We start from the raw sequence: 1,102,587 nt of genomic DNA, 5'->3' as shown, positions 1-1,102,587 counted from the left end.
TACCGGACCTAGCAAGGTATCTGTATCCATTGGTACTGCTGATGGTAGTGCAAGACAGATGTCCAACACGCATTCTTCTCCGCATAGCATACATCGAAGCACAGGTAAGATGCAATTTTGCCAGGTCTGAATGAAAGAAACCAGGTCATATTCAGATCTCTTAGCCGGGCTAATCCGAGGACTTTAGTTATGCGGTCCCGATAGCGTATAGCTAGGATCGTTTCTTCCATCGTTGCTGGAGTCTTGTATGCAACTTGGCTTGCCATATCGGAGCAGGAGAATCAAAAATAAAATTCCTGCTACGAGTCCCAAAAGTAGAGGGAGGCCACCAAAGACAGAATGGACAAAATCAGGAAAAATGCCCAGAACTGTTTCAAAGGGTGTTAACAGTCCCGAAAAAATGGTCTTAAATACATGTGCAATCCCACTGGTATCAGACATATTTAGGATTTGGCCCAGTATTTCTACGAATTGTGCGGGGCAATTTGTTGATAAAAGGGTATGTATCTCTGCCGTTGTCCTTGCAACTTGCAGATCATACGTTTCTCTGGACGAGGTCAAAGGCACAGTTGTCTGTAAAAGAATAGACTTCATTCTGCTTGAAGTATCAATTCGAATAGAAGAGATATTCAAACGAGGCCATATTGCCGCCTCCATATCTGGATTGCTGTTTGGATACAATACTTGCATACAGCAAGTGACCATGGAACTAACGCTTACGAGATAGGCTTTCCCTGGCACCATGCCACAACAGCTGTGGTCCACTATTAGAATATAGCTCCCGTTAGAAAGCCGTCTAAAGAATGGCTCTATTTGTGTTGCAGGTGTGCCGTGCTGGTGACATGAAAGGTTATTCGAAGACCCTTCGCAGGCCCCATGCAAGTTAATACCTTGACACAGAAGTATACCACTTAGTGATCTTTTACAATTTTTACCACTAAGAAATACATTCTGTTTCTTTTCACTGTAACGTGTGTGTATAAGGTAAATTCCATGTTGACTTGATGTACCCTTTACCCAACCTTTCATACTGGCCTGCTGGTATATACTCTTGGCAGTATTTAGATTGGAAAGTTGTTATCGGAATTGTGATTATTCCGTGTATTATCCATTCAATGAGAGGTCTTTCTGACATTGTCAATGGTAATCTCTCAAGTTTTTCAATGCTCAGAATCGTATAGTCTGCTCCATTTTGTGCCAAACTGATTTGTTTATCAGTAAGGTTAAAGATAGAGAATAATGACGTAACGTTGATTAAACGCCAGGGCACGTAGCCTGAACGCAGATTTTGCAACGTCCAGCCAAGCTGTACAATAGAACGTAATTGGGACTGACCATGTTGTAACATTAGTAAGTCTTGCTCTATTATATCAATAGCAGATGATACAATACTGTCCAGTGAATATATTCTGGAGGACAGAGTTGTTAACCCATTGTCCACAACAGAAAGTGATTTTTCCAAATGAATACGATCAATTTCTCGTATTTTTTTCTGCTGTTTCAATTTGCATTACTTTCCAAGCTTCGTTGTACGCAGCGTATATACCGGCCGCTATGAAACGTTTTTGACGCTGTTTGCGTGGTCCCAGAATGAAATCACGCAAGTCAGCACCGTCTTTAAGTAAAGTCAAGTGTTGCTTAATTTCAGCCAGTGTGGATTTCTGTAGCCCTTCGAGGCAGAGTTTCCCTACACTGTATGTTGTAACTATCCCTGGATGTTGTCTCTGGGAGTATCTTGGGTCTGGCTTGTTCAGTTTTAACCCCTGTAATTTGTTCAGGAATCTATCTTGACAGTTATTTGTGTCTGTGGGCCAGATCAACCATTTTTTCCAATCAGGATGTGTTCTGTTTTGGTTTAAAATATGGGATACGTCTATTTCCATATCAGTAGTGCTATTACTATCAGGTATGGACTTTGGAATAGACGGTTTGTTTAAGTCTTTAATTTTGGCTAGGCCAAAACAGGTAGTCTGTTGAATGGTCTCATTCAAGAATATTATTTGTTCTGGGATCATGCAGGCTCTAAATAATGCTTCTAAACCTTGGACCTGCCATTCTTTTGTATCCCAGATGGTTTTTGTTTCAATGTTATTTTTCCAGAATTCAAAACCAAATGTAATCATTTTTTCATAAAATCTTTCAGAATAGATCAATTTAGTATTTGTCAACATTGTTTTCGTTCCTGTCTTATTTAACATTTTAAAATAAAACGTTTCTGCATCACTTGATTAAACCCTGAGAAGTATGGGAATTTCTCATAAAATGTTTTCGAGCTGCTTTTAGGTGGTGTTGCACAATGTTCCCATTGATTATAATTAAAAACATTTCTAGGCTGTGCAGATTTATGCAAATAGTGATGGCCAAAGTGATTATAACAGTACATTTCTTCATAATTTGATGAACCCTGTAAGTAATCATGTTCTGTAAATTTTGCTGACATTACTAAATCTGACAACATATTATTTATATTTTTAAAGTCCCAATCATCAGAAAAAGTACTTGGTGTTACAAAGTCACTTAATGAAACCTTGAACTGATGTGGATATTTCAAGAGCTCAATCGGGCCAAAAATGTCAAAGTCAGTTCTGTCCCATGCTACCCCACCGGGTATTGGATTGGCTGTGACGTTCACTGATGATAGTTCTCTTTTCTCGGTGTGAGATGACTTGTGAGGCTTTAGGACCAAGTTGATGTTCTGACTTGCTGTGTCCATTGTACTGTATTTTCCGTCAATGAATTTTCCCAAACAAAGAACCATGATGAGCCAAAGCAGGAGGAAAAGTACACCTAACACAATCCAAAATTCAATCCATGGAGAAATCAGATAGGTTTCTTTGAGTTGATGAAAGAGTTCTGTTACTTTGTCTTTGAAAGTTTTTGTTGCTGGCGTTTCTTCATGTTCACTTGGATCATCAGAAAAGTCATCGAAATTGATGAAGTAGCCAGATGCAGTTCTGTCAATTGTTGGAATTGCTTCCGGATTTTCATTTGCTTTTGGATTTTTCTTTGTTTCACTAGCATAGTCTGAGGCTACATCATTGTAGACTGGTGTTTCTTGACGAACTGTTGCAATTTGGGTTTCAAGAGGCACAAGTTCCATGGCATTGTTGCATAGTCCTTTTTTATTCACTGCAGGTTTATCGAATGTGATTAGTCTCGCAGTTTGAACCTCTTGTATTGTAGCAAGTTTTGGTACTCTGCTATTTCTTGGGAGTCCACTGGGCCTACTACTTATTATTGGCCACATGATTGTGGTTTTACCAGGTCGATGGATACAACTCGGTTCTCCTTTTTACCAGCAAGGGGCGGTAGTACAACTGATCTTGTTCCGCTGACAGCTAAGACAGGTACTGCTTTTCTGTAAGAAGGCCCACATTCCTTCTTCACCACAATCTTTTCTCTGACCAGATCCCCAATCTTTGGAATCCAGACAGGTCTTGCTGGGACAGGTGGTTTTTGTTCAGTGGCTGTTGGCTGTTGCTTTAACTTTACGTTGCTCAGGTTTCGTCTTGTTTCATTTAAGTCCTGTAAAACAGCCAAACGGTCTTTGATATCAAAGCATTTTTCTTCTACCACTGAAGTCTGAATATCAAGGTCCTGAATATGCATTCTAGTACCGAACAATAGTTCGTACGGACTGAAACCTTTTAGAGAATTTCTTGGCAGATTATTAAGACTACGTTGGACACTTGTTAAATGTTGGACACACCCATCACCCGAACCTAATACCCTCGCCGTTATAGATTACTTTATGTCCCGGTTTTTTCTTTCCACTACCGCATTTCCCTCAGGATGGAATGGACAAGAGTACTGCAATGCAATGCCCATGCTGGTCATGGCCCCCTTATAAGCTCGAGAGCCAAAAGCAGGACCCTGGTCAGAATGTAGCATGCCAATTGCGTATGTGCCTATTCGGACTCGCAAATCTTTTATAACAGTTCTGGCGTCAGCCGAGCGCTGGTGTCTACATTTTAAGTGAATCTAGTCTTAAACATAAATGGGACGCATTTCTCCTAATGGATTTCTGCGTATAGATAGCCTTATGCTTTCTAAAAGAAGGGTCCTGGCAATACTCCGGTCGGTTCGCCACTGCGATCTCTGTTGCAGTTTGGACAGCCCACTGCAAATTTGTAGTTTTGCAGGCTCATCCCCGGCCACCAGTATTCTGATTGTAATTCTTTAAGAGATTTCAAGATCTCTTGGTGCCTTAGACCCAATCCCATATGTGCTTCTTGAATTAAGAAGACTCTCCTGTTCGTGTTTGGAATTACTCTATCCCCCACTTCAGGGATTCGAGCAAAAGGAACGGAGTTTGCATCAATTATGTATGTATAATTGAGTGGATAGTTCACAGGTAATGCTGCACAGTCGCCTTGCAAAGACGTTTTTAACGCCAGCATTGTTTCCCTGTCTATGTATTTTTCTGACCGCTTTTTTGTGGCTACGGAAGCCGGTTGAGTTGCTTCCGCTGTGGCTCTGTGAGCCAATGAATTCCCTCCAACGTGAACGCCATCACGTTGATGACTCAGTGTATGTATCACGTGAGTCTTTTGTAGTTCTTTCTGCAAAAGAACTACCTGTTCCCAAAGCTTTTTATGCTTTATTGTGGCACCTGTGTCATCTTTGTAATCGTTTTGAACCCAGTTCTGCAAGTCATTATTGTAAGATTTGACAAAGTAATGCGAATCGCACACTATTAGTGTGGGGAATTCGCGATCGGCATTTTCAAGCGCCATCTTTAAAGATCGTATTTCAGCTCGCTGAGTTGAACAGTTTCTGAGTGATTCAGTTTTGGTAATTAAAGGTCTGAATTTACCCAAGCGCCAGCTACCTTTAACAATCGCGCACGCTGCGTTGTATGACTTTTTTTTTTACATCGTAATGTTGTGCAAATTTGTCCATGTATATTACACATATGTATTGTTCGAGAGGCAGAATGTCGATTGGCAGAGGATATTCTTCTTCATATTCTAGATTTTCTAGTTTTTTCATGTTCGGGTCAAAATAGTATTTCACGTCTTCTGCAGCAAGAGAATTTTCCCATTGTATCCATTTTGGATCTAATGCCACGGTAGTCAAATTGCGTGGGCTTGTTAATGCCTCATGGGCTGATTCTGCTGTTAAAACAGTTATCCTTCTGCCTTGGGCTTGGGCACTTTCTTTTGCTACAGCAGTTTGAACCGCTATGAGAGTTTTTTCAGTATGACTGAATTTCATTTCTGCTTGTGTGTACAAATGTGATTTGTAAGCTATTGGTGCAGTTTCTCCCTCATTAGAGGTCAGGTACGTGAATCTGCATCTTCCTGGGATGACTCGGATTACAAGGTTGCTTATGTTTTCGCGAGTTTGCAGTTTTGTTTTAGCTAACATGTCTGTTTGCAATGATCTTAAAATTTCTGTATGTTTTTTAGTCCAATTGATTGGTTTGAAATCAGGTTTTATTAATTCATAGAGAGGTTTAACCCTCTCTGCATAATTTAGAATGTATGTTCTTCCGAAATTCAGGAAACCTAGTATTGATTGTAAGTTCTTCAGCGTTTTAGGTGTTTGGAGTACAGCGCACTTCTCTAAGAAGTTGTCTGCTAGGCTTTTGCCTTCACTTGATAATTCATATCCTAAAAATAGGACAGTTAGATGGGCAATTCGTGACTTTTTAAAGTTGAATTTGTAACCCTCAGCTGCGAACCCAAGTATTATGGTGTTCACTCTTTTCAAGTGAGTATCCAGGTCATCATCTGTTAGATAGATGTCGTCGACATAGGGTAATGCCTCGTCATCATATATTTGTAGTAACTCTGTTACTCTTGGTGAGAATAATCCTGGGCTATTCTTGAATCCCTGTGGGAGTCGACAGAAGTGTTTTTGTGACCCCATTATTGAGAATGCGGTCAAATACCTGCTCTCAGGTGCAATGTTTTGACAAAAGAATTCATTAGAGATGTCTAATGTCGTTTTGTATTTTTTGCGCACGATGTTATTCATTAGTGCTGCACTGTGTGAGTTTTGTACTGCAAATGTTTTGCAACATGAGTTAAGGTGTCTGTAATCCAAAACTAGACGATATGAATCGTCTGGTTTGGAGACAGGAAACAAAGTATTGTTCATTTGTGAGGTGCATGTTTCAATCACCCCCGGGTATTCAAGTTGATCTAAGATCTCCCTGACTTGCTTCTTAGCTTCTTGTTTAACTGGGTACTGCCTTTGTGCAGTGGGTTGACATTTTAAGTGGATTTTGTGAGGAGGAGATTCCTCATCCCATCCTACATGATTTTTATATAATGTAGGAGCTTGAGCTACTGCCCACTTTCTTGCAAGTGTGTATTTCTATGAATTGGAATATGATTTGAGAAGACAGGCATAATTATTTCTTCGCCATGAGGGCACTCCCTGACAAACTCTGGTGGCCAGTCTTTCTCAGCTAAAAGGATATCATAGCCTTTTGAAAGGTTATCCCAAAAGAGACCCCTTACTTTCCTGGTCTTATCTCCCTCTATACGCAATGTTATCTCGTATATTTTATGAGGTTTGCTAACTCAGGTATCTGCAGTTTCCACTTGAATGTATTCATTCGTGTCCACTGTCTCCAGAAGATTCATCAGGATCTTGCAAGCTATGGTCACTTCTGCTGCGCTGTCTAGCATTGTCTGGGCCCACTCTCCGTTTTTCAGTTGTGTCCTCAGTATCCTCGGCATGTTTAATAATTTTAATACTGGCTACCTTCTTTCTTGGAAATTGTAACTTTTTACTTTGATGAGCAGGTTCCTTGTCTTTGGACTTGACGTGCTCTTCCTTGTGTTCTGACCGTCCTCTTCTTTCCGATTTCTGTGAGGTAGTCTGAAAAGATCGAGAGGAACGTGTATCAATATCTTGATATCTATCAGGTTTTTTTTATTTTATCCCTATCTCTAAGGTTGTATCTTTTTTCAGAGGGCTCCCTCTGGGAAGACTTGCGTCCTTGGTCCGGAGATCTTTCTCTCCGTCGAGGAGACCTTCCTCTGGACTGGAAACGTTTTTCTTTGGGAGTGGATTGTTTATTTCCATCCCAGCTCTTTTTTGGAGTGTTTAGATTATTTGTAATAAATGTTTTTTCAGGATTTTCAGTTAGTTGGGGTTTTACTGGTTTCCCACCAAAACTATCTCTTCCTAGTTCCTCATAGGATTTTTCTATGATTCTGGCAAGTTCAAAAGGTTGTTCTGCCATATCTGCTTCTTTTAATTTTTTGGAGGATCGCCACAGATGCTGCTTCTCCTTTTATGTTGGCTAGTAATATAGCCGAGACCTGCTTGAAGTCTTTCAGTAATTTCATACCCAGAGTTAAAGCAGGTTCTGGAACGTATTCATTTTGAATCTGTCTTAGCACATCTGGTATTACCGCCATAGACGGAACACCATGTGTTTTTGTGTAAATGGAAGCAAAGACTGTGCCCCAAGTGTCACAGTCCTCCACATGTGGTGCGATCCCCATTGGAAGACAGATAGTCAGAATTCTGTGTTTCCCAGTAGGTGTAGTATCCGGAAATACTGCCTCTATTTGAGTGATTTTTTGTGCTAACCAGAATGGAATTTGTTCCCGTTTTGTGGGTGTTTTACCAAGACATGATTGTATGTTCTGTGGTGTAATTTTGTTTGTGTTCCCCTGATGAGGGGTCAGCTGTGGAATGTTAATTGCTGGTTGGACTGTTGAAGTCCGCATTACATATTGGACCAATTGTCTATGTATTTTAATTAGTTGTTTTAGCTGAGCTAAAAGTTCCCGGTCTGACATTTTATCAATGTCTAGATGTGGTGTGTAGCTGGCTAGAACCGGCCACGTCGCTCCTGGTCTACCTAGTGGACCGAGCCTGGTGATGTGATTTTTATGTTTTTGGGCGCCTTTAAACCAGAGCAGGTGCTCTTGGTAATTTAATGGGATTTCAATATCCTCGAAGGGAGTATATTCATCCGGAGGTTCCTCTATTTTGTAATAGTGGAAGTCGTGTGTCACAGCATTTGCTGCTGGAAAATGTATCCATGAATAGAATACCTCTGTCTGCCGACATTCATGGGCCTCTACCACGAATATGACTGTACCACCTCGTGATGTCAGTCCCTTTTCTATAAGTTTAATAGTTATAGTTCTTCTTATATTTGCCGGGATGTAAATAGAATCTGGGTCATTCTGTTGGATAGTTGTCTCCTCCAACAACTGGTGAGACGCTGTAGCATCTCTTTCTTCGTTTCCTTCAGGCATTTTACTGACAGAAAACTTTTTTCTTGCAGATCAAGTTTCAAGGAAACAAAGATTAGGTGCGCAATATTTTGGAACACTGTATCCTTCAACGTTGACTAAACCAAAAACTATACATAGGATTCTCATCCTACTAAGTTCCGGCGGATTTTAACCTTTTACCCACTCCAGACATCTTTTGTGGAGTATTTACGGAAAAAAGGGTCTGTCTGAAAAAGCACGACTGAGTTACTCTAGTGTCTTGCGTTAGATTATCGCCTTACCAAACGTTGGGCGCCATGTAGTGTAGTTCCTATATTCCCAATAGGCTCTACGCATTGCAATAATATAAACAGCAGTGTAGACGTAGGACTGAGGTCGACTAGGTCTCTACTGACTATATTAGACTTAATTAGTTTTGCCAGCTAGCTCAGAGGTCACTAGAAACTTTCTCGAATAAACAAGGAGGATTTTAACTTCCCTGGATAGACAAGAAGGGATTAGCTTCTGACAACCATAAACATGACAACTTTGCTCCCTCAGAATATGAGTGTATCTCTAGAGTCGTGTGAAAAGTATAGACAGCTATTTTACTCAGTCAATCGTGCATACTTAGTTTCACCAGAGTGCAGAGAAAAGAGAGACGGGCGTTTTCAATAAAAGGTGTTATTTATTGAGCAGTCTTCTTTCTCATGCAAGAGAAATGAATTGCCACAATTGCAATACTTAGCATAAAGTAAAGTGCGTACAGTAAAAGGAGTATTATAAAATAATACTGTAAAAGCATTGATATGGTTTCTTAGCCATATGATACTTTAAAATGGATAAAATATATACATACAAATATACATTGACTAAGGTACTCAACTGGTGCTTCTAAATACGCCTACCCCGGTGTACCTGACCTAAGCCTAATACATGGGAAGGAGTAAGTAAGTAGCAGATTAAGTTAAGTTGGTTTTGCCAAGAATCTGAATCAAAAATTCTCTTTAAGGGTTTAGTCAGCTCCGTACCTGGGTAATAGAAAGCAGGAGGTCTGGTATCTCTCTCTCAGGACTCGATATCCCAGCAACCCGCAAGGGCGGCTGAGAACACCGGAGCTGGATTTCTCGGCAGGAGAAAAGACAGCGTCTCTCTCAGTGCTTCAAAAGGGAGGGGCGGCGTCCGTGGGCACTCGCATCAGCTGGGCTCTCGGGCAAGTAGATAGCCGCTCTGCTCCAAACCACTGTGAGTTTGCTTAAGGCAATGTTGGTATATTTATACCTGAAAGGTGCCGGGTTTGACGTAAGGTTGGACATAAGACGTCAATAAAGATGTCACTAAGAACTGGCCGTTCTTAGAGTGCTCACAGGAGTTCTAGGACAAATCAAAACAAAAGCCATGGGGAATTCCCAGGTTGCTGGAAGTTTGGTTTGTTTACAGAACTTGTTGTACTTTCTAGGAGCCTGGGGAAGTAGCCTTTGCTTAATGTGGACCGCATGGGCTACGACTAAATATGGATATGATTCTTATGCCTTTATAAGGATATTATTTATTATAACCACATAAGGGCATAAATCAGGAATATCGAATTAGGGTCCTAGATAGAATTATGTGGAGAAGTGTGGCTCAATGGTTAGAGCGGCAGCCCCTGATGCAGAAGTCTGGCCCCGGACCAGGGTTCAAATCCCCGCCTCGGCGGGTCTTGGGCTCAAAAATTCCACGGACCTGACAATTCTCGCCTCGGTGCCTATTCCAATCATGGAGTCCCACTCTGCAACTCTGGGCAATAGCTTGCTTAATCTCCACAACGGCCCCCACAATGCTAAGGATGCCTGGCCTCCACCTTGGGGGTGCCCAGGAGTGGACACCTCACAGGGAAAGCCAGGATGGGTTCCACAGCGGTATTCGTACAAGCGCCTTGAGACCCTTGCGGGTGAGTAGTGTGCTATACAAGTATCAATTTACATTACATTACATTAATTACAACACTATTGAGTAGAATACTTTAGAATAACATGTTAACTGTTGAACATGAAGCAACTTAGAACATGCTTACATAACTTATTAGTGAGAGCGGTCAAAACACTCTGATTTTGTCGCTGCGATTGTTGTTGGCGACAGTTTTTTAAAATTTACAGCGAAACTGTTAATTCATCCATGTCCCACTGTGTGTTGAACCGTTAGGTACACCACCAACACATCCTTTCTTTTAATAGACAAGTGTCCACACTACATACCATAGATGTGTGACGCATGATTTTGTTTTTTTCAGAACAGGTCAGCATATCCTACAAATTTAGGTGAGTAAATAGCAAAGGAGTACCCTTTTGGACTCAATAATGATATGTGACTAATCCGTCATCATAACCATGTAGGGATTAATACACTGTTTTGACTTGTTGCAATTTTTCTGTGTCTCACGTTTACAGATAAGTTCCAGTAATACCGAACTATACACAGGATTACTGGTTATGTATCATTGTTTATTTCTTTTTCATATGCACAGCAGCAGCTTTGTTTATTAATTCTGGTCCTTATGAAAGCCTGGATACTTATATTGATCGCAAAGGCTGTAACATGTTGACCTTTTTAGGTCGAGCCTAGCGTACGCAGCGCGAAGCGCTGTCGCCAGCGAGGCTTATTGTAGTGGACTTGCCTTGGAAGTGGGACAGGAGATGGGTACGCCCAGAGCTTTTGGTGATTTGAGCAGGTGTACGCGCACGTACAGCCACGCGCTGTGCACATCGCCTGTCCCGCTTCCGAGGCAAGTCAGCCTCCTGCAAAGCATTTTTTTAATGCTCACGCGTGCAGAAACACACGGGGCTCCGTCATGCTCACAGGAGCCCCGCAGCAGCATTCACAAAGGCGGGTGGGCTCCCGTCAGACTTCTCTCTGTGGGAGGGCTTCATCACACGGGCTAGAACACGCAGGGCTCCCTCAGCTCACAGGAGCCCTGGACACTGCCGGGCGCTCCATGCCCCAGCCAGAGTTGGCCGCACGCATGCTCAGTGCATAAGAAATGTATGTGTGTTCCTGTAAATACGCGTGTTGCGCGCTTTCACTTTCCTTACCCCCATCAGCTTGTTTCCCCTTTGTCACTGTTTTACCATTGGTGTTTTTTTACTTTCTCTCATTTCTTCCTTCCTCGGTGTCGCTCTTAATCGAAACCTGATAATGCAAAAATAAGCTATGTTCTCCACCACCTGCAATCATTGGCACGGATTAGGTATTGGGGCTAACGCCGATGAGCGAGGGTTAGTCAGGAACAACCCCAGTCACTCGTGTTCAAAACTGTGTCTGCCGACAAGTCTCTTATCTCACCCTATTTACAGTAACCATTTGACGTCTTGCCACATCAGGAACTTCAGAAACCTCGCTCAGGCTCACAGGGCAGTCAGCATTTTAGATGTAACATTAGGTCACCAAAATGGACAGATGGGCCTGAATATTCATGCAATGACACTCAGCAAATTCATTTCCTTTACTTTAATTTCTTTCAGGGTAGTTCTGCCCATCTGTCCCAGAGTTCGTGTCAAAACAGGTATTTTCGTGCCAGCCCTTCCTCCGAGGCTGGCAACTTCACTGACACCACGGGCCATATACCGGAAACCAAGCACTTGCTGCCTGGAAAAGTGAGCATTCACAAACTGACACACCGGAAAGGATGCAGGAAATCATCTCTCTCCACAAACCGCTCCGTCGCGTAGCCTGCTCTGCGCATTTGCCCGAGCCCTAAATACTCCTACGTCACTCCTCGTCACCACGAGACAAAAGGATCCCAGACACGTGTATGACATTGTCATCAAATGTGGTAATCTACCATGGTAATATTTGTAATTATGCGGAGTGGCATTACCACTGCAAACCATGTGGTAAACTTGCATTCTCAACCAGTATTAAGAAGCTCGGTGTCTAGGACTGCACACAGCGCAGGTTACTTTTATGTAAATACATAGGTCTGGCATTGGCAAACGTGTAAGTATTTATCAACCAATCAATCAGAGTACTTGTAAAGCGCGCTACTTACCAGTGAGGGTCTCAATGTGCTGCGGGGAGGGGGGGTGTCGCTGCTGCTCGTAGGGCCAGGTCTTGAGGAGTCTTCTGAAGGCAAGCAGGAAGGGTGTTCCAGGTCGTGGCGGCGAGGTAGAGGAAGGATCTGACGCCGGAGGTTGTTCATTGGATGCGGGGAACAGCGGCGAGGGCGAGGCTGGCGGAGCGGAGCTGGTGGGTGGGGGTGTAGAAGCGGAGTCTGCTGTTCAGGTATGCTGGTCCGGCGTTGTGGAGTGCTTTGTGTGCGTGGGTGAGGAGCTTGAAGGTGATCCTCTTTTTGACAGGGAGCCAGTGTAGGTCTCTCAGGTGGGGGGTGATGTGGCTGCGGCGATGAGTCGGGCGGAGGCATTTTGGATGCGTTGTAGACGTTGTAGGTGTTTGGCTGGGATTCCTGCATAGAGTGCGTTGCCGTAGTCCAGTCTGCTAGCTGCTGACGAGGGCCTGTGTCACTGTTCTTCTTGTTGAGGTTGTATCTCTAACCATGTGCAAAATATTTTCCCGCAAAGTAAAAAATGGAAATAAAGGTGTTGCTCAGCGGTCCAGACACCAGCTCTGCATCACTTACAAGGCATAAATGTATAAAGTTTGCAGACCGAGTCCCTGTGCTGTGGAGGGCTAAACCAAACTTGAAGGGCACTTGTGAAGATCGCGGACTGAAAAACCCTGTATATGTGTTTATATGCATGTATTTTTGTTATGAATTTCTTTGGAAAAATATTACGATGATGCTAAAACCAAACAAGCATTTGCAATGCAATAAATTTCGTACTTGCGCAAGTTTCAGATATTGACATTGCAAATAACAATGCTTTTTATTTTTGTTTTAGTTGTAGTTTTTAAAACATAAATAAAAGGCATTGTCATTTACAATGCCAGTAGCTTAAACTCATGTAAATGCGAGACCTATTGCATTGCAAATGCTTGTTATACATCTTAGCAGTTTGAATTTACACTGCTTTGCACTGCTTTTTAACCATGCCAGTTCGGAAAATTCAATAAAGAGTCTTTTTGTCCATACTAGGTAGTTTTAAATTTACAACAGGATGTGGGAGCACACCACTGACCTCTCAGGCAAGGTTTGAACCTGGCATTCTGGCAAATGCAGTCTCTTGTAGTTCGCTCCAATATTTTCGAGTATTTCGCCAAGGTTGGCGCAGATAGTGCTGATCTCTAGACACGTGTTTAGCATCCTCAACAGCTAATGACAATATGAAAACATCCCAGAGCTCCTGCCTCACATGAGGGAGTTGTAGCCCTCAGTAGGACTAGGTTTTCCCACTGGGAGGAGAAGCCCATATGATGAAGCATGCCACATACGGTGGGTGAGGGCATTCATCCTAAAAGGGATTTCTCCCCCCTTGATTCTTTATAAAGCGACGCAGGTTCACTTCTTTCTTCTTTTCTCTTTTCCCAAACTGGTTTCATGCTAGCATAGACCCAAAGTTTTTTGGTGGTATGACCCCTGGGTGATTGCCAGGATACTTCACCTACGCCACCTGGACTCTGTTTCCTTCCTGTGCCTTTCTGAGATCCAGTTTGCGTTTTTGTATCGACCGCAGTGTGGCTGCAGTGTGGAGGTGGAGGACGCCATGTTGCTGCCTCGTTGCCTCTGTGTCTGTATCCCTGCCTCCCGCTGATTGTGCGGCCCTCGCATTTGCCGCAGCTCCCGCGAAATCGTGCTGAATCTTGCAGAGTCTTGCCAGGCACCAAGGAGGCGCTGGGTTGCTACCTGCTGAAGCCCAGCTGGGCTTTGCTTTTCTGCCCCCTGTGTGGAGTCCTCGGGGTCCGCCGGCGAGCTACTGGGGCCTGGTGATGGGTGCGCCCATGCAGTGTGGATGAGTGTGGCTGAACCCCTGCACTGCTCCTCTGCCGCCCTCTATGGTGTGCTCCGGTCAGCGGCATTCCAACGGGCAGCCACTGCTTGATCCATCTGGCACCGGAGGAGCTGAGGGCTGAGAATCATAAAAAGGCGGTGGGCAGCAGAGAACGGTGCATAGAGCTGAGGTGAATCCAGTCCAGGTTTTCGAGTTTGATACTGCTACCGCCGTCACCATTCGACCGAGGAGGGAGGAGAAGCCCGTCACCTACTCCGTCGCGCCTGTGAACACATCGCTCCGTGAGGCCGCCAACCATCCAGGGGCATCCAGCTCTTCCGAATTGCCCAGAAAATCCTGCGGCAACGACAATCCTGTAACTGCAACCCGCGGACCGCAGCCATCCCAGTTGGGGTGGAGGTGGAGCTCTACTCCCAGCGGCGGTGAGCAGCGGTGATTCGAATGGGGGACGGAGGTGCAGACTAACCCCCAAGAGTATGGGCAGGAGCAACCACTACACTTGTAAGTGAGCCTGGAGTCAGCCTGGTTCAGTTTTTCCTTCAAGTAAGACGAAGTCTGTAATACAAAAGCATTTGTTTTCTTACCAAATAGAGAATTGACGCCACAAATTGCTTTTAAATACATTACTGTTCCCTGTTGCCCTGTAGATTAATTGTACTTTCGCTCCATCATCACTGCTAGCCACAACAATCTCAAACTTACAATCTAAACTCAAGCGCCATTGGGCGATCCCGGGCATTTTGAACTGTGGGACTCTTGGCCTCTGGACTTCAGAGACTAATTGCTACTTAGCCACAGGTTTGAAGAAGCGCAAAGAGGAGGGGGCACTTGAGAACAGCAGTTGAAAAAATGCGAACAAGAAACTCTGCGCAGTTGCAAAACTCCCTTCGGCCACATAAGACTGCCAAACGACAGAAAGCTAAAATGTTATATACCAAAGAAGGAAGACGAGGGAATCAGGCTTTATCTCAATTTAAGGGAAAGTGGGAGGAACATGAAGTACCCGAGACGACTATATCGGGCAGGTCCTGTAACATGTTGACACTCCCGTCTGAAGAAAAACAAGAATCGCACAAAGAAGCGCGGCAAGGACAAGCCCCAGTGCCAGTCAATCGGAATAATTTTGACACCAGAGACACTGCTGACATAAGAGACTCTTTTAAGCGGCCTGTTAGAGAAGCCATAATGCACAAGCAAGAAATCCTCTCCATGAGTTCTGAGAGTTTAAAATCCCACAATCAACGTGAGGAATCTCGAACAAGTACATTCCCCCCGGATGTTCTCTACCCAGAAATTATTATTCATGGGAGGGTCCCAGCCCCAGTAAAACCAACTTCTTCCCTCCCTCAAAGGGCCTCTCAAGAAAATTACCAGGATAACCTGAAAAATAATAAGCCAATCCTGAGTGTGCCCAGACCCCCTGATAGTACCCCCGACAATTTGAAGTTAGCCGGGGTCCATCAAGAAACAGCCGAACGGGCGGTGCTTCTGGACTCTTGAAAGGATAAAGCCTTTGCCCCAACCCACGACCCAGCTCAGATTCTATTAGAATCTCCAATCTGGATTTCGTCCACCAGTTCAGTGAGCTATACATCTCAGCATATAAGTCTATTATGCCCGTCGCCCATTGAAATAGAAGCAATAGAACCCAATGGCACACTGGAGCCCGGTGCCCACACGTTTAAGTTTGATTTTCGTCTGCCCGCCTCTACACCAACTTCAGTACCCTGTGAGCAAATGCCTAATAACCACCTTAAAGATCTTTATCAGGCTAGCTCTAGGGGTTGTCCATTTAATACTCCTCTAATGTTCATAAATAATAGTAAAACCAGCCACGATGATTTTAACCAACAGCAGAATTCCCAACACGATTTAAATAACGAAAGAAAGCGATCGCGCTCAACTAGTAGCTCTATAAACTCAAACCCAATTCCCCTACATTGCCAGAGTAAGACCAGCGATTCTACAAACACTGAACTCCGGTTTAGGGAGCCATGTTATACTCCCACCACACACAAGGTCGAGATGCTTCTCTCAGATACCAACCAAGCCCTGAACTCAATGGCGGGTGCTGCTCATATGCACGCAGATAAACTGGATGCCCAATTAACCCGTTGCGTGCTCGTGACGGAACCGTTCCGTCACGAGCCTCGGGTGGGCTGTGCTGGTGACGGAACGGTTCAGTCACGGCCCGCTCGCTGCGCCTGCGCGCGTGACTTCCACGCCTGCACTGAGCATTCTATTAGGCGGGCGGGGCCGTGACGGAACCGTTCCGTCACAAGCACAGCCCACCCGAGGCTCGTGACGGAGCGGTTCCGTCACGAGTACGGGAGCACCGTGCGGCTCCCCCTCCCCCTTAGCACTGCGGCGGAATAGCCACCGCAGCTAAGGGGTTAAATATCTTGCAGTTGATAGCTGGTCTAATAACCAAAATCGAAACCAAACTAGACCAACTAAACTCCCTGATATGCAGAACCCAAAATGATGTAGCTTCGAGCCAAAGAAACACCGGGTGTAGCGGTAACCCGATATTAAAAAAAATTAGAAACCCTCCCGGAAGTACTGTCCACTTTAATAGAGGACCTGAAGAAAGAGGCATGTAGACGTATGCTTGAAATCCACTCCCTCCCAGCCATTATTGGGCAAACACACACACTGCCCTACTTTAAGAAAACAACAATTCTATAGTATAGATCACTCAGGGGACATTAAGACCGACCCCAAAGTAAGAACCCAGTCGCATGTCAATGACCCCTCTGATTGCCTAGAACAGCAGACTACTTTCATACAAGACCACCAGATAAAATGTCTGAAAATTGTTGATAAACAAGACCTCGAATCCACCCCAACTAAAATATACATAACAAATGGCGCTGATAATTCCAATCAAGAAAATCTCACTCATGTAACCACCTCCCAACCCAATATTGTAAAAGGTTTCAACAATCTGCAACACTCCACCGAACCATTGAAGATGACAGTTGTACCCCCGACCGATGGACAACATCTGCCCAGGAAAAGTAAGAAGAGATTAAAGAAATTAAACAATGCTAGGAAAAAGAATGGAGTGCTATTATGCTGGCTCAGACCCGATGACAATGAATCAAAAGCCAACACAGCCTCTGCATCCAGCAAAAACATTGATGGAGGAGGAATCTTAGACACTCGCCTCCCAGTACAAACTATTGTTGTGCAAAGCGTGGGTCAATGTATGCTCGAACACGCTCAATGCACCGTGCTTAGCCCAAAGGAGACAATTTGGTACTGTATGGAAAAAAAAGAACTCCATTCCCATTGTGGAAAATCCCTAAAGACTTTGGATAAACCTTCAAACTCATCAAGCAACCGACCCTCCACCCAACATGGTGTGAGAAAGTCCACGGGCCAAGATGTCCTTTATGAACCCACAAGCCGTAGAGATTTAAGACAGTTATGTGAAATTGAGAAAGAGGGCCATAACATAAGAAATCCCAAAGAGGAGAGAGCCATACAAGTTAATCTTATAGATGGCCATGACATTAAATGAAACGACAAGGCACTGAACTCCTTGGAAATAGTAGATCAGAGGCAGGAGTCCCCCCAAGGGAGCACAAAAGAGAAATAGTACCCTATGAGGTCAGTCCGCACTGCCCTAGTGTAAACAAACCAGAATGCCTAAATCAACCTCTTATGACCGAGATGCCTAAAGGTGACTCAGAAATAAAACTTGTACATCAAATGAAAGCTGTATTGAATGCTGCTGGAACAATCCAATCACCACGAGAAGGTAACACTGTACCCAGAGTATCTATCCCAAGGGAAATGGGACATCCTCAATAGAGGAAACCTCCTAAATTTGTGTTCGCACCTTCCAGGACTAGGAAATATAAAAACCACAGACATTGAAAGTGTCGCTTTTATTGCACCAGAACAGGGCCAAATAAAAGAGACCACAGTAGTAACCTTCTACATTACAGATATAGCCGCAGCCCTACTGTTGAATATAGAGCGTTTGGACGATTGGGGCATTCAGACAAGTCTTGTGACTAAAGCTAAATAAAGCGATACAAAAGGGGATGATGGACGGAGCGTTTGAGCAAATCAAACACTCACCCCCAGTCAACTGATCTGGGTTTAATCCATCACCATTCTTTAGCCCACTCAGCCACCCCAGTTCAGACATGGCCATATGCAAATCAGTCTGACCCTGTGCCTCATGGGAACAGTCCAGCCCGAACTGCCAAGCCATGCCTTTCCTGCTAAATACCCTGCTTTTCTAAAGGATAGAATTCCAAATGCTTTAAAGGATTTCAACACTCTAACCTTGTCTAACAGTGAATTAACCAGCCGGTTGCCTACTTCAGTTCTGTGTGGCTCTCTAGCTTCTACCCAAACAGCGCCCTGGAAAAAGAACCCACTACACATAACATCTAGAGCAGGAGGCTTCCGCCAATGTGCGCTAAAATGACAGAACTCTCAAGACTGGTCCTGGCTCTCCCAGGCCTTAGGGTGAAGCACATAACATCCCAAGTAGACATAAAACCAGTGAAGATACAGCCCACCACCATAGAATCTGTTCCTCGAACATCCGAGGTCTAACAAAGGAAAAAGCTGAAAGAGTAACGACCTCGCTTTTGAAAAACTATGATATTATTGCCCTGCAAGAAACCTGTCCTTGCAATTTTCCGCCTGGGAGGGCTACACTGTTTATGAATCCTGTGCAATTGCATCTCAAGTAGGCGGTCATGCGTCAGGAGGCGTATTAATCACTCTTAAGGACAACTTGTCCCTAAAGGTCTCCTCAATCTGTGAAGGGCAAGGCGATTATATTTTTATCAATATTCAGTCACAACCACTGGGGAAAAATAACTCCAAACAACAAACTATTATCCTCGGTTGTATTAATCTACATCCGTCCAAAATCAAGCGAGAGTCAACTTGGAATAAAATTCTCCCTATCATGAGAGACCTCTTTGTACATTTCCCAAACGATATGTGGCTAATAATGGGAGACTTTAATGCTAACCTAATGGAAACAGGCCTGGACCCCTCCCTTCTATTCTCACTGGACAAACAAATGTGGGCTATCCCAGATATAAGGTGGAAGGTGGTTAACTTCCTGGAAAACTTGAGCCATGAGTTTAGCGGCCAGCTGACGACACTATCGTGGGAGCAGGTAGAGGAGGACTGTTACATTCTGTATTTCATATAAATACACTATTTGTATATATATATGGATGTATTTCTTTAAGGCATGAGACTTGTTATGTTTCTGCATTGGTCCTTCAATCTAAACAGAACTGTGCTAATGTCGCATTCTATACTTGGAAGGCAGTTGTATCCTGCTGCTTCCCTGACAGGATCTTTGCTGTGCTGAACCTTCAATAAACTACAAAGAAGACTATTTTGGATTTATTTCTTACCATTTTGGCGACGAGGGTCATTTACTCCTGCCATTTCTCAGCACAGGAGCGGGGTATCCATTTGAACCCAGTGGACTTGTTTACAATTATTCAATTTAATCAGACTTTCACTTTAAGACCATTATCTTCTTAAGGTACTGTACTTTTACTGGAACTCTACCAACAGCTTTCTTATAAATTGTCAATTATTCAGTATTTACTTTAAAATCTTTGATTTTCATCATCATTGGATGTACAGTTTCAGCGTCCAACTGAATGTGGATGGAACTATAAATTAATTTTATTGTCTTCGCTAAAGCACAGTGCTTCATTTAATGTATGCAACGCTTCACTGAATATATGCGGATTGATCGTCATTGAATTACTACGTTTCACTGAAATGTACGCCGAGTGACACGTTCACTTTCCAGCGCTTCTGCACATATGGAGTGGCAAATCATTTAACTCGAGAGCGTTACAATTTACAGCGAACTTGACTGTGGCAAATTATTTAACTCGACAGCGTTACAATTTACAGCAAACTTGAGTGATTCTAGCCTCATGATACTGTTATGCGGTAACGGCTGCAGTGTTATTCGGTGAGACTGACCTGCATTTTTCAATCCTGCATCTTTCAAAGCGCTCGAGAGCGTTTTGTCGTTCCTTTGCCGATTGTCCTTTCCCGAAGCAGTGAATTCTGGGAAATCCAAGCTTTCTGTGTAACGCTGTGCATTGTGGGCACGTATCCCAGCAACCATCAGAAACTCGGGCATTGAAACGAACGGCATCAATTTCAAGGAAGTTCAACTTTATTTAGCACTGAAATTGCAGCGGAAGCGTTGAATACTCATTTTAAACAAACATTGGTAACTTCCACACAGTAATACTTATTTTCCAAGTCTTATTTCAGTTTTTTTCTTTCCTTTCAAATTTCAAACGTTTTCTTTACAGCTCAGGGTCATTTACTGTGTTTACTCTGTATCTTAACTTATATACTTTAAAAAAAATATATTATTACTGGTTATAATTAATTTCATACGTTAGAAAGTTTAAAAAACAATGCAGTTCGATCCCCCAGCTAAATTCTTGCAAAACAAAGGCGATCCTCCCATGGTCTAGATGGAAGGAAGAGTTCTTTAACTATATGAAAGCTATTGATGGGGAGCGTATGGGGGCTGAAAGAAAAAAGAGCATTTTACTCCACTGCCTTGGTTCAGAAGGTCAATTATTTATTATTATTTATTTATTTATTAATACAAATTATAGAGCGCATACGTTTGCCCGTGGGCGTCTTGGCGCTAAGATTACTATAAAGAGTCTCTGAGTGATGAAAGCGTTTAGGCAAAGGAGTCCTTACTGGTTAAACAGCCATGTCTTCACCAGTTTCCTAAACTGGAGCAGAGATTGCGCCGATCGAATGGTTAACGGGAGCGAGTTCCAGAGTCTGGCTGCGGACACTGTGAAACGCCTGTCTCCCCAAGTAACCGTTCTGGTGCGGGGTACTGCTAACTGCCGTAACTGCATCGATCTCAGTTGTCTGGACGGGCAGTAGATGGAAAGCTGCTCTTGCAGAAATCTTGGGCCTAGGCTATGAGTAGCTTTGAAAGTTAAACAGAGTGATTTGTATTTAATGCGGTTTTTAATTGTCAGCCAGTGGTAGCTCTTCATTATGTGACTGACTGATTTAAATTTTGGAGTCCTTGATAGTAATCTGGCAGCCGCATTTTGGATCATTTGGAGTTTGGAAATTACCCGGGATTGTGCATTGGCAAATAAGCCATTACAGTAGTCCAAAGAGGAGAGCACAAGTGTGCTCACTACTGTTTTGCCCGCACTATCAGAGAGAAATGGGATGATTTTCCTTATGAGTCTGAGTTTGTGGTGGGCATTTGCTACTGTCTGGTTGGCATGTGCTGCAAAGTTAAGTTTCTCATCAAAAACTATACCCAAGTTTCTGACCTTAACTGACGGTGTAGGTAGAGTTCCCAGCGATGGAGGCCACCACTCAGGGGACCATTGCGGGGTGATCTTACCAAAAATGACTACCTCCGTCTTTTCAGAGTTCAACCTCAAGCAGTTGGCCTGCATCCAGTCTTTGATGGCCAACATACCCTCTTGAAACAATGCCGCTACCTGCTCCCCATCATTATTGATAGTGAGCACCAGCTGGGTGTCGTCAGCATAGGAGGTAAGGCTCATGTGATAGGATTTAATCACTCTCGCCAAGTCCAACACGTAGATATTAAACAGTGTTGGACTTAGCGAAGAGCCCTGGGGAACTCCACAAGGTAAGGCAAGCTCTGGTGACTTGTAAGGTCCCAACGTAACTGCTTGAGTTCTGCTCGAAAGGAATGAGGTGAGCAGTTCCTTAGCGCTGGATCGGATGCCCAGATTTCTGACACGGTCAATCAGGATGGAATGATTGACCGTGTCGAAGGCGCCCGATAAATCCAGCATTATAAGGACAGCTGTCCCTCCATGATCTCTGATTGTTCTAATGTCATCTGCGGCTTTAATGAGAGCCGTCTCAGTGCCGTGGAGCTTACGAAACCCGAACTGCGTGTCATCCAGCAGTTTGTTTTGCTCGAGATAATCAGCCAGCTGGGTGTTCATTACCCTTTCAAGCACTTTGGCGAGAAATGGGAGGTTGGCGATGGGTCTATAGTTTTTCAACAGCTCTTTGTCTAAAGATGTTTTTTCAAGGAGCGGTTTTAAAAGGGTGTTCTTTAGCATGTTCAGGTATATCCCTGACCTAAGGATTATATTGCTCACTTGCGTGATGGTAGTACTGATAACGTCAATCACTGGTAGATAGACTTTAGGAGGGCAAGGGTCTAGGGCAGAACCTGTCTTTATGGACATCATAATGTCCCTAATTTGGTTCTCCTCTAATCCTTTGAATTGGGACAGTGAGCAAGTGGGAGGATTGATTTGAGTGGCTAGAGGAGCAGGAGTGTCTTTAATTGAAAACTCAGAATAGATGTCGTTAACTTTGGTGAAAAAGAAATTGGCCAAGGAATCACATAAAACCTGCGAGGGAGAGTGGGTTGTGTCTATAAGCTTCCCGGCCAATTCCTTCACCACTTCAAATAGCTGTTTGCTGTCAAGAAATTTTTAGAACATTACCACAAAGTATTGCACGTCCTGGTGAAGGTGATGCTTTAAATGTGTATGTTGAAGCACTGTCTAGACTTGAAAAGCGATTCAAACCTATTGCCAACATTGCTTTGAACCGATTTAAATTTTACACCAGAGCACAAAAAAATGATGAATCCTTTGATGACTTTCTTACTCCTTTAAGATCTTTGAGTCTACATTGTAACTTTGGAATGATGAGTGACGAAATGCTTAGAGACCAGATCATCGTCCATGTCAAAAATAAAAAGATCCAAGAAAAACTCTGGTGCATGGGAGATCCCAATTTGGAAGAAACAATTGCTGTTGCCAAAAATCTACGGAAATGTCAGAAAAGTGGATGAATGTGATTGAGAAAAATTCCATTGCTAACAAGTCTACGTCTGAGGAAGAAGTTTGTACTGTAAAGCCCAAACTGGAATACAAGGGTTTTAATTTTACTCAAGGAAAAAACAAAGGCAACTTTAATAATTTTGCTTACAAAAGAGAAGATAACTATAACAAAGTGTTTTCTTGCTACAGATGTGGTAGTAAATCACATATTGCTTCGTTTCAAGGATGTCCAGCTGTTAACAGGGAATGTAAAATTTGTGGATGGATGGGGCATTTTAGCAATGTTTGTAGAGATAGGCGTAACTATCAGACACGTGTTTCCTCCAATAATTCAGACCCAAATAAGGTATCATGTATTAGTGATGGTACAGAGGGCAGTCAAATTCAGGAATCCAACAGGGGTTTTGTTGTGTCCATTGTACAAAGAGGCTGTGTTGTTATAGAAAATATGAGATCTCCCAAATGTTCTTTTTACATTTTTAATTATGAAATATAACTCATGGTGGATTCGGGTTCACCGTGGACAATTATCACTAGAGAATATTTTAATGAGAAATTAGTGGGTGCATATGACATTACAAGTCTGTTACCATCAGACATTATTGCTGAAAGTTTTAATGGATCTTTATTTGATGTCGAGGGTTTCTTAAAAGTACCCCTAACTTTTAGAAGTAGAGAAGCCATGATTAAGTTATATATCGCTGTAAAAGGTGTCAATGTGCTTGGTTGGAGAGATCAATATGAGTTAGGGATAATTCTAAATCCACGTTCCAAGGATCCAGTTTCATTATGTAGTGAGGTAGATATGGTAAGTACTATTGTAGAAGAGGATAAAAAGGAAAACAGTGAGTTTTGGAGCCATAAATATAAGAAAGTGTTTACCGATGAGTTGGGTAGATTAAAAAACTTTGCGCACAAAATTGTTTTGAAAGATAGTGCACTTCCTGTCAAACAAAAAATGAGAGGTGTTCCTCTCAATGTTAGAGATGAATTGAAAGAAATGTTAAATGATCTTCTTAAAGAAAACATTATCGAACCTATTGAGTCTTCGGAATGGGTGTCCCCAATTGTTCTTGTACGAAAACCAGATCAAAAATTAAGCGTGTGCATTGATTTAAGAGCTTTAAATGCTAACATCATAATTGATTTTCACCCCCTTCCAAATATTAATGAGCTTGTTTCCCTATTTGATGGTGCAAAGATATTTTCCACCCTTGATCTTAGATCAGCGTACCATCAAATCGAACTGACTGAGGAGCCAAAGAAGTACACCGCATTCATCACACCCATGGGTCTTTTTCAGTATAAAAGGATGCCATTTGGACTGGCCTCAGCTGCCTCTGTCTTTCAGAGGGTGATGTTCCAAATTTTTAGAGATTTGGATTCGTTTGTCAGATGTTGGTAAGGGCATGAGTAAATATGGTAGACCTATTCAAATTAAAAGAGTGTTCAAGAACACTGTTGTTACCCAAGATGGTAAGGTTTGGAATTCAAGAAAAGTAGCTAAGTGTCCCATACAAAATACCAAGATACAACAGGAAAACTTAATACGGGATGATAAACCAATTCATGAGCCTAAATGTGATTCTGTGGCATCTAGGATAAAAAATGATGTACGAGCCAGTCACACTGCCTCTAACTCTAGACACTAGTATGGGGAGCCCTGGTGAGAGGTCACTGCCTCTAACTCGGACACTAGTATGGGGGGGCCCTGGTGAGATGTGTGCATGGGACGCCTTGTGTCGGACCCCATGCTCCGGCACTGCTGGAGTGGAGAGTTAGTAGAAATAGGCCGAGAGTCCTTTGTGGCACCTCCATCCCGAGCACCTTAGAGACACCATGTTTTGGGAGGAGTTTTTGGAGACAGTTGTTTTGCCACAAACTAGTTATCTGCCAATAGCAGGAGTTTAGGGTGAGATGCACTAATGGCGGTGACCCAAGGGGAATGTCTCTCTAGAGTTGGGGGCATAAGGAGACAGTTGGAGAGGGAGCTTATTGAGGCTGAGGATGCGTTGGCCGAGCTGCAGCATGGGGAGCTTAAGATGGAGCCGCAAGGCGAGGCACTTCTTCAGGCCCAACTTTGAGTCTGGGAAATATGGGATAGATTGGACTGCTACGTTAGACACGGAGGTCGATAAGTCAGGGAGACTACTGGCATGGATATTGAAGCGGGAACGCCCACCTCCGCTCATAGTAATGCTCAGGCAGAGTTGCACTGGCTCCCGTTGAGACAGAGAGTTCAGTTTAAGTCTCTCTGTCTTGTTTTTAAAGCCCTTCATGGGCTGTGACCTGCGCTCATGCGGAGAAGGTTTGAATGGTATGTTCCCACGAGAAGTCTCCGCTCCTCCTCGGCGAGATTGGTGAAGGTACCAAGGTTTAGGAAAGTCAGGTCGGGTGGTAGATCCTTTGGTGTGGCAGCTGCCAAACTGTGGAACGAACTCCCGTGGGAGATTAGACAAATCAGGGACCTCCTTCCGTTTAGAAGGAGTCTGAAAACCTGGTTGTTCCCCAAGACATAGTTGGCTGTCGGCGTCGGGCACATTCTAATTCTGTACTTTGAGTTGCTTAGCTCCAGGATTCCTGTAAGGTGATAGTGAGCTCTATAAATTAAATAAATAATATAAATCAAAGGTGCCCTGATGGGACCAAAACCATCACACAGGCTGGTGTTAACTCACTATTGTGGGATTACTTAACTGCAATTTTCAGGGAGGGCTGAGGCTTATCTTTCGGTGCCACAGACGAGCGAACTCGGCTGGGCGCTTAGACTTGAGGAGCTATGGGAAGCAACTCCGAATGTGATACAATGTAAGACTCTGTGGCCGGATGGTCTCCCGGTAAAGTCCTTCCAGGAGTTTGCTGATCTCCTGCTCCCCTCTTACTGGAGACCTTGCAGGAAGCCATGATACCGGGAGTTTTACTGTCATCCATGAGAGAGGCACAGGTTGTTATGGTCCCTGAGTCAGGCAAGGACATACGTGATTCTAGCTCCTTTAGGCTTTTACCAATGCTGGCGGTGGGTGCTGAACTGTGGACCACGCTCACTTCTTTCAGATACCAACAGTGTTAAGAAACTGTTGGCACTGAGAAACCGTTTTGTACCAAGAAATACGATTGTGGTGCCAACTCCACCCAATCCGGATAGCCTTACCACAAAAGTAGTGTCCTGGGAACCGTAAAGGGTTATACAATTTATATTCACGTAAATATTCACCTTTTATAGCGTGCTGACTATCAATAACAGGTGACTTCCACGGGATCGCATCCGAGGCCGCCTTACGACGACTCAGCTAGGGCATATAAAATAGTTAATATGCCAGATTTCTGTCAGAGGCAGGGCACTCAAGTCAGCTTTGTACGCTTCTTCCTAGTTTGCCATGTGCTGGGTCTACTATGTCGAGTTTTTCCTTTTTTCCCAGAATCCACATGTAAAACCCTTTATCAGACAATGGTATTAAGCCGCTTAGACTACTGCAACGCTCTCCTGGTCTCAGTCAATGAGTCCTCGTTATGCAGACTGCAAGTGATTCAGAAGACCGCGGCGTGCCCTGTCTTGAATACCCCCCCTAAAACTGCTTCCCTTCCTCTCCTCCAACAGCTTCATTGGCTTCCGGTGCGTAAGCGGATTACGTTTAAAACCTGCTGCACCGTTCACAAGGCCTTGTGTAACAATGGCTCTTCCTAGCTCACTGAGAAATTTAATCACTATGTCTCTTCCAGGACTCTTCGCTCTGGAACCAAATCTCTTCTCCTGGTCCCCCGGGTCAGGAACTCACGGTTGGGCGGGAAAGCTTTTTCCTACCTGGCTCCCCTTTATTGGAACCAGCTCCCCATCCACCTGAAACAATGTTCTGACTATCTCCAATTTAGAAAGCTTCTCAAGACTGTTTTTTTCTAAAACTGTTCTATCAGCCTTCCCGCAGCACTGCCACAGCGCAGAGATATCCCTTCGAGGGTGATTCAGGAGCTTTACAAAACCTATAAATAAATAAATAAATAAGTAAATAAATCCACCAAATGCATTACTAAGGTTCTGATGTAGTCTCTTACCTTCTGTGACGGCTGCTTCAGTACGGACCTCCACCCGCAGATTCAGCAGAACTTTTAATCCATTGTGGTGTCTGCTCACCTTCCTTGGTGCACAAATGTGAATCCGTCCAAGCAGGGTTCCCTTCCTTTGGCTGAAGTCAGGTTCAAGGTACCAATCAGCTCCTATCTGGCTAGCCAAAATGTTGCTTGAACATAAAAAAACTTGAAAGAACAAGAGACAAGAGGTGTTTGGCAAACTAGAAACTGTTTGTTTAATTAAAAAGTACGACCAGGAGAACAGTTAGAGGCATAGTGTCCGAGCAATGTCTCAACTTACAATCGACCTCACAAGGGTTTTATACAATTCAATGAATGCCATAAAATTGTTCCAGCGATCCTTTTTAGGTCTCGCCTATGCAGCGTGCATGCGCTGCATAGAAGGACCTTTAGCCGTCGTTCTGCTGTTTTTCGAAACACATACTCGTGCTTGTGGCGGCATTCACCTTGCGGGAGCGAGCAGGGGCGCGCCACAAGCATGAGTATGTGCCTCGAAAAAGAGCAGACCACGTGTGCACGCACACACTCACGTACCACTCCCGGACAGCAGACACATGATTGCAGTACTCCTCCTCTGCCATGGCTCCTCCTCTGCCGCGGCTCCTCTCTGCATCCTTCTCCCCCACATGCATCCTTTTTGTGCCCCCTCCCTCCTTCTCTCCCCCTCCCACCTCGCTTTTGGTTCTGAACCTCGCTCTCTACCCTCCTGTCACCAGAATTTCCCTCTTCCTGCTTCTGCTCCCTCTCGTTCTCCCACCCATTTTCTCCATCTTTTTTCTTTCTTCTTTGCTCCCCCTTACTTTCTCTCCCTTATCTTTCATTTTCTATGTTTCTTTGCCACCACCCCGTCTTCTCTCTTTCGTCTCCCCCTCTCTCGATCACCCCTCCTCGCTCTCGTGATGCCTTTTTTTCATCATGCACAGGTGGTGAGTGGGCAGTGGCAGTGCCCTTAGCTGATGTGTACGGCGCTGCTATCTGTTCCTGATCCTTTTAAATTATTTTACTCGTGCTGTTGCTGCTTCCTGGGACAGTATTTTAGGTTGCTTATAATTTTGGAACCGTAAAACTTATTGGGGCTCACCTGAGGGGGTGCACACTTGCTCGGAGGCTGGTCTCGATTTCTCCCCTTCCCGCCCTGGTTAGACGCGGTGACCAGCACCGTTGCGTGGAGGGCGAGGAAGGGAAGAGACAGTCACTTCCGGTAGGCAGAGGGGCCGGTTAGCGGTCTAGTGCTCACGAACTGAAGAAGCTTGGAGGGATAAAAGGAGGATGCTGATCCGGCCGCGCAGTGGATATGTGCCGGCGGTGCGCCGAAGGCGCGTCAAAGGCAAGCCCGTCTGCGGCCATACGGGGACCGGGGACAAAACCCCAGCTCAAAATTCTGTTAGAGTTCAGTGGAGTGCAAGTCAACTTCATGATCTCTGTCCCAGAACCCCTATGGCGTGCTGTCACAGCATGAAAGTAGATGGGGATAGGGGATGTAAAGAGTGTGAATTTGTATTCTGTGTGGGAGATGAGTTTAAGCAAGAGACAACGAGGCTCACATGTGGTCTGCTGAATACTAGATCTATGCGCAAGTACAGGTTGGATATCTTCGACCTACTTACGGATAAGAAGCTTGACCTCCTATTCCTCACGGAAACTTGGTTGGACGCAGATTCTGAGCCAGATATAATTGAGGCACTCCCCTTGGGGTACATGATGGTCAGGCTGGATATGATGTCAGGCAGAGGGGGCGGATAGCTATTGCCTTCAAACAGCAGCTCAGCTGTCAACTGGAACCTTGGACTATAGCTGATAGCGAAGCGGGCGCCTTCACTATCAGGGTTAACCCGTGCATCACGGTAAAGGGACTCCTGGTTTATAGACCCCCGGGCCCCTATACTCGCTTTGTTGCAAGCTTGCTAGAAGGTATGTTGGAATCTGCCCTACGGAGGGATAAGTTCCTCCTGTTGGGAGATTTGAATATGCATTTAGAGAACTCTCTGGACATGGGGCCTGTAGATCTGTGTCAGGAACTGCAGTCACTTCAGTTCAATTTGAGCTCGAGAAAACCCCTACCCATAAGGATGGCCACTTATAGGACCCTGTGTTTGCTAACTGGGGGGAAGTGGAAGTGAACTTGCCTACCCCTATCCCCTGGTCTGATCACTTCTTTGTTCCTTTTGTAGTGAGAATTCCAGGACTCAGAGCCCCGGAACTGCCGACGCTGAGCCGTCCGTGTCGCAAATGGGCCGACTTCTCTCGGGCAAAGTTTAATGCTGCCTTGATTAAAGGAGGGCAGCCTGGAGGTTCCGATGCTGAAACCGCATGTGGCAATCTTGAAAAACGAATAAGAGAGGCTCTTGATAGCACTGCCCCGCTACGTTTGAATAAATCACGGTGTAGATCTCTAAAATCAGCCCCATGGTTTAATGATGACCTGCGCCTAGCTAAGGCTGAATGCAAGCGATTAAAGAGGCAGTGGAGGGTAGCCTTTCTTAACCAGGCCAAGCTAGAATATAAAGATAAACGGAGAATCTGCCATGCATGAATTAGGCGGGCTAAAGCCACGCATTATGCGGAGAGAATTGGGGAGGCAGGAAATTCCACTAAGGAATTATTTAAGATCTGTAGGGAAATCTCCATACTTAAACCATCTACTATGCCCATGGAAAGTTCGGAGGAATCTTGTGATCGTATTGCTGGCTTCTTCTCAGAGAAAGTGGCCACGATATATTCCTCCTTTCCGGGAGCTAAAAGAAGGGGTGTAGAGTTTGTGGAGCCTAAGGGGACTGACGGGGGAGAGTGTAGGCTGGAGAATTTTACCACCCCTCCACCCGAGATGCTCCAGAAAATCTGCAGGTCTATAAAGTCAGGGTCACCAAGGGATCCCGCCTCGCCTAAATTACTCGTGGAAAGTCTTGACATCCTTGAGCCCTTCATCAGGCATCTGTTAGATGTGTCATTTAGAACCCACACGGTGCCCGAGGGTTGGAAGCAGGCGGTGGTACTCCCCCTTCAGAAGAAGCCCAACGTCAGCATGGAGAAATTGGACAATCTCCGCCCCATTTCGCTGCTGCCTTATTTGGCCAAAGTGGCTGAGAAGGCCGCTCATCTGCAACTTACGGCCTACGTGGAGGAAGCTAATCTCCTCCATCCCACGCAGTTTGGGTTTAGATCGCTCCACTCAACTGAGTCAGCTCTACTTATGGCCATTGAGACCATCAGACAAGGAGTTGATGGTGGACAGACTATGGCTCTCATCCTTCTGGACCTGAGCGCCGCCTTTGAAACTTTGTTCAGAAGCTCCGTCCATCACCAACCCCTTTTGTACAGCTTTTGGCCGCCATAAGTGTGGCAGGGTATGCTCAGACGTGAGTCCCTTGCTCACTTTGCCACTGGATTCAAGCATGCCGGGCTGAAGACGGCTGAAATGCCAGAAACCGGTCCTCGGAAGCTTGTTTTCGGTCCAGGGAAGGCATGGCTTGGCAGTTTGGGCTGGACTGTTCCCATGAGGCACAGGGTCAGACTGATTTGCATATAGCCATGTCTGAACTGGGGTGGCAGAGTGGGCTAAAGAACGGTAATGGATTAAACCCAGATCTTTTGACTGAGTGTGAGTGTTTGATTGGTTCAGAAGCTCCGTCCATCACCAACCCCTTTTGTACCGCCTTTGACACTGTAGCACATTTCACCTTGCTGCAGTGTCTGAATAAGGGCGGTGTCTCAGGTGCAGCGTTAAAGTGGCTTCAATCTTTCCTGACGAACTGCAGGTTCCAGGTCAGGCAGGAAGCACATTTTTCCAGAGCGAGGGATTTGGATCAGGGTGTGCCCCAGGGCTCTGCCCTGAGTCCCACACTGTTTAATCTCTACGTATCCCCTGAGGCAAGTATAGTTGAGGGATATGGAATGCGAATTGTGTCATACGCCGATGACACACAGCTGGCCATCTCACTGTCACGGGCTCCTGATCTGGATGCACCCAACTTCAGAGCTTGCATGTAGGAGCTTGCCTCCTGGATGGATAACAACTGCCTGAAGTTGAATGGTAGCAAGACAGAGGTGCTCGTGGTGGGGGGAGGCCCGTCGGTGTGGTCATCGGCATGGTGGCCACCTTGCCTAGGACCAGTCCCTGAGCCATGTCAACAGGCTAAGAACCTGGGTGTATGGGTCGATTTGGACCTCACATTTGCTCCGCTGATCAGTCGTGTGGTGGGGGCCTGCTTTGGTGTTCTGAAAGGTAGTTACGTAAAATCATTTACCTTCTCCCCTCTGGAGCTAGAAGGACGCTGGTGCACGCCCTTGTTACCTCACGTTTAGATTATGGCAACCTACTGTACTTAGGGGCCAAGGCAAAGAGCCTTGACCGTTTGCAGGTGCTGCAAAATGCAGCTGCTCGGCTGGTCCTGAGGCCGCCAAGAAGAGCTGCTTCGAAATCTGCCTTGGATGCTCTTCATTGGCTGCCGGTGAGGAAGAGGATTGTGTTTAAGGCCTTATGCACGTGTCATCGGATCATCCAGGGTAAGGGACCTAGGCCTCTGCAGGCCTTAATCACTACATACAGGCCTGTCCGCTCCCTCAGGTCCACGGGCACTGGCCTGCCGGTGATCCCTAAAATTAAAAAGTCCTGCATGGGCGGTAGATTGATCCGGCTCCTGGCAGCTAGGAGCTGGAACAAACTTCCCTGTGAGCTGCGTCTGGAACCTTCGGAGGCTAGGTTCAGAAGTAAGCTTAAAACCTTCCTGTTCCTTCAATAATATGTATTGCTGCTTGTAGCACAGGAAGGGGTGGGCTGCCTGCCGCATAGCGTGGGGTATGGGGCTTCTTACTCACTACAGCGCGGGGACACGCCGGTGTGCGTAACCAGGTGCTTTATAAGTTTCCTTACTATTATTATTATTATTATTAATAATATGGAATCGCCATAGAATACACAAAGAGAATCTCACTCACGGGTGCTAAAGCCGTCAGTACCTACCCCTACCCTTGTACTTCCTGTTCACGTCTAACGTCACCCCTTCCAGGACCTTTCTGTGATTCTTCAACAACGATCCATTCCTTTCCTAGTTTCCTAGATACCCACTAACTGCTGGAATTCCTCCACCCGCAGCCGCCTGTAAGCCCCGCCATGTCAGAGACCGTGCCAGCACAAGCAGAGTTAATTAATGCCAGGCAGCCCAGAAGGAAACCTCCCTGCTCCATGACCTGACTGTAGATGGGGAATAGATCCGAGTCCTGGCCGGAAGTGGCGGGTGACTCCTCCGGTCTGCTCATCAAGCCTTGGTCCCACTGGGACAACTCTTCTGGCTCGTCACCGCGTCAGTATGGCAGGATGTGGGGGCGCCTTGAAGTTCATGGGTTCTTTCATCTGTGCCCTATTAAAGCGCTTGGAGAAGGCACAGTTCCTCTAAAGGTTTAACTGTCCACCGCTTTCATTGCTTTCTTACCCCCAGCCCACTTATTGCTTTTAAGGGAAATCATTTTATTTATTTAAAACGTCTATCCATTTTCTGTAAAACATTATTGTGCAGGAAGTTCAGTCACTTTATTAATGGCTCCCAGGAGCCATTCTCCAAAAACATTTACTGATACTTGGTTGAATATAAAGGACGGTAAAAGTTAAATATTGGGGTAGGGAGTGGTTACGATTACTTATGTTGCTTCTTGAAGCTGCGCTGACTGCTCCACACCCAAGCCTGGTGCTAGGAATTATGGAGACCCATCACTTTAAAATGTTGTTGTTTTGCTGCCCTCACCCCGCCCCCTAATACCAGGGGTCACCTGAGGCCTTGAATTTCAGTGTGGCTCCTGCTTGGATGGCTGCCTAATATTGTTCCGATGCTACTTCGACCTTGTTTGCAACTCATAGGCTTTTAGGCATCCATCACGGAGTCAAGTACCACACTTTACTCTAGAACAGTTCTGGTAATTACATCATTTTGGGGGTAACTGGTTTACTGATATTATTAATTCATGTTATCAGTGTTACACTTGATGCAGTATTTTTTTAATTCTCCCACGCGGGACCAATGTGGGGACAAAACACATGCTGACAAATCGAGACAATAGTGATTATCTATGAAAACAAACAACATATCCTGCGTCAAACATCAGATGTTCAATCGATGGATAGCAAAGAGCGATATAAAGTGATATTCTTAGTAATAAGTAACCTGTTGAATTGCTGATTCATGTGTATGACTGTTAACTGTAGTCGACGACGTTTCGATCCAATAGCAGGATCAATGGATCATCATCAAGATTTTTTAATGCAAGCCTAAATAACTCACCTTGTGCTCTGTCACGAGCCAGTTTATTGAAACCTGCTATCGCCGTCCTTTATGATTGCCGCCGCGCTAAATACAAGTAGTATTTAAAGGTCTTGAAGTATATTGGGACTATGTGACCTCAACAGGAATCCGTTCTCATCGGGCTTCTCCTTGCTTGTTTCTATCTTCTTTAAATAATGGCAGCACGTTCCTATATATTAGGAATTTCTACCGGACCGGATATTGTCATTGCTGTTCATTTCGATAGCCAAGATTTATTGCGCCACACTAGGCTTTTGCCTATATTTATTCAGGCTTGCATTCAAAAGTCCTGATGATGATCCAGTGATCCTGCTAATGGATCGAAACATCATCGACTACAGTTAACAGTCATACACATCAATCACATTGATAAAAGAAGTGTCATTACTGTTTTTTGAAGCTTGTCATAATAATATTCTACAGTATACAAGCCCTTTTTTGTTTCGCCTGAAAAGTCTTTGTTTTATATGTATTGTGTTTTTGTGTGGGATACAGGATTGTGTCCCATATTATTGTTGTGTTGTATTTATGTCTATCAATAATTTATTGAAGTATTAAACTTTTTTTCCGGCTGGGCATTTAAAATATAGCACTAATTTTAGCCTATATTTATTTCTCTTATATATTGATTAATGTAAGGACCATTGTTCCGGATACATTGCTACTACCCAAGGTCCTTTCTTACCTATTTGGGTTCCCTTGTTGTTGAGAAAATACCCACATCATGTACAGCATATCTTAGCGCGACCACAGTACCCATACATTTGGCGGCCACCACTGTCCAATGCACGACTAGCACCTGGCGCGACCTTGCGTGTACACTTAGATGTCCCCTTCTTTACTCGATGTTAGTGCCTTTGCAGGGGAGATTGGATATACCAGTTACTACGGAGCGAGGGTGCTGGCACATGCTGCGGAAAATGTCCTGCCTTACTTGGGGCCTATTATACAAAAATGGGAAGTTTAAGAATAGTGAGGAGTCCTTTGGTCCCTACACCCCCACTCCCTTAGAGCGTTTTTACTATGTGCGGCTTAGGCAAGACGTACGTTCTCTAACTCAGGACTTCCCGTCAGTGCCTCCTGTCTTGGTTCCTCTACATAATCTTTTGCAACAAAATCCCCCTGAGCATGTGGTGTCGCGAGTATATAGCTCAACTCAAAGTGAATGGGAGAGGAGCTCTGCTCCGGCTAAGGGGAAGTGGGAAGAGGAGTTGGATACTCCCATCTCGGAGGAACAATGGGCCTATTGCTGTCGTCAAACAGGGGCCATCTCTGTAAACAGCAGACTACGCCTGATACATTATAAATACATGAATCGCTTATACTACACCCCTGCTCGGTTACACCGGCTACGTTTGAGAGACACTGACCGCTGCGACAGATGCAGGGCTGGGGGCACTGATTTTGGACATTTGGCATGGGACTACCCGCTTGTTCGGGAATACTGGAGGGAGGTACTGCAGGCGCTGGATGACATGACTGAAATACACGTGCCTGATGATCCTCTTACCGTTCTTTTAGGCTACATGGAGCAAATTCCCGCCAAAGTACGGAATTTCCCCTCCCTAGTCCTCTTGCTGACGAAACGGCATATAGCCTGTCGCTGGGGGCGTGGCCGAGCCCCTAAATTTAAAGATTGGCTTAATGATCTCACACACTGCCAGGAACAGCTGCATACTTATGCCGACCTTATGCCACCTTCCTCACGCTCTAAGGATTTTTGGGACCCTCTTCGGGCATATCTCCTGGAACATACTGACACTGGAGAGACAGAGCCGAGCCCAGAACAGGTGGGGATTGAGGGGCGGGATGGGGGGGGGGGCTTCCGGAGACGGGGAATTCATTGGACGTGGGCTAATTAGATCCTATTGTGGGATAATAGGGTGAAGGGTAAGATATGTGGGGTAGCAACCCTTAGCTGTGCATGATTGCGTGGGATTTGAATGGCAACTGGACTGAGTTATTGTATGACAAATGTGGCTTAATTGAGACTACTGACTTTTGTTGGGGCTTTGTTGCAGGGGGTTCCTGGTTTTTTTTCTTTTTGGAGACCTAAGTTGACTGCTGCCTGATCTGATTGCCTACCTTACGCGGCCAGCCCACTGGGTTGTAGGCGGCTTCCTGTGTTTGCACCCCCCACTGCCCTATGCATTAAATGTTGTATACTGCTGTGCCGGCCCGATGGGATGTAGGCACCCGGCTGTGTTACGTTTTATGACGTCAATAAAGGTTGAGTTAAAACCAAAGAAAACCAACAAAAAAAACAAATGTACACGAAGAATAAGACCTCAGAATCATTCGACAGCAAAGTACATTTCGGTGACAATGTCGTTGTAAACATGACAAAATCAGGTGAAAGGAAGAGGGGAAGGGAAAATATAAAAGCAAATCATGATAACATATTTAACAACAGGGAGAAATGTTCTGATCCTATTACTGCAGTATCAAATTGCTGCTACAAGAGGCCCTCAGGAGACCGAGTGATGTAGCAAGTCCAGGAAGGAAAATTACTTCAAGATATTTGTTACTGCTCCTCAGTTAAATAAGCACATTGGATGAGTGCTCTCGTGTTTGTGCAGGATCCTCCTATTCGCTCTAATAACATCCTAAATAACCGCATCCACTTTAGCGTTGCCACAAAAATTAAACACTCAGGTCGAGATGAACACCCGAGAACTATTCACAAAGGTATCTCACACCTGCGAGTATTTTTTACATACCTGCAAGGATGCTCTTGGAGTAACTTTGCTACTTTTAGTTATCCGCCATTACGAGCGTAAACATACTAAAAAATGTAGACTTTGCATCTCTACGCCAATAAACTGAGGTGGGTTAAATATACAAATGTAACTTACTACAGCCAAAGTGGAGCAATAGAAAGTGCAGCCCCACACATAGCCAGTGAACGATAATGCTAAACCCTCCCTTAGAAAACACTGGAGACAGAGACTTAAAAATAGAAACCAATAGAAAATAAAGATAAATTAAAATGATTTATTTAGCCTGCATATACATTTAAAAGAATGTTACAAAAGTACATATATTTCAAAAATAATTACTTCATGATAAAATGAGAACCTTTTAATTCATGAACATATTTTAACAATTTTGAAAAAAAATCAAATAAGGCGATACATAACTTTTTTTTTTACGGCAGTGCCTCTCTGAACAGATATGTGTAAGGCAATTCAGTAATTCTGAGTACATCACAAATAAATACAATAATTTCATTTTAAGTGGGATTGTTTCAAACAAATCTTTAAAAAAACATTTTAACACATTAAAAATGAATGAAATATTTATTTAAAATGCAAGTTACAAGTGTTGTAACATATATCTGCAGCTTTTTTCATTGTGGTCGTCTCAATTGCTAGCAAAATTAGAGCACTGGGAAAACAAAACCCTTTTAAATTAGGATAAGTGGATTAAAAAGGAAGTATATTTGTGGTACTGGGACATGGTGGCGGCAAGAAGAACATAGACCCACACAGGATAAGGGAGAAAGAACACTGGCTGGGGAAGACGGCTGGCAAGTTTAAAAAAATCTTCTTGATGAAACAGTAAAGTCTGCACCGCTCAAGCAAAACCATCTCTTTAGTCTCCCCAGAGCCCACTGGACACCCCAGAGGCTGGCTAAGTTCTCCCAAGTGGCCCCAGGTTGCAGGAAGTGCGGTTATTACGGGAGCAGAAGACAAACATATGTTCCTGGATTGCCCTATGCTGAAACAATACTGGAATAAAGTAAGTGGCTATGTAGAGGAACTCACGGGCTGTGAGGTCAAGGTAAGACACTCTCTGATATCCTTTGGGGTAGACTTTCCATTGAATAACCTCAATGAGCACCACAAGAGCCTGTTGTTCTTACTTACAAGAACAGAAATTTGAAATCCCTGAATTTCTCTATTTCTGCCATCTGAACTAGACTGGATTAAGTCAGTAAAGCGTATGAGTCAACTAGAGCTAGTATTTAACAATAAAGAGGCCGGAAAGCATAGGTCTCGTTTTGTAACCTGGCAAGAGAATCCTTTTAGTCCAATGATTACACCATAACTTTGCTGAGTTGAGGCCAGACCATATCATGCATAATACCATTCAGCATGACACGCAGTCATATCTACGTTAAGGAGTATTTAAGCCCATCGACCAGGGTAACTAGCGTTGGACAGTGACTGACAGTGGAATGAGGACAAAAAAGATGAAGTATAATTTACTAACAATGTGGTGTTTAAATGAAAAAAATCTTAAAATGAGGCTCATTAAGGCTGCAAAGAGTTTGAAGTTACTTGCATTCCAGATCCTAGGGGAGTGGCCTCAAAGTTCAGGATCAACTCGACCTCACGGGTTGGTGTCATGACTTAGTAACACACAGGGAGCAAAACACACTGAATGGAATAAGGCCACAAATAAGTACTAAGAAATAAGGTTAATTCAAACGTTTCCATCCCTGGCTGTGTGCCTTTCTCAGTAGTCAGTTTGTAGGACAATCAATTTGATGTCTCTGTGGCTGCTTTGTGAGAATGTTCTGCGATGCTAACACCTCCTCCGTAGGGTTGACACTGAGCACCTTTTACTCTCCCACATTGTATCTCTCATGTAGAGAGGTTGCATTTATAACTGAAGTTTTTGTCACATTGAGAGCACTGATAAGTTTCTTTCTCGTAGTGAGTTCGCTCATGTTGAATCAAATGGAATGTCCAGCTGACGCCTCCCTGGCATTTGCAATAACAAGGTTTTGTCTAGTGTGAGTTCTCTCATGTTGAGCGAGACCATATATAAAGCTGAAGCGTTTCTGGCATTCAGAGCACTGATAAGGTTTTTGACCAGTGTGAGTTCTCTCATGTTGAGTGAGATTACCTTTCTGACTGAAGCTTTTCGGGCATTCAGTGCACTGATAAGGTTTTTCACCAGTGTGAGTTCTCTGATGTTGAGCTAGACTAGATTTCCAGATGAAGCTTTTGTGGCATTCAGAGCACTGATAAGGTTTTTGTCCGATGTGGATGTCCTCATGTTTAATGAGATATGTCTTAGAACTGAAGCTTTTTTGGCACTCTGAGCACCAATAACGTTTGGACCCAGTGTGTGTTTTCTTATGTCGAGTGAGATTACTATTCCTATTGAAATTTTTCGGGCATTCAGTGCACTGATAAGGTTTTAGCCCAGTGTGTGTTCTCTCATGTAGAATGAGACAGCCTTTCTGACTAAAGCTTTTCTGGCATTCAGTGCACTGATACGGTTTTAACTCAGTTTGAATGAGAGAGGATTTCTGCCGGAAGCTTTTCTGGAACTCTGAGCACTGATAAGGTTTTTGCTCAGTGTGGATTCGCTCATGTTTAATAAAACTGGCCTTACAACTCAAGCTTTTTCGGAACTCGGAGTACTGATGAGGTGTGTACCCAGTGTGTGTTTTCTTATGTCGAGTGAGATTACTATTCCTATTGAACTTTTTCTGGCATTCAGTGCACTGGTAAGGTTTTAGCCCAGTGTGTGTTCTCTCATGTAGAATGAGACAGCCTTTCTGACTAAAGCTTTTCTGGCATTCAGTGCACTGATACGGTTTTTGCCCAGTGTGGATTCTCTCATGTTTAACTAAACTGGCCTTACAACGAAAGCTTTTTTGGCACTCTGAGCACTGATAAGGTGTGTACCCAGTGTGTGTTATCTTATGCTCAGTGAGATTACCTTTGTGACTGAAGCTTTTCTGGCATTCAGTGCACTGATAAGGTTTTATCCTAGTGCGGGTTCTCTCATGTCGAATGAGATGGTCTTTCTCACTAAAGCTATTCTGGCAATCAGAGCATTGATACGGTTTTAGTCCAGTATAGTTTCCCTCATGTCGAACAAGACTGCCTTTAGAAACAACGCTCTTCTCACATTCAGAGCACTGACAAGGCTTTTGCCCAGTGTGGAATCTCTCATGTCGAATGAGACTGCCCTTACAAATGAAGTTTTCTTGGCATTCAGAGCACTTATGCGTTTTTTGTCGAATGTAAGTTCCTTCATGTTGAGTGAGACCAGAATTTTGACTGAAGCATTTCCAGCCTTCAGAGCACTGATGCATTTTTTGTCCAGTGTGAGTTCTCTCATGATTAGTGAGACTAAGTTTTGAACAGAAGATTTTCTGGCATTCAGAGCACTGAAACGGTTTGTGTCCAGAATGGATTTTCTCATGTTGTATTAAACAAACTCTCACATTGAAGGTTTTCCAGCATTCAGAGCACTTATACAGTTTTTGCCCAGTGTGAGTTCTCTCATGATTAGTAAGACTACATTTTGAATGGAAGCTTTTCTGGTATTCAGAGCACTGAAACCGTTTGTGTCCAGTACGGATTCTCTCATGTTGAATTAAACACACTCTCTGACTGAAGCTTTTCTGGCATTTGTTGCATTGATAAGGTCTTTCCCCGGTGTGGCGTCTCACATGTAAAATGAAAGAGGTTTGGTAACGAAAGTCTTTCTGGCATTCTGAGCACTGATAAGGTTTTTGCCCAATGTGGATTCTCTTGTGTTTAGTGGGGTGGGACTGAGAGCTAAAGCTGTTATCACATTTATTATTCTTAGCCAAGTTATGTGAATCTTCATGTTGGGTTTGCTCCTGGACACCGGCCATCTTAAGACTGAATCTGATTCCAGAGTCTGTACTCGTTTATGTTACACTCAGCATTAACTGAATCTTCTTAACATTTGCATTTAACTCATTATAGCTTTTATCTGGAGATTATTTTCCTACTTTTAAAGGCAGCCTGGCTAACCTGTTTTATAAACTTTCAGTGAGAAGCCTCTTGTAGGCAGTGAGCTGGATTCATTTTCTCCAAGTAATGCCCGGGTGAGTTCTCTCAAGTTGAATTAAACTCAGTGTGCGAGTTCAGTTCATCACATACAATGTAGGAGTTTCAAAAGCCCAGATAAGGTCTATAGGGTTTAGGTTTTGCTGTTTAAGTATATTTGTTCATACAAGTAATGACAGGTGATTAGGGCATACCAGTGTGGTTTTATGAATTAGCAATACGTAGCACTGCCTCCTTTTAAACTTTGTGGCAGTGCATGCTTTGTCGCTCTATGGCAAAGGCAGGTACATGATCGACTTTGGCGGTCCGGGACACTTTGAAACTACTCCGCTCAACCCTAGAGACAGATTTGGTGGGGAACATCCTTCTACAATGGAAAGGAAAATCCAGTGTCTTTGCTGTAATGAGAAAGAGCATTTACAATTCGTTTTTTTCAACAATTTAATCTCTCCACAAGGACGTAGACAAAAGCTCGCTCTTTTAACCTGCGGTTATTAGTCTTTCTGATTCTGTCACATCACATGAATGGATACTGTTTTTTTGGAGTGGTTTGGGTCTCCAAGGCAGCTCTCTTAAACTATCAGATATAATTTACAGTACTGGTTATTCTCAGATTCACTGCATGGGTATCAACTGTTGTCAATGTTCTTTGTTCAACCAATCTTGAAATGTTTCTTTTAAGTGAAAATATTCTTACAATTAGTAGAGGCAGATTTTCAATTTACTCTTGAGTTCCATTCATATCTCAGAGGTTCCTAAATCTCAGTAACTGGCTCGTCGTAAACATTTATCGTCATTTTTCTTAAAATATTTGACAACTTTGAACATTCAACAGTTTCTTCCGCTCCAAATTCTTCACCATTCCTGGCACTTAGAATACGTTTCTCGTCTGGAGCTCGAGAATGTTTTTAAATTTCCCTAGAATAATCCTTTTTGTTGTGTTTCACTACATTAAAACCTTTTTTCTGTTCATGCTTCAGTCACCTGTAGAAATAGTTAGATATTGTAAATCAACACGAAGAACAAATATTTGTGACTTTGTACTTTGCATAAAGAAAGCATTTATAGAAGCAAGATAGGCAATCAGTTTGAGTTGCATTTCTGATAGTGATAAAACAGATCTGGGAAACAGTGTAGAAAGGGAAGTTGGAACCACTGGAACACAAGGTTGTGAAAGCAAAACAAGTGAATATTTAAGAAAGAATCACAAGTTAGACGTATATATTGTGACACAGATTCTCAGGCGCAGCCAACTCCATAAATTTACACTTTCTGTGGCAACGCCTGACATCATATTTGTAATACTTTTAATGAATTATCAGATGCTGTTTATTCCACTTCACACTTGAAGTGTTCATCTATTCTTTTTTCCAGTGATCTAGGAAAGGACATTTAATTGAACAACAGAATTGGCCTTGTGGTAACCACTGCCTAAATGCCACTGTAGACTGAGGCCGTGTCCAGTTAGCTCAGTGGAATTCACCATTTCAAATTGTGGAGATGATAAGGACTTACTTTGTGGCCCAGAACTTATCACACTCCTCCGACAGGACCCGGTCACTGCAACACCTGACAAAGGAAAAACATCACAACAGTAAAGGAAACCAAAAAAGGACAAGAAAATGCAAACACAAAACAAGCAGAGGAAAGACAAAAAAAGACTATTTTCCACTCTCACTAAAGGTACCCAACACTACACCTGAAGTGGTAGAGAAGACAGTTGGGGCGGGATGGGAGGATGTAAAGATGTGGAAGTCAGATCTGGAGAGAAAAGACACAGAAAGAACAGACAGAGGGGGGATAGCATCATAAGGTGTAGAGGAGGAGACAAATGCACCAATTGTAAAGGAACTGCTGGGCAAAACAGGAGGCAAGTCCTCACGGCCCAGTGCAGCCCAACTTGATAAGGAACATGGTCTGTACTAGGAGGAATTTAGCTCCATTGGGTTATTATCAAAAGTCTGATAGCAGCAAGATTAGTGTACAGAGCGAGTCAAATGTTGAGGTTAGAGAGACATAAATAAACTGAGATGAAAAGATTGAAAATATATATACAAGTTTATTATTTGATGATTTAAACTCTTTACAATTAAAACAATTCTAAAAAGCAATCATATAAGAAACAATGGAAGATCAGGAGCAATTTCATAGAATACGTGGCCAGGAACATGGTTAAAAATCACTCAAGACAAAGTTTTGTTTTAAAAGTATTTAGTGTGTGAGTCTCTTAAGGAGGATGGCCACCCAGGGCAAGTAAAAACGTAACAAGAGCAGTCCGATGATTTGTGCCCATCAATCAAGGGAGGAAACAGTAACCAGACTAAGGGGTTGGGGCAGAGCAGAGGTAAGGTAAGTCTAGGTTTATACAACAGGTCAATTCCCTTATTTATTTATTTTATCGCCTTTATTTTGCTGCCATTTTCAGGGCTTTCTCGACCCCTTGTTAATACTTGACAGTTTTGGTGATTGTGCCCTTGTCGGAGATTTTGATGCAGGACAGGATAGATGCACTGCAAGTGCGCACCCCTGGCTGGTTCCATTGCGGCCAGAGTAGTTACTCCTGAATGCCCAGGAAGTCATCATAAAGGAAGACGGTTTAGACCAAGTTTTCTGTGGCCTTGCCGCATAGGATGCAATTCGCTTCCTAGGTTGTCTCCAACGAAGGCTTGCTGTGCGGTAATGTTGGCAAATCACCCATTCGATAGATCACATATTTTGGTTTTATCCTGGGATTCAGTGCTTCCTACAGGTACTGCTGAGGTTTCATGATTGTGAAGCTGTTTAGCACTAGCCATCCATGTAACCGTTTAGCTAAAATAGCCTTGTCTTCAATTGATGCTAGGATTTTGGAGGATTTTATAGCTGTTTTTCTAAATTTATCTTGGCTCACAGATGTTGACCCTGTTTTCTCCCAGGCTTAGTGTCATTGAGAGGTTTAAACGCAGGCAAGTGTGGCTTCTTTGTTATTTCTTCCTGTTGGACCTAGTTTTGCCAAGTCACATAGGGTAGCCTGGCCTAGGGCAAGACAGTCAGATTCCAGAAGCACAAGTGTAAAGTTTGCACACCACCCAGCAGTAACTCAATGCAATTCCACTTAAAAACGACACTACACCAAGTTTTGTGGAAAAATATGGTTTGATTTATAAAAATATTTTTGTTTCACTACGTCTCTTTTACACCATTATTTCTCCTTAAATCTCTTTTCACTTTAAGTATTGGAAATCACTTTAGAACTTATATTATACTCCTTTTGTCATTTACATAAAAGTTCAGCACTACTTTTACCCAATCTTTCTAGCAGAAATACACAGTTTATGAAGGATAGACAGTGGCTATTCCAGTATGTAGCTTGTTCACATGTAACTAGGATGAAGGCCTTAATCTTAACTCTACCAAAGGGATTACTTTTAGCAATAACTAGACAGTTCCTAGAACCCCAAAATCAAGAGTCGAATTAAGAATTCATCTCCTTTCATAGTTTACACATTGGTACCTTTCACGTTCATTACAGGTGAAATTCACAAAATTCAGTTAATACAGGGAGATAATTATTCACTTCAAACTGTACAGCTAAATGATTCACTTTATACAGAAAGAGCAATGGGGGTTCCTACAGGCTTATCACTCCCTGTGTCACTGGTCACAAGAGTCCCCCATTCGGTTCTGTCAGCCTACGAGTGCGAAAGCCCCTGTCTGGATTAACCAGTAACTGCGCACAAAACTCTCTCGTCACGCCTGAATTCGTTCACAGTACCGACAGGCTCCTTACAAGGTCTCTCTCACCTTCTTTGCACCTGGCGGTCGAAGTCAGAGGGGGGGGTTCTGTGACCGGAGCCGGTTAGGGTATTCAATCTCCCACCTTCATGGCCTTTTACAATTACCAGAGCCCCGGAGCAACGGATTTCCGGGAGGAGGGGAAGATCCCTCTCGGCTTCCCAGCTGTTCCACCCTCCGGCTGACTCACCACCGGGATCGGCGCCATGCAGAGACACCGCCGCGCCTCCGGTAGTGTCTCCTCTCAGGCCTGCTCACTCGCGAGGGCGTTTCTGAGGGAAGCTGCGCTTCCGGTCCTGCGCAGGAGGGGACGTCGTCACTCACCACCAGCAGATCACCGCAGGCCGCTTCCTCAGCTAAGACGCTTCCCTCGGTCGCGCTACCACTGCGCTTGCGCAGGGGGCGAACACTTCTCTCTTCTTTCCGCGCTGCAGCGGAACCGCTATCACCACCACTCGGGGACTTCCTCGAACCCCCTCACCTCCACGCTGGGCAGTTGGCGAGCCGGCAGCTGGGTTGTGCCTTCAGCAACGATGAGGTAGGCACCTGCAGCCCCGCCGCTCTTGAAACACCACTGGGGGGGTTGAGAGGCAGGTGGAGATCAGTGCGCCTTACAGCTCTTTTTTTCGGAGAGTCCCAGGGCAGCCTTCAGTCATTGAGGACCTAGATAAGGTCAGATCCACAAGTGGGGAAGTATCAACAATAGGGGATAGTAGCCCCAAAGGACCATCAATCCGCCCTCAGCGCACTGTCCTCCTAGACCTGTAGTCTCAACTCCTAGCTGGCCTCTCAGCAACTCACTACAAAATGGCTGTCCTGGTTCTGGCCTTATATAGGCTGACCCTAGGAGGTCTGGAAGGGACCAGAAGGTTCTAGATGGTCCCTAGTCTTCCCTATGGGTCAAGCTACAGGTGTGGCAGTTATGGCAGTTATTGGCGTCCATTTTGTGGTTTCCACAATTCTAGTCAGAAAAGGCTTCTGGGCCTTTGATGAAGAACTATGAGGGCAAAAAGAGCATCTAACCCCCGGTCCAACACCACAAAAGTATCCAGTGGACATAAAAATTAAGAGGTATGAGGGGCAAAAAGGGGATAAAATAAATAATAAATGGAAGGGACTACCCAAAAGCAGACAGGTCTAACACACGTCCCCCCCAGCTGAAAGTGGGGAGAGCTACCCAACCCCTTGGGAGTCCTCATCACTAAGGCGGAAATACCTAGAGAGACCGTCTGCATTGGCGTGGTCCACTCCAGGCCGATGTTCCACCCGGAAGTCCATTCCCTGTAGGGAGATGGACCATCTCAACAACTTGGGGTTTTCCCCCTTCCTTTGCATCAGCCAACGAAGGGGTCGGTGGTCAGTCTGAACCAGGAAGTGCGAGCCAAACAGGTATGGTCGCAACTTCTTCAGAGCCCACACTACCGCAAAAGCTTCCCTCTCAATTGCACTCCACTTCCGTTCCCGGGGAACAGTCTCCTGGACAGGAAGACTACAGGCTGATCCAGACCCTCTTCATTGAGTTGCGATAACACTGCCCCAATGCCATGTTCTGATGCGTCTGTCTGGACGATGAACTCCTTGGAGAAGTCTGGGGCCCTCAGGACCGGTGCTGCACACATTGCCTGCTTTAACTTTTCAAAGGCTTGCTGACAGGCCTCTGTCCAAACTACCCGTCGAGGTTGTTTCTTTGAGGTGAGCTCTGTGAGGGGCGCTACAATAGTGCCATACCCCTTCACAAAGCGACGGTAGTAACCTGTGAGGCCCAGGAAAGCTCGGACCTCAGTCTGGGTCTTGGGGGGTTCCCAGGCCAGGATTGCCTCAATCTTTGCCTGGAGGGGTTGCACTGCTCCCCTACCCACCAAGTGGCCTAGGTACACAACCGACCCCTGCCCAATCTGACATTTACTGGCCTTGATTGTCAAGCCAGCTTGCTTCAGGGCCTGGAGAACTGCTTGCAAGTGATGCAAATGGTCCTCCCAACTGCTGCTGAAGACAGCAATGTCATCCAGGTAAGCAGCGGAGAAACCCTCCATTCCGGAGACGACCTGGTTCACCAGCCGCTGAAAAGTGGCAGGGGCGTTCTTGAGCCCAAAGGGCATCACACAGAACTGGAAGTGTCCCTCAGGCGTGGAGAAAGCTGACCTTTCCTTTGATCCATCTGTAAGGGAGATCTGCCAGTACCCTGAAGTGAGGTCAAAGGTACTCAAGTATTGGGCAGCTCCCAGCCGGTCAATCAATTCATCCGCCCTAGGGATCGGATGAGCATCAGTTTTGGTAACTGAGTCCAGTCCCCGGTAATCCACACAGAACCTCAGTTCTGGAGTGGTGCCCGGTGGGGCAGCTTTTGGTACCAGAACCACCGGACTGGACCAGGGGCTGCTAGAAGGTTCAATGACTCCTAGCTCCAGCATCTTGGTAACCTCACCGTGGATGCTGGCCTTCACCTTGTCTGACAGCCGGTAGGTCTTTGACTTCACTGGTGGGCTGTCTCCTGTGTCCACATCATGGGTACACAGGTGGGTCCTTCCCGGGACAAGGGAGAACAACGTAGAGTACTGCTCCAGTATCTGGCGGCAGTCCTTCCGCTGTTCAGGAGTTAGGGATGGGGAGAGAATCACTCCCTCCACTGACCCATCCTTTTCCTGAGACGAAAACAAGTCTGGGAGAGGTTCGCTTTCCGCTTCCTCTCCTCTATCAATCACCATCATCAAGATGACCTCAGGCCTTTCATGGTGGGGTTTGAGGCGATTAGCATGTAGCACCCGTAGGGGCTGTCGAGGGGTCTTAAGGTCCACCAGGTATGTGGCCTTACCCTTCTTCTCTAACACCTCAAAGGGGCCTGTCCAGCGATCCTGGAGGGCACTTAGCTCTCCAGGCTCCATCACCCACACTTTCTGGCCAGGCTCCAACTCCACCGGGTGAGCGTTGTGGTCATACCACTCCTTCATTACAGCTTGACTGGCCTCCAAGTTGTCAGAAGCTTGCTTCCACAACTTCGCCATTTGGCTCCTGAAGGCCAGCATGTAGCTCACCACATCCTGGGGAGGCCTCCGGGGAGACTTTTCCCATCCATCCTTCACCAGGCTGAGAGGTCCGCGTACAGGGTGCCCATACAGAAGCTCAAAGGGGCTGAAGCCCACTCCCTTCTGTGGCACTTCCCTGTAGGAAAATAGCAAACAGGGTAGAAGGATGTCCCATTTCCTCCGCAGGCTTTCAGGCAGACTTCTGATCATGCCCTTCAAGGTTTTGTTAAACCTTTCTACCAGTCCATTTGACTGGGGGTGATAGGGTGTGGTGAACCGGTAGGTCACTCCACACTCCTTCCACATTGCTCGCATATATGCCGACATGAAGTTGGTCCCCCTGTCAGACACAACTTCCTTGGGGAAACCCACTCGGGTGAAGATCCCCATCAGGGCCCTAGCCACTACAGGTGCAGTGACAGTCCTCAGAGGAATTGCCTCTGGGTACCGCGTGGCGTGATCCACCAGAACCAGGATAAACCTGTGACCAGCTGTAGTTGGTGGATCCAATGGGCCCACCATGTCGATGCCCACCCTTTCAAAGGGGGTGCTAACGACAGGTAGTGGTTCCAGGGGAGCTTTCAGCTTCACCCCTGTTTTCCCACTGGCTTGACAGGATACACAGGTCCGACAGTAGGTGTCAGACGCCACTTTCATCTGAGGCCAGTAAAAGTGGGGGACAAGCCGAGCAAAGGTCTTGTCCTGACCTAAGTGTCCTGCCAAGGGTATTTCATGAGCCAATTCTAACACAAAGGCTCGGTATCGTTGTGGGACTACCAAGGCCCTTGATGAACCGGGTAAGGGTACCTTGGGTTCACTGTAGAGGAGTCCATCTTCCCAGTAAATGTGGTAGTGTCCCGCAACGTTCCCTGCTGCCTGGGCTTCGGCCTGTCGCCTCAGTCCCTCAAGGGTAGGGCACTCCTTCTGGCCCTTACAGAACTCCTCCCTGGTAGGCCCTCCTTCCACATGCCACTCAGTAGGGATGGGCAGGTCCTCCAGGGAGACTACTTCCCCCTCCACGGACTCCTGGCTCACCACCGCAGGTGGCCGATCTGTCACATGAGGCGTGGAAGTCGAAGCAGGCTTCTCCTGTCTTCGACTCTGTCCCTTTTTGGCAGCGGGCTGGGCCATTGTTCCAGGCTCCAATCCAGGCGAACTCCCTCTCGGGGCAGTCGCAGACCTTGTGCTTACACAGGCCCAGTCAGGTGTACCCAGCATCTCCAAATGAGTCCGGTATTCCACCTCTCTCCAAGCATTGTGCTCCATGTCATTCCCCAGCAGACAGTCGACTGGCATGGCAGGGCTTATGGCAACTCGAAGTGAACCTGCAACCCCTTCCCACTCGAAGGGAACCTCGGCCACAGGGTAGTGGCCCATTCTGCCGTCAGCCATCGCGGCAGGGTGGAGTACATTGGGAATCACCTGCTCTGGAGACACCAGTTGACTCCTTACCATAGTCATACTGGCTCCTGTGTCTCTCAGAGCCTCCCCTCTCTGGCCATTGATGGTGATCCATTGCCCATACTTGGTAGTATTTGGGGGCACCTGGATCTTAGGAACCATCTCCCGATCTCCCAAGGACACTAAGGTGACACCCGCCCACTCACCCCCCTTATCTAAGGGCAACTCCTCCCGAGCACTACACTAGCTACTCCTGGGGTTTTTCCTCCAGTGGGAGGGGGTAGTCTCTTTGGGCATTTGACATCTCCCTTATAATGACCAACACCACCACACTCAAAGCAGTGGACGACCCTTGGCTGCTGGCCAGGATGAGGGTTTCGGGGCGGGTTAGCCTTAGGGGTGAATCCTGTTCCCTTTCCCTGGAAACTGTTTTGGGGACCTTTAGAGAACTCCCGCTTTTTATCTCCCCCCTCCTTCTTCTGAGGGGCGCCCTGTCCAGCCTTTTGGGAATCCCCTCCAGTCCCCTTTGAGGACACCCGGGTACTTGCCCAGATGTCCGCCTCCTCTGCAAGCTTCCGGGGGTTGGTCAGCTTGCTGTCCACCAGGTGTGGGCGCAGCTCGGGAAAACATTTCTCGAGTAGATGCTCTTTAAGAAAAAGGTCATATAACCCCTCGTAGTCCTTCACCTCGCTGCCCTGTACCCAGCCCTCCAATGCCTTCCTCGCATAGTCCAGGAAATCCACCCAGTTTTGGGTGCTTAATTTGTGGCTCCCCCTGAACTTTTGGCGATACTTCTCCGGGGTTAGCCCAAACTTTTTGATTAACGCTACCTTCATGGTGGGGTAGTGGGTCTGCTCCTCCTGTTCCAGGGCTAACAAGGTGTCCCGCCCAGTAGGAGGCATGTACTTGTACAACCCACCCCCCAGTGTTTTTTCTGGATCCCATGGGCTCTTAAGTAGACCTCATAGGCAGCCAACCACTTGGCTATGTCATCCCCTTGGCTGTAGCTGGCAACTATGTCTTTAGGTAGGTAGGGTCTGGATTCCCTGGTTAATTCTTTAATTTCGCTGCCACCATTTGGAGTGATGTTAAGGGCTTTGAGGTTGAGCTCTCGTAGCTTGAGCTCGTGTTCCATCCTCCTCCCTTCCATCTCCAGTTTGGCCATCTCCCACCTTAACTGTCTTTCCTCTCTCCTGTCGGCTAATTCGGTCTCTGACAACCCTCTCGATGACACACTGCTGCCCTCCCGTGAGACTACCTTTGGGCTGATTGACATTTCAAGCCTCTCGATGACAGTACTTCTGTCTGACTCCTCCTCCTCCACCGTTCCCTCCGGGTGTGCTTCCACCCAGGCTCGCAGACTAGTACGGAGCTCCTCTCTTTTGGCCCCTCGCCTAACGAACACTCCCCTTTCCTGACAGAAATCCTTGAGCTGTGCCACAGTATAGGTCTCCAGCTCTGACATTTCGAATTCCATCTTGGCAGTGAAAAGTGTGGACAACCACCCCGAAGTAGGTTACAAGGATAGGAAACTCTGAGGGTCACCTCCACCCACCACCAGGAATAAATTTAGAAAAAACAAAAGCAGTAATTAGGAAGTCCGCCAGGTGTAGGCCAGTGGAATACACTCAGTTACTGCAGAGTAGTCGCAACCACAGTTCTCATCCCACCGCTAGACACCAATCATGTTGGACCTAGTTTTGCCAAGTCACATAGGGTAGCCTGGCCTAGGGCAAGACAGTCAGATTCCAGAAGCACAAGTGTAAAGTTTGCACACCACCCAGCAGTAACTCAATGCAATTCCACTTAAAAACGACACTACACCAAGTTTTGTGGAAAAATATGGTTTGATTTATAAAAATATTTTTGTTTCACTACGTCTCTTTTACACCATTATTTCTCCTTAAATCTCTTTTCACTTTAAGTATTGGAAATCACTTTAGAACTCATATTATACTCCTTTTGTCATTTACATAAAAGTTCAGCACTACTTTTACCCAATCTTTCTAGCAGAAATACACAGTTTATGAAGGATAGACAGTGGCTATTCCAGTATGTAGCTTGTACACATGTAACTAGGATGAAGGCCTTAATCTTAACTCTACCAAAGGGATTACTTTTAGCAATAACTAGACAGTTCCTAGAACCCCAAAATCAAGAGTCGAATTAAGAATTCATCTCCTTTCATAGTTTACACATTGGTACCTTTCACGTTCATTACAGGTGAAATTCACAAAATTCAGTTAATACAGGGAGATAATTATTCACTTCAAACTGTACAGCTAAATGATTCACTTTATACAGAAAGAGCAATGGGGGTTCCTACAGGCTTATCACTCCCTGTGTCACTGGTCACAAGAGTCCCCCATTCGGTTCTGTCAGCCTACGAGTGCGAAAGCCCCTGTCTGGATTAACCAGTAACTGCGCACAAAACTCTCTCCTCACGCCTGAATTCGTTCACAGTACCGACAGGCTCCTTACAAGGTCTCTCTCACCTTCTTTGCACCTGGCGGTCGAAGTCAGAGGGGGGGTTCTGTGACCGGAGCCGGTTAGGGTATTCAATCTCCCACCTTCGTGGCCTTTTACAATTACCAGAGCCCCGGAGCAACGGATTTCCGGGAGGAGGGAAAGATCCCTGTCGGCTCCCCAGCTGTTCCACCCTCCGGCTGACTCACCACCGGGATCGGCGCCGTGCAGAGACACCGCCGCGCCTCCGGTAGTGTCTCCTCTCGGCATGCTCACTCGCGAGGGCGTTTCTGAGGGAAGCTGTGCTTCCGGTCCTGAGCAGGAGGGGGACGTCGTCACTCACCACCAGCAGATCACCGCAGGCCGCTTCCTCAGCTAAGACGCTTCCCTCGGTCGCGCTACCACTGCGCTTGCGCAGGGGGCGAACACTTCTCTCTTCTTTCCGCGCTGCAGCGGAACCGCTGTCACCACCACTCGGGGACTTCCTCGAACCCCCTCACCTCCGCGCTGGGCAGTTGGCGAGCCCGCAGCTGGGCTGTGCCCTCAGCAACGATGAGGTAGGCAGATGTGGGAGAGGTGTGGCGCCGCGGCCAGGGCGACTGACGCTGGAATCTGGGGACCACGGTTCGATCCCCGGCTCCGGCGGCAGGTTAGCCCAGCACCATGTGACTCTGGGCAATAGCTCGCTTAATCTTCCCGACGGCCCCCAGCGCCTAGAGACCCTTACGGGTGATTGTGCGCTTTACAAATGTGGACTTTACTTTACTTTTGCAGCCCCGCCGCTCTTGAAACACCACTGGGGGGGTTGAGAGGCAGGTGGAGATCAGAGCGCCTTACAGCTCTTATTTTCGGAGAGTCCCAGGGCAGCCTTCAGTCATTGAGGACCTAGATAAGGTCAGATCCACAAGTGGGGAAGTATCAACAATAGGGGATAGTAGCCCCAAAGGACCATCAATCGGCCCTCAACGCACTGTCCTCCTAGACCTGTAGTCTCAACTCCTAGCTGGCCTCTCAGCAACTCACTACAAAATGGCTGTCCTGGTTCTGGCCTTATATAGGCTGACCCTAGGAGGTCCGGAAGGGACCAGAAGGTTCTAGAGGGTCCCTATTCTTCCCTATGGGTCAAGCTACAGGTGTGGCAGTTATGGCAGTTATTGGCGTCCATTTTGTGGGTTCCACAATTCTAGTCAGAAAAGGCTTCTGGGCCTTTGATGAAGAACTATGAGGGCAAAAAGAGCATCTAACCCCCGGTCCAACACCACAAAAGTATCCAGTGGACATAAAAATGAAGAGGTATGAGGGGCAAAAAGGGGACAAAATAAATAATAAATGGAAGGGACTACCCAAAAGCAGACAGGTCTAACACTTCCCATATGAAGCGATTGATGGAATTTGCCTCAGAGGTTTTTAATTTGTAACAAAGGACGCCATTCTTGAGTAGGACTGCATTGTTAGCCCAAATTCTAGCCTGATTTGAGCTGGGGCGGCGCCGCGAGGAAGCGGAAAGATTTGCCTGTTTATATGGTTGACTGTTTTATCCAGGACCGTGGTGTCTCTCCCTCTAAGTGTCTCGCTACCGTAAGCCAGAGTGAACACTAACCACAGAGAGGAAATAGAGAAAGAAGAAACAGGGGTAAAGGAAACTTAGGGTGCTTTGAAACATTACCTGACTTTTTTCTACCACCAAGGGTGTTATCCGCGCCTCACAGCACCGTCTGATAATCTCACAATATCTTGAAAGGAATGAAAAAGAAGGTTTTACATGAGATGACAATCACACTCACCCTAGCTTCAAAATAACTGTCCTGAACTAACAAAACCAAATGAAGCATTGTGAAGGAACTATGGCTATTAATAAATACACTATTTTGGTCACTAAGATGCATGATCTCTTGCTGGAAAAGGTCTCTGTGAATATAGACTGCACCCACAGTCTCAGAGTACCACCCCCCAAAACACAGTCCCTTCTTCATAACCCCCATCTCTCCATATATAACCCATAAAACTTGCGAAGCAAAACAATCTGGTTCACAAATGGCATGTTGAATTCCTTGTACATAATTCTGCAGACCCCTCATAAATCAGTCAACCGCACTCTTAGACTTATAGAAACCACGCTCTCTGATCAACACCAATGCAAGATCAAGCTGATGAAGTGTGCGAATGCTGAAAAATGGAAGCAGCAAGGCATCAATGTGTTGACGCTTTTTATTTGTAAATTATCTAAAGGGATGATGTGGAGGATCGGTGTCTTGAGAGCCCCACAGGGAAGTGACTCGAGAACAGGAATTTGGACTCAAACCTTCACAGGACAAAGCTTAGAACATTGGAATGTTGAGATCTCCATTGAGCGACCTCTGACCCTGCCTCCTGGCTAGGTCGCCCCCACGCCGCCGCTGCCCGCCTTGCCAGCCTGCCTGCCTCGCCTGCCTGCCTGCCTGCCCTCGCCTGCCCTGACCCCGGCGATGCTCCATCGCTCGCTCTCTCCGCCCTTCCGCACTTTTCCCACCGCTGACCCCCTGCGGCCCCGCCCCCTCACTGCCCAGTCGACACCCCGCTCCCGCCACCCAGCTGCCCCTCCCTCCCGGCCCCCCTCTTATGGAGACAGCGCAGCAACCGCGCAGCGGGCGCGCCAAAGGCAAGCCCGTCTGCGCCCATTCGCGCCTGGACCGCGCCCAGTTCCAGAACCCCTGGCCCACGCCGAAGCCAAGCTACCCAACTGAGATACGACTCAGCCGCCCTCAACGCACTCAACACCGGCCGAACACCCGCCTGCTACCAAGCCACCCCGAAGCGCACCCACGGACCATTCACCTGCCAAGCCTGCAAATTCACCTGCCTCCGAACCTGCACCCCACACACCGAACGCAGCAACGACAACAGCAACCACCTCAAGTGCATCCTGCTTAACATCCGCTCCGTCCACAAACACGCCGTCGAACTCTGGGAACTCCTCGACACAACAGCTCCAGACGTCGCCTTTCTCACGGAAACCTGGATGAACACCTCCTCGGCCCCCGACATCGCCATAGCCATCCCGGACAGCTACAAAAATCACCCGGAAGGACCGCATCAACAAAACTGGAGGAGGAATCGCCATCATCTACAGGAACACCATCAGCATCAAGACCAACGCCAAAGACACACTCACCCCCGCCGAACACCTACACTTTAAGATCCACACCGACCCCCAGACCACCCTCAGAGGAACCCTCGTCTACAGACCCCTGGGCCCACGAGCACAATTCAGCGAGACCATCGCCGGCTTCATCAGTCCGCACGCCTATGCCTCTCCAGAATACATCCTCCTAGGGGACCTGAACTACCACTTGGAGAAAAACAATGACAGCAACACCACCACCCTGCTCGACAACCTCGCCGGCCACACACTTGACCCCATCTTCTCCACTAGCACCACGTCTTCTTTAGCCACTCCTCCGGGCTACACTGGACCGACCACAGCTGCGTCCACTTCACCTTCAAAAAGACCACTTGTCACCACCAGACACCGCAGATCCCCCGCAGGTGCTGGAGCAAAGTCACCACAGACCAACTGACCACATCGCTGAGCCAGAACCCACCTGCCGACACCCCCGACACCAACGACCCAGCGCACAACCTCGCACAGTGGATCACCAACTGTGCCGACAACCTCGCCCCCCCCTAGAAACCCCCAGGCAAGACTAGCAACCGAAAAACCGCATGGTTCACAGATGCCCTCAAACTCGCAATGAAATCTTGCCGAACCCTCGAGAAAGCCTGGCGCCTCCATCGGACACAAGAAAACATGACTACCCTCAAGAACGCCACCCGCGAATACCACCAGATGATCGGCACCACCAAAAGGACATCGTTCAAAGAGCGGCTGGACAACAACGCCCACAACAGCAAGGTACTCTTCAGCATCCTCAAAGAGCTCTCAAATCCCAGTGCCAGCAACAACGACATCTCACCGTCACAAGACCTCTGCAGCTCCCTCGCCACTTTCTTCCACCGCAAGATCACAGACATTCACAACAGCTTCGGACCCCAGACCCCGTCTCCAACCACCATACCAACGACCCCCCCCTCCTGCCTCAACGCATGGACCCCCATCAGCACCGAAGACACCACCAGCGTCATGAACAGCATCCACTCTGGCTCCCCCTTGGACCCACGCCCTCATCATATCTTCAACCAAGCCGACACCCTCATCGCAGCCCACCTCCAGAACGTCATTAACAACTCCTTCACGTCAGCCACATTCCCGGAAAGCTGGAAACACGCAGACATCAACGCCCTACTGAAGAAACCAACAGCGGACCCCATAGACCTCAAGAACTTCCGCCCCATCTCTCTCCTCCCCTTCCCGGCTAAATTCATCGATAAGACCGTCACCAAACAGCTGACTACATTCCTCGAAGAAAACAACTCGCTCGACCCATCCTAGTCCAGATTCCGAGCCAACCACAGCAGCGAGACCGCCCTCATCGCAGCCACCGATGACATCAGGACCCTGATGGACAACGGAGAGACAGCCGCCCTCATCCTCCTTGACCTCTCGGCCTCCTTTGACACCGTCTGCCACCGCACCCTAATAACCCGACTCGACAACACCGGGATCCAAGGAAAGGCACTGGACTGGATCACATCATTCCTCGCCGACAGAACCCAGAGAGTCCGCCTCCCACCCTTCCGCTCCGAGGCCACTAAGATCATCAGCATCGTCAAAGAGCTCTCAAATCCCAGTGCCAGCAACAACGACATTTCACCGTCACAAGATCTCTGCAACTCCCTCGCCACTTTCTTCCACCGCAAGATCACAGACATTCACAACAGCTTCGGACCCCAGACCCCGTCTCCAACCACCATACCAACGACCCCCCCCTCCTGCCTCAACGCATGGACCCCCATCAGCACCGAAGACACCACCCGCGTCATGAACAGCATCCACTCTGGCTCCCCCTCGGACCCATGCCCTCATCATATCTTCAACAAAGCCGACACCATCATCGCAGCCCACCTCCGGAACGTCATTAACAACTCCTTCACGTCAGCCACATTCCCGGAAAGCTGGAAACACGCAGACATGAACGCCCTACTGAAGAAACCAACAGCGGACCCCATAGACCTCAAGAACTTCCGCCCCATCTCTCTCCTCCCCTTCCCGGCTAAATTCATCGATAAGACCGTCACCAAACAGCTGACTACATTCCTCGAAGAAAACAACTCGCTCGACCCATCCCAGTCCAGATTCCGAGCCAACCACAGCACCGAGACCGCCCTCATCGCAGCCACCGATGACATCAGGACCCTGATGGACAACAGAGAGACAGCCGCCCTCATCCTCCTTGACCTCTCGGCCGCCTTTGACACCGTCTGCCACCGCACCCTAATAACCCGACTCTACAACACCGGGATCCAAGGAAAGGCACTGGACTGGATCACATCGTTCCTCGCCGACAGAACCCAGAGAGTCCGCCTCCCTCCCTTCCGCTCCGAGGCCACTAAGATCATCTGCGGCGTACCCCAGGGCTCCTCACTCAGCCCTACCCTCTTCAACATCTACATGAACCCCCTCGCCGCCATCGCCCGCAAGCACAACATCAACATCATCTCTTACGCCGATGACACCCAACTGATGCTCTCCCTCACCAAAGACCCCCTCACCGCCAAAGCCAACTTCCAGGACGGAATGAAAGAGGTCGCAGAATGGATGAAGCTCAGCCGTCTGAAGCTGAACTCAGACAAGACAGAGGTCCTCATCCTCGGACATTCCCCATCCGCCTGGAACGACTCCTGGTGGCCCACGACGCTGGGCACCGCACTGATACCCACGGACCACGCGCGCAACCTAGGATTCATCCTGGACTCCTCCCTCACGATGACCAAGCAAGTCAACGCAGTCTCGTCCTCATGCTTCAACACCCTGCGCATGCTCCAAAAGATCTTCCGATGGATCACCACCAAAACCAGGAAGACAAACAACCAGGCCCTCGTCACCAGCCAACTGGACTACGGAAACGCCCTGTACGCAGGAACCACAGCCAAACTCCAGAAAGGGCTACAACGCATACAGAACGCCTCTGCAAGACTCATCCTCAACATCCCTTGCCACAGCCACATATCTACCCACCTGAGAAACCTGCACTGGCTCCCCATCAGCAAGAGGATCACGTTCAGGCTGCTCACCCACGCACACAAAGCCCTCCACAACACGGGCCCCGAATACCTTAACAACCGCCTCTCGTTCTACAGTTCCACCCGCCAGCTCCGCTCCACCAGCCTCGCCCTCGCCGACGTCCCTCGGATTCGCAGAACCATCACCGGAGGAAGATCGTTCTCCTACCTGGCGGCCAAGACATGGAACTCCCTCCCCGCACACCGTCGACTGACCCAGGACCATCTCACCTTCAGGAAACACCTCAAGACCTGGCTGTTCGAACAGTAGCAGCACCCCCCTCCCTCCAGTGCCTTGAGACCCTCATGGGTGAGTAGCGCGCTTTACAAATCTGCTGATTGATTGATTGACTGAACACAAGGAGCAGCAGCAGCCTCTAAGAACTGATATTGGCCCGCTGCTCTCAACATTACAATGTCTTAGTACACAGCCTCTCTCTTTCCCCCGCGTGTCCAAAATATATGGATTGAGCAGGGGAAAGCAAACGATAGACCCTGCAGCAGGCCACACAGCAGCCTCCCCCTCACTCCTCTCATAGCTCACGGAGTCACGGGTGTCTGGGAAGGAGGGGGGGAATACTGCTTAGCTCCTGCATCTCCCTGGCTCACCTGAAAGACAAAAAGCAGTTTAGCCGAGCCCAGTGAGAACACGGGCGGACTCCAGCCTCCTTTCGCAGCTACTGCTATGAATGTTAAACTATTACCCCTTCGTGGCCCTGCATGCAGCTGCTAACTGTTGAACATTCACAACAACAGCTGCGAAACAAAGGTTTCAGAGCCACAGGGGTGTTTCAACCCCCTCAGTCTCCGTTTTGCCCTCCTTGGTCAAATGTTGTAATAGGCCTATCGTCCGCAGCAGCAGACTATACCGGCCATTAAAGAACAGCTCCCTAGTTAGAGGCCTTTGGAGCTACAGCGAGCCATAGGGCCATATTAAAGATTTTAAATACTTATAGAGGACAAAAACATGGCTACTCTTTCAGAGAAATAAGCATCATAGTATCTGTGAGAGGATCATAAAAGGTATATCAATAGACAGACCAACACAACAACAGTCTGCTAAGAAATGGAAAAAGGTTCTTCTATAACATCAAATAGCAAACAGAGTCTGCTTAGTTAAAATAAAAGGAAAGTTCTTAAGTATAAAATAAAAAAGAGGACTGGCCTGAAGTCTGCCTCTAGAAAAAGGGTAAAAAAATTAAATCCAGCAAATATCCCTAAAACATTTTATACATTTTCAGACAGAGAACACATTATTGACATGGTTCAAGATGAGGTAATAATAACAATTAATAAACTTTCAAGAAAACATACCAAAACAAAATGGAATTTTACAAAACACACATACAAAATGAATGATTAATTGTGACTAAAAGCAAGGGCTTGACATTGGATATTGCATGTTCTACAAACAATACATGGCATAATTACATGGGTCCCCTAGCACTCCATTTAGAATGCCTGCTGAATCATTATATCGAGGGGAGCTAAAATTCCCTTCTACACCATGTGTAAGATTGCACTGATGAGTGTGTGGATACACTGCAGTCAGTTTTACTGTGGTTGCACTGAAGACTGTGTGGATACACTGCAGTCAGTTTTACTGTGGTTGCACTGAGGAGTGTGTTGTCAGTTTCACCGTGGTTGCACTGAGGAGTGTGTGGATACACTGTAGTCTGTTTCACCGTGGGTGCACTGAGAAGTGTGTGTATACACTGCAGTCGGTTTCACCGTGGGTGCACTGAGGAGTGTGTGGATACACTGCAGTCTGTTTCACCAAGGTTTCACTGAGGAGTGTGTGTATACACTGCAGTCGGTTTCACCGTGGGTGCACTGAGGAGTGTGTGGATACACTGCAGTCTGTTTCACCGTGGTTTCACTGAGGAATGTGTGTATACACTGCAGTCGGTTTCACTGTGGGTGCACTGAGGAGTGTGTGGACAGACTGCAGTCGGATTCACCGTGGTTGCACTGAGGAGTGTGTGGATACACTGCATTCAGTTTGCACTGAGGTTGCACTGAGGAGTGTGTGGATACACTGCAGTTGGTTTCACTGAGGTTGCACTGAGGAGCGTGTGGATACACTGCAGTCAGTTTTACTGTGGTTGCACTGAGGAGTGTGTGGATACACTGCAGTCAGTTTTACTGTGGTTGCACTGAGGAGTGTGTTGTCAGTTTCACCGTGGTTGCACTGAGGAGTGTGTGGATGCACTGCAGTCTGTTTCACCGTGGGTGCACTGAGGAGTGTGTGTATACACTGCAGTCGGTTTCACCGTGGGTGCACTGAGGAGTGTGTGGATACACTGCAGTCTGTTTCACCAAGGTTTCACTGAGGAGTGTGTGTATACACTGCAGTCGGTTTCACCGTGGGTGCACTGAGGAGTGTGTGGATACACTGAAGTCTGTTTCACCGTGGTTTCACTGAGGAATGTGTGTATACACTGCAGTCGGTTTCACTGTGGGTGCACTGAGGAGTGTGTGGATAGACTGCAGTCGGATTCACCGTGGTTGCACTGAGGAGTGTGTGGATACACTGCATTCAGTTTGCACTGAGGTTGCACTGAGGAGTGTGTGGATACACTGCAGTTGGTTTCACTGAGGTTGCACTGAGGAGCGTGTGGATACACAGCGATCGGTTTCACTGTGGTTGCACTGAGGAGTGTGTGGATGAAAATGATTACGCACTTGTATAGCGCACGACTACCCGTAGGCATCTCGGCGCTTGTACGAATACCGCCGAGGAACCCTTCCTGGCCTTTCCCTGTGAGGAGCCCACTCCTGGGCACCCCCAAGGTGAAGTCAGGCATCCTCAGCGTTGTTGGGGCCGTTGTAGAGATTAAGCAAGCTATTGCCCAGAGGTGCAGAGTGGGACTCATGATTAGAATAAGCACCGAGGCGAGAATTATCAGGTCCGTGGAAATTGAGCCCGAGGCCCGCCGAGGCGGGAATTGAACCCTGGTCCCGGCCCGACTACTGCATCAGGGTCTGCCGCACTAACCATTAAGCCACACTTCTCTACCATATGGTCGGTTTCACCATGGTTGCACTGAGGAGTGTGTGGATAAACTGCAGTCGGTTTCACTGTGGTTGCACTGAGGAGTGTGTGGATACACTGCAGTCGGTTTCACCGTGGTTGCACTGAGGAGTGTGTGGATACACTGCATTCGGTATCACCGTGGTTGCACTGAGGAGTGTGTTGATACACTGCATTCAGTTTCACTGTGGTTGCACTGAGGAGTGTGTGGATACACTGCAGTTGGTTTCACCGTGGTTGCACTGAGGAGTGTGTGGATACACTGCAGTCTGTTTCACCGTGGTTTCACTGAGGAATGTGTGTATACACTGCAGTCGGTTTCACTGTGGGTGCACTGAGGAGTGTGTGGATAGACTGCAGTCGGATTCACCGTGGTTGCACTGAGGAGTGTGTGGATACACTGCATTCAGTTTGCACTGAGGTTGCACTGAGGAGTGTGTGGATACACTGCAGTCAGTTTTACTGTGGTTGCACTGAGGAGTGTGTGGATACACTGCAGTCAGTTTCACTGTGGTTGCACTGAGGAGTGTGTGGATGCACTGCAGTCTGTTTCGCCGTGGGTGCACTGAGGAGTGTGTGTATACACTGCAGTCGGTTTCACCGTGGGTGCACTGAGGAGTGTGTGGATACACTGCAGTCTGTTTCACCAAGGTTTCGCTGAGGAGTGTGTGTATACACTGCAGTCGGTTTCACCGTGGGTGCACTAAGGAGTGTGTGGATACACTGAAGTCTGTTTCACCGTGGTTGCACTGAGGAGTGTGTGGATACACTGCATTCAGTTTGCACTGAGATTGCACTGAGGAGTGTGTGGATAGACTGCAGTCGGATTTACCATGGTTGCACTGAGGAGTGTGTGGATACACTGCATTCAGTTTGCACTGAGGTTGCACTGAGGAGTGTGTGGATACACTGCAGTCAGTTTTACTGTGGTTGCACTGAGGAGTGTGTGGATACACTGCATTCAGTTTGCACTGAGGTTGCACTGAGGAGTGTGTGGATAGACTGTAGACGGATTTACCATTGTTGCACTGAGGAGTGTGTGGTTACACTGCATTCAGTTTGCACTGAGGTTGCACTGAGGAGCGTGTGGATACACTGCAGTCAGTTTTACTGTGGTTGCACTGAGGAGTGTGTGGATACACTGCAGTCAGTCTTACTGTGGTTGCACTGAGGAGTGTGTTGTCAGTTTCACCATGGTTGCACTGAGTGTGTGGATGCACTGCAGTCAGTTTTACTGTGGTTGCACTGAGGAGTGTGTGGATACACTGCAGTTGGTTTCACTGAGGTTGCACTGAGGAGCGTGTGGATACACTGCGATCGGTTTCACTGTGGTTGCACTGAGGAGTGTGTGGATGAAAATGATTACGCACTTGTATAGCGCACGACTACCCGTAGGCATCTCGGCGCTTGTACGAATACCGCCGAGGAACTCTTCCTGGCCTTTCCCTGTGAGGAGCCCACTCCTGGGCACCCCCAAGGTGAAGTCAGGCATCCTCAGCGTTGTTGGGGCCGTTGTAGAGATTAAGCAAGCTATTGCCCAGAGGTGCAGAGTGGGACTCATGATTAGAATAAGCACCGAGGCGAGAATTATCAGGTCCGTGGAAATTGAGCCCGAGACCCGCCGAGGCGGGAATTGAACCCTGGTCCCGGCCCGACTACTGCATCAGGGTCTGCCGCACTAACCATTAAGCCACACTTCTCTACCATATGGTCGGTTTCACCATGGTTGCACTGAGGAGTGTGTGGATAAACTGCAGTAGGTTTCACTGTGGTTGCACTGAGGAGTGTGTGGATACACTGCAGTCGGTTTCACTGTGGTTGCACTGAGGAGTGTGTGGATACACTGCATTCGGTATCACCGTGGTTGCACTGAGGAGTGTGTGGATACACTGCAGTCGATTCCACCGTGGTTGCACTGAGGAGTGTGTTGATACACTGCATTCAGTTTCACTGTGGTTGCACTGAGGAGTGTGTGGATACACTGCAGTTGGTTTCACCGTGGTTGCACTGAGGAGTGTGTGGATACACTGCAGTCTGTTTCACCGTGGTTTCACTGAGGAATGTGTGTATACACTGCAGTCGGTTTCACTGTGGGTGCACTGAGGAGTGTGTGGATAGACTGCAGTCGGATTCACCGTGGTTGCACTGAGGAGTGTGTGGATACACTGCATTCAGTTTGCACTGAGGTTGCACTGAGGAGTGTGTGGATACACTGCAGTTGGTTTCACTGAGGTTGCACTGAGGAGCGTGTGGATACACTGCAGTCAGTTTTACTGTGGTTGCACTGAGGAGTGTGTGGATACACTGCAGTCAGTTTTACTGTGGTTGCACTGAGGAGTGTGTGGATGCACTGCAGTCTGTTTCGCCATGGGTGCACTGAGGAGTGTGTGTATACACTGCAGACGGTTTCACCGTGGGTGCACTGAGGAGTGTGTGGATACACTGCAGTCTTTCACCAAGGTTTCACTGAGGAGTGTGTGTATACACTGCAGTCGGTTTCACCGTGGGTGCACTGAGGAGTGTGTGGATACACTGCATTCAGTTTGCACTGAGGTTGCACTGAGGAGTGTGTGGATAGACTGCAGTTGGTTTCACTGAGGTTGCACTGAGGAGCGTGTGGATACACTGCATTCAGTTTGCACTGAGGTTGCACTGAGGAGTGTGTGGATACACTGCATTCAGTTTGCACTGAGGTTGCACTGAGGAGTGTGTGGATACACTGCAGTTGGTTTCACTGAGGTTGCACTGAGGAGCGTGTGGATACACTGCGGTCGGTTTCACCGTGGTTGCACTGAGAAGTGTGTAGATACCATATGGTCGGTTTCACCATGGTTGCACTGAGGAGTGTGTGGATAAACTGCAGTCGGTTTCACTGTGGTTGCACTGAGGAGTGTGTTGATACACTGCATTCAGTTTCACTGTGGTTGCACTGAGGAGTGTGTGGATACACTGCAGTTGGTTTCACCGTGGTTGCACTGAGGAGTGTGTGGATACACTGTAGTCGGTTTCACTGAGGTTGTACTGAGGAGTGTGTGGATACAATGCAGTTGGTTTTACTGTGGGTGCACTGAAGAATGTGTGGATACACTGCATTCGGTTTCACTGTGGTTGCACTGAGGAGTGTGTGGATACACTGCAGTCGGTGTCACCGTGGTTGCACTGGGGACTCTGTGGATACACTGCAGTCGGTTTCACAGTGGTTGCATTGAGGAGTGTGTGGATACACTGCAGTCGGTTTCACCATGGTCGCACTGAGAGTGTGTGGATACACTGCAGCCATTTTCACCGTGGTTGCACTTAGGAGTGTGTGGATACACTGGTCGCACTGAGAGTGTGTGGATACACTGCAGTAGGTTTCACAGTGGTTGCATTGAGGAGTGTGTGGATACATTGCATCCGGTTTCACCGTGGTTGCACTGAGGAGTGTGTGGATACACTGCAGTCGGTTTCACCATGGTCGCACTGAGAGTGTGTGGATACACTGCAGTCGGTTTCACCATGGTCGCACTGAGAGTGTGTGGATACGCTGCAGTCGGTTTCACCATGGTCGCACTGAGAGTGTGTGGATACACTGCAGTCGGTTTCACCATGGTCGCACTGATAGTGTGCGGATACACTGCAGTTGGTTTCACTGTGGTTGCACTGAGGAGTGTGTGGATACACTGCAGTCAGTTTCACTGTGGTTGCACTGAGGAGTGTGTGGATACACTGCAGTCAGGTTCACTGTGGTTGCACTGAGGAGTGTGTGGATACACTGCAGTCAGTTTCACTGTGGTTGCACTGAAGAGTGTGTGGATGCACTGCAGTCTGTTTCACTGTGGTTGCACTGAAGAGTGTGTGGATGCACTGCAGTCTGTTTCATCGTGGTTGCAGTGAGGAGTATGTGAATAAACCGCAGTCGGTTTAACTGTGGTTGTACTGGCTCTGCACAGTTAATCAATCCAGTTTATTTTCCTGTAAAATTCCAGGCCTCTTAATTTTCTGTGCAATTTCAATCTGGAGGTGAATCCTCTTTTGTAAAGACTGGTTACAAATGAACTCTTGAGTCTTGAGAGTGTAATATAGAGTGTTCATTTTGTGTCTGAATGACAACACCTTCCAGTGTACAGTAAATTACACAATTGATTTTACAAGGAAAGTAACGTCCTAACAAATTACTGGACTTGTCTCACTAAGTATATATTTGTGACCATTCATTATCGACCCAACTTGTGCAGGAACATTTGCTGATAGCTTAATAATTAGTGTACATCAAAGTGCCTACAACTTCCTCTTTTCCAAATAGGAGTAGGTTGGGAGCTTCCATACGTCAGACTGTGGAATGGGGGAGCACCTTCACAGATTAAAATGGATGCTGGATTACCTTTACTTCTCCTGCCACAAAAGGGCCACTTTGGAGTTCCTCTATGACTGCACCGAGCATACCATCATTGCGCCGTCATGTGTATAACTCCATTTAGTAGAAACTCCCAGTTTTGGTGCAAATTGTGGAAAATCATTATTAATCACTGAAGGATTTATTTGAAATGTTAAATTTGTTGAGAATTCTGCATTCTATATTGCATTGGGCTGCAGGGTCTCGGGACTGAAGGCATGTTTAAATTTAACTGCCTTTAATTCTGCATGTTCGACAAAGAGGCCAGTTAGGCTCAGACCATTGTCTAGGACACACCACTCTGTGCCGGCTGATTCATGTTCTGTGAATCACTGTGAAACCAACACTCCTAGTTACCTGCAAATATATATATATATATATTTTAATGTTTTATACAGCTCTGGCTAGACCCGGGGGTATCAGAGTGATTAACATGAGCAGAAACAGTCCAGGAAGAAAAAAAACAGGTGTTCAATAGCATAAACCTAAGACAGGCAAGACTAAAACATATTATGCACAAATGGGCAAAAAGCTGTTTACATGAGTAGTGGCAGTCAAGAAAAACTATTTAACAAGGTAAACAAGAAGGCAGGTACAGCTCAATATGTAAAGGGGGAAAGAAAATTCTGGACAGGTCAGTGGGTAATAAATAATTAGATTAGAATAGATGGGTGAGAAACAAATTGAGGGAGAGACGGTATTATCAACGGAGAGGCATTATTAGAAGGAGCTGGGGGTAAGGGTAGGAGATGGGTAGGGGATAGAAGGGGGTATGGAGAGAGTAAACAGGGTGACATATAAAAAAGGGGGGACAAGAGATGAGAGGCAGGAAGAAAGTGAAGGAGAAGCCAGAGCGGGGGAAACAGAAGGTAGGATCAGAGGCGAGGTTATGGACCCAAATATTTGTTGAGAAGGTGATGTTTGAGGTCTTTTTTAAAGTTGCGGTAGTAGGGGTTACAGCACAGGTTCCTATGGAGAGTATTCCAGATGTTCGGGGCGTTCCCGGAGAATGAGCGAGATTGTGTGGATTTCTTTTTGTACAGAGGTGGGCAAGGAGAGTGCGTTAGTGCGTCTCGTCAGACGGGAGCATCCCACTTTTTTGAGTTTGTTTGTAAGGTACAACAGGATTTGTAGGTGAAGAGCTTTGTGTGTAATGCATACAGTCTTGTAGGCGGATCTTCCTTCAAAGGGTAGCCAATTAAGGGCTTTAAGGGCTGGGGAGATGTGGTCAAAACGTTTACAGTCAGTGATTAGTCCGGCCATTAGGTTGAGCACAGATCTAAGATGCCTAGGTGTACTTTGGGGGTTCAGGTGAGGATAGCGTTACCATAATCAGTTTTCGAGAGGACTAGTGATTGGACAACCCATTTGAAGTCGTCAGATGGAATGAAGGGTTTGATTTTCTTGAGATGTCCGAGAGTGAAGAGAGCTCCTTTAGCCGAGTTTTTTATGTGGTCAATGAGAGTAAGGTTTTTGTCAATAGTGAAACCAAGTGATTTAACAGAGTTGGATAAGGAGAGCGAACAATTACGGGCATTAAGGTCCGAGATCCAGGCTTGAATGGGGAGCCGGTTGTTTTTTGGCAAGAAGAGAATGATTTCAGTTTTTTTAGGGTTTAGTTTGAGATGGTTGGAGTAGAACCAGGATTAGATCTTACTCAGAGTATTGTTTAGATGAAGTACATCAGAGTGGGATCTAATATTATAGCAAAGTTGGGTGTCATCAGCATAGAGGTGATAGTTGATTCCCGCTTGTTTCAGAATGGGGGTAAGGGGTTCCATAAATAGGTTGAAGAGAGAAGGGGAGATAAAAGAGCCCTGGCGGACACCTAGGTAGACAGGTGTAGGGTTTGAGAGGCAGTCAGTGATTTTGATTTGTTGTTTTTTATGTTGGAGATAAAAGGCAAACAATTTGAGGACCAGACCATTAAGGCCGAAGCAAGCGCAGAGTGAGCTAAGTAAGGAAGAATGGTTAACTGCATCAAAGGCAGCAGAGAGGTCGAGGTAATAAGTAGGCAGGTCTCACCATTGTCAAAGGAAGAATGGATGTCTTCCACTATATTTAGCATGGCGGTTTCAGGGCTGCAGCCTTTTCTGAAGCCAGATTGTAAAGAGTTGAGTAAATTGATATTGCCAATGTGTTGATCCAGTTGGAGCAGAGCACATTTTTCAAGGTCTGTACAAAGAAGTGGGAGGTTAGAGATAGGGTGGAGATTGTTAGGGTCGTTAGGGTCAGCAGTGAGGTTTTTAAGAATGGGAGTGATTTGTCCGAGTTGGAGGGAGTTTGGGACACATCCCGTGGCAAGTAGTCCAGTAAGGGGAAATAACGTGATTAGGATCTTGGACAAGGTTAGAAGGGAGAGGGTCTTTGGCAAGGAGCATTTCTTATTCTGCACATTATAAGTATTTGAGGTAAATACTCGCCATGCACTGCTAATTACTCCACATATTACATCACTCATGACATCATCTATGGCATTATTAATAATATCAGTGCAATATTTGCTGTAAAATTATTGATGAGAAAACTGTGCATGGCGCAGGCGATAATTATAGTTACCTTGGGAAACGAGTTATATTTACTTGGGAGAACTATAACTATAACTGTTGAATTTCTATGCTTTTGTATGCTATGGTAAACATCTCTGTAACTTTTGCTTTTTTTCAGTGAATTTCTAACATGTTTTTAATACTATTTCCTAACTTTAAAATCCCTGTAACATTTGTGTTTTTTCAGTGGTTTCTACATTTTTTATTGCTACAATTTTTTTGGGGTGGTAGTGGGAGTTTTATATAGCACAAACTCGACCCGAAGGTATCAGAGCACTATACATGAGCACCAGTTGCGTTACAGATGGACACATTAATTTTACCACTGGAGATTAAGTGATTTGCCCAGAATCACAGGATGTCGAGTGTCCCTGCTGAGTCTCAAACCCAGTTCCCTTGCTTTGAGGTCGACCACTCTAACTGGTAAGCCACATCCTCATCCTAACTATAACGTACTTGTAATCTTTGATTTTTTTAGTGACATTTATATCTATATAAATAAATCCAAACAAGAATGCCGTAACTGCTGTACTCCAAAGCCTGGGGTAGTATCGACAAAATGGAGACGCTTCTCCATTTTTAAAGATATATATATACACACATACCACATATATATATTCACTGAAAAACCCAAGGTTTCAGCAACGTTATAGTTAGGCTGACATTTCACTCTTGCAAAACCAAAGAAGTTCAGCCGTTATAGTTAGCTGAGCTAACTATAACTCACGCCCCCGCAATGCACTGCTGATGACGTCATATATTACATTACTCATGACATGTTCAGAGACATCACTGTTGACATCTCAAATGACATCACTCATGACATCACTGATGACATCACCTAACGACTGAGTGTTTCTAAAAAGTTTAAGGATGTTATATATATATACCAAGGTGTATTGAAGAATGAGTGGGTGTATGAGTATCAGAATAGATAATTTTGTGGGTGCATGCCTGACTGTATAAGTGAGTGATTAAACGTGTCTTAGTGAATGCATGGGTGGATGACTAATCTGTGTGAATATATGTATCAGTCTGTCAGTTGGTGTGTAAGTGGCTGTAGGCGTTGGTGAGTAGCTACATGAGTGTCTATTCGGGATAATAGTTGGTTGTCCGAGTACCTGTATGGGTGCCTGAGTGTCTCTGTGGGTGGGTACGGGGGTGTGACTCCCTGTATGGATGTGTAAGTGGGTGATTAACTGGATGCATGGGTTCATGAGTGCATCTGCGAGGGGTTGTATGGGTGAGTGAGTGTGCGTATGGCTGTGTTGGTGAGTGAATGGATATGTGTGAGTAACTACATATGTGAAAGGCAGTACATGTGAGTGTTGGAGAATAAAAGTGACTGTATGTGAGAGTGAGTGATTGTGAGAGTGGCTGTATGGATGAGTGTGTGCTTGTGTCAGTGATTGTATAAGAGAGTTAGTATGTGTTAGTATTTGTATGAATAAGTGAGGTGGTGTGTGTATAAAAGTATAGGTGAGTAAATGGCAGTGTGATTGACTTTTCGGTTTATAGACTAGGAGTGTGAGTAACACAATAAGTGAGTGGCGGCGTGTGAGTGTCCGTATGGGTATATGAGTGCACATATCAGTGGCTGCATTGATGAGTGACTGCGTGTATGAGTGGCTGTATGGGAGAGTGAGTGGATGTTTGTATAGACCTATGAATTAGTGAGTGGGTATGTACTAACTGGTATTGATGTTTATGGTTTCAAAAATGGTAGTGTGTATTTTAGAGTGGGTGTATGAAAGGTTATATTAGGGTGTGAAGAGGTACATCAGATATTAAGTGCATGATGCCATCAGTGATGTCACCAGTGATGTCATTTGAGATGTCATCAGTGATGTCATCAGTGATGTCACTGACCATGTCATGAGTGATGTAATATGCAAGGTCATCAGCAGTGCATTATGGGGGTGTGAGTTATAGTTAGCTCAGCTAACTATAATGGCTGAATTTCTCTGGGTTTTTTTGAGTGAAATGTCAGCTTAACTATAACGCCCATAAAACCTGTGTTTTTTTCAGTGAATTTCTAAAGGTTTTTAAATGCTGATTTCTAACTATGCCTATATAGGTAGGACAGGTGCAGAAAGAGGAAAAAAGGTGCAGAAAGAAGCCAAAGCAGTTCAGAAAGAGGCAAGAGAGGTGCAGAAAAAGGAAGAAAGGTGCAGAATGAAGCAAGAGAAATGAAGAAAGAAGCAACAGAGGTGTAGAAAGAGGCCTACTTCAAATGCACCTTTCCATAGACTCATACAAAGTAGCCGAATCACTAATTCTTCTCCCAAGATGTTTTAAACCTCACTTTTCTCTTGAAGGTTCACTTGTCATCGACTGCTCAGAATGTTAGGCCTGCCAAATGTAAAACAGCAATCCTAACCATACCCCTGTTGAAAGTCGCACCAAGTTTGTGAAGGTATGCATGCATATGTCTGTGCTTTTACCTAGTGACATGTTACATAAAAATAAAAAATCAAATACTTGAATACCTGAGTTTCAAACAGCATACTCTGAAAATGTTTGTACAAGAAGGTGTATGTATTTCTTTCTGCTCATAATACAGGACACATGGGTATTCAATAGTATATTTGAGGGTCTCTATAATACCTACATAGGTAAGACAGGTCTGCCTGTGCGACCGAATGACAGCATAGAACTGAGAAGTTTTGACCAACTATAGGAGAAGCTACCCGCTTTTTAAGATACCATCTTCAAATGCTTAACACTTGTAACAATACATGTACAAGTAGACACATACCTCAGTCACCAGAGCACGCAGACCTTTAAACTTTACAGCTTGCAATTCCCATTTGAGTCCACAAAGAGGCAGGAGAAGTCAAACAAGCATTGGAATGGCCAATAGGTCTCGCCTTTAGGACCTTTTAGATGTTTAGACAGAACTATTGGCCTTATTAATGTCTTTAAGCTGTGTTGTAGAGCATTGTGTATGTTGTGCAACATGTTGAAAAGTTATAATTAAAAAAGTGTTTTAGCCATTTTTGTCAACCTACATGTAACCAAGAAAACATTATATACAACTAAACGACTCTAATAAAAACAGAATTAAAACAAAAAATATGTTCCAGTTTTTTTTGTCTATGCAATGCTAGCAACTTTTCCCTGCCTGTTCTAATGCGTATTTGTTATTTTGGGACGATATTCCATCATACATGAGACTAAATCCCTGAGCTCATAGGCTCAAAGAAATCTTCTCTATCCCCACATTCTTAAACTTTCTGCTACCGGGGGGAGGGGATTGGGTCAACACTTAGAGTCTATGATACGTATTTCTCCTATGGATCACTCTCTGCGAACTCTCTGCCTTAAACCTATTTCATTTTTAAGGGATTTTTAAATGCCATATTTTTCAGGCAGTAACCACTTCTTTCAGCAGAGCAGGGCCTACAGCTACTCCCAGTCCCACTGGGTTAGTGTGCTGTAAAAATGAACTTAACTATGACAGAGAGCTGGCAGTCAGTGGCTCTCTGGACGAACTAAATGGATATGACTCAGTGACAGTCCCTCTGTCCATACAAATACATTCCACCAAACATGGGTCACTGTAAAATTTATTTATTTTCTGAGAAAACAAACATCTTCCCTGAAAGTTGGATCAGAGTTAGTTGACAAAACTTAGCATTCATCGAGGAGAAGCCATAAACATCATGGAACAGATGGCTCGAGCTGTGTAACTATTTTATAACCCTCTGACTTTGTCATCTCTTCATAAAGGCTGGCAGGCGCGCGGCCCGAGCGCCTCAGACACCTGAGCGTGCATAATAATGCCACCGACTGCAGTCTGATTATGAAAAGGTATTGATTAGTCCCTCAATATTTCTCAGGAGGATTATACGAGCTTTGTGCCCTGGAACACAACGGGATGAATGGATTCAATATAGCCAGCCCTCCCCGGCGCGCAGGTTTAAGTTCTTATTTGTCATCGGAGTCGCCCAGGTACCTGGCATCCAGGAGGAATGTTATTTTTCAAAACAGTAAACTGTGTTTTCAGAAGACAACATAAAGGAATTGGAAATCTTCTGTCTATTCACGGACAACTGCAACATCGAATTTTAATTCCCGCCTGTTGGCCGAAGTGACGGCTGGCGTCAACACTCAGCATTCTGATCGGAGAAAGCGCTGAAGTTAATAGAGACTTGTTGGTTTCCCCCGGCCAATGATGTACTTAGCTGAAACTTTCAGAAACAAGAGAGAGACGAGAGGTAAATGCTGAGGAAGTGTGCGTAAAATATTCTAAACAAGCGGGGCAGCGTGACGATGGCGAATGCGCTAATTCGACACATAATCACAAACAGATGGCGCCGCTGCTCGCTCCCGCAAGGTGTAGGCCGTGGGCGGATACATTTGCTGGGAAAGGTGGGACATGTACCCACCATTACCCAATTGCGTGCTGTCTTTTTTAAAACAAAACGCACGCTAGGCCCAATTGAAATAATGTGGTAAAAAAAGACACACACACAAGCTTGTGAAAAGTTCAGAGTGATCCCAAGAGGCCCGCTCCTAGAGCAGCGCATGCACTTTGTGCTAGGCTCGACCTAAAAAGGGGCAATAGAATGCAGAAACAGGCAAAAGAGGTGCAGAGAGGGAAACAGGGGTGTAGAAAGAGGCAAGAGAGGTGTAGAAAGAAGCAAGGGAAATACAGAAATGGTGACAGAGGTGCAGAAAGAGGCAAGCAGGGTGAAGAAAGAAGTAAGAAAGGTACAGAAAGAAGCGAGGAATGTACATAAATAGGCAAGTGACGTGCAGAAAGAAATAAGAGAGATGCAGAAAGAGGAAGAAAGGTGCAGAAAGAGGTGACAGGAGTACAGAAAGAGGCAAGAGAGGTACAGAAGGAGGCAACAGAGGTGCAGAAAGAGAGAAAGAGGTACAGAAAGAGGCAAGAGGGATGCAGAGAAAAGCAAGAAAAGTACAGAAAGAAGCCAGAGAGGTTCAGAAGAAGATGCAAGAGAAGGGCAGAAAGAGGCAAGAGGGGTGCAGAAAGAGGGGTGCAGAAAGATGCACAAGGGTTACAGAAAGAAGCAAGAGGGGGCAGAAAGAGGCAAGAGAAGTACAGAAAGAAAGAACAAGAGGCTAGAAGGGTGTAAAGAGGAGCAGGAGAGTTGCAGAAAGAAGCAGGAGAGGTGCAGAAATAACCAACAGAGGTGCAGAGAGAGGCAAGAGGGGTAAAGAAAGAAGCAACAGAGGTGCAGAAACAGGCAAGACAGGTGCAGAAAGAGGGAAGAGAAGTGCAGAAAGAGGCAAGATGAGTGCAGAAAGAAGCAACAGAGGTAAAAAAAAAGCGGCAAGAGGGGTACAGAAAGGAGCAAGAGAGGTACAGAAAGAAGCAAGAGAAGTGCGTAAAGAAGCACCAGAGGTACAGAAAGAGGCAGGAGGGGTACAGAAAGAAGCAAGGGAAATACAGAAAAGGTAACAGAGGTGCAGAAAGAGGCAAGCAGGGTGAAGAATGAAGCAAGAGAGGTACAGAAAGAAGCAAGGGAAGTACATAAAAAAGGCAAGTGACATGCAGAAAGAAACAAGAGAGGTGCAGAAAGAGGAAGAAAGTTGTATAAAGAGGTGACAGAAGTACAGACAGAGGCAAGAGAGGTGCAGAAGGAGGCAACAGAGGTGCAGAAAGAGGGAAAGGGGTACAGAAAGAGGCAAGTGGGATGCAGAGAAAAGCAAGAAAAGTGCAGAAAGAAGCAAGAGAGGTGCAGAAAGACGCAAGAGAAGTACAGAAAGAGGCAAGAGGGATACAGAAAGAGGGGAGAGGGGTGCAGAAAGATGCACAAGGGCTACAGAAAAAAACAAGAGAGGTGCAGAAAGAAGCAACCAAGTGCAGGAAAAGGCAAGAGGGGGCAGAAAGAGGCAAGAGAAGTACTGAAAGAAGCAACAGAGATGTATAACGAGGCAGGAGAAGTACAGAAAGAGGCAAGAGAGGTATAGAAAGAGGCAAGAACGGTGTAAAAATGAGCAAGAGAGTTGCAGAAAGAAGCAAGAGAAGTGCAGAAAGAACCGGCAGAGGTGCAGAGAGAGGCAAGATGGGTGAAGAAAGAGGGAAGAGAAGTGCAGATCGAAGCAACAGAGGTACAGAAATAGGCAAGAGAACTGCAGAATGAGGCAAACGAGGTGCAGAAACAGGCAAGACAGGTACAGAAAGAGGGACGAGAAGTGCAGAAAGAGGCAAGAGAAGTGCAGAAAGAGGCAAGAGAAGTGCAGAAAGAAGCAACAGAGGTGAACAAAGAGGCAAGAGGGGTGCGGAAAGGAGCAAGAGAGGTGCAGAAAGAAGCAAGAGAAGTGCGTAAAGAAGCACCAGAGGTGCAGAAAGAGGCAGGAGGGGTGCAGAAAGGGGCCAGTGAAGTGCAGAAAGAAGCAAGAGAGGTACAGAAAGAAGCAAGAGAAGTGCAGAAACAACCAACAAAGGTACAGAAAGAGTCAAGAGTGGTTCAGAAAGAGGCAAGTGAAGTGCAGAAAGAAGCAACAGAGATGCAGAAAGAGACAAGAGAACTACAGAATGAGGCAAGATAAGTACGGAAAGAGGCAAGACAGGAGCAGAAAGGGGGAAGACAGGTGCTGAAAGGAACAAGAGAGGTGCTGAAAGGAGCAAGAGAAGGGCAGAAAGAGGAAGAAAGGTGTATACAGAGGTGACAGAGGTGCAGAAAGAGGCAAGAGGGATGCAGAAGGAGGCAAGAGAGGTACAGAAAGAGGGAAAGGGGTGCAGAAAGAAGAGGTAGAGAAAGCAGAAAGATAAGCGCACAAAGAAGCAAGAGAGGTACAGAAAGAGGAAAGAAGGGTGCAGAAAGAAGCACGAAGGACATTAAGAAGCAACAGAGATGCAAAAAGAGGCAAGAGAAGTGCAGAAAGAGGCAAAAGAAGAGCAGAAAGAGGAAGAAAGGTGCAGAAAGAAGCACGAGAAGTACAGAGGAAAGCAACAGAGGTACAGAAAGTAGCAACAGAGATGTAAAAAGAGGCAAGAGAAGTGCAGAAAGACGCAAGAGAGGTACAGAAAGAGGCAAGAAGGGTATAGAAAGAAGCAAGAGAGGTGCAGAAAGAAGAAAGAGAAGTGCAGAGAAAGCCAACAGAGGTACAGAAAGGGTCAAGAGGAGTGCAGAAAGAGGCAAGAGAAGTGCTGAAAGAAGCCACAGACGTGCAGAAAGAGGCAAGAGAAGTGCAGAAAGAAGCAGCAGAGATACAGAAAGAGGCAGGAGGGGTACAGAAAGAAGCAAGTGAGGTGCAGAAAGAGGTAAGAGGGGTGCAGAAAGAAGCAAGAGAATTTGAATTTGAATTTGAATTTAAAAACATTTGTTAAGCGCGCATATACCTGGCGGTTTCTTGGCGCTGAAGGACGTTAGAACCTGGATGAGGACTGTGGGGAAACTTTAAACTGAAAAAGCTTGCAAAAAAAGATACGTTTTAAGAGCCTTACGGAATTCAGGGTAGAACAGAATGGATCTGAGGGCAAGGGGGAGAGAGTTCCAAAAAGTAGGACCGAGGACAGCAAATTTCACCCCCCATCCTCTTCTTCCTAAAACGAGGGACTGAGAGGAGGGACTGGGTGGAGGAACGAACCTCCCTTACCGGAATATAGCTAGAGATTGCCGAGTTTATAAAGGCTGGGGCAGTTCCAGCACGGGCCTGAAACGCAGTACAGCCAAGTTTAAAGAGGGCCCGCTCCCTAATGGGCAACCAATGTAAGTTCTTCAATACAGGGGTAGCGTGATGCAATTTAGGGAGACCATATATGATACGGGCCGCTTGGTTCTGAACCAGCTGTAAGCGGCGAAGGACGTAGGCCGGAACGCCATTGTACAGGATATTACCATAGTCCAGCCGTGATAATACCATTGCCATCATGATGAGTTTGAGAGCAGAGGGGGAAAAGAATCTAGAGATTTTCCGAATAGTGCGCAGAGTGAAAAAGCAAGAGGATACCACCATACTAATCTGGGAGTGCAGGGTAAGATTTTGATTTAACGTGATCCCAAGTGTTTTAACTGAATAAGAAGGTGAGGGGGGAGGACCAAGTGAAGGGGGCCAGAACGTGGGGGTCCAGGGACTGGATGCACCACCCGTCAAAACCAGCTCAGTTTTATCTGGATTAAGTTTAAGGTGGTTAAAGTTCATCCTGTCCCTGATAAAAATCATAATTGATTGGAAGTTAAGGATAGATTCAGGAGAATGAGAAAGGTTAAAGATCAACTGGAGGTCATCTGCGTAATTAAAGACAGTGACCTCCAGTTGCTGTAAAGCAAAAATAAGGGGAAAAATATACAAATTAAATAGAAGGGGGGAAAGGGAGGAACCTTGGGGGACACCACACTGCACCTTACATGGGGGAGCAAAAAACCCTTCTAGATGAACAGCCTGGGTGCGGTCCCTCAGGAAGGAGGTAAGCCAAGCCAAAGGAGGCCCGCCAATGCCCGCTGCCCTGACACGGGTGAGAAAAATGGAATGATCAACCGTGTCAAAGGCAGCGGACAAATCTAATAGGACCAAGGCCTGGGGACGGCCCATATCCATCCCCTCCCTGAGGCTGTCTAAGACTGAAACCACAACCCTCTCGGTAGAATGACGAGGGCGAAATCCAGCCTGACAAGGGGCCAAATAACCGCTGTCCTCCACAAAAGAGCTGAGGACAGAGGAGATGTGGCATTCCAAGATTTATCCAGGTAAGGGAGGAGGGAGATAGGGCGGTAGTTAGTAAGGGAGGAAGGGTCTGCACCAGGTTTTTTCAGTAGGGGAATGATTATAGCTGTTTTATGAAGATCAGGGACAATGCCGTTCCTGAGGGAATCATTAAGGAATGCCAAGGGGGGGATAGGACAGACTTGAAAGATTTCTCTCAGAACGGGAGCTGGGCAGACATCAGAGGGGGAACCTGATTTGACACGGATCACCAGAGAAGGTAGCGTTTCTCTGGTCAGTGGAGGTATATGGTCTAGGTGAAACCCATTAGGGGGGTTCGGGAACAGGAGGGGAAGGGGGAGGAGGGGGTATGTTGGCCTTGATAGCTGCAATTTTCTCAACAAAAAAATTGTTTAAGGAGTCACAGAGGGCTTGGGAGGGGGAAGGTTTAAGGGAGGTTCTGTCTGACAAAGCCAGCTCGTTGACGGTAGAGAAAATTTCTCTAGGCTGATTTTCAGCTGAGAGTATTTTGTCAGAAAAATAATTAGTCTTGGCTAAAAGGATTGCGCTTTTGTATGCATTAAGCGTGGACGAATAGTGAGTTTTTAATATTGGGCAATAAGCACGCCTCCATGCGCGTTCTGCCTGACGGGCGGCTAACTTCTTCCCCTTGAGTTCATCAGTGAACCATTTGTTGGCATTATGAGCACGTTTCACTGCAACACGTTTTAAGCGGGCCACTTGACTGCATGACCTAGATAGCCAGACATTGATAGCGGCTGCCTGAGAAGAGGAAGAAAGTTCCTCTAGAGCCGGGTAGGAGTCTTGGAGGGATGTCAACCTTATTCCAATTACGAGCCCAGACATTCCTGGGAAGGGTAGGGCGCTTGGACCGGTGGAAGTCTAAGGAGAACGAAATCCAAAAGTGGTCTGACCAGAGACAGGGTGTGATGGTAGGGGGAGAGACCGGGATGTTCAATTACCAAATTTGGTCTAAAATGTGACCCTTAATGTGAGTAGGAGAAGACACATGTGAAGTAAAATTTAAACTATGAAGGAGGTCTGTAAAGTCTTTAGATGCGGCGTCTTCCGCAGGGTCAAATGGCCAGAAATTAAAATCGCCGTAACTAGCACAGAGGAGTTGTTAACTGCTAGTGTGGCAAGTAGTTCCTGGAACTCGGTCACAAAAAAGGGGGTATGGTGAGGTGGGCGGTAAACAAGGACGCAGGTGATAGGGGTCTGAAAAGAAGCAGATCGCATCACTAAACACTCAGCTCCCTTGATGGTCGGAGAGGAGAGAGTTTGAAAGTGGAGGTCCGACCGGACAATCAGAGCGACACCTCCACCCGCCGTGCCCAGCGATCGATCAGCCCGCAAGGCATAATAAGAAGAGGGTAGTGATACGAGGATATTGGGAAGGGAATCTGGACAGAACCAAGTGTCTGTCAAAAATATCAGATCAGGTTTGTAGGAGTCCAGAAACACAAAAAGTTCAATGTGGTGTTTCACTGCTGATCTGGTATTTAGAAGAAAAGCCAGAATAGTGGACACTGGCCTCGAGGACTGGCAAGGTTCTGATGGAAGGGGGGGCAGGGGTGAAAGGAGAGACAGGGTGGGTACGGAAAGGGGAACAGGGTGGGGCCGGGCAAGGCCGAGGTTGGAAATAGTGGACGCTGAAATGGGGCTAAGGATTCCGTGGCTTTGATAACAGTAAAGTTCCTCTGGGGAATAGGTTAAAATTTGGGCATAGTAAGGTGCCCCTTGCCCCGGCCGGCCGCGGACGGGCGCAGACGGGCTTGCCTTTGGCGCGCCTGCAGCGCGTCCTCTGCGCGTGCGCATGGGGTGTCGCTTTTGTAGCCTAGGCGCGCGGTGACTGGAGCGCTACCCTAGGGAATGCTCTGCCCCTCCAAAGATGGCGGCCGCAACCCCGTCAGCCCTCCGGATCAAGCGGCACTCAGCCGTGCTGGACCGGGGCTAGGGGAGCGGTAGTTGGAGCAAGGGAGCAGCAGCGGCCAGGTAAGGAGACCAACAAGAATGAGGATTAAAATTAGCAACGATATAAAAATTACAGAGCGAGCCCACAAGCACCGCATCAGCCGCGAACCAGCTGCCACCAGGTTCTAGCGTGTCCGCTGCGCGTACGCATGGGGTGTCGCTTTTGTAGCCTAGGTGCGCGGTGACTGGAGCGCTACCCTAGGGAATGCTCTGGCCCTCCAAAGATGGCGGCCGCAACCCCGTCAGCCCTCCGGATCAAGCGGCACTCAGTCGTGCCGGACCGGGGCTAGGGGAGCGGTAGTTGGAGCAAGGGAGCAGCAGCGGACAGGTAAGGAGACCAACAAGAATGAGGATTAAAATTAGCAACGATATAAAAATTACAGAGCGAGCCCACAAGCACCGCAGCAGCCACCAGGTTCTAGCGCGTCCGCTGCGCGTGCACATGGGGCGTCGCTTTTGTAGCCTAGGTGCGCGGTGACTGGAGCCCTACCCTAGGGAATGCTCTGCCCCTCCAAAGATGGCGGCCGCAACCCCGTCAGCCCTCCGGATCAAGCGGCACTCAGCCGTGCCGGACCGGGGCTAGGGGAGCGGTAGTTGGAGCAAGCAAGCAGCAGCGGCCAGGTAAGGAGACCAACAAGAATGAGGATTAAAATTAGAAACGATATAAAAATTACAGAGCGAGCCCACAAGCACCGCAGCAGCCGCGAACCAGCTGCCACCAGGTTCTAGCGCGTCCGCTGCGCGTGCGCAAGGGGCATCGCTTTTGTAGCCTAGGTGCGCGGTGACTGGAGCGCTACCCTAGGGAATGCTCTGCCCCTACAAAGATGGCGGCCGCAACCCCGTCAGCCCTCCAGATCAAGCGGCACTCAGCCGTGCCGGACCGGGGCTAGGGGAGCGGTAGTTGGAGCAAGGGAGCAGCAGCGGCCAGGTAAGGAGACCAACAAGAATGAGGATTAAAATTAGCAACGATATAAAAATTACAGAGCGAGCCCACAAGCAACGCAGCAGCCGCGAACCAGCTGCCACCAGGTTCTAGCGCGTCCACTGCGCGTGCGCATGGGGCGTCGCTTTTGTCGCCTAGGTGCCCGGTGACTGGAGCGCTACCCTAGGGAATGCTCTGCCCCTACAAAGATGGCGGCCGCAAACCCGTCAGCCCTCCGGATCAAGCGGCATTCAGCCGTGCCGGACCGGGGCTAGGGGAGCGGTAGTTGGAGCAAGGGAGCAGCAGCGGCCAGGTAAGGAGACCAACAAGAATGAAGATTAAAATTAGCAACGATATAAAAATTACAGAGCGAGCCCACAAGCACCGCAGCAGCCGCGAACCAGCTGCCATCAGGTTCTAGCGCGTCCGCTGCGCGTGCGCATGGGGCGTCGCTTTTGTAGCCTAGGTGCGCGGTGACTGGAGCGCTACCCTAGGTAATGCTCTGCCCCTCCAAAGATGGCGGCCGCAACCCCGTCAGCCCTCCGGATCAAGCGGCACTCAGCCGTGCCGGACCGGGGCTAGGGGAGCGGTAGTTGGAGCAAGGGAGCAGCAGCGGACAGGTAAGGAGACCAACAAGAATGAGGATTAAAATTAGCATCGATATAAAAATTACAGAGCGAGCCCACAAGCACCGCAGCAGCCGCGAACCAGCTGCCAGCAGGTTCTAGCAGAAAAAAGCAAGGGACGTGCAGAAAGAAGCAAGAGATGTGCAGAAAAAAGCAAGGGACGTGCAGACAGAAGCAAGCAAGGTGTAGAAAGAGGCAAAAGAGATGCAGAGGGAAGGGAGGTGCAGAAAGCAGAAGAGATGTACAGAAAGAAGCAAGAGAAGAGTAGAAAGAGGAAGAAAGCTGCAGAAAGAAGCAAAAGAAATGCCACATTTAGCAATAAGTAACAGGTGACCATTCCAGCTTTGCAAAGGACCTTCCACCACACTGTAACACTTGTCTCTGCATTTTTGATAACGTTTAAGATGTTTGAGGTAGAAACAAGGTTTTTTTTGTTAAAATCTGCAGATTATGCAGCAGCTGATGGATTAAGTGGGAAATGCAGACATTGTATAATTATGGGAAAATTGCTATGGCTGAACAGTCGCATAATTCCAGTGGCCCTGCTCATACCTCAGACTAGGTCCAGAAGTTCTCCTCAATGGTTCCTTCTGTTTCATTGAGTTTATAGCTTAGCTTTCATAGAAACGAGGAAGACTAAACCTGAGGATACCACTCCACAACTAGGGGTGGGCAGAATTTGTGTAATCGCGTCACGCAAATCTCCACAAAATGGTAAAAAATCTCTGTGAACACGCAGAAATTCTGCAAACATGCAGAATTGCTTGTTCACGATGCTTTTTTCCTGTTCACAACCGCTTTTTGTGTGATGGGGAAATATCTTGCGAACACGCACTTTGAGAACAGGAACAAACAAAAGTCGCGGAACACAGAATTTTGGGCAATTTCGCGTTCTCCACGGAACACGAAATTACCCAAATTCCGCAAATTCCACGAGCGGAACGGAATTTACCGCCCAGGGCTATCCACAACACAGACTATCACACCACATAAATACTCTCAAAAACACATAATCCCACTCTACATATTTCCTATACACTAAATACCACATATTTTCTATGCACATGATTTCACTGCACAACATAACATATAATTCCACTACACACAACGTACATCCACTCCACTCCAAAAACATTAGTAAAATACTTTTACATTTACAACACCAATAGCTCTAACTCTCGCAAATGCAAGACCTATAGCTTTGCAAATGCTTCTTTAACTAGTAGTCACGTTTGCAGAGTGTTGGAGAAAGGGGTCTGGGCCTCCGACCAGTGCTCAGGAATTCCGCTGTGTAGGACTTACATGTGACACCGGGAGAGCTTCTTGGCCCCAAAGTCCCTAGAGATAAAAGTGGACTTCATACCCCAACCAACAGTGTGCCAGGAGGTGCGTTTGCAGAGTTTTGGACAAAGGGGGGCACGGCCTCCAAAGACAGATGAGGTAGTTGCCCCCCCAAAGAAATCCTTGGGGGCCAACTACCCCTCCTATTACCTCCAGTAAGTCTCACACAGTAGGATTGCTAGGTTCTGATAGCAGGCCACACCCCCTTTGCCCAGCACTCTGCAAACATGCTTCCTGGCATGCTCTTGGTTGGGGAATGAAGTCCCCTTCACTGCTGAGGGTCCTTAGGGGCCAAATAGCCTACCTGTTACCTCCACAGTGGGATTGCTGAAATGTGGTCACAGGTCATGCCCCCTTTGTCAACCACTCTGCAAACGCACATCCTGGCATGCTCTGGGCTGGGCATTTCTATTTTTTTTATTTAAAGGGGAGGGGGACTGTGCAGCCATGGGGCCCGGCCATTTTCGTTAAAGAAAAAAGGGGAGGGGGCTAAGTGGCACTCCTCCCGGGCTATTTTTGCCCTGGGGACCCCATTCCCTAGGGCTTGGCCTCTTGGTTGGGGACCGGGGGGAAGCCCCAATGCTCCCGGGTCCCTGTCGGCCCCCAGCTTCCTGCAGGAGCGGCATTGCTTTTGGAGAAAGGGAGCTGCAAACATGCAGCCCGCTTTGCCAAAAAGCAATTCTGCTTCGCTTCATGGGAGTGAGAGAAGTTTAACTGCTCTCGCTTCCATGAAGCGAAGCAGAAGTTTGCTATGGCATGGCGGGAGCATTGCTCCCATCATGCCATAGCAAACTGCAATGGCCTGGTTGTAGGCCCCCCGGGACATTGCTGGAGCCGGCCCTGGGGGGGTGGCGGCCCCAGGGTCAAGGAGGGTGGAGGTGGTGGTCCCCAGGTCCGTGTATCTGCAACGGACCCCCATATTTGATTAAAGTGTGCCCCGGGGAGGTGGTCGTCCGCAGGGCTGTAGGCTGCCATGTGGCCTCTGCATTTAAAGCATATAGCCCCGGGAGGTGGTGGTCCCCGGGACAAAGTGGGGGGAAGGAGCTCCCCACATTCTCCAATAATTGCTTGTAAGCCACGGGTCCCCAGGGCTTGGGGGGCCCGCAAGGCCCCCTGGGCTATAATTAATTAAAGCCCCAGGGAGGTGGTGGTCCCCGGGGCAGGGCAGGGGTGGTAGCAGCCACCATGCATTTCTTTTCTCCAAAAAGTCCGAGGGCTGTGGGGGCGCACTTTGGACAATGCTGGGGGGTGGCGGTCCCCAGGGCCAAGAACGGCTCCTGGAGGGAGGCCATGTGGCCCACCTCCAAACATGTTTAAAGCCCTGGGGAGGTGGTTGTCCCGGGGGCCACAACAGACCCCTATATTTGAATAAGGTGTGCCCCAGGGAGGTGTTGATCCCCAGGGCGTTTAACGCATATAGCCACGGGAGGTGGTGGTCCCCTGGACAGTGTGGGGGGAGGAGCCCAACCACACACTCCAATGGATGTTTGTAAGCCCCATGGGCCACAATTAATTAACCCCCCGGGGAGGTGGCAGTCCCTGGGGCATCGTAGGTGTGGCAGCAGCATTCCCACACATTTTATTTTTAAAGCCCCGGTGCTGCGGGGGCCCACTCAGAGGCTTAATTTCCCCTGGACCTGGTCCAATCGGGGGCTTAATTAAACAAGGTGCAGAAGACTGCGCTCCGTTTTTGTTTGTTTATCCAGCGGAATTTGCGGCCCCTACACAAATCCTATTGATTTTTGTTTAATGCTTTTTAGGCCCTCGGGACCCTATGGGAACCCCAGCGCAAGCCCAAGGGGTCAGGGTGTTTCTACCCTTCCTCCTTTTCTTGATTTTAATACTTTTTGTTACCTTTTTTCTTGTGACTCGGTTCAGCCGAGTCCCAAGATGGCTGCCAACACTTCCTGGTTTGAAGTGTTGGAAGCCAATCAGAGTCAAGCTTGTGATCTGGAGGTTTCATGGATCCACCGTGGTCACCAGATACTAATATTTTTGTATATATGAATTTCTCAGGAGCTACTGAACGGATTTACACCATTTTACAACAAATATTTGCAATGCAATAGGTCTCGCATTTATGCGAGTTTAAGCGATTGGCATTGTAAATGACAATGCATTTTATTTATGTTTCTAAAAAACCCAAAACATAAATAAAAGGCATTGTCGTTTACAATGCCAATAGCTTAAACTTGCATAAATGCAAGACCTATTGCAAATGGTAGGCATCACGGACAGGGAGGGAAGGCATGGACAACGGGAGGGAGGGCGGGGGGGAAAGAAGGCACAACAACAGGAGGCAGGGCGGGATTGTAAAGAAGGCACCAAAGCACATCGTGCCTGCAGTAAGAGAAACTTGATTAAGTAAATAGTGCTCACAGTCTAAATAACACATACCGTGTAACAACAAAAGTAAAGGGGCTAGTTGCCACCGGGTGACAAAGCTTTGCAATAGTCTCGGTGCATTGCTTTGCAATAGTCTGTGCATTGCTTTGCAATAGACTCTGTGCAGTGCTTTGCAATAGTCTCTGTGCATTGCTTTGCAATAGTCTCTGTGCATTGCTTTGCAATAGTCTGTGCATTGCTTTGCAATAGTCTCTGTGCATTGGGTGGTACTAAGGAGGTAGTAAGAAGCCTATTTACAAATCAGAAGCCATCATTTAGGACGGACAATTAAACAAGCCAATGGCAAATATGTGCAGAGAGTGGGCGGGCTTCTAGTCCCTACTCCATTACAGCAGAGCGCCAGAGCAGCGCTTGCCGTCAATGCACCTACATCTACAGTCAGTGAGAGGCCTGTTGCTCGCTGTCAGTGTACATGTTTCTACTGTAAGTCAGAGGCCTCTCTCTTGCAGTCAGAGTACATGTATTTATTTATTTAGTGTTTTATAGAGTGCGAACATGACCCGTTAGGGTATCAGAGCGCTTTACAGTGTTAAGCAATATGTTTACAAGATAATTCAAGACAGACGAAATCATGAGAGCGTTTTGCCATCAGAAGCGGGGTAATGCAATGAGAGGGAATAAACAACATGGGTACAATTTAACGGGGGAAAACAAACATTAGCGGGAGCTGAGACAGATTGTACAGCACTAGACTCTACCCCATAAAGTGAACAGTGAGGTACGAATGAGGTAGCAGGTAATAGCAACAGCCATGGTACTAGATATTGCAAAGGCTACCTCAAGGAAGTCCAGATTGGCATACATATGTAGAGGTCAAGAAGAGATTCATGTCGCTAGGCAGCAAGCTGTATAAGCGCTGAGAATGTTAAGGAAGGAATTTGCCCATTAGGAAGGTCTTTGCTTCCTTTTTTAATCTAGCCAGGCACGGTATTCTTCTGATGTGGGGCGGCAGCGAGTTCCAGATTCTGGGTGCGTCCCCAGAGAAGGTTCTGTTGTATGTATTCTTCTTCCAGAAGAGGGGAGGTTTCAGAACAAAAGCCCTGGTGGACTGGGAGTGCCTGTTTCCTCCGGAGACCACGATTTTCTGGACGAGATACGCTGAAGAGTTAGAGTGTAGCGCTTTGTGTGTGACGCAGGCCGATTTGAGCTGTATTCTGGCTTCGTACGGGAGCCAGTTCAGTGCTTTGAGGTGCGGAGAGATGTGGTCGAATTTTTTCGATCCTGTTAGGAGTCTTGTGGCTGGGATGAGACAAGCATTTAGGGGAGCTGTTGAGATCTTGGCTAGTCCTGCGAGGGTAAGCATTCGTACTCGATCCTAGAAATAACGAGTGCTTGAATGCCATTTTAAGGTCTGATGTATCTAGGAATTATTTTAACTTTCTCAGGTAGCTCAGGTGAAACTTTGCATTTGTGGCTAGAGTGTTGTGGGGGGCTCCTATATTCAAGTTCTTGTCCAGTGTGATTCCTAGTGATTTAGCTGAGTTCACTATGGTCGGGGTGCAGTTCAGCGCGGTGATCGAGTTGGTCCATTCTCGAATGTCAGTTGAACTTTTAGGGGGAAGATTAGCAGGAATTCAGTTTTTTGTGCATTCAGCTTGAGCTGGTTGCTAGCAAGCCATTGCACAGTACATTGTTTTGATCTCTTCTAGAGATGAGCTTTTGATGTAAACTATGTGTCATCTGCATACATGTGGAAAGAGATGTTGGAGCTGCGAAAATTTTTAGCTAACGGTTCCAGAAAGAGATTAAAAAGCGTAGGGGAGAGAGTTGAACCTTGGGGAACTCCGATTGTGATTGGAGAAGGATCGGATAGTTTTTTATTAACTAAGAATCTTTGGGTGCGGTTTCAAAGGAAGGATTTAAACCATTTGAGGACGGTACCCCTTAATCACATCCTATTTTCAAGACGTTCTAGTAACTTCTCATGGTTGACTGTGTCGAATGCCGATGATAGGTCCAGAAGAATTGAGAGACACGTTTTGTCCTGGTCTAAGGATAGAAGGGCGTCAGCAACTATGTGGAGAATAGTAGTTTCAGTGCTGTGATCTGACCTGAAGCCTCATTGGCATACGTCTAGCAGGTTGAATTTGGTGATGTGTTGGCTAAGTTGCTGTTGCATGCATTTTTTTAGAACTTTAGCTAGAAGTGGAATATTGGATGTAGGTCTGAAGTTGTCCGGTTCAGCAGGATTCAGGATGGTTTTTTTTAAGATCGGGATGACTTGCCCAGCCTTTATAGAGTTAGGTATGGACCCTTGCGATAGAGAAGCATTGATTATTGTGGTCCAAATGGGTATGATAAACTGGTTGGTTGCGGATAAGCAGCTGGTTGGTAGCGGGTCATTGAAGTGGTTGTTTGGTTTAATGGATGCTAAGATTTTCGAGATGATATGGTCATAGTATTGGTCGAAGGTAGCCCAGTGAGCTTGGTTTTTGGGAGCTCCCTGGTGGAGGTGAGTGGAGTTGTTGGTTTGTGTCGCCGGAAGCAGAGAATGGGCGCTAGCGGAAGAATTCAGCTAGTTTCCCAGAGAATTTATTTTGGTTGCAAAGAAGGAGGACTCATCACAGTTTATTTGGGATTTGGTTACCTCTTGAGCGGTTCTTGCCATTTTGTTCGATTGTTGTTTTACTATTAAAAAGGGTTTGCGAAGTCTATTCTTAGCGCTCTCCAGTTCTAGACTAAAGAATTATTTTTTTGATTTGCAAATGCTCTTGTTGTACTCATTTCTGGTCTTTCTGAGAAGTTTAAGCTGGGGCGAAGAGGGGTGTTGTCTCAATTTCCTTTCTTTTAGCCGGAGAGTTCTTCTTTACTTGTTTAGGGCCCCATTGAACCAGGGTTTATTGTCCTTAACCTGAATTCTTTTTAGTTTAGGCAGAGCAAGAGAGTCAATTATATCCAACATTGTTGAGTTGTATTGTTCTGTAAGATCGCAAACATTAGATAGCTTGAGGGGAGGGGGGAGATCTTTCCTGCCTCGTGCTGCCAGCTTCTCATAGTCTAATAATCTATGTTGTTTGTGTCCCTAAGCCACATTTTCGGTTTCACTGGTTGCACTGATCTTTCCTTATGTAGACCCCGTATTAGGAAGGTAATAGTAAGGTGGTCTGACCAGTCGCAAGGAGCAATTGAGGTTAGACTGACCGTCCTACCCTTCGAGATGATCCAGTCCCATGTGGAGCCTTTCGAGTGAGTTGGTAGAGTACAGGCTTGGGAGAGTGAAGTCTTTGAGGGTGTTGACCTGAATGTCATTGAGGTCATTTCAGTGAAGATTGAAGTCACCAAGGAATATATCATTGGAGTGGGGGGAGGTATTTGCCGTGATGATTTCCATGGGTTGGTCGATGAATAGGTCATTATTAGCCGGGGGTGGTCGAAGGAGTGCACTTTACACAGCTGGTTGGAGTCACCGCTTATGGAGAGCGCGAGATATTCCCAAGAGTCAAGAGGTTCTGCACGGAGTTGGGTAACTGAGATGTCAGAGCGGTGGATGCAGGCGACGCCTCCCCTTTTTTATTTGTCTATCCAACCTTACGATGTTGTAGTTAGGAGGTACCAATAGGTCCACGCAGGGCGAGGATGATTCGTTAAGCCAAGATTTGGTTAGGATTGCCACGTCTATATCGTGACTCAGTATGAGATCGGCAGTGTCTGATGCATGTTTCACTGCCGATCGGCAATAGTACATGTTTATACAGTCAGTGAGAGGCTTGTTTCTTGCTGTCAGTGCACATACTTCTACAGTCAGTGAGAGGCCTGTTGCTCGTGTCAGTGTACACGTTTCTACGGTCAGTCGGGGGCCTCTCTCTTGCAGTCAGAGGTTTCTACAGTCAGTGAGAGGCCTGTTTCTTGCTGTGAGTGCACATGGTTCTACTGTCGGGCAGAGGTCTCTCATGCTGTTTATGTACTTTATGGTCAGTGAGAGATGCCTCTATCTCTCAGTGTAAGCATTTGCAAGGCCAATGTGAGTTCAAATAGGCCACAGGCTGAAAGTGACCAGTGTTTCAGGCACTCAACTCCACATATTGTAAGTGAAGCCTCTCACTGCCCCTCCTCCCCCCGCACCCCTGCGGGGCTAATCATCAGTAAAAGAAAAGTGCCCCGTAAAACAGTTCAGGCGCTCCTCCTGACAAAGCACACAGAAGGTGCTAACCCTTTCAATGTAGTCCATTGGTTTCCTTTTTAACTGTTTGCATAGTTGTAAGTGCTCCTCCGTTCGAGCGGCGATATCAAACGATTGGCACCAGATCACACAATGCGACCCAGTGCAATGCCGGATTCCTTCCAGGCTACGAATTTACAAGTGCATACCGCATGCTACCTAAGCCCTAGCAGCACGCTGCCATCACAGGAGCACCTGCGCTCTGTTTGCTCTTTTGTGGCTGAGAGGAGGTGCTGGTATCGTCGACTCATTCCAGGCAATCCATGCAGTTCCCTGCTTCGGCATCGAACATGCTTTGGCGGTGGATGAGCAGCGACAATCCTGACTGGCAGCGGATGATGGGTAAGGGCGTGCTGGACAATGGGTACCCGACTTATCTAAGCCAGGCCTGCCCTGGGAGATGTGTGGTGGTCAGGCTGGTAGTACTGAAGCAAGGATGCCATGGGCCCTGGTACAAGCAACGGGAATGGCCCCATGGACTGCTGCTGACATAATGAACTACAGACATTGCCAGGAGTCTATGGACTCGTCAGGGCTGTGAGCACCGGTGCCACTGCACCTAGCCATGAATCTGCGGGTGATGGGAGGGCGTCTCCTTGAGCTTTACTTTCACACAGTTTTCAACATCAAATATCCACCAAATTAAAGCAACGCCAGACAATGCCACATGTACAGGCAGTGCTGGTGGTACTTTTCAATATATTTAAAAAGGCAGTGAAGTAGTAGTTCAATGCTAACGTTATGAGCTTGAAACCCAGCAAAACCAAATTGGTTTCTCATGCTTCTGGGTCGATAAATCAAGCTACATTATATTTGAGGATAGACACTGGTAATTTACAGTCCTTACAATTGGCACTTTGGTAATAAACGCTAGATGAATATAACAGGTTATAATCCCTCTAAATCAGAATCCATTGAAAATGTGCAATCGAATATTGGAAGCTGTTAAGACACTGCCCACAGCACAAGATGTACGCCACAGAGGTCTGTGCAGGCTTAAAGGTACAGGTCCAAATGGGAACAATCTTGGCCCAGCTTCTACCCTTCGAGATCGATAACATATGTGCCTTTAAGTTGAATAATGATGATACCTCCTTGCCTTATGTACGAGACCCATGAGTTTTTGAAATCTCTTTAATAAATTGCCAATGTTGTTGTTTTGGTACGAGCCAGCTCCGTGTACCTGCTGTGGCCCTGTGGCAAGAATGTTATCATTGAAACTTCCCACAGTAATCCATAAAACAAGGGGTGGCGATCTGTATCTGTAACTAGGGGCACCACCCTGCCTCTGTAGAGGCCACCAGACTGTCACATAATAGTCCATCGATAGTCCTGCTTTCCTGCGCCGATAATGAACAAACCTGAAAGCGTTCTTGGTTACACAGGCAGTACTCTGTGTCACGAGTGCAGCGGGGGCATTGTTTGTGAAAGTGAAAGCATGGTGGGAGCATGCGAAAGTGAAAGCTGAGATTGCCAGAGAAGAGACGCCGTGAGCGTGCACATCTGCTGTCCGGGCAAGTGTACATCTCCTGTCCCCCTTCAGAAGCAAAATCCACAACAATAGATCTCGCCAAGGCGAGCAGCGCATGCGCTGTGCCACTAGGCGAAACCTCAAAAGGTCACTTTCTGAACCAAGAGCTACCTTTTTGGCAAATTTGATGTAATTCCATTCAGCAGTTTGGGCTGTAGCCTTGCCTTACGTTTCCTATTGAAATTAACATCGTTTTGAGCCCAACTTTTTTCTCCGCTCCCGCTTGACGAATCACCCCAAACTTTTCAACACAGGAGCTAACCAGAGCGCCCCATTAGCTTAGAAAACTTTGCGAAAATTCGTCAAACTGTGCCAAAGATATTGGCAAAAGAAAAAACTTTCTTGTCCTAACTACAACTACCTACTGGCGACGGGCAGTAGGTAATATGTATGTGTTTTTTAATTGGGGTCTGGATCTGCAGATTCACACAGAGGTTGTGATGAGGTCTGCAGTGGATCTTCGTGAGTGAAAAATAAAAACATTTTGCTCAGTTTCTTGCCCATGTGGGATTTCACACCGACCCCTCCATCAGTCCCGACTATATTTGGATTCAATTCCCGATTCACAAAATGCTAGCCGCAACTTTTCACTCTGGTTGCGATGGTTCACGTAGATATAGATACATCTACTGAACAAGTCTACACCAAATTACAAGAAGTATTGGCAAAGCCAACACGTCTCAGCAGTGCCCAAGCGTTGAGCTATTAGCAGTGTCAATGTGTATGCCTCGTAGCTGCATTTGATCCCCTAATTGATGTTCCTGTGACAGTGTTAATGTTAGTGTGACAGCCCCCACGAGGAAAAAGAAAAGAAATCAAGATTGTAAAGTGAGAAAATTGGAAAAAAATAAGAAAGTTAACTATCGAAACCAAATCTTTGGGCCCGATTCACAGAATGAACTTAAGACTCAATCCTAAACTTACTACTATTTTGATATTCACAGAAGTTAGGATTTTGTCTTAAGTTTGTCTTAAGACAAACTTAAGACACAATCCTAACTTCTGTGAATACAAAAAGTAGTAAGTTCATTCTGTGAATGCCAAAAGTAGTAAGTGCATTCTGTGAATACCAAAATAGTAGTAAGTTTAGGATTGAGTCTTAAGTTCATTCTGTGAATCGGGCCCAGTGACATTTTGTTTGTTCAGCGGGGCATGTTTTTGACAGCCTGTGTGCAAGGAACTAAAAGTTAAAAAGAACAAAATATTACCTCAATCATGCAGAGAGCAGCGGATGAGCACTGACAAGGTTGATTAAGTTTTCCTTCTGGTTTCTATCTATACAATCCATTAGTAAATCACAATTAACGCAAGAGAAAGGCGCACATAGTATAATAATGGGGGGTCACAGAGCTGCATTAAAAATTATTAAAACCATAATATTTATAGACATACTTGTCATTTTATAAACAAAAAATATATGTACACCAATGGGCGCGTATATGGCTAACACCTAAAGCAATGGGTCCCCAACAAGCCTCTACGTGCCGGTCTGATCCAATATATACATTGTGAATTTGGATGTCTTTTAGCCATATGTGGCCCCCTAATTAATGTTACTGTTACAGCGTTAATGTTAGTGTCTTAGTGTTGATGTTTCTGTGACAGCGCCCACGAGCAAAAAGAAACAAAAATGTGATTGCAAGGTGAGAAAAGATTGTCAAAATAAAAGAAAGCTAACTATCGAAAATAAATCTTTGCAATTTTGTTTTCTCTGCTGGGCACACATTTTTCCAGTCAAACGCCTTCTGTGTGCATCGCACTAAAAGTTAAAAAGAACAAAATATTACCTCAATCATGTAGGGAGCAGCAGATGAGCACTGACAAGGTTGATTACGTTTTCCTTCTGGTTTCTTGCTATAAAAAAAAAGAGTAAACCACAATTAACAAGAGAAGGGCGCACATAGTGCGAAAAAATAGCGCTGTTACACAGGCCCAAGGTATAATAATGGGGTGTCATCGCTGGACACGCCCTTTGCTTTACACACAGCTGCATTAAAAATTATTAAAACCATAATATTTATAGACATACTTGTCATTTTATAAACAAAAAATATATGTACACCAATGGGCGGGTATATGGCTAACACTTAAAGCAATGGGTCCCCAGCAAGCCTCTACGTGATGGTCTGATCCAATATATACATTGGGAAACACTTTCTTAAGGCAGCGGGAATCAAAAGTAAACCACAATTGTCACTCGAGAATACATCCATCAGAAACCCACACAAATAGGAAACTACCCTTTATTTTCTGACTCGCCTGCCTCTCAGAATGTACGTTGTTTGTCAAGGCATCTTGGGGCATATTACCAACGTTAAGCGATATTTATCGCTAACAATGCTTAGCAACGAATTTTTTAACGCTAAGCATCGTCAGAGATTATCGCAAATAAACCTTGCTATTATCAAGGTTTATCGCAAATGCGATAAAAATCGTCCGCAATGCATGAATATCGCTGAAAAGTCAGCGATATTCATGCATTACCGAGCTAATGCTCTTAGCCATGTTATCCACCTCCCATTGGATAACATGGCTAAGAACTGCTCTGGGCAGGTGTTAGTTTTTGGAGATATTCGCGCTTAGCGCGAATATCTCCAAAAGTTGGTAATAGGAGATAGCGATGTTAGCGACTGTTTCCAGTCGCTAACATCTTGGCACGCCCACTTTGCATGTCATTAGTGATAAATATCACTGACATGCAAAGAGGGGCCCAAGATGGTCGCTATCTCCTACTAGCTGTCGCTAACTGGTGTTAGCGACAGCTGGGTAATAGGGAGATAATTTTATCTCCGCTTTCTTGGCTTTTAAAGCCAAAAAAGCGGAGATAAACCCCCTTGATAATATGCCCCCTTATCTCTATGTGCGAGTGACGTTGAGTATGCAATTCCGCTAGCTCCGACGCTGCATACTTACAGCTACATTCACAGGCTGGGGGATGGGTGGGAATCTGCTGATTGAATTTTGCCTCGATCAGCTAATGTGAAGCGTAGCCTCACTTCAGCCAAAATAACCACGCACCTTAAAACATAGATCGGATTGTCGTGTAATTCCTACAAGTCTATAAAGGATCTGCTCGTTTAGACAACAGAAACTAAGGTATTGGTGTCCAGACGGATTCCAGACTCCCCCGAGGATATGTTATTCTGCAGACCAGCTCGCTCACAGAGGCACTATGAGCCCCTCTTACCAAGGAGTGACAGTTCCTCGCAACTATTGAACATGACAACCCTGGTCCCTCAGGGATCGTGGCAATAGTACAGTGCTTTTTGCTCACTCGTGATCACTTGTTCTCAGAGAAATATACATCATAAAATATGGGGACATTATCAATAAGAATTTATTGAACCAGCGTCATGCTAGTATAAAATGCGTGTGCTGCAACAACCATTAGACAGTAACAGATGTATACGGTTATAAGCACCAATAAAGTAAATAGAAGGTCAAATTCTACTATAGTGCTAAAACAATGAATATATGCAGGCAAATAGATACATGACAATAATAATGCGTACTCCTACTGATGAAGCAAAGCTTCGCATTTTGCGACTTGCCGAATTCATGAACCTCGTTTATGTGTAACAAAGTAATAATTTGTACGTCTTACTAACGTTTATTTCATGTTTAAACGAGGTCTACGAGCTTGCCTATGTGTATTTCTAATACGATTAATTTGAGTCAGTAAAATGGCCGCTGCTTTAAATAAGTGTCTGCGCATGCGTCAGTCACACTCACGTGTCCTGATGTGTTTGCAGGTTTGGAGGGAAATAGTTGCGCATGCGTAATGCATAGCTTTGCCAGTAACGTGGTACTGCTCGTGCCACTGCTCTTGTGCCCGTATATATGTAGCTAACATTTAGACTGCATAAGTATATTTTTAGTGATAAGTTGAAAGTACAAACCCAATGATGTGTTTTCATATCGTTATTTCTATGTATTAATTTGTTTTCGCTTACTTTTCATGTATCCTCAACTCGGAGGGGCGCTGGGCTGGGGAGTCGATCTTGGAGGGTACTTGTGCGCAGACTCGACAGGAGCCATCATGGCATTGAATTGCTGCCAAAGAAGGTTGATACCAGAAGCCACCCTGGGAAGCAGTACCTTCGCCCCGCAGCATCACGATATTGTTCTATTATGTTGCTAAAATGTATTCTTTCCCTGTATTCTGCGCAATTTTCTCATGGGAACCCCAATCTTGCTAGGCGGTGCCCAGAGATGTAAATAAGGTCTCCAAATAGTGTGTTCTGATTGGTGTATTACCCAAATCCTATCTTAGGACCAATCCAAATTGAGGGATTCTGACACTTTGCAACATTGGGGGGTGGTACACTGCCCCAAAACAGTATATCTACCCTGGGTACACCTAGGGAAATTGTCCGACTTGTCTGGTTTAGCTGACCTGTCACTGACCCAACGCACTCAATAGGTGACTGAAGATAAAGGGCCCGATTCACAGAACTAACTTAAGACAAAATCCTAAACTTACTACTTTTGGTATTCACAGAAGTTAGGATTTTGTCTTAAGTCAGACTTAAGACAGACTTAAGACAGACTTAAAACAGACTTAAGTTAGGATTCTGTCTTAAGTCTGTCTTAAGTCTGTCTTAAGACAAAATCCTAACTTCTGTGAATACCAAAAGTAGTAAGTTTAGGATTTTGTCTTAAGTTAGTTCTGTGAATCAGCCCCACAGAGAGCTGCGGAGCACTCTGTCCGAAATTGACCATAGACTAAGGTTCTACTGAACCTTAAAGTGCTGGCGAAGCACTTTGCTGGGAGTTCGCTGACCCAATCGGGGTCTTGATCGATAGCTGCAGAGAGGGTGGAGCGCAGGCGTTGCTTCCGAACTGCGGGTGCTGGTCCTGTCCTGAGCGGTCCTGTCCTGAGGGGTTCCTGTCCTGAGGTCCTGTCCTGATTCCTAATCTGAGGGTTTCCTGTCCTGTCCTGGGTGTCCATTCTGCACCTGCTGTCCATTGAGGGGTATCCTTCCTTGAGGGTTTCCTGTCCTTAACTGACCCTTGGCCAGGGTTTGGTTTCCACACCAGTCTAGGTAAATATTGCTCAAAATCACTCGAAACTGCACCTTTCTATTTTCTGTCTTTTGCTTTAATAAAGACACACCTTTGCACATGTTATTTTTCCATGCTTTCCGCAACCATTGAAAACGTAAAGTCAATCATTTTCATAACGTGTTCCCATGTTCCCCTACCTGTTAGAAATCATATTTTGCATTGCGGGTTGTCATTTTCTGATATGGTCTAGAACGGCCTTACTTAAACTGTCTAAAGAACTTTAGCCCTGAATGCATAACGTTACCTGTAGCATTTCATACTAGCATTTCCATGATTACCCTGACTTTATTTCTCTATAGTTATGTACTTTTCATTATCTTGATTATTGATTGCCTTATTCTTGTAAATTTAATGCTTACCGAGAACGAACTTTAGATAAAGATTTTAAAACTTCCAGTTGTCCGTGGTCATTTACAACAGTATTGAATGTCATTTTGAGTTTGTATTTTGCTGCCTTTCCTTTTACAGCTAGCTCCCTGATCCGTTGTGGTCATAGGTACCCGTGTCGGTGGATGGTAAGTCGGGTACGCTGAGGAATAACAGTAGGGAATTCACACAAATTGGTAGCAGCCCGTGAAGTCACCCGGTCAATGTATATTGTGAATTGAAATATATGGGCCCGAAGCCGGAAACGGCGAAATTATTGGTTGGGTGACCTCGCGCGCTCTATCAGTTTTTCTGGTAGCAGAGGTATGGTTAGGGACTAGTTAAAGGTTAGGCAGGATTAGTTAGACTAGTCAAGTCGGTAGCTGCTGGTATATTAATGCTGCTACAAGAGCGGCCATTCCGAGGGAACTGATCACTCTCTTGAAAGGTGTTGCTTTTTGAAATTCATGAATTGTTTTATCATTGTTATTCTTGTTCTTATATTATTATATGTATTAATCCATGCGTTTGTAAACCGTCTCGTTCATTGTTGTCCGAACTCCCCGGGGAATTGAAAAGGCAAGTGGTGAATAGAATCCATTGCCTTGAGGTCGCAGGCTCGAGGAAAGTTAGGTGCAGGTTAGGTACAACCGGGAAGCACTAACTAGGGTTTTTTTGAATACATGTGTGAATAAATGTCAGTAACGAGGTCCATTGGCAAAATTCCCATAGTGGCGTAACCTAGTAAGGGTCACATCGGAAGAGTAGCAGGTTCCTCGGAGCTTGGGTGAAAGCAGAGGGGTCCGCTGGGAAACCTTAGACTCGGATATATCCCGGAGAAGTGGATGAGTTTAGGGGAATAACAGGTTCACCGATGCTAGGGTGAAGGGTAGGCGGAAGAGATCTACCCGCAGCGCGTGAAAAGTAAATGGAAGTAGTTTACTTGCAGTAAAATAACTCTTTCTCTGTCTAGACACTTGAGCACTGTGGCGAATGTGTATTCGTTGTAAAATACCCAAGCACTAAGCACTTTAGAAAGAAAGAAAGTTTCCGTTACCTTGTGAAGGGAGGGAGTCAGTCGCGAAGCGTCTCTGACGTCACTCCGTGCCGCGCTGGGATTGGTAGAAGTAGCGGGCGGGTAGCGGGGCTAGAATTGTGAAGGAGGGGTGAACGCCGAAGCGTGAGAACTGTCTCGCGAAAAGGCCGCGCACCCATTGGTCGAAATTATTTGAACGCGTGCACCCCATTGGTTGCACGGAATTACAAGACGCGTTCTGATTGGAGGTAACTTTGTAAACAAAGTTAAGTGTAGAAATCGTATGTGGCACTCGTATTGTCCAGAGACTAGACCCGATCCAAGAACCCAAGGGTTTGAAAGGGATCAGTGGAAAGCCAATAGATACGGTATTATGTACGGAACTAAGAGAAAAATGTCCCTTGTAAATAGGGTAAAGAATTATTTCAAAACGGACAAACCGATTAAATCCAGAGAGGGCGTTATTGTCCCGACACCGAATACCCCCGCCTCTTTCATGATGTTTGATCGAGGGTACAATACCTGTGTGTGGTTGGAAAATTGGGTAAAGTACACAAAAGATGACGGAATATTGGCTTTTCCGTTAGACGGTACTTTCAATGGTAGGATTTTATTTAATTTGAGAACCCGAATGAATGAATTGCATCCCAGACCGAGACTAACGCAGTATGAGGCATTAGAGGAATGGGAGATTGAGGCTTTTGAAAGAGAGAAACCCCGGATGGACAAAGGTCTGACCAAGTGGTACCCAAGGCTGAAACAAGAGACCAGGGATAAAAAGATGAAACAGTGGAGGCAGAGCATGATTGTTGAGGGTCTGTTTCCCATGATGCCAGCATGTAACCCTTAAGCGGGAGAGAAAAAGACAGAAAAGTGTAAACATTGGGGGTCCCTTGGGGAGTCAGACGATTAATTGTTAGATGATATCTTTACCAGAAGTCCGCCCCCTTATAATGAGGGAGCCCGACCTTCCAGTGCAGGAGAAAATCCCCAGCGTCCATCTATTAAGGAGGAGGACAGATCCCTAAGTAGGGGTGGAGGTGGTCAGGTACTGCCCTATTTTGAGAATCCTGGACCCGCGGAGGTACGAGATATATATCCCAGAGTGCCCGCGAGCCAGGAGGAAAAATATTCACGTGAAAGGGTCTTTTTCCCCAGACCTCTTTATGAGAACGAAGAGAAACCATCAAGTTCAGGAATGCCCTTTTTACAGCCTCCATATGAGGAAGAGCGCAGGTCATTTGGCACAGGAAATTTGTTCCCAAAACCAAATTATGGTGGAGGACCAAGTGAAACGCATCCTACTGCCCCGAGTTTTACTCCTCACCTGACCCCACAGATAATACCTGACCGAACATTAGGAAGGATACTGGAGGAAAGGGAGCAAGAGGCTCTAGCTAAACAGAGAACCGAAATAATTCAGAAAATCTCCCAGTTAAATACTAGTCCTGAGGCTTTGACCATCCCAGTAACAATTGGACCAGTGGTTCCGTTATATGGGAATAATCAGGGAAGTCTAAACCCTCCAGTTATGACCCCAATCATGGTACCACCCAGACAGGAACCCATAATAATAGATGATCAGTCCAGTGAGTGTGAGTCTGAAGTTGCGTTCTTGGACCTGCCCAACAAACAGACCGGAAAGGGAATGCAGAAGAGGCCTAATCCTTTTAATACAAAAGAAATTAAATTAGAGTCAACGTCAGGTACTAGGAGTGTCTCTCTGGTAACTCCGGAAGAAATTGAAAATTGGAGTCGTGAGTTAGAAAAACAGACTCCGCAAACGAAACATTTAGACCTCTACAAACTGAGGGTAGAAATAGAGGAATTAATGGCAGGAAATGTGGGATTAGACAGATTAAATACCTACTCTGAAGAAGAGTTGCTGTTTATGTGTAAAAGCCTTACCAGAAGTACCAGAGTGCTCCACGAAAAAACTGACAGACACTGCAGCTAGTATGGGGGTAAATATTTCAAGGTCCAAGCCCTTGCAAAAACCTTACAGAGCTGAATTTTCAGACAAAGATATAGAGAACTTGAATGTGTCAGGGAAAAAGTTGCAGATTAAAGAGTTGTTAGCAATTTTGCAAAAATGGGGAGACGTGGAAAAATGGAAGAGCAGGTGGGCGCGAAAGAAAGATGAGGCTCGATCCAGACAAGCGACCCCTGAGTTCGCTTTGAGGGAAGTAGACAAGCCCGAACAGTTATGCCCCATGCGCGAAGTACCAGGTGGGAGGTATGTGCACGTTCCATGGTCCAGACAGGATATTGTGTCCTTTACTAACGATTTCCCGAAATTGTGCGAAAAGCCAGTTGACTGGTACCGGCAAGTGGAAAGGTTCGTGAAGGTGAAAAAATGCCTGTGGAAAGACCTAGATGGGTTTTTCGACATTGTGGTCCCGGTAGATCTATGGACCGAATGTAAAATAGCCATAGCCTGGCCTAGTGAGGAGTACCCGAGGGACTCTAACAAAGGGGAACCGTCGATTGAAGTGATGAAAAAATACGAACAAGTAATTCTGCATTTGAAAAATAAGGTGCCCGCAAAGGAAACAGAATGGACCAGGATAGATAGAACAACGCAGGAAAGAGACGAGACAGTGCACTCCTATTATGAAAGGCTGTTGCAGGTGTTTAAAACATACAGTGGTATAGATAATATCGAGATGAAGGATATGACGCATTTTATTTACAGGTTTGTAAATGGTTTAAGGCCTGAAATTTGTCAGTGGATAAAGGATAACAAAATTTGTTGGCAGTCCAAAAAGATAGACGAGGTCCTGCGGTACGCAAAGTACTGCGAGGACGAGATGGCAGAAAAGAAAAAGGCTCTCAAGGAGAAGGTTATGTGGGCTCAAGTGAAGCTCGCAGAACAGCAGGAAAAACAGTTGAGTAATATGGTCAAAAACACTCAGAACCAAAGTCCTGGGGGTGGGGGTGGAGGTAAGCCCCGGCCCAAAATGAGCAGGGAAGAGGCTATGAAGAAATTTCCCTGTCACCAGTGCGGAGAAATTGGACACTGGCGAAACGAGTGTCCTTATTTGCCTGACGATAACCCCAAAACACCTGATTTAACTCCACAGACGCAGAAAGAAAGACCAAGAAAGACACAACCACAGGTAAAAACGATTCAGGTGCCCCGAGCTCCAAAGCAAGTACATATGGGAAAAGCGACAGAGGGTGATGAGACAGAAGTCTGGGAAAGCAATGAGAACAGAAATGCAGCAACTTCGCAGTATTTGTTAAATGATACCTTCCTTTGTGATGATCAGTACTGACGGGGCCTGAGAGGGGAGGACGAGGAGTGTGTACTTGGCGCCTCCTTGCCGGTAGACCAGTCCGGACCATACATTGAAGGAAAGGTTGACGGAAATGATGTCACTTTTCTGTTGGACACTGGCGCTACCCGTTCTACTGTGAGAACAGTGGACGTTCCAAACCTACCCCTCTCGGGAGAAGCCATCCAAGTAGTGGGTGTATCTAATCAATTGATTAGTACTCCTGTTACCAAGCCCATGGAGATCTCAATTGGAAACTTTAAGGAAATGCACAGATTTGTCGTTTGTGACACCAGTCCAGTGAACTTACTGGGACGTGATTTGCTGTGCAAAATGAACTGTACCATCTTTTGCACACCAAAGGGTGTTGAAATTCAGACCCCAGATGAAGATGGCATTTATAAATTAATGTTAATCAGACCTGACTCGGAAATTAAACGAATGACCATGCAGGATTTGCCCAAAGAACTCCAAGAAGCAGTGAAGCCAGAGGTATGGGACTTTACTGGGAAAGATGTAGGGTTAATGAAAAACGTGGACCCCATACAGATAGCAATCAAGGACAATGCAGTATACCCTAATACTAAACCCTACAGAATGAATGCAGAAGTAAGGGCAGGTGTCACCCTGGAAATACAGAAATTGCTAGAAGGAAACATCATACAGGAAGTAATGAGTAGCCCATGTAACTCCCCGATTATGGGCATCAAGAAGCCTAGTGGCAAGTACAGAGTAGTGCAGGACCTACGAAAGGTAAACAAGATAGTGGTCCCCTGCTGCCCTATTGTCCCGAACCCAGCCGTGATTCTGTATCAGATTCCCTGGGATGCTGAGTGGTTCACCGTGATAGACCTGTGTCATGCATTCTTTTCCATTCCCTTGCATCCAGACAGCAAATTTCTTTTCTCATTTGCCTTCAATGGTCACGTGTATGTCTGGAACAGGGTCCCTCAAGGGTACACAGAGAGCCCCTCTATCTTTAATCAGATCTTGAAAAAATGTTTGGAAACTTTGGTCTTACCTGGGAACTCTGTCTTAGTGCAATACATTGACGACCTCTTGGTGGCGTCTAAAAGTCATAGGGATTGTGTGATTGACACCATTGCCCTACTGAATCACCTGAGTGAGAAGGGACATAAAGTGGCCCCTGACAAATTACAGTTCTGTGCAAAATCAGTGAAATATCTGGGGCACCAGATAGAGAAAGGTGTCAGGAAAGTGACATCAGAAAGAGTGAGAATAATTCAAAAGATGCAGTTACCCCGTACTCAGAAAGAGATCAGAATGTTCCTGGGAGTAATAGGATACTGCAGGCAATGGATTCTGGGATTTGCAGTCCTAGCTAGGCCCTTGATAAAAATGACCAAGAGAGGAACACCGGATATTGTACAATGGGATGATGAAAGCTTAACAGCCTTCACAAAACTACGGGATTGTCTGTGTACAGCCCCTGCATTGGGAATGCCAGACTATACCAAGGAATTTGCCCTGTTCTGCGACACTCGCGATAACTGTGCATTGTCAGTCCTGACACAAGATCATGGCATGACCAGAAGGCCTGTGGCATATTTCTCTGCCACCCTGGATCCAGTGGCTGCTGGATTACCAGGATGTCTGAAAGCAGTAGCTGCTACTTGCACAAGTTTAGAGCAGAGTGAGTCCATTGTCATGGGACATCCTGTAACTGTGTATGTTCCACATGGAGTGGTAATTTTGCTGACCAGAACGAAAACTCAGTATCTCACTCCTAGTCGGCTGACTAAATACGAGAGGATTCTGGTGGGTGCTACAAATGTAAACATTGTCAGGTGCAGTATTCTGAACCCCGCCACCTTGCTCCCTGACCCAATGGATATGGAAGATGGGGAGGAGGATGAGCATAATTGCATTGATTTAACAGAATTCAACACCAAACCACGCCCAGACATTAGAGAAACACCATTGCCTGTGCATGACAAGGAATTGTTTGTGGATGGTTCATGTCTAAGACATGAACAAGGAGGCCTGAGTGCTGCCTATGCGGTAGTCTCCTTAACAAAAATTGAAGAGGCGGGTTATCTATATGACGTAAAGTCTGCACAAGTAGCCGAATTGATTGCTATGATAAAAGCTTGCAAAATTGGGAAAAACATACGCATAACAGTGTATACTGACAGTCAGTACTGTTATGGAGTTGTGCATGACTTTGGCCAGTTGTGGCTACAGAGGGAGTTCCTGACTTCATCAGGTACCCCTATTCGAAATGGAAAAGTTGTTCAAGACCTTTTAGAGGCAATCCAGTTGCCAAAGGAACTGGCAGTGGTAAAATGTGTCGCTCATAAGAAGGGCATTGACACTGTGTCACTGGGAAATTATTTTGCGGATCGAGTGGCCCAATGGTGCGCCAGAGATCGGTATATCATAAATCCAAAACGAGGGGGGCCAGGAACCAGCTGCCAACTTCAAGTGTTTGAAGAAGTGCCTACATGGGATGAAGTGAGAGAGTGGCAGCAGGCGGCACCATGGCAAGAGAGAGAGAAGTGGAAGGAAGACGGGTGTAGACCAAGACGTGTGGATGGTGTCATCTTGGGCCCAAGTGGTATGCCTGTGTTACCTAGACATTTACTTGGCACAATGGCGAGATTGATACATGAAGGATCACACATTGGTAGGGACGCCATGATTCTAGTGTTCCAACAGACTTGGTACAGTAAAAAGTTCAGGAAAGTAGCAGAGTCCCTCTGCCAGAGGTGCCTGTCATGTCAAAAGATGAACCCAGGCAAGAGAACAATGGTGGAACTGGGGAAAATAGGGAGGTCAGGTGGTCCCTTTGTGAGAATACAGGTCGATTTCATCACCATGCCCCGTTGTGAAGGGAAGCGATATGTCCTTGTCATGGTCTGCCTATTTTCAAAGTGGGTGGAGGCTTTCCCTACTCCCCAAAATGACGCACTGACAGTAGCTAAGTGCTTACTGAAGGAACTGATACCTAGGTTCGGGGTTCCAGTCACTATTGAATCAGATAAAGGCCGACATTTTCAGAATGAGGTAATCGACGAACTCTGTAAAGCCTTTGGAATTTCACAAAAGCTTCACTGTGCATACCGTCCAGAGGCTTCTGGAATAGTGGAACAAGTAAATGGAACTATCAAAAACAGACTAGCAAAACTGTGTAATGCATCTGGCATGACCTGGGTGAAGGCCCTGCCCGTGGTCCTGATGGGACTCCGAAGTGTTCCTGACCGCAAGACAGGCCTAAGTCCCCATGAAATCCTGATGGGAAGAGTGATGAGACAAGCATGGGTACCAGGAAGCAAACTGTTGAGTATTACTGATGATTTGGTGCTTGAATACTGCAAGAGATTAGGTGACCAAGTGCGTTCTATCTCTCGCCAGATCGGAGAAGACGCCATCCTCAATCCAACGACTCCTCTCCACAAACTGGTCCCTGGAGACTGGGTCAAGATAAAGAAGCATACTCGGAAGAGCTGCCTGGAGCCCAGGTGGGGAGAGAAGCGTCAGGTGATCCTGGTAACAACCACAGCAGTAAAGTGTGCTGGGGTTCCACATTGGATACACGCCAGCCACACCCAGAAGGTATTACCAGACGAAGAGCCTGAAGAAGAAGGGCGTCCAGCAGACGACTCTGCAGGAGCCAGACCGGAAGTAGCTGACGACGTACAGCCCAGTACCAGTCAAGCTGCAGGAACAGCAGACGTTGGCCCAGGAATAGTTGATAACGAACTACCAAGAGTCCAGCCTGCTGAAGGGGTCCAAGAAGCTGAGCCAGAAGTAGCTGAAGACGAGCTGCCGAGCATATGGCCAGAGGAGTGGATACCATTGATTGATCTCACCGAAGACCCCATCAGAACAAGAGAACGACTTTTGGAAGGTAGAGAGTGGACTAGAGAGGAAAAGCGAGGCACAGGCGAAGAACCTCAGGATCTTGAGATTCACATCAAAACTGAGGAAGGAGAAGGTCAGACAGGGACAGAACAAGTGATTGATACTCCTCCACTGACTCCGGATGTCGAGAAGGGACAGACTAGACATAGCGTAATAGTTCGAGCAGAAGAAAATCCAGAGATCGAAGTGCTTGAACAGGATCAGATAGGATTAGAAGAACGTGTTCAGGAAACAGAAACAGAGACATTTGAGAGGCAAACACAAAACTGTCCTGAACAAGGCCAGATTAGTAACCAGGCAGAAGAAATAGATGCTAGCCCTGGAACTAGTCAGATAGAAGAGGAAGAAACTGAAACAGAATTGCCGCAAACTAATGAAAACAAGAGGGCAAGAGAAGAAAACGAAGTCCAAGTGCCAACTAAAAGACTTAAGAAAAGAAAGCACACAGAGCCTGGCTTCGTAAAGAAATTGAGACTAAGGATAAAAACGGTGGAAGAAAAACGTGCAGAAGAAAGGAGAAGTGCTCGCATAGCTGAGCAACAAGAAGGTACTTCCAAAAGAAGGAGTGATCGAATAAAGAAACAAAACAAAAAGTACAAGTCTCCTGAATGGACGCTCGTTTTGGAAGAATTTGAAGATCTTGATATCACTGACGAAAGCGACGGAGAACCCGTCCCTGAGTATTCTGGCGAAGAAGAAGACGAGCCACCGTGAATTTGCACAAAGTAAGCTACTTGTGTAAAGACACAAAGAGGGGTCGAGAAACTTCTTCTGAGCCGAAATGTCTGATTCAAGCGTGAATGGTAGACCTAGTCGCAGTTGTTGCAAAACATGCTAAAAGGTATGTGTATGTAGTATAGTTATACTGATATTAGTTTGGATAGGACTAACAGTCTTCATTCCCTTTGTGGTGAGCAAAAATACTAATATTTACCCTACTGAAATTGTAAATACTGACAGTGAGGAGCTGACAACACAGAGTGTAGCAAGACATGAGAGAGCACTGAAACAAACAAAATGAGACCTAGAAGCATCAGATGAGGGAGGACTACATTATCATGGAGTTAAGAATAAGACACATTTAAATGTTTTCGCAAACTTGTTGATACACTATGTAGAGACTATGGAAATTGAAGATTGCTATGTCTGCATGAAGCTACCTACCTCTGTAGCTGAAGGCGTGACATACCATCACCTGCCCTTGACATATGGAATCTCCTGTAGCATTTTAGCTAGTTTATTTTACAAAAGAGGACCGTTACGGTACTACTACTCTAACAATGACGTGATCTTTTCTGAACTTCCTATACGTGGGAACTTGAATCCTGTACATACCAAAAGTGACGTTACTCGCTATATGGGCGAATACTTTCTGACTATAGGTAATATCGACATAGGTGACGCACACAGAGATAACTTGACTTGTTCTTTGCGTGAGCAGGAAAAGATGTTCCTGAACATGGCAGAGAAAAGGAGAATAAAAATACAAAGAAAGGCAGATGACGAAAAACAGAAAAGGCCAAAATGGGCGGAGAACATGGAAGGCACCTCAAATGGTGGGGCGGGTCCTGCTCTGTTGCTGGATTTTGAAAAGAAAGGAAAGCTATGTCTTCACCGCGAGAAGACTAGCTATTATAATAACATTTTCATTGGTTCCAGTGAATGCTAACATAATTACAAGGTAATTGGAGGTTGGGGTTTCAAAAATGGGTCAGAGCCTGTGTTTCCTGGAATTTATTATATTTGTGGGGACAAGGCTTATTTCAAATTGCCGGATCACTGGTATGGAAGCTGCTATTTTGGCATTGTCTTCCCGAAAATATACCATGTGAATGGAGTTGCTGGAAGCAGTGAAAATACTAATGGCTTAGTGCGTAGTAAAAGAGAAAGCGTAGGTGAAATTATGGGTAGTATTTTCAGTGCACTGATACCTGGAGTGGGAGTGGTTCTGAACACTCACAGAATTTGCAAATTGTCCACCATAGTGGATGTGCTGTCTACTGACACAGCTCATGGATTTCTGCTGGTCAATACCGAAATGGTTGCGATCAGATCAATGGTTTTACAGAACAGACTTGCTCTTGACACCTTATTAGCGAAAGAGGGCGGAGTCTGCCGGATGTTGAAGGCGCAACATTGTTGCACTTATATTCCGGACAAAAGTGTGCAGCTCAAAAGATACGTGAAAAATATTACTAATTTGGAAAGGGAACTCAAACTACTCGAGGTTGACAGTGCCTGGAAGAGACTGGTAGATGGTCTCTCAAATGTAGGTCATTGGCTTGCTAGCGTAGGTAAAGGCTTATTGTTCAAGGTACTGATGCCAATTGGAATTATAGGTCTCATCCTATTTTTCATATTCGTCTGTTGCAAATGCCGTAAGCACACCAGAAAGCATCAAGTGAATGCCAGAGGAGTGAAACGAAGTGTGGATGAGCTTGAACTGGAGGAAATAAATAATCAGATCTACAAAAGGGTGAAGAATTCTCACCTTACCAAAAATGAGAAAGAGAAGTTGAACAGATTGTTGGAAGAGATAGAGCTGTATAAGGTGTGAAAAGTTGGCATCTGGTTCCATTTATTTTGTGATGATAGTAAATATCATCAAAGAGGGGATTGATGAAGCAAAGCTTCGCATTTTGCGACTTGCCGAATTCATGAACCTCGTTTATGTGTAACAAAGTAATAATTTGTACGTCTTACTAACGTTTATTTCATGTTTAAACGAGGTCTACGAAGCTTGCCTATGTGTATTTCTAATACGATTAATTTGAGTCAGTAAAATGGCCGCTGCTTTAAATAAGTGTCTGCGCATGCGTCAGTCACACTCACGTGTCCTGATGTGTTTGCAGGTTTGGAGGGAAATAGTTGCGCATGCGTAATGCATAGCTTTGCCAGTAACGTGGTACTGCTCGTGCCACTGCTCTTGTGCCCGTATATATGTAGCTAACATTTAGACTGCATAAGTATATTTTTAGTGATAAGTTGAAAGTACAAACCCAATGATGTGTTTTCATATCGTTATTTCTATGTATTAATTTATTTTCGCTTACTTTTCATGTATCCTCAACTCGGAGGGGCGCTGGGCTGGGGAGTCCATCTTGGAGGGTACTTGTGCGCAGACTCGCCAGGAGCCATCATGGCATTGAATTGCTGCCAAAGAAGGTTGATACCAGAAGCCACCCTGGGAAGCAGTACCTTCGCCCCGCAGCATCACGATATTGTTCTATTATGTTGCTAAAATGTATTCTTTCCCTGTATTCTGCGCAATTTTCTCATGGGAACCCCAATCTTGCTAGGCGGTGCCCAGAGATGTAAATAAGGCCTCCAAATAGTGTGTTCTGATTGGTGTATTACCCAAATGCTATCTTAGGACCAATCCAAATTGAGGGATTCTGACACTTTGCAACATTGGAGGGTGGTACACTGCCCCAAAACAGTATATCTACCCTGGGTACACCTAGGGAAATTGTCCGACTTGTCTGGTTTAGCTGACCTGTCACTGACCCAACGCACTCAATAGGTGACTGAAGATACAGAGAGCTGCGGAGCACTCTGTCCGAAATTGACCATAGACTAAGGTTCTACTGAACCTTAAAGTGCTGGCGAAGCACTTTGCTGGGAGTTCGCTGACCCAATCGGGGTCTTGATCGATAGCTGCAGAGAGGGTGGAGCGCAGGCGTTGCTTCCGAACTGCGGGTGCTGGTCCTGTCCTGAGCGGTCCTGTCCTGAGGGGTTCCTGTCCTGAGGTCCTGTCCTGATTCCTAATCTGAGGGTTTCCTGTCCTGTCCTGGGTGTCCATTCTGCACCTGCTGTCCATTGAGGGGTATCCTTCCTTGAGGGTTTCCTGTCCTTAACTGACCCTTGGCCAGGGTTTGGTTTCCACACCAGTCTAGGTAAATATTGCTCAAAATCTCTCGAAACTGCACCTTTCTATTTTCTGTCTTTTGCTTTAATAAAGACACACCTTTGCACATGTTATTTTTCCATGCTTTCCGCAACCATTGAAAACGTAAAGTCAATCATTTTCATAACGTGTTCCCATGTTCCCCTACCTGTTAGAAATCATATTTTGCATTGCGGGTTGTCATTTTCTGATATGGTCTAGAACGGCCTTACTTAAACTGTCTAAAGAACTTTTGCCCTAAATGCATAACGTTACCTGTTGCATTTCATACTAGCATTTCCATGATTACCCTGACTTTATTTCTCTATAGTTATGTACTTTTCATTATCTTTATTATTGATTGCCTTATTCTTGTAAATTTAATGCTCAACGAAAACGAACTTTAGATAAAGATTTTAAAACTTCCAGTTGTCCGTGGTCATTCACAACAGTATTGAATGTCATTTTGAGTTTGTATTTTGCTGCCTTTCCTTTTACAGCTAGCTCCCTGATCCGTTGTGGTCATAGGTACCCGTGTCGGTGGATGGTAAGTCGGGTACGCTGAGGAATAACAGTAGGGAATTCACACAAATTGGTAGCAGCCCGTGAAGTCACCCGGTCAATGTATATTGTGAATTGAAATATATGGGCCCGAAGCCGGAAACGGCGAAATTATTGGTTGGGTGACCTCGCGCGCTCTATCAGTTTTTCTGGTAGCAGAGGTATGGTTAGGGACTAGTTAAAGGTTAGGCAGGATTAGTTAGACTAGTCAAGTCGGTAGCTGCTAGTATATTAATGCTGCTACAAGAGCGGCCATTCCGAGGGAACTGATCACTCTCTTGAAAGGTGTTGCTTTTTGAAATTCATGAATTGTTTTATCATTGTTATTCTTGTTCTTATATTATTATATGTATTAATCCATGCGTTTGTTAACCGTCTCGTTCATTGTTGTCCGAACTCCCCGGGGAATTGAAAAGGCAAGTGGTGAAATGAATCCATTGCCTTGAGGTCGCAGGCTCGAGGAAAGTTAGGTGCAGGTTAGGTACAACCGGGAAGAACTAACTAGGGTTTTTTTTAATACATGTGTGAATAAATGTCAGTAACGAGGTCCATTGGCAAAATTCCCATAGTGGCGTAACCTAGTAAGGGTCACATCGGAAGAGTAGCAGGTTCCTCGGAGCTTGGGTGAAAGCAGAGGGGTCCGCTGGGAAACCTTAGACTCGGATATATCCCGGAGAAGTGGATGAGTTTAGGGGAATAACAGGTTCACCGATGCTAGGGTGAAGGGTAGGCGGAAGAGATCTACCCGCAGCGCGTGAAAAGTAAATGGAAGTAGTTTACTTGCAGTAAAATAACTCTTTCTCTGTCTAGACACTTGAGCACTGTGGCGAATGTGTATTCGTTGTAAAATACCCAAGCACTAAGCACTTTAGAAAGAAAGAAAGTTTCCGTTACCTTGTGAAGGGAGGGAGTCAGTCGCGAAGCGTCTCTGACGTCACTCCGTGCCGCGCTGGGATTGGTAGAAGTAGCGGGCGGGTAGCGGGGCTAGAATTGTGAAGGAGGGGTGAACGCCGAAGCGTGAGAACTGTCTCGCGAAAAGGCCGCGCACCCATTGGTCGAAATTATTTGAACGCGTGCACCCCATTGGTTGCACGGAATTACAAGACGCGTTCTGATTGGAGGTAACTTTGTAAACAAAGTTAAGTGTAGAAATCGTATGTGGCACTCGTATTGTCCAGAGACTAGACCCGATCCAAGAACCCAAGGGTTTGAAAGGGATCAGTGGAAAGCCAATAGATACGGTATTATGTACGGAACTAAGAGAAAAATGTCCCTTGTAAATAGGGTAAAGAATTATTTCAAAACGGACAAACCGATTAAATCCAGAGAGGGCGTTATTGTCCCGACACCGAATACCCCCGCCTCTTTCATGATGTTTGATCGAGGGTACAATACCTGTGTGTGGTTGGAAAATTGGGTAAAGTACACAAAAGATGACGGAATATTGGCTTTTCCGTTAGACGGTACTTTCAATGGTAGGATTTTATTTAATTTGAGAACCCGAATGAATGAATTGCATCCCAGACCGAGACTAACGCAGTATGAGGCATTAGAGGAATGGGAGATTGAGGCTTTTGAAAGAGAGACACCCCGGATGGACAAAGGTCTGACCAAGTGGTACCCAAGGCTGAAACAAGAGACCAGGGATAAAAAGATGAAACAGTGGAGGCAGAGCATGATTGTTGAGGGTCTGTTTCCCATGATGCCAGCATGTAACCCTTCAGCGGGAGAGAAAAAGACAGAAAAGTGTAAACATTGGGGGTCCCTTGGGGAGTCAGACGATTAATTGTTAGATGATATCTTTACCAGAAGTCCGCCCCCTTATAATGAGGGAGCCCGACCTTCCAGTGCAGGAGAAAATCCCCAGCGTCCATCTATTAAGGAGGAGGACAGATCCCTAAGTAGGGGGGGAGGTGGTCAGGTACTGCCCTATTTTGAGAATCCCGGACCCGCGGAGGTGAGGAATATATATCCCAGAGTGCCCGCGAGCCAGGAGGAAAAATATTCACGTGAAAGGGTCTTTTTCCCCAGACCTCTTTATGAGAACGAAGAGAAACCATCAAGTTCAGGAATGCCCTTTTTACAGCCTCCATATGAGGAAGAGCGCAGGTCATTTGGCACAGGAAATTTGTTCCCAAAACCAAATTATGGTGGAGGACCAAGTGAAACGCATCCTACTGCCCCGAGTTTTACTCCTCACCTGACCCCACAGATAATACCTGACCGAACATTAGGAAGGATACTGGAGGAAAGGGAGCAAGAGGCTCTAGCTAAACAGAGAACCGAAATAATTCAGAAAATCTCCCAGTTAAATACTAGTCCTGAGGCTTTGACCATCCCAGTAACAATTGGACCAGTGGTTCCGTTATATGGGAATAATCAGGGAAGTCTAAACCCTCCAGTTATGACCCCAATCATTGTACCACCCAGACAGGAACCCATAATAATAGATGATCAGTCCAGTGAGTGTGAGTCTGAAGTTGCGTTCTTGGACCTGCCCAACAAACAGACCGGAAAGGGAATGCAGAAGAGGCCTAATCCTTTTAATACAAAAGAAATTAAATTAGAGTCAACGTCAGGTACTAGGAGTGTCTCTCTGGTAACTCCGGAAGAAATTGAAAATTGGAGTCGTGAGTTAGAAAAACAGACTCCGCAAACGAAACATTTAGACCTCTGCTAACTGAGGGTAGAAATAGAGGAATTAATGGCAGGAAATGTGGGATTAGACAGATTAAATACCTACTCTGAAGAAGAGTTGCTGTTTATGTGTAAAAGCCTTACCAGAAGTACCAGAGTGCTCCATGAAAAAACTGACAGACACTGCAGCTAGTATGGGGGTAGATATTTCAAGGTCCAAGCCCTTGCAAAAATCTTACAGAGCTGAATTTTCAGACAAAGATATAGAGAACTTGAATGTGTCAGGGAAAAAGTTGCAGATTAAAGAGTTGTTAGCAATTTTGCAAAAATGGGGAGACGTGGAAAAATGGAAGAGCAGGTGGGCGCGAAAGAAAGATGAGGCTCGATCCAGACAAGCGACTCCTGAGTTCGCTTTGAGGGAAGTAGACAAGCCCGAACAGTTATGCCCCATGCGCGAAGTACCAGGTGGGAGGTATGTGCACGTTCCATGGTCCAGACAGGATATTGTGTCCTTTACTAACGATTTCCCGAAATTGCGCGAAAAGCCAGTTGACTGGTACCGGCAAGTGGAAAGGTTCGTAAAGGTGAAAAAATGCCTGTGGAAAGACCTAGATGGGTTTTTGGACATTGTGGTCCCGGTAGATCTATGGACCGAATGTAAAATAGCCATAGCCTGGCCTAGTGAGGAGTACCCGAGGGACTCTAACAAAGGGGAACCGTCGATTGAAGTGATGAAAAAATACGAACAAGTAATTCTGCATTTGAAAAATAAGGTGCCCGCAAAGGAAACAGAATGGACCAGGATAGATAGAACAACGCAGGAAAGAGACGAGACAGTGCACTCCTATTATGAAAGGCTGTTGCAGGTGTTTAAAACATACAGTGGTATAGATAATATCGAGATGAAGGATATGACGCATTTTATTTACAGGTTTGTAAATGGTTTAAGGCCTGAAATTTGTCAGTGGATAAAGGATAACAAAATTTGTTGGCAGTCCAAAAAGATAGACGAGGTCCTGCGGTACGCAAAGTACTGCGAGGACGAGATGGCAGAAAAGATAAAGGCTCTCAAGGAGAAGGTTATGTGGGCTCAAGTGAAGCTCGCAGAACAGCAGGAAAAACAGTTGAGTAATATGGTCAAAAACACTCAGAACCAAGGTCCTGGGGGTGGGGGAGGAGGTAAGCCCCGGCCCAAAATGAGCAGGGAAGAGGCTATGAAGAAATTTCCCTGTCACCAGTGCGGAGAAATTGGACACTGGCGAAACGAGTGTCCTTATTTGCCTGACGATAACCCCAAAACACCTGATTTAACTCCACAGACGCAGAAAGAAAGACCAAGAAAGACACAGCCACAGGTAAAAACGATTCAGGTGCCCCGAGCTCCAAAGCAAGTACATAAGGGAAAAGCGACAGAGGGTGATGAGATAGAAGTCTGGGAAAGCAATGAGAACAGAAATGCAGCAACTTCGCAGTATTTGTTAAACGATACCTTCCTTTGTGATGACCAGTACTGACGGGGCCTGAGAGGGGAGGACAAGGAGTGCGTACTTGGCGCCTCCTTGCCGGTAGACCAGTCCGGACCATACATTGAAGGAAAGGTTGACGGAAATGATGTCACTTTTCTGTTGGACACTGGCGCTACCCGTTCTACTGTGAGAACAGTGGACGTTCCAAACCTACCCCTCTCGGGAGAAGCCATCCAAGTAGTGGGTGTATCTAATCAATTGATTAGTACTCCTGTTACCAAGCCCATGGAGATCTCAATTGGAAACTTTAAGGAAATGCACAGATTTGTCGTTTGTGACACCAGTCCAGTGAACTTACTGGGACGTGATTTGCTGTGCAAAATGAACTGTACCATCTTTTGCACACCAAAGGGTGTTGAAATTCAGACCCCAGATGAAGATGGCATTTATAAATTAATGTTAATCAGACCTGACTCGGAAATTAAACGAATGACCATGCAGGATTTGCCCAAAGAACTCCAAGAAGCAGTGAAGCCAGAGGTATGGGACTTTACTGGGAAAGATGTAGGGTTAATGAAAAACGTGGACCCCATACAGATAGCAATCAAGGACAATGCAGTATACCCTAATACTAAACCCTACAGAATGAATGCAGAAGTAAGGGCAGGTGTCACCCTGGAAATACAGAAATTGCTAGAAGGAAACATCATACAGGAAGTAATGAGTAGCCCATGTAACTCCCCGATTATGGGCATCAAGAAGCCTAGTGGCAAGTACAGAGTAGTGCAGGACCTACGAAAGGTAAACAAGATAGTGGTCCCCTGCTGCCCTATTGTCCCGAACCCAGCCGTGATTCTGTATCAGATTCCCTGGGATGCTGAGTGGTTCACTGTGATAGACCTGTGTCATGCATTCTTTTCCATTCCCTTGCATCCAGACAGCAAATTTCTTTTCTCATTTGCCTTCAATGGTCACGTGTATGTCTGGAACAGGGTCCCTCAAGGGTACACAGAGAGCCCCTCTATCTTTAATCAGATCTTGAAAAAATGTTTGGAAACTTTGGTCTTACCTGGGAACTCTGTCTTAGTGCAATACATTGACGACCTCTTGGTGGCGTCTAAAAGTCATAGGGATTGTGTGATTGACACCATTGCCCTACTGAATCACCTGAGTGAGAAGGGACATAAAGTGGCCCCTGACAAATTACAGTTCTGTGCAAAATCAGTGAAATATCTGGGGCACCAGATAGAGAAAGGTGTCAGGAAAGTGACATCAGAAAGAGTGAGAATAATTCAAAAGATGCAGTTACCCCGTACTCAGAAAGAGATCAGAATGTTCCTGGGAGTAATAGGATACTGCAGGCAATGGATTCTGGGATTTGCAGTCCTAGCTAGGCCCTTGATAAAAATGACCAAGAGAGGAACACCGGATATTGTACAATGGGATGATGAAAGCTTAACAGCCTTCACAAAACTACGGGATTGTCTGTGTACAGCCCCTGCATTGGGAATGCCAGACTATACCAAGGAATTTGCCCTGTTCTGCGACACTCGCGATAACTGTGCATTGTCAGTCCTGACACAAGATCATGGCATGACCAGAAGGCCTGTGGCATATTTCTCTGCCACCCTGGATCCAGTGGCTGCTGGATTACCAGGATGTCTGAAAGCAGTAGCTGCTACTTGCACAAGTTTAGAGCAGAGTGAGTCCATTGTCATGGGACATCCTGTAACTGTGTATGTTCCACATGGAGTGGTAATTTTGCTGACCAGAACGAAAACTCAGTATCTCACTCCTAGTCGGCTGACTAAATACGAGAGGATTCTGGTGGGTGCTACAAATGTAAACATTGTCAGGTGCAGTATTCTGAACCCCGCCACCTTGCTCCCTGACCCAATGGATATGGAAGATGGGGAGGAGGATGAGCATAATTGCATTGATTTAACAGAATTCAACACCAAACCACGCCCAGACATTAGAGAAACACCATTGCCTGTGCATGACAAGGAATTGTTTGTGGATGGTTCATGTCTAAGACATGAACAAGGAGGCCTGAGTGCTGCCTATGCGGTAGTCTCCTTAACAAAAATTGAAGAGGCGGGTTATCTATATGACGTAAAGTCTGCACAAGTAGCCGAATTGATTGCTATGATAAAAGCTTGCAAAATTGGGAAAAACATACGCATAACAGTGTATACTGACAGTCAGTACTGTTATGGAGTTGTGCATGACTTTGGCCAGTTGTGGCTACAGAGGGAGTTCCTGACTTCATCAGGTACCCCTATTCGAAATGGAAAAGTTGTTCAAGACCTTTTAGAGGCAATCCAGTTGCCAAAGGAACTGGCAGTGGTAAAATGTGTCGCTCATAAGAAGGGCATTGACACTGTGTCACTGGGAAATTATTTTGCGGATCGAGTGGCCCAATGGTGCGCCAGAGATCGGTATATCATAAATCCAAAACGAGGGGGGCCAGGAACCAGCTGCCAACTTCAAGTGTTTGAAGAAGTGCCTACATGGGATGAAGTGAGAGAGTGGCAGCAGGCGGCACCATGGCAAGAGAGAGAGAAGTGGAAGGAAGACGGGTGTAGACCAAGACGTGTGGATGGTGTCATCTTGGGCCCAAGTGGTATGCCTGTGTTACCTAGACATTTACTTGGCACAATGGCGAGATTGATACATGAAGGATCACACATTGGTAGGGACGCCATGATTCTAGTGTTCCAACAGACTTGGTACAGTAAAAAGTTCAGGAAAGTAGCAGAGTCCCTCTGCCAGAGGTGCCTGTCATGTCAAAAGATGAACCCAGGCAAGAGAACAATGGTGGAACTGGGGAAAATAGGGAGGTCAGGTGGTCCCTTTGTGAGAATACAGGTCGATTTCATCACCATGCCCCGTTGTGAAGTGAAGCGATATGTCCTTGTCATGGTCTGCCTATTTTCAAAGTGGGTGGAGGCTTTCCCTACTCCCCAAAATGACGCACTGACAGTAGCTAAGTGCTTACTGAAGGAACTGATACCTAGGTTCGGGGTTCCAGTCACTATTGAATCAGATAAAGGCCGACATTTTCAGAATGAGGTAATCGACGAACTCTGTAAAGCCTTTGGAATTTCACAAAAGCTTCACTGTGCATACCGTCCAGAGGCTTCTGGAATAGTGGAACAAGTAAATGGAACTATCAAAAACAGACTAGCAAAACTGTGTAATGCATCTGGCATGACCTGGGTGAAGGCCCTGCCCTTGGTCCTGATGGGACTCCGAAGTGTTCCTGACCGCAAGACAGGCCTAAGTCCCCATGAAATCCTGATGGGAAGAGTGATGAGACAAGCATGGGTACCAGGAAGCAAACTGTTGAGTATTACTGATGATTTGGTGCTTGAATACTGCAAGAGATTAGGTGACCAAGTGCGTTGTATCTCTCGCCAGATCGGAGAAGACGCCATCCTCAATCCAACGACTCCTCTCCACAAACTGGTCCCTGGAGACTGGGTCAAGATAAAGAAGCATACTCGGAAGAGCTGCCTGGAGCCCAGGTGGGGAGAGAAGCGTCAGGTGATCCTGGTAACAACCACAGCAGTAAAGTGTGCAGGGGTTCCACATTGGATACACGCCAGCCACACCCAGAAGGTATTACCAGACGAAGAGCCTGAAGAAGAAGGGCGTCCAGCAGAGGACTCTGCAGGAGCCAGACCGGAAGTAGCTGACGACGTACAGCCCAGTACCAGTCAAGCTGCAGGAACAGCAGACGTTGGCCCAGGAATAGTTGATAACGAACTACCAAGAGTCCAGCCTGCTGAAGGGGTCCAAGAAGCTGAGCCAGAAGTAGCTGAAGACGAGCTGCCGAGCATATGGCCAGAGGAGTGGATACCATTGATTGATCTCACCGAAGACCCCATCAGAACAAGAGAACGACTTTTGGAAGGTAGAGAGTGGACTAGAGAGGAAAAGCGAGGCACAGGCGAAGAACCTCAGGATCTTGAGATTCACATCAAAACTGAGGAAGGAGAAGGTCAGACAGGGACAGAACAAGTGATTGATACTCCTCCACTGACTCCTGATGTCGAGAAGGGACAGACTAGACATAGCGTAATAGTTCGAGCAGAAGAAAATCCAGAGATCGAAGTGCTTGAACAGGATCAGATAGGATTAGAAGAACGTGTTCAGGAAACAGAAACAGAGACATTTGAGAGGCAAACACAAAACTGTCCTGAACAAGGCCAGATTAGTAACCAGGCAGAAGAAATAGATGCTAGCCCTGGAACTAGTCAGATAGAAGAGGAAGAAACTGAAACAGAATTGCCGCAAACTAATGAAAACAAGAGGGCAAGAGAAGAAAACGAAGTCCAAGTGCCAACTAAAAGACTTAAGAAAAGAAAGCACACAGAGCCTGGCTTCGTAAAGAAATTGAGACTAAGGATAAAAACGGTGGAAGAAAAACGTGCAGAAGAAAGGAGAAGTGCTCGCATAGCTGAGCAACAAGAAGGTACTTCCAAAAGAAGGAGTGATCGAATAAAGAAACAAAACAAAAAGTACAAGTCTCCTGAATGGACGCTCGTTTTGGAAGAATTTGAAGATCTTGATATCACTGACGAAAGCGACGGAGAACCCGTCCCTGAGTATTCTGCCGAAGAAGAAGACGAGCCACCGTGAATTTGCACAAAGTAAGCTACTTGTGTAAAGACACAAAGAGGGGTCGAGAAACTTCTTCTGAGCCAAAATGTCTGATTCAAGCGTGAATGGTAGACCTAGTCGCAGTTGTTGCAAAACATGCTGCAAGGTATGTGTATGTAGTATAGTTATACTGATATTAGTTTGGATAGGACTAACAGTCTTCATTCCCTTTGCGGTGAGCAAAAATACTAATATTTACCCTACTGAAATTGTAAATACTGACAGTGAGGAGCTGACAACACAGAGTGTAGCAAGACATGAGAGAGCACTGAAACAAACAAAACGAGACCTAGAAGCATCAGATGAGGGAGGACTACATTATCATGGAGTTAAGAATAAGACACATTTAAATGTTTTCGCAAACTTGTTGATACACTATGTAGAGACTATGGAAATTGAAGATTGCTATGTCTGCATGAAGCTACCTACCTCTGTAGCTGAAGGCGTGACATACCATCACCTGCCCTTGACATATGGAATCTCCTGTAGCATTTTAGCTAGTTTATTTTACAAAAGAGGACCGTTACAGTACTACTACTCTAACAATGACGTGATCTTTTCTGAACTTCCTATACGTGGGAACTTGAATCCTGTACATACCAAAAGTGACGTTACTCGCTATATGGGCGAATACTTTCTGACTATAGGTAATATCGACATAGGTGACGCACACAGAGATAACTTGACTTGTTCTTTGCGTGAGCAGGAAAAGATGTTCCTGAACATGGCAGAGAAAAGGAGAATAAAAATACAAAGAAAGGCAGATGACGAAAAACAGAAAATGCCAAAATGGGCGGAGAACATGGAAGGCACCTCAAATGGTGGGGCGGGTCCTGCTCTGTTGCTGGATTTTGAAAAGAAAGGAAAGCTATGTCTTCACCGCGAGAAGACTAGCTATTATAATAACATTTTCATTGGTTCCAGTGAATGCGAACATAATTACAAGGTAATTGGAGGTTGGGGTTTCAAAAATGGGTCAGAGCCTGTGTTTCCTGGAATTTATTATATTTGTGGGGACAAGGCTTATTTCAAATTGCCGGATCACTGGTATGGAAGCTGCTATTTTGGCATTGTCTTCCCGAAAATATACCATGTGAATGGAGTTGCTGGAAGCAGTGAAAATACTAATGGCTTAGTGCGTAGTAAAAGAGAAAGCGTAGGTGAAATTATGGGTAGTATTTTCAGTGCACTGATACCTGGAGTGGGAGTGGTTCTGAACACTCACAGAATTTGCAAATTGTCCACCATAGTGGATGTGCTGTCTACTGACACAGCTCATGGATTTCTGCTGGTCAATACCGAAATGGTTGCGATCAGATCAATGGTTTTACAGAACAGACTTGGTCTTGACAACTTATTAGCGAAAGAGGGCGGAGTCTGCCGGATGTTGAAGGCGCAACATTGTTGCACTTATATTCCGGACAAAAGTGTGCAGCTCAAAAGATACGTGAAAAATATTACTAATTTGGAAAGGGAACTCAAACCACTCGAGGTTGACAGTGCCTGGAAGAGACTGGTAGATGGTCTCTCAAATGTAGGTTATTGGCTTGCTAGCGTAGGTAAAGGCTTATTGTTCAAGGTACTGATGCCAATTGGAATTATAGGTCTCATCCTATTTTTCATATTCGTCTGTTGCAAATGCCGTAAGCACACCAGAAAGCATCAAGTGAATGCCAGAGGAGTGAAACGAAGTGTGGATGAGCTTGAACTGGAGGAAATAAATAATCAGATCTACAAAAGGGTAAAGAATTCTCACCCTACCAAAAATGAGAAAGAGAAGTTGAACAGATTGTTGGAAGAGATAGAGCTGTATAAGGTGTGAAAAGTTGGCATCTGGTTCCATTTATTTTGTGATGATAGTAAATATCATCAAAGAGGGGATTGATGAAGCAAAGCTTCGCATTTTGCGACTTGCCGAATTCATGAACCTCGTTTATGTGTAACAAAGTAATAATTTGTACGTCTTACTAACGTTTATTTCATGTTTAAACGAGGTCTACGAAGCTTGCCTATGTGTATTTCTAATACGATTAATTTGAGTCAGTAAAATGGCCGCTGCTTTAAATAAGTGTCTGCGCATGCGTCAGTCACACTCACGTGTCCTGATGTGTTTGCAGGTTTGGAGGGAAATAGTTGCGCATGCGTAATGCATAGCTTTGCCAGTAACGTGGTACTGCTCGTGCCACTGCTCTTGTGCCCGTATATATGTAGCTAACATTTAGACTGCATAAGTATATTTTTAGTGATAAGTTGAAAGTACAAACCCAATGATGTGTTTTCATATCGTTATTTCTATGTATTAATTTGTTTTCGCTTACTTTTCATGTATCCTCAACTCGGAGGGGGGCTGGGCTGGGGAGTCCATCTTGGAGGGTACTTGTGCGCAGACTCGCCAGGAGCCATCATGGCATTGAATTGCTGCCAAAGAAGGTTGATACCAGAAGCCACCCTGGGAAGCAGTACCTTCGCCCCGCAGCATCACGATATTGTTCTATTATGTTGCTAAAATGTATTCTTTCCCTGTATTCTGCGCAATTTTCTCATGGGAACCCCAATCTTGCTAGGCGGTGCCCAGAGATGTAAATAAGGCCTCCAAATAGTGTGTTCTGATTGGTGTATTACCCAAATCCTATCTTAGGACCAATCCAAATTGAGGGATTCTGACACTTTGCAACATTGGGGGGTGGTACACTGCCCCAAAACTGTATATCTACCCTGGGTACACCTAGGGAAATTGTCCGACTTGTCTGGTTTAGCTGACCTGTCACTGACCCAACGCACTCAATAGGTGACTGAAGATACAGAGAGCTGCGGAGCACTCTGTCCGAAATTGACCATAGACTAAGGTTCTACTGAACCTTAAAGTGCTGGCGAAGCACTTTGCTGGGAGTTCGCTGACCCAATCGGGGTCTTGATCGATAGCTGCAGAGAGGGTGGAGCGCAGGCGTTGTTTCCGAACTGCGGGTGCTGGTCCTGTCCTGAGCGGTCCTGTCCTGAGGGGTTCCTGTCCTGAGGTCCTGTCCTGATTCCTAATCTGAGGGTTTCCTGTCCTGTCCTGGGTGTCCATTCTGCACCTGCTGTCCATTGAGGGGTATCCTTCCTTGAGGGTTTCCTGTCCTTAACTGACCCTTGGCCAGGGTTTGGTTTCCACACCAGTCTAGGTAAATATTGCTCAAAATCTCTCGAAACTGCACCTTTCTATTTTCTGTCTTTTGCTTTAATAAAGACACACCTTTGCACATGTTATTTTTCCATGCTTTCCGCAACCATTGAAAACGTAAAGTCAATCATTTTCATAACGTGTTCCCATGTTCCCCTACCTGTTAGAAATCATATTTTGCATTGCGGGTTGTCATTTTCTGATATGGTCTAGAACGGCCTTACTTAAACTGTCTAAAGAACTTTTGCCCTGAATGCATAACGTTACCTGTTGCATTTCATATTAGCATTTCCATGATTACCCTGACTTTATTTCTCTATAGTTATGTACTTTTCATTATCTTGATTATTGATTGCCTCATTCTTGTAAATTTAATGCTTACCGAGAACGAACTTTTAGATAAAGATTTTAAAACTTCCAGTTGTCCGTGGTCATTTACAACAGTATTGAATGTCATTTTGAGTTTGTATTTTGCTGCCTTTCCTTTTACAGCTAGCTCCCTGATCCGTTGTGGTCATAGGTACCCGTGTCGGTGGATGGTAAGTCGGGTACGCTGAGGAATAACAGTAGGGAATTCACACAAATTGGTAGCAGCCCGTGAAGTCACCCGGTCAATGTATATTGTGAATTGAAATATATGGGCCCGAAGCCGGAAACAGCGAAATTATTGGTTGGGTGACCTCGCGCGCTCTATCACTACGATGCAACCTTAACTAGTTGTACGTAAGTGTACCTAGCATGTATGTAGTTGTATAGCCAAGGATCCCCTCTAGAAAAGAGCCAACCTCATTACCTAATGTGAGAGAGTGAAGGACCCCGTCTTGGTCTCGAATTGGACACCCCTTGAAGGATGTTAGACCACTCCGTGCTGGAGTATGTCCGGGCAGGGAGTCAGCGTCTCCTGTCAGCATGTCAGCTTGGAAGTTTCTTCTCCTTTGGCTGCCTGGCAAAGATATGGTGCTTATATACCCGAAAGGTACCCTCAGGGGTTCTACCTAGATGTGTCATGGTACTATGGGCATGTCGGCCAAGGATGATAATAGTGGTGACCCTTGTATAGAGTTATTATGCAAAGATGGTAATCCTGCTGTGACACTGAGAATCCTCATGCATAACAAATGAGAAATAAAGAAGAAAACCACACAACATTTATGCAGCGCCTCACTAGGTAAAAGGTCAGCGTCAGACCCGTTATGTAGAACAATGATAAGACAAATGTAGGTAAAAGGTTGTGCAACTACCTAGGCCTATATTGGGGTTCATAACAGGATCTATTGGTGGCAGCAACAGAAGATGAACATTCATGTAGAAACGCCTCCAGAACTTCCAATTCGGGAGAGGTCACTGATTCCCAACTACGGAAACAACAACGGTGGAGGAAAAGCACAAGTGACAAGGACAATTAATCTATTTCGTGCAAATAGTTTATTTAGCATACTCAGAGAAGAACGTGAAGTGTGATCATTTTTATTGACAATTGTGTTAAAATAATAAGGATTGTTGCAGGGAATCTGGTCTGGAACAGAACTATGCTTGGGACCAGAGAGCATCAGCATGAAGAGACTGAGTCACCAAACCACCTCAGTATCTTAAGGCAGAGTCCGACTAGCTACAGCGCCTCACTTGCCCTCCGAACCTTATCAGGGAAACAAGTGAAATTGCACCCCCAGAACACAACACGCTAGACCAACTCAGCGATCGCGGTAACAGGAAACACACTTTCGCTCGCTCACTTGTAATTGTCAACAATAAGATAACCAGAAGACACAAAGAAGGTTAAGAATATTTATTCAAACTATTGTGCTCTGAAATGAAGTATACGTGCCACAATAGAAATTAGACTCATAATGAAAATATTATTGACATGGTTAATGATCGATATACAATCAAAAGCGCTGTCATTTTATAGGTCAGAGTAATCTTACGCAACCTCCCCTGCTTCTAAGGCTAAATGAACATATGAATGATCTCGGGGATTAACGGCAGACTCCGTACCTATGCATGCACAGATGGACGTTCTACATTTCAGCGCACGCAGTGCTATTCTATCAGACCTCTCCTTCCATGTGTCTGTTTTTGGCTCATGTACTCATCTATATGATAGGACATGTGTGCACATAAACAACAGCTGCATTCTTGTGCTATATCTAGGTGCTAGTGCCTGGCCAGAAAGAATAACATGGAGCATTATTGTTTGGCCATGTCGGTTGCACGCAGACCTAACCCCAAGAAAAGAACAGAATGCAAAATCATTTTCAGGTTCCGTGTGAAAGTACAAGCAAGCATGTTTATATAGTAACGTGTGCAAAGAAAAATTAGGCCTATTTGTATTTGTATCTGTTTAAATAGCGCTAGAATCGACCCCTGAAGGGGTATCTCTGCGCTTTAGCAGGACTGTGAGAGGATAGCTAAGTATTCAAAGAGGATCAGCAATGACAGAAAAGAAAAGTCTTAAGCATTTTCCTGAACTGCAAGTGTTCGGAGCATTGTCTTAAGTGGAGCGGGAGTTCATTCCATAAGAGTGGATGCAATAGGAGAGAGCTTTTCCACCTCCTCTGGCCCTTTTTATCCGCGGTACCACCGGAAGGTGTTTGGCACCTGAACGTAGGGATCTAGGGGGAATGTAAGGCAAAAGATTTTCGGCGAGATAGGAGGGTCCCAAGTTGACCAGCGCTTTGTGAATAATACAACAGGTTTTAAACTGAATACGTTGACGGATAGGGAGCCAATGCAATTCCGTAAGAAGGGGCAGTGAAGGGGTCCGAGGTGGAGCATTGAGAACCAGCAGAGCCACCGTGTTCTGCACCACCTGTATTCTGATGAGCAAGGCATAATTTCCCGAGATAAGCAGACCCTTACAGTAGTCCAGGTGACTCAAGACCATCGCCTGGACTATGGTTTTCCGAGCAGAGTCAGGGAGGAGGGGGAAGACTCGCCGAAGCATGCCAATGACATGGAAGCAGGAACCTGCAGTTTGAATTACACGTTCTTTCAGATTGAGATCACGATCAAGGCGGATCCCTAAGTTTTTACAGTGAGTTTAGGGGAAGGGAGAGGGCCCAGATCCGTTGGCCACCAATCCGGTGTCCATAGGAGGGGGGCTTCTCCCATAAGCATGATCTCAGTTTTTCCTACATTCCACTTGGAGGAAGTTACTCCACATCCAGTGTGATAAGGCCCTCATCCTGTTTGAGAAGGCCAGTTGTACCGAGGAAGAACATTTATTGAATGGAAAAAGGAGCTGGGTGTCATCGGCGTATGCTATGGGAATAAACACATACGTCCTCATAAGGTTCACCAAGGGAGCAATATAGATGTTAAAAAGAGTAGGGTTCAAACATGAGCCCTGAGGTACTCCCTTGGTCATACCCACCGGCGCCGATTGATAAGGGCCCAGGTTAACAGTCTGGAAACGGTCCGACAAGAAACTATTCATCCATAACAGAGCTGAACCTCTTAACCCAATTTCCTCCAATCTTCTGAGCAAGACACTATGGGAAATCGTGTCGAACGCCGCGGATAGGTCCAACAGCACCAGAATCGTCGAATGGCCCTTATCTAGGGTCATTCTGATGTTATCCGTTACAGTAAGTAACGCAGGTTCGGTGCTGTATTTGGCCCTAAAACCGGACTGGGAATGATTTAAACATCCAGACAGTTCGACATAGTTCGACAGGTGAGTATTCACATGTTGCTCCATGATCTTGCTCCAGAATGGAAGAAGAGAGATGGGACGAAGGCTAGAGAGAGCTGTCCACGGAATATTAGATTTCTTGCGGATGGGTCTGACCTGGGCAGCCTTCCATTCCTGTGGGACGTATCCCTCTGAAAGAGAGAGATTGATAATAGACTGCACCACGGGGGACAGCTGATTCTCCAAAGATGGAATACATTTAGCTGGAATGTGATCCATAGGAGATCCAGATTTTATGCTATGGATCAGGGTTGTAACCTCTGCTAAGGCGATAGAAGGAAAGCACCCTAACTTATGCTGATTTAGCACTTCCAAATGGTCCAAGATCATAGGAATCTGTGATAGGTTATCAGCTGCTGATATTTTCTCATATATGTGTTCAATCTTCTGGGCAAAGTGTACGGCAAGGTTATCGCACAAATTCTGGGAAGGAGTCTCCAAGCTTTCACATGCTTTTGGATTAGTGAAAGAATGGAGATTTTGGTACAATGTTTTTGAGGAGTTTCTTGCCTGAGTCAGCTGAGACAAAAGGTGCATTTTACGCGCTACCTTTATGTTTTTATGGTAGCTGATCAGGCAAGCACAGTACTTTTCCCTATCTGCCTCATTATGTGATGAGCGCCATGCTCTCCCCAATTTCCTACATAGTTGCTTCTGACTACGCAAGAGGGGTGTAAACCAAGCAGCTTGCGAACGATTCGGGTGGCGCAGACAGGGTTCAAGTGGCGCAAGGTGGTCAATGACTGTAATGACCGCTGAATGAAATGTTGACAGTGCTTCCTCAGTATGGTCTGATACAAGAAAGTGCGGCTTCGTGAATCTACTTTGAAAGTTTTCTGCTGACACCTACTGCCACCGTCTCCGCAGATACGGAACAATTTGATTGGGAGTTTTAAGCTTATAAAGGTACTGGATGTCAAATTCGATAACTGAGCGATCTGACCAGGTGAGTGGTTGAGGAGGTTTGCACTTGATCTTAGAAGAATTAGAGAAAAGAATATCCAAAGTGGGGCCCGCTATATGAGTTGGCCCCTCGTTGAGCTGACACAAACCTAGGAGGGATCGGTCCGCCAGAAAAGTCTGGATGTCAGGGTTATAGTGGCATTCGCTATGTACATTGAAACGAACGTAAGGAATGAGGCAACTTGTTCCAGAGGGATGGGCCTAAGAAGGCAAAGGATCTTCCCCCCATCCGTGATAATTTGATTTTGGGAATAATGAAATTATTAGCGGTTGCTGATCTAAGGACTCTCGAAGGTAAGTAAGGATGCACAAGGTTCCGCAGATATTTAGGAGCAGTTCCAGTTGAAATTTTGTGCATAAAGCATAGGGATTTGAACCTAATCCTATTTTCAATTTTCAACCAATGAAGGTCACGGATGTATTTAGTAGTGGGGCAGGACATAGGGATTTTGAAAAGAAGTCTCGCCGCTGCGTTTTGTACTAATTGCAGCCTTCTGGTTGTAGCTTTCTTTGCCCCTAGGTACAGCACATTACTATAATCTAGCCTTGAAGTAATCAAGGCATTGATGACAGTTTTTTTGGTGCCATCAGGGAGCATCCAGCAGATCTTCTTTAGCCATTTTAAGACTGCAAAACATGTAGCAGAAGTCTTAACGGCTTGCTGGTGCATATCTAAAGATTCGTCAATGATGACTCCCAAGTTACGTGCCTGTGAAACAGGTATAGGAGGAGGGCCCATTTCAGATGGCCAATGTTGTGGTCCCCAGGCCTCTCTATTTTTTCCAAGAATAATTAGCTCCGTTTTCTCGCCGTTAAGCTTAAGAAAATTATCCTGCATCCATCCAGCGATCTTACCTAACCCTAATTTTAGCATGGAAGGATGGTTACTTTCGGCTGAAGAAAGAGAGAAAAGGAGCTGTGAGTCGTCAGCATATGAAAACATATTCAAACCTGTCTCCTCAACTAATCTCGCAAGAGGACTCATATACAAATTAAAAAGCAGTGGACTTAAAATTGAGCCCTGTGGTACTCCATGTTTAAGAAGTAAAGTCTCACAGCAGGCAGACTGAGAAAAAACTTGAAACGTACGATTGCTTAACAGTGACTCAATCCAATTTATGGCTGCGCCATGAATACCTATGGAGGAGAGTGTTCGTAACAGCACCACATGTGAAACAGTGTCGAACGCGGCACTCAGGTCTAATAATATGAGTGCCACAGTTTCTCCTCTGTCTATCATGGCGCGGATGTTTTCTGTCACTCCAAGCAACGTCGTTTCCGTAGAAAAACCTACACGGAATCCAGATTGTTGTAAAGGAAGGAGATCGTGTGTTTTTATGAATTCCGACAGCACCTGATGCACGTGCTTTTCCAAAATTTTTGAAAAGATAGGCAGAAGAGATATTGGTCTAAAGTTGGAGGGCATATTTGGATCTGCTCCAGCCTTCTTCAACAATGGGTGGACCATAGCATGCTTCCATTCTGCTGGAACGTATGCTTCCTGAAGAGAGGCATTAAGTAGATCTGTAATGAACGTCAATACATTTCTATTCAATTGTTTTAGGACAGAGCAGGGTAAGGGGTCCTTTGGTGAGCCGGATTTGATCGTATTTAGTAAATTGATAACCATGTCGGCATTTAGCGGTGGCCAACATTCTAAGGTTGCATGTCTTTTGTCAATGGCACAAGAGTCCAACTCTTTGGAAGCATCGCCAACTTCCATAATTGGATCACCAGAAATGATCGTATTAAGCTGATGTTGATCTTTTTGTGCGAGCTCTATGCCCTTATGAATTTTGTCCACTTTGTTGACAAAGAAGGAAGCTAACTGGTCGCACTGTTTTTTGTTTAAATCGGGTGGTTTTTGAACAGTGTTAGATCCTGCAAGCTCTTTTACAACATTAAACAATGTTTTTGATTTTTTTAACGCCTCCGTAATTGTCATACAGACATAATCTGTTTTTGCTCTTCTACATAACATCTGATAGTGCGTCAATTTAGATTTATAAGTTTGTTTTGCTTCCAGGGAATAGGTTTTCCGCCAATTGCGTTCCGCACTTTTGCATTTCGTTTTTTCTTCCGTTAGAGTGTCATTAAACCAAGGGGCAGGAGGATGACGGGTGTGGCCTCTTAATTTTGTTTTAGGTAGGCAAGAATCAATGGCTGTCATGAGCCAATTCTGTTTGGTTCATGTACTCATTTTTATGATAGGACATGTGTGCACATAAACAACAGCTGCATTCTTGTGTTATATCTAGGTGCTAGTGCCTGGCCAGAAAGAATAACATGGGGCATTATTGTTTGGCCATGTCGGTTGCACGCAGACCTAATCCCAGGAAAAGAACAGAATGCAAAAACATGTGCAGGTTCCGTGTGAAAGTACAAGCAAGCATGTTTATATGGTAATGTGTGCAAAGAAAAATGAGGCCTATTTGTGTTTGTATCTGTTTATATAGCGCTAGAATCGACCCCTGAAGGGGTATCTCTGCGCTTTAGCAGGACTGTGAGAGGATAGCTAAGTATTCAAAGAGGATCAACAATGACAGAAAAGAAACGTCTTAAGCATTTTCCTGAACTGCAAGTGTTCGGAGCATTGTCTTAAGTGGAGCGGGAGTTGATTCCATAAGAGTGGATGCAATAGGAGAGAGCTTTTCCACCTCGTCTGGCCCTTTTTATCCGCGGTACCACCAGAAGGTGTTTTGCACCTGAACGTAGGGATCTAGGGGGAATTTAAGGCAAAAGATTTTCGGCGAGATAGGAGGGTCCCAAGTTGACCAGCGCTTTGTGAATAATACAACAGGTTTTAAACTGAATACGTTGACGGATAGGGAGCCAATGCAATTCCGTAAGAAGGGGCAGTGAAGGGGTCCGAGGTGGAGCATTGAGAACCAGCCGAGCCACCGTGTTCTGCACCACCTGTATTCTGATGAGCAAGGCATCATTTCCCGAGATAAGCGGACCGTTACAGTAGTCCAGGTGACTCAAGACCATCGCCTGGACTATGGTTTTCCGAGCAGAGTCAGGGAGGAGGGGGAAGTCTCGGCGCAGCATGCCAATAACATGGAAGCAGGAACCTGCAGTTTGAATTACATGTTCTTTCAGATTGAGATCACGATCAAGGCGGATCCCTACATTTTTAACAGTGAGTTTAGGGGAAGGGAGAGGGCCCAGATCCGTTGGTCACCAATCCGGTGTCCATAGGAGGGGGGCTTCTCCCATAAGCATGATCTCAGTTTTTCCTACATTCCACTGGAGGAAGTTACTCCACATCCAGTGTGATAAGGCCCTCATCCTGTTTGAGAATGCCAGTTGTACCGAGGAAGAACATTTATTGAATGGAAAAAGGAGCAGGGTGTCATCGGCGTATGCTATGGGAATAAACACATACGTCCTCATAAGGTTGGCCGAGGGAGCAATATAGATGTTAAAAAGAGTAGGGGTCAAACATGAGCCCTGAGGTACTCCCTTGGTCATACCCACCGGCACGATTGATAAGGGCCCAGGTTAACAGTCTGGAAACGGTCCGACAAGAAACTATTCATCCATGACAGAGCTAAACCCAATTTCCTCCAATCTTCTGAGCAAGACACTATGGAAAATCGCGTCGAACGCCGCGGATAGGTCCAACAGCACCAGAATCGTCGAATGGCCCTTATCTAGGGTCATTCTGATGTTATCCGTTACAGTAAGTAACGCAGGTTCGGTGCTGTATTTGGCCCTAAAACCGGACTGGGAATGATCTAAACATCCAGACAGTTCGACATAGTTGGACGGGTGAGTATTCACATGTTTCTCCATGATCTGCTCCAGAATGGAAGAGGAGAGACGGGACGAAGGTTAGCGAGAGCTGTCCACGGAAAATTAGATTTCTTGCTTATGGGTCTGACCTGGGCAGCCTACCATTCCTGTGGGACGTATCCCTCTGAAAGAGAGAGATTGATGCACCATGGGGGACAGCTGATTCTCCAAAGATGGAATACATTTAGCTGGAATGTGATCCATAGGAGATCCAGATTTCATGCTATGGATCAGGGTTGTAACCTCTGCTAAGGTGATAGAAGGAAAGCACTCTAACTTATGCTGATTTATCACTTCCATATGGTCCAAGGTCATAGGAATCTGTGATAGGTTATCAGCTGCTGATATTTTCTCATATATGTGTTCAATCTTCTGGGCAGAGTGTACGGCAAGGTTATTGCACAATTTCTGGGAAGGAGTCTCCAAGCTTTCACATGCTTTTGGATTAGTGAAAGAATAGAGCTTTTGGTACAATGTTTTTGAGGAGTTGCTTGCCTGAGTCAGCTGAGACAAAAGGTGCATTTTACGCGCTACCTTTATGTTTTTATGGTATCTGATCAGGCAAGCACAGTACTTTTCCCTATCTGCCTCATTATGTGATAAGCGCCATGCTCCTTCCAATTTCCTACATAGTTGCTTCTGACTACGCAAGAGGGGTGTAAACCAAGCAGCTTGCGGACGATTCGGGTGGCTCAGACAGGGTTCAAGTGGCGCAAGGTGGTCAATGACTGTAATGACCGCTGAATGACATTTTGACAGTGCTTCCTCAGTATGGTCTGATACAAGAAAGTGCGGCTTCGTGAATCTACTTTGAAAGTTTTCTGCTGACACCTTCTGCCACTGTCTCCGCAGATATGGTACAATTTGATTGGGAGTTTTAAGCTTATTAAGGTACTGGATGTCAAATTCGGTAACTGAGTGATCTGACCAGGTGAGTTGTTGAGGAGGTTTGCACTTTATCTTAGAAGAATTAGAGAAAAGAATATCCATTATAGGCCTATCTAATCTGATCATTTCATATCCCTCTGGTATGTCTAGAGTTATGGCGGGGACCGAATGAGGTTTCATCCAGGTTTCAGTGAAAAAGTCTTCAATCGAATGTTTTGGCAGAAAGCTAATGTTGCACAGCATATTTTTCCACACTTTGTGAGAGGTCTTTGGGTGGAGATCACTTGAGCATCTGGCTCGGTCAAAAGTTGTTTGAAAATGACAGCCTCGGCAAGAGAAAGGCCCTTCGGGGCATGGCCAGGACTCAATCTTACAGTTATGAGGTAGTCTGGTGTGTTGATTCACCAGCAGCTCTTGTCTGGTATATAATAATTGTGTAGAATGGCTGTGTTCTGTAGGAGAATGACCAGGGTCCCTGGCTCCTGGCAGCGTTCTGGAGCGGACGGGCGCAGACGTGCTTGCCTTTGGCGTGCCGTCGGCGCGCGTCCGATGCGATACATTCTGCATGCCCCTTTTCTAGTGGGGCCCAGTCTGAAAACTAGACCGCCAACCGCCGCCCGGAAGTTACCATTTCCTTCCAACAAAACAATTGACCTAGTTCTTTTGGCAATTTACATCCAGATCTGTGAACACATATGGATCGTCAAATAATCACTCCAACCACACCTCTAACTCTAGAGATTGTTACCGTGTCCCAATCTATTGCCATAATAAAAAGTAGCCATACTCTGATCAACACATTTACAAACAGCACAGGACTAACATTCACCAGAAGGACAACAATAGAAAATGTGTGAATAGCTAGATGGCACCTCACGGGCACACCACCAATGGGACCCCTGGTTGGTACTCACCAGGATGGCCCTGTTCTCATCATCGGTGCCACCTAGCTTAACGTAAACGTGTCCGAAACCCAAAGGAAAGAAGACAGTGAATGGTGCAGTGTACACAAACTTATATGTGACAAGGACTAACAACATTCAACATATAACAAAAAGGTTACTGTGCAAACAAGACACAAATATTTTTTCCTCGCATTCCCTTGTTGCAAACAGTAAACACATATACATAAAAAGGAGAGATGTGAATACTACCTATCGATTCACACTCTGCTTACAGCCGACATGTTTCATTGCCTTGGTCTTTATCAGGAAATTTCTTCAGGGCAAAATAATGAGCTGCCACTGCCAAAAACACTGTGCTTTGAGTGATCCTTTCTCCCTTCAGTACTTTATCTGTCCCCAGATAAAGTACTGAGGGGAGAAAGGATCACATCCACCGCTGGGGGTTGTCACCTGACATTGAAAGTTTTTCCTCTTGGATGGTATGAGAGAAAAACTGGCCAACAGGGTAATTATTATCCATTACTTTGTGATGTTTAATGTCGCTGTTGTGTCTCACACACAGGGGAACAGCAGGCAGTCCCTCATATATGTGCATTTATTTTGATTTACAGCACCAAAAGAACTAGGTCAATTGTTTTGTTGACTTACTGAGTGGAGGGCGCCCTAGTTCTGTTTTTCCCTCTTGACTCCTATTGTATGTGCGCACCATTTCCTTCCACACAAACGGGATTAAGACCCGCGGTGGACCGGGGAAGGGAGACCGGCACGGAGCACAGGTCAATATGAGCAAGAGTCAGGTAATGTGCACAAACAATATGTGCACAGTTAGGTTAACATAGGGAAAACTAAAATGTCCCATGCAGGAAACACATGACAGGAAGAAAGGTTAGGTTTCACTTCCACGGGTGAAAAAATATTTTCACATGCACTTGGAAAAAAGAAGAGTTGTTTCTAAAAACGAAAGTGTTCAACAATGCAAATTTGTGCTGTTGTGGGCGTACATCGCATTTCTAAGCAGAGTTCTGCCCATCTGCAAGCAACAGCCATATGGCGTGAGGGAGGGGGTCAGGTCACGGAACATGTGCCCTCTGAATACACCATCTGGCATTTGATCTCAGTGTTTGAATGCACGGCAAATGTGAAGAGATAAGAACAAGATTTACAGGCCTGTTTACAAAAATTGAATGGAGTGAGTGAAAACAGGACAGATTGTGTGAACTGCAGTTCAACAAAGTGAAAAAGTCGTTCCTAAAAACGAGGCTAAAATGAAACCAATGGATTGATATAGTGATTGCCCCATGCTCTCGGGGAGGACTAAACACAGGAAAAGGCATGACGCAAGCATGCCATGGACAAATGGGGAGAAAGACGAGAAGGAGAGCCATGATGGAGCCAGCAAATGGGAAGCCTATGGGCGGGCTGAAGCCTAAAAAGTATATGCATCATGTCTCGAAGAGGTAGCACAGGCTTTGTCTAGCTGAGACCTAGAAATCACTCTTTCTGGATCAAGATCTAGCTTTCTGGAAACTGCATGTGGACCCCTCGCAATTTGGGACCCTCCCTGCATGCCATTATTTCACTTTTACAGCAACGTTATTGGTGGCATGGTTTGTATCAGCAAACTCACCGTTATGTCCTATATTGTGACATTTGTCAACAGATTAAGTTTTCTACTGTGTCCCGTCCAACTGAGACACAGCCCTTTCGTTCAAATCAGCCATTTGGCTGTGTTTATCTTGACCATTGCGGTCCCCTTGTTTCTGATAATGCATGTTACTCAATGACATCCATGGGGGTGCAGGTGCAACTTTCATCTCCATATAGGCCCGAGGGTAATTTTGTTGTGGAGCCAATGAACTGTGAGTTAAAGCAGTCTTTAAAGGCAAAGGTATTAGGTACGGGACATGGCTGGTTGACTCATAGGGGGTCAACGTGCACTTAACAACCTCCCTAAAAGATTTCTGGGTGGGTGGAGCCCATATGAAATGATCTTTGGCATCAAGATGTATATTCTAGACCTTTCGTGGTCTAAACAGTATGGCGGCAGCCACAACCTATGACAAAGATAATCACTGTACTGTCTTGCAGAATCTACAAAAATGTTGTTACACCATATGGCCGATTCTAAATAATATGCCTAGAAGTGTCCCACTACAGAATGTTGTTTTGTAGCAGTTAAACACCATCCTCCCTGCTTCTCCCCGGCCACCGGAGGGAAACGTCGAGTCTTCAGTTGACCTGGTACCTGTTACATCTACTTCCATTCCACGATTGAAATAGTTTATTCTGATCCACCCCTCAAGACCCCTTCGAATGTGCGAGCTTCTAGTTCTTATTAGGAATCACAGCGTCCTCTATTCCAACTGAGTTTTTCAGGCTACTATATTGATCAAGATAAATATACTTCCCACAGTTTTTCATTGTCCTCGGTTTTGCATCCCCTCCAGTGCCGATTTGGGTTTGAATCTCCTGGTTGAAACGCACATATCTGGTTCCACAGTAGAGATATATATCTGGATAGTGCTCTCCAAGGTACTTCTGTTCATACTGATTGGATTTGTGACGGATTTCGATTAATGGCCATTCCCCCTCAGATTGCTCTTTGTGGAACGTGTGGACGAGCTGTTGGTTCCACATTCATCCTCGCATAGAATTAAAAGAGACTATACCCTTGCCAACATTTCAGCGCTCCCAGTCACTGATGGAATTGTATTGGATAAAGTACCATTTGATGTGTTTGGTCCAATGGACACCCTTCAGATACCCAATGTATTCAGGGTTTCCATGGGTGATGTTATAATGCCTTGGTTGCAATCGGATGATTGGGATGTTGATACTATACATTTGATGTTTTCAGAAGTACAATATTACACTGTTTTTGAATCTGAAGATTTCTTTTTGAATTCTGCTAACTATGCTGAGTTGTTCTGTTATCAACATTATGGACATCATTTTCTTCATAGAGCTAATGGACAGCTTCCCCATTATAACTATACTCAATGGGAGCATTGCCCAACTCCACCTCAGGTTAGCTCCGAAACACACAAGATAAAATATACATATTTCACGAGTTATGACGCTTCGGACCAAAGATCATACTATTTTAAATTGGTTCTCGCTACTTAAAAAAATATCTGCTTTCTTAAACTAAGTTACTATATACCGCCTTGACAACCTAGTCCTGAAAGTCTTAGATAATTGGAAGGATAATGTTGACTTGAAATCTATTTGGGGCACTAAGTCCTGGCAAGTCCAAGGTACAGAATCTCTATTTCATGCATGTCTGATTCCCAGACAAATTATTTTTCTGAATGACACTGTCCAGCAAACAACTTTTCTGGGACTGGCAAAAATTAATCCTAATATTCCATCACTAGCCCCCTTCCTGATTGGCAGTTTTACACGCATTATACTGAAGAGCCAATTAAATGGTATTATACAAAGCGGTACCTTTAATTCTTCAATCATGCTCTGGGTGAGTGGTTATTATGGCCAATAGACACAGATGTTTGTCACTCTTGTTTTTTAAACACAACATCTGAATTCAAATTAAATAGACCTGGTCACCAATATTCACAAGCCATACACTCTAACACTGTAACAGCATATTCTGTGGGTAAATTGTATCAACAGCGATTAATTTACACTTTATCTGCAGTGAAACAACATATTTCCCTCAAGTCCGAAGAATTTGATCTATCTGAAATCCTTTTGGGTCCAAAATCACCAAGTTCTAAATTATTTGTTTATGTTGCTTACAATGAACTTTGGAAATTGTTGCAACTGGCACCTGCAGTACGTTTACGTCAAATTGACCAGGATAATTTAGATATTGCTGTGGTGGACAACATTAATACATTGTCACCTCGTATTCATACTTTGGTTAATATTGTATCATCTGTAATTGATATTGTGCAAAATTGTATCATGGTCAGAATCAACGTAATGTCAATGTTAAAGTTAAAATCACTTGTAAAGCGCAAACTGATACCCAAGGGTGTCCTGACTGTCAGGATCAGTCATCTCCCCAGGAGAAAAGGCTTTTCAGTACGCGTAATTAGCCTCAAGGCATATTTGAAGGCAAGGAGAGCTTATTCAGTTCTTAAAAGCAGAAGGAAAAGCAACCCCAAGATGGCCGCCGGGAAACGATCTTTGAGTCAGCTTACTAGTGCTCAGGTAGCTAATTGCCAGGTAAAGCGCCCACATTAGCGCGCACTTCACCTGAGATTCGACGAAGATAGGACGTGCTTCAGGGTTGCGCCGGGAAAGGTAAAGAGAAAGATACTTTTGTCGAGAAATTGTTTTTTTGAAGCGTTTTGTCGCACGATGAGTGCCGGAGTTGAGTGTGAGCAGCAAAGTTCATTCCAGCAGTCAGTAAGAGTTTTGCAGTATCGTTTGGGGCGATATTTGAAGGTAACTGGTGAGCCTGCCAGTTTTCAGTTGTTGCACATTGCTATAGTGAATGGTATTTAAGACAACAGTAGCAGATGTAAATATTTCCTGAGAAAATTCAGAGCAGGGAGGTTTGGCTAGTGTGTTCCTTAGTATTTCGGGAGTCCAGTAGAAGCACACATCAGAGCATACATGTACATAGGTGTTAAAGGTTAAAACTTACCAGAGTAGGAGTTGAAGTAAAAGCTGAGTCTTCTTAACTTTAGGTGAGAGAAACCTAGGAATAATAAGAAAGAAAAATAAATAAAGAAATGCAGTGACAAAGAATAAACAATTGTTTAATGTACAGTTACATTAAGCCAGTAACAAGGAAGAAGACAACTAAACAATAGAAGAGAGGCATGGGTCACAGGAGAACTGAGTATGTACACCAAGAATAATTTATTTAAGATAAATGTTTAGAGTCAGATAAGTTGTTTATGAACATTTCTTTTGCAGTTCACTTCAGCTAAAACAAAGAACTGTAAGAAAAGAAGAAGGGTCTAGACGTTGAAGGAAGAACCAGTGAATATCCTGAGGCTCTCTTCTCTGTCCCATCCCCTTTCCCCCCTGTGGTTTTGTGGTTGCTCACGTGAGTTATACGTGCGTGCCCAGAAATTGCAGAGGGGCGTTGGGAACTGCCTCCATTCTGCTCCTGTGCATAATAGGTGAAAGACACCCTCTGACACTAGTGCTGCCTACCATCATTCAAATTAAGCATAAAAAGAGACCAGGATTACACGTTAAAAAGCCATGTTTTTAAGGCTCTCCTGAAAGAGAACAAGTCAGTACTGTTCCTAGAGCAACATAGATCAATTATGCAATTTAGCTGGACATTACAAACACTTAAGAAAGGTCGCGTACCTTGGCATTATCTCAACAGTACCGCTTTGTTCTTACCCTTTTATTGACACAAACACAGCAATCAATGGCAATGAAAGATGCTGGTTACACTGTTACACATAGAGAAGCTTGAACAACTCCCCTTCACTGTAGCGGCAACGCCATCAGCAGTGTTGTTAATACACGGGGGTCTCTCATTGCCCATCTCAACCTTTCCGTTCAATGCCTACATGAAACACTTCCCCATAGGTAGATACGAACCCCTCGGGAGCAGCTATATACATGAGATATGGTCCTTGCCCTTTGCCTGTCGTTGTCAACATGCTGAAAGAGACGTTTTTCTTACAGAACATGAGTGTAACTCGCCTGTTGGTCGTCATTCCCTTGGATGTCAACATGTTAAAATTCACAGCGCCTGTAATGTTTCGACCCCCAATTTGACATGAATTGTAAAAGAAACTCCAGTTCCTGTAATAATTTCCACTATAAATTTGCTTTTGAGTGGAAGCTATTTAGTCCTTAATAATCAGGACTGCTGCGGAATGCGGTTGGGTATTCCGTATGTGGTGTCTGTTTCTCAGATAGTCACAAGCTGCAACAATGTCCTGTTTATCCCCTCAGATGGGAATGTAGATAGCTCTATATGGCCTTCAATTCCAACTTTGAAAAACAGATTTCAATAAGCTAATCAAACTCAAAGTGTTATTGTTTCAGTAAGAAGAGGTTCTCAAGTCGGCTCGCGATACCTTAGATTGGCAGGTGTGAAGAACTTCCAGTGAAATACAGCCATTATTAAATACAAATCTCTTCCTATATTTCAGTGAACTGATACACCAAATATTTAACGTTTCTGATATCACGGGCCAGGCGCACTATTTTAAACTCGTGGGCTCCAGCATTGTGACATCTTTTAAAACTATTTTGGAGTAACCCTGCTTATATACATTCTATTTTTTCCAGCGTGTTCGGTGGCTTACCGCTGCTCCTCATTGCCTCACCTCCTCTTCACCCAGCTGGACAGGCCTCACTTCTTCTGCAACCCCTGACTAAGCCTCATCTCCTTTGTACCCACTGGACAGGCCTCACCTCCTTCACAACCCCTCGGAGAGGTCTCACTTCCCTCCGCACCCATCAGACTGGCCACACCTCCTTCGTAATCCCATGGACAAGCCCCACCTCCTTTGCACCCCCATGGAAAGGTCTTACCTCTTCTACAGCCTCCCTGGACTGGCCTCACCTCCTTTGCCCTCCCCTGGACAGGCCTCACTGTCTCACTGCCTCTGCACCTCCCTGGACATGGTTATCCTTGTTTGCGACCCAGTGGACAAGATTCATATCCTCTGCACCCCACTAGACAGACCTCACCTCTCCCGGGCCCTCATGGACAGGCCTCCCCTCCTCTGCAGCCCCCCCATGACTGGCCTCCCCTCCTCTGCAGCCCCCTGGACAGGCCTCACCTCCTTTGCACCCTTCGGACAGGCCTCACCACCTCTGCACCCCCTGGACAGGCATCACCTCTTCTGAGCCCCCCTGGACAGGCATCACTTCCTCTGAGCCCCCATGGACAGTCTCACCCCCTCTGCAGACCATCTGAACAAGCCTCACCTCCCCCTAAGCCCCATGGAGAGGCCTCATCTCCTTTGCTACTCCGGGAAAGGCCTCACCTCCTCTGCTTTTCCCAGGACAGACCTCACCTACTCTGCTCCCCCTTGGACAGGACTCTTGCCCCCTGCACCCCTGTAAGTAGGCCTCACCTCTTCTGCACCCCCCGGAAAGGACTCACCTACTCTGCACTACCCAGACTGGTCTCACTCCTCTTTAACCCCCAGACAGGAGTCATCTACTCTGTACCCCCATAGAAAAGGTCTCACTTCATCTGCAGCCCCCGAAGTGACCTACTCTGCACCCCCCTGGGCAGGCCTCACCTTCTTGCACCCCCATGGACCGGCCTCGTCTCCTCTTCACCCCATGGACCGGCCTCACCTCCTCTGCACCCCGGGACAGGCCTCTCCTCCTCTGTACCCCTGGACAGGACTCACCTTCTCTGCACCCCTGACCAGGCCTCTCCTCCTCTGCACCCCTGGACAGGCCTCTCCTCCTCTGCACCCCTGGACAGGCCTCACCTCCTCTGCACCCCTGGACAGGCCTCTCTTCCTCTGCACTTCTTGACATGCCTCACCTCCTCTGGGCTCCTGGACAGGCCTCTCCTCCTCTGACCCCTGGACAGGACTCAACTCCTCTGGACAGGCCTCACCTCCTCTCCTCCTCTGGACAGGCCTCACCTCCTCTGCACCCGTGGACAGGACTCACCTCCTCTGTGGCCCCTGGACAAGCCTCTCCTCCTCTGCACCTCTTGACATGCCTCACCTCCTCTGGACACCTTGACAGGCCTCTCCTCCTCTGACTCCTGGACAGCACTCAACTTCTCTGGACAGGCCTCACCTCCTCTCCTCCTCTGGACAGGCCTCTCCTCCTCTGGACAGGCCTCACCTCCTCTGCACCCCTGGACAAGCCTCTCCTCCTCTGCACCCCTGGACAGGCCTCTCCTCCTCTGCACCCCTGGACAGGCCTCACCTCCTCTGCACCTATGGACAGGCCTCACCTCCTCTGCACCCCTGGACAGGCCTCGCCACCTCTGCACCCCTGGACAGGCCTCACCACCTCTGCACCCCTGGACAGGTCTCACCTCCTCTGCCCCCCTGGAAGGGCCTCTTCTCATCTGCACCCCTGGACAGTCCTCACCTCCTCTGCATCCCTGGACAGTCCTCTCCTCCTCTCCTCCTCTGGACAGGCCTCACCTCCTCTGCACCCTTGGAGAGGCCTGTCCAGGGGAGGGGCAGAGGAGGTGAGGCCTCATCCTCTGCACCCCTGGACAGGCCTCACCTCCTCTCCTCCTCTGGACAGGCCTCGCCACCTCTGCACCCCTGGACAGGTCCTCTGCATCCCTGGACAGTCCTCTCCTCCTCTCCTCATCTGGACAGGCCTCACCTCCTCTGCACCCCTGGAGAGGCCTGTCCAGGGGAGGGGAAGAGGAGGTGAGGCCTCCTCCTCTGCACCCCTGGACAGTCCTCACCTCCTCTGCACCCCTGGACAGGCCTCACCTCCTCTGCCCCCTGGACAGGCCTCACCTCATCTGCACCCCTGGACTGTCCTCACCTCCTCTGCACCTCTGGGCAGGCCTCACCTTCTCTCCTCTTCTGGACAGGCCTCACCTCCTCTGCACCCCTGGACAGGCCTCACCTCCTCTGCCCCTCCTCTGGACTCGTCCTCTGCACCCCTCGACAGGCCTCACCTCCTCTGGACAGACCTCTCCTCCTCTGTCCCTCCTCTGGACAGGCCTCACCTCCTCTGCACCTCTGGACAGGCCTCACCTCCTCTGCACCCCTGGACAGGCCTCACCTCCTCTGCCCCTCCTCTGGACTCGTCCTCTGCACCCCTCGACAGGCCTCACCTCCTCTGGACAGACCTCTCCTCCTCTGCACCCTCCTCTGGACAGGCCTCACCTCCAGTGCACCCCTGGACAGGCCTCACCTCCTTTGCACCTCCTCTGGACAGGCCTCTCCTCCTCTGCCCCTCCTCTGGACAGGCCTCTCCTCCTCACCTCCCCTGGACAGGCCGCTCCTCCTCTCCTCCTCTGGACAGGCCTCTCCTCCTCTGCTCCTCCTCTGGACAGGCCTCTCCTCCTCTGACCCTCCTCTGGGCAGGCCTCTCCTCCTCTGCTCCTCCTCTGGACAGGCCTCTCCTCCTCTCCTCCTCTGGACAGGCCTCTCCTCCTCTGCCCCTCCTCTGGACAGGCCTCTCCTCCTCACCTCCCCTGGACAGGCCGCTCCTCCTCTCCTCCTCTGGGCAGGCCTCTCCTCCTCTCCTCCTCTGGACAGGCCTCTCCTCCTCTGCCCCTCCTCTGGACAGGCCTCTCCTCCTCTGGACAGGCCTCGCCTCCTCTCCTCCTCTGGACAGGCCTCTCCTCCTCTGCCCCTCCTCTGGACAGGCCTCTCCTCCTCTGCCCCTCCTCTGGACAGGCCTCTCCTCCTCTGCCCCTCCTCTGGACAGGCCTCTCCTCCTCTCCTCCTCTGGACAGGCCTCTCCTCCTCTGCACCCCTGGACAGGCCTCTCCTCCTCTCCTACTCTGGACAGGCCTCTCCTCCTCTCCTCCTCTGGACAGGCCTCTCCTCCTCTGCCCCTCCTCTGGACAGGCCTCTCCTCCTCTCCTCCTCTGGACAGGCCTCTCCTCCTCACCTCCTCTGGACAGGCCTCTCCTCCTCTCCTCCTCTCCTCCTCTGGACAGGCCTCTCCTCCTCTGCCCCTCCTCTGGACAGGCCTCTCGGTGATGGATTCTCTTTAAGGACAGAGGAGCCCAGAGTTCATTCCTCCCCATTCAGCGCCTCTGACTCCGCCCTGAGCCTCGGTGCGCTATGCACAGGCTCCGAAGAGAGACACTGCTCCCCTGGACCTGCCCAGAGCCCTGGATGCAGCTGTGACTCGAGGCGCTTTAATCCCAGGGTCACTGCAGCATTGTTCAAACCCTCAGTTTAAAGCTCACTCCGGATACGAGGCGCTGCACACTGACAGGTGTCACTCAAAGTGATGGAATGACAGAAATGTCCTGATTCAGCCCCGGGCCCTGATCGCTTCAATTAATGATCCATCTCCAAAAAAGTGACCTTTGACCCTGGAGTGCCCCCTCCTGGAGGGGGCAGATCTCTGCTGTGTCCTGGGAGGGTGACACTGCACCCTCTGCACCCCACTAATGTCTGTCCCTCTGGGGGGGGGGGGGGGTCACACTGTGTGTGTCTCTTCTCGTGAATAACTTGTGATAATAAATGTTTAATCCGAGGCGCCTCGACTCCCCCCCCCCCCCCCCCCCCGCCTCGTTCACCTCAATATATACAGAATAAAACACCCCCTGGGGACTGTTGCTGCCTCTCCCTGGGGTCCCTGTAGAAGGTTAGGAGGGGCCCCTCTGCTTCTGTATGAGAGAGGGGCCCCTCTGCTTCTGTATGAGGGAGGGGGCCCCTCTGCTTCTGTATGAGGGAGGGGCCCCTCTGCTTCTGTATGAGGGAGGGGCCCTCTGCTCCTGTATGAGGGAGGGGCCCCTCTGCTCCTGTATGAGGGAGGGGCCCCTCTGCTTCTGTATGAGGAATGGGCCCCCTGCTCTGTATGAGGGAGGGACCCCTCTGCTCCTGTATGAGGGAGGGGACCCTTTGCTCCTGTATGAGGGAGGGGCCCCTCTGCTCCTGTATGAGGGAGGGGCCCCTCTGCTCCTGTATGAGGGAGGGGCCCCTCTGCTTCTGTATGAGAGAGGGGCCCCTCTGCTCCTGTATGAGGGAGGGGCCCCTCTGCTCCTGTATGAGGGAGGGGCCCCTCTGCTCCTGTATGAGGGAGGGGCCCCTCTGCTCCTGTATGAGGGAGGGGCCCTCTGCTCCTGTATGAGGGAGGGGCCCCTCTGCTCCTGTATGAGGGAGGGGCCCTCTGCTGCTGTATGAGGGAGGGGCCCCTCTGCTTCTGTATGAGGGAGGGGCCCCTCTGCTTCTGTATGAGGGAGGGGACCCTTTGCTCCTGTATGAGGGAGGGGCCCCTCTGCTCCTGTATGAGGGAGGGGCCCCTCTGCTCCTGTATGAGAGGGGCCCCTGCTTCTGTATGAGGGAGGGGCCCCTCTGCTTCTGTATGAGGGAGGGGCCCCTCTGCTTCTGTATGAGGGAGGGGCCCCTCTGCTTCTGTATGAGGGAGGGGCCCCCTGCTCTGTATGAGGGAGGGACCCCTCTGCTCCTGTATGAGGGAGGGGCCCCTCTGCTTCTGTATGAGGGAGGGGCCCCTCTGCTCCTGTATGAGGGAGGGGCCCCTCTGCTCCTGTATGAGGGAGGGGCCCCTCTGCTTCTGTATGAGGGAGGGGCCCCTCTGCTTCTGTATGAGGAAGGGACCCCTCTGCTCCTGTATGAGGGAGGGGCCCCTCTGCTTCTGTATGAGGGAGGGGCCCCTCTGCTTCTGTATGAGGGGGGCCCCTCTGCTCCTGTATGAGGGAGGGGCCCCTCTGCTTCTGTATGGGGGAGGGTCCCTCTGCTTCTGTATGAGGGAGGGGCCCCTCTGCTTCTGTATGAGGGAGGGGCCCCTCTGCTTCTGTATGAGGGAGGGGCCCCTCTGCTCCTGTATGAGAGAGGGGCCCCTCTGCTCCTGTATGAGGGAGGGGCCCCTCTGCTTCTGGGTGAGGGAGGGGCCCCTCTGCTTCTGTATGAGGGAGGGGTCCCTCTGCTTCTGTATGAGGGAGGGGCCCCTCTGCTTCTGTATGAGGGAGGGGCCCCTCTGCTCCTGTATGAGAGAGGGGCCCCTCTGCTCCTGTATGAGGGAGGGGCCCCTCTGCTTCTGGGTGAGGGAGGGGCCCCTCTGCTTCTGTATGAGGGAGGGGTCCCTCTGCTTCTGTATGAGGGAGGGCCCCTCTGCTTCTGTATGAGGGAGGGGTCTCCCTGCTTATGTATGAGGGAGGGGCCCCTCTGCTCCTGTATGAGGGAGGGGCCCTCTGCTCCTGTATGAGGGAGGGGCCCCTCTGCTCCTGTATGAGGGAGGGGCCCTCTGCTGCTGTATGAGGGAGGGGCCCCTCTGCTTCTGTATGAGGGAGGGGCCCCTCTGCTTCTGTATGAGGGAGGGGACCCTTTGCTCCTGTATGAGGGAGGGGCCCCTCTGCTCCTGTATGAGGGAGGGGCCCCTCTGCTCCTGTATGAGAGGGGCCCCTGCTTCTGTATGAGGGAGGGGCCCCTCTGCTTCTGTATGAGGGAGGGGCCCCTCTGCTTCTGTATGAGGGAGGGGCCCCTCTGCTTCTGTATGAGGGAGGGGCCCCCTGCTCTGTATGAGGGAGGGACCCCTCTGCTCCTGTATGAGGGAGGGGCCCCTCTGCTTCTGTATGAGGGAGGGGCCCCTCTGCTCCTGTATGAGGGAGGGGCCCCTCTGCTCCTGTATGAGGGAGGGGCCCCTCTGCTTCTGTATGAGGGAGGGGCCCCTCTGCTTCTGTATGAGGGAGGGACCCCTCTGCTCCTGTATGAGGGAGGGGCCCCTCTGCTTCTGTATGAGGGAGGGGCCCCTCTGCTTCTGTATGAGGGGGGCCCCTCTGCTCCTGTATGAGGGAGGGGCCCCTCTGCTTCTGTATGGGGGAGGGGCCCTCTGCTTCTGTATGAGGGAGGGGCCCCTCTGCTTCTGTATGAGGGAGGGGCCCCTCTGCTTCTGTATGAGGGAGGGGCCCCTCTGCTCCTGTATGAGAGAGGGGCCCCTCTGCTCCTGTATGAGGGAGGGGCCCCTCTGCTTCTGGGTGAGGGAGGGGCCCCTCTGCTTCTGTATGAGGGAGGGGTCCCTCTGCTTCTGTATGAGGGAGGGGCCCCTCTGCTTCTGTATGAGGGAGGGGTCTCCCTGCTTATGTATGAGGGAGGGGCCCCTCTGCTCCTGTATGAGGGAGGGGCCCCTCTGCTTCTGTATGAGGGGGGCCCCTCTGCTTCTGTATGAGGGAGGGGCCCTCTGCTTCTGTATGAGGGAGGGGCCCTCTGCTTCTGTATGAGAGAGGGGCCCCTCTGCTTCTGTATGAGGGAGGGGCCCCTCTGCTTCTGTATGAGGGAGGGGCCCCTCTGCTTCTGTATGAGGGAGGGGCCCCTCTGCTTCTGTATGAGGGAGGGGCCCCTCTGCTCCTGTATGAGGGAGGGGCCCCTCTGCTTCTGTATGAGGGAGGGGCCCCTCTGCTCCTGTATGAGGGAGGGGCCCCTCTGCTTCTGTATGAGGGAGGGGCCCCTCTGCTCCTGTATGAGGGAGGGCCCCTCTGCATCTCTGTGTGGGAGGGGCCCCTCTGCTTCTGTATGAGGGAGGGGCCCCTCTGCTTCTGTATGAGGGAGGGGCCCTCTGCTCCCGTATGAGGGAGGGGCCCCTCTGCATCTCTGTGTGGGAGGGGCCCCTCTGTTATCTTTGATAGAGAATGGGGGAGAAAGAAAGAGAGGAAAGAGGGAGAGGTCGAGAGGGAGGAGTGAAGGGGAGAGAATGAGAGAGTGATGGATAAAAAGAACAAAAGATGGAGGCGGGATAGAGAGAGGGAGAGTGAGGGATGGTGGATCAATGGATGGATGGTGGATGGTGGATGGATGGATGGATGGATGGATGAATGGATGGATGGGTGGAGGGATGGATGGATGGATGGTGGATGGATGGATGAATGGATGGATGGGTGGAGGGATGGATGGATGGATGGTGGATGGATGGTGGATGGATGGATGGGTGTATGGATGGGTGTGTGGATCAATGGATGGATGGTGGATGGATGGATAGATTGAAAGGGAGAAGGAGAGAGAAGGGAATTTTACATGAAGGTTAGCGGGCGAGACGACCGGTGGTTTGGGACCTCCCAGTCTGGAGGGGCCTCTGTGATACACTCCTTGACTCCGAGGCCGCTGTGGCGTCTTCTGACAGTGAGAGCATGGCGGATGATGGAAATGATGGTCCACAGAGGCCGGGGGAGGGGCCTCCAGTTAGGGGCGTGGCTCGTATGGCGTGCCGCTGTCAGGGGTGGGCGACTGTCTTCTGATTGGGCTCTCAGAAACCGTGGGCTGGATGATTGGCTCTCGATGTACCTCCCCCGTAATATTCCTGCTATGTGACAAGTCTTATAGACTAACAACTGATGTAGGTTTGTATGATAAAAAACTGAAAAATAAAGGTTTAAAAAAACATACCACCTTTGAGAGGTAGGACATTTATTTTATTTATTTATTTATTTATTTATTTATTTAATGCTATTTAATATAGCGCGAACATTGCCCGAAGGTGTCAGAGCGCTTTACATAAGAACCAGTTGCGATACATAAGGACTTAGGGTTACATGAGTTACATAAAAGATACAAACAGAAAAAATTGCAAATGTGGTAAAGTCAAACAAGGAAGAGATACAAATGGATAAACTCTAAGAGTCACATAGGAGTGGTAGAGAGTACAAAGGTCTACTACATATACTAGTGATTAGAGGTATCTCTATATACATAGGGAAGGGATACGAATGGATATACTCTAAGAGTCGCATAGGAATGGTAGAGAGTACAAAGGACTACTGCATATACTAGTGGTTAGAGTTATCTCTATATACATAAGGAAGGGATACAAATGGATATACTCTAAGAGTCGCATAGGAATGGTAGATAGTACAAAGGTCTACGCATATACTAGTGATTAGAGTTATCTCTATATACATAGTGAAGGGATACGAATGGATATACTCTAAGAGTCACATAGGAATGGTAGATAGTACAAAGGTCTACGCATATACTAGTGATTAGAGTTATCTCTATATACATAGGGAGGGGATACACATGGATATACTCTAAGAGTCACATAGGAATGGAAGAGAGTACAAAGGTCTACTGCATATACTAGTGGTTAGAGTTATCTTTATATACATTGGGTGCTGCACCTGCGGAGAAGTGTCTTCCCAGTAAGTGTACAGAACCGGCATGCGGAGGCGTTTTTGTCTACGGCATCCGACCCCTGAAACCTACCCTCTTGAGGTAATATCATGGTAGGCGCAATCCTGCAGAGGCTTTCGCATGCGAGGCCTGCGACTTTCTTTCGGAGCGACCTGGAAGTAACTATTCTGGTTCCCGTCCAGAGGATTCCTTGCTTAGTGTCGCATTTCTCTTCCTGTGTGTTTTTGAAAGCCAGCGCGTCAACTCTGTGGACTCCTTCGCGGTGGTCACTCTCGGGGTCCGATCTACAAAGGTAAAGTTAGACCAAAAGTCCAACTTAGACCAAAAGTCTAACTTAGACCAAAAGTCCAACATAGACCAAAAGTCTAACTTAGACCAAAAGTCTAACTTAGACCAAAAGTCCAACTTAAACCAAAGTCCAACACAGACCAAAAGTCTAACTTAGACCAAAAGTCCAACATAGACCAAAAGTCTAACTTAGACCAAAAGTCCAACTTAAACCAAAGTCCAACACAGACCAAAAGTCTATTTTAGACCAAAAGTCGAACATAGACCAAAATTCTAACTTTACTACTTTCCGTCATTCACAAAGGGACTTACGAGTAGTACCTTTACGCCTGTAGGGTTTCACACTCGGGGTATCACCTCCGCACTCGGACGGAAGGTCAGCACTTGGGGTGGAGAAAGTGCCATTACATACCCTGCAGATAATCAATGCCACCCGCAAACCACGCACTGCAAGCCACATAAAAGCGGCACGCATCCAAGGCTCTGCTTCTTCAAACACATTCTTGACCTGGCTGCCTCGCTTCTACGTGCCCTCGTCAAGTGTCGGTATGGTGAGTGTGAGGAGGAAGAAAAGCCCCACAGAGGAGAAGACAGAAGGCAGCGCTGTGGCGCAGTTGGCTAATTGTAAGAAAGTGGCTCTGTATATACTGGTCCAAAGTAAGGTACAGTGTGCACAGAGTCCACAGTCCCGAGAGGTTTGGCAGAGGTTAAAGTTAGATATAATCTTACTCTCCAAGTGGTAGCATGGTCGAGCAGTAAGGCAGCACCAGAGGACAGTGTAAAGCATTTGTTGTACACACTCAGTCAGCAAATGGTCTCACACACTCAAGAGCTCAACTCTAGGCCAATTGTTTTATATCAAAAGATATAGTTGTTTTATTTTAGAACCAACAGGTATCAAAATATGCTTTTCTCAATATGAGTGACTTTAGGTAATTACTTTGCAAATAGGCAATAGACTTTGTAAGTACAATAGCTACAGTGGTTGCAACAGGCAACACAATTTAACATTGAGCTCAATGGGTTTTTCTAGATAAATGCAATTGATTACTTTATGGATTACTTTTCTAACCACAGGGCTGGATCCTAGATTCAGTCCCGGGACAGGAGCTGTTAACTTTTAAGTAAAAGCGTTTTGGTTACAGTAGTGATTGTTAAAGAATATAATTGTATTTTAAAAGTTGACAGAAACTTTTTGAGCTGAAACTACCAATGTTATCCTATGGAAGGAAATTCAAGTTGCAGATAAAGTGGGTTCTCGTTACTTTTGTAATCCAGTACTGGACTCCTAGGTTCAGCACTGGGTCCTTTATCTAAAACAGGTAAGTAATTACGTTTTGATAGTTGGTACGATTTTTAAAAAATATTTGTAGTTTGCAAAACTCGACACTTAGAAGAAATTTCATAGTAAAACAGTCAATGGTTTCCTATGGAAGAAAATTCAATTTGCAGGTAAAGTGGGTTCACGTTACTTTTGTAATCCAGTACTGGACTCCTAAGTTCAGCACTGGGAACTCTACCTAAGGCAGGTAAGTAATTACGTTTTGATAGTTGGTAGGATTTTTAAAGAATGTTTGTAGTTTGCAAAAATCGACACTTAGAAGAAATTTCACAGAAAAACAGTCAATGGTTTCCTATGGAAAAAAATCAGGTTACTGGTAAGTACGGTTACAATTACTTTTCAGGGTTTGTGCTGGGCTAGAAAGTGCAGCACTGAGGTCTCTCCTGATCACAGGTGAGTAAATCGGAATTCGGTGTTTAGTTGATTTTAGGTGAATATTTTAAAGTTCCAAAACTCCACACTTAGGAAGAATTTCTGAGTGAAACCAGACAATGTTAACCTATGGAAGAAAAGTGAGTTTTCAGCTTTTAGGTAAGTACTCCACTGGCAGGGTTAAGGTTCTGGGCATAGACTCAGGGGTCTCCCAGGGTCAGGTAGGTACAGTTGGTACACCCTCAGCGGCACAGGGGCAGCCGGGTGCAGAGGTAGTTTGGCCCAATGTTATCCAATGAGAGGCAGGTGGCCTTCGGTTGGTGGCTGCTGGCTAGCAGGCCACGCGGCTGTGGGAGCTGGGCTCCTGGTCACTTGCTCAGGGCAAATGGGGATGAAGGATAGGACTCAGGTTGCACTGCCAGTGTGTAGTAATAATACACTACTCGACGTGGATTCCAAAGTAAGTTTATTGTAGTAAGATAATACAGGTGCTCCCGGCTTGGCGGTTTCATCAATCACCAACATTCTATCTCGCACTCCAGGGTGGAGCGCGGGTCATACCAATACAGCAGAGCGAGAGAGGGGGGAAAAGGGAGTTGGGAAGAAAGGAAAGTTACAACACACCTCCCTCCTTAAGGAAAGGTAGGGAGGGGAGAAGGAGAAGGTTCCACCCAGAGGAAGCAGGGCGGCTTAAGGTGGGTATGGGGAAAAGAAAGGGGAGAAAGGAAAGATGGAGGTAAGGTATACAGCCCCGCATAACTGGGGTCAGATGCCAGAGACCCCTATATATTTTAAGCATAAGAACAGTCCTATAAGCACACGAACTGTGGTCAGTATCTCTGGACAGATTTGAGAATAGCCCCAGCAGGCGGAGCAAGAGGGAAAATGCGTATGTAGTCCCAAAGCATGTTCTATGTAGATAGAGTGAGTGGCCCTATTCTCACATACATCCACAGAGAATAGATAAGACTCTTTTAAAATTCAAAAAGAATAAGTAAAGTTATCAGGATACATTTCCAATGTTAATCAACCGTAACTGTCATGTGCATTTAAAATTGTTATCAGGTTACATTTCCAACGTCAATAAACTGTAACAGTCTGGTGCATTTAACATTCAGAAAAGGAAGGGGACAGCTATAAGGTTACTTTGTCAGACGTTAAACAACTCAAACCGTCTGGAGCCAACAGGGAGTGCACCATTAGGGTATGGGTAAAGCTAATCAATGTATGCACTACGTAACTCTAAGGGCATCCCCATATTGGTGAACACGAAGAATCACCACCTTTTCACACTTAGCTCTCCCATGTCCGAGCTTGCTACACCATCTATTCCTCCCGGGGATTCCAAACTCCTTCTGCTGGAATTACCATCCTTTACCAGAAGATTTAGAATGGCTGTACCGTCCTTTTCTCTAGGCAGCAGCTTGGGCCAGGACACTCCCCTAAGGCTACCACTGATGAAACAAGCTTCCGTTTCCATGTCCTTATCCATGCCGGGACTGGGCCTTCTTCTGCTCCCATTACCTTGGCCATGACCAGTATTGCAATCTTTGTCGCATTTTGTTTTAGACAGCCCCCGATCATTTGCATGAGTCTCAACAGGCTTAAGAGTGACCACCTGATCCTTCTTATGTTTGCCATACAAGAAATCACACGTGTCTACTGAGCCATTGCACTTCGGCTTCTTCCAAAGGTCATAGACTGGACCCCTCTTCCCTTCCATACCTTTTAGTGGGGATCCTTTTAGTTCTCTCGGCTTTATATTACTCTCCCTCTCCATCATTCCATACTCGATCCCTTGTATGTGTACATTTTTGTTCCCTCCTTTAGGCTCGATGTAACTTGCACCTCTCACTTTTTCTAGATCGCAATTGTCCATATGCTCCTCTGACCACTCGGGTCGGAACCCAGCCGGCATCATCCTGTGCCGCAACTCATTGCTAACGGACTGGTCGATTTCATTCATCTGCCGTCCTCGTTCTTTGGTTGTGGTATTTACACTCTCCACCACCCTTCCCAATTTTCCATCTGTCTTCACTTTTTGTATCCTACTGTCCATTCTCTCTGGTTTCTTACGTATTTCTCTTTCCTCTACCTGGCTTTGATATGTGTTTTTCTTTTGGTAGTGTTCATCCCTAATAGCTTCTCTTCCCCACTCTTTTTCCTTTGCAGCTCTTTCAAATGCTGCATTTCTCTCCGGTGGTTGCCTGCAAACATTAACCGTTTCACCTCTAGTATCTTGTTTGCTTTGATACCATGTCAGCTCATTCCTGTGTCCTTTTATTTCTTTCTCCCATGATATCCTCAACTTCTGTTGATCTCTCCACCCTAGCATGTTGATAACACCACTCGTTATGTATATGGTACTCCTAGTATTGTTTTCTTTATAAACTACATCCATGACTTTGTAACCAATAACCTGTATATCCTCCCCTGCATATGTTTTCAGGACGGAGTTGGCCTCTTTTAGTTCATTACCATGTTTTTTTGCAAATTTTCTGTCCCAATCTCTTTTGCTTACCATGCTATTTCTCGAACCAGAGTCAGTAATCATTTCTGTCTCAACTTCCTCTATTTTAACCGTGCATCTCTGAGATATCTTGCTGGCTCTGACATCCTCTTTGCCATCCATTCTTTCTTTGAACCTTTCATCCCTAAGTGCCTTTCCACTTGTGGCTTGTATATAATATTCATCCCACACGTTCAGCATATTCTCATATATGTTTCTGTCAGTACCTGTCATGAAAACCTTCTCCATATTGTGATACATTTTCCTTCCACCCTTACCTAAACTGTGGAGTAGAATTTCCGCTTTTGCTTCCGGTGACAGAGATGCTACCTCTTCCTCCAGGACTGATAAATAGTTTTCAAAATGCACTTTCCACTCCCTCCACTCTGCAATGTTTTTATTAACCTCCTCCATGAACGGCTCAGGCGGAGGGAGATTGTACATTCGGCCCCACTCCATGGTGTGCTGCAATACCGGAAGATGCCACCCCTCCACTAATACAGCACCACAGCTCTGCTAATCTATTTGCTACGTCTCGCCCTAGGGCCCTTATGGATATAAAGCACTTGCGTTAGAACAATATGAATGTCACGCCAAGACTCTGACTGGAACTACTGAAATGAGATGTCAGGTAAAAGGGCCACTAAAGACAGAAGGGTGATGATAGATGGTAATTACTGAGCTGTTGTGACTGAGTGCGTAATGAAAGAGGCTCGTGAAATGTAAGGTGACGTGCCTGAGATGCCCACTTCCTCGTGCTGGGATACAGGGTGTAGGGTACTTCTCACACTTACACGCTACAGACCCCAAGTTCCTTGGATGAGTCCCTTAGATTAACGGTGCACTTGACTTTCCGTAATCCCTAAAACTGCTTTGCTCACGTCGTAATTGGGTTTGGGACCCTTGAAAATCTTCATTCACTTTCACAAAGAGATACTTGTTCCTCTCACATCGAGCTGCTTCACAACTGTACTGATTCTGCCCCAAGATTTCCTTGCACAATCAGCCCCTCAAGGTTTCCCAAGCTGCCACACTTCTCTTCCACTCTGAGGTTTTCTACTCGGAACCACGTGGGTTGCCACGCCCCATGTATTCCTCTGAAATCTCCTCAAACCGTTACCATGCGCTGTCAAAGTTCTGAAATTTTACTCACGCTGCTTCAACACGCTGCTGTGGTTAAGTTTACTTCCTTGAGCCCTGAGGTTTTTTTACACTCCTGAAGTCTCCACACACCTGTTAGAGATACTGCCTTGGTTTTTTAACTCTACAACACTGCTGCAGTTATTTTACTTCACCGGGCCCTGATGTTTGCATCGTTCCCTCAGTTCCTTCAAAATCTCCTCACGCCACTAGCCAACGCTGCCTCATTTCTGAGATATCCTTGTGCCGCTTCTACATGCCGTTTAGAATAAGTTCACCACACAGAACCCTGTAGATTTGCCTCACTCCCTCTGTTCCTTTGAACTGACCTCACTCCAACTTCTACGCTCTGCCACTGATCCTTACTCAGGTGGCTGCAGAGGGGGGGGGGGGGTGGGGGGAGGGGGAAAGAAAACTCCCCTCTCAGATCGTCTTCAATAGTTTCGGTCGCTCACTATGCTGCCGCAGCTAAACTTCCATTCACAGGAAACGTGGCTCGCTACACACACTGTTCCACTGGTTTTATGATTTTATTTTCCACTTTTTTTCTTCACACTGCTGCCATGCACTGCCTCTATACAGTGTCATGAGGATTCGGCACCAAAGGTTACGCTCCACGCGTCTCTCAGTATTTCAGAGGCTCAACACAATAATGCAGTCCAGCCTGGGTCCCCCACGGTTAATCTCCTTCACCCAAATGAATGTGTGAATCCTACTGGATTCCCCGAGACTTTCCTTTACACACCTCCCTTATTTCTGGGAGTCAGGGGCAAGTATCTTCCCAACGCTGTCATTAACTCATGCCTCGAATAATTTTTTGCTCACCTCAAATCAGTTCCTTTCGCGATGCTTCAAATGCGACTTTAATACACGCTCCGCTCCTTTCAATTGTCGCTCACCACAAAACAGTTCCTTTTGCGTTACTTCAAAATGCGACTTTTAATACACGCACCGCTCACTTCACTTCACGCAGCTTCAAGGTCTCACAACATAGACCTGCGCAGTTCTACGGCCAATGGAGAACTATGCCTTACTTCATTATCTCCTGCTACTTCGCACCACTGGCTCCGGTATCGCTGTGCGCAGAGCGCCGCCCGTCACTTTCTCTGAGGAGTGTCTGCCGAAGGTAAGTTCTACTCACTGACGCCGTCCTTGCCTTCACACTCCGCCTTTGCCCTCCTGTGCCCGGCGTGACACTCGGTTTGCACACTATCGAGATGGGAGAGATAGTGCTTCTGAGTCCTACTTCTCACCCCCGATGGCAGAACCGGAACTTCCTGTCAACGACTCGACGGTTCCTCGGAGCAAGACTCTCCGTCTTGTCACACACTGAATTCCCTTCTACACAGACAGCATGGCAGCCTACCGCTCCACAGAGGGGACTTATTACGGTGCCAGGAGACGCCCCTTCAAAGCCAGAAACGGAACGCTTTCGCTACAAGTCGTCCGCTTTTTACAACATCGTCTGCTTCGTGCTCATTCTCCCTTTCATTACCAGCAAACTGCTGTGCCGACTCTTCAATCCCCTCCGGGTAAGTCTTCCTTTTCACGGTTTTCCTCCGCCCAAGCATAAATCTGTCCAGGGGAGAGACACCAGCTGACCCTGGCTCAGCTCCACGTCCTCGTCGCCAAAGAATGTAGTAATAATACACTACTCGACGTGGATTCCAAAGTAAGTTTATTGTAGTAAGATAATACAGGTGCTCCCGGCTTGGCGGTTTCATCAATCACCAACATTCTATCTCGCACTCCAGGGTGGAGCGCGGGTCATACCAATACAGCAGAGCGAGAGAGGGGGGAAAAGGGAGCTGGGAAGAAAGGAAAGTTACAACACAGGGGCACTCGGGCAGCTGGGTGCAGGGTGCTTTTGAGCCGTCGGACACTCAATGTTATTCAATGGAGATCTTGAAAAGGGAATAAAGGCTGCAGGCCCGGGGACGGTGGATCTTCTGGAGCGACCAACACTTCGAGGGGTAAGTTGGGACCTTGGAGGGTAGGTAGGCACCCTGGAGTTGGGCACAGGAGGCCGGGGGGCGCCGGGTGCAGGGGTGTCTTTGGTCGTCGGGAAATCTTACCCTCTGCTGGTCGCGGTAGGAGGGGTCCCTGGTTCTGAGTCTGCAGGCGTCGTCTGGGTCATCGAGGAGGGTCCTTGGGCACTGGATTCCAGGTCAGAATCACCAGGGGGACGTCCTCAGGGTCTTTGTCCACTTGGACACAGGCCGGGCTCGGCGGGTGCAGAGTGAGCTGGATTCGCGGTTCCTGGCTGGCTCCAGGGATATTGCTGTTTGAGCAGAGCCACTGCTGTGGGATTCCCAGTCTTAGGTTCAAGGCAGGCAGGTCCTCCGGGGTTCTCGAGGCTGCTGTCCGCAGCTGATTGAGCAGGTTCAAGGATCAACAGGCCTGTAGGGCTGGGGCCAAGTCAGTTGGTGTTGTCCTCTTGTTAGCAGCTGCACGGCGGGTCCTCTTCTTCTTGGACATCTTTCTTATTTTCGAATTCGGGATCTGAGGAAGGAAGGTTCAGGGTGGGCAAGGGCAGGTACGAATGGGTCCCTATCCTGGGGTGAGTACACCCCCTAGCCTGCTCCTCTCCTGTAGGAGGGGGGCAGGAGCCTAGCTGTGATTGGGCAGGGCTCCGCATCTTCAAGATGGCCGGAGCCCGGAGTTGTGCTTCACCTCGCCTCTCCCACCTGAGGGGGTGGAGTTGGCAGAGGCTGGCACACCCCCCCTTCCTAGCGTAGGTTTTCCTGCCAGTCTTCCCGCCAGAGAGGGGGTCAGAACGGGTGGGGGCCAGTTGCTGAGTACAGCAAGTGGTCTGGAGAAGCTCACAAAGGTGGTATGCGGATGCTTCCCCCTACCCATCCTAGGGGAGGAGGCCTAGTACCTTGCCCAGGATGTGCATTGTTGCAGGCCCAGAAGAGCGGGGGTCCAGCAACATGTCTGCTGTGTGGCAGCCGAGGCAGCCTCTCAGACCAGACGTGGATTGTAGGTTAGGTTGGTGGGGGCATCTCTAAGATGCCCTCTGTAGTGCATTTTACATTAAATCCCACACTGGCATCAGTGTGGGTTTAATGTGCTGAGTAGTTTGATATCAAACTTGTCAGTCTTCAGTGTAGCCATTAAGGTGCTATGGAGTTCGTAATGACAACCTCCCAGCACCATATACTGTTAATGGCATCACTGCACTTACAGTGCCCAGGAATTGACCTGGGTACTGTAGGGGCACAGGGCTCATGCACCTGTGCCCACAGCACTGGCATAGGGCACCCAGCTAGAGGGGTGACTGATGGATGCCAGTGCAGTGGTTTGGTGGGCATGGTACACAGGGATGTGTGCCATGTCGACTCTTCGTTTAGGTCTGCACCAGGACACTCAGTCTGCCAAGGCAGGGTGTGGATGTGTGCTGCAGCCCTTAGGGGTCTTCTCTGGTCACAAGGCCCTGGGTACCTAGGATACCATTTACGAGGGGCTGACATGTGGCCAGAGATGCCAATTGGGTTTCAGCTTCAATACAGTTTTTAGGGAAGGAACACATAACCTGGGCACCTGATTGGCAGGAGCCCAGGGCACACTCAGTCAAAGCACATCAGCAATTCAGCAAAAAGTGGGGGCATACCATGCAAGAAAGGTGGCACTTTCTCACACAACCCCTCCCCCTCCAAACGAAAGGTGATGAGACTAACCTTGCCCTAGGGAGTCTTCATTGTCTAAGTTTCACTGTGGTTGCACTGAGGAGTGTGTGGATACACTGCAGTCGGTTTCACCGTGGTTTAACCTGGAAGGTCCATTGGCATGGGCAGTCCCTGGTCTGTGTTCCACTTCAAAGTCCATTCCCTGTAGGGAGATGGACCATCTTAGTAGTTTTGGACCATGACAACTGAAGAATTATGTCACGGGGTCTGTAAGTATATTATCTCTGATTCATATGTCATCCCGATGATTGGCACCCGCACCCAATCAAATCTATAGCGGGAGATATAGGAGAAAGAAATGAAAGAGTCTCCTATTATTATTGTGATTTTATTTATAGAGGAAAGTAATTTCATTTTACCTACTCCATCTTACCTCCCGATTTAGGGCTTGATATCGGAGGGATGCACCAAATCTTATTGTGTGTCACCACTACATGCCCCGCCTTTCCTTCCTTTCGGGTAAACGCAATGCAGTGTGCATCATAATATAATTGCTGAACCTTCAAGAAAAATGGTAGGAACAAGAAAGAACTAGTCTTATCTCTATTTGAAATACAAATGATAAAAGTATCCTCTGTGGGGTGACATAAACCGCTTACCTCAAGTTTAAAAATTACTTGATCTGCAGGGTGTCCTGTGGGAATCCGCTATTCTACCCACGTATTTAAATCTACCCCGTAGACTTTTGATGTGTCTATCTGGGTAAATAGGCTTCCGACAGTCCTGGCGAGCCCGCTATGTCTGTGAATATTTAAAATATATGAGAACTTTATCTCTGCTCTGCACATGTAAATATGAACATGATATGTTCTTCCTATTTATTCAATCCGTTTTTTCATTTATTTTGTCTCGGGAATAGATCCCACTAGATGATACTAGATATAATGCAAAATTGCCATCCCGTTAGGTACTAAGCCTGAACCCCCTTTATAAAGAAGGCCTCTTTTCCACGTACGTGTCGCTGGATATGAGGCAGATCTAATACTACCTGTACAGCCCTCTACGTATCCTCGGGTCCCCTTCCTTACATTAAACAGGTTCCCCAAGGGAGAAAAACTATCCCCAGTCCCGCGCTCAGTTCTTACCTTTATATCACAGCGTTACCGCTCCGTCTGCCTCGATTCTAAACATAGCTATGGAACGCTCAATTTTTAAGCGTCTCCACTGATAAAAACGGAGCGAAAACACTTGCGTCTTCGGAGAGTCATCTCCCTCTACTGCGCATGTCCAGCAGCCATATTGGAACTCCTTCATACGACCACCGCCTTATCTCACGTCTCCTGAGTCCCTTCTCTATTCATTGTGCTTATCTTTCGGCCATATTGCAATGTGGCCATATTTACCATATCTTGCCTTATTGATGGAAACCTGGGAACTCATAACCTTTAAAAATCCCTGGCTCGACTCACTATTCTTTTCTAAGGAGATTCTTTTTTCTACTGGTAATTTCTATGTAAATAGGAAATCAATCCTTCCCTTATTCACATAGAAATAATAGGCTCCCAATCTCCCTACTGTTCAGACCGTTTCTGATCGTATCAAATTTAATCATATACCACTGTTCCTGATGTTTCCTACGTTGCGTAAAGTTGCCAGTTCTCTTTGTTCTTTTATCTTTTCTAATATAACCCATCTAATTTCATTTACATTGTGTCCCTCCTCTCTCCAATGGCCCAATAGGGGTGCATTTTCCTTATTTGTATTGATTGCAGATCTATGTTCACATATTCTCTGTCTTAGTTCTCTCCCCGTTTCGCCTATATACCCCTTCCCACATGGGCAAAGGATGAGCTATATGATATTTCTGCTCCTGCAGTTCATCAATGGCTTTATGTCATGTTTCACTGTATTTAAAGTTATACTCTTCGTTGTGATACAAAGATCACAAACGCTACAGTTTCCACACTTGTGGTTACCCATGGCCTTACCACCCATAATAGCTTGTTGGGTTTCCACCACATCCTCTCTAAATGCGCAGATTGTTATTTTTTCTATACGCAAACATCGGTTTGGGCAGTTTATTGCTTTCACCGCCATTCAGGACCTTCCAATTGTGATTGATTATATTCTTCATCTTGTGACTTATATTAGAAAACTGGCTAGCCATTACTATTTTGTCCAAATTCTTATCCTTCCTATTTCCATCCAAGAGACTGTCTCTATTGTAAAATCTTGGCCTTTTAAAAGACTGATTAATGAGTTTCTTGGGAAAACCTCTCGCTTTGCATTTCTTTTTTAACTCCTCTGAGTGTCTATAATAATCTTGTATCGAGGTGCAGTTCCTTCGTAATCTAAGAAATTCCCCAAAGGGGATATTATCTTTTTGGCATTTAGGGTGGTAACTTCTGTAATGAAGTAGTGTGTTACGATCTGTTTCTTTAGAAAATATTTCCACCGCCAAACGCCCCTCATCATGCTTGATGCTAATATCTACAAAGTTGACCCTGCTGTTACTGTATTAGGCCGTGAGCTTTAAATTATTATCCCCTAAATTGATCCATTCCAGAAAGTCTGTTAACTGTTCCTCAGGGCCCATCCAAATAAAACAAATATCATCTATAAAATGGACCCAGTTACGTATATTCTCAAAAAAGGGACTAATTTCATTATGGATGTGTCTCTCCTCAAAGGAGCTCACATATATACACGCTAGACTGGGCGCACAGGTCGCGCCCATGCTGGTCCCTTTCTGTTGATTGTATAGATCTTCTTTGAAGAGGAGAATGTTGTTCAAGAGAGCCATGGACACACACTTTAAAATGAAGTCTGTATTAGGTCCTGTGATCTCAGTTGTCGCCAATATACTCCTAATGACCTCTATTGTGTCACTCTGGAGTATATTCGTATATAGTGCCTCTATATCGAGGGTCACCATACATTCACTATTACTATTAAAATCAATGCCTTCAATCTGAGTAATCATGTCCCTGGTGTCCTTAATATATGACTTCTGTTTTTGTACTATAGGCTTTAAAAATGTACCCGCATATTTGCTCAGCGGTTCCAATAATGAGTCAATAGATGCTACTATGGATCTTTCGGCGGGTTTTGAAGGATCTTATGAACTTTGGAAAGTCCACATATTGCCGGTATTTTGGGGGACTCTGACCTTCGGGCAAAATCTACATTCACTCCCAACTTGGGGATGGTGGGTAAAAATATTGATACATTTGAAACAATGATCCCCATGGAGTCAGTAAAAACACTTTCAGACTCATAATACATCCGAAGCACAGAAACAGGCAATGGACTCCCTCTCCAGGGACAATACAATCACAATAAAGCCAGCGGACAAGGGGGGAGGAGTGGTAGTCTTTGATACGAGAGACTATGAACATAGGACACTAGATCTCCTGTCAAACAAACAACATCATCAAAGGGTCCCCCAAGCGAGACCAGATTATCTTAAAGGAGAAGTGGAGTCCTTGCTAGAAGCAGCAAAATACAATGAATATATTAGTAACAAAAATTGCAATGGGTTAGTCATTTTGTGCTTTTTTTGTGCCTTCTGATTGGTTTAAACACCAAAAAAATTGAGAAAAATCGGAAGATTACGTAGCACATTGTGGATTATGTGTTGAAGGTGGCAAATCAATATTATACAGAAAACGTAGCGACTGCAGAATCGCATTATTCCTGCGGCGCTGTGTATGACCGATATTCTAATCCTTAGCATGTAAACAATTGTCAGCTGACAGCCGAGTTAATGTTTCTTTAAAAAGCAGAAGCAGTATTGAAAAGAGACTAGACTCCCCAGGCCGACCAAAAACTAAATTAATATGTCCTTGGGTAATGTAACTGCTGCTTAAGTAAAGCGCTCCAATACCTTCGGGTCGAGTTTGCAAAGCTAAACAAAACAAGCTGTCCCCAACGTGTTTATTTTTGCATCGAGCTTTCACTGTAACAATCACAAATAAAGTGAAAGCGCGATACAAAAATAAACATGCGGCTGCTCTTTCCAAAGGCGAGTGGAAAAACATAGTGCGGACATAACTAATGAAGGATACCATGTCAAGCAGCTAGTAAAAGATCCAGTCCGGACGTCCAAAAGGCGACAGGGAGGTAACAAGGAGGGACTAAGAAGCCTCCTTTACAATAGAAAGACAACGTTTAGCATGCACAATGACGCAAACCATTTAAAAGAAGGGGCAGGGATTAATCCCCACTTCTGAAATTTCCTCAGTCACATAAGGCATCGCAGAGCGAGGAGCGCATGCATGCTCCAGCGCTAGGTCTGCGTGACCTAAAAACAGTATCTTAACGATATTGACTCTTGGCATCAAATACAGTTTGTGAAAAATAGCGGCACGCTCATATGAAACATTGGGTCATTGACAAAAAGGCAATACTTTGGGACAAAACACAGGTTGAAGTAATTAACAGCACCACAACATCACCTATACCTTACATCAATCTCAACAACTAAAAATTGACATGGAAAAAATGATGACTGTAGGAGGCTGGCTTAGTATATGGTGCACATTTACTTAAGTGAAGCACCCTGCACTAATCCAGAAAACCCTTATGGGATTTTAGTGGTCTTAGACAGCCTTGGAAAGCTCTCTAAGTGGTAGCTGTTGTGAGCAGCCTTCAGGCTTAGTCCAGAAGGAGTGTAAAGCAGCTTGATGTACCAGTACTAATCATATAGGGGGCGATTCCGATCCTGGAAAAAAAACGTCCGTCCGATTTTCATCCGGAGCCATCGTCGTACGATTCGTACCCATCCGTCCGAGTCGCAAAGTATGATCCGTATTCCGTGAATCCGTCCGAATCGTCGCGATCCGTACGTATTGCAAGGCTGAAACAGTGAACCGTACGACTCATACACATGCCGTACGACCCGACGAGTACGATCCGGACCGGGGTATCAGTACGCGATTCGAACGGTCCATGTCAGGTAAGTGCGATTTGTACGGAAAAGCACACATTCACATACACACCGTATGGTGCATACCACCCATGATCGCAGGGGTACGCACCGTACCCCTGCGATAATGGGGGGTAGGCACCGTACACCGCGATCATGGGGTGTATGTACCGTACACCCAGATAACATGGGGTATGGTGTGCACACACCATGATCCCGGGGTACGGTGCGTACCCACCATGACCGCGGGGTACGGTGCGTACCCCCCATGATCGCAGGGGTGCGGTGCATACCCCAGCGATCATGGGGGGTTTGCACCGTACCCGGGGGAGCCGTTGCATACCTGTTTCAGCGCGAACACTGCATTTACGGCTGTTTTCAGCTGCCGTAGAAAAAGGGGCATACGGTGCGTACCCGACACGTATCGTACTTGCTGGGTCGTAAAAACCAGCCGTGAACCGTACAGATGTCGCGTACAGCGGGTTCCGAGGGAGAATCGTACTGAGATTTGAGTTGTATGTCTCTGTACGATTCGTACGGGGTCCAGCTCCTGGTACAAATTGTACTTCGTCGTACATACGGGGGATGTTGCAGGGTACGATTCGTACGGGAAAAACGCTCCGAACGGCTGTTCGGAGTGGTTTTTTCCGAATCGGAATCGACCCCATAGTGTAGGTTAAGAGAATAAGAACCACACAGTGTAGTTATAAAAATATGTATTTATTATAAACACTCTACCCAGAGATATGGTCACAATACACACAATACTTCAATAGTAGAACAGGTAAGTAGCACAAATACACAGTTGTCTCCAGGGGGAGACCAAACCATATGCTAATAAAGTGGAATGCGAAACACAACCGAAGTCGGGACTGGACCCAGAAGACTTAGAAGAGCTGGAGAACCACCCAAGGTAAGTACCCAGGAACCCCACGGAGGCCATGTGCAAAACGGAAACATGACTGCGTACTCAATGCAAGTCAATGGTGAAGCTGCGGTTGCAGTTTCAAGAAGAAGGACCCTTCCCAGAGGACCCTGAAGAAACCCCATGGAAAATGGGAGGTTGGAGACTCACCCGACCCGTGGATACCCCAGGAACCAGGGTACCAACAGCAGGGAAGCCAGATGCATAGGTGCAAAGTGACATCGGAAACCGCTGTAGACCACAATGGAGGACTTCAGGAAAGATACTGCTAGCAAAGAAGGTGAAAGAGTCCAAGGATGGATTCTTGAAGAGAAGAACATTCAAGCAGAGGGGACAGAGTGTTTGCCACTCGTAGGTCACCAGAAGGCACAGAAGAACAATGACCACCGATGTACGAAGATGCAGGAGATTTGATGGCGACCTGGTCGCTGCAGCTGTGAGGACCAGGCAACACTGTATAAGACCAGGAGCCGTTCACAAGCTGTCCCATGTCAGAAGTCTATAGCCAGTGGGTGGAATTCGGTGGGAGCACCAACAAGCCGTGGCAGCAGCAACAGACGAGGAAAACGAAGAAGGTGCAGTGTTGGGACCAGCAAGGTCCAAGGGGCTCACCAAGCACAGGAGAGTAAGAGCAGGCCCTGAGTAAGCAGGGGGCCCACTGGAGCCAAGGAAGACCCTCAAGAGGACCCGCAGGCCGGAGGTACAGGAGTCGTAGGAGGAACACGGGCAGCTCACCAAGAATGCAACCCCACGGAGCAGAGGATGCAGTGAGGACACAGATCTTGGGAGCAGGATATGCTGGATCTTCTTGGAGCCCGAAGGGCTCTGGAGAAGAGTGTCAACAAGCGTTGGCAACGTCAATCTGACGGAGTGCACAGGGGTACTGCTCAAGGGCTCCAGTGGCTCCGACGAAGGATGCTGGACAATCTTGCTGAGAAGACAGTGCAGGCCTTGAGGGGGTTGCAGACACCACCACCTGTGTTGCTAAGCCTTGTCTGTAGGACGTCAGGAGCAGCAGACTGGTCAGCTTAGTTGCGGTGCCTGCAGATGCAGGGGAGTGATTCCTTCACTCCAAGGGATATTCCTTCATGTGTCGTTTATGCCCACAGGCCTGGATAAGAACCTGTATGGAGCACAGGCACAGATGACGCAGAAGACTGGCAGGACAACGAGACCAGGAGCAGCAGGAGTCTTCCAGATGCAGTCTTGGTTCCCAAAGCGAAGTCCAACGTGCCAAGACGGTTGAAGATGAAGTGGTTTCGGATCTGAATCTTGTCCCATGACGAATCTGAAGAGCCATCCACAGGTAAGCCCTTAAGTACCCCCGAAAAAGGGTTGGAACAACTCTGGGGTCACTCCCAAATGAGGGGCTGGACAGAGGGGAGCATACTCCAGTTTCACACCAGAGTGGGTGCCAGGCCTCCTTGAACTGGCACAAACTGGAGTATGCAAGGAGGGCACCAAATGTGCCCTTCAAAGCAGTCTGGTGGTGCTGTCAAGCACCCTCAACCCAGCCCAATACACTAAGTCCTGTCTGGGAGGTGGTTACATCTCCCTGTGACAGGAAACATTGTTTCCACTCCTAGCTTTGTAGGTGTATCCTGCTCATGCAGGTTACCCTCACACTTATAACCAAGCACCCTGCCTTCAGGATTGAAAGGCCTACCTTAGGGGTGACTTATAGGTTTTAAGTGCAGTGACCTCAGATACACGGAAACATATATCTGCTGTGTGTGGTGCTAGCACCAGCTCACACAGTCTACAATGGCAGGCCTGTAGTCACAGTTTGAGTGGTCTCTCGTGGGTGGCATAATACATGCTGCAACCCATGGGAGACCCCTGGTGGACCTATGCCTTGGGTCCCTCAGTACCATATACTAGGGACTTAGAAAGATAGCCCAGTAGCCAACTAGGAAGGTACCAAAGTACTTACCATAGTCCAATTAAGGGAGAGAGAATAGTGCCTGGGGTCCTGATTAGCAGGATCCCAGTCAGACTAGTCAGGAAAGAATGATAGCAGCAAAAAGTGGGGGTAACCATGAGAGCAGATCCTACTTTCCTACGATGACTTTGTCAAATATCCCTTCTCCCACTCAGCGCATGCGATCCTGTGACTAGGGGAAGCTCTGCGTGGTACAATATTAGCTCCGAGACAAAGATAAAAAATGTTGGTGGTAAAAAAGGAATAACTAAAGAACTACAGGCCCCTCATGGCCAAACACAAGTTACAACTAATCTCCCAGGTCCAAATTGTTTCCCTAAATATCCGAATTACAAGTTGTATCACAACCAGAGGCCAAGCGCACCATCTGTGTCACACCCAGCGGTCCAAGCGTACAGTCTTTATCATGACCAGCGGAATAGCGTACCATCTGTGTTACGCCCAGCGGTCCAAGCGACAAACACCTCTCACTCCTTTCAGATACCAATGGTGTCTAGAAACCGGTGGCACTGACAAATACTTTTGGACCAAAACATAAGATTGAGGTGCCAACTCCACCCAATCAGGATAGCTTTACCACAAAGGTAGTGTCCTGGAATCCATAAATGACTATACACTAAATATTCACATAAATAATCACCTTTTCTAGCGTGCTGATTGTCAAAAACTGTGACTTACGTTGGATCTCATCCTAGGCCACCTTATGACTAGTCAATTAAGACATACAAAATAGGTAATATGCCAGATTTCTGTCAGTGGCAGGCCACTCAGGTTATCTTTTTACGCTTCTCTGTAGTTTGCCATATGGCACATGCTTCACTAAGGTTCAACGTAGTCTCTAACCTTCTGTGATGGCTGCCCGCGGATTCAGCAGAACTTTCATTCAATTGTGGGGTCTCCTCACCTTCCTTGGTGCTAAAATGTGTATCTGGCCGGGCAGAGCCCCCTTACTTTGGCCGCAGTCAGGTTCAAGATACCAATCAGCTCCTATCGGCCTCGCCAAAATGTTGTTTGAACATGAAATACCTTAAAAAACAAGAGACAAGAGTTTAACTAAACAGTACAACCAGGAGAACAGTTACAGGCATAGGGTGTGAGGACTGTCTCAACTCACAATCTATCCGACATGGGTTTCTATACAAAACATTGAGTGCCATAAAATAGTTCCAGCGATCTTTATTTGTTAAGGAATGTGACTCTCTGTCTTCGGAGCAATAAATTAATGTATTTGATGAGGAATAAAGGTGGGCCTCGACCTTGTGTGGACACAATGTGGCCAGTGGGAAACATGTCCAGATGTCAGGCATGGGGAGCGCGTGATCACTGTCTATACCGTGTCCTGATTGGCTATGTGCTCTAACTTCATGTGGCATCTGACTTTATGGAGTTTTGGGAACGTGCGTACCCCTCCAGTCATGTGTGCTTCATTGGGAACGCGTGTCTTCCTCTGGCTATGTGTGCTTTATTGGGGCCAATCTCCCTGGACCATTGTGGTGTCATTGCGCATATCTGTGGATTGATCTGGGGTTCCCTATCCTCTCGTTTGTCTGCCAGCTACATGGCACCCCATCTGTGACCTGTCAATCACTGACCTTGGGCAAGGGTCTCAGATGCTGCCTGACTACGTGTTTCTGAGTCGGGTTTGACGTGGCTTTCACAACAGGCGAATTTGTCAATAAAGATGAGATTCCGTTTTTATACATGAATGTCTCGTAATTCATATTCACATCGACTTTCTCAATATGAACAAGTGAAAGAGGAATGTTAATGCGTCATGATGTGATATTCTTTAAAGAAGTGCATTTTCATCTCTTTTCTATCCCAATGTGCAGCTCTGACAATTTCATATCTATCTATATTATTATTACTATTACAGCGCCTTCAGCCTTGAAAAGGCCCACGCGGGATCAATGTGGGGACAAAACACATGCTGACAAATCGAGACAAAAGTGATTATCTATGAAAACTAAAAACATATCCTGCATCCAACATCAGATGTTCAATTGATGGAGAGCAAAGCGCGATATAAAGTGATATACTTAGTAATAAGTAACCTGCAGAATTGCTGCAAAACAACTTAAATTTAAAAAACGAATAACAAACTACATAACCACAGTTGTGTGACTTGGACGCATATTATTTCTCAATATAGTCTTTGTTTATGATTCTGTCACAGTTCATAAATCATCATCTTCATCAGAGGAGATGAAAGCCTGGGATGTCTGGTCACAGAGGCTCATTTACATACAAACTGGGGGAGCAAGCCCAATCACAAAGCACAACGGTAACCCTTTTCAGCTGGGGAGTTTGCTTCCTGGAATCAGCCTGCTTTGCTCCCATACTTCGGTCAGCAAAGGAAAATTTGTCTTCCACTAAAATGTTCTTGACTTTCCTTTAGTAAAGTGTCTTGAGCAGTAAAGCCACGCTCAAAGGTAAAGCAAAACAGTGGAAGTCACACATTTCAATGCAGTGTCTTATAAAGAGACAAGGGGCTTCCAGATTCAAACCAAGGTTAGATAAACAAGAATATTTAATAATTATAAGAAGCAAAATCAAAAGTAGGCCTGGGCTCTGAACTTTGCTCCGTTGGCGGAGTTTGCAGAGTTTTCAGCATCCGCGCTCCGCGGAGGTCGCGGAGTGCAGAAAATTCCACTCTGCACAGTGCAGCAGAGTTTTTTTTGGCGAGCATTAGCTGCCGCTTGGGTAGAATTTCTACTTGAGCGTGGGAAGATCAGCGCATATGACAGTTCGCGCTGCCCTCCGCCTCTTGCAGAACTCCGCAAAGTTTTGTTGTCACTTCACAGAGTTCCGAATAGTGGAACTCCGCAAACTGCACCCAGGTCTAATCAAAAGCAGGTCCCTGATTTAAGGCTAAATAATTAGCAAAAACACCTGTTCTAAAATAATAAAAGACGCTGATAGTCATGTAATCAAAACTACAAAAAAGGTAAATATAGTTTAAAAAAATAAAAAACAGATCCACTGAAACAATGTTGAATCCACATACAATATGGTGCTTGACCTTGCTAGCCATGCTCAAGGGGGCACTGTTAAGTCTAGTCTCCGGTGATGATTAGATTAACTCTGGATTTTGATGCAAGGTTTTTGGCAGAACCAGTCACAGGTGACAAGATGCACAGAGCTGGCATGAGGTGCAACATAGGCACAAAGAAGAGTTGAGTCATCAGGTCAAACCTGAATCTACGGCCACCAAAATGTGTCAAACGTCAGGTAATTAAAACAGCTGCAAAGTTCTTGGTGCTTGAAGGTTATGGAGATGGTTCGAGGTTGATGATCACAACCAACGCTCAGACCATGGTGAGAGAACAAGCAGCGTACAAGAGCTCACGCCTACGGTACAAATATCAAACTTGTAACACAGCAGGTTCAAAGGTCAATCAATGATTCGACCCATATCTCAGTTATCCAAGTGGAAAGGTGGAATACCAATAAAGACAGATCAAGTTGCAAGAATCTGAGAATTTTAGTATTCGGTGCCTACACTGTAGCTGTACAGCGAGGGAAAACAACTGTTCATCGTATAAAAATGTACATGAAGAATAAGACCTCAGAACCTTTCAACAGCAAAGTACATTTCAGTGCCAATGTGGTTGTAAACACAACAAAATCAGGTGACAGGAAGAGGAGAAGGAAAAATATAAAAACAAATTATGATAACATGGTTAACAACAAGGAGAAATAACCTGATCCTACTAATGTAAGATCCGGTTATTTCTCCGTCTTCTACCCAGGAGGCCGAGTGATGTGGCAATTAAAGAAAAATGACTACAAGATATTCGTTGCCGCTCCTCAGTTAAAGAAACACATTGGACAAGTGCTGGGGTCTTCGTGCAGGATCCTCCCATTCGCTCTAATACCAGCCCAAGTACCCGCGTCCAATTGAGGTTTACTACAAAAATTAAACACTCAGGTCGAGATGGACGCCTCGAGGGGCTATTCACAAAGGTATCTTACACCTGTGAGTACACTACACATGCTAGGACGCTCTTAGAGTAACTGGGCTACTTTTAGCTATTCACCAATACGAGTGTAAAGTTACTCAAAAGTGTAGACTTGCGCGTCTCCACGCCATTAAACTGAGGTGAGACACAAGTTACAATTGTAACTTACTACAGCCAAAGTGGAGCAATAGAAAGTGAAACACCACACATAACCCTCCCTTAGAAAATATTGGAGACAGACACTTAAAAATAGAACTAAATAGGAAATAAAGATAAATTGCAATGATTTATTTTGCCTGCATATACATATATTCAAAAGAATGTTACAAAAGTACATATATTAAAAAAAATTATTACTTCATGATAAAATGTGAACCTTTTAATTTAAAAAAATATTGTAACAATTTCGAAAATAATTTCAAATCATTCTATACATAACTTTTTGTAAGGCAGTGTCCACTCAACAGAGCTGTGAAGCAATTCAGTAATTCTCAGTACATTACGAAAAAATACAATCATTACATTTTAGGTGGTATTTTTCAAAACAACTCTTTAAACAATAGTTTATTTAACACATTTAAAATTAATTAACTATTTAATTAAAATACAAGTTCCAAGAGTTGTTCATTTTTTATTCTGTTCTATGTTTAAAGTATCAAAATGAATTTACATATATATTTCACATAAAAAAGGACATTTATTTCAAGTTTAATATACTTTTTTTAATCTTTCCTGTTTTTACAGAGAGAGCTCCACTCAAGTTGAATCAATTCAAAATGATGACTTTTTTTGTAAGCTTAAATCAAAAAGTTCCCACCCAAAGTAACATTTTTATTATGTGTTAATAACTATTACATTATACTTTACAAAGAGCAGAAGGCAAGGGGAACATGACGACAGGTTGACGCCAGTCGCAGGGAGCTCCAGGGATTCATCCTGCTTGTCTCACACATTGCACTATCTACTACTGCTGGAGACCTACCTACATTACCCTCCTGTAGACCGTTCTCCAGATCCTCACCTCTTTCTGGCTCTGCCTGCTGTTAACTTAATTTATTCTGATTAATGCATCAGCATCATCTCTCTTCCCTAAGATTCTGCATCTCATTATTCCACATAATCCTCAACTTGGTGGGGAATTTAAACTAGTTAACAGAGGCTCCCAGAGCTCTTCGCTCCTCCATTTTCACGCCCAGCTTAAGCCTCGCCACATTTTCAGATCTCCTGCTTTGCTTTTCAGTTTAGAAAGGTTAGATCTTTAGCTGGGACGCTAGATCAGTCGCAGCGTGGCCATGTGTATTCTGATATGTTGACATCCCTGAGTGCTGAGAAATGTTTATATAAGTTCGGGGATCCAAAATGTTCTAAGCAAGTGAGTCTGAAAGCCCCTTTGTCAGCACTCAAGGGCTGGAAGCACTTAAGGAAGGATCTTGGGATCCACTGCTGTACAGACTCAGCTCCCATGGGACTCCCTGGGACTTCTGTGTGGTTGAGGGATTAACTCAGTTTCCGACTACAAACGCTAAACTTTAGCACCTGGGGGGATCTGAGGTCGAGTGACACCTCTATTGCAAGGTAGGCCCTCCGTTGTTAATGCGAAGGGAAATCTCCAAGTTGAAATATCTGCAGCTTTGTTCATGGTGGTCAGTTCAGGGAGTAGCAAAAATAGAGCACTGGGAACACAAAACCCTCTTAAATGAGAAGAAATGGATTCAAAAGGAAGAATCTTTGCGGTACTGGGACATGGTGGTGGCAGAGGACAAGAAGAATATAGATCAAAACCAGATATGGGAGAAAGACCTGTTGTAGCTGGCTGTGGAAGACCTCTGGAAGTATCTAGAAATATTCTTGATAAAACAGTAAAGTCTGTACCGCTGAAGCAAAACCATCTCTTCACTCTCCCCAGAGTCCACTGGACACCCCAGAGATTGGCTAAGTTCTCCCAAGTGGTCACAGGTTGCAGGAGGTGCAGTGTGACGGGAGCAGACAACAAGCATAAGTTCATGGTATGGGAGTCAACTAGACCTAGTGTGTAACAATAAAGAAGCTTCAAAGCATAGGACTCCTTTTGTAACCTGCAGGAGAATCCTATTAGTCCAATGATTACACCATAACTTTGCTGAGTTGACGCCGGACCGTCTAGTGTATAATACCATTCAGCAAGACACGCAGTCGTCTCTAGAGTAAGGAGTATCTGAGTCCATCGACTAGGATAACTAGAGTTGGACAGCGACTGACAGTGGAATGAGGACAAAAAAGATAAATTATACTTTACTAAAATTGAAGGCTATATTAGTGCTTAAATTAAAACATCTTAAAATAATAAAATGTTTTCTTTTTAGATATGTTATGCCTTTAAATTCCATTTATTCAGATTTGTAACTAGTTTACAGTATTAAATGTAACATTATTTCTTATGAGATTTTATTTAACGGGCCAAACTCCATTATTATTTAGGGAGGGTGTTGCAGTTCCAGCGGATGGCTATGTGTGATTTGGAGTACATTTAAGACTGTTTTAGGTACATTATGGCTGGAGTAACGTCAGAAGTGTGTCTTGTAAATAGAAATGGGCTTACTACTTTGTGGGCGGTGCTTGTCCTTCCCTAAACTCCTCCCTAGCCTCTCCCCTTTATTTATATGTATTTTACATTTTACAGCCACTCCCCTCTATCCCTCCCACATTTACTACTAAAAGGTATACTAAAGTGTGGAAACTGGGCAGACAACTCCGCACAGAAAAAGATGGGAGAGGTGGAATGTCCACGCATAGGTTTGTGAATAGCATTTTGATGTACTTTAGTCGTCCTATTGTAGTGTATGAATAGGCCTGATTATGGGTGAGACTCTCTTGGATGTATCTGATGTGATTCTAAAGCTCGTGAAACTATTCGACGCAGATGGGAAGCAGGTTCCATTTGTAGAAAAAATGAAATGATAAGAGGTCACTCCTGTGGATCTTTGTAATAAAAGGCTGTTTCCTCTCAGAACAGAGGTGTTTAGAACTATTTATGGTGGGGCCAAGAATGGTTTGCATAGGGTTGGCCCAGTCTGTAGTGGCACAAAGACTAGAGAAAGATGTGGCCGGATGTTGCGGTGATTAACTGCCAGTCCTTACATCACCTTTAGTTTTTCTCAATGATCAGTCCTACGTGGCACCGGCATCAACAGACGTGGGTCCCATAGAGACCTACGGCAAAGGGACTCCTGCTGCAGCTCCCTGGTGAGGCTCATTTATCCTGGAAATAGTTTGAAGTTACTTACATTCCTGATCATAGGGGCGTGGCCTCAAAGTTCAGGATTAACTCGCCCTTGTGAGTTGGTGTCATGACTCTGCTTGACCATTAACACTGGGAGCAAAACACACAGAATGGAATGAAGCCCCAAATAGTTACTAAGGAATAAGGTTAATTCAAGCGTTTCCATCCCTCGATTTGTGCTTTTCTCAGTAGACGGTTTGTAGGACAATCAATGGATTGATGTCTTTGAGGCTGCCTTATGTGAATGTTCTGCAATAATGAAACCTCCTCCCCAGGGGTAGACACGGAGCACCTTATACTCTCCCACACTGACTCTCTCATGTACATGGGTTGCATTTATAACAGAAGTTTTTGTCACATTCAGTGCACTGATAAGGTTTTTGCCCAGTATGGATTCTCTCATGTTGAATGAGACTGGTCTTATAACTGAAAAGTTTTTGGCATTCTGAGCACTGATAAGGTTTGTACCCAGTGTGTGTTATCTTATGTTGAGTGAGATTACTTTTCTGCCTGAAGCTTTTCTGGCACTCCGAGCACTGATAAGGTTTTACCCCAGTGTGAGTTCTCTCGTGTTTAATGAGACTGTTTTTTTGATTAAAGCTTTTCTGGCATTCAGTGCACTGATACAGTTTTAGCCCAGTGTGAGTGTGCTCATGTTGAGTGAGGGAGGATTTCTGCCTGAAGCTTTTCTGGCACTCCGAGCACTGATAAGGATTTAGCCCAGTGTGGACGTTCTCATGATAAATGAGCCTGGCCTTACAACTGAAGGTTTTTTGGCACTCTGAGCACTGATAAGGTTTTTCCCCAGTGTGTGTTCTCTCATGTTGAGTGAGATTACCTTTCCGACTGAAGCTTTTCTCGCATTCTGAGCACTGATACGGTTTTTGTCCAGTGTGTGTTCTCTCATGTTCAGTGAGATTATATTTCAGACTGAAGCTTTTTTTGGCACTCTGAGCACTGGTAAGGTTTATACCCAGTATGTGTTCTCTCATGTTGAGTGAGATTACCTTTCACACTGAAGCTTTTCTGGCATTCAGTGCACTGATACCGCTTTAGCCCAGTGTGAGTGTGCTCATGTTGAATGAGACATGATTTCCACTTGAAGCTTTTCTGGCACTCTGAACACTGATAAGGTTTTTGACTAGTGTGGATTCTCACATGTTGAATGAGAGAGGATTTGTGAGTGAAGCATTTCTGGCATTCAGGACACTGATAAGGTTTTTGTCCAGTGTGAGTTCTCTTGTGTTTAGTGGGGCGGGATTGATAACTAAAGCTGTTCTCACATTCATTACTCTTATTCGAGTTATGTGAATCTCCGTGTTGGGTTTGCTCCGGGACACCGGCCATGTTAAGACTGATCCAAAGTCTGTACTCGTTTATGTTATACTCCGCATTAACTTCTAAAATAAACTGCAGATGCTCTTCTTAATATTTGTATTTAGCTAATTAAAGCTTTTATCTGGAGATTATTTTCCTACTTTTAAAGGCAGCCCGGCTAACCTGTTTTATAAACTTTCACTGAGGAGCCCCTTATATTTATTAAGATGGATTCATTTTCTCCAAGTTCTGCCTTGGTGAGTTCCCTCAAGTTGAATTAAACTCAGTTTGTGAGTCCAGTGTATCAGATTTGATTTCTGCGCTTTAAAAGCCCTGATAAGGTCTTTGGGGCTAGGTGCTTTTCGTTTAAATATATTTGTTCATACACGTAATGACAGGTGATTAGGGCACGCCAGGGTGGCTTTATGAATTAGCAATACATAGCCGTGCCCCCTTTCAAACTTTGTGCCAGGACATGCTTTGCCCCCTTTTCTGTAACGCTATGGCTAAGGCAGGTACATGATCGACTTTGGCGGTCCGGGACACTTTGAAACTACTTGGATCAAGCCCGGAGACCGAGTTGGTGGGGAAAATCTTTCTATATTAAAATGGAATGACACTTGACACAGAGCATTTACAATTCGTTTTTTTTTAAAACAATGTCTTCTCTCTACAAAGACGTAGACAAAAGCTCGCTCCTTTAAACTGCTGTTATTAGTCTTTCTGACAATTCTGTCACTCTGCATTTCTCATAATCCATCAGACAGAATTTACAACGCTGATTATTCTCAAGTGCACTGTGTGGGTATCCACTGTTGGCCAATGTTCTTTGTTCAACCGATCTTGAAATGTTTCTTTTAAGCGAAAATATTTTTACAATTAGTAGATGTAGACTTTCAGTTTACACTTGAGTTCTATTCATATTTCAGAGGCTCCTTAATCTCAGTAACTGGCTCTTGGTAAACATTTATCGTCATTTTAAAAAAAATATTTGACAACAAATTCACATTCAGGCATTTCTTCCGCTCTAAATTCATCACCATTACTGGCACTTAGAAAACGTTTCTCCTCTAGAGCTCGAGAATGTTTTTAACTTTCCTTAAAATAATCTTTTTTGTTGTGTTTCACTAAATTAAAACCTTCATTTTTCTGTTCACGCTTCAGTCACCTGTAGAAATGGAGATAGAGATTGTAAATGAACACAAATAAAAAATATTCATGACTTCATACTTTGCAGCAAGAAAGCATTTACAGAAGCAAGATGGGTAATCCGTTTGAGTTGCATTTCTGATAGTGGTGAAAAAGCTCTTGGACACTTTGTAGAAAGGGAGCTTGGAACCACTGGAACTCAAGGATGTGAGAGCAAAAGAAGTGAATATATTAGGAAGAAACACAAGCTAGACATATATTCTGACACAGATTCTGAGATGCAGCCAACACCACCAATTTACACTTTCTGTGGCAACGGCTGGCATCATATTTGTAATAGTTTTAATGAATTATCAGATGTTCTTTACTCCACTGCACACTTGGAGTGTTCATCATTTCCTTTTTCTAGTTGTGAGAAGTTAGCCTGGCATATGATGTCCACTAGTTCTAGTGGGCACCTTGCACCAGTCTAATCTCCCCTTATTGATGGTGGTTGTAAAGTCAACCTTATAGAAAGCTATCCTAGTGGTAGCATGGACCAGCAGTCTTCAGGCTAAGACTTCAGTAAGTGAGTTAAGCAAGTTGTTTTACCATATATAATCCCTTGAATACCAAATGAAAGGACACCACACAAGGTATATATCAAATATATATGTATTTGATCTAAACACAACCCCTCTGCACTCTTCATGAGGTCAGAGGTAAAAATACAATACAAGTCACACAGTTAATATAGGGTAAGTTGCACAGTATACGTTATGCCCTAGGGGCCTCGCAAACCATATACTCAGAAAGTGTAGCGGGAATTCTGTTCTCCTACAGAACTGTGCATAGAGATTCGTAACCTCAGTGAACTAGGGTGCCCCAAAACTCACCTCAGTACCCAAAATCCCCCTACCGAGCTAGCTACAGTGTCTTATTGGTCAGTATGACTTCCCAATGATTAGACAGACCAGAACATGAACTTAGAATAACTCAGGCATCGTGGAACACATGAACACTCTTTCGTTATGCAATCATTTCAAAACCAGAACGTGGAGTAAAAGAGGACACGTGCATATTTGAAATATTTATTCACTAATGCAGGGTTCTCAAGCGCAGTATCTTAGATAATATTAGCAAACATATTATCACAAGCAAAGTTATCAGCATAGTTAACAGTCCATAAAATGCGAAAGGTGATAGCATGCTAATTGGCTTAAATGATTAGGCTTTAGCAACACCTAATTCTCACCCTCCCTAACTAGCATAGAATATTATTATTATTATCTATGAAGGTCTCATTGGGTTTTAGCAGGGCGGGCCCATACCTCAAAATCTCAGTGGCAGAGGATCACATCATCTTCCACCAGCTCTCTGCATGCGAAGCACCATCAAGTGTGTTACGTGTGCTCTCAGCAAAGCAATATAAAACGCGCGTAAAGCCAGATCTTGGCTGCAGCTGCGTTCATGTTATGTCTAGAAAGGTGCGAAGATCAGACCCTACAAAAACACTGTGTCGAGTTATCCTGGGAAACTTCAGCACTCACTGTGCAGACATGTTTTACCAAACAAAGCTGATATCAGAGCAATAACATATTATTCTCATCTAAATCACACCGCTTTTCTAGGTTGAAAGCTAAAATAACAAGTATGTGTCGTGTGCAAAAGCAGCTAAAGGAAAAAATGGCATTTAAACACTTTAATAAGCTCATGCTAACTTAACACGGTATATAGGTAAGCAGTATCTATATGACAAAAGTGGTATAAGAACCACATGAGAGCTAGAAAGCAGGTCTGGGGCCTGTGGAATCCCTGGGGCTACACTAAACAACCAAAGGTTAGAAAGTAGGAGGCCCACGAGAGACGCCTGCAGTGTCTAAACACAGACGCGGGTTACCATTGACTTTCTATGGGAAACAAAGAAGTTACAAATATGCAATTTAAGGACACTTTCGGATGGACTAGGATGGAACCCTGTTAAACTAGGACACTTCGAGAGTCAAGACCCACTGGAGCACCCGAGTACTTGTGTAACCTCACCCAGGGAAGTCGGGTGCATAGGTGTCTTTTTGTGTCGGGTTTCTTTGTCGAGCTGCAAAGAAGTGCTGCAGGCGACCAGAGGAAAAGTGTCCGGGTGGATCCAAGGATGGATCGGTGATGTGAAGAACCTGAAAGCAGAGGGGACAGAGTCTGGGTCACTAGCCAGTGACCGGTACCAGGAAGGAACCAGGCGATGTCGGGTGCTTGAAGGTGAGGAAGTTGAGTTTGTCTCTTCGTGGCTGAAGAGTTTGTCTCTTCAGCCACGAGGTCCAGGAGGCATCGACGATGACCAGGCACTGGATTCGAGCTGTCCCACAATGGATCTAGATGACTGCGGTGTCGGTATCCAGATTGGACCCAAAAAGCCTTTGCAACCGCAACCCACGCAGGATGTCAAAATTGGCTCTGTTGCAGACCAGCAAGGTCTGTGGCACTTCTCCTTTTCAGGGAAGCTGGAGCAAGCCTGGAGCAACCAGGAAAGCAAAGTAAATTCAGGATGGCGTCTTCAGGGGACTCACTAGCAAATGGGCAAGGAACCGGGAAGACGTGTCGAGCTCAAGTGCAAAGGCGGGGCCCACGGGACACTCCCGGAGTGTGAGGGCCTGGGCTTCGGTGCAAATGGTGCGCGGGCTGAGGCTTCACGAAACCCAATGCACAACTTACTGAGGCTTCAGGAAAGGAGTGCAGGTAGCAAAATGCAGGATGTCCAAGATGTCCGGTCCCACGTCTCTTGTGTCTGCCACGGAGCTCAGCTTTGCTGTGGATATGGGTCGGGGTCAGAGAAGTCTGGAAGTCCAGTTCTTCTGTCGCAGAGTCTTCGGGTTCCGACGGGAGCCTTGAAACTGCAGACTGACAAAGTTGCTGCTGGTACCTGTTTGCACAGGGTAGTCACTCCTTGACCACAAGGGGGATGTCTTCCATCTTCCAGTCAGAATGGAATGTCGAAGGTCCAAGATATGTCTTTCAAAGATTCGTCCAGGATAATCTAAAGTCCTGGGGACACAGCTCCTATACTTATACTAAGAAAGGGGGCTGGATTACCTGACTAGGTCCCTCCTATGGGTGGACCCTGAGAAGGGGGTGGTTACACCCCTTTCCCTTTGTCCAGTTTCGCACAAGAGCTGGGGCTAGAGTGCCCCAGCTACTGGTTTGAACCGGGCTATGCATGGAGCACCTTGGGTGCCCCAGGTAGTGTCTAGATGCATTCACTGAATGCAGCCCTCCCTGCCCCAATACTCAAAACCCCTGTCTGGGGAGGTGCTGGCACCTCCCTGGACAGGAAACCTATTGTCCAGGCCGCCCTTGCTGGAGTTTCCCCCAGCAACAGGAGGTCAGACTCGTGTCTGTGGCAGCAGCATCCATTTTGTGATGCTGAGGCTCTGTTTAACTTTAACCGGGTAAAGCAGTAACTTACATGTATTTTCCCTCTAGAAGGGTGGAATGCTTTCCCTGCCACCAGAATTGGTGGGGGGTAGTATTCCAAAGTGTTTGACACCTTACACGACATGTTTTGATAAAGCCAAACCAAAGTTAGCATTAACCGCTAGGATTATAATGCACTTATGAGTATGGCTATATCATAGAACAGCTATAAGGAGATGGTTCCGAAAGCTGCAGAGGGGCTCAGCTCATGCTAGGGCACCCTCTCACATAAAACCAAGCACTCTGCCTCCAGGATTGTTAAGGCCTGCCATAGGAGTGACTTATAGATTGCTATGTGTCTATATCTACCATATATATAGACACCAAGCTGAGTGAACAGACCTGTGGTGTCAGTTTGGAAGGCAAACCAGGGGTGGCACAATACATGCTGCAGCCCCTGGTAGGCCTAAGGTGCACCTATGCCCTGGGTACCTATGCTACACTATACAGGGGCTCAGTAACCAATCTGGTATGTACCTAAAGTACATGGCATCAATTTAGAGCGAGAACAGCTGGGCTGTGGGTCTGATTAGCAGGCCCACAGCCAGACTAAAGTCGATAAACCAGAGAATCACAGCAAAAGGTGGGGGTGACCACAGCAAGCAGACCCTGCGCTCCTGCACCAGTGATCTAGGAAAGGACATTTTTTAAACAAAGGAATCAGTCTTGTTGTAACCACTGCTTCGAATGTCACCGTAGACTGAGGCCGTGTCCAGTTAGCTCAGTGGAATTCACCATTTAAAATTGGGGGATGATAAGGACTTACCTCTTGGCCCAGAACTCATCACACTCCTCCGACAGGACCCGGTCACTGCAACACCTGACAAAGGAAAAACATCACAACTGTAAAGGAAACCAAAAAAGGACAAAAACAAAACAAACAAACAGAGGGAAGAGAAAAAACACTATCTTCCACTATCACTACAGGTACACAAAACAACCCCTGAAGTGGCAAAGAAGACAGAAAAGGGAAGGAGGGGAGGACGTAAAGAGGTGGAAGTCAGAACCAGAGAGAAAACAAGCAGAAAGAACAGACAGAGGGGGCACAGTATCACATGGTGTAGAGGAGACAAATGCACAAATAGTGAAGGAACTGCTGGGCAAACAGGAGGCGAGTGCTCACGGCCCAGTGCAAGGAACATGAGCTGCACGAGGCCCCCAACAGGTTCCAGGTGGAATGTAGCTCCATCGGGTTATTATCAGAAGTCTGATAGCAACAAGAATAGTGTACAGAGGGAGGCAACTGTTGGAGTTGGAGAGACATAAATAAACTGAGATTGAGAGAGGGAATAGAGAAAGAAGAGACAGGGGAAAAGGAAGCTGAGGGTGCTAAGAAACACTACCTGACAATGATTGTTTACTTCCTTCAAGGGTGTCAGCCTCACATCACAGCACCGTCTGATCATCCAAGAATACCTTGAAAGGATGTAAAAAGAAGGTTTTAAATCAGCCTCAATCACACTTCACCCGATCTTCCAAATAACCGTCCTGAACTAACAAAACTAAAGGAACTCTTGTGCTCTGGAAGCCATTGTGAAGCAACTATGGTTGTGAATAAATAGACTTTTGTTTGGTCGCCAAGATTCAAGATCCCTTGCTGGAAAAGGTCCCAGTGAATATGGAGCGCACCCGCAGCCTCAGAGAACAAACCCCAACAACACAGGCCCTTCTTCATAACTCCCCTCTTTCCATTTACGTCCCGTTAAACTTGCGAAGCAAAACAATCTTATTCACAAACGGCATATTAAAGCCCTTGTACATAATTGTCCCACCCCTCATTAATCAGTCAACCAGACTCTTAGAGTTATAGATAACCTGGTTTCTGAGTAACAGTGATTCAAGTTCAAGCGGATGCAGAGTGCGAATGCTGCGGATGGAAGCAACAAGGCATCAACGTGTTGGTGTAGGAAAGCGCCCCTTTTTGAATGGGTACCACCCACCTTTTGCCTGACTTCTGATGCAACCAGACTTGATGTGCCCTGGGTCCCTGCCAATCAAGCTCCCAGGGCCTGTGTTCTTTCCCAAGATTGGACCTTTGTACCCACAATTGGCACATATCTGGCAACAGGTAAGAGCACTGTGACCAGGACAGGCCTCTAAGGGTTGCAGCACATTTTGTGCCACCCTTAGAGGCCCTGTACCTTAACAACACACACACTGCCATTGCAGGCTGCATATTTTGGTGCAGAGAAATGTGAAAAGTCGACATGGCACACATACCTGTGTGCCGTGCTTGCAGCCACTGCCTATGGTATAGATAAGCCATCCCTCTAGCTGGGTGCACTATACCAGTGGTGAGGGTACGGGTGCATGAGCCCTGTACCCCTACAGTGTCTAAGTCCATTCTTAGACATTGTAAGTGCAGTGCTGCATTAAAGAGTCTATCGGCTGGGAGTTTGTCAGTGCGAACTCCACAGCACCATAACGGCTTTACTGAATTCTGGGAAGTTTGGTAGCAAACTTCTCAGCACATTAAACCCTCACTGATGCCAGAGTCGGATTTAATGTAAAATGCACCACAGAAGGCATCTTAGAGATGTCCCCTGAAAACCGACCAGCTCTGGTGTGGTTCCTGATTGGCTACCCACCATTTGCCACCACCAGACAGATTTCTGGATCCCTGGGTAGAGAGCCTCCGCTCTCTGGGTCTAGAACCAAAGCCCATCCTGGGCAGAGATGTCATGCCTCACCCCCCATGATAGGCCGGGACCATGAAGGGGAAGCACCAAAGGCCTGCCACCTTTGTAAGACGTCTCTGCCTTTAGCTGCCCCAGCATCTTTCTCCCTCTGGTTGTGACCCCCACTTTAGACAGGACAACTGGCGGGAAAACCCGGTGAGAAAGAGAGGTGTGCCCACCTTTGCCAACCCCACCATCAAGTGGGGGAGTTGAGGTGAGGCACACATCTCAGTCCCCGTCATCTTGAAGATGGTGGTCACAGCAACTTGGAGAGAGGCTCATGCCCCACTCCCACCGGAGGGGGGCATAGTAGGGGGTGTACTCACCCCAAGGAAGGGACCCATTGGTCCCAACCTGCACTCCTCTGTAACGCTCCTAAATTTAGTATTTAGGGGCGATCCCGAACCTTGCCTCCTCAGATTCAAGGAAGAAAGAACAAGGACCGAATAAGCCATGCTGACCCAGAAAGTAGAGGACGCCTACTGCCCTGGCCACAGCCCTGCTGGCCTGTCCTGACTCCGACCTGCCTACAGCGAATAAACTGGCGTGTCCAGCAGCAGCAGCTCCCCAGAGCCCAGAGGACTTCCCCTGCACCCATCTTACAGACTCTGTCTCCTGTGAGCACCAGACTTGCTCAAGCAAAGACTCACCCACAGAATTTGGATCCAGGCAGCTCTGCGATTTTGCACCACTCTCCACCCGACACCATGGCCGGAGCTCAAGTGCCCCAACACCCAGAAAAGGTCACACCCCAGCAATCCCGGACTAGAATATGGAGATCCCCAACCTCCCTAAAGCTTAGAGACGACACCTGCAGCTTCAATTTGAAGGGTCACCACGTCCGGAGCGGGTAGGAAAACCTGATGCCAGAAGACACCTCTGTACCCGATGCCCCATGGCCTAGGGTGGCCCAACTGATGGTGTCCAGGCATCCCCCAAGAGTCCAACTTACCTCTCGAGCGGGTGGTTGCCTTCAGGAAGTCTCCATGCCCGAGCCTGCAGGATCTTATCCGAACTAAAAGTCCCCATTGAGAACCACTGGGTTTCTGACGTCTCCTTGGCACCCTGCACCCAGCCGCCCCTTTGCCGCTGGAGGTGCACCTTAACCCCAGGAACTTGGCTCCCACACCCGAGTGGCCTGCCAGAGAGCAGCTCCTAACCAAAGGCCCTCTTAGCCCGATTGGCTAACGTTGAGCCCCTGCACTCAGCACCCGGACGCCCCAGTGCCGCTGGTGGTGCAACTTGAGTGCCAACCTAGACCTTAGGGAAGCTTGGTCTGAACCCCCCCCCCCCCCAAGCTCCCACTCATGAGTCTCGTACTTACCTGTGAGACCACTATTCTCTCACAGGAACTAATGTTGTGTATTTTTGTTCATGAAATGTTTTGTGTAGTTGATCTTTTGTATGGGAAGAAAGTAACAAAACAGCAAACCTTAAAAAAGTCTTACTTACCTTGCACTGTGAGAAAACAGGCATGGTATCTAGGCATACCACCCCAAGTAGTTGATGTAATCTGAAAGTAATCCAAAAGTAGTCCAAAAGTAATTACTGTGTAATTTTAACTACTTTTTGAACCAATACCAACTTGTAAGGATTGCAAATTTATCTACAACTGCATTACCTTATAAAACACAGCACTTGAGAAATATATTTGGCTTACCTGGACCAGGTCCTGCTTGGTTCTAAAATAAAACATAAATATACCTTTTTTATACCTGCCTAATTGGTCTGGATTCAGTCTCTGAGTGTGTGCCATCAGTCTTCATTGAGTGAATACAATAAATGCTTAACACCTGCCCAAATCCTGGAAACAGGCCAGGTTGGTTCCTTTACTGAAAAAAAAACAGCAGTGGAAGCATCTCTGCCAGAAAATTTCCGGCCAATCTCTCAGCTTCCTTACTTGGCCAAGATTATGGAATCTCATGTTAAAAGCATCCTGACCAAGTAATTGGAAGTTAATGGGATTTTGGACAGGTGACAAAGCGGGTTCCGGCCTAAGCACAGTACGGAATCCGCCCTGCTAGCAGTTACCGAGCAGCTAAGGGCGTCGCTGGGCATGGGCAACACCTCGCCACTGATCTTATTGGTACTGAGTGTGGCCTTCGACACGGTCTCCCATGAGCGTCTGCTCCAACGACTCGGGGAGATCGGGTCAGTGGTAAGGCTCGGGTCTGGTTTGCGTCCTTTCTATCGGATCCCTCCTTTCAGATCCACGCCCCTCCCTACATGTCCAGTATTTATCCCCTCAGCAGTGGTGTCCCTCAGGGCTCTGCGCTGAGCCCCACATTGTTTAATGTGTACGTCCATCCTCTAGCCCTCTTGGCCAAACCTCGGCAGATCAATATGATATCATACGCGGATGATACGCAATTGATATTTGCTTTCACCAGCAACCCAGCCCAAGACCAACTGAAATTCCCTGAAGATGTCCTGGCCATCTCCAACTGGATGGCAGATAACTATCTTCAACTTAACTCCTCAAAAACGGAGGTGCTTCTGGTAGGCCGGGACACTTATAAATGGGACTACCAGTGGTGGCCTGCTGCACTGGGCCCTCCTCCCCAACCGAAAAGTGCAGTTAAGAATCTAGGGGACCTGATGGACAACTCCCTCTCTTTCGAACTTCACGCAAAAAAAGTGGCTGGTACATGCTTTGGCCAACTACGGGGTTTGAAACCCATCTTGTGGTTTTTTATGCTTCCCCTCCTCAGGTGATCATTCAATCGGTGGTGCTGCCACGTCTCGATTATTGCAATGGACTGTTACTCGGTGTAAATAAAACAGTCACAAAGAGACTTCAAAGGGCACAAAATGCGGCTACCTGCATTCTATTTGCCTTCCCTAAGCACTGCAATACATCCTATCTACACTGGCTGCCTATCGAACAGAGAATCCAGTTCAAAACTCTCTGTACCACCCATAGGATCTTACACGGTTTGGCCCCCCAGATACTGCAGGAGCTCTGTACACGATATCTTCCAACGCGAGCATTGCGATCAGCAGACCTGTATCGAGCTTGTACTCCTAGGGTAAGCAGGAGTAGAGCGGGAGGGCGCTCTTTTAGTTCCTTGGCCTCAGCCCTATGGAACTTTATTCCTCTTTCGGCACGCAGCACACACGATCACTGAGCATTTAGAAAGCACATCAAAACCTGGTTGTTTTCATCCATCTAGTGCACGACATGTATGCTTGCTGCGCCCGTGTTCCCTAGTCTTTCAGTAACAGACCATACCTGGCTGTCTTTCCATCCAGCTAGCATCCCTTTTCCTGCTCTCCCGTTCGCAAGCGCTGGGACGCCCCGATGTTGTGGTAGTTTTGTGCTATATAAGTACAACTAGCATAACATAACATAACACACCCTCTGGATAAGCCTAACTGCTCGCCCACACTACCACAAAGAGAGCTGTTAGTACTTACCTAATTTAGCCGCTGCTATAACTCTGGGGACTCCCTGGCCTCCTAGCACACTATACCTAACTTTGGTATTGTATATGCAGAGCCAGCTTCCTACAGTTGGCACTTTTTATTTATAAATTATCTAAAGGGATGATGTGGATGGTCGGTGCCTTGTGAGCCCCACAGGACGGCAACTCAAGAACTGGAATTTAGACTCAAACCCTCGCAGGACAAAGCTTAGAACAATGAAATGCTGAGATCTCAATTAAAGATACTAGACCAGGAGCAGCCTCTGAAACCTGATACAGGCCCGCTGCTCTCAACATTAAAGTGTCTTAGAACACAGTCTCTCTCTTTCCCCTGCCTCTCCAAAATATATGGATTGGGCAGAGAAAAGCAAAAGATAGAGCCTGTGCAGGAGGGCACACAGGAGTCTTCCTCCCTTCCTTCTACAGTAGCTCACAGAGTCACTGGTGCCTCGGAAGGAGAGCTGGGATTGCTGCTCAGCTCCTGCATCTCCCTGGCTCACCTGAAAGATGAAAAGAAGTTTAGCCGAGCCTAGGGAGAACAAGGAGCGGACTCCAGCCTCCTTTCATAGCAACTGCAGTGAATGTTCAATAATTAAACATGCACTAACTATTGAACATTCACATCAACAGCTGCAAAACAGAGATTTAGGAGCCGCAGGGGTGTTTCAACCCCCTCAGTTTGTGGGATGCCTTTGTTTTATTAATTAACACATTCTGCCCTCCATCTGCAAATGTTTTAAAAGCAGAGAGATATGCATAAGAAGATATGGGGACGTTTTCAATAAGCATTTATTGAACCAGCGTCATGCTAGTATAAAATTTGTGTGCTGCAACAACCATTACATATGGTATCCCAACTGGTATAATTCTAAGGCAATTAGTGAGGATATGAGTACAACATTATCTGAAGGGAGCAAGGAGACTCTATTAGATTATAGCATGTGCTCATGGCATCATTTATGTAAACAATATGGGGAAAAGAAAGGCAATTAGCAGTTGTGACAGCACTGCAACACACAAATAAAACAAATGGAGACAACCCAAATTGCACTTGGTGCTCGAGGTGTGTAAGTGGAAACCAAGGTACCAACACCAAAGTGTTTGTCTACAAAGACAGAACCCACACACTGAAAAACCATACAAATTGCAGGTCAACCAATGTGATTTACGCCATCCAATGCCCTTGTGCCTTGCTCTACATCGGCCAGACAACCCAAACCATCAAAAACAGGACTATCCAACTCAAGAGCCGGATCAATTGCAAAAGTCGTAACGGCTCCTTTGGTTTCACATTTCTTGGAGAAAAACTACCTCGACACAGACATTGCGTGGCAGGTGATTGCACAGGTGACACTCCCCCCGAGAGGTGGAGACATCAAATCTCTCCTTAACAGATGGGAGTGTAAATGGATGACATTTTGCGATTCTGTAAACAATGGGCTCAATACAATTGATGAGTGGAATAGCACCGTTGCTATCTGACTCTACTCTCCTATCTTCTCCTCTACTCCTTACCGGTCCTAGTTCTCCCCTTGCACTGGCCTAATAGGGTAATTTACACACTTCTCCTCATGTACAGACAGACTATTGGTTTTTGAACTGTACTGCCTTCTTACTGAGACATTGTCATTATTGATTCGATTGTCCAAACCATCCGAATTATTTTACCTACGCCATGTTTTTAATGTTCATAATGATACCTGTTCGCATGTTTCATCATTAACTGTTCCCCTAACTGTACTGACATGCTTGTCTTCATGCATATGTATTAGAGCAGTCCACATAGACCAGACTTGCTATTCACTTTGATACTACTGTTTTCACTAATTCACTTTACCAACTTCACTCTGTGCAGCCAATTTGATGCCCTCTACCTCTTCGGTGGAGCCCATCAGCCCATACCTGAACTGCCAATTGAGTCACTCATGTAGTTCTCATGTGGTTTGGACAATTGCCTGCTTTATCCACATGCCACCTCTGATGAGGCTTACACCACTGAGAGACGGCTATTTACATGCAGGCAGCGGTTCTCACCTAGCTGTAGCACCGCGCTACACACCCTCCACCTCTCCCCCCACCCCACACCCCTCCCCGCCCTCCTTCCCTCCCTGCCTAACCACTGGCGCCCTCCCATCCATCGGAACGATACGTCATGGAGCCCCGCCCCCCGCCCTATCCGTATGAGACTTCTGGCTGCCACAGGCGTCGCTCAGGAAATGCCAGCCCCTCTCAAGCTTCCCACAGCTCCTCGGTTGACAGAGGTATGTCTCTCGGTCTTGCCTCGCCTCGCATGCTGCATTGATCGCGCATCATGCCTTTGTCCTGGTACTAATCTCAGCGCATCCCTTGCTCCCATAGATTCATTCTCTCCACACCGATCACTGCCGGATCGGTTTCAAGGAATGTTCCTTCTTGGGCCCCCTCCTGATGCGCGATTGACCCACAGCCCCTGGTAAGTCCTTTACTTTACTTTTCCTCTCCCACTTGAGGACTGTGGCATTATTGAGGAATATGCGTGGGGAATTAGTTACAAGGAGGCCTCTCGGTGCGGTGTTGGTTGTTAAGTATTGTTTTAGTATAGTCCCATGTAGTATTGTCCTAATCCGGTCGCGCTTTTGCTCCGTTAGTTTCTCCCATTCAGAGGTATTTTAAGAATGGGCGATGATCGCATGGCATTGTACTCGAGATTGGTTGGTTTTAATTATAAAAACAGCATTACGCCTGTCTGAGGCACTAATGGTTGAAATCCAACAAACCGAGTCACATTTTAAAACAACTGTAACAGGCTACAAAAAGCACCTGGATGAAATCAATAAAGAACTGGCCGATTATAAAGATTCAGTGAGGCAAGCTAAAGTCACGAAATTCCAAAAAGACCTTAAGAAATTTCAGTTCAATAAAGTGTATCCTTACTCAGATCCTGACTATACTCCACCACGGAGAGACTCCAACAAATCCGATAATTCTGACAGCAAGTCTTCTACTAACAGCAGTACCTCTAGCAATCATAGCCAGAAACAGAAAGGACGACGAGGGGGCAGAGGCAGGTCTAACTATCACAACCAACAACCTAGGTGGCCACCATATGGAACACCAGGTAATGGCCCACCACCCCTTTTCTTTCAACAACAACCGCCTTTTCCGATGATGGGTTGGAACCCATACATGCAGTCCCACTTTCCCCAGAACCAACACCAGATGCCTTTTTTAGAGAGAGGCGGGAGGGGAAGAGGAAGGAGACGAGGCAACAACAATCAAGTAACTTGGGAAATGGAGGACCCAGCGGGGAATCATTCCCGCAGCAAAACACCGATACCGAGCACGTGTGCCCAGGGAGTTTAATAATAAACCTCTCAAACAAAGTACTAAGTCCAACGGAAATCAAGGTTCTCGAGAAAGGCCTCAGATTTGTCCCCACGGCCAGACCAGATAAATTCAAACTCCATTGTGAGTTATCTGAGTTCTTCAGGAAATTGAAACTGAAAGCATTTTTTTAGTCAAAAGAAAATTCTACGACGCACCCCCCTCTTTTTGACACCAATTAGAGATTAAAATCAACTTTTGTCCCACCCCCACACTCCACCCCAGCCGAAATACCGGCATTTGAGCAGGCGGTTTTCAATAAATAATAAAATAATAATCCACATTTGTAAAGCGCACAATCACCCGTTAGGGTCTCTAGGCGCTGGGGGCCGTCGGGAAGATTAAGCAAGCTATTGCCCAGAGTCGCATGGTGCTGGGCTAACCTGCCGCCAGAGCCGGGGATCGAACCGTGGTCCCCAGATTCCAGCGTCAGTCGCCCTGGCCGCGGCGCCACACCTCTCCCCATAATATATGATATGCAAGCTCTTTCAACACCAACACCCTTCAAAAACTTTTCTGCCTTAGAATACCAGGCCCTTGAAGATTTGAAGAACGACAAAGGAATAAATACATCGGATTATGACAATGTGTGTAAGAACCTCTTGAACAATAGGACCAATTTCACTCCCCTTACAATAGACCCGACACCAGAACTTAAGTCACGCATCCATAACTGTGTTAAGGAAGCAGAAGAGAATGAATGGATTTCCAAACATGAGGCGGCATAGCTCATGGCAGGCGGTATCACAATACCGTATTTTTACACCCTGCCTAAGACCCACAAAAATGTAAATCCACCTCCAGGAAGACCAATCGTGTCGGGATCGGTTCACTCCTTGCACCCCTCTCGACGTTCTGTGATCACTATCTAAAACCTTTAATACAGAACACCTCAACTTATCTTAAAGACACTAAAAATCTATTGCAACTGCTGGAACAGGTAATTTTTGAAGAAAACTCAATCATTTTAGTCACACTTGACATTGAGAGCTTGTATACAAGCATCCCTCAGGACGACACTCTGAGAGTCCTAGGGACAGCTTTGGACTCAATTGTGTGGGAATATACAACACCCAAAGAATTCATGCTGGAATGTGCCACCATGGCCTTAAAAGAAATTTACTTTGAGTACCAAGGAAAGCTGTATCTCCAGAGCACTGGGATGTCTATGGGCAGCACGTTTGCTCCTAGCGTGGCCGGACTCTATGTCCATGATTTTGAGTCCAAGTACATTTTGCCCACCAACAACCCCTTCTCCTCCTCCATAGGATTATGGAGGAGGTAAGTAGTATATAGTGATACCTTCACTTCAACTCTGGCCTTAAATTTGACAGCTCCGGCCAGGAATCCTGGCCTTAAAAAGTGATGGGTCTAGTCTTAATTATGACAGGCCTAGTCTTAAACTCCTGGCCGGAAATTTGACAGCTCTGGCTGGAAACCCTGGCCTTAAATTTAACAGGGCCTGGGCGCAGGCTGTTGGCCTTGAACAGGCCTGGCCTTAAAAGGGGGGTGACATGTGGGGATATTCCCAAGAAGTAACAGGCTGCAAAACATGTGGTAATTGTGTACATGTTTTAAAAGTGCATATGAAAGTGCGTGCAGGCTGGAAATGTCTGTGCATGTTTAAAACTGGGTGTTGCAGACAGCTGCAGGCTGAACAGCTGCTGAACAGGCCTGAGTCCCCAACCCTGTGTGTTGGGAGATGTTTTTTTATGTTTGAAAAAAAAAAAGGGGAGCTTTTAAATTGTAGCTGTTGGGAAACCCATAGTGTGTTTTAAAAAGCACAAGCCATGTTCAGCCACCCTGAGCTTTGAGATGTTGAAAAAGACAGATGTCATGGCAAGGTTTCCCCATGAGAACCTGAAATAGGATGCTAAGTGCTCGGCCGTAATTCACACACCTCCAAAGCCCCAGGGTCGAAACTGGACATGCTGGCCGGAATTGTGACAGTTTAGGCCACGACTTGATGACTCTGGCTGGAAAGATGACATGTGATGGGTTTAGTGATGGGCCAAAGGTCGGTTCCAGGGGGTCTCTACTTCCCAAGATAAGCCATTTTAAAATATGGCCCCAAGCACCCTACTCTTCCCCAAGATAAGCCATGAATGTAAGTAACAGATGTATACAGCGTAAACGGTGCAAGGTGAAAAAGACAGATGTCATGGCAAGTCTTCCCATGAGAACCTGAAGCAGAAGGCTAAGTGCTCTGACGTAATTCACACACCTCCAAAGCCCCAGGGTCGAAACTGGACATGCTGGCCGGAATTGTGACAGTTTAGGCCAGGACTTGATGACTCTGGCTGGAAAGATGACATGTGATGGGTTTAGTGATGGGGCAAAGGTCGGTTCCCGGGGGTCTCTCTTCCCCAAGATAAGCCATGAATGTAAGTAACAGATGTATACAGCGTAAACTGTGCAAGCATAGAAAAAAAGTTCCCATCCAAAGACCCCAAGACATTGTTCTAAACCCCCTCAAGTCATAAGGGGTGTGGGGGCTTCTAATTAGCATTCATGGACAGGTATAAAAAGGCCCCTCATGGAACACTGCCAAACGGCCATTCAAAAAAAAACCTTTGAGGAGCGACTGGCGTGGATTGTTCTGCTGTACCTGGAGGTCTCCTGCATCTACAACCCAGTCAGAAAACCTTTGTGGATTTCTACACCATCAAGCCCTTCAAAACCTTGGGGAGTGACTGGCCTGGATTGCTTTGGAGCCAACCCTTGGAACTTAAAGGCAAGAATGGACCCGAGCAACTTTTCCCAGATTGACGCCGCCTGTGAACATGTAGAGAAGGTAAATAAAGCATGGGCGCAAGGATGTATGTTTATGTGGTGTTAAAAGTATACAAAACTGTAGTTTTGAAAATGCTAAAGAGTACTTTGTAAACTGTTAATGTTTAAGGCGATGTGTTGTGTTTAATGTGAATAAAGGTGCCGGTGAAGTTTTTTACAAGACGTGAAATGTAAATGTATTTAAAATGAATAAAGGCTGTGTTGAAGGTTTGAGTTTAAAGCTATGTGTGTAGACAATTAATGTTAATAGGGGTGGTGTTGTGGGGGATGGCGCAGAGTTTGCAGGGGTTTTTTATTTAAGGGGCATAATGTTGTAGGTCTTAGGAGGGTACATGCAGAGGGGAAACGTGCATTTTACAGTTCATAGAAACATTTAACTACACTGTAACGGTACCAGAGGGTCTTTAAATAATATACAATGCATACAATTCAAAATAAATAAAGCATTATTGTACTCACCAAGCCGCTGTTTTCAGGGTCAGAAGTATGGGTCTGGATCCTTAAAAGAGAGTCTGCATGGGGTCCTTCAGTATGCATGGTGCTGAGGGGGCTCTGGGGCAGGGTTCCATGGTTTTGGGGGTATGAGGCCCTTTTAAAATAAGCCCTGTGTACAGTTGTCGAGGGGAGGCTCCTGGTGGGGCGTCATAGTCCTTTGGGGGTGTTCTGGGGGCTGTGTTCATGGTGTCCTCGTGGCTCCTGGGACCTTTGGGATGCCTCTGTCCCAATTTTTTCTTTAAAATGCCCCCAGAGTCCGCTTTACCGTGGCGCTGCTCTGGGGGCTGCTGTGGTGTCCTGTGGGGCTCCGGTGGCCACTGAGTGGCGAGTTTGGTGCTTTTTTGGTTTAAAAATTCCCCCAGAGCCCGCTTTACCGTGGCGCTGCTCTGGGGGCTGCTGTGCTGGCTGTGGAGGACTCCGGTCCCGGTGGGCTCCGTGCACCGATTGCTGAATCTTTGTTTTTCTTAAAAATAACCCCCCGAGCCCGCTTCAGCAAGGCGCTGCTCGGGGTGAGGACTCCGGTGTCCTTGGGGGCTGTGAGGGTCCTGGGGGGGGGCATTTTCCCACGGCCCCACGTGGATCCAGCAGCGGCAGCATGGCGGCGTGAGCTTCTCCGTGGCTGCAGGGTTAGGGCCGCTCCCACCAGTGATGAGCTGGTGACATCACTGAAGGGGCGGGCCAAGCCCCTGCAGGCCCGGTGTGTGTTTTTTTATTTTATTTATTGAGAGAGATAGCGCGAACACAAGGTGTTAGAGCGCTTCACAATAGGAACAGAACTGATACATGAGAACATTACAAGTGAGCAAAATACAAAGGCAAACGTTACAATAAATGAAGCAAAATTACAATTGTGCGCCAACAGAGTATAAGAGGTAGTAAACGGTGCATTACAAAAGTGACAATCGTGAGTCAACAAAATACAAGAGGTAGCAAACGATGCATTGCAGGCGGAAAAAGTGACGTGTGCAGGTTACAAAAAGCGTACAAAATAAAATATAGAGGTATAATACTGCAATATATGTGAGACTGAGAGTTAGCATTGGAATGTGTCAAAGCGCTTTACACAAGAGCCTTATGTAAAACATAAGGTCTAAGAATTACAGGTGTTACATAAAAGATACAAACAGAAAAAAATACTGGTTGTTAGCGCAAATTACAAGAGCAGGCGATAAGTTACATGGACAAAAAAATTCAATGGTGAGCAAACAAAATACAGGCGTTATCAAACGGGGCATTACATGAGGAAAAAAAAGTGCAATGTGTGCAGGTTACAGGTAGAGGTATAATACTGCAATACGTGGTAGACAATGTGGCGTAATCAAGAGGGGCGCAAGCAGGGTGTTACAAGAGAAAAGAGGCGTGTACATGTTACAAAAGAGTGCCCAGCACTTAGGCGCAATGGTCGCAAGGTAGGATGTTGGTGGTACATTAAGTCATGTACCCAGAATTACAGGATATGGCGTAGGGTGCTTCTATTTATTTTAAAATGTTTGCTAACGCTATCCCCAAGGGTGCATAACTATTACAATACATGCTTTGCCGCTGTAAGCGTTTACTAAAACCGTTTTTATTTCTTTTTTTAATTTAATGTTTAATACAGATGCAAGACCCTGCAAATGCAACCGTCACCAATGTGCCCCCGGCGCTGGACCCAGCTGTAATAACTAGCAACGCTGGTCACCTGTCGACCCCACAGCCAGGTATATATATATATATATATTTATATTTAGAGTTATGTAGTTCTAAGTAGTTTTGTACACCAGTCTCTCAGAAGTTCTCTTTTTCTAATGGGCTCTCATGTATGTATGCTTTTACAGCTTATGACCCTGACCTACAACAAGCTTTTGACGAGCTTATGGAGTACATCGAGGCTCAAGACGCTCTGAACAGTGTGCAAAACACTTCAGTTCCTACATGTAATTAAAAAGCCCCTGTTATTTTAAACTGTCTAAGACGCTGGGGAGTTGGAGGGGTAGGCCACAGTCCTGACCCTGATGGTGTATAGTGGGACTCCTCAGAAATATGACTAAGGCGGGGTATTATTTTTTCTTTACAGGCACCCCCACGTTATGCCCGAACGGCGTCGAGGTACAAGAGGCATCGCGAGAATCAAAAGAAAGCCCTTTGAAGAGGAAAGCTTTACCTTCTAAAGTGGGACCACCGTCAAAGAAAGGAGTTGCAAAAAGACCTCTATCAGGTGTGTTTGTTACAAAGGGTGTGAAAAGTACTATCGGTGTTACAGACTCTCAAGCAGAAGGGTACAACGACTTGTAGCAAGGCCTATATAAAAAGGCGGCGGTGTAGAACTTAGGATTGTGTGTGTGTGTGTTCTTTTTATACTTTCTCTAACATATATATTTTTTCTGTTTATATTTTAGAAGCGGCTCAGAAACATGCTGCTGAAGAGAGGTCGGCGCAGCCCTTAAGGGACATAACAGCAACCGTCCAGAACAACAGAAGCGCTACAAAAGGTGTGAGTAGGCGTGTACGCCACGAAAAAGTCTCCGCGCACTACACACCAAACATGATGAACAATCCTCTACACCAATCTATTCTGCACAGGGGTGGAGTCAGCACTGGCGGAGTCTTGACAAACACAGATAACACAGGGCAGGGTCTGTGTAAAACAGCTACAGTGGGTCTGGGCCCTCTCAGCGTATCAAAAGGGAAAGGTGTCTCAATCACTGCCGCCCTTAAGAAGAAACATAAGGACTCAGAGAACCTTCCCAACCCTTTAAAACGTGTGAAGTCCTCCAAGGTATTCACAGAGCCCCAAGCAGAACCCTTAAACTTAAAGAAGACGGCTCCGATGCTCCCAGAGGTCCAGGCAAAGCCCTTAAGCCCCGAGAAGAAGAAACCTAGGACCCCTGAACCCCATGATAGCCCCTTAGACCTATCTGTAAAAAAGACTGTTAAACCTTTGAATGAGGCCTATACACCCGTGAGCCCCAAGGAGGCGGTAGTTGTAGCTGTGGATGTAGAAGAGATGGCGCCGCCACAGCCCCCTAAAACATCGCGCCTCTCAAGAAAACATCTGAAGCTGAAACCGGGGGTCCCTAAGCTACAGATAGCAGCGTCCCTCAGCAACCATAATGCAACGCTGGATCCATCCAGCATCCTGAAACCCCAGACAGTACCAAATAAAATAACTGTACATGTAGAGGTACACGCCCCTGAGCAGCCCCCAAAGCCGGTTGTAAGTGTTCAGGCACAGCCTAGGGTCTCAACGGGTAATAACACGCAACCCCTAGAAGGGCCTTCTATCGTGAACACCCCAGCTCTTGAGCTGATTAGGGGGGTAGTAGACAGCCTAGGTAGAACCCCTGAAGCGGTGTCCCAGGGGTCTTTGAGCACAGCGGGTTTACAGAACCCAGCTAACAGGTCAGCACACCCTGACACAGGCATTTCAGCTAGGACCCCTGATTATAACGACAGCTCCTCACAATCCTCATACCCATTGTCCCCTAGTACCCCTCCGGGGGCATACGACCCCACCAGCCCTGCTGCCAGCCCCGCGCCCAGCCCCGCGTCCAGCCCAGCTGCCAGCCCCGTGTACAGTCCCGTGTCCAGTCCCGCGTCCAGCCCACCTGCCAGCCCCGTGTACAGGCCTGTGTCCAGCCCCGCTGCCAGCCACGTGTACAGTCCCGGGTCCAGCCCCGCGGCCGTCGTAAGCCCCACACAGCCCTCAGCAATAAGTGTGGATGACAAGACCACGGGGGCCCAGGGGGTACAGCCGCTTTTTCCATACAAAGTTTGCAATGTTCCATTCCTGTCCGCACCAGGGCGTTCGCCGGGGGGTCCTATTTCTAGAACACTATCGGAACAGGCTTTACAGAATGGTGCTAAGGCTGTTAGCAGTATAGATGGTCCTAAGACGTTGCAGCCATTTATAATGCCTCGCAAGGTGGGGCCCTCTAAGCAGGCGCAAGAGGGGTCTGTAAACACATATGAGGTATTTGCGGGTCATGTAAAAGAGATGCAGATGGCTGTTCGAAAACTAAAACGCCAGGCGCTCGCCGCAAACCTAAAATGGGTGGTGGGGGTGAACAAGCCCCTGTACACAAGTATGGCCCATCAGAAGATCGTGGAAAGGGTTGGGGTGTGTAAAAAAGTGATCATCCAGGAGTGTCAGGCGGCTGTGGCAGACATACATGCTATACGGGCGTGACTATGGCAACACCGGCCCCTAAAGACCCCCACAGCCAGTGGTGCTCATAAGAGGCCCCCAAAATATACCCGTAAGGTCCAGAGGTTAGTGACAAAGTCTGCACGCTTCTTAAGACTGCTCAAGCAGCGTACATCTGATGCCTCACAACCCTTCAAACAAGAAACATCTGTTTCCCTCGACCCCTTCAAACAAGGGCCCATAGTTTCAAGAACAGCTCCTGAAACATATAAACCAACACTTTACCGCCGACAATACATAGGTGCAGGGTCAAACATACCGAGGGTCGGCCATTTGAAGGGGGTAGGGGGGCGGACTTTAAAACTCCAAACACAGCAACATTCAGAAGGACCTAGGGGTGGAACTGTAGCAGCGGCCTCCATGAACAAGGCGTACAATGACACCAACCAACCTGTTCAGATAGGCTGGGGCATGGTATCTCGAAAAGCCTGGGGTCGTAAAAGAAAAAAAAAGTGGCTTAATAGTACAAAGCAACGCAGGCGCTTAATAAATAAGCTGAAGAAGGCTAGAATATGCGCTACCCGCAGGTTTACAAGGACTCCTGAGACAGGTCCCACCAGGACCCCCCAAAATGACACAACAGAGAACACCTCCGCAATTCACACTCCTACTGCTGAGGGCCCAGAGCCCTTGTGTTTAGAGAGGGTTAGAAGTTACACTCGCAATGTAGAGAGGTTTAGGGCCGTAGAACACTATGAGGAGTTTAGATTTATTAACATCCATCAAATAACATCATCCGATCAGGGTGTTCTGGCTATACATCAGGCTGTGCAGGAGCTCATAGAAAGGTTGTTACACAATGTGGGGCCTAATGACTTTTTCCAACTCCGCTTCCAGGGGCAGGGTTTTGACACTCCGTTGTTCACCAGGCGGAAGGCCCGAGATGTTTTTGACGCTGTGCAATTTTTAGAAAACCTCTCAAGGCTTTTACAGAGTAAGGCAGAACTAGTCGCCTATGGCACTTTTAGAGTCATAGCCCTCATTGTACGGGGGCGTGAGGGTGGTGTTTCCAGACCTTTAAAGAGCATACTCTACAGTCAAATAATTGGTAAGAAACAGAGGTGGCTGCTCAACTTTAACAGCCCCTCTGCCAACACATGTCTGGCGGCCAGCATCGTGGGGCTGCTGATGGCTCGCAAGACCCCTGACGCTGTCATCATGTCTAGAGCTGCTGAAGCCCATGAGGTTCTTGAAATACCTCCTGACCGAATGGTCGGCTTTGGCGATATAGGTCTTTTTGAGAACTATTTCGCCGTGACGGTGAAAGTTCTTCATCACAACGGTTCCTGGAAGTACTTTACAACAGGGGGCCCTGTGAGAAACAAGACCGTATATGTCCTCCACGCCGAAAATCATTTTTACGGCATCTTGAACCTTAAAGGTTTTTTGGGTGTCAGGAATGTGTGCGCCCACTGTGACCATATATACAGCAATAAAACATACCACCAATGTGAAATGCATTGCAAGATGTGTCAGAGGGACGGCTGTATAGAAGACGCTACCCTGAAGGTGAGGTGCGGCACATGTAGGATGTTTTGTCGCTCGCAAAACTGCTTGAGCATACACGAGAAATCTTTCACATGCGTCCCTAAAAAGGACTGCAGTGAGTGTGGGCGGTATGTGGCAACGGATCACAAGTGCAAAGGCATGATATGTCCCCGTTGTCATGTGTCTTACGAGGCAGGCACCAGCCATCAGTGTTATATGGTTAAAGGTCTACCTCAGACCAAGACCGAGGACTATATAGTGTTTGATATAGAGTGCACACAAGAGACGGGGGTACACCAACCTAACTATATTTACGCCCACCATCTAACTTCCGACGACAGCTGGGAGTTTGAGGGACGAACGTGCGTTGGTGATTTCCTGAGCACTTTCATTCAAGCCAAATTCCAAGGATATACCATGCTCGCCCACAACTCGAAAGCCTATGACTCCTTCTTTATTCTACGAGACATGATTCGTGAAAAGATACCGGTGGAACTCATAACACAGGGGTCTAAACTGATGTTGATGACGGTATGCCCTTTAAAAATACGCTTCATGGACACCCTGAATTTCCTACCCATGAAATTGAGCAAGCTGCCAAAGGCCTTTGGGTTCCCTGGGTGTAAAGGTTATTTTCCACACTTTTTTAACACCTGGGCTAATCAGAATTATGTGGGACCCATGCCTCCTACCGACAGCTACGGGGTGGAATACATGATGCCTGATGAGAAAGTGAGCTTTCTACAATGGTACTCTGAAAACCGTGAAAAGGCGTTTCACTTTCAAACAGAGTTGAAAGCTTATTGTCAGGCTGATGTAATGATCCTGCGGCAAGCTTGTAACATCTTCAGAGATGCTGTGGTGTCTATGACTAAAGAAGTAACGGTGTTGAAATCCAAAACCCCTGAAACGCGGCATGCGGTCGAATACATAGACCCATTTCAAAACGTCACTCTGGCATCCATGTGTATGTCCATCTACAAACACATGTTTTTAAGGCCCGAAACTATAGCTCTAGTACCGCCAGACCTCTATAACGGTAAACAGAAACGTTATTCAACCCCCTCTATCCAGTGGCTCATGCACGTCTCTGAGAAGGAAGACATACAAATTCAACATGCCTTACAGGGTGGTGAATACCGCCTGGGGCCCTATTACCTGGACGGGTTCTCTGTAATTAACGGTGTGCCGACGGCCTTTGAATTCAACGGTTGTTTTTACCACGGATGCCCCAAGTGTTACAAGCCCCACGAGTATAACAAAATGCTGGGGTCCAAATTTGAACACTTATACAGACGTACTCTGACAAAGGCACAGTATGTTGAAAACCAGGGCTTTGCTATGCGAGTTCTTTGGGAGCACGAGTGGTTAGACATGTTAAAAACCGACACAGACCTCTGCTCTTTTCTTAAGAACCGTGATTTACCCACACCTCTGGAACCCCGCGATGCCTTATTTGGGGGGCGCACAAATGTCATACAACTGTACAAGGCCGCTGGTGAGGGTGAGAAAATGCACTACTATGATTTCACCAGTCTGTACCCTTTTGTGAACAAGATGAAGTTGTACCCGCTGGGTCATCCCACCATCATCTATAGAGATTTTAAGCCCCTATCCGAATACTTTGGGCTTATCAAATGTGAAATCTATCCTCCTAAGCAGCTTTACTTCCCGGTGTTACCATGCAGAGTCGATGGCAAGCTGATGTTCCCCCTCTGTCGAACATGTGCGATGCTTAAAGAAGTTGACGGTTGCAGACACACCGATGAACAAAGGATGCTCACAGGGACCTGGTGTAGCATCGAGGTACAAGCTGCCTTAGAGAAAGGGTACAGGCTAGGTAGAGTGCACGAAGTGTGGCATTTTAAGAGCACTACAACACAACTCTTTGCCCCCTACATTAATTTGTTTCTCAGAGACAAACAGGAGGCCTCAGGGTATCCTGAATGGTGTACTAGTCAGGATGCAAAACAGAAATACATCGACGACTACTACGCTCACGAGGGTATCCGTTTACGCCCCCAGCTGATAGAGGTCAATCCTGCACGCCGCCAGTTAGCCAAACTCTGTCTCAACTCCTTATGGGGAAAATTTGCACAGCGCACAAACCTTTCAAATACTACCTTAATATCAGATCCTGATGAACTGTTCAAGTACCTGTTTGCCCCATGCTACGAGGTGTCCAGCTGCGACTTTATCGATGACGATACCGCTGCTTTGTGTTGGAAATACGCCCAAGAGTACCCCACATCGAGTAACAACATAAACATTTTCATAGCCTGCTTCACGACTGCCCACGCTCGTCTAGAGCTTTACGGGGTTATGGATAAGCTCCAGGATCGCTGCTTGTATCACGATACAGATTCTGTGATTTTTCTGAGCAAGCCGGGGGATGAAGACCCCCCTCTGGGAGATTATCCGGGTAATCTAACCAGTGAGCTAGATAAGGATGAGTTTATAAAAGAATTTACGTCCTCCGGACCTAAAACATACAGCTACCGTACCAACAAGAACAAGGTGTGTATGAAGGTCAAAGGGATAACATTAAATGTCAGCAACACCCTAAAAATCAATTTTGATAGTTTGAAGAATCTGGTGCATGAATACGCTACAGCAGACGATTCTGAGAATGCTAAAACCATAGTCGTGAACCAGCCCTGCATAGTCAGATCCAAAAAGAAGTGGGAAATCACAACCCAGCCTCTACATAAAACATTGCGAGTTGTTTTTGATAAAAGGGTCCTGACCACCGACTATAAAACACTGCCTTATGGTTACTGGACCCATTAGAGAGACAGCCGCCACAGCATGGACACTAGGTTACAGCATCCGTTCTCCTGCGTGCTAGCAGGTCCCTCAAACTGCGGGAAAAGCTACTTTATAAAAAAGCTCTTAGAAAATGCCGGCTCTGCTTTATCACAAACCCCTAACAACATTGTGTGGCTTTATTCATGCTGGCAGCCTCTTTATACAGATTTGGGCCGCCGGTTCCCACATATCAAATTTATAGAGGGTATACCGGATAACCTCAACGATGATGAGCTACTACCCCCAACCCTTGTAAATATGATAATTGTTGATGATCTGATGCGTGAAGGTGGTGATCATCCCGAGTTAGAGAGAGCTTTTACCCAATATTCCCATCATCGTAATCTAAGCATCTGCTACATTGTGCAGAACTTGTTTTACAAAGGCAAGAACAGTAGGTCTATAGCTCTCAACGCTTCATACCTTGTTTTATTTAAAAACCCTCGTGACAAACAACAAATATCCGTCATAGCTAAACAGATGTACCCAGGAAACACACACTTCTTCATGGAGGCCTTTAACGACGCTACAGCAAAACCCCACGGGTACCTGTTGGTAGACTTAAAAAATGAAACTCTAGAAGACTATAGACTAAGGGCTGATATTTTTCCCCCAGAGCTACCAGTAGTTTACACCCCAAAGCCCAAGACCAGGCCCTATAAAAAGCAACACTGATGTATTTTAGAACCATTTACAGCCACGCCCTTATAACGCACAGTGGTGACCATGTCTGCACACCTACGCCGCAATTTAGCCCTCCTGAAAATGCTTGTTAAAGCCAGTCCCCAACATCGAAAGGCCATCCTGGGCACCGCTTCTGACGATTTAGTGGCTGCCATTTCAGAAATAGCCCTAAACACCCTAAAAGGCAATGTCCCTATATCAAAGCGGCAGTTACAGGTTCTGAAGAAGAAGAAGGGGCTTATCAAGAAGCTCAGTAATAAAAGGGGCTCACTCATAACAAAGAAGAAACTGGTGAAACAGTCTGGAGGTTTTATAGGTAGCTTGCTGGGGATAGCTATACCTGTAATTACAAGCCTCCTCACGGGTGAGTGATGGACCACGCCACAAAAATGTATCTGGTTCCTAGGCAGCAGATGGAGCAAATGGGGTCCACCAATGACAACGCCTGGGATATCCGTAGAAATGAGACTCTACGCCTGGATACTGAAATTAAAGACATTTTGAGCAGGACTGATCTAAACCCCTATGACAAGGCTAACCTTTACAACAGCACTCTCAAAAAATTCTTAAATTACTACACCCAGTGGAATACCGAGAAGAACAAGTTGACTCTATATACCCCAGACTCTGAACAACCAGCTGCTCAGGCCCCCGATCCGCAGCCCCTACAACCGCCTCCCGATGGTGCGACAGCCTCAGATACCTTTGTTGGAGACCTCCTAAAAAATATAGGTCAAAGGCACAGAGGGGCTGCGCAGATGCTCATGAGTAAACTAGCCGCTTCTAAAGACCTAACCTCTTGGAATGATCGCGGCGAGTTCCTCTACAAGGGCAAGCCTGTTGCAGGGTCGCATATGTACGATCTAGTCAAAGGTCTCACACACCCCAAAATCCTAACGCCTCAAAATGCCCCGAGAGGCTGGGAGCAGTTTCTGAAGGCCGCTGCTGAACTCAATATACCCTCCGCGCTTGTTGGTAATAATGAACACCGCCGCCTGCTAGACAATTTGAAGAGTCCCCTACTGCCATCGCCTACAGGCTCTGAAGGCCACAGACTATCCCCTAAATGGACTACTCCTGCACCGTCGGTGCCAGCTCGAAAAAAAAAAAAGACATTGCCCCAGCCACCCTTCGCATGGATTTTTGATTAAGTGTGTGTGAATTTTTTATTCCTAGGTTTCTGCAATAAAGTTTTGTCAACTACATATTTTGTAATAAACACCTTGTTATAACTTTACAAACCGTCTCAGTCGTCTTTCAAAAAACATTTTATGGTGCATGTATATTGAAATAACGAGTCTGAATGCATGTTTTTAAAAATATAATGTCTTTTATTTTAAACGTTCAACATTAAGCATACAACTGTTATAAACTCTTACAGTTTTGACAAGGTACATATTCAGTTTTCACAGGTCTGACCGACACCCTGGTGTTTTCTTTTACATATCTCACAACTATACGGTCATTGTTAACAAGATCCCCCGGAAATAGCTTTAAGAAATTTCTAAACGAAAGACCCTGTGACATTTTACTGATAAAATAAATACAATGTTCCCCGCATGTGATGGCCATGGAATCCTGCACCCTTAGTTTGTTATACTCCACCACCGCTGCAGCTTTTTTCACAAACTTGAATATAGGGGTTGTATAGAGTTTGTGCTCAGGGAACTCTGCTGTACTGTCAAACACTGTAACCTTGTCAACATCTATAAACATGGCTGCCCAATGTGTCCCAGCCTGGTCATGCGGGTCTGTGTTAAAGACTAGGGTGCATGGTCTTTCTGCCCCTATGTCGCCTGGTAACCCATCGCTAGGGAAAACACCCAAAAAGTATTTCCTAGCGTATTTATGTCTGCTTAAGAAGTCACGTATCTGCACCGTATCCATTTCACAAATGTTTTTAAAGATAGTCAAACAAAATCTGCCTTGCGTGGTTGATCTGAATGATGCTGTCGAATACAGAGAATACGACCATGTTCACATTCGTCGCCAGTGGAGCTGCGAATCGTATTTCAGCTTTTAGATTCCCATTTTTGACCAGGTTGTAGTGATCGCCATCTTCCATGTCCGGTGTCAGGTCGAATGCGAACAACGTGTATCCACGGCCATAGCCTTCTCTTGACACCGCTACACCACAGTCCCTTTGATGCTTGCCTGTTATCGAAACCAGTCCCTGATATTCCCTGATGTAATGCCCTGCTGCAAAACTGGGGGTGTAGGGTTTTGCAGGAATCACATTGCCCTCGTGGACCAGCGCCGCGTAGTTGATGTTGTAGTGTTTAAAATTGAAGGGGTTTGAGGCATAGGTGCCACTAAAAGCTGTATTGTCCACAAACCCTATGATGATGAGCTTTGGTAGCTGTCCCAGAAATAGATTCTGCTGTTGTGTTAAGCGGGTACCTGCAGGGATGCTGAATACCTTCAGAGCTACTCTTTCCACAGCGTACTTGGCGTTGGATATTTGCAAAGCTTCGGCGTGCGCTAGCCTGACGCTCGGGGACACTTTCACTCTCTTTACAAACAGGCTCGCGGACAGTATGTTCAGCTTGTACTGTTCCGCATCCCCGTTGATGAGGCAGAATGAGTCCTTGTTACGATTGAGCTTGATCTTAAGATCAATTCCGTTGATGAGCAGTTTATCTTGGAAGAAGAGGTCCGAATGTATGCGCCCCAGGAGGTCAAAGGTACGGCTGGCTGTAGCATGCCCCGCTCTTTTTATAAAGCCCTTATTATCACCATCCAGAGCTGTGCTTTCAAACTGTCCGTGTGTATCCCTGTGAAAGAGACCCGCTGAAAGTTGTGTGTCAAGGGCATCGCTACTGTAATTTAGAATACTCTCTATGTAGGCTCTGTAGGCGTACATGTTATCGTTCTGGGTGATGAGTCGGTCGCCCAGGGTGATGTCCACTTGATTAAACATGGTAGCTACAGGGTAAGCGATTGGTGCCACCTTAGAACCGTCGTCAATGTCGGTCCCATCCGCTTTTACGATTTTACACATAAGATGCAGCAGAGTGTTGTTGAGATCCAAATACATATCCGTGGCCCCTGACACATAAAACTCTATAGGTGCCAACGGTGTCAATGCTGCTAAAGGCGACACCTCCATGAAGAAGCTGTTTTCGATGCTTGTCTGTGTGGGCTTTAGACTAAACAAGTCCAACTCGGATTTGGCGCACTCTCCAGATCCACAATGTACGAAGGCCATGGCTGTGCTTACAAGGCTTTAAAAAATATTTACTTTAGAGCCGGTTCGCTTCTTTGCAGCTCTCTTCCGTCTTGGAGCTCTTCTTTTCTGAGGACGTTTTGAAGCGGTCCTCCTTTTTTTATAGGGGGCTGGGGGACCCCGGCGTCTGGAAACACCCCGTTTCCTTTTGACACTAGCGCGTGGCTTATACATCAAACCAGCTCCTTCTTGAGGCTGCTTGTTCATGCGCTCTGCAACCGCCGAGGTAACAGACCCCACCACCTCCTGGGCAATGTTCGAGGCAGCCGCCTTAACATGAGGTTTTGCAATTTCATAGCCTCTTCTCAGGAAAGGCATAGCTCTTCTAAACAGACTCCTAAAGAATCCTCCTAATCCAGCCCCGTACATAACGGGTGAACCTTGAAAGTACGGTGGTCCTCCATAACCGGCTTGACTTCTGTAATAGTCTCTGTACATAGACGGATCTCCGTAGGTTTTCATAACCACCATGATGGCTGCCTAATACCCTCTGTCGTGTCTAGGCCTTAAATGAAGCTTGACAATAACTTTCCCGTATTTAAAGGCCACCGGCTCAGACTGATCATCGTAGATCATAATTGAAATAGTGTCAAAATGGTTTTTAGAAACTGCGACGTAGTCGGGTTTGTTAAATTGTATGTTGACCATGGTATTATTATCACCCTGTACATGCACCCACCTTAACAATGGCGAGTAACTATCACCTATCCTCTGAGACTCTACAATATCGCTGTACACGTAGAGCGTGTAGAACCCCCCATTAATATCGGGGCACGTTTGATCTTGTTCCACGGGGCTTTTCACATGTTGTACTGTCCCTAAAATCCTTTTTAATTTACCTGAGCAGTTAAACAGGGTGTTTCGATTTATGGATTTAAGAAACACCTTCCTTCTCACATTATCTAGGGCCAGATGAATATTCGGATGTGGTTCTATAGCGGCTATGGATTTGTTGATGGCTTCGATAATGCTTGTAATGTTTGGGTAGTAGCCGGGCGGGAAGGATGTGTGTATGCCCATGGGGTCCTGCTCCCTCTTGATGTGAAACTTGGCTTCGGCCGCTGTAAATGTATTCCATGTTCTAGGGTATTGTATTTCTGTTAGGGCAACCTCCCAGTCCCCCTTCAGGTCCACAGCCTTAGCCAATTTGACGGTGTAATTAGAAATCTGATTGCTGGGGAACATGTCCTTAGAAGCGTTGGATGGTAAGGTTATATAAAAGGGTGTAGTCTCCATCGTAGCAGCGGCTTTTAGCTCACACACCCTTCAGGGAGCTGGCCAACACCCAACTGTTAAATTTCTCAGGCCAGCCGCGCCATTTGACATATGCCTGGCTCTTAGCACCTGTACCTTGCCTTTTCAGAACCTTTTCAACCCTATACACACGGTTTGGATCATTGGGCACCTTTTGTAACTCTTCCTTGTAAAAGGATCCCGACACCGTTTCCCCATCGTAGTCCTTTAACCTGTAAATATACAGCCCTTCCTTAAGCTCCACACTTTCCACTATAAATATTTCATCACTAAAGGTCTGTTGGTAACCCTTTGTGAAGACTCCTTTCAGTTTTGAAATCCTAACGTGATCACCATTTTTAAATATAGACTTCTTCACCTTTGTCCCAAAGTTAGGACCATACAAGTTTCTCCAAGCAGTTAACGAATTACTAGATGTTACCTCTTCAGGTGCCATTTTGATGGTCCTATGATAACTGGCATTATATACAGCTAAAAAAGCCTGTAGAACATCCACGTATCTGTACGTATTGTTGGCCGTAAAATACCGCCACATCTTAGACTTTAAAGTTCTGTTAAACCTTTCTACAACCGCTGCTTTTACCTCGGTGTGTGTTACAAAATGTTGAACATTGTGCTGCTTTAATAATTTCTGAAATGACTTGTTTAAGAATTCTTTTCCTGCGTCTGTTTGTAGTTTTTGAGGAATACGTCCCTTATCGAAGATGGCTTTAAAAGCGGCCGTGACGCTAGCTCCACTTTTATCACGCAGCGCCTCTGCGTACGCGTATTTGGACAACACATCTATGACTGTTAATATATAACAGGCGCCGTCGTTATGTTTTGCAGTATCTTGAAGGCTGATTATGTCCGCCTGCCACTGATAATCTATACACGCATTAACGATTGTAGGACGCCTCTTAAAGCGTCTTCTGGCTGGTTTATGTAGTGAATACGCCTCCTCTCCTGATAACCATGTCTTCACAGCTTCTCTGCTTACCGACTTCTTTTCAGCCACAGCCCTTCTATATAGAGCGTCGCCGCTTCCAAAGCTGCCAACCCCTCTTGTATCATAATAAAGTTTTCTTAACAGGCCTTCCGACATGTTAGCAGTCATTAGAGTACAGGAAATGAAAGACGCTTGTTTTGTGTAAGAACATTTTATTAAAAATAATGAGTATTACCAAATCACAAAACAAAAAGGGGTTTCATATCTTTTCACAGTATGCGTAGTAAGTACGGTTTAACACATATACTTTTTTGGGTGTAACATTCTACTACTTTACTTTTAAATACACGCTAGCACTTAGCAATACATCAGGACTTATCTATTATAAAATAGCCTTTGTGGTGCGATGGCCACTACTTTTCTGCTTTTTAGATACACATTACACATGCGCCTTTCTATAAGTCTTTCTATCATTTTTCTGTCACAGCACGCACAGGCGTTTGGCATGCCTCTTAGTTTTGCGCAGGGGTCGTTGGCATAGCGTATCTCCTTTACTGTCGCCATCAAGATCTTCAACATGTTAGGGTGGACAAAATTATTTTCATCACTCAGGCCGTGCACCACCCTTAGCAGCTTATACATCTTGTACGGATCAAGCAAACTACATATGTGCCGTATCATTCGGTCTCTGTATGATTCGGCTAGACACTCGTGCGCCTCCTGTTGAGGGTCCCTAATACGGTGGCCGAAACACATGTTGTAATAGTCCCGTTTGACACACGCGCGTACAACTATAGCTGCGAAACCTTTGACACCAGCTATAGTGTCTCTGGGGAACCACGCCGTTGCTTTTACAAACTCATTGTTCTTAGAACCATCTTCACATTCCATGGGCAGCGGTGAACTCGGCTTTGTGGAACTTCCAGTCTGGTTTGCACAGCATATACAGGACAGATTCAAGCTGCGACCTTTTGCAGTCTGCCCCTGGGCCTCAGTTCTTTTCGGTGTTTCATCCTAGGTTCAAAAGACAAATATTGACACCCCGTTAGCGGTAGAAAGACAACAAACTTTCAAGTAAAGGGTCTACGCCTAACATTTTTTACTTACCCACACACTTTCACCACCCTCTGCAGCGCCTCTGAAATCTTGAGAGTCGGTAACATCCATTGGGGACCCTTCATCTTCAACGCTTGTATCAGGCTGTTGCACAACTACCTTCGTAGGATTCATAGCCTTCTGAACATCCATGGTTTCATAGATGTGGGTATTAGGAGGGGGCATAGTTTCATTTTCTTTGTGCATTATGAAGTAAGTGCACCCCACTGGTTCTGCTCTCTAGAGGGTCACAAACAAAAACGAAATATTAGCGTTCGATAGTTGTAGAAATAAAATACATCCTTATGATAAATGGCTGCTCATAACATTTTAACTCACCCCCACATTTTCACCACCCTCGGCTGCGGCTCTGCCATCTTGAGAGTTGTTAATATCCTGCGATGCCCCATCAGCCGCGGTTCTGACATTTTGAGAGGCGGGAATAACATCCGATGCTCCCTCAGCTTCCACGTTTGCATCAAGTTTTTGAACAGGGACATTCTCAGGAAAAAGACTCTCGCGAAAACCCACGTCTTCATAGACGGGTGTATTAGGCGGAACTATGGTGTCCTCCGCATCCTCCGACTCCAAGAGCATGCTTTGCTCAACCGTCAAGTCGCCACTCGAACCCTCGCTAGAGCCGCTGCTGCTATCGCTCTTAATCGGGGACAGCGGACACCGCCAATCCTTGAAACCAGGGGCGCCAAAGCGCTTAGCAAACCCACAGCCAAAAGCAGTAACGTCGCAACCCATATCCTTAGGTTCTTCTGATTGAGCATTCTCGTCCATTACCAAAGGGCTTATGGTTCTGTAATAGCTAATGAAGGGGGTCTGTGAGCCACCAACCCCGTGTTTTCTCGCAAATGGGTTGTAGCTCTTCTTTTCTGCCATGGCGCTCCTTCACGTAGTCCAGCGGTTGCTTGCTTGCTATATCAGGCTCCTGACACCGGCTTATATGTATTCTGACGGCTCCGCCACGCCTATGTCTCCAAAACAAAACTACACACCCCCCTATGACTCAGCCGCCCCCCTTTTAAGGCCCGGCCCTGTTAAATTTAAGGCCAGGGTTTCCAGCAAGAGCAGTCAAATTTCCGGCCAGGAGTTTAAGACTAGGCCTGTCATAATTAAGATGCAGCCTGTTACTTCTTGGGAATATCCCTACATGTCACCCCCCTTTTAAGGCCAGGCCTGTTCAAGGCCAACAGCCTGCGCCCAGGCCCTGTTAAATTTAAGGCCAGGGTTTCCAGCCAGAGCTGTCAAATTTCCGGCCAGGAGTTTAAGACTAGGCCTGTCATAATTAAGACTAGACCCATCACTTTTTAAGGCCAGGATTCCTGGCCGGAGCTGTCAAATTTAAGGCCAGAGTTGAAGTGAAGGTATCACTATATACTACTGAGGTATATTGATGATATTTTCCTCATCTGGGAGGGGGACGAAACTTCTCTAAAACAATTCCTGATCTGGGTCAATACCTTAGACCCATATCTAAAATGCACCCATTGCTTCAGCAAAAAGGCTGTGGTATTCCTGGACGTGGTCATCACAGTAAGTGGAACTGCTCTAACTACAAGAACACACTACAAGCCGACAGCAAAGAATAACTTACTCGAATTCTCTACTTTCCACCCTAGACCTCTCAGGGAGAACCTGCCCTATGGTCAGTATCTTAGGATACGGCGAAATTGCAGCGACACTGGGGACTACACGACTCAAGCAAATGACCTCACCAAGAGATTAAAATCAAGAGGATACCCTGCTAAAATTCTTGACAAAGGGAACAAGCGTGCAAGGAATCAACCCCGAGAAGCACTTTTGGAGGAAACCGTCTAAGAACCAACAGACATGCCACTCACGTGTGTTACCACCTACAGCTGTCTTTCAGACGCTATGAAAAAGTCACTGGAAGATTATCACGGGCAACAAAAGAACTTGGGATAAACCACTCTTTTCGTTCAAAAAAGGCAGGAGCCTAAAGGACTCCCTAGTACACACACGGCCGAAACCCAACATGTCCAACTCTCCCATTGAAAGATCCATCACCAATGCTTAGGGTTTACCCCCAATCATCGGACACTACCCATGTGCAAATTGTTATGTTATGTTATGTTATAACCCATTTGTAAAGCGCACGTAGACCAAGGTTTCATGGCGCTGTTCAGAGTAGGATGTGGGCAGGACTAATTTACTCATATGCCTGTGTGAACAGCCAGGTCTTAAGCTGCTTTCTGAATCGGAGTAACTGAGAGCAGGAGCGGATCTCTAATGGAAGTGTGTTCCAGAGTTGTGGCGCCAGGAACCCGAAGCGACGGCCGCCATGTCGCTTCCGTTTGAACCTGGCACTCACTAACAGATTTTGATATTTGGAACGGAGATCGCGAGTGGGAGTGTGCCTTAATATCAGGTTATTAATAAAAATGGGGCTTTAGCAATTTAAGGACTTGAATGTTAGGCAAGCTGTTTTAAAAACGGACCGTTGGAGCAGTGGAAGCCAATGTTGCTTCTTTATTAGGGGTCTTACCGATTGCCATTTAGGCTGCTGATAGATCAGTCGCGCAGCCTGGTTTTGTACCAGCTGGAGCCTCTTGATCTGATACAAAGGAAGTCCTAGATAGATTGAATTTGCATAGTCTAGGTGAGACAGGACCAATCCTATCACAGCTTGTATCAGTGCTGCCTGGGTGAGCAGGTGGTGTATCTTCTGGATCTTTCGCAATTGAAAGAAGCATTTAGATATTACTGTGCCCACCTGAGTATTCAGAGAGAGATCTCTATCAATAGTTACCCCAAGACTTTTTACAGAGGAGGAGGGTTTGGGAAAAGGCCCTAATTCTGTAGGCCAATAGTGGGGGCCCCAGGAGATGCAGCTGTCTCCTATCAATAGCACCTGCGTCTTCCCGGGGTTGAGCTTCAATTGATTATGATCCATCCAATGACGGATAAACACCATAGTTTCCTGAAAATTAGTGCTAGACTCAGTTGAATTATCTATGGTGAAAGAAAGCTGCAAGTCGTCCGCATAATTAAATGTGGATACTTTCCTCTGTTTTAAAGCTTTAATCAGGGGGAGAAGGTAGAGATTGAACAAATGTGGGGACAAAGAAGATCCCTGTGGGACCCCACATGTGGTGTTTGACCTAGAAGCAGTGAAATTTGCTAAGCGAACTGCCTGCGTACGATCTTCCAAAAAGGAGGTGATCCATTTCAAGGCCTTGCCCTGAAAGTCTGCCCGTCCGACACGGTCCACCAAGATCTTGTGGTCCACCGTGTCGAACGTGGCGGACAGATCTAAAAGGACCAGTGCTTGGGGGATTCCAGCATCAGCCTTCCTTAGGAGCTCGTCCAGGACTGCCAAGATAACCACCTCCGTGGAGTGACCTGGCCGGAAGCCGGCTTGGTGGGAGTCCAGGTATCCAGTGTGTTCCATAAAGTCGGACATACATTTTGCCACGTGTGCCTCCAGCACCTTAGCCAGGTAAGGGAGCAAGGAGATGGGGCGATAATTGGAAGGTTCCGAAGGATCGGCACCGACCTTTTTACACAGAGGAACCACTATGGCATCTTTAAACGAATTAGGGACACAGCCTTGAGTAAATGAGGAGTTAAGCAAGGACAAGGCAGGCTGAGGAGTGATGGAAAAAACCTCCCTCAGTATGTGCGGTGGACAACAATCCCGGGGGGAACCTGATTTTACTTTAGACAGTAGAGGAGAGAGTGATTCAGCATTAATTATAGGGAAGATGTCCATTGTAGAAGTATTCATGATAGTATCAGTCGGAGGCTCAGTTAATGGAGAGCATACAATGCTAGCTTTGATAGCTACAATCTTTTCCAGAAAGAAAGTGTTCAGCTTGTCGCATAGCTCCAGTGAAGGAGTTGGTTTAAGTGACAGTCTATCCGGGTTAGATAGCTCATCCACAATCGAGAAGATCTCTCTCGACTTGTTGGAAGAGGTAAGGATCCTCGAGGAAGAGTGTTCTACCTTAGCTGCTTTAATGGCTTTATTATATTTTACCTGCTCTTGTTTATAAAGGATCCTGTCCCCTAAGTCATAACGAGCTCTCCATTTTCTCTCCCTCTGGCGGAGTAACAGTTTCATTTCTTTTAATTCCTTGGTAAACCACTTATGAGCTTCTGCCTTTCGATTAATCCTGATCTTTTTTAGTGGTGCAGAGTGGTCGCTCGCTGTTGTTAGCCACAGCTAGATCTGAGAATCGTAAATGTCCACATTCTGCACAGGACTTGGCATAGAGCTAGTTAGAATGTTCATAAATTCTGGCTTGTCAATAGTATTCCAGCGTCTCACTGAGCCACCCTCAACTAGGGGGGGCTTGACTCTTATGGGCAGAGTTAGTTGGAATGTGACCAAAAAATGGTCAGACCATATGCATGGGAGTACCCTCAGGGCAGAAATAATCGGGTTTGTCGTCCAGATCTGGTCCATTATATGGCCTTTCTGATGCGTTGGCGTTAAGAGATGTTGTGTAAGATTAAAATTTGTTAAGAGGTAGTGAATTCGAGTGAATGAGGGCCGCCTAACGGATCGCCGAACCAGTAGTTAAAATCACCAATGAGCAAAATATTTGAGTATTTAGTTGCTAAGTTTGCTATCTGCTCGCTCAAGGGGAGGGGGAAGAGGGGCATAGGCTGAGGGGGCCTGTACACAATGATGCAGATCAGAGAGGTGTGATCAGAATCTAACTTGATCACTACATTGTCTGCAGCAACCACATTAAGGGGCGTAATAGTCGTAAAAGTATGTTTACTCTGAATAATAGCAGCCACTCCGCCACCCGCTTTTCCTGGAGAGCGATCAGTGTGGAGTTTATAGTAATCTGTAGGGAGAGCAGTCAGTATATCTGGAATGGAATCAGGAGTCAGCCATGTTTCGGTAAGAAACAGAATGGCCGGTGATTCATTCGAGAGTAGTGTAAAAATCTCCAATTTATGTTTCACTAATGAACGTGTGTTTAAGTAGGAGATCCGAAGAGTCACCTGATTTGAGGGGATAGTTGTGGAGTTTTTCCCCTGGACACGCAATAACTCAGGAAATCTGCCACTTGATTGCAGTAATCCCAGATTTGCAAGGCGGTCCTGTATATCCGCATCTAACGTTAGAGGTGTCTTGTGTAGACTGCAGAGGTCCTCGGAGGAGTATGTTAAAAATTGCACAGAGTGAGGTGCCCCTTGCCCCGTACTGGCACGGACGGGCACAGACGGGCTTGCCTTTGCCGCGTCTTCGGCGCGCCGCCGGCGCGCTCTCTGCGCCCGCCCGCTGCGCCCGCTCACTGCGCGGGCGAATAGATGGTGTCATTTGTAGTGGAGGAGGTTGGGAGGGGCCAGGCTGTTAGAGCGCAATCCGCGTTCTACCCCCAAGATGGCGGCCAGCTAGAGTATCAGTCTCAACAGCAGCTATTCGGCTGCAAGACCAAACGATGTGGGGGTGAGCAGGGTTCGAGAACCCGTGATGGTGCCACAGATTAAAGAGCAATTCAATATTTTAAAAACACAGTAAGAATCAAAATAACACTTTCACGAGTGCTAAGTGAAAATAAAGTAGCTCCTGGCTACAGCCTCCTCTCAACACCTAAAGCTCATGTGAGCCATCTGACGACACACTCCAAGCAACTCTCCCTTGAACCAGGCAGGACATGGACACAGAGGACACACACTAATTGTAATTCCATCAGCGTAGTCTATCTCATTACGTGTCCATGTCAATAAAGATATGTGGGTATGACCACCCGCAAAGTAAAGCTGCGCATCTGCGAACATCGCAGCAACATTAGATGCTGTTAAACAACTACTAAGATGAGTGAACATTTCCTCCAGCAAAATCACACCCCCAATGACCTCCGCTGGACCATCATTGAGAAAATCACTACTGAGAAAAACACCGCCAGTGTGCTTTTTGAAAAAGAACAACTCTGGGGTTACAGATTAGGAACACATCTGAATGGTCTTAATGATCAAATTCCCTGGTCATCTGTACTCAAGCATTAGGAACACTAAGCAAACACCTCTTATTTTTACCCTTTTTGCAATCATTAATGATCACCTGTGTTTCCTCTCGCCACCCGCTGTGTGCTAGAAACCTCCAGTCATGACCCTGCCTTGTACTTCAATATCATTTACCTATTAAGTGTCTAAGAATAGTCCTTGTTCCTTACACTGCCTGCCTTGAGAACACTGTGAATGGAGACCTAGTGCCATTACCCATGAAGTTATTTACAAACATACAATGCTTTATCTTTGGTCCATTTTTGTTCCTTACGTCATGTAACATCCTTGTCTACCCATGACTACTCCATTCACTTGTAATATCACTTTAATTCAAAAGTTGAAGAACAAACTCCGATCTTCACACAATAAGTATAATGAACCCTCTATTCATACTCCAGTTTCGCAGTGTTTTGAGCACTTATTACTGTTTATTACAAAGTTATGTGCTAATCATAGTGCCTCACTGCCGCCACTGTTCGTTTTGCAATGCATTCGATCTCAGAAACCAATAAAGTTTTCCCTCCCGAACAATACTCAGCTTGCATTCCAAGCCTCGTTTTCACCTCGGTTTGTGATTGGAGCATCCTCCGCTGACGACACGGAGGGAGAGGGCTTCCTTCCCAAGCCTTTTTCCGATGGGAGTGCCTGGATTGGCCATCGCTTTCCGACAGCGTCCCCACCCCCACCGGCACTCTACATTAGCGCTTTCCGACCAACGGGGACCATCAACGAGGTCCGGTTGCAGGAGACGCTAGGTGCTGAGCGGGTGCCGGGAGTTGCAGGCGTAAGATCAATTCTTCCTACCATCATAGAGCTAAGTAACCCACGTTTCCGCTCTTTATATTTCTTATTACTCTCACCTTACATCTCTGTCCTCTGAAGGGTGTGCCATTGTCTTAGCGCGCCCACACCGCCGGGGTAGACTACTAACGGTCCTGAAGAAAGCCCAGTAAAACTACACATAAAAGGGCAGAAACATGTCGACCCCACTCTAAGTGGAAATAACCAAAACATTATTTGGCAGATTTCCCAACACATATTTTAACCATGTCAGGCTGACCATTGAATAAAACGTTTTTATGGGACAGTCCTTTGACATTTTTAATATCACAAATTTTTCACATTACTGTCACAAAAAAAACCAGCTCTGCAGTATTCTGGCGTTGTAGCACACCAGGGAGGCACTCGGCTTCTCCTGGTGGGCCCGATGATGAAGCATGTCACCACCCAGGGTGGTGAGTGAGGGCTTCCTAGTAAATCCCTAATGATTTACAATGTGAATTACTTAGGTTGATCTTTTCTCTGTTTTTTGTGCTTATACATTTGTCTTTTTTTACACTCTTCTGTTGTTTGACAAAGATTGACCTGGAACTCGCCGAAAATTCGTAAAATCCGTGCGAAGCGGATTTTTTGCTTGGTCGCACTTGCCAACTAGAATACTATACAATTTCGCGGGAGTAAACACTTGCGAACACGTAGATGCGGCGGGCAGCGACAATCTCGCAATTGCGAGATTGCAAAATTTGCAATTTCGCACAAGAAATCCACCAGCAGGCAGCATAAACCTTGAAAATTATGATTTTTATCAGAATAACTCCTCAGGTTGACATTTGCCTGCACTTTTTCTTTGCAAGGAGTCCATTTTGGTGAGTGGGGGTGGGAGGAAGGAAGTGCCCCACAGTCTCCAACTTCCTGTTCCTGTCCACCAGGCTCCTCCCAGTGCTTTCTTCATGTGCTGGTCACTTTGATTTGGATCTTGACCTGGAAGGATTACTTTTTGTGGATGCTGCTGGATATTTGGATTTTTGCAAAACTGAAAGCACTCAGCAGGTGCAAAAGTTCAATCTTATCATTAGTAACCATTCCCTGTAGTGCTTCCTGAGGGGCCCCTCCAGAGTTCATTTGCCTACTAGCAACTATTCTATGACCCTGCTCTGACCCTCACAGCAGGCTCAGAGAATAGCTACAAGTATACAACAAAGGTCCTGTTAAAAAAATTACACTGCAACAGAAAGCAATTACAGACAAAACTGAAAGCACTCAGCAGGTGCAAAAGTTCAATCTTATAATTAGTAACCATTCCCTGTAGTGCTTCCTGAGGGGCCCCTTCAGAGTTCACAAAGGTCCTGTGAAGAAAAAATTGCACTGCAACAGAAAGCAAATTACAGATAAGGAAGCAGGTGCCAGCCAGACTGGAAGTTTAAATTCAGTGACACATTAATCAACCCCAAATTAATTCATGTCAGTTGAAGCAGGGCAGGTGTGCTTGCTTTTTTTCACCCCCATAATCTACAGTGATAAACCAACCAGAGGGTGGCAGTGATGTACCAGAGGGTGGCATGGGTGTACCAGAGGGTGGCAGTGGTGAAACAGAGGGTGCTGTGAACCTGTGATGATGAACCAGATGTAGAAACAACATAGTCGCGGCCGTTGCGAGCCGACAAGTAAGTTCGCAATTTCGAACTGGCACAGAACCCTCGCGAACTGGCAGAAATCCTTGCGAACACAAAAAAAAAAAAAATCCGCAAATTCGCGGATTTTGCGGATTGCGAATCCGTAAATACGCAAGTTCGCGGATTGCCAATTTGCAAAATCCGCCCATGCTTACAGATAACTATCTTCAACTTAACTCATCAAAAACGGAGCCTGAGCCTCGGTCCGCTATGCACAGGCCCGGAAGAGAGACACTGCTCCCCTGGACAGGCCTCACCTCCTCTGCACCCCTGGACAGGCCTCTCCTCCTCTGCACCCCTGGATAGGCCTCACTTCCTCTGCACCCATAGACAGGCCTCACCTTCTCTGCACCCCTGGACCGGCCTCACCTCCCCTGGACAGGCCTCTCCTCCTCTGCACCCGTGGACAGGCCTCTCCTCCTCTGCCCCTCCTCTGGATAGGCCTCACCTCTTCTGCACCCCTGGACAGGCCTCACCTGCTGTACCCCCTGGACAGGCCTCACCTCCTCGGCACCCCTGGATAGGCCTCGCCTCTTCTGCACCCCTGAACAGGCCTCACCTCTTCTGCACCCCTGGACTGGCCTCACCTCATCTGCACCCCTGTACAGGCCTCACCTCCTCTGACCCCTGGATAGGCCTCACCTCCTCTGCACCCCTGGACAGACTTCACCTCCTTTGCACCCCTGGACAGACCTCACGTACTCTGCACCCCTGGACAGGCCTCACCTCCGGCACCCCTGGACAGGCCTCGCCTCCTCTGACCCCTTGACAGGCCTCACCTCCTCTGCACCCCTGGACAGACCTCACCTCCTCTGCACCGCTGGACAGACCTCACGTCCTCTGCACCCCTGGAAAGGCCTCTCCCCCTCTCCACCTCTGGACAGGCCTCACCTCCTCTGCACCCCTGGACAGGCCTCTGCACCCCTGGACAGGCCTCACCTCCTCTGCACCCCTGGACAGGCCTCACGTCCTCTGCACTCCTGGACAGGCCTCTCCTCCTCTGCACTCCTGGACAGGCCTCTGCACCCCTGGACAGTCCTCACCTCCTCTGCACCCCCTGGACAGGCCTCTCCTCCTCACCTCCTCTGGACAGGCCTCTCCTCCTCTTCTCCTCTGGACAGGCCTCTCCTCCTCTGCCCCTCCTCTGGACAGGCTTCTACTCCTGACCTCCTATGGACAGGCCTCTCCTCCTCGGCCCTCCTTTGGACAGGCCTCTCCTCCTCTGGACAGGCCTCTCCTCCTCTCCTCCTCTGGACAGGCCTCTCCTCCTCTGCCCCTCCTCTGGACAGGCCTCTCCTCCTCACCTCCTCTGGACAGGCCTCTCCTCATCACCTCCTCTGGACAGGCCTCTCCTCCTCTGGACGAGTGGAAGAGGTGTGGCGCCGCGGCCAGGGCGACTGACGCAGGAATCTGGGGACCACGGTTCGATCCCCGGCTCCGGCGGCAGGTTAGCCCAGCACCATGTGACTCTGGGCAATAGCTCGCTTAATCTTCCCGACGGCCCCCAGCGCCTAGAGACCCTTACGGGTGATTGTGCGCTTTACAAATGTGGACTTTATTTTACTTTACTTTGGACCCCTGGACAGGGCTCTCCTCCTCTGCCCCTCTGGACAGGCCTCTCCTCCTCTCCTCCTCTGGATAGGCCTCTCCTCCTCTGGACAGGCCTCACCTCCTCTGCCCCCCTGGCCAGGCCTCTCCTCCTCTGCCCCTCCTCTGGACAGGCCTCTCCTCCTCACCTCCTCTGGACAGGCCTCTCCTCCTCTGCCCCTCCCCTGGACAGGTCTCTCCTCCTCTCCTCCTCTGAACAGGCCTCACCTCCTCCGCACCCCTGGACAGGCCTCACCTCCTCTGCACCCCTGGACAGTCCTCTCCTCCTCTGCACCCCTGGACAGTCCTCACCTCCTCTGCACCCCTGGACAGTCCTCTCCTCCTCTGCACCCCTGGACAGTCCTCACCTCCTCTGCACCCCTGGACAGGCCTCTTCTCCTCTCCTCCTCTGAACAGGCCTTGCCTCCTCTGCACCCCTGGACAGGTCTCTCCTCCTCTGCCCCTCCTCTGGACAGGCCTCTCCTCCTCACCTCCTCTGGACAGGCCTCTCCTCCTCTGCCCCTCCTCTGGACAGGTCTCTCCTCCTCTGCCCCTCCTCCGGACAGGCCTCTCCTCCTCTGGCCCTCCTCTGGACAGGCCTCTCCTCCTCTGCTCCCCTGGACAGGCCTCTCCTCCTCTCCTCCTCTGGACAGGCCTCTCCTCCTCTGCCCCTCCTCTGGACAGGCCTCTCCTCCTCTGGCCCTCCTCTGGACAGGCCTCTCCTCCTCTGCTCCCCTGGACAGGCCTCTCCTCCTCTCCTCCTCTGGACAGGCCTCTCCTCCTCTGCCCCTCCTCTGGACAGGCCTCACCTCCTCTCCTCCCCTGGACAGGCCTCACCTCCTCTGCACCCCTGGACAGGCCTCACCTCCTCTACACCCCTGGACAGGCCTCACCTCCGGCACCCCTGGACAGGCCTCTCCTCCTCTGCACCCCTGGACAGGCCTCACCTCCTCTACACCCCTGGACAGGCCTCACCTCCTCTCCTCCTCTGGACAGGCCTCTCCTCCTCTCCTCCTCTGGACAGGTCTCACCTCCTCTGCCCCTCCTCTGTGCAGGCCTCTCCTCCTCTGCTCCTCCTCTGGACAGGCCTCTCCTCCTCTCCTCCTCTGGACAGGCCTCACCTCCTCTCCTCCTCTGGACAGGCCTCTCCTCCTCTCCTCCTCTGGACAGGCCTCTCCTCCTCTGGACAGGCCTCTCCTCCTCTGCACCCCTGGACAGGCCTCACCTCCTCTGCACCCCTGGACAGGCCTCTCCTCCTCTGCCCCTCCTCTGGACAGGCCTCTCCTCCTCTCCTCCTCTGGACAGGCCTCTCCTTCTCTCCTCCTCTGGACAGGCCTCTCCTCCTCTGCCCCTCCTCTGGACAGGCCTCTCCTCCTCTGTCCCTCCCCTGGACAGGCCTCTCGGTGAAGGATTCTCTTTCAGGACAGAGGAGCACAGAGTTCATTCCTCCCCGTCCAGCGCCTCTGACTCCTCCCTGGGCCTCGGGGCGCTATGCACAGGCTCTGAAGAGAGACACTGCTCCACTGGACCTGCCCAGAGGCCCCGGATGCAGCTGTGGCTCGAGGCGCTTTAATCCCAGGGCCTCCAGCATTGTTCAAAGCCTCGGTTTAAAGCTCACTCCAGATACGAGGCGCTACACACTGACAGGTGTCACTCAAAGTGATGGAATGACAGAAATGTCCTGATTCAGCCCGCTTCAATTAATGATCCATCTCCAAAGAGTGACCTCTGACCCCTGGAGTGCACTCTCCTGGAGGGGGCAGATCTCTGCTGCGTCCTGTGCGGGTGTCACTGCACCCTCTGCACCCCACTAATGTCTGTCCCTCTGGGGGGTCACACTGTGTGTATCTCTTCTTGTGAATAACGTGTGATAAATAAATGTTTAATCCGAAGCGCCTCGACTCCCCCGGCCTCGATCACGCTTCATATACCCCCTCAATTAAATACAGAATAAAACACCCCCTGGGGGACTGCTGCTGCCTCTCCCTGGGGCCCCTGTAGAAGGTTAGGAGGGGCCCCTCTGATCCTGTATGAGGGAGGGGCCCCTCTGCCACTCGTTTTTGGAGGGCCACCCTGCTTCTGTTTGTGGAGGAGAGATGGATGGATGGATGGTTGGTTGGAAAGAGAGAGCGAGAGGGGTGAGGGGGAGAGAGAAAGCGATCAGAGAGGGGGAGATGGATGGATGGATGATGGATGAGTGGATGGATGGTGGATGGATGGATAAATAGATGGATGATGGATGGTGAATGGATGGATCAATTGATGGATGGATGGTGCATGGATGGTGGATAGATGGATGGGTGGATGGATGGTGGATGGATGGGTGGATGGATGGTGGATGGATGGATGGTGGATGGATGGATGGATGGATGGTGGATATATGGATGGGTGGATGGATGGTGGATGGATGGATGGATGGTGGATATATGGATGGGTGGATGGATGGTGGATATATGGATGGGTGGATGGATGGTGGATGGATGGATGGATGGTGGATGGATGGATAGGTGGATGGGTGGATAGAAGGATGGGTCAATGGATGGATGGTGGATGGTGGATGGATTGAAAGGGAGAAGGAGAGAGAAGGGAATTTTACATGAAGCTTAGCCGGCGAGACGACAGGTGGTTTGGGACCTCGCAGTCTGGAGGGGCCTCTGTGATACACTCCTTGACCCCGAGGCCGCCGTGGCGTCTTCTGATAGTGAGATCATGGCGGATGATGGAAATGATGGCCCGCAGGTGGCCGGGGGAGGGGCTCCAGTTAGGGGCGTGGCTCGTATGGAGTGCCGCTGTGGGGGAGGGGGGGGCTGTCTTCTGATTGGGCTCTCAGAAACCGTGGGCTGGATGATTGGCTCTTGATGTACCGCCCCCGTAATATTCCCGCTATGTGACATGTCTTATAGACTTACAACTGCTGTAGGTTTGTATGATATAAAACTGAAAAATAAAGGCTTAAAAAAAGTATACCGCATCCAAGAGGTAGGACATTCAGTGCTGCACCCGCGGAGAAGTGTCTTCCCAGTAAGTGTACAGAACCGGCATGCAGAGGCGTTTTTGTCTACGGCATCCGACCCCAGAAACCAGCCCTCTTGAGGTAATATCATGGTGGCCGCAATCCTGCAGAGGCTTTCGCGTGCGAGGCTTGCGACTTTCTGTCAGAGCGACCCGGAAGTAACTAGTCTGGTTCCATCAAGAGGATTCCTTGCTTAGTGTCGCATTTCTCTTCCCGTGTGTTTTTGAAAACCAGCGCGTCTCCTCTATGGACTCCTTCGCGGTGGTCACTCTCGGGGTCCGATCTACAAAGGTAAAGATAGACCAAAAGTCCCACTTAGACCAAAAGTCCCACTTAGACCAAAAGTCCAACTTAGACCAAAAGTCCAACTTAGACCAAAAGTCCAACTTAGACCAAAAGTCCCACTTAGACCAAAAGTCCAACTTAGACCAAAAGTCCAACTTAGACCAAAAGTCCAACTTAGACCAAAAGTCCAACTAAGACCAAAAGTCCAACTTAGACCAAAAGTCCAACTTAGACCAAAAGTCCAACTAAGACCAAAAGTCCAACTAAGACCAAAAGTCCAACTTAGACCAAAAGTCCAACTTAGACCAAAAGTCCAACTTAGACCAAAAGTCTAACTTTACTACTTTCCGTCATTCACAAAGGGACTTACGAGTAGTACCTTTACGCCTGTAGGGGTTTCACACTCCGCACTCGGATGGAAGGTCGGCACTTGGGGTGGAGAAAGTGTCATTACATACCCTGCAGATAATCAATGCCACCCGCAACCCACGCACTGCAAGCCACATAAAAGCGGCACACATCCAAGGCTCCGTTTTTTCAAACACATTCTTGACCTGGCTGCCTTTCTTCTTCGTGTTGTTATGTTCAGTGTGAATCGGAAGAAAAGCTCCACAGAGGAGAAGACAGAAGGCAGCACTATGTGCAGTTAGCCGGGCATATGATGTCCACTATTCTAGTGGCACCTTGCACCAGTCTAAAGGACCCTTATGGTGGTTGGTTGTAAAGTCAACCTTCTACATCAGCTATCCTAGTGGTAGCATGGACCAGCAGTCTTAGGCTAAAACTTCAGAGAGCATGTGAAGCCAGCTGTTTTACCAATTATAATCCCTTGAATACCAAATGAAAGGACACCACACAAGGTATATATCAAATATATATGTATTTATTACTAACACAACCCCTATGCACTCTGTATGAGGTCAGAGATCGAAGTACGTTACAAGTTACTCATTAAGCATACTATAAGTTGCACAAATACAGTTCTGCCCTAGGGGCCTCACAAACCATATACTACGTAAGTGGTATAAGAACCACTTCAGAAGTAGTGAATAGGCCAAGGGCCTAGGGAATTGCTGGGGCTACACTACAGAACCAAAGGTTAGGAAGTAGGAGACCCACGGGAGACACGTACAGTGTCTAAACACAGTCGCGAGTTACCATTGACTTATAATGGAGAACGAAGAAGTTACAAAGTTACTGATGCAGGACACTTCGTGATGGACTACGGTAAAACCCCTTTAAACTAGGACACTTCGAGAGTCAACACCCACGGGAGCACCGGAGTACTCGAGTTACCTCACCCAGGGAAGCAGGGTGCGTAGGTGTCTTTTCGTGTCGGGTTTCGCCGATTGTTTCTATGGAGATCTGCAAAGAAGTGCTGCAGGCGACCAGAGGAAAAGTGTCCAGGTGGATCCAAGGGGGGATGGGAGACGAGAAGAACCTGAAAGCAGAGGGGACAGAGTCTGGGTCACTAGCCAGTGACCAGGAAGGAACCAGGAGATGTTGAGTTGATTCAGGTGAAGAGGTGAAGATTGTCTCTGCAGCCACGAGGACCAGGAGGCGTCGATGACAACCAGGAGCTGGATTCGAGCTTTCCCATGAAGGATCTACTTGAGTGCGGTGTCGGTATCCGGATTGGACCCAACAAGCCTTGGCAAACGCAAGCCACGCAGGAAGTGAAGATTGGCATCAGTTCAGACCAGCAAGGTCTGGGGAGCTTCTCCTTTGTAGGAAAGCTGGAGCAAGCCTGCAGCAACCAGGAAAGCAGTGTAGTTTCAAAAGGAAGTCTTCGGAGGGCTAACTAGCCAGCAGGCTAGCAACCGGGAAGACGCGCCGAGCTGAAATGCAAGAGCGGGCCCCACGCGGCACTCGTGGAGTGTGGAGGGCTGAGGTTCGGTGCAAATGGCGCTCGGTTCTGGCCTTCTCATACCCCAATGCACAACTGCGAGGGTACCTCGGGAGTCGAGCAGTTAGCAAAGTGCAGGATGTCCAGGGTGTCCGGTCCCACGTCTCTCGTGTCCGCCACGGGTCTCGATGTGGATCGGAGTTAGAGAAGTCGGGAAGTCCAGTTCCTGAGTAGCTGAGTCTTCGGGTTCCGGCAGGAGCGTCGACAAAGCAAACCGGCAAGTTACTGGTGGTGCCTGTTTGCACAGGGTGATCACTATCTGTGGAATTTTAGTTCGTGTACTGAACATCATCTACGCCATCTTGCTGACTCACGTATGAACATACACGACAGCCATTTTAGGTACCATGGTCTCCCTGTTCACGATCGCCCGTCAGCACACTTCCCTGAACCTTGCAAGCCTTCCCCGCGCACCCTGGCTGCCCCCGCACTCACATGCACAAGTCATGAACCCTCCCCTCCCATGACTCTGTCTCAGGGAATCACACCCGCGCCTGACCAACACCTCCTTTACGTCCATGAATACCCCTCCTTTGATGACCCCTTCCTCTGAGCCCGACTGCCTGTACGAACCGCTGGTCATCCCTTAGCCCGAGGATACAGTTTATTGCCCACTACTGTATGCACTCGCCTTTCCTGAAAGGAGCCACTATTGATCATGACCTCCCCACCCCCTGAGATTCGATCAGGCGCACACATTCCAAAGGAATCGGCAGAACACTCAGCTGCGTGATAGCCCCCTCCCAACCATATGAGGGGAAAAGGCCTCTACTGTTGTCATGTGTTGGAATGGGCCGGAACTGGGGGGTGCCGGGGATGTCGTTCTCATACTTCACAATGACTTTGTTGTAATAAAGAGCGTTCACATGTCTTAAACCAGGGTATAAAAGACCAGGTCTCAGAGAGGCTGGGAGAGCACCTCGAGACGATACCTTGTTGTCCGATCTGATGTGTTCTACTCCGTCGGAATAAAACTTGTTTCCTGTCTTCCTGTCTCCAGCGCCTGCCTCTTTATTGGATAACTTCGTATGGTATTAGAGGCGTCTAACGCCGGGCAAATTTAACTTAGGAAACATCAACAGAATAGCCTGACCATTTTGAATTGATCTTTATCAATTGGCGTCCCAAACGCGGGGCCCATCAGCGACACGTGGATCCAGTGGGAGAGGTCCCGACGACAGAGTGAACGACTGCAACGATCGGGAGAGCTCCTGTCCGATAGACCCTCGTCTGACAGCCGATCATCTGAACTTCACTGATTCCGAGCAGACCTCTCCCGAGTGATCTACGGTCCTGACTGGGAACCACCAGGAGTGCCGCGATAGCAACAGAGAATAGAGGACGATCGGGCGCTGGAAGCGGAAGACGAGAAACGGTCCGTGCGGTCCGGGTAAGGTCGTGACACACGACAAATTGCGAAATTGATTGTTTGATTGTTTGAAAATACTAGTATTACTCGTCTTATTGTCTCTGAGAGATTCTCTATTTGCAAACAAGCACAGAGTCGCCATACTCTGTTTAGTCTTTACAGATAGTGAAGGATAGGTAACGCGGACTTTTGTCCCCCATTGTAATCTGCCGTGCCTATTTTTCTCCCCATTGATTGATTGTTTGATCGAGCATTGAATTGTTCGAAGTTGGTTCTCTTAAGGATCTTCTCTGCCTACAAACGGGGAAGAGTAGGAATATTTTCTCTCCCTTTGCAGATAGTGAAGGGTAGGTAACGCAAGCTTTTAACCCGTCGTACCTATTTCATTCCTCATTGATTGATTGTTTATCCAAACATTGACTGTTTGGAATTGGTTCCTTCTGGAGGTATTCTCTGTTTGCAAACAGCGTAGAATAGAATATTCTGTCCAGTTTTTTTTGCAAGTAGTGAAAAGATAGGTAGTGCAGGCTTTTGCCCCCCATTGTAATCCGTCATGCCTATCTTCTCCCCATTGGTTAGTAGTTGGGTCAACCCGGACCGCTTATTAGAGATGAACTATCCAGCTCCACTGGAAGGCACCCCTAATAAGGACATGTTTACTAAGCAAGGACTAGTCGCTATAGCTTATAGTAAGTTATGGCATAAATATACAAAAAAGGATCCTGAAAGTCAGTGGCCACTGATAGGTTCTTTTGATGAAAATAAAATAAAAACACTAGAAGCAGCTGTAAAAATAAATAAGGCAACGCCCACTATGCTCGATAGTATTGGCATGTGGCGCAAAGAAGCAGAACAGCGAAGGAAAAGAGAAGAAGCAAAAATAGTGAAAGAGTTACGAAAAGCAGCCCATCTGGCCGCAAAAGAACTAGATGAAGAAATAAGAAGAAAAGAGGAAGTTAAACAAACACAAGAATCAGGGCTGACAGGCCAATGCCCTGTCAGGACCCCCCCCTACGCTCTACCCGGAGATGCCCTCCAAACAGCGGGCAAATGACGAGTTACTGCTCGGTCCTCCAATTATCTACATGCCCCCTCCTTATGCTCCCAGCCAGCCTCTAGCACAACACTCACCAGTTCAAAGTGCAGGCGTGGGTGACCCTAGCGCTAGTGCCCCGGCTCTTACGGCCTTCGCACCAGCCGCAGTGATAACAACAGCAGATGAACATGAGACTAGCAGGCAGCTAACAGCCAGGCCAAATAGGTTGAGCAAAGATGAGCGGGACGGAATCGACCAGATAGCAAAGACCCTGGTAGAACGGAAGGAGAGCGAAGAATATACGATGAATATGCACAATTCACATGCCGGTAGTCACAGACGGCATTTCATTTTACGGTTCAGCTACCACACCCTGAACGCCTATGAGGATAGGTACCAGAATAAGGGTCCTGCTAAACTGACGGCTCTATATAGAAGGGTCGATGTTGGAGATGGGACTGAGAGCGATGTGACGGACCTCTTCATGCAAACGCTTGAGGTTTTCTGCCACCTCGCGGAACAGAAACCAGAGGTCAAGATCAAAGTCCCTGAGACGATTGAACCCCCATTAGAAGCAGCCAACACTATGATGCCTATCAGAGAAGCCGCCCCCTACTGGGTTCCCCCAAGAGGTCAGGGAACAAACGATGATATCAACCACGCAGATGCAAAAGGGAGGGTTGTGTACAACTGGGTTTACCAACCATGGGATCGGCAAGATATTTTAACTTTTAGGCAAACCCTGCCCGATTTAAGAAAGAACCCTACAGCATTTTATACAGAACTAGGCACAGCCTTGGGCTCAACCATAATGACTCTATCGGACATTGATTTGTTTTTCGGGTTGTGTCTGCCGGCCGATGTGTGGAAGCAAATCCGGAAAGCCGACCACACAGACCTGTTCGGACACACCTGGAAACAACTCAATGAACTAGATAGGCAGCGAGAGCCCGGAAAGAAACCTGTAAAAGACATACTGGAACTCCCCGACAAAATAGTGCAGAAGCTAAAGACGCTGATCCCAGAGAAGAAGGTAGACTGGTTGGTAGTCACGGCTTGCCGTCAGAAACCCCAGGAAGACGTATCAGAATATTTCTCCCGATTTGAAACGGTGTTCTCCGACTACAGTGGCCAAGACATGACCACCGCAACCGGACAACACCTATTCGTGCAAAACTACGTAAAAGGGCTATCGCAAGAGGTCTCCCAAAAGTTACAGACGAGTGAGAGTAGTTGGGGAGCCTCCAAACCTGCAGCTATCCTTCAGATGGCTCAGTATTACGAACACCAAAAGAACGAGAACGAGAGGGCGACTGAGAGAAAGAAAAAGACTTAAAGGAACGAGTGATGATTGCTCAATTGCAGGGAGTGACTACAGGAAGGGAACGGTATAGGGGAAACTACCAGTCGAATGCCCCTAGGAATTCACCCCCTAGAGACCGCAACCCCACACCTGGCGCTCCACGAACCGACCTTGATGAGAACCAGTGTGCATTTTGCAAAGAATTTGGACATTGGAAGTCTCAATGCCTGGCCCTTCGGGAAATGATTAAAAATAAAGAGACAAGGGACATGACAAATGGCCCAAAAACTGGAGGGCAGGGGCGAGGGCAGACCTACGACACCACCAATGACAGACCTGGCAGACCAAACACATTTGACCGACCCCGACAAAATCAGTGCCAACAGTCCGACTGCAACAATGCTCACGACTCTGCATAGGACTGCCAGGGGCAAGGGAGGGATCCAGTCGAGCTCTGTGTTGACCAGCAAGGTCCTTACGTCACTGCTAAGGTCCTGGGTACAAAGTCTCCATTCTTGGTAGACACTGGAGCGACACGTAGTGTATTATCAAAGCGACTGATTCCAAGGGCACCCTTGTCTGGCTCACACATTACATCGATAGGTTTCGATGGAACGCCCTCCACTAATCCCCTGTCTGTACCTATCTCCTTTGACCTAGGAAACAATCCCACTGACACAACATTTCTGCTCTCCTCCAACTCCCCTGACGCCATTATGGGTATTGATTTACTGAAACATTTCCGAGCTACTATTAGGTGTTCCCCGGATGGAGTCCGAGTCATCCTGTACGACAACCCGAGCATGTCCAGACCCTACCCCGCACGACATATGTACACCATAACAGATGCTGACCTATCCTTGCTCGATACCCTACCCCTGTACCTATGGGCCAGAAACGACTCGGATGTAGGACGAATGATGATCGATCCTGTACACATAACTGTTCGACCAGATGCAATACTCCCGAAACTCCCACAGTACCGGATATCGCCCGAAGGCGAGAAGGCATTGGTAGCGATTATTCAGTCCTTGGTAGATGCAGGAGTGGTAGAGGAAGTGGTTAGTAATGTCTGCAATAGCCCTATCCTACCCATTGTTAAGAAGCAAGGTGAGGGAGATGAGAAAGCGTACCGCTTCATCATCGACCTGCAAGAAGTTAACAAAGTGGTGGTGCCACAGTACCCCGTAGTCTCAGACATCGCCACCATTCTGACTCTCATCCCGTCCACTGCCACCACCTTCACCGTTATTGATCTTAAAAATGCATTTTTCTCTATCCCCATCCATCCAGACAGCCGTTATCTCTTCGGCTTCACTTTAAAAAACCGTTCATACCGATTTTGTAGAGCTCCCCAGGGCTACACTGAAAGTCCCAGCATTTACAGCCAGGCCCTCAAAAGACAGCTGGACGCCGTCCAGCTACCAGATGGAGTGGTGTTGATCCAATATGTCGATGATATCCTTTTGGCGGCCGACACCACTCCACTTGCAATCACAGCCACTATCCAACTCTTGCACTTTCTTGCGGAGAATGGCCACAAAGTCTCCAAAAAGAAACTGCAGTTCTGCCAGCCCCAAGTGACATACCTAGGCCATCTCCTGTCCAAAGAAGGGAGGAAACTTACGCCCGACCGAATCCAAACCATCCTAGACACCCCCATTCCAAAAACACAGAAGCAAGTCCGTTCATTAGTGGGCCTTACCTCTTTCTGCCGACAATGGTTACCGAATTTCAGTCTCATCATAAAACCCCTACTTTCCCTGTTGGCCAAAGATGTCCCTTTCCCACTCCCTTGGACCCCCGAATGCCAAACGTCCTTTAAGGAGCTGCGGGATGCCCTTTGCTCGGCACCCGTTCTAGGAACACCAGATTACTCCAAGCCCTTCTCCCTTTTCACTCACGAAAGGGAGGGATGCGCATTGTCTGTTCTAACTCAGCCCATCGGCGCCAAACAGCGCCCTTGTGCCTACTTCTCTGCCACTCTTGATCCAGTCGCCAGAGCTCTACCTGCCTGCCTTCGAGCAGTAGCCGCTGCTGCTGTCTCTATCCGCCAGAGTGAGGGAATTGTACTTTCGAACTCTCTCACGGTATTAGTACCCCATGCAGTTGACACCCTTTTGAACCAGACTAAAACTCAACACCTGACTAGCGCACGACTAACAGGGTACGAATTGACTCTACTTGCACCCCACATCACTCTGAAGAGATCCACGACATTGAATCCTGCTACACTGTTACCCTTGCCCGAAAATGACCCCGATGTGCCCCTCACGGACGAACAGACCAGGAGTAGAATTGACCTCCGAGACATTGCTTTTACAGATCCTGATGGAGAACTATGGGTAGATGGCTCTTGTATCAAACTCCCAGACGGCACCACTTCAGCGGCCTATGCGGTGACTACAGCCCGAACAGTAGTTGAAACAGCTCGCATCACACAACGATCCGCACAGGCGGCCGAACTAATTGCCCTCACACGAGCATGTATCATAGCAGCAGGAACCACGGCGAACATTTACACGGACAGCCAGTATGCCTTCGGGGTGGTTCATCATTTTGGGCTCCTGTGGAGGGAAAGGGGATTCCTGACGTCCCACGGTACGCCCATCCTTCACGGAGATCTAGTCTCCGCCCTGATTGAAGCAGTTCTTCTCCCCAAACGATTAGCAGTGATCAAATCCCAGGCACACAAGAAGGTGACAGATTTAGTTGGACAGGGAAACGCACTAGCCGACATCACTGCCCGAACCACAGCTGAGAATAGGACAACGACACGCATGTATGTGACCAGGTCACAAGCAGAAAAATGGACTGACGCTAGGGAAACAATTAGGGACATCCAGTCGGCTAGCACACCTCTCGAACTGACTGAATGGGCACGGGTGGGTCTAAGGGACGATGAAGGCTGCTGGCGGACAAAAGACACGAATAAATGATCCCCATACTGACAATGGCACACTCCCCTGCACACATAGGTTCTGCCCCCATGATTGAACTCATTTCCAAAGTCTGGCACAACAACAAGATCCCCGACTCAGCAAAACGTCTGGTCCAGCAGTGCCTTATCTGCCTACAACACAACCCCGGAAAAGGAACTGTGGTACCCCGGGGAGGGTTTGGGATCCCCGACCACCCCTTTGAGGTCCTCCAGATGGATTACATCCAACTGGAGAGGTGCCAAGGCATGAAGTACGTATTAGTCATTGTATGTGCCTTCAGCAAATGGGTGGAAGCCTATCCGACCCGTGATAACACTGCCATGACTACTGCCAAAGTACTACTGAAAGAGTTTTTCCCTCGCTACGGCCTTTGTCGAATTTTATGGAGCGACAATGGCCCCCACTTCATAGCTGAAGTTATCCAACTAATCCTGAAGGGGTTGGGGGTAAGACAGAGGTTCCATGCAGTCTTCCACCCCCAATCCGCTGGCCCAGTTGAACGACACAACGCTACACTGAAACTGAAACTGTCAAAAATAGTGGCCACCACAGGACTTAAGTGGCCAGATGCCCTTCCACTGGCATTACTATCGATGCGCTCCACTCCCACTAAGCACCACTTGACCCCCTACGAAGTTGTATTTGTGCGACCAATGAACCTCTGGACTGCCCCCAAACCGACCTCCATTCACGACGTCCCCGACGTCCTGCTGTCAGATTATTTATACAAATTAACTAAAACGTTGTCTGTCATTCATCAACAGGTGCAGCAGGCCATCCCCGATGCTTCCAGGGGTCCCGGTCACGATATCCAACCGGGAGAGTACGTCCTAGTCCGGAACTTTCAACGGGCAAGGAGTCTGGAACCCCGGTGGACGGGCCCCTGGCAAGTACTGATCACCACTCGGACGGCTCTTCGAGTAGAGGGGAAGAAGCACTGGCTGCATGCACACCACTGCAAAAAGGTCCTGTCGACCCTGGCCACGACAGACAACGTCAGCACCCAGGAAGAGCTCCTGAACAAAGACCGACCATCACTGAACTGCTATCCTGATACCGAGGCACTTGAACTTGCAAAACGCTCTGATCCCACTGTGCCATCCCGAGAAGGGTATTTCCTGCGTCAAAAGGAGGGAGCTTCGGCTAAGTAGGCCACTGACTAAGTTAAAAATCTCAGAACGGTGACCCAAAGCAACCAAGGGTTACCCGGAGAGAAGCTAAACAAAGTCTGTGGTTCTGCCCACTACCGAGCACCTTGAAGATGAAGATGATGGAAGCGCCAGATAAGAAGATGATGGAAGCGCCAGATAAGAAGACGTCGGAAGCAACAGGAAATACCCACTACAGGAACCCAAAGACTGATAATTTGCACAAATCAAAGACAATCGCTTTCTTCATTGTCTTCCTCTTTTGCCTCCTCCTCATTACTTCCTTCTGGATCTTGGAGGAAAGCACACCCGCTCACCTGATGTTGCCAACCACTGTCCAGCCAACCACCATGAAAGAGCACCACCTGATCACCCTTTCACCCTTTCACCTCAGCTCCGAGAAAGGCGTAAGGAGTTCTGGAACAATTCCTTCGTACAACTGTTGCACCAGCACAACCTTGCTGCAAATGCCACGAACTGCTGGATCTGTGGGTTGCTCCCACATGCTACCGGACACTCCATCCCCTTCATCCCTTCTCCTTTCTCAGTTCACGGCTCCTGCCTCGCCTGGTTGATCCTCATGCAGGAAAGCCACAAGGACAACGCCGCTTCCGGTCAAACAGTGTCACACTTCTACTATGGGTTCTGGCTGAACAAAACAGGAAAGACGTCTGCCCCCTTTTGTCCTGCAATTTCAGGTTCAACCTTCCTTACGAACATCCCTGCCAAAGAAAGGGTCGAAATGCAAGTGCTCCACAATCCAGCCAGACCCACCTTCTCCCACCTGCGGAAACAAACGGCTGCCACCCTGACCGTGGCCCTGTCTGTCATCAATGTCACAGGACTCGTATGCCTCGAAGGACAGGGAACGCAGCTGGTGGGTCACAGTTCTTGTCGCATCACCAAAACATTGGTCTCAGCTGACCCCCCCTCCTTTGTTGCTTCCCCGAATATGTACTTTGTTTGTGGCACCAAAGCTTACACTTGGCTCCCAAAAGGCTGGAGGGGTACGTGCTACATCGCCTTCATTCTTCCTCCCACGTATGTGGCTCCAGCCTACCATCACCGGCAAAAGCGCGCCGGAGACATTGGACAAGCCGACTCCACCGGAGCACAGTTCCTGGATGCGGCGAAGGGACTTGTTCCTCTGTGGGGCCCAATGGCAAATAGCCGCGCTATCTGACACCTGGCAGTAGAAACAACCATTAACATCACCGCTGGCATCCTCGCCAACAACACGGCAGAGCTTCAGGCAGTCCGCCTGGTGGCTCTTCAAACCGTCTTGTTCTAGATGTGGTTCTGGCTGACCGTGGAGGAGCATGCCGCATCATCGGCTCCAGCTGTTGCACCTACGTGCCAGATAACTCACCTTCAGTCTACAAAGCAATCGAACACCTCCACAGACTGTCCTCAGAGGTTCACCAGGAGCAGGAAGGATGGTCGCTTGGAGGCTGGTTCTGGGACACTTTGAAGAACTGGGGATGGAGATTGTTCACGTTTATATTGATACCAATCATGATACTGTGTGGGTGTTGCTTAGGTATTCAATGTTTACCACCTTTATGTGCACTCATTTCCAACTGTATGTGCCCTAAGACTTTGGACTTTAAAAGTGAGCACATGAGTCCCCTATACGAGATAGAGGTGCGTGGTCTCATGGGGATCGATCCGAACTGACAAGCTGGCGAGACATGTTAAAGGGAGGACTGTGGAATTTTAGTTCGTGTACTGAACATCATCTACGCCATCTTGCCGACTCACGTATGAACATACACGACAGCCATTTTAGGTACCATGGTCTCCCTGTTCACGATCGCCCGTCAGCACACTTCCCTGAACCTTGCAAGCCTTCCCCGCGCACCCTGGCTGCCCCCGCACTCACATGCACAAGTCATGAACCCTCCCCTCCCATGACTCTGTCTCAGGGAATCACACCCGCGCCTGACCAACACCTCCTTTCCGTCCATGAATACCCCTCCTTTGATGACCCCTTCCTCTGAGCCCGACTGCCTGTACGAACCGCTGGTCATCCCTTAGCCCGAGGATACAGTTTATTGCCCACTACTGTATGCACTCGCCTTTCCTGAAAGGAGCCACTATTGATCATGACCTCCCCACCCTCTGAGATTCGATCAGGCGCACACATTCCAAAGGAATCGGCAGAACACTCAGCTGCGTGATAGCCCCCTCCCAACCATATGAGGGGAAAGGGCCTCTACTGTTGTCATGTGTTGGAATGGGCCGGAACTGGGGGGTGCCGGGGATGTCGTTCTCATACTTCACAATGACTTTGTTGTAATAAAGAGCGTTCACATGTCTTAAACCAGGGTATAAAAGACCAGGTCTGAGAGAGGCTCGGAGAGCACCTCGAGACGATACCTTGTTGTCCGATCTGATGTGTTCTACTCCGTCGGAATAAAACTTGTTTCCTGTCTTCCTGTCTCCAGCGCCTGCCTCTTTATTGGATAACTTCGTATGGTATTAGAGGCGTCTAACGCCGGGCAAATTTAACTTAGGAAACATCAACAGAATAGCCTGACCATTTTGAATTGATCTTTATCATATCTTTATACTAATTTTAGGGGCTGGATTACCTGCTCGGTCCCTCCTATGGGTGAACCCTGAGAAGGGGGTGGTTACACCCCTTTCCCTTTGTCCAGTTTCGCGCCAGAGCGGTCCTGGAGTGCCCCAGGAACTGGTTTGAACCGGGCTATGCATGGAGCACCTTGTGTGCCCGAGGCAGTGTCTGGAAAAGCATCTTTCCATTCAACCCACCCTGCCCCAATACACTACAGGCTGTCTGACAGGAAACCTATTGTCCAGGCCTCCCTTGCTGGAGTTTCCCCCAACTGCAGGAGGTCAGACTTGTGTCTGTGGCAGCAGCATCCATTTTGTGATGCTGAGGCTCTGTTTAACTTTAACCGGGTAAAGCAGTAACATACATGTCTTTTCCCTCTAGAAGGGTGGAATGCTACCCCAGCTGCCAGAATTGGCGGGGGGGTAGTATTCCAAAGTGTTTGACACCTTACACGACATGTTTTGATAAAGCCAAACCAAAGTTAGCATTAACCGTGAGGATTATAATGCACTTAAGAGTATATGGTATGGACATGGTTCGGAAAGCTGCAGAGGGACTCAGCTCATGCTAGGGCACCCTCTCACATAAAACCAAGTACTCTGCCTCTGGGATTGTTAAGGCCTGCCATAGGAGTGACTTATAGCTTACTATGTGTCTATATATAAGGTAGATATAGATATACTATATCTAAGTAAGGGGTGACTACACCACCTTACCCAAGCTGAGTGATCAGCCTGTGGTGTCAGTTTGGATGGCCAGCCAGAGGTGGCATAATACATGCTGCAGCCCCTGGTAGGCCTTGGATGCACCTATGCCCTGGGTACCTATGGTACACCATACAGGGGCTCACAGAGGTGACCAAATACCCAATCAGGTATGTACCTAAAGTACATGGTATCAATTTAGAGAGAGAACAGCTGGGCTGCATGTGCTGCCTGTGACTGACCGCCTTGTTCCAGTCTCAGGCAAGAAGTGATGGGTAAACAATAGACCCGCACGGCACCCCTGGTCACAGAGTGGCCCCCCTGGTCCGCGGCGTGCTGAGGGGGGATCCTGCTGAGCATTGTCGCTGTGCCCCCCTGGAGAATCTTTCTACCTGCCATCCCGCCACTCGTGGAGGGGCTGGGCCCCCTCCTTCATCACGACTGGAGACAACGGTTTATGCAGCCCTTTCCCACATGGTGAGGCGGCCAGCTGGTGCTTCTTGGCTCACAGGAGCAATAGGTTGGGAAGCCCATGGCCATGGACTGTCTGTCACATGCCACCTCTCACTGTCGACGGACTATCTGTTGCACCCCTGAGCAGCCTGGGTAGACCCACTGCAACCCGAGAAGTATTCAAATAGATGCCATTTCACCTCTTGCAGTCTGACCCGGGGCTCTTGGTGTCACCATCCCCTCCTCTCCTGATCCACCACGGAGAACCCACCAGCTGCAGGGCAGGGGGTGTGATCTGGTAAGACAATGGGCAAGCCCACCGAACAGTTGCTTTTCTCTGAGGCCCTCAACCTGCCTAGCTCTACATCTGCCCCCTCGGGCAGGGCCTCCTCTGCTTTGGACCTACTTCGATCAACAGCCATCGGCGCCACAGACCCCACCATGGAACGTATTTTGCATTAAATCACAGCTGTGGGCTGGCGACGGGAGGGCATGAATGCGAATATCTCTGCATTAACATCAGAATCCAAATCCATCCGATCGAACACGCAAGCTTCCAGACCAGGGTGGATGGACTGACACAAGTCTCTTTGTTGTAGGACCATGTCCACATGCTGACGGAGCGAGGCCAGGAACTCCTAATCCTATGTAGCAAAGTGATCGATTTGGAAGATTCCAGTCAGCGAAATAATTTGCGCTTGTTTGGTTTCCCGAAAACTGCAGAGGGGACTGACCCAAAAACCTTCCACAGATATACACTACTGGCACTCACCAGCATAATCTCCCCCCCTCTTGGAAATACAGCAAGCCCACCACATAGGTCCACCAAAGAAGGGGTCGTCCTCATGTCCATGACCCCTCATTGCCTGCTGCCAGCGTCATGAGCAGTTTAGACAGTTACTTTCGGAAGACCCAATCTATGGTACATACATCTAGGAGGGACATGAAGTTTGATTGGCGGTGGACTTCTCCAGGGAAACAAATGGACGTCGAAAAGCCTTCCTATACTTCTGCCCCAAGCTTCGACAGCTATACATCAAATACAGTCTCTTCAAACCTGCTCAATTCTAAATCACGAGGGAAGGGACTTCTTCGACCCGGAGGGGCTGCGCTGCTTCCTTGCTGACCTCCCCACACAAGACATGGACACTACCTCCCCCGCCCCTTCAGAGGAACAGGCCCTGTATATCGGGGGCTCTCATCACCGGGGCAGAGATCAAGACAGAGTGGCCCTCTCTCAAGGAGACCCAAAACCAGGGTCTCCAGGTGGTGGCTGCACTCACAAAAGAGCAGGACAGAGACAAGTCCTGCTCCCCCTTGAAACCTGCCTTCACCCCGGAGGTCGGACCCTGAGGGTCCCAGCCAAGACAACTCTGAAGCCGGAGGGGGACTTCATCTGGAGAACTAGCGGTTGAAGACGGCAGATGGCTGAGTATCAGCATACAATTCTGCATTTTCATTCTCTCTTTCAGTTCTATATGGTTGATATATGCCTTTCTTGTTGTTCATCTCCTACTTCTTACATACCACTATTGTGTTATATCCATATACTCCCCACTATTTTTTGCTGCATTACTCCCTCCCCCCTCGTGGAACCACTCATACGTTATGCGGACAGATTTTCAAAGGGCCTTGCACATGGAAACACCCTTACTGCGGGCACCCTCCTCTTCCCAACCCGTTCTACAACTCCCTCCCATGACACTGCTATCCCAGGACTATCTTCCTCACTAGGAAAGATGGCCCCATCCCATAACTAAGCCCTGGGATCTCTAAATCACAACCTCTTGCCATTACCCCTGCACGTCCCTACTATACATAGATGCTTGCAAGCGTGTTTGTTCTCCAGCCTGCCTCGGCACTGGACAGGCCCCCTGTGCGCTGCTTCCATAAGCTTAGACCAGCAGCACAAAGTCAAAAGCCCTGAGTGGTGCACTCCTCGTGTCACTCCCCCACGTCACCTATTCACCAACCTCCTCTCAGCCCATGCAAATCGCTGCCTGCTAACGTGGTGAAGATATGGACTGACCCAGTTGTGGTACTTGTAAGCGATCCATGAATATACAAAGGTACCGCTCCCCTCAGAGTAGGGCCCAACTCTGGGTCCACGTCTCCACATGCATGGCCTATAACAAGCATCTTGTGGACTCCCACAGGGTATTCTTGGCCACCCGAAGGCAACCTTCCAAGGCCAGTTGATGAGGGACGCAGCCCAGGACAATAAACAGGCTTCCTTCACAGTGCTGAGCTGGAAGGAAAGCTTGTAACCCTCAACCACCTGTACTCCTCTTACCCCACTATCCCCAACCAATGACACCTGGAACAGGCCGGTATGGCCCTCAATGGCCTCTACACCTCCAAAGCCAAGTTCACCCTACAACGCAAGAAAGGGATACATTAAGAACAGAGAGAGAAGGCGTGCCGCCTGCTAGCAGCCCAGCTCTGGTAACAAGAGGAAGCTATGGCTATTCAGGGAGATACTTACACAACCCAGGCCATCACTGACAAATTCGCAAAGTTCTACGGCACGCTCTATTCACCAGCCTTGTTGGCGAGTGAGGATTGGGTCAGCGAGTTCCTGAACACGGTAGACATCCCACGCTTGATGGAGGAAGGCTGTGAGCTTCTAGCAAGAGACATCAGCAAGGAGGAGATTGCGACAGCCAGGTCTCAGCTACCCTATCACACAGCCTCGGGAGAGGACAGCTTCACTGGGCTTGGGAGGAGGTGACCCCCTTCACCGGCCTTCCAGGAGACAGAGCGGATGGCTTCCCTTGGATCCCTTTCCATTAAGGCGGTGACTGCAGTCCTACCCAAACCAGGTAGAAGCCCCCGTTATTACGTGGGAGTGACCGACCAACCTCTCTCCTGAGCGGCGACATCAAGATCCTTGCGAGCCTACTGGCAATGCGTGTAAAATCGGTCCTCCTCTCCCTAATGCACAATACACAGGTTGGCTTAGTACCAGGCGGTTCTTCTACGCACCCTAATGCATACCCACTGGAGACTTGTGGGAGGAGGTGTAGTGTTTTTATCTAGGAACCAGAATCGATATTTCTATTTTATGCCCTTGTCCGGTTATAATCAATAATATCCATACAACGGCATAGTAATCATATCCATACTTCAGTCGTAGCACATGCTGTCACATTAAGCAAGACTACTTCCCCGGCCCCCTAGAAAGCACACCGAGATCTCTAAACAAAACCAAGCCTCCAGCAACCTGGGAAATCCCCCTTGCTTTTGTTTTGATTTCGTCCTAGAACTCCTGTAAAGCACTGTAAGAACGGCCAGTTCTTAGTGACATCTTTATTGACGTCTTATGCCCAACCTTACGTCAAACCCGGCACCTTTCAGGTATAAATATACCAACGTTGCCTTAAGCAAAGACACGGTGGTTACTTTGGAGCAGAGCAGCTATCTACTTGCCCGAGAGCCCAGCTGATGCGAGAGCCCACGGACGCTTCCCCTCTTCTTTTGACGCACTGAGAGAGACGCTGTCTTTTCTCCTGCCGAGAAATCCAGCTCCGGTGTTTCCAGATACCTTCGCAGGTTACTGGGATATCGAGTCCTGAGAGAGAGATACCAGAACTCCCGCTTTCTATTTACCCAGGTACGGAGCTGACTAAACCCTTAAAGAGAATTCTTGAGTCAGATTCTTGGCAAAACAAACTTAACTTAAACTGCTACTTACTTACTCCTTCCCACGTATTAGGCTTAGGTCAGGTACACCGGGGTAGGCGTATTTAGAAGCACCAGTTGAGTACGATTAGTCAATGTATATATGTATGCATATATTTTATCTATTTTAAAGTATCATATGGCTAAGAAACCATATCAATGCTTTTACAGTATTATTTTATAATCCTCCTTTTACTGTACGCACTTTACTTTACTATAAGTATTGCAATTGTGGCAACTCATTTCTCTTGTATGAGGAAGAAGACTGCTCAATAAATGACACCTTTTATTGAAAACGCCCATCTCTCTTTTCTCTGCATTCTGGTGAAACTAAGTACGCACATTTGACTGAGTGAAATAGCTGTCTTTTGTTTTCACACGACTCTAGAGATACACTCTTATTCAGGGAGACCAAAGTTGTCATGTTTTATGGTTGTCAGAAGCTAATCCATTCTTGTCTATCCAGGGAGGTTAAACTCCTCCTCGTTTATTCGAGAAAGTTTCTAGTGACCTCTGAGCTAGCTGGCAAACCTTAAGTCTAATATAGTCAGTAGAGACCTAGTCGACCTCAGTCCTACGTCTACACTGCTGAATATATTATTCCAATGCGCAGAGCCTATTGGATATATAGGAACTACACTACAGAGGCAGTGGCTCTCTCACTGGAAGCTGAGAAGGCATTCGACCGTATTGAGTGGGGGTGCCTCTTCGCTACCATGAAACAGTTCGGCATGGGAGACTTTATCTCCAAAGCCTCTGGCATCCGTCGTCCACTACTTCCCACTTATTCCCCTCTGCGGACTGTCTCTCCAAGATATACCTGTATGCCTATAACATCCTACTCACCCCACAAAACCTAAGTAGCTCTCTCCCATCGCTGCCGGACATCATAGACAATTCTGCGTCATTGTCCTGCTAGAAGGTAAACTGGGACAAGAGTGAAGCCCTCCCACTATCAACTTGTACTACCATAACGGTGATCCATGGATTCCGATTTCGCTGGAAAGCATCTGGACTCAAATACTTGGGCATATTGGTAAACAGGGGCTTACTCAAGAAGGCCAGAGACAACTTTACCCCCCTTATCACATTGATAAAACCGGATTTTAAGAAATGGTCCTAGGTAGGCTTCTCTATATGGGGCATAGGGCATGCAGTAAGGATCGTCACTCTGCTGCGCTATGTCTCATTGAAGCCTGGATACGAGCCATCGTATGAGAAAAACACTTGCCTCCAACTTGCCACCACCAAACTGAAGGTGCAACGCTCCTGAGAGGCTTGGGCTTGCCTTCAGTGGAAAACTATTCACTGGCCTCCTTGGAGTAGACTACCAACTTCATGAAAGGGCACCACTATGGGCCAATGATGACCTCTATATTGGCAGCCAGCCCATCCATAGGCCAAGCTGGAAGGAGGCGGGGATCCATACACTGGACAAGGTACTGGTGGACAGAGACCTGAATTCCTTTAACCACCTAAGGGAAGAGTTTGGACTCCACTGACGACACACCTGGCAATACCTACAACTGCAGCATTGTCTATGGCGATGTTTGGACCCCCGTCCGTGGACCCTGTTGTCTTTGCCAGTGGTGGAATACCTTTGCACGTAGGGCTGTTACAGGGGCATTATGCCAGGCCTCTATGGCACATTCACAAACCAACTTTTCTCACAACCCCTCTCCCGCAGTCTCCGCACCAAATGGCAGAACCGTCTTCAGATCACGATTGAGGAAGAGGATTGGCCTGAAATCCTTGAAGCCCTGGACAAGGGCGCTCAGGACATCAGACTGAAATTGTATCTGTTCAAAACATTCCATGAGTGGTATTGGACTCCGCAAAAGCTACAAAAGGCTGTCCTCCTACGTCACTTAAACTGCTAGAGATGTCCGGCACCAATACGACCTTACTCGCATCCTAAGGTGGCAATGAAACAATCATCGCAATCTTCTTTAACAAGATCATTAGATTTAACATCCTCTTTGCAACTGACAGAGAATCTATAAAGAAAATCTGCCCTGAATTTTTTTCCCCCAGAAATGTGTTTGACGTCAAACAGAAACTGCAAGAGTCTGATGACCATTCTGAGAATCCTGGGCATGCAGCACTTACTCATGCTGCCACCTAAAATGCTCACAAAAGGTTTGTGATCGGTAAGGAGCAAAAAACGTTTACTCCATACATAGGGGAAAACTTCTCTCTGGCCCAACAACAAGCCCGTAGCTCCTTTTTGATAACAGAATACTGATGTTCTGCTCCTCTTAACACTCTAGAGGCAAAACCAATAGTTTGTTCAACACCCTCAACCTTTTGAGTTAGCATAGCCCCCCAACTTGGCTGGCATCAACAGTAATACAGCAAAACACACAAGATGATGGACGGAATGTTGCACAATGGCAAAACATAAGAACATAATAACATCAGATTTAAGAACAACACCATGTTCCTTGAATAAGGATAAAACCTTATGAAGAACAACATCATGAGCTTCGGTGTCCTTACCAAAGAGTAGAACATCATCTTGAAAAACCAAGACAGACTCTACATCTCGACGAAAGTTACTCATGACCCTTTGGAAAACGGAAGCCGCAGATGCGAGCCCAAAAGGCATTCTGCAATATTGAAAGGTGCCTAAAGGGGATATGAAGGCAGTGAGGTGTCTGGATTCCGGGTGAAGCTTCACCTGGTGATATGCACTTGCCAGATCAAGCTTGTAAAAACACTTAGCTCCCTTGGTGGCACCAAATAAATCAGGTAGAGGATGAGAATCGACCCAAATTTCCTTATTGAGGGATCTCAAATAAACACAGACCCCGAGCCTCCATGAGGGCTGCCCTCAAAGGCCCCTATTATTAGTGTCTAACATGCAGAGATCCCATTGCACAATTTCCTGTGCCTAGACCGACGATTCCTACTACCATCACAGCACTAGAACCACACCAGCCCCCCTTACCGTCCCTCCCAGAATTTGCTCCAAATTAACAGTTTAGTTTCTTTCATGGGTGAGATAACCCAATGCATCACTTATCACAAGGGGGTCATTTACAGCTCCTAGACTTGCTTCTTGCCACTGCCTGATGTTTAATGCACAGACCAGAATAACATTTTACGCCTTTGGCCTACAACAGCATTTTCTATGTAATGGCACTTTGATGCATATGGTTATAATTTGTACTGCTACTGTACCATCGAAATACCAATAAAAACGTTTTAAAAGACAGCTTAGCAGACTTTGATATCACCTATCGATAGGTTTATTCCTGTGGAGTTCTCATGAGATTAATTTCCCTGCTCCATCCAGCAACGGCAGTAACTTTGTCTTAGCCATTTTTATCCATTCGAACCCACGGCACATAGATGATCCCTGACACGCCCTTCTGTATTAGCGGGTACATTTTTACTTTAGGTAGCTCTACTGGTTTATCCCTAACATGGCGCTCCCATATAAACCATTCCTGCATATAAGGGAGGTTCCATTTGGTATCTCCTCCTCCATTTTTGTCTGGTTCAAAGGATTCCTCCTCTGGGCAAGGTCTATCGTACTGGTCTTTTCCCTCAGTCCAGTGGGCTAGTAGGTGGCAGAATGGTCGTACAAAGATCTTGCCTTCCATTTTTTTCCTTGGGGTTAGCCTATCTATCCCTTGCATTCGAGTGAAGTAGCGTATCTCTTCATCAAAGGTGTCATCTTCCTAGGTCTTGGTTGGGTCAGCACCAGGCTACATTGGTCTCCAATTTCCCAGTAAAGATTTTGTGAGTCTTGGATCCCAGCCACAAGCCTGTCATCCAATTCTGATTTTTTCTCAATCAGTCCCCGGTTCCTACCCCCACTATCTTCATGTGGGGGCACTGTTAGACCTGTCAGCCTTAGGGTGATCTTTCCCCGTGACTTTTTGCCCTGGCCTAATTTTTTCCACCTATTTTTTGTTGGCCCTTAGGTCTTCGGGCATCTTTTCACAGCTAACCTGTGTTAGGGTGCAGGTGCTTTCAACATGGCTGCCACTGGCCCCTGCTACTGCAGCGTGGTCTTTTTAGTGTAGCACCCTAGTTGCCAGGAGCAGGCTGGATCCCCATACAATGTTGCAACACCACCCACCCAGCCCCTGTCCATAGTTAGAGTGGGGAAGCTCCTGGAACCTTCCAGAAGGAAGGCGGACCTGACTTTTCCCGTTTTAGAGAGTGGTCACCTGACCTGGGCATATATAAGCCAGGGAGGGAACTTTTCCCAGTCAGTTGGGGCATCACTGACCTGGGGAACCCACGCAGGAGTTTTAGGCGGGAGGGCCTAGTGAGGAACCTATGCTACTGGGAGTGACAGGATTTAAGTGCTGCCTCTTAAGCTGGGTGAGGTGTCCAAAGCTAGCCCCCTGATCTGGCCCAGTGGTAGGGAACCCCAGGGCCCATCTGCAGTGACTGAGGAGAAATTCTTCAGGACCTCAACTCATCCCCCCCCCCTCTTCTGCAACTTCAAGAAACAAGCAACCAAGGGTGCAGAATCATCCAAGCGCCAAGCAACCTACTTCATGAGACAAGGTACTGGACTGAGCTGCCCTGCGCATCCCCTGCCTTCAGCTGGGCCTACCTGTCTCCCCCTGACTGAACTGTGTGACAAGCACTATAATTTGCCCCCCATCCTGCCTGCAGTTCTGTCTAACTAACGTGCAGAGCGCTGTAGTTTGCCCTACTGTCAAGCGCTGTGACTCTGAGGCGCTTTTCACCTCAGAACACCTTCTGCTGCTGTTGCCCCCAAAGCGCCCTCCTGAGCTGACTGAATTACTCCCCTCACGAGTAGCGCTGTGGCGCCTGACACTGTCTCTACGATGCGCTAATCTGTTCCCCACTCACCGCTGCAGCCCGGAGCTGTGGGAAACCATCTGAGGCCTTCGCGCTGCCCAGCGACGCCCCTGAGGTGAGGCTGCCTGGTCGGGGTGTGGCGCCTTGCGCCAGAGTCAATTTCCCTCATCGGCGGCCCCCATATGTGAGGAGAGGGCCACCGTTTTTCGTCGTGCTGGGCCGCAGTAGGCCGAAGCCAAGCTGTCCCCGATCACGTGACCGGGGAGCTCCTCCGTCCCGCCCCGGGCGCCGCGCTGCCATTGGACCTGGCAGACGCACCCCCGATGTGGGCCCCGCGGCTGAATGGAGCCTCCCCGGCCACACACTGCAGCGTCTCCGGCCCGGAGCCTTGTCCGTAGGCCCCGAGTAGGCCCAACAATAACGCTGAGGGGGCCGCGGAGCCCGAGTGCCCCCTCCCCTTTAGACCCGCATATTGGCCTTGCCCCGGCGCTGGTGCCCAGAAGCCGCAGTGACACCGCGCCGGGCCGAGGGAGGGCCAGGGAGGGACGAACACCTCTCCCCACTGCCCGAACCAGCATCTCCGCAAGGGCCCCGGAGGGCCGAAGAAGTGAGGTAACCCCCTGGGGAGGAGGGCGGTAGGCTGCGTGAGGCCCGAGGTTGCCCCTCCCCCGGGGTTAACTGTGACTGGGTCCTGTTGGCCCACCTGTTCTGAATGTGCCTCATTTTATCGTTTTTCCTGCATATTTACCAGCCTGCATTACTCATCGTGCTGCATATTTACCAACCTGAATTATACTTCGTGAACCATATTTACAAGCTTGAAAGGGTCAAGTGTACGATATTTACAAGCCTGATAAATGAGAGGGAGAGTCACTTCACTGTACTGAATTTTCTTGCAGGGGTGGACTTCCATAACACTTTTGATGCTCTGATCTGGGTCGCAGCCGGCCCAGATTCACAAGAAGAAAGGCTTTTCACAGATGACTCCAGGCTGTGTCTTTGAAGTTCTTTATTAGACTGAGTACTTGCTGATATGTTTATTCCTTTCTAGGAAAAGCGACCATGAGAGTTTGATGTGCTGCTTAGATGCATTATAATTGTCGCTTCTTGTAGGATCCTCCAGGTTTATTCCATTACCCCTTTGCCTGTCAAAGAGTTGATGCGACAGGCGGGGTCAGTTAACGTTGCATTGCATAGATGAGCTGGCTGTAGTTTTAATGAAAAGCCTTAATGAAATGCTTACTCTTCACAGGAAATGCAACCTGCAAGTAATATATGAAATGTCTCAATGAAATGCTTATCTGAAATGCTAATGAATTACCAATGCCTTGCTCTAATTGAAAGCCTACATAAAAGATCTTGATTTTTCAAATACAACATCTGTATGTTTTATTGGATGTGTGTGTTAAGTGGCTGCTTTACACATTAGCCCCTGGCCGCCTTCCTGCTCGAGCCATGCTATCCCCCGGAGAACTGGAGGTCCCAGTTCTTACAGGCACGTTGCTCTGTTTTCTCGCTGTGCTTCCTGGGTGTAAGCTCTTTCTCTCACCCTCCTTAGCCTGTGTCTTTCTTTCACATACCGTCTAGGATTCCTTGTTCGTGCGCTGTTCTTTTTGTTCGGGCTTTGTCCTCAAATTCACTCTGTGTTGTTTCCTCAGCTACCTCAGCAAATCCTGTACCTCCACCCTCGTCATCGGATCCCGGGGCACTGGGGTCCACTTCCTCACTGCTGCTAGCTGTATCACTGTCTACAACTGCTACAAACCTCTCTGTCACTCGTGTGTGTTCCCCTAGACCAGTGGGAAAGCGTGTTCCCACCCCACTGGTGTTCTTTGTGTCAGGCCCGAAGGACGGAGGGGGGTCGAACTTCTGGGAGCCCTTAGGTTGCGTTTGGACTGCCTGGGACTGCTGCCCTGTAAGTCTCTCATGTCTAGGCCTAACCGTTCAGAGTTTAGTAGGGGGTGCGCCGGCTTCTGCAACTGGCGAATTGGAGTATCCTAATGCAGGGAGTGCGGGCGAGAGCACCTCCATACCTGCATGTGGTAGAGGACGTGCTGATGTCTTGCTTGCTATCTGCAGTGCAGGACTGTTGATCTGTGCTTCTTTGATGATGGCCCACGGTTCTAATAATGCCTCTCTCCTTTTTAGGTCAAGCCTAGCGTTGCAGTGAATGAGCTGCTAGCTTTACGAGGAATGCAGTATTCAGCACCCCACATAGATCGACTACTCATTAGGGTCTTCATGGAATTAATTTCCTGGCATTATGTCTGCGGTGTTCCGCAACATCGTCAGTTCAGAATCCTTACATTTTCAGTGGCCAACATTTGACACTTTTTCCCGTTCTAAATTCTGCTTATACTTTTTATTTTGCCACTTCATGTTGTAATGCACCCGAGGAGCATGCTGGGCCACATAATTTCATTGACATCGAAATGATTCATCCAGCTGACAGTCTTTAGGGCGCAAAGAAGGACTCGTCAGTAGTGTGCTGTCAAAGGAGTCAAACAGAAAAGTTACTTGTACAAGAATGTCATTCAGCTAAGCGGGTGCTCGTCTCAATAGTTTAGTAAAGTTAACGCAATTCGAGATTGTGATTGTAGGTGGCAAGCAGCGTGTCTGGCAAACTATTAGTAAGATGAACACAGGAGTATTGCAGGCTCCTAACCCCCCACCCCAGAATGCGAACGTGGAAGAGGCATGACGATAAGTCAGTTAAGTCCTTCTTCTTAAAACTGTTATTCCTTCGTGCCTTCCCTTTTTGATTGTCTTGACAAGCCAGCGCCCTACAGACTGCCCATGGTATGTTGGCCTTTGATTGGCAACTAATACAAGTATTTTTTTGTTGGAGTTGAAAGTATCAAACCCTTTTGAAGAGTTGTGGGTAATTACCCATCAAGAGTTTTTTTTAATGAGAAACACTTGGGGCGGGGTTTGTGTTATGTATCTGACTTCTGATTCAATAGTTATCTAAACGATTTCTAGGGGGTTGAAATGGAGAGCGTAACTTTTCAGTTGAACTTCCTTAGACACCGAAACCGAGGGGAAAACCTGCTAACTTGATTGTATTCCACTTGTTGCTGTGATAATTTCTAGTCTCCCTCCCTCCAGACCAGGATGCTTTGAAGGTGTGTGCCTTATGTGTTTTTTACGTCGAGCCTAGCGTTGCAGCGCATGCGCTGCTCGCTCTGCAAGGCATATTGTAGTAGGGAAAAGACGTGGAAGTGCTGTGGAAGCACCGCTCTTGTTTTTCATTGGCTGGCATCATCGTCCATGTTAAATGGTGGCTTCCGATTGATAATGAGGCTTCTTAGTCCCACCTTATTACCGCCCTGTCTCCTTTTGTGACTGCCCATCAGGACAGGATCTTTTACTTGCGGCATTAAACGGTCTCCTTCATTAGTCGGTAAGCACTATATTTTTTTCACAATGGGGACAGCTTGTTTTATGAAGGGGGCGAGCAACAGAGCAACACGGACAGAAGTTGGGGCTGGGGAGGCTAAGAAGCAACACTGACAAAGGTGGAGGGTTGGAGAGGAAGATAGGAATTGTCAAGGGCTCCCATATCGAAGGTGCGGTGTGTGATCATCAGCATTCGGCTTTCACCTCAAAATGTATGACGTCCAGGTCTTTCTTACACATTTCAGACTCAGGGAACATGCACTTGGTTTATAGTACATGGACATGCGGAAAAAGACGATTTGGGGGAAATAACTGCTGATCAGTTCCTTTTTGCTGCGGATGCTTAAAAAGTGAAAAAACTGCAGTACTAACACCAATGATAAAATAAAACAACCTCAATGCAAAAGCATCAAGTGCGAGCGACCTTTTCTGCAGCTGCTTTAATGACACGGGCGGGTGAGGTGTAGGGCAGATTTTGAGTTAAAAAAAATCTCTAAACTTTCTCTTGTGACTTTTTTTCTTATGATGTCCAACCGTTCGTTACATGACCTGTGTAAACACATTCAACACCAGTTAACAGGCCTTGTTCCACCCCTGCAGAAACATCTTTTTTTAACAGTAAACAAAGCTCGACTAGTATCTTCAGTAATCCATATACCATTTTCACTAGCATGACTCTCACTTAACGTGCAGCGCCGCTCTGCATCATGCATCACCTCCAGGAGCTTTTGTGTTTGACACAAACATCCACAAACTGTTTCACTGCCTGTAATTGAAACATACAAGTTTTCACCGGGTGTCGCATCCTCGAATAATACATGTTTCCACTGACAGGTGCTAGCCACGTAGAAACTAAATGTGAAAAGATGCCCAGGCAAACAATATTAGGATTGTGACAATTCTATTCAGTGGGTGGGCTGATGGATTCACACAATGTTCTTTAAGAGCACTTTTCACAAGTGCTCCTGTATTGACTCTCACCGTTTAGTAGCAACAGTCAGGCAAACCTGTATGGTTGGTTTTTCCTTCCTAAAGTATTGCCTCAGTGTATGCTGTGCCCGACCTGGCACTTCTGGTTGGTAAACTGCGGCAAACACATGCCTGAGGGAATTGCTCACCCCAGCAGAGCACAGTAGAGCAGTTTGCAGCATAAACTCCCCGGCGCTGTGGATGTTACATTTGTGATTCCAGGTAGCGAGCGCAATTGGAAAGTATGTTCCATCGACAGCTTGTTGATTCCCAGGCATGCGCGTGAGACTGGCAGAACATGGCATCCTTGTAAGGCGAGGCTCAATTTTGAGTGTGCCCTGCTCGCACTATCCAGCAGCCACCGGTGGGTGTTTATGGAACTCAAGTTTGTGATCTTCATGTCGATGAAGTGAGCCTGTGTAATGGGGAACGACAGCTTGTGTTTAGCGTATGTCCTAAATGATGAGATTGTTGTGTAGGGCAGTCGCACCTCATTATTCTCAATTCTGTCTTACATTGTCCGCACTCAGAGGCATTACTGTGTCTGCTCTTAAGCCGGCTGCTTTTAATGGGCGCTACTTAAACAGATACACTTAACTGGTATTCGGGATGAATGATATAATCTGTCAATTTTCAAGGTTTTCCCCGTTTTGTGTACTTTATCAAAATTAAGGCATTTGTGTTTTTTGTTTATGCTAATAGGCCGACTGAGGAATTTACATAAGGCACTGGGTTTTTAGGTGTGCAGTGGTATTTTACTTACTTAGCAGAAGCAGTATTTCAGTGTATTGAGTACGGCAATGGTTCTCACAAACATGCACACATAACACACAGACACCCCTTCAAATATAACACACATTTGAACACCGGCACACATGACACATTCACAACCTCACCAACATACGGCTAAAAAACATTCACATCGACAATGCCAAGAGCTTGGCCATTGTCAAGACATAATGGTTTTGCCAATGCTTGTTAATATTACAGTAGAAAGCACGTTGCAGGCCCAAACTTCCCACCACCTACAGCCAGGGATTTCTGTGCGCTTGTGACAGGGAACCATCTTGGTAACCCAGATTGTTCAATTTGAAACGTCCAGGTTTTGGGGTGCAACGGAAGGGGTGTTTGGTGAGGCGGTGCTTGGGCACTATTAATAGCGACGGTCAGTGCTTAGCCTGCCACACTGACATACACTTGTCAAACATTGGGGGGGGGAGATGATTGCTAGCAACAACATGGCAGGGCTGGGGAGCTGTAAACACATTCAGCTGATTCCCTGCAGTGCTTTGTTGGGTCTGTGGAATCTAAGAAGGAGAAACCCAAGCCCTCTGAAGCAGTCTGGAACGAGAACCCCAAAATGAAGCCAGCTGCCACTGACCAGTGAAAAGAAAAGAAATGAGAGTGACGACAAATCCAGCGAATGCACAGAGGCGGGTTCACTGATCTTGACACGGATGAGTCCGGCAGCAGAACCCTCACCGGAGAGGAGTGCAATGTCTGGGTGACATTTCGGTTAGGGCCCTTCCATTTCTGGCGCTTTGCAACAGTTTAAAAAGCTCCCTAGTTTCTTATTGCTTAAATGGGAGTAATTTCTAATATTTATATGTTTCCCACGTCTTCATTGCTTGTATTTTGCTTGTGAGAAAGTGTCACTAATAGTCGTTTAATGTCACTCATAATTACACTGAAATTATTTAAATGTCACACATAAGCAGTCTGGAACCTTGGCAGCTATGTGCCCGTTGCAGGGCGGGTGTTATTTCTCCATCGCACCTGAGCCGCAGTATACCCATAGTTGCTGCGTTTGCAGATTGCTTATGTGAGACATTTTCATACTTTCGAAAAGCGGCTTGCAGTACTTTTCCTGAATGTTCTCCAGATTTCTGATGTGTGTTAGGAGCACCTCGGTGATTTCTTGAAAATGACTGAAACCAGGGGGTTATGGGTAATGAAACGTAGAAAGAGTTCTAAGAGCATTTACTGGAACAGGGTTTGGTGGGCAAATGTTGCATTCACTAATGAGTTAGAATAACTGAATCTAACACATGCAAACCAGGCACACACACACAAAGACATACATATGTGTTTTAATGGGGACTCAGTGATACGTCTGGTAGTTTTAAAGGACAAGATACACCTTAGCTTCTTTGTTTTAGGGACATTTTTGGTTTTGATTTAATCATGGGGAAAATATACACCAGGGTTACTGCTCATAAATACGTTACTATGAGCTCAGCTCTATCTACAGATGCATCAGCAATTCACCATGAACATTTCATAAATGAATTTTGAAGGACTGCAACATACAAACAAGTGTAATTGTCAATAAAAACAGTATCTGAACGATATTGACTTTTGGCATCAAACAAAGGAGAACAGTTAGAGACATAGGGTCTATGGACTGTCTCAACTTACAATCGATCTGACGTTTCATTGAATGCTATAACATAGTTCCAGCAATCCTTTTTTGGTAAGTAATGTGAACCTTTGTCTTTGGAGCCATAAATCAATGTACTCGATTAGGAATCCAGGTGGACCTCGACCTTGCATGGACACATTGCGGCCATGCATGGGTCTCAGAGCCTGCCGACTATTTATTTCCAAGTCAGGGTTGACATGGATTTCACAACAAGCAAATTTGTCAAAAAAGCTGCAATTTCGTTTTTATACATGAATGTATCACAATTCATATTGACATCGACTTTCTCAATATAACAATGAAAGAGGACTGTTCATGCATCATATTCCGATATTCTTTCAGGAGGAGCGTCTTTAGGTCTTTTCGAACACAATTTCACCTCTGACAATTTCATTCATGTCTATATTATTATTTCTATTACAGCGCATTCAGCCTTGAGAAGGCCCATGCAAGACCAACATGGGGACACAACACATGCTGACAAATCGACACCAAAGATATTTTGGTATGATCTAGGAAAACCAACAACATATCCTTCGTCAAACATCAGTTGTTCAATTGATGGAGAGCAAAGAGTGATATAAAGTAATATACTTAGTAATAAGTAACCTGGAGAATTGCTGCAAATTAACGTATATTTAAAAAACTAATAAAGAACTATATGAACACAATTGTGTGATTTAGACCCTTGACCCCACCAGGTAGGTCGCTCCCCCTCCGCACAGCACCGCCTGTGTGTCCCTGTCCCAGCTGCCGCTGCTGAGGGAGTTCGAGGCCCTCCACCACCCGCAGGCTACCACCTGCGCCTCATCCCTGGTGGCCAGTGGTAGGCCGTAGGTTTGTTCATCTTCCGCTTTATTGTTTTATTGTATTGCCAATATTTCATTGTTGTGTCTGCGACTGCTGTTATTCTGTCTTCCCCCGCTGCCTGTTCATGGTCCGTGCCCATTTTCCTCCCTGTGTTCCCCTCGCTGTCCCCGTGTCTCTCAGCCTGGTTTTTCCTTCCGTACCCCTTGCTACCCCTGTGTCTCTGCCCGGTTTTTCCATCTCTACCCCCCGCTGCCCCTGTGTCTCTGCCTGGTTTTTCCTTCTGTTCCCCCTCGCTGCCCCATGTCTCTCAGCCCGGTTTTCCCTTCTGTTACCCTTGCTGCCCCCGTGCCTCTCTGCCCGGTTTTTCCTTATGTTTCTCAGCTGCCCCTGTATTCTTGTGCCCTTTTTACCTTCTGTGGTACAAAAGTGGGTGGTGATGGACGAAGCATCTGAACCAATCAAACACTCACACCCAGTCAACAGATCTGGGTTTAATCCATCACCGTTCTTTAGCCCACTCTGCCACCCCAGTTCAGACATGGCCATATGCAAATCAGTCTGACCCCTGTGCCTAATGGGAACAATGCAGCCCGAACTGCCAAGCCATGCCTTCCCTGGACCGGAAACAAGCTTCCGAGGACCGGTTTCTGGCATTTCAGCCGTCTTCAACCCGGCTTGCTTGAATCCAGTGGCAAAGTGAGCAAGGGACTCACGTCTGAGCATACCCTGCCAACTTATGGCGATCAAAGTGGTACAAAAGGGAGTGGTGATGGACGGAGCATCTGAACCAATCAAACACTCACACCCAGTCAACAGATCTGGGTTTAATCCATCACCGTTCTTTAGCCCACTCTGCCACCCCAGTTCAGACATGGCCATATGCAAATCAGTCTGACCCTGTGCCTCATGGGAACAGTCCAGCCCGAACTGCCAAGCCATGCCTTCCCTGGACCAGAAACAAGCATCCTGGGACCGGTTTCGGATTCATAATCCTCATCAGCCAGGCTATCTTGAATCCAGTGGCCAAGTGAGCAAGGGACTCATATCTGAGCATACCCGGACATACCCATATCGCTTTTTACCTTCTGTGCCACTCGTTTTTCCCTGTATTTCTGTGCCCTTTTTGCCTTATGTACCACTAATTTTTTCCCGGTATTTCTGTGCCCTCTTGCCTTTTGTGACACTCGTTTTCCCTCGTTTTTTGTGCCCTTTTGCCTTCTGTTCCCTTCATCACCCCTCACCGTCCCCGTCGCTGCGTCCCCTGCAGCCCCGCCCCCCTGACTGCCCACTCGCTGCCCCCGCCTCCCAGCTGCACCTCCCCATATATGCAGACCGCTGTGTGGCCGCGCCGTTGGCGCGCCGAAGGCAAGCCCATCTGCGCCCGTATCGCACCCAGGGCCAGAACCCCTGGCCCCCACATCCGCCGTCACGACCGCCGCCACCATGACGCCAGCACTCTGCACGCTCTCAACTCCAGACGGACCCACACCTGCTTCAAGTCCGCCCCGAAACGCACACACGGTCCCTTCACCTGCCGGAACTGCAGCTACCCCAGCCTCAGAGCTGACAAACCACCCACCAAGAAAGACCCCAACCACCTCCGATGCATACTACTGAACACCCACATCTTGAGAAGAACGACAACAACTCCACAACCCTGATCGATAACCTCGCCAACCTCGGACTGAAGCAACTCTTCACAACGCCCACCCACTCCGCCGGCCACACGCTCGACCCCGTCTTCTCCTCAAGTCCGCACGTCTCTGTGGTACAAAAGGGGGTGGTGATGGACGGAGCATCTGAACCAATCAAACACTCACACTCAATCAAAAGATCTGGGTTTGATCCATCACCGTTCTTTAGCCCACTCTGCCACCCCAGTTCAGACATGGCTATATGCAAATCAGTCTGACCCTGTGCCTCATGGGAACAGTCCAGCCCGAACTGCCAAGCCATGCCTTCCCTGGACCGGAAACAAGCTTCCGAGGACCGGTTTCTGGCATTCCAGCCGTCTTCAGCCCGGCTTGCTTGAATCCAGTGGCAAAGTGAGTAAGGGACTCACGTCTGAGCATACCCTGCCACACTTATGGCAGCCAAAGCGGTACAAAAGGGGGTGGTGATGGACGGAGCATCTGAACTAATCAAACACTCACACTCAGTCAAAAGATCTGGGTTTGATCCATCACCGTTCTTTCGCCCACTCTGCCACCCCAGTTCAGACATGGCCATATGCAAATCAGTCTGACCCTGCGCACGTCTCTGTAGCCACACTACCAAACTCCTCTGGACCGACCACCGCTGCATCCACTTCGCCTTCCAGAAACCCACCACACACCACCGCACCCAACAGATCCCCTGCCGCTGCTGGAGCAAAATCACAGGAGACCAACTAGTTCAAGTTCAAGAATTTGTATAGCGCGCTACTCACCCAGAGGGTCTCAAGGCGCTTGAGGGAGGGTGGGTGCATTACTTATTGAAAAGCCAAGTTTTTAGCTGCCTTCTGAAGGAGAGGTGGTTCTGTGTAAGGCGGAGGTGAGTGGGGAGAGAATTCCAGGTGTTGGCCGCTAAGTAGGAGAAGGATCTTCCTCCCATGGTGGATCTATGGATTCGCGGAATTGCGGCGAGGGCTTGATTGGATGATCGTAGTTGGCGGGTGGGTGTGTAGAAGGACAGTCGTGTGTTGAGGCATTCGGGTCCTAGGTCGTAGAGGGCCTTGTGTGCATAGGTGAGGAGACGGAACGTTATTCTCTTGTTGACGGGGAGCCAGTGGAGGTCTTTCAGGTGACCGGAAATGTGAGCTTGGCGAGGGATGTCCAGAATGAGTCTGGCTGAGGCGTTTTGGATGCGTTGGAGTTTTTTCTGTAGTTTGGCTGTGGTTTCCATAATCCCGACGGCTAGTGACCAGTGCGTGGGTGACTGTCTTTCTTGTTTCGGTGGGGATCCAACGGAAGATTTTTTCGAGCATGCGTAGGATGTTGAAGCATGAAGATGAGACGGCGTTGACTTGTCTGGTCATCGAGAGGGAGGAGTCTAGGATGAAGCCCAGGTTACGTGCGTGATCTGTAGGTATGGGTGCTGTACCCAGGGCCGGTGGCCACCATGAGTCGTCCCAGGCAGAGGGGGATGATCCTAGGATGAGGACTTCCGTTTTGTCCGAATTTAGTTTTAAACGGCTGTTCTTCATCCATTCGGCTACTTTTTTCATTCCTTCGTGTAGATTGGTTTTGGCGGTGTTTGGGTCTTTGGTGAGGGAGAGGATCAGTTGGAAACATCGCCCTCAGCCCACCCACGAACCCTCCAACACCGACGACGCTGCCCACAGCCTCAGACGCTGGATCGAGGACTGCGCCAACACCCTCACCCAGCTGAAGAAACCGCCCCATAGAGACACCAGCAAGAGGGCCAGCTGGTTCACTCCAGAACTCCATGCCTCCAAGCAAGCCTGCCGGAAACTAGAGAAGGAATGGCACAGTGAACAAACTCCGGACAGTCTCGCAGCACACAAGGACGCCATCCGCAACCATTATCACTTCATCAGGGCGGCCAAGAGGACCTCCTTTAACCCCTTCCGTGCTCGTGACGGAACCACTCCTTCACGAGCCACGGACAGGCTGTGCTAATGACGGAGTGGTTCCGTCACAGCGCGGCCGCCCCGCCTACGCAGCATCAATTCAGCGCCTGTGCGGCGGTTTTATAGAGCGGGTGGGGCTGTGACGGAACTTCTCCGTCATTAGCACAGCGCGCCCGTGGCCCCAACAGACAAGTACACAACAGACTCTCCGCACACCATCGACCACGACCCCCTGCTAGCCTGGGCCAGCGTGAGCGTCGATGACACCATCAAGACCATGAGCACAATCCACTCCGGCTCTCCGTCAGACCCATTCCCGCACCATGTCTTCAACAAAGCAAGCAGCTCCATCGCACCCTACCTGCACAATGTCATCAATCTATCCCTCAAGACCGCGACCTTCCCAGAGAGCTGGTAACACACATCAACGCCCTACTCAAAAAACCTAAGGCAGACCCAAGAGACCTCAAGAACTTCCGGACCATCTCTCTGCTCCCCTTCCCGGCCAAGGTCATCGAGAAAATCGCCAACAGACAGCTAACCCGATACCTCGAAGAAAACGGAATCCTGGACCATTCCCAGTCAGGGTTCCACAGTAACCACAGCACCAAGACTACCCTCATCGCCACCACCGACGACATCAGGACCCTGCTGGACAACGTTGAGACCGCAGCACTCATCCTCCTAGACCTCTCCGCCGCCTTCGACACCATCTGCAACCACACTCTACACGCACGCCTCCGCACCGCAGGGATCCGAGACAAGGCTCTGGAATGGACCACCTCCTTCCTCTCCAGCAGAACCCAGAGCGTCCTCTTCCCCCCATTCCGTTCCAAAGCCTCCGAGATCATCTGCGGCGTACCCCAGGGATCCTCTCTCAGCCCGTCACTGTTCAACATTTACATGGCCCCGCTCGCACACGTCGCCCGACAGCACGACCTCAACATAATCTCCTACGCCTACGACACTCAACTGATCCTCTCCCTCACCAAGGACCCCATCACCGCCAAAGCCAATCTCCATGAAGGAATGAAGGCCGTCGCCGACTGGATGAAGATCAGCCATCTGAAGCTAAACTCGAACAAGACGGAGGTCCTCATCCTCAGCTCCAACCCTTCAGCCTGGGATGACTCCTGGTGCCCGGGCCACGGGGGGCAGCCCCGACACCTACCGACCATGATGCAAGGTTTTGGGCAGAACGAGAAGAAGCAGCGTACAAGAGCTCACGCCTATGGTACAAATATCAAACTTGTAACCACCAAAGTATAACACAGCAGGTTCAAAGGTCAATCAACAATTCAACACATATCTCAGTAATTCAAGTTCAAAGGTAGAATACCAATAAATGGCAGATGAAGGTGCAGGGATCTCAGATTTTGGGCTCTCGGTGCCTACACTGTAGCAGTGCAGTGAGGGAAAACAACTGTCCATTGTATAAAAATATACATGAAGAATAAGACCTCAGAACCAGTTAACAGCAAAGTACATTTCAGTGGCAATGTGGTAGTAAACACGAAAAAAACAGATGAAGGGAAGAGGAGAAGCGAAAATATAAAATCAAATCATGATAACATGGTTAACAATATGGAGAAATTACCTGATCCTACTACTACAATGACAAATAGCTGCTACAAGAAGCCCTCAGGAGGCCCAATGATGTAGCAAGTCCAGGAAAATTATTTCAAGATATTCGTTTCCGCTCCTCAGTCAAACAAACACATCGGACAAGTGCTCTGGTGTTCGCGCAGGATCCTCTCATTCTCTAATAACATCTCAAGTGCCCGGGTTCCTTTTAGCTTTACTACAAAATTGAATACTCGGTCGAGATGGACGCCTCGAGGGCTATTCAAAAGGTATCTTACACCTGTGAGCACTCTATACATGCAAGGGTGCTCTTAGAGTAAGTTTTAGTTATTTACCATTACAGGGGTGTGGAATTTAATAAAATATCTACTTGCCCATGGGGCAGGCTGCTTAATGAATCTACTTGTCCTGTAACAAAATCTACTTGTCAACTTTGTGCCATGTAATGCGGCAACAAATTACGCAGCAATCTCATTATATAAGAGTTCTGATATAGCCTCTCTGATTATGCCAGGGTTCATACCATAGTAGTGTTTGAATACTAGCAATTCTCTTATGCTGATATGTTTCTGCAGGTCTACATACTGGAGTTGACGGTAGTGATAAGAAATAGTTCCAGGGTTGGAATGCCCTTTTTAGTCTGTGCAAACCTACTAACGTGCATGTTTTAAGGGGTTTCACCAGTTCTTCTCTAATCATTTCCCATACTGAGAACGGTTGGAAATTTACTGACAGTTGCAGACTTAAAACTTCTTCCAGGGTTGGGAAAAAAGTGGTTAGTGGAAAAGTGAACTTGAAAACATTCAGATTTTCACATAAGCAAATCTACACCTGCATATTTGCTCATGCTAAAATGCAGTTCACAAATATTTCTGGGAGTACTATTTCTTGGACTACTTCTGTAAATTCTTGTGAATTCATGGAAACTGTACATATGCACTTAATGCAAGATTATATACCATGGATGCACTTTTGAGACTTTCTTTAGTAATTGGGCCTATAATTAGGCCTGGCGTTAACCTTGATCTTTTGTTTTGTTTTTTATTCTGTCTCTCTCCGTCTGTCTATCAGCTGGCGTCCCTGTAAGTGACAGTATTTTGCTCTTTTAGAAGAAGCATATTGGCACACAAAGTAGTTTTGTTCAGTGCCCAGAACCGCTGTGGCAATGTGTGCTGAGACAAACATTTTTTTGGGTTTGCTTTTACCAATGCTTGTTAGAATGGTGAGAACCCAGCAGCTCCCACACTGTTACGGTTTTACAAAAACCATGCCTAAACAAGTCACGCCTTGACAAAACCAAAAGGCTGACCACCAATTTCAGACCCGCTAGCTTTGCCAATGCTTGTTAGTTCTTGTTTTCCATATTTGTATTTAAACTGGTTACACTGATATTCCATTCTGAATATTTTTGGGAAATACTAACATACATCAACATGTTACTAAATGATGCTGCAAAGATACGGTACCTAAAATCTTACTGTAGTTTAACTAAATGTTTTCTTTTCTTACATGCATTTTTTTGTGACCGTTTTATTTTGAAAGCAAAGAATCATCACTTGATTTAAAGCTTCTGCAAATATTTGCATATAATCAGAGAGCATTCTGGGTGCATTATACAGAGCCTCATATTATTAAACTTTGAAAATGTGTGTACACTTTTATACTGGAACCACTGTCAGTAGTGCAGGCTGAGCTTAAAACATTTACTTTTAGTGCTCACCCTAATAAAGGCTTTGCGTTAATGAACCATATATACAAGTTTCAACAGCATTAACGCACATATTACATATAACACACACTTTACCTTAATTGTAGAGAATGCCCTTCCCTGAGCCACAATGTGGTACTGTAAACTGGCAGCCAAAGGGTTTGTGCTGCAGGAGGTTGGGCCTACTTGTCCCAAGGACAAAATGCACATTAAAACTTGTTGCCCTTGACCCCAAACAATATGTCCCGGGCGTCGGGCTATAGGAATTCCACATCCCTGACCATTAAGTGCGTAAACATACTAAAAAAACTGTAGTCCTGCAGGTCTCCACACTATTAAACTGAGGTGGAGCAAAATTCACAAATGTGACTTACTACAGCCAAAGTGGAGCATTGGAAAATAAAACACCACACATCGCCAACCACTGACAAGGCAAAACCCTCCTTTAGAAAAAAATGGAGGCAGAGACTTAAAAATAGAACCCCAAAGGAAAGAAAGATAAATTGCAGTTATTTATTTAGCCTGCATATAAATGCAAAAGAATGTTACAAAATAACATTTTAAAAATAATTACTTAATGATAAAATGTTAACTTTTAATTAAAAAAATATTGTAACTATCAAGAAAATAACTTCAAATAATTCTATGCATAACTTTTTAGAAGGCAGTGTCCTCTCTGAACAGAGATGTGTTAGGCAATTCAGTAATTCTGAGTACATAACAAAAAAATACAATAATTTCATTTTCGGTGTGATTTGCTAACACAAATTTTAAAGACATTTTTATTTAACACATAACATCAATTAAATATTTAATTAAAATACAAATTACAAGTGTTGTAGCATTTTTCATTTTGTTCTACATTTGAAGTACATAAAATGAATTTACATTGATATTGATTCATTTTTTTCAAGTATAATAAACTTTTCAAATGTGTCCTATATGTTTACAGAGAGAGCTCCGCCCAAGTTTAAGACATTAAAAATGAAGTCTTTTCTTAAGCTTTAATTAAAAGTTTCCCGACTAAATTAACATTTGTATAATGTATATAGAACTATTGAATGCGATTTAGAGAGATAATTATAACAAATGGTATTATACTTTACAAAGAGCAGAAAGGAAGGGGAACATTGCGGCAGGTTGATGCCAGTCTAAGGGAGATCCGGGGATTTATCCTGCTTGTCTCAGAAACTGCACTACTACTGCTGGAGACCTACCCACACGAATAAGGTGTAGGAGAGTAGGGTCGGCTTCCTATGGTTACCCCCACTTTTTGCTGTGATTCACTGGTTTTTCGTCTTTAGTATAGCTGTGGTCCTGCTAATCAGGCCCACAGCCTAGCTGTTCTCTCTCTAAATTGATACCATGTACTTTAGGTACGTACCAGATTGGTTACTGGGTCCCTTTGTGAGCCCCTGTATATGGTACCTAATGTACCCAGGGCATAGGTGCAGCCTCGGCGTACCAGGGGTAGCATGTATTATGCCACCCCTGGTTAGCTTCCAAACTGACACTCCAGGTCTGCACCTGCAGCCTGGGTAAGGTGGTGTGATCACCCCTTACTTAGATATAGTATACCTAAATTTATATATATATATATATATATATATATATATTGCGCTCGTCGCAATCCTGAGATCCCAAGAAAGAGATGACAGCACTCGGGGGGTACCTTTGATCACACAGTAGTTTATTCAACTACAAGCTCGCCACAGACGCGTTTCAGCACTTGGCCTTCGTCAGTGTGTGTGATATATACATATATATAGACACATATTAGCATTTAAGTCACTCCTATGTCAGGCCTTGACAATCCTGGAGGCAGAGTGCTTGGTTTTGTGTGAGAGGGGGACCCTAGCATGAGCTGAGCCCCTCTGCAGCTTTCGGAACCATCTCCTTATAACTGTTCTAGGATATAGCCATACCATTTACTCTTAAGTGCATTATAATCCTCGCGGTTAATGCTAACTTTGGGTTGGCTTTATCAAAACATGTTGTGTAAGGTGTCAAACACTTTAGAATACTACCCCCACCCCCGCCAATTCTGGCGGCGGGGGTAGCATTCCACCCGTCTAGAGGGAAAAGACATGAATGTTACTGCTTAACTCGGTTAAAGTTAAATAGAGCCTCAGCATCACAAAATGGATGCTGCTGCCACAGACACGAGTCTGACCTCCTGCAGCTGGACGAAACTCCGGCAGGGGAGGCCTGGACAAAAGGTTTCCTGTCCAGGGAGGTGCTGGCACCTCCCGAGACAGGCTTTAGTGTATTGGGGCAGGGTGGGTTGCATTCAGTGAATACTTTTCAGACACTGCCTGGGGTACACTAGGTGCTCCATGCATTTCCCAGTACAAACCGGTTGCTGGGGCACTGAGCCCCAGCTCTGGCGTGAAACTGGACAAAGGGGAAGGGCTGTAACCACCCCCTCCCCAGGTCCTCCCATAGGTGGGACCTTAGAGTTATCCCACCTCTAATCTTGCTATAAGAATAGTATCCCAGTCCCTAGGACTTTAGATTACCCTGAACGAAACTCTGCAACATATATCTTGGACCTTTGACATTCCATATCGACTGGAAGACGGTAGAAATCTCCCTTTTGGTCAAGGAGTGACCACCCTGTTCAAACAGGCACCAACTGCATCTTTGCTGGTCTGCATTTTCAAGGCTCCCGCAGGATCCTGAAGAATCTGCGACACAGGACACGGACTTATAGACATCTCTGACGCTGACCTGAGCTCCCAGCAAAGCTGAGACCCGTAGTGGGACCGGAACTCCTGGACATCCTGCACTTTTGCAACTGTACCTACTTCCGTAGGTATCCCGAAGTTGTGCATTGGGGTATTTGAAGCCCCTACCCCGAGCACCTTTTTCAGAGAAGCACAGAGGCCCGCTTTGTGCATTTCAGCTCGAGGCTCCTTTGCGGTTCCTAGTCTGTTGGCTAGTGAGCCCCCACGAAGGACCATCTTTGATTTTGTGAGCTTTCCTGGTTGCTCCAGACGTGCTCTCACTTCTCTCCAAAGGAGAAGTCCCCAGACCTTCCTGGTCTGCACCAAAGCCAATCTCGCCATCCTGCGTGGATTGCGTTTACCAAGGCTTGTTGGGTCCAATCCAGATTCCGACACCGCAGTCAACTAGATCCTTCGTGGGACAGCTTGAATCCAGCTCCTGGCCGTCATCGACGCCTCCTGGACCACGTGGCTTCACCTCTTTCACCTTAAAGCACCCAACATTGGCTGGCATCTTCCCATCGCCTTCCTGGTCACTGGCTAGTGACCCAGACTCACTCTATCCCCTCTGCTTTCAGGTTCTTCAGATCTTCGATCCACCCTTGGATACATGCGGACACTTTTCCTCTGGTCGCCTGCAGCACTTCTTCGCAGCTGTCCATTGGAATTGACGACGAAACCCGACACCAAAAGACACCTATGCACCCGGCTTCCCTGGGTGAGGTAACACGAGTACTCCGGTGCTCCCGTGGGTCTTGACTCTCGAAGTGTTCTAGTCTAAAAGGGTTCCATCGTAGTTAACCTAGAAGTGTCCTTAATCTGTAAAATTGTAACGTGTTTGTTCTCCATAGAAAGACAATGGTAACTCGCGGCTGTGTTTAGACACTGCATGCGTCTCCCGTGGGCCTCCTACATCCTAACCTTTGGTGGTTCTAGGTAGCCCCAGCGATTCCACAGGCCCTAGGCCTGCTTTCTAACTCTCACGTCGTTCTTATACCACTATTTTAGTATATGTTTTGCGAGGCCCCTAGGGCATAGCATATACTGTGCAACTTATTGTATGCTAATTAAGTTCCTTGTATTGTACTTTTACCTCTGACTTCATAAAGAGACCAGAGGGGTTGATTTTAGATTAAATACATATTTATTTGATATATACCTTATGTGGTGTGCTTTCATTTGATCATTCGAGAGATTATAATTGGTAAAACAACTTGCTTAACTCGCCTCTAAGTCTTAGCCTGAAGGCTGCTTTCCACAGCTATCACTAGGATAGCTTTCTATAAGGTTGACTTTACCACCACCATCAATAAGGGTCGTTTGGACTGGTGCAAGGTGCCCACTAGATTAGTGGACATCATATACCAGGCCAACTTCTCACTTAAGGCATCAAATTGCTCTCCTCTAGAACGTTCTCTCGCCAGATACTCATCTCTTCCTGGCCCATCAACTGTTAGAGGCTGCCGTCCACTTAATTTTTTGGATTAATTAATCTGCATCCTCTCCCCTCCCTAAGACTGTGCATCTTATTATTCCACATAACCTTCAACTTGGCGCTCTTCGCTCCTCCATTTTCACACCCAGCTTGCTTTACCAGATTTCCAGATCTACTGCAATGCTTTCAGTTTAGAAAGGTTAGATCTTTACCTAGGACACTAGATCAGTCGCAGCTGGCCATGCTTAATCTGCTATGTTGACATCCGTGAGTGCTGAGAAATGTGTATATAATTGGAGATCCAAAATGTTCTAATCAAGTAAGGCAGGAAAGTCCCTTTAGCAGCACTCAAGGGTTGGGTGCACTGAATGAAGAGTCTTGGGATCCACTGCTATACAAACTCAGCTCTCATTTGGGACTCTTGAATGCTTGAGGAATAAACTCAATCTCCTACTACAAAAGGTAAACCCTGGTACCTGGGGGATCTGAGGTCGAGTGACACCCCTATTGCATGGTAGGCCTTCCAGTTGTTAACGGGAAGGAAAATCTTCAAGTGGAACTATATGCAGCTTTGTTCATGGTGGTCAGGTCAGGGACTAGTAAAAATAGAGCACACTCTTAAAATTAGGATAAATGGATTAATAAGGAAGCATCTTTGTGGTACTGGGGCATGGTGGTGGCAGGGGGCAAGAAGAATATAGACCCACACTGAATATGGGAGAAAGACCTGTTGCAGCTGGCTGTGGAAGACCTCTGGAAGTATCTAGAAATCTTCTTGATAAAACAGTAAAGTCTGTACCGCTGAAGCAAACCCATCTCTTCACTCTCCATAGAGCCCATTGGGCACCTCACAGACTGGCTAAGTTCTCCAAAGTGGCCCCAGGTTGGAAGAGGTGCTGTATGATGGGAGCAGGCAACAAGCATAAGTTCATAGATTGTCCAGTGATGGAACGTTACTGGAATAAAGTAAGTGGATATGTAGAGGTACTCACGGGCTGTGAAGTCAAGGTAAGACACTTGGGGTAGAATTGGCTATGAATACCCCAATGAGCCCCAAAAGAGCCTGTAGTTCTTACTTGCAAGAACAGAAATGTGCAAACCCTAAATTTCTCTGGTTCTGACATCTGAATTACATTAAGTCAGTAAGGCGTATGAGTCAACTAGACCTAGCGTGTAACAATAAAGAAGCCAGAAAAGCATAGGTCCCCTTTTGTAACCTGGCAAGAGAATCCTGTTAGTCCAATGATTCCACCATAACCTTGCTGAGTTGAGGCCGGACCGTCTAGTGTATAATACCATTCAGCAAGACAAGCAGTCGTATCTACAGTAAGGAGTATCTCAGTCCGTCGACTAGGATAACTAGAGTTGGGCAGCGACTGACCGTGGAATGAGGACAAAAAAGATAAAGTATACGTTACTGAAAATGAATGTTATATTCACGTTTAAATTTACAAAAACATTTTAAAATAATAAAATGCTTACTTTTTAGTTATTTTTTGCCATCAAATTACATTTATTTTGATTTTTAACTAGTTTACAATATTTAATGTACCATTATTTCCGATGGGATTTTATTTGACGTCTCTACCTCCAGTATTATTTAGGGAGGGTGTTGCAGTTCCAGCGGATGGCCATGTGTTTTTGGAGTTACTTCAGCTCAGAGCTGGAGTACATTTAAGACTGTTTTAGGTTCATTAGGAATGTTGTAACTTTAGAAGTGTGTCTTGTAAATAGAAATGGGCTTACTACTTTGTGGGCGAGTGCTTGTTCTTACCTAAACTCCTCCCTTAGCCTCTTCCCTTTATTTATATGTAGTTCCCATTTTACAGCCACTCCCCTCTGTCCCTTCCACATTTACTACTAAAAGGTATACTAAAGTGTGGAAACTAGGCAGACAAGTGACAACTCAACACAGAAAAAGATGGGAGACGCGGAACGTCCACACATAGGTTTGCGAATCACATTTTGTAGTACTTTAGTTGTTCTATTGTAGTTCATGAATAGGCCTGACTATCGGTGAGACTCTCTTGATGGTATCTGATGTGATTCTAAAGCTCGTGAGACAGTTCTCAGCAGATAGGAAGCAGGTTCTACTTGTAGCGAAAAGGAAATGATAACAGTGGATCATTATAATACTAGGCTGTGTCCCCTCAGAACAGAAGTGTTTAGGACTATTTATGGTGGGGCCAAGAATGGTTTGCATAGGGTTGGCCCAGTCTGTAGTGGCACAAAGACTATAGAAAGATGTGGTGGGATGTTGCCTAGATTAACTACCAGTCCTTCCATCACCTTTAGTTTTTCTCAATGACCAGCCCTACGGGGCACTGGCATCAACAGAGTGTCGTTCCCATAGAGACCCATGACAAAGGGACTCCTGCTGCAGCTCCCTGGTGAGGCTCATTTATAAAAGAAATAGTTTGAAGTTTCTTAAATTAATGATCATAGTGGCAGAAGTCAGAGTTCAGAGAAGTCAAAGTTCAGAATCAACTCGACCTTGCGGGTTGGAGCCAGGGCTTAACACATAGGAAGCAAAACACACTGAATGGAATGAGGCCAGAAATAGTTACTAAGTAATGAATATGCTACTTACCAGTATGCATCTGTTCTTGGCATGTAGGGCTGCTGACATTCATTTCTATAGCATAGATCGCCGCCTAGTGTTGGGTCCGGATGATTGCACATTGTTGTCCTGGAAGAGTCTTCGAAGTATCACAAGATAGGTGGCTCCTCCCCTGGACTACAGTGCGCATGGTCATCAACTCCATCCCCAGATTGTTTTAGCCATTGTGGCGAAGATGGAGTGTAACAGTGTGAGCGATGGCCATGCTAAGAGTAAGTGTAAATTCTGCAGCCGCTACAGGCGCCGGGGAGGAGGGTGGGCGATATGAATGTCAGCAGCCCTACATGCCAAGAACAGATGCATACTGGTAAGTAGCATATTCAGTTCGAGGCATGTGGGCTGCTGAATTCATATCTATAGCATAGAATATATAGCAGTCCCTCCATTATCGGCGGCCGCCTGTGCCAGCTGCAGACGTTTGAAAAAGTGTTTTTAGAACAGCCAGCCCTACAGCTGCTTGCTGCTTGGAGTGCACATCTACACAGTAGTGTTTAGTAAATGTGTGTGGTGTAGACCATGTGGCTGCTCTACAAATGTCTTCCAGAGGGATATTACCAAGGAAAGCCATGGAGGCCCTCAACTTGCGGGTGGAGTGGGCTCTTGGGGGGATCGTTAAAGTGCGCTTAGCCTTCTGATAGCAAATTTGAATACACTTAACGATCCACCTGGCCATACCTGCTTTGGAAATGGGGTTGCCTTTGTGTTGGGCAGAAAAGGCAACAAAGAGTTGGTTCGTCTTCCTAAAATCTTTGGTCCTATCAATGTAGTACATCAAAGCTCGTTTAACGTCAAGAGTGTGGAGCATCCTTTCAGCCACTGTCTCTGGATTCTGAAAGAACGCCGGTAGTTCAATAGTCTGATTGACATGGAACTGTGAAACCACCTTAGGAAGAAATTTAGGGTTAGTGCGCAGCACCACCCTGTTGGAGTGAACCTGTATGAATGGCTCTTGTACGGTGAGCGCCTGGAGCTCACTAACACGTCGCAGTGACGTAATGGCTATTAGGAAAGTCACTTTCCATGTTAAGAACTGAATCTCGCATGAATGTAGAGGCTCAAAAGGTGGACCGACAGTCTTGTGAGGACCACATTAAGGTTCCATACAGGAGCTGGCGGGGTCCTGGGAGGAATGACTCGTTTCAGTCCTTCTAGAAAAGCCTTAATGGCAGGCACTCTGAAAACTGAGAGATGCTGCCTGTTTTGGAGATAAGCCGCTATGGCGGATAAGTGTATCCGAATGGAAGCATATGCTAGATTGCATTTGTAAAGATGTAACAAATAACAAATGATGTTGCGAGTAGATGCATCTAGCGGGTTGATGTTGTGTTCTGCACAGTAAATGACAAACCGCTTCCATTTTGCAGCATAGCATGCTCTGGTGGTGGGCTTTCTCGCCTCCCATATGATATCCATGCAGTCGGGAGGCAAGTTAAGGTAGCCAAATTCTAAGACCTCAGGAGCCAGATCGCCAGGTTGAGCTGTTGCGGATCTGGGTGCTGAATGTCGCCATGGCTCTGCGTCAAAAGTCTGGGTGTGAGGTGCAGCCTTTGATGTGGTACCACGGAGAGTTCTAGAAACGTGGTGTACCATGGTTGGCGTGCCCACGTTGGAGCAACCAGGATGAGTGACATCGAGTGTTGCTTTAGCTTTCGCGCCACCAGAGGTATTAGAGGTGCGGGGGGAAAAGCGTACGCAAATTTGCAGGACCAGTTCATCCATATCGCATTGCCTTGCGACTGTGGGTGCGGGAACCTGGCGACAAAGCTTTGGCATTTAGCGTTTTCCCTTGTGGCGAACAGGTCTATCTCTGGATGACCCCACTGCTGGAAGTACGGGCGGAGTACTGATGGATGTATCTCCTACTCGTGCATTTGGTGGCTGTACCTGCTGAGCAGGTCCGCCATCTGATTGTCCTTGCCCGGGAGGTGTTCCGCCATGAGGAAGATGTTCCTCTGAATGGCCCACTTCCACATGCTCTGAGCAAGATGAGACAACTGCGGAGAGTGTGTACCTCCCTGCTTCTGAATGTAGTACATTGCTGTCATGTTGTCCGTCCGGATCAACACGACCTTGTTGCATAGATGTACCTTGAATGCCTTCATTGCCATGAAGATTGCCATCAGCTCTAGGAGGTTGATGTGCATCTTCTTCTGCTGCCTTGTCCATAGTCCCTGCACCGTGTAGTGGAGTACATGAGCTCCCCAACCCTGGAGAGATGCGTCCGTCGTTAGGTTGATCTGTGGAACAGGCTCCTGAAATGGTCGGCCCTTGCAAAGGTTGTGTGGATTCCACCAATGCAGAGAGTTGTATGCCCGACCGGTCACCAACACTAGGTCGTTCAACTGTCCCTGAGCCTGATTCCACTGACGTGCCAAGCACTCTTGAAGCGGACGCATATGTAATCTCGCGTGCGGGACTATGAAAATGCAGGAGGCCATCATGCCTATCAACTGCATGAACACTCGTGCTGGAAGCGAGTGTTGCGGTCTGAATTTCTGGATCAGCGACTGAATGCTGTCGATCCTCACAGAATTAGGCTGAGCTGTGGCTGCCAGAGTATCTATTGTCGCGCCCAGATACTGCCGCACATGGGCTGGCTGAAGGTGCGACTTTGGATAATTCAGTGAGTATCCCAGATCGTGAAGAAGGTGAATGGTGTGGGACATGTTGGCAGCGCACTGCTGGGCCGACTTTGCTTGAACAAGCCAGTCGTTCAGATAAGGGTAGACGTGAACGTTCTGTCTCCTGAGGTGCGCTGCCACCGTCGCCAGGCATTTTGTAAACACCCTCGGCGCTGTGGTCACTCCGAAAGGGAGGCCATTGAATTGGTAATGCTGATTCTGAACGGTGAATCTGAGGTATTTTCTGTGTGATGGGTGTAGTGGAATGTGAAAATATGCGTCCTTGAGATCTAACGTTGCGAGGAAATCCCCTTGATTGAGCAACGGAAGAACCTGCTGCAGCGTGAGCATGTGAAAGTGTTCTGAGAGAATGTACTGGTTTAGGGGCCTGAGATCCAGTATGGGTCTGAGGGACCCGTCCTTTTTCGGGATTAAGAAGTACAGGGAGTACACTCCTGAGCCTCTGTCTTCCACCGGCACGAGCTCGATTGCCCCTTTTTGCAGCATGACGAGCACCTCTTGCTGCAATAAGTGCAAATGCTCTGTTGACATAGGACGGTGTCTTGGTGGGATGTTGGGTGGAGTGGACGTTAACTCCAGACAATAACCATACTGGATAAGTTTTCTGACCCACCTGTCTGTGGTGATGGATTTCCAGACTGGCAGGAACTGCTGGAGTCTCCCCCCGACAGGTGTTGTAAGGTCGGGGGGCAGTGACAAGGCGTCACTGTTTGTTGGTGGCGGAGGATCGGGAGTAGTTGTTTCCACGACCTCTGCCCTTGGTGCTGTTGCCACGATAGCCGCCTCTACTCCACTTGTTGTAAGAGGTCTGCGCCCCACCTTTAGTGTACTGTGTTTGCTGGGACATCTGGCCTCTGGAAACACCTCTATTGCTTGAGCGACGAAAAGTACTACCCCTGAACTGCTGGGACTGGAGAGCCCCCATGGACTTTGCAGTCTCGGTGTCTTTCTTTATTTTTTCCAGGGTGGTATCCACCTCAGTTCCAAATAAGTGATCAGGGTTTACAGGCTGATTGAGGATGGTGGTTTGGATTTCCGGTTTGAACCCGGAGATTCTGAGCCAGGCCTGACGCCGCAACATCACACTAGTGTTACTGGCCCTGGCCGCGGTGTCTGCTGCGTCCAGTGCACATTTAATAGAAGCATTTGAGATGAGCTTCCCTTCCTGAATGAGCCTCTCCGCTGCCTCTTTATACTCATCTGGCAAGTGTTGTAACAGGGTCTCAAGTGTATCATAGTGTGCCCTGTCATATCTGGCCAAGAGTGCCTGAGTGTTTGAAATACGGCAGATATTGGCCGCTTGAGCCGCCACCCTCTTCCCTGATGCTTCTAGCACTTTAGATTCCTTGCCAGGGGGAGGAGCATCACCAGTAGTTTGTGAATTTGCCCTCTTCCGGGCATTAGAAATAACTAGAGAGTCCAACGGCAACTGGCCCTTGATGTAGGTAGGGTCGCCAGGTGCCGGCTTATACTTCTTCTCAATTCTGGGGTATATAACCCTGGCACGTGTGGGTTCCTTAAAAATGTCTGCAGCGTGTTTTAAAACACCCTTGAGCATTGGCAGAGTCTTGACAGTCTTTTCAGAGGTGGAAAAGGTATCAAACAGGAAGTCCACTTCAATAGGGTCAGCATGCAGCTGGACGTCGTGATTTTTAGCTGCCCTCTCAATTAGAGCATTAAATGCTGCAGAATCCTCAGTAGGAGAGGTTTTGACAGTATATACTTGAGTGTCCGGGGCAGTTTGTGGATCCCCCGGGTCTCCAGCATCTGCCCATGAGTCATGGTGATCCTCAGGATCAGTATCTGCAGGGAAGTTGTACTCCTCATTGTCCCCTTCCCCAGCCTCCACATCTGAGTAAGTGGGTGAGGGCTGTTCAATGTTCTGACCCCGTGGATTAATAGGTTCAACTAGAACTGGGGAATCCGTAGAAGGCTTTTTCCTTTTCAAAGGAATTGTGTAGGACTCCATAGGCTGTGCCGGCGTGATCTTTCGCTTGTAGAAGGAAAGTTTACCGGTGTCGGCGTCGATAAATTGTTCCGACTGCTCCTCCAGAAGGGGTTGTCGATGTTTTGTGCTCACAACGGCCTGAGGAGGCTTTGGCCCCGTGGACACTTTCATCGGCGCGTCGTCGACCGTCCTGGGCGCGAACGCCTTTGGCGCCACTTTCGGCGGCAGCGTGAACTGGATCGGCGCCGTCGACTTTGGCGTTTTGGCAGCGGGCTTCGGGGTGGAAGTATCCTTTGGATCGACCGCGGAAGCCTTGTTTCTGATGCGTTGCAACGAGTCCGACACCTGCTTCGTGAAGGATGCGGACGGTTTCGTCGACCCGACAGGCGTTCTCGGTCCGCCAGCATGTGCTGACTCGAGTGTAACAGTACTTTAGTCCTTTTCCGGCCGATGAGCAGGATCGACAGCTTTCGGAGCGCCGTGTCCTCTGTCCGTGTCGACGGCCTTCGGCGCCGACGGTTTCGGGTCGGCGGCCTTGACAATCGGTTTTGGTGCCCCGGTCTTCGGCTCGACGCCCTTGAGCGACTTCGGCTCGACGCCCTTGAGCGACTTCGGCTCGCCGCCCTTGAGCGACTTCACCGGATCGTCAACCTTCTTCGGCTTCGGCTGCCCCGACATGTCTGAAGACGAGGAGGCGACCAGAGCGACAGACGTCTTCTGTTTCGACGGCGTCTCTATTACTTTCGGTTTTGCCGAGACCGAAGCTTTCACTTTCGGTTTCGATTTGACCAATGGCGGCTCCGTAGAAGTGTCCGTAGCCGGGCCCGTAGGCGAGACCGTGGATCCAGGTGCAAGATCTTGGGTCTGAGCCTTAGTTATTGTTCGAACGGGGCATAGCTCTTCACCTGAACTATCTTCGTGGCCCCATAGGCCTCATTGTCGTCTCCTACCTCGTCGACGACGTCTTCTGTGTCGAGCATTTCGACGTCTGCGTCGTAGTCGGAGTCGATCTCTACCGCTGGATTCGAAATCGGCTCTCGATCTTCCTGCTCGTCTGCTTCATCCCCTTCAAAAATGTTCACCGGGGCAAGGGCCGTCTGCTGGGCCCCTGGCGCGCCACGCGCCGAAGTCGAATCGTCTTCTTGGAGCGAAAACGGGAACAAGCCATACAGTTGGCTTCATCGTGATCCGGCGACAGGCACTTGTTGCACACCGGGTGGACATCGATGTGGGGATACTTCGAGTTGCACACGGGACATCTCTTGAACGGGCTCCGTTCCATGATGTCGTCGAATAAGTCTGGTTGCGTTGACTGGACCTCGAGCACCGAAGAGCCACGTGACTCCTCTGGAAGTCCGACTCGGGAACTGAGCCGGAACAGAACTGGGCACCGAATGCAAGACAATACCGACGCTATAGGAAAAGGCCTTCGGGCCTTAAGGAAAGTTTATATCTATTCCGAACTTGAGTGATAAAATATGCATCCGAACCCAATGGCGGAAAAAAACAATCTGGGGATGGAGTCGATGCCCATGCGCACTGTAGTCCAGGGGAGGAGCCACCTATCTCGTGATACTTCGAAGACTCTTCCAGGACAGCAATGTGCAATCATCCGGACCCAACACTAGGCGGCGATCTATGCTATAGATATGAATTCAGCAGCCCACATGCCTCGAACTTCAAGCGTTTCCATCCCTCGATGTGTGCTTTTATCAGTAGACAGTTTGTTGGACAACAACTGATTGATGTCTCTGTGGCTGCTTCATGGGAATGTTCTGCGATACTGAAACCTCCTCCCCAGGGTTGACACTGAGCACCAATTTACTCTCCCACATCGTCTCTCTCATGTAGAGCACTGATAATTTTCGTTCTTGTTGTGGGTTCTCTCATGTTGTATCAAACAATCTCCAGCAGACACCTCCCTGGCATTTAGAGCAATAACAAGGTTTTGTCCAGTATTAGTTATTTCATGTTGAACAAGAGCAGATTTTTGGCTTAAGCTTTCCTGGCATTCAGACCACTGATAAGGTTTTTCCCCAGTGTGGATTCTCTGGTGTTGAATGAGATAGTCCTTAAAAACAAAGCTTTTTTGGCACTCTGAGCACTGATAAGGTTTGGCCCCAGTGTGTGTTTTCTTATGTTGAGTAAGATTACATTTCTGACTGAAGCTTTTCTGGCATTCACAGCACTGATAAGGTCTTTCACCAGTGTGAGTTCTTGCATGTTGAGCAAAACTAGATTTCCAGCTGAAGCTTTTCTGGCATTCAGCGCACTGATAAGGTTTTGCCCCAGTGTGGATTCTCTGGTGTTGAATGAGATAGACCTTACAAACAAAGCTTTTTTGGCACTTTGAGCACTGATACGGTTTGTACCCAGTGTGAGTTAGCTTATGTTTAGAAAGATTACTTTTCTGACTGAAGCTTTTCTGGCATTCAGAGCACTGATAAGGTTTTTGCCCAGTGTGGATTCTCTCGTGTCTAATGAGACTGGCCTTACAACTGAAACTTTGTTGGCACTTTGAGCACTGATAAGGTTTATACCCAGTGTGTGATATCTTATGTTCAGTGAGATTACCTTTCTGACTCAAGCTTTTCTGGCATTCAGTGCGCTGATAAGGATTTTGCCCAGTGTAGAGTCCCTCATGTTTAATGAGACTGGCCTTACAACTGAAACTTTTTGGGCACTTTGAGCACTGGTAAGGTTTGTACCCAGTGTGTGTTATCTTATGTTCAGTGAGATTACCTTTCTGACTGAAGCTTTTCTCGCATTCTGAGCACTGATAAGGTCTTTCACCAGTGTGTGTTCTCTCATGTTGAGCAAGCCTAGATTTCCAGATAAAGCTTTTCTGGCACTCTGAGCACTGGTAAGGTTTTTTCCCAGTGTGAGTTCTCTCATGTCGAATGAGACTGATCTTACAACTGAAACTTTTTTGGCACTCTGAGCACTGATAAGGTTTGTACCCAGTGTGTGTTATCTTATGTTGAGTGAGATTACTATTGCTACTGAAGCTTTTCTGGCATTCAGTGCACTGATAAGGTTTTAGCCCAGTGTGTGTTCTCTCATGTTGAATGAGACAGTCTTTCAGACTAAATCTTTTCTGGCATTCAGAGCACTGATAAGGTTTTAGCCCAGTGTGTGTTCGCTCATGTTGATTGAGACATGATTTCCGCCTGAAGCTTTTCTTGCACTCTGAGCACTGATAAGGATTTAGCCCAGTATGGATTTTCTCATGATAAATGAGACTGGCCTTATGACTGAAGGTTTTTTGGCACTCTGAGCACTGATAAGGTTTGTACCCAGTATGTGTTCTCTCATGTTGAGTGAGATTACCTTTCACACTGAAGCTTTTCTGGCATTCCGTGCACTGATAAGGTTTTAGCCCAGTGTGTGTTCTCTCATGTTGAGTGAGATGACCTTTCAGACTGAAGTTTTTCTGGCATTCAGTGCACTGATACCGCTTTAGCCCAGTGTGAATGTGCTCATGTTGAATAAGACATGATTTCCACTTGAAACATTTCTGGCACTCTGAACACTGATGAGGTTTGTGCCCAGTGTGGAATCTCACATGTAAAATTAGAGAGGATTTGTGAGTGAAGCATTTCTGGCATTCTGGACACTGATAAGGTTTTTTTCCAGTGTGAGTTCTCTCGTGTTTAGTGGGGTGGGATTGATAACTAAAGCTGTTCTCACATTCATTACTCTTATTCGAGTTATGGGAATCTCTGTGTTGGGTTTGCTCCTGGACACCGGCCATGTTAAGACTGATCCAAAGTCTGTACTCGTTTATGTTATACTCCACATTAACTTCTAAAGTAAACTGCAGAAGCTCTTCTTAATATTTGTATTGAGCTAATTATAGCTTTAATCTGGAGACTATTTTCCTACTTTTAAAGACAGCCTGTCAAGCCTGTTTTATAAACTTTCATTGAGGAGCCCCTTGTATTTAGTAAGATGGATTCATTTTCTCCACTTTGTTCCCTGGTGAGTTCTTTCAAGTTGAGTATAACTGATTTTGTGACTCCAGTTTATCAGATGCAATTTAGGAGTTTTAAGAGCCCTGATAAGATCTTTGGGGTTTAGTGTTTGCTATTTAAGTATATTTGTTCATACAAGTAATGACAGGTGATTAGGGCATGCCAGGGAGGTTTTATGAATTAGTAATACATAGCACTGGCCTCTTTTGAATTTTGTGCAAGTACATGCTTTGTTGCTCTAAGTCTAAGGCAGGTACATGATCGACTTTAGCGGTCCGGGACACTTTTAAACTACTCAGATATTGGAAAGGCTAATCCAGCGTCTTTGCTGTAATGACACCTGAGGAAGATTATTTACTATTTGTTTTTTTCAAACAGCATCTTCTTGCTATAAATCACTTGAAACGTAGACAAAAGCTTGCTCTTTTAAACGGCGGTTATCAGTCTTTCTGACAATTCTGTCACATCACGTTCGCAGATACTGTTTTTTAGGATGAGTTTGGGTCTCCAGGGCATTTCTCATAAACCATCAGACAGAATTTACAACACTGATTATTCTCAAGTACACTGCGTGGGTATCAACTGCTGCCAATGTTCTTTGTTCAACCAATCTTGAAATGTTTCTTTTAAGTCAAAATATTCTTACAATTATTAGATGCAGACTTTCAATTTACACTTGAGTTCAATTCATATTTCAGAGGTTCCTCAATCTCAGAAAGTGACTCTGCGTAAACATTTATCGTCATTTTTCTTTAAATAGTCTCCAAATTCATCACCATTCCTGGCACATAAAATATGTTTCTTCTTTAAAACTCGAGAATGTTTTAACTTTGCTTAAAATAATTCCTTTCGTTGTGTTTGGCTAAATTAAAACCTTCTTTTTTCTGTTCATGCTTCGGTCACCTATAGAAATGGAGTAGGAGATTGGAAATGAACATAAATAAAACATATTTATGACCTTATACTTTGAAGAAACAAAGCATTTACAGAAACAAGATTGGTAATCAGTTTGAGTTGCATTTCTCATCCTGGTGAAACAGCTCTGTGACGCTGTGTAGAAAGGGAGCTTGGAACCACTAGAATTCAAGGTTGTGAAAGCTAAACAAGTGAATATTTAAGAAAAAAATCACAAGTAAGACATATATCCTGACACAGATTCTCAGATGCAGCCATCATATTTGTAATACTTTTAATGAATTATCAGATGTTATTTACTCCGCTGCACACTTTGAGTGTCCATCTAATCTTTTTTCCAGTGATCTAGGAAAATACATTTTATTGAACAAAGAAATTGGCCTTGTTGTAGCCTCTGCTTCAAATGCCACCATAGACTGAGGCCGTGTCCAGTTAGCTAAGTAAAATTTATCATTACAATTTATGGGGATGATAAGGACTTACTTTGTGGCCTGGAAATCATCACACTCCTCCAACAGAACCCGGGCACTGCAACATCTGACAAAGGAAAAACATCACAACAGTAAAGGAAACCAGAAAAGGGCGAGGAAAAGACAAACACAAAAGAAACAGAGGAAAGAGAAAAAAAAGGCTATCTTCCAATCTCACCACAGATACCCAACACAATCTCTGAAGTGGCAGAGAAGACAGAAAAGGGCAGAATGGGAGGACATAAGGAGGTGGAAGGCAGTTCCAGAGAAAAAAGATGCAGAATTAACGGACAGAGGGAGGATAGTATCATATGGTGTAGAGCAGGAGACAAATGCACCAATAGTAGAGGAACGGCTGGGCAAAACAGGAGGCGAGTGCTCACGGCCTAGTGCAGTCCAACCTGAAAAGGAACATGAGCGGCACGAGGCCCACAACATGTTGCAGGAGGAATGTAGCTCCATCGGGTTATTATCAGAAGTCTTATAGCAACAAGAATAGAGCACAGAGGGAGGCAAATGTTGAAGAGACATAAATAAACTGAGATCTAGGGAGGGAAAAGAGAAAGAAGAAACAGGCGAAAAAGTAAACTTGGAGTGCTAGGAAACATTACCTGACAGTTTTTTTCCTTCCTCCAATGGTGTCATCCGCGCCTCACAGCACGGTCTGATAACCCCAGAAAACCTTGAAAGGAAGCAAAGAGAAGGTTTTACATCAGACGACAAACGCACTTTATCCCATCATTAAAATTACCGTCCTGAACTAACAAAACAAAATGAACTCTTATGCACCCACAGTCCCCAACAACACAGTCCCTTCTTGATAACTCCCATCTTTCCATTTACAGACCATGAAACTTGCAAAGCAAAACAATCTGGTTCACAAACGGCATGGTAAAGTCCTAGCACATAATTGTGAACACCCTTCAGAAATCAGTCAACCAGACTCTTAGATTTATAGAAGACATGCTGTCTGAGCAACAGCAATTCAAGTTCAAGCTGATGCAGTGTGGGAATGTTGAGAAATGGAAGCAACAAGGCATCAATATGTTGGCAATTTTATTTATAAATTATCTAAAGGGATGATGTCGGGGTCGGTGTCGGGATCTTGTGAGCCCCACAAGACGGCGACCCAAAGTGCTGGAATTTGGACCCAAACCTAAGGACAAAGCTTAGAACATTGGAATGTTGAGATTTCCATTGTTCACAATGGAGCAGCAGTACCCTATAACCTATAAAACCTGATACAGGCCTGCTGCTCTTAACATTACAATATCTTTATACACAGCCTTCCTCTTTCCCCTGCCTCTCCGTAATATATGGATTAATTAGAGAAAAGCAGGACAGACGACAATACCACTCCAGTTCTGTATCAGGGTGGGAGTTTGTGATGACAGAACACAGTAATGTGACCTCCACACCCTCTGCCAATAAGCGAAAGGGCTCCTTTTCCAAATGAGAGGGGAAGGCAAGGGAGGACTAGAGCTGAAGTGCAGGATGTTCAAGCCAGACAGCCCTGGAAGCCTGCTAGTGCGTGGGCGCCCCCTACCTCTTGCTGACCACCCCAGCCAACCATAAAGCCCATTCGGGATCACATGCCTCAGAGTTCACAGTCAAAGAATGATTCACCCCTTGAGCGTCCTCTTCCCGCCTTGCAATATCCAGACTAAGCCAAAGAAGGGGGCAGCCAGCACCTGAGTGAACTGTGCAAGTCCAGGGGTTATGGGTCGGTCCCATCTTTACCTTACTTGTTGTGTAACTGGGGCTGTGCAGGCAGAACGATGGGACGAAGACTGCCGCTGCTCGGTGTGTTTTTGCAGGCAGATCTGTGCTTCTGCTTCGGTCCTCCTCATCATCCCCCATCAATCTCTGGAGAGCTCGGCTTCTTCGGAGATGGGGGTAGGGAGAGACACAGCCTGCAAGGCCACAGAGAAGTGACTGGGTGCTGGCACTGGATTACTGTGGTAGTTATGGGCTTAGAGCTGGAGTTTGTTTCCATGTCACATGTTGTGCTTTCTCCCTTGTGTCAGGAGCACAGTTTCCTTAGCGTTATGGCACTTTCTTCATGAGTGGGCAAGGCTTACAATGGTTGGTCAACACAGGGTGAGAATTCTTATTTGGGGGTGACCTTTTGTTGAGGTTTATTTTGTTTGGCTCACATGGGGCTGTTGTTGCCAGTGCCGCAAGTGCCATTTATTGAAACGGCTGGGCGGGGAAGCGTGAAAAAGATTGTTTGTTTGTAAAACTCACTGCCCTCATGTTAATCTTTGAGGTTTTGCTAACAGTTCCTGAGGGTCAGTCGTGCAAAGGTGAGGGGTGTTAGTAGTATAAATTGTGAAGTTGAGTCGATGGTATGCATGCTTCTGTTTAATTCTATGTAGAGTGCTATTCGAGCTTCGCCTCACGGTTACAGAATGTTTTCAGAATCCTGAAGCCCCCACATTGGCACCAGCATGTGTTCTTTGCAGAGAGACTAAACTTTCTTGCTGTTTGAACCCATCAGAAAAGGTTGGAGCCAGATTGTGAGTTTTTTAAAGTTTCTAAAGGTTATTTTAAAAAAGGTTTAAGGGTTCCATAGTGATCCTTCCTGCAATGAGACAGGCTACACTCACTATGTCTTGCGGTGCCTTAGCCCCTGGAATGGAAGGGATTGGGGGCAGGATTGAATGATTAAAAGGACTAAAGATGTGCCCTTTGCACATGGTGTTCCAGTAATTTCTACCCAGACAGATGAAGCTTGGTTCTCAAAGTTACTGCAGAAGTAGAACACAGGCGAGGGCTCGGTCTGCAAAGTTACTGCAGGAGTGGAGCACTGACAAGGGCTTGATCCTCAAAGTTACTACAGAAGTGCTTTACCAACAAGGGTTCGAACTTCAACGGTACTGCAGAAGTGGAGCACAGACAAGGGTTCGGTCCTCAAAGTTACTGCATAAGTGAGCACAAACTAGGGCTCGGTCCTCAAAGTTACTGCAGAAGTGGAGCACAGACGAGGGCTCGATCCTCAAAGTTACTGCAGAAGTGGAGCACCGACGAGGGCTTGTAATCAAAGTTACTGCAGAAGAAGAGCAACAGCGAGGGCTCGGTCCTCAAAGTAACTGCAGAAGTGGAGCACAGACGACGGCTCGATCCTCAAAGTTACTGCAGAAGTGGAGTATTGATGAGTGCTTGTAATCAAAGTTACTGCAAAACAGGAGTACCAACGAGGGCTTGTAATAAAAGTTACTGCAGAAGAGGAGCACCGACGAAGGCTCGGTCCTCAAAGGTACTGCAGAAGTGGACCACCAACGAGGGCTTGGTCCTCAAAGTTACTGCAGAAGTGGAGCACCAACAAGGGCTCGGTCCTCAACGTTACTGCAGAAGTGGAGCACAAACGAGGGCTCGATCCTCAAAGTTACTGCAGAAGTGGAGCACCGACGAGGGTTTGTATTCAAAGTTACTGCAGAAGAAGAGCACCGAGAGGGCTCGTTCCTCAAAGTTACTGCAAAATTGGAGCAGAGATGAAGCTCGATTCTCAAAGTTACTGCATAAGTGGAGCATAGAAGAGGGCTCGTAATCAAAGTTACTGCAGAAGAGGAGAAACGGCGAGGGCTCGGTCCTCAAAGTTACTACAAAAATGGAGCACCAACAAGGGTTTGGTTCTCAAAGGTACTGCAGAAGGGGAGCACCGACGAGGGCTCGGTCCTCAAAGTTACTGCAGAAGTTGAGCACAGGCGAGGGCTCGGCCTGCAAAGTTACTGCAGGAGTGGAGTTCTGACAAGGGCTTCATCCTCAAAGTTACTACAGAAGTGGTTTACCAACAAGGGTTTGAACTTCAACGGTACTGCCGAAGTATAGAACAGACAAGGGTTCGTACTTCAACGGTACTGCCGAAGTGGAGAACAGACAAGGGTTCGGTCCTCAAAGTTACTGCAGAAGTGGAGCACCATTGAGGGCTTGGTCCTCAAAGTTACTGCAGAAGTGGAGCACCAACAAGGGCTCGGTCCTCAAAGTTACTGCAGACGTGGAGCACAGACGAGTGCCCGATCCTCAAAGTTACTGCAGAAGTGGAGCACCGACGAGGGCTTGTAATCAAAGTTACTGCAGAAGAGGAGCCCCAACGAGGGTTCGTTCCTCAAAGTTACTTCAAAAGTGGAGCGCAGATGAAGCTCGGTTCTCAAGGTTACTGCAGAAGTGGAGCACAGAAGAGGGCTTGTAATCAAAGTTACTGCAGAAGTGGAGCACCAACAAGGGATCGGTCCTCAAAGTTACTGCAGAAGTGGAGCACAGACGAGGGCTCGATCCTCAAAGTTACTGCAGAAGTGGAGTATTGACAAGTGCTTGTAATCAAAGTTACTGCAAAAAAGGAGCACCGACGATGGCTTGTAATCAAAGTTACTGCAGAAGAGGAGCACCGACGAGGGCTCTGTCCTCAAAGTTACTGCAGAAGTGTAGCACCGACGAGGGCTCGATCCTCAAAGTTACTGCAGAAGAGGAGCCCCGACGAGGGCTAGTTCCTCAAAGTTACTTCAAAAGTGGAGCACAGATGAAGCTCGGTTCTCAAAGTTACTGCAGAAGTGGAGCACAGACGAGGGCTTGTAATCAGTTACTGCAGAAGAAGAGCAACAGCGAGGGCTCGGTCCTCAAAGTAACTGCAGAAGTGGAACACAGACGACGGCTCGATCCTCAAAGTTACTGCAGAAGTGGAGTATTGATGAGTGCTTGTAATCAAAGTTACTGCAAAACAGGAGTACCGACGAGGGCTTGTAATAAAAGTTACTGCAGAAGAGGAGCACCGACGAAGGCTCGGTCCTCAACGGTACTGCAGAAGTGGACCACCAACGAGGGCTTGGTCCTCAAAGTTACTGCAGAAGTGGAGCACCAACAAGGGCTCGGTCCTCAACGTTACTGCAGAAGTGGAGCACAGACGAGGGCTCGATCCTCAAAGTTACCGCAGAAGTGGAGCACCGATGAGGGCTTGTAATCAAAGTTACTGCAGAAGAGGAGCACCAACGAGGGCTCTGTCCTCAAAGTTACTGCAGAAGTGTAGCACCGACGAGGGCTCGATCCTCAAAGTTACTGCCGAAGTGCAGCACAGACGAGGGCTCGATCCTCAAAGTTACTGCAGAAGTGGAGCACCGATGAGGGCTTTTAATCAAAGTTACTGCAGAAGAGGAGCACCGAGAGGGCTCGTTCCTCAAAGTTACTGCAAAATTGGAGCAGAGATGAAGCTCGGTTCTCAAAGTTACTGCAGAAGTGGAGCACAGAAGAGGGCTGGTAATCAAAGTTACTGCAGAAGAGGAGCAACGGCGAGGGATCGGTCCTAAAAGTTACTACAAAAATGGAGCACCAACAAGGGTTTGGTTCTCAAAGGTACTGTGGAAGTGGAGCACAGACGAGGGCTCGGACTTCGAGGTTACTGCACAAGTGGAGCACCGACGAGGGATCGGTCCTCAAAGTTGCTGCAGAACTGCAGCACAGACAAGGGCTCAGTCCTCAAAATTACTGCAGAAGTACAGGACCAACGAGGGCTCAATCCTCAAAGTTACTGCAGAAGTGGAGCACAGACGAGGGCTTGTAATCAAAGTTACTGCAGAAGAAGAGCCCCGACGAGGGCTCGTTGCTCAAAGTTACTGCAAAAGTGGAGCACCGACGAAGCTCGGTTCTCAAAGTTACTGCTGAAGTGAAGCACAGATGAGGGCTCGGTACCTAAAAGTTACTGCAGAAGTGGAGCACAGATGAGGGCTCGATCCTCAAAGTGACTGTAGAAGTGGAGCACCGACCAGGGCTTGTAATCAAAGTTACTTCAGAAGAGGAGCACCAACGAGGGCTCGGTCCTTAAAGTTACTGCAGAAGTGGAGCTGTTCTCACATTCATTACTCTTATTCGAGTTATGGGAATCTCCATGTTGAGTTTGCTCCTGGACACCGGCCATGTTAAGACTGATCCAAAGTCCGTGCTCGTTTATGTTATACTCCGCATTAACTTCTAAAATAAACTGCAGATGCTCTTCTTAATATTTGTATTTAGCTAATTATAGCTTTAATCTGGAGACTATTTTCCTACTTTTAAAGACAGCTTGTCAAGCCTGTTGTATAAACTTTCATTGAGGAGCCCCTTGTATTTAGTAAGATGGATTCCTTTTCTCCACTTTGTTCCCTGGTGAGTTCTTTAAAGTTGAGTAGAACTCATTTTGTGACTGCAGTTTATCAGATTCGATATAGGAGTTTTAAAAGCCCTGATAGGATCTTTGGGGTTTAGTATTTGCTATTTAAGCATATTTGTTCATACAAGTAATGACAGGTGATTAGGGCATGCCAAGGAGGCTTTATCAATTAGCAATACATAGCACTGGCCTCTTTTAAATTTTGTGCAAGTACATGCTTTATTGCTCTAAGTCTAAGGCAGCTACATGAGCGACTTTAGCGATCTGCAGAAGTGGAGCACCGACGAGGGCTTGTAATCAAAGTTACTGCAGAAGAGGAGCCCCGACGATGGTTCGCTCCTCAAAGTTACTGCAAAAGTGGAGCACAGATGAAGCTCGGTTCTCAAAGTTTCTGCAGAAGTGGAGCACAAACGAGGGCTTGTAATCAAAGGTACTGCAGAAGAGAAGCAACAGCGAGGGCTCGGTCCTCAAAGTTACTGCAGAAGTGGAGCACCGATAAGGAATCAGTCCAAAAAGTTACTGCAGAAGTGGAGCACAGACGAGGGCTCGATCCTCAAAGTTACTGCAGAAGTGGAGTATTGACGAGTGCTTGTAATCAAAGTTACTGCAGAAGAAGAGCACCGACTAGGGTTTGTAATCAAAGTTACTGCAGAAGTGGAGCACCGACGAGGGCTCGTCCTCAAACTTACTGCAGAAGTGGAGTACAGAGGAGGGCTCAATCCTCAAAGTTAGTGCAGAAGTGGAGCACCGACGAGGGCTTGTAATCAAAGTTACTGCAGAAGAGGAGCATCAACAAGTGTTCGGTCCTCAAAGTTACTGTAGAAGTGGACCACCAACAAGGGCTTGGTCCTTAAAGTTACTGTAGAAGTTGACCACCAACGAGGGCTCGTTCCTCAAAGTTACTGCAGAAGTAGAGCACAGACGAGGGCTTGTAATCAAAGTTACTGCAGAAGAGGAGCACCAACAAGGGTTCGGTCCTCAAAGGTACTGCAGAAGTGGAGCACAGACGAGGGTTCGGTCCTCAAAGTTACTGTAGAAGTGGACCACCAACGAGGGCTTGGTCCTCAAAGTTACTGTAGAAGTGGACCACCAACGAGGGCTCGGTCCTCAAAGTTACTGCAGAAGTGGAGCACAGACGAGGGCTCGATCCTCAAAGTTACAGCAGAAGTGGAGCACCGACGAGGGCTTGTAATCAAAGTTACTGCAGAAGAGGAGCACCGGGAGGGCTCTTTCCTCAAAGTTACTGCAAAATTGGAGCAGAGATGAAGCTCGGTTCTCAAAGTTACTGCAGCAGTGGAGCACAGAAGAGGGCTTGTATTCAAAGTTACTGCAAAAGAGGAGCAACAGCGAGGGCTCGGTCCTCAAAGTTACTAATAAAATGCAGCACCAACAAGAGTTTGGTCCTCAAAGGTACTGTAGAAGTGGAGCACAGACAAGGGCTCGGTCTTCAAAGTTACTGCCCAAGTGGAGCACCGACAAGGGATCAGTCCTCAAAGTTACTGCAGAAGTGCAGCACATACAAGGTCTCAGTCCTCAAAATTACTGCAGAAGTGCAGGACCGACGAGGGCTCAATCCTCAAAGTTACTGCAGAAGTGGAGTACCGACGAGGGCTTGTAATCAAAGTTACTGCAGAAGAGGAGCACCGATGAGGGCTCGTTGCTCAAAGTTACTGCAAAAGTGGAGCACCGACGAAGCTCGGTTCTCAAATTTACTGCTGAAGTGGAGCACAGTTGAGGGCTCGGTACTTAAAAGTTACTGCAGAAGTGGAGCACAGATGAGGGCTCGATCCTCAAAGTTCCTGTAGAAATGGAGCACCGACCAGGGCTTGTAATCAAAGTTACTGCAGAAGAGGAGCACCGACGAGGGCTCGGTCCTTAAAGTTACTGCAGAAGTGGAGCACAGACGAGGGCACGATCCTCAAAGTTACTGTAGAAGTGGAGCACCGACAAGGGCTTGTAATAAAAGTTACTGCAGAAGAGGAGCACCGACGAGGGCTCAGTCCTCAAAGTTACTACAGAAGTGCAGCACCAATGAGGGTTCGGTCCTCAAAGTTACTGTAGAAGTGGAGCACCGACGAGGGTTAATTTATTGTTATTGTTATTGTTATGTTGGATTTATATCGCGACAATCACCTACAGGTCTCTAGGCGCTCGGAAATCGATGGAATTCATACAATAACTATGTGTCCCACAAGAAGGTAGTGCAGCAGCCAGCCTATATTGCGACCAGGGCCCTCCCAAACAGTAATGTCTTTAGACACTTTCTGAACCGCAGGCGATTCACCTCTGCGTAGTCCCTCAGGCAGCTTATTCCATAGTTGAGGGACCAACACAGAGAATGTTCTCCCTCCCTTGGTTACCAGTTTGTACCGAGGGCAGATCAGCAGCTGAGAATCAGAGGATCTAAGTTTTCTTTTTGGACTATACACTTCCAAACGGTCTCTGATATAGACAGGAGCATGGCCATACATTGCCTTATCGGCCGTGCATAGACTCTTAAACTCTACCCTCTCTTTTATAGGGAGCCAATGTAAGCTCCGTAATAGGGGAGAGGCCTTAGTCCTTCTGGGGAGTCTAAAGATCAGTCGCGCCGCGTCGTTGATCACGACCTGTAATCTGTTCATCAGGGTTTTAGGGAGGCCTAAATAAAGGACATTCCCATAGTCTATTCTTGACATGATGGTCGCTGCTACAACTGTTCGCAACATAGCCTGAGAGAGAACGGGCACTAGTTTACGTAGCTGCCTGATGATGTTCGTGCAGCTCCCAACAAAGGCGGAGATTTGGCTGCCCATTGACAAATCGCAATCCAGCTTAATCCCCAAACTCTTAACATTTGCACTTGGCTTCGGAGTTGGCCCTAACTCCTGTGGCCAGTAGAGATCACTCCAAGGTGAGGTGGTAGATGGAATTACCAATACCTCAGTCTTATCTGGATTGATCTTCAGCAGGTTTCTCGTCATCCACCCGACCGTATACCTCAAGATATTCTGCGCTTGAAGCTGCGCGGCCTCAGTGTTATCGTACTCAGTACAAGCTGAGTATCGTCAGCGTAGTTAAAGACTCTACAGCCCATACTGGCCAGAGATGCAATCAGAGGTTGAAGGTATAAGTTAAACAGTAGTGGGGACAATGCGGAGCCCTGAGGCACCCCACACTCTAAAGTCCCCACGTCTGATATCAGATGCCCCAGTTGTATCCTCTGTGTTCTTCCCAGAAGAAAAGATTTCAGCCAGTTAAAAGCCTCGCCTTTAACCCCAAAGTTGTCTAGTCTTTCCAGGAGCAGGGTTCAGTCCCCAAAGTTACTGCAGAAGTGGAGCACCGACGAGGGCTTGGTCCTCAAAGTTACTGCAGTAGTGGAGCACAGACAAAGCTCGATCCTCAAAGTTACTTCAGAAGTGGAGCACCGACAAGGGCTTGGTCCTCAAAGTTACTGTAGAAGTGGACCACCAACGAGGGCTTGGTCCTTAAAGTTACTGAAGAAGTGGGCCACCAACGAGGGCTCGGTCCTCAAAGTTTCTGCAGAAGTGGAGCACAGATGAGGGCTTGTAATCAAAGGTACTGCAGAAGAGGAGCAACAGCGAGGGCTCGGTCCTCAAAGTTACTGCAGAAGTGGAGCACCGATAAGGAATCAGTCCTCAAAGTTACTGCAGAATTGGAGCACAGACGAGGGCTCGATCCTCAAAGTTACTGCAGAAGTGGATTATTGACGAGTGCTTGTAATCAAAGTTACTGCAGAAGAGGAGCACCGACGAGGGTTTGTAATCAAAGTTACTGCAGAAGTGGAGCACCGACGAGGGCTCGTCCTCAAACTTACTGCAGAAGTGGAGCACAGAGGAGGGCTCAATCCTCAAAGTTAGTGCAGAAGTGGAGCACCGACGAGGGCTTGTCATCAAAGTTACTGCAGAAGAGGAGCATCAACAAGGGTTCGGTCCTCAAAGGTACTGCAGAAGTGGAGCACAGACGAGGGTTTGGTCCTCAAAGTTACTGTAGAAGTGGACCACGAACGAGGGCTTGGTCCTTAAAGTTACTGTAGAAGTGGACTACCAACGAGGGCTCGGTCCTCAAAGTTACTAGAGAAGTGGAGCACAGACGAGGGCTCGATCCTCAAAGTTACTGCAGAAGTGGAGCACCGACGAGGGCTTGTAATCAAAGTTACTGCAGAAGAGGAGCATCAACAAGGGTTCGGTCCTCAAAGGTACTGCAGAAGTGGAGCACAGACGAGGGTTTGGTCCTCAAAGTTACTGTAGAAGTGGACCACGAACGAGGGCTTGGTCCTTAAAGTTACTGTAGAAGTGGACTACCAACGAGGGCTCGGTCCTCAAAGTTACTGCAGAAGTGGAGCACAGACGAGGGCTTGTAATCAAAGTCACTGCAGAAGTGGACCACCAACGAGGGCTCGGTCCTCAAAGTTACTAGAGAAGTGGAGCACAGACGAGGGCTCGATCCTCAAAGTTACTGCAGAAGTGGAGCACCAACGAGGGCTTGTAATCAAAGTTACTGCAGAAGAGGAGCACCGGGAGGGCTTGTTCCTCAAAGTTACTGCAAAATTGGAGCACTGATGAAACGCGGTTCTCAAAGTTACTGCAGAAGTGGAGCACAGAAGAGGGCTTGTGATCAAAGTTACTGCAGAAGTGGAGCACAGACAAGGGCTGGATCCTCAAAGTTACTGCAGAAGTGGAGCACCGATGAGGGCTTGTAATCAAAATTACTGCAGTAAGAGGAACACCGACGGGCGCTCGGTCCTCAAAGTTACTGCAGAAGTGGAGCACCGACGAGGGCTCGGTCCTCAAAGTTACTGCAGTCGTGGAGCACAGGCGAGCGCTTGGTCCTCAAAGATATTGCAGAAGTGGAGCACAGGTGAGCGCTCAGTCTTCAAAGTTACTGCAGAAGTGGAGCACAGACAAAGCTCGGTCCTCAAAGTTACTGCAGAAGTGGAGCACAGATGAAGGGTCTGTCGTCAAAGTTACTGCAGACGTGGAGCACCGCCGGGGGCTTGTAATCAAAGTTATGCAGAAGAGGAGCATCGACGAGGGCTCGGTCCTCAAAGTTACTGCAGTCTTGGAGCACAGGCGAGCGCTTGGTCCTCAAAGATATTGCAGAAGTGGAGCACAGGTGAGCGCTCAGTCTTCAAAGTTACTGCAGAAGTGGAGCACAGACGAAGCTCGGTCCTCAAAGTTACTGCAGAAGCGGAGCACAGATGAAAGCTCTGTCCTCAAAGTTACTGCAGAAGTTGAGCACCGACGAGGGGCCGGTCCTTAAAGTTACTGCAGAAGTGGCGCACAAACTAGGGCATCCCTCAAAGTTACTGCAGAAGTGGAGTACAGATGAGGGTGCGGTCCTCGAAGTTACTGCAGAAGTTGAGCACCGACAAGGACTCATTGACAAAGTTACTGCAGAAGTGGAGCACAGATGAGGACTCAATCCTCAAAGTTACTGCAGAAGTGGAGCACTGACAAGGGCTTGTATTCTAAGTTACTGCAGAAGGGGAGCACAGATGAGGACTCGATCTTTAGAGTTACTGCAGAAGTGGAGCACTGACAACGGCTTGTATTCTAAGTTACTGCAGAAGGGGAGCACCAACGAGGGCTCGGCACCCAAAGTTACTGCAGAAGAGGGGCACAGACGAAGCTCGGTCCTCAAAGTTACTGCAGAAGTGGAGCACAGGCGAGGTCTCGGTCCTGAAATTTACTTTAGAAGTGGAGCACTGAAGAGGACTCAGTCCTCAGGGTACCGCAGAAGTGGAGCACCGATGAAGCTCGCTCCTCAAAGTTACTGCAGAAGCGAAGCACTGACGATAGCTTGGTCCCATAAGTTACTGCAGAAGTGGAGCACAGATGAGGCCTTGGTCCTCAAAGTTACTGCAGAGGCAAAGCACAGACGATGGCTCGATCCTAAAAGTTACTGCAGAAGCGGAGCACAGACGAGGGCTCAGTTCTCAAAGTTACTGCAGAAGTGGAGCACCGACGAGGGCTTGTAATCAAAGTTACTGCAGAAGAGGAGGACCGACGAGGGCTCGTCCTCAAAGTTACTGCAGAAGTGGAGCACAGACAAAACTCGGTCCTCAAAGTTATTGCAGAAGTGGAGCACAGATGAGGGCTTGGTCCTCAAAGTTACTGCAGAAGCGAAGCACCGACTAGGGCTCGGTCCTCAAAGTTACTGCAGAAGCGGAACACTGACGAGGGCTCGGTCCTCAAAGTTGCTGCAGAAGTGGAGCACAGACGAGGGCTCGGTCCTCAAAGTTAGTGCAGAAGTGGAGCACAGTTGAAGTCTCGGACCTCAAAGTTACTGCAGAAGCGGAGCACCGACTAGGGCTCGGTCCTCAAAGTTACTGCAGAAGCGGAGCACAGATGAGGTCTCGGACCTCAAAGTTAAGAGCCGCACACATCTTCATACCTGACCTAACCCCACTAGTGCCAATGATAAGTTTAACAACTGAAATGAATCATCGTTAGATCAGGTTCTTCTCAAGAAATGGGCTCAGAATACAGTTGGAGCCAATAGAAATGCATGGTACTCACCTAAGCTCTGTGAGCTTAAACAAATGTGTAAAAAATTAGAAAGAATATGGAGAAAGGATTTCTCCCCTACCAATAAAGTTTATTACAAGGGAGCCACCAAAATTTATAAAGAAGAAATTAAATCTGCTCAAGCTTTATGTTACGAAGAGAGAATTATGCTGGCATCTAACTCCCCTCACAAAATTTTTCAAATTACAAAAACGCTCCTTAAACCATCCCCTATTCCTGACATGTTTGATGACGCTCCCTCTCGCTGTAATAGACTATCATAGTTTTTTTCTTCAATAAAATTCAAGATATTTACTCCTCCTTCCCACAGGCGGTTGGCCAGCAGAATTCATTACCACCGGATAGTGTGCCTCAACTTAGTGAACACTCCCTGGGGGAAATTCCCCTCTGAGCCTGGAGTCACTGTGAAGTATCTCAGATCAAGTAAAATCTGGTTCACCTAGAGACTCAGTACCCCCTACCATCCGGACCAAGCCTTTGATACAGTCTCCCAGTGATACTGGAGCTGATTAATGCCTCAATCCTGACGGGAGTGGTCCCTGCCCTGTGGAAACAGGCCACGGTAAAGGCACTGTTGAAGAAGCCCAAAGTATCTTGTCCCTGATACTTTGGGGAACTATCGTCCCATTTCACATCTGCCAGGCATCAGCAAGATTGCTGGCAAACATGCTAACTCAGCTCTCTCTGTATTCTTGGAGTCTCATAGTTGTGTCTACCCCTCTCAGACTGGCTTCCAACCTCAACAAGGCACTGAAGCTGGCTTGTTAGCAGTGGTGGAAAAGTCTAAGAAAATCTTAGATGGTGGAGACTGCGCTGCTATTATCCTTTTGGACCTAGGAGCAGCGTTTGACACTGTTAACCACCACATTCTGGTCCAGAGACTTAGGGATATGGGAGTGAACGGGGGCCTAAAATGGCTGCAATCCTTTTTGGAGGCTAGATCATTCCAGGGTTTTGAAAGAGACGCCAGTTCTAAACATGTGCCCCTCATCTGTGCGGTCCCACAGGGGTCCTCCCTGAGTCCCACCCTATTTAATGTCTATATGAGCCCATTAGTGGATATAGTGAGGCCATTAGGGGTCCAGCTTGTCACCTACACTGATGATACACAGCTGGTTGTTGCCCTCAACCACTCTGATAATTTCTTGCCTGCCCTAGGTTCCTGTTTGGAGAAGATAGCGAACTGGATCGAACGCTCATATTTAAAACTCAATGGGGATAAGACGGAGCTGATGCTCCTAGATAACTCTCCCATTTTTAACGTAGGAACGCTATGGCCAGCTTGTCTTGGTCCAGCTCCTATTCCTAAAGACCAGATTTAAAATCTGGGTATTTGGCTTGACCACACCTTGGATTTTAAGGAGCAGACATTGACAGTGGTAGCTAGTTGTTACGGAATCTTTAGGATGCTGCAAAATCAATCAATCAATAACATTTGTAGAGCGCGCTACTCACAAGTGAGGGTCTCAAGGCCCTAGACGGGGGGCGCTGCTACTGCTGGAAGAGCCAGGTCTTGAGTTGCTTCCTGAAGCTGAGATGGTCTTGGGTAAGTCGTAGTTGGATGGGGAGGGAGTTGCAGGATTTCGCAGCCAGGTATGAGAAAGATCTTCCTCCGGAGGTGGTTCTGCGAATACGAGGGACGATGGCGAGGTTGGAGGAACGAAGCTGGTGGGCGGGGGTGTAGAACGAGAGACGGCTGTTGAGGTAGTCGGGCCCGTGTTGTGGAGCGCTTTGTGTGCGTGGGTGAGCAGTTTGAATGTGATCCTTTTGTTGACGGGGAGCCAGTTGAGGTTTTTCAGGTGCGTGGATATGTGGCTGTGGCGAGGGATGTCGAGAATGAGTCGTGCGGAGGCGTTTTGTATGCGTAGGTGCCGAGTCTGCAGTTTGGCTGTGGTTCCTGCGTATAGGGCGTTCCCGTAGTCCAGTCGGCTTTTGACCAGGGCCTGGGTGACTGTTCTTCTGGTTTCTGTGGGGACCCATCGGAACAGTCTCCCTCTCCAACCGTTCTCTACCGGAAGACTTATGGTCGAGGCATTGATCTTTTCTCACCTTGACTACACGAATGGTCTCTATTTGGGAGCACCACGGGCCACCATTACTAAACTGCAGATTGTGCAAAACTGCGCAGCGCACATGCTCCTGCGGATTACGAATCGCCAATCTGCAAAGCCAGCCCATGCGCCGCTCCATTGGCTCCCCATACTGGAGAGAATTGAGTTCAAGGCTCTCTGCATTGTACACAAGACATTAGCAGGTAAGGGATCCTCCCATCAATCGGTCCATATCTTGCCCTACTGCTCGAACAGGGGCCTGCGCTCAGACAATCGACGTCTCGCCGTAGTTCCCAAAATAGGAAAGACAAGAAGTGGGGGCCGCTTATTCTCTTATAATGACTCCAGGTTATGGAATACCCTTCCCCTCCATATTAGTCTTGAAATTAACCATCTGACATTTCGGAAATCTCTTAAAACATGGCTCTTCCCCTAATGCTGTTCTCTCTGTACTTGCTGCCACTAGCGTTGGGATGCCTTCGGGTAGCTATGCGCTTAAGAAATGTTATATTCATTCATATAGAAGATTCTCTTCCTACCCTTGCTGGTGGGTCGCTTTCTTTAAAAGATACTCTCCCTGTTGTCTGAAAACAACTAGTGAGTGTGACCCTTTTTTAACCGGGGTGCACACAGGTGCGGATCACATTTGTGTATAATTTGCATAGGGTCCTGTTGTTTCATTTTATTTTTTTCTGTCACTTAAGTTTTTGTGTAATTTTTTTATGTCTGGAGACTCCTTTGAGTACAAATGTTTTGTGAGTGCTATGATACTGGACATTGGCCACGAGAACAAGTGATGCAAATGCCACTTTCCTTGTTACTTTAGAGACAGAAAGGAAATTACATGGAGAATGTATTTTGCATGACTTCTATATGTCAGGGCATCCCTTGCATGGAATTTCACACAGGTAAAAACTCATGCGTATTTCATATAATACATCTAATTTTGGGAAACAGCACATGGATTTTGTAAGGAAAATAAACGTGATTTTGTCCACGCCCAAATAAGACAAGCTGGCTGCTGGTCCTACTCGTTGCGCTGTTTTTCGAGAACAGTAGCAGACAGGGTCCCCCAAGGGGTTCCCCTTGCACTTCCAACAGGGGTAATCCCACTGAGCAAGCCTACTTTACTGCCTGCTCGGCAGTGGAGAGGTGTATATAGGCATCCACCCTCATCGGGTGATATAGAGGCAGCCTGGCTGCTTTTACACCCTCACCAGCCTATGGGGATGACATTCTCACTGGATATCATATGAGGATGTGTGTTATATTTCAGAGTGCAGTACGTCCGAAGTGGGTGGGTCGTTGGTGAAAGGTTCATCTTTGTCCCACTGACACCATTAGCGAATGTTCGTTTCTACAGTATATTCCACAATGGAGGGTTGTAAAGCATTGACACATGTGAGTGGCTGAGTGTTAATGGATCCCCTCCCCCCCCCCAACAGTACGGGCATCTGGCCTCACCTCCTCTGCACCCCTGGACAGTCCTCACCTACTCTCCACCCACTGGACAGGCCTCACCTCCTCTGCGCTCCCCTGGACAGGCCTCACCTGCTTTGCACTCCCCGTAACAGGCCTCACCTCCTCTGCACTCCCCTGGACAGGCCTCACCTCCTCTGCACCCCTGACCAGTCCTCACCTCCTCTGCACTCCCAGGACAGGCCTCGCCTCCTCTCCATCCACTGGACAGGCCTCACCTCCTCTGCGCTCCCCTGGACAGGCCTCACATGCTTTGCACTCCCCTGGACAGGCCTCACCTCCTCTGCACTCCCCTGGACAGGCCACACCTCCTCTGCACCCCTGGACAGTCCTCACCTCCTCTGCACTCCCAGGACAGGCCTCGCCTCCTCTGCACCCCTGGACAGGCCTCATCTCCTCAGTACCCCGCCTGGACAGGCCTCACTTCCTCTGCACCCCTTGGACAGGCCTCACTTCCTCTGCACCCCTTGGACAGGCCTCACCTCCTCTGCATCCTCTGGACAGGCCTCACCTCCTCTGTTCTCTGGACAGGCCTCACCTCCTCTGCACCCCCACCCTCCCCTGGACAGGCCTCACCTCCTCTGCACCCCCACCCTCCCCTGGACAGGTCTCACCTCCTCTGCACACCCCCCCCTCCCCTGGACAGGCCTCACCTCCTCTGCCCCCCTGGACAGGCCTTTCGGGTGCTGCAGCTGCTTCTCACAGTAACTCTTGTTGAAGGATTCCCCTTAAACACAGAAGAGCCGAGAGTTCATTACACCCCATACAGCGCCTCTGACTCCGTCAGGGCGCTATGCACAGGCCCGAAGAGAGACATTGCTCCCCTCGACCTGCCCAGAGGTCCTGGATGCAGGACTGTGGCTTGGACCAGAGGTGCTTTAATAGCAGGGTCTCCATAGCATTGTTAAAACACTCAGTTTAAAGCTCACACCAGATACTAGGCGCTACACACCTGACAAGTGTCACTCTGAATGATGGAAATGACAGAAAGGTCTTGATCCAGTTTGCATTTTGGCGGAATGGATATCAGCTCTACAACAGGTTCACAGGCTTTGAGTGTTTCTTCAGTGGCTGTTGTGGGAACTGGAAAAGATCACCTTTGCTCCACTGACCTGATACAAGTGGTGTTACAGGAACCGTCGTCTGCCAACGCGAGCGGCAGTAATGTTGCATCTCCCACACAGGACACATAAACATTTGGATCTCCGTGCGAGGGGTACAATTCAGGCTTTTACCAAAACAAGATCAATTTGGAATGAAAGCATAATTTTGTTTTATTTTTCTTCTGCTCTCACTGAGCACCATGGCTTTCGATGTGCTCAGTCAGTCTGATCATATATGGACTACTTTTTAGTGGACTTCTAGAGCTTTTTGACATTTTAAACAGCATCCTTTTTACATGCAACATACTTTTAGATGTTTTATAGACATTGATTTTAAATGATTTTATGACAATGCTTTTTAACTAGCTTATTATAGCACCAGTTACATATCGTCCTACGGATGAGCAGTGGGTGTTATGTCCCCCAATCAAGGCCTAAGTAGAAAAGCGACCTTTTACCTACGTTCGTCCTACCTTGCTCTGCATAATGGTTCTAGCACCCTTTTGCCTAGTTATGTGCTAAATAAATGTTGATTGGTTTCCTTGAAACTAGCCTAATTTATTATGCATGAGGCTGCTTAGTAAAATCCCCTGCACAGGACGTACACACCAGGATTAACATACTCTGTACAAAAGCCATTGCTATCTTTCATCCTAAGGCGATCAGGCTACTTTGCATAAATTACATTTATTGATGTAGGCTTATCTACATAATCATACTCCTAACATATCGATTGTGGTAGAACAACTGAGGCTACATTTTCTGTATAAAAGACCACACCTTCACTAGTGAAGAGGAGATGCGTCTAAGCTGACACAGACACTGAGGTCTCGGCCTGCAGAAGCTTCAACACACAGCGGTCTGACATCTCTTGCAGGGTGTCCAACTCAAGACCAAGACGGGGTCCTTCATTCTCTCCCATCAAGTAGTGGAGTTGCTCTTTCTTTGGCATTACACCCACATACATACTAGGTACACTTCGATAGGGTCCGAATATTAGGAGTACGCTCAATTACTGTCATGTTTATATATATGTCTGCATATATTCACTGTTTTAGCACAATGGTAGAATTCTACCTTCCCTTTTCTCTGTTGTTGCTTGTAATCTTTTGCGTTTCTATCTGTTGATTGTTGCAGCACATATGTTTTATACTAGAATGGCGCTGGTTCAATAAAGGCTTATTAAACACGTAATCGTTAACAGAAGGGGGAGGGAGAGGGAATGGTGGATTCTGTCTCCCCTGGCAATTATTATAAACAAAATGGAATCCACTAGGTGGGTTGCGGTTGTTACCACAATGGTGGGGAGCAACCAGTGTTGTTAAAATACCCCTCACACACCAACAGGCCCCTTGGTGTCATGCTTCATCATCGGGGTCTTCGCAAACCTCTACGGGATGCGGCGTGCTACGACTTCACGGCTACGCAGGAGCACTTTTCTGTGAACTATGTGTTAGGTGTGTGTGAGTAAATGATGTGAGTGGTGAGGTGAAAGTGAGAGGTTAAAAAATACCTGGCACTTGAGTACAGAAAAAAAAATTTTTATTTAGTCTCCGGCTGGTATTGTTAAAAGGAGTGCTAAGGTGGTTGTGGTTTACTGATTAGGGTAACCCAACCATGTTAGTGCGTCGACATGTTTCGGAGTTCGAGAACCCCTTCTTCAGGACGAGGATGTGCACTACTTATCCCCACCTTACTCACATGTATGTAGATTTTAAAGTGTATTCTACAAAAATAAGATTAGGTGAGAATGTACCTATCTATGTTTAATGTAAGGTCCGTTGCGCCCAATTGGCGATTAAAGACACCTGTAAACAGAGAAATTCAAGTAAAACAGAGTAATACATGTTTTTTGGTTTCATACTGTGTAAATACACAGAAGGGTAACAAGGAACAAAAGTGAAGGTCCAGGAACCCTAAAAAGAAAAAACAGAAAAAATGTGTGTGAATGTATGGATATGCTGAATGGTGTGTAAAACCTTCATCAAGATCGAGGAATTACAATATTCTGATCCATTTCCTTGAATACCTCACAGGTTGCCACAATGGGTAGAACGGACCCCCCCCAACCCCCCCCAACATGCTGTGGCTCATGAGGCCATTTGACCTCTTTCCATAAGTAAGCAACACATCTGTGTCAGAAACTACGCCCTCAAGGGCTTATCAGATACTATGAATGAATGTGTGTCCCAGTTTATATGTTGTTCGTTTTTTCTGTTTTTTCTTTTTAGGGTTCCTGGACCTTCACTTTTGTTCCTTTTTACCCTTCTGTGTATTTACACAGTATGAAACCAAAAAACATGTATTACTCTGTTTTACTTGAATTTCTCTGTTTACAGGTGTCTTTAATCACCAATTGGGCGCAACGGACCTTACATTAAACATAGATAGGTACATTCTCACCTAATCTTATTTTTGTAGAATACACTTTAAAATCTACATACATGTGAGTAAGGTGGGGATAAGTAGTGCACATCCTCGTCCTGAAGAAGGGGTTCTCTAACTCCGAAACATGTCGACGCACTAACATGGTTGGGTTACCCTAATCAGTAAACCACAACCACCTTAGCACTCCTTTTAACAATACCAGCCGGAGACTAAATAAAAATTTTTTTTTCTGTACTCACGTGCCAGGTATTTTTTAACCTCTCACTTTCACCTCACCACTCACATCATTTACTCACACACACCTAACACATAGTTCACAGAAAAGTGCTCCTGCGTAGCCATGAAGTCGTAGCACGCCGCATCCCGTAGAGGTTTGCGAAGACCCCGATGATGAAGCATGACACCAAGGGGCCTGTTGGTGTGTGAGGGGTATTTTAACAACACTGGTTGCTCCCCACCATTGTGGTAACAACCGCAACCCACCTAGTGGATTCCATTTTGTTTATAATTATTAAACACGTACCCAGCATGTATTCTGTGTATCTCTCTGAGACCAAGTGAGCATAATCCCTGAAGGTTCAAGGGTTGTCATGTTCGAAAGGCGCTAGGGGGCGCGCAGCGGAATGGCTGTTTGACGCGAAAGCTCCGCCGGGCAGGCACCAACATTGCGGGAATTTGGGCACTCAATGTCCAGACTTTGAGGTATCAAGCATAAAAAACTAAATGGGAAACTACCGAGACTAGGACACAATAACGTGCGTACCTGAAGAACCGCGTTTCGAGGAGAAATCGGAGATAGAAGCCGACAGCGTCCGGTAGCTAAGATGGCGGCCGCCAGCAAGGCAACGATCGGAGCGCTCTCCTGACATCGTAAGGTGAAACGCCTACTGCAGCCGACGGGCCACTGATCGGGAAATCGAACATCGGATTTATGCGGGATGCACTGTGAAGTGGCGGTAAGGCGCAAATATGTTAAATGACGAAGCGCAGGCAACAGGACTGTAAGGGCAGCGAGACCTAAAATGGAGGCGCCCATAAACACAGCGACAACCTGATTGTGATGGAGATGTGAGTCTACAACTGCGCAATTTGAACTCTCAACATAGTAAGGCACGTATCAGGACAGCAGTTGTAGAACACTTGGGTCATTAAACAAACGAGTAGGAGAGCAGCGCGCAGTGTGCAATGCAGCACCACTTGAACACAGAGTCGGCTGGGACCACGAAATGGCAGCCATGGAACGCACAACCAGAGTCAATACCTGCAGAAATCGGAGGTACGCAGCTTTGCCATCAAACTCATGGGCATAAACCCCACAACCTTACACAAACAGGGAAAAAGCGGAGCTCTCACAAGCGTAGTTCTTCACATGCTGGTGACTTATACTGAGGGAAGGTACTGACCATACGGCGAATAGGCGACTTTGTGCGTATCACCCATGATCAGTATATTAAAATTGATGAAGGAGAGTCTGTGTCGCATAGAGAACGTCACCAGTGCCTTCCAGCCAACAGCGCTAAAGGTGACCCAAAGGCAGCAGCGGGTAATGATGACGGGCGGATTCCCAGTCACTTGCCTTGGGAACCCCGCCTGTTGAACGCACAACGACGAGGTCGCAACGACAGGTAGAGGAACATGGTGTTGTGGGCTGGGTGAGACTGGTCGTTATTAGCCCAGAGCCATTTCAATAAAAGCCAACTTCCTGTGTAGGAGGCGCATATCGGGAAGCTATGACACTCAACCCCGCCATCTCAAGTCTAAACAGGGTGGTGTCTGCGAGCACATTTAGACGTCACATTGGTTTTCAATAGCGCAGAGCATGACATAGGAACGATCCATCCAGAGAGGCGAGATCGTATAGCACTCCACGATGGTGAGACCAGACAGGCAGCAACCTAAGATCACTTTTGAAGCCAAAAAGGCACCGAAGGGAGCTGGAGAGTAGGCGCAGGGCGGTCGACCTTCGGATATGCAGGCAGAAAGCAATATGGAAACCATTCTCAAAGCCATACTGTCAAATCTGCAAGACATCAACGGAAAGCTGGACCACTTAACGTGTAGAATGGACAGCATGGCGGCGAACATGAACAAACAGGGAGAGCGACTGGACACGGCTGAAACACATATCTCGGCGGTCGAGGACGAGTCACAAGCTACGACAAGCAAGTGTAATGGTATGGAAAAAGTCCTCTACGTGATTAATGCCAAGGCCGAGGAGTTGGAGCCTCGTTCCAGACGTAATAACGTTAGGATAGCGGGACTACCGGAATCGACAAATACAGGCCGCATGGAGACTTACATCGAGCAGCTATGTACAGACATCTTTGGAGCGGAAGCATTATCGTCGATCTTTATCATCGAAAGGGCACACAGGTCGCTCACGCCAAAACCACCTCCGGGCGCTGCACCACGACCAATTGTGGCTCGTGTGCTAAACTATAGGGATCGAGATACTATTCTACGACTTGCACGCGAGAAAGGGCCGATAAGTCATCAAGGGAACAAGTTGGAGTTCTATCCTGACCACACTATCGCAGTACAGCAAGCACGAAGAGAATTTGCGGCGACAAAAGCAAAGTTACGAACAATGCAGATAAACTCTGTAATGCTCTATCCTACTCGTCTGAAGGTAACATGGGAAGGGAAATCGTCTATTATCTCCAGTCCCAAGGAAGCTCAAGATTTTATAAAAAAAGGTGTCAAAACAGAATAAAACAGCGAAAAGCAGAGAACGGAGGCAAGATTCGGACTAGAAGGTTGGTGCTACAATGGCGAATGCAAGCAGTGAAGACCGACCAGCAGTATTAACGACGTGTGACTTGGATAAGCTTCACCTGGGTAAGACTTTGACGACGAAGATGGTGAAGGCAGTGGTGAGTGTGTAGCCCAAATACAGGCCTAAGGCGTGCTTTAGACTGCCCAGTTGGATCTGCGAGCATGCATATGACACTATGTAGTGGACTCGACTGTATAGATGTGCACAAACTGCAAGACATATGAGAAATGCAGGGTTAGTGGTACGACACTGTGCAGCACATTGTCTGGGAGTTGTTGAGTACACCTGGAACAGTTTAAGTGTGACACATACACTGGCACATGCTGAAAGTCTGGTTAACTGTGTTGTAGATGTGAGTCTCCACGATGAGATCGAACTCCCAAGTCTGCTGCATGTAATATGTTAATACTAGTTGCACATCAGTGCTGCTTTACAAGCCTAACGTTTAAAATGATGAAGGCAGGGGGGTTGTTTATTGCCAATTACATGAAGAAATAGAGTGATGCTGCTACGTGAAATTGTCATATTGTTAAAACACGGGTGCGGTTGGAATATGATAGCGTACTGGCCTAATTCCCAAAGTAAACGTTTCCTTAACAAAGTGAAGATCTGCCCCCATCTATTGAGTTGGATGGTGTAGCGTACCCTCGGCGGACCTCCACATGGGTGATCCCCGTACAATTTATGTTATCAAGGGTTGTTAATTGGGGGCAACGGCTTTGGCAGGATTGGGTTGCTGAAGTGGGTGGGGATGGGTGGGAAAGGGGTTTTGTTCAAGTTCAAAGACCAAAGCATTTAAGATGCATTGCTGACATTCATGTTGTTAGACGATTGCCTCTAAAGGGTGTTGTGCGGTCTAGAGAGTATGACAATGCTGAGAATAGACGCTATAACGTTAACATGGCTGTGGAAATGTCACAAATGATTGAATGGCTCAAACAGTGAAAGTTGATAGAAACGCACATCTGAATCTCATAACATGGAACGTAAGGGGCTTCACGAACCCAACAAAAATTAGGCAGATATTTGCATGTTTAAATAGGTGGAGAATAGATATAGCATTCCTGCAGGAGACCCATATTGCGCCTAACACGCATAACACTATAGGTGCAGAATCAACTCACGCGTCTACCTATTCCTCATATTCACGAGGGGTCATCATAACGTTAATACGGAAGGGAACGAATTTCAAAACGAGTGAGGTGATAGTGGATCCGAATTTCAGGTACGTCATATTAACAGGGTTGTTAAGGGGCCAGAGGATAACACTAGCTAATGTATACGGGCGCAATGTAGACACACCGGTTATGGAATCATATGCACAAGCTGCGTGATACGCAAATATTGTGGGGAGGGGACTTCAATGTGGCGCTGGTAGATCAAATAAATCGCTCTGCAAATTCTACAGAACCACACAAGAAAGCTAGAGCGAAAGTATTAGATATTATGGCAATGTCCCTCTGAGAGATATCTGGAGGCAAAGATACCCGGATATTACAGGGACAACACATATACACATGGTTCATAATAGCTGGTCCCGAATAGACTATTGGCTGGGATCGGATAATACCTTATTATGGACGAAGGAATTACGCACTCTACCTAGGGTGCTCTCAGATCATAACCCGATACTGCTTGCACTCCAGATACCACATTATACCCCGCCTCCATTCACGTGGAGATTCAATGCCAAGGCCCTCACGGACACAGTATACGCTGACACTATCTTGGAAGCAATAAAGGAATATTTTCAATTAAACGAATTTACAGTAGAGGACCCGGGTGTTCTGTGGGAGGCGTTTAAAGCCACTATACGTGGAGTATGTATTAGTACTTCGGTGGGGGTACTACGTGACATAAGGCGACAGATCCAGAGGTGTGAATCTCGCATGACAGAGCTAGAGACACTATATGAAAACACACATGATTCGGCACTGCTGGGGGATTTGAGACAAACGCACACTGAACACCAAACCTATCTAGAAGATGAGCTCAAGTATATCCCTAAAAGGCAAACTGCTAGGAGCTTTGGTGAAGGGGGAAGGCCCGGAAGAATACTGGCAGCTAAAATATTTGAAGTAAAAAGCCCTCAGACAATCTTGCAAGTAAAAGCAGAGGATGGCACACTAATGACGCATATGGAGGGCATTTTACAATGCTTTGTGAATAATTATAGCGCATTATACAAATCACAACACACGGCACCCCCCTCAGAAGTTCTAAACTATCTAGAAGATGTGGCAATTGCATGGCTGTCTGATAATCAAAGGGAGTATCTGTCGCTGCCTATAACTGTAGAGGAAGGGACAGAGGTGATACAGTCATTGCCAAATGGGAAAGCACCTGGCCTAGGTGGATTTACATGCGAATTTTACAAATCATATGTGGATATAGTAGCCCCCCACCTAGTAGCGATGTATGGGAATGCCTTTGATCAATCAGTACTACCCCCAACACTTAGAGATGCGGTAATAATAGCCCTCCTAAAACCAGCAAAGGACCCGGAGATATGCGAATCATATAGGCCTTTGTCGCTGATAAATGTAGACTCCAAGATATTAGCTAAAATCCTTGCAGTCCGGTTGCAACCATTAATGACAAATCTGGTTCTGCCGGATCAGGCAGGTTTCATACCCAGTAGAGCAACCTCCCACAATACTAGAAGACTATTTGTCCTGTCTCACTATTTAGTACCCTCTACCAAGGCAGTGGCGGTTATGCTGGATGCCGCCAAGGCATTTGATTCAATAGAATGGCAATACATAATGACGATACTACAGAGAATGGGATTCCCCTCGATGTTCATACAATGGGTGACATTATTATACACTAAGCCGGTGGCCAGGGTGAGGATCAATGGGTATATCTTGGACACGTTTATTATCGAGAGGGGGACACAACAAGGGTGCCCTCTTTCGCCTTTATTATTCGCGTTGGCCTTGGAGCCATTGGCCTGCCTTGTTCGGCAGAAACACAAACAGTCGGCGCTACAATTCCCTTCAAGACCTCTGCATATCACGGATGATATGCTCCTATACGTCCGTGACCCTGCTCAAAACTTGGCACCGCTGTTGAGGGAATACATAAAATTTGGAGGGCATTCTGGCCTCACAATAAACTGGGCCAAGTCTTCAGTAATCCCCTTAACGAACACGACTACGCCACATGACACTGAATTTCCCTTGGAATGGCAGACCGAGCCTATCAGGTATCTAGGGGTCTGGTACCATAGGAATCCTGTAGTGGTCATCCGTACAAATTACGGTAGAGTTATTTCTACCTTAGAAGATAGAATTGACCGCTGGATACAACTACCTCTCTCACTCGCAGACCGGATTGGGATAGTGAAAATTAATATTCTACCTAAATTCCTATACCTTTTTAATAACATACCCATACCTCTCCAAAGTGCAGTTTTTAAAAGCATACAGTCTCTGATACTTAAATTAATATGGGCAGGAAAACAGGCACGAGTAGAACTTAGAACGCTAACGTTACCCTATGAGAAAGGAGGGTTCTGTGTCCCAGACTTCTTACTATATTACTTGTGCGCCCAAGCGCAATTTGTGATTCACTGGTACCACAAAATACCATATCTCACACACAGTGGGTGGAGGAGGGAGATGCACTACCGGTGCCACTCACAGCCATAATAACACACAAACGTCCACCGTTACATGCGGAAGACAAACACTATCGATACTACGGTGAAAGCATGGCAAAAGCTAAGACAACTAGCGCATAAAGTACCGCTGTATGCACCGGCTTTGCCGCTACACTTCCATCCGGAGCTATCGGTGACTGAGGAGACTGTTGGTATGGATTTACTGAGGAAGGTAGGATTCGACACACTCGGAGATTTGTTTCATGAGGGGCAATTCAAGCAGGCACGGGACCTTACCTGCATTCAAAACCAAACCTTAATGTTCAAATTCACTTACTATAGACTATAGAGGGCGATACAAAAGCTGTATACAGATTACCCAGCTGAACCAGTAAGTTTAAATACACTTCAACTTATATTGACGACCTCCAACACTACACATTTGGTATCGAGACTCTATAAAACAGCACAGGCGGAAATCCCGTATACCACTGATAAAGCCAAATCGAGATGGGATGTATGGCTGGCTGACCCCTTAACTGAGAAGGAATGGCAAATGACATGTGCATTAGTAAAATTACTCACACCTAATGGCAACTTGCGCATCATACACTTCAGATATGTCCACCAAACATATTACACACCGGTCAAACTACGTAGATATGGCCTACAAGAAGAGGCGAAATGCAAAAGGTGTGGAGCAGATGGGGCTGATTTCCTACATCTGGCATGGAACTGTGAGAAAGTACAAGCGTTTTGGGAGGAAATGTCCACGAACATAACTAAGATGGTAGGAACTGCAATAACATGCACGATACAATGCTGCTTGCTAGTTATATTGCCGACTGTAAAAGCGGAAAAGCGCAAGTTCTGTGCCATATCATTACTGTTAGCAAAGCGTCAAATTGCTCAATGTTGGGGAAGCACGAAAGTCCCAAAGGTGATCCAATGGTTTCGAGACATGTCTTCTTGTAGGGATCGTCTATTAACGTATGAAGAGGAATTGCCAACCAGATCTAGACCGAAAGATTACTGGCGTTTCTTTACAGACTATATACGCACCATTGATATGGATGAAGTACTGTAATTCCAGAACTGTCACTCACTGTATGCGTAGACTTTGGGCAGCAATGATTACCCTTACCATATTGTTCAAGAAACTGCGTTTGTAATGTTTACACATGAATAATGAATGCGGAAATGTAATGGTCTAAGTTACTGTTTGCAATATGATTGTAGTTTGTACTCTTTAATGAAAATCAATAAACAAATTAAAAAAAAAGGGTTGTCATGTTCAATGGTTTCCAGAAATGATTCCCTCCTTCATAAGGTTAGGGGGCTTATGCTAGCACTGTGAGCGAGCTTGTCTATAGGCCGACATATCCTGCGGGGGTGTCCAGAATCAGTCTAGACACCAATCCATTTGTTTATGTTGTCCAACAAAAGCGCAGATCCTGTGAGTTTTTACGAAGTACACAACAATCTATGTTCAGTAAGGCTGATGAAAATGTCATGTATATGGTGAGGGTAGTGATTTTCTTTAAACATTGATGTTTAAAATTGAGAAAGGTAAATAGTGCAGAATGCCTCGAGAGTTCTTATGCTAGCTTCATTTCGAGTGTAACTTTTGTTTGAGATATGCTGAATATATGTTTTAGAAGCAGAAGTATTAAAAACTATGTAAGTATGCCATTCGCAAAAGCTTTTGTGCTTTGAAAAATGTCAAAATGTTTTCCGTTTTAGAAACCTACTGATGCGTGTGCACGCTCAGTAAGAAAGCAATGTATGTGTCTAGAGGGCCCTGCATGTAACTATATATCAAGTGTGATACCTTGATTTCGCTCACACATAGCTCAGAAGAAAACATGTATGCAGTAAAGCAGGTAATTTGATACTGACAGAAGGAGATAACCAATGATTAAGAGATATGGTGACAGCTGGTATTTATCCAACAGCAATGAAGGTACTTTCTCAGTCAGTCAGGCAGTAGTCAGGCACTTACGGAAACACCCAGTCACCACTCAGGCAGTCATCAAACCAGTGATTCGCTATCCATGGAGTTATTCAATTATCTAGAAACTATACATGCACTCTTGCAATCAGGCAGGCAGAAATGATGTAATCATTGAAGTATACAGGTACTCATTATACATTCATCTAATCACCTGGGTACTAGTAATATCTATTATGCAATTAACAAGGCTGTAACTATGCAATCATTATAACATTTGCGCAGAACCTATGTAGCAATATAAACACCCCTTTACAACCCATGCAGACATTGAAATACTGAGGCAGACGTGTGCACTGATGAAACACTCACACTCTACTCATGTAGTAACATAGAGAGTACCATTGTAGTAAACCTATGGCAAGATACATGTAAGTAGTGTTACAATAAACTGGAATAAAATAAAATAAAAAACACATAGATGTTAGATACCCATTTTATTATTATTTGCAGTATTGTGAAGGGCCGTTATGGACTGCTCTCCAGCACTCACTACAACTCCACAATCCAAGCAGTATGATGCCATTGGGGAAAACTGTGGAGCCAAATCTGGCAGTTGAGATGGTACTTTTGAATGGACTCTCTGCTACGGTGTTGTTGTGCCGCTATTGAAGCCGAGGGTCCTTCAGCTTTGCCTTCTTGCTGCTCTATATGAACTCCTCTTATGAATGTACAAAAAATATAAAAGGGGGGAAAATACCATGTCTGATTTTCGGCAGCATTGTGAATAGCTGTAACACACTGCTTGCCAGCTGTTAAAACAACTCTACAGTCCATGCAATACGTGGCCATTCGTGAAAACTGTGGAGCCATATCGGTTGTAGTAGTCTGTACCTCTGAATGGACTTTCTGAGCAGGAATTGTTGCTGCTGACACTGATGTAGATGGTCGTCCAGCTTCCTTCTGCTTGATCAATAGTTGGAGAAGTTTTCTATGATAAGTTTTAAGATGATATAACATTAACGTCGTCCCACAAGTCTCTAATCAAAATCTAATACCTGCACACAATAAACTTCTGGAAAAGAAGAGTTAAGAAGGAGGAGTAGGTGCGTACTTCCTATTCATTTTACTTAACAGTGTATTATCCAATTATATTCCTCACTTTCACGATCATGAGATGTTTTGAGAGTGTGCATTGCACTCGTTTGGCAACAGTTTTCAATTCCCCATGAGTTTGGGTGACAATGGGTAGTTTGATGGTTGTCGTGTAGTTATGTTCTATTTGTGAGTTCAGATAGTGAGTTATTTTTTGAAACTGTTCTTTTTTTCATAAATGTGTTGTTAAAATAAAGTTAAACCAATATGTTACTAAACAGCTAGACTGAAACTTTGTGTAAAATAAGCCTATACGGTGTCATGCCTATGTTAATGATATGTTTTGTTAGGCGCCTTGATGCCTTCGGGTTATTGTCTGCGCGTTATAAATTTTATTCAAATCAAAATCAAATCTATTTGTTTATCACTTTGTCATTTGTATTCGTGACTACTGATGTCATTGTGACCTCTGGTGTTGCTGTGAAGAAGGAACATGCATTTTTGATTTAGTTTTTTCGAAAAATGAATACACAGGTGTTGGACTTGGCCCTTTTCACGGAAATGTTATGCTTTTTGCTTCCCCGAATTCAGGATGTCCCCCCTTTGTAATGTAGTTGTATAGGCCCTATGAGGTTGAAATGCCCTGTGTATTATTAAAATTAATGCTAGGTGCAGGTGCTCCCTACCTTCAACATGGCTGCCATAGGCCCCTGCTACTGCAGCGTGGTCTTGTTAAGGCGCATTCTAGTTGCCAGGAGCTGGCAGGGACCCCATACATTGTTGCCATTCCAGCCTGGCCATTCCAGCCTGCCTGCCTGCCCACAGTTAGAGTAGGGAAGCTCATGGCACCTTCTAGAATAGGGGCGGAGCCTAGTTTTGCCGCCTTAGAGGGTGGTCACCTGACCTATGCCTATAAAAGGAAAGGGAGGGAAACTTTCCAGTCAGTTGGGGCATCACTGACCTGGGGGACCCACGCAGGAGATTTAGGCGGGAGGGCCTAGTCAGGGACTTATGCCACTGGGAGTGACAGGGCTTAGGTGCTGCCTTCCAAGTAGAGTGAGGTACCCTGAGCTAGCCCACTGATCTGGCCCGGCGGGAGGGGAACCCAGGGACCATCTACAGTGACCTGCTGAGGAATCCTGTCAGCAGGCCTCAACTCAACCCCCTCCAAGAAACTGCTATCTACAAAGGGCGCCAAAATCCATCAAGCGCCGAGAAGAAGTCTAACTGCGCCAACCAGGACTACTCGGGATCAACCAGGTACAGGGTTGTGCTTCTTCTGCCCCTTTCTGTCTTGACCTGGGTCCCTGCGCTAATCTGCCACTGTTGTGTGGCCTGACCTGAGGAAAGTGCCCCCACTGAAGTGACTGCAAAGCGCTATCATTGCGCAGCACTAGCCTCCAGAACTGCCTAAATTACCCCCGCTATTTAGACTGCCTCAGGTGACTAAACTGCCTTTCTAGCGCTCTCCTATTGCGGCCCCTGAGGAGCGCTACATCCCTCAGGTGCCAAGAACTGCTGTGGTGCCTTCAGCGCTGTGCCCCGCGACCCCTGTGCCTGGAGTGTCTGTAATTCTTCAGCGCCCCCACTGCCTGCTGACGCGCTGTGAGGGCCCTGAAGCGCTGTCTCACGAGGCGCTACCTTAATCCCCACTCACCGCCGCAGCCCTTGAGAAGCGCTGTCGACCCCTGAACTGCTGTGCCAAGATAGCGCGGCATTTTCTCCCCGAGCTCTGCGTCACCAGCTTTATTGCCAGAACTGTTGAACTGTTCCCCCCCTGCGCTGGAACGCCCAAGCGCCGTGGTACTCACCGCCGCCACCGCGGTTGATCTGTGTGGCCCCAGAGTGCTCCTGCTGCATCGAGGCGCTGGAGTATAGCGCCGCTGCTGCCGCTAGTTAAGCGCCCCCCCCCCCCCGCCTGGGTCGGCGGACACCGTTGCGGCCGAGGTCCTGCCTGGGGACCCCCCCTCTCCCTTGGTGCCATCGTTGCGGCGGCCCTCGGTGTCAGAAGAGGGCCGCCGGAGGTCGCAGTAGGCCGCACTGGGCCCCGAAGCGGCCTACACCCGTACCACGTGACGGGGGCGCTGGGCGCGTCACCCGCCCCGCCCCCGTCCAGCGCCGCGCAGCCATTGGCTGCCATTGCCGCGCCCTCAGGAGCTGCTCGGCTATTGGCCGCTGAGGCCAAGTCCCTCCGGAGCCGCATCCTGATTGGTTCCCGGGCCGTGGGCACTACAGAAGGCCCGAACAGCCTGCATCCACCGAGGAAGAGCAGCGGAGCCCCTTCCTGCCACCAACAACGCCGGAGGGCTTAGAAGGAGCCCGAGAACCCCCATCGGCCAGCCCAGGCCCCCGGAGGTTGAGAGGAGGTCGTGTGAGGCCTCAGGGAGGGCCGAAGAGTAAGGTAACTCCCGGGGTGAGGGGGCGGAGGGACTGAGACCGACCCCCCTTCCCCCGGGGAAGACTGTTGTTGGACCCTGTTAGACCTAATTCGCCACTCCTGAACTGGGACTGGGCGAGAGCCCTCCGGAAGGATTGAGGGACTGCCCAATTAGAGGAGTTAACCCCTGACTAGGGGAATGGTTATTGAGACATGTTGCCCAGTTCTTTTTCATAGAATGGAAATGTTGATGTCTTCATACCTAGCGATATACTAGGGGGTTATGATGAAATTTTGAATACCTCCTACGCCAGTGTTTTTTTTTACTCCTGCCTAGGGAAATTTCTATTCTTGATTAATGGGGATAGTTTAATGGTTAGTCCTGCGGGTTCAGAGCAGGGAAAAGCTGATTACTGCCTTACTGATCCTTACTGTAGTGCTCAGCCCTGTGTTGACTGAGGAACCCTCGAAGAGGATGCAGTGACTGGCCTATTAGTTAAGTTAACCCCTGGCTAGGGTCCGATACTGCATAGTGAAGTGCTGTTTATTCCTGCCTGATTTTATTGGCCTGTTATTCTTGAGGAATGGAATGTTGGGTTCTGTCTAATGAGATGGTTACTCCTATTTGAGGAGATGTTCATCCTCTTGCCCAATGCAGTGTTCCCTGAGAGCCTCCAGTTGCGCCATGAAATGTTTACTACTGATTGAGGAGATGTTTATCCTGGCGTAAGGAGCCATGAAATGTTTACTACTGATTGAGGAGATGTTTATCCTGGCGTAAGGAGGTGTCCAGTTCTATTCAAAGTGTTTACTGAAAGGGTTTCCTCTGATCAACGAACTGTCTACAGTTACCTACTGACATGTTTTCTGTTGTGGCAAGAAACATCATTTCTTCCCTGACAGGGTTGTTGCGATACGCAGAGCGGATTAAGGAATGACACCATTTACTCCTGCAGGGAAATGATTATTGAAAGGTGCTGCATTGATGATGCAATGGTCATGTTTACCTAATGAGGTGTTCCCTCTGATTGAGGACATGTTTTACCTTCAGTGACCTGTTTTACTCCTGATACAGGGAACGTGTTATTCCAACCTAATGCTGCGGCTAAGGAAAGGTTCTACATTTAATGAAATGTTTTGTCCTCATTTAATGCACTGCTTATTCCTGCTGAAGGAAATGTTTTACTCTTGCAAAGGAGTTTAATGAAATGTTCACCCTTGCTTGGTGAGAAGTTAATTGATTTACTTACCTGATGACCTGTGGACTCTTGCTACAGGATATGCTCATCCTTGCCTGATGAGCTGGTTGTCCATGCTAATTCTTTCATGAAATGTTTATTGTCAACTAATGAAATGCTAATCCCTTAATGAAATGGTTTTTGCAATATGCTACATTGATTATTGAACTGCTCCCTTTACTCCCCTCTGATGAAATACTTTGATGAGTAATCGATACTGTGATTTTCCACTCCTGAACCTTGCGCTTAGATAAAAGTTATTTGATTTTTAATCAAACTCACTGGAGTGGCGTCAGGCATTGCGTGCCTTTTATTGTCTCAGTGGATGCGTGTGCTGTGTAGTCACTTAACACCTAAGCTTTCGGGTGCCTACCTGCTCGTGCCAGGCTACCCCCGGGGAACTGGTGACCCCAGTTCCTACATTGGTGCCGAGCGGTGGGATTCAGGACCTGTGACTATACAGCACCCTCCAGTGAGACGGAGTGCGCCGCAATTAGACTGGCCACCTATTGTGCCTGCAAGCATAATTAATTGCCCCCACTGTCTAGCCTGAGTGTATAGAGACCTGTTTGACCCAGAATTGTTACCTACGTCCTAGTTGCTTTCCCTTGATTTTATCTGGGTCCCCACCTGGCAAAATCGAGTTCCAGCTGGCCACCTGGAAGAGTACACAGGGGCACAGCCATGGGAATTTTGTCAGGGGATGGGGGTGCCGGTTGGGCGGAGGGCCGCTAAGGGGGAGCTCCGTACCGCTTTGAGGGCATGGGTAAGGGCCCACCCAGAGGGAAGAGGGGATGGGGAACAGGAGGGGCAGGTCACACCAGGGGAGGTGGGTGCTCCAGAAGGACTAGACCTACTGAACACTGTGATGAGTGGAAATGTGTCGCCAGGAAGACGTTCCGGGACAGGCAGTAGTGTATCTAGGAGGAGTGCGTCGTCAAAGGTGTATGAGGACAGGAGGGAGGAGAGGCGATTGAGGTTGGAGCTTGCTAAGCTAGAGCACGAGAGGGAGAGAGAAAGGGAAGATAGAGTTTGCTTTGGAGAGAGAAAGATTAGCTATGGAGGAAAGGAAATTGGCGCACGAGCTCCAGCTTAAAGAAATGGAGCTGCGAGCATTACAATTAGGTGCGCCAGGAAGTTCTAATGGTGGCAGCGTACCCAAGGTTCGGGGGAGTGATCCTGAAGGGAGTGGTGCAGGGATCTTCCGAACCAGCGAGGCGGGAGAGGTGAGGAGTAGCCCAGCTAGGTCCCAGGATAGTGAGAGGGTTGTAGGGCCTCACATCCCATCTACAGGAGGGAGTGAGACGGGGAGTTGTCCCGAGGTGCCCCAACCGCAGTCACAGGGCCTGGAGAGTTCCATAAGGGGATCCCAGGTTGGGAGCCTAGGCTGTGCGGTTGTGCCTGCCAGTAAAGGGGATCCCCTCGTGTCAGGAGAACCCGGAGCATCAGTAATCGGAGCTCCTGTTTAGGGTTCTGAGCAGTCGCAGGGTTTAGATCCTGGACTGGGTGGTTCAGGTTCAGGAGTTGCCTGACCTGGAGGGTGGGGTACCGGTAATTCAGGTTTGACTTCCAGGGGTACTTCTCCCGGTAGGTGGGTGCGGAACTCTGGAAGGGGGTGCGGAGGGAGGAAGTACTCTCCTCTGTCACCGGCTCAGCCACAGGGCACAGATCCCGGGTTGGGTGGCCAGGTTGAGGGTTTGCCGGACCTGGCGGGTGGGACCTCTGTAACCAGAGTCCCCCCCCATTTGACTCTCAGGGGTACTACTCCGGTTAGGAGGGTGCGGAACTCTGGGAGGGGGTGCAGGGGGAAGGAGGACTCGCCCCTGTCACCGGTTCAACCTAAGGGTCTAGACTCTAGGTTGGGGAGTGAGTGGTGTTCTGAGGGTGTCCCGCTTAGGAGGAAAGGGCGGAACCCCAGAAGGAGAGGTAGGGGGAGGAGAGCCTCGCCCCTGGTGGCTGGTCAGTCTGAGGGTTCGGACTCCAGGTGGGATGACCAGTGGCCGTTTGAGGCTGCAAGGAGGAGAAGGAGAGTGGTCAAATGGTACTACGGGCTTGGGGCTACTGCCCTCCATTCTGTGAGAGAGGTAGGGCCAGAGACTTTTGGACTGTCTAGAGGCCAGTCCTGGCCACATCCCGCTAGGGAACACCAGTGGGGTGGGTTGAATGGTGAAGAGCTGGCAGGTGCCATTGAAGTTACGGGCCTGCGTCCACCTTTTTCCGCCCCAAGCAGCGAAGCCCATCAATGTGATGATTGGTCTACCCTGGCTTTTGGCTGGGGGGGGAGTTGTGTTGTACTTGGCCCTTTTCACGGAAATCTTTTGCTTTTTGCTTCCACAAATTCAGGATGTCCCCCCTTTGTAATGTAGTTGTATAGGCCCTATGAGGTTGAAATGCCCTGTGTATTATTCAAATCAATGCTAGGTGCAGGTGCTCTCTACCTTCAACATGGCTGCTATAGGCCTGAGTATTGTGTTTGGAGAGCGAAGATCGTGCATGAGAGGGAGGGGGGAAATTGACGAACGTACAGCTGAGTGAGAGATAGGCTGTGGTCTGCGTGTTAGCATGATTATCACGCAAATTATGGAGCAAGTCTGTGGCCTGATTAATATTGTTTGCGATAAAAAAAAGGAGAGCGAGGAGTCTGTGGCCTGAGTAATGGCTTTGGAGTGCGAAGAGCGTGCATGAGAGGGAAGGGGGGGGGGCAATGGGCGAACGTGCAGCTGAGTGAGAGATAGGCTGTCGTCTGCATCTTTGCGTGCAGTAAAGGAAAAGAAATACATTTTACCAAAAGCATGTAAATTGTATCATATATTTAGATGCAATGCCGGAAACAGCAAAATACAAGTCGGGCGCCACACTTTGTACTTATGATGCAATGACAACTTGTATCACCTAAAAGAATAGCACGCAAGTAATGGAGTCTGTGGCATGAGTAATGGGTTTGGAGAGAGTAGAGCGTGCATGAGAGGGAGGGGGGTTGGAATAGACGAACGTGCGCAAGTAATGGAGTCTGTGGCCTGAGTCAAGTAATGGCGCGGCCGCGAAATGAAAGCCTTTGATGCAGCAGGGGGCGGAGCTGAACCCCTTGAAGTGAAGCTGCTGGCGGCACCACGCTGGGGAAGTGACAGATGGCTTGGATGTGAAGCTCTTGGAGGCAGGCGGATCGGACAAAAGCTCGTGCACGAGAGCACATGCACTCGTGGAAATCCGCTTTGGGAGAGCTTAGTTTAACTCTTGGTTTCACTGCTATAGACTCGTCCTATTCATTCCTGCGGAATGGAATAGGCCGAGACCTAAAAAACCTTAGATATTCACTGGAAAAAAAGGTTGCAGGGGCATTATAGTTAGGCTGATGTTTCACTCGTACAAAACCAGAGAAATTCAGCGGTTACTATAACTCGCACCCCCGCAATGCACTGCATATGACCTCACATATTACATCACTGATTACCTGGTCAGTGACATCACTCATGACATCTCAAATGACATCTTTGATTATATCCACAAAATCGATGACGCACCCACTCACACACCCATGTAACCTTTCATACACCCACTCCAACTTTCACACTACCATTCTTGAAACCATTGACACACCCATACCAGTACTTACATACCCACTAACTGATTCATAGGTCTACACACACATCCACCCAGTCACCCATACAACCACTCGTACACCAACTCACTCCCTAATAAAGCCACTGATATATCTACTCATACATCCAGTCACTCACACACACTGTCACCCCTAGAGCTACTCACACAACCAGTCAGCTACCCATAGTCATTCACACACCCACCTACTCACCTATACAGTTATACACACACAAACTCACTTATTCAGACAGATACTAATGACTTACTAACCCTTACAGTCTCCGACACAAGCACACACTCACCCATACATTTACTCTCATAATCACTCACTCATACAAAGTCACTGATATACTACAACACTCACGTATACTTTCTTTCCTATATGGAGTTACTCACCCATACACCACTGACACATAAATTCACTCACTGACACAACCATATGCACACTCTCTCACCCATACAGCCCCTTCCAGACGTACTAATGAACCCTTATAGCCACTGATTTACCCACTCACTAATTCATGCAGGGAGTCACACATACCCTCACCCACCCACACAGACATACATTCATACAGGTACTCAGAAAACCAATCCATAGCCCATACTGCCACTCATACCTACTCACCAACCCGTGCAGCCACTTACACATCAACTGACAAACTGATACAGACATTCACAGAAACTAGTCACTCACCGATACATTCACTGAGACACGTATAATCACTCACTTATACAGTCAGTCAGTCACCCACTAAATCATCCATACAGGCCCTCATACACCCACTGATTCATCAATACACCTTTGTGTACATATATTTAACACTCATAAACTTTTTAGAAACACTCACAGTCACCAGATGATGTCATCAGTGATGTCATGAGTGATGTCACTGACAATGTCATGAGTGGTGTAATATGTGACGTTCCTGTAACCTATGTTTTTTTCAGTGAATATCAAAGGTTTTTATTAATCCTATTTCCTAACTATAACAGCCCTGTCACCTTTGTTTTTTTCAGATATATATATATATATATATATACACACACACACACACATATACATATACGCACACATATGTATAGATATAGATATGTACATATATGATTTTTTGTCACTGAAAAAAACAGGTTACAAGGACGTTACAGTTAGGCTCAGATTTCACTCCTACAAAACCAGTGAAATTCAGCAGGTATAGGTACCTGAGTTAACTATACTTTACGACCCCGAAATGCACAGCTTATGACCTCACATATTACATCACTCATGACATGTTCAGTGACATCACTGATGACATCTCAAATGACATGACCGAGGACATTGTCAAGTGAGTGTAAGTGTTTTTAAGAGTTTTGGGTGTTAAGCATATATAATTACCTACTACAAAAGTTAAATTAGTATAATAGGTGCACTACCACTGAGTGATACTACTTGTGACATATATTATGTGAGTGGCAGTGTGACTGCGTGTATCCTTGAGTGGATGGTTGTGTGAGTGGCTGTGTGACTGCATGTATCCTTGAGTGGATGGTTGTGTGAGTGGCTGTATGGGTGTATAAGTGTGTGTGTGAGTAGCTGTGTGGGTGAGGGAGATGCTGTGTGAGTGGCTGTATTGGTGAGTGGGTATGTCATGGGCTGTATGGGTGAGTGAGTATCGGTGTGAAAGGCCTATTGGTGGGTAACTGGGTATCCAGTGACGGTATGGGTGAGTGAGTGAGTGGGTGTCTAAATGGCTGTATGAGTGAGTGATTGGGTGTGTAAGCCGCTCTATGGGTAAGTTAGTGGCTGTTTGAGTAGGTGTTTAGTTAAGTTATTTGGTGTGTGAGTGGTGTATTGGAAAGAGTGTCTGTAAATGGCTGTGTGGGTGAGTGAGTGGATGTGTGAGTGCTTGTACGGATGCATGAAATGGTATGTAAGTGATTGTGCGAGTGCTTGTGTGGGTGAGAGTAGCTGTGTTGAGAGGCTGTATGGGTGAGTAGGTTTGAGTGACTGTGTAGGTAAGTGGGTGTATGAGTAGCTATATGGGTGAGTGAATGGTTGAGTAAGTGGCTGTACACGTGAGTGAGTGGGTGTATGATTTGCTGTATGGAGGAGTGAGTGAGTTTGTGAGTACTGGTCTGAGTCTGTGAATGGGTAAGTGAGTGGTTGTGTGGGTGTGTGAATGGGCATATGAGGTTGTATGGGGGTGCGTGAATGTCATCAGTCATGTCATTTTAGATGTCATGAGTGATGTCACTGACCAGGTCATGAGTGATATAATATGCAAGGGCATAAGTAGTGCTATTCCAGGGTAGTTATAGTTAAGAAATTGAATTTTAAAAAAACCTCAGAAACTCACTGAAAAAACCAAAGGTTACAGGGACGTTATATTTAGGCTGACATTTTATTTGTACAAAATCAGAAGAATTCAGCTGACTCGCGCCACCACAATGCACTGCTTATGACCTCATATATTACATCACTCATGACATGCTGAATTTCTCTGGTTTTGAATGAGGGAAATGTCAGCCTAACTATAAGGTCCATGTAACCTTTGGTTTTTCCAGAGAATTTCTGTGGTTTTTTTTTAAGTAGTAGTCGCGTTTTCAGAGTGGTGGAGAAAGGGGGCGGGCCTCCGACCAGCTCTTAGGAATACCGCTGTGTAGGACTTACATTTTAGGCTTAGGGACCTGTCTTTTTTTTTTTTTATTGTTATATTTAAAGGTGGGAGATGAGTGGCCCCCCTCACGGGCCATTTTTGGGCCCAGGGACCCCATTCCCCGGGGCCGCCCAGGGTTTTTATATATATATATATATTTTTTTTTTTAAAGGGAGGTGGTTGCATGCGGCCCCCACCGTGCCCATTGGGGCCCAGGGACCCCATCCTACAGGGCCAGGCCTGTCGTGTTGGTGCGCCGGTCTCACCCAGTGGAGAAGCGTGGCTCAGTGGTTAGAGGCGGCAGACCCGGAAGCTGAGATCGGCCGTGGACCAGGGTTTGATTCCCCGCCTCGGTGGGTCTCGGGCTCAAAAATTCCACGGACTCGACAATTCTCGCTCCGGTGCCTACTCGACTCACGGGGTCACACTCTGCGACTCTGGGCAATAGCTTGCTTAATCTCCACTACGGCCCCTCGCGGCGGGATGCCTGGCTTTCACCTTGTGGATACCCTGCCGGGGTATCTCACAGGGGAATACCAGGACGGGTTCCCTAAGCAAGCGCCTTGATACCTTCGGGTGATACGTGCGCTATATAAGTCGCAATACATACATACATACATACCCAGGGCACCCACTTTTTAGGTCAAGCGTAGCGAAGGGACCTCTTGTATACTTTAGTATACTGAATATGTGGACAGAGTCAGACGCGCGCATTTTCCGTCTCGGATTTGGCCTCGTGAGCGCGCGTTTGCTGCTGGCATGAGCTGTGAGCGGGTACGGCGGCGTCAGCAGCGTCTGTTCTCGAGTGCTCCTTTTCTTTTACATGGAATTGTATACATGTGCTTGTTGCTTTCACTCAGTGATTCATTAGCTAGTGTAGTGGCTAAGCTATGAGGAACACGCATTTTTTCCACCATGCCCACAAAGTCAACAGGGAGGCTCCTGCCGCATTTTCTCCGTATGAGTGGTAGCATTCTAGACTATTGTTGGAAGCCGGTTGTAAACGAATCGTTTAATTACGTTTTCGATTTTGTGACAGAAGCCGTTGTAAACGAATCGTTTAATTAAGTTTTCGATTTTGTGACAGAAGCCTGGCTAAGTATAAATCACAGTGCAATCTATAGTTAGCCATTGTGCTAAGATCCATATGTGAAAGAGACAACGTGCAGTTCAGTGCGGGACGGTTGACCTCCCGCTCTTGCTTTTAGTCGCACCACTGACGCGAAACGTCAAAGTAATTTGAGTGGGCTGCCTCAGCTGAGTCCATTGCAGTCTGTCAACACTGCCACGGGGGGAACATGGACGCGCAGGTGGCTCTGCTCCGCGCTTGGGAAGCATTGAAGTAATGCAGCAATATATGCGCCTTTGAAGACCGAGGTGGAAAACTGTGTAAAGGAAAATCTATTAGATTGGTGTAAACCCCTTTGAATACATGATTAGAAGGGCGAGTGAAAATGTAAAAGCAGATAACATGTAAGAAGCCTCTTCGTGAGGAATCAACAATGTGAATAATATGCTCTGTTACCAGCATCCTCGTAAATTGGTGGTGTGGGGTAGTTAATTACTATCGTGTTAAATATTGTAATATGAGCGCTACATTTCTGGGAATCTCTTGTACAGTTATCGGTGCGAACTGTACGGGGAGCATCTCTGCTAGAAAGCCCCCCCCCCATACGTGGGACTTGATCAGAACATGTATGAACAGAACTGTATCAGGGACAGTCCACTGAGCGTTCTAGGTGTAGGGGGTGACATCTCAGACAGAAAAATGTCCCTACGTGTGACATGCTCGTAACGTACATGGACTGCAACTGTCGACCGACGTGCAGCCAGCACCAAACCACAATAGGGTAGTCGAGGTCTTTTCTTTCATACTTTCCTATGGGTTTCGGGAAATACATTTTGTGGTTTCCTATTGTACGGAAATAGAGCAACGTACGATTCCTCGCTGCCTAGAAATGTCCACATGTACTGAAAATGAATAAAAAAGAGTGAGAGAATAGTTCACAAATTCAACGTGTTGCCGATGGAGTTGAGTGTGTGACTAAGTTGCAAGAGTGAGTGATTACATTGGGTGAATGTGAGTCAGAAAGGGAGTGCTTTGAGCGTGTGAACGGGTGATGTGAGTGAGCGAGTTTGGTGAAAGTTCGTGACTTGATTATGCATTTGAGCTGAGTGGGTAAGAGAGTGCCTGGACTACCTCGCCGAGTGAATGAATGTGTCTGTGAAGAAATTTGAGTCAGTGAGTGAGTAAATATGCGTGTCACTTGGTAAATTGCCACAGATCTCCATGGGTCACCCCTGGGTCACCGAATACATCCTCAGAGGGGTTCATGCAGATGACGTGTTTCACGTTTTCATTGATTCATCTTTTCGGTATCATCGTGACTTCCCGCGTGAATTCATTTTCTCCTCGCGGTGGTTGTAGTATGACGGTTCCTGCACACCCAAGCACCGCCCACATAACCTGTCATTAACATACTAAAAGAGGCGCGGATTTCCCATCGGAAACTCCGCACTCATTATGTATGTGAGAAATTAAGGTGATTGTAATGGGGGGGTGGGCAGGGGGGGGAATAACGCAGTATGACAGAAAAAAACAGATAAAGTGCTTAATCTGTTTTTGGTTTGGCATGTCTGACAACATACGAGCCGACCACGCAGTACAGAGTAGCTTTACACAGGTCGGATTGGTAAAGCGTCACTCGGGCAATGGCCGAGGGACCAGAATCCGAGTTCCAGCTGCGGGACACTGTTTTGGGCAGCCTGGGGGCTGATTTGGTCAGTGTCTGTGCTCTTCGGATGCCGCCTGCGGCCCAGTGGGAGCCTGAGTGGCCTTTCTGGAGGCAGATGGGCCCCTATCACCTGCGTTTTACCCACGGGGCACAGGTGTCACTCCCTTTCTCTCGCTGGGCCGGACCTTTAACATATGCAGATTGAGCAGCGGCAGGGGGCCTGAACTGAAGTCACCTCACTTGTATTTATTGTGTGGTTCACCAGTGTGAACTAATCCAGGTATTTTAATTTTTTTATCTAAGTGAAATTAAGAAAACATTCCTCTGTTTTAGACCCCCCGCCCCTTCGTTTCATAAAACTATGCCGAAGCAGTGTTTTGCGGAAAGTCAATCGCAAATGAGGGCCACTTTTTTTTAGGGTGCCCACAACCATTTTTTGATCCCAATCCAACTCTGGATTTACAGAATGCATTTTATTTTCAGCAGTACGAGAGTGTGTATGGCCGCTCACTCTGGGCCCACACTGAAGTTTTCGAGCTCTCTAAACGACAGTCTGCTGCTTTTTGGGTCTCGCTGGTAATGCATCCGAAGGATGCATGTGTCCAGCTGGAGACGTATAGTTATCGCTCTGGGGGGAAGGAGAGACAAGAAGGTGTTACGAGCTTTTTCCCTGGATTTGCGCACGTTCCGTCCCGCGCCGCGCCGTGCACTTCCCTCCCATACTCCCAGCAAGTCAGCCTAACGCGCGCGCATGCATGCACACAGACACACACACGGCGCACACGCACTTACACAGACACGCAGGCACCCAGACAGGCAACCCCCTCCCCCCCCCCAGTCACACACACACACGCATACACACAGACTCCAAGACACATACACACACACACGCACGCTCACACACAGCCCGCCGCCGCACGCGCGCGCACACACACATGCCCCCTGCCCTCGCAGCCCAGCAACAAGGCGAAGCCCCACTCACCGGCTTCCTTGGTGCAGCGGCTCTCACCGGCAGCAGGACTCTTCCTCCCTTCTTTGGCACCGGGGCGCAGGGTAGGCTCCTGCCTGCTCCGGTGCTCCAAACAATCGCGGCTCTTCCGTGGGAGGCGGGGTAGGCTCCCGCCCTCCTACTTCCTGTTTCCGGTTGTCTCGCCCGGCCTGCCTGACTTCCTGGTCGCAGGCCGGCGGCGCGACTGCAGCACGCGCTTAAGTTATGTCAACAATCACAGATCCTGCTGTCATGCTTGGCCCCGAGGTTAGTATCAGCCTCATATTTAAGGGCGTGTGGAGAAAATGTTGTGAATTATTAATAGAGGTTAAGAAATTTACATATTGGTGCCCGCAGGTTGGTAGTTTAACCTATTGAAGCCTCTCTGGAGGCGCCCCAAAATGTGAGAGTTGGACGAATCAATTGTTCGTATGCATGGACAGCCGAGACTCAGTTTGAGGATGTTTCTAGATGACTGTGGATTGTATCTTATTAATGCGCTACGATATGCTTGTTTTAGAAGTCCACATGTTCTGCTTTTGAAGTACCTACTTTTTGCTGTCATGTTTGAGCTTGAGTTCTCATCCTGCTACAGAAACGAGAACTTAGACACTTAAGCAGTGTAAACAGAATGTGGCTATGTTGTATATTATGTATAAACAAATGCAGTTGTAATAACCACTTGGAGGGAATCTCCAAGCTCTGACAACTGTGAGTGATGTTGCAACCCCAAGTTATGTCATTACTTTTATGTAAAATGCTGGGGCACCCCAGAAGGGGTCCCAGTGAAGAGCTAGATTGTCAAAGCTTTAAAAAAGGACAAGACCTCCCAAATCCTTCTCAGCAAAAAGACTGAGGGTTGGCCCAGGCACAGTGAAAGAGCACCCCCGTTCCCACCCTCAGATTAAATCTAAATGTAAGGTTTTTGTGGGAATAGGACATGTGTGAGAGACCGAATATCTGGTACTAGCCCAGTCTTGTTGCTGGTTGTCCTCAGCTGGTTAGAGCTCCCCACACTGAGACCCCCCTCACACATTTGTGGATGGAGTCACAGAGAGCCTGGGCGGTATCCATCTTGGCAGCAGGTGTGTTCAGGATCTCACACTGATCTCGTATTATTGCGCTCTCTGATACACTGAACATAATTTCACAAAAGTTCTTTAGAAAAGTTTAAGCTATTGCCATTATAAATTACAATAACTTTTATTTAAGTATTAGTTATTTAAAAAAATTCAACGCCATTGTTATTTGTAATATCAATACATCTAAGTCATGTAAATACAAAACATATTGCATTACAAATGCTATAGGTATCACATTTGCGAAAGTTATAACTATTGGCATTGTAAATGACAAAGCTATTAATTTAGGTATTTAAAAAAAAAAAACATAAATAAAAACTTTGCCATTTACAATACCAATAGCTCAAACTTTCCTAATGCGAGACCTATTGCATTGCAAATGCTTGTTAAACATTGGAACTGCAGGGGAGCCTGAAGGCCCCGGCGGCCACTGGCGGTTCCCCACCTCCTGCGAGAGCCGGCATTGCCTTCAGACCCATGGAGCTGCTAACATGCAGCTCCCTAGATCTCAAAGCAATTTATCCGTTTACCTGTTCGCTTGACAGGAGGCAGAGAAACAGACATGGTCCGTTTTCAGCAAGTGAGAGCATTTTCTGCTTTCACTTGCTGAATGTGGAGCACTGTTTGCAATGGCTTCTCCCGCCAAGCCATAGCAATATGCAATATAAGTGGAGGTGGGCACCCCGGGACATTGCTGGAGCCGACACTAGGGGGTGGCGGTCCTCAGGGCCATCTAGGGCTATGAGGTGGGCTGCGCTGCCTCCCACCTTTCTTTGTTTTAGCATTGAGCAGGTGGTGATCACCAGGGGGTCACCCGTCCCCACACGTTACATTTTTAGCATTTGCCCCCGGGAGGTTGATTAATCAATATTTAGCAGCCGTTGTGGAAACCAACTCTACTCTTCATGTTTCGCAGTAGGGCTACTGTGCAGATTTTAGCACAGAGACGGCTCTTCTGGAAGTGGCAGAGTTTGTTAGGGAGAACCTTCACAAGAGCACACCTCTCACAGCGTTGCTTCTTGATCCTTCAGCTGTATCGGATTTATAAAGGGCATGGCGACCCAAAGGCATCCCAGCCCTGGCGGACACAGAGAAACACTACACCAAGAACGGGAGTGTTACCTGAGACCCAGTTCCTAAAGAGCCAGGTCTTAAGGGACTTTCAGAAGCTCAACTCATTATTCATGGAATGAATTGCAAAAGGGCAGCATTCCAAATCTTGGTCGCGTTAAAGCCAAAAGACTGTCCTCAACTTTGAGCCCTTCTGCCATCGGGGACGGTAGGTAAAGATGAGTTGGTGGATCTGAGAAGCCTATTCGGGGAGAAAGGGGTGACCCATTGGCGAGTGATAGAAGGGCTACTAGCATGAAACGCTCTGTGCACCGTGCACAAGGAATTACATTCAATCCTTTGGGTAATGGGTAGCCAGTGGAGATCGATCAGACCCCGTCTGGCTGATTCATACCTACGAATGCCCAGGAACAGTAGTGTAGCCGCATTCAGCATGACTTGGAGTTTATGAATAACTGCCCTTGGAGCACCTCGGTAGAGCAAGTTGCCTTAATCCAGGCGAGAACGAATCAGAGCCTGGACTACCAGCCTCATTGAGGGCTGAGGGAGAAAAGGCAGAATCTTGCGCAACATACGCATAATTCCAAAAGAAGAGGCTGACAGTTTGGTAGCATGACTTTCCATGGTCAGTGTTTTTTCCAGCCATCCCCCCAGGCTTGTTATAGCTGGTTTGGGAGCAGGAGGGGGACCAAGGCAGGCCGGCCAATCAATCAAGGGCCCTTTGGGGAGGGGAAATACTACTGCGAATCATAAGCTCTGTCTTGGCTCCATTTAACTTAAGGCAAGACTTGTTCATCCAGCTGGCCAACTGCTCCAGACATGAATCCAAAGTGGTCACGGAATGGTCCACGTCTGGGGCAAGAGAAAAAACAGCTTGGTAACATCCAAACAGGAGACGATAGAACTCCCAAAGGGAGTCATGATATCCGCCAAGGGTTGCAAGTACACATTGAACAACGTAGGACTAAGGGAGGTCGTTTGCAGTACTCCACAGGTAACTGGTAGAATAAAAGAGGAACAAGTCTTATAATAATCTGGAAGGATCCTTCAAGAAGGAGCCAATACAATCCAGAGTTTTCTCTTCGACACCGGCCTTATGAATCCTCTTTAAGAGTGTAGAGTGGTGCAGGGTGTCAAAGGCCGCGCTGAGGTTCAAAAGAATAATCGCTAATGAAGCCCCTTGTTCAAGTCTCTTTTTTGCATGCTCCACCACGACTTACAGAGTGGGTTCGGTGCTGTGCTTAGGCCAAAAACCAGTTTGAGTGTGGTGTAGAAGTGAATTGACCTCAAAGAATTCAGAGAGATGTCTGTTCACATATTTTCTCACCTCCTTACTTATGCCTGGAAGCAAGGAGATTTGACGAAAATTCTTTGGGCATGTGGGTTCAAGGTTGGGTTTGTTAAAATGGCTTTCACTAAGGAGTGTTTCCATGGTTGTGGCATCAGACCCTTTACCAGGGGAAAGTTGACCAATTTGAGTATGGTGGGGAAAATAGTCTTGGATCCAAGAGCAAGAATCCTTGGAAGTGAGGGTCCAGAGGGGATCCAGATTTAATTTTGCTAAGGAATTCGGGGTAAAAGTAAATCCATATTTGTAAAGCGCAAACTACTCACCCTTATGGGTCTCAAGGCGCTGGGAGCCATCATGGAAATTAAGTGAGCCACTGCCCAGAGTCACATGGTGCTGAGCTGAGCTGCCGCCGGAGCCAGAGATCGAACTGTGAACTCTGTGCTCTGAAGTCAGCTGCCTTGGCAGCTCCACCACACCTCTCCACTCTCCAGGCTCTCTTGTGGGTCAAATCCTTCTTGGAGGGCAGATCCCAATGGATGTATTTACACCCACATTTCCATCTCCTACACTGTTAGACCTGTCAGCCCTAGGGTGGTCTTTCCCTAATGGTGGCAGCGTACCAGGAGCTCATCAGGAGCCCAGATTCTGGTTACCTAAGGAGGTGATAGCGAGCTACACCAAGGGGGATGACATTGCCAGGTGGTTGGAGGCGTATGAAGTGGCCTTGACTGCCCATGGGGTGCCTGAGAAACACTGGGGAGGTGGTTTGTACCGGTATATACCTCCTGATGTCAGGGACTCACTCCTGTATTTGGAGAAGGCAGACCAGTTTAGGTATTCCCCCATGAAGGAGGCGCTTATCAAACATTTTGGCCTTAACCCTGAAAGGTATCGCCAGAGGTTTCGTGGCAGCCATAAGCTGTCCACGCAGAATTGGGTAGATTTTTTTGAATATGCCCGAAAGGCTCTGGATGGTTGGGTGCGTGGCAGCGAGGTGCGTGATTTTGAGGGTCTGTATAACCTTTTTTTGAGAGAGCACCTCTTGGATAAGTGTTTTCCGGAGTTGCGCCAACATTTGGTGGACCGCAAGCTTACTGATTCCCGTGAGCTTGCGGAGGAGGCGGATATTTGGGTCAGCACCCAGGTGTCACACAAGGGCCCCAGGGGAGATGGCCCGAAAGGGCGCCCCTCAGAAGAAAGAGGGGGGAGATAAAAGACCGGAGTTCTCACGAGGTCCACAATCTAGACAGTTTGGGAAAGGAGTAGGTACCCCACCTCAGAACCGTTCCCCAAAACCCACTTACCCTCACAAGAGTCAGCAGCCAAAAGTGATCCGGTGCTATGAGTGCGGAGAGGTCGGACACTACAAGGGAGACCCCCAGTGTCGCAAACGACCCCCAGGCCCCACTGGTGGCAAGAGTCCCGGGATGGCTAGTGTAGCGCTTGGGTTGGAGCTGCCCCTAGATAGGGAAGGGGAATGGACAGGCCTGACCCTGGTTTCACTCGGGGATAAAGAGATGGTCCCAGTGACGCCCTTACCATTGAATACTGCTAAGTACCAGCAGAGGGTGAAGGTCAATGGGGAGGAGGTGGACGCTCTGAGGGACAAAGGAGCCAGCATGACCACCGTAGTGAGGCGGCTGGTGTCCCCTGAGCAGGTTGTTCCTGATGTGTACCATCCGGCCGTGTTGGCTGACGGCAGAATGAGCTACTATCCCGTGGCTCAAGTTCCCTTTGATTGGGGAGGAGTGTCAGGCCCGTTGAGAGTTGCGATCAGCCCTGCCTTGCCTGTGGACTGTCTGCTCGCTAATGACCTTGAACATACCGCCTGGAAGGAAGTGGAGTTTAAGGCCCACATGAGAGGCTGGGATTACCAGGGTGGACTTGCATAGTCACGCGGTCCATGGCTGCCCGGCAAGAAGCTCAACCCGGGTTGGAGCCTGAAACAACGTCCCAACCCACTGTCGATCCAGAGGAGAGTGTTGTGGAGGACACACCCCGTGTGATGGATGGGGAGCCCGCGGAGGTAACCCCGGAGTCCGTGGAGGTGGATGTCGTTCCCGTGGGGGATTTGCCGACCCTTGCCGAGTGGCATGTGGAAGGAGGTCCTACCCGGGAGGATTTCTGTCGGGCGCAGTGCCCTATGCTTGAAGGCATGCAGCGACAAGCCGAAGCCCAAGCGATGAACAAGGAGACCGGCAACTATCACGTGTATTGGGAGGATGACCTCCTGTACAGTGAGCCAAGGGTTCCAGTGCATGGATCTTCGAGGACCTTAGTGGTCCCCCAGTGCTACCGGGCCTTTTTGATGGAACTGGCGCATGAGATACCCTTAGCCGGACACCTGGGCCAGGACAAGACCTTTGCAAGGCTCGTCCCACATTTTTATTGGCCTAGGATGAGAGTTGCCTCTGACACCTATTGCAAGACCTGCAAGACTTGCCAGGCCAGTGGCAAGACGGGGACCAAATTGAAGGCCCCATTGGAACCACTCCCAGTGGTCGGGACCCCTTTCGAGCGGGTCGGTATAGACATCGTTGGGCCGTTGGACCCTCCGACCTCTGCGGGACATCGGTTTATTCTGGTTGGTGGACCACGCCACTCGGTACCCGGAGGCCATCCCTCTGAGGACCGTTACTGCACCTGTGGTGGCGAGGGCCCTGATGGGGATATTTACCCGAGTGGGATTCCCCAAGGTCGTGGTGTCGGACAGGGGCAAAAATTTCATGTCGGCCTACATGCAGGCCATGTGGAAGGAGTGCGGAGTGACCTATCGGTTCTCCACTCCTTACCACCCCCAGACTAACGGGCTCGTAGAGCGCTTCAACAAGACCTTGAAGGGGATAATCCGGAGTCTGCCAGAAGACCTGAGGCGGAAATGGGACATCCTCCTCCCTTGCTTGCTGTTCTCGTACCGCGAGGTACCCCAGAAGGGAGTCGGGTTCAGCCCCTTCGAATTGCTCTATGGCCATCCCGTTAGGGGATCCCTCAGTCTGGTCAAGGAGGGTTGGGAGAAGACTTCAAAGAAGCTTCCCCGTAATGTTGTCAGCTACATGCTGGCATTCCGCAGTCAGATGGCCAAGCTGTGGAAGGAAGCCTCAGACAATCTGGAGGCTAGCCAAGCCGTCATGAAGGAGTGGTATGACCACAACGCTCGGACGGTGGAGTTGGACGCTGGACAGAAGGTGTGGGTCATGGAGCCTGGGGAGCTTAGTGCCCTCCAGGACCGGTGGACTGGTCCATACGAGATTGTGGAGCGTCGAGGCCAGACCACCTATGTCGTGGACTTGAAGACCCCCCGACAGCCCCACCGGGTGCTCCACGTCAACCGCCTGAAGCCTCATCATGAGCGATCGGAGTTTGCTCTCCTCATGGTGACGGATGGGAGCAAGGAGGAGGAAAGTGAGCCTCTTCCTGACCTTCTAGCGGCTCAGGAAAAGGATGGTTCAGTGGAGGGAGTTGTCCTCTCCCCATCCATGACCCCAGAACAGCAGAGGGACTGCCGCCAGATCTTGGCGCAGCACGCCTCATTGTTCTCCCTCACGCCTGGAATTACACATCTGTGTACCCATGATGTGGACACAGGGGACAGTCCGCCAGTGAAAACCAAGTCTTACCGGCTGTCCGATAAAGTAAAGAATAGCATCCAGGGTGAGGTGACCAAGATGCTGGAGTGGGGTGTGATCGAACCCTCCAGCAGCCCGTGGGCTAGTCCGGTCGTGCTGGTGCCGAAAGCGGCCGCGCCAGGCGCCACACCAGAACTTCGGTTCTGTGTGGATTATCGGGGGTTGAACTCTGTCACCAAGACAGATGCTCACCGGATACCCCGGGCAGACGAGCTGATTGACCGGCTGGGAGCAGCCAAGTACCTCAGCACCATCGACTTGACATCAGGGTACTGGCAGATTGCCATGGCCGATGGAGCGAAGGAGAAGACAGCATTCTCCACCCCCGAGGGCCACTTCCAATTCCGAGTGATGCCCCTCGGGCTCAAGAATGCTCCGGCCACCTTCCAGCGGTTGGTGAACCAGGTATTATCTGGCCTGGAGTCCTTCTCAGCAGCTTACCTGGATGACATAGCTGTCTTCAGTAGCACTTGGGAGGACCATCTGCAGCATCTCCAGGAGGTGCTGCGGGCGTTACAACGAGCTGGCTTGACCATCAAAGCTAGCAAGTGCCAGATTGGACAGGGCTCTGTCGTGTACCTGGGACACTTGGTGGGCGGAGGTAAGGTGCAACCCCTCCATGCCAAAATTGAGACCATCATGGCCTGGGAGCCCCCCAAAACTCAGACTGAGGTCCGAGCTTTCCTCGGCCTCACTGGCTATTACCGCAGATTCGTCAAGGGATATGGCACCATCGTGGCCCCCTTGACCGAGTTGACGTTCAAAAAGCAGCCACGTCAGGTCATCTGGACGGCTGCTTGCCAGGAGGCATTTGAAACACTGAAGCGTGCGATGTGTACCGATCCGGTGCTGGCCACTCCGGATTTCCAAAAAGAATTCATCGTGCAGACAGATGCCTCAGAGCATGGCGTAGGCGCCGTGCTGTCGCAACTCAATGATGATGGCCAAGACAAACCTGTGGCCTTCATCTCCAGAAGACTCCTCCCTCGGGAACGGCGGTGGAGTACCATCGAGCGAGAAGCCTTCGCTGTGGTCTGGGCTTTGAAGAAGTTGAGGCCATACCTTTTTGGCTCTCACTTCCTGGTTCAAACCGACCACCGACCCCTTCGCTGGCTCATGCAAATGAGAGGCGAAAATCCCAAGTTGCTAAGGTGGTCCATTTCCCTACAGGGGATGGACTTTAGGGTGGAACATCGGCCCAGAGCTGACCACGCCAATGCTGACGGTCTCTCCCGGTATTTCCGCCTTAGTGATGAGAACTCCCTAGAGGTTGGGTAGCTCTCCCCAGTTTCAGCTGGGGGGGGACGCATGTTAGACCTGTCAGCCCTAGGGTGGTCTTTCCCTGTGATTTTTTGCCCTTGCCTCATTTTTTCCACCTATTTTTTTGTTGGCCCTTAGGTCTTCGGGCACCTTTTCATAGCTAATCTGTGTAAGGGTGCAGGTGCTCTCTACTTCCAACATGGCTGCCACTGGCCCCTGCTACTGCAGCGTGGTCTTTTAGTGTAGCACCCTAGTTGCCAGGAGCAGGCTGGGTCCCCATACAATGTTGCAACACCAGCCACCCAGCCCCTGTCCATAGTTAGAGTGGGGAAGCTCCTGGAACCTTCCAGAAGGAAGGCGGACCTGACTTTTCCCGCCTTAGAGAGTGGTCACCTGACCTGGGCATATATAAGCAAGGGAGGGAACTTTTTCTAGTCAGTTGGGGCATCACTGACCTGGGGAACCCACGCAGGAGTTTTAGGCGGGAGGGCCTAGTGAGGAACCTATGCTACTGGGAGTGACAGGATTTAGGTGCTGCCTCTTAAGCTCAGTGAGGTGACCAAAGCTAGCCCCCTGATCTGGCCCAGTGGTAGGGAACCCCAGGGCCCATCTGCAGTGACTGAGGAGAAACTCTTCAAGCCTTCAACTCATAACCCCCCCCCCTCTTCCACTTCAAGAAACAAGCAACTAAGGGCGCAGAACCATCCAAGCGCCAAGAAAACTGCTTCCTGTGACCAGAGACTGCTGGGGGAGTGACCAGGTACTGGACTGTACTGCCCTGCGCATCCCCTGCCTTCAACTGGGCCTACCTGTCTCCCCCTGACTGAACTGTGTGACAAGCGCTATAATTTGCTCCCATCCTGCCTGCCCTGAGCTAACTGTGCCCTCGTGAATCTAGCGCTGAAGCCCCCTGTGAGGCACTGGAATTCTAAGGCGCTTTTCCCCTCAGGGATCATCCTGCCTGCGAGGCGTTACAGTTGCCCCCAAGCGCTCGCCTGCTGTCCCCGTAGCGCTGTGATAGCTTGGCGCTACCCGCCGTCACCGCGCTGTGCCCTGAAGCGCTAATTGCCAGGCCAATTCACCGCAGGAATCTCCTCAGAGGGAGCGTGTATCCCCCCTCGGCGGCCCCCATATGCCAGGAGAGGGCCGCCGGAAGCCTCAATAGGCCGCGCTGGGCCGGGAAGTATCCTCCGGCTGGAGCGACACCTCAGCCTGACCCCCGCGGCGGCCCCCGTAGGCCAGGAGAGGGCCGCCGCACCGCGCCCGTCAGGCCGCACTGGGCCCGAAGCCGTACTGGGCCCGCGTCACGTGACGGGGGTCGCGAGCCGTGTCATCTGCCGCGCCCCCGCCTGAGCCGCGCCGTGACTGGCTGCCGGCCCCGTGCCTCTGCCTACCTTCGAGGGAAGCCCCAAGATCATCGCGGAGGGGGCCGTGGAGCCTGAGAGCCCCCTCCGGTTGCCCCCAAACGCTAATCCAGCCTCGCCCCAGCGCCGGGGCTCCTGTACTGCCCTCTCGTCGTACAGGGTCGGGCGAGGCCCAGGAAGCGCTGGAGCTCCTACTCCAGTCCCCTGAGTCTGCGCAAGGGCTCCGGAGGGCCGAAGAACAGCAGGTAACCCCCGGGGAGGAGGGCGGTAGGCCGGGAGAGGCCCGAGGTCGCCCCTCCCCCGGGGTGAACTGAGACTGGGCCCGTTGGCCCCCCTGTTATTGTGCCTCGAGAGTTTGGAGGTCTGGGAATAGTCACGTTCCCCTTCATATCGTTTTGCCTGCATATTTACCAGCCTGAAATGTTCATAGTGCACCGTATTTACAAGCCTGAAATGTTCATAGTGCACCACATTTACAAGCCTATTAATCGGATGGAGAGTCACTTCACTGTACTGAATTTTCTTGCAGGGGTGGACTTCCATAGTATTCTGATGATCTGATCTGGGTCGCAAATCGATGTGTATTCACAAGAAGAGAAGCTTGTGGAAGGTTGCTAAAGGCTGTGTTCTTTGAAGTTCTCTGTTATACTGGAAAGTAACTTGCTGAAATGTTTTATTACTTCCTATGAAGCGCAATTTAGAGAGCGTCCATGAGAGGTTTAATGTGTTACTTTAATGCAATACTATAGTCGCTTCTTGTAGGATCCTCCAGGTTTATGGAATTACCCATTTGCCAGCCGAAGAGTCTGATGCGACAGGCGGGGTTATGTAATGTTTCACTGCTTAGATGAGCTGGTTATTATTTTAATGAAAAGTCTTACTGCAACTGCTTAATGAAATGTTTACCTGAAATGCTAATGAATTACCAATGCATTGATCTAATTGAAAGCCTATATAAAAGATCTTGATTTTTCAAATACAACTACTGGTGTGGTCTCCATTATTGTGCCACTGTGTGTTTCATTGGATGTGTGTGTTAAGTAGCTGCTTTACACGTAAGCCCCTGGCTGCCTTCCTGCTCGAGCCATGCTACCCCACGGAGAACTGGTGGTCCCAGTTCTTACATATACCAATGGTATGTGGCATGCCGCAGGACTCTGCCATGAGCCCGTTCTTGTGCAAGCTTTACCTTTCCCTCTTGACGGATCTCATTAAATCCTGGGATGTCACGGTTGTGTTGTATGCCGATGACACCCAGTTGCTTTTCTTCTTTCAAAACAACACAGAGGCTGCTTTTTATAATTCTAAAGAGTGTCTCAGAGGAGTTACGGCCTGGATGGAAGCTAATTGTTTAAAATTAAATCCTGATAAAACTGAAGTGTGTTGGTTTTTAATCAAAGTGAACCCCCTCCACCTTCACTCTGATGACCACTGAAATAAACGCTCCTCGCATTCATCATCTTTGGCCAAAAACCTTGGTTTTATTTTTGATTCCTTGCTCTTCTTTGCCCGTCAGATCAAACACATTTCTTCTGTCTGTTTCATGATGTTGAAAACATTTAGCAAAATTCCTTCATCTGGTTCTAGAAGAGACAAGGAAATCGGTAGTCCATGCCTTGCCCACCTCTCGCCTGGACTACGCAAACCACCTTTCACCTATGTGTACTTGATACGCAGACTCCAGCTAATCCAGAATGCAGAGGCTCGACTGATCAGGGGAGTCCTGCGCAGCCATCACATTTCTCCTCATCTGAGACATCTGCATCGGTTACTAGTGGTACAGCGCGTGAACTTTAAAGCGCTGGTGCTGGCTTTGAGAGGATTCCAAGGTGAGGCCCCTCGATGTTTGTTGAACAGACTGTCTCCATATACCCAAGAGACAGTACTTAGATCCAACAACGGTTGCTTACTAGGGATCCCTAAACTCCTGAAGTCTCGAAGCGAAGGCAGTTCTTTTACAGTTCCCACTGCTAAATTATGGAATAGTCTCCCACCTAACATTCATAGAGCTACCTCTGACAATCTTAGTCCACACCAGGCTGTCTGATAATGCTGAGCTGTAAGTTCTTAGGCGGCCCCTTTACTGTCCTTTAAAGTGTCAGGTCGCTTCGATTTGAAGCAGTGTTGCGCTTTATCATATTTTGAATGATACTGGGAGCAGACTGGCTCACCAAATACGTCCATTTAGGGGATTGTTTTTCAAGGTGTTTTGAGATGAACAGTCAAGTCTTACTATTGAAGGTTCATAGTGGGAGTGAAAACTGGACTACAAAACGCAACAAAATAGTACACAATAAATTGGATTGTCCAGTAAGTCTTAGTTGTTTCAGTAAACAGTACAAACTTTATTCATTTAAGTTAAATAGCCCATAAAATACATGAAGTTTAGCAGTTAAAATCAAAATGCACCCCAGTAAAACACATCACTAAACCTCAGTGTGTACTGAGAGGCCATGTGTGAGGAGAACGTGGCCCGCACGTTCCTGAAAAAACTAGCTGATGTGTGTCTGATATGTATTTTAGAAAGTTGAGTATTTCTCAGCATTCTCTTATGCTTCTGTGTCTATTCGGACCTGGTGCCACTCTCAGAGGAGACTGGGTAAACACACTCATAGTGGGGATGACATCTTTAAACTACACAATTAAAGATAGAAAAGCAGAAAAAACATTAAATATATGAAATCAATAAACAATGTATTGTTTTGTGGCATTTGGATTTGCAGAATATTAAAAGGATTCATCCCATTAAAGAAGCTAATTGCAACAAAGCCTGCCTCTTGCACTGCTGCAGAAAATCTATGTAGTCTTGAATCCCAGGGTAAAATATCTGTGAATATCATTAGAGACGTTTCAGGAGTTTAGATGCTTTTACAAACTGCAGTGCACTGCTGAGACCTGCTGCCCTTCTGTCCACTTGTACTAGGCCAGGGACGACTCTATACCCCAAGAGGACCGGATCCATGCAATGTTTCAGGATACCCACACAAGCTACATTTCCAGTCTAACTGGGAATCATTTACGCAGCGGATGGGTGTCCAACAACTCCGGTGGCCCTTGTTGGCCTACACTGGACACACATCCTGCTTCCTCCCATCACTCAGGGCTCACTGGGTCCTTACATGCTCAGTGGATCCTCAGTGAGAAGATGGATCATCAATGAAACGCAATCCACGCCTCCAACCCCACACGGCTAGCACCCACCTTTCCTCCAGATGTATTTCAAATACTGATGAGCCTTGGAACAGGCTCTACGCCTCCCTACTCCAGACAGAAACAACACAATGTAACAAGACTAGGCCCAGCTCTCACAACCCTGAGCACCTAGGAAAAAGGCATGCAGGATTCAATAAGAAAAGCAAGATGTACACAAATACGGTTGACACAAATGTTCTAGAAGCAGGAAATGTAAACAGAACACTGTAGATACCGCTTTATGGGACCCTGAGTGACGAGGACAAGTATTCATAACCATTTGATGGACAGAAACTTGTTTTCCGATCTGACCTGTAGGCTGCATCAGGTTTCTAGGCCTAGCTGCAACTACAGCACACAATGCCTTCGACAGTCAGAAGCGATGTGTAGTTCAGATCCCCTGGTCGCACTAAACAAACTTGCTTCAGTTATGTCCATCAATATTTTACATACTTTACAAACATGGAAGAATTTCAAAGATTTCTACCATAGGCTACACCATGAAGAAAGACACAGAGTGCCTCATGGTTTGTGCCACACCCAAACAAATACGAATACTGTGGCATGTGGCGCTCTGTCACTGTATCACTGCCACATGATTAGCTCTGCAGTGTGAGTGGATGAGGAAAAATGTAGAAATATTTCACAGTTTACCTGATTAAAAGTTGCAAAACTCAGATCTATCATTTTTTTCACCACATACATTTCACCACATTTTATCTTGTGAAATTTATGTGAGGAAAAACCACAGTCCCAATTCTGGCAAAACTCCATGAACCTGACTCAGGATTACCTGGGCACGCAAAGATTAAAAAACGTAATCTCAGAGATGAAACTCTTTGCCTTCAGCCCGTGTGCCAGAGTTCCTTACCCAGGTATCATTACGTTGTATTGTACACTGTCATGGCTTGGATTTACAAATGTTTCACACAACACAGCCGAGCAAGTGGAGTTGCTGCGTTACGTGAAAGGGAGAGAGCAGAACTTTTGCATATTTTCAACATAATGGTGCAGTTCTGCACTCTGCCTGCACTGGTGCACTTTGGCTGCCTAGCGCCAACGCAGGTCCTCTCGTAAGTCATAGTGAAAGGTTATGCATTATGAAAATCAAGACCATCTACAACAACTTCCATGCAGAACCCACAACCGCCGCTCCCTGCAACACGCAGCTGGCACTTGACAGCTGGACCACCCTCAGCATCAAAGACACCATAAAGACTATTAAGTCAACCCACTACGGCGCACCTATGGACCCCTGTCCCCACCACATCTACCAAATTGCCCCCGAGCTTTGATGAATCATTAACCGCTCCTTCGAGACGGCCTCCTTCCCCGACGACTGGAAATGCACAGAGAGCAATCCTCTCCTGAAAAAATCCTCGGCGGACCCCACTGACCTCAAGAACTACAGACCGATCTCCTTACTCCTGTACCCGGCGAAAGTCAACTCACCTCCTTTATAGAAGAAAACAACATCCTCGACTCCCAATCAGGGTTCAGGAAGAAACGCAGCACCAAAACCGCCCTTCTCGCCACGACAAACGACATCCGCTCCTTCCTTGGCGGAGGAGAGACAGTGACTCTCATCCTCCTGGACCTTTCAGCGGCCTTCGACATGGTCTCTCATCGCACTGTAGCCCGCAGACTCCACAACGTGGGAATCCGGGACAAGGCCCTCGACTGGATCCGATCATTCCTCTCTGGCACAACACAACTGGTCAGACTCCCCCATTTCCTCTCAGAACCCACACCAACCACCTTTGGAGTCCCCCAAGAATCCTCCATCAGCCCGACCCTGTTCAGTTTCTACATGGCACCGCTCACATCCGTCAGATCACATGGACTCAACATTGTATCATACGCCGAAAATACTCAACTCATCCTCTCCCTATTCAACAAACCCAACATCTCCAAACACAACTTCCAAGAAGGAATGGAAGCAGTCGCCAGATGGATGAACAGCTGCCTACAACTTAACACGGACAAAGCCGAAGTACTCATCATGGGCCCACACCTCGATGCCTGGAACGACACCGGATGACCCCTCCCCCTCTGGAACCCAACCTCCCCCACGGACCACGCACGCAACCTCAGAATCATTCTGGACTCCGAACTCAAAATGGCCCGCTAGATCAACGAGTCTCCTCTTCCTGCTACCACTCCTTCCGCCTCCTCTGAAAGACCTTCAACAGGATTCCCCTCGAACACAGGAAAACAGTCACCCATGCGGCAACACACCCTACACCAGGATCAACAAGAACCTCCCCCACAAACTCCAGAACGCCGCTGCCAGACTAGTCCTCAACCTACCGTGCCACGGCCACATCAGCAAACACCTACAGACACTACACTGGCTCTCCGTCGTGAAGAGAATCACATTCAAACTCCTCACCCACGCCCACAAAGCGCTCCACAGCACCGGACCAGCCTGCATGAACCACCGCCTCTCGTCCAACGCACCCCAAAGATCCCTCCGTTCGACCCAGCTCTTTCTTGCTGCACAGCCCGCATCAAGAAGACCAGAACAGGAGAACGCTCCTTCTCCTTCCTCGCGGCCAAGGCATGGAACACCCTCCCTCTCATCCTCTGACAGACAACTTCTCTTGCCAAGTTCCTGAAGGGACTCAAGACCTGGCTCTTCTCTTCACCAAAGCCCGTAACATCCTGGAGCGCACCCCTCCGCCTTGGGACCCTCTTGGGTGAGTGGTGTGCTTTACAAACCCCTGATTGATTGATTGATGTTCAGGATAGTTTTTCTGGAGGAAGGAGTACCTTCCTGCACAATAACTATCCTCGAAGGCTTTTCCCTCTTTTTTTCTCTGCGGCAGAATTCTTCACATATGCAAAGATGAAATAACAATGAGAAATAAAGATATTTCTCCTTATTACGCTCGCCTCAGGTAGGTCACCTTTTCGGAGCAAACCCATGTCTACAACTCTTTATAAAAATGGGATTGCTTAAGAATCTATGAATGGATGCACAGGAACGTCCAGCCCAAGCACCGCCAATAAAACACAGACAAAGAAGTGAACAAGGCGCTGCATTACGTTTCTTTTTTCTTTTTTACAAAGTAATGTAAACTGACATTTGCATTGCTTTGTAAATTCCAAAATACCTGTTTCTTTTAAAACATTTCTTTTATACCACTCATTATAAGTTGGCTTGACGTTGGTCCGAACCCGAGATTTTCCTCAAAAATTGGGAATAAAGGCTCTGTCCGGATTTACTGAGTGCTTGAAGAGGCAGTTTTTCATCATTTGTTGGAAAAAAGCCTACATTTTCTGCTGCTCTGAATAGGTGGAAAGAGTCAGTGGGAGAGCCTTTGGGGAGTGGGGAGGGGAGGCGAGGGTCCAGAGCACACTTGTGCCTGTCCAGGGAAGATTAAATGCTCTCCTTACTGCAGGGCGAGAGGCAATACTGGTGCTCACATCTCCTGTCCTGCAGCATTAGTCAGATTTACGGTGTCCGAGAGCAGGGAATGAACAGGTCTTGAGTTTTCAGACCTAATATTTCCAGACACACATGTAATGACGACTTGGGCTTTCAACCTTGATGATTCACGTTGGGTGAAATTCCCCGTCTTAATATGCGGGTTAATGTTTTATTAATGTCCATGATGTTAGATTATGATTCTTGTACAGTAATAGCAGAACAAAACAGACGACTTTTCTACAATAATCTACATTCTGGCGTATAGCTGTCTGTCCTGTTTGAGGAATCTATAGATGGTGCATCTGTGATATGGACTTAAACAGCAAAGTGTACACATTTATGTTTGTAGTGTTAATGCCGTTTACATTGGAAATATCTGTTATAATAAGCGGAGGTAATCAATTTAACTATGTAAATTCCACGGTAGAGACCGAGCGAGTACATGACGGGGGAATTTACCATACTCAGGTCGCTGATGGAGTATTCTCTTTGAGTACACATTGGTCCTTTTTCCATTCATTTCATGTCATACTTGATCTTCCGCCTGTGATGGCAACTGTGCGCCTCACAATCCTCGTACTGAACAAGACACATTCGTCCTTAGGTCCTTTAGAGCAACAATGCTGCCCGATAATCCTCCTACTAGATGAGCCACATTCTCTCTTTGATCCTTTCAAGTAACGATGGTGCCTCACAATCCTCACAATCCTCTCATTGAACAAGACACGTTCGTCCTTAGGTCCTTTCGAGTAACGATGGTGCCTCACAATTCTCTTACTGAACAAGACACGTTCGTCCTTAGGTCCTTTGAGTAACGATGTGGCCCCACAATCCTCTTACAAGATGAGACACATTCTCTCTTTGGTCCTTTCGAGTAACGATGGTGCCTCACCATCCTCCTACTGAACAAAACACGTTCATCCTTCGGTCCTTTCGAGTACCGATGGTGCCTCACAATCCTCTCACGGAACAAGACATGTTCATCCTTAGGTCCTTTTGAGTAAAGTTGGTGCCTCACAATCCTCTCACTGAATAAGACACATTCATCCTTAGGTCCTTTTTAGTAACGATGGTGCCTCACAATCCTCTTACTGAACAAGACACGTTCGTCCTTCGGTCCTTTCGAGTAACGATAGTGCCTCACAATCCTCTCATTGAAAAACGGAGGCATGGTAATTCCTAGATATGACTTTGTGCCAGAGATACCTGGCCTTATAAGGCTGTATGCTTACTTTTTTACAGATGTATCTCTCTCGCGGGGTGCCTCCTCTGGATGTGATGGGGTGGGGGGCGAGGGGGTATCAGTTTAGTTTCACTAAAAGAGAGCAGGGATTTTGTTTGCCAGGTAATGCCTTGTGTCAAAGATGCCAACTCTTTGGCACATGAGAATAACTCTTTTACAGTCAGATCTCTCTCTGAGGGTGTAATGATGTTTACGGTTGTGTATCACAATTCTTTTAATAGAAGAGGATCGATAATTAGTTCCTCCTTTGTGATTGCAATCTCTTCCCTTCTATCTGCATGTATTTCGCATACAAATAATGCTAGTATTTCATTTTGCATTACTATTCCTTAAACTCCTGCAACAACCTATCTTTGTATACGAATTGTGCAAAAGATGACTCTTGTGGAGTTGTCACAAGTGGAGAGCATTCCATGCAATGAGCGCTTCCACAGGGGCGGATCTGTGCTAAGTCAGAGCAGGGTCTATATGCTCACTGTTTTGATACCCATATACTGACATATCCGAAACTTTCCAGTTTTCAAGCATTTATTACACTCTCTATAGATAGAATCTCCTAACATTTTTTCTTGAGGGTCAGCTTGGGTACATCTTTGCACGTCACAGCATGCCACAATACTGCACTGCTCTCCATGGGGCACAATATTCCATCTGTTAACCTTCCAACATGAAGTAGCGTTTCAATCCACAATTCATTTCTACCCTCCTTCATGTTTGGTCGCATTCATTTTGTAACTGAAGCGTTTCCTACCTTTTATGCATTAAATAGGTTTAAATCCTGGGTACATTATTGCCTAGTTGGTTGAGTTTTTGTGCATTTAGCAACTAGAATCCCCATTATTTGTGCGTACAGACATGCAGGCAGAGGCTGTGTGACATTGTGTGGAAGACATTATATGGTTTGGGTTTCGCCATGATGTGTAAGGCACAGTTCTCAAACATCTTATTTTGCACGTTTAAGTCCGGCAGCTATAGTGAAACCTTGAGTGGGATTTACGATGAACTCTTGCTATAGTAGGAATTTCACAGATTTTGGCATGTTAGGCCCTATGGTAATCTCCTCGCCCCACCCCAGGGCCCGGGTTGAATGTAGGCCCCTTAACAGGCTAGACTGGATGAGACTCTGCTTTGCTACCTATATTTTCTCCGACTGGCACTCACTTTAAGGATTTTGTTTGCAGTTCTGCCATGTGTTCTTTGTATTTTTCATGGCTCTTGCCTGCTCTCCAGTTCTCATTTTTTGTGTTAACTGATGGTAGCTCACATCAATTTTATAGCCAACAGATTGCAATATACTAGATCATTCTAAAACATATTAGATTTTCTTTGTACAGTAAACACATTAAAAGTGTTAATTAACATTGACATTGTATTGTTGACTAAGAATGATTAAGTCCAAATGTCTCTTTGTATTTAGAACAATGGTAGTGTTATTCTACTAGCTTTAATGGGGTCACGTCTGATTTAAAAAAAAAATTAGATGCATGAAATGGCAAGCATAAAACTTGTTTAGATAATGTTCAGAATTAATCTTCACACATTTTAAATGTACACTTCTCAAAACTACCACTCTGATAAAAATGGTTTGTCTTTTGCAGCGGCCACATTCATGGGACTAATATAGGCTGAACTGTCTGGTTGAGCTCAATTCCACCAACAAGGATATGTTTTTCTTTCCTCCTCTGTAATCTCTGTTTCTATAAAGATTTCTTATATATTCGAAAAATTGCCTGAGCTCTGAAGTCTTATTTTCTTTTATGTTGGTCCATTTTTGTCAGCAGTTAGTTTTGTGGTTTTGCTACTCTTGTTATTTTTTCTTTTCTGTTTATTATTTGGCGGTCTAGTGTGTATTCTCTCATGTTGCATCAGATGGACTTTCCGACCAAAGCTTTTTTGACATTCAACACACTGATACGATTGCTGTCTTGTGTGTACATGTGTATGTCTGGTTAGATTTGGTCTCCAATTGAAACGTTTGTCGCATTCAGTGCACTGATAAGGTTTCTCCCCTGTGTGTGTTCGCTCATGAATGGTTAGGGTGGATTTTTGGCTGTAGCTTTTCTGGCACTTAGTGCACTTGTAAGGTTTTTGTCCAGTGTGTGTTCTCGCATGCCGGGACACATGTTGTTTATTTCTGAACCTTTTGTGACATTCATTGCACTGGAATCGTTTTTCTCCTGTATGCGTTCGCTCATGTAGAGTCAGACTCGTTTTAGAACTGAAGGTTTTATCACATTCAATACACCGATAAGGTTTTTCTCCTGTGTGTGTTCTAATATGTTGATTAAGAAAGGCTTTAAGACTAAAGCTTTTGCCACACTCGGTGCACAGATAAGGTTTATGTCCAGTGTGTATTAGTTTATGTCGGAACAAATTGCATTTTTGATTAAAGCTTTTCTGACAATCAGTACAGTGAAAAGGTTTATCTTTTGTATGTGTTCTCCGATGACAAGCCAGACTTGTCCGATGACAGAATCTCAGCCCACATTCGGGACATGTGTACGGTTTTTCTCCTGTGTGTGTTCTTTCATGTAGAGTGAGATTCGTTTTTTGTTTGAAGCTCTTCTGACATTCAGTGCACTTGTAAGGATATGTTAATATGTGCATCTTTTCATGGCGAATTAAATTACTTTTAAGACTGAAGTTTTTCTGACATTCTTTGCATTGAAAAGGCTTTTCTCCTTTGTGTGTTTTACAATGTGAATTCAGATGAGATTGGCTAATAAAACATTTCTTGCATTCAGGGCACTCATAAGGTTTTTCTCCAGTGTGTATTCTCTCATGCAGAATTAAAAAGCATCTTGCAGTGAAGCTTTTCTCACATTCAGAACACTGATGGCGTTTTAGTCCTGTGTGTTTTACCATGATGAATCCAAACTACGTTCACCAAATGCTTTTATGACAATCAAGACAACATGAGGGTTCTCCTTCGGTTTGTTTTTTCTCTAACTTATGCTTGTTTGCATGTTGTGATGGGAACACATTTCTTCTCTGAGTGAGGACATGCCAGAGAACTGTTCTGCAATAAATATTAATGTCTCTATGCCTACTGCGGAGTGGAGAAGTGTGGCTCAATGGTTAGAGCGGCAGACCCTGATGCAGAGGTCTAGCCCGGGACCAGGGTTCAATTCCCCGCCTCGGCGGGTCTTGGGCTCAATTTCCTCGGATCTGATAATTCTCGCCTCGGTGCCTATTCCAATCATGGGTCCAACTCTGGGCAATAGCTTGCTTAATCTCCACAACGGCTCCACAACGCTAAGGATGCCTGGCCTCCACCTTGGGGGTGCCCAGGAGTGGACACCTCACAGGGAAAGCCAGGATGGATTCCACAGCGGTATTCGTACAAGCGCCTTGAGACCCTTGCGGGTGAGTAGTGCGCTATACAAGTATCAATTTACAATTTACATTTACTGCCAATTATAAGCAGAAATCCTTGTTCTGATCAGCCCTTGCACTGCGCCTCAATTTAGATGTGATATTTCATTCTCCAGATTACTCACACTTATTGTGCCTGAGAGGGGAGGGAGTTAAGGCCGTCCAATGATAAGTCTGGGATTCTGGAAATCAGAATTACATGTGTTCGCTTCTCCAGGACCTGACTGCCTCTTGCGAACGTGGGGCTGTAAACAGTTTTCTTCTTGGAGTCTTGAGGAACCTTTGCCTCTTTCAGCAGCTTCTCGTGAGGACTTCGATGCCTTCCGCTGAATCACCAGCTTTATCTTCCAGCTGAGCTTCTTTACCTGTATAATTAAAGTGACAGAACATCTGTCTACATGCAGAAGATACAAACAAAATCAATGAGTAGCATTTTCAGACAAAACCGACAGGGCTCTAAATGAGTGTGGACAAAGCTGACGATTTACAAAATGAAGGATACCAAAGACCAATGGATGAAGAATGAATGAATGAAGAAATGAATGAAGCCCAATGAAGACGACCACAACATTGAGACACTTACTCTTTTTTAGTGTGAATATTGTAATTTTGAACAGTTCTATTAATAGGACAGTTGGCAAGGTACTATGTTTGCCATCATGTTTTTAAAAAAGTGAATCTTTAATAACTCTGTTGGTTTACAATGCCGCACTTGTTTGCAACTCTACTATTTGTCTGCTCAAAATTCATCAAAAGTCAAAACAAATTTAGAATAAAAACAAGCATTGAAAAAGTCCGTACTTCAGGCATGCGTAGGGACTCTGCGTCATGTACCTGTGCAACCGATCTCTTTCAGCACCTCTTATTTCTGCGCCATCTTTTTCACGCTCCAAGCTCGTAGCACTAGATAATCTGTGCACATTTGTGCATTGCCAATGTTTGCATGCATCAGAATCCGTAAGTCAGACTATCTGCCGTCATCAGAGAAGTGTTTATTAGCTATAGTGACACATGCAAACAGCAATTGGAGGAACTATATGAGCTAATGTTTTATTTCTGACACAAAGGGATTTGTGCATATTTAACCATGGGGTGTGAGTACTCTGCTGCAATCTGTCCTGTAACTGTTCTTTGTGTGAGGAAGCTGCACTGCAGCCTTGCCACCCAGGCTGTATTTGTGCTGCGTGTTAATGTAGTTTGGCGAGCAACTTTACACTATGTTTGTGGTATTTGTACCATGCCAACCTAACTGAAGGTCACAGGTGATTGCAATACAGGGTGAGAGGCAAAGACAGTCAAAGAATGTTTGGAGGTGGTTCCAAGAGCAGAAGTGAACTATGTATAAACATCCCAAACATTTGGTGTTACCAGGAGGAAGTGTGGACATAAGGTGGGGACAAGTAGTGAAGTAGTGTGGCTCACTGGTTAGAGGCGGCAGACCCGAGAGCAGAGGACGGCCCGGGACCAGGGTTCGATTCCCGGCGCGGCAGGTTTCTGGACCAGGGTCAGCGGACTCGATAATTCTCTCGCCTCGGTGCCCACTCTGATCAGCGTTCACACTCGGCAACTCTGGGCATTAGCTTGCCTCATCTTCACTAACGGCCCCACCAGACCGCCGGGGATGCCTGGTCTCACCCTGGAGATACCCATTAAGGGACCATCTCTCAGGGAAGCCAGGAAGGGTTTCGCAGCGGTCGAAGCGCCTTGGGACCCTACGGGTAAGTAGTGCGCTATATAAATACCTATACAAGGGGCACGAGGGTGGTGGTACAGAGTGCAACATGTGGTTGTAACTGCTCTTACACATAGAAAGGTTAAAGTAGAGAAAGCATTATTACCCCGGGCGCCATATTGTAAACTCAACTGGGAGACAATTAAAAAAAACTAAAGAGCATGTTGATGATTGCTATTTCACAAGATACTCAGCCTGTGACCAATACAGATTCATATTACCATGATAAGAGGGGTCTAGTTTAGTTACCACCTCGCGTGGATGGGAATGAAGAGTATTTAAGGTCGAGGAAGCAATACCAACATTTGGCCTAAAAGGAAAGTCTATTTTTTGCTTAATATACAGAAAAGTCAAATATTCCATACAGGATCTAAATTATTTTGAGATCCGAGGGTCTTACATTTAATCTCTTTCTACATATGTTGTCAATTTATGTGCGTGAGTGTAGAGAGGTGTAGTGATTAGTCAAAGATCAGACAAACTAGTAAAATATAAAGCTGGGTTTAAACCCAAGTCTTGCTGTTGGAAAGGTCTGTTCCTTGGTGGGCACACCAGCCCCTGCCCGGTTTTGAGACACAGTGGGGAACGCACGTCATGAGTTGTACTGCCCTGATGCTGGCACACATGCTACTGATGCTCGAGTGGTGATAGGCGCTGTAACTGTTTACACTTGTGGTGCAGAGCAGAGGGCGCTGGACAAGTGTGTGTAAGCCTCTGTGGGATTCATAAACCCCGGATGGAAAGGTCTTTTCATTGGTGGGCACACCAGCCCCTGCCCGGTTTTGAGACACAGTGGGGAACGCACGTCATGAGTTGTACTGCCCTGATGCTGGCACACATGCTACTGATGCTCGAGTGGTGATAGGCGCTGTAACTGTTTACACTTGTGGTGCAGAGCAGAGGGCGCTGGACAAGTGTGTGTAAGCCTCTGTGAGATTCATAAACCCCGGATGGAAAGGTCTGTTCCTTGGTGGGCACACCAGCCCCTGCCCGGTGTTGTGGCACAGTGGGGAACGCACGTCATGAGTTGTACTGTCCCTGATGCTGGCACACATGCTACTGATGCTCTGGTGGTGATAGGCGCTGTAACTGTTTACACTTGTGGTGCAGACCAGAGGGCGCGGGACAAGTGTGTGTAAGCCTCTGTGGGATTCATAAACCCCGGATGGAAAGGTCTGTTCCTTGGTGGGCACACCAGCCCCTGCCCGGTGTTGTGGCACAGTGGGGAACGCACGTCATGAGTTGTACTGGCCCTGATGCTGGCACACATGCTACTGATGCTCGAGTGGTGATAGGCGCTGTAACTGTTTACACTTGTGGTGCAGAGCAGAGGGCGCTGGACAAGTGTGTGTAAGCCTCTGTGAGATTCATAAACACCGGATGGAAAGGTCTGTTCCTTGGTGGGCACACCAGCCCCTGCCCGATGTGACACAGTGGGGAACGCACATCATGAGTTGTACTGGACATGATGCTGGCACACATGCTACTGATGCTCTGGTGGTGATAGGCGCTGTAACTGTTTACACTTGTGGTGCAGAGCAGAGGGCGCTGGACAAGTGTGTGTAAGCCTCTGTGAGATTCATAAACACCGGATGGAAAGGTCTGTTCCTTGGTGGGCACACCAGCCCCTGCCCGGTGTTGTGGCACAGTGGGGAATGCACGTCATGAGTTGTACTGGCCCTGATGCTGGCACACATGCTCCTGATGCTCTGGTGGTGATAGGCGCTGTAACTGTTTACACTTGTGGTGCAGAGCAGAGGGCGCTGGACAAGTGTGTGTAAGCCTCTGTGGGATTCATAAACCCCGGATGGAAAGGTCTGTTCCTTGGTGGGCACACCAGCCCCTGCCCGGTGTTGTGGCACAGTAGGGAACGCACGTCATGAGTTGTACTGGCCCTGATGCTGGCACACATGCTACTGATGCACGAGTGGTGATAGGCGCTGTAACTGTTTACACTTGTGGTGCAGAGCAGAGGGCGCTGGACAAGTGTGTGTAAGCCTCTGTGAGATTCATAAACCCCGGATGGAAAGGTCTGTTCCTTGGTGGGCATACCCACCCCTGCCCGGTGTTGTGGCACAGTGGGGAACGCACGTCATGAGTTGTACTGCCCTGATGCTGGCACACATGCTACTGATGCTCTGGTGGTGATAGGCGCTGTAACTGTTTACACTTGTGGTGCAGAGCAGAGGGCGCTGGACAAGTGTGTGTAAGCCTCTGTGAGATTCATAAACACCGGATGGAAAGGTCTGTTCCTTGGTGGGCACACCAGCCCCTGCCCGGTGTTGTGGCACAGTGGAGAACGCACGTCATGAGTTGTACTGGCCCTGATGCTGGCACACATGCTACTGATGCTCTGGTGGTGATAGGCGCTGTAACTGTTTACACTTGTGGTGCAGAGCAGAGGGTGCTGGACAAGTGTGTGTAAGCCTCTGTGAGATTCATAAACACCGGATGGAAAGGTCTGTTCCTTGGTGGGCACACCAGCCCCTGCCCGATGTGACACAGTGGGGAACGCACGTCATGAGTTGTACTGCCCTGATGCTGGCACACATGCTACTGATGCTCGAGTGGTGATAGGCGCTGTAACTGTTTACACTTGTGGTGCAGAGCAGAGGGCGCAGGACAAGTGTGTGTAAGCCTCTGTGAGATTCATAAACCCCGGATGGAAAGGTCTGTTCCTTGGTGGGCACACCAGCCCCTGCCCGGTGTTGTGGCACAGTGGGGAACGCACGTCATGAGTTGTACTGGCCCTGATGCTGGCACACATGCTACTGATGCTCTGGTGGTGATAGGCGCTGTAACTGTTTACACTTGTGGTGCAGACCAGAGGGCGCTGGACAAGTGTGTGTAAGCCTCTGTGGGATTCATAAACCCCGGATGGAAAGGTCTGTTCCTTGGTGGGCACACCAGCCCCTGCCCGGTGTTGTGGCACAGTGGGGAACGCACGTTATGAGTTGTACTGGCCCTGATGCTGGCACACATGCTACTGATGCTCTGGTGGTGATAGGCGCTGTAACTGTTTACACTTGTGGTACAGAGCAGAGGGCGCTCGACAAGTGTGTGTAAGCCTCTGTGGAATTCATAAACCCCGGATGGAAAGGTCTGTTCCTTGGTGGGCACACCAGCCCCTGCCCGGTGTTGTGGCACAGTGGGGAACGCACACCGTGAGTTGTACAGGCCTTGATGCTGGCACACATGCTACTGGTGCTCTGGAGGTGATAGGCGCTGTAACTGTTTACACTTGTGGTGCAGAGCAGAGGGCGCTGGACAAGTGTGTGTAAGCCTCTGTGGGATTCATAAACCCCGGATGGAAAGGTCTGTTCCTTGGTGGGCACACCAGCCCCTGCCCGGTGTTGTGGCACAGTGGAGAACGCACGTCATGAGTTGTACTGCCCTGATGCTGGCACACATGCTACTGATGCTCGAGTGGTGATCGGCGCTGTAACTGTTTACACTTGTGGTGCAGAGCAGAGGGCGCTGGACAAGTGTGTGTAAGCCTCTGTGAGATTCATAAACACCGGATGGAAAGGTCTGTTCCTTGGTGGGCACACCAGCCCCTGCCCGGTGTTGTGGCACAGTGGGGAACGCACGTCATGAGTTGTACTGCCCTGATGCTGGCACACATGCTACTGATGCTCGAGTGGTGATAGGCGCTGTAACTGTTTACACTTGTGGTGCAGAGCAGAGGGCGCTGGACAAGTGTGTGTAAGCCTCTGTGGGATTCATAAACCCCGGATGGAAAGGTCTGTTCCTTGGTCGGCATACCCACCCCTGCCCGGTTTTGAGACACAGTGGGGAACGCACGTCATGAGTTGTACTGGCCCTGATGCTGGCACACATGCTACTGATGCTCTGGTGGTGATAGGCGCTGTAACTGTTCACACTTGTGGTGCAGAGCAGAGGGCGCTGGACAAGTGTGTGTAAGCCTCTGTGGGATTCATAAACCCCGGATGGAAAGGTCTGTTCCTTGGTCGGCACACCAGCCCCTGCCCGGTGTTGTGGCACAGTGGGGAACGCACGTCATGAGTTGTACTGGCCCTGATGCTGGCACACATGCTACTGATGCTCGAGTGGTGATAGGCGCTGTAACTGTTTACACTTGTGGTGCAGAGCAGAGGGCGCTGGACAAGTGTGTGTAAGCCTCTGTGAGATTCATAAACACCGGATGGAAAGGTCTGTTCCTTGGTGGGCACACCAGCCCCTGCCCGGTGTTGTGGCACAGTGGGGAACGCACGTCATGAGTTGTACTGGCCCTGATGCTGGCACACATGCTACTGATGCTCGAGTGGTGATAGGCACTGTAACTGTTTACACTTGTGGTGCAGAGCAGAGGGCGATGGACAACAGCAGGGGGAATAACAATCTACACCCATTGAAGTTCATGCGCACTGCCCATGCACTGCAAAGGGTCTCCTAGGCGGCTGACGCATCTGCTACCAGTGGCGACCCTGGCAACTGTTCTCAAAGAAGATCAACAAAGAGTAGAGCCAAAACCCCTCGTCCTGTCCTAAAACAGGTTTTCTATCCATGCAGCGAGAGTCTGGAGCAGCCGATCCCATTAAAAGTACTGCAACTCTTCGCAACTCAGAAAGGAACTGAAGGATGTGGGGCGTTGGTCGAGGAAACACACCCAAGACCAGGAAACATCGCCCTCCATTGGAACCAATCCTGAATCTTGTGAACGGCCTTGTTCGGCACTTACCTGCTTCCTAGAGAGGTCTAGACTTTAAAGAATAATAATACATCCATGCGGAGGGGGGGACAGAGGACTTAGGGACATCGTGTGACTGGTTTCTCTAATTAAGTACAGTTTTCATATTTTCATCTCCCTAGACACCGGAAGTGACCTAAGAACGCAAGTGCCAGAGCAGTGCTGACTGCACACAGTAGGGCTTTTGTTGGGGTCTCTGTGAAGCTCAGCGTCTGCCCTCTTTCGAGCAGAGTTTGGGGTTCTTATGTAGATAGCCTTTCGTGAATGCCCCCACAGGCAGATTCCAGAGGGGTGGAAGCAGTTCTCTCATTTTAAAGTTACTTGAGAAGTTTCATCTGTAATCTCAAGACAGATGCCTTGCAAACCTGCTCAGTCGCTTTACTCAGACTGCTTTCTTTAACCCCATTGTGATCCAAGCTCAAACAGCCAGAAGTAGTAGTACAAAGGTCTTAGATTTCGTTCTCTCAGGTGCACATTCCTTCCTCTCTGTACTTGAACCGTAAGACTGGGTATAAAGTGCAACTTACAACACTGACTAGAAAAACAAACATTGGCAAAGTCAATATGTTTCGCCGTACAAGAGCTACTAGCTTGGCCAATGTCTTTTAGCCATGTTGTCCAGCAGTGTGGAGTCCAGTGGCGTGGAGTAGAGTGGTGTATGTGCATTAGAGAAGGGTAGAGTAGAGTGCAGCGCCATTGTAGAGTGGTATAAAGTAGGGTAGATTAAGAGTGGCGTAGAGCGCCGCAGCACTGTGTGGAGTGGCGTTGAGTCAGACAGAGAGGCATAGAGTAAACTGGGATTTAGTGGCATAGAATGCGCTGTGTGGAGTGGTTTACACTGGAGTGGCATAAAGATGAGTGGCACAGAGGAGAGTGGACTGGCAGGGACTGCAGTGGTCCATAGTGGTGAAGAGTAGAGTGGACTGGCACAGAGTGGTGCAAAGAAGAGTATATAGGTGTACCGTGCAGGGGCGTGGAGTGGTGCAGTGTAGAGGGTGTAGTATGCAGTAGAGAGGCGCAGAGTAAAATAGAGTGACATAAAGTGCAGTGATATAGAGAGCAGAGGTGCAGCGTACAGTGCAATGGCCTAGAGTGCTGCAGAATATAGTGCATGAATGTAGGGCGTAGTGGTGTAGAGAAGAGTGACATAGAGTGCAGTGGCCTGAAGTAGAGTGGTACAGAGTGGAGTGGTGTGTAGTGCAGTAGAGTGGTGTAGAGTAGAGTGTCAGAGTGCAGTGGCATAAAGTGTGAAAGCGTAGAGTAGAGTGATGCAGAGTAGGCAAGAGCGGCAGGAAGTGCAGTGGTGTAGAGTGGCACAGAGTATACTGGTGTAAAGTGCAGTGGCATAGAGTGCAGTGGTACAGAGTAGAGCGGCAAAGAGTGCAGAGGCATACAGTAGAGTGGTGCAATGTGGAGAAAAGTGGGGTAGAATAGCGTAGAGTGCAGAGGCACAGAATAGAGTAGGGCAAGTAGGGTGGTGCAGAGTAGGGTGGCGCAGAGTAGGGTGGCGCAGAGTAGAGTGCCGGTCCGTGGAGTGCAGCACCATAGAGTGCAGTGGTGAAGAGTACAGTGCAGTGGCAAAAAGTGAAGGGGGCAGAGTAGAGCAGCACAGAGTACAGTAGTGTAGAGTATAGTGGCATAGAGTGCTGTAGCCTTGTGCATAGGATGGGCATATGGGAGACAGGTGGAACACACAAACACACATATGGATTGCTAGAACACAAAAAAAACTGTTGCTCCAAAAATAGGAGAAGTGGAAGGACACAAGTACTTGGTCCATGCTCCAGGGGAGCGCCAAACACAAGAAAAGGGCACGACACCCGCATGTAGTGACAAACTAGAGCGAACAAAATGAGAGTGAAGCTATGGGCGGTCTGTAACCCCACTGTATGTAAACAAAAGTCTCACAGAGGCAGAGCATTTGTTATCTAGGTGAAACCTAAAAATAGGCTTATGTTACACTAGTAGAAATCAGAGGTCAGAGCCTTATTGAAGAGAAGACATCTGTGCTGCGCCGCAGACATCTCTTAAATCTCCTAAAAGCTAACACCGAAAAGACGGAAGTGATAGAGTTCGGCCAGAAACCATCCATCTGGAGTCACCTATGGTGGCCCCCAGAGGTCGGCATCTGCCCGGTTCCAGCCAATAAGGTCAGACAGGCAGACCTGAGACATAGAACTTTCATCAGCACATGCTAAGGCACAGGGTCTGCAGCAAACACCCAGTGATCTTCTGATATATAATCATTTTGCTTCTGTACAAGGGAAGGGGGTTAGGCTACCCTATTTCACATAATGACGGCGCCTTTTCTGATTTATGGACTACTATGCAGACCATATTTGTGTTAGGCATTTTCTTACTCATTGTGGCACGTATACTGCATACTAGAGCACAATAGTTAAAATAAACATTTTAAACTTTTCTTGTGTCTCTGTCAGATATTATTGTAAACTAGTACAAGTGTGAGAGCAAAAGGGTGCTCCTGAGAGAATCTGGGGTGCTATGTTCTGGTGTGTTTTAATCACGTGTTATTCTATGAGTGAGTAGGAGGGCAAGTGAGACACCATAGCTCGGTAGTCTCAGGCTCACGGGTACTCAGGTGGTAGGATGACTCAGTCCCTGCCTACTAAGGTTCTAGGTTCCCAAGCATAGTTCTGTGATGCCGCAGAATCCCTGCGGCATGTCGCCGCCAAAGTTTGGTCTAGCACTTATTGACTGGACCCTTAAGTAGCACGTGTGCTTGTCCACAATACCCTTGCACTGTTTACCGGAGACGTCCGTGGTGGGAAAGCTTTGCCTCCTCAGTTTATGGGGACCACGAATTGCTGTAGGTTTTTTTAAACTTGATTTTTAAAAGGTCTTTTTCCCATTGTAGTGCTATCATTTGAATCCTTTTCTTTGGCTTCATGGCTCAACCAATAGCGATTTGGCTCATTGCCGCGGAGTGGTTACTCTCCAGCTGTTTTTGTAGTCGAGGCGGATCCTGCATACCATTTCAAAGTGTTTTACTCCTGGGTTACGTTTCCCGCTGTGGATGTGAATAATAATTCTTTTCATGCTTATACTGCTGCCGCTGTTTTGGCAGCTTATCACCCTTCTGCAGTTGTCAAAGTTCCTCTTATGGCCTGTGAAAAGCAGATTTGGTTTAATGGCGTCCTACCCCATCCTATTGGTACTGCTCGTATGGGCCCCTTAAGTATTGACGGCCCACTTAGCCTGTGTTGGCCGGTTTTACTCTATACCCTAATTATATCACTGCCAATTTGGAGGAGGTACGTTGGTTGTATGCTGAGGCTCTTCTCTTATATAGACGCCTGATCCAATTTGTTGCTGGTGCTCATCTCGGGGCTCCACCTGGAGCTGCGCAATCTGTGCAGGTGGCGCATGGTGGGGGGCTTGTTATGAGTCCAGTTATCATCAATTCGGTTATGGGCAAAAGTCCTCCAAATTGTGAATACTTTCCGTTTTGGATTGATCAGAAAATTGATCAGCTTGATGTGGTTTTCCCACATACGAGTCCTCTGGAGAAATATAGGATCCTTACTACGTGCTTGCCTAGTGGTCTGATTCCCCCCATGGCCGACTCCAACACCTGGGGGACGGTGTTTGCCTCAGTTTATACACTTTGTTATGGCACCCCCTTGATGAGCATTCTTCTGAGCGTTCTCAAACAAGTACAGAACAAACATGGGGCAGCTACTGCCCTGGATTTGGGGATTAAGTTAATGGGTATTTATCAGTAGTCTACGAAGTGATTCTTTCTAACATTAACCCCTTCACTGCGGCGGCTATTCCGCCGCAGTGCTAAGGGGGCGGGGCGGCCGCGCGGCGGCCACATGCTGGTGACGGAACCGCTCCGTCACCAGCGTCGGTTGAGCTATGCTGGTGACGGAGCGGTTCCGTCATGGCCCGCCCCGCTCAATAGAACCCTCAGCGCAGGCGCGGAATTCGCACCGCGCATGAGCGTTCTATCGAGCGGGGCGGGCCATGACGGAACCGCTCCGTCATCAGCACAGCGCACTCGCAGCTGATGACGGAGCGGTTCCGTCATCAGCATGCAAGGGGTTAAAGGTGAAGCAGCGTGCTAAATGGTTCATCAAAGCCTTTCGGCGGTGGCTGACATTAACCGGGAATGTGAGTTGCTAATTATTAGTGTTGACATTTATATGTCCGTAGGTTGCAATAATTTGGGGATTCAACCTTCAATCAGTTTCAAGGTGAGACCCCTCCTGAGAAAACGGTTCGTCCTGTCTTTCCTAAAAAGACACGGGGCAAATCTAAGTAGCAACAAAAGCCTAGGTCTTGTGGTAGGTCACTGCCACCTGACGCTTCTGAACGTAGATATGATTTACTTGACCGCTCTAAAATCAAAACTCCATAGAGGTTCCAGGTTTCTGATCCTCGTTCCTTTCAGGAATCATCTGATCAACAGTACGATTGAGGAGGGCAACAGGATCGCAGACATGGCAAGTCCACACAATCCAAGCGGGACCTGCAGTGCTCTTTGATGTTAAAACAGAGGTCTTCAAGCTTGTTGATGCTGAGACCCCTTGTAAAACGTTTTTAGGCTTAAGGGCCCCCTTCCAACAAAAGTTTCTAGAAACTGGTACTCCTCATCATCAACAACTATCGACAACCATAAATGCGCCTGTTAGACCTCATCACATCCAGCCATCCATCATTCATCCACCCACACTTTCACACATCCATCCATCCATCCTTCATCCAACCACCCTTTCATCCTTCCATCCATACATCCATCCTTCATCCATCCACCCTTTCATCCTTCCATCCATACATCCATCCTTTACCCATCCACCCTTCCATCCACCCATCATTCATCCACCCACCTTTTCACACATCCATCCATCATTCATCCATGCAACCTTTTATCCATCCATACATCCATCCTTCATCCGTTCACCCTTTCATCCTTCCATCTATACATCCATCCTTCATCCATCCACCCTTTCATCCATACATCCATCCTTCATCCACCCACCCTTTCATTCATCCATCCATCCACCAATCATTCATCCACCCACCTTTTCACACATCCATCCATCATGACCCATGCAACCTTTTATCCATCCTTCATCCATCTACCCTTCCATCCTTCCATCCATACATACATCCTTCATCTATCCACCCTTTCACCCATCCATTCACCCATCATTCATTCACCTACCTTTTCACACATCCATCTATCCATCATTCATCCATGCAACCTTTTATCCATCCATACATCCATCCTTCATCCATCTACCCTTTCATTCATCCATCCACCCATCATTCATCCACCCACCTTTTCTGTGCCTCTCTCATGGGGTGGGGGGAGCTGGGTCAGTATCTCTCTGCGTCTTCTTTCTTCTTCTTTCATGGGAGGGCACCTCTGTGCCTCCCTGCTGGGGGCGAGTCCCAGACAGGCTGTAACAACATCTCATCGTGAAGAACAGACTCTGGCACATTTCTCGGGCACAGGCGCCAGGTATGAGGGCTCGTGGGACTTGAACCAATGATTTATGGGACGTGTCTGAGAAGGTGGGGGGAGGAGAGGACCTTTCATGTGCTTTACTGGAGGGACCCACAGCTCCAGGCACTCAACGTCCATTGAACTCAAAGGGCTAAAGCCTCCTCCCCCCCACCCCCTTGTGTATGTGAGCCTGGCTGAAACAGCTTCAGGGACACACAAAGTCACACCCGAGTACTTCACAGGTCTTTAAAAGACCTTTTACTTGTTAATGAGGCTTTGATGTTTTCCCCCCCTCGGTGTGAATTAGGCCTCCGCTGTGAGCACCCTCAATCAGCCCGACGCCACTAAGGCAAACCACACAGGAACTGCACGCTCTGACAGAATCTGCGACCCCCTTCCCAGCACTCCACGACCCCCCTGGGGGTCGCGCCCCACAGATTGAAGACCTCTGCGTTAAAGTGATATTTTGTTGGCGGAGGTCGACTGGCTTCCCCCATTTGTTCTAGGGTGTCCTCGGGGAGAGGATGAGATCCTACCTTTCTTTTCGCAATTCCTCCCTGATGAGACTAAGCATGAGTATGCTGCTGAATGGGCTCTTGCTTCACCTCCTGCCTTCTACGGTAACCTGGCTAGGCGGGATCAGGATTCTACTTAACATGTTGTTCCAATACGTTCTACTCCACAACCTCAATATCCAATTAAACATTCCTGACTATGCTCAGAGTATCAAACCTCTTTATGCTTTGATACACCCATCCTTTTCTGCTTCCTCCTGGTTTCCAGGTACACACTGCGTGCTTTACAATCAGATTTGCTTGTTACGCAATATTTACAGACTAGATTGAATACTACCAATCTGATCATCCGATTTTGCCTGGTGTGATCGGCTTCACTTATGTGATATTTAATGAGGGTGACAATTGCTTATAAATTGCATCTATATACTCCTTCAGAACTGCATTTCTCCTCTACTGAAACAATTCTGCCTGCTGTGAAGATGACCATTCTTAAAGAATGCCTTCGTGCTCAAGTTAAACACAATTTTGTTGTTTCTCCTGTGCCCGCCTTAGAGGCGGTCACAAATGCTGGTGTTCCTAATACTAGAGCTCTACATCTTTGCTCGATTCAAGGGGCTTCTTCCTTAACATCCAGTGATGTCAGCTTCATTTTTGACACTTCCTTGCAAACACAAGAGTTTCTTCAATATGAACATGTTCACCCTTTGCCTTCTTCTGTTCTTGTTATGTTTTGTTATTTTAAACACGTAAAGCGGACAGCCACCCAAAGGTTTTCCGGCGCCGCCTGTCAGCAACAGACAAGGGTGGAAGAAAATCTGTTGATTAAACAGCCAAGTTTTTACACCTTGTAAAAAAATTCCAATAAACTGTTTCATTTCGAAGTGACAAAGGGAGGGAATTCCACATAGAGGGGCCAAGGTAAGAAAAGGACTGACTGCAGCAGTCTAGTCCTAGAAACCACAAAGTTAGCCTGAGTGGATGAGGGAAAAAGACAAGAAGGTAAGTAGTGGAGAGCTAAAGCATTTAGGTATCGCGGTGCTTTGCCAGTTTTGACCTTAACCATACAGCTCAGGACTTTGAATTTAATGCGAATCTCCACCCTGAGCCAGTGAAGTTCCCTGAGATATCCTGAGATAGAAGCTATTCTGTGGGCCTCGCAAAGCAACCTGGCGGCCGCATTCTGCACCACTTGCAGTTTGCGTATCACAACCTTATTGACTCCTAAATATAGGATGTTGCCATAATCCAGTCTAGAAGTGATAAGAGCCTGAACCACAGTTCTTTGAGTAGGACCAGGCAACATCCAGAGGATGTTTTTGAGCCATTTAAGGATGGTAAAACATGTTGAGGCCACCTTCACCGCCTGTTGCTTCATTGATGGATGTTCATCAATGACAAAGCTTAAATTGCGGACCTGATGCGTAGGCTGGGGTAGAATACCATTTCAGTGGGCCAATGTTGAGGACACCAGAGATCTTTATTCTTCCCCAAGATTAGCACTTCTGTCTTTTCCCCATTGAGTTTGAGCAGGTTGGCTTGCATCCAACCTGCAATATTCCTCAACCCAGTCAGAAGGGGAGATGACTTGGATGCCCTTTCAGCACTGAGGGAGAAGATAATCTGGGAGTCGTTTTCGTTTCAAAAGCTTTATTCGATTATTTCACAAAACAATCATAAAAGCATACAGAATATGTACGAAATATATTCCTCCTGATACACTCTAATTCCAATATCACTAAAAAACATCAATTAAAAGAAAAAAAGGAGAAATCATTCATAAAATGTAAACGTGATACAGCTCATAATAATTAAAAAGACAAAAACAACTTAGAAGATTAAAAGGCCATACTTTATCCTAACGGTCATTGATTTCAAATACAAGACAGGAGGCTACATTATGCATTAATCCTTTTAATGCAGCTCTCACACAGCCGCTTACGTCACAAAGAAAGAACAAGAACTAGGTGACATCACAGTATCCATAAAGGCCAGGTGCCAAGGGAGATCAGCCTCTTTTAAATGCGGCTCTCAAACAGATAAGTTGCCTTTACTACTCCTTGCTTTCTTAATGCTAGCACTTGATATCTTTATTGACAATTGTTGATGCTGTTTAATCTTTATCGCTGTTTATTGCCCATACATATGTATGCTTACTGTATGGTACTGCTTGTGTTTTTGCCTACATGCTCGCGCTGACCCCGTAGGGACTCGTGTGTTCCCATTTGTTGTGATTACTCCCCTTCGCTGTGAACCCTCGAGACTTCCAATTTTCGGTCGTCCTCCCTGTACCCCCCAGTACACGCGATCACACCCGCCTTGCCGACCGCTAAAACTCGGCCCCCGACTACTACCCGTGACGGAATCGGCCCTCGAGTATGCCTCAATCCTGATATGGATTACCTTCAAAACCGCCTATTTCCCCCTGGCTGCCTGGCTGCCCGTTTCTCCTCGCGCTGCCTTCCGACACCATCCCGGTGTCTTGCGCCGCCTCGCGCCTTCCGCGTTAGAGGAATGACCCTCGGCAGCGGCGGCGCGACGCCCCCTGCCTCATAAGGGCCATTCCTCTCCTCCTAGCACTGCCTCGAGCACGTCAGTTGCTCTGAGGCTCCCGTGACAGACAAACTGCTGCTTCGGCAATACCCCACAACAACCCTGCCCAAATACACTCGCGCAGGTAGTTAAACGTGCCATTCTTTAAAAAAAAAAAAAAAACGTGGCATTTACCCAGCTTAAAAAAAAAAAAAAAAAGGAGCAAGATAAGAGGCAGGTTAAGCCTTCTGTTTTCCTCTACCAAACAAAATGTCAGATATGGAGAGCGAGGATGCCACTGCCTCCTCTCCCTCTCACAATAGCGACTCCTTTAAAAACTTTCTGAAAAAGGAAATGAGAGCATGCATGCTCGATACCTTCAGCGAGGTATTGTCTCGTAAGAGGACCCTCAGCGACCTCGGGAAACACCCCAATGACCCTGCAAGGCTCAAAGCACCTAGAAAAACCAAGCACACTATAGATAGTCGTGCGGGGAACTTTGGAGGTCCAAGCACCTCTCTGGATTCGGGAAGCCTTAGCGCTCCAAGAGGCATTGGTGCCCCTCGCGGCACAACTAGGTTGGGTACTCCTGGCGGTACAACTCTGGAAGGTGTCCTAAGCGGCACGACTGGTCACGGTGCTAGTGCTCTTTCCGATACCTATTCTGACCTGGAGGAGACCTTTGAGGAACCCTACGACGAGTTCATTTTCGATCCTAATGATCACCTCTCCGACTCGGACCCCAACTCCTTCCCAGATTTAGACCCTCCTTCCTCCTCCAAGGATGCCATCCTTGACCCCCTAGGGGGAGAAATGTTTTCTCCAATCAACATCTCACGCCCCAATAGCTCTAAGTGGTCCCCCCAGGAACACGTTGGCAAGTTCATAACCAAATGGCTGAGAAACTCCTTGGAAATTGATACAAGGAACATTATGCGCGCTGAATGCCCGAGACCATGGATTGGGGATAAGGTCTGCCAGACCCCCAACCTTGACCCTGACCTCATCAAATTTCTCTTTAAACTGGGTAAGGACCCTAGAAAGGGGCTCGAAAGAGCATTTAAATCCTGCCAGGACCGTCTACTAGACATCCTAGGCCCCCTCACCAAAATCCTTGATCTCGCTGAGGAGTCCTACATTTCAGATACTCCCCTCGACACTGCGCTCATCAGGGGCTGGAGCCAGAGGGCCATCGTTCTCCTAGGGAACGCCAATTCAAGCCTCAACATGGAAAGGAGAAAAACTGTCTTAAACAGAATTAACCCCAAACTCGGGGACATGGCCGATAAAGAACCCTCTTCCGAACCCCATGGCCTACTCTTTGGGCAAGATATGATCAAGTCAATTGGCAGATACGTCGCGACCTTTACGGCGCTTGACAGGGCCCAGAGCAACCTGAAAAAAGTATTCCCATCTAATGTTTTTGATCAGGCCGGAAGAAGGGGCCGTTCTTCCGGCCGTGCCAACTTCCGGCCCTATAACTCCGGCAGAGGAAGAGGTGGTGCAGGAAGAGGATACTACCCCTCGAACAAGCAGTTCTACCCCCAACGAGGAGCCCGTGGTTCCCGAGGCAGAGGCTTCCCCTCCCGTGGAGCACCTAATACCAACACCTCAAGTAAGTGCCCTCCTTCCTCCCTCCCCTCCAAAGGTCGGGGGAAGGCTCAAATTGTTTTACCATGTCTCTTCTTGGTAGAGAAAAAGGACAAAGGCTGGAGGCCTGTCATAAATCTACGAGAAGTGAACAAATACCTGGTCTATCGCCACTTCAAGATGGAGGGCATCCATCTCCTCAGGGACCTTCTTCTCCAAGGAGATTGGCTAGTCAAGCTAGATCTGAAGGACGCCTACTTTACCATCCCTATGGCCAAGGAACACCAATCCTTCCTCCAATTTATTTGGGACAGACACCTCTACCAATTTCGAGCCCTCCCCTTCGGTCTCTCTTCCGCCCCTTGGTGCTTCACCAAGGTCATGAGAGCCATCGTTTCGATCCTCAGAGCAAGAGGGGTTCGCCTAATTATCTACCTGGACGACATCCTTATCATGTCTCAAACCCAGGAACAAATTCTAGAAGACCTCAGGGTCTCCATGGAATTGATAGAGGATCTCGGCTTCATTATAAACAGAGAGAAGTCGATCCTGACTCCCTCAAAATGCCTGGAGTTTCTAGGCTTCACCGTGAACACCTCAAGCTGTCTTCTCTCACTCCCGAAGAAGAAGATCGCGAAAATCAGAAAAGAAATCAGGTTTGTCCTGAAACACCAATCTCTCTCCCTACGAGAGTTAGCCAGACTCTTGGGTCTTCTTTCCTCTTCGATCCAAGCTATCTTCCCGGGCCCTCTAAACTACCGTGCCCTCCAGAGGGTGAAAGCCCAAGCCCTCCGGTCCGGTCTCTGGTATGGGGACAAGGTCTCTCTGGATCAGCCAGCGAGACTGGAACTCGCCTGGTGGCTGGACAATTTGGATGCATGGAATGGAAGGGCTATCTTTGGTTCCACCCCAGACTTCGTCTTGGAATCAGATGCCAGTCTCCATGGCTGGGGCGCTCGCCTCCTCGACCAGGACACCGGCGGAGTTTGGACCCCTTCCGAGTCCTCCCACCACATAAATTTTTTAGAGCTGACCGCTGGACTTTATGCCTTGATGAGTTTCAGACACTCACTTCAGGGCAGGTCTGTCCTTCTGAAAATGGACAATGTGTCTGCGGTCTCTTACATCAACCGTCTCGGTGGCACGAGGTCCGCAGACCTATCGGATCTGGCCAAGAAATTATGGATGTTCTGCCTAGAACACAAAATTTCTTTGAGAGCAGAATACCTCCCGGGGAAATCCAATATCTCAGCGGATTGGAACTCGAGGTTCCTCCTAGATTTCAGCGACTGGAAACTCGATGTGGCAATCTTCAATTCCCTGAACACTCTCTGGGGTCCCTTCGACGTGGACCTCTTCGCAAGCAGGTTGACCTTCCAACTCCCCCAGTATTTCAGCTGGATGCCAGACCCGGGCGCGCTAGCCGTGAACGCCTTCCTCCAGCCTTGGGCTCCCCTTTGCCCTTACGCCTTTCCCCCTTTTGCTATGATTCAGAGGGTTCTTCAGAAGGTGAGACAAGAACAATGCTCCCTTGTTCTGATAACCCCCTTTTGGCCGTCTCAAGCCTGGTTCCCCACTGCCCTGGAACTTTCTTGCGACGTTCCCTTCTTGATTCCCGCGACTCAGGGCCTCCTCCTAAACGCAGACGGAGAGGACCATCACCTGGTCGCTTCGGGGAGTTTGAACCTTCTTGCCTGGAAAGTGTCAGGCAATCTCACCAACTGTCTGGACTTTCGTCGTCTGCTCTCACTCTCCTCGGAGAGTCATGGGCACCCGGAACCCATTACAGATACAATAACATCTGGAAGAAATGGTCTAGTTGGTGCCTGGAAAGGAACCTGGATCCCGTGGAGGCTCCTATAGTCTCTGTTGTTAATTTCCTTGTTGAAATCTATGATAATGGCCTCTCCTATAGATCAATTAATTGCTTTAGATCTGCAATTTCAGCCGGCCATGCTCTTGTCAATGGTAAAACGGTAGGTAAAAACGTTATTATCTGCAGAGTTCTTAAAAGCATTCGCCTCAAGAGACCCCCTCGTCCTAGATATCAATCAGTTTGGGATGTTAAACTATTGCTTGATCTTTTTTGTTCATGGCCTAATAATTCTCTCCTTAACAGGAAATGTCTCTCTATTAAGCTCGCCTCCCTCTTATGTCTAGTCTCTTGTCGCAGAGTTTCTGATGTAAAGGCTCTCGATATCTCTAATAGATGTTACGACATGTTTGGTGTTAAATTCGAAATATCTAGAAGAACTAAAACCATGTCTGACTCTATCTTCTACCCTCGTTTTGATTCTCACCCAAAACTATGTGTCGTTGATTGCATGAAGGAATACGATTCCAGAATGTCCGACCTTCGTCCTCCTGGTGCAAATCAACTTTTAGTTTCTTACGTTAGTCCCTTTAAACCCATCTCATCCTGCTCTATCGCTAGGTGGGTTAAAATTGCTATGAACCTTGCTGGTATTGACCTGTCTAAGTTCCAGGCTCACTCTCTCAGGAGCGCTATGGCCAGCAAATCTTTCTGGTCCGGTGGTAAGTTGGATGCTATCCTTAAATCCGCTGATTGGTCTAACGCCTATACCTTTGCAAATCACTACTTTAAACCAATTGAACATGTTTCTGATGCAGTTATTCAAGGCTACCAACATGCATAATGTAGCCTCCTGTCTTGTAATGAAATTGCGATTCTCCTATTTACATGACCAGAGAATCTGGATTTCATTAAAGACACGGAGGCTAACATTATCCCTCCCGTCCCTCCCTGAGGGTAATTGGGAATGTTATTTAATCTGGTTTACAATCTTTTAAGTTTTACAATGCTTTCTTATTGTGATGTTTTGCTCATGCTTCTCATGAAGTCACTTTCCTTCCTCCTTGATTTACCTCGTCTTTCCATTTCAGACAATTCTAACTGATGAATCTACTTGGAATTCAAGATGGTCTCCAGTTCCTCTTTCAAGTTCAAGCTTCGTTCCTCCGTTTCAACTTCTCCTGTCACTCGAGTCATTTAAAAGAGGCTGATCTCCCTTGGCACCTGGCCTTTATGGATACTGTGATGTCACCTAGTTCTTGTTCTTTCTTTGTGACGTAAGCGGCTGTGTGAGAGCTGCATTAAAAGGATTAATGCATAATGTTAGCCTCCGTGTCTTTAATGAAATCCAGATTCTCTGGTCATGTAAATAGGAGAATCGCAATTTCAAAATAAATGTAGCTGTAAAGAAACAGATATCAGGATCCTCTAGGGAAAACAGTAAACTCATTGCTGATTTTATCGTTGTAACAGCCTTTTTTTTAAATAAAGGTTTCAAATAAGCAATGCGAAGGTGCAAATAAAGATCACAGATAAATAGGAAGTGTACGGCGCTCTGTTTAGTGACCTTGTCACAGGGGCATGGTGAGAAGGGATGATTTTTCATACGAGGGAACGCCACCAGAAGGTGAACGATTCCTAATCGTAATCTAGTGAGGACAAACCGGTGGGATGGTCTAGTAACTATCCTCAGATAATTTTGGAAGCCAGGTGTCACCACATTGGAATAGTAAAATTGTGGCGTAATTTGCAGGATATTAACATTCCTCCGTAATTGTACTTTCTTGCTCAAATAACGACACTTTAACTCTTTCTTGGGGATATCCGATAGGCTATCGGGGTCAGCCTTGACGTCTAGATTAAACACGTCTCTAGCTGTTGCCACAACATAATGGATCCATGGGATCAGTGAGCATTTGTCTAGGAGAAGGCAGTCGCTAATAGTACTCCTGGTAAAACCAGTTTCTTCCTTCATCCAGATTGCTCTCCATACGATCAGGGGCCTTAGGGTAATTAAGTCAGACAAGTACTCCAACCCCAATTCCTGGTGTGTTATCTCAGTTGAGGCTGATTTAGGTAAACATAGCAATTTTTTAATAAAATAATTTCCCTGACGACTATACCCCCAGACACCGGATCCATACAGTGCAATTGAGACACATCTGCAACAGTAGATGTGCAGCATATCATGGATACGACGATCCCCAAGCTTACTCGCAAATTTAAAAATTCCGGGTGCACCTTTAGACATTTTGGCCTTCACATTAGTTATCTCTTGGGACCGCATGCCATTACTGCTAAACGTAACACCTAAAAAGCAGAATTTTTTTACGATTTCTATTTTCTTATCCTCTATAATAATAATAATAATAATAATAATAGGGGGTTTTGTAGAGCGCATGGTGACGCCATACGGCGTGTCCCCGCGCCTATATAAAATGGTTTCAGCTTCCTCGTTTTCTTCCCGCACTGCATAATAAAGGTTTTAGTATTATTAATTTTTAACTTCCTGCCCTTAATGAATCCCGCAAACTTGTCCATTAGCCTCTGCAGGCCACAAGGGGTTCTAGACAGGAGCACCGAATCGTCAGCATAAAGCAAGACGGGAATAGCCAGACCATTTGCTTGTGGGGCGTCAGAATTGACCTGCTTAAGTTCAGTGTCGATTGCGTTAATAAAGAGGGAGAAAAGGAGGGGCGCAAGGACGCACCCTTGTCTTATGCCCAGATTAACTCTGATACTATCCGTACATTCTTCCCCTTGGCCATATCTTATCCGAGCCGATCATTTTGAATATAATCTAGCCAAAAAATAAATAATCCCAGAGGGAGCGCCTTGCTCTAACAGGGTTGACATTAGCAGTGCATGGTCCACAAGATCAAACGCGCTACTAAGATCCGCAAAACAGAGGAACAACGAACCCTGCTTGGCGCGCGTATACTTTCCTATTAAAAGATCTAAATTAATGCACTGATCTATGGTTCCCAAACCTTTATGGAACCCAAATTGGGACTGCACAAGGATGCCACCAGCCTCCGCCCATTCCCCCAGCCTGGCCAGCAATACTTGACTCATCGTTTTAAGTGATGAGTCTAATAGGGAGATAGGTTGGATGCGAAGAACTACCGACCTATCCCCCTTTTTAGGTTTCGCCTCGCCGAAAGGCTGCGTAGCAGACTTTCTGCGCAAGGCGAAAGCTTTAGTTCTAGAGTAGTGTGTGTAGTACCGCCCCTCTGTTCCATTGGCTAGCTCCATAAATGGAGACTAGCCATTGGAATAGACATCTGTCCGTCATTGACGGAGCAGATTCGTGGGCGTTCCCGCGATTTTTACTCATCCCACCCCTTTTCCTACGTCATGCGGCGGTGGGCGGTGCTTTATTTTTTTTTTCGTATCGGCATGTTAGTTTCATTCCCAACGTGTGCCTTGCAGGGGTGGGCTGCGCGATTTCGAGTTGCTAGCAGGAAAGCTTTTTTTTTTCCCCTCCCGCTGTTAGTCTTCCAGCCCCCTCCCCCTCCCGCTGTCCGTGCCTCCCCCCCCCAACCCCTCCCCCTCCTCCCGCTGTCTGTGTGCTCTGCTCTCCTCCGTGGAAGATCCTTGTTCTGTTGTATGTTCAATTCTCCCGCTTTCATGTTAAGTAGATAACTGTGTGATACGTTCGTTAAACGGTGGCATCAAAGGAATCCGATGGTTGAGCTAGCTCTGAAGAATGCATTGCGCATTTGAGTCACTCGCACCTTGCTGTGTCACACTTCCACGCCTCCAGGAATAGTCCTTTCTAAACCTGACACTAGGTGGCAGAATTATCAGCGCCTATCTGGATCAAACCAAAACAAGCAGCAAAGTAATAGCTGCATTTTATTTATTTATTTATTTATTTATTCAAAGTTTTATATAGCGCGAACAAGATCCTTACAGATATCAGAGCGCTTCACAAAGACAGGGAAGGGGCAACAGAGTAAACAGAGATAATGGGAACAATATAGTAATCAGTGACAAGGTAATAACATGGATGATAAAAACAGACATAACACCAATCCATATATGATCAGGTAGGTATCATGGTAACATGGTAATAACATGGTAATAACATGGTAAGTAACATGGTAATAACATGGATGAAAAAAACAACATAAAACCACTCCATATATGATCAGGTAAGGGAGTAGTATATAGCAGCACAGGTCATTGATCCGACTACCAAGACGTACAGGTGGATCAGTAAACTAACGTGTATCATATCTTGGTCGGTAGTAATAGAGTAGCGTAATAGTGCCCCCAACAAGTCGAGGATAGGCAGAGCAGCGATACAAGCAATGCAGAGTCTCTGACACAACATCTGTAGCGATCAGGAAATATTGGCCAGAAGCATTGTTTTCACCTCTTTCTTGAAGAGTGCAGTGGAGGTGATTAGCCGAGTTTCAGGAGGGAGCGCATTCCAGATCCTGGGTGCCATTCCTGAGAAGGAGCGTTTGTAAGTTTTCGCTTTCCGAAATCTACGGGGTTTCAGGAGTAGATTTTTAGTACTCCTATTGGATCTCGACCCACCTGATATAGACAGCTTTTGAGCGAGGTAGTAGGGTGCCTTGTGGTGCACGGCCGCGTGTGTCATAGTTGCAATTTTTAGCTGTATTCTGGCTTCAAAAGGCAGCCATTTTAGAGACTTTAGATCTGGGGATATGTGCGAGTGCTTTCTTGAGCCAGTAATGAGTCTCGCGGCAGCGTTCAGGGAGGCTCTTAAGGGTGCTGTTGTGGATAGCGGGAGACCGCTGAGGGTCGCAATTCCGTAGTCTATTCGAGGGATGACTAGAGCTTGTACAGCAGTTTGGAAGTCTTTGGCAGGGAGGAAGGGTTTAATTTTCCTCAGCGTGTTAATTTGGAAATTAGCTGCTTTTGTGGCTTTGCTGACGTGCTGCTGCATGTCGAGCTTGGCGTCGAGTGTGATGCCTAGGGATTTCGCCGAGTCCACGATGGTAGGTTGGACATTGAGTGCTGTTAGGTTGTTGAGCCAGGTTTGGGTGGTGGAGATTTTCGCCGGAGGTGAGATGAGTAGGAACTCAGTTTTTAGAGCATTTAGTTTGAGGTGATTATCGGCCAGCCAGGATTGGGTGTTAATAAGCGTGGAATTCAGCTGTTTGATATCTTCCGGGGACTGTAACTTTAGGTAGAGTTGCGTGTCATCAGCGTACATATGGAATTGAACATTGGATGCTTGAAGCAAGGTGGCGAGGGGTTCCATAACGAGGTTGAACAGTGTAGGAGAGAGGGTGGATCCTTGTGGAACCCCAAGATCTGCAGGCACCGGTGTAGATAGTACATTGTCGATCTTGAACCTCTGAGACCGGTTGTGAAGGAAAGACGAGAACCATTTGAGAACAGTTCCCGATAGCCCCATTCTAGTACTTAGCAGCTCCAACAAGTTCTCATGTTTGACCGTGTCAAATGCTGACGAGAGATCAAGAAGGATGAGGAGGCAGGACTCATTACGATCCAGAATTTGGAGGGCGTCATCAATTATGTGTGTCATAGCTGTTTCCGTGCTATGTTTCGCTCTGAAACCTGATTGATGAGGGTTGAGGAGGTCAAATTTATCAATGTGTTTTGTTAGTTGGAGTTGGACACATTTCTCCAACAGTTTGGCCAGGGTGGGGATATTGGTGATGGGTCGATAATTGTTTAGGTCAGACGGATCAGCTGTAGGTTTTTTGAGTATAGGCGTGACTTGCCCCACCTTAAGGGAGTCTGGAATGTGTCCTTGTCGCAACGAGCTGTTAATGATCTTGGTCCAGAGAGGGAGGAGCAAGGGGATAAAGTCTTTTACCGCATTAGCGGGTAGAGGGTCTGTGAGGTGATTAGAGGGCTTCAAAGTGTAGAGCAGTTTGTGTATAGCTTCTTCCGAGTAGGTATCGAAGTACTGCCAAGATGCCTTGTTTTTAGGTTGAGTGTCAGCCATTCTGGTGTAGTTGGAGTATCGATTTACATCCATTATGAGGTCATTTCTTATGTTGTCAGTCTTATGTTTAAAGAAAGCAGAGAAGGCTTCACAGTGTGGAGTGTCGTTTGTTGTGCTATTAGCTTGTGTGGGTTGTGCCTTTGTTTGGGTCTTGATTAACTCGAACAGTTTTCTTGGCCTGTTCTTCGCTTGGTCCAACTGGCGGCTGAAGAAGTCCGACTTTGTGCGCTTTATTTTCCTAAAGTAGGCATTTCTCTTGTTCTTGAGCTTTTTGAGATGCAGTGCTGAAGGGACCGATCTCCAGGTGCGCTCTGCCATTCGCATATTACGCCTTTCGTCATTGAGATTGTCATCATACCATGGGTTAGAGGTTTTGGTGGAGACTCTCTTCAGTTGCAGAGGGGCGACTTCATTGACTATTGTATTCATAGAGTCAAGGTAGTGGTCAGTCAGTGATTGAACATCTGAGGCACCTGAAGGGGGAAGGAGGAGGTTGCCGATGTGGGGAGGTAGGGTGGAGGGGTTAAGATTCTTCAAATCCCTTTTCCATGTTTTGGATTTGATTGGTTGAGTAGGGTTAGGTTTAACTTTTTCGTTGATAAAGAAGGTGATAATGTGGTGATCTGACCAATCGCAGGGTAGAATCGCTTCCAATTGAATAGCGTTCTCTTTGGCAATAATGAGATCAAGTATCGCTCCTTTGTCATGTGTTGGTTTATCGCATAATTGGGTGAGGTCAAGCGCATTGAGGAAAGTTTTTAGACTATTCACTGCAGTGTCTTTCTGATCGTTCCAGTGGAGATTGAAGTCACCCAGGTAGACTTGAGTGATCTGCCGACCGGCGTTGGAAGTGATCAGGTCCATGACTTGTTGGGTGAATATGAGATTGTCACCAGGCGGGTGATAAATGAGATGTAAAGTACATACTTGTTTGCCCTCACTGATGATGTCTAGGCAGAGGAGTTCACAGGAGGAAAGGGAGGGGGAGGTGACTTGAGTAACGGAGATGTTGCTCTTAACAATGCATGCAATTCCCCCGCCCGTCTTGCCAGGAGACCTGTCCAACCTAATGATGTGATAATTGGGGGGGACTAGTATGTCCATAATCGGGGTGGAGGCTTCAGTGAGCCACGTTTCCGTTAGAAAGGCTAGGTCTAGCTCCCTATTTGAGACAAGATCCGCGATGTCGGAGGAATGTCTCTGGGCCGATCTGCAGTTTAGTAGGATGCATTTGAGTTTGGGACAGAGAAGGGTGGACGAGCTTTCTAGTGTGAGGGGAACTTTCCTGAGGTTGTTAGGGACGGAGCCTCTGTTGTTGAGTGTTGGGAGCCTGAGAACGCTTGTGGGAATTGTGGGTATGGGGATGTGCGAATTGGAGAAACCTTTTACCGGACCTGGGCCATAAGAGTGTAGGAGAGAGCAAAGGTCGAGGTCCGTCAAGGGGCTGAGAACACGACGGGGGCGGTGGGAGTTATTGCGAACGGGGATAGTGGACCATTGCTGGAGTCGTCGGGGGCGAGTGTATGTAGGAAGGGTGCGTCGTTTGTAGGGTAATGGGATGGTGGGAGGTAGACTGGGCTGTGAGGAGAGAAGGTCTTTGATTGCGTGGATGTCCTTTTTGATTTGTAAAATTTCCTCCTTGACTTGTTGGAGTGTGGATAAGGTCAAGTCAGGAGGGTTGTTGAGGTGTTCCGCGGTGCTAATGGGTGGGATGGTATTCAAGGTGTGGACGTGTTTGTGGGCGAGGGGTGTGTGTGGTGAAGGTGAGGCAGGCGGTGGGTGGGAAGCATAGATAGTGACTTCAGTGGGAGACGAAACAGGTGAGTAGAAGAGTGAGTGAAGGTTGACGACAGTGGGGGAGACAGGAGGGTAGTGAGGGCTAAGAATAGGAGGTGGGAGAGAGGGGGGTGCTAGGGAAAGGGAGGAGGTATGTTCTGTATCTTGTGTTGGGAGGGGGATGACGTTATGAGTGGGAGTGGGGAGGGAGCGGGGAAGGGAGAGGAGTCTGCCGTGGGGGGGATGGGGTTGTTGGGTGGATAAACTCCGCGTGATGGTGTGTGCAGATGTAGGCGTGTTGTGGGTGGGAGTTGTTGTGTCGGGTGTGAGAGACACGTGAGTGGGAGTGGAGAGAGAGATGGGGAGGGAAAGGTGTCTGTCGAGGGGGGGATGAGAGGGGGTGGATAAACTATGGACTATGGCTTGTTCAAATGGTGGAGTGTTGTGGGTGAGGGATGATCTGTCCGAGGGGAGATGGATGGGGGGGGTGTGGGTGGGGATAAGAAGTGTCGTGTTGGGTGGGCTACTAGTATGTGCGGCGGGGGTATTCGTGACTGTCCTTGGGGAGTGGCGTGCGTTAACAGCAGGTGGGCCATTTACTGGGGTGCTGGGGGTAGAGGTGTAATAGGTGGTGGCTGCGTGGTCAGGGGGGATAGTGCTGGCGGGCTTCTGGGTTCGGGTCCGCAGCTTGGAGAGGTGCTCTTTGAACTTGGGGAACAGGTTGTCTAGTAGTTCCAGGTTCTTGTCCGTGGCTTGGATCAGGACAATCCCGGTGTTATAGATTGTAATGGTAGACCTGCCAGGGAAGAGGTGGGAAGGTGTGATGGTGAGAGTCGAGCCATGGGCTGTTTTCTTAGTGATGGAGACTGTGAGTAGAGATAGGAAAGTTTTTCTCCATTGGGCTCTGCGTGAGGTGTGGAAGATGAAATCAGTATTCAGGGCTCCATTGCCCGATGAGAAGTAGGTGTCGGCAAAGGGTGTTTCCGGGTGCGCCCTCAAGAAGTTGTGTTTGAAACGTTTAGTGGCATTTTTGGAGAGAGGGATGGAGGGGTAGTTAATTCTAAAAGTGTGCTTGCCGTTGAGCTCCATTTTAGAGAGGCTGTGGTGTTAGGTGTCTGAACTAGGGCGGTAGTACACGCTGTCAGCCGCTAGTTACAAGGCCAAGGAGGACACTTGTGAGTGAACATAGATATAGGGGGTGGAGGTCAGTGTGATCCCCGAACAGCCAGTGCGTGGGAGCATCTTATCAGATGTATCCTATATACCAGGTAGCAGTCAACTTACACCGTGTGCCCAGCTATGCGAAGTAAGGCCTATTGGGTGGAGGCTTAGTTACATATCAGAGTGTACATGGTAGCAGCAATGTAGTCTAGGCTTAGAAAGTGGCTGGGCGCAGTTTGCCTACCAGAGAGAGTTGGATGAGGTAGTAATAGTCAGTGCAATATCGTGACGTATCTTACAGTGAAAAACCTAGTAAGAAAATAAATAAATGTGGAAGCGGACAGTGAATGATGGGGATAGAGGTGAGATATGTGCAGCTTGTCGCATATAAAATACAGGCTAGAATAGAGCGAAACTACTAAATAGTTACTAAGTCCCCTAAATGTGCATACATATTGCAGTAATAACAATATAGCACTACAATAAAAATACAATAACATACAGGCTATAATAGGGCTAAACTACTAATGAGTTACTAAGCCCCATAAGTGTGCATATATATAGCAGCAATAACAATATAACACTAGAATATGCATGGATGTAATATTTTTCTTTTATCGTGTGGTATCATTTTACCCTTGCTGAACTTGTGCTTGTTTGCTATTTATGCCACGGCCTGCCAAGGGAAGCCATGTGTTAATGCCCGTGTTTTCTGCGTGCGCTTTGTCCTCCTATTATTTTCAGAGTACGGGTTATCTCCATGGAGGTTTCTGTGAATTTACGTCAGCATGTGCGAATGTTTTGAGACATCGGATGTTTGTTTGTGGCTGGATTCCGGTCAGTATTAGTTATTTGATGGATCCGTGCAACTCTGCCTTACTCGTGGATCTTATGCAGCGCCATTAATGGGATTTCTGGCCCCGTATGCGACATTATCTTATGTGTCGGCGCCGCCTCCGGATTGGATGCAAAACATTGTAGTTTCTGGGCCTTTTTGGGAAGCCGGCGTGTGTGCAAAGGAAGGGAATTTCCTCGGCAGCCGCCGTAAATACCAAAGCGCAGCTATTATATGGCGCGCAATATTGGTCAGTTTCTGAAAACTCCCTAATTTGGCTAGAAGTAACCGAGACACAGGTAACCACTTCGCTCATGCGGTCATTTATGGAGTTTGTTTTCAGGTTCCGTAGGCGACAGCCTTAAAAAGTCTAGATGGCATTGTGAAAAACACATTATACGCATTTTAGAACGTCAGTCTGGAGATTAATGAGAAATATAACCAGTCCTTCGAAATTAGGTACGATATGACCAAGGCCTCAAGAATTATGCGACAGGGGAGAATCACATAAAACAGCGCATGCTCTATTGCATGCACGAGATAGTGTAGGAGCCTGCCTACTGCTTACCATTTGTGGGCTTGTCACTCTTGCTGTCTTGCATTTGGCCAGAGCGAGCTGGCTTCACTTTTTTTGTGTGGCTCATGGACCAAGTACTGATTGCTTTGTCTTGATTAGTATCCTTCCACTGGTCTGGTACTATTTTTCTCTTCTACTTTCATCTTTCTGTCTTGTTTCTTTTTTCTTTTTTCTTTCTTCTTTTCATTATGTTGATGTTTTTCTTTCCGTCATTGTGCTGCTCATTGTCAGTGTTGCTCCCTCCTGTTTTCTGTACTCCTGCTTCCCTCCCTTGCTCCCTCCCACCCTCCCGTGGTCCATGCTGCTGCTTCCCTCATGCCTTCTTTCCCTCCCTCCCACCCTCCCGTTGTCCATGCTGCAGCTTCCCCCTCCCACCATCCTGTTGTCCATGCTGCAGCTTCCCCCTCCCACCATCCTGTTGTCCATGCTGCAGCTTCCCACCTCCCACCCTTCCGTTGTCCATGTTGCAGCTTCCCCCTCCCACCATCCTGTTGTCCATGCTGCAGCTTCCCTCCTTACCCTCTCGTTGTCCATGCTACTGCTTAGCGTCCCTCCCACCCTTCCGTTGTCCATGCTGATGCTTCCCTCCCTTACACCCTACTGTAGTCCATGCTGCTGCTTAAATCCCCCCACCCTCCCGTTGTCTATACTGCTGCTTCCCTCCCTGCCACCCTCCTGTTGTCCATGCTGCTTCTGTCCCTCGAGTTTTCCTTGCTGCTGCTTCCCTCCCTTCAGTTGTCTATGTTGCTGTTTCCCTCCCTCATACACTCAAGTTGTCCATGCTGCTGAAAGCATACTTCCCCGCCCCCCTCCCGCTGTCCGTGTGCCCGTCCCCCCCTCCCCCTCCCGCTGTCCCTGTCTCCTGGATGTGCGGTGGATTGCAGTTCACAGCACTTGCCTGGCCCAGTGTACTGTAGTGATGACTGTGTATGGTGGGTGACAGCTGGCTGTGTAATTGGACTATAGGTGACAGCTGTACTGTGGACGGTGGGTAAGTGTGCTGCTTATGACGGTTGATTGTGCACTGTTGGAAGCTGGTTAGGAACAGTTACTGTAGGCAACTCCTAGTCGTACATTTTACAGGTGACAGCTGGCTGTGCAGTGTACTAGGAGTGACAGCTGATTGTGCACCATTAGTGACATCTGTCTGCACAGTGGTTGTCATCCAGCTGTGCATACTGTGATATGGGTGACACATGGATGTACATAAAGTAAAGTAACAACTGCTTGCATTGTACAGTGCATAGCAGGTTCCTGTGCAAAAATAGTAACAACTGGTTGTGCACCGCGTAGAAAAGTTAGCAAGAGCCGGCTGTAGTTTGCTGTAAGTCACACCTGGATTTGCGTATATCATGTATGACAATTGGATTTGGTCAGTTTGCGACAGATAGAGAGCAGTTTACTGTATGTGATTGCATTCTGTTTTGTACTCTAGGTTGATGTGCGTAATGCCCCGTGGCTGTAAGCTGAGTGCTCAGTATGACGGATGTCAGCGTGCTCAGAAAAGTATTGTGGTTGGAAGCTAGGTTTTTGTTTTCCAGCTGGTGGAGCTGATTTTGCACTGTGTATCGTGGGCATGCAGTGTGCTTTGGTATAAAGCTTCATGTGTAGGGTATGGTCGTTGAACTACACATCATAGGCTACATAGGTGGGTGGTTGCAGTGTATTTTGGTGACATAGGTCTGCTCAGTATAGGTCACATAGCAGAGTGCTTACAATATGTGAACGAGCTAGGTTGAATATATATGTACAAAATAAGCATGCATTCTTTACAGTGTGCAGCTGCCTGCAAATGTGTACTCATTACAGAGCATTGGTGCACAGTCCTCAACTTATTTTCTGTACTGTGTGTGTTGGGGCTGTGTGTGTTGAGGCTCTGTGTGTGTTGGGGCTCTGTGTGTGTTGGGGCTCTGTCTGTGTTGGGGCTCTGTCTGTGTTGGGGCTCTGTCTGTGTTGGGGCTCTGTCTGGGTGGCTAGCTTTTTTTTGTAGGTGGCTGTGTGTGTGGGTGGCTCTGTGTGTGTGTGTGGGTGGCTCTCTGTGTGTGTGCGTGTGGGTGCAAATGCAATACGTCTCGCATTTGCGAGAGATTAAGCTATTGGCATTGTAAATGACAATGCCATTTATTTATCTGTTTTCAAAACCAACACATAAATAAAAAAATTGTCATTTACAATGCCAATAGCTCTAACTTTTACAAAGGCGAAACCTTTGCATTGTAAATGCTTGTTGTATATAGGGATGATTATGGATTCGCCCCAAGTAAGAGGAGAGCTTTCCTCCACTACCGCATTAAAAACCTTGTTCAAGACGGGGCCCCATAATTTAATGTCGGGCTTATACAGGTCGATGGGCACCCCATCTGGGCCTGGGGCTTTCCCTCCCTTACTACATCTAATGGCAAGCTCTATCTCTGGGACAGTAATACCTAGTGGGGTGGTAGGCCATTGATTGGCCACCATAGTCATTGAATTCCCCCCCCTTCCGGGTCAAAAATGATCGTAAAATGTAAGACCCAGCACTCTTCACTAACTTGGGCAGTGAGGACTGGCTTGTTATAGCTCTGAAGGAAGGGGCAGTTGACAGTGTCCCAGAAAAGTTTACTGCCTGAAAGTTCGACAGCCCTGGCCAGCTTGTCCCATGCTTCCTCCTGCAATTCATGCTTCCTGTGCTTTATCTGCCCTTTATAAGCAACCCGTAGGTTTTTAATAATCAGCCTATCTCTTGGCCTGCTATCTAGGGCCTTCTTTAGCTTCCGCAGTGACTCCGAACAAGCGGTGTCAAACCATCCGGACCTCGGTTTCTTATTACTAACCTTAGTAATGGTCATAATGTTACCAATTAGGGCATTAATCTTGCTAAAACTTATCAGAATGTCCCTCGAGTCAGTGTTCCAGGCAACATCCAGGCAACAATGGAGGTTTGGCATCCAGGCAACAATGGAGGTTTGGCATCCAGGCAACAATGGAGGTTGGCAAGCAGGCCAACACGATTTTGGCCAATAGGATTTCAGAGTTGTCTCCCCTCCATTTAATTCTATAGCCATTTGGTCTAATTGGAACAATATCGGTAACCACGGTTTTAGCTGCTAGTACTTTATTGCCCCAAATAGTTAATACCAGTGTGACACAATTATGATCACTCATCGCAAGGTCCAATACGACTGGAGTATCACAAAACCCACTAATATTATCTGAGATCAACACATGGTCAATGACCGTAGCGGCATTCCTCCCAGTGAATATAGGGACAATGTTGCCCTCACAATCCCTTGCAGCTTGTAAGGCAACTAGATCATATTTTGCTAAGACTGAGTTCAACGACTCTCCATACAAGCTGTGAGTAAAATGTAGACAGCCGTCACCATTCTCATCATTGAAACCACATACCTTACTTAATGATTAAGGACACATTTGAACATTAAAATCCCCCCCCCCCGATAAATACAAAATCGACATAATTAGCCCGGCTGATCTTGTCCATGGCCTTCTCCAGTTCGTTTACTGCAGTCGAGCGTAATGAGTCTGGTAGATTATTATAATAATTGATCAATAAAACATTACGGCCATTTTTGTGACACAACCATAACAATTGGGAATGACAACCAACCTTCTCGTATAAAATAACTTGCACAGGCAGATTAATAGACAGCAGGATCAACAGACCACCTCCTGCTCTACCCATGGTCGAACCTTGGGCTGGTAAATTAAATGAGACAAATCCTTCCTAACTTATGTCATCCACACTCCAGGTCTCTTGAAGGCAGAGGATGTTGTAACTATCCACAGTGTCTCTCCAACCCAAGGACCCTATTTTTTTTTCCAACCTGCAATATTCCAGTAGGCAAATTTATACCCTCTCAAACCTTTAGCTTGTTCCAATTCGGGGGTTCTTATCCTTTCCCTGGGTACATCATCTCTATCCCCCAGGGGTACTAAATTGGGGTTTAAACTATCATTCCCTATCACAGGTAGACTAAATTGACCACTTAACTCACCCTTATTCGCATCCTCCTGCATACCTGGGTCTACACTACCTTTTGGGTTATAAACCTCCATATGATCAGGCTCTAATTGGCTTAATAGTTCTAGCTGTTCTGAAGGGGCCCTTACCACCCCTTCCTCATCCTGTTCCACCACTATATTCTGTAGTGAACTCAGTCAATCTACCGCCTCAAGACAATTAAAACGATTGTAGCTAAGGAACATGTCCGGTATATACATAAGATCCGGTCTATTCCAGGGCATAGGGTCTGGTCTATTTCACGTCTCCCTGTTCACTCCCCTCCTTGAACTCTTGTCCATTCAATGTGGTTTCCCTTGTCTGCCTCTGCGCGGTACGGTGGGTAAAAGAAGGTTAATGGTAATGTCTGAATAATACCATCCTTGGTTTAACCAAGCGCATATGTGAGAGACAGTTCTAGGGTCTTTAAAGGTGACCACTATACAGTCACCTTCTATGCTTTTAATTGTTCTTCCAATCCATGAGGTCCTCCTGACCATTATAATCTCACTCGCAATATAGAGGGGCAGCGGCCTATTCAAATTGAGCCAATTAGCTACCCTATTTTTGAGTGAGGCAAAGCTTTCCTTCAGATTCTCTCCCAATCTGGGCACACCCGCTAAAATAACTACTAAAGGATTGGCTTCGGGGGGCAGGTCAGATGTTAAAGTATTCCCCATCCTACTATTGTCTTCTATACCCTTATCTTTGGGCGGGGCAGCTAGCTTTTTGGATGTAGCCTGATCTACCTCCAGGGACCCGGTAGTTATACCACGGCAAAGCTGGGAAGCGATATTGGGAATAGCTAGGGTGCAAGCTGATCACCATCTATCTTTCTACCATCTTCTGTAGAGGGGAGGATTGACTGCTGACTCGGTGCGACCTTCTTCACCCCAGATTTTGGCCTGATTTGTCAGGCTGGCTATTTGTCTTAGCAGCCAAGATCAGTTGATTCGCCCTAGGACCATTGCCCGGTCCTAGGCCCTCTACGTTGGTTAAGGGTGTTTTTTTATTGGCCATGTCACTTTGCATATTATCCAATTAATGTGAATTTCCTAGGACCTGCTTCTCGATCTGTTCTAATTTGGAGGCAACCATCGTAGTTCTCTCCAGTAGTGGAAGCATCGGTGATTTTACCAAAATTTCAATTTTTCCCAGCAAACCACCATCGTCATCAACAGTACATAATAGGGATTCATAAGTAACATCTGTTGGAGCCATAAGCGGGCTAGGGGATGGACAGCAGCCAAAGGGGTCTGAGTAATACTACTAATTATCTTCTGTATTTTAGCAGGCCCACCCTTGGAGACACAACCCCCTCTTTTCCTTTCATTATGTATTGGGACAATCAATGGTCCCTGATTCTGTGGTGTTGGAGGAAAGCTATGTACCAAAACGGGATTAGATACCTCTGTGACACTACCATTACTAGAACTCAGGCTTAAAAGAGATACATTAGCTATAGAGCAGCCCACTGCATTAGAGTCAGCGGCAACTATCTGCTTGGTGCTAGCATCACAGCCAAACTGATTCGGAGGTACAGGGGATACTACAGTCCCAATCGCACCTAACGACGAGCGCTTCCCTGTAATTAAGTCCAAGGATAAGCGTTTCTCAGTGAGGGCTATAACCTGCTCCAAATCCAGACTGTGAGGGATTTAGAAACTTTTGAGAATCCACAAAGTGACACAGTTGTAAACTGATGTGTTTTTCCAGGATTTTGGAACAAAACGGTATTAATGAAATTAGCCTAAAATTCGACGGTTGCGCCAGATGCGCATTAGCTTTTTTTAAAAGTGGAAGGACCATGGCGCGCTTTCATTGCGGTGGAATAACTGCTTCCTGTAAGGATGCTGAAAGGAAGGGGTCCCAGTGTATCAAGGGAACTACTTTCACAATTAAAACAGAATTAATCAACAACAAATATTTGGGTCCACACGGTTTAATTCACAGTGGGATAGAGTATATTATACATCATATAGAAAGCAATAAACTGTATTATGCGTCATACAGTGCCCCAAGGAAGGAGAAGGAACGTGATAGTGAGGAGATCGTGAAGTGGAGGGATTATGTGACAGTAAAATCAGTTGTTTAGGCATTTATTCATGCCACCAATGGGGTAGCAACAACTTGCATATCACATAGTAAATTATTCAAAAAAGGCATACAACACCAAGTACAGCATATATACAAATGTTGGTGTGAGGTTGCCACAATAAAAACGAACAGTCGACGTTTCGACCCTCTTGTAGTTGCAGGATCGTTTAACCTTGCTGTGGGGTCTTCATCAGGACCATGGTGGAAGAGTGGGGGCAAAGGACCTAATGGGGGTATAATAAATTCCGAATTAGAGGGTAAAAATCAACCTCTAAATTGACACAAAGGTAGAGACAGCCAAATTCGATATGAATCGTAATGTCATTGGTTGAACATGGCAACCTGTTAAGAGTCCAATATTGGACGTAACGTACTTAATGCCCAAGCAATTGAAAGAGGATTAATAAGTAAACCTGGGGAAAAGAGGCCAGTGCGCTCCGCTACACATGCACTCACAGACAGCGGTACCTAAATGGGAATAGGAGGGAGGGTTGGTATTCAACGTTCAGACTTGGTATAAGGCCATATGTATAAGGCCGTCCGAAATGAAAACAAGGAGTGACTAATCAGGGCGGTAGCGTGTACCAGTGGGTACAGCTACTAACGTAGGGAATGAGAATTAGGAAATTACCATGTGGCCAAAGGTGTAATGGCTTTGGCTGGCAATATAAGCCCGTCTACAACCCACATAGTGCGTGTCGGTGGCTACGAACTCTAATGCTGTCGGGTTGGGAAGATAAAACAATTACTAAAAATTACAAAAATAAATTACAAAAAAAAAAAAATACTATTTAAATGGTCAAAGGGAGATTGACTATTGTTAGCAACTCTAGACAGTCCGTGATAAGCTTACCACATGTCCGCGTGCTGCTGGTATCACAGGTGGATAATCAGATGGTTAAAATCAAGTAGGAAAATGCCGCATCTGGAAAAGGAGCGAGTGGTATTGTAATGTCGAAAACCCAATTATACATAGCCAAGATCAGCGTTCAGAGAAGGGCAACGGGGCAGCTTACTGATTTCTGGCGGCATGTAAATTGTCCGAGATCGGTAATTTCAAAGGTCGTTATTTTCAGACTTCATGAGATTACGAGATGAGTCTGATGGGGTGAAAGAATAGGGGATAGTAAGTTATAATAATCTCGATTGAGAGCGGGAAGTGGCTCTCGGGTGCACAATTACTTACTCGATAGAGATGCTTTGAATGGCTCCGTGCGCGAGTTGCGGTGTGAATGCCGCGCTCCCTCGTTTGCTATGGGAGTCATGGTGACGGGTCACGTGGTGGCCACGGGTGAAAATGGAGCTAGTAAAAAGACTAGCTAGTCAGGCATGATCGTTGTGACAGGAGGGAGAGTAATTGTATGCTACAAAGGATAATGATCACCAAATAATCAAAATACATTATAATCACGTGAAGATGGAATACAATATGACAACGCATTGGTGAATGGAGAAGAACAATAATATACATGTAATTAAAGCTTATACATTAACAACATGCGGGTGAAGGCTCAACAGCGGATGCTATGTGGAGAAGCCTGCATACGAATATTTGTGCCGCCTTGCGTGACTCATCCTGATTGTAATTACTATAGTTATTGGAGCGTACCTCTCAGACATGAGGGTAAAGGCTCTGCATATAGTTGAATAACAAATTTTGCATGTAATCAGTAATGTATGTCGATGGGATGGCCACAATATGAACAAAGTGAAGAGTGGAGCAATAAGAATGGCTTGTGAGGAAGGATCATCCCAAGTTGGATTAAGGTAGTATGGCCAATTGGGAGAATGAACTATCAGATTCATTAAGGCCAGTTTCAACGGAATTGAAAAAGTACATCCATTTCAGTTCTCGTATGTTGAGAATGTCAGAAATGTTGCCACCACGTGGTCCCAGTGTTACTCTTTCAATGACCAACCATCGTAAGCTTTCTGGTGAGTGATTGTTCAATTTGAAATGTTCCGCAAGTGGTGCACCTTCAACCTCACAACGAATGCGGCTCATGTGTTGCAGTATGCGTGCTTTGATTTTTTGCTGGGTCTGCCCAATGTAGATCTTCTGGCATGGGCATAAAATAGCATAGATGACGTTGCTAGAGTTGCAGTTACTGAAGCATTTCAGTTTAACAGTTAGATGGAGGTATGCAAAATCCTTCGTCTGTATTGTCGAGTCACAGGCCTTGCAATGGCCACATTTGGAATGACCAATTACCGGTGGTAGGTTCCATAGGGTGTTAATCGTGGGCTGGCATTCGGGAGATAGGAAAGAATTCACAACATGGTCCCTAATGCACTTGGCTTTCTTGAATGCATGAAGCGGTGTCAAAGGTTGTTTAATGTCATCAGAGACCAAATGCCAGTGTTTATTGATGATTTTTTTGATGCTGTTGCTTTTGGTGTTGAACGTCGTGACACAAACAATGCGACTCTCCTGCTGATCCGTTCTGTTTTTGGGCACTAGTAGTTCCTCTCGGGGATAGAACCAAGCCCGTTTGCGGGCCTTTTTGATCAAACGTCTGGGGTAGCCACGGCTCAGCAAGCGATTGGATAGGTCCTGAGATTCAGAGAAGTAATCATCTTTGGTGGAACAATTGCGACGTATCCTAAGGAATTGCCCAAAGGGCAGGTTGTCACGGAGGGCACGTGGATGATGGCTATTATAAGCCAATAGGGAATTTCTCTCAGCTGGTTTGCGAAATAGTTTGGTGAAGAGTCTTCCAGACTCATGGTAGATGGTGACATCCAAAAAGTCAATAGAGTTACTATCTGATGAGATTGTGAATTTGACGTGTTGGGATTGTTCGTTCAGCCAAGTGAAGAAATTGTTCAGTTGGTCTTGGCTACCATTCCAAATCAAGAGGATATCATCGATATACCTCATCCAGAGGCCAACTTGGTCTCTGAATGGGTTGAGTTGACTGAGAACCGTATCCTCTTCAAATGCTGCCATATAAAGAATGGCTACGTCAGGAGCAAATGGAGCACCCATCGCCACTCCAGAGGTTTGTAGGTAGAAGTTGGTATCAAACAGAAAAAAATTGCGGGTCATTGCGATTTTCAGTAAGGCTACAATAAACTCAGATGGTACTTGAACAGGTGCTGGACGTGTCTGGAGACAACGGGCAATCACCGGCAGGGCTTCCTGTTGAGGGATGCAGGTATAGAGGGAGACGACGTCACAAGTAGCTAGTATTTGCTGTGATGGATCGTATGGTATGCTTTCAGTTATATTGATGGTGTGCATGGTATCTCTGAGGTAAGATGGAGTGGCCTCTCCTAGTGGTTTAATGAAAAAGTCAATGTACTTTCCTAACGGTTCCAAAATGGATCCACAGCCAGAGACAATGGGCCGGCCGGGTGGGTTTGACATGCTTTTGTGAAGTTTGGGTAAGGTGTAGATAGTTGCCAGACGTGGGTGTTTGTTGTTGAGGAAATGGAATTCATTCTCAGACAGGAAGCCTAAATCCAATCCTTCTTGTGTAATGTCAAGGATCTCAGTTGCAATAGATCTGGTGGGGTCCGATCTCAATATTTGATAGCAGTTGGCGTCCTGTAGTTGGCGTAGAATCTCAGATTTATATGCAGATTGATCCTGTATCACTATAGCACCGCCTTTGTCGGCCGGCTTGATCACGACTTGGGTATTATTAGCCAGTGTTTGTAATGCTGTTTTCTGGGATTTACTGATGTTGTATCGAACAAAGGTTTTGTCCTGTAGAGCCCGTTGTACATCACGCCAGACCACAGTTTCATATGCTAGAATCTGATTAGACATAGTGCTGGCATAAGGAACAAATGTAGATGGTGGTCGTAGGCCTGTTACAGATGTTTTCGACTGTGTGTCGGAGTTGCGGAAAAAGTACTTTAATCGGATTTTCCGAAAGAATTTGATTAGTTCAGTTCTTACCAGGAAATGATCAGGATTGTATGTGGGGACGTATGATAGTCCCTTGCTGAGTACTTGGATTTCGGTATTACTGAGTGGTTGCTTTGAGATGTTGACAATGGGATTCAGGGTTTCGGCCAGTCCCGATGGATCTACCAACGGTAGGTTTTGTTGCGAGTCACCCTCTCGCCATGCGGTTCTGGTTGGAATTGAACTTGTTTGGACGGTTGACCTCGGCCTCCATTCCAGTTGGTTTGGTTCTGCTGAGGACCACGTTGATTCTGCCCACGGGGCCATGAATTGCCTCTTCCTCGTGGGGGTCGCCAAGATCCACGGCCTTGTCCTAAAAAAGGAGGAAATAGCTGGGGTGGATAATTGTAGTCAAAATACGGGTATTGATGGCTTGGGCCTGCTGAGTCCGGCTCTCCTTCGGAGCTATAGGACGAATCCGAAAAGGTAGGGTAATTCCGTCTACCTCTAAAGTTCCCACGGCCTCTGGTGGTGAACCGGCCTTGTGTGTCTTGTCGGTAATAATCGTCTTGTAGGTATGGATATGTCTTTTTTTTATCGTAAAGACGAATATCACGTGCCAATTTCTCAAGTTTACGGTTTTGGGTGGTTAAATCAAAGTCCTTGAGTGTAGCTTGTAGATTCGTTAGGGTATCCTTTGCGTTTGCAAAGTTGGAGTCAGCAGATATTTCGGCTTTCAATGCAGCGATTTCAGCGGTGAGTTGTACTACCTGGTCTTTAGCCGTTTCAACGCCCAACACCATCCAGTGGCGAGAGCAATTGTTTGATATGTGACTGAAGCCTTCTCTGAATTTCGGGACTTCGATAAAGATAGCCGGTTCTATCTTAATTTGTAGTCCAACCGGAATAATGTTCTCTTTCAGGTACTTAGTGAGCAAGTGACCGTGCCAGCGGGTACGCACCAGTTTTTTCTCCAGGCGTTCAAGACGTGAAATTTTGTCTTTTAGTGAAAAGTCAATTGTTGGAACATCAGATTGAAAGAAAATGTTGTCAGGGTTTTCAAGCAATTTGTCAATGTAGTCCTCTGAGTAGGACAAGAGCTCTCTTTCTACCATATTGTGATGCTAGAATGTAGAATCAAGAACAATGGAGGGGAAACAGGAAACCTCGCAGACCAGCGTCTGCTCGAAGTAGTTTATGAACAAGGGGGTATACCCATGTGTAGTCACTGGGACCTGGGTTGAATAGATGCTGAAAGGAAGGGGTCCCAGTGTATCAAGGGAACTACTTTCACAATTAAAACAGAATTAATCAACAACAAATATTTGGGTCCACACGGTTTAATTCACAGTGGGATAGAGTATATTATACATCATATAGAAAGCAATAAACTGTATTATGCGTCATACAGTGCCCCAAGGAAGGAGAAGGAACGTGATAGTGAGGAGATCGTGAAGTGGAGGGATTATGTGACAGTAAAATCAGTTGTTTAGGCATTTATTCATGCCACCAATGGGGTAGCAACAACTTGCATATCACATAGTAAATTATTCAAAAAAGGCATACAACACCAAGTACAGCATATATACAAATGTTGGTGTGAGGTTGCCACAATAAAAACGAACAGTCGACGTTTCGACCCTCTTGTAGTTGCAGGATCGTTTAACCTTGCTGTGGGGTCTTCATCAGGACCATGGTGGAAGAGTGGGGGCAAAGGACCTAATGGGGGTATAATAAATTCCGAATTAGAGGGTAAAAATCAACCTCTAAATTGACACAAAGGTAGAGACAGCCAAATTCGATATGAATCGTAATGTCATTGGTTGAACATGGCAACCTGTTAAGAGTCCAATATTGGACGTAACGTACTTAATGCCCAAGCAATTGAAAGAGGATTAATAAGTAAACCTGGGGAAAAGAGGCCAGTGCGCTCCGCTACACATGCACTCACAGACAGCGGTACCTAAATGGGAATAGGAGGGAGGGTTGGTATTCAACGTTCAGACTTGGTATAAGGCCATATGTATAAGGCCGTCCGAAATGAAAACAAGGAGTGACTAATCAGGGCGGTAGCGTGTACCAGTGGGTACAGCTACTAACGTAGGGAATGAGAATTAGGAAATTACCATGTGGCCAAAGGTGTAATGGCTTTGGCTGGCAATATAAGCCCGTCTACAACCCACATAGTGCGTGTCGGTGGCTACGAACTCTAATGCTGTCGGGTTGGGAAGATAAAACAATTACTAAAAATTACAAAAATAAATTACAAAAAAAAAAAAATACTATTTAAATGGTCAAAGGGAGATTGACTATTGTTAGCAACTCTAGACAGTCCGTGATAAGCTTACCACATGTCCGCGTGCTGCTGGTATCACAGGTGGATAATCAGATGGTTAAAATCAAGTAGGAAAATGCCGCATCTGGAAAAGGAGCGAGTGGTATTGTAATGTCGAAAACCCAATTATACATAGCCAAGATCAGCGTTCAGAGAAGGGCAACGGGGCAGCTTACCGATTTCTGGCGGCATGTAAATTGTCCGAGATCGGTAATTTCAAAGGTCGTTATTTTCAGACTTCATGAGATTACGAGATGAGTCTGATGGGGTGAAAGAATAGGGGATAGTAAGTTATAATAATCTCGATTGAGAGCGGGAAGTGGCTCTCGGGTGCACAATTACTTACTCGATAGAGATGCTTTGAATGGCTCCGTGCGCGAGTTGCGGTGTGAATGCCGCGCTTCCTCGTTTGCTATGGGAGTCATGGTGACGGGTCACGTGGTGGCCACGGGTGAAAATGGAGCTAGTAAAAAGACTAGCTAGTCAGGCATGATCGTTGTGACAGGAGGGAGAGTAATTGTATGCTACAAAGGATAATGATCACCAAATAATCAAAATAAATTATAATCACGTGAAGATGGAATACAATATGACAACGCATTGGTGAATGGAGAAGAACAATAATATACATGTAATTAAAGCTTATACATTAACAACATGCGGGTGAAGGCTCAACAGCGGATGCTATGTGGAGAAGCCTGCATACGAATATTTGTGCCGCCTTGCGTGACTCATCCTGATTGTAATTACTATAGTTATTGGAGCGTACCTCTCAGACATGAGGGTAAAGGCTCTGCATATAGTTGAATAACAAATTTTGCATGTAATCAGTAATGTATGTCGATGGGATGGCCACAATATGAACAAAGTGAAGAGTGGAGCAATAAGAATGGCTTGTGAGGAAGGATCATCCCAAGTTGGATTAAGGTAGTATGGCCAATTGGGAGAATGAACTATCAGATTCATTAAGGCCAGTTTCAACGGAATTGAAAAAGTACATCCATTTCAGTTCTCGTATGTTGAGAATGTCAGAAATGTTGCCACCACGTGGTCCCAGTGTTACTCTTTCAATGACCAACCATCGTAAGCTTTCTGGTGAGTGATTGTTCAATTTGAAATGTTCCGCAAGTGGTGCACCTTCAACCTCACAACGAATGCGGCTCATGTGTTGCAGTATGCGTGCTTTGATTTTTTGCTGGGTCTGCCCAATGTAGATCTTCTGGCATGGGCATAAAATAGCATAGATGACGTTGCTAGAGTTGCAGTTACTGAAGCATTTCAGTTTAACAGTTAGATGGAGGTATGCAAAATCCTTCGTCTGTATTGTCGAGTCACAGGCCTTGCAATGGCCACATTTGGAATGACCAATTACCGGTGGTAGGTTCCATAGGGTGTTAATCGTGGGCTGGCATTCGGGAGATAGGAAAGAATTCACAACATGGTCCCTAATGCACTTGGCTTTCTTGAATGCATGAAGCGGTGTCAAAGGTTGTTTAATGTCATCAGAGACCAAATGCCAGTGTTTATTGATGATTTTTTTTATGCTGTTGCTTTTGGTGTTGAACGTCGTGACACAAACAATGCGACTCTCCTGCTGATCCGTTCTGTTTTTGGGCACTAGTAGTTCCTCTCGGGGATAGAACCAAGCCCGTTTGCGGGCCTTTTTGATCAAACGTCTGGGGTAGCCACGGCTCAGCAAGCGATTGGATAGGTCCTGAGATTCAGAGAAGTAATCATCTTTGGTGGAACAATTGCGACGTATCCTAAGGAATTGCCCAAAGGGCAGGTTGTCACGGAGGGCACGTGGATGATGGCTATTATAAGCCAATAGGGAATTTCTCTCAGCTGGTTTGAGAAATAGTTTGGTGAAGAGTCTTCCAGACTCATGGTAGATGGTGACATCCAAAAAGTCAATAGAGTTACTATCTGATGAGATTGTGAATTTGACGTGTTGGGATTGTTCGTTCAGCCAAGTGAAGAAATTGTTCAGTTGGTCTTGGCTACCATTCCAAATCAAGAGGATATCATCGATATACCTCATCCAGAGGCCAACTTGGTCTCTGAATGGGTTGAGTTGACTGAGAACCGTATCCTCTTCAAATGCTGCCATATAAAGAATGGCTACGTCAGGAGCAAATGGAGCACCCATCGCCACTCCAGAGGTTTGTAGGTAGAAGTTGGTATCAAACAGAAAAAAATTGCGGGTCATTGCGATTTTCAGTAAGGCTACAATAAACTCAGATGGTACTTGAACAGGTGCTGGACGTGTCTGGAGACAACGGGCAATCACCGTCAGGGCTTCCTGTTGAGGGATGCAGGTATAGAGGGAGACGACGTCACAAGTAGCTAGTATTTGCTGTGATGGAAGCATTAGTCAGTCAGTCAGTCAGTCAAATTCACTTTATTCGGTTAATTAAAACCATAAAAGCATACTAAAAATGTACAATAAAAATATCCAAAAAGTGTTGTAAAATACAATCTAATTCATCAATGTACATGTTAAAAAGAAATCTCATCAAGTTTCTAACAGCGGACACAAATTATGATCGTATCCTACTTTCCTCTTTATTCTAACTGCAGCAATTAAAAAGCTAGCAATACTAAAACTTTCTCTCGCGTTATTTAACATTTGGAGATAAATGAAGGCCGGTCTTGCCTGGATAAAACCTTTACCTTTTAAAATAGGAATTATAAATCCATTTAGAATATGTAAAAGTGTTCACAAAATAAAACAAAGTGCAAGGTGTCGTGAGTGGAAAAATTGTCACAAGTGCATACATTTAAGTCCTCCAACTTTTTCCATCCCTTGGGTTCAGCAAAGAGCAGGTGCAATTGATTTAATCTAAATCGAACCAGGAGAAAACGATGCTGCTGATTTGACACTATTGTCAAATACAGCTCAATCATTAATGTTGTGCATATCAACTGGTGTGCGCGCACAAGAGGCTTATTTAGTTCTCTCCGCTCTCTATCACTTTGGGATATTTGGACATACATGTTTTTAGCACAAAATATGTCTGCCTTAACCATTTTTTCTGGAAAACTAAACAACTCAGGTCTCCCTAAATATATAGCAATCCTTTTTACATAATTCAAGGAAGCATTAAGTAACTCCATAATTCATTTCAGAGACAACACCTCTAATTTCTGTAACACGGTTACAGGGAGAGGATCTCTAGGAGAGCCAGTTTTTAAACTGTCAAGAGGCCGTTTAAAAGATGTTATATCTAGAGGTGCCCAATTTTCCAGTTTATTAGTAAGTTCAGCAGGCTGGCTGTCCAGTTGTTCAGTGTTTCTCGGGGTTAACAGCAAGTTCTGTTTTTGCTGTCCTTCTGACAATGCTTTCAAATATATTTTGGTTGCGGTGGATTCTTTCACAAGGTTCCTCTGGGTCGGGCCACAGCGCTCGGCTGACAGTTGCACTGTTATAAAAGATTTATATGTTTTTTTCGGGACATAAGCCTGTGGCACTTTCCATTCAGACCAGGGTCCGGCTTTCACCTCAAAGGCGAACCGCGATTCTATGACATCAGCGGGGGTGCAGGTGCATTTCTCCTCTCCATATTGGCCCGATTAACTGTGACTTAAAAACAATATTTAAAAGCAAGGGTATTAGGTACAGGCGGTGGCTGGTTAACTCACCTTTAAGGGGTTCAACGTACTCTCAATAACCTCCTTCGAGGATCTCTGGGTGAGCGAACCCCATATGAATTGCTCTTTGGCATCAAGATGTTTGTTTCAGACCTTTATGGTCTAGACGTTGTGGCGGCTGCCGCAACCTTTGTAGTAGAAAACCACTGTGCTGTCTTACAGGATGTACAAAAGTTTTGTGATGCTCTGGTAAAAAACAATTTGCCTTCCACTCAGCCTTCTGTTGCAGCGGCTCTGATTCCTGTTTCTGGCTGGCTTCCTGACGTTGGAGATCTGGTTTTTGAAAAGGTGGCGATCAAGAAAGAATTTTGTCCCTCCTAGAGTGCTCCTGTTTCAGTACTTGGTCTTCAGGGGACCCGATCTGTGATTTCACCGCGGCTTCCTGGATACAAAGAAAATTGTTTTGTCTCAATTGAACATGTCAAGTTACACCATTTGGCCAATATTCAATATTATGCCTCGGGGTGTCCTTGGATGGGATATTCCTCAACAACCTGTGAGCTCCATTCCTATTGATTCTCGCCGGCTGCCAGAGGGGGATGTTGAGTCTTCAATTGACCTAGTACCTGTTTTACCGTCTTCACATTCAAATTTGGAAATCGTTTACTCTGATCCAACCCTCGAGACCTCTTTGGGAGTGCAAGCCTCAGGTCTACCTCCAGAATCCCAGATTTCATTATTCCAGCTGAGTTCTTCTGGTTACTATATCGATCAAGCTAACTTCTCTTCAGATGGTTCTTAATTATCTTCTGTTTTAACTTCACCGCCAGCGTGGATATGTGCTTTCATCTCTTGGTTAAAACGCATGTATCTGGTTCCACCTTGGATTAATATCTGGATTGTGTTTAACATGGTATTTTTGTTCATGTGGATTGGATGTGTGACAGTTTTTTTCTTTTGATCAATGGCACTACCATACCAGAACGTTCTGCTGCAGAACTTGTCGACTGGGTTTTGGCCCCACATTCCTCCTCGCATAAAATGAAAAAGAGACCAGTCCTGTGTTAACATTTCAGAGGTCCCTGTAACTGATGGAATTGTATTGGATAAAGTGCCATTCGATGTATTCCGTCCTACGGAGACCCTACACATACCATATGTATTACGTGTTTTCATGGGTGATGTGATAGTGCCCCGGTTGCAATCGGATGATTGGGATGTTGATGCTGTAAATTCTATATGTTCTGAATTACAATATTACACTGTCATTGACACTGAGGAGTTATATCTAAATTATGCAAACTATGCCGATTTGCTCTGTTATTAACATTATGGACATCATTTTTTGCATAGAGCTAATGGACAGCGTCCCCAATTTAATTATACTCAATGGGAGCATTGCCCAACACCATCTCAGGGTAGTTTCAATACACAAAAGATGAAGTATACTTATTTTTCCAGTTATAACATATCAGACCCGGCATCATACTATTTTAAGCACACTATCGAACAAATATATGCTTACTCAGACCAAGTTAATGTATGCATCCACGTTTATTGATGATTTAGTCCTGAAGGGATATGACTACTGGGAGGACAATATTGACTTGAAATCAGGATGGGGCATTGAATCCTGGCAAGTCCAAGGTACAGAATCAATATTCCATGCTTATATGACATCTACGCAAATTATCCTTGTCAATGACACGGTCCAACAAACTACTTGTCTAGGGTTGGCTAAAATTAAAGAACTGAATACTACCACTGTTCCATCCTTGGCCATGTTTGATAATTGCCAATCATATACAAATTATAAGGAAGACCAACTAAATAGTATGATACAAAATGGTACGTTCAATTCGTTGATGATAGCCCCAACTGGACGGTCACTATGGCCATCAAACACGAATGTCTGTCATTCTCATTCCATGAATACTACTTCTGGGTTCAAATTAAATAGATCCAGGTTATCCACAAACACCGCAATCTAACACTATTACTACTTATTCTGTGGGTAAATTATGTCAACAATGGTTAGAACATTCCACAATGTCTGCAGTGAAACAACATGTTTCTCTCCTATCTGAAGACATAAACTTATCTAATTTCTGTTTGGGTCCAAAATCCCACGTTTGAAACTATTTATTTATGCTGCCTATAATGAACTTTGGAAATTGTCACAACTGGAAGCTTCAGTACGTTTATGCCAAATTGATCAAAATAATTTATATAAGGTGCTTGCTGTTGTTGACAACAGCATTAATACATTGTCATTTCATATTTATACTTTAGATAACATTGTATCATCTGTAATTGATATTGTACAGAATGATGTATCTACCTTGTATCATAGTCAAAATCAACTCAGATCAGTTATGCAATTTGGTTGGACACTGCAAATACTTAAGAATGGGCCATTTCCTTGGCATTATTTAAATTGTAGCGCATTAGTCTTACCATTTAATTTGACGCACAAACAACAGTCAATAGCTATGAAGGATGCTAGTTACACCATGCTACATATAGGGAAACTTGAACAACTTCCCTTTACTGTAGCGGAAACTCATTCTGCTGTATGGGTAATACACAGGGTTATCTCATTGCCCATCTCGATGTTTCAATTCACAATAGGTAGATATGAACCCCTTGAGAGCAGCTACATACATGAATTATGGTCCCTGACCTTTACCCATCATTGTCAATGAGCTGATAGAGAAGGGGAAGGGTGCGACTTCACTGCCGGTCATTCCCTTGTGCATCAACAAGTAAAAGTTCACAGTGCTTGTAATGTTTCTGCCCCCAATCTGACTCGTTATTTAAAAGGAACTCCTGTTCCCGCAATTGTTCCCAATGCTTTCAAAAGGACTGTTGCGGTCTGCGTGCGGGAATCCTGTATGTGGTGTCTGTTTCCCAGTTAGTTACTTGTTGCAATAACATCCTGTTTTCCCCTCCACATGGGAGTGTAGATAGCTGGTTATGGCCTTCTATTCGAACTTTGAAAACAGATTTCAATAAACTGAGCAGGCTCAAAAAATTATTGTTTCAACAAGTGGCTTTCACTTCGGCCCGTGAGGCCTCAGAATTACAGGTGGCGAGAACGTCCAGTGAAATACAGTCCTTGAAACATGAATCTCCCACTGCATTTCAGAGAATTGATACCTCAAATATTTAATGCGTCTGATACAACATGCCTGGCACACTTTTTTAAACGTGTGGGCTCCAGCCTTGTTACATAATTTCAAACTATTTTTGGAGTAATCTCAGCTTTTATACATTCTATTTTTGTCAGCGCATTTGGTGGGTTCCCGCTGATACTCGTCTTAATTTACGGCCTCATCATTCTGTTCCTGCTATCTACTACAACAGCTGCTCCATTTGTGGTCCTTCCAGGACATGAATCGCTGCAACTGTACTGTGAGCGCATGCTATAACTTTTTGGCGTGGTGCCCTTTAATGCTTTGGGTGCTGAATTTTGACTACACTTCCGCTAAGCTTACTTCACCTTTGTGCAAACTGTGTTCCATTGCATATGGTGTCCCTTTCAATGGGCCTGGACTTCTGCCCTGGATTTCAAACTGTTTATGGGTTCCTTAGTGGCCCATAACCAGGACTGTACCTTGGGAATGCCATTGGTGTAGTATCCTGTGTTGTGGCCAGTGATCCCTGTGCAAATGTGCAGTGTCTTCTGGATCTGTTTCATCAAAATCGCGACAGGCTGTCCTTTCATGGTCTTGTCTTTTCACCTGGCATTCTACACTTTGGGTCCCGGCGATACACTGAAATTGCACTAATTGTTTACCAAATGTTCTCTTACCTCCTCTATTTCAACTTTTTTATCCGATTTGACCTGGATACACTAGCTACAAACTGTTGTGAACCCTTTGGTTCTGCTTATCACCTGATTTCTGTTGTCATTTTTGTGCTATCCGCCTGACCATGGGGATGTGCAGGCCCATTCTCGTTTTCCCTATATTAGCATGAGCACATTGCAGACTCTCTGCTTTGCACACAATACTATACAAACATATTTTGCTTTGTGCCACATTGTACTTTCACACAGAATATGCTGTTTTTGCATTCTGTTCTTTCCTGGGATTTAGTCTTCACACCGTAGAAAAGGTCAAACAACAATGACCCTTGTTATTTTGTTCTGGTCAGGCCTCAGCACCTGGACAAAATACGAGGTCTGCAGCAAACACCCAGAGATCTTCTGATATATAATCATTTTGCTTCTGTAGAAGGGGAGGGGATTAGGCTACCCTGTTTTGCATAATGACAGCCCCTGTTCTGTTTTATGGACTACTTACTTATGCAGACCGTATTTGTGTTAGGCATTTTCTTACTCATTGTGGCACGTATACTGCATGCTAGAGCCTGATAGTTAAAATACTTTTTTTTAAACTTTTCTTGTGTATCTGTCAGATATTGTGGATTAGTACGAGTGTTAGAGCGAAAGGGTGCGTCCTGTAACCGAGATTCCTGAGACAGTCGTGAGTGTTATGTTCTGCGGTGTCTATTCACTTGTTCCTCTGTGAGTGAGTAGGAGGGCAAGTGAGACACTATAGCTAGTCGGTCTCGGGCTCATGGGTACTCAGGTGGCAGGATGACTCAGTCCCTGTCTAGTAAGGGTCTATGATCCCGAGAATAGTTCTGCGATTCCGCAGAATCCCTGCGACAGTCAAATGTATTGTGCTGTTAGCATGAAATCAACACATCACTCACACTCGCTCACTCTGCGCCCCTACAAGGTGCGACAGTTACCAGCCAGTCGGCACGCAACACTCTTGCAAACATTCGCACACTGCACCCTAATGCGGTGCCCATGGCACCCAGCAAGTCAATGGATAACACCCTCCAGACTTCATGGCCCCAGCCTCCCTCTACCCTCTAGTTCACCCCGATTGCCCTATACCCCCGGATGGAAGATAATCAACCCCGCCTCCATGACACTGGGCCGCACATGGCCAAAGTTACACTTAGTCTGGGTCCTTGGGAAACAGGTGGAAAATCTTTGCAGTTTTAATTCGGAGTTAGACGTAAACAAGGGGGAGCTTAGCAATCACTCGGGACGTTCACCCACAGGTCTCAAAACAGAAAAGAATCACGCAGTCTCTTGACCGGCTTCCGTATCTCGTAATCGTTCATTCAACCCAGTCAATCTCTCTCACTACTACCTGGCGCCAAGATGTCTTTGGGAGGGGTGGGTGTGGAGAGGGCATTTGGTCTGCAGTAATCAGGGTGAAAAGGGAACAACCGATGAATGAAGAGTAACACCTCCTCTCAGTAGGAGGAGGCGCCCCGATCGGTACACAATGATCAGGGTCATGCCCCGGCAATCCGAACACAGCTTCTGGTGTGTGTTGGTATGAGTCACACCTACCCCCGTTCAGGTCAGAGGCCACCGAAGTCATCTGCGGCGTTCCTCAAGGCTCCTCGCTCAGCCCCACCCTCTTCAATGTCTACATGAGCCCCCTTGCGGCCATCGCACGCCAACACAACCTCAACATCATCTCCTACGCCGACGACACACAGCTGATCCTCTCCCTGACCAACGACCCCGCCACCGCCAGAGCCGACCTACACGAAGGGATGAAACACGTAGCCGAATGGATGATGACTAGCCGCCTGAAACTGAACTCAGACAAGACGGAAGTTCTCATCCTGGGCTCTTCGCCCTCCGCCTGGGACGACTCCTGGTGGCCACCCGCCCTGGGCTCCGCACCCAAACCAACAGACCACGCACGCAGCCTGGGCTTCATCCTCGACTCCTCCCTCTCCATGACCAGACAAGTCAACGCCGTCTCCTCGTCTTGTTTCAACATCCTGCGCATGCTACGTAAGATCTTCCGGTGGATCCCCACCGAGACCAGGAAGACGGTCACCCAGGCCCTCGTCACCAGCCGTCTGGACTACGGCAACGCCCTCTACGCCGGAACCACCGCCAAGCTCCAGAAGAGACTCCAGCGAATCCAGAACGCCTCAGCAAGACTCATCCTCGACATCCCCAGACGAAGCCACATCTCCAGACACCTGAGAGACCTGCACTGGCTCCCGGTCAACAAGAGAATCACCTTCCGCCTCCTCACCCACGCACACAAAGCCCTGCACAACCAAGGCCCGAGTTACCTCAACAGCCGCCTCAACTTCTACGCTCCCACATGCCACCTTCGATCGACCAGCCACGCCCTCGCCGCCGTCCCCCGCATCCGAAGAGCTACAACAGGAGGAAGATCCTTCTCCCACCTGGCCGCCAAGACTTGGAACTCCCTCCCGACCCACCTCCGCCTGACCCAAGACCACCTCGCCTTCAGGAAGCAGCTCAAGACCTGGCTGTTCGAGCAGTAGCGGACCCCCCCTTCCCCAAGCGCCTTGAGACCCTCCGGGTGAGTAGTGCGCTATACAAATGCTATGATTGATTGATTGATTGACACCAGACACTTCAGATTTTCAACACAAAGAGTTGCATATCCCATACCTCCCTGGAAATGAGGCACAATCACCAGTGCACGTTGAGATGGGTTGAGATGGGTTGCACTAGGCAATTCCGCTCACACACATAGCGCAGAGTTGCAATTCTGTACTTTCCTGGAAAGGAGACAACATCTGGTCACAATGATACAGGTTGCACCAGAACAGTTCGGTCATACACACAGATGCAAGTTCAGGAGAGCCACATCAGGGCTTGAAAATTCCACTCCACCGCTCGCATAGTCGAGCTAAATTTAACAAGGTCGAGCTGTTTTTAGGTCCTACTCGCCCTTTCTGGCGAGTAGGAAAACAAACCAACTTTTGTCCTCTGTCTGTGAAAACGGAGCAAATGTGACAAGATAACAAGATTTAAAGGCATTTTTATTGCTCACAAAGTTAATGCAATAAAGATGCCTTTAAATCTTGTTATCTTGTCACATTTGCTCTGCTTTCAGAGACGGAGGTCAAGCAGGTTGCAGTTAGGTCGAGGACATTTTTTAAGGTACTAGTCCTGCAGGACTAGTACCATTTTTTGGATTTTTCGAGCCCTGCACATGAGGTAGAATGAGTCACTATTACGGGTACACCCCCACCTCAAGGTTCGCATCCTGTGAATCGGATACCACACACAATGAACATGCAGTCGGCATGTTGCACAAGAGGGATGCAGCACAATTGATGAAACAGGCCATGTGGAGTCCTGCAACCAGTAAATCCGCTCACCACCAACGAGACACTTATGAATGTAAGGGTCCCCGTAGTACAGGGCCCACACTCGCCTTAGATGGAAGCAAGATTTCTGGGGCTCTGCAGTAGACAATCCGGTCTCCAAACACAAGTCTTAATTCCACCCTACACCGAGCTACCCAATTGGATTCAGTAGCCGATGTGGGCACTTGAGAGGGTACCGCTCTTCAGCTGAAACAGGTAGATGGTGTAGGTCCTTCGTGGGAGATCTTTGATATACCGGAGGTCTCTGGGAGAACAGGAGGCCCGCGGACGGACCCTTGGAGAGCACACTTCAGGGTGCCACACTTCAGCAGGTCCCTAGCCTTGGTCAGCCACTATTCAGAAAGGGCTCACGGTCCCCTTCATTGCCAGTTATCCTCCATGTGCACAAGAGAGTCCTCTGGCAATGTGCACCACGCAGTCTGTGCACGGAGGGACGTGACTCCTCCCCCAACTACCCCACTTCCTGCTGGAGACTTATGAAAAGCAGATGGGGTCCCGGCCGCGCAGCGGACGCGAGCAGCGGGCGCGCCTCTGGCACGCCGAAGCCCGACGGGGTCCAGGGGCCAACACCCCTGCTCCTCATACTGGCCACCGGAGGCAGTACGGCTCAGAAGAATTGCGCTGCCTAGCAGCTCAGATTAGGAGAACATGTCAACATACCTCTCTTCTGGTCACCACCCCATATAGCTCCATGTAAGATCCCCACGTTTTCAAAAATACGCCCTTGGTCCAAACTTTCAATTGAACAATGCACCACAGTATTAGAAGAAACCAAACCGGCTCCTTCCTTAGATGCGGTTATGGCCAATGACAATTTTAACAAATGGCTCCAAACATCGTTAGATGTTCTTTTTCCCGTAAAAAGTATCAAAACCAACAAAGGAATCACTCACAAACCTTGGTATTCAGCTATACTATAGGGCCTGAAACAAAACTGTAAAAAACTTGAGAGAGACTGGAGGAAAAGCTTCTCATCAAACAAGAAAAAAATATATAGATACTTCGCCATCACTGAATACAAATCTCATTATTGTTATCTTTCAAATAAGGGATAGCCACGTTTATGAAACTCACGTTAACTAACGATTAAACCAGATCTATTGAAACACCCAAAATGTTTCTTTACACAACAAATTCACCTATGGTTTGCAAAACTTAGAGCACTTATCAAAGACATTCAAGATGAAATTGCTTTGACAAAAAACATGTAAATATGCTTATTTAGGGTTTTGGTAAGTATTCTCCATTACCCATTTTGGAAAAATGTGTTAGTAACATAGATTTGTGTTGTGACATAATACGGTTCTGCCCGGTGTTTGGTGGCTCAGTGTACCAACAAGATTCCTCGCCTACCACTATTCCTGCAGGATGCTGTTTTACTACACAACCCATGAGCACTGCTTTTTCTGCGTCATTCTGTAGGTGCGCTTGCGAGATGATATATGCCCGGACATGTGTCACCACTCATGAGTGCATGTACAACGTGACGCGGGTGCCTTTTTTTATTTACTGATCCTAGATGACAGACACTACTTGGATAGGTAAACAAAGGAAACTTTATTTGCATGAAAGCAAATTTAGGATTAAAAAATATACTTAAATGACTGAGTTATCGGGAATCAACGGAGGAATGTGTGACAGAGGGTGGGGGCAAGTGGAGAGAAAATAACAGGGAGCGAGTGGGGTCAAGGGAGCAACAGAGTGCTCAAGCCACTTTGCAACGCTGTGTGGCCTTTGAGCTATTGGGACCTGCCGGACCCTCCAAAAAGAAGTAAAGTTAAAACATACATTTTATTTCAAGGCATGTATGGGGTGCAGGAGCAACAAAGGGACAATTGGGGGTGCGTGGACGGGAAGCAATGGGTGATGGGAGTATTTGAAGGAGGTATGCAGAACGCACGAGAGCCCAAAAGACATGCCCTCTCATGGAGCGCTTAATGAAAAAGAAAACGTAGTTCCATAAATGTGAGCAGCACAAAGACAGAAGTCAGCCAATCAAAAGGTTGGTAAAGAAGCAATGCTCTTTGAGAAGGATAAACGCAAGAAGAGAAAGACAAGCCTTCAAATAAGAATCAAGTACATTAGAGTGACAAAGCATGCCGATGGGCAGGCTCTGAGCCTAGTGTAAGTCTTAGGTATGGTCCACAAGGGTCATCCACAAACAGAAAGCTAACAGCAGTCTATAGGAGACCTACAAATGCTTAAGAAGCTTGCAACATGATGGTTTTGTGAAAAAACCTTGATGAAGGCACGAGGAATGTTTATTTACAACAAAACATTGGTGTATTGTGAGGAGTCCCCTCCTTGATATGCCCACTTACCTGAGGACAGGATCTTGGATTCCTCCTTGCCACCTCGGGAACGCCGGCGAATCCTGAAACAAAAAGAGAAAGGGGATTGTACACATAGCTTGGTCTTTAAGATTGGGGGAAAGTGAGCTTCAGATTTCCCGACAATCACACTGGTATATCTATACTACTATTATAAAGAGAGAACAGAAACCTTTTGGCAAGGTAAACTCGGGAACCACAGCGCCAATCCACACACACAATACATTGTTGTAATCCTCAGGGTGTGTAGATGGACATAAGCTGCATAAAATAAAATAAAACATAAATTAAAAAATTAAACTTTAAAAACAAAGTATTACCCTAAAAGTAGCGCCGGTCACGACCTAGCGATGTCCGCAACGTGCGTGATGACGACAGGCCGGGAGGACCGGTGGCGAGGAGCGAGGAGTGGCAGTGAAGTCCGGATCGCGGGGAAGAGCGGCGGCTCAGGTAAGGCAAAGGCAAAGGCGAGGCGGGAGGAGGGAGGCGGAGGCGGTCTGGACAATGTCGGGGCGGGCGGGGGCCGGGGGGGCAAGGGGGGAGTGCACCCAAGCCTGAAATGTTGCCCCCAGCCCCCTTCTGACCCGGGCAACGCTGCTGCAATCCGGAAATGCTGCCCCAGCCCCCTTCTGCCCCAGGCAACGCTGGGGCGGGCTGCTAGTGTTAAAATATATTCTTCAACAAGCATGAGAGGGCATAAGGGGCAGTGGAAAGGGAGAGGAATGCGGATTGGTAGCAGCACTAAGTGAGAGAAAAACAATATTTTGTAAAACAATCAACATTTTTTAGGTCTTGTAAAACCAAGATGAGAGCAAGCTAAGAGTGCGTGCGGTTTTGTCAGTGTATGCATGCAAATCTCTGAGCTGTACTGTCCACAAAGCCTTAAGTGGCAAAAGACCTAGGTATTTAGTTCTGAAACGTATTCCTTACCAGCCCAGCAGAGTATTACACTCGGGTACAAAATCTTCTTACTATTCCCCAAGTGAAGAAATCGCATGCAGGAGGCAAAGCCTCCTCTTATAGGCCCCATGGCTGTGGAACTCATTACCCCACAGTTTACGCAGCTGTGGTGATCACTTACGCTTCAGGAAACTCCTGAAAACTGAACTCTGGATTTTCTGTAGCCCTATCACTGCATGTTTGCAGCGCAGAGATACCCCAGAGGGGGTGATTCCTGTGCTATATAAGCTTCAAAATAAATAAAAATAAATAAAAGGAGGTCAAATCTGGTAGATACCTCACTATATCCTACTGAAAGCCCCTGTACCCAACTATTTATCATAAAATACATTCATTAGGGGGGTGTAAACATCCCCCCTTGAAACTGCGCCCCTCTGTAAACATAAAAAGGGGCTGAAAGTTTGAAATCAAGTCACCAAAACTGAATAGGGACATTCTGTGTTTGGCTCATAGCCAGCTGTTGGGTGGACATTTTGGTCCTGAAAAAACAGAACAGGCCGTATCAGAGAGATTTTATTGCCCAGTCATTCATAGCCAAGTGCAAAAATTCTGTTGTGAATGTCCGTTCAATGATAAGAATAGCCGGGATACACCTATGAGAACCTGTGATTGAGGAACCATTCTCTATGGTAGGGATGGATATAATTGGGACACTACTCCCCTCTCGTAGTGGAGGCCGTTATGTCCTGGTAATGGTTGACTACCCGATACTCTGAGGCAGTTGCCCTCCAGCAGCCCAATACAACCCAAGTTACCAGAGCCAAGATTGACCATTACTCAAAGGTAGGTTTTCCAAAGGAAATATTGACAAAGCAGGGTACTGCTTTCACTTCTAAACTCATGGAGCAAATGTGTCATCAATTAGGGATCAAGCAGATACATATTGTAGCATATAACCCCAAACGGATGGCCTTGTGGAAAGATATAATGCCACTCTACAGATTACCCTGAAGAAAATATTAGATCTGGAGGCCTGGAAATGGGAACAAATGTTACCTTTGCCACTATTCGCTATACAATGTCATGTCCAGAACAGTACTGGGTTTTCGCCTTTTGAGCTGTTATTTGGCAGAAAACCCTGCACTCTCTTAGGCATGGCTCAGGAAGAATGGGAACAAGAAACAAACAATACCAGACATCTACTAGAATATGCAGCAAACTTAAAAACTCACTTAAATCACATCAGGGAGCTTGTGAAAACAAGCCCGGAGCAAGCGCAACAAGCACAGAAAACTCAATATGAAAAAAGTGAAAAGGAGGGTCTTTGCCGCGGGAGACTTAGTGCTTTTGATGTTACCACCCTCAGAACATAAGCTCCTGGGTCAATAGCAGGACCCCTATCCCATAGTCGAGCAAGTAAGTCCTGTCACTTATAGGGTACAAATCAATAAAGAAAGAAAAGAAACTCAAATTTACCATGTAAATTTACTAAATTGGGAAGGTCGTCTCTGTCCTTCTCGTAGATAGAAGTGAAAAGGACGAATCGATACTTCATTGCATTGATCCTGACCTGTCGTGTACTTTCCACTAATCAGTAGAAACTGTGCAGTTGTGGACGTCATACACTTAGGATGGTGCCAGGCTGATTCCAGGCACCCGCGCCAGGTACAATACAACAAGTGGGGTTTTTAGTATTTCAGAAAAGGTTGGGCGCACTACCTAGTGTGATCGTTGAAGTGTACAAAAAGCTACGTTAACCGCTAGCGGGTTTTTCCGCTGTGCGCTGATTTTGAAAAACGCGCGGTTTGTGACAAAGCCAGCTCGTCATCCGCGTAGCGCAGGTAACGCCCGTGACGAGCTAGCTTTGTCATCAGCGCGGAAGGGGTTAAGGTGTGGTGCGGAAGAGCGAGCGGATAAGACCCCTGAACCGTTCCAAAGTAGGTCAGTCACCAAACCAACGAGACAATGTAAAACAGCAGTACCCTCGCACACAACAATCACGGCTGGTTGTGGAACCAATAAACCTATATCCATTTCCTAAGAAACTGAACAGGACTGCAATTGTCTTAATGTTGGCTCTATGCATAGAATGTTGTTAATTACGTAACCACTGTTGAAACACCGTGATTGTTGTGTGCGAGGGTACTGCTGTTTTACCCGCGCCAGGTATGTTGTCCTTTGGACCATCTAACTCACAGTGCCACTGTTAGCCCCGACAGGGAGCCAACAGTTCTGGCAACGACTAAACAGGACAACCTTGTTCCCCCAGGAACCGTTGTGACAGACCTAGAACCTTTCGTTCAGACACTCGTGCTTTCTTTCACTCAGAGAGTGCCACCCGGTACACTTGACTATTATTCCGCACTTTAACTCTGCCTTTATTTGCCTCTGGAATCGCTGCTCTATTAGCTTTACTGCTGATTGCTATTTTTAATGTGTGTTACATTTTAATAAGTGAAATTATCCAAACTTCATTTTAAACTGCTTATTTCACTTTTTTGGGTTTGACATACTCACCTGTGCTTCTCTCCCTGGGTTTCCTGCTTACCTGGTCCGCTACAAGCAGTTCTGCTCGATTGTTGCGGAGGGAAGCAGGTTCCTGAGCAACTTCCGGTCTCAGGGAGGGGGAGCCTGCATTTAGCAGTCTGTTGTTTTCACTAGACACACCTATATAAGCCACGTGTACGTGGACGTGCAGCGGGGGCACCGCTGGCGCGACGAAGGCGCGCCAAGGGCAAGCCAGTCTGTGCCCATCAGTTTCCGGACTGCCCCCTGAACCCTGGCTTTTCTAATAGAGAACAGGTAACTAAACTTGGGTACTCTAGAGAAAACCTGCTTAGGATTTGAGAGAGCAGGAAGTCCCTCTCCTGTATTACCTTTCCCTTTGAGAATCCATACGAGCAGCATCTATGTATATGTGCCTCTTGTGGTTACTGGGTGCCTCTACGCCAAAACTCACCTAGCGCCATTTTGGGTAGCGCTTCAGTGTCCCAGGCAGACTCAGTAACCGCTACATAAGGCGGACGTCGGGAGGTGAGTCGGCCTCTAGATAACATTTTGTGCTTGTTGATCACCATTAGCACTTGGTAGCTTTTCGTGCGCACAGCGCGACAGTTCTGGAAGCGAGCGCTTTATTTTTAAATATTCCTGTTTTGTCTCTTCATTATTTTACTGCCTCATTTCTTAGCCCTTGCTTTTAAATTTTAGCGCTTACCTGCACTATAATTGTGTGGCGCCGCGGCTAGGGCGACTGACTCCGGAATCTGGGGATCAGGGTTCGATCCCCGGCACCGGCGGCAGGTTAGCCCAGCACCATGTGACTCTGGGCAATAGCTTGCTTAATCTTCCCGACGGCCCCCAGCGCCTAGAGACCCTTATGGGTGGTTGTGCGCTTTACAAATGTGTATTATTATTATTATTATTATTATGTACACCGCTGTTTGAGCGGGTCCTTAGTTACAGCATTCCGCCGATTTCACCGTTTTCGCAGCCATCTTGGGGAGGCTGGGACACTCCACAGGCGCCATTTTGGGTAGCGCTTCAGTGTCCCCGCAGACTCAGTAACCGCTATATAAACCAGTAATGGAAACGCGCAGCGGGAGCGCCGGAATGGCGCCGGAGTCGCGCCAGAGTCCAGCCCATCTGTGCCCGTCCGGGCCCAGACGGGCTCAGGGCCAGGATCCAGGTCCAATGAGGTAGGGCCCAAGATCAGTTACACTTGCAAGGACCTACTAGCACTACGTCCCGCCAAGAAGACGATATGTAACTATATATATAGGGGAGTAAAATCTTTTACTCACTGTAAGGTTCGTTGCTCGCCCCAGCCTCTCATAGGAAAGAGTTCCCTACAGTTGGCCTTGTTGAATTGTAGATCTCACCCGAGGCACTCTTTAGAGATCAATTTTCTTATACAGGATCATAATTTAGATATCCTGTTTCTAACGGAAACGTGGCTCACCTCGAGCTCAGGAGTGGACATTGTGCGAACCCTTCCCTCTGGCTTTTCAATATACTCTCAGAACAGGCCAGTGAAGCGAGGAGGTGGCATTGCCATATTATATAGGGATTCATTTGTATGTAGGGCACAGAATAGTGGGGTGTCGGGCTGTGAGCCACTGTCAGTTCTCTTTGCAGATCTCACCCACGATCTCCGTATCAGGTTTACTGGTGTATCGTCCACCAGGCTGCATTGGAAATTTCGCCAGCTCTTTAATGGAAACCGTTTCGGTTCTGGCTTCCACTGCGACCAATTTTATGATGCTGGGAGATTTTAACCTCCACTTCAACGACCCGGCGGACGCGTTAGCGACAGACCTACAATGTGATCTCAAGGCCTATGAGGTAAGCCTGATCAATTCTGGAGCAACACACATTAAGGGACACTTGCTTCACCCAATTTTTTCCAATGTACCTCACTGTAAGGCTATGCCTTCCTTCCCTCTCCCGTGGTCAAACCATTTTCTGGTTCCTTTTACTTGGCAAATGGAGGCTACAATTGTAGTTCTTCCTCCTATTGTCTGCACTTTGGAAAGATCTTGGTCCAGCCTGTCGGTTGAGAACTGGGTCACTAAACTCAAAGCAGCGCGCCCCGCACTAGTCCCCGATCCGGTACTGGCAGATGCAAATCTTGGCTACTGGCTGTCCAGCACAATTGATTCTATTCTTCCTAAAAGATCAGTCGCAAAAAGGCAGAAGAGAACAGGCTCTGCTTCTTGGTTTACGCCTGAGTTGAGAATCCTGAGGAAGGGCTGCAAGAAGCGGGAGCGCATCTGGAGGAAAGATTGGGGTGAGTCTAATAGAACTGAATATCGCTCTGCGATAAGGGCATATAAAAGGGCTCTCTGGTGTACTAAAGCACAATTCTGCGAGGAAAGAATAAAAAATTCCTCGAATTACGCGAGAGAAACTTTCCTAGTGGTTAAGGAACTACTGAGAGTTCCCGAGCCCCCCTCGGCCCATGATAATCCAGAAAAGAAATGTAACGTCCAGGCAAACTACTTTCATACGAAAATAGAGAATATTTTAAGTGCCTTGCCCCATAGTGACCAGATAACAGAGGCTAGTAGTGAGCCAATTGGAACCCCCTCACACCTGGAATCCTTCGGACCAATAACAGTTGAAGAGGTCCTTAAAGTGTTGGCCACTATTAAAAGTGGCTCTCCCAGCGATCCGGTCCCTATGAGGATCCTGAAGCAGGTAGGAACCATCATTGCTAACCCTGTCACCGATTTAATCAACGCATCCTTCGTCTGCGGGCTGGTGCCACCGAGCTGGAAGGGAGCTGTCGTAAAAGCCCTCCTGAAAAAGCCTCAACTAGATCCATTGGATCTAGCGAATTACAGGCCTATTTCTCTGTTGCCGGGACTCAGCAAAATCGCGGAAAGGTTGGTGAATTCACATCTTTCACACTTTGAGTCAAATGGTTTATTGAGAAATTCGCAAACAGGCTTTCGGCCTGGTCAGGGCACTGACACTGCTCTTTTGGCAGTTCTCGAGGAAGCCAGAAGCATTTTAGATTCGGGAGGATCAGTGGCAGTGATCCTCCTGGATCTTAGTGCGGCTTTCGACACTGTTAACCATCAAGTGTTGATACAACGGTTGTCAGAGGTCGGGGTAACAGGAACGGCCCTGAAATGGCTCAAGTCATTCCTCACTGACCGGACTTACCAAGTATGGGAGGGCTGCGCACGATCAGCAGCAATCCCCCTTCACAGTGGTGTGCCACAAGCCTCAGCCCTAAGCCCCACATTGTTTAATGTGTATATGGCCCCCTTGGAGGATGTGGTTGCCCCATTTGGCATCAAAATCGTGAGCTACGCTGATGACACTCAGCTGGTGGTTGGCCTTTCCCAGCTTGCAAAAAATCAGGACACGCTGCACTCCTGCTTGTCTAAAGTTCATACCTGGATGTGTCAATCGGCTTTGAAGCTTAATGGCTCAAAGACCGAAATAATGCTCTTAGGGTATAAAGGAGCCTCACTTTCTCCGACTTGCTGGCCCAGCTGTTTGGGCGAACCCCCGAACCCGAAGGAGGAGATTAAGAGTCTGGGGGTCTGGCTGGAGCAAGATCTATCTTTCAGGACCCAGGCAAAAAAAACGGCGGTTGTTTGTTTCGGTCTCCTCCGTTCGGTTCGGAAAGTCTTGCCCCTCCTTCCACCGCAATCGAGAAAGCTGCTCATTCAGGGGCTGATCGTTTCAAGGCTAGATTATAGCAATGCTATTTTTCTAGGTGCGCCTGAAGCAACGCTGAATAAACTCCAGCAAATTCAGAATGCTGCCGCACGACTTCTAAAGAACATCCCAATGAGGCGGTCAGCTAAACCGGCGCTGAAGGCGCTGCATTGGCTTCCAGTGCGCGAAAGGGTTAAATTTAAGTCCCTCTGCATTGCGCACAAAATTCTTCAGGACAAGGGACCTCCCATCCTGAAGAATTTGGTCGTACCCTATAAAGCAAACAGAGCCTTACGTTCAGACCAGAAACATCTGCTTAGAACCCCTAAAGTCAAAAAAGCCCAAACGGGGGGGGGAGAAGATTTTCCGTAAATATAGCGATTCTCTGGAACTCACTTCCCCTGGAGTTGCGTTTAGAGACCTGTCTTCTTAGGTTTCGCAAATTACTCAAAACATATCTCTTCCCTAACTAATGCCTTTGAGCACGCTCAACTGCCCCCTCTGTGTTGATCTGGAATAAGCGCTGGGATGCTCTAGGGTAACTGCGCGCTACATAAAACTCGAAATAAAATAAATAATAAATAATGGTTTTCTTCTAAATGCTTGATCCCTCATTAAACACAAGCTGGAGTTTGCTCTCTTTTTAGCGGACTTTAAACCGGACCTGGTCCTTATCACCGAAACCTGGGCCAATAACGCTTTAGGACCCGATCTAGTAGACGCAATCCAGATTAACTACTCCATCCAGAGAGTGGATAGGGTGGAACGTACGGGCGGAGGCCTGGCCATGGTTTTTAAATCCCACTTTAAATGTCTGACAGAATCCGGCTTCAATCTACAAACTTGTGAAGCCCTTCACTTTAAACTCATCACCTCCGCCACCCGCTCATTTATGGTTTGCTGGTTTGCTAATATACAGGCCCCCAGGTCATAAACCCCCTTTTCCCAGGAATCTCAAACTCCTTCTAGAACTTTTTCTAGCTGAGAGTTGGATGACCATCTTGGGCGACTTTAACTTTCACCTAGAGGATTCAGACAACCGAGATTCAAATCTCCTCTTAGAGGCCCTTGCTAATCTTGGACTGGCCCAACTGGTTTCCGCTCCCACCCATAAGGCGGGCCACACTTTGGATGGGATTTTAGTACCGAGTACTTTATACTCCACATATAGCTGTGTCACCATATGAACTTAATAACATACACATTTGTATCACGCACGTGAGGGCCTCCTACACAACCTCAGGAAGAACCACTATAATCCACCACTCTATCACAACTGAGCCAGGGGAAAAGGTATGTTTTAGACTGTTAGAAATGGGACACTAAGTGCTGCACAGCTGTGGAAGGCCAAAGTAGGGGCGAAGAAGTGTGACTCACTCCTGCGTCCAAGAGAACACATGTCCCTAGAAAGAAAGAATCTAAACGGTGCAGCTGCCCACTACTTGCTGGGCAGTTGTAAACTGCGGCATGGACCCTCACTGGCCCTTAGGAACAAAACAGCGCCAATCGTTGGAGCCCTCTAGGCTCTAGAACAAAGAATGTGCAAAACTTGGAAGTCATCTGGCTCTAAGAGGAATGGTGCCAAAAGCAGGGAAGGCGGGACAAATGAGGACCCAAGCCCCTCACAGGGACTTTAAATAACTCTGGGCCAGAGTAGAACTTGCCCCCGAGCATTGTGGGGCCCACGGGGGCTCCCAGGACGCGGATTATCCACGTTGGAGCGGCCCACTGCCATCAGGCACCAACATTAGCGGGTGGAGGGCACGGGCACCGACAATGTGCCCCGACACCACCCCCCTACATAAGGAAGTATGGGCACCTCTGGGCCCGAGTAAACAATTGGGCCAAACGTTGGAGCAGCCCTCTGTGGAAGCGGGGCTGCTCTGGGTAGAGTCACCGGCAGGGTGCCTCGATGTCCCTCCCCCAGCCGGCTTCTACTCACCGGCTCGTCTCGGAGGGGAACTCTCGGTAATGCGGCAGCACTTCTTCTGCGGGGCTCCCCTGGACTCCTGGGAGCCCCGCACTGCCATTGGCGGCATCGGCCGCCACTCGGGATTCACCCGGGCCCCCTCCTGAGACCCGGGGCTTTCTCTCACCAGCCGCATCCACGAGTCTCTTCCTAGAGCATGGGAGCCCCGCGCCATAGCTCACGCCGGCCTCTTCCGGCTTAGGTGCAGGCCCCACCTCCGTCCCGGGCGAGCCTGCCTGACTTCTGGTTTTCGGCGTCCGCGGCGGTGACTTCTTGGGGGCAACAACGAGGGGTAGGCTCCCTCAGGATTAAAAATAAACATAGCACGCGGGGTGGGCACCCGCTAGGGCTCCCATAAGTGGGGTGAGCACCCGCATTAATTTAAAAAGGAGAACGAAGACGCAGGGTGGGCAACTGCGCAATTTAAGTAAACATGGGCACGGCAGGCACCTGCTTAAGAGAAAAAATAAACGGACAAAATTCAGGGTGGGCACCTGCAAGTTTATCAATTTCGGGGGAATCCCTACACCGGGGGATTCCCTCAGGGCCAAGTGCAGCATAGCGCTGCAAAGCTCCAGGGCTCTGGTTGAAACCCAGCCTCGGCGCTTCCAGGGCGCACGCAGGCAGCATCAATTCCTGGGGCAAAGCAAAAGGTCCTGGAGGTCAGGGGGGGGCCATGTAGGGCCCAGGGGCCAGCACACAGGGCACTCCAGCAAGGAGTCAGCCCCCATGGCGGTCCCTCCTGGGACCCACCATCAGCAAGCCCCCCTCTGTCATGATTCAGAAAATAGAAGGGTCCTCCAGGCATCCAGGGGCAGGGCAGGGCCCAGGGATGCAAGCCTTACCCTGGGCCCCAGCAGCAGCACGCCCCTGGAAGATTAAAATCAGGAAACAAGAACATTTTCATGGGGTCACAGACCCTCTTTTATACACACATATCCTTTGTTTCCAAAGGTGCAGGCAAGGGGCGAACCAGATGCAACTGGTTCCTGAGCACTTTGTTTTGCTCAGCCCCTCTCCCTATTGACAGGACAGGCCAGGGACATCAGACACACCACAGGGGGCGGAGCCAACATTGTGGAGGGAAGGCCCAGCCCTAGTCAGGTCCCAGGTGCACTCCTCCCTCCCATCAACATGCAGATCTCTCCATTCACCTCCGAGGCAGACGCATCCTGACTCCTGGAGCCAGGCACACCAGCCAGCTCCAGTCAATCACAAGCCAGACAGTCAATTCACATTTACTGCACAGACATGCCAACTTCTAAAAGTGGCACTTCCACACTAGACACAATCAATCCGCGCACATCATCGCGCAGCATTTAATCTCATGAATTCGCACATACCAAACTCGCCCCTGCACTCCCCACACATCAGGAACTACCATGGACACGCACATTCTCCATGCATTCCTATGGGAGGGCAGGCCAATCTCACCACACACACTCAGAGAGCGCACGCACTTTACACTGGGCCACAGTGTCAAAGTGCGCAAAGACAAGAAATCACTATAATTATGTAATAATAAAAGGCAAAAAGTTCAGGGGTGAACCTGCCAGAAGGGCCAACATAGACCATATAGGATCTTTGAGGCCCCCAGAGCAGCTATTGAGGCAGAGGTAACAGAAATGTTGCAAATGGGAGTTATAGAGCCCTTCATCTGCAAATGGAACTCACCCATAGCCCCAGTACCAAAGTCCAATGGGTCGGTTCGTTTCTGCATTGATTTTTGGGAAATAAATAAAATCTCTAAATTTGACACATACCCCCTTTCAATAAATTGATGAGATGATTAAGAAGTTAGGGGAGGTCAAACACATAAGTGCTTTTGCATGTTCTTTGCAAAGGTTTTTGGCAGGTTCCACTCTAACCTAGTGACAAAGAAAAGACAGTGTTTTTCACATCATGAGAGCTGTACCAATGTACTGCATAACCCTTTGGTTTGCACAGTGAACCTTCCAAGTTTTAAAAGATTGATGAATACTGTCCTACAAACCCACAGCTCATACACGGTCACCTATATAGACGACACTATGATTTATAGCCCTACTTGGGAAACTCATTTGAGACATATAAAGAACATCTTATACACCCTACAAGCTGTAGGTTTGAAGGTGAACCCCTCTAAATGCCACCTAACAGCAGAAATAAGTAAAATACTTGGGGTTTCTGTTATGAGAAGGGCATATCCAACTCCAGCCAGAAAAGGTATCTGTCATCCATCAGGCGCTATTTCCAAAAAATAAAAAAAGATCTCAGAGCCTTCTTAGGCCTAGTTGGTTATTACGGAGGTTAATCCCAGGATTCTTCCACCAAGCAAGGCCACGGACAGACTAAAAAAAAACCTAAGAAGCAGACCCAGGTCTCAAATACTCTTCGACCCAAGTGATAGAAGCATTTAGGACACTTAGGACCATTCTAACTTACAAACCAGTGCTACAAAGTCTATATTTCTCCTACCATTTATCCTTCAAACAGACACTTGGCAGCCAGCCTAGGAGCCATCCTGTCACAAAAGGATGAGGCAGGAAATGATATGCCCATTACCTACATCAGCTGAAAATTATTCCCAAAGGAGAAGCATTATGCTATAGTGGAGAGAAAAGCCCTAGCCAACAAATGGGCCATAGAATCTCTTGGGTATTACATAGGAAGTGAGTTTATCCTTTACACACTCTGCAAGCCTAGAATGGATGGCCCGCAACAAAGGCAATAATGATTACATTCTGCTGTGGTTCTTGGCCTAACAACTTTTTTGGTTTCAACCCTCCCATAGAAAAGGGGCTGCCCAAACCAATGCAGACTTTCTATCTTGGTATCCTCAGGACCAGTTTCTTTCTGGGAAGAAAGTAAGGGTGGAGAGATGTGAGGAGCCCCCTCCCCTAAATCCCCACTTACCTAAGGACAGGATATAGGATTCCTCCTCGCTGTTGTGGGACAAATCCTGAAACAAAAAGAAAAATAGGACTGTAAACATAAGGGGCTGGAATTTTGAAAACAAATCATCAACATTGAAAACATTCTCCCTTTCAGTTTTACAGGGGCAAGGCAAGGCATACAAAACCTCCCCTAAAGCAAAGAAGCGGGTGCCGCAGATTCCCAAACAAGACATTGGGAGAACTCCAAATGCCTAGAAGGAGCCAGACACTGAGCGAACCCCTGCACCGACTGCAGAAGGAGCCTAGCAGGATCTTGGTGCAGGAAACAGGAGCCTCATTGAGAGAGAAGACAAGGTTCTCTATGACAACGAAGACACATCGGAGACCTGGATGGAGGACTGGCAGATGCCGCCAGGAGAGGCCTTCGAGCCGGCCACAACTCAGGAGAGTTGTGGTGACACGATGATTGGTCACTGTGGGGTGGGGGGGTGGAAGTATAATGTTTTACTAAGCGTATGGCAAAGAGAGGCTAGCACACTTGAAACCTGGATGAAAGTTACAACTCCACAAGGGCACTTGCATGATTTATTGAATGCTCACAAATGCCTCATGTGTTACTATCACCCAAGTTATAAGCCCAGAGACCCTATAATGATCAGGTTATTGAGGTCATAAGCTCTTTCTTTTCCCTCTAAATTGTGTTTTTTTTTCCTTTACATATTTTCCCCCATACCTTTAGTGACTGACTGGTTATACGAGCTGGGTGTTCACACATACAAAAGTAGTATCCTTGTTAATTACAACGCTGCTAGTGAGGGGGTTTGTTTTGTCCCGCATGGTCCTGCTCATACAGCTTTTCCCCCAGGTGTTATGGTGAAGGGTGATCACATATCAAAGTACTAACAGTATAATTACTTCGTCCTTCTCCGTTTTCCTCAGGATCCTGGTGGCGCTCACAACGACAGGATACCTGGAAGCAAAGGAGAAGAAAAGAAGTTCTGGAGTAACCTGGGATAGTGAGTGAATATATGGATGGGTGGAAGAGTGGATGGATGACTATATGGATGGATGGGGTGAAAGGGTAGGTAGATGAATAATGGATGGATGAGTGAAAGGGTGGATGGAGGGATGGATGAGTGAAATAGTAGATGGAAGGGTATATGGTGGATAGGTTTGCAAATGGTTGAATATGTTTAGATAGATGGAAGGACAGAATGAATGGTGAAAGATTGAATGATGGATGAAAGAATGATTACACCTTGTAGCACCCATATTCTTAAGTAACATTTCCTATACATTGACTTTCACGTTTATATGAGTCATTGTCTCTGTATGATGTGGGTGATGTAACGCACTCCGACACCCTGCCCTACATACTTGGGATTTGTAACACTATCAAAGAAATTAAATACACGTGAGAGACAGTCTAAGTGAAGATGAGGGGCGTCACTGGAGGGTGGTAGCAAGGCCGGACTGGCGGGACCGGGCATTGGGTGTTTCCCTGGGAGGCTGGAAAGGAGGGTGAGCGGTTTTGTTACTGGGGGCTGGCACTGCAAAGCTCCTTGTAGATCCAGTAGTTTTCAATCAACAATAAAAGCGGCCTCACTTATATTCAGGTGTGGTTCACCATTGTCTGGTGACTAATGTACCTGCTGGAGCGAGATGCCAGTTTTGAATCGTCTATGGTAGCAAGCTGAGGACATACTTACAAAACGTGACGCGCACGATTGTCTCCACCTAATATAAACTTATTTTAACTTGTACTTAGGTGGTTGTCTATTTACTTACTTATATGCTATTGCGCGACCACCTCTGACGTGTCTGTAAAACGGACCTTTTGTCCCGAAGTTTGGTCCTGAATTTGCACTCGTGCTAGTTGGTCACCTTAGGCCTCCTGGCTGCAAGGCCCAGCGCAGGGGCCTCTGAAGCTGTGCAGCCGAGGTCAGAGGTCGCCTGTCAGCCGGGGTCAGGGGTCGCCTGTCAGCCGGGGACAGGGGTCGCCTGTCAGCCGGGGTCAGGGGTCGCCTGTCAGCCGGGGACAGGGGTCGCCTGTCAGCCGGGGTCAGGGGTCGCCTGTCAGCCGGGGTCAGTGGTCGCCTGTCAGCCGAGGTCAGAGGTCGCCTGTCGGCCGGGATCAGAGGTCGCCTGTCAGCTGGGGTCAGAGGTCGCCTGTCGGCCGGGGTCAGGGGTCGCCTGTCAGCCGGGGTCAGAGGTCGCCTGTCAGCCGGGGTCAGGGGTCGCCTGTCAGCCGAGGTCAGAGGTCGCCTGTCGGCCGGGGTCAGAGGTCGCCTGTCAGCCGGGGTCAGGGGTCGCCTGTCAGCTGAGGTCAGAGGTCGCCTGTCGGCCGGGGTCAGAGGTCTCCTGTCAGCCGGGGTCAGAGGTCGCCTGTCGGCCGGGGTCAGGGGTCGCCTGTCAGCCGGGGTCAGGGGTCACCTGTCAGCCGGGGTCAGGGGTCGCCTGTCAGCCGGGGTCAGGGGTCGCCTGTCAGCCGGGGTCAGAGGTCGCCTGTCAGCCGGGGACAGGGGTCGCCTGTCAGCCGGGGTCAGGCGTCGCCTGTCAGCCGGGGTCAGGGGTCGCCTGTCAGCCGGGGTCAGGCGTCGCCTGTCAGCCGGGGTCAGGGGTCGCCTGTCAGCCGGGGTCAGGGGTCGCCTGTCAGCCGGGGACAGGGGTCGCCTGTCAGCCGGGGTCAGGGGTCGCCTGTCAGCCGGGGTCAGGGGTCGCCTGTCAGCCGGGGACAGGGGTCGCCTGTCAGCCGGGGTCAGAGGTCGCCTGTCAGCCGGGGTCAGAGGTCGCCTGTTGGCCGGGATCAGAGGTCGCCTGTCAGCTGGGGTCAGAGGTCGCCTGTCGGCCGGGGTCAGGGGTCGCCTGTCAGCCGGGGACAGGGGTCGCCTGTCAGCCGGGGTCAGGGGTCGCCTGTCAGCCGGGGTCAGGGGTCGCCTGTCAGCCGGGGACAGGGGTCGCCTGTCAGCCGGGGTCAGTGGTCGCCTGTCAGCCGAGGTCAGGGGTCGCCTGTCAGCCGGGGTCAGGGGTCGCCTGTCAGCCGGGGTCAGAGGTCGCCTGTCAGCCGGGGTCAGAGGTCGCCTGTCGGCCGGGGTCAGAGGTCGCCTGTCAGCCGAGGTCAGGGGTCGCCTGTCAGCCGGGTCAGGGGTCGCCTGTCAGCCGAGGTCAGGGGTCGCCTGTCAGCCGAGGTCAGGGGTCGCCTGTCGGCCGGGATCAGGGGTCGCCTGTCGGCCGGGGTCAGAGGTCGCCTGTCAGCCGGGGTCAGAGGTCGCCTGTCAGCCGGGGTCAGAGGTCGCCTGTCGGCCAGGGTCAGAGGTCGCCTGTCGGCCGGGGTCAGGGGTCGCTTGTCAGCCGGGGTCGCCTGTCAGCCGAGGTCAGAGGTCGCCTGTCGGCCGGGGTCAGAGGTCTCCTGTCAGCCGGGGTCAGAGGTCGCCTGTCGGCCGGGGTCAGGGGTCGCCTGTCAGCCGGGGTCAGGGGTCACCTGTCAGCCGGGGTCAGGGGTCGCCTGTCAGCCGGGGTCAGGGGTCGCCTGTCGGCTGGGGTCAGGGGTCGCCTGTCAGCCGGGGTCAGAGGTCGCCTGTCGGCCGGGGTCAGAGGTCGCCTGTCAGCCGGGGTCGCCTGTCAGCCGAGGTCAGAGGTCGCCTGTCGGCCGGGGTCAGAGGTCTCCTGTCAGCCGGGGTCAGAGGTCGCCTGTCGGCCGGGGTCAGGGGTCGCCTGTCAGCCGGGGTCAGAGGTCGCCTGTCGGCCGGGGTCAGAGGTCGCCTGTCAGCCGGGGTCACCTGTCAGCCGAGGTCAGAGGTCGCCTGTCGGCTGGGGTCAGAGGTCTCCTGTCAGCCGGGGTCAGAGGTCGCCTGTCGGCCGGGGTCAGGGGTCGCCTGTCAGCCGGGGTCAGGGGTCACCTGTCAGCCGGGGTCAAGGGTCGCCTGTCAGCCGGGGTCAGGGGTCGCCTGTCAGCCGGGGTCAGAGGTCGCCTGTCAGCCGGGGACAGGGGTCGCCTGTCAGCCGGGGTCAGGGGTCGCCTGTCAGCCGGGGTCAGGGGTCGCCTGTCAGCCGGGGTCAGGGGTCGCCTGTCAGCCGGGGTCAGGGGTCGCCTGTCAGCCGGGGACAGGGGTCGCCTGTCAGCCGGGGTCAGGGGTCGCCTGTCAGCCGGGGTCAGGGGTCGCCTGTCAGCCGGGGACAGGGGTCGCCTGTCAGCCGGGGTCAGTGGTCGCCTGTCGGCCGGGGTCAGTGGTCGCCGGTCAGCCGGGGACAGGGGTCGCCTGTCAGCCGGGGTCAGTGGTCGCCTGTCAGCCGGGGTCAGGGGTCGCCTGTCAGCCGGGGTCAGGGGTCGCCTGTCAGCCGGGGACAGGGGTCGCCTGTCAGCCGGGGTCAGTGGTCGCCTGTCGGCCGGGGTCAGTGGTCGCCGGTCAGCCGGGGTCAGTGGTCGCCTGTCAGCCGGGGTCAGTGGTCGCCGGTCAGCCGGGGTCAGTGGTCGCCTGTCAGCCGGGGTCAGTGGTCGCCGGTCAGCCGGGGTCAGTGGTCGCCTGTCAGCCGGGGTCAGTGGTCGCCGGTCAGCCGGGGTCAGTGGTCGCCTGTCAGCTGGGGTCAGAGGTCGCCTGTCGGCCGGGGTCAGGGGTCGCCTGTCAGCCGGGGACAGGGGTCGCCTGTCAGCCGGGGTCAGGGGTCGCCTGTCAGCCGGGGTCAGGGGTCGCCTGTCAGCCGGGGACAGGGGTCGCCTGTCAGCCGGGGTCAGTGGTCGCCTGTCAGCCGAGGTCAGGGGTCGCCTGTCAGCCGGGGTCAGGGGTCGCCTGTCAGCCGGGGTCAGAGGTCGCCTGTCAGCCGGGGTCAGAGGTCGCCTGTCGGCCGGGGTCAGAGGTCGCCTGTCAGCCGAGGTCAGGGGTCGCCTGTCAGCCGGGTCAGGGGTCGCCTGTCAGCCGAGGTCAGGGGTCGCCTGTCAGCCGAGGTCAGGGGTCGCCTGTCGGCCGGGATCAGGGGTCGCCTGTCGGCCGGGGTCAGAGGTCGCCTGTCAGCCGGGGTCAGAGGTCGCCTGTCAGCCGGGGTCAGAGGTCGCCTGTCGGCCAGGGTCAGAGGTCGCCTGTCGGCCGGGGTCAGGGGTCGCTTGTCAGCCGGGGTCGCCTGTCAGCCGAGGTCAGAGGTCGCCTGTCGGCCGGGGTCAGAGGTCTCCTGTCAGCCGGGGTCAGAGGTCGCCTGTCGGCCGGGGTCAGGGGTCGCCTGTCAGCCGGGGTCAGGGGTCACCTGTCAGCCGGGGTCAGGGGTCGCCTGTCAGCCGGGGTCAGGGGTCGCCTGTCGGCTGGGGTCAGGGGTCGCCTGTCAGCCGGGGTCAGAGGTCGCCTGTCGGCCGGGGTCAGAGGTCGCCTGTCAGCCGGGGTCGCCTGTCAGCCGAGGTCAGAGGTCGCCTGTCGGCCGGGGTCAGAGGTCTCCTGTCAGCCGGGGTCAGAGGTCGCCTGTCGGCCGGGGTCAGGGGTCGCCTGTCAGCCGGGGTCAGAGGTCGCCTGTCGGCCGGGGTCAGAGGTCGCCTGTCAGCCGGGGTCACCTGTCAGCCGAGGTCAGAGGTCGCCTGTCGGCTGGGGTCAGAGGTCTCCTGTCAGCCGGGGTCAGAGGTCGCCTGTCGGCCGGGGTCAGGGGTCGCCTGTCAGCCGGGGTCAGGGGTCACCTGTCAGCCGGGGTCAAGGGTCGCCTGTCAGCCGGGGTCAGGGGTCGCCTGTCAGCCGGGGTCAGAGGTCGCCTGTCAGCCGGGGACAGGGGTCGCCTGTCAGCCGGGGTCAGGGGTCGCCTGTCAGCCGGGGTCAGGGGTCGCCTGTCAGCCGGGGTCAGGGGTCGCCTGTCAGCCGGGGTCAGGGGTCGCCTGTCAGCCGGGGACAGGGGTCGCCTGTCAGCCGGGGTCAGGGGTCGCCTGTCAGCCGGGGTCAGGGGTCGCCTGTCAGCCGGGGACAGGGGTCGCCTGTCAGCCGGGGTCAGAGGTCGCCTGTCGGCCGGGGTCAGAGGTCGCCTGTCGGCCGGGATCAGAGGTCGCCTGTCAGCTGGGGTCAGAGGTCGCCTGTCGGCCGGGGTCAGGGGTCGCCTGTCAGCCGGGGACAGGGGTCGCCTGTCAGCCGGGGTCGCCTGTCAGCCGGGGTCAGGGGTCGCCTGTCAGCCGGGGACAGGGGTCGCCTGTCAGCCGGGGTCGCCTGTCAGCCGGGGTCAGGGGTCGCCTGTCAGCCGGGGACAGGGGTCGCCTGTCAGCCGGGGTCAGTGGTCGCCTGTCAGCCGAGGTCAGGGGTCGCCTGTCAGCCGAGGTCAGGGGTCGCCTGTCAGCCGGGGTCAGAGGTCGCCTGTCAGCCGGGGTCAGAGGTCGCCTGTCGGCCGGGGTCAGAGGTCGCCTGTCAGCCGAGGTCAGGGGTCGCCTGTCAGCCGGGGTCAGGGGTCGCCTGTCAGCCGGGGACAGGGGTCGCCTGTCAGCCGGGGTCAGTGGTCGCCTGTCAGCCGGGGTCAGGGGTCGCCTGTCAGCCGGGGTCAGGGGTCGCCTGTCAGCCGGGGACAGGGGTCGCCTGTCGGCCGGGGTCAGTGGTCGCCTGTCGGCCGGGGTCAGGGGTCGCCTGTCAGCCGAGGTCAGGGGTCGCCTGTCAGCCGGGGTCAGGGGTCGCCTGTCGGCCGGGGTCAGAGGTCGCCTGTCGGCCGGGGTCAGAGGTCGCCTGTCGGCCGGGGTCGCCTGTCAGCCGGGGTCAGAGGTCGCCTGTCGGCCGGGGTCAGAGGTCGCCTGTCGGCCGGGGTCAGTGGTCGCCTGTCGGCCTGGGTCAGGGGTCGCCTGTCGGCCGGGGTCAGGGGTCGCCTGTCGGCCGGGGTCAGTGGTCGCCTGTCGGCCGGGGTCAGTGGTCGCCTGTCAGCCGGGGTCAGGGGTCACCTGTCGGCCGGGGTCAGGGGTCGCCTGTCGGCCGGGGTCAGGGGTCGCCTGTCGGCCGGGGTCAGGGGTCGCCTGTCAGCCGGGGTCAGGGGTCGCCTGTCAGCCGGGGTCAGAGGTCGCCTGTCGGCCGGGGTCAGAGGTCGCCTGTCGGCCGGGGTCAGTGGTCGCCTGTCGGCCGGGGTCAGTGGTCGCCTGTCGGCCGGGGTCAGTGGTCGCCTGTCGGCCGGGGTCAGTGGTCGCCTGTCAGCCGGGGTCAGTGGTCGCCTGTCGGCCGGGGTCAGGGGTCGCCTGTCGGCCGGGGTCAGGGGTCGCCTGTCAGCCGGGGTCAGTGGTCGCCTGTCGGCCGGGGTCAGTGGTCGCCTGTCGGCCGGGGTCAGTGGTCGCCTGTCAGCCGGGGTCAGTGGTCGCCTGTCGGCCGGGTCAGGGGTCGCCTGTCAGCCGGGGTCAGGGGTCGCCTGTCAGCCGGGGTCTGAGGTCGCCTGTCGGCCGGGGTCTGAGGTCGCCTGTCGGCCGGGGTCAGAGGTCGCCTGTCGGCCGGGGTCAGTGGTCGCCTGTCGGCCGGGGTCAGGGGTCGCCTGTCAGCCGGGGTCAGAGGTCGCCTGTCAGCCGGGGTCAGAGGTCGCCTGTCAGCCGGGGTCAGAGGTCGCCTGTCGGCCGGGGTCAGAGGTCGCCTGTTGGCCGGGGTCAGTGGTCGCCTGTCGGCCGGGGTCAGTGGTCGCCTGTCGGCCGGGGTCAGTGGTCGCCTGTCAGCCGGGGTCAGTGGTCGCCTGTCGGCCGGGGTCAGGGGTCGCCTGTCGGCCGGGGTCAGGGGTCGCCTGTCGGCCGGGGTCAGGGGTCGCCTGTCAGCCGGGGTCAGGGGTCGCCTGTCAGCCGGGGTCAGGGGTCGCCTGTCAGCCGGGGTCAGTGGTCGCCTGTCAGCCGGGGTCAGTGGTCGCCTGTCAGCCGGGGTCAGTGGTCGCCTGTCAGCCGGGGTCAGTGGTCGCCTGTCAGCCGGGGTCAGTGGTCGCCTGTCAGCCGGGGTCAGTGGTCGCCTGTCGGCCGGGGTCAGTGGTCGCCGGTCAGCCGGGGTCAGTGGTCGCCTGTCAGCCGGGGTCAGTGGTCGCCGGTCAGCCGGGGTCAGTGGTCGCCTGTCAGCCGGGGTCAGTGGTCGCCTGTCAGCCGGGGTCAGTGGTCGCCTGTCAGCCGGGGTCAGTGGTCGCCTGTCGGCCGGGGTCAGTGGTCGCCGGTCAGCCGGGGTCAGTGGTCGCCTGTCAGCCGGGGTCAGTGGTCGCCGGTCAGCCGGGGTCAGTGGTCGCCTGTCAGCCGGGGTCAGTGGTCGCCTGTCAGCCGGGGTCAGTGGTCGCCTGTCGGCCGGGGTCAGTGGTCGCCTGTCAGCCGGGGTCAGTGGTCGCCTGTCAGCCGGGGTCAGTGGTCGCCTGTCAGCCGGGGTCAGTGGTCGCCTGTCTGTCAGCCGGGGTCAGTGGTCGCCTGTCGGCCGGGGTCAGTGGTCGCCTGTCAGCCGGGGTCAGTGGTCGCCTGTCAGCCGGGGTCAGTGGTCGCCTGTCGGCCGGGGTCAGTGGTCGCCTGTCGGCCGGGGTCAGTGGTCGCCGGTCAGCCGGGGTCAGTGGTCGCCTGTCAGCCGGGGTCAGTGGTCGCCTGTCAGCCGGGGTCAGTGGTCGCCTGTCAGCCGGGGTCAGTGGTCGCCTGTCAGCCGGGGTCAGTGGTCGCCTGTCAGCCGGGGTCAGTGGTCGCCTGTCAGCCGGGGTCAGTGGTCGCCGGTCAGCCGGGGTCAGTGGTCGCCTGTCAGCCGGGGTCAGTGGTCGCCGGTCAGCCGGGGTCAGTGGTCGCCTGTCAGCCGGGGTCAGAGGTCGCCTGTCAGCCGGGGTCAGTGGTCGCCTGTCAGCCGGGGTCAGTGGTCGCCTGTCAGCCGGGGTCAGTGGTCGCCTGTCAGCCGGGGTCAGTGGTCGCCGGTCAGCCGGGGTCAGTGGTCGCCTGTCAGCCGGGGTCAGTGGTCGCCGGTCAGCCGGGGTCAGTGGTCGCCTGTCAGCCGGGGTCAGAGGTCGCCTGTCAGCCGGGGTCAGTGGTCGCCTGTCGGCCGGGGTCAGTGGTCGCCTGTCGGCCGGGGTCAGTGGTCGCCTGTCAGCCGGGGTCAGTGGTCGCCTGTCGGCCGGGGTCAGGGGTCGCCTGTCGGCCGGGGTCAGGGGTCGCCTGTCTGCCGGGGTCAGGGGTCGCCTGTCAGCCGGGGTCAGTGGTCGCCTGTCGGCCGGGGTCAGTGGTCGCCTGTCAGCCGGGGTCAGTGGTCGCCTGTCGGCCGGGTCAGGGGTCGCCTGTCAGCCGGGGTCAGGGGTCGCCTGTCAGCCGGGGACAGGGGTCGCCTGTCAGCCGGGGTCAGAGGTCGCCTGTCGGCCGGGGTCAGAGGTCGCCTGTCGGCCGGGGTCAGTGGTCGCCTGTCGGCCGGGGTCAGGGGTCGCCTGTCAGCCGGGGTCAGAGGTCGCCTGTCAGCCGGGGTCAGAGGTCGCCTGTCGGCCGGGGTCAGAGGTCGCCTGTCGGCCGGGGTCAGTGGTCGCCTGTCGGCCGGGGTCAGTGGTCGCCTGTCGGCCGGGGTCAGTGGTCGCCTGTCAGCCGGGGTCAGTGGTCGCCTGTCGGCCGGGGTCAGGGGTCGCCTGTCGGCCGGGGTCAGGGGTCGCCTGTCGGCCGGGGTCAGGGGTCGCCTGTCAGCCGGGGTCAGGGGTCGCCTGTCAGCCGGGGTCAGGGGTCGCCTGTCAGCCGGGGTCAGTGGTCGCCTGTCAGCCGGGGTCAGTGGTCGCCTGTCAGCCGGGGTCAGTGGTCGCCTGTCAGCCGGGGTCAGTGGTCGCCTGTCAGCCGGGGTCAGTGGTCGCCTGTCAGCCGGGGTCAGTGGTCGCCTGTCAGCCGGGGTCAGTGGTCGCCTGTCGGCCGGGGTCAGTGGTCGCCGGTCAGCCGGGGTCAGTGGTCGCCTGTCAGCCGGGGTCAGTGGTCGCCGGTCAGCCGGGGTCAGTGGTCGCCTGTCAGCCGGGGTCAGTGGTCGCCTGTCAGCCGGGGTCAGTGGTCGCCTGTCAGCCGGGGTCAGTGGTCGCCTGTCAGCCGGGGTCAGTGGTCGCCGGTCAGCCGGGGTCAGTGGTCGCCTGTCAGCCGGGGTCAGTGGTCGCCTGTCAGCCGGGGTCAGTGGTCGCCGGTCAGCCGGGGTCAGTGGTCGCCTGTCAGCCGGGGTCAGTGGTCGCCTGTCAGCCGGGGTCAGTGGTCGCCTGTCGGCCGGGGTCAGTGGTCGCCTGTCAGCCGGGGTCAGTGGTCGCCTGTCAGCCGGGGTCAGTGGTCGCCTGTCTGTCAGCCGGGGTCAGTGGTCGCCTGTCGGCCGGGGTCAGTGGTCGCCTGTCGGCCGGGGTCAGTGGTCGCCTGTCAGCCGGGGTCAGTGGTCGCCTGTCAGCCGGGGTCAGTGGTCGCCTGTCGGCCGGGGTCAGTGGTCGCCTGTCGGCCGGGGTCAGTGGTCGCCGGTCAGCCGGGGTCAGTGGTCGCCTGTCAGCCGGGGTCAGTGGTCGCCTGTCAGCCGGGGTCAGTGGTCGCCTGTCAGCCGGGGTCAGTGGTCGCCTGTCAGCCGGGGTCAGTGGTCGCCTGTCAGCCGGGGTCAGTGGTCGCCTGTCAGCCGGGGTCAGTGGTCGCCGGTCAGCCGGGGTCAGTGGTCGCCTGTCAGCCGGGGTCAGTGGTCGCCGGTCAGCCGGGGTCAGTGGTCGCCGGTCAGCCGGGGTCAGAGGTCGCCTGTCAGCCGGGGTCAGAGGTCGCCTGTCAGCCGGGGTCAGTGGTCGCCTGTCAGCCGGGGTCAGTGGTCGCCTGTCAGCCGGGGTCAGTGGTCGCCGGTCAGCCGGGGTCAGTGGTCGCCTGTCAGCCGGGGTCAGTGGTCGCCGGTCAGCCGGGGTCAGTGGTCGCCTGTCAGCCGGGGTCAGAGGTCGCCTGTCAGCCGGGGTCAGAGGTCGCCTGTCAGCCGGGGTCAGGGGTCGCCTGTCAGCCGGGGACAGGGGTCGCCTGTCAGCCGGGGACAGGGGTCGCCTGTCAGCCGGGGTCAGGGGTCGCCTGTCAGCCGGGGACAGGGGTCGCCTGTCAGCCGGGGTCAGGGGTCGCCTGTCAGCCGGGGTCAGTGGTCGCCTGTCAGCCGAGGTCAGAGGTCGCCTGTCGGCCGGGATCAGAGGTCGCCTGTCAGCTGGGGTCAGAGGTCGCCTGTCGGCCGGGGTCAGGGGTCGCCTGTCAGCCGGGGTCAGAGGTCGCCTGTCAGCCGGGGTCAGGGGTCGCCTGTCAGCCGAGGTCAGAGGTCGCCTGTCGGCCGGGGTCAGAGGTCGCCTGTCAGCCGGGGTCAGGGGTCGCCTGTCAGCTGAGGTCAGAGGTCGCCTGTCGGCCGGGGTCAGAGGTCTCCTGTCAGCCGGGGTCAGAGGTCGCCTGTCGGCCGGGGTCAGGGGTCGCCTGTCAGCCGGGGTCAGGGGTCACCTGTCAGCCGGGGTCAGGGGTCGCCTGTCAGCCGGGGTCAGGGGTCGCCTGTCAGCTGGGGTCAGAGGTCGCCTGTCAGCCGGGGACAGGGGTCGCCTGTCAGCCGGGGTCAGGCGTCGCCTGTCAGCCGGGGTCAGGGGTCGCCTGTCAGCCGGGGTCAGGCGTCGCCTGTCAGCCGGGGTCAGGGGTCGCCTGTCAGCCGGGGTCAGGGGTCGCCTGTCAGCCGGGGACAGGGGTCGCCTGTCAGCCGGGGTCAGGGGTCGCCTGTCAGCCGGGGTCAGGGGTCGCCTGTCAGCCGGGGACAGGGGTCGCCTGTCAGCCGGGGTCAGAGGTCGCCTGTCAGCCGGGGTCAGAGGTCGCCTGTCGGCCGGGGTCAGGGGTCGCCTGTCAGCCGGGGACAGGGGTCGCCTGTCAGCCGGGGTCAGGGGTCGCCTGTCAGCCGGGGTCAGGGGTCGCCTGTCAGCCGGGGACAGGGGTCGCCTGTCAGCCGGGGTCAGTGGTCGCCTGTCAGCCGAGGTCAGGGGTCGCCTGTCAGCCGGGGTCAGGGGTCGCCTGTCAGCCGGGGTCAGAGGTCGCCTGTCAGCCGGGGTCAGAGGTCGCCTGTCGGCCGGGGTCAGAGGTCGCCTGTCAGCCGAGGTCAGGGGTCGCCTGTCAGCCGGGTCAGGGGTCGCCTGTCAGCCGAGGTCAGGGGTCGCCTGTCAGCCGAGGTCAGGGGTCGCCTGTCGGCCGGGATCAGGGGTCGCCTGTCGGCCGGGGTCAGAGGTCGCCTGTCAGCCGGGGTCAGAGGTCGCCTGTCAGCCGGGGTCAGAGGTCGCCTGTCGGCCAGGGTCAGAGGTCGCCTGTCGGCCGGGGTCAGGGGTCGCTTGTCAGCCGGGGTCGCCTGTCAGCCGAGGTCAGAGGTCGCCTGTCGGCCGGGGTCAGAGGTCTCCTGTCAGCCGGGGTCAGAGGTCGCCTGTCGGCCGGGGTCAGGGGTCGCCTGTCAGCCGGGGTCAGGGGTCACCTGTCAGCCGGGGTCAGGGGTCGCCTGTCAGCCGGGGTCAGGGGTCGCCTGTCGGCTGGGGTCAGGGGTCGCCTGTCAGCCGGGGTCAGAGGTCGCCTGTCGGCCGGGGTCAGAGGTCGCCTGTCAGCCGGGGTCGCCTGTCAGCCGAGGTCAGAGGTCGCCTGTCGGCCGGGGTCAGAGGTCTCCTGTCAGCCGGGGTCAGAGGTCGCCTGTCGGCCGGGGTCAGGGGTCGCCTGTCAGCCGGGGTCAGAGGTCGCCTGTCGGCCGGGGTCAGAGGTCGCCTGTCAGCCGGGGTCACCTGTCAGCCGAGGTCAGAGGTCGCCTGTCGGCTGGGGTCAGAGGTCTCCTGTCAGCCGGGGTCAGAGGTCGCCTGTCGGCCGGGGTCAGGGGTCGCCTGTCAGCCGGGGTCAGGGGTCACCTGTCAGCCGGGGTCAAGGGTCGCCTGTCAGCCGGGGTCAGGGGTCGCCTGTCAGCCGGGGTCAGAGGTCGCCTGTCAGCCGGGGACAGGGGTCGCCTGTCAGCCGGGGTCAGGGGTCGCCTGTCAGCCGGGGTCAGGGGTCGCCTGTCAGCCGGGGTCAGGGGTCGCCTGTCAGCCGGGGTCAGGGGTCGCCTGTCAGCCGGGGACAGGGGTCGCCTGTCAGCCGGGGTCAGGGGTCGCCTGTCAGCCGGGGTCAGGGGTCGCCTGTCAGCCGGGGACAGGGGTCGCCTGTCAGCCGGGGTCAGAGGTCGCCTGTCGGCCGGGGTCAGAGGTCGCCTGTCGGCCGGGATCAGAGGTCGCCTGTCAGCTGGGGTCAGAGGTCGCCTGTCGGCCGGGGTCAGGGGTCGCCTGTCAGCCGGGGACAGGGGTCGCCTGTCAGCCGGGGTCGCCTGTCAGCCGGGGTCAGGGGTCGCCTGTCAGCCGGGGACAGGGGTCGCCTGTCAGCCGGGGTCGCCTGTCAGCCGGGGTCAGGGGTCGCCTGTCAGCCGGGGACAGGGGTCGCCTGTCAGCCGGGGTCAGTGGTCGCCTGTCAGCCGAGGTCAGGGGTCGCCTGTCAGCCGAGGTCAGGGGTCGCCTGTCAGCCGGGGTCAGAGGTCGCCTGTCAGCCGGGGTCAGAGGTCGCCTGTCGGCCGGGGTCAGAGGTCGCCTGTCAGCCGAGGTCAGGGGTCGCCTGTCAGCCGGGGTCAGGGGTCGCCTGTCAGCCGGGGACAGGGGTCGCCTGTCAGCCGGGGTCAGTGGTCGCCTGTCAGCCGGGGTCAGGGGTCGCCTGTCAGCCGGGGTCAGGGGTCGCCTGTCAGCCGGGGACAGGGGTCGCCTGTCAGCCGGGGTCAGTGGTCGCCGGTCAGCCGGGGTCAGTGGTCGCCTGTCAGCCGGGGTCAGTGGTCGCCTGTCAGCCGGGGTCAGGGGTCGCCTGTCAGCCGGGGTCAGGGGTCGCCTGTCAGCCGGGGTCAGGGGTCGCCTGTCAGCCGGGGACAGGGGTCGCCTGTCAGCCGGGGTCAGTGGTCGCCTGTCGGCCGGGGTCAGTGGTCGCCTGTCAGCCGAGGTCAGGGGTCGCCTGTCAGCCGGGGTCAGGGGTCGCCTGTCAGCCGGGGTCAGAGGTCGCCTGTCAGCCGGGGTCAGAGGTCGCCTGTCGGCCGGGGTCAGTGGTCGCCTGTCGGCCGGGGTCGCCTGTCAGCCGGGGTCAGAGGTCGCCTGTCAGCCGGGGTCAGAGGTCGCCTGTCGGCCGGGGTCAGAGGTCGCCTGTCGGCCGGGGTCAGTGGTCGCCTGTCGGCCGGGGTCAGGGGTCGCCTGTCGGCCGGGGTCAGTGGTCGCCTGTCGGCCGGGGTCAGTGGTCGCCTGTCAGCCGGGGTCAGTGGTCGCCTGTCGGCCGGGGTCAGGGGTCACCTGTCGGCCGGGGTCAGGGGTCGCCTGTCGGCCGGGGTCAGTGGTCGCCTGTCGGCCGGGGTCAGTGGTCGCCTGTCAGCCGGGGTCAGTGGTCGCCTGTCGGCCGGGGTCAGGGGTCGCCTGTCAGCCGGGGTCAGGGGTCGCCTGTCAGCCGGGGACAGGGGTCGCCTGTCAGCCGGGGTCAGAGGTCGCCTGTCAGCCGGGGTCAGAGGTCGCCTGTCAGCCGGGGTCAGAGGTCGCCTGTCGGCCGGGGTCAGTGGTCGCCTGTCGGCCGGGGTCAGGGGTCGCCTGTCAGCCGGGGTCAGGGGTCGCCTGTCAGCCGGGGTCAGAGGTCGCCTGTCGGCCGGGGTCAGAGGTCGCCTGTCGGCCGGGGTCAGTGGTCGCCTGTCGGCCGGGGTCAGTGGTCGCCTGTCGGCCGGGGTCAGTGGTCGCCTGTCGGCCGGGGTCAGTGGTCGCCTGTCAGCCGGGGTCAGTGGTCGCCTGTCGGCCGGGGTCAGGGGTCGCCTGTCGGCCGGGGTCAGGGGTCGCCTGTCGGCCGGGGTCAGGGGTCGCCTGTCAGCCGGGGTCAGTGGTCGCCTGTCGGCCGGGGTCAGTGGTCGCCTGTCAGCCGGGGTCAGTGGTCGCCTGTCGGCCGGGTCAGGGGTCGCCTGTCAGCCGGGGTCAGGGGTCGCCTGTCAGCCGGGGACAGGGGTCGCCTGTCAGCCGGGGTCAGAGGTCGCCTGTCGGCCGGGGTCAGAGGTCGCCTGTCGGCCGGGGTCAGTGGTCGCCTGTCGGCCGGGGTCAGGGGTCGCCTGTCAGCCGGGGTCAGAGGTCGCCTGTCAGCCGGGGTCAGAGGTCGCCTGTCGGCCGGGGTCAGAGGTCGCCTGTCGGCCGGGGTCAGTGGTCGCCTGTCGGCCGGGGTCAGTGGTCGCCTGTCGGCCGGGGTCAGTGGTCGCCTGTCAGCCGGGGTCAGTGGTCGCCTGTCGGCCGGGGTCAGGGGTCGCCTGTCGGCCGGGGTCAGGGGTCGCCTGTCGGCCGGGGTCAGGGGTCGCCTGTCAGCCGGGGTCAGGGGTCGCCTGTCAGCCGGGGTCAGGGGTCGCCTGTCAGCCGGGGTCAGTGGTCGCCTGTCAGCCGGGGTCAGTGGTCGCCTGTCAGCCGGGGTCAGTGGTCGCCTGTCAGCCGGGGTCAGTGGTCGCCTGTCAGCCGGGGTCAGTGGTCGCCTGTCAGCCGGGGTCAGTGGTCGCCTGTCGGCCGGGGTCAGTGGTCGCCTGTCGGCCGGGGTCAGTGGTCGCCGGTCAGCCGGGGTCAGTGGTCGCCTGTCAGCCGGGGTCAGTGGTCGCCGGTCAGCCGGGGTCAGTGGTCGCCTGTCAGCCGGGGTCAGTGGTCGCCTGTCAGCCGGGGTCAGTGGTCGCCTGTCAGCCGGGGTCAGTGGTCGCCTGTCAGCCGGGGTCAGTGGTCGCCGGTCAGCCGGGGTCAGTGGTCGCCTGTCAGCCGGGGTCAGTGGTCGCCGGTCAGCCGGGGTCAGTGGTCGCCTGTCAGCCGGGGTCAGTGGTCGCCTGTCGGCCGGGGTCAGTGGTCGCCTGTCGGCCGGGGTCAGTGGTCGCCTGTCAGCCGGGGTCAGTGGTCGCCTGTCAGCCGGGGTCAGTGGTCGCCTGTCTGTCAGCCGGGGTCAGTGGTCGCCTGTCGGCCGGGGTCAGTGGTCGCCTGTCAGCCGGGGTCAGTGGTCGCCTGTCAGCCGGGGTCAGTGGTCGCCTGTCGGCCGGGGTCAGTGGTCGCCTGTCGGCCGGGGTCAGTGGTCGCCGGTCAGCCGGGGTCAGTGGTCGCCTGTCAGCCGGGGTCAGTGGTCGCCTGTCAGCCGGGGTCAGTGGTCGCCTGTCAGCCGGGGTCAGTGGTCGCCTGTCAGCCGGGGTCAGTGGTCGCCTGTCAGCCGGGGTCAGTGGTCGCCGGTCAGCCGGGGTCAGTGGTCGCCTGTCAGCCGGGGTCGGTGGTCGCCGGTCAGCCGGGGTCAGTGGTCGCCGGTCAGCCGGGGTCAGAGGTCGCCTGTCAGCCGGGGTCAGTGGTCGCCTGTCAGCCGGGGTCAGTGGTCGCCTGTCAGCCGGGGTCAGTGGTCGCCTGTCAGCCGGGGTCAGTGGTCGCCGGTCAGCCGGGGTCAGTGGTCGCCTGTCAGCCGGGGTCAGTGGTCGCCGGTCAGCCGGGGTCAGTGGTCGCCTGTCAGCCGGGGTCAGAGGTCGCCTGTCAGCCGGGGTCAGTGGTCGCCTGTCGGCCGGGGTCAGTGGTCGCCTGTCGGCCGGGGTCAGTGGTCGCCTGTCAGCCGGGGTCAGTGGTCGCCTGTCGGCCGGGGTCAGGGGTCGCCTGTCGGCCGGGGTCAGGGGTCGCCTGTCGGCCGGGGTCAGGGGTCGCCTGTCAGCCGGGGTCAGTGGTCGCCTGTCGGCCGGGGTCAGTGGTCGCCTGTCAGCCGGGGTCAGTGGTCGCCTGTCAGCCGGGGTCAGTGGTCGCCTGTCTGTCAGCCGGGGTCAGTGGTCGCCTGTCGGCCGGGGTCAGTGGTCGCCTGTCAGCCGGGGTCAGTGGTCGCCTGTCAGCCGGGGTCAGTGGTCGCCTGTCGGCCGGGGTCAGTGGTCGCCTGTCGGCCGGGGTCAGTGGTCGCCGGTCAGCCGGGGTCAGTGGTCGCCTGTCAGCCGGGGTCAGTGGTCGCCTGTCAGCCGGGGTCAGTGGTCGCCTGTCAGCCGGGGTCAGTGGTCGCCTGTCAGCCGGGGTCAGTGGTCGCCTGTCAGCCGGGGTCAGTGGTCGCCGGTCAGCCGGGGTCAGTGGTCGCCTGTCAGCCGGGGTCGGTGGTCGCCGGTCAGCCGGGGTCAGTGGTCGCCGGTCAGCCGGGGTCAGAGGTCGCCTGTCAGCCGGGGTCAGTGGTCGCCTGTCAGCCGGGGTCAGTGGTCGCCTGTCAGCCGGGGTCAGTGGTCGCCTGTCAGCCGGGGTCAGTGGTCGCCGGTCAGCCGGGGTCAGTGGTCGCCTGTCAGCCGGGGTCAGTGGTCGCCGGTCAGCCGGGGTCAGTGGTCGCCTGTCAGCCGGGGTCAGAGGTCGCCTGTCAGCCGGGGTCAGTGGTCGCCTGTCGGCCGGGGTCAGTGGTCGCCTGTCGGCCGGGGTCAGTGGTCGCCTGTCAGCCGGGGTCAGTGGTCGCCTGTCGGCCGGGGTCAGGGGTCGCCTGTCGGCCGGGGTCAGGGGTCGCCTGTCGGCCGGGGTCAGGGGTCGCCTGTCAGCCGGGGTCAGTGGTCGCCTGTCGGCCGGGGTCAGTGGTCGCCTGTCAGCCGGGGTCAGTGGTCGCCTGTCGGCCGGGTCAGGGGTCGCCTGTCAGCCGGGGTCAGGGGTCGCCTGTCAGCCGGGGACAGGGGTCGCCTGTCAGCCGGGGTCAGAGGTCGCCTGTCGGCCGGGGTCAGAGGTCGCCTGTCGGCCGGGGTCAGTGGTCGCCTGTCGGCCGGGGTCAGGGGTCGCCTGTCAGCCGGGGTCAGAGGTCGCCTGTCAGCCGGGGTCAGAGGTCGCCTGTCGGCCGGGGTCAGAGGTCGCCTGTCGGCCGGGGTCAGTGGTCGCCTGTCGGCCGGGGTCAGTGGTCGCCTGTCGGCCGGGGTCAGTGGTCGCCTGTCAGCCGGGGTCAGTGGTCGCCTGTCGGCCGGGGTCAGGGGTCGCCTGTCGGCCGGGGTCAGGGGTCGCCTGTCGGCCGGGGTCAGGGGTCGCCTGTCAGCCGGGGTCAGGGGTCGCCTGTCAGCCGGGGTCAGTGGTCGCCTGTCAGCCGGGGTCAGTGGTCGCCTGTCAGCCGGGGTCAGTGGTCGCCTGTCAGCCGGGGTCAGTGGTCGCCTGTCAGCCGGGGTCAGTGGTCGCCTGTCAGCCGGGGTCAGTGGTCGCCTGTCAGCCGGGGTCAGTGGTCGCCTGTCAGCCGGGGTCAGTGGTCGCCTGTCGGCCGGGGTCAGTGGTCGCCGGTCAGCCGGGGTCAGTGGTCGCCTGTCAGCCGGGGTCAGTGGTCGCCGGTCAGCCGGGGTCAGTGGTCGCCTGTCAGCCGGGGTCAGTGGTCGCCTGTCAGCCGGGGTCAGTGGTCGCCTGTCAGCCGGGGTCAGTGGTCGCCTGTCAGCCGGGGTCAGTGGTCGCCGGTCAGCCGGGGTCAGTGGTCGCCTGTCAGCCGGGGTCAGTGGTCGCCTGTCAGCCGGGGTCAGTGGTCGCCGGTCAGCCGGGGTCAGTGGTCGCCTGTCAGCCGGGGTCAGTGGTCGCCTGTCAGCCGGGGTCAGTGGTCGCCTGTCGGCCGGGGTCAGTGGTCGCCTGTCAGCCGGGGTCAGTGGTCGCCTGTCAGCCGGGGTCAGTGGTCGCCTGTCAGCCGGGGTCAGTGGTCGCCTGTCTGTCAGCCGGGGTCAGTGGTCGCCTGTCGGCCGGGGTCAGTGGTCGCCTGTCAGCCGGGGTCAGTGGTCGCCTGTCAGCCGGGGTCAGTGGTCGCCTGTCGGCCGGGGTCAGTGGTCGCCTGTCGGCCGGGGTCAGTGGTCGCCGGTCAGCCGGGGTCAGTGGTCGCCTGTCAGCCGGGGTCAGTGGTCGCCTGTCAGCCGGGGTCAGTGGTCGCCTGTCAGCCGGGGTCAGTGGTCGCCTGTCAGCCGGGGTCAGTGGTCGCCTGTCAGCCGGGGTCAGTGGTCGCCTGTCAGCCGGGGTCAGTGGTCGCCGGTCAGCCGGGGTCAGTGGTCGCCTGTCAGCCGGGGTCAGTGGTCGCCGGTCAGCCGGGGTCAGTGGTCGCCTGTCAGCCGGGGTCAGAGGTCGCCTGTCAGCCGGGGTCAGTGGTCGCCTGTCAGCCGGGGTCAGTGGTCGCCTGTCAGCCGGGGTCAGTGGTCGCCTGTCAGCCGGGGTCAGTGGTCGCCTGTCAGCCGGGGTCAGTGGTCGCCGGTCAGCCGGGGTCAGTGGTCGCCTGTCAGCCGGGGTCAGTGGTCGCCGGTCAGCCGGGGTCAGTGGTCGCCTGTCAGCCGGGGTCAGAGGTCGCCTGTCAGCCGGGGTCAGAGGTCGCCTGTCGGCCGGGGTCAGTGGTCGCCTGTCAGCCGGGGTCAGTGGTCGCCGGTCAGCCGGGGTCAGTGGTCGCCTGTCAGCCGGGGTCAGAGGTCGCCTGTCAGCCGGGGTCAGTGGTCGCCTGTCAGCCGGGGTCAGTGGTCGCCGGTCAGCCGGGGTCAGTGGTCGCCGGTCAGCCGGGGTCAGTGGTCGCCTGTCAGCCGGGGTCAGAGGTCGCCGGTCAGCCGGGGTCAGAGGTCGCCGGTCAGCCGGGGTCAGTGGTCGCCTGTCAGCCGGGGTCAGTGGTCGCCGGTCAGCCGGGGTCAGTGGTCGCCGGTCAGCCGGGGTCAGTGGTCGCCGGTCAGCCGGGGTCAGTGGTCGCCGGTCAGCCGGGGTCAGTGGTCGCCGGTCAGCCGGGGTCAGTGGTCGCCTGTCGGCCGGGGTCAGAGGTCGCCTGTCGGCCGGGGTCAGAGGTCGCCTGTCGGCCGGGGTCAGTGGTCGCCTGTCAGCCGGGGTCAGTGGTCGCCTGTCAGCCGGGGTCAGAGGTCGCCTGTCGGCCGGGGTCAGTGGTCGCCTGTCAGCCGGGGTCAGTGGTCGCCTGTCGGCCGGGGTCAGGGGTCGCCTGTCGGCCGGGGTCAGGGGTCGCCTGTCGGCCGGGGTCAGGGGTCGCCTGTCAGCCGGGGTCAGGGGTCGCCTGTCAGCCGGGGTCAGGGGTCGCCTGTCAGCCGGGGTCAGTGGTCGCCTGTCAGCCGGGGTCAGTGGTCGCCTGTCAGCCGGGGTCAGTGGTCGCCTGTCAGCCGGGGTCAGTGGTCGCCTGTCAGCCGGGGTCAGTGGTCGCCTGTCAGCCGGGGTCAGTGGTCGCCTGTCAGCCGGGGTCAGTGGTCGCCTGTCAGCCGGGGTCAGTGGTCGCCTGTCGGCCGGGGTCAGTGGTCGCCGGTCAGCCGGGGTCAGTGGTCGCCTGTCAGCCGGGGTCAGTGGTCGCCGGTCAGCCGGGGTAAGTGGTCGCCTGTCAGCCGGGGTCAGTGGTCGCCTGTCAGCCGGGGTCAGTGGTCGCCTGTCAGCCGGGGTCAGTGGTCGCCGGTCAGCCGGGGTCAGTGGTCGCCTGTCAGCCGGGGTCAGTGGTCGCCTGTCAGCCGGGGTCAGTGGTCGCCGGTCAGCCGGGGTCAGTGGTCGCCTGTCAGCCGGGGTCAGTGGTCGCCTGTCAGCCGGGGTCAGTGGTCGCCTGTCGGCCGGGGTCAGTGGTCGCCTGTCAGCCGGGGTCAGTGGTCGCCTGTCAGCCGGGGTCAGTGGTCGCCTGTCAGCCGGGGTCAGTGGTCGCCTGTCTGTCAGCCGGGGTCAGTGGTCGCCTGTCGGCCGGGGTCAGTGGTCGCCTGTCAGCCGGGGTCAGTGGTCGCCTGTCAGCCGGGGTCAGTGGTCGCCTGTCGGCCGGGGTCAGTGGTCGCCTGTCGGCCGGGGTCAGTGGTCGCCGGTCAGCCGGGGTCAGTGGTCGCCTGTCAGCCGGGGTCAGTGGTCGCCTGTCAGCCGGGGTCAGTGGTCGCCTGTCAGCCGGGGTCAGTGGTCGCCTGTCAGCCGGGGTCAGTGGTCGCCTGTCAGCCGGGGTCAGTGGTCGCCTGTCAGCCGGGGTCAGTGGTCGCCGGTCAGCCGGGGTCAGTGGTCGCCTGTCAGCCGGGGTCAGTGGTCGCCGGTCAGCCGGGGTCAGTGGTCGCCTGTCAGCCGGGGTCAGAGGTCGCCTGTCAGCCGGGGTCAGTGGTCGCCTGTCAGCCGGGGTCAGTGGTCGCCTGTCAGCCGGGGTCAGTGGTCGCCTGTCAGCCGGGGTCAGTGGTCGCCGGTCAGCCGGGGTCAGTGGTCGCCTGTCAGCCGGGGTCAGTGGTCGCCGGTCAGCCGGGGTCAGTGGTCGCCTGTCAGCCGGGGTCAGAGGTCGCCTGTCAGCCGGGGTCAGAGGTCGCCTGTCGGCCGGGGTCAGTGGTCGCCTGTCAGCCGGGGTCAGTGGTCGCCTGTCAGCCGGGGTCAGTGGTCGCCTGTCAGCCGGGGTCAGAGGTCGCCTGTCAGCCGGGGTCAGTGGTCGCCTGTCAGCCGGGGTCAGTGGTCGCCGGTCAGCCGGGGTCAGTGGTCGCCGGTCAGCCGGGGTCAGTGGTCGCCGGTCAGCCGGGGTCAGTGGTCGCCTGTCAGCCGGGGTCAGAGGTCGCCGGTCAGCCGGGGTCAGAGGTCGCCGGTCAGCCGGGGTCAGTGGTCGCCTGTCAGCCGGGGTCAGTGGTCGCCGGTCAGCCGGGGTCAGTGGTCGCCGGTCAGCCGGGGTCAGTGGTCGCCGGTCAGCCGGGGTCAGTGGTCGCCGGTCAGCCGGGGTCAGTGGTCGCCTGTCAGCCGGGGTCAGAGGTCGCCTGTCAGCCGGGGTCAGAGGTCGCCTGTCGGCCGGGGTCAGTGGTCGCCTGTCAGCCGGGGTCAGTGGTCGCCTGTCAGCCGGGGTCAGAGGTCGCCGGTCCCGCTCCTCTGGTCTCTGCTGCTCCAGGCCCCGGGGCCGCGTCGACGATATTAAAACACTTCAAAGAATATCTGACAACTCACCTTCACCAATCCCGTCTGGACATTTCGCATTAATATGTTTTTCTTCGGGGCTCAAATGTAAAGTATCGGAAAAAACCCCAAAAAAGGAGCAGAGCAGCGGCGGCCTGAGGAGCCTGCGTCACCACCCCGAGGCGCGAGCCTGACGCGCATGCGCAGACTGAGAATACTGCGCTCGCGCGCACCTGAGACGCGCGCCCCAGTACAGCTCATGTGTACAGTGCCCGGTGTCTCTGCTGCGCATGCTCACTGGCGTCAACACCCCGAGGCGCGAGCCTGACGCGCATGCGCAGACTGAGAATACTTCGCGCGCACCTGAGACGCGCGCCCCATTACAGCTCATGTTTACAGAACCCGATGTCTCTGCTGCGCATGCTCACTGGAGTCACTACCCCGAGGCGCGAGCCTGACGCGCATGCGCGGACTGAGGACACGGGTTTACTGCGCTTGTGCGCACCTGAGAGACGCGCGCGCCGTAACAGCTCATTTGTCTTGAACCTGATGTCTCTGCTGCGCATGCTCACTGGCGGTACTTCCTCGCACTGCGCATGCTCCAGCCACGGGTGCTCCCTCGATGCGCATGCGCAGTGACCACGTTCGGCGTCTGTTGTAAGAGAACGTTTCCTAGTTTCTTAAGTCAGACTCATTACATTCAACGCTGCCGCACGGTCAACATCCGCCCGTCGGGGGAAACCCGGAAGTGTGCGTGCACAGTGAGGTCTTCAGGCGTATCAATACATCTCTGCTTGAAGAATGTCTCTGCTCATTACAATCGGCCCTCTCTCTGCCTGCGCATGCGCCAGCCAGCTCGCACGCGCCAGCCAGCTCGCGCACGCCCATCTTCGGATGTCAGGATGGGCGAGGCCTCTACTGCGCATGCTCATTGCAGTCGGGCAGCCGCGGCCTGCGCATGCGTCACCCTCATACCTGCCAATAGACCCCATTCAGGCGGAGACGACCCAAAAATGGCTTTATTTCAGCTGTCTCCCGCCTGAAATTGCATTTTCTACAATAGAAGTCAATGGGAAATTTTCATTCTACTGATTTTTACTTTAAATCCCCCACGTCCCTGACCTAAAATGTTAGCATGTTAGGTCACCATGGAGTGGCGTACCCCTTGCCTGCGCATGCGTCACGCTGGAGTGGCGCACCCCTTGCCTGCGCCTGGAGTGGAGCACCCCTTGCCTGCACATGCGTCACCCTGGAGTGGCGCACCCCTTGCCTGCGCATGCGTCACCCTTGAGTGGCGCACCCCTCTCCTGCGCATGCGTCACCCTGGAGTGGCGTACCCTTTGCCTGCGCATGCGTCACCCTGGAGTGGCGCACCCCTTGCCTGCGCATGCGTCACCCTTGAGTGGCGCACCCCTCTCCTGCGCATGCGTCACCCTGGAGTGGCGTACCCTTTGCCTGCGCATGCGTCACCCTGGAGTGGCGCACCCCTTGCCTGCGCATGCGTCAGCCTGGAGTGGCGCACCCCTTGCCTGTGCATGCCTAGAGTGGCGTACCCCTTGCCTGCGCATGCGTCAGCCTGGAGTGGCGTACCCCTTGCCTGCGCATGCGTCACCCTGGAGTGGCGCACCCCTTGCCTGTGCATGCCTAGAGTGGCGTACCCCTTGCCTGCGCATGCGTCAGCCTGGAGTGGCGTACCCCTTGCCTGCGCATGCGTCACCCTGGAGTGGCGCACCCCTTGCCTGTGCATGCCTAGAGTGGCGTACCCCTTGCCTGCGCATGCGTCAGCCTGGAGTGGCGTACCCCTTGCCTGCGCATGCGTCAGCCCGGAGTGGCGCACCCCTTGCCTGCGCATGCGTCACCCTGAGGTATCCTTTGCGTGCGAATGCGCAGCCAGTCACCTGTGCCGGTGCACTTGAGGAAAGCGGTTGCCCCTCTCAGGTCACATGAGGAGTTTTCCACTGCGCCCTTCGAGGACACGACAAGGGATACAAAACTTTCCAGTATTCGCAAAAAGAATTTTAGATTCTAATAAGGACACGGAGGCGAGGATTATGCTTCTCAGTTCTTTACTACTCAAACAGCAGCCAATGAAAAAACTGTAAACACAGGTAAAACACTACATATCCCAAGAGGCTTTGAACCACACCTCCTTCTTTAACCAATAACTAAGTATCAATGTTGGAAAACGAGGCAGTATCTGTGAGGCCTGCACAAATAACATGACTACATTTGTTCTTCACTGAGAACCAGACACCCAATTGTAGCCCCTGACTCTCAAAGGGTAGCGTTGCAGAGCAGTCTGAGTCTTACTCAAGGGAGGTGGTGTGGGCTAGCAATCGCCATTATAGGTGTGCAGGAATAACACTCAATCATTGATTGTCCAGTCTGTACTTTTCTTTATAAAAGTAAGAGTCCATTTATTAAACACACACACCACTCAATGCTATGCACCAGTTTACAAATATACATAAGCTGTTGGAATTACTTTGTGACATTGCATAACATCTCCACCCCCGCAGAGGGGGAGGGGTCTAGTACCACCACTCCCATGTATGCACATCATCTTGCCCCCAATGCAGTTAGTTGAACATAACCTGGAGCAAGGGCCCTGCGCACTGGCATCATCCCAGCGACGAACCATCCTGTTACCTCAACAAGCATTTAAAACAGGCACACCTGCCATGGTGACACACAACCCTGACCGAACATTTCCTACTGACCATGAAGTATACACCTCTACATCTTGAGAACTAACAGTCTGGATTCTTCACCTAAGCGCAGCAGCGAGAACACATGTTTAAGCATCAATTTAGAATGCAGTACTCTTTTGTTGGATATTAGAATGCGTTGCAATTACAGCCCCTAAAGGCATCACAGATGAAATCACAGGATTAAGCATATACAGCCCGACATCCTAGCAGGAATGTCTGGCAACATAACCCGCTTTGCTGATGACATCACCTTACACAGGTCCTTCACATTACACATGTGACCTTCACTCCCTCTGAAAGAAATAACATTAGTAAAGGCACTACGTGTGCAATTACACCTCTTCACCTTCAGGGAATGCCCTTCTCCAGACATCCTCAACTCAGCCCTTCATCACTTGGCGCACTTCTCAATACACCCTGTTAGAAATGGGGTTGCCAATTCTACGGGGGGTAGCATGGAGCAGAGCGGGCAGGCCAAACTCCTGAGGACATGTGTGAAGCATCCACGCAGTACGCACAGACGACACACCAGGCACACCACAAAAGAGACACAACACCACTTTGGATGAAAACGAATAACTCTTGTATTATTAAAAATATGCAAAAGTAAGGCACAGTAATCACATTGGGGCGCCAACTGGCGCCAGGGCAATGTATACCAGGGGGATTTTTTACAAGGGTAATCAGAAAAAGAATAAAAAGGTAAGTCCGTTAGTTTCCAGGGCTGAAATAAAGACAAGCGTTAGCAATTGACATGAACCATCAGCGACATCAATGTGAGGGAAAGAAACACTAGGCATGAAAGCCCATTATGCATAAACTCCTTAGGCCAGCAACACTGTGCGCATAAACATGGCATCAACAACATTAGCAACAGGCCTGAATCACACTAGGTGCAACATCATGGGCATAGCTTCACAATTACACTAGCACCGGGCATCAGCCATGAGCCTAGGTTCCCTTTTGTATAGGCTAAGACGGTACAGTATCCTTATCAATATAACTGGGGCCAACTACATTAGGTGCAAAACCAGGCATTTATACCTAACCAGTATATAACCCTAGCAGAGTCACCGCTGGCGCCACTGTGCAGTCACAAAGGGGGGGGTCTCCAGATCAAATGCCCTCTCAAAACAGTGGCCCCCAACAATCGCGACTGCCCTCTGTCCAGCGGGGCAGTCGTGTAGGAACAGTCCAGTCCTGTCCTGACCCTGTCACCGGGGGATGGGCACCGACAGTGTGCCCCGATACACCCCCAACACAGTCTAATGAAGCCCCCACTCACCGTGCTCCTTGGGCTCTTCCTCTGGCTCTGGGCTCTCACCGGCGCCAATGCGGCAGGGGGAGGCAGGCACCGACAATGTGCCTCGAGGCCCCCCCTCCGATTCCTCCGAACAGCTGCTGGCTCTGCGGAGCTCTCTCCGGGCTGCTTTCTTGGGCACCGGCAGTGCCCAAAACGGGTCCCGCTGCTCCTGGGGTGGCTGCAGGGCTCTCTCACCACACGGAGCCCTGCAGACGTCGGCCGCTCTCTCCGGTGGCTTCAGGCAGCCAACACCATTCCCGCGGGGCTCTCCTCCTCACGGGAGCCCGGCCTACACCGGCACTCCTCCAGCCTTCACCCGGGCTCCCTCCTGGGACCCGGGGCTTAGGGCCGGCTTCTTCCTGCTTCACCCGAGCCCCTCCTCTCTCGCGGGGACCCAGGACTTCGAGGCAGCCTCCGCAAGGCTGCAGGCTTCTTTGGGGCCAGCCGGAGTAGGCTCCCACCTGGCTCCTTCACCGTCACGGGGCTCCCCTTAGCTCACGGGAGCCCCGCAGCACCTCCCTCTGGCCTTCCGGGTCTCACTCCATCCAGCCGCCAATCAGGGCGCGCCCTCCAGTGGGCGCGGCGGCAAGTTCCAATACGTGCACGGCAGGGCGGGGGGCGGTCGATGACGCGGCCGGCGCCCCTTCACGTGATGGCGGCACTTTCGGCTTCCCAGGCCCAGCGCAGCCTTCAGGATTTTCACAGTGGCCCTCCCCAGGCTTCAGGGGGTCGTGGCGGCGATAACGCGGGGTAGGCTCCCGCTAGGATAAGGACGCGGCACTCTCCTATCTCTTTCTCCCGGGCCACAGTGATGAGTTGGCGGCAATCTGCGGGGTAGGCACCCGCTAAGTTTGTAACATGCAGGGTAGGCTCCCGCTTCTTTTAGGCATCCAGAGCGCCGCCACTACTCGGGGTGGGCACCCTCGGTGCTCCCAACCAAAATACTTCCTATGGGCCACACAGCGCTTCTGCAGCACTGCGCTTCCAAAGGGCACAGCACTTCCAGATTATAGCGCTTAACAGGCAGCACTCATCTAGGGCTACACAGCAGTTCAGGCAGTAGCACCTCCAGCCGGGTAGCGCTTCGCAGGGCCCCAGCGTCTCTTCACAGCACAGCGCTTTAGGGGTATATCGCTTGGGGGCAGGCAGTCCCAATAGCAAGCCCCTGGGTAACGCTCCTCACCTCCTGGGGGCGGGGGTCCAGTCCAGCCCCAATATGGCGCTCTCCTCTACTTCAGGGGCTTCTAGGCGCGGCGCTTGCCTGGCGCAAGGTCCCAGCAGCTTTAGGGACCTAAAATGGCCCTCTTTCTCCAGGGGGCCGGGTGGCAGAGCAGCAGGCACTACTGGGCCAGGTCAATAGTTAGTGCGGACTCATAAAAAACATGGCAGTAGGCTTTCACCATCCTCCACGGTAGGCTTTCACCTCCTCCTACACAGCAGCCTGAACTCCTGCAGTGGGGCTTCCACTAGCCCTGGGGACAGCAGAGGGGTTTTAGATGGGTGCAGGGTCCAGCACACAGGCCCAAGTGGCGGTATCCCCTGGCAGCAGGTCCCTTCACGCTACTGTCTCTGCTCTGTCTCAGCACATGGTGGCACATCCCCCTTATTTATATGCCCCTCACCCCACCTTCCAGGCAGTGCCAGAGCCTTCTAGAATTCTCAGGTGAACTAGTTCTAACTGGTTCAGGGGGAGGAGTAGAGCACCCTGGGTGCCAGGCTTTCCCTCCAAAAGCAGGGATGACTGGGTACCTAACATCTAGACCGCTAACCAACTGCAGTCAGGTGGCACAACACATAGCCATGGCATCCATTTTAAATACAGCATTCCATCAGGGTACATTTCTAACAGGGGGTTATCACAGGTGCGCACACCATTGCATTACATTTTCATATTACACCGGGCATCTCATACCACACATGGCCTATACAGCAATCTTTACCATGAGGGAGACATTCTAAATTAGGGGGGTGAAAAGTGAAAATTTTTGGGGAAAAGGGGCCAAGTCCAACACACCCCCAGCTGAAGAACCAAAGTTCCAGCCCAGGAGGTGTTAAAATGCTGACTGAGCCCTTGAGGGGTTATCCTTTTCAAGTCCTCATGAGACTTAGGGAGAGACTTCTCTTCGTGCTGGGGCAAGACTGCGTAGCTTCTGCAGCTCCCCCTGCCCCTTGTCACACATGTGGTGGGGACCCCGTTCTCCTGGGGCCACCACAACCAGAGACAATGCTGGCTTTTCCTTGCAGGCCGGGCCGGGGCTGCAAGGCATTATGGGGCACTTCCTTCATTCCCTGCACATATTATAGCAGCGGCTCTCCCGCTGCGTCGGGGGGAGCCACAATGTGGGCCTCCGGCCTCTTTTTACTTCCGTTGTAGAGTCCGGTCCCACCCCGACCTCCAGGTAAGTGATACAGCTCGGGGAGCCAACCCCCGGCCTCGCATGACAATTTTCGCGGGCCCGGTCCCACCCGGGACCCCCGCAGGACCTCAACGTTGGAGGGCAGCCCAGGGAGCCCACCCTTGGCTGCCCCCACCGGGTCCCCGCCCGGCCAGCACCCTCGCATGCTACCGCAGGAGCCAGGACATCTCTTCTGGTCTGCCCGCTCTGGCAGATACAAGGGTTCCGATGGGTCCGTCCGGTCCTCGGGAGAGTGTGACAACACCCCCTGCCTTCCTCCCGCCATGGGAGAGTGCAGCGGCACTCCCCCAGTCTCCTCTCTCTCTTCGGAGCCTGGAGATGGGGTCCCTGGCCCCTAGGCCAGCTTCACGGGGAGCACGCCTGCGCTCCCCAACTTGCCTCTTCTGCGGGGGCCAGGGTGGGCTCCTGACACACCGCGTACACCACCGCCTCTTCTATGGGGCCCGGGGTTGGGTTCCCAAGCCCCTTGGGCACATTTTCACGGGGAGCTTTCATCTTTGCTGGGGAGCGCGACAGCGCTCCCCCAACTTTCATCTTCGGGGGGTAGGCCAGAGATTGATTGTGAACCCCTTACAATCAACTTCTGTCCAGAGCAACAATCCCCAAAGCGCAGCCGAAGCAACTCCCTTACCCCCTCCCCATCCCCTGGCAGTACTGCCGCAGCTGGTCCTGGTGCTGCTGCAGAAGGACGCCTGCGGGACCAACAGTTCAAGTAAGAGGGAGTGGGTATGGAGTGAGTGAGTGAGTGAGATTACGCGGGGCGGGGTGGGTATATATGCCTGGACGCAGCTCTTAACTTGAATGCAAATACTGAAGCACTTTTATAGCGTGGCTCTGTGGAGTAGCCTTGCACTCCACAGCGCCAGCGACGTTGAAATGCTGGTTCAATTGTTGTAATTTAGCAATGATTAGGTTAAGCATTAGCAGAAAACATCTTGTATTTAGAGACTATCTTGTTCGTTTTATGGAATCCATTTTGTATTTCTATCAGCCATTTTGTTTGCCATGTGCTCACCATGTGCTCTGTCCTACCTTCATGTTAACTGCTCTTGAAATCTGCCTGGAGACGAGATATGTTTAGCCTCTTCTGCTTTGCACATGCTCAGTTGAGCTTACAGCTGTCCCCAACTTGTAACTGTCAGGATGTGTCCACCAGAAGTAGTTAACTATTAGCCCCTCCCACTTGTTGCTAGCACACTCTCTGTATGACCTTGTATGTATTTGAAACAGCATTCTGTACCTCGTACCGCCGTCATTTGAGCCCCTGTGTGGGTATAAAAGGACCAAGCTCCTTCCAGTCAGTGTGCTACTTCATACATTGCCGAAGGGTGCTGTGTGAATGTAGTTCCACCTCATGAGGTTTAATAAACTCTGTCTTTTCTATTCCAGCTTCTGTGCCAACTCTTTTCTATTGGTCTGAGGACTCTGTGCAGAGAAGGGAGAACCCCTAGCACTAGTAGGCCTTGCTGAGGCTCACTACTACACAATGTGCACATTCCATTGGGCAGGATGGATACAGTGTGGGAAACAGCTGTATCATTCATGTGAAGGCTACTCTACCACTGTGCATAGGGATGCGAGGCATGCAGGGGTGCAAGAGTTTGTGAAGTCAGAACTTGGGGGAAGGTGTGTATGATTAATATGCATTTAGGACATGGCTGAGGGTATGCAGATTAGGGACATGATATATGATGCATGTGGCAGTGATGCAGAACACCTGAGCCTGTGCTGACGGTGGGAAAAACGGCCATCAGTGGAGAATATGCAGGGCTGGGAGGGAGTGCCATGCCAGAGGTACACTGCACAGTGGGCATACTGGGTGGTGGATGCTTGCGGTGATGTACTTTAGAGAGAGTGAATACCTGGATGGAGGGAGGCTAGGGATGTTGGAGTGAGGGCTAAGAGTCAGACACATGCCCTTGTAAACAGTAGCTAACAGATATCGGAAATAAAGGCTCATGGAAGCAAGTGTTTTATGCTTTCTCCAGTTTAATATTATAGCCGAACACTATAACTTCTTCCACAACTGTTGGAGGTCTTGTGACGTCAGAAGAGAGTGCATGTTTCTCAAACCTGTGAGTCAGGCCCGCACTGGAGGGCTGCAGACAGGTGTGGTGGGATTGCATCACCTGGACCCTGACGGAGTCGGGTCATTCCATTCTAAGCTGTAACCAACTTGTAAATCTGGAGAATGTGGGACTCGACACTCAAGCTTTAATTACAAAAGGAACACTGGAGCGTAATTGGCTCTGGTGCCTCAAAGGACGTCACCAGAAATAGCTTCATTTCTCTCCGGACTGACAGAAGCAGCAAGGTCCAGGCCATATTACTCATCCAGGGTGGTTTAATCACTGCATTTAGGGTTTATAGGAGGGCCACGGAGCCAGGGTCTTATTACTAAAGTTAAACTGTCTGCTCTGCACTCTCCACTGCTTCTGAAGTTAAAGAGTGCTGACAGTCCTGCTAAAGACAATCTTGCGACTTGGGGCGTGGCTTGCGCGCAGCCAAGATGGCCGCATCTTTGTAAGCTCCGTCGCGTCGCTGGGAGGTTGCGCATCTCATTATGTGACCGAGCCCGTTTCTGCAGATAAAAATACCGGACTTTGCAAGCAGAATGCGCAGGCTTTGCTATGAGCGATTTTGGAGAAGCTGAGGTGTCTTTTGGCTCCAATATTCCTTCTGACGGCTGTCTCCTCAGGAATGCTCCTCAAAATGGTGGCTTACACATTCTGACTGGAAAGACGGCACTTTTGGGATAAGTACTGCCTGCTTGTCGCTTATTATTGACATTTCACTATTATTTTCAGTCAGAGACTCTTTTCACGCTGTGACACTCACCTTTCTTCTGTATTGTGGGGTGTGCCTGGTAGTGAGCTTATGGTTGAAGACCAATAAGAACTTTCTCTTTTGCGCCCTGAATTGCTCATTCTGCTGTCTCCCAAGAGGTTGTTTTTTGATCAGTAAGGTGTCCGGTGTTCCTTCAGTGGAGATAAATATACACAGAGAATTTCTTCATTGTCTCTATTGCTTCTTCTCATGGCAGACAACATGGGTCTTTCTCCAAAAACCAAGGACTCTAAAGGTAACCTCAAAAGATCCAAACAAACTTCTCCTACTCCAGAGCTTGTACCGAAAGACTCTGGTACTACTTTAGATGCTATTCTCTCTCGCCTGAATGATGATCATGATATTGCGCAGAGTACAAAAACCAATACTGATTTACTTCAAGTTGAAGTTGCGGCAATCAGAAGTGATTTCAAGAACTTAACACTTCGTGTTTCTAATGCTGAATCACGGATAAGTGTAGTGGAAGATTCCGCACACCAAAATCCCTGGCTGTATTACGGAGAGATCTTACGGAGCAGGAGGATCGAAATCGTAGAAGTAATCTACGGATCTTTGGTTTACCTGAAGATGCAGAGAAAATGGCGCCTTCAATGCTAGAGTTTTTTCTCAATTGGATGCCTACTGTGTTGAATATTTCTTTTCATCAGGACTTTGAAATAGAACGTGCACACAGGGTTCCCACATTTAGACCGCAGTCTTCACCTCATCCTCTGTATATCTCTGGTCTGTTATATCTTTTCTATATTTGAGTTGTGAGTATAGTGTGCAATGTATTTCTAATTTTTTCATAGATCATTCATGTTTATAGACAGGAAACCTATTGTCCAGGCCTCCCTCGCCGGAGTTTCGTCCAGCTGCAGGAAGTCAGACTCGTGTCTGTGGCAGCGGCATCCATTTTGTGATGCTGAGGCTCTGTTTAACTTTAACCGGGTAAAGCAGTAAGAGACATGTCTTTTCCCTCTAGAAGGGTGGAATGCTACCCCCGCCACCAGAATTGGCGGGGGTAGTATTCCAAAGTGTTTGACACCTTACACGACATGTTTTGATAAAGCCAAATCAAAAGGGCCGATTCACAGAACTAACTTAAGACAAAATCTTAAACTTACTACTTTTGGTATTCACAGAAGTTAGGATTTTGTCTTAAGACAGACTTAAGACAGACTTAAGTTAGGATTCTGTCTTAAGTCTGTCTTAAGTCTGTTTTAAGACAAAATCCTAACTTCTGTGAATACCAAAAGTAGTAAGTTTAGGATTTTGTCTTAAGTTAGTTCTGTGAATCGGGCCCTAAGTTAGCATTAACCGCGAGGATTATAATGCACTTAAGAGTATATGGTATGGCTAGATCATAGAGCAGCTATAAGGAGATGGTTCCGAAAGCTGCAGAGGGGCTCAGCTCATGCTAGGGCACGCTCTCACATACAACCAAGCACTCTGCCTTCAGAATTGTTAAGGCCTGTGTAGGAGAGTAGGGTCTGCAATCCTATGATCACTCAGATTTTTGCTTTTTTTGCTGCACTGGTTTACGACTTTCCCTGGCTGTGGGCCTGCTAATCAGACCCACAGCCTTGCTGTTCTCTCTATCCAAATTGTACTCAGGTACTGAATTGGCACTGGGCCCTCTCCAAGTCCCTGTACCCAGGGCTGAGGTGTACCCAGAAGTCTCCCAGGGGCTGAAGCATGTATTGTGCCACCCCTGGGCTGACTAACTAAACTGACACAACTGGCTGCACGACAGCTGGGGCAAGGTGGTGTACTCACCCTTTGCTTTAGATATAGTATACCTATATCTAACCCTAAAATGGACACACAGATCTCCTATCAGTCACTCCTATGGCAGGCCTTAACAATCCTGGAGGCAGAGTGCTTGGAATCGTGTGAGATGGTGCTCTGGCATGAGCTGAGCCTGTCTGCGGCTTTCGGGATCCATCCCTTAGCCGTTTCCATGATATCGCATACCATATACTCTTAAGTGCATTATAATCCTCGCGGTTAAATGCCAACTCTGGTATCGCTTTATCAAAACATGTCGAGTAAGGTGTCATACGAATTGGAATACTAACCCCTCGCCAATTCTGGCGACGGGGTTAGCATTCCACCCTTCTAGAGGGACACGACATGCATGTAACCTATAACCCCGGTTAAAGTCAAACAGAGCCTCAGCTCCACAAAATGGATGCTGCCACCGAGACACAAGTCTGCCCTCCTGCTGCTGGGAGTCCTCCCAGAGCAGGAGATAAGGACAAAGGGTTTCCTGCCAGGGGCGGTGCCAGCACCGTCCCAGACAGGATTTTGTGTATCCTAGGTAGGCAGGGCTACAGAGGAAGGTGACTGCAAGTGGCACCCCGGTGCTCACTGTGCATAGGCCGGCTGAAACCAGTTCCAGGGGCACTCCAGCCCCTGGCCTGGGGAAAGCCCGCCAAAGGAGAGGGGTGTAACCACCCCCCTCCTGGTCCCACCCATAGGGCAGGACTTAGTCGCGTGCCAGCCCCCTTTTCCCAGATAAAGGTAGGAGCAGGCCCCCTTCCAAATTAGATCATCTTTGGAATCAAGACACGACTTTCTGCGAAAGGACTTCAAGATTTCCTTCTTCAAGATTCTCCCTTGTGACTAAGGAGTAGTCACCCTGCATCCGCAGGCACCATCAAGAACACTGCGGTCTGCTGCAAGTCCTTCCTCCGGAATCCGACTGCCCAGCTCGACAAGACCCGGCTTCCCTGGCACCTCCGACCTCTACTCACCTCTACAGCCAAGCTGAGAACCGTGAGTGCGACGAGACCTCAAGGGACCGGCTATTGCCAAGACTGCACGACTTCTTCACAGCAAGCCCGCCGAGTAATCTACTGGCGAGTGCTTTGGGGTCCGAGAAGCCCCGACCCTGAGCAGCTCCAGCACCGAAGAGCAGCCCCCCAGCATCTCCACGATCGGCGTGGGGCCCTTCTGCTTTTTGCTGCTCACCGCGTTGTTTGGCTACTAGCCCGTTGGCTTGTGGCCTTCTGAACGACGCCCGACGCCATCACTGCTGCTGGTCTGGTTGCCCCAGACTGGCTCTTGCTCCCTTCCAGAAGAGGAGCACCCCGGACCCTCCTGGTCCACTCAAGACGCCATTTTGAGTCCACCGCGTGGGCTTGAATTAGCCAAGGCTTTGTTGCCCAATCCTGGGTTCTTCGACGCCGACAGTTTCATCCATCGTGGGACAGCTCGCCCCTCCATCCTGGTCGCCGACAACGCCTCCTGGTCCGTGAGATCTGCAGAGCACAGCGTCGCCCACTCACCTAGTCGAGGTGACTACCATCCGGTGCCCTCCTGGTGCCCCCTGACTACTGGCTAGTAGTCACGAACTTGGTCCCCTCTGCTTTCAGGTATCATCCACCTTCAAGATCCAGGCTTGGATCACCTTGAACTCTCTTCACTGGTCGCCTGCCAGCATCTTCCTTCCAGGCTCCTGGTTCGTCAACGAGGATTCCCGACGTCTTTTGAGACATATGCAGCTGCAGCCCCTGGGCTAGGTAACTTCGGCATTTCGGTGCCCCAGCATAGCCTCACTATCCAAGGGTCAGGATCCACTTTCGTTTTCTCCCTACCAGGTCGGGTTCGCCCGTGAACACTAACTTTACCTTTACTAGCTATCATAGACTTTGTCCCGCATCCCGCGTGAGAGTGCACACTCTGCACCCGAGTCCCCAGGGCCTCCTAGAAGTAATCTAACGATTCTATAGTCAAGTCCTAGCGATTCCAAAGCCTATTAGTACTGTACTTACCTGCTAGTAATTTCGCATTCCACTTTTAGAGTATATGGGTTTTCGTGCCCCTCGGGCATTTGTATATACTGTGCTAACTTAAGTATTTTCGTAAGAGTTTTGTTGTGTGCCTAGCACCCTGTCCTCATAAAGAGTACAGGGCTGTTGTGATTCTAATAAATACACTGTTATTTTCATAACACTTGTGTGGTGTCCTTTCACTGGGTGTTCAAGGGGTAATGTGATGGTAAAACAGCTGGCTTAACACGCCCTCTAGAGTCTTAGCCTTAGACTGCTCGTATCCATGCTACTAGGATAGCTGGTCTATAAGGTTGACTTACAACCAATCATCAATAAGGGTTGTTTGGACTGATATATAGTGATCACTAGAATAGTGAGCACTGCACATCAGGCCAACTTCTCACAGCCTGCCATAGGAGTGACTTATAGGTTACTATGTGTCTATATATAAGGTAGATATATACTATATCTAAGTAAGGGGTGATTACACCACCTTACCCAAGCTGAGTGATCAGCCTGTGGTGTCAGTTTGGATGGCCAGCCAGGGGTGGCATAATACATGCTGCAGCCCCTGGTAGGCCTTGGATACACCTATGCCCTGGGTACCTATGGTACCCTATACAGGGGCTCACAAAGGTGACCCAATACCCAATCAGGTATGTACCTAAAGTACATGGTATTAATTTAGAGAGCGAACAGCTGGGCTGTGGGTCTGATTAGCAGGCCCACAGCCACATTAAAGTCGAAAAACCAGAGAATCACAGCAAAAAGTGGGGGTGACCATAAGAAGCAGACCCTACTCTCCTACAATCCTGGCTGACATTAAAAACTCTCCCTTCAAGCACCCCCCAACGAGGAGGTAGAGGCAAGGGAAAATAGGGATGAGTTGATCTCCTCCTTTCAGCCTCTCGATTCGGAGACCCTGAGACGCATCGCTACCAAAATCAAATCGGATCCTTGCCCACCCAGGATCTTTCAACTTGCTCTCCCAGCGATTGAGGTAGAAATCCTCGCCTTGATAAACTTCTCGCTGGAAACTGGGAAGGTCCCCAGGCTTCTCAAAGAAGCCAGAGTAATCCCCCTACTTAAAAAAACAGGCGCGGATACTACCAACATGAAGAACTACAGACCCATATCTCAACTCCCTTTTCTGGCCAAAATCAGGGAGCAACATGTCCTGCAAACCCTCTCCAGGTTCATGGAGGACCATCACCTACTTGGAGATAGGCAGGCTGGCTTCAGGGCTCACCAAAGTACGGAGTTGGTGATGCTTTCTGTCCTCGATGAAATCAGGATCAAAGCAGACAACAAGAAGCCATGTGTCCTAGTCCTCCTTGACCTGTCGGCAGTGTTCGACATGGTCAACCATTCACAACTCCTGGATAGAAGAAAAGACATCAGCATTGGAGGGTCAATCCTCCAATGGATCAAGTAATTCCTGACCGATCGCACCCAAAACATTCAAATGGGGGATTGGGTGACAGAGAAGGGGTTCATCCCCAGTGGAGTCCCCCTGGGGTCGGCACTGTCCCCTCTCTTGTTTAATATATACCTCAGGCCTTGATGGACTGCCAGGTATTCAACTATGCGGATGATACACATATTATCGTACAAATAGATAACACCCACCCAAGCTCACTCTCGGGTAAAAGACATTCTGCGATTTGTGGTTAGCTGGATGACAGCCAACTCACTCAAGATCAACCCGGATAAAACGGAGGTGCTGGCTGTCACCAATGACAGCAACCCCTGGAACCCCCATTTCTGGCCAGACGAGCTTGGTGATACCCCAGCACCAGCCTTAGTTGTGAAAAGTTTGGGAATCAAGATAGATGCCAAACTTTCTCTTGCCAATCAAATCACCACTGTGTTTGGAACTTGTGTGGGCGTACTTAGGCAGCTGAGGAGACTCTCCCCCATCCTCTCCTTCTCAACCATGAGGACAGTGGTGACTGCCCTGATCCTGGCCCGGCTTGACTCACTGCTGGGCAAACTCCAGATGGTGATGAATGATGCGGCCAGGTTGATATTAAACCTACTCGGGCATCACCCTTACTGCAACAACTACACTTGTTACCCATCGAGCAGAGGGCCAAATGTAAAGGCCTCTGTATTATACATAAGGCCCTGTTTGGACAGGCATCCAGCTACATCAAGGAAAGCCTGGAGAAATATGTCCCATGTGGCTCACTAAGGGCCTTCTAAAATGCCCACGATTTAGCTACTTCTCTAAAGGCGGCCGAGCCTTCTCAGCGCTCATGTCGCAACTTTGGAAAAAGCTGCCAGGTCAACTCCGCTCTGAAAGCTGCCTCCTGCTGTTTAGGAAAAGACTCAAAATCTTATTATTCACAGAAGCCAGGGCATAACACTCCCCCTACGATACAACTCTTCCTTCACCTCCTCCAAATAGAACTGCATTCCAGGGTCGGAAGCTTCAAAGGCCCTGCCTCCTTTGTTTTGCGATCCACGCCTCTCTGGATAGTGGCGATGTCACCTGTGTCCTCATCCCCTTTTTGGCAGTAGGTGGGAAAATTACTAAGATCAGGAGGTGGGCCCACATCAAGCCAGGACCACCCCTAAGTTGGACTAACTGATGTGGACACCGATTCCTTCTTCTCGTTTTGGAAGGAATTAGCCATCTACAGTCGGGGTTATCCCCCTGTCCCAGGTCCGGGGAACCCTCCACTATAAGGTCAAGGCTAGAGGTACTAACAGAGGGTGCCGAAGAAAGGACAGAACCAGAGTCCTTTAGAAATGCTTTAAGGGATGGTTTTATTTTTGTATAAGAACGTCTTTGTCGGCTCGTTATCCGCTCTCTTGCGAAAGCGGCGGGGTCAAAGGGCGGTCTCCGTGGTGGCTCCAGGTTGCTTCACCGGATCCACGGACAGTTGTTGACTCTTGTCTGTAGTCGCTCCGGAGCCCCAAAACAAAAGGAGAAAAGGGAGTCAGGCATCCGTAATTACACCGCGTTCATAGGGCCGGGAGTGAGGGACACAACATGTGAAGGTGCACTTCAGATCCCGCAGTGGAGGAGTGCTCGTGTTGGGAGGATAGGCTGGGGGATATTTACACTGGACTGTGCATGCTAGGGAGCGGAGGAGGTGAGACGTGTTGCGCCACCCAACCCGCTACCCGGCCCCGTACCTGTTGCAGCCACGCCCCTCCCCTGGGTGCGTGGCAGGGCGACTCGTGGGTCCGTTGGCCTCCGGGCTTCGTCTCAGCTTCTCCTCTTCTCTCCTCCCGTCGCAGGTCGCCGATAGCGTTCTCTTCTCTAGCTTCAACTCTCTGTCCTCCTCTCTCTTCCGGGAATACGCCTTCCGTCCTCTCGAAGTCTCCTCTTCCTTTTCCGGGTTCCGGCCGGGCAGGGGGTGGGGCGTCGTGAGCCCATGCTGCGGAATTAAAGGGCCCGTCTTCCTCCTTCTCGATCGGCCACCCTGACTCTTGTTCGTCTGTCCAGGAGAGAGCCGGCAGCTGTTGGGAACCAAAGGCAGGAGGTAAAAGGGCGGTGGCGTCCCACCAATTGTATAATAGTTCAGTATTGGTAATGGTTTCAGTCTCGGTAACGGCTTGCTCCGGGACCCCGTCACACCCCCATTCCCACAGGAAGTGGTCAGATAGAGGGTGTAAACACCCTAAATGTAGGCAGCCCATTGGTTACTACAAGTCACTACCAGTCACTCCCCGTAACACCCCTAATTTGAGTATTTAGGTGACACCCCTGAATCCAAGAACTCAGATTTGACGGATCAAGAGAAGGAGGATGAAGAAGAGTTACTGTCTGGTGAGAGCTGCAGAAGCACTGCGAACGTTGTCGCAAAATGCTGCCTGCCCACAACTCTCTGAACAATTGTAACAGAGTGGCTCACCCTGCAAGCTGGAAATCTATCACAGCCTTGGGTAGCCTGCCAGCACTTCACAAATCACATACAGTCTTCCTTGGAGTAGCGGAGGTACTCCCCTGCAGTTTGCTGGCACTAAATAGCAGAGTCCGGTCCATTGCCTTGCAGCAATCTGACCCGACCGACATCAGATATAATCAGGAAGAGGTGCTCGTGCTCTGGAGGGTCAGATCTGTCTCTCCACCCAGTGAGAAGACAACAGGACCAATCGGAGCCATTCAGCGCCAATACCTGGGGTACAGGAAGCCCTGCGCCAAACACAGACAGTGAGAGTCAATGTCCAGATTCTTGCTGCACCACGACTGAGCAGCTATCGAGGGGCGTCAGCATCACAGAGATCCACTTCGTGAGTGGCCCAGCTGCCCTGATTTCGCCACTGCCAGCTGTTTGTCCCTAATCGCGAGTATCAACTTTGGGCACCTAGCCCACCGACCTAAACGCTCAGCACCCAAGCCAGCCGGCACCAAAGAACCAGCTGTGCCCCCTTGCTCCAAGACCCCTTGTGACCCAAGTCCTGCAATGCAGCATCTTTTCAAGTGGCTCCCTTCTCCCTAATGCTACCAACTTCACCAGCACCCTGCTCCCGGCTACAGACGAACTGCTGGTAGTACTTTGGACCTTGGCCCACTGCAACTCGAAACCCAGAAGGTGAACCCGTGAAACTGACTGTGCTCACCGTTATGCATATTTGAAATTTCCTTCCACAGGATCACATTGTGCGTAAAGGCGCACAACTTCGAAAGATTTACCTGTAAAAATTGCAAACAAAAACAAATACTTAATTTTGAACACAGTTCTTGGTTGTACATAATGTACAAAAGGATGTGTTATTTTTCTAATTTGGTCTCGGATTTATTCTAGTGTGTGTCCTCTGTGTTTGTCCTCTGTAAGTACAACAAATGCTTAGCACTACCCTCTGATAAGTCTTGCTGCTCGCCAATACTACCACAAAAAGAGTTAGTATTGTCTACTAAAGCCTCTGTACGCCAATTGGGGACCACTGGACTCTCTACTCTGTGTACTTCTTTTGAGTGCACTATATAGAGACCCAGCTTCCTACAATCCCCCTAAGACATCAGGGAAAATCCAAAATTATGACTCAGCTTAGCTATAAGAGTTTGGGGGACCCCACACCTCTGTGGCTTTTCACTGGATCAGAATGGCTTAAGATACACAGCCTTGGACGGACTGCTGAGGAGGGAAGTTAACTATTCTGGGACAAAGCTGGTCAGGAAGGAGAGTGAGGGAGATGGCATAAAGTGTAGCATGGACGTTTACTAATGTAAGCGCTGCACATCCCCCACTGTGGATGCCACTGGAGACAGCTGGTAAAGCTGCATCAGTGCCAAGTAGTCATAACGGCATCTGGGCAGAGTCCAACGGATTGTGAGGGTAAATAGGAGGGAAGTTGGGCTTGAATTGTTTTTCTAATATCATAGTAGATGTTTAGGTGGGGAGCCACCGATACTGCTTTCAACATCTGGGGCACCACAGCAGAAGTCAGAGTAGTAGGGTTGTTAAAATGCTGCTTCTCGGGCCATATATTAACATTCCTTCTTAATTTGTAATGCCCAATTTATAGGCAAATGATTGGAAAACCTTCTGGAACAATATCCACACTCAGCAACTACTACCAGCATAGATCTTTTATGGGGATATAATTGAATGTATGAACCATGCACACCAGAACTGTACAGACCCCATCTATGTGCATAGGACAGAGCCGCACGTCCCCTTGCTGCGCTGCCCTACATCAAAGTGAAAGGGTAGGAATACACCTCATTTATCCAATACAGCGCATTCCTGTCCTTTGACCCTGTGCTGGAACAGCTTTGGCAGCCTAGTGCCAACGTAGGCACCCTTGCACTGTGTTGTAAGCAGGATTGTTTTTGTGCAGGAAGGGGCACCTTCCTGCAACAAATCACAGAGAGTCGGTTTCCTCCTTCTAAGTCTGCTGGAGAATACAAAACACACTAAAAGAAGAAAAAACGAGGAGAAATAAAGATTTTTAAGTTAGGACTTAGGAGGAGATTACCTGATTTACAAGTGCTTGTTAATCTGGTAATGTGTCAGAGGTGTGTGGGAACACCCGTGGCAATGTCCATGGAACTCCTACCCGGCAGAGATTTGTGCTGCGTTGTCTTACTCAAGATTGAGGAGGCCACTCGAAGCCTTGTGTGGCCTTCTGTGGCTTCATAAATCTGAACCAGAGCCTGGTGTCACGCATGTACCACTCTGCGTGGTGCAAATGTGATGCCAGGCTCTCATGAATAAGCCCCCAAGTGCCTACATCCTGGTGCCAAAACAAATCTTCATGCCGCGATGAGCCCAAAATACTGCCAAAGCTTTTCTATTTAGTACACCCATGCCCTTATCTCACGTTGCCCACTATATTACGCTTGAATTTCCCCCACCCTCAAAATTACCATGGACAGGGTCCCCGTAACTTTGAAGGCGTGGAAATAATTGAGATTACAAGCTTTTGAAAATAACATGTGGAAATTGCATTGTATAATCTCATATCTTTCGCCATTCTTCCACTCGAAGAGACTTTCAGCAGATGAAACTCCCAGGTGTACTCAAAGTTGCCGGCGGTATTCCAGCTAACCTTATCATTATGATGGGCCGGGGAGCTCGTTACTGGGCCCAACGGTAGTGATGTGGACTCGTAACCAGGGTCTCTTGTTGTAGGAAGGACAACTATAATCGTAACCACAAAGTAAGAATCTTCATCAGCAAGTGGACCCACTTCACCTGCTCCTTCAGTGGGCTCCATCTTATGAAGCAGACGGGTCTCAGAATCCACCATCACCAAGCGTTGACCCACCAGCCCTGGCCTCCAGTGTTGATGGGCTGGTTTATGCCTGTCTCGTCTGGTCCTCCGGTCGGGATACTGTCAGTCTTGTCGGGTCCTCCAGTCGGTATAGTGTCTGTCTCCTCTGGTCCTCCAGTCGGGAAACTCCCAGCCTCGTCTGGTCCTTCAGTGGGCTCCATCTTTTGAAGCAGACAGGTCTCTCAGAATCCATCACCAAGCGTTGACCCACCAGCCCTGGTCCCCAGTGTTGATGGGCTGGTTTATTCCAGCCTCGTCTGGTCCTCCAGTCAGGATACTGCCTGTCTTGTCTGCTCCTTCAGTGGGATCCATCTTATAAAGCAGACGGGTCTCTCAGAATCCATCACCAAGCGTTGACCCACCAGCCCTGGTCCCCAGTGTTGATGGGCTGGTTTATTCCAGCCTCGTCTGGTCCTCCAGTCAGGATACTGCCTGTCTTGTCTGCTCCTTCAGTGGGATCCATCTTATAAAGCAGACGGGTCTCTCAGAATCCATCACCAAGCGTTGACCCACCAGCCCTGGTCCCCAGTGTTGATGGGCTGGTTTATGCCAGCCTCGTCTGGTCCTCCGGTCGGGATACTGTCAGTCTTGTCGGGTCCTCCAGTCGGTATAGTGTCTGTCTCCTCTGGTCCTCCAGTCGGGAAACTCCCAGCCTCGTCTGGTCCTTCAGTGGGCTCCATCTTTTGAAGCAGACGGGTCTCTCAGAATCCATCACCAAGCGTTGACCCACCAGCCCTGGTCTCCAGTGTTGATGGTGCCCCATGACCAGGGTTCGTCTGGTCGTTAGGTTTGAGCCACTGGTACTTTAGGCATAAGAGGAGAAAAAAGACTTTCTCTGAACACAAACCTTAGAGCTCATAAACCTTAATGTGCTCATTTCTGGTAAGAATGACTCCTACACCTTCTTACCAGTGACACTGACCTGCTGCCTTCTCCAGGAGGATCTATCACCTCGTCATGCAAGGGACACCTTTCAAATCATGCAAACCGCTGAAGTATTACTATAAGCGTGCAGTGTGCGACCCTCCCACCAAGCACCGGCCCAGTTCCCAACCTGAATGTAGGAACCATCACCATGGCATCAAATGGACCTTCAAGCATCTTTCTCCCACCCTCGCCTCCGCCTGATTGGCGATGCTGCAGCGAAGTGACGTCATGATGGCTGCTCAACCAGGTACCAATAGTGCCGCGACGGTGGTGCCTCCCCGGACTCAGACCAGTCTGTCTCTGCCCTGTATCTAATCCAGTCTACGCAGCACTTGGAAGGGGTGAAACTATCACACAGTTAAAGGTTGTGATGCTATTGTCAGGTTTGGATATTTATTTACTACAGCTTCTCGCGATATTTCCTACAGCGCTACAACTTTGAACAAGAGATCGAGATATTCACACAATAGGAAACTAAGGTATGACAAGGTTTGAGGTTAGGCAAGAGTAACTAAAGGCATTCTAATTCTGTATTCAGGGGTAACAGGAAAAGCTTTAAAATGTCAGTCTAGATGTGTGCAAAATACAATACTACCAGTCTCGTCTCGTCCTCCAACTGGGATACTGCCACTCTGGTCTCGTCCTCCCAACTGGGATGCTGCCAGTCTCATCTGATCCTCCAGTCGGGATGCAGCCAGTCTCGTCTACTCCTCCAGTCAAGATACTGAAACTCTTTTCTGGTCCTCCAGTCAGGATACTGCCAGTCGTGTCTGGTCCTCCAACTGGGATAATGCCAGTCTTGTCTGGTCCTCCAGTCGGGATACTACCAGTCTCGTCCTCCAACTGGGATACTGCCAGTCTTGTCGGGTCCTCCAGTCTGGATACTGCCAATCTCGTCTGGTCCTTCAGTCGGGATACTGCCAGTCTCATCTGGTCTTCCAGTCGGGATACAGTTGTGATACTCACTTTCTCGTCTGGTCCTCCAGGCAGAATACTGCCAGTCTTGACAGGTTCTCCAGTCTTGTCTGGTCCTCCAGTCGGGATGCTGCCAGCCTCGTCTGGTCCTCTAGTCAGAATACTGCCAGTCTAGTCGGGTCCTTCAGTCGGCATACTGCCAGTCTTGTCATGTTCTCCAATTGTGGGTGGTCTTCCAGTCTCGTCTGCTCCTCCAGTCGGGATACTGTCAGTCTTGTCGGGTCCTCCAGTCGGTATAGTGCCAGTCATGTTTGCTCCTGCAGTCGGGATGCTGCCAGCCTCCTCTGGTCCTCCAGTTGGGATACTGTCAGTCTTGTCGGGTCCTCCAGTCGGTATAGTGCCTGTCTCCTCTGGTCCTCCAGTTAGGATACTGACAGTCTCGTCTGCTCCTCCAGTTGGGATACTGTCAGTCTCGTCTGCTCCTCCAGTCGGGATACTGTCAGTCTCGTCTGCTCCTCCAGTCGGGATACTGTCAGTCTTGTCGGGTCCTTCAGTCGGGATACTGCCTGTCTCCTCTGGTCCTCCAGTCGGGATTCGACAGTCTCGTCTGCTCCTCCAGTTGGATACTGTCAGTCTTGTCGGGTCATTCAGTTGTTATAGTGCCAGCCTCCACTGGTCCTCCAGTCGGGATACTGCCAGTCTTGTCGGGTCCTCCAGTCGGGATACTGCAAGTCATGTTTGCTCCTCCAGTCGGGATACTGTCAGTCTTGTCGGGTCCTCCAGTCGGTATAGTGCCAGCCTCCTCTCGTCCTCCAGTCGGGATACTGCCAGTCTTGTCGGGTCCTCCAGTCGGGATACTGCCAGTCATGTTTGCTCCTCCAGTCGGGATACTGTCAGTCTTGTCGGGTCCTCCAGTCGGTATAGTGCCAGCCTCCTCTGGTCCTCCAGTCGGGATACTGCCAGTCATGTTTGCTCCTACAGTCGGGATGCTGCCAGCCTCGTCTGGTCCTCCAGTCTGGATAGTGATCGCATTCAAAGCTACTGTAAATACTGTGCATAGCTTGTATTGTCTTTAAGGGGCTTGCCCTCTTCACAGAAAGTGGGTTCAGACAACCTGCTTCCAGTCTGACTGGCTAGGCCGAGCCGTTGTTCATACAAAGAAGTAGCCACCTCATGTTCTAGTCAAAGCAGCGTAGAGCGCCAAGGCCCTCGTTTGGTGTGTTGGGTCACTCTATTGTGTGCATCTATAGCTATTCAATGTAAGGTATGGATGTGGGCCCCGCAGGAGTCCAGTAGCCACAGCACAATGCTCCCATGATTCAACCACTTTGCCCCAGACAGCACCATGAAGCCATGCTTTGATCCAGAGGTCATTTCTCTCGCCATTCCCCTCGCCCTGACTGGGACACGCCCACTCCGAGGCCACGCCCCCCTGCAAACGTTATAAAAGGCGCGCTGACTTGCTAGTGCGCAGATAACTTTTGAAACCTCCTGAGGCACAGCCGGGAGTAGCCTGATAGCATTTTCACTGTTTTAAACTGTAAAAATGTAGTTGGTTTTAAAACTCACTCACCCTCCCTGACACACGATTGCAGTGTGCAGGCACCCCTCCTTGCACCAAAACGAGCGCTGGTAAGGGCGAAATCGCCGATCTTCCGCAACCGCCATTTCCCTCGCCCTGACTGGGACACGCCCACTCCGAGGCCACGACCCCCTGCAAACGTTATAAAAGGCGCGCTGACTTGCTAGTGCGCAGATAACTTTTGAAACCTCCTGAGGCACAGCCAGGAGTAGCCTGATAGCATTTTCACTGTTTTAAACTGTAAAAATTTAGTTTGTTTTAAAACTCACTCACCCTCCCTGACACACGATTGCAGTGTGCAGGCACCCCTCCTTGCACCAAAACGAGCGCTGGTAAGGGCGAAATCGCCGATCTTCCGCAACCGCCATTCCCCTCGCCCTGACTGGGACACACCCACTCCGAGGCCACGCCCCCTTCCATCGTCCCCTCACTACAAAAATGTGCATGTACCGGAAGCGCAGCGGACGAGCGCAGCGGGCGCGACGATTGCGTGCCGAAGGCGCGCATAAGGCAAGCTCGTCTGCGCTCTTCCGCGCCGAGTCCGGGCCCTGGGCCATCCCCCCTACATCCCAGTCATCAGAGCCCAGATACTACAACGCGGAAACCCTCCATAGCCTTAGGCCTTCTGCCAGCATTTGCACTCGGCATATTTTTCAAGCCGACGCCCTGCCACAAGTCTGTCCCAAATGCCTTCTTCCCCTCAAACCCAAACCAAGCTCTGAACTCACATATGACTTTCGCATGTTCCTACTGAACTGTCGCTCCCTGCCAAAGCACAGGCCGAAATGGCTCTTTTAATAGAGGAACACACTCCTGATATTTTGTTCCTGGCTTACTTCTGAGTCCGACCCCGCTGTTGTAGATGCTCTTCCGTCAGGCTTCCAAATCATGCGGCAAGACCGACCTAAAGGGAGAGGAGGAGGCCTGGCCATCATTTATAAGGAACAATTTCACTGCCGAGTTGCCTCTGAAACCATCCCGGATTGTGAGAGTCTTGCCTTTAACATCGAACTCTCACCCAACAGTTGCTTCTCAGGCACTCTTATTTACCGCCCCCCTGGCCCTTCGAAGCAGTTCCAGGAAAACTTACCCTCTAGTGTGGCCGATCGAGTCAGCACCACCTCCAATTTTACTCTGCTAGGCGACTTTAACCTTCACTTTTACTCCCCTTCAGACCACACAGCCGCCACCTTGGCAGACGATCTAGCAGCCTTGCAACTCACTGAACGTGTTACTACTCCCACGCACGTCAAAGGCCACCTGCTGGACCCTGTTTTCAGCAACTGTCCTGATCTTTTAGCCGGTCCACTAATCCCTCTGCCCTGGACAGACCACTTCCTGGTCCCTATCAGCTGGACCTCGCTCAAACCATTATCAACTGTACCCACTACGAGGCTCATGCGAGCCTGGTCCCGTCTCGCGGTTGATAACTGGTCTCTCAAACTTGCCAGCACTCAACCCCGTGATCAGGAGGATCCTGACCTAGCCAACCAGGCCTACGTTAACTGGATCACTCAAACCCTAGACGCGACACTCCCAATAAGTAAGATTACGCTGAAGCGCCCCCACAAAACTGCCCCCTGGTACACGGAGGCTCTCAGGGACAAGAAACGTCTATGTAGAAGGTCGGAAAGACGTTGGCGTTTAGATTACTCGGTAAACAATAAAACCCGCTACCGAGAATCTATCGGCGAATACAAAGCTCAAGTAAGAGCAGCCCAGGCCACATATTTCTCCAATAGAATACTGCTGGCCAAGTCAAAGCCTAAGGAGATTTTTCAGATCATCAAAAGGCTAATGAATCCCCCACCTGCCCCGCAGGCCGAAAAATCCACCACTCACTGCAATAACGTTGCTGAGTTCTTCTATCAGAAAGTAAATACTATCTACTCAGCCTTCCCCCTAAAAAGATCACCTCTTCAGTCCAATCTAATAAACCCCCAGCTCCCCCCCCTTTTTTTTTACCTCAACCCACTCTGACTCATTTTCCCCTACTAGACTCTACAACCCTTGAATCATTAGCGCACAGAGTTAAATCCAGCTCTCCGGCCGACCCAGCCCCACCGGACATAATAATGGCTGCGTCACAGATTACCCTGCCTACTATTAGGGAGGTATTAAATGCATCCATTACCTCCAGCACTGCCCCGACCGTCTGGAAGCAGGCCATGGTCAGATCTTTGCTGAAGAAACCCAATTTAGACCCGACTGACCTGGGTAATTACCGTCTCATCTCCCTGCTCCCGTGGGTGAGCAAGGTCTTGGAAAAACACATAAATCAACAGCTAGTAAGCTTTCTGGAAGATCATCACCTACTAGACCCCACCCAGACGGGTTTCAGACCGAAACACGGGACTGAGACCGCTCTCCTCATGGTCACCGAGGAAGCTAGAAAAATCCTGGATCAAGGAGGATCAGTGGCAGTGATCCTCCTTGACCTAAGTGCGGCGTTTGACACGGTCAGTCACGACACCCTACTGTACCGTTTGTCGTGCGCCGGGATTAAGGATAAAGCCTGGTCATGGTTTAAGTCCTTTTTAGAGGACAGATCTTTTAGAGTCTTTGAGGGCGAGTCCGTGTCCTCCAGCAGACCTCTAAAGTGCAGAGTTCCTCAGGGCTCCTCTCTCAGCCCCGCACTCTTCAACCTGTACATGAGGCCACTGGCTGAGGTCATCCGTCCATTCGGGGTTAAGATCATCTCTTATGCGGACGACACGCAGCTGGTGGTCTCACTGGCGCAGGAGGCCAACCGGCCTACGCCAGGTGGGCTTAGAGAATGCCTAGAGGAGGTGAAGACCTGGATGTCCTCATCATCCCTCAAGCTGAATGGGGACAAAACGGAGCTGATGCTCCTAGGCCCCCCAGATCTTTGCCTCCCTGCCTCTCTGTGGCCCTCGTGTCTGGGTCTTCCTCCAGCTCCCAAAGACAATATCAAGAGCCTCGGAGTGTGGTTGGACAGATCCCTGTCTTTCAACGTTCAGGCCACAAAACTGTCAGCCACCTGTTTTGGCATCATGAGGATGTTAAATAAAATCTTTCCCCTCCTTCCCATGGAAGCCAAACAGGTGGCTATACAGGGTCTTATACACTCACGCCTTGATTTTAACAATGTGCTCTATCTCGGCGCCCCAGAGTACACCCTGCGCAGGCTGCAGACAGTGCAGAACTGCGCAGCGCGCTTACTGCTTAAGATCCCTCGGAGACAATCAGTGAGGGCCGGACTGGTTAGCCTTCATTGGCTACCGGTTCGCCAGAGAGTTCTTTTTAAGGCAATGTGCATAGCCCATCAAGCTTTCTGGGACACTGGCCCTAGCATTACCCGCGACTTAGTCACCTACTACACTCCCAACAAAAGTCTTCGCTCCGGCCAGACCTTTCTATCAGTGGTTCCGAGAATAAAAAGATCCAGATCGGGCGGCAGGACGTTCGCCCACAATGCGTCCAGAACTTGGAATACCCTGCCACTGCACCGCAGAGCCAATCCCAATCTCTCTGTGTTTCGTAAACAGTTAAAGACCTTCCTTTTTAACTTACCCCTTTAACTTAGCTAACCTCCTTCACAGCTCTCTGGTAGGTTCTGGTTATTTTTAGCGCTTGGACGCCTCCGGGCAGCGATTCGCGCTCTACAAGTCCACATCTAATCTAATCTAATCTAATCTCTCTTTCAGATGGGTACCAAAGCAAGAAGAAGGTATGACCCGCTCCCCGATGGCATGATCAGATACCCCCACATGACCTGTAGAGACAGCAAGACATGATCCAGAGTCCTGCATCTGCTCACTTACAGCTTCCGTACTAGGAAGACCACCACATGTAACCCTCTGGTGCAGTTCCACTCTTGGCCTGTAGGCCGCCTCTCAATCACCGGATGATATCGCCACCGTGGCCACAAGAAAACTCGGGCGCTGATGACGTTTTCACCACAGCGCCAGCCAACTTCGTGCTGTACTTGGATATTCACTGCTCCTCGTCTCAAACTTTAGATTCATCGCCAAGAACACGGCACAGGTATGCGCAGTACAGTTTATCTGAAGATGCTGGGTGAAACACAGACTCCGCGTCCCCAATGTTGAGGTAGAGAGTCTCACATGAAGGGACCAGGACAAATGCCTCAGTGAGAAATACACGAATTTTGACAACTGGGGAAAAGGTTAGAAATTCAATCCGTCTTTATAACTCCAACTTAATCTTATAACAAGCATTTACAATGCAACGGTCTCGCCTTTGCAAAAGTTAGCATTGTAAATGACAAATGTTTTATTTATGTGTTGGTTTTGGAAACAGATAAATAAATGGCATTGTCATGAGCAGTAGAGAGTGAGTAGTAGAGAGTGAGTAGTAGAGAGAGTAGTAGAGAGTAATAGTGAGTAGTAGAGAGAGTAGTAGTGAGTAGTAGAGAGTGAGTAGAGAGTAGTAAGTGAGTAGTAGAGTGTGTAGTAGAGAGTAGTGAGTGTGTAGTAGAGAGTAGTGAGTGTGTAGTAGAGACTAGTGAGTGTGTAGTAGAGAGTGTGTAGTAGAGAGTGTGTAGTAGAGAGTGTGTAGTAGAGAGTGTGTAGTAGAGAGTGTGTAGTAGAGAGTGTGTAGTAGAGAGTGAGCAGTAGAGACTAGTGAGTGTGTAGTAGAGTGGTGAGTGTGTAGTAGAGTGGTGAGTGTGTAGTAGAGTGTGTAGTAGAGTGTGTAGGAGAATGTGTAGTAGGGAGTGTAGTAGAGTGTGTAGTAGAGAGTGTGTAGTAGAGAGTAGTGAGTGTGTAGTAGAGAGTGTGTAATACAGAATGTGAAGTAGAGAGATTGAAGTAGAGAGATTGAAGTAGAGAGATTGAAGTAGAGAGATTGAAGTAGAGAGATTGAGGTAGAGAGATTGAATTAGAGAGATTGAGGTAGAGAGATTGAAGTAGAGAGTGTGGAGTAGAGAGTGTGGAGTAGAGAGTGGAGAGTCTGTAGTAGAGTGTAGTAGAAAGTAGTGAGTGTGTAGTAGAGTAGTAGAGAATGTGTAGTAGAGTAGTAGAGAGTAGTAGAGGGTGTGTAGTAGAGTGTGTAGTAGAGCGTGTGTGTAGCAGAGTGTGTAGTAGAGTGTAGTAGAGTGTGTAGTGTAGAGTGTGTAGTAGAGAGTGTGTAGTAGAGAGTGTGTAATGTAGAGTATGTAATGTAGAGTGTGTAATGTAGAGTGTGTAATGTAGAGTGTGTAATGTAGAGTGTGTAGTAGAGTGTGTAGTAGAGTGTGTAGTAGAGTGTGTAGTAGAGTGTGTAGTAGAGTGTGTAGTAGAGTGTGTAGTAGAGTGTGTAGTAGAGAGTGTAGTAAGTAGTGACTGTAGTAGATAGTGTGTAGTAGAGAGTGTCTAGTATAGAGTGTGTCGAAGAGAGTAGTGGCTGTAGTAGTGAGTGTGTAGTGAGTGTGTAGTAGAGTGTGTAGTAGAGAGTAGTGACTGTAGTAGAGAGTGTGTAGTAGTGTGTAGTAGAGAGTAGTGACTGTAGTAGAGTGTGTAGTACAGTGTGTAGTAGAGAGTAGCGACTGTAGTAGAGAGTGTGTAGTAGAGTGTGTAGTAGAGAGTGTGTAGTAGAGTGTGTAGTAGAGAGTAGAGTGCGTAGCAGAGAGTAGTGACTGTAGTAGAGAGTGTGTAGTAGAGTGTGTAGTAGAGAGTGTGTAGTAGAGTGTAGTAGAGAGTAGAGTGCGTAGTAGAGAGTAGTGACTGTAGTAGGGAGTGTGTAGTAGAGAGTAGTGACTGTAGTAGAGAGTGTGTAGTAGAGAGTGTGTAGTAGAGAGTGTGCAGTGATTTGAGTTTTACATCAAATTAAAAACGGGAACGGAACAAACTCATCCTATACATTATTGTGGTAGGTGCCCACGCATATAGGGTTAAATGATGCGTTAGATGCCACAGGTCCCACCAACACGCTTCCTTTATGATAGGAGAATGCCCAACATCGCGGAGATTTGCTCTCTGCTCTTCCCGGATATTTGTATTTTCAAATGTATAATGTTATCCTGCTAAACGAAGACGATGCTCAAACTATAAAAGAAGAGGGTTTCACAGATATGTTAGTCCTTCCGGGCAAACGAAATGACCCAAAGAAAGATCAAGTGACAGTTTAGAGCTCCAAGTGAGTCTTAATAAAATCAGTGTCTGGAACGCATAGCATCAAAAAACGAGCGGGGCATCAAACTGCAGTGTCATTCAATCAAAGCTTCAAGGCTTCTGAGCGCTAGCCGAGAATTATTTTTTGTGAAGCACTAATCACTGTGGAAGGTGCCCCTGCTATCCCAGATGTGAGAAGTCAGTCTGATATGAAAATAAGCAGTATTTGGAATGAATGTATTTGGCAGGGGGAAGGTGGGGCGGCGCAAGACCGTACTGACGAGTGAACAGGAGCCATTTTGTACCGAGTGATTCTGCCTGTGTGCATGTAGACAAACCAGGCAGCAGCATGAGCATGTGATTCGGTAAAATAACAAGCATTTACAATGCAATGGTTTTGCCTTTGTTAAAGTTAGAGCTATTGGCATTGCTCTTGACACTCTGAAGCTCCACTCTGCACTCTGAAGCTCCACTCTGCACTCTGAAGCTCCACTCTGAAGCTCCACTCTGAAGCTCCACTCTGAAGCTCCACTCTGAAGCTCCACTCTGAAGCTCCACTCTGAAGCTCCACTCTGAAGCTCCACTCTGAAGCTCCACTCTCCACTCTGAATCTCCACTCTGAATCTCCACTCTCCACTCTGAAGCTCCACTCTGAAGCTCCACTCCGAATCTGCACTCTGAATCTGCACTCTGCACTCCGAAGCTCCACTCCGAAGCTCCACTCCGAAGCTCCACTCTGAAGCTCCACTCTGAAGCTCCACTCTGAAGCTCCACTCTGAAGCTCCACTCTGAAGCTCCACTCTGCACTCTGAAGCTCCACTCTGAAGCTCCACTCTGCACTCTGAAGCTCCACTCTGCACTCTGAAGCTCCACTCTGAAGCTCCACTCTGCACTCTGAAGCTCCACTCCGAAGCTCCACTCCGAAGCTCCACTCTGAAGCTCCACTCTGAAGCTCCACTCTGAAGCTCCACTCTGAAGCTCCACTCTGAAGCTCCACTCTGAAGCTCCACTCTGAAGCTCCACTCTGAAGCTCCACTCTGCACTCTGAAGCTCCACTCTGCACTCTGAAGCTCCACTCTGAAGCTCCACTCCACTCTGAAGCTCCACTCCGAAGCTCCACTCCGAAGCTCCACTCCGAAGCTCCACTCTGAAGCTCCACTCTGAAGCTCCACTCTGAAGCTCCACTCTGAAGCTCCACTCCGAAGCTCCACTCTGAAGCTCCACTCTGAAGCTCCACTCTGAAGCTCCACTCTGAAGCTCCACTCTGAAGCTGCACTCTGAAGCTCCACTCTGCACTCTGAAGCTCCACTCTGAAGCTCCGCTCTGAAGCTCCGCTCTGAAGCTCCACTCTGCACTCTGAAGCTCCACTCTGAAGCTCCACTCTGAAGCTCCACTCTGCACTCTGAAGCTCCACTCTGCACTCTGAAGCTCCACTCTGAAGCTCCACTCTGAAGCTCCACTCTGAAGCTCCACTCTGCACTCTGAAGCTCCACTCTGAAGCTCCACTCTGAAGCTCCACTCTGAAGCTCCACTCTGCACTCTGAAGCTCCACTCTGCACTCTGAAGCTCCACTCTGCACTCTGAAGCTCCACTCTGAAGCTCCACTCTGAAGCTCCACTCTGAAGCTCCACTCTGAAGCTCCACTCTGAAGCTCCACTCTGAAGCTTCACTCTGCACTCTGAAGCTCCACTCTGAAGCTCCACTCTGAAGCTCCACTCTGAAGCTCCACTCTGAAGCTCCACTCTGCACTCTGAAGCTCCACTCTGAAGCTCCACTCTGAAGCTCCACTCTGAAGCTCCACTCTGAAGCTCCACTCTGAAGCTCCACTCTGCACTCTGAAGCTCCACTCTGAAGCTCCACTCTGAAGCTCCACTCTGCACTCTGAAGCTCCACTCAGAAGCTCCACTCTGAAGCTCCACTCTGAAGCTCCACTCTGAAGCTCCACTCTGCACTCTGAAGCTCCACTCTGCACTCTGAAGCTCCACTCTGAAGCTCCACTCTGAAGCTCCACTCTGAAGCTCCACTCTGAAGCTCCACTCTGCACTCTGAAGCTCCACTCTGAAGCTCCACTCTGAAGCTCCACTCTGAAGCTCCACTCTGCACTCTGAAGCTCCACTCTGCACTCTGAAGCTCCACTCTGCACTCTGAAGCTCCACTCTGCACTCTGAAGCTCCACTCTGAAGCTCCACTCTGAAGCTCCACTCTGAAGCTCCACTCTGAAGCTCCACTCTGAAGCTTCACTCTGCACTCTGAAGCTCCACTCTGAAGCTCCACTCTGAAGCTCCACTCTGAAGCTCCACTCTGCACTCTGAAGCTCCACTCTGAAGCTCCACTCTGAAGCTCCACTCTGCACTCTGAAGCTCCACTCTGAAGCTCCACTCTGAAGCTCCACTCTGAAGCTCCACTCTGAAGCTCCACTCTGAAGCTCCACTCTGCACTCTGAAGCTCCACTCTGAAGCTCCACTCTGAAGCTCCACTCTGCACTCTGAAGCTCCACTCTGAAGCTCCACTCTGAAGCTCCACTCTGCACTCTGAAGCTCCACTCTGAAGCTCCACTCTGAAGCTCCACTCTGAAGCTCCACTCTGAAGCTCCACTCTGCACTCTGAAGCTCCACTCTGAAGCTCCACTCTGAAGCTCCACTCTGCACTCTGAAGCTCCACTCGGAAGCTCCACTCTGAAGCTCCACTCGGAAGCTCCACTCGGAAGCTCCACTCGGAAACTCCACTCGGAAGCTCCACTCGGAAGCTCCACTCGGAAGGGGCAAAGATCGGAGCATCACGGAACTAAAACAAATATAAACAAGGCAGTGAGTGCAGCACCGCCTTAGCAGTGGGATAGCAGCCTTGATAACATCGGAGCAGCCCCTGCGCCCGGCCTCAAAACAATAAAGGCAACTCTAGAATGCAGATTTACCTGTATCCCGCAAGTGATGTACGCAGATGGGAAAGAAACAAATAGCAACCTTGGAGAGCTGGCGGGGCAGGCAAACACAGCATCGGGAGACGCAATATAAATAAAATAACAGCTAGTATCAAATTATACAAAAGCCCAACGTAACGAATTGCTCAAAAAAGTCAAACATCATGTGTACATGAAGACGCAATATAAATAAAAAAAAAAAAACAGCCACCAACAGATTAAAGAAAAGCCCCTCCATAGCGGATCGGTAAATAAACTCCAAACGCATCTGTTTATGCAGCATCACACAACCCACATGCCCGTAATATTAAACAAACAAGTGATAGCCGCAAACCTTATCATTTAAATTAGTTAAAAAGCCGTTGTCCGAGCACCCGTGAATTGCCTGAGAGCTGGGGTACAAGCCTTCGCCAATGCAGAACGGGCACAGAGAGGCAGCCTGCTGTGGCGGAGCGCAAAATGATGCCCCCCCTGCAGAATGCGAAGAGGCCCCGAGGCTCTTGAGTATAAAGCATGCCTCGCAGATATGTAATGAGCTTGGGCTGAATAGGATCCCCCCGAAAGGCTGCAGGGTTTCTGCATGTTAGCCCCTAAAGAGCGGTAACATTATTAAAGCCGGTTTATGAGGTAATGGACAAAGTAAATGACTTCAACTAAAAAGGGTGTAAAAAAGGGCCGTGTCTTGATTTCGAGTGCTCGATCGGTTTATGAATTATGTGATGACTCGGTTCAGATATGGGGTCCAGGATCAGTACATATCCAAACGCCTTACGCTATCGGCTTGGATAGAAAGTATTGTAACCAAACTCGAGGGGACTTCAGAAGTACAGTGCCATAAAATTCAGCCATCAATGTTTAAAACTAAATAAAAAGGTAGCGTCCCAAAAAAATAAATAAATAAATAGCGCCTTCGGGTAAAGTCCGCGCTATATAAAAATGCATAAATAACTAACTAAATACATACCGCAAATCACTGCCGTCACTCTGCCGGCCTGCGACCAGGAAGTCAGGCAGGCCGGCGCGTCAACAGGAAACAGGAAGTAGGAGGGCGGGAGCCTACCCCGCCTCCCACGGAAGAGCCGCGATTGGACGGAGCCGCCGTGTTTGGAGCACCGGAGCAGGCAGGAGCCTACCCTGCGCCCCGGTGCAGAAGGAGGTAAGAAGAGTCCTGCTGCCGGGCCCTGCAGCTGAGGAGAGCCGCCGCACGAAGGAAGCCGGTGAGTGCGTTGCTGAGCGGGGAAGGGGGAGGCGGGGGGCGCGGGGAAGGGGGAGGCGGGGGGCGCGGGGAAGGGGGGGGCGCGGGGAAAGCATGTGCGGGCGGGCGGGCTTTGTATGTATGTGTGCGTGCGTGTGACTGTGGGGGAGGGGGGTGTGTGTGTGTGAGCGAGTGTCTGTGTGCCTGTATGTGTGTGCCTGCGTGTGCATGCGCTCGCCTGTGTGTGCGTGCGTGCGTGCATGTGATGGAGCGAGATAGAAAACAAAATTTTGTTTAAACTCGTGAAGTCACATTTCCATAACATGAATAATAATATTAATGATTTGTAATATGTCGTACTAATACAACTTAGATTAAACTTTACACATGGGGGGACTAACATGTGTGCTCATAAACGTGCATAATTGTTGCATCTTTTTGTTCGTGCAAAATAATAAAATAATTTATTGTTTTCGTTTTTGTCATTACTAACTGCTGCAAATTTAAAAGAAGCATGTGCTTGTTTTGCTTTTCCTTGTCTGTGTGATGTCACTTCTACTATTCTAGGTGCATTTGAGTCTCATGGAATAACGGAGACTGGTAGATATAAACGCTGCTTTATTTGTTTGCAATGGCTAGGTAACATTTTGATTAATCGGGTGGGTTAATTAATTAGTAAATCTTGGGGTGGATACAGAATCTACATTATTTCTTACATTAATACTTTTCTTGTGTTTGTTTTATACTAGAAAGCTTAAGTTGCCTGCTTTTGGGCCTAGTCACTTGAATTGCAGAAAAGAGCTGACTTGTAATTCTGCAGAAGTCACGAGACGCCCATTCTGAATTAAAGCGTTTATCAAAGCTGCATTCACAAAGCAAAAACTGATGTGCTGCCATCATTCTGTCGGACATGACCAAGGTCGAAAGTGAACATTTTGTCAGCCTTAACTTGGCATCCGCGGAAGTTGCTTGGACGTAGTGAGAACAAATTTGAACATTTGTTGCAAACTCAGGAAGCTCCTGGTTTCACGTGGAAGAGACAATGGTCTTTATGAAACATGATCTAATGGAACTTTTGAAAAGTGGGTGACATGTCACTTGTCACTCTCAGCCAATGGGACGTCGAAGATTTCTGAAAACTTTCCTTTGCGTAGTTTAATTAGCGTAGAAAGGTATAAAAAGTCATGCCCCTAGGGATGGGCTGGCTGCTGCTTTCTGACTTTCCGATGAGGGTGATGTGCTGTTGGACTTTGCGTGGAGCACGTAAGAATCCTCAAAGAACTTTACTTTAATTTCTATCTATTTAGCTCAGTTAGGGAATTAGGTTTTAGAAATGCTAAACTTTATATATTTACTTTAAATTTGATTCACTTACTTAAATTGTATTTTCTCACATTTCTTTACATTCATGCTTGCTTCAATGCTAATAAAATTCATTTATAAAACTATCAATTTATATACCATAATTTAGTAAATAAAATCTTACTTTTGACAAACAAGCTGGTCTTGGTTATTCAGGAGTGTAGGTTACTATTAGCTAGATCACGTCGCCAATGGTGGTCATTTAAATGGTTAAGTTTTATTCTAATGACAATATTCTTTTCGCAGATGTATAAAAATGTATATAGTTTGTAGATAATGTGTATATAGATTTAATCTGACCACCTGATTCAGTAGGCCCAAAATATGTCAGGTTTATAAATGGGTCCATATTTAGTATAGAATTTTGTTTATAGGTTATGAAGTTGGGTAGCGTTGTTTATGATATATTTTCTATAGGCCGCTGGATCAATTCTCTGGTAGCAGAAATTTATGGTTGCTAAGAGTAACCAAGGTAATATGGTGGTTGCTAAGGGTTACTAAAACGTTATGGTATGGAAATAGGATCGATGTTTTAACACATGTTGAGTTCGTTTTTCGTGCTATCTGTAAGCTATACCGGTATAGATTGTGTGGCGAGAAATTAGTCACGCAAGCCATCTGTTCTGTTTGTAGTGATATCGCCGAGTATCACAAGAGGTATCGCCGTGTACCATAGTGTTGTCGCCGAGCAGCACAGTTTTAGGGCTAGGTCTGAATCTTGTAAAGTGAGGGTTTTCTAAGAAATTAAAGCAGCATGAGAATAGGGACAAAGCGCCTTCCATAAAACTCACTGTGATGAGAGTATTAGTTATATCCGAGCTTGAATGAAGGGTAAATTAGCGTCGGTGCATGATTATCTATAAACAGGTTAGAGTCCTGTACGGGTACATGTTTCATATCTATAAACAGGTGAGAGCCCTGTACGGATAACGTCGTTATTTTGCTAACGGTGCATGATTTCTATAAACAGGTGAGAGTCCTGTACGGATTTCATGTGTGTTTGAAATTAGGGAAATTTCAGTGTGAAAGTGCGAGTTTGAATTGTATTTTATGTTCAAGTGGAACTCTTAGAACTTTCACTTCGCGGTGGGTTCAGAGCAAAGCGAGTTCATAATTATACGTGTTAGAAGGGTGGGGTAAGGTTACTCTACTAACAATTGAATATTATCCTTAGTGTGAATAGCGCCGTCTATTCCGAAGTGTGGATACTTGAATGTATGTAAACTATCCTAAATAGTGAAACGAACAGATGTTGTCCTTATAGTCATCGTTAAGAATTAATTTACACTGAAAAGTGTTCTTAAAATGGCGCTGTGAAAAGATTTTGTGAAGGAGGGGTAAGCGCCAGGAGTGAGAAACGAGAAACCGCAGCTGCTGTGTACGTCACAGAGCCGCGCTGGGATTGGGTGACCTACGTCACGAGCTATATTCTGATTGGCTCTTGAGTCTCTGACGGCCTGTGAGCTGATTGGTCCTTAGGAAAAACTCCAAATTTATTGGTTGAGCAGAAAAGTGACGTAGCTCAACTGTCATTGGCTTGTTGGTGTGTTTCGCGCACGGATTGGTTGTTTTACGGAACATCCCGGAAATATTTTACGAACGATTTTGTGAATTAGATTTAACTCTTAAAAATGAGTTATCATTTTAAACATATTGAGAAAAAGCCAACATTATTTCAGAAGTTTAAGAATTTATTTTCACCTGACAAGAAAATCGAAACGCGAGGTGGTAAACTACTTCATAAGTATAAAACACCTGCAGCGTATATGGAAGGTGAATATGGATATCATACTGTCTTATGGTTCGATAGTTGGAAACGCTATACTAAGAACGACGGTGTTTTAACTTGGCCTGATGATGGTTCATTTAATGTAAAAGTCTTAAGAAATTTACGAGAGAAAATGAATGCTCTTGTTCCGAAACCGAGACCAACTCAATTTGAAGCTTTAGTTGAGTGGGAAGACGAGATGTATCAGTTACAAAGAGAAGCTAGTGGAATTAAAAGACCTTCTAAAAATCCACCTTGGAGAAGAGAAACTCATGAAGATAGATTACGAATGTGGAGACAGGGAAACATGAGTGAAGGATTGTATTTAATTCATGAAATGGTAATGGGTACTCCTACAGGGAAATCTATGGAAAGTGAATCTGAGGATGCAGTTATGGAAGAAATATATACAACTGCTAGAAAGAATCAGCCTCTGAGACCTCCTAGATCATGGTCTACTCCGGTGGTTTCTACTGAAACTTCACCGAGTGCACCTCCAATTAATGAAGCTCCTAAACTTTATCCAAATAATTGTGAAATCATTGAAACTCCTAGAAGACCAGAATTCGAGAATGCTCGAAATGAAGGTAGACATTTTACAATGGCTCCAAGAGCAAGAGAACCTCCAAAAGATTATACAAGAGAGGCAAGAAATGTTGAAGATGTTGATTATAATGAATATTTAAGATCAAAAGAAGAATTAATAAAAAGAATGACAAAAGGCATGGAAGCTGTGACAGTTCCAGTAACAATTGGTCCTGTTCAGCCCGTATTTGATCAAAAGGAAACAAACAAAACTGGATTAACTATTCCTTTAAATACAGAAATTCAAAAGGCTGCTGAAAAGTTTTATTCAGACTTATCTGAAATGAACTCTTCTAAATCGAGAATGCCTGATTTAACCTTTAATGAGGATTTATCTCCAAAAACACCAATGGGTGCTATATCAGATATAGGGAGTCCTGAAGTCAGGGTAACCACACCAAAACTTGATGTGGCCAAATTAAAAGCGAATATCGAAGAATTAATAATTGGAACAATTGGTCCAGATAGTTTAAATTACTATCGAGATGATGAACTACTGTTCATTTGCAAAAGCATTCAGTGGAAAACGAAAAACAAATATGATCAACTAGAGGATCTAGCAGCAGAACTTGAAATCGATGTGAGTAAACAAAAGAATTTTGCAAAACATTACAGATTAGACTTTTCAGAAAGTGACATCGAGAGTTTAAACTCAATGGGAAGAATAGTTCATATTAAAGATTTGATTGTTTATATCAAAAAGCTAGGAGAACTGAACAAATGGAGAGTAAAATGGACGAAAAAGAAGGAAGATGAAAGATTGGAAAAATTGTCAAAACAATTTCCAATGAGAGAAATTGCAGGTGGAGGATATGTTCATGTCCCTTGGTCGAGACAGGACATTCTGTTATTTACAAATGACTTTCCGAAATTGAGGGAGAAACCAGTTGAGTGGTACAGGCAAGTCGATAGATTTATCAAAGTATCAAAAGTTCTGTGGATTGATTTAGATGGATTTTTTGACATTGTCGTTCCATCAGATCTTTGGACAGAATGCAAAATATCGATTAGTTGGCCAAAAACAGAACCTGAGCGAATCAAAGAAACAGGTGCTCCAAATCCACTTGTAATGGATTTTTATGAAAAAGTAATTGTTTGGATGAAAAACAAAATTCCACCCAAAGAAGTCGATTGGGTTAAAATAGAAAGAACAGAACAGGAAACAAAAGAATCAGTTCATTCTTTTTATGAAAGACTACTGTTAATTTTTAAACAATACAGTGGTTATGAAAAATTAGATGAAAAAGACATGAGCCATTTTGTCTATAGATTTGTTTATGGACTAAAACCTGAAATTGGAGAAATGATCAGAAATAGTATTGTCGGATGGCAATCACTATCTGTAGATGATATTCTAAGAAAAGCAAAGGATTGCAGCGATGAAATAGAAGTAAAACAGAAGAAGCTGAAGGAGAAAGCCATGTGGGCTCAAGTAAAAGTGGCTGAGCAACAGATTGCCAGCATGGGAAATAAGAACACTAATTTTGTTCAAACTGGAAATACAAACCAGATACAAGGAAAGTTTAAAGGTAATAATTTCCCAAAGAAATTTAGCCCAAAGATTGAGGAGTTGAAACAAAGATTACCTTGTTTTAATTGTGGCGAAATTGGACATTGGAGAGACGAGTGTCCTCATCCTCCTAAAAACTTAAAGAATCCCTTATTGAATCCACAGATGCAGAATGGTGTTGACCTGCAGCGACAGCTACAGATGCAACAGGGGTTAAACAAATTTAATATTCAGCGACAGTTACAGCAACAGCAACAACAACAGGTGAATAATCGTCAAGACCAATTGCCACAACCACCTTTTCCGAATTGTGGGGGAGTTCAAAAATATAATCCAAACGTGGGATTTCAGGGAAGTGAACAGGTAATAAAACCACAAAAACAGCAAAAGCAGCAAAGGGTTCAAATGCAAAATGCTTCACAACAATTTTTATTAGCAGAAAGTCAAGACAGCGATTCTGATGATTATTGTTGACGGTGCCCGAGAGAGGAGGAAGAGTGTGTTGTTGGAGCCACTCTTGAGGTTGACCAGTCTGGTCCTTTTGTAAACGGGAAAGTTAATGATGTAGACATCACTTTTCTAGTGGACACTGGTGCTACTCGTTCTACTGTTAGATCAGTGGAAATTGAAAACCTACCTCTCTCTGGGGATACCATCCAAGTTGTCGGAGTAAGTAATCAACAAATTAAAACTGACTTAACTGATCCAGTACCAGTTGAAATTGGAAACTACAGAGATAAACACAGATTTGTGGTTTGTAATAGTAGTCCAGTAAATCTATTGGGCAGAGACATCCTTTGTAAAATGAATTGTAGAATATATTGTTCTCCTGATGGAGTTGAGTTACAAACAATGGAGGAAGATGGTTTATACAGAATGACAATGATGATGATGGAAGCAGAAGAAACAAAATTGTTTCCTGCATTTGAAGAAAAAGATTTACCTGAAGAACTCAAAGAAACAGTGAAATCAGAAATATGGGATTTTACTGGAAATGAGATGGGTCTGATGAAAAACGTAGATCCAGTAAAAATTACATTGAAACAAGGAATAGAATTTCCAAACACTCCACAATATAAAATGAAAACAGAAACAATTGAAGGTATTACACCTATAATTGAAAAATTAATCAAGCAAGGTGTATTAAAAGAAATGGAGAGTAGCTCTTGTAATTCACCAATTATGGGAGTTAAAAAGTCTAACGGAACATTTAGAATCGTACAAGATTTGAGAAAGGTTAATCAAATTGTCGTTCCATGTTGTCCTGTGGTTCCAAATCCAGCAGTAATTCTATTTCAGATTCCACATGATGCTGAATGGTATACAGTCATTGACCTTTGCAATGCATTCTTTACTGTTCCCTTACATCCAGACAGTTATGAAATCTTTGCTTTCAGATTCCAAGGTAAGACCCTCGGATGGTCAAGAATCCCTCAGGGCTATACAGAAAGTCCTTCAATTTTTAACGAATTGTTAAAAAGATCATTAGAAGACCTAGACTTACCTGGTAGGTCTACGCTAGTGCAGTATATTGATGATTTGTTAATAGCTGCAAAGACAAGAGAAAATTGTGTAACAGACACAATAATCCTGTTAAATCGCCTTGCAGAAGAAGGACATAAAGTGTCCCCAGCAAAACTACAGTTTTGCAAACAAGAAGTAAAATATCTTGGTCACAGAATTGCAAAAGGAAAAAGACAAGTAACAATAGAGAGAATAAAAATGATTCAAGCAATGTTACCACCAAGAACACAAAGACAGGTAAGAATGTTCTTGGGAATGGTTGGTTACTGTCGACAATGGATAAGTGGATTTTCAGTAATTGCAAAACCACTACAAAGACTGACAAAGTCAGATGTAAAAGATCCAATTATTCTCAATGATGCTGAGATGGACTCTTTTGAGAACCTGAAAAAGAGCTTATGCCAAGCTCCTGCTTTAGGTATGCCAAATTATGAGAAAGATTTTGAACTGTATTGCAGTGAGAGAGAAGGATGTGCATTATCTGTGTTAATTCAGAGACACGGAAATTTAAAGAAACCTATTGCATACTTCTCTGCAGTTCTTGATCCAATTGCAAAAGCATTACCAGGTTGTTTGAAAGCAGTTGCAGCTACAAGTATCAGCCTCGAACAAAGTGAAGGAATCATTATGGGATTTCCTGTGAAAGTTTTTGTGCCTCATTCAGTTGAAATATTACTGACAAGAGGTAAGACTCAACATTTAACAAGTAGTAGATTGACAAAGTATGAGAAAATCATACTAGGAGCAGATAATGTTTCGATTTCAAGATGTTTAAATCTGAATCCTTCTACATTACTGCCTGATTCTGAAATTGTTGATGACATTGAAACAGAACATGAATGTTTAGATGTCATGGAATTCTGCACTAAACCAAGAAAAGACATCAAAGACAGACCTTTGTCTGAATCGGATTTTGTCTACTTTGTAGATGGGTCATGCTTAAGATCCGAAGGAGGTGTCTTAAAAGCTTCATATTCAGTTTGTACAGTCGTAGATGTTGAAGAAGCATCATGTCTTGAAGGAGTTCGTTCAGCACAGGTGGCTGAATTGATTGCTTTAATTCGTGCATGTGAAATATCAAAGGATATAAGAGTTACCATCATTACTGATAGTCAGTATGGGTACGGAGTTGTGCATGATTATGGACAACTCTGGTCACAGAGAGGATACATGACATCAGCAGGATCACCAATTAAAAATGCAGTTTTCATTAGGAGATTAATTGAAGCAATACAATTGCCAAAAGAAATCGCCATTGTTAAGTGTGCAGCGCACACTAGAGGAACTGATTATATTTCCAAGGGAAATGTGAGGTTCCGTGACGATTTTACTCGTGTTTGTAACATTGTCGTAAATACATAATTTTGGTATCAGTGAACCGCAAATGATCCATTTAGTATACCCTGGTGTTTTCGCTATGCTACGAGCAAGAGCACTCCAGTTACAAACACATTTCTGTTCTACCCGTGGCATCCATTTTAGAACACGGAAGCCATTTTGTATCCCTTGCCCTCACATAGTCAATGGACACGCAATGACCTCTTTTTCATTTAAGGACACGTAGGCTTTAACCGGCGATTCACCTTGCTAGTGACACGTGCACCTTAGGCCAGCAACGCTGTAGCAGCATGACTCGGCAAGAACTGCCTCCCCAGCCTGAGGCCAGTCCTGCTATACTGGTTCTTGTGTTCGTTGGCCTGATCATGATTAGGCAGCCGAAGCTGGTAACCGTGCCCATTTACGACCCACAAACATTTCTTATCCTGTCTTTCTATCTTCTGCACCTGGCTCTGCTCCTTTCCTTCTGGGCCTTTATTAGGGGGAGGTAACGAAATTTACGATGAGGCGGTCCGGGTCTTGAATGAAGAATTGACATGGGATTATGATGGACTAGTGGGAACCCCTCATTTGTAATGTTTTGACATCAGATACTGTTGACGATCCCTGTGCAACGCCAAATATTTATTGTTTAAGACACGAATGTTTTAGAACTGTGGTAACATGTAAAGAATTTGCCTGAAGCCCAATATTTAGTATATAAGGAGCAACCCTCTTTGTACAAATTGAACAGGCTCCTAGATACTGCCCATGTGTAGTTTCTGTGACTTCTGTGTCCCTGCAGTAATAAACCTTTGGTCTTTGACGCCACCATCGAGAAGCCCGTGTTTCTGTTTGTTTGTGCACCAAGACAGGTGGAACTCCGGGGTCTTGGGGTGTTATCCCTGACACCTCTGGACGGAACCAAAAAGTCCAGAACTCCAATTGGCGCCCAACGTGGGGCGACGTCATTCGGTACCGGTCCAAAAGCCTGAAGAGTTCGAGGAGCTTCGTGTGAAGATTTCAGAGGGAGGCGCCCCACTTCATCGATCCCGGCATATCGCAAAAGTGGCCCCGACGTTCTCTTCCACGAGGGTTCCCGTTCAGACGGCTGCAGTGGTCCGTTGCCTTGACCGTCGCCCTGTCTTGGACCCGAGTTGCAGTCCTCAGTACGGCGAAACGTGACGAGTTTCTCCTTGGTGACGTCTTCAGTGCCTCAGTTAAGTATTCAGTGGTTGCTAGTTGTTTATTTTGTAAGGGTTGCTCCTATTTGGATAATCCTTTTAGTTCTCAGTTCAGTTCAGTTCTGTAAGATTATCACTGGTTATTCTGGTTACGATAATCATTCTGTTCAGTTCAGGTATCGATACATTTGTCAGTTCTGGTAGGCCTAAGTTCTTGGTTCGAGTGCGCATCTTTTCTGTTTGTGTCTTGTTTGTTTTGTGTTCCGGATTATAAAATGGTAAGTCGGAAAAATTGTATGTTGTCTTGTTTTAGTTGCAACAGTGATTCCCAGTTGGAGGACTCGTGTTTGGTTCCTCCGATTGGAACTCCCCTTTATGATCTATATTGCAAATTTGGTGTGGGCCCTATCTCTTATAACGAGGTATGGATCCGCTACACAGAGAAAGATGGTGTCCTTAGTTGGCCACTACATGGTAGTTTTGAACCTGAAGTTCTCGATAATCTAGAAAGAAGGTTGTTTAAGAAGAAAGCCCGGCCGGCAATGTTTGATTCTTTCCGTTATTGGCGAAAAGAATCTAAACAGAGAGAAATTAAAAAGTTGAAGAAAGAACAGAAAGAGCAAGAGTTGACTTTAGAACAGTCTGCTAGGCAGCTGCAACTCAACGAGTCTGAGAAAGCGATGGAGGTGGCCGATAGAGAGCGTAATTTAGCGGTAGACAAGTGCTATCCTGCTTTGCCATAGAGTACGGCTAAGATAGTAGAGGACCCTGAAAAGGATCCCCTGTTGTCTTACTTGTTACGATCACCCCCACCGTATGCACAGGGTGCTACGGCTCCACCTATACCAAATGTTCAATTACCGGTTGCTGGACAACCTGGTGTCCCTGTTCCCGCTCCCCTGAATCAAGTTCCTGTACCTCCTGTGGTCAATATTAATGTTCCTTCGACAACCCCTCTTCTAGGGTTGCCGGCTTCTTTACCTATGCCTGTGTCGCTCACACCAACTGCTACTTCACAAGCTATTTTTCCTGCTACTCCTACTGTTCCTGATCTATCTGTTCCAACTGCTACTCTATTCACTGCCTCTGTTAATATTATGACTCCGCTTTCTGTTCGTCGAAGAATCACTGATTCTGTCTCTAATATTCTATCTCCCTTCTATAAAACTCTGATTAAGACTCCTACCTCTGACTCTGTGCAGAGACGTAGTCAGCTTCCCAGTACTGAAGAAAAAGGAATATTAGATTCCACTGCTCTTAGATGGGTTTCGAAAGTTGGAAGATATAATGTACAAAATGTATTAGATACATTTATGCAATGGAACGAACCGACACAACGATATGTGTTCGATGAAATGTGTTTCCTTCTACGTGAGGAATTGGAAGAGGATGACCCTGAATCAAATCTAGGAGAATTAATTAATGTTCAGAGAGAGTTTGCTGCAGGTATGATAGTTGGACAAAATATAAAAGAAGCGATGGAACTGATTCTAAGTTATAGGAATGACTCATCCCTTCGTTCACCGAGAGAATTAGAGAAACGTAGTACGAAACAAAATCGTCAATATCCAATGAGAGAGGTTCCACCAATTTGGCGTGAAGCTGTGCAAGCTAATGCAAACCTTGGTATTGCAGCCGCTCCGGCCCAATTCCAGAGAGTCTGGATACATATTCCATGGAAGCGAGCTGAAGTATTAGCAGTGAAACAGGCCTTGCCAGATCCGCGTAAAAATCCTGCAGGGTACTACAAAGAGTTGGCTCAAACAGTTGACGCTTGTGTATTGAATCTTGCTGACATAGATCTGCTATTTGGTAATGTAGTACCGCAACCAATTTGGGCTAAAATTCGTAAAGAGAATCATCCAGTTGCCCTAGGTGGTGACTGGGCAGCTATAATTGCAGCGGATGGTCAACAAATAGGTGGTTCCAAACCTGAACCTTTAATTGCTAATTTGCCTGGTAGAATAATCGATTTAATGAAAACCTTGATGCCAGCATTGCGCGTTAACTGGGACAAATTGTCCGCGTGCAAACAAAAGAAAGACGAAAGCGTCTCCGACTTTTTCACAAGATTCGAAGAGACTTTTGTGGATCATAGTGGTCAGGATATGAGCACAGAAGGAGGCCAGAGATTATTTGTTGATAAATTTGTGCACAATCTGTTGCCAGAACTTAGTGGTAAATTAAAGAATTCTGAAAGTGCGTGGGCTGTCTCTACGACTGCGCAAATACTTGCGACTGCTCAGTACTATGAAAATAGGGATAAAGAAGAGAAGGAAAAATCAGATAAAAAGACGAAAGATTTAAAAACTAAAGTACTTTTACAGCAAGCTTATCCGCCTCGCACGAATCAGACTAATATGCAGCAAGGGTCATATCAAAGAACGGATTATAATTTTCAAAGGCCACAATACCAATGGAATCAATGTGCTTATTGCAAAAAGGAAGGTCATTACAAAAGTGAATGTCCAGTTCGAACGCAAAATAATGCTGCGGCAGCTCAGGGAGGTCGTGGTAGTTCTATGCAAAACTCTAGAGGTCGAGGACGAGGTGCTATGCCTCCGCAGACGAGTGATCGCCCCTCTAATTATTTCGACCAGCGAAATGGACAATCTGCCCAACAGAATAGGTCTCCACAGTATCATGTCGAAGACTACTATGAAGCTAGTGAGGAAGTTCAGCAAGGTGAATACTAGGACAGCCATGGACAAAGAGAGGGAGTAGTATCAGTTCCAGTAGATCAGAGTGGGCCTTATGTCGCAGTAGCAACATCAGGTATAGTCGAACCGTTTCTGTTGGATACTGGTGCAGCAAAAAGTTCTATCATACATGCGAAACTCCCTGGCGCACCTTTGTCTGGCTCAACAAACGTTTCAGTAGGTTTTTCGGGCGCCCCTGTTCACAACCCTGTTTCTGGTCCTTTGTTGATTTCTGTTGGACCCCGTCAATTGAAAGCACCCCTGATTTTGACGACAGGTTGTAACGAAAATCTGCTTGGTTTAGACTTATTAAAACGCCTGTACGCGACATTGTACTGTTCTCCAGCAGGAGTACAGCTTACGTTGGGTAAAAGAATAATCTCTCCGATGTACTTGTCGATGGATGCGCTCCCACCAGAGCTGCGTTCACTCCCTGATACTCTTTGGGCGACTGGTCCTAATGATGTAGGTCTATTGGAAATTCCACCCTATGTAGTAACTTTGAAAGCAAATGTCAAACTTCCACGAATTCCACAATACAGAATCTCTAATGAAGGCGAGCGTGCGCTCCTACTGATAGTACAAGACCTGATCAAGAAAGATGTTGTAGAAGAGACTAGAGGAAATGTCTGTAATAGTCCTGTACTGCCTATTTTGAAACGAACTGACCCTACAAAGCCTCCAGTATATAGGTTCGTAATTGATCTTAGAGAGGTTAATAAAATTGTGATCCCACAGTTTCCTGTGGTACCAGACATTACTGCATTATTGACGTTGATTCCTGCTACAGCAGCATGGTTTTCGGTTGTCGACTTGAAAAATGCCTTTTTCAGCATTCCGATAGCCGAGGAAAGCAGAGATATCTTCGGTTTCTCTCTAGGAGGACGAAGTTTTAGATTTAAACGCGCTCCACAAGGTTATTGTGAAAGCCCATCCATTTACAGTCAAGCATTAAAAAGCCAGTTAGATTCCTTCGTACTTCCTAGTGGTTCTGCTTTAGTACAGTATGTCGATGATCTTCTAGTGGCTGCCGATGACAAGGAAACTTGCAAAACAGCTACGATTTCTTTATTGCATCACTTGTCAGATTTGAATCACAAGGTGTCACCTTCAAAAATGCAATACTGCTGCCAAGAAGTGACCTACCTAGGTCATCTCTTGTCAAAGGAGGGAAGGAAGTTGACCCCAGAGAGAATAAAAGCAATTACACAGATGAACGTTCCTAGCACGCAGAGAGAAGTACGTGCCTTTTTGGGTATTACCTCATATTGTAGGCAATGGATCCCAAATTTTTCTCTTCTAGCAAAACCATTGGTAGCCTTGACTGGGAAAGGTGTTCCGAGTCCGGTACCATGGTCTGCTGAATGTCAGCAGAGTTTTTCTGAGTTACGAAATGCACTGTGTTCAGCACCTGTATTGGGTACACCCGACTACAGTAAGCCATTCACGCTCTACGTCCACGAGAGAGAAGGTTGTGCATTGAGTGTTTTGACGCAGAAATTTGGTGATAAACAACGCCCTTGTGCGTATTTTTCATCAACATTAGATCCAGTAGCTAGAGCATTGCCTAGTTGCTTGAGAGCTACAGCCGCAGCTGCAGCTTCCATTCGACAATCTGCTGGTTTAGTAATGAACAACATGCTAGTAGTCATGGTTCCTCATGCTGTGGATACACTCATGAACCGAACCAAGACGCAACACCTTACCAGTGCTAGATTATCAGGTTATGAACTGACACTGTTAGCTAGTCATATTCAGATCAAAAGATGCAATGTATTGAATCCAGCAACATTGTTGCCGACTAGCGAAGAGTCGAGTGATTCCGAACCACACGACTGTTGTTTCAGAACTGAGGAAGAAACAAAAGGACGAATCGATCTAAAAGACACTCCGTTGTCAGAACCAGATGGCACGTTGTATGTTGACGGGTCTTGCTTCAAATTGGAGAATGGTGATGTGACTGCTGCTTATGCAGTAACAACTTTGAGTACGATTGTGGAGACTGCAAGAGTGAGTCAGAATTCTGCCCAGGCTGCAGAATTGATCGCGCTAACAAGAGCGTGCGTTTTAGCTAAGGGAAAGAGAGTGAATGTGTTCACAGATAGTCAGTACGCGTTCGGCGTGGCCCATAGTTTTGGCCGTTTGTGGAAAGAAAGAGGTTTCATTACGTCCCATGGGACTAAGATTCAACATGGTCAGCTAGTTAATGACTTGTTGGAATCTCTAACCTTGCCGACTGAAGTTGCGATTGTGAAATGCAGTGCTCATAAAGCAATCACGGATGATGTTGGTCGTGGGAATGCTTTTGCTGATGAGATCGCAAAACAGACAGCTAGAAATATGATGAGTAGAATGTATGTTGCAACGTCTGCAAGATGGATTTCTGAGTCTGGAATGTGTGAGAACACAGTGGAAAGCGTGAAGGAAATTCAGAAAGAGGCGACTGAGGAGGAAAAACTTGCATGGAGAGAGAGCACGGGTAAATTGAACTCGAGTGGGTGTTGGATTGACTTGTCGGAACAACAGCGTTGGATGTTGCCTGATGCGTATGTGCTTGCAGTAGTAACGATGGCACATGGAACAGCGCACATCAGTTCAAAAGGGATTTGTAAGATGTTGGCTCCGGTCTGGAAGAATGACGGGATTAGTAAGTGTGCAGAGAGAGTGGTGAGAAATTGTATGGTATGCTTGATGCATAATCCTGGCAAGGGAATCCCCACACCTGCAGGTCACTTCGCTCCTCCTTCCTGCCCCTTTGAGGTGATCCAGCTAGACTTCATTCACATGGATCGTTGCAATAATCTGAAATACGTCCTAGTGGTAGTTTGTGCTTTCTCCAGATGGATCGAAGCATACCCACTGAAGGACAATACTGCCTTATCCACTGCCAAAATTCTTCTTAAAGAATACTTCCCCAGATACGGAATGCCACGGATTGTATGGTCAGACAACGGAAGTGAGTTCGTAGGGAAAGTTATGCAGAGTGTGTGTGCCGGCCTAGGGATTAGACAGAAATTTCATAGTGCGAATCATCCCCAGTCCGCGGGTTTAGTCGAGGGTTACAATGGCACCCTTAAACTGAAACTCGCTAAGATACAAGCATCCACGGGTTTGTCCTGGCCAGACGCATTGCCTCTGGCTTTGCTATCAACAAGAGCAACTGTACATTCTAGAGTAGGGCTTAGTCCTTACGAAATAGTTTTTGGCCGTCCTGCAAATGTTTGGGGGGTACCTAGACCGAAAGAATTTAAGCAGCTGGAATACCCAATGTTAATTGATTACCTTTTCGACTTGACTGCTAAATTGAGTCTTATTCACCAACAGGTTTTCGATGCATTGCCAAAGCCACCGGAGAGTCCCGGCCATCAGCTGAAACCAGGTGATCAGGTGGTCATCAGAAATTTTGCAAGAACGAAAAATCTTCAGCCCAGATTTATTGGCCCTTTCCAAGTCCTGCTAGCAACGAGAACTGCTATTCGTGTGGCCGGAAGGAAACATTGGATCCATACAACACATGCTAAACGTGTGCCTCTGCCACTTCCTTACGACAACTGGGTAAAGAAAGGAATCGGTGCCTCTGAAACGGAACAAGTCCCCAGGTTCATACCTTTCAGCGATGCAGAACTGATCACGGATTCACCAAATTCTGACTCTCCTCCTGAAACTGCTCTTTTGAACCCTGAACATTTGTCATCCACACCCAATGAACATTTGCCCTCTGCACCAAAAGAACATTTGCCATCTGCGAACGTGAACATTGCAACGTTAGCTGAAAATACATTGTTTCCAGATCAGACAGCTCCTGCAAAACTGAGATACAACTTACGTTCTCGCAATATGGACAAATAAAGCAGGAAACTGCCTATTTTCAGATTTGAATCTGCTATACATTGCCTCCAGCCAGGAAGTTTGCTAATACTTTGTATTGTTTCTTTTTGTTTTAAAATTGCCTTGCCGTCTGGGTAGCCGTAGGGTCGTGGCTGTGTGCCTAGTTGAATCTGCGGGGGTCCGACACAAGGTCGATCTTTCTGTTAGTTCTGGGAACTCCCAGGGCTGATAGAGGCATTTTCATCTACGTACACATCATCAGTGGTCGCGAACGGTCGTAGAAGATGGAGCTTCCTGAGCTACAACGAGAAAATGTAATTTATGTTCGCAGAAATAGACTGTACAGAATACTACACAGCAAATGCTTTCTAATGCAATGTGCAGTTACATTTTTAATTGTTTTAATAACGTTGGTGGGTGGAATCGTCTTTGGTGTACATTTGATTTTTATGCCAGTAACTACAGTACCTTCCCTTGATCCTACTACTTCTACGGTTTCTTCTATGCATTCTTTTCACTCATTTCCTGAACACGAACAAGCTCGACGCTCAGAATTTATTAACAATACATTTGTACAGCTCTTGCATCAACACCAACTGATAGTTAATACTACAGACTGCTGGGTGTGTGGCTTGATACCTCACACTATGGATAAAGGCATTCCCTATCTAGTCTTGCCTTTCAGCTATAATGGATCATTTCAGGCTTTTCAGACCATTTTTTCATATGCCCTTGAGACCTATCCTCCGCGTCCACCACGGTCCACTAAATACAACTCAGCCAACAAAGCTTTAGTCCAGGGAATTATTGATATGATTAAAGACGTCAATAATACTCCATCTTATCCTAGAGATGAATTACTGGTGTATTTGAGTTGGAACTCTACAGAGTATCGCTTTAGTTTGGGAGAAAGCAAGCGTAAAAGCTCCACTTCAGTTTGGGTCGTGCCTCACCGAGGTCAGGTCTGTTTGCAAGGAAATGGGAGAAATCCGAGAGCTCAGCTAGGGAGGAGTGAGTGCGTTGAGACTTACGTATTTCTGTCTAACTCCTCCCCTGCCTTTCTGACTGCTAGGGGTACCTACTTCATTTGTCAGGACAGAGCATATACATGGCTGCCTGCTGACTTTTCAGGTTCATGTTATATTGCTCGATTGTTACCCCCGACATACACTGCTTCTTCAGATTATCACAAAACCAGAGTAGCAAGAGGTGTCTTCAGCAAGGAAGATACCGCTGGTCAAGAAGCTGGAGACTTTTTCAAAGGTTTCCTTCCGTTTTGGGGGCCTATGGCCAATAGTAGAAACCTTCGTCAACTAACACGGGTAGTTGAATCTACAATTACAGAAACTGCTGGTGCCCTTAGTAACTTAACAGCTGAGCTTCAGGCGGATCGTCTCATGACGTTGCAGAACCGTATGGTTCTAGACGTAATACTTGCAGATCGAGGTGGGGTATGCAGAATGATCCAATCGAGCTGCTGTGTCTTTATTCCAAATAATGCTCCAACAGTCTATGAAGCAATCTCTAAGCTACATAAGATTTCCGACTCTATACACGTAGATAAGGGAAACTGGTCCTTCATGGAGTGGTTTTGGACTCTGGTATCAGCGTGGGGATGGAAGGTTCTGATGGTCATTGGTGTCATCCTAGTATTTCTGTTCTCGTGCTGTCTTATTATCCAATGTGGTCCCGCTCTGTGTAGCCTCTGTGCTGCAACCTGTTTCAGAAAACCACCTGCATTAGGAGAAAAGGCACGAGACAGGATGATGATACAACAACATGTCACTAACCTAATGAGCATAGAATTAGACTCTGACTCTGATATAGACTGAGTAATTGCCTATGTAAGGGCAAAAGGAGGGTCTGAGGTTCCGTGACGATTTTACTCGTGTTTGTAACATTGTCGTAAATACATAATTTTGGTATCAGTGAACCGCAAATGATCCATTTAGTATACCCTGGTGTTTTCGCTATGCTACGAGCAAGAGCACTCCAGTTACAAACACATTTCTGTTCTACCCGTGGCATCCATTTTAGAACACGGAAGCCATTTTGTATCCCTTGCCCTCACATAGTCAATGGACACGCAATGACCTCTTTTTCATTTAAGGACACGTAGGCTTTAACCGGCGATTCACCTTGCTAGTGACACGTGCACCTTAGGCCAGCAACGCTGTAGCAGCATGACTCGGCAAGAACTGCCTCCCCAGCCTGAGGCCAGTCCTGCTATACTGGTTCTTGTGTTCGTTGGCCTGATCATGATTAGGCAGCCGAAGCTGGTAACCGTGCCCATTTACGACCCACAAACATTTCTTATCCTGTCTTTCTATCTTCTGCACCTGGCTCTGCTCCTTTCCTTCTGGGCCTTTATTAGGGGGAGGTAACGAAATTTACGATGAGGCGGTCCGGGTCTTGAATGAAGAATTGACATGGGATTATGATGGACTAGTGGGAACCCCTCATTTGTAATGTTTTGACATCAGATACTGTTGACGATCCCTGTGCAACGCCAAATATTTATTGTTTAAGACACGAATGTTTTAGAACTGTGGTAACATGTAAAGAATTTGCCTGAAGCCCAATATTTAGTATATAAGGAGCAACCCTCTTTGTACAAATTGAACAGGCTCCTAGATACTGCCCATGTGTAGTTTCTGTGACTTCTGTGTCCCTGCAGTAATAAACCTTTGGTCTTTGACGCCACCATCGAGAAGCCCGTGTTTCTGTTTGTTTGTGCACCAAGACAGGTGGAACTCCGGGGTCTTCGGGTGTTATCCCTGACACCTCTGGACGGAACCAAAAAGTCCAGAACTCCAAATGCCTTCGCAGATGAAACAGCTAAATACTGCGCAAGGAAAAATTATTCATACAATCGGGAGAGGAGTAAAGAAACTGATTCAAATTCATTAATGCTAACAACTGTTGTAGAAACATGGCATGAGATTAGAGATTTACAAAATGAAGCAGAAGATGAAGAAAAAGACTTATGGTTAAGATCAGATTGTAGACCACGTGAAGAAGATGGAGTGTGGGTTTACAAAGATGGAAGAGTAGTCTTACCAAATTGTTTGATTGCTGACATGGCCAGATTATATCATGGTCCAGCACATCTAGGAAGAGATTCTATGGTTAGACTTTTCAGAGAAATATGGTTCAATACCAAGTTTAGAACTATTGCTGAATCTTTTTGTCAAAGGTGTTTGTCATGCCAACAAATGAATCCAAACAGAAAATCAGTGGTGGGAACAGGAATAATTGGTCGAGAAGGTGGTCCCTTTACCAGGTTACAAATGGATTTCATTGAAATGCCCTTACACAATTGTTTGAAATATGTGCTTGTAATTGTGTGCTTATTTTCAAGATGGGTAGAGGCTTTCCCTACACGACATTGTGATTCAATTACAGTGGCAAAACTAATGCTCAGAGAAATCATCCCAAGGTACGGTTTTCCAGTCACTATTGAGAGTGATGGAGGAAGCCATTTTGATAACAAACTGATGAAGTTAATTTGCGAAGCTTTGAGCATTGAGCAGAAAATACACTGTGCATACAGACCAGAGGCATCAGGAGTAGTCGAACAAATAAATGGAACAATTAAAAACAGAATTGGAAAAATGTGTCTTGAAACAGGTATAAAATGGACTGATGCTCTTCCACTTGTTTTGATGTCATTAAGAAGTACACCAGATAAAAAGACAGGTTTGAGTCCTCATGAAATATTAATGGGAAGAGTTATGAGGCAAGCTTTTGTACCTGTAGGTAAACTGTTGAGCATAAATGACAGTGCTATTTTGGATTACTGTAAAAGGTTATCTGATATGGTAACTTCTGTGTCTAATCAGGTGGGAACTGAAGCTCAATCAGATGAAAAGGTTTTGACACATGATCTGAGACCTGGCGATTGGGTCAGAACGAAAGTACATCGGAGAAGGAATTGTCTAGCTCCTAGATGGCAGAAACCTAGGCAGATAATTTTGATCACTACTAATGCTGTAAAGTGCAGAGGATTGAAACGTTGGATTCATCCTAGTCATACTATTCCAGTACCAACTCCTGAAAGTTCTGATGTTGAAAGTGATACCACAGATGATTCTGATTCTGAAGCAGAAGGCGAAACAGAAGGTGAAATAATTCCAGATTCTGAAGATCGACAAGAAAGTCGACATCTGGAAACTGTGCCAGTGAATGGAAATTTGACAAGAAAAGACTTGGAAATAATTGAAATAGATTCTGAAGGTGAAGAGAATCTGTTAAAAAGAAAGATAACTGAGGATTCGGTTGTCTCCATTGAAGACAAAGAAGCAAAACAAAAAGAAGTTTCAGACCAGGAGAGTATCGAAAGGCAGAGAACAAACTCTGAAGTAAGGAACAGAAATCCGAAATCTGGGAAGTTGGGGGTAATTGAGGAAGAGGAGGAAGACGAATTACCGAGTACCAGTGATGGAAGACAAAGTGTTCCTGAAGGAGTGAAATTGCCGAATAGAGAAGTTCCTGAGTCAATTGAAATTTCAGACTACGAAACTGAAGAAAGTGACGTGGAAGGTGAAAGTGAAAACAGAAAGAAAAGGACTTGGAAGTCAGAATCAAATAATTCTGAACCAAAGAAGAAGTACGTGAGAAAAGCAGACTACTGGCCAGGTGGGAGATTGAGAGTCAGATTGATCAAAAAGCCAAAAGAACAAGTTGAAGAAATCAGTAGTCAAAAGAGTCCTGGAAAAGAAGTTGGAGTTGGAAGAAAAATTGAAGTGATATCGAGAAAAGGGAAGAGAATAATAAGACCAAACCAAAAATACAAGTCTCCTGAGTGGACTTACTTAGTAATTCCACCTGTTATTGACATATATGATAGTAGTGAAGAAGAAAACGAAATCCAAGAAATTAGTGACAATGATTGAAGTACAGAAATATTAAATTGGCAAAAGGCTGAAGAAAATTTGTTAGTTGACACAAGGTCGAAGAAAAACTGTTTAGTTGAAGAAAACTTATGTATGACATAAGGTCGAAGAAATCTTGTTTAGGGTTTTAAAAAAAAAAAACAAAAAAATATTTTTAAAAGGGGGGTGTAAATATAAATTTAGAATTTTAAAATTTATTTTTATTTTTTTGAGGCTAAAATTAACCAAGAATGCCTTATGTTAAGGAGAGCACTTCAAAGTGTTCTGTTTTTAAAAGATGCTGTAAGATGACTCTGGTGTGTCTGCTCATTTTAATTCTGCTCTGGTTGGTTCTAGCTGTAATTATCCCTTTGGAAATGAATAGAGAATTACACAAAGTTAACATAACAAGCAAAGCTCTGGTTAGCCAAACTAAACATAGTGCGTCTGCTAAAGTTATTGATCATCAGCCTAACATTCATCAAGATAAATCAATTGGTGATTTCTCAAGTAATACATTCACAAAGCTATTGAGTGAATATGTTAAGGTAATGGATGCAAAAGACTGCTACGTCTGCGTTAAGTTACCTGCTTCTGTTTCTGAGGGAGTAACATATAATATGCTTCCTCTCACTTATGCTGTAACATGTAGTGTATTAACTAGTTTATTTTATCAAACTGGACGTTTAGAATATTACTATTCAAATTATGATGAAATTTTTGCAAATATTAAGATTGATAATGCTTTAAATAAGCATAAGAAAGCAAAACAAATGAGAGAATTTTTCCTTGTTACTAACGAACTCACTTACGAGTATGCTTACAAGAATAATCTAACATGTAAATTAAGTGCTGAAGGAAAGAAATTTTTGAACATGGTTGAGGAGAGAAGAGCAATTTATAAGAGGAATGAATTAGTCAAGCAGACTAAGTCAAGTTACTGGCAAAAAGAGGATGAGAAATTAAATGGCAAAATGCTTGAAAATATTGCAATTCACATAGACAAACCAGTTAGTGGAAAACTTTGCATTAGAAGAGATAATACACTTTTTGATAATTATTTTGTAGGTGCAAGTAACTGTGAAGATACTTATCAGATTTTGGGAGGTTGGGGATTTAAAGGTGGAAAAGATCCTATCTTTCCTGGGATTTATTTTGTTTGTGGTGACAAAGCCTACTACAACCTTCCAGACCACTGGTATGGAACTTGTTATGTGGGAATTGTTTTTCCTAAAGTGTTTCATGTTGACAGAGATTCAGAAGGATTGTTTAAAATTCATAATTATGTAAATAGAATTAAAAGAGAAACTTTTACTGAAGTTCTGGGAGATATTTTTCAAGCTGTAATACCTTTTGTTGGTATAACCCTAAATGCAGGGAGAATCAGAAAATTGTCCACTATAGTTGATAGATTATCAACTGACACAGCTGATGGATTTCAATTAGTGAATGTTGAAGTTATTGCAATTAGGTCTATGGTAATTCAAGACCGCCTTGCTTTAGACATACTCCTAGCAAAAGAGGGAGGAGTCTGTGGCATTTTACATGTACAACATTGCTGTACATATATACCTGATGAAAGTAAGAATATTGAAATGTATATTAAGAATATTACACAAATGCATTCAGAGATAATTCCTTTAGAAGAAGATGATTTTACAGGGAAACTTTCAAAAAGGTTTCAAGCAATTAAAAACTGGTTTCATAATATCGGAAGTTCAATTCTTGGCAAGATTCTGGCACCTTTGATTATAATAGTATTCATTTTTATTCTGACCAAAATAGGTTGTTTATTACATAAAAGAAAGAAACAGTTGAAAGAAAAGAAAAGAATCTATAAACTCAGAAAAGAAGAAGAAAGAGAGATCGAATTACAGGAGTTACATAGAGAGCGTTATGCTAATTCCAAAGATTATGCAGAAACAGACTTTTAGGTTTACTGATACAAATGAATTTGAATCGATTTCTTAGAAATTTAAATTATCAAAATTTTGAGTGCTGGTGTGGTGATTTGTTAATCACCAGATGAGGGAGTTGATGGAGCGAGATAGAAAACAAAATTTTGTTTAAACTCGTGAAGTCACATTTCCATAACATGAATAATAATATTAATGATTTGTAATATGTCGTACTAATACAACTTAGATTAAACTTTACACATGGGGGGACTAACATGTGTGCTCATAAACGTGCATAATTGTTGCATCTTTTTGTTCGTGCAAAATAATAAAATAATTTATTGTTTTCGTTTTTGTCATTACTAACTGCTGCAAATTTAAAAGAAGCATGTGCTTGTTTTGCTTTTCCTTGTCTGTGTGATGTCACTTCTACTATTCTAGGTGCATTTGAGTCTCATGGAATAACGGAGACTGGTAGATATAAACGCTGCTTTATTTGTTTGCAATGGCTAGGTAACATTTTGATTAATCGGGTGGGTTAATTAATTAGTAAATCTTGGGGTGGATACAGAATCTACATTATTTCTTACATTAATACTTTTCTTGTGTTTGTTTTATACTAGAAAGCTTAAGTTGCCTGCTTTTGGGCCTAGTCACTTGAATTGCAGAAAAGAGCTGACTTGTAATTCTGCAGAAGTCACGAGACGCCCATTCTGAATTAAAGCGTTTATCAAAGCTGCATTCACAAAGCAAAAACTGATGTGCTGCCATCATTCTGTCGGACATGACCAAGGTCGAAAGTGAACATTTTGTCAGCCTTAACTTGGCATCCGCGGAAGTTGCTTGGACGTAGTGAGAACAAATTTGAACATTTGTTGCAAACTCAGGAAGCTCCTGGTTTCACGTGGAAGAGACAATGGTCTTTATGAAACATGATCTAATGGAACTTTTGAAAAGTGGGTGACATGTCACTTGTCACTCTCAGCCAATGGGACGTCGAAGATTTCTGAAAACTTTCCTTTGCGTAGTTTAATTAGCGTAGAAAGGTATAAAAAGTCATGCCCCTAGGGATGGGCTGGCTGCTGCTTTCTGACTTTCCGATGAGGGTGATGTGCTGTTGGACTTTGCGTGGAGCACGTAAGAATCCTCAAAGAACTTTACTTTAATTTCTATCTATTTAGCTCAGTTAGGGAATTAGGTTTTAGAAATGCTAAACTTTATATATTTACTTTAAATTTGATTCACTTACTTAAATTGTATTTTCTCACATTTCTTTACATTCATGCTTGCTTCAATGCTAATAAAATTCATTTATAAAACTATCAATTTATATACCATAATTTAGTAAATAAAATCTTACTTTTGACAAACAAGCTGGTCTTGGTTATTCAGGAGTGTAGGTTACTATTAGCTAGATCACGTCGCCAATGGTGGTCATTTAAATGGTTAAGTTTTATTCTAATGACAATATTCTTTTCGCAGATGTATAAAAATGTATATAGTTTGTAGATAATGTGTATATAGATTTAATCTGACCACCTGATTCAGTAGGCCCAAAATATGTCAGGTTTATAAATGGGTCCATATTTAGTATAGAATTTTGTTTATAGGTTATGAAGTTGGGTAGCGTTGTTTATGATATATTTTCTATAGGCCGCTGGATCACATGCAGAGGGGTGGGGGCTGCCTGCCTGCGTCTGTAAAAGCAAGGGCTGTGAGTTACTCTGCGCATGCGCGGGGGCAAGCCTGTTCATTCCAAGCCAGCCTCAGCCAGCCTCGGGAAAAACGAAAGTAATAAAAAAGCGAAACTGACACTGCCACTGCAGACAATGCTGCGCGCTCCCGAGGTGAAATCCGGCACTGAAAACGCTCGTAACACTTTGGTGTCCACTCTCCTAAAAACGGATCACATTAGTTGTCGAGCTGACAGCATTCATGCTTCGCATGAATGCTAACGTCAGCTCGACCTAAAAAGTTGGTTCAGGCACTTAAATTGGCTATGACTGGAGATATAACAGCAAAGCGTTTCTGCCAAACAAAAGGATGGAAAAATAGTTAAAAACAATTTTTAAAGGTGTGATAACTTTCTATTTCTATAACAATATCAATAAGACTTTTTCCAGGGGTTTGAATGTGGATCAGCATTCAACACCTGACATCGAATGGAGGCTTTTGTGTCCTGTACGTGTCATAACATTTTTTTTCCATCTTCAAAATTCTGGTACTTCGTGAGGGAAGACACTTGAAGCTTAAGCAGGTTGTTTCTTGTCCTTGGTCCGTTTTTGCATTGAAATGTCTTCTTTTATCACTGGAATATTCAAGTGAGTACATAAGTAATGACGCTGCAAAAATTGATGACGGGAAATAGCCTTTACAAAGTTGGCTGAGCCACACGTGCGTTTCCCCGCAAGCGGAACCACACTTGCCTCAATCAAGCATCTGCCTCAACCAAGCATCTGCCTTAACCACACATCTGCCTTAACCACGCATCTGCCTTAACCAAGCATCTGCCTTAACCACGCATCTGCCTTACCCACGCATCTGCCTTAACCACGCATCTGCCTCAACCAAGCATCTGCCTCAACCACGCATCTGCCTCAACCACTCATCTGCCTCAACCACGCATCTGCCTTAACCAAGCATCTGCCTTAACCAAGCATCTGCCTTAACCAGGCATCTGCCTTAACCAGGCATCTGCCTTAACCAGGCATCCGCCTCAACCACGCATCTGCCTTAACCACGCATCTGCCTTAACCAAGCATCTGCCTTAACCAAGCATCCGCCTTAACCACGCATCCGCCTTAACCACGCATCTGCCTCAACCAGGCATCTGCCTTAACCACGCATCTGCCTTAACCAGGCATCTGCCTTAACCAGGCATCTGCCTTAACCAGGCATCTGCCTTAACCAGGCATCTGCCTTAACCAGGCATCTGCCTTAACCAGGCATCTGCCTCAACCAAGCATCTGCCTCAACCAAGCATCTGCCTCAACCAAGCATCTGCCTCAACCAAGCATCTGCCTCAACCACGCATCTGCCTCAACCAAGCATCTGCCTCAACCAAGCATCTGCCTTAACCACGCATCTGCCTTAACCACGCATCTGCCTTAACCACGCATCTGCCTTAACCACGCATCTGCCTTAACCACGCATCTGCCTTAACCAAGCATCTGCCTTAACCAAGCATCTGCCTTAACCAAGCATCTGCCTTAACCAAGCATCTGCCTTAACCAGGCATCTGCCTTAACCAGGCATCTGTCTTAACCAGGCATCTGTCTTAACCAAGCAATCAATCAATAAATCAAAGCATTTATATAGCGCACTACTCACCCGGAGGGTCTCAAGGTGCTAGGGGAGGGGGGGTCCGCTCCTGCTCGAACAGCCAGGTCTTGAGCTGCTTCCTGAAGGCAAGGTGGTCCCGGGTCAGGCAGAGGTGGGTCGGGAGGGAGTTCCAAGTCTTGGCGGCCCGGTAGGAGAAGGACCTTCCTCCTGTGGTGGCTCTTCGGATGCGGGGGACGGAGGCGAGGGCGTGGCCGGTCGATCGTAGCTGGCGTCTGGGAGCGTAGAAGTTGAGGCGGCTGTTGAGGTATCCTGGGCCTTGGTTGTGTAGGGCCTTGTGTGCGTGGGTGAGGAGACGGAATGTGATTCTCTTGTTGACCGGGAGCCAGTGCAGATCTCTCAGGTGTCCGGAGATGTGGCTGCGTCGGGGGATGTCCAGGATGAGTCGTGCTGAGGCGTTCTGAATCCGCTGGAGTCTCTTCTGGAGTTTGGCGGTGGTTCCGGCGTAGAGGGAGTTGCCATAGTCAGACGGCTGGTGACGAGGGCCTGGGTGACCGTCTTCCTGGTCTCGGTGGGGATCCACCGGAAGATCTTACGTAGCATGCGCAGGATGTTGAAGCACGACGAGGAGAGGGCGTTGACTTGTCTGGTCATGTAGAGGGAGGAGTCCAGGATGAAGCCCAGGTTGCGTGTGTGGTCTGTTGGTTTGGGTGCGCTGCCCAGGGCGGGGGGCCACCAGGAGTCGTCCCAGGCGAAGGGTGAAGATCCCAGGATGAGGACTTCCGTCTTGTCCGAATTCAGTTTCAGGCGGCTGTTCATCATCCACTTGGCTACGTCTGTCATCCCTTCGTGTAGGTTGGCTCTGGCGGTGGCGGTGGCGGGGGTAAGCATCGGCCTTAACCACGCATCTGCCTTAACCAAGCATCTGCCTTAACCAAGCATCTGCCTTAACCACGCATCTGCCTTAACCACGCATCTGCCTTAACCACGCATTTGCCTTAACCACGCATCTGCCTTAACCACGCATCTGCCTTAACCACGCATCTGCCTTAACCACGCATCTGCCTTAACCAAGCATCTGCCTTAACCAAGCATCGGCCTTAACCAAGCATCGGCCTCAATCAAGCATCGGCCTCAATCAAGCATCGGCCTCAATCAAGCATCGGCTTTAACCACGCATCGGCCTTAACCACGCATCGGCCTTAACCACGCATCTGCCTTAACCACGCATCTGCCTTAACCACGCATCTGCCTTAACCAAGCATCTGCCTTAACCAAGCATCTGCCTTAACCAATCATCTGCCTTAACCACGCATCTGCCTCAACCACGCATCTGCCTTAACCATTCATCTGCCTTACCCACGCATCTGCCTTAACCAAGCATCTGCCTTACCCACGCATCTGCCTTACCCACGCATCTGCCTTACCCACGCATCTGCCTTACCCACGCATCTGCCTTACCCACGCATCTGCCTTACCCACGCATCTGCCTTACCCACGCATCTGCCTTACCCACTCATCTGCCTTAACCATTCATCTGCCTTAACCACGCATCTGCCTTACCCACGCATCTGCCTTAACCAATCATCTGCCTTAACCATTCATCTGCCTTAACCACGCATCTGCCTTAACCACGCATCTGCCTTAACCACGCATCTGCCTTAACCACGCATCTGCCTTAACCACGCATCTGCCTTAACCAAGCATCTGCCTTAACCACGCATCTGCCTTAACCACGCATCTGCCTTAACCACGCATCTGCCTTAACCACGCATCTGCCTTAACCAAGCATCTGCCTTAACCAAGCATCTGCCTTAACCAAGCACCTGCCTTAACCAAGCTTCTGCCTTAACCACGCATCTGCCTTAACCACGCATCTGCCTTAACCACGCATCTGCCTTAACCAAGCATCTGCCTTAACCAAGCATCTGCCTTAACCACGCATCTGCCTTAACCACGCATCAGCCTTAACCACGCATCTGCCTTAACCACGCATCTGCCTTAACCACGCATCTGCCTTAACCAAGCATCTGCCTTAACCAAGCATCGGCCGTAACCAAGCATCGGCCGTAACCAAGCATCGGCCGTAACCAAGCATCGGCCTTAACCAAGCATCGGCCTTAACCAAGCATCGGCCTTAACCAAGCATGGGCCTTAACCAAGCATCGGCCTTAACCAAGCATCGGCCTTAACCAAGCATGGGCCTTAACCAAGCATGGGCCTTAACCAAGCATCGGCCTTAACCAAGCATCGGCTTTAACCACGCACCTGCCTCAACCAAGCATCTGCCTCAATCAAGCATCTGCCTCAACCACGCACCTGCCTCAACCACGCATCTGCCTCAACCACGCATCTGCCTTAACCACGCATCTGCCTTAACCACGCATCTGCCTTAACCAAGCATCGGCCTTAACCAAGCATCGGCTTTAACCACGCACCTGCCTTAACCAAGCATCGGCCGTAACCAAGCATCGGCCGTAACCAAGCATCGGCCTTAACCAAGCATCGGCCTTAACCAAGCATCGGCCTTAACCAAGCATCGGCCTTAACCAAGCATCGGCCTTAACCAAGCATCGGCCTTAACCAAGCATCGGCCTTAACCAAGCATGGGCCTTAACCAAGCATCGGCCTTAACCAAGCATCGGCTTTAACCACGCACCTGCCTTAACCAAGCATCTGCCTCAATCAAGCATCTGCCTCAACCACGCACCTGCCTCAACCACGCATCTGCCTTAACCACGCATCTGCCTTAACCACGCATCTGCCTTAACCACGCATCTGCCTTCACCACGCATCTGCCTTAACCACGCATCTGCCTTAACCAAGCATCGGCCTTAACCAAGCATCGGCTTTAACCACGCACCTGCCTTAACCAAGCATCTGCCTTAACCAAGCATCTGCCTTAACCAAGCATCTGCCTTAACCAAGCATCTGCCTTAACCAAGCATCTGCCTTAACCAAGCATCTGCCTTAACCACGCATCTGCCTTAACCACGCATCTGCCTTAACCACGCATCTGCCTTAACCACGCATCTGCCTTACCCAAGCATCTGCCTTACCCAAGCATCTGCCTTAACCACGCATCTGCCTTAACCACGCATCTGCCTTAACCAAGCATCTGCCTTAACCAAGCATCTGCCTTAACCAAGCATCTGCCTTAACCAAGCATCTGCCTTAACCAAGCATCTGCCTTAACCACGCATCTGCCTTAACCACGCATCTGCCTTAACCACGCATGTGCCTTAACCACGCATCTGCCTTACCCACGCATCTGCCTTACCCACGCATCTGCCTTACCCACGCATCTGCCTTACCCACGCATCTGCCTTACCCACGCATCTGCCTTACCCACGCATCTGCCTTAACCACTCATCTGCCTTAACCAAGCATCTGCCTTAACCATTCATCTGCCTTAACCACGCATCTGCCTTAACCACGCATCTGCCTTAACCACGCATCTGCCTTAACCACGCATCTGCCTTAACCACGCATCTGCCTTACCCACGCATCTGCCTTACCCACGCATCTCCCTTAACCACTCATCTGCCTTAAGCAAGCATCTGCCTTAACCACGCATCTGCCTTAACCACGCATCTGCCTTAACCACGCATCTGCCTTAACCACGCATCTGCCTTAACCAAGCATCTGCCTTAACCACGCATCTGCCTTAACCACGCATCTGCCTTAACCACGCATCTGCCTTAACCACGCATCTGCCTTAACCACGCATCTGCCTTAACCACGCATCTGCCTTAACCACGCATCTGCCTTAACCACGCATCTGCCTTAACCACGCATCTGCCTTAACCACGCATCTGCCTTAACCACGCATCTGCCTTAACCAAGCATCTGCCTTAACCAAGCATCTGCCTTAACCAAGCATCTGCCTTAACCAAGCATCGGCCGTAACCAAGCATCGGCCTTAACCAAGCATCGGCCTTAACCAAGCATCGGCCTTAACCAAGCATCGGCCTTAACCAAGCATCGGCCTTAACCAAGCATCGGCCTTAACCAAGCATCGGCCTTAACCAAGCATCGGCTTTAACCACGCACCTGCCTTAACCAAGCATCTGCCTCAATCAAGCATCTGCCTCAACCACGCATCTGCCTCAACCACGCATCTGCCTTAACCACGCATCTGCCTTAACCACGCATCTGCCTTAACCACGCATCTGCCTTAACCACGCATCTGCCTTAACCACGCATCTGCCTTAACCAAGCATCGGCTTTAACCACGCACCTGCCTTAACCAAGCATCTGCCTCAATCAAGCATCTGCCTCAACCACGCATCTGCCTCAACCACGCATCTGCCTTAACCACGCATCTGCCTTAACCACGCATCTGCCTTAACCAAGCATCTGCCTTAACCAAGCATCTGCCTTAACCACGCATCTGCCTTAACCACGCATCTGCCTTAACCACGCATCTGCCTTAACCACGCATCTGCCTTAACCAAGCATCTGCCTTAACCACACATCTGCCTTAACCAAGCATCTGCCTTAACCACACATCTGCCTTAACCACGCTTACCTTAACCACGCATCTGCCTTACCCACGCATCTGCCTTACCCACGCATCTGCCTTAACCACGCATCTGCCTTAACCATGCATCTGCCTTAACCACGCATCTGCCTTAACCAAGCATCTGCCTTAACCAAGCATCTGCCTTAACCAAGCATCTGCCTTAACCAAGCATCTGCCTTAACCAAGCATCTGCCTTAACCAAGCATCTGCCTTAACCAAGCATCTGCCTTACCCACGCATCTGCCTTACCCACGCATCTGCCTTACCCAAGCATCTGCCTTAACCAAGCATCTGCCTTAACCAAGCATCTGCCTTAACCACGCATCTACCTTAACCAAGCATCTGCCTTAACCATTCATCTGCCTTAACCACGCATCTGCCTTAACCAAGCATCTGCCTTAACCAAGCATCTGCCTTAACCAAGCATCTGCCTTACCCACGCATCTGCCTTACCCACGCATCGGCCTTAACCAAGCATCGGCCTTAACCAGGCATCTGCCTTAACCAAGCATCTGCCTTAACCAAGCATCTGCCTTAACCACGCATCTGCCTTAACCAAGCATCGGCCTTAACCAGGCATCTGCCTTAACCAAGCATCTGCCTTACCCACGCATCTGCCTTACCCACGCATCTGCCTTAACCACTCATCTGCCTTAACCAAGCATCTGCCTTAACCATTCATCTGCCTTAACCACGCATCTGCCTTAACCACGCATCTGCCTTAACCACGCTTCTGCCTTAACCACGCATCTGCCTTAACCACGCATCTGCCTTAACCACGCTTCTGCCTTAACCACGCATCTGCCTTAACCACGCATCTGCCTTACCCACGCATCTCCCTTAACCACTCATCTGCCTTAAGCAAGCATCTGCCTTAACCAAGCATCTGCCTTAACCAAGCATCTGCCTTAACCACGCATCTGCCTTAACCACGCATCTGCCTTAACCACGCATCTGCCTTACCCAAGCATCTGCCTTAACCAAGCATCTGCCTTAACCACGCATCTGCCTTAACCACGCATCTGCCTTAACCACGCATCTGCCTTAACCACGCATCTGCCTTAACCACGCATCTGCCTTAACCAAGCATCTGCCTTAACCACGCATCTGCCTTAACCACGCATCTGCCTTAACCACGCATCTGCCTTAACCACGCATCTGCCTTAACCACGCATCTGCCTTAACCACGCATCTGCCTTAACCAAGCATCTGCCTTAACCAAGCATCTGCCTTAACCAAGCATCTGCCTTAACCAAGCATCGGCCGTAACCAAGCATCGGCCTTAACCAAGCATCGGCCTTAACCAAGCATCGGCCTTAACCAAGCATCGGCCTTAACCAAGCATCGGCCTTAACCAAGCATGGGCCTTAACCAAGCATCGGCCTTAACCAAGCATCGGCTTTAACCACGCACCTGCCTTAACCAAGCATCTGCCTCAATCAAGCATCTGCCTCAACCACGCATCTGCCTCAACCACGCATCTGCCTTAACCACGCATCTGCCTTAACCACGCATCTGCCTTAACCAAGCATCTGCCTTAACCACACATCTGCCTTAACCAAGCATCTGCCTTAACCACACATCTGCCTTAACCACGCTTACCTTAACCACGCATCTGCCTTACCCACGCATCTGCCTTAACCACGCATCTGCCTTAACCACGCATCTGCCTTAACCACGCATCTGCCTTAACCACGCATCTGCCTTAACCACGCATCTGCCTTAACCAAGCATCTGCCTTAACCAAGCATCTGCCTTAACCAAGCATCTGCCTTAACCAAGCATCTGCCTTAACCAAGCATCTGCCTTAACCAAGCATCTGCCTTACCCACGCATCTGCCTTACCCAAGCATCTGCCTTAACCAAGCATCTGCTTTAACCAAGCATCTGCCTTAACCAAGCATCTGCCTTAACCAAGCATCTGCCTTAACCACGCATCTACCTTAACCAAGCATCTACCTTAACCAAGCATCTGCCTTAACCAAGCATCTGCCTTAACCAAGCATCTGCCTTAACCAAGCATCTGCCTTAACCAAGCATCTGCCTTAACCACGCATCTGCCTTACCCACGCATCTGCCTTACCCAAGCATCTGCCTTACCCAAGCATCTGCCTTAACCAAGCATCTGCCTTAACCAAGCATCTGCCTTAACCAAGCATCTGCCTTAACCACGCATCTGCCTTAACCACGCATCTGCCTTAACCAAGCATCTGCCTTAACCAAGCATCTGCCTTAACCACGCATCTGCCTTAACCACGCATCTGCCTTAACCACGCATCTGCCTTAACCACGCATCTGCCTTAACCACGCATCTGCCTTACCCATGCATCTGCCTTACCAACGCATCTGCCTTACCCACGCATCTGCCTTACCCACGCATCTGCCTTACCCACGCATCTGCCTTAACCACTCATCTGCCTTAACCACTCATCTGCCTTAACCATTCATCTGCCTTAACCATTCATCTGCCTTAACCACGCATCTGCCTTACCCACGCATCTGCCTTACCCACGCATCTGCCTTACCCACGCATCTGCCTTACCCACGCATCTGCCTTAACCAAGCATCTGCCTTAACCAAGCATCTGCCTTAACCAAGCATCTGCCTTAACCACGCATCTGCCTTAACCACGCATCTGCCTTAACCACGCATCTGCCTTACCCATGCATCTGCCTTACCAACGCATCTGCCTTACCCACGCATCTGCCTTACCCACGCATCTGCCTTACCCACGCATCTGCCTTAACCACTCATCTGCCTTAACCACTCATCTGCCTTAACCATTCATCTGCCTTAACCATTCATCTGCCTTAACCACGCATCTGCCTTACCCACGCATCAGCCTTACCCACGCATCTGCCTTACCCACGCATCTGCCTTACCCACGCATCTGCCTTAACCACGCATCTGCCTTAACCAAGCATCTGCCTTAACCACGCATCTGCCTTAACCACGCATCTGCCTTAACCACGCATCTGCCTTAACCACGCATCTGCCTTAACCACGCATCTGCCTTAACCACGCATCTGCCTTAACCAAGCATCTGCCTTAACCAAGCATCTGCCTTAACCAAGCATCTGCCTTAACCAAGCATCGGCCGTAACCAAGCATCGGCCTTAACCAAGCATCGGCCTTAACCAAGCATCGGCCTTAACCAAGCATCGGCCTTAACCAAGCATCGGCCTTAACCAAGCATGGGCCTTAACCAAGCATCGGCCTTAACCAAGCATCGGCTTTAACCACGCACCTGCCTTAACCAAGCATCTGCCTCAATCAAGCATCTGCCTCAACCACGCATCTGCCTCAACCACGCATCTGCCTTAACCACGCATCTGCCTTAACCACGCATTTGCCTTAACCACGCATCTGCCTTAACCACGCATCTGCCTTAACCACGCATCTGCCTTAACCAAGCATCGGCTTTAACCACGCACCTGCCTTAACCAAGCATCTGCCTCAATCAAGCATCTGCCTCAACCACGCATCTGCCTCAACCACGCATCTGCCTTAACCACGCATCTGCCTTAACCACGCATCTGCCTTAACCACGCATCTGCCTTAACCACGCATCTGCCTTAACCAAGCATCTGCCTTAACCACACATCTGCCTTAACCAAGCATCTGCCTTAACCACACATCTGCCTTAACCACGCTTACCTTAACCACGCATCTGCCTTACCCACGCATCTGCCTTAACCACGCATCTGCCTTAACCACGCATCTGCCTTAACCACGCATCTGCCTTAACCACGCATCTGCCTTAACCACGCATCTGCCTTAACCAAGCATCTGCCTTAACCAAGCATCTGCCTTAACCAAGCATCTGCCTTAACCAAGCATCTGCCTTAACCAAGCATCTGCCTTAACCAAGCATCTGCCTTACCCACGCATCTGCCTTACCCAAGCATCTGCCTTAACCAAGCATCTGCCTTAACCAAGCATCTGCCTTAACCAAGCATCTGCCTTAACCAAGCATCTGCCTTAACCACGCATCTACCTTAACCAAGCATCTACCTTAACCAAGCATCTGCCTTAACCAAGCATCTGCCTTAACCAAGCATCTGCCTTAACCAAGCATCTGCCTTAACCAAGCATCTGCCTTAACCACGCATCTGCCTTACCCACGCATCTGCCTTAACCAAGCATCTGCCTTAACCAAGCATCTGCCTTAACCAAGCATCTGCCTTAACCACGCATCTGCCTTAACCACGCATCTGCCTTAACCAAGCATCTGCCTTAACCAAGCATCTGCCTTAACCACGCATCTGCCTTAACCACGCATCTGCCTTAACCACGCATCTGCCTTAACCACGCATCTGCCTTAACCACGCATCTGCCTTACCCATGCATCTGCCTTACCAACGCATCTGCCTTACCCACGCATCTGCCTTACCCACGCATCTGCCTTACCCACGCATCTGCCTTAACCACTCATCTGCCTTAACCACTCATCTGCCTTAACCATTCATCTGCCTTAACCATTCATCTGCCTTAACCACGCATCTGCCTTACCCACGCATCTGCCTTACCCACGCATCTGCCTTACCCACGCATCTGCCTTACCCACGCATCTGCCTTAACCAAGCATCTGCCTTAACCAAGCATCTGCCTTAACCAAGCATCTGCCTTAACCAAGCATCTGCCTTAACCAAGCATCTGCCTTAACCACGCATCTGCCTTAACCACGCATCTGCCTTAACCACGCATCTGCCTTAACCACGCATCTGCCTTAACCAAGCATCGGCCTTAACCAAGCATCGGCCTTAACCAAGCATGGGCCTTAACCAAGCATCGGCCTTAACCAAGCATCGGCTTTAACCACGCACCTGCCTTAACCAAGCATCTGCCTCAATCAAGCATCTGCCTCAACCACGCATCTGCCTCAACCACGCATCTGCCTTAACCACGCATCTGCCTTAACCACGCATTTGCCTTAACCACGCATCTGCCTTAACCACGCATCTGCCTTAACCACGCATCTGCCTTAACCAAGCATCGGCTTTAACCACGCACCTGCCTTAACCAAGCATCTGCCTCAATCAAGCATCTGCCTCAACCACGCATCTGCCTCAACCACGCATCTGCCTTAACCACGCATCTGCCTTAACCACGCATCTGCCTTAACCACGCATCTGCCTTAACCACGCATCTGCCTTAACCAAGCATCTGCCTTAACCACACATCTGCCTTAACCAAGCATCTGCCTTAACCACACATCTGCCTTAACCACGCTTACCTTAACCACGCATCTGCCTTACCCACGCATCTGCCTTAACCACGCATCTGCCTTAACCACGCATCTGCCTTAACCACGCATCTGCCTTAACCACGCATCTGCCTTAACCACGCATCTGCCTTAACCAAGCATCTGCCTTAACCAAGCATCTGCCTTAACCAAGCATCTGCCTTAACCAAGCATCTGCCTTAACCAAGCATCTGCCTTACCCACGCATCTGCCTTACCCAAGCATCTGCCTTAACCAAGCATCTGCCTTAACCAAGCATCTGCCTTAACCAAGCATCTGCCTTAACCAAGCATCTGCCTTAACCACGCATCTACCTTAACCAAGCATTTGCCTTAACCAAGCATCTGCCTTAACCAAGCATCTGCCTTAACCAAGCATCTGCCTTAACCAAGCATCTGCCTTAACCACGCATCTGCCTTAACCACGCATCTGCCTTACCCACGCATCTGCCTTACCCAAGCATCTGCCTTACCCAAGCATCTGCCTTAACCAAGCATCTGCCTTAACCAAGCATCTGCCTTAACCAAGCATCTGCCTTAACCACGCATCTGCCTTAACCACGCATCTGCCTTAACCAAGCATCTGCCTTAACCAAGCATCTGCCTTAACCACGCATCTGCCTTAACCACGCATCTGCCTTAACCACGCATCTGCCTTAACCACGCATCTGCCTTAACCACGCATCTGCCTTACCCATGCATCTGCCTTACCAACGCATCTGCCTTACCCACGCATCTGCCTTACCCACGCATCTGCCTTAACCACTCATCTGCCTTAACCACTCATCTGCCTTAACCATTCATCTGCCTTAACCATTCATCTGCCTTAACCACGCATCTGCCTTACCCACGCATCTGCCTTACCCACGCATCTGCCTTACCCACGCATCTGCCTTACCCACGCATCTGCCTTAACCAAGCATCTGCCTTAACCAAGCATCTGCCTTAACCAAGCATCTGCCTTAACCAAGTATCTGCCTTAACCAAGCATCTGCCTTAACCAAGCATCTGCCTTAACCACGCATCTGCCTTAACCACGCATCTGCCTTAACCACGCATCTGCCTTACCCAAGCATCTGCCTTAACCACGCATCTGCCTTAACCACGCATCTGCCTTAACCACGCATCTGCCTTAACCACGCATCTGCCTTACCCAAGCATCTGCCTTACCCAAGCATCTGCCTTAACCAAGCATCTGCCTTAACCACGCATCTGCCATAACCACGCATCTGCCTTAACCACGCATCTGCCTTACCCAAGCATCTGCCTTACCCAAGCATCTGCCTTAACCAAGCATCTGCCTTAACCAAGCATCTGCCTTAACCAAGCATCTGCCTTAACCAAGCATCTGCCTTAACCAAGCATCTGCCTTAACCACGCATCTGCCTTAACCACGCATCTGCCTTAACCACGCATCTGCCTTACCCAAGCATCTGCCTTACCCAAGCATCTGCCTTACCCAAGCATCTGCCTTAACCACGCATCTGCCTTAACCACGCATCTGCCTTAACCAAGCATCTGCCTTAACCAAGCATCTGCCTTAACCAAGCATCTGCCTTAACCAAGCATCTGCCTTAACCAAGCATCTGCCTTAACCACGCATCTGCCTTAACCACGCATCTGCCTTAACCACGCATGTGCCTTAACCACGCATGTGCCTTACCCACGCATCTGCCTTACCCACGCATCTGCCTTACCCACGCATCTGCCTTACCCACGCATCTCCCTTAACCACTCATCTGCCTTAAGCAAGCATCTGCCTTAACCAAGCATCTGCCTTAACCACGCATCTGCCTTAACCACGCATCTGCCTTAACCACGCATCTGCCTTACCCAAGCATCTGCCTTAACCACGCATCTCCCTTAACCACTCATCTGCCTTAAGCAAGCATCTGCCTTAACCACGCATCTGCCTTAACCACGCATCTGCCTTAACCACGCATCTGCCTTAACCACGCATCTGCCTTACCCAAGCATCTGCCTTAACCAAGCATCTGCCTTAACCACGCATCTGCCTTAACCACGCATCTGCCTTAACCACGCATCTGCCTTAACCACGCATCTGCCTTACCCAAGCATCTGCCTTAACCAAGCATCTGCCTTAACCAAGCATCTGCCTTAACCAAGCATCTGCCTTAACCAAGCATCTGCCTTAACCAAGCATCTGCCTTAACCACGCATCTGCCTTAACCACGCATCTGCCTTAACCACGCATCTGCCTTAACTACGCATCTGCCTTACCCAAGCATCTGCCTTACCCAAGCATCTGCCTTACCCAAGCATCTGCCTTAACCACGCATCTGCCTTAACCACGCATCTGCCTTAACCAAGCATCTGCCTTAACCAAGCATCTGCCTTAACCAAGCATCTGCCTTAACCAAGCATCTGCCTTAACCAAGCATCTGCCTTAACCAAGTATCTGCCTTAACCAAGCATCTGCCTTAACAACGCATCTGCCTTAACCACGCATCTGCCTTAACCACGCATCTGCCTTAACCACGCATGTGCCTTAACCACGCATCTGCCTTACCCACGCATCTGCCTTACCCACGCATCTGCCTTACCCACGCATCTGCCTTACCCACGCATCTGCCTTAACCACGCATCTGCCTTAACCACGCTTCTGCCTTAACCACGCTTCTGCCTTAACCAAGCATCTGCCTTAACCAAGCATCTGCCTTAACCAAGCATCTGCCTTAACCACGCATCTGCCTTAACCACGCATCTGCCTTAACCAAGCATCTGCCTTAACCACACATCTGCCTTAACCAAGCATCTGCCTTAACCACACATCTGCCTTAACCACGCTTACCTTAACCACGCATCTGCCTTACCCACGCATCTGCCTTAACCACGCATCTGCCTTAACCACGCATCTGCCTTAACCACGCATCTGCCTTAACCACGCATCTGCCTTAACCACGCATCTGCCTTAACCAAGCATCTGCCTTAACCAAGCATCTGCCTTAACCAAGCATCTGCCTTAACCAAGCATCTGCCTTAACCAAGCATCTGCCTTAACCAAGCATCTGCCTTACCCACGCATCTGCCTTACCCAAGCATCTGCCTTAACCAAGCATCTGCCTTAACCAAGCATCTGCCTTAACCAAGCATCTGCCTTAACCAAGCATCTGCCTTAACCACGCATCTACCTTAACCAAGCATCTGCCTTAACCAAGCATCTGCCTTAACCAAGCATCTGCCTTAACCAAGCATCTGCCTTAACCAAGCATCTGCCTTAACCACGCATCTGCCTTAACCACGCATCTGCCTTACCCACGCATCTGCCTTACCCAAGCATCTGCCTTACCCAAGCATCTGCCTTAACCAAGCATCTGCCTTAACCAAGCATCTGCCTTAACCAAGCATCTGCCTTAACCACGCATCTGCCTTAACCACGCATCTGCCTTAACCAAGCATCTGCCTTAACCAAGCATCTGCCTTAACCAAGCATCTGCCTTAACCAAGCATCTGCCTTAACCACGCATCTGCCTTAACCACGCATCTGCCTTAACCAAGCATCTGCCTTAACCAAGCATCTGCCTTAACCAAGCATCTGCCTTAACCAAGCATCTGCCTTAACCACGCATCTGCCTTAACCACGCATCTGCCTTAACCACGCATCTGCCTTAACCACGCATCTGCCTTAACCACGCATCTGCCTTACCCATGCATCTGCCTTACCAACGCATCTGCCTTACCCACGCATCTGCCTTACCCACGCATCTGCCTTAACCACTCATCTGCCTTAACCACTCATCTGCCTTAACCATTCATCTGCCTTAACCATTCATCTGCCTTAACCACGCATCTGCCTTACCCACGCATCTGCCTTACCCACGCATCTGCCTTACCCACGCATCTGCCTTACCCACGCATCTGCCTTAACCAAGCATCTGCCTTAACCAAGCATCTGCCTTAACCAAGCATCTGCCTTAACCAAGCATCTGCCTTAACCAAGCATCTGCCTTAACCAAGCATCTGCCTTAACCAAGCATCTGCCTTAACCACGCATCTGCCTTAACCACGCATCTGCCTTAACCACGCATCTGCCTTACCCAAGCATCTGCCTTAACCACGCATCTGCCTTAACCACGCATCTGCCTTAACCACACATCTGCCTTAACCACGCATCTGCCTTACCCAAGCATCTGCCTTACCCAAGCATCTGCCTTAACCAAGCATCTGCCTTAACCACGCATCTGCCATAACCACGCATCTGCCTTAACCACGCATCTGCCTTACCCAAGCATCTGCCTTACCCAAGCATCTGCCTTAACCAAGCATCTGCCTTAACCAAGCATCTGCCTTAACCAAGCATCTGCCTTAACCAAGCATCTGCCTTAACCAAGCATCTGCCTTAACCACGCATCTGCCTTAACCACGCATCTGCCTTAACCACGCATCTGCCTTACCCAAGCATCTGCCTTACCCAAGCATCTGCCTTACCCAAGCATCTGCCTTAACCACGCATCTGCCTTAACCACGCATCTGCCTTAACCAAGCATCTGCCTTAACCAAGCATCTGCCTTAACCAAGCATCTGCCTTAACCAAGCATCTGCCTTAACCAAGCATCTGCCTTAACCACGCATCTGCCTTAACCACGCATCTGCCTTAACCACGCATGTGCCTTAACCACGCATGTGCCTTACCCACGCATCTGCCTTACCCACGCATCTGCCTTACCCACGCATCTGCCTTACCCACGCATCTCCCTTAACCACTCATCTGCCTTAAGCAAGCATCTGCCTTAACCAAGCATCTGCCTTAACCACGCATCTGCCTTAACCACGCATCTGCCTTAACCACGCATCTGCCTTACCCAAGCATCTGCCTTAACCACGCATCTCCCTTAACCACTCATCTGCCTTAAGCAAGCATCTGCCTTAACCACGCATCTGCCTTAACCACGCATCTGCCTTAACCACGCATCTGCCTTAACCACGCATCTGCCTTACCCAAGCATCTGCCTTAACCAAGCATCTGCCTTAACCACGCATCTGCCTTAACCACGCATCTGCCTTAACCACGCATCTGCCTTAACCACGCATCTGCCTTACCCAAGCATCTGCCTTAACCAAGCATCTGCCTTAACCAAGCATCTGCCTTAACCAAGCATCTGCCTTAACCAAGCATCTGCCTTAACCAAGCATCTGCCTTAACCACGCATCTGCCTTAACCACGCATCTGCCTTAACCACGCATCTGCCTTAACTACGCATCTGCCTTACCCAAGCATCTGCCTTACCCAAGCATCTGCCTTACCCAAGCATCTGCCTTAACCACGCATCTGCCTTAACCACGCATCTGCCTTAACCAAGCATCTGCCTTAACCAAGCATCTGCCTTAACCAAGCATCTGCCTTAACCAAGCATCTGCCTTAACCAAGCATCTGCCTTAACCAAGCATCTGCCTTAACCAAGTATCTGCCTTAACCAAGCATCTGCCTTAACAACGCATCTGCCTTAACCACGCATCTGCCTTAACCACGCATCTGCCTTAACCACGCATGTGCCTTAACCACGCATCTGCCTTACCCACGCATCTGCCTTACCCACGCATCTGCCTTACCCACGCATCTGCCTTACCCACGCATCTGCCTTAACCACGCATCTGCCTTAACCACGCTTCTGCCTTAACCACGCTTCTGCCTTAACCAAGCATCTGCCTTAACCAAGCATCTGCCTTAACCAAGCATCTGCCTTAACCAAGCATCTGCCTTAACCAAGCATCTGCCTTAACCACGCATCTGCCTTAACCACGCATCTGCCTTAACCACGCATCTGCCTTAACCACGCATCTGCCTTACCCAAGCATCTGCCTTACCCAAGCATCTGCCTTACCCAAGCATCTGCCTTAACCACGCATCTGCCTTAACCACGCATCTGCCTTAACCAAGCATCTGCCTTAACCAAGCATCTGCCTTAACCAAGCATCTGCCTTAACCAAGCATCTGCCTTTACCAAGCATCTGCCTTAACAACGCATCTGCCTTAACCACGCATCTGCCTTAACCACGCATGTGCCTTAACCACGCATCTGCCTTACCCACGCATCTGCCTTACCCACGCATCTGCCTTACCCACGCATCTGCCTTACCCACGCATCTGCCTTACCCACGCATCTGCCTTACCCACGCATCTGCCTTACCCACGCATCTGCCTTACCCACTCATCTGCCTTAACCAAGCATCTGCCTTAACCATTCATCTGCCTTAACCACGCATCTGCCTTAACCACGCATCTGCCTTAACCACGCTTCTGCCTTAACCACGCATCTGCCTTACCCACGCATCTGCCTTACCCACGCATCTCCCTTAACCACTCATCTGCCTTAACCAAGCATCTGCCTTAACCAAGCATCTGCCTTAACCAAGCATATGCCTTAACCACGCATCTGCCTTAACCACGCATCTGCCTTAACCACGCATCTGCCTTAACCACGCATCTGCCTTAACCACGCATCTGCCTTAACCACGCATCTGCCTTACCCACGCATCTGCCTTAACCACGCATCTGCCTTAATCACGCATCTACCTTAACCAAGCATCTGCCTTAACCAAGCATCTGCCTTAACCATGCATCTGCCTTAACCATGCATCTGCCTTAACCACGCATCTGCCATAACCACGCATCTGCCTTAACCACGCATCGGCCTTAACCATTCATCTACCTTACCCACGCATCTGCATTAACCACGCATCGGCCTTAACCACGCATCGGCCTTAACCACGCATCGGCCTTAACCATTCATCTACCTTACCCACGCATCTGCATTAACCAAGCATCTGCCTTAACCAAGCATCTGCCTTAACCAAGCATCTGCCTTAACCACGCATCGGCCTTAACCACGCATCTGTCTCAACCACGCATCTGTCTCAACCACGCATCTGTCTCAACCACGCATCTGTCTCAACCACGCATCTGTCTCAACCACGCATCTGTCTCAACCACGCATCTGCCTTAACCACGCATCTGCCTTAAACAAGCATCTGCCTTAACCACGCATCTGCCTTAACCACGCATCTGCCTTAACCAAGCATCTGCCTTAACCAAGCATCTGCCTTAACCAAGCATCTGCCTTAACCAAGCATCTGCCGTAACCAAGCATCTGCCGTAACCACGCATCTGCCTCAACCAAGCATCTGCCTCAACCAAGCATCTGCCTCAACCAAGCATCTGCCTTAACCACGCATCTGCCTCAACCATGCATCTGCCTTAACCACGCATCTGCCTTAACCAAGCATCTGCCTTAACCACGCATCTGCCTCAACCACGCATCTGCCTCAACCACGCATCTGCCTTAACTAAGCATCTGCCTTAACCAAGCATCTGCTTCAATCAAGCATCGGCTTTAACCAGGCATCTGCCTTAACCATGCATCTGCCTTAACCAAGCATCTGCCTTAACAAACGCATCTGCCTTAACCACGCATCTGCCTTAACCACGCATCTGCCTTAACCACGCATCTGCCTTAACCACGCATCTGCCTTAACCAAGTATCTGCCTTAACCACGCATCTGCCTTAACCACGCATCTGCCTTAACCACGCATCTGCCTTTACCACGCATCTGCCTTAACCACGCATCGGCCTTAACCACGCATCGGCCTTAACCACGCATCTGCCTTAACCACGCATCTGCCTTAACCACGCATCGGCCTTAACCACGCATCGGCCTTAACCATTCATCTGCCTTAACCACGCATCTGCATTAACCAAGCTTCTGCCTTAACCAAGCATCTGCCTTAACCAAGCATCTGCCTTAACCACGCATCTGCCTTAACCACGCATCGGCCTTAACCATTCATCTGCCTTAACCACGCATCTGTCTCAACCACGCATCTGCCTTAACCACGCATCTGTCTTAACCACGCATCTGCCTCAACCACGCATCTGCCTTAAACAAGCATCTGCCCTAAACAAGCATCTGCCTTAACCAAGCATCTGCCTTAACCACGCATCAGCCTTAACCACACATCTGCCTTAACCACGCATCTGCCTTAACCACGCATCTGCCTCAACCAAGCATCTGCCTTAACCAAGCATCTGCCTTAACCAAGCATCTGCCTTAACCAAGCATCTGCCTTAACCAAGCATCTGCCTTAAACAAGCATCTGCCTTAACCACGCATCTGCTTTAGCCACGCATCTGTCTCAACCACGCATCTGCCTCAACCACGCATCTGCCTTAAACAAGCATCTGCCCTAACCACGCATCTGCCTTAACCACGCATCTGCCTTAACCACGCATCTGCCTTAACCACGCATCGGCCTTAACCACGCATCTGCCTCAACCAAGCATCTGCCTTAACCACGCATCTGCCTTAACCACGCATCTGCCTTAACCACGCATCTGCCTTACCCAAGCATCTGCCTTAACCACGCATCTGCCTTAACCACGCATCTGCCTTAAGCAAGCATCTGCCTTAACCACGCATCTGCCTTAATCAAGCATCTGCCTTAAGCAAGCATCTGCCTTAACCACGCATCTGCCTTAACCAAGCATCTGCCTTAACCAAGCATCTGCCTTAACCAAGCATCTGCCTTACCCAAGCATCTGCCTTAACCACGCATCTGCCTTAACCACGCATCTGCCTTAATCAAGCATCTGCCTTAAGCAAGCATCGGCTTTAACCACGCATCTGCCTTAACCACGCATCTGCCTTAACCACGCATCTGCCTTAACCACGCATCTGCCTTAACCATGCATCTGCCTTAACCAAGCATCTGCCTTAACCACGCATCTGCCTTAACCACAAATCTGCCTTAACCAAGCATCTGCCTTAACCACGCATCTGCCTCAACCAAGCATCTGCCTTAACCAAGCATCTGCCTTAATCAAGCATCTGCCTTAACCAAGCATCTGCCTTAACCACGCATCTGCCTTAAACAAGCATCTGCCCTAAACAAGCATCTGCCTTAACCAAGCATCTGCCTTAACCAAGCATCTGCCTTAACCACGCATCTGCCTTAACCACGCATCTGCCTTAACCACGCATCTGCCTCAACCAAGCATCTGCCTTAACCACGCATCTGCCTTAACCAAGCATCTGCCTTAACCAAGCATCTGCCTTAACCAAGCATCTGCCTTAACCAAGCATCTGCCTTACACAAGCATCTGCCTTAACCAAGCATCTGCCTTAACCACGCATCTGCTTTAGCCACGCATCTGTCTCAACCACGCATCTGCCTCAACCACGCATCTGCCTTAAACAAGCATCTGCCCTAACCACACATCTGCCTTAACCACGCATCTGCCTTAACCACGCATCTGCCTTAACCACGCATCGGCCTTAACCACGCATCTGCCTCAACCAAGCATCTGCCTTAACCACGCATCTGCCTTAACCACGCATCTGCCTTACCCAAGCATCTGCCTTAACCACGCATCTGCCTTAACCACGCATCTGCCTTAATCAAGCATCTGCCTTAAGCAAGCATCTGCCTTAACCACGCATCTGCCTTAACCAAGCATCTGCCTTAACCAAGCATCTGCCTTAACCAAGCATCTGCCTTACCCAAGCATCTGCCTTAACCACGCATCTGCCTTAACCACGCATCTGCCTTAATCAAGCATCTGCCTTAAGCAAGCATCGGCTTTAACCACGCATCTGCCTTAACCACGCATCTGCCTTAACCACGCATCTGCCTTAACCACGCATCTGCCTTAACCACGCATCTGCCTTAACCACGCATCTGCCTTAACCATGCATCTGCCTTAACCAAGCATCTGCCTTAACCACGCATCTGCCTTAACCAAGCATCTGCCTTAACCACGCATCTGCCTCAACCAAGCATCTGCCTAAACCAAGCATCTGCCTTAATCAAGCATCTGCCTTAACCAAGCATCTGCCTTAACCACGCATCTGCCTTAACCAAGCATCTGCCTTAAGCAAGCATCTGCCTTAACCACGCATCTGCCTTAACCACGCATCTGCCTTAACCAAGCATCTGCCTTAACCAAGCATCTGCCTTAAGCAAGCATCTGCCTTAACCAAGCATCTGCCTTAACCACGCATCTGCCTTAACCACGCATCTGCCTCAACCAAGCATCTGCCTCAACCAAGCATCTGCCTTAACCAAGCATCTGCCTTAACCAAGCATCTGCCTTAACCAAGCATCTGCCTTAACCAAGCATCTGCCTTAAGCAAGCATCTGCCTTACCCACGCATCTGCCTTACCCACGCATCTGCCTTACCCACGCATCTGCCTTAACCACTCATCTGCCTTAACCACTCATCTGCCTTAAGCAAGCATCTGCGTGGTTAAGGCAGATAGCGGTCTAGTGTCCGGATGGGCGGGGAGAGGAAGAGGAAGCATCTGAACAGGAAGCTCCAGATGCAGACTGGGGTCAGGTTTAGGGGGTTAATTTTTAGGGGTGGGGGCGGTTTTAGGGCTCAAGACGGGAGGGGTTGGGTCGTTTTTTTAAGTGGTTGGTTTTAGGGTCCAGGGTAGGAGAGGTAGGGGCAGTTTTTTGAAGAAGTCGGGGTAGTTTAAAGCCTGGGAGCGGATTTAGAGGTTTTTTTTAGGCTTAGAGCGGGGAGTCAGGTTAGTTGTTTTTTAAAGGGTCCGGGTTTAGGCCTCTGGGCGGTGGTAGGAATCGTTTTGAGGTCAGCGCAGAGGCACGTTTTAGGGCTCAGGGAGAGTGGAAGGGGTAGTTTTAAGGGCAGAGCAAGATCGTTTATAGGTCTTAGGACGGGGGTCAGGGTAGTGGTGATCTTTATCATGCATATCTCTTGACAAACATGCCTCTACAACGAAACTCATTGTCGAGGCATACATGGTAAAGGAATCCGTGGTTAAGACGCATTTGTTGTTGGGACCGCGTTTTAGAGGCACGCGTGGTTCAGATATGCGTTCTTCTCACATACAACCATCGATGACACTCGCTATTCTTAGTGACTTTGAAGATGGCTTCTTTCGAGCATTCATTCTGTGACTCTGTTACCAGAAGAGCAGGGATAGGTTTCAATGTGGTTCTTTATAATCTTTGCTGGCGCTAAAGCTCATTGATGACTGCCTTCTACCTGTGATGACGACAGCCCCAGAAAAAAGATTATATCAGCAAATGGTTTGTTTTCATCATGTTAGTAGAGGCAATGTTTGGGCACAGAAATACCAGATGCAGCACTAGCGTTATAGCACAGTAGTGCTATCCCTGTACCAGCCAATTCTGAATCTTTAGCTGGAATGGATGATAAAATGCAGTTTCTGAGCCAATTACCCATTTTCAGATAGATTTCACCTGTCTTTTTTCAGGTGAAATACTGGGGTGAAACCCTGGCGACCCGTGGAATGTCCATTTCTCATTTGGCCAGTAATTCACATTCACAGGCGAATCATTACCAGCCTCTTGGAGGGTAACAAAGGTTTAGTAATTCTGATGCACTTAAATAATTCAAAAAGCCATTTTATTATTTCCCCTTAAATGAATGCAGGGATACTGTGAATGTTCTCATTGGTTGAGGAGAAATCTTAAGCAAGTGTCTAAGAGGGTAGTGTGGGGACAGGGGTTAAATGTTTAACATCTGTTTTTTACAGACGGGTCCGTTTTCTGCTGAATCTTACTGTGAGTCTTACTGGTTTCAGAATGCTTGTGGGCGATTAGCTCAGTTACAAAAACCCAACAAGTCAAGTCAAGTCAAGTCAAGTTTAGCATTTGTATAGCGCACTACTCACCCAGAGGGTCTCAAGGCGCTTGAGGGGGGAGGGGAGGGGGTACTTTACTTATCGAATATCCAAGTTTTTAGTTGTTTTCTGAAGGAGAGGTGGTTCTGTGTAAGGCGGAGGTGAGTGGGGAGAGAATTCCAGGTTTTGGCCGCTAAGTAGGAGAAGGATTTTCCTCCCATGGTGGATCTATGGATGCGTGGAATTGCGGCGAGAGCTTGATTGGACAATCGTAGTTGGCGGGTGGGGGTGTAGAAGGACAGGCGCGTGTTGAGGCATTCGGGTCCTAGGTCGTAGAGGGCTTTGTGTGCGTGGGTGAGGAGACAGAATGTTATTCTCTTGTTGACGGGGAGCCAGTGGAGGTCTTTCAGGTGATCGGAAATGTGAGCTAGACGGGGGATGTCCAGTATGAGTCTGGCTGATGCGTTTTGGATGCGTTGGAGTTTTTTCTGTAGTTTGGCTGTGGTTCCGGCATAAAGGGTGTTTCTGTAATCCAGTCGGCTTGTGACGAGTGCATGGGTGACCATCTTTCTTGTTTCGGTGGGGATCCAACTGAAGATTTTTTTGAGCATACGTAGGATGTTGAAGCATGATGATGAGACGGCGTTGACTTGTCTGGTCATCAGGAGGGAGGAGTCCAGGATGAAACCTAGGTTACGTGCATGGTCCGTGGGTGTGGGTGCGTTTCCCAAGACCGGTGGCCACCAAGATTCGTCCCAGGCGGAGGGGGATGATCCTAAGATGAGGACTTCCGCTTTGTCCGCGTTCAGTTTTAAACGGCTGTTCTTCATCCATTCGGCTACTTCTTTCATCCCTTCGTGTAGGTTGGTTTTGCCGGTATTTGGGTCTTTGGTGAGGGAGAGGATCAGCTGGGTGTCGTCTGTGTAGGAGATGATGTTGAGGTTGTGTTGGTGCGAGATGGATGCGAGGGGACTCATGTATACGTTGAAGAGGGTGGCACTGAGTGATGATCCTTGTGGTACGCCGCAGATGACTTTGGTGGCCTCTGATCTAAAAGGGGGAGGCGGACTCTCTGGGTTCTTCCGGCGAGGAACGAGATGATCCAGTCCAATGCTTTTCCTTGTATTCCGACGTTGCTGAGGCATTGTATAAGGGTGCTATGGCAGACTGTGTTGAAGGCTGCAGAGAGGTCGAGTAGGATGAGGACAGCTGTTTCTCCGTTGTCCAGTAGTGTTCGAATATCGTCTGTTGCTGCGATGAGGGCGGTCTCGGTGCTGTGTTTGGCTCGGAAGCCGGACTGTGAAGGGTCGAGGGATTTGTTGGATTCGAGGAAGGCGGCGAGCTGACTGTTGACGGCTTTTTCAATGTCTTTGGCAGGGAATGGGAGGAGCGAGATGGGGCGGTAGTTCTTAAGTTCAGTGGGGTCTGCTGTGGGTTTCATCAGGAGGGCGCTGAGTTTGGCGTGTTTCCAGTTTTCTGGGAAGGTAGCGGAGTTGAGGGAGCAGTTGATGACGTCTCGGAGATGGGGTGCGATGATGGAGTTTGCTTTGTTGAAAATGTGGTGGGGACATGGGTCGGTTGGCGATCCGGAGTGGATGGAGTTCATCAGGCGGATGGTGTCTTCAGTGGTGATTGGGTTCCAGGCGCAAAGGTTGTTGGAGGGGTGTTTTGGTTCGGATGTGGGCGGGGTGGATTGGTCTCCGGGCTGGCTTTCAAAGCTGTTATGTATGTCGGCGATTTTGTTGTCGAAGAATGAGGCTAGGGAGTCGCAGAGGTCTTGGGAGGGAGTGATGTCGTTGGTGCCGGCGGTGGGGTTGGTAATTTCTTTGACGATGTTGAATAGTTCCTTGCTGTTGTGGGCGTTGTTGTCTTGTCGATCCTTGAATGCTGATTTCTTGGTGGATCGGATCAGTTGGTGGTGTTTGCGGGTGGCGTTTTTGAAGGTGGCCAGGTTGTCAGTGGATGGTTTTTTTCTCCAGGCTTTCTCGAGGGTGCGACAGATCTTCTTGGATTTCTTAAGGTCATCGTTGAACCAGGGGGCTTTTTTGCTACCTTGTTTGATTTGATGTTTTTTCAAGGGTGCTAATTCGTCTGCGCTGTGGGTGATCCATTGTGTGAGGTTGGCGGCTGCTAGGTTTGGGTCCGATGAAGTAGTAGGAGGGTTTTGGTGAAGCGATGTGAAGAGCTGGTCGGTGGTGATTTTGTTCCAGTTTCTGCGGGGAATTGGTTGTGGGTGGTTGTGGATCGTAGTCTTTTTGTAGTTGAAGTGAACGCAGCTGTGGTCCGTCCAATGGAGAGTTGTGGTGTGGTTGAAGGAGATGTGCTTGCTGGAGGTGAAGATTGGGTGGAGCGTGTGCCCGGCATAGTGGGTCGGGGTGTCTACAAGTTGTTTGAGTCCGAGGTTGGCGAGGTTGTCCAGAAGGGTGGTGGTGTTGCTGTCGTTTTTCTTTTCCAGGTGGAAGTTGAGGTCTCCCAGTAGAATGTAGTCCTCGGAGGGGATGGCGTGTGGGCTGATGAAGTCAGTGATGTCTTCGCTGAATTGTGTGCGGGGTCCTGGAGGTCTGTAGATGAGGGGGCCTCTAGTGTAGTCTTGAGGTCGGTGTGGATCTGGAAGTGGAGGTGTTCGGCGGCTGTGAGGTTGTCGTTGGAACTGGTCGTGATGCGGATGGTGTTCTTATGGACGATGGCGATGCCTCCTCCTGTTTGGTTGATGCTGGTCCTTTCGGATGATCTTGTAGCCGTCAGGGATGGCTATGGCGATGTCGGGCGTTGATGAGGCGTTCATCCAGGTTTCTATAAGAAAGGCGACGTCCGGAGATGTGGTGTCGAGTAGGTTCCAAAGTTCAATGGCGTGTCTGTGGAACGAGCGGGTGTTGAGCAGGATGCACTTCAGGTGGTTAGTGTCGGAGCTCTGTTTGGAGTTTGTGGATTTGGTGTTGGTCTTGATGCAGTCGAACTTGCAGGAGTGGCAGGTGAAGGGTCCATGGGTGTGTCCTGGGCGGCTTGGTAGCAGTTTGGTGGTCGGCCGGGGTTAAGGGCTGAGAGTGTAGCGGCGTCGTACGTTAAGCGGGAGGAGTTGGTTTTGCGTGGGACAGGGGGTCTGGCACTGGGCGCGGTCCAGGCGCGGACGGGCGTAGACGGCCTTGCCTTTGGCGCGCATAGGGCGCGTGACCGCTGCGCGCAGAAGCATCTGTCATATGTGGATAGTGGAGGGGGCGGGGGCGAGGGAGGAGCAGCTGGGAGGCGGGAGACGGGTGGAGGGACGGGCTGGGAGTCAAACAAACAACAAAATGGCAGCAGAAAAGAAAAGCGAAACTGGGCGAGATAGGGGCACAGTTTTCGATATCGCTACGCTAGGGGCAGTGGCACCGGCACAATCAGGCACAGGTCAATTACATAAGCAATGCGGGTAATGCAGTACATTAAAGGCAGCAGTGCAGATGAATGAAGGCAGCAGTTAATAAAGCAGCGCAAACGATTCAGTCAATCACGGAGCAACTTATATAATTCAAAGCGGCAGTGAGCAGGATCACATGCACAAATCAATCAGATCAATCAATCAGATCACAATGGCGCTACGATACCAAGAAGAGTCAGGGAGCTTGGGAAGCGACCGCTTCTGAGCAAGCCAGGACGGTCACCAACAAGAGAAAAGGTGTATTGCCGGTGTGTACTGTAGCACCACACAAAAAGTGGACAGCCGATGGGTCCTGGAAATGTTAGTAAGACCCTTGCCTCAGGGATCTATCGGGTCACCGAAGAGCTTGGCAACTACTGGTGTTATGACTTCATTTATTTTAACTGAACACGGAAATCTTTAGATGTGCCTAACATAACAAGCTCATTTTAATCTTTCTTATTAGCATGGATCTTTACAATAGTGACAAATATTTACAAATCTCAATTGTATAAGAAGCAGGACTCACTTTTCCCCCTTCCTATTGTTTTACAATGTCTTGCAGTTCAGAGGCTTGCCTTGTGAGGGGGCATAGAACGCAGGAAGTGGTAGGTTCTCCTCAAGTGCGTAGGTGGTGATGCTTTGTTATTTGTAGATGTCTTTTTGCATTTCAAGTGCATGTTTTTGGTTTGCGCCCTTCTAGCTGCAGTGTCAACTTGCCGGTTACTTTAGCTTTCTCGGTTAACTTGGGCAGCTTTGATAAACATGTTCTTAAGCATAGATAGGTCACTGCTTTTCTTAGGTCCAGTCTTTGTATTCCTCTTGTGTTACTGGTTTGCCATAAAGAACAATTGCAATTAATGTTCTTCTTGACTTACTGAACAAATTAACTGTTTCCTCCATAGGTCTTGAACTTGTAGGTCTTTGAATTTAGCTTATGCATAAATTAGGAATAAAACACATTTCTTCACAAGTCGTGCCAGGCTAATTTCTTGCTCATTAACAAAACATCTAACCCTTTAAATAATTTCTTGTCTAGTACGGTTCATAGCCAACATCGTTTTGTCCCTCTGGACTTTCACCTCGTCATGGTCACATAGGGCCAGCCTCAACAGTGCTGGAGCAACACTGCAGCAGGGATGTTACCATATTTGAAGGACCCCTTGTGCAGAGGTTTATGTATGATAAGATTCAACACAATATGTCGACCAGTCCTCACGTCCGTTTTTTCTCTAATGTATGACTTTGCTTATGTTTTACTAGCGTTGATGACCCACTGAAACTCTTCCCACATTCACTACATGTGTATGGCTTCTCTCCAGTGTGAGTTCGCCAATGCTCAGTTAGGGTTGATGCCCGATTGAAGCTCTTATTGCATACATTACATGTAAATGGTCTCTCTCCTGTATGTATCTTGCTATGTCTCATAAATGTTGAGGACTGAGTGAAGCTCTTGCCGCAGTCACTACATGTATACGGTTTCTCTCCAGTGTGTAGGCGTTTGTGTGACAATAAAGCACAGGAATCAAAAAACCTCTTCCCACATTGACTGCATGACTGTGGTTTTTCTCCTGTATGGCTTCGCTTATGTCTTACCAGTGCAGACGACACAGTGAAACTTTTCCCACATTCACTACAATTATATGGCTTCTCTCCAGTGTGTGTTCGCATGTGTTTGACGAGGGTAGAGGCACGGCTGAAGTTTGACCCACACACATTGCATGTAAACGGTTTCTCTCCTGTATGTATTTTTATGTGACACATAAGTATGGATGACTGAGAAAAACTCTTCCCACAATCACTACAAGTATACGGTTTCTCTCCAGTATGTAATCGCTGATGTAGGACGAGTGCTTGTGAGTGGCTAAATTTTCTTCCACATTGATTACAAAGATATGGTTGCTCGCCTGTGTGGACTCGCTGGTGTGAAATAAGGGTTGATGAATGACAGTAACTTTTCCCACACTCCCCACATGTATATGGCTTCTCTCCCGTATGTAAGGTTTGGTGCCTCTCCAATGCAGTCGATTGCCTAAAACATCTGCCGCACTCAGCACAAGCATGTTGCTTCTTACCGGTCTGGGTTCGCTGGTGTACACTCTCGGACGGATTTAAATGCTGCTCACACTCTGTGTCTAGTTTCTCCCCATTGTTTACTGCCTGGTGTTTCATCGAGTCTGATGACTGCATAACTCCCTTGCCACATTCTGAGCGTATCAATGGTCTTTCCCCTGCATGTGTGAGCTGTTCTTTGAAGAAAGTAGATGTGTGGCAGACATTCTCTCCACAATGTTCACATTTATAGGACCTTTTACCTGTGTGGGTTTGCAGATGGCGGGTTTGATCAAATGAAGCGTTGCCACTTATCCCACATTCAGGGTGTGTGTGCGGTTTGTCACCAGTGAGCGTTTGTTGGTGCTGTGATAGATTGTCTGAGCAGTGGAAACATTTATCAAGTTTCATACCAGAGTATGGCCCCTCTTTCCAGTGCATCTCTTGGTGTGCGTGGAGGGATGACGAGGAACCCAAAGTATGCCCACAATCACTGCATATGAACATGTTCACGCCTCCGTCTAATCACAGTGCTGAAATGAAGCAAAGCATTTTCCAGGCACACTGTGAACAATTTGTTCCCAACTTCTAATTTCTTGTCTTTCACCTATCATAGAAAACAACAGGAATGTTCCTAATTTGAATGCAATTGCACAGGTTTCATGAGTTCAGAGCTTCAAGATCAGACGTATTCACTGATTTAGATCTGCGATACTTTCCTTTATTGTTGAGCATTGCTTTTAGCGATATGTGCCCTGTTGTAGAATCCTGTACGACGACTTGCTGAAAATATTCATGCATAGCGCTGGAGTAGAATAAAAGTCAGAGGGGAGGTTACGCTTTTCCATAAATATCTCCAGAGGTTAAACTTATTCTGTGCACCGATGCACATGTTATAGAAACAGCAGTATGAATCTCTTCTTAAATCCTGTTTGCAACAAGGTTCTGCATTGCCAGTCACTTTGACTGGAATGAAAAAGTATTTCACTTTCTCTGTGCACATCTGTGGCTTCCCTGGATGTAAAGGCTTGAGCAGATTCTCTGTACCAATTCCTCTCTTACATTATGTAGCAGATGAGCTGTGTTTAACTCAGTCTTTCACGTTGCTTCCTTTGCTCTGAACACAGAACCTCAACACGAATCCCACTTGTAATGCAGTGTTTGAGAATCATCCATCTTCATAGTGATTGCTGCACTTGTTTGGATCTAAAGACATAGAAGACAAATTTATTAGTGAAAAGGGTTGAGGTCGCGTCGTCACAGTCATACATACACTCAAGTTCTATACGTCAGCGTTTCATACTGAAAAAGGGATGTAACAAGAGTTATACGTTCATGGGATTGTTTTCATTTGATGTTTTTCTATTCCATTGTACAATTCTATCTGTATTCTATGACATATATTGGGTAGGACATTGCACTGTACAGTTCAGATGTTTTGTAAAGTTAGTTATGTAAACCATGTTTGTGATGCGTCTGCTGAAGAAAACTGGCAATCATGTTTTAGATATACATGTGTTTTACGACACTTAGGTTTCTAAATAAATATTCCTCAATAAAAGTCTATTTTAATTTGTTGAACTGTTTAATAAAGTACCGCTCAAAGTAAATAAAGTTTACAACAGAGTTTCATACAGGACCAATAGGAACAGGGTGCAGAGGCAGCACCCTTACAACTAGCATCCTGTCATTGATATGGTGCAGGGGGTGAGAATTACCATACCGGGGGAAGGAATTATAGGAGAAGGGGAAGGAACTATAGGAGAAGGAGAAGGAATTATAGGAGTGAGGTTATGTTGGGGGTGCCTCTGAAGAGAACCAGCAGCAATAGCTAAGAGGTGAAAGAATTTGGAAACATAGTGATGTAAGAGGAACATTTTTATGTTCCTCAAAAGGTGCGGAGTAGTTTATATCTCAATATGGAGAAAGTGCAAAAGGCCACTGCTATTTAAATTAAAGTCTAATGAGAGGCATAGGAAGTGCATAATTGGTTTGTCATAAGTCCTTCAGGAAATACAAACTGCTTTAGTGAGGAGGGCATTCACCACACAACCTTCACGTCAATGAATGGTCCACTTTACATGAAAAGAAAAGGTTACATAGAACATTTTTCTTTCCAAAGTTAAATTGTGGGTGCACAGTAAATGCTTCCTTCACATCTAAAGTTTGATTATTTTTGTTTTTTCTGTGAAAAGACGTGGTCTACGTTGACTTTTCATTGGTGCCAGGAGGCATAACGGCCTATGGAGCATCATTCAACAAGGGACCGATATTGCTGGAAAGCCAACAGGATTGGCTACACCGATTGCCAATTTCATCATGAGATGTGGGAGAAAACAGAACAGTTCAATATCTGGTATTACCAATTGGTTTTTTTCTCCATTTGTTGCACCCAAATGCAATCCAGTGTACAAGAAAAGACACATTTTCCAAAATGCCCTCTAAATTATGGACGTGTGAGTATCTCTAAATTCAGAGGTGCACTATTAACACTATTGCTAAACTCAGCGATTTGTGCACGTAGCAGAAATACATAAATTTCCTTCACATCCATTTAATCGATAAGCCTTTACCACATTAGCTGCTGCATGGGCGGAACACAATGAAAAATCACTATAAGCTGCAGGACAGTTTTTGTCTCTGGGTATCGAATGTTTCTGGACAATCAACACACACTATATCGCCCGGCCACCAGAAGAGCCTGACGAAAGTTATGGTATGATGCTTTTATAAATTGGTGCAAAAAAATTGTCCAGGAAAAATCTGTCACCAAATGCTATTTATTTCTACTTATTTTCATTATTTTATAACTATAAGGACTCTAAACAAATAACCCCTTGCTTTGTCTGGGATTCAGAAATGTATAGATTTCCAGTTTCACGCCTGTTTCCACAATAAACTGAAAGTAGGTTGAAACCGCACAAAAATAATAAAAATAGAATACTAGCTGAAAAATCGAAAACAAAAATTAAAAGTTCTGCTGGAAAGTTGGTGATTTTCGTACAGCAATATTTTGTTTATGCCATTGTTAGAAAGAGAAAAAACTTGCACACTTTCTTCCAACAACAACACTTTTATCCAACAAAAACACCCCCACACGTTTGATATATTTTGGCCACGTTCTCTGTTCCCAGCAGGTAATTCCACAAACAATAGGAAGATTTAAAATATCCATTATGTGGAAAGGAAAAAGGATGTACATTTGGCTGGAATTTCTTTTCTTGGAAAATGTTATGAAGGCCTAAACAAAATTCCCCAAATATCAAAAAGGGCTCTGCACTTTGAGGTGGAAAAGCTGCAGCAGCAAAAGGACTGGAGATTGTCTACACCCATCAGCAAGGGTAAATCAACTAACACCGACTCCGCATCACTCCTTCTTATTGGGTTCCTCCACGCGTTACTCTTGGGGAACGCTGCAGGTGACCTGCGTGTGTCACTTGTGTTCATTGCTCAAGAGAAACACAACACACCAGGGCCTTCCGTTTAAAGTGTTTCTCCAATCCCTGTGATCAATCACTTTGAGGATAGCAGGTGAAGGCGATGCGGATGTTCAGGATTTGGTGCTCATCAACTATGATCTGGTGTTCATGTAAAGAGCCAACACAGCTTTGTCCCTTTGGACTTTCACCTCGTCATGGTAACATAGGGCCAACTTTGTGCTCTACGAAAAAAAGGTTTTACGTCCAGCGTCATTTCATATTTGATCTCTTTTCGATACCCCAGGAAAAGATCTTTAACATGAGGTAGATGTGCTACGTTGACTAAACATTAAACTTTATTTCATTTTGTCACCAAACTGTATTGCCTAAAGGTGTTTCACACGGTTATATTATGTTTTAAAAGCTTGTATAGCGCATAGCTGCCCAAGCATCGGGCCTTGCCAGTGCTGAACCTGAAAACATAGGTACAGAGACTACAAACACCAAAAAGGTAAAGAGGAAGAGGACGCTAGTTGGAGTAGAGCCTGGTCTCGAGGGATTACCTAAAGTGCAGATGGTTCTTGGTATTCCTGAGGGAGTGAGGCAATTTGTTTGATAAGTTCGGAGCAAGGCTCGGAAGGAGTAGCCTCCCGTTCGAAGAGGTTGGGACGGCAGGTAAGGGGGTACAAGATTGTCAAGAATATAGGCCCCTGGGAGTGGAAAGACGTACGGCTGAAGGACAAGGTCTTGAAGTGTGGGCGCGTATACAGAGAGAGCCAGTGCAGCTTCTGGAGAAGCCCAGAAGGGGAACAGGATTTTGAGAGTTGAAGAGCAATCTTGCTGCAGCATCTGGAGTCTTTTCGGGACAGCTTTGTTTGCTCCTAGATTTAGGACATTGCAGTAATCAAAACGGGACAGAATCAGAGCTTGAATAATGGTTTACCTTGTGCGAGGGTCGAAAAAGCCAATGATGGGTTTGAGGCTTCTCAGTAGCTTGAATTAGGTGTCCGTCAGTGATTTGGCTTTGGCCTCAAAGGCCAGAGTGTCACCCATCCCGACTCGTAAGTTTTTAACAACCGATTTGGGCTTGGGAGGTTGACCAAGGGTAATCGGCTACCAGTGGTTACCTAGCATAACTGTTGGCATTTAATCTCAAGCAGTTGTTATTCATCCACTTCGCAACCGCAAGCATTCCTTCCTGGAAACTGGAAAGTCTTGCGTTGTGTTCTCAGAGAGTGAAAGAATGAGCTGGGTATCATTCGCGTACAATACCACAGCGAGCCCAAAAGATTTTACAACCTGTGTAAGTAGTTGGGCGTAAACATTAGAGTAGGGCTCAAAGAAAAGCCCTGAAGGACTCCGTAGTGCAGGGTTCACTGATAGGATGCGAAGGGAGGAGAGGTAACCTGAAAGGAGCGCTCGCTCAAAAAACAGACATTTGTAATGCAATAGGTCTCGCATTTGTTAAAGTTAGAGATGTTGCCGTTGAAAATGACAATGTTTTTTATTTGCAGCAGAGTAATTATATTTGCATAGTGCGATTGCCATTGGTATAAAAAAAGTGAAAGTAAAAAACATTGTCATTTTCAACACCAACAGCTCTAACTTTAACAAATGCGAGACCTATTGCATTGCAAATGCTTGTTAATCCTGCCCCTGGTAGACAAAATAAAGTTGGAGGGTCTGACCAGGCGATAGTTTTTTGTTTTATTACACTGCACTCTTTCAACTCTGCTTGGAGGAGCGCATAATGAAGCACGCCACCCCAGGGTGGGCTAGGGTTCCCGTCCTAAAGAAAGTTCTCCTTTCTTTCTGTCATAAGCATTGATTGGTGGGGAGCTCTCCTACATCCAAGACATATTCATGGTGTCAGACTCGGGCACATTGTTGTGTTTGCCAACATTCTTATTATGCATGGAACAATGTTTGATTTCATTAAATCAAACACAAGAGCGTTTGGTACATTGCACATCCTAAACTCACATATTTGAAGGTGCTCGCATGTGTGTTAATGAAGGGAAAGGAGGCGCAGGGAAATAAATTATTTGCTTCAAATCACACAATTTAATCAAGCGGGAAAGCCAGAATGAATTTCAGGGTTCCGGATGTCACATTAAGCAGTTCAGCCATTAGGTGGCTATCTTTTTCTCTCCTTTTTAACATACAAAGTTTTATGCTTTCTTTGTAATTCTTAGTGCATGAGGCTAGAGCATTGGTGGCAGGCAGGAGCCACATGAAAGCTCGACTTGTTTTGGGCTCGAGAGTCCAGGAGGGCCTCGAGCTGAGTCTGAGTCGGGCCGCTGGCCCTGGTCCGGCTCGAGCCTTCATGGGCTCGCCCACCACTAAGCTGCACGTTGGGTACTGAGCAGTATTTTAAGCAACTCCCCACTGACTTCATACGCTCTTCCAATTGCCAAGAATCACACATGGGAAAGAGCTTGGCGCCTGGGGTCAGCTAAGAAAGCCGCAGGTGGTCTCAGAATCACTGGAGCTGAACTATCTCCCGAACAGATGGGGCAGACGGTTTGACTGGCAGTGCCCTCCTACGTGTTTCTTTGTGCATGAGTCGGCCGAGCTGTGCCAAGCCAGTACCTAAAGATTTCCATTTTCATCATTTGTTTATTTAGTAAAGTGTGATCAAGAACCCAGGGGGCGCCAGAGGGCTTTACAGATGTGAGAGGTTCTGCCTGTTACATACAGTACGGTATACTTACCTTATATGCACAAAGGGAATTAAATAAAGGGGTAGAGAGGAGAGGCCATCTTAAGTTCAGAACAGAAAAACAATATTTAGGGTTTATGACAAAGCGCAGCAGGGGGGAGCAGGTTACAAATGAGCTGCATCTTATTAAAGTCAGACCCTGCGCGTGGACTCTCTTTGGGTGTCCTGGCACCGCAAAGGGACTTCTTGCTTAGATTCGGGGCCATTGGTGTCACGAGATGGGAGCTACAACAGGAGTGTGTCTCGGCCCTGCAGTGCCCAACCTTGAGACACTGAGGAGGCTGTGGAAGCGGAGAGGGTGTGGGAGTGAGGTCTCACCTCCGGCATTGCATGCCTCGCCACTTGTCCTATAGGTAGGGAATTACAGGGGGTTACCAATGATATTTAAATTACTTTGAGGTTGCAGAACCTGTGACCTAACTTTATTGCTGTGCCCTAAGTGCAAAAAACTAAATTAGCGGGCTAAGGGAGGCTTGGGATGGACACATCTCCCCGACTTTCCTATACATTCTTGTCTCAGTATCTGCAGCACCCTGAGCTCTGCATGGGTCCTATGGGGTGTGGATCTTTTAAATTACGAGAAACCTTCCCAGTACTCGTCTTATTCTTGACGTAATTTTAAATTCACGATTTGCCCCACATTTGGGCACTTTGATCGCTAACCACGAGTGATGTATTACTAGCCGATCTGTCATACGGCCATTTCTACTTGACATAGTGCATGTAACCACGCTTGTCTGACTCCCAGAACAGCGTTTTACTGCGCTAAAATACCAGTATTGGCACCATGGTCACGAATAATGACTAGTCCTTAGCACGTCCACACAGAGATTTCTCTTGCAGAAAACCCATGAGATGGATTGCACTAATTACGTGTTGTTTGTCTTTTTTGTATGTATGTCTTTCTATTTTCAGACTATACAGGTACCTCTAAACTGAGGGTAATACACAACTTGATGGTTTGTTTTTTGCACCTTAATTTTTCCACACCTGCTTTTAACTTTCACGTCCTCAGCTATGGGTGGGCCTTAGCGTGCCCATACCGCCGAGGTACACAATCTTACGGTCCTGATGAAAGCCCAGTAAATAACACATAGATGGGCAGAAACATGTCGACCCCACTTTAAGTGGAAAACAACCAAACCACTATATGGTAGATTTCCCACACATATTTTATCTATGTCAAACTGACCATTGAATAAACTTTTTGTATGGTACTGTCTTTGACATTTTTAAATCACATTTCTTTTTGACACTTGCCACAAAGAACCAGCTCCGCAGTAATCTGGCGTTGTAGCACACCAGGGAGGCACTCGGCTTCTCCTGGTGGGCCCGATGATGAAGCATGTCACCACCCAGGGTGGTGAGTGAGGGCTTCCTGAAAAATCCCTATTGATTTCCAATGTGACTCATCCAGGGTGATTTTTCCTTCTCTGCGTCTAGTGCTTATACACTTTTTGTCTTACGACACTCTTCTGTTGTTTAAATAAGATTGACCAGGGGGACTAAGAGGGCCCTTTACCCTCTCCCTCAATTTGTTGTTACTCATTAAGAAAACTTGTCTGACTGAGGCTTAGTTTGCATGGCTGATGGAAAAACAAGGCGTAGGATTGGGCAATAGACTCATAACTTCACAGAGAGGGGCATGGGGCATCAGCGGTGTCCCTTCAATGACAACCAGTGTCTTGGGAACTATCCCTTGGGGTGCACAGCCCACAGTAACACCCTAGACAGCTCAGCTACTGCTCAAGGTACACACCTCTCAATAACACCCCAGACAGCTCATCAGAAGCATGAGTTTCACATCTTCCAGCAGCACTGCACGCCTGACCGATGACAAGCATTAAACACCTCTGAGTAACACTGAAGTCACTTAGTCATCCCCTTGCTGACTGTAGTACAAGGCCCTGCCTTCCTGTAAGCAGTCATCGAAGCTTTCCTCTATTTCTAAAAAAAAAAAAACAACACCTTTGAGTATGAAAGGGGTGAGATGCTCTCTTTCAAGTAAGAAGAACCTCTCCATATTATGTTCTACGTTTCTTCAGATTTGATCTCCCTCCAGATGTGGCAGCCGTCGACTCCTAGGGACTGTTTTAGGCAGTTCATTCAACCAGTTGTTACAAACTTGGAAAGAAGACTGCTATTCTGAGGTTTATCAGACGGTTGAATCCATTTAACATGGGAGAGATGGCTCTTCCTCAGAGTCTATCGACACAGCCAGCGGTCTGGGTTGGCACAGTCTGGGCATATCCTGGGAGGCCAGAGGCCACGGCAGGCTGAAGCCTTGGGGGAGAAGGGGGTGGGGCTATTCTTCCCACATGGCTGCAAGTAAAGGTAAGAGAGACCGCTCGACCAAGGACTTTCTCCTCAAAGCCTCTGGTTCTAACACTGAGACCTCTGCATCTTCCCTGGAGTCGCTAGCTTCTACCAAAGCCCCGCTCACCCGCTCCTTCATAGAAATGCTATTTGCTTCCCTGTGGGACGACCCACAATCCATGAAGAAAAAAATTGGCCGATGAACTCAGGGCGGTGAGATGAGGACACACTGGGAGGCATAGTGGAGACTCTAGAGGTGCATGGCACGAGTAGAGATGAAGAGATTGAACAACTCCAGGACCAACACCTAGACATACAAGCGCACGCTCACGACCTACAGTACCGCTCTTGATGCAGCAATATACGCATCAGGGGGTTCCAAGTGGTGCAGAGGGCCTCAATGTTGCTTCCTTTGTTGGAGATCTCTTCAGAGCAACTCTGAAGGCCCCTCCTGAACTGGAGATCAAGTTGGACCGTACTCATCGTGTGACCCCGCACAGCAGCCAGCCCCGGCACCCCCGCTGATAGCCTTACATGTGTTCATGACTTTCAGTTAAAAGAGCGCATCCCCAAAAAGGCCAGAGATAACCATCCAGCGCAGTTTCAGGGACAAAACCTACTGAATTCCAAGACATCGCCGCCTCCACTCTTCAAAAAGGGATGGCGTTCCGGCCGATCACAGCACACCTCTGGTCCATTGGAGGCCCTTACTCTTGGGAATACCCCTTTCGGTTAATCTTTCACCTAAACGGGAAGATACACCAGGTCCGCTCACTGAAGGAGGCCCACCAATTTTTGGGCATCACAGCCGATTCCGCAGAGCTCGCATACGAGCCAATAGCAAGGGAACGCGAGGCGGTGCTGGCTTCCCTTGGTGATGACACAGTCGGACCAGCATAGTTAGATTCGCGCCGTTCTGGCCAGTCTCTGGCTACAAGCAATTCTCTGCTCTATCTGGTCCCCGTCTTTCTAAAGTCAGCCGGGGGTGCCTGGGCAGGGGGCGGGAAGGGATGCTGCTGACCTCTTTCACTCCCTTCTCATGAGTCTCACCACCCGGGACATTAATGATGTTTTTTTCACTATGGTTCCGGTTTGTTGTATTCATTTGTGTTTGTTAGGCCTTACCCGACTCCTGGGTTTCCCCGGGGCAAATTCCTTGCCCACTTTGCCACTCAGCTACTGGCTTCATGCAGTCCAGTCCACCCCTGACCTTGAGTCACCAAATGTCCCATTTCCCCCACACAACGTGTTTCCATTAATCTACTTAAGTACCACCGTGATCACACCGGATCTTAGAATTATCACTTTAAATGTGAAAGGGCTCAACAACCCAGTCAAAAGACGTGCCATGCTTTCTTACCTGGAGCACTCTGGTGCCCAAATGTGTCTTCTCCAAGAGACTCCTATCTTTCCTAGAGACACCCCCCATTCTTTGTTCCAGGGCGTTTCCCCTTCAGCTCTTCCCATCTCAGTCCTCTCAATTCGCAGGGGTCCCCGGAAAGATAGGCTCCAAACAGCCAGAGATCAGGGGTAGGTTGCTGCCCACTCCTTCAGGTTTGGCTCCCACACTTGCACAGGAGGCTCACCCAGTCAACTGCGCGAATGTTAATGCTGGGAGGAGACCTGAATCTTGCTTTTGTTACACTATTGACAGACCGGGCCAACAGGGCCAAACTTGGGCACTCTCTAGAGAGGGGGGTATAAGTACTGGTCAAAACAGATTTGGGGGACATCTTGTAAATATTACACCCCTCAGCCAGAGAATACCCCTTTAATTCCCGCTCCCATAAAACATACGTAAGGATTGATTTCTTCCTGGGCACTCAGAGCATCATATCCCATACCCAACATGCTGAGATACTATCCCACGTACTATCGGATCGTTCAGCGGTGACATTTATTTATTTATTTAAACTTCTAAAGCGCGCAGCTACCCTCAGTGGGTTTCCCGGCGCTCAGGGATAGACTAAAGAAGAAAGACTGGCGAGCTGATTTTTACAAGGCTACATATTACTGCTGAAAAAGCCAAGTTTTAAGTCCCTTACGGAAATGAAAAAGACTGGTTTCTGTCTTTAGGGACACAGGAAGAGTATTCCAGAATTTTGGACCTAAGTGAGAAAAAGAACGGCCTCCCATTTTTGCCAGTCTAAATCTGGGGACGGAAAAGTCACCATGAAGTGATGATCTTAAAGTTCGACTGGGCTTATAAGCCTGGATCAAGTTCTGAAGGTAATTAGGAGCTGAGCCGTGTTTAATTTTAAAAACGTGACACAGGGCTTTAAATTTTATTCTGTTTGGGATTTTTAACCAATGAAGATCACGAAGCGCTGCAGAAGCAGAAGATCTTCTAGGGACGTTACAGAGAAGGCGGGCAGCAGCGTTCTGCACAACCTGAAGTTTTCTTATGGTTGTTTGGTCGGATCCAATATATAGGACGTTGCCATAGTCCAGGCGGGAAACAACCAACGCCTGGACTACCGTTCTTCGTGTGGAAAGGGGCAACATCCACAGGATCTTCTGTAGCCATCTCAAGGTGGCGAAACAGATGGATGCCACCTTTACAGCCTGCTGTCTCATTGTGAGTTTCTCATCGATGAGAAACCCGAGGTTGCGAACTACAGTTACCGGTTGCGGGGTGGGGCCCATGTCACAGGGCCAATGGTGGGGGCCCCAGAGATCCTTATTTCTGCCTAGTATCACAACCTCGGTTTTGTCACCGTTGAGCTTTAAAAAATGACTCTTCATCCATTTAGAGACACAGATCAAACCTTCTTTCAGGGCAGAGGTTTTATTGCACTCTTTATTAGAGAGAGAAAAAATGATCTGCGAGTCGTCGGCGTAAGAGTACAGTGTAAGACCTGCCTCCTCCACAATAGTAGCCAACGGTCTTACATAAATGTTAAATAATAAGGGACTGAGTATCGACCCCTGAGGCACACCATACGCAGAGGGATAAGTTGTAGAAGAGGCAGAGGCGGAAAATACCTGAAACGTGCGGTCTTTTAGAAAAGAGGCTATCCAGGCAAGAGCCGCACCTTCTACTCCCAGGGACCGAAGAGTCGCGAGGAGGATGGAGTGAGACACAGTGTCGAACGCCGCACTTAGATCGAGAAGGATAAGGGCGGATGTTTCTCCGCGATCGACACTGTGTCGTAGGCTCTCGGTGACTCCTAGGAATGTGGTTTCAGTCGAATGCTGAGCTCTAAAGCCTGACTGGGACGGATGTAGAAAACCCGAGCTCTCCACCAGATGTGTAAGTTGTGTGTTAATGTGCCTTTCCAGGATCTTCGATAGGATAGGAAGCAGAGAAATTGGCCTGAAGTTAGACAAGTTGGTAATGTCTGCTCCAGCCTTTTTCAATAAAGGAATTAGAACATTAGAACTTTCTCTTCCCTCTTCTCGCCCCTAGCTAGATTCTGGCACCTTAGAGACATGCTACTGCACCACCCTGTGGTGACTCAGCAGAACTTGCAAGCACTACAACCCCCACATATTTGGGGTACGTTTTGAGGGAGACAAGCATACGCTCAATTTATAAGCAGAAGATGTTGTAGTGACGATGGAAGACTCCCTGACTTCTTTACCGGTCTTTATGAACTCAACTCATTTTCGCAGGCGGAGCGCTTTAAGGTTGGTGAGAGAATGTGGTCTAACGGCTAGAGCGGTCGACCTATGACACAGACCCCTGAGGAAGGGAGGTATTGGGGTGCTGAATTTGCGGGAGTATTTCTGAGGGGTACAGCTGAAGACATTTGTGGAGTGGTCCCGCCCCAAATCTGAAAAACATTGGCTTTTTATGGACAGGGCGGTAGCAAGGCAATTATTATGGACTATATCCCTTTCCTTCCCAAATCGGCGCACCCTAAAAGCCCCTACCTGTCGCCCGTCACATGAGCCCACCTTGCGGCATGGGTTAGAGTGCCCGAGAAAAGAGCTTTAACCACATTTTCCTTGCCGCCAACACCTATAGTGGGCAATCCAGATTTCAACCCAGGCCTTTTACCCAGTGGGCTCAGGAAAGCCATTGATCTATTGGTCATTTCTTTGACAAGACTGACCCCATGAACTTCGAGGACTTTTGCTTAAAACTGGTGCTCGCTGAAACGGAACGCTACCGATACCATCAGATTAGACACTGGATGATGCACCCAGTGGTTAGACACCAGACGCAGCGCCTTCTCACTCCTTTCGAGAAGTGGCTGTTATCCAAATCCTCTGACTCACGTCTTCGCCCTCCCTTAACTTTTGTAGCGGGAATGGGAGGACATTTACTATTGAGCTCACCACACAGCTCGCACCGTAGCAAGCACTGAGACAGCCACTAAAATAGCTATCTATTGGCACCTCACACCTCCAAGCCTCCACAGAGGGAATCCGTCTGTCGTAGGGGCGGGACTGTGGTTCCCTTGGCACTCTGACTCACCTGCTATGGGATGGTTCTAAAATCACTACCTACTGGACGCAGGTACTTGATGATATGGACGCCCACTTCAATAAACAACTACCCCGCTTCCCAGCTGCACTCTCCTAGGCTTACCCAACACCCTTACATTTCCGCTTAAATCACAAAGGGGTCATCAGCTAGGATTGGCACTGGGAGCGACTCTCTAGAATATATTGGCTCTCTGGGGTCCGTGCGACTTCCTACCCATGTGGGATGGATACACCGCATATGGGACATACCGGGCATGTAACGCATCTCTCTTTCCCTCTCTAACCAGAGGACCTTGTTGCTAAAGCTTTGGAAACCGTTTCCATCATTACTAACCTCCGAATTCTGCAAACTGACATGCCCAAAGTGCTTGAGGCTCTTGGGACTTATGGAGGCCTCACCGGTTACAACTCAAGTAGATGTGAGACAGACAGACAGACAGACACACACACACACACACACACACACAAAATAGGCCCCGGGGGATGGGTTTTTAGGAGGGGGGATTGGAAGTTCTAGGGGAGCTTTGTTATAATGTTAATTTTCCTTTTAACGACAAGTATGAGCTCAGATATGTCTTACGCCAGGTCTTCCTTTTTTTGCTGAAAATCAATAAGACTTTTAAACATATAAGTAAAAAGCATACAGAACCCTTCTACTTTGAGTGCAAGGATTCTTCACAGAGTAAGCGGCCCTATGAACGTAGGAGGAATGAGAAGTTCGAGCCTGCATCGAAACAAGTCATGATTTCAACCCAAGTCTTCAAGTGGCGACTCCAAACATTCAGTGTTTCAAAGGAAAATCAGCGTTCCTGACTCATGAAAATAAATCATAATTAGGTCTAAAGGCCGCTCCTAGGGTATTCACCAAGCCTTTAGCTCTGTCGGAGCCATTCTTCGAAGAAGGTGGTTCAGCTCCACCCTTATCTGGACGATCTATTTAAGCTCATTCAACTAGAGGGGTGCCAGGGAAGCAAGGGGCATTTCACTGTGCGATGCCAAGATTACTGGTTGAATAGCCAAGTTTTCAAAAGAGAGTGGGATCAGAACAGGCGCGGATGGACAATGCGAGGCTAGGAATGAAGAGAAGCGGCTCACAAACCAGGTCATTCGGATATGTTTTGGGCGTAATAATGGACTGCAGGATCAAAGCTGACAGACAGGAATATACGGCTGCAATTTGTTTTTGCAGTAACAGAGTCTGTATCCGTGTAGAATTTTACAGAATACACAAAGAAGTTTGAAAAGGGCACGTTTTTAGGAGCTAGCCAATGAAGGGAGCGTAGCGTGGGCTGCAACGAAGAGCAAGGAGGAGGGTTCAGGATGAGGTGGGCAACTGTGTTCTGCATCACCTGGAACCTAGCAAGGAGGCTTTCATCTATTCCCACCAATAAGGCATTTTCATAATCGATGCAACTTATTAACAGGGCTTGGACTAGAGATGTCCTGGCCTGTAGAGGGGTCAATTGAGAAACTTTCTTAAATATTCGCATTAGGCCAAAATAGGTTCCAGAGATGCTTTTAACATGCTCACTCATGGAGAGATTATCATCCAAGAGAACTCCTAGGTTCTTTACATTTTGAAGGGGGTGGGGTAGGGGGATGGGAGGATTGGGGTGGTAATTCTGATGGCTACCAGCCTGCCGACCAGACTGAGTGAGCTTCGTATTAAGCTGCAAAAAGTTTAAGGTCATCCATGCACTACATGGCCACCCACCCAAATTACTGCGTGGATATGAAATTGAAGTAACTACCGAAGGTTTTAAATACTTAGGGATTCATATTACTTCGGACTCCAAAATATTCTACGATCAGAATCTTCTTGACCCCCTCCGACGACTGCAAGAGGATGTCCAACATTGGAGAACACTGCCCTTGTTCCTTCCAGGAAGAGCAGCCTTATTTAAAATGCTTGCACTCCCTAGATTTTAAGATGCCCTCCAGAATTGCCCATTCCCCATTGCCGACACATACTTCACCGCTATAGAGGGAGAGATCTGGACTCTGTTGTGGGACAGCAAAACACCTCGCATTGCCCTCCACAAGCTGCCGAAGGGGTGGTACGATGGGGGAATCGCCCTTCCTGACCTCCGCTTGTACTACTGGGCCACACAGTTGGTAGCCTCAAACCACTGGATTCACGGTTCCCTGTCGAATCCGGCCTGTCACCTAGAGAAGTACCAGACAGGGAGGGAGGGCTATTTGGGCGCCCTTTATAGTAAGGTCCGTAAGGGCCGGTACCTTGGACCCATGTCGCAGACAGTGGCCATCTGGCACCAAGCAACTAAACGTCTAGGATAGGCAGATAAACTCACGAAATCCATGCCGCTCTGGTCCATGCAGAAATTAGGGCTACTCTGCCACCACGTGGGGTTCGATAAATGGGACTTTATCGGTATAACAAATATTGGTGACTTGATACACAGAGGCAAACTCCTCACCTTTAAAGAGCTGCAAACTAAACACAACCTTGCTCCAGGAGAAATTTTTCGATATTTGCAAATTAGGCATGCCCTTCAGACCAATATCCCTGCTTTGTCCTCCATACCAGACTCTTCTCCTTTAGAGGACTGCCTACTTTCAGAACCGCTCCTAATGAAGGCGGTGTCCTGCACACATCGCAAGCTCGGTAATAATTTGCCTGATTCCTTCCAGACTCTCCGGAGCCAGTGGCAGGTAGACGTAGGGCCCATAAACGATGAAGATTGGCAGACGGCATTAATGTCCCCTAAGGAAACGGCGATAAATCATCGCTTTCGTCTTATCCAACTAAAAATCCTACTTCGCTTCTATCTCTCGGGGGTACTTCTCGCTAAGATAGGCTGCTGGACAGACGCACTATGTCTCAGAGGATGTGGTCAGGATGGCACTTATTACCATATCCTTTGGAACTGCCCCGCGATATGCCCCCTATGGGACAACGGAGCCAAAAAAAAAATGAGGGACACGTTAGGGAAACAAATCAATTTGACGCCAGGTTTGGGGATCCTGAACATATGGGAGGCCACAGATCTAACAGAAATAGAACAAAAGTGGGTGGCACTGGGGTACTTATTAGTAAAGAGAGCTATTGTAATGTCCTGTGTTCCACCACACAGCCCTTAAGGGTTGGCTGGTGTCATGGGCAGGCAGAAATGGGCACATGGGGCATAACATACACTGCACGGAATGAATGATTTGGCACAAACTACATATCCCAGAATCATCAGAGGAGACTGGTCATGCCACCGGACAGAGGATTTAAGCCCCACCCTGGAAGTGCTCGGGGCTTGTCACTCGGGTATTCTGGTGTGGAGCAGAATCGAGCACATAGCAGTGTTTTGCTACCCGCTAAACCAAGAAGGATTGCACAGGCCCCAGCCTGAGAGGATTATCTACGGTCAGATAAGTACCTCATCCTGTAATGAATTAGGACTATTTGTTTTCAATCTTAAAACACAATATGCCTAGCAATAGTCAGAGTATGCGCTGCCTAGAAGGCTCAACCCAAAAAGGAGGGAAGACAACCAAACACACGCCCCACAAATTCCCCCCTCCTCTCCCATCTACCAGTCTTCTTGGGTGGGGTGGGGGGGTTCAAATACAGTCTTCACTTGACTTGCCGCCTGACAGGAACTCCGGTACCAGAGAAAAACACACATATGGTGAGGAAAGCCTAGACAACAACCCTCTCTAAGCATTATTACATTATACTTTCCAGGTCTGGGATGCAGCATTGCCAGAATGTGATTTCAAAACAAAACGTGCACTGTCCAAACCGCAGAAGAAGCAAATGTTTGCTTCGGAAACAATTTGTAAGTGGTCAGGTGAAATTCCCATCAGGTTTCTGTGGTTAATGATCCAATGCAAGTCGCTGTATCTTAATGTGCCTCAGTTAAACCTAAACATATTCTCTACCAAAGAAACAGGCACACACTTTTGTGGTTTTATACAGCTCAAACTCTCCCCGAAAGCTTTGGAGAGCTTTACATGAGCTCTAGTTACTTTGCTGATTATAAGTCTCTCTGAGCCTCGCAGTGCTCGGAGGTAGGCATTCATTTTCTTCACCACACACAAGCTGCAGATGCCCACAACCTTTCAGTCACAGGGCCAACAATTCAACCCCATTCCGTCACACCTTCTTCATAGTTTTATTACATGGAGTATATGGGAAGATATTTAGACAATAAACCGAACGTTTAGGAACGTGAATAAGGAGGCAGAGCAGAAGACCGTGGTGTCACCTGGAAAGGTGAGGCGTTACGTGTTATTCCGTCGTCCTCCATTCTCCATTGCTCTCAGACATCCCTCCCTCTTTTATGGGTAAACATGGACACCCACAGTGCTGGGGTGATGGTCAGTTCAAGGTCGTCTTATCTCCCTGTTTTATTGTTGGGGCACAATAGGGCAGCCTTGTTGGCACCACTCGTTTTAATAGAGGAAGGAGCAATTCCTCCCAGCCTGGAAAACGAACCTGACCCGTGCAGCCCCCGTGTTATTACCAACCTGACCCGTGCAGCCCCCGTGTTATTACCAACCTGACCCGTGCTGCCCCCATGTTATTACCAACCTGACCCGTGCAGCCCCCGTGTTATTACCAACCTGACCCGTGCAGCCCCTGTGTTATGACTAACCTGACCTTTGCTGCCCCCGTGTTATTATTAACCTGACCCGTGCTGCCCCCGTGTTATTACTAACCTGACCCGTGCTGCTCCAGTGTTATCACTAACCTGACCTGTGCAGCTCCTGTGTTATTACCAACCTGACCCGTGCAGGCCCCGTCTTATTACTAACCTGACCCGTGCTGCCCCCGTGTTATTACTAACCTGACCCGTGCTGCCTCCGTGTTATTACTAACCTGACCTGCACAGCCCCGTGTTATTACTAACCTGACCCGTGCTGCCCCCGTGTTATTATTAACCTGACCCGTGCTGCCTCCGTGTTATTACTAACCTGACCCGTGCTGTTCCAGTGTTATTACTAACCTGACCCGTGCAGCTCCCGTGTTATTACCAACCTGACCCGTGCAGGCCCCGTGTTATTACTAACCTGACCTGCACAGCCCAGTGTTATTACTAACCTGACCCGTGCTGCCTCCGTGTTATTACCAACCTGACCCGTGCTGCCCCCGTGTTATTACTAACCTGACCCGTGCTGCCTCCGTGTTATTACTAACCTGACCTGCACAGCCCCGTGTTATTACTAACCTGACCCGTGCTGCCCCCGTGTTATTATTAACCTGACCCGTGCTGCCTCCGTGTTATTACTAACCTGACCCGTGCTGTTCCAGTGTTATTACTAACCTGACCCGTGCAGCTCCCGTGTTATTACCAACCTGACCCGTGCAGGCCCCGTGTTATTACTAACCTGACCTGCACAGCCCAGTGTTATTACTAACCTGACCCGTGCTGCCTCCGTGTTATTACTAACCTGACCCGTGCTGTTCCAGTGTTATTACTAACCTGACCCGTGCTGTTCCAGTGTTATTACTAACCTGACCTGTGCTGCTCCAGTGTTATTACTAACCTGACCCGTGCTGTTCCAGTGTTATTACTAACCTGACCTGTGCTGCTCCAGTGTTATTACTAACCTGACCTGTGCTGCTCCAGTGTTATTACTAGCCTGACCCGTGCTGTTCCAGTGTTATTACTAACCTGACCCGTGCTGTTCCAGTGTTATTACTAACCTGACCCGTGCTGTTCCAGTGTTATTACTAGCCTGACCCGTGCTGTTCCAGTGTTATTACTAACCTGACCCGTGCTGTTCCAGTGTTATTACTAGCCTGACCCGTGCTGTTCCAGTGTTATTACTAACCTGACCTGTGCTGCTCCAGTGTTATTACTAACCTGACCCGTGCTGTTCCAGTGTTATTACTAACCTGACCTGTGCTGCTCCAGTGTTATTACTAACCTGACCCGTGCTGTTCCAGTGTTATTACTAGCCTGACCCGTGCTGTTCCAGTGTTATTACTAACCTGACCCGTGCTGTTCCAGTGTTATTACTAACCTGACCCGTGCTGTTCCAGTGTTATTACTAGCCTGACCCGTGCTGTTCCAGTGTTATTACTAACCTGACCCGTGCTGTTCCAGTGTTATTACTAGCCTGACCCGTGCTGTTCCAGTGTTATTACTAACCTGACCCGTGCTGCTCCAGTGTTATTACTAACCTGACCCGTGCTGTTCCAGTGTTATTACTAACCTGACCTGTGCTGCTCCAGTGTTATTACTAGCCTGACCCGTGCTGTTCCGGTGTTATTACTAGCCTGACCCGTGCTGTTCCAGTGTTATTACTAACCTGACCCGTGCTGTTCCAGTGTTATTACTAGTCAACAATAAGAGAGAAGACCCCACAAGTTCCAGGGAACAGGGTACTGCAGACAAGTCAAATAAAGAGATCCCTGGAAAGGGTGATTTAGCGAATAGCTGTTTCACTCACACTTCATACTACAGGTAAAATTTGAATCACTGGTCACAAACTAATTTATACCGTTCACAGTCTTTTTTATTAAAAATGTATGGATAAAAGAGAAGGAATTCATTACAAAATCAAATTCATAATACATACAAAGACAAAATCATTATATTGTGCAGTCAATAAAAACAATATTAAAACATATACGTTGTTATACAGAGATTAAACAGGGAAAAGAATACATATTCTAAGGTGTCAACATAGTCCTATCAAAATTAATAAACATTGTTTAAAACATACACGTACTTTCTATAGTAAAATAAAAAGAAAGCAAAACCCCTATTCAAAGACAACATCTATTGTTGTTACAGATTTTGAGATTCAAAACGCCCTTACAGTACTTTAGACATTAATCCCATGTTACAATGTGCAAGATAGCAAGGATTTCCTGGGCTTGAATTCTACAAGAAAAAAAAGCGTCGACGCGTTTCGGTGTAACTGCCCTTGGATGTTGGCACACCTTCCTCAGGACAATTTGGAATCGTTTGGGGTTAAAGACAGGGATCCTTCCTGTGTGTTAGAAAAGGACCAATCAATACATGGAAACTTTTGGAATTCAATTACAAGGTCATCTGCTTATCTGAGCTCGATGTCCCTCCTAAATGTAGGATTGTACAATTACATTCTGGACATATCTACGTCTATGATCACAATGTGTGTTCTGATGTTACCCAAGTTGAAACAGGAAGTTCCCTTATCGTATCGTCACTTACTTATAATAATAATAGTAATACTGGGTTTTGTAAAGCGCGACAGCTACCTCACGGGGAGGTGTCCCGGCGCTAGTAGAACACAGAAGACCTGGGATATTAATTAAAATTGGCTATGTTATCTATGTTAAACATCATTGCTAAGTGTGGAGTTGTACATGTACCATTTAGACACATCTACTTATAACACAGCCTTATATATTATAGTGTTACCCCAGTGGTAACAGGGGTTACCCTCATGATAGCAGATTTAAAACAACCTCCGTTATAACGTAGTCAATGACCAGTTTTTTTGTACACTCAGTCACACCATTCATTCAACCTTACTAACCTTAGGTTAGAGGATCTAAATCTTTTTTGTTGGGTTATAGCCGTTTCCTCGTTCAAGTGGACTTAAGACTCGATCTATCATAGAAGATTACGTAGAGTCTAATAGTAGAATACACAGGGATATGTGTTACCAGATCATGAGTTATCCGTGTTGCAATTTTACATACAATCATGTCACTAAAATTCGTTCCTCAAAGAATGTCAAATTAGAATATATATTACCGTAGGGGGTGTTCACTTGCCCTTACGTCTCGTGGTTTGCCCTCCGGATATGGGGACTTCAGACCATTATCTTAGCCAATTGTTTGAATGGGGACCCTACAATACCAATATACATCTTTATAGGGATTTAGGATTTTCAAATTTCTCTGTACTTTGGCTATTGGTACAATCCTGTACATACCTTAAAATGAAAAGGAAAATCCCTTCCCCGTGCTGTTCTTTATTTTGTTGAGCTCACCCCCGACTCAGGATAACGGGTAGTGGGTTGAGGAAGCTTCGGATGATCTATGGGGGAGGTAAATATCAATTTGTTGCTCTATCCATATATTTCTTTTTGTAATGTTCATATTATTATTTTTTGTTTTGTTTAGGATTTTCCCTTCACATTATAATATTACTCATGACGTTATATTTTATAGCCCTATTCTCGGTATATGGCTTGGGAGATCTCATTGTCAATTATATTTCTCTCCTTTTATCCTCAGATATTTTAGCCCCTCTCTAATCAGCTGAGGCATCAAGGTCCCTCATGCTGGAACTCGAAAATGTTAACTTTTGACCTGCAGGTAACACAAGGCACTCCGGCCCCGCGCTTGCGGCACTCCGGCCCCGCGCTTGCGGCACTCCGGCCCCGCGCTTGCGGCACTCCGGCCCGCGCTTGCGGCACTCCGGCCCCGCGCTTGCGGCACTCCGGCCCCGCGCTTGCGGCACTCCGGCCCCGCGCTTGCGGCACTCCGGCCCCGCGCTTGCGGCACTCCGGCCCCGCGCTTGCGGCACTCCGGCCCCGCGCTTGCGGCACTCCGGCCCGCGCTTGCGGCACTCCGGCCCCGCGCTTGCGGCACTCCGGCCCCGCGCTTGCGGCACTCCGGCCCGCGCTTGCGGCACTCCGGCCCCGCGCTTGCGGCACTCCGGCCCCGCGCTTGCGGCACTCCGGCCCAGCGCTTGCGGCACTCCGGCCCGCGCTTGCGGCACTCCGGCCCCGCGCTTGCGGCACTCCGGCCCCGCGCTTGCGGCACTCCGGCCCCGCGCTTGCGGCACTCCGGCCCCGCGCTTGCGGCACTCCGGCCCCGCGCTTGCGGCACTCCGGCCCCGCGCTTGCGGCACTCCGGCCCCGCGCTTGCGGCACTCCGGCCCCGCGCGTGCGGCACTCCGGCCCCGCGCGTGCGGCACTCCGGCCCCGCGCTTGCGGCACTCCGGCCCCGCGCTTGCGGCACTCCGGCCCCGCGCTTGCGGCACTCCGGCCCGCGCTTGCGGCACTCCGGCCCCGCGCTTGCGGCACTCCGGCCCCGCGCTTGCGGCACTCCGGCCCGCGCTTGCGGCACTCCGGCCCCGCGCTTGCGGCACTCCGGCCCCGCGCTTGCGGCACTCCGGCCCCGCGCTTGCGGCACTCCGGCACTCCGGCCCCGCGCTTGCGGCACTCCGGCCCCGCGCTTGCGGCACTCCGGCCCGCGCTTGCGGCACTCCGGCCCCGCGCTTGCGGCACTCCGGCCCCGCGCTTGCGGCACTCCGGCCCGCGCTTGCGGCACTCCGGCCCCGCGCTTGCGGCACTCCGGCCCCGCGCTTGCGGCACTCCGGCCCCGCGCTTGCGGCACTCCGGCCCCGCGCTTGCGGCACTTGCAGCATGGGCGCTGACTTTAGGCTCGACCTAAAAATTTTGCGCCTCATGTCCAAGAAAGTTAGGAGGGTCCTGACCATTTGTTATTCTAAAAATGGTGTCATGGTCCCTGTAGCTTGGGAAGCCCAGCTCTACTCACAGCCTGAGGGCCTCAGCCAGAGGTGAGCTGAGCCTGGTGTGCACAGAGGGTCTCTCCAGGGCCTGCATCCGCCCCGCCCCCTGCTCCCTCACCTGCCCCCCCTCCAGCCTCCTGCAGGCTGGGACCGGACACCGACATCTGCAATGGGGAATAACCGTTCACGCCCCACCCCGGAAATACAGTGAACTCATGAAAAACAACCGCAAACAGGCCCCGCCCACGCAAGAAGAGTGATGGGCTGCACGAGCCCAAAGAGGAGAGGCTGCAGCCAACCCCGTCTGTCCGTCTGTCCTCCAGGGCTGGGGACACACATGCGACACCCTAGGAGGGCACACGCGGACTTTTTAGGGCAATAAGACATTCATCCGCACAGAGTCGGGAGAGTGAAAGAGGCCGCGCGGCGCTGCCCTCCTGGGTGTAAACAGACGGCTTCCTCCCCTTGACTTCCGGCCGAGCTGGCTCTGCCCCTTGCCACCCGGAAGCAGTAATGCTCTGACGCTGCTGCGCCTGACCTCACGTTGCTGTGATTGGGCGCGGTGTTTTCTCCCTGCGCTGTGATTGGCTGCTGTGAAAGCGTGGGGGTGCGATGAGCTCCAGAGTCCAGAGCTCCAGCTGACTCTGCGCTCCCAGGGCCCGACGAGCCGCAGGTGAGGGAGGAGCCGGGGGGGGGGGCCGGTGAGGGGGCGAGGGGGGGCCTGAGGGCAGGAGGAGAGAAAGGAGGGGCGGGGAGGAGGTGTGAGAGGAGCCTGAGGGGGAGGAGGGGGGAGCGGGACTGGGAATCTATTTATTTTTTATTTATTTTATTTTATTTTATTTTATTTTTGCGTTTTTCTCTCGCGCGGACTTCACCCGAAGGCGTCGGAGGCTTCACAAAAGGAACAGAACAGATACAAGAGAACATGACAAGTGAACAAAAAAAACAAAAGCAAACGGTACATAAATGAGGCAAAAGTGACAATCGTGAGCAAACTAAATACAAGAGGAGCAAACGGTGCATTACAGGAGTCAAAAGAGACAAGTGTGCAGGTTACAAAACAAAACAAAGTACATTTAGAGGTGTAGAACTGCAATATATGCTAGACACTCAGCACAAGAACAAACGTTACGTAGGCAATGGTGTCACTTGTGCAAGTATCAAAAGCAAACAAAATGTGAGAGGTGCAAACAGTGTGTTACAAGAGAAAAGAGACGTGTGCATGTTACAAAAGAGAACCAAACACAGGTACAAGAGTATTACTGCAATAAATGGCAGACTCTCAGACCACAAGAACACACTGGGAAGGCGTTGGAGAGAGGAGCTGAACGCCTAGGGCGCTCGACCTCGGACCTGGGGAACTCGGTTCGAGTCTCGGTAACGACGCCAAAACCTCCTGTGATTCTGGGCAAATCACTTAATCTCCCCGTGCCTAAAATGAAAGTAACTGGAAAACATAAAATGTAACGTAACTGGAAAAAATGTAAAGCGCTCTGATACCTGATTCGGTTCGGGTCTAGTTCGCGCTATATTAAAACTCTGCAAAAAAAAAAAGGCACCTCCATAGTCATGGAGAATAGAGATTTTCTACACTAAAAGTTCTTCCTTCAGATAATAGAAAGGGCATGAATTAACTTTGGAAGTGTCTTTGGAGGAGGAGAGCTTTGAGGTCAGTTTTGAAGGCCTGGGAGGAGGTGGTGGTCCGGAGCTCCGGCGTAAGGGAGTTCCAGATTCTCACCGCGTTGCCTGAAAAGGATTGGGCCATCGATCTTTCCTTCTTGAAAGTGGGAGGTTCAAGCAGTAGATTCTCCGCATTGCGTGAAGGTCTAGAGCCTCCAGAGAGTTTCAGTTTATTCGCCAGGTAGCGAGGAGAGGAGGCGTGCAAGGCTTTGCGGGTGATACAAGCGGTCTTGTAGATAGCTCTTGCCTCGATGGGAAGTCAGCGGAGGGTGGATAACATCGGTGTGATGTGGTCGCTTCTTTTGGCCCCATAAATGAAGCGAGCTGCTGAATGGAGAACAGATCTAAGGGGGGACAAGTGGGATTTGAGGAGGCCAGTAAGAAGAGAATTGCAGTAGTCCAGTCTGGAGAGGACCAGCGACTGCACCAGGGTTTTAAGGTCTTGTTCCGGGAAAAAGCCACGCATTCCCCAAAGGGTATCGAGCAGACTTTGCAATGGAATTGATGTGGGAGATTAGATTGAGTTTTCTGTCAAGTATGACACCAAGGGATTTTGCGCTGTCGACAATGATGGGTTTATTGTTAAGTAGATTCATCTAATCCATCCATGATTGAACCGGGGGAGGAGAAAGTGAGGAGAGGAGGAGGAATTCAGTTTTGGAGGGATTCAGAATCAGTTGATGTGTTGACATCCAGTTTTGAATGGAGTCCAGAGTAGAGCTTAGGACGGAGAGATCGTGAGTGGAGGCAACCTTGAGGTAGATTTGAGTGTCGTCTGCATAGAGATGATAGTGGATCCTGGATTTTCTTAGGCGATTTCCCAGTGGTTCTAAATAGAGATTGAACAGAGTGGGTGCAAGTATAGAGCCTTGAGGAACATCTTCACCTACCGCCAAAGGAGATGAAACACTGTTCACTATTTTGATCATTTGGGAACTATCGGAGAGGAAGGAAGCAAACCATTTAAGTGTTTTGCCCTCCATGCCCATTCTCTGTTGAAGAGTGTTGAGGAAGGTGTTGTGATTGACAGTGTCAAAGGCTGCAGAAAGGTCAAGGAGAATTAGAAGACAAGACCCCCCGAATCGAGTATCCGCAGCGCGTCATCAATCACTTGCAGCAGGGCTGTTTCAGTGCTACATTTTTGGATGGAGCCGGACTGAAAATTGTCAAAAGGAGCTGATTGGGAGAGGGGCTGGAGTGAGGGGCTGCGGTTTAGAGGGACTGCGTGTGAGGAGGGGTCAGACGGACTGTGAGTGAGAGGAGCTGGGAGTGTGAGGAGCTGCAGGAGAGAGGGGCTGGGGTTGAGAAGGGGTGAGAGGGTCTGAGTTTGAGAGGGGCTTCAGGTGAGAGGGACAGGTGAGAGGAGATCCAGGTGGGAGGAGATCCAGGTGGGAGGTGCTATGGGTGAGGTGTGCTATGGGTGAGGTGTGCTATGGGTGAGGTGTGCTATGGGTGAGGTGTGCTATGGGTGAGGTGTGCTACGGGTGAGGTGTGCTACGGGTGAGGTGTGCTATGGGTGAGGTGTGCTATGGGTGAGGTGTGCTATGGGTGAGGTGTGCTATGGGTGAGGTGTGCAATGGGTGAGGTGTGCTATGGGTGAGGTGTGCTATGGGTGAGGTGTGCTATGGGTGAGGTGTGCTATGGGTGAGGTGTGCTATGGGTGAGAGGTGCTATGGGTGAGAGGTGCTATGGGTGAGAGGTGCTATGGGTGAGAGGTGTGCTATGGGTGAGGGTGCTATGGGTGAGGTGTGCTACGGGTGAGGTGTGCTACGGGCGAGGTGTGCTACGGGCGAGGTGTGCTACGGGCGAGGTGTGCTACGGGCGAGGTGTGCTACGGGCGAGGTGTGCTACGGGCGAGGTGTGCTACGGGCGAGGTGTGCTACGGGCGAGGTGTGCTACGGGCGAGGTGTGCTACGGGTGAGGTGTGCTACGGGTGAGGTGTGCTACGGGTGAGGTGTGCTACGGGTGAGAGGTGCTACGGGTGAGAGGTGCTATGGGTGAGAGGTGCTATGGGTGAGGTGTGCTATGGGTGAGAGGTGCTATGGGTGAGGTGTGCTATGGGTGAGAGGTGTGCTATGGGTGAGAGGTGCTATGGGTGAGGTGTGCTATGGGTGAGAGGTGCTATGGGTGAGAGGTGCTATGGGTGAGGTGTGCTATGGGTGAGAGGTGCTATGGGTGAGAGGTGCTATGGGTGAGAGGTGCTATGGGTGAGAGGTGCTATGGGTGAGAGGTGCTATGGGTGAGAGGTGCTATGGGTGAGAGGTGCTATGGGTGAGAGGTGCTATGGGTGAGAGGTGCTATGGGTGAGAGGTGCTATGGGTGAGAGGTGCTATGGGTGAGGTGTGCTATGGGTGAGAGGTGCTATGGGTGAGAGGTGCTATGGGTGAGGTGTGCTATGGGTGAGGTGTGCTATGGGTGAGAGGTGCTATGGGTGAGGTGTGCTATGGGTGAGGTGTGCTATGGGTGAGAGGTGTGCTATGGGTGAGAGGTGCTATGGGTGAGAGGTGCTATGGGTGAGAGGTGCTATGGGTGAGAGGTGCTATGGGTGAGGTGTGCTATGGGTGAGAGGTGCTATGGGTGAGAGGTGCTATGGGTGAGAGGTGCTATGGGTGAGAGGTGCTATGGGTGAGAGGTGCTATGGGTGAGGTGTGCTATGGGTGAGGTGTGCTATGGGTGAGAGGTGTGCTATGGGTGAGAGGTGCTATGGGTGAGAGGTGCTATGGGTGAGAGGTGCTATGGGTGAGGTGTGCTATGGGTGAGAGGTGCTATGGGTGAGGGGTGCTATGGGTGAGAGGTGCTGCGGCTGAGAAGGCCTGGGGTTGAAAGTGGCTGAGGGCGAGAGGGGCTGCAGGTGAGAGGGCTAGTGTATGAGAGGCGCTAGGTGTGAGAGGAGCTGCGTCTGCTATGCAGACCATGCATTCGGTGAAGTTGGGTCTGGTTGCGAGCGATTTTTCTGACATCGAGAGGATGATTTGTGTGTCTTTGTTGCAGGAGATGATGGAGCGTCTGTGGGATCTGATGACCTATGCGCGTGGTGTCCTGTAGATGTTGAACAGGGTGGGGCTGAGTGTTGATCCTTCAGGACTCCCCAGATCTGGTGCTTGGGCTCGTGTGTGTGGGGGAGTGTGCCTTGCTGAATTCTCCTTGTGATGACGGAGCGTATCCTGTATCGTTGGATGAGGGTCAAATGTGACACTGTGTCGAATGCTGCAGAGAGGACGGTGGTTTCTTTTCAGTGTGTATCTCATCTGGGCATCAATAAGTGCTGTCTGTTTGCTGCGATTTCTGCAGAACCCAGATTGGGAGTGGTTGAGAAGATTGGGAAGATCCAGTTGGTTGGTGAGTTGCTGGCTGATTGTTTGTCTGTCACCGTGCTGGGTACGGAGGTAGGGAGATGGGTCGGAAGTTGCTTAGTTCATTGGGGTCAGCCAATGGTTTTCTTAGGAGGGCTGTGACTGCAGCATGCCTCCACTCCTTTGGGAAAGTTGCGGACTCGTTGGAGGAGTTGACAACATGGGTGAGGAGTTTGCTGACCACGGGTCCTCCAAGGTTTTAGATTAAACATGCATCTCTGGGGGTCCCGGAGTGGACGGTCTTCAAGATGGAGGTGGTATCTTCCTCAGTGAGTGTTCTCCAGCTTGTTAGGTGTCTGTCCGAGAGGTAGTTGTTCAGTTTGCTGATGAGTCTTCTGGGTTCAGTTGCTTTTAAAGGTTTTTGTAGATCTTCTAGATTTTGTTGTTGTTTGAAAGGTTGTTACAGAGTTCCTGGGAGGGGGCGATGGAGTTGGTTGAGGCATCTGGGGTGGGGAATTCTTTGACGATAGCAAATATCGCTTTGTTGCTGTTAGGTCTGGCTACTTGAAACTGAGAATATCTGATTTGATGCAAATCATTTTTAACATGGACTCTAGCTGATAGACCCTGTGTTTGTAAACTCACACAAAAGAGCGGGCCTAATAGGAGGACTGTCTACACAATACAACGTACTATTACTTATCCTGAAACTCACACTATGTACGTGAGTGATAGACAAAGAAGAGGGACTGTAAAGCACTTTTGTGTTAAGATGAGAACCCTCACTCACCCAAGGGTGACATGCTTTATCACTGGGTCACCTCTTCACGCTGAAACCTCACAGTACCAGAGTGTGCTACAACTCTCTTGCAAGAGAAGAGCGTGGGTTGTCACCAATTTGCAGATCTTATTTTGGGAGGGAGGGCCAGAGTGCAAAGATCAAAGCAATTAAGGTGAGTTAAAACTATCTCATGGTGGGCAGGAAAGCTTTTATTCTGGTGCCCCCGAAGGATAGAACTAAAGACCAAGCTAAGTTATAAGGAGTATGAATGTTCCCTTATTTAATGGTCAACATGTTTCTGCCTTCTTTGACTACAAAAGTTTGTGGCATGCCTCAGGACCAAGTTCTAAAGTCACTCTGCTTAATAAATGAAAAGAAGAAGAAAACGCCACACTTTCACGGTGTTAGAAAGGCGACCCGGGGGAGGCAGAAGAGGTCTGACTGACCACCCCTAGGTCAACCCTTCTGTCGAGAAGTAGCCGAGCGTTGCCGAGAGGCCTCCTGAATGAGGGCCCCTCCTAGGATCGTACAACAGAGTAATCACAACACTACAAATGGACACCACGCAGGAGGTCGAGTTCTCAAGCTTTTATAAGTAGTAACGGTTGAGGCTCTTGGCAGTATATACAGCGGGATCGAGGGATCCGTAAAGTCTCGGACAAGGGGGGTAAGGTAGCGGGACAGTCTTACTCTGGGTGGAGGAAGGGATACCCTACGCACAGCTCTCAATCCTCGAGCTGGGGGGTTCCGAGAGGTTCGAGCCGCGGCGGCGCCAGCAGGCTAACAGGATGGTTCAGCAAGGTAGGCCGCGGCAGCGCCAGCAGGCTCTCAGATGGTTGCAGCAAGGTGGGCCGCGGCAGCGCCAGCAGGCTCTCAGGTGGTTCAGCAAGGTAGGCCGCGGCAGCGCCAGCAGGCTCTCAGGTGGTTCAGCAAGGTAGGCCGCGGCAGCGCCAGCAGGCTCTCGGATGGTCGTTGGGTTACGGATGAGTTCGTCTGGTGTCGGCCGTGACAGCGTCAGCAGGGCTTCCAGTCCAGGATACAACTGGCGTCCTACTCCGGGACTGGCCCAGATATAGGACGGAGGTCCTTTGATGTCCGGACCCTCGCGCCTGGGGGCCAGAGGGGCCGGGATGATGGTGTCCAGACACCCAGCAGGGGGGTGGAGCCAGCGCCCAGGGAGGCCGGAGGGCGATCGATACCAGGCGTCCGGGGACGGCTGGAGGGCCATCGAAACTCCTCTCCCTCCGGGATCTGTCGAGTGGCCACTCGACCACCTGGGTGGACCTTGGTGCCTCGATGTCTGGGCTGCGCTGGGGCCGCGGCTTGGGCCGAGGCCGCATGGTCGTGACGTGGTGGGCCCAAGATGGAGTCGGGCACAGCCTCGTGCTTTGGTCGTGATGGGCCTACGCTGGGGTCAGGCCGATGATGGGCATCCGGGATGGTAGCCGGATCGGTGGTGTTGGGGCGTGCCGGGTCGGGCCGAAGGGGCCGCCCGAGGTCCGGAGGAGGGCTGATGTTGTCCTGGGCCCGCCATGCGGGAGGGGTAGGACCACGCCATGAGGCCGGGTCCAACACGCGTCCCCCCCAGCTGAAGGCAGGGGAGAGTCACCCATCTTCTTGGGGATTCTCCTCGCCGAGGCGGAAGAATCTGGACAGGCCGTCGGCATTGGCGTGGTCGTTGCCGGGGCGATGCTCCACAGTGAAATCCATCCCCTGCAGAGAAATGGACCAGCGCAGCAGTTTCGGGTTTTCTCCCCGCATCTGCATCAACCAACGCAGGGGCTGGTGGTCGGTCTGGACTCGGAAGTGGGTGCCGAAGAGGTAAGGCCGGAGCTTCTTGAGTGCCCACACCACGGCAAAGGCTTCCCTCTCGATGGTGCTCCACCGCTGTTCCCTTGCCAGGAGGCGTCGGCTGATGAAGGCCACAGGCCGGTCGATTCCTTCGGGGTTAACTTGTGACAGGACCGCCCCGATGCCGTGCTCCGAGGCGTCGGTTTGGACTACGAACTCTCTGCTGTAGTCGGGGGCCTGGAGCACAGGGGCGGTGCACATGGCAGTCTTTAAAGTCTCGAATGCTGTCTGGCACGCAGGGGTCCAGTGCACCTTCTGGGGTAATCTCTTTGAGGTCAGTTCGGTGAGGGGCCCCACAATGCTCCCGTAGTCTTTTATAAATCGCCGATAGTATCCGGTGAGCCCCAGGAAGGCTCGGACGGCGGTCTGGGTGACCGGGGGCTCCCAGGCCCGGATGGCGTCTACCTTGGGTTGGAGGGGAGCTACTTGACCGCTCCCCACTTGGTGTCCTAGATAGGTCACGGACCCTTGGCCTATCTGGCATTTGCTGGCTTTGATTGTCAGTCCGGCCCGCCGGAGGGCCGTCAGGACTTCCCAGAGGTGGGACAGGGGCTCATTCCAGTGAAGGCTGTACACGGCAATGTCATCTAGATAGGCGGCGCTGTATTCCTCTAGTCCGGCCAGCACTTGGTTCACTAGTCTCTGGAAGGTGGCCGGCGCGTTTTTCATGCCGAAGGGCATCACTTTGAAGTGATAGTGGCCATCTGGCGTCGAGAAGGCCGATCGCTCTTGTGCGCCAGGGGTAAGGCCGATCTGCCAATACCCCGCCGTGAGATCGAAGGTGCTGAGGTATCTGGCGGCCCCTAGGCGATCGATCAGTTCATCCGCCCTGGGGATGGGATGTGCGTCGGTCCTGGTGACTGCATTCAGTCCTCGGTAGTCAACACAGAACCGGAGCTCGGGCGCTGTTCCGGGGGAAGCGGCTTTCGGGACCAGCACAACGGGACTGGCCCAGGGACTGTTGGAGGGTTCGACTACCCCCAGGGCCAACATCTTGGCCACCTCGGATTGGATGCAGGCCCGAACCCGGTCGGGCACTCGAAAAGCTCGTTGTTTCACAGGGGGGCTGTCTCCGGTGTCCACATTGTGGACACACCACCGGGTGACCCCCGGCGTGAGGGAAAACAGATCCGCAAACTGCCCCAGCAGCTTCCGGCAGTCTTGTTGCTGCTCTGGGGTCAGGGTAGAGGAGAGCCGGACCCCCTCGAAGGAGCCGTCGTTCTCGGTGGTGCTGAGGAGATCTGGTAGTGGTTCGGAGTCGTCTTCAGCTCCGTCATCGGTCGCCAGCAGCAGACTCAGTTCAGTGCGTGCAAAGTGCGGCTTGAGCCGGTTAGCGTGTAGAACCCGGAGGGGGTTCCTGGGGGACTCCATGTCTACCAGGTAGGTGACGGGGCTCTTGCGCTCCACCACCTTGAAGGGCCCTGTCCATTTGTCCTGGAGGGCACACGGTTCAACCGGGGACATGACCCAGACTTGCTGGCCCGGCTCGAACTCGATGGACGAGGCGTTCTGGTCATACCAGCGTTTCATTTCCTCCTGACTGGCCTCCAGGTTGGCCTCGGCAAGTTCCCTAAACTTCCGCGTCTGGCTGCGGAGTGTCAGGAGGTACCGGTAGACATCCGGTGGGGCATCTCGAACTGCTGTCTCCCAGCCTTCCTTGACCAGGCTAAGGGGGCCTCGAACCGGGTGTCCGTACAAGAGTTCGAACGGGCTGAACCCCAGGGATTTCTGGGGTACCTCTCGGTAGGCGAACAGGAGGCAGGGCAGCAGGACATCCCACTTGCGCCGGAGGGGCTCTTCTAGGCCCTGGATCATTCCCTTCAGTGTCCTGTTAAAGCGTTCCACTAGTCCATTCCCCTGGGGGTGATACGGGGTGGTGAACTTATATGCGACCCCGCACTGTTGCCATAGGGACCGCATATGCTTCGAGATGAAGTTGGACCCCCGATCATTCACGACTTCTCGGGGGAAGCCGACTCGGGAGAAGATGCTCATGAGGGCTCTGCCCACCACGGGGGCCGTGATGGTTCGGAGGGGGATGGCCTCAGGATAGCGGGTGGCATGGTCCACCAGGACGAGGATGAAGCGGTGCCCCTGCGAGGTGCGAGGGTCCAGGGGCCCTACGATGTCTATTCCCACTCGCTCGAAGGGGGTGGTTACCACAGGGAACGGCTGGAGCGGGGCTTTGACTTTCCCCCCGCTCTTCCCGCTGGCTTGACAGGTCGGGCAGGTCCTGCAGTGGTTCTGTACATCAGTGCGCATCTTCGGCCAGTAGAAATGGGTCACCAGGCGGCTGTAAGTTTTGTCCTGCCCCAGGTGCCCGGCGAGGGGCACATCGTGTGCTAAGTTCAGGAGGAAGTCTCTGAACCGGAGGGGTACAACCAGCACCCGGCCGGCCCCTAGCTCGGCAATCTTCTGCTCACTGTAAAGGAGGTTGTTGTCCCAGTAGACCCAGTGGGACCCCGCGGGGTCTCCAGTGGCTTGCGTAGCGGCTTGCTGCCGCATCCCCTCGAGGGAGGGGCAGGTTTTCTGTTCCTGCCGGAACTGTTCGCGGGTGGGGCCACCTTCTTGGCGCCATTGAGCGAGTTCCGGGAGGTGGTTGAGCTCGGTGAGGCCTTCTTGGTCGGGCCCTTGGGGGCCGGGCTCGGTGTCAGCGTCCTCGGGGACGACGGGTGGTGGAGGTGCAGGCCATTCTGGCTCCTCTGTCGGAACCTCTACCGCCGGGGCGGAGGCTCGGGCGGACATGGAGCGGGTGGTCGCACAGACCCACTCGGGAAGGCCTAGCATCCCCAGGTGCTCTCTTCGTTCGACGCCAGCCCATGGGGAACTTTCCAGGTCGTTCCCAAGGAGGCAGTCCACGGGGGCATCGTCGCGGACAGTCACTTTCAGCACGCCCGACACTCCCCCCCACTCGAAGGGGATGCGGGCCATCTGACACATAGTTTCGGAGTTATCTGCGGATCGGACTGGGCATAGGACGTTAGGAAGGATCTGTTCCGGGGTCACCAGATGGCAGCGGACCGCTGTCACGCTGGCCCCAGTGTCACGGAGGGCTTCGGTCCGGCGACCATTGATGGTGACCCACTGGCGGTACTTCTGGGAGTTGCCGGGGATCGGCCCTCGGGGGATCATGTCGTGAGTACCCAGGCAGGCTAAGGTCATGGCGGCGGGCTCCCACTCGGCCTGCTCGTGGTCGTTGTCCTCTTCCTCACTTCTTTCTTCACCTAGGGCAGCTGCCGCGATCTGGCGGGCTGGGGGCCCGGTGGTGCCGGGTCGCTGGTTCATCGGGCAGAGGGGGTCATTCGCATAATGACCCTGTCGCTGGCATCTGTGGCACGTAACGTTCGGGCGGGGCCCCGGCCTGGCTGGGGGGGCCCCTCTCCGGCCCAGGGTGGGCGACGTGGATGTAGGGGATGACCCCTGGGGGACGTCTCGACCCCGGCTCTGGCCTACTCCGCCACCTCGTGGTCGGTGGTTCCCCGGGGACCCCCGGCCGTAATCTCCCATCGTGTTCCGAGGAACTCGGGTGCTCGCCCATCGGTCTGCCTCGACAGCGAGTTTTCGTGGCTCAGTCAATTTGCTGTCGAGGAGATGCTGCCGGAGTTCGACGAAACAGTTATTGGACAGGTGTTCCCATAGAATGAGGTCGACTAACTGCTGGTAGGTGGTGACCTGGCAGCCCCGAGTCCACCCCTCGAAGGCTCGACTGTAATAGTTCACGTATTCCACCCATGTGGTACCGGGGATTTTTTTGCAGTCTCGGAATCGCTGCCGGTACATCTCGGGGGTGAGTCCGTAGCGAGTGAGGAGGGCGGTCTTCATGTGCTCGTACGAGGTCCTCTCGGTATCAGGGAGCTCCAGCAGGGCGTCTCTCCCTTCGTTGATAAACTTCCCCCACAGGCCGGCACCCCAGTCCCTGAGGGGTACTCGATGGGCGGCCATGGCGACCTCGTAAGCTTTGAACCACTGCTGGATGTCGTCGTTCTTATAGTACTCTTTGACGACATCCTTGGGTATGTGCACCTTTGTGTCTACCGGGGGAGGTGAGGTCTTACCCCCGGAGCGGTCAGTCTCGTTTGTTTTGGCTTTAAATTCCAGTTCTTTGAGGACGCGCTCGTGCTCGAGCAGGAGTTTCTTCTCCTCAAGGTCTCTTTGTCTTCGCCTTTCTTCTAGGTCTCCTTCTAGTCGTAGCTGCTCGAGGGCTAGCTTCCTTTCTGCCAGTTGGATCTCTCCTTCTTGTCTGAGTCGCGCAAGCTCCAGCTCGTGGAGCCGGTTCCTCTCTCGTTCTCGGGCGTCTTCGTGGGAGAGGCCCGTGTTTGGGTTTGCGGGTCTCTCTCCCGCTGGGCTCAGCTGAGCCTCCGGGCCTCCGTCCGGGCCCGGGTTATCTTCACTCGGAGGTGGCGCCTCACCGGCGTCCACCCAGGCCTGCAGGGCCGATTTGAAATCCTCTTTGGTGCTTAAGCCAGTGGTAGCGATGCCTAGATCTTTGCAGAATTGCTTCAGCTCCTTGTGACTGTAGTCTTCCATTTTCTCCTTCTGGAATTCTGTGCTCATGGTCGCAGTGGGTTTTTCTGGGTAGCGAGTGAATCACTCTCTGTACGATCTGCGTGGGCTCGGATCCCGGCGCTTGCCAAAAATGTTAGAAAGGCGACCCGGGGGAGGCAAAAGAGGTCTGACTGACCACCCCTAGGTCAACCCTTCTGTCGAGAAGTAGCCGAGCGTTGCCGAGAGGCCTCCTGAATGAGGGCCCCTCCTAGGATCGTACAACAGAGTAATCACAACACTACAAATGGACACCACGCAGGAGGTCGAGTTCTCAAGCTTTTATAAGTAGTAACGGTTGAGGCTCTTGGCAGTATATACAGCGGGATCGAGGGATCCGTAAAGTCTCGGACAAGGGGGGTAAGGTAGCGGGACAGTCTTACTCTGGGTGGAGGAAGGGATACCCTACGCACAGCTCTCAATCCTCGAGCTGGGGGGTTCCGAGAGGTTCGAGCCGCGGCGGCGCCAGCAGGCTAACAGGATGGTTCAGCAAGGTAGGCCGCGGCAGCGCCAGCAGGCTCTCAGATGGTTGCAGCAAGGTGGGCCGCGGCAGCGCCAGCAGGCTCTCAGGTGGTTCAGCAAGGTAGGCCGCGGCAGCGCCAGCAGGCTCTCAGGTGGTTCAGCAAGGTAGGCCGCGGCAGCGCCAGCAGGCTCTCGGATGGTCGTTGGGTTACGGATGAGTTCGTCTGGTGTCGGCCGTGACAGCGTCAGCAGGGCTTCCAGTCCAGGATACAACTGGCGTCCTACTCCGGGACTGGCCCAGATATAGGACGGAGGTCCTTTGATGTCCGGACCCTCGCGCCTGGGGGCCAGAGGGGCCGGGATGATGGTGTCCAGACACCCAGCAGGGGGGTGGAGCCAGCGCCCAGGGAGGCCGGAGGGCGATCGATACCAGGCGTCCGGGGACGGCTGGAGGGCCATCGAAACTCCTCTCCCTCCGGGATCTGTCGAGTGGCCACTCGACCACCTGGGTGGACCTTGGTGCCTCGATGTCTGGGCTGCGCTGGGGCCGCGGCTTGGGCCGAGGCCGCGTGGTCGTGACGTGGTGGGCCCAAGATGGAGTCGGGCACAGCCTCGTGCTTTGGTCGTGATGGGCCTACGCTGGGGTCAGGCCGATGATGGGCATCCGGGATGGTAGCCGGATCGGTGGTGTTGGGGCGTGCCGGGTCGGGCCGAAGGGGCCGCCCGAGGTCCGGAGGAGGGCTGATGTTGTCCTGGGCCCGCCGTGCGGGAGGGGTAGGACCACGCCATGAGGCCGGGTCCAACACACGGTATTAGTCAGTTTCGTGGCATAATCCTTTGTTATGATCCACCAAAATCTGAAAGAATAAACACAACCGTGTAAAACAGTCTACATCCCAGTGACAACTACGTGCCCACCACCAATACTGCAAACCTAGTGTAAAGTGAATCCATTGGACCATGGCAAATTATTAAAAGTTCTTAACAACTATAATGTATCAAATCTACTCGACCTTCAAAGGTCCTTTCAGAGCGTGTCAAAGCTGTAAAGGTGTGAAAGTAACATAAAAAAACAAGCATTTGCAATGCAATGGGTCTCGCATTTGCAAAAGTTTGAGCTATTGGCATTGTAAATGAAAAACCTTTTATCTATGTGTTGGTTTTGAAAACCGATAAATAAATGGCATTGTCATTTACAATGCTAATAGCTTAAACTCTCGAATTGTAAATGACAATGCCTTTTATTTATGTTTTTACAAAAAAACATAAATAAAACGCATTGTCATTTATAATACCAATAGCTCAGTGAGATTATTTCTTAGAGGGCAGACAGAATTATAGGAGATCTGTGTGGGGAAGAGCGTGTGATGGGGTTGGGGGGTGGTGGATGGGAGTTGTGGTGCATGCCACAGCTTGGAGCTTGGTTGGGCATACAAGAGGATTGGTGTGGGCTCAGTGGGTTTGGTTCCAGAGGGTAGGTGCAGGTGGGTTGCTGTGGAGTGTGGTTTGTTTGGTGTTGGAAAGGCGGGGGGGTGTGCGCAGACACCTGGGGATGGCACAGCCGGGATTAAGGCAACGCAGGGCATGTTAAATATATAAATAAGCACGACAGTCCTATAGTGTTTCTGTTCTGTTCTAGCGCCAGGACGCCCCTTTGCTGGGGGATCTGTGCGGTCTATAAATCCGGATAACATAACATAACAGTGTGCAAAAGCGCAATACTAGCGGGATAAATGCACGCATCATGGCATCCGTGCATACATTTTACTATGGACTTTCAATTTGGAAGAAATGGCTTTCTTATATTTGAATACGTTAAACATTTTCTGTAAAAAATAACACTGTAAATCCTTTAAAAACTATGCACATACTTAGTGGCATCGTATTGCACTCCGTGAAATCAAAGAATGCAAAACATGCGTAATGCAATAGGCAATGCAATAGGTCTTGCATTTGCACAGGATTACAGGAGATCTGAGTGGGGAAGAGCGCTTGATTGTGTTGGGGGGTGGGGGACGGGAGTTGTGGTACTTGCCACAGCTTTGAGCTTGTTTGGTCATACAAGGGGATCGGTGTGGGCACAGTGGGTTTGGTTCCAGAGGGTCGGTGCAGGCGGGTTGCTGTGGAGTGTGGTTTGTTTTGCGTTGGCAAGAGGGGGGGTCGTGCAGACACTTGGGGATGGCACAGCCGGGATTAAGGCGCTATGGATAGTTGCAGGAGGCTAGGTGCCCACGTAGAGCTGGGGTTCGGGGGTAACGGGACGTCCGGGTATAAATTTGAATGGGTTGGTGAAGTTTTGATCTCGGCATGGCAAAACATCCTGTGATCCTGGGCCGATGATTAATCTCTCAGAGTACTTAGAAAGAGCAATGTGGTCTGGGGTGACGGAATGGGGGGTGGGGATCTCAAAGGATGCGTTAAAATTGGAGGCGGGTAGAGGTAGACGGGGTGCTTGAGTGGGAGCAGCGAGAAGGGAGGGGCATGGGGGCAGTTTTCATGGCTTGGGTAAAGGCAGCAGAGGTTCTGGTTGCACGGTTGGGGCGGGGTGCCAGGCTGACGAGGAGGAGGTTTTCTGCGGATAAGAAGAGTGGAGTGGGTCAGGTCGGTTGGAGTGCACAGGGCATTCCTAGGCATGGGGGATGGATGGAGTTTCGGTGCCGGGCACTGTGGGGCGTGATGACCACAGATGAAGGGCAAGAGTGAGTTGCACACGGGGCGGGTGTTAGAGGCATCGGTTTGGCAATTTGGGGAAATACTGGGTTGGTTGTGTGGTGCACGCTGCTGTATGAAGGGGAGAGAAGGCAACTCGTGGCAGCGGGGGCCTGTGTTACGCCCCTGACTCGTGGTATGGTGGTCTGCGTGGTGCAAAAGAGCTTGGTAAAAATATGCCCTCCCCATCTTAATTAAACAAAGAACTCCGTTGTGTGGCTGTTACTGTGGTAATATGTACGGCTTGAAGTACCTGTCTGTGATTTTGAAAAGCTCTTCTGTTTTATATACTCCAAGCAACGCAGGGCACGTTAAATATATAAATAAGGACGACAGTCCTCTCGTGTGTAAAAGGGCAATACTAGTGTGCTCACATCATGGCAACCGTGCATACATTTTACTATGCACTTTCAATTTGGAAGAAATGGCTTTCTTATATTTGAATACGTTAAATATTTTTCTGTAAAAAATAACATTGTAAATCCTTTAAAAACTATGCACATACATATAGTGGAATCGTATTGCACTCTGTGAAACCGAAGAATGCAAAACATGCGTAATGCTACCATTCGTGGCAAAAAAAAAAATCTTTCAGAATTGTCAATATTCGTTGCATTGGTGGCAGATGTGTTGTATTTATATTGCCAGCTTAAGATATTTAGAATACGGATGCCATCAGTTACGCCCACTTTCCCCCAGCAAAATTAGCCTAGGCACCGCTATAAAACATTTGTTCATCCTGTTTTTGCTGTAGGTAATGAAGCCCTGCCCTCCCCGTGACCCCGTGTGACTTTGAGCTCCGTTCCGTGCCTGCTTCACAGCTGTTGTGAAGACTTGTCTTATCTGCTTGTTAAATAAACAAAGTGATACCAAAGGGGATGATGGACGGAGTGTTTGAGCAAATCAAACACTCACCCCCAGTCAACTGATCTGAGTTTAATCCATCATCATCCTTTGGCTCACTCCCCCACCCCAGTTCAGACATGGCCATATGCAAATCAGTCTGACGCTGTGCCTCATGGAAACAGTCCCGCCCGAACTGCTAAACCATGTCTTCCCTGGACTGGAAACAGTCATCCTGAGACCGGTTTCGGGTTCATAACCCTCATCAGCCAGGCTATCTTGAATCCAGTGGCAAAGTGAGCAAGGGACCCACGTCTGGGCATACTCTGCCAACTTAGGGCAAACAAAGCGATACCAACGGGGATGATGTGGAGAAGCGTGGCTCAGTGGTTAGAGGCGGCAGACCCGGAAGCTGAGATTGGCCGTGGACCAGGGTTCGATTCCCCGCCTCGGTGGGTCTCGGGCTCATAAATTCCACGGACTCGACAATTCTCGCTATGGTGCCTACTCGACTCACGGGGTCACACTCTGCGACTCTGGGCAATAGCTTGCTTAATCTCCACTACGGCCCCTCGCGGTGGGATGCCTGGCTTTCACCTTGTGGATACCCTGCCGGGGTATCTCACAGGGGAATACCAGGACGGGTTCCCTAAGCAAGCGCCTTGATGCCTTCGGGTGATACGTGCGCTATATAAGTCGCAATACATACATACATACATACATACATGATGGACGGAGTGTTTGAGCAAATCAAACACTCACCCCCAGTCAACTGATCTGTCGGGTATAGCTTGGAATGTAGTGCAAAATAAGGATGGGCTGGAATTTGTCATGAGTACTTACAAGTGGTTTATATTAAGTCCAGCATTCCAGCCATTATTTCTTCTTATACTTCAGTGGTAGAGCGCCCGAGATCACGAACAATCCTAGTGAAGCTTCGATCTCTTCTCTCCGGCTCTTCTACAAGGTTTCCTCTCTGGGATTTCAGAGGACGGTAGCCTCCTCTTGCTAGATTTGTGGGTTGACTAACTCCTGGCCACTTGCTTCGTTCCTCTCCCATCGTGCCTCTTCTACGCCTTCTCTCGATCCCTAGCTTCCGCAGCATCCTTCACTGTGTCTCTGTGTTTCTGGATTCTGGTTTCAGACTGTCTGTCATTCTCCACCATTCTTATAGGTCAAGGGGTCTCACCACAGGTGAAATTCCCCAGTTATTGTTATACTCATCCTCATTAACTTTCCACAATCGTTGTACTACATCCCGTTTCTTGTTGTGGAGTTGCCACCCTGGATTTCCCCATGCGTCTACTATGTTTCAGGATTTTCAACCCCTGTCTGCAAGTCGTGAACGCATTTTGGAGAATGTTTGAGGATGGATTATTTTGAAGGCGCGTGGTCCAGTATTGGAGTTAGTGTAGAAAGGATGGACAGCAGTGTTCCTTTAGGTTTGACCTATATTGACAGTCAGAAGCCCAATGAATCAGAGGAGAGTGAGGGGACTTACAGAAGGTGCCAGTGGCATGGAATCCAAAGATGGGCAGTGCGGTGCCCATGGCCAGTGGCAATGACGTTTGAGAAGGATGCTAAGAGGCTTTGGACAGAGAGGAAGAGCGATAGGGCAATAGGTAGTTTCAAGGCTGAATAGATATCACTTCAATACACGGAATGATCAAGAGACGTGTCAATGTAGCGTCGCCTGGTAGGATGACCGTGGTGTGAACAAGCATTCCGTAGGACAGTATCAATCGTATTGAAGATAGATGACGTTGTAGCCCCACACTCCTGCAGAGTGAATGAGACTTTGAATAGGACCTTGAAGAAACCTTTAATTATAAGTCTTACAGCTGACAGAGTGACTCCGCAGGCCCCCACAGAGTTATTTACATTTGAGGGGTCCTGCAACACCACAACCCACTCCAGTAAGCACAAGCACAACTCTGGGTGTGGATCGAAGTGCACTGAGAAGCCAAGAGTGACATGTTGCAGTAGAAATCTCAAGTGAATGATGTAGGGGGCATACTGGGATAGAAGCTGTGAAGTCTACCCTGTATGCTCTGCTCTCCCCAGTAGAGGGGCCAGTTTCTCACTCTAGGAGGGTTTTTCCCGGGGACGGTTCATCTGACTGCGCGCCCCTCAGGCCTGTCTGATGGATTATGATGTGCACCAGCTGAAAAGAAGCTGAGCGTGGAATGTGAGACTCAGGGCAGGAATACCTGACCAGAGTGAGACGCTGGAGTGTGCAGTGTGAGTGTCATGGCTGCAGTGACTGATGGGAGCGGAGAGACTGTGAATCAGCTCTGATGAGACTGGACGAGTGTGAAAAGTAGGGTCTGAGAGGTCAGACTCCGCTAGTGACTTTATAACAAATATTACAGCATTTGGGTAGAGTTTTATTGATCTGACCATGTGTTTAGTAACCCATTTCCCTTGTTGTTGCAGATGCTATCTGGAGTCTTAGAATTTACTCTCATTGCTCAGGTATGATGTGGAAGTGGACACCACGCTGAAGTGATGACATTGGTGCATGAGCAGGAGATCTCCATGCTTCCCCGCTGCGTGATACTCCAGGTGTGACATCCTGAAGAAGGGCACTTCTGATAAGAGAGAGGATACTGAACGGATGCTGGCGGATCGGACTCAGGGACACTTCAGAGGCTATCTGTGTTTCCATCACTAGAAGGCCACAAGAAGATGCAACCCTTTCAGCCGGACCCTCTTTCGCATCCCTTCGGTCCATTCCAGACAGAGATGCAACTAGAGCTTGAGAGTGACCTGGAAGCCTTCCTGTCCGCGTTTGAGCGTGTGGCTGAGGAATCGCTATGGCCTCGAAAGGACTGGCCCAGGCATCTGGCTCCGCTGTTTTCTGGGACGCTCCGGGCCATGATCCAAGCTTTGCCACGACATGTTACTGAGGACTATAATGAGTTTAAAGATGCGATCCTCGAACATGTAGGCGCAAGTGAGGACAGATATCGTAAGAAGTTCCGCAGCCTTGCATTCACCGCAGGAGCACGACCACAAACGGTGGCCCATCAGCTCAGCACCTTGGGTCGGAAGTGGCTCAAGCCTGGGATCAGGAGTCCTGATGATATTGTGGAGCTAATAATAGTGGAGCAGTTCATCCAGATCCTGCCGGACGGTGCCGGGCAGTGGCTGAGCCGTCGCCCTCTCTCATCCCTCGATGCCACCGTTCAGCTGATTGAGGAGTACTTTATGGGAGAACCTCTCGGATATGAGGAAGATAACTCAAATGTGAGGATATCAGCCCACAAGCCCGAGCACCGACCTGAGGGTACGTGAAGTCTTTGATGCTGTCTTTCTGCTGCTTGGTGGTGTCTCTCTTATTTGATCTGCTTGAACATAGTGCACGTCAGAACCTTCGTGGTTCTTTCTTCTGCTTGGTGCTCTTTTTATTCTGCTTTCTCCAGTTTTTGTCCGTGTGACACTGTCTCTCCTGTTTGATGCTCTTTCTGCTGCTTGACTCTTCTGTTGTCCTCTTCATGCCCTCTTCTGCCTGTTACTGATTGATGGTTTCTGTTCTGCAGGATATCTTTCTCTTCCCTGATGCTTTCTCTGCAGACAAATGCTTCTTGATATGTGATGTTCTCTTCCTATCTGCTGCATGTTGCTCTTTCTGCTTTCTCTAATACTTGATGGTTTATTTCCTTCTTGATGCTTGCTGTTTGGGAGATTCTTCGGGCTTCCACGTTGAGATGGAGGGCGAAGGGTCCAGAATATCGTTTCTAATGTTTCTTCCAGGAAATCTGATGTGCATTGGCACTGCTCCCACTCTTATTCCAATCTGGGGGGCGTGATTACCTGCTAGGTCCCCTCCTATGGGTGGGACCCAGGAAGTGGGTGGATACACCCCCTTCCTTTGATCCAGGCCGCCCTGGCACGAGGGCTGGAGTGCCCCAGAACCGGTTTGGCCGGATTATGCAAGGGGCAGCCTTGTGCGCCCCAGGCAGTGTCTGGTTTCTTTCAAACCTCCCTGCTACAATCCACTATCTCCTGTCTGGAGGGTGGTGACACCCTCCTGTGACAGGAAACCCTTTGTCCAGGCCCCATCTGCTGAGTTTCGGTCAACTGCAGGGGTCCAGACATTTGTCTGTGGCAGAGGCATCCATTTTGTGGATCTTAAGGTCTTTGGAGAAATTAACCGCATCTAGTAAAGGAACATGTCTTACCCCTCTAGAGGGGTGGAATGCCATCCCCGTCACCAGAACTGGCGAGGGGATGGTATTCCGAATCGTATGACACCTTACACGACATGTTTTGATAAAGCCAAACCAAAGTTGCTATTTAACCGCGAGGATTATAAGGCACTTAAGAGTATATGGTATGGCATTATCCTGAAACAGCTTAGGGAGTTGTTCCCGACAGCTGCAGACAGGCTCAGCTCATGCTAGAGCTCCATCTCACATAAAACCACGCACCCTGCCTCCAGGATTGATGAGGCCTTCCATAGGAGTGGCTCACAGGTTTACATGTGTCCAGATATAGGTTTAGATATAGGTATACTATATCTAAGCAAGGGGTGATTACACCACCTTACCCCAGCTGAGTGATCAGCCAGTTGTGTCAATTTAAGAACCAGCCAGGGGTGGCAAAAGATATGCTGCAGCCCCTGGTAGGCCTTGGTGGCCCCTATGCCCTGGGCACCTATAGTGCATTATACAGGGGCTGACAAGGAGTCCATTTCCAATTGTGGTATGTACCTAGGGTACATGGAATCCATTTTACAGAGAGAGCAGATGGCCTGGGGCCCTGATTAGCAGGGAACCAGGTGTTGGACCCGGCCTCATGGCGTGGTCCTACCCCTCCCGCATGGCGGGCCCAGGACAACATCAGCCCTCCTCCGGACCTCGGGCGGCCCCTTCGGCCCGACCCGGCACGCCCCAACACCACCGATCCGGCTACCATCCCGGATCCCCATCATCGGCCTGACCCCAGCGTAGGCCCATCACGACCGAAGCACGAGGCCGTGCCCGACTCCATCTTGGGCCCACCACGTCACGACCACGCGGCCTCGGCCCAAGCCGCGGCCCCAGCGCAGCCCAGACATCAAGGCACCAAGGTCCACCCAGGTGGTCGAGTGGCCACTCGACAGATCCCGGAGGGAGAGGAGTTTCGATGGCCCTCCAGCCGTCCCCGGACGCCTGGTATCGATCGCCCTCCGGCCTCCCTGGGCGCTGGCTCCACCCCCCTGCTGGGTGTCTGGACACCATCATCCCGGCCCCTCTGGCCCCCAGGCGCGAGGGTCCGGACATCAAAGGACCTCCGTCCTATATCTGGGCCAGTCCCGGAGTAGGACGCCAGTTGTATCCTGGACTGGAAGCCCTGCTGACGCTGTCACGGCCGACACCAGACGAACTCATCCGTAACCCAACGACCATCCGAGAGCCTGCTGGCGCTGCCGCGGCCTACCTTGCTGAACCACCCGAGAGCCTGCTGGCGCTGCCGCGGCCTACCTTGCTGAACCACCTGAGAGCCTGCTGGCGCTGCCGCGGCCTACCTTGCTGAACCATCTGAGAGCCTGCTGGCGCTGCCGCGGCCTACCTTGCTGAACCACCTGAGAGCCTGCTGGCGCTGCCGCGGCCTACCTTGCTGAACCACCTGAGAGCCTGCTGGCGCTGCCGCGGCCCACCTTGCTGCAACCATCTGAGAGCCTGCTGGCGCTGCCGCGGCCTACCCTGCTGAACCATCCTGTTAGCCTGCTGGCGCCGCCGCGGCTCGAACCTCTCGGAACCCCCCAGCTCGAGGATTGAGAGCTGTGCGTAGGGTATCCCTTCCTCCACCCAGAGTAAGACTGTCCCGCTACCTTACCCCCCTTGTCCGAGACTTTACGGATCCCTCGATCCCGCTGTATATACTGCCAAGAGCCTCAACCGTTACTACTTATAAAAGCTTGAGAACTCGACCTCCTGCGTGGTGTCCATTTGTAGTGTTGTGATTACTCTGTTGTACGATCCTAGGAGGGGCCCTCATTCAGGAGGCCTCTCGGCAACGCTCGGCTACTTCTCGACAGAAGGGTTGACCTAGGGGTGGTCAGTCAGACCTCTTCTGCCTCCCCCGGGTCGCCTTTCTAACATTGGTGGCAAGCGCCGGGATCCGAGCCCACGCAGATCGTACAGAGAGTGATTCACTCGCTACCCAGAAAAAACCCACTGCGACCATGAGCACAGAATTCCAGAAGGAGAAAATGGAAGACTACAGTCACAAGGAGCTGAAGCAATTCTGCAAAGATCTAGGCATCGCTACCACTGGCTTAAGCACCAAAGAGGATTTCAAATCGGCCCTGCAGGCCTGGGTGGACGCCGGTGAGGCGCCACCTCCGAGTGAAGATAACCCGGGCCCGGACGGAGGCCCGGAGGCTCAGCTGAGCCCAGCGGGAGAGGGACCCGCAAACCCAAACACGGGCCTCTCCCACGAAGACGCCCGAGAACGAGAGAGGAACCGGCTCCACGAGCTGGAGCTTGCGCGACTCAGACAAGAAGGAGAGATCCAACTGGCAGAAAGGAAGCTAGCCCTCGAGCAGCTACGACTAGAAGGAGACCTAGAAGAAAGGCGAAGACAAAGAGACCTCGAGGAGAAGAAACTCCTGCTCGAGCACGAGCGCGTCCTCAAAGAACTGGAATTTAAAGCCAAAACAAACGAGACTGACCGCTCCGGGGGTAAGACCTCACCTCCCCCGGTAGACACAAAGGTGCACATACCCAAGGATGTCGTCAAAGAGTACTATAAGAACGACGACATCCAGCAGTGGTTCAAAGCTTACGAGGTTGCCATGGCCGCCCATCGAGTACCCCTCAGGGACTGGGGTGCCGGCCTGTGGGGGAAGTTTATCAACGAAGGGAGAGACGCCCTGCTGGAGCTCCCTGATACCGAGAGGACCTCGTACGAGCACATGAAGACCGCCCTCCTCACTCGCTACGGACTCACCCCCGAGATGTACCGGCAGCGATTCCGAGACTGCAAAAAAATCCCCGGTACCACATGGGTGGAATACGTGAACTATTACAGTCGAGCCTTCGAGGGGTGGACTCGGGGCTGCCAGGTCACCACCTACCAGCAGTTAGTCGACCTCATTCTATGGGAACACCTGTCCAATAACTGTTTCGTCGAACTCCGGCAGCATCTCCTCGACAGCAAATTGACTGAGCCACGAAAACTCGCTGTCGAGGCAGACCGATGGGCGAGCACCCGAGTTCCTCGGAACACGATGGGAGATTACGGCCGGGGGTCCCCGGGGAACCACCGACCACGAGGTGGCGGAGTAGGCCAGAGCCGGGGTCGAGACGTCCCCCAGGGGTCATCCCCTACATCCACGTCGCCCACCCTGGGCCGGAGAGGGGCCCCCCCAGCCAGGCCGGGGCCCCGCCCGAACGTTACGTGCCACAGATGCCAGCGACAGGGTCATTATGCGAATGACCCCCTCTGCCCGATGAACCAGCGACCCGGCACCACCGGGCCCCCAGCCCGCCAGATCGCGGCAGCTGCCCTAGGTGAAGAAAGAAGTGAGGAAGAGGACAACGACCACGAGCAGGCCGAGTGGGAGCCCGCCGCCATGACCTTAGCCTGCCTGGGTACTCACGACATGATCCCCCGAGGGCCGATCCCCGGCAACACCCAGAAGTACCGCCAGTGGGTCACCATCAATGGTCGCCGGACCGAAGCCCTCCGTGACACTGGGGCCAGCGTGACAGCGGTCCGCTGCCATCTGGTGACCCCGGAACAGATCCTTCCTAACGTCCTATGCCCACTCCGATCCGCAGATAACTCCGAAACTATGTGTCAGATGGCCCGCATCCCCTTCGAGTGGGGGGGGAGTGTCGGGCGTGCTGAAAGTGACTGTCCGCGACGATGCCCCCGTGGACTGCCTCCTTGGGAACGACCTGGAGAGTTCCCCATGGGCTGGCGTCGAACGAAGAGAGCACCTGGGGATGCTAGGCCTTCCCGAGTGGGTCTGTGCGACCACCCGCTCCATGTCCGCCGAGCCTCCGCCCCGGCGGTAGAGGTTCCGACAGAGGAGCCAGAATGGCCTGCACCTCCACCACCCGTCGTCCCCGAGGACGCTGACACCGAGCCTGGCCCCCAAGGGCCCGACCAAGAAGGCCTCACCGAGCTCAACCACCTCCCGGAACTCGCTCAATGGCGCCAAGAAGGTGGCCCCACCCGCGAACAGTTCCGGCAGGAACAGAAAACCTGCCCCTCCCTCGAGGGGATGCGGCAGCAAGCCGCTACGCAAGCCACTGGAGACCCCGCGGGGTCCCACTGGGTCTACTGGGACAACAACCTCCTTTACAGTGAGCAGAAGATTGCCGAGCTAGGGGCCGGCTGGGTGCTGGTTGTACCCCTCCGGTTCAGAGACTTCCTCCTGAACTTAGCACACGATGTGCCCCTCGCCGGGCACCTGGGGCAGGACAAAACTTACAGCCGCCTGGTGACCCATTTCTACTGGCCGAAGATGCGCACTGATGTACAGAACCATTGCAGGACCTGCCCGACCTGTCAAGCCAGCGGGAAGAGCGGGGGGAACGTCAAAGCCCCGCTCCAGCCGTTCCCTGTGGTAACCACCCCCTTCGAGCGGGTGGGAATAGACATCGTAGGGCCCCTGGACCCTCGCACCTCGCAGGGGCACCGCTTCATCCTCGTCCTGGTGGACCATGCCACCCGCTATCCTGAGGCCATCCCCCTCCGAACCATCACGGCCCCCGTGGTGGGCCGAGCCCTCATGAGCATCTTCTCCCGAGTCGGCTTCCCCCGAGAAGTCGTGAGTGATCGGGGGTCCAACTTCATCTCGAAGCATATGCGGTCCCTATGGCAACAGTGCGGGGTCGCATATAAGTTCACCACCCCGTATCACCCCCAGGGGAATGGACTAGTGGAACGCTTTAACAGGACACTGAAGGGAATGATCCAGGGCCTAGAAGAGCCCCTCCGGCGCAAGTGGGATGTCCTGCTGCCCTGCCTCCTGTTCGCCTACCGAGAGGTACCCCAGAAATCCCTGGGGTTCAGCCCGTTCGAACTCTTGTACGGACACCCGGTTCGAGGCCCCCTTAGCCTGGTCAAGGAAGGCTGGGAGACAGCAGTTCGAGATGCCCCACCGGATGTCTACCGGTACCTCCTGACACTCCGCAGCCAGACTCGGAAGTTTAGGGAACTTGCCGAGGCCAACCTGGAGGCCAGTCAGGAGGAAATGAAACGCTGGTATGACCAGAACGCCTCGTCCATCGAGTTTGAGCCGGGCCAGCAAGTCTGGGTCATGTCCCCGGTTGAACCGTGTGCCCTCCAGGACAAATGGACGGGGCCCTTCAAGGTGGTGGAGCGCAAGAGCCCCGTCACCTACCTGGTAGACATGGAGTCCCCCAGGAACCCCCTCCGGGTTCTACACGCTAACCGGCTCAAGCCGCACTTTGCACGCACTGAACTGAGTCTGCTGCTGGCGACCGATGACGGAGCTGAAGACGACTCCGAACCACTACCAGATCTCCTCAGCACCACCGAGAAAGACGGCTCCTTCGAGGGGGTCCGGCTCTCCTCTACCCTGACCGCGGAGCAGCAACAAGACTGCCGGAAGCTGCTGGGGCAGTTTGCGGATCTGTTTTCCCTCACGCTGGGGGTCACCCGGTGGTGTGTCCACGATGTGGACACCGGAGACAGCCCCCCTGTGAAACAACGAGCTTTTCGAGTGCCCGACCGGGTTCGGGCCTGCATCCAATCCGAGGTGGCCAAGATGTTGGCCCTGGGGGTAGTCGAACCCTCCAACAGTCCCTGGGCCAGTCCCGTTGTGCTGGTCCCGAAAGCCGCTTCCCCCGGAACAGCGCCCGAGCTCCGGTTCTGTGTTGACTACCGAGGACTGAATGCAGTCACCAGGACCGACGCACAACCCATCCCCAGGGCGGATGAACTGATCGATCGCCTAGGGGCCGCCAGATACCTCAGCACCTTCGATCTCACGGCGGGGTATTGGCAGATCGGCCTTACCCCTGGCGCCCAAGAGCGATCGGCCTTCTCGACGCCAGATGGCCACTATCACTTCAAAGTGATGCCCTTCGGCATGAAAAATGTGCCGGCCACCTTCCAGAGACTAGTGAACCAAGTGCTGGCCGGACTAGAGGAATACAGCGCCGCCTATCTAGATGACATTGCCGTGTACAGCCTTCACTGGAATGAGCACCTGTCCCACCTCTGGGAAGTCCTGACGGCCCTCCGGCGGGCCGGACTGACAATCAAAGCCAGCAAATGCCAGATAGGCCAAGGGTCCGTGACCTATCTAGGACACCAAGTGGGGAGCGGTCAAGTAGCTCCCCTCCAACCCAAGGTAGACGCCATCCGGGCCTGGGAGCCCCCGGTCACCCAGACCGCCGTCCGAGCCTTCCTGGGGCTCACCGGCTACTATCGGCGATTTATAAAAGACTACGGGAGCATTGTGGGGCCCCTCACCGAACTGACCTCAAAGAGATTACCCCAGAAGGTGCACTGGACCCCTGCGTGCCAGACAGCATTTGAGACTTTAAAGACTGCCATGTGCACCGCCCCTGTGCTCCAGGCCCCCGACTACAGCAGAGAGTTCGTAGTCCAAACCGACGCCTCGGAGCACGGCATCGGGGCGGTCCTGTCACAAGTTAACCCCGAAGGAATCGACCGGCCTGTGGCCTTCATCAGCCGACGCCTCCTGGCAAGGGAACAGCGGTGGAGCACCATCGAGAGGGAAGCCTTTGCCGTGGTGTGGGCACTCAAGAAGCTCCGGCCTTACCTCTTCGGCACCCACTTCCGAGTCCAGACCGACCACCAGCCCCTGCGTTGGTTGATGCAGATGCGGGGAGAAAACCCGAAACTGCTGCGCTGGTCCATTTCTCTGCAGGGGATGGATTTCACTGTGGAGCATCGCCCCGGCAACGACCACGCCAATTCCGACGGCCTGTCCAGATTCTTCCGCCTCGGCGAGGAGAATCCCCAAGAAAATGGGTGACTCTCCCCTGCCTTCAGCTGGGGGGGACGCGTGTTGGACCCGGCCTCATGGCGTGGTCCTACCCCTCCCGCATGGCGGGCCCAGGACAACATCAGCCCTCCTCCGGACCTCGGGCGGCCCCTTCGGCCCGACCCGGCACGCCCCAACACCACCGATCCGGCTACCATCCCGGATCCCCATCATCGGCCTGACCCCAGCGTAGGCCCATCACGACCGAAGCACGAGGCCGTGCCCGACTCCATCTTGGGCCCACCACGTCACGACCACGCGGCCTCGGCCCAAGCCGCGGCCCCAGCGCAGCCCAGGCATCAAGGCACCAAGGTCCACCCAGGTGGTCGAGTGGCCACTCGACAGATCCCGGAGGGAGAGGAGTTTCGATGGCCCTCCAGCCGTCCCCGGACGCCTGGTATCGATCGCCCTCCGGCCTCCCTGGGCGCTGGCTCCACCCCCCTGCTGGGTGTCTGGACACCATCATCCCGGCCCCTCTGGCCCCCAGGCGCGAGGGTCCGGACATCAAAGGACCTCCGTCCTATATCTGGGCCAGTCCCGGAGTAGGACGCCAGTTGTATCCTGGACTGGAAGCCCTGCTGACGCTGTCACGGCCGACACCAGACGAACTCATCCGTAACCCAACGACCATCCGAGAGCCTGCTGGCGCTGCCGCGGCCTACCTTGCTGAACCACCCGAGAGCCTGCTGGCGCTGCCGCGGCCTACCTTGCTGAACCACCTGAGAGCCTGCTGGCGCTGCCGCGGCCTACCTTGCTGAACCATCTGAGAGCCTGCTGGCGCTGCCGCGGCCTACCTTGCTGAACCACCTGAGAGCCTGCTGGCGCTGCCGCGGCCTACCTTGCTGAACCACCTGAGAGCCTGCTGGCGCTGCCGCGGCCCACCTTGCTGCAACCATCTGAGAGCCTGCTGGCGCTGCCGCGGCCTACCCTGCTGAACCATCCTGTTAGCCTGCTGGCGCCGCCGCGACTCGAACCTCTCGGAACCCCCCAGCTTGAGGATTGAGAGCTGTGCGTAGGGTATCCCTTCCTCCACCCAGAGTAAGACTGTCCCGCTACCTTACCCCCCTTGTCCGAGACTTTACGGATCCCTCGATCCCGCTGTATATACTGCCAAGAGCCTCAACCGTTACTACTTATAAAAGCTTGAGAACTCGACCTCCTGCGTGGTGTCCATTTGTAGTGTTGTGATTACTCTGTTGTACGATCCTAGGAGGGGCCCTCATTCAGGAGGCCTCTCGGCAACGCTCGGCTACTTCTCGACAGAAGGGTTGACCTAGGGGTGGTCAGTCAGACCTCTTCTGCCTCCCCCGGGTCGCCTTTCTAACACCAGGTCAACTAAGTCAAAAAACCAGCTAAACACAGGCAAAAAATCTGGGGTAACCATAGTCAGGTAGCCACCTTCCTACACCAACACTTTCACAAGAATCTTAAGAATCTTAACTTCTACTGTAAGGAGAGAGAGGGGTCTGTATGCCTTACAATCATTAGTTGGTTTGCCCGGTTTGTGAATAACTACGATTGAGGCCAACCGGATCTCCTCGGGCAGCAGCCCTCTCTCATAACTCTCAAGATACATCTGGCAGAGGTAGGGAGTTACCTTTGAAGCCATTGGCTTAAAGAGCTCAATTGGGAGTCCGTTAGGTCCAATGGCCTTGCTCGAGCGGATATCCGGGATGGCTTGCTGGATTTCCTCCTCTGTAGGTTCCCCCTCAAGGGAGTCGTTGTCCTCTTGCGATAGGCAGGTGACTTTGATTGTGATGAGAAGTTCCCGCGCTGCCGGTAACGAGACTGTCCCAGCAGATGTGTGAACCGAGTCAAAGTAGGTGGCGAATGTCTCTGCAATCTGTCGGGGTTCAGTGATTTCTTCCCTGGTGGGTCTTGTAACTGATGTACCCATCTCAATGACTCCTTTCTTTTTTCCAGCCAGGCCAATAATTTACATGTTCTCGCCCGTGCTTGTAGATCCTATGGCAGATTTACTTTTGTTTTGCCCTAGCCACCTCTCTGCAGAGCTGTTTGTAATCCAGTATCTTAACCTCCAGTGACTGCTGCTCCACCTGGTCTGGGGACCGCGCCAATTTTTTTTCCCCTTGTAGGATATCTTTCTCAATCAATCAATCAATCAGAGCATTTATATAGCGCACTACTCACCCGGGGGGGTCTCAAGGCGCTGGGGGCAGGGGGTCCGCTACTGCTCGAACAGCCAGGTCTTGAGCTGCTTCCTGAAGGCGAGGTGGTCCTGGGTCAGGCGGAGGTGGGTCGGAAGGGAGTTCCAAGTCTTGGCGGCCAGGTAGGAGAAGGACCTTCCTCCTGTGGTGGCTCTTCGGATGCGGGGGACGGCGGCAAGGGCGTGGCTGGTCGATCGAAGCTGGCGTTTGGGAGCGTAGAAGTTGAGGCGGCTGTTGAGGTATCCTGGTCCTTGGTTGTGTAGGGCTTTGTGTGCGTGGGTGAGGAGCCGGAAGGTGATTCTCTTGTTGACCGGGAGCCAGTGCAGGTCTCTCAGGTGTCCGGAGATGTGGCTGCGGCGGGGGATGTCCAGGATGAGTCGTGCTGAGGTGTTCTGGATCCGCTGGAGTCTCTTCTGGAGTTTGGCAGTGGTTCCGGCGTAGAGGGAGTTGCCGTAGTCCAGACGGCTGGTGACGAGGGCCTGGGTGACCGTCTTCCTGGTCTCGGTGGGGATCCATCGGAAGATCTTACGTAGCATGCGCAGGATGTTGAAGCACGGAGAGGGAGGAGTCCAGGATGAAGCCCAGATTGTGTGCGTGGTCTGTTGGTTTGGGTGCGCTGCCCAGGGCGGGGGGCCACCAGGAGTCGTCCCAGGCGGAGGGTGAGGATCCCAGGATGAGGACTTCCGTCTTGTCCGAGTTCAGTTTCAGGCGGCTGTTCGACATCCATTTGGCTACGTCTGTCATCCCTTCGTGCAGGTTGGCTCTGGCGGTGGCGGGGTCGTTGGTGAGGGAGAGGATCAGCTGGGTGTCGTCGGCGTAGGAGATGATGTTCAGGTTGTGCTGGCGTGCGATGGCTGCGAGGGGGCTCATGTAGACGTTGAAGAGTGTTGGGCTGAGCGAGGAGCCTTGAGGAACGCCGCAGATGACTTCGGTGGCCTCCGATCTGAACGGGGGGAGGCGGACTCTCTGTGTCCTTCCGGCGAGGAAGGAGGTGATCCACTCCAGTGCCTTCTCCTGGATTCCGACGTTGCTGAGGCGCTGTACTAGGGTACGGTGGCAGACAGTGTCGAAGGCCGCGGAGAGGTCCAGGAGGATGAGGGCCGCTGTTTCTCCGTTGTCGAGCAGGGCTCGGATGTCATCGGTAGCTGCGATCAGGGCGGTCTCGGTGCTGTGGTTGGCCCGGAAGCCAGACTGCGAGAGGTCGAGGGAACCGTTCGTCTCGAGGAAGGCGGCCAGTTGCTTGTTGACGGTCTTCTCGATGACTTTGGCCGGAAACGGGAGCAGCGAGATGGGGCGGTAGTTCTTGAGGTCGGTTGGGTCTGCTGATGGTTTCTTGAGTAGAGCGCTGAGTTCGGCGTGCTTCCAGCTCTCCGGGAAGGTGGCGATGTCGAAGGAGGTGTTGATGATGTCCTGCAGGTGGGGTGCGATGACAGCGTCGGCCTTGTTGAAGACGTGGTGAGGGCAGGGGTCTGTCGGAGATCCGGAGTGGATGGAGTTCATCGTGCGGATGGTGTCTTCGGTGCTGATCGGGGTCCAGGCGCGGAGGGTGGTGGTGGGGGGCGGTGGTTCGGTCGTGGCGTGCGTCGGTTGAGTGCTGAAGCTGTTGTGTATGTCCGCGATCTTGTTGTGGAAGTAGGAGGCGAGGGAGTTGCAGAGGTCTTGCGAAGGGGTGATGTCGTTGTTTCCGGCGTTGGGGTTGGAGAGCTCTTTCACGATGTTGAAGAGTTCCTTGCTGTTGTGTGCGTTGTTGTCCAGTCGTTCCTTGAATGCGGTTTTCTTGGTGGCGTGGATCAGCTGGTGGTGTTTTCGGGTGGTCTCAAGTTGGACTATGCGTTTCGTCAGTTTTGTCTTGCGGCCTACCATTAAAGCAAGGGCTCTTCCCTTAATAACCACCCCAAATGCACCCTAAAGGATTTGGGAAGAAGTGACCGAGCCAGTGTTTCTTTAAAATATAATTTGGTGTCTTTGATTAACGTCGTCTTGATATGGGATATTCGGAATGCCCACAGATTTATAGTCTGGGTCGTGCACCTGGGTTGGGGGCCCACCGCCATCATGGGCAAGACAGGAGAGTGATCTGAAATTCCACGTGTGAGGCAGTGGGCCTCACTAAAGTCTGGCAGATCCTCAGCGTGAGTAAGCATGTAATCTATTTGCGATTGGCTGTTATGGGCCCCGGAGTGAAAGGTGAATTGTGTGGTCGTGGGGTTAAGTTGTCGCCAAATGTCAACAAGGCCCTGGGTTGATAGGAATTCGGCCAATTTGGACCCAGAGGTAGGATCTCTACGCGGGGGCAGTCTAGCTAATGAACCATCTACTGTCAGTCTTCTCCGATTACTAGTGTGCCAATTGGGATGTCAAGAATACATTTACTGAGGTCTTGCAGAGTAGACTGTCGCAATGCAGGGGGATATAGACTGAAAGCACGTTGAGTGTTCTCCCCTCCCAGGAACCAGACACCGCAACAAACGTGCCCTGTTCGTCAGTCCATGTTTTCTTAACCATGTAGGGGCAATTTCTCTGCAGGAGTATCCCTGTCCCACAGGAGCCTGAGGTAAACCCTGCGTGTGCAATCAATTGATAACCCCATCTGTTTAGGGCCTTACACGTATTACCAATAAGGTGGGTCTCTTGCAAAAGGTGATACATAGGTAAAAGGGCCATATCGGAAGCCTGTCTCTTTAGATATTGGAGGACGATTCCTCACTTCTGTTTGTCCCCAGGCCCATTTACGTTCCATGTGAGGAACCTCAATTCCGCGCTTGATCCCTTTAGTGGAAATACGAGTGTGGAGCGTATATATCAGTAATGCAACACCCTTCCCCCAGGAGTCACAGTGATAATTCAATTTGCGATGGCACATATTGTAAATTTGCTGAGACATTAACCCTAGAGCGCTGTGTGAAATCAGACAGAAACAACCCTTCCCACGTACCATTATTAGGTCGCCAACCACCCAGATAATGGTATCAAACGTCACTTTTGACTTCTTTCAATGTTGCATCGCTGTGCTACACACAAACTACAAACTAAACAACTGACCCTCCCTCCCGGGAAATCCTTCCAACTCCCCCTCCCTGTCTCCCTACACAACGGATTCTAGTGACCCGCTTCCGCAACAGTGCAGAGTGCCCGTCGTCCTCCCAACCCTGAAGTGGAGGAAACGTAGGCTCAACCCGTCCCTCCCCTCCCCTCTCCAGATAAGCTACAAGAATCCGTATATACGGTGGAATGTACTCATCACCATCCCGGACAGCGGTTCTCCAGTTCCGTGCTGCAGTCCCATTCCATCTCCACTATTGGCCGGGTCATACTAGACACCAATGTGTTGATAGGTCAATGCCACTCACCCAGCTCACCTCAGGCCCCCTTATAGTGAGGCGGCACAGTGTATACCCCGAGATGGTTATCAACACGTCAAGTCTGAGTACAGGTTACTTGAGTGGTTTCAGGGACCACCTGTGTAGGTTCACCAAATCTCAGACCGATTCTTGTTGTTCTTCTTCTCTGGCCCTTAATGGTCCTGCCGATCCGGTCTTCCTTTCGCACATACTCTCCGCCAGCCAGCGAGCCAGTCCATTGCGTCCGCGGGGTCCCTGAAGAACCAGCTTTTTCCCTCTGCTTCTACACACAGTTTCTCAGGAAACATCATACCGTATTTGATTTCCTGCTCCCTGAGGGCCTTTTTTACCTCTAGAAAGGAAAGTCTTTGTTTCTGACCTTTGGTGGTGAAATCCGGAATAAATGTGATCATACTATTTTCAAATTTAAGGGTGAGGGCACACTGAGCAGTCTGTAAGATATGATCCCGATCTCAAAAATTGAATACTCTCGCCAGGCAGGTCGTGGGGGCGCCCCTGGCAGGGACCTATCCCCTGGGATATGATGAGCCCTCTCAATCGAGAAGTAGTTGGAAAGGTGCTCAGGCTGCAGGTGTTTGACCACCAAGTTCTCCACAAAGAGATCTACTGCTGGCTTCTCTGCCCTCTCCGGCTCAAGGATGCGAACGTTATTACGCTGTGACCTTCCTTCATAATCATCAAGTTGGGTCACACAGGACTCAGTTTGTTGTTGTAATTCCGCTAAACGGGATGCATCGGCGACAAGCTCTTTGTGACATCCTCCACTTCCTTCACTCAAGAGTCCATTTGACGTAGGTCTGCTCTGAGGAGTGATATATCCGTAGCAACTGAGTCAATATGATTCCCCAGTGATGTGCATACGTACGCCATTGATGGCCGCGAGGACGTCCTGGGGCGTGGGTGGTTCCTGTTCACTCGCCCTCTCGTTGGGTGTCCTGCTCCAAGCCCGGAGGTGGCTGTCGTCCCTCCTGTGTCTTCTGTAGTGTGAATTTATCGATTTTCTGTTGGTGCGTATTGCGACTTCCCTTGTTCGTCGCCATCCTGGGAGTAAGTTTGCGGAATTCACGACCACCGCCGCCTACCGTAGTAAAAACCAGGTGGCCTGTCGGTTCTCCCCCTCCCGCAAAGCCACTGTTTCCCGCTAGAGTCCCCCTAGATCAGGTGCAGAGTGTGGTTGCGCAAATGCAGTTATTTGTGTCTGCCAAAAAGGGCAAGAACACTGGTCACTTAGATGTGAGGGCACCAGTTTTATGGAGTCTAGGTAGGCAGCACCTCCCCCCCCCCCCACCCCCCCAGACTCCGGTGCCTACCTCAAGGTCTACACCGATTCCGCGAGAACAGATCCACGCTAATGCTCTGTATCTTCCTGGATAGCGCTTTCAGTACCATGCACGTTGCTGCAGGTCAGGTTACACGAACCTGGTGGCAATACGTTGTACCCTTGGTCCCCTAAGTGCCTCCAGGCTAGCAATCCTGGGTCACCTCCCACTACAATCTCACCAAAGAGACCCCAGTACGAGGCCCCGGGTCAGGGGAGAACTCTGAGACTAGGTGGCTGGAGGTGTAAAGGAGATATATCACAGGGTCACCACATCCTTTGTCTCTCACGGTGGCGGTCCCGTATGCAGCGGCCTGCAGGCAGAGTGAATGATTCAAGGGCCAGCCCGCCCTTTATAGTCCACATCGAGCCCCGCGACAGGGGTGTTATCGGCACTAACGATGGGTGCCCCCAGGATCCAACTGGCAACAGGATAGGCACATGTGCATAGACAGTCGAGAAGCCCCTCCCCCCCGACTGGAATCCGAGCGCTCCGTCACCAGCGCCGGATGTTCGCAAGACCCGCACCCAGACCCACCTCCACATGTCCGGATACATAGACCACGCAAGTCCGCGGCTTCTCTGTCGTGTCAGGCCGCGGCAGTTGCATAGGAAAGTTTTGATCAATATCACTTCCCAATGCTGTTTAAGCATTTTGTAGAATGCCGTTGTGACGCAGTGAGACTACATTCTAGCTGAGGCACAACCCAGCTACCTCTGATAGCAGGTTACACCACTGTGTATTAGGTGGTGATATTAATCTCAGTCAGGGGGTGCTGTGTGGTCCTGTGGGTTGCAAATGGTATTCAGTTGATGTTTAGAGGTGGGGGGTCTTGGGGATTTGGGAATACTGATCAAAGAGATTGTTTTCAAGGTTCTCTTGAAGGTGAAGAGACGATTCTGTGCCCTTATTGGCCTTAAGTGTCCCTTTATCATTAGGATTTGGGAGGAGGATGTGTGTGTGTGTGTGTGTCTGTGTGTCTGTGTGTGTGTGTGTGTGTGTGTGTGTGTCTGTGTGTCTGTGTGTCTGTGTGTCTGTGTGTCTGTGTGTCTGTGTGTGTCTGTGTGTGTGTGTGTCTGTGTGTGTGTGTGTCTGTGTGTGTGTGTGTGTGTGTCTGTGTGTGTGTCTGTGTGTGTGTCTGTGTGTGTGTCTGTGTGTGTGTCTGTGTGTGTGTGTGTCTGTGTGTGTGTGTGTCTGTGTGTGTGTCTGTGTGTGTGTCTGTGTGTGTGTCTGTGTGTGTGTCTGTGTGTGTGTCTCTGTGTGTGTCTGTGTGTGTCTGTGTGTGTTGTTGTTGTGTGTTGTTGTTGTGTGTTGTTGTTGTGTGTGTTGTTGTTGTGTGTTTGTGTGTGTGTTTGTGTGTGTGTTTGTGTTTCATATGTATCAAATTGGCTGAAGGATCAGTCTGGTGTTGTCGACGACAGATTTACTCTCTATATAAATTTAGGGAAAGTCTCCACAGGTAGTCACGACCATAACACAGACCCACACTGAACGAAGAAGAGGGTGAGAAGAGAGTGAGAGAAATACTCCTGTAGGCTGGTTTTCTGAAAATTCAGACTGAATTACCAGGGCATAGTGATTATTGTCCCAAACTATAGTTGGTCAAGAGCACGTGAGTTGATAAAGATTTACACAGTATAGGGGAAATGTGATAAGAAAGGAAAGGAATTCAAGACTTATTCAGTGCAAGCAGGTGGTACACCGCTGGCTGTACAGTGAGTCCCACTCGGGTGCGAGAATAAGATGGAAAGCCAGTAGAGCACTAGGAAGGAGGAGGTCTGGAAAAAGAGAAACAAACTGACAGGAGGATGACAAAGCAGGTAATAGAACAACGATGAGATCAGGAATCCTGGAAACTGAGGGGAACCAAATAGGGGAAAAACAACAAAGGTGAAGGGAAGATAAACAGATTGTGCAATAGAACGAGTTGAGAGGCTTCATCGGAACCGATGATGCCAGACAAGGGAGCTCGCTGCAAGTTGGGTCTTTATATCTTGTGCCCTTATTGACCCTGAAATGTATCTGAAAATGATGGTCCTATAGTGGCTGGAATTGCGTACCTGACTCTGGGAAATGTGGGTTTGTAGCATGGGTGGATACAGATTGTTTTTGTTAGGCCTGGATGTTTGCAACTTATTTTTGTTCGAAGTAGTTAGTCACACAACCTATTGTAATTCCTCTCACAGTCCTCAATGCAGAAGGATGTTCAGCTACACCTCAGATTGTTTTCTTCTGCCATATTATTGGGAAGTTTTGGGTGCAAACTTCGAGATTGACACGCTCTTCCTTAGCATTTGAAACGGAGCACTAGGAAGGCAGCCAGCAAACATTCTCCCACCGCCTGAATGTTACTTGGACAGCTTATTGCCTACCGTTGTCAGCGTAACATAAACAGCGGCCCTTCCAGCATTAACTGGCATTCACTGATGTTACAAGAAATACTGATTGTGTTTTTTTCAGACAATGAGTCTACTCTGACCATTATGAAGCCCCCTGCACCTTTTGGTGCAAAAAACCACTCACACGCTGAAGAAAGAGAGGCTGGGTGCATCATTAAATGCAGCGACAGCCCTCGAACAAGGTCTTCGACGTGTTTGGGGATGAAGACTTTCTTGTCGAGGAACGAGTAGCAGACTTTTCAGGCCTTTCAACAGTGCAGGGCATGATCAGCCAGTGGTCCTCTCCTCCAATACCTCTAAGGAGAAGCGTGAAAACGTTGACCCTCTGGCTCTGAAACCTTCGGGCCTACACACCAAGATCATGCCTAGAGCCGCAGGTCCACCACCAGCACTCAAGGCCCAGGTAACAAAGCCTCGATCTCAGATGGACACCCCATCTGAGGAGTAGCACTGCTCGCGAGAGAGTCGGACATTGGGCCTCAAGCCATGCCTCAAGAGGTAGCGACTTACGGGTCCAACTCCTCCACCGCCTCCTGTCAACCCTGAGAGCACCTTTGATGTCAAGCTAGCCTATGCTGTAGGGTTTAGAGGCATGCCATGTGTCAACTCTGCCACGATGCTGAGGCGTTGATGTTCCTCCTTCCAGCCATGGCCGAAGTGATAAGCTCCACCGAAACCTTCTGCTGGGCTAGCATCTAATAGCACCAAAAGTTCCTTTGATGTTGAGGTCGGAGGCTACAGAGGTCGCTATTCTTCTGCAGCTGCCACAGATCCCAGATGCCAAGTAGAGCTCTCTGTTTCTACATTCTGACTCTGTCATGATCCTCAGCAAGGCGCCTCGAGGTGAGCCTCCACATATGGTTTTGAGCATCCCCAAGAAGCATTCGCTCACATTTGAGGAGCAACGAGCTTTCCAGGTGCCCAGGCCTCCCCAATAATGTTAGTGATAGAGGCACAAGCCCAAACTCCTATTCGAAGACACCCTCCCCCCCAGCACCATGTTCACCAACTCCATGGCCCCCATCTCCTGAATCCCGGTAGACATCAGTCCGTACATATTCAGTCCCAAGCAGTCTCTATTAGCCACTTTACTCCTTCTGCAAGCCCCTAGGACCTGGGGGCAGGGGGGTTGGACATTGCTGGTACTGCCTACAAGTTACCCAGCACCATAAGGCAGACTTGCATGTCCTACAAGAAGGGAATGGTTTCCTCATTGAAACCCTTTCTAAAGCCAAAAGGAAAGTTATGTTTCTCCCCAAGCTAAAGTGCATGTTGAAGACTGCTGCAGGCATCTTTAAAAAACTGGAAAAGTCTAACGGTTGACACTCCAAGGGTGGAGAAAATGTTGAAGGCCTCACTCACTGGTCCACTCTGCACCTGGTGCCTGATTTTTAAAGGTGGAGGGGAAGAGTGTTCCAGGATTTGGCTGCGAGGCGGGAGAAGGATCGTCCTTTGGTGCGGCAGATGTGCGGTGTCTGTGTGAGGGTGAGGTGAGCAGATCAGAGGTTTCTGGATGGTTGCTGGAAGTTCATGCATGCCGGCCCTTGGTCATGGAGGGCTTTGTAGGCGTGGGTCAGAAGCTTGAATTGGCATCTTATCTGGATGGGGAGCCAGTGGAGCTCAGGTTCTGGGTGATGTGGGTCCTTTTGGGCAGGTTGAGTATCAGTTTGGCTGCTGCTTTCTGGATCGTCTGGAGTCTTCTCACGAGTTCGCTGGTGGGGCCTGCATAGAGTGGGTTGCCATAGTCCAGGCGCCTTGTGATGAGAGCATGCGTCATTGTTTTCCTGGTGGTGATGGGAAGCCATTTGATGATTCTGCGGAGTATGAAGAGCGGGTAGAGGCAAGCTGAGGAGATGGCGTTGACCTGCGTTTTCATGGAGAGTTCCCTGTCCAAGATGATGCTGAGGTTACGTGATTGGTCTTTTGGAGTGGGAGTAGGGCCGAATTCCGCTGGCCACCAGGATTCGTTCCAGAGGGCGGGGTTGCTGCCGAAAATCAGCACTTCGGTCTTCTTCATGTTGAACTTCAGACAGCTGTCTTTCATCTAGACTAAGACGTTCTTCATGCAGTTGTGGAAGTTGGTTTGATGTCGTGGGTTCTAACGATGTCTGCTAGCGGCATCATGTAGATGTTAAGGTAGGATTGAGGGTTGAACTTGCAGGACAGCGCAGATGGTGCTCATAGACTGATGTGAAGGGTAGGATAGGGATTCTCTGAGTGCGTCGCATAAGGAAAGATGCCATCCATCTAAGAGCGTTGTCTTTGAATCCGATCTGGTGCAGAGACGTTGAGAAGGGTCAGGGTAGCTGATTCACCTCTGTTAATTAAGCACGGATGTTGTCTGTTGTAGCGGTCAGGGCCGTCTCAGTGACGTTTTTGTCTCTGTATCTTGATTGGAAGGGGGGGGTTTGCTTCTTTCCAGGTGTTCGGTGAGCTGATGGTTGATAGCCTTCTCCAGTACTTTGGTGGAAAATGGGAGCAGAAAGTTGGGGTGGTTGTTCTAGAGGTCGCGGGAGTCTGTGGAGGGTTTCTTGAGCAGGGGTCTGACCTCTGCATGTTTCCAGGCATCGGGGAAGGTGGGTGTGGCGTTGGAGGCATTGAGGATGATGGTGAGCTGGTGACTGATCACGTTGCTTCAGAGTGGAAGAGTCGATGGAGGCCGGCGACGGTGGGCGCTCCTGAGTTGATTGAGATCATTAGGATGTAGTGTTAGATGTGCTGAGTTGTTCCCATGTGGAGAGCGAGTGGTTGGCGGTTATCTTCCTGGGAGTTAGGAGGCTGACGAGGTGGGTGTGTTAGGGCCCAAAATTCTTAATAGGGTGGCGATCTAGTGGAAATGGTTGCAAAGTTCCAGTCATGACGAGATCAAGTTTTCAGTGGCTGATGGGCAGGTGTACTCTCTGACAATGGCAAAGAATTCCTTGGTCAGGTTGGTGCTGGCCTCAATGCATTGTCAGGGCCTGCTGTTTTCTGACTTTGAGTTGGTGGTGGTAGTTATTGAGGGCTCACTTGAAGGTGGCTCGATCAGTGTTGTTTCTGCTGAGGCGCCATCTTCTTTCCAGTTGTTTGCATCTGTGCTTCACCACGCTGAGTTCTGGGGAGTACCAGTTGGCGTGTTTGGTGAGTCCTTGTGTCCTGGCTGGTTTGGTGGGGCGACTTGTTCGACGGCGCTGGTGATCCAGACATTGAAGATCTCTACTGCCCGCTTCAGGTTGGTGAGGACGTAGGGCTGGGTGACGCTGAGTGCATTGGTGCTGAGTGACCTTGGTCCGGCTGCGGAAGGGGATGCTCTGTCGGCTAGGGTTGGTGCAGGGCATGCAGTGATGGTGAAGTGTGCAATGGAAAGGTTGGACCAGGTGAGTTCCATGGTGTGGCTGTATCTGATTCTGTTGCTGGACGTGAAGATGGGGTTCCAGGATACGTCCTGGTCTGTGCGTGGTGTCTAAGATCAGCTGTGTTATGCTGATCATGTTCATTCGTTCCAGGAGGTTGATGAAGTTGGTGTCTGTGGGGTCATCTAGGTGGAAATTAAGGTACCCCAGGAAGACATCGTGTTTGGATTTGATGGGAGCCGGGTGATGAATTCTGTGATGGTTTTGCTGGGACCGGTTCGTGATCCTGGATGCAAGGTTGATGGTGGTTTTGTCATCGGTGTAGAGTTGGAAGTTCAGGTGTTCTATGATTGACGCGGTTTCATCTTTGGTGGTTGTGCAGATGATTGATTCTTTGTGTACGATGGCGATGCAACCTACATGTCTGTTGGTGCATGTTAGAAATTGGAGTCTCTAATTGGCAGAGGTATGCACCTTTGTCCAAGTAGGGACCCTTTCTTATAGTCAGGGTAAGGGAGTTACGCACTTTAGATAACCCCTGCCCACTCTCTTGGTAGCTTGGCACAAGCAGAAGGGCTTATCCCAAAGACAATGTGTAAAGTATTTGTACTCAAACTCACAGTAACACAGTGAAAACACCACAAATGGACACCACACTAGTTTAGACAAAGAAAGCATCTGTATTCTATTACAAGACCAAAACCACAATAATCCCACATACAAGTATCAAAATATCACATTTGGACCTGTTACTTCAAAAATAGCATTTGTAGAAACAAATAGCACCACCTGGGGCTATGACGATGTCATGACAGGCATAAATCTAAAGTACAGCGCCGACTGCGAGGTGCACGGTGTTAAGCATGGAGACACACAAACCCCCAAACAACAGTACCTTGGAAACAAAGTCAGTAGACGGTGCATGGCATAGTGGAGGTGAGGCGTCTGTGTTGAGGCAAAGCCAAGTTCCCTGGTTGCCACGGGGAGGCGAGGTGTCGAATCCAGGACAGGAGAAGTTAGGCGGTGCCAGCGGTTAGGCTTAGGTTCTGGTGAGGTGATGCGACGTTGAAGAGCTAGTGAGGTCACCCTTGTTGGTTATTGGCTCCGCAATAACGTGATCCTGGTGGTGACCGCGTCAGTGCGTGTTCTGGCAACGTGAAGGCTGATAACTGCAGGCGTCGAAGGGCATCTGAGCGGCGGTGCGTCGTGCACTGCACGAGTTGTGCCTCTGGCCTCGACCAAGTTGCGGCGTCACTGGCGGCATTGGAATTGTTTTTCTTTCTTTGCAGCACCAACCACACAATTCTCAGGGCCCAGGAACTGGATTTGGCACCCTTTTGAATGCAGGAGTCCAGGTGATGCTCAGTGGGTTGCAGGTGAAGTCTTTGTGGCGCTGAGACTTCAGAATAGGTGGCAAGCTCACACAAGCCTTGGAGATTCTTCTTCAAGCAGGTTCACGGCAAAGTTCAGTCTTTGTCCTCTCTATGGCAGAAGGAGCAGCTGTAGGCCAACTCAACAAGGTACGCACAGCAAAGGGGCAGTACTCCTCCTTACAGCTCTCCAGCTCTTCTCCTTGGCAGAGGGTCCTCTTGAGTCCAGAAGTGATCTAATTCTCTGGGGTTTAAGGTCCAATACTTTTACCCCATTTTCTCTTTGTTTTCTTTGTAGCAGAGGACTCTGAGCCCCTTCCAAACCAGTTCTGTCCTCTTTGGTGCTCCATGACCACAGGAGGTGGAGACAGCATTGTGCAATGTATACACTGCCTATTCAGGTGCAAGTGAAATTCCTCCCTCCACTCTAAATGCAGCCAAGGTCTATTCAGCCCAGCAATGAGTCACCTAGGAAAGGCAGGACACACCTCAACTCTCCTGGTGGCTGTCAACACTGAATGCACATCCCCAGCTTCGGTCACTCCAAAACCAGATAGTCAGACAGGCAGAAAGTGCCTACTTTCGAAAAGCATTTTAGTGATTGTGGGCTTGGATGAAATAATCTTTTATCTGGTAAAGGTGCCCAAAAGCGATTTTGAATTGATGTATATAAATAGCATTTTATTATATCACTTCTGAGTGCAGAGCATGTCCGAGCATGTGTATCTATAGCCACACGTGTTACAAACTGAAAATGTTACTTTATCTGCAAGCAATATTTATGTAGCTTGTAATGCTGTAGCTTCTTACCCTCCTGCCCACATGCGGGCAGTGATCACAGATGTTTCACAGATGTTTAACATGGCTCGAAAAATCATATAAAATGCACTAGACCTGCAGATCTAGTAACCTACAAAATCTCCTCGACCTAACTGAAATGTACTCGACCTCTTACTCTGAAAGCTGAGCAAATGTGACAAATTAACAAGATTTAAAAGCATTTTTATTGCTCATTTACTTTGTGAGCAATAAAGATGCTTTTAAATCCTGCTATCTTGTCACATTTCCTCTGCGTTCAGAGGCAGAGGTCAAGTGTCAGTTTGTATTCCTACTCGCCAGAAGGGGTGAGTAGGACCTAAAAATAGCTCGTCCTTAATCAATCTCACTCTCAAATGCGAGCGGTCGAGTGAATTTTTCGAGCCCTGTTTAAACACCTTTCTGTTAATTTTACCGACCACAATACACAGTACACATTACAGCTGCCTTCAACACTATCCCCACTACCCCCATCTAAGCAGAAAACAGTCTGAGGTGAAGTGTATGTCCTCGTGCATTGTGGACAAGGGGACGGGTCACAAAAGGTATAGTAACTATAATTTATTTGAAGAAAAATAAATTGCAAAGTTTGGGCCCAACAGTAGATGGCAGGTGAATGCGGAGCATGTGACTGTAAAGCACTACACACTGTGAACAGAAGTGGACAGGACAACTAACATATTCCTTCCACAGTTACTATTCTTTCCCTGTTCAGTGCACCATCTCCTGTTTCCCAGCTTTTTAGCCTCTTGTGGTTTTTTTTAATTTATTTTTTTTATAATTCTTTTTATTAAACATCATCGACATAACTCACCATATTGATTCATGAGCAAGAGACAAAGTATGTTCCAGATTTCCAACCTAGGTCACAGGGAATCAAATTACATTGTACAGTATAAGTCAATCAGGGGGTTACAAGAGTCCTATTTTCATTCAATGGTGCCGGTGGGGGGTACTAACATTCCCTCTGTATAGGTTCCAGGGCCCCCACACCCTGTTCCATTTCCTGGGACACCCTCTGGCGACATAAACTGATTTCTTCCGATACATGCACCAGTCTATGTCCTCCCATTTTCCCCAGTGTGGGCGGTTGATGGCCCCCCCAGTTTTGTGCAATGTTCCGTTTCGCGATCATTACTGCCAGAGTTGCTCATTGCAATTGTATAAGAAGTTAGGTCTGGTGGTTCCCAAATGTTTAGGAGGCACCTGCGTGTTTCTGGCTGTAGGTCGGTAGTGAGTACCTCCCGTAAAGGGCGATGTATGGCATGCCAGTAAGACTGTATGTGTACACATTCCCATAAGATGTGGGTAAAAGTGGCCACGTCCCCACACCCACGTCTGCACTCTCCACCATCATCCCTGCCCATGCGGACCAACCCCGGCCCTGTGGTGTAGATCCTGTGTAAAATTGTGAGCTGTACTAAGCGTAGTCTGGCCTGGACCACCACTTCTCTCGGGGAAGAGACCTCCTCCCGCTATTCCTCCTCGTCCAGTTCTAAGCCGTGTCTCATCCATTTCTCCTTAAGAGTTTGAAGCGGGTCTTCCATATTATTAATTAGTTTTTTGTACATCAGAGAGATGTTTTTTTCGGGAACGTGGCCATCGAGTAGTCTATCGGGCACACGGACAGCGGGAGGGGGGGGGGCAAAACCTGGATTAAAAAAAATATAAAAAAATACCGCTTACCTGCAAGGAAAGAAATCGCGCAGCCCACCGCATCCTGGCAACTTCAATCTCGCAGCCCACTCCTGCAAAGGACACTTTGAAACTGACCAAAACAGGACGAGAAAAAAAAAAATCCGCCCACCGCCGCATGACGTGAGCAGAAAGCCTAAAATTCTCTGGAACGCCCCCGAATCTGCTCCGCAATTGACGGACAGATCTCTGTTCCAATGGCTAGCCTCCATTTATGGAGCTAGCCAATGGAACAGAGGGGCGGTGAGCAAGCCACATACTGTTAACATAAGATTTCGCCTGTGCCGAAAAGCTGCGCGGTGCGCAGCTTTCGACTGGCGAAACCTAAAAAGGGCAGCTTTACCCAATAATGAAAGGGGCAGAGACTTCCAGTGCTTGATGTCGCTTTTAAGTCTCTGTATTGGTGGTGAGAGGTTGCTGGCGAAAAGTAGCTCGGAACTCAGTGTTATAAAAATGCAGAGATAGCGGAAGCCGTCCAATGCTATCTGTATCGGGCAGCCCCTCGGGAGAATGGGTGATTTTCCCTGCAGGACATAGACCACGGACTTGGACCAGGGTATGGTGAATCCGGAGTATCTCCCAAACACTGCCAGGTTGTCCAGGAGGCATATTAAGGAGGCTCTCGGGGAAGTCAGGAATAGCAGAATGTCGTCTGCATACAGTGATATCTTATCTTCCCAATCCAGGGACCAACCCATATCGCGAATCACTGGATCTCTGCGGATCAAAGCCGCCAGGGCCTCCAAGGCTAAGGCAAAAAGAAGTGGAGATAGGGGAAACGCCTGGCGTGCGCCACGACTTAGATGGAAAGCTGGTGACTTGCGGTTCTTTACGACAACTTGAGCCCTGGGATTTGAATATAACAATCGGACTCAGCTCATGAAGGTGGGTCCAAATCCCAATTTATCAAGCACAGCAAAAAGATATGGCCATTCTACCATGTCGAATGCCATAGTGGCATCTAGAGATATTAATATTGCAGGCTCAAGGATAGTTGTTGCTCTCCCCAGGACGCCATGTAGTCTGCGTAAATTTAAGGCTGTGTTCCGATGTGGCATGAAGCCTGACTGGTCGGGGTGCACTGGGCTATCAATCACTGTTATCAAGCGTGTAGCCAATAGTTTTGCCAGGATCTTAGGTTCTGCGTTGTGCAGCGATACCAGTCTGTAAGATGCACAGCTGGTTTCGGGTTTACCCTCTTTGTGGATGACCACGATGTTTGCGATCCTTTGATCAATGGGAAGCATCCCTTTGTCTCTGCTATCCACGAACATCGAATGGAGGAATGGGGCTATCCTATCCGGTCTCAGTTTGTATAATTCAATTGGTATGCCATTGGGACCCGATGCCTTCCCCGAATGTACCCCCAGTATCGCCAGTGCCACCTCATCGTCCGAGAAAGCGGACTCAAGATACTCACCATGTTCATCTGTAAGGGTGGGGAGTCTGATATCACGGAGCAGGGCTCTGTTCTCTTCTTCTGTGTACTGCCCTTTAGTACGGTATGCAGTCTGGTAATAGTCTACAAACCGGTCGGCTATTTTCTGCGGGTCAGTTATGGGGTCAGTGCCATGGTCCTGTAATTCAGGTACTAGACGGGCAGCCCATTCCTTCCTATACAGCCATGCAATTAACTTCCCTGACTTGTCTCCAAGTTAATCAATTCTGCTCTGCGTATCCCTCCCCTGTGACCTGGCTCTGTCCTTTGCTATGCTTTTGAATTCGTCTTGTTTTAAGTTCAGGAGGTGTAATTTTTCGGGTGTCACTGAAGGACTGGACTTTTAACAGAACCAGCGGTGCCAGGGAACAACACCTATAACCTTCATGGGATACCTGTTTCGGCGCACAAACTACAGAGACACGGGACACTTCCTTCGGCGTCAAAGATCAGCGTTTATTACTGCAGGGAAACAAGAGTCATTAGATGTACATAGGCATGTAAGTTCTGCGAGTCTGCTTCGAATTGCATATGTAGGTCGCTCTCTTTTATACAAAATGTTGCCATTGCACAACATGTGAACAAAAGGTTATAATTCAGTTCCCACAGTAAAACTTCAAAAAGGTCGCTTTCATGTGTTCATAATCCCGGAACATAATTACAGTAGTAATGTCGGTTCCCAACTGTAAAAGTACATCTTCCCACCATTAGGCACGGTCATTAGAGTTGTAAATGACAAGGAGAAAGAGACAAGGACAGCTGCAAGGAAGTCAGACACGTGTAGAGAAAAGAGTGTGGGGGTAATATCGGAAGCATGATCGTGGGATCAAAGAACTGGATCCCACCGCCTGCATGGCTGTCACAATAGACCGGTACAACCAGATTACCCTCAAGCTGGGCCATCTGCCTTCGCTGTGTCATTCCTTCGGCCATAAAGACGCATGAAAGGAATATGCGTCTTCCGCCAGGCTTGGGAACTAGAAGGTCAGGGAGCGAACAGTTACCTGCTCGCTGACTACGTGAGGGCAAGAAACAAAATGGATGCCGTATCTAAAATGGAACCCGAGGGTTCAGATGAAGAACACGTAATATTAGGCGAACCCTACCAGGTAGTGTAACGAAAATACACACACTTGCCGAACTCGCCATTTACGGTTCGTAGATACCAAACTCGTCCATATTCGGTAATGCCCAGAACGCCGTAATAATTTTTACGGAACCTCAGACGGTCCTTTTGCCCTCATGTAGGCAAGCACTAGTCGGAATCATAATCGATTTCGATACTCATCAGATCATTTAGATGTTGCTGATGCATTATTCTATCCTTCAATGCCTCTTTGGTGACAACGGGCTGTCTTATACACGTCGTAGCACAAAGGCCACATAAGGCAGGACCACATTGCACACAAAGACAACATGAGAACAGAAATGTCGCAACAACCCCTATGATCATCAGAATCTTCCAACCCCAAGTCGATATCAGACCCCAAAACCATCCCAGAAGCGTCCAATTCCCTTCGTCCACATGTATGGACTCTGAAATTTTGTGCAACGTAGAGATGGCTTGATAAACCGTTGGAGCGTTATCAGGTATGAATACGCAGCAGCTCGAATGGATGACTTTACAAACCCCACCTCTATCTGCTAGAACGATATCTAGAACCATACGGTTCTGTAACGTCATTAGTCTGTCCGCCTGAAGTTCGGCTGTCAAATTACCAAGGGCATTTGCAGTTATGTTGGCAGTTGATTCTACTACACGAGTTAACTGCCTCAGGTTCCTGCTATTAACCATCGGTCCCCAGAACGGTAGGAAACCCTTAAAGAAGTCTCCCGCTTCTTGTCCGGCAGTATCTTCTTTGCTAACCACACCTCTTACAATTCTAGTTCTGTGATAATCAGAGGCCACAGTGAAAGTCGGAGGCAAAAGATTCGCAATATAGCAGGTACCCGAGAAATCATGAGGTAACCACGTATAGGCTCGATCATAACATACAAAGTAGGTACCCTTGGCAGGCAGGAAGACAGGGGAGGAGAGCGTTGGTAAGACATATGTATCAGTGCATGCGCTCTCCCCAAATTGAGCTCTCGGATTTCGACCAATACCTTTCAAGCAGAAATCACCGAGGTGAGGTACAACCCATATTGGTGACGAGCTCTTAAGCTGCCTCTCACCCACTGATAAGCTGTACTCAGCCTCACTTAGTTCCTTATATGCTCGCACTTCTTCCTCTGGGATGAGCGATGCGTCAAAAATATCTCTATCTAAGTCTGCAATAGCTCTCGCCAGAGTCTTGTGGTACGGGCCAGGACCAGAGTTTGCTGAGCGTGGTTCTCGATGGGGGTAGGAATCTAGTGCGCTACGGAACATAGTTTGCAATGCTCGAGCTGACCCTTGGGCACTATAAGGCAGAACTAAGTACGGAATACCCTTATCCATGGTATGTGGCATTAACCCACACACCCAACAATTGGTAGTGTTTACCACTAACTGATGCTGATGCAAGAGTTGAATAAAAGAGTTGTTTCTGAATTCCGCACGTCTGACTTGTTCGTGTTGAGGCAGAAGATAAAAAGAATGTGGAGAGACAGTTGAAACGAAATATAGATCATGAGATGGAAGAGTAGGTGTAGCAGAAGACAATAAGAGTTGGGACCCATAATATACTCCCCCTACCAGTAACATAGATATGGTGAGGAACAGTATGATCACCTGTGAGAAAAACCATTTCGTATGAAACATTTTATGCAATGCAGATCTTTGCGCCAACATTTCCTCTCTTTTCGACAGCTCAGACAATGATGATTCCATCCCCTAACGACCGTCCGCGACGTTCTTGACGCACTTCGTTTTGAGTAGCGATTACCAATTCCCAGGAGTTCCCAGAAATCGATAAAAGAAACCGACCTTGTGTCGATAGCTGCTAAACAGAAGGAAGTACCCGCACGGCCTTACGGTCAACCTGGATGGTAGGTTCTAGCTAAATAATGTTCTTGGCTGTACGAAAAAGGAAAAAGATACACAATATACAATGTCCACTGTGTTCAGAGCAAATGTAGAACCTAGAAACAAAAAAATCTTATTATTTGTGGCTCGTTCGTGAACGAAGAAAGTATCGGCTGCTTCCAGAGCGAGTCTGATCTTCAAACAGTGGATTGGATGGCAAATGAGTGTTCAATTGTTCAGGCAATTTTTCAGAGTTCTCCAATGGCGATGGCAAAGAAATTGTTCGAGGGGTGTCAGTTATGGACTGAGCTTCGCTGAACGGAACAAAGTGTTGTGGAGTGTCTGTTTCACAAGAAGAAAAACCTCTTTTTACCCAGGTATCAGATGGTAAAAGAAGCGGGACCTTTTTAGTGTGGGTAGCATGGACCCAATTCCTGCGTCCGTGCAGTTGAACCGCCGTCCTCGTAGCTAGCTGCACCTGAAACGGGCCCACGAATCTCGGTTCAAGATTCCGTTTTCGTCCGAAGTTCCGGACGAGAAGCCAATCTCCGGGTTGAAGCCGATGACCAGGACCCTCTGTTTGTGACGGCAGAGCCTCAAAGACCTGTTGATGAATCAAACTCAATTTAGCAGTCAGATCATAGAGATAATCAATCAACATAGGGTATTCGACTCTATCAAACTCCTTAGGTCTTGGGACTCCCCATACATTAGCAGGACGGCCGAACACAATCTCGTATGGGCTGAGTCCTACTCGAGAGTGTACAGTTGCCCTGGTCGACAGGAGGCTAGAGGCCTGAATTTTAGCCAATTTTAGTTTTAGGGTGCCATTATATCCTTCCACCAAGCCTGCTGATTGTGGATGATTTGCACTATGAAACTTTTGCACTATCCCTAAACGACGACACACACTCTTCATCACACTTCCAACAAACTCACTTCCGTTGTCCGACCATACGACCCGAGGCATTCCAAAGCGAGGAAAATACTCTTTGAGCAAAATTTTTGCCGTGGATAAAGCCGTATTATCCTTAAGGGGGTAGGCCTCAATCCACCTAGAGAATGCACACACCACAACCAAAACATACTTCAAGTTGTTACATCGGTCCATGTGGATAAAGTCCAACTGGATGACTTCGAAAGGGTATGTAGGAGGGGCAAAATGACCAGGCGGAGTGGGGGTGCCCTTACCAGGATTGTGCATCAAACACACCATACAATTCTTAACCACTCTCTCTGCACACTTAGTAATCCCATCATTCTTCCATACATGAGACAACAACTTGCATATACCTTTCGTGTTGATGTGCGCCGTACCATGAGCCATTGTAACAACAGCGAGCACATACGCATCCGGTAACATCCATCTCTGCTTCTCTGATAAATCAACCCAACATCCATTCTCATCCAATCTTCCCGTGCTCTCTTTCCATTTAGTCCTTTCCGTCTCAGTGGCTTCATTCTGTATTCCCTTCACACTCTCAATTGTGTCTTCACACATACCAGTCTCTGTTGGCCATCTCACTGAGCTCGTAACATACATTCTGTTCGTCAAATCCTTAGCTGTCTCTTTAGCCGTTTCATCCGCAAACGCATTACCACGACCCACATCGTCCGTTACTTTCTGATGTGCACTACATTTGACTACAGCCACCTGTTTAGGCAATGTGAGTGCATCTAAAAGATCATTTACAAGCTGACCATGCTGAATCTTCGTGCCATGCGACGTAAGGAATCCTCTCTCTCTCCACAGTCGCCCAAAACTATGTGCCACACCAAACGCATACTGGCTATCTGTAAACACATTCACCCGTTTATCTTTAGACAATACACACGCTCTCGTCAATGCGATCAGCTCAGCAGCCTGAGCCGAATTCTGACTTAATCTTGCGCTTTCCACAATCGTACTCAATGTTACTACAGCATACGCAGTCGTCACATCACCATTCGGCAACTTAAGACAGGAACCATCCACATATAAAGTACCATCGGGATCTGCCAATGGAGTATCCTTTAGGTCAATACGACCCTTGGTTTCCTCCTCAGTTCTAAAATAGCAATCATGTACTGCTTCACCACTTGACTCCGTGTCGATCGGTAGCAATGTTGCTGGATTCAACACATTACATCGTTTTATCCGTATATGACTGGCCAACAACGTCAACTCATATCCAGACAACCTTGCGCTCGTCAGATGTTGAGTTTTCGTCCGATTCAATAGAGTGTCAACTGCATGCGGAACCATCACCGTAAGCATATTATCCATGACTAGACCTGCGGACTGCCGAATGGACGCCGCAGCTGCCGCTGTTGCCCTCAAACAACTCGGCAAGGCTCTAGCTACTGGGTCTAAAGTCGAAGAAAAATAGGCGCATGGGCGTTGCTTGCCGCCAAAAGGTTGTGTCAGAACACTCAACGCACAACCATCCCTCTCGTGAACGTATAGTGTAAACGGCTTACTGTAGTCAGGAGTGCCCAACACAGGAGCCGAACACAACGCATCACGTAATTCAGAAAAACTTTTCTGACACTCTTCAGACCAAGGCAATGGGGATGGAACATCCTTGCACGTAAGGGCTATCAATGGTTTCGCCAATAATGAAAAATTTGGAATCCATTGTCTGCAATAGGACGTAATACCTAAAAAGGCACGAACATCTCTTTGGGTCTTAGGCACAGTCATTCGGGAAATCGCTGTGATTCTTTCTGGGGTAAACCTTCTTCCCTCTTTTGACAATAAGTGACCTAGATAGGTAACTTCTTGACAACAATACTGTAGCTTTGAAGGCGATACCTTGTGGTGTAAGTCATGTAGATAGTGTAATAATGATACCGTAGCCGTTTTGCAAATAGCTTCTGTATCAGCTGCCACTAAAAGATCGTCAACGTATTGAATCAAAGCCGCACCCGTTGGTAAAACAAAGGCATCAAGCTGACCTTTAAGTGCTTGGCTGTAGATTGACGGACTCTCACAGTAGCCCTGTGGAGCGCGTTTTAGCCTAAAACTGCGACCACCTAATGAGAATCCGAATAGGTCTCTGCTTTCCTCTGCAATCGGGATGCTAAAGAAAGCATTCTTTAGATCGATCACCGTGAACCAGGAGGCAGATGCCGGAATCATTGTTAGTAAGGCCGTGATATCGGGAACCACAGGAAATTGTGGAACCACTATTTTATTTACCTCTCTCAAATCTATTACGAAACGATACACAGGAGGTTTAGTTGGGTCAGTTCGTTTTAGAATAGGCAATACAGGGCTATTACACACGTTTCCACGAGTTTCTTCAACAACACCCTTTTCAATTAAATCATGAACGATCGCTAACAGTGCTCGTTCGCTATCAAGAGAGATACGATATTGAGGTAAACGTGGTAATCGCACATTTGGTTTCAATTGAATCACATAAGGTGGAATGTCTAACAGGCCCACATCATTGGGACCTGTGGCCCATAGGGACGCAGGGAGGGAACTCAATTCCGGTGGGAATTTATCGACCGAGAAATACATGGGAGAGGTCACTCTCCGTCCCAATGTAAGTTCCACTCCTTCGGGGGAACAATACAATGTTGCATATAGTCGTTTCAACAAATCCAGGCCCAAAAGATTCTCACCACAACCTGTAGATAGAATCAGTGGAGCCGTTAGCTCACGAGGTCCAATCGTAAGGGGCAAAGGACTAGAGACTGGGTTGCTAACAGGGGCGCCGGAGAATCCAACGGAAACGTTCGTTAAGCCAGACAAAGGTGCGCCAGGGAGTTTCGAATGCATGATGGAACTTTTCGTCGCACCAGTGTCTAACAGAAAAGGCTCAACTACGCCCGATGTAACCACTGCAACGTAAGGCCCACTCTGATCGACCGGAACTGATACTACTCCCTCTCTTTGTCATTGGCTGTCCTAGTAATGGTCGTTTGCAACAGTCTCATGTTCTATGTAATAATCGTCCACATTATATTGTGCAGATCGAACTGACCCCGTATTTCGCTGGTCAAAGCAATTATTCGCATCTGATTGATTTTGATGGCGATCAATCTGATTGTGGGATGAACCACGACCTCTACCTCGTGATGCCTGTTGAGGACCACCACCACGGTTTCCACGTGTCGACACACCATTCAGACGGTCCCGTAAGGCAAGACAATCATATTTTAGGTGTCCCTCTTTCCTACAATATGCGCACTGATTATACCCAAGTGAAGATCTATAATCAAAGTTGTCAGAGCGCGGCTGCATCCTATCGGGCTGTGCTCGTGGTCGATACTGCTGTTGTGAATCATTTTGGTTTGATCGTGGAGGATATGCTTGCTGCAATAAAACCTTCGTTTTGAGCTCCTTCGTTTTCTTTTCTACACGATCACTTTCTTCCTTTCCCCTATTTTCATAATATTGAGCCGTTGCTAGTATCTGTGCAGTGGTCGAAACTGCCCACGCACTCTCTGAATTCTTTAATTTGTTGCTTAACTCAGGCAACAAATTCGACACGAATTTGTCAACAAATAACCGCTGGCCTCCCTCAGCGCCCATGTCCTGGCCGCTGTGGTCGACAAACGCTTCCTCAAACCTTGTGAAGAAATCCGAGACACTCTCGTCTTTCTTTTGCTTACAGGCTGATAACTTATCCCAATTCACTTTCATCGCTGGCATGAGAGTTTTCATGAGCGTAATGATTTTCTGAGGCAAATCCAAGATCAGCTGGTCAGGCTTAGCTCCACCAACTTGTAATGCATCAGCCGCTATTAGGGCAGCCCAATCACCCCCTAGTTCAATTGCGTGGTTGGCTTGACGAATTTTCGCCCACACTGGTTGCGGTACAACATTACCGAACAACATGTCAATGTCAGCAAGGTTCATAATAGAAGCTTCCACCAGTTGGGATAGCTCCTTATAATAACCAGCCGGATTTTTACGCGGATCAGGCAAGGATTGCTTCACTTGCAACACTTCCGATCGTTTCCATGGGAGGTGTATCCATACTCTTTGAAAATGTGGTAAAACCGGAGGGACAGCAGTAGCATCACCAGGCACCCAAAGTGGCGGAACCTCTCTCATAGGATACTGACCAGGAGCTGCTTTCCAATTCTCAGTGTTATCATCTAATGACACCCGAGGATGCCCTGTGGATCTGACTGCTAACAAGCGTTCCAAGGCATGTCGTACATCTTCACCTACAATCATACCATTCGAAAAGTGACTCTGAAGTTCAATTATGTCGGGCGGTACATTATCTACATCATCGTTATACCATTCTTCCCTCAAAAAGTTACACATCTCTTCAAACACGAATCTCTGCGTAGGCTCATTAAACTGAGAAAACGTGTCAAAGACCACACGAGGAGTGTAGTTAGCAGGATGTCTTATCCACCTATGTGCCATGGTTACTAACGTCTCTTTCTCCCTACCACTAGGGATCTGACTCCGTCTCTGAGGAGTTTCAGATAAATCAGAGGAGAATAACGGACCAGAAAGTGGTGAATAAAGGGTAGCAACAGAGTTAGGAACACGCTTACGAACAGAAGGAGAAAGAAAAGCAGGGGCAACAACACTGGAGGTGAAGGAAGGCATAGTAGGAACGGACAAGGTAGTCGGAGTAACGGAAACAACAGTCTGCGAAGGTACAGATACAGGGGCAGTAGGAACAAACGTAGGGTTAACAACGGGCTGACCCGCAGCCGCTGGAGCAACAAGAGGAACAACAGGAGGAGCTACAGGAGGAGCTACAGGAGCAGTAGCACCCTGTACATAAGGAGGTGGTGATTTCATTAAATACGATAACAAGGAATCCTCCTTCGAATCTTCTCCTTCCTTCTCTGGACTAGTCGGTAAAACCGGATAACATTTATCTATTTTCATGTGATGCAATCTAGTAGAAATTTCCATTTCCTTTTCTTCTTTTTCCTGTTTACATTCTCGTATAGTTTGCATTATCGGAACGAACCCTTGTTTTTGATCCTTTTTAAGTTGTTTGATTTCTTTCTGCTTGGCCTCTTTACGCCATATCCGAAAGGAATCAAACATAGCTGGCCTAGCTTTCTTTAAAAATAATTTAGCCTCAAGATTATCCAAAATCGAAAGTTCAAAAGTTCCATGTGGTGGCCATCTAAGGTCACCGTCTTTCTTTGTATAGCGGACCCAGTAATCATTATATACTATAGGACCCACCCCATGTCGACTATAAAGATCATGTATCGGAGTTCCAACTGGAGGTATCGGACACGAGTCCTCCAACCGGGAATCCATTGCGCAACATTGGAAAATACGAAACAAACCACTATGGCTAGGCATCGTGCACACTAACCTAGTATCAAACTTCAAGGATTACCGAAGTAATTAAACCTCGTGTAAGTCAAAACCCTCGGTTTTTGGCAATTGCAACTGTCAAATAATACTAAGAACCAATACTAAGAACCACAAATGCAATGGAACCATGCAATACAACAAAGCCTTAAGGCTACCACAAAGCTCGGAGAGCTAACAACAAAGCCTGAGGAGGCTATAACAAAGCTCAGTGAGCTATTACAACAAAGCCTTAAAAGGCTACAACAAAGCTTTCGAGAAGCTAGAACAACCACTAAGGACTGGGAGCGACCCACAAATACTTAACTCAGAACTTCAATGGCGTCACCAGGAAGGCCCGTCTATCGTCTCGCTTGTACGTAAGGTCTGCGCCGGGCGTCGAAGACAGGTCGACAGTCAGGGCATCGGTCCGTCGCAGCCGTCAGGAGGCGGGAATCTTCGCAGGGAAAATCTTTGGGCCACTTATTTCGACAACAGGATCGATGAAGCGGGGTGCACCTTCCCTCGGAGATTTCACACGAAGTTCCTCACGATCATCAGGCTTTGGACCGGTACCGCTGAAGTCGCCCCACGTTGGGCGCCAACTGAAGGACTGGACTTTTAACAGAACCAGCGGTGCCAGGGAACAACACCTATAACCTTCATGGGATACCTGTTTCGGCGCACAAACTACAGAGACACGGGACACTTCCTTCGGCGTCAAAGATCAGCGTTTATTACTGCAGGGAAACAAGAGTCATTAGAAGTACATAGGCATGTAAGTTCTGCGAGTCTGCTTCGAATTGCATATGTAGGTCGCTCTCTTTTATACAAAATGTTGCCATTGCACAACATGTGAACAAAAGGTTATAATTCAGTTCCCACAGTAAAACTTCAAAAAGGTCGCTTTCATGTATTCATAATCCCGGAACATAATTACAGTAGTAATGTCGGTTCCCAACTGTAAAAGTACATCTTCCCACCATTAGGCACGCTCATTAGAGTTGTAAATGACAAGGAGAAAGAGACAAAGACAGCTGCAAGGAAGTCAGACACGTGTAGAGAAAAGAGTGTGGGGGTAATATCGGAAGCATGATCGTGGGATCAAAGAACTGGATCCCACCGCCTGCATGGCTGTCACAATAGACCGGTAAAACCAGATTACCCTCAAGCTGGGCCATCTGCCTTCGCTGTGTCATTCCTTCGGCCATAAAGACGCATGAAAGGAATATGCGTCTTCCGCCAGGCTTGGGAACTAGAAGGTCAGGGAGCGAACAGTTACCTGCTCGCTGACTACGTGAGGGCAAGAAACAAAATGGATGCCGTATCTAAAATGGAACCCGAGGGTTCAGATGAAGAACACGTAATATTAGGCGAACCCTACCAGGTAGTGTAACGAAAATACACACACTTGCCGAACTCGCCATTTACGGTTCGTAGATACCAAACTCGTCCATATTCGGTAATGCCCAGAACGCCGTAATAATTTTTACGGAACCTCATCACTGCCTGCTCTAATTCTTCCTCCACTCTAAGTATTTCATGTTCTGCTTGCACTAAATCTTTTTGCTTGTCTTTTTTCTTGTCCGCGATCAGGGATAGGGCTTCCCTGAGGATAACTGATTTGTAGGCTTCCCATACCGTTTGGGCTGAGTCTACAGTCCCCTCGTTTTCTTGGAAGTAGTGGTCTGTGGCTTGGGCTGTTTTCTTTTGAGCCTCTTGTGTCTTAATCTATCCTGTGACCTGACATCTGTGGCAGTAAGCATCTTGTACAGTTCTCAAAATATTAAACATGACTCTTCATAGCCGGGCTATGTGATCTGGTTTTACCTTGTCAAAGTAGAGGCTGACATACCTTTTGCTAAATTTGCACAAAATTCCAAGTTGTGAAACATTGGCCAAGCATAAAAAGCATTCTTTGTAAAAAAAAATAATTCAGCAAACAGAACACACTTAGAACACAAACATATCAAACATGGTCCAGTATTTTGAATTCCAATGAAAATGTCTGAATTAGGCCATGTTTGGTTGCACAAAATCTGTCAGGATACTTTGGAGAGTTAATTGTTTACTGTTGCTTTTGGAATGGTTGGGGCACTACTCCACCAATCACAAATTGAGAAGTGTCATCCTCCACCACATATGGAAGTGCGGAATTTGGATTTCTGAGAATGGGCACAGAGGTGAAACTCTCAACCTTTGGATGGTGGCTTCTGCTTTTGGGTTCCAAGAAAATAAATCTCCTTTCTGCAGCAGCGACTGGTTACAAGGGCAACAAAGCTACAGCCGTAAGCAATAAACGGTCTGTAGAAATGTGTAAACCCTGGGAATTTTTTGGTCCATTTAAATACCTGAAAGGGTGTTAAGTTGGTGTTGAAATGCAGCATTTGTTATGTGGAAAATAACATTTTCAAACTTAACGAAAAGATGGTGCACAGGTAGATACAGAAGGACAGCCTGCACCTGTTCCACAATCTCAATATGTGTGTATTATCATCTATGTAGACAGCCACACATACATCAAGAAAGACCAGAAGGACCTTTTTTATAAAAACCTCTAACTCTACTGGAGCATTAGAGAGCCCAAAAGGCATAATAGAGTGCTTGTAGAGATTGTATTTCATACAAAATGTGGTTTTCCATTTGTTTTCCTCACTAGCTCTGATAAGGTGGCATGCCCTGTGTAGGTCGAGTTGTGCATAAATGAATGGCTATCTTACTCAGTCCGGGTGTACTGGGATCTTTATAGTCACTTTCTTCATGGCTCTGTACTCTATCCTAGTCCTGCTTCTCTCCACTCTTTTTTGGCACAAAAAAAGCATTGAGGACAACGGAGATGCTGTGTGTCAGATTAAACCCATTTGCAGAAGCTCATCCTGATATTCGTACAGATGTAAATTTTATTTTCAGTTCAAGTGTATACTGGACTGCATGAGAAGATTGTCCCTCTTTAAAGGTCTATCCAGCAGTTAAAACTCCATTGTTGAGGGCAAGACACTAGCCATTATTTTCTTGAACACATCTCGGAAATCACTATTTTGAGATGGAAGGCAACCCTTGGGAGTGGTTTCCACCTAAGCCCGAGACAACGGGTTAACTGACTGTGCAGGTTCCTCAGAACAAATCTCGTAATAACGAATCAAAAAGCACTTATTAATCTTTGGAATATGTGCATAGAGACATGGGCCTAGATGTATCAAGCCTTTTGCGATTCGTTAAGAATTTCGGCCATAACGAATCGCAAACTGACTTTTTGCATCTTTTGGAATGTATGTGAAATTAGAAAAATAAGGAAACGCAAAAAATTGCGATTCCTTATTTTGCTTAAGCATTTAAGGAATCGCATTTTTAAATTGCGAATTCAGGTTAAGGAATCGCAAATTAACACCAACTTGAGGTTCGTGTTAATTTGCGAAATCCTTTTAAAAACCAAAATTTGGCAATTTTGAGGGTGGTATGTGACACACATACATGCCCATAGGGCATGTATGTGCGCCATATGCGCACACATGTAATTTTCAGGGGTGCAACAGGGTGTCCATGAGACACCCCTGCACCCTTGAAATAATTCTCAAATTGCGATTAGCAAATTGCGAATCGCAATTTGAGACTTAATTCGCAATCATTCCTATGGGCCTCCTGGCCCATAGGAATGAATGGGAAATTATTCCTTATTTGCGAATTCGCAAAATGCGATTCCGCAAATAAGGAATAATGAGGAATCGCAAAAAAATTGCGATTTTCTACATACATCACATTTTGCGAATTCTTAATAGCGATTTGGTAAAAATCGCTATTAAGAAATCGCAAAACGTAATGTTGATACATCTAGGCCATGGTCTACTCAGTATGAAACCAAATGATGGAGCGTAATTAAGACCATTTTCACATTTTATGATATGATGTTCCCTGAGGACAGTTCAGTGCCCTTTATGGTTCCAACAGGTTTGAGTGCTGTTTCTTATGACTAAGTATTGCTAAGAACTTAGCATAGGTTATGTCAGTGAAATTCCCTGTCGCTCTTGAGTCCAGGAGGATTTATGGCTTCTTGACGTAGTGTGGCCATACTCTGGATGTGGCTTTTTTAGTCCGTGGGATCCTTGAATCCTACTCTAGCCTGACACTCAGATAGGGACTATGGGCACGACGTTTTGGTTGCCTTCATGGGGACAATATTGACTATACTGGTGATTAGGAATTAGGGGCCTTACAACAACTAGACAGCACACATGTGTTAGCCACAATCCTATATGACATGGTTCCTGTCACATGGATGACATCCTAACTGGTAGTGAGTAAAGGTGGAAGCTCCTGCTAATAATGTCCAGCAGTGCAGCTGGATAAGAGTGGGGATGTGTACCTCTGAAAAGCTGTGACACTTAGTCCAGAAATCATAGGAAAATATTACAGTCAATTTCCTTCTCTTTAGGTTTAGGTTAGAACTTCCTTTGTCCCTGTAAGAGACAGAAAAGTCTTTGGTCCAGATACTTCTGCTTTGCATTCTCTTCCTCCTCCCATAACCTTTCTCCACATTTTCTTGTAGATTTTGCGTGTTATAAACTTCTTCTGTACTAAAGGGCTCTGCCCTAGTTCACAGTAAACCTCCTACCTCTGTATCTGCCTCATTTCCGTCATTGGGCTTTTCCCTCGGGGCGTCTCCGCGAGGCGTACAATGTTCACACAGTGTTGATGGCAGTGTTCGGTCCACCCACTTTGTCCACCCACCCGGCAGCATCTTCCAGACAGGTAGGACTCTCTTCCGTCACCAAGAAGTCAGACTCCCATCCCTCCAGAAATCTCCATCACACCGTACTCTGGAGTCTGCACGCTGCAAGTTTCATAATTAACTGCTCCCCTGACTAACCACCTCAGGCCAGCTCCTAATGCATCCAGCTTCTCAGCCTCCAAAATACCCCTCCTTGGCCCAGGTGCTGGGCAGGGGTATGGAATAAATACTCCACATTAAACAGAGGTGAAAAGGATTTGTTCATGCCAGAAAAGGTGAAAGGTTGCAAAGCTAGTAACCAATGGAACACTGTTTGGATTGAGTCCCTGTTGTTTGCTAACCAGACTAGTAGTGTGTGGTTAATATCTCGGAGATTCTGCTGCCACTTGCGAGGCAAACATTCTTTCTTGATTGTTGCTTCGTTTATTTTACGTGGCAACAGGTTCATGCTAAAGTATAGCATTTCATGTATGATGGGGACATTCTGGGATAGGAGAACTGGTAGGTCCACCCCAGCAGCATCAGTCTGCAACAAAAAAGATATCAAAGCTGGGGTACTGAAGCACAGGGCCAGATGTCAATATTTTCTTTAACTGGGCAAAGGCTTGTTCTTCTGGTCGCCTCAGAGCAATATGTTAGGCATTGTCTTTTGTAACAAATCAGGAAGGAGGCTAGCAACATCTACAATTGTAGGGCTACATTTTCTGTAATAACCCAGAAAACCTAGAAAAGCTCTAACTTTTTATTTGTGTTTGGTTGAAAAATGGCCCTTAGTAGCTCCTCTTTGTCAATCTGGAGTTGTATTAACCCATTGTCAAGTGTGTATCCAAGACACAGCACTTCTTTGGTGAAATGATGCTGGGACATGACCAGTTACCGGTGGACTGGTGCAGGGTTCAGTACTATCCATTGCTCGCATGTTTTCAGTTTCTTCTTCTTCTGGCTTCTGGAATACGATATGGTTGTATCTGGATTCCCTACCTGGTTTTTGTTTATTTTGTGTTTAATGAAAGAGGTGTGGCAAGGAAAAACTGGAAACAAGTCTTTAAGTTGTGTGAAGAAGCTCTGAAGACCCACTGACTGAGATACTATTGATGTGCTTTGTTCACAACATTTTCTGCCACACTCCCGGTTACTTATGAAAAACATGTCTTCCTCAGACTGAGCGGCCGTAGTTGTAATACGCAGTAAAGAGTCTTGTTCTTTTATTACATTTTTAAACAGATTGATATCATCGGTCTGTAAGTGCGGGTTTTATATCTTGTTGTTCAGTGCTGTACGTTGCGGGTCCCAAAACTTCCTTCACTCCATGGGGTCCATTCCACGGTGCCAAAAGTTTATTTCCCGAAGAAGGTATTAGGAGTAGAAATGTATCCTAGTCCTATTACCTACTAGCTTTCGTACTCTGACACAATATATCAGAGCTGTTTCCTCCCCTTCTTCCTCCCAGTCTTCTAGTCTGATGTCCAGAAGGTTACAGGACAGTCTTTCAAATAACAGTTCAAAGGTGTGAATCCTGTAAAAGATTTGGGGTTCCTTCTAAGGGCAAGCAAGGCCAATGATAATACTTTGCCCCAGTTCTTTCTGACTGCCCTGGTCACTTCTCAGATCTTCTGTTTGATCGTTTGGTTCTATCCTTCAACCACTTGTCTGTTTGTGGATGGCATATGCTCCTTTAATTTGTTTGATGTGAGGAAGGTGACAGTTGTTTGAACAAATGGGACATAGATTTGTGTGTGGTCACAAATAGCTTTCCTTAGGGAGGTCTGTGCGAGCAACGAATGGCAAAAGAACATCTGCAGTGCGAGTCACAGGCGCCTCTCTTAACAGGAAGGCCTCTGGGTAACAAGCGGCATAATCCACGGTGGTTTAACTGCCCCCTTTAGACCCATGCCTGCCCCTTGGTAACGGATATAGGGAACTTTTCATATGCAACTTGGATTTTTTAGTTGCCGTGTGGTTCACTTCTGGCAGTGTGTAGTGGTCTCTCCATGCATTCCTGGCAAGTAAAATGAGTTTTATGCGGCCCTTGATGTCTCGCTGTCTAGTGAACGTGTGCTGGTTGGAAGACCACCTTCCTGAAAGACTGAGGTGCCAGAAGCTGTTTTTCTTCTGTTTGAGGTACCACGTAATATACTAACCAGCTAACTTTTGAAAACAGTGACTAGTGATTGCCAGAGTACCGTCGTCCTCTGATGTGGCTTGGAGTAAGGCATTTTGTGGAGTATATATTATTTTTATTTTCTGAACGTAGTGCAGTTGTCAGTCTTATGTTGGTTGTGTAGCTCGGAGAAGCGGCCCTTTTTTTCACTTCTTTTTACTTTAATACTTATGCTTTGTCTTGTGCTTTTCTGTGGTTTGGGGGCCTCTATTTTGGATACTTCTGCCTCTTGGACAAGAAGACTGCAACCAGTCAGACATGGAGGGAATTGAAGGGAAAAATACTTGTAAGGCAGGAATGTGCCCAAAACCCCCAGTCTAGGTAACCGAATGTTGGACTTGGCCCTTATGGCAGGTTCACCCCTAGACTTTTTGCTTTTAATGGTGACCGGGTGATGGTGATTTTTGGTTTCTGCGCACTTTCACTGTGTCCCAGTGGAAAGTGCGTTCGCACTTTGAGTGCGTGGAGTAAGATTGGCCTGCCCTCCCATAGGAATGCATGGGGAATGTATGTGTCCCTGGTAGTTCCTGATGCGTGGGGTGTACAGGCTCGAGTCTGGTATGTGTGTACTCGTGTGATTGAATGCTGCGAGATGGTGTATGCGGCATGTATGTGTCTAGTGGGGAAGTGCCACTTCTAGACATGGCTATGTGTGTGCTGTGAAGGTGCAGGTGTGTGATTGGCTGGAGCTGGCTGGTGAGCCTGGCTACAGGAAGGCTGGATGGGTCTGCCCGGTGGTGAGTGGGATATAAGCATGCTGATGGCTGGGGAGGAGTGTACCTGTGTCCTGAATGAGGCTGGGTTTTCCCCAGTCAATGCTGGCTCCGCCCCTGTGGTGCGACTGATGACCCTAGCCTTGCCAGTGAATAGAGAGGGTGGTTGAGCCCATCAACAGTGCTCACAGACCAGCTGCGACTGGTTTCTCCCCCACCCTGCACCTACAGACAAAGGTATGTGATGTATAAAAATGGGGCTGTGTCCCCACACAAACTGTTCTATTCCAGGATCCTGCCTGAGGGGGCTGCTGCTGTTGCTGGGCCAGAGGACCGCCACTTGGAGTGTCTCCCTGCCTGGAGACCCAGTGAGCTGGCTCTGGGCCCAGCCTTGCCCCCTGCCTGTCTCCAGACCTTGCTGGAGCTTTGCTGTTGCCTTCAGCGTTGAGAGCGCTTTTCATTTACCCCTTAAGCGCTTGGGAGCGCTGTGGATTGCCTCTTGCGCTTGAGAGCGCTTTATTTCTATTTGAAGCGCTGGGAGCGCTTTTCCTCTGGTCCATAGCGCTGAGGAGCGCTTTATTTACCGAAGCCGGTGCCCACCCGGCATTGGACCCATTTTGCCGATTTCTGGCCAAGCGAGTGCCCACCTCGCTTTGTATTTTAACTTAAAACCGGTGCCCACCCGGCATTGCCCCGAGATCACCGCCGCAGCCCAGGAGAGTTTGCAGCTCCCGCTGGGCGGCCACGCTGCCTACAACGACCCGGGAGTGCTGGGTCGGCCGGCCAATCGCTGCGCGGCCCGGGAGAGGCGAACCGGAAGTACCGCCCCCGCAGCCGAGCAGCAAGGAGAGAAGCAGCCGGCCGTGTCCGAGGCTCCCCGAGTGAAGAGAAGCCCGCACTGCCGGAAAGGAGAACCGTCCCGCCAACGAGACAGCCGGTGAGTGGGGCCCGGGAGTGCAGAATCGGGGAGGAGGGCGTCGGGGCACATTGCCGGTGCCCGCCCCTCCCCGTCAGTGTGAAGAGCCGGTTGAGGCTCTTGGGGCATCCGTATTAGCTTCTGAGTCCCCCGTGAGGGACTCCAACAAAGCCCACATCTGTGTTTAGGAGCCCCGAGGCTCCTGGGGGCAATCTGTTCGTCGAGCCCGAGGGGCTCAGGGCATTCCCGTTTTCGAGCCCCTGCGAGGCTCATCGCCCACAGTTAGTTTACGAGCCTGCGAGGCTCAAGGAGGGCATTTCTGTATTGAGAGCCCAGAGAGGCTCCTGAGTGCCATATTTCTTACAGATCCCTGAGAGGCTCCACATGGCCCATTTGTTACGAGCCCAGAGATGCTTGAGTGCCAGTTCAGAACCCAGAGAGGCTCAGAGGGGGCATTTTGTTGCGCAAAGAGCCCAGCGAGGCTCAAAAGGGGCCAGTCATTTGTTTAGAGCCCTGAGAGGCTCAGGGGGACATTTGATTTCTTCAGAGCCTGCGAGGCTCCCACGTTGGCCCCATCATTGTTCTTTCAGCTGCCCAGCACTTCGTGGGCAGCTGCCACGTTTAGGCCCCCCGACTTTGGACACAGGGCGTCCTAGCCCCAACAAGGCCAGTTGGCCTAGGGACAGTCACAGGTGGTGACTTATGTGAGTTTGGCGCATTTGTTCTTTTTCTGCACCTCTAAATGTGTTTTTATGCGTCATGTGCCTGGTTCTTACACCTCTGAATGTATTGTTGATGCATCATGTGTTTTCCTTCCTTACACCGCTGAATGTATGTTTATGCTTCATGTGTTATGTGCTTACACCCCTACAGGTATTGTGATACTTAGGTGGTTGTTTTTCTCCTAGTGCAGGTGGTGCTAGTGAGGTCCTGGTTACCAGTGATTACTGGTTGTGTACTTATGTTCTAATTTGTGCTACAGTGAATTTACATTCTATGTGCTATGTTCTAAAGTGATATTCAAAGTGTTACTTCTAAAAAGTGCTGATTCCTGACAGTGGTCCAGGTGGCCCTGTCTTGTACATATCCCCTGTAAATTCTGCCCGTGCCTGTTGGCACATTGTAAAGTGTGTGATTTATCTAATGTGTTTTGGTGTAATACAAAGGCTATTTTTATATAACCTTGTGTGGAGTTTCCTTTGTGGTGGGCCCTGGGTGTTGTGGCTGGGGGTGCGTGCGCAAATACTTAACTCACATCGCCTCCAAGTTTAGCCTTGCTGCTCGCGCCACGTTACCTAGAGGGTGAGCAGGGGTTATCTTGGCGTGTAACTCCCTTGCCCTAACTTAGGAGTGGTGGTCTCTGACTGACTTTGGCGCAAGCCCTGGCTAGCCGGGGATCCCATTTCTAACACCGAAGTAAAACTCAAACTGTCAACTTTGTATCCACATGAATGCCTGTGACTGCCCCACCTGCCCCTTTGCAAGGCCCACAGCAGACCCCTCCTCTGCACTCCCCGCAACATAGATATGGGTTGAACCCCAAGAGCTCTTACTTCCATGGTACAGGTTTAATGCTCAGACAGCGGCTTTGTGCTGTGTGACCCCAGCCACCACATTTCAAACATTGTGGTCCCATTTGGGAACGATTCCCCTGTAAGACAGAGAAAGTGCTTTGGTCCAAACAATCTCTCCGCTCTGCCTCATCTCGTGGACTGACATGGTTTTGAACTTTAAATACTCGTTCTGTCCTTAAAGGCTCTGCCCCGTTGGGAAATTGTAAGTACAACTCCCACCTCCTTTCTATCAATAGAGCTTTCGCCAGAGGCCCTATCCCATTTATTGGTCCCACCCGCCTCTCTGCACAGAGCGCAAAACCCACAGAATGACTTGGAACTTGGTGGGATTTTCCCAACAGGTAAGGCTGCCTCTAACCGGAGTAAAAAACCTAAATCTGTGCATTGTTTACTGTCACTTAAAATTCATTAATGCTTTGTAGGCGTTGTTTGGGGGCCTCTTTCCTACTGAATATATGGTTAAAGGAAATGGGAACTTTTTACCATGTATTTTTTCTCTTTTGTCTGTTTAGGTGTTACGAACAGGAATGCTCTTGGAACGAAAGACTTTGAAGAGCCATCGGACCAGAGCCATGTGACTATAGAGGACAGAGAGCGGCTTGGAAGCCCCACTACCACGAGTGTGGCTGCGGCTCCAGAAGGAATCCAGTTGGGTGCAGACCGAGAAGAACCACTTGTTGAGAGCGTGGGGGTGACAGGAAGTGCTGTTACAAGGTTCGTCATTGTGAATTCTGAAGTTATACCATTGACCGAACACCGGGCAGAGTCCTGCCTCGTGGATCCACCTGAGCGTAGCAAGATAGAGAGCGGCGGGAACTCTGAGGTCCGAGTTGTGATAGCGGAGCCCGAGAAGAGAGAGAGCAACGACGAGTCTAAAGGAATGGGGAACATACTGGCACCAGAGAAAAATTCACAGATGGATGAAGGTGAGGATTGCTTTATTGTGAATCATGAACATGAGATGAGCAGAAATGAATCATCTGAGGTGGTTTGTGTCACGGTGGATACAAGCGATAGACCAAGACCTGAGGAAGGGCAGGATTGCTTTATCGTGAATCACCATGAATCTGAGAGGGGACCCAACCCTGAGAACTCGGGAGCACTGGATGTCAACCTGGAGCCGGAGAATAGATCAATGGCAGATGGAGGCGTCGCTTGCATTATTGTGGATCCTTCTGAGTGTCAAAGGAGTGAGAGTACAGGGAACGTGGAGGTGGTGTGTGTCACAGTGGAGCCAGAATCTAGCAACGGTGGGGATCGCATTGCCTCGACTCATTCCTCACAAGACATGAGAAGGAGCGCCAGGCCATTTGAAGCTTTGTGTACCACCGTGGATATTGAAGATCGGCCAAGGAGTGAAGAAGGTGTAGAATGCATTATCATGACTCACTCTGAGAAAGACAAGAGAGCAAGTATAGAGAGGCCTACGTCATCGTGTACCACCGTGGCACTAGAGGACGAGTCAAAAAGTGATGACGGTGTGGATTGCATTCTCATGCCTCACTCTGAACAAGACGGGAGTCGGAGTATGGATTGGTCGAAGACTGTGTGTGTCACCGTGGGGCCTGGAGATGGGTCAGCAAGTGAAGGAGGAGCAGACTGCAGTATCAGGAACCACTCTGACCAAGTCAGGAGAGAGGGTACAGAGAAGTCAAAGGTAATGCGTGCTGCAGTGGGGCCACGAGATTGGTCAAACACTGAAGAAGTACAGGATTGCTTTATCGTTAATCACCATGAATGTGAGGAGAAGATAGAGGTCTCCGAGGAAAGGTGTGGCACTGTGAAGCGTAAGCACGTGCCGAACCTTATGGAACAAGAGGGTTTATGTGCCGTAGAACAGCCTCAAAGTGAGGGTCGAGCAAACATGGAGAGCTCTGGGGCAGAAGGTGCGATAATGGTTGAAGATTCAGAGGATTGCATGATCATGGATCAACTTGAGCCTGACGCACAAAAAAGTAACAAGAGCTCCGAGAAGGCAGAGGTTGTGGCTGTGGATCCTGAAAGGCTGGTGGTTGTTGAACCAGAGAAAAGCTGTGCCAAGGGCTGGGCCGGGACTTCCAGGCAAGAGAGCTTCACGGCAGGGGGCGAGGCCGTGACATCTGAGGGCATGCAAAGGGATGGCAACAGGAAAGCAACATCTGAAGTAAATGTCTCTGACCCTTGGAGGCAAGAGATTGCTAGGAATTCGATGGAAGGGCTTGTGACTGGAAAACAACCGGCGCTATCAATGATTGTAGAGCGGGAGAAATACAGTGACATGGAAAACTCTGAGCATGAGATGAAAGAAAACGGCAAGAACTGTAAGGTTGGGTTTTTAACTATGAATCCAGAGAGTTCTTTGGAGGTTTTGGAGTGGAAAGCTTCCTGTGAACACAACACTGAACCTGGACTGAGGGACGAAAGTGGGTACTCCGTGGTACAATTTGTAGGTATAAAACCCGAGAGACAGTCCAAGGTTGATGGATGTTTAATGACTTCTGCTATAGGTCCTTCAGACAGTCAAGAGGACTCTGAGGTCCATAACAGAGGGCCTGTGACCATGAGATCTGAACATAACAGAGGTACTGAAGGAGTGGAGGATTCCTGTAAAATAAATAACCCAGAGCCTGAGAGGAAGGAGGTCAGCGCGACCTTGAAAGAAGAGCGTTTGACAAAGAATGATGTAAGGGAGAGGCCATATGCAAATAGTCACTCAGAAGTGGAATGTTCTGAGATTATTACAAACTCCACAGTCAGGTTTCTGAAACTGAAAGCAGAAAGTAAGAAAGCAACTAGTGATTGGGAGAAATCCTTTCTCATACGCCACCCTGAATCTGAGATCGGAGAGACCTTTGAGACTTGTGAGGCAGGATTTGTATCTCTGACGCCTGAGCGCACACAAGGGGTTGGGCCTGAGAGACCCCTGATCACTGCCGGCCACAATGAAGGGGCTGCAACTGTGAAGCCAGAGGATAGGCCAGTGGTTGTAGAACTGGGAACGGCTTGGATCATGGACCACTCTAAAGCTAAGCATGAGAATACTGAGAGCTGCCAGGTAGAATTTGGGACTCTCAAACCTGCGAGAATGACATCAGTTGAAATAAGGGAGCGGACATCTGGTAAGAGTCACAACGACCCTGCGAGGAGAACAAGCTCTGAGAACTTTAGGACAGGCGTTGCATCTGTAAAATCTGAGCGCATTGGAGGGTTTGAAAAATATGAAGATGACAACAGACCAGATAACATCTCACCAGATATGATAGAGATCATTAAGAAAGCTAGGGTCGAGGCTACAAACGTAAGGACTCCGGGTAGGCTAAGAAGTGAAGAACTAAACACTGAGAACCGTAATGGGAAATGTGAGACTATATCAAAGACTGAAGAGTGGGTGAGACCATACCTTAAGGATAATCTGCACTCTGAGCACAGAGCCGGCCTTGACAATCCCTGTCTTGAGTTTGCGGTACCCGAGGGTATGTCAGAGGCTGGAGCTGGGGCGAGTTCATCGACTCCGGATACCGAGCACTCAGATATGCTAGAAGATATCAAACAATATATGCACGTGGATCCTCAGGCAGAAGAGCAGAATTCCTTCTCCAGCGCAGGTTTTAGTTTAAATAAAAGACCGGCGTCTTTACCATATGGAGTCCGTTTACCCAGTGACATTACAAACCATTCCTTGCCCGGTGCAATCCATCCACCGTCTGAATCCCAAACTGAAAAGCAGTGTTTTGTCGTTGTGAACAATGAAATTATCCCGGTCACTGAAGCAGTAAGAGAGACTTATGACCGAGACGTCCCGTACTCTGAGAGGATGGAGAGCAGCAGTCGTTCTTCTTCGAATGAACCCGGCGTCTTCACTGCGGCAGCATCAGGTAGTACATCTTTCATGAGGAGAAACCTTGTTTTCACGCACAGATGCGCGCGCATGCACATATGCTGGTGTCTGTGTCTGGTCCTTGAGGGATGTTGTAGTAACGGGCGGTGGAGATACGCACATACGTACACACACATACATCCTGGGTTTATGAATTGGGTCAAAAAGTCTCAAGTTTCTCCTTTGAGCAGCTGGAGAGCACTTGATGCTAATTTGGCCACTTTCAGAATCAAGTAATCAATGCAGTACTGGATCCCAGGAGATGACGAATGATCAGTGGATCCATAGGGACGATCACTGCATCCAGAATGATAAGTGTATGCGGGTGGTGATCAGTGGATCATAGGACATAATTAGTGGATCCCATAATCTGAACAGTGGTTTCACTGAGAAAACTGTGAGATTCCCATGCGATTAGTGGGTCCCATAAGATTATTATAGATCCAGTGAGATTAGTTATGGATCCAGGAACCCATGGATCTGTGGAGATTATCAGTGGATTCAGGGAGATGAGTGGATCATCGCGTCACAGGATCCAGAGAGATCATGTGATCCACAGATCCAGGGAGATAATTGATAGATCCTTGGAGATGATTAATGGATCCAGGCAGATGGACAATAGATCAGAGTTTCAGATACGTGGAAGTGGAGGGTTTCCCTAATATAACGCGGCGGTGTGTCTTGTCGTAATAAACAAATACCTTTGGGCTGGAATTGACGGAGAACGAGGTGTCTGTGAGAAGGTGGAGGAGGTTAGAAAGCATTGTGTGGGATGCGGTGGATCATAAACCTACAGTATCTGATGGTTGTGGCTGGGAGGAGAGCTTGAATAAAGGAAAGCGAGGACTGTCCGAGTGCCGCCAGCATGCAGGTGGTAAGAGGAACTGAAAGAGGAGGTAATATCACAATGTCAGGGAGTGTAAAGAGGGAGTGGGAGTTCTCAGGACTAAACCTTGGCATATCGACCATCCTGGTTAAAGCGAAGATCATCAAGCGAGGGAGAATTAGCGCCTGGAAGAGAATAGGAGAGTGGTTTTATAGTGTAGTTCCTATATTCCTATATTCCCAATGGGCTCTGCGCATTGGAATAATATATCCTATAGATTTGATGTAGGATTTTTGTCTACTAGGTCTCTATCGAATATATTAGACTTAATTGTGAGTGCCAGCTAGCTCAGAGGTTACTAGAAACTTTCTCGAATAAACAAGAAGGTATCAGTTTCTGACAACCACATAAACATGACAACTTTGTTTCCCCAAGATAAAACTTATCTTCAGAGTCATGGAAACAATAGATAGATGTTTTACTCAGTCATTCGTGCATGCTTCGTTTCACCAGAGGTGCAGAGAAAATAGAGAGACAGGCGTTTTCAATAAAAAGTATTTATTGAACAGTCTTCTTTCTCATGCCGAAGAAATGAACTGCTACAATCGTAATACTGGCTGTAAAGTTTAATGCGTACAGCAAGAAGAGTATTATAAAGTAATACTGTAAAAGCATGGTATGGTTTCTAAGCTATAAAATACATACATAAATAACAATGACTAAAAGTACTCAACTGGTGTTTCTAAAATACGCCTACCCCGATGTACCTAACCTAGGTCTAGTACGAGGGAATAAGTAAGTGAGGTGTAGCATAGGTTTAGTATTCTTTGCCAAGAATCTATCCAAGATTTCTCTTAGGGTCTAATCAGCTCCGTACCTTGGTTTAGAATGAAGGAGGTCTGGTATCTCTCTCTCAGGACTCGATTTCCCAACACCCCGCAAGGGGAGCTTGGAAACACTGGAGCTGGATTTCTCGACAAGAGAAAAGACAGCGTCTCTCTCTGTGTGTCTGCTTCCTTCGGCACTTGCTGAGGCGAGATGCGTTGGGCAAGTAGATAGTAGATAGTCGAACTGCTCCAAACCACCGTGTGTCTGGGCAAGTGTGGGCATATTTATACCTTGAAGGTGCAGAGTTTGACGTAAGGTTGGACATAATAACGTCATGAAAGAGTCTCAGTTCTTTGAAAACTCCATGAGGTCTTGGACAAATCAATATTCAAGCAAGGGAAAGAAAGTCCCTGACTGCTGAAGGCGAGTTTTCCAAGCAATCATTGTGGATTTTCGGAACTAGTGGAAGTAGCCATGCCGTATTTGGACTGCATGACCTATGTCTAAATATGGTTATGATTTCTATGCCTATATAAGGATAGGGTGATTTATACCTATATAAGGGCATGAATCGGGAAAATTACACTAGGGTCCTAAAATGCTATACAACAGTTTGAATGATTTACCTGTCAGGCGTAGGTGGCGTTGGTCACAGGCGTGGTTAGATGCTAGATTGTGCTGTATGCGGGACAGAATGGATTGGCCTTCGTTACCGTATACTCGGTGATGTCTAGTTAACGTAAACGCTCACTGATGCAGAGTATGTGGCAGGTTCCAGCTGTGCCAGTGTATGCCAGTTAACATAACCACTGATTGCTGGGCTTCTGATGTCTGCGAAGAGTATTGTTATGCCGCCTCACTAACACTTTGGGCTTTGGTTTGGATTAAATGAGGAGGGTTTTCAGAATTCTGAAAGAATTTCCTAAGTACTTTGTGGAAGTTACCAAAATGTTCCAGGAAGACTGACATGGATATTTACACTTACCTACTGCGTCAGCATTGATAAACGCAAACATGTTAACCATGGTTTAACCCCTTACGCGCAGTGTTAATTCTCCTGCCGGGAGAATTAACGAGTGGGCGGGATTCGGACCACCCTGCAGGGACCCGCACCTTGGACGGGCCCCTTGGACATGTCCTTTGGACAGGCTCCTTTGAGATGCCCCTTGGACAGGCCCCTTGGACACGCTCCTTGGACGCACCCCTTGAGCACGCCCATTGGACGGGCCCCTTGGACAGGCTCCTTGGACAGACCCCTTGGACACGCTCCTTGGACAGGCCCCTTGGACAAGCTCCTTGGACGCACCCCTTGAGCACGCCCATTGGACGGGCCCCTTGGACAGGCTCCTTGGACACACCCCTTGGACGGGCCCCTTGGACATGCTCCTTGGACAGGCCCCTTGGACACGCTCCTTGGACGGGCCCCTTGAGCACGCCCATTGGACGGGCCCCTTGGACAGGCTCCTTGGACACGCCCCTTGGACGGGCCCCTTGGGCGGGCCCCTTGAACAGGCTCCTTTGAGTGGCCCCTTGGACAGGCTCCTTGGAAAGGCTCCTTAGACACACACCATAGGCATGCCCCTTGGACACGCCCCCCCATGGCCACGCCCCCTTCGTCACGCCCCTTGGACAGGTCACTTCCAGGAGCGGTCGCTCATTATCCTGAGGCCTGTCCACGTTTGATGTACACATGGCCACCCATCCCAGGGCACTCGTTCAGTGTCGAGCCCCAGTGGTGATATCAGTGCCAAGGAGCGCCTTATAAAGATAATGAAGAGAACAAGTGTGCCACTGGGCACGTCACAAGTGTGCCACTGGGCACGTCACAAGTGTGCCACTGGGCACGTCACAAGTGTGCCACTGGGCACGTCACAAGTGTGCCACAGGGCACGTCACAAGTGTGGCACCTGGCACGTCACGCTGATTGTTTGGTTGTCCCCAGGGCCGACCAAACCAGTCACGCACACACTCCCTTTTCTCCATACCATAGATGCCTGTGTGGTCAGCCTGCTAATCACAACGCTGCCATTGCAGCGTTGTGATTGACTTAGACGAGGGGAGGGAGGCTGCCTGCTTCCTGTGAGATAGATAATTCAAATTCAAAATATTAACACAACACCTAGCCAATAATCCTAAGTGTGCGACATTTTAGTTCTGATCATTTTTACTTGTATACATGTTTTTTTTCTTTTTTGAAAAAGTGCGAAAAGAGAGAGACACTGTCATGAAGTACATTCAACACCATCAATACAAAAACATATACATAATACAAGTACCAACGAATGAAAACATTGAAAAAAACATATTCATAAAGACACCATATATATATATATATGCCCCTTAGACAGGCTCCTTGGACAGGCTCCGTTGACTCTACGCTGGAACGCGAATTATATGGGGGTTAGCAGAAATGCAGTTTAATCAATCCTCCCCTGCTAATTAGACCCTTACAAAAATACATTTTCCAGTGTAGTAGACAGGCAGGCCCTCATAATCTACTTACAAGGCCGCTTGTTGGTTTACTTGATATTAGGACTGGTGCCCCATAAATGTAATATTTGGAGGCATCGCCCCCCTTTTTAGGTCTCGGCATCGAGACCTATTGTCGCCGAGTTCGCTCTCAAGGGAGACAGAGCGGTGCACCAGCCGACCAGGGTCTGTGGACGCGCACACACACAGGCAGGCACGCGCCGCGAACACACACACACACACGCGCACACACACACCCTCGCTCTCTGCCCACTCCCTCTCTGCCGCCCCCCCCTACCCCCACTCACCCTCCGCAGCGGGTCAGTCACGGCAGCAGGCAGACTCGGTGTCTTCTCCGGCGATCTTCCGCTGATGTGCACGCCCACGCTGCATCTCGTGCGCGCCCACCACGCTGTTTCGAGCCCGTTGATCCTCAGCTTGTTAGTAATTCTTCCTGTTGCCCGGTGGCCTCTTAGTGATTTAACCTCTCCTCGTCTAGGCGTTTTGTCACTTGTTACCGGATTCTTGTGAATGCAGTGGTCAGCTTTTGTTCTAGTTCGGCTCAGTGTGCAAGCACAGGCTGCTGCTGAAGATACTCAAAAGCTGACTTTCCTGCGGCCAGCGTCGCAGTTTCACCCTCCCCAGAGCCGTTTCAGTGTCGGGCTTTGCCCAGTATTATTTTTCGGGAGCAGTGTGTGATAATGTAACCCTTCTTGAATGGTGTTTCTGGCGACGATGCCTCGTTGCGTTGCAGCTGACTGAGGCGGCTCTATTGCCGCGAGCTCACAGGTGCACCTTTGTGCCAGATCGGCGCGCGCTGGCAGGGGGCACGGAGCAGATGACGGGGCTGGCGCGTGGACATGTTTCCGGCCTGGCTTTCGGGAGACTTTGTACACCTTGCAGTGGTGTGTTTTTGCAATTACATGGTTTGAGTTTAATGTTGTTTGGCTGGCGTCATGTTTTCCACCTGTAAACGCCCCCCTTTCTCGCCCCACCCCCTTTCAGTGCAAGACTGCAAAGGGCCGGTTCTATAGGTGTTCTTTATACTCTTGGTAGTAGTTCCATGACGACGCTTTTAATTGTATAGTTGAAATTTGTTGTGTGTGTGAAAAAATATATATAATGGGAATTTTTCTCAGGGAGGCATAGTTTTTTTGTGGTTTTTTGGGGGGGGAAGGGGTCCAGTTGAGCCTCCGCCCCCAACCAAGGCTTTAAATAAAGGACCAGGTACAAGCATCCGTGGAGCAGCGTGATCATGGCAAGGGATGGTAGACGTTTGTTTTCGTCACTGTCGATGGATTACAAGACATGCCTGTGTGGGGATGCTCTGAACCAGCAATCGCTGATAAAGCCGAAGCAGGTGAAGGTCTGAGTTTTGAGTAAGCCATGACCCGAGTTAAACATCTCCCGGATACTTATGGAAATGTTCTGTACGTTGACTGTTGTCCACTTGTTTTGTCGCGTGCCTGCGTGCAAATGCTTGGTTTGCGAAGTCATTCTGTAAATTTGTTTGCGTTCTGAAGATTCTAATGCATGTTTTGAAAATTCTAACTTGTTATCTTTGGCCTTGAAATGCTGACCAGCGTCGCATAACATCACAGAATTTCCTCAGTTTGCAAAACAGATGGTTAGGTCACCTGTGGGTTAGGTCACCTATGCAGGGTTATAAGGGCTGTAAGAATCACACGTTTAAATCCAACACAGCATTTCCCCCCTCCTTTTATTTATTAATTTTTGTGGCTTAGGGCGACCCTACACCTCGTGCTAAAAAGATTGTTGCTTACCTCTTTCTTACCTGCATATAATTTGCTTTATAGCAGATTGCCAATATGCTCTGCTCTCAAAAAAAGAATTCAATCTCAAATGTATCCATCAACATCGCAAACAGAAGTTTGAGTTTCGGTGTAGCCCCTTCAGTGTGTGCTTTAAACCACTCCTGCCCTGCCAGAATTTCCAGTCTGATTAATACTTGCTGTATTGAGATGGTTCTGTAAGAATATGACTATACTTATTTATTTTTTACTTCTGTCAGTAAATGCCCATAATTAATACATATTGGCAAGCAGGAAATTGCTGGTGTCCTTTGATTGCGGCGCTTAAAAGTTTGTGATCATAAAATTGAGGCTAGACCGGAAGTTTCCGTTGTGGCGATAAGGTAAAATCTGCCAGTCTAGTCCAAGCCGAGTAGTATGGAGGTAGTTTCTGATGAGGCGACTCAACCCTGAAGTAACACCCAACTTTTTCAGCTCCTCGACACGTGTAGCTGTAAACGGTAAAGTTGCCAAAAGATTACAAAAAAGATAACCAGGCACGTTGGTCACATGAAGTCTGCATCTTCAGCGTTGGTTGGAACTTTAAAATGGTCAAGAGGTGAATCTGGCTGTGGAGAGCTCAAGCTGGCTATATATCGAAAGGTTTGTTGTGCATTTTTTCATTGTAAGATCCTTACTGTTGGGTGTATTTCAAAAATGCATTGCACCTTTTTAGCCTAGAAATGCAGTGACTGTTCTTCCTCTGCTCTGCTGCATGCTTTGCACCATGGTTGTAATAGGGCAGATTTGTGCTGCCCCCTAAGATAAGAGTTGTAGTTGCATGTTCTGTTCTTTTGAGTGTCATCAGTGACCTGTCTAGAGTGCCGTGTCCTTGCCCAGGCTAGAGCGCAGTGTTCTTGCCATCAGCCTGTGTCTCTGGTTTTGGGTGCCTGTGCTCTGCATCCTATGCTCCTATGCTACCTACAAGAAGCATGTGCTAGAATTGCCAAGGAAATTTCAGATAATTATGTATGGTTTCTTTTTAGCCATTTTTGTAGTGGGTGGGGAGTTTGAGCTAAACTTCGATTACAGTGAAATACCCTTTACTCTTAGTGGGGATGCATTTTTTCAAATATATTTATATCTTGGGGGGGGGGGTTCAAATTAGATTGTGCAGGTATTTGACATTTGATAAATCAGTAAGCTCATGGTTGTTTAATTTGTGAACAACAGTTGTGTATTGGTTTCAAAGTATTTTAACTGCCAACCAAAACACTGCACATCAAAATGTTTGTAGCGTTCTCCACCATTTGTGCGATGGGGTGAGTGGCTTGGGGCAAGTTCTTCCATAGTTCTTTAGACTCTGTAAGACTTGAGAGGTCTTTCTCAAGGTTTGATGGGGTGCATGGTCCAGCAGCTCCACATCCTCCCATGAAGTGGTATTAAGACTCCAAGAATGCATTGCCAGATCCTGGCAATCCTGGACACTTGGTCCAGGATCTCATTGGTTGTGACGTATGAAACAGAACTCCAAGACACTAGCACTTTCACATCCTCTGCCATTTAGTCTTCTCGCTCAACAAAACAGCATCCCTGAACGTGTGCAGCTCTCTGATGTACCTACACCAGCACATACATAGAAGTTTGATAGTCATTATTTTACTGGTGTTTTGTAGGTTTTAGACCTACTGTATATATCCCATAAAGAATCACCTTTGTGCCTTTCAAAGTACTCATGTGTTTATATATACCTGTATGTGGTTGCCATTGTTGACTGTACATTTATGACACTTCAGTCCATGTTGTACTTGTAATTTATGCAGTAAAAGCGAATAACTTTGCTAACCGGTGGGTATAAAGTGGGTTTTGGCTCCTTCCAGAGGAATACTTCTCTCTTGTCTTATGCGGAGTACTTGCATTGCAGTACATGAGACTATTTTACATCCAGAAAGTACACTGACTCATCACACATTAAATTCTTTCTCTCAAATGCACCGTATACAGAAAGCTTTCGCATTGCATTTTTTTCACTGCAGCCGGCTCTATTTCATGGTTTAGTCAGAACTCAAAATCCAAGACAGGCCTATTGAATTTGACAGTGCTTGTCTTGCCTTCTGCCCCCTGATTGCACTTGTTTTTCTTGCCTTCTGCCCCCTGATTGCACTCGTTTTTCTTGCCTCTGCCACCCTGACGGATCGTTTCGAACTGTAAACTTAGTTGATAGCATCTGTGCATTAAAGGTGTGTTAGCGGCACTATGTGAAACCAAGTGCATGAGAAAGAAGCGCATTCGAGGCGCGATCTGCATTGTACTTGAAATGCGTACAGGGAGAAACTCTCCACAGGCTGCATTTAAGACTCGTGGCCTTTTGAGCCCGCTGACTGCTTCATATCTGGTGCTCTGCGTTTAAGACTGGTCGTGAAGTTAATTGAACTGCTGCATAGATGTCTAAAGACTAAAGTTTACGAATTACAGTGCTGCCCAGAATTATACGTCTGTAATCTGCTATCTTGGGTTGTGCTTGCTTCGTGGTGGACGTGTGGTGTGATGCTTGCGTGCAACCGGCAGTGATTAAGTAAACACTCCCCTGCACACCCAGTTAGTGAGACTTTGAACACTTGCCTTCTGCCCTCTGATTGCACTCGTTTTTCTTGCCTCTGCCACCCTGTTTGTGCCGTTTTTCTTGCCTCTGTCACCCTGTTTATGCCGTTTTTCTTGCCTCTGCCACCCTGTTTGTGCCGTTTTTCTTGCCTCTGTCACCCTGTTTATGCCGTTTTTCTTGCCTCTGCCACCCTGTTTGTGCCGTTTTTCTTGCCTCTGCCACCCTGTTTGTGCCGTTTTTCTTGCCTCTGCCACCCTGTTTGTGCCGTTTTTCTTGCCTCTGCCACCCTGTTTGTGCCGTTTTTCTTGCCTCTGTCACCCTGTTTATGCCGTTTTTCTTGCCTCTGCCACCCTGTTTGTGCCGTTTTTCTTGCCTCTGTCACCCTGTTTATGCCGTTTTTCTTGCCTCTGCCACCCTGTTTGTGCCGTTTTTCTTGCCTCTGTCACCCTGTTTATGCCGTTTTTCTTGCCTCTGCCACCCTGTTTGTGCCGTTTTTCTTGCCTCTGCCACCCTGTTTGTGCCGTTTTTCTTGCCTCTGCCACCCTGTTTGTGCCGTTTTTCTTGCCTCTGTCACCCTGTTTGTGCCGTTTTTCTTGCCTCTGCCACCCTGTTTGTGCTCGTTTTCTTGTCTTCTGCCCCTGATTGCACTAGTTTTTCTGCCCCTGATTGCACTCGTTTTTCTTGCCTTCTGTCCTCTGATTGCACTCGTTTTTCTTGCCTTCTGCCCCCTGATTGCACTCGTTTTTCTTGCCTCTGCCACCCTGTTTGTGCTCGTTTTCTTGTCTTCTGCCCCTGATTGCACTCGGTTTTCTTGCCTTCTGCCCCCCTGATTGTGCTATTGGCAATGTAAATGGCAATGCCACTCATTTTTTTTGTAGGTGGCTCTACGTGTGGGTGGCTCTGTCTGTGTGAGGGTGGCTCTGTGTAGGGTGTAGCTATTGGCATTGAAAATGACAATGCCATTTATTGATGATTTAAAAAAATAAAAAAAAAGAAATGTCATAAACAATGCCAAAAGCTCTACCTTTAATGATGCCGAGACCATTGCATTGTAAATGCTTGTTTTCCCTCCTGTGTATTTATATATGGTGTCTTTATGAATATGCTTTTTTCAATGTTTTCATTCGTTGGTACTTGTATTATGTATATGTTTTTGTATTGATGGTGTTGAATGTACTTAATGACAGTGTCTCTCTCTTTTCGCACTTTTTGAAAAAAGAAAAAAAACATGTATATAAGTAAAAATGATCAGAACTAAAATGTTGCACACTTAGGATTATTGGCTAGGTGTTGTGTTAATATTTTGAATTTGAATTGTCTACCTGGCCATGTGTTTTGTTTATCAAGTTAGAGTGGTCTAGGCTAGGTAGTAATTAGACCCAGGTCTTTTTTGTTTTCACTGCTTCCTGTGAGAAGCAGACGCGACACGGGACCGGACCGGGCCGGCGAAGTTAAGTAAAACTTTTATTTTTCAAACAATGCCCGTTGCCCCCTTTACGCGCAGCGTACCTTTTTCTTTTGAGAATTACTTGTACTATTGACCAGAGTCAGCCTCTTCTGGCTGGCTTGTAGGGGAGAATGAGAATCTGGTATAGTGCCCGTATATACTCACCTACAGTGAGTACCAGCACTCTATTTGGTAACGGAGAAGTGCCGGTACTCTTGGGGAGGAAAAATGAAGTGCCGGTTCTCAGTACCGGTGAGTACCGGCCCATTTAAAGCACTGCCCCAGAAGGGGTAATTGTTTGGGTTGTTGTTCCCTCTCCTATTAGAATGTTATATCCTTTGCTTTCTGTGATCTCTTTCTCTACTCTCTCTCTATTAATCCCCTCTGAGACTTTGGCGCTCTTCCCTGGGGGTCGTCTCCTCTCACATCTACTCTCAAATAATGGTGTGGTGCTAAATATTCTTAGCCTCATTATGCGAGGCATTAATGCACCGTATAAACGCCTGGCAGTCCTTTTCTGACTGCGGAATCCAAGTGGGGCATATGCAGGTTACAAGAAATGCACCTACTGCAAAGTGACTGGCGAAGGCTCCGCTCCCGATGGCTAGACTGCCAGTTTTTCTCTTCAGGGGGCTACAAGAGACCAGGGGTGGCTGTCCTGTTGGCCACACATTTCTCGGGGAGGGTGGAGAGTACTCTAGCAGACATTTCAGATAGACTGTGAGCTTTGCGGGTCCTCTTTGCGGGTACGACCTACACAATTTTCACGATCTACACCCCCAAACGACGGCCAGGATTCCGTTACTGGGGATTCCCTGAGCGAACTTTTGATGAAGACAGACAAAGGGATACTAGTCGGGGGAGATTTCAACATTGTAATGGACACACACACAGATCGCACCACACCCAGAGCGAGGCAATCCCAGGGATTCTCTACGGCCAAAAGGCTCTGGTTGGAGGAGGTGGGTCTGACAGACATTTGGCGACACAGGCACTCTACGGCATTGGAATAAAACAGTTTTTTTGGCTATGGCGCTCGACCTCGGACCTGGGGAACTGGGTTCGAGTCTCGGTAATGATCCCAAAACATCCTGTGATTCTGAGCAAATCACTTAATCTCCCCGTGCCTAAAATGAATGTGTGTCCTCATGTAACAGAACTGGTGCTATGTAAAGCGCTCTGATACCCGATTCGGGTCAAGTTCGCACTATATAAAACTCTGCAAAAAAAAAAAACATAGCTTGTATTGACGATTTCCTCACAGCATCTGACCCACCCACAACACTGTATCAGTGAATTTGAGGGGAAGCCTTTTACCCATCATCCTACACCTTGATCAACCGGGGCAGGCACGAGCCGCACTGACGCCTTAACACGAGACTTCTCACACATAAATGATACGCCAGCGACCACCCCTGCCAACTTGTAGGAAACACTAAGGGCCAGATGTAGGTAATCTCAATTTACGTATTCTTAAATACCGAATCATACCGATTCGGTATTTAAGAATAGGTAAATGGAATGTAGCTAATAATTCGGTATTAATTACCGAATCGTTATGATTCGGTAATTACCGAATCGGTATTTACAGAGGCCCATAGGAATGAATGAATGAATGTAAATTACCGAATCGGTAAATACCGATTCGGTAAAAGGGGGAATACATTGAAGGGTGGCAGGATGTCACTTTGATACCCTGTTGCACCCCTCAATTGTGTATGGGTGCAGATGTTGCAGACATACATGCCCTGAGGGCATGTATGTCTGCAACATGGCACTGAAGCAATTTGCATGAAATTGCTTTTTGTTTCTTTTTCGTTATTTACCAACAACTTGTAGTTGGTGGTAAATAAGGAATAGGGTAACCAATGGAGAGAGCAAGGGTTTTGAGGGGCGAGTCCCGTGCCCAAATATATAACCAAGAAAACAATGTGGACTAGCCCGCTATGTGGAAGTAGTGGGACATCAATTAGTATTCCAGGTCACTTGTGAATGTGGCTTAACAGCTGGGCACAATAGGTTTTTGTTTATAAACCCCTCACACACCAGCCTAGTTGGTATCATGCTTCATCATCGAGGTCCAACCAGGCAGCCGAATGCCGCCTGGTTGTGCTTCTACGCCGGACTACAGCGGAGCAGGTGTCGTGCAGCAGTGTGATGTGGATGAAGGTGAGTAATAAAATGCACCTCTGGGGGTCCTTACCCAATACTTTATTTGTGGCGGCCCAGGGTGTAGGTTAAAAATATGTGATGCATCTACAAGTAGAAAAATTATTATGACTACTTAGTTGACTAGGTGTTGGCGGTCTACATGTTTCAGTCCCAGAGAAAAGATTGACGGGACTTTCATCAGGACCAAGAAGTGGTGAGTGAGTGGCAAAAAGTGGTGCCACGTGTGAAAGATCTCCTACACACGCGCTAAGGTGTGTGGAAAAAGGTAAAAAGATGCAGCTGTGTTACTTACAGGTACTGCAGGTATGCGAGAAAAATCCTGTAGGGAGGAAAAACGACAATACACAATAATGCGTTATTGGAATCTGCTATACCAACCATGCAAGATCAGGTGATGTGTGACATGCATGGCAATGCCTTTTATATCGAGAACAAGTGACAATCGCTAAAGCGTAGCATGCATTCGGTGCATGCTGACTGGAATGAGCTCCGTACGGAACACATAGTGTATTCAATCTAAGTCTAGGCGCACAAGGTGAGATAGCAGTGCTGGGGGCAATAGAGCAGGACAGATGCTCGCACTTTGCCTCCGAGCGCAGGACATGGAGCAAAGTGTTTCAGAGACAGTGGGAGCGGATGGGGGTTCTCCTCCATTGAGACTTAGAAATCGCCGAAGCTTTTTGTGCATTCTACGAGTCTCTATACACAGCTGAGCCTCTGGTGGACTCGGGTGCTCGTGCCTACCTTGCACTAGTGCCTGAAGCCAACACAGGGGCATCTGTGTTTCCGCCCTGGATGCAGAGATCACCACTCAAGAAGTTTTAACTGCCATCCAGAATTTACGGCCTAGTAAGGCACCAGGTCCAGGTCCAATTCCACGCTACAGCGTGGAATTCTAGAAGACTTCCACCCGCAGCTCTCCCCCCTTTTTGCCCACTTGTTTAATACCCTTAGCGACACAGGTGCCCTGCCTGACTCAATGTGCATGGCCACAATTACTCTGATTCCCAAAATGGGCAAGGACCCCACATACTGTGCCCCCTATCGCACGATCTCCCTCTTGAATGTTGGCGCAAATCTCATTACCAGTGTACTTGTCCGCAGGGTAGCTCCCTAAGTGCAAGATTTAGTGGATCCCGACCAAGCCGGGTTCATCCCGGAACGAGGGTGCAGAGACGACATCGAACGTCTGTGTCACCTGGTGGACAAAGTTCAACGCACCCAGACACCTGCGGTTCTCCTATTGATCGATGCCGAAAAGGCCTTTGATTGGGTGCACTGGCCCTTCCTACATACAGTGCTGCAGAGGGTGCGTATGGGCGCCCGGTTCTGCAAATGGGTCCAGGAGTGCCACCAGGCCCCTAGGGTGAGGGTACAGGTTAACGGAATGAGATCCAGCACCTTCCCCATTGCACGTGGGACTTGGCAGGGTTGCCCCTTGTCTTCCCTGCTTTTCGCTCTCTATACGGAGCCCCTAGCGGAGCATATACAAAATAACGCTAACTTTGCTGGTGTCTGGATGGCTGGAAGAGAACACAAAATCATGCTGAATGCCGACTATGTCCTTTTGACCCTTACTGACCACGAACAATGCTTAAAGGCCGTCGTAACTGAGTTGGCTGACTTTACCGCTGTGTCAGGCTTGCAAAAGTCACTAGAACTTTGTATCGCTATCCTGGCAATTGAGAGGGCCATGTTGGCACCCCTCACGACCTACTAGTGGACTGAGGGCGTGATTCCGTATCTGGGACTCCAGATTCACGCCACTCTTCCATCCATAGCTTCCCAAAACTATGGTTTCCTCCTAATCGCCACACGCTCGACCCTCACAGCTTGGAAAGCTCACAATCTGACCTGGCTGGGGCGCATAGCAGCTGTTAAAATGACACTACTACCCAAGATTCTCTACGTGATGCAAACTCTCCCGCTTCAGCCTCCCCCGACCCTCATAGATAAACTACAGACACTGATTTGGGACTTGATCTGGGCAGACAAACGAGTGAGGATGGCAAAGACTCGTGCCTGTTTACCGGTCCGAGCAGGTGGCCTGAAAATTCTGGACCTAGGCTTCTATTATCAAGCTGCGCTACATGGTGAAGTGATCCTGCACCTTAACAGAGGAACACTGGGGTTTTGTTGACCAGGCTATTGCAGGGATGGATATCTGGAAAGTACCTTGGCTTCCGAAGACCCGCAAGCCGCTGAGTGTCTATGTCTCGCTGGTGTCCCGCTCCACCATCGGTGTATGGGACCAAACCCTCTGATAGGCAACACCGACTTTCCTCCAGCAGCATATGGGGTGGCATTTCAAGCCTGGCATGACGCCAACTGCAAACATATCGGCAACCTGTTCAACCGGGGGAGGGGTAGAGGGGGGTATTATGGAGTCTATACTCCAGGGTTCCCATGGTCTACCAGAGACCCCGAGATGGCAATATGTGGCAATAACGGACCGCGAGATGGCAATATGTGGCAGTAGCGGACCGTGAGATGGTAATATGTGGCAGTAGCGCAATGGGCAATGCAGCCGTGCATTATACCGCATGCTAGCAGAATCTTGACACCCTTTGAGAAATGGCTACTCACGAGACACACAGATAAGAAAATACTCTCTGACATTTACAAATGTTTAAATAGAGTGCACTCACCGCTGCGTTCACCAGGGCAGGCCCGATGGGAAAGGGAATGTGAGAGGCCCTTCACAGACAGGAAGTGGAGCGACTTACTGCGCAGAACCTTAATGTCGGCTCTAAACACAGCTAGTAAGGAAATGTTCATGAGGTATCTCACAGCAGCAAAAATGATGGTCTGGAACCAATTTGGGAGCAACCATTGCTGGCGAGGTTGTGGACAACAGGGCATTCTCACCCACCTGCTTTGGCACTGCCCCAAGCTTCAGTCCTTCTGAGAGGGAGCGCTAGAAGCCATAAACACGATTTACAAGACGGACATTCCTAGGTTCCCTCGGCCTCCCAAACCCTCTCACCTACCCGTTACGGTCACCTAGCGTTTGACTTTAACCGGGGTTATAGGTTACATGCATGTCGTGTCCCTCTAGAAGGGTGGAATGCTAACCCCGTCGCCAGAATTGGCGAGGGGTTAGTATTCCAATTCGTATGACACCTTACTCGACATGTTTTGATAAAGCGATACCAGAGTTGGCATTTAACCGCGAGGATTATAATGCACTTAAGAGCATATGGTATGCGATATCATGGAAACGGCTAAAGGATGGATCCCGAAAGCCGCAGACAGGCTCAGCTCATGCCAGAGCACCATCTCACACGATTCCAAGCACTCTGCCTTCAGGATTGTCAAGGCCTGCCATAGGAGTGACTGATAGGAGATCTGTGTGCCCATTTAGGGTAAGATATAGGTATACTATATCTAAAGCAAAGGGTGATTACACCACCTTGCCCCAGCTGTCGTGCAGCCAGTTGTGTCAGATTTGGATGGCCAGCCAGGGGTGGCATAATACATGCTGCAGCCCCTGGTAGGCCCTGGGTACACTTATGCCCTGGGTACCTAAGGTACACTGTACAGGGACTGATAAGGTGACTCAGTATCCAATGAGATATGTACCTAAGGTACATGGAATCCATTTTACAGAGAGAGCAGTAGGCCTGGGGTCCTGAATAGCAGGGCCCCAGGTCAACTAAGTCAGAAAACCAGCAAAACACCAGGCAAAAAGTTGGGGGCAACCATAGTCAGGGATCTACCTTCCTACAAGTATAACATACAAAGTTGCACAATTATGGATGAGGGCGAGGGGCCACTCAGACCATATATTAAGAAAGTGGTATAAGAGATACCAATCGAACAGTGGTTAGGCCTAGGGCCTAGGGAATCGCTGGGAGCAGTCGGGACAAGCAATGCTGAAGTCGGGAAAAGCCCGCGGGATTCGGGTGCAGCGCTGAAAGCGCACGCATGCACCAATGTTAGTCAATGGTGCGTAAAAGTTACACAAATAGAGTTTTAGGACACTTCCGTTGAACCTAGAAAGACAAAACTTAAGACACAGACCCTAGAGGAGTGTACCAGTGTGGGAACACCGGTGTTGCAATGTTACCTCACCCACAGGAAGCGGGTGCACAGGGTCGAAGTAGTGTCGGGTTTCGTCACGCTGGTTCTTGGTGCTTGAAGCTGAAGAGGCTGCAGGCACTGTGAAGGAGAAGTGTCCGGTGGGATCCAAGGGTGGATCGAAGTCGAAAAGTACCTGAAAGCAGAGGGGACAGAGTCTGGGTCACTCAGCAGTGACCAGGGTGGAACCAGGACGGAACCAGGCAATGTCGGGCGCAATCAGGTGGTTGTCGAGGAGCTTCTCTCCGCTGTCACGTGGGCTCTGGGGCATCTACGAAGTCCAGGAGCGGGTCACGATCTGTCCAACGAAGGCTCTCGCCGTCGGCGCTGTCGGCTTCAAGATTGGAGCAAACAACACTTGGCAAAAGCAATCCACGCGGAACTAGGAGATAGCTTCTCACTCGGACCAGGAGGGTCAGAGTGGGGGCTCCTTTTCGGGGGAGCTGGTGCAAATCTGGAGCAACCAGAATCACAAGTTGTATTTCGGTTTTCGTCGGCACAGGGGCCACAAGCCAGCTGGCAAGGGACTGGCCAACGCGTTGAGCCAAAAGAAGCAGAAGGGCCCCACGCGGCACTCGTCGAGTGTGGAGGGCTGAACTTCGGTGCAAGAGTGGCTCAGGGTTGGGGCTTCTCAAACCCCGGTGTACAGCTTCGAGGGTCACTCGTGGGCTGCACGGTCAGCGTCTCGTGGTCTTTTCAAGATGGCGTGCCCCACGCTTCCGGTCGCCTCCACGGGTCTCAGCTCTGCAGGGACTGTGGATCGGGCTGTTAGAAGGCAGCAAGCTTGATCTCGTCGATCTCTGTCGCTCGAGTTCCGGCGGGAACTGCAACAAAGCAGACGTTGAGGTGCTGGATGGTGCCTGTTTGCACAGGGTGGTCACTCCTTGACCACAAGGGAGATTCTTCAGTCTTCTACGTTGAGTAGGATGTCAAAGGGTCCAGAGTTTCGTTTCTTATGTTTCATCAGGATAATCTGAAGTGCATTGGCACTGCTCCCACTCTTATTCGAATCTGGGGGGCTGGATTACCTGCTAGGTGCCCTCCTATGGGTGGGACCCAGGAAGGGGGTGGATACACCCCTTTCCTTTGATCCAGGCCGCGCTGGGACTGGGGCTGGTGTGCCCCAGAACCGGTTTGGCCGGATTATGCAAGGGGCACCCTTGTGCTCCCCATGCAGTGTCTGGTTTCTTTCAAACCTCCCTGCTACAATCCACTATCTCCTGTCTGGGGGGGTGTGACACCTCCCTGTGACAGGAAACCCTTTGTCCAGGCCCCTTTGGCTGAGTTTCGGTCAGCTTCAGGGAGTCAGACTTGTGTCTGTGGCAGAAGCATCCATTTTGTGGATTTGAGGTCCTTTTAGAAATTAACCGCATTTCAGTAAAGTAACATGTCTTTCCCCTCTAGAGGGGTGGAATGCTATCCCCGTCGCCAGAACTGGCGAGGGGATAGTATTCCAAATCCTATGACACCTTACACGACATGTTTTGATAAAGCCAAACCAAAGTTGCTAATTAACAAAGAGGATTATAATACACTTAATAGTATATATTATGGCATTATCCTGAAACAGCTTAGGGATTTGTTCCCGACGGCTGCAGACAGGCTCAGCTCATGCTAGAGCTCCATCTCACATTAAACCACGCACTCTGCCTCCAGGATTGATAAGGCCTTCCATAGGAGTGACTCACAGGTTTATATGTGTCCAGATATAGGTTTAGATATAGGTATACTATACCTAAGCAAGGGGTGATTACACCACCTTGCCCCAGCTGAGTGATCAGCCAGTTGTGTCAATTTAAGAACCAGCCAGGGGTGGCAAAAGATATGCTGCAGTCCCTGGTAGGCCTTGGTGGCACCTATGCCCTGAGCACCTATAGTGCATGGTACAGGGGCTGACAAGGAGTCCATTTCCAATTGTGGTATGTACCATAGCACATGTATTAATAATTTAGCGAGAGAACAGCAGGCTGGGGTTCTGATTAGCAGGCCCACAGCTTCAGTAGTCGAAAACCAGTGAAGCAAAAAGCAAAAATGTGGGGTGACCATAGGATAGCAGACCCTACTCTCCTACACAACCCCCCCCCCCCCCCCAAACGCAGGGACATTAAACTAACCTTGACCAGATAAGTCTTCATGTTCTAAGTGGAAGTACCTGGAGAGACCATCTGCATTACCATGGTCAGTCCCTGGGCGGTGCTCCACTGTAAAGTCCATCCCCTGTAGGGAAATGGACCACCTTAGCAGTTTGGGATTTTCACCCTTCATCTGATTTAGCCACAAGAGGGGCTTATGGTCTGTCTGAACTAGGAAGTGAGTACCAAACAAGTATGGCCTCAACTTCTTCAGGGCCCAAACCACAGCAAAGGCCTCCCTCTCAATAGCTGACCAACGTTTCTCCCTGGGGGTCAGCCTTCTGCTAATAAAAGCAATGGGCTGGTCTTGACCATCTTGATTAAGTTGTGAAAGCACAGCTCCCACCCCCAACTCAGAAGCATCTGTCTGTACAATGAACTGTTTGGAGTAGTCAGGACTCTTCAGGATAGGTGCAGAGCACATGGCCTTCTTCAGGTCATCAAATGCCTTTTGACAGCTAACTGTCCACTGAACCTTTTTTGGCATCTTCTTGGATGTCAAGTCATTTAATGGTGTCACAATGGACCCATAGTTTTTCACAAACTTTCTGTAATACCCAGTCAGGCCCAAGAAGGCTCTGACTTGTGTCTGGGTAGTTGGAGGAGCCCAGTCCTGTATGGTCTGGATCTTGCTCTCCAGTGGCTGAACCTGACCCCCACCTACAAGGTGGCCCAGGTATACAACCTTGCTCTGCCCTATCTGGCACTTGGTAGCCTTGATAGTCAGGCCTCCCTTTTGCAGGGCCTCAAGAACTTTCTTCAGGTGGATCAGGTGATCCTCCCAGGTGGAGCTAAAGACAGCAATATCATCTTCAAGCACCAAGAGCCTGCGTGACGAAACCCGACTCGACTTCGACCCTATGCACCCGCTTCCTGTGGGTGAGGTAACTTTGCTCCGCCGGTGTTCCCACACTGGTACACATCTCTAGGGTCTGTGTCTCAAGTTTCGTTCCTCTAGGTTCAGCGGAAGTGTCCTTAAACTTTAACTTTACAACTTTTACGCACCATTGGTTAACATTGGTGCATGCGTGCGCTTTCCGCACTGCACCCGAATCCCGTGGGCCGTTCCCGACTTCAGCATTGCTTGTCCTGACTGCTCCCAGCGATTCCCTAGGCCCTAGGCCTAACCACTGTTCGATTGGTATCTCTTATACCACTTGTTTAGTATATGGTTTGAGTGGCCCCTGCCCTCATCCATAATCGTGCAACTTTATATGTCTAAACAGTGCTTTTGATTTAACGCTTGTGCCCCTTTATTCATAAAGAATACTGGGGATTGTTTTTAGTAATAAACACATATATTTTTATAATATATACTTGTGTGGTGTCCTTTCATTTGATATTACAGGATTGTATGTGGTAAAACAGCTCGCTTAACACGACCTCTTAAGTTAAGCCTTTAGGCTGCTTAGTCCATGCTACCCCTAGGATAGCTTGTCTAATAAGGTTGACTTACAACCAGGCACCATAAGGGATTGCTTGGTCTGATAATCGGTGGTTCCAGAATTGGAAACATCACCTATCAGGCCAACTTCTCACATTGGTGGCAGCGGTGGGATTTGAGCTTGCTGTTGTTTTACCATTGCAATCTTTTTATCAAATTGAAAGATCACATCAAGTACCTCTAGGTACATATAAATCAAAAGCTTAGCATATTAAGTTCTACTGAATTTAGTAGTTGTAGATTAAAGGGATTAGCACACCCTGACTACAACTCACTAGCAAGGTACAGTAGGAAAACACTTAGTGTAGGTAGGTGCATCACTTACACCACACTAGAGTCATGTCTGACACAGGAATAGCCTCAGGGTCTACTCCTGTGGCAGTTGACCTTACCAAGGCAACTTCCAGCTATGACAAATTAACCCGAAAGGACTTGATTGCCTTGTGCATCTCAAGAGGGTTAAAAAGGGGCAGAAGTCCCACCTGCCAGATCCTGATAGCCATTCTAGAACAGGATGACTTAGAGAAGTCGAATGAAGCTCTCTTAGAGTCAGGAGATGGAGTGAACCCCCTTGTAACTGATACCACTCCAGAGGAAGAAGAAGAGGAGGAAGAGGAGGAGGATGGTTCAGACATAGTTGAACCTGAAGATCAGGAGCTAGGGGTTAACCAAGGTAAAGTTGCCAGGCTTAGCCAGGCCAACTTAAGCCTACTAGGAACTGGAGAGGGCCAGCACCTCCCCAGATCCTACCATGACATTCTCCCAGGCAACAGAAGAGTGAGATCTCCCTCAGGGGACTCTCATATTTCTAGTGCCTCAGGGGAATCTCAGAGAGGCATGACTGCTTCTCAAAAGCTGGAGCATAGGGCCAGAATGAGGGCTGTCAAACTCCAGATAGAGAGGAAGGAGGTAGCCTTGGCTCAAGCTAGACTTGCCTTGGCAAGAGAGCAGAAATTAAGTGGCTTAGATGCCACTGGTGGAAGCAATTTTCCAAGAGAAAAAGACAGGAGCTATGATAATAGAAACCTGACAAAATTTGTGGCCCCCTACAAAGAAGGGGATGACATCCACAAATGGATGACTGCTCTTGAGAGAGCCTGCATGGTACAGCAGGTTCCTCAGGATCAGTGGGCTGCAATTTTATGGTACTCCTTTTCTGAGAAAGGGAGGGACAGGCTCCTCACAGTTAGACCTGAGGATGCCAAAAACTACTCTGTCTTGAAGAGTGCTCTTATTGAAGGGTTTGGCCTAACCACTGAGCAATACAGGTTGTTGTTCAGAGACACCCAAAAAGCACAGACTCAAGACTGGACTGATTTTGTTGAGTGTGCCACTAAGGCTCTGGAGGGTTGGTTGCAGGGAAGTAAAGTGTCAGACTATACAGGATTGTACAATCTTATCATGAGAGAACAGATCCTTAATAACTGTACAAACCAGCTGTTGCATCAATACCTTATTGACTCTGATCTGACCTCTCCCCAAGAATTGGGAAAGAAGGCAGACAAATGGGTCAGAATAAGGATTAAGCAGAAACCCCAGAACCAAGGTGGTGACCAGAAGAAAACAGACCAGAAAGGGGGAAATCAGAAAGATAAAGAAAAAGACCAGAAGTCTTCAGGCCCCCAAACTAATAGTAAGGAGGGTGGTTCCCAAAATGGAAACAAGAAAAAGAAGAATAAAGGTCCAAAGACACCTTGGTGTAATACCTGCAAATCAGTTTCACACTGGGGCAGTGAATGCACTAAGACAAATCCAGTCCCCACCACTGCAGCTCCTAAAGCAGCTGCAACCCCTAGTCCAGTAAGCAGTGGTGGAACACAGTCCAAGGGTGTAGCTGGGTTGACCCTGGGTATTGAAGTAGGATCTGGCCTAGTCAGAACCCCTACACAGGCAGTTCTCCTGTATGATGTGGACTTACCTTTGTCCACTGCAGTAAGCCCCAGTAACCTGGGCAAATATAGGCAGACACCTTTAATTAATGAGAAACTGGCTCAGGCCTACAGGGACACATGTGCCAGTGTCACAATGGTGACACCTGACTTTGTGGACCCTGGACAAATTGTACTGGGTGAGACTTACCTGGTGACCAATGCAAGCAACACCACTTCTACACATAGTGTGGCTGTTGTGAACTTCTCCTGGGGAGGGGTAGATGGCCTAAAGACAGTTGTTGTGAGTGCAGACCTCCCAGTAGACTGTCTGTTAGGCAATGATCTTGAAAGCTCAGCTTGGTCAGAAGTGGAGTACAGGACTCATGCAGAAATGCTAGGGATTTCAGAGCACGTCCTTGCAGTGACAAGGTCTCAGGCTAAGAAGTGCCTTCCTGAACCAGTGGTGGATCTTGGAACAATAGACCAACCACAACCCAAGAGAAGGAGCAAGAGAGGAAAGGCTGAGCCTTCCACCTTGCCCCAGGTTGAGGATCAAGTTTCAGAGGAAACTGATTCTGCAGTCCAAGAGGAGACTGTCTCTGAGGAACTTGAACCTGACCAGGTTGAGTTCCTGGGGACAGGGGGACCCTCAAGGGCAGACCTGAGGCAGGCTCAATTAGATTGCCCTTCCCTTGAACCCCTCAGACAGCAGGCTGCTGCTGAGGCTGCTGGGGATGCCCAAGGTACCCATACTGTGTATTGGGATGATGGACTCCTTTACTCAGAGGCTAAAGACCCCAAGCCTGGCATGACCAGGAGGTTGGTTATACCTTTGCAGTTTAGGGGGTTCCTTCTTACCTTGGCCCATGATATTCCCCTTGCAGGACACTTAGGCCAGAACAAGACGTGGGACAGGCTTGTCTCACACTTTCACTGGCCTCACATGTCAGAAGATGTCAAGGAGTTTTGTCGCTCCTGTGTCACTTGCCAAGCCAGTGGTAAGTCAGGTGGCACAACAAAGGCCCCCCCTTATACCACTACCTGTGGTGGGGGTTCCCTTTGAAAGAGTTGGAATTGATATTGTGGGCCCAATGGACCCCCAAACAGCATCTGGGAACAGATTTATACTGGTGGTAGTGGATCATGCCACCAGGTATCCAGAGGCTATTCCCCTGAGGACCACCACAGCACCTGTGGTGGCAAAAGCCCTCATTGCAGTTTTCTCAAGAGTGGGCTTCCTAAAGGAGGTACTATCAGATAGGGGCACAAACTTTATGTCCAGCTATCTGAAAGCAATGTGGAAGGAGTGTGGAGTAAACTACAAGTTTACCACCCCCTACCATCCACAATGCAATGGGCTTGTGGAGAGATTTAACAAGACCCTTAAAGGCATGATAAAAGGATTACCAGAGAAGCTCAGGCGGAAATGGGACATTCTTTTACCTTGCCTGCTCTTTGCTTACAGAGAGGTCCCACAGAAGGGGGTTGGCTACAGCCCTTTTGAACTTTTGTTTGGCCACCCTGTGAGGGGTCCATTGTGTTTGGTGAAGGAAGGATGGGAGTTACCTCTCAAAAAGCCTAAGCTAGACATAGTGGACTATGTACTTGGTCTCCGCTCCAGGATGGCTGAATACATGGAGAGAGCTTCAAAAAATCTGGAGGCCAGCCAAGAATTACAAAAAGCTTGGCATGACCAAAAGGCTGTACTGGTAGAGTTCCAACCAGGACAGAAGGTGTGGGTACTGGAGCCAGTGGCCCCAGCAGCCCTCCAGGACAAATGGAGTGGACCCTATCCTATCCTTGAGAAAAAGGGGGAAGTCACCTACTTGGTTGACTTTGGGACCCCTAGGAGCCCTCACAGGGTAATCCATGTGAACCGTTTGAAAGCATTTGTGGACAGGGAGGACATGAGCTTGCTCATGGCCACAGATGGGGAACAGGAGGAAGAGAGTGACCCTCTCCCAGACCTGCTTTCTCAGAACCCTGATGATGGGTCAGTTGATGGAGTAGCCTTGGCGGGCAGCCTCACTGACCAGCAACAGATGGACTGCAGACAAGTTTTGCAAGCCCACAGGCAATTGTTTTCACTCACACCCAGCCAGACTAACTGGTGCACCCATGAGGTTGACACTGGTGACAGTCTGCCTGTGAAGAATAAGATCTACAGGCAACCTGACCATGTCAGGGATTGCATCAAGGCTGAGGTGCAAAAGATGTTGGAGCTTGGAGTGATTGAGCCATCAGAGAGCCCATGGGCCAGCCCAGTAGTCCTGGTGCCAAAACCTCATACCCAAGATGGAAAGAGAGAGATGAGATTTTGCGTGGACTACAGGGGTCTCAATGCTGTCACTAGGACAGATGCTCACCCCATTCCAAGAGCAGATGAGCTCATTGACAGATTGGCTTCTGCCAAGTTTCTGAGCACATTTGACCTGACAGCTGGCTACTGGCAAATCAGACTAGCTGAGGAATCAAAAGCCAAAACAGCATTCTCTACCCCTAGTGGACATTATCAGTTTGTGGTAATGCCCTTTGGTTTGAAGAATGCACCTGCCACTTTCCAAAGGTTGGTGAACCAAGTCCTTGCTGGGTTGGATGACTTTTGTGCAGCGTATCTAGATGATATTGCTGTCTTTAACTCCACCTGGGAGGATCACCTGATCCACCTGAAGAAGGTGTTGGAGGCCCTGCAAAAGGCAGGCCTGACTATCAAGGCCACCAAGTGCCAGATAGAGCAGAGTAAGGTTGTATACCTGGGCCACCTAGTAGGTGGAGGTCAGGTTCAGCCACTCGAGAGCAAAATCCAGACCATACAGGACTGGGCTCCTCCAGTTACCCAGACACAAGTCAGAGCCTTCTTGGGCCTGACTGGGTATTACAGAAAGTTTGTGAAAAACTATGGGTCTATAGTGACACCATTAAATGACTTGACATCCAAGAAGATGCCAAAAAAGGTTCAGTGGACAGTTAGCTGTTGTGAGAAGTTGGCCTGGTAGGGGATGTTTCCAATTCTGGAACCACCTACTACCTGACCAAACAATCCCTTATGGTGTCTGGTTGTAAGTCAACCTTATTAGACAAGCTATCCTAGGGGTAGCATGGACTAAGCAGCCTAAAGGCTTAACTTAAGAGGTCGTGTTAAGCGAGCTGTTTTACCACATACAATCCTGTAATACCAAATGAAAGGACACCACACAAGTATATATTATAAAAATATATGTGTTTATTACTAAAAACAATCCCCAGTATTCTTTATGAATAAAGGGGCACAAGCGTTAAATCAAAAGCACTGTTTAAACATACAAAGTTGCACAATTATGGATGAGGGCAGGGGGCCACTCAAACCATATACTAAACAAGTGGTATAAGAGATGCCACTCGAGCAGTGGTTAGGCCTAGGGCCTAGGGAATCGCTGGGAGCAGTCAGGACAAGCAATGCTGAAGTCGGGAATGGCCCTCGGGATTCGGGAGATGTGCGGAAAGCGCACGCACGCACCAATGTTAACCAATGGTGCGTAAAAGTTGTAAAGTTAAAGTTAAAGGACACTTCCGCTGAACCTAGAGGAACAAAACTTAACACACAGACCCTAGAGGTGTGCACCAGTGTGGGAACACCGGCGGAGCAAAGTTACCTCACCCACAGGAAGTGGGTGCACAGGGTCGAAGTGGCGTCGGGTTTTGACTCGCAGGCTCTTGGTGCTTGAAGCTGAAAGGGCTGCAGGCGGGTTAAAGATGAAGTGTCCGGTGGAGTCCAAGGGTGGACTCAAGTTGTAGAGTACCTGAAAGCAGAGGGGACAGAGTCTGGGTCACTCAGCAGTGACCAGGGTGGAACCAGGACGGAACCAGGCAATGTCGGGCGCAATCAGGTGGTCGTCGAGGAGCTTCTCTCCGCTGTCACGTGGGCTCTGGGGCATCTGCGACGTCCAGGAGCAGGTCACGATCTGTCCCACGCAGGCTCTCACCGTCGGTGCAGTCGGCTTCCGGTTTGGAGCAAACAAGCCTTGGTAAGAGCAATCCACGCGGGATCGGAAGATTGCTTCTCACTCGGACCAGGAAGGTCAGAGTCGGGGCTCCTTTTCAGGGGAGCTGGTGTGGATCTGGAGCAACCAGAATCACAAGTCTTCTTAGTTCGTCGGCACAGGGACCACAAGCCAGCTGGCAAGTGACCGGGCCAACGCGTTGAGCCAAATAGTGCCAAAGGGCCCCACGCAGCACTCGTCGAGTGTGGAGGGCTGAACTTCGGCTCAGGAGTAGCTCAGGGTGGGGGCTTCTCAAACCCCGGTGCACAGCTTCGAGGGTCACTCGTGGGCTGCACGGTCAGCGTCTCAAGGTCAATTCAAGATGGCGTGCCCCACGCTTCCGGTCGCCTCCACGGGTCTCAGCTTTGCAGGGACTGTGGATCGGGCTGTTAGAAGCTGGGCAGGCTTGATCTCGTCGATCTCAGTCGCTCGAGTTCCGGCGGGAACTGCAACTAAGTAGACGTCGAGGGCTGGATGGTGCCTGCTGCTGCAGGGTGGTCACTCCTTGACCACAAGGGAGATTCTTCGGGCTTCCAAGTTGAAATGGGAGTCCAAGGGTCCAGAGTTTCGTTTCTAATGTTTCTTCCAGGAAATCTGAAGTGCATTGGCACTGCTCCCACTCTTATTCGAATCTGGTGGGCGTGATTACCTGCTAGGTCCCCTCCTATGGGTGGGACCCAGGAAGTGGGTGGATACACCCCCTTCCTTTGATCCAGGCCGCCCTGGCACGAGGGCTGGAGTGCCCCAGAACCGGTTTGGCCGGATTATGCAAGGGGCAGCCTTGTGCGCCCCAAGCAGTGTCTGGTTTCTTTCAAACCTCCCTGCTACAATACACTATCTCCTGTCTGGAGGGCGGTGACACCCTCCTGTGACAGGAAACCCTTTGTCCAGGACCCCCTTGACTGAGTTTCGGTCAGCTCCAGGGGTCCAGACATTTGTCTGTGGCAGAGGCATCCATTTTGTGGATCTTAAGGTCTTTGGAGAAATCAACCGCATTAAAGTAAAGTAACATGTCTTACCCCTCTAGAGGGGTGGAATGCCATCCCCGTCGCCAGAACTGGCGAGGGGATGGTATTCCAAAGCGTATGACACCTTACACGACATGTTTTGATAAAGCCAAACCAGAGTTGCTAAATAACCGCGAGGATTATAAGGCACTTAATAGTATATGGTATGGCATTATCCTGAAACAGCTTAGGGATTTGTTCCCGACGGCTGCAGACAGGCTCAGCTCATGCTAGAGCTCCATCTCACATAAAACCACGCACTCAGCCTCCAGGATTGATGAGGCCTGACTATAGGAGTGGCTCACAGGTTTACATGTGTCCAGATATAGGTTTAGACATAGGTATACTATATCTAAGCAAGGGGTGTGTACACCACCTTACCCCAGCTGAGTGATCAGCCAGTTGTGTCAATTTAAGAACCAGCCAGGGGTGGCAAAAGATATGCTGCAGCCCCTGGTAGGCCTTAGTGGCTCCTGTGCCCTGTGCACCTATAGTGCCTTATACAGGGGCTGACAAGGAGTCCATTTCCAATTGTGGTATGTACCTAGGGTACATGGAATCCATTTTACAGAGAGAGCAGATGGCCTGGGGCCCTGATTAGCAGGGAACCAGGTCAACTAAGTCAAAAAACCAGCTAAACACAGGCAAAAAATCTGGGGTAACCATAGTCAGGTAGCCACTTCCTACACAACCCCCCCCCCAAACGAAAGGAGATAAGGCTATCCTTGGCCAGGTAAGCCTATATTGCCTGAGTGGCCATATAAGGAAGTACCTGCACTAGCATGGGTACCCCCTGTCTCATGGTCCACTAACCAGTCCCTCACCCTTTGGGTATTAGAGGGTCTCCACCATAGGGAATCACTACCTTGGGTGTGTTTATGCAAAGTTAAAGGCTGGTTTGGATATGGAGTATTGAAGTTAGGCTCTACTAAGTTAGGGCTTGGCTTCCTCCAATTATCTTCCACCAGGTGTGCCTTTCTTTCTTTAACTGAGTTGCACTGTGCTCTCAGGGTCAGCCTCTGGCTACCTAAAGCTGGAGGCTGGGTCCCTCTGTTTGGCTTGCTGGAGGGACAGTTCAGGTTTGGGCCCCTTGGGTCCCAGGTTTGGCTGTGCCCAACAGAATCCATCTGTGGGAGGTCCCTAACTACTTTTAAGGGGGCTCCCTCAGGAGTTTTTAAAGTTTTCACCTTACTAGGGCTACTAGTTTTGGTGCACCTAATCTTTTGATGGGGGTGCTTTATTTGACAGGGAGCCCTCTGGGTCTCACTGTCCTTCTTGTCCTCTGCAGCCCTGGGCTGGCTAAGGCAAGGGAGAGAGGGGCAGGTTACCTGCTCCAGACTGGGTCCCACCTGAGAAGGGTCCACCGCCATCAGAGGCTCTGTCAGGCCAGGCCTAACAACCTCTGGGGCAGTTCCTTCATCAGGGGTAAGATCAGTTCCCTGAGGAGGCTGATCCTGTCCTAAAGTCTGGTGAGGGGGAGATTTCTCTTCCTCTTCCATGCTCTCAGTTTGTGTGGAGTTATCCATCATTTCAGGTTTCACAACACACATGTCAGTTTGAGTTTGGGCTGTGGCCATCACAGCCCCACCAACCTTTTCAGGAGGAGACTCAGTTTGGGTTTCTGCTGTTATCATAACAGCTTTGCTATTCTGTTCAGGAAGAGCTTTTACTAAAGATGGGGCAGAGAGTTTCTCAGCCCTACCAACCTTTTCAGGAAGGACATCTTGGATTGGGGCTGTAGCCAGTACAGCCTCACTAACCTTTCCATGGGAATTCACCATTCTAGAATGGGTTTCCTGTTCAACCTCAGCCCAGGCTGAGATCTCCAAATCATTACCAAGTAGGCAGTCTACAGGCAAGTTTGGTGACACTGCCACTCTCTTTGGGCCAATGACACCTCCCCAGCTGAGACTTACTACTGCCATGGGATGATTTGTTTGGATTCCATCGATGTTTGTAACCTGGTATGTGGCACCAGGTAGAAGTTGCTTAGAGGGGACTATGCCATCAGCCACCATGGTGATGCTAGCCCCGGTGTCTCTAAAAGCCTCAACTTTCAAACCATTGATGATGGGTTCTTGTCTATACTTGCTCAAAGTATTTGGGCAAGCGGAGAAGTTGGCAAACCCCATGCCAGTTTCATAAACAAGATCATTGGGTGATGGGGACCTGGATAGGCCAGGGTCCACCTGAGCTCCAACAGTAAACCCACCCAGATTCCTGGGTGTGCTTCCACTTCCTGGGGGATTACTGCTGACAGTAACAGGAGGTGTGGAAGCTGGCTTTGGAGGTATATTTTCTTTATTGTTATTCTTGGGACAACAGTTGTCTGTTTTGTAATGCCCCACCTGTTTACAGGCATAACAATAAGGCTTTTTCTCAGTTGAAGAAGTGTCTTGGGACCCACCCCCATCCTTGGAGTTTTGGGGCCCTGGGGAAGTCTTTTCTTTACTTTTATCCCCACCCTTATCTTGAGGCTTGGTAGACTCCTTCTTCTGGTTACTGTCCTGATTCTTAGGCCTAATCCTGGTTCTGACCCATTTGTCTGCCTTCTTTCCCAATTCTTGGGGAGAGGTCAGATCAGAGTCTACCAGGTGCTGGTGTAAGAGCTGGTTCTGACAATTACTTAGGATCTGCTCCCTCATAATCAAATTATACAATCCTGTAAAGTCATGTACTTTGCTGCCATGTAGCCAACCCTCCAGAGCCTTAGTAGCACAATCTACAAAATCAGTCCAGTCCTGAGTCTGTGTCTTCTGGGTATCTCTGAACTTCAACCTGTACTGTTCAGTGGTTAAGCCAAACCCATCTATCAGAACACTCTTCAGGACTTTGTAATTGTTTGCATCCTCATGTCTAACAGTGAGGGGCTTATCTCTCCCTTTCTCTGAAAAGGAGTACCATAAGATTGCTGCCCACTGTTCCTCAGGAACCTGCTGTACCATGCAGGCTCTCTCAAGAGCAGTCATCCACTTGTGGATGTCATCCCCTTCCTTGTAGGGGGGCACAATCTTTGTCAGGTTTCTACTATCATAGGGCCTGGGTTTCTCTTTAGGAATATTGCTGCCACCAGTGGCACCTAAGCCACACAATTTTTGCTCTCTTGCCAAGGCAAGTCTAGCTTGAGCCAAGGCTACCTCCTCCCTCTCTATCTGGAGTTTGACAGCCCTCATTCTGGCCCTATGTTCTAGCTTTTGAGAAGCACCCAGGCTTCTCTGTGATTCTCTGGAGGCACTAGAAATATGAGAGTCCCCTGAGGGAGATCTCACTCTTCTGTTGCCTGGGAGAATAACATGGTGGGTTCTGGGGAGGTGCTGGCCCTCTCCATTCCCCAGTAGGTCCAAGTTGGCCTGGCTAAGCCTGGCAACTGGAACCTGGCTACCCTGATCCTGTACTTCTAAGTCCTCAACATCTGAGTCCTCATCCAAGTCATCATCATCCTCCTCTTCAGGGGGATCAACTGCAGGGGGGTTCCCTCCAGTTCCTGTGTCTAGGGAAGCTGCTTTTGCCTTCTCTAAGTCATCCTGTTCTAGGATTTCTACCAGGATTAGGCAGGTGGGGCTTCTGCCCCTTTTTAACCCTCTTGCTTTGCACAAGGCAATCAAGTCTCTGCGGGTTAACTTGTCATATCCAAAAGTTGCCTGGGTAAGGTCAACTGTCACAGGAGTAGACCCTGAGGCTTTTCCCGTGTCAGACATGGTTACTAGTGAGGTGTAAGTGGTGCACTTACCTACACTAAGTGTTTTCCTACTGGACCTTGCTAGTGAGTTGTAGTCAGGGGTGTGCTAATCCCTTTTATCTACAACTACTAAGTTCAGTAGAACTTAATATGCTAAGCTTTTGATTTTATATGTACCTAGAGGTACTTGATGTGATCTTTCAATTTGATATAAAGATTGCAATGGTAAAACAACAGCAAGCTCAAATCCGCACCGCTGCTCACCAATGTGAGAAGTTGGCCTGGTAGGGGATGTTTCCAATTCTGGAACCACCTACTACCTGACCAAACAATCCCTTATGGTGTCTGGTTGTAAGTCAACCTTATTAGACAAGCTATCCTAGGGGTAGCATGGACTAAGCAGCCTAAAGGCTTAACTTAAGAGGTCGTGTTAAGCGAGCTGTTTTACCACATACAATCCTGTAATACCAAATGAAAGGACACCACACAAGTATATATTATAAAAATATATGTGTTTATTACTAAAAACAATCCCCAGTATTCTTTATGAATAAAGGGGCACAAGCGTTAAATCAAAAGCACTGTTTAAACATACAAAGTTGCACAATTATGGATGAGGGCAGGGGGCCACTCAAACCATATACTAAACAAGTGGTATAAGAGATGCCACTCGAGCAGTGGTTAGGCCTAGGGCCTAGGGAATCGCTGGGAGCAGTCAGGACAAGCAATGCTGAAGTCGGGAATGGCCCTCGGGATTCGGGAGATGTGCGGAAAGCGCACGCACGCACCAATGTTAACCAATGGTGCGTAAAAGTTGTAAAGTTAAAGTTAAAGGACACTTCCGCTGAACCTAGAGGAACAAAACTTAACACACAGACCCTAGAGGTGTGCACCAGTGTGGGAACACCGGCGGAGCAAAGTTACCTCACCCACAGGAAGTGGGTGCACAGGGTCGAAGTGGCGTCGGGTTTTGACTCGCAGGCTCTTGGTGCTTGAAGCTGAAAGGGCTGCAGGCGGGTTAAAGATGAAGTGTCCGGTGGAGTCCAAGGGTGGACTCAAGTTGTAGAGTACCTGAAAGCAGAGGGGACAGAGTCTGGGTCACTCAGCAGTGACCAGGGTGGAACCAGGACGGAACCAGGCAATGTCGGGCGCAATCAGGTGGTCGTCGAGGAGCTTCTCTCCGCTGTCACGTGGGCTCTGGGGCATCTGCGACGTCCAGGAGCAGGTCACGATCTGTCCCACGCAGGCTCTCACCGTCGGTGCAGTCGGCTTCCGGTTTGGAGCAAACAAGCCTTGGTAAGAGCAATCCACGCGGGATCGGAAGATTGCTTCTCACTCGGACCAGGAAGGTCAGAGTCGGGGCTCCTTTTCAGGGGAGCTGGTGTGGATCTGGAGCAACCAGAATCACAAGTCTTCTTAGGTAGTTCGTCGGCACAGGGACCACAAGCCAGCTGGCAAGTGACCGGGCCAACGCGTTGAGCCAAATAGTGCCAAAGGGCCCCACGCAGCACTCGTCGAGTGTGGAGGGCTGAACTTCGGCTCAGGAGTAGCTCAGGGTGGGGGCTTCTCAAACCCCGGTGCACAGCTTCGAGGGTCACTCGTGGGCTGCACGGTCAGCCTCTCGTGGTCAATTCAAGATGGCGTGCCCCACGCTTCCGGTCGCCTCCACGGGTCTCAGCTTTGCAGGGACTGTGGATCGGGCTGTTAGAAGCTGGGCAGGCTTGATCTCGTCGATCTCAGTCGCTCGAGTTCCGGCGGGAACTGCAACTAAGTAGACGTCGAGGGCTGGATGGTGCCTGCTGCTGCAGGGTGGTCACTCCTTGACCACAAGGGAGATTCTTCGGGCTTCCAAGTTGAAATGGGAGTCCAAGGGTCCAGAGTTTCGTTTCTAATGTTTCTTCCAGGAAATCTGAAGTGCATTGGCACTGCTCCCACTCTTATTCGAATCTGGTGGGCGTGATTACCTGCTAGGTCCCCTCCTATGGGTGGGACCCAGGAAATGGGTGGATACACCCCCTTCCTTTGATCCAGGCCGCCCTGGCACGAGGGCTGGAGTGCCCCAGAACCGGTTTGGCCGGATTATGCAAGGGGCAGCCTTGTGCGCCCCAAGCAGTGTCTGGTTTCTTTCAAACCTCCCTGCTACAATACACTATCTCCTGTCTGGAGGGCGGTGACACCCTCCTGTGACAGGAAACCCTTTGTCCAGGACCCCCTTGACTGAGTTTCGGTCAGCTCCAGGGGTCCAGACATTTGTCTGTGGCAGAGGCATCCATTTTGTGGATCTTAAGGTCTTTGGAGAAATCAACCGCATTAAAGTAAAGTAACATGTCTTACCCCTCTAGAGGGGTGGAATGCCATCCCCGTCGCCAGAACTGGCGAGGGGATGGTATTCCAAAGCGTATGACACCTTACACGACATGTTTTGATAAAGCCAAACCAGAGTTGCTAAATAACCGCGAGGATTATAAGGCACTTAATAGTATATGGTATGGCATTATCCTGAAACAGCTTAGGGATTTGTTCCCGACGGCTGCAGACAGGCTCAGCTCATGCTAGAACTCCATCTCACATAAAACCACGCACTCAGCCTCCAGGATTGATGAGGCCTGACTATAGGAGTGGCTCACAGGTTTACATGTGTCCAGATATAGGTTTAGACATAGGTATACTATATCTAAGCAAGGGGTGTGTACACCACCTTACCCCAGCTGAGTGATCAGCCAGTTGTGTCAATTTAAGAACCAGCCAGGGGTGGCAAAAGATATGCTGCAGCCCCTGGTAGGCCTTAGTGGCTCCTGTGCCCTGTGCACCTATAGTGCCTTATACAGGGGCTGACAAGGAGTCCATTTCCAATTGTGGTATGTACCTAGGGTACATGGAATCCATTTTACAGAGAGAGCAGATGGCCTGGGGCCCTGATTAGCAGGGAACCAGGTCAACTAAGTCAAAAAACCAGCTAAACACAGGCAAAAAATCTGGGGTAACCATAGTCAGGTAGCCACCTTCCTACAGCTGTCAAAAGGCATTTGAGGACCTGAAGAAGGCCATGTGCTCTGCACCTATCCTGAAGAGTCCTGACTACTCCAAACAGTTCATTGTACAGACAGATGCTTCTGAGTTGGGGGTGGGAGCTGTGCTCTCACAACTTAATCAAGATGGTCAAGACCAGCCCATTGCTTTCATTAGCAGGAGGCTGACCCCTAGAGAGAAACGTTGGTCAGCCATTGAGAGGGAGGCCTTTGCTGTGGTTTGGGCCCTGAAGAAGTTGAGGTCCTACTTGTTTGGAACTCACTTCCTAGTTCAGACAGACCATAAGCCCCTCTTGTGGCTCAATCAGATGAAGGGTGAAAATCCCAAACTGCTCAGGTGGTCCATTTCCCTACAGGGGATGGACTTTACAGTGGAGCACCGCCCAGGGACTGACCATGGTAATGCAGATGGTCTCTCCAGGTACTTCCACTTAGAACATGAAGACTTATCTGGTCAAGGTTAGTTTAATGTCCCTGCGTTTGGGGGGGGGGTTGTGTAGGAGAGTAGGGTCTGCTATCCTATGGTCACCCCAAATTTTTGCTTTTTGCTTCACTGGTTTTCGACTACTGAGGCTGTGGGCCTGCTGATCAGACCCCCAGCCTGCTGTTCTCTCACTAAATTAATAATACATGTGCTATAGGTACATAACCCCATTGGAAATGGACTCCTTGTCAGCCCCTGTATAATGCACTATAGGTGCCCAGGGCATAGGAGCCACCAAGGCCTACCAGGGGCTGCAGCATATCTTTTGCCACCCCTGGCTGGTTCTTAAATTGACACAACTGGCTGATCACTCAGCTGGGGTAAGGTGGTGTAATCACCCCTTGCTTAGATATAGTATACCTATATCTAAACCTATATCTGGACACAGATAAACCTGTGAGCCACTCCTAGGGAAGGCCTCATCAATCCTGGAGGCAGAGTGCGTGGTTTAATGTGAGACGGAACTCTAGCATGAGCTGAGCCTGTCTTCAGCTGTCGGGAACAAACTCCCTAAGCTGTTTCCAGGATAACGCTATACCATATACTCTTAAATGCCTTATAATCCTCGCGGTTATATAGCAACTTTGGTTTGGCTTTATCAAAACATGTCGTGTAAGGTGTCATACGATTTGGAATACTATCCCCTCGCCAGTTCTGGCGACGGGGATAGCATTCCACCCCTCTAGAGGGGTAAGACATGTTACTTTACTTAAATGCGGTTAATTTCCAAAAGGACCTTAGATCCACAAAATGGATGCCTGCCACAGACAAGAGTCTGGCCCCCTGCAGTTGACCGAAGCTCAGCCAAACGGTGCCTGGACCAAGGGTTTCCTGCCATAAAGGGGGTTTTACCACCCTCCAGACAGGAGATAGGGGATTGTAGCAGGGAGGTTCAAAAGAAACCAGACACTGCTGGGGGCGCACAAGGCTGCCCCTTGCAGAATCCGGCCAAACCGGTTCTGGGGCACTCCAGCCCTCGTGCCAGGGCGGCCTGGATCAAAGGAAGGGGGTGTATCCACCCACTTCCTGGGTCCCACCCATAGGAGGGGACCTAGCAGGTAATCACGCCCACCAGATTCGAATAAGAGTGGGAGCAGTGCCAATGCACATCAGATTTCCTGGAAGAAACATTTGAAACGATATTCTGGACCCTTCGCCCTCCATCTCAACGTGGAAGCCCGAAGAATCTCCCTTGTGGTCAAGGAGTGACCACCCTGCAGCAGCAGGCACCATCCAGCCCTCGACGTCTACTTAGTTGCAGTTCCCGCCGGAACTCGAGCGACTGAGATCGACGAGATCAAGCCTGCCCAGCTTCTAACAGCCCGATCCACAGTCCCTGCAAAGCTGAGACCCGTGGAGGCGACCGGAAGCGTGGGGCACGCCATCTTGAAGGGACCACGAGACGCTGACCGTGCAGCCCACGAGTGACCCTCGAAGCTGTACACCGGGGTTTGAGAAGCCCCCACCCTGAGCTACTCCTGAGCCGAAGTTCAGCCCTCCACACTCGACGAGTGCTGCGTGGGGCCCTTTGGCACGATTTGGCTCAACGCGTTGGCCCGGTCACTTGCCAGCTGGCTTGTGGTCCCTGTGCCGACGAACTACAAAAGAAGACTCGTGATTCTGGTTGCTCCAGATCCACACCAGCTCCCCTGAAAGGGAGCCCCGACTCTGACCTTCCTGGTCCGAGTGAGACGCCATCTTCCAATCCCGCGTGGATTGCTCTTACCAAAGCTTGTTTGCTCCAAACCGGAAGCCGACTGCACCGACGGTGAGAGCCTGCGTGGGACAGATCGTGACCTGCTCCTGGACGTCGCAGATGCCCCAGAGCCCACGTGACAGCGAAGAGAAGCGCCTCGACGACCACCTGATTGCGCCCGACATTGCCTGGTTCCGTCCTGGTTCCACCCTGGTCACTGCTGAGTGACCCAGACTCTGTCCCCTCTGCTTTCAGGTACTCTACAACTTGAGTCCACTCTTGGACTCCACCGGACACTTCGTCTTCACCCTGCCTGCAGCCCTTTCAGCTTCAAGCACCAAGAGCCTGCGTGTCAAAACCCGACGCCACTTCGACCCTGTGCACCCACTTCCTGTGGGTGAGGTAACTTTGCTCCGCCGGTGTTCCCACACTGGTGCACACCTCTAGGGTCTGTGTGTTAAGTTTTGTTCCTCTAGGTTCAGCGGAAGTGTCCTTAAACTTTAACTATTTGACTTTTACGCACCATTGGTTAACATTGGTGCATGCGTGCGCTTTCCGCACATCTCCCGAATCCCGAGGGCCATTCCCGACTTCAGCATTGCTTGTCCTGACTGCTCCCAGCGATTCCCTAGGCCCTAGGCCTAACCACTGTTCGAGTGGCCTCTCTTATACCACTTGTTTAGTATATGGTTTGAGTGGCCCCCTGCCCTCATCCATAATTGTGCAACTTTGTATGTTTAAACAGTGCTTTTGATTTAACGCTTGTGCCCCTTTATTCATAAAGAATACTGGGGATTGTTTTTAGTAATAAACACATATATTTTTATAATATATACTTGTGTGGTGTCCTTTCATTTGGTATTACAGGATTGTATGTGGTAAAACAGCTCGCTTAACACGACCTCTTAAGTTAAGCCTTTAGGCTGCTTAGTCCATGCTACCCCTAGGATAGCTTGTCTAATAAGGTTGACTTACAACCAGACACCATAAGGGGATTGTTTGGTCAGGTAGTAGGTGGTTCCAGAATTGGAAACATCCCCTACCAGGCCAACTTCTCACATTGGTGAGCAGCGGTGCGGATTTGAGCTTGCTGTTGTTTTACCATTGCAATCTTTATATCAAATTGAAAGATCACATCAAGTACCTCTAGGTACATATAAAATCAAAAGCTTAGCATATTAAGTTCTACTGAACTTAGTAGTTGTAGGTTGAAGGGAGTAGCACACCCCTGACTACAACTCACTAGCAAGGTCCAGTAGGAAAACACTTAGTGTAGGTAAGTGCACCACTTACACCTCACTAGTAACCATGTCTGACACAGGAAAGGCCTCAGGGTCTAGTCCTGTGACAGTTGACCCTACCCAGGCAACTTTTGGATATGACAAACTAACCCGCAGAGACTTGATTGCCTTGTGCAAAGCAAGAGGGTTAAAAAGGGGCAGAAGCCCCACCTGCCTAATCCTGGTAGAAATCCTAGAACAGGATGACTTAGAGAAGGCAAAAGCAGCTTCCCTAGATACAGGAACTGGAGGGAACCCCCCTGCAGTTGATCCCCTTGAAGAGGAGGATGATGATGACTTGGATGAGGACTCAGATGTTGAGGACTTAGGAGTACAGGATCAGGGTAGCCAGGTTCCAGTTGGTAGGCTTAGCCAGGCCAACTTGGACCTACTGGGGACTGGAGAGGGCCAGCACCTCCCCAGAACCCAACATATGATTCCCCCAGGCAACAGAAGAGTGAGATCTCCCTCAGGGGACTCTCATCTTTCTAGTGCCTCCAGAGAATCAGAGAGAGGCATGAGTGCTACTCAGAAAGCTGAGCATAGGGCTAGAATGAGGGCTGTCAGACTCCAGATAGAGAGAGAGGAGGTAGCCCTGAGTCAAGCTAAGCTTACCTTAGCTCAAGCTAAACTTGCCTTGGCAAGAGAGCAGAAATTGTGTGGCTTAGATGCCACTGGTGGCAGCAATATTCCAAAAGAGAAACCCAGGTCCTATGATAGTAGAAACCTGACAAAGATTGTGCCCCCCCTTCAAAGAAGGGGATGACATCCACAAATGGATGACTGCTCTTGAGAGAGCCTGCATGGTACAGCAGGTTCCTGAGGAACAGTGGGCAGCAATCTTATGGTACTCCTTTTCAGAGAAAGGGAGAGATAAGCTCCTCACTGTTAGACATGAGGATGCAAACAATTACAAAGTCCTGAAGAGTGTTCTGATAGATGGGTTTGGCTTAACCACTGAACAGTACAGGTTGAAGTTCAGAGATACCCAGAAGACACAGACTCAGGACTGGACTGATTTTGTAGATTGTGCTACTAAGGCTTTGGAGGGTTGGCTACATGGCAGCAAAGTACATGACTTTACAGGATTGTATAATTTGATTATGAGGGAGCAGATCCTAAGTAATTGTCAGAACCAGCTCTTACACCAGCACCTGGTAGACTCTGATCTGACCTCTCCCCAAGAATTGGGAAAGAAGGCAGACAAATGGGTCAGAACCAGGATTAGGCCTAAGAATCAGGACAGTAACCAGAAGAAGGAGTCTACCAAGCCTCAAGATAAGGGTGGGGATAAAAATAAAGAAAAGACTTCCCCAGGGCCCCAAAACTCCAAGGATGGGGGTGGGTCCCAAGACACTTCTTCAACTGAGAAAAAGCCTTATTGTTATGCCTGTAAACAGGTGGGGCATTACAAAACAGACAACTGTTGTCCCAAGAATAACAATAAAGAAAATATACCTCCAAAGCCAGCTTCAACACCTCCTGTTACTGTCAGCAGTAATCCCCCAGGAAGTGGAAGCACACCCAGGAATCTGGGTGGGTTTACTTTTGGAAATCAGGTGGACCCTGGCCTATCCAGGTCCCCATCACCCAATGATCTTGTTTATGAAACTGGCATGGGGTTTGCCAACTTCTCCGCTTGCCCAAATACTTTGAGCAAGTATAGACAAGAACCCATCATCAATGGTTTGAAAGTTGAGGCTTTTAGAGACACAGGGGCTAGCATCACCATGGTGGCTGATGGCATAGTCCCCTCTAAGCAACTTTTACCCGGTGCCACATACCAGGTTACAAACATTGATGGAATCCAAACAAATCATCCCATGGCAGTAGTAAGTCTCAGCTGGGGAGGTGTCATTGGCCCAAAGAGAGTGGCAGTGTCACCAAACTTGCCTGTAGACTGCCTACTTGGTAATGATTTGGAGATCTCAGCCTGGGCTGAGGTTGAACAGGAAACCCATTATAGAATGGTGAATTCCAATGGAAAGGTTAGTGGGGCTGTAATGGCTACAGCCCCAATTCAAGATGTCCTTCCTGAAAAGGTTGGTAGGGCTGAGAAACTCTCTGCCCCATCTTTAGCAAAAGCTCTTCCTGAACAGAATAGCAAAGCTGTTATGATAACAGCAGAAACCCAAACTGAGTCTCCTCCTGAAAAGGTTGGTGGGGCTGTGATGGCCACAGCCCAAACTCAAACTGACACGTGTGTTGTGAAACCTGAAATGATGGATAACTCCACACAAACTGAGAGCATGGAGGAGGAAGAGAAATCTCCCCCTCACCAGACTTTAGGACAGGATCAGCCTCCTCAGGGAACTGATCTTACCCCTGATGAAGGAACTGCCCCAGAGGTGGTTGGGCCTAGCCTGACAGAGCCTCTGATGTCAGTGGACCCTTCTCAGGTGGGACCCAGTCTGGAGCAGGTAACCTGCCCCTCTCTACCTTGCCTTAGCCAGCCCAGGGCTGCAGAGGACAAGAAGGACAGTGAGACCCAGAGGGCCCCCTGTCAAATAAAACACCCCCATCAAAAGATTAGGTGCACCAAAACTAGTAGCCCTAGTAAGGTGAAAACTTTAAAAACTCCTGAGGGAGCCCCCTTAAAAACAGTTAGGGACCTCCCACAGATGGATTCTGTTGGGCACAGCCAAACCTGGGACCCAAGGGGCCCAAACCTGAACTGTCCCTCCAGCAAGCCAAACAGAGGGACCCAGCCTCCAGCTTTAGGTAGCCAGAGGTTGACCCTGAGAGCACAGTGCAACTCAGTTAAAGAGAGAAAGGCACACATGGTGGAAGATAATTGGAGGAAGCTAAGCCCTAAATTAGGAGAGCCTCGCTTCAATACTCCATATCCAAACCAGCCTTTAACTTTGCATAAACACACCCAAGGTAGTGATTCCCTATGGTGGAGACCCTCTAATACCCAAAGGGTGAGGGACTGCTTAGTGGACCATGAGACAGGGGGTACCCATGCTAGTGCAGGTACTTCCTTATATGGCCACTCAGGCAATATAGGCTTACCTGGCCAAGGATAGCCTTATCTCCTTTCGTTTGGGGGGGGGTTATGTAGGAAGGTGGCTACCTGACTATGGTTACCCCAGATTTTTTGCCTGTGTTTAGCTGGTTTTTTGACTTAGTTGACCTGGTTCCCTGCTAATCAGGGCCCCAGGCCATCTGCTCTCTCTGTAAAATGGATTCCATGTACCCTAGGTACATACCAATTGGAAATGGACTCCTTGTCAGCCCCTGTAGAATGCACTATAGGTGCACAGGGCATAGGGGCCACTAAGGCCTGCCAGGGGCTGCAGCATATCTTTTGCCACCCCTGGCTGGTTCTTAAATTGACACAACTGGCTGATCACTCAGCTGGGGTAAGGTGGTGTACACACCCCTTGCTTAGATATAGTATACCTATGTCTAAACCTATATCTGGACACATGTAAACCTGTGAGCCACTCCTATAGACAGGCCTCACCAATCCTGGAGGCTGGGTGCATGGTTTTTATGTGAGATGGAGCTCTAGCATGAGCTGAGCCTGTCTGCAGCCGTCGGGAACAAATCCCTAAGCTGTTTCAGGATAATGCCATACCATATACTATTAAGTGCCTTATAATCCTCGCGGTTATTTAGCAACTCTGGTTTGGCTTTATCAAAACATGTCGTGTAAGGTGTCATACGCTTTGGAATACCATCCCCTCGCCAGTTCTGGCGACGGGGATGGCATTCCACCCCTCTAGAGGGGTAAGACATGTTACTTCACTTTAATGCGGTTGATTTCTCCAAAGGCCTTAAGATCCACAAAATGGATGCCTCTGCCACAGACAAATGTCTGGACCCCTGGAGCTGACCGAAACCCAGTCAAGGGGGTCCTGGACAAAGGGTTTCCTGTCACAGGAGGGTGTCACCGCCCTCCAGACAGGAGATAGTGTATTGTAGCAGGGAGGTTTGAAAGAAACCAGACACTGCCTGGGGCGCACAAGGCTGCCCCTTGCATAATCCGGCCAAACCGGTTCTGGGGCACTCCAGCCCTCGTGCCAGGGCGGCCTGGATCAAAGGAAGGGGGTGTATCCACCCACTTCCTGGGTCCCACCCATAGGAGGGGACCTAGCAGGTAATCACGCCCACCAGATTCGAATAAGAGTGGGAGCAGTGCCAATGCACATCAGATTTCCTGGAAGAAACATTTGAAACGATATTCTGGACCCTTCGCCCTCCATCTCAACGTGGAAGCCCGAAGAATCTCCCTTGTGGTCAAGGAGTGACCACCCTGCAGCAGCAGGCACCATCCAGCCCTCGACGTCTACTTAGTTGCAGTTCCCGCCGGAACTCGAGCGACTGAGATCGACGAGATCAAGCCTGCCCAGCTTCTAACAGCCCGATCCACAGTCCCTGCAAAGCTGAGACCCGTGGAGGCGACCGGAAGCGTGGGGCACGCCATCTTGAAGGGACCACGAGACGCTGACCGTGCAGCCCACGAGTGACCCTCGAAGCTGTACACCGGGGTTTGAGAAGCCCCCACCCTGAGCTACTCCTGAGCCGAAGTTCAGCCCTCCACACTCGACGAGTGCTGCGTGGGGCCCTTTGGCACGATTTGGCTCAACGCGTTGGCCCGGTCACTTGCCAGCTGGCTTGTGGTCCCTGTGCCGACGAACTACAAAAGAAGACTCGTGATTCTGGTTGCTCCAGATCCACACCAGCTCCCCTGAAAGGGAGCCCCGACTCTGACCTTCCTGGTCCGAGTGAGACGCCATCTTCCAATCCCGCGTGGATTGCTCTTACCAAAGCTTGTTTGCTCCAAACCGGAAGCCGACTGCACCGACGGTGAGAGCCTGCGTGGGACAGATCGTGACCTGCTCCTGGACGTCGCAGATGCCCCAGAGCCCACGTGACAGCGAAGAGAAGCGCCTCGACGACCACCTGATTGCGCCCGACATTGCCTGGTTCCGTCCTGGTTCCACCCTGGTCACTGCTGAGTGACCCAGACTCTGTCCCCTCTGCTTTCAGGTACTCTACAACTTGAGTCCACTCTTGGACTCCACCGGACACTTCGTCTTCACCCTGCCTGCAGCCCTTTCAGCTTCAAGCACCAAGAGCCTGCGTGTCAAAACCCGACGCCACTTCGACCCTGTGCACCCACTTCCTGTGGGTGAGGTAACTTTGCTCCGCCGGTGTTCCCACACTGGTGCACACCTCTAGGGTCTGTGTGTTAAGTTTTGTTCCTCTAGGTTCAGCGGAAGTGTCCTTAAACTTTAACTATTTGACTTTTACGCACCATTGGTTAACATTGGTGCATGCGTGCGCTTTCCGCACATCTCCCGAATCCCGAGGGCCATTCCCGACTTCAGCATTGCTTGTCCTGACTGCTCCCAGCGATTCCCTAGGCCCTAGGCCTAACCACTGTTCGAGTGGCCTCTCTTATACCACTTGTTTAGTATATGGTTTGAGTGGCCCCCTGCCCTCATCCATAATTGTGCAACTTTGTATGTTTAAACAGTGCTTTTGATTTAACGCTTGTGCCCCTTTATTCATAAAGAATACTGGGGATTGTTTTTAGTAATAAACACATATATTTTTATAATATATACTTGTGTGGTGTCCTTTCATTTGGTATTACAGGATTGTATGTGGTAAAACAGCTCGCTTAACACGACCTCTTAAGTTAAGCCTTTAGGCTGCTTAGTCCATGCTACCCCTAGGATAGCTTGTCTAATAAGGTTGACTTACAACCAGACACCATAAGGGGATTGTTTGGTCAGGTAGTAGGTGGTTCCAGAATTGGAAACATCCCCTACCAGGCCAACTTCTCACAAAGTTCTACTGAACTTAGTAGTTGTAGGTTGAAGGGAGTAGCACACCCCTGACTACAACTCACTAGCAAGGTCCAGTAGGAAAACACTTAGTGTAGGTAAGTGCACCACTTACACCTCACTAGTAACCATGTCTGACACAGGAAAGGCCTCAGGGTCTAGTCCTGTGACAGTTGACCCTACCCAGGCAACTTTTGGATATGACAAACTAACCCGCAGAGACTTGATTGCCTTGTGCAAAGCAAGAGGGTTAAAAAGGGGCAGAAGCCCCACCTGCCTAATCCTGGTAGAAATCCTAGAACAGGATGACTTAGAGAAGGCAAAAGCAGCTTCCCTAGATACAGGAACTGGAGGGAACCCCCCTGCAGTTGATCCCCTTGAAGAGGAGGATGATGATGACTTGGATGAGGACTCAGATGTTGAGGACTTAGGAGTACAGGATCAGGGTAGCCAGGTTCCAGTTGGTAGGCTTAGCCAGGCCAACTTGGACCTACTGGGGAATGGAGAGGGCCAGCACCTCCCCAGAACCCAACATATGATTCCCCCAGGCAACAGAAGAGTGAGATCTCCCTCAGGGGACTCTCATCTTTCTAGTGCCTCCAGAGAATCAGAGAGAGGCATGAGTGCTTCTCAGAAAGCTGAGCATAGGGCTAGAATGAGGGCTGTCAGACTCCAGATAGAGAGAGAGGAGGTAGCCCTGAGTCAAGCTAAGCTTACCTTAGCTCAAGCTAAACTTGCCTTGGCAAGAGAGCAGAAATTAAGTGGCTTAGATGTCACTGGTGGCAGCAATTTTCCAAGAGAAAAAGACAGGGCCTATGATAATAGAAACCTGACCAAAATTGTGCCCCCCTTTAAAGAAGGGGATGACATCCACAAATGGATGACTGCTCTTGAGAGAGCCTGCATGGTACAGCAGGTTCCTGAGAATCAGTGGGCTGCAATTTTGTGGTACTCCTTTTCTGAGAAAGGGAGGGACAGGCTCCTCACAGTTAGACCTGAGGATGCCAAAAACTACTCTGTTTTGAAGAGTGCTCTCATTGAAGGGTATGGCCTAACCACTGAGCAATACAGGTTGTTGTTCAGAGACACCCAGAAAGCACAGACTCAAGACTGGACTGATTTTGTGGAGTGTGCCACTAAGGCTTTGGAGGGTTGGTTACAGGGAAGTAAAGTTTCAGACTATATAGGATTGTACAATCTTATGATGAGAGAACAGATCCTTAATAACTGTACAAACCAGCTGTTGCATCAATACCTTATTGACTCTGATCTGACCTCTCCCCAAGAATTGGGAAAGAAGGCAGACAAATGGGTCAGAACAAGGATTAAGCAGAAACCCCAGAACCAAGGTGGTGACCAGAAGAAAACAGACCAGAAGGGTGGTAATCAGAATCAGAAAGATAAAGAAAAAGACCAGAAGTCTTCAGGCCCCCAAACTAATAGTAAGGAGGGTGGTTCCCAAACTGGTAACAAGAAGAAGAAGAACAAAGGTCCAAAGACACCTTGGTGCAATACCTGCAAATCAGTTTCACACTGGGGCAGTGAGTGCACCAAGGCAAATCCAGTTCCCACCACTACAGCTCCTAAAGCAACTGCAACCCCAAGTACAGTAAGCAGTGGTGGAACACAGTCCAAGGGTGTAGCTGGGTTGACCCTGGGTATTGAAGTAGGATCTGGCCTAGTCAGAGTCCCTACACAGGCAGTTCTCCTGTATGATGTGGACATTGAGTTGCCCACTGCAGTAAGCCCCACTAACCTGGGCAAATACAGGCAGACTCCCTTAATAAATGAGAAACTGGCTCAAGCTTACAGGGACACATGTGCTAGTGTCACCATGGTGACCCCTGGCTTTGTGGACCCTGGGCAGATTGTACTAGGAGAGAGCTACCTAGTAACCAATGCAAGCAACTCCACTACCTCCCATAGTGTGGCAGTTGTGAACTTCTCCTGGGGAGGGGTTGATGGCCTAAAGAAAGTTGTGGTGAGTGCAGACCTACCAGTAGACTGTCTGTTAGGCAATGACCTTGAAAGCTCAGCATGGTCAGAAGTGGAGTACAGGACTCATGCAGAAATGCTAGGGATTTCAGAGCATGTCCTTGCCATGACAAGGGCTCAGGCTAAGAAGTGCCTTCCTGAACCAGTGGTGGATCTTGAGACAATAGACCAGCCACAACCCAAGAGAAGGAGCAAGAGAGGAAAGGCCTCGCCTTCCACCTTGCCCCAGGTTGAGGATCAGGTTTCAGAGGAAACTGATTCTGCAGTCCAAGAGGAGACTGTCTCTGAGGAGCTTGAACCTGACCAGGTTGAGTTTCTGGGGACAGGGGGACCCTCAAGGGCAGACCTGAGGCAGGCTCAATTAGATTGCCCTTCCCTTGAACCCCTCAGACAGCATGCTGCTGCTGAGGCTGCTGGGGATGCCCAAGGTACCCATACTGTGTATTGGGATGAGGGACTCCTTTACTCAGAGGCTAGAGCCCCCAAGCCTGGCATGACCAGGAGGTTGGTCATACCTCTTGTAGGAGAGTAGGGTCTGCTATCCTATGGTCACCCCAAATTTTTGCTTTTTGCTTCACTGGTTTTCGACTACTGAGGCTGTGGGCCTGCTGATCAGACCCCCAGCCTGCTGTTCTCTCACTAAATTAATGACACATGTGCTATAGGCACATACCAATTGGAAATGGACTCCTTGTCAGCCCCTGTAGAATGCACTATAGGTGCACAGGGCACAGGAGCCACTAAGGCCTACCAGGGGCTGCAGCATATCTTTTGCCACCCCTGGCTGGTTCTTAAATTGACACAACTGGCTGATCACTCAGCTGGGGTAAGGTGGTGTACACACCCCTTGCTTAGATATAGTATACCTATGTCTAAACCTATATCTGGACACATGTAAACCTGTGAGCCACTCCTATAGACAGGCCTCACCAATCCTGGAGGCTGGGTGCATGGTTTTTATGTGAGATGGAGCTCTAGCATGAGCTGAGCCTGTCTGCAGCCGTCGGGAACAAATCCCTAAGCTGTTTCAGGATAATGCCATACCATATACTATTAAGTGCCTTATAATCCTCGCGGTTATTTAGCAACTCTGGTTTGGCTTTATCAAAACATGTCGTGTAAGGTGTCATACGCTTTGGAATACCATCCCCTCGCCAGTTCTGGCGACGGGGATGGCATTCCACCCCTCTAGAGGGGTAAGACATGTTACTTCACTTTAATGCGGTTGATTTCTCCAAAGGCCTTAAGATCCCCAAAATGGATGCCTCTGCCACAGACAAATGTCTGGACCCCTGGAGCTGACCGAAACCCAGTCAAGGGGGTCCTGGACAAAGGGTTTCCTGTCACAGGAGGGTGTCACCGCCCTCCAGACAGGAGATAGTGTATTGTAGCAGGGAGGTTTGAAAGAAACCAGACACTGCCTGGGGCGCACAAGGCTGCCCCTTGCATAATCCGGCCAAACCGGTTCTGGGGCACTCCAGCCCTCGTGCCAGGGCGGCCTGGATCAAAGGAAGGGGGTGTATCCACCCACTTCCTGGGTCCCACCCATAGGAGGGGACCTAGCAGGTAATCACGCCCACCAGATTCGAATAAGAGTGGGAGCAGTGCCAATGCACATCAGATTTCCTGGAAGAAACATTTTGAAACGATATTCTGGACCCTTCGCCCTCCATCTCAACGTGGAAGCCCGAAGAATCTCCCTTGTGGTCAAGGAGTGACCACCCTGCAGCAGCAGGCACCATCCAGCCCTCGACGTCTACTTAGTTGCAGTTCCCGCCGGAACTCGAGCGACTGAGATCGACGAGATCAAGCCTGCCCAGCTTCTAACAGCCCGATCCACAGTCCCTGCAAAGCTGAGACCCGTGGAGGCGACCGGAAGCGTGGGGCACGCCATCTTGAAGTGACCACGAGACGCTGACCGTGCAGCCCACGAGTGACCCTCGAAGCTGTACACCGGGGTTTGAGAAGCCCCCACCCTGAGCTACTCCTGAGCCGAAGTTCAGCCCTCCACACTCGACGAGTGCTGCGTGGGGCCCTTTGGCACGATTTGGCTCAACGCGTTGGCCCGGTCACTTGCCAGCTGGCTTGTGGTCCCTGTGCCGACGAACTACAAAGAAAGACTCGTGATTCTGGTTGCTCCAGATCCACACCAGCTCCCCTGAAAGGGAGCCCCGACTCTGACCTTCCTGGTCCGAGTGAGACGCCATCTTCCAATCCCGCGTGGATTGCTCTTACCAAGGCTTGTTTGCTCCAAACCGGAAGCCGACTGCACCGACGGTGAGAGCCCGCGTGGGACAGATCGTGACCTGCTCCTGGACGTCGCAGATGCCCCAGAGCCCACGTGACAGCGAAGAGAAGCGCCTCGACGACCACCTGATTGCGCCCGACATTGCCTGGTTCCGTCCTGGTTCCACCCTGGTCACTGCTGAGTGACCCAGACTCTGTCCCCTCTGCTTTCAGGTACTCTACAACTTGGACTCCACCGGACACTTCGTCTTCACCCTGCCTGCAGCCCTTTCAGCTTCAAGCACCAAGAGCCTGCGTGTCAAAACCCGACGCCACTTCGACCCTGTGCACCCACTTCCTGTGGGTGAGGTAACTTTGCTCCGCCGGTGTTCCCACACTGGTGCACACCTCTAGGGTCTGTGTGTTAAGTTTTGTTCCTCTAGGTTCAGCGGAAGTGTCCTTAAACTTTAACTATTTGACTTTTACGCACCATTGGTTAACATTGGTGCATGCGTGCGCTTTCCGCACATCTCCCGAATCCCGAGGGCCATTCCCGACTTCAGCATTGCTTGTCCTGACTGCTCCCAGCGATTCCCTAGGCCCTAGGCCTAACCACTGCTCGAGTGGCCTTTCTTATACCACTTGTTTAGTATATGGTTTGAGTGGCCCCCTGCCCTCATCCATAATTGTGCAACTTTGTATGTTTAAACAGTGCTTTTGATTTAACGCTTGTGCCCCTTTATTCATAAAGAATACTGGGGATTGTTTTTAGTAATAAACACATATATTTTTATAATATATACTTGTGTGGTGTCCTTTCATTTGGTATTACAGGATTGTATGTGGTAAAACAGCTCGCTTAACACGACCTCTTAAGTTAAGCCTTTAGGCTGCTTAGTCCATGCTACCACTAGGATAGCTTGTCTAATAAGGTTGACTTACAACCAGACACCATAAGGGGATTGTTTGGTCAGGTAGTAGGTGGTTCCAGAATTGGAAACATCCCCTACCAGGCCAACTTCTCACATTGGTGAGCAGCGGTGCGGATTTGAGCTTGCTGTTGTTTTACCATTGCAATCTTTATATCAAATTGAAAGATCACATCAAGTACCTCTAGGTACATATAAAATCAAAAGCTTAGCATATTAAGTTCTACTGAACTTAGTAGTTGTAGGTTGAAGGGAGTAGCACACCCCTGACTACAACTCACTAGCAAGGTCCAGTAGGAAAACACTTAGTGTAGGTAAGTGCACCACTTACACCTCACTAGTAACCATGTCCGACACAGGAAAGGCCTCAGGGTCTAGTCCTGTGACAGTTGACCCTACCCAGGCAACTTCTGGATATGACAAACTAACCCGCAGAGACTTGATTGTCTTGTGCAAAGCAAGAGGGTTAAAAAGGGGCAGAAGCCCCACCTGCCTAATCCTGATAGGACTCCTAGAACAGGATGACTTAGAGAGGGCAAAAGCAGCTTCCCTAGATACAGGAACTGGAGGGAACCCCCCTGCAGTTGATCCCCCTGAAGAGGAGGATGATGATGACTTGGATGAGGACTCAGATGCTGGGGACTTAGAAGTACAGGATCAGGGTAGCCAGGTTCCAGTTGGTAGGCTTAGCCAGGCCAACTTGGACCTACTGGGAAATGGAGAGGGCCAGCACCTCCCCAGATCCCAACAAATGATTCTCCCAGGCAACAGAAGAGTGAGATCTCCCTCAGGAGACTCTCATCTTTCTAGTGCCTCCAGAGAATCACAGAGAGGCATGAGTGCTTCTCAAAAGTTAGAGCATAGGGCCAGAATGAGGGCTGTCAAACTCCAGATAGAGAGGGAGGAGGTAGCCTTGGCTCAAGCTAGACTTGCCTTGGCAAGAGAGCAGAAATTAAGTGGCTTAGATGTCACTGGTGGCAGCAATTTTCCAAGAGAAAAAGACAGGGCCTATGACAATAGAAACCTGACCAAGATTGTGCCCCCCTTCAAAGAAGGGGATGACATCCACAAATGGATGACTGCTCTTGAGAGAGCCTGCATGGTACAGCAGGTTCCTGAGAACCAGTGGGCTGCAATTTTGTGGTACTCCTTTTCTGAGAAAGGGAGAGACAGGCTCCTCACAGTTAGACCTGAGGATGCCAAAAACTACTCTGTTTTGAAGAGTGCTCTCATTGAAGGGTATGGCCTAACCACTGAGCAATACAGGTTGTTGTTCAGAGACACCCAGAAAGCACAGACTCAAGACTGGACTGATTTTGTGGAGTGTGCCACTAAGGCTTTGGAGGGTTGGTTACAGGGAAGTAAAGTTTCAGACTATACAGGATTGTACAATCTTATGATGAGAGAACAGATCCTTAATAACTGTACAAACCAGCTGTTGCATCAATACCTTATTGACTCTGATCTGACCTCTCCCCAAGAATTGGGAAAGAAGGCAGACAAATGGGTCAGAACAAGGATTAAGCAGAAACCCCAGAACCAAGGTGGTGACCAGAAGAAAACAGACCAGAAGGGTGGTAATCAGAATCAGAAAGATAAAGAAAAAGACCAGAAGTCTTCAGGCCCCCAAACTAATAGTAAGGAGGGTGGTTCCCAAAATGGTAACAAGAAGAAGAAGAACAAAGGTCCAAAGACACCTTGGTGTAATACCTGCAAATCAGTTTCACACTGGGGCAGTGAGTGCACCAAGGCAAATCCAGTTCCCACCACTACAGCTCCTAAAGCAACTGCAACCCCAAGTACGGTAAGCAGTGGTGGAACACAGTCCAAGGGTGTAGCTGGGTTGACCCTGGGTATTGAAGTAGGATCTGGCCTAGTCAGAGTCCCTACACAGGCAGTTCTCCTGTATGATGTGGACATTGAGTTGCCCACTGCAGTAAGCCCCACTAACCTGGGCAAATACAGGCAGACTCCCTTAATAAATGAGAAACTGGCTCAAGCCTACAGGGACACATGTGCTAGTGTCACCATGGTGACCCCTGGCTTTGTGGACCCTGGACAGATTGTACTAGGAGAGAGCTACCTAGTAACCAATGCAAGCAACTCCACTACCTCCCATAGTGTGGCAGTTGTGAACTTCTCCTGGGGAGGGGTTGATGGCCTAAAGAAAGTTGTGGTGAGTGCAGACCTACCAGTAGACTGTCTGTTAGGCAATGACCTTGAAAGCTCAGCATGGTCAGAAGTGGAGTACAGGACTCATGCAGAAATGCTAGGGATTTCAGAGCATGTCCTTGCCATGACAAGGGCTCAGGCTAAGAAGTGCCTTCCTGAACCAGTGGTGGATCTTGAGACAATAGACCAGCCACAACCCAAGAGAAGGAGCAAGAGAGGAAAGGCCTCGCCTTCCACCTTGCCCCAGGTTGAGGATCAGGTTTCAGAGGAAACTGATTCTGCAGTCCAAGAGGAGACTGTCTCTGAGGAGCTTGAACCTGACCAGGTTGAGTTTCTGGGGACAGGGGGACCCTCAAGGGCAGACCTGAGGCAGGCTCAATTAGATTGCCCTTCCCTTGAACCCCTCAGACAGCAGGCTGCTGCTGAGGCTGCTGGGGATGCCCAAGGTACCCATACTGTGTATTGGGATGAGGGACTCCTTTACTCAGAGGCTAGAGCCCCCAAGCCTGGCATGACCAGGAGGTTGGTGATACCTCTGCAGTTTAGGGGATTCCTCCTTACCTTGGCCCATGATATTCCCCTTGCAGGACACTTAGGCCAGAACAAGACGTGGGACAGGCTTGTTCCACACTTTCACTGGCCTCACATGTCAGAGGATGTCAAGGAGTTTTGTCGCTCCTGTGTCACTTGCCAAGCCAGTGGTAAGTCAGGTGGCACAACAAAGGCCCCCCTAATACCACTACCTGTGGTGGGGGTCCCCTTTGAGAGAGTTGGAATTGATATTGTGGGTCCAATGGACCCCCAAACAGCATCTGGGAACAGATTCATACTGGTGGTAGTGGATCATGCCACCAGGTACCCAGAGGCTATTCCCCTAAGGACCACCACAGCACCTGTGGTGGCAAAAGCCCTCATTGCAGTTTTCTCAAGAGTGGGCTTTCCTAAGGAGGTACTATCAGATAGAGGGACAAATTTTATGTCCAGCTATCTAAAAGCAATGTGGAAGGAATGTGGAGTAAACTACAAGTTTACCACCCCATATCATCCACAATGCAATGGGCTTGTGGAGAGATTTAACAAGACCCTTAAAGGCATGATAAAAGGATTACCAGAGAAGCTCAGGCGGAAATGGGACATTCTTTTACCCTGCCTGCTCTTTGCTTACAGAGAGGTCCCACAGAAGGGGGTTGGCTACAGCCCTTTTGAACTTTTGTTTGGCCACCCTGTGAGAGGTCCATTGTGTTTGGTGAAGGAAGGATGGGAGTTACCTCTCAAAAAGCCCAAACTAGACATAGTGGACTATGTACTTGGTCTCCGCTCCAGGATGGCTGAGTACATGGAAAGAGCATCCAAAAACCTGGAGGCCAGCCAAGAATTGCAGAAAGCTTGGCATGACCAAAAGGCTGTGCTGGTAGAGTTCCAACCAGGACAGAAGGTATGGGTACTGGAGCCAGTGGCTCCAGCAGCACTCCAAGACAAATGGAGTGGACCCTATCCTATTATTGAGAAGAAAGGGGAAGTCACCTACTTGGTAGACTTTGGAACACCCAGGAGCCCCCACAGGGTAATCCATGTGAATCGCTTGAAAGCATTTGTAGACAGGGAGGACATGAGCTTGCTCATGGCCACAGATGGGGAACAGGAGGAAGAGAGTGACCCTCTCCCAGACCTGCTTTCCCAGAACCCTGATGATGGTTCAGTTGATGGAGTAGCCTTGGCAGGCAGCCTCACTGACCAGCAACAGAGGGACTGCAGACAAGTTTTGCAGGCTCACAGGCAAATGTTTTCACTCACACCCAGCCAAACTGACTGGTGTACCCATGTTGTGGACACTGGTGACAGTCTGCCTGTCAAGAATAAGATCTACAGGCAACCTGATCATGTCAGGGATTGCATCAAGGCTGAGGTGCAAAAGATGTTGGAGCTTGGAGTGATTGAGCCATCAGAGAGCCCATGGGCCAGCCCAGTAGTCCTGGTGCCAAAACCTCATACCCAAGATGGTAAGAGAGAAATGAGGTTTTGCGTGGATTACAGGGGTCTCAATGCTGTCACTAGGACAGATGCTCACCCCATTCCAAGAGCAGATGAGCTCATTGACAGATTGGCTTCTGCCAAGTTTCTGAGCACATTTGATCTGACAGCTGGCTACTGGCAAATCAGACTAGCTGAGGAGTCAAAAGCCAAAACAGCATTCTCTACCCCTAGTGGACATTATCAGTTTGTGGTAATGCCCTTTGGTTTGAAGAATGCACCTGCCACTTTTCAAAGGTTGGTGAACCAAGTCCTTACTGGGTTGGATGACTTTTGTGCAGCTTATCTGGATGATATTGCTGTCTTTAGCTCCACCTGGGAGGATCACCTGATCCACCTGAAGAAAGTTTTGGAGGCCCTGCAAAAGGCAGGCCTAACTATCAAGGCCACAAAGTGCCAGATAGGGCAGAGTAAGGTTGTATACCTGGGCCACCTAGTAGGTGGAGGCCAGGTTCAGCCCCTGGAAAGCAAAATCCAGGCCATACAGGACTGGGCTCCTCCAGTTACCCAGACACAAGTCAGAGCCTTCTTGGGCCTGACTGGGTATTACAGAAAGTTTGTGAAAAACTATGGGTCTATAGTGACACCATTAAATGACTTGACATCCAAGAAGATGCCAAAAAAGGTTCAGTGGACAGTTAGCTGTCAGAAGGCATTTGAAGACCTGAAGAAGGCCATGTGCTCTGCACCTATCCTAAAGAGTCCTGACTACTCCAAACAGTTCATTGTTCAGACAGATGCTTCTGAGTTGGGGGTGGGAGCTGTACTCTCACAACTTAATCAAGATGGTCAAGACCAGCCAATTGCTTTCATTAGCAGGAGGCTAACCCCAAGAGAAAAACGTTGGTCAGCCATTGAGAGGGAGGCCTTTGCTGTGGTTTGGGCATTAAAGAAGTTGAGGTCCTACTTGTTTGGAACTCACTTCCTGGTGCAAACAGACCATAAGCCCCTCTTATGGCTTAATCAGATGAAGGGTGAAAATCCCAAACTGCTCAGGTGGTCCATTTCCCTACAGGGGATGGACTTTACAGTGGAGCACCGCCCAGGGACTGACCATGGTAATGCAGATGGTCTCTCCAGGTACTTCCACTTAGAACATGAAGACTTATCTGGTCAAGGTTAGTTTAATGTCCCTGCGTTTGGGGGGGGGTTGTGTAGGAGAGTAGGGTCTGCTATCCTATGGTCACCCCAAATTTTTGCTTTTTGCTTCACTGGTTTTCGACTACTGAGGCTGTGGGCCTGCTGATCAGACCCCCAGCCTGCTGTTCTCTCACTAAATTAATGACACATGTGCTATAGGCACATACCAATTGGAAATGGACTCCTTGTCAGCCCCTGTAGAATGCACTATAGGTGCACAGGGCACAGGAGCCACTAAGGCCTACCAGGGGCTGCAGCATATCTTTTGCCACCCCTGGCTGGTTCTTAAATTGACACAACTGGCTGATCACTCAGCTGGGGTAAGGTGGTGTACACACCCCTTGCTTAGATATAGTATACCTATGTCTAAACCTATATCTGGACACATGTAAACCTGTGAGCCACTCCTATAGACAGGCCTCACCAATCCTGGAGGCTGGGTGCATGGTTTTTATGTGAGATGGAGCTCTAGCATGAGCTGAGCCTGTCTGCAGCCGTCGGGAACAAATCCCTAAGCTGTTTCAGGATAATGCCATACCATATACTATTAAGTGCCTTATAATCCTCGCGGTTATTTAGCAACTCTGGTTTGGCTTTATCAAAACATGTCGTGTAAGGTGTCATACGCTTTGGAATACCATCCCCTCGCCAGTTCTGGCGACGGGGATGGCATTCCACCCCTCTAGAGGGGTAAGACATGTTACTTCACTTTAATGCGGTTGATTTCTCCAAAGGCCTTAAGATCCCCAAAATGGATGCCTCTGCCACAGACAAATGTCTGGACCCCTGGAGCTGACCGAAACCCAGTCAAGGGGGTCCTGGACAAAGGGTTTCCTGTCACAGGAGGGTGTCACCGCCCTCCAGACAGGAGATAGTGTATTGTAGCAGGGAGGTTTGAAAGAAACCAGACACTGCCTGGGGCGCACAAGGCTGCCCCTTGCATAATCCGGCCAAACCGGTTCTGGGGCACTCCAGCCCTCGTGCCAGGGCGGCCTGGATCAAAGGAAGGGGGTGTATCCACCCACTTCCTGGGTCCCACCCATAGGAGGGGACCTAGCAGGTAATCACGCCCACCAGATTCGAATAAGAGTGGGAGCAGTGCCAATGCACATCAGATTTCCTGGAAGAAACATTTTGAAACGATATTCTGGACCCTTCGCCCTCCATCTCAACGTGGAAGCCCGAAGAATCTCCCTTGTGGTCAAGGAGTGACCACCCTGCAGCAGCAGGCACCATCCAGCCCTCGACGTCTACTTAGTTGCAGTTCCCGCCGGAACTCGAGCGACTGAGATCGACGAGATCAAGCCTGCCCAGCTTCTAACAGCCCGATCCACAGTCCCTGCAAAGCTGAGACCCGTGGAGGCGACCGGAAGCGTGGGGCACGCCATCTTGAAGTGACCACGAGACGCTGACCGTGCAGCCCACGAGTGACCCTCGAAGCTGTACACCGGGGTTTGAGAAGCCCCCACCCTGAGCTACTCCTGAGCCGAAGTTCAGCCCTCCACACTCGACGAGTGCTGCGTGGGGCCCTTTGGCACGATTTGGCTCAACGCGTTGGCCCGGTCACTTGCCAGCTGGCTTGTGGTCCCTGTGCCGACGAACTACAAAGAAAGACTCGTGATTCTGGTTGCTCCAGATCCACACCAGCTCCCCTGAAAGGGAGCCCCGACTCTGACCTTCCTGGTCCGAGTGAGACGCCATCTTCCAATCCCGCGTGGATTGCTCTTACCAAGGCTTGTTTGCTCCAAACCGGAAGCCGACTGCACCGACGGTGAGAGCCCGCGTGGGACAGATCGTGACCTGCTCCTGGACGTCGCAGATGCCCCAGAGCCCACGTGACAGCGAAGAGAAGCGCCTCGACGACCACCTGATTGCGCCCGACATTGCCTGGTTCCGTCCTGGTTCCACCCTGGTCACTGCTGAGTGACCCAGACTCTGTCCCCTCTGCTTTCAGGTACTCTACAACTTGGACTCCACCGGACACTTCGTCTTCACCCTGCCTGCAGCCCTTTCAGCTTCAAGCACCAAGAGCCTGCGTGTCAAAACCCGACGCCACTTCGACCCTGTGCACCCACTTCCTGTGGGTGAGGTAACTTTGCTCCGCCGGTGTTCCCACACTGGTGCACACCTCTAGGGTCTGTGTGTTAAGTTTTGTTCCTCTAGGTTCAGCGGAAGTGTCCTTAAACTTTAACTATTTGACTTTTACGCACCATTGGTTAACATTGGTGCATGCGTGCGCTTTCCGCACATCTCCCGAATCCCGAGGGCCATTCCCGACTTCAGCATTGCTTGTCCTGACTGCTCCCAGCGATTCCCTAGGCCCTAGGCCTAACCACTGCTCGAGTGGCCTTTCTTATACCACTTGTTTAGTATATGGTTTGAGTGGCCCCCTGCCCTCATCCATAATTGTGCAACTTTGTATGTTTAAACAGTGCTTTTGATTTAACGCTTGTGCCCCTTTATTCATAAAGAATACTGGGGATTGTTTTTAGTAATAAACACATATATTTTTATAATATATACTTGTGTGGTGTCCTTTCATTTGGTATTACAGGATTGTATGTGGTAAAACAGCTCGCTTAACACGACCTCTTAAGTTAAGCCTTTAGGCTGCTTAGTCCATGCTACCACTAGGATAGCTTGTCTAATAAGGTTGACTTACAACCAGACACCATAAGGGGATTGTTTGGTCAGGTAGTAGGTGGTTCCAGAATTGGAAACATCCCCTACCAGGCCAACTTCTCACACCTCTGCAGTTTAGGGGATTCCTTCTTACCTTGGCCCATGATATTCCCCTTGCAGGACACTTAGGCCAGAACAAGACGTGGGACAGGCTTGTTCCACACTTTCACTGGCCTCACATGTCAGAGGATGTCAAGGAGTTTTGTCGCTCCTGTGTCACTTGCCAAGCCAGTGGTAAGTCAGGTGGCACAACAAAGGCCCCCCTAATACCACTACCTGTGGTGGGGGTCCCCTTTGAGAGAGTTGGAATTGATATTGTGGGTCCAATGGACCCCCAAACAGCATCTGGGAACAGATTCATACTGGTGGTAGTGGATCATGCCACCAGGTATCCAGAGGCTATTCCCCTAAGGACCACCACAGCACCTGTGGTGGCAAAAGCCCTCATTGCAGTTTTCTCAAGAGTGGGCTTTCCTAAGGAGGTACTATCAGATAGAGGGACAAATTTTATGTCCAGCTATCTAAAAGCAATGTGGAAGGAATGTGGAGTAAACTATAAGTTTACCACCCCATATCATCCACAATGCAATGGGCTTGTGGAGAGATTTAACAAGACCCTTAAAGGCATGATAAAAGGATTACCAGAGAAGCTCAGGCGGAAATGGGACATTCTTTTACCCTGCCTGCTCTTTGCTTACAGAGAGGTCCCACAGAAGGGGGTTGGCTACAGCCCTTTTGAACTTTTGTTTGGCCACCCTGTGAGAGGTCCATTGTGTTTGGTGAAGGAAGGATGGGAGTTACCTCTCAAAAAGCCCAAACTAGACATAGTGGACTATGTACTTGGTCTCCGCTCCAGGATGGCTGAGTACATGGAAAGAGCATCCAAAAACCTGGAGGCCAGCCAAGAATTGCAGAAAGCTTGGCATGACCAAAAGGCTGTGCTGGTAGAGTTCCAACCAGGACAGAAGGTATGGGTACTGGAGCCAGTGGCTCCAGCAGCACTCCAAGACAAATGGAGTGGACCCTATCCTATTATTGAGAAGAAAGGGGAAGTCACCTACTTGGTAGACTTTGGAACACCCAGGAGCCCTCACAGGGTAATCCATGTGAATCGCTTGAAAGCATTTGTAGACAGGGAGGACATGAGCTTGCTCATGGCCACAGATGGGGAACAGGAGGAAGAGAGTGACCCTCTCCCAGACCTGCTTTCCCAGAACCCTGATGATGGTTCAGTTGATGGAGTAGCCTTGGCAGGCAGCCTCACTGACCAGCAACAGAGGGACTGCAGACAAGTTTTGCAGGCTCACAGGCAAATGTTTTCACTCACACCCAGCCAAACTGACTGGTGTACCCATGTTGTGGACACTGGTGACAGTCTGCCTGTCAAGAATAAGATCTACAGGCAACCTGATCATGTCAGGGATTGCATCAAGGCTGAGGTGCAAAAGATGTTGGAGCTTGGAGTGATTGAGCCATCAGAGAGCCCATGGGCCAGCCCAGTAGTCCTGGTGCCAAAACCTCATACCCAAGATGGTAAGAGAGAAATGAGGTTTTGCGTGGATTACAGGGGTCTCAATGCTGTCACTAGGACAGATGCTCACCCCATTCCAAGAGCAGATGAGCTCATTGACAGATTGGCTTCTGCCAAGTTTCTGAGCACATTTGATCTGACAGCTGGCTACTGGCAAATCAGACTAGCTGAGGAGTCAAAAGCCAAAACAGCATTCTCTACCCCTAGTGGACATTATCAGTTTGTGGTAATGCCCTTTGGTTTGAAGAATGCACCTGCCACTTTCCAAAGGTTGGTGAACCAAGTCCTTACTGGGTTGGATGACTTTTGTGCAGCTTATCTGGATGATATTGCTGTCTTTAGCTCCACCTGGGAGGATCACCTGATCCACCTGAAGAAAGTTTTGGAGGCCCTGCAAAAGGCAGGCCTAACTATCAAGGCCACAAAGTGCCAGATAGGGCAGAGTAAGGTTGTATACCTGGGCCACCTAGTAGGTGGAGGCCAGGTTCAGCCACTGGAAAGCAAAATCCAGGCCATACAGGACTGGGCTCCTCCAGTTACCCAGACACAAGTCAGAGCCTTCTTGGGCCTGACTGCGTATTACAGAAAGTTTGTGAAAAACTATGGGTCTATAGTGACACCATTAAATGACTTGACATCCAAGAAGATGCCAAAAAAGGTTCAGTGGACAGTTAGCTGTCAGAAGGCATTTGAAGACCTGAAGAAGGCCATGTGCTCTGCACCTATCCTAAAGAGTCCTGACTACTCCAAACAGTTCATTGTTCAGACAGATGCTTCTGAGTTGGGGGTGGGAGCTGTACTCTCACAACTTAATCAAGATGGTCAAGACCAGCCAATTGCTTTCATTAGCAGGAGGCTAACCCCAAGAGAAAAACGTTGGTCAGCCATTGAGAGGGAGGCCTTTGCTGTGGTTTGGGCATTAAAGAAGTTGAGGTCCTACTTGTTTGGAACTCACTTCCTGGTGCAGACAGACCATAAGCCCCTCTTATGGCTTAATCAGATGAAGGGTGAAAATCCCAAACTGCTCAGGTGGTCCATTTCCCTACAGGGGATGGACTTTACAGTGGAGCACCGCCCAGGGACTGACCATGGTAATGCAGATGGTCTCTCCAGGTACTTCCACTTAGAACATGAAGACTTATCTGGTCAAGGTTAGTTTAATGTCCCTGCGTTTGGGGGGGGGTTGTGTAGGAGAGTAGGGTCTGCTATCCTATGGTCACCCCAAATTTTTGCTTTTTGCTTCACTGGTTTTCGACTACTGAGGCTGTGGGCCTGCTGATCAGACCCCCAGCCTGCTGTTCTCTCACTAAATTAATGACACATGTGCTATAGGCACATACCAATTGGAAATGGACTCCTTGTCAGCCCCTGTAGAATGCACTATAGGTGCACAGGGCACAGGAGCCACTAAGGCCTACAAGGGGCTGCAGCATAACTTTTGCCACCCCTGGCTGGTTCTTAAATTGACACAACTGGCTGATCCCTCAGCTGGGGTAAGGTGGTGTACACACCCCTTGCTTAGACATAGTATACCTATGTCTAAACCTATATCTGGACACATGTAAACCTGTGAGCCACTCCTATAGTCAGGCCTCACCAATCCTGGAGGCTGGGTGCATGGTTTTATGTGAGATGGAGCTCTAGCATGAGCTGAGCCTGTCTGCAGCCGTCGGGAACAAATCCCTAAGCTGTTTCAGGATAAGGCCATACCATATACTATTAAGTGCCTTATAATCCTCGCGGTTATTTAGCAACTCTGGTTTGGCTTTATCAAAACATGTCGTGTAAGGTGTCATACGCTTTGGAATACCATCCCCTCGCCAGTTCTGGCGACGGGGATGGCATTCCACCCCTCTAGAGGGGTAAGACATGTTACTTCACTTTAATGCGGTTGATTTCTCCAAAGGCCTTAAGATCCACAAAATGGATGCCTCTGCCACAGACAAATGTCTGGACCCCTGGAGCTGACCGAAACCCAGTCAAGGGGGTCCTGGACAAAGGGTTCCTGTCACAGGAGGGTGTCACCGCCCTCCAGACAGGAGATAGTGTATTGTAGCAGGGAGGTTTGAAAGAAACCAGACACTGCCTGGGGCGCACAAGGCTGCCCCTTGCATAATCCGGCCAAACCGGTTCTGGGGCACTCCAGCCCTCGTGCCAGGGCGGCCTGGATCAAAGGAAGGGGGTGTATCCACCCACTTCCTGGGTCCCACCCATAGGAGGGGACCTAGCAGGTAATCACGCCCACCAGATTCGAATAAGAGTGGGAGCAGTGCCAATGCACTTCAGATTTCCTGGAAGAAACATTTGAAACGATATTCTGGACCCTTCGCCCTCCATCTCAACGTGGAAGCCCGAAGAATCTCCCTTGTGGTCAAGGAGTGACCACCCTGCAGCAGCAGGCACCATCCAGCCCTCGACGTCTACTTAGTTGCAGTTCCCGCCGGAACTCGAGCGACTGAGATCGACGAGATCAAGCCTGCCCAGCTTCTAACAGCCCGATCCACAGTCCCTGCAAAGCTGAGACCCGTGGAGGCGACCGGAAGCGTGGGGCACGCCATCTTGAAGTGACCACGAGACGCTGACCGTGCAGCCCACGAGTGACCCTCGAAGCTGTACACCGGGGTTTGAGAAGCCCCCACCCTGAGCTACTCCTGAGCCGAAGTTCAGCCCTCCACACTCGACGAGTGCTGCGTGGGGCCCTTTGGCACGATTTGGCTCAACGCGTTGGCCCGGTCACTTGCCAGCTGGCTTGTGGTCCCTGTGCCGACGAACTACCTAAGAAGACTCGTGAATCTGGTTGCTCCAGATCCACACCAGCTCCCCTGAAAAGGAGCCCCGACTCTGACCTTCCTGGTCCGAGTGAGAAGCAATCTTCCGATCCTGCGTGGATTGCTCTTACCAAGGCTTGTTTGCTCCAAACTTGAAGCCGACTGCACCGACGGTGAGAGCCTGCGTGGGACAGATCGTGACCTGCTCCTGGACGTCGCAGATGCCCCAGAGCCCACGTGACAGCGGAGAGAAGCTCCTCGACGACCACCTGATTGCGCCCGACATTGCCTGGTTCCGTCCTGGTTCCACCCTGGTCACTGCTGAGTGACCCAGACTCTGTCCCCTCTGCTTTCAGGTACTCTACAACTTGAGTCCACCCTTGGACTCCACCGGACACCTCGTCTTCACCCTGCCTGCAGCCCTTTCAGCTTCAAGCACCAAGAGCCTGCGTGTCAAAACCCGACGCCACTTCGACCCTGTGCACCCACTTCCTGTGGGTGAGGTAACTTTGCTCCGCCGGTGTTCCCACACTGGTGCACACCTCTAGGGTCTGTGTGTTAAGTTTTGTTCCTCTAGGTTCAGCGGAAGTGTCCTTAAACTTTAACTCTTTGACTTTTACGCACCATTGGTTAACATTGGTGCATGCGTGCGCTTTCCGCACATCTCCCGAATCCCGAGGGCCATTCCCGACTTCAGCATTGCTTGTCCTGACTGCTCCCAGCGATTCCCTAGGCCCTAGGCCTAACCACTGCTCGAGTGGCCTCTCTTATACCACTTGTTTAGTATATGGTTTGAGTGGCCACCCGCCCTCATCCATAATTGTGCAACTTGTATGTTTAAACAGTGCTTTTGATTTAACGCTTGTGCCCCTTTATTCATAAAGAATACTGGGGATTGTTTTTAGTAATAAACACATATATTTTTATAATATATACTTGTGTGGTGTCCTTTCATTTGGTATTACAGGATTGTATGTGGTAAAACAGCTCGCTTAACACGACCTCTTAAGTTAAGCCTTTAGGCTGCTTAGTCCATGCTACCCCTAGGATAGCTTGTCTAAAAAGGTTGACTTACAACCAGACACCATAAGGGGATTGTTTGGTCAGGTAGTAGGTGGTTCCAGAATTGGAAACATCCCCTACCAGGCCAACTTCTCACATTGGTGAGCAGCGGTGCGGATTTGAGCTTGCTGTTGTTTTACCATTGCAATCTTTATATCAAATTGAAAGATCACATCAAGTACCTCTAGGTACATATAAAATCAAAAGCTTAGCATATTAAGTTCTACTGAACTTAGTAGTTGTAGGTTGAAGGGAGTAGCACACCCCTGACTACAACTCACTAGCAAGGTCCAGTAGGAAAACACTTAGTGTAGGTAAGTGCACCACTTACACCTCACTAGTAACCATGTCTGACACAGGAAAGGCCTCAGGGTCTAGTCCTGTGACAGTTGACCCTACCCAGGCAACTTTTGGATATGACAAACTAACCCGCAGAGACTTGATTGCCTTGTGCAAAGCAAGAGGGTTAAAAAGGGGCAGAAGCCCCACCTGCCTAATCCTGGTAGAAATCCTAGAACAGGATGACTTAGAGAAGGCAAAAGCAGCTTCCCTAGATACAGGAACTGGAGGGAACCCCCCTGCAGTTGATCCCCTTGAAGAGGATGATGATGATGACTTGGATGAGGACTCAGATGTTGAGGACTTAGGAGTACAGGATCAGGGTAGCCAGGTTCCAGTTGGTAGGCTTAGCCAGGCCAACTTGGACCTACTGGGGAATGGAGAGGGCCAGCACCTCCCCAGAACCCAACATATGATTCCCCCAGGCAACAGAAGAGTGAGATCTCCCTCAGGGGACTCTCATCTTTCTAGTGCCTCCAGAGAATCAGAGAGAGGCATGAGTGCTTCTCAGAAAGCTGAGCATAGGGCTAGAATGAGGGCTGTCAGACTCCAGATAGAGAGAGAGGAGGTAGCCCTGAGTCAAGCTAAGCTTACCTTAGCTCAAGCTAAACTTGCCTTGGCAAGAGAGCAGAAATTAAGTGGCTTAGATGTCACTGGTGGCAGCAATTTTCCAAGAGAAAAAGACAGGGCCTATGATAATAGAAACCTGACCAAAATTGTGCCCCCCTTTAAAGAAGGGGATGACATCCACAAATGGATGACTGCTCTTGAGAGAGCCTGCATGGTACAGCAGGTTCCTGAGAATCAGTGGGCTGCAATTTTGTGGTACTCCTTTTCTGAGAAAGGGAGGGACAGGCTCCTCACAGTTAGACCTGAGGATGCCAAAAACTACTCTGTTTTGAAGAGTGCTCTCATTGAAGGGTATGGCCTAACCACTGAGCAATACAGGTTGTTGTTCAGAGACACCCAGAAAGCACAGACTCAAGACTGGACTGATTTTGTGGAGTGTGCCACTAAGGCTTTGGAGGGTTGGTTACAGGGAAGTAAAGTTTCAGACTATACAGGATTGTACAATCTTATGATGAGAGAACAGATCCTTAATAACTGTACAAACCAGCTGTTGCATCAATACCTTATTGACTCTGATCTGACCTCTCCCCAAGAATTGGGAAAGAAGGCAGACAAATGGGTCAGAACAAGGATTAAGCAGAAACCCCAGAACCAAGGTGGTGACCAGAAGAAAACAGACCAGAAGGGTGGTAATCAGAATCAGAAAGATAAAGAAAAAGACCAGAAGTCTTCAGGCCCCCAAACTAATAGTAAGGAGGGTGGTTCCCAAACTGGTAACAAGAAGAAGAAGAACAAAGGTCCAAAGACACCTTGGTGCAATACCTGCAAATCAGTTTCACACTGGGGCAGTGAGTGCACCAAGGCAAATCCAGTTCCCACCACTACAGCTCCTAAAGCAACTGCAACCCCAAGTACAGTAAGCAGTGGTGGAACACAGTCCAAGGGTGTAGCTGGGTTGACCCTGGGTATTGAAGTAGGATCTGGCCTAGTCAGAGTCCCTACACAGGCAGTTCTCCTGTATGATGTGGACATTGAGTTGCCCACTGCAGTAAGCCCCACTAACCTGGGCAAATACAGGCAGACTCCCTTAATAAATGAGAAACTGGCTCAAGCTTACAGGGACACATGTGCTAGTGTCACCATGGTGACCCCTGGCTTTGTGGACCCTGGGCAGATTGTACTAGGAGAGAGCTACCTAGTAACCAATGCAAGCAACTCCACTACCTCCCATAGTGTGGCAGTTGTGAACTTCTCCTGGGGAGGGGTTGATGGCCTAAAGAAAGTTGTGGTGAGTGCAGACCTACCAGTAGACTGTCTGTTAGGCAATGACCTTGAAAGCTCAGCATGGTCAGAAGTGGAGTACAGGACTCATGCAGAAATGCTAGGGATTTCAGAGCATGTCCTTGCCATGACAAGGGCTCAGGCTAAGAAGTGCCTTCCTGAACCAGTGGTGGATCTTGAGACAATAGACCAGCCACAACCCAAGAGAAGGAGCAAGAGAGGAAAGGCCTCGCCTTCCACCTTGCCCCAGGTTGAGGATCAGGTTTCAGAGGAAACTGATTCTGCAGTCCAAGAGGAGACTGTCTCTGAGGAGCTTGAACCTGACCAGGTTGAGTTTCTGGGGACAGGGGGACCCTCAAGGGCAGACCTGAGGCAGGCTCAATTAGATTGCCCTTCCCTTGAACCCCTCAGACAGCAGGCTGCTGCTGAGGCTGCTGGGGATGCCCAAGGTACCCATACTGTGTATTGGGATGAGGGACTCCTTTACTCAGAGGCTAGAGCCCCCAAGCCTGGCATGACCAGGAGGTTGGTCATACCTCTGCAGTTTAGGGGATTCCTTCTTACCTTGGCCCATGATATTCCCCTTGCAGGACACTTAGGCCAGAACAAGACGTGGGACAGGCTTGTTCCACACTTTCACTGGCCTCACATGTCAGAGGATGTCAAGGAGTTTTGTCGCTCCTGTGTCACTTGCCAAGCCAGTGGTAAGTCAGGTGGCACAACAAAGGCCCCCCTAATACCACTACCTGTGGTGGGGGTCCCCTTTGAGAGAGTTGGAATTGATATTGTGGGTCCAATGGACCCCCAAACAGCATCTGGGAACAGATTCATACTGGTGGTAGTGGATCATGCCACCAGGTATCCAGAGGCTATTCCCCTAAGGACCACCACAGCACCTGTGGTGGCAAAAGCCCTCATTGCAGTTTTCTCAAGAGTGGGCTTTCCTAAGGAGGTACTATCAGATAGAGGGACAAATTTTATGTCCAGCTATCTAAAAGCAATGTGGAAGGAATGTGGAGTAAACTATAAGTTTACCACCCCATATCATCCACAATGCAATGGGCTTGTGGAGAGATTTAACAAGACCCTTAAAGGCATGATAAAAGGATTACCAGAGAAGCTCAGGCGGAAATGGGACATTCTTTTACCCTGCCTGCTCTTTGCTTACAGAGAGGTCCCACAGAAGGGGGTTGGCTACAGCCCTTTTGAACTTTTGTTTGGCCACCCTGTGAGAGGTCCATTGTGTTTGGTGAAGGAAGGATGGGAGTTACCTCTCAAAAAGCCCAAACTAGACATAGTGGACTATGTACTTGGTCTCCGCTCCAGGATGGCTGAGTACATGGAAAGAGCATCCAAAAACCTGGAGGCCAGCCAAGAATTGCAGAAAGCTTGGCATGACCAAAAGGCTGTGCTGGTAGAGTTCCAACCAGGACAGAAGGTATGGGTACTGGAGCCAGTGGCTCCAGCAGCACTCCAAGACAAATGGAGTGGACCCTATCCTATTATTGAGAAGAAAGGGGAAGTCACCTACTTGGTAGACTTTGGAACACCCAGGAGCCCTCACAGGGTAATCCATGTGAATCGCTTGAAAGCATTTGTAGACAGGGAGGACATGAGCTTGCTCATGGCCACAGATGGGGAACAGGAGGAAGAGAGTGACCCTCTCCCAGACCTGCTTTCCCAGAACCCTGATGATGGTTCAGTTGATGGAGTAGCCTTGGCAGGCAGCCTCACTGACCAGCAACAGAGGGACTGCAGACAAGTTTTGCAGGCTCACAGGCAAATGTTTTCACTCACACCCAGCCAAACTGACTGGTGTACCCATGTTGTGGACACTGGTGACAGTCTGCCTGTCAAGAATAAGATCTACAGGCAACCTGATCATGTCAGGGATTGCATCAAGGCTGAGGTGCAAAAGATGTTGGAGCTTGGAGTGATTGAGCCATCAGAGAGCCCATGGGCCAGCCCAGTAGTCCTGGTGCCAAAACCTCATACCCAAGATGGTAAGAGAGAAATGAGGTTTTGCGTGGATTACAGGGGTCTCAATGCTGTCACTAGGACAGATGCTCACCCCATTCCAAGAGCAGATGAGCTCATTGACAGATTGGCTTCTGCCAAGTTTCTGAGCACATTTGATCTGACAGCTGGCTACTGGCAAATCAGACTAGCTGAGGAGTCAAAAGCCAAAACAGCATTCTCTACCCCTAGTGGACATTATCAGTTTGTGGTAATGCCCTTTGGTTTGAAGAATGCACCTGCCACTTTCCAAAGGTTGGTGAACCAAGTCCTTACTGGGTTGGATGACTTTTGTGCAGCTTATCTGGATGATATTGCTGTCTTTAGCTCCACCTGGGAGGATCACCTGATCCACCTGAAGAAAGTTTTGGAGGCCCTGCAAAAGGCAGGCCTAACTATCAAGGCCACAAAGTGCCAGATAGGGCAGAGTAAGGTTGTATACCTGGGCCACCTAGTAGGTGGAGGCCAGGTTCAGCCACTGGAAAGCAAAATCCAGGCCATACAGGACTGGGCTCCTCCAGTTACCCAGACACAAGTCAGAGCCTTCTTGGGCCTGACTGGGTATTACAGAAAGTTTGTGAAAAACTATGGGTCTATAGTGACACCATTAAATGACTTGACATCCAAGAAGATGCCAAAAAAGGTTCAGTGGACAGTTAGCTGTCAGAAGGCATTTGAAGACCTGAAGAAGGCCATGTGCTCTGCACCTATCCTAAAGAGTCCTGACTACTCCAAACAGTTCATTGTTCAGACAGATGCTTCTGAGTTGGGGGTGGGAGCTGTACTCTCACAACTTAATCAAGATGGTCAAGACCAGCCAATTGCTTTCATTAGCAGGAGGCTAACCCCAAGAGAAAAACGTTGGTCAGCCATTGAGAGGGAGGCCTTTGCTGTGGTTTGGGCATTAAAGAAGTTGAGGTCCTACTTGTTTGGAACTCACTTCCTGGTGCAGACAGACCATAAGCCCCTCTTATGGCTTAATCAGATGAAGGGTGAAAATCCCAAACTGCTCAGGTGGTCCATTTCCCTACAGGGGATGGACTTTACAGTGGAGCACCGCCCAGGGACTGACCATGGTAATGCAGATGGTCTCTCCAGGTACTTCCACTTAGAACATGAAGACTTATCTGGTCAAGGTTAGTTTAATGTCCCTGCGTTTGGGGGGGGGTTGTGTAGGAGAGTAGGGTCTGCTATCCTATGGTCACCCCAAATTTTTGCTTTTTGCTTCACTGGTTTTCGACTACTGAGGCTGTGGGCCTGCTGATCAGACCCCCAGCCTGCTGTTCTCTCACTAAATTAATGACACATGTGCTATAGGCACATACCAATTGGAAATGGACTCCTTGTCAGCCCCTGTAGAATGCACTATAGGTGCACAGGGCACAGGAGCCACTAAGGCCTACCAGGGGCTGCAGCATAACTTTTGCCACCCCTGGCTGGTTCTTAAATTGACACAACTGGCTGATCCCTCAGCTGGGGTAAGGTGGTGTACACACCCCTTGCTTAGACATAGTATACCTATGTCTAAACCTATATCTGGACACATGTAAACCTGTGAGCCACTCCTATAGTCAGGCCTCACCAATCCTGGAGGCTGGGTGCATGGTTTTATGTGAGATGGAGCTCTAGCATGAGCTGAGCCTGTCTGCAGCCGTCGGGAACAAATCCCTAAGCTGTTTCAGGATAAGGCCATACCATATACTATTAAGTGCCTTATAATCCTCGCGGTTATTTAGCAACTCTGGTTTGGCTTTATCAAAACATGTCGTGTAAGGTGTCATACGCTTTGGAATACCATCCCCTCGCCAGTTCTGGCGACGGGGATGGCATTCCACCCCTCTAGAGGGGTAAGACATGTTACTTCACTTTAATGCGGTTGATTTCTCCAAAGGCCTTAAGATCCACAAAATGGATGCCTCTGCCACAGACAAATGTCTGGACCCCTGGAGCTGACCGAAACCCAGTCAAGGGGGTCCTGGACAAAGGGTTCCTGTCACAGGAGGGTGTCACCGCCCTCCAGACAGGAGATAGTGTATTGTAGCAGGGAGGTTTGAAAGAAACCAGACACTGCCTGGGGCGCACAAGGCTGCCCCTTGCATAATCCGGCCAAACCGGTTCTGGGGCACTCCAGCCCTCGTGCCAGGGCGGCCTGGATCAAAGGAAGGGGGTGTATCCACCCACTTCCTGGGTCCCACCCATAGGAGGGGACCTAGCAGGTAATCACGCCCACCAGATTCGAATAAGAGTGGGAGCAGTGCCAATGCACTTCAGATTTCCTGGAAGAAACATTTGAAACGATATTCTGGACCCTTCGCCCTCCATCTCAACGTGGAAGCCCGAAGAATCTCCCTTGTGGTCAAGGAGTGACCACCCTGCAGCAGCAGGCACCATCCAGCCCTCGACGTCTACTTAGTTGCAGTTCCCGCCGGAACTCGAGCGACTGAGATCGACGAGATCAAGCCTGCCCAGCTTCTAACAGCCCGATCCACAGTCCCTGCAAAGCTGAGACCCGTGGAGGCGACCGGAAGCGTGGGGCACGCCATCTTGAAGTGACCACGAGACGCTGACCGTGCAGCCCACGAGTGACCCTCGAAGCTGTACACCGGGGTTTGAGAAGCCCCCACCCTGAGCTACTCCTGAGCCGAAGTTCAGCCCTCCACACTCGACGAGTGCTGCGTGGGGCCCTTTGGCACGATTTGGCTCAACGCGTTGGCCCGGTCACTTGCCAGCTGGCTTGTGGTCCCTGTGCCGACGAACTACCTAAGAAGACTCGTGAATCTGGTTGCTCCAGATCCACACCAGCTCCCCTGAAAAGGAGCCCCGACTCTGACCTTCCTGGTCCGAGTGAGAAGCAATCTTCCGATCCTGCGTGGATTGCTCTTACCAAGGCTTGTTTGCTCCAAACTTGAAGCCGACTGCACCGACGGTGAGAGCCTGCGTGGGACAGATCGTGACCTGCTCCTGGACGTCGCAGATGCCCCAGAGCCCACGTGACAGCGGAGAGAAGCTCCTCGACGACCACCTGATTGCGCCCGACATTGCCTGGTTCCGTCCTGGTTCCACCCTGGTCACTGCTGAGTGACCCAGACTCTGTCCCCTCTGCTTTCAGGTACTCTACAACTTGAGTCCACCCTTGGACTCCACCGGACACCTCGTCTTCACCCTGCCTGCAGCCCTTTCAGCTTCAAGCACCAAGAGCCTGCGTGTCAAAACCCGACGCCACTTCGACTCTGTGCACCCACTTCCTGTGGGTGAGGTAACTTTGCTCCGCCGGTGTTCCCACACTGGTGCACACCTCTAGGGTCTGTGTGTTAAGTTTTGTTCCTCTAGGTTCAGCGGAAGTGTCCTTAAACTTTAACTCTTTGACTTTTACGCACCATTGGTTAACATTGGTGCATGCGTGCGCTTTCCGCACATCTCCCGAATCCCGAGGGCCATTCCCGACTTCAGCATTGCTTGTCCTGACTGCTCCCAGCGATTCCCTAGGCCCTAGGCCTAACCACTGCTCGAGTGGCCTCTCTTATACCACTTGTTTAGTATATGGTTTGAGTGGCCACCCGCCCTCATCCATAATTGTGCAACTTGTATGTTTAAACAGTGCTTTTGATTTAACGCTTGTGCCCCTTTATTCATAAAGAATACTGGGGATTGTTTTTAGTAATAAACACATATATTTTTATAATATATACTTGTGTGGTGTCCTTTCATTTGGTATTACAGGATTGTATGTGGTAAAACAGCTCGCTTAACACGACCTCTTAAGTTAAGCCTTTAGGCTGCTTAGTCCATGCTACCCCTAGGATAGCTTGTCTAATAAGGTTGACTTACAACCAGACACCATAAGGGGATTGTTTGGTCAGGTAGTAGGTGGTTCCAGAATTGGAAACATCCCCTACCAGGCCAACTTCTCACAACCGGGGTTTGAGAAGCCCCACCCCTGAGCCACTCTTGCACCGAAGTTCAGCCCTCCACACTCGACGAGTGCCGCGTGGGGCCCTTCTGCTTCTTTTGGCTCAACACGTTGGTCCGGTCACTTGCCAGCCGGCTAGTGGCCCCTGTACAGACGAACTTCGAAATTCAACTTGTGAATCTGGTTGCTCCAGATTTGCACCCGCTCCCCTGAAAAGGAGCCCCCACTCTGACCCTCCTGGTTCGAGTGAGAAGCAATCTCCCGGTTCCGCGTGGATTGCTTTTGCCAAGTGTTGTTTGCTCCAATCTTGAAGCCGACAGCGCCGACGGCGAGAGCCTGCGTGGGACAGATCGTGACCCGCTCCTGGACGTCGCAGATGCCCCAGAGCCCACGTGACAGTGGGGAGAAGCTACACGACGACCGCCTGATTGCGCCCGACATTGCCTGGTTCCGTCCTGGTTCCACCCTGGTCACTGCTGAGTGACCCAGACTCTGTCCCCTCTGCTTTCAGGTACTTCTCGACTTGAGTCCATCCTTGGACTCCCCCGGACACTTCTCCTTCACACCGCCTGCAGCCCTTTCAGCTTCAAGCACCAAGAGCCAACGTGACGAAACCCGACTCGACTTCGACCCTATGCACCCGCTTCCTGTGGGTGAGGTAACTTTGCTCCGCCGGTGTTCCCACACTGGTACACATCTCTAGGGTCTGTGTCTCAAGTTTCGTTCCTCTAGGTTCAGCGGAAGTGTCCTTAAACTTTAACTTTACAACTTTTACGCACCATTGGTTAACATTGGTGCATGCGTGCGCTTTCCGCACTGCACCCGAATCCCGTGGGCCGTTCCCGACTTCAGCATTGCTTGTCCTGACTGCTCCCAGCGATTCCCTAGGCCCTAGGCCTAACCACTGTTCGATTGGTATCTCTTATACCACTTGTTTAGTATATGGTTTGAGTGGCCCCTGCCCTCATCCATAATCGTGCAACTTTATATGTCTAAACAGTGCTTTTGATTTAACGCTTGTGCCCCTTTATTCATAAAGAATACTGGGGATTGTTTTTAGTAATAAACACATATATTTTTATAATATATACTTGTGTGGTGTCCTTTCATTTGATATTACAGGATTGTATGTGGTAAAACAGCTCGCTTAACACGACCTCTTAAGTTAAGCCTTTAGGCTGCTTAGTCCATGCTACCCCTAGGATAGCTTGTCTAATAAGGTTGACTTACAACCAGGCACCATAAGGGATTGTTTGGTCTGATAATCGGTGGTTCCAGAATTGGAAACATCACCTATCAGGCCAACTTCTCACATTGGTGAGCAGCGGTGCGGATTTGAGCTTGCTGTTGTTTTACCATTGCAATCTTTTTTATCAAATTGAAAGATCACATCAAGTACCTCTAGGTACATATAAATCAAAAGCTTAGCATATTAAGTTCTACTGAACTTAGTAGTTGTAGATTAAAGGGATTAGCACACCCTGACTACAACTCACTAGTAAGGTACAGTAGGGAAACACTTAGTGTAGGTAGGTGCATCACTTACACCACACTAGAGTCATGTCTGACACAGGAGTGGCCTCAGGGTCTACCCCTGTGACAGTTGACCGTACCCAGGCAACTTCCAGCTATGACAAATTAACCCGAAAGGACTTGATTGCCTTGTGCGTTTCAAGAGGGTTAAAAAGGGGCAGAAGTCCCACCTGTCCTATCCTGATAGCCATTCTAGAACAGGATGACTTAGAGAAGGCGAATGGAATTCCCTTAGAGTCAGGAGATGGAGAGAAACCCCCTGTAACTGGTACCCCTCAGGAGGAAGAAGGAGAGGAGGGGGAGGAGGACTCAGATGTAGAGGACCCAGAAGATCAGGATTTAAGGGGTAACCAGGTTATAGTTGCCAGGCTTAGCCAGGCCAACTTAAACCTACTGGGGAATGGAGAGGGCCAGCACCTCCCCAGATCCCAAAATATCATTCTCCCAGGCAACAGAAGAGTGAGATCTCCATCAGGGGACTCTCACATTTCTAGTGCCTCAAGAGAATCTCAGAGAGGGATGACTTCCTCTCAGACGATAGAACATAGAGCCAGGATGAGGGCTGTCAAACTCCAAATAGAGAGGGAGGAGGTAGCCCTGGCTCAAGCTAGACTTGCCTTGGCAAGAGAGCAGAAATTAAGTGGCTTAGATGCCACTGGTGGCAGCATAATTCCAAGAGAGAAAGACAGGAGCTATGACAATAGAAACCTGACAAAAATTGTGCCCCCCTACAAGGAAGGGGATGACATCCACAAATGGATAACTGCCAGCTCTCTCCGATCCCTGCCCCAGCTCTCTCCGATCCCTGCCCCAGCTCTCTCCGATCCCATGCCCAGCTCTCTCCGATCCCAGGCCCAGCTCTCTCCGATCCCAGGCCCAGCTCTCTCCGATCCCTGGCCCAGCTCTCTCCGATCCCAGGCCCAGCTCTCCCCGATCCCAGGCCCAGCTCTCTCCGATCCCAGGCCCAGCTCTCTCGAAACCCAGGCCCAGCTCTCCCCGATCCCAGGCCCAGCTCTCTCCGATCCCAGGCCCAGCTCTCTCCGATCCCAGGCCCAGCTCTCTCCGATCCCAGGCCCAGCTCTCTCCGATCCCAGGCCCAGCTCTCTCCGATCCCAGGCCCAGCTCCCTCCGATCCCAGGCCCAGCTCTCTCCAATCCCAGGCCCAGCTCTCCCCGATCCCAGGCCTAGCTGTCTCCGATCCCAGGCCCAGCTCTCTCCGATTCCAGTCCCAGCTCTCTCTGATCCCAGGCCCAGCTCTCTCCGATTCCAGGCCTAGCTCTCTCCGATCCCTGCCCCAGCTCTCTCTCCGATCCCAGGCCCAGCTCTCTCGGATCCCAGGCCCAGCTCTCTCAGATCCCAGGCCCAGCTCTCTCGGATCCCAGGCCCAGCTCTCTCGGATCCCAGGCCCAGCTCTCTCGGATCCCAGGCCCAGCTCTCTCCAATCCCAGGCCCAGCTCTCTCCAATCCCAGGCCCAGCTCTCTCCGATCCCAGGCCCAGCTCTCTCCGATCCCAGACCCAGCTCTCTCCGATCCCAGGCCCAGCTCTCTCCCTGATCCCAGGCCCAGCTCTCTCCGATCCCAGGCCCAGCTCTTCCCGATCCCAGGCCCAGCTCTCTCCGATACCAGGCCCAGCTCTATCCGAACCCAGGCCCAGCTCTCTCCGATCCCTGGCCCAGCTCTCTCTGATCCCAGGCCCAGCTCTCTCCGATCCCAGGCCCAGCTCTCTCCGATCCCAGGCCCAGCTCTCTCCGATCCCAGACCCAGCTCTCTCTGATCCCAGGCCCAGCTGTCCCCGATCCCAGGCCCAGCTCTCCCTGATCCCAGGCCCAGCTCTCTCCGATCCCAGGCCCAGCTCTCTCCGATCCCAGGCCCAGATCTCTCCGATCCCAGGCCCAGCTCTCTGCAATCCCAGGCCCAGCTCTCTCTCCGATCCCAGGCCCAGCTCTCTCCGATCCCAGGCCCAGCTCTCCCAGGCCCAGCTCTCTCCGATCCCAGGCCCAGCTCTCCCCGATCCCAGGCCCAGCTCTCCCCGATCCCAGGCCCAGCTCTCTCCGATCCCAGGCCCAGCTCTCCCCGATCCCAGGCCCAGCTCTCCCAGGCCCAGCTCTCTCCGATCCCAGGCCCTGCTCTCTCCGATCCCAGGCCCAGCTCTCCCCGATCCCAGGCCCAGCTCTCCCAGGCCCAGCTCTCTCCGATCCCAGGCCCAGCTCTCTCCGATCCCAGGCCCAGCTCTCCCCGATCCCAGGCCCAGCTCTCACCCTGATCCCAGGCCCAGCTCTCTCTCCGATCCCAGGCCCAGCTCTCTTCGATCCCAGGCCCAGCTCCCTCCGATCCCAGGCCCAGCTCTCCCCGATCCCAGGCCCAGCTCCCTCCGATCCCAGGCCCAGCTCCCTCCGATCCCAGGCCCAGCTCTCCCCGATCCCAGGCCCAGCTCTCTTCGATCCCAGGCCCAGCTCTCTCCGATCCCAGGCCCAGCTCCCTCCGATCCCAGGCCCAGCTCTCTCCGATCCCAGGCCCAGCTCTCTCCGATCCCAGTCCCAGCTCTCCCCGATCCCAGGCCCAGCTCTCTCCGATCCCAGGCCCAGCTCCCTCCGATCCCAGGCCCAGCTCTCTCCGATCCCAGGCCCAGCTCCCTCCGATCCCAGGCCCAGCTCTCTCCAATCCCAGGCCCAGCTCTCCCCGATCCCAGGCCTAGCTGTCTCCGATCCCAGGCCCAGCTCTCTCCGATCCCAGTCCCAGCTCTCTCCGATCCCAGGCCCAGCTCTCTCCGATTCCAGGCCTAGCTCTCTCCGATCCCTGCCCCAGCTCTCTCCGATCCCAGGCCCAGCTCTCTTCGATCCCAGGCCCAGCTCTCTCCGATCCCAGGCCCAGCTCTCTCCGATCCCTGCCCCAGCTCTCTCCGATCCCTGCCCCAGCTCTCTCCGATCCCAGGCCCAGCTCTCCCCGATCCCAGGCCCTGCTCTCTCCGATCCCAGGCCCAGCTCTCCCCGATCCCAGGCCCAGCTCTCCCAGGCCCAGCTCTCTCCGATCCCAGGCCCAGCTCTCTCCGATCCCAGGCCCAGCTCTCCCCGATCCCAGGCCCAGCTCTCACCCTGATCCCAGGCCCAGCTCTCTCTCCGATCCCAGGCCCAGCTCTCTTCGATCCCAGGCCCAGCTCCCTCCGATCCCAGGCCCAGCTCTCCCCGATCCCAGGCCCAGCTCCCTCCGATCCCAGGCCCAGCTCCCTCCGATCCCAGGCCCAGCTCCCTCCGATCCCAGGCCCAGCTCTCCCCGATCCCAGGCCCAGCTCTCTCCGATCCCAGGCCCAGCTCCCTCCGATCCCAGGCCCAGCTCTCTCCGATCCCAGGCCCAGCTCTCTCCGATCCCAGTCCCAGCTCTCCCCGATCCCAGGCCCAGCTCTCTCCGATCCCAGGCCCAGCTCCCTCCGATCCCAGGCCCAGCTCTCTCCGATCCCAGGCCCAGCTCCCTCCGATCCCAGGCCCAGCTCTCTCCGATCCCAGGCCCAGCTCTCCCCGATCCCAGGCCTAGCTGTCTCCGATCCCAGGCCCAGCTCTCTCCGATCCCAGTCCCAGCTCTCTCTGATCCCAGGCCCAGCTCTCTCCGATTCCAGGCCTAGCTCTCTCCGATCCCTGCCCCAGCTCTCTCCGATCCCAGGCCCAGCTCTCTTCGATCCCAGGCCCAGCTCTCTCCGATCCCAGACCCAGCTCTCTCCGATCCCAGGCCCAGCTCTCTCCGATCCCTGCCCCAGCTCTCTCCGATCCCTGCCCCAGCTCTCTCCGATCCCAGGCCCAGCTCTCTCCGATCCCAGGCCCAGCTCTCTCCGATCCCAGGCCCAGCTCTCTCCGATCCCAGGCCCAGCTCTCTCCGATCCCAGGCCCAGCTCTCTCCGATCCCTGGCCCAGCTCTCTCCGATCCCAGGCCCAGCTCTCCCCGATCCCAGGCCCAGCTCTCTCCGATCCCAGGCCCAGCTCTCTCGAAACCCAGGCCCAGCTCTCTCCGATCCCAGGCCCAGCTCTCTCCGATCCCAGGCCCAGCTCTCTCCGATCCCAGGCCCAGCTCTCTCCGATCCCAGGCCCAGCTCTCTCCGATCCCAGGCCCAGCTCTCTCCGATCCCAGGCCCAGCTCTCTCCGATCCCAGGCCCAGCTCTCTCCGATCCCAGGCCCAGCTCTCTCCGATCCCAGGCCCAGCTCTCTCCGATCCCAGGCCCAGCTCGCTCCGATCCCAGGCCCAGCTGTCCCTGATCCCAGGCCCAGCTGTCCCCGATCCCAGGCCCAGCTGTCCCCGATCCCAGGCCCAGCTCTCTCCGATCCCAGGCCTAGCTCGCTCCGATCCCAGGCCCAGCTCTCTCCGATCCCAGGCCCAGCTCTCTCCGATCCCAGGCCCAGCTCTCTCCGATCGCAGGCCCAGCTCTCTCCGATCCCAGGCCCAGCTCTCCTCGATCCCAGACCCAGCTCTCTCCGATCCCAGGCCCAGCTCTCTCCGATCCCAGGCCCAGCTCCCTCCGATCCCAGGCCCAGCTCTCTCCGATCCCAGGCCCAGCTCTCTCCGATCCCAGGCCCAGCTCTCTCCGATCCCTGCACCAGCTCTTTCCGATCCCAGGCCCAGCTCTCCCCGATCCCAGGCCCAGCTCTCTCCGATCCCAGGCCCAGCTCTCTCCGATCCCAGGCCCAGCTCTCTCCGATCCCAGGCCCAGCTCTCTCCGATCCCAGGCCCAGCTCTCTCCGATCCCAGGCCCAGCTCTCTCCGATCCCAGGCCCAGCTCCCTCCGATCCCAGGCCCAGCTCCCTCCGATCCCAGGCCCAGCTCCCTCCGATCCCAGGCCCAGCTCTCCCCGATCCCAGGCCCAGCTCTCTCCGATCCCAGGCCCAGCTCCCTCCGATCCCAGGCCCAGCTCTCTCCGATCCCAGGCCCAGCTCTCTCCGATCCCAGTCCCAGCTCTCCCCGATCCCAGGCCCAGCTCTCTCCGATCCCAGGCCCAGCTCCCTCCGATCCCAGGCCCAGCTCTCTCCGATCCCAGGCCCAGCTCCCTCCGATCCCAGGCCCAGCTCTCTCCAATCCCAGGCCCAGCTCTCCCCGATCCCAGGCCTAGCTGTCTCCGATCCCAGGCCCAGCTCTCTCCGATCCCAGTCCCAGCTCTCTCTGATCCCAGGCCCAGCTCTCTCCGATTCCAGGCCTAGCTCTCTCCGATCCCTGCCCCAGCTCTCTCCGATCCCAGGCCCAGCTCTCTTCGATCCCAGGCCCAGCTCTCTCCGATCCCAGACCCAGCTCTCTCCGATCCCAGGCCCAGCTCTCTCCGATCCCTGCCCCAGCTCTCTCCGATCCCTGCCCCAGCTCTCTCCGATCCCAGGCCCAGCTCTCTCCGATCCCAGGCCCAGCTCTCTCCGATCCCAGGCCCAGCTCTCTCCGATCCCAGGCCCAGCTCTCTCCGATCCCAGGCCCAGCTCTCTCCGATCCCTGGCCCAGCTCTCTCCGATCCCAGGCCCAGCTCTCCCCGATCCCAGGCCCAGCTCTCTCCGATCCCAGGCCCAGCTCTCTCGAAACCCAGGCCCAGCTCTCTCCGATCCCAGGCCCAGCTCTCTCCGATCCCAGGCCCAGCTCTCTCCGATCCCAGGCCCAGCTCTCTCCGATCCCAGGCCCAGCTCTCTCCGATCCCAGGCCCAGCTCTCTCCGATCCCAGGCCCAGCTCTCTCCGATCCCAGGCCCAGCTCTCTCCGATCCCAGGCCCAGCTCTCTCCGATCCCAGGCCCAGCTCGCTCCGATCCCAGGCCCAGCTGTCCCTGATCCCAGGCCCAGCTGTCCCCGATCCCAGGCCCAGCTGTCCCCGATCCCAGGCCCAGCTCTCTCCGATCCCAGGCCTAGCTCGCTCCGATCCCAGGCCCAGCTCTCTCCGATCCCAGGCCCAGCTCTCTCCGATCCCAGGCCCAGCTCTCTCCGATCGCAGGCCCAGCTCTCTCCGATCCCAGGCCCAGCTCTCCTCGATCCCAGACCCAGCTCTCTCCGATCCCAGGCCCAGCTCTCTCCGATCCCAGGCCCAGCTCCCTCCGATCCCAGGCCCAGCTCTCTCCGATCCCAGGCCCAGCTCTCTCCGATCCCAGGCCCAGCTCTCTCCGATCCCTGCACCAGCTCTTTCCGATCCCAGGCCCAGCTCTCCCCGATCCCAGGCCCAGCTCTCTCCGATCCCAGGCCCAGCTCTCTCCGATCCCAGGCCCAGCTCTCTCCGATCCCAGGCCCAGCTCTCTCCGATCCCAGGCCCAGCTCTCTCCGATCCCAGGCCCAGCTCTCTCCGATCCCAGGCCCAGCTCGCTCCGATCCCAGGCCCAGCTGTCCCCGATCCCAGGCCCAGCTGTCCCCGATCCCAGGCCCAGCTGTCCCCGATCCCAGGCCCAGCTCTCTCCGATCCCAGGCCTAGCTCGCTCCGATCCCAGGCCCAGCTCTCTCCGATCCCAGGCCCAGCTCTCTCCGATCCCAGGCCCAGCTCTCTCCGATCCCAGGCCCAGCTCTCTCCGATCCCAGGCCCAGCTCTCCTCGATCCCAGACCCAGCTCTCTCCGATCCCAGGCCCAGCTCTCTCCGATCCCAGGCCCAGCTCCCTCCGATCCCAGGCCCAGCTCTCTCCGATCCCAGGCCCAGCTCTCTCCGATCCCAGGCCCAGCTCTCTCCGATCCCAGGCCCAGCTCTCTCCGATCCCTGCACCAGCTCTTTCCGATCCCAGGCCCAGCTCTCCCCGATCCCAGGCCCAGCTCTCTCCGATCCCAGGCCCAGCTCTCTCCGATCCCAGGCCCAGCTCTCCCCAATCCCAGGCCCTGCTCTCTCCGATCCCAGGCCTAGCTCGCTCCGATCCCAGGCCCAGCTCTCCTCGATCCCAGGCCCAGCTCTCCCCGATCCCAGGCCCAGCTCTCTCCGATCCCAGGCCCAGCTCTCTCCGATCCCAGGCCCAGCTCTCCCCGATCCCAGGCCCAGCTCTCTCCGATCCCAGGCCCAGCTCTCTCCGATCCCAGGCCCAGCTCTCTCCCTGATCCCAGGCCCAGCTCTCTCCGATCTCAGGCCCAGCTCTCTCCGATCCCAGGCCCAGCTCTCTCCGATCCCAGGACCAGATCTCTCCGATCCCAGACCCAGCTCTCTCCGATCCCAGGCCCAGCTCTCCCCGATCCCAGGCACAGCTCTCCCCGATCCCAGGCCCAGCTCTCTCCGATCCCAGGCCCAGCTCTCTCCGATCCCAGGCCCAGCTCTCTCCGATCCCAGACCCAGCTCTCTCCGATCCCAGGCCCAGCTCTCTCCGATCTCAGGCCCAGCTCTCTCCGATCCCAGGCCCAGCTCTCTCCGATCCCAGGCCCAGCTTTCTCGGATCCCAGGCCCAGCTCTCTCGGATCCCAGGCCCAGCTCTCTCGGATCCCAGGCCCAGCTCTCTCCGATCCCAGGCCCAGCTCTCTCGGATCCCAGGCCCAGCTCTCTCCGATCCCAGACCCAGCTCTCTCCGATCCCAGGCCCAGCTCTCTCCCTGATCCCAGGCCAGCTCTCTCCGATCTCAGGCCCAGCTCTCTCCGATCCCAGGCCCAGCTCTTCCCGATCCCAGGCCCAGCTCTCTCCGATACCAGGCCCAGCTCTCTCCGATACCAGGCCCAGCTCTATCCGAACCCAGGCCCAGCTCTCTCCGATCCCTGGCCCAGCTCTCTCTGATCCCAGGCCCAGCTCTCTCCGATCCCAGGCCCAGCTCTCTCCGATCCCAGGCCCAGCTCTCTCCGATCCCAGACCCAGCTCTCTCTGATCCCAGGCCCAGCTGTCCCCGATCCCAGGCCCAGCTCTCCCTGATCCCAGGCCCAGCTCTCTCCGATCCCAGGCCCAGCTCTCTCCGATCCCAGGCCCAGCTCTCTCCGATCCCAGGCCCAGCTCTCTCCGATCCCAGGCCCAGCTCTCTCCGATCCCAGGCCCAGATCTCTCCGATCCCAGGCCCAGCTCTCTGCAATCCCAGGCCCAGCTCTCTCTCCGATCCCAGGCCCAGCTCTCTCTCCGATCCCAGGCCCAGCTCTCTCCGATCCCAGGCCCAGCTCTCCCAGGCCCAGCTCTCTCCGATCCCAGGCCCAGCTCTCCCCGATCCCAGGCCCAGCTCTCCCCGATCCCAGGCCCAGCTCTCTCCGATCCCAGGCCCAGCTCTCCCCGATCCCAGGCCCAGCTCTCCCAGGCCCAGCTCTCTCCGATCCCAGGCCCTGCTCTCTCCGATCCCAGGCCCAGCTCTCCCCGATCCCAGGCCCAGCTCTCCCAGGCCCAGCTCTCTCCGATCCCAGGCCCAGCTCTCTCGGATCCCAGGCCCAGCTCTCTCCGATCCCAGGCCCAGCTCTCCCCGATCCCAGGCCCAGCTCTCACCCTGATCCCAGGCCCAGCTCTCTCTCCGATCCCAGGCCCAGCTCTCTTCGATCCCAGGCCCAGCTCCCTCCGATCCCAGGCCCAGCTCTCCCCGATCCCAGGCCCAGCTCCCTCCGATCCCAGGCCCAGCTCCCTCCGATCCCAGGCCCAGCTCTCCCCGATCCCAGGCCCAGCTCTCTTCGATCCCAGGCCCAGCTCTCTCCGATCCCAGGCCCAGCTCCCTCCGATCCCAGGCCCAGCTCCCTCCGATCCCAGGCCCAGCTCTCTCCGATCCCAGGCCCAGCTCTCTCCGATCCCAGTCCCAGCTCTCCCCGATCCCAGGCCCAGCTCTCTCCGATCCCAGGCCCAGCTCCCTCCGATCCCAGGCCCAGCTCTCTCCGATCCCAGGCCCAGCTCCCTCCGATCCCAGGCCCAGCTCTCTCCAATCCCAGGCCCAGCTCTCCCCGATCCCAGGCCTAGCTGTCTCCGATCCCAGGCCCAGCTCTCTCCGATCCCAGTCCCAGCTCTCTCTGATCCCAGTCCCAGCTCTCTCTGATCCCAGGCCCAGCTCTCTCCGATTCCAGGCCTAGCTCTCTCCGATCCCTGCCCCAGCTCTCTCCGATCCCAGGCCCAGCTCTCTTCGATCCCAGGCCCAGCTCTCTCCGATCCCAGGCCCAGCTCTCTCCGATCCCTGCCCCAGCTCTCTCCGATCCCTGCCCCTGCTCTCTCCGATCCCAGGCCCAGCTCTCTCCGATCCCAGGCCCAGCTCTCTCCGATCCCAAGCCCAGCTCTCTCCGATCCCTGGCCCAGCTCTCTCCGATCCCAGGCCCAGCTCTCCCCGATCCCAGGCCCAGCTCTCTCCGATCCCAGGCCCAGCTCCCTCCGATCCCAGGCCCAGCTCTCTCCGATCCCAGGCCCAGCTCTCTCCGATCCCAGGCCCAGCTCTCTCCGATCCCTGCACCAGCTCTTTCCGATCCCAGGCCCAGCTCTCCCCGATCCTAGGCCCAGCTCTCTCCGATCCCAGGCCCAGCTCTCTCCAATCCCAGGCCCAGCTCTCCCCGATCCCAGGCTCTGCTCTCTCCGATCCCAGGCCCACCTCTCTCCGATCCCAGGCCCAGCTCTCCCCGATCCCAGGCCCAGCTCCCTCCGATCTCAGGCCCAGCTCTCTCCGATCCCAGGCCCAGCTCTATCTGATCCCAGGCCCAGCTCTATCTGATCCCAGGCCCAGCTCTCTCTGATCCCAGGCCCAGCTCTCTCTGATCCCAGGCCCAGCTCTCTCCGATCCCAGGCCCAGCTCTCTCTGATCCCAGGCCCAGCTCTCTCCGATCCCAGGCCCAGCTCTCTCCGATCCCAGGCCCAGCTCTCTCCGATCCCAGGCCCAGCTCTCTCCGATCGCAGGCCCAGCTCTCTCCGATCCCAGGCCCAGCTCTCCTCGATCCCAGACCCAGCTCTCTCCGATCCCAGGCCCAGCTCTCTCCGATCCCAGGCCCAGCTCCCTCCGATCCCAGGCCCAGCTCTCTCCGATCCCAGGCCCAGCTCTCTCCGATCCCAGGCCCAGCTCTCTCCGATCCCAGGCCCAGCTCTATCTGATCCCAGGCCCAGCTCTCTCCGATCGCAGGCCCAGCTCTCTCCGATCCCAGGCCCAGCTCTCCTCGATCCCAGACCCAGCTCTCTCCGATCCCAGGCCCAGCTCTCTCCGATCCCAGGCCCAGCTCTCTCCGATCCCAGGCCCAGCTCTCTCCGATCCCAGGCCCAGCTCTCTCCGATCCCAGGCCCAGCTCTCTCCGATCCCAGGCCCAGCTCTCTCCGATCCCTGCACCAGCTCTTTCCGATCCCAGGCCCAGCTCTCCCCGATCCCAGGCCCAGCTCTCTCCGATCCCAGGCCCAGCTCTCTCCGATCCCAGGCCCAGCTCTCCCCGATCCCAGGCCCTGCTCCCTCCGATCCCAGGCCCTGCTCTCTCCGATCCCAGGCCCACCTCTCTCCGATCCCAGGCCCAGCTCTCCCCGATCCCAGGCCCAGCTCCCTCCGATCTCAGGCCCAGCTCTCTCCGATCCCAGGCCCAGCTCTATCTGATCCCAGGCCCAGCTCTATCTGATCCCAGGCCCAGCTCTCTCTGATCCCAGGCCCAGCTCTCTCTGATCCCAGGCCCAGCTCTCTCCGATCCCAGGCCCAGCTCTATCTGATCCCAGGCCCAGCTCTCTCCGATCCCAGGCCCAGCTCTCCCCGATCCCAGGCCCAGCTCTCTCCGATCCCAGGCCCAGCTCTCCCCGATCCCAGGCCCAGCTCTCCCCGATCCCAGGCCCAGCTCTCCCCGATCCCAGGCCCAGCTCTCCCCGATCCCTGGCCCAGCTCTCTCTGATCCCAGGCCCAGCTCCCCCCGATCCCAGACCCAGCTCTCTCCGATCCCAGGCCCAGCTCTCTCTGATCCCAGGCCCAGCTCTCTCCGATCCCAGGCCCAGCTCTCTCTGATCCCAGGCCCAGCTCTCCCCGATCCCAGGCCCACCTCTCTCCGATCCCAGGCCCACCTCCCTCCGATCCCAGGCCCAGCTCTCCCAGGCCCAGCTCTCTCCGATCCCAGGCCCAGCTCTCTCCGATCCCAGGCCCAGCTCTATCTGATCCCAGGCCCAGCTCTATCTGATCCCAGGCCCAGCTCTATCTGATCCCAGGCCCAGCTCTCTCCGATCCCAGGCCCAGCTCTCTCCGATCCCAGGCCCAGCTCTCTCCGATCCCAGGCCCAGCTCTCCCCGATCCCAGGCCCAGCTCTCTCCGATCCCAGGCCCAGCTCTCTCCGATCCCAGACCCAGCTCTCTCCGATCCCAGGCCCAGCTCTCTCCCTGATCCCAGGCCCAGCTCTCTCCGATCACAGGCCCAGCTCTCTCCGATCCAAGGCCCAGCTCTCTCGGATCCCAGGCCCAGCTCTCTCGGATCCCAGGCCCAGCTCTCTCGGATCCCAGGCCCAGCTCTCTCCGATCCCAGGCCCAGCTCTCTCCGATCCCAGGCCCAGCTCTCTCCGATCCCAGTCCCAGCTCTCCCCGATCCCAGGCCCAGCTCTCTACGATCCCAGGCCCAGCTCCCTCCGATCCCAGGGCCAGCTCTCTCCGATCCCAGGCCCAGCTCTCTCCGATCCCAGGCCCAGCTCCCTCCGATCCCAGGCCCAGCTCTCTCCGATCCCAGGCCCAGCTCTCCCCGATCCCAGGCCTAGCTGTCTCCGATCCCAGGCCCAGCTCTCTCCGATCCCAGTCCCAGCTCTCTCTGATCCCAGGCCCAGCTCTCTCCGATCCCAGGCCTAGCTCTCTCCGATCCCTGCCCCAGCTCTCTCCGATCCCAGGCCCAGCTCTCTTCGATCCCAGGCCCAGCTCTCTCCGATCCCAGGCCCAGCTCTCCCCGATCCCAGGCCCAGCTCTCTCCGATCCCTGCCCCAGCTCTCTCCGATCCCAGGCCAAGCTCTCTCCGATCCCAGGCCCAGCTCTCTCCGATCCCAGGCCCAGCTCTCTCCGATCCCTGGCCCAGCTCTCTCCGATCCCTGGCCCAGCTCTCTCCGATCCCAGGCCCAGCTCTCTCCGATCCCAGTCCCAGCTCTCTCTGATCCCAGGCCCAGCTCTCTCCGATCCCAGGCCTAGCTCTCTCCGATCCCTGCCCCAGCTCTCTCCGATCCCAGGCCCAGCTCTCTTCGATCCCAGGCCCAGCTCTCTCCGATCCCAGGCCCAGCTCTCCCCGATCCCAGGCCCAGCTCTCTCCGATCCCTGCCCCAGCTCTCTCCGATCCCAGGCCAAGCTCTCTCCGATCCCAGGCCCAGCTCTCTCCGATCCCAGGCCCAGCTCTCTCCGATCCCTGGCCCAGCTCTCTCCGATCCCAGGCCCAGCTCTCTCCGATCCCAGGCCCAGCTCTCTCCGATCCCAGGCCCAGCTCTCTCCGATCCCAGGCCCAGCTCTCTCCGATCCCAGGCCCAGCTCTCTCCGATCCCAGGCCCAGCTCTCTCCGATCCCAGGCCCAGCTCTCTCCGATCCCAGACCCAGCTCTCTCCGATCCCAGGCCCAGCTCTCCCCGATCCCAGGCCCAGCTCTCCCCGATCCCAGGCCCAGCTCTCTATGATCCCAGGCCCAGCTCTCTCCGATCCCAGTCCCAGCTCTCTCTGATCCCAGGCCCAGCTCTCTCCGATCCCAGGCCTAGCTCTCTCCGATCCCTGCCCCAGCTCTCTCCGATCCCAGGCCCAGCTCTCTTCGATCCCAGGCCCAGCTCTCTCCGATCCCAGGCCCAGCTCTCCCCGATCCCAGGCCCAGCTCTCTCCAATCCCTGCCCCAGCTCTCTCCGATCCCAGGCCAAGCTCTCTCCGATCCCAGGCCCAGCTCTCTCCGATCCCAGGCTCAGCTCTCTCCGATCCCTGGCCCAGCTCTCTCCGATCCCTGGCCCAGCTCTCTCCGATCCCAGGCCCAGCTCTCTCCGATCCCAGGCCCAGCTCTCTCCGATCCCAGGCCCAGCTCTCTCCGATCCCAGGCCCAGCTCTCTCCGATCCCAGGCCCAGCTCTCTCCGATCCCAGGTCCAGCTCTCTCCGATCCCAGGTCCAGCTCTCTCCGATCCCAGGCCCAGCTCTCTCCGATCCCAGGCCCAGCTCTCTCCGATCCCAGGCCCAGCTCTCTCCGATCCCAGGCCCAGCTCTCTCCGATCCCAGGCCCAGCTCTCTCCGATCCCAGGCCCAGCTCTCTCCGATCCCAGGCCCAGCTCTCTCCGATCCCAGGCCCAGCTCTCTCCGATCCCAGACCCAGCTTTCTCCGATCCCAGACCCAGCTCTCTCCGATCCCAGGCCCAGCTCTCCCCGATCCCAGGCCCAGCTCTCTATTATCCCAGGCCCAGCTCTCTCTGATCCCAGGCCCAGCTCTCTCTGATCCCAGGCCCAGCTCTCTCCGATCCCAGGCCCACCTCTCTCCGATCCCAGGCCCAGCTCTCCCCGATCCCAGGCCCAGCTCCCTCCGATCCCAGGCCCAGCTCTCCCAGGCCCAGCTCTTTCCGATCCCAGGCCCAGCTCTATCTGATCCCAGGCCCAGCTCTATCTGATCCCAGGCCCAGCTCTCTCTGATCCCAGGCCCAGCTCTCTCCGATCCCAGGCCCAGCTCTATCTGATCCCAGGCCCAGCTCTCTCCGATCCCAGGCCCAGCTCTCTCCGATCCCAGGCCCAGCTCTCTCCGATCCCAGGCCCAGCTCTCCCCGATCCCAGGCCCAGCTCTCTCCGATCCCAGGCCCAGCTCTCTCCCTGATCCCAGGCCCAGCTTTCTCCCTGATCCCAGGCCCAGCTCTCTCCCTGATCCCAGGCCCAGCTCTCCCCGATCCCAGGCCCAGCTCTCCCCGATCCCAGGCCCAGCTCTCCCCGATCCCAGGCCCAGCTCTCTCCGATCCCAGGCCCAGCTCTCTCCGATCCCAGGCCCAGCTCTCCCCGATCCCAGGCCCAGCTCTCTCCGATCCTAGGCCCAGCTCTCTCCGATCCTAGGCCCAGCTCTCCCCGCTCCCAGGCCCAGCGCTCTCTGATCCCAGGCCCAGCTCTCTCTGATCCCAGGCCCAGCTTTCTCCGATCCCAGGCCCAGCTCTATCTGATCCCAGGCCCAGCTCTATCTGATCCCAGGCCCAGCTCTCTCCGATCCCAGGCCCAGCTCTCTCCGATCCCAGGCCCAGCTCTCCCCGATCCCAGGCCCAGCTCTCCCCGATCCCAGGCCCAGCTCTCTCCGATCCTAGGCCCAGCTCTCCCCGATCCCAGGCCCAGCTCTCCCCGATCCCAGGCCCAGCTCTCTCTGATCCCAGGCCCAGCTCTCTCCGATCCCAGGCCCAGCTCTCTCCGATCCCAGGCCCAGCTCTCCCAGGCCCAGCTCTCTCCGATCCCAGGCCCAGCTCTCCCCGATCCCAGGCCCAGCTCTCTCCGATCCCAGGCCCAGCTCTCCCCGATCCCAGGCCCAGCTCTCCCAGGCCCAGCTCTCTCCGATCCCAGGCCCAGCTCTCTCCGATCCCAGGCCCAGCTCTCTCCGATCCCAGGCCCTGCTCTCTCCGATCCCAGGCCCTGCTCTCTCCGATCCCAGGCCCTGCTCTCTCCGATCCCAGGCCCAGCTCCCCCCGATCCCAGACCCAGCTCTCTCCGATCCCAGGCCCAGCTCTCTCTGATCCCAGGCCCAGCTCTCTCCGATCCCAGGCCCAGCTCTCTCTGATCCCAGGCCCAGCTCTCCCCGATCCCAGGCCCACCTCTCTCCGATCCCAGGCCCACCTCTCTCCGATCCCAGGCCCACCTCCCTCCGATCCCAGGCCCAGCTCTCCCAGGCCCAGCTCTCTCCGATCCCAGGCCCAGCTCTCTCCGATCCCAGGCCCAGCTCTATCTGATCCCAGGCCCAGCTCTATCTGATCCCAGGCCCAGCTCTATCTGATCCCAGGCCCAGCTCTATCTGATCCCAGGCCCAGCTCTCTCCGATCCCAGGCCCAGCTCTCTCCGATCCCAGGCCCAGCTCTCTCCGATCCCAGGCCCAGCTCTCTCCGATCCCAGGCCCAGCTCTCCCCGATCCCAGGCCCAGCTCTCTCCGATCCCAGGCCCAGCTCTCTCCCTGATCCCAGGCCCAGCTCTCTCCCTGATCCCAGGCCCAGCTCTCTCCCTGATCCCAGGCCCAGCTCTCCCCGATCCCAGGCCCAGCTCTCCCCGATCCCAGGCCCAGCTCTCTCCGATCCCAGGCCCAGCTCTCTCCGATCCCAGGCCCAGCTCTCCCCGATCCCAGGCCCAGCTCTCTCCGATCCTAGGCCCAGCTCTCCCCGCTCCCAGGCCCAGCGCTCTCTGATCCCAGGCCCATCTCTCTCTGATCCCAGGCCCAGCTCTCTCCGATCCCAGGCCCAGCTCTATCTGATCCCAGGCCCAGCTCTATCTGATCCCAGGCCCAGCTCTCTCCGATCCCAGGCCCAGCTCTCTCCGATCCCAGGCCCAGCTCTCTCCGATCCCAGGCCCAGCTCTCCCCGATCCCAGGCCCAGCTCTCTCCGATCCTAGGCCCAGCTCTCCCCGATCCCAGGCCCAGCTCTCCCCGATCCCAGGCCCAGCTCTCTCTGATCCCAGGCCCAGCTCTCTCTGATCCCAGGCCCAGCTCTCTCCGATCCCAGGCCCAGCTCTCTCCGATCCCAGGCCCAGCTCTCTCCGATCCCAGGCCCAGCTCTCTCCGATCCCAGGCCCAGCTCTCTCCGATCCCAGGCCCAGCTCTCTCCGATCCCAGGCCCAGCTCTCTCCGATCCCAGGCCCAGCTCTCTCCGATCCCAGGCCCAGCTCTCTCCGATCCCAGGCCCAGCTCTCTCCGATCCCAGGCCCAGCTCTCTCCGATCCCAGGCCCAGCTCTCTCCCTGATCCCAGGCCCAGCTCTCTCCCTGATCCCAGGCCCAGCTCTCTCCGATCCCAGGCCCAGCTCTCTCCGATCCCAGGCCCAGCTCTCTCCGATCCCAGGCCCAGCTCTCTCCGATCGCAGGCCCAGCTCTCTCCGATCCCAGGCCCAGCTCTCCTCGATCCCAGACCCAGCTCTCTCCGATCCCAGGCCCAGCTCTCTCCGATCCCAGGCCCAGCTCCCTCCGATCCCAGGCCCAGCTCTCTCCGATCCCAGGCCCAGCTCTCTCCGATCCCAGGCCCAGCTCTCTCCGATCGCAGGCCCAGCTCTCACCGATCCCAGGCCCAGCTCTCCTCGATCCCAGACCCAGCTCTCTCCGATCCCAGGCCCAGCTCTCTCCGATCCCAGGCCCAGCTCCCTCCGATCCCAGGCCCAGCTCTCTCCGATCCCAGGCCCAGCTCTCTCCGATCCCAGGCCCAGCTCTCTCCGATCCCTGCACCAGCTCTTTCCGATCCCAGGCCCAGCTCTCCCCGATCCCAGGCCCAGCTCTCTCCGATCCCAGGCCCAGCTCTCTCCAATCCCAGGCCCAGCTCTCTCCAATCCCAGGCCCAGCTCTCCCCGATCCCAGGCTCTGCTCTCTCCGATCCCAGGCCCACCTCTCTCCGATCCCAGGCCCAGCTCTCCCCGATCCCAGGCCCAGCTCCCTCCGATCTCAGGCCCAGCTCTCTCCGATCCCAGGCCCAGCTCTATCTGATCCCAGGCCCAGCTCTATCTGATCCCAGGCCCAGCTCTCTCTGATCCCAGGCCCAGCTCTCTCTGATCCCAGGCCCAGCTCTCTCCGATCCCAGGCCCAGCTCTCTCCGATCCCAGGCCCAGCTCTCTCTGATCCCAGGCCCAGCTCTCTCCGATCCCAGGCCCAGCTCTCTCCGATCCCAGGCCCAGCTCTCTCCGATCGCAGGCCCAGCTCTCTCCGATCCCAGGCCCAGCTCTCCTCGATCCCAGACCCAGCTCTCTCCGATCCCAGGCCCAGCTCTCTCCGATCCCAGGCCCAGCTCTCTCCGATCCCAGGCCCAGCTCTCTCCGATCCCAGGCCCAGCTCTCTCCGATCCCAGGCCCAGCTCTCTCCGATCCCAGGCCCAGCTCTCTCCGATCCCAGGCCCAGCTCTCTCCGATCCCTGCACCAGCTCTTTCCGATCCCAGGCCCAGCTCTCCCCGATCCCAGGCCCAGCTCTCTCCGATCCCAGGCCCAGCTCTCTCCGATCCCAGGCCCAGCTCTCCCCGATCCCAGGCCCTGCTCTCTCCGATCCCAGGCCCACCTCTCTCCGATCCCAGGCCCAGCTCTCCCCGATCCCAGGCCCAGCTCCCTCCGATCTCAGGCCCAGCTCTCTCCGATCCCAGGCCCAGCTCTATCTGATCCCAGGCCCAGCTCTATCTGATCCCAGGCCCAGCTCTCTCTGATCCCAGGCCCAGCTCTCTCTGATCCCAGGCCCAGCTCTCTCCGATCCCAGGCCCAGCTCTATCTGATCCCAGGCCCAGCTCTCTCCGATCCCAGGCCCAGCTCTCCCCGATCCCAGGCCCAGCTCTCTCCGATCCCAGGCCCAGCTCTCCCCGATCCCAGGCCCAGCTCTCCCCGATCCCAGGCCCAGCTCTCCCCGATCCCTGGCCCAGCTCTCTCTGATCCCAGGCCCAGCTCCCCCCGATCCCAGACCCAGCTCTCTCCGATCCCAGGCCCAGCTCTCTCTGATCCCAGGCCCAGCTCTCTCCGATCCCAGGCCCAGCTCTCTCTGATCCCAGGCCCAGCTCTCCCCGATCCCAGGCCCACCTCTCTCCGATCCCAGGCCCACCTCCCTCCGATCCCAGGCCCAGCTCTCCCAGGCCCAGCTCTCTCCGATCCCAGGCCCAGCTCTCTCCGATCCCAGGCCCAGCTCTATCTGATCCCAGGCCCAGCTCTATCTGATCCCAGGCCCAGCTCTATCTGATCCCAGGCCCAGCTCTCTCCGATCCCAGGCCCAGCTCTCTCCGATCCCAGACCCAGCTCTCTCCCCGATCCCAGGCCCAGCTCTCCCCGATCCCAGGCCCAGCTCTCTCCGATCCCAGGCCCAGCTCTCTCCGATCCCAGACCCAGCTCTCTCCGATCCCAGGCCCAGCTCTCTCCCTGATCCCAGGCCCAGCTCTCTCCGATCACAGGCCCAGCTCTCTCCGATCCAAGGCCCAGCTCTCTCGGATCCCAGGCCCAGCTCTCTCGGATCCCAGGCCCAGCTCTCTCGGATCCCAGGCCCAGCTCTCTCGGATCCCAGGCCCAGCTCTCTCCGATCCCAGGCCCAGCTCTCTCCGATCCCAGTCCCAGCTCTCCCCGATCCCAGGCCCAGCTCTCTACGATCCCAGGCCCAGCTCCCTCCGATCCCAGGGCCAGCTCTCTCTGATCCCAGGCCCAGCTCTCTCCGATCCCAGGCCCAGCTCCCTCCGATCCCAGGCCCAGCTCTCTCCGATCCCAGGCCCAGCTCTCCCCGATCCCAGGCCTAGCTGTCTCCGATCCCAGGCCCAGCTCTCTCCGATCCCAGTCCCAGCTCTCTCTGATCCCAGGCCCAGCTCTCTCCGATCCCAGGCCTAGCTCTCTCCGATCCCTGCCCCAGCTCTCTCCGATCCCAGGCCCAGCTCTCTTCGATCCCAGGCCCAGCTCTCTCCGATCCCAGGCCCAGCTCTCCCCGATCCCAGGCCCAGCTCTCTCCGATCCCTGCCCCAGCTCTCTCCGATCCCAGGCCAAGCTCTCTCCGATCCCAGGCCCAGCTCTCTCCGATCCCAGGCCCAGCTCTCTCCGATCCCTGGCCCAGCTCTCTCCGATCCCTGGCCCAGCTCTCTCCGATCCCTGGCCCAGCTCTCTCCGATCCCAGGCCCAGCTCTCTCCGATCCCAGTCCCAGCTCTCTCTGATCCCAGGCCCAGCTCTCTCCGATCCCAGGCCTAGCTCTCTCCGATCCCTGCCCCAGCTCTCTCCGATCCCTGCCCCAGCTCTCTCCGATCCCAGGCCCAGCTCTCTTCGATCCCAGGCCCAGCTCTCTCCGATCCCAGGCCCAGCTCTCCCCGATCCCAGGCCCAGCTCTCTCCGATCCCTGCCCCAGCTCTCTCCGATCCCAGGCCAAGCTCTCTCCGATCCCAGGCCCAGCTCTCTCCGATCCCAGGCCCAGCTCTCTCCGATCCCAGGCCCAGCTCTCTCCGATCCCTGGCCCAGCTCTCTCCGATCCCAGGCCCAGCTCTCTCCGATCCCAGGCCCAGCTCTCTCCGATCTCAGGCCCAGCTCTCTCCGATCCCAGGCCCAGCTCTCTCCGATCCCAGGCCCAGCTCTCTCCGATCCCAGGCCCAGCTCTCTCCGATCCCAGGCCCAGCTCTCTCCGATCCCAGGCCCAGCTCTCTCCGATCCCAGGCCCAGCTCTCCCCGATCCCAGGCCCAGCTCTCCCCGATCCCAGGCCCAGCTCTCTATGATCCCAGGCCCAGCTCTCTCCGATCCCAGTCCCAGCTCTCTCTGATCCCAGGCCCAGCTCTCTCCGATCCCAGGCCTAGCTCTCTCCGATCCCTGCCCCAGCTCTCTCCGATCCCAGGCCCAGCTCTCTTCGATCCCAGGCCCAGCTCTCTCCGATCCCAGGCCCAGCTCTCCCCGATCCCAGGCCCAGCTCTCTCCGATCCCTGCCCCAGCTCTCTCCGATCCCAGGCCAAGCTCTCTCCGATCCCAGGCCCAGCTCTCTCTGATCCCAGGCCCAGCTCTCTCCGATCCCTGGCCCAGCTCTCTCCGATCCCTGGCCCAGCTCTCTCCGATCCCAGGCCCAGCTCTCTCCGATCCCAGGCCCAGCTCTCTCCGATCCCAGGCCCAGCTCTCTCCGATCCCAGGCCCAGCTCTCTCCGATCCCAGGTCCAGCTCTCTCCGATCCCAGGTCCAGCTCTCTCCGATCCCAGGTCCAGCTCTCTCCGATCCCAGGCCCAGCTCTCTCCGATCCCAGGCCCAGCTCTCTCCGATCCCAGGCCCAGCTCTCTCCGATCCCAGGCCCAGCTCTCTCCGATCTCAGGCCCAGCTCTCTCCGATCCCAGGCCCAGCTCTCTCCGATCCCAGGCCCAGCTCTCTCCGATCCCAGGCCCAGCTCTCTCCGATCCCAGACCCAGCTTTCTCCGATCCCAGACCCAGCTCTCTCCGATCCCAGGCCCAGCTCTCCCCGATCCCAGGCCCAGCTCTCTATTATCCCAGGCCCAGCTCTCTCTGATCCCAGGCCCAGCTCTCTCTGATCCCAGGCCCAGCTCTCTCCGATCCCAGGCCCACCTCTCTCCGATCCCAGGCCCAGCTCTCCCCGATCCCAGGCCCAGCTCCCTCCGATCCCAGGCCCAGCTCTCCCAGGCCCAGCTCTTTCCGATCCCAGGCCCAGCTCTATCTGATCCCAGGCCCAGCTCTATCTGATCCCAGGCCCAGCTCTCTCTGATCCCAGGCCCAGCTCTCTCCGATCCCAGGCCCAGCTCTATCTGATCCCAGGCCCAGCTCTCTCCGATCCCAGGCCCAGCTCTCTCCGATCCCAGGCCCAGCTCTCCCCGATCCCAGGCCCAGCTCTCTCCGATCCCAGGCCCAGCTCTCCCCGATCCCAGGCCCAGCTCTCCCCGATCCCAGGCCCAGCTCTCCCCGATCCCAGGCCCAGCTCTCCCCGATCCCTGGCCCAGCTCTCTTTGATCCCAGGCCCAGCTCCCCCCGATCCCAGACCAAGCTCTCTCCGATCCCAGGCCCAGCTCTCTCTGATCCCAGGCCCAGCTCTCTCCGATCCCAGGCCCAGCTCTCTCTGATCCCAGGCCCAGCTCTCCCCGATCCCAGGCCCACCTCTCTCCGATCCCAGGCCCACCTCTCTCCGATCCCAGGCCCACCTCCCTCCGATCCCAGGCCCAGCTCTCCCAGGCCCAGCTCTCTCCGATCCCAGGCCAAGCTCTCTCCGATCCCAGGCCCAGCTCTATCTGATCCCAGGCCCAGCTCTATCTGATCCCAGGCCCAGCTCTATCCGATCCCAGGCCCAGCTCTCTCCGATCCCAGGCCCAGCTCTCTCCGATCCCAGGCCCAGCTCTCTCCGATCCCAGGCCCAGCTCTCCCCGATCCCAGGCCCAGCTCTCTCCGATCCCAGGCCCAGCTCTCTCCGATCCCAGGCCCAGCTCTCTCCCTGATCCCAGGCCCAGCTCTCTCCCTGATCCCAGGCCCAGCTCTCTCCCTGATCCCAGGCCCAGCTCTCCCCGATCCCAGGCCCAGCTCTCCCCGATCCCAGGCCCAGCTCTCTCCGATCCCAGGCCCAGCTCTCTCCGATCCCAGGCCCAGCTCTCTCCGATCCAGGCCCAGCTCTCTCCGATCCTAGGCCCAGCTCTCTCCGATCCTAGGCCCAGCTCTCCCCGCTCCCAGGCCCAGCGCTCTCTGATCCCAGGCCCAGCTCTCTCTGATCCCAGGCCCAGCTCTCTCCGATCCCAGGCCCAGCTCTATCTGATCCCAGGCCCAGCTCTATCTGATCCCAGGCCCAGCTCTCTCCGATCCCAGGCCCAGCTCTCTCCGATCCCAGGCCCAGCTCTCCCCGATCCCAGGCCCAGCTCTCCCCGATCCCAGGCCCAGCTCTCTCCGATCCTAGGCCCAGCTCTCCCCGATCCCAGGCCCAGCTCTCCCCGATCCCAGGCCCAGCTCTCTCTGATCCCAGGCCCAGCTCTCTCCGATCCCAGGCCCAGCTCTCTCCGATCCCAGGCCCAGCTCTCTCCGATCCCAGGCCCAGCTCTCCCAGGCCCAGCTCTCTCCGATCCCAGGCCCAGCTCTCCCCGATCCCAGGCCCAGCTCTCTCCGATCCCAGGCCCAGCTCTCCCCGATCCCAGGCCCAGCTCTCCCAGGCCCAGCTCTCTCCGATCCCAGGCCCAGCTCTCTCCGATCCCAGGCCCAGCTCTCTCCGATCCCAGGCCCTGCTCTCTCCGATCCCAGGCCCTGCTCTCTCCGATCCCAGGCCCTGCTCTCTCCGATCCCAGGCCCAGCTCCCCCCGATCCCAGACCCAGCTCTCTCTGATCCCAGGCCCAGCTCTCTCCGATCCCAGGCCCAGCTCTCTCTGATCCCAGGCCCAGCTCTCCCCGATCCCAGGCCCACCTCTCTCCGATCCCAGGCCCACCTCTCTCCGATCCCAGGCCCACCTCCCTCCGATCCCAGGCCCAGCTCTCCCAGGCCCAGCTCTCTCCGATCCCAGGCCCAGCTCTCTCCGATCCCAGGCCCAGCTCTATCTGATCCCAGGCCCAGCTCTATCTGATCCCAGGCCCAGCTCTATCTGATCCCAGGCCCAGCTCTCTCCGATCCCAGGCCCAGCTCTCTCCGATCCCAGGCCCAGCTCTCTCCGATCCCAGGCCCAGCTCTCTCCGATCCCAGGCCCAGCTCTCCCCGATCCCAGGCCCAGCTCTCTCCGATCCCAGGCCCAGCTCTCTCCGATCCCAGGCCCAGCTCTCTCCCTGATCCCAGGCCCAGCTCTCTCCCTGATCCCAGGCCCAGCTCTCTCCCTGATCCCAGGCCCAGCTCTCCCCGATCCCAGGCCCAGCTCTCCCTGATCCCAGGCCCAGCTCTCTCCGATCCCAGGCCCAGCTCTCTCCGATCCCAGGCCCAGCTCTCCCCGATCCCAGGCCCAGCTCTCTCCGATCCTAGGCCCAGCTCTCCCCGCTCCCAGGCCCAGCGCTCTCTGATCCCAGGCCCATCTCTCTCTGATCCCAGGCCCAGCTCTCTCCGATCCCAGGCCCAGCTCTATCTGATCCCAGGCCCAGCTCTATCTGATCCCAGGCCCAGCTCTCTCCGATCCCAGGCCCAGCTCTCTCCGATCCCAGGCCCAGCTCTCCCCGATCCCAGGCCCAGCTCTCTCCGATCCTAGGCCCAGCTCTCCCCGATCCCTGGCCCAGCTCTCCCCGATCCCAGGCCCAGCTCTCTCTGATCCCAGGCCCAGCTCTCTCTGATCCCAGGCCCAGCTCTCTCCGATCCCAGGCCCAGCTCTCTCCGATCCCAGGCCCAGCTCTCTCCGATCCCAGGCCCAGCTCTCTCCGATCCCAGGCCCAGCTCTCTCCGATCCCAGGCCCAGCTCTCTCCGATCCCAGGCCCAGCTCTCTCCGATCCCAGGCCCAGCTCTCCCCGATCCCAGGCCCAGCTCTCTCCGATCCCAGGCCCAGCTCTCTCCGATCCCAGGCCCAGCTCTCTCCGATCCCAGGCCCAGCTCTCTCCCTGATCCCAGGCCAAGCTCTCTCCCTGATCCCAGGCCCAGCTCTCTCCGATCCCAGGCCCAGCTCTCTCCGATCCCAGGCCCAGCTCTCTCCGATCCCAGGCCCAGCTCTCTCCGATCCCAGGCCCAGCTCTCTCGGATCCCAGGCCCAGCTCTCTCCGATCCCAGGCCCAGCTCTCTCCGATCCCAGACCCAGCTCTCTCCGATCCCAGGCCCAGCTCTCTCCCTGATCCCAGGCCCAGCTCTCTCCGATCTCAGGCCCAGCTCTCTCCGATCCCAGGCCCAGCTCTCTCCGATCCCAGGCCCAGCTCTCTCCGATCCCAGGCCCAGCTCTCTCCGATCCCAGGCCCAGCTCTCTCCGATCCCAGGCCCAGCTCTCTCCGATCCCAGGCCCAGCTCTCTCCGATCCCAGGCCCAGCTCTCTCCGATCCCAGGCCCAGATCTCTCCGATCCCAGGCCCAGCTCTCTGCGATCCCAGGCCCAGCTCTCTCTCCGATCCCAGGCCCAGCTCTCTCCGATCCCAGGCCCAGCTCTCCCAGGCCCAGCTCTCTCCGATCCCAGGCCCAGCTCTCCCCGATCCCAGGCCCAGCTCTCCCCGATCCCAGGCCCAGCTCTCCCAGGCCCAGCTCTCTCCGATCCCAGGCCCTGCTCTCTCCGATCCCAGGCCCAGCTCTCCCTGATCCCAGGCCCAGCTCTCCCAGGCCCAGCTCTCTCCGATCCCAGGCCCAGCTCTCTCCGATCCCAGGCCCAGCTCTCCCCGATCCCAGGCCCAGCCCTCTCCCTGATCCCAGGCCCAGCTCTCTCTCCGATCCCAGGCCCAGCTCTCTTCGATCCCAGGCCCAGCTCCCTCCGATCCCAGGCCCAGCTCTCCTCGATCCCAGGCCCAGCTCTCCCCGATCCCAGGCCCAGCTCTCTTCGATCCCAGGCCCAGCTCTCTTCGATCCCAGGCCCAGCTCTCTCCGATCCCAGGCCCAGCTCCCTCCGATCCCAGGCCCAGCTCTCTCCGATCCCAGGCCCAGCTCTCTCCGATCCCAGTCCCAGCTGTCCCCGATCCCAGGCCCAGCTCTCTCCGATCCCAGTCCCAGCTCCCTCCGATCCCAGGCCCAGCTCTCTCTGATCCCAGGCCCAGCTCCCTCCGATCCCAGGCCCAGCTCTCTCCGATCCCAGGCCCAGCTCTCTCCGATCCCAGGCCCAGCTCTCTCCGATCCCAGGCCCAGCTCTCTCCGATCCCAGGCCCAGCTCTCTCCGATCCCAGGCCCAGCTCTCCCCGATCCCAGGCCCAGCTCTCTCCGATCCCAGGCCCAGCTCTCTCCCTGATCCCAGGCCCAGCTCTCTCCCTGATCCCAGGCCCAGCTCTCCCCGATCCCAGGCCCAGCTCTCCCCGATCCCAGGCCCAGCTCTCTCCGATCCCAGGCCCAGCTCTCTCCGATCCCAGGCCCAGCTCTCCCCGATCCCAGGCCCAGCTCTCTCCGATCGTAGGCCCAGCTCTCCCCGCTCCCAGGCCCAGCGCTCTCTGATCCCAGGCCCATCTCTCTCGGATCCCAGGCCCAGCTCTCTCCGATCCCAGGCCCAGCTCTCTCCGATCCCAGACCCAGCTCTCTCCGATCCCAGGCCCAGCTCTCTCCCTGATCCCAGGCCCAGCTCTCTCCGATCTCAGGCCCAGCTCTCTCCGATCCCAGGCCCAGCTCTCTCCGATCCCAGGCCCAGCTCTCTCCGATCCCAGGCCCAGCTCTCTCCGATCCCAGGCCCAGCTCTCTCCGATCCCAGGCCCAGCTCTCTCCGATCCCAGGCCCAGATCTCTCCGATCCCAGGCCCAGCTCTCTGCGATCCCAGGCCCAGCTCTCTCTCCGATCCCAGGCCCAGCTCTCTCCGATCCCAGGCCCAGCTCTCCCAGGCCCAGCTCTCTCCGATCCCAGGCCCAGCTCTCCCCGATCCCAGGCCCAGCTCTCTCCGATCCCAGGCCCAGCTCTCCCCGATCCCAGGCCCAGCTCTCCCAGGCCCAGCTCTCTCCGATCCCAGGCCCTGCTCTCTCCGATCCCAGGCCCTGCTCTCTCCGATCCCAGGCCCAGCTCTCCCTGATCCCAGGCCCAGCTCTCCCAGGCCCAGCTCTCTCCGATCCCAGGCCCAGCTCTCTCCGATCCCAGGCCCAGCTCTCCCCGATCCCAGGCCCAGCCCTCTCCCTGATCCCAGGCCCAGCTCTCTCTCCGATCCCAGGCCCAGCTCTCTTCGATCCCAGGCCCAGCTCCCTCCGATCCCAGGCCCAGCTCTCCTCGATCCCAGGCCCAGCTCTCCCCGATCCCAGGCCCAGCTCTCTTCGATCCCAGGCCCAGCTCTCTTCGATCCCAGGCCCAGCTCTCTCCGATCCCAGGCCCAGCTCCCTCCGATCCCAGGCCCAGCTCTCTCCGATCCCAGGCCCAGCTCTCTCCGATCCCAGTCCCAGCTGTCCCCGATCCCAGGCCCAGCTCTCTCCGATCCCAGTCCCAGCTCCCTCCGATCCCAGGCCCAGCTCTCTCCGATCCCAGGCCCAGCTCCCTCCGATCCCAGGCCCAGCTCTCTCCGATCCCAGGCCCAGCTCTCTCCGATCCCAGGCCCAGCTCTCTCCGATCCCAGGCCCAGCTCTCTCCGATCCCAGGCCCAGCTCTCTCCGATCCCAGGCCCAGCTCTCTCCGATCCCAGGCCCAGCTCTCTCCGATCCCAGGCCCAGCTCTCTCCCTGATCCCAGGCCCAGCTCTCTCCCTGATCCCAGGCCCAGCTCTCCCCGATCCCAGGCCCAGCTCTCCCCGATCCCAGGCCCAGCTCTCTCCGATCCCAGGCCCAGCTCTCCCCGATCCCAGGCCCAGCTCTCTCCGATCGTAGGCCCAGCTCTCCCCGCTCCCAGGCCCAGCGCTCTCTGATCCCAGGCCCATCTCTCTCTGATCCCAGGCCCAGCTCTCTCCGATCCCAGGCCCAGCTCTATCTGATCCCAGGCCCAGCTCTCTCCGATCCCAGGCCCAGCTCCCTCCGATCCCAGGCCCAGCTCTCTCCGATCCCAGGCCCAGCTCTCTCCGATCCCAGTCCCAGCTGTCCCCGATCCCAGGCCCAGCTCTCTCCGATCCCAGTCCCAGCTCCCTCCGATCCCAGGCCCAGCTCTCTCCGATCCCAGGCCCAGCTCCCTCCGATCCCAGGCCCAGCTCTCTCCGATCCCAGGCCCAGCTCTCTCCGATCCCAGGCCCAGCTCTCTCCGATCCCAGGCCCAGCTCTCCCCGATCCCAGGCCCGACTCTCTCCGATCCCAGGCCCAGCTCTCTCCGATCCCAGGCCCAGCTCTCTCCGATCCCAGGCCCAGCTCTCTCCCTGATCCCAGGCCCAGCTCTCTCCCTGATCCCAGGCCCAGCTCTCCCCGATCCCAGGCCCAGCTCTCCCCGATCCCAGGCCCAGCTCTCTCCGATCCCAGGCCCAGCTCTCTCCGATCCCAGGCCCAGCTCTCCCCGATCCCAGGCCCAGCTCTCTCCGATCGTAGGCCCAGCTCTCCCCGCTCCCAGGCCCAGCGCTCTCTGATCCCAGGCCCATCTCTCTCTGATCCCAGGCCCAGCTCTCTCCGATCCCAGGCCCAGCTCTATCTGATCCCAGGCCCAGCTCTATCTGATCCCAGGCCCAGCTCTCTCCGATCCCAGGCCCAGCTCTCTCCGATCCCAGGCCCAGCTCTCCCCGATCCCAGGCCCAGCTCTCTCCGATCCTAGGCCCAGCTCTCCCCGATCCCAGGCCCAGCTCTCCCCGATCCCAGGCCCAGCTCTCTCTGATCCCAGGCCCAGCTCTCTCCGATCCCAGGCCCAGCTCTCTCCGATCCCAGGCCCAGCTCTCTCCGATCCCAGGCCCAGCTCTCTCCGATCCCAGGCCCAGCTCTCTCCGATCCCAGACCCAGCTCTCTCCGATCCCAGGCCCAGCTCTCCCCGATCCCAGGCCCAGCTCTCTCCGATCCCAGGCCCAGCTCTCTCCGATCCCAGGCCCAGCTCTCTCCCTGATCCCAGGCCCAGCTCTCTCCCTGATCCCAGGCCCAGCTCTCTCCGATCCCAGGCCCAGCTCTCTCCGATCCCAGGCCCAGCTCTCTCCGATCCCAGGCCCAGCTCTCTCCGATCCCAGGCCCAGCTCTCTCCGATCCCAGACCCAGCTCTCTCCGATCCCAGGCCCAGCTCTCTCCCTGATCCCAGGCCCAGCTCTCTCCCTGATCCCAGGCCCAGCTCTCTCCGATCCCAGGCCCAGCTCTCTCCGATCCCAGGCCCAGCTCTCTCCGATCCCAGGCCCAGCTCTCTCCGATCCCAGGCCCAGCTCTCTCCGATCCCAGGCCCAGCTCTCTCCGATCCCAGGCCCAGCTCTCTCCGATCCCAGGCCCAGCTCTCTCCGATCCCAGGCCCAGCTCTCTCCGATCCCAGGCCCAGATCTCTCCGATCCCAGGCCCAGCTCTCTGCGATCCCAGGCCCAGCTCTCTCTCCGATCCCAGGCCCAGCTCTCTCCGATCCCAGGCCCAGCTCTCCCAGGCCCAGCTCTCTCCGATCCCAGGCCCAGCTCTCCCCGATCCCAGGCCCAGCTCTCTCCGATCCCAGGCCCAGCTCTCCCCGATCCCAGGCCCAGCTCTCCCAGGCCCAGCTCTCTCCGATCCCAGGCCCAGCTCTCCCTGATCCCAGGCCCAGCTCTCCCAGGCCCAGCTCTCTCCGATCCCAGGCCCAGCTCTCTCCGATCCCAGGCCCAGCTCTCCCCGATCCCAGGCCCAGCCCTCTCCCTGATCCCAGGCCCAGCTCTCTCTCCGATCCCAGGCCCAGCTCTCTTCGATCCCAGGCCCAGCTCCCTCCGATCCCAGGCCCAGCTCTCCCCGATCCCAGGCCCAGCTCTCCCCGATCCCAGGCCCAGCTCTCTTCGATCCCAGGCCCAGCTCTCTTCGATCCCAGGCCCAGCTCTCTCCGATCCCAGGCCCAGCTCCCTCCGATCCCAGGCCCAGCTCTCTCCGATCCCAGGCCCAGCTCTCTCCGATCCCAGTCCCAGCTGTCCCCGATCCCAGGCCCAGCTCTCTCCGATCCCAGTCCCAGCTCCCTCCGATCCCAGGCCCAGCTCTCTCCGATCCCAGGCCCAGCTCCCTCCGATCCCAGGCCCAGCTCTCTCCGATCCCAGGCCCAGCTCTCTCCGATCCCAGGCCCAGCTCTCCCCGATCCCAGGCCCAGCTCTCTCCGATCCCAGGCCCAGCTCTCTCCGATCCCAGGCCCAGCTCTCTCCGATCCCAGGCCCAGCTCTTTCCCTGATCCCAGGCCCAGCTCTCTCCCTGATCCCAGGCCCAGCTCTCCCCGATCCCAGGCCCAGCTCTCCCCGATCCCAGGCCCAGCTCTCTCCGATCCCAGGCCCAGCTCTCTCCGATCCCAGGCCCAGCTCTCCCCGATCCCAGGCCCAGCTCTCTCCGATCTCAGACCCAGCTCTCTCCGATCCCAGGCCCAGCTCTCTCCGATCCCAGGCCCAGCTCTCTCCGATCCCAGGCCCAGCTCTCTCTGATCCCAGGCCCAGCTCTCTCCGATCCCAGGCCCAGCTCTCTCCGATCCCAGGCCCAGATCTCTCCGATCCCAGGCCCAGCTCTCTGCGATCCCAGGCCCAGCTCTCTCTCCGATCCCAGGCCCAGCTCTCTCCGATCCCAGGCCCAGCTCTCCCAGGCCCAGCTCTCTCCGATCCCAGGCCCAGCTCTCCCCGATCCCAGGCCCAGCTCTCTCCGATCCCAGGCCCAGCTCTCCCCGATCCCAGGCCCAGCTCTCCCAGGCCCAGCTCTCTCCGATCCCAGGCCCTGCTCTCTCCGATCCCAGGCCCTGCTCTCTCCGATCCCAGGCCCAGCTCTCCCCGATCCCAGGCCCAGCTCTCCCAGGCCCAGCTCTCTCCGATCCCAGGCCCAGCTCTCTCCGATCCCAGGCCCAGCTCTCCCCGATCCCAGGCCCAGCTCTCTCCCTGATCCCAGGCCCAGCTCTCTCTCCGATCCCAGGCCCAGCTCTCTTCGATCCAGGCCCAGCTCCCTCCGATCCCAGGCCCAGCTCTCCCCGATCCCAGGCCCAGCTCTCTTCGATCCCAGGCCCAGCTCTCTCCGATCCCAGGCCCAGCTCCCTCCGATCCCAGGCCCAGCTCTCTCCGATCCCAGGCCCAGCTCTCTCCGATCCCAGTCCCAGCTGTCCCCGATCCCAGGCCCAGCTCTCTCCGATCCCAGGCCCAGCTGTCTGTGGTATATAAATAAATAATACCGGATCTATTTTTGGATGAATGAATGAATAACAGATAGCTCAATAAAATAAGAGTCAAGATTCGAGGTAGTAGGAGTTTCTGCAGGTTTATTACAGCATAAGGACAGGATCAGGACAACCTGCATAGGAACAGAGGTGACAGGGCCCAGCAGGACAACTGGGGCCCAGCAGCTGCCGGGGCTTGATCTGGGATGAGCGCGCTAACTTTTAATAACAATACATCAACTTATATACATAGCGCAAACACATAGCATTACATTGCAGTAGGCGTAACAGTGGGTGGAGCAGAAGGCGTGACGCGTAGCAGTCGCGAAAGATAACAGTAAAAAGAGGTGTAACTGGGAGTATACATAGACATGTGGTGCAAACGTAACAGAATATGTCATGAATGGGCGGAAACATAGGAGGGGGCTACCTAAGGAGCCGGGACCTCTAACCTAATGGTGCGCGTAAACTGGCAATGACGTGTTACTAGGAGAAGCTGGGGGCTACGAACTCTGTGCTAGGAGCAGAGACTTGAGTCTGGAGGGTCGGAGCGACATGTACCTAAACCCTATCTGGTATCTGATGTTTAGGGAACATGTTGATATAAACTATAAGTCATGAGGGGAAAAGCTAACTTGACTCTAAGACTGGACCATGCATTATTCTACATGTAGTGCGTGATGAAGAATACTAAATGACCATTAATACAGTATTTCTCTAACGTGGAGCCGAAAAGGCTAGACAATGACGGAAACTATTGATGCAGTTCAGTAGCTCAGGAATGCAGAGAAGGAGGACTGAACTGATAGCTGGAATCATAACATACTCTTGGCAGACTCAGAGGCAGAGCCAAGCTGCACCGGGCACTGCGAGGCAGGAAGTAAGTGAAGGGTCGAGGATACAGGTGGGGGCTGTATCGCTCCTCAGCGAGGCTTTCAGGAGACAGGAGCTGAATCCAGGGTCCGGGCCCTTTTGAGGCCTGGAAACGGGGACTTTATAATGAAATAACGTGCACACTGAGAAACGTGGCAACGTAGCTTTACATAGGCCTGATATTCGTAGTATTCACGAGGACTGGAAACTGACATACCAGAGGTGGACACAACTGTAATTGCGTCTTTAATCGGACATGGGGAATAACATATGCATATTGGTCATGCACACATAACATATGATGGATGAGGCGTAGGGACACAGAACATGGCAAAATTTACTTTTCCACATTCCCTCCTTGTCACTACGTTTCCATCAGGAAACATCAATTTTCATGATACCATCTATCATTTCATACAGTACCATTTGCTCGTCTCGAATTGTCTTGGAACGGGATTTAGAACGGGGCTTGGGACTAGGAATACAAGAGGTAGCACAAATGCCGCAAATCGCAGGGCCACATTGTATACAGAGGCAGCAGCTAAATATGATCGCTACTGCAATACCTAGAAAGGACAGGACTTTCCATCCCCATGCGGAAATTATATTCCAGAACCAACCGGACCATGTCCAGGTGCCTGGATCTTGGTGTAACAGATGGGCAATTTTATGGAGTCTGGTTATAGCTGAATAAACAGACGGCGCGTTATTTGGAATGAAAATGCAGCAACTAGATCCGATGACTCTACAGGCCCCGCCCCTATCGGCCAGTATGACGTCAAGGACGAGACGATTTTGCAAAACGACAAATCTCATAGCAGATTGTTCTTCGGTTAGATTACCTAGAGCAGAGGCAGTCTCATTTACTACAGCTTCAAGGGTTCTTGTTAACCTACGGATCAGTTTACTATTCTGGACAGGTCCTACAAAGAAGAAGAAACCTTTATTGAAATCTGTATACTGTTCTAGAGTAGTTTCAGTATAATCGACAATTGGGGACTCCCTTCTATGTCTAATGTGTACTAGATGTGTGTTTCTGTGATAATCAGATGGGGCTAGGAAAACAGGTGGCAGTAGGAAGGCAATGTAACAGGTTCCCTCCCAATCGAGGGGCAGACGGACATATGCAGTTTGACCACAAATAAAATAGGAATGACGTGAAGCTTTGAAAACAGATTTCCCACTGTCACTATACTTGACAATAGTAGTACATTCACTATGACCTACATGTATAGAACCATAACTACGGACACATAATTCGCCTTTGACAGGTAGTACTGAAATAGCAGGTAAGTCTGGAGTAGTATCAGACTGAACATTCAGGACCATGAAATTCGACGAATAATTACCTAAATTATAAACTTCATTTTCTAGATCTAAACCTGTTCTGTGGGGGAAACCTTGCTTGTCTGGGAAACATGTACTGTTAAGAAAAGACATATCTGTTGAGGATGACGTTAACGTGGACCATGCTCCACACGAACCATTGTGTGAGAATGGATAAGGAAACAGTGGCAGAACTCCCTTCGGTGTCTGGAAAGGGGGGAGTCGACCACACACCCAACAATTAGTGGCATTGCTGGTCTGGTGTGAATAATGTAACATACGGATAAATGTGTTGTTGCGCATAGCAAGGCGGTAAGAATATTCGTGAGGAGGCAGATCACTAAACGTGTGCTCTACTGTAGCATTAGCAGACATATTTACATGAGGAACTGGAAAATACAGATAGAACGCATAGCTGGTGCAGGAAATCAAAATGCTGATGAATAATATGAAACTCAGAAAAACGATACATTGAATTGAGTTATTACTGACTCTCTCACTATGGGGGTCTATTTTATACATGTCAGAAACAGTCTAACCGTTTCACCTAGGGGAGGACTTATACAATCAAACTGACTGACTTATTTTACTAGACCTGAGCTTTAACTTATACTCCTGTTGCGGAGTTTTCTCTAACAAGGGAGGGGTTGTAATAATGTCTTGTGCGGGACAGTCTTTAAGAGCAATATTCTGGCAGTCCTTCAAATCCTGGGAAATGTTTTTAGAAACTGGTTTCAGTCCTTTAAAAAGTTTAACATGAGACAGGTGGATCCATCCCTTTCTGCCTTCCAACTTGACGGCAGTACGGGTGGTCAAGAGGACCTGACGTGGCTCCTTCCAACGTGGTTCCAGCGGACTTGATCTGTCGAAATTCCGGACCATCACTAGGGAGCCTGGAACGATTTCATGTGGTGCCACCTCGGTATTGTCTGGAAAGGCGGCAGCAACCTGTGAACGACATGAGTTGAGGGCAGACATCAAGGAAGCTAGGTAATCTGTCAGCATATTACATGAAACATCGGTAATACTTCGGGGTCTAGGAGTACCCCACATGTTAGGGGGGCGGCCGAATACGACCTCATACGGGGATAGACCTGATCTGGAATGTGCGACCATGCGCATATAAAACAAAGCGACTGGCAGGGCTACTAGCCAGTCCACACCTTTTTCTTTACAAACTTTGGCAATACGGATTTTCAGGGTCTGATTATGTCTCTCGACCAGACCGGCTGCTTCAGGATGGCGTACACAATGAAACTTCCACTGGTACCCTAACAAAAGGGAAACGTGCTTCATTAACTCTGAGGAGAATGGCTGGCCGTTGTCAGAATATACGACTCTAGGGAGTCCATATCTAGGGAAAAACTCACGAACCAACTGCTTGGCAGTGGTCGCGGCTGTGTAATCTGGGACTGGATATGCTTCTGTCCACCTGGACAAAGCGCATACAACTACAAGGACATACTTGAAACCTCGACATCGCTCCATCTGAATATAATCCATCTGGAGGACCTCAAAAGGGTGGTCAGGGGGCTGGAAACCACCTTGTTCCACCGGGACACTTTTACCTGGGTTAAACTGACAACATATCATACAGGTGCGGACTTTCTGCTTGGCTGCAGCTCGTAAATGCTTGTTGAACCAAATGTTCTGGATACTGTCTAACATAGCTTTTTCTCCTAAATGTGCTGGACTATGTGCGGTATTGATAATGACTTGAACCATAGAATCGGGGAGAAACCATGTGGCTCTACCCTTCGTTAACCATCCTTGATCTGTCTGGACCCCTCCTTGTTCAGACCATTTCTTGATTTCATCGGGAGTAGCGTGTAACTGTATATCTATGACGTCTTGAGTAGGGTCCTTAACTGTCATGCATGTAATCGGATCTGGAGTATGTGTCTGATTGACTGGAATGTCTGGAGTCTGTGCTGTAAGCTTGGCTGTGCGGTCTGCTAGATCATTACCTTGGGAAATAATGTCAGTAACTTTCGTATGTGCTTTACATTTCATGATAGCAATGGATGTCGGTAAATGTATGGCATCTAACAGGGCTTGAATAAGGAGACCATGCTGAATCTTGGTTCCATGAGAAGTCATGAAACCTCTCTCCTGCCAGAGCACTCCGAAGTCATGTACAACTCCGAATGCGTAACGTGAATCTGTGTAAACATTAACTTTCAGGTTCTTGGCATGTATACAGGCTTGTGTCAGAGCGACTAGCTCTGCTGCTTGAGCGGACAGGGTGTCGATACGGTGTGTTTCAATAACTTCAGTGTCAGTAGTCACTGCATACGCGGCGACTAGTTCTCCTGTACTAGTTCTCATACATGAACCATCCACATAAAGTGTCAGGTCGGGATCTGGTAACGGAATGTCTGTCAGGTCTTGTCTTGGCTTTGTCGTAATATTAACTACTTCCACACAGTCATGTGGGTCTGGATTTGAATTAACTGATGGTAACAGTGTAGCAGGATTCAGAACGTTGCAGCGTCTGATTTCTATGTGTGGCTGGAACAGTGTCAATTCATAACCTGTTAAACGTGCAATTGTCAAGTGCTGTGTTTGTGTTCGGTTTAAAAGAACTTCCACGGAATGTGGAACTTGTACTGTCAGGGAGTGTCCTAAAACTATGGAATCACTTTGTCTGATTGCTAGTGCTGTGGCTGCAACTGACTTGAGGCACGCAGGCAACGCCTGGGCGACTGGATCTAATGTGCTCGAAAAATAAGCACAGGGCTTGTATTGTCCTGCTTGATCTTGTGTGAGAACAGATAATGCTGTACCTTCGCGTTCAGTAACGAAAAGTGTAAAAGGCTTACTGTAGTTCGGTGTAGCTAGAACTGGAGCTTGGCATAGGGCTTTCTTTAACTCATTGAAACTAAGTGTATGGTCAGATGTCCAAGGGAGGACAGTCGATACGGCTGCCTCCTGTGTCGTTAACTGTATCAGTGGCTTGGCTAGAAATGCATACTGGGGAATCCATTGTCTACAATAAGAAGTAAGGCCGATAAAGGCACGTACCTCCTTCTGGGTTCTGGGCTGGGGAAGACTCGCTATTAACTGGATACGGTCGGGTGTCAACTGCCTACCCCTCTTGGACAGCAAGTGTCCTAAGTAAACCACTTGCTGGACACAGAATTGAAGCTTCGAAGGTGACACCTTGTGCCCCATCTCGGCAAGGAAATACAGGACTGTAAGTGACGCTCGCTCGCAGTCACGTTCAGAACGGGCTGTGATCAGTAGATCATCGACATACTGGAGCAGGGCAGTGTCAGTTGGCATGTGAATGTTGTCTAGTTGTCTCTTAAGTGCTTGACTGTAAATACTAGGACTTTCTGTGAAACCTTGAGGAGCGCGTGTAAACATATAGCTCCTTCCATTTAAACAAAATCCGAAAAGAAACTGGCTGTCTGGATGAATTGGAACACTCAAAAATGCATTCTTGAGGTCTATGACAGTGAAAAACATGGCTTCGGAATCAATAGCAGTTAACAGGGAAGAAATGTCTGGAACAACTGGGTACTGAGGAATAATACATTTATTAAGCTCTCGTAAATCAATCACTAATCGATATACTGGGGGTGCATTTGGATCAGTACGTTTCATGACTGGAATGATCGGAGAATTGCATACATTGGAGTCAGTTTCTACAACTACTCCTTGAGCCATGAGCTCGTCTATAATTTTGGATAAGGCTGCTACAGCCTCAGGTGGCAATCTGTACTGTCTGATTCGGGGTAACACTACACCTGGTTTGAGAGTCACACGATGGGGTGTGATTTGCATGTAACCTACATCAGTTGGACCTTGCGCCCATAAATGCTGCGGAACATTAGACAATCTCGAATCAAAATCTCGTAATACATAGTGACCCTTAAAGTCACGTAGGAACAGACGTATTCCCTCTGGGGAACAGCAAATAACTGCACCTAATTCTTTCAGTGTCTTAATGCCTAACAGATTTTCTGGACATGACTTAGTAAGTAACAGATCAGTAGTGCGGGACAATGGACCTACTTCTAGAGTGACTGGCTTTGATATCTCATTTATAATGGGTTTTCCTGAAAATCCAAGGGAAACATTTCTTGAGCCTGAGAGCGGAGCCCCTGGAACTTCGGCATGACTAATTGTGGTCCTACTTGCCCCTGTATCGATCAAAAACTTTCTGTCTTTCCCTAATACTTGACTGTGAACATAGGGACCTTCTTGATCTACAGGTATCTCGATGAGAGGCAAGCCTACCTCCCTCTCTAGGCTGTTTCATGAATATGACTGGTACTCTGGATACTCGGACTGTGCATACTGGTACATCTGCGATGTGACATGCTGTGTTGCAGCAATAGGCTGCGGTGCGGGAACTGTCTGTTGTGCATTCTGTGACTGAGGAATCTGTGAAACTTGTTCTTGTCTAGGCGGACATGGTCTTTCTTTAGTCTTACCAGTAGCTATGTTATGTTTCAGAACTGCACACTCGTTTATAAAATGACCTGGCTGTTTACAATAATTGCAGTTCCCTTTAACAGGAGCTGCAGGATGACTGGCTTGATTCGGACCCCTCTTCTGACTGTCTTGAGGAACAGTTTGTGCAACTAGCACTTTCATTTTCGTGTCTTTCATACGTTTTCTCTCGTGTTCTTGCTCTTCCCTGATTCTATTCTGGTGATACTGGAGCATCTGGAGCATCTGGGACGGAGTATTTGCTTGCCAGGTGCTTTCGACTTTCAAAACTCGATTTTTAATTTGTGGACTTGAATTCTCGACTAATTTAGTAACAAAAAGATGAGGGTATGACTCACTACTTGTCTTGAGACCACTGTTAATACTAAAACATTTTTCAAATCTAGAATAAAAATCACTAATATCTTCATCTTGTTTCTGTTTACAGGCTGAGATTGCATCCCAGTCTTCTTTTCTCGTTGTCAATAATCTGGGTAAAACTTGAATCAATAATTCTGGTAATTCTTTACATCTATCTCCAAGACCGGTACCTGGTACTCGTGCCTTGTCTTCAGCTTCTAGAGCTGCCCAATCGATCTTTTTCTCTCCCACCTCCCATTCCTTTTCCTTTAGCTTTTCATACACCCCTGCGGGTAACAGGACCTTTAACATTTTAATGATATCTGGGTACGTGTATTCTCCCATACGGAGCATGTCTTTTAATTCTCTATGGAACCCTGCTGGATCTTTGTCATGACAGGGAATTAATTTCTTCATTTCAAGAAGTTCCATCTTCGATATTGGAGTGTATACAAACACTCGTTGCATTACGCCACCCGCCCCTTGGACTGGGTGGACTTCTCGTAACGGATTCTGTCTGTCTATGTAGAATGATTTATTTTCTGGGGGTGAGACATGAACAAAATGCGGGTTCAGGAACGTTCTATATTTGTGGCGCTGTTCTAGAATGACACTAATTAAATCGGTACCTAGACCTCTCCATTTATACTGGAGTAACTCGTTCAGGATATCGTGTAACGGGCCTGGATCAGAGTGTTGACCCTCATACAGAGTAATGAGGTACTGGATCATATACATACCCACCAGTCGTTGCTTGGCTGGGGGCAGTTTCAGAAACATTTGTGCCACTATTTCGTCTGGAAAAGTGGTAGAATCAGTAATCCATCGGACTGCTGATCGGGCTAGTTCTTGTTCATGCATAGTACTTAATTCACTGTAACCGACTCGTGATTTCAGAATGTGATCGGTAGCTTGAAATACTTGTTCTAGGGAACCTTGTTCTGGTGCTGGATGATGAAAAATAGACTTGTGTTCTAGACGTAAATGGCGATCTGGAAATCTAGATTTTCCTACATACGCTATTCTGGCGGAATTCTCGTCTTCCTCTTCAGGATCAGAGATACTTTCTTTCTCGCTTACTTGTGCTGCTTTACGCTGTTCGTGTAACCTTATTATTTCTTTACGAATTTTCTTGTACATACTCTCCATGGCACCGACGGTCTTGTGCTTACCCTCGGCTATATTATCACTCCACCTTGTCAGAATTCTCATTTCGGCGGAATCTTTAGACGGGTAATCTTGTTCTCTTATTAGACAATTGATCAGGAACTTTAATATCATGAGCTGGATCTCGGCTTTCCTTTGAGACATAGTCTCGCTAATACTTTCTGGATCATCCCCTGTACGGATGAAACGATATATTCTGTCTAGATCTTCTTTCATATTCGGTAAGGTAACTAGATACTCGGTCACCCTCCTTACGCGTACGGAATATAAAACCATATTATATTCGCCTGGAACTGGATCATAGACACATTCGTTAAGGGCTTGTCTGATTTCTGTGACAGACTTATTACTTTTAGGAGTACGCTGTGATGCTTGAGCATGTAATTCGAGTGCTGATAAACGCTTGTGTGGCGGCGGGGTTTGAGGAGGACCTCCTCCTGCGGCCCCTAGACTAGAATCGTCTACTGAGGCTCTACGTCCTGGCAGAGTGGGAAATGGAACTGTAGGCTGGACCGGGGGTACCGTAACAGGTACTCCGGTGTCTGGAGGAGCGGGAAGTGCCTGATTTGCAGGGACTGGCGGAGCGCGAACAGGATTTGCATATTCTGGGACTGTGTCGTCCAAGTAGGACGAAATAAAAATATCAGCTGCGGTCTGTTTGTGACGTAGCTTAGTCGGAACTAATGGTGGCGGGAAATTACTGGATGCCTCTGGGGTCGCTTTTGGCAAACCTTCGGCAAGGAGAGGATACATACCCTTAATAAGGGCATGCCTCTGTCTGTCTGACTGTTCGGCTTTGACTTGTTCACCTATCTCGATTAATTCTCTTTCTTGGGCTCGTTCCTGCGATTCTCTACTTAACTCTGACTTTCTGACTTCTTTCTCGGTTCTTCTATGAGCTTCCTTACGCCATAACTCGATGGCATCTTTCTGTGACTGTCTGGCTTTCTTTTTCCATAATGCTTCTTCTACTCGCATGATACATTCGGCATCCCATGTACCCGATACGGGCCATCTATACTTTTCTTCTAACTGTTTGGTATACTCTACCCATAAATCTAGATACAATATGGCGCTTATGCCATGTTTCTGATACATAAAGTGACCTGGACTGTCCCTAGGTGGGACAGGAACCGCTTCCTCTAACAGACCCTTTCTAGTTTTTATCTGACGTAACTTGGAAAATATAGGCATGACTGAACTGTAATCTGGACACAATACAATACACAATGAAAACACGAAATCACGTCACACTCATACCACAACATTAAAAATACATGAAGAACATTATAAATAACAGTTCGAACAGAATATTACCTGGAATACTGAAAACAGAAACAGAACAGAATTTCTCGAGAACGGAACAGACTAGAATTACTGGATGCACTGCTGTAACAGTACGGATCATACCGGTCCCATAAAGGAACGCATCAAGACCCGTATCCACCTAGGTGAACACTTCGTTTGTGAGTCTGGGCACCACCAACCCACGGACCAGGAGTCAATTTAGATTGGTCCTGTCTAGATACTACCCCAGCAATGGTACTCACCGGGCAGCACGGAACGGAAGGCCTCGGACGGGACTGGACTGCTACGACGACGAACTTCGGACTTCGGACTTCAGTTACGGGTGGGCCTCCGGATACCTCGGACCTTGGACTCTCGGCTTGGGCTCTGGTCGGGACTCGCCGCGTTCCTCCACCGTCTCGTTTGGATGCTGGACCGCCTCCTCCGTCTCCTCCGTGGGCCTGAGGGATACTTGGAGCAGAAATATCTGCCAGTGCACGGTATGGTTCCGTCACGGCTGCAGAGGGTCAGGGGGTCGGCGTGGCTTCACCGACGCGTGGGGAAAGGGCAAGTCCCTATTCGGGCGCCATTATGTGGTATATAAATAAATAATACCGGATCTATTTTTGGATGAATGAATGAATAACAGATAGCTCAATAAAATAAGAGTCAAGATTCGAGGTAGTAGGAGTTTCTGCAGGTTTATTACAGCATAAGGACAGGATCAGGACAACCTGCATAGGAACAGAGGTGACAGGGCCCAGCAGGACAACTGGGGCCCAGCAGCTGCCGGGGCTTGATCTGGGATGAGCGCGCTAACTTTTAATAACAATACATCAACTTATATACATAGCGCAAACACATAGCATTACATTGCAGTAGGCGTAACAGTGGGTGGAGCAGAAGGCGTGACGCGTAGCAGTCGCGAAAGATAACAGTAAAAAGAGGTGTAACTGGGAGTATACATAGACATGTGGTGCAAACGTAACAGAATATGTCATGAATGGGCGGAAACATAGGAGGGGGCTACCTAAGGAGCCGGGACCTCTAACCTAATGGTGCGCGTAAACTGGCAATGACGTGTTACTAGGAGAAGCTGGGGGCTACGAACTCTGTGCTAGGAGCAGAGACTTGAGTCTGGAGGGTCGGAGCGACATGTACCTAAACCCTATCTGGTATCTGATGTTTAGGGAACATGTTGATATAAACTATAAGTCATGAGGGGAAAAGCTAACTTGACTCTAAGACTGGACCATGCATTATTCTACATGTAGTGCGTGATGAAGAATACTAAATGACCATTAATACAGTATTTCTCTAACGTGGAGCCGAAAAGGCTAGACAATGACGGAAACTATTGATGCAGTTCAGTAGCTCAGGAATGCAGAGAAGGAGGACTGAACTGATAGCTGGAATCATAACATACTCTTGGCAGACTCAGAGGCAGAGCCAAGCTGCACCGGGCACTGCGAGGCAGGAAGTAAGTGAAGGGTCGAGGATACAGGTGGGGGCTGTATCGCTCCTCAGCGAGGCTTTCAGGAGACAGGAGCTGAATCCAGGGTCCGGGCCCTTTTGAGGCCTGGAAACGGGGACTTTATAATGAAATAACGTGCACACTGAGAAACGTGGCAACGTAGCTTTACATAGGCCTGATATTCGTAGTATTCACGAGGACTGGAAACTGACATACCAGAGGTGGACACAACTGTAATTGCGTCTTTAATCGGACATGGGGAATAACATATGCATATTGGTCATGCACACATAACATATGATGGATGAGGCGTAGGGACACAGAACATGGCAAAATTTACTTTTCCACATGTCCCCGATCCCAGGCCCAGCTCTCTCCGATCCCAGGCCCAGCTCCCTCCGATCCCAGGCCCAGCTCTCTCCGATCCCAGGCCCAGCTCTCCCCGATCCCAGGCCTAGCTGTCTCCGATCCCAGTCCCAGCTCTCTCTGATCCCAGGCCCAGCTCTCTCCGATCCCAGGCCTAGCTCTCTCCGATCCCTGCCCCAGCTCTCTCCGATCCCAGGCCCAGCTCTCTCCGATCCCAGGCCCAGCTCTCTTCGATCCCAGGCCCAGCTCTCCCCGATCCCAGGCCCAGCTCTCTCCGATCCCTGCCCCAGCTCTCTCCGATCCCTGCCCCAGCTCTCTCCGATCCCTGCCCCAGCTCTCTCCGATCCCAGGCCCAGCTCTCTCCGATCCCAGGCCCAGCTCTCTCCGATCCCAGGCCCAGCTCTCTCCGATCCCTGGCCCAGCTCTCTCCGATCCCAGGTCCAGCTCTCCCCGATCCCAGGCCCAGCTCTCTCCGATCCCAGGCCCAGCTCTCTCGCATCCCAGGCCCAGCTCTCCCCGATCCCAGGCCCAGCTCTCTCCGATCCCAGGCCCAGCTCTCTCCGATCCCAGGCCCAGCTCTCTCCGATCCCAGGCCCAGCTGTGAGAAGTTGGCCTGGTAGGGGATGTTTCCAACTCTGGAACCACCTACTACCTGACCAAACAATCCCTTATGGTGTCTGGTTGTAAGTCAACCTTATTAGACAAGCTATCCTAGGGGTAGCATGGACTAAGCAGCCTAAAGGCTTAACTTAAGAGGTTGTGTTAAGCGAGCTGTTTTACCACATACAATCCTGTAATACCAAATGAAAGGACACCACACAAGTATATATTATAAAAATATATGTATTTATTACTAAAAACAATCCCCAGTATTCTTTATGAATAAAGGGGCACAAGCGTTAAATCAAAAGCACTGTTTAAACATACAAAGTTGCACAATTATGGATGAGGGCAGGGGGCCACTCAAACCATATACTAAACAAGTGGTATAAGAGATGCCACTCGAGCAGTGGTTAGGCCTAGGGCCTAGGGAATCGCTGGGAGCAGTCAGGACAAGCAATGCTGAAGTCGGGAATGGCCCTCGGGATTCGGGAGATGTGCGGAAAGCGCACGCACGCACCAATGTTAACCAATGGTGCGTAAAAGTTGTAAAGTTAAAGTTAAAGGACACTTCCGCTGAACCTAGAGGAACAAAACTTAACACACAGACCCTAGAGGTGTGCACCAGTGTGGGAACACCGGCGGAGCAAAGTTACCTCACCCACAGGAAGTGGGTGCACAGGGTCGAAGTGGCGTCGGGTTTTGACACGCAGGCTCTTGGTGCTTGAAGCTGAAAGGGCTGCAGGCTGGTTAAAGATGAAGTGTCCGGTGGAGTCCAAGGGTGGACTCAAGTTGTAGAGTACCTGAAAGCAGAGGGGACAGAGTCTGGGTCACTCAGCAGTGACCAGGGTGGAACCAGGACGGAACCAGGCAATGTCGGGCGCAATCAGGTGGTCGTCGAGGAGCTTCTCTCCGCTGTCACGTGGGCTCTGGGGCATCTGCGACGTCCAGGAGCAGGTCACGATCTGTCCCACGCAGGCTCTCACCGTCGGTGCAGTCGGCTTCAAGTTTGGAGCAAACAAGCCTTTGCAAGAGCAATCCACGTGGGATCGGAAGATTGCTTCTCACTCGGACCAGGAAGGTCAGAGTCGGGGGCTCCTTTTCAGGGGAGCTGGTGTGGATCTGGAGCAACCAGATTCACAAGTCTTCTTCGGTAGTTCGTCGGCACAGGGACCACTAGCCAGCTGGCAAGTGACCGGGCCAACGCGTTGAGCCAAATAGTGCCAAAGGGCCCCACGCAGCACTCGTCGAGTGTGGAGGGCTGAACTTCGGCTCAGGAGTAGCTCAGGGTGGGGGCTTCTCAAACCCCGGTGCACAGCTTCGAGGATCACTCGTGGGCTGCACGGTCAGCGTCTCGTGGTCAATTCAAGATGGCGTGCCCCACGCTTCCGGTCGCCTCCACGGGTCTCAGCTCTGCAGGGACTGTGGATCGGGCTGTTGGAAGGCAGGCAAGCTTGATCTCGTCGATCTCAGTCGCTCGAGTTCCGGCGGGAACTGCAACTAAGTAGACGTCGAGGGCTGGATGGTGCCTGCTGCTGCAGGGTGGTCACTCCTTGACCACAAGGGAGATTCTTCGGGCTTCCACGTTGAGATGGAGGGCGAAGGGTCCAGAATATCGTTTCAAATGTTTCTTCCAGGAAATCTGATGTGCATTGGCACTGCTCCCACTCTTATTCGAATCTGGTGGGCGTGATTACCTGCTAGGTCCCCTCCTATGGGTGGGACCCAGGAAGTGGGTGGATACACCCCCTTCCTTTGATCCAGGCCGCCCTGGCACGAGGGCTGGAGTGCCCCAGAACCGGTTTGGCCGGATTATGCAAGGGGCAGCCTTGTGCGCCCCAAGCAGTGTCTGGTTTCTTTCAAACCTCCCTGCTACAATACACTATCTCCTGTCTGGAGGGCGGTGACACCCTCCTGTGACAGGAACCCTTTGTCCAGGACCCCCTTGACTGGGTTTCGGTCAGCTCCAGGGGTCCAGACATTTGTCTGTGGCAGAGGCATCCATTTTGTGGATCTTAAGGCCTTTGGAGAAATCAACCGCATTAAAGCAAAGTAACATGTCTTACCCCTCTAGAGGGGTGGAATGCCATCCCCGTCGCCAGAACTGGCGAGGGGATGGTATTCCAAATCGTATGACACCTTACACGACATGTTTTGATAAAGCCAAACCAAAGTTGCTAAATAACCGCGAGGATTATAAGGCACTTAATAGTATATGGTATGGCATTATCCTGAAACAGCTTAGGGATTTGTTCCCGACAGCTGCAGACAGGCTCAGCTCATGCTAGAGCTCCATCTCACATAAAACCACGCACTCAGCCTCCAGGATTGATGAGGCCTACTATAGGAGTGGCTCACAGGTTTACATGTGTCCAGATATAGGTTTAGATATAGATATACTATACCTAAGCAAGGGGTGTTTACACCACCTTACCCCAGCTGAGTGATCAGCCAGTTGTGTCAATTTAAGAACCAGCCAGGGGTGGCAAAAGATATGCTGCAGCCCCTGGTAGGCCTTGGTGGCCCCTATGCCCTGTGCACCTATAGTGCATTATACAGGGGCTGACAAGGAGTCAATTTCCAATTGTGGTATGTACCTAGGGTACATGGAATCCATTTTACAGAGAGAGCAGATGGCCTGGGGCCCTGATTAGCAGGGAACCAGGTCAACTAAGTCAAAAAACCAGCTAAACACAGGCAAAAAATCTGGGGTAACCATAGTCAGGTAGCCACCTTCCTACATAACCCCCCCCCAAACGAAAGGAGATAAGGCTATCCTTGGCCAGGTAAGCCTATATTGCCTGAGTGGCCATATAAGGAAGTACCTGCACTAGCATGGGTACCCCCTGTCTCATGGTCCACTAAGCAGTCCCTCACCCTTGGGGTATCAGAGGGTCTCCACCATAGGGAATCACTACCTTGGGTGTGTTTATGCAAAGTTAAAGGCTGGTTTGGATATGGAGTATTGAAGCGAGGCTCTACTAATTTAGGGCTTAGCTTCCTCCAATTATCTTCCACCATGTGTGCCTTTCTCTCTTTAACTGAGTTGCACTGTGCTCTCAGGGTCAACCTCTGGCTACCTAAAGCTGGAGGCTGGGTCCCTCTGTTTGGCTTGCTGGAGGGACAGTTCAGGTTTGGGCCCCTTGGGTCCCAGGTTTGGCTGTGCCCAACAGAATCCATCTGTGGGAGGTCCCTAACTGTTTTTAAGGGGGCTCCCTCAGGAGTTTTTAAAGTTTTCACCTTACTAGGGCTACTAGTTTTGGTGCACCTAATCTTTTGATGGGGGTGCTTTATTTGACAGGGGGCCCTCTGGGTCTCACTGTCTTTCTTGTCCTCTGCAGCCCTGGGCTGGCTAAGGCAAGGGAGAGAGGGGCAGGTTACCTGCTCCAGACTGGGTTCCACCTGAGAAGGGTCCCCCGCCATCAGAGGCTCTGTCAGGCCAGGCCTAACAACCTCTGGGGCAGTTCCTTCATCAGGGGTGAGATCAGTTCCCTGAGGAGGCTGATCCTGTTCTAAAGTCTGGTGAGGAGGGGGAGATTTCTCTTCCTCCTCCATGCTCTCGGTTTGTGTGGAGTTATCCATCATTTCAGGTTTCACAACACACATATCAGTTTGAGTTTGGGCTGTGGCCATCACAGCCCCACCAACCTTTTCAGGAGGAGACTCAGTTTGGGTTTCTGCTGTTACCATAACAGCTTTGCTATTCTTTTCAGGAAGAGCTTTTGCTAAAGATGGGGCAGAGAGTTTCTCAGCCCTACCAACCTTTTCAGGAAGGACATCTTGAATTGGGGCTGTAGCCATTACAGCCCCACTAACCTTTCCATTGGAATTCACCATTCTAGAATGGGTTTCCTGTTCAACCTCAGCCCAGGCTGAGATCTCCAAATCATTACCAAGTAGGCAGTCTACAGGCAAGTTTGGTGACACTGCCACTCTCTTTGGGCCAATGACACCTCCCCAGCTGAGACTTACTACTGCCATGGGATGATTTGTTTGGATTCCATCAATGTTTGTAACCTGGTGTGAGAAGTTGGCCTGGTAGGGGATGTTTCCAATTCTGGAACCACCTACTACCTGACCAAACAATCCCTTATGGTGTCTGGTTGTAAGTCAACCTTATTAGACAAGCTATCCTAGGGGTAGCATGGACTAAGCAGCCTAAAGGCTTAACTTAAGAGGTCGTGTTAAGCGAGCTGTTTTACCACATACAATCCTGTAATACCAAATGAAAGGACACCACACAAGTATATATTATAAAAATATATGTGTTTATTACTAAAAACAATCCCCAGTATTCTTTATGAATAAAGGGGCACAAGCGTTGAATCAAAAGCACTGTTTAAACATACAAAGTTGCACAATTATGGATGAGGGCAGGGGGCCACTCGAACCATATACTAAACAAGTGGTATAAGAGAGGCCACTCGAACAGTGGTTAGGCCTAGGGCCTAGGGAATCGCTGGGAGCAGTCAGGACAAGCAATGCTGAAGTCGGGAATGGCCCTCGGGATTCGGGAGATGTGCGGAAAGCGCACGCACGCACCAATGTTAACCAATGGTGCGTAAAAGTTGTAAAGTTAAAGTTAAAGGACACTTCCGCTGAACCTAGAGGAACAAAACTTAACACACAGACCCTAGAGGTGTGCACCAGTGTGGGAACACCGGCGGAGCAAAGTTACCTCACCCACAGGAAGTGGGTGCACAGGGTCGAAGTGGCGTCGGGTTTTGACTCGCAGGCTCTTGGTGCTTGAAGCTGAAAGGGCTGCAGGCGGGTTAAAGATGAAGTGTCCGGTGGAGTCCAAGGGTGGACTCAAGTTGTAGAGTACCTGAAAGCAGAGGGGACAGAGTCTGGGTCACTCAGCAGTGACCAGGGTGGAACCAGGACGGAACCAGGCAATGTCGGGCGCAATCAGGTGGTCGTCGAGGAGCTTCTCTCCGCTGTCACGTGGGCTCTGGGGCATCTGCGACGTCCAGGAGCAGGTCACGATCTGTCCCACGCAGGCTCTCACCGTCGGTGCAGTCGGCTTCCGGTTTGGAGCAAACAAGCCTTGGTAAGAGCAATCCACGCGGGATCGGAAGATTGCTTCTCACTCGGACCAGGAAGGTCAGAGTCGGGGCTCCTTTTCAGGGGAGCTGGTGTGGATCTGGAGCAACCAGATTCACGAGTCTTCTTAGTTAGTTCGTCGGCACAGGGACCACTAGCCAGCTGGCAAGTGACCGGGCCAACGCGTTGAGCCAAATCGTGCCAAAGGGCCCCACGCAGCACTCGTCGAGTGTGGAGGGCTGAACTTCGGCTCAGGGGTAGCTCAGGGTGGGGGCTTCTCAAACCCCGGTGCACAGCTTCGAGGGTCACTCGTGGGCTGCACGGTCAGCGTCTCGTGGTCAATTCAAGATGGCGTGCCCCACGCTTCCGGTCGCCTCCACGGGTCTCAGCTTTGCAGGGACTGTGGATCGGGCTGTTAGAAGCTGGGCAGGCTTGATCTCGTCGATCTCAGTCGCTCGAGTTCCGGCGGGAACTGCAACTAAGTAGACGTCGAGGGCTGGATGGTGCCTGCTGCTGCAGGGTGGTCACTCCTTGACCACAAGGGAGATTCTTCGGGCTTCCACGTTGAAATGGAGGGCGAAGGGTCCAGAATATCGTTTCAAATGTTTCTTCCAGGAAATCTGATGTGCATTGGCACTGCTCCCACTCTTATTCGAATCTGGTGGGCGTGATTACCTGCTAGGTCCCCTCCTATGGGTGGGACCCAGGAAGTGGGTGGATACACCCCCTTCCTTTGATCCAGGCCGCCCTGGCACGAGGGCTGGAGTGCCCCAGAACCGGTTTGGCCGGATTATGCAAGGGGCAGCCTTGTGCGCCCCAAGCAGTGTCTGGTTTCTTTCAAACCTCCCTGCTACAATACACTATCTCCTGTCTGGAGGGCGGTGACACCCTCCTGTGACAGGAAACCCTTTGTCCAGGACCCCCTTGACTGAGTTTCGGTCAGCTCCAGGGGTCCAGACATTTGTCTGTGGCAGAGGCATCCATTTTGTGGATCTTAAGGTCTTTGGAGAAATCAACCGCATTAAAGTAAAGTAACATGTCTTACCCCTCTAGAGGGGTGGAATGCCATCCCCGTCGCCAGAACTGGCGAGGGGATGGTATTCCAAAGCGTATGACACCTTACACGACATGTTTTGATAAAGCCAAACCAAAGTTGCTAAATAACCGCGAGGATTATAAGGCACTTAATAGTATATGGTATGGCATTATCCTGAAACAGCTTAGGGATTTGTTCCCGACGGCTGCAGACAGGCTCAGCTCATGCTAGAGCTCCATCTCACATAAAACCACGCACTCAGCCTCCAGGATTGATGAGGCCTTTCTATAGGAGTGGCTCACAGGCTTACATGTGTCCAGATATAGGTTTAGACATAGGTATACTATATCTAAGCAAGGGGTGTGTACACCACCTTACCCCAGCTGAGTTATCAGCCAGTTGTGTCAATTTAAGAACCAGCCAGGGGTGGCAAAAGATATGCTGCAGCCCCTGGTAGGCCTTAGTGGCTCCTGTGCCCTGTGCACCTATAGTGCATTCTACAGGGGCTGACAAGGAGTCCATTTCCAATTGGTATGTGCCTATAGCACATGTGTCAGTAATTTAGTGAGAGAACAGCAGGCTGGGGGTCTGATCAGCAGGCCCACAGCCTCAGTAGTCGAAAACCAGTGAAGCAAAAAGCAAAAATTTGGGGTGACCATAGGATAGCAGACCCTACTCTCCTACACAACCCCCCCCCCAAACGCAGGGACATTAAACTAACCTTGACCAGATAAGTCTTCATGTTCTAAGCGGAAGTACCTGGAGAGACCATCTGCATTACCATGGTCAGTCCCTGGGCGGTGCTCCACTGTAAAGTCCATCCCCTGTAGGGAAATGGACCACCCGAGCAGTTTGGGATTTTCACCCTTCATCTGATTAAGCCATAAGAGGGGCTTATGGTCTGTCTGCACCAGGAAGTGAGTTCCAAACAAGTAGGACCTCAACTTCTTTAATGCCCAAACCACAGCAAAGGCCTCCCTCTCAATGGCTGACCAACGTTTCTCTCTGGGAGTCAGCCTCCTGCTAATGAAAGCAATAGGCTGGTCTTGACCATCTTGATTAAGTTGTGAGAGCACAGCTCCCACCCCCAACTCAGAAGCATCTGTCTGAACAATGAACTGTTTGGAGTAGTCAGGACTCTTTAGGATAGGTGCAGAGCACATGGCCTTCTTCAGGTCTTCAAATGCCTTCTGACAGCTAACTGTCCACTGAACCTTTTCTGGCATCTTCTTGGATGTCAAGTCATTTAATGGTGTCACTATAGACCCATAGTTTTTCACAAACTTTCTGTAATACCCAGTCAGGCCCAAGAAGGCTCTGACTTGTGTCTGGGTAACTGGAGGAGCCCAGTCCTGTATGGCCTGGATTTTGCTTTCCAGTGGCTGAACCTGGCCTCCACCTACTAGGTGGCCCAGGTATACAACCTTACTCTGCCCTATCTGGCACTTTGTGGCCTTGATAGTTAGGCCTGCCTTTTGCAGGGCCTCCAAAACTTTCTTCAGGTGGATCAGGTGATCCTCCCAGGTGGAGCTAAAGACAGCAATATCATCTAGATAAGCTGCACAAAAGTCATCCAACCCAGTAAGGACTTGGTTCACCAACCTTTGGAAAGTGGCAGGTGCATTCTTCAAACCAAAGGGCATTACCACAAACTGATAATGTCCACTAGGGGTAGAGAATGCTGTTTTGGCTTTTGACTCCTCAGCTAGTCTGATTTGCCAGTAGCCAGCTGTCAGATCAAATGTGCTCAGAAACTTGGCAGAAGCCAATCTGTCAATGAGCTCATCTGCTCTTGGAATGGGGTGAGCATCTGTCCTAGTGACAGCATTGAGACCCCTGTAATCCACGCAAAACCTCATTTCTCTCTTACCATCTTGGGTATGAGGTTTTGGCACCAGGACTACTGGGCTGGCCCATGGGCTCTCTGATGGCTCAATCACTCCAAGCTCCAACATCTTTTGCACCTCAGCCTTGATGCAATCCCTGACATGATCAGGTTGCCTGTAGATCTTATTCTTGACAGGCAGACTGTCACCAGTGTCCACAACATGGGTACACCAGTCAGTTTGGCTGGGTGTGAGTGAAAACATTTGCCTGTGAGCCTGCAAAACTTGTCTGCAGTCCCTCTGTTGCTGGTCAGTGAGGCTGCCTGCCAAGGCTACTCCATCAACTGAACCATCATCAGGGTTCTGGGAAAGCAGGTCTGGGAGAGGGTCACTCTCTTCCTCCTGTTCCCCATCTGTGGCCATGAGCAAGCTCATGTCCTCCCTGTCTACAAAGGCTTTCAAGCGATTCACATGGATTACCCTGTGAGGGCTCCTGGGTGTTCCAAAGTCTACCAAGTAGGTGACTTCCCCTTTCTTCTCAATAATAGGATAGGGTCCACTCCATTTGTCTTGGAGTGCTGCTGGAGCCACTGGCTCCAGTACCCATACCTTCTGTCCTGGTTGGAACTCTACCAGCACAGCCTTTTGGTCATGCCAAGCTTTCTGCAATTCTTGGCTGGCCTCCAGGTTTTTGGATGCTCTTTCCATGTACTCAGCCATCCTGGAGCGGAGACCAAGTACATAGTCCACTATGTCTAGTTTGGGCTTGTGAGAAGTTGGCCTGGTAGGGGATGTTTCCAATTCTGGAACCACCTACTACCTGACCAAACAATCCCCTTATGGTGTCTGGTTGTAAGTCAACCTTATTAGACAAGCTATCCTAGGGGTAGCATGGACTAAGCAGCCTAAAGGCTTAACTTAAGAGGTCGTGTTAAGCAAGCTGTTTTACCACATACAATCCTGTAATACCAAATGAAAGGACACCACACAAGTATATATTATAAAAATATATGTGTTTATTACTAAAAACAATCCCCAGTATTCTTTATGAATAAAGGGACACAAGCGTTAAATCAAAAGCACTGTTTAAACATACAAGTTGCACAATTATGGATGAGGGCGGGTGGCCACTCAAACCATATACTAAACAAGTGGTATAAGAAAGGCCACTCGAGCAGTGGTTAGGCCTAGGGCCTAGGGAATCGCTGGGAGCAGTCAGGACAAGCAATGCTGAAGTCGGGAATGGCCCTCGGGATTCGGGAGATGTGCGGAAAGCGCACGCATGCACCAATGTTAACCAATGGTGCGTAAAAGTCAAAGAGTTAAAGTTTAAGGACACTTCCGCTGAACCTAGAGGAACAAAACTTAACACACAGACCCTAGAGGTGTGCACCAGTGTGGGAACACCGGCGGAGCAAAGTTACCTCACCCACAGGAAGTGGGTGCACAGGGTCGAAGTGGCGTCGGGTTTTGACACGCAGGCTCTTGGTGCTTGGAGCTGAAAGGGCTGCAGGCAGGGTGAAGACGAAGTGTCCGGTGGAGTCCAAGGGTGGACTCAAGTTGTAGAGTACCTGAAAGCAGAGGGGACAGAGTCTGGGTCACTCAGCAGTGACCAGGGTGGAACCAGGACGGAACCAGGCAATGTCGGGCGCAATCAGGTGGTCGTCGAGGAGCTTCTCTCCGCTGTCACGTGGGCATCTGCGACGTCCAGGAGCAGGTCACGATCTGTCCCACGCAGGCTCTCACCGTCGGTGCAGTCGGCTTCAAGTTTGGAGCAAACAAGCCTTGGTAAGAGCAATCCACGCAGGGTCGGAAGATTGCTTCTCACTCGGACCAGGAAGGTCAGAGTCGGGGCTCCTTTTCAGGGGAGCTGGTGTGAATCTGGAGCAACCAGATTCACGAGTCTTCTTAGGTAGTTCGTCGGCACAGGGACCACAAGCCAGCTGGCAAGTGACCGGGCCAACGCGTTGAGCCAAATCGTGCCAAAGGGCCCCACGCAGCACTCGTCGAGTGTGGAGGGCTGAACTTCGGCTCAGGAGTAGCTCAGGGTGGGGGCTTCTCAAACCCCGGTGTACAGCTTCGAGGGTCACTCGTGGGCTGCACGGTCAGCGTCTCGTGGTCACTTCAAGATGGCGTGCCCCACGCTTCCGGTCGCCTCCACGGGTCTCAGCTTTGCAGGGACTGTGGATCGGGCTGTTAGAAGCTGGGCAGGCTTGATCTCGTCGATCTCAGTCGCTCGAGTTCCCGCGGGAACTGCAACTAAGTAGACGTCGAGGGCTGGATGGTGCCTGCTGCTGCAGGGTGGTCACTCCTTGACCACAAGGGAGATTCTTCGGGCTTCCACGTTGAGATGGAGGGCGAAGGGTCCAGAATATCGTTTCAAATGTTTCTTCCAGGAAATCTGATGTGCATTGGCACTGCTCCCACTCTTATTCGAATCTGGTGGGCGTGATTACCTGCTAGGTCCCCTCCTATGGGTGGGACCCAGGAAGTGGGTGGATACACCCCCTTCCTTTGATCCAGGCCGCCCTGGCACGAGGGCTGGAGTGCCCCAGAACCGGTTTGGCCGGATTATGCAAGGGGCAGCCTTGTGCGCCCCAGGCAGTGTCTGGTTTTTTTCAAACCTCCCTGCTACAATACACTATCTCCTGTCTGGAGGGCGGTGACACCCTCCTGTGACAGGAAACCCTTTGTCCAGGACCCCCTTGACTGGGTTTCGGTCAGCTCCAGGGGTCCAGACATTTGTCTGTGGCAGAGGCATCCATTTTGTGGATCTTAGGTCCTTTTTGAAATTAACCGCATTTAAGCAAAGTAACATGTCTTACCCCTCTAGAGGGGTGGAATGCTATCCCCGTCGCCAGAACTGGCGAGGGGATAGTATTCCAAATCGTATGACACCTTACACGACATGTTTTGATAAAGCCAAACCAAAGTTGCTATATAACCGCGAGGATTATAAGGCACTTAAGAGTATATGGTATGGCCTTATCCTGAAACAGCTTAGGGAGTTGTTCCCGACAGCTGCAGACAGGCTCAGCTCATGCTAGAGCTCCATCTCACATTAAACCACGCACTCTGCCTCCAGGATTGATGAGGCCTTCCATAGGAGTGGCTCACAGGTTAATATGTGTCCAGATATAGGTTTAGATATAGGTATACTATATCTAAGCAAGGGGTGCTTACACCACCTTACCCCAGCTGAGTGATCAGCCAGTTGTGTCAATTTAAGAACCAGCCAGGGGTGGCAAAAGATATGCTGCAGCCCCTGGTAGGCCTTGGTGGCTCCTATGCCCTGGGCACCTATAGTGCATTATACAGGGGCTGACAAGGAGTCCATTTCCAATTGTGGTATGTACCAAGGGTACATGGAATCCATTTTACAGAGAGAGCAGATGGCCTGGGGCCCTGATTAGCAGGGAACCAGGTCAACTAAGTCAAAAAACCAGCTAAACACAGGCAAAAAATCTGGGGTAACCATAGTCAGGTAGCCACCTTCCTACATAACCCCCCCCCAAACGAAAGGAGATAAGGCTATCCTTGGCCAGGTAAGCCTATATTGCCTGAGTGGCCATATAAGGAAGTACCTGCACTAGCATGGGTACCCCCTGTCTCATGGTCCACTAAGCAGTCCCTCACCCTTTGGGTATTAGAGGGTCTCCACCATAGGGAATCACTACCTTGGGTGTGTTTATGCAAAGTTAAAGGCTGGTTTGGATATGGAGTATTGAAGTGAGGCTCTACTAATTTAGGGCTTAGCTTCCTCCAATTATCTTCCACCATGTGTGCCTTTCTTTCTTTAACTGAGTTGCACTGTGCTCTCAGGGTCAACCTCTGGCTACCTAAAGCTGGAGGCTGGGTCCCTCTGTTTGGCTTGCTGGAGGGACAGTTCAGGTTTGGGCCCCTTGGGTCCCAGGTTTGGCTGTGCCCAACAGAATCCATCTGTGGGAGGTCCCTAACTGTTTTTAAGGGGGCTCCCTTAGGAGTTTTTAAAGTTTTCACCTTACTAGGGCTACTAGTTTTGGTGCACCTAATCTTTTGATGGGGGTGCTTTATTTGACAGGGGGCCCTCTGGGTCTCACTGTCCTTCTTGTCCTCTGCAGCCCTGGGCTGGCTAAGGCAAGGTAGAGAGGGGCAGGTTACCTGCTCCAGACTGGGTCCCACCTGAGAAGGGTCCACTGACATCAGAGGTTCTGTCAGGCTAGGCCCAACCACCTCTGGGGCACTTCCTTCATCGGGGGTAAGATCAGTTCCCTGAGGAGGCTGATCCTGTCCTAAAGTCTGGTGAGGGGGAGATTTCTCTTCCTCCTCCATGCTCTCAGTTTGTGTGGAGTTATCCATCATTTCAGGCTTCACAACACACATATCAGTTTGAGTTTGGGCTGTGGCCATCACAGCCCCACCAACCTTTTCAGGAGGAGACTCAGTTTGGGTTTCTGCTGTTATCATAACAGCTTTGCTATTCTGTTCAGGAAGAGCTTTTGCTAAAGATGGGGCAGAGAGTTTCTCAGCCCTACCAACCTTTTCAGGAAGGACATCTTGAATTGGGGCTGTAGCCATTACAGCCCCACTAACCTTTCCATTGGAATTCACCATTCTAGAATGGGTTTCCTGTTCAACCTCAGCCCAGGCTGAGATCTCCAAATCATTACCAAGTAGGCAGTCTACAGGCAAGTTTGGTGACACTGCCACTCTCTTTGGGCCAATGACACCTCCCCAGCTGAGACTTACTACTGCCATGGGATGATTTGTTTGGATTCCATCAATGTTTGTAACCTGGTATGTGGCACCAGGTAAAAGTTGCTTAGAGGGGACTATGCCATCAGCCACCATGGTGATACTAGCCCCTGTGTCTCTAAAAGCTTCAACTTTCAAACCATTGATGATGGGTTCTTGTCTATACTTGCTCAAAGTATTTGGGCAAGCAGAGAAGTTGGCAAACCCCATGCCAGTCTCATAAACAAGATCATTGGGTGATGGAGACCTGGATAGGCCAGGGTCCACCTGGGCTCCAACAGTAAACCCACCCAGATTCCTGGGTGTGCTTCCACTTCCTGGGGGATTACTGCTGACAGTAACAGGAGGTGTTGAAGCTGGCTTTGGAGGTATATTTTCTTTATTGTTATTCTTAGGACAACAGTTGTCTGTTTTGTAATGCCCCACCTGTTTACAGGCATAACAATAAGGCTTTTTCTCAGTTGAAGAAGTGTCTTGGGACCCACCCCCATTCTTGGAGTTTTGGGGCCCTGGGGAAGTCTTTTCTTTATTTTTATCCCCACCCTTATCTTGAGGCTTGGTAGACTCCTTCTTCTGGTTACTGTCCTGATTCTTAGGCCTAATCCTGGTTCTGACCCATTTGTCTGCCTTCTTTCCCAATTCTTGGGGAGAGGTCAGATCAGAGTCCACCAGGTGCTGGTGTAAGAGCTGGTTCTGACAATTACTTAGGATCTGCTCCCTCATAATCAAATTATACAATCCTGTAAAGTCATGTACTTTGCTGCCATGTAGCCAACCCTCCAGAGCCTTAGTTGCACAATCAACAAAATCAGTCCAGTCCTGAGTCTGTGTCTTCTGGGTGTCTCTGAACTTCAACCTGTACTGTTCAGTGGTTAAGCCAAACCCATCTATTAGGACACTCTTCAGGACTTTGTAATTGTTTGCATCCTCATGTCTGACAGTGAGGAGCTTATCTCTCCCTTTCTCTGAAAAGGAGTACCATAAGATTGCTGCCCACTGTTCCTCAGGAACCTGCTGTACCATGCAGGCTCTCTCAAGAGCAGTTATCCACTTGTGGATGTCATCCCCTTCCTTGTAGGGGGGCACAATCTTTGTCAGGTTTCTACTATCATAGGACCTGGGTTTCTCTTTAGGAATATTGCTGCCACCAGTGGCATCTAAGCCACACAATTTTTGCTCTCTTGCCAAGGCAAGTTTAGCTTGAGCCAAGGCTACCTCCTCCCTCTCTATCTGGAGTTTGACAGCCCTCATTCTGGCCCTATGCTCTAACTTTTGAGAAGCATTCATGCCTCTCTGTGATTCTCTGGAGGCACTAGAAAGATGAGAGTCCCCTGAGGGAGATCTCACTCTTCTGTTGCCTGGGGGAATCATATGTTGGGTTCTGGGGAGGTGCTGGCCCTCTCCATTCCCCAGTAGGTCCAAGTTGGCCTGGCTAAGCCTACCAACTGGAACCTGGCTACCCTGATCCTGTACTCCTAAGTCCTCAACATCTGAGTCCTCATCCAAGTCATCATCATCCTCCTCTTCAAGGGGATCAACTGCAGGGGGGTTCCCTCCAGTTCCTGTATCTAGGGAAGCTGCTTTTGCCTTCTCTAAGTCATCCTGTTCTAGGATTTCTACCAGGATTAGGCAGGTGGGGCTTCTGCCCCTTTTTAACCCTCTTGCTTTGCACAAGGCAATCAAGTCTCTGCGGGTTAACTTGTCATATCCAAAAGTTGCCTGGGTAGGGTCAACTGTCACAGGACTAGACCCTGAGGCCTTTCCTGTGTCAGACATGGTTACTAGTGAGGTGTAAGTGGTGCACTTACCTACACTAAGTGTTTTCCTACTGGACCTTGCTAGTGAGTTGTAGTCAGGGGTGTGCTACTCCCTTCAACCTACAACTACTAAGTTCAGTAGAACTTAATATGCTAAGCTTTTGATTTTATATGTACCTAGAGGTACTTGATGTGATCTTTCAATTTGATATAAAGATTGCAATGGTAAAACAACAGCAAGCTCAAATCCGCACCGCTGCTCATCAATGTGAGAAGTTGGCCTGGTAGGGGATGTTTCCAATTCTGGAACCACCTACTACCTGACCAAACAATCCCCTTATGGTGTCTGGTTGTAAGTCAACCTTATTAGACAAGCTATCCTAGGGGTAGCATGGACTAAGCAGCCTAAAGGCTTAACTTAAGAGGTCGTGTTAAGCGAGCTGTTTTACCACATACAATCCTGTAATACCAAATGAAAGGACACCACACAAGTATATATTATAAAAATATATGTGTTTATTACTAAAAACAATCCCCAGTATTCTTTATGAATAAAGGGGCACAAGCGTTAAATCAAAAAGCACTGTTTAAACATACAAGTTGCACAATTATGGATGAGGGCGGGTGGCCACTCAAACCATATACTAAACAAGTGGTATAAGAGATGCCACTCGAGCAGTGGTTAGGCCTAGGGCCTAGGGAATCGCTGGGAGCAGTCAGGACAAGCAATGCTGAAGTCGGGAATGGCCCTCGGGATTCGGGAGATGTGCGGAAAGCGCACGCATGCACCAATGTTAACCAATGGTGCGTAAAAGTCAAAGAGTTAAAGTTTAAGGACACTTCCGCTGAACCTAGAGGAACAAAACTTAACACACAGACCTTAGAGGTGTGCACCAGTGTGGGAACACCGGCGGAGCAAAGTTACCTCACCCACAGGAAGTGGGTGCACAGGGTCGAAGTGGCGTCGGGTTTTGACACGCAGGCTCTTGGTGCTTGAAGCTGAAAGGGCTGCAGGCAGGGTGAAGACGAAGTGTCCGGTGGAGTCCAAGGGTGGACTCAAGTTGTAGAGTACCTGAAAGCAGAGGGGACAGAGTCTGGGTCACTCAGCAGTGACCAGGGTGGAACCAGGACGGAACCAGGCAATGTCGGGCGCAATCAGGTGGTCGTCGAGGAGCTTCTCTCCGCTGTCACGTGGGCTCTGGGGCATCTGCGACGTCCAGGAGCAGGTCACGATCTGTCCCACGCAGGCTCTCACCGTCGGTGCAGTCGGCTTCAAGTTTGGAGCAAACAAGCCTTGGTAAGAGCAATCCACGCAGGATCGGAAGATTGCTTCTCACTCGGACCAGGAAGGTCAGAGTCGGGGCTCCTTTTCAGGGGAGCTGGTGTGGATCTGGAGCAACCAGAATCACAAGTCTTTTTAGGTAGTTCGTCGGCACAGGGACCACAAGCCAGCTGGCAAGTGACCGGGCCAACGCATTGAGCCAAATCGTGCCAAAGGGCCCCACGCAGCACTCGTCGAGTGTGGAGGGCTGAACTTCGGCTCAGGAGTAGCTCAGGGTGGGGGCTTCTCAAACCCCGGTGTACAGCTTCGAGGGTCACTCGTGGGCTGCACGGTCAGCGTCTCGTGGTCACTTCAAGATGGCGTGCCCCACGCTTCCGGTCGCCTCCACGGGTCTCAGCTTTGCAGGGACTGTGGATCGGGCTGTTAGAAGCTGGGCAGGCTTGATCTCGTCGATCTCAGTCGCTCGAGTTCCGGCGGGAACTGCAACTAAGTAGACGTCGAGGGCTGGATGGTGCCTGCTGCTGCAGGGTGGTCACTCCTTGACCACAAGGGAGATTCTTCGGGCTTCCACGTTGAGATGGAGGGCGAAGGGTCCAGAATATCGTTTTAAATGTTTCTTCCAGGAAATCTGATGTGCATTGGCACTGCTCCCACTCTTATTCGAATCTGGTGGGCGTGATTACCTGCTAGGTCCCCTCCTATGGGTGGGACCCAGGAAGTGGGTGGATACACCCCCTTCCTTTGATCCAGGCCGCCCTGGCACGAGGGCTGGAGTGCCCCAGAACCGGTTTGGCCGGATTATGCAAGGGGCAGCCTTGTGCGCCCCAGGCAGTGTCTGGTTTCTTTCAAACCTCCCTGCTACAATACACTATCTCCTGTCTGGAGGGCGGTGACACCCTCCTGTGACAGGAAACCCTTTGTCCAGGACCCCCTTGACTGAGTTTTGGTCAGCTCCAGGGGTCCAGACATTTGTCTGTGGCAGAGGCATCCATTTTGTGGATCTTAAGGCCTTTGGAGAAATCAACCGCATTAAAGTGAAGTAACATGTCTTACCCCTCTAGAGGGGTGGAATGCCATCCCCGTCGCCAGAACTGGCGAGGGGATGGTATTCCAAAGCGTATGACACCTTACACGACATGTTTTGATAAAGCCAAACCAAAGTTGCTAAATAACCGCGAGGATTATAAGGCACTTAATAGTATATGGTATGGCATTATCCTGAAACAGCTTAGGGATTTGTTCCCGACGGCTGCAGACAGGCTCAGCTCATGCTAGAGCTCCATCTCACATAAAAACCATGCACCCAGCCTCCAGGATTGGTGAGGCCTGTCTATAGGAGTGGCTCACAGGTTTACATGTGTCCAGATATAGGTTTAGACATAGGTATACTATATCTAAGCAAGGGGTGTGTACACCACCTTACCCCAGCTGAGTGATCAGCCAGTTGTGTCAATTTAAGAACCAGCCAGGGGTGGCAAAAGATATGCTGCAGCCCCTGGTAGGCCTTAGTGGCTCCTGTGCCCTGTGCACCTATAGTGCATTCTACAGGGGCTGACAAGGAGTCCATTTCCAATTGGTATGTGCCTATAGCACATGTGTCATTAATTTAGTGAGAGAACAGCAGGCTGGGGGTCTGATCAGCAGGCCCACAGCCTCAGTAGTCGAAAACCAGTGAAGCAAAAAGCAAAAATTTGGGGTGACCATAGGATAGCAGACCCTACTCTCCTACAGGTCTCCTGCTGGTGTCAGTAGAGAGGGGTCTCCTGCTGGTGTCAGTAGAGAGGGGTCTCCTGCTGGTGTCAGTAGAGAGGGGTCTCCTGGTGTCCTCATTAGAGAGGGGTCTCCTGCTGGTGTCAGTAGAGAGGGGTCTCCTGCTGGTGTCAGTAGAGAGGGGTCTCCTGCTGGTGTCAGTAGAGAGGGGTCTCCTGCTGGTGTCAGTAGAGAGGGGTCTCCTGCTGGTGTCAGTAGAGAGGGGTCTCCTGCTGGTGTCAGTAGAGAGGGGTCTCCTGCTGGTGTCAGTAGAGAGGGGTCTCCTGCTGGTGTCCTCAATAGAGAGGGGTCTCCTGCTGGTGCCCTCAGTAGAGAGGGGTCTCCTGCTGGTGTCAGTAGAGAGGGGCCTCCTGCTGGTGTCAGTAGAGAGGGGTCTCCTGCTGGTGCCCTCAGTAGAGAGGGGTCTCCTGCTGGTGCCCTCAGTAGAGAGGGGTCTCCTGCTGGTGTCAGTAGAGAGGGGTCCCCTGCTGGTGTCAGTAGAGAGGGGTCTCCTGCTGGTGCCCTCAGAAGAGAGGGGTCTCCCGCTGGTGTCAGTAGAGAGGGGTCTCCTGCTGGTGCCCTCAGTAGAGGGGGGTCTCCTGCTGGTGTCAGTAGAGACGGGTCTCCTGCTGGTGTCAGTCGAGAGGGGTCTCCTGCTGGTGTCAGTAGAGAGGGGTCTCCCGCTGGTATCAGTAGAGAGGGGTCTCCTGCTGGTGTCAGTAGAGAGGGGTCTCCCGCTGGTGTCAGGAGAGAGGGGTCTCCTGCTGGTGTCAGTAGAGAGGGGTCTCCAGCTGGTGTCAGTAGAGAGGGGTCTCCTGCTGGTGTCAGTAGAGAGGGGTCTCCTGCTGGTGTCAGTAGAGAGGGGTCTCCTGCTGGTGTCAGTAGAGAGGGGTCTCCTGCTGGTGCCCTCAGTAGAGAGGGGTCTCCTGCTGGTGCCCTCAGTAGAGAGGGGTCTCCTGCTGGTGTCAGTAGAGAGGGGTCTCCTGCTGGTGCCCTCAGTAGAGAGGGGTCTCCTGCTGGTGTCAGTAGAGAGGGGTCCCCTGCTGGTTTCAGTAGAGAGGGGTCTCCTGCTGGTGCCCTCAGAAGAGAGGGGTCTCCCGCTGGTGTCAGTAGAGAGGGGTCTCCTGCTGGTGTCAGTAGAGAGGGGTCTCCTGCTGGTGTCAGTAGAGAGGGGTCTCCTGCTGGTGTCAGTAGAGAGGGGTCTCCCGCTGGTGTCAGTAGAGAGGGGTCTCCCGCTGGTGTCAGTAGAGAGGGGTCTCCTGCTGGTGTCAGTAGAGAGGGGTCTCCTGCTGGTGTCAGTAGAGAGGGGTCTCCTGCTGGTGTCAGTAGAGAGGGGTCTCCTGCTGGTGTCAGTAGAGAGGGGTCTCCTGCTGGTGTCAGTAGAGAGGGGTCTCCTGCTGGTGTCAGTAGAGAGGGGTCTCCTGCTGGTGTCAGTAGAGAGGGGTCTCCTGCTGGTGTCCTCATTAGAGAGGGGTCTCCTGCTGGTGTCAGTAGAGAGGGGTCTCCTGCTGGTGTCAGTAGAGAGGGGTCTCCTGCTGGTGTCAGTAGAGAGGGGTCTCCTGCTGGTGTCAGTAGAGAGGGGTCTCCTGCTGGTGTCAGTAGAGAGGGGTCTCCTGCTGGTGTCAGTAGAGAGGGGTCTCCTGCTGGTGTCAGTAGAGAGGGCTCTCCTGCTGGTGTCAGTAGAGAGGGCTCTCCTGCTGGTGTCAGTAGAGAGGGGTCTCCTGCTGGTGTCAGTAGAGAGGGGTCTCCTGCTGGTGTCAGTAGAGAGGGGTCTCCTGCTGGTGTCCTCAGTAGAGAGGGGTCTCCTGCTGGTGTCAGTAGAGAGGGGTCTCCTGCTGGTGTCAGTAGAGAGGGGTCTCCTGCTGGTGTCAGTAGAGAGGGGTCTCCTGCTGGTGTCAGTAGAGAGGGGTCTCCTGCTGGTGCCCTCAGTAGAGAGGGGTCTCCTGCTGGTGTCAGTAGAGAGGGGTCTCCTGCTGGTGCCCTCAGTAGAGAGGGGTCTCCTGCTGGTGCCCTCAGTAGAGAGGGGTCTCCTGCTGGTGTCAGTAGAGAGGGGCCTCCTGCTGGTGTCAGTAGAGAGGGGTCTCCTGCTGGTGCCCTCAGTAGAGAGGGGTCTCCTGCTGGTGTCAGTAGAGAGGGGTCCCCTGCTGGTGTCAGTAGAGAGGGGTCTCCTGCTGGTGCCCTCAGAAGAGAGGGTTCTCCCGCTGGTGTCAGTAGAGAGGGGTCTCCTGCTGGTGCCCTCAGTAGAGAGGGGTCTCCTGCTGGTGTCAGTAGAGAGGGGTCTCCTGCTGGTGTCAGTAGAGAGGGGTCTCCTGCTGGTGTCAGTAGAGAGGGGTCTCCCGCTGGTGTCAGTAGAGAGGGGTCTCCCGCTGGTGTCAGTAGAGAGGGGTCTCCCGCTGGTGTCAGTAGAGAGGGGTCTCCCGCTGGTGTCAGTAGAGAGGGGTCTCCTGCTGGTGTCAGTAGAGAGGGGTCTCCTGCTGGTGTCAGTAGAGAGGGGTCTCCTGCTGGTGTCAGTAGAGAGGGGTCTCCTGCTGGTGTCAGTAGAGAGGGGTCTCCTGCTGGTGTCCTCAGTAGAGAAGGGTCTCCTGCTGGTGTCAGTAGAGAGGGGTCTCCTGCTGGTGTCAGTAGAGAGGGGTCTCCTGCTGGTGCCGTCAGTAGAGAGGGGTCTCCTGCTGGTGCCCTCAGTAGAGAGGGGTCTCCTGCTGGTGTCCTCAGTAGAGAGGGGTCACCTGCTGGTGTCAGTAGAGAGGGGTCTCCTGCTGGTGTCAGTAGAGAGGGGTCTCCTGCTGGTGTCCTCAGTAGAGAAGGGTCTCCTGCTGGTGTCAGTAGAGAGGGGTCTCCTGCTGGTGTCAGTAGAGAGGGGTCTCCTGCTGGTGCCCTCAGTAGAGAGGGGTCTCCTGCTGGTGTCAGTAGAGAGGGGTCTCCTGCTGGTGTCCTCAGTAGAGAGGGGTCACCTGCTGGTGTCCTCAGTAGAGAGGGGTCACCTGCTGGTGTCCTCAGTAGAGAGGGGTCTCCTGCTGGTGCCCTCAGTAGAGAGGGGTCTCCTGCTGGTGTCAGTAGAGAGGGGTCTCCTGCTGGTGTCAGTAGAGAGGGGTCTCCTGCTGGTGTCAGTAGAGAAGGGTCTCCTGCTGGTGTCAGTAGAGAGGGGTCTCCTGCTGGTGTCCTCAGTAGAGAGGGGTCTCCTGCTGGTGTCAGTAGAGAATGGTCTCCTGCTGGTGTCAGTAGAGAGGGGTCTCCTGCTGGTGTCAGTAGAGAGGGGTCTCCTGCTGGTGTCCTCAGTAGAGAGGGGTCTCCTGCTGGTGTCAGTAGAGAGGGGTCTCCTGCTGGTGTCAGTAGAGAGGGGTCTCCTGCTGGTGTCAGTAGAGAGGGGTCTCCTGCTGGTGTCAGTAGAGAGGGGTCTCCTGCTGGTGCCCTCAGTAGAGAGGGGTCTCCTGCTGGTGTCAGTAGAGAGGGGTCTCCTGCTGGTGTCAGTAGAGAGGGGTCTCCTGCTGGTGCCCTCAGTAGAGAGGGGTCTCCTGCTGGTGTCAGTAGAGAGGGGGTCTCCTGCTGGTGTCAGTAGAGAGGGGTCTCCTGCTGGTGTCAGTAGAGAGGGGTCTCCTGCTGGTGCCCTCAGTAGAGAGGGGTCTCCTGCTAGTGTCAGTAGAGAGGGGTCTCCTGCTAGTGTCAGTAGAGAGGGGTCTCCTGCTGGTGTCAGTAGAGAGGGGTCTCCTGCTGGTGTCAGTAGAGAGGGGTCTCCTGCTGGTGCCCTCAGTAGAGAGGGGTCTCCTGCTGGTGTCAGTAGAGAGGGGTCTCCTGCTGGTGTCAGTAGAGAGGGGTCTACTGCTGGTGTCAGTAGAGAGGGGTCTCCTGCTGGTGTCAGTAGAGAAGGGTCTCCTGCTGGTGTCAGTAGAGAGGGGTCTCCTGCTGGTGTCAGTAGAGAGTGGTCTCCTGCTGGTGTCAGTAGAGAGGGGTCTCCTGCTGGTGTCCTCAGTAGAGAGGGGTCTCCTGCTGGTGCCCTCAGTAGAGAGGGGTCTCCTGCTGGTGTCAGTAGAGAGGGGTCTCCTGCTGGTGTCAGTAGAGAGGGGTCTCCTGCTGGTGTCAGTAGAGAGGGGTCTCCTGCTGGTGTCAGTAGAGAGGGGTATCCTGCTGGTGTCAGTAGAGAGGGGTCTCCTGCTGGTGTCCTCAGTAGAGAGGGGTCTCCTGCTGGTGTCAGTAGAGAGGGGTCTCCTGCTGGTGTCCTCAGTAGAGAGGGGTCTCCTGCTGGTGTCAGTAGAGAAGGGTCTCCTGCTGGTGTCAGTAGAGAGGGGTCTCCTGCTGGTGTCAGTAGAGAGGGGTCTCCTGCTGGTGTCAGTAGAGAGGGGTCTCCTGCTGGTGTCAGTAGAGAGGGGTCTCCTGCTGGTGCCCTCAGTAGAAAGGGGTCTCCTGCTGGTGTCAGTAGAGAGGGGTCTCCTGCTGGTGTCAGTAGAGAGGGGTCTCCTGCTGGTGTCAGTAGAGAGGGGTCTCCTGCTGGTGTCAGTAGAGAGGGGTCTCCTGCTGGTGCCCTCAGTAGAGAGGGGTCTCCTGCTGGTGTCAGTAGAGAGGGGTCTCCTGCTGGTGTCAGTAGAGAGGGGTCTCCTGCTGGTGCCCTCAGTAGAGAGGGGTCTCCTGCTGGTGTCAGTAGAGAGGGGTCTCCTGCTGGTGTCAGTAGAGAGGGGTCTCCTGCTGGTGTCAGTAGAGAGGGTTCTCCTGCTGGTGTCAGTAGAGAGGGGTCTCCTGCTGGTGTCAGTAGAGAGGGGTCTCCTGCTGGTGTCAGTAGAGAGGGGTCTCCTGCTGGTGTCAGTAGAGAGGGGTCTCCTGCTGGTGTCAGTAGAGAGGGGTCTCCTGCTGGTGTCCTCAGTAGAGAGGGGTCTCATGCTGGTGTCAGTAGAGAGGGGTCTCCTGCTGGTGTCAGTAGAGAGGGGTCTCCTGCTGGTGTCAGTAGAGAGGGGTCTCCTGCTGGTGTCCTCAGTAGAGAGGGGTCTCCTGCTGGTGCCCTCAGTAGAGAGGGGTCTCCTGCTGGTGTCCTCAGTAGAGAGGGGTCTCCTGCTGGTGTCAGTAGAGAGGGGTCTCCTGCTGGTGTCAGTAGAGAGGGGTCTCCTGCTGGTGCCCTCAGTAGAGAGGGGTCTCCTGCTGGTGTCCTCAGTAGAGAGGGGTCTCCTGCTGGTGTCCTCAGTAGAGAGGGGCCTCCTGCTGGTGTCAGTAGAGAGGGGTCTCCTGCTGGTGTCAGTAGAGAGGGGTCTCCTGCTGGTGCCCTCAGTAGAGAGGGGTCTCCTGCTGGTGCCCTCAGTAGAGAGGGGTCTCCTGCTGGTGTCCTCAGTAGAGAGGGGTCTCCTGCTGGTGTCAGTAGAGAGGGGTCTCCTGCTGGTGTCAGTAGAGAGGGGTCTCCTGCTGGTGTCAGTAGAGAGGGGTCTCCTGCTGGTGTCAGTAGAGAGGGGTCTCCTGCTGGTGTCAGTAGAGAGGGGTCTCCTGCTGGTGTCAGTAGAGAGGGGTATCCTGCTGGTGTCAGTAGAGAGGGGTCTCCTGCTGGTGTCAGTAGAGAGGGGTCTCCTGCTGGTGTCAGTAGAGAGGGGTCTCCTGCTGGTGTCCTCAGTAGAGAGGGGTCTCCTGCTGGTGTCCTCAGTAGAGAGGGGTTTCCTGCTGGTGTCAGTAGAGAGGGGTCTCCTGCTGGTGTCAGTAGAGAGGGGTCTCCTGCTGGTGTCAGTAGAGAGGGGTCTCCTGCTGGTGCCCTCAGTAGAGAGGGGTCTCCTGCTGGTGCCCTCAGTAGAGAGGGGTCTCCTGCTGGTGTCCTCAGTAGAGAGGGGTCTCCTGCTGGTGTCCTCAGTAGAGAGGGGTTTCCTGCTGGTGTCAGTAGAGAGGGGTCTCCTGCTGGTGTCAGTAGAGAGGGGTCTCCTGCTGGTGTCAGTAGAGAGGGGTCTCCTGCTGGTGTCAGTAGAGAGGGGTCTCCTGCTGGTGTCAGTAGAGAGGGGTCTTGTTGGAAATGGGATCCCTGGCTGGCCAGGGCTTTCGCCAAAGTCAGTCAGAGACCACCACTCCCAAGTCAGGGCAAGGGAGTTACACGCCAAGATAACCCCTACTCACCCTCTAGGTAACGTGGCGCGAGCAGCAAGGCTAAACTTGGAGGCGATGTAAGTTAAGTATTTGCGCACGCACCCCAGCAACAACACCCAAAGGCCCACCACAAAGGAAACTCCACACAAGGTTATATAAAAATAGCCTTTGTATTACACCAAAACACATTAGATAAAACACACTTTACAATGTGCCAGAGGCACGGGCAGAATTTACAAGGGATTATTTACAAGACAGGGCCACCTGGACCACTGTCAGGAATCAGCACTTTTAGAAGTAACAATACAATACTTGTAGGCCTAGAACTTAGAACATAGCTGTAGGAAGGTGGCTACCTGACTATGGTTACCCCAGATTTTTTGCCTGTGTTTAGCTGGTTTTTTGACTTAGTTGACCTGGTTCCCTGCTAATCAGGGCCCCAGGCCATCTGCTCTCTCTGTAAAATGGATTCCATGTACCCTAGGTACATACCAATTGGAAATGGACTCCTTGTCAGCCCCTGTAGAATGCACTATAGGTGCACAGGGCACAGGAGCCACTAAGGCCTACCAGGGGCTGCAGCATATCTTTTGCCACCCCTGGCTGGTTCTTAAATTGACACAACTGGCTGATCACTCAGCTGGGGTAAGGTGGTGTACACACCCCTTGCTTAGATATAGTATACCTATGTCTAAACCTATATCTGGACACATGTAAACCTGTGAGCCACTCCTATAGAAAGGCCTCATCAATCCTGGAGGCTGAGTGCGTGGTTTTATGTGAGATGGAGCTCTAGCATGAGCTGAGCCTGTCTACAGCCGTCGGGAACAAATCCCTAAGCTGTTTCAGGATAATGCCATACCATATACTATTAAGTGCCTTATAATCCTCGCGGTTATTTAGCAACTTTGGTTTGGCTTTATCAAAACATGTCGTGTAAGGTGTCATACGCTTTGGAATACCATCCCCTCGCCAGTTCTGGCGACGGGGATGGCATTCCACCCCTCTAGAGGGGTAAGACATGTTACTTTGCTTTAATGCGGTTGATTTCTCCAAAGACCTTAAGATCCACAAAATGGATGCCTCTGCCACAGACAAATGTCTGGACCCCTGGAGCTGACCGAAACTCAGTCAAGGGGGTCCTGGACAAAGGGTTTCCTGTCACAGGAGGGTGTCACCGCCCTCCAGACAGGAGATAGTGTATTGTAGCAGGGAGGTTTGAAAGAAACCAGACACTGCTTGGGGCGCACAAGGCTGCCCCTTGCATAATCTGGCCAAACCGGTTCTGGGGCACTCCAGCCCTCGTGCCAGGGCGGCCTGGATCAAAGGAAGGGGGTGTATCCAACCACTTCCTGGGTCCCACCCATAGGAGGGGACCTAGCAGGTAATCACGCCCACCAGATTCGAATAAGAGTGGGAGCAGTGCCAATGCACATCAGATTTCCTGGAAGAAACATTAGAAACGAAACTCTGGACCCTTGGACTCCCATTTCAACTTGGAAGCCCGAAGAATCTCCCTTGTGGTCAAGGAGTGACCACCCTGCAGCAGCAGGCACCATCCAGCCCTCGACGTCTACTTAGTTGCAGTTCCCGCCGGAACTCGAGCGACTGAAATCGACGAGATTAAGCCTGCCCAGCTTCTAACAGCCCGATCCACAGTCCCTGCAAAGCTGAGACCCGTGGAGGCGACCGGAAGCGTGGGGCACGCCATCTTGAATTGACCACGAGACGCTGACCGTGCAGCCCACGAGTGACCCTCGAAGCTGTGCACCGGGGTTTGAGAAGCCCCCACCCTGAGCTACTCCTGAGCCGAAGTTCAGCCCTCCACACTCGACGAGTGCTGCGTGGGGCCCTTTGGCACTATTTGGCTCAACGCGTTGGCCCGGTCACTTGCCAGCTGGCTTGTGGTCCCTGTGCCGACGAACTACCTAAGAAGACTTGTGATTCTGGTTGCTCCAGATCCACACCAGCTCCCCTGAAAAGGAGCCCCGACTCTGACCTTCCTGGTCCGAGTGAGAAGCAATCTTCCGATCCCGCGTGGATTGCTCTTACCAAGGCTTGTTTGCTCCAAACCGGAAGCCGACTGCACCGACGGTGAGAGCCTGCGTGGGACAGATCGTGACCTGCTCCTGGACGTCGCAGATGCCCCAGAGCCCACGTGACAGCGGAGAGAAGCTCCTCGACGACCACCTGATTGCGCCCGACATTGCCTGGTTCCGTCCTGGTTCCACCCTGGTCACTGCTGAGTGACCCAGACTCTGTCCCCTCTGCTTTCAGGTACTCTACAACTTGAGTCCACCCTTGGACTCCACCGGACACTTCATCTTTAACCCGCCTGCAGCCCTTTCAGCTTCAAGCACCAAGAGCCTGCGAGTCAAAACCCGACGTCACTTCGACCCTGTGCACCCACTTCCTGTGGGTGAGGTAACTTTGCTCCGCCGGTGTTCCCACACTGGTGCACACCTCTAGGGTCTGTGTGTTAAGTTTTGTTCCTCTAGGTTCAGCGGAAGTGTCCTTTAACTTTAACTTTACAACTTTTACGCACCATTGGTTAACATTGGTGCGTGCGTGCGCTTTCCGCACATCTCCCGAATCCCGAGGGCCATTCCCGACTTCAGCATTGCTTGTCCTGACTGATCCCAGCGATTCCCTAGGCCCTAGGCCTAACCACTGTTCGAGTGGCCTCTCTTATACCACTTGTTTAGTATATGGTTCGAGTGGCCCCCTGCCCTCATCCATAATTGTGCAACTTTGTATGTTTAAACAGTGCTTTTGATTTAACGCTTGTGCCCCTTTATTCATAAAGAATACTGGGGATTGTTTTTAGTAATAAACACATATATTTTTATAATATATACTTGTGTGGTGTCCTTTCATTTGGTATTACAGGATTGTATGTGGTAAAACAGCTCGCTTAACACGACCTCTTAAGTTAAGCCTTTAGGCTGCTTAGTCCATGCTACCCCTAGGATAGCTTGTCTAATAAGGTTGACTTACAACCAGACACCATAAGGGATTGTTTGGTCAGGTAGTAGGTGGTTCCAGAATTGGAAACATCCCCTACCAGGCCAACTTCTCACATTGGTGAGCAGCGGTGCGGATTTGAGCTTGCTGTTGTTTTACCATTGCAATCTTTATATCAAATTGAAAGATCACATCAAGTACCTCTAGGTACATATAAAATCAAAAGCTTAGCATATTAAGTTCTACTGAACTTAGTAGTTGTAGGTTGAAGGGAGTAGCACACCCCTGACTACAACTCACTAGCAAGGTACAGTAGGAAAACACTTAGTGTAGGTAAGTGCACCACTTACACCTCACTAGTAACCATGTCTGACACAGGAAAGGCCTCAGGGTCTACTCCTGTGACAGTTGACCTTACCCAGGCAACTTTTGGATATGACAAGTTAACCCGCAGAGACTTGATTGCCTTGTGCAAAGCAAGAGGGTTAAAAAGGGGCAGAAGCCCCACCTGCCTAATCCTGGTAGAAATCCTAGAACAGGATGACTTAGAGAAGGCAAAAGCAGCTTCCCTAGACACAGGAACTGGAGGGAACCCCCCTGCAGTTGATCCCCCTGAAGAGGAGGATGATGATGACTTGGATGAGGACTCAGAAGTTGAGGACTTAGAAGTACAGATCAGGGTAGCCAGGTTCCAGTTGGTAGGCTTAGCCAGGCCAACTTGGACCTACTGGGGAATGGAGAGGGCCAGCACCTCCCCAGAACCCCACATGGTATTCTCCCAGGCAACAGAAGAGTGAGATCCCCCTCAGGGGACTCTCATATTTCTAGTGCCTCCAGAGAATCTGAGAGAGGCATGACTGCTTCTCAGAAAGCTGAGCATAGGGCTAGAATGAGGGCTGTCAGACTCCAGATAGAGAGAGAGGAGGTAGCCCTGAGTCAAGCTAGACTCACCTTAGCTCAAGCTAAACTTGCCTTGGCAAGAGAGCAGAAATTGTGTGGCTTAGATGCCACTGGTGGCAGCAATATTCCTAAAGAGAAACCCAGGTCCTATGATAGTAGAAACCTGACAAAGATTGTGCCCCCCTTCAAAGAAGGGGATGACATCCACAAATGGATGACTGCTCTTGAGAGAGCCTGCATGGTACAGCAGGTTCCTGAGGAACAGTGGGCAGCAATCTTATGGTACTCCTTTTCAGAGAAAGGGAGAGATAAGCTCCTCACTGTTAGACATGAGGATGCAAACAATTACAAAGTCCTGAAGAGTGTCCTAATAGATGGGTTTGGCTTAACCACTGAACAGTACAGGTTGAAGTTCAGAGATACCCAGAAGACACAGACTCAGGACTGGACTGATTTTGTAGATTGTGCTACTAAGGCTCTGGAGGGTTGGCTACATGGCAGCAAAGTACATGACTTTACAGGATTGTATAATTTGATTATGAGGGAGCAGATCCTAAGTAATTGTCAGAACCAGCTCTTACACCAGCACCTGGTAGACTCTGATCTGACCTCTCCCCAAGAATTGGGAAAGAAGGCAGACAAATGGGTCAGAACCAGGATTAGGCCTAAGAATCAGGACAGTAACCAGAAGAAGGAGTCTACCAAGCCTCAAGATAGGGGTGGGGATAAAAGTAAAGAAAAGACTTCCCCAGGGCCCCAAAACTCCAAGGATGGGGGTGGGTCCCAAGACACTTCTTCAACTGAGAAAAAGCCTTATTGTTATGCCTGTAAACAGGTGGGGCATTACAAAACAGACAACTGTTGTCCCAAGAATAACAATAAAGAAAATATACCTCCAAAGCCAGCTTCCACACCTCCTGTTACTGTCAGCAGTAATCCCCCAGGAAGTGGAAGCACACCCAGGAATCTGGGTGGGTTTACTGTGGGAGCTCAGGTGGACCCTGGCCTATCCAGGTCCCCATCACCCAATGATCTTGTTTATGAAACTGGCATGGGGTTTGCCAACTTCTCTGCTTGCCCAAATACTTTGAGCAAGTATAGACAAGAACCCATCATCAATGGTTTGAAAGTTGAGGCTTTTAGAGACACAGGGGCTAGCATCACCATGGTGGCTGATGGCATAGTCCCCTCTAAGCAACTTTTACCTGGTGCCACATACCAGGTTGCAAACATTGATGGAATCCAAACCAATCATCCCATGGCAGTAGTAAGTCTCAGCTGGGGAGGTGTCATTGGCCCAAAGAGAGTGGCAGTGTCACCAAACTTGCCTGTAGACTGCCTACTTGGTAATGATTTGGAGATCTCAGCCTGGGCTGAGGTTGAACAGGAAACCCATTCTAGAATGGTGAATTCCAATGGAAAGGTTAGTGGGGCTGTAATGGCTACAGCCCCAATTCAAGATGTCCTTCCTGAAAAGGTTGGTAGGGCTGAGAAACTCTCTGCCCCATCTTTAGCAAAAGCTCTTCCTGAACAGAATAGCAAAGCTGTTATGATAACAGCAGAAACCCAAACTGAGTCTCCTCCTGAAAAGGTTGGTGGGGCTGTGATGGCCACAGCCCAAACTCAAACTGACACGTGTGTTGTGAAACCTGAACTGATGGATAACTCCACACAAACTGAGAGCATGGAGGAGGAAGAGAAATCTCCCCCTCACCAGACTTTAGGACAGGATCAGCCTCCTCAGGGAACTGATCTTACCCCTGATGAAGGAACTGCCCCAGAGGTGGTTGGGCCTAGCCTGACAGAACCTCTGATGTCAGTGGACCCTTCTCAGGTGGGACCCAGTCTGGAGCAGGTAACCTGCCCCTCTCTACCTTGCCTTAGCCAGCCCAGGGCTGCAGAGGACAAGAAGGACAGTGAGACCCAGAGGGCCCCCTGTCAAATAAAGCACCCCCATCAAAAGATTAGGTGCACCAAAACTAGTAGCCCTAGTAAGGTGAAAACTTTAAAAACTCCTGAGGGAGCCCCCTTAAAAACAGTTAGGGACCTCCCACAGATGGATTCTGTTGGGCACAGCCAAACCTGGGACCCAAGGGGCCCAAACCTGAACTGTCCCTCCAGCAAGCCAAACAGAGGGACCCAGCCTCCAGCTTTAGGTAGCCAGAGGTTGACCCTGAGAGCACAGTGCAACTCAGTTAAAGAGAGAAAGGCACACATGGTGGAAGATAATTGGAGGAAGCTAAGCCCTAAATTAGTAGAGCCTCGCTTCAATACTCCATATCCAAACCAGCCTTTAACTTTGCATAAACACACCCAAGGTAGTGATTCCCTATGGTGGAGACCCTCTAATACCCAAAGGGTGAGGGACTGCTTAGTGGACCATGAGACAGGGGGTACCCATGCTAGTGCAGGTACTTCCTTATATGGCCACTCAGGCAATATAGGCTTACCTGGCCAAGGATAGCCTTATCTCCTTTCGTTTGGGGGGGGGTTATGTAGGAAGGTGGCTACCTGACTATGGTTACCCCAGATTTTTTGCCTGTGTTTAGCTGGTTTTTTGACTTAGTTGACCTGGTTCCCTGCTAATCAGGGCCCCAGGCCATCTGCTCTCTCTGTAAAATGGATTCCATGTACCCTAGGTACATACCAATTGGAAATGGACTCCTTGTCAGCCCCTGTAGAATGCACTATAGGTGCACAGGGCACAGGAGCCACTAAGGCCTACCAGGGGCTGCAGCATATCTTTTGCCACCCCTGGCTGGTTCTTAAATTGACACAACTGGCTGATCACTCAGCTGGGGTAAGGTGGTGTACACACCCCTTGCTTAGATATAGTATACCTATGTCTAAACCTATATCTGGACACATGTAAACCTGTGAGCCACTCCTATAGAAAGGCCTCATCAATCCTGGAGGCTGAGTGCGTGGTTTTATGTGAGATGGAGCTCTAGCATGAGCTGAGCCTGTCTACAGCCGTCGGGAACAAATCCCTAAGCTGTTTCAGGATAATGCCATACCATATACTATTAAGTGCCTTATAATCCTCGCGGTTATTTAGCAACTTTGGTTTGGCTTTATCAAAACATGTCGTGTAAGGTGTCATACGCTTTGGAATACCATCCCCTCGCCAGTTCTGGCGACGGGGATGGCATTCCACCCCTCTAGAGGGGTAAGACATGTTACTTTGCTTTAATGCGGTTGATTTCTCCAAAGACCTTAAGATCCACAAAATGGATGCCTCTGCCACAGACAAATGTCTGGACCCCTGGAGCTGACCGAAACTCAGTCAAGGGGGTCCTGGACAAAGGGTTTCCTGTCACAGGAGGGTGTCACCGCCCTCCAGACAGGAGATAGTGTATTGTAGCAGGGAGGTTTGAAAGAAACCAGACACTGCTTGGGGCGCACAAGGCTGCCCCTTGCATAATCCGGCCAAACCGGTTCTGGGGCACTCCAGCCCTCGTGCCAGGGCGGCCTGGATCAAAGGAAGGGGGTGTATCCACCCACTTCCTGGGTCCCACCCATAGGAGGGGACCTAGCAGGTAATCACGCCCACCAGATTCGAATAAGAGTGGGAGCAGTGCCAATGCACATCAGATTTCCTGGAAGAAACATTAGAAACGAAACTCTGGACCCTTGGACTCCCATTTCAACTTGGAAGCCCGAAGAATCTCCCTTGTGGTCAAGGAGTGACCACCCTGCAGCAGCAGGCACCATCCAGCCCTCGACGTCTACTTAGTTGCAGTTCCCGCCGGAACTCGAGCGACTGAGATCGACGAGATCAAGCCTGCCCAGCTTCTAACAGCCCGATCCACAGTCCCTGCAAAGCTGAGACCCGTGGAGGCGACCGGAAGCGTGGGGCACGCCATCTTGAATTGACCACGAGACGCTGACCGTGCAGCCCACGAGTGACCCTCGAAGCTGTGCACCGGGGTTTGAGAAGCCCCCACCCTGAGCTACTCCTGAGCCTAAGTTCAGCCCTCCACACTCGACGAGTGCTGCGTGGGGCCCTTTGGCACTATTTGGCTCAACGCGTTGGCCCGGTCACTTGCCAGCTGGCTTGTGGTCCCTGTGCCGACGAACTACCTAAGAAGACTTGTGATTCTGGTTGCTCCAGATCCACACCAGCTCCCCTAAAAAGGAGCCCCGACTCTGACCTTCCTGGTCCGAGTGAGAAGCAATCTTCCGATCCCGCGTGGATTGCTCTTACCAAGGCTTGTTTGCTCCAAACCGGAAGCCGACTGCACCGACGGTGAGAGCCTGCGTGGGACAGATCGTGACCTGCTCCTGGACGTCGCAGATGCCCCAGAGCCCACGTGACAGCGGAGAGAAGCTCCTCGACGACCACCTGATTGCGCCCGACATTGCCTGGTTCCGTCCTGGTTCCACCCTGGTCACTGCTGAGTGACCCAGACTCTGTCCCCTCTGCTTTCAGGTACTCTACAACTTGAGTCCACCCTTGGACTCCACCGGACACTTCATCTTTAACCCGCCTGCAGCCCTTTCAGCTTCAAGCACCAAGAGCCTGCGAGTCAAAACCCGACGTCACTTCGACCCTGTGCACCCACTTCCTGTGGGTGAGGTAACTTTGCTCCGCCGGTGTTCCCACACTGGTGCACACCTCTAGGGTCTGTGTGTTAAGTTTTGTTCCTCTAGGTTCAGCGGAAGTGTCCTTTAACTTTAACTTTACAACTTTTACGCACCATTGGTTAACATTGGTGCGTGCGTGCGCTTTCCGCACATCTCCCGAATCCCGAGGGCCATTCCCGACTTCAGCATTGCTTGTCCTGACTGCTCCCAGCGATTCCCTAGGCCCTAGGCCTAACCACTGTTCGAGTGGCCTCTCTTATACCACTTGTTTAGTATATGGTTCGAGTGGCCCCCTGCCCTCATCCATAATTGTGCAACTTTGTATGTTTAAACAGTGCTTTTGATTTAACGCTTGTGCCCCTTTATTCATAAAGAATACTGGGGATTGTTTTTAGTAATAAACACATATATTTTTATAATATATACTTGTGTGGTGTCCTTTCATTTGGTATTACAGGATTGTATGTGGTAAAACAGCTCGCTTAACACGACCTCTTAAGTTAAGCCTTTAGGCTGCTTAGTCCATGCTACCCCTAGGATAGCTTGTCTAATAAGGTTGACTTACAACCAGACACCATAAGGGATTGTTTGGTCAGGTAGTAGGTGGTTCCAGAATTGGAAACATCCCCTACCAGGCCAACTTCTCACAATAGCCTATCAGACAGTACCTTCCGTCCTGGTTGCACGGGATAATGCGAGTGACCTCCTTAGTAAGCTTGAGCGGGCGACCCAGCAAAGCGGTGCGGCTCAGGGGAGAGCGGCGCTGCTCGAGGCTTGGACGGGCTGCCGGCACGGTACGCGCGTTTCTCTGGGGCGACCAATGTGTGCGGCTCAGAAGAGGAGGGGGAGGCAGGATGCGGGCGACCCAGCGAAGCGGCGCGGCTCAGGGGAGAGCGGCGCTGCTCGAGGCTTGGACGGGCTGCCGTGCACGAGCTGCCGAGGGAACGAGCGAGGCACACTTCAGCGAGGCCCCAGGGGCCCAGGGAGATCAGACAAGTCCCATCAATTTGGCAGGGAAGGCACCATAGAGTCCACTGGTCCTGGGACTCTGGTCAGGGGGCAAGCTTAGTATCAAGCCCTTGGGATCACTTATAACAGAAGATCACTGTAACACAAAATAGGACATAAAGCACAAAACCAGTACCCACTGGTACCTGGTAAGTCCCCCCTACGCAATCCTAACCACCCTAGGAACAGGTCACGCAGGGAACCAGGACCTTACTAGCACCACCTGCACTAGCAAGAACAACCACCTCAGTATCACAATACAAGTAGGGGCATAGACCTGGGGACAAAACACATGATGCAATGCATAACATTCATTCAGAGGTGTAAGAGAACCAAGGCACATGATGTATCAACAACACATTCAGCGGTGCAGCAAAGAGCACTTTGCAGAAATCACAGTAACATGAACTTACATCAAAGTCCAGGGTCCAGGTTGCGCCACTGCGCCAAGACCTAAACGTAGCAGCTGCCCACTACTTGCTGGGCAGCTGAGGGACAGGACAGGGGGCCTAAACGCTGCAGCTGGCACTAAGTGCTGCGCAGCTGGGGAAAGGCCAGGGAGGAAGGAGTGCGCCTCACTCCTAAAGTCCAGAACATGTCCCTAGAAGCAAAATACCTAAACGGTGCAGCTGCCCACTAATTGCTGGGCAGCTGGAAACAAATCTGCGCCAGGGGCCCTCACTGGCCCCTCAGGAAGCAAAACTGTGCAAACGGGGAGCCTTCTAGGCTCTAGAACATACATAGGCGCAGTTTGGAGCCCACTAGGCCTTCAAATTAAGCAATGCCCCTGAGCCTCTCTGGGCTCGAGCAAATGTGGTGCCAATGTTGGAGTCCCCCCTCCGGGGACTCAAAATCAATAAACTGCCCTCAAGAGCCTCTGTGGCTCTTCAAACAACTGTGGCGCCTTCTTGAGCCTCTCTGGGCTCTATCAAAGAATGCGGGGACCGAACCTCGCAGGCTCGCCGGGGCAAAGGTAGGCGGAGTCCCTCTCGGGGACTCGATATCACGGGGGGCCCCCACGAGCCTCTCAGGGGCTCCAAAACACTCTGTGGGCACTCAAGAGCCCCTCGTGGGCTCTCCACAGTGGGGCCTCGCAATCGGTGGAGTCCCGCTCGGGGACTCAAAAACACTCGTAATGCCCCCGGAGCCTCTTGGGCTTGTGAAGCAAGGAAATGCCCCCAGAACACTCACCGGGCGTCTTTCTTCCGGGGCCAGCGCGGGACTCTGCCTCCGGGGCTCCCCTCACTCCTGGGAGCCCCAACATGCAACACCCGGCTCCAGGAGGGGGGGGGGGCATCTTCACCCGGTCCCCCATCTCGGGACCGGGACTTGGAAAGTGGAGCCCTCAAGGCTCCGGGCTCTTCTTCTCCGGCCGGGCGCCCTGGCCAATCAGAGCACGGCGGCGGGCGGGACTTCCTTCAGCAACCTGGAAGTCCCGCCTACAGTCAGGCGCGATGCCGCCTGACTTCCTGGTTTTGCCCGCGGCTGCGGCTGTGATTTCTCGGGGCCATAGCGAGGGGTGGGCACCCTCGAAATACACCGTAAATAGCGGGGTGGCACCCGCTAGGGCTCTGATATGCGGGGTGGCACCCGTGAATGCATATCATGAAAATGGGGCAAAAGTCAAAATAAAGCGCTCCGAGCGCTAGGGAACAACACAGCGCTTTCAAGCGCTATAAGGCAAATAAAGCGCTCCTTGCGCTAGGAGGGGAAAGAAAGGTCTTTCAGGCGCTTGGAGGGTAGATACAGCGCTCCCAAGCGCTATGGCAAGCCCCACAAGTCCAGGGACAAGCACAGCATAGAAAAGTCCTCCAGGGCATCAGTAGTCCAGGGGCTGGGCAGGGCTCAGGGAGGCAAGCCTTCCCCTGAGCCCAAGCAGCAACACGCCCCTGGTAGGATTCAAGTTGAGAACAAGAACATTTTTCAAGAGGTCACAGCCTCTTTTTATACAGAGCAACCCTTTGTCTGTAGGTGCAGGGTGGGGGCAGAACCAGTTGCAGCTGGTTCTGGAGCACTCTTGATGGCCCAACCACCCATTCTATTCACTGGCAGGGCTTGGGTCATCAGTCACACCACAGGGGGGCGGAGCCAGCATTGTGTGGGGAAAACCCAGCCCATCCAGGACACAGGTACACTTCTCCCACACATCACTCATGCTAATCTCACACTCACCACCGGGCAGACCCATCCAGACTTCCTGGAGCCTGGCATGCCAGCCAGCTCCAGCCAATCACGCTCCAGCACCCTCACTGCACACATATCTCAATGTCCAGAAGTAGCACTTCCCTTCTAGACACATACAAGCCGCCGACACCATCCCGCAGCATTCACTCCCCCGAGTTCACACATACCAAACTTGACCATGCACACCTCACGCATCAGGAACTACCAGGGACACCGACATTCCCCATGCATTCCTATGGGCGGGCAGGCCTAGCTCACACACGCACTCAGGGAGAGCACACACTTTACCCTGCGCCACAGTGCTTAAGTGCGCAAAGGCCAGAAATCACTATACTTCGAGGCAAAAAGTTCAGGGGTGACCCTGCCAGAAGGCCCAAGTCCAACAGGTCTCCTGCTAGTGTCAGTAGAGAGGGGTCTCCTGCTGGTGTCAGTAGAGAGGGGTCTCCTGCTGGTGTCCTCAGTAGAGAGGGGTCTCCTGCTGGTGTCCTCAGTAGAGAGGGGTTTCCTGCTGGTGTCAGTAGAGAGGGGTCTCCTGCTGGTGTCAGTAGAGAGGGGTCTCCTGTTGGTGTCAGTAGAGAGGGGTCTCCTGCTGGTGTCAGTAGAGAGGGGTCTCCTGCTGGTGTCAGTAGAGAGGGGTCTCCTGCTGGTGTCCTCAGTAGAGAGGGGTCTCCTGCTGGTGTCAGTAGAGAGGGGTCTCCTGCTGGTGTCAGTAGAGAGGAGTCTCCTGCTGGTGCCCTCAGTAGAGAGGGGTCTCCTGCTGGTGTCAGTAGAGAGGGGTCTCCTGCTGGTGTCAGTAGAGAGGGTTCTCCTGCTGGTGTCAGTAGAGAGGGTTCTCCTGCTGGTGTCAGTAGAGAGGGGTCTCCTGCTGGTGTCAGTAGAGAGGGGTCTCCTGCTGGTGTCAGTAGAGAGGGGTCTCCTGCTGGTGTGAGTAGAGAGGGGTCTCCTGCTAGTGTCCTCAGTAGAGAGGGGTCTCCTGCTGGTGTCAGTAGAGAGGGGTCTCCTGCTGGTGTCAGTAGAGAGGGGTCTCCTGCTGGTGTCAGTAGAGAGGGGTCTCCTGCTGGTGTCCTCAGTAGAGAGGGGTCTCCTGCTGGTGTCAGTAGAGAGGGGTCTCCTGCTGGTGTCAGTAGAGAGGGGTCTCCTGCTGGTGCCCGCAGTAGAGAGGGGTCTCCTGCTGGTGTCCTCAGTAGAGAGGGGTCTCCTGCTGGTGCCCTCAGTAGAGAGGGGTCTCCTGCTGGTGTCAGTAGAGAGGGGTCTCCTGCTGGTGTCAGTAGAGAGGGGTCTCCTGCTGGTGTCAGTAGAGAGGGGTCTCCTGCTGGTGTCAGTAGAGAGGGGTCTCCTGCTGGTGTCAGTAGAGAGGGGTCTACTGCTGGTGTCAGTAGAGAGGGGTCTCCTGCTGGTGTCAGTAGAGAGGGGTCTCCTGCTGGTGTCAGTAGAGAGGGGTCTCCTGCTGGTGTCCTCAGTAGAGAGGGGTCTCCTGCTGGTGTCAGTAGAGAGGGGTCTCCTGCTGGTGTCAGTAGAGAGGGGTCTCCTGCTGGTGTCAGTAGAGAGGGGTCTCCTGCTGGTGCCCTCAGTAAAGAGGGGTCTCCTGCTGGTGTCCTCAGTAGAGAGGGGTCTCCTGCTGGTGCCCTCAGTAGAGAGGGGTCTCCTGCTGGTGTCCTCAGTAGAGAGGGGTCTCCTGCTGGTGTCAGTAGAGAGGGGTCTCCTGCTGGTGTCAGTAGAGAGGGGTCTCCTGCTGGTGTCAGTAGAGAGGGGTCTCCTGCTGGTGTCAGTAGAGAGGGGTCTCCTGCTGGTGTCAGTAGAGAGGGGTCTCCTGCTGGTGTCAGTAGAGAGGGGTCTCCTGCTGGTGTCAGTAGAGAGGGGTCTCCTGCTGGTGTCCTCAGTAGAGAGGGGTTTGCTGCTGGTGTCAGTAGAGAGGGGTCTCCTGCTGGTGTCAGTAGAGAGGGGTCTCCTGCTGGTGTCAGTAGAGAGGGGTCTCCTGCTGGTGTCAGTAGAGAGGGGTCTCCTGCTGGTGTCAGTAGAGAGGGGTCTCCTGCTGGTGTCAGTAGAGAGGGGTCTCCTGCTGGTGTCCTCAGTAGAGAGGGGTTTCCTGCTGGTGTCAGTAGAGAGGGGTCTCCTGCTGGTGTCAGTAGAGAGGGGTCTCCTGCTGGTGTCAGTAGAGAGGGGTCTCCTGCTGGTGTCAGTAGAGAGGGGTCTCCTGCTGGTGTCAGTAGAGAGGGGTCTCCTGCTGGTGTCAGTAGAGAGGGGTCTCCTGCTGGTGCCCTCAGTAGAGAGGGGTCTCCTGCTGGTGTCAGTAGAGAGGGGTCTCCTGCTGGTGTCAGTAGAGAGGGGTCTCCTGCTGGTATCAGTAGAGAGGGGTCTCCTGCTGGTGTCCTCAGTAGAGAAGGGTCTCCTGCTGGTGTCAGTAGAGAGGGGTCTCCTGCTGGTGTCAGTAGAGAGGGGTCTCCTGCTGGTGCCCTCAGTAGAGAGGGGTCTCCTGCTGGTGTCAGTAGAGAGGGGTCTCCTGCTGGTGTCCTCAGTAGAGAGGGGTCACCTGCTGGTGTCCTCAGTAGAGAGGGGTCTCCTGCTGGTGCCCTCAGTAGAGAGGGGTCTCCTGCTGGTGTCAGTAGAGAGGGGTCTCCTGCTGGTGTCAGTAGAGAGGGGTCTCCTGCTGTTGTCAGTAGAGAAGGGTCTCCTGCTGGTGTCAGTAGAGAGGGGTCTCCTGCTGGTGTCCTCAGTAGAGAGGGGTCTCCTGCTGGTGTCAGTAGAGAATGGTCTCCTGCTGGTGTCAGTAGAGAGGGGTCTCCTGCTGGTGTCAGTAGAGAGGGGTCTCCTGCTGGTGTCCTCAGTAGAGAGGGGTCTCCTGCTGGTGTCAGTAGAGAGGGGTCTCCTGCTGGTGTCAGTAGAGAGGGGTCTCCTGCTGGTGTCAGTAGAGAGGGGTCTCCTGCTGGTGCCCTCAGTAGAGAGGGGTCTCCTGCTGGTGTCAGTAGAGAGGGGTCTCCTGCTGGTGTCAGTAGAGAGGGGTCTCCTGCTGGTGCCCTCAGTAGAGAGGGGTCTCCTGCTGGTGTCAGTAGAGAGGGGTCTCCTGCTGGTGTCAGTAGAGAGGGGTCTCCTGCTGGTGCCCTCAGTAGAGAGGGGTCTCCTGCTGGTGCCCTCAGTAGAGAGGGGTCTGCTGCTAGTGTCAGTAGAGAGGGGTCTCCTGCTGGTGTCAGTAGAGAGGGGTCTCCTGCTGGTGTCAGTAGAGAGGGGTCTCCTGCTGGTGTCAGTAGAGAAGGGTCTCCTGCTGGTGTCAGTAGAGAGGGGTCTCCTGCTGGTGTCAGTAGAGAGGGGTCTCCTGCTGGTGTCCTCAGTAGAGAGGGGTCTCCTGCTGGTGCCCTCAGTAGAGAGGGGTCTCCTGCTGGTGTCAGTAGAGAGGGGTCTCCTGCTGGTGTCAGTAGAGAGGGGTCTCCTGCTGGTGTCAGTAGAGAGGGGTCTCCTGCTGGTGTCAGTAGAGAGGGGTCTCCTGCTGGTGTCAGTAGAGAGGGGTCTCCTGCTGGTGTCAGTAGAGAGGGGTATCCTGCTGGTGTCAGTAGAGAGGGGTCTCCTGCTGGTGTCCTCAGTAGAGAGGGGTCTCCTGCTGGTGTCAGTAGAGAGGGGTCTCCTGCTGGTGTCCTCAGTAGAGAGGGGTCTCCTGCTGGTGTCAGTAGAGAAGGGTCTCCTGCTGGTGTCAGTAGAGAGGGGTCTCCTGCTGGTGTCAGTAGAGAGGGGTCTCCTGCTGGTGTCAGTAGAGAGGGGTCTCCTGCTGGTGTCAGTAGAGAGGGGTCTCCTGCTGGTGCCCTCAGTAGAGAGGGGTCTCCTACTGGTGTCAGTAGAGAGGGGTCTCCTGCTGGTGTCAGTAGAGAGGGGTCTCCTGCTGGTGTCAGTAGAGAGGGGTCTCCTGCTGGTGTCAGTAGAGAGGGGTCTCCTGCTGGTGTCAGTAGAGAGGGGTCTCCTGCTGGTGTCAGTAGAGAGGGGTCTCCTGCTGGTGTCAGTAGAGAGGGGTCTCCTGCTGGTGTCAGTAGAGAGGGGTCTCCTGCTGGTGCCCTCAGTAGAGAGGGGTCTCCTGCTGGTGTCAGTAGAGAGGGGTCTCCTGCTGGTGTCAGTAGAGAGGGGTCTCCTGCTGGTGTCAGTAGAGAGGGGTCTCCTGCTGGTGTCAGTAGAGAGGGGTCTCCTGCTGGTGCCCTCAGTAGAGAGGGGTCTCCTGCTGGTGTCAGTAGAGAGGGGTCTCCTGCTGGTGTCAGTAGAGAGGGGTCTGCTGGTGTCAGTAGAGAGGGGTCTGCTGGTGTCAGTAGAGAGGGGTCTCCTGCTGGTGCCCTCAGTAGAGAGGGGTCTCCTGCTGGTGTCAGTAGAGAGGGGTCTCCTGCTGGTGTCAGTAGAGAGGGGTCTCCTGCTGGTGTCAGTAGAGAGGGGTCTCCTGCTGGTGTCAGTAGAGAGGGGTCTCCTGCTGGTGTCAGTAGAGAGGGGTCTCCTGCTGGTGTCAGTAGAGAGGGGTCTCCTGCTGGTGTCAGTAGAGAGGGGTCTCCTGCTGGTGTCAGTAGAGAGGGGTCTCCTGCTGGTGTCCTCAGTAGAGCGGGGTCTCATGCTGGTGCCCTCAGTAGAGAGGGGTCTCCTGCTGGTGTCCTCAGTAGAGAGGGGTCTCCTGCTGGTGTCAGTAGAGAGGGGTCTCCTGCTGGTGTCAGTAGAGAGGGGTCTCCTGCTGGTGCCCTCAGTAGAGAGGGGTCTCCTGCTGGTGTCCTCAGTAGAGAGGGGTCTCCTGCTGGTGTCCTCAGTAGAGAGGGGTCTCCTGCTGGTGTCAGTAGAGAGGGGTCTCCTGCTGGTGCCCTCAGTAGAGAGGGGTCTCCTGCTGGTGTCCTCAGTAGAGAGGGGTCTCCTGCTGGTGCCCTCAGTAGAGAGGGGTCTCCTGCTGGTGTCCTCAGTAGAGAGGGGTCTCCTGCTGGTGTCAGTAGAGAGGGGTCTCCTGCTGGTGTCAGTAGAGAGGGGTCTCCTGCTGGTGTCAGTAGAGAGGGGTCTCCTGCTGGTGTCAGTAGAGAGGGGTCTCCTGCTGGTGTCAGTAGAGAGGGGTCTCCTGCTGGTGTCAGTAGAGAGGGGTCTCCTGCTGGTGTCCTCAGTAGAGAGGGGTCTCGTGCTGGTGTCCTCAGTAGAGAGGGGTTTCCTGCTGGTGTCAGTAGAGAGGGGTCTCCTGCTGGTGTCAGTAGAGAGGGGTCTCCTGCTGGTGTCAGTAGAGAGGGGTCTCCTGCTGGTGTCAGTAGAGAGGGGTCTCCTGCTGGTGTCAGTAGAGAGGGGTCTCCTGCTGCTGTCAGTAGAGAGGGGTCTCCTGCTGGTGTCCTCAGTAGTGTGGAAAAGTAAATTTTGCCATGTTATATGTGCCTACGTGTTCCCCATCTTATGCTATATGTGCATGATCGATATGCATGTATCCCCCTATGATCGATTAAAGATGCAATCATAGTTGTGTCCAGCTCTAGTATGCCAGTTTCCAGTTCTCGTGAAAGCAACGAGTATTAGGCCTATGTAAAGCTATGTTGCCACGTTTTACAGTGTGCACGTTAATTCAGTAAAATGTCCCCGTTTCTAGGCCTCAAAAGGGCCCGGACACCAGATTCAAGCTCCTGTCTCCTGAACCCTCTCCGAGGAGCGATACAGCCCCCACCTGCATCCCTGACCCTTCACTTCCTTTCGCGCAGCACAGTGCCCGGCCCGGCCTGGCTCTGCCTGCCTGTCTGCCAAGAGTATGTTATGCTTCTAGTTATCAGTCCAGCCCTCCTTCTTTGCATTCCTAAGCTACTGAATCGCATCAATAGTTTCAACTAGGGTCTAGCCTTCCTGTCTCCATGTAAGAGAAATACTGTATTATTATTCATAGAATATTCCTAGCACACGCAATACATATAGAATAAATGCATGCACCAGTCTTAGTGTCAAGTAGCCTTTACCCTGATAACTTTTGGATTCTATCAACATGTACTCCAAACACTAGGTACCAGATATGCCCTAGGTACATGTCGTCCTGACACCGCAGACTTTAGTCTCCTCTTCTAGCGCAGAAGTCATAGCCCCAGTTCTCCCTAGTAACACGTCATTGCCCGTTTGCGCGCACCTCTAGGTTAAAGGTCCCAGCTGCTCGAGTAGCCCCCTCCATGTTTCCGCCCCATTTCATGACACTTCTGTGAGGTTTCCTACCACATGTCTATGTATACGCCTTGTACACGCCTTCTTTTTCCACCCATTCACTCTTATCTTACGTTTGTCATAAGTCACGCCTACTGTATGCAATGTAATGTAATGTATTACTATATATATGCTGCACTGTCGATGAAACATAGCAGCTGCCTCTCCATTTTATTTCAGGCTGTCCCGTTCCAGTCCCTTCCTTTTTGCCTGAATAAATCCTTCTGACTCGGAGATACATCGGATCCTGCCTCTTATTTATTGAGCTATCTGTTCTTGTTATATCTTGTCAAAAATAGTACCGGTAATTAATTATTTATTTACCACATAATGGCGCCCGAACAGTGACTTGCCCTTTCCCCACGCGCCGGCGAAGCCACGCAGGCCCCCTGACCCTCTGCAGCCGTGACGGAACCATACCGTGCACGTGCAGATATTTCTGCTTCAAGTATCCCTCAGGCCCACGGAGGAGACGGAGGTTGCGGTCCAGCATCCAGACGAGGCGGTGAGGAACGCGGCGAGTCCCGACCAGAGCCCAAGCCGAGAGTGCAAGGTCCGAAGTATCTGGAGGCCCACCTGTAACCGAAGTAACCGAAGTTTCCGAAGTTCGCAGTCCGACGTCGTAGCAGTCCAGTCCAGTCCAGTCCGAGGCCTTCCAGTTTCTGCTTTCCCGGTGAGTACCGTCACAGGGGGGTATCTAGACAGGAGCATTAGTTTGCTCCTGGTCCGATGGGTTTGGGTACGCAGATCCAGCACGAAGTATCCACCTAGGTGGGTACGGGTCCAGACGTGTCTCTTTATGGGACCGGTATGTTCTGTACTGTTTTAGCAGTGCATCCAGTATTTCTAGTAAGTTCAGTTCTCAAGAAATTCATGCGTTCTGTTTTCAGTGTATCAGGTAGTATTCTGTTCGAACTGTTATTCATGTATTTTTTTGTCGTGGTATGAGAGTTTTGTCTGCTATGTTATTACTGTGATTATTGTATATTGTACATACCAATTGGAAATGGACTCCTTGTCAGCCCCTGTATAATGCACTATAGGTGCACAGGGCATAGGGGCCACCAAGGCCTACCAGGGGCTGCAGCATATCTTTTGCCACCCCTGGCTGGTTCTTAAATTGACACAACTGGCTGATCACTCAGCTGGGGTAAGGTGGTGTAAACAACTTGAGTCCACCCTTGGACTCCACCGGACACTTCATCTTTAACCCGCCTGCAGCCCTTTCAGCTTCAAGCACCAAGAGCCTCCGAGTCAGAACCCGACGCCACTTCGACCCTGTGCACCCACTTCCTGTGGGTGAGGTAACTTTGCTCCGCCGGTGTTCCCACACTGGTGCACACCTCTAGGGTCTGTGTGTTAAGTTTTGTTCCTCTAGGTTCAGCGGAAGTGTCCTTTAACTTTAACTTTACAACTTTTACGCACCATTGGTTAACATTGGTGCGTGCGTGCGCTTTCCGCACATCTCCCGAATCCCGAGGGCCATTCCCGACTTCAGCATTGCTTGTCCTGACTGCTCCCAGCGATTCCCTAGGCCCTAGGCCTAACCACTGCTCGAGTGGCATCTCTTATACCACTTGTTTAGTATATGGTTTGAGTGGCCCCCTGCCCTCATCCATAATTGTGCAACTTTGTATGTTTAAACAGTGCTTTTGATTTAACGCTTGTGCCCCTTTATTCATAAAGAATACTGGGGATTGTTTTTAGTAATAAACACATATATTTTTATAATATATACTTGTGTGGTGTCCTTTCATTTGGTATTACAGGATTGTATGTGGTAAAACAGCTCGCTTAACACGACCTCTTAAGTTAAGCCTTTAGGCTGCTTAGTCCATGCTACCCCTAGGATAGCTTGTCTAATAAGGTTGACTTACAACCAGACACCATAAGGGATTGTTTGGTCAGGTAGTAGGTGGTTCCAGAATTGGAAACATCCCCTACCAGGCCAACTTCTCACAGGAGGTCACAGGGTAGAAAGAAGTGGCATGGAAGGAGCTGAATTTAACACGGATACACGGTGTAGGAATGTAGGATCTACTTTCATGGTCACCCCACTTTTTGCTGGTGTCATTGTTTTACTGACTAGCACAGGACCTCAGTCTCTGTGCTTTTACCCTAAATTGAACATGCTGAGTACTTAAGTACACTCCAGATTGGCTACGGGTGTATCCTGATTAGTCCCTAGTATATGGTACTAAGGTACCCAGGGCATAGGTACACCAGGAATCTCGCATGGGCTGAAGCATACATTATGCCACCCATGAGAGACCACTCAAATTGGGACTACAGGCCTGCCACTGAAGCCTTTGTGAGCTGGTGCTAGCACCACTAATGACAGATATGTTTCCTTATAGCTGAGGTCACTGCACTTAAAACCTATAAGTCCACCTAAGGCAGGCCTTTTACTCCTAAAGACAGAGTGCTCAGTTCTAAGTGTGAGAGTGCCCCTGCATGAGCGGGACACCCCAACAATCTTCGTAGACTATTCTCCTGGGTTGTAAGTGCATCAGCCGTTAAGATACAGAGCGGTCATTACACAATGACCATCTCTAAACTGGCTGTAACAAACCCTGTCGTGTTTGGTATCAACATCACACTGTAAACGGTGTGGGGGTATGATTTCATGCACAGTAAAGCTCCTCCGGGAGGTCCTCAGTGCTCCAGGTACCAATCTTCTAGACCCGGATAGCAAACAATGGCTGCTGCCGACCAGAGACATGATTCTGCCCTCCTGCTGCTGAGCCAAGCTCGAGCAGGAGAAGGCAGAACAATAGGTTTCCTGTCACAAGGAGGTGTGACCACCTCCCAGACAGGACTTGGCGTATTGGCACAGGGTGAGGGCACATGCCAGCACCACCAGACTGCTTGAAAGACACATTTGGTGCCCTCCACGCTTACTACAGTTCAGACCAGTTCAGGGAACCATTGCCCTCCGCTCTGGCACGAAACTGGACACAGGACATGGGAGTATCCTCCCCATTGTCCAGCCCCCTCCTCTGGAAGGGACCCCTGACTTGTTCTAACTCTTTTCTTAGGGAACTTAAGGGCTTACCTATGGGTGGGTCCCTAGATTTGCCGTGGGACAAGATTCAGATCAGACACCACTTCAACTTTGACCGTCTGGGCACACTGAACCTCGCTAGGCTTCGCGTTGAGAACCAAGACTGCAACTGGGATGACTACTGTTGCTCCTGGTCTCGTCATCCTGCAAGTCTGCTGCAAGATCTGGTCCTGTGCTCCACACAGGATCTTCACAAGGCCTGTGGACATCCAAGACACCCGAAGGATTCGGCTGTGAAGTGAAGGAATCACTCCCTGCATCGGCAGGCACCACAATACAGCTGACCGGTCTGCTGATCCTGGGCTCACACTGACTCCAAAAGACTCAGCAACACAGGTGGTGGTTCTGCAACTCCCTAGAGGCCTGCACTGTTTTCTCACTGAGTTTTAGGCCAGTATCCCTCGTCGGAACTGATGGAACAGAAACCCTGAACACTGAGTCAACTTTCTGTTGCCAAGGCTTGTTGACTGTCTCCTCCAGAGATCTTTGGGAACCAAGAAGCTCCAACCTCAGTCATCTCCTGCAGCCAAGATCCTGACCTGCATCGCATCCTTTGCAACGTGGGCCTTCATCCTTTGGTGAGCTGCTCGAGTTCCTCTTGCGACTCCTGTGCCTTCGGCCTGTGGGACCTCTTGAGGGTCAACTTTTCATATATATCATTCTAGAACAGCGCCACAAATATAGAACGTTTCTAAATCCGCATTTTGTTCACGTCTCACCCCCAGAAAGTAAATCGTTTTACACAGACAGACAGCATCCGTTACGAGAAGTACACCCAGTTAGGACACAGGGTGGTGAAATGCAACGAGTATTTGTTTACACCCCTATTACAAAGATGGAACTCTTAGAAATGAAGAAGTTAATTCCCTGTCATGATAAAGATCCAGCAGGGTTTCACCGTGAATTAAAAGACATGCTCCTTATGGGAGAATACACGTATCCTGATATCATTAAAATGTTAAAGGTCCTGTTGCCTGCGGGCATATATGAAAAACTCAAAGAATGGGAGGTGGGAGAGAAAAAGATAGATTGGACAGCTCTAGAAGCTGAAGATAAAACACGTGTACCAGGTACCGGTCTAGGAGAGAAATGTAAAGAATTACCTGAACTATTAATACAAGTTTTGCCAAGATTACTAGCCACGAAAAAGGAAGACTGGGATGCCATCTCAGCCTGTAAACAGAAACCAGACGAAGATACTAGTGATTTCTATTCCAGATTTGAATTTTTTTTTATTATTAACAGTGGTCTGAAAACGAGTAGTGAGTCATACCCTCATCTTTTTGTTACTAAACTAGTCGAGAATTCAAGTCCACAAGTTAAAAATCGAGTCGAAAGTACCTGGCAAGCTAATACTCCGTCACAGATGTTACAAATGCTCCAGTATCACCAGAACAGAATCAGGGAAGAGCAAGAACACGAAAGGAGACGTATGAAAGACACAAAAATGAAAGTATTAGTTGCACAATCTGTTCCCCAAGACAGTCAGAAGAGGGGTACGAATCAAGCCAGTCATCCTGCAGTTCCCGTTAAAGGGACCTGATATTATTGTAAACAGCCAGGTCATTTTATAAGTGAGTGTGCAGTTCTGAAACACAACATAGCTACTGGTAAGACTAAAGAAAGACCACGTCCGCCTAGACAAGAACAAGTTTCACAGACTTCTCAGCCACCACAGAATGCACAACAGACAGTTACAGTACCGCAGCCTATAGCTGCAACACAGCACGTTACACAGCAGATGTACCAGTATGCACAGTCCGAGTATCCAGATTATCAGCCGTATTCATGAAACAGCCTAGAGAGGGAGGTAGGCTTGCCTCTCATCGAGATTCCTGTAGATCAAGAGGGTCCTTATGTACACAGTCAAGTACTAGGGAAAGACAGAAAGTTTCTGATTGATACAGGGGCAAGTAGGACTACCATCAGTCATGACGAGGTTCCAGGGGCTCCACTCTCAGGCTCTAGAAATGTTTCCCTTGGATTTTCAGGAAAGCCTATTGTTAATAAAATATCGAAACCAGTTACTCTAGAAGTTGGTCCATTGTCCCGAACTACAGATTTGTTACTAACGAAATCTTGTCCAGAAAATGTATTAGGCATTAAGACTCTGAAAGAATTAGGAGCAGTTATATGCTGCTCTCCAGAAGGAGTACGTCTGTTCTTGCGAGACTTTAAGGGTCATTATGTATTACGTGATTTTGATCCAAGATTATTGAATGTACCACAGCATTTATGGGCGCAAGGTCCAACTGATGTAGGTTGTATGCATATCACACCCCACCGTGTGACTCTGAAACAAGGTGTTGTTCTACCACGAATCCGACAGTACAAATTGCCACCTGAGGCTGTAGCAGCCTTATCCAAAATTATTGACGAGCTTATTGCTCAAGGAGTGGTTGTAGAAACTGACTCCAATGTATGTAATGCTCCTATCATTCCAATTCAGAAACGTACTGATCCAAATGCACCTCCAGTTTATCGATTAGTGATTGACCTTCGAGAACTTAATAAATGTATCATTCCCCAGTACCCAGTGGTTCCCGATATTTCTTCTCTATTGACAGCCATTGATTCTGAAGCCACGTTCTTTACAGTTATCGATCTCAAGAACGCATTTTTCAGTGTCCCCATTCATCCAGACAGCCAGTTCCTTTTCGGATTCTGTTTAAATGGAAGGAGCTATAAATTTACACGAGCTCCTCAAGGTTTCACAGAAAGTCCTAGCATTTACAGTCAAGCACTTAAAAGACAACTAGACAATATTCACATGCCAACTGACACTGCCCTGCTCCAGTATGTCGATGATCTACTGATCACAGCCCGTTCTGAACGTGACTGCGAGCGTGCGTCACTTACAGTCCTGTATTTTCTGGCCGAGATGGGGCACAAGGTGTCCCCTTCCAAATTACAATTCTGTGTCCAGCAAGTGGTCTACTTAGGACACTTACTGTCCAAGAGGGGTAGGCAGTTGACACCTGACCGTATCCAGTTAATAGCACATCTTCCACAGCCCAAGACCCAGAAGGAGGTACGAGCTTTTATCGGCCTCACTTATTACTGCAGACAATGGATTCCTCAGTATGCATTTCTAGCCAAGCCACTGATACAGTTAACGACACAGGAGGCAGCCGTATCGACTGTCCTCCCTTGGACCCAGGAACATACACTTGTTTTTAACGAGTTAAAGAAAGCTTTATGTAAAGCACCTGTTCTAGCAACACCGAACTATAGTAAGCCTTTTACACTTTTTGTTACTGAACGCGAAGGTACTGCATTATCTGTTCTCACACAAGATCAAGCAGGACAATACAAGCCCTGTGCTTATTTTTCTAGCACATTAGATCCAGTAGCTCAGGCTCTGCCTGCGTGCCTCAAGTCAGTTGCAGCCACAGCTCTAGCTATCAGACAAAGTGATTCCATAGTGTTGGGACATTCCCTGACAGTACAAGTTCCACACTCCGTGGAAGTTCTTTTAAACCGAACCCAGACTCAGCACTTGACAATTGCACGTTTAACAGGTTATGAACTGACACTGTTCCAGCCACACATAGAAATCAGACGCTGCAGCATCTTAAATCCAGCTACACTGTTACCGTCAGTTACTTCAAATCCTGCCACACATGACTGTGTGGAAGTTGTTAACACCATGACAAAGCCAAGACAAGCCTTGACTGATATTGCATTGCCTGATCCCGACCTGACACTTTATGTGGATGGTTCATGTATGAGAACAAGTACAGGAGAACTAGTAGCCGCGTATGCAGTGACTACTGAAACTGAAGTTATAGAAACACATCGTATTGACACTCTGTCCGCTCAAGCAGCAGAGCTAGTCGCTCTGACCCAAGCCTGCATACGTGCCAAGAACCTGAAAGTTAACATATACACAGATTCACGTTATGCATTCGGAGTCGTACACGACTTTGGAGTCCTCTGGCAGGAAAGAGGTTTCATGACTTCTCATGGAACCAAGATTCAGCATGGTCTCCTTATTCAAGCTCTGTTAGATGCAATACATTTACCGACAGCTATCGCTATCATGAAGTGCAAAGCACATACGAAAGTCACTGACATCATTTCCCAAGGTAACGATCTAGCAGATCGAACAGCCAAGCTTACAGCTCAGACTCCAGACATTCCAGTTAACACAACACTGACACACACTCCAGATCAGACTACTTGTATGACAGTTAAGGACCCTACACAAGATGTCATAGACATACAGTCAGATGCTACTCCCGATGAAATCAAGAAATGGTCCGAACAAGGAGGGGTCCAGACAGATCAAGGATGGTTGACGAAGGGAAAAGCCACATGGTTTCTCCCCGACTCTATGGTTCAAGTCATTATTAACACCGCACATAGTCCTGCACATTTAGGAGAAAAGGCCATGTTAGACAGTATTCAGAACCTTTGGTTCAACAAGCATTTACGAGCAGCAGCCAAGCAGAAAGTCCGTACCTGTATGATATGTTGTCAGTTCAATCCAGGTAAAAGTGTCCCGGTGGAACAAGGTGGTTTCCAACCTCCTGACCACCCTTTTGAAGTCCTCCAGATGGATTACATTCAAATGGAGCGATGTCGAGGTTTCAAGTATGTCCTCGTAGTTGTATGCGCTTTGTCCAGGTGGACAGAAGCATATCCAGTTCCAGATTACACAGCTACGACCACTGCCAGGCAGTTGGTTCGTGAGTTCTTTCCCCGCTACGGATTACCTAGGGTCGTGTATTCAGATAACGGCCAGCCATTCTCATCCGAGCTCATGAAACAAGTATCCCTTCTGTTAGGGTACCAGTGGAGGTTCCATTGTGTACGCCATCCTGAAGCAGCCGGTCTCGTAGAGAGACATAACCAGACTTTAAAGATCCGCCTTGCTAAAGTGTGTGCAGAGAAAGGTGTAGATTAGTTAATAGCACTGCCAGTTGCCCTGTTCTACATGAGAATGGTCGCTCATTCCCGTTCAGGTCTGTCCCCGTACGAGGTCGTATTCGGCCGCCCTCCAAATATGTGGGGTACACCTATGCCCCGAAAGATTACAGATGTTTCCAGTAATATGCTGACAGATTACCTTGCCTCCTTGATGTCTGCACTACAATCTTGTCGTTCACAGGTTGCCGCTACATTCCCAGACAACACTGAGGTGAAACCGCATGAGGTCGTTCCAGGTGATATGGTCTTCGTAAGGAACTTTGATCGTTCAAGTCCGCTGGAGCCCCGTTGGAAGGAACCCCGACTCGTCCTTCTTACCACCAGGACCGCCGTCAAGCTCGAGAACCGCAAAGGCTGGGTGCACACCAGCCATATTAAGAAATTTCATGGATTACGACAAAAGACATTTTTCAAAGACTGTCCTATTCTTAAGGACTGCCCAAACACAGACTCTGAACCGAAACTTCCCCTGTTAGAGAAAACTCCGCAGCAGGAGTATAAAGCTAAGTTGAGGTCTAGTAAAATAAGTCAGCCAGTTTAATTGTCTAAGTCCCTCTCGGGTGAAACGGTTAGACAGGTTCCTGACATGTATGAGACAGACCCACACAGTGAGAGAGTTAGTCAAAACTCTAAGAGATGTATTATCGTTCTATTCTTTTTATTATTTCTAAGTCTTATGATTACATGCACAAGTTATGCTTTACATTTATGTTTTCCGATGTCACATATACATATGTTTTCTAATGTTACAGTAGAGCACACGTTTAGTGACCTGCCTCCTCACGAGTTATCCTATCGTCTTGCTATGCGTAACAATACCTTTATCCGAATGTTGCATTATTCACACCAGACCAGCAATGCCACTAATTGTTGGGTATGTGGTCGACTCCCCCCTTTCCAGATACCGAAGGGAGTTCTGCCACTCTTTCCTTATCCATTTTCACATAATGGTTCGTGTGGAGCATGGTCCACGTTAACGTCATCCTCAACTGATATGTCCCTTCTTAATAGAACATGTTTCCCAGACAAGCAAGGTCTTACCCATAGAACAGGGTTAGATCTAGAAAATGAAGTATATGATTTAGGTAATTATTCCTCGAATTTCATGGTCCTGAATGTTCAGTCCGATACTACTCCAGATTTACCTGCTATTTCAGTTCTACCAGTCAAAGGCGAATTATGTGTCAGAAAGAATGGTTCCGCACATGTAGGACATAGTGATTGTACTACTATGGTCGAGTATAGTGACAGTGGGAAATCCATTTTCAAAGCCTCACGTCATTCTTATTTTGTTTGTGGTCAGACCGCATATGTTCGTCTGCCCCTAGATTGGGATGGAACATGTTACATTGCCTTCCTACTGCCACCAGTTTTTCTAGCCCCATCTGATTATCACAGAAACACACATCTAGTACACATTAGACATAAAAGGGAGATCGAGTCCCCAATTGTCGATCAAACTGAAACTACTCTAGAACAGTATCAAGATTTCAATAAAGGTTTCTTCTTCTTTATAGGCCCTGTCCAGAATAGTAAGTTAATACGTAGGTTAACCAGAACCCTTGAAGCAGTAGTGAATGAGACTACTTCCGCTCTAGGTAACTTGACTGAAGAACAATCTGCTATGAGATTTGTCGTGCTCCAAAATCGTCTCGTTCTTGACGTCATACTGGCCGATAGAGGAGGAGCTTGTAGAGTCATCGGATCTAGTTGCTGCATTTTCATTCCTAATAACGCGCCGTCTGTTTATTCAGCCATAACCAGACTTCATAAAATTGCCCATCAGTTACACCAGAATCCAGGCACCTGGACATGGTCCGGTTGGCTCTGGAGTATCATATCTGCCTGGGGATGGAAAGTATTGTCATTCCTAGGTATAGCAGTAATGGTCATATTCAGTTGCTGCCTCTGTTTACAATGTGGCCCTGCGATTTGCGGCATGTGTGCTACCTCTTGTATTCCTAGTCCTAAATCCCGTTCCAAGACAATTCGAGACGAGCAAATGATGCTATATGAAATGATAGATGGTATCATGAATATTGATATTTCCTGATGGAAACGTAGGGCACAAGGAGGGAATGTGGAAAAGTAAATTTTGCCATGTTATATGTGCCTACGTGTTCCCCATCTTATGCTATATGTGCATGATCGATATGCATGTATCCCCCTATGATCGAATAAAGATGCAATCATAGTTGTGTCCAGCTCTAGTATGCCAGTTTCCAGTTCTCGTGAAAGCAACGAGTATTAGGCCTATGTTGCCACGTTTTACAGTGTGCACGTTAATTCAGTAAAATGTCCCCGTTTCTAGGCCTCAAAAGGGCCCGGACACCAGATTCAAGCTCCTGTCTCCTGAACCCTCTCCGAGGAGCGATACAGCCCCCACCTGCATCCCTGACCCTTCACTTCCTTTCGCGCAGCACAGTGCCCGGCCCGGCCTGGCTCTGCCTGCCTGTCTGCCAAGAGTATGTTATGCTTCTAGTTATCAGTCCAGCCCTCCTTCTTTGCATTCCTAAGCTACTGAATCGCATCAATAGTTTCAACTAGGGTCTAGCCTTCCTGTCTCCATGTAAGAGAAATACTGTATTATTATTCATAGAATATTCCTAGCACACACAATACATATAGAATAAATGCATGCACCAGTCTTAGTGTCAAGTAGCCTTTACCCTGATAACTTTTGGATTCTATCAACATGTACTCCAAACACTAGGTACCAGATATGCCCTAGGTACATGTCGTCCTGACACCGCAGACTTTAGTCTCCTCTTCTAGCGCAGAAGTCATAGCCCCAGTTCTCCCTAGTAACACGTCATTGCCCGTTTGCCCGCACCTCTAGGTTAAAGGTCCCAGCTGCTCGAGTAGCCCCCTCCATGTTTCCGCCCCATTTCATGACACTTCTGTGACGTTTCCTACCACATGTCTATGTATACGCCTTGTACACGCCTTCTTTTTCCACCCATTCACTCTTATCTTACGTTTGTCATAAGTCACGCCTACTGTATGCAATGTAATGTAATGTATTACTATATATATGCTGCACTGTCGATGAAACATAGCAGCTGCCTCTCCATTTTATTTCAGGCTGTCCCGTTCCAGTCCCTTCCTTTTTGCCTGAATAAATCCTTCTGACTCGGAGATACATCGGATCCTGCCTCTTATTTATTGAGCTATCTGTTCTTGTTATATCTTGTCAAAAATAGTACCGGTAATTAATTATTTATTTACCACAGTAGAGAGGGGTCTCCTGCTGGTGTCAGTAGAGAGGGGTCTCCTGCTGGTGTCAGTAGAGAGGGGTCTCCTGCTGGTGTCAGTAGAGAGGGGTCTCCCGCTGGTGTCAGTAGAGAGGGGTCTCCTGCTGGTGTCTGTAGAGAGGGGTCTCCTGCTGGTGTCAGTAGAGAGGGGTCTCCTGCTGGTGTCAGTAGAGAGGGGTCTCCTGCTGGTGTCAGTAGAGAGGGGTCTCCTGCTGGTGTCAGTAGAGAGGGGTCTCCTGCTGGTGTCAGTAGAGAGGGGTCTCCTGCTGGTGTCAGTAGAGAGGGGTCTCCTGCTGGTGCCCTCAGTAGAGAGGGGTCTCCTGCTGGTGTCAGTAGAGAGGGGTCTCCTGCTGGTGTCAGTAGAGAGGGGTCTCCTGCTGGTGTCAGTAGAGAGGGGTCTCCTGCTGGTGTCCTCAGTAGAGAGGGGTCTCCTGCTGGTGTCAGTAGAGAGGGGTCTCCTGCTGGTGTCAGTAGAGAGGGGTCTCCTGCTGGTGCCCTCAGTAGAGAGGGGTCTCCTGCTGGTGTCAGTAGAGAGGGGTCTCCTGCTGGTGTCCTCAGTAGAGAGGGGTCACCTGCTGGTGTCCTCAGTAGAGAGGGGTCTCCTGCTGGTGCCCTCAGTAGAGAGGGGTCTCCTGCTGGTGTCAGTAGAGAGGGGTCTCCTGCTGGTGTCAGTAGAGAGGGGTCTCCTGCTGGTGTCAGTAGAGAAGGGTCTCCTGCTGGTGTCAGTAGAGAGGGGTCTCCTTCTGGTGTCCTCAGTAGAGAGGGGTCTCCTGCTGGTGTCAGTAGAGAAGGGTCTCCTGCTGGTGTCAGTAGAGAGGGGTCTCCTGCTGGTGTCAGTAGAGAGGGGTCTCCTGCTGGTGTCCTCAGTAGAGAGGGGTCTCCTGCTGGTGTCAGTAGAGAGGGGTCTCCTGCTGGTGTCAGTAGAGAGGGGTCTCCTGCTGGTGTCAGTAGAAAGGGGTCTCCTGCTGGTGTCAGTAGAGAGGGGTCTCCTGCTGGTGTCAGTAGAGAGGGGTCTCCTGCTGGTGCCCTCAGTAGAGAGGGGTCTCCTGCTGGTGTCAGTAGAGAGGGGTCTCCTGCTGGTGTCAGTAGAGAGGGGTCTCCTGCTGGTGCCCTCAGTAGAGAGGGGTCTCCTGCTGGTGTCAGTAGAGAGGGGTCTCCTGCTGGTGTCAGTAGAGAGGGGTCTCCTGCTGGTGTCAGTAGAGAGGGGTCTCCTGCTGGTGCCCTCAGTAGAGAGGGGTCTCCTGCTAGTGTCAGTAGAGAGGGGTCTCCTGCTAGTGTCAGTAGAGAGGGGTCTCCTGCTGGTGTCAGTAGAGAGGGGTCTCCTGCTGGTGTCAGTAGAGAGGGGTCTCCTGCTGGTGCCCTCAGTAGAGAGGGGTCTCCTGCTGGTGTCAATAGAGAAGGGTCTCCTGCTGGTGTCAGTAGAGAGGGGTCTCCTGCTGGTGTCAGTAGAGAGGGGTCTCCTGCTGGTGTCCTCAGTAGAGAGGGGTCTCCTGCTGGTGCCCTCAGTAGAGAGGGGTCTCCTGCTGGTGTCAGTAGAGAGGGGTCTCCTGCTGGTGTCAGTAGAAAGGGGTCTCCTGCTGGTGTCAGTAGAGAGGGGTCTCCTGCTGGTGTCAGTAGAGAGGGGTCTCCTGCTGGTGTCAGTAGAGAGGGGTATCCTGCTGGTGTCAGTAGAGAGGGGTCTCCTGCTGGTGTCCTCAGTAGAGAGGGGTCTCCTGCTGGTGTCAGTAGAGAGGGGTCTCCTGCTGGTGTCAGTAGAGAGGGGTCTCCTGCTGGTGTCAGTAGAGAGGGGTCTCCTGCTGGTGTCAGTAGAGAGGGGTCTCCTGCTGGTGTCCTCAGTAGAGAGGGGTCTCCTGCTGGTGCCCTCAGTAGAGAGGGGTCTCCTGCTGGTGTCAGTAGAGAGGGGTCTCCTGCTGGTGTCAGTAGAGAGGGGTCTCCTGCTGGTGACAGTAGAGAGGGGTCTCCTGCTGGTGTCAGTAGAGAGGGGTCTCCTGCTGGTGTCAGTAGAGAGGGGTCTCCTGCTGGTGTCAGTAGAGAGGGGTGTCCTGCTGGTGTCAGTAGAGAGGGGTCTCCTGCTGGTGTCCTCAGTAGAGAGGGGTCTCCTGCTGGTGTAAGTAGAGAGGGGTCTCCTGCTGGTGTCAGTAGAGAGGGGTCTCCTGCTGGTGTCAGTAGAGAGGGGTCTCCTGCTGGTGTCAGTAGAGAGGGGTCTCCTGCTGGTGTCAGTAGAGAGGGGTCTCCTGCTGGTGTCAGTAGAGAGGGGTCTCCTGCTGGTGTCAGTAGAGAGGGGTCTCCTGCTGGTGTCAGTAGAGAGGGGTCTCCTGCTGGTGTCCTCAGTAGAGAGGGGTCTCCTGCTGATGCCCTCAGTAGAGAGGGGTCTCCTGCTGGTGTCTGTAGAGAGGGGTCTCCTGCTGTTGTCAGTAGAGAAGGGTCTCCTGCTGGTGTCAGTAGAGAAGGGTCTCCTGCTGGTGTCAGTAGAGAGGGGTCTCCTGCTGGTGTCAGTAGAGAGGGGTCTCCTGCTGGTGTCAGTAGAGAGGGGTCTCCTGCTGGTGTCAGTAGAGAGGGGTCTCCTGCTGGTGTCAGTAGAGAGGGGTCTCCTGCTGGTGTCAGTAGAGAGGGGTCTCCTGCTGGTGTCAGTAGAGAGGGGTCTCCTGCTGGTGTCAGTAGAGGGGGGTCTCCTGCTGGTGTCAGTAGAGAGGGGTCTCCTGCTGGTGCCCTCAGTAGAGAAGGGTCTCCTGCTGGTGTCTGTAGAGAGGGGTCTCCTGCTGGTGTCAGTAGAGAGGGGTCTCCTGCTGGTGTCAGTAGAGAGGGGTCTCCTGCTGGTGTCAGTAGAGAGGGGTCTCCTGCTGGTGTCAGTAGAGAGGGGTCTCCTGCTGGTGTCAGTAGAGAGGGGTCTCCTGCTGGTGTCAGTAGAGAAGGGTCTCCTGCTGGTGTCAGTAGAGAAGGGTCTCCTGCTGGTGTCAGTAGAGAGGGGTCTCCTGCTGGTGTCAGTAGAGAGGGGTCTCCTGCTGGTGTCAGTAGAGAGGGGTCTCCTGCTGGTGTCAGTAGAGAAGGGTCTCCTGCTGGTGTCAGTAGAGAGGGGTCTCCTGCTGGTGTCAGTAGAGAGGGGTTTCCTGCTGGTGTCAGTAGAGAGGGGTCTCCTGCTGGTGTCCTCAGTAGAGAGGGGTCTCCTGCTGGTGTCAGTAGAGAAGGGTCTCCTGCTGGTGTCAGTAGAGAGGGGTCTCCTGCTGGTGCCCTCAGTAGAGAGGGGTCTCCTGCTGGTGCCCTCAGTAGAGAGGGGTCTCCTGCTGGTGCCCTCAGTAGAGAGGGGTCTCCTGCTGGTGTCAGTAGAGAGGGGTCTCCTGCTGGTGTCAGTAGAGAGGGGTCTCCTGCTGGTGTCAGTGGAGAAGGGTCTCTTGCTGGTGTCAGTAGAGAGGGGTCTCCTGCTGGTGTCAGTAGAGAGGGGTCTCCTGCTGGTGTCAGTAGAGAGGGGTCTCCTGCTGGTGTCAGTAGAGAGGGGTCTCCTGCTGGTGTCAGTAGAGAGGGGTCTCCTGCTGGTGTCCTCAGTAGAGAGGGGTCTCCTGCTGGTGTCAGTGGAGAGGGGTCTCCTGCTGGTGTCAGTAGAGAGGAGTCTCCTGCTGGTGTCAGTAGAGAGGGGTCTCCTGCTGGTGCCCTCAGTAGAGAGGGGTCTCCTGCTGGTGTCAGTAGAGAGGGGTCTCCTGCTGGTGTCTGTAGAGAGGGGTCTCCTGCTGGTGTCTGTAGAGAGGGGTCTCCTGCTGGTGTCCTCAGTAGAGAGGGGTCTCCTGCTGGTGTCAGTAGAGAGGGGTCTCCTGCTGGTGTCAGTAGAGAGGGGTCTCCTGCTGGTGTCAGTAGAGAGGGGTCTCCTGCTGGTGTCAGTAGAGAGGGGTCTCCTGCTGGTGTCAGTAGAGAGGGGTCTCCTGCTGGTGTCAGTAGAGAGGGGTCTCCTGCTGGTGTCAGTAGAGAGGGGTCTCCTGCTGGTGTCAGTAGAGAGGGGTCTCCTGCTGGTGCCCTCAGTAGAGAAGGGTCTCCTGCTGGTGCCCTCAGTAGAGAGGGGTCTCCTGCTGGTGTCAGTAGAGAGGGGTCTCCTGCTGGTGTCAGTACAGAGGGGTCTCCTGCTGGTGTCAGTAGAGAGGGGTCTCCTGCTGGTGTCAGTAGAGAGGGGTCTCCTGCTGGTGTCAGTAGAGAGGGGTCTCCTGCTGGTGTCCTCAGTAGAGAGGGGTCTCCTGCTGGTGTCAGTAGAGAGGGGTCTCCTGCTGGTGTTCTCAGTAGAGAAGGGTCTCCTGCTGGTGTCAGTAGAGAGGGGTCTCCTGCTGGTGCCCTCAGTAGAGAGGGGTCTCCTGCTGGTGTCAGTAGAGAGGGGTCTCCTGCTGGTGTCAGTAGAGAGGGGTCTCCTGCTGGTGTCAGTAGAGAGGGGTCTCCTGCTGGTGTCAGTAGAGAGGGGTCTCCTGCTGGTGTCAGTAGAGAGGGGTCTCCTGCTGGTGTCAGTAGAGAGGGGTCTCCTGCTGGTGTCAGTAGAGAGGGGTCTCCTGCTGGTGTCCTCAGTAGAGAGGGGTCTCCTGCTGGTGTCAGTAGAGAGGGGTCTCCTGCTGGTGTCTGTAGAGAGGGGTCTCCTGCTGGTGCCCTCAGTAGAGAGGGGTCTCCTGCTGGTGTCAGTAGAGAGGGGTCTCCTGCTGGTGTCCTCAGTAGAGAGGGGTCTCCTGCTGGTGTCAGTAGAGAGGGGTCTCCTGCTGGTGTCCTCAGTAGAGAGGGGTCTCCTGCTGGTGTCAGTAGAGAGGGGTCTCCTGCTGGTGTCAGTAGAGAGGGGTCTCCTGCTGGTGCCCTCAGCAGAGAGGGGTCTCCTGCTGGTGTCAGTAGAGAGGGGTCTCCTGCTGGTGTCAGTAGAGAGGGGTCTCCTGCTGGTGTCAGTAGAGAGGGGTCTCCTGCTGGTGTCAGTAGAGAGGGGTCTCCTGCTGGTGCCCTCAGTAGAGAGGTGTCTCCTGCTGGTGCCCTCAGTAGAGAGGGGTCTCCTGCTGGTGCCCTCAGTAGAGAGGGGTCTCCTGCTGGTGTCAGTAGAGAGGGGTCTCCTGCTGGTGTAGAGAGGGGTCTCCTGCTGGTGTCAGTGGAGAAGGGTCTCTTGCTGGTGTCAGTAGAGAGGGGTCTCCTGCTGGTGTCAGTAGAGAGGGGTCTCCTGCTGGTGTCAGTAGAGAGGGGTCTCCTGCTGGTGTCCTCAGTAGAGAGGGGTCTCCTGCTGGTGTCAGTAGAGAGGGGTCTCCTGCTGGTGTCAGTAGAGAGGAGTCTCCTGCTGGTGTCAGTAGAGAGGGGTCTCCTGCTGGTGCCCTCAGTAGAGAGGGGTCTCCTGCTGGTGTCAGTAGAGAGGGGTCTCCTGCTGGTGTCTGTAGAGAGGGGTCTCCTGCTGGTGTCTGTAGAGAGGGGTCTCCTGCTGGTGTCCTCAGTAGAGAGGGGTCTCCTGCTGGTGTCAGTAGAGAGGGGTCTCCTGCTGGTGTCAGTAGAGAGGGGTCTCCTGCTGGTGTCAGTAGAGAGGGGTCTCCTGCTGGTGTCAGTAGAGAGGGGTCTCCTGCTGGTGTCAGTAGAGAGGGGTCTCCTGCTGGTGTCAGTAGAGAGGGGTCTCCTGCTGGTGCCCTCAGTAGAGAAGGGTCTCCTGCTGGTGCCCTCAGTAGAGAGGGGTCTCCTGCTGGTGTCAGTAGAGAGGGGTCTCCTGCTGGTGTCAGTACAGAGGGGTCTCCTGCTGGTGTCAGTAGAGAGGGGTCTCCTGCTGGTGTCAGTAGAGAGGGGTCTCCTGCTGGTGTCAGTAGAGAGGGGTCTCCTGCTGGTGTCAGTAGAGAGGGGTCTCCTGCTGGTGTCAGTAGAGAGGGGTCTCCTGCTGGTGTCCTCAGTAGAGAGGGGTCTCCTGCTGGTGTCAGTAGAGAGGGGTCTCCTGCTGGTGTCAGTAGAGAGGGGTCTCCTGCTGGTGCCCTCAGTAGAGAGGGGTCTCCTGCTGGTGTCAGTAGAGAGGGGTCTCCTGCTGGTGTCCTCAGTAGAGAGGGGTCTCCTGCTGGTGTCAGTAGAGAGGGGTCTCCTGCTGGTGTCCTCAGTAGAGAGGGGTCTCCTGCTGGTGTCAGTAGAGAGGGGTCTCCTGCTGGTGTCAGTAGAGAGGGGTCTCCTGCTGGTGCCCTCAGTAGAGAGGGGTCTCCTGCTGGTGTCAGTAGAGAGGGGTCTCCTGCTGGTGTCAGTAGAGAGGGGTCTCCTGCTGGTGTCAGTAGAGAGGGGTCTCCTGCTGGTGCCCTCAGTAGAGAGGGGTCTCCTGCTGGTGCCCTCAGTAGAGAGGGGTCTCCTGCTGGTGTCCTCAGTAGAGAGGGGTCTCCTGCTGGTGTCAGTAGAGAGGGGTCTCCTGCTGGTGTCAGTAGAGAGGGGTCTCCTGCTGGTGTCAGTAGAGAGGGGTCTCCTGCTGGTGTCAGTAGAGAGGGGTCTCCTGCTGGTGTCAGTAGAGAGGGGTCTCCTGCTGGTGTCCTCAGTAGAGAGGGGTCTCCTGCTGGTGTCAGTAGAGAGGGGTCTCCTGCTGGTGCCCTCAGTAGAGAGGGGTCTCCTGCTGGTGTCAGTAGAGAGGGGTCTCCTGCTGGTGTCAGTAGAGAGGGGTCTCCTGCTGGTGTCAGTAGAGAGGGGTCTCCTGCTGGTGTCAGTAGAGAGGGGTCTCCTGCTGGTGTCCTCAGTAGAGAGGGGTCTCCTGCTGGTGTCAGTAGAGAGGGGTCTCCTGCTGGTGTCAGTAGAGAGGGGTCTCCTGCTGGTACCCTCAGTAGAGAAGGGTCTCCTGCTGGTGCCCTCATTAGAGACATCTTTCTATTAGGCATTGGAGGCTATTCTCTGTCCTTGATAAAAGGACAGCGTTGTCCGCGTACAAGAGTACCGGAGTGGGGCGCGCTCCGATTTTTGGAACATCCACCATTTGCTTTTGTAAAAAAGAATCTATGTTATTAATATATAGGTGTTAGAATTGGGGGTCTCTGGTTGGCACAGGTAGACACTTGTGACAAGCAGGGACCCTCTCCTCTAATCAGGGCAAGGGAACTACCCCTTAAGAATAACCCCTGCTCACCCTTTAGGTTGTGTGGCGCGAGCAGTCAAGGCTAAACTTCAGGGCACTATGTCAGTTAAGCATTTGTAATCTTACACAATAAATACACTGTTTCCCCCCACAAATGGACACCAGGCGGTATTTCTATAAAAATATGTAGACTTTATGTAAAAATACTTAATTCTGCAGGGTTATCACAAGACCTTAAATAACGTTTATCAAAATGATGCCATAAGGTGTAAAAAAGATTGCAAGTATTCTCTTTAAGTGTCAAAATAGCTTAGGTCGCTTTTCGATTGTTCAAATAACCTTCAGGACAGTTCTTATGCACTCAGAGTAATCCTTCAGGGCTCCGGTGCGAGGTTCGTCCAGGCTGTGTGCTTCATTTGGGGCGGGAAGAACAGGCCCTGCTATTGCCCACGCACCTCGCGGTACGCCGCGCACGGTGCGGTCCACTTCCCAGAGGGGTACGAGTCGTACTACTCTTGTGCGACCCGTATCCCTCATCAACCCTCATCGTCCGACCCGCAACCTCCGCTCTGCCCACCTTCATCTTCTTACCTCCCCAGTGTTCAAGTTAAAAAAATTGGGCGGCCGGAGATTCAGCTTCCTGGCACCCAAGCTGTGGAACTCCATCCCCCCACACATTAAAACCTCTGACACCTTGCTGAGCTTCAGAAAGGGCTTAAAGACCTGGCTCTTCTCAAACTCTTACTAGCCCTTTTTCCTTCCCCAATTTCAATCTCAGCGCCAGGAAACCTCCGGTGTCAGTGCGCTTTATAAATGCAGCCTAACATTAACATTAACATTAACATTCCGGGGCAAACCTGAGGGCTCCTATTAAGGTACGCGCCTCGCACACTCCTCGTACAGGGTTAGAAGGCAGAACGGATAGGAACAGATGAAGGCGCACAGTTAACGGGGAAATAAGAACTTTGCCCGTGGCGACAAGCTTAGACAGTACAGTACCTTGAAGTGCGCGACGTACACTCTTCAGTTGTCCTTCTTTGCAGGGGACGAGTCGTACGCTGTCAGTGCGCTTCGTGGCACTAGCGTATCTCCGGGTCTCTTTAATCAGCGGGCGGTTTCCAACAAGCAGGCGCGGCCCACGACCTCCAGTACAGCCTGTACTGGCGGTCACTTCAGGAGGGCGGCGCGGCCTGTATTATGACTTGGAGGCAAAGCGGGGCGGCCGGGTACGTTCAGGCGTATGGGCGGGCGTCGATCGTGCTCCGAAGTGGAATTCCGGCTGGAGGGGCGAGAGAGCACTCTTGCGAGCTCCAATAGAGGGCGGGGTGGCAGAGGAGCAGGCGGCCTGACCCGAGGGGCAGAGAGCGGCTCTACACGAGTGGGGCTCTCAATGGGTAGAAAGGCAGGCCAGCTCCCGAGTGCCACGGCCTTAGGAGGGGGCGCAGACTCAGCTCCGGCGGGAGGAACACCCCGCTCAATTCAAAAGACGAGCGAAGACACAAGGAACCCACTGGTCCTGGGGTTCCGTTCAGGGGGCAAGCTCAGTCAAGCCCTTGGAGATAGTTTTCAGCACAATAAAGCAAAGTCCTCTTTAGTCTTCTCCTCTCCTTCCTCAGCAAGGCACACGGCAGGCCAGTCCTTCAGCTTCTTCTTAGTCCTTCTAGTTGGGCAGAGGTACATTGTGGGAAAACAGGATCTGATTTGTTAGGAGCTGGGCTCCTACATTTATAGTCTGTTTCTTTTGTCTTTTCAGGCCAGGGGGGCCTTTGCATAGTCCATTTCAGTCTCTGAGCACTTTGATGTGCTGTTCTTGGCTTCTTCTTTCAGTGTGAGGGGCAGGGACAGCAGACGCTCCGCAGGAGGTGGAGCCAGCAGTGAGAGGACAAGTGTAGTCAGGAGCACTTTGTTGACAGTCTTCCCTCTGCCTGGACCAGGTGTCGGGCATAGTCATCAGTCGCTCCCCAGGAGGTGGAGCCAGCATTGTGGTGGCAGAGCACAGCCCTATTCAGAGTCAAGGGGCACTCCCACCACCCACCTTGGTGTAATCCCTCCATTCACCACCTGTCATTCCCAGCCCTGTCACTCACAAAACCCAGACAGCAGATACACATTCTAGCAGAGGCGGGCTGAAATGGTTAGGCAAGCAAATGCTAACTTTCTAAAAGTAGCATTTGCAAACACAGGATAATAAAATAAACTTTACTAAAAGAAGTATTTTATTATTCTGAGTTCAGGCATACTAAACTTGACCTTCCACCATGTTCCCTGAGCCTGCTGGGATTATAGAGTGTAATAATTCCAGCAGCCCATTCTGGCCTATGAGAACAGGTAGCCTTACAATAGTGAAAAACAAAAATGGCTGTAATTCACTTTTAGGACATGCCACACACATCAGGGCTTGTCCTACCTTATGCTTACAATGCACCCTGTCCTTGGGCCTACCATAGGGGTGACTCACATGAAGTAAAGGGAAGTTTTAGAGGCTGGCAAGTGTGTTCACTTGCCCAGCCAGCATGAGAGTACCAGACTGCACGCAGGTTCTGCAATGGCAGACCTTAGACACGTTTTAAACAGCTGCTTCTGTGGGTGGCACAACCAGCAATGCAGGCCCACTAGCAGTGTCGGTATTTACAAGCCCTGGCACTCCTTGTGCACTTTCCTGGGGACTGACAGTAAATCCAATGAACCAATCATAGAAATCAATCACATATATACTTTTCACAGGGAGAGCATATGCACTTTAGCACTGGTCAGCAGTGGTAAAGTGCCCAGAGTCATTACACCAACAAAAACAGGTCAGAGAGAATATTGGAGGAAGGCAAAAAATTCAGGGATGACCCTGTCAAGAGGGTCAAGTCCAACAATAGGAAAAAAAGGAGGGGCGCTAAAACGCATCCTTGTCGAATACCCCGCATGACTTTAAAGCCTGGGGTACCCAGGTACTGAAACGTACTCTGGAAGTTAGATGAGTGTAAATCTGGGATAAATATATAATAATATCTACTGGGGAACATAGCTCTTTCATTGTTTGCCATAGTTTGACGTGATTAACCAGATCAAACGCACTGGTGAGATCCACAAAGCAAAGGTGTAAAGCCCCTTCCTTGGCTAGCGTATATTTCCCTATCAGTAGCTCCAGATTTACACATTCCTCCACCGTTCCAATACCCCTTCTGAAGCCATACTGTGTGTTGGACTTGGCCCTTTTTGCAGGGTCATCCCTGAACTTTTTGCTTTCCTCCTGTATTTTGTCTGACCTGTTGTTGGCTGTTTTAGGACTCTGGGCACTTAACCACTGCTATCCAGTGCTAAAGTGCATATGCTCTCCCTATTATAAATTGATGTATGGATTAGTGATTCCATGATTGGCTGGTTTGGTTTACCTGTCAGACCCTAGTACAGTGCACCCGGAGTGCCCAGGGCTACTAATCCAAATGCTGCTGGTGGGCTTGCAGCACTTGTTGTGCCACACACAGAAGCAGCCTGTAAGTGTGTCTAAAGCCTGCCATTGCAGAGCATGTGTGCAGCCTGGTACTGTCATGCTGACTGGGCAAGTGCACCCACTTGCCAGTCCCTAAACCTTCCCTTTTCTTCATATCAGATACCCCTATGGTAGGCCCAAGGGCAGGGTGCATTGTAAGCATAAGGTAGGACAAGCCCTGATGTGTGTGGCATGTCCTAATAGTGAATTACAGCCATATTCTTTTTTCACTATTGCAAGACTACCTGTTCTCCATAGGCCAAACTGGCCAGTTAGATTATTACATCATATAATCCTAACTGACTCAGGGAACATGGTAGAAATTTGAGTTTAGTATGCCTGAACTCAGAATGATAAAATACATCTTTTGTGAAGTTGATTTTAACATTCTGTGTTTGAAAATACAACTTTTAGAAAGTAGGTATTTTCTTGCCTAACTGTCCAAGCCTACCTCTGCTAGGTTGTGTATTCCTTGTCTGGAGTTTGAGTGACAGAGCTGGGGGATTCCAAGAGACAGGATGAGTCAGCCCAGTGGTGAATAGATAGATCTGCATCTAGATAGGAGTGAGGAGTTGCACCTGGGACCTGAATAGGACTGTGCCTGCCCCCCACAGTGCTGGCTCCACCCCCTATGGTGCGTCTGATGTCTCTGCCCTGCACTGTGAAAGGAGAGAAGGAATCATGTCAACAAAGTGCTCCAGGGCTGTGCTTTCCCTCCACGATGCTGGCTCCACCTCCTGTGGGGGGTCTGATGTTTCTGCTCTGCAATTTGAAAGGAAAGAAGGAGTCATGTAAACAGAGTGCTCTAGAACTGGTTTGGACTGGGCAAAGGCCACTCAGCCCTCAGCGGACAAAGGATTTCGGGGTATAAATATTGGGACCCTGATCCCAAGAAATTAGATCACTTTTGGACCTCAAGAAGAAACGTTTGTTGAGGAGAGGAACCAGAAGAAACTGAGGAGAGACTATCCCTAAGCTGCAGTGCTGCTCTGGGATTGGCCTGCAGTGGTTGTCTGACTGCCAAAGAAAGGAGAAAGGACTTTGTGTGCACTTTATTCAACTTGTAGAGGATCTCCAAGGGCTTGAGAGAAGAGCTTGCCTCCTGCTGAAGTCTCAGGGACAACAGACTTCAACCCCCAGCTCCCCAAGAGATCTTTGGAAGTGCCTGCTGCTGTTTTGTGCCTTCTGAGGGACTGTGTCGCAAGGAGCTGGAAGCGTCTCGCAACGAAGAAGAAGCGTGTCGCAGCTGCTGCCGTCGCATCATGGATGTCGCCGCTGTAGCTGTCACATTGCACCACATCAAGAGAAGCGTCTCGCAACGAAGAAGAAGCGTGTCGCCGTTGCAGCTGCTGCCGGCGCATCGTGGATGTCGCCGCTGTAGCGGTCTCATTGCACCGCATCAAGAGAAGCATCTCGCAATGAAGAAGAAGCGAGTCGCAGCCGCTGCCGTCGCTTCGTGGATGTCGCCGCTGCAGCTGTTGCATTGCACCGCATCAAGAGAAGCGCCTCGCATCCACGGAGAAGCGTGCGGCCGTCGGAGCCGCTATAGTTGCATCACGGAACAAGGGTGTCGCCGCTGCAGCTGTTGCATCGTGCGGAAGGGTCTTGCTTCGTCGGAGAAGAGTGCCGCCGCCAAAGCCGCTGTCGTCGCATCACGGAACAAGGGTGTCCCCGCTGCAGCTGAAGCATCGAGTCGAGACTTCTCGCAACATCGGAGAAGCGTGCTGCATCAAGAAGAAAACTAAGTCTTTATTTCTTTTCACCAAAAGGTCATTGCATCGCCCTGGAAACGCAGTAAGGAATCAACTCATCACCATCCTTGCAACACTATTGTTGCCCTTCGTGTCGCATCTTGAGGTACATTGACTCAGTGTCACATTTTAAGATCTAAACAGAACTAAGCTAATTCTACCATTTTAAGTGTTTAAGTACAGTATTGTGGATTTTTGTCTCTTGTGGTAAATCTATATAAAGAATACTTATTTTTAATAAACAACTGTGTGGTGTCCATCTGTAGTGTTGTCACTGGATTACTGTATGTGTTCACAAATGCTTTACACACTGCCTCTGAGATAAGCCTGTTTGCTCGTGCCAAGCTGCCAAGGGGGTGAGCAGGGGTTATTTTAGTAGTGTACCCCCTTAACCTGTCTAGAGGAGAGGGTCCCTATTTGTCACAAGTACCTACCTGTGCCAACTAGAGACACCCAAATCTAACACTGTGCCTCCGTTAGAATGTTATTAGCGTTGGCCCAGGTTTCCAGCCTTCCCACCATGATTCTTCCCATCACTTTGGAAGTTGAGTCGAGAAGGGATATTGGACGGTAGCACTTTGCCTTCCCTCTATCCCCTTTTTTGAAAATGGGTACGATAATGTTTTCTGCCCAGGATGCAGGCAGTACCCCTCCTAAAGTAGCATTAAAAACATTTAATAAGATTGTTGTCCAGAAATCAATATCATGTTTAAAAACGTCAATAGGTACCCCATCCGGTCCGGCGGCCTTCCCATTGGTGCTTTTTTGCAAGGCTGTTTTAATTTGCTCTGGCGCTATTGGGGATAGATTTACAGGCTCAACTAGTATGATATTGCCGTTGTTGCAATTAGAGACTTTAACAGCGTTAGGATTAAAAATACGTTCAAAATGTATTATCCAATCTTCTGGAGGAACGACAATATCGATTCTCACCGCTGTGTTCTCTTTAAAAAGTGGGTGTTCTATTGTCTTCCAGAATAAGGCTGCATCTCTTGTCTCTGCAACCTGGGCTAATTTTTCTCAGGCCTCCTCATGGATTTCAATTTTCCTTTGCTTCAAAATGTTTTAATATCCTTTCCTCAGGGTGCGTATTCTGAGTCTATCCCTAGGTTTATGTTTCAGGGCACATTTTAATTCCGTTTAACCTAGAACAATCTTGGTTAAACTACCTGGGATTATGGTCCCGGCCCTTTTTCCTTTTTTCTTTTTTGAGATGTAAGGTCACCTGCAATTTAGTTTGTAATATTACCGAAAGCACTTATTATTTCCACATCTATAGAGCAGCTATCCAAACAGATATTCATATTGTTTCGTTTTTTCCTTGTAAGGATGTCCATCAAGGTTGTTGAATTCACACTGGTCCTTTTTATTGAAACTCCATTATTACCCTGGGTTTCTGTGTTTATATCTGCAGTCCTGCCCTATCTTGACAAGTCAGGCTAAGCTTCAAAAACAGAATTAACGGGTGATGGTCGCTAAGCAGATTTGCACTAATTAAAAGATTTTCTACCAAACCCCTGCAGTTAGCTGATACAATGAAGGGGTCAATGTTAGAGGATGACCTGACACCTTCGTAGCCATAGCATTGCAAACTCCATCGCCGTTGTCCACTTCCATTACTGCTAGGTTATTTTTATGGGTTCTATTATTAATTGCCTCCCCATAATAGTCGTGTGGAAAGTGCGGAATTCGTTCACCAAAGCGGCCACAGTAGCCTCATGATTCCCCCCAAAAAATATCACGTCTCACAATTTAAATCGCCCGCCCAAATGCGTATATACTCCCGTCCCACGGCCTTTATGAAACACTCCAGATCTTCTTCTAATGACTTGATCACCCCAGATCTTGTGCCATGAAAAATAATATATTATAATGTATTATAACCAGAGGTTGTTTCCCCTCCAAATAAAGATATAAACGCTGATAATACTGTGACAGAATATTGGCTTTCCTTAAAATTAGGGGTGAAGTTACGGCAATTAAAACCGATAAACCTCCTTTTGCTCTCCCCATTCTAGAGAGGCCAACATTAGTACAGATAGCTTGAAAGCCATTAATAACAAGCATTTACAATGCAATGGTCTCGGCATTATTAAAGGTAGAGCTATTGGCATTGCTCATGGTTTTTTTTTTTAAATCATAAAGTTATTAGTAAAGAGAGTATTAGAGAGCGAGTAGTAAAAAGTGAAAGAGTATTTTATAGTGAGAGTGAGTAGTAAAGAGTCCTAGAGACACACACATTTACATGCACAGCCACACCTTTACATATAAATAGTGTATTTTTATTTTTAGTAGTAAAGAGTGAGTAGTATAGTGACTAATTATGAGTGAGTAATGTTGAGTAGTAGAGAGTGTAGCAGAGTGTGTAGTACAGTATTACAGTAAGTACTATACATTAGATGCTATTTAGTACAGTGAGTAGTAGCGAGTAGTTGATATTGAGTAATACAGTGAGTAGAGAGTGTTATGGAGTCGTATAGTAAGTATTTGAGTGAGTATTGATAATATTTGATAGTGAGTATTATAGAGTGACTATTTGAGTGTTTGTGAGTAGTAGAGAGCGTAGTAAAGGGTGTGTAGTAGAGTGTAATAGAGCGTTATAGTGAGTACTGTGGAGTACTTATTTGTGTACTAAAGTGAGTAGGGAGTATTAGAGAGTTGTTGAGTAAGTACTTTAGTAGTAGAGTGAGTAGTAGTGAGTAGTTGATATTGAGTAGTATAGTGAGTAGAGAGTATTAGATATTTGTCGTGTAACTAGTACAGTGAGGAATGAGAATATTAGAAAGTGAGTAGTAAAGAGAGTAGTAGTGTGTAGTAAGTTGTGTGTAGTAGACAGTTTTTTGTAGAGTATTAGAGTGAGTACCGTACAGCATTTTGTCTCATTAGTAAATCTATTAGGCAGTATTAGAGAGTTGTAGAGTAAGTAGTGCAGTATTAGAGTGAGTAGTAGAGTTATTAGTAGAGAGTATTTGAGAGCGAGTAGTCTAGAGTGTAATATTTAGTATTAAGGAGTGTACGAGTGAGTAGTATAGAGTGAGTATTTGAGTGAGTATTGTGAGTTGTAGAGAGACAGAGCCACACACACACACAGAGCCACCCACACACACACACACAGAGCCACCCACACACACAGACCCACACGCACACAGACCCACCCACACATGGACTAACCCACACACAGACCCACCCACACACAGACCCACCCACACACAGACCCACCCACACACAGACCCACACACACACACATACAGACCCACACATACAGACCCACACACACACACATACAGACCCACACATACAGACCCACACACACACAGCCACCCACACACACACACACACAGAGCCACCCACACACACACAGCCACCCACACACACACACACAGAGCCACCCACACACACAGAGCCACCCACACACAGACCCACCCACACACAGACCCACCCACACATGGACTAACCCACACACAGACCCACCCACACACAGACCCACCCACACACAGACCCACCCACACATGGACTAACCCACACACAGACCCACCCACACACAGACCCACCCACACACAGACCCACACACACACACCCACACATACACACATACAGACCCACACACACACACACAGCCACCCACACACCCACACACAGACCCACACGCACACAGACCCACCCACACATGGACTAACCCACACACAGACCCACCCACACACAGACCCACCCACACACAGACCCACCTACACACAGACCCACACACACACACACCCACACATACACACATACAGACCCACACATACAGACCCACACACACACACATACAGACCCACACACAATGCAACTTGAACTCACCTTCACGAGACAGCAGGCTCTGGCGCTGGGCCGCATCCGGGGCGCACAGAGCTCGCGCCTGCGGACGTGTCTTTGCATTCTGGTACCGAAAGTCCTAAAATGATCATGGATTAAGCACGACTAATGCCAGATCGTAATGGAAAAACTCGCATTGATCCAGCTGCTTAGGTATCTAATAATTAGGAAGTCAAAAATGCAAGAAATGTCAAGTCGTTTCCTTTAAAATGTTTTTTTGGTTTTATTTCTAAAGCGAGGAGATTGCTTGCAACGCATCGTTGTTTAAATCCGTTAAAAAAAATAGTTTGTGCACTCATTCTAATAAAGTCTTTCTGAATTCGATTTATCAGCTTTGGAACGTCTGTTTGTTCATCAGAAGGGCCAGCTTTGAAAGTGGGGTTTGTGTGGGCAGATTACCCTACACAAAAGGTGGAAAAAGGTATCCTTCAAAATGAACGCCTGAAGGCAGAATTATATTTTCTCTGTTGCCTTAAAAGTTGGTGTCTCATCTCTCAGAGTTGCCCATAAAGCTTTTGATGTAAATGGCAGCATCAGTTGCTAAAGCGGGGGACACTGTCTTAACATTAAACATAGGTCTACACTTCTCAGTGTGCCTAGTAGACGGCAATGCCATGAGTTCCCACATTATGTAAGGCAAAAACAAACACAGCTGCAGTAATTTTTAGAACACATGTGACCAAGGTCACAAGCTACACTGAACGGTTAAGCTCACAGTGGCTGCCTCTGTTTTCAGATGTTTAACTCCATGAAATAACTAAGCAAAGACACAGCATGGAAACCTCTACTCAGTGAGTTTAACATAGAATCCATTTCTCACTTACCTTCTCTTCCACCCACACCACACACCAAATAGTTACAATGGTCAAAAGTGGAATGTGCAGCAAAAACTCAAATTGCGGATCATGTACCTTTTTGGGGGAATACAGACTCACAAAAGTGTGTGTGAGTGTGTGTACCTAGTTCACTACGAAGGCACAGTGAATATTTTTTTTAGCATGTCACTTACAAAGTAAATCAGCCATCCTTCATTCCCAGTAGTAAATTCCTGCTTAGATCTTGGGGCGGGAGGGAAGGGCGGGGGGGGGGCGAGGCGTGTGAGATCAAAAAAATATTACCAGAATACCACCATGTAGCTAATACCAGAGAGAGGTGTGGGTGGGATTTGATAACAAACGGGTGTTTGAAATTTATCAAGGGGGTTTACCAGAGAATTGAGAGGAAAAAGGATGGGTGAGCAGAGGTAGACTGTTCTGGGAGAAGTTGAGATACTTGCTCTACAAAATTTATAGTACTCAGGTTTGTAATATTAACTTCAGAACCACATGAAAAGTGGGTGCTTCAGGGATGCATCAAACACCGAAAGGGCACTATACAAATGCAAGCAAAAGAAAATTGCTATTTTTTAGGCATACACATGCTCTAACACCAAAATATATAAAAATAAAAACTCACTACGTAATGTGTCAGTACTAAACCATTGGTTTATTTACTGATACTATTGTAACAAATTCAGGGTTGGCCTTTTCTCCAGTCAAAGGAGGAAATATGTGTATGTGAAACGGACAGACAAACAACGTAAGAGGTACACTGTTGATCTTGCCGAGTGACAAAATGGAAACATTTCATGGAAAGTGTAGCACAGCACAGCTTGCTTTCTTCTCACGAATTTGAATGGTCACATTTAAAGACCAGTACACCCTGGTTATTTGAATTTCACCATGCAAACGGTTGACCCACCAACATTATGTTCGAGGCATGTGGGCTGCTGAATTTATATCTATGCATAGATCGCCGCCTAGTGTTGGGTCCGGATGATTGCACATTGTTGTCCTGGAAGAGTCTTCGAAGTATCACGAGATAGGTGCCTCCTCCCTGGACTACAGTGCGTATGGGCATCCCCTCCATGCTCAGATTGTTTTTTTCCGCCATTGGGTTCGGATGTACTTCTTAACTCACGTTCGGAATCTGTTATAGTTACTCTTTCATCGAGGCCAAAAGGCCTTAGGGGCGTCGGTATTGTCTTTTCGCTCGGTGCTTTCAGCTTTCCGTACTTTTATCGCGACTTCGGAAGACATTTCTGGTCTTCGACGCCAAAGGCCCGTCGCAGATTGAAGATGGAACGGAGCCCGTTCAAGCGATGCCCCGTCTGTAACTCCAAATATCCCCACATCGACGTGCACCCGGTGTGCAACAAGTGTCTCTCACCGGACCACGACGAGGCCAGCTGTATGGCTTGTTCGAAGTTCAGGTCGAAGAAAACTCTCCGCCTTTGACGCGCTGCCCGACAATCGGCGCGTGATTTGGCGCCAGACCCCGAAAACATCTTCGGGGGTGACGACAGCGCAGATGTGCAGGAAGACGACCCGGAACATTCAGACCCCGCGTCGGAGCATGACTCCAACTACTACGTGGACGAGGATCAGCTCGACGTCCAAGATGAATACTTCATCGAGGTAGGAGACGACGCACTACCCCTCGGGGCTGTCGACGACGACTCAAGCGAGGAGCTAGGCCCAACCGCAGTAGCAGGGCCTCATACAGACTCTTCCACGGCTCAAGTCGAGGCATCGCCGGAAGGCCTTAGCCAAGATCTACAACCCCGTTCTCTAGTCTCGCTTCAAAGCCGGACTAAGGACAGTTCAGACGAGCCATTGGTCCACAGACCACCATTAGTGGAGAAACGAAACAGAAACCCAAAGAGCCAAAATCGAAACCGAAACTGTTGGAAACAGCCTTCGGCTCGAAGACTTCGGAGCCGTCCAAGTCAATGAAAGCGCTCCACCCCTCGGAGTCGAAAGGGGGTGTCGACCCCAAGATCGGAGCGACAAAACCTGTGTCTGCCGTTAAACACGTCACGCTCACGTCGACGTGGACGTCGAAGCCCACCCTTCAAAAGCGCTCAAGGCCAAGAAGGAAGTCGAGCCGAAGGTACAGAAGCCTCACCTGGTCAAATCCTTCGAGCCGAAGACAGCAACCAGCTCAAAGGGACAGGGCTTCGACACCGGCGCCAGCGTCACCCCTCCGCTGCAACGCATCGAGTCGACTAAGTTGCCCAAGCACGCGGACCACTCGGAGTCTGTCGGGTCAAACACCAAGTCTTCGACGCTCATTGGTCCGTCACCGATGTCTTCGACACCGATCAAGTTCGGTCTCCCCCCAACGGCAAGACCTAAGGCTGTGCACCTTCCATCGGCTACTGCCTCATCCAAGTCTGCGTCGGTAGCCGCAACAGAACACCCTCGGACCGATGATGTTCAGTTTCAGCCTCCAAGCTACGACGAGCAGTCGAAGTTATACATTGACTCTGATTCAGGCAGGCTCACCGTCTACAAGCGGAAGATCAGGCCTGAAACACCTACGGAGGCATACAAAATTCCACTCCAGAAGAAGAGGGACTCCACCACCTCTCCTATTCTCTTTGAGCCTATACACACTTATGGGCAAAGGTATTCCTACTCACCCACTGCAGCCACTGAGGACATCGAAGAGGGTGACAATGAGGAACAGTTCAATTACCCTGTGGACACAGATCAAGATGAGTCCCAGCCATGGGCTGACACTGTTGACCCTGATGAACCTCACACCACCCCTGACATTCAGTCATATGTGGTCAAAACTTCCCCTGCTGAGGACACTGCTGCGTTTAACGCACTCATTGAACGGGCCGCGCATAACCATGACGTAGATATGCACGCTGACCCGGTGGAAGAGGACTTCCTTTTTGATACATTCTCCACATCTGAACGATCAGTCAAAACTCTGCCTATGCTCAAAGGTGTGCTCAAACATGCAAGTGACATTTTTAAGGAGCCCACCAAGGCACGGGTAGTAAACCCAAGGATTGAGCGGAAGTATCGGCCTGTGCCCGTGGACCCCACGTACATCAAGGGCCAACTCCCACTGGACTCCTTAGTGGTGGCTAATGCTCGCAAAAGGGAGAACTCCCAGACTACGGGTGATGCTCCTCCTCCGGACAAGGAATCAAAAATCTTTGAAGCCTCTGGAAAACATGTGGCTGCTCAGGGGGCCAATATTTGGAGGATCTCCAATACACAAGCCCTGCTAGCACGATATGACAGGGCACATTACGACACTTTAGAACAGCTCCTTCAACACCTTTCAGATACATATAAGGAGGGAGCAGAGATGCTTATACAAGAGGGAAAGTTAATCTCCAACGTGTCCATTAAGTGCGCTTTGGATGCAGCCGACACAGCAGTTAGGGCCATTAACACTAGCGTTATGCTACGAAGGCATGCCTGGCTCCTCATCTCTGGATTTAAGTCAGAAATCCAAACTAACCTGCTCAATCAGCCTGTAAACCCTGACTTCCTTTTTGGTCCAGAAGTAGACACCACTCTTGAGAAGATTAAAAAAGACACTGAAACTGCGAAATCCATGGGGGCTCTGCAGTCTCAGCAGTTCAGGGGCGGTTCCTTTCGTCGTTCCGGTAACAGGGGAGCCTCGAGGGGGCAAGCATCACAACAAGCCCAATACAACAAGGGGGGCACGCAATCCACCTACACCAAAACTAATAGAGGTGGATACCGCGGAAACAGCACCAAGGGCAGGGGTCGTGGAAACAATAATGCCAGATCCTCTGCCACTAACAAGCAGTGACGTCTTGTCACTGCCCCCCGCCCATACCACACCGGTCGGGGGGAGACTCCAGCTGTTCCTGCCAGTCTGGGAAGGCATAACTACAGACAGGTGGGTGAGACAAATTATACAACACAGCTATTGTCTAGAGCTCCCTTCCACTCCACCCAACACACCGCCACGGCACCGTCCTATGTCCGCAGAGCACATGCACTTATTGCAGCAGGAGGTCGTCTCCATGCTACAAAAAGGGGCCATAGAACTTGTGCCTGTAGAACAGCGAGGAACAGGGGTGTACTCTCTGTACTTTTTGATACCAAAAAAAGACGGATCCCTCAGGCCCATCCTGGACCTCAGGCCCCTGAACCACTATATACTCTCAGAACACTTTCACATGCTCACATTACAGCAAGTTCTGCCGTTGCTCAGGCAAGGAGATTTCCTAGCAACCTTAGATCTAAAAGACGCATACTTCCACATTCCCATTCACAAAAGTCAAAGAAAGTATCTCAGGTTCACCATCAACAACCAGCATTACCAGTTCAAGGTCTTGCCTTTCGGGGTCACGACTGCCCCCAGAGTGTTCACAAAGTGTTTGGCAACAGTGGCCGCACATCTTCGGAGACAGCACATCCACGTCTACCCGTATCTGGACGACTGGCTGGTACAAGCACAGTCGGCCCAGCAGTGTGCCGACCACATGTCCCGTACTATACACCTTCTACACAGTCTGGGTTTTTCTCTCAATTACCCAAAGTCTCATCTGCAGCCTGCACACGTACAACAGTACCTAGGCGCAGAGATAAACACGCTAGCTGCCACAGCGCACCCCAACTTAGCGAGAGTCAACAGCATGTTGGCGCTGATTCAGAAATTCAGGCCACAACATTCACTCCCAGCTCAGGTGTTCATGCAGCTCATCGGCATGATGGCCTCTTGCATCTTTATAGTCCCTCACGCGAGGCTGCACATGCGTCCACTTCAGGAATGCTTAGCACGCCAGTGGAACCAGGCTCAAGGACAGCTAAAAGACCTAGTGTTGGTGACCGGTCGTGCATACAACTCTCTGCATTGGTGGAACACACACAACCTTTGCAGGGGACGACCGTTCCAAGAGCCTGTACCACAAGTGGTGCTGACGACGGACGCATCTCTCCAGGGATGGGGAGCGCATGTCCTCCATTACACAGTGCAGGGGCTATGGACGACGCAGCAACAGAAGTTGCACATCAACCTACTGGAACTGATGGCAATCTTTATGGCGATGAAGTCATTCAAGTTGCAGCTCTGCAACAAAGCCGTGCTGATCCGGACGGACAACATGACTGCAATGTATTACATTCAGGAGCAGGGGGAGACACACTCTCCACAATTGTCACACCTAGCACAGTGCATGTGGAAGTGGGCCATTCAGAGGAACATGTTCCTCATGGCGGAACACCTCCCGGGCAGGGACAACCAGATGGCGGACCTGCCCAGCAGACACAGCCATCAGATGCACGAGTGGGAGATACACCCCTCGGTTCTCCAACCATACTTCCAGCGGTGGGGTCTTCCACAGATCGACCTCTTCGCCACACAAGAAAACGCAAAATGCCACACCTTCGCCGCCAGGTTCCCACACCCGCTGTCTCAGGGCAATGCGATATGGATGAACTGGTTGAATAGATTTGCGTACGCCTTTCCTCCGGCTCCACTCATACCGCTAGTGGCACGCAAACTGAGGCAACACTCCATGACGCTCATCCTGGTTGCTCCAACGTGGGCGAGGCAGGCGTGGTACACCACGTTCCTAGAGCTTTCCGTGGTGCCCCATGAACGCCTCAGACTCACACCCAGTCTCCTCACTCAGAGCCATGGCGACATTCAGCACCCGGATCCACAACAGTTGAACCTTGCAATATGGCTCCTTAAGTCATAGAGTTTGGCTACTTAAACCTGCCCCCTGCCTGCATGGACATCATAAAGGAGGCTAGGCGACCTACCACCAGGGCCTGCTATGCAGCAAAATGGAAGCGCTTTGTTATCTATTGCTCCAATAATAACATAGCTCCGCTTGATGCTTCCACGCAGAACATCATAGGTTACTAGCTGCACCTGTATAGGTGTAATTTAGCGTACAGTTCCATCATTATACATTTAGCGGCCAATGCGGCTTATCTTCAAAATAGACAGCGCCTATCCCTTTTCAGGGTGCCAGCCATTAAAGCCTTTATGGAAGGCCTCAAAAGGGTCATTCCTCCACGACACCCGCCTTCGCCTGTCTGGAACCTCAACATAGTCCTTACCAGGCTCATGGGCCCACCATTTGAGCCTCTTCACTCTTGTGAGATACAATTTCTCACGTGGAAAGTGGCTTTTTTGGTGGCGATTACATCGCTAAGACCAGTTAGCGAACTGCAGGCGCTCACTATTCAGGAGCCTTTCATACAAATACACGCTAATAGGGTTGTGCTGCGCACCAACCCCAAATTCATGCCCAAGGTAGTGTCACAGTTCCACATCAACCAAACTATTGAACTACTTGTTTTCTTCCCAAATCCTGATTCAGTGGCAGACAGGGCACTGCACGCACTGGATGTCAAGAGGGCTCTCTTGTATTACATTGACAGGCCCAAGGACTTCAGGAAGACTAAACAACTGTTTATTGCCTTCTCTCCACAGCACAAGGGCAACCCAATTTCAAAATCAGGCATAGCCAGGTGGATTGTTAAATGCATCCAAACCTGTTATCAAAAGGCTAAACGCACGCTAACAGTTCCCCCCCAAAGCGCATTCCACGCGCAAATTTGGGGCATCCATGGCTTTCCTAGGTAACATTCCTCTAGAGGATATATGTAGAGCAGCCACATGGACCACCATACACACATTCACCAAACACTGCTGCGTGGATGTACACTCAAAACAGCAAGCTGCTGTTGGTCAGGCTGTTCTCAGAACACTTTTTCAGACTGCTGCAGCTGGCAAGGGCAACCGCCGCTAGGGAGGGTACTGCTATTTATTCTATGCATAGATATAAATTCAGCAGCCCACATGCCTCGAACGGAATATGCTACTTACCAGTATGCATCTGTTCTTGGCATGTAGGGCTGCTGACATTTATATCACCCGCCCTCCTCCCCGGTGCCTGTAGCAGCTGTAGCATTCAAAATTCACATATTTAATCTCACGCATGGTCATCACTTACTATATCACACTCCATCTCTGCCACAATGGCGAAAAACAATCTGAGCATGGAGGGGATGCCCATGCGCACTGTAGTCCAGGGAGGAGCCACCTATCTCGTGATACTTCGAAGACTCTTCCAGGACAACAATGTGCAATCATCCGGACCCAACTCTAGGCGGCGATCTATGCACAGATGTGAATGTCAGCAGCCCTACGTGCCAAGAACAGATGCATACTGGTAAGTAGCATATTCCTTTTACAGACCGGTGAAGATCCACCATTGAAATAGAAAGCATAGTTAAGGGCGTTTACCAAATACATAGGCACCATAGAAAGATGCAGATATTGCCCAGAACGCAAAATTACGGATGGAATACAATCTTGGGTTTGAACAGTAACAACATTCTCCAATTTACAATTTAACAGAGGGAAAGGCAAAATAGATTAATCTCAGTAAGCAGTAAAAAGACGAATTACACTTTGATGTACATCCCAATCGAGTTGACCATTTCGCCAAAGCACTAAAATCACAGTCAGTGGCATTGTAGAATGGAAGGACGGTCAATAAATAAGTTACCGACGCGATATTGGCACTAACGATGATCGGTACACAAAGTTATTACTGGACAGTTGGTCCCTGCCGCTGCAGGTACGCTGTGGCGAAATAATCTGTGCCTATCTAGCTGTGGTGACGTCAATACGTGACAAGTACTTTATAAAAAACATTTAGATTACGGTTTTAGAACTTCCCAAAAAATAGGAAGTTTATAGTGGAAGGAAATTATTATTTTTTTTAAACTGCATAAAGAACTTCCGAAGTAAGTATCACAGGGTAAATCCACGAGAAAAAGAAGGTACTGCTATTTTATCGTGCATACTGTTTACTTGGATGGCAAACATCAGAAATGAGCTGTAAAGTCAATCAAACGGCATCCGCTGTCACATCATCAAGCCTTTTCCGTTTACGAATCCTGGTTCGGAAGCATGCCCATGTTTGACGCGTCGTGTGCTAACGTAAATTGTTGATGGCGTACCCTCGAAGCAGAACTGGCTAATAGGGCGGACTTTTTAAAGCGAAGTCATGCCGAGCTAACTGTAATGGAAACATGACTAATACCCAAGACGTATAAAAATATAAAAGTATTCTTTGTCACCGTAAAAAGGCAAGCACGTCAGTTGTGTTTGACTAGAATCACATACATATCTAGTATGTATATAAATAATACTAACGGTAGCAAATTGGTTCCTCTCAGAAATGTTTTTGCTTCTACGAAGAAATGTATTACATTTTCGATAAAATCACTGTGTCTAACTACGGATAGTTCGGGAATACTTATAGAATACAATCTAGTACGCCTCTTTTAACATGGCGGCCACCAACAACAGGCAGCAGCTGGTCGCGAATTTCACTTCCACCTACCGATTCGGCACCCACAGCCGCCTGGATGGCGCAGAGTGCCAGAAGTCGCTACATCCCACTCAACGGGCACAATCCAACACAAGCACAGAAATAAATATATCCCCAGGCGCCAACTGTCACCGGACAGCGGGGGTCTACTGCAGAATCAGCGATGTTCTGTATGCGCGCGGTCTTTGTGAATTTGTCTCCGTAAGAGATAGCAGGAGAGTGGATTTGCGGCACTTTAGCGTGTGGTCGCTGTGTTTCCACACTTCTAGTTTCCTCTTTTTCAACAAGCTGAATCTGCTCGTCGCGGTATGTGGCTACTTTATACAGTGCCTCCTCCCCTCGCTGCAGGCTAAACTGGCATAGAGAGTAAGAGTCCCACCTGCCAGCCCTGCTGGGTCTTTATACTGCACCGCCTCCTCGACAGGAATTTCCCAGCTCAGAGAACGGGAAGTGTTGAACAAGCAGCACGACCAAGTTTCTCCGAGGCGAGGAAAAAATGCCTCAGAGAAAGCACGGTCATTTTCCGATTCAGGGGCGTGGTTTTCTTTCTCTCCTCTTCCCATTGGCTGGAAGGTAAAATTCCAGCCAATGGGAAGAGGAGAGAAAGAAAAAAAGAAAGAAGCTTAAAAAAACACCCCCAAATCCGAAAAAGACGGGGCTTGGACCGAGTGACGCCCCTCTCCTCCAATGGCTGGCCAGCATTTACTAGGCCAGCCAATGGAGAAGAGGGGCGGGTTCAAGACCCTTACTAAAAAACATTAAATCTTCGGAGCTCCGCCCACACTGCTTACAGCAGTGCGACGAGTCCTCGACCTAAAAAAGGGCTCAGTATGGTATGTTTCCTGAAGCAATATTAATGCACACCCCTCAATCGCTTTTAGCTATGCGTCGTTATTGGGCTTATTTTTGATTCCAGCCACGTTCCATGGCATGATATGCAAGGATTCTTTAGTTTGTGCACTTATTTCAACTTCTAGCAATTTACAGGTAGGGATATTGGCCAGATTATGAGTAGATACCTCACGCAAGTCCTCCCTATGAACTAGAACACAGGGGTCGCCAGCGGGCTCGTTACAAGTTACAGTGCATTCCGGACTCCTTTCTAATATAACACCCACTTCCTCCCTCTGTCAATCAATATCACTGCACCTTCTCAACGGTTCATATCTATTGTTAGTAAGAACAGTTTGATTTCAATTACAAATATGAGGTGTACCTACTTTATTTACTGTGCTCAGGCCTATAGAAAAAGCCTAATGGAACACCAGTTATGTGATCATTTTGACTAAAGTTAGGCAATGTAGTATTTGTTCAGAAATCCTTCCATCAAATTCCCTACCAGATCCCTGCTATGAAAGTTCACTACAGCGTAATCCCCCCTGACACGTTTTCCTAGAGCTACCTACCCAATTTACTCTCCTTAGCTTTATAATATTTTGTTGTAACACATTAACGCCAACGTTAGTTTTTACAGCAATCCAATGAACCACTTGATTTTTCAAAGTCTCAAAAGATTCACAGCTTTTATCAGCTAATCTGGGAACATGTTTCAATACAATGACGTATGGGGTCGCCTGGGGGGGAGGGAGCGGGGTTGCTGGGGAGTTGTAATGGCTCTTCTATGTTACCAACATGCACAGCCCTGGTCAGTGTATCTGCCTGATTAGATTTTACCAGTCTTAAGGAGGTCACTTTATTATCCTTAATAAGCATTGGTGCTTCGGTGGTTGTAACTTCTGTCTGACCCTTGAGGGTTGTACAACAGGAGTCATTCTTTGTTTAGATTCACCAGCAGGGGTGGTGGTGTCTAGGTCTTCTTTTGGCCGTGTAACTCGATTATTGTTAATAATAGTCTTGCTCAAATATTTTGTAGAAATCATTTCAGATACCAGGTCTGTCAGAAAAGACACATCTTTTTGGACTAGCTTTAGTTCAGACATCAATCGTCGCTCTATATTGTCCAATTTGCCATGTAGCTTTTTAAAAATCATCGTTTCAATATTTTGTGACCCTAGTATTTTACTTGTTGGATTATTATCCCCCTTAATCACTCCAGCATTGTTTTCTTCTTTTTTTGCCTTTACTATTGTGTTCCCCCTATGACCGTTTTTCTGTCGAGGCAGCAGTTTGGATTTTTTAGCCGGTGGGGAGGGCAGATCAGTGCTGTTGGACAAAGTTGAAATCTCCAATGGAGTTGTTAGAATGCAGGGATTGGATATATTTGAAACACTCTCCTTGTTAGTTACAATAGTAGGCGGTGCCTCTGTATCCGTGTTTTCCCCGTCACTCGTGGTTAAAGTGGGATCGCTCGCACCATCTAATGCAGATTCTTTCAATGCGGCATCTAATGCGGTTTTGGTAGCTGGGAGTTGCCCCTCGACGTGTACAATCTCACTATTAAGTCGCCCCACAGCAGTTTTCAAGTACTTAGTGATTGGTGCACTTTTAGTATGCGGCTTCCCCACAGAGGGCGGTAATTTCCTTTTGCCCATACTCCCACAGGGTCAGTAAACACTAGTAGATGCACAATAAAACAGTTTTCACCTTACCGGTCTCTGTATAATCCTGTTCTTGTGGAATCAAGGGGGGTGGCCCAGCCCAGCCTCGTCCTTCCGCGGACGGGCGCAGCCCATGCGCGGCCCAGGCAAGTCTGCGCGCGTCTTGAGCTGGGGGATCCCTGGCCTCTTTTTGAGCACCTCCCGGCGCATTGGTTTGCGTATGTGGTGAGCGCGCCGCTAAGGGTGCTGGGAACTGTGGTCTTTTCCCTCCTCAAGGCACTGGGAAAATGATGGTGCAGCAGTCCGTGACAGTGTCAATGTCGGCTCAGGTGGCAGGCAAAAGTAATAGCAAAAAGAGCTCCCCCGTATGTCATCAACCACTGCCTCCTTATCATACTCATCTCTACCCCGTACACACAGACTGAGTCATTACCACCCCTACCATCTCCCATCATATAACCACCATATCCTTCAACATTTCCACAGCTGACATTCTCATCATTAGATTTTCTCACATTGCAAGGGCTCACGCGTTGTTAATGCCACATTCTTCCATCCTCCAATTTGACTGCACTAATTCTCAAGGGTTCTGACCAACATGATGTCCCCTATTCCACAAAACTTGGCTTCCTCACTCGTACATACTGCCCCACTCTCACTATAGGTAAACTAACATTGTGTCTACATTTGGTTTGTTCTTGGAGAACTTCTACCTTTCTTCTCATTTCCTGATATTTTTTTAAATTTATTTTATTTTTTATTTTTTTATTGAGCCTAGATAGCAGACAAACTAGACATGGTAAACATGGTATAATAGTAGAGAACAGACTTGCATAATACTCCAATTCATATTTCAGTAGACAATAAATAGATTCACATATAATATAACCAACGTTCTAAAAAGCCCAACTCAACCTTCATAAGAGAGGGAGAAGTGTGGCTCACCGATTAAAGCGGCAGACCCTGAGGCCGAGGTCTGGCCCGGAACCAGGGTTCAATTCCCGACGCGGCAGGGTCTTGGGCTCAATGTCCACGGACTCGATAATTCTCGCCTAGGTGCCTACTCTAATCAAGGGTCCCACTCTGCAAGTCTGGGCAATAGCTTGCTTAATCTCCACAACGGCCCCGAAAGCGCTGGGATGCCTGGCTTCACCTTGGGGGTGCCCAGTAGGGGCATCTCACAGGGAAAGCCAGGAAGGGTTCCACAGCGATATACAGCGCCAGGATGCCTGAAAGGTGATAGTGCGCTTTACAAGTATACATACATTTACATTTACATTTACATAATACCCAAATTCATATTACGGCAGACAGATAATTAGATTCACATATAATATAAGCTTCATAATACCCGATTTCATATTGCAGTAGCCAAATAGATAGATTCACATGTAATATAATCAGCATTCTAAAAAGTCCAACACAAGGAAGAACTCATGCCACCGACCAGCCTCGAATCCACAATTAAAATTAAAAAGCAGGCACGATATAAAATAAAACCCTCAGATTTCTCTTTGCCCAGGGAGAAATCCTGACTTGCATATTTGCATCTCAGCGTGAAATAAAAGCATAGCCCAGCAAACTTATCTTGAATCTATGAAGCGCCCCTACCCTCTTTGCATATGACTCTTCAAAATGGTAGGTCCGGGCTAACTTGGAAAGCCATTGTCCCATTGTAGGCACCTTCTGAGATCTCCAGTTTTGCAACACCAGAGCTCTGGCTACTGCTATAGCAGCAAAAACAAAATATTGTCCATACTTTGGCAGCTGGCTAGTTGCGTGAGAAAAGCCAAAAAGGGCCAGCGGTGATGAAGGTAAGATGACCATGAACCTGAACACCTCCACCCTGAAATGATATCGTTTGAGACATATAAAGAATATGTGCACCCAATCGCCTGCCCCCGCCAGATTACATCTAAAACATTCATTTGAAAGTGCTGGAAACCATTTGTGTAGTTTGAGAGGGGTATAATACACCAGCCAACTTGAAAAAAAGGACATCCTCCTAAAATCCGCCACCCTCAATGCCTTTTTCCCAAATTCGCAGCCTCGTTGCCATTCCATTATATTAAACCAGCAGTTGGTTTCCTGAGCGATTATTTTTTTAAAGCATTACCTCAACGAGGTTCTGATTCAAACCCTGTCGTCGTAAACAATACCAGGTTCCAATACCACGTAGATTCAAATTGAGGGCTGCTTTTAGAATTATTCTTTCCCTCTTGTTGATTATTTTATGCTTATTTGTGGGAAACAAGTTATCTGTCTAAAACTTAACCAAAAATCGCCTGTCTTAGGTGCAAAATGCAGTGCGAATGCCTCCCACGATATCAAATTTGTTTTAAGAAACTTTATTTATAACTTTTCACCACAAACTGAGTGGTCATATACAGAATCCTTCAAGACAATATCCATAGGCTTGTTTACATTTTACACATTAGAACCCCGGTCACATAGCACAGGTAAATGCACTTTACATGTTTTATGGCTTAGTAGTAGACACAGCATCATATACAACTAGGGAGACACGTGCACCTGCGCTTACGTATTATCGTCACCATCTGTCTCAGCACCCAGATCGCTTTCTGTCCTAGTGAAGTTCAACAATTCTCTGCATAATTCTCTCCAAGTTGCTATATCCTCATCCAACCTTTCGTCCCTGCGGCAAGCTTTCATATGTAGTTCCTCCGCCAGGGACCACTCCCCCACGCCTCTCAACCGGTTTACGATATCAAATTAGTGTCATTGTAGAAGTCACCCAGTTTACCAAATCCTAGCCCATTATAAGTCTGCAGTAGCTTTTGTGAAAGCTGGAGACCCCACAACTCAGTCTTTAAGGGGAGCAAATGCATGGCACAATGGAATGTTGTACGCTTTATGGAACCCTTGTATGTGGTTAGCAATTATATTTACAACCCTATACCTTGTTTTTTTGGGTAACTTTGCAGTACGCAGAGATGCTGGTAATTTAATTGTGCTTTCTATTAGCATCAGATTTTCTAAAAAGTTATCAAATTTCGATGCAGGAGCCACCCGCTGCGTTAATAAACGAATCAAACCAGCTTGATAGTGGGTGGGGAGGTTTTTTTTGCCCATATAAACTGCCGTAAAATCTTGTCTACTTAGTTAAAATAAGAAAGCAGTATTTTTAAAGGAATATTTAAAAATAGGAATATTAGCAGGGGAATGATTGACATTTTCACTAAAGAGACTCGGCCTGCTATTGTCAGAAGTAAAAGCGACCATTTCTCCAAAATCTTTTTACTTTTGTTGAGCTTTTTTTGTAGTTTAAATGAAGCAGTTGCGGAAAATCTGCTGTGATCAGCAAGTTTATCAGACTCAATCTCATTTTTCCTTTTTAACCTCTACAAAAGATGATTTCCTTTGTCTCCACAACTCACAAGGCTTCTTGCCTGTCGCAGAATAAGGAGTAATTCTGTAGGACAATAAAATGTCCTGAAGAGATCTCTTCCATGACAACCCAGATTTCAAAGCTGGTTGATCGGTTCCTTTCATAAATCGATTAAAGCATTCTACTTGACCATTACCATCTGGGTGGTGCAAGGAAACTTTTACATGTTTAATTTTAGAATCCTTTAAAAACATTTGGATCATTTCTGATGTGAAATGAACCCCATTATCAGATAGCAGAACTTCAGGAAGGCCCTCCCTTGAAAAAACACCCTTGAGGAGTTCAGTTACCCCATCAGTAGATACTTTGTTCACCATACGCACCTCTGGCCACTTAGAACAATAATAGATAAGTACTATGGCATATATCTCCCTGGCAGACAGGGTGGGGAAAGGCCACATAAAGTCTATGACCCACTTATGCCATGGTCCAGCTGGTAACTCCACCGTTATGAAAGGTACAGTCAGTGGTTTGATAGACTAATTGCTTGCACTACTGGTTTTGCAGTTCCCCACCCAATGATCAATCATAGCATCTGCCTCTGGCCACCAAAAATGTTATTTTATTTTCCTCCTAGTACTCAACTTCCCCGCATGTCCATCTTGACCTACTTTGGCGATATTCTCATGTACACCACTCAGGTATACAATATTGTCTCCTCTCAACACAAAAATATGGCACACTGATAATTCATCTTTAACTTTCCAAAACGCACTGCATTCTCCATGCAGTTGATATTCCCTTGGCCAACCTCCGAAATACACTCTTTTACAACCTTCAAAAACATATCCTTTTCCATATCCCGCATCCAAACTGCTTCAGACAAAACTTGCCCATACTTTATTCCTCACTCAACACAACATCCTCATAGCTGAAAGCCATCAATCAGTCACTCAATTTATAGAGCGCGCTACTCACCCGTGAGGGTCTCAAGGCGCTGAAGGGAGGGGGTGGGGTGCCGCTACTGCTCGAAGAGCCAGGTCTTGAGGTGTTTCCTGAAGGTGAGATGGTCCTGGGTCAGTCGTAGGTGTGCGGGGAGGGAGTTCCATGTCTTGGCCGCCAGGTAGGAGAACGATCTTCCTCCGGTGGTGGTTCTGCGAATCCGCGGGACGGTGGCGAGGGCGAGGCTGGTGGAGTGGAGCTGGCGGGTGGGAGTGTAGAACGACAGGCGGTTGTTGAGGTGTTTGGGGCCCGTGTCGTGGAGCACTTTGTGTGCGTGGTGAGCAGCCTGAACATGATCCTCTTGCTGACGGGGAGCCAGTGCAGGTTTCTCAGGTGGGCAGATATGTGGCTGTGGCAAGGGATGTCGAGGATGAGTCGTTCGGAGGCGTTCTGTATGTGTTGAAGGCGTTTCTGAAGTTTGGCTGTGGTTCCTGCGTACAGGGTGTTTCCATAGTCCAGTCGGCTGGTGACGAGGGCCTGGGTGACCGTCTTTCTGGTTTCGGTGGGGATCCACCGGAAGATCTTTCGGAGCATGCGCAGGGTGTTGAAACATGAGGACGAAACTGCGTTGACTTGCTTGGTCATCGTGAGGGAGGAGTCCAGGATGAATCCCAGGTTGCGTGCGTGGTCCGTGGGTATCGGTGCGGTGCCCAGCGTCGTGGGCCACCAGGAGTCGTCCCATGCGGATGGGGATTGTCTGAGGATGAGGACGTCCGTCTTGTCTGAGTTGAGCTTCAGACGGATGAGCTTCATCCATTCTGTGACGTCTTTCATTCCATCCTGGAAGTTGGCTTTGGCGGTGAGGCGGTCTTTGGTGAGGGAGAGTATCAGTTGGGTGTCGTCGGCGTAAGAGATGATGTTGATGTTGTGTTTGCATGCGATGGCGGCAAGGGGTCTCATGTAGATGTTGAAGAGGGTCGGGCTGAGTGAGGAGCCCTGGGGTACGCCGCAGATGATCTTGGAGGCCTCGGAGCGGAAGGGTGGGAGGCGGACTCTCTGGGTTCTGTCGGAGAGGAATGATGTGATCCAGTCCAGGGCCTTTCCTTGGATCCCAGTGTTGTAGAGGCGGGTCATTAGGGTGCGGTGGCAGACGGTGTCAAAGGCTGCCGAGAGGTCAAGGAGGATGAGGGCGGCTGTCTCTCCGTTGTCCATCAGGGTCCTGATGTCATCGGTGGCTGCGATGAGGGCGGTCTCGGTGCTGTGGTTGGCTCGGAATCCGGACTGGGATGGGTCACACTCATTTCCATTCTCTGCAATTACATTCCCTTCCTCTAATGACAACTGTGACAATCCATCAGCAGTACTGTTATCCTTCCCAGGTACATACTCAATCTCATAAAAGAACATTTACAATTTGATTCTAACCTTGGAGTAAGATTTCTTTCGCCCCCAAAATTACGCTCCATTGGAGACATAGTATGAGATGCATACGCCAATATCCATTCCGTCGTCTTTTTTTTTTGTGACAATACTGCACCAAACCCATACACACTGGTATCTACTTATATCATAACAAAATATTTTAAATATGGTGCATGCAAAATGTCCTTGATTGCTCTGAAACACCTTGTTTGATCTTGCGATCAACAAAATTTAGCATTCCTCTACAGTAACATTTCCAACATAGTTAAAATATTATTTAAAACCTAACACTCGCAAACCTACTTCTATGTGCTACGCTAGAAGAGCATGGAAAGTAGAACTTGCAATCAAGACTTTCTTAGGGAGAAGCAGTGCACTGCATACCTTGTTGACAGCAAAAGCTGTGGTTATTAGAGAGGCATGAAGGCATGGTTCCCTGCGAAAGGAAAAATGCCGCAGCAGCCTCCTTTCTCCTGGACTCAGCTCATTATACACATTAGGAGCACTGGCAGCAGACAAGACCGTCTCCGTCAGTATCTTGTGTGATAATCTGGGTCAAGGACCTCTTCTGACAAGTGGCCAAGTCGCAGTTCTTTTATCCTGTCTCTGATCACGGACTGAAATCACTGACATAATTTCAGGAATTTCTGACATTGATTAATTGCATTGAGGTGTGTCTCCCAGACATATACAGATGATCATATATGTTGAATGGACCTCTATTCAGACTGCACTGTTTTGACGATGTGTCTGTATTTGCTGTTATTTGACCTTGACATTGTGATAATAATTCACTTGTCCTAGACTAATGTTGTATGGAGTGTTTTATTTATGTCATTCTCTGAATCACTTAACACTTTCACAGACCTTAGAAACGTACGTTCAGAAGATACTCGCGACAATGGCAGACATGACGAGGATTCTGCAGAAGCAGAAAATCTGGAGACTCTGTTTACCTAAAATAGAGTCGGCCTACACAAGATGGAGTCAGGTCTTATGGACTTTGTCAGCAATAGATATATAGTTAGATTTTCAAGGTGGCACGTGGTTAACCAAATGTAGTGCAATTGCAAAATATTTTGGACATGTTCACATTACAGGAAAGCGAAACTCCATAATTAACAATTTATCTTGTATGCATTCATGCGCTAATTTCTATCTTTATTTTTTGCCTCTGTAGAGAATGGCCAGAGAAGCAAATCTAATATGATGCACGGAGACTACGCCGGAGAATTGGAGCCAGGCAGAACATTATCTGGAATCAATACCAGGCAGTTACCCCCGTTCACAGCATCACACAATTCAGTCCAGGAACAAAACAAGAGTCCGTGGGAGCCAATAACGTTCCAAGAAAACAGACCGCATCCACCTCTTCAAAGAGACAGCAGTTTTAACAACGCATTCCTTAATTTAATAAGCGAAGAGGAACCAAGTGCTTGCATGTTTCCTGATCACCAAGGAGGAGAGGTTGGAGCAAATGCAGCCAACGGTGGTGAATATGGCAGGCGATTCAACAATTCATCAACCGCGATTATGCCTCAGCATCTCCGCCCAGGGGACAAACCATATGAATGTAGCGAATGCGGGAAAACCTTCAGGTTTTCATCAAACCTTCAAAAGCATCTAGAAGAGCATGCCGGAGAGAAACTGTACCCATGTATGGTGTGTGGCAAAGGCTTCGATACCCCCTCGTCTCTACTCTGGCACCAACACATGCACACGGAAGAAAGCGTGTACACATGCACGGTGTGTGGTAAGAGCTTTGGAACCGCCTCGTCCCTACTCTGGCACCAGCACATCCACACTGGAGAGAAGCCTTATCCATGTGCCAACTGTGAGAAAAGTTTCAGGTCCCAATCAAATCTATATCAGCACCAGCAAGTACACACCGAAGAGATGCCGTACTCATGTTCCATGTGTGAGAGGAGCTTCAAGAACCCCTCAGCACTGCAACGGCATGAAGAGTCACACGGAGGGCTAGCATCGTACTCACTCACTGCATATGATGAAGGGTTCAATGACTTCTCAGCTATCCACAGGCAAGAACCAATGCGTACAGAGGGTAAGCCATACTCGTGTACAGACTGCGCCAAGAGTTTTAAGGACCCATCCGCTCTTCTGAGGCACAAACAGACCCACACAGCAGCTAAACTATCCCCATGTCCTGAGTGTGGGAAAACCTTTCCTGACCCATCTTCCCTGCACGCACATTATCAGAAACATACTGGAGAGAAACTGCATCCATGCACAGAGTGTGGGAAGACTTTCCTCAGCCCTTCAGCTATGCACCAGCATCAGAAGATGCATTCAGCAGAGAAGCTCTATACATGTCCTGAGTGCGGGATTAGTTTCAAAGCTCTGTCAAACTTGCATACTCACCAACGAATGCACACAGGAGAAAAGATATACCCGTGTACTGAGTGTGAAAAGAGTTTTCTAAGCCAATCAGCACTACGTAAACACCAAATAATGCACACAAAGCACCAAGAGAGGCCATACCCATGTCCTGAGTGTGGGAAGCGTTTCATTGACTTGCCATCTCTGCACAAACATTTAAGAACACACTCAGGAGAGAAGTCATTCCCTTGTGATGAGTGTGGGAAAAGTTTCAGACTCCGGAAATCCCTGCGTATACATTATCGAATCCATACAGGAGAGAAACCACATTCATGCACTGAGTGTGGGAGGTGTTTCAGTGACCCATCTTCATGGCGCAAGCACCAAAGAATACATCGAAGAGAGAAACCTTATCTGTGCACAGTTTGTAAGAAGAACTTTTCTGACCCTTTGTCTCTGCAGAAGCACCAACAAATACACACAGAGGAGCTGGGAATGAGTAGGCCTATCACTCTTCTCCCCACACTGAGTTGAGTAGCCCTACAAGGTGCGTCCCTCCGCAGACGCAGCAGGAGAAGCAATGCAATAAGCATGAATGTCACACAAATATCCACAGTGCCCATATATACCTCGATGTCAATGGTCCTTGCCCGTGTACCCTAAGTGTTAGCTCATTCCAATGCTGTGAGTTGTCCAACTAGTAGGCCGTACGTCAAACTCCAAGAAGCAGAGCAGACATGAGAGTTGCCAATGGCGTTAGGGGCAGCACCCTGACTCCTGGAGGAGCTTGAACAAACCTCGTCTGTTCCTAGGATTGCATCCAACTCCTTACAAAATAGGAAACACTTAGGACAAAACAACACGAAAAATTGTCTGTTAATGTAGGAGGAAAAACATCAAAACGTATCTAATTAAATATAATAATACTGTCTATGGTAGACAGAGTAAAAGTGATGCACCTATTGATGTAAATCTAACATATAAAACCAGCAGAAAAGGGAAGGAATATAAGTCAAACTTAAGAATACCCTAAACAAAACATGGGAAGGTAACCACTTGAGGGAGACGGATGAATAGAAACCTCGACGTGGAGAATGTAAAAGTTGAAGAAGTAAGGTAAGGAGACAGCAGGAGATTGTACGCGTAAGGGAAGACATTATTCTTGACCTAGAATGGCTTCAAGAAACTGTGTAAATACACCTTAAGTTTTCATTATTGAAGGTGGCAAGATGATGCCCCAAAAGTACAAAGGGTTATGATTGCTGAAATAAAAAATATTAGACTTGTGTTCACACGTGATGCCCTGCGCCCAGAGGAAAGGAATAAACTATCTCTGCTGAAGAAACACAAAATCAGAAATATAACTATAGACTGAAAAGGAGAAGAATCCTCTTTTTCAAAACTTTATTGGTGTAAAATTACAAAACGGCTACAGAAAATTTAAGTACCTGAACATTTTCTTGTGGTTTTAAAAGAGATTGCATCATGTTTTTAAATTAAATCTTTAAAGACTCTTATCAATTGTGCACAGATAGTAGGGAAAATAAAATAAAATCTAGAGCGACCATAGAGATAACAAAACTAGATAAAAACATTAAATGTCAGAACATTAATAGTAATAGCACCAGATTAACACTCTATATTTTGGAATATTAGTGAAAAGAGATGCAGACTAAAATATAATATATTGGAATACTACAGGTAAGAAAGTAAGGTCAAACCATTTTTATATCAATGTTAGAGACAAGAGATCAGATAAAAATATTATATAAAGAATTATTTGAAATAAGCGATTCAGATAAAAGTATTATATAAAGAAACCCATAGTATAACATTGGGGTAAAGTTTACGGTTGGTGCAAACCAACAGGGTCAAATTACCCCAATCTACAAGTTCATTTATTTCAGGTTTAAGACAGACTGGCTTCATACCAGAAAAGTCTTATACTATCAGCCTTATAGGCATGTATATTTAAAAGGTATATATACTGTTAAAGTGCACAAAATCATAAAATCTTTTCAAAGCTGAGGCTTCCTCCTCTTCGGTGTAGCATTTATTATTGAATGATAATGGCCTCCCTTCTTGTTCAAGCACGTCTTTCTCCCAGGACTCAGATCTCTAACTTTATTTTAGCACTATTTATCTGAAAATAGACCTAGGTTACGTTTACATATTCTCCACAAAAGATCTGTTGACACTCCAATATGTTACAGAGATGTCATGTGGAGAGGGGGCATGGACGCACACCCCATGTCTGTCCGTGGTGTGCTCACGGTGCGGAATGGTCAAAGATAGTCTTTATGTTGTAGTCTCAGTTCAGTGCCCTGAAACATTTCATTACCAGAAAGACGGTGAAGTTACACAAGATGTTGTGGTATCTGCATGAAGTACAGAAGCCAGGGGACGCAAGAGTCAATGTTGGTGGAATATCTTCGTAGCATCACTTGTCTTGAAAATACAACCAATAAAGATCTATGCTCCCTAAGATTAGTACCAAAAGAGAGAGCGGATACGAAAACCACACTTGAAGAATACTAGCCCAGGGCACTCTTACTATGGCACGAATGCCACAGAGACAGTCAACCGGGAGAGAGTCACCCTACAGAATGGTGCCACGTTTGGAAGAGGCGCGTCCAGTTTTCGACACTTAATGAGTCCAAGAATCATCATTCTAGACTTCACACGAAGAGCCCATTATAGAGGTTACCCGTGCACATGGACCTACAGGGTACAGCAGATTAGATCCTGGGAACCTGAAGGTGGTGGTTCTGCTCCTGACACTGCGGGATAATCGCCAGGAAATTGAGCGTAATATGATATTGGCTTCTGCAGATCAAATCACCACCTGTCAATGATACCATCAACCCACAACCTGGAGTTATGGGATGGGATGCAGCCTGAAGTGCTATCTCTTAGCAGGACATTCCTACTTTTTGTATAGACTGTTTTCAGCAGCCCTCTCAGCATCACCTCTCTGGTGCATCCATTAGTGTCATCCCCTTCATAAAGAACAGCATATCTACCCTCCTGACCGTCCATGAGATGGGACCCTGACTCTCAACTTTGATGAGCATTGATTATCACCCCAGGAAATGCAGCCACTTCAGCTCTGCCTGCTGAGAGCTGTCGAGGAATATATCCACTCACCTCAGGATAGTTTTGCGAGCTCTGGCGCCTCTAAGACTTGACTCCAGAGATGTGTGTGTGCTTCATCGTTTAAGCTCATCCACCGCTCTGATTTCCCATCACGGACGCCTGACGCTCCGCCACCACGGTGATTCCTCTCCACAAATGCCTAATGCTCGTTCGCTGCAGTGATTGAACTCCCTGGGACCCGCTGGATAGATCAATCTGCAAGCCTATCTGACAATCTGTTCCCACCAGAAGCAAGACGTCTGAACGTCTGAGAGGCCTGCCTACCACAAGAAAGACGCCCACGGGTGGAATTATCTTCCTACGGGGTCATCTCAACGAGCTTTCAGTTACTGACTTTGTCTTTGCGCTTCATTTCATTGGATCTCGTTCTTGGTTCCCTTTCCCCACGCTTGGCTTTGTTTAGTCTGTTCTGTTTGTTCTTCTAGGCCAAATTCTATCTGAAATGTTTTGTTCCTTTGTTCGTGCTTCACAGTGAATATCAGTGTCTGTTGAGTCAAGACTGTCTAAAGAATTTTTTTTAACTAAACGAATATGTCTTATCCAAAGTCTCCCTTCTCATTTTTGAGGATTATTGGTGTTATTGCGTTTATAGAGAATGTTTGTTGAAAATCCATTGTAACAGTTAACAAAATGTTGTCATACGCAAGGGAACCAGGCGTACCATGAATACACAAGAAGGAAGGGTGTATGTCTGATAGCAGTGAACGTGACTGTGAGAAGTTGGCCTGGTAGGGGATGTTTCCAATTCTGGAACCACCTACTACCTGACCAAACAATCCCTTATGGTGTCTGGTTGTAAGTCAACCTTATTAGACAAGCTATCCTAGGGGTAGCATGGACTAAGCAGCCTAAAGGCTTAACTTAAGAGGTCGTGTTAAGCGAGCTGTTTTACAACATACAATCCTGTAATACCAAATGAAAGGACACCACACAAGTATATATTATAAAAATATATGTATTTATTACTAAAACAATCCCCAGTATTCTTTATGAATAAAGGGGCACAAGCGTTAAATCAAAAGCACTGTTTAAACATACAAAGTTGCACAATTATGGATGAGGGCAGGGGGCCACTCGAACCATATACTAAACAAGTGGTATAAGAGAGGCCACTCGAACAGTGGTTAGGCCTAGGGCCTAGGGAATCGCTGGGAGCAGTCAGGACAAGCAATGCTGAAGTCGGGAATGGCCCTCGGGATTCGGGAGATGTGCGGAAAGCGCACGCACGCACCAATGTTAACCAATGGTGCGTAAAAGTTGTAAAGTTAAAGTTAAAGGACACTTCCGCTGAACCTAGAGGAACAAAACTTAACACACAGACCCTAGAGGTGTGCACCAGTGTGGGAACACCGGCGGAGCAAAGTTACCTCACCCACAGGAAGTGGGTGCACAGGGTCGAAGTGGCGTCGGGTTTTGACTCGCAGGCTCTTGGTGCTTGAAGCTGAAAGGGCTGCAGGCGGGTTAAAGATGAGGTGTCCGGTGGAGTCCAAGGGTGGACTCAAGTTGTAGAGTACCTGAAAGCAGAGGGGACAGAGTCTGGGTCACTCAGCAGTGACCAGGGTGGAACCAGGACGGAACCAGGCAATGTCGGGCGCAATCAGGTGGTCGTCGAGGAGCTTCTCTCCGCTGTCACGTGGGCTCTGGGGCATCTGCGACGTCCAGGAGCAGGTCACGATCTGTCCCACGCAGGCTCTCACCGTCGGTGCAGTCGGCTTCAAGTTTGGAGCAAACAAGCCTTGGCAAGAGCAATCCACGCGGGATCGGAAGATTGCTTCTCACTCGGACCAGGAAGGTCAGAGTCGGGGCTCCTTTTCAGGGGAGCTGGTGTGGATCTGGAGCAACCAGATTCATGAGTCTTCTTAGGTAGTTCGTCGGCACAGGGACCACTAGCCAGCTGGCAAGTGACCGGGCCAACGCGTTGAGCCAAATAGTGCCAAAGGGCCCAACGCAGCACTCGTCGAGTGTGGAGGGCTGAACTTCGGCTCAGGAGTAGCTCAGGGTGGGGGCTTCTCAAACCCCGGTGCACAGCTTCGAGGGTCACTCGTGGGCTGCACGGTCAGCGTCTCGTGGTCAATTCAATTTGGCGTGCCCCACGCTTCCGGTCGCCTCCACGGGTCTCAGCTTTGCAGGGACTGTGGATCGGGCTGTTAGAAGGCAGGCAGGCTTGATCTCGTCGATCTCAGTCGCTCGAGTTCCGGCGGGAACTGCAACTAAGTAGACGTCGAGGGCTGGATGGTGCCTGCTGCTGCAGGGTGGTCACTCCTTGACCACAAGGGAGATTCTTCGGGCTTCCACGTTGAGATGGAGGGCGAAGGGTCCAGAATATCGTTTCAAATGTTTCTTCCAGGAAATCTGATGTGCATTGGCACTGCTCCCACTCTTATTCGAATCTGGTGGGCGTGATTACCTGCTAGGTCCCCTCCTATGGGTGGGACCCAGGAAGTGGGTGGATACACCCCCTTCCTTTGATCCAGGCCGCCCTGGCACGAGGGCTGGAGTGCCCCAGAACCGGTTTGGCCGGATTATGCAAGGGGCAGCCTTGTGCGCCCCAAGCAGTGTCTGGTTTCTTTCAAACCTCCCTGCTACAATACACTATCTCCTGTCTGGAGGGCGGTGACACCCTCCTGTGACAGGAAACCCTTTGTCCAGGACCCATTTGGTCGAGTTTCGGTCGACTGCAGGGGTCCAGACATTTGTCTGTGGCAGAGGCATCCATTTTGTGGATCTTAAGGCCTTTGGAGAAATCAACCGCATTAAAGTAAAGTAACATGTCTTACCCCTCTAGAGGGGTGGAATGCCATCCCCGTCGCCAGAACTGGCGAGGGGATGGTATTCCAAAGCGTATGACACCTTACACGACATGTTTTGATAAAGCCAAACCAAAGTTGCTAAATAACCGCGAGGATTATAAGGCACTTAATAGTATATGGTATGGCATTATCCTGAAACAGCTTAGGGATTTGTTCCCGACGGCTGCAGACAGGCTCAGCTCATGCTAGAGCTCCATCTCACATAAAACCACGCACTCAGCCTCCAGGATTGATGAGGCCTACTATAGGAGTGGCTCACAGGTTTACATGTGTCCAGATATAGGTTTAGATATAGATATACTATACCTAAGCAAGGGGTGTTTACACCACCTTACCCCAGCTGAGTGATCAGCCAGTTGTGTCAATTTAAGAACCAGCCAGGGGTGGCAAAAGATATGCTGCAGCCCCTGGTAGGCCTTAGTGGCTCCTATGCCCTGTGCACCTATAGTGCATTCTACAGGGGCTGACAAGGAGTCCATTTCCAATTGGTATGTGCCTATAGCACATGTGTCAGTAATTTAGTGAGAGAACAGCAGGCTGGGGTCTGATCAGCAGGCCCACAGCCTCAGTAGTCGAAAACCAGTGAAGCAAAAAGCAAAAATTTGGGGTGACCATAGGATAGCAGACCCTACTCTCCTACACAACCCCCCCCCAAACGCAGGGACATTAAACTAACCTTGACCAGATAAGTCTTCATGTTCTAAGTGGAAGTACCTGGAGAGACCATCTGCATTACCATGGTCAGTCCCTGGGCGGTGCTCCACTGTAAAGTCCATCCCCTGTAGGGAAATGGACCACCTGAGCAGTTTGGGATTTTCACCCTTCATCTGATTAAGCCACAAGAGGGGCTTATGGTCTGTTTGCACCAGGAAGTGAGTTCCAAACAAGTAGGACCTCAACTTCTTTAATGCCCAAACCACAGCAAAGGCCTCCCTCTCAATGGCTGACCAACGTTTCTCTCTGGGAGTCAGCCTCCTGCTAATGAAAGCAATAGGCTGGTCTTGACCATCTTGATTAAGTTGTGAGAGCACAGCTCCCACCCCCAACTCAGAAGCATCTGTCTGAACAATGAACTGTTTGGAGTAGTCAGGACTCTTTAGGATAGGTGCAGAGCACATGGCCTTCTTCAGGTCTTCAAATGCCTTCTGACAGCTAACTGTCCACTGAACCTTTTTTGGCATCTTCTTGGATGTCAAGTCATTTAATGGTGTCACTATAGACCCATAGTTCTTCACAAACTTCCTGTAATACCCAGTCAGGCCCAAGAAGGCTCTGACTTGTGTCTGGGTAACTGGAGGAGCCCAGTCCTGTATGGCCTGGATTTTGCTCTCCAGTGGCTGAACCTGGCCTCCACCAACTAGGTGGCCCAGGTATACAACCTTACTCTGCCCTATCTGGCACTTAGTGGCCTTGATAGTTAGGCCTGCCTTTTGCAGGGCCTCCAAAACTTTCTTCAGGTGGATCAGGTGATCCTCCCAGGTGGAGCTAAAGACAGCAATATCATCCAGATAAGCTGCACAAAAGTCATCCAACCCAGTAAGGACTTGGTTCACCAACCTTTGGAAAGTGGCAGGTGCATTCTTCAAACCAAAGGGCATTACCACAAACTGATAATGTCCACTAGGGGTAGAGAATGCTGTCTTGGCCTTTGACTCCTCAGCTAGTCTGATTTGCCAGTAGCCAGCTGTCAGATCGAATGTGCTCAGAAACTTGGCAGAAGCCAATCTGTCAATGAGCTCATCTGCTCTTGGAATGGGGTGAGCATCTGTCCTAGTGACAGCATTGAGACCCCTGTAATCCACGCAAAACCTCATTTCTCTCTTTCCATCTTGGGTATGAGGTTTTGGCACCAGGACTACTGGGCTGGCCCATGGGCTCTCTGATGGCTCAATCACTCCAAGCTCTAACATCTTTTGCACCTCAGCCTTGATGCAGTCTCTGACATGGTCAGGTTGCCTGTAGATCTTATTCTTGACAGGCAGACTGTCACCAGTGTCCACAACATGGGTACACCAGTCAGTCTGGCTGGGTGTGAGTGAAAACAAATGCCTGTGGGCCTGCAAAACTTGTCTGCAGTCCATCTGTTGCTGGTCAGTGAGGCTGCCTGCCAAGGCTACTCCATCAACTGAACCATCATCAGGGTTCTGAGAAAGCAGGTCTGGGAGAGGGTCACTCTCTTCCTCCTGCTCCCCATCTGTGGCCATGAGCAAGCTCATGTCCTCCCTGTCCACAAATGCTTTCAAGCGATTCACATGGATTACCCTGTGAGGGCTCCTGGGTGTTCCAAAGTCTACCAAGTAGGTGACTTCCCCCTTCTTCTCAATAATAGGATAGGGTCCACTCCATTTGTCTTGGAGTGCTGCTGGAGCCACTGGCTCCAGTACCCATACCTTCTGTCCTGGTTGGAACTCTACCAGCACAGCCTTTTGGTCATGCCAAGCTTTCTGTAATTCTTGGCTGGCCTCCAGGTTTTTGGATGCTCTTTCCATGTACTCAGCCATCCTGGAGCGGAGACCAAGTACATAGTCCACTATGTCTAGTTTGGGCTTTTTGAGAGGTAACTCCCATCCTTCCTTCACCAAACACAATGGACCCCTCACAGGGTGGCCAAACAAAAGTTCAAAAGGGCTGTAGCCAACCCCCTTCTGTGGGACCTCTCTGTAAGCAAAGAGCAGGCAGGGTAAAAGAATGTCCCATTTCCGCCTGAGCTTCTCTGGTAATCCTTTTATCATGCCTTTAAGGGTCTTGTTAAATCTCTCCACAAGCCCATTGCATTGTGGATGATATGGGGTGGTAAACTTATAGTTTACTCCACATTCCTTCCACATTGCTTTCAGATAGCTGGACATAAAATTCGTCCCTCTATCTGATAGTACCTCCTTAGGAAAGCCCACTCTTGAGAAAACTGCAATGAGGGCCTTTGCCACCACAGGTGCTGTGGTGGTCCTTAGGGGAATAGCCTCTGGATACCTGGTGGCATGATCCACTACCACCAGTATGAATCTGTTCCCAGATGCTGTTTGGGGGTCCATTGGACCCACAATATCAATTCCAACTCTCTCAAAGGGGACCCCCACCACAGGTAGTGGTATTAGGGGGGCCTTTGTTGTGCCACCTGACTTACCACTGGCTTGGCAAGTGACACAGGAGCGACAAAACTCCTTGACATCCTCTGACATGTGAGGCCAGTGAAAGTGTGGAACAAGCCTGTCCCACGTCTTGTTCTGGCCTAAGTGTCCTGCAAGGGGAATATCATGGGCCAAGGTAAGGAGGAATCCCCTAAACTGCAGAGGTATAACCAACCTCCTGGTCATGCCAGGCTTGGGGGCTCTAGCCTCTGAGTAAAGGAGTCCCTCATCCCAATACACAGTATGGGTACCTTGGGCATCCCCAGCAGCCTCAGCAGCAGCCTGCTGTCTGAGGGGTTCAAGGGAAGGGCAATCTAATTGAGCCTGCCTCAGGTCTGCCCTTGAGGGTCCCCCTGTCCCCAGAAACTCAACCTGGTCAGGTTCAAGCTCCTCAGAGACAGTCTCCTCTTGGACTGCAGAATCAGTTTCCTCTGAAACTTGATCCTCAACCTGGGGCAAGGTGGAAGGCTGGGCCTTTCCTCTCTTGCTCCTTCTCTTGGGTTGTGGCTGGTCTATTGTTTCAAGATCCACCACTGGTTCAGGAAGGCACTTCTTAGCCTGGGCCCTTGTCATGGCAAGGACATGCTCTGAAATCCCTAGCATTTCTGCATGAGTCCTGTACTCCACTTCTGACCATGCTGAGCTTTCAAGGTCATTGCCTAACAGACAGTCTACTGGTAGGTCTGCACTCACCACAACTTTCTTTAGGCCATCAACCCCTCCCCAGGAGAAGTTCACAACTGCCACACTATGGGAGGTAGTGGAGTTGCTGGCGTTGGTCACTAGGTAGCTCTCACCTAGTACAATCTGTCCAGGGTCCACAAAGTCAGGTGTCACCATGGTGACACTGGCACATGTGTCCCTGTATGCTTGAGCCAGTTTCTCATTAATTAAGGGAGTCTGCCTGTATTTGCCCAGGTTAGTGGGGCTTACTGCAGTGGGCAACTCAATGTCCACATCATACAGGAGAACTGCCTGTGTAGGGATTCTGACTAGGCCAGATCCTACTTCAATACCCAGGGTCAACCCAGCTACACCCTTGGACTGTGTTCCACCACTGCTTACTGTACTTGGGGTTGCAGTTGCTTTAGGAGCTGTAGTGGTGGGAACTGGATTTGCCTTGGTGCACTCACTGCCCCAGTGTGAAACTGATTTGCAGGTATTACACCAAGGTGTCTTTGGACCTTTGTTCTTCTTTTTCTTGTTACCATTTTGGGAACCACCCTCCTTACTATTAGTTTGGGGGCCTGAAGACTTCTGGTCTTTTTCTTTTTCTTTTTGATTCTGATTACCACCCTTCTGGTCTGTTTTCTTCTGGTCACCACCTTGGTTCTGGGGTTTCTGCTTAATCCTTGTTCTGACCCATTTGTCTGCCTTCTTTCCCAATTCTTGGGGAGAGGTCAGATCAGAGTCAATAAGGTATTGATGCAACAGCTGGTTTGTACAGTTATTAAGGATCTGTTCTCTCATCATAAGATTGTACAATCCTGTATAGTCTGAAACTTTACTTCCCTGCAACCAACCCTCCAAAGCCTTAGTGGCACACTCCACAAAACCAGTCCAGTCTTGAGTCTGTGCTTTTTGGGTGTCTCTGAACAACAACCTGTATTGCTCAGTGGTTAGGCCATACCCTTCAATAAGAGCACTCTTCAAAACAGAGTAGTTTTTGGCATCCTCAGGTCTAACTGTGAGGAGCCTGTCCCTCCCTTTCTCAGAAAAGGAGTACCACAAAATTGCAGCCCACTGTTCCTCAGGAACCTGCTGTACCATGCAGGCTCTCTCAAGAGCAGTCATCCATTTGTGGATGTCATCCCCTTCTTTGAAGGGGGCCACAATTTTAGTCAGGTTTCTATTGTCATAGGCCCTGTCTTTTTCTCTTGGAAAATTGCTGCCACCAGTGACATCTAAGCCACTTAATTTCTGCTCTCTTGCCAAGGCAAGTTTAGCTTGAGCTAAGGTAAGCTTAGCTTGACTCAGGGCTACCTCCTCTCTCTCTATCTGGAGTCTGACAGCCCTCATCCTAGCCCTATGCTCAGCTTTCTGAGAAGCAGTCATGCCTCTCTCTGATTCTCTGGAGGCACTAGAAATATGAGAGTCCCCTGAGGGAGATCTCACTCTTCTGTTGCCTGGGAGAATCACATGTTGGGTTCTGGGGAGGTGCTGGCCCTCTCCATTCCCCAGTAGGTCCAAGTTGGCCTGGCTAAGCCTGCCAACTGGAACCTGGCTACCCTGTTCCTGAACTTCTAAGTCCTCAACATCTGAGTCCTCATCTAAGTCATCATCATCCTCCTCTTCAGGGGGATCAGTTACAGGGGGGTTCCCTCCATTTCCTGTGTCTAGGGAAGCTGCCTTTGCCTTCTCTAAGTCATCCTGTTCTAGGATTTCTACCAGGATTAGGCAGGTGGGGCTTCTGCCCCTTTTTAACCCTCTTGCTTTGCACAAGGCAATCAAGTCTCTGCGGGTTAACTTGTCATATCCAAAAGTTGCCTGGGTAGGGTCAACTGTCACAGGACTAGACCCTGAGGCTTTTCCTGTGTCAGACATGGTTACTAGTGAGGTGTAAGTGGTGCACTTACCTACACTAAGTGTTTTCCTACTGTACCTTGCTAGTGAGTTGTAGTCAGGGTGTGCTAATCCCTTTTATCTACAACTACTAAGTTCAGTAGAACTTAATATGCTAAGCTTTTGATTTATATGTACCTAGAGGTACTTGATGTGATCTTTCAATTTGATATAAAGATTGCAATGGTAAAACAACAGCAAGCTCAAATCCGCACCGCTGCTCACCAATGTGAGAAGTTGGCCTGGTAGGGGATGTTTCCAATTCTGGAACCACCTACTACCTGACCAAACAATCCCTTATGGTGTCTGGTTGTAAGTCAACCTTATTAGACAAGCTATCCTAGGGGTAGCATGGACTAAGCAGCCTAAAGGCTTAACTTAAGAGGTCGTGTTAAGCGAGCTGTTTTACCACATACAATCCTGTAATACCAAATGAAAGGACACCACACAAGTATATATTATAAAAATATATGTATTTATTACTAAAACAATCCCCAGTATTCTTTATGAATAAAGGGGCACAAGCGTTAAATCAAAAGCACTGTTTAAACATACAAAGTTGCACAATTATGGATGAGGGCAGGGGGCCACTCGAACCATATACTAAACAAGTGGTATAAGAGAGGCCACTCGAACAGTGGTTAGGCCTAGGGCCTAGGGAATCGCTGGGAGCAGTCAGGACAAGCAATGCTGAAGTCGGGAAAGGCCCTCGGGATTCGGGAGATGTGCGGAAAGCGCACGCACGCACCAATGTTAACCAATGGTGCGTAAAAGTTGTAAAGTTAAAGTTAAAGGACACTTCCGCTGAACCTAGAGGAACAAAACTTAACACACAGACCCTAGAGGTGTGCACCAGTGTGGGAACACCGGCGGAGCAAAGTTACCTCACCCACAGGAAGTGGGTGCACAGGGTCGAAGTGGCGTCGGGTTTTGACTCGCAGGCTCTTGGTGCTTGAAGCTGAAAGGGCTGCAGGCGGGTTAAAGATGAGGTGTCCGGTGGAGTCCAAGGGTGGACTCAAGTTGTAGAGTACCTGAAAGCAGAGGGGACAGAGTCTGGGTCACTCAGCAGTGACCAGGGTGGAACCAGGACGGAACCAGGCAATGTCGGGCGCAATCAGGTGGTCGTCGAGGAGCTTCTCTCCGCTGTCACGTGGGCTCTGGGGCATCTGCGACGTCCAGGAGCAGGTCACGATCTGTCCCACGCAGGCTCTCACCGTCGGTGCAGTCGGCTTCAAGTTTGGAGCAAACAAGCCTTGGCAAGAGCAATCCACGCGGGATCGGAAGATTGCTTCTCACTCGGACCAGGAAGGTCAGAGTCGGGGCTCCTTTTCAGGGGAGCTGGTGTGGATCTGGAGCAACCAGATTCACGAGTCTTCTTAGGTAGTTCGTCGGCACAGGGACCACTAGCCAGCTGGCAAGCGACCGGGCCAACGCGTTGAGCCAAATAGTGCCAAAGGGCCCCACGCAGCACTCGTCGAGTGTGGAGGGCTGAACTTCGGCTCAGGAGTAGCTCAGGGTGGGGGCTTCTCAAACCCCGGTGCACAGCTTCGAGGGTCACTCGTGGGCTGCACGGTCAGCGTCTCGTGGTCAATTCAAGATGGCGTGCCCCACGCTTCCGGTCGCCTCCACGGGTCTCAGCTTTGCAGGGACTGTGGATCGGGCTGTTAGAAGGCAGGCTTGATCTCGTCGATCTCAGTCGCTCGAGTTCCGGCGGGAACTGCAACTAAGTAGACGTCGAGGGCTGGATGGTGCCTGCTGCTGCAGGGTGGTCACTCCTTGACCACAAGGGAGATTCTTCGGGCTTCCACGTTGAGATGGAGGGCGAAGGGTCCAGAATATCGTTTCAAATGTTTCTTCCAGGAAATCTGATGTGCATTGGCACTGCTCCCACTCTTATTCGAATCTGGTGGGCGTGATTACCTGCTAGGTCCCCTCCTATGGGTGGGACCCAGGAAGTGGGTGGATACACCCCCTTCCTTTGATCCAGGCCGCCCTGGCACGAGGGCTGGAGTGCCCCAGAACCGGTTTGGCCGGATTATGCAAGGGGCAGCCTTGTGCGCCCCAAGCAGTGTCTGGTTTCTTTCAAACCTCCCTGCTACAATACACTATCTCCTGTCTGGAGGGCGGTGACACCCTCCTGTGACAGGAAACCCTTTGTCCAGGACCCATTTGGTCGAGTTTCGGTCGACTGCAGGGGTCCAGACATTTGTCTGTGGCAGAGGCATCCATTTTGTGGATCTTAAGGCCTTTGGAGAAATCAACCGCATTAAAGTAAAGTAACATGTCTTACCCCTCTAGAGGGGTGGAATGCCATCCCCGTCGCCAGAACTGGCGAGGGGATGGTATTCCAAAGCGTATGACACCTTACACGACATGTTTTGATAAAGCCAAACCAAAGTTGCTAAATAACCGCGAGGATTATAAGGCACTTAATAGTATATGGTATGGCATTATCCTGAAACAGCTTAGGGATTTGTTCCCGACGGCTGCAGACAGGCTCAGCTCATGCTAGAGCTCCATCTCACATAAAACCACGCACTCAGCCTCCAGGATTGATGAGGCCTACTATAGGAGTGGCTCACAGGTTTACATGTGTCCAGATATAGGTTTAGATATAGATATACTATACCTAAGCAAGGGGTGTTTACACCACCTTACCCCAGCTGAGTGATCAGCCAGTTGTGTCAATTTAAGAACCAGCCAGGGGTGGCAAAAGATATGCTGCAGCCCCTGGTAGGCCTTAGTGGCTCCTATGCCCTGTGCACCTATAGTGCATTCTACAGGGGCTGACAAGGAGTCCATTTCCAATTGGTATGTGCCTATAGCACATGTGTCAGTAATTTAGTGAGAGAACAGCAGGCTGGGGGTCTGATCAGCAGGCCCACAGCCTCAGTAGTCGAAAACCAGTGAAGCAAAAAGCAAAAATTTGGGGTGACCATAGGATAGCAGACCCTACTCTCCTACAGTGACTGTAGCATGTGGCTTTTCCACCTGCCTTTAGAGCTGCTGAAGCATGATGGACTCACGCCCACTGGATCTGTAGGGTGTTCAGTGTGCAGGGGTGCTCAGGAGATCCCTGGGTCCTTTGACTGACACATGCAAGCTGTGTGAGGGGAGTCACTGGGTCCTGCAGAGCTGGAGACAGCAAATGCAATAACAACAATCCCCATCCTAAGCTCAGGCTCTGAAGCCCCGTCTTCCCTATTGTTGGCATCCGCCAACGAATAACGCCTTAAGATCATTGGCTCCCTCCAACGTGTGCTGTGGACATGTAGACAGCAGAAACCACTCAAAGATGGACCATCCCTGATTGGTCTGTACTGCTTGAGGCGCTCTCCCAATCCCGAAGTCCACACCGTGCCCTGTTGGGACTCCCCTGATTGCGTCTACTGCTTGAGGCGCTCCCTTATTCCTGAAGTCCACCCCTTGCCCCGCTGGTCCATCCCTGATTGCGTCTACTGCTTGAGGCGCTCTCCCAATGCTGAGGTCCACACCATGGTACAAAAGGGGGTGCTGATGGATGGAGCATCTGAACCAATCAAACACTCACACCCAGTCAAAAGATCTGGGTTAAATCCACCGTTCTTTAGCCCACTCTGCCACCCCAGTTCAGACATGGCCATATGCAAATCAGTCTGACCCTGACGTGAGTCCCTTGCTCACTTTGCCTCTGGATTCAAGCAAGTCGGGCTGAAGACAGCTGGAATGCCAGAAACCGGTCCTCGGAAGCTTGTTTCCGGTCCAGGGAAGGCATGGCTTGGCAGTTCGGGCTGGACTGTTCCCATGAGGCACCGGGTCAGACTGATTTGCATATGGCAGCGTCTAAAATGAGGTGGCAGAGTGGGCTAAAGAATGATGGATTTAACCTAGATCTCTTGACTGGGGGAGAATGTTTTGATTTGTTCTGCATTCCGCCCATCAATTGTGTGTCTTTTTCATTCTCAAAAATGAGGCACTTTCTTTCTTGATTCAAGCACGGGGACACGCCGGTGCGCGTAACTCAGCGCTCTGTAAATGCCCCTATTATTATTATTATTATTATTATTAAGTCTGCCTGGTCCTGAAACTTGGAAAGATGGTGATTTAAGTACCGCACATCTTTTGTTGATGGCTTTTGCAGGAAAAAACAGGTACTTTCTCCTGCAGCTTTTTTGTCCCATTTACCAAAACAAGCAACAAAATCTAGATGTATTTTGGCTAATTCCCCAGTCCACTCCAGGGGATTCCAGAAACCCTGGGTACCTTCAGAATCCCTATATGAAGTTGGCAAAAAGGATTCAAATTTGGCATGGCTAGCCATGCGACAAAGTGCTGTGGAGGCCTAAGCGTGAATTATCCCAAGAGCAAAAAAAGGCTTCGTTCTGGGGTTAGGGACGTCTAACAGCAAAAGAATTAATAAAAGACACATGTAGAGGAGAGAAAAAAGAATGCCCTGGCAAACGACAAGCTACCTTGCATCAAAATGGATTTCAAAGAAGTACAGTTAGCATCAATAAACAACTTTTATGTGGAAAAAAGAAAAAAAACATGTATGTGCACAAAACACAGATGAAAAATCACTGATGCAAAGTCAGAAGTGCGTTATCACATTTAGATGCAAAATTAAGGAGAACAGAGAAATGATGTAGAAGAAAGATGTCTTTGATTTCGGGTCGTGTTGGATTTGCCAGTGGGTCATGGGTGCTGTGCAGCATGGCTACAGGATCCAAAGTAAGGGCTGCGATGATACAGGCATCTTTTTATTTTTTACTATTATAATTTACAGACCCAAGAGGGATTGGAAAATAAAAAGTCAGCGGAAGAGCATGGCAGACGAGCGTGGGGGGGAAGCAAACAGAAGGGCAAGTGAAAGTGACATGGAGAGCACTGGGCAGAAAAGCAAATGGGTGAGAGCAACGTGGGCAGAGGTGAGAGAGAGAAGCCCATGGGTGAGAGAGCAACAGGCACTGGTGGGGAGGAGAGATGCACACGAGTGAGAGAGCAAAGTGCAGTGCACGAGTGAAAAGAAGTACACAGGCGAGAGAAAACATGTGCAGCGCATGGGTGAGGAGAAGCACAGGAGGAAGCAACGTGGGCGGAGGTGAGGGAGAGAAGCACATGTGTGAGAGAGCAACAGGCGCTGGTGGGGTGGAGAGATGCACATAGGCGAGATAGCAACGTGCAGCACAGGAGTGAAGAGAAGCACACAGGCGGGGGAGAAACATGGGCGGAGGTGAGGTAGAAAAGTGCATGGGTGAGAGAGCAACAGGCGCTGGTGGGGAGGAGAGAATCACACAGGCGAGAGAGCAACATGGGCAGAGGTGAGGAAGAGAAGCACATTGATGAGAGAGCAACAGGCGCTAGTGGGGAGGAGAGATGCGCACGGGTGAGAGAGCAATATGGGCGGAGGTGAGGGAAAGAAGCACATGGTGAGAGAGCAACAGGCGCTAGTGGGGAGGAGAGATGCACACAGGCAAGAGAGCATTGTATAGCGCAGTAGTGAAGAGAAACACACAGGCAAGAGAGAAACATGGGCAGAGGTGAGGGAGAGAAGCGCATGGGTGAGAGCAACAGGCGCTGGTGGGGAGGAGAGATTCACACGAGTGAGACAGCAACGTGCAGTGCAGGAGTGTAAAGAAGTACAGGAGACAGCAAAATGGCCGAAGGTGAGGGAGAGAAGCACATGGGTGAGAGAGCAACAGGTGCTGGTGGGGAGGAGAGATGCACACAGGCAAGAGAGCAACGTGCAGCGCAGGGGTGAGGAGAAGCACTGGAGAGAGAGCAACGTGGGTGGAGGTAAGGGAGAGAAGCACATGGGTGAGAGAGCAACAGGTGCTGGTGGGGAGGAGAGATGCACATAGGCAAGAGAGCAACGTGCAGCGCAGGAATGAAGAAAATTACACAGGCAGGAGAGAAACATGGGCAGAGGTGAGTAAGAAAAGTGCATGGGTGAGAGAGCAACAGGCACTGGTGGGAGGAGAGATGCACATAGGCGAGAGAGCAACGTGCAGTGCAGGAGTGAAAAGAAGTACAGGATACAGCAACATGGATGGAGGTGAGGGAGAAAAGCACATGGGTGAGAGAGCAACAGGTGCTGGTGGGGAGGAGAGATGCACACAGGCGAGCGAGCAACGTGCAGGGCAGGAGTGAAGAGAAGCACACAGGCGAGAGAGAAACATGGGCAGAGGTGAGTAAGAAAAGTGCATGGGTGAGAGAGCAACGGGCACAGGTGGGGAGGGGAGATGCACACGGGTGAGAGAGCAACAGGTGCTGGTGGAGAGGAGAGATGCACACGAGTGAGAGTAACATGCAGTGTAGGAGTGAAAAGTACAGGAGACAGCAACATGGGCTCAGCTGAGGGAGAAGTGTATGGGTGAGAGAGCAACGGGCGCTGGTGGGGAGGAGAGATGCACATAGGCAAGAGAGCAACGTGCAGCACAGGAGTGAAGAGAAGCACACAGGCGAGAGAGCAACATGGGCAGAGGTGAGGGAGAGAAGCACACGGGTGAGAGAGCAACAGGTGCTGGTGGGGAGGAGAGATGCACACAGGTGAGAGAGCAACGTGCAGCGCAGGAGTGAAGAAAAGCACACAGGCAGGAGAGAAACATGGGCAGAGGTGAGGGAGAAAAGTGCATGGGAGAGAGAGACACAGGCAATGGTGGGGAGGGGAGATGCACACGGGTGAGAGAGCAACAGGTGCTGGTGGGGAGGAGAAATGCACACGAGTGAGAGCAACGTGCAGCGCAGGAGTGAAAAGAAGCACAGGAGACAGCAACATGGGCGGAGGTGAGGGAGAGAAGCACATGGGCGACAGCAGCAGGCGCTGGTGGCCAGGAGAGATGCACACAGGTGAGAGAGCAACATGGGCGGAGGTGAGGGAGAGAAGCACATGGGCGACAGCAGCAGGCGCTGGTGGCCAGGAGAGATGCACACAGGTGAGAGAGCAACATGGGCGGAGGTGAGGGAGAGAAGCACATGGGCGACAGCAGCGGGCGCTGGTGGCGAGGAGAGATGCACACAGGTGAGAGAGCAACATGAGCGGAGGTGGGGGAGAGAAGCACATGGGTGAGAGCAACGTGCAGAGCTAGAGGCACAGACAAGAGAAAAACATGGGTGGTGGTGGGGGAGAGAAGTAAAAAAGCAAGAGCGCAATGGACACTGGTGGGGAGGAGAGATGCACACGGGTGAGAGAACAATTCTAGCGTGGGTGGTGGAGAGAATGTCATGAGGGAGCCAGTTGGAAAACACATGTACTCACATAGAGTGCTTTAGCTAAACGAAAAAAAATACCCTGCTTAAAAGTGAGGTGGAGATGGTTATAAAACAGACAGTGAGAGAGATGGTAAACATGCTGTGCTTCCTGAAAGACAAACACAACTTTGACTATCTCTAATACGGAAAGCCATTGAATAAAAAACAAGCAAATGAGAGTGACAACAAAGCCAACAAAGAGTAAGTGATGGGCACGCCCAGGGAAGCCAGCAATACGTCTTCTGCAAGAAGACAATTGCATTATCTGGTAGGCTCAATCTAAAAACAAGCACTTAAAATTCTGTCGCTATGAGGGGTGCAGTTTGTTAGATGATGCATACCTGAGCTCCAGGTAGAAGCAGCTTGGAGCCCGTCCGCAGGGCGAGACCAGGTTTGTTCATGAGAAAGTGTTTTGTTTTCAAGCAGCAACCTTGAAAACCCAATAATGAGCTCAGCTACCTGGAATCCGAAATGTTTGTTTCTCCTCGAGAAAGCTTTTGATGCTGTGGGCCTCGTTTATGAGGACTGGCGTAGCGCAGCACGGCAAGTCTTGCTACACCGCCGTACGCCAATGTGAAAGGGCAGCAATGCACTGTATTTATGAAATGTGGTGCATTCCTGTCCTTTCCTCCTGTGCTGCCAAGCACCAACGTAGGCACCCTTGTGCCATGGTGCAAGGGTGCCTGCATTGCAGTGCTGATTGATTTTGTGCAGGAAGCAACACTTTCCTGCACAAAAGCAATCAGGAGAGGCGTTTTCCTCTTCCCATGTGTACTGCAGAATCAGCACACATAGAAATCGGTCTGTCCAACACGGATCAGCTGTCGGAATCCAACTTTGGGGGCCCATAGCAGGCCCCTTCATCTAGAGGACTCCGGTTGGGGCCTGTGGGGGGTACCCATGGGTCCCCTCTTTCCAATCATGCATGGTGTGGCAGGCACCAAAGGGTGTCCGCCATAGGGTGCACGGTTTTCTGCAACCACTTCCTTTTTTTAATGGGAGCCTGTGTTGTCGGTTGGAACACAGACTCCTGTTGAAGTCAATGGGAGTCTGACCGAACGATGTTAGGAAACATCGTAATCGGTCGGTCGGACTCCCCCAATCCGACCGACATTATAATGAGGCCCTTAATATGCCCTCTGACCATTTGATGGGTTTCCGACCCCACTGGCCTATTTCACTCCATTTTGAGGGACTGACTCACCTCATGTGCTATCGGATCACTATTCACTACATGTTGCTGTGTAGTAGCACGCATATTTGTAGCTAAACTGTCAGCAGTGTCTGAGTCCAGGGCAAGCTGCACCTCCATGATGTCACCCTCAATCGACGGCAGCATCATGGAGCTTTGCATTCTGGGAGCTCTGCTTTCAGGAGTTATTGATGACATGTATTTCGCATTATAATATGTATATATTTTATATAATGTTTAATGTATAATATGTTTGTATTTTTTTAAAATATTTATCATTTTACTTGTTTACTATATTTTTGAAATTCTTTATTGTGTTGAAGAGAATTTGTTTGTTTTCAACTTTGTATTGATTGCAGTGAGACTAGTAAATTAGACCCCTCCGCAATCCAAAACTTTCCCTACAGTTGCATTAATTGCAGTGGAATTAGTAAATGTTACCCCTCCGCAATCCAACACTTTCCGTACTGTAGTACTGAGTAGAGTCGGAATAGTACATGTTATAACTCCGACATCAAACACTTTCCCTACTGCTGCATTGATTTTAGTGGGACTTGTACATTTTACACCTCCTGAGTACGACAATTTGTCTACTCTTGTATCCATTTTAGGGGGACTATTACATGTATTGATTGTAAAATGTTGTAGTTTTCTTTATATTGTTTAAATATATATTAATATGTTTTGGTTATTTACAATTATAATATTTATAATTATTAATGGTTTTAATATTTTATTTATTTTTTGTAAATTCAACATTTTTATTTTGTTTCATTTTTTATTAAATTGTTTTTTTATTTTTAAATCTATTTGTTGGGATAAATGTAGATAAATTATTTTTTATATTATTACATTTTAAATAGTTTTACATTATAATATAAAGAAAAAATAATTCAATATTATTAATTTAGATGTACGTAAATACATATATAGATATTAATGTTTGTTTTAATTTTTTAAAAGACATTTTTTTTTATTTCCCCCAAAAAATTAAACATATTTTATTAGTATTATTTAATGTAATTGATGTTTACTATTTACATTTATATATATTTTAAAATCGATATTTTAGACAACTATATTAGTGACAACGATATTTTTTATCTATATTTTTGTAATTGTAATTTTAAGTATAGGACGTCAATATTTTGTAGATATTTTGCTAGTCGATATTTTACAAGTGAACCCACACTGGCTTCTGTGTCTCTCAGAGCCTCGACCCTCTGTTGATGGTCACTCCCTGCCTGGCCTTGTAAGGGGCCGATTCCGATTTCGTTAGAAAACTGTCCTGAACTAATCGGTTCCAGACGAGTTTCCAAACAAATCGGGTCCTGTGAGCCCAGACAACGGAATACGATGCATCCCAGGATAATTCGGTTGGACTCGCATTGACTTCAATGAGAGCCTGTGTCCTGAAAGCGAACACAGGCTCCCATTGAAAAAAGGGGTGGTTGGGGAAAACCTTGCACCCTGTGGCAGGTACCCCATGGTGCCTACCATATTGTGCTTGGTTGGGAAAAGGGGTCCCTTGGGTACCCCCAAGGGCCACATTCGGATGCCTTCAGGTGAAGGGGGGCCCACAATGTGCCCTCAAAGACAGATTCCAGCAGCTATTTCGTCTCTGGCAAACAGAATCGGAACGGTTGTCTAAATAGGTCATCATAATCGCTCATCAGGAAACTGTGTCCATAGAGCTGTACGAATTGGCTCTGAAAGACAAGGGCTGTCCGGATGCCTTTCGGAACCGATTCAGTCTGTTCGAACCGTTTCCAAGCATCGCAATCGGTCGTTTGGAAAAATGTACAATTCGGTAGGAAGCAAGGGTTCATCTCAGCTGGGTACCCAAACCCTCCTGGGTCCAACTCCTCCCCAAGCGCTACACTAGCCATCAACTGTGACTGCCAACCAGTGTTGGGCTGTGCCCGCTTGGGGTCCCCACTCATGTGACCCTCCTGATCAGAAACATAGCATTTGTTGGGACTCCTCTCTACAGGCTTACCTGAAGAGATCTGTGGTTTCTTATCCCCTGGGAGGTGGGAATCCTTACCCTGGGAACTAGGTTGGGGCTCTTTAGAGAACTCTTACTGTTTACCCCTGTTCCCCCCCCTCTTCTGATGGGGACTCTTCCCACTCTTGGCAGAGTCTCCCATGTACACATTTTTGGACCCCGCTGCGGAGCCGGCAGTCTACCTCCCTAGCAAGCTGTCTGGGGTCAGTCAGTTGCTGTCAATTAAGTACTGGCGCAGCTTGGGAAAATGATTGGACAAATGCTCTCATGCAATCAAATTTTAGAGCCCCATATAATCTGTTACCTCACTGCCCTTCACCCAACCATCCAGTGCTCTGCAGCAGAAATCAAGATACTCAAACCTGGTTTGTGAACCAAGTTTAGTACTTTCCCTAAACGTTACCCTGTACCTCTCTGGGGTGAGACCATACCTCCTGACCAGGGCTTCCTTCATTTTGGGGTACTTCATCCGGTCCTTTATCAGTAAGGCCAACAAGGTGTCCCTCCCCTCCACAGGAAAGCGAATCCACAGACCTGCTCCCCAGTCTCTCTCAGGGACCCTATATTCCCTTAAAGCTACATCATAGCTCTCAAACCACTGGTCACTGTCCTCCCGCAACATAATCCTTCACTACATCCTTGGGTATATGTACCTTTCCCTCTGAGTGCGCTGAAGAAACGCTGCCACCACACGTGCGGGACTTGGACTTCAAATCCAGCTCCTTTAAATTCAGTTCCTGATCCAAGACCATCTTTTTGTCTTCTATTTCGAGCCTGGCCGGCTCCAACTGGATCTTCTGATGCCTCATTTTGAGCTATTCTAGCTTCATCTAATGCCTCTTAGCCACTGTTACTGGTGTTGAGGTATGATTCCATGCACTGGGGGCTACTCCGGGAAGCCTAGTAGTCCTGGTAACAGCCTTCCAGGGTCTGCAATCTTAGTGCTGCTGCCAAACCCAGACACAATTCTGCCCTCCTGGTGCTGAGCAGGGGAAGGTAGAAGAATAGGTTGCCTGTCACAGGGCGGTGTGACACCTCCCAGGCAGGACTTACTGTATTGGACTGGGGTGGGGGTGCTTGCCAGCACCATCAGACGGCCTTGAATAGCACATTTGGTGCCCTCATTGCATACTCTAGTTAGAACCAGTTCTTTGAGCCCTTGGCTCCCGCTCTAGCGCAAAACTGGACAAAGGACATGGGAGTACCCTCCCCTCTGTCCAGCCCTCCTCTGTCCTCTGAGAGGGACCCCTGAGTCATTCCAACCCATTTCTTAAGGTATAAAAGTGCTTACCTGTGAGTGGGTCCTCAGATTCGTCGTGGGGCAAGACTCAAGCATGAAGCCATGTCATTCTTCAACCGTCTGGACACTTGGGCTTTGTTGGACTTTGCCTGGAACAGAGACTGCATCACAGAAGACTCCCGCTGCTCCTGGTCTCGCTGTTCTGCAAGTGTTCTTCATCGTCTGTGTCTGTGCTTCTTCCAGGATCTTCAACAGACCTGCAGGCATCAAGGGCACCCAAAGTAATATCCCTTGGAGTGAAGGAGTCACTCCCCTGCATTGGCAGCCACCGCAAAGAAGCTGACTGGTCTGCTGCTGCTGACGTCCCACGGGTTTCGAAAGGCTCAGCAACACAGGTGGTGGTTCTGCAACTCCCTCGAGGCCTGATCATCTCTGCAACTTTGAAGCCTGTATCCCTTGTCGAAACCACTGGGACCCAACACCTGTGCACCGCGTTGACTTGCCAAGGCTTGTTTGCTTTGCACTCCAGTGATCTTCGGGCTACAAGAAGCTCCAGCATCCCTTCCTGCCAAGATCTTCATCCTTACGGCATCCTCTACACCGTCGTCCTTCATCTTTAGTGAGCTGTTTGAGGTCCTCTTGCGACTCCTGTGCCTCTGGCCTCTGGGTCCTCTTGACGGTCTAATCTTAATCTTGCTTCAGTGAGCTCCCTTGGTTTCTCGGGTCTGCTCTGACTCTCCTGCACGTGGCGAATCCCTTGGACCCGGCTGGTCCCAACATTGCTCCTTCATCGTTTTCCACGTGTTTTGCTGCTACCAATGTTTTTGGTACTCTTGCCGGACACTGATCTTCTGGTTCTCGACTTCTGACGTGGGGTAGCTCGTGAATGGCTCCTGGTCTTCCTCAGTGGTGCCTGGTCCTCACAGCTGTAGTGACAAGGGCACCGTCATCACTCCTGCATGAACCATCATCGTTGGTAATTGCTCTTTCGTGACTCTTGGTCACCTCCGAGCGGCATAGACTCTGCCCCCTCTGCTTACAGGTTCTTCTCTTCAGGAATCCACCCTTGGATTCCACCGGATTCTTGCACAGTCTTCACCAGCTGCAGCTTTTCTGAAGTCCTCCATTATGGTCTACGGCGGTTTCCGACATCACTTCGCAGCTATGCACCCGGCTTCGTTGGTGTAGGCATCCTGGTTCCTCGGGTGTCCACGGTTGGGGTGACTCTCCAACCTTCTGTCTTCTACGGGATGTCTTCAGGGTCCACTGGTAAGGGTCCTTCTTCTTTCAAAACTGCAACCGATACTTTCCAGTTTACTTATATTGAGCATGTGGCTGTATTTCCACTCTGCACACAGCCTCCGAGGGGTTCCTGGGTACTTACCTTAAGTCGTTCCTTGTGTCCCCAGCTAGTCTAAGTCTCCTGGTCCAAGTCCTGACTTCGGTCACAGTATGATTTCCACTTTCCTACTATATGGTATGGTCTACCCCTGGAGACCACGGTGTATTGTGCTCACTTACCTGTTTACTATTGAAGTATTTTGTGAATTTGGGTTGATCTCTATGGGTAGGAGATATACCAATGTGTTAGTGAGTGTTGTGCAATAATTAGACATATTTTTATAACTACACTGTGTGGTTCTTTTTAATTTAACCTACACTACATGATTAGATCTGGTAAAACAAGATGCTTACCACTCCTTCCGGACTAAGCCTGAAGGCTGCTCTCCACAGCTGCCACTCAGAGAGCTTTCTATGGTTGTCTAAGTTCACAAAAATCAAATCACCACAAGGGCTGTCTGGATTAGTGCAAGGTGCTTCACTTAAATAAGTGTGCACCATATACTAAGCCAGGCAGGTCATGAACCATTAGTGCATCCTCATGCAGGTTTTGCTCCTCAATCTTCCCAACAGGACCTCAGGGCCTTTTGTAGCTCCTCCTCTCTGGTGAGGGCTTTGAACTGGACCTTGCGGTCCCTGCAGATTTGCTTACGTTGCTTCACATTGTAGGACTCCACCCTGTCCTGTGCAAAGATCAAATCTGCAGGGGCAATTGATGATTCTCTAGTCTGAGACATGCTTGGAGTCCAAAGCTCCTTCTGGACTACCATGCTCAAGAAGGTAAAAAGAAAAAGGTTGTTGTTGCGTAATGGTCTGCTATCTGGTAGTAGTGTACACCAATCACTGTATGTCAAGTACAAACAAGTCCTATCCTCACCTCTGACCATCAATGTTAGAAACAAGGGATCTCTATTTGGCAGAGGCTTACACTCTGACCAAGTAGGGACCCTTATGCTAGTCAGGGTAAGGGGATTACACAGCTAAGATAACTACAGCTCACAACCTTGGTAGCTTGGCATCAGCTATCAGCCTTTTCTCAGGACTCAGGCTGCAGTGATCTTTCAGCTGCACGGCAGGCGCTGTGTCGATTCTTCAGCCACAGCAATGCGTTGCTTTATCAGCTGCATAGCAGTGTTGCGTCAGGAAAAAGAGGCGCTGAGGATCATGTGTAGATTTTCAGTCTTCTTTGCAGCAACTGCCACCTCCAAGGGCCCAGAACTGGAATTAGCATCATTTGGAATGTCTGAACTCCCAGCAGAGAGGTTCAGGGGCTGCAGATGAAGTCTTTGATGGCCCTGACACTTCTTAACAGAAGGCAAGCTTACACAACCCCTTGGAGAACCTTGGTAAACAGGATACACAAAGCAACGCCCAGTCCTTTCACTGCCCAAGACAAAAGCAGCAAGCAGTAGGCCAGCACAAAACAACAACAAGCAGAGTAGCAGTTCCCCTCCTACAGTTTCTCTAGCTCTTCTTCTTGGCAGAATCTCCTCTTAGTCCAGAAGTGTTCTTGAGTTACGGTATCACAGCGCCAGTACTTTACCATTTTCTGCCTTTGAAGTAGACAAACTTCAAAGGAAAGTCTTTGTAGTGCACAAGACCCTGCTTCTCCCTGACCTGACTCCACACACACTACAGGGGGTGGAGAGCTTTGTGTGTGGACAGGCACTGCCCTATTCAGGAGCCAGTGATGACTCCTCCCACCATTCTAGCTCAGGAAGACCCATCAGCCTGGTGATGGACCGTCAGGATACGCAGGGCACACGTCAGCTACTTTTGTGTGACTGTCTAGAGTGAATGCACAACAGCCCAACTATCAGGCTAAACCAGGTGTGGATTCCACCGGCAGGCAAAGGCACTGAATAGTAAAGCAAGAAAATCCCCACTTTCTGAAAGTGGAGTTTTAAAACATGCAATTTAAAAACCAACTTGACTAAAATATTTATTTTTACATTGTGAGTTAAGGGACTCCAAACTCCAAATCTCTTCCCAACTGGAAGTTACACTTGTAAGAGGTTACAAGGCAGTTCCAATTATAACCTATGGGGAGAGATAGTCATTACAATAGTGAAAAACAAAATTAGCAGTATTTCACTATCAGGACACATAAAACAATCCCCTACTTTTCACATACGATGTACCCTTGGGCCTACCTTAGGGGTGCCTTACTTGTAGCAAAAGGGAAGATTTGGGCCTCCCAAGTAGGAACTCTTGTCAGGTCGACATGGCAGTTTAAATCTGCACTCACAGACACTGCAGTAGCAGACCTGAGACATGTTTGCAAGGCTACTCATGGGTGGCACATGCTGCATGCCTACTAGTAGCATTTGAATTACAGGCCCAATGCACACACAGCTCACTTTACCAGTAAATCAAATATGCTAGCCATGGATAACCAATCACATTCACAATTTACACAGAGAAGACTTGCACTTTAGCACTAATCAACAGAGGTAAAAGTGCCGAGAGTTTTAAAACCAGCAAAAACAAAATGCAGCACAGTCAAAAACAGAAGGTCAGAAACAAAAAAGGAGGAAAAACACACCAAAGATACCAGGTCTGATAATACCAAGACCTGCAATGTCAAAAGAAAAAATGTATGTCCGATTGCATTGTGATGAACCCTCTGTCTACTATCGGTGATACCGCATTTATTCACTGCTGAGGAACTTCAGAGTAAAATGGAGTCTATTCTAAAGTTACCACAGTGCTTGCGTAGGGACCTCTCCCATGTCACCTACAATTACACTAAGCAGAACACCAGAATCCCACATGCACTACACGGCAAACAGCGTTTACAACGCTGTCATTACATCGTAGTACTATTACAACACGGTTGTTACAACAAACGCATTGTTAGTACACAATGCATTTACATTGCAAGTCATCACAACGATTTGTTGTAAGGGGCGCTGAGGTATTGGAAATGAATTCCAACACCTTCCCTACTGTTGCGCAAACTGGAGTAGCAATAGTAAATAATACTATTCCTAAGTCCAGCGTGCCCCCTACTGCAAGCCGTTGCAAGGACTCGCAATGTTAATGCATTGCGTACTAACAACGTGGTCATTGTAACGACCGCATTGTAAAAGCATGCAATGTAATGCATCGCATTGTGATGTGCTATATTCCACGGCAAACAAATGGGTAGTGGGATCAGTGGATCACTGTCCCATCCTGTGTTGCACACCTTAATTCCTCTTCCAGAAAAAGAGGTTCCAAACTTGTTTTCAACGTTTCAATTATGCTTTTATTCAGCAAAAGTTTCTTGATTTGCGTTTTTACACAAAATTGTTCATCATTTTTTAGACATTTGTGCGGTTTCTCTTTATATGTTTAAACATATCAACACTGTCCTTTTAAAGCCATCCAATGCATTTCGAGGCTTACCGCCTCTTCGTCAGGGAAAAGGATACTGAAATAAAATAAAATGTAGAATGCAATAAATGTTCAATAATTAATGTAAATCATGGCTGGTGTTGGGGGTTGTTCAGTGTGGGAGAGGAAGGGTTGTGTTTGGAGTCGTGCGTATTTATAGTGGCACCTTAGAAAAATTATCCCGCAACCTGTGTAACGTGGTTTACAAGTATCGACTTTGGGCTTACGTGTGGCTCTGTCGTTAGGACTCGCGTATTCTGAAAATTGCAAAATGCCTATTAGAATATTCTTAAAATTACTCAAGCGGGAAAGCTATCAGAAGCGGTAATGCTCCGTAGAGCTGTCGACTTCCCGTAGGGACTGACCTGTTAGTTCGTGCTTCGGTCTCTAAGCTGGTATCGCGCTTCCGCCATCTTGCGAACCGGGGTCTCAGTGCGAGTTAGGTGCTCGTGTCATGTGATGTTAGTAGCGGTCATGTGATCATAGAAACTAAAGACAGCTTCTGAGTGCGCTTGTTAGTCTGTTGTTCTGTGGCTGGTTAACGGGGTGAATACCGTTTCTAAGGTGTTATATAATATTAACCTGAAGGATGAGGGAAAATTAAAAAGTGGATAAAGTGGTACTGAGGGTTAACAATACATCACATTAAATTTAAAACAGTAGAACATAAATGTGAAGTTCATATTGAGGATGCACAGGGGTCCATTGTCACTCCATTCGTTGGTCCCTTTATATGTTATCATAAATAGCAAGAGAGTTCAATCCTTTCGTTGAGCCCAGATGGTTTCTGGGTAGATAGTCTTTGTATCCATGCATTTTCGCGTTGGAGAAGATATTTTGTGTTATCTCTACCTTCTGCTTTCTCAATAGTTTCCAGTACCATAAATCTCAGTTGAGAAATGTTATGGGAGTGTTCTTGAAAGTGCACGGCCACTGTAGATTTTATGTTCTTTAATCGTATGTTTGATTTGTGTTCGAACAGTCTTGTTTTGATTTTTCTTTCAGTTTTGCCAATGTAGACTTTGCCGCATGGGCATTTTAAAGCGTAAATCAGATTGCTAGAGTCGCATGTGGCGTTCACTTGAATTTTAATTGCATTCCCCCTCGTGGGATGATTGATCACATTTCCTTTCATGACGTTATTACAGTTCCCACAGTTCAAGCATGGTTTAGTACCCATGAATTTGGTGGCTGGTTTCTGTTTGTATTGGACTAGTTCACCGATGTTAGGTGCCCTCGTGAACGCAAACAATGGAGGTTCTTGAAATATCTGGTTGAAATCTGGTTCCAAATTAAGTAATGCCCAGTGTTGGTGTATGATGCTTTTGAACTTCGCACTGGCGGTTGAGTATTTAGACACTGCCACTATACGGTTTTGTTCTTTATCCTGTCTGGGTTTAAGTAGTTTAGATCTTTCAATTGTGTTAATCCTCTCTATGGATTCCTTGATGATTTGAGGAGGGTACCCTCTTTGGTGAAATTTCTCCGCTACTTCTGTGATTCTCAATGTGGTGTTTTGCGGGTCTGATATTATACGCTTGACTCTCGCCATTTGGGAAAATGGGAGATTTTTCCTGAGGTTTGGCTCATGAAAACTTGAAAAATGAAGCATATTATTTCTGTCTGTAGGCTTCGTGAATAAGTCAGTTTCAAATCCTTGAGAGTTCACTGTGACTTTTACATCCAAGAAATTGACGCTTGTGTCCGATATTTCCCAAGTTAATTGGATTCGTTCGTCAATCAGATTAAATTCGGTTAGTAAATTAGATAGTATCTCTTTACTGCTCTTCCATACGATGAATATATCATCGATATATCTCGTGAATAATTTCAGGTTGTCCGTCCACTCCTTTTTTGTGAAAATATGAGCTTCTTCATATTGTTGCATGAACAAATTAGCATAGACTGGTGCTGCCGAGTTGCCCATAGCCATGCCCACAAGTTGAAGATACCAGGTGTCTTGATATTTAAAATAACTATGATAGAGAGTAAACAGCATAAGTTCCATAAGGAATGTTTGAAATCCACTGTCAATTGAAGAGTTTAACAAAGTTTTTTCAATCGCTTCAATGCCCAATGAGTGGGGTATTGATGTATATAAGGACCGTACATCTGCTGTACATAGGATTAAGGTCTCATCCGGATTGATTTCAATACTGTGCAATTTGGAGATGAAGTCAGTGGTGTCCCTTGTGTAGGTCCTCATTGTTTGTACAGCTGGCTGTAGATATTTATCTATTAATTGTCCCACAGGTTCGTGTATACTTCCACATGTAGAGACAATGGGTCTCATGGGAGGGTCCATCAGATCTTTGTGTATTTTTGGCACCATTTTCAGGGTGGGACTCTTTGGGTTTGTCTTAGTTAGGAATTTCTTAGTGCGTTCATTGATGATACCTAGGTCATATGTCTTTTCTAGAAGGGTCGTCAGTGTTTTGGTGAATTCCATGGATGGGTTATTCTCCAGTCTCATGTAGGTGTTAGTATCGCTGATGTGTTCTATAACTTTGAGGTTGTACATGCTTTGATCCATGATGACTAGGGCTCCCCCTTTATCCGCTTTTACACATTTAATGTGTTCGTTTGATGAAATCCTTTTTAAGGTGTCTAAATCTTTTTGTGTGATATTTTTATGGTGTTTCTTTCCATGGCCAATTTTTTTAAGATCTTGCTTTACTCTGTTTTCAAAAAGATCCAGTGTTTTGTGGCTTACGGGCGATTGGAATGTACTATGGGGACGTAGTCCTAATAGTTGATCTGGTTCATCTGTTGGTTGCTTGGGCACCACGTTATCAAAGAAATGACGTAATCGTAACTTCCGCATGAGTTTGAAAAACGCTACTTCCAGTTCTAGATTATCAGTTTGGGTGGTGGGTACAAATGAGGTACCTTTTTGTAGAAGGTTTTCCTCCTGTTGGGTTAATTTATATTTGCTAATGTTAATGACTAGTTGTTCTGGTTTTATTTCTTCGTGGATTTCTTGTCCTTGATCACACCTGATGTACTCCTCGTGGTGGGGGGTTCTTTCTCCCTCTCTTTGTCTTTTTCTTTCTCTTTTTCCTTTGCTTTGTCCTCTCCTGGGTCGCCTCTTAGCGACTGACCTTGTTCTAAAAAAGAATTCGGTTCTTCTGGTCGGCTCGTGGTTGGTTGTTCTGCTTGGTCCTTATCCGGTTGTGTTCTTGTCGGTTGGGCTCGTCTGGGTCGCTGTGAGTTCTCACTACCTGAAGGGGATGTATCTGTTTGTGAATTGTACGGTCTATTGCGTCTTTTTTGGGCATATATATCCGCCCACGTGTATACTTCTCCTAGGCGGTAATCCAGGGTGTCTCTTTTGTATTTCCGAATTTTTCGTTCGTTTATTTCCGCAGAGTGTTTATCCATCTGTGTTTTTATGTCCTCCAAGATGGTATTCAATTCTTCTTCAGATAGCATTTTTGATAGTTCTGTTGATGTTTGTGTGATCTCTATCGTGAGTTCTTCCAGTATTCCAGAGAGTTCTTCAATAATTAAAAGAATAAGGTCCAAAGAACATTTATTTAAGATTTCATACCACTTGTCCTGGAATTTTTTGGAATTCTTACACAGGGAAGGCTTGAGGGCAATTCGTAGACCCCTGGGTATGCGTTGGTTGCGGTGGTATTTAACCAATGTAGTAGCGTGTAGTTGTTGGTTTATGCGTCTCTTGCTGAGATAAATCAGTTGTCTAATATGTTGTTCCTTGGAGCGAGTGTTGGTTTCCTGCGCATTCTCTTCCCTGATCAGTGCGTAAATCCGATCGGCTTCGTCCGGTTTGAATGCAAATGTTGAGGCTCTGGCCTCAGTACTTTTAGCGATGTCCTCATATGTGTTCATCTTAACTTTTATCAGCGTGCTGTCGGTCCTGGACACGAGTTATATAACAAAGGAAAATTGACACGACGCACAGCAAATGTAGTACAGCTGTGTATTTGTGGTTCTGGGTGCAAACACAGTATCGTCGCGTATCCCACGGCGTACACTGTAAACAAATGGGTAGTGGGATCAGTGGATCACTGTCCCATCCTGTGTTGCACACCTTAATTCCTCTTCCAGAAAAAGAGGTTCCAAACTTGTTTTCAACGTTTCAATTATGCTTTTATTCAGCAAAAGTTTCTTGATTTGCGTTTTTACACAAAATTGTTCATCATTTTTTAGACATTTGTGCGGTTTCTCTTTATATGTTTAAACATATCAACACTGTCCTTTTAAAGCCATCCAATGCATTTCGAGGCTTACCGCCTCTTCGTCAGGGAAAAGGATACTGAAATAAAATAAAATGTAGAATGCAATAAATGTTCAATAATTAATGTAAATCATGGCTGGTGTTGGGGGTTGTTCAGTGTGGGAGAGGAAGGGTTGTGTTTGGAGTCGTGCGTATTTATAGTGGCACCTTAGAAAAATTATCCCGCAACCTGTGTAACGTGGTTTACAAGTATCGACTTTGGGCTTACGTGTGGCTCTGTCGTTAGGACTCGCGTATTCTGAAAATTGCAAAATGCCTATTAGAATATTCTTAAAATTACTCAAGCGGGAAAGCTATCAGAAGCGGTAATGCTCCGTAGAGCTGTCGACTTCCCGTAGGGACTGACCTGTTAGTTCGTGCTTCGGTCTCTAAGCTGGTATCGCGCTTCCGCCATCTTGCGAACCGGGGTCTCAGTGCGAGTTAGGTGCTCGTGTCATGTGATGTTAGTAGCGGTCATGTGATCATAGAAACTAAAGACAGCTTCTGAGTGCGCTTGTTAGTCTGTTGTTCTGTGGCTGGTTAACGGGGTGAATACCGTTTCTAAGGTGTTATATAATATTAACCTGAAGGATGAGGGAAAATTAAAAAGTGGATAAAGTGGTACTGAGGGTTAACAATACATCACATTAAATTTAAAACAGTAGAACATAAATGTGAAGTTCATATTGAGGATGCACAGGGGTCCATTGTCACTCCATTCGTTGGTCCCTTTATATGTTATCATAAATAGCAAGAGAGTTCAATCCTTTCGTTGAGCCCAGATGGTTTCTGGGTAGATAGTCTTTGTATCCATGCATTTTCGCGTTGGAGAAGATATTTTGTGTTATCTCTACCTTCTGCTTTCTCAATAGTTTCCAGTACCATAAATCTCAGTTGAGAAATGTTATGGGAGTGTTCTTGAAAGTGCACGGCCACTGTAGATTTTATGTTCTTTAATCGTATGTTTGATTTGTGTTCGAACAGTCTTGTTTTGATTTTTCTTTCAGTTTTGCCAATGTAGACTTTGCCGCATGGGCATTTTAAAGCGTAAATCAGATTGCTAGAGTCGCATGTGGCGTTCACTTGAATTTTAATTGCATTCCCCCTCGTGGGATGATTGATCACATTTCCTTTCATGACGTTATTACAGTTCCCACAGTTCAAGCATGGTTTAGTACCCATGAATTTGGTGGCTGGTTTCTGTTTGTATTGGACTAGTTCACCGATGTTAGGTGCCCTCGTGAACGCAAACAATGGAGGTTCTTGAAATATCTGGTTGAAATCTGGTTCCAAATTAAGTAATGCCCAGTGTTGGTGTATGATGCTTTTGAACTTCGCACTGGCGGTTGAGTATTTAGACACTGCCACTATACGGTTTTGTTCTTTATCCTGTCTGGGTTTAAGTAGTTTAGATCTTTCAATTGTGTTAATCCTCTCTATGGATTCCTTGATGATTTGAGGAGGGTACCCTCTTTGGTGAAATTTCTCCGCTACTTCTGTGATTCTCAATGTGGTGTTTTGCGGGTCTGATATTATACGCTTGACTCTCGCCATTTGGGAAAATGGGAGATTTTTCCTGAGGTTTGGCTCATGAAAACTTGAAAAATGAAGCATATTATTTCTGTCTGTAGGCTTCGTGAATAAGTCAGTTTCAAATCCTTGAGAGTTCACTGTGACTTTTACATCCAAGAAATTGACGCTTGTGTCCGATATTTCCCAAGTTAATTGGATTCGTTCGTCAATCAGATTAAATTCGGTTAGTAAATTAGATAGTATCTCTTTACTGCTCTTCCATACGATGAATATATCATCGATATATCTCGTGAATAATTTCAGGTTGTCCGTCCACTCCTTTTTTGTGAAAATATGAGCTTCTTCATATTGTTGCATGAACAAATTAGCATAGACTGGTGCTGCCGAGTTGCCCATAGCCATGCCCACAAGTTGAAGATACCAGGTGTCTTGATATTTAAAATAACTATGATAGAGAGTAAACAGCATAAGTTCCATAAGGAATGTTTGAAATCCACTGTCAATTGAAGAGTTTAACAAAGTTTTTTCAATCGCTTCAATGCCCAATGAGTGGGGTATTGATGTATATAAGGACCGTACATCTGCTGTACATAGGATTAAGGTCTCATCCGGATTGATTTCAATACTGTGCAATTTGGAGATGAAGTCAGTGGTGTCCCTTGTGTAGGTCCTCATTGTTTGTACAGCTGGCTGTAGATATTTATCTATTAATTGTCCCACAGGTTCGTGTATACTTCCACATGTAGAGACAATGGGTCTCATGGGAGGGTCCATCAGATCTTTGTGTATTTTTGGCACCATTTTCAGGGTGGGACTCTTTGGGTTTGTCTTAGTTAGGAATTTCTTAGTGCGTTCATTGATGATACCTAGGTCATATGTCTTTTCTAGAAGGGTCGTCAGTGTTTTGGTGAATTCCATGGATGGGTTATTCTCCAGTCTCATGTAGGTGTTAGTATCGCTGATGTGTTCTATAACTTTGAGGTTGTACATGCTTTGATCCATGATGACTAGGGCTCCCCCTTTATCCGCTTTTACACATTTAATGTGTTCGTTTGATGAAATCCTTTTTAAGGTGTCTAAATCTTTTTGTGTGATATTTTTATGGTGTTTCTTTCCATGGCCAATTTTTTTAAGATCTTGCTTTACTCTGTTTTCAAAAAGATCCAGTGTTTTGTGGCTTACGGGCGATTGGAATGTACTATGGGGACGTAGTCCTAATAGTTGATCTGGTTCATCTGTTGGTTGCTTGGGCACCACGTTATCAAAGAAATGACGTAATCGTAACTTCCGCATGAGTTTGAAAAACGCTACTTCCAGTTCTAGATTATCAGTTTGGGTGGTGGGTACAAATGAGGTACCTTTTTGTAGAAGGTTTTCCTCCTGTTGGGTTAATTTATATTTGCTAATGTTAATGACTAGTTGTTCTGGTTTTATTTCTTCGTGGATTTCTTGTCCTTGATCACACCTGATGTACTCCTCGTGGTGGGGGGTTCTTTCTCCCTCTCTTTGTCTTTTTCTTTCTCTTTTTCCTTTGCTTTGTCCTCTCCTGGGTCGCCTCTTAGCGACTGACCTTGTTCTAAAAAAGAATTCGGTTCTTCTGGTCGGCTCGTGGTTGGTTGTTCTGCTTGGTCCTTATCCGGTTGTGTTCTTGTCGGTTGGGCTCGTCTGGGTCGCTGTGAGTTCTCACTACCTGAAGGGGATGTATCTGTTTGTGAATTGTACGGTCTATTGCGTCTTTTTTGGGCATATATATCCGCCCACGTGTATACTTCTCCTAGGCGGTAATCCAGGGTGTCTCTTTTGTATTTCCGAATTTTTCGTTCGTTTATTTCCGCAGAGTGTTTATCCATCTGTGTTTTTATGTCCTCCAAGATGGTATTCAATTCTTCTTCAGATAGCATTTTTGATAGTTCTGTTGATGTTTGTGTGATCTCTATCGTGAGTTCTTCCAGTATTCCAGAGAGTTCTTCAATAATTAAAAGAATAAGGTCCAAAGAACATTTATTTAAGATTTCATACCACTTGTCCTGGAATTTTTTGGAATTCTTACACAGGGAAGGCTTGAGGGCAATTCGTAGACCCCTGGGTATGCGTTGGTTGCGGTGGTATTTAACCAATGTAGTAGCGTGTAGTTGTTGGTTTATGCGTCTCTTGCTGAGATAAATCAGTTGTCTAATATGTTGTTCCTTGGAGCGAGTGTTGGTTTCCTGCGCATTCTCTTCCCTGATCAGTGCGTAAATCCGATCGGCTTCGTCCGGTTTGAATGCAAATGTTGAGGCTCTGGCCTCAGTACTTTTAGCGATGTCCTCATATGTGTTCATCTTAACTTTTATCAGCGTGCTGTCGGTCCTGGACACGAGTTATATAACAAAGGAAAATTGACACGACGCACAGCAAATGTAGTACAGCTGTGTATTTGTGGTTCTGGGTGCAAACACAGTATCGTCGCGTATCCCACGGCGTACACTGTAAACAAATGGGTAGTGGGATCAGTGGATCACTGTCCCATCCTGTGTTGCACACCTTAATTCCTCTTCCAGAAAAAGAGGTTCCAAACTTGTTTTCAACGTTTCAATTATGCTTTTATTCAGCAAAAGTTTCTTGATTTGCGTTTTTACACAAAATTGTTCATCATTTTTTAGACATTTGTGCGGTTTCTCTTTATATGTTTAAACATATCAACACTGTCCTTTTAAAGCCATCCAATGCATTTCGAGGCTTACCGCCTCTTCGTCAGGGAAAAGGATACTGAAATAAAATAAACTGTAGAATGCAATAAATGTTCAATAATTAATGTAAATCATGGCTGGTGTTGGGGGTTGTTCAGTGTGGGAGAGGAAGGGTTGTGTTTGGAGTCGTGCGTATTTATAGTGGCACCTTAGAAAAATTATCCCGCAACCTGTGTAACGTGGTTTACAAGTATCGACTTTGGGCTTACGTGTGGCTCTGTCGTTAGGACTCGCGTATTCTGAAAATTGCAAAATGCCTATTAGAATATTCTTAAAATTACTCAAGCGGGAAAGCTATCAGAAGCGGTAATGCTCCGTAGAGCTGTCGACTTCCCGTAGGGACTGACCTGTTAGTTCGTGCTTCGGTCTCTAAGCTGGTATCGCGCTTCCGCCATCTTGCGAACCGGGGTCTCAGTGCGAGTTAGGTGCTCGTGTCATGTGATGTTAGTAGCGGTCATGTGATCATAGAAACTAAAGACAGCTTCTGAGTGCGCTTGTTAGTCTGTTGTTCTGTGGCTGGTTAACGGGGTGAATACCGTTTCTAAGGTGTTATATAATATTAACCTGAAGGATGAGGGAAAATTAAAAAGTGGATAAAGTGGTACTGAGGGTTAACAATACATCACATTAAATTTAAAACAGTAGAACATAAATGTGAAGTTCATATTGAGGATGCACAGGGGTCCATTGTCACTCCATTCGTTGGTCCCTTTATATGTTATCATAAATAGCAAGAGAGTTCAATCCTTTCGTTGAGCCCAGATGGTTTCTGGGTAGATAGTCTTTGTATCCATGCATTTTCGCGTTGGAGAAGATATTTTGTGTTATCTCTACCTTCTGCTTTCTCAATAGTTTCCAGTACCATAAATCTCAGTTGAGAAATGTTATGGGAGTGTTCTTGAAAGTGCACGGCCACTGTAGATTTTATGTTCTTTAATCGTATGTTTGATTTGTGTTCGAACAGTCTTGTTTTGATTTTTCTTTCAGTTTTGCCAATGTAGACTTTGCCGCATGGGCATTTTAAAGCGTAAATCAGATTGCTAGAGTCGCATGTGGCGTTCACTTGAATTTTAATTGCATTCCCCCTCGTGGGATGATTGATCACATTTCCTTTCATGACGTTATTACAGTTCCCACAGTTCAAGCATGGTTTAGTACCCATGAATTTGGTGGCTGGTTTCTGTTTGTATTGGACTAGTTCACCGATGTTAGGTGCCCTCGTGAACGCAAACAATGGAGGTTCTTGAAATATCTGGTTGAAATCTGGTTCCAAATTAAGTAATGCCCAGTGTTGGTGTATGATGCTTTTGAACTTCGCACTGGCGGTTGAGTATTTAGACACTGCCACTATACGGTTTTGTTCTTTATCCTGTCTGGGTTTAAGTAGTTTAGATCTTTCAATTGTGTTAATCCTCTCTATGGATTCCTTGATGATTTGAGGAGGGTACCCTCTTTGGTGAAATTTCTCCGCTACTTCTGTGATTCTCAATGTGGTGTTTTGCGGGTCTGATATTATACGCTTGACTCTCGCCATTTGGGAAAATGGGAGATTTTTCCTGAGGTTTGGCTCATGAAAACTTGAAAAATGAAGCATATTATTTCTGTCTGTAGGCTTCGTGAATAAGTCAGTTTCAAATCCTTGAGAGTTCACTGTGACTTTTACATCCAAGAAATTGACGCTTGTGTCCGATATTTCCCAAGTTAATTGGATTCGTTCGTCAATCAGATTAAATTCGGTTAGTAAATTAGATAGTATCTCTTTACTGCTCTTCCATACGATGAATATATCATCGATATATCTCGTGAATAATTTCAGGTTGTCCGTCCACTCCTTTTTTGTGAAAATATGAGCTTCTTCATATTGTTGCATGAACAAATTAGCATAGACTGGTGCTGCCGAGTTGCCCATAGCCATGCCCACAAGTTGAAGATACCAGGTGTCTTGATATTTAAAATAACTATGATAGAGAGTAAACAGCATAAGTTCCATAAGGAATGTTTGAAATCCACTGTCAATTGAAGAGTTTAACAAAGTTTTTTCAATCGCTTCAATGCCCAATGAGTGGGGTATTGATGTATATAAGGACCGTACATCTGCTGTACATAGGATTAAGGTCTCATCCGGATTGATTTCAATACTGTGCAATTTGGAGATGAAGTCAGTGGTGTCCCTTGTGTAGGTCCTCATTGTTTGTACAGCTGGCTGTAGATATTTATCTATTAATTGTCCCACAGGTTCGTGTATACTTCCACATGTAGAGACAATGGGTCTCATGGGAGGGTCCATCAGATCTTTGTGTATTTTTGGCACCATTTTCAGGGTGGGACTCTTTGGGTTTGTCTTAGTTAGGAATTTCTTAGTGCGTTCATTGATGATACCTAGGTCATATGTCTTTTCTAGAAGGGTCGTCAGTGTTTTGGTGAATTCCATGGATGGGTTATTCTCCAGTCTCATGTAGGTGTTAGTATCGCTGATGTGTTCTATAACTTTGAGGTTGTACATGCTTTGATCCATGATGACTAGGGCTCCCCCTTTATCCGCTTTTACACATTTAATGTGTTCGTTTGATGAAATCCTTTTTAAGGTGTCTAAATCTTTTTGTGTGATATTTTTATGGTGTTTCTTTCCATGGCCAATTTTTTTAAGATCTTGCTTTACTCTGTTTTCAAAAAGATCCAGTGTTTTGTGGCTTACGGGCGATTGGAATGTACTATGGGGACGTAGTCCTAATAGTTGATCTGGTTCATCTGTTGGTTGCTTGGGCACCACGTTATCAAAGAAATGACGTAATCGTAACTTCCGCATGAGTTTGAAAAACGCTACTTCCAGTTCTAGATTATCAGTTTGGGTGGTGGGTACAAATGAGGTACCTTTTTGTAGAAGGTTTTCCTCCTGTTGGGTTAATTTATATTTGCTAATGTTAATGACTAGTTGTTCTGGTTTTATTTCTTCGTGGATTTCTTGTCCTTGATCACACCTGATGTACTCCTCGTGGTGGGGGGTTCTTTCTCCCTCTCTTTGTCTTTTTCTTTCTCTTTTTCCTTTGCTTTGTCCTCTCCTGGGTCGCCTCTTAGCGACTGACCTTGTTCTAAAAAAGAATTCGGTTCTTCTGGTCGGCTCGTGGTTGGTTGTTCTGCTTGGTCCTTATCCGGTTGTGTTCTTGTCGGTTGGGCTCGTCTGGGTCGCTGTGAGTTCTCACTACCTGAAGGGGATGTATCTGTTTGTGAATTGTACGGTCTATTGCGTCTTTTTTGGGCATATATATCCGCCCACGTGTATACTTCTCCTAGGCGGTAATCCAGGGTGTCTCTTTTGTATTTCCGAATTTTTCGTTCGTTTATTTCCGCAGAGTGTTTATCCATCTGTGTTTTTATGTCCTCCAAGATGGTACTCGCTCCAAGGAACAACATATTAGACAACTGATTTATCTCAGCAAGAGACGCATAAACCAACAACTACACGCTACTACATTGGTTAAATACCACCGCAACCAACGCATACCCAGGGGTCTACGAATTGCCCTCAAGCCTTCCCTGTGTAAGAATTCCAAAAAATTCCAGGACAAGTGGTATGAAATCTTAAATAAATGTTCTTTGGACCTTATTCTTTTAATTATTGAAGAACTCTCTGGAATACTGGAAGAACTCACGATAGAGATCACACAAACATCAACAGAACTATCAAAAATGCTATCTGAAGAAGAATTGAATACCATCTTGGAGGACATAAAAACACAGATGGATAAACACTCTGCGGAAATAAACGAACGAAAAATTCGGAAATACAAAAGAGACACCCTGGATTACCGCCTAGGAGAAGTATACACGTGGGCGGATATATATGCCCAAAAAAGACGCAATAGACCGTACAATTCACAAACAGATACATCCCCTTCAGGTAGTGAGAACTCACAGCGACCCAGACGAGCCCAACCGACAAGAACACAACCGGATAAGGACCAAGCAGAACAACCAACCACGAGCCGACCAGAAGAACCGAATTCTTTTTTAGAACAAGGTCAGTCGCTAAGAGGCGACCCAGGAGAGGACAAAGCAAAGGAAAAAGAGAAAGAAAAAGACAAAGAGAGGGAGAAAGAACCCCCCACCACGAGGAGTACATCAGGTGTGATCAAGGACAAGAAATCCACGAAGAAATAAAACCAGAACAACTAGTCATTAACATTAGCAAATATAAATTAACCCAACAGGAGGAAAACCTTCTACAAAAAGGTACCTCATTTGTACCCACCACCCAAACTGATAATCTAGAACTGGAAGTAGCGTTTTTCAAACTCATGCGGAAGTTACGATTACGTCATTTCTTTGATAACGTGGTGCCCAAGCAACCAACAGATGAACCAGATCAACTATTAGGACTACGTCCCCATAGTACATTCCAATCGCCCGTAAGCCACAAAACACTGGATCTTTTTGAAAACAGAGTAAAGCAAGATCTTAAAAAAATTGGCCATGGAAAGAAACACCATAAAAATATCACACAAAAAGATTTAGACACCTTAAAAAGGATTTCATCAAACGAACACATTAAATGTGTAAAAGCGGATAAAGGGGGAGCCCTAGTCATCATGGATCAAAGCATGTACAACCTCAAAGTTATAGAACACATCAGCGATACTAACACCTACATGAGACTGGAGAATAACCCATCCATGGAATTCACCAAAACACTGACGACCCTTCTAGAAAAGACATATGACCTAGGTATCATCAATGAACGCACTAAGAAATTCCTAACTAAGACAAACCCAAAGAGTCCCACCCTGAAAATGGTGCCAAAAATACACAAAGATCTGATGGACCCTCCCATGAGACCCATTGTCTCTACATGTGGAAGTATACACGAACCTGTGGGACAATTAATAGATAAATATCTACAGCCAGCTGTACAAACAATGAGGACCTACACAAGGGACACCACTGACTTCATCTCCAAATTGCACAGTATTGAAATCAATCCGGATGAGACCTTAATCCTATGTACAGCAGATGTACGGTCCTTATATACATCAATACCCCACTCATTGGGCATTGAAGCGATTGAAAAAACTTTGTTAAACTCTTCAATTGACAGTGGATTTCAAACATTCCTTATGGAACTTATGCTGTTTACTCTCTATCATAGTTATTTTAAATATCAAGACACCTGGTATCTTCAACTTGTGGGCATGGCTATGGGCAACTCGGCAGCACCAGTCTATGCTAATTTGTTCATGCAACAATATGAAGAAGCTCATATTTTCACAAAAAAGGAGTGGACGGACAACCTGAAATTATTCACGAGATATATCGATGATATATTCATCGTATGGAAGAGCAGTAAAGAGATACTATCTAATTTACTAACCGAATTTAATCTGATTGACGAACGAATCCAATTAACTTGGGAAATATCGGACACAAGCGTCAATTTCTTGGATGTAAAAGTCACAGTGAACTCTCAAGGATTTGAAACTGACTTATTCACGAAGCCTACAGACAGAAATAATATGCTTCATTTTTCAAGTTTTCATGAGCCAAACCTCAGGAAAAATCTCCCATTTTCCCAAATGGCGAGAGTCAAGCGTATAATATCAGACCCGCAAAACACCACATTGAGAATCACAGAAGTAGCGGAGAAATTTCACCAAAGAGGGTACCCTCCTCAAATCATCAAGGAATCCATAGAGAGGATTAACACAATTGAAAGATCTAAACTACTTAAACCCAGACAGGATAAAGAACAAAACCGTATAGTGGCAGTGTCTAAATACTCAACCGCCAGTGCGAAGTTCAAAAGCATCATACACCAACACTGGGCATTACTTAATTTGGAACCAGATTTCAACCAGATATTTCAAGAACCTCCATTGTTTGCGTTCACGAGGGCACCTAACATCGGTGAACTAGTCCAATACAAACAGAAACCAGCCACCAAATTCATGGGTACTAAACCATGCTTGAACTGTGGGAACTGTAATAACGTCATGAAAGGAAATGTGATCAATCATCCCACGAGGGGGAATGCAATTAAAATTCAAGTGAACGCCACATGCGACTCTAGCAATCTGATTTACGCTTTAAAATGCCCATGCGGCAAAGTCTACATTGGCAAAACTGAAAGAAAAATCAAAACAAGACTGTTCGAACACAAATCAAACATACGATTAAAGAACATAAAATCTACAGTGGCCGTGCACTTTCAAGAACACTCCCATAACATTTCTCAACTGAGATTTATGGTACTGGAAACTATTGAGAAAGCAGAAGGTAGAGATAACACAAAATATCTTCTCCAACGCGAAAATGCATGGATACAAAGACTATCTACCCAGAAACCATCTGGGCTCAACGAAAGGATTGAACTCTCTTGCTATTTATGATAACATATAAAGGGACCAACGAATGGAGTGACAATGGACCCCTGTGCATCCTCAATATGAACTTCACATTTATGTTCTACTGTTTTAAATTTAATGTGATGTATTGTTAACCCTCAGTACCACTTTATCCACTTTTTAATTTTCCCTCATCCTTCAGGTTAATATTATATAACACCTTAGAAACGGTATTCACCCCGTTAACCAGCCACAGAACAACAGACTAACAAGCGCACTCAGAAGCTGTCTTTAGTTTCTATGATCACATGACCGCTACTAACATCACATGACACGAGCACCTAACTCGCACTGAGACCCCGGTTCGCAAGATGGCGGAAGCGCGATACCAGCTTAGAGACCGAAGCACGAACTAACAGGTCAGTCCCTACGGGAAGTCGACAGCTCTACGGAGCATTACCGCTTCTGATAGCTTTCCCGCTTGAGTAATTTTAAGAATATTCTAATAGGCATTTTGCAATTTTCAGAATACGCGAGTCCTAACGACAGAGCCACACGTAAGCCCAAAGTCGATACTTGTAAACCACGTTACACAGGTTGCGGGATAATTTTTCTAAGGTGCCACTATAAATACGCACGACTCCAAACACAACCCTTCCTCTCCCACACTGAACAACCCCCAACACCAGCCATGATTTACATTAATTATTGAACATTTATTGCATTCTACATTTTATTTTATTTCAGTATCCTTTTCCCTGACGAAGAGGCGGTAAGCCTCGAAATGCATTGGATGGCTTTAAAAGGACAGTGTTGATATGTTTAAACATATAAAGAGAAACCGCACAAATGTCTAAAAAATGATGAACAATTTTGTGTAAAAACGCAAATCAAGAAACTTTTGCTGAATAAAAGCATAATTGAAACGTTGAAAACAAGTTTGGAACCTCTTTTTCTGGAAGAGGAATTAAGGTGTGCAACACAGGATGGGACAGTGATCCACTGATCCCACTACCCATTTGTTTACAGTGTACGCCGTGGGATACGCGACGATACTGTGTTTGCACCCAGAACCACAAATACACAGCTGTACTACATTTGCTGTGCGTCGTGTCAATTTTCCTTTGCTATATTCCACGGCGCCCTTTTACATATTACATGGTATCAGCACATGACCTCAGTAGGCTCCCAAGCATCAGGCAGGTCTCATGTTATGTCTGTTCATTAAGCCCACATATGATAGGCACAGACAGGTTTTAATTGTCCCAAGAAGTAGCTCCCGAGAAATCAAAATGCCTTCTTCACCTATATCTAAGGGCCAAGCTCCAACCAAGCAAGGGAGAATCACAGAGGGTAGTAGTAAATTTTACCTGATATGACACCAACCCAACTGCATTATACCTCTTCACTGAACCTAATGATATTCAAACCTAGCTGGACAGGATGCATAGAAAAGGCACCTATGGGGAGGATATTGTTTGGCCCGAGACTTACCAGAGAAGAGATTCTTGGAAGTAGCAAAAACCCAACTCAATGCGCAAACACTCCTGCTCCAGCATCCATCAGTGGACCAAGAGTGGCCCTTACCGTATCTGGGGCCGTCTTCTTTAACAACAAGTGGTCCCTGACATGGAGTTCCTGTGTAGCACCATCGAGCTCAAGGACAGAAAGGGGCATCAGTTGCATTGGGCAGGGTTGAATGAAAGCATGACCACACCATGTCGGGAAATCTCAGACACCGAGGTGGGTGGATACACTTGGCTAGTAGGGAAGGGGCAACCCTAATTGTACGGAAACGTACACTGAATTTCTTAAGTTTCAGGGATAAAGGAATGCTTCCAATGGGCACAAATGCTAACTGTGGAGCGATCATGCACATTCCTAATATGCAACGGGGCACCTCCACGCTGATGGATTAATACTGCCAGTGCAGCGAGTTTTCCTATTCTCAGCTTGCCCCTGGATGGCGGGGACTCTGTTCCCTCGTCACCATACACATTGCTACCATGGTCATTCCAGGAGAAGAACTATCAGACTTGTACCAATACCCATTAAGGAAGATGACAATCTGGCTGCCCCACGGCTTACAAGAAGAGAACTGCAGACTATTTTGGTTGGGCTCAGTAGAAAGACATTCCAGAAGAATTCATACTGTTTACTGATGCACAAGTATTGGCAGGATGGCTGATACCTTTCTCCACCCAGAAGACAAAAGCCAGTGCCAGCTGGTTACAGCTAACCAGGTATGAAATGCTCAAAACAATTAACAGCACTGAGCTTGGCCTCAATTCGATCAAGAACCTCGAGCAATCCGCCTCATGGTACTGATGCACCGATATGTATCGAACTTAATGACTGCAATGGAGGGAGGGGTGTGAGCCAAGATTGGTGCGGCAAAGACACATGCGTGAGGAGGGAGGTGCCCCTGAGTAGGAGTGGTTTTCAAATTGGTTTTCCTGGCTCCACTGGTGGATCTTTGTTTGTGCAAGTTGCTGTTTCCAGTTTTCACTGTGTTTCTATTTGTGTGCGGGGCTGTACAATTAGGGATTACCTGCTGTAATAACGCAGTCCTAAAACTGGGAAAAATAAAAGTAACTGGGAAGGTAGTGGTTGTTGAAAGCGAGGACAAAGGGCAACAGGTCCCAAATTAAGTCACTGTCAAAAGTTAAGAGTTAGATAGTGTCGTTAAAAATCCAACTAGAAGGGGAAATGTTAATATGTAAAAAGTCCATGCTAATATGAAAAAAGATACATTCATTTATGAGAATGAAATTGCGTCTTAACAAATTTACACATTGTGAACTCCACATCAATCCTGACTCCACGTTTTTATGACTGCAGAGCCGAGCACTGAGCGTGCAAGGTAGGTGATTTTCGGGGATTTTGCCTCCGCGGGGGTCTGGGCAGTTAAGAGCGACGGAGAGCAGCCGAGTTCCACCCCCCAGAGGGGGGTCAACGAGCCCTCACTAAAACAGAGCAGCGAGAGGCGCCCAACGCCAATGCAGTGGAAGCAGGCAGGAGAGACATGGAGGTGAGCTGCGAGAGCCCTCCAGCGCGACAGCAGGCACATCTCATCCCAGGTGCGGCGGGTGCAGCAGAGTGTCTACCCGACACAGCAGGAGCCGCTGATCGTCTGAGGATCGTATGCCAGACGTGTGCTTGTCCTGAAGCTGCCTGTGTCGCCGGAGAGCACCTGTCCAGCCGCGGTTGGGCTGGGCAAGCCGGTAAGCATTTGCAGGGGCCACTTGTCCTTTCTGCAGCGGCCCGTGCTGCCGAGCTTTTGCACGGAGCGGATGGGCTGGGGCTCAGCCGCTCTTCACTTGCCAAACACAAGCTGATTGCCTTTCCTGGTTTCGCCGACGAGGACTACGCAGTAGGGGCTGCAAAATACTCACAAACACGGCAGGAGCCGGTCTCCCAAACGCCGCAGGAGGTGAGATAGAGGCAACGCGGTAGAGCAGTAGAGCGGCAGAGCAGTAGATCCCCTGCTGCTCCTGCTCCCTCCACTCCCGCATAAGGCTCTAAGCCTCAAGACTCAGCCCCTGTGCCATTAGCGTGCGCCTGTGCACAGTCTACCTCCATTGAGAGCCCACCCCTGATCATAGAGTCACGCAAACGGTGAGCTGAGAGTTCGAGGTGAGGAGGTATTCCATAGGACTAAGGCTCAGAGCAAACTCTACCTGGGCACTCATCAGCTCCCCCAACCCCTGCTCTCTTCTCCAGCCCGTCAGCTCCTCAGCCCCTTGGTTCCTCTCTACGCGCCCAGGAATCTGGAGCATTTGGAGCATGAAAGTCTGCCGCTGAGGTATTGTTGGAGGGCTGAAAAATTATCTATCATCTCTGGAATCTATCAATCAATCAATCATAGCATTTGTAAAGCGCACTACATACCCGTGAGGGTCTCAAGGCGCTAGGGAAGGGGGGACGCTGCTACTGTGCGAAGAGCTAGGTCTTGAGGAGTCTCCTGAAGGATAGGAGGTCTTCGGTCTGCCGTAGGCGGATGGGGAGGGTGTTCCATGTCTTGGCGGCGAGGTGGGAGAATGATCTGCGGATGTGGGGGACAGTGGCGAGGGTGCAGTCTGCGGAGCGGAGCTGGCGGGTCGGGGTGTAGCGGCTGAGTCGGCTGTTGAGGTACACTAGTCCAGTGTTGTGGTGTGCCTTGTGTGCGAGGGTGAGGAGCTTGAAGGTTATCCTCTTGTTGATGGGGAGCCAGTGCAGGGCTCTCAGGTGGAGGGTGATGTGGCTGCAGCGGGGGATGTCGAGCATCAGGTGAGCAGAGGCGTTCTGGGTGCGTTGGAGTCGCCTCAGGAGTTAGGCCGGGGCTCCTGCGTAGAGTGCGTTGCCGTAGTCCAGTCTACTGCTGACGAGGGCCTGGGTGACCGTCCTTCTAGTTTCGGTGTGGATCCAATTGAAGATCCTGCGAAGCATGCGGAGGGTGTTAAAGCAGGAGGAGACGGCGTTAACCTGTTTGTCATGGAGCGTGTGAAGTCGAGGATGACCCCTAGCTTCCGTGCGTTGTTGGTGGGTGTAGGGCGTTGTGGTTCTGAAAATCTGGACCCTGTTGTTATCCCGATATCGAGGTCCAATACCCGTGTCACAAAATATCAACGTACCATGACGAATTTGGTGTCAGCGAACCGATAATGATTAGGACACCATTCCTATGCATTTGCGTCATAATCGAGGGTCGCCAACACCCCCAAATCATAGTTTCCGTCTCGACCCCTTAGACTCCATTTTGTGAACGGCATCCATCTTACGTCTTGCGCTCATGATAAGTCAATTAAAGGTCGAGCTTGATCCAAAAAGGACACGTCCTCCTTCCCTGACTTCCCCCTGACCTGTCCCAACTGACTCCATTGCCTTTAGCCAAACCTGTTTGGGCAGCCCCTCGCCCAGTGGCCAAATGCGATAGCATCAATGCATAACATTCCACAAACCATTCACTACATACAGACCATGCTTTCTGCAAACATGCACCTGTCCACGTTCCTTGTTTATGGCCAGTTTTATGACTAGGAGGTGCCCTCCTTTATTGAGGTTTCATCGATATCTGATGGGAGTTCCGGGCCTAACTTGGTAATTTATCAACGAACTGGACATCTAAAATGTGGGCTTGCTTACATGACTTTGCTCTTTGTATTATTGTAGAAATATGTGTATAGCCATATCATAAACTCAGGAATTCTTGCTCGAAGCTATTATTTTTGTATATAAGGAGAAGGCTGGTTCTGTAAAAACGAACAGTCTCCTGAGAACACATGACCCGTGTTTGTCGTGCTTCTAGGACACCTGTTACTTGGTAGCTATCAATAAAACTCGATCTCTGACTCGACTAGAAGACTCCGTGTTTCTGTGGTCCGGAACAGGGAGAACTCAGAGGTCTTCGGGTGTTACCCCCTGGCACCAAACGGGTTCCTAAAAACCCGTTACCTCAGTTGGCGCCCAACTCGGGGCGGTATCAAGCGGCGACGGTCCAAGCCAGATGTTCATGAGGAACTTCGTGTGAAAATTCCGGAGGACGGCCAGCCACTTCAGCGACCCCTGTATGTCGACGTGGTTCCGAAGGTCTTTGCTGCGAGGTTCCCCGCGTCCCGACGGCTACGAAGGACTGCTGCCCTGACTATCGCCTTGTTTTGGACCCAGTCATCCTTGGTAGAGCGAAACGATAAACGAGTCTTCTAGCGACGTCACCGATCTTCTAATACTTCAGTTAAGTATAAGTGGAGCGTCTCCCAGTCCTTAGTTTGTCCTTAGTTTTTGGTATCCTTGAGATACGCCTTGATTTGGTACTTGCAAGCCCCAAAGCCGAAGGACTTGTGTATTCACGAGAAATATCGTAACAGATAATCCTTTGAAGTTTGAAGCTAGACTAGTGAGCAAAGATGCCTGGTTTTAGCAGACTTGGAAACTTGTTTTGTCTTGGTTATAGTAAGGACTCCCGATTAGAGGATTCCTGTCCGGTTCCTCCGATTGGAACTCCAACATATGAGCTCTACGTAAAGCACGGCGTAGGCCCTATCACATATAATGAAGTGTGGATAAAATACACCCGCAAGGATGGTGTTTTAAAATGGCCCCAATATGGTAGTTTTGACTCAGAAATATTAGACAACTTAGAGGTCAAATTATTTAAGAGAAAAGCCCGGCCGGCGATGTTTGACTCTTTTCGCTTATGGCGCAAAGAAGCCAAACAGAAAGAAATAAAGTTAGCAAAAAGGAATAAAAGAGGTATGTCAATGGTGCAAGCTGCCGTTGCATACAGGGATAACGAGGAAGAGCAAGAAAGCGAACAAATACTTAGGAGCAAGAAACTAGCAGTAGATAAATGCTACCCGATGTTACCAAATAAGGGACAAGGTCAAGAGGAAAGATCCGAGAAAGATCCATTAATGTCCCACTTATTAAGCTCACCTCCACCGTATGCGTTAGACGCTACTACAACGCCAAAGCGTTTTTCTATACCACGCCCCGGCGCACGAAACACAGCTTTTGCACACACGCCAGCTACTGTTCAGCTGGTTCCTACTTCTCCGGCGCAGCCTTCTCAAGGTTCGCCACCTATGCTACCTACTCCATCTACTTCCACGACTTTGCCTACAGCTCCAGCTATTGTCTATGATACCGCGTCTGCTACTACTTCAATCTCCTCTACTATGGCCTCTACTTCTTCTTTGCCTCGTCCTGTTTTTTCCAATGCACTTGCTCCTCCGCAAGCTTCTCCTTCTATTAGACAAAGAGTGATAGGTACCGTCACTGGTCTGCTTTCACCTTTCTTCGGGTCGCCTAAGACGACCCCTAAAACAGAAGATAGACAGTTACGTAGTCAACTGCCTGATTACGAGGAAAGAAAAGTGCTAAATGAACTAGCCCGTAAATGGATTACGGATACTGTTAGATATGATGTTCAGTCTGTTATGGAAGTTTTCCGTCAATGGAATGCACCCACTCAGAGATACGTATTCGAAGAAATGTGTGTATATCTGGGTGAAGATTTGGAGACAAATGATCCCACATACACAATGAACGAACTATGGCGTACACGCTTTAAGTTCCACGAAGGCATGATTACAGGCAGAGATGTTGAGAAAGCGATAGAGTTATTGCTCTCTTATAGGAGTAAGGGAAACGTCTCTAGATCATTGTACAAAGACGACGTATCAGATAGGAAAAGAGCGAGACAGTACCCCATGAGAGAGGTTCCTCCGGTTTGGAGGGAAGGCGATGCAAATGTAGTACCGCCAATTCTGCCTCATTTCCAGCGTGTATGGGTACATGTCCCCTGGAAACGATCCGAAGTTTTAGCGCTCAAGCAGACATTGCCTGATCCTCGTAAAAACCCGACTGGGTATTATAAGGAGTTATCACAAACTGCAAGCTCATGTATAATGAATTTAGCGGATATAGACATGCTGTTTGGGAACGTTGTTCCACATCCTCTATGGAGCAAAATACGTCATACGAACCATGCCCAAGAACTAGGTGACTCATGGGCGAACATTGCCGCTATAGATGCTAGACAAATTGGTGGTTCTAAACCTGAGCCGTTAATAGCTGAACTTCCCGGTAGAATTATTGCATACATGAAAACAATAATGCCTGAAGTACGTGTGAACTGGGACAAGCTATCTGCATGCAAGCAGAAGAAAGACGAGAATGTGTCTGACTTTTTCACAAGATTCGAGGAGACTTTCACTGATCATAGTGGTCAAGATATGGCTACCGAAGGTGGCCAAAGATTGTTTGTAGACAAGTTCGTACATAATTTAATGCCTGAACTATGTAATAAATTGAAAGACTCAGAGAGTGCTTGGGCTGTCTCTACGTCAGCTCAAATTTTAGCTACAGCCCAGTACTATGAAAATAGGCGCAAAGACGAGCTAGATAAAGTAGACAGAAAGACAAAAGATTTAAAAACTAAAGTTCTTCTCCAGCAAGCTTATCCGCCTCGTACGGCTAGTCAGCCCAGTTATCAACCGCAACATCAGTATTCGAGAAACGCGCAAGGAAACGAGTTTTCCCACCAGCGTATTGCTTATGGACCGAATCAATGTGCATATTGCAAGGAAGAGGGTCACTTTAAAAGTAATTGTCCGGCTCTTGCACGACGTTTGAGCGGAGCTTCGGGTGTAAGGGGAAGAGGTGTTCAACATGCCCCTAGAGGTAGGGGCCGTGGAAATTCCACGCAGAATACAGCTTCTTTTCCGCCTCAGAATTCGATGAACAGCTTTGACCAACAGAATAATGCGTCGACCAGGTCAGCTCAGTACTATGTTGACGACTATTACACCGAACATGAATATGAGGGTAACGATTGCTAGGACAGCCATGGACAAAGAGAGGGAGTTGTTTCAGTTCCAGTAGATCAGAACGGACCTTATGTCGAGGTGATCGCCTCAGGAGTGTCAGAGCCATTTCTGCTGGATACTGGTGCTACAAAAAGTTCTATCATGCACTCGAAACTTCCTGGCGCACCTTTGTCTGGCGAAATGAATGTCTCAGTAGGTTTCTCTGGCGCCCCTGTTAGAAACCCGATCTCCAGTCCTGTATCTCTTTCTATTGGCCCATGCGAATTAGAGGCACCCCTCATTCTTACAACAGGTTGTGGTGAAAATTTGTTAGGATTGGATTTGCTAAAAAGGTTATATGCGACTTTGTACTGTTCACCATTAGGAGTACAACTCACTTTAGGGAAGAAAGTCATTTCTCCAATGTATGTGTCAAAAGAAAATATTGCAACTGAATTGTCGAGTCTTCCTGATGTACTCTGGGCTAAAGGTTCTAATGATGTAGGGCGTTTGGAGATAGCACCGTATGTCATAACATTGAAAGCCAACATTAGGTTACCACGTATTGCCCAATACAAAATATCTAGCGAATGTGAAAAGGCGTTATTGACGATTGTTTATGACCTGATTGATAAAGATGTCATCGAAGAAACAACAGGAAATGTTTGTAACAGTCCAGTTTTGCCCGTCTTAAAACGTACTGATCCTTCACAACCGCCTGTGTATAGGTTTGTGATCGACCTCAGAGAAGTGAACAAGATAGTTATCCCACAGTTTCCAGTTGTCCCCGACATTACTGCTTTATTGACGATGGTTCCAGCTTCAGCAAATTGGTTCTCTGTGACTGACCTGAAGAACCCTTTCTTCAGTATCCCGATTGCTGAGGAGAGTAGAGATATTTTCGGATTTAATTTAGGAGGACGAAGTTTCCGCTTCAAGTGCGCTCCTCAAGGCTACTGCGAAAGCCCATCAATATTCAGTCAGGCCCTGAAAACACAACTAGACACGATTGTTCTACCAAATGGTTCAACTCTGATTCAGTATGTAGACGATCTACTGATCGCTGCAGACACTGAAGAGATTTGCAAGAAAGCTACGTTATCATTATTGCATCACTTATGTGACATGAAGCACAAAGTGTCTCTTTCCAAACTACAATTTTGCCGACAAGAAGTAACCTACTTAGGTCACATCTTGTCGAAGGAGGGAAGGAGACTGACACCAGAAAGAATACAGGCAATCGCAGAACTAAGTGCCCCAAGGACACAGAGAGAGGTTCGAGCTTTCTTGGGCATTACATCGTACTGTAGACAATGGATACCGAATTTCTCACTACTAGCTAAACCCTTGCTGGCACTACTCTGTAAAGACACGCCAAATCCTATGCCTTGGTCTGAAGATTGCCAGACGAGTTTTCACAAGTTGCGTGATGCATTGTGTTCGGCTCCTGTTTTGGGAAACCCCAACTACAGTAAGCCTTTTACATTATATGTCCACGAGAAGGAAGGTTGTGCATTATCAGTTTTAACACAACATTTTGGGGACAGACAGCGCCCATGCGCGTATTTTTCGGCAACTCTAGACCCTGTGGCTAAAGCCCTACCAAGTTGTCTGAGGGCTACCGCCGCAGCAGCTGTCTGCATCCGACAGTCCGCTGGATTAGTCATGAATAATACTCTGATCGTTATGGTTCCGCATGCAGTGGACATTTTACTAAACAGGACGAAGACACAACACCTTACTAGCGCTCGACTATCCAGTTACGAACTTACGTTGCTAGCAAGTCACATCCACATAAAGAGGTGCGATACACTGAATCCCGCAACGTTATTACCCATTCCGACAGGAACAGACGAAATTGATAAACATGACTGCTGCTTTAGGACAGAAGAAGAGACAAAAGGGAGAGTAGACCTACAGGACACTCCCCTTCCTGAATGCAATGATACTTTATGGGTCGATGGTTCATGTTTCAAGCTGCCGAATGGTGATACGACTGCAGCATATGCCGTAACGACATTACACACCATTATAGAAACTGCGCGCATTTCCCATAATTCTGCACAAGCTGCAGAGCTAATTGCGCTTACCAGAGCATGTGTGTTAGCGAAAGGAAAACGAGTGAATGTGTACACTGACAGCCAATACGCCTTTGGTGTGGCTCACAGTTTTGGGAGATTGTGGCGTGAACGTGGGTTTCTTACGTCACATGGTGCAAAGATACAACATGGTCAGCTAGTTAATGAGCTCCTCCAGTCACTAACCTTGCCACTACAAGTTGCCATTATAAAATGTAGTGCACACAAAAAGATTCAGGATGATGTTGGCCGCGGGAATGCATTTGCAGACGAGGTTGCCAAAGAGACTGCAAGGAACACAATGAGTCGGATGTATGTTGTAGGTCCCGCTATATGGATTACTGATGTAGGAATGTGTGAGGACACCATTGAAAGCGTGAAATCTATACAAGCCGAGGCAACTGAGAAAGAGGTGAATGAATGGAGAGAAAGTAAGGGTAGATTAGATACGAATGGTTGTTGGGTCGAATTGTCAGAACACCAGCGATGGTTATTGCCTAACGCCTATGTACTTGCAGTAGTAACAATGGCTCACGGATTTGCACACATCAGTTCGAGAGGAATCTGTAAAGTATTGGCCCCAGTATGGCAAAATAGCAACATCCCGAAATATGCAGAGAATGTGGTCAGAAACTGTATGGTGTGTTTGAAGTACAATCCCGGTAGGGGAACCCCAACTCCAGCTGGTCATTTTGCGCCTCCAACGTATCCATTCGAGGTTTTGCAGCTCGATTTCATTCACATGGAGAGATGCAACAATCTGAAGTATGTGCTCGTGGTTGTTTGTGCTTTCTCCAGGTGGGTGGAAGCGTACCCCCTTAAAGACAATACTGCCTTGTCAACCGCCAAAGCCCTTGTCAAAGAGTTCTTCCCGAGGTTTGTCATGCCTAGAATTGTCTGGAGTGATAATGGAAGTGAATTCGTAGGACGCGTGATGAAGAGAGTGTGTGAATGTTTAGGCATACAGCAAAAATTCCACTCTGCGAATCACCCCCAATCAGCTGGATTGGTAGAGTGCTACAACGGCACTTTAAAGCTCAAATTAGCCAAGATCCAAGCCAGTACAGGTCTCCAATGGCCCGACGCCTTGCCCCTTGCACTCTTGTCAACTAGGATGACTGCCCATTCCAGATTAGGACTTAGCCCGCACGAGATAGTGTTCGGCCGCCCAGCCAACGTCTGGGGCGTGCCAAGACCAAAGAAACTTAGCGAAATAGAGCACCCCGTACTGCTTGACTATTTGTGCGAATTGACAACTAAATTGCGTGTTTTACACCAACAGGTTCACAGTTCCTCTCCACCAGCCTCTGACGATCCAGGTCACTCCATCACACCCGGCGCGTGGGTCTTGGTGCGGAACTTCCAGCGCACCAACAACGGACAGCCGAGGTGGACCGGACCTTACCTGGTACTTCTTTCCACGAGGTCAGCGGTTCGGGTGGATGGCAAAAAGAACTGGGTGCACGGGACCCATTGTAAACGGGTCCCTCTGCCCCTTCCATACGACCGGTGGGTCAACGAAGGAATTGCCGACTCCGAGACAGAATCCATACCTCGCTTCATCCCTTTCAGCGATGCACGTTTAAAAGAAACTGGTACCGAAAAGGAGAGTGATCGTATTTTACAAGGACTTGTGCAACCGTCTATGCAGTTGGACACTACCGAACCTGAGACATTGTTTGAAGACCACACCATACCTGGGAAACGACGATACAACCTTAGGTCTAGACAAAGAGACTAATAAAACTAATGTGAATTTCTTTCCCCCTAAGAACTATTTTTGATTTTTCAGCTCTCTCATCCCAGGAAACTTGCTCATTTTTGATTTTCGAACCGCCATCCGGTTCTACTGCTAGGGTCGCGGTTGAAGTCTGGGGAGTGCAACTGGGAAGTTTTAGGTCCACGGTTCTGGTTGGTCCACGGGAGTTACCCCGGACTGAGCAGAGCGCGCTCCCTGGCAGAATCAATCTACCGCCGCGGGCAGCAACTAGAGGATGGAGTTTCCTAGGGTAGAGAGACCTATCAGACTCACGAACTTTGAAAAACGGTTATGCACGATACTGTCCAAAAGAAGATTCCTGATAATATGTGTTTTAATGTTATGTAGCATAATTGTGTTTTTTACTGGTTATACTCTATTCGTGTTTAAAGTTACCTTTCCGAATGACACCCAGCCACAGCCTCCTCATACTATCTCTCCACACTACTTTCACCCTCTACCTGAACACGAATCTGCCAGAAGACTCGAATTTGTAAATAACTCATTTATTCAACTCCTACACCAGCACCAGTCCATCATGAACACATCGAACTGTTGGATATGTGGACTCATGCCACACACGACGGATAAGGGTATCCCATACTTCATCCTGCCTTTCAGTTATTATGGTTCTCTGTGGGCTTTCCAGACTATGTTCCTATTCGCCCTAGAACCGTACCCGACACGTTCGACTGAAAGTGATTCCAATAATAAAGGTCTAATTGCAGGGATAAGAAATATGAGTAGAGAGTTCGACATCTATCTTACGATTCCCAAAGATGAACTCACTCCGTACACTCGTTGGAACGTAACCAAATATGGGGTTTACCTGAGTAAGAGCCAGACAGCAAAGAAATCCCGCCCAGTTTGGATAGTACCCAACCGAGGTCACTTATGTTTACAGGGTATCGGCAGGGATCCCAAAGCTCAATTAGGAAAGAGTATTTGCACAGAAACATATGTGTTCGCTTCCCGAACTTCCCCTATATTATTAGCAGCCAAAGGCACGTACTTCGTCTGCCATGACCAAGCTTACACGTGGTTGCCCCCTGACTTCTCAGGTACCTGCTTTATCGCGTTTCTGCTGCCTCCCACTTACACGGCCCGAGCAGATTACCATCGGACAAGGACAGCTAGAGGTGTCGTGAGTAAAGACGACACCGCGGGTCAGGAATTCACTGACTTCGCAAAGGGTTTTCTGCCATTTTGGGGGCCTATGGTAAACAGCAGGAATATTCGCCAGTTATCGAGGATAGTTGAATCCGCCGTGACTACAACGGCCGGAGCCCTTGGAAATTTGACGTCCGAACTTCAGTCGGATCGACTTATGACCCTTCAGAACCGAGTTGCCCTAGATATCATACTCGCCGATCGTGGTGGTGTGTGTAGAGTCATCCAATCCAGTTGTTGCATTTTCATCCCTGATAACGCACCAACAGTGTACCAAGCCATCTCTAAACTACACGAAATATCTGATTCCCTCCACGTGGAAAAAGGAGATTGGTCCTTACTAGGGTGGTTCTGGGAACTGATCACTGCATGGGGATGGAAAACACTGATCTTCATTGGGATGATCTTAGCGCTTCTGTTTATGTTCTGCCTGTGTATACAGTGCGCTCCTGCATTATGTGGACTCTGTGCTACGTCATGTGTACGGAAGCCTGTGTCACGAGACGAACTGAGCAACAGAATGATGTTACAGCAGCATCTCCACGAATTCCTTCATACGGATTTGGACTCCGATTAATATGAATTATTGCCTTACATAAGGGCAAAAGGAGGGTCTGTGGTTCTGAAAATCTGGACCCTGTTGTTATCCCGATATCGAGGTCCAATACCCGTGTCACAAAATATCAACGTACCATGACGAATTTGGTGTCAGCGAACTGATAATGATTAGGACACCATTCCTATGCATTTGCGTCATAATCGAGGGTCGCCAACACCCCCAAATCCTAGTTTCCGTCTCGACCCCTTAGACTCCATTTTGTGAACGGCATCCATCTTACGTCTTGCCCTCATGATAAGTCAATTAAAGGTCGAGCTTGATCCAAAAAGGACACGTCCTCCTTCCCTGACTTCCCCCTGACCTGTCCCAACTGACTCCATTGCCTTTAGCCAAACCTGTTTGGGCAGCCCCTCGCCCAGTGGCCAAATGGGATAGCATCAATGCATAACATTCCACAAACCATTCACTACATACAGACCATGCTTTCTGCAAACATGCACCTGTCCACGTTCCTTGTTTATGGCCAGTTTTATGACTAGGAGGTGCCCTCCTTTATTGAGGTTTCATCGATATCTGATGGGAGTTCCGGGCCTAACTTGGTAATTTATCAACGAACTGGACATCTAAAATGTGGGCTTGCTTACATGACTTTGCTCTTTGTATTATTGTAGAAATATGTGTATAGCCATATCATAAACTCAGGAATTCTTGCTCGAAGCTATTATTTTTGTATATAAGGAGAAGGCTGGTTCTGTAAAAACGAACAGTCTCCTGAGAACACATGACCCGTGTTTGTCGTGCTTCTAGGACACCTGTTACTTGGTAGCTATCAATAAAACTCGATCTCTGACTCGACTAGAAGACTCCGTGTTTCTGTGGTCCGGAACAGGGAGAACTCAGAGGTCTTCGGGTGTTACCCCCTGGCACCAAACGGGTTCCTAAAAACCCGTTACCTCAGCGTGCTCCTAGTGCAGTCGGACACCAGGAGTCATCCCAAGCCGAGGGGGTGGACCTGAGGATGAGGACCTCTGTCTTGTTCGAGTTCAGCTTCTGTCGGCTGTTCCTCATCCAGTCGGCGACAGCCTTCATTCCTTGGTGGAGGTTGGTTTTGACCGTGTGGGGGTCTTTGGTGAGCAAGCGGACCAGCTGGGTGTCGTTGGCGTAGGAGATTATGTTTAGGTCATGCCGTCGGGTGACGTGGGCGAGTCGTGCCATGTAGACGTTGAACAACATTGGGCTGAGGGATGAGCCCTGCGGTACGCCGCAGATGATCTCGGTGGATTCGGAGCAGATGGGGGGGGGGGCGGATGCTCTGGGTTCTCCCATAGAGGAAGGAGGTGGTCCAGTCCAGAGCCTTCTCTTGGATTCTGGCGTTGTGGAGGTGTGCTCTTAGTGTGCAGTGGCAGACTGTGTCGAAAGAGGCTGACAGGTCCAGGAGGATGAGGGTCGCGGTTTGTCCGTTGTCAAGCAGAATCCTGATGTCGTCGGTGGCGGCGATGAGGGCAGTTTCGGTGCTGTGGTTGCTGCGGAACCTGGACTGGGACGGGTCCAGGATGTTGTTCTCTTCGAGGAAGCTGGTCAGTTGTTTGTTGAAGGCCTTTTTGATGACCTTTGCCGGGAGCAGGGAGATGGGTTGGAAGTTCTTGAGGTCCGCCTTGGGTTTCTTTAGTAAGGCGTTGATCTCTGTGTGCTTCCAGCTCTCCGGGAAGGTCGCCATCTCGAAGGAGATGTTGATGGTTTTCAGGAGGTGGGGTGCGATGGTGCTGCTGGCTTTGTTGAAGATGTGGTGTGGGCAGGCGTCTTCCGGGGATCCGGAGTGGACGGTGTTTGTGATCTTGCTGGGGTCGTCATCGTTGATGTTAGTCCAGGTGAGCAAGTGGTTGGTGCGGGTGGTGGTCGTGGAGGCGGGAGTGTCGGCGGTTGCCGGGGTGGGGACAGTGTCGAAGCTTTCGTGGATGTCTGCGATCTTGCTATGGAAGAAGGTGGCCAGCGAGTCGCACAGGTCTTGTGACGGTGGGATGTCGTTGGTGTTAGAGCTGGGGTTGGAGAGTTCCTTCACGATGCTGAAGAGCTCTTTGCTGTTATGTGCATTGTGGTTGATGCGGTCTCTGAAGGTGGTCCTTTTGGTGGATCTGAAGAGTTGGTGGTGTCGGCGGTTGGCGTTCCTGTGGGCTGTGCAGCTTTCTAGTGTTCTTTCGCGGGTCCAGTTTTTTTTCTAGTTTTCGGCAGGTTCGCTTGGAGGCCTGGAGGTCTTCGGTGAACCAGCTGGCTCTCTTGCTGGTGTGGGTGTTGGGGGGCTTCTTGAGCGGGGCGAGGGTGTTGGCGCAGTCGTTGATCCATTGTCTGAGGCTGCGGGCTACGGCATCGGGGTTGGTCGGGTCTGTGGGTGGCCTCTGGGCGAGGGCGGCGGTTAGCTGGTCCTAGATGACCTTGCTCCAACTGCGGCGAGGCATCTGCCAGTGTGTTCAAAAGTGTTAATTGTATCTCCATCTTTTCTGATTGGTATTACAGTGCTTCGACAGATAGTAGTCTTCACTGCAGGCATTGACGAAAAACTGGGAAACCTGAATGCCTGATAACAAGAGCACAAGCTAACACCTATCTTAGCTGTAACTGCAACCAGGTTGTCGACAAATTATCCACCTTGCCCACAATGCTAACTGGTCTGATCAACGACATCAAATACGTAACAGCAGAAAATACAACAAAAGACCAGGGCACCTCCGATAGCACAGAGGGAACAACCAACAGAAAAAAACTCAGCAATATGCTAAAAGGCAACCCTGAAGTGTACACTGAGAAGACGGTATGGTCCGGAGATGGAGAGCTCCAAAAACTCAATGCCAAACAACGTCGCCAACAAAAAAGGAAAGGGCGCAATCAAAAGCCGCAAACAAACACAACAAAATACATCACTATTTTCTCAGGCCCTCAGAGTAAACGTGACACCAACTACAGAGACGCAGGCTAATACATCAGTTCCAAACACCCCCTGGTACAAGGAGCAACCCCAAAACAGCAAATCGCAAGTAGGACAAGTACGGAACATGGAGAAGCAAAGGGACAAGGATCGCCACTAAGGGACAAAACAGAACAAAAAGAAGCACAAAGACAAGAAACCAGAAAGACGCGTCCGTCATTAAACAGTGGCAAGAGCCAACAGTCAAAAAACAGCCAAGATCTAAGGGGCAAAACAAGGCACTCATCCAGGGAACCTGCACTTGTAGAGCAGGCACGCAGAGAGATGTGCAACTTAGGGGTAACAAGTTTGATTGAAAGAAAGCAAAAAATCACCAACACAAGCTTAAACACAGGTGCCAGAAGAGAAACTCTTCGAACAACAAATAGGCCAAATCAAGAATAACCATCTAGAGAGATAGTAATAATTACCTCACCAACCACAATCAGCCCTAGCTGGAAGCCATTGGAAAACAAGCATTTACAATGCAATGGTCTCTGCATTGTTAAAGTTAGAGCTATTGGCATTGCTCATGACATTATTTGTATTTATGTTTTGGTTTTTAAGCCATATAAATAAATGCCATTGTCATTTACAATGCCAATAGCTTAATCGCTCGCAAATGCGAGACCTATTGCATTTGCACCCACACAGAGCCACACACACAAAGCCACCCACACACACATACAGAGCCACCCACACAGAGCCACCCACATAGAGCCACCCACACACACACACAGCCACCCACACAGAGCCACCTACATACACACACACAGCCACCCTCACACGGACAGAGCCACCCACACATAGAGCCACCTACAAAAAAAGCTGCCCACACACAGCCACACACACAGAGCCACACACACACACACAGAGCTACACACACAGAGCCCACACACAGAGCCACACACGCACACACACAGAGCCACACACACAGACAGAGCCCCACACACAGACAGAGCAACACACACAGAGTCACACACACAGACAGACAGAGCCACACACACAGACAGACAGAGCCAAACACACACAGACAGAGCCAAACACACACACACACAGAGCCACACACACACACACAGCCCAACACACACAGAGCCCAGCACACACACACAGCCCAACACAGACACAGAGCCCAACGCACACAGAGCCCAACACACACACACACACACACATAGCCCAACACACACACACACACAGAGCCCAACACACACACACACAGAGCCCAACAAACACACACACAGCCCAACACACGCACACACACACAGCCCAACACACACACAGAGCCCAACACACACACAGAGCCCAACACACACACAGAGCCCAACATACACACAGAACCCAGCACACACACACAGAGCCCAACACACACACACACACACACACACACACAGAGCCCAACACACACTCACACACAGAGCCCAACACACACTCACACAGAGCCACACACACACACACACACACAGAGAGCCACACACAGGGAACATAGGGCAGAAAAACAATCACAACGAGGGAACAGAGGGCACAATCACAATGCGGGAACAGAGGGAAGAATCACAACGTGGGAACAGAGGGCAGAAAAACAATCACAACGAGGGAACAGACAGCAGAATCACAACGAGGCAACAGAGGGCAGAATCACAACCAGGGAACAGAGGGCAGAATCACAACCAGGGAACAGAGGGAAGAAAAACAATCACAACGAGGGAACAGACGGCAGAATCACAACGAGGCAACAGAGGGCAGAATCACAACCAGGGAACAGAGGGCAGAATCACAACCAGGGAACAGAGGGCAGAAAAACAATCACAACCAGGGAACAGAGGGCAGAATCACAATCACAAAGAGGGAACAGAGGCAAGAGAAACAATCACAACGAGGGAACAGAGGGCAGAATCAGAAAAACAATCACAATGAGGGAACAGAGGGCAGAAAAACAATCACATCAAGGGAACAGGGGGCAGAAAAGCAAGCACAACGAGGGAACAGGGGGCAGGAAAGCAAGCACGAGGGAAACGGGGGCAGAAAAGCAAGCACAGCGAGGGAACAGGGGGCAGGAAAGGAAGCACAGCGAGGGAACATTGCCAATAGCTTAATGTCTCGCAAATGCGAGACCTATTGCATTTTCACCCACACACACACACACACGCGCACACACACACACACACCCACACATAGATGTAAATGTAAATGTAGTTGAGTTTATATAGCGCACAGCTACCCGCAGTGGGTTTCCCGGCGCTTGCTTAGGGAACCCGTCCTGGTATTCCCCTGTGAGATAACCCCGGCAGGGTATCCACAAGGTGAAAGTCAGGCATCCCGCCGCGAGGGGCCGTTGTGGAGATTAAGCAAGCTATTGCCCAGAGTCGCAGAGTGTGAACCCGTGAGTCGAGGAGGCACCGAGGCGAGAATTATCGAGTCCATGGAATTTTTAGCCCAAGACCCGCCGAGGCGGGGAATTGAACCCTGGTCCAGGACCGATCTCAGCTTCCAGGTCTGCTGCCTCTAACCCCTGAGCCACACTTGGTGGTGGATGTGGTGGTGGTGGATCTGGTGGATGGGGTAGTGTTGGATGTGGTGGTGGTGGCTATGGTGGTGATGGATGTGGTGCTGGTGGATGTGGTGCTGGTGGATGTGGTGGTGGTGGATGTGGTGGTGGTGGATGTGGTGGATGTGGTGGTGTTAATGTGTTGCAGAGCATTGTGAATGTTCTACAGCATGTTTAAAAGTTATAACTTCACTTTATATATAACCTAGAAAACATTATATACATTTGACGTATCTTAATAAAAACCAGAATTAATACCAAAAATGTGTTCTATTTTTTTTTGTTTATGCAAGGAAGGGGGCAGTGGGGGGAGGGGGGAGTGGGGGTATAGGGAGTGGTGGGGTAGGAGTGGAGTGGAGGTGCAGTGAGGGAGGGGATGGGAGCAGGGGGAATGGAGGTGCAGGGAGGGAGGGGTGGGGAGGGTGGAGTGCAGGTGGAGGGAGAGGATGAGTGAGTGAGGTGTAGGGATTGAGGAGGAAGTGAAGGTGGGAGATTGGAGGTTGAGGGAGGAGGGAGGTGGAGGGAGGTAGGAGTGGAAGTAGAAGGAGGGGAAGGGGAGGTGCAGGGAGGGAGTGGAGGTGGGAGTAAAGGTGCAGGGAGGGAGGGGGAGTGGAGTTGGTGGTGGGAGTGGAGGTAGAGGGAAGGGAAACAGGAGTGGAGGTGGAGGGGGTAGAGGGAGTGGAGGTCGGAGTGGAAGTGGAGGGAGGGGGAGAGGAGGCGTAGGGAGGAAGGAGGGTGTAGCAGTGGAGGTGGGAGTAAAGGTGCAGGGAGGGAGGTGGTCGTGAGAGCAGAGGTGGAGAGGGGGATTCAGCACTTTGACTAGCACATTACACGCTGATCTCTGCATTTGTGCCCTAAACATGTAAACTACCCTGTCAGCACTACACTCTGGGAGTCCCTGGACATACACAGATCTGTGCAGCAGGTGCCTTAATCCAGTGTAACTTCTTAAAAGTGCTACTAAATGTCTAGGCTGCGGTATGCAATTCTTGTGGGAAAGGAGAGTCACTTTCACACGTGCGGGGCTCAATCTATCGATTTTATGTGAAGCAGAGGTCAGCCATGCCTGGGATAAAACGGATGGGAATCTCGCATCTCCACAGAAAAGGGAGATGCGAGATTCAATTAGATCTTTAAACCCATCAGCAGTAGATACGGTCATGGAAGGTGCCTGTATCCCGGAGGGGTGTGTCTATAAGCTCGTGGTGACATTTAATTATTTTGAAATTGATGAAAGGGGATGTCTAGAGAAAGCACGGTTGAACAGAGTTGACATTCAGTTTAACGGGCTGCAAAGAAACGCTATAAAAGTGCATGCAGGCCGATTTCTGCTGTTTTGCGTTGTACAAAATGAGTTTGCAATAAGCCTTGTAGTTAAAAAAAATGCCTTATTTGAAAAAGAACTTGGAAGTTTACAGCGTTATGGCTCTTGAGTCACTGTCTCTTGGGTGAAAGCTACACTACAGCCCTGAGGAAGAACAGAAGCTTGCAAGCGCTACACAACAAAGCATAGTGCGTAAGGAAGCACATATCATTAGAATAGTAGTCCGGTAGTTATCACCGTGTTAATGTGGCAGAGGCAATTAGGGTTTCGCCCTGTAGTAGAAGTTCACGAGAACGACCGCCAAGTCTATGGTCGTTAGACGAGACGCATCTTCAAGGGCGTTCCTTTGGATGTGCGCTAACCGATGGGAAGCTAAAGACACCCGATTGCCCAGGAATTACAAACAGCAGAGGTTTCCATTAGGGTACAGCACTGGCGGCCAAATCCTCGTTCAGTCAATTAAGTCAGTCGAGCAAAGCTCAAATAATATCAATGGTTCGTTCACCTTTGTCCACCGAACGACTAAGACAGGACTATTTGTAAGAAAACTCAGACAACATTTAGATAACTAAAGCTATCATTGTAGTCTCGCTATCGCCCACACAAAGACTGAGGCTGTTCGCCCACACAGGGGTTCCGTGTTAATCCCCACGGTGCTGTGCAAGGCCTCCCACCGGCACTCCATATCAGAAGGTAACTCATGTGTACAAGCCCACTATTGAGGATTTCCCTTAAGCACAGTCAGGCTGCCCTACCCTCCCTTCTCCTGATTTCCATCTCTTACTTGGGCATGGCTTAGTTTCTCCCGAAATCCTGGGTTTCTCTCCACGGATCACCGCGCTCTCTCTGCCACCTAACAATCACCGCCAGAAGTGATGTCACTATCCCGCAACTGTCTGCACAGCCTGCTGCAGATTCTATGTCGTAGAGAGAGAAGAAAGACCCGCTAGACTCAAACCCGCATCAGAACGAAGCTATCGCAGTCTTGGAATAGTGTTACTTTGTTTTTCGCTTGAAAGATAAATATAAATCTCAAGTAATGTATAACGTTTAATTTTTTAACAATGTATATTTTTCAGTTTTAAATAGCGCGACCTCGACGCAAGGGCATCGGAGGGCTTTACCTAAGAGCCAGTATTACAAAATTCTAGGCAGCCCTGGCCACGTCATGGCCGCTCCCCGCAGACGTCGCACGCGGATGCTGCAGGAGGCCGATGACAGAGTGCGTGCCACTGTGGGTGTCGCAGGCCTTCATAGAACAGCAGGCTTTCGCGGAGGGAACCTAGGGGCATATTATCAACACAGGCGATACAATTATCGCTTGCTTTATCGGCAGAAAACTGCCGCTAAAGCCGCTTTTGCGGCAGTTTTCTGCCGCAAAAGCGGCTTTAGCGGCAGTTTTCTGCCGATAAAGCAAGCGATAATTGTATCGCCTGTGTTGATAATATGCCCCCTACACCTTTGTATCTAAGCCCCGTCCTTTTCAGACTGGGGGCGTGTTTTTTGTTGAGTGACGGATGACGTCACGGATAGAAAGGGCAGCAAAAAACACAGGCCCTCAATCCGAAATGGACGGGGCTTAGAGTGACAGGCAGAGCTCTTCTCCAATGGCTGGCCGCCGTTTAGGAAGCCAGCCAATGGAGAAGAGCTGGCTCGTTTACCTCCCTACTCTAGAAACATAAATTCTCGGCAGCGAGACTGCGCAAGCGCAGCCTACGCAGGCCGAGACCTAAAAAGGGCACAGGACAGGGGGCAAGAACTTAAGCAAACATCCCTAATGTTTATAACATCCAAACTAAATACAAAGAACCCCATTGTAGAAGGACCAAGCAACCGACCAGAAACACAACTCGAAAATCAAAAAGTGAATCAACGGCCACAACACATCTACAACCAGCGACACAACAAATATCAGTAAGTAGACAACAGGAAACCGAGGTCTTGGTTTTCCATCCTCAATACATCTCAAAGGGACAACAGGACTTGCTAAATCGAGGAAATATTCTCAGATTAACGAAATCCATTCCAAACCTGGCTGCCATAAGCACAAAAGATCTACTTTCCATAGAGTACATACCCGCTGTTAACCCCCAAAGCCCAGAGGCAACAAAGACAACTTGGTCCTCAAGCAAAATTGCAGATACAATCCTAGCCGAGTTGGGGATATTTAAAAACTGGGGCATCAATATTGCCCCTTTTAAAAAACCAGCATACCCCTTTCCATTACTGAGCATGGCAAGCCCAGTAATAAAAAAACACCAAGCACTCTCAGACAGCGTACTCGGAGGCGCGCAGGGAAGATCGCGAAAAAGGAGTACCAGTAGCCAATGGGATTGACCAGATCTATGGTCGAAGGCAGTCATTCATTCAAATCAAGGTCCAACAAGCGAAGTATTATCTCGCACAATCACTATACGCTCCGAGGAGGACTGATGCAATCCACAAGATAGAAACTACAGCAGGTCAAAGGAACCTGCCCTTGGGCTATGCTCGTGGAACGCTGATGGCTTAGCAACAAAAATAGAAGACCCTGAGCTTTTGAACTACGTTACCACATTCGATATAATCATATTTCAAGAAACTTGTCTCAAGGACCCACAGTATATCAAGGGTTACACATGTTTTGTCATACCAGCTACATGGTCCGGCAGGTTTGGCCATCACTCTGGAGGACTGGCCACCTACGTTTCCACAATTAGCATAGCCTCAGCAACCCTCATGGACTCGATGACAAGTGCAACACTAGCAGTCACAATTAGTATCGTCTTCGATGGAAAAGAAATGGAGGTCTGTATAATTAATTTGTATGTACATCCGAAAAGCAAAGCGTAAGACTCGACTAAAATTACCAACCAACTGGCCGAGTACGCTACTGAGATGGAAAATCCATTAATCATCCTGACAGGGGACCTAAACCATTATCTCATCTGCTCTGCAGAAGGGGAGGAGGCACTGGCTCTAACTGGAATCTACATTCCTATACAAAGTGTCCGACTAGACAGGCAGCCGCTTCCTTGATGACCTAGAATACCAAAATATTTGTGCATTAAGCGGAAGATTTCCGGAAGACTCTCCTCCAGTCAAATATTTTTACTCTACAACAAGCTCCATACTGGATTACACCTTTGCAAGCCTTGTGCTGTTCCCATATATTCGTGGGTTCAGAATGGGGGACATGGGCAACAGTGATCATCGCCCCCAGGAAATTCATCTAACAGCAACTGGGCCGAGCCTAATCAGGCCAGAGATATCTTTGGGGCCTACTCACACCTCGAATCTAAAAAGGATCAAATGCATGACAGACAACTCAAACCTGCAGGCCGAAGCTGCAATACAACTCTTCAATTTTGATGAGGGGAGAACGGAAGCCCTCTAGGGTGTGGTCACGAGTCACAAACCACCCTGCTGTGGTCATGAGCCGTGGTCACAGGTCATCGACGCAACACTTCACTGAGGAACAAGGAACAATGATATGAGATAACAAAGATCACATTTGAAGTGTCATTTTATTCGTTAAGTCTTAAGTACATCAGAAAATGCATTTATTACCCATGCAAGTTTAACATTCCAAAGAGATCCAAGGTGCAAAAGGACTGGGATCTTTTAAAAAGGCACAATTGAAATTAGTTAGGGAAAGCAGAACACTCTATTAAAGTCTAGTGCCTAGAAGCACCTCAGCTACGGAGACTATCCCAGCAGGCCCTAATAGCTTAAGGGAACCTAAGAATGCAAGGAATTGGGTGTGAGCGGAAAATACAGAGCATGGACAGACATTTAAAAAGACAAAAGTATTACCTGGCTTAGGAAGTCCACCACCTGAGAGAGAGGATTTGACATCCTAAGTCAGACAATCGACTAGCCGGAGAGCTTGCATGCAAGAGACACATCAGCAGAGCTCTGGCTTCAGATTTGATGGGTTGAATCTAATATACCTGAAAATGCGGAACCAGGTTCTATGGTGACACACTGGCCTACGCCCATTCAGTGCAGACGGTCTAACCACATATGTTCTAGGACACCGGAAGGACATCTTTAAAGAACATTTTGTTATTTAAAAGAGAACATTTTGTACATTTCTGACAAAAGAACATTTTGTTACGTACATTTCTAAAAATATATTGTGAGAGCGGAACTTACGACAGGTGCTGAGGTGCTGTGACATTTATCTCATGCAAGCTATCTTTCAAAACAACATTTCTGCAAGAGTCCAAGATGTGCCAACTTTTACTGGCTGGGTCTGTACGTGTGTGCGTGGGGTGTCTTGCAATGGGGCTTGTGAAAGGCTACTGTACTTTCCAGGTTTGCTCAAGTGCCTCGCTGTGTTCAGCACATCAGAAATGCACGTTTAAAACTATTTAGGCTCAGTGGATTCTGTTAACATAAGCCGGTGGCTTTTGGCCTTTGGCTTGGGCCTACAACCCCAGGATTCAGGGGATCCGTGGGATTTCATTTGCTGATTTTATATGGTGGAAACTGGTCATTTTAGCCTATTTTCGGATTTTGTCAAGTAGGGCTCACATCAGACCTTCATCCTACCAAGGTTGATAAAAAAGGCCCCTCTATCATCTCCCTCCTCTTGATCATTCAATGATAATTTTTTTCAATTGAGTATCTCTGTGACCCTTCAGCCAGTGGCGGTATCCAGGGCATGTCATTAACATAACACTTAAAGTCGTATTTTCGCATACTCTGCATCTTGCTCATTAAGCAGGTGTTCATACCGGGCTGCTTTTGGGCTCTTATTCAGACAGTCTCTACCTGGGAGAAGTGGCGGAGCTGCCTGTATTCCATAGTGGGTGCTAGGTGCTGCTAACTCGCTCATCTCCATTTGTATTCCAGTCCCATCCCAATGAACACCATCTTTGTCCTCATACTCAGCTAACTGTAAATCCCTATGCTAGTGTAGGTTGTCCCTACTATCTTGGTGCTAACTTTCTTTTCCTACAATGGCACTCATCTGCGGGAGGCAACACAAAAAGGAACAGCAAAAAATAAAAACATTTTAGAACTGCCTCAAACGTATCCAGTCAAAGTTCAACAAATCAGTGGCTATCTCCTATGACACCTCCTCCAGCAATCCATTCCTTTTCTATCTTGTTCAAGTTGTTGATGGCATTGGTCAGTTGAGCCATTTTCTTCGTTGTTGGAAATGTACAGCCCACTCCTTATCCAAAGGCATACTCTCCTCTCGGTATTCCGAAGCCAGAGTCCTTCTGCCTTGGTCTGGGGCATCACAATGATGGTAAAGGAAAAAGAACTTGACTCTGCTCAACCGGCAAACCTCCTTTGGTGGGACTTTGAACACTGTCCACCCTTAGAACTGAGCACACTGCTCTTGTCCGTGGAGCCAGATAACAGAGCCAGAGATGGGCATCGATGTTGGAGATATTTGCTGTTGGAACCATCATGGTGACCTTGTGCAATGTTCTAGTGAGCTCAGGCTGCTCCTTCGTAAGGGCTGTTGAATATTCATCCATTCTCTGCAGGCCCAGTAAAATTCAATTTGGATAGGGTGTCATATTTATTGTCCGGAAAAAGACTGTGCTGTTTGCTGTGTGCCGTCCCACAGGTAACATGCCATTCTAGAAAACAGAGAACACATGTCTTTTAGTTTGAAATTAGTTCATACTTTTGCATATTTTTATTTTATAAACCCTAAGTAGACAATCTGTCTATTTTATCTTTTAATCCTATTCTACCCTATGTTGCCCTAATAGCTCTTCTTTATACCTTAACTAACCTCGGGCACTCAATTTTGCCATGGGTGTAACTTCGTGCGAATAACAACACCACCGTTCTAATCTGTCATGGGCAATGGAGAGTGTGGAGGATGTAGCAATGAGAGTATAACAGAGAACCTGCTTATCATAAACCCATTGATGCTGCAAAAAACTACACTATGGGCCATATCATGAACAGTCATCTGAAATAGCCTTGTTGCCTTCACCTCTATTCTGCATGTGTCAGTGATGGCCTCATGCATCATAGAGGTGGAGGGGTAGTCCCTTCCTGTTCTATGTATAAACACTTTAGAGACAGTGGCCTCAATAATCTGACATTATTTTGTGTATCCTGCAGGAAGTAAGTAAGTAAGTAACATTTTATTGTGTATGGTTAATTAAAGCCTTTACAAAAAAAGAGAGAAAGAGAAATTTTCAAAGAGCTTGTTCCATAAAATAAGTAAGAATGCATCTGCAGTAAAAAAAAGTCTATCTTTCATTGTCTAACTGCAGGATGTGTTCTATAGTCTGTGGTCGTATCTGCCTAGGTGAGAAAATCTATCTGTTCTCCCTGCATGGGGAGTGTATGAGTCATGTAACAGTGCGTCTTAGTCTTCTGTCTACCTATTGTTGTCATCTGACTGTATCTCATACTGGGTGGAGAATCGTGAGCAGGATGCTGTCTAGCTGCTTGGGCACTATTTCTTATTATTGCATTATTACTTTCATCAGTGGAGGGCGATGAAGACACATGTTACAATTATTCTGGGGTGCTAACTGTGCTGGTAGAGGGACTGTTGAACCTTCCTGCATGCTTGCAAGGGCCTTTTACTCCATGTGCTAACAGATATATCGGAGGTAACTTTGTTGCTATTGGCAACTTCAAAAATGTGAGCAATACAAGTCTTCCTATTAACACAATGAGACAAAACCAATTCAATCTACCTAATGCCACTTCTGCCAGTATTGCAAAATATTATAATACAAAATTTGGTTACCTTGTAACTTTGTAAGAGGTTACAAGGTAGTTCCAATTATAACTATGGGGAGAGATAGTCATTGCAATAGTGAAAAACAAAATTAGCAGTATTTCACTATCAGGACACATAAAACAATCCCCTACCTTTCACATACGATGTACCCTTGGGCCTACCTTAGGGGTGCCTTACTTGTAGCAAAAGGGAAAATTTGGGCCTTGCAAGTAGGAACCCTTTTCAGGTCGACATGGCAGTTTAAATCTGCACTCACAGACACTGCAGTGGCAGACCTGAGACATGTTTGCAAGGCTACTCATGGGTAGCATTTGAATTACAGGCCCAATGCACACACAGCTTACTTTACTAGGGACTTACCAGTAAATCAAATATGCCAGTCATGGATAACCAATCACATTCATAAAAGAACTTAAAACCTGGCTTTTCGATAAGTAATACACCCACCCTCCATCAAGCGCCTTGAGACCCTCTGGGTGAGTAGTGCGCTATAGAAATTCCCGAACTTGAACTTGAACTATTCACAATTTACACAGAGAACACTTGAACTTTAGCACTAATCAGCAGAGGTAAAGTGCCCAGAGTTTTAAAACCAGCAAAAACAAAATGCAGCACAGTCAAAAACAGAAGGTCAGAAACAAAAAAGGAGGAAAAACACACCAAAAATACCAGGTCTGACACATACCAAGACCTGCAATGTCAAAAGAAAAAATGTATGTCCGATTGCATTGTGATGAACCCTCTGTCTACTATGGGTGACACCGCATTTATTCACGGCTGAGGAACTTCAGAGTAAAATGGAGTCTATTCTAAAGTTACCACAGTGCTTGCCTAGGGACCTCTCCCATGTCACCTACAATTACACTAAGCAGAACACCAGAAGCCCACATGCACTACACGGCACGGGAAACAGCGTTTACAACGCTGTCATTACATCGTAGTACTATTACAACACGGTTGTTACAACAAATGCATTGTTAGTACACAATGCATTTACATTGCAAGTCATTACAACGATTTGTTGTAAGGGGCGCTGAGGTATTGGAAATTAATTCCAACACCTTCCCTACTGTTGCGCAAACTGGAGTAGGAATAGTAAATAATACTATTCCTAAGTCCAGCAAGCCCCCTACTGCAAGCCGTTGTAATGACTCGCAATGTTAATGCGCTGCGTACTAACGACCGTGTTCTGAAAGCAAGCAATGTAATGCATCGCATTGTGATGTGCTATATTCCACGGCGCCCTTTTACATAACACATGGTATCAGCACATGACCTCAGTGGGCTCCCAAGCATCAGGCAGGTCTCATGTTATGTCTGTTCATTAAGCCACATACGATAGGCACAGACAGGCTTTAATTGTCCCAAGAAGTAGCTCCCGAGAAATCAAAATGCCTTCTTCACCTATATCTATGCAGAATAAGGGCCAAGATCCAACCAAACAAGGTAGAATCAAAGAGGGTAGTAGTACATTTTTTCCTGGTATGACACCAACCCAACTGCATTATACCTCTTCACTGAACCTAATGATATTCAAGCCTAGCTGGACAGGATGCATAGAAAAGGCACCTTAGGGGAGGATATCGTTTGGCCCGAGACTTACCAGAGAAGAGATTCTTGGAAGTAGCAAAAACCCAACTCAATGCGCAAACACTCCCGCTCCAGCATCCATCAGTGGACCAAGAGTGGCCCTTAGCGTATCTGGGGCAGTCTTCTTTAACACGTGGTCCCTGACATGGAGTTCCTGTGTAGCACCATCGAGCTCAAGGACAGAAAGGGGCATCAGTTGCATTGGGCAGGGTCAATGAACGCATGACCACACCATGTCGGGAAATCTCAGACACCGAGGTGGGTGGATACACTTGGCTAGTAGGGAAGGGGCAACCCTAATTGTACGGAAACGTACACTGAATTTCTTAAGTTTCAGGGATAAAGGATTGCTTCCAATGGGCACAAATGCTAACTGTGGAGCGATCATGCACACTCCTAATATGCAACGGGGCACCTCCACGCTGATGGATTAATACTGCCAGTGCAGCGAGTTTTCCTATTCTCAGCTTCCCCTGGATGGCGGGGACTCTGTTCCCTCGTCACCATACACATTGCTACCATGGTCATTCCAGGAGAAGAACTATCAGACTTATACCAATACCCATTACGAAAGATGACAATCTGGCTGCACCACGGCTTACAAGAAGAGAACTGCAGACTATTTTGGTTGGGCTCAGTAGAAAGACATTCCAGAAGAATTCATACTGTTTACTGATGCACAAGTGTTGGCAGGATGGCTGATACCTTTCTCCACCCTGAAGACAAAAGCCAATGACAGCTTGTTACAGCTAACCAGGTATGAAATGCTCAAAACAATTAACAGCACTGAGCTTGGCCTCAAGTCGATCAAGAACCTTGAGCAATCCGCCTCATGGTACTGCTGCACCGATATGTATCGAACTTAATGACTGCAATGGAGGGAGGGGTGTGAGCCAAGATTGGTGTAGCTTGCACCACTGTTAGACCTGTCAGCCCTAGGGTGGTCTTTCCCTGTTTTTTCGCCCTTGCCTTATTTTTTCCACCCTCTTTTTCGTTGGCCTTAGGTCTCCGAGCGCCTTCCCATTGCTAATCAGTGCTACGGTGAAGGTGCTCTCTCCTTCCAACATGGCTGCCACAGGCCCCTGCTACTGCGGAGTGGTCTTTTTAGTAGCACCCTAGTAGCCAGGAGCTGGCTGGAAGCCTAGATACTGTTGCAACACCAGCCCGCCTTTTTCTCTCATAGCTAGACTAGGGAAGCTCCTGGAACCTTCCAGAGCAGGGGAGGGGTCTGCTTTTGCCACCTTAGAGGGTGGTCACCTGACCTGGGCATATATAAGGAAAGGAGGGAAACTTTTTAGTTAGTTGGGGCATCACTGACCTGAGGGAACCTACGCAGGAGACTTAGGCGGTAGGGCCTAGAGGGGGACTTATGCCACTGGGGGTGACAGGGCTGAGATGCTGCCCACCAAGCTGAGTGAGGGACCCTGATCTAGCCCACTGATCTGGCCCGGTGGGAGGGGAACCCAGGGACCACCTGCAGTGACCTACAAGGACCCGTCTGCCTTTGGCCACCATCTCAACCCCCCCTTCAAGAAACTGCCTATCAAGGACGCAGGAACCAACAAGCGCCAAGAGGAACCCTGACTGCACACAGGACTACTGGGGATCAACCAGGTACTGGGCTGTGTCACTTCTGTGCCCCTTTGTCTTAACCTGGGCCCCTGCGCTGCCCTGCCTAATCCTCTTTGCTATCCTGCCACTGCCGTGGGGCCTGTCCTGCCTCATTCCCCATTCAAGTGGATTACCCCTCAAGCGCTCTCCTGCTGTGCTCTTGGAGACGCGCTGTCGACCCCAGAACTGCTGTGCCAGAGAAGCGCTGTATTTTCCCCCCCAAGCGCTGGATTGCCCGAGACTGCTGCACCGCCGAACTGCTCCTGAAGCGCTGTGGCCCCAGAGACTGTTGGGCCCGAAGTGCCGCTTGTGCTCCACATGTGCCCCCGAGAAGCGCTGTGCTTGGGAGCGCTGTTGACCGCCCCGTGCTGCGGCCTGTGAAGCGCTGCTTGGGAAGCTCACCGCTGCGGCCCGGGAGCCTTTGGGGCCTCTGCGCCATCGTCGTGACGCACCATCCCTTTGGCGGAGCCTGCACCGTCATCATCGCCCCCTCGGCGGCCCTCGGAGCCAGGAGAGGGCCGCTGCATCGTGTCCACAGGCCGAGCTAGGCCTGAAGTCGCCTACACCCGCACCACGTGACGTCACAGGCCGCGCCCCCGCCCTTGCGGTGCTGCGATTGGCCTGCCGGGCCGCGCCCCTTCAAGCGAGGCCTCCGATTGGCCCGACGCCGGGAGAAGCCCCGGAACGGCCCGAGAATCGTTATGGAGGGGGCCTGGAGGAGTAGGAACCCCCCTCCGTCCGGCTGCACCCTCGGGCCGGCCCTTCCATCAGCGCGGGCCCCGTGTAGTCCTACTGTGCCCCGTAGCCGGCCCCAGCAGTGCAGGAAACACATTGGAGGGCTCTGAGAAGAGCGTGGGCCCTCGACACTTCCCGGAAGACGCCGCAAGGGCCCTGGAGGGCCGAAGAGACAGGTAACCCCCGGGGAGGCGGGCAGAAGGCCCCGAGAGCACCCCCCCCGGGAAGACTATTGTTGGGCCCCTTTGGCCCCGGTGATGCTTATAGCATGTATTAAACTGGGCAGTAACCCTTTATTGACTGGTGAGCCGGCAAGGCTATCCCCTGACTGGGGGAACGTGATTGACAATTAGCCTTGAGACCCGGTTGACGAAATGTTACCCTGCTTTCAGTGGGAGGTTGTTTGAGCCTGCAGGCCCCAGAGTTACAGATGTCTAATGAAATGTTTTACCTATCCCTAATGAAATGTTTGCCTTCCACAATGAGATGGTTATTCTTGCATAAGGAGAAGTTGCCTGATTTCTAATGAAATGTTTAGTACTGCAGGAGCTGTCGACTCAATGCCTACAGTATATAATGAAATGTTTATTGCTGAGTAATGAAACATTTATTCCTTTAATGAAATGGTTATTGAGACATGCTACATTAATTAGTGAACTGCTCCCTTGACTCCCCTGATGAAATGCTTGATGAGCTATTGAAACCTTGAATATTGATTACCCTGATTCTGATTCTAGATAAAGCTTATGGATTTTTAATCAACCTCACTGGTGTTGTGTCAGTTATTGTGTGCGTTTCCAGTCTCAGTGGATGTGTGTGCTGTATGGTCACTTTACACCTAAGCTTTCGGGTGCCTACCTGCTCGCGCCAAGCTACCCCCTGTGGGATTGGAGACCCCAGTTCCTACAACCACTTACAAAGACACATGCGTGAGGAGGGAGGTGCCCCTGAGTAGGAGTGGTTTTCAAATTGGTTTTCCTGGCTCCACTGGTGGATCTCTGTTTGTCGCTGTTTCCAGTTTTCATTGTGTTTCTATTTGTGTGCGGGTCTGTACAATTAGGGATTACCTGCTGTAATAACGCAGTCCTCAAACTGGGAAAAATAAAAGTGACTAGGATGGTAGTGGTTGTCGAAAGCCAGCACAGAGGGCAACAGGTCCCAAATTAAGTTACTGTCAAAAGGTAAGAGTTAGATAGTGTCATTAAAAATCCAACTAGAAGGTGAAATGTTAATATGGAAAAAGTCCATGCTCATATGAAAAATTATACATTCATTTATGAGAATGAAATTGTGTCTTAACAAATTTACACATTGTGAACTCCACATCATTCCTGACTCCACGTTTTTATGACTGCCGAGCCGAGCACTGAGCATGCAAGCCAGTAGATGCCGAACTGCGGCTCCCACTGATTTCAAGTGATTTTCGCCGATTTTGCATCTTCGGGGGTCTGGGCAGTTAAGAGCGATGGAGAGTAGCCGAGTTCCACCCCCAGAGGGGGGTCAACGAGTCCACACTAAAACAGAGCAGCGAGAGGCGCCCAACGCCAATGCAGTGGAAGCAGGCAGGAGAGACATGGTGGTGAGCTGTGAGAGCCCTCCAACGCGAAGCAGGCACATCTCATCCCAGGTGCGGCGGGTGCAGCAGAGCGTCTGCCCGACGCGGCAGGAGCCACTGATCGTTTGAGGAACCTGGACTGGGACGGGTCCAGGATGTTGTTCTCTTCGAGGAAGCTGGTCAGTTATTTGTTGATGGCCTTTTTGATTACATTTGCCGGGAGCATGGAGATGGGTCGGAAGTTCTTGAGGTCCTTGGGGTCCGCCTTGGGTTTCTTTAGTAAGCCATTGATCTCTGCGTGCTTCCAGCTCTGCGGGAAGGTCGCCATCTCGAAGGAGATGTTGATGGTTTTCCGGGGGTGGGGTGCGATGGTGCTGCTGGCTTTGTTGAAGATGTTGTGTTGGCAGGGGTCTTCCGGGGATCCGGAGTGCACGGTGGTCATGATCTTGATGGTGTCGTCGTAGTTGATGTTGGTCCAGGCGAGCAGGTGGTTGGTGCGAGTGGTGGTCGTGGGAGCGGGGGTGTCGGCGGTTGCCGGGGTGGTGACAGCATCGAAGCTTTCATGGATGTCTGCGATCTTGCGATGGAAGAAGGTGGCCAGCGAGTCGCACAGGTCTTGTGACGGTGGGATTTCATTGGTGTTAGAGCTGGGGTTGGAGAGTTCCTTCACGATGCTGAAGAGCTATTTGCTGTTATGTGCATTGTTGTTTATGCGGTCTCTGAAGGCAGTCCTTTTGGCAGATCTGATGAGTTGGTGGTGTCGGCGGGTGGCGTTCCTGTGGGCTGTGTAGCTTTCCGGTGTTCCTTCGCAGGTCCAGTTTTTTTTCTCGTTTTCGGTGAACCAGCTGGCTCTCTTGCTGGTGTGGGTGTTGGGGGGCTTCTTGAGCTGGGCGAGGGTGTTAGGACAACAAGGGACAAAAAGAAGGGGGTACAAGGGAGGACAATGGTCACAAAAAACAACAGAGGGAGCTCAGTGATACAGGCAAAAAGCAATACAAGGCAAAGAAGCGGGCTTGGTCACACAGGGGGGTGCATGGCGGTGAGGGGAGCGACCTGCCTGGTGACAGGGATTCAGGTGGACTCATGAGGTCCGGAAGAACCAGGGAGACCTTTCCGCCCAAACCAAAGGGAAAAAAGAGAAAGAAATCAAATCCCAGTGCACAAGACACTGCCGAGCAAAAGCTCACTGCAACCGTTCAGGATCAGGATAAGTCAACAGCACGATTGCAATATACCACAGCTACATATCAACCAAAGATCTACACAAAGTTCAATTTCCTAAAGGACGCAGGGTCGGACATTTTCTCCAGCAATAAATCCCTGATGGTGGCTGAACGGAAAATGCCCAAAAAAAACAAAATATCGAAAATGCTCTGCAAAGCCCGCCGACCCAAGCTGACCAGTAGACAGGCAAAAGGACTTAGCGGAACCTTATCAAAGATCCCTACCAGCAGCAGAGGGACACATTTTGCAACAAGCAGAGTGTGGAAGACACGACAAATGGTCAAGCTGGGCTGGAGCAAGGAAAATCTGAGATACGCACTTTCCAGCATCCAGCAAATCAATGTGTGTCTCTAACTAGCACAATTGAATTAACATTTTAAATTGTAATTAATTTTTCACACTTTGGCTTTTATTGGTTTTAAACATGGATGTTCTAGGAATTTTGGAATAGTTTTACTACAATGGTTTTAATTAACTATACATAAATAAAATAAACTTAAACATCAATCCTGACTCGCAGATAGGTAGTCAGGCAAGCACTAAGACCTAGGCCCAAGGTTACTGATTAATAGGTCAAAGGTGGGATTGCATAGCTTGCAGACAACCGCACTAACAGGAAACCTTGGATCAATCCAACAGATAGGTGCAGAATGCAGCATGCAAAGAAAGAGGAAAAAACTAGGAGAAATATAAGTAGTTCTCCTTATTGCGCCATTCCTACGCCTCCCCTAGGGAGAGGAAGGATTCTGATGCATTTCCAATTTTACACAATGTTGTAAACCTGAAAATGCGTTAAGTTCCGTGGATGTTGCGTAGGAACACCCACAGCAACACCCATTGAATGACCCTAGTAATGCGTCAAAGGGGCCCATATTTACAAGGCCATGAAAAGTCACGGAGGGTGACTTTACGTGGCCTTGTAAATATGGGTGTTGTAAATTGGCAGCTATTAGGTTAGCATTCGCTGAAGCTACACAAGTTTTCATTGTTATGTTGACCGGTTTTCAGAGGCCATTTCATAGTCACGGCCTCCATTTTGAGAATCCACACTACCTCGTGCTCACCATGCTCTTTGTCCTACCTCTTCGCTAGTCGAACACATGGTCTGCCCAGCAACAGGCTATATTTAGCTTATGGTCAAGGCTCACGCATGTGCAATCAATCCACATCTGTTACTAATCGATCACTGTTGAAAGATGTTTCCCCAACTGGTCAAGTTGTCGAACTCCTCCCACATGTTGGATGTGTTCCAGAAATGTCCTTATATGTACATGAAATCGTCTTGTGTGTGTGCCGCCCACTTTTTACCCCTTGTATGGGTATAAAAGGACCATGTGCCTTCCGTTCGGTGTGATACTTCTTGCATTACCGAAGGGTGCTGTTTGAATGTAATAAACTTATCTTTTGTATTCCAGTTTCCGTGCCAACTTCCATTCTGAGGTATCGTGAGTTATTTGCAGTATATGTAGGTTTGTGAAAACTCGATAAGACATGGGCAAGCCCATTGCGCTGACTGTGTGTCAAAAAAAGTGATGCACCAACGGCATAATGGGCTTGAAAATGATGCCTTTGTTTATAACTCCAAAGGCAGCAACTTGCATTCCTAACCATAAATGGACCTCTAGAAAGACTTTATTGCATACAATGCAATGTATAATAAGACGTCGCAGACAGATTGTAAATTGACACAACAAAAAGGTAAGGGGAGACAAGGAGCTAAATAAAGGTCCAGTGACTTGTCGTCCTGAAAACTAGACTTACATCCCACGAGTCACTGTTCCTACGGAAGAGAAGTAGATAATGAAAACCGTGGTTTTTCTAATACCGTAATGGCTGGGGACAGTGTGTCCTGATCTTGGGGACGTCACACAACCTGGAGGATGTCATGCTTCATCATTGGTGCAATGCTCCTCGTCGGGCCGGCACTGCAGTGCCCTACAGGTCTCCCGAATGGTTAATTTAATTGGTGATCTTAAGATAAAGCTGTACGGGTGCAAGTGGCAGTAGTGTCCTTACATGAGGGTTAAAAGATGACTGGAGGGTTCCTAGTATGTTTATTGAGAAAGGGGCCCCTCTGTCTTTGGAAAAAACCAGGTTGTGCTGCGTGAGGGAGATAATGGGCCTCGGTAGCTAAACATACAACATACTCCTAGTAGGCATGTTTAGAGGTCGACATGTGGTCTCAGGAGGAGATCCCATGTGCTTCTTCAAGACCAGAGAGAGTGCACAAAAGGACAGGAACGTTTAGTGGTCTGTAACAATCTAGCACCACTAGAATGAAGGCAGACGGCGTGAGGTCGGGTAGGTGAGCAGGCCTCCTCAAACAACGAGAATTATTTTGCGGATACCCACAGCCGCAACTCATGGGGACTCATTCCTGTGAAATTCGCAGGGCTTGTGTTGGGGTACCACGTGGGTGGATGCCGTCCCCCCTGCCAAACAGCTAGACTTCACTCTTTGGCCTCGCTCGGACAAGGAGCGCAGCACCTTTCGTGACGTCACTTTCTGTTGTGACGTCCCTTCATTTTGACTGCGTCCCCCACCCATGTCTATTTTTACGACTTGTGCCCTGGAAATTCTGAATACTATCCCTCCACTCTGGGGGCACTAGAGTCATTGTTACAGGCCACAGCCCGCCCCAGCATGGTTCTGTGACTAGAGAGCATGGGTGTGTAGTTAGTGCCATTGCCATTGACTTCTATACCCATTCTCTTCCCTATTGGTCAACCTCTCCCTCTGTCATGGCTCCCTTCCTGTTCCCTTCAAAACTGGGCAGGTCGCCCCTCTGCTAAAAAAGAAACACTGCTGATGCGAATGACCTCAACAACTTCCACGCCATCACTAACCTACCCTTTCTTGCGAAGATCACAGAAAGATGTGTTGCGAAACAACTCTCTCGTCATATCAAGGACAATGATCTTCTTGACAATTTTCAGTCCGGCTTCATCCAAAATTGCAGCACTGAAACAGCCCTGCTGCAAGTGATTGATGACGCACTGCGGAAACTCGATTTGGGGGGTCTTGTCTTCTTATTCTCCTTGACCTTCCTGCAGCCTTTGACACTGTCAATCACAACACCTTCCTCAACACTCTTCAACATATCAATCAATCAATCAAAGACATTTGTAGAGCGCACTACTTACCCGGAGGGTCTCAAGGCGCTTGGGGGGGGGGGGGGCGCTGCTACTGCTCGAACAGCCAGGTCTTACATAGAATGGGCATGGAGGGCACTGTGCTTAAATGGTTTGCTTCCTTCCTCTCTGATAGATACCAAATGATCAAAATAGCGGACAGTCTTTCATCTCCTTTGGCGGTGGGTTAAGGTGTTCCTCAAGGCTCTATACTTGCACCCACATTGTTCAATCTATATTTAGAAACACTGGGAAATCTCCTAAGTAAATCCGAGGTCCACTATCATCTCTACGCAGACGACACTCAAATCTAACTCAGGGTTGCCTCCACTCATGATCTCTCCGTCCTAAGCTCTACTCTCGACTCCACTCATAACTGGATGTCAACGCATCAACTGATTCTGAATCCCTCCAAAACTGAATTCCTCCTCATCTCCTCCCCCGATTCAATCATGAATGGACCAGATGAATCTACTTAACAATAAACCCATCATTGTCGACAGCGCAAAATCCCTTGGTGTCATACTCGATAAAAACTCAATATAATCTCCCACATTAATTCAATTGCAAAGTCTGCTCGATACCAACTGCGCCTTCTTTGGGGGATTCGTCTCATCTTCCCGGAACAAGACCTTAATTCATGCCCTCTCTATTATCTGAAGGAAGTCCTTTCATTATAGGAAATTCTACCTCCCATGACTATGGAAGTGCCTTCCCAGTACCATTTATTGCAGTATTATCCTTTTACCTGTGTTTGGTGCTCTTTTGTAACATGCGCATGTCACTTTTCTCTTGTAACACACTGGTTGCTACCTCTTACATTTTGTTTGCTTTCGATACTTGCACAAGTGACACCATTGCCTACGTAACGTTTGTTCTTGTGCCTGAGTGTCTGCCATATATTGCAGTATTTTACCTCTACTTTGTTTTCTCTTGTAACCTGCACACGTCACTTTCTCCTCCTGTATTGCACTGTTTGCTTCTCTTGTATGTTGTGTAAGTGAAGTAGTGTGGCTCACTGGTTAGAGGCGGCAGACCCGAGAGCAGAGGACGGCCCGGGACCAGGGTTCGATTCCCAGCGCGGCAGGTTTCTGGACCAGGGTCAGCGGACTCGATAATTCTCTCGCCTCGGTGCCCACTCTGATCAGCGTTCACACTCGGCAACTCTGGGCATTAGCTTGCCTCATCTTCACTAACGGCCCCACCAGACCGCCGGGGATGCCTGGTCTCACCCTGGAGATACCCATTAAGGGACCATCTCTCAGGGAAGCCAGGAAGGGTTTCGCAGCGGTCGAAGCGCCTTGGGACCCTACGGGTAAGTAGTGCGCTATATAAATGCCTATACATTTACACATTTACATCACGATTGTCACTTTTGCCTCATGTAATGTAACGTTTGCTTTTGTAATTTGTTCACTTGTAATTTTCTCATGTTTCAGTTCTGTTCCTATTGTGAAGCGCTCTGACGCCTTCGGGTAAAGTTCGCGCGAGATAAAAACGCATAAATAAATAAATAAAATAAATAAACAAAGTCGGGCCCAGGGGCGGCTCTGCTGAGAGGCCACAATCAGCTCCTCCCGCCCAGGCTGGTGTGAAGTACATGTAAATTGTATTATTTATTAATATTAGTATTTCTTTTATGTTTATGGTTTGTGTGTTAATGACATCTTTCGATGAATGTTTTCCTTCAAAGATGCCTCGCTCGTGGTGCTTGTTTCTAATTGCAAGCCAGCTGCTGAATCAGTCATTCAGCAGTTGGACCTTTCATCATTCAGACGTGCTCCAGCGCTTTGCTGTAAACCTGCTAAGAATAAAGTCCTTATTCTTTCAAGCCTTCTTATTCCTGGTTTATTTCCACAATTTATAAGGACATGCATTTGTTTACAGCTGGCCCCGCAGGAAGAGCGCATGCGCACGGCGCATCCAAACACTGCGCATGCGCATCAGAGCAGGCGACCTGGAAACTGCGCAAGCGCAACACTGGTGCCGCAGCAGAGCCCTTCAGTGCGCATGCGTGGACGCGATTTCCGGCTCCCACGTCAGGGCGGAGTTATATCTCGGAAAATTAATTAAAAATAAAAAAAATAAAAAAAAAATAAAATTACAAAAAAAAAAAAAGAATCTCCAGACCGCGGAGAGTGCGAGGGACAGACGGAGCGGAAGGAGACGCTTTGGGGAGATTGAAACCACGGACACCGGCGCTGCCTGACCTGACCCGGAAGTGGTCACCACTTCCGCCTGCGCAGTGTCTGCCGTTCTAGACCTTAATACGGAAGTGATGTCACCATAATAGAACACTGGCGGTAGTGGTGACATCACTTCCGGCTTCCCCGTCGTCTCACCGGCTGCGCCAGACCTCGGCCCCGGGAGGAGGAGAGTCCGAGCGACGCCGCAGCCCCGAGAGCGGTGAGGACCGAGAGCCCCCGGGGCCGGGAGGAGAGAGGGGGACGCGAGGCGGGAGGGAGGGGCGGGCCCGGGACCTCACTCCGGCCCTGGGGGGGCTGTGCACGCTGCACTGCAGACCACTGCACTCCAGGGGGCGCTGCACTGCTGGTCACTGCACTGCCAGGGGGCGCTGCACTGCAGACCACTGCACTCCAGGGGGCGCTGCACTGCTGGTCACTGCACTGCCAGGGGGCGCTGCACTGCAGACCACTGCACTACCAGGGGACGCTGCACTCCAGTGGCGCTGCACTGCAGACCACTGCACTACCAGGGGACGCTGCACTCCAGTGGCGCTGCACTGCAGACCACTGCACTCCAGGGGGCGCTGCACTGCTGGTCACTGCACTGCCAGGGGGCGCTGCACTGCAGACCACTGCACTCCAGGGGGCGCTGCACTGCTGGTCACTGCACTGCCAGGGGGCGCTGCACTGCAGACCACTGCACTACCAGGGGACGCTGCACTCCAGTGGCGCTGCACTGCAGACCACTGCACTACCAGGGGACGCTGCACTCCAGTGGCGCTGCACTGCAGACCACTGCACTGCCAGGGGGCGCTGCACTGCAGACCACTGCACTGCCAGGGGGCGCTGCACTGCAGACCACTGCACTCCAGGGGGCGCTGCACTGCTGGTCACTGCACTGCCAGGGGGCGCTGCACTGCAGACCACTGCACTACCAGGGGACGCTGCACTCCAGTGGCGCTGCACTGCAGACCACTGCACTACCAGGGGACGCTGCACTCCAGTGGCGCTGCACTGCAGACCACTGCACTGCCAGGGGGCGCTGCACTGCAGACCACTGCACTGCCAGGGGGCGCTGCACTGCAGACCACTGCACTGCCAGGGGTGCTGCACTGCCGCTCACTGCACTGCCAGGGGGCGCTGCACTGCAGACCACTGCACTGCCAGGGGGCGCTGCACTGCAGACCACTGCACTACCAGGGGGCGCTGAACTGCAGACCACTGCACTGCCAGGGGGCGCTGCACTGCAGACCACTGCACTGCCAGGGGGCGCTGCACTGCAGACCACTGCACTACCAGGGGACGCTGCACTCCAGTGGCGCTGCACTGCAGACCACTGCACTGCCAGGGGGCGCTGCACTGCAGACCACTGCACTGCCAGGGGTGCTGCACTGCCGCTCACTGCACTGCCAGGGGGCGCTGCACTGCAGACCACTGCACTGCCAGGGGGCGCTGCACTGCAGACCACTGCACTACCAGGGGGCGCTGCACTGCAGACCACTGCACTGCCAGGGGGCGCTGCACTGCAGACCACTGCACTGCCAGGGGGCGCTGCACTGCAGACCACTGCACTGCCAGGGGTGCTGCACTGCCGCTCACTGCACTGCCAGGGGGCGCTGCACTGCAGACCACTGCACTGCCAGGGGGCGCTGCACTGCAGACCACTGCACTACCAGGGGGCGCTGCACTGCAGACCACTGCACTGCCAGGGGGCGCTGCACTGCAGACCACTGCACTGCCAGGGGGCGCTGCACTGCAGACCACTGCACTACCAGGGGACGCTGCACTCCAGTGGCGCTGCACTGCAGACCACTGCACTGCCAGGGGGCGCTGCACTGCAGACCACTGCACTACCAGGGGACGCTGCACTCCAGTGGCGCTGCACTGCAGACCACTGCACTACCAGGGGACGCTGCACTCCAGGGGCGCTGCACTGCAGACCACTGCACTGCCAGGGGGCGCTGCACTCCAGGGGTGCTGCACTGCCGCTCACTGCACTGCCAGGGGGCGCTGCACTGCAGACCACTGCACTGCCAGGGGGCGCTGCACTGCAGACCACTGCACTGCCAGGGGGCGCTGCACTGCAGACCACTGCACTACCAGGGGGCGCTGCACTGCAGACCACTGCACTGCCAGGGGGCGCTGCACTGCAGACCACTGCACTGCCAGGGGGCGCTGCACTGCTGGTCACTGCACTGCCAGGGGGCGCTGCACTGCAGACCACTGCACTACCAGGGGACGCTGCACTCCAGTGGCGCTGCACTGCAGACCACTGCACTACCAGGGGACGCTGCACTCCAGTGGCGCTGCACTGCAGACCACTGCACTGCCAGGGGGCGCTGCACTGCAGACCACTGCACTGCCAGGGGGCGCTGCACTGCAGACCACTGCACTCCAGGGGGCGCTGCACTGCTGGTCACTGCACTGCCAGGGGGCGCTGCACTGCAGACCACTGCACTACCAGGGGACGCTGCACTCCAGTGGCGCTGCACTGCAGACCACTGCACTACCAGGGGACGCTGCACTCCAGTGGCGCTGCACTGCAGACCACTGCACTGCCAGGGGGCGCTGCACTGCAGACCACTGCACTGCCAGGGGGCGCTGCACTGCAGACCACTGCACTGCCAGGGGTGCTGCACTGCCGCTCACTGCACTGCCAGGGGGCGCTGCACTGCAGACCACTGCACTGCCAGGGGGCGCTGCACTGCAGACCACTGCACTACCAGGGGGCGCTGAACTGCAGACCACTGCACTGCCAGGGGGCGCTGCACTGCAGACCACTGCACTGCCAGGGGGCGCTGCACTGCAGACCACTGCACTACCAGGGGACGCTGCACTCCAGTGGCGCTGCACTGCAGACCACTGCACTGCCAGGGGGCGCTGCACTGCAGACCACTGCACTGCCAGGGGTGCTGCACTGCCGCTCACTGCACTGCCAGGGGGCGCTGCACTGCAGACCACTGCACTGCCAGGGGGCGCTGCACTGCAGACCACTGCACTACCAGGGGGCGCTGCACTGCAGACCACTGCACTGCCAGGGGGCGCTGCACTGCAGACCACTGCACTGCCAGGGGGCGCTGCACTGCAGACCACTGCACTGCCAGGGGTGCTGCACTGCCGCTCACTGCACTGCCAGGGGGCGCTGCACTGCAGACCACTGCACTGCCAGGGGGCGCTGCACTGCAGACCACTGCACTACCAGGGGGCGCTGCACTGCAGACCACTGCACTGCCAGGGGGCGCTGCACTGCAGACCACTGCACTGCCAGGGGGCGCTGCACTGCAGACCACTGCACTACCAGGGGACGCTGCACTCCAGTGGCGCTGCACTGCAGACCACTGCACTGCCAGGGGGCGCTGCACTGCAGACCACTGCACTACCAGGGGACGCTGCACTCCAGTGGCGCTGCACTGCAGACCACTGCACTACCAGGGGACGCTGCACTCCAGGGGCGCTGCACTGCAGACCACTGCACTGCCAGGGGGCGCTGCACTCCAGGGGTGCTGCACTGCCGCTCACTGCACTGCCAGGGGGCGCTGCACTGCAGACCACTGCACTGCCAGGGGGCGCTGCACTGCAGACCACTGCACTGCCAGGGGGCGCTGCACTGCAGACCACTGCACTACCAGGGGGCGCTGCACTGCAGACCACTGCACTGCCAGGGGGCGCTGCACTGCAGACCACTGCACTGCCAGGGGGCGCTGCACTGCAGACCACTGCACTACCAGGGGACGCTGCACTCCAGTGGCGCTGCACTGCAGACCACTGCACTGCCAGGGGGCGCTGCACTGCAGACCACTGCACTACCAGGGGACGCTGCACTCCAGTGGCGCTGCACTGCAGACCACTGCACTACCAGGGGACGCTGCACTCCAGGGGCGCTGCACTGCAGACCACTGCACTGCCAGGGGGCGCTGCACTCCAGGGGTGCTGCACTGCCGCTCACTGCACTGCCAGGGGGCGCTGCACTGCAGACCACTGCACTGCCAGGGGGCGCTGCACTGCAGACCACTGCACTGCCAGGGGGCGCTGCACTGCAGACCACTGCACTACCAGGGGACGCTGCACTGCAGACCACTGCACTACCAGGGGACGCTGCACTCCAGGGGCGCTGCACTGCAGACCACTGCACTGCCAGGGGGCGCTGCACTGCAGACCACTGCACTGCCAGGGGGCGCTGCACTGCAGACCACTGCACTGCCAGGGGGCGCTGCACTACAGACCACTGCACTCCCGGGGGCGCTGCGCTGCCAGTAAGAGGTCCAGTCGTTCAGGATAGTAGAGCAGTCCTTCTGATTCTCCACAGGTCCACGAGTATTCTGAAAAAGAGTATCGGGTATGCCACACTGATGCCCAGTGCCAAACAGTCGGGCGGTGAATCTCCTGACCAGTCCCTAACTAATGGGCTAACGGTTTCAGGGGTGACCCTACCTACTTTTGCAGCACTTCCTCTGTGTCACGGGTGCTCATAGTAAGGCCCGCGGTGGCCCAGCTAACCATCCTTGGCGGCCCGCAAACCATGCAGACATCGTACCTGTGTTTAAAAAAAAAAAAAGTAAATAGTGTCAGCAAACGCTGCCGGTTGCAGCAGCCCAGACTCTGAGACTCTGCTGTGTGGGGGCTGGGGGATTCCAGTGATTGCCAGAGTGGAGATGCAGGGGCGCCTAGAGGTGAAATACAACAAACCTTAATTAACATGTGAATGGTCTTTTAAAGACCTGTGTGAAGTACCCCGGGTGCGGCTGAATGATTTGTAAAGGGATGGGTAAGTGGTCTGATTAATCCACTTGGTAGGGCGAGGAAGGTGGAGGACTTAGTGCGCATGAGTTCTAGAATACAACCTTTCAATGTGGGAAGGGTTCTTAAAAAGTCACTGTCGACTGCGCCTGGATAGGTTGTTGATATTGACAAAGGTTTTGTTGCCCCAGTGTATATTGAAATCTCTTAAACAAATGTTTTTGCTTGACAACCTATTGCCGAGGGGTGTATATATAATTACCTGTTTAATCTGTCTTTAGTTTAGGAGGCTCATATGCGAGATACAAGGGTGTGCGCCCCGACTATCGGATCGAGAATATCAACGCATGTAAATATTGAGGACAAAATATTGAAAGTGGCGTCCGCTTCAGATTTTCTATTGATCAATCTCTTCAAGGTACGTAGATGTGGATTTAGGGATAGTAAATCTATACTTCCATGTATGCGCTTACCTCTCTATATTTTGTCCCTCGATGTTTTGTTCACGATATTCTTTAGGCTCAATATTCAGTAGTACAACCAGGTATACATATATGATGTTTTGATATTGAAATATGTACAAAATGAAATGCGGTAGAGGTCTTTGATGGCATGCGTATACAAAGTAAGGCAGCCTATTTGATGATTGCTGTGCCACCTTCTGGTTTGTTTACTTGTTTTCACGAATGTTGCAGCAAGCTGTTACAAGTGAGTCGAGGATTGTTTCAGAGTGATTATATAACCACGACTCTGTAATTCACAATATGTCCAGCTTGTGCTCCTTGAGAGATTAGCAAGGTCACTATGGTGGGCATTATTAGATGGGACACTATGAGCAGGGGAAATATTTGTAACATGGGGCACGCAAGTGATTGAAATGGTGTATTGAAAATATTGCAGACACTACACAGATGAGGAGTCCCTGGTGTGCGGAGGATGAGTTTAGCCCGCAAAGTGTATTAAGCACTTGATGTACCACGAGGTCCTTGGGTATCTTTCAAAGAACAGTAAGGACATTGATGAGTATCAATGGAAGACTGATTAGAAAGAGTGGAGTAGCTTTGGTCCTGGTTCGGTCTGACAGACCTGTCTGCTAGAAGTTGGAGAATGAGGGAATGGAGAATTTCTCGTATTTTGCAGATGTCGTCAAAAGGTACAGGCAGTTTAGAGTGTTTTTCGGTCGAGCCTAGGCAGCGCATGCTCTGCAAGGCATGCCCTATCCAGAATATGTGCTTGAAGCACCTCCAATCTTTTCTATTGGCTCCTGTCAGTCCCCTCACTAAACGCCTGCTATTGTTTGGTGGATATGCTTCATTAGTACCGCCTTTTGGTGTTTTGGACCTTCCCTGCCGACTGCTCCTGCTACATGTGGTCTTATACTTTTTTTGTGTTCCTTCCTGTGCACCCTTTTGCATACGTCTGCTTGTGTAACAGCGCAGCGTCCGTTTCATGGCGCTAAACTCCATGTTTTGGACGGTAACGCAAATCCGTGCTTAGCTGACAGCATTAGTTTGCTCCTCGGTTCGTCTTTAGTGCATGTGCAATCACATGGATTTATCTGCCTCACCACGATGTATGGGCCCCCTTCTGAATATGATCAACCCACCCTCGCCATACTCATCTCCCACCTCCCAACAGAGTTCACATCTCCTGCTCTGCTGCTGGCAACTGACCCCCCGCCCCCTTTTGTTCCTATTCCTTTTATTCACTCTCCTTCTGTTTCTGACTCGTTCCTCCTCACTTGCTGAAAACAATGACCTCAACAAACGGCTCTGCCCTCTCTTTCCTCTCCTTACCGTTATTTGTTCCCCTGTGAAATAGATCCAAAAAAGAAACACTTCCGCTGCAAATGTCGTCTTTTTCTGACATTTTTCTATTCCAAAGTGCTGCCTCGGACAGAGAGGCAAAAAAGGTTAAAAATAACAAGGAAAAGTAAATAGAGCAAGACTGAGTGGTCACAAAGTGGGCAGATTGGTTTTATGCACAGCCAGGGTTTATTCACAACCATGCACCTTAGAGCCACTTTACAGAGTTTGCCAGTGGAGTGCTACTTTTATTTTCTCATTTTTCTTTTAACATTGTTTTCTCCGGGTGTGGGAAGTGCACCATTCCTGGAGGTACTGCAATACCTGGCTGAATCGTTCAGTGGAAAACATTTAAGTTTGCTGCTCTAATCGTCTGTGGTCCACTCGCAATAAACCCAACCGATCGCATGGATTTATCTTCCTAACCATGGTGTAGTGACCTCCTTCTGAATATGATGAGCCCCCGCCACCACCACCACACTCCTCTCACACCGCCCACCTCTCTACTGTTTACTTCTCCTACTTTACTTAATCTTGCATTCCATATGAGTGTTTGCTTTTTAGGGCGAGGCCTCCGCCCACGTAAGTGGGAGGAGTTTCGAGATCCTAATGTTAAAGAAGAGAAAAAAAGTATCTCCTAGGGCTTTGGCGAGACAAATTCCACACATTCCTTAGCGTGTTCTGTCATCTGGCCAGTGATTCGTCTTCGTTGTGTTGTCGTTTTAATAGGCTTGAAGTGATAGGGTAAATGTAGTTTTGTTCCGCCATCTTGGGCATTTTTCGTTCGTGCTCGCGCAAAGAAGTACATTAATTATAATTAGGAGCTGTCAGGGTGCCTCCGTAAGTGAATCCAGATGGCCGGGCGCGTTCACCATTCAGCAGCGCTCAGCGCGCAGCTGCTGCATGCCAGGCCGGGAAAGGGCTTCATCAGCCTCACTCATCCGGATCACAAACTCGGATCCTCACCATGATGGAACACACCCCTTGCTGATCTAAACTGTTCCAGTTCAGACTGGGCTTCCACACGCAACTCTTATTTCAAAGTTCAGGTAAGGTAAACCGAACTGCAACTCCAAGCTATATTTGTTTTTTTGGTTTCGTAATTGAGGCCAAGACCGAACTTTGCAAAAAACACAGGCTGTGAACACATTAGCCCCAACGCTGTGAAGTGCAAAAAAAAGGCGCGCTCAAATACAGTGCGTCGCCGTTTCAAATCGTATTTTTCAGCCTGTCTTGGGTTCACATTAGATTGACGCGCAGCGCCCCAAGAGACCAGCAGAAAGTACAAGTGCCGCCCCCCAAAGGACTGCTACTTCCCCAGGCGTGTGATCTGACGGCTAAATTACTTAAAAGCAGATGCCCTTTGTGGGGAATCTGCCCATCTGTTAACGCCCCTTAAGGGTTCACTGGTGACAGCTGGTGTTGCAGCGCACGGGGTCAAACCCTGCAGGGGACAACTAACCCTTTCAGCCTTCAAAGGTCGACAAACTGAGTACTAAGACACTGGGTAGTAATAACACCCGTTAACCACCGTGCTTAGAAGCGGCGTAGGAATTGAGCGCTACACAGAATCAACATCTTGAAACCCGGACAGGTAAAGTCGCACATAACATTTTTTTTTTATTACAAATAATATTAACATATTAGACGGGACTAAAAGAGCACCGCCCCCACAGAATATATTATGTGATCCTGGACAAAATCTCTTTATTTTCTGCACCTAGTTCCTTTATCTGGCAAAACTGTTAGCGCTTACATACTGCAAAAGGCCGACATTGGGCGCTACACATTAGTTGCACATTTACTAAAAGGAGACCGGGGGCATTTGGCCGTTTAAGAAAACAGGCACACCTTTGAGAAACAGACTCCATTTGCTACCAGCAGCAATTACCAGGGTTGTAGTAATTATGCGGTAATATTAATGCGGCGTTTTCAGCATAATTATGGCTTTGCCACATTCTGCTGTACAATTATCATTTGACAGACACAGTTTCTAGCTCAATAGATTCAACAGTTACTAAAACTCGAGATGCCACTTCAAAGGTTAACTGTTCACCTTTTAGTAGCCAATTGGCAAAATTGTGAGCCGAATGCATAGCAATGAGCTGAAACTTATGCCCAGACAAAACTACTCGTTGTTCCAAAGACAACAAAGCGAGATTAGATTGGCACAATGTGCCGCCTTATGCCATATAATGTGCATTTCCTTGCAATAATGGAGACTGGATTTATGCGGCAAATTCACATATCAATGCCCACGGCTAGAAATTAGCAACACATATACCACAAACGGTACTGTTAAAAATAGTTATATACTCCTAGAATGCGTCTATCACGAATCACTCCTACAGACTACGGTGCATTGACACGAAAGCGCAGAGACAGACACCTGACCCATCCCGCTCAGGCTGCTGCCACATTACAGCCACATAAACAATAGGACACCTCGCTCCAGTCCTGCAATCCTGTCCGGGTCTTCCAGCGTTAAACCTGGTCCTTGCTCCGTGAACAGGCACAATTGTTTGCTGGCTCAAAGTTTGATAGAAACTTTAATCTGCCGACCACGCCTCACTGTTTAAATATGTCATTGCGAAAATAGACTTCGGCACACCACACCAGGCTGGTCAATATTCAAAACATTAAAATATCTTTAAGAGGAACTCGCGAATGTGCCTATTTTTCTTCGTCTAATGCCTTCAATATTTTTTAGGATAATGAGCGGTTTCAGTCAGCGCGTCCAAGCCTCTTCTGGTGCTGCAGAGTGTGAGTGAGTGCAGCAGAGTGAGTGCAGCAGAGTGAGTGCAGCAGAGTGAGTGCAGCAGAGTGAGTGCAGCAGAGTGAGTGCAGCAGAGTGAGTGCAGCAGAGTGAGTGCTGCATACACTCCATAACACATGGCTAAAAGACATTACCATTTACAATGCCATTAGCTCTAACTCAAATAAATCCGAGACCTATTGCATTTCTAATGCTTGTTCAAGGATGTTGTTACATATCCCCCCCCCCAACCCATAATCTATCCCCCATTTTCTGGTTCTCCAGCCCTGCACGATCATACGAATGGCAATAGTGCTATGCAAATATCATCACTACATACAGAAAAACTAAAGTTAAGAACATTGTCATTTAAATTGCCAAGAGCTCCAACTTTCACACATGCAAAAATAATTGCTTTGCAAATGCTTGTTTTTATTTTATTACATATAAGTGTTCGAACTGAAGCAGACCTTGTGTTCCAGGGTCTGATCTAGGCGTATGCGCTTGGATGTTGTGTTGGGGTCATACTGGGACAATAGAATAGTTACTGTTTTTTTTTTTTGCTGTGAAAGCTTCTGTTTTTACCTGCAAACTGTGATTTGCACAATGTAGTTGTTTGTTTGAATGTTGATAGTTGATAGTTGGGTGGGAGTTTTCTAAAACTTGCCACTTGAGTTCTGGTTGGTCCTGTTAGTGCTGTGCAAGGCCAATGTTTTTGCCTCCTTCGTGCCTTTGATCTGTTTTTCTTTCGTATATACTTACCCTACAATACAGTTGGTCTATATATAACGCATTTTCGGCTTGGACTTCTTGATAATCAGTAGCCTTCTTTGTGATTTGACGCTTTGGGCGATACACACCAGAAGTATCCGGTGAGAGGGTGTCCGTTTCTTAGCCTTTCAGGTAAATTGTGTCATCCTGCAAGTTGAACACCATTTCCCATGAAATCAGCGCGGACTGAATTATTTGAGCAGGAGACTTTTCCTTCTAGCTTTGTGTAATGGGCCGGGTTAATGTTCTCTGCTCCAATGTAATATTGTACTCCATTTTAAACTTGTTTTCGGACACCTTCTGCCCATGTGAAATTATATTGGTGTAACTCAGCACGTAGCAGCTGCTTCACCCTGTAAATTTGCGCTTTCAGCCTACAGTCAAGGTTGTATGCACTCTGCTGTGTCAGTTTTTATTTGTTGGAATTAGCGGTCTTCCTTTTTAGGTCTCGCCTGGCGTTGCAGCGCGAAAGCGCTGTCGCCAGCGAGATCTATTGTGATTGTCTTGCCTCCCAAGTGGTACAGGTCAGTGCACGAGCAGATTGTGGTCTGTGTACGCGACGCGCTTGCATTTTGAACGCGCGCACACGCACCAGCCGCCCCTCTCAGCTTCGCGCCGCGGGCCTCTACCTCTTGCCAGGCTGAGCAGTGTCTCCCCCAGGCCCTGCTCGGTTTAGGCCCCCTGCTTTCTAGGCTCTAATATTCCTCCACTCTGGCCTGTGCTCTGTCTCCGGCTGCGCCCTCCGTGTCGCCCATGCCTCTGCCCCCCGCCAGCGTGCGCAGTGTTTACACTCAGGCATCGCTCGGGGTAGGCCAGGCCCTCAGCCCGCGCTGCCAAGTGAGTAACTCAAGGATGTGGTAAAGGAAACGCGTCGACAGACTCTGGTTTCGAGTCCAACACGAAGCGGCCGGTGCCCCCACCCCCTCGCTTCTTCCTCTGTCAGCCCCAGGACCAGAGCACTGCAGGCCTGCAGCGGCAGCCCTAGGCCCCGGTCTCGCAGTCAAGATGCAGACATGGACATTAAGGTGAGACTGTACAGATGCAGGTGGTGAGGGGGGCTTGCGACGTACGGGCCTTCGGGGGGGCAGTGCAGTGTGTGCTAAAGGTGGGCGAGCCGACACATTAACAAGGGTCTATCTAGCCTGGCACCAAGAACTGTGTTCGAGCCGAGAGGATACAAGCATAGGAAAATATCATATTCAAAGTCCCCAAACAAGTCCCAAAGGTATTTTTTTAACACAGTTAAGAGTTTCACCTAAGAACTTCCGATAATGTCAGTGTGTTGAAAGAAATTTGTTTGTTATGCACACGCGCGCTCAGACTAACATTCTGGCCTTCAAAAGGTGCTTTTAAATAAACTTTCCCCATCGTACTTTAAAAAAAACTTTCCCCATCGTGCTCAACCACTGAACAAATGGAGAAGCCCCCACTCACCCGGTGTGCGGTAGGGGGGGGAATCTTCCTGAAAGACGGCTGGCTTCCGGAGAACTCCTGCTCCTGTATTCTTCTTGCAGCACGATGCGGGGCTCTCTCCTCAGTCATGGGAGCCCCGCACTGCTAATCGGCCGAACTTCACCTGGGCCCCCGCACTTCCTCTCTGGCGCTAGGGCTCCCTCTACAACATGGGCGCGAGTTGCAGGCCACAGTGATGTGCACGCTCACGGCGTGCAATGCGTGCATGGCGCTTGTTAACTTTTTTTTTCTTCATTCGTGCCCGTCCCTTCCCCAACACAGGAGCAATCGAGAAGAGCCCCCTCCTCTATAAACAAGTCTTGGTTCTTCCTCGGCCACGCGCACTAGGTCCTGGGACTTGCACAAGCAGTCTTCGCCGTGTACCTCGAGCTAACCTACCCTAGCCTAGCCTACATGAACGTTGAACTGGTTTCTGGGAAATGGATGGGTGCTCAGGATTGCGGGAATCTTTGGGCAGATACAAGCACGCTCTAGGAATCGAGCATGCTTTCTCGTGTTGGTGGTTCAGTGTATTATATGAGGCCCGGGGTCGGGGCTGGAGTGAGGCGTGTAGGTGTGCAAAAGTTCGATGCATACATTTAGGTTTTGAGGCCATAGTTCTCCCAAACCCAGGTACCGTGCTAGAAGTGTAATTTTTAGGTCTCGGGACCGTAGGCTTAACCGTAGGCCAAGACCGGAAGTCCGGAGATTTATTGTTACTTAGACTTGGCAGTCCTCCAGCTACCCATAAGTAGGTCCCCTGTCTACAGCCCAGCCTGGTAAACGAGAAGCCTTCGCTTGGTTGAATAAAGATATAGATACCAAAATTGAAAAGGGTGTATTTGATAGAAAAATGTATGTATTTTCAGAAATTATAAGCTGGTGTTGTGGAGATTTATTACTAATATTAACTTGGTGCCAGGGGCATTGCAACTATTTGTTTTCTGTATTGGCCATGTAGAGGCATTACAATTTGACAAAGCATGTTTTACATTAATGCTGGAAACCGGGCCTGATGCAATGAGGTGATCACTGCTGGTAATCTTGCATATGGTGCATATTCCCTGCCCCCTGGCTGTGCTTGCTCCCCTGCCCCCTGGCTGTGCTTGCTCCCCTGCCCCCTGGCTGTGCTTGCTCCCCTGCCCCCTGGCTGTGCTTGCTCCCCTGCCCCCTGGCTGCGCTTGCTCCCCTGCCACATTGCTGTGCTTGCTCCCCTGTCCCCTGGCTGTGCTTGCTCCCCTGCCCCCTGGTTCCCCTGCCCCCTCGCTGTGCTTGCTTCCCTGCACCCTCGCTGTGCTTGCTCCCCTGGCTGTGCTTGCTCCCCTGCCCCCTCGATGTGCTTGCTTCCCTGCCCCCTCGCTGTGCTTGCTTCCCTGCCCTTTCACTGTGCTTGCTCTCCTGTGTGTGTGTGGCTCTGGGTGTTGTGTGTGGCTCTGGGTGTTGTGTGTGGCTCTGGGTGGCTCTGGGTGTTGTGGGTGGCTCTGGGTGTTGTGTGTGGCTCTGGGTGGCTCTGGGTGTTGTGGGTGGCTCTGGGTGTTGTGTGTGGCTCCGGGTGTTGTGTGTGGCTCCGGGTGTTGTGTGTGGCTCCGGGTGTTGTGTGTGGCTCCGGGTGTTGTGTGTGGCTCTGGGTGTTGTGTGTGGCTCTGGGTGTTGTGTGTGGCTCTGGGTGTTGTGTGTGGCTCTGGGTGTTGTGTGTGGCTCTGGGTGGGTGTGTGGCTCTGGGTGGGTGTGTGGCTCTGGGTGGGTGTGTGTGTGTGGCTCTGTGTGTGTGTGACTGTGTGTCTGTCTGTGGCTCTGTGTGGGTGGCTTTGTGTGTGTGGCTCTGTGTGGGTGTAAATGCAATAGGTCATGCATTTGCGAGCTATTAAGCTATTGGCATTGTAAATGACAACGCCATTTATTTAACGATTAAGCTATTGGCATTGTAAATGACAATGCCATTTATTTATGATTCTAAAAAAATGTCATGAGCAATGCCAATAGCTCTACCTTTAATAATGCCGAGACCATTGCATTGTAAATGCTTGTTTATATTGTTTCATTGAGGGATTTATTCCATACTAGCCCATACCTTTAGGCTTTCAAATTAACAGTAGCTTTCCGTTTTACTGATTTGTGTTTGCCCTAACACCGGCAGCAAAAGCCAAAAACAGCTTCCTGCAGCCACCCGCCTTGCTTTCTATGCCCTTTCGTGCCTACTGTCCATTCCTTACTCCCTGTGCCCCCCCCCCGACTCTCCTCTGCCCCCCCACCCCCATTCTGGCTTTCCCATATGGGATTGTGTCTGAAAATATTATTTTTTCCAAACTTATCGCAGCCTACAAACCACTCTTGCCAGGGGCTGTGAGCAGGACTCACAAACACCCTAGGGCCCGTGTGTGTTGCGGTGGAGGGTCGGGCTCATTGGGTGTCGCAGCAACTCTTTTCTTGTCTTTCTCTCTAACTTTCGTAGGGGCAGCAGAGGCGTGTCATTACTTAGTGGTGTCTGCTGGGTTATAACTGCTCTCAATTGTGGAAAAGTGGTACTGTATGTGTGAGAACATGGGCTTAGTCGCTGTATTTAATACTGTTTGGGTGCAATGCCTACTCTTGGTAATGTGAGAGGGATTTGCCTGTGTCTATCAAAGAAGGTGGTTAATATGTTCATGAGGGACATCTTGCTTGCTCCTTGTTCTTGGGTGTCTGTGTTTTTTCTTATCTGAGGGAGGCTGTAATATCGGATCATGTTTCAGCAGCGCTGCTTCCCCCATCAGTGTCCAGCTGCCCCTCTCGAGGATTAACTCTCACAGGTTAAGGACCCCCACACCCAACAACAGTAATACATGAGTATTTTGCACTCTGTGCTACTGACTCTTTGGCTTCCCATGCTTTCAAAATGGCGAAGCAGGTGCCAGACAGTTTTTTGATGTGGTCTTCGAATTTCAAATTCTCCCCAAACCAAACACCCAGGTTTTTGGCAGGGCCACCCATCAGCTTAGGACTCTGTGTCTGAAGGCCATAACGTGTTCCTGAAGTTAATGGGGAACGTGCCATAGAAGAGGACTTCGGACTTATCCTCGTTACATATTAGCTGGGCTAAGGCCAGCCAACGAAAAACCGAGGATAGACATAGCTGGACTGCCCCCGTATCTAAGTTATGGCCAGGTAAACAAGAGCTGTGTATCGTCGGCGTAGGCAATTATCTTAGCCCCCAACTGCTCCGCCAAATAAATCAGGGGGGTTATATACACATTGAACAATAAGGGACTAAGTGTAGATCCCTGAGGAACACCTGTGGCGAGTGGCTTATGCTCCGATGCATAGGGTGGCATCCATACCTGCTGCGTCCTGTTAGACAAAAACGACGCCAGCCAAGCCAGTGCCAGCCCCCCAATGCCTATAGCAGACAGCCTGGCGAGAAGGAGCTGATGGGGGACCGTGTCGAACGCGGCAGAGAGGTCCAACAAAATCAGGACCGCTCTGCCGCCTCCGTCCAAACATTCATGGAGTAGAGTAGCCTACAGTCATGTGGTGCAGTGACATAGAGTACCGTGGTGTAGAGTGAAGTGGTACTAAGTAGAGTGGCACTAGGTAGAGTGGCATAGAGCTGCATACAGTGGCGGGGCGTGGAGTGGAGTAGCAGAGTGGTTTACAGTGTAGTGCGTTGGCGTGGAGTGCAATGGCATAGAATAGAGTGGTGTAGAGTTTAGTAAATCGGTGTAGTGTGGTGTAGAGTAGAGTGGTACAGAGCACAGTAGTGGTGAGTGGTGCAGAGTAGATGGAAGTGGCGCAGTGTGGTGCAGAGCAAAGTGTAGTAGAGTATAGTAGAGTGGTGCAGTGTAGAGAGACATGGAGTGGTGCTGAGTAGAGTGAAGTGGTGCAGAATAGAGTAGAGTGACGTAGAGTAGAGTGCAATGGTGTACCAGGGGTGTGGAATGTAATAGAATATCTACTTGTCCATGGGGAGGTTGTCTCACAAATCCATTTGTCCCTTTTGTGCCATGTAATGCGGCATCAAATTATGGCAACAATCTCATTCTATGAGTTCTGTGATGTAGCCTCTCTGATTATGCCAGGGCTCATACCATGTTAGGGTTTGAATACTAGTGTTTCCCTAACTTTGCCACTTTTCCGCAGATATACATTCTGGGGCTGAAGGTGGTGGTAAGCAATAGTTCCAGGGTTAGGATGCCCTTTTGAATCTGTACATACCTACTAACCTGCATATTTTAAGGGTTTTCACCAACTCTTCTCTAATCCTTTCCCATACTGAGATAGTTTAGACATGTACTCCTGACAATAGCAGGCGTAAACCTTCTTTCGGAGTTGGGGAAAAAAATGGTTGAAGGAAAAGTGTACTTGCAAACACATGCATATTTGCTCATGCTAAAATGCAGTTCACAAATATTTTCTAGGAGTACTATTTCTTGGCCTATTTCTGTAAATTCTTGTGAATACACGAAAGCCATATATCTTAACTTAATGCAAGGATTTATACCATGGCTGTACTATTGAGACTTTCTATATTAATTTGACCCCAAAGAAGGTCTGCCGTTTACCATGACCTTTTCCGTTTATTAAAATTCTCTCTCTCGATCGGCTGGCTTCACTGTGAGTGACAGCATTCTGCTCTTTAACAAAGAGTATATCAGCATACAAAGTAGTTTTGTTAATCCATCAATCAAACCATTTATAGAGCGCGCTTCTCACCCGTGAGGGTCTCAAGGCGCTGAAGGGAGCGGGGGTGCTGCTACTGCTCGAACAGCCAGGTCTTGAGGTGTTTCCTGAAGGTTAGATGGTCCTGGGTCAGTCGTAGGTGTGAGGGGAGGGAGTTCCATGTTTTGGCTGCCAGGTAGGAGAACGATCTTCTTCCGGTGGTGGTACTGCGAATCCGTGGGACGGTGGCGAAGGCGAGGCTCGCGGAGCGGAGTTAGCGGGTGGGAGTGTAGAACGAGAGGCAGTTGTTTGAGGTATTCGGGGCCCATGTCATGGAGCGCTTTGTGTGTGTGGGTGAGGAGCCTGAACGTGATCCTCTTGCTGACAGGGAGCCAGTGCAGGTTTCTCAGGTGGACGGATATGTGGCTGTGGCGAGGGATGTCGAGGATGAGTCGTGTGGAGGCGTTCTGTATGGGTAGAAGTCGTTTCTGCAGTATGGCGGTGGTTCCTGCGTATACGGCGTTTCCGTAGTCTAGTCGGCTGGTGACGAGGGCCTGAGTGACGGACTTTCTGGTTTCGGTGGGGATCCATCTGAAAATTTTCCGGAGCATGCGCAGGGTGTTGAAGCAAGAGGACGAGACAGCGTTGACTTGCTTGGTCATCGTGAGGGAGGAGTCATGGATGAATCCCAGGTTGCGTGCGTTGTCCGAGGGTGTCGGCGCGGAGCCCAGTGCTATGGGCCACCAGGAATCTTTTCAGGCGGATGGGGATTGTCTGAGGATGAGGACCTCCGTCTTATCTGAGTTCAGCTTCAGGCGACTGAGCTTCATCCATTCTGCGACGTCTTTCATTCCTTCCTGGAAGTTGGTTTTGGCGGTGGCTGGGTCTTTGGTGAGGGAGAGTATCAGCTGGGTGTCGTCGGCGTAGGAGATGATGTTGATGTGTTTGTGTGTGATGAGGGGACTCATGTAGATATTGAAGAGTGTTGGGCTGAGCGAGGAGCCTTTGGGTACGCCGTAGATTATCTCGGTGGCCGCTGAGCGGAAGGGAGGGAGGCGGACTCTCTGGGTTCTGTCGGAGAGGATCCAGTCCAGGGCTTTTCCTTGGATCCCAGTGTTGAAGAGGCGGGTTATTAGGGTGCGGTGGCATCAAAGGCTGCCGAGAGGTCCAAGAGGATGAGGGCAGTTGTTTCTCAGTTGTCCATCAGGATCCTGATGTCGTCGGTGGCTGCGATGAGGGCCGTCTTTGTGCTGTGGTTGGCTCGAGACTGGGACGGGTCGAGCGAGTGGTTTGCCTCGAGGAAAGCAGTCAGCTGTTTATTGACGTTCTTCTCGATGACTTTAGCCGGGAAGGGAAGAAGAGAGATGGGGGCGGAAGTTCTTGAGGTCTTTGGGGTCCGCTGTGGGTTTTTTCAGAAGAGCGTTGATTTCTGTGTGCTTCCAGCTCTCTGGGAAGGCGGCAGACGTTCCGGAGATGTTTATGACCTTCGGAGATGGGGTGCGATGATGGTGTTGGCTTTGTTGAAGATATGATGGGGGCATGGGTAGGAGGGGGAGCCGGAGTAAATGGAGTTCATGATGTTGGTGGTGTCTTCAGTGCTGATGGGGTCCAGGTGCTGAGGGTGGTGGTGGTGGTCATTAGTTCAGTGCCTTGAGGCTGAGTCTGGGGTCCGAAGCTGTCATGTATATCTGCGATCTTTCGGTGGAAGAACGTGGCGAGGGAGTTGCAGAGGTCTTGTGACGGAGTGATGTCGTTGTTGCTAGCGCTGGGGTTGAAGAGCTCTTTGACGATGTTGAAGAGTTCCTTGTTGTTTTGGGTGTTGTTGTCTAGTCGCTCTTTGAATGATGTTCTTTTGGTGGTGGGGATCAGCTGGTGGTGTTTGCGGGTGGCGTTCTTGAGGGCTGTCATGTTTTCTGTGGTTTGTTCGTAGCGCCAGGTTTTTTCGAGGGTTCGGCAGGATTTCTTTGAGTCTTTGAGGGCGTCTGTGAACCACTGGGTTTTCCTGTTGCCGGTCTTGCCTGGGTGGTTCTTCAGTGGAGCGAGGTTGTCGGCGTAGTTGGTGATCCACTGTGTGAGGTTGTGGGCTGCGTCGTTGGTGTCGGTGGCTTTGGCTGGCGGGTTCTGGCTCAGCATTGAGAGGAGCTGGTCTGTGGTGATTTTGCTCCAGTATCTGCGTGGGATTTGTTGAGTACGGTGGTGGGATGTGTTCTTTTTGAAGGTGAAGTGGATGCATCTGTGCTCGGTCCAGTGTAGTCAGGTGGAGTGGCTGAAGGAGACGTGGTTGCTGGCGGAGAAGAAGGGGTCGAGCGTGTTGCCAGCGAGGTGGGTGGGGATGTTCACCAGTTGCTGGAGTCCGAGGTTGTCTAGCAGGGTGGTGGTGGTGGTGGTGGTGGTGGTGTTGCTGTTTTTCTCCAGGTGGAAGTTCAGGTCCCCTAGGAGGATGTATTCTGGTGAGGCTAGGGCGTGTGGGCTGATGAGGTCGGCGATGGTTTTGCTGAATTGTGAGCGCGGGTCTGTGGGGTCTGTATATGAGCGTTCCTCTAACGGTGGTCTTGGGGTCGGTGTGGATCTGGAAGTATAGGTGTTCGGCGGCGAGTGTGTCTTCAGTGTTGGTCGTGATGTTGATGGTGTTCCTGTAGATGATGGCAAATCCTCCTCCGGTTTGGTTGGCGCAGTCCTTCCGGGTGATCTTGTAGCCGTCCGGGATGGCTATGGCGATGTCAGGGGCCGAGGCGGCGTTCATCCAGGTTTCCGTGAGTAAGGCGACGTCTGGTGCTGTTTTATCAAGGAGGTCCCAGAGTTCGATGGTGTGCTTGTGGACGGGGAGCGGGTGTTGAGGAGGATGCACTTGAGGTGGTTGTTGCTCCGTTTGGCGCACGGGGGCAGCTTCGGAGGCAGTTGAATTTGCATGCTAGGCAGGCGAATGGTCCTTGGGTTCGCTTCGGGGTAGCTCGGTAGCAGGCGGGTGTTCGTCCGGCGTTGAGTGCGTTGAGGGCGGCGGAGTTATATCTCAGTTGAGTTCCCTGGCTCCTGTGGGGCATGGGGTTCTTGCGCTGGGCGCGGTCCAGGCGCAGACGGGCTTGCCTTGGGCGCACCCGCTGCGCGGCCTCCATATGAAGGGCTGTGGGAGAGAGGAGCAGCTGGGAAGCGGGAGCGGGGTGGCGAATGGGAACAGTGGGGGGCAGGGCCGCAAGGAAGTGCCAGGAACTACTGTGGCAATGTGTGCTTGAGACCAAAGACAATTTTTGTTGTTGCCAATGTTTGTTATAATGGCGAGGGCCTGGCATTTCCCACCCCAATAAGGTTTTACAAAAACCATGGCAAAACAATTCACACATTGACAAAACCAAAAGGCTGACCAACTTCAGACCTACTGGCTTTGCCAATGCTAGTTTATTTGTATGTTTCCCTTAACCTTATTGAAACTGGTTACACTGATTTTCCTTTATGAATATTTTTGGGAAATACTAGTGTACAGCAACACATTATACTGAATGAGGCTTCAAAGAAATGGTACCTACTATTTTACAGTCGTTTAGGGGATTGCTAGCGTGTGTTAGACCCCTGAGGCGTGAGCCGGGGGCTGTCTTTTTTAATTGTGTGCATTTGAATATTGCTTTAACCTTCGTTACATTTATAAACGTTTTTAATCTCACCAGACCGGGGACTTCTCCCGCACTCGATCCCGCCCCCAGTGCAGCAGAGTCAGCGCTGACGCTGTGCGAAGCAGGGCTCTAGGAGGCCATATTGGGGGGAATCAGTGTTGGCGCTCGAGCTGTTGGACGCCTCCCGCCCGCCCGCCCAGGTATAAAATCGGTTCAAATGCGCGAGCGCGCTGATTGCTAGCGTGTGTTAGACCCCTGAGGCGTGAGCCGGGGGCTGTCTTTTTTAATTGTGTGCATTTGAATATTGCTTTAACCTTCGTTACATTTATAAACGTTTTTAATCTCACCAGACCGGGGACTTCTCCCGCACTGGATCCCGCCCCCAGCGAAGCAGAGTCAGCGCTGACGCTGTGCGAGGCAGGGCTCTAGGAGGCCATATTGGGGGGAATCAGGGTTGGCGCTCGAGCTGTTGGACGCCTCCCACCCGCCTCTAACCTGAATAAAGGGATGTTGTCATCCCGCCCGCGCAGCGGGCGGGCGCGCCAAAGGCAAGCCCGTCTGCGACCGGACGGGACCAGGGGCCACGACCCCTGTCCATTTCCATGGCCCTTATAGAAGATATAACTTCAGTGAGCTGATCAGCTTGAGACCTCCGGTAAAAGAAAAATGTGACCATCTGTATTGCCCTTTGAATCTGCCCTCCTACTGTCAACACTGCCATTTTTATCTTAAAGGCACTACGACTATTGAACCCCGGCACTCTTTTAGGATGCTCCTTGTAAATTGTAGGTCTTTACCCAAGCACCAAACAGAAGTATCTCTATTGCTTGATGAGCATAATCCGGATGCAGTTTTTTTCACTGAGACATGGCTAACCCCGTCTTCTGAGCCTGATCTCATTCAAGCATTGCCACAGGGCTACCAAATAGCTAGGGCAGACCGTACATCTGGGAAAGGCGGAGGTTTAGCAATAGTGTTTAAAGACAGCTACACCTGCCGATGCGCTCCCACCTCTGTTTTGGACTGTGAAAGCATGTCGTTTAGTCTTGAACTGTCACCAAATATACATTTTTCCGGAGTACTGGTCTACCGCTCTCCTGGCTCGGTCAGACAGTTTATAGACTCCGCGCCCACAGCAGTTGCAGATTTTGCTGCTACCTCTGATAATTTTACACTGCTGGGCGATTTAAATATGCACTTTGAGGACACTGGTGACCACGCTGCCCAAGAACTAATCGCTGGTTTGTCCGCATTACAGCTAACCCAACTTGTCCCTTCACCTACACATGTGAAAGGGCATTTGCTGGACCCTGTGTTTAGCAACTGCCCGGATCTGGTGATAGAGCCCCCTATTTAGACCCTCCAGCTTATCGCGATTTGCAAAAAAATCGCGAAATCGGCCGATCTCGGGAAATGCAGCGATATTTGGCAAAAAGCCCGCGAAATTTGCCGTTTCCGCCCGTTCGCCGTCTTTCCGCCCGTTTCCGCCTTAAAAGACAAGGAGCGAGGCACCCATTTTCCCATTCCCCCCCCAGGATTGACCCAGGATTGATTTGCGGCGAGAGAAGAGAAGGAGCCAGTAGGTAGAGGACGGCGGCCGAGCGAGGGAGAAGACCAGCAAGAGGGGGAGAGAGCACGTAGCCGCAGCGACACACACGAAGACTCTTCCTCAGAGACCAGGGCTCGGAGCAGAACACAGGTACGTCCGTCCTTCACGCTGGTGGGGGCCCGCCGCACACATAGGGGAGAGCGCTGCCTGGGTGGGAGGGGGGCAGTGGAGATGTGGCCGACCGGCCCCCGGCCAGGGCTGCGTGTTTAAAGTCCGCGGGTAAAACATCCAGGCTTCTGCCCTTGTGCTGCAATACTGTATCACACCCACATTTTTAACAATTTTCTTTGCCAAGAATAGCAGTTTCTGACACTACATTATTTCCAACTAGGAATTTCAGAGCTCGACAAAGCCCAGGGAAATGGGGAGGGAGCATGGAGATGGAAGAGTAGAGTTGTTCTTGCATGGGTAGACTTTGAGGCCGCAAATGCCCTTTCAAAATATTTACTCCTAATATAAAAAAAATTATTTATAACCAACTTTATTGAATTTTGATTAGTGAATATACAGGATCATCAAATATAAATCCATACCCACAGAAACTATGTCCTATCAATATAGAAACTGGTGATCGGGTTGCTATAGGTAAATTGCTTTTTAACAAGCAAGCATCAGCGCCACATGTATGATATTTACTGGCTTCACATTTTCTAACGTTTCTGTGGGCAACTTTACAGTAAATGAATGCATCCGTATCCTACATCTATTTTGATAAATGTCCTTTTCACACCAAATCTGCGCTGTCCTTGGCATTAATCAATTCCCAAGTTTTCCGTCTTTATGTATTTTGTGACTCGGCAGTGTTATTTCCATGCTGGCTGTAAGGCTCGGTGCGCTGGGGTTTGTTAGAAGGCCACCTCGAGTTCTTTTCCGTTGCTTAACCGTTTACACAAGAAGTAAACATGTACTTTGTCTGGCTTTAACTTAAGTTAAAGCCAGACAAAGTACATGTTTACTTTTTGTGTAAACGGAGGGAAAATTAATGTAGTGAGTGGACAGGAAAGTAAAACATTAAGTGTCTAAGGCTAAATAACATTTTACATTTATTCTTAGAGTAATTATGCAGGACAATACTGGTCTAGATTTGGAGTGCTCGGAAGAACTGAACGTACGTGGCCAAGATTAACATGCCTTTTAACTAAAACAAATGGGCTGAATTGTAAATAAACAAAATGTACATAGCTCCATGTTGTCAAATAACTCAAACAGTAAGATATCTGTGTTTGGTGTTGCAAAAACCCCCAAATAAAATGCCGCTAAATGCCGCTAAATTTCCATTTTTGTGCCGCTAAATTTTCATTTTTGTGCCGCTAAATTTGCCAATCCATGCCGCTATATCCTGGGGGGTCTGCCTATTGTGCTCCCATGGACTGACCATCGACTAGTCCTGTTAACCTGGCACATCCACAAACCTCCTGCCCTTATGACAGGATTACGGGACACACGCAATTGGTCTAAACTGTCAATAGATAAGTGGGCTGATGAACTGCAAGCTACAATACCTCCCATTATTACAGATCCCACGGTAGCCAATGATACTTTTAACAATTGGATAATTCGATCGTTGGACACCATTCTCCCAGTGAAGACAACTCGGGCTAAAAGATCTAGGATCTCGGCCCCTTGGTACACTGAAGAGCTTAGGGAGACTAAACATAAGTGCAAAAGGTTAGAGAGGAAATGGCGTCTGGGCTATACAGATCTAGATAAAGCTTTATATAGGAATTCCATCAGGGACTATAAACTGGAGATTAAGAAAGCTCAATCTCGGTATTACACGTAAAAGATCACTGAAGCCAGATCTAATTCCAAGGAAATTTACCGGATTGTAAAAAGTCTCACTGTCCTCCCCTAGCCCCCTATAAATAGTGATAACTTACAAGTCCGTTGTAATGAGATGGCGGATTTTTTTTATAATAAAGTAGCTCTTATTTACTCTTCTTTTCCAACCACTCATTCGGATACCACAGTAGCCTCTCCTGGGTACTCCAAACACGACACGACAGATAATGTGTCACCAGTGCTGGAGAACTTCCCTTTGCTGCACTTACTAGCCACCTTAATGGCCCAGGTTAAATCGGGCTCTCCCAGCGATCCCGCCCCTCCGAGCTTCTTAAAGACTGTTAGCCACACCATCCTTCCGGTCATACTGAAGGTACTTAATGCCTCAATCTCCACCAATATAGTTCCATCTGCGTGGAAAGAGGCCAGGGTTAAAGCACTTGTTAAGAAGCCCAATATGAATATCAACAACCTCAGTAACTATCGTCCAATTTCCCTGCTTCCTTGGGCCAGTAAGTTACTGGAAAAATATATTAATAGCCTCTTGACCAATTTTCTAGAGAAGAACAGTCTGCTTGATCCCTCGCAAACCGGCTTTCGCCCCAAGCATGGGACGGAATCCGCCTTATTGGCGGTCCTGGAGGAAACAAGAGGCATCTTGGATCGGGGAGGATCGGTGGCAGTCATCCTCCTCGATCTAAGTGCGGCTTTTGACACTGTAAACCATAAAATCTTATTGCAGCGTCTCCAGGACATTGGGATTCAAGGAGGAGCGTTGGAATGGATCCGTTCATTCTTAACCGATAGAAATTTTCAGGTTTTTGAGGGAACCACCATCTCTACCAGCAGGCCCCTGGACTGTGGAGTTCCACAGGGTTCTTCACTCAGCCCGACGTTGTTTAATGTATACATGAGGCCGCTGGCTTGGATCGTCTGTCCATATGGTATTAAGATCGTGACCTATGCGGACGATACCCAGCTGGTGGTCTCTTTGATGCGGGCCGAAGACCCTGCGGGCATGGTGGATCTGGTTGGCTGCCTGAGTGAAGTCAGCAGCTGGATGACCCTGTCTTGTCTCAAACTTAATGGGGACAAGAGGTCATGCTGTTGGGTCATTCAGCTCCATCTGCGGTCGACCAGATCTGGCCAGCTTGCCTGGGCCCTCCACCAGTCCCTAAGGATGCTATTAAGAGCTTGGGTGTTTGGTTGGACAAGTCCCTGACGTTTGACCATCAAGCTGTCGTGCTATCTGCCACCTGTTTTGGCCTCATTAGAATGTTGAGGAAGATTCTTCCCTTGCTACCATTTGAGGCCAAACAAATTGTTGTCCAGGGACTGATTCTCTCCAGGTTGGACTTTGGAAATGCACTCTATCTTGGTGCTCCAGACTTCACACTGAAGAAGTTACAGGTGATCCAGAATTGTGCGGCCCGGACCCTGCTTCAAATCCCCTGCAGGACCTCTGTTAAACCTGGATTAACTAGACTGCACTGGCTCCCTGTAAAGGATAGGATTAGTTTTAAATCTCTCTGTATTGCTCATCAGTCATTCTGGGAAACTGGCCCAGCGATTAGTCGTCCCTTAATCACCCCTTACCTCCCTAGCAGACAGCTACGGTCCACCAACGCTTTACGTGCTGTTGTGCCTAAGGTCAAACGGTCCAGATCAGGAGGTCGTTCCTTTTCCCTGAATGCGGCTAGGCTTTGGAACAGTCTACCCCTGTATTTAAGGTCCAACTCAGATCTTACTTCTTTTAGAAAGCACTTGAAAACTTTTTTGTTTAATAAATAGATCTGTTTTTTGTTTCTGTTCACTAGCTCAGCTGTCTATATACAGTTAGCCTTAGCGCTTGGACGCCTCTGGGCAGCTATCTGCGTTTTTTAAAACACATTTTCATTTCATTCATTTCAAATTGTATTTTGATACTTATATTTTGTTGTAAACATTTTATTTTGAAAGCAAGGAATTATTAATCTTGCTTTCAATCTTCTGCAAATATTTGCATCTAATAATAATAATAATAATAATAATAATAATCCACATTTGTATAGCGCACAATCACCCGTTAGGGTCTCTAGGCGCTGGGGGCCGTCGGGAAGATTAAGCAAGCTATTGCCCAGAGTCACATGGTGCTGGGCTAACCTGCCGCCGGAGCCGGGGATCGAACCCTGATCCCCAGATTCCAGCGTCAGTCGCCCTGGCCGCGGCGCCACACCTCTTCCATCTAATCAGAGAGCGTTCTGGGAGCATTATACATAGCCTCATATTGCTAAACTTTGAAAATGTGTGTACACATTTTTATATTAGAGCCACTGTCAGTAGTGAAGTTGGAAATTACAACATTTACTTGGAGTGCTCGCCCTAATAATAAAGGCTTGACAATAATGAAGTATAAATACAAGTTTGAACAACATTAACACAGGGACACAAATATTACCTTAACTGCAGACGCAGTTCTTCCCTGATCCATATTGTGGTTCTGTAAACTGGCAGCCAACGGGTTTGTGCTGCAGGGGGTTGGGCCTACTTGTCCCAAGGACAAAAAACACATGAAAACTTGTTGCCCTTGACCCCAAACAATATCTCCTGGGCGTCTGGCTATAGGAATTCCACATCCCTGCTTAGGGTAGCAGGGGTGGGGTATTCGTATCTCCCGATGCCCGAGACATCTAGATTTCTGACAAGGGCAAGCCGTTTAATGTCTATTTTGTCCCAAGGACAACTAGACGGAGACTTGCTGCAATCCGATTCACAGCTCTTCAACCCTGATGGTCAAAGCCAGTCAATAAGTCTAAATGAAGTTCATGCCACTACGTGCTGAAATGTAGTGGCCTGTGATTGCATTAATGGCATGGAGTACAGTCACGACTGGCTTTGGATGAGAGAGGGGCTTAGCTCGCCCCACTGGTACACCTTTCTTTTCTGGTCCGGGCTGGGCTTTGAGCAGTTTATTGGCAGTGAAATTGTCCGTGCAAAAGTTTGGGTCTGCGCTTTCATTTCCCCGGAACATAAGACCAACATGTTGGAGTGGAGCTCGTAGTTGCAGCTCCTTGAGGTACACCCACAACATTGCCAGGTAACATGCATTTTACTTTCTCCTCGAGGCTCTTTCATTCACTTCGAGCAGTGCAGCTCAAGAACACTTACAGCACTGACATGCAAGAGGCTGGTTTATCTGCTTCTAGGCCCCTGCCATCTCGGTCTTTTATTCTTTGTTCCACCCTTGGGCCTCATACGGCCCCAGGATGCCTTGTCATCCTCGCCTCCTGAGCCTACAGTAGAGTGCCTTGCTTTCCCTTCTCGTGCCCCTCCCTCCCTTCATGCTTTGTCTTCCCTGGGAACCCTATGTCTCACCCTATGTCGCCCTTCCTCACCCCTCTGAGACCGCCCTGGCCCTTCCCCTTGGCTTCTCACCTCTTATCTTATTGAGGGCTTCCATGAAACCTCCTTACTTCACTCATGTAACTTTCGCTTTCATATGGGCCTCTGGCCCACCCCCATTTCTATCCTTTCACTTGGCCCCTCGTGTCTCATGTTTATTTGGTGGGCGCGGTGCTGTTTGCCAGCTCGATCTCCCAGGTTCTCTGCCTTTGTCTCTTCACCAGCACCAGGAATGGGAAGCGGGGAAATGAAAACAGACGGGACACCCCAGTCTGCTTTTGTAGACAGGTTTGTGATGGTATGCAGGGCACAAGTTCTAGAGAAAATAGCTAGTGGACTAATTAGCATAGGCAAAGCACAGAGACAATCGCATGAAGTGATGTCACAGCAAGTAATGTTACTATCTTGTGCGATGCATTAAAAATGTAGCATTTTGCACACAATTTTTTTTTATATTGTTAGGCTTTGCCAGCTCTCCAGAATTGTCCCGTAATTGTATAACTGCTTTACATAAACAACAAATATAATTATGTAGTGAAATGCGGAACTAGGTTTTATATTTGTTTTACTTCTTGTAAATCATGTGTTTTCTCAAACACAAAGGGGTACATATTGACATTCTTAACCGCATGCGCGCTAGCGGTTTTCCCGCTGCGCGCTGTGATTTCAATATTCGCGGGTTACGTGACAAGGTCAGCTCGTCATCCGCGTAGCGCAGGTAATGCCCATGACGAGCTGACCTTGTCACGAGCGCCGAAGGGGTTAAAGACCATTCTTAGTTACAGTCAAAAACTGCAGTTTTTAGTGAGTACACAAAAGGTGTTTCATGTATATCTTGTAAAGAGCAAATTGTTAGGTGCTCTGTTTCGATTATGCTGTAATTCGTAACACCATAAGATTGCAAAACACCACACTCCCAACATTGTTAAGAAATTAATGTCGGTGATGGACGGTTTACCCCCATCATGGGCTCCTCTGGAGGAGGGGGAAGATGTCGAGTGACACAAAAATACTGTGAGCCACATTGCAAGTAAACACAAAGGCATGGGGTGCTAAATGGAGGGCGACCTCTTCAAGTGCCAGTGCACAAGACTATATCAGTAATAGGACAGGTGACTTGAGGCCTACAAAGGTTCTATACCATGGTCAGCTTAGTTCTCATTGAATAAGGACGTTCTGTCGAACTCACCACGAAACAACCATGAGTTTCCCAATATGCTGCACCGTTATCTAATTTATAGCAATAATTAAGCCTTGAGAACTCTTCATCACCTCTGCAAACACTATTAAAGCTTTGGTTAAACCAGTGCCTCTGCGCTGTTTAGCAATATACACTTGTTTTAGGTAGCGTTTAGTAACGGGTTAACCTTTATCCAAGCACCATCAATTTTAGTAGATTAAGAAACAAAGTAAACAAATCACTTGCCCAGGATCACACAATGAGGTTAACTGAAAGTGATTCAAAGTTGAAGGTTCAGTGCCCTCGTTTGGCCGATTTATATTTGCGCCACATTTCCTCAAGAGCTAGGTGAATAGTGTGCTGGTACTAGGCAAAATACGGAATGGTTACCTACAGTGTACTGGTAGAGATGACTAGTTAGAGGAGCTGATATGGGTAGACGTGCATGTGTGTGTATATGCAATGTATACAAATAGACACCTTAACAATTGACCCAGGAAAGCGAAAATGTTGAGACCGTGGGATAAACTGGTCTAAAGAAATTCTCCTCCTACTGTTTGGGATGGATAGATTGAGGGGGCGTCCCCCTCCTCGACTTCAATAGATTGTTTTCAGGATCCAAATCTTTGCAGAGGCCCATGAGTCTGGCTTTTGTGTTATATTTGTTTTCTCTTCCCGGAGCTTTGGATTCTCTACAACCGCTACACCTTACAATTGGGTTGAACGTTAAATCAAAGCACATTGCTGATACTCTTAACACTAGGCATTCAGGAAGACATTTCTTTTCTGCTGGAAAGAAATCACATGCAGAAGCCAGGCAGAAGAAGCTACTAAAGCCAGAAACAGCTAATAGTGCAAACTTCTCAGGAGAGACAGTAAAACAATGTGAAAGTGTACTGATGCTATGTTCTTTTCGTCAGAAATCACAAAGGTACCCACTGTAGAAACTCCTTCTTAAGACAGTAACCATCTCAGACCACCACTAAAACCCTTACTAAAATGTGTGGATGCATGCTAGTTTTTCCCAACAATATTCCTAATGGAAAATCAATGTAACCAGTTTCAACAAGATAATGGTAAACATGAAAAGAACAAGCACTGGCAACGCCAATAGGTCTGACTTTGGTTGTCAACCTTTTGGTTTTGTCAATGCGTGTCTTGTATGTGACATGGTTTATGTAAAACTTTATTGTTGCTGGAGCTGCTGGGTCTTAACCATTACAACAACTTTTGGAAAATAGTTTTTGGTCTCAAAGCACACATTCCCATAAAATTTCCTAGCATTGAACAAAACTACTATGTGTTCTGATACGCTGCTTGTAAAAGAGCAGAATGCTGACTCTTGCGGTGAAGCCAGTCAATAGATAACATTTTCATAAAAACAAAAGGTCCTGCTTAACACCAGACCTAATTAGGAACCCAATTATTAAAGAAAGTCACGAAAGTTCACCCATGATACATTTTCTTGCATTGGTGCAGATTCACAGCTTTTATGTATTTACAGGAAGGCCAGGAAATCGTACTCCTAGAAAATATTTGTGAACTGCATTTTAGCACTGCCAAATATGATTGCAAGGTTTTGCTCATACGAAAATCTGTTGAGCGTTTACAAGTTCACTTTTCCTCCAACCACCTTTTCCCAGCCCAGGAAGAAATTTTCCTTCTGCCATTGTCAGTAGTACATTTCTAACCTTTGTCAGTGTCCGAAAAGCTGGTGAAAACCACTTAAACGTGCAAGTTAGTAAGTTTGCACGGACTCTAAAAAGGCATTCCTACCTTGGAACCATTGCTTACCACTACCTTTAGCCCCAGTCTGCAGAAATAAGGAAATTGATAGTATTCAAACCCTTATATAGTATGAACCCTGGTATAATCAAAGAGGCGATTATCAGAGCTCTTATAAAATGAGATTGCTGCTATTATTTGTCACTGCACTACATGGCACCAAAGGGGCAAGTGGATTTTGTTACAGGGGAATTATGAAGCTACATGTCCCATGGACAAGTATATATTTTATTAAATTCCACACCCCTGGGGTAGAGTGGAGAGTCATGGAGTGCAGTGGTGTAGAGTGGAATGATGCAGAGTAGAGTCCACTGGCTTTGAGTAGGTTGGTGTGGTGCAGTAACACAGAATGCAGTAACATGGAGTGTTCTAGAGTGACTTGGAGTGGCGCAGAGTGCAATAGATAAATGGCGATGAGAAGAGTGCAGCGCCCCAAAGGGGTGCAGGCAAAGGCCTGTGTCAGAGCCTCAGTTTATGTTCTACGGGGTCCTTATTCTCGGAAGAGAAGCCTCTCTCTGTTTATGTCCATGTTTCACAGACACCCTGCACTGGTGAGCACTGTATACTGGAGACAGTTGAAGAACACAGCTGAAACAATGTTTTACTTGGTAAATTATATTTGGGGGACAATAATTAATGTTGCAGTGTTCATTATTTGAAAGGCGCTCGGAATCATTCACATTTTACAGTACAAGGAGATGGTTATTCTGTGTCATAACAGCGGACCTGTTCGCTGTTCGAGATGATCAGATTTGCTGACGTTGGGGATGGGAGGGGAAAGAGGCAACATGTAAGGGGGTGGATAGGAGGTAATGGAAGCTGCATGGATGGGGATCTGGGGCTCACTGAAAAAACAAGCACCCTCCCAAAGTAGGTCCAAAAATGGGAACAGTGGAAAGACAAGAGGACATTTCCCATGCATGCCATGACAACCAGGAGTGAAGCAAACGAGTGCCACTGAAGCCAACCAATGGTAAGCTATGGGCGGGCTGTAAGCCCACTGCATGCAAACCAGGTATCTCGCTGAGACCGCGCATGCCCTGTCTAGGTAAAACCTCAAAAGTAGAGTAAAGTTTAATAGATACAATGACATCATAACAACAAAAATCCAATCAGATTTGAACTTTTAAAATTTGAATACAAAATTTGGCCAAAAGCACAAAACACGAACCACTATTATCTGGTCGCACTAGCCCTGGTAAAAGTCAAAAGTTAAGACCAACCATGATGGAGCTAAGGTCGGATACAGGGACCAGGTTTGTCCTGGTTTAAAGTTTGCATTCTGACATAAAAACATTTTTGAGAGTAAACCTGGTTGTCGACTACTTGCTAGTGAGGCAACCGGCCAGCGGGATCCAAGGCAGGATGCTGAAGAGCGTCGATGAAGGCAGGAAGGTCCAGAGCGGGTGAAGTCTGAAGTCGATGCACAGGAAGGCTTTGACGTCAACTGGGTTGCGTCTCGATGTCGGTCCTGATGAACCCTCTACATTATTCCTTAGTAACTTCTCTCCAAGCCAGATCTCCTTCACTGAGGCAAACCAGCAAGCTGAGGCCAGCCGGGGATTCATCGGTGATCCTAATCTCCATAGGTTTTCCAGGCAGAAAGTGGTGAAAAGTTTTTAAGTCTCCGTTTTTGAAGTGTAGCCAGGCGGATTACACTCCATCACCAGCCACGGGTCCTGTACCTGGAAGGCACCACCTGTCTGTTAGAAGTCACTCTAACAGTGGTCAGCAGCAGGGTCCCGGGTAGATCTCGTTGTTACTGGCCAGCTGTGCAATTGTCGGGAAAGGGCCTCTGGAAGCTTGTTGTTTCTTTGTAGCTTAAACACCAAGGCAGCCAACTGACTCTTGGAGTCACTTGTGGGGTCCTGGGTGAAGCCAAGCAGGTCCCGTCGTTCAGGATAGTAGAGCAGGCCTTCTGATTCTCTGCAGGTCCAAGAGTATTCTGGAAAAGGGTATCGGATATGCCACACTGATGCCCAGTGCCAGACAGTCGGTGGGTGAATCTCCTGAACAGACCCTAACTAATGGGCCAAAGGTTTCAGGGGGTGACCCTGCCAACTTTTGCAGCACTTCCTCTGTGTTTTACTGGTTCATAGGAATAAAGTGTGTCCAGTCCTATGGCCATCAAAAACTGATTCATCCTAACCTGGTCGTACATCCATGGTCCAATATAAAATAAAAACATCCCCTTACACAAGGTAAGGGTTCAACTATATGGTATTCCCAGGGAATGACCAGAACCTGTGGGGGGTTAAATCAGTACAGTGCTGTTTGTGTAGATAGTTCTTGTTGAAATTGAAATACGCGTGAAGCTTTTTCTGTATGTTTGGAATTTGGAGCTATTATCCATTATATTTACTATCTCACTAAAGATTGAGGTGTGTGAAAAGACACGGCTAAATTAGTAAGGAAATGTAATTAATGATTCCACTCTCATGATCTCTGCTGGTGTTCTTCCTTGAGAAAACAAATATAACACAAAAGCCAGACTCATGGGCCTCTGCAAAGATTTGGATCCTGAAAACAATCTATTGAAGTCGAGGAGGGGGACGCCCCCTCAATCTATCCATCCCAAACAGTAGGAGGAGAATTTCTTTAGACCAGTTTATCCTAGGGTCTCAACATTTTCGCTTTCCTGGGTCAATTGTTAAGGTGTCTATTTGTATACATTGCATATACACACACATGCACGTCTACCCATATCAGCTCCTCTAACTAGTCATCTCTACCAGTACATTGTAGGTAACCATTCCGTATTTTGCCTAGTACCAGCACACTATTCACCTAGCTCTTGAGGAAATGTGGCGCAAATATAAATCGGCCAAACGAGGGCACTGAACCTTCAACCCGGACTCACTTTCAGTTAACCTCATTGTGTGATCCTGGGCAAGTGTTTTGTTTACTTGGGTCTCTGTTTCTTAATCTACTCAAATTGATGGTACTTGAATAAAGGTTAACCCGTTACTAAACGCTACCTAAAACAAGTGTATAATGCTAAACAGCGCAGAGGCACTGGTTTAACCAAAACTTTAATAGTGATTGCAGAGGTGATGAAGAGTTTTCAAGGCTTAATTATTGCTATAAATTAGATAAAGGTGCAGCATATTGGGCAACTCATGGTTGTTTCGTGGGTGAGTTTGACAGTACGTCCTTATTCAATGAGTACTAAGCTGACCATGGTATAAACCCTTTGTAGGCCTCAAGTCACATATCCTATTGCAGATACAGTCTTGTGCCCTGGCACTTGAAGAGGTCACCCTCCATTTAGCACCCCAGGTTTCCTTAAAGCCATGCTTGGTCGTCGACAGAAAAGCAGATAAATTCCATCAGTTCAAAGACAAGGCTTTGGAAACATCAGGTAATTGGAAATTAAGATTTACATTGAATGTCTTTTGTACACACATCACAGCACAAGTCGGGGGTGTAAAACGTTGGACTAAGTCCCCTCACTAATCGGAGGGGACCCGGTCATGTTTTGTAGAAGGAAGATCAGGTATGTCCCTTTTACAACTGTATGATCACCCATGCAGTTACCTAGCACTTTTATTACTGTTTCCGATGGCAAACATATGCCTTTGTGTTTACTTGCAATGTGGGTCACAGTATTTTTGTGTCACTCGACATATTTGGCTTGTTCACCAGAATACTGCTCTATAACTTTCCAAATGGTCATCTCTCTTTCATTCTTCTCATCATGTCTGCCAGCTTAGTTTTGCTTGATGTTTTTGAAATGCTTCTATTGTTGTGGGTAATGTTATTGTTTCCCATATTTGCTCCTGTGAGTTTTTAAATATAATTTTAATTTATACACTGTATGCTGTGGTATTACTTGCTTACATCTATTCTTGTCATAGTTTAAGAGTGGAAGTAGACATTTGATAATCAACAAGCTAAAGGATTATAGCCTCTTCTAACTATGATTTGAAATGTCTTTGCATTTTAACAGAGCGGGTCCATGAAGATGATGAGTAAAGGAAAAGAGTCTGAAATACTGAGGTCATCGGAGGTCAACTCGAAGAACCAGGGCCAACAATCATAAACATTAAGAAACTGAAGAAGTCCGTGAGAGCCAGAGGAACCCATACATGGACAGGGTTGTCTTGGGGCGTAGGAAAGCCTAACTTTGAGGCTGCAAGGGTCTGAGCCGCGGCCTCGCTACCATTAGCTACGGAGACTGAAAGAAATTTTTTTACCAGGGCCTTGGCAACCCGTGCAAACCAGTATCTAAAAACAAACTGTATTCTCTGATGTGGTGTGAGCTGGTAATCACAGTGCCTAAAGAACTTAAGTTCTGAAACCAGTGGTGATTCCAGTTTAGCATATTTATTCCGACATCATTCTGATTTGTAGAAATCATCGACCCTAAACCAAATACTGACACTCTGCTGCTTAGAACGAGGGGCGTTGTCACTTTATTTAATCACTAATAAATGAGCCTTAAACTTTGTTCTCCTGCTTGGACAAAGAAAGCTAGCTTGCAGGCAAAACTGCAAAAGACTCTACAGCATTTGAGCACAACACAGAACTACTATGCAAAGTAGCCAATAGATCTACACCTGTTGTATTTTATCATCAGTTCTGAACCGTCTGCAGAAACAGTCAATGGATAAATCCAAAACCAGAGAAAAACCAGAGACACGGATTGCAAAAGAAAAATCGCTCACATGCAGTGAATGTAAGAAGGGCTTCGATTTCCCATCTCAATTAAAGCAGCATGAACGAATACACACAGGAGAGAAACCATTCAAGTGTAGTGAATGTGGCAAAAACTTTAACAACTCCTCAAACCTACGAGCCCATCAACAAATTCACACTGGAAACAAACGGTATGTTTGCAGTAAATGTGGCAAGAGCTTTAAGCAAGCATCCGGGTTAAATCTCCATAGGGGAACACATATCGGACCAAAACCATACCAGTGCACGGAATGCAAGAAAAGCTTTAATAGACCCTCACACTTAAAGACCCATCAACGAACACACACTGGAGAAAAACCCTACAAGTGTAGCGAATGTGGAAAGAGCTTTATAAGTGCAGCACCCCTATCCATTCATCGGAGAACACACAGTGGAGAAAAGCCATGCAAGTGCAGTGAATGCGGGAAACGCTTTAGTGACCCTTCAGCGCTAAGGCACCATCATTGGACACACACATTAGAAAAACCATACAAGTGCAATGAATGTGAAAAGAGCTTTATCACTTTATCACACCTAACCAATCATGAGAGAATACACACTGGAGAAAAGCCATACAGGTGCATCGAATGTGGGAAGAGCTTCAGGGACCAATCAAACTTAAGATGGCATCATCGGGGGCACACGGGAGAGAAGCCGTACAGTTGTACAGAATGTGGTACTCGCTTTATTAGATCATCACACCTAGCTGCTCATAAGAAAACACACACCGGAAAAAAACCATATTGGTGCAGTGAATGTGGAAATTGCTTCACTGAACAATCTGACTTGACAATTCATCAACGGATACACACAGGAGAAAAACCATACGAGTGCAGTGAATGTGACAAGCGCTTTACTAGTTCGTCACACCTAGCTACTCATAAGAGAATTCACACTGGAGAAAAGCCATACAGTTGCAGCGAATGTGGGATAAGCTTCAGTGATTCTTCAGCACTAAGGTCCCATCTCCGAATACACACAGGAGAGAAACCTTTCAAGTGCAGTGAATGTGGGAAGAACTTTATCACAGCATCGCAGTTAAAACGCCACCTGCAAATACACTCTGGAGAAAAACCGTACTGTTGCAGTGAATGTGGAAGGAGCTTTAACAGAGCATCAAATCTAAAGGCCCATCAGCAAACGCACAGCAGAGAAAGATTATAAAGTCGGAAGAGCTTTGCTCTCTGTTTCAACAAAGATAAAATTATCTTACACAAATAGTAAGAAAACAAATCTACAGGTGCAATAATCTTGGAAAGTATACACCCTTTACATCGGATCCACTGCACTGGGGGTGGGGTCGCTGCATCACAGATGGCACAGCATTGTGAGCCGCGAAGAAGCAGGTTCATTTCGCTAATATTTACATTGGGATTCACTACATCACAGAGGGCCTTCGACAAATGTACGTGTACATGGAATAAGGGGATACGGGTAAGGGTATCTAAATGTGTGTGTGTGTGTATGTATGTGTGTGTATATATATATATATATATATATATATATATATATATATATATATATATATATATATATATATATATATATATATATATATAAAATAGCCACTGTGTGGTTATGATTCAGATTCATTTTAATTGAAGCACTGATTTCTACTTATAACGTTGCCATGCTTGACAAAACTTGTTAAACCTTCCATCAATTATCTAAATCGTAAACTTATACTTTGTCAAGTTTCATGCTGGTGGTTTCAGTGTTAACTCCTAGTGGAAACTTTACTCTCCAGTATAGCGCAAACAGATTAATAGAATTAAACATAACCACAATCTTCGCCTCTAAACTACTTAACACAGAAGTGCGCTATGTCGAAGTCTAAATTTGTTCGGTGGTTCTCGAGAAATTATAGCTACAAAAAAGAAAAGCTGTTGGGCTCGGTTCGAAGCATTAGTCAAAGAAAGACTTTTCTTTACTTTGACTGGTGATTCAATTATGTGAATCTTTTAATCCTCCAGGGATGATCCATTTGAATCAGAATTGAGAGATGGATATTACTTGTGGCAGCCATCACCAGGTACCAGGACCGAAACCTGTTCCTGAAAACTAGTAACACAGGTGGAATATATATCCAGCAACAAAGGAGTATGACATATATTATTAAAAACCCTTCTGTTATGGAGTTATGGTTGTTTTGGTTTCTTCCGCTCCTAAAACATTATTCCATGTTTCAATAGATCTCAAAATTCCCTCAAAAATGACTGTTCATGTCAAGTTATGGCTACTAAATAAAAGTGAGAAATCCCTGAAATTGGCCAGTCATAGTTAGCTTTACAATCCATAGCTCAAGCCCCAACCAAACAAACCATAATTCACGCTGCAATGCGCTGACATATTTCAGCCGTTCTCATTGTTGACCAGCCAACGTCTGGAAGACTGCAGTGTATCCGCAGAGTCAGTGGAAGTATGAATTCAATCAATCAATCAATCAATCAAGAAATTTGTATAGCGCGCTACTCACCCAGAGGGTCTCAAGGCGCTTGGGGGAAGGGGTCCGCTACTGCTCGAACAGCCAGGTCTTGAGTTGCTTCCTGAAGGAGAGGTGGTCCTGGGTCAGCCGAAGGTGGACGGGGAGGGAGTTCCAAGTCTTGTCTGCCAGGTAGGAGAAGGATCTTCCTCCCATGGTGGCTCTTCGAATGCGTGGAACGGCGGCGAGGGCGTGGTTGGTCGATCGCAGTTGGCAGGTGGGAGTGTAGAAGGTCAGGCGGTTGTTCAGGTACCTGGGTCCCAGGTCGTGGAGGGCCTTGTGTGCGTGGGTGAGGAGACGGAACGTGATTCTCTTGCTGACGGGGAGCCAGTGCAGGTCTCCGGAGATGTGGCTGTGTCGGGGGATGTCTAGGATGAGTCGTGCGGAGGCGTTCTGGATGCGTTGGAGTCTCTTCTGTAGCTTGGCTGTGGTTCCGGTGTAGAGGGTGTTTCCGTAGTCCAGTCGGCTGGTGACGAGTGCTTGGGTGACCGTCTTCCTGGATTCAATAACAAGCTTGCATCCAAGTCTTTTGTCCTTCTTCTTTTTTTTTAATGAACATTTGTTATCATTTACAGGTGGGAGGCTTGGTGCCACAGTAAAGAGACAGGTCTGCTAAGGCAGAGTGTGGAAGTTAATTTTCACTCGTCAACCTCTTCATCCTATATATTTGTGGCTCTATTGATCCCTTATAATTTCTAAGAAGCAATCGCTGTTTGCAGTACTGCTACAGTTCTTTGATGCTGTCCCTTGGCTTTGGTTGTCTGTTGATGTATTATTGCGTCTCTGCCACTGTGTTCATCTGTTTTCCATCGTTTTAGTGCTATGAGATCTCTCGTACCAGTTATCCTGTAAATCGTCTAACTCCATGTCATCATCGTCATGACTGTTTTCCCTTTTACCCGAAGGAAGACTATTATAAAATGTTCTTTCCTTCACACCAGTTTATGTATCAGTGTCACTAATTTCCATTTTGATAAAAACATTTCACTTCCTGCCGCCTCAAAGTGTTCTGTTAAGACTTCCCTCTGATGCCTGCTAGGGATAACAGGCTCCTGCACCCCTTGGGGCTAAAACACATTTTTTCTTCACTCATGCCTCTAATGCTCCTTTTCATGGAATATAGCTGACCTCAGACGTTCAGTTTACTCTCATGCCATGCTGAGTTACACGTTCTCACAATTATTACCCAACATGCAAAAGTGCTGTACTGTGGCTCAGCAAGATCTTAAAATAGTAAACTAAAACAACAAAAGTAGGTACCAATGTCTTGTCTCCTTCACTTGTAGTTTTGTTATTTGCTCTTCTCAAGATGCCTTCGAACATGCTGTTATTACGCTGCATGTTCTATCATCTTCCTCACTGACATCAGCTTTCTATTACCGCGCCACCATGTTCAGACTCCTCTGTCAATTATTTTTATTAAATGTACCCAGCAGCCTACTACACAGCATCACATTTCTTGGGTTTTTTAAATCGTATGTTTAAAGGTTACAAGTGAAAGAAACCATAACTTCAACTCTGTTTTTTCCAGTAATTTGTTGGTGTTCTGTGATCATATAACGCTTATTGTGCTGCGTCCCTCGGTTCATGACTTTTGGTTTTGTGCTGAGGGCGTTGGCTGCACCCAACCTGTGCATGACCTTTGGCGATGTGGGCACGCGCACAACCCCGCTGTACACAGTCGGAGACATGGACCGTGAGCGCATATTAATGCCCGATAGCTGCAAACCCTTGTGATGCTTTCAGAGCCCGCACATGTCCAAACTCCCCTGGGTAGGTCCCTGCAAAACTGAGGTGTGCCACTGATTTTATTTTTACATTTTTATCTGGATTCTTGAATGCTGAGAAGCATCCGTAGGTTCTGCAAATCTTGTAACAAATCCACTTTTAGGAACTCTGTTTACTGCTGTAGGATTCCCTTCGGGCTCTTCCTGATGGGCCTAGGGTCAGGGTAGGATCACCCTGTCTCTTATCCCCTATTTTTTCTCAATATAGTTTAAATCAAAATTCTTTATTCGGAGCAAATACTGGTACCATAAAAGATCATAAAATATATCACCAATAAGTATAACAGTTAAAGGCAATAAAACGGTCAAATCATTCCTAAAAAATGTTACAATACTTTTCCTAAGATGTATTGCACCCCAAATATAAAGTGCAGTGCTAACACATTCAAAAGGATACTCAAGTGCAAATATATAACGTGCCGCAGTTTTAAAATCCCTGATATTGTGTGTGAGAAAAATTGCTTTTAAGTAGCGTTTCCTCAAACCACAGATTAAGATAAAGTGCTGCATGCTTTAGGTCGACACACCATCACAGGAAGGGGGGGGTCATACTTGTACGACATCTATTCATATCAGGAAAGGCAATCTGGTGAGGAACAGTTCCCAACTGCCATCTGGTTTGAACAAAACAGTGTTGCCCAGATAAGATACGATTGGCAACTGTCTGGCAGATCACTTGATAAACACGTCATAACTGTTTGCTTCGTGGGTTCTTCCTGCATCCTTCGCTCCAGTCTATAATTCATAAAGAAGGCCTTGATTACACTTCTCAGTGGAGAGGCTTTTGTTGGGGTCTCTCACAACAGGTAGATCAAACAATAAAAAAAGATAAATTTATATAGAAGAACCTAATATATTTTTCGTACAACAGTGACAGCTAACCAGTCAAAGCATACAGATTTGAGGATCTGATTCTGGAACCTCAAATCCACGTTGAACGACGGGGCTAAAAGCTTCAAATGATACAAGAGATACTATGCCAATTCCTAATCCCAAGTCCCAACAGTGCTGTCCAGTGAAGCACATACCAAGGAGCTATAGAAGGCAGAGGAAGAGTTAGATTATTCTGAGACAGTCCAGAGACGACGTGTCTCCCCAAATCACATAGAAAAGTTGGTTAGTTCCCAAGCGTGTGCCAGTGAATGCACTCGAGAGGACAAGGAATTGGCACTGTTGTCTGGACGATGACCAAGAGGAACACCCTCCCTGTGTGTCCCCTTCCCTGAGCCATAAATGGCCCCAGGGACCCTTCCACTGGGGCCAACTCTATCCCCCAAGAAGCCCATCCTCAGGACCTAGCGGTTTCCGTAACCACCTAGGCATTCCCGTCCCCTGGAAGCAGACTTTTGAGCTGTTTCAAAACAGGTCAAAATATTGCTACTGTTTGGAGAGAGCAGCCTCCGTAGCTGCTCCCGCCGAGCGGGAGCAGTGCCGGCTCCTGCTGTACGCGGGGACCTGGGTGGGCCTGTGGTGGATTAGTGGCTCCGCCACAGGCCCCCAATGAACGAGTGATGTGTGCCCCGATTGATATAGCCCCCAGGGATGGGGTCTGCAGGGCTGATGACGGCTCAGGGAGGATGGCCACAGGGGGGGCTTTAAATATAAATAAGACCCCGGGGGATGGTGTGCCCAGGGCCAAATCAGCCTCTGGGGAGGAGGGGACGCAAAATCCCCCCCTCATAATATATATGACCATGGGGGGTTGGTTCCAGATATACAATCAAACATATATACAATTATTTATATCCGTAATTTCTCAAAAACTACTGAATGGATTTACACCAAATGTGATGTAAACCAGTTCTGCAGCTTGTGCTGTCGCCTGCCTTAAAGAAGCCGATGGGGAATGCATGTGAAATTTCCCTTTTGTGACCACCCTCCCCCTTTTTTTCTCCTTGGCCCCCCGCCTGAGGAAACACCCCAAAACTTTCCAGGCGCAAACTAGTCAAAAAAGTAAAAGCTTTTCCAATGGAACACCTGAAATAACCATAGCTGTCTAGTGTCGACCACCACAAGGTAATAGCTGTCTTTTGAGTCTTACCTGCAGTGTAATGACTCTGGTGCTATAATTGTTCTGCCAATGTAGGGGGCCTGAATGTAGTGACTCCAGAGTTTGTGACTTCCTATGCAGTGACCTGAAACCTTGTGGGAACAATTTGAACCATTAAAAAAGCTGTGGGTCCATTGTGAATATATACTGGGCATGTATCTTATAAGGGTAGTGAGTATAACCTATTTTTAGTGAGACATGAGGGCTAAATAGTCATCTTCGAAAACATAGAAGTGAGAAACTATGCAGGTGCAGTTAGAGTAGGAGGAGCTTTAACTCAATCCTGTATCAATCGAAGGTGTCATCAGAAAACACCTGCAGAGGAGAGACCAGGAAGATACCGTTCATATAGGAAGAGCCTGAATTCAATCCTTCGTAAGTGAAGATGCCCTGGGGGGAATACTCGCAGAGGAGATACCAGGGAGATACAGTTCATATAGGAAGAACCTTAATTCAATCCATCATAAGTGAAGATGCCCTCGGAGAATACTCGCAGAGGAGATACCAGGAAGATTCAGTTCATATAGGAAGAACCTTAATTCAATCCATCATAAGTGAAGATGCCCTCGGAGAATACTCGCAGAGGAGATACCAGGAAGATACAGTTCATATAGGAAGAACCTTAATTCAATCCTTCATAAGTGAAGATGCCCTCGGAGAATACTCGCAGAGGAGATGCCAGGTCTTAGCTGATGAGAATGACCTTCACTAATGAACATGCACGAGCTTTAAATTCTTAAAGTGGGAGGATAACAGTCTGCGTTGCTGTTCCAAACATATCCTTGCAATCTCCTTGCCATGGCATTCAATTATTGGCTATTAAAAACCAAAGGGGCCAGGCTTAATAGGAGCGCGAGTGGGCAAATGTTGGTGTCAGCAATGATTCTTTTCACCTTGCTTTTTATTTGGCCATGGGTTGTCCAAGTCCTGAGGTTGGGAGTTGGGTGGCTTTAATAGAGGTTCTTCTTGCTATGCTAGATATCCATGGGAGTGAGACTTCTCACCAGCCCATATTGTGTGGTTCGGCACCTGTATAGAAGATTTTTATTGACATTCTGGAGAACAGATTAAATCTGATCCTTTCAAAAGAAACTTTTGCGATGCTTCTAGTAATAGCATTGTTTTAAATGAAAATGAAATGAATTCGTACTTCTATAGCGCACTTATACCCTGAGGTGTATTGGCGCTGTACGCATACCGATGTAGACCTTACCTTCCTGGCTTTTCTCTGTGAAATGCCCACTCCTGGGCACCCCCAAGGTGAAGCCAGGCATCCCAGCGCTTTTGGGGCCATTGTGGAGACTAAGCAAGCTATTGCCCAGAGTTCCAGAGTGGGACCCATGATTAGAATAGGCACCGAGACGAGAATTATCAGGTCCGAGGAAATCGAGCCCAAGACCCGCCGAGGCGGGAATTGAACCCTGGTCCCGGGCCAGAACTCACATCAGGGTCTGCCGCTCTAACCATTAAGCCACACTTCTCCATTACCTGTTTCTTATATGAAATCTGGCAACTTTTGATTAAGACGCAATTTATTATCTGATTTTTTTTTTTAATTCATCTTTAATAAGAATAGCTAGCTATCCAGGAGATGCCAAATGTCCCTTCAGTGAGGAAATGCAAGTTCTTAATCATTTGGCGGTGTAGCAGTGATGTGTTCTGCAAACACTGCGAATCTTTGTTTCTGTTTTATTCACTGTGGAATGTCGCATGTAAAAGCATTGTAAATGTTTTTTACAAGACATCTTAGAGGTGCTACATTCGGTAGGACTCCTGCTGAAGGAACATTGGTTCATCGTGCTGCTATTCACTTACGCAGTTCACAGATAATGGACTATCCATTGACATGGATCCGAAACCTGCACATGAAAGATTCTGCATTGCTCCTATCAATCTGGAACCCTTCTTTAATACAATATTGTTTCCTCTTTCAACGGTTGATCTGAAGAGTGACGTGAGCAATGTAACTTGTATATCTGTATCTTTCGATGCTTGCAATAAGAAAGGGGCTATGTTAACACTTTAGATATTTCAGTATATCAAGTGCCTTAAGCGTGTGAAAGTGAAAGGCTTAGTGTTTTATACATATAACATAAACATATATTTTTGGGAAGAGTTTGAGCCACAAAGATCCGCTTTTCGTAACTTAGGCAAGTAGGTAATGATTTAGAAACATGATTTAGGAGAGAATCAAGTCTCTTGTCAGTTATAATTTGAAAGCAGTGGGAAATGCAAAAACCATAGATGTCGCACAAACACTGACACAACCAAAAGGAAGGGGAAACAAAGAAGAAATGTGTGCTTGATGTGTCTAAAATTAAGACTGTTCTATCTCCCTGAGCGATGTAGGAATAACGGTTTAAGCACAATCTCGTAATGCTGTGTTTTGTGTACCTAGGCACCTTTTGCTCACTTTGAGTCTTCTAAGTAATGCTTTAGGTTGGAAAGGTGAGGGTACTTCAACATCATACAACTTGCAACAAATCACTCAAGCTGGTTGACGGAATGCGCTGCGTATGAGAAGACACGGAACATCCAACTGATGATCTGCGGGTGTAAATTTTCACTCCTGTATCAAACCAAAACTGTATGTTGAAATACACAGAGCTTATAGTTTAATTTGTGCTGTATCGGTCTGGGACTAATGTACCAGTCGACCTGCTGAGAGAAAGTGTATGAAACTGTAAACACTGAAAGCATTATAGGATCTAAGAATTATCTTTAAAAGAAGATAGAGAAATGTTATTGTCAGATGATGCAGCAAACACAAGGCAGAGACGTGATCAATCAATCAAGACCTTTGTAGAGCGTGCTACTCACCCATAAGGGTCTCAAGGTGCGGGGGGTACTGCTACTGCTCTAATAGCCAGGTCTTGAGTAGCCTCCTAGGTAAGTAGGTCTTCGGTCTGCCGTAGGAGGATGAGGAGGATGTTCGAGGACTTGGCGGTGAGGTAGGAGAACGATCTGCCGCTAGTAGTCGCTCTTCGGATGTGGGGGATGGTGGTGAGGGCGAGGTCAGCGGAGCAAGTGGAGCTGGCTGTTCGGGGTGTAGGAGGCGAGTCGTCTGTTGAGGTATGTTGGTCCGGTGTCGTGGAGTGCCTTGTGTGTGTGTGGGTGAGGAGCTTGAAGGTGATACTCTTGTCGACGGGAAGCCAGTGCAGGTCTCTCAGGTGGGGTGGATGTAGCTGTGGTGAGGGATGGCGGGGATCAAGCGTACGGAGGCGTTCTGTATGCGTTGCAGTCGTTTCAGCAGTTTGGCCGGAGCTCCCGAGTAGAGGGCGTTTCCATAGTCCAGCCTGCAGCTGATGTGGGTCTGGTGACCGTTCTTCTTGTGTCGGTGGGAATCCACCTGTAGGTTTTTCGGAGCATGGGGAGGGTGTTGAAACAGGAGTATGAGACGGCGTTGACTTGCTTGGTCATGGAGAGTGTAGAGTTGAGGCTGAATCCCAGGTTGCGTGTGTGGTCGGTGCTGCTCCCAGGGCAGTCGGCCACCATGCTCTGTTACGCATGAATAAAAGCAGTGATGCTCTGTCTCCCTTGGGTTCAAGCTTTCTTAATATATATTATTCTTAAAAGATTACTTTGTGTGGTTTATTAGTGATACCAACAATTCATTGTACATATGAAATCTATCTGGTGTTCCTCTTAGAGAAGCATTACTTATCCACCAGTGGTGAACAGGATAGGCAGTTCCATTTAGTAGAATATTGTGACTAAATTGAATACAGTGATGCAGACTTTATTATTTTGGAAATTTTTTTTTTTATTCTACATTCAACACACATTGACTTCTTTTAAAGATACTCGGTATCTTGTTCTTAGTCAGTGGTCTAGCTTCTTTGTGTGCTGGAGCAGAGGTTCTTCATGTGTGTCCAGGATTCCCAGCACCACCTCCGGAATCTGTGACTGCTTAGAAAATTAAATAATATTAACAAATGAATAAAATGTGCATATATAAAGTAGCAAAATGTAAACTGAAAATGTTTAAATGTTCTGTAAATATAATGGAATTTGAAGTTGGGGGTTAAAAATGACCTTGTTATCTTCAGATTGATTCGATGAAACAGTTCAAGTTCATTAAACAGAGTATAGTATGGACAACGGGTGGCGTTAATTAAATTTAGAAAAGCTCCAACCTTTCAGTGTATGACCTGTTTTTTTTATATCTGTCAATTAAATAAAATAGTTAATAAAATTTGTGTATTTGTTTACTAAATGCTTGTTTCCTTATTTATGTTTAATTCTTTTGCACTTCAAATTATAAAAATTGCTTAGGCTGTGATCGCTGTCTTCTAATAATAACAGTATTGAGGGTCCCCGAATTAAAGGATGATGAAGTGGGGGGCTGATCAGCAGATGATGGGAGCAGGCGAAAGGGGTGGTTCCTAATGCCTAGGAGTACTGTTCCAACTGGACAGTTCTCTTATTATTATTAATCAATGGATGTTTCCTTATGTCATGCCCTGTAGTTGCCCTGGAGGCAAGTGGGATACAGCTAGCTTCCAGGACACACCATAGGGCTCCAGCTTGAATAAACACACTTGGATTATTCACCACTCTTTTGTGGTTTTATCTACAACCTTTTTGGCGACGCTCGGAACCTGCTCTTCATGTAGCAAGACCGTGACAGTGAAGACCGAACCTGACATGATCGAGAGAGCTTCAGTTGGCGGGCTCGTACATTTGGCTACGTTCGCCTCACCTGCCCTGTCAACGAACAGCATCATTGCATGTATTTTGAAAAGCTACCAGCCTGCTCTCATGTACAGATGCATAAAGAGAAGCTTGCGCTGTGACTGCGTCCTGCCGCATGTTTCTCCATAAGGAGCCTAGAGGTGCTACTGTTCGAAGGGAGGCAAGAATGAATTGGATTACATTAACACACTTAGGGCCATATGTAGGTAATCTAAATGTACCTATTCTTAAATACTGAATCATACCGATTCGGTATTTAAGAATAGGTAAATGGGATGTAGGTAATTTTTCGTTAAAAATTACCGAATCGGTAAGTTTCGGTAATTACCGATTCGGTAATTGCCATTCATTCCTATGGGCTTGGAGGCCCATAGGAATGAATGTCAATTACCGAATCGGTAAATACTGATTCGGTAAAAGGGGGAAAACATTGAAGGGTGGCAGGGTGTCACTTTGACACCCTGTTGCACCCCTCAATTGTGTATGGGTGCACATGTGGCACACATACATGCCCTAAGGGCATGTATGTCTGCCACATCGCACTGTTGAAAAAGCAAAAAAAATGCTTTTTCAAAGGTTTTCATTATTTACCACCAACTTGTAGTTGGTGGTAAATAACGAATCCTTAACTGAGGAATGCACCAACTTACCAACTTGAGTGCTCCCTACATCCTGGATTCAGTATTTTACCGAATCCTTAAATTACCGATTCGGTAAAATACCGAATCCTAAAAAAATGTGGTCATTTCGGACGTTACCCACCGGTATTGGGCGACCTTCATCTGGCCCCAATTCTGTTCCATGTGGGACCAGTACTCACTGAAAGGAGTCTCCCTTATCCTCTTGTGTCATGAAACTGGATACTCCCTCCCACTGCAACATACACGTGACAAATGACAGCACTTCCCCCCCCCCCCCCCCCAACAATTGGCACTTTGTGACGAGCATAGAATACTGCATTTGCCATCACACGCCTTCATATGTATTCAAACCTTACTAAACTTTGATTTTCTTTTCTTTGCTGCTATTGTTGCTTTATGAGTCTGATCCTTGTCATTGATAATATACAAGTGATCATAACCCAACCAAGCTTCTTCCCGCAGATGGTCCTTCCTCAGACTAGCAGCAGTCCAGGTCCTTCCTCAGACTAGCAGCAGTCCGGGTCCTTCCTCAGACTAGCAGCAGTCCGGGTCCTTCCTCAGACTAGCAGCAGTCCGGGTCCTTCCTCAGACTAGCAGCAGTCCGGGTCCTTCCTCAGACTCGCAGCAGTCCAGGTCCTTCCTCAGACTAGCAGCAGTCCAGGTCCTTCCTCAGACTAGCAGCAGTCCAGGTCCTTCCTCAGACTAGCAGCAGTCCAGGTCCTTCCTCAGACTCGCAGCAGTCCAGGTCCTTCCTCAGACTAGCAGCAGTCCAGGTCCTTCCTCAGACTCACAGCAGTCCGGGTCCTTCCTCAGACTAGCAGCAGTCCCGGTCCTTCCTCAGACTAGCAGCAGTCTGGGTCCTTCCTCAGACTCGCAGCAGTCCAGGTCCTTCCTCAGACTAGCAGCAGTCCAGGTCCTTCCTCAGACTAGCGGCCGTCCAGGTCCTTCCTCAGACTCACCGCAGTCCAGGTCCTTCCTCAGACTCGCAGCAGTCCAGGTCCTTCCTCCGACTAGCAGCAGTCCAGGTCCTTCCTCCGACTAGCAGCAGTCCAGGTCCTTCCTCAGACTAGCAGCAGTCCAGGTCCTTCCTCAGACTAGCAGCAGTCCAGGTCCTTCCTCAGACTAGCAGCAGTCCAGGTCCTTCCTCAGACTAGCAGCAGTCCAGGTCCTTCCTCAGACTAGCAGCCGTCCAGGTCCTTCCTCAGACTAGCAGCCGTCCAGGTCCTTCCTCAGACTCGCAGCAGTCCAGGTCCTTCCTCAGACTAGCAGCAGTCCAGGTCCTTCCTCAGACTCGCAGCAGTCCAGGTCCTTTCTCAGACTCACCGCAGTCCAGGTCCTTCCTCAGACTAGCGGCCGTCCAGGTCCTTCCTCAGACTCACCGCAGTCCAGGTCCTTCCTCAGACTCGCAGCAGTCCAGGTCCTTCCTCAGACTCGCAGCAGTCCAGGTCCTTTCTCAGACTCACCGCAGTCCAGGTCCTTCCTCAGACTAGCGGCCGTCCAGGTCCTTCCTCAGACTCACCGCAGTCCAGGTCCTTCCTCAGACTCGCAGCAGTCCAGGTCCTTCCTCAGACTAGCAGCCGTCCAGGTCCTTCCTCCGACTAGTAGCCGTCCAGGTCCTTCCTCCGACTAGCAGCCGTCCAGGTCCTTCCTCCGACTAGCAGCAGTCCAGGTCCTTCCTCCGACTAGCAGCAGTCCAGGTCCTTCCTCCGACTAGCAGCAGTCCAGGTCCTTCCTCAGACTAGCAGCAGTCCAGGTCCTTCCTCAGACTAGCAGCAGTCCAGGTCCTTCCTCAGACTAGCAGCAGTCCAGGTCCTTCCTCAGACTAGCAGCCGTCCAGGTCCTTCCTCAGACTAGCAGCCGTCCAGGTCCTTCCTCAGACTCGCAGCAGTCCAGGTCCTTCCTCAGACTAGCAGCAGTCCAGGTCCTTCCTCAGACTCGCAGCAGTCCAGGTCCTTTCTCAGACTCACCGCAGTCCAGGTCCTTCCTCAGACTAGCGGCCGTCCAGGTCCTTCCTCAGACTCACCGCAGTCCAGGTCCTTCCTCAGACTCGCAGCAGTCCAGGTCCTTCCTCAGACTCGCAGCAGTCCAGGTCCTTTCTCAGACTCACCGCAGTCCAGGTCCTTCCTCAGACTAGCGGCCGTCCAGGTCCTTCCTCAGACTCACCGCAGTCCAGGTCCTTCCTCAGACTCGCAGCAGTCCAGGTCCTTCCTCCGACTAGCAGCCGTCCAGGTCCTTCCTCCGACTAGTAGCCGTCCAGGTCCTTCCTCCGACTAGCAGCCGTCCAGGTCCTTCCTCAGACTAGCAGCCGTCCAGGTCCTTCCTCAGACTCTCAGCAGTCCAGGTCCTTCCTCCGACTCGCAGCAGTCCAGGTCCTTCCTCAGACTCTCAGCAGTCCAGGTCTTTCATCCGCTTAATAGAGTATGCAAAGTATGTGGAAAGTTTTGCTGCCAAAGGGCCTTGTTGAGGGAAGTTTGTGAGTTTTTCATGGCAAGAGGCTCAACATAGACTTGTGTTGATTAAGGAAGCAATGTCCTTGATGTTTTCATGTAAACTAAAGGAAAATTATTACTGTTGGAGCGGTTTTGGCGCAACTGACTGGCACAGGAGTGAAAACTGCGTTTGCCTCTCGATCCTTATCGTAAACAGAAAGCAATTTCTCTGTTATCAACTGAGAAGCATTGACAGCATCATGGGGTACTAGTAAAGTACTCAAGGAAATCTTTTCTTGAGAAGGGGTGTCTGTGCATTGTAACTAACAATGACCCTTAACCCCTTCCATGCTCATGACGAGCTCAGCTCGTCATGAGGCACACTGGAGCTGTGCTTATGACGAGCTGACCTTGTCATGAACAATGGGATTATCAATAAATCAGCACAGGAGGGGAAAAGTCATAGCAGCCAAGGTGTTAATTGAAATGAGATGATGGTTTTAGAGTGATTTGGGTGTGAAACACACTAGATCTTTATTGTATTACTCCCCGTCCAGTGGTCAGGCGGAGAAAACTATTAGGATAACCAATCATGCTGTAGAGATATGGCCCACAAGAGTGGATTGTAGGTTGATGGTGCTTTAAGAGACCGCTTATGACACCTCTATGAGCAAACATATGAAAAGGTCGCTTTTCACAGTAATTTGGAGGCACCCAACTTGTTCTAGGTTGGTGCCTCACTGGTTGGAGCAGCGGTGAACATTAATCAGCAAAGGAGTGATTCATATGTGAGGACTGTGAAGGGGATTGTGTTAAGGTAAAGACTTGCAGAGTTTCAACTAGATTTTCACAATTTAGAGGCCCTTTTCAGGTTAAAACCACCTGTTTTTGAAGTTGGAGAATGGACAGAGTTGAATTGGAGATGTTTAGCACTGTATCAAAAGCGGTGCAGAGGCATGGATGTTGAAGATCATTGTATTGTTTTAATGTTGTCTGATGCTGACATGTTGGTTGTGGCCAAAGTGGTTGTGGTGATCCCTTGAGCATCGGCCACAGGTCTGCTTGTGAGTTTGGTGCAGCTGCTCTTGGTGGGAGCGAGCGTGTCAGAAGTGACCATCCAGATTCAGACGACCACCTGTGTGGATGAGAAGTGTTATTCCCTGGGCTTGTTGCAGCCCAAATCCTAGAGATTTCAGTGATTGCTAATGTTGTACGAGACATACATTCATGGTAACCTCCTTCCTTGATTTTAATCCAGCCTTGTGTACCCCACAATAAAGGGAATTCCTGGGTTACTCAGAGGTTTTATATCACAATGTTAACCTCTTTTTTGGCTTGGTCATTAGATGGGACCTGGGCCTTAATGATGATGTGACTACAGCAGAGGTCCTTCCCAGCGTGACCACTTGATTTAAACCCTACAGTATTAGGGTGAATGAATGTTGGGCGAGCAGGTAAGACCTTCATGTATAATATGCACCTAAGGACAGACAGTAGGGCTACTTTTGGCTGCCTTGAAGGCCCCAGACACTCTTATGACGGATCTTATTGAACATGCACTTTAAATTTAATAATGAGGAATAAAATCAAAGTTTAGCAAAGGATAAATAGAAAGAATGTTCATGACATAAATTCAGCGTAACGTCATTCTTTGATTTTATTCCAGGCTTGTGTATCCCAAAATGAAGGGAATTATTGTTTTTTTTTAAATATCAAAATCTGACGATCTGATGTGACGAGAAAACATTTATTCGGAGCATGCCACTAATAGTGGGCGAGGCATCTCCGTCCACATCTTTTGTTATTCCAAGAAACTTTCATAATTAGATGCTTTGCTGTACTTGTCTTTTTCATTCTTTAAAAAATATATTTGTATTTGTTTTAATTGTTTAAGAAACATTCCATACAAGTCACACTTTGGTCAGACATGTTAGTTCAGTTTTCTCATCTTCGATGTTCTCACTTGTTCTTTGTACATTTTAGGCAAGAAACCTCATGTACAGTTCCCTTATACTTTGGAGTTACCCTGGTTCCCCTCCTCGCTCTCCCTCTTGGTGTCCTGAGCCCATTTGGTCTCATCTCGGCCTGCGCCCCATTATTAGTGATTTGAGTGTTGTCATTGCTTCCTGTGAAACCAAAGTGGTTCATCAAATTACTCTATATTTTAGTACATTTCTTGGGGCACCCTTTGCTCCTGTATGTAACCCTTTCCACTGCCATGTAGAGATCCATGCCACGTTTCCATTCGTGTAATGTCGGGATCTCTTGTGAGGCCCAATACCGTTCTATATCTCGCTCTGCCACTATCAAGCACAGTGAGCTAAAGAGCAATTGGGGTTTGGGAGCATCAACATTGCATGGAATTCCCAGGAGGATGAAATTCGGGTCTGCAGGAAGGGAAATTTTTTATATTGCATTTAATTCTTTCATTATCTCATCCTAGTATACCTGGATACATTGACACTCCCATATCGTGTGTAGGGAGTTTCCTGCGGCAGCTTGACAGTGCAGACACTGGGGGGAGGTGTGGTCTCGGCCAGGCCCATTTGATGTGGTTTACTCTGTCATAGTAAGCCCTATGAAGGATTTTAAATTGGATGAGACACGGTCTGATTTTAATTGCCGCCTCTCTAGGGTGCATCAGGGCTGCTCCAATGCATCTCGTCTATCACCCCCAGGTCTTCCTCCCATGTTTCCTTTAGTTTACCCAGGGTGTCTGGCATATTATTATTTGTTGTCTTATAGGTGAGTGACACTGCCTTAGTTGTTAGTAGTCTCCGCTCAAGGCGTACATACTCCGGTAACTGTTTCCCTTACTCCGTCTGCTCCCCATGCGAGGCATAGTTCGGCATATTTGAAGAATTGGGAGCTATGTTGTTTAAATTCAATTTGCAGCGTAGAGAAGGATTTGAACTCGCCCCTTGCAGAGATGTCTCCCACCGTAGGTATCCCCAGTATGTCCCATGCTTCAAAGCCCTGGAGCCCACCCACATCACTAAACTAGTTTCCCTTCCACAGCGGTGTGGCCCTAGTTATCTTGTGGCCCACCCCAGTGTCCTAGTAGTCCTTTCCCATACCTCCATGGTGACTTGTTGCTGGGAGCAGCCTGTGAATCCCTTTCCCTCCTTACAGGTAGTGTAGACATGTGTGCAGTGTCAGTCTCCCTTTCTAGACTATATGTGGGATGGTCTCATCCTAATGTATCCAGTCGTTTATGGGGGTTAGGTGGGCTTCCTAGTAGTATGCTTCAATGCCCAGAAGCGCTAATCCCCCATTGTATGGGTCGTGTTGTAACGTCTTTATGGCAATCCTCGGGTGGCCCTTCAACCACAGCATTGCTTGCAGTTCAGAGTCTATTTCTCTAAATACCCTTCTCGGGAGAGGGTGGTATGTGTTCTGGAGTGCATATAGGAATTGGGGCTGGGAAACCATTTTAAACATGGCTCCCTGTCCCATTATGGTGAGAGGTAGGTCTTTCCATCGGTCTGCATCCTGTTAAAAAATCGATAATACCTGCAGGATGTTGTAGCTGTGGCAGACCTCTGCATGAGGTGTAAGAAAGACCTCAAGGTATTTAAATCCTTCCGTAGCAATTTGGAGATATCTAAGCAGTGGCGGCCATTCCAATATTTGGTTCGGGCAGTGTAGAATTGACTTGTGCCGGTTGACCTGATAGCCAGAGAACCAGCCACATTCCTCTTATTTGGAACACTGTGAGGATGGTTGTGTCCAGTTTCGTTACAAACAGGAGAACATCGTCTGCATATAGTAATATGTTTTCCTCCATTTGATCACCGCGTGTAACCCTGAAGCGCCGCACGTGTTGTCTTATCACACACGCTAGGGGTTCAATCAGAAGTGCGAATTGGAGTGGAGATAAAGGGCACAGGATATCTGGAATGTGTGGGAGATCCTAACATTGACTCTTACTGCTGCTCTAGGTGAGGTATCCAATAAAGTCACCCAAAAAGTCCTTAATTTCAAGCCGAATCTCAATTTGGCTAGAGTGAAGTCTAAATAGGACCAATGCACGGCATCAAATGCTTTCTCTGCATCTAACGACAGGAATGCATGTGGGGTATCACAGTTTAAACGCCATCATCCAGTTGTGTGATCTGCGGAGGTTCCATGTGGTTGCCCGGCTGGGCATGAACCTGGATTGGTCTCAACGGACAAGGGTTGTTATGACATGTAGGAGTCGGGTGGCCAGGATTATTGGCAGAATTTTGACCTCTGTCTTCAATTGAGAGATGGGGCGATATGAGTTGCATCTGTCTCTAGATTGGTCCGTCTTGTGGATGGGCACGATAGTAGCGGTCCAAAGATCTGCTAGAAAAATTACCACCTCATATGCGTCTTGATAGAGACGCAGAAGGTGAGGGCTCAATAGATCTTTACAATTTTCATATAGAGCAGCGGATAATCCATTTGGGCCCGGGGTTCTTCCCGGTCTCAACCGGGCCTCAGCTTCTCCCACTTCCACCAGTGTCAAGTCTCCGTGTAGTATTTTCATGTCACTCTCTTCTATTCTGGGAACCTGTATGTCTTAAGGGTATGAGTAAATGTTCTCCTGTCATAAAATTCTTCATAGTGTTTGTCAAATGCCAACACTATTTGCTCATCTGTGGAGAGAGTAGTTCCCTGGTCGTCTGCAAATGAACTCACCCATCTAGCCTTGGCTTCCTTCTTACTAAGCCAGGCCAGCAACTTTCCAGCTTTGTCTCCTACCTCATAAAGACGATGTAATGTGACCAATCTCTGTCGCCTTGCCGCTTCCTGGGCCTATTCATGGTTTTCTAATCTAAGGGCTTCCAGTTGTCTGGAGGTCAATAAATCTGGCTTGGCTGCTACCTGTCCCTCTAGTGTGAGTATCTGATGTTCCGTCTGCTCTATTTTTGCTCTCTCCTTTGTGGTTTACCAAAATCCCACCTCAGTGCCCAGAACCCCTATCCGACTAGCATCAGTGTCTCCGTCGTTCTCCGTACTACAGCGAAGCTACCAATGTTTAAACAACCCAGAACAAGCGACTTCGGGACCTCTCAGGAATAGTGGGAATCAAGAACACTTTCATTTTTATTCTCATATATGTCCACACTGTGAGTAATCGGAGACACAGTATAGTTTAATGTTTATTTCAACTACGTGCTCTAAGATGCAGTATCTTTGCAAACATAAGTAAAAAGATGCATACAATCATCAGTGTTCCAATTCCATAAAATACAAAGGGAGAAATCATGTTATAATGATAGTGGAAGCAGGTCTGGAGTGCCTTGTGTACCACCCTCCCTTGCTAAGAGCTGGGTATTATAATAAAAGAAGATCTCTAGGTTAAAACGGGGAACCCCATACCTCCTAGATCAGGTGAAGTGAATCACATCCCAGATCAGCACAGCTCTTCGTCGATGGAAAGGTGTCTTCCAAGTGCTAGTCTCATGCATGCAATGCAATATTAAAAGCACCCGAGTTCCAGCAATGAGCAGCTGTGTTTGTGTTGTGTCTAGAGCGTGGACTGATCACCCCATACATTGTTATTTTAACCTTGAACACTTTGTGCAGACTTGAGGTCGCAGTTGAGTCTAGAGACGTGAAAAATAGACCGTTCTCATGTGAAAGAAAGAAAGCTGTTTGTCTTTATAAAAACGGAGACGTAGTGTTGTGTGCAAAAGCAGCAAAATGGTGTTTAAGCAACGGACTCACTTATGCTAACATAGCAATGTGTGCAGGAAGAACCGTATCCTCACTACACTGGGGGTTGCATAGACGCAGATGAGTGTAATCCTACTTCTACCCTAGGTGCCTGTCATGCCTACAAATCTGCTGTCTGGAACAACCCAATTAGGGGTTACTTCAAAAAAGCGGTTGATTTTTTACTCAAGATTGCAACCCCTCCGGACCCTGGTGTATAGTAGGCATGTGCAAGCACTATGTACATATTTATTTATTTATTTATTCAATTTGTAGAGCGCACTATCACCTTGCAGGCATCCTGGCGCTAAGCAACTCAAAGGCAGAAGTGAATTAGAGACAAGAACCGGCCAGCTAGTTCTTGGGGAACAGCCAGGTTTTTTACACATCTCCTGAAGGGAAGAAGTTCCCTGATTTGCCTGATCTCCCAGGGAAGTTTGTTCCACAGTCTTGCTGCTGCCACTCCGAAAGATCTACCCCCTGACCTGACTTTCCTAAATCTTGGTACCTTCACCAGTCTAGCTGATAATAATAATAGTCAAACTTGTAAAGCTCCTGGTTACACAAACTGGTGTGTCCCCACTCTGACGCAAAGACTCTTCAGTGAAGGAGAAAGAGAGGGGACCTATGCCAGGTTTTTAGTTTCTTCCGGAAGAGAGACACCGATGGTTCAGCGCGGTGCCCTGAAGATGTGTTTCCTGGAGTAGCACTATGTCTGGCTGCAGGTGCTTCATATATTGGGTGACCTGCCTCCGCTTAATCCTATCTCTCAGACCATTATCGTTCCAAGTTAGGACCGAAAAGGTCAGTTTCTCTATGGAGGCAGAAATAAGTACATCGGAGACTTCAAGGCGGTCTTTCTCGCATGTACCAGTGTCCGGAGAGGGATCCCCCAGATTTTAGGTATTGTTTCCTCTGACCTAGTACAAGATATTAAGATCAACTGCAACAGTAGTGGAGGATGCTGTCTGTGAGTATCTGTCAGGCCGTGAAGAGAACGGCACAGTTCACTTGCAGCCGCTCTGGTTGGACCTCCCCCTCAGTGGTTGCACGTTTTCACTCTCTTGTGTGTGGGCGCGATCTGAAGAGACCATTACAGCTAGTGTTAGATAGCTGCACGCCTCTAGATTGTATGGTAGTGATTGAGGGCGTTCACAAAGTCCCACCTGTGGCACTATAAAGGGCTGTGGCTCTGTACTATGGGTTTTGATGCCAGGCAGTAGACCCCCCCCCCCTTTCCTATGTCCGTTGTATTAGAGGGGGTTGCTGCTGCCCCCCATGTAAGTCGCTGGTCTGGAGCTTTTGCGCTCAGATGGGGCAGTAAAGGCCTGTGTGTAGAGTGCTGTGAGGCTGCCGGGTATTCAGCCCTCTGGCTTTGCCTTTTTCTATCAGGCTCCTTATAGGGTCACCATCGCAGTGTCTCCCTGCTCCCTCTGGTCATTGCCTGTGCCCGGTGCCCACGGCCTGAGCCTGGTGTCTGCGGCCTGGGCCCGGTGTCCGTGGCCTCTGCCCGCAGCCTGGGCCTGGTGTCCGTGGCCTGGGCCCGGTGTCCGTGGCCTGGGCCCGGAGTCTTTGCCCGTTGCCCATGGCCTGAGCCTGGTGTCTGTAGCCTGGGCCTGCTGCCCACAGCCTAGGCCCGGTGTCCACGGCCTGGGCCCGCTACCCATGGCTTGTGCCTGGTGTGCACGGCCTGTGCCCGCAGCCTGGGCCTGGTGCCCACAGCCTGGGCCTGGTGTGCGCGGCCTGTGCCCACTGCCTGGGCCTGGTGCCCACAGCCTGGGCCTGGTGTGCGCGGCCTGTGCCCGCAGCCTGGGCCTGGTGCCCACAGCCTGGGCCTGGTGTGCGCGGCCTGTGCCCGCAGCCTGGGCCTGGTGCCCACAGCCTGGGCCTGGTGTGCGCGGCCTGTGCCCACTGCCTGGGCCTGGTGCCCATGGCTAGTGCCTGGTGTGCACGGCCTGTGCCCACTGCCTGGGCCCACGGCCCTCTTGGACAATGGAAGGAGCTTCTAAACCCTAAATGCAGCCAAGCCATCAACCGTACTATCAACGCTTTCAGGCTAATAACACATGTGCCCCAGACCCATCAATAGTAAAGCAAAGATGAAAATCAGGTTTGTTGCACCTGTACCTCCCTCTCAGGCAACACACTGTGTTGGCACCACTGGTTGGTAATAGCATTATATCAAATATTTAAAGAAGAACGGACAGTGGTTTGCCTAAGATCGCTTAACTTGTTGAAGTAGGCATGTAACAATGGTCAGAACTCTGGGCTCCCTGGTCCCCAGTCAATAATCTACTTTATTATATGCCCATATTGGAGCCTTTACCAACGAGCAGTGCGAGTTCAGCATTCCAGTGCAGTCGAATCACTCCCAGCAGGAACCAGCAGGAACCATCAGGAACCAGCAAGAACCAGCAGGCACCAGCAGGCACCAGCAGGAACCTGCAGGAACCAGCAGGAACCAGCCTGTGTTTCCACTCGTGGTTAGAGTCGTGCGGGGATAGTGGGCCTGGATTCTCTGTTTTCAATGTGCTCAAAAATGTTTGTGTCTCTCCTACGTGTCCGGCAACACAGTAAGTCCTTCGAACTCTGTTGCTTAAATACCTCAAGAGTGAAGAACAAAGATTCTCAGCATTGTCCCATAGTGCCAATTACGGCAACACACTCCCCATTACACATACAGCAATCTTCTGATGAATTAACAGACAAGACACCTTTTTGGTGGAGAAAATTGCTGCAGGTTTATTTGCATACCAAAATATGCCAACATGGTGGGTTAGCTTATGGGCGATCCAAAGGCAGGCAGCCCCTCGCCGCCTCCCCACCTGAGGAGCCAAATTGCACCGTGGCCCTAGCCAATCGGTGCTCACCAATTTTTGGAAACGGGTGAACCCCTCCCATTGGTGGCCTGGCAATCCACCCCTCTACTTACGCCCCCAGAGGGGGCAGAATGTTCCAGGCAACCCCCGGTTCCTCAGGTTTACAACCGCCCGTAGGACTAGGGGGGCGCCGTCGCTCCTCCAGGGTCCAGCGAGAGGACATCCTGGGGATATTTGGCATTTGCACCCTTGTGCTCCTGAAGAGGGCACTACTGAGTACCTCTCTGCCTCTGGATCGCCCTGTAACTCCGCCACATCCCTGGGTGTGGCCACCGACACACCAGGGCCCCCACCAATGAAGGCATTCTTACCTCCATCCTGCTGATTCCAGGACCTCTCCCAGGTCCAGCAAAACATGGCCACAGTAAACGTGGGGCTATCTCTGCCACCATAACTCACTTGCCCCAATTGGTTGCTTTACTTGCACATGGAGGGCACAATTTCTTACAGCAGTGCCCTCCAACCCAGGAGAGTCCACTCATTGTCTCCCCGGTCACCCCCCTAGTCTGTGCTGCAGCTTCCTCAGCAAGCTGTTCCAGCCCATGCCTGGGACCCCCAACCAAATTAATTCAGTGGAGAAAAACTCATGCCTCCAATTCCTGAATTCCGCCCTTTGCAAGACGCACGGAAGGCCCTTCCCCAGACCTTTGATCCAGGCACAATAAAGAAATGCTAGGTTGCTAACACGCTATATTGAGCACTGCCCACCATTCTGTACCGCTTCTCCAGCTTGCACCTAATTGCACAATAACACTGCACGCCATAAAATTTCCGATCCATCACAGGGTGCCTTAGGTATACTACAAGTTCACCTGTACATAATACACTTAACCTGTCCTCCGGCCACACCCCTGGGTGGCTACGGACGGCTGTACTTTTTTAAAACCTTGGGATTCCCTTTGTCCCACCTACATGATGCGCTCCGCAGACACGACCGCCCAGAACGCTATGTTTGCTGCCTCTGCAAAAGGAATGACTGCAGAAGCGCCCGCACGGACCCACATTGCCCCAATTACCCGTTCAACCCGAAGTTGGTATGGGGCTTGCTGTCAGCATGAACCAGAAAGAAACTCTCTCCAGAGGGAGAAGGGCCAGCTAGGAGGCGACCAGACCCACTGGGCCATACCACATATCCCCAGGTGTGGTACAACCAGAATACCCTCCTTTGCCGAGCCTTGTCCAACTTTAATCTTCTCACTGCACCCCTGTATAGGAGTACCACACCGGCCCAGAATTGGGACAGTAGTCCCCTTGTTAGCTGACAACACCCAGGATATTTTGTTTAGCTGAAGCAAACTAACATGCAATGCTTTTGGATCGGAGCGCCTGGCGTAAAACCTATGACAATGTACCTGCCTACTGTGAATGCACAATGTGCTCTTGTAGTTGTCAGTATTTGTGATCCACCCCCTTTATTTCAGCACTATTGAGGTAGCAGCGCCCTTTTAAAGCTGAGAAACTCACGGCCCAGCTGACTGAAGATTGCCTTTTCGTGTGTATCCCATAACCCTGAGTTTTTCCTGAAGGGGTACCAGGATTATGCTGAATCTTGGCTTACTTCGCTGCTGAGAGCCCCACGCACAATCACGGGTGTTTCTATGCCTCTCCTGTTTCCGGATGCCAAATTTGAATGACATTGCAAGCACCAATCCCGGTCGAATTGAAGGAAGCATAAATTGACAAGGGACTTGGCCTATTCTTCACCCCCTGTGTGGTGCTCTGAACTGTCATGACAAGCGTCAATAAGGCCTCACAATCACATATATCAGATCCTCTTGCTATACACATCCGCTGGCTAGCTGATGTGCTCCCCATCTGTAGTACCTTGTAGTGTTCAAAGATGCCGACAGCGAGGCCATTGTAATCACCCTCCATCCTCTTGGGCATTGATCATTTGGCTAAGCCATGGGGACCCTGGAAAGCTCGTTGAACCTCCTGTCCTCTGCCCAATAGCAAGCACCACCCACTGTTTCCACAAAGGGGCTCCCGTTAGAGAAGAGTGTGAAAATGTCTTGCTAGCTTGGCCACCACAGGCTAATATACCTTTGTAACCATCCACCCTAAAGTCCACGCCTGCCCAGCTACTGGTGCGTCTAAAGAAGAGGCCTTCGGGAAATGCCTGACGCAGTTCACAATATCAGCGGGGCAGGAACATTACGTCGGAATCTAACCTGTGCAGTTTCATGTCCTGGTGCAGTTCCCAATTATGTGATTCCACTCGACACCTCTGCCTAATGCGTGACCTTGGTACCTAGTCGAGCTTGCTAGGCAGCCTGCCTGTGAGTCAATACACCAGCCCCAACTGGACGTACTGATGCTGGAGCCCGCACCCAGGTGGAAGTATCGCTGGGATGCAAGAGGGAAAAAGTAGGTAGCTTTAATACACTTTGTCAGCAAGAGTCCTCCCATAAGTGTACCCCGCACCTTAAGGACCCTGCCCCCTTATAAGGGCAACCACTCTTACACACCCCGGCTGGACCAGCTATGGGGCAGGCAGTCTCACAGCCTTGGGTGGAGCGTCCTGAGGTACCCACTGGTTATTCTGAGGGACATTCCCGTTAGCTGGACACCAAGTTTGCCCCTCCCCCGAATTACTGATACAACTGTATTGTACCAATGTTGCATCATAGTCCCGTACCCTTAGGGAATTGTCTTTAGTGCGTCACCAAGTCAGTCCCCTGCTTATTTGAACATATGGACATTCTTGCAGTAACGACATGCTTTTTAGGGGGATGGATTGATAGACCCAACAGGTTCTGATCCTGTGACCATGAGGTTGAAACCACCACTAGCCGCAGCCGGCGAGTCGGTCCAGGTTTTATTTGTCATGACCTCTCCCATGCCCTTAGAAATCACCATAAAACCTGAAAGTGGCCATGTGGCAGGCACCCCAGCGGGACCTGCCAGTCCTCTTTGTTATGTTACGTTCTGTTATGTTAACAGAAGCTTGTAAAGCGCACGGCCACCAAAGGTTTCATGGCGCGGATGCTGTATGATTGTGTAGCGCGCAGGTTGTTAGTACGCTTGTTTGAACAGCCAGGTTTTCAAGGCCTTTCTGAAGCACAGTAGATTGTCACAGCTTCTGATTGACAATGGGCGTGAATTCCAGACTTTAGGGGCTAAGTAGGAGAACCTGTGTGAGAAGTTGGCCTGATAGGTGATGTTTCCAATTCTGGAACCACCTGTTATCAGACCAAACAATCCCTTATGGTGTCTGGTTGTAAGTCAACCTTATTAGACAAGCTATCCTAGGGGTAGCATGGACTAAGCAGCCTAAAGGCTTAACTTAAGAGGTCGTGTTAAGCGAGCTGTTTTACCACATACAATCCTGTAATATCAAATGAAAGGACACCACACAAGTATATATTATAAAAATATATGTATTTATTACTAAAAACAATCCCCAGTATTCTTTATGAATAAAGGGGCACAAGCGTTAAATCAAAAGCACAGTTTAAACATACAAAGTTGCACAATTATGGATGAGGGCGGGGGCCACTCAAACCATATACTAAACAAGTGGTATAAGAGATACCAATCGAACAGTGGTTAGGCCTAGGGCCTAGGGAATCGCTGGGAGCAGTCAGGACAAGCAGTGCTGAAGTCGGGAAAAGCCCGCGGGATTCGGGTGCAGTGCAGAAAGCGCACGCATGCACCAATGTTAACCAATGGTGCGTAAAAGTTGTAAAGTTAAAGTTTAAGGACACTTCCGCTGAACCTAGAGGAACAAAACTTAAGACACAGACCCTAGAGATGTGTACCAGTGTGGGAACACCGGCGGAGCAAAGTTACCTCACCCACAGGAAGCGGGTGCACAGGGTCGAAGTTGAGTCGGGTTTCGTCACGCAGGCTCTTGGTGCTTGAAGCTGAAAGGGCTGCAGGCGGGGTGAAAGAAGTGTCCGGTGGAGTCCAAGGGTGGACTCAAATCGAAAAGTACCTGAAAGCAGAGGGGACAGAGTCTGGGTCACTCAGCAGTGACCAGGGTGGAACCAGGACGGAACCAGGCAATGTCGGGCGCAATCAGGTGGTCGTCGAGGAGCTTCTCTCCGCTGTCACGTGGGCTCTGGGGCATCTACGACGTCCAGGAGCAGGTCACGATCTGTCCCACGCAGGCTCTCGCCGTCGGCGCTGTCGGCTTCAAGATTGGAGCAAACAACACTTGGCAAAAGCAATCCACGCGGAACCGGGAGATTGCTTCTCACTCGAACCAGGAGGGTCAGAGTGGGGGCTCCTTTTCAGGGGAGCTGGGGCAAATCTGGAGCAACCAGATTCACAGGTCGAATTTCAAAGTTCGTCGGTACAGGGGCCACTAGCCGGCTGGCAAGTGACCGGGCCAACGCGTTGAGCCAAAAGAAGCAGAAGGGCCCCACGCAGCACTCGTCGAGTGTGGAGGGCTGAACTTCGGTGCAAGTGTGGCTCAGGGTGGGGGCTTCTCAAACCCCGGTGTACAGCTTCGAGGGTCACTCGTGGGCTGCACGGTCAGCGTCTCGTGGTCTTTCCAAGATGGCGTGCCCCACGCTTCCGGTCGCCTCCACGGGTCTCAGCTCTGCAGGGACTGTGGATCGGGCTGTTGGAAGGCAGGCAAGCTTGATCTCGTCGATCTCTGTCGCTCGAGTTCCGGCGGGAACTGCAACAAAGCAGACGTCGATGGCTGGATGGTGCCTGTTTGCACAGGGTGGTCACTCCTTGACCACAAGGGAGATTCTTCGGGCTTCTACGTCGAGTAGGATATCGAAGGGTCCATAGTTTCGTTTCTTGTGTTTCATCAGGATAATCTGAAGTGTCTTGGCACTGCTCCCACTCTTATTCGAATCTGGGGGGCTGGATTACCTGCTAGGTCCCCTCCTATGGGTGGGACCCAGGAAGGGGGTGGATACACCCCTTTCCTTTGATCCAGGCCGCCCTGGCACGAGGGCTGGAGTGCCCCAGAACCGGTTTGGCCAGATTATGCAAGGGGCAGCCTTGTGCGCCCCAAGCAGTGTCTGGTTTCTTTCAAACCTCCCTGCTACAATCCACTATCTCCTGTCTGGAGGGTGGTAACACCCCCCTGCGACAGGAAACCCTTTGTCCAGGCCCCATTTGGCTGAGTTTCGGTCAGCTGCAGGGGGTCAGACTCTTGTCTGTGGCAGAGGCATCCATTTTGTGGATCTAAGGCCTTTTTAGAAATTAACCGCATTTAAGTAAAGTAACATGTCTTACCCCTCTAGAGGGGTGGAATGCTATCCCCGTCGCCAGAACTGGCGAGGGGATAGTATTCCAAATCGTATGACACCTTACCCGACATGTTTTGATAAAGCCAAACCAAAGTTGCTATATAACCGCGAGGATTATAAGGCACTTAAGAGTATATGGTATGGCCTTATCCTGAAACAGCTTAGGGAGTTGTTCCCGATGGCTGCAGACAGGCTCAGCTCATGCTAGAGCTCCATCTCACATTAAACCACTCACTCTGCCTCCAGGATTGATGAGGCTTTCCATAGGAGTGGCTCACAGGTTTATATGTGTCCAGATATAGGTTTAGATATAGGTATACCATATCTAAGTAAGGGGTGAGTGCACCACCTTACCCCAGCTGAGTGATCAGCCAGTTGTGTCAATTTAAGAACCAGCCAGGGGTGGCAAAAGATATGCTGCAGCCCCTGGTAGGCCTTGGTGGCCCCTATGCCCTGGGCACCTATAGTGCATTAGACAGGGGCTGACAAGGAGTCCATTTCCAATTGTGGTATGTACCTAGGGTACATGGAATCCATTTTACAGAGAGAGCAGATGGCCTGGGGCCCTGATTAGCAGGGAACCAGGTCAACTAAGTCAAAAAACCAGCTAAACACAGGCAATAAATCTGGGGTAACCATAGTCAGGTAGCCACCTTCCTACACAACCCCCCCCCCCCCCAAACGAAAGGAGATAAGGCTATCCTTGGCCAGGTAAGCCTATATTGCCTGAGTGGCCATATAAGGAAGTACCTGCACTAGCATGGGTACCCCCTGTCTCATGGTCCACTAAGCAGTCCCTCACCCTTGGGGTATTAGAGGGTCTCCACCATAGGGAATCACTACCTTGGGTGTGTTTATGCAAAGTTAAAGGCTGGTTTGGATATGGAGTATTGAAGTGAGCCTCTACTAAATTAGGGCTTAGCTTCCTCCAATTATCTTCCACCATGTGTGCCTTTCTTTCTTTAACTGAGTTGCACTGTGCTCTCAGGGTCAACCTCTGGCTACCTAAAGCTGGAGGCTGGGTCCCTCTGTTTGGCTTGCTGGAGGGACAGTTCAGGTTCGGGCCCCTTGGGTCCCAGGTTTGGCTGTGCCCAACAGAATCCATCTGTGGGAGGTCCCTAACTGTTTTTAAGGGGGCTCCCTCAGGAGTTTTTAAAGTTTTCACCTCACTAGGGCTACTAGTTTTGGTGCCCTTAATCTGTTGATGGGGGTGCTTTATTTGACAGGGGGCCCTCTGGGTCTCGCTGTCCTCCTTGTCCTCTGCAGCCCTGGGCTGGCTAAGGCAAGGGAGAGAGGGGCAGGTTACCTGCTCCAGACTGGGTCCCACCTGAGAAGGGTCCACCGCCATCAGAGGCTCTGTCAGGCCAGGCCTAACAACCTCTGGGGCAGTTCCTTCATCAGGGGTAATATCAGTTCCCTGAGGAGGCTGATCCTGTCCTAAAGTCTGGTGAGGGGGAGATTTCTCTTCCTCCTCCATGCTCTCAGTTTGTGTGGAGTTATCCATCATTTCAGGCTTCACAACACACATATCAGTTTGAGTTGGGGCTGTGGCCATCACAGCCCCACCAACCTTTTCAGGAGGAGACTCAGTTTGGGTTTCTGCTGTTATCATAACAACTTTGCTATTCTGTTCAGGAAGAGCTTTTGCTAAAGATGGGGCAGAGAGTTTCTCAGCCCTACCAACCTTTTCAGGAAGGACATCTTGAATTGGGGCTGTAGCCATTACAGCCCCACTAACCTTTCCATTGGAATTTACCATTCTAGAATGGATTTCCTGTTCAATCTCAGCCCAGGCTGAGATTTCCAAATCATTACCAAGTAGGCAGTCTACAGGCAAGTTTGATGACACTGCCACTCTCTTTGGGCCAATGACACCTCCCCAGCTGAGACTCACTACTGCCATGGGATGATTTGTTTTGAGGCCATCAATGTTTGTCACCTGGTATGTGGCACCAGGTAAAAGTTGTTTAGAGGGGACTATACAGTCAGCCACCATGGTGATGCTAGCCCCTGTGTCTCTAAAAGCTTCAACTTTCAAACCATTGATGATGGGCTCTTGTCTATACTTGCTCAAGGTATTTGGGCAATCAGAGAAGTTGGCAAACCCCATGCCAGTCTCATAAACAAGATCATTGGGTGATGGGGACCTGGAGAGGCCAGGGTCCACCTGAGCTCCAAAAGTAAACCCACCCAGATTCCTGGGTGCGCTCCCACTTCCTGGGGGATTACTGCTGACAGTAACAGGAGGTGTTGGAGCTGGCTTTGGAGGTATATTTTCTTTATTGCCATTTTTGGGACAACAGTTGTCTGTTTTGTAATGCCCCACCTGTTTACAGACATGACAATAAGGCTTTTTCTCTGTTGAAGAAGTGTCTTGGGACCCACCCCCATTCTTGGAGTTTTGGGGCCCTGGGGAAGTCTTTCCTTTATTTTTATCCCCACCCTTATCTTGAGGCTTGGTAGACTCCTTCTTCTGGTTACTGTCCTGATTCTTAGGACTAATCCTGGTTCTGACCCACTTGTCTGCCTTCTTTCCCAATTCTTGGGGAGAGGTCAGATCAGAGTCCACCAGGTGCTGGTGTAAGAGCTGGTTCTGACAATTACTTAGGATCTGCTCCCTCATAATCAAATTATACAATCCTGTAAAGTCATGTACTTTGCTGCCATGTAGCCAACCCTCCAGAGCCTTAGTTGCACAATCAACAAAATCAGTCCAGTCCTGAGTCTGTGTCTTCTGGGTGTCTCTGAACTTCAACCTGTACTGTTCAGTGGTTAAGCCAAACCCATCTATTAGGACACTCTTCAGGACTTTGTAATTGTTTGCATCCTCATGTCTGACAGTGAGGAGCTTATCTCTCCCTGTCTCTGAAAAGGAGTATGTAAAGAAGATAACTTCAATCAAGGTATATAGTTGAAGTTAGACTTTATTAGTTAGAAGTAAAAAGACCTCCAGCTCCTTCCACAGCTTCCTCTGTACTGTCTGCTATTCACATCATAACATTCTAACCTCCTAGCAACACCCCCACAATTCCAAGAAGCATAGATCACAACACATCTCCCCCCATTACAATATCAGAAGAAATGTACAAATGAAATATATAAAGAAAAATAAAGCATACAGGAACAAATAAAAGTCTATGGAGCATTACATTTAGCAACATTGCCACAGCTCCAAGCAGAACCATCATTTAGAATGAGAACATTTTTCTTCACAAACTTTACTTGTTTAGGTTGAGAATATTTACTTTCTCCCTTAGCTACAATACCACATTTCTTTGTCACTACCCAATCACCAACACATATATTCGGATCTTTCACCCTCATTCTGAGATTATATGAATGTGTAGAATCACGCTGCCTACTGACAACACAATCCTTCACGCTTGATCGGTCAACCCACACACATTCTTTGTTCTTGAGCCAACCCGGAACTTCCTTCAAACCTGGCTCACGCCCTTTTAGAGAGACAAATGGAGAGATACCAGTGACCGAATGTGGAGTTATCCTGTAAGACCAGACCATTTTCTTAAGCTCCTCAGCCCACACCAAACCATTCGCCAATGACAACTGTATGTTCTCCATCAACAATCTATTGATCCTTTCCACAAGGCCATTGGCCTGTGGCCTAAACAACGCAACCTTCTCATGACAAATTCCCATGCCATCTAAAAATTCCTTCATCTGTCTTGACACCAGCTGCACACCATTATCCGAAACCAGAGTTTTTGGAATACCTTCATTTAAAAATGTTCTTTCCAAAAAACTTATCACTCTCTTAGTGTCAATACTTTCAGTGGACTCCATTACGAACCACTTAGAATGATAGTCCACAAGAACCATTATGAATCTATTCCGAGTACCTAATTTGGAAATAGGTCCCAAGAAATCAATCGCTAATTTCTCCCAGGGCCGTACTGGAAATTCAACACAGGAAAGAGAGGGCTGCCTAATGACTTTCGTTTTATCGCTAGCAGCACACGCATGACAATTCCTAACCAACTCATCAATCTCACCATCCATCCCTGGCCACCAATAGGATTCACGAATCCTCCTCTTGGTCATGTTCCTCTCCAAATGGCCTTCATGTGCTATACTCATAATCTTTTGCACGGTGGCACTAATCGGTTTCTTCTCCACAACTTCCCTTCAGATACACTCAATTCAGCTTCTACATTAGAAAAACTCTTCAAGCGAGTGTCATTAGAGGATTCCCTAGACCATCCCTCAGAAACATGTTTCATAACCAAAGGAATTATTTGATCATCTGCCATGGCAGATTCCCAATCACTTTTATCAAAAGCAAGAATCTCATCACAACTAATTACAGGATCTTCCACTTCCATCAGATCTACTAAGTCTATAGGCATTCTAGATAAACAATCCGCAATAACATTTTTCTCTCCTTTCACATATTCCATCTGAAAATTGTAATCAAGCACTGATAAAATCCATTTCGATATTCTAGGGGTGACATTACCCTCCAAACCTCTACCTCCTTTAAATAAATGCACGAGAGGCTTATGGTCTGTGCGCACTCTGAAGGGCAAGCCCCAAAGAAAATATCTAAAGTGTTTAATCCCCCACGTGCAAGCGAGAGCCTCCCTCTCAATAACCGAGTAAGATACTTCTGCACCCTGTAATCTTCTAGAGGCAAAACCTATAATCCTTTCCACACCATCAGATATCTGAGAGAGCACAGCCCCAAGTCCCACAGCACTAGCATCAGTGGTAACCAAAGTCTTGGCCTTAACGTCAAAATGACCTAAGGTAGGTGCATGAATAATTCCTACTTTCACACGCTTGAAAGCATCCTCACACACTTGATCCCATCCAAAAACCACACCATTCTTCATCAAGCGCCTTAAAGGCTCTATCACATCCGAAAAATTTCTAATGAATTTAGAGCAATATTCAGCTAACCCTAAAAAGGACCTTAGCTGATCTTTAGTTGTTGGCGTAGGAGCATCATTAATTGCAGAAATTATACTTTTTTTTTGGCTTAATACCTAAACCTGATATCTCATGACCCAGATACGTCACACAATCTCTCTTCAATTGACATTTTTCCTTTTTTATGGTCAGACCATTAACTTCCATACGCTCTAAAACTTGTGTTAAAATCCTATCATGATGTTGACAATCCTTCCCAACCACCAACAAGTCATCCTGAAAACATAATACATTCTCAATCCCCTTTAAAACTTTCTCCATTACTCTCTGAAACACCGCTGACGCCGAAGCCAACCCAAATGGCATCCTGCAATATCGAAATGCCCCCAGTGGTGTTACAAACGAGGTAAGGTGCCTCGATTTTTCATCTAAGTCAATTTGGTGGTAGGCTGCAGACATGTCAATTACACTGAATATCACACCACCACCCATGGCACTTAACATCTCAGAAATATTAGGCAGTGGTTGCCTATCAACCCATATATTATTATTTAGATCGCGCAAGTCTACACAGAGACGAATTTTGGTTCCACCATCCTTGGGCGCGACGACAATGGGGGCGAGCCACTCAGATGCCTCAATAGGCTCTATAATCTTCAGATCTAACAATTTGTCCAATTCTATTTTCAGGGGTTCTCTCATCAAGTGTGGTAAATTTCTTACTTTATGAACCACAGCCACCGCATTTTTCTTAAGAATTATCTTATGAGAAAATCCCTTCAATTTTCCTAACTTTTCTGTAAAAACATTAGGAAACTTCTTCATCACATCTGTTTCAAACGTATCTATACTAAGAACAGAGAATGAAGAAACAGGTTCAGAAGCATTGGGATTTAGTACAATTCCTAGATCTTTTTGGTGACGCCAGCCAAGCAAGTTAGACCCTTGCTTAGTGAGATACACTCTTCCAAACACTTTTTTGTTTTGAAATGTGATTACCATCCATTTCAGACCTAAGATGTCAATGGTTTTTCCACCATATCCTACAGCCCTTATGTCTGGAGGGGTCCAAGAGTTGAGATCCACATCACCGTTCCAAATTTCAACATACATATCTTTGGACAATAAGGTATAAAGGCTTCCAGAGTCTACCAGCATGTTAACATTTCTAGTTTGAGAATGCATAGGATCTCTAGAATCAAAATTTATTAAACAATGTGGCTTCTCAAGCTTATCAGTACTCTCATTAGCCACATCAACAAGACAAATAGGATTTTGTGCGCAAAGACAACCTTCACTCAAAACCAGTCCATCTACACATAGCATTAAATTCTCAATATTTTCGCAAGAATCATCAATTTCGTTAACATATTGAGTCTTAGCATTGCAAGCTTTAACTACATGACCCCTCTTTCCACATCCTCTGCAAATGGCATTTCTAGCTGTACAACGAGGACTTGATGCAATATGTCCTGGAGATCCACACCTATAACATTTCAGAAGACGTGAATTCCCTTGTTGCACAAAATTGGGAGAACGATAATTAGGAGGATGAAAATTTGACAACTTATTGTTTTTAGAATCAAACTTCCCAACATTCTTAATAACCTTAGTTTCATCAACAAATGCTTGTGTTTGAGATTTTACATTAGACTCTGACTCTTTTGTTACATTATCCTTTGATATTGTAGAACCAGAGCATTTATCCATTTCTTTTATCCATAAGTCAGTATTTTCTATTGCTTTAACGATCTCAATAGCTTCTTCTAAATTGCAGTCTTTACTAAGCAACTTCTCTCGCACTCTTTTATTATTAGTGCATCTAACGATCTGATCACGGATCAGAGAATCTGTCAAATCTTTAAATTGACAATTTAGTGATAATCCCCGTAAGGCTGCCACATAAGTTGCAACATCTTCATCGACTTTTTGAACACGACAAAAGAACTTATGCCTTTCTAAAAGAGTATTAATCTTTGTAATGAACCTTTTCTCCAACATCAACATGCTCATATCATAGACATTAGCAGCATGACCATCCCCCACACCTAAAGATATTTCGGGCAAATCCTCGTATAATCTTCTACCTTCCACCCCCAAATTATGAAGAAGAATGGCTTGTTTGCGAACAGGACCATACTTGTCTGCACCAGATGCTAAAATATAAGTGAGAAATAACTTCTTCCATTCTTTCCAAGGTATTGGGGGTTCACCAGGCGTAGGGAGGAAGGAAGGGGGGGTAGAGAAGGTTTGGTCACCCATAACAATCTTTTTTAACAATGAAGATTAATATAGCATAAATGTATATAAATTGTTTGTTGTGAAATTACTGAAGTCAGAAGTAAAAACGCTGTCGCTGTAAAATCACAATCCTACAGGCAAGAAACGAATCCGAAGAGAGTTCAGTAAATGACTGTTGAAGAAGGCGATAATGTGGTAAAGCATTCGGTAAAGGGAATGCTTGACAACTAGAAAGCCGATCTCCACATCTCCACATCTGATTGCATGAACGAAGTTTTCTGGACAACTAAGACGGCTGCCACGCAGGATCACGCAATAACGCTCCCATGCAAATGCTCAACTAGACGTGAACAATCCCAAACAAAGATGGCCGCCGCTTGGATCACGCAAGTGACGCTCTTTACGTCACACATGTACGTAACCAAGTTGGTGATGTCTGAAGGTTCCGAGGCGGCAGTAACCAAGCCGGTGATGTCTAAGGGTTCCATGGCGGCAGCGGCGGTTTTAAAATCCAAAGAATCGCGCGAGCAAGTAAGCAAACTCAGTTCAAAAGATGCAATCTCGGGAAAGATGTAGGCGATCACATTAATTTGTTAAATCCAGTACAAAGCATCCAGCTTCAGCAATTTTGAGTTGAAACGCTTCAAAAACGTTGAAAAATAAAGCGCAAAAGTGGCAAGAATAACAAAATGAAAATTCCTGTCGCACAGATGGCAGTCAAAGAATCCGAAATTTGAATAAGGCTCTATCTATCCATCTAGCTCCAAGATTTAGATAGAGAGCAGTAAATAAAGTAAAATGTACATACCACAAGGTTGCTGCTGCCTTGGGAAGAAAAGTAGGAAGACAAGTTGGAGGAGTAAATTGTATACCACAGTCAATTCCAGTAGTAGTATCATCCCATCCTCGTCGCCAATGTAAAGAAGATAACTTCAATCAAGGTATATAGTTGAAGTTAGACTTTATTAGTTAGAAGTAAAAAGACCTCCAGCTCCTTCCACAGCTTCCTCTGTACTGTCTGCTATCCACATCATAACATTCTAACCTCCTAGCAACACCCCCACAATTCCAAGAAGCATAGATCACAACACAGTACCATAAGATTGCTGCCCACTGTTCCTCAGGAACCTGCTGTACCATGCAGGCTCTCTCAAGAGCAGTTATCCACTTGTGGATGTCATCCCCTTCCTTGTAGGGGGGCACAATCTTTGTCAGGTTTCTACTATCATAGGACCTGGGTTTCTCTTTAGGAATATTGCTGCCACCAGTGGCATCTAAGCCACACAATTTTTGCTCTCTTGCCAAGGCAAGTCTAGCTTGAGCCAAGGCTACCTCCTCCCTCTCTATTTGGAGTTTGACAGCCCTCATTCTGGCCCTATGCTCTATCTTCTGAGAGGCAGTCATACCTCTCTGAGATTCTCTTGAGGCACTAGAAATATGAGAGTCCCCTGAGGGAGATCTCACTCTTCTGTTGCCTGGGAGAATGACATGGTAGGATCTGGGGAGGTGCTGGCCCTCTCCATTTCCCAGTAGGTCTAAGTTGGCCTGGCTAAGCCTGGCAACTTTACCTTGGTTAACCCCTAGCTCCTGATCTTCAGGTTCATCTATGTCTGAACCATCCTCCTCCTCTTCCTCCTCTTCTTCTTCCTCTGGAGTGGTATCAGTTACAGGGGGGTTCACTCCATCTCCTGACTCTAAGGGAACTTCATTCGCCTTCTCTAAGTCATCCTGTTCTAGAATGGCTATCAGGATAGGACAGGTGGGACTTCTGCCCCTTTTTAACCCTCTTGAGATGCACAAGGCAATCAAGTCCTTTCGGGTTAATTTGTCATAGCTGGAAGTTGCCTGGGTAAGGTCAACTGTCACAGGAGCAGACCCTGAGGCTTTTCCTGTGTCAGACATGACTCTAGTGTGGTGTAAGTGATGCACCTACCTACACTAAGTGTTTCCCTACTGTACCTTGCTAGTGAGTTGTAGTCAGGGTGTGCTAATCCCTTTAATCTACAACTACTAAGTTCAGTAGAACTTAATATGCTAAGCTTTTGATTTATATGTACCTAGAGGTACTTGATGTGATCTTTCAATTTGATAAAAGATTGCAATGGTAAAACAACAGCAAGCTCAAATCCCACCGCTGCCACCAATGTGAGAAGTTGGCCTGATAGGTGATGTTTCCAATTCTGGAACCACCTGTTATCAGACCAAACAATCCCTTATGGTGTCAGGTTGTAAGTCAACCTTATTAGATAAGCTATCCTAGGGGTAGCATGGACTAAGCAGCCTAAAGGCTTAACTTAAGAGGTCGTGTTAGGCGAGCTGTTTTACCACATACAATCCTGTAATATCAAATGAAAGGACACCACACAAGTATATATTATAAAAATATATGTATTTATTACTAAAAACAATCCCCAGTATTCTTTATGAATAAAGGGGCACAAGCGTTAAATCAAAAGCACAGTTTAAACATACAAGTTGCACAATTATGGATGAGGGCGGGGGCCACTCAAACCATATACTAAACAAGTGGTATAAGAGATACCAATCGAACAGTGGTTAGGCCTAGGGCCTAGGGAATCGCTGGGAGCAGTCAGGACAAGCAGTGCTGAAGTCGGGAAAAGCCCGCGGGATTCGGGTGCAGTGCAGAAAGCGCACGCATGCACCAATGTTAACCAATGGTGCGTAAAAGTTGTAAAGTTAAAGTTTAAGGACACTTCCGCTGAACCTAGAGGAACAAAACTTAAGACACAGACCCTAGAGATGTGTACCAGTGTGGGAACACCGGCGGAGCAAAGTTACCTCACCCACAGGAAGCGGGTGCACAGGGTCGAAGTTGAGTCGGGTTTCGTCACGCAGGCTCTTGGTGCTTGAAGCTGAAAGGGCTGCAGGCGGGGTGAAAGAGAAGTGTCCGGTGGAGTCCAAGGGTGGACTCAAGTCGAAAAGTACCTGAAAGCAGAGGGGACAGAGTCTGGGTCACTCAGCAGTGACCAGGGTGGAACCAGGACGGAACCAGGCAATGTCGGGCGCAATCAGGTGGTCGTCGAGGAGCTTCTCTCCGCTGTCACGTGGGCTCTGGGGCATCTACGACGTCCAGGAGCAGGTCACGATCTGTCCCACGCAGGCTCTCGCCGTCGGCGCTGTTGGCTTCAAGATTGGAGCAAACAACACTTGGCAAAAGCAATCCACGCGGAACCGGGAGATTGCTTCTCACTCGAACCAGGAGGGTCAGAGTGGGGGCTCCTTTTCAGGGGAGCTGGTGCAAATCTGGAGCATCCAGATTCACAGGTCGAATTTCAAAGTTCATTGGTACAGGGGCCACTAGCCGGCTGGCAAGTGACCGGGCCAACGCGTTGAGCCAAAAGAAGCAGAAGGGCCCCACGCAGCACTCGTCGAGTGTGGAGGGCTGAACTTTGGTGCAAGTGTGGCTCAGGGTGGGGGCTTCTCAAACCCCGGTGTACAGCTTCGAGGGTCACTCGTGGGCTGCACGGTCAGCGTCTCGTGGTCTTTCCAAGATGGCGTGCCCCACGCTTCCGGTCGCCTCCACGGGTCTCAGCTCTGCAGGGACTGTGGATCGGGCTGTTGGAAGGCAGGCAAGCTTGATCTCGTCGATCTCTGTCGCTCGAGTTCCGGCGGGAACTGCAACAAAGCAGACGTCGATGGCTGGATGGTGCCTGTTTGCACAGGGTGGTCACTCCTTGACCACAAGGGAGATTCTTCGGGCTTCTACGTCGAGTAGGATGTCGAAGGGTCCATAGTTTCGTTTCTTGTGTTTCATCAGGATAATCTGAAGTGTCTTGGCACTGCTCCCACTCTTATTCGAATCTGGGGGGCTGGATTACCTGCTAGGTCCCCTCCTATGGGTGGGACCCAGGAAGGGGGTGGATACACCCCTTTCCTTTGATCCAGGCCGCCCTGGCACGAGGGCTGGAGTGCCCCAGAACCGGTTTGGCCGGATTATGCAAGGGGCAGCCTTGTGCGCCCCAAGCAGTGTCTGGTTTCTTTCAAACCTCCCTGCTACAATCCACTATCTCCTGTCTGGAGGGTGGTAACACCCCCCTGTGACAGGAAACCCTTTGTCCAGGCCCCATTTGGCTGAGTTTCGGTCAGCTGCAGGGGGTCAGACTCTTGTCTGTGGCAGAGGCATCCATTTTGTGGATCTAAGGCCTTTTTAGAAATTAACAGCATTTAAGTAAAGTAACATGTCTTACCCCTCTAGAGGGGTGGAATGCTATCCCCGTCGCCAGAACTGGCGAGGGGATAGTATTCCAAATCGTATGACACCTTACACGACATGTTTTGATAAAGCCAAACCAAAGTTGCTATATAACCGCGAGGATTATAAGGCACTTAAGAGTATATGGTATGGCCTTATCCTGAAACAGCTTAGGGAGTTGTTCCCGACGGCTGCAGACAGGCTCAGCTCATGCTAGAGCTCCATCTCACATTAAACCACTCACTCTGCCTCCAGGATTGATGAGGCTTTCCATAGGAGTGGCTCACAGGTTTATATGTGTCCAGATATAGGTTTAGATATAGGTATACCATATCTAAGTAAGGGGTGAGTGCACCACCTTACCCCAGCTGAGTGATCAACCAGTTGTGTCAATTTAAGAACCAGCCAGGGGTGGCAAAATATATGCTGCAGCCCCTGGTAGGCCTTGGTGGCCCCTATGCCCTGGGCACCTATAGTGCATTAGACAGGGGCTGACAAGGAGTCCATTTCCAATTGTGGTATGTACCTAGGGTACATGGAATCCATTTTACAGAGAGAGCAGATGGCCTGGGGCCCTGATTAGCAGGGAACCAGGTCAACTAAGTCAAAAAACCAGCTAAACACAGGCAAAAAATCTGGGGTAACCATAGTCAGGTAGCCACCTTCCTACAACCTGCAACCTCCCTGTCTCTTGAGTTTGATGGCTGGGGTGGACAGTAGGTGTAAGTGGGAGGAGTGTAAGTTGCGTCTGGAGACATGCTTTGTGACCATGTCATTGATGAACTTAGGGCTCTTGCAGTGCAACGCCTTGAAAGCAAGGCAGCTAGCTTTCAAGGCGTTGCACTGCAAGAGCCCAAAGCTCATCTTTAACCTTCATATCGTGGCAGCATCGCGGCCGTCACTGCTGCAGATGTCTTGGCGCACCCACTACTTGCCCCTGTTGCCAACAGTAATTATTTTAATTAATTTAAACAGTGTGTATGGATGAAGCGTTGTACAGGCAAAACGAAAATTGTGCACGTACTGTAAAGACTCATATTGGACTTGTCCGTCAACTTAAGTTGGTCGCCTTCGAACAATTCGAGTGACCAGTGCAAGCGATAGGTGGCGTCAATAGCACGCCTGTTCAACTGAGCCATTCGCAGGTTAAAATGATCCTGAGGTGCCCCCCGGGCCTAATGATTCTGAGCTGAACCCTTGCTCTGTCCTGGTCATTGGATTAAACATAGGGCGAGAGTCTATGCGTAGCTCTCATGGGTATGTTTCCTGTCCTTGCTGCTTGGTGAGGAAAGCTTGCCAACAGGGCTGGCATAGGCTGTGCCAAACATATCATGTGTGTTTGCGCACCATCTCCCCGAGGGATAGCATGGCACTGATTGACAGGTGTTTATTGCTACACCCCTCGATGGCGCTCATTTGATTGACCTCAGGAGGGAGAAAGACTGGCGGGGCACCCATAGTATGAACTACCCATTCCCCCGAGCAACCCCATGTCCGTGCAACTTCCCCAAGACGGCAACGGCATGTACTAAGGCCCGGAACCACAAAATGTGCGAGCTAGCCACACACAGTGGAGTAGTGTGGCTCACCAGTTAGAGGAGGCAGACCCGGACGCAGAGGTCAGACCCGGAACCAGGGTTCAATTCCCGACGCGGCAGGGTCTTGAGCTCAAAAATGTCCACGGACTCGATAATTCTCGCCTCGGCGCCTTCTTTGAATCATGGGTTCACACTCTGTAACTCTGGGCAATAGCTTGCTTAATCTCCACTACGGCCCCCTGTGGCGGCATGTCTGGCTTTCACCTTGGGGATGCCCAGTAGGGGTTATCTCGCAGGGAAAAGCCAGGACGGGTTCCCAAAGCAAGCGTCTTGAGACCTTACGGTGAAAGGCGCTATATAAGATAGTATGATTTACGATTTATTTATTTACATCCAGAAAGGCACGTGTGTGATCATTAATCACCTTTTGTTGTATGCATCTCTAAATTGGCCAGACAGCCACCCTGTGGCAGGCTGTCTCACACACTGGTTTTGGCAATTAAGTGCCAGTGCCATGGCCCGAAAACCACCGTCTTAAACCAATCCCTGAGAGTGAGCCCCTCTGTGACATGGGGTCCAGGTCACCGGGTGGCAGCGCATCCTATCTATTGCAATACTCGATGTTGAAGTGCCCGTATATTACCTGCCCTTTACCATGGCTCCAGACAGCCCGTGCTTCGGGTCGCCCTCGGCCAGTCGTGCCACGAGCGCTTCAGCGGAATACCGGTTCAGTTAGGCCCCCTCATCCACCCCGCGACCACGCTGTGTGTGACGCTGCCCCCTGCAGCTGCTGCCAGCGAGTCCCAGGTCTATACATGCGCTCCCCTTTAACCACTGGCAGAGGGTGCCCCAAGTGCAGGCAGAGCAGGCGCAGCGATAACCCCTCAGACCCAAGAGTAGAGCAATGCCACCTGTGGCCTGACGCTTTATGCCCTTGGGGGATACAACAACTTTGTTTACATCTAGTCTACATATTGTGGCCTACTGCAAACCTATCAATTGTTTACACGCCTTTGCTACTCAGGTTGAGTTACTACTTTATGCAATCTAAACTAACAATAGCCTATTTATGAATAAGCGATATTCCTGTTAGTTCATTAGTCTACACTGTGGAAATAACATTTCCGCATTAACATTTACAAGAAAACCCCTCCAGAGGCCCTTGCGGCAAGAACCCCGCTGCCATAGGTGTCCATCCCGCCCAGTCTGGGCCGACGGGACTGCGCATGCCCCGGGGTGTCCTGTCCACCGCCGCCCCAACCGACTAGACCCAAGAGGACAGGCCCCCATAGGCAGCCGCCCCCTGAAGCACAGGCAGCCTAACCCACCCCGTGCCGCTCTCTCTAGCACCCTATCCGAACCTGGGCTGGGCCACCCACAAGACCAGACCAGCCCCGGCCAAATGGGCCACGATTCCAACATGGCCGTCCCAGCAACCCCGGACCTGGCCGGCCCGGACAGGCCACGCCCCCTGGCCAACAATGGAAAATGACCTAATAGGTCAACACCCTGAACCCGCACAGGCAAATTGAAAGGCCGATTTACAAATAATGCAAATGGTGGGCGCGCCAGTTCGCCCCACAGAACTACTGGATAAAAGGTATAAGCATGCCCCTTATTGGTCCTCGCCATGGCGCAATCCTACCCTGTAATTCCCATGCTGAACCGGCAAAGTACCCGTTTCTCTTCATCCGGCATAGGGGCTCTGTGCGCCCATGTGACCAGCCCGACTCCGCTCCCATAGTCAGCCCACCCCAATGACAAAATGTGCAAGAGATCCCGCGAATCTGCAACTAGCTGCTCGGCAGGAAGAAAGTAGAAGCAGAAAACACAAGCATGGCCGACCCATCTGAAGTGACGCTCTCCCCACAAGAACCACTACCTAGAGACAGAGATGCGGGCACACACAGTACAATTCCTGCTCAAGAAAGTCCATAAGCATTAAAACACCCGGGTTTGAACACATCCTTTAGAGCAAGAGTCAGAGACCTTAACCACTAGGCCACAGTGATTCCTCCAAAATCCCACTGCTACTCGCCAAGGCCCGCAGCATCTGCCCCGGCCATGGGAGAAACATGCCGGTTCAGGCCACAAGCATAGGGACATGAGCACACCGATGGCCGCTCCGCCTGACTGCAAAACGCAACACGACCAGACAGGGTAGCAAGGATAGACCAGGCGATCCTGACCTCCCCAAACCAGGATGCCCAACCCCCAGTAGGGGGCCCGCGCACCTGGGGGCCACGGACCGCCTCCAAGTATTAAGGGGCCCATAATGGTTAACGATATACCCCGCCAGGAATACATCACAGGGCCTGGCAGCTGCGGCGGGTACGGGCGCAGACTCGGCTGGCATTCTCCAACAGGCAGACGACCCGGTTCCACCAACGGCGCGCATCTCTGCCACGCCGCCTCCACTCTATGTCCACACTATGCCGCATGAGGTGCACTCAGAACCAAGAAAGTAAACGTGGCAGCTAAGCCACGGCCCAAAACACGCGCCCCGGCTGTGGCCAGCGAGCTCCCCACGGGCCAAGTGCGCTGGAAAGACACGAATGCCCAGCTTCACACACCAACCCTGTATGGGAAAGGGAGCAGACTCCGCAGTTTAAATAGCAAGCAATACTGCTTAATGCAAATTCCAGAGGAACTTGCCAATAGATTCATCAAGTATCCATTTTGCGATTCCTTATTCGCGAAAAATAAGGATTCGCTAATAAGGAATAGCAAAAGGTTATGCATGAAGAACTCGCTTAAAAAATAGCGATTTCTTAAAATTCCTGAATTGCGACTCGCAAATTGCGAGTCGCAATTAAGGAATACCTCCCCATTCATTCCTATGGGCCTAGAGGCCCATAGGAATGAATGGGAAGACAATCTCAATTTGCGATTCTCAATTAGAGAATCGCAAATTGAGATTGCAATTTCAAAGGTGCCAGGGTGTCAAAAGGACACCCTGTTGCCCCCCTGAAATCTGCATATGGTTACATCTTGCACACACACACATGCCCTAAGGCATGGGTACTCACAAACTTTTTCTCGGAGGCCAAAATTACAGTCTGGCTTGTGGCCGAGGGCCGCACAGATGGGCCTGCGTGATGGAGACGGGGCGGTGGGGGCAGGGCTACTGGGGCGAAAATAAAATCGCCCCCTTTTCAAAACATGACTAGACAGTGCTGTATTTCGAAATGCGATATATGTGTGTATTTAACCCGAATAAATGCTATCAATATCTTTCTTTTTATTGAGGTCTGTGTGTTTCTGACCACAGTTTTCTATCTTTACCTTGTTTTGACAAAAACCCAGTTCCCTGCTCTTTGGCCCTCAGTTGCGCAGATACTTGGCCACACCCTTCATTTGTCTCTCAGAAGACACAACTCATACCACGATGACTCTTAAAGTCGCTGCGAACAACCCTCAATGGGTCTGTTCAGTGTTTGCAGTACCGAGCCCCAAGATCATCCCCCAAAACTCAGAAGCGTAAAAGCAAAGTGCATTGATAGAGGTGGTTTTTCTGTCCTCTGTCCAGCCCGCTGTGCACACGCCAGCTCATGAAACTTACCACATGAATGGAACCGCAGGCAATACAAGCATCAGTGACAGCAGGCAGCCATATTCTTAATGGACCGAGACAGTACATGCATAAATGGCCCCATGCTGTAATGTGCATGCTTGGGCCCACACAATACATGCCTTCATGGACTCGGGCTGTAACGCACATTTAAAACGGCGCAATGTCTGGCATAATGGGCAAGAGACGTGCTGCCTTCTCCTAGTCAATGAGCTCGCCCAACGATACACAGAGGTATTGTAGAGTCATCTACAACATGACTATCATCTGAGGTAGGTGGATATCATGTAATAATAATGCATGTATCAGGCAGCACGTCTACTGCTATTCTTCCCAGAGCCCCACACTCAATGACTCTGCTCTTAGGGTCTGCTGTGATCCGTGGTTCTCACTCTGTCCCTGCACTCTGACCCTACCTTAGGACTGTTTCATTCTTGCCATATTCCTCGACTCCACCCCCTCATCCCACCACTTGGGCCTTAATAATGTCCTGACCCTTCCTGCAGCCTGGCACTCTGTCACAACTTTACACTTCTATTGTTTTACCCTCAATGTACACCACTTGTTATTCCTCTCCTCGGACCCATGGTTATTTCCTTATCTAATAAATGCCCCTCACACTGTCCCTACCCCCACTTTCCATTACCATCATCGCAATCTGCTCCAGTACCTCTTTGCTAAGCTCCTAAGCTTCCTCTGTCTGACTCTCCACCTCATGATTACACCGCTCTTCACTCGGCTTCTACTCATTTCCTGGCCCTTTTTTCACTATGCTCACAGCCTGTCATTTTACACCTACTCTGGCCCCAAGTTCTTAAACTGCATTCTCTCTCCGCACCTTGACGTTTTAACGCTGCTCCTACTCTCCCTTCATCACAGTCGACCCCTATCTGGTGACACCCTTTTGGTGCCACACATGTATACTTTTTTCATCAGTATTTCTCTCACTCTCCTCATAAGCTATCAAACTGCCTACCCTCTAAGTGTACCCCTAACACCTCACCCTATGCCTAACCTTGCATTGAACGCTAATGCACCACTCTGCGCCTACCCCCTCATTGAGCCTTATTGCGTCACTCAGCGCCTACCCTCTCATTGTGCCTTATTGCGTCACTCAGCGCCTACCCTCTCACTGTGTCTTATTGCGTCACTCAGCGCCTACCCTCTCATTGTGCCTTATTGCGTCACTCAACGCCTACCCACTCATTGTGCCTTATTGCATCATTCTGCGCCTACCCTCTCATTGTGCTTTATTGCGTCACTCAGCGCCTACCCTCTCATTGTGCCTTATTGCGTCACTCAGCGCCTACCCTCTCATTGTGCCTGTACACCTTCACTCTGCTGAAGGTTCACCCTATTGACCAGACAGTCCTGTGTTCTTCCTGAAGTTCTGCTCTACACCTTCACTCCACTGCTTCCCTTCACTCTGCTGCTTCCCTTCTAAGCATGAGCGCAAAATCCGCTCCGATCGCGGATTTTGCGGATTTTCGGTAAATCCGCGATCCGCGAACTCTCGCGAATTTACCGAGAATCCGCAATCCGCGATCGGAGCGGATTTTGCGGTCAAAAGTTCAAGCCTAACATAATTTACGATGGCGCCGGCAAGCTGCCAGCGCCATCCTCAAATGGTTACTTAATTAGCTTCGACAGGAAGCTCTAACAGATAAGATAAAGCAGGGGCTCGAGCGCCTGCTTTATTTTATCAGTTGGAGCTTCCTGTTGAAGCTAATTAAGTAACTTTTGCAGGATGGCGCTGGCAGCTTGCCGGCGCCATCGTAAATTATTTACATGGTGTGTCTTCTTGAATAAATATGTGCCCTAGTTGAAGCTTAAATTCAGTGACTCATTCATTAGCCCAAAAATAATCGTGAGCGTTGTGGAGGCTGGGCAGGTGTGCCTTGTTCCCAAATATACCATGGGAAATCCGCTGTGATGCTGGCCAGAGGCATTTGCATCTTTGGCTTTCACGTGCGCAATCCCCCTGCTGTTCCTGTGACCAGGGGCTTCTGTCTCTTAATCTGCTGCTCTGATCGGTCTCTGACCTTTTGTATACACACAAGGGGCATGTGCGCTCGCATGGAAGCCCCGTCCGTTTGGCCCCGCCCACACACTCGAGGTGTGCACCCGCCCGTCTTCCCGCCATTTACCCACTATGATGGACATTTCACTCAAGGGACCCCTGTGCACTTCGGCGCGATTGCATAGTAGTAACACACACTTGGTCGCTGGAACTAGTTGAAGCGCAAATGCAGTGACTCATTCATCAGCCCAAAAAAAATCATGAGCGTTGGGAGGCTGGGCAGATGTGCCTTCTTCCCAAATATACCATCGGAAATCCGCTGTGATGCTGGCCAGAGGCATTTGCATCTTTGGCTTTCACGTGCGCAATCCCCGTGCTGTTCCTGTGACCAGGGGCTTCTGTCTCTTAATCTGCTGCTCTGATCGGTCTCTGACCTTTTGTATACACACAAGAGGCATGTGCGCTCGCATGGAAGCCCCGTCCGTTTGGCCCCGCCCACACACTCGAGGAAGCCCCGCCCCCAAATCCGCCGATCCGTGAATCCGCAAATTCGTGAATCGTGGATCCGCAAAATCCGCCCATGCTTATTCCCTTCACTCTGCTGCTTCCCTTCACTCCGCTGCTTCCCTTCACTCCACTGCTTCCCTTCGCTCCGCTGCTTCCCTTCACTCCGTGCTTCCCTTCACTCCGCTGCTTCCCTTCACTCCGCTGCTTCCCTTCACTCCACTGCTTCCCTTCACTCCACTGCTTCCCTTCACTCTGCTGCTCCCCTTCACTCCGCTGCTTCCCTTCACTCCACTGCTTCCCTTCACTCCACTGCTTCCCTTCACTCTGCTGCTCCCCTTCACTCCGCTGCTTCCCTTCACTCCACTGCTTCCCTTCACTCCGCTGCTTCCCTTCACTCCGCTGCTTCCCTTCACTTCGCTGCTTCCCTTCACTCTGCTGCTCCCCTTCACTCCGCTGCTTCCCTTCACTCCGCTGCTTCCCTTCACTCCGCTGCTTCCCTTCTCTCCACTGCTTCCCTTCACTCCGCTGCTTCCCTTCACTCTGCTGCTACCCTTCACTCTGCTGCTTCCCTTCACTCTGCTGCTTCCCTTCACTCCGCTGCTTCCCTTCACTCCGCTGCTTCCCTTCACTCCGCTGCTTCCCTTCACTCTGCTGCTTCCCTTCACTCCGCTGCTTCCCTTCACTCCGCTGCTTCCCTTCACTCCGCTGCTTCCCTTCACTCCGCTGCTTCCCTTCACTCTGCTGCTTGCCTTCACTCTGCTGCTTCCCTTCACTCTGCTGCTTCCCTTCACTCTGCTGCTTCCCTTCACTCTGCTGCTTGCCTTCACTCTGCTGCTTCCCTTCCCTCCGCTGCTTCCCTTCGCTCCGCTGCTCCCCTTCACTCCGCTGCTTCCCTTCACTCCGCTGCTTCCCTTCACTCCGCTGCTTCCCTTCACTCCGCTGCTCCCCTTCCCTCTGCTGCTTCCCTTCACTCCACTGCTTCCCTTCACTCCACTGCTTCCCTTCACTCCGCTGCTTCCCTTCACTCTGCTGCTTCCCTTCACTCCGCTGCTTCCCGTCACTCTGCTGCTTCCCTTCACTCCGCTGCTTCCCTTCACTCCGCTGCTTCCCTTCACTCTGCTGCTTCCCTTCACTCTGCTGCTTCCCTTCACTCCGCTGCTTCCCTTCACTCCGCTGCTTCCCTTCACTCCGCTGCTTCCCTTCACTCCGCTGCTTCCCTTCACTCTGCAGCTTGCCTTCACTCTGCTGCTTCCCTTCACTCTGCTGCTTCCCTTCACTCTGCTGCTTCCCTTCACTCTGCTGCTTGCCTTCACTCTGCTACTTCCCTTCCCTCCGCTGCTTCCCTTCGCTCCGCTGCTCCCCTTCACTCCGCTGCTTCCCTTCACTCCGCTGCTCCCCTTCCCTCCACTGCTTCCCTTCACTCCACTGCTCCCCTTCACTCTGCTGCTTCCCTTCACTCCACTGCTTCCCTTCACTCCGCTGCTTCCCTTCACTCTGCTGCTTCCCTTCACTCCGCTGCTTCCCTTCACTCCGCTGCTTCCCGTCACTCTGCTGCTTCCCTTCACTCCGCTGCTTCCCGTCACTCTGCTGCTACCCTTCACTCCACTGCTTCCCTTCACTCCGCTGCTTCCCTTCGCTCCGCTGCTTCCCTTCACTCCACTGCTTCCCTTCACTCCGCTGCTTCCCGTCACTCTGCTGCTTCCCTTCACTCTGCTGCTTCCCTTCACTCCACTGCTTCCCTTCGCTCCGCTGCTTCCCTTCACTCCGCTGCTTCCCTTCACTCCACTGCTTCCCTTCGCTCCGCTGCTTCCCTTCACTCCGCTGCTTCCCTTCACTCCACTGCTTCCCTTCACTCCACTGCTTCCCTTCACTCCGCTGCTTCCCTTCACTCCGCTGCTTCCCTTCACTCCACTGCTTCCCGTCACTCTGCTGCTTGCCTTCACTCTGCTGCTTCCCTTCACTCTGCTGCTTCCCTTCACTCCGCTGCTTCCCTTCACTCCACTGCTTCCCTTCGCTCCGCTGCTTCCCTTCACTCCGCTGCTTCCCTTCACTCCACTGCTTCCCTTCACTCCACTGCTTCCCTTCACTCCGCTGCTTCCCTTCACTCCGCTGCTTCCCTTCACTCCACTGCTTCCCGTCACTCTGCTGCTTGCCTTCACTCTGCTGCTTCCCTTCACTCCGCTGCTTCCCTTCACTCCACTGCTTCCCTTCACTCCACTGCTTCCCTTCACTCCGCTGCTTCCCTTCACTCCGCTGCTTCCCTTCACTCCGCTGCTTCCCTTCCCTCCGCTGCTTCCCTTCACTCTGCTGCTTCCCTTCACTCTGCTGCTTCCCTTCACTCCACTGCTTCCCTTCACTCTGCTGCTTCCCGTCACTCTGCTGCTTCCCGTCACTCTGCTGCTTCCCTTCACTCCACTGCTTCCCTTCACTCCGCTGCTTGCCTTCGCTCCGCTGCTTCCCTTCACTCCGCTGCTCCCCTTCACTCTGCTGCTTCCCTTCACTCCACCGCTTCCCTTCACTCCGCTGCTTCCCTTCACTCCACTGCTCCCCTTCACTCCGCTGCTAACTCATAGCTGTTGGTTCCATTGGTGTTGTACCCCTCACTATTTCCTTGCCCATGTCCCTGACTTAGTACTCACCTTTATTTATTTATAGGCTTATATAGCGCAGGACTCGACCCCCAGAGTGGTATCTCTGCGCTTGGTTCACCTTATGTGCTTAGGGCCGTGTCTTCATGAGTGCGCAGGAAATTATGCTGTCTGGAACAAAAATGTCTTCAGTGATTTCCTAAAGGCAAGGTAGTTGATGTTTTGTCTTAGAGCAAGAGGAAGTTTATTCCAGAGACTGGGGCCCAAGAACGAGAGTGCTCGGCCACCAAGTCGCGCCTTTCTGATTGGCGGAACCTGTAGCAAAGATTGATTACTGGAGCGGAGGGTACGTCCAGGTTTGTAAGGGATACATTTTTCAGCCAGATACTGAGGTCCAGAGCCATATATGCTTTTATGAATGACACAGCAGGCTTTAAACTTAACCCGTTGCCGAATGGGCAGCCAGTGAAGTTTTTCCAGAAAGGGGCGGGATGGAGTTCTAGGCGGGGCATTAAGAACCAGCCTTGCCGCGGTGTTTTGAGCCACTTGTAGTCTGCTCAGCAAATTGTCATTAGCAGATAGAAGAAGCTTCCATATATATCACTCAATATAGTCCTGTGTAAAGTAGCCCATTCTGCCTGTCCTTGCTCTGCTCCTGCCCCCTTACACTCCTCATGACCGGCAATACCCTTACTCTGCGCTCATATTTCACATTGCCCCACTCCCTCGCTCTCTTCTGTTCAACCCTAACCTTTCCATACCTCCTCACTGCGCTTCTCATTACTCATACGGAGTCTGCCAGTACCGACGTTTTCCTTTCTCTCCCCCTTCCCCTTATCTCCACCATCTCATTCTGCCTCTGCCTATTCATCTCTTTGTACGCACTGTCCTCCTGTCCCCTCAGCTCGGACTCTACTGAATGAGGGCAAAACCAATAACTATTTGCTGTTCAATTCTGCAGCATAAAAGATCTGATGCTACATCTGTGCCATGACTATCAATGAAAACACTTTCTTGAGTAATGCACAAAGCAAGTTGAACAGCCTGTAAGAAATGTGTGGAAGCTGGGATTTACGGTACAAAAGGGGGTGGTGATGGACGGAGCATCTGAACCAATCAAACACTCACACCCAGTCAAAAGATCTGGGTTTGATCCATCACCGTTCTTTAGCCCACTCTGCCACCCCAGTTCAGACATGGCTATATGCAAATCAGTCTGACCCTGTGCCTCATGGGAACAGTCCACCCCGAACTGCCAAGCCAGGCCTTCCCTGGACCGGAAACAAGCTTCCGAGGACCGGTTTCTGGCATTCCAGCCGTCTTCAGCCCGGCTTGCCTGAATCCAGTGGCAAAGCTGGGATTTATACATAACTATCCGGCTGCTTCCGAGGCATATAATGTTGTGTGTAAACTGCATCCCCTATCCCAGTTCCACCTGCAAACATTTCCTAGCACCACTGTTGTCAACAGGGAGCCTGTAGGTATTTCTTGGAAAGCCGTGCCATAGAACAAAAGGCTAGGCGCCGTCCACGGATCGACATTAGGACATTGCTGGATCCTCGTTTTATTTATTTTGTTTACACGACGTGCGAGCAAGGAAAGGCCGGGCTTGGCTGAAACCTAACTTGGGGCCATAAAAATATAAATTTAATTACAGAGACAACTGATTTACCAGCACCAATTGAGACAATAAAGAGCCCACACTGTGAGCAGCATGCGCAGGTGCAGAGGCGCAACAAGTCTCAAATTTCGGGGGGGCTAAGAAATATTTTCAGGGGGCTGATTCTTCAAGAAAAAAGGCAGAGTGGAGCTGCAGGGGCTTTAATCAGGGGGCGGGGGCATTAAAGCCTCTTTAACAAACAAAAGGTCTTCAAAAGACCTGTGAAGTGCTCGGGTGCGGAACGGTGGGGGTGGGGGGGGGGCGGGCGGTCAAAGCCCTTTGAGTCCAACGCAGCACAGGAAATGCTTTCAAAGGCAGGGTGAGCAAGTGACGTCAGAGAGGCAGGTGACGGCGGGGGCTCCGGGTGAGAAAATGGTGTTGAGTCCGTGCCTGCTGTTTTTCATGGGGGCAGCATGGAGTGACCTGGCGGGCCGCAACTGGCCAGCGGGCCGTACTTTGAGTACCGCCGCTCTAAGGGCATGTTTTATTTAAATTGGAACTTTGAAAAATGCACTTTTTCAAAGTGCCACCATTATCGAAATCACAATTTATTTTACTTTAATGCATTGCATTTAAGGAATCTCAATTTGAGATTCCTTAAATGCAATAGCAATTTATTTTATTTTATTTATTTATTTTAAGAGTTTTATATAGAGCGGGCTAGACCCGGAGGTATCAGAGCGCTTTACATGAGGTTCCACAAAATTACAAGATTACATCAGTTCCAATTTACATCAGTTGCTAGACAAACAATTACAAGAGCGTAGAAGACGAGATAAGTGAAGTGTAGAGAGAAGGGGGTAAGGGTAAAGAGGTGGGAGGGAGATACGGCAGAAAGACGGAGGAAAGTCTGCCCAAAGTCCGGCTGGGTAGGTGACGGTCGAGGGGGAGTCCCAAAACCCATCTCCTCCATAGCTATCAGGTAGCTCCACCGGGCATTGGCCAAACAGCTGGGTCTCAACGGGAAAACATTTAAAGAACATGGAGGGCAAAATAAATGGAGCGTAGAGGGGAGGGGACAGGGAAGGTGAGAAAGGGAGAATAGGGGAAGAGACAACAAGGAGAGACGAAAGGAAGTCTGTCTAAAGGCCGACTGGGTAGATGACGATCAAGGGAGGGTGTCCACGGCCCATCTCCCCTATAGCTAAACCAGGTAGCTCCATCGGGCATCAGACAAAATAGTTCAGTCTCAATACATTGAGAGAGGAGAGAAGGAGAGACATAATAGAGGGAGGATGTGGGAGGAGGCAGCCGGAGGGACGAAAGGAAGTCTGGCTAAAGACCGACTGGGTAGGTGACGTCCAAGGAGGGAATCCCAACCTGTCTCCCCTATAGCTAAACTAGGTAGCTCCATCGGGCATCTGACAAAATAGCTAGGTCTCAAATGACAAGGGAACGTTCACAGATAAACAGGGTGGGGACTAAGGGCCAGGACAGAAGAGGGCAGAGGTCAGAAGCAGGAAAGTAGAGAGGAGTAGAGCGGGAAGGAGGGAGATACAACGGAGAGACGAAAGAAAGTCTGTCCAAAGTCCAGGCTGGGTAGGTGACGGCTGAGGGGGAAGTCCACAGTCCATCTCCTCTATAGCTATCAAGGTAGCTCCACCGTGCATTGGCCAAACTGCTAGGTCTCAGCGGTCGGCGGCAAGTTCGCAGATTCAATGTCTTGATGGGTGAGCCGGATAGGGGATATACTTGAGGACTGGTCGATGACCAATAGTAGTAGCACAACATGATAGAGGACCACTGTGGGTCCGAGGGGGTCACTGGTGCCTTGAGGAGGCATGGGTATTTGGTAGGTTTTCCCATGTGGTTTCTGGTCCCGTTGCGTTCTGTGAGAACCTTGGTTTCCCCATTATGCTGCGTGGAGCTGGTGTAACCTGATGGTCCAGTGTAGTGCACTGTCTGTTGTCTGTGCGGTTCCCCAGCTCAGAAAATCGTGTGTGGCCTCCCCCTCAGAAGTCACTTCCGGTCAAGCGTAGTCCACACTCCACTTCCCCGTGGGTACTCAATGCGCGGGTGATGGATTGCGCCTCAGGAACTCAGTCCATCTGGCAGGCGCTGGGAGGCCTCACTCCAAAGATATCAGTGGGGAGCGATGTTGCATCAAGCTGGGTGCAGACCGGCGCTATTTCAAATAGGTGTCACAGCAGTGCGGGTCTTCAGTGCGTGCGGTCGCATGTCATCCAGCGTATTTTTACAATATTGTGCCCCACTCTGTCTGTATGGTGTTCCTAGCGTGTCGCGGGGTATGGAAGTTATTGCCAATTCGCGTTGGCATACTCACTGCACTGCAGGGGTTCAACAGCTCTCCGTGCGGCTGTGATGGACAGCGTTATAATGAAGAATAGAAGGGGAGAGGGGGGGTGAGTGGCAGTGCATGACCTGCATTGCAACAAGTGTCTCAATAAAGTTTTTCTTATCTCCGCGCAGCCATTTGCTTTTTCCTTTTACCCGGGCGCACGGGGTCGCGCCACGGGCACCCACGACAATCGGCGATGAGGCACAAAGGTGAAACCCCGCAGTTATCATCCCTGAAAGTTATGCTCTCCCTTGCGGACACTCACTTCTCGCACAAATAGCATTCAGGATCTTGCCAGCGTGCGATTTCCCCGATGTTCGGTCAGGGAACACTGGCGGAGTCCATCTTAGTTCGCATTGCAGCTTCCGTGTCCCCAATCATCAAAGTTGTTTTTTTGACTAATAATAGCGCGATGACTTAGTTCATCGCAGCACTCTTCGTTGGCCCCAGGCTCCTCCAGCGGCACTTCAATCAAAAAGAGAGGGAGGAGGATAATTGGTCCATTCAGTTCCCCTGATCAGATCCACAGTTAATCAAATGAAGGTTTGGAATGGACACTAGTGTCTACAGAACCATTGGTTCGAAATTGACAACCCTCATAGGCAACCTGATTTTACGATGCAGTATATTTGTTTTTCCGCCCCATCAGGTGTCATGGCATATTCATAGGGTAGTCAAAAAGTGTGGTATGCCTGCCTCACCCGAGGCTACCTCTGGTTCAAAATAGAAGGGTCCAGAAATACTGGGGAGGGTGTAGAAAATATAAAAGCAGTGGATCTCCCAAATAATTTTAATGGAAAGGGAGATGAGGTTCCGTGACGATTTTACTCGTGTTTGTAACATTGTCGTAAATACATAATTTTGGTATCAGTGAACCGCAAATGATCCATTTAGTATATCCTGGTGTTTTCGCTATGCTACGAGCAAGAGCACTCCTGTTACCAACACATTTGTGAGTTACCCATGGCATCCATCTTAGAACACGGAAGCCATTTTGTATTCCTTGCCCTCACATAGTCAATGGACACGCAATGACCTCTTTTCATTAAAGGACACGTAGGCTTTAACCGGCGATTCACCTTGCTAGTGACACGTGCACCTTAGGCCAGCAAAGCTGTAGCAGCATGACTCGGCAAGAACTGCCTCCCCAGCCTGAGGCCAGTCCTGCTATACTGGTTCTTGTGTTCGTTGGCCTGATCATGATTAAGCGGCCGAAGCTGGTAACCGTGCCCATTTACGACCCACAAACATTTCTTATCCTGTCTTTCTATCTTCTGCACCTGGCTCTGCTCCTTTCCTTCTGGGCCTTTATTAGGGGGAGGTAACGAAATTTACGATGAGGCGGTCCGGGTCTTGAATGAAGAATCGACATGGGATTATGATGGACTAGTGGGAACCCCTCATTTGTAATGTTTTGACATCAGATACTGTTGACGATCCCTGTGCAACGCCAAATATTTATTGTTCAAGACACGAATGTTTAGAACTGTGGTAACATGTAAAGAATTTGCCTGAAGCCCAATATTTAGTATATAAGGAGCAACCCTCTTTGTACAAATCGAACAGGCTCCTAGATACTGCCCATGTGTAGTTTCTGTGACTTCTGTGTCCCTGCAGTAATAAACCTTTGGTCTTTGACGCCACCATCGAGAAGCCCGTGTTTCTGTTTGTTTGTGCACCAAGACAGGTGGAACTCCGGGGTCTTCGGGTGTTATCCCTGACACCTCTGGACGGAACCAAAAAGTCCAGAACTCCAATTGGCGCCCAACGTGGGGCGACGTCATTCGGTACCGGTCCAAAAGCCTGAAGAGTTCGAGGAGCTTCGTGTGAAGATTTCAGAGGGAGGCGCCCCACTTCATCGATCCCGGCATATCGCAAAAGTGGCCCCGACGTTCTCTTCCACGAGGGTTCCCGTTCAGACGGCTGCAGTGGTCCGTTGCCTTGACCGTCGCCCTGTCTTGGACCCGAGGTGCAGTCCTCAGTACGGCGAAACGTGACGGGTTTCTCCTTGGTGACGTCTTCAGTGCCTCAGTTAAGTATTCAGTGGTTGCTAGTTGGTTTTGTAAGGGTTGCTCCTATTTGGATAATCCTTTTAGTTCTCAGTTCAGTTCAGTTCTGTAAGGTTATCACTGGTTATTCTGGTTACGATAATCATTCTGTTCAGTTCAGGTATCGATACATTTGTCAGTTCTGGTAGGCCTAAGTTCTTGGTTCGAGTGCGCATCTTTTCTGTTTGTGTCTTGTTTGTTTTGTGTTCCGGATTATAAAATGGTAAGTCGGAAAAATTGTATGTTGTCTTGTTTTAGTTGCAACAGTGATTCCCAGTTGGAGGACTCGTGTTTGGTTCCTCCGATTGGAACTCCCCTTTATGATCTTTATTGCAAGTTTGGTGTGGGCCCTATCTCTTATAACGAGATATGGATCCACTACACAGGGAAAGATGGTGTCCTTAGTTGGCCACTACATGGTAGTTTTGAACCTGAAGTTCTCGATAATCTAGAAAGAAGGTTGTTTAAGAAGAAAGCCCGGCCGGCAATGTTTGATTCTTTCCGTTATTGGCGAAAAGAATCTAAACAGAGAGAAATTAAAAAGTTGAAGAAAGAACAGAAAGAGCAAGAGTTGACTTTAGAACAGTCTGCTAGACAGCTGCAACTCAACGAGTCTGAGAAAGCGATGGAGGTGGCCGATAGAGAGCGTAATTTAGCGATAGACAAGTGCTATCCTGCTTTGCCATCGAGTACGGCTAAGATAGTAGAGGACCCTGAAAAGGATCCCCTGTTGTCTTACTTGTTACGATCACCCCCACCGTATGCACAGGGTGCTACGGCTCCACCTATACCGAATGTTCAATTACCGGTTGCTGGACAACCTGGTGTCCCTGTTCCCGCTCCTCTGAATCAAGTTCCTGTACCTCCTATGGTCAATATTAATGTTCCTTCGACAACCCCTCTTCTAGGGTTGCCGGCTTCTTTACCTATGCCTGTGTCGCTCACACCTGCTACTTCACAAGCTATTTTTCCTGCTACTCCTACTGTTCCTGATCTATCTGTTCCAACTGCTACTCTATTCACTGCCTCTGTTAATATTATGACTCCGCTTTCTGTTCGTCGAAGAATCACTGATTCTGTCTCTAATATTCTATCTCCCTTCTATAAAACTCTGATTAAGACTCCTACCTCTGACTCTGTACAGAGACGTAGTCAGCTTCCCAGTACTGAAGAAAAAGGAATACTAGATTCCACTGCTCTTAGATGGGTTTCGAAAGTTGGAAGATATAATGTACAAAATGTATTAGATACATTTATGCAATGGAACGAACCGACACAACGATATGTGTTCGATGAAATGTGTTTCCTTCTACGTGAGGAATTGGAAGAGGATGACCCTGAATCAAATCTAGGAGAATTAATTAATGTTCAGAAAGAGTTTGCTGCAGGTATGATAGTTGGACAAAATATAAAAGAAGCGATGGAACTGATTTTAAGTTATAGGAATGACCCATCCCTTCGTTCACCGAGAGAATTAGAGAAACGTAGTACGAAACGAAATCGTCAATATCCAATGAGAGAGGTTCCACCAATTTGGCGTGAAGCTGTGCAAGCTAATGCAAACCTTGGTATTGCAGCCGCTCCGGCCCAATTCCAGAGAGTATGGATACATATTCCATGGAAGCGAGCTGAAGTATTAGCAGTGAAACAGGCCTTGCCAGATCCGCGTAAAAATCCTGCAGGGTACTACAAAGAGTTGGCTCAAACAGTTGACGCTTGTGTATTGAATCTTGCTGACATAGATCTGCTATTTGGTAATGTAGTACCGCAACCAATTTGGGCTAAAATTCGTAAAGAGAATCATCCAGTTGCCCTAGGTGGTGACTGGGCAGCTATAATTGCAGCGGATGGTCAACAAATAGGTGGTTCCAAACCTGAACCTTTAATTGCTAATTTGCCTGGTAGAATAATCGATTTAATGAAAACCTTGATGCCAGCATTGCGCGTTAACTGGGACAAATTGTCCGCGTGCAAACAAAAGAAAGACGAAAGCGTCTCCGACTTTTTCACAAGATTCGAAGAGACTTTCGTGGATCATAGTGGTCAGGATATGAGCACAGAAGGAGGCCAGAGATTATTTGTTGATAAATTTGTGCACAATCTGTTGCCAGAACTTAGTGGTAAATTAAAGAATTCTGAAAGTGCGTGGGCTGTCTCTACGACTGCGCAAATACTTGCGACTGCTCAGTACTATGAAAATAGGGATACAGAAGAGAAGGAAAAATCAGATAAAAAGACGAAAGATTTAAAAACTAAAGTACTTTTACAGCAAGCTTATCCGCCTCGCATGAATCAAACTAATATGCAGCAAGGGTCATATCAAAGAACGGATTATAATTTTCAAAGGCCACAATACCAATGGAATCAATGTGCTTATTGCAAAAAGGAAGGTCATTACAAAAGTGAATGTCCAGTTCGAACGCAAAATAATGCTGCGGCAGCTCAGGGAGGTCGTGGTAGTCCTATGCAAAACTCTAGAGGTCGAGGACGAGGTGCTATGCCTCCGCAGACGAGTGATCGCCCCTCTAATTATTTCGACCAGCGAAATGGACAATCTGCCCAACAGAATAGGTCTCCACAGTATCATGTCGAAGACTATTATGAAGCTAGTGAGGAAGTTCAGCAAAGTGAGTACTAGGACAGCCATGGACAAAGAGAGGGAGTAGTATCAGTTCCAGTAGATCAGAGTGGGCCTTATGTCGCAGTAGCAACATCAGGTATAGTCGAACCGTTTCTGTTGGATACTGGTGCAGCAAAAAGTTCTATCATACATGCGAAACTCCCTGGCGCACCTTTGTCTGGCTCAACAAACGTTTCAGTAGGTTTTTCGGGCGCCCCTGTTCACAACCCTGTTTCTGGTCCTTTGTCTATTTCTGTTGGACCACGTCAATTGAAAGCACCCCTGATTTTGACGACAGGCTGTAACGAAAATCTGCTTGGTTTAGACTTGTTAAAACGCCTGTACGCGACATTGTACTGTTCTCCAGCAGGAGTACAGCTTACGTTGGGTAAAAGAATAATCTCCCCGATGTACTTGTCGATGGATGCGCTCCCACCAGAGCTGCGTTCACTCCCTAATACTCTTTGGGCGACTGGTCCTAATGATGTAGGTCTCTTGGAAATTCCACCATATGTAGTAACTTTGAAAGCAAATGTTAAACTTCCACGAATTCCACAATACAGAATCTCTAATGAAGGTGAGCGTGCGCTCCTACTGATAGTACAAGACCTGATCAAGAAAGATGTTGTAGAAGAGACTAGAGGAAATGTCTGTAATAGTCCTGTACTGCCTATTTTGAAACGAACTGACCCTACAAAGCCTCCAGTATATAGGTTCGTAATTGACCTTAGAGAGGTTAATAAAATTGTGATCCCACAGTTTCCTGTGGTACCAGACATTACTGCATTGTTAACGTTGATTCCTGCTACAGCAGCATGGTTTTCAGTTGTCGACTTGAAAAATGCCTTTTTCAGCATTCCGATAGCCGAGGAAAGCAGAGATATCTTCGGTTTCTCTCTAGGAGGACGAAGTTTTAGATTTAAACGCGCTCCACAAGGTTATTGTGAAAGCCCATCCATTTACAGTCAAGCATTAAAAAGCCAGTTAGATTCCGTCGTACTTCCTAGTGGTTCTGCTTTAGTACAATATGTCGATGATCTTCTAGTAGCTGCCGATGACAAGGAAACTTGCAAAACAGCTACGATTTCTTTATTGCATCACTTGTCAGATTTGAATCACAAGGTGTCACCTTCAAAAATGCAATACTGCTGCCAAGAAGTGACCTACCTAGGTCATCTCTTGTCAAAGGAGGGAAGGAAGTTGACCCCAGAGAGAATAAAAGCAATTACACAGATGAACGTTCCTAGCACGCAGAGAGAAGTACGTGCCTTTTTGGGTATTACCTCATATTGTAGGCAATGGATCCCAAATTTTTCTCTTCTAGCAAAACCATTGGTAGCCTTGACCGGGAAAGGTGTTCCGAGTCCGGTACCATGGTCTGCTGAATGTCAGCACAGTTTTTCTGAGTTACGGAATGCACTGTGTTCAGCACCTGTATTGGGTACACCCGACTACAGTAAGCCATTCACGCTCTATGTCCACGAGAGAGAAGGTTGTGCATTGAGTGTGTTGACGCAGAAATTTGGTGATAAACAACGCCCTTGTGCGTATTTTTCATCAACATTAGATCCAGTAGCTAGAGCGTTGCCTAGTTGCTTGAGAGCTACAGCCGCAGCTGCAGCTTCCATTCGACAATCTGCTGGTTTAGTAATGAACAACATGCTAGTAGTTATGGTTCCTCATGCTGTGGATACACTCATGAACCGAACCAAGACGCAACACCTTACCAGTGCTAGATTATCAGGTTATGAACTGACACTGTTAGCTAGTCATATTCAGATCAAAAGATGCAATGTATTGAATCCAGCAACACTGTTGCCGACTAGCGAAGAGTCGAGTGATTCCGAACCACACGACTGTTGTTTCAAAACTGAGGAAGAAACAAAAGGACGAATCGATCTAAAAGACACTCCGTTGTCAGATCCAGATGGCACGTTGTATGTTGACGGGTCTTGCTTCAAATTAGAGAATGGTGATGTGACTGCTGCTTATGCAGTAACAACTTTGAGTACGATTGTGGAGACTGCAAGAGTGAGTCAGAATTCTGCCCAGGCTGCAGAATTGATCGCGCTAACAAGAGCGTGCGTTTTAGCTAAGGGAAAGAGAGTGAATGTGTTCACAGATAGTCAGTACGCGTTCGGCGTGGCCCATAGTTTTGGCCGTTTGTGGAAAGAGAGAGGTTTCATTACGTCCCATGGGACTAAGATTCAACATGGTCAGCTAGTTAATGACTTGTTGGAATCTCTAACCTTGCCGACTGAAGTTGCGATTGTGAAATGCAGTGCTCATAAAGCAATCACGGATGATGTTGGTCGTGGGAATGCTTTTGCTGATGAGATTGCAAAACAGACAGCTAGAAATATGATGAGTAGAATGTATGTTGCAACGTCTGCAAGATGGATTTCTGAGTCTGGAATGTGTGAGAACACAGTGGAAAGCGTGGAGGAAATTCAGAAAGAGGCGACTGAGGAGGAAAAACTTGCATGGAGAGAGAGCACGGGTAAATTGGACTCGAGTGGGTGTTGGATTGACTTGTCAGAACAACAGCGTTGGATGTTGCCTGATGCGTATGTGCTTGCAGTAGTAACGATGGCACATGGAACAGCGCACATCAGTTCAAAAGGGATTTGTAAGATGTTGGCTCCGGTCTGGAAGAATGACGGGATTAGTAAGTGTGCAGAGAGAGTGGTGAGAAATTGTATGGTATGCTTGATGCATAATCCTGGCAAGGGAATCCCCACACCTGCAGGTCACTTCGCTCCTCCTTCCTGCCCCTTTGAGGTGATCCAGCTAGACTTCATTCACATGGATCGTTGCAATAATCTGAAATACGTCCTAGTGGTAGTTTGTGCTTTCTCCAGATGGATCGAAGCATACCCACTGAAGGACAATACTGCCTTATCCACTGCCAAAATTCTTCTTAAAGAATACTTCCCCAGATACGGAATGCCACGGATTGTATGGTCAGACAACGGAAGTGAGTTCGTAGGGAAAGTTATGCAGAGTGTGTGTGCCGGCCTAGGGATTAGACAGAAATTTCATAGTGCGAATCATCCCCAGTCCGCGGGTTTAGTCGAGGGTTACAATGGCACCCTTAAACTGAAACTCGCTAAGATACAAGCATCCACGGGTTTGTCCTGGCCAGACGCATTGCCTTTGGCTTTGCTATCAACAAGAGCAACTGTACATTCTAGAGTAGGGCTTAGTCCTTACGAAATAGTTTTTGGCCGTCCTGCAAATGTTTGGGGGGTACCTAGACCGAAAGAATTTAAGCAGCTGGAATACCCAATGTTAATTGATTACCTTTTCGACTTGACTGCTAAATTGAGTCTTATTCACCAACAGGTTTTCGATGCATTGCCAAAGCCACCGGAGAGTCCAGGCCATCAGCTGAAACCGGGTGATCAGGTGGTCATCAGAAATTTTGCAAGAACAAAAAATCTTCAGCCCAGATTCATTGGCCCATTCCAAGTCCTGCTAGCAACGAGAACTGCTATTCGTGTGGCCGGAAGGAAAAATTGGGTCCATACGACACATGCTAAACGTGTGCCTCTGCCACTTCCTTACGACAACTGGGTAAAGAAAGGAATCGGTGCCTCTGAAACGGAACAAGTCCCCAGGTTCATACCTTTCAGCGATGCAGAACTAATCACGGATTCACCAAATTCTGACTCTCCTCCTGAAACTGCTCTTTTGAACCCTGAACATTTGTCATCCACACCCAAAGAACATTTGCCATCTGCGAACGTGAACATTGCAACGTTAGCTGAAAATACATTGTTTCCAGATCAGACAGCTCCTGCAAAACTGAGATACAACTTACGTTCTCGCAATATGGACAAATAAAGCAGGAAACTGCCTATTTTCAGATTTGAATCTGCTATACATTGCCTCCAGCCAGGAAGTTTGCTCATACTTTGTATTGTTTCTTTTTGTTTTAAAATTGCCTTGCCGTCTGGGTAGCCGTAGGGTCGTGGCTGTGTGCCTAGTTGAATCTGCGGGGGTCTGACACAAGGTCGATCTTTCTGTTAGTTCTGGGAACTCCCAGGGCTGATAGAGGCATTTTCATCTACGTACACATCATCAGTGGTCGCGAACGGTCGTAGAAGATGGAGCTTCCTGAGCTACAACGAGAAAATGTAATTTATGTTCGCAGAAATAGACTGTACAGAATACTACACAGCAAATGCTTTCTAATGCAATGTGCAGTTACATTTTTAATTGTTTTGATAACGTTGGTGGGTGGAATCGTCTTTGGTGTACATTTGATTTTTATGCCAGTAACCACAGTACCTTCCCTTGATCCTACTACTTCTACGGTTTCTTCTATGCATTCCTTTCACTCATTTCCTGAACATGAGCAAGCTCGACGCTCAGAATTTATTAACAATACATTTGTACAGCTCTTGCATCAACACCAACTGATAGTTAATACTACAGACTGCTGGGTGTGTGGCTTGATACCTCACACTATGGATAAAGGCATTCCCTATCTAGTCTTGCCTTTCAGCTATAATGGATCATTTCATGCCTTTCAGACCATTTTTTCATATGCCCTTGAGACCTATCCTCCGCGTCCACCACGGTCCACTAAATACAACTCAGCCAACAAAGCTTTAGTCCAGGGAATTATTGATATGATTAAAGACGTCAATAATACTCCATCTTATCCTAGAGATGAATTACTGGTGTATTTGAGTTGGAACTCTACAGAGTATCGCCTTAGTTTGGGAGAAAGCAAGCGTAAAAGCTCCACTTCAGTTTGGGTCGTGCCTCACCGAGGTCAGGTCTGTTTGCAAGGAAATGGGAGAAATCCGAGAGCTCAGCTAGGGAGGAGTGAGTGCGTTGAGACTTACGTATTTCCGTCTAACTCCTCCCCTGCCTTTCTGACTGCTAGGGGTACCTACTTCATTTGTCAGGACAGAGCATATACATGGTTGCCTGCTGACTTTTCAGGTTCATGTTATATTGCTCGATTGTTACCCCCGACATACACTGCTTCTTCAGATTATCACAAAACCAGAGTAGCAAGAGGTGTCTTCAGCAAGGAAGATACCGCTGGTCAAGAAGCTGGAGACTTTTTCAAAGGTTTCCTTCCGTTTTGGGGGCCTATGGCCAATAGTAGAAATCTTCGTCAACTAACACGGGTAGTTGAATCTACTATTACAGAAACTGCTGGTGCCCTTAGTAACTTAACAGCTGAGCTTCAGGCGGATCGTCTCATGACGTTGCAGAACCGTATGGTTCTAGACGTAATACTTGCAGATCGAGGTGGGGTATGCAGAATGATCCAATCAAGCTGCTGTGTCTTTATTCCAAATAATGCTCCAACAGTCTATGAAGCAATCTCTAAGCTACATAAGATTTCCGACTCTATACACGTAGATAAGGGAAACTGGTCCTTCATGGAGTGGTTTTGGACTCTGGTATCAGCGTGGGGATGGAAGGTTCTGATGGTCATTGGTGTCATCCTAGTATTGCTGTTCTCGTGCTGTCTTATTATCCAATGTGGTCCCGCTCTGTGTAGCCTCTGTGCTGCAACCTGTTTCAGAAAACCACCTGCATTAGGAGAAAAGGCACGAGACAGGATGATGATACAACAACATGTCACTAACCTAATGAGCATAGAATTAGACTCTGACTCTGATATAGACTGAGTAATTGCCTATGTAAGGGCAAAAGGAGGGTCTGAGGTTCCGTGACGATTTTACTCGTGTTTGTAACATTGTCGTAAATACATAATTTTGGTATCAGTGAACCGCAAATGATCCATTTAGTATATCCTGGTGTTTTCACTATGCTACGAGCAAGAGCACTCCTGTTACCAACACATTTGTGAGTTACCCATGGCATCCATCTTAGAACACGGAAGCCATTTTGTATTCCTTGCCCTCACATAGTCAATGGACACGCAATGACCTCTTTTCATTAAAGGACACGTAGGCTTTAACCGGCGATTCACCTTGCTAGTGACACGTGCACCTTAGGCCAGCAACGCTGTAGCAGCATGACTCGGCAAGAACTGCCTCCCCAGCCTGAGGCCAGTCCTGCTATACTGGTTCTTGTGTTCGTTGGCCTGATCATGATTAAGCGGCCGAAGCTGGTAACCGTGCCCATTTACGACCCACAAACATTTCTTATCCTGTCTTTCTATCTTCTGCACCTGGCTCTGCTCCTTTCCTTCTGGGCCTTTATTAGGGGGAGGTAACGAAATTTACGATGAGGCGGTCCGGGTCTTGAATGAAGAATCGACATGGGATTATGATGGACTAGTGGGAACCCCTCATTTGTAATGTTTTGACATCAGATACTGTTGACGATCCCTGTGCAACGCCAAATATTTATTGTTCAAGACACGAATGTTTAGAACTGTGGTAACATGTAAAGAATTTGCCTGAAGCCCAATATTTAGTATATAAGGAGCAACCCTCTTTGTACAAATCGAACAGGCTCCTAGATACTGCCCATGTGTAGTTTCTGTGACTTCTGTGTCCCTGCAGTAATAAACCTTTGGTCTTTGACGCCACCATCGAGAAGCCCGTGTTTCTGTTTGTTTGTGCACCAAGACAGGTGGAACTCCGGGGTCTTCGGGTGTTATCCCTGACACCTCTGGACGGAACCAAAAAGTCCAGAACTCCAGAGAAGAACACTGTTGTTTAAAAAGAAGCGATATAGTTGTAATCGAGTAACTAGATTACCATATATCTATATATATATGGATACGTCGTCAACATGTTTCAGCTCTCTGGGCCCAGCCGGGTCTGTAGAGCTTTCGTCAGGACTAATAAAAACACAAAACATACATAAGGTACTCACACTATTAGTGTAGCTTCCTGTCGCTAATTATAGCGTTTCTTTTTTGCCACCTGAAATATAGGAGCAGAGACATATACAATCCCAAACATTGTGGTACTGTAGATTAGGTAATTAGGCATCGTGATTCAGAGAACCACGCACACACAAACTAGAATTACTAGTGCATTTATGCGCATCACTTTTCAACACATAAACGTTTTCAGCGAGAAAAAATATTTTCAGAGAACAAAAGTAAGTATGTTACAGGAGACAAGCTATATACAACTGCTAGATGTTGCACGTAGTGATTCCATGCATAGGTCAGTCATATTTATATTATCTTTCAGCACATATAGTAAGGGCATCCTAATGCGCTGCTTTTTAGTCAGATTCTATAGTAAGAAAAGCATCGTGCACACTATGGGTTTTAAACAAAAGTCAACGTGAGTTTTTTAACTGCTTGGTGTTGCATTCAGTGATTTCAAATGCCAGAGGACACAATGTACTGTGAGTCAGAGGCAGAACACTCATACTGGTATTATCTGTCAGCAATTATAACAAGGGCGTCTCAGTGCGCTGCTTTTACGTGAAAAACATCGCGCACATTATTTATTTTTAGAAACAAGTCAGTGTTCGTATAATCATGTGCCACAAGACATTGAGCGCATTCGTTTTTTAACAAGACGATCATATATTTACTGTATTCGCGCAATGACTCATACCTTTATGGCCGAAATTTCATGCTTCCACAAGGGTGCAGGAGTCGCTTTGCGGGGTCTCTACTGGAGAGATAGTATCAGCGATTAGGGGGTCATAGGGACCACACTTACCCGCATCACTCCGTCTCTTCTTGTGTTTGCTCAGTCTTACCCTCGTGTGCCGCGTTTTGGGCCCTGTGCTGACTCTGCCCTTGGTTGCAGGCGGAGCACTGTGGCTGGGTTTTTTCTAATTTCGCAATGACATAAAGGTAGGACTCCAAGTTTAAGCCACATGCTGCATTCAATATGGCCCCTCGTGTGTTCTTTATCATAGAGTTTTACATCAGAGTACTACAATATTGTCAGATATATTGAGGGGTTGATTTGTCAATAAATCCCAATGTCAGGACTCAATTAATTAAAAAAATTAATTAATTTACATTGTCGTCCCAGTTAGAATCCACATCTAGGGTTGTGGAGGATTAATTATTACATTGACATTACGATAAAGTTTAATTGAACTGACTCCATGGAATATTGTCGTTCATTCCAGAGATATGGGTGCCAAGGCGGTCCACCCATCTCTGCTCTTTTTCAAAGAGAATCCGTTCTGCGTTGTGATTTTTATCTTGCAGTGTCTCTAGGACTGTCCAGATCAGGTCGTCACAAGTGTGGCCAGCTTCCACAAAGTGTGTACATAATTTTGTGTTATTTTTCTTCAGGCGTACATTGCTCCGGTGTTCCCCGATTCGCAACTTCACTCGTCTGCATGTCATGCCTATATATTGACGTTTGCATGGGCATGTGATCATGTAGATAAGGTGAGAGGAGTTGCAGTTCGTGTGGTTTTTCTGGGTCCATGTCAGGGTGTTCGTAAGTTGCAAAGTTTTTGTCGGCCTGGTAAATTTGCACACACCACAAGTGCCGCATGGGTAATGACCCGAGACAGGTTGCATTCTGGCATCTCTTATAATTTTGAGGGTTGTTTGAGTTTTAGGTCGTGTGTGGACCAGGACATCCTTAATGTTCTTAGTTCTCCGATTTGCAAAACGTGGTTTTGGCCAGTCAAATTGTCCAGAGTTAATTATTTGCCAGTTCTTTCTAATTAACTTCTGTACCCCATAGGTGGAAGGGCAGAAAGTAGTGACACACGTTACCAGATCCTTAACTGGTTCCTTCACGTTTGTCTGTAAGAGACATTCACGTGGCTGATGTTTTGCCCTTTTCATGCACTTATTAATCACCGTTGGTGTATAGTTCCTTTGTTGCAATTTTTGACTTAGTTCTATTGCCTGTTTCTTATAGTCGCTGTCTTTGCTGCAGTTTCTCTTGTGCCGTAAAAACTGGCTGAAGGGGAGGTTATCCCGCAATGGTCGCGGATGGTAACTGTAGTATGACAGCAGGCTATTCTTTGCTGTCGGTTTCGTAAAGGTCTTGGTTTCGAGCTTCCCGTTCTCATGGAAAATTGTTAGATCCAAGAAGGTTATGCTTTCCTTATTTTCAGTGAAGGTAAAGTTAAGCCATTGGTCTCTTGCATTTAACCATTCGATGAATTTGTGCAGGTCTTCTTTTGTGTCCCATATTAAAAGCACATCATCGATGTATCGTTTCCAGTATAAAATACTGGAAACGAAAGGGTTGCTTGTATTTAGTACCTTCTTTTCTTCCAATTGGCTCACATATAGCCCCGCCACCGAAGGAGCACAGGCGCTCCCCATGGAGGTTCCATGGCTTTGAAGGAAGAGTTGTCCGTCATACTCGAAATAGTTTTCTTTTAAAACTAGACGACAGCATTCCATAATGAAATGACGTGGGGTTCTGTATGGCCAGTCTTGATTAAACAGAAGGTCTTCAAGCATTTGCAGCGTGTCTTCCTGAGGCAGGCTAGTGTACAATGCCTCGACATCGAGGCCCACCAATGTCATTGTATTCGGATTGTAGTTGAAATCTGTGATTTGTGTCAAGAGGTCTCTGGTATCTTTTAGATAAGTAGGGGTTCGTTGCACCATTTTCTTGAAATACTCATCCACAAATTTTGATAGAGGCTCTAACAGGGAACCAATGCCCGAAACTATGGGACGTCCTGGTGGCGGCGACCTGTTCTTATGAGTTTTCGGTAGAGAGTAAAAGAACGGCGTTTTGGGGCTCTTGGGTGTTAGGAAATCCGCTTCTTTTTTGGATATCCAGTCGCTCACCTCTGCTTCATGAACCATGATGGCAATTGTGTTCGTCAGTCTGTCTGTAGGGTCTTCCTCAATCTTCTTATAGAAAATTTCATTGGAGAGGAGGGATAGGCATTGTTGGTTGTATCCTTCTTTTGACAGGATCACTATCCCTCCCCCCTTGTCTGCTGGTTTTATAACGATTTTGTTATTTTCCTGCAGGTCCTTCAGGGCTTGACGTTCCTTTTTGTTGAGATTTTGGAATGTCTTTTTTGGTCCTAAGTTGTCGATGCCTTTCATGAGGGCCTGTTCGAAAGTTTGTATTTCGATAGGTACTGCAGATGATGGAGGGCAGAACTTCGATTTTCTCCTCAGATTGGTATCACCTTCATTGGTTTGACCTTCTGAATTGGCGAAGAAAGCTTTTAATTTCAAGGTTCGGCAAAATTCCGAGATCTCACATTTTAGTTTGAATCGATCTGTGGGGGGTGTCGGGACAAAGCCGAGTCCCTTATTCAGGACATTCAGTTGGTCATCCGTTAGGTTGATGTTTGATAAATTCACAACTAATGAATCTAGCTGCTTGGACCTGGGGCTGACGACATACTCCGGGTCTGCACATTCGGCTGGCCTTGCCATGTCAGGTTTTTCTTTTTTCCTCGCGATTGATTTTGGCCTCTTCCTAAAAAAGGTTGCTGTGGTTGATTCATGGCATTAGATAGAGGATGGTTCTCTAATTGTTGTTGGGGGTGTCCATTAGAATTATATGGGTTCATCCACCCGGTGAAGGGGGGCATAAATGGCTGGAAAAACGGCATTTGGTGTCCGTGGAAGAGGGGAGGTCGTTGCCACCTATTACCCCTTCTCGCACGATTTGATCTAAAATTGTTGCGACCCCTTCTTGGTGTAGTGTCATCTGAACTTGCATCAGAGCCTGCAGAGGAGTTCCATCCTGTAGAACCATTGTCTGAGCCATTGTCTGTTGGGACGTATTCCTTCTTTGTATAAGGATGCATGCTTTCCTGGCTGAATTTTTTGACATCTTTAGCTAGTTTTTGAAGCTTGTTTTGCATTAGATACTCATGGGTGTCATCCATTTCTTTCGTTATTTCTTCCAGGCGTTTCTTATATATTGATGGATTGATGTTTTTCTTCATTTCATTTTCGCACTCTCTAATTTCTATCAGAAGTGCTTCTGAAAGTCGTTTTGCCGTCTTCACTATAAGTACCAGGTAGTCAAGGGTACACTTCCATGAAATGGAAGACCAGTCGCATCTAAAAGCCAGGTCATGGAGAAAGATTCTCGGGGCATTAGTGACCCACAATCCTTTTGGCGCCGTTTTTGATCTTAAATACTCGGTCATTATAATACCGTGTATGGCAGTGCGAATCTGCTCCCTCTTCTTGTTAGTCAACGAGTCCCAATCGTCAGTTTGGGCTAGTACTTGAATTAAGTCGGTGTTTTGTATTAGCGATTGTGCTGCTAATATTTCATTGATGTCTTCTCCTGTAAAACTAAGGCCACTGTTCTCCATGTTGCTTTTCTCGCTGTATGTACCCCAACAACTGTATATATATACAGGTGAAGTATATATATTTCCCGCAGCTGCACGCTGCTTAAATGCTTCAATCAAAAAGAGAGGGAGGAGGATAATTGGTCCATTCAGTTCCCCTGATCAGATCCACAGTTAATCAAATGAAGGTTTGGAATGGACACTAGTGTCTACAGAACCATTGGTTCGAAATTGACAACCCTCATAGGCAACCTGATTTTACGATGCGGTATATTTGTTTTTCCGCCCCATCAGGTGTCATGGCATATTCATAGGGTAGTCAAAAAGTGTGGTATGCCTGCCTCACCCGAGGCTACCTCTGGTTCAAAATAGAAGTGTCCAGAAATACTGGGGAGGGTGTAGAAAATATAAAAGCAGTGGATCTCCAAAATAATTTTAATGGAAAGGGAGAAGAACACTGTTGTTTAAAAAGAAGCGATATAGTTGTAATCGAGTAACTAGATTACCATATATCTATATATATATGGATACGTCGTCAACATGTTTCAGCTCTCTGGGCCCAGCCGGGTCTGTAGAGCTTTCGTCAGGACTAATAAAAACACAAAACATACATAAGGTACTCACACTATTAGTGTAGCTTCCTGTCGCTAATTATAGCGTTTCTTTTTTGCCACCTGAAATATAGGAGCAGAGACATATACAATCCCAAACATTGTGGTACTGTAGATTAGGTAATTAGGCATCGTGATTCAGAGAACCACGCACACACAAACTAGAATTACTAGTGCATTTATGCGCATCACTTTTCAACACATAAACGTTTTCAGCGAGAAAAAATATTTTCAGAGAACAAAAGTAAGTATGTTACAGGAGACAAGCTATATACAACTGCTAGATGTTGCACGTAGTGATTCCATGCATAGGTCAGTCATATTTATATTATCTTTCAGCACATATAGTAAGGGCATCCTAATGCGCTGCTTTTTAGTCAGATTCTATAGTAAGAAAAGCATCGTGCACACTATGGGTTTTAAACAAAAGTCAACGTGAGTTTTTTAACTGCTTGGTGTTGCATTCAGTGATTTCAAATGCCCGAGGACACAATGTACTGTGAGTCAGAGGCAGAACACTCATACTGGTATTATCTGTCAGCAATTATAACAAGGGCGTCTCAGCGCGCTGCTTTTACGTGAAAAACATCGCGCACATTATTTATTTTTAGAAACAAGTCAGTGTTCGTATAATCATGTGCCACAAGACATTGAGCGCATTCGTTTTTTAACAAGACGATCATATATTTACTGTATTCGCGCAATGACTCATACCTTTATGGCCGAAATTTCATGCTTCCACAAGGGTGCAGGAGTCGCTTTGCGGGGTCTCTACTGGAGAGATAGTATCAGCGATTAGGGGGTCATAGGGACCACACTTACCCGCATCACTCCGTCTCTTCTTGTGTTTGCTCAGTCTTACCCTCGTGTGCCGCGTTTTGGGCCCTGTGCTGACTCTGCCCTTGGTTGCAGGCGGAGCACTGTGGCTGGGTTTTTTCTAATTTCGCAATGACATAAAGGTAGGACTCCAAGTTTAAGCCACATGCTGCATTCAATATGGCCCCTCGTGTGTTCTTTATCATAGAGTTTTACATCAGAGTACTACAATATTGTCAGATATATTGAGGGGTTGATTTGTCAATAAATCCCAATGTCATAAATCCCAATGTCAGGACTCAATTAATTTTAAATTAATTGAGTCCTGACATTGGGATTTATTGACAAATCAACCCCTCAATATATCTGACAATATTGTAGTACTCTGATGTAAAACTCTATGATAAAGAACACACGAGGGGCCATATTGAATGCAGCATGTGGCTTAAACTTGGAGTCCTACCTTTATGTCATTGCGAAATTAGAAAAAACCCAGCCACAGTGCTCTGCCTGCAACCAAGGGCAGAGTCAGCACAGGGCCCAAAACGCGGCACACGAGGGTAAGACTGAGCAAACACAAGAAGAGACGGAGTGATGCGGGTAAGTGTGGTCCCTATGACCCCCTAATCGCTGATACTATCTCTCCAGTAGAGACCCCGCAAAGCGACTCCTGCACCCTTGTGGAAGCATGAAATTTCGGCCATAAAGGTATGAGTCATTGCGCGAATACAGTAAATATATGATCGTCTTGTTAAAAAACGAATGCGCTCAATGTCTTGTGGCACATGATTATACGAACACTGACTTGTTTCTAAAAATAAATAATGTGCGCGATGTTTTTCACGTAAAAGCAGCGCGCTGAGACGCCCTTGTTATAATTGCTGACAGATAATACCAGTATGAGTGTTCTGCCTCTGACTCACAGTACATTGTGTCCTCGGGCATTTGAAATCACTGAATGCAACACCAAGCAGTTAAAAAACTCACGTTGACTTTTGTTTAAAACCCATAGTGTGCACGATGCTTTTCTTACTATAGAATCTGACTAAAAAGCAGCGCATTAGGATGCCCTTACTATATGTGCTGAAAGATAATATAAATATGACTGACCTATGCATGGAATCACTACGTGCAACATCTAGCAGTTGTATATAGCTTGTCTCCTGTAACATACTTACTTTTGTTCTCTGAAAATATTTTTTCTCGCTGAAAACGTTTATGTGTTGAAAAGTGATGCGCATAAATGCACTAGTAATTCTAGTTTGTGTGTGCGTGGTTCTCTGAATCACGATGCCTAATTACCTAATCTACAGTACCACAATGTTTGGGATTGTATATGTCTCTGCTCCTATATTTCAGGTGGCAAAAAAGAAACGCTATAATTAGCGACAGGAAGCTACACTAATAGTGTGAGTACCTTATGTATGTTTTGTGTTTTTATTAGTCCTGACGAAAGCTCTACAGACCCGGCTGGGCCCAGAGAGCTGAAACATGTTGACGACGTATCCATATATATATAGATATATGGTAATCTAGTTACTCGATTACAACTATATCGCTTCTTTTTAAACAACAGTGTTCTTCTCCCTTTCCATTAAAATTATTTTGGAGATCCACTGCTTTTATATTTTCTACACCCTCCCCAGTATTTCTGGACACTTCTATTTTGAACCAGAGGTAGCCTCGGGTGAGGCAGGCATACCACACTTTTTGACTACCCTATGAATATGCCATGACACCTGATGGGGCGGAAAAACAAATATACCGCATCGTAAAATCAGGTTGCCTATGAGGGTTGTCAATTTCGAACCAATGGTTCTGTAGACACTAGTGTCCATTCCAAACCTTCATTTAATTAACTGTGGATCTGATCAGGGGAACTGAATGGACCAATTATCCTCCTCCCTCTCTTTTTGATTGAAGCATTTAAGCAGCGTGCAGCTGCGGGAAATATATATACTTCACCTGTATATATATACAGTTGTTGGGGTACATACAGCGAGAAAAGCAACATGGAGAACAGTGGCCTTAGTTTTACAGGAGAAGACATCAATGAAATATTAGCAGCACAATCGCTAATACAAAACACCGACTTAATTCAAGTACTAGCCCAAACTGACGATTGGGACTCGTTGACTAACAAGAAGAGGGAGCAGATTCGCACTGCCATACACGGTATTATAATGACCGAGTATTTAAGATCAAAAACGGCGCCAAAAGGATTGTGGGTCACTAATGCCCCGAGAATCTTTCTCCATGACCTGGCTTTTAGATGCGACTGGTCTTCCATTTCATGGAAGTGTACCCTTGACTACCTGGTACTTATAGTGAAGACGGCAAAACGACTTTCAGAAGCACTTCTGATAGAAATTAGAGAGTGCGAAAATGAAATGAAGAAAAACATCAATCCATCAATATATAAGAAACGCCTGGAAGAAATAACGAAAGAAATGGATGACACCCATGAGTATCTAATGCAAAACAAGCTTCAAAAACTAGCTAAAGATGTCAAAAAATTCAGCCAGGAAAGCATGCATCCTTATACAAAGAAGGAATACGTCCCAACAGACAATGGCTCAGACAATGGTTCTACAGGATGGAACTCCTCTGCAGGCTCTGATGCAAGTTCAGATGACACTACACCAAGAAGGGGTCGCAACAATTTTAGATCAAATCGTGCGAGAAGGGGTAATAGGTGGCAACGACCTCCCCTCTTCCACGGACACCAAATGCCGTTTTTCCAGCCATTTATGCCCCCCTTCACCGGGTGGATGAACCCATATAATTCTAATGGACACCCCCAACAACAATTAGAGAACCATCCTCTATCTAATGCCATGAATCAACCACAGCAACCTTTTTTAGGAAGAGGCCAAAATCAATCACGAGGAAAAAAGAAAAACCTGACATGGCAAGGCCAGCCGAATGTGCAGACCCGGAGTATGTCGTCAGCCCCAGGTCCAAGCAGCTAGATTCATTAGTTGTGAATTTATCAAACATCAACCTAACGGATGACCAACTGAATGTCCTGAATAAGGGACTCGGCTTTGTCCCGACACCCCCCACAGATCGATTCAAACTAAAATGTGAGATCTCGGAATTTTGCCGAACCTTGAAATTAAAAGCTTTCTTCGCCAATTCAGAAGGTCAAACCAATGAAGGTGATACCAATCTGAGGAGAAAATCGAAGTTCTGCCCTCCATCATCTGCAGTACCTATCGAAATACAAACTTTCGAACAGGCCCTCATGAAAGGCATCGACAACTTAGGACCAAAAAAGACATTCCAAAATCTCAACAAAAAGGAACGTCAAGCCCTGAAGGACCTGCAGGAAAATAACAAAATCGTTATAAAACCAGCAGACAAGGGGGGAGGGATAGTGATCCTGTCAAAAGAAGGATACAACCAACAATGCCTATCCCTCCTCTCCAATGAAATTTTCTATAAGAAGATTGAGGAAGACCCTACAGACAGACTGACGAACACAATTGCCATCATGGTTCATGAAGCAGAGGTGAGCGACTGGATATCCAAAAAAGAAGCGGATTTCCTAACACCCAAGAGCCCCAAAACGCCGTTCTTTTACTCTCTACCGAAAACTCATAAGAACAGGTCGCCGCCACCAGGACGTCCCATAGTTTCGGGCATTGGTTCCCTGTTAGAGCCTCTATCAAAATTTGTGGATGAGTATTTCAAGAAAATGGTGCAACGAACCCCTACTTATCTAAAAGATACCAGAGACCTCTTGACACAAATCACAGATTTCAACTACAATCCGAATACAATGACATTGGTGGGCCTCGATGTCGAGGCATTGTACACTAGCCTGCCTCAGGAAGACACGCTGCAAATGCTTGAAGACCTTCTGTTTAATCAAGACTGGCCATACAGAACCCCACGTCATTTCATTATGGAATGCTGTCGTCTAGTTTTAAAAGAAAACTATTTCGAGTATGACGGACAACTCTTCCTTCAAAGCCATGGAACCTCCATGGGGAGCGCCTGTGCTCCTTCGGTGGCGGGGCTATATGTGAGCCAATTGGAAGAAAAGAAGGTACTAAATACAAGCAACCCTTTCGTTTCCAGTATTTTATACTGGAAACGATACATCGATGATGTGCTTTTAATATGGGACACAAAAGAAGACCTGCACAAATTCATCGAATGGTTAAATGCAAGAGACCAATGGCTTAACTTTACCTTCACTGAAAATAAGGAAAGCATAACCTTCTTGGATCTAACAATTTTCCATGAGAACGGGAAGCTCGAAACCAAGACCTTTACGAAACCGACAGCAAAGAATAGCCTGCTGTCATACTACAGTTACCATCCGCGACCATTGCGGGATAACCTCCCCTTCAGCCAGTTTTTACGGCACAAGAGAAACTGCAGCAAAGACAGCGACTATAAGAAACAGGCAATAGAACTAAGTCAAAAATTGCAACAAAGGAACTATACACCAACGGTGATTAATAAGTGCATGAAAAGGGCAAAACATCAGCCACGTGAATGTCTCTTACAGACAAACGTGAAGGAACCAGTTAAGGATCTGGTAACGTGTGTCACTACTTTCTGCCCTTCCACCTATGGGGTACAGAAGTTAATTAGAAAGAACTGGCAAATAATTAACTCTGGACAATTTGACTGGCCAAAACCACGTTTTGCAAATCGGAGAACTAAGAACATTAAGGATGTCCTGGTCCACACACGACCTAAAACTCAAACAACCCTCAAAATTATAAGAGATGCCAGAATGCAACCTGTCTCGGGTCATTACCCATGCGGCACTTGTGGTGTGTGCAAATTTACCAGGCCGACAAAAACTTTGCAACTTACGAACACCCTGACATGGACCCAGAAAAACCACACGAACTGCAACTCCTCTCACCTTATCTACATGATCACATGCCCATGCAAACGTCAATATATAGGCATGACATGCAGACGAGTGAAGTTGCGAATCGGGGAACACCGGAGCAATGTACGCCTGAAGAAAAATAACACAAAATTATGTACACACTTTGTGGAAGCTGGCCACACTTGTGACGACCTGATCTGGACAGTCCTAGAGACACTGCAAGATAAAAATCACAACGCAGAACGGATTCTCTTTGAAAAAGAGCAGAGATGGGTGGACCGCCTTGGCACCCATATCTCTGGAATGAACGACAATATTCCATGGAGTCAGTTCAATTAAACTTTATCGTAATGTCAATGTAATAATTAATCCTCCACAACCCTAGATGTGGATTCTAACTGGGACGACAATGTAAATTAATTAATTTTTTTAATTAATTGAGTCCTGACATTGGGATTTATTGACAAATCAACCCCTCAATATATCTGACAATATTGTAGTACTCTGATGTAAAACTCTATGATAAAGAACACACGAGGGGCCATATTGAATGCAGCATGTGGCTTAAACTTGGAGTCCTACCTTTATGTCATTGCGAAATTAGAAAAAACCCAGCCACAGTGCTCCGCCTGCAACCAAGGGCAGAGTCAGCACAGGGCCCAAAACGCGGCACACGAGGGTAAGACTGAGCAAACACAAGAAGAGACGGAGTGATGCGGGTAAGTGTGGTCCCTATGACCCCCTAATCGCTGATACTATCTCTCCAGTAGAGACCCCGCAAAGCGACTCCTGCACCCTTGTGGAAGCATGAAATTTCGGCCATAAAGGTATGAGTCATTGCGCGAATACAGTAAATATATGATCGTCTTGTTAAAAAACGAATGCGCTCAATGTCTTGTGGCACATGATTATACGAACACTGACTTGTTTCTAAAAATAAATAATGTGCGCGATGTTTTTCACGTAAAAGCAGCGCGCTGAGACGCCCTTGTTATAATTGCTGACAGATAATACCAGTATGAGTGTTCTGCCTCTGACTCACAGTACATTGTGTCCTCGGGCATTTGAAATCACTGAATGCAACACCAAGCAGTTAAAAAACTCACGTTGACTTTTGTTTAAAACCCATAGTGTGCACGATGCTTTTCTTACTATAGAATCTGACTAAAAAGCAGCGCATTAGGATGCCCTTACTATATGTGCTGAAAGATAATATAAATATGACTGACCTATGCATGGAATCACTACGTGCAACATCTAGCAGTTGTATATAGCTTGTCTCCTGTAACATACTTACTTTTGTTCTCTGAAAATATTTTTTCTCGCTGAAAACGTTTATGTGTTGAAAAGTGATGCGCATAAATGCACTAGTAATTCTAGTTTGTGTGTGCGTGGTTCTCTGAATCACGATGCCTAATTACCTAATCTACAGTACCACAATGTTTGGGATTGTATATGTCTCTGCTCCTATATTTCAGGTGGCAAAAAAGAAACGCTATAATTAGCGACAGGAAGCTACACTAATAGTGTGAGTACCTTATGTATGTTTTGTGTTTTTATTAGTCCTGACGAAAGCTCTACAGACCCGGCTGGGCCCAGAGAGCTGAAACATGTTGACGACGTATCCATATATATATAGATATATGGTAATCTAGTTACTCGATTACAACTATATCGCTTCTTTTTAAACAACAGTGTTCTTCTCCCTTTCCATTAAAATTATTTTGGAGATCCACTGCTTTTATATTTTCTACACCCTCCCCAGTATTTCTGGACACTTCTATTTTGAACCAGAGGTAGCCTCGGGTGAGGCAGGCATACCACACTTTTTGACTACCCTATGAATATGCCATGACACCTGATGGGGCGGAAAAACAAATATACCGCATCGTAAAATCAGGTTGCCTATGAGGGTTGTCAATTTCGAACCAATGGTTCTGTAGACACTAGTGTCCATTCCAAACCTTCATTTGATTAACTGTCCTCCAGCGGCACCTCACGGCAATTAGCAATCTGATCCCCAGTACGGTAAAGCAATGTTGCAGGGGAAGATCAGAAAATCAGGCCGGCACACGATTGAGGGTCTCGGCAGCGGTGGGGCGGGGTGTTCTCCCTGCGATGCCCAAAAGTCGCCAAAGCAGGCTAGAGACTCACCCCGCGGAACATGCGGCTTCGGGGCACGGATCCCGCTCGGAGAATCGCAATTTTGCAAGCGGTGTTTAGCTTGATGCATCTATGCGTTACTGTGCTTTAGTACAGCCCATGCCTATTCGGGCGCTCAAGAGAGTAGGTGCAAAACCCTTTAGAAAGAGTCCAGGGTAAAGAAATAAATTACAAAATGAATAAGACATAAACCCAGTGCTAGAATCTAGTCTGGGAATCAGCTCTCGAATGAGGGGAAGAATTGCAAGATGGCTTCCCTGTCAGCGGAATGCTGGTGGATGACATTGTAAAACCTCCTGTTTAGTAAACTCTGGGAAGAACCAGGACAAATGGCACCTGTGAGCAGCCAAAGAGCAGAAAAGCACTCCTGCATTGCCATCTGACGCCCCCCCCCAGAGATCGCCTCCAGGGTCTGTCCGCACTGCTACAAACACCTCTGCATGTTAACATGTCAACGTGCGTGAATCCGATTTCCGTAGTCCACACGCTTTAAAACATACGTACAGTCTTAAATGCAGATTGTTAATCTTTTAAAAGGACAGCCCATAAACATTATTAGGTCATCTTATACGATCTAACATGGTCCAGAATTACGGTGACCAGATTCTCAAAACAAACAAGCATTTGCAATGCAATAGGTCTCGCATTAGGAAAGTTTGAGCTATTGGTATTGTAAATGACAAATTATTTATTTATGTGTTGGTTTTGAAAATAGCTAAATTAATAGCTTTGTCATTTACAACGCCAATAGTTGTAACTTTAGCAAATGTGACACCTATAGCATTTGTAATGCAATATGTGTTGTATTTACGCGACTTAGATGTATTGATATTACAAATAACAATGGCTTTTACTTTTTTTAATTAATTAATACTTATATAAAAGTTATTGTAATTTTTAATGGCAATAGCTTAAACGTTTGTAAATAACTTTTGTGAAGATTATGTTCAGTGTATGTTATTGTGACGAAAATCCAAGAACAGAAGTGAAATATTAACATCTTTTTGTGACATTTGTAATAAAGCTTGAAACATTGAGAGAACATATTTGTTGTTGAATAGTTGCACAGATTGATGCTGTGGTGGCGCTGAGTGATGTTGTGGTGGCGACGAGTGATGCTGTGGCGTTCAGTGATGCTGTGGTAGCGCATAGTGATGTTGTGGCGCCCCAGAGTGATGCTGTGGTGGTGCCGAGTTATGCTGTGGTGATGCGATAGATAGAGTGAGGGCGATAGATAGAGTGAGGGCGATAAATAGAGTGAGGGGGATAGATAGAGTGAGGGTGATAGATAGAGTGAGGGTGATAGATAGATCGAGTGAGGGCTATAGATAGATAGAGTGAGGGCGATAGATAGATAGATAGATAGATAGATAGATAGATAGATAGATAGACAGATAGATAGATAGAGTCAGGGCGATAGATAGATAGAGTGAGGGCGATAGATAGATAGATAGAGTCAGGGCGATAGATAGATAGACAGATTGCCATTAAAACCGAACATAAATATAAACAAGCGACCACATTAAACTCAATGGAGCCTTTTTTGTTCGTCAGGCCAGTGAAAACAATTAAAAGAAGAGTGACACTTGTAAACTAAGGATAAATTAGCAAGGATGATTAAGTACTATGTACACTACTTTAAAATGACACGCCCTGACGCACTATAAGGAAGAATTTGGAAGCTTAAGAACAGCAGTGGGAATGCACCCTGGCCATTTATGGCCCTTCACCTGACTGGCTCATATTTTTATGTCCCTAACAGTTTAAGCCAGTATTTTATACCTTATGAAATCTATACCCAAAACAGTATGAAGAAATCAATTAAAAGTGTTTGCTAAAGTTGTCTAAATAATATCGAGATAATTATTAAAACAAATAGAAAGTTGATTGCTTTGGTACGAAAGAATATTTTGAGTTTTATAGAATTTCTTTTTACATTCCAACAGTTGGCACTTCTACTGCTGCAAATGGCAGCTGTTTTTTCACAGAAAGGTGACAACTTCGGTGTGAATAAAGTGTAGCTGTTTAGCTTTGCGTCTCAGATGTGTAGCATTACAGATATAGCCCTCGAGGGTCACTGTCACATTGCAGAGACAGAGATTCTGCACAGAGCCCCTAAGGAGAGCAGGAGGCAGTGCTGACCCGAGTTGAACGTGTGAAAGCAAAGAAAAACAAGCGCATGCGCAGACACGCACACACATACCGTCAAACTTAAAAGCACACGCACACACGAACAGTCACACAAATACACCCTGAATCACACACAGAAATACATTCAAAATTAAATACTCAGACACACACTGGCGCACACAGAGAAAGACACAATACAGACACGAATACAACTTAATAATTAGCATCTTCCGAGGACCCGCCTGGACTGCTATTTATCTGTCTTTTAACCCCCACAAACCAGAAAGTGCTGGCGGTGTTTAATGGGAAGCCAATTGTCTGGCTGGCCCCAATTAACACCCCTTGATTAGCTGGCATTGCTCCGCAGCGAGTCAGACACCGTAAAGAAAATACATTGCATTTAATTAATGCTTCTTGGTGACTTCGATGGCTGGGCTGCCGTGATGGGATTGCGGGGGGGGGGAGAGGGGGCGGTGCCGGTGCCTCTAATGTTTGTTTCATTCACCAGCACAGAATTTCATGTCAAGTGAGCCGTCCTGTTCCGCAATTGAACAATAATAGTGTGGCTTAGGTAACGAATGCGTGTACCTGATCTGGTTTAATTTGAAGCTGTATACAGCTCTGCTTATCCCCGGTGAGTGCATCCAGGCACGAGAAGGTTACGTGAATTGCCCAGACTCTTAGGACGTTGCGAGTTTCGAACCGGGACCCCTGGGTCCCGAGTCGGCAGGTCTGGCCGCTGCTCCACACCATCTTTCAGCTGTACCACCCGAAATATATATCTATTTTGGTAAACATCGTTTACCACGAAGTTTTTACAACGCGGTACCTTTAGCACGCATCCCTTACAACGCAAGTCGTTACCACGACTTGCGCTGGAGGGCGCTAAAGGATTAAAAATAGTAAATTTACTATCCAAACACCTTCCCTAGGGTCCACGGGGACTGGTGTTAGAATAGTAAATTATACTATTCGAAATCCGCGCCCCCCAACGCAAGTCGTGGTAACGACTTGCGTTGTAAGGGATGCGTGGTAAAGGAATGCGTTGTGATGGTACACATTGTACCATCATACATCCATCTATTTTTACATTGAGATAAGTGCCCAATCGTAAATGGTGTGCGCGTCATACCAGGGTTTGGGAAAGACACTGAGCGCATAATGCAGTCATTCGAAAGCAGGGTCAGCCTGTTAAACAGCAAATTAGTCCTCTTAAAGGACCCCCTAAACTCACCCCGCCCCCTCGTATCTAAAATATCTGAGTTGGGGGAGTAATTGCACTGACGTCATTGCCAAATCGGTGTGCTAGCGGAGTTTGATTTTGTAGGCAGATTTACTCCCAGTTCAGGTTCCATGATGGACCCCTTGCCGGAGTTCTGGGGTGCAGAAAATACGTTCTCTCGTCACCTCCCCAGCGCCTACATCCTAAGTATTTTACAGCACTGTAGTGAGTATACTTCGAGGGGGGAGACCAAGTAACACAGCCACCGCACCCCCCATGTAATCCTCCCTGCTGTTTGGAAATGGCCAGCCCCGCCCCCGAAATCAAGCACTACTCTTGCTGAAATCACAGCGAGGTACACTGTCTGATTATGGCACATGTAGTTTTAGCCTTATTCCAGATACAGGTACCGAGGCTCCTACTCACGAACTGAGTGCAACAAAATTATGAATAAATTATAAAAACAACGAACGCCAACCCACTGCCTCACCCCTTACCGGACACTTCACTGAAGAAAGATTGCCACAGTGGTGACACCTGTACCCACGGCGACGCTGCAAAGTTCGGCTGCTTTGAAGACTTTCGTCCTGTGTGAATGTCTTTTATAGGTTCACAGCCGTAAAGAAGTCTAGGCCTGGGCCCTGCTGAATGCTGGCGGTACTGACCCAGCCTGAATCGCCCGGGGACGCGTGTAGGTTTCCAAGGAATTTTTGTTCCATTTACTGCTGCGCTGTGAGAGGCGTTAAGGCGTTAGGGGGGGAGGGGAGGGGGGGAGTTGTGTGGTCCCAGAGGCGGATTCTTAGACCTTAATCAGAAAAGCCTCATGCAAGCACACAGGCTTAGATAGAGTGGGGCATGATTACGTATTAAACCTCGAAGTAGTATCTATTGGTGATAAGAGCCGTGAACTATAGTGGGGGGTCAAAACGTGGCTTAAGACGGTAATATAAATTGTGGTGATGGTCAAAAATAAGAAATGAAGCGCAGTGGAAAGACACACATGACACACAAGACCCGTATACGTGTGGACTGGGAGTTCTAAAACACAATCGTACCTGTGCAATAATGAAATAATTTGCTCACTCTGACCTAAAACCACGCAAGCACCTTGACTCCTGAAGTTTGGCGTTGCAGCGAAAAGGATATTCAATTAAAACAAGCAGCCCGTCCATGTTACGCCACTGCTAAAGAAGCAGTGTTGCCGGCGAGGGCGAAACCAGGAAGTCAGGCATCCTTGCCCGTGACATGGGCGGGGCCTGTGACACGGCCGTAAGAGGCCGGTGTTGCTCGTTGATGCGGGCTCCCATCATGGAGGGAGAGCCCCGCGGTAGCGTGAAAATCAAGAGAAGTGCCCCGCGTGTGGAGATGCGCCGGAGAAAAGGAGCGCAGCGAGGTGATGCCACAAAAGAGCACGGTGAGTGAAGGGGGGGGATATGTGTGTTTGTGTGCATCTGTGTGTGCGCGCGTGAGCCCGTGAGTGGTGGTGGGGGAAGGGGGGGGGCGGTGTGTGTGTGTGTGTGTGTGTGTGTGTGTCTGTCTGTCTGTCTGTCTGTCTGTCTGTCTGTCTGTCTGTCTGTCTGTCTGCCTGCCTGCCTGCCTGCCTGCCTGCCTGCCTGCGTGAGAGTGTAGCTGTGTGCGCGCGCGACTGCATGGCGGCATGGCTGACTTCCTGGGAATCTGAGATAGGATATGTGCCAGCCGTGCGCGCCCACGAGGTGCAATCGGCGCGTGTCCGAATCCTGTCTCAGATTCCCAGGAAACTGAACACAATAGTTGGCGAGCTAGACCGCATGCTACGCATGTGCAACTCTAGCTTGCCCTAAAAAATGGGGACAGGTCATAGACATAGAAGTAGGACTGCGGTTTGCAGTAACCATCGACATAAAAATAGGACAATTTGACAGCTGTCATAGACATAGAAACAGAACTACAATGACAGCTCCCTCCACAGACCAAGATGAAGCATTACAGACAACAAATGCGAGGTCTTTTATTGGCACCCCTCTCCTTTACACAGCAGCATTAGTACTTCTTATTACATTTACACTTTTAACCCCTTTAAAGCGTTGTAAATAGACCTCCCCAGTGCTGCGCTGTCCATTGGAACTAGTGCTGAATGGACGTCCAACGGTCGTGCGCAGCACTGGGGAGGTAGTGGCCGTGACGACCGTTGGCCGACGGCAGCAATTAAGGGGTTAAGGACTACAGCATATATTTGCCAAAAATCAATAAAACATCACAGGCTAGCAAACGCCAGATTTACTAGCTTTATCAATGCTTGTTTCTATAGCTGCGCGTCAGCACCAATGAACAAGCATTTGCAATGCAATAGGTCTCGCAGTTACACGAGTTAAAGCTATTGGCATTGTAAATGACAATGCTTTTTATTTATGCTTTTGAAACGAAAACAAATATAAAAGGCATTGTTATTTGCAATGTGAATAGCTCAAACTTGCATAAATGCGAGACTTATTTTACTGCAAATGCTTGCATTAAATGTCATAAGTATACTATACACACACACACACACACATGCATCTACATATTCTGTCATGTAAATATATATATATATAAATATCTGCGTTTAAGTTCTGTGTTGAAAAGTACCATGCGTTGCCTTACCTAAGGTAAATGTGCTGCGTTGTAACGGACGTGTGGTAAAGGTTACATTGTCCGTGCATAAAGGAGTCCCCGGCCCTCGCTAGCGTGAGAACCCTCTGCAGGCTGGTCTAGCCATGGAGCACTGGGTCGCTGTTCTCTTTCGTGCAGCAGGTGCAGTGGCACCAGGCCCCAGCCTGCTCCCAGTGCTCGGTGGCGCAAGAACCCTCTGCAGCCTGCTCCAGGCATGGAGCACAGGGTCGCTGTTCTCTTTCGTGCAGCAGGTGCAGTGGCACCAGGCCCAGCCTGCTCCAGGCATGGAGCACAGGGTCGCTGTTCTCTTTAGTGCAGCAGGTGCAGTGGCACCAGGCCCAGCCTGCTCCAGCCATGGAGCACAGGGTCGCTGTTCTCTTTAGTGCAGCAGGTGCAGTGGCACCAGGCCCCGGCCTGCTCCAGGCATGGAGCACAGGGTCGCTGTTCTCTTTCGTGAAGCAGGTGCAGTGGCACCAGGCCCCAGCCTGCTCCAGGCATGGAGCACAGGGTCGCTGTTCTCTTTCGTGCAGCAGGTGCAGTGGCACCAGGCCCAGCCTGCTCCAGCCATGGAGCACAGGGTCGCTGTTCTCTTTAGTGCAGCAGGTGCAGTGGCACCAGGCCCCAGCCTGCTCCAGCCATGGAGCACAGGGTCGCTGTTCTCTTTCGTGCAGCAGGTGCAGTGGCACCAGGCCCCAGCCTGCTCCAGGCATGGAGCACAGGGTCGCTGTTCTCTTTCGTGCAGCAGGTGCAGTGGCACCAGGCCCAGCCTGCTCCAGCCATGGAGCACAGGGTCGCTGTTCTCTTTCGTGCAGCAGGTGCAGTGGCACCAGGCCCCAGCCTGCTCCAGGCATGGAGCACAGGGTCGCTGTTCTCTTTAGTGCAGCAGGTGCAGTGACACCAGGCGCCGGCCTGCTCCCAGTGCTCGGTGGCGCAAGAACCCTCTGCAGCCTGCTCCAGGCATGGAGCACAGGGTCGCTGTTCTCTTTAGTGCAGCAGGTGCAGTGGCACCAGGCCCCAGCCTGCTCCAGGCATGGAGCACAGGGTCGCTGTTCTCTTTAGTGCAGCAGGTGCAGTGGCACCAGGCCCAGCCTGCTCCAGGCATGGAGCACAGGGTCGCTGTTCTCTTTAGTGCAGCAGGTGCAGTGGCACCAGGCCCCGGCCTGCTCCAGGCATGGAGCACAGGGTCGCTGTTCTCTTTCGTGCAGCAGGTGCAGTGGCACCAGGCCCCAGCCTGCTCCAGGCATGGAGCACTGGGTCGCTGTTCTCTTTCGTGCAGCAGGTGCAGTGGCACCAGGCCCAGCCTGCTCCAGCCATGGAGCACAGGGTCGCTGTTCTCTTTAGTGCAGCAGGTGCAGTGGCACCAGGCCCAGCCTGCTCCAGGCATGGAGCACAGGGTCGCTGTTCTCTTTAGTGCAGCAGGTGCAGTGGCACCAGGCCCAGCCTGCTCCAGGCATGGAGCACTGGGTCGCTGTTCTCTTTAGTGCAGCAGGTGCAGTGACACCAGGCGCCGGCCTGCTCCCAGTGCTCGGTGGCGCAAGAACCCTCTGCAGCCTGCTCCAGGCATGGAGCACGGGGTCGCTGTTCTCTTTCGTGCAGCAGGTGCAGTGGCACCGGGCCCCAGCCTACTCCAGGCATGGAGCACAGGGTCGCTGTTCTCTTTCGTGCAGCAGGTGCAGTGGCACCAGGCCCCGGCCTGCTCCAGCCATGGAGCACAGGGTCGCTGTTCTCTTTAGTGCAGCAGGTGCAGTGGCACCAGGCCCCGGCCTGCTCCAGGCATGGAGCACAGGGTCGCTGTTCTCTTTGGTGCAGCAGGTGCAGTGGCACCAGGCCCCAGCCTGCTCCCAGTGCTCGGTGCCGTGACAAAAGGTGCCAGTGCTCCTTGGAAACTTTCTTCCCCATCCTCCCCACCCTGGAGGGGCCGCTCCGCTGCTGCGTGTCCGTGACCCTCTCAGCGTTGGCCTCTCAGACAGCCCGCGCAAAAACAAGATTTATTGATCCTTCTTGTTCACGTCAGCGTGTTGTACCCGCCCCAAGAAGGAGCTGGGGGCCTTTAAAAGGACCCTAATGCACTCCTTTCGTCATTGAACGGCGGTGACGTCATTCCGTCTGATCAAGTTTCGCATCCCAGGGTTTCCGTCCAAGCTCAGGTTTCATAACTATCGGGATGACGTCACTGGATCTGATTTCTGATATCACTTTGGGCAAAAAGCCAGAAGGGCTGAGAGGAAGATACAACCAGGCCTATAAGGGCCTCACCAGAGTTCATGGGGTGCTCTGAGCTCAGGCTGTGATCAGACTCAGACTGGCCCATCTGAGAGAGGGGGGCCTTGACTATGCACAGGGCCTGGTATCAGGCTCAGGGGCCCCTGGCCTGGTATCAGGCTCAGGGGCCCCAGGGCAGGTATCAGGCTCAGGGGCCCCAGGCCTGGTATCAGGCTCAGGGGCCCCAGGCCTGGTATCAGGCTCAGGGGCCCCAGGCCTGGTATCAGGCTCAGGGGCCCCAGGCCTGGTATCAGGCTCAGGGGCCCCAGGGCAGGTATCAGGCTCAGGGGCCCCAGGGCAGGTGGGATATCCTCTCAACTCTCCCCCCACACTTCCTTGTGTCCAAAACACACGAAGAGGGCAGGGAGGGAGGGAGAGGCTGAGCAGCTAGGGCAGAATGGCCAATCATAATAAAGCCATGCAGTGATTGGTGATTTTGCTCCCCATGCTCAGTCCCAGCTCCGCGCTGTCTGCCTAGTAGCTCTAAAGCAGCCAATCCAGGGGCTGCTAGAGCAGGGCCTGGATTGGCCTGGGCAGGACAACTCGCCGCTCATCAGGAGACCGCGGCGCTGCGGCTTCAATCTCCTCGGCTCGCTAACGGTACAGGCGAGACTGCGCATGACTGCGCATGTTGGGCTGGCCAGGGAAAGGCATCCGTCCAACCTGGCAAGCGCAGTTGGTTGTTTACTGGTTTCGGCTGCTCCATCAGTCACTTCACCCCACCCCCTTAGCCTGTCGCAGGACGACTGACGCGAATGAAAGGGAAGCAACTGGCCCATGTCTGAGACAGCTGACAGCCTCGGGCTGAGCGATTAAGTAACACACTGCACAGGCCTCCAGCAGTCTGCTTGTGATGCTACATGCAGACAGCAAAACTGCCAACATGCTGCCAAAAAAACGGCACACAGCTAGCCCTCGGGCACCGGCCCAGTACCGGTACTCTCCTTTTTAAAGACAAGGGGCCCGATTCACAGAATGAACTTTAAGACTCAATCCTAAACTTACTACTATTTTGGTATTCACAGAAGTTAGGATTTTGTCTTAAGTCTGTCTTAACTCTGTCTTAAGTCTGTCTTAAGTCTGTCTTAAGTTTGTCTTAAGACAAATTTAAGACAAAATCCTAACTTCTGTGAATACCAAAAGTAGTAAGTTTAGGATTGAGTCTTAAATTCATTCTGTGAATCGGGCCCAAGAAGTGCCGGCACTCAGTACCAGCCCATGTAAGGCACTAGTCTCAGGGGACTTTGGTCTTGCCAGTACAGTACCTTTTTTATTTTATGCGCTCCCCGGGCCTGCTGACTGATCTGACATCCGTGGAGCCGGGGCTGTACATACCTCGCTGCCCGGGGTCAGAATATCTTGAAGCTCGGTGCTGGTCAGGTGGGCAACGACTATTGGTCCAAGAGGGCTTTAGCCTCCCCGGTCGTTACCAAGGGCTTGGCTGACAGAACTGGGACTACTGGCCTCGAAGTCTGCTACAACTGAAATGTTTCACTGGGCTTGTCAAACGATGTTTAGTACTTATCGAAAGCTTGTTTTTATTCTGTCCTCTCTGAGCCCTGAGCAGGCTCTCTCCGCCTATCCCTTACAGAAAGACCACAGGCATCTCGCGCTCTACATGTACACAGGAAGAATCGAAAGGAATGAAATTGCTTTTATCACTTCCCCACCTTATTCACAAAGAAAAAGGTAAAAAAAAAGTGAACAATAGAGTTTTATATTACGTTTATGTTGTTTTGCAATTATACATATAGCACCGCAAATGACATTACACAAAGAAGTCTGACTGAAAAGTTCAAAGCAAGATATGGACCAAGACACAAAGGGGCAGATTTACAAGCCCCTTGCGCCGCCGTTGCGTCACTTTTGTGACGCAGCTGCGGCACAAAAGATGCACCATGGTGCGGGGTATTTACAACGTGACGCATCTGGGAGATGCGTCACGTTGTAAAGCCCTGCGCCAAAAGGAGGCTTTCCTGCGCAGGGGGGGCGTTCCGGCGCAGGAACGACTCCTAAAAGTGGCTGAGAAAAATCTACAAGATTTCGCTCAGTCACTTTTAAGGCCATGCTGCGTCAAAACCCTGCGCCTGCTTGAAGCAGGCGTAAGGATTGACGCAGCATTTGAAGGATAGGGCGCCCTAGAGTCGTGCTGGAGCTGCGTCGCGCTTGCAACGCAACTCCAGCAATGCGCCACTTTTACGGCACAGATTTGTGACGCATCTGTGCCGTTTTTGCCTCATGGTGCGCCGCATTGTAAATGCGGCGCATCCATTGTGGCGGAGGCATGACTCACAATAAGTGGCGCATCCCTGCTGATATGCAGGGATTCACCACTTATTGTATATATGCCGCCAAATTCTTATTACTTCTAGGCCTGGGCGGTAAACTCGGCTCCATTCACAGAGTTTGCGAAGTTTTCTGCACTCTGTGCTCCGTGGAGCTCGCGGAGTGCAGAAAACTCCGCTCCGTGTAGTGCAACGGAGTTTTTCCTCGCTCGTGCTTGCCAACAGCGCGAGCTGCTGCTCGGGTAGAATTTGTACTCGAGCGGCAGGAAGATCAGCGCGAGCAGCAGTTTGCGCTGCACTCCACCGCTTGAGGAACTCCTCAGAGTTGCTTTGCCACTTCGCAGAGTTCCGCACAGCGGAACTACTCGCACTCACTCACTCACATATCATATATGCATACTTATTTCACAAGGATAATTTTACTAAAAATAAACCTCATTTTCTCTAAAGCAGCAATGAACACCTGAGAACCCGAATCTTTAACCTGCATGTTTTATCCTCCCTCCCCCCCAAAAGGCGAAGCACATGTGAGCGCGCAGTAGAGTGCCGACCATTACAGAGAGAGGCGCCGGGCTCTTACGTTAAGTTTCAGGGTTTATTTTCCGTTCTAGTTAGATACTCTTGTTCTGCAGTTGTTAGGCCTGGCTCCACGGGTGCGTCCTTCCACTCCTGGCACCTGGTGAATCTGCCTGTGATCATCATTGTTTCTCAGATTGACAGCAAGGGATGGCGATGGGTCACTCAAGGAAACATTAGGTTGGTTTTGGGAATAGTTCACATGCAGAATGAATTCCTCCTTAAATGAAACCACCAGCCCATTGCCTTGATGCGCACAGTTTGAGTGTCAAAGCCATGACGCTGGGGGGGGAAGTTACCCCACACTATCCCCTATAAAGTCTCAAGTTGCTTTGAATATCACCCCACTTCCACTGTGGGGCCTTTTCAACAAATACATATTTTTGGGAAAAGATCATATGGAATGGCGCCCCCAATCATTAAAGATTCCACAATCTTGTGTACCTTGAAACTTCCTTTATTGAATTGTGTTGTTTTCCTTGAACACAGCCGCTCTGTGGTGATGTCTGCCCCCATGATCCCGCTGGTGGTCGCTGGAAGCGGCGGCGTGGGAGGACTGTGGTAGGGCTTGCCCCTCTGTGGTAGCAAGAGAGGCAATGCCCATGTCCTGGTGGAGAGGTCAGCAAGGGAGAGGTGCAGGTCCTCCAGGACAAAGAAGTCCTTCGATTCCCCATCTCTGGTAACCCTGAAGCGAGCAGGCTCGAAGAGTCCATATTTGATGTCCACCTGCCAAAGCTTGTGGTGGAAGGATAGGTAGGCCCCCGCCATCCGCACCTCGTGCCCCTCGGCGTATGGGCCATGGGTCCAGGCCACCAAGACTAACTGTCTTGCTTGTTCATGATTCACTGGCCAGCGTCCCCAGAATACATAAGGCCCGTTCGGGAGGGCGCCTGTTCTCCTATAATGCCCCAAAGTTGTGGAATTCCCTCCCAATTGCTATCCGAAGAGAACACAACCTTCTGGCCTTTCGTAGGCAATTAAAAACTTGGCTCTTCCCGTAGTACCCTTTCCCGCCCACCCGGAACATAGGTCTACTGTTAGCGCTGGGACGCCTCAGGGTAGCTACGCGCTGTATAAATCCATATCCAAAATCCAAATCCAAATCCAAGAAACAGGTTATGAGGGGCCGTGGACCTGTAGGCGCCCCCTGCTTTGGCGGACCTATGCGATGGGCTCACAGTATTTCCAAGGGAGGATTGAAGGTTAGGCCGGTAAGTGTGTAGAGAGTGTCTTTAAGGAAGGTTTTGGTAGAGAAAAGAACAAATAACCCCGCCCAGTCGATATATAGAGGTCCTTTTAAAGGATCCTATTCTTTACATAAGGAGTGACACTCTAGGGTAGGAGCCAGACACACATGAATGCCTTTCAATTCTTTTTATTGATCAATTGCTTAATCCAGTTCATTTTGGTAAAAAAGATTCTCATTATAGTTTTCATAAAAAAATACACAATAAATATTAGTCATATCAGCAGTTTCAATAGAGGAGTTAGCGGTCCCACACACCGTACCACATTCAGATCATGTCACATTCAATTCTATCAAGTATACAAACATTCACACAGGGTTTCACTCATTACAAAAATAGGTACATCAAGGCCAATTAATACAACCAGGATGGATATGGTTGGGGTGACAAAAGCACAGAGGGGGCACACATAGGTGGATTAAATCGTCTTGTTCAGATGGAGAACTGCTGCCCTCTGGGAAAGCGCCAACGCGCGTTTCGGTGTAGGGCCCAAATGGGGCCGCACCTTCGTCAGGGCACAGCGGTACCACGGGGTGGGAGACACGCAACACTGAAAAATGTAAGACATAGATATAGATACATACATGGATTCAAACTGATATTTTCAGTTATACTCTTTTTCATTTAATAGCAAATCCATTTTTATCAACAATTGATAATCACCATGTGAACGGCTCCAGCCTCAAGGGGTCACTCAAAGATAAAGGCGTTAATCTGATCAACTTTAAGAAGCTATGAATCATTGGGGCACTCAAACATACGCTCAATAGTATATTCACTTACACGCATACACAAGTAGTCTCATCATACTTTTGTATTATGGCAGATCGAGTCAGGGTAGGTGAAAATCCCCCAGGGATGGAGAAAGTTACAGAGGGTCCACTTCCCTACATGTTTATAAACAGGGGGCCCAGTGGTTCTGAACACTATCCAGTAGTTTATTTTCTTCTATGTGGCTAGTCATTTGGATCGTGCTCACCGCATGCCGGCTCATCCTCCGGCCGATGGCCGGCCTCCCCGCCCGGTGGTGGCACGGTTGCTACACTATAGAGATCGGGACCTCATCCTACAAAAGGCGCGAGCTCTGGGGCCCTATAAGGTGGACAACGCACAGGTCTCCATATACCCGGACTACTCCTTGGAAGTCCAGAGGCAGCGGTCGACTTTTCTGGCGGTCAAGAAGGCGCTTAGGGAAGAGGGCGTCCGCTACTCTCTCCTGTTCCCGGCCCGCCTGCGGATCATGCTGGATGGCAAGTCTTCCTTCTACGACACTCCGGACGAGGTTTGGGACTGGCTGGAGTTATACAAGACCGGCGCGGATGCACTTCATATACCCGGGGAACGACGGAGGGCACCGCCGAGACCCAGGCGGAGTAGGAGACACAAGAAAAGGCCGCCGAACGCTCGGACACCGTCGGTCTCACAGACTGAGCTGGAGCGCACTGACTTGGTGGAAGCCCCTGCTACTCTCACCGGCGGTTACACGGCTCAAGTAATGGCTCCCTGCCACTGCTGAGGTCTGCTAGTCCAGGTCAGATCGGTGACTGGGCCGGCCAGCTGAATTATTCATTACCTCACGTATCTAGCAGTTAGTGTCAAGTCGGTTTCGTCACTGAAATTCTGTACTCATGTCTCAACGCTTCACCAGCATGTCCACCCCCTCTGATAGTTCTGCATCCACTTGTTACCTCTCTACTCCGAGGCCCATAAACACTCGAAGGAGGAGGTCCTCTTCGGAAAGAACGGCTTTCACCAAAACATGTAGGGTCTCAAAGAGTATGACATATGCTCTACTCCTTTGTGGCGGCGCATTTGTATTTTCTCCCTACATGAGTACTCACGTGGACCGCAGGTGGCATTATAAATAAGGACACATAGTACTACTTCCATTTCAGTGGGGGGGGGAGGGCCAGGCAGCCCGTGAGCACGAGGCCCTGCTCTACACCCGAAAAGACGGTGTACGAAAAACAGCGAAAGGAAAAAAAAAAAAGGGTGTTGTTCAACAGCACCGATATCTTTTACTAAGGATGGAGCTCCTAAGGCTACAGTAGCGTTAAGGCATGTAGGTCAAGAAATAAGGCAGCCATGCATGAATGGGTGAAGTTATAATTCATATGCAGAGTCCTTCTTACAGCACAGAATGTTAACAGAGGTATTAAGGTATCTCTGAAAAAAAAGAGCTGGGTCAAGTGTGCACCATCCTAAGGACCAATAGTATAAATATACAATCTGATAGTCACATTAAGATGATATATTAAATGTCATTAAGTAGTACAGGACAAAAGAATTAGTCGCAATCCCTTGTAGTTTAAGAGTCTTCTTTGTCTTTTTTATTCTTCAATTCATCAAACAAAAAGCTTTCATTGAACAGAAAACAGCCGACACGTGTTTCGTAAGTACTGGATGAGTACTAACAACTTTTTCAAGGCTGAAGAAAAGTGTACAAAACATGTGAAAAGAAGTCTGGCACAATCGGACGCCGACGTCTGGTGGCTCCTAATAAACAGCAATATTATAATACTGAGGAAGTGACAAACCTGTATACAATAATGTAATAAAAACAGAGTAACTATGTAAAACAGGCAAAGGATGGATAGAAGCGGCAACATGGTTAAGTGTACTGCCAGAAATAGTATCCCTACATAATAGATAATTCAATCCCTTGCATGAATCTCATAGTTCTCCCCACTGGATTTTCCAAAAAAAGAACTATGTAAAATAACATGTACCAAAGAATTCCAGACGGATAACCAGTGGAGCAACAGTGGCCTCATATATGGGCCTCAACTCGATTAACCATATCTATATATAGAGTCCGCTTACCAGAAGAAGCTGAGGGGATAATTCTCAGCTCTTCACACCTTTCGTCCCAAATAAACACCGTATAAGTTTACCCAAAAGCGATGAATCTCTGGACAAAATTTATCCAGAAGTTTGGATCAATTGCTGTAAATAAACACGAAACATAAATGTTATTCTTCAGTATAGATATCATTTGTATGGCCAAGTAGAAAAACACACAGATGGGAAAATTTGGTAATGCCCAAAAACAAAAACTGTAAATGCGAAAGAAAGAAAGGCGACTAGTAGTGCATGCGCATATTACACATGCGAGATCCTAAAAGGTAATATCAGATGATAAGAGTATTTTGCCAGGTAAGTTAAGGAGCTGCCAGTTTAGTACAAAAATACTAGTTATGGTTAAAAACATATTATAGGACAAAATGAACATGGGCAATACTATTAATATAGACCCTCAAATATTAGAAAAGTATGAAAATAAATGGGTGAGCGGCTTGTGAAAGGAATTAAGGAAAATATGCTCACCACGTATAACATGGATGGTGTGTATTCTCAATACTTCTGCCCGCAGTCCGGAGGTATGTGTTAAAACAGAGTCTCGTAAAATTGAAGATTTCAGGATTAAGTCATCTGTAAAGAGTGATGACGTAAGTCAACCTGAGATAATATTAATGAATCTGTATGTCGAGTCAATTTGATCAATGATATGCAGATACCATACAGTGATCCAGCAAAAAAAATTAAGTTAAAAATTCAGTATTGGACATCAATGGCAATAAAAATAGCAAGCCCTGAATGAAACACGAGTAAATGAGCTTCACCTATCCAAACGTGACATGAAATATATGTCCTATATGTGGCCAAAGAAACAGAGAAATCTCTATATAAACAGAGATTGACAAGCAGAAACTCAATACTTGAAATAACACGGAATATATACCTAAAGTACAAATACATGCCAAACAGTCAAAACCCACCTACTGGCGTATCTTTAAGGAGTCCAAGAAAAGGCGAAATATCTGGCCATTAAAAGTATGAATGCGGGGCTCCGAAAAGGTCCAGGTATTCCTATCCAATACCTTGGAGAAAGAGAATATTGCATCCAGTAAAATATTTGGTATGCAATAATGCTGGTCTATAAATCTTAGACATTTTCATGAGTCTAACACGGGATTCGGAATCTTACCTGAGGTCAAAGTGACGGCGTCCCATACGGTAGGTATCAAGCACTTAACAACCGCGGGCGCCATTTTTAAATACACTCGTGATCCGGCGGAACATGATCACATGGTATACAAATATCGCGTGAAATGTAGAAGGAAAACCTAATCTGATGCAATTCAAATGTAAAGACTGAAATAGGACTAAGAAACCGGAAGAGAAGAAGAGAAACAAATGTCCTCACTGCGTGAATCGCCACAGTGATCCAAACAGCTGTAGCTGACTTTCACGTCGGGGACTGAAGTAAAAAATATGTTAATATCACTGAGTAAATTAAAAAACCACAACAATACTTATGTGTGGCCAAATGACACAATGCCCAGTTGAAGACGCTAGACAAATGAAATAGAGTGGCTTGGTGTCCCACCACGTCATTCAGTAAAAGTAGAAAAAGGACTAAAACCTGTGAGTAGTTAGTGTTAGTAAACAGGAAAAATGAATGTTATCACAAGCAATAGTCAAAAAAAATATATATATATATATAGAATAAAAATGGACCCTCATGTATGCAATCTTCCTAACAGTATTGACACAGCAAGAGTTAAAGTATCTTGTCATTGTAATTACAAACCCACACAAAACTAAGCTATTAAACATAGTAGTGGGAAACATCCCATCTCAAATGCATGGACTATAAAAAACAGTAAGTTAGTATGTTCCACATATCTTATATGAGTGACAGCACATCTAATGGTCAGTAGACATAATACAAAACATGCAGCATAATAACGAGATTCAGTACATCACAAATGCTAGGATTGCTCGAAATCATATGCTCTTATAATCTACATGTCAAGTGACAATGGTAACAAATCCAATCGTCGGCGGACATGCTGTACCACATGATAACAATAGGTTTTGTTCTGGTCGTGACCAATTAGTCCAAAAAGCAGCTGTCTAAGTATTAAAACTATACAGGGAAAGGCTCATCAAAGGTTAACAATCTGGGAGCATGTTTCGAAAATTTTGTATGAATCACTATATCAGTACATACTGACAGATAGGCGAAATTAAAGTAGTGGATACAATATTGACAGAGAACTGTACAATAGCATTCTACTAGACCCATCATGAACTAAATTGTATCTTGGGAGTAAGGTTACCGTAAAAATACATGCATTTCCCTGTCAGTATTCAAACCGCGGTCCACTGCTCTCAATTTGATTAGCCATTTGGCTTCTAGTTTCCTTAATGCCAGGGTTCTATCCCCCCCTCGAGGATCATTCTTCAAGGTAGTGATGCCATGAAATTTGATGTTAATTTGTTCATTTGTCTTGTGGACTGTATTATAGTGTTCAGCCAAAGGGTAGCTAGAGTCTTGATTTCTAATGGCTCGTACATGCTCCTGAATTCGCTCCTTAAGTGGTCTGATTGTACTCCCTACGTATATCAGATCGCATTGGCAAACAATACAGTAGACTACCGATTTGGTATTACAGTTGATGAACTCACGTATTAGGTGTCTTTTTGGTGTGTTGTAACAGAAGCTAACCATTTTGTTGCAGGCAAATTGGCATACATTGCACATGGAACATTTGTAAAACCCGTTAGGTTTGGACGGGAACCAATCAACAGTCTTTTCTCTGACCTTTTGACTGATGAAGGAGGGACTTAGTATGTTACGTAAAGTACGTCCTCTTTTGTATGTAATAGTGGGTTTGTTTTTGATGATGGAATTAAGGTCACAATCCAGTTGTAGCAGATGCCAATGTTTGCGTAAAATGTTAAATAACTCATTACTGTGAGTTATATTGGGTGACAAATGCTACTTTGGGTTTTCTGTCTAATCTGTCCTTTTTCTTAGTGTTGGTTTTCAGAAGATCACAACGTTTACTCTTGCGAATACGGGAGCAAGCCTCTTTGAGTGTTCCATTTTTGTAGCCTCTAGTCTGGAAACGTGAAATAAGATGATCTAATTCTTTCTCAAAATCAGAATCTGTGCTACAATTCCGCCTTAGTCGAGTCATTTCCCCAAAGGGGATTGCCCGTATCTGCATGTAAGGATGAGCACTGGTTGCATGCAATGTTGAGTTGCAGGCCGTAGTTTTGCGAAATAATTTGGTCTCAAGGATGCCATCTTGAACAAATAAAGTAATGTCCAAAAAATCAATGCTAGACTTGCTGTAGTTATAGGTAAAGGACAGATTGTAGTCATTAGTATTGAGAAATTTGATAAAATCCAACAAAGAGGATTCAGTGCCAGACCAGATAAGGAGGACATCATCAATAAAACGTCCCCAATATATTATATTATTGGTCATTTCATGGGGACAGTCTCTCCACATATGGTGTTGCTCGAAAAAACCCATTTAAAGATTAGCGAATGAGGGCGAAAATTTCGCCCCCATAGCCACTCCAGAATGCTGTCTATACCAGGTGGAATTGTATAGAAAATAGTTGTTGTCAAGAGTCAGTTTGGTGAGTTCCAGTAACATCTTGGTATGCTCATAGAGGGATGCATCCCTCTTCGAGAGAAAAAAAGTCAAAGCTTCCATACCCCTATCAATTGGTATGCTCGTGTATAACGAGTTAACATCCAGTGTGACCAACATAAATTCATCAGACCAGCAGAATTGTTCCATTTTATTGAGGACGTCCTTCGTATCCTCAATGAAAGCTGGAAGCTGTCTAACCAGGGGATTAAGGAATGTGTCGATGTATTCTGATATGTGTTCTGTGGCTCCACCAATACCGGAGATGATAGGTCTCCCGGGAGGTTTGGTGATGTTCTTATGAACCTTGGGAAGGGTATATATGTATGATGCTCTAGGAGTGGGATTGAAAAGGTATTTGTATTCTGAATCCGATAGCAAGCCTAGGTTGTTCCAATATTGTAGTGTCTTGTGAATAAGAAGAGTGACAGAGGAAGTTGGGTTAGACATGACCTTGGTGTATGAGGAAACATCCGACAGTTGCCTTTTGATTTCCTCATCATATAAAGTGTTGTCCATGAGGACAATGTTGCCCCCCTTGTCCGCTTCCTTGATAGTTAATTGGGGATACTTGGTGATTCTAGTGAGGGCAATTCTTTCTGACTTTGTAAGATTGTCCTTGAATTTGCCTGGTTTAGTGAGAAGTTTGTCCTCTAGTTGGTATAAATCTGCAGTGACAACTTTTTGAAAACAATCTATCATATTGCCAGTTGGAAGTGCAGGAACAAATAATGATTTAGATTTCAGATTGCTATCAACATTAAGGTCACTGGTTATATTAAGATCCGTCATTAGTTGTGACATACTAGGAACTGCTTCTAGGCTATCATCAAGCGACATTAGCATTCTGACATTTTCCATATCTGATATAGTTTGACCACTCCTTATCACATCATATACTGGCACTGGACACTTATATTGGTTTGCAAAATTTTTTTTAAATTTCAAACAGCGTGTGAACTTGAATAAGTCAATATGAATCTGAGTGAAATCTGGTTTTTCAAGAGGACAAAAACGTAAACCTTTTCTTAAGACATTAGTTTCACTGGTAGTCAAAGTGTATTTAGACAAATTCATTATGGAAACATCCTAACAAAATTAAGGTATCTCTGCTGTCTAGCAAAAAAAAAAAAGAAAAATTCACAGCTAGAGTAACTTTCCATGGATGTTCAAGGGAATCTCTTTTTTCCACTGATTAAATACTTGTGCTTCCAAAACAAAAGGCACCAACGTGAGACGTCAAGTCGAGCTTGCCGGTACAACGTCTTCGTTTGAGGCTAACTGCAATGCAGGAGAGAGTATAAGTAGATAATTATGCAAAAGAAAGGCACATGGACGGGAGAAGCATATCCTTTGCACATAATATTATAGAAGGTATATGGGAAGGCGTAAAAGGTTCCAGGTTTATACAACAGAAGCAATTTCACATGGATAGAGTGTCGAGTTGACAGGGTGGTTATCAAAGAGGGCAAACACGATAGCTGAGTAAACGTTAAGCAGAAGGAGTTTTTTCTACAGGTTCTTCAATGTTCATATGTTAGGAAAGTAAAAAAATAAAAAACACAACGATTTAGCCTTTCGTGTGTAGGGAAAGGAAGGGCATGCAGCCTGGAGGCAATTAACTACTACCCGGTGAAAAGTGTCAACAGCTGAAGCATGAATTAATTGGTACGGAAAGTAGTTAATTCGGACCACACAACATAGCCTTTTCATTTAAGCCATATAAAACAGGTCAAATTAGCAGGTAAGACTGAATAACTGTATATAGCATACAGGTGGATGGCCAGCATTACCCAGTTAGGCTCCTGGCTGGGTACAGGTAATAACAGGAGGGATTCCTTTACTAGAATACATCTTAACCCAGAAATATGGGATGCCAGAAGCTCAATGGAAACATTGTGTGGACATCGATGCAAGAAGTCATGAAAAAATGTAATGCTTAAGCGGTATATGAAAGTCATTCCTAAGGGATTATTAGTCACCATTGCTGTGTTTTGGTTCTACTTCACAGAGCGCAGAGCGGTGTTGGGCGATCAAGTACTGTGACCTTTCCAGGACTACAGACATAGGGGAATTCATCATTGCTTTTCAACGGTCAAGCTTGCACTGCTTAAAGATTCAAACATGCCGCAACCAGTCAACAAATGCTAATGTTGTGATTATTGACTTCAGTAGGAAATAACTTCCCATCTATAGGAAGGTGCAACTTCTTTCTCGTTATAAAGAAATACATCCGAACTTGGAAGGAGCATGTATTACACAAAGTGGGTTACTCTGAGATTATTCCCTGGAGGTCCCTGGCAGGGGTTCCCTTCCAAGGAGGGAGCTATACGGTGGTCAGTTACGATGAAACAAACTCAGGCCAAATGTTCTACGGAACATATCGGCAATATTTAATACAAACTATGGTAGCTGTATTAGAAGAATTGAGGTGCAGTAATGGCAGGGGGGGCCTTCCTGGCAGAGAATGCTCCCAGGAAGGCTTGGTGGTACTTACAACCGGGAGGAAAAAGTGACATGTGTGCAGGATACAAAAGCGTACAAAGTACAAGTAGAGGTATAATACTGCAATAAATGGAGGACACTCAAACACAAGAACAAACGTTACATAGGCAATGGTGGCACTTGTGCAAGTATCGAAAGCAAACAAAATGTAAGAGGAGCAAACAGTGTGTTACAAGAGAAAAGTGACGTGTGCATGTTACAAAAGAGAACCAAACACAGGTAAAAGGGTAGTACTGCAACAATGGATTTCCTGGATTAGTGATCTAGGGAAAGGGTTTTATGTTAGACTCGCTGCATCAGTAGCGGTATTCGCTGTCAGCAGTAGAGGCAGGGGGGGACCAATTGGATGGGTCAGCGCCTGATGGGAAATGCTGCGCCCGTCTTGGCATGGAGCTCTTGTATCAAGCGGCCGTCTCCATTCGTGGTCAGACCGTGCCACAGTTACATGCACTTTCATTCCTGCGGGAGAGGATGTGGTCCGTCAGCTAGACTGCTGACTTTGGTGCTGGAAACCAGGGTTCGAGCCCCGGGGTCGCGTCCACATCCTGTGATTCTGGGCAAATCACGTCATCTCCCGGTGCCTGAATGTATAATGTAAATATGGTGCTTATGTAAAGCGCTCCAATACCTTTGGGTCGAGTTCGCGATATATAAATATGCAACAAAAAAAATTAAAAGTAACAACTTAATTTAGCCAAAGCGAGGGGCCAGAGTGCATTTTAGAACTCCCCCCCTAAAGGCTCATATGCAGTCCGAATGTCGAGTGTAGCAGGACATACACTTAATGGAATAAGGAACAGTGGCACGGAGCGACATTGCAGCACTTTGAGCGCCCGCCGTGTGAATGCTTCTCTCGGCGGGGCACGAGCGGGGTACCACGCGGGTGAACGGCGTCCCCCCCACTCATTTTCCAGGGTGGACGCCGTCCCCTGCTGATCAACCCGCGTCCACCGCTCGTCCGTTCAGCGCTGCTCAGGCAACAGCGCGCGCCGACGCAAAGCACGCATTTCCGGTGTTTGCCTGGGACTTCCGGTCAGATCGCCCCCGGCCCCGCCTCTGGTAGGTTGACTCGCCCGCCTGTGTGTAGCGCTGCGGCCTATCGCAGCTCGTGCTCTTTGAACCCGCCCCCGTCGGACCTGGCAGTATGACACAGACGCTCTGTGACCAATCAGCGGTGGTGACGTCACTGGATGGGCGTGTCCCTCGCGCCCTTTATTCCCCGGCTCCTCTGTTCGCGCTGTTTTCCTTTTCGTCCGGGACCGGATCCGGAAGTGGCCGCGGCGCGCGCTCCTTGCCTGGCCCTGCCTGACCTGCGGTGCGTTCCCGCCGCATCCACGGCTCGCGCCGCCCCCGCAGCGACGGACGCGGCTCCGGCGCGAGCTGCGCTCAAAGGTGAGGCCGCGCGCACGCGCCGCCGCGAGGACTGGAGAGGGAGCGCGGGCACGAGCGGGGGGGGGGAGAGGACTCCAGACCTCCGCCACAGAACCAAGAGCGGCCTCGGTTTCTGGTTTCTCTGTATTTTTCTCATTGAAATGTTAGGGTCAAGGGTTATAGCAGGGGTCATGGGTCATAGCATGGGTCAAGGGTCATAGCAGGGGTCATGGGTCATAGCATGGGTCAAGGGTCATAGCAGGGGTCATGGGTCATAGCATGGGTCAAGGGTCATAGCGTGGGTCATGGCAAGGGTCATAGCACGGGTCATAGGTCATAGCAGGGGTCAAGGGTCATAGCGTGGGTCATGGCAAGGGTCATAGCATGGGTCAAGGGTCATAGCATGGGTCAAGGGTCATAGCACGGGTCATGGGTCATAGCATGGGTCAAGGGTCATAGCACGGGTCATGGGTCATAGCAGGGGTCATGGCAAGGGTCATAGCATGGGTCATAGCATGGGTCAAGGGTCATAGCATGGGTCAAAGGTCATAGCATGGGTCATGTCATGGGTCATAGCATGGGTCAAGGGTCATGGCATGGGTCTATGGTCATAGCATGGGTCATAGCACGGGTCATTGATCATGGCATGGGTCAAGGCACGGGTCATGGGTCATAGCACGGGTCATGGGTCATAGCAGGAGTCAAGAGTCATAGCAGGGGTCATAGCACGGGTCATGGGTCAAGGGTCATAGCAGGGCTCATACCAAGAGTCATAGCAGGGGTCATGGGTCATAGCACGGGTCATGGGTCATAGCATGGGTCAAGGGTCAGAGCAGGGGTCATGGGTCATAGCACGGGTCAAGGGTCATAGCGTGGGTCATGGCAAGAGTCATAGCACGGGTCAAGGGTCATAGCATGGGTCAAGGGTCATAGCATGGGTCAAGGGTCATAGCGTGGGTCATGTCATGGGTCATAGCATGGGTCAAGGGTCATAGCATGGGTCTAGGGTCATGGCATGGGTCATAGCACGGGTCATGGGTCATAGCATGGGTCATGGGTCATAGCATGGGTCAAGGGTCATAGCAGGGGTCATAGCACAGGTCATGGGTCATAGCATGGGTCAAGGGTCATAGCAGGGGTCATACCAAGGGTCATAGCAGGAGTCAAGAGTCATAGCAGGGGTCAAGAGTCATAGCACGGGTCATGGGTCAGGGTCAGAGCAGGGGTCAAGGGTCATACCACGGGTCATGGGTCATAGCACGGGTCAAGGGTCAGAGCAGGGGTCATGGCAAGGGTCATAGCACGGTTCAAGGGTCATAGCACGGTTCAAGGGTCATAGCGTGGGTCAAGGGTCATAGCACGGGTCAAGGGTCATAGCGTGGGTCATGGCAAGGGTCATAGCATGGGTCAAGGGACATAGCACGGGTCATGGGTCATAGCATGGGTCAAGGGTCATAGCATGGGTCAAGGGTCATAGCGTGGGTCATGTCATGGGTCATAGCATGGGTCAAGGGTCATGGCATGGGTCATAGCACGGGTCATGGGTCATAGCATGGGTCAAGGGTCATAGCAGGGGTCATAGCACGGGTCATGGGTCATAGCATGGGTCAAGGGTCATAGCAGGGGTCATACCAAGGGTCATAGCAGGAGTCAAGAGTCATGGCAGGGGTCAAGAGTCATAGCACGGGTCATGGGTCATAGCATGGGTCAAGGGTCAGAGCAGGGGTCATAGCACGGGTCATGGGTCATAGCACGGGTCAAGGGTCATAGCGTGGGTCATGGCAAGGGTCATAGCACGGGTCAAGGGTCATAGCACGGGTCAAGGGTCATAGCATGGGTCAAGGGTCATAGCATGGGTCAAGGGTCATAGCGTGGGTCATGTCATGGGTCATAGCATGGGTCAAGGGTCATAGCATGGGTCTAGGGTCATGGCATGGGTCAAGGGTCATAGCGTGGGTCATGGCAAGAGTCATAGCACGGGTCAAGGGTCATAGCACGGGTCAAGGGTCATAGCATGGGTCAAGGGTCATAGCATGGGTCAAGGGTCATAGCAGGGGTCATAGCACAGGTCATGGGTCATAGCATGGGTCAAGGGTCATAGCAGGGGTCATACCAAGGGTCATAGCAGGAGTCAAGAGTCATAGCAGGGGTCAAGAGTCATAGCACGGGTCATGGGTCAGGGTCAGAGCAGGGGTCAAGGGTCATACCACGGGTCATGGGTCATAGCACGGGTCAAGGGTCAGAGCAGGGGTCATGGCAAGGGTCATAGCACGGGTCAAGGGTCATAGCACGGGTCAAGGGTCATAGCACGGTTCAAGGGTCATAGCGTGGGTCAAGGGTCATAGCACGGGTCAAGGGTCATAGCGTGGGTCATGGCAAGGGTCATAGCATGGGTCAAGGGACATAGCACGGGTCATGGGTCATAGCATGGGTCAAGGGTCATAGCATGGGTCAAGGGTCATAGCGTGGGTCATGTCATGGGTCATAGCATGGGTCAAGGGTCATGGCATGGGTCATAGCACGGGTCATGGGTCATAGCATGGGTCAAGGGTCATAGCAGGGGTCATAGCACGGGTCATGGGTCATAGCATGGGTCAAGGGTCATAGCAGGGGTCATACCAAGGGTCATAGCAGGAGTCAAGAGTCATAGCAGGGGTCAAGAGTCATAGCACGGGTCATGGGTCATAGCATGGGTCAAGGGTCAGAGCAGGGGTCATAGCACGGGTCATGGGTCATAGCACGGGTCAAGGGTCATAGCGTGGGTCATGGCAAGGGTCATAGCATGGGTCATAGCATGGGTCAAGGGTCATAGCACGGTTCAAGGGTCATAGCACGGGTCAAGGGTCATAGCGTGGGTCATGGCAAGGGTCATGTCATGGGTCATAGCACGGGTCATGGGTCATAGCATGGGTCAAGGGTCATAGCATGGGTCAAGGGTCATAGCATGGGTCAAGGGTCATAGCAGGGGTCATACCAAGGGTCATAGCAGGAGTCAAGAGTCATAGCAGGGGTCAAGAGTCATAGCACGGGTCATGGGTCATAGCATGGGTCAAGGGTCATAGCAGGGGTCATAGCACAGGTCATGGGTCATAGCATGGGTCAAGGGTCATAGCAGGGGTCATACCAAGGGTCATAGCAGGGGTCAAGAGTCATAGCAGGGGTCAAGAGTCATAGCACAGGTCATGGGTCATAGCATGGGTCAAGGGTCAGAGCAGGGGTCAACGGTCATACCACGGGTCATGGGTCATAGCACGGGTCAAGGGTCATAGCGTGGGTCATGGCAAGGGTCATAGCATGGGTCAAGGGTCATAGCGTGGGTCAAGGGTCATAGCACGGGTCAAGGGTCATAGCATGGGTCATGGCAAGGGTCATACCATGGGTCAAGGGTCATAGCACTGGTCAAGGGTCATAGCATGGGTCAAGGGTCATAGCATGGGTCAAGGGTCATAGCCTGGGTCATGTCATGGGTCATAGCATGGGTCAAGGGTCATAGCATGGGTCTATGGTCATAGCATGGGTCATAGCACGGGTCATTGATCATGGCACGGGTCATGGCATGGGTCAAGGCACGGGTCATGGGTCATAGCACGGGTCATGGGTTATAGCATGGGTCAAGGGTCATAGCAGGGGTCATAGCACGGGTCATGGGTCATAGCTTGGGTCAAGGGTCATAGCAGGGCTCATACCAAGGGTCATAGCAGGGGTCAAGAGTCATAGCACGGGTCATGGGTCATAGCACGGGTCATGGGTCATAGCACGGGTCATGGGTCATAGCACGGGTCATGGGTCATAGCACGGGTCAAGGGTCATAGCACGGGTCAAGGGTCATAGCACGGGTCAAGGGTCATAGCACGGGTCAAGGGTCAGCATGGGTCAAGGGTCATAGCGTGGGTCATGTCATGGGTCAAGGGTCATAGCATGGGTCTAGGGTCATAGCCTGGGTCATGTCATGGGTCATAGCATGGGTCAAGGGTCATAGCATGGGTCTATGGTCATAGCATGGGTCATAGCACGGGTCATTGATCATGGCACGGGTCATGGCATGGGTCATAGCACGGGTCATGGGTCATAGCACGGGTCATGGGTAATAGCATGGGTCAAGGGTCATAGCAGGGGTCATAGCACGGGTCATGGGTCATAGCATGGGTCAAGGGTCATAGCAGGGCTCATACCAAGGGTCATAGCAGGAGTCAAGAGTCATGGCAGGGGTCAAGAGTCATAGCACGGGTCATGGGTCATAGCATGGGTCAAGGGTCAGAGCAGGGGTCATAGCACGGGTCATGGGTCATAGCACGGGTCAAGGGTCATAGCGTGGGTCATGGCAAGGGTCATAGCACGGGTCAAGGGTCATAGCACGGGTCAAGGGTCATAGCATGGGTCAAGGGTCATAGCATGGGTCAAGGGTCATAGCGTGGGTCATGTCATGGGTCATAGCATGGGTCAAGGGTCATAGCATGGGTCTAGGGTCATGGCATGGGTCAAGGGTCATAGCGTGGGTCATGGCAAGAGTCATAGCACGGGTCAAGGGTCATAGCACGGGTCAAGGGTCATAGCATGGGTCAAGGGTCATAGCATGGGTCAAGGGTCATAGCGTGGGTCATGTCATGGGTCATAGCATGGGTCAAGGGTCATAGCATGGGTCTAGGGTCATGGCATGGGTCATAGCACGGGTCATGGGTCATAGCACGGGTCATGGGTCATAGCATGGGTCAAGGGTCATAGCAGGGGTCATAGCACAGGTCATGGGTCATAGCATGGGTCAAGGGTCATAGCAGGGGTCATACCAAGGGTCATAGCAGGAGTCAAGAGTCATAGCAGGGGTCAAGAGTCATAGCACGGGTCATGGGTCAGGGTCAGAGCAGGGGTCAAGGGTCATACCACGGGTCATGGGTCATAGCACGGGTCAAGGGTCAGAGCAGGGGTCATGGCAAGGGTCATAGCACGGGTCAAGGGTCATAGCACGGGTCAAGGGTCATAGCACGGTTCAAGGGTCATAGCGTGGGTCAAGGGTCATAGCACGGGTCAAGGGTCATAGCGTGGGTCATGGCAAGGGTCATAGCATGGGTCAAGGGACATAGCACGGGTCATGGGTCATAGCATGGGTCAAGGGTCATAGCATGGGTCAAGGGTCATAGCGTGGGTCATGTCATGGGTCATAGCATGGGTCAAGGGTCATGGCATGGGTCATAGCACGGGTCATGGGTCATAGCATGGGTCAAGGGTCATAGCAGGGGTCATAGCACGGGTCATGGGTCATAGCATGGGTCAAGGGTCATAGCAGGGGTCATACCAAGGGTCATAGCAGGGGTCAAGAGTCATAGCAGGGGTCAAGAGTCATAGCACGGGTCATGGGTCATAGCATGGGTCAAGGGTCAGAGCAGGGGTCATAGCACGGGTCATGGGTCATAGCACGGGTCAAGGGTCATAGCGTGGGTCATGGCAAGGGTCATAGCATGGGTCATAGCATGGGTCAAGGGTCATAGCACGGTTCAAGGGTCATAGCACGGGTCAAGGGTCATAGCGTGGGTCATGGCAAGGGTCATGTCATGGGTCATAGCACGGGTCATGGGTCATAGCATGGGTCAAGGGTCATAGCATGGGTCAAGGGTCATAGCATGGGTCAAGGGTCATAGCAGGGGTCATACCAAGGGTCATAGCAGGAGTCAAGAGTCATAGCAGGGGTCAAGAGTCATAGCACGGGTCATGGGTCATAGCATGGGTCAAGGGTCATAGCAGGGGTCATAGCACAGGTCATGGGTCATAGCATGGGTCAAGGGTCATAGCAGGGGTCATACCAAGGGTCATAGCAGGGGTCAAGAGTCATAGCAGGGGTCAAGAGTCATAGCACAGGTCATGGGTCATAGCATGGGTCAAGGGTCAGAGCAGGGGTCAAGGGTCATACCACGGGTCATGGGTCATAGCACGGGTCAAGGGTCATAGCGTGGGTCATGGCAAGGGTCATAGCATGGGTCAAGGGTCATAGCGTGGGTCAAGGGTCATAGCACGGGTCAAGGGTCATAGCGTGGGTCATGGCAAGGGTCATACCATGGGTCAAGGGTCATAGCACTGGTCAAGGGTCATAGCATGGGTCAAGGGTCATAGCATGGGTCAAGGGTCATAGCCTGGGTCATGTCATGGGTCATAGCATGGGTCAAGGGTCATAGCATGGGTCTATGGTCATAGCATGGGTCATAGCACGGGTCATTGATCATGGCACGGGTCATGGCATGGGTCAAGGCACGGGTCATGGGTCATAGCATGGGTCATGGGTCATAGCATGGGTCAAGGGTCATAGCAGGGGTCATAGCACGGGTCATGGGTCATAGCTTGGGTCAAGGGTCATAGCAGGGCTCATACCAAGGGTCATAGCAGGGGTCAAGAGTCATAGCAGGGGTCAAGAGTCATAGCACGGGTCATGGGTCATAGCACGGGTCATGGGTCATAGCACGGGTCATGGGTCATAGCACGGGTCAAGGGTCATAGCACGGGTCAAGGGTCATAGCACGGGTCAAGGGTCATAGCACGGGTCAAGGGTCAGCATGGGTCAAGGGTCATAGCGTGGGTCATGTCATGGGTCATAGCATGGGTCAAGGGTCATAGCATGGGTCTAGGGTCATAGCCTGGGTCATAGCATGGGTCAAGGGTCATAGCATGGGTCTATGGTCATAGCATGGGTCATAGCACGGGTCATTGATCATGGCACGGGTCATGGCATGGGTCATAGCACGGGTCATGGGTCATAGCACGGGTCATGGGTAATAGCATGGGTCAAGGGTCATAGCAGGGGTCATAGCACGGGTCATGGGTCATAGCATGGGTCAAGGGTCATAGCAGGGCTCATACCAAGGGTCATAGCAGGGGTCAAGAGTCATAGCAGGGGTCAAGAGTCATAGCACGGGTCATGGGTCATAGCACGGGTCATTGATCATGGCACGGGTCATGGCATGGGTCATAGCACGGGTCATGGCATGGGTCATAGGTCATAGCACAGGTCATGGGTCATAGCATGGGTCAAGGGTCATAGCACGGGTCATGGGTCATAGCATGGGTCAAGGGTCATAGCAGGGGTCATGGGTCATAGCATGGGTCAAGGGTCATAGCACGGGTCATGGGTCATAGCAGGGGTCAAGGGTCATAGCGTGGGTCATGGCAAGGGTCATAGCATGGGTCAAGGGTCATAGCACGGGTCATGGGTCATAGCATGGGTCAAGGGTCATAGCACGGGTCATGGGTCATAGCAGGGGTCATGGCAAGGGTCATAGCATGGGTCAAGGGTCATAGCATGGGTCATGTCATGGGTCATAGCATGGGTCAAGGGTCATGGCATGGGTCTATGGTCATAGCATGGGTCATAGCACGGGTCATTGATCATGGCACGGGTCATGGCATGGGTCAAGGCACGGGTCATGGGTCATAGCACGGGTCATGGGTCATAGCAGGAGTCAAGAGTCATAGCAGGGGTCATAGCACGGGTCATGGGTCAAGGGTCATAGCAGGGCTCATACCAAGAGTCATAGCAGGGGTCATGGGTCATAGCAGGGGTCATGGGTCATAGCATGGGTCAAGGGTCAGAGCAGGGGTCAAGGGTCATACCATGGGTCATGGGTCATAGCACGGGTCATGGGTCATAGCGTGGGTCATGGCAAGAGTCATAGCACGGGTCAAGGGTCATAGCACGGGTCATAGCACGGGTCAAGGGTCATAGCATGGGTCAAGGGTCATAGCATGGGTCAAGGGTCATAGCGTGGGTCATGTCATGGGTCATAGCATGGGTCAAGGGTCATAGCATGGGTCTAGGGTCATGGCATGGGTCATAGCACGGGTCAGGGGTCATAGCACGGGTCATGGGTCATAGCATGGGTCAAGGGTCATAGCAGGGGTCATAGCACAGGTCATGGGTCATAGCATGGGTCAAGGGTCATAGCAGGGGTCATACCAAGGGTCATAGCAGGAGTCAAGAGTCATAGCAGGGGTCAAGAGTCATAGCACGGGTCATGGGTCAGGGTCAGAGCAGGGGTCAAGGGTCATACCACGGGTCAAGGGTCATAGCATGGGTCTAGGGTCATGGCATGGGTCATAGCACGGGTCATGGGTCATAGCACGGGTCATGGGTCATAGCATGGGTCAAGGGTCATAGCAGGGGTCATAGCACAGGTCATGGGTCATAGCATGGGTCAAGGGTCATAGCAGGGGTCATACCAAGGGTCATAGCAGGAGTCAAGAGTCATAGCAGGGGTCAAGAGTCATAGCACGGGTCATGGGTCAGGGTCAGAGCAGGGGTCAAGGGTCATACCACGGGTCATGGGTCATAGCACGGGTCAAGGGTCAGAGCAGGGGTCATGGCAAGGGTCATAGCATGGGTCAAGGGTCATAGCACGGGTCAAGGGTCATAGCACGGTTCAAGGGTCATAGCGTGGGTCAAGGGTCATAGCACGGGTCAAGGGTCATAGCGTGGGTCATGGCAAGGGTCATAGCATGGGTCAAGGGACATAGCACGGGTCATGGGTCATAGCATGGGTCAAGGGTCATAGCATGGGTCAAGGGTCATAGCGTGGGTCATGGCATGGGTCATAGCACGGGTCATGGGTCATAGCATGGGTCAAGGGTCATAGCAGGGGTCATAGCACGGGTCATGGGTCATAGCATGGGTCAAGGGTCATAGCAGGGGTCATACCAAGGGTCATAGCAGGAGTCAAGAGTCATAGCAGGGGTCAAGAGTCATAGCACGGGTCATGGGTCATAGCATGGGTCAAGGGTCAGAGCAGGGGTCATAGCACGGGTCATGGGTCATAGCACGGGTCAAGGGTCATAGCGTGGGTCATGGCAAGGGTCATAGCATGGGTCATAGCATGGGTCAAGGGTCATAGCACGGTTCAAGGGTCATAGCACGGGTCAAGGGTCATAGCGTGGGTCATGGCAAGGGTTATGTCATGGGTCATAGCACGGGTCATGGGTCATAGCACGGGTCATGGGTCATAGCATGGGTCAAGGGTCATAGCATGGGTCAAGGGTCATAGCATGGGTCAAGGGTCATAGCAGGGGTCATACCAAGGGTCATAGCAGGAGTCAAGAGTCATAGCAGGGGTCAAGAGTCATAGCACGGGTCATGGGTCATAGCATGGGTCAAGGGTCATAGCAGGGGTCATAGCACAGGTCATGGGTCATAGCATGGGTCAAGGGTCATAGCAGGGGTCATACCAAGGGTCATAGCAGGGGTCAAGAGTCATAGCAGGGGTCAAGAGTCATAGCACGGGTCATGGGTCATAGCATGGGTCAAGGGTCAGAGCAGGGGTCAAGGGTCATACCACGGGTCATGGGTCATAGCACGGGTCAAGGGTCATAGCGTGGGTCATGGCAAGGGTCATAGCATGGGTCAAGGGTCATAGCGTGGGTCAAGGGTCATAGCACGGGTCAAGGGTCATAGCGTGGGTCATGGCAAGGGTCATAGCATGGGTCATGGGTCATAGCACGGGTCATGGGTCATAGCATGGGTCAAGGGTCATAGCAGGGGTCATAGCACAGGTCATGGGTCATAGCATGGGTCAAGGGTCATAGCAGGGGTCATACCAAGGGTCATAGCAGGAGTCAAGAGTCATAGCAGGGGTCAAGAGTCATAGCACGGGTCATGGGTCAGGGTCAGAGCAGGGGTCAAGGGTCATACCACGGGTCATGGGTCATAGCACGGGTCAAGGGTCATACCACGGGTCATGGGTCATAGCACGGGTCAAGGGTCAGAGCAGGGGTCAAGGGTCATAGCACGGTTCAAGGGTCATAGCGTGGGTCAAGGGTCATAGCACGGGTCAAGGGTCATAGCGTGGGTCATGGCAAGGGTCATAGCATGGGTCAAGGGACATAGCACGGGTCATGGGTCATAGCATGGGTCAAGGGTCATAGCATGGGTCAAGGGTCATAGCGTGGGTCATGTCATGGGTCATAGCATGGGTCAAGGGTCATGGCATGGGTCATAGCACGGGTCATGGGTCATAGCATGGGTCAAGGGTCATAGCAGGGGTCATAGCACGGGTCATGGGTCATAGCATGGGTCAAGGGTCATAGCAGGGGTCATACCAAGGGTCATAGCAGGAGTCAAGAGTCATAGCAGGGGTCAAGAGTCATAGCACGGGTCATGGGTCATAGCATGGGTCAAGGGTCAGAGCAGGGGTCATAGCACGGGTCATGGGTCATAGCACGGGTCAAGGGTCATAGCGTGGGTCATGGCAAGGGTCATAGCATGGGTCATAGCATGGGTCAAGGGTCATAGCACGGTTCAAGGGTCATAGCACGGGTCAAGGGTCATAGCGTGGGTCATGGCAAGGGTCATGTCATGGGTCATAGCACGGGTCATGGGTCATAGCATGGGTCAAGGGTCATAGCATGGGTCAAGGGTCATAGCATGGGTCAAGGGTCATAGCAGGGGTCATACCAAGGGTCATAGCAGGAGTCAAGAGTCATAGCAGGGGTCAAGAGTCATAGCACGGGTCATGGGTCATAGCATGGGTCAAGGGTCATAGCAGGGGTCATAGCACAGGTCATGGGTCATAGCATGGGTCAAGGGTCATAGCAGGGGTCATACCAAGGGTCATAGCAGGGGTCAAGAGTCATAGCAGGGGTCAAGAGTCATAGCACGGGTCATGGGTCATAGCATGGGTCAAGGGTCAGAGCAGGGGTCAAGGGTCATACCACGGGTCATGGGTCATACCACGGGTCAAGGGTCATAGCGTGGGTCATGGCAAGGGTCATAGCATGGGTCAAGGGTCATAGCGTGGGTCAAGGGTCATAGCACGGGTCAAGGGTCATAGCGTGGGTCATGGCAAGGGTCATACCATGGGTCAAGGGTCATAGCACTGGTCAAGGGTCATAGCATGGGTCAAGGGTCATAGCATGGGTCAAGGGTCATAGCCTGGGTCATGTCATGGGTCATAGCATGGGTCAAGGGTCATAGCATGGGTCTATGGTCATAGCATGGGTCATAGCACGGGTCATTGATCATGGCACGGGTCATGGCATGGGTCAAGGCACGGGTCATGGGTCATAGCACGGGTCATGGGTTATAGCATGGGTCAAGGGTCATAGCAGGGGTCATAGCACGGGTCATGGGTCATAGCTTGGGTCAAGGGTCATAGCAGGGCTCATACCAAGGGTCATAGCAGGGGTCAAGAGTCATAGCAGGGGTCAAGAGTCATAGCAGGGGTCATGGGTCATAGCACGGGTCATGGGTCATAGCACGGGTCATGGGTCATAGCACGGGTCAAGGGTCATAGCACGGGTCAAGGGTCATAGCACGGGTCAAGGGTCATAGCACGGGTCAAGGGTCATAGCATGGGTCAAGGGTCATAGCGTGGGTCATGTCATGGGTCATAGCATGGGTCAAGGGTCATAGCATGGGTCTAGGGTCATAGCCTGGGTCATGTCATGGGTCATAGCATGGGTCAAGGGTCATAGCATGGGTCTATGGTCATAGCATGGGTCATAGCACGGGTCATTGATCATGGCACGGGTCATGGCATGGGTCATAGCACGGGTCATGGGTCATAGCACGGGTCATGGGTTATAGCATGGGTCAAGGGTCATAGCAGGGGTCATAGCACGGGTCATGGGTCATAGCATGGGTCAAGGGTCATAGCAGGGCTCATACCAAGGGTCATAGCAGGGGTCAAGAGTCATAGCAGGGGTCAAGAGTCATAGCACGGGTCATGGGTCATAGCACGGGTCATGGGTCATAGCACGGGTCATTGATCATGGCACGGGTCATGGCATGGGTCATAGCACAGGTCATGGCATGGGTCATAGGTCATAGCACAGGTCATGGGTCATAGCATGGGTCAAGGGTCATAGCACGGGTCATGGGTCATAGCATGGGTCAAGGGTCATAGCAGGGGTCATGGGTCATAGCATGGGTCAAGGGTCATAGCACGGGTCATGGGTCATAGCAGGGGTCAAGGGTCATAGCGTGGGTCATGGCAAGGGTCATAGCATGGGTCAAGGGTCATAGCACGGGTCATGGGTCATAGCATGGGTCAAGGGTCATAGCACGGGTCATGGGTCATAGCAGGGGTCATGGCAAGGGTCATAGCATGGGTCAAGGGTCATAGCATGGGTCATGTCATGGGTCATAGCATGGGTCAAGGGTCATGGCATGGGTCTATGGTCATAGCATGGGTCATAGCACGGGTCATTGATCATGGCACGGGTCATGGCATGGGTCAAGGCACGGGTCATGGGTCATAGCACGGGTCATGGGTCATAGCAGGAGTCAAGAGTCATAGCAGGGGTCATAGCACGGGTCATGGGTCAAGGGTCATAGCAGGGCTCATACCAAGAGTCATAGCAGGGGTCATGGGTCATAGCACGGGTCATGGGTTATAGCATGGGTCAAGGGTCAGAGCAGGGGTCAAGGGTCATACCATGGGTCATGGGTCATAGCACGGGTCATGGGTCATAGCGTGGGTCATGGCAAGAGTCATAGCACGGGTCAAGGGTCATAGCACGGGTCATAGCACGGGTCAAGGGTCATAGCATGGGTCAAGGGTCATAGCATGGGTCAAGGGTCATAGCGTGGGTCATGTCATGGGTCATAGCATGGGTCAAGGGTCATAGCATGGGTCTAGGGTCATGGCATGGGTCATAGCACGGGTCAGGGGTCATAGCACGGGTCATGGGTCATAGCATGGGTCAAGGGTCATAGCAGGGGTCATAGCACAGGTCATGGGTCATAGCATGGGTCAAGGGTCATAGCAGGGGTCATACCAAGGGTCATAGCAGGAGTCAAGAGTCATAGCAGGGGTCAAGAGTCATAGCACGGGTCATGGGTCAGGGTCAGAGCAGGGGTCAAGGGTCATACCACGGGTCAAGGGTCATAGCATGGGTCTAGGGTCATGGCATGGGTCATAGCACGGGTCATGGGTCATAGCACGGGTCATGGGTCATAGCATGGGTCAAGGGTCATAGCGGGGGTCATAGCACAGGTCATGGGTCATAGCATGGGTCAAGGGTCATAGCAGGGGTCATACCAAGGGTCATAGCAGGAGTCAAGAGTCATAGCAGGGGTCAAGAGTCATAGCACGGGTCATGGGTCAGGGTCAGAGCAGGGGTCAAGGGTCATACCACGGGTCATGGGTCATAGCACGGGTCAAGGGTCAGAGCAGGGGTCATGGCAAGGGTCATAGCATGGGTCAAGGGTCATAGCACGGGTCAAGGGTCATAGCACGGTTCAAGGGTCATAGCGTGGGTCAAGGGTCATAGCACGGGTCAAGGGTCATAGCGTGGGTCATGGCAAGGGTCATAGCATGGGTCAAGGGACATAGCACGGGTCATGGGTCATAGCATGGGTCAAGGGTCATAGCGTGGGTCATGGCATGGGTCATAGCACGGGTCATGGGTCATAGCATGGGTCAAGGGTCATAGCAGGGGTCATAGCACGGGTCATGGGTCATAGCATGGGTCAAGGGTCATAGCAGGGGTCATACCAAGGGTCATAGCAGGAGTCAAGAGTCATAGCAGGGGTCAAGAGTCATAGCACGGGTCATGGGTCATAGCATGGGTCAAGGGTCAGAGCAGGGGTCATAGCACGGGTCATGGGTCATAGCACGGGTCAAGGGTCATAGCGTGGGTCATGGCAAGGGTCATAGCATGGGTCATAGCATGGGTCAAGGGTCATAGCACGGTTCAAGGGTCATAGCACGGGTCAAGGGTCATAGCGTGGGTCATGGCAAGGGTTATGTCATGGGTCATAGCACGGGTCATGGGTCATAGCATGGGTCAAGGGTCATAGCATGGGTCAAGGGTCATAGCATGGGTCAAGGGTCATAGCAGGGGTCATACCAAGGGTCATAGCAGGAGTCAAGAGTCATAGCAGGGGTCAAGAGTCATAGCACGGGTCATGGGTCATAGCATGGGTCAAGGGTCATAGCAGGGGTCATAGCACAGGTCAATGGTCATAGCATGGGTCAAGGGTCATAGCAGGGGTCATACCAAGGGTCATAGCAGGGGTCAAGAGTCATAGCAGGGGTCAAGAGTCATAGCACGGGTCATGGGTCATAGCATGGGTCAAGGGTCAGAGCAGGGGTCAAGGGTCATACCACGGGTCATGGGTCATAGCACGGGTCAAGGGTCATAGCGTGGGTCATGGCAAGGGTCATAGCATGGGTCAAGGGTCATAGCGTGGGTCAAGGGTCATAGCACGGGTCAAGGGTCATAGCGTGGGTCATGGCAAGGGTCATACCATGGGTCAAGGGTCATAGCACTGGTCAAGGGTCATAGCCTGGGTCATGTCATGGGTCATAGCATGGGTCAAGGGTCATAGCATGGGTCTATGGTCATAGCATGGGTCATAGCACGGGTCATTGATCATGGCACGGGTCATGGCATGGGTCAAGGCACGGGTCATGGGTCATAGCACGGGTCATGGGTTATAGCATGGGTCAAGGGTCATAGCAGGGGTCATAGCACGGGTCATGGGTCATAGCATGGGTCAAGGGTCATAGCAGGGCTCATACCAAGGGTCATAGCAGGGGTCAAGAGTCATGGCAGGGGTCAAGAGTCATAGCACGGGTCATGGGTCATAGCACGGGTCATGGGTCATAGCACGGGTCATGGGTCATAGCACGGGTCAAGGGTCATAGCACGGGTCAAGGGTCATAGCACGGGTCAAGGGTCATAGCACGGGTCAAGGGTCATAGCATGGGTCAAGGGTCATAGCGTGGGTCATGTCATGGGTCATAGCATGGGTCAAGGGTCATAGCATGGGTCTAGGGTCATAGCATGGGACATAGCACGGGTCATTGATCATGGCATGGGTCATAGCACGGGTCATGGCATGGGTCATAGGTCATAGCACGGGTCATGGGTCATAGCATGGGTCAAGGGTCATAGCACGGGTCATGGGTCATAGCATGGGTCAAGGGTCATAGCAGGGGTCATGGGTCATAGCATGGGTCAAGGGTCATAGCACGGGTCATGGGTCATAGCAGGGGTCAAGGGTCATAGCGTGGGTCATGGCAAGGGTCATAGCATGGGTCAAGGGTCATAGCATGGGTCAAGGGTCATAGCACGGGTCATGGGTCATAGCATGGGTCAAGGGTCATAGCACGGGTCATGGGTCATAGCAGGGGTCATGGCAAGGGTCATAGCATGGGTCATAGCATGGGTCAAGGGTCATAGCATGGGTCAAGGGTCATAGCATGGGTCATGTCATGGGTCATAGCATGGGTCATGGCATGGGTCTATGGTCATAGCATGGGTCATAGCACGGGTCATTGATCATGGCACGGGTCATGGCATGGGTCAAGGCACGGGTCATGGGTCATAGCACGGGTCATGGGTCATAGCAGGAGTCAAGAGTCAGCAGGGGTCATAGCACGGGTCATGGGTCAAGGGTCATAGCAGGGCTCATACCAAGAGTCATAGCAGGGGTCATGGGTCATAGCACGGGTCATGGGTCATAGCATGGGTCAAGGGTCAGAGCAGGGGTCAAGGGTCATACCATGGGTCATGGGTCATAGCACGGGTCAAGGGTCATAGCGTGGGTCATGGCAAGAGTCATAGCACGGGTCAAGGGTCATAGCACGGGTCAAGGGTCATAGCATGGGTCAAGGGTCATAGCATGGGTCAAGGGTCATAGTGTGGGTCATGTCATGGGTCATAGCATGGGTCAAGGGTCATAGCATGGGTCTAGGGTCATGGCATGGGTCATAGCACGGGTCAGGGGTCATAGCATGGGTCAAGGGTCATAGCAGGGGTCATAGCACAGGTCATGGGTCATAGCATGGGTCAAGGGTCATAGCAGGGGTCATACCAAGGGTCATAGCAGGAGTCAAGAGTCATAGCAGGGGTCAAGAGTCATAGCACGGGTCATGGGTCAGGGTCAGAGCAGGGGTCAAGGGTCATACCACGGGTCAAGGGTCATAGCATGGGTCTAGGGTCATGGCATGGGTCATAGCACGGGTCATGGGTCATAGCACTGGTCATGGGTCATAGCATGGGTCAAGGGTCATAGCAGGGGTCATAGCACAGGTCATGGGTCATAGCATGGGTCAAGGGTCATAGCAGGGGTCATACCAAGGGTCATAGCAGGAGTCAAGAGTCATAGCAGGGGTCAAGAGTCATAGCACGGGTCATGGGTCAGGGTCATACCACGGGTCATGGGTCATACCACGGGTCATGGGTCATAGCACGGGTCAAGGGTCAGAGCAGGGGTCATGGCAAGGGTCATAGCACGGGTCAAGGGTCATAGCATGGTTCAAGGGTCATAGCGTGGGTCAAGGGTCATAGCACGGGTCAAGGGTCATAGCGTGGGTCATGGCAAGGGTCATATCATGGGTCAAGGGACATAGCACGGGTCATGGGTCATAGCATGGGTCAAGGGTCATAGCATGGGTCAAGGGTCATAGCGTGGGTCATGTCATGGGTCATAGCATGGGTCAAGGGTCATGGCATGGGTCATAGCACGGGTCATGGGTCATAGCATGGGTCAAGGGTCATAGCAGGGGTCATAGCACGGGTCATGGGTCATAGCATGGGTCAAGGGTCATAGCAGGGGTCATACCAAGGGTCATAGCAGGAGTCAAGAGTCATAGCAGGGGTCAAGAGTCATAGCACGGGTCATGGGTCATAGCATGGGTCAAGGGTCAGAGCAGGGGTCATAGCACGGGTCATGGGTCATAGCACGGGTCAAGGGTCATAGCGTGGGTCATGGCAAGGGTCATAGCATGGGTCATAGCATGGGTCAAGGGTCATAGCACGGTTCAAGGGTCATAGCACGGGTCAAGGGTCATAGCGTGGGTCATGGCAAGGGTCATGTCATGGGTCATAGCACGGGTCATGGGTCATAGCATGGGTCAAGGGTCATAGCATGGGTCAAGGGTCATAGCAGGGGTCATACCAAGGGTCATAGCAGGAGTCAAGAGTCATAGCAGGGGTCAAGAGTCATAGCACGGGTCATGGGTCATAGCATGGGTCAAGGGTCATAGCAGGGGTCATAGCACAGGTCATGGGTCATAGCATGGGTCAAGGGTCATAGCAGCGGTCATACCAAGGGTCATAGCAGGGATCAAGAGTCATAGCAGGGGTCAAGAGTCATAGCACTGGTCATGGGTCATAGCATGGGTCAAGGGTCAGAGCAGGGGTCAAGGGTCATACCACGGGTCATGGGTCATAGCATGGGTCAAGGGTCATAGCAGGGCTCATACCAAGGGTCATAGCAGGGGTCAAGAGTCATAGCAGGGGTCAAGAGTCATAGCAGGGGTCAAGAGTCATAGCACGGGTCATGGGTCATAGCACGGGTCAAGGGTCATAGCACGGGTCAAGGGTCATAGCACGGGTCAAGGGTCATAGCACGGGTCAAGGGTCATAGCATGGGTCAAGGGTCATAGCGTGGGTCATGTCATGGGTCATAGCATGGGTCAAGGGTCATAGCATGGGTCTAGGGTCATAGCATGGGTCATAGCACGGGTCATTGATCATGGCACGGGTCATGGCATGGGTCATAGGTCATAGCACGGGTCATGGGTCATAGCATGGGTCAAGGGTCATAGCAGGGGTCATAGCACGGGTCATGGGTCATAGCATGGGTCAAGGGTCATAGCAGGGGTCATACCAAGGGTCATAGCAGGAGTCAAGAGTCATAGCAGGGGTCACGAGTCATAGCACGGGTCATAGCATGGGTCACGGGTCAGAGCAGGGGTCAAGGGTCATGTCATGGGTCATAGCAAGGGTCAGAGCAGGGGTCATGGCAAGGGTCATGGCATGGGTCAAGGGTCATAGCACGGGTCAAGGGTCATAGCGTGGGTCAAGGGTCATAGCGTGGGTCAAGGGTCATAGCACGGGTCAAGGGTCATAGCGTGGGTCATGGCAAGGGTCATAGCACGGGTCATGGGTCATAGCACGGGTCATGGGTCATAGCATGGGTCAAGGGTCATAGCATGGGTCAAGGGTCATAGCGTGGGTCATGTCATGGGTCATAGCATGGGTCAAGGGTCATGGCATGGGTCATAGCACGGGTCATAGCACGGGTCATGGGTCATAGCATGGGTCAAGGGTCATAGCAGGGGTCATAGCACGGGTCATGGGTCATAGCATTGGTCAAGGGTCATAGCAGGGGTCATACCAAGGGTCATAGCAGGAGTCAAGAGTCATAGCAGGGGTCAAGAGTCATAGCACGGGTCAAGGGTCATAGCATGGGTCAAGGGTCAGAGCATGGGTCAAGGATCATACCATGGGTCATAGCACAGGTCAAGGGTCATAGCACAGTTCAAGGGTCATAGCGTGGGTCAAGGGTCATAGCACGGGTCATGGGTCATAGTATGGGTCAAGGGTCATAGCATGGGTCAAGGGTCATAGCATGGGTCATGTCATGGGTCATAGCATGGGTCAAGGGTCATGGCATGGGTCATAGCACGGGTCATGGGTCATAGCATGGGTCAAGGGTCATAGCAGGGGTCATAGCATGGGTCAATGGTCATAGCAGGGGTCATACCAAGGGTCATAGCAGGAGTCAAGAGTCATAGCACGGGTCATGGGTCATAGCACGGGTCATGGGTCATAGCATGGGTCAAGGGTCAGAGCAGGGGTCAAGGGTCATACCACGGGTCATGGGTCATAGCACGGGTCAAGGGTCATAGCGTGGGTCATGGCAAGGGTCATAGCATGGGTCAAGGGTCATAGCACGGGTCAAGGGTCATAGCATGGGTCAAGGGTCATAGCACGGGTCAAGTGTCATAGCGTGGGTCATGGCAAGGGTCATAGCATGGGTCAAGGGTCATAGCATGGGTCAAGGGTCATAGCGTAGGTCTTGTCATGGGTCATAGCATGGGTCAAGGGTCATAGCATGGGCCATAGCACGGGTCATTGATCATGGCACGGGTCATGGCATGGGTCAAGGCACAGGTCATGGGTCATAGCACGGGTCATGGGTCTTAGCATGGGTCAAGGGTCATAGCAGGGGTCATAGCACGGGTCATGGGTCATAGCATGGGTCAAGGGTCATAGCAGGGGTCATACCAAGGGTCATAGCAGGAGTCAAGAGTCATAGCAGGGGTCAAGAGTCATAGCACGGGTCATGGGTCATAGCATGGATCAAGGGTCAGAGCAGGGGTCAAGGGTCATACCACGGTTCATGGGTCATAGCACGGGTCAAGGGTCATAGCGTGGGTCATGGCAAGGGTCATAGCATGGGTCAAGGGTCATAGCACGGGTCAAGGGTCATAGCACGGGTCAAGGGTCAGCGTGGGTCATGGCAAGGGTCATAGCATGGGTCAAGGGTCATAGCACGGGTCATGGGTCATAGCATGGGTCAAGGGTCATATCGTGGGTCATGTCATGGGTCATAGCATGGGTCAAGGGTCATGGCAAGGGTCATAGCACGGGTCATGGGTCATAGCATGGGTCAAGGGTCATAGCAGGGGTCATAGCACGGGTCATGGGTCATAGCATGGGTCAAGGGTCATAGCAGGGGTCATACCAAGGGTCATAGCAGGAGTCAAGAGTCATAGCAGGGGTCAAGAGTCATAGCACCGGTCATGGGTCATAGCATGGGTCAAGGGTCAGAGCAGGGGTCAAGGGTCATACCACGGGTCATGGGTCATAGCACGGGTTGTGGGTCATGGCAAGGGTCATAGCGTGGGTCAAGGGTCATAGCATGGGTCAAGGGTCATAGCACGGGTCATGGGTCATAGCATGGGTCAAGGGTAATAGCGTGAGTCATGTCATGGGTCATAGCATGGGTCAAGGGTCATAGCATGGGTCTAGGGTCATGGCAAGGGTCATAGCACGGGTCATGGGTCATAGCATGGGTCAAGGGTCATAGCAGGGGTCATAGCAAGGGTCATAGCAGGGGTCAGGGGTCATGGGTCAGAGCAGGGGTCAAAGGTCAGAGCAAGGGTCAAGGGTCATAGCAGGGGCCATGGGTCATAGCATGGGGTCAAGGGTCATAGCATGGGGTCAAGGGTCATAGCGTGGGTCATGGCATGGGTCATAGCATAGGTCATAGCATGGGTCAAGGGTCATAGCACGGGTCATGGGTCATAGCATGGGTCATGGGTCATAGCATGGGTCAAGGGTCATAGCGTGGGTCATAGCATGGGTCATGGCACGGGTCAAGGGTCATAGCACGGGTCAAGGGTCATAGCGTGGGTCAAGGGTCATAGCGTGGGTCAAGGGTCATAGCGTGGGTCAAGGGTCATAGCACGGGTCAAGGGTCATAGCGTGGGTCATGGCATGGGTCATAGCATGGGTCAAGGGTCATAGCATGGGTCAAGGGTCATAGCATGGGTCATGGCATGGGTCATAGCATGGGTCAAGGGTCATAGCATGGGTCAAGGGTCATAGCATGGGTCTAGGGTCATAGCATGGGTCATAGCACAGGTCATGGGTCATGGCATGGGTCATAGCACGGGTCATGGCATGGGTCATAGCACTGGTCATGGGTCATAGCACGGGTCATGGGTCATAGCATGGGTCATAGCACGGGTCAAGGGTCATAGCAGGGCTCATACCAAGGGTCATAGCAGGGGTCAAGAGTCATAGCACGGGTCATGGGTCATAGCACGGGTCATGGGTCATAGCACGGGTCAAGGGTCATAGCACGGGTCAAGGGTCATAGCACGGGTCAAGGGTCATAGCATGGGTCAAGGGTCATAGCATGGGTCAAGGGTCATAGCATGGGTCTAGGGTCATAGCATGGGTCATAGCACGGGTCATTGATCATGGCACGGGTCATGGCATGGGTCATAGCACGGGTCATGGCATGGGTCATAGGTCATAGCACGGGTCATGGGTCATAGCATGGGTCAAGGGTCATAGCAGGGGTCATAGCACGGGTCATGGGTCATAGCATGGGTCAAGGGTCATAGCAGGGGTCATACCAAGGGTCATAGCAGGAGTCAAGAGTCATAGCAGGGGTCACGAGTCATAGCACGGGTCATAGCATGGGTCACGGGTCAGAGCAGGGGTCAAGGGTCATGTCATGGGTCATATCACGGGTCAAGGGTCAGAGCAGGGGTCATGGCAAGGGTCATGGCACGGGTCAAGGGTCATAGCACGGGTCAAGGGTCATAGCACGGGTCAAGGGTCATAGCGTGGGTCAAGGGTCATAGCGTGGGTCAAGGGTCATAGCACGGGTCAAGGGTCATAGCGTGGGTCATGGCAAGGGTCATAGCACGGGTCATGGGTCATAGCACGGGTCATGGGTCATAGCATGGGTCAAGGGTCATAGCATGGGTCAAGGGTCATAGCGTGGGTCATGTCATGGGTCATAGCATGGGTCAAGGGTCATAGCAGGGGTCATACCAAGGGTCATAGCAGGAGTCAAGAGTCATAGCACGGGTCAAGGGTCATAGCATGGGTCAAGGGTCAGAGCATGGGTCAAGGATCATACCATGGGTCATAGCACGGGTCAAGGGTCATAGCACGGTTCAAGGGTCATAGCGTGGGTCAAGGGTCATAGCACGGGTCAAGGGTCATAGCGTGGGTCATGGCAAGGGTCATAGCATGGGTCAAGGGTCATAGCACGGGTCATGGGTCATAGTATGGGTCAAGGGTCATAGCATGGGTCAAGGGTCATAGCATGGGTCATGTCATGGGTCATAGCATGGGTCAAGGGTCATGGCATGGGTCATAGCACGGGTCATGGGTCATAGCATGGGTCAAGGGTCATAGCAGGGGTCATAGCACGGGTCATGGGTCATAGCATGGGTCAAGGGTCATAGCAGGGGTCATACCAAGGGTCATAGCAGGAGTCAAGAGTCATAGCACGGGTCATGGGTCATAGCATGGGTCAAGGGTCAGAGCAGGGGTCAAGGGTCATACCACGGGTCATGGGTCATAGCACGGGTCAAGGGTCATAGCGTGGGTCATGGCAAGGGTCATAGCATGGGTCAAGGGTCATAGCACGGGTCAAGGGTCATAGCATGGGTCAAGGGTCATAGCACGGGTCAAGGGTCATAGCGTGGGTCATGGCAAGGGTCATAGCATGGGTCAAGGGTCATAGCATGGGTCAAGGGTCATAGCGTAGGTCTTGTCATGGGTCAAGGGTCATAGCATGGGCCATAGCACGGGTCATTGATCATGGCACGGGTCATGGCATGGGTCAAGGCACAGGTCATGGGTCATAGCACGGGTCATGGGTCTTAGCATGGGTCAAGGGTCATAGCAGGGGTCATAGCACGGGTCATGGGTCATAGCATGGGTCAAGGGTCATAGCAGGGGTCATACCAAGGGTCATAGCAGGAGTCAAGAGTCATAGCAGGGGTCAAGAGTCATAGCACGGGTCATGGGTCATAGCATGGATCAAGGGTCAGAGCAGGGGTCAAGGGTCATACCACGGTTCATGGGTCATAGCACGGGTCAAGGGTCATAGCGTGGGTCATGGCAAGGGTCATAGCATGGGTCAAGGGTCATAGCACGGGTCAAGGGTCATAGCACGGGTCAAGGGTCATAGCGTGGGTCATGGCAAGGGTCATAGCATGGGTCAAGGGTCATAGCACGGGTCATGGGTCATAGCATGGGTCAAGGGTCATATCGTGGGTCATGTCATGGGTCATAGCATGGGTCAAGGGTCATGGCAAGGGTCATAGCACGGGTCATGGGTCATAGCATGGGTCAAGGGTCATAGCAGGGGTCATAGCATGGGTCAAGGGTCATAGCATGGGTCAAGGGTCATAGCAGGGGTCATACCAAGGGTCATAGCAGGAGTCAAGAGTCATAGCAGGGGTCAAGAGTCATAGCACCGGTCATGGGTCATAGCATGGGTCAAGGGTCAGAGCAGGGGTCAAGGGTCATACCACGGGTCATGGGTCATAGCACGGGTTGTGGGTCATGGCAAGGGTCATAGCGTGGGTCAAGGGTCATAGCATGGGTCAAGGGTCATAGCACGGGTCAAGGGTCATAGCGTGGGTCATGGCAAGGGTCATAGCATGGGTCAAGGGTCATAGCACGGGTCATGGGTCATAGCATGGGTCAAGGGTAATAGCGTGAGTCATGTCATGGGTCATAGCATGGGTCAAGGGTCATAGCATGGGTCTAGGGTCATAGCATGGGTCTAGGGTCATGGCAAGGGTCATAGCACGGGTCATTGATCATAGCACGGGTCATGGGTCATAGCACGGGTCATGGCTCATAGCATGGGTCAAGGGTCATAGCAGGGGTCATAGCAAGGGTCATAGCAGGGGTCAAGAGTCATAGCAGGGGTCATGGGTCATAGCAGGGGTCAAGGGTCATAGCAGGGGCCATGGGTCATAGCATGGGGTCAAGGGTCATAGCATGGGGTCATGGGTCATAGCGTGGGTCATGGCATGGGTCATAGCATAGGTCATAGCATGGGTCAAGGGTCATAGCACGGGTCATGGGTCATAGCATGGGTCATGGGTCATAGCATGGGTCAAGGGTCATAGCATGGGTCATAGCATGGGTCAAGGGTCATAGCGTGGGTCATAGCATGGGTCATGGCATGGGTCAAGGGTCATGGCACGGGTCAAGGGTCATAGCACGGGTCAAGGGTCATAGCGTGGGTCAAGGGTCATAGCGTGGGTCAAGGGTCATAGCATGGGTCAAGGGTCATAGCACGGGTCAAGGGTCATAGCGTGGGTCATGGCATGGGTCATAGCATGGGTCAAGGGTCATAGCATGGGTCAAGGGTCATAGCATGGGTCATGGCATGGGTCATAGCATGGGTCAAGGGTCATAGCATGGGTCAAGGGTCATAGCATGGGTCTAGGGTCATAGCATGGGTCATAGCACAGGTCATGGGTCATGGCATGGGTCATAGCACGGGTCATGGCATGGGTCATAGCACTGGTCATGGGTCATAGCACGGGTCATGGGTCATAGCATGGGTCATAGCATGGGTCAAGGGTCATAGCATGGGTCAAGGGTCACAGCATGGGTCATAGCACGAGTAATTGGTCATGGCATGGGTCATAGCACGGGCAATGGCATGGGTCATGGCATGGGTCAGCACGGGTCATGGGTCATGGCATGGGTCATAGCACGGGTCATGGGTCATAGCATGGGTCATGGCACAGGTTATAGCATGGGTCATGGCATGGTTCATAGCCATGGCATGGGTCATAGCATGGGTCATGGCACTGGTCATAGCACGGGTCATGGGTCATAGCATGGGTCATAGCACAGGTCATGGGTTATAGCATGGGTCATGGGATGGGTCATGGCACATAGCATGGGTCATGGCACGGGTCATGGCACGGGTCATAGCCATGGCACGGGTCATAGCCATGGCACGGGTCATAGCCATGGGTCATAGGCATGGGTCAGTGGTCATAGGCATGGGTCATAGCCACGGGTCATAGGCATGGGTAGGTGTAATTGAAGTAGAGTGTACTTTGAGGGGGGTGTACTTTGATGGGGTGTATGTGTTAATTTAGACACATTTCATAGCTATTATTTTACTTTAAAGAATAGTGGATACTTTATACAGATCAAGAACAGAGAGGTTGCAAACTTAAATTTAGAGATATTGGTTTAGTAAAACATGTCGGATAGTGTAGTTGTTAAATTCTGTGTTCTATGCAGTAGATGATGGATTATGTGGCAGATGCAGAATGCCTATAATAATGTGTAGAGTTATGCCACAGAATCGGTTTAACCCTTTGGCAGCTGGGGTACTTCCCCCCGCTGTGCTGAGGGGTGCGCACAGCGGCCCCGGTGCTCATGAAGAGCTCGGCTCGTCTTGAGCCACGGTGGCGCTGTGCTCATGAACAGATGAGCTCGTCACGGCCACGCCCGTTTTCCTGGAACGCTCGGCACAGCGGGGGAATTAGCCCTGCGTGCGAGCGTTATGACGAGCTCAGCTCGTCATGAGCACACGGCCACCATGGCTCATGACGTGCTGAGCGCGTCATGAGCATGGGAGGGGGTTAATGGCTTAATTCCAGTAGCTCTAGGTATAATGCACAGATACCTGAAAGAATCAGAGCTATCTCAAAAGACAGATCTATAAAAAGGTTAAAGGTTAAACATTCAGCATGGCTGTTTGTTGTCAATCGAGCTATTCTACCAGCAAAAATGGGCAAATTCCAAGCCCTATCCACCCTGTTGCACTGCTGCCCGCTATTGGCACATGACAAAAAGTTAGTAAACTCTGTTTTGATTCACAATAAAAGGTCTTTCGATGACGCCCACAAAGACCAACTGAAATGTATTAAAATTAACAATGAAACCGTTTTCCTGAAGAACTTTTATTCCATCTTGTTCTAGTTGGATCTGTTTATTTATTTGTTTAGAAAACGAATATTCTAAGAAAACATCATGATGGTGAACATTAACAACATGTTTAGATGTAGTGATTATGTTTGTGATGTAATCGACAAGCTACTGAACGTTTCACGTTTGTTTCATTACTAAAAATATATATTTGTTAAAAGGATACAAAAAAAATCCAATGATTACGCACTAGCCTGCCTGCATAAAAAATATTCTTCTTTGTCACAGTTTTAATGTTCTGAAAACGATGAGCAGAAACTACGGAGGGTTATAGTCCTTCACATAGTCGGACAAGGCTTTCTTCAGGTCCTATACAGATGTCGCTGGTGCGCTGTTTTTAATCCTGGCAGAGGGTGCACCCGAATAAAACGTATATTCTGCGCCCACTTAATAGTTTTATTCGCACTTCTTGCACATTTTGAATTTCCTTTGAGCTGCTCAGTAAGATTTCTAGGAGTGCACTCTTTCAACCAGGTGATAAGTCCCTGGCATTTTGTATCCGTTATCAGCCGGTCCAACACGAGTTATGCTGATAACTGTAGGGGCCATCCAATTCAGAATTTGTCACGGATACTTATAAGCACGGGAGTTTATTCAGATACATTTCTCCTACAATTGCAGTAAACTGGATTCGCCAGTTACTAAAATATTTTTATTATGCCCCCTCCGTCCATACAGACTCAGGCATGTATATTAACTCCCCAGCTACTGGGCCATTCCTTAAGTTCAGCACTGGGTTCTAGTTCTAGACGCGATACATGAGGGAACTACGAGCGGGAGGCCCAGGTTACAGTGAACAGGAAAGCACACTTAATGAAAATAACTTTGGCCTGCCTGTAGTGTTGTAGACTTTGCTGCTTATATCTGACTTCCTGTATGTAGCACAATGCACCCGAAATAGGGTAAACAGCAGAAGTTTTACATGTGTGTAACCCTAGAGTTGCAGCCCCAAATCTAGTTTTAAAGGCAGCTTAAATGCCGAGCATCCCACTGTCCTAGAGCCTGCAGCGCATGCGCGGAAAAAGCGGGCCCTGGCACGATGGGATAGAGCGGGTCAGCAAAGTAGTTTGGTCTTTCAAAGTCGTGCAGCTAGTTGGCCAGACTGGGAAGGCATAAGCAGAGCCCTCGAAAGGACCCTCTCCCTTGCCACCACTGCCACTTCTCCTGCAATGACAGAACCAACACAGCCTCCAATCAGACTCTGACAACCCTCCAAAGACAATAAATAACTGCAATGCCCTCGCACACACAATTCACGGTATAACCACAGATTAGGCAAGATTGAAGAAACACTAAAACCCCCACCTGCTGTGTTACATAACCCTCCAAAGACCACAGCTCCACTGTGCTCTACTCGAAAAGCATGCCTTGGAGGTCAGGGACACATTAACCACTCTCGCTCCGGGTGAGAGATTATATAGCCGAACTACAAACTTCTGAAAATGGGATGGCGGTAGTTCAGGCAGCTGTCCAGGCGGAAATTATTTCCTTCTAATCCTCGTTATACGTTATAATTCGTTATCTACAGCGGACGCATGTTTTTATAGTCTTGTGTACAATATCAAATGATTATTCAACACCTTATGTGAAATGCGAAGGCTGCAGAGGCTGTGTGCTGTACAGGCTGTGAGGGGTGCAGAAGTTACAAGGGGCTGTGTCTAGCCTATGCCTCTCGCCATGTTCTATTAGACCTTGAGTTTCCCGTTTCGACAAAGGTATTATTTGTGGAGTTTCGCCAGATGTATATACCAGTCCTACAGTAATTTAAAATGTGTTTCTTTGCCAGAAAAGTGTGGAGTGCCTCGTTTGCTCCCACCTTAGGTGTGAATATTGTTGATCTGAGATTTTCATGAAAGTCTTATAGTCTGAATTCAGCACCTGAGCGTAATAGAACAGAAAGTATGAAGCTCTGTGGTTATACTGAATAAGCAGCTACCTATGTTATGCCATCTATTAATGTAATAACTGCACTTCCACAATTGCTTTATTAACCTTCCTGCTTTCGTGCATTTTCAAGCAAAATTGAGATTTTTCTTTTTTCCAAAATTTTCTTGGGGGGGGTTACTCCCCCCAACCCCCCTTTTGGGGTTCGGGCTCGCGCGCTGCGCGCGCTCACTACGGTGCTGTATGCAAATCACATTGCGCCTCACCACTTTCAAATGTCACCCACCGCCCCTGGCTGTGTGTTGTGCAGATTGTGAGGGGGTGCAGGGGCTGTGAGTTTGGCAGATTATGGGGTGGCTAAATGGGCTGTGTGTCGTGTGGATTGCGATAGTGTTGCAGTGGCTGTGTGGTGTGCAAATTGTGATGGGGCTACGGAGGCTGTGTGTTCAGATTATGGTGTGGCTACAGGGGCTTTGTGTTTTGTAGATTAATGTAGGACTGCGTGTTGTGTAGATTGTGATGATGTTGCAGGGGTTGTGTGTCCTGCAGAAAGAGATGGGGCTGTGTGTTTAGATTGGAACTGGGTTTGAAAATCTTTTGTGTTGTGCAGCTTGTCGTGGTGAATTCAGCAGCTGCAAGAGTTGTGTTGAACAGATTTTGACACGATACAGAGGATGCAAGGGTTGTGTTGAGCAGATTGTGATGGGATACAGAGGATGCAAGGGTTGTGTTGAGCAGATTGTGATGGGATACAGAGGTGCGTGCACGGGGAGGGGTTGTGTTATGATTGACTCTGCAGATTCATCATGAGGGGCAGCTTATGACAGGGTTGCGCACGTGCGCAGGAGACACAGTATTTCTGAGGGAGACACAAGCCAATAGGTGTAAATCATTCCAAAATGTCATGAAAAATTATTAATAAGACTTTAAAATGCTCGAAAGAAAGTGTTTTCATCACCCCGTGCACCAACCCACCAGCTTGCTAGTGTAGCCCTGGGAGGGGAGGTGATGGGTGCCCAAGGTGGGTGGGATCGGTAGAATTGACCCTTGTCTCGCTAAGAGACTTTGAGAAGGTCCCTAACCCCACGCTGCCTGATAACACTAAGAAGTACAGGCAGTGGGTGACCATCAATGGACATAGGGTGGAGAATCTGAGAGACACAGGAGCTAGTGTGACAGCGGTCTGCCCCCGGTTGGTGTCCAAAGAGCAGGTTGTCCCCCATGCATTCTGCCCAGTAGTGTCAGCAAACAACTCTGAGAGCCAATGTGAGGTGGGGGTCTCAGGAGCTCTTCAAGTAGTTGTGAGGCTTGCCATGCCGGTAGACTGTCTTGTTTGGCAACGATTTAGAGAACTCCCAGTGGGCTACAGTGGGGAGGAAATCTCACATGGAAATGTTGGGTCTGCCTGAGTGGGCGTGCGTGACCACTCGGTCCATGGCAGCCAGTAAGGATGTTCAGAAGGACCTGGAGCCTGAAAGTATGGCCCAGGCCCCTGCCTTAAAGAGATGGGGTAGGGGACACAGGAAACCAGCCCCTGTAGTTCCCATGGTCCAGGAGGGAGCAGACCTTCGCGGGGTGCCCTGGAGCCTACAGGGGAACAAGCATGTAACTAAAACATTCCCAGGATGTGTTTAGTTACATGCTGGCCTTCAGGACCCAGACTCTGCGTTTCAGAAAGATTGCTGAGGCAAATCTGGAAGCCAGCCAGGAAGAAATGAAACGTTGGCACGATCAGAATGCCACTCTGAGTTTAAGCCCGGTCAAAAGGTTTGGGTTATGGCCCTAGTGGAGCTCTGTGCACTCCAAGATAAGTGGACTGGACCGTTTGAGGTGGTGGAGCGCAAGAGTCCTGTTACCTTGCGGTCTTCCCGGAACCCCTTGCGGGTCGTGCATGTCAACCGCCTGAAGCCCCACTTTTAGAGGTCCGAAGTGGGCATGCTCCTGGCCACGGATGCTGGGATGGAGGAGAAAAGTGAGCCTCTCCCTGACCTCCTGTGTGAAAAGGAGCATGATGGGTCAGCGGAGGATGTGGCCCTCTCCACCACACTGACCCCTGAGCAGCAGAGTGATTGTCGCAAACTATTGGGGCAATTCAGCGAACTGTTTTCCCTGGTGCCTAGTGTCACTGATTGGCGTGGGGGAGTTGATGTGGGCATGGGTGGGTAGGTTATCCTCCTGTTGCCACTGCTTTCACACACACCCTCTCAGAGCTCACCTCGCACCTTCAGTCATTGGTGAGCTTTGGTGAAAGGCCTGAGCCGAGTAGGTTTCGGAGGTGAAACCCACCATTGGCAGTGCCAAAAAGAAAGAAAGAAGGGCACCACCTTTCCAAACACCCCGCTCTTCTTAAGACCACTAGCACTCCGTAGGCGGGGGCTTATGACCAGGGCCGGACTAGGAACCAAAACCGGCCCTGGCAAACTGCTCGGTCGGCCCCGCCCTCCAGCCCCCTGAAGGGGGGTTGGAGGTGCCGCCGAGCTCTTTGCCGGGGCCGGTTTTGGTTCCTAGTCCGGCCCCGGTTTTTGGTTTTCAACCGATTTTGGTACAGCACCGATTTTGCAGCTGTGCTACAAAAAACGGCCCGGTGACAAAAATGCCCCCCAGGGGGCCCAAACCAGCCCCCACCCGTGCGGCGCACCAGGGGATTGCCCGGTGCTCGCTGCTGCCAGTCCGGTCCTGCTTATGACTCGATTGGATGACCACACGCGACTGGAGCATTTTGAGTTTAAATTGTATACTTTCCCTATTTTAAGGCTCTACAGACTGAACGTTCACAAGCTCAAGAATTAGATTTCAGGGGTCTCAAATTCCCTCTAAAAAGAGAACTACTTCTAGTCAATGAAGTTCATCCTGCGTTACTGTGAAATATAATAACCATTACACTAGTTACCACCTCAGACAAGGTCATCAGATTTCCAAGCAGCTTGCACACCTACATTCCTGCACTCAAGCTTCTCTGCTCTTCCTCCCAGCACTGTGCTCGCACATGTACACTGACTAGCAGCGCTGGGCTGGTTTACAACCAGTGAGATGGCTGCTTTTCTGTCTGATGAATGGTCCTATTATAGGCCGAGAGGTGTAACTCGCCTTGTGTATGTGATCTAGCCTAGAGTTTGGCCAGAGTTTTGGCTAGCTGTCACTTCAAGGGTCTGCAGAGCAGTTGTATTGCCTCCTTCTGTATCCAGGACGCAACGTTACTCAATTTCCAGACCCTCTGAAGCATCTGTTATGTTCAACTCCATGTCCAAGAGCTACTTATTGACACTTGCGCTCCCAGTAGCTCCCAAGCTACTTGTTAGAGACCCCTACTTTAGTTCAAAGCATACAGTGGGACGAGAAGGCTCAGAGGTGACGTACTCTGTGTGTACGTCCATGTTTATCTCCTTACTGAGTTGTGTCCGGGTTCTAACTGTACTGTGTCATGTTGTGTCTAGACACAGCATGACAAAGTACAGTCAGAAGCAAGACACAATGTCTTGTCAATGTATTATGCAAATCTGCCATCGTTGGATATCTTTCTAAAATGCTGATAATATTGAAGACAACTTTATTATTTTGACATTTGTTTGATTTATTCAGTGTCGAATTTACTTTATTTTGTAAACTGTGAGTAGTTAATTTATTGATATTGCTTATTTTCAAAGCGGAGATGGAAACAATGGTCAACGTATTAAAGATTTGTTTTAGATCTTATGTAATTAACTTTCATATGAGCCTCTTCTAATGATGATTCTAAATGTTTTTATATCCGACAGGGAGAGAGATGAACTCATGCGTGAACAGACTTTATCCCATAAGAAGCATGAAAGATGGCCTCGTCCATTCAAGAATCTGAGCTGAGGTCTCTTGTGGCATTAGATAAAAGACCTCAAGTACAATCGGGCATGTCAAAGTACAAACAGCGTTAACAAGAGCCATAGATACGGCCGCAGTGTACGCTGGTTATCACAGTACCCAGAGGTCTAAAGTGTTTAACTGCATGCATACCTCCATTTTAATTTCACCAATCATGAACTATCTACAGAAACAGACATTGGATGTATGCAAAAACATACAACAATTAAAGACTATATCTCCAAGGCAAAAATCATACACATGCAGCAAGTGTAAGAAGACCTTTAGTTTTATCTCCCAACTAAAGCATCACGAGCGAACACATGCAGGAAAGAAGCTTTTCCGATGCCCTGAATGTGGTAAAAACTTTAACTACTCATCACACCTACGGACCCATCAGCGAACACACACTGGAGAAAAACCGTACAGGTGCAGTGTATGCAAAAAAAGCTTTATATATAATTCAGCGCTAAGGCGTCATCACCGGACTCACACAGGAGAGAAGCCGTACAGGTGCAGTGTATGCAAAAAAAGCTTTATAGATAGTTCAGCGCTAAGGCGTCATCAACGGACGCACACGGGAGAGAGGCCCTACAAGTGCAGTCAATGTGAAAAGAGCTTCATTCGGCCATCCCATGTTAACGCTCATGAGAGAACACACACTGGGGAAAAACCGTACAGGTGCAGTGAATGTGGGAAGAATTTTAGAGCCCCATCAGGACTTCGGTACCATCAACAAACACACGCAGGAGAGAAACCATTCAAATGCAGGGAATGTGGGAAGGATTTTGTTTTCTCATCCCTTTTAAAGCAGCATGAGCGAACACACACACTGAAGAAACCATACAAATGCACTGAATGTGGGAAGGATTTTGTTTTCTCATCCCATTTAAAGCAGCATGAGCGAACACACGCAGGAGAGAAACCATGTAGGTGCAGTGAATGCGGTAAAAACTTCAACCACTCCTCACACTTAACCACATGCGCGCGGCGGGTTTTCCCGCTGCGCGCTGAAGTTTTTAAAACCCCGCAGTTCATGACGAGCTCAGCTCATCATGAGCGCACAGCAGATAAACCTCATGACGAGCTGAGCTCGTCATCGGCGCAGAAGGGGTTAAGGAACCATAAGCGACTACATACTGGCAAAATAGAATTCATATGCAGTGAATGTGGGAAGAGTTTTAATAGATCAGCAGATTTTAGAAACCATCTGCGAATACACTCTGGAGAAAAACCCTACAGGTGCCCTGAATGTGGGAGGTACTTCAGTGATCCCTCGACTTTAAGGCGCCATCATCGGACACACAGCGGGGTGAAACCATTCAAGTGCAAGGAGTGTGGTAAGAGCTTTATTAGACCATCACATCTAACCGCACATGAGAGGACACACTCTGGAGAAAAACCATACAAGTGCAATGAATGTGGCAAGAGCTTTAGTGATCCCTCAACGCTAAGGTGCCATCGTTGGGTACACACAGGAGAGAGACCGTACCAATGCCGTGAATGTGGTAAGAGCTTTCTGAGAGCATCATTTTTAAAGACCCATCAGCAAACACACACCACAGAAGGAATGATAAATGTGATAATCATAAAGGAAGAACCGTAATCACCTTTCAAACCTAAGATGCCACCAGCAGAGAATCACAGGATGAAACCATACAGATGCCATGAATGTGAAAAAACTAGTTTCAAAGAGCCTTTTACTAGACTATCGAATATAAGAAGCCGGCGAATGCCCAGAGCCTTTTAAAGTATATATGCTGTATACACACACATGAACACTCGTCGGTCCGAGAGACGGACCATGTTTTAGAAACAATCATGCACGGTTCTGTTGCCTGTGCAGGCTGTTCTCAATAATGTTACTATGAATGCTGTTTGTAAACCGCTCGTGTTGAGTCAGTCATTCCCTAGACCCTCTCCATTTCGAAAAGGCACTAAGGCCCAAGACATAGGCTCGATCTTTCATTGGCATATATTATCGAGTAAAAGGAATCCAAAGGGTAATCTTGAGGTCATGTTCCTACTTTCTGATAAGTACAGTTACATTAGTAGCTGTCTGGCGTCTCTTGTGCAGCTGAACCGCTTGTGGCATTGCTAGGAACCTGAACGCTTGACTGTACATACCTCAAACCCCATATTTAAAGAAGGCTTGTCTTGTTTTTATGGCTCTGGGTCCACTCACAGCTCTTTCAAAGTTATTTTATGTTAGTATTCTTTTTTTATTATTTTTGCGAGTGTGATCACAGCTCCACTCCAAATACTGCACACTTTATACTGTTTTGTGACTGATACTCCGAGCCTAGGAAAAAGTTTATTCTACCACTTTTAAAAGGTAAAGGGTTTCTCCAGGTCAAACCAGCCATAATGTACCTGCAGCTACTGGATACCCCATGGGTTATTTTTAACATTGTGAGTTTTTTGGTGGCAGCTGCTAGAAAAAAGAAAATGAGAAGCCCTGTACAGATTTTTTCATAATGTTTTTATACCTGTTTTTAAAATATTTACATTTTATAGAATGTTTTTCCTTTTATGATATTTGTCATTTTTAATTATTTCTGGTCTCCCATTTGAAATGAAATGTAAAATTTTTGATGAACTTTTATGATTTTAATTAATCGATTAAAGTGTTTTGAAACCTGTATTTACACTTTTTCTCTGTAATGTTATTTACCGTAATCTCGATGCAGATTTGAGGAAGACGTGTAGTGGTTTTAGCCCATGCAATGACATATTAGGGATTTCTTTGGTCTGTTAGCACAGGGAGGCAGTGTGTTGTTTAGGTAAAAGTTACAGCTTGTATTAGTTACTTGTAATGTTTATTCCTTTGAGTCTGGATTGTTTTCGTCCCAGCCCTTCCTTCATGAGTAGTCTCCCTCAACGAGACCGGTTTTCCAGTAGATAAGATGAATCTGGGAAGAAGGCTTTTTGCGCCCGTCTCCCCTTTCGATGCTAACGTCTCGCCCTCCCCCTTCTAATCCCTCTTTCCCTGCAGTGTCCCTGTAAAAGCTAAAATAAATAAATCCAGACTTCAGAGTGTTCTGTGGAGGAGATAAAGACTGGACTGTGGGAATAGGACTGGACTGTGGGAATAGGACTGGACTGTGGGAATAGGACTGGACTGTGGGAATAGGACTGGACTGTGGGATGTGGGAACTGGACTGTGGGAATAGGACTGGACTGTGGGATGTGGGAACTGGACTGTGGGAATAGGACTGGACTGTGGGATGTGGGAACTGGACTGGACTGTGGGAATAGGACTGGACTGTGGGAATAAGACTGGACTGTGGGATGTGGGAACTGGACTGTGGGATGTGGGGATAGGACTGGACTGTGGGTTGTGGGGATAGGACTGGACTGTGGGTTGTGGGAATAGGACTGGACTGTGGGAATAGGACTGGACTGTGGGTTGTGGGGATAGGACTGGACTGTGGGTTGTGGGAATAGGACTGGACTGTGGGAATAGGACTGGACTGTGGGTTGTGGGGATAGGACTGGACTGTGGGTTGTGGGGATAGGACTGGACTGTGGGTTGTGGGAATAGGACTGGACTGTGGCGATAGGACTGGACTGTGGGTTGTGGGGATAGGACTGGACTGGGTTGTGGGAATAGGACTGGGTTGTGGGAATAGGACTGGACTGTGGGAGTAGGACTGGACTGTGGGAGTAGGACTGGACTGTGGGAATAGGACTGGACTGTGGGATGTGGGAATAGGACTGGACTGTGGGGATAGGACTGGACTGTGGGAATAGGACTGGACTGTGGGATGTGGGAACTGGACTGTGGGAATAGGACTGGACTGTGGGATGTGGGAATAGGACTGGACTGTGGGAATAGGACTGGACTGTGGGATGTGGGAACTGGACTGTGGGATGTGGGGATAGGACTGGACTGTGGGTTGTGGGGATAGGACTGGACTGTGGGTTGTGGGAATAGGACTGGACTGTGGGTTGTGGGAATAGGACTGGACTGTGGGAATAGGACTGGACTGTGGGTTGTGGGGATAGGACTGGACTGTGGGTTGTGGGAATAGGACTGGACTGTGGGAATAGGACTGGACTGTGGGTTGTGGGGATAGGACTGGACTGTGGGTTGTGGGGATAGGACTGGACTGTGGGTTGTGGGAATAGGACTGGACTGTGGCGATAGGACTGGACTGTGGGTTGTGGGAATAGGACTGGACTGTGGGAGTAGGACTGGACTGTGGGAATAGGACTGGACTGTGGGATGTGGGAATAGGACTGGACTGTGGGGATAGGACTGGACTGTGGGTTGTGGGAATAGGACTGGACTGTGGCGATAGGACTGGACTGTGGCGATAGGACTGGACTGTGGCGATAGGACTGGAATGTGGGAATAGGACTGGACTGTGGGATGTGGAAATAGGACTGGACTGTGGCGATAGGACTGGACTGTGGCGATAGGACTGGACTGTGGCGATAGGACTGGACTGTGGCAATAGGACTGGACTGTGGCGATAGGACTGGACTGTGGTAATTGAACTGGACTGTGGGTTGTGGGGATAGGACTGGACCTTGGGGATAGGACTGGACTGTGGGATGTGGGAATTGGACTGGACTGTGGGTTGTGGGGATATGACTGGACTGTGGGTTGTGGGGATATGACTGGACTGGGTTGTGGGGATAGGACTGGACTGTGGGAATAGGACTGGACTGTGGGAATAGGACTGGACTGTGGGAATAGGACTGGACTGTGGGTTGTGGGGATAGGACTGGACTGTGGGTTGTGGGAATAGGACTCGACTGTGGGAATAGGACTGGACTGTGGGATGTGGGAACTGGACTGTGGGATGTGGGAACTGGACTGTGGGATGTGGGAATTGGACTGGACTGTGGGGTGTGGGAATTGGACTGGACTGTGGGTTGTGGGGATAGGACTGGACTGTGGGTTGTGGGGATAGGACTGGACTGTGGGTTGTGGGAATAGGACTGAACTGTGGGAATAGGACTGGACTGTGGGACTAGGACTGGACTGTGGGATGTGGGAATAGGACTGGACTGTGGGGATAGGACTGGACTGTGGGTTGTGGGGATAGGACTGGACTGTGGGTTGTGGGGATAGGACTGGACTGTGGGTTGTGGGAATAGGACTGGACTGTGGCGATAGGACTGGACTGTGGGTTGTGGGGATAGGACTGGACTGGGTTGTGGGGATAGGACTGGACTGTGGGTTGTGGGAATAGGACTGGACTGTGGGAATAGGACTGGACTGTGGGTTGTGGGAATAGGACTGGACTGTGGCGATAGGACTGGACTGTGGGTTGTGGGGATAGGACTGGACTGTGGGTTGTGGGAATAGGACTGGACTGTGGGGATAGGACTGGACTGTGGGTTGTGGGAATAGGACTGGACTGTGGGAATAGGACTGGACTGTGGGAATAGGACTGGACTGTGGGGATAGGACTGGACTGTGGGAATAGGACTGGACTGTGGGAATAGGACTGGACTGTGGGAATAGGACTGGACTGTGGGAATAGGACTGGACTGTGGGAATAGGACTGGACTGTGGGAAGTGGGAATAGGACTGGACTGTGGGTTGTGGGGATAGGACTGGACTGTGGGTTGTGGGGATAGTACTGGACTGTGGGTTGTGGGGATAGGACTGGACTGTGGGGTGTGGGAATTGGACTGGACTATGGGTTGTGGGGATAGGACTGGACTGTGGGTTGTGGGAATAGGACTGGACTGTGGGAATAGGACTGGACTGTGGGAATAGGACTGGACTGTGGGAATAGGACTGGACTGTGGGATGTGGGAATAGGATTGGACTGTGGGGATAGGACTGGACTGTGGGTTGTGGGGATAGGACTGGACTGTGGGTTGTGGGATAGGACTGGACTGTGGGGTGTGGGGATAGGACTGGACTGTGGGTTGTGGGGATAGGACTGGACTGTGGGTTGTGGGAATAGGACTGGACTGTGGGTTGTGGGAATAGGACTGGACTGTGGGAATAGGACTAGACTGTGGGAATAGGACTGGACTGTGGGAATAGGACTGGACTGTGGGATGTGGGAATAGGACTGGACTGTGGGGATAGGACTGGACTGTGGGTTGTGGGAATAGGACTGGACTGTGGCGATAGGACTGGGCTGTGGGTTGTGGGGATATGACTGGACTGTGGGTTGTGGGAATAGGACTGGACTGTGGGTTGTGGGGATAGGACTGGACTGTGGGTTGTGGGGATAGGACTGGACTGTGGGTTGTGGGGATAGGACTGGACTGTGGGTTGTGGGAATAGGACTGGACTGTGGGAATAGGACTGGACTGTGGGAATAGGACTGGACTGTGGGGTGTGGGAATTGGACTGGACTGTGGGTTGTGGGGATAGGACTGGACTGTGGGTTGTGGGGATAGGACTGGACTGTGGGTTGTGGGAATAGGACTGGACTGTGGCGATAGGACTGGACTGTGGGTTGTGGGAATAGGACTGGACTGTGGGAATAGGACTGGACTGTGGGATGTGGGAATAGGACTGGACTGTGGGGATAGGACTGTGGGTTGTGGGAATAGGACTGGACTGTGGTGATAGGACTGGACTGTGGCGATAGGACTGGACTGTGGCGATAGGACTGGACTGTGGCGATAGGACTGGACGGTGGCGATAGGACTGGACTGTGGGAATAGGACTGGACTGTGGGATGTGGGAATCGGACTGGACTGTGGCGATCGGACTGGACTGTGGCGATCGGACTGGACTGTGGCGATCGGACTGGACTGTGGCGATAGGACTGGACTGTGGCGATAGGACTGGACTGTGGCGATAGGACTGGACTGTGGTAATTGAACTGGACTGTGGGTTGTGTGGATAGGACTGGACCTTGGGGATAGGACTGGACTGTGGGTTGTGGGGATAGGACTGGACTGTGGGTTGTGGGGATAGGACTGGACTGTGGGTTGTGGGGATAGGACTGGACTGTGGGAATAGGACTGGACTGTGGGAATAGGACTGGACTGTGGGAATAGGACTGGACTGTGGGTTGTGGGGATAGGACTGGACTGTGGGTTGTGGGAATAGGACTGGACTGTGGGATGTGGGAACTGGACTGTGGGATGTGGGAACTGGACTGTGGGATGTGGGAACTGGACTGTGGGATGTGGGAATTGGACTGGACTGTGGGGTGTGGGAATTGGACTGGACTGTGGGGTGTGGGAATTGGACTGGACTGTGGGTTGTGGGGATAGGACTGGACTGTGGGTTGTGGGGATAGGACTGGGCTGTGGGTTGTGGGGATAGGACTGGGCTGTGGGTTGTGGGGATAGGACTGGACTGTGGGTTGTGGGAATAGGACTGGACGGTGGGAATAGGACTGGACTGTGGGAATAGGACTGGACTGTGGGATGTGGGAATAGGACTGGACTGTGGGGATAGGACTGGACTGTGGGTTGTGGGGATAGGACTGGACTGTGGGTTGTGGGGATAGGACTGGACTGTGGGTTGTGGGGATAGGACTGGACTGTGGGTTGTGGGAATAGGACTGGACTGTGGCGATAGGACTGGACTGTGGGTTGTGGGGATAGGACTGGACTGTGGGTTGTGGGAATAGGACAGGGTTGTGGGAATAGGACTGGACTGTGGGAATAGGACTGGACTGTGGGAATAGGACTGGACTGTGGGTTGTGGGAATAGGACTGGACTGTGGCAATAGGACTGGACTGTGGGTTGTGGGGATAGGACTGGACTGTGGGTTGTGGGAATAGGACTGGACTGTGGGGATAGGACTGGAATGTGGGTTGTGGGAATAGGACTGGACTGTGGCGATAGGACTGGACTGTGGCGATAGGACTGGACTGTGGCGATAGGACTGGACTGTGGTAATTGAACTGGACTGTGGGTTGTGGGGATAGGACTGGACCTTGGGGATAGGACTGGACTGTGGGATGTGGGAATTGGAATGGACTGTGGGTTGGGATAGGACTGGACTGTGGGGATAGGACTTTGAGGATGGGACTGAACTTTGGCGATAGGACTGGACTGTGGTGATAGGACTGGACTGTGGGAACAGGTCTGGCTAAAGGCAGTCTAGGGCTCAGTGTAATGAATCTTGCAGGGCAGAGTAGGATGAAGTGTAATAAAGCTTGCTGGCAGCTTAGAGCTCAGTGTAATAAAGCTTGCCAGTATGTCTGTACGTTGTTCCTTCTTTCCCATTTCCTACTCCCACTCGTTACTTCTTGAGGATATAACTGAGCTCGTAGTTAAGAGCATCAAAACTAAGCCATGATGCAGTCTCACAAAATACTGTATCTATTTATTATAATGTACAATTTGTTTAATATTTTCAGAGAACTAAATTTAAAATATCCAGTCAATGGTGATTAATGAAGGCATTGTTTAATTTGTGCTGGTTTTTTCCAATGCTCAGCACTGGCACCTTTTTATGAGAAACACCACATTGTGGTACGTTGTGTGTATTTTTAAGCAAAATTCATTAGTGTAGCATTAAGCTATTTGGCATATGCTTGAAATGATAAAAAACTTTAACTTAAACCTTCAGTTTAAAATGATGTGGGTTATGTCCGCTGCAGTGGACCAGTAAGTAATACCGTGAGCTCCGGCACTTATTTCTTTACAAATTAAGCACGGAACAAAGGTATTTTGACACATAGTGCTCTGCAGATCTGTTGGTGTGGGTCGCTACTCGCGCCTGCTCACAGGGCTGCTGCCCCCTCGTGGAGGGGCTGTGAATTGGAGGGTTTGGACCGACTGCGGATTAACATCGAGGAGTTGCATGATGTACCACCTGAATTGATGTCGCTATTGAGGGTTTTTTATCCTGCTTCGTTCACCCAATGATACAAGAATTCAGAAGAATAACATATTTTGGTGCAATCTAAATAAATGGATGCAGCTTTATGAATATCTAGAGACTGAGGAGAACATTTACCACCCGGAGTGTTAGATTTGAAATGTTATTTCCGTGATGCACATGATTAAAATACTCCGTTTGCTATGTTCAAACCTCTATTCCTTGTAAAGGTAGCATGCATGGCGCCATCTTTATTGAAGCCATGTTGTCCTGTAACTAAGATTGAGCGTCTCTCATAATGCTTGTCTCTGGAGGAAGGGTGCCCTGCGCCTCCAGCTTGTACTTCTCACGGTTGAAGCTTTGCTGCACCAACAAATGTATTATCCATTGTTGCATACCTTTACTGTTCGATACACTCGTTCCCACATCTTTCCATGGTAGAGTGCTGCCGAACGGCGTTGAGACGGAGATAGCATGTTCCCTGCCCAGTGGCACTGCCCACCTTATGTGCCTTCTTTGTTCATTATGGCCTGAACTAGAAAATTCCAGTTTGAGCGGGACTCTTGAGGTGTTGGAATTGTATATAATTTGTGTTACGATGTGGAGGGAGATGACCCCTCATCCGTCATCTAAGGAGACTGGTCAGACTGGGCTCCTCTGCAGCGTATTACGAATAAACGAACTAGTTTATATTCTCTACTGCCTGATCGACTCTTCATTTATTGGGAAGGTGTCTAGGTGATCGTGAGTGACCCGAGTGACCCTAAATTAGGCCACTTCTTTCATTTGGCACCCGAACAGGAACTCCATCGGGTGTCCCATCCTTGCCCCGTAATCGGGTGTGGGGAGGACGAGCTGGTACACACAGGCCCTTGCATATCAATCTAGGACAATACACATGGCACAGCAAATGCATATTGACCTGGGCTGATACACACAGCAAGGCAGATACCACACCAACCTGGTATTGTACACACAAGGTGGTTGCGCCTGCCTCAGGCTGATGTGCCAATATAGGTAGATTTTCACGTTCGTGCCAGGAACCACTCAAAGGCCTGGAGAAACTCTGCACCTCCTGAGTAGCTTCAGACAGGCTGCATTTCCAGTGTCCCTCAGGCTAGGAGCACTCGAGTCATTCGCTTTAAGTAGGAAAGTAGCAGTAAAAAAACAAACATCAGGATGGTGCAAGTTAAAAAGCAATAACATAGAATCATGTACTGTCCTGGCACCAAACTTGACAAAAATAGGTTTTAAAAAAGCTTTGCGGAAGTGCCCAACCAATGGACATAGCAAAAGAAAGTGCATACTGCTTTGTGCTGAGATATTGTCACACCGGCAGGAACCAACAGGGTGCTTGTTCAGGGAAGGGAAAGCAACCAGATTATGCACAATCCCCATCCTTAATCTTGTTAGAACAAACTGGTGAGAAACTCGGGTCACTTGGGTCAAATATGGTTGATAGCCCACTGTTTCGTTCATACTACTGTAAAACACACAGGTGGATAAATTGCCTTTGTTACAGGTCCGCCTCTCTAATTTACAATTCAAAAAGATGTTCTTCATTTCAGACTTAGATATGTCAGATGCCCCATATCTGTCAGTATTTATGTTAAGGCCATAGATCTCCTGAAAGCTGTTGATAATATATTTAATCCATGGTATCTTTAGATGGTTATCAACAGTGAGACAATCGTTAATGATGGCTCTGTTTAAGGATGTCTCTTCTTTCAGCCAAATTAAACGCCACAACAGTAGTGGTCTCAGGAGAATCAAATCATTTAAATATTGAATTCCGAGTTCTCTATGGACTAGGTCATTAGAGGCAGATTTGGGTAGACACAAAAGTCTTTTTAAAAAGACATTCTCCTCCATCTGTAGGCTCCCAGCCGGGGCAAAACCCCAAACCCCTGCCCCATAGAGGGCAATGGAGAGACATCTTGACTGAAAGATCTTGAGCATGTCTCTTATCCGTTTGTCCCCTAATTTGGTGGCAAAAGTAAACACCCCATTGGCACTCCTCGCCATCTTAGCCCTAACATTCTTATGCTCACTGGCCCAGCTGCAAATCTTGGAGAATGTAATACCAAGATAGCAAAAATTGTCAACTTGTTTGGACCCTGTGTCCATCTATATAATAAGAGTGGGGCTTACTCTGCCCCGGCCCACACTCCATGGTATAGGTTTTAGTTTTATTAATCACTAGTTTTTTACTTTTGATAAACTTTGAAACCCCATCCATCAAGCGTTGAAGGCCTATCGGGGTCCTGGACAATAGCACGGCATCGTCCGCGTAGAGTAATACCGGGACGTTGATATCGTTAACTCTAGGAGCGTCTGCCACTACTGTCTGTAGAACAGTGTCCACTTCATTGATGAAAAGGGTAAAAAGCAGGGGAGCGAGAACACACCCCTGCCTTATACCCCGCACGATGTTAAATTTGGTGGTACACTCCCCACTAGAACCATATGGTACGCTGGTACGTAGTTTGACAGAGTCGGGCCAAAAAAAAGACCATACCCTCAGGGGCCCCCATTTCGATCAGTTTGGCCCAAAGAATTGCATGGTCCACCATGTCAAAGGCACTACTCAAATCTGCAAAGCAGAGATAAATAGAGCCCTTCTTAGCCTGGATGTATTTCCCGATCAACAGTTCGAGATTTAAACATTGCTCAGTCGTCCCAAGCCCTATTCTAAACCCATACTGGCAATTTGCCAGGATACCGTTGGTTTCTGCCCATTCTTCCAGCCTAACCAAAAGTACCCGGCTCATTATTTTCACAGAGGAATCTAACAGGGAAATGGGACTGTAGTTCTTCACATCCCCCCGATCTCCTTTCTTGTATATGGGTATTATGATTGATTCCTCCCAGGTTGGGGATATCCCATGACAAACTGCTGCATTAAAAACCTTTGCCAACATCGGTCCCCATACCTCAGGGACTATCTTATAAACGTCAATGGGCGCCCCATCGGTACCCTGGGCCTTTCCCCCTTTGCTAGCGCCAATACTATCTAAAACCTCATTGATGGTAATGTCCAAAGGGACAATGGGTCAACAGTCCTTTCGGTTACCCAAGGCTTTGTCCGAATCAAAAATAGTAGAAACATGAGAAATCCATGTTTCCATATTGACCTTAGATGTTAATTCTGGTACCTTCTCATCTTTAAGAAACGGACAATTAACAGTGGCCCAAAATAATGTACAGTTTTTCGTCTCTGCAGCCTGTGTCAATTTATCCCAGGCCTCAAGCTGTAACTCCGTCTTCCTTCGCTTTACTATTGTCTTCTAATTTAATCTAAGCTGGGACACCTGACTCCTTACTCTAGGTTTGGCTGCCAGTGCCTCTTTAAGCTCTTTTAGCGCAATGGTGCATGCGTGGTCGAACCATCCCCTTCGTACGTCGGGCTTACGCTCCGCTGATTTAGTAAACTTTTTGTCTATAATGGAATTAATTCTAATAAAATGTCGAATAGGATCGACAGTGACGTCAGCATGCTCAAGGATCGCTGTAATTTCTGATAAGCAGCTATTTATAATTGAGTCAGACGTCATTTCAGCTTTATCCCCTTTCCATCTTAGCCTTGTACCGTTAGGTCTATGAGGTTCGATGTTAACAATAAAGCCCAAGTCAGCTACAGGTTTTTCTTTCCAGAGAGTGGCCTCAATAATAATACAATTATGGTCGCTAAGCATGATATCCACTACCTTAGGGCCGAACTCTAGGGGATAAGGTTAGATGACATACATATAAAGTCAATAACAGTATTTGCCCCCCTACCTGAAAAAGTGGGAATACTCTCACCTAAACCGTTCTTCTTATTAGCCAATATTTCCATATCATGCGTGAGCATGGTACTAATAGATCATGAGGGGAATCAGACGTGACCAAGTTAGGCTCTATTTCTATAGGGGTAGCCGTGGTTGGAAGTACAGGAAACTCCAGGTTACAACTAACATCCACTAGAGAGTTAGACAAGGATGTAGGTAACTTGGGTGAACTAGGTATTGGAACAGAAGGGGTCCCCCGACCCAGTGATAGTCGGCGTTCTTTGTTAATTTTATCTACCACTTTCACAAGGTAATTGTCAAGGGTAGCTAAAGCAGGACGGGTGTTCCCATTATTACCTTTAGACATGATTGGCTCTCTCAAGATACTTACAACAAGCTATATAAAATAAAATTCCGAAAAGCCTTGATAAGGAACAAAACACTATTCCCTAATACAGTTAAAAGAAACGCAATCCTGGAGACAGACAAACAGGAAAGCAAGTGTATAAACAATTACAGTCCCAATGTACGAATGAATAAGTGTTAGGCTTGATTACCATGTCCCATACGAGCTGCTTCAGGAGTTCCTGTACCAAAGACCGTGGCCTAGCCCTGCCTCGTCCATCCACGGACAGCCACAGACGGCCCGCCCTTTGCCCGGGCTTAGCCCAGCGCTGGCCGCGCGTGTCACGGAAGGCTCTCCATGGTCTTATGGAGGCAGCAGGCGCAGCGGGAGCGTCACAGGAGTGCCGGGGCTGCTGGGGGATGTAGTCCCTGGTTTTCACGGTGGCCGTTTCCCTCGCGGCGGGACAATGGGGCTGGCCGTTTCCCTCACGGCGCGTCGGTACCCACTGGCGATGTTTTCAAAAGAGCTCCCCACTGGCCGCTCGACCCTCCATGGTCTTATGGAGGCAGCAGGCGCAGCGGGAGCGTCACAGGAGTGCCGGGGCTGCTGGGGGATGTAGTCGTCGGTTTTCGCGTTGGCCGTTTCCCTCACGGCGGGACAATGGGGGTGGCCGTTTCCCTCATGGCGCGTCGGTACCCACTGACGATGTTTTCAAAAGAGCTCAAGAGTCATTCCCTCACAACAGGCATGCATGCGTCTAGGCACTAACAATGCCCTTAATCAATCCTCCTGCAGAAGGTGCAGACTTCAGAGAATGTCCATCAACTTTGGGAGAAAGGCTATCAGCAGACATCAGCTTGGATGCACATCATACCTTTGTGTACTCTAAAGCATTGCCTTCCTTGATCATGAAGATATTGGCACTGCAGTAAAGTTGGTGGGCTTGGGGCCCGCCTTTCTACACAATTTGTAAACTAGGAATGTAGCTCCACATCTCAAATCAAATCAGGTGTTTAAGCACGACTACTCACCCGTAAGGGTCTCAAGGCGCTAGGGGGGTCCACAGGTTCCAGATCATCAAGGAGGGGGTCTGTCAAAGAGCCAGGTTTTGAAGTTTCTTGCGAAGATGGGGAGCGATGTTATCTGTCTGAGGTGGAGCCGAAGGTCGTTCCAGGCTCTGGCATGCGGAAGGAGGAGTGGCCTCCCGATCTGGTCTTTCTGGTGCGGGGGACCATGGCGTAAAAGAGCTGGGCTGATAATAGGGTCCTTTTGGGTGTGTGGAATTTGAGTTGGCTGTTCAGGTATGCTGGTCCGGTGTTGTGGAGGACCTTGTGAGCATGGGTTAGCATCATGAAGGTGACTCTAGCTTCGATGGGGAGCCAGTGGAGTGTGCTCAGGAGCTGGGAGATATGGCAGTGGCTTGGCAGGTTGAGGACCAGTCTTGTGGTGGCGTGTTGGATGTTCTGTAGCTTGCGGGTGAGGTTTTTGTTTATTCTGGTGACCAGAGTGTGAGTGACGGTCTGTCTGTGTTCGAAGGGGATCCATTTGAAGGTCTTGCGTAGGAGGTGGAGGGTGTGGAAGCAGGAGGACAAGACTGAGTTGATCTGGCTGTCCATTTTGAGCTCTGAGTCCAGAATGATTCCCCGGTTGGGTGCTTGGTCCTTGGGGGTGGGCGGGCCTCTGAGGGTGGGGTCCACCAGGTGTCGTTCCAGTAGTCTGGGTTTGGGCCCATGATGAGTACTTCCGGTTTGTTGTAGGCAGCTGTTTTTCATCCATTTGGCGATGGCTTCCATGCCTTCTCGAAAGTTGTGTCTGGTGGTGTTGGGTTCGTTGGATAGGGAGAGGATGAGTTGGGTGTCGTCTGCATGTGACACAATGTTGAGTCTGTAGGTTTTGACGATGGGGGCGACCGGAGCCATGTAGATGTTGAAGAGCATAGGGCTGAGGGAGGACCACTGGGGGACTCCACAGGTGGTAGCTGTAGGGTCCGAAAGGAAAGAGGGGAGTCTGACCCACTGCGTTCTGCCGGAGAGGAAGGAGCGGATCCAGTCGAGGGCCTCGTCTTGGATCCCTGCGTCATGGAGTGTGCGTATTCGGGTGCGGTGAGAGACTGTGTTCAACGCCGCTGAGCGGTCGAGGAGGATGAGGTTAGCTGGTCGTCAGTGATTCTGGTCCAGTTTCTTCGTGGGAGCAGGTGCTGGTGTCTGTGGATGGTGCGTGTTCTGAAGGTGAAGTGGATGCCATGGGTGTTCGGTGGTGTGGCTGAAGGTGATGAAGGTTCCTGTTGTGAAGAGGGAGTTGAGGGTGTGTCCTGCTGAGTGCGTGGGTTCGGTCACGATCTGGCGGAGTCTAATGTTGTGGAGGTTGTCCAGGAGGGATGTGGTGCTGGGGTCCAGTTGGTTGTCAAGGTGGAAGTTGATGTCTCCCAGTGGGGTGTAGTTGGTGGACGCGATGGCATGCAGGGAGATGACGTGCGTGATGGAGTTGGCGAAAAGTCTGCCTGGTCCCGGGCGGTCTGTAGATGAGGGTTCCTCGGAGGGTGGAGGTAGAGCTGGCCAGTATCTTGAAGTGAAGGTGTTCCATCAGGTCTGTGGGCTCGTTGGGGAGTGTGCTCAGGCGGAGGCTGGATTTGTGGCCCATGGTGATTCCTCCTCCAGGGCGGTTGGGGCGGTCCTTCCTGGAGATCTTGTATCCTTGGGGAATGTCGATGTCCGTTCCCGAGGTGGTGTTGGTCCAGGTTTAGGTAAAGAATGCTACGTCTGGGGTAGTGCTGTCGAGGAGGTCCCGGATTTTGGTGGTGTGTTTGTGGAGGGATCGGACGTTGAGGAGGATGCATTGCAGGGTCTTTGGTTTGGTTGTGTTCTTGCGGGCGGATTGTTCTGGGTCAGTGGTCTTGGCGGTGCTGCAGGTGTGCCGGCAGCGGTGACAGCTGAAGGGTTTGTGGGTGTCGGCTGGTGATGCTAGCTTTCAGTTGTAGTTGCGACCTGGGTTGAGAGTGCGGAGTGCCACTGGGTCGTAACGTTGGCGGTAAAAAGAGCCAGGGTTCCTGGCGCTGTCCTCAGTCTGGGCGCAGACGAGCTTGCCTTTGGCGCCCCGGTGGCGCGGCTGCCATTAAGTAGGGGTCGGGAAGGGCGGGCCAGGTGGGAGGCCAGAGCGGGAAGGGGAGCTGGATTGGGCCGATCGCACTGGTCATGCTGTGGGGGCTGCAGCAGTGGGGAAAAACGGGCTAAAAAAGGGAAAAGGCAAAAAGAGAGAAAAGTGCAAGAAAGAGTGGAGGAAAGACACAGGAGAGTGAAAGGGGAAGATTGAGATGAGGGTAAAAAACAAGTGAAAAATGGAGTAAAGATACAGGAGAGTGAAGGGGGAGCTTGAAATGAGGGGGAAACAACAGAAAATGGAGGAAAGACCCAGAAGGGAGAGAAAGTGCGGGAAAAACGAGTGAAAAAGTAGAGAAAAAGTAGAGCAAGAGAAAGGAGACAGAGGTCCACTGGACCACCAGGGATGAGGCGCAGCTGAAACCTGCGGCTGGAGGAGGGCCTCGAAAACCAACACTCGAGAGTGCAGTGGCTCGGGGGCAGGCCTCACTTAATGGTCGAGCTTCGAGGGAGGGAGAGCAATTTCACTGACAATGAGTCAGTGGGCCGGCTCCACAGAACTCTTTAGGGTGCTTCTCTTTTTAAGTGTCCTTTTCAGGCTGTTGTCCAGACACAGCCTTTGTGAAAAGTGATGCTTGTTGCCGGAGCGCCCACAACTTGGGCAGAATAAAGTGTGAGGTTTCTACACCTGGCTGCCATCAGCCTACCGAAGCAGTAATCTGGGATAGACAAAAAGACAAAAGAACCTTCCCCACCTTGAACAATAGAAATTTTAGTCCCACCACTAGCAACTGCACCGGATGGGAGTGGTGAGGCAGCTAGGGGGGAGGGGTGGAAATGATTATATAAAGAAAAATACACTTACCTGGCTGTGGCCGGCCAGCTCTTCTCCATCCTCTGCATCTTCCTAGTGTCCAGCAGCAGGAAACCCAGCGATGCAGCGTTGTGATTGGTCTGAGCACTTTGGATCGGCGTTCAAACGGGCAGTAGAAGCCTGAGCATGTTCTCGACCCAGGCTGTACTGCAGTCTGGGTGGAGAACATGCAAAGTGCGCATGACACTTTGGCTGGCCCCAGAAGGCCGACACACATTCATGCACACTTACAGAGTGTGCAGACCCCTCCTCCCCCTGGAGTGATCTGGTGTCACGGAGCCCAGCTCCGCCCGCACGTAATGAAATTAGCCCCTGCAGAACACAAAATAAAATGATAGCAACTCTGCGTTATCATTTTATTTTTCCTTGTTGAACTGCTCAAAGAGCAGGGGGGGCGAAGCACCTCTGCTTAGTGGAGGAGCTGCTACTAAGTCCCACCATCCACCCCTTACTACCTACAAAATGGCATAACTCTGGAAGAAATTACAAGCAGCCGCTTCCTAACAAGTCTTCACGGAATTCTGAAGATAACCCTATCTCCCCCTTCTCACTTCAGTGTCTGGGTCGCCACACTGGCGTAGGCAATATGCCTCATCTGTCTGGGAAGATGTCCTCGTCTTCCATCTTGTGCATGATAAACCAGGGATACCACTAACATATACACACATGCATTCCTACTACTACAGATGTTCAGTTGTTCTACATGCATACTACACACACACATGCGCATAACATACACACAGTAAGTTAGTGCAAGGTTCTGGATAGTCACATAACACCGGAACTGTACACTAGAGGGGCTGCCATACCACGCTCTCACTGACACGGATAAAAAGGTCCGGTGATTGATATAAGATCACAAAATAAGGTATGCTACCCCCACTGTCTAATGTGTTAAACCCTAGACAGCGCCAGCAGTCATCTGCCCACCGAGGGGGTTACTTGCACATGGAGGAATCAAACAAGCACACCTAGAACCAATCTCTATTAATCAGGGTTTTGTGAAGCGCGCTACTCACCCGTGAGGGTCTCAAGGCGCTGGGAACATCTAAACAGAACAGAAGGAAAGAAACCACTCAACGTGCAGCAGGCCTGTTCGAACAAAGCGCCAATGCAGAAAATCATTCCTGAGAAAGGCAATTCGAGCTACAGCGGGCATGAAAGAAGCACCTGTGTTTGTCTAAGTAAAATATTTTATAACATTTTTAGTTGAGTATTAAACTTACCATTCCTCTAAGAGAGATCCTGATCTTAAGGAGACAAAATAAGTTCGTGTTCTGGGTAGGAAGGAGTGGCTATATGTATGATGTGAGGGGGGAAAAGTCACCATAGAAAGAGAAGACGGACAAAAGCAGCTCCCTTCCCAGTAATATCTATTAGGTAACCTGTCAGAAAGTGGCAAACTTCTCAAAAAGTAACGTCTGAGAAGAGGAGGACGGTAGACGGGCGAGGAGGTAATGTGTAGACGTGCTTTACACAGTCTGAGGGACCCTTGCATTGCTTGACCTCACTGAGGGGCCGATTCACAGAACTAATCTGAGATAAAATCCTAAACGTCCTACTTTTGGTATTCACAGAAGGCATTTAGTAGTAGTAAAGTTAGGACTACTAACTTTACTACTACTAAACTGAGACGAAATCCTAACTTTACGACTTTCAGTATTCACAAAATGCATTTAGTAGTAGTAAAGTTAGGAACTTCTATAGCTACAGAAGGGTTTTCATACAATCAGCAATGAGGGGTAGTAAGAGGTGAGACATAAAATATTCGATCATTGTAAAACAGTTAAGCACTGAATGACTACAAATTAACTACAACTATCTGTGTGGGAGAGGTGTGGTGCCGCGGCCAGGGCGACTGACGCTGGAATCTGGGGACCACGGTTCGATCCCCGGCTCCGGCGGCAGGTTAGCCCAGCACCATGTGACTCTGGGCAATAGCTCGCTTAATCTTCCCGACGGCCCCCAGCGCCTAGAGACCCTTACGGGTGATTGTGCGCTTTACAAATGTGGATTATTATTATTATGTGTGTAGTTTGCTGCTTTTAGGGACATCACACATCTATGTTTTAAGCTGTGCATGAGGTTCTGGCTAATATAGAGACATTTTTTGTGGCTGTGATGACTCGCGCCAACATGTGTTTGTTTTAATATATTGAATTGTAATTCTTATGGTTGTATGGAAAACCGTATGATGGATTTATTAAGTGATGAATTACAATGAATGTATTCTATTTGCGTGAATTGTGTAGCCTTGTTTAAGGTTTCATCTGTACACTACAAAGTACGTAGCATCAATGCGAACCGCCACTGTGCACACTCTAGGTACACCATACTAGAAGCAATGTAAACCTTGTCTCACACACCGAAAGGAGATCTCGCAAGTACAGCGGCAGTGCAAGGTGCAGATATCAGGTCCAGGGTGGGCAGCTGCAGTGCAAGACGCATTTATCAGGCCCACCGTGAGCAGCGGCAGTACAAGGCGCATATATCAGATCCAGGGTGGGCAGCTTCAATGCAAGGTGCACATATCAGGTCAGTGAAAAGCTCATATATCAGGTCCAGGATGAGCAGTAGCAGTGCAAGGTGCATACATCAGTTCCAGGGTGGGCAGCGGCAGTAAAAGGCACAAATATCAGGTCCAGCATGGGCAGCTGCTGTGCAAGGTGCATATATCCGTTCCAGGGTGGACAGCGGCAGTGCAGAGTTCATGTATCAGCTCCACGGTGGACAGCTGCAGTGAAAAGCTCATATATCAGGTCTGGGATGGGCAGCGGCAAGGCGCATATATCCGGTCCAGTATGGGCAGTGGAAGTGCAAGGCGCATATATCAGGTCAAGAGTGTGCACCGGCAGGGCAAGGTGCAGATATCAGGTCCAGGACGTGCAGCTGCAATGCAAGGCGCATATATCAGGTCAAGCGCAGGGCAGTGGCAGATAAAGGCGCAAATATCAGTTCCAGGGTGGGCAGCGACAGTGCAAGGTGCATATATCCGGTCCAGGGTGGGCAGCTGCCTTCAGGATTGATAAGGCCTGCCATAGGGGTGACTGATAGGTTTCTATGTGCAGTGATTATTATTATTTTTTTTTAGACATCGTTTTTATTACAGAACCAAATCGTGCATACAACATACAGTTAAGGGTAGTACACCACTGCAGCAATAATACAAAGTATTCGCTCAAGCTAAACGTGTACACAGCCGATTAGCCCGCAACCCGAGGGTCGGGCGGCGTCATCTCGTTTTACATACTGCGTATCTACTCCCGAACTCCTGCATTCCATTTGCCAGGATATCCATGGTGTGTTTTTATATTTTCATCCCTCCCCCTAATCCTAACTCCCATCCCGCCCAGGGCCCCAACATTCCCTCCCTCCACCCCCCTCCCTGTGCCTGCGCCTGGATTTCCAAGTAGCATACATCCTGGTGTTTGCAAGGAGGGATGTGTCATTTGCTAAGAGTGTGTACCTGGAATGCTCGTGGGATCTTCCGTTTCTGAGTCGGTGTGCCTCCCTTCCTCCTCTCCCGTCCCGTCCCGTAGCGATTGCACTAGCACCTCCCATGCTGTCGCCCTTTGGAGCGCCTTTTCGTCGCCTTGATGTGGCTGACCTCTTTCTTAGAGGAACGCTTTTTTCAGGTATTTGAGGGCGAGGTGGCATCATCAAAGCATCCGCTTAGCTGTGGGGTTCCGCAGGGCTCCTCCCTGAGCCCCACACTATTTAATGTTTATATGCAGCCTCTAGAGAAGATAGTCCTTCCCTTTGGTGTGCGGATTGTCACCTACGGAGACGACACCCAACTTGTGGTCTCTTTGGACCAGGATGAGGGTTCGTCTAACACCTTGGGCCCTTGTCTGGAGGCTGTTGCTAAGTGGATGCAATTTTCCCACCTCAAACTCAACGGGGAGAAGACCGAGATCATGTTACTAGGTAACCCTTCTCCAACCTCCCTGGCGTCTAACTGGCCTTCATGTCTCGGCGTTCCCCCTCCTCCTAAAGTCCAGATAAAGAGCCAAGGATTCTGGCTTGATAGAGCGCTGGATTTCTCAGTCCAAGCTACTAAAACTGCCTCCACATGTGTGGGGCTAATGAAAATGCTCCGTAAAGTGCTCCCCTTGCTTCCATTCCAGGCGAGAAGGGTCATGGTACAGGCCCTGATACTCTCTCGCCTGGATTATGGAAATGTTTTATATCTAGGAGCCCCGGCAACAGTGACTAAAAGACTCCAAGTCACTCAAAACTGTGCCGCGCGTTTATTGTTTAACATTCCCCGCTGGCAATCAGCGAGGACTGCCCTAAAAGAGCTTCATTGGCTCCCAGTGGCTGCCAGAACACAATTTAAGGCCATGTGCATTCTGCACAAATCTTTTCATCGAACTGGCCCGGCAGTGCTGTACCCCCTAGTGTTACCCTATTCACCGGCTAGAACCTTTCGTTCGACTTCATTGCATTTGGCAACTATGTCAAAAATCAAGAAAGCCCGTTGGGGTGGCCGCTCTTTCACTCACACAGCGGCGAAGTTATGGAACTCCCTGTCTTTAACCCTCAGACAAAACAACAACCGAATGTCATTTAGGAGAGATTTAAAAACCTACCTGTTCTCAAAGGCGTACTAATTTACCCAGCAGCCTGACACAGTAATCAGTCTATAGCGCTGCGAGGCCTCCGGGTGGTTATGCGCTATATAAGTGGAATTTTTCATTTCATTTCATTTCATTAGTGCGCCTGGCTAGTTGATACCTCAAGGTGCTTTCGCTTGCTGCCCATCTAAGGCATTCGTTATACCACCGCTTGTATGTGGGACCCTTCCTGGATTTCCAGTTCCTAGTGATTTCACGCTTGGCTAGGATTAATCCCATGTCTATAAACTGACTAGTTGTCTTATTCTTGGGTGTGTGAGGAAACCAGTGTAACACTCCTACCGCTTTAGTGTACTGCAATTCCCTGTCAGTAGCGTTATTCAGTGCCTCCCCGATCTCCCGCCAGTAATCTCGCAGTTGCGGGCAATCCCACAGCATGTGCCCCAGATCCGCCCCTGCAGTGCTGCATCTCGGGCAAGCCGCATTCTCCAGACCAAAGTATTTTCCCAGTTTCCCCGGGGTGAGGTACGCCCTATGGAGGATGTAAAAGTGTATCAGTTGAAATCTGGCATTTCTCGTGCTCTTCCTCGCTCGCCGTAGTAGTTGTGCCCAGGTGGTGTCAGGAATCTCCATCTGGAGATCCAATTCCCATTTAACCTTCAGTGCCGTGAGTGGTTGTAGAGTTTCCCGTAGCATTCGAGAATAGAGACAGGTTACTGCCTTATAGGTGCCAGCTGCCATCATCGTGTACTGGCAGGCCATAGACACAGCAGGCTCCTGTAACCCCTCTCCCCAATGTTCCCGCATGGCTCTAGTCACAGCAGCATGCAGCAGGTAGTCCCCTCTAGGCAGATCAAAGCGTTCCTCCAGGGTCTGGAATGGGAGCAACACTCCGTCCTCGTATAGATCACCCAACATCTGCAAACCCATATCCTCCCAACCCTGCAGTCGCGACCAGTCTCCACCGTGGGGGAGGGCTGTCAGCATGCCCAACGGAATCTCCGGTGCGTACATCCGGCGAACCCCTGCTCTCCGCCGCGCCCGATTCAAGCACAGCCTAAATGTCTGCTCCTCCAGGGAGAGGTCTCTGACGAAGAGCTTCTGGTGCAGGGCAATATAAGCGAGCACATGTCGTGGGGTACCCTCGTCTCTATTCGGTTCTGGGCCTCGATACACCATTGCCACTTCCTGTGTGAAGGCCTGTAACTGAGCCGCCAGGTAGTCGCACTCAAAATCGGGCACTGCCATGCCCCCCTCATCCTTAGGTCGCAGCAAAGTGTCAAGCGCTACCCTGCGTCTACCCGCTCCCCACAAAAAGGCTATCACCAGTGTCCTCAATTGTCGGAAGATAGAGCTCGGTATCCACACCGGCAACGTGCGGAAGTAGTAGAGCAGCCGCGGAAGCGCTATCATCTTTAGCAGGGAGATATTGTGGTAAATAAATAAATAATTACCGGTACTATTTTTCTATGCATTAACTGAAACAGATACCACGGATTCTGCCTCTTATTTATTGAGCTATCTGAGTCGAATGGGCTTTAATCAGATGGCTCGAGCCAATGGACCATCGGGTTCCATCACCCACAAAGGTTCAGGAAGGGACAGACACAAGGAAAAGGGGAATGGCAACTGCAACGTCTCATTAACATTATACAGTATATATAGTAAAACAGTACAATTGCATTGCATACAGTAGGCGTAACAAGTGACAAACGAAAGATAAGAACATATGGGCGTAACAAGAAGGCGTGCACAGGGCGTGCACGGAAACATGTGATGTAAACGTCACAGAAGTGTCATAAGTGGGTGGATACATGGAGGGGGCTACCTGGGCAGCTGGAACCTTTAACCTACTGGTGCGCGCAAACGGACCATGATGTGTAACTGGGGAGAGCTGGGGGCTCTGAATTCTGGCACTAGAAGAGGAGACTAAAGTCTGGGATGTCAGGACGACATGTACCTATAGCATATCTGATATCTTGTGTTTAGAGTACATGTTGCTTGATTCTAAAAGTCATCAGGGCAAAGGCTACTTGTCACTAAGGCTGGTGCATGCATATATTTCTTAGTGTATTGCGTGTGCTATGAATCTTCTATGGATACTAATTCAGTAATTCTCTTGCATGGAGACAGAAAGACTAGACTATAGATGAAGATGTTTATGTGGTTCGTTAGCTTAGGAATGTGAAGCCGGGGAGCTGAACTGATAACTAGAGGCATAACATATTCTTGGCAGACAGGCAGGCAGGCCAGGCCGGGCACCGCGCTGCTTGGCAGAAAGTAAGTGAAGGGTCAGGGATGCGGGAGGGGCTGCATCGCTCCTCGGAGAGGTTTCAGGAGACTGGAGACTCGAATCTGGTGTCCGGGCCCTTTGAGGCCTAGAAACAGGGACAACTCGATGATTTAACGTGCACAATGTAAAGACGTTGGCAACATAGGCCTAATACTCGTTGCTTTCACGAGGACTGGATAACTGGCAGACTATCGTTGGACACAACTATAATTGCGTCTTTATTCAGTCAAGGGGGTGAATATGCATATCGATCATGCACATATAACATACGATGGGGAACACGTAGGGACACATGACAGGGCAAAATTCAATTTTCCTCATTCCCTCCTTGTTCCCTACGTTTCCCTCAGGAAACATCAATATTCATGAGACCATCTATCTGTTCATACAGTATCATTTGCTCGTCTCGAATCTTCTTGGAATGGGATTTAGGACTTGGAATACAAGAGGTAGCGCACAAGCCGCAAATCGCAGGGCTACATTGTAAACATAGGCATATGATCATTACTACTATTCCTAGGAATGACAGTACTTTCCATCCCCAGGCAGATATTATACTCCAGAGCCAGCCGGACCATGTCCAGGTGCCTGGATTCTGGTGCAACTGATGGGCTATCTTGTGAAGTCTGGTTATAGCTGAATAAACAGACGGTGCGTTATTAGGAATGAAAATGCAGCAACTAGATCCGATGACTCTACAAGCTCCGCCCCTATCGGCCAGTATGACGTCAAGAACAAGGCGGTTCTGAAGAACGACAAATCTCATAGCAGATTGCTCTTCTGTTAAATTACCTAGAGCGGAAGTAGTCTCATTCACTACTGCTTCAAGGGTTCTGGTTAACCTACGTATTAACTTACTATTCTGGATAGGTCCTATAAAGAAAAAGAAACCTTTATTGAAGTCTGTATACTGTTCTAATGCGGTTTCAGTTTGATCGACAATTGGGGACTCGATCTCCCTTCTAGGTCTGACGTGTACTAGATGTGTATTTCTGTGATAATCGGATGGGGCTAGAAAAACTGGTGGCAGTAGGAAGGCAATGTAACATGTTCCATCCCAATCTAGGGGCAGACGTACATATGCGGTCTGACCACATACAAAATACGAATGACGTGAGGCTTTGAAATTAGATTTCCCACTGTCACTATACTCGACCACAGTAGTACAGTCACTGTGTCCTAGATGTACTGAACCATTCTTTCTAACACATAATTCGCCTTTCACTGGTAAAACTGTTATAGCAGGCAAGTCTGGAGTAGTCTCGGACTGAACATTCAAAACCATGAAATTCGAGGAATAATTACCTAGATCATATACTTCATTTTCTAGATCTAACCCTGTCCTATGGGAAAGACCTTCCTTGTCTGGGAAACATGTTCTATTCAGAAGGGACTTATCGTCTAAGGATGATGTTAACGTAAACCATGCTCCACACGAACCATTGTGTGAAAACGGATAGGGAAAAAGTGGCAGAACTCCCTTCGGTGTCTGAAAAGGGGGGAGTCGACCACACACCCAACAATTAGTGGCATTGCTGGTCTGGTGTGAATAGTGTAACATTCGTATAAAAGTATTGTTGCGCATTGCAAGTCGGTAGGATAACTCGTGAGGGGGTAGTTCACTAAAAGTGTGCTCTACTGTATCATTAGAGGAAAGATGTACATGCGAATCAAGAGGAGGAAAAAATACATGTAAAACATAACTTATACATGTGATCGTAAGACTCAGAAATAACATAAACAATAACGTAATAACGCATCTGCTGCGCAAATTCTTACAGTAACGTATTTTCTTGGAGTTTCGTCTAACTCTCTCACTATGGGGGTCTATCTCATACATGTCAGGAACCTGTCTAACCGCTTCACCCGAGAGGGACTTAAACAATTAAACTGTCTGACTTGCTAGACCTTAATTTGATTTTATACTCCTGCTGCGGAGTTTTCTCTAACAGGGGGAGTTTAGAGTCAGTATCGGGGCAGTCCTTGAAAAAAGTCTTTGGACGGAGTCCATGAAAACGCTTGATGTGGCTGGAGTGTAGCCACCCCTTCCGGCCCTCCAATTTCACTGCGGTCCTTGTGGTCATCAGAACAAGTTTCGGCTCTTTCCAGCGAGACTCCAGCGGACTTGAACGATCAAAGTTCCTCACTAGAACGAGGTCGCCTGGAATGACCTCGTGCGGTTTCACTTGGGTGTTGTCTGGAAAGGCAGCCGCGACCTGTGAACGACAAGAAAGTAGTGCAGACATCAAGGAAGCTAGGTAATCTGTCAGCATATTACTGTCAACATCGGTAATTTTACGTGGCATAGGTGTACCCCATATGTTCGGGGGACGGCCGAATACAACCTCGAAAGGTGACAGACCTGAACGGGAGTGAGCGACCATTCTCATATAAAAAAGGGCGACTGGCAGGGCTACCATCCAATCTACACCTTTCTCGGCACAGACCTTTGCAATGCGGATTTTCAGAGTCTGATTATGTCTCTCGACGAGGCCAGCTGCCTCGGGGTGTCGTACACAGTGGAACTTCCACTGGTACCCTAACAGAAGGGATACTTGTTTCATGAGTTCGGATGAGAATGGCTGGCCGTTGTCTGAATACACGACCCTGGGCAAACCATAGCGGGGGAAAAACTCACGAACCAACTGCCTGGCAGTGGTCGCAGCAGTGTAATCTGGGACTGGATATGCTTCTGTCCATCTGGACAAAGCGCATACTACTACGAGGACATACTTGAAACCTCGAAATCGATCCATCTGAATATAATCCATCTGGAGGACTTCAAAAGGGTGGTCAGGAGGATGGAATCCACCTTGTTCCACCGGAACACCTTTACCTGGATTGAACTGACAACAGATCATGCAGGTACGCACTTTCTGCTTTGCTGCTGCTCGTAAATGCTTGTTAAACCAGAGGTTCTGGATACTATCTAACATGGCTTTTTCTCCTAAATGTGCTGGACTATGTGCGGTATTAATAATGACTTGAACCATAGAGTCGGGGAGAAACCATGTGGCTTTTCCCTTCGTCAACCATCCCTGATCTGTCTGGACCCCTCCTTGTTCAGACCATTTCTTGATTTCGTCTGGGGTAGCATGTGACTGTATGTCTAGTACGTCTCGTGTAGGGTCCTTAACTGTCATACAAGTCGTCTGATCTGGAACATCTGTCTTTGTCGTGCTAACTGGAGTGTCTGGAGTCTGAGCTGTAAGCTTGGCTGTTTGATCTGCTAGATCGTTACCTTGAGAAATGACGTCAGTGGCTTTCGTATGTGCTTTGCACTTCATAATGGCAATGGCTTTCGGTAAATGTATTGCTTCTAACATAGCTTGAATGGGGGGGCCATGCTGAATCTTGGCTCCATGAGAGGTCATGAAACCTCTTTCTTGCCAGAGTACTCCAAAGTCGTGAACGACTCCGAATGCATAACGTGAATCTGTATATATGTTTACTTTCAGGTTCTTGGCTCGTATGCAGGCTTGGGTCAGAGCGATGAGCTCTGCTGCTTGAGCAGACAGGGTGTCAATACGATGTGTTTCTATAACTTCAGTTTCAGTAGTCACTGCATACGCGGCTACTAGTTCTCCTGTACCTGTTCTCATACATGAACCATCCACGTAAAATGTCAGGTCTGGGTCAGGTAATGCAATGTCTGTCAAGTCTTGTCTTGGCTTTGTCATGGTGGTAATAACTTCCACGCAGTCATGTGTGGCAGGGCTTGATGTAATCGAAGGTAACAGTGTAGCAGGATTTAAAATGTTGCAGCGTCTGATTTCTATGTGTGGCTGGAACAATGCCAGTTCATATCCTGTTAAACGTGCAATTGTCAGGTGCTGAGTCTGTGTTCGGTTTAACAGAACTTCCACTGAGTGTGGAACTTGTACTGTCAGGGAGTGTCCTAACACTATGGAATCACTTTGTCTGATAGCTAGAGTTGTGGCTGCAACTGACTTGAGGCACGCAGGCAGAGCCTGGGCTACTGGATCTAATGTGCTAGAAAAATAAGCACAAGGCTTGTGTTGTCCTGCTTGATCTTGCGTAAGAACAGATAATGCTGTACCATCACGTTAAGTAACAAAAAGTGTAAAAGGCTTACTGTAGTTCGGTGTTGCTAACACAGGTGCATTACATAAAGCTTTCTTTTTTTTTTCAGAACAAAAACATAAAGCTTTCTTTAACTCATTAAAAACAAGTGTATGTTCCTGGGTCCAAGGGAGGACAGTCGATGTGGCTGCCTCCTGTGTTGTTAACTGTATCAGTGGTTTGGCTAGATATGCATACTGAGGAATCCATTGTCTGCAATAAGAAGTGAGGCCGATAAAAGCTCGTACCTCCTTCTGTGTCTTGGGCTGTGGAAGATGTGCTATTAACTGGATACGGTCAGGTGTCAACTGTCTACCCCTCTTGGACAGTAAGTGTCCAAGGTATACCACTTGCTGGACACAGAATTGCAGTTTCGAAGGGGACACCTTGTGCCCCATGTCTGCCAGAAAATACAAGACTGTCAGTGACGCCCGTTCGCAGTCACGTTCTGTACGGGCTGTGATCAATAGATCATCGACATACTGGAGCAGGGCAGTGTCAGTTGGCATGTGAATACTGTCTAGTTGTCTTTTAAGTGCTTGACTGTAAATACTAGGACTTTCTGTAAAACCTTGAGGAGCACGTGTGAATTTATAGCTCCTTCCATTTAAACAGAATCCGAAAAGGAACTGGCTGTCTGGATGAATGGGGACACTAAAGAATGCGTTCTTGAGATCAATAACAGTAAAGAACGTAGCTTCAGAATCAATGGCAGTCAATAGGGAAGAGATATCTGGAACCACTGGGTACTGGGGTATGATACATTTATTAAGTTCTCGAAGGTCAATCACTAATCGATAAACTGGAGGTGCATTTGGATCAGTACGTTTAAGAATCGGAATGATATTCGGGCGCCATTATGTGGTAAATAAATAAATAATTACATACATTGGAGTCAGTTTCTACAACTACTCCTTGAGCAATGAGCTCGTCAATAATTTTCGATAAGGCTGCTACAGCCTCAGGTGGTAATTTGTACTGTCGGATTCGTGGTAATACAACACCTTGTTTCAGAGTGACACGATATGGTGTAATATGCATACAACCTACATCAGTTGGGCCTTGCACCCATAAATGCTGTGGTACATTCAGTAATCTTGGATCAAAATCACGTAACACATAATGACCGTTAAAATCTCGTAAAAACAATCTCACTCCTTCCGGAGAACAGCAGATTACTGCTCCTAATTCTTTCAATGTTTTAATACCAAGTACATTTTCAGGACAGGATTTCGTAAGTAACAAGTCTGTAGTTCGGGACAATGGACCAACTTCTAGGGAAACTGGTTTCGATATTTCATTAACAATAGGCTTTCCTGAAAATCCCAGGGAAACATTTCTTGAGCCTGAGAGTGGAGCCCCTGGAACCTCGTCATGACTGATGGTAGTCCTACTTGCCCCTGTATCAATCAGAAACTTTCTGTCTTTCCCTAATACTTGACTGTGTACATAGGGACCCTCTTGATCTACAGGAACCTCGATGAGAGGCAAGCCTACCTCCCTCTCTAGGCTGTTTCATGAATACTGCTGATATTCTGGATAATCTGACTGTGCGTACTGGTACATCTGTTGTGTAACGTGTTGTGTGGCAGCTATAGGCTGCGGTACTGTAACTGTCTGTTGTGTGTTCTGCGGTGGTTGCGTATTTTGCGGAACATGTTCCTGTCTAGGAGGACGCGGTCTCTCTTTCGTCTTACCAGTAGCTATGTTGTGTTTCAGAACTGCACATTCGTTTATATAATGACCTGGCTGTTTACAGTAATTGCATGTCCCTTTAACGGGAGCTGCAGGATGACTGGCTTGATTCGGACCCCTCTTCTGACTGTCTTGTGGAACAGACTGTGCAACTAATACTTTCATTTTCGTGTGTTTCATACGTCTCCTTTCGTGTTCTTGCTCTTCCCTGATTCTGTTCTGGTGATACTGTAACATCTGGAGCATTTGTGACGGGGTATTAGCTTGCCATGTACTCTCGACCTTCAATACTCGATTTTTAACTTGTGGTAAGGAATTCTCAACTAGTTTGGTAACAAAAAGATGGGGATACGACTCACTACTTGTTTTCAAACCGCTATTAATAATGAAACATTTCTCAAATCTGGAATAAAAATCACTAGTGTCTTCGTCTTGTTTCTGTTTACAGGCTGAGATGGCATCCCAATCTTCCTTTTTCGTAGCTAGTAATCTTGGCAAGACTTGTATTAACAGTTCGGGCAATTCTTTGGCTTTATCCCCAAGACCAGTACCTGGGACCCGTGTGTTATCTTCGTTCTCTAACGCGGTCCAATCTATCTTTTTCTCTCCCACCTCCCATTCTTTTTCTTTAAGTTTTTCATATATGCCCGCAGGCAACAGGACCTTTAACATTTTGATGATATCTGGATACGTGTATTCTCCCATACGGAGCATGTCTTTTAATTCACGGTGGAACCCTGCTGGATCTTTATCGTGACAGGGCACTAACTTTTTCATTTCTAGTAATTCTATTTTTGTTATAGGGGTGTAAACAAATACTCGTTCGAGCTCACCCCCCGTTCCTTTAACAGGATGCATACCTTTAATAAGAGCATTCCTCTGTCTGTCTGACTGTTCTGCTCTAACTCGTTCACCTTCTTCTAGTAATTCCCTTTCTTGGGCTTTTTCGGAAGATTCCCTACTTAATTCTGCTTTTCTGAATTCTTTCTCTGTTCTTTTATGGGATTCTTTACGCCACAATTCTATGGTATCTTTCTGGGACTGTCTGGCTTTCTTTTTCCATAATGCTTCTTCTACTCTCATGATGCACTCGGTATCCCATGTTCCTGAAACAGGCCATCTATATTTCTCTTCGAGATTCTTGGTGTAGTCCACCCATAAATCTAGATACAGTATGGCATCTAAGCCATGTTTATGATACATGAAATGTCCAGGACTGTCCCTGGGAGGGACAGGAACTGATTCTTCGAGTAACCCTTTTCTGGTTTTTATCTGACGTAACTTCGAAAACAGAGGCATATTTGAACCGTACTTGAACTTGAACACAATACACAATGAACACAGTAATGAATAGCAAAACAATCACTCATACCACGACATCAAGAACACATTAATAACAGTTCGAACAGATACTACCTAATACATTGAAAACATAATACTTGAATTTCTCGAGAACAGACTTACTAGAATTACTGGATGCACTGCTAAAACAGTACAGAACATACCGGTCTCCTAAAGAGACACGTCATACCGTATCCACCTAGGTGAACACGTCGGACCGGATCTGTGTACCCAAACCCGTCGGACCGGGGACAAATCAATGAACCCGTCTAGATACCCCCAGCAACGGTACTCACCGGGAAGCAAACTGAAGGCCTCGGACTGGACTGGACTGCTACGACGTCTGGTTACTGCTACGTACTACGCATGCGCCTCGGGCTTCGGGCTTCAGAAACAGGTGGGCCTCCGGATACCTCGGACCTTGCTCTCTCGGCTTGGGCTCTGGTCGGGACGATCCGCCTTCCTCACCGCCTCGTCTGGATGCCGGACCGCAGTCTCCGTCTCCTCCGTGGGCCTGAGGGAGACTTGAAGCAGAAATATCTGCACGTGCACAGTAGGGGTCCGTCACGGCTGTAGAAGGGTCAGGGGGCCTGCGTTACATCGCCGGCGCGTGGGGAAGGGGCTCGTTCCTATTCGGGCGCCATTATGTGGTAAATAAATAAATAATTACCGGTACTATTTTTCTATGCATTAACTGAAACAGATAGCTCAATAAATAAGAGGCAGAATCCGTGGTATCTGAGTCGAATGGGCTTTAATCAGATGGCTCGAGCCAATGGACCATCGGGTTCCATCACCCACAAAGGTTCAGGAAGGGACAGACACAAGGAAAAGGGGAATGGCAACTGCAACGTCTCATTAACATTATACAGTATATATAGTAAAACAGTACAATTGCATTGCATACAGTAGGCGTAACAAGTGACAAACGAAAGATAAGAACATATGGGCGTAACAAGAAGGCGTGCACAGGGCGTGCACGGAAACATGTGATGTAAACGTCACAGAAGTGTCATAAGTGGGTGGATACATGGAGGGGGCTACCTGGGCAGCTGGAACCTTTAACCTACTGGTGCGCGCAAAAGGACCATGACGTGTAACTGGGGAGAGCTGGGGGCTCTGAATTCTGGCACTAGAAGAGGAGACTAAAGTCTGGGATGTCAGGACGACATGTACCTATAGCATATCTGATATCTTGTGTTTAGAGTACATGTTGCTTGATTCTAAAAGTCATCAGGGCAAAGGCTACTTGTCACTAAGGCTGGTGCATGCATATATTTCTTAGTGTATTGCGTGTGCTATGAATCTTCTATGGATACTAATTCAGTAATTCTCTTGCATGGAGACAGAAAGACTAGACTATAGATGAAGATGTTTATGCGGTTCGTTAGCTTAGGAATGTGAAGCCGGGGAGCTGAACTGATAACTAGAGGCATAACATATTCTTGGCAGACAGGCAGGCAGGCCAGGCCGGGCACCGCGCTGCTTGGCAGAAAGTAAGTGAAGGGTCAGGGATGCGGGAGGGGCTGCATTGCTCCTCGGAGAGGTTTCAGGAGACTGGAGACTCGAATCTGGTGTCCGGGCCCTTTGAGGCCTAGAAACAGGGACAACTCGATGATTTAACGTGCACAATGTAAAGACGTTGGCAACATAGGCCTAATACTCGTTGCTTTCACGAGGACTGGATAACTGGCAGACTATCGTTGGACACAACTATAATTGCGTCTTTATTCAGTCAAGGGGGTGAATATGCATATCGATCATGCACATATAACATACGATGGGGAACACGTAGGGACCCATGACAGGGCAAAATTAAATTTTCCTCAATATGGCCTGTCACCGAGAGCGGAAGAGTGGCCTAAAAGGCCATGCTGCCCTTCAGCGCGTTGATACACCGGCCCACATTGCCCTCCAACATGTCCGCCGCCGAGTGATATACATGCACTCCTAGATAATGTAGACAGCTAGGCTCCCATTTGAGTATTCGGAGATTAGCAGGCCGTCCCCCCCCCCCCCCTTCATAGCGGAAACAAGCAGGATGTGGACCAGTTAACCTTCAAGCCCGACAGCCTACCGAAAATCCCGAGAAGCCGCTTCGCGCCCTCTAGCTCCATGTCCGCATCTGCCAAGAACAGTAATAGGTCGTCCGCGTACAGTGATATGACCTGCGGCGTTCCCCTATAAACTAAGCCCCTGTAATAGCGCCTCGTTCGGGCCTCTGCCGCAAAAGGTTCCATCGCCAATGCAAACAGCAAAGGCGACAGCGAGCACCCCTGTCTGGTTCCACGGCCCACTCAATACTGATCCGAGATTAGGGATCCTATCCTGACCCTCGCCGTGGCCGCCGTGTACAACACCTTGGTCCAGCCAATGTAAGTATCTCCCAGGCCGAAACGCCGCATCACCCTGTAGAGATACCCCCACTCCAGGCTATCGAAAGCCTTCTCAATGTCAATTGAGAACACCAGGGGCATATCCGTGTCTGGTAGCTGGATCTCAAGCAGCCTGGTCAACCGGCGAATGTTGTTGGTAGTATTCCACGTGGGAATGAATCCCGACTGGTCCCTGTGGATCAGCTCCGTCATATGACTCAGCAGTCTGTTGGCCAGTATTTTGCTCAGAATTTTATAGTCCGTTGTCAACATGGACAGCGGGCGATAGGAGGAGAGTGTACTGCTCTCCCTCTCCGGTTTCAACAGCGGGATCATTAACGCTTCACACATGGACTGAGGCAGCCGCCCTCTTGTCTTTGCTTCATTATATACCACTTGTAGCTGCGGAGCCAGGAACTCCAGGTATCTACTATAAAATTCTATAGGCAAGCCATCTAATCCCGGAGTTTTGTTCCGAGCCATCTGTTTCACTGCACTCCCTATCTCCCCCAGGGTGATGTCTCTGCCCAGAGCATCCGCCTGTTCTTGCTCCAGTCGTGGCATTTGTAGTCCCTCCAGAAAGGCGTCAATTTCTGATTCTTGGCCCTCCAACCCGCTCTCATACAACCTTTCGTAATATACCCGGAACCTATCTAGAATCTCTGTCTGGGTATTGCTGACGTTTCCCCCTTCCCCTTCAATGGCCAAAATCGGGTGGCTGAGCCTAGTCGGGTTAGCAAGCCAGGCGAGCATCGTTCCTGCCTTATCACCCTCTGCATGCGCCCTAGTGAGGTAGGTCTTATGATCAAAACTTCGTAGCCGTTCCATTTTTACCGCCACCGCCTCCTTGGCCTTGCTAACCGCCTCTTGGAGCTCCGGGTGGTTAGGGCGCTCCCGTTCAACTTTCCGCAGCTCCCTATCGGCCCTATCGAGGTCATCTAAGAGTACTCTGCGGACGCCCGCGGACGCCCCTATACAATGACCCCGGACAACTACTTTAAAGGCGTCCCATTCCATTGCCCTGGAGGACGTGGAGCCACTGTTTTCCTCAAAATACCTAGTAAGTCTCTCTCCCAAGGCGTCCCTGAACAGTAAGTCGTCCAAATTCTCTGGTCGCAGCTGCCAGGTCGGGACTCGCGAGATCTCAGTCATCCAGTTTAGGGACAGAAACAGGGGGTTGTGGTCAGATAGCGTGCGGGATAAATACTCCACGTGCGTCACTGCGGGAAGTATGAGCGAGGAGCACAGAAACACGTCCAGCCGGACGTGCAGATCATGTAGTCTAGAGTGAAACGAGTAATCCCTCATAGTGGGGTGCAGTGCCCTCCATGCGTCTGCCAGACCCCATCTCCCTTGCCATTCTAGCCTGCGCTTCGCTAGTCTGTGTACTGGTGATGCGTTCAGTGGAGGGTGAGACCTATCCAGTGTGCTGTCCGCTACTGAATTACAGTCCCCTCCCATGAGTATTGGGCCTGTCAAGTAGCCCGCTAGCTTGCCGGATAACTTCGTTAGAAAGGCAGCTTGTTCTATATTGGGGGCGTACACGCTGCATAGTGATATGTCCCAACCTCTGAGCCTCCCCTCCACGGCCACAAACCTGCCCTCTGGGTCTATCACCTGTTTAGCCACTTGGAAGGGAATCCCCGCCCGGATCCATATCAAAGCACCCCTTGCGAAAGCAGAGTATGTTGTGTTGAATATCTGCCCTAGCCATCGCCTCTGCAGCGCTATACCCTCCTGCTTCGTCAAGTGCGTCTCCTGCAGTAGCGCTATGTGAACGCCTCTGCGGACTAGATAAGCATGTATCTTGTGCCTCCGCGCCATGGGATGCAGGCCCCGCACGTTCCAGGTCACACATTTCAACATTCCAACACTAGCCATGGCCCCCTGCATACACGTTCATAATAACAACCATCGTCTTCCAGGCGCTTATAATGACACTTTCCCTCCCCCCCTCCCCCCAACAACTTTTCCCCAAGCCCCACTCCCCTCGCCTCGAGCCCCCCAAACTACTCTCGCCAGCCACCCCCCAGAACAGGACCCATCTTTACCAAAGTAGTTCCCATCCAAACTTCACCAAAAGGGTTAACTACCCCAGTCATCAACACTATATTCCGCAGTCTCCACTGCGGTGACCTTAGGGGCCAATAGGGCACAGCCCGATTCCGAGGGTAGGTGTGACACTATGATGCTCCCGTCACACCTGCCCCACAATCCTCCCAGTATCACTCACGAGTTTCCGTACGTCCATCATACAGTCTTTGGCATCAACGGGCATGGACTCCCCAGTTCCAATGTGTCTGCCCATCAGTCTGTCCGCTCAGGCTTCTATGATTTCCCCCGACGTTTGCGGTGTCACGACCGGTCCTCTAGCCCCACCAATTTCCGAAAGGTCCGTTTCTGATCCCGTGGCCTGTCCCCCAGAGTCCGAGTCTTTACATGCCTGGCTGCGCACTGTACCCGACAGGTCCATCACTGCCTGAAGTGCTGCCTTCCTCTCCTCCTCCATTTGGGACACCGTCGCTTTCTTAGTCCTGTGCCGGCGCCTCCGAAGTGGCTGTGATTTTCTGGTCGGTTGTCTCCGCTGTTCCTCCACTGCTCTAATTCGGGCTCCATCTGTTCCGGCTTTGTAAGTATCCCACCACGCCCAGGCATCCGCCGACGTGGGGAAGAAGAGTGTTTTGTCGTCCACCACAACTCGGAGCTTTGCTGGGAAGAGGAGTGAGTATTTGATGCCTTCCGCACGCAGCTCCCTTTTAATCGACAAGAAGGTAGCCTGAAATGTCTGCGTCTCGAATGTAAAATCTGGGAACAGTGTCACCTTGTTATTGTCCACCTGAAAGGGACCTGTTTCTCTGGCTCTTTGCAACAGCCAATCCCTGTCCTTATAGTGCAACAGTTTGATCACCACAGGACGGGGAGGTTGACCCGGGGCCGGCGGCCTGGTCGGGACCCTGTGCGCCCGCTCCAGCGAGAAGAAAGGGGAAAGTCCCTCCGGTGCCACTTCAGTCCGCAACCAGTTATCAAGAAAGCCCAGCATGTCGTCCCCCTCCGTTTTCTCCGGAAGGCCCACCAAGCGGACGTTGTTGCGCCTACTGTGATTTTCAGCATCCTCCGCCCGTCGTTCCAGCGCTATTATTCGGTCCAGAGCATCTCCCAACCGACCTTCCATAGATTTATGCTCCGGGACCAGCTCCTGTAGGGTAACCTCCGTGCTCTTGACCCTGTCCTTCAGCTTATCATGGTCTGCTCGCAGGAGCCCGAAGCCTGTCGCCACTTGGGCAAAGTTTTGTTGCAGGGCTTCTTTCGTGACCGTGATAGCGTCCTAGATACGGTTTTGCATTTGTTGTAGGTCCGTGTGACCCTGGTCCGTGCCATCCGCTGTTTCAGAACCAGCAGCACCGTCCCCTTTTCCCTTCGTCTTCCCCATCTCGGATTGCGCTCAGGACGGTGGTTGTTCTTCAGGGACCGAAAGAGCTGGAGTAGGGGACTTCGGATTATGCTGAGGCGAAAGTTGGGTCACACTCCCTAGAGTCGCAAGTGGCTCCACCAGACCCGGGCCGCGGGCCAGAGCCAACACCCAATGTCTCTTCTCTTGGCCAGCACCCCCTCCGCCTAGTGTCCAGTTCTCGGCCGGTCTCTCGCCACACCAGCGTTGGTCGTTCCGGGCATTCATCCAGTGCAATTCAGGCCTCCCTTCAACCGCCTCAAGGCCTACGCCCCACCAGGGAGCAGGGGATACCCCAGGCTATTCCAGCTCGCCGGTAGGTATGGCCGCAGCAAGCGGTAGAGCTCCGGGTTGGGTGGGGCACTCCCCCCGCCGTTCAGGTCACCGCCCCCGAGGTCCGGCGTCTCAGTCGGCCTCTTCACCACCAGGTTCTCGTAGCCATCCACCCGGGAGCTTCGTTAGTTCCCACTAGCCCCTTACCGCTCCCAGGTCCGCTCCCAGGACGTCCGAGCCTGCTCAGAGGCCTGGTGTGGCGCCGTGGCGGCACCGGGTGTACAGGCTCCGCAGGCTCCTAGGTCAGGCAGGGCGTCCGGCCTATTGAGGCCTTCACCGGTCAATTCTTAGGGTGCCGCCCGTCGCAGGCTGGGGCTGCGAGTGGCCGACGTCACCGAGTCAAGCTGGGCTGCGCTCCGGGTGCAGGGCTCTGCATGAGCCGCCTCCTCTGTGCAATCAGGGGGAATCCTCCCCTCCCCAGCCTACGCTGTGCCGTGGGAGCCCCGGTCACCGTCCTCGCAGCCCTTCTGTGTTCACGAGGTCACCAACTTTCGTTTCCCGGGGCTGCCGCCATCTTAGATGTGCCGCGGGGAGGCTCGCCAGTCGCCCGTCACCATCTCACCCGTGCAAAGTATGGGAGGTCGTGTGCGGACTCCTCCGCTGTGGGCTCTCAACAGCTCCTCCGGCGACGTCTCTGAATGTGCTGGCTCGCTAGGAGCGGAGATCGCCGTTTCCTCTCTGATCTCGAGAGTGCCGGCACAGACCTCAAGCCGCCATCTTATGTCGAAGCGCCGTGTCGCACGGACAGGTCTTATAGCCGGTTTTTCGCTGTGATCAGCGGTAGAGACCTGCGATCGCGGGGTCCCGCCGCTCCACCGATGCCAGCAGCTGACGGAGCAATCCTTTTCCGTCGGAAGTCGTGCAGTTTAGCAGGAGTTTAGCCGGGATCGGGCGCGGAGCTCCGGGCTCGCGCTGCCTACTTCCTCGGCATCCAAGCCACGCCCCTTCTATGTGCAGTGATATAAGGTAGTTATAGTGAACCTATATCTAAGTAAGCGACTGGAAACCGTCGCCAACATCGCTATCTCCTATTACCAACTTTTGGAGATATTCGCGCTAAGCGCGAATATCTCCAAAAGCTAACACCTGCCCCTGAGCAGTTCTTAGCTATGTTATCCAATGGGAGGTGGATAACATGGCTAAGAGCATTAGCTCGGTAATGCATGAATATCGCTGACTTTTCAGCAATATTCATGCATTTCGGCCGATTTTTATCGCTTAGGAGATATACCTTGATAATACCAAGGTTCCTAAGTGATAAAAATCGCCGCAGCTCGGCGATAAAAATATCGCTGCTAAACCAACATAGCGATAATTATCGCTAGTTGTTGGTAATATGCTCCAGAGCTTTTTAAAGGTATTTTGTTTTGTGGGAGGGAGAGGAGAAAGAGAAAGAAAAAGAGGGGAAATAGAGGAAGAAAAGGAAGGGAATCTAGAGTACAAAATCAATACTTGAAATTGCTATAAGAAAATAAAAATGAAATGAAAGAATAAACATCAATGAAAGAGAAGGGAATAAAGAGGTAAAATTCAGGGAACATGTCTGGAAAGGAAATCAGTTAAAGGCAACCATAACCAGTCTTTTTGATTAATAAAGGTACAGCGGTGGAAAAGGCACGATCGAGCCTATGAGGGTGACATAACAGGTTCCACCAAGCAGTAGATGAAATCTTTGAAGTATCTTTCCCGTTCGTTGTAATTATCTGGAAATAGCTATAAAGAGATCTATGAACTTACGTACATTACAATGAACATTCCATATACGGGAAGGAACCACCCAAAAAAATATGCACAATCTCAAAGGGATAGTCCGTAGCTAAAATGTCATTTAGTTTTGACCAGATGCGAGACCAAAGGGACTCACCCATCTGTTTTAAGATCGTTCTTTAAATAGAATGAATATACGCATTGACGACAGTGGCTGAAGTAGGTGGTTTCGGCACTTCTTTAATTTAATGGAAACCATTCTCCTACTGTTTTATTTTTAAATATGTGTCGCAGGGTGATAGAAATGGCCACGGCCTATAGTTAAGGCTCAGCGGGGGGAGGAGGAGGAGGAGGGGAGGGGCAGAGAAGGAAAAGGGCTCGGTCTCGTCCTTCCTGTCTGGCCAGACAAGACAAGGACAGTGTCTACTTCTCCTGCTCTGCCTCTGTCAGCCTCCCCATCCCTCGCTCTCTTTCTTTCTTTCTCTTCTCTCTGTCTCTGTCTCGCTCCTGCTCACTTGCTGAAAACCGTCCCTTTAAGACATGGTTTATCCTCTCTTTCCTCTCCTTTCCTTCATTCGTTCTCCTGTGAAATGGATCAAAAAAAGAAAAACACTTTTGCTGAAAATGTCGGGCCTCATTTATGAAAAGTAACGCATCGCTGCGTGAAAGCAGCGATGCGTCACTTCTCAGTGCGCACTCCTTGTGACATGATTGATGCGTCATATTTAGTGTATGATGCATCATGTCGCAAGGAGTTACAGATACGTCAGTATTTCTGACGTATCTATAGGCGCAAAAATGACGCAATGCTGGAGTGTGTCACAAAAGTGACGCAACTTCAGGAATGGATTATTACACATGGGCAAGTCCCATGTTGATAGTGCCTGCGTCAGTCTTACGCCTGCCATGAGACAGGCGTAAGATATTGATTAGCATCCAAGAAATGACGCAGTGAAATCTTATAGATTTCAGTGCGTCACTTCTACGACCCTTTCTTAAGTCAATACAACCCCCTTGCATACATTATACCTGGCGCAGGTATAATGTGGCGCAATGGTTTACAAAGGGATGCATCTACCTCAATGCAACACTTTGTAAATATGGAGCAACAAGGCGCATTTTTACGCCACTGGTGCGTCACAAAAAGTGATGCACCGACGGCGCAAAAGTGACGCAAGGGCTCATAAATAAGCCCCGTTGTCTTTTTCTGACATTTTTTTATTTTTTATTTGCAGTCATACAGAAAGATATCAATAAACAATCAGTGTTCCAGCTATTCACCGGTAATAATACATCGCACAGTCAGTAGAGCAGCACACGGCCACTTAGCCCACACCCCGAAGGTCGGGCGGCAAATATCGTTTGGGCGCTGGAAATTCAAGCGCATAAACAAGTGTGAGCATCTGATAAACATTTAGAGTATCTGCTTTTTCTTGTTTACCCCCTCCCTCCCCCCAATAAATCAACCAAACAATACGCGAGTAAAAAAAAAAAAAAAAAAAGAACAACAACTTAAACAATACAGTCACGAAAATAGCACCCCTTCCACCCTCCTCACAGCCATTAGATTCTCTCACAATTCGAAGCCTCAAATGTCCGGTGCCACATGGCACCCCTCGAGTTCATCTTGTCTCATCTCATCCCTGTTAGCAGTGTAAATTAGTCTCTGAGTATTGGCCTACATTTAACATATGCACCCCTCACAGCCCCCCATCCAACCCGTGGTAGTGACGCCACTTGGACCAAACTCTCCGGAATTTTTTGGGACACCCCCTTGCCTTATACGTAACTCTCTCTGCCGCCATATAGAGATCCATCCCCCTCCTCCATTCATCCAGTCCTGGAGGTTCCGGCGCCCCCCAGTGTTTTGCAATGTCTCGTTTTGCCACAACCAATGCGAGAACTAGGAATGTAAGGAGTGGGCGAGTCAGGTCTACCTCATTGGTCATGCCTAGCAAGGCCAGTTTGGGCTCCTGTTGGATCGGAACCCCCGAGACCTCCTCAAGTTCCTTGTTCCTGTGCCTCTCGAGGCCGGGTCACCCCCTTCACTCGCCTGCTGCCCTGCTAGCCAGCCTCCTTGCCCTGCCTGCCGCCTGCCTGCCGCCTGCCTGCCGCCACCGCCGCCCCCCCAGCACCCCCGAGCGGCCCAGCCACAGCGGAGCCGGCCGCTCGCCACTTGTCCCACCGCTGGCCCCTGAGGCCCCGCCCACCACCGGCCCATTGGCCCGGACGCTCGCCCAGCCCAGCAGACCCGCCCTCCCGTCCCCCTTCTTAAGGGGAGCACCTGGGTGACCGCGGGAGTGACCACTGTGCCTCTCGAGGCCGGGTCACCCCTTCACTCGCCTGCTGCCCTGCTAGCCAGCCTCCTTGCCCTGCCTGCCGCCTGCCTGCCGCCTGCCTGCCGCCACCGCCGCCCCCCCAGCACCCCCGAGCTGCCCAGCCACAGCGGAGCCGGCCGCTCGCCACTTTTCCCGCCGCTGGCCCCTGAGGCCCCGCCCACCACCGGCCCATTGGCCCGGACGCTCGCCCAGCCCAGCAGACCCGCCCTCCCGTCCCCCTTCTTATGACGCCCCCTGAGCGACCGCGCAGCGGACGCGCGCAGCGGGAGCACCGATTGAGCGCCGAAGGTGCGCCAAAGGTAAGCCCGTCTCTGCCCGTCCGCGCCTGGACCGCGCCCAGCGCCAGGACCCCTGGCCCTCGCAGACCCCAGCCCACCCGCCGGACGTACGACGCCGCCACCCTCAACGCACTCAACGCCGGCCGAACCCCTGGATGCTACCGAGCCACCCCGAGACGCACCCACGGACCCTTCATCTGCCAGTCCTGCAAGTTCTCCTGCATCGGGACCTGCACTGCACCAGCGTCCACCAAGCAGAGCACCAGCAGCAACCACCTGAAGTGCATCCTGCTCAACACCCGCTCCGTCCACAGACACGCCGTCGAGCTCTGGAACCTGCTCAACACCACAGCCCCAGACGTCGCCTTCCTCACGGAAACCTGGATGAACGCCTCCTCAGCGCCCGACATCGCCATCGCCATCCCGGACGGCTACAAAATCATCCGGAGGGACCGCGTCAACCAGACAGGAGGAGGCATCGCCATCATCCACAGGAACACCATCCGCATCACGACCAACACCGATGACACCATCGCACCCGCCGAACACCTGCACTTCCAGATCCACGTCAACCCCAAGCCCACCCTCAGAGGCACCCTCATCTACAGACCCCCGGGACCACGCACACAATTCAGCGAGGACATCGCCGACTTCATCAGCCCGCTCGCCCTCCCCTCAGCCGACTACATCCTCCTCGGGGACCTCAACTTCCACCTGGAGAACAACAACGACCGCAACACCACCACCCTGCTGGACAACCTCGCAAACCTGGGACTCAAGCAGCTGGTGACCACCCCCACCCACTACGCCGGACACACACTCGACCCGATCTTCTCTTCCAGCAAGGACATCGCCTTCAGCCACGCCACGGGACTCCCATGGACGGACCACAGCTGCGTCCACTTCAGCTTCAGAAGGACCACGCTCCACCATCACCAGCAACAGGCTCCCCGCAGAAGCTGGAACAAGATCACTGCAGACCAGCTCACCACGTCCTTGAGCAAGAACCCTCCCACCAGCACAACGAACCCCAGCCAAGCAGCCACCAACCTCACGAAATGGATCAGCGACTGCGCAGACGACCTCGCCCCGCTGAAGACCCCGCCGAGCAGACCCGGCAGCAAGAAAGCCCCATGGTTTAACAACGAACTCAAGAGATCCAAGAAGAACTGCAGAGCACTCGAGAAAACCTGGCGCACAGACCCAACACCGGACAACATGACTGCCCTCAAGCTCGCCACCCCAAAACACCACCAGCTGATCCGCGCCACCAAGAAAACCGCATTCAAGGAACGACTGGACAACAACGCACACAACAGCAAGGAACTCTTCAACATCGTGAAAGAGCTCTCCAACCCCAACGCCGGAAACAACGACATCACCCCTTCGCAAGACCTCTGCAACTCCCTCGCCTCCTACTTCCACAACAAGATCGCGGACATACACAACAGCTTCAGCACTCAACCGACGCACGCCACGACCGAACCACCGCCCCCCACCACCACCCTCCGCGCCTGGACCCCGATCAGCACCGAAGACACCATCCGCACGATGAACTCCATCCACTCCGGATCTCCGACAGACCCCTGCCCTCACCACGTCTTCAACAAGGCCGACACTGTCATCGCACCCCACCTGCGGGACATCATCAACACCTCCTTCGACATCGCCACCTTCCCGGAGAGCTGGAAGCACGCTGAACTCAGCGCTCTACTCAAGAAACCATCAGCAGACCCTACCGACCTCAAGAATTACCGCCCCATCTCGCTGCTCCCGTTTCCGGCCAAAGTAATCGAGAAGACCGTCAACAAGCAACTGGCCGCCTTCCTCGAGACGAACGGCTCCCTCGACCTCTCGCAGTCTGGCTTCCGGGCCAACCACAGCACCGAGACCGCCCTGATCGCAGCCACAGACGACATCCGAGCCCTGCTCGACAACGGAGAAACAGCGGCCCTCATCCTCCTGGACCTCTCCGCGGCCTTCGACACTGTCTGCCACCGCACCCTAGTACAGCGCCTCAGCAACGTCGGAATCCAGGAGAAGGCACTGGAGAGGATCACCTCCTTCCTCACCGGAAGAACACAGAGAGTCCGCCTCCCCCCGTTCAGATCGGAGGCCACCGAAGTCATCTGCGGCGTCCCTCAAGGCTCCTCGCTCAGCCCAACTCTCTTCAACGTCTACATGAGCCCCCTCGCAGCCATCGCACGCCAGCACAACCTGAACATCATCTCCTACGCCGACGACACCCAGCTGATCCTCTCCCTCACCAACGACCCCGCCACCGCCAGAGCCAACCTGCGCGAAGGGATGACAGAAGTAGCCAAATGGATGTCGAACAGCCGCCTGAAACTGAACTCAGACAAGACGGAAGTCCTCATCCTGGGATCCTCACCCTCCGCCTGGGACGACTCCTTGTGGCCCCCCGCCCTGGGCAGCGCACCCAAACCAACTGACCACGCACGCAACCTGGGCTTCATCCTGGACTCCTCCCTCTCCATGACCAGACAAGTCAACGCCGTCTCCTCGTCGTGCTTCCACATCCTGCGAATGCTACGCAAGATCTTCCGATGGATCCCCACCGATACCAGGAAGACGGTCACCCAGGCCCTCGTCACCAGCCGTCTGGACTACGGCAACTCCCTCTACGCCGGAACCACCGCCAAACTCCAGAAGAGACTCCAGCGGATCCAGAACACCTCAGCACGACTCATCCTGGACATCCCCCGCCGCAGCCACATCTCCGGACACCTGAGTGACCTGCACTGGCTCCCGGTCAACAAGAGAATCACCTTCCGGCTCCTCACCCACGCACACAAAGCCTTACACAACCAAGGACCAGGATACCTCAACAGCCGCCTCAACTTCTACGCTCCCACGCGCCAGCTTCGATCGACCAGCCACGCCCTCGCCGCCGTCCCCCGCATCCGAAGAGCCACCACAGGAGGAAGGTCCTTCTCCTACCTGGCCGCCAAGACTTGGAACTCCCTTCCGACCCACCTCCGCCTGACCCAGGACCACCTCTCCTTCAGGAAGCAACTCAAGACCTGGCTATTCGAGCAGTAGCGGACCCCCCCCCCCCAGCGCCTTGAGACCCTCCGGGTGAGTAGTGCGCTATACAAATGCTCCGATTGATTGATTGATTGATTGATTGATTGAATACCTGTGTCCAGTACGTTTGTATTGTGTCGCATGCCCAAATAGTATGATAGAAGTTCCCTTCATAGTGATGGCATCTAAGACACCATGAGTCTTCTATTTTTCCCATTTTACAAAGGTGTACTCTATCATAGTAAGTTCTATGGAGCACATTGAATTGGATGAGTCGTAGTCTTGATTTGATTGCCACCTCCCGGGGATGCATCAACACTATCTCCCAATCTAGGTCTTCCATGTCTCCCACCTCTGCCTCCCATGTTATGTTATGTTATGTTATTGATATTTTTAAAGCGCACAGCTGCCCCAGCGAAGAGGCGTCCTGGCGCTTGAACAGGTACTAAAACATAACACGCAGAAAAAGGAAAAGGACGACTAATCAATGTACCTCTGAGTTTTGCCAAGTCACCTAGCATATTATTAGTTAGGGTTTTATAGGTTAAGGAGACCGCCTTACTCGTTATTTGCTCCTGGAGGAGCCGCCCCTCTAATGGCGCATATTCTGGGATATCAGTGAGTGTGACGTTTTGGGCTCGCCAAGCGTGTCTTAATTGGAGGTATTTGAACTGCTGTGTAGTATGTAAGCCGAACTCTGTTTTAAGTACTTGAAAAGATTTCACCTCCCCTTTGACTATCACATCTCCTATAGTGGAGATGCCGATATCGTCCCACCTGTGGAAACCTCGTAGCTTGTTGAGCTCTGTCAACCACCGGCAGTGCCACAGCGGTGTCTGCCGTGTAAGCTCCTTTTCCCAACCCATGCGTCTTGTGGCCTTAGTCCATACATTGAGTGTGAGAGACATTGCCGGGAGGAGCAGTGCCCTGCTAGCACATCCATAGAGATAACACAATAGGTTTTGGGGTGACATTTTAACTCTCTCCAGGGCATACGTCGGGTGGTCCGCCGGGGCATGGATCCATTCGTTAATAGGTGTCAGATGTTCCGCCCAGTAGTAGGCCTCCAGGTTGGGGAGCGAGATCCCCCCACTATATTGGTGTCTCTGGAGCGTAGACAAAGCCACCCTAGTACGTTTGCCTAGCCATAGAAAGGATCGCAGGTCAGCATGGATCTTAGCAAAGACCGCAGTTGGTAGTGGGTAATATTCGTTTTGTAAGGCATAGAGGAATTTGGGTAGAGTGACCATTTTGTACATGGCCGCTCGGCCAAGGAGCGTGAGTGGGAGCTGTCTCCAGCGGTCCATATCCGTCCCCGCGTTCAAGATGATCCGTTCCAGGTTTCTTTGGAACGAGAGGGTCTCACTCAGTGTTATGTAGACCCCGAGGTATTGGAAGCCTTCGGTAGTCGTCTGTAGTCTCTCCGGTAGTCTCCCCCACCTATCCCGTCCCCCGGGGTCATAGAGAATAGACTTGTGCCAATTTATTTTGTATCCCCCCTGCCCACCATATTGCTCTAATTCCCGGCATAACTCTGGGATGGTGGTCTCCGGTTTAGTTATATACAGTAAGACATCATCTGCATATAATGAGATCTTTTCTTGTGTCGGATTCGTGTCATTGCTTGTAAAACCAGAGATGTCCCTGTTTTGCCGGATCCTGGCGGCGAGTACCTCAATAGTGAGTGCGAAGAGGAGGGGAGACAGGGGACACCCTTGTCAGGTACCTCTCTGAATCCGGAACTCACGCGACATTGTCCCGTTCACCCTCACCGTGGCTCTCGGGGAAGTGTAGAGAAGCTGGACCCACTTCATAAAGTTTGGTCCAAAACCGAACTTATGAAGTACTGCAAAAAGAAATGGCCAGTGTACTGCGTCAAACGCTTTCTCTGCGTCTAAGGAGAGGAACCAGTGAGGTTCGCTCCGCCCACGCACTTCCTGTAGCCAGTTATGGGTTCTTCTAAGGTTCAATTTAGTAGTCCTATCTGGTAAAAAACCCGATTGATCTAGATGTATAAGGCCCGGAATAACCGCTCTTAAGCGAACCGCCAGGATGGTTGCCAGCAGCTTTACTTCCGTATTAATTAGTGAGATGGGGCGGTAGGAGGCACAATTATCTCGCGGCTTGCCCTCCTTGTAGATTGGTACAATCGTCGCACTAGCAAGATCTGGAGGGAGTTCCCCTTCCTGGTAAGCACCAGTAAAGAGGCCTTTAAGATGGCGTGTCAAGAGGTCCGCCGAGCGCATGAAGAACTCAGCCGGAAAACCATTCGGGCCGGGGGTTTTGCCCGGTCTCAGCTTAGCAATGGCTTCCGCAATGTCATCAGTCGTAATGTCCGCCTCTAAGTCCACCAGGGCCTCGGGAGGCAGCAGCGGTAGGTCAGTCTGTTCCATGTACTGTAATGCTTCCTCACAAGTTACAAGATCTTGGGCTGCATAAAAAGTTTCATAGTGCTATCTCAATGTCGGTGTTAACACTAGTCCCGTCTGCATTAGAGATACTATCCACCCATCTAGCCATCTAGACGCCCGCTCCTTTTTACTGAGCCACGCTAGAAGTTTGCCGGACTTGTCGCCCACGTCGTAAAGACGGTGCAGGGTGGCGAGGGATTGGGTCTTCGCCTCATTAGTTACCAATTCTCTGTATTGTCGCTGGGCGTCAAGTAACCTCCTAAGAGTCTCGCCGGTCTTGCAGGCCTGGTATTCCCTCTCCCATCTCAAGATAGTCTGTTCCAGGGCAGCCACCGCAGCCTGGAGTTTACGTCTTTCCTCTCCCAGTCTGCCTTGTATCCTATCCCGTAGCACCGGCTTTAGGGCTTCCCAGAGGGTGACACTCGATTCCACCGTTCCCTCATTTTCTGCAATATAGACCTTAATGTCAGCGCGAATGCCTCTCAGTATGTCTACGTTCTGGAGATCCCAGGCCGCTAAGCGCCAGGAGCCAGTACCCCTGCCCTGGTTGTGTCCCACCCTTACAAACAATGGCGAATGGTCCGATATGCCTCTGGCCTTATATTCTGCGGTATCCTCCACACTCAAGTATTGTCGGGACATGAAAACATAGTCCAATCGCGAGAACACCCTGTGGGCCCCAGAATAATATGAGTAGGCTTGCCGTGTCGGGTGTAACCATCTCCAGACATCAGTGAGTCCAATAGTGGACATCTGACTGAACAGTGTGGTTTGGTGCCCTCCTCTCCCTGCGGTCCCGGAGCGGTCTTGTTCTATATTCATAACGTCATTAAAATCACCTCCCACCACTTGTATAGTTTCCGCTGTGTCTAAAAGAATGTTCGCAAGCGCTGTAAGCGTGCAGGTCTGTAATTTGGGAGGGCGCATATACCGAAATTAGCGTGTAAGTGCGTCTATTCCAGTTACTCTGTACCCCAGCATAAGTCCCTTGTGGATCTATCCAGGTGCGTGTGGTGCAGAATGGTGTGAACTTTTTAATGATGACCGCTACCCCTATGGAGTCTGACGTGTAGCCCGCATGAGCCAGAACTCTATGCCCGCCCCTAGAGATGAAGGAACACTGTGTACCTCTGAGGTGTGTTTCTTGTAGGAAGGTAACATCCGGGTCTACCCGTTTGATGTAGGCGTTCACTAGACCCCTCTTAACTCTAGAGCCCAACCCGTTGACGTTCCACGTCAGGATGCTCAATCCCCTATCTCCCCAAGGTGGAGTGCCTAGGGTATTCGCCATTCAAAGATGTGGTATGTGTATGTGAGTAGTCTCTGGCACACATATGTGGTGTGGAGGTTCAAAGTTCCCTGCTGCATTCTCACAACTGTAGTCCCCCCCCCCCCGACTCACCTCATCCGTTTCCCAACTTGGATGAACAAAAGCAGACCCCCCTCTTCCTCCCCACCCTGCCTCCCTCCCCTTCCAGTCCCCTCCCATCACAAGACAGGACTGTCCGTAGGAGAAGGCCTGTCGCCCTCCCGCACATCCCTCCCTTCAGGTTCTCCTAATTCCCCTCTCCACGACCTGTCAAGCAGAGAGAACAAAAAAGATACACAAACTGATGCAAACAGTAAACGAAAGTAACAAAAAAGGGCGTGTCAACTTGCGTGCTTCCCTTCATCGAGCTGCATATTCAAGAACACAGTCCACCCTTGTTCACGTTTATGAATGTGAGTCTTGCGTATCCGTGGCGGGAATGCTGTTCCGTCCCGAAGAGTCCTGTTCCAGATTGTGGATCGCCTCCACAAGTGGGTGAACGGAGTCCCGTCTCTCTCCCTCCTCCTCTCCCCCGGATGCCCGGCATTCCAACTCTTCCTCGTCGTCTCCTTCCGAGCGAATATGGTTTCGTAGACAGCTGAATCTGGATCCTGCTACGGGGGTTTCTCCCCGGGATTCCGATCGCCCTCTCCGTGCGCCTCCTGAAGCATGTCCTCAGTACGGCGTCGCTGGCGCTTGGGTCTTTGTCCTTCGTGACTTTCTTCTCTGTGGCTTTGGCAATTCCCACTGAGATCTTTGCCTGAGCGACCTGTCCAGTTCTTCGCGCCCCGCGGTCTCTCTGCTATGAAGTATTGGGCGTTCCTCAAGCCACTGCCATGCATCCTCCGGATGCGTGAAGAAGATTGACTTGTCCTTGTAGAGTACCTTGAGCTTTGCAGGGAAGAGAAGCATATACGAGATATTTAGTGTTCTCAGTTTCGCCTTCACGGCATCGAAGGAGCGCCGTTGTTTCTGAACCTCTTGGCTGTAGTCCGGGAATATCATAATGTTCGTATTCTCCAGCCGGATCTCTCCCTTTTTTCTAGCCTCTCGCAAAATCAGATCCCTGTCCGCGAAGTTAAGAAATCGCGCAATGACCGGTCTAGGTCTCGCGCCTTCCGGGGGTTTCGCCAATAGGGCTCTGTGCGCCCTCTCGATGACGAAGCACGACGAAAACTGCGCTGACGGGAACGTGTCAGTCAGCCAGGAGTGGAGGAATGATGCCATATTTGTTCCTTCAATTCCTTCTCTAAAGCCCACGAAGCGCAGGTTGTTGCGTCTTGCCCTGTTTTCGGCATCATCCACCTTCCACAGTAATTGTCGATGGGATGCTTGGAGTTCCGCCATGTCCTTTCTCAGGGCGGAGACCGAATCCTCTGCCTCACCTATCCGGGTTTCAGTCACCGTCACCCTGTCGGATAACTTTCGGAAGTCTTGCCGCAACAGTGTTACCTCTGAGCCCACTTCTCCGATTTTGACCTCCAAGGCCGCTCGGGACTCCTGAATGTCAGTTCTAGACGCCTGGATTGCTTCCATCAGCCGGTCAGTGTCCGTCCTCAGTCCCGAGGCTACGTGTCCGGTATCGATTGGATGTCGCGGTGTGGCGAAGTTATCCATGGGCCCCTGTTTAGGAAGTTTGGGTAGCGTGTCCTTCTTCCCCATGGTCAATGGTGCCCACGCTTTTCCCTCTCGTGGAGGCTATGGGTCCTTGTAGGAGAGTAGGGTCTGCTATCCTATGGTCACCCCAAATTTTTGCTTTTTGCTTCACTGGTTTTCGACTACTGAGGCTGTGGGCCTGCTGATCAGACCCCCAGCCTGCTGTTCTCTCATTAAATTAATGACACATGTGCTATAGGCACATACCAATTGGAAATGGACTCCTTGTCAGCCCCTGTAGAATGCACTATAGGTGCACAGGGCACAGGAGCCACTAAGGCCTACCAGGGGCTGCAGCATATCTTTTGCCACCCCTGGCTGGTTCTTAAATTGACACAACTGGCTGATCACTCAGCTGGGGTAAGGTGGTGTACACACCCCTTGCTTAGATATAGTATACCTATGTCTAAACCTATATCTGGACACATGTAAACCTATGAGCCACTCCTATAGACAGGCCTCACCAATCCTGGAGGCTGGGTGCATGGTTTTTATGTGAGATGGAGCTCTAGCATGAGCTGAGCCTGTCTGCAGCCGTCGGGAACAAATCCCTAAGCTGTTTCAGGATAATGCCATACCATATACTATTAAGTGCCTTATAATCCTCGCGGTTATTTAGCAACTCTGGTTTGGCTTTATCAAAACATGTCGTGTAAGGTGTCATACGCTTTGGAATACCATCCCCTCGCCAGTTCTGGCGACGGGGATGGCATTCCACCCCTCTAGAGGGGTAAGACATGTTACTTCACTTTAATGCGGTTGATTTCTCCAAAGGCCTTAAGATCCACAAAATGGATGCCTCTGCCACAGACAAATGTCTGGACCCCTGGAGCTGACCGAAACCCAGTCAAGGGGGTCCTGGACAAAGGGTTTCCTGTCACAGGAGGGTGTCACCGCCCTCCAGACAGGAGATAGTGTATTGTAGCAGGGAGGTTTGAAAGAAACCAGACACTGCCTGGGGCGCACAAGGCTGCCCCTTGCATAATCCGGCCAAACCGGTTCTGGGGCACTCCAGCCCTCGTGCCAGGGCGGCCTGGATCAAAGGAAGGGGGTGTATCCACCCACTTCCTGGGTCCCACCCATAGGAGGGGACCTAGCAGGTAATCACGCCCACCAGATTCGAATAAGAGTGGGAGCAGTGCCAATGCACATCAGATTTCCTGGAAGAAACATTTGAAACGATATTCTGGACCCTTCGCCCTCCATCTCAACGTGGAAGCCCGAAGAATCTCCCTTGTGGTCAAGGAGTGACCACCCTGCAGCAGCAGGCACCATCCAGCCCTCGACGTCTACTTAGTTGCAGTTCCCGCCGGAACTCGAGCGACTGAGATCGACGAGATCAAGCCTGCCCAGCTTCTAACAGCCCGATCCACAGTCCCTGCAAAGCTGAGACCCGTGGAGGCGACCGGAAGCGTGGGGCACGCCATCTTGAAGTGACCACGAGACGCTGACCGTGCAGCCCACGAGTGACCCTCGAAGCTGTACACCGGGGTTTGAGAAGCCCCCACCCTGAGCTACTCCTGAGCCGAAGTTCAGCCCTCCACACTCGACGAGTGCTGCGTGGGGCCCTTTGGCACGATTTGGCTCAACGCGTTGGCCCGGTCACTTGCCAGCTGGCTTGTGGTCCCTGTGCCGACGAACTACAAAAGAAGACTCGTGATTCTGGTTGCTCCAGATCCACACCAGCTCCCCTGAAAGGGAGCCCCGACTCTGACCTTCCTGGTCCGAGTGAGACGCCATCTTCCAATCCCGCGTGGATTGCTCTTACCAAGGCTTGTTTGCTCCAAACCGGAAGCCGACTGCACCGACGGTGAGAGCCTGCGTGGGACAGATCGTGACCTGCTCCTGGACGTCGCAGATGCCCCAGAGCCCACGTGACAGCGAAGAGAAGCGCCTCGACGACCACCTGATTGCGCCCGACATTGCCTGGTTCCGTCCTGGTTCCACCCGGGTCACTGCTGAGTGACCCAGACTCTGTCCCCTCTGCTTTCAGGTACTCTACAACTTGAGTCCACCCTTGGACTCCACCGGACACTTCATCTTCACCCTGCCTGCAGCCCTTTCAGCTTCAAGCACCAAGAGCCTGCGTGTCAAAACCCGACGCCACTTCGACCCTGTGCACCCACTTCCTGTGGGTGAGGTAACTTTGCTCCGCCGGTGTTCCCACACTGGTGCACACCTCTAGGGTCTGTGTGTTAAGTTTTGTTCCTCTAGGTTCAGCGGAAGTGTCCTTAAACTTTAACTATTTGACTTTTACGCACCATTGGTTAACATTGGTGCATGCGTGCGCTTTCCGCACATCTCCCGAATCCCGAGGGCCATTCCCGACTTCAGCATTGCTTGTCCTGACTGCTCCCAGCGATTCCCTAGGCCCTAGGCCTAACCACTGTTCGAGTGGCCTCTCTTATACCACTTGTTTAGTATATGGTTTGAGTGGCCCCCTGCCCTCATCCATAATTGTGCAACTTGTATGTTTAAACAGTGCTTTTGATTTAACGCTTGTGCCCCTTTATTCATAAAGAATACTGGGGATTGTTTTTAGTAATAAACACATATATTTTTATAATATATACTTGTGTGGTGTCCTTTCATTTGGTATTACAGGATTGTATGTGGTAAAACAGCTCGCTTAACACGACCTCTTAAGTTAAGCCTTTAGGCTGCTTAGTCCATGCTACCCCTAGGATAGCTTGTCTAATAAGGTTGACTTACAACCAGACACCATAAGGGGATTGTTTGGTCAGGTAGTAGGTGGTTCCAGAATTGGAAACATCCCCTACCAGGCCAACTTCTCACATTGGTGAGCAGCGGTGCGGATTTGAGCTTGCTGTTGTTTTACCATTGCAATCTTTATATCAAATTGAAAGATCACATCAAGTACCTCTAGGTACATATAAAATCAAAAGCTTAGCATATTAAGTTCTACTGAACTTAGTAGTTGTAGGTTGAAGGGAGTAGCACACCCCTGACTACAACTCACTAGCAAGGTCCAGTAGGAAAACACTTAGTGTAGGTAAGTGCACCACTTACACCTCACTAGTAACCATGTCTGACACAGGAAAAGCCTCAGGGTCTGCTCCTGTGACAGTTGACCCTACCCAGGCAACTTTTGGATATGACAAACTAACCCGCAGAGACTTGATTGCCTTGTGCAAAGCAAGAGGGTTAAAAAGGGGCAGAAGCCCCACCTGCCTAATCCTGGTAGAAATCCTAGAACAGGATGACTTAGAGAAGGCAAAAGCAGCTTCCCTAGATACAGGAACTGGAGGGAACCCCCCTGCAGTTGATCCCCCTGAAGAGGAGGATGATGATGACTTGGATGAGGACTCAGATGTTGGGGACTTAGAAGTACAGGATCAGGGTAGCCAGGTTCCAGTTGGTAGGCTTAGCCAGGCCAACTTGGACCTACTGGGGAATGGAGAGGGCCAGCACCTCCCCAGAACCCAACATGTGATTCTCCCAGGCAACAGAAGAGTGAGATCTCCCTCAGGGGACTCTCATCTTTCTAGTGCCTCCAGAGAATCAGAGAGAGGCATGAGTGCTTCTCAGAAAGCTGAGCATAGGGCTAGAATGAGGGCTGTCAGACTCCAGATAGAGAGAGAGGAGGTAGCCCTGAGTCAAGCTAAGCTTACCTTAGCTCAAGCTAAACTTGCCTTGGCAAGAGAGCAGAAATTAAGTGGCTTAGATGTCACTGGTGGCAGCAATTTTCCAAGAGAAAAAGACAGGGCCTATGACAATAGAAACCTGACCAAGATTGTGCCCCCCTTTAAAGAAGGGGATGACATCCACAAATGGATGACTGCTCTTGAGAGAGCCTGCATGGTACAGCAGGTTCCTGAGAATCAGTGGGCTGCAATTTTGTGGTACTCCTTTTCTGAGAAAGGGAGGGACAGGCTCCTCACAGTTAGACCTGAGGATGCCAAAAACTACTCTGTTTTGAAGAGTGCTCTCATTGAAGGGTATGGCCTAACCACTGAGCAATACAGGTTGTTGTTCAGAGACACCCAGAAAGCACAGACTCAAGACTGGACTGATTTTGTGGAGTGTGCCACTAAGGCTTTGGAGGGTTGGTTACAGGGAAGTAAAGTTTCAGACTATACAGGATTGTACAATCTTATGATGAGAGAACAGATCCTTAATAACTGTACAAACCAGCTGTTGCATCAATACCTTATTGACTCTGATCTGACCTCTCCCCAAGAATTGGGAAAGAAGGCAGACAAATGGGTCAGAACAAGGATTAAGCAGAAACCCCAGAACCAAGGTGGTGACCAGAAGAAAACAGACCAGAAGGGTGGTAATCAGAATCAGAAAGATAAAGAAAAAGACCAGAAGTCTTCAGGCCCCCAAACTAATAGTAAGGAGGGTGGTTCCCAAAATGGTAACAAGAAGAAGAAGAACAAAGGTCCAAAGACACCTTGGTGTAATACCTGCAAATCAGTTTCACACTGGGGCAGTGAGTGCACCAAGGCAAATCCAGTTCCCACCACTACAGCTCCTAAAGCAACTGCAACCCCAAGTACAGTAAGCAGTGGTGGAACACAGTCCAAGGGTGTAGCTGGGTTGACCCTGGGTATTGAAGTAGGATCTGGCCTAGTCAGAGTCCCTACACAGGCAGTTCTCCTGTATGATGTGGACATTGAGTTGCCCACTGCAGTAAGCCCCACTAACCTGGGCAAATACAGGCAGACTCCCTTAATAAATGAGAAACTGGCTCAAGCTTACAGGGACACATGTGCTAGTGTCACCATGGTGACCCCTGGCTTTGTGGACCCTGGACAGATTGTACTAGGAGAGAGCTACCTAGTAACCAATGCAAGCAACTCCACTACCTCCCATAGTGTGGCAGTTGTGAACTTCTCCTGGGGAGGGGTTGATGGCCTAAAGAAGGTTGTGGTGAGTGCAGACCTACCAGTAGACTGTCTGTTAGGCAATGACCTTGAAAGCTCAGCATGGTCAGAAGTGGAGTACAGGACTCATGCAGAAATGCTAGGGATTTCAGAGCATGTCCTTGCCATGACAAGGGCTCAGGCTAAGAAGTGCCTTCCTGAACCAGTGGTGGATCTTGAGACAATAGACCAGCCACAACCCAAGAGAAGGAGCAAGAGAGGAAAGGCCTCGCCTTCCACCTTGCCCCAGGTTGAGGATCAGGTTTCAGAGGAAACTGATTCTGCAGTCCAAGAGGAGACTGTCTCTGAGGAGCTTGAACCTGACCAGGTTGAGTTTCTGGGGACAGGGGGACCCTCAAGGGCAGACCTGAGGCAGGCTCAATTAGATTGCCCTTCCCTTGAACCCCTCAGACAGCAGGCTGCTGCTGAGGCTGCTGGGGATGCCCAAGGTACCCATACTGTGTATTGGGATGAGGGACTCCTTTACTCAGAGGCTAGAGCCCCCAAGCCTGGCATGACCAGGAGGTTGGTGATACCTCTGCAGTTTAGGGGATTCCTCCTTACCTTGGCCCATGATATTCCCCTTGCAGGACACTTAGGCCAGAACAAGACGTGGGACAGGCTTGTTCCACACTTTCACTGGCCTCACATGTCAGAGGATGTCAAGGAGTTTTGTCGCTCCTGTGTCACTTGCCAAGCCAGTGGTAAGTCAGGTGGCACAACAAAGGCCCCCCTAATACCACTACCTGTGGTGGGGGTCCCCTTTGAGAGAGTTGGAATTGATATTGTGGGTCCAATGGACCCCCAAACAGCATCTGGGAACAGATTCATACTGGTGGTAGTGGATCATGCCACCAGGTACCCAGAGGCTATTCCCCTAAGGACCACCACAGCACCTGTGGTGGCAAAAGCCCTCATTGCAGTTTTCTCAAGAGTGGGCTTTCCTAAGGAGGTACTATCAGATAGAGGGACAAATTTTATGTCCAGCTATCTAAAAGCAATGTGGAAGGAATGTGGAGTAAACTATAAGTTTACCACCCCATATCATCCACAATGCAATGGGCTTGTGGAGAGATTTAACAAGACCCTTAAAGGCATGATAAAAGGATTACCAGAGAAGCTCAGGCGGAAATGGGACATTCTTTTACCCTGCCTGCTCTTTGCTTACAGAGAGGTCCCACAGAAGGGGGTTGGCTACAGCCCTTTTGAACTTTTGTTTGGCCACCCTGTGAGAGGTCCATTGTGTTTGGTGAAGGAAGGATGGGAGTTACCTCTCAAAAAGCCCAAACTAGACATAGTGGACTATGTACTTGGTCTCCGCTCCAGGATGGCTGAGTACATGGAAAGAGCATCCAAAAACCTGGAGGCCAGCCAAGAATTGCAGAAAGCTTGGCATGACCAAAAGGCTGTACTGGTAGAGTTCCAACCAGGACAGAAGGTATGGGTACTGGAGCCAGTGGCTCCAGCAGCACTCCAAGACAAATGGAGTGGACCCTATCCTATTATTGAGAAGAAAGGGGAAGTCACCTACTTGGTAGACTTTGGAACACCCAGGAGCCCTCACAGGGTAATCCATGTGAATCGCTTGAAAGCATTTGTAGACAGGGAGGACATGAGCTTGCTCATGGCCACAGATGGGGAACAGGAGGAAGAGAGTGACCCTCTCCCAGACCTGCTTTCCCAGAACCCTGATGATGGTTCAGTTGATGGAGTAGCCTTGGCAGGCAGCCTCACTGACCAGCAACAGAGGGACTGCAGACAAGTTTTGCAGGCTCACAGGCAAATGTTTTCACTCACACCCAGCCAAACTGACTGGTGTACCCATGTTGTGGACACTGGTGACAGTCTGCCTGTCAAGAATAAGATCTACAGGCAACCTGATCATGTCAGGGATTGCATCAAGGCTGAGGTGCAAAAGATGTTGGAGCTTGGAGTGATTGAGCCATCAGAGAGCCCATGGGCCAGCCCAGTAGTCCTGGTGCCAAAACCTCATACCCAAGATGGTAAGAGAGAAATGAGGTTTTGCGTGGATTACAGGGGTCTCAATGCTGTCACTAGGACAGATGCTCACCCCATTCCAAGAGCAGATGAGCTCATTGACAGATTGGCTTCTGCCAAGTTTCTGAGCACATTTGATCTGACAGCTGGCTACTGGCAAATCAGACTAGCTGAGGAGTCAAAGGCCAAGACAGCATTCTCTACCCCTAGTGGGCATTATCAGTTTGTGGTAATGCCCTTTGGTTTGAAGAATGCACCTGCCACTTTCCAAAGGTTGGTGAACCAAGTCCTTACTGGGTTGGATGACTTTTGTGCAGCTTATCTGGATGATATTGCTGTCTTTAGCTCCACCTGGGAGGATCACCTGATCCACCTGAAGAAAGTTTTGGAGGCCCTGCAAAAGGCAGGCCTAACTATCAAGGCCACAAAGTGCCAGATAGGGCAGAGTAAGGTTGTATACCTGGGCCACCTAGTAGGTGGAGGCCAGGTTCAGCCACTGGAAAGCAAAATCCAGGCCATACAGGACTGGGCTCCTCCAGTTACCCAGACACAAGTCAGAGCCTTCTTGGGCCTGACTGGGTATTACAGAAAGTTTGTGAAAAACTATGGGTCTATAGTGACACCATTAAATGACTTGACATCCAAGAAGATGCCAAAAAAGGTTCAGTGGACAGTTAGCTGTCAGAAGGCATTTGAAGACCTGAAGAAGGCCATGTGCTCTGCACCTATCCTAAAGAGTCCTGACTACTCCAAACAGTTCATTGTTCAGACAGATGCTTCTGAGTTGGGGGTGGGAGCTGTACTCTCACAACTTAATCAAGATGGTCAAGACCAGCCAATTGCTTTCATTAGCAGGAGGCTAACCCCAAGAGAAAAACGTTGGTCAGCCATTGAGAGGGAGGCCTTTGCTGTGGTTTGGGCATTAAAGAAGTTGAGGTCCTACTTGTTTGGAACTCACTTCCTGGTGCAAACAGACCATAAGCCCCTCTTATGGCTTAATCAGATGAAGGGTGAAAATCCCAAACTGCTCAGGTGGTCCATTTCCCTACAGGGGATGGACTTTACAGTGGAGCACCGCCCAGGGACTGACCATGGTAATGCAGATGGTCTCTCCAGGTACTTCCACTTAGAACATGAAGACTTATCTGGTCAAGGTTAGTTTAATGTCCCTGCGTTTGGGGGGGGGTTGTGTAGGAGAGTAGGGTCTGCTATCCTATGGTCACCCCAAATTTTTGCTTTTTGCTTCACTGGTTTTCGACTACTGAGGCTGTGGGCCTGCTGATCAGACCCCCAGCCTGCTGTTCTCTCATTAAATTAATGACACATGTGCTATAGGCACATACCAATTGGAAATGGACTCCTTGTCAGCCCCTGTAGAATGCACTATAGGTGCACAGGGCACAGGAGCCACTAAGGCCTACCAGGGGCTGCAGCATATCTTTTGCCACCCCTGGCTGGTTCTTAAATTGACACAACTGGCTGATCACTCAGCTGGGGTAAGGTGGTGTACACACCCCTTGCTTAGATATAGTATACCTATGTCTAAACCTATATCTGGACACATGTAAACCTATGAGCCACTCCTATAGACAGGCCTC

At 49.2% G+C, this 1,102,587-nt stretch overlaps 6 protein-coding genes across 7 annotated transcripts; 3 read left to right on the top strand and 3 right to left on the bottom strand.

Annotated features, from left to right (window-relative positions):
* Positions 1 to 36,282: 36,282 nt before the first annotated feature.
* On the bottom strand, positions 36,283 to 138,391 carry LOC144808861 (uncharacterized). Of its 2 annotated transcripts, XM_078673678.1 has the most exons (7): positions 138,160 to 138,391; positions 136,235 to 136,281; positions 133,341 to 133,394; positions 52,418 to 52,484; positions 41,603 to 41,656; positions 38,002 to 41,071; positions 36,283 to 37,916 (listed from the first exon to the last, which is right to left on the bottom strand). In XM_078673678.1, exons 6-7 carry the CDS (start codon positions 39,907 to 39,909, stop codon positions 37,911 to 37,913), a joined length of 1,914 nt encoding a protein of 637 aa, XP_078529804.1. In that variant the 5' UTR covers positions 39,910 to 41,071; positions 41,603 to 41,656; positions 52,418 to 52,484; positions 133,341 to 133,394; positions 136,235 to 136,281; positions 138,160 to 138,391; the 3' UTR covers positions 36,283 to 37,910. The 2 variants fall into 2 exon arrangements, with proteins under 2 accessions (XP_078529804.1, XP_078529796.1); XM_078673670.1 differs by lacking the exons at positions 136,235 to 136,281; positions 138,160 to 138,391 and adding exons at positions 90,255 to 90,321; positions 137,601 to 137,957 and having other exon boundaries at positions 36,283 to 41,071.
* A 26,351-nt stretch (positions 138,392 to 164,742) lies between these two features.
* On the bottom strand, positions 164,743 to 420,017 carry LOC144809431 (uncharacterized). Its single transcript, XM_078673717.1, is given in 9 exon segments — positions 164,743 to 168,675; positions 168,677 to 169,025; positions 231,120 to 231,127; positions 265,090 to 268,024; positions 268,520 to 268,573; positions 269,118 to 269,188; positions 386,202 to 386,254; positions 398,146 to 398,191; positions 419,880 to 420,017. Coding segments are annotated over 4 exon segments (2,793 nt in total). The 5' UTR covers positions 266,902 to 268,024; positions 268,520 to 268,573; positions 269,118 to 269,188; positions 386,202 to 386,254; positions 398,146 to 398,191; positions 419,880 to 420,017; the 3' UTR covers positions 164,743 to 168,051.
* On the top strand, positions 184,213 to 190,566 carry LOC144766719 (uncharacterized). Its single transcript, XM_078650480.1, has 6 exons — positions 184,213 to 184,391; positions 185,781 to 185,904; positions 187,999 to 188,098; positions 188,216 to 188,314; positions 188,455 to 188,595; positions 188,777 to 190,566. Exons 1-6 carry the CDS (start codon positions 184,213 to 184,215, stop codon positions 190,564 to 190,566), a joined length of 2,433 nt encoding a protein of 810 aa, XP_078506606.1.
* LOC144809589 (uncharacterized) lies at positions 323,235 to 528,374 on the bottom strand. Its single transcript, XM_078673727.1, has 3 exons — positions 528,236 to 528,374; positions 505,071 to 507,087; positions 323,235 to 331,529 (listed from the first exon to the last, which is right to left on the bottom strand). Exons 2-3 carry the CDS (start codon positions 506,386 to 506,388, stop codon positions 330,514 to 330,516), a joined length of 2,334 nt encoding a protein of 777 aa, XP_078529853.1. The 5' UTR covers positions 506,389 to 507,087; positions 528,236 to 528,374; the 3' UTR covers positions 323,235 to 330,513.
* Positions 528,375 to 528,806: 432 nt separating this feature from the next.
* Positions 528,807 to 800,282, top strand: LOC144808548 (uncharacterized). The gene is made up of 4 exons (XM_078673646.1): positions 528,807 to 528,882; positions 546,807 to 547,659; positions 593,074 to 596,415; positions 795,434 to 800,282. Exons 2-4 carry the CDS (start codon positions 547,059 to 547,061, stop codon positions 797,122 to 797,124), a joined length of 5,634 nt encoding a protein of 1,877 aa, XP_078529772.1. The 5' UTR covers positions 528,807 to 528,882; positions 546,807 to 547,058; the 3' UTR covers positions 797,125 to 800,282.
* A 78,761-nt stretch (positions 800,283 to 879,043) lies between these two features.
* On the top strand, positions 879,044 to 1,047,003 carry LOC144757082 (uncharacterized). The gene is made up of 6 exons (XM_078646356.1): positions 879,044 to 879,118; positions 883,917 to 884,053; positions 912,345 to 914,234; positions 986,793 to 987,778; positions 987,941 to 988,276; positions 1,044,391 to 1,047,003. Exons 3-6 carry the CDS (start codon positions 913,001 to 913,003, stop codon positions 1,045,963 to 1,045,965), a joined length of 4,131 nt encoding a protein of 1,376 aa, XP_078502482.1. The 5' UTR covers positions 879,044 to 879,118; positions 883,917 to 884,053; positions 912,345 to 913,000; the 3' UTR covers positions 1,045,966 to 1,047,003.
* The last annotated feature ends 55,584 nt before the right edge of the window (positions 1,047,004 to 1,102,587 follow it).

This window comes from Lissotriton helveticus, chromosome 1_1 (assembly GCF_964261635.1).
Source record: "Lissotriton helveticus chromosome 1_1, aLisHel1.1, whole genome shotgun sequence".
Classification (NCBI taxonomy): domain Eukaryota; kingdom Metazoa; phylum Chordata; class Amphibia; order Caudata; family Salamandridae; genus Lissotriton; species Lissotriton helveticus.
This window is presented reverse-complemented; position numbering and strand designations above follow the sequence as displayed.

Bases quoted from the DNA above. Each gene is read 5' to 3' on its own strand.
- LOC144808861 (XM_078673670.1), bottom strand. From the start codon at position 39,909: ATGGCCGGTGTCCAGGAGCAAACCCAACATGAAGATTCACATAACTTG.
- LOC144766719 (XM_078650480.1), top strand. From the start codon at position 184,213: ATGGCCTTAAAAGAAATTTACTTTGAGTACCAAGGAAAGCTGTATCTC. The intron at 184,392-185,780 runs GTAAGTAGTATA...TACACCATCAAG, and splicing joins TCCATAGGATTATGGAGGAG to CCCTTCAAAACCTTGGGGAG. The intron at 185,905-187,998 runs GTAAATAAAGCA...TGTTTAATACAG, and splicing joins CCTGTGAACATGTAGAGAAG to ATGCAAGACCCTGCAAATGC.
- LOC144809589 (XM_078673727.1), bottom strand. From the start codon at position 506,388: ATGTTCATATGCAGTGATTGTGGGCATACTTTGGGTTCCTCGTCATCC. The intron at 331,530-505,070 runs ATACATTAGAGA...ATGAGAGAATAC, and splicing joins AGTAAAACATAAGCAAAGTC to ACACTGGAGAAAAACCTTAT.
- LOC144808548 (XM_078673646.1), top strand. From the start codon at position 547,059: ATGCAACCCTTTCAGCCGGACCCTCTTTCGCATCCCTTCGGTCCATTC. The intron at 547,660-593,073 runs GTACGTGAAGTC...TTGTCTGTTTAG, and splicing joins GCCCGAGCACCGACCTGAGG to GTGTTACGAACAGGAATGCT. The intron at 596,416-795,433 runs GTAGTACATCTT...TTGCCTCTGTAG, and splicing joins CTTCACTGCGGCAGCATCAG to AGAATGGCCAGAGAAGCAAA.
- LOC144757082 (XM_078646356.1), top strand. From the start codon at position 913,001: ATGGATAAATCCAAAACCAGAGAAAAACCAGAGACACGGATTGCAAAA. The intron at 914,235-986,792 runs AAAGTCGGAAGA...CACCCCCCACAG, and splicing joins GCACAGCAGAGAAAGATTAT to ATCGATTCAAACTAAAATGT. The intron at 988,277-1,044,390 runs GTAACGTGTGTC...ATTAGATAAAAG, and splicing joins AGGAACCAGTTAAGGATCTG to ACCTCAAGTACAATCGGGCA.